Below are 1,153,433 nucleotides of genomic sequence, written 5' to 3'. Positions count from 1 at the left end.
CTGTATCAAAGATATCCCAAATGGTTTTTGGCAAAATCAACAGATTTCCCTTGAAATAAATAAATAAATAAATCATATCAATTGAAATTTCACCTTATTTGTACAACAGGGAGAAGGAAATCAGGCAAAAAATTTAAGCATCATTGCCATTCTAGGACTGATTAAAAATAAATACTCTAAAATGATTTTAAATAGAAACACCTAGACATAATTCAATAATGCTTTTTTAAAAATAATGTCTTGATTTTGAATATTCTTATTCTGCTTTAATATTAAATTTGACTATCATCATAGGATGTTCAAAAGCTTTGCCTTCTACATAGTTCTCAGTCATTGCTGCTAAGTCGCTTCAGTCGTGTCGGACTCTGTGTGACCCCATGAATGGCAGCCCTCCAGGCTCCCCAATCCCTGGAAGACTCCAGGCAAGAACACTGGAGTGGGTTGCCATTTCCTTCTCCCATGCATGAAAGTGAAAAGTGAAAGTGAAAGTGAAGTCGTGTCTGACTCTTAGCGACCCCGTGGACTTCAGCCTACCATGCTCCTCTGTCCATGGGATTTTCCAGGCAAGAGTACTGGAGTGGGTTGCCATTGCCTTCTCAGTCATTCAGTTCAGTTCAATTCAGTTCAGTCCCTCAGTTGTGTCCGACTCTTCGCAACCTCATGAATCGCAGCATGCCAGGCCTCCCTGTCCATCACCATCTCCCGGAGTTCACTCAGACTCACGTCCATCAAATCCGTGATGCCATCCAGCCATGTCATCCTCGGTTGTTCCCTTCTCCTCCTGCCCCCAATCCCTCCCAGCATCAGAGGCTTTCCCAAGGAGTCAACTCTTCTCATGAGGTGGCCAAAGTACTGGAGCTTCAGTGTTAGCATCATTCCTTCCAAAGAAATCCCAGGGTTGATCTCCTTCAGAATGGACTGGTTGGATCTCCTTGCAGTCCAAGGGACTCTCAAGAGTCTTCTCCAACACCACACTTCAAAAGCATCAATTCTTCAGTGCTCAGCCTTCCTCACAGTCCAACTCTCACATCCATGCATGACTACTGGAAAAACCATAGCCTTGACTAGACAGACCTTAGTCGGCACAGTTATGTCTCTGCTTTTGAATATGCTATCTAGGTTGGTCATAACTTTTCTTCCAAGGAGTAAGCGTCTTTTAATTTCATGGCTGCAATCACCATCTGCAGTGATTTTGGAGCCCCCAAAAATAAAGTCTGATACTGTTTCCACTGTTTCCCCATCTATTTCCTGTGAAGTGATGGGACCGGATGCCATGATCTTTGTTTACTGAATGTTGAGCTTTAAGGCAACTTTTTCACTCTCCAATTTCACTTTCATCAAGAGGCTTTTTAGCTCCTCTTCACTTTCAGCCATAAGGGTGGTGTCATCTGCATATCTGAGGTTATTGATATTTCTCCCAGCAATCTTGATTCCAGCTTGTGTTTCTTCCAGTCCAGCATTTCTCATGATGTACTCTGTGTATAAGTTAAATAAGCAGGGTGACAATATACAGCCTTGACGTACTCCTTTTCCTATTTGGAACCAGTCTGTTGTTCCATGTGCAGTTCTAACTGTTGCTTATTAGAGGACTCTTATTTGCTTTTTCCATCAAAGCAATTTATACGAAACCTAAAGAATATATGCTAATCCCAGGTGGTTCTGAAAGTATCAACCCTTGTTATTTGCACTTGAAAAAAATTACTTTCTGTTGTAGGCACCTGGCCTCAGCTGTCACAAGAGAGGTTATGACCACTGGATACACTTTAACAACCTCAACAGACCTAGGACAATGAGTCGCCAATTAAAGATTTCTCAGGAAGCTAAATTGTACCCCAATATAGCTTATAAATGAAACTGTTTCCTTGGTAACAGCTATAGACTTTTGCATTTTGCATGAGACTCACATCTCAGCATCAGATGTATCCAGTTAAGTTCAGTTCAGTCACTCAGTAGTGTCCGACGCGTTGCGATCCCATGAGTCATAGCATGCCAGGCCTCCCTGTCCATCACCAACTCCTGGAGTTCACTCAAACTCATGTCCATTGAGTCGGTGATGCCATCCAGCCATCTCATCCTCTGTTGTCCCCTTCTCCTCCTGCCACCCAATCCCTCCCAGCATCAGAGTCTTTTCCAATGCGTCAACTCTTCGCATGAGGTGGCCAAAGTACTGGAGTTTCAGCTTTAGTATCATTCCTTCCAAAGAACACTGAGGCTGATCTCCTTCAGAATGGACTGGTTGGATCTCCTTGCAGTCCAAGGAACTCTCAAGAATCTTCTCCAACACCACAGTTCAAAAGCCTCAATTCTTCAGCACTCAGCTTTCTTCACAGTCCAACTCTCACATCCATACATGACCACTGGAAAAACCATAACCTTGACTAGATGGACCTTTGTTGGCAAAGCAATGTGTCTGCTTTTCAATATACTATCTAGGTTGGTCATAACTCTTCTTCCAAGGAGGAAGCGTCTTTTAATTTCATGGCTTCAGTCACCATCTGCAGTGATTTTGGAGCCCCCCAAAGTAAAGCCTGACACTGTTTCCCCATCTATTTCCCATGAAGTGATGGGACCAGATGCCATGATCTTCGTTTTCTAAATGTTGAGCTTTAAGCCAACTTTTTCACTCTCCTCTTTCATTTTCATCAAGAGGCTCTTTTGTTCCTCTTCACTTTCTGCCATAAGGGTGGTGTCATCTGCATATCTGAGCTTATTGATATTTCTCCCAGCAATCTTGATTCCAGCTTATGCTTCTTCCAGCTCAGCATTTCTCATGATGTACTCTGCATATAAGTTAAACAAGCATGGTGACAATATACAGCCTTGATGCCCTCCTTTTCCTATTTGGAACCAGTCTGGTGTTCCATGTCCAATTCTAATGTTGCTTCCTGACCTGTATAGAGGTTTCTCAAGAGGCAGGTCAGGTGGTCTGGTATTTCCATCTCGAAGAATTTTCCACAGTTTCTTGTGATCCACACAGTCAAAGGCTTTGGCATAGTCAATAAAGCAGAAATAGATGTTTTTTCTGGAACTCTCTTGCTTTTTCGATGATCCAGCAGATGTTGGCAATTTGATCTCCGGTTCCTCTGCCTTTTCTAAAGCCAGCTTGAACATCTGGTAGTTCATGGTTCACATATTTCTGAAGCCTGTCTTGGAGATAAGAAAGCCTTCCTCAGTGATCAATGCAAAGGAATAGAGGAAAACAATAGAATGGGAAAGACTGGAGATCTCTTCAAGGAAATTAGAGATACCAAAGCAATATTTCACACAAAGATGGGCTCGATAAAGGACAGAAATGGTATGAACCTAACAGAAGCAGAAGATATTAAGAAGAGGTGGCAAGAATACATAGAAGAATTGTACAAAAAAATCTTCACCACCAAGATAATCACGATGGTGTGATCACTCACCTACAGCCAGACATCCTGGAATGTGAAGTCAAGTGGGCCTTGGAAAGCATCACTACGAACAAAGCTAGTGGAGGTGATGGAATTCCAGTTGATCTATTTCAAATCCTGGAAGACGATGCTGTGAAAGTGCTGCACTCAATATGCCAGCACATTTGGAAAACTCAGCAGTGGCCACAGGACTGGAAAAGGTCAGTTTTCATTCCAATCTCAAAGAAAGGCAACGCCAAAGAATGCTCAAACTACCGCACAATTGCACTCATCTCACATGCTGGTAAAGTAATGCTCAAAATTCCCCAAGCCAGGCTTCAGATGTATTAAGCTTATTTAAATAGGCCATATCTTTCTAAAGAATTTAAAAAATTGTTTTTCATGGTGAATAATCCTTTTTTTTTTTACTTTTTATTTTGTACTGGGGTATAGCCTACTAGAGCTTCCCAGGTGGTGCTAGTGGCAAAGAACCTGCCTGCCAATGCAGGAGACACAGGAGACCTGGGTTTGATCCCTGTGTCGGGAAGATCTCCAGGAGGAGGACATGACAACCCACTCCAGCATTCTTGCCTGGAGAATCCCACAAACAGAGGAGCCTGACAGTCCATGGGCCACAGAGTCAGACATGACTGAAATGACATAGCACACATGCACATAGCCTATTAACAATGTGGTGATAGCGTCAAATAAACAGTAAAGGGATTCAGCCATATATATACGTGTATTATTATTTTTTTAATATCCAGAGGGAATCTTTACATTTTTCAATAAAAATATTGTGAGTTTATAATAGCCTCTGAGAAACCAAAAATGATCATAAAGTCTAACATTGAGCCTCTCCAATCTGCTGAACTTTGTCAAAATAATTTTGGAATAAGCCAAGATATGAATATACATATGAATGCATAGACTATAAGAAAAGTGTGTAATTGATATGCTGGCATGAATAAGAAGTACTAATCGATGCCTGGCATGGAGCTAGAATATCTATAAAAATTTACCAGTAAACTACACATGCAAAGAAGGCAATCATTTTAAGACTCAAATTTGCAAAGTCAATAGAACTAGAGCACTTATGAATCTTTTATTAATCCAGTCTAAGGCAACATGTATAATATTGACAAATGCTTTTGCAGTCCATGTTAATTTAATGAGCTCTTCTTGAAGAATCCTCGTTTATTACTTAGAGTACTCAAGCCTCCCTTTAACTTTTTGATCCTTAGCAATGTGGCTTTTGCACTGCCTATTTATGGTTAGACATGACATTGAAGTATTTCAAACTTGTCATTTCATCCTCCCTCTGAGCCAGAAAGAAATCACTATAAGCATCAGAACTACCTGAACTCACTAGCCCCATGGAGCTCAGACCTAAGAGGACAGGGCGCCACAGCTGAGAAAGCAATTGCTTTGGCTGGAAGATCTGACTGCTGTTCCCTGGTGGCTCAGGTGGTAAAGAATCTGCCTGAAATGCAGGAGACCTAGGTTCAATTCCTGGGTCAGGAAGACCTCCTGGAGAAGGGAATGGCAACCCACTCAAGTATTCTTGCCTGGAGAATCCCATGGACAGAGGAGCCTAGCAGTCTACAGTCCATGGGGTCACAAAGAACTAGACATGATTGAGCGATTAACACTGCTACTAACTACTACCATAGGTTATAGCACAGCTCAACAATGAGGAAAAGAATACAAAATCTGCTTTTGAACTCAAAGAAATCAGTTGCTACAGATTAAAATCTCTATTTATTCTCACTTTCCAGAGGGGGTTTCAAAGTTTTAATTTTCATAAAAAGGAAATTGTGTAAATGTTCAATTATGTTAATAAATAGGAATGATCATATTTCTAGTTAATGCTAAATTATGAAGTTTGACATCTCATTACTGGTGTCAACATGTGTAAGATAATCACAGGCTTACCTTCAGATAATATGATCTTTATTGAGCATGAGTAATCTTGCCTCATTCCCCAACTTCCCAAAGCAAACAAAATTTCTGTTCAAAGAACTGAAATCCCCCTTTATGGAGAAGTCACTCTTTATCAAGTAAGCACTGCTATACCCTGAAGCTTCTTGTTCAAATACAAATGATCCTGAAAATGTTGCAGGAACGGGGACACCTTCCAGGGCCCAAAAGTGGGCCCTTGTCTAGTACTCTGAAGAGGAGAGTAAACAAGCTTGCTGACAAAGCAAGAGACTTCATTGGGAAGGGTTGCCTGGGTAGGGAGCAGGAGGGTAAGGAAACCCAGGAGAAGTGCTCTGCCAAGTGGTCCATAGTCTCGGGTTTTATGACAACGAGATTAGCTTCCTGGTTGTCTCTAGCCAATCATCCTGACTCAGGGTCCTTCATGGTGGAGCACGCATTGTTCAGCCAAGATAAACTCCAGTGAGGAGAATTCTGGGAGGTAGTAGGACACATAGCATCTCCTTTCAATCTTTCCTGTACTGTTCTGGTTGATGGTGGCTTATTAGTTCTGTGTTCCATAATAGGACCTTCTGTCACAAAATAACTCATGCAAATGATTACTATGGTGTCTGGCCAGGGAGACTGGTTTCAGTCAGTGTGTTTCCCATAACAAAAACAGAGTATATGAAGGCTTGGAGATCTTTAACACTGGTGTATATTAGTGTATTGGTGCTTTTTGTTGTTTTTTTTGTTTGTTTGTTTTTTGTCTTTTGGCTTCAGGGGAATTGGGAAAGAAGAATTCTGAGGCTTGTGGATGGCTAGGCAGTTTAGATTTCACCAAATAAATACCTGTAGACTTAGAATCCTGGGATTGGTGCAGAGAGAGTGGGACGTACTGGCCAGGTATTCTTTGATGAGACAGAAAAGAGAGACACCAGCTCGCAGCTTCTCCAACAACCCTTATCTTTCCTGGAGGCCTCTGCACTTGCTATTCCCTTGAAACCTTCTACTCCCCTGTCCCAACTCCATCCCTACCTCTCCATCTGTCTAATGCTTATCAACCTTTGGGTCTTAGCATAAATGCTACTTTTTCAGACAAGTCTTTTCTGGCTTCTAAGATTAGGACGCTCTTATGGAACACTGAAAATTTCCATTTTTGCATTTATCAAATACCAATTAATTATCTGTTTAATTATATTTTGATGTCTTCTTCCCAAACAGACATCATTTCCCAGCCCCTAACACTCTATAAATACTTCAAAAATACATGTAGACTGATTGGTACAATGTGTATAAACACTTCAAAAATATATGTAGATTGTTTGGTGCAATGCGCATGCATGCAGTCATGTTGGAAGTGGTGTATTATAGCAACAAGTTCTCATGGCACAAGGCTGATGGATATTCAGGTGGTAGGGTAAGCCTGGGAAGGATCTGGACAGGGATGAAACGGGGAAAAAGGGAGACAGTTTTTCAATTTCACAATCCGCAGCAAAATACACAGCCTTCTTGAGTTTTACCTTAAAAATGTGGACAATGACCCTTACTTTGCCAGGTTGCTATGGGAAGGTGAAAGGACACAATGCAGCGCTGGCATACGGCAGTCAATAGCTCTTAATGTTAATTTTGCTAATACTTTTTCCACTGCTGTTCCTCAGTTCACATTCTCTCTCTTCCTAAACTAGTAACTTCCCAACAGGGGGATCAGTGGAGGCTCTGCAGACATAGGAAATGATGGGCAGGAAGTGAAAGTTGGTGGCGGGGGTCAATCAAAAGGCTGAGCTGAGCCATAGTGCCCACGTCAGGGAACTGAATCTGAAGAATTCACATGTGCTTCTGAGAACAGGGTCAGAGGAAGAATGACAATCAACACAGGATTGTTCATATATCCAGTGAGGCAAAGTGACTTCAGAGGGACCCAGAGAAGTTCTTATATAATCTGATAAAGGAAGAGAAGAAAAAACACAGACCACACCCTTCTGCCCCATGCAGTCAGCCTCTCAAGCTAAAGATCTATCAGCACTCTCAGGAAAGGAAAATATGAGATCCATCTTGGTCTCAGACTGAAAGTTTACTCATTCTTAAATTTTTATTTGTTTATTTTTTAGTTGCATTGGGCCTTAGATGCGGCACTTGGATCCTCATTGTATCATTCGGGATCTCTTATTGCGGCGTACAGTCTCTAGATGTGGGAGTGGGCTCAGAAGTTGTGGTGTGTGGGCTCAGTTTCTCTGCGGCGTGTGGTATCTCAGTTCCCCAGTCAGATCGAACCTGAGTTCCCTGCATTGCAAGGCAGATTCTTAACCACTGGCCCACCAGGGAAGCCCCAGACTGGAGTTTTATATTGAATGAGATTGTGTTTTGCAAACAACCAAAAGGTATAGAATCATCCTAAAATGGTCTTAAGAGGTAGGAAAGGGGGGTTTAATTTAGTACCACTAGAGACAGAGATTTGGGGAAAAAAAGCTAGAAACATTTAGGTTTGTGGCCTTTCAAGTCTGAACTGTTCAAGAATTTGGTAAGAGGGATGATGCAGTCAAAGATGATATTCAGGTCTCTGGCCTGAGAAGTAAGCAGTGCTGTTACCAAAGATGGGAATACAGCAGCTGAGATATGGACAGAGAGGTCTGGCAGTGCACTGTCTGAAAACAGCAGTTGAAGTTTTGTCGGAGGATGTGATGACTTGGGGAGAGTAGAATGGAAGGGAGACAAAGGCATTTAAAAAAGAGAAGTTAAGAGTCAGCAACAGAAAAGAATGAGCAAGTAACTGTATTTCTGAAGGAGAGGAGCAAATACACAAAAGGGACTACTGTGGCTCCTGATTGCAATTTCACTCCCATCACAATTGTGCCCAAGGCAGACCAGTTGAGCAAGCTGTGCTTTTCTCATTCCCTCCAGAGAGACACAGGATGTTTTTGGTTTTCAAGGAAGTTCTGCAGCTCTGCAGCATGTACTATAGGCAGGCAAAGTATACTTCAAACAATATATATTTATATATATATTTTTTTTTTTGGCTTAGAGCTTCAGAAGAGCCCACTGACCAGTAAGCCAAATGTCCAGGAAAGAAAATCCACCATGTATTGCTCCCATGATGATTCCTTGGATGTCCCATGGTACTTAGGTGCATCAAGCACTAAATACAATAATATGCTGCCTCTTCATAAACTGCACTGACTCTAGAGTAATATTAATCATTTCACAAGCCAGGAAAAATGATAGCTAGTCTAAATAAAATGTATTTTCCAAGAGCTCTAAAATATTTTTTCTCAGCTTGACAACTCCCAAATGGGAGCTGGTAGATGGATTTGTCGCTGTCTTCTAGGCCACATGCCCCTCTATCCAACTCATAGGGAAACCTAAATAAAATATCTTCACTAAGTTCTTATTGTGAATGCAGAGTTAGTTAGAGCTGACCCCCTGGCATGGAGATGAGTGTCCATCTCAGTGTCCTGCAAGGCAGGTCCTGGCCATGATGGCAGTAGTGGTGGTAACCATACTTGCCAGAAAATTCTTGGGTCTGGAAATTGGCTGTAGAGGTCTCATTTCATTCTTGTCGATCCTAGTTCTCCAGGCTTTCTGTGCTTCTTTGAGCTAATTCTTTTTCTGCCTAAATTAACCAGATCTGATTGTTGCATAAGAACACAGACTAGTACAACAGTGGTCTGGCTTTATTTCCCTGGCTGTTGTCCTCGGGGAGTTAGTTCTATATAATACTTCAGTGTAAAATATGAGACTGAATGGAGACTATATTGATACGGTGCTCAGGAAACATGCATAATATCCATTTGACTAGAATCCCCTTTCCTTTGCCTCCAGTGATAAACAGTCTCATTCTGGTTTGCAGCTGGACATATGGCCTAAACTGCACCAAGCATAATATTTCACCGTCACTGCCTGTCACAGTGATAGAAAGAAAGAGTGGATGTGTGACCACCCTTCAATCAAACTTGAATCTGTGATTTAACAGAAACTGTTGAGGAGAGAGGAGGGTAAGAAAGGGTTGTTGGGACGGAAGTGAAGACGGGACTGATATGTTAATACCCCACTCACATGCTTACTGATCTTGTCACCATTTTCACATTCCTGCCTCTCTCTGTTGAAGGACTGTCCTTGGGATGCTAAATTCGCACGTGCACACATATAGCTGAAAGTGCCTAGAAACTTACATTTCTCTAGCGGCACCTGTTAATTGGGACAAGGCTGAGAGGAGGTCAACTCCATCTCCAGGGTCCCATTGTGGGTGAAGCCAAAGTTACCTTCTGTGGGGCTTTGCTTGGTTTCACAACTTTGTTTAACTTCCTTCCCTTTCCTGTCTCCAGTCTCCATCCCTCGATCAGATTTTTAAAGGCACACTTTCTAATAAGTCACTTTCAGGATCTGCTTCTGGAAAACACCTGAAGAGCCAGCATTCTCTCTTATTCCTCATGGATAACAGCACGTGAGATATAAAGTAAACAAGTAGGAAGATAGATCAAATCTCTGCTTCCAACCACTCCAGCCCCTTCAGCAAATGAACTGATATACTCCCATTCCTGCTGAAGTTAGGCCAACTTTGATTTCTGTCACCTGCAACTAAGAGACACAATTCATCAACGACTCCTTTACTTACTCCGTTTAACAACAGACATTGCAGAGAGAGATGTCTGTGATATCATAAGTCAGCAGTATTTTCTAAACAAAGTTATCAGAAGACCACTGTCATAGTTACAGTGTTTGTTGGATGCCATGCAACTAATTTATGATTATATCTTCCACTAGAGTTTACCAGATTGTTTCCAGACTCTTCCATAGTGTGCGTGCCTGCTCAGTCATGTTCAATTCTTTCTGACTCCCTGAACTATACAGCCCACCAGGGTCCATCTGTCCATGGAATTTTTCCGGCAAGAGCACTGAAGTGGGTTACCATTTCCTTCTCCAGAGGATCTTCCCAACCCAAGGATCAAACCCACATCTCTTGAATCTCCTGCATTGGTAGGCGGGTTCTTTACCAGCTGAGCTATAGTGGGGAAGCCTTTTCCACAGTACAAACACCTGAAAAAGTTCAATCTACCTTGACATATTTCATAATATATACCATATGTATGTTAAGAAAGAAAAAGAGAGGAGAGGACAAAATGTTTCTAAAATGTAAACATCCATGTCAGGCCAAATTTAAAGGCCTTCAATACCTCTTCGTTGCTCCCAAGATAAGGTTCATCCTCCTTAAAAAGGTCTCAGAAAGTATAATTATGTGATATCAGGTGCAACTTCCCGGTCCAGTCCCACAATCCAGCCACGGTGGAAACTTTCAGTCCCTTGAAAGACGTGCTCTTTCCTGGCCTTGGACCTTTTTGTCCCGCCTTTGTACCACATGCTCTACCCCAGCTTCTCACTTCACTTGGCTTACTCCTTTTTAGGTTTTAGGACTTGGCCAAGACATTACTTCTTCCAGGAAGCTCCATCTCCAAACTCTCCTAATTGCTCTCATTGTCCCCTTTAGTTTCCTAAAATTTTACATATTACTCTCTAGTGTGATTAAACATGTTTATTTGGAATAAGAATATATGACCCTTGAGGTAAAATTATGTTCATTTGTTCAATCTATATTGTTGGAGCCTAACAGTATCTGGCTTGTAATAGGTTTATAATATTTTTAATGAATGAATAAAAAAGAAAATAGAGAGAGAGAGATGTTGAGAGAGGAGAAAAATGATGTCTTTTTGAACACCAGTGTAGCCAGAATACTAAAGTACCAATCAGGAAACATCTCCCTAGGAGAAATGCCTTGATGAGTAAAAGATGTTTTCATCCCAGCATACATCTCCCTTGGTGTCAAGTCTTAATGATAGCTAACATAATCATAAAATATGTGCTCAGCAACAAGACAACACCTGTGATTTAACAGGATCCAGAGTAATTTAGTTATGATACCTGGCTTTTCTCCCATGAGAAGATACCTAAGTTGCTGTTGAAAAAAGACAGCTGAAATGAATGTACCCACTGCTCAAAGACTTGGGTCGATCACTTAACCTCTTTATCTTTATATTAAATTATGGATTAATGTTCAGGGCCAGCTAGCTGTAAATACTACTCTTTAAGACAATTTCATTTCCAACCTTGTCTCGTTTAATAACCAGGTAGATTAAGGGATAAGGAGATACTGACTTACAGAACAAAGGGCATCACTGAAAATCAGAAGTTCATGCACCATGAAAGAAAAAATGCACTAATCCATGTATGCTGTCCAAGCAGGAGACACAGGTTCGATCCTTGGTCGGGAAGATTCCCTGCAGAAGGAAAAGGCAACTCTCTCCAGTATTTTTGCCTGGGAAATACCATGCACAGAGGAACCTGGTGGGCTACAGTCAGTCCATGGGGTTGCAAAAAGTCAGGCATGACTTAACAACTAAACGACAATAGTAAATGTATGTTGTCTTACCCAAGTGCAGTGAGAAATTTATTGTCAGCTCACTGTCAAGTTTCACCCTGACTAGGATCACTATGCTGGATGTTACATCCTCAAACCATCTTCAGAGACAGAAGACAGGACCACTACTGCCCCTCGAATCTGCAGCTTCCTTGCCTGGCCTCACTAACTCATTAAGATGTTCACTTCCATGAGACAGAGTCTCAGAATACTCCTCAATGAATTTCTCACTATTGTCCAATAAATTTCCCACTATAGAACATAAAACTCTTGTGTCACTCTGACTATTCTGCTTAACTAGTGATAAAAAACTCATTACCTTTTGGGATCTCACTGATCTGTCTACCGTTACTGATCTCCATCTGTCCGTACTCATAGAACTACTCACCATATGCCAACATCTTAGAGTGGACAGGGTGACATCTACAGAACCGATGAAAATAGCTCCTCATTATGTGGATTTTAAGCAGCATTTTTTTTTATATTACTCTTTGTCCTCTTTGCTATCGCATTATGGATGATCTCAATGCTCACAGATGGAGATAGTGCCTATTTCATGGTAACTCCATCTCTACAGAGAGGAACGTTGGTCATCCACCAAGGCAAGAATAACACTGAGGCTTCTTCATTTACACAAAAGAATGTCAATCATACCACACATTTCATTCATTTTTAACTACCTTGATCCAAGCACAATTAACAAAGAATATCTGAAAATATGATCTTTGTCTTTAAACTCTTTGTTTTTCATCTTATCATTTATATTCAGTCAGTTCAGTTCAGTCGCTCAGTCACGTCCGACTTTTTGCAACCCCATGGACTGCAGAACGCCACACCTCCCTGTCTATCACCGACTCCCGGAGCTTACTCAACTCATGTCCATTGAGTCACTGATGCCATCCAACCATCTCATCTTCTGTCGTCCCCTTCTCCTCCTGCCTTCAATCTTTCCCAGCATCAGGGTCTTCTCAAATGAGTCAGCTCTTCACATCAGGTGGCCAAAGTATTGAAGTTTCAGCTTCAACATCAGTCCTTCCAATGAACACTCAGGACTGATCTCCTTTAGGATGGACTGGCTGGATCTCCTTTCAGTCCGAGGACCTCTCAAGAGTCTTCTCCAAAACCACAGTTCAAAAGCATGAATTCTTCGGTGCTCAGCTTACTTTATAGTCCAATTCTCATATCCATATGTGACTACTGGAAAACCATAGCTTTGACTAGATGGACCTTTGTTGGCAAAGTAATGTCTCTGCTTTTTAATATGCTATCTAAGTTGGTCATAACTTTCCTTCCAAAGAGAAAGCATTTTTTAATCTCAGGGATGGAGTCACCATATACAGTGATTTTGGAGCCCCCCCAAAAAAGTCAGTCACTCTTCCCACTGTTTCCCCATCTATTTGCCATGAAGTGATGGGACCAGATGCCATGATCTTAGTTTTCTAAATGTTGAGCTTTAAGCCAACTTTTTCACTCTCCCCTTTCACTTTCATCAAGAGGCTCTTTAGTTCTTCTTCATTTTCTGACATAAGGGTGGTGTCATCTGCATATCTGAGGTTATTGAGATTTCTCCCAGCAATCTTGATTCCAGCTTGTGCTTCATCCAGCCCAGCGTTTCTCATGATGTATTTTGTATATAAGTTAAATAAGCAACGTAACAATATACAGCCTTGACATACTCCTTTTCCAATTTGAAACCAGTCTATTGTTCCATGTCCAGTTCTAACTGTTGCTTCTTGAACTACATATAGATTTCTTAAGAGGCAGGTCAGGTGGTCTGGGATTCCCATCTCTTTCAGAATTTTCCACAGTTTCTTGTGATCCACACAGTCAAAGGCTTTGGCATAGTCAATAAAGCAGAAATAGATGTTTATCTGGAACTCTCTTGCTTTTCCGATAATCCAGTGGATGTTTGATCTCTGGTTCCTCTGCCTTTTCTAAAACCAGCTTGAACATCTGGAAGTTCACAGTTCACATATTATTGAAACCTGGCTTGGAGAATTTTGAGCATTTCTTTACTAGCATGTGAGATAAGTGCAATTGTGTGGTAGTTTGAGCATTCTTTGGCATTGCCTTTCTTTGGGATTGGAATGAAAACTGACCTTTTCCAGTCCCATGGCCAGTCCTGAGTTTTCCAAATTTGCTGGCCTATTGAGTGCAGCACTTTCACAGCATTATCTTCCAGGATTTGAAATAGCTCAACTGGAATTTTATCACCTCCACTAGCTTTGTTTATAGTGATGCTTCCTAAGGCCCACTTGACTTCACATTTCAGGATGTCTGGCTCTAGGTGACTGATCACACCATCGTGATTATCTGAGTCGTGAAGATCTTTTTTGCACAGTTCTTCTGTGTATTCTTGCCACCTCTTCTTAATATCTTCTGCTTCTGTTAGGTCCATACCATTTCTATCCATTATTGAGCCCATCTTTGCATGAAATATTGCCTTCGTATCTCTAATTTTCTTGAAGAGATCTCTAGTTTTTTCCGTTCTATTATTTTCCTCTATTTCTTTGCATTGATCACTGAGGGAGGCTTTCTTGTCTCTCCTTGCTATTCTTTGGAATTCTGCATTCAAATGGGTATATCTTTCCTTTTCTCCTTTGCTTTTTGCTTCTCTTCTTTTCACAGCTATTTGTAAGGCCTCCTCTCAGTCATTTTGCTTTTTTGCATTTCTTTTTCTTGGGGATATCTTGATCCCTGTCTTCTGTACAATTTCAAAAACCTCCATCCATAGCTCATCAGGCACTCTGTCTACCTGATCTAGCCCCTTAAATCTATTTCTCACTTCCACTGAATAATCGTAAGGAATTTGACTTAGGTCATACCTGAATGGTGTAGTGCTTTTCCCTACTTTCTTCAATGTAAGTCTCAATTTGGCAATAAGGAGTTCATGTTCTAAGCCACACTCAGCTCCCAGTCTTATTTTTGCTGACTGTATAGAGTTTCTCCATCTTTGGCTGCAAAGAATATAATTAATCTTATTTTGGTATTGACCATCTGGTGATGTCCATGTGTAGAGTCTTCTCTTGTGTTGTTGGAAGAGGGTGTTTACTATGACCAGTGCGTTCTCTTGGCAGAACTGTTAGCCTTTGCCCTGCTTCATTTTGTATTCCAAGGCCAAATTTGCCTATTAATCCAGGTGTTTCTTGACTTCCTACTTTTGCATTCCAGTCCCCTATAATGAAAAGGACATCTTTTTTGGGTGTTAGTTCTAAAAGCAGGAAACAAAGTCCCTTTTGTCTCCCAAATTCCTTGGTCCTTTGTATTTCCTTTCTTATCTCAAAATTCATCCCAGATTTTCTAAAATTCAATCATTTGTATTCTATCTTCACAACTTTGCCAACTGAACTCTTATAGAAATGATGGATAGTTAAATAGCTAGGCAATATACAGATTAAATAAATTTGGAAAGATATATATATATATATACACACATCAGTAGCTAGATAGATACAGATATTGATAAATACATATGTAGGTAGATAATCTGTTCTGAACTAACCCACTTTTCATAACCTTTTACTTGTCTTAATCAATAATAGTGATGGGCTACTTACATATTTTTTCTGGTATATATTAAAAAATCATTAAACTGCTATGTATAAAACAAATTAGATACAAGGGTATACTGTATAGCACAGGGAATATAGCCAATATTTTATAACTTAGAGTACAAAAATATTGAATCACTATACTATACATCTGAAACTAATATTATAAATCAACTATAATTTTAAAAAATTAAAATAGCTTATATTTCTTGATATTAATATTTTTTAAGTTCTCCATGTTTGAATATTTATCAGCGATTCCTCTCTTTTGATAGTATGCTGACATTCATTTCTCACAGATGTATATGTTGGATAACATATGATATAGTTTATCTGTTCCTCTATTACAAACATTCAGATTATTACTGGATTATTGTAATTAAGATGAAACTTTAAAAAGCAGCTAGTTCCATCAAAAAAAAAAAAACATGAAAACTTAAAATGATCTAGAACCATTTAAAATGATCTTAACTATAACTTTTTAGGAAACAGTGACTTATAACAGTGTTTCTCAATCCTGGAATATCAGATCACCTGAGAAGACTTTTTTAAAAGTTCTAATGTTCAAATCTCACTCAGACCTATTAAATATGAATGAGGCTCTGAGAACAATAACATATCTAAAATAGAAAAAAAATATTATGCAGAAGCTTCTCATTCTAATTTGCGAAGTGTATGAAAACCCCAAGGTAGACATTTACAATAAAAACGTCTAACTAATTTGGGGCTTCTTCCTTTTCATCAGGAATTTATAAACTACCATTCAATTTCTACTATAATCGATAGTTCTAACAAAATTTTTAATTTAAAAAAGACCAGTTTTTTTGCTATAAATTTAATTTTTCAAAGTTCTGAATGAAAAAAATCTTTAAAGAGAAATATTCAGCTCTTAATGTTCCTCCACTATAAGCCTGTAAGTCATATTATGGACATGACCACAAGCCCTCTAAGAACAAGAACTTGATCTGTCTCACATCTATGCATCTATGTATCCAAGGTTTGAAGCAGTGTCTGGCATATAGCAAACACTCAAATGGTCATCACATAAATAAATGAATAAGTAAATACACACGGCACTAATAATACATAGGATATAAATTATGTCAAAAACATTTCATCATTTCTTCCTCTCAGCTGAACCTCATCATCTCTACTGTATTTGCTTTGAGGCTTTCTGATACAATTTGAAAGCTAAAGACTAACATTTTCTAATACTTCATGCGTGCATGCTCAGTTGTGTCCAACCCTTTGTGACCCCATGAACTACAGCCCTCCAGGCTCCTCTGTCCATGGAATTTTCTAGGCAAGGATACTGGAGTGGGTTGCCATTTCCTACTCCGGAAGATCTTCCTGACCCAGAGATCAACCCAGGTCTCCTGATTCTCCTGCTTTGGTAGGCAAATTCCTTACCACTGAGCCACCTGCTGCTGCTGCTGCTGCTGCTGGTAAGTTGCTTCAGTCATCTCTGACTCTGTGTGACCTTATGGATGGCAGCCCACCAGGCTCCACCGTCCCTGGGATTCTCTAGGCAAGAACACTGGAGTGGGTTGCCATTTCCTTCTCCAATGCATGAAAGTGAAAAGTGAAAGTGAAGTTGCTCAGTCATATTTTACTCTTAGTGACCCCATGGACTGCAGCCTACCAGGCTCCTCCGTCCATGGCATTTTCCAGGCAAGAGTACTGGAGTGCGTTGCCATTGCCTTCTCTGGAGCCACCTGAGAAGCCCTCTAATATTTCATCCCTTACTAAAAAGTAAAATAATAGAGATTAAATGCCACCTTAATAATCTGTGCATGCATTGGTGTTTGCAAGGTGAGGAGCTGCCATCAATTTTAGAAGAGGTAATTGCCTCTAACCATTTTAGCTGAACTGGCAGCATTTTACTCATATCCAAGCCACTGTCCAGTGCCCAGTACATAGTCAAGTGCTCAATAAATCTTTCACTCATATTTGAACAAACATGACTTAGGACATAATCAAAACACTTTTTAGTGGGTGTTACACCCGCCACCAGAGGAAAGCTTGGGAAGTTTCCATCCGCATCTTCTGCAGTCTTGCAGTCTTTCAGTCTTTCTAGTTGCATTAACCTCCATAGAATTCATTCTCTTAATCCATAAAATAAAAGGCTGGTGCTACATAATCATGTCTCCTTTCTACCATCCTCTTTCTTCCCTTGTGGCTCAGAGGTTAAAGCGTCTGCCTCCAATGCGGGAGACCCAGGTTCGATCCCTGGGTCGGGAAGATCCCCTGGAGAAGGAAATGGTGACCCACTCCAGTATTCTTGCCTGGAGAATCCCATGGACAGAGAAGCCTGGTAGGCTATAGTCCATGGGGTCGCAAAGAGTCAGACACGACTGAGAGACTTGACTTCACTTCAAGTATATTCATATTACTTCTCTATTACTAACATTCTAATTGTATGATTAAAAATTTTCTGCATCTGACCTGGATATGTCTTAGCTTTGTTTTCTCATTCATAATTTCAGGAAATGGGATGATACTTTGCATTTTCATAGAGATCCTGCTATGAGTATAAATACTGACCTCACCCAACTTTTCCAGCAAGGACAGGGTCTGTGCACACAGTAGATCTTGATAGAACTGAAATTATTTATCTTTTAACTTTTTTGGCCATACCATGTAGCATGCAGGATCTTAATTGCCTGACCAGGGATCAAACCTATGCTCCCTGCATTGGGATCACTGGACCACCAGGGAAGTCTGAGAAAGCTGAAATTATTAACTTACAGACAATAACATACATACAACCGGCCTGATTATTTTAATGTTCTCTTGTCAGACACTAGCTTCTTTTCTTTCATTTGAGAAAGTTTTCATTTCCATTTCATTAACATATGTATGGAACATGATTTCTTCCTATCCATCAGGCTTTTGCATAGATGTGACCAAATTAGCAAATACGACTATCTTCTATACAACTGACAGAGAGAGCTATACCGGAACCTTCCCTCGTGACCATTACAAATTTGTCATGTAAAGAGCTGGTGCTCACATTTTCTGAGGTTCATAAGTGAGTGACTACAAAATACTGGCAGCTTAAACTATGGTGATGTCTCTAATTGGGGCATCATGGGCTGCTACAATTACAGTGTCTCTGATGGGCTTCTCTTCAGAATCAAACCAGAGTCATTTCCTGCCATACTTTGCAGACAGAGGACAAAACAATGTTAGTCTTCTCCACTTTGCTTCATATATGAAGTCCAAACTTTAGATTTTTTTTTTATCTTGAAAAACAATGTCAGACAGAAGTCTTTTTGGTTCCATATTGCTGAGCCAGTAACGAAAAATACAAACTAAAAATCCATTCTATTTCCCAAATGAAAACACAACTCTGGTGAATAACAGCCAAGAAATGGAACCATATCCTGAGGGGACAGGAAGGATAAACATGGCATCGTACTGTTTGGCGCAGTACTGTTATGGGATACAGATGTCACTGGCACCCACTCCTTTCAGACAGTACATATTAGACTAGAAATAGGGACGCGTAGGTGGTGACAAAGCATCCTCATGTGAAACCAGGATAAAACCCGTTGCCCTTTGTTCCTATTTTAGGGAAAACTAGCCAAGAGGTTAATGAGGAACTAAGGACATGAGATCACATCCTTTTTATCCATATTCATTCATTTACTCCTTATTTTGTATCATAGATTGTTAACAGGCAGATGAATGTCAGCACTGTGCTAGCCTCTGGCAACACAAAGTGTAGCCAGCAATAAGCTGAAATCAAGTTGGGAAATAGCCGCCCATATGGTTTAGTATAATATAAAGCTTCCTGGAGATCATGATTTCTGGATTAATTTTGCTTTACTTTAATACTGAACAGAAATTTAATTCCCTAGATAATATTGCATCACCCTTGTAAAATTTGTTCTTTGCTAACACATACATATGCATCCATACTAATTACTAAATGATGAGTGTAAATTAAACTTTGAGGGAAGGGGAGGTAAAGATGGTATGAAAGCGGGAATGGTGTCAAGCCAAACAGAAGAACTTGCATGAGCAAAGACTCAGAGAAACAGTTCAGTGAACTGAGCAGATTACCAGTGGTTTTGAGTGGTTGGAATGCAGAAGAAATTAAGTAAGAGGATCATATAACTTATTGTCCAAAGTGAGACACTTTTAAAAGCGAAGGAGGATGTTAAAATAATTAAAATTATATAATTTAAAATATTTATAAACTGTCATAAAATTATTTTTTAATATTGGTGAACCTATAACTCATTTTCAACAACTATTTTCAAAAATAAAATTCTTTCAAAAATTGAAATAAGATAATCTTTGTACATCAAAACAAAAAATCTACCATTGGCTATTTGAATGTTACCAAGTATAACATTAAGATAATTATTTTTTAAATTATTCATTTTAATAGTAGAATAATTGCTTAATAGTATTGCATTGGTTTTTGCCATACATCAACATGAATCAACCATAGGCATATATATGTCCCCTCCCTCCTAAACCTCCTTCCCATCTCCCACCCCATCTCACCCCTCTAGGTTGTCACAGGGCATCAGGTTTGAGCTCCTTGCATCATACAGCAAATTCCCCCTGGCTATCTATTTTACATATGGTCATGAATATATTTCAATGTTGCTCTATTTGTCCTACCCGCTCCCTCCCTCACTGTGTCCACAAGTCTGTTCTTCATGTCTGCATCTCCATGGCTGCCCAGCAAATGGGTTCATCAGCACCATCTTTCCAGATTCCATGTATATGCATTAATACACAATATTTGTTTTTCTCTTTCTGACTTACTTCATTCTGTATAAAAGGCCCTAGGTTCATCCACCTCACTAAAACTGACTCAAATGTATTCCTGTTTATGGCAGAGTAATATTCCATTGTATATATGTATCATATATTTGTATATATGATACATACAAATGTTTGAGTTTAATTAGTTGGCAACATTAAATACTTCTTCCTTTACTTCCTGAGACCAAAAAGTTGAACAATCCCTACTCATCTTTTTTTTCTAATTAGCAAATACTCCGCATTGTGTCTTTGAAAGGGAGATAATAATTAAATGGTAGGTGATAGTTGTACACACACAGCACAAGTTATAATTATATTATGCCTGGAAAGGCCTGAATGAAGGAAGATGATTATTATTGATTGTCTTTCAGATTTAGCTACATATTATAAAGAGAACTCTCTTTAATAATATATATGCCATTCATCATTACTAGAAAAGCTGGAAGTACAAAGTAGAGTAAATCTGTCTGGCCTTATTCAACTGCAACTATTAATAATATTTTATTTAATAAAATGAAAAATCTTGCACAAATACTAAACCAGAAAGGGCTTTCTGATAGCCTTCATAAATCTGAATTGTTCTAAGCAAAGTGGATATGAAAGCAGCTAACAATTGAGGAACACACAAAGCAGGACAAGGAAGGAAAGGCCAGATTCAGATCCTAGAGGACCTCATACATTTTGAAAGGAAACATGGAATAAGAAAGGGGAAGCCACTGCAGAACTGCAGAGAGAACTGCGTTTAGATAGAACAAACACTCTAGCTGCTTTTGGAGGATGAATTTTGAGGAAGCACAGATATTATATTGTTAATATAGAGATAGCAAACTAGAAACCCATGATAGCACATTGAAACCTGCATCCAATCTATATCAGTTCAGTTCAGTTCAGTCACTCTGTCGTGTCTGACTCTTTGCGATCCCATGAACCACAGGACACCAGGCCTCCCTGTCCATCACCAACTCCCAGAGTCTACTCAAACCCATGTTCATTGAGTCAGTGATGCCATCCAACCATTTCATTCTCTGTCATCCCTTTATCCTTTAGCCCTCAATTTTTCCCAGCATCAGGGTCTTTTCCAATGAGTTAGCTCTGTGCATCAGGTGGCCAAAGTATTGGAGTTTCAGCTTCAACATCAGTCCTTCCAATGAACATCCAGGATTGATCTCCTTTAGGATGGACTGGTTGGATCTCCTTGCAGTCCAAGGGACTCTCAAGAGTCTTCTCCAACACCACAGTTCAAAAGCATCAATTCTTCGGGGCTCAGCTTTCTTTATAGTCCAACACTCACATCCATACATGACCACTGGAAAAACCATACCCTCGACTAGATGGACCTTTGTCAGCAAAGTAATGTCTCTGCTTTTCAATATGGTATCTAGGTTGGTCATAACTTTCCTTCCAAAGAGTAAGTGTCTTTTAATTTCATGACTGCAATCACCATCTGCAGTAATTTCTGAGCCCAGAAAAATAAGGTCAGGCATTGTTTCCACTGTTTCTCCATCTATTTGCCATGAAGAGATGGGACCAGATGCCATGATCTTCGTTTTCTGAATGTTGAGCTTTGAGCCAACCTTTTCATTCTCCTCCTTCACGTTCATCAAGAGTCTCTTTAGTTCCTCTTCACTTTCTTCCATAGGGTGGTGTCATCTGCATATCTGAGGTTATTGATATTTCTCCCAGCAATCTTGATTCCAGCTTGTGCTTCTTCCAGCACAGCATTTCTCATGATGTATTTTGTATATAAGTTAAATAAGCAGGGTGACAATATACAGCCTTGACGTACTCCTTTTCCTATTTGGAACCAGTCTGTTGTTCCAGGTCCAGTTCTAACTGTTGCCTCCTGACCTGCATATAGGTTTCTCAAGAGGCAGGTCAGGTGGTCTGGGATTCCCATCTCTTTCAGAATTTTCCACAGTTTCTTGTGATCCACACAGTCAAAGGCTTTGGCATAGTCAATAAAGCAGAAATAGATGTTTTTCTGGAACTCTCTTGCTTTTTCCATGATCCAGCAGATATTGGCAATTTGATCTCTGGTTCCTCTGCCTTTTCTAAAACCAGCCTGAACATCTGGAAGTTCACGGTTCACATATTGCTGAAGCCTGGCTTGGAGAATTTTGAGCATTACTTTACTAGCGTGTGAGATGAGTGCAACTGTGTGATAGTTTCAGCATTTTTTGGCATTGCCTCTTTGGGATTGGAATGAAAACTGATCTTTTCCAGTCCTGTGGCCACTTCCGAGTTTTCCAAATTTGCTGGCCTATTAAGTGCAGCACTTTCACAGCGTCATCTTTCAGGATTTGAAATAGCTCAACTGGAATTCCATCACCTTGCTATATTTTTTTGTTGTTGTTTTGATTTGTTTTGTTTTGTTCTTTGCTTGCTCAGTGCTAATATGCACTGCTTTTAACAAACTGAATTCACAATCCAAGCAATTAAAAAGTAGGAAATTTCACATACAATTTGGATTGTTGATTTCTATTGATAAATTGCAATATCTGGTATTATAAATTTGCTTTTCTGGATGAGAAACAATAGTTGGGAGAAACTGAGTGGTGGCTGCCCTTCAGAGTATGGAATACTCTCCAACTTGATGTCCTGACTAACTATCGCGAACATATCCTAAATTCCTAGGCCTGTGGCATATGAATTGAGAACCTTCAGTATACATAACTTTTGACATGAGCAGCACTTGATAAAAATGGTCATTAGAAAGCATCTATCTGAGCTAGGAACGGAATTCTCATCAAATGTCCCAACTTAATGGCACAAAAATGTGTAGTAGAGAAGTTTTAGGTATAGGCAGTGGTAATGCCCATTCATACAATCATTTTAAACATTATTTTGACCTTGTTACAAAACCACACAATTTAACTTTGCCAGCAAAAGACCTAAATGTAGAACAATTTCTCCCTGAAATTGCAAGATATAACTTTCCAGAAAGAAATATCATTTCAATTACAGTTCACGGGCAACTCCAAGGTAACTAGAATGAAGTAAATCCATTCCCTTCCTCCTTTGTTTGGCCCAGTGCTTCACTGAGATATGAAATATGTAGAGTTTCAAGTGGAATTTTTCAAATGAAGCCACCAGCTATTACCTTTCTTACCCCTGTCAGAAGATCTATGTGCTAGACTGGTCATTAACTCCTCTTTTCCAGAACCCATATAATTTGTGACTTCTAGTTTTCTGAGTATTTATGTAATGGCTATTCACTTTATTAAGACTTTTAGCCAAAGAGAAATTATATTATTATAGAAGGTGAAAGAGTAAAATTAAAAGGGCATATGCTTTATGTCAACTATACTGTACCCTTGGGGCCCGCTTGTGGACTTGCTACAGGCTACAGGAAGAATGTTTAACTCCTTTTAATGCTTTATGAAGCCTTTCATGATCTGCTTATCACACTACAGACCCTTCTCCAGACCCTTCTGCCCCCAACTTGGTCCCCAGTTGTACTTAACTGCTTTCATCTCCTCAAATACATCATGTTCTCCCTTTTGGTGTTCTGCACACATTCTCCCCCCAGCTTAGAATACTTTCACAACTACTCTTCCCATTTGCTATGTATTATCTATTATTGTTTAATGACTAAAACCTGTCTGACTCTTTTTCAACCTCATGGACTGTAGCCCACCAGGCTCCTCTGTCCATGGGATTTCCCAGGCAAGAATACTAGAGTGAGTGGGTTGCCATTTCCCTCTCCAGGGGATCTTCCCAACCGAGGGATCAAACTCACGTCTCCTCCATTGGCAGGCAGATTCTTTACCACCAAGCCCCCAGGGAAGCCCATATTATCTATTTGCTATATAGCAATTAAGCAAACTTAGCAGCTTTATACAAGTCATACTTATTATCTCATAGTTTCTGTGGGTCAGGAATCTAGAAACAGCTCAGCTAGGAGATTCTGGCTCAAGGCTTCTTGTGAGGTTACAGTCAAGCTGTTGGCCAGGACTGCTGCACTGTGGGATAGAAAATCCACTTCCCAGATGGCACGCTCATATGACTATAGGCAGCAAAGCTCAGTTCCTTGCTAGCTACTGGCAAAGGCCTCAGCTCCCTGTCATGTGAGCCTCCTACATGATAGACTGATCGTCCTAACAGCATGCCAGCTGACTTCTTCCAAAACAGGAGACCTTAGAGAGAAAAAGGCAAAAGTCTTGTGTCTTTTATGACCTCATCTCTGAAGTGAAACCCCATTTTGGCCTTATTCTTTTATTAAAAATAAGTCACAAAGCCTAACCTATACTCAAAGGGGGAAAAATAAGCTCCATCTCTCAAATTTTAGCCTGGATGATTATTTCCTGGGTTAGTGTTTTTAATTCTCTAAAGACTGGGCTGGTATCCCCCTGAGCTCTCAGGAGGTACCTCTCCTAAGAGGTACTACATTTTTTGAATCATTCCCTATTTCCTGGTCTGTCTTTTGCAGTAGAAAGTAAACAACTTGAAGGCAAGGACCGTGTCTTGCTCACAGTTGTTCCTCCAAGCCTGGCACAGTGTGTGGCCTTTGGTAGGCGGTCAACCAAAGCCTGCTGAAAAATAAATCATGCCATTCAAAGAGGTGCTTGCCCTACCTTTCCACATAATAAGTAGGGGAAGAAATAAGTTTTATCATGCAACTCCTGCTGTGCACTGCACTTTGAATACATATTTAGCATTTAGTGATTGATGGAACCTTTGGTAGAAGCATAATTATGTGGTAGAAAAGAATGAAGAATTGTACTTTTACACTCTCCTGACTTTTCATTACTGCAGTATCTTGGGCAGCTTATTTACACTCTTGGAACTTCAGCTTCTGCTGGAAAAAATTAAAGGATACAATAATAATTGCCTTGCCAACTAACATGGGTTTCAGTTCAGTTCAGTTCAGTCACTCAGTCATGTCCGACTCTTTGTGACCCCATGAATCACAGCATGACAGGCCTCCCTGTCCATCACCAACTCCTGGAGTTCACCCAAACTCATGTGCATCGAGTCAGTGATGCCATCCAGTCATCTCATCCTCTGTAGTCCCCTTCTCCTCCTGCCCCCAATCCCTCCCAGCATCAGGGTCTTTTCCAATGAATCAACTCTTCACATGAGGTGGCCAAAGTACTGGAGTTTCAGCCTCAGCATCAGTCCTTCCAATGAACACCCAGGACTGGTCTCCTTTAGGATGGACTGGTTGGATCTCCTTGCAATCCAAGGGACTCTCAAGAGTCTTCTCCAACACCACAGTTCAAAAGCATCAATTCTTCAGTGCTCAGCTTTCTTCACAGTCCAACTGACATCTTGAAGATCAAATAAGACAATGTAAGTGAAAAGGTATAAACCATAAAACATCATACAAATATAATACATAAATATTATTATTTCTCAAATTCCATAGAGTATGGATGACCCTACCAAACATGAAGAAGGTGCTTCCACCTTTGGAAACTTAAAAAAGGTTAAACTCCTACCCCAGTGACAACTAATATTTTAATTCATTCAATATTGATGAGTTTCTACCATGTGTGTGTTCAAGGTATAGCCCAGGTGCTCAGATACCTTTGCGTCTTCAATTAAATCCAAGGCTGCTATAGAGTTTTCAAAATATTTTAGTATAGAGTTATTATAAGTTCACATGTAAAAATGACTGAGGAAGGTTGCCAAAACAACAGAGCAAACAGTGGACTCGAGGCCTTGGTCATTTATTGAGTCAGATGTCTACTAATGCCTGCTTTTACTGTGATCTTAGCTCTCCTTGCAGGGCAGAAAATGTTGTTGCCTGGCATTCAGCAAGTGCTTAATGTTAGTTGAACAGAATTAAATAAATGTCCCTTTACAAGAATCACTGTTGCTATATCTCAATCACTATAGAGATGGAATGGCTGAGGTTTCCAATCCAGCTGCCTCATTTTGCAGAGAAAGCAATAGAAACTCAATAAGTTAGGTCCCAAGATCATGCAGGCAGGCAAGAGCAGGGTTTATAAATCTTCTGATTCCCAGTTCTGTGCTGTTTCACCATGGTGTGCATTACCTTTAACCAATACTGTGCTCTGTTCTGGAGCCTATTAATAGAAATAACCTTGCCACTGTCTCTGCACTTGTAAAATGATGAAAATAACACCGATTTACCTAAGAGGTTTGCACAAAGGACTGTAAAATAATGACGTCAATAAAGTACTTAACAAATTTCACAAATTATTCCAATTATAGAGATTGTGGCCAAAATTTATAAATAAGAAGCAGAGGTACATTAAAATTTTCAACTGGAAAACTTCAGCTTTAATGCAACAATTGAAACTGTCCATGAAAGAACTCTGAAAAAGGGGAATGTTACAGTCCCCTTCTTGATATAACAAGACCTACGGTGGGCAAAGTGTCCTAAGTAACACAGGAGGGAATTAGCACAGACTGTGCTTTCATTTTTATTTTCCTGATCATTATTTTCCTGATCTTTAGTGTCTTTATTTTCCTGATCATTAAAGGACAACAATATTCCACTAAAAAAAATACGTGCTTTATATCACATAGTCACTATGCTATGGGCCAGTTCTCCAAACTCCACTATTCTGATGACCTTGAAGGAAGATTATTCACAATCCACCTTAGCTTCCTTGAAAAGACGCAATACTCTGGAAGCTAATCTGGAAATATTTCAACCACTTTCCAATATTTTCTTCCAGCTATACTGTCATTACTTCCCTTGAACTCCTGATCTTGAACTTGTAACTCTTACATAAGATGGTAATATTCTTTATGGAGCATGATTAAGAGTAAATCATCCATGGTACCTCTGGCAAGTAGTTAGCCATGCTGGGGCTACATCAGCTTTTTTAAACGAGTTTGGCCCTGAGGCGGAAACTGTCAAAAGACAGAAATTTGGTTACCAGGAGAGTTACACTGCTCATCAGTACACATAAAACGTGATTCATTTTATTAGGCAGAAAAACATTCACTGGTTCCATTTTCTCAGCTCTTTGGAGAAACGCATTTGAATCTGTTTTTCTGAGTTTCAAGTGATTAAACCTTCAATCTGCCTGGCATTTCAGGAAAGAAGCTATAACCTGAACCGAAGGTAAATGGATTTATTGTGAGGGCTTTGCTACTAGCCATGTCATGCTTTAAAGCACAATCAACACACAAAGTGGTGACAAAACAGTGTAGAGGTTAAGACAAAATTTTTAACATAAGAACATGGTTTAAAAGCAAGCTTTTCACTTGGCAAAGCATGAACCAGGGATGAAAGATTAAAACTTGCTTATAAAATGCAGATAAAACACCCAACCTGATGGTAACATTGAAAGGATAAGAGAAATAACTCGAGATCATTAATCCAGTGGCCACAACATACTAAGTGCTGAATAAATTGGTTCTTTTGTTGTTGTTGTTGCACAGGGTCTTTATGGCTGGACATGGGCTTTCTCTAGTCGTGGAGAGTGGGGGCCACTCTTCTTTGCAGTGCACAGGTTTCTCATTATGTTGGTTTCTCTTGTTGTGGAGCACAGGCTCTAAGCACTTCAGCCTCAGTAGCTGTGACACACAGGCTCAGTAGTTGTGGCTTGAGGGTCAGAGAGCGTGGGCTCAGAAGTTGTGATGCAAGGGCTCTAAATGCCCCAAGGCACGTGGAATCATCCCGGATCAGGGATTGAACCCATGTTGCCTGCATTCGCAGGCAGATTCTTATCCACTGCGTCACCAAGGAAGTCCAAATTGTGACTTTTATTATTACATTGAATAAAACCAAAGACCGCTTTTTCTTTACATAGTGTTCCCTGTTCTTTTAAGATTTCAAAAGGTTTTGCAATGTATACCTAACTTTCACCATAAATATGTGATCGATCAATCACAAAACTGATATAAACTCCCTAAGCCTATTAATGAACTGAGAACATTTATTCCTGTCCCTAAGTTTGGGTCTCAGCTATTGTTCAGACACAAAGCTCTGAACTTCCAGCATAAACATGGAAATAAATGTAAGCTCTGTCTCTTCTTTCATTGAGCACATTCAAGCATTAGTCTGAAAAGCTCTGTGATGATAAGAGTGGGGCCTTGAGGGTGCTGGCAATTTCTTCCAAAATGGTCCATTTACAAAATCCAGAGCCATACAGCCCCAAAATTACTTCACAACAAATCCTCTTCCTCAGTCAATACAAATTTTAGCATTATGCAGAGAAAAATGCCAACAGAGTAAAAATCCTGGGTAATCTCATTCGATAATATTTTGTTAGCCAATTTAATTTGCTTTCCTCCCTTATGAATAAGCCTAATGACATAAGTATAATGCAGAATGAAAAATTACAATAGTACTTTTAGTGTCATGGCAAACAGCCGATTCCTCCAAATTAGGGTTACCAGATAAAATACAGGATGCCCAGTTAAATTTGAATTTATGAAAAACAACAAATGCATTTTTTAGTATAAGTATGTTCTAAGTAAGCCTTGACCTCTGGAGGTGGACTTAGAAAAATCATCAAGGGTATCCTTTCACATATACATTTGGGACATACAGATTTAACTTTGTGCCTTGTATTTTTATTTGTTAAATTCAGCAGTCTTATTACAACTGAACTGAATCATACTAACCTTTATAGTTACTTATCATATAATTCCTTGCTTATGCTCAGTTGCTTAGTCTTGTCTGAGTCTTTGCAACCCTTTGGACTATAGCTCACCAGGCTCCTCTGTCCATGGGATTCTCCAGGCAAGAATTCTGGAGTGGGTTGCCATTTCCTCCTCCAGGGGGACCTTCCTGACTCAGGAATTGAACCTGGGTCTCCTACGTCCCTTACACTGTAGCCAAATTCTTTACTATTGAGCCACTGAAGAAGCTCATAATTCCTTGATCACCCTTCAAAAAATCACATTCTGAGACCTCTTCAGACATTTTCCAGTACTTGATCATTTTAGAGAGATGATAAAAATTATAGATTGGAAATTTATTAATGCAATCACTTTTGTAACTTGATTTTATATAATTACCATTTGTATTAATGATAACTTCATAAGAGGAAAGTATGAAAATATGGCTTAAGCATGCAAAGATAATCAAGAAGTAAATAGGCCAGTGTAGGCTTCTGGGAACCAGAGAGAGAGATACTTACCCTTATGATTGGAATCAGCTGGAATTTTTTTTTTTTAATTAAGGTCCTTGACCATTTAGACATGAAGAAACTTTCCATTTCAAATCCTGGACCGTTTTCATCAATGATGTCAAGGGAGAGAACTGAATATTTTAGACCTGAAATGAAATCAGTATCATGTCATCATAGACTGAAAGGTCAGACTTCACCCATGTTGATTTTGGACATGATCAGATTCATTCCATCAAGGTTTTAAGGCTTCTGTTCTGCCTTCTGTTGGATGATAAAGAGATGAGATGAAAAGGGGAAGTTGCTCAGTTGTGTCTGACTCTTTGCAACCCCATGGACTATATAGTAGTGGGTAACCCTGGAGAGGGGATCTTCCCAATTCAGGGATCAAACCCAGGTCTCCCACATTACAGACAGATTCTTTACCAGCTGAACCAGCAGGGAAGCTCAAGAATACAGGAGTGGGTAGCCTATCCCTTCTCCAGGGAATCTTCCCAACCTAGGACTCAAAGTGGGGTCTCCTGAATTGCAGGCAGATTCTTTACCAGCTGAGCTACCTGGGAAGCCTGATAAAAGATGAATTCTGAGAAATTCATTCCAAATCCCAGTGAACAATCACAATGTAGTTTCTAAGGGCAGTTCCAACAGAGAATTTTATAGAATCTCCCTCTTGCAGGGAAGCCTCCTTAAGCATCTGAATTGTTCAGTGCATGAGAGGAGACTTACTCAGATGCAGCAGTGAGCCTCACATGTGACCTTTGTTTGCTGAGGTTCCTCAAGCCTCAGGTGGGTAATCATCTTCATGACCTCTGGCCTCTGAACTCTTCACCAGAGGATTCCAAGTCCTGCATTTCCTGTACAGTCCCTAGTGGATTTTGATCCCAAATGAGTAAGACCCAATGCTTGACCTCAAAATTGCTGTGGGGTCAGCAGAGCTACTGTCTCAGTCATCGATACTTCATCCGTGGCTGGTGTGATCTTTACCCATCTCCTTGACATTTCACCTGGGAAAGGACCTCCTAGCTAGCCCTGCATGATCTATCTCAGGAGGGGGACATCCTTGTGGACCCCTCCTCAGTCAAGCCACTTTTTATTTCCCCACAAAACAGATAAAAACATACACACAGATCATTGAAACAAAACAGACATCCCAGAAATCAACCCACACACATATGGACAATTAATTTACAACAAAGGAACCAAGAACACACAATAGGGAAATGACAGTCTCATTAATAAATGGTGTGGGGAACACTAGACAGTCACATGAAAAAAAAAAATGAAACTGGACCACCATGTTAGAAACTACCAATGGATGTCAGTAATTATTTGTGCTGTGCCATATAGGAGCATATATTTTTTTGCCCTGACACTGTTTACAAAGTGAAGGAACATCCCTAGAGAAATGTCTAAGATCCAATCCACTATGATTAATATTGGAGAGAGTACAGAGACTGTCTCTGATACTCTAATATGAGGAAGTCAAAACAGTCTCTGAAGAAAACCTTTCTAGAGGTTTCTTGAAGCTGCAGGGGTTGCTACAAAGACAAGAAAATCAATCCTGAACTCAATCTTTTAATTTCTTTTCATGTTTACTGTTCTCAAAAGGAGGAAGCAATTAAAACTAATGCCTGTATTAGTTCCCTTTCCTCAAAATGAACATTGATCAGATTCTGTGTGAAAGGTCTGTAACATCTCTTCTGTAATTATTTTAAAATATATTAACAGGGATCTGTGTGTTGTAGAACAAAGAGTTCTGTTTCTGCAGGACAAGAGTTCTGAGTTCCGGCACCAGCTTCACCATTTACAACTATGTGACTTGTTGAAATCATTTCTTCTAGCTGATTCTTTGTCTCCTTCACAAAATGGACCCATTACTACCTCACAGGATTGATGGATTACTCAGATCATGCATGCTTAAGGCAAAGACTGTAATATACTTATAATAAACTATTATAATTCCTATTCAAGTTTTTATAAAATATAATTGACACAAGCCACAAAGATATCAGAATCACTGAGACTCAACATGAATCTGTTATAATGCTTATTGTCATTATGATATGAAATAAACAGAGTACTCAAAGGGATAAGTAGCTTACATTATAAGCAAGGTTATTTCTTTCATTTTTAGATGACAGCCAAAAAAGAGAAATAGAAACTCTTAGACTCTCTACTTAACACTGAACTTATTAAATAATCATACTTCCAAATGATCAAAAATGATCAGAAACTGAGATATGATATACATAATTTTGCCTTCCTTTTAAAAGCAGTTTAATTTGCTATGTAGAATGTCAATCCAGTTTTACTATTTGTCATAAGTATTCTCTGTTTCACTTTCTTCCTCAACAATTTCTCTGATGTCTCAACAAACTGTTTTATAGGAAATGTTCAATCAATGTGGCAAATATTAATTTAGCCCTTGTCAAAAGTTGTTATCCATGAACTCTGACATTTTTTGGACCTTGTAAATTTCAGTTCAGATGGAAATTTAAAAATTCTATTGCCATAGTATAAATATAATAGCCCAAGTATTGGATGAATTGAGGCTATCCAGCAAGGCATGTGTTGTGCATAGGGAATAAATAATACTTAAGCAGACATATAACGATATCAGGCTTCATTTTTATTAGCCACCATAGTGTCATGAATTTCACAACACTATAAAACTTGGTTCTTCTTCCAGCTCTGACTGGGCTAAACAACATGCTCACCTTTTATTTCAGATCATGAAACTGACAACATTTATATCCAGACCAATGCCAGAGGATATAAAATTTTCCTTAAGGGGGAGAAAAAGCCATCTGCTACCCTGTTAGAAGGGCTGGGCCAGCTGCGTGTTCATAATTGTCATCTGTAATTGCTAGATGGAAGGGAAATGAGAAATTACCTTTTTGAGAGAGGCATGAAACATCAACAGAATCTTTTGTTGGCTCAGAGAGCTACTACTTCAAAGTTTTGTTTTGTTTTTAACTTCTCAGGGTTACCTAGAACAAAAAGAAAAATACAATCAAGGATGAAAACATATCTTTATGAAAACAAGGCCAAGTTTATTCTGACAAACATTTCTTTGCCCTCTTCTTTCTCTATATAGCTAAGATAAATGCTGCTCATTCCACATTCAACAAATATTTATTGATCAACTAGCAAGCTTCTTTCATTCTTCAAGCCACAGGAAAAAGCAGATGAGGCTCACTGTCTACAATCAAGGAGCACAGTGTCTTTGGGGAAGAAAAATGTGTAACCAAGCAATCAGAAAACAATAGGATCCTATAGAAAAGGCTTTCTAAATGCTATTGGAACACAGATGCCTAAGTGATTTATGTTGCTAGAGTTTCAATAAGGATTTCAGAGGAAGCAACATTTAGTCTAAGTCTTGAAAGTTAAATAAAAGACAAGATGCTATTTTAGAAAAAAGAAGCTGATATGTAAAAACACAGTCTATGAGAAAGCACAATACCCTTAAGAAATAACAAGTAATACAGCCAACCCTTGAACAACACAGGCCTGAACTGTGTGGGTTCATGTAGATGCTGATCTCTTTTCCACAGTAAATACTGCAGTTAATTGAATCTGAGGGTGTGGATCCATGGATAAGGAGGAACTGGATAGGCACAGAGGGCAGACTGTAAGTTACTTAGACTTTTGACTGCAGAAAACGTGGACTTCTCTAACCCCCACCTTGTTCAAGGGTCAAATGTAATTACATTTGTCTGGATGGTAGTTTTCATGGAAGAGATTATTGACTTTCACCTATCTCTGAAGAGACCAGGAAAATAACCTGTTTGATCAAACAAAGACAAGTTTATTGTTTACTGCAGGAGCAAGGGCCACTTAAGACTTTGACAGAATTCAAAATATTTTGTAAAGGGGGAGTCAAAGCAGCATCTGTAAGGTTTTAAGATGTAGTTTAAGGAATGTATTTTATTTTTTAAGCCTTCTCCCTTTTATTTGACATATCAGAAGCATTTACTCAGCTGTAGGGCATGTCTTTTAATAAGGGAGTCTGGTTGGTAATGAACAAAGTTTATAATGTAATAGTATAAGATGAATGGATAAGGTAAGGGGGATACTTTGAAAAAAGTCTTTTGATAAACATTTGATGAGCCCAGCTGAGTGATGTATTATTTTAAGAACAGGCTATATACTTAATGAAGATATATCTACTGTTCCAATCAGTAAATTCAAAATGCTGAAGCTGAAACTCCAGTACTTTGACCACCTAATGTGAAGAACTGACTCATTGGAAGAGACCCTGATGCTGGGAAAGCTTGAAGGCAGGAGTAAAAGGGAGTGACAGAGGATGAGATGACTGGATGGCTCTGGGAGTTGGTGATTGGCAGGAAAGCCTTGTGTGCTGCAGTCCAGGGGGTCACAAAGAGTCAGACATGACTGAGGGACTGAACTGAACTGAGCTCCTATCAGGAGGCCAAAGAATCAGAACTTTGGCTTCAGCATCAGTCCTTCCAGTGATTATTCAGGACTGATCTCCTTTAGAATGGACTGGTTGGATCTCCTTGCAGTCCAAGGGACTCTCAAGAGTCTTCTCCAACACCACAGTTCAAAAGCATCAATTCTTCGGTGCTCAACTTTTTTTATGGTCCAACTCTCACATCCATACATGACTACTGGAAAAACCATAGCTTTGACTAGACGGACCTTTGTCAGTAAAGTAATGTCTCTGGTTTTTAATATGCTATCTAGGTTGGTCATAGCTTTTCTTCCAAGGAGCAAGTGTCTTTAATTTCGTGGCTGCAGTCACTATCTGCAGTGATTTTGGAGCCCAAGAAAAAAGTCTGTCACTGTTTCCATTGTTTCCCCATCTATTTTCCATGAAGTGATGGGACAGGATGCCATGATCTTGGGTTTTTGAATGTTGACTTTTAAGTCAGCTTTTCACTCTCCTCTTTCACTTTCATCAAGAGGCTGTTTAGTTCCTCTTCACTTTCGGCCATAAGGGTGGTGTCATCTGCATATCTGAGGTGATTGATATTTCTCCTGGCAATCTTGATTCCAGCTTGTGCTTTATCCAGCCCAGCATTTTACATGATATACTCTGCATGTAAGTTAAATAAGCAGTGTGACAATATACAGCCTTGACGTATTCCTTTCCCAATTTTGACCAGTCCGTTGTTCTATATTAGGTTCTAAGTGTTGCTTCTTGACCTGCATACAGATTTCTCAAGAGGCAGGTAAGGTGATCTGGTATCCCCATCTCTTGAAGAATTTTCCACAGTTTGTTGTAATCCACACAGTCAAAGGCTTTGATGTAGTCAATAAAGCAGAAGTAGATGTTTTTTCTGGAACTTTCTCGCTTTTTCTACGATCCAATAAATGTTGGCAACTTGATCTCTGGTTCCTCTGCCTTTTCTCAATCCAGCTTGAACATCTGGAAGTTCTCAGTTCACATACTATTGAAGCCTCACTTGGAGAATTTTGCTATCATGTGAAATGGGTGCAATTGTGCAGTGGTTTGAACATTCTTTGGCATTGCCTTTCTTTGAGACTGGAATGAACCCTGACATTTTCCAGTCCTGTGGCCACCACTGAGTTTTCCAAATTTGCTGGCATATTGAGTGCAGCATTTTAACAGCATCATCTTTGACGATTTGAAATAGCTCAGCTGGAATTCCATCAATAAATCGATGAAGTTTGAAATAGAACTTGGGGCTGAATTGTGACAATCCTTACACGCCATCTTGAAGAATTTTAAATGGGCAAGGAAAAGAGAGGGAGGAATCTAGACCCCATGTAAAAATGCTTTGAAAAATAGAAATATTTAATGCTTATAGTAATCTTGTAAGAGATAATAGCTCCATATTCCAAATGATAATGAGATGTAGATTACTTATGCCTAAAAAGTAATCCTTGTCCAATGTCTTCTAAGGAATTAAGGAAGCCAGATTTCAAATCCAGTTCTAGCTGATTCCAAAATCATTTTGTTCTTTCCTTTACCCAATTCTGTTTATAGTAGACTATAAGGCAGGGATGAGAAATGAAAAGATTTCTCTAGAGAGCCTGACTAATTAAAGTGTGGATGTGTGGTCTACCTGGTTGCTTATTAGAAATGCAAACTGTTCAGGTTCACCACTGAATCAAAATCTGCTACTAGGTGACTGCTATGCACTTGGGCATTTGAAAGCACTTCTAGAAGGCTCTGCAAGTCTTAAGTTGCCATCACCATGACAGTAACTCATGTTGCACAATGGAATTTTCTGTAGCTCTCTAGCTTCGAGTCCTGTCCTTTTAGTCCTCCTTATATTCTTCAAATGTGATAAAAAAAAAAAAAAAGAAGAAGAAACAGAAATCTTGTTAGCATAACATCCTATAGAAACCACTATGGAAGTGCAGCCAACAGAGCAAGAGAAATACTGCGCTATTGCACGTGTTCCTTAAGGCTAAAAAACATGAGCTTGTTCCTGGTTGGACAGTAAGGACCTGGAGCTCCTCTCCAGGGCGGAACTGACAGTGGATTAAGTGATGAGGGAAGGGAAAGAAGGGTAGAAAAGACCAAAGATGAGAGGAAAAGGCTAAAGGGGAAAAAGATGGAGAATTCAGATTACTAGCTACCCCAAAAATGATATTACCATGGATTTTTTTTTTCTTTTGGAAAACAAATGTTTTATCATATGAACCCATGCATGCTGGCAATCATAAGGTCATATCATTTCCTTTCTGATAACCATCTGAATCTGCACTGTAAGAAAATCTTTTGCCACTTTCTTCATTTACTCACTCATCAATATTGATCTTTTAATGCCCAATAATTTGTCAGACACTGTTCTAGGCAAGGAGATACTTTCATTAACAAGATAAGTGTCTAGCTTCTTGGTGTTTATGTTGTAGTGCAGAGGAGAAACAGACATGAAAGAGAAAAAGAAAAGGTCAGCCATTTAAAGAACTTCTCTAAGTTTAATTATAAATAGATATCTAGACTATGAGGACAAGTGACATTTGAAATCAGCACTTTGGTGGGTAAGGTGGGCAAAGCCTGGAAAGCTGCACATCTAACAGAGTGCTGCGGCACCATGCCTTCCATCAAGGCAGCACACAGTAGTGGCGTGATCGTCTTGGCGCTGATGGCAGGTGAGAAAGCAGTGTTCCCTGCACTATTCAAGCATTTTGTAATATTTCTCAGTTTCTTACCATAGGTTTTCTTTGGGGCTCTGCATACAAGGGAGAGAGAGACACTTTGCTCCAAATTACCCTGCTTTCAGATCCCATTGTCCAAATCCCTCTTGCAGATTTTCTTTCTCACTGTGAACCATACAAGAAAGTATGCCATTGTTAAGGAGGTAGAAATTTCTGCATCCACTACTCTTGAGTTCTTGTGGATGGACTAATAACGAAATTGACATAAGACAGATTAACAGGACAACAAGAAACAAATTTCAATTTATGCATGTGGAGGTCTCGTTGAAATGGGATCTAAAAAGTGGTCTAAACAGGTTTTTCACCCTGCTTTCTCTGGGAGCCTTACTAATGATAATTGACATTTGTATAGTGTGTGACAGTTCACAAAGCCTTTTCTTACACTGTACTGCATTGCTTTTATATCTTACAGCTAAGAAAATGGATATTCAAAGACAATAGCACACTTCCCAGTCTTTCTTTGCCCAAGAAGTAAATGCCAAGTCTTCGAACTCCAGACCTCCTCTTTTATTCACTGCTGCTGCTGCTGCTGCTGCTAAGTCGCTTCAGTCGTGTCCGACTCTGTGCGACCCCATAGACGGCAGCCCACCAGGCTCCCCCGCCCCTGGGATTCTCCAGGCAAGAACACTGGAGGGGGTTGCCATTTCCTTCTCCAAAGCATGAAAGCGAGAAATGAAAGTGAAGTCGCTCAGTCGTGTCTGACTCTTAGCAACCGCATGGACTACCTACCAGGCTCCTCCATTCATGGGATTTTCCAGGCAAGAATACTGGAGTGGGATGCCATTGCCTTCTCCATTAAACTTCCTTAGACACAAGTTATCCTCTTCATTTATAGAACAGAAAATATAGCTACTGCCTGAAATAGCATTTCTTGTGGATTAAATAAAAATTTCTGTGAAAGAACTTAGTAAACTAAAAAGCGTTATATGACTGTTAGTATATTCTTTTTATGAACGCATCATAATTGACATTTCATGTGATAATTAATATAATGTCCTACAATTCAGAACTTTGTTCTACAATTTAGAACACTGTATATCATTTATATAATGTTTTACAATTTATACATGTTGCAAGATGCATGAACTTATTAAATTTTAAGAATTTGGATATAACATCAAAAATAACAATGGTTTTAAAGACTTTGTTCAGTTCAGTTCAGTTCAGTTCAGTCACTCAGTCATGTCCGGCTCTTTGTGACCCCATGAATCACAGCACGCCAGGCCTCCCTGTCCATCCAGCTCCCGGAGTTTACCCAAATTCATGTCCATCGAGTTGGTGATGCTATCCAGCCATCTCATCCTCTGTCGTCCCCTTCTCCTCCTGCCCCCAATCCCTCCCAGCATCAGGGTCTTTTCCAGGGTCTTTCCACATAAGGTGGCCAGAGTATTAGAGTTTCAGCTTCAGCATCAGTCCTTCCAGTGAACACCCAGGACTGGTCTCCTTTAGGATGGACTAGTTGGATCTCCTTGCAGTCCAAGGGACTCTCCAGAGTCTTCTCCAACACCACAGTTCAAAGGCATCAATTCTTCGGTGCTCAGCTTTCTTCACAGTCCAACTCTCACTTCCATTTATGACCACTGGAAAAACCACAGACTTGACTAGACGGACCTTTGTTGGCAAAGTAATGTCTCTGCTTTTCAATATGCTATCTAGGTTGGTCATAACTTTCCTTCCAAGTAGTAAGTGTCTTTTAATTTCATGGCTGCAATCACCATCTGCAGTGATTTTGGAGCCCAAACAAATAAAGTCTGACACTGTTTCCACTGTTTCCCCATCTATTTGCAATGAAGTGATGGGACCAGATGCCAAGATCTTCATTTTCTGAATGTTGAGCTTTAAGCCAACTTTTTCACTCTCCTCTTTCACTTTCATCAAGAGGCTTTTTAGTTCTTCTTCACTTTCTGCCATAAGGGTGGTATCATCTGCATATCTGAGTAGACCCTTGCAAATCTTAATAACATCAGTATCAGGTTTATTTCAAGATTTCTTGTATTTTAGAGTCATCTAAATACAACTAACAGACAACTGGAAACAAGCTATATAAATAAGTGAGGCTCCAAGAAACTGCAGGCAATTAAGTAATTCCTTCCAATGGCTGAAGAAAAGCAGGCAGTACTCTGAGGAGAGGTGATTAGGGGAATGTGTTCAGGGGCAGGCTGATCTGCTTTGAGCCCCAGAAATGTAACTATGGTACCCTAAGGACAATGTTGGGAAGCAGGAAAAGAAGAGAATCTATGGGACTGTAACTGGTGGGGAGCCAGGCTGTGCACTCCCAAGCAGCCTGCCAAAGTACACAGTCTACTGTAAACTGAGGCTTCCCGGAGCTTGGAGGACACTGGTCTCCTAATGGTTCCAGTTCACATAGTTCAAATAGCAAGTAAGAAAAGTGGGGAGAGTTTGACTTTCTGGGAACCCTACAGGAGAAAGCCATCTAGGCTCCCACAGGCTTGATTTCACAGTGGACGCCTGATGGATTTGTGGCACCTGGACACCCAGAAAGGAGTATATATTTGAATTTCACAGCAAACACTCTCTGTTAAATGGCATATAGAATGTCAGATGGGGCTCTAAACAAGCAAAAATCATAGAAAGAAATACTATTCTTCACCTTTGCAAATCAATAGTAACAAAGTTCCCTGGCCTTCCTGAAGTTTGTGTGAAAGTTTTAGAACTTACAAATCCAAGCGTGTGTCAATACATTCTGCTACTAAATAGTCTATATTTTAAGCTTGAATCACTTCAGCCACTAATATTATTGCACTATCAATTAGACTAGCAGTATCAAAAGACATTCTTCATGCTTCAAGTTTATTGGCCAAGGGAATGCTTCTCAAAATGTGGTTCAGGAATCCCAGAAAGTCCTCAAGACCCATTCAGGGGCTCTGTAATGACAAAACTATTTTAATAACTCTAAAGTGCTATTTTCCTTTCTCTCTCTTTCTCTCATGAGTGATCAGTACTGTTTTGCAGAATCAACATGAAGTGTGATGACATAACCAATTAAATGCAAAAGCAGATAGGAGAATTCAACTATCTTCTATTAAGCCACCAGAGAGATTTGCACAAACGTTAACTTTCCAAGTTAATTTTTTAATGAAAAATACAGTTACTTTTCATTTTAAAAATGTTATTTATGCTAAGTCAGTTTACATCTACTCAATACATAATGGGTTTATTATTATTTTCAAATGAAAATTTTCTCAATTTAAATTTTTAACATGGACTCCAGAAATAGATAAGTAACACACAAACCATAGATGTTTAACACACATAGCACATACTTTGGGATCCTCATAAAGGGGTCCTGAGGTCAAATGGTTAAGATCAACTGGAATAAGCTCCTAAGCTATCCGTTCCTACAGGACTAATTTTATCTGTGGTTTGGATTTTTGAGTACTGGCTTAAGGAAAGGCAATTCTATTTGTGATTTCAATTAGGAAGCAGCTCAGTTAACATTTGTGAATATAAGCATAATTGCAGAACACCCAAAGAAAAGTCTTTTTCTACCAGTTGCTGATTCGCTCTGCCCATCCTGAGCTCCAGGACCTTCACTGCAACATACCCTTTGGGACTTATCTGTTAGCTATCAAGCTATAGAAACACTTGAGAAGTTTTCAGATCTGGGATTTTAAAATAATAACCAAAGTTTTGATTAGAAATGGTTCAGCCAGTAGTATGGTATGAAAACTGGAAACAGCTTTCTCTACAATTGTAACAGGCCAGATTACACATATCAAAAATACAAATAATATGTGGTGGAGTTCTGCCAATGACTGGAATCCTTTCTCACTAGAAACTAGAGAATGCTTAGAAGGGAGGATAATGCGATGGTGAAGAGTTCAGGCCTTAGAGTCAGGCAGAGCTGGGTTTGACTATCTATCATGACCCACACTTGTCAACTTCATGGCCTGGGAAATGTTAGTTAATTTTAATTTTACTTATTTCTGTAAGGCTTTGTTTCCTCATCCATAGGGTGAGAAATACTTGTAATAAGAATTTCATTTCACTGAGTGATTTGGAAATTAAATGAGACACATTCATGTACATGATTTCATTTAACCCTCACAGCAACTTTAGGATATAAATGCTCTCATTTTTTTCATTTGACAGTCAGGGAAACTGATATTTAGAAAAGTCAAATAATTTTCCAGAGATGATAATTATCAGTGGCAAAGCAGGGATTTGCTTTTGCCTGCCCTAACTATAAACAGTCATATCACTGTGTTTTCTTAACCACAAAAATTAGAAAATTGCAAGCTTCTCTTTCTCTTGTCCAGTCTTTAGCCCAATAGCTACCTTTGTGTGAAATACACACAAGCCAGAGTTTTTTTGTAAAGGAGGGCAAGAACACTTGAGTGAGGTCAGTATAGAAGGGGAAGGGAAGAGGTATTTTACAATTGCCCAAAATACGGAAATTGACAGTCCCTCTTTTGTACACACATATCCTACACATTCCCTTTAATATGGTCTGGAATAGGTTTGAGTCTTTGTGACAGATTCGAGTAAATATTGGTTTATATACTAAGTGACAAATGATCTTAAGAAAGAAAAAAATGACCTCCCCATAAAAAGCTCTCACTGAAACATTCTATCTGAAAGGGCTTGAAGCAGTGCAGGCTCACTCTTGATACACTGCCAGGTCAACAGGCTGAGGACGGATACCCTAGAGCTGAAATTTTCTGGGCCTTACTATTGTAATGCTGATACAGAGTAGCTGTGAGTGTTTCCCAGGTCTTGCTATTTCAAAAGCAATTCTATTTGGAGGAATGTAGTTCCATTTATATTCCAGACAAGTTTAAAAAAAAAAAATTGATGCCTTAAAAAAAAAAGTTTATGGTAAATTCAGAATAATAGACGAGGTGTTACACAGTTAACAGCTTATGAATCTATTTACATTTGCGGCTGTATACAGCCAGGGACCTTCTCCATTTCCAAACTGGCAATCTAAAATTATAAATAAATTTTTTACATTCACTCTCTGTGGTTCCCGCTTTTCTCTTAGCTGGATAACAGGAATTGCTTACAACTCAAATCATCTATTTCCTGGAGGTGTCTTCCCCTGTCTCTCTCCCCCAGTATTTCAGTTATAAATGTGACAGCTGCATGAATTAGTGGTGAACCTGACTAGGTCATGCTTTAGACTTGAAGCAAGAACTCAGAAATTAATTGAGGCCATAACCCATGAGTCAGACTCTTCTTCAGCTCAGTAAACCATAATTTTGATTTTATCCTTCCACTGAGATAGAGATAAGAAATCACAGCTGTCCATGAAAAGTTGGTAGTTGACGTTCCCCTTGATATTACTGCCTAGATGGATATTAGGAGCTGCCTCTTTCTTACTTGAATTACTTCTGCTATTTGAATTCAAAAGCAGAGACATTACTTTGCTGACTAAGGTCCATCTAGTCAAGGCGATGGTTTTTCCAGTGGTCATGTATGGATGTGAGAGTTGGACTGTGAAGAAGGCTGAGCACCGAAGAATTGATGTGTTTGAACTGTGGTGTTGGAGAAGACTCTTGAGAGTCCCTTGGACTGCAAGGAAATCCAACCAGTCCATTTTGAAGGAGATCAGCCCTGGGATTTCTTTGGAAGGAATGATGCTAAAGCTGAAGCTCCAGTACTTTGGCCACCTCATGCGAAGAGCTGACTCCTTGAAAAAGACTCTGATGCTGGGAGGGATTGGGGGCAGGAGGAGAAGGGGACGACAGAGGATGAGATGGATGGATGGCATCACGGACTCGATGGACGTGAGTCTGAGTGAACTCCGGGAGTTGGTGATGGACAGGGAGGCCTGGCGTGCTGCGATTCATGGCGTCACAAAGAGTCAGACACAATTGAGCGACTGAACTGAACTGAGCTAAAATTCCTTTGGGGTTCCCAAATAGTAAAAAAAAAAAAAAAAAAAAAAATCAAAGGTTTAGTTTACAAATTCAGAGGTATCAGGATAACTGCTGTTTGGTTTTGTTACTGAAATTTTAACTTTACCATGACCACTAGCATTTATTTCTAATCCACATTTTGTCAGGCACTGTTTTCTGATGTGTGGAAACATAGAGCCAATTGGGAAATTTTCCCGACTTCTCTCACCTCCTATCAGATCTTGGAAACTCACAGCAGCAACTTTGGTTTTTATTCTAAGCTTCATTATTCTGCTAAAGCCATGGTTCTTTTCACCTCAAGCAAAGGCAATTCTTCCTCAGGACTGACAGCTAACAGTTGGTAGAGACCACTCTCTCAAAAATCAAGCTCTATCACCTCTTATTAATAGAAAAGATTTTAGAAAGTACAAACATGGATTCAAATTTCAAACCTGATCTTTATTGTATGATATGGGAACCATTCCTTCATCTGTAAAAACATTTCTTCACGTGCCTATGAAAATGCCTGGCATTTACTATGTGCCAAAAATAAAGTACTCTCAGTGACTAAAGCAGGGACCAAGCTCACTATCATATTGATTTCAATGTCTTCAGCATCTAGATTTTTTTAGGCCAGCAGTACATCATCTTCCTATAGGAACAGAAAAATCACTTCATTTTAGAGACAATTGAGCACTTTCCATGACAATAAAGCCCAGAATTCAAGTGTATTAGAGTTTTCATCAGAATATTCTAAATGGATCAACGTAAATGGGAGTGTTTTTTCCTTTCATCAACAGATCCCTCACTTATCTTGCATTTTTATTAAATTAGAGAAGCACCACTTTTATCTTCTTTACAGCCAGAATGGAAAGTTTAGTAATCCCGTCAAAATTACTCCAGGACGTGTTTCCCGCACTTCCAACTCATTCTTCACGGGTTTAACTGATCCAAGATCAAAGGCTCAATACATATTATAATTTTTTTCAATGCTAAGTAATCCAAGGAAGGTTTTTTCCTAAACACATGATAAATCTGATCGTAATGCTGTCTCTCTGGAATCAATCTGACAGTAACCAAAAACAGACCGAGAGGGAACTAGATTGCACAAGGGAAAGAAACATGAGCAAACCTTCATTCGTCTTGGTTTCTATCTTCCCTTTTGAAAAGCTGCCACGAAGCAAGATGAATAAGTCAGAGTCTTAGTAGTCTAGCTCACATTTCCATCTATAATAACTTGACTATATCTGACAATCTCTTTTATTAGAAAAGAGAAGCTATTTGTGTAAGATGCCCTATTTTTTTCTCCAAGTCATTAAATATAAATAGAATAATGACAGCAAATGCTTCTGGAATTAGGTTTCCATGTGTGCTTGGGCTAAATAAACAATTCACTGCAGAAAGCGAATCATCCCCCTTCCTTTATTGTCTTTAATATGTTGCACCTAAATTCCATAGCTATCCATGAAGTGAAGTGAAGTGAAGTCACTCAGTCATGTCCGACTCTTTGCGACCCCATGCACTGTAGGCTACCAGGCTCCTCTGCCCATGGGATTTTCCAGGCAACAGTCCTGGAGTGGATTGCCATTTCCTTCTCCAGGGGATCTTCCCAACCCAGGGATCGAACCTGGGTCTCCCGCATTGTAGACAGACGCTTTACCGTCTGAGCCACCAGGGAAGTCCCCTAGCTATCCATAAAGGAGGTCATGTTACAAAGAAAACACTTTTTTTCTTCTAGTTTTATCGAGATATAATTTATATCCAGAACTGTATAAAGTGTATGGCATAATGATTTGATTCACATGAATCATGAGGTAATTACCACAATAAGTTTAGTGAACATCCACTATGCCAGATAGATACAAAATTAAAGAAATATTCAGTGTTCTTGCTGTGTGGAGAAGAGGAATACAGCACAAAGTAACAAATGGGTCCTGGTGGGAACTGGTGCTTCTCAAAGTCCTTCAGAGTATCTAACACAGATCCTTATGGTGAGTAGCTGCTCAATAAATAAATGTAAATGGCATTTGAAAATGATCTGGCCCCCAGTATTGTATGCCCACATTGAGAATTTTTATTTAGAAAACTCTGGAACTTTTTAACATTATTTTGACACCTTTTAAGAGGAAACAGAAGAGCCAGTTTTGTATTTATATTAGCAGGGGCACTTAACCTCACTTAAACAACATTTAAAAAAAGGAATTCAGTTTATACACTGTGTTCAGATTTAAAAGCCTGCTACACATAGATTCTTCTGATTTTCATATTCAAATAACATTTTGGGGGGAAAAAAGCAACTCTGAGTAAATGTAAAACAAAGAATACTCCTTATGTAACACAATTTTTCTATAAAAATTATAGGATAATTAGGCTAAATACATGAAATAGCTTAAAATAATGGAGATCAAGGCAAGATGTGAAAAGCATTATAAAGACATATGAACTTTTCCATCAAGGTATTTGAAATCTTAATAAGAAAATAAGATGTGAAAAACACATATCCCAGAGACAAAATGTAAACTGCACATCCTAGACAATTTCACCTATTTCTGGTGACATCAATAAGGCTATATGGGCCCTCCCTAAAGTTTATTTACACATATTATAGAAAAACCTGCTAAGAAATGAAAATGATTCATCACTTTAAGATTGGCAACCATGGAACTTCTGTATAAACATGGAGGATTAAGCACATTAATTGCAATTAAGCACATTCTTAAGTACATTCATTGGGATCCCTCTCGCTAATATAAGAGTAATAGGATTTTGTTTAAAGATATGAACCCCCAAATTTAGGGAAAACAAGGCAAACCTACAATAATAAAATTATGGAAGATGAAAACAGATCAGAAAAAACAAAACCTGAATCCTAAAATAACAATGAGGAGTGCTACAATACAACCTAACTTACAATTCAAAACTTCCCCCAAATTTTAGGAACTGTGGGCAAAGCAAACTGGAGAAAAAATTACTAAAATGGGAGGATTTTAAAATCTGCTTGGAGAAGTTAGAACCACAAATTCTTTCTCCACTCTGATCAGCCATATGACTATACCACCATCATGCTCATGAACGCCTAGAGGGATTTTTCTTTCCTTCTCTTCTCCTTTCTTTCTTTTTTCCTAAAAGGTTAGAAAATAGGGTCTCTGAATTACAGACAATAACAGAGAAAAAGACCAAGTGGATGTAAAGTGGATTTTGAGCTTCCTGTCCTCTTACCCCAAATTGGCTGCAGATGTTGGCAACAAGATCTTTACCTTCCAAGCATAAACTGGAAACGACCTAAGACAAAATAACAGAGAACTCCTCTCAAGTGGTGCTAGAGTTAGAAGAACCCACTTGCCAGTGCAGGAGACATGAGAGACATAGATTGATCCCTGGGTCCAGAACCTCCTGGAGGAGAGCATGGCAACTCACTCAGGTATTCTTGCCTGGAGAATCCCATGGACAGAGGAGACTGGCAGGCTGCAGTTCATAGGGTCAAAAAGAGTTAAACATAACTGAAGCAACTTAGCATATACCTCTGTATTACAAAAGCAACTCGATGATAAGAATAAGATAATCATAGGGAAGTTCAAATCAGGCTACACACAAGAGAGACCACTGTAACAGTAAAACCCAAATAATTAAAATCCTATCTGAACTAAATATCCCACAGGAATGGCCACTGCCCATTATGAGAATTACTGTCTCAGACTGCTCTTCTATATACCATGTCAGCATTCAATGAGACATTATGAGACACACGAAAGCCAAGGAAAAGCAACCCACTAGCAAAAGGCAAATCAATCAACCAAGACTCAGTGATAAACTAGATTATATATTTATCTACTTTTGTTGTTCTTCAGTCACCAAGTAATGTCTGACAATTTGAAACTCCATGGACTGCAGCATGCCAGGATTCCCTGTCCCTCACCAACTCTCAGAGTTTACTCAAACTCATGTCCATTGAGTCGGTGATGCCATCCAACCATCTCATCCTCTGTCTTGCCTGCAATCTTTCCCTGCACCAGGGTCTTTTCAAATGAGTCAGTTCTTCACATCAGGTGGCCAAAGTATTGGAGTTTCAGCTTCTGCATCAGTCCTCCCAATGAATATTCAGGACTGATTTCCTTTAGGATGGACTGGTTTGATCTTCCTGTTCAAAAGGGCTTCTCTGGTGACTTAGGTGATGAAGAACTTATCTATTAGAGCAGGAATTTAAAATAACTGTGACTAATATGTTATCAAATGGGAGAAGTAGGCAATATGTTTGAGCTGATGGGAAAATGCAGCATGGACAGATGGGGAGCATGAAGGGTAAGAAACAATCAAAAACTGCCGGGAAAGAACTCACGGCTACAGAGATGAAGCATGATCGAAACTGGCTTATTAATAGATGATTTAACCAAGAATGATAACTAACTAGATCTCAACCAAACTATAAAATATACACTCACACACACACACACACAGAAAAAAAAAAGAAAAAAAAGAGAAAGCAGAAGAGAATATCAAAGAATTTTAGGGCACTCAAAGAGTCTAACTGTAATGTTACACTGTAATGTACATAACTGTAATTCCAGAAGAAGACAGAGTAAGAGAAGTGTTGAAATATTTAAAGAGATAATGGTTGAAAATTCTCCAAAAAGATTAATCATATTAAACTACAGGTCCCATAAGATCTGAAGAGCTGAGAAAATATTTAAAAATTGATATTAAAATTGTGTGTATATATATACCAATGACAACTTACTCCAGTATTCTTGCCTGGGAAATCTCATGGGCAGAGGGACCTGGTGGACTAAAATCCATGGGGTCACAAAAGTTGGACATGACTTAGCAACTAAACCACCACCACCAGACATGTTACTTAAAATGCTGAGCACAAAAGATACAGAGAAAAATCTTGAAGCCATCTAGAGAAAAGGCTATACTACATAGGGAAGGAAAAGGTAAGAAGTATACCAAATGTTGGGCTTCCCAGGTGGCATTGGTGGTAAAGAACCTGCTGCCAATACAGGAGATATTGAGAGACATGGGTTTGATCCCTGGGTCAGGAGGATCCCCTGGAGGAGGGCTAGGTGACCCACTCCAGGATTCTTGCCTGGAGAATACCACGAGTAGACAAGCCTAGGAGGCTGCAGTCCATAGGGTCGCACAGAGTCAGACAAAACTAAAGTGACTTAATACAGCATGCATACTAAATATTTTGCCAGAAATTGCATGCCAGAAAAAAACATGGTGACACTTTTAAAGTGCTGAAAGAAAAAATTGTCAACCCCATACCTCATGAAAATATTATTTAAAAAAAAAAACAGAAAATAATGTTTTCAAACAAATAAAAGCTAAAGGAATTCATTAAGAGCAGATCTGAACTACAAGAAATGTTAAAGGAAATTATTCAGGGGAAAGGATCATGTATGACACAAGGCAGAAATGTGTATCTACACAAAAAAGTGAAGGTCCCTGGAAATGGTTAAAATAAAGATAAATAAAAAAACACTTATTTTTCATTTTTCTTTCCTTCTAAAATATGATTACCTGGATAAAGCAAAAATAAGCAACATACTGTAGGTTTAAGGCAGATGTAAAATTAAAGTATGTTATTACAACAATAGCACAAAAGATGACTAGATAATAACATGAGTGTACTGTCATAAGGTCTATTACTACATGCAAAGTAGAACACTACTACCTGAGGGGAAATTTAACTAAAGATATAGATTGTAAACTCAAAGGCAAGCATTAAAATAAATTAAAATGCAGTGTAGAAAATTAAGTCAATAAGAGATAAAATATAATCTTAAAAAGTATTCAATTCAAATGTAAGCCAAAACAGAAGAAAAAAGAACAAAAATAGATGAAAAATGGTAGATATGAATGATTCTATGATGATACATGGTCTATACATAAAAACTGAAGTCAGACACTGTCAGATGATATAAAAAATGCGGCCTATAAAGAACCTATTTTTAAATATCAATACTCAAATATTCAAGATTCTAAATTAAAATATCCAAAAAGTATAGCATGCACAACTAATCAAAAGAAAGCCAGAGTAACTATGTTATGTAAGTTATATATAATATATATAGAATAGCTATATATATATATAATATATATAGTTATTTAACTATATTATATAAGCCAGAGTAATTATACTATATTAATTTTAGAAAATGTATATTTCAGGACATAGAAGGGACTAGATCTGATAGATAGAGTGCCTGATGAACTATGGACAGAAGTTCGTGACATTGTACAGCAGACGGGGATCAAGATCATCCCCATAGAAAAGAAATGCAAAAAAGCAAAATGGCTTTCTGGAGAGGCCTTACAAATAGCTGAGAAAAGAAGAGAAGTGAAAGGCAAAGGAGAAAAGGAAAGATATGAGCATCTGAATGCAGAGTTCCAAAGAATAGCAAGGAGAGATCAGAAAGCCTTCTTCAGCAATCAGTGCAAAGATATAGAGGAAAACAGCAGAATGGGAAAGACTAGAGATCTCTTCAGGAAAATCAGAGATAGCAAGGGAACATTTCATGCAAAGATGGGCCCGATAAAGGACAGAAATTGTATGGACGTAACAAAAGCAGAAGACATTAAGAAGAGGTGGCAAGAATACACAGAAGAACTGTACAAAAAAGATCTTCACCACCAAGATAATCACGATGGTGTGATCACTCACCTAGAGCCAGACATCCTGGAATGTGAAGTCAAGTGGGCCTTGGAAAGCATCACTACGAACAAAGCTAGTGGAGGTGATGGAATTCCAGTTGAGCTATTTCAAATCCTGGAAGTGCTGTGAAAGTGCTGCACTCAATATGCCAGCAAATTTGGAAAACTCAGCAGTGGCCACAGGACTGGAAAAGGTCAGTTTTCATTCCAATCCCAAAGAAAGGCAATGCCGCACAATTGCACCTATCTCACATGCTAGTCAAGTAATGCTCAAAATTCTCCAAGCCAGGCTTCAGCAATACGTGAACCATGAACTTCCAGATGTTCAAGCTGGTTTTAGGAAAGAGAGAGGACGCAGAGATCAAATTGCCAACATCTGCTGGATCATGGAAAAAGCAAGAGAGTTCCAGGAAAACATCTATTTCTGCTTTATTGACTATGCCAAAGACTTTGACTGTGTAGATCACAATAAACTGTGGAAAATTCTGAAAGAGATGGGAATATCAGACTACCTGACCTGCCTCTTGAGAAACCTACATGCAGGTCAGGAAGCAACAGTTAGAACTGGACAGGGAACAACAGACTGGTTCCAAATCGAAAAGGAGTACATCAAGGCTGTATATTGTCACCCTTTAACTTATACGCAGAGTACATCATGAGAAATGCTGGGCTGGAAGAAACACAAACTGGAATCAAGATTGCTGGGAGAAGTATCAATAACCACAGATATGCAGATGATACCACACTTATGGCAGAAAGTGAAGAGGAACTAAAAAGCCTCTTGATGAAAGTGAAAGAGGAGAGTGAAAAGGTGGCTTAAAGCTCAACATTCAGAAAATTAAGATCTTGGCATCTGGTCCCATCACTTCATGGCACATAGATGGGGAAACAGTGGAAACAGCGTCAGACTTTATTTTGGGGGGCTCCAAAATCACTGCAGATGGAGATTGCAGCCATGAAATTAAAAGACGCTTACTCCTTGGAAGAAAACTTATGACCAATCTAGATAGCATGTTGAAAAGCAGAGACATTACTTTGCCAATGAAGGTCCATCTAGTCAAGGCTATGGTTTTTCCTGTGGTCATGTATGGATGTGAGAGTAGGACTGTGAAGAAAGCTGAGCACTGAAGAATTGATGCTTTTGAACTGTGATGTTGGAGAAGACTCTTGAGAGTCCCTTGGACTGCAAGGAGATCCAACCAGTCCATTTTGAAGGAGATCAGCCCTGGGATTTCTTTGGAAGGAATGATGCTGAAACTCCGGTACTTTGGCCACCTCATGTGAAGAGTTGACTCTTTGGAAAAGACTCTGATGCTGGGAGGGATTGGGGGCAGGAGGAGAAGAGGACAACAGAGGATGAGATGGCTGGATGGCATCACTGACTCAATGGACATGAGTCTGAGTGAACTCTGGGAGTTGGTGATGGACAGGGAGGCCTGGCGTGCTGCAATTCATGGCATCGCAAAGAATCAGACACGACTGAGCGACCAAACTGAACTGAAACAATATTTGATGTAAGAAATGAAATTGGATTACTACAATTACACTTCTCATTTTGAAAGGAAGAATTGACACCAAGAGTTCACAATACACATTAAATCTCGCTGTGTGGTATTATAATTCCTTATTCAGGCAGTACAAGTATTTTCTTGGTCAATTTCGTATAAGCCATGAGTAAAAATCTGCCTTCCCATTTCTCTCCAGTTTTGCAGCTGTGGGAGGTTCTTCCTTGTCTATTTGACCATAGAGGAGATGAATATTAAAAAGGATGTTCTTCCTGGATGCTGCATGGTTTTCCAATCTGCTTCCTGTTAGTATAAATTTGGGAATCTAGTGGAGGATTTATTTCAGGGCTTAAAACAGTCACAGGCTTAGTACCTACAGAGTGGTCTCAAAATATTGTAACTTTCCCATCTATTAGCTTCCAGTGAAGCAAATGAATGAATAACTACAGTCAAAGATTTTATCTAGAGGTCTTGCAAATCCTCAGACCAGTGCTACTCAGAGTGTGGTTCAAGGACCAGTGCCAGTCGGTTTGTTATTGCTTCCTGATAAGATAAGTGCAGAAACTGACGACAAAATTTAGCAACTGTTAGAAGCACAAGCTGGAGTCAAGATTGCTGGGAGAAATATCAATAACCTCAGATATGCAGATGACACCACCCTTATGGCAGAAAGTGAAGAGGAACTTAAAATCCTCTTGATGAAAGTGAAAGAGGAGAGTGAAAAAGGTGGCTTAAAGCTCAACATTCAGAAAACGAAGATCATGGCATCTGGTCCCATCACTTCATGGGAAATAGATGAGGAAACAGTGGAAACAGTGTCAGACTTTATTTTTGGGGGCTCCAAAATCACAGCGGATGATGACTGCAGCCACGAAATTAAAAGATGCTTACTCCTTGGTAGGAAAATTATGACCAACCTAGATAGCATATTCAAAAGTAGAGACATTACTTTGCCAACAAAGGTCCGTCTAGTCAAGGCTATGGTTTTTCCAGTGGTCATGTATGAATGTGAGAGTTGGATTGTGAAGAAAGCTGAGCGCCGAAAAATTGATATCTTTGAACTGTGGTTTTGGAGAAGACTCTGGAGAGTCCCTTGGACTGCAAGGAGATCCAACCAGTCCATCCTGAAGGAGATCAGTCCTGAGTGTTCTTTGGAGGGAATGATGCTAAAGCTGAAACTCCAGTACTTTGGGCACCTCATGGGAAGAGTTAACTCATTGGAAAAGACTCTGATGCTGGGAGGGATTGGGGACAGGAGGAGAAGGGGACGACAGAGGATGAGATGGCTGGATGGCATCACCAACTCGATGGATGTGAACCTGAGTGAACACTGGGAGTTGGTGATGGACAGGGAGGCCTGGCATGCTGCGATTCATGGGGTTGCAAAGAGTCGGACACAACTGAGCGACTGAACCGAACTGATAACAATTTTAAATGGTCATTTTTATCTGTTAAATACACAAAACAAAGAAGGGGTCTGTGTTTTATGTTTTTTTTTTTCATGTCACTTTCCTAGTAATATCATTTTTATGGTATTTTATAAACAAAATATTCTGGTCTGCAATGAAAGGAGGAGGGGACTGGTCCTTCACCACAGATAGTTTGAGAAGCACTAATTTAGAATGAAAATTCTAACTAGTTACCTGTGGGCTTATGTGTGATCAATTTTCTGTCAACTTGATTGTCTCATAGGCCAGACTGCACATTATTTCTCTCCTCCTTGGACTGGAATTTTCACTTTCAGTGCCCATGACTCTCAGCCTTGAATCTGGCCTGAAATTATACTACTGGCTATCCTGGGTGTCCAGATGGCAGATTGTAAACTGTAAGACTTACTTCCTCCATAATCATGTGAGCCAATACCTCATAATAATTTTTCCTCTGTGTGTATCTGACTGACTCTGCTTTGTTGGAGAATAATGATTAAAAGAGTCCCTTTATCCATTTTCCCTATCTGAATGGTTGCTTTTTAAAATAAAATTTAAAACAATAACATCAAAAGGAAAGGGTAAAACCCTTATTCAGGTTTTTTTCTGAGACTCACTCCTATTGATGAGGAGAGAAAACTAAATTTTTGGAAAGACCTAGCATGTCATTATTCTTTCCTTCAAGGCTTAGGTTAAATTTTATAGCTTTAGCTTGGGTATAGCATGTGCCTACTCAGGCACTGTGTCAAACTCTTTGCAACTCCATGGACTGTAGCCCACTAGGCTCCTCTGTCCAGGCAAGAATACTGGAGTGGGTTCTATTTCCTTCTCCAGGAGATATTCCAGAACCAGGGATGGAACCAGCATCTCCTGCACTGCCAGGTAGATTCTTTACCACTGGTTAAAATAACATTTCCATTTCTGCAAGGTTCCAAATTATATGACTCAGTCAATTTAAATTTCAAGCCACTGACAGAATCTCTTCTAGCAAAACTACATGTGCAGCAGTCACAGGACTGGAAAAGGTCCACTTTCATTCCAGTTTCAAAGAAGGGAAATGCCAAAGAATGTTCAAACTGCCATACAATTGCACCCATTTTACATGCCAGCAAAGTTACGCTCAAAATCCTTCAAGCCAGGCTTCAGCAGCACATAAACCTAAAACTTCCAGATGTACAAACTGGATTTTGAATAGGTAGAGGAACCAGAGATTAAACTGCCAACATTTGTTGGATCATGGAGAAAGCAAGGGAGTTCCAGAAAAACATCAACTTATGTTTCACTGACTGTGCTACAGCCTTTGACTGTATGGATCATAAAAAATTGTGGAAAATTCTTAAAGAGATGGGAATACCAAATCACCCCTATTTGTCTCCAAAGAAGTGGAGAGATGTATGCAGATCAATATGCAACAGTTAGAACCAGACACGGAACAACTGATTGGTTCCAAATTGGGAAAGGAGTGTGACAAGGTTGTATATTTTCACCCTATTTTATTTAACTTTTACTCAGAGTACATTATAAGGAATGCCAGGCTGAAGGCATCATAAGCTGGAATCAAGACTGCTGGGAGAAATATCAACAACCTCAGGTAAAAAGATGATACCACCCTAATGGCAGAAAGCGAAAAGGAACTAAAGAGCCTCCTGATGATGGTGAAAGAGGAGAGTGAAAAACCTGGTTTAAAAATCAACATTCAGAAATCTAAGATCATAGCATCTGGTTCCATCACTTCATGGCAAGAAGAGTAAAAATGAAAGTAGTGACAAGTTTTATTTTCTTGGGCTCCAAAATCAGTGCAAACAGTGACCGCAGACATGAAAATAAAGATGCTTGCTTCTTGGAAGGAAAGCTATGACAAATCTAGACAGAGTATTAAAAAGCAAAACATCATCTTGCCAACAAAGGTCTGTATAGTCAAAGCTATGGTTTTTCCAATAGTCAAGTATGGATATGAAAGTTGGACTGTAAAGAAGGCTGAACACCAAAGAATTGATGCTTTCAAATTGTGCTGCTGGAGAAGACTCTTGAGAATCCCTTGGACTGCAGGGAGATTAAACCAATCAATCCTAAAGGAAATCCGTACTGAGTATTCATCAGAAGGACTGATGCTGAAGCTGCAATACTCTAGCCACCTGATGCGAAGGGCTGACTCACTGGAAAAGACCCTGATGCTGGGGAAGATTGAAGACAAAAAGAGAAGGGGATGGCAGAGGATGGAGTAGTCAGATAGCATCACTGACTCAACAGACATGAATTTGAGCAAACTCTGGGAAATAGTGGAGGACAGAGGAGCCCGCTGCAGTATCTGGGGTCACAGAGAGTAAGACATGACTGAGTAACTGAACAACAACAACAACAGTGTGCAAAAGAAAAGTCTCATAACTTGGTAAATTTCCGTATTATAAGACAGTGAAATGACCTGCAGAGTCAGCTAGCTGAGATTTCCAAGGGTCTAGCCTCATGGGATGAGTCTGTCTCAGTCCTCAAAATAGTTTGGTACCATGTGGTCATCAGCTGTGACTAGGGCAACAGCATCAGCAACCTGGTAATATTAAGCCTGGAGGATGCTGAGAGACAGCGACCACCTTCCACCTACCTCCCTGCTTCCCAAAGAGAACTGCTTGTTAATAGTACACTTTCCTCACCCTCCCCTCTAATACCATTCATTCTGCTAAGAAGATAAATATTTTATTCCATCCCTGTTTGAGAACAACATTTATGAAAGACAGGGATCAAAAGCAATATTTTGGAATTCATATTATATAAAATATAAATCATAACATATACCACAAGCAAGGTGAGTTTAATCCAGTAATGTAAAGAAGATTTACTATTGAGGAAAAAAACTCTTAATATACTCATCACCTTAACAGATTAAAGTAAAATAAAACGCACAAGGCAAAATGATAAAAAAGAACCTTGATAAAATTTAATAGTCATGATAGAAACTCTCAGGAAACAAAAACCTGAAGTATCTTTTTTCAATCTGATAAAAATACCTCACAAAAATATGTAAAAAGTATTACATTTTATGGTAAAATATTGGAAATAAAATTCTCAGTAACATTAACAAGATAAGGATTCTGTTTAAACCACCACTACTAAACATTGAACTGGAAGCCTTAGCTAAATAATGAGACAAAGTAAAAAACACAGAAGCTTTGGAAAGCAAAGAAACTAACCTTTGCTGATGATATCTACAAAGGGCATTCAAGAAGCTCTACAGAGAATCTGTGAAAACTAACAATAGAGTTCAGAAAGCTCCTGGATTCCAGCTTAATATATATAAAATTCATAAATAAATGGTGAGATACCATATGCATAGTTAAGAAAAATTAATACATTAAAAAATTCAGGTCTTTCTAAATCCTAACAGTATTTTTAGCAAAATTACCAAGCTAATAATAAAAATTCATATATGGAAAGGAGGCAAAGAATAAACAAAGCATTTTAAATAAGAGCAAGGAAGAGATGTGGGGAAAACTTATGAGGTCAAATATCAACAATTAGATTTACTACAGTAATTAGAACAGAGTAATCCTGGTGTAAGATACAAATAGAGACTACAAATCTCAGAATAGAACCCAGCATCAGTGAAACATGCAAGAGATATGGTATTACATTTCACAGGAAGAAAAGATGCACATATGTTGGGAGGGGGCAGAATTATATAAATGGAAAAAATAGTTAAATCCTTACCTCATAACCTACATGAAAACAAAAGTCAGGTTGAGTAGTAAATAACTGCTCTGAAAGGCAAACCTTCTAAAATCATTATAAGGAAATTCAGGAAGGAGTTCAAGGGAAGACTGAAGAGGTACAGCATCAGTTCAGTTCAGTTCTGTCGCTCAGTCATGTCCGACTCTTTGCGGTCCCATGGATCGCAGCACGCCAGGCCTCCCTGTCCATCAACAACCCCAGGAGTTCACGCAAACTCATGTCATCGAGTATGTGATATCATCCAGCCATCTCATCCTCTGTCGTCCCCTTCTCCTCCTGCCCCCCAATCCCTCCCAGCATCAGAGGCTTTTCCAATGAGTCAACTCTTCACATGAGGTGGCCAAAGTACTGGAGTTTCAGCTTTAGCATCATTCCTTCCAAAGAAATCCCAGGACTGATCTCCTTTAGAATCGACTGGTTGGATCTCCTTGCAGTACAAGGGACTCTCAAGAGTCTTCTTCAACACCACAGTTCAAAAGTATCCATTTTTCGGCACTCAGCATTCTTAACAGTCCAACTCTCACATCCATACATGATTACTGGAAAACTCATAGCCTTGACTAGATGGACCTTTGTTGGCAAAGTAATGTCTCTGCTTTTGAATATGCTATCTAGGTTGGTTGTAATTTTCCTTCCAAGGAGTAAGCGTCTTTTAATTTCATGGCTTCAATCACCATCAGCAGTGATTTTGGAGCCCCCAAAAATAAAGTCTGACATGGTTTCCATTGTTTCCTCATCTATTTCCCATGAAGAGACGGGACCAGAAGCCATGATCTTCATTTTCTGAGTGTTGAGCTTTAAGCCAACTTTTTCACTCTCTGCTTTCACTTTCATCAAGAGGCTTTTTAGTTCCTCTTCACTTTCTGCCATAAGGGTGGTGTCATCTGCATATCTGAGGTGATTAATATTTCTCCCGGCAATCTTGATTCCAGCTTGTGCTTCTTCCAGCACAGCGTTTCTCATGATGTACTCTGCATGGAAGTTAAATAAGCAGGGTGACAATATACAGCCTTGATGTACTCCTTTTCCTGTTTGGAACCAGTCTGCTGCTCCATGTCGAGTTCTAACTGTTGCTTCTTGACCTGCATATAGGTTTCTCAAGAGGCAGGTTAGGTGGTCTGGTATTCTCTTCTCTTTCAGAATTTTCCAGTTTATTGTGATCCACACAGTCAAAGGCTTTGGCATAGTCAATAAAGCAGACATAGATGTTTTTCTGGAACTCTCTTGCTTTTTTGATGATCCAGCAGATGTTGGCAATTTGATCTCTGGTTCCTCTGCCTTTTCTAAATCCAGCTTGAACGTCTGGAAGTTCATGGTTCACGTATTGCTGAAGCCTGGCTTGGAGAATTTTGAACATTACTTTACTAGCGTGTGAGATGAGTGCAGTTGTGTGGTAGTTTGAGCATTCCTTTGCATTGCTTTTCATTGGGATTGGAATGAAAACTGAAAAACTGACCTTTTCCAGTCTTGTGGCCACTGCTGAGTTTTCCAAATTTGCTGACATATTGAGTGTAGCACTTTCACAGCATCATCTTTCAGGATTTGAAATAGCTCAACTGGAATTCCATCACCTCCACTAGCTTTGTTCGTAGTGATGCTTTCCAAGGCCCACTTGACTTCACACTCCAGCATGTCTGGCGCTAGGTGAGTGATCACACCATCGTGATTATCTTGGTGGTGAAGATCTTTTTTGTGCAGTTCTGTGTATTCTTGCCACCTCTTCTTAATATCTTCTGCTTCTGTTAGGTCTATACCATTTCTGTCCTTTATTAAGCCCATCTTTGCATGAAATGTCCCCTTGGTATCTCTAATTTTCTTGAAGAGATCTTTAGTCTTTCCCATTCTGTTCTTTTCCTCTATTTCTTTGTATTGATCACTGAGGAAGTCTTTCTGATCTCTCCTTGCTATTCTTTGGAACTCTGCATTCAGATGCTCATATCTTTCCTTTTCTCCTTTGCGTTTCGCTTCTCTTCTTTTCACAGCTATTTGTAAGGCCTCCTCAGACAGCCATTTTGCTTTTTTGCATTTCTTTTCCATGGGGATGGTCTTGATCCCTGTCTCCCGTACAATGTCACAAACCTCCATCCATAGTTCATCAGGCACTCTTATCTATCAGATCTAGGCCCTTAAATCTATTTCTTACTTCCACTGTATAATCATAAGGGATTTGATTTAGGTCATACCTGAATGGTCCAGTGGTTTTCCCTACTTTCTTCAGTTTAAGTCTGAATTTGGCAATAGAGTTCATGATCTGAGCCACAGTCAGCTCCCAGTCTTGTTTTCTCTGACTGTATAGAGCTTCTTCATCTTTGGCTGAAAAGAATATAATCAATCTGATTCCATTGTTGACCATCTGGTGATGTCTTCTCTTGTGTTGTTGGGAGAGGGTGTTTGCTATGACCAGTTCGTTCTCTTGGCAAACTTCTATTAAACTTTGCCCTGCTTCATTGTGTATTCCAAGGCCAATTTTGCCTGTTACCCCAGGTGTTTCTTGACTTCCTACTTTTGCATTCCAGTCCCCTATAATGAAAAGGAAATCTTTTTTGGGTGTTAGTTCTAAAAGGTCTTGTAGGTCTTCATAGAACCATTCAACTTCAGCTTCTTCAGCATTACTGGTTGGGGTATATACTTGGATTACTGTGATATTGAATGTTTTGCCTTGGAAACGAACAGAGATCATTCTGTTGGTTTTGAGATTGCATCCAAGTACTGCATTTCGGACTCTTTTGTTGACCATGATGGCGACTCCATTTCTACTAAGGTATTCCTGCCCGCAGTAGTGGATATAATGGTCATCTGAGTTAAATTCACCCATTCCAGTCCATTTTAGTTCGCTGATTCCTAGAATGTTGACGTTCACTCTTGCCATCTCTTGTTTGACCACTTCCAATTTGCCTTGATTCATGGACCTGACATTCCAGATTCCTATGCAATATTGCTCTTTACAGAATCAGACCTTGCTTCTATCACCAGTCACATCCACAGCTGGGTATTGTTTTTGCTTTGGCTCCATCCCTTCCTTCTTTCTGGAGTTATTTCTCCACTGATCTCCAGTAGCCATTTGGGCACCTACCGAACTGGGGAGTTCCTCTTTCAGTATCCTATCATTTTGCCTTTTCATACTGTTCATGGGGTTCTCAAGGCAAGAATACTGAAGTGGCTTGCCATTCCCTTCTCCAGTGGACCACATTCTGTCAGACCTCTCCACCATGACCCGCCTGTCTTGGGTGGCCCCACACACGGCATGGCTTAGTTTCATTGAGTTAGACAGGGCTGTGGTCTATGTGATTAGATTGACTAGTTTTCTGTGATTATGGTTTGTGTGTCTGCCCTCTGACACACAGGTACAGCATAGTTGTTGATTTTTCCATATTACTCTACAAAACAAGCAAAACAACCTAAATTACAAAAGTGAAAGCATTTAGTCACTCAGTCATGCCCAACTCTTTGCAACCCCATCAACTGTAGCCTTCCAGGCTCTTTTGTCCATTGAATTCTCCAGGCAAGAATACTGGAGTGGGTTGCCATTCCCTTCTCAAGGGGATCTTCCCAACCCAAGAATCAAATTCAGGTCTTCTGCACTGCAGGCAGATTCTTAACCATCTGAGCCATGAGGGAAGCCCTAGAATTGAAAAAAAAAAAAAAAACTTTCAGCCAAAACACACAATAGAAGTAAACAAGAAAGTATCTCCACTAACTCCCAAATTTGAGGAATTGAGGCCAAACTATGACAAGCCTCACATAGTATTCTCAACTCTGAGGGAGGAAGCAGAGAGTAAGCAAAGGGATTTCTGACAACTGGATGAGCTGGAAGACTCAGAAACTGAACTGCTCAAGGACCCCAAATTGAGGTATCCATTAGGAAGAGTTCAGAGGGTCATTATTGGAATAACATCAAAACTAAGAACTGGTTTCATGGGCTCCAATTTGTGGGTGAGTGCAAAGAGACAGTAAAAGGTCAGGTGGTATACATCAGTTTGTACCCTGGGAAAATTTGAAATAAAACAACTGCAGTGCTCATGTGTGACAAAGACTAGCTTTCAGGAGAATCTTCTGGAGTAGAAAGGAAACTGAGCAGTTGAAAGACACTGGGACCAAAGGAAAGAAAAGATCCAGATAAAAGTAGGGGAAATGTCAGAGAATATAGGCCATAGAAAGTATCATATCATGTATTTGAACACAGCAATAATGAGAAGGAGTTCTACCACTGTGAAGGTAGGAAAAATCTGCTGGCCAATGCTTTTTTACTGGGTGTGAAAAAAAGCCATCTCACTTAAATATGAGGAGAAAATATCATGGTCAAGGGGTATACAAAGTCATTGTAAGATTAAAGAAAATAATGCATAGAAGCAAATAGTAAGACATTATGAAGCATGTATAATTGAAAAGCATGGTATTCACATAGGAATAGACAGGCAGATCAATATAAAAATACAAAATATATTTAATTTCACATGAAAACTTAGTACATGCTAAAGTGTTAGTCACTTGGTCATGTCCAACTCTTTAAGATCCCGTGGACGGTAACTCACCAGATTCCTCTGTCCATGGGATTCCCCAGAGAGAATACTGGAATGGGTAGGCATTCCCTTCTCCAGGGGATCTTCTTGACCCAGGGATCAAATCCAGGTCTCCTGCATTGCAGGCAGATTCTTTACCATCTGAGGCACCAGGGAAGCCCCTAAAGCTCAGATCAGTGGGAGAGGTAGACTTTTTAATAAACATTGGAATAACTAGAGATTCACATGGAGGAAAAAAAGATAAAAATTGGTTGATTTTTCACACATACCCAAGGATAAATTTCAAACAAAGTAGAGATTTAAATGTTTTAAAATGAAATCACACAAATACTACAAGAAATTCTTGGAGGAGAAAGTACAGGTACAGAATGAAAATGTCCAGTAACTAAGTCATATTAAGCTATCTACATTATATTCAAGTTTATTATAAAAACTATATAGAATTTACTTTGCACTTTACAATTACAGAATGCTTCATGTTTGTTAATGAATGACACTTTCCCATTAATTGTTTGACGTGAGTAGAGATACAATGTCACCCCTTGAAAAACATAAGAAGTGAGATTCAGGAATATCAAGGAAGCTGTCACTGATCATATAGCCAAGAAGTGAAGGAGCTGCAAAAGAAAGTATATTCTGAATCCAGTTACAGTGTTTCTCTCATTTTATCATGCTGTTCCTCTCTTCTTTCTTCCTGCTCTATAAGCCTTTTTTGAAAATACATTTTCTTCCCATTTGCTTTCTTCCTCTCACTTATCTTATTTTTTTCTAATTAGAGAAAAAGTTATTGGGAAAAACACATGGATGGATGGATGAATGGATGAATAGGTGGGTTAAAGGAGACATGCATAAATTACTAGATACATAGATAGAGATAAAGGGCTCAGTTGATGAGTATGCAGTAGGTAAGTGATGTGTCATGGAGACAAAACAACAAACCCATCTTTGCTAAACCTGCTATAAAGTGTCAAGGAGAAGCATGTTTTACTATTGACATATCTGTGAAAATCATGATAAATGCATTTGGTGCGTTCTGTATAACCGTCACACTTCCATCATCTGTCTAAAACGACTGGTCAGTGAAGAAAAGGGCATTTCCAAACAAAATCATGTCATGGCTGCTGGTGTTTTAGGAGAACAAGAAATAACAATGGTTATTATTGGGTCGTCCCTGGTGGTCCAGTGGTTGAGAATCTAACTTGCAATGCAAAGGACACAGGTTCAATCCCTAGTCAGAGTACTAAGATCCCACACGCCATGAAGCAACTAAGCCCATGTACCACAACTATTAAGCCTTCATGCTGCAACTGCTGAAGCCTAAGGGCCACAAGGAAAGATACGATACCATATGATGCAATGAAGATCTCACGTGTTGCAACTAAGTCCCAAGGTAGCCAAACTATTTTACTTCTGCCATTAAATTTTATGGCCAAACCATTGCAGTTTGTAAAGCATGTCTGAAGCCCCCATTTGTCTAAAATGCAGGAGATGATTTGCTATCTTGGTTATGAACTGTAGATGATTATTGCTGGCAATGACATGTTATGGATCATTTGTTGCCAAGAGTGACTTGCCAAGTGTTGGCAGTGAGGTAGGAGATAGATGGGCCCTTTGGCTGGACAGCTGGTGTTTGTCAAGTGAAGTAAAACTAGAACTTTGTTCTCACTCAGACACTCCAAGGACAAAAAAAACTAGTGGCAAAAACTGAGCTCTGCTAAAAGTCCAGAGATAAGGTGCCCACTCCCAAGGTCAAGGAAGACTTGCCTATCTGCACATGCCCAGGAAGGTTGCTTGGGGGGTCAAAAAGGGAGGGAACCCTACCCTACAATAAGTGTGGACATGCACCCACAGGCCTCTGGGGTGGGATCCATTTTAGTAAGAAGTTGTCCACACATCCTGGGGAGAGTCCTAAGACCAGTCAGGTGTGAAGAAAGAAGCAAGATAATTTACCAAACAGAAACAAAGACCCAGAAACACTGTCCTATAAAGGTGATTTACATCACCTCTTTATTTAAGTGTTCCTCACTCGAGATGTCTGCACTCCTCTCCTAGTGTGTATTTCTGCCTTGCTTCTGTCTTACGTAAACAAACTGCTTTTCTGTGCTGTATCTCTAACAATAAACTTTGTATCTATTTTTATAGATTTTGCCTCTTTGAAACATTCTTGCTTTCAAAGGAGGTGAATATAGGGGGAGAGCAAGAGCCAGAGCCACTTTGCCTTTAGCCTCTAGCCCCTGGTGGTCTGCTGCTGCTGCTGCGGCTGCTAAGTCGCTTCAGTCGTGTCCCACTCTGTGCGACCCCATAGATGGCAGCCCACCAGGATCCCTGGTCCCTGGGATTCTCCAGGCAAGAACACTAGAGTGGGTTGCCATTTCCTTCTCCAATGCATGAAAGTGAAAAGTGAAAGTGAAGTTGCTCAGTCGTGTCCGACTCTTAGCGACCCCATGGACTGCAGCCCACCAGGCTCCTCCATCCATGGGATTTTCCTGGTGGTCTAGCAGCTAGGATTCCTGGTTTTCATCCAGGCTGCTGCTGCTTGCTGCTGCTAAGTCGCTTCAGTCATGTCCGACTCTGTGCGACCCCAGAGACGGCAGCTCATCCAGGCTACCTAGGATCAATTCCTAGGCAAGGAACTAAGAAATAATTTTATTTTTACTAATGACTTTTTGGAAACTTTGTAATTCTTTGACTTTAGCTTCTTCAGTTAAAGCATGTCATCTACTGTTGTTCCCAGAACCCTCCTGAAAACTCACTGAGCAGTCCCTAAACAATTTCGGTCAGCATCAGGTCAGCATGATTGCATTTGCCAGTCTGACAATCAGGAACTGATTTTCTATGTCCTGCTGAGGAAGAAAAAATAACTTTTTGATTTGTTCAAACTATCAAACGTGTCTCTGTCAATTGCATTTTGAGTCATTAACAGACATTGGTAAACTATTTCAGAGCAGTCACTTAGCAGCATAATTACGAAATTACTGTTTCTGTAATACTGAGGACAGAACATAACCTCCAGCTAGAACTGTGACACCCTGGCTGTGCCACACAAAGGTTGTGGCAGTTCCTTCATGACCGGATTCCCTGTGTCTATGGAAACCTGCCCTGATTAAGCCGACACATGGATTAGAGTCACTGAGTTGTACTTTTTTTTCTCCTGTCTTTTAGATGTACCTAGTGGGAAAACCAGGGATGGGGGAGCCTGGTAGGTTGTCATCTCTGGGGTCGCACAGAGTCGGACACAACTGAAGCAACTTAGCAGCAGCAGCAGTGGGAAAACCACTAGACCATTCAGGTATGACGTAAACCAAATCCCTCACGATTATACAGTGGAGGTGAGAAATAGATTTAAGGGACTAGATCTGATAGACAGAGTGCCTGCTGAACTATGGACAGAGGTTCATGACATTGTACAGGAGACAAGGATCAAGACCATTCCCAAGAGAAAGAAATGCAAAAAAGCAAAATGCTTGTCTGAGGAGCCATTACAAATAGCTGTGAAAATAAGAGAAGCAAAAAGCAAAGGAAAAAAGGAAAGGTATACCCATTTGAATGCAGAGTTCAAAGAATAGCAAGGAGAGATAAGAAAGCCTTTCTCAGTGATCAGTGCAAAGAAATAGAGGAAAACAACAGAATGGGAAAAACTAGGGGTCTCTTCAAGAAAGTAAGAGATACCAAGGAAATATTTTATTCATAGATGGGCTCAATAAAGGACAGAAATGGTATGGACCTAACAAAAGCAGAAGCCATTAAGAAGAGGTAGCAAGAATACGCAGAACTGTACAAAAAAAATCTTCATGACCCAGATAACCATGATGGTGTGATCACTCACCTAGAGCCAGACATCCTGGAATGTGAAGTCAAGTGGGACTTAGGAAGCATCACTATGAACAAAGCTAGTGGAAGTGATAGAATTGCAGTTGAGCTACTTCAAATCCTAAAAGATGATCCTGTGAAAGTGCTCCACTCAATATGTCAGCAAATTTGGAAAACTAGAAAGAGGCCACAGGACTGGAAAAGGTCAGTTTTTCAGTTTTCATTCCAATCCCAATGAAAGCAATGCCAAAGAATGCTCAAACTACCGCACAACTGCACTCATCTCACACGTTAGTAAAGTAATGCTCAAAATTCTCCAAGCCAGGCTTCAGCAATATGTGAACCATGAACTTCCAGACGTTCAAGCTGGTTTTAGAAAAGGCAGAGGAACCAGAGATCAAATTGCCAACATCTGCTGGATCATCAAAAAAGCAAGAGAGTTCCAGAAAAACATCTATGTCTGCTTTATTGACTATGCCAAAGCCTTTGACTGTGTGGATCACAAGAAACTGTGGAAAATTCTGAAAGAGATGGGAATACCAGACCACCTGACCTGCCTCTTGAGAAACCTGTATACAGGTCAGGAGGCAATAGTTAGAACTGGACCTGGAACAACAGACTGGTTCCAAATAGGAAAAGGAGTACATCAAGGCCATTTATTATCACCCTGCTTATTTAACTTATATACAAAGTACATCATGAGAAACACTGGGCTGGAGGAAGCACAAGCTGGAATCAAGATTGCCTGAGGAAATATCAATAACCTCAGATATGCAGATGACATCACCCTTATGGCAGAAAGTGAAGAAGAACTGAAGAGCCTCTTGATGAAAGTGAAAGTGGAGAGTGAAAAAGCTGGCTTAAAGCTCAACATTCAGAAAACTAAGATCTTGGCATCTGGTCCCATCACTTCATGGCAAATAGAGGGGCAAACAGTGGAAACAGTGGCTGACTTTATTTTTCTGGGCTCCAAAATCACTGCACATGGTGATTGCAGCCATGAAATTAAAAGACGCTTACTCCTTGGAAGGAAAGTTATGACCAACCTAGACAGCATATTAAAAAGCAAAGACATTACTTTGCCAACAAAGGTCCGTCTAGTGAAGGCTCTGGTTTTCTGGTAGTCACATATGGATGTGAATGTTGGACTATAAAGAAAGCTGAGCACCGAAGAATTGATACTTTTGAACTGTGGTGTTGGAGAAGACTCTTGAGAGTCCCTTGGACTGCAAGGAGATCCAACCAGTCCATTCTAAAGGAGATCAGTGCTGGGTGTTCATTGGAAGGACTGATGTTGAAGCTGAAACTCCAACACTTTGGCCACCTCATGTGCAGAGTTGATAAGACCCTGATGCTGGGAAAGTTTGCGGGTGGGAGAAGAAGGGGATGACAGAGGATGAGATTGTTGGATGGCATCACTGACTCTATGGACATGAGTTTATGCAAACTCTGGGAGTTGGTGATGGACAGCAAGGCCTGGCGTGCTGCGGTTCATGGAGTGCAAAGAGTTGGACACGACTGAGTGACTGAACTGAACTAAAAACTACAAAGTTGGGGCTTTCCTGATGGCTCAGTGGTAAAGAATATGCCTGTCAATACAGGAGACAGAAGAGACACAAATTTGATCCCAGGGTCAGGAAGATACCCTAGAGTAGGAAATGGCAATCCACTCCAGTAGTCTTGCCTGGAAAATTCCATGAAAGGAGGAGCCTGATGGGCTCCATGGGGTCACAAAGAGTCAGACATGACCGAGTAACTGAGCGTGTATGCACACACACACACACACACACCCAAGTAAACATAAATATCCAAATAATTTATCTGGGTAGATGAATGCTCCACTTATCTGGATAGGTGACTGAAGAACCATCAGTATTCATTTCCCCTGTAAAGAAAAGTTGGGCTGGAAGATAAATACAGCAATGCTCTCAAAACTTTTTCCTAAATCTCCTGAATCTCACTGGGAGAACTTAAAGTACATAGATGCAAATTCATTGGATGAAATACGTAGAATATGTATTTTTTTGTTAGATAAAACAAAACCAAGATTTTAATATGATATAAAATGTATATAATATTTATATATTTGGCATCAATCATGAGTGTCAACTCTCTGCTTTGTTTCTAGACATATATCACTCCGTGTATTGATAAGATGGTTGTACTGAAGCTGTACTGAAGACGGTCTGTTATCAGTCAGTCCCTTGGTCCATAGTCATTTGGAAACTCTTTCCGTTTTCCCCTAAATCATGGGATGGCTGGCTGAAACTTTAAAAACTTATACCTATTTCATGAATTTGTTTGTATTTCCAAAGAACCTTTCTAAGTACTGTATTTCCTGAAACTTCTACTTCTGGGAAAATGGAATAGATCAACTTTTCCTTATTCCTCCTACCAAGTTCATAATGCAGAAAATGTTAAGAAGACACTGAAAGATACACAAAGCAGAGTGGTTAAGGACCTTGAGACCCAAGGAATAACCACAGGGGAGTTTTCTCTATCTTCTTTCTGCCTATTATATATCATATGTAGAGCGAAAGAAGCCAGAAACCTGGAAATGCTAACGGGAAGACACAGGGAAAAAAGGTCCTATCTTTGTGTTTATGTGTGTGTGTGTGTGAAAGGGAGACGTCAGGCCACTCAAGATGATGGCTCTCTTGCTCTTTGTACATCTGCTGTTCCATCAGTCCCTGCCTTACCTACACCCTGCTCACATGACTGACCTTCCTTATTAATCATGGAGCCTAAGCAGTAACTGCCTACATGCTTGCTCCCTGGCCCCAGCTAGTGATTGTTCTAATTTTTAGATCAGAATGTCTCCATCAGGATAGTTTATCAGAGGGGCAGTGAGGGGCATGTGCCTTTGATAGTTTCCCTGGTAACTGAGGAGGAAACCTGCCGTCAGTTACCCCTATAACTGGTAACTTCTCCTTCCCTCTGCTAGTGAAGACCTAGACCACTGCTGTGTCCTACCTGCTGTCTGCTGCACATGGTGGGGTGTCTCTTCAGGGCCTTTTCTTAGAAGTGTAAGATTCCTTATCGAAGAAATCACTGATGTCTTTGCCAATGACTTTTCGCTCTTTCTTTAATCTTGCAGCTGGGCGACTATAATGCTTATATAGGCCTATGGGGTGCAGCCCAACAGTTTATGTGTGTGTGCTTACTCACTCTAATCAAAGGACTAGGAAAGAAGTAGACTATTAGGACACAAAATTTTAGGCAGTTACAACTCCACTTCAGCCAAATGCCATAGAAAAAGCTCTGGCCCCACCCATACCCATACCACCAAAGCTGAGTGGAGGCCTACACGTCTAGCCTTGCTAGGTAACAGGATGTCTCACCACTTCTGCAGGAGTGGTGTCAAAGAAGACCAAGTAGAGAGTCAGGAATTTCACCTCTGAAGATCAGTAACAAGCACCTTTCCTCCCTCCCTTTCCCTGCAATGCCAGCGTGGAGCCATAACTTCCATCACTACACAGAAGTAATGAGAAGCCCCTTCTTCTGGTACCACTGAAGGCCAAGCAGTGAACCTCTCTGTGGTAGCAAAAAAGTGGCACTTTCTCTCCACTACTTGAGCAATGCTGGCAAAAGTTAGCTAAAACTGAAGGTTTGAATAAGATCCACAGTCTCATAGGATAATATAAAAACATACCAGTGTCAATAAAAAAAATCACTTGTCATACCAAGAAACAGAAAAACCTCAGAATTAATGAAAAAACTTATTAAACACCAACACCAAGATGACAGAGAAAATAGAATTATCTGAAAATAATGTTAAAGCAACAATGTTAAAGTTCCATTAGTAAGCAACTATGAACATACTTCATAGTGTGAAATGGCACCCTACTCCAGTACTCTTGCCTAGAAAATCCCATGGAAGGAGGAGCCTGGTGGGCTGCAGTTCATGGGGTCGCTAAGAGTTGGACATGACTGAGCGACTTCACTTTCACTTTTCACTTTCATGTATTGGAGAAGGAAATGGCAACCCACTCCAGTGTTCTTGCCTGGAGAATCCCAGGGATGGGGGAGCCTCGTGGGCTGCCGTCTATGGGGACGCACAGAGTCATACACGGCTGAAGCAACTTAGCAGTAGCGTGAACACACTTGAAACATGAAAAACTGGAAAATCTCAGCAAAGAAATAAAAGATAAAAAAGAATCAAATGGAAAGTTTGGAACAGAATAATAAAACAGTTGAAGTACAAAGTTCAATGTATGCACTACCCAAGAGAATGGATATAACAAAGGAAAGAAATTGTGAACTACAAGATAGAATAATAGAAGTGACCTAACCTGAATAACAGAGAAAAAATAGACTAGTTTAAAAGAAATTAACAGACCCTGGATTAACAAAATTTATGGAATTATGGGCTTCCCTGCATATTAAAAAGCAGAGATATTACTTTGCCAACAAAGGTCCATCTAATCAAGGCTATGGTTTTTCCAGTAGTTATGTATGGATGTGAGAGTTGGACTATAAAGGAAGCTGAGTGCTGAAGAATTGATGCTTTTGAACTGTGGTGTTGGAGAAGACTCTTGAGAGTCCCTTGGACTGCAAGGAGATCCAACAAGTTCATCCTAAAGGAGATCAGTCCTGGGTATTCACTGGAAGGACTGATATTGAAGCTGAAACTCCAATACTTTGGCCACCTGATGCGAAGAGCTGACTAATTTGAAAAGACCCTGATGCTGGGAAGGATAGAGGGCAGAAGGAGAAGGGGACGATAGAGGATGAGATGGCTGGATGGCATCACAGACTCAATGGACATGAGTTTGGGTAAACTCTGGGAGTTGGTGATGTACAACGAGGCCTGGCATGCTGTGGTCCATGGGATCACAAAGAGTTGGACATGGCTGAGCGACTGAACTGAACTGGTAGCTCAGCTGGCAAACAATCCACCTGCAATGCAGGAGACCCTGGTTCACTTCCTGGGTTGGGAAGTTCCCCTAGAGAAGGGATACCCACTCCAGTATTCTTGGGCTTCCCTGGTGGATCAGATGGTAAAGAATTCAGCTGCAGTGCAGAAGACTTGGGTTTGATCTGTGGGTTGGGAAGATCCCCTGGAAGAGGGCATGGCAACCCACTCCAGTATTCTTGCCTAGAGAACCCCTGTGGATAAAGGAGCCTGGCAGATTACAGTCCACTGGATCACAAAGAATCAAACAGGACTGATTAAGCAGAGCACAGTGCAGCATGAGATTATAAGAAAAGATCTAACATCCACAATATTGGATTCCTAAAAGGAGAGGAAGAAAAAGGTAATGCTGAAAAGTGCTTGAAGAAATAATGGGACTTCCCTGGTGGTCCACCTGCCAATGCAGGGGACTCAAGTTCAATCTCTGGTCTGAGAAGATTCCGCATGCCACGGAGTAACTGAACCTATGCACCACAAACACAGCCCACGCTCTAGAGCCCATGGCCTGCAACTACTGAAGTCCATACACTCTGGAGCCTGATTCTGCAACGAGAGAAGCCACCACAATGGGAGGCCTGTGCATCTCAACAAATAGTAGCCCCTGCCCACTGCAAATAGAGAAAGCCCACGTACAGCAACGAAGACCCAGTGCAAGCAAAAATAAAAAATAAATTACAAAAAAAAAAAAGAAATAATGGTTCTTGTTGTTCAGTTGCTAAGTCATATGCAACTCTGCAACCCCAAGGACTGCAGCACACCAGGCTTCCCTGTCCTTCACTATCTCCTGGAGTTTGCTCAAAATTCTTGTCCATTGAGTCAGTGATGCTATCTAACCATCTCATCCTCTGCCAACTCCTCCTTTTGCGTTCAATCTTTCCCAGCACCAGGGTCATTTCCAAGAATGGCTGAAAATATGTCAAATTTGGAAAGGAATATAAACCTAGATATTAAGAAATCTGAATGAACCCCAAATAGTAGAAGTCTAAATAAATTCAAGCCAAGACACATCATAATTAAAATTCTGAGCAATAAGTAAAAATAAAAATCTTGAAAGCAACCAGAGAAAAAAGATATCTTCCCTACAGGAGAGATACAATTAGAACTATAAGCAATTTCTCACTAGAAACCAGAATGATGAGAAAAAAGAAGTGTCAACCCAGAATCCTATACTTAGGAAAAATATCCTTGAGGAATTAAAGACAAATTAAGATGTTCTCTGATGAAGGAAAAAAGAATCGGTCACCAGCATATATATTATAAAATAAGTTTTCTAAACAGAAAGGAAATGATTAAAAAATCTTTGGGATTTTAGGGAAAAAGTACACAGTAAATGAAAATATGAGTATATACAGCTTTCTTTCTCCTCCTGAGTTTTCTAAATTATATTTAACAGTTGGAGCAAAAATTACAACATTGTCTGTTGTGGTTCTAAATACACACAGAGAAGTAATAGGTCAGATAATTATAAATAGGGAGAGAGTAAATGGAGATGTTTTCTATACTTCACTCAAACTCATAAAATGATGATATTAGTAGACTGTAATGTTTTATATATATATATATATAGTGTAATACATAGGCTACACTAAAAAAGCTTTACTATAAGGTAGATTCAAAGACCATATCAAAAATTCAAAGTGGAATACTAAATGATGTTCAAGTAACCTAGAATAGATAGGAAAAAGAAAACAGAGAAGTGAAAAACAGAAGCCAGACAAATAAAATTTTAAATGGTGTATTTAAACCTGGTATATTTACAACATATATAAGTAGTCTAAATACATTAAAAGACAAAAACTGACATAGTGTATTAAAAAACACCCAAGTATATACTGTCTATAGGAAATTCTTCAAATACAGCGATATTGTCAGGTTGAAAGTAAAAGAATAGAAAAATATATCATGCAAACATTAATCAAAGGAAAAGAAGAACAACCATATAACATCAGATAAAGTAGACACTGGAGCAAAGAAAATTATCAGAAAAAAAGGACATTATATAATGGCAAAAGGGTCAATCCATCAAGACATAAAACTCTTAAATGTGTATTCTCTGCATTAAATATCAGAGCTACAAAATAGGTGAAGCATAAATTGACAGAACTTAAAGAAGAAACACATAAATCCACAAGTATAATTATATACTTCAATAACAATCGGTAGAATAAGTAGACAAAAAATGGCAAGGAGCTTCGACAACTCCATAAACCAAGCAGCAATTATAGGAAACCTCACCCAACACCAGAAGAATATATGTTGTTTCAAAACACCCGTAGAACAAATACCAAGATAGAAATACCAAGATAGACCATATCCTGGGCCATAAATGAAATCTTAACAAATTTTTAAAAACTGAAATTATACTGTTTGATCTGATAAAAGTGTGTTCAAACTTGAAATTGGTGACAAAAAATAGAAAAAAAAATTGTAAACTAAACATATTTCTAAAAAGTTCATGGATCAAATAAGAAGCCTCGCCTCAAATAAAATTAAAAAATACATTGAACTGAACAAAAATGAAAAAGCAACATATTAAAGCCTCAAAGACTTTAATAAGACAGCAGTATGGAGGGAGAAATTTATGTTACTAAATGCAAGAAAGTGAAAAAATTATCTAACCTCTGCCTCAAGAATCTAAACATCAAAGATGAAATGAATTCAAAGAGGACAGAAGAAAGAAAATAACAAAATGAAGAAATCAATAAATTTAAAACAGAAAGACATTAGAGAAAATCAGTGAAACAAAGTGTTGGTTTTTAGCAAAGATCAATTAAACTGACAAACTCTTAGTAAATCTGGCAAAGAAAGAGAAAGAAGATTTAAATTATGAATACCAGATAAAATACAGGAAAAAATCACCACAGGCCTTGCAAAATCCAAAGGATAAAATGGTATACTACAAACAGCTCTACACCCAAATTTGACAAATTTGAATAATTGGGCCAATTCTTCAAAAAACACAACTTACCCAGTATAAGATCGATCACTAGAATAGGCCTCCAACTATTTAAAAAATTGAACTCATAAGTTAAAAACTCCCTTGTAAGTCTCCAGGCTCAGATGGTTTCATTAGGGAATCTGACTAAAACTTTAAAGAATTAACACTAAATCTATACAAGCTCTTCCAGAAAATAAAATAGGAGAAAATATCTCTCAATTCATTCTACAATGTTATATTACTCTGACACCAAATCAAACAAAGACAGCACAAATAAGGAAACTACAGGCCAGTACCCAAGTCCTGGCACAACTGTTGAGATATTGTCCTATATCACATGGTGTTTCTCTTGTGGGAAACTGGGTAATATGTAGAGATAACTCTACATTATTCTTACAACTGCATGTGAATCTAAATTATTTCAAAATGAAAAAATTCACCTACAAAAACTTGTTTCCTTTACATCTCATATTTGAAATATTTTTACTGGAAAAAATTTTAAGTAATCATTCTTTTTCCAATTTTAATTGATCAAATTTCTAAGTTGTATTAATAATCAATAGTATATTTCAGTATCAATATCAAAGAGATGAAGAAACTGAGATCCAAAGAAGGTACATGGCTTGATCACGTTTAACAACACCTCATTACTAAATTATGACAAGAAGCCATGATGCCCAACTCATACTTTCCACCAAATTACTAGATTGAACTATATAAAAGTTACCAATATTGAGCCACTGTTACCTATAGAAAATAGATTTAACCCAGTATACAATCTCCTTTGTGGAAAGGACTTTGAATGCTGAGGTATTTTCTAATAAGCATTTATTTAGTATCTATTGCATACTTAACTGAGCTTCTCAGATGGCTCAGGGGTCAAGAATCGGCCTGCAATGCAAAGACTCTGGTTTGATCCATGGTCGGGAAGATCCCCTGGAGGAGGAAATGGCTGTTCACTCCTGTATTCTTTCCTGGAGAATCCCATGGACAGAGGAGGCAAGTGGGCTATAGTCCATGGAGTCACAAAGAGTCAACACAGAACTGAAGTGACACACACACACACTGAATTAAATGTGAGGTGTTTAACTCTAAGGAATATGTTATTTAATTCTCCTTTGATATATCATGACTAGCCTTGTGGCCAGGTTTTGGAATCCCTCAGGAACTATTCGAAATTTCATTCTCCCAAACTAATCTGAAGTCACCCCATATCTCTTGTGTCCTGTCACGTTAGGATTTATGTGACTAGATTAGATTCTCAAAGCACTATGGGAAAAAAGCTGGAGCACCAACATTTGACCTATGCTAGCCCAGAGGTATAGCTCCATGGTCTAATCCCAAAGGTTCTTCTCTCAAAACCACCACTTAAGATTCTCTAGGTTTAAATAAGTATAAAACTCTCCTCAGGGATTGTTAGAGCTTTCCAGACTGAAAACAGTTCCTGGCCTTCCTTTTTGTTTCAGACTAGAACTGAATCTAAGTTAGGGATGGGTAGATGAAAGGATGAAGACCCCAGTATCAACCTGTCCTTCTAGGAGTCTGTTGACTGATCCAGGACATTTAAATAGGACAGAGCCTCTCCATCTGGCCAGAATGCACTGGGAAGCGCCTCCACAGTGCATTGCTCCCTGGGAGCACACCTACCCAACGGCTTTAGGTTCTTCATTTTCAGCACCTTCCCTAGCAGTTGTCTCCTTATAGTCCATAACCAATACAAACTAGACCAAAGAACCTGGATACTCATTCCAGCTCTGCTTGTGAGCAACAGTATGAATTTAACCACCAACTTAATTCCTCCTAGCCTTGCTGGCTTGGCCAATAAAGTAGTGAAAATACTGGTATAACAGTGTATTAATGAGGTAATACAATGTTTTCCAAATCACAGTATGTTTATTATGCATGATAGAATGATTTTAGATGGTTTATACCAAAATACTTATCTTGAACAGTTTTACCTTATGAGAAGATAAATGATTTCTTTTTATATTAATTCCTCTTAAAAATAAATGTGTGTACATTTTTCAAAATATAAATTCATCTAAAGAAAAATATTTAGTACCTAGTATGACAACTTGTGAAGGAATCTGATGTATTGGAAACACCAACTTAACACATGTTTTGCTTGTTAATTTAAGACATCTTGTCTAGTTGTTCCAATACTGCAATAGAAAGAGTGGTGCATGCTTGAATTATCCATTTTTCCATTCATATCAACAAAATGTACTAGTTAATTGCTTCACTTTTTTCTTTGGCAGCATACACAGTCCAAATAAAATGGAAACAGTGGCAGATTTTATTTTCTTGGGATCTAAAATTACTGCAGATGGTGACTGCAGCCATGAAATTAAAAGATGTTTGCTCCTTGGAAGGAAAGCTATGACAAATCTAGACAGCATATTAAAAAGCGGAGACGTCACTTTGCCAACAAAGGTCCGTATAGTCAAAGCTATGGTTTTTCCAGTGAAAGTGAAAGTGAAGTCACTCAGTCGTGTCCGACTCTTTGTGACCCCATGGACTGTAGCCTACCAGGCTCCTCTGTCCATAGGATTTTCCAGGCAAGAGTACTGGAGTGGGTTGCCATTGCCTTCTCCAGGAGGTCTTCCTGACCCAGGGATTGAACCCAGGTCTCCTGCACTGTAGGCAGATGCTTTACTGTCTGAGCCACCGGGGAAGTCTATGGTTTTTCCACTAGGCATGTACAAATGTGAGAATTGGCCCATAAAGAAGGCTGAGCACTGAATAATTGATGCTTTCGAATTATACTGGACAAGACGCTTGAGAGCCTCCTGGACTGCAAGGAGATCAATCCAGTCAATCCCAAAGGAAATCAACCCTAAATACTCACCAGAAAGACTGATGCTGAAACTGAAGCTCCAATACTTTGGCCACCCGAAGTGAAGAGCCAACTCATTAGAAAAGACCCTGATGCTGGGAAAGATTGAGGGAAGGAGGAGAACGGAGTGACAGAGGATGAGATGGTTGGATGGCATCACCCACTCAATGGACATGAATTTGAGTAAACTCTAGGAGATAATGGGAGAAGGCAATGGCACCCCACTCCAGTACTCTTGCCTGGAAAATCCCATGGATGGAGGAGCCTGGTAGGCTGCAGTCCATGGGGTCGCTAAGAGTCGGACACGACTGAGAGACTTCACTTTCACTTTTCACTTTCACACATTGGAGAAGGAAATGGCAACCCACTCCAGTGTTCTTGCCTGGAGAACCCCAGGGACAGGGGAGCCTGGTGGGCTGCCATCTATGGGGTTGCACAGAGTCAGACACAACTGAATCGACTTAGCAGCAGCAGCAGGAGATAATGGACAGGGAAGCCTTGGCATGCTGCAGTCCATGGGATCACAAAGAGTAGGACATGACTTAGTGACTAAACAACAGTCCCAAAGCATGCAATTAATCGCTGTTACCACAAACTACCATAGACTTCATGTCACATTTCAGTGTCCAGTATAAGCTCCTCATCTCATGTTTTTAACCACTCAGAATTCATGTCATCCCCTTTGCTCATAAAACTGTGTCTACCCTGTTGCTGCTACTCCACAACCAATTTGTCCTACAAGATTTATTTCAAAACTCACCTGTATCTGGATATCTAGATAATTACATGGCTTTCAGATGATTTATACACTTTGAAAGTCCCCAGTGTTGATGACTTTACTGGTCTTATAATAGTGAGACAAAATAAATAAACAGAAAATTACATTTTGACTTCCCTGGTAGTCCAGTTACCACTGAATCTGCCTGCCAATGCAGGGAACACACTCAATTCCCTGGTCCAGGAAGATCTCACGTGCCATGGGGCAACCAAGCCCATGCACCACAACTGGGCTCTGAAGTGCACATGCCCACAACTACTGAAGCTTGTGTGCATAGAGCCTGTGCCCCACAACAAGAGAAGTCACCACAATGAAAAGCCTGTGCACTGAAACTAGAGAAGAGGCCCTGCTCACTGCAACTAAAGAAAAGCATGTGCAACAATGAAGACCACGTGCAGCTAAAAGTAAATTTAAAAAAAAGAAAATTATAACGATGGACAGTAAGTTCAATGACAAAGATATTACACATTGTAGTGGAGGAGGTAGTATATAAAGGTCTTAAGAATACAGACTTTGGAGTCAGACCATCTGGATTTGAATTCTGGCACACCATTTGCCATGTGAAGAAATTATTCAGCCTAAGGCTCAAAATCTTATCTGAAATTGGGGGTAATAATAATTGTACTTACTGTGAGGATTAAATGATTCAACACAGGGAAGTGTTTAGACAATACTTGAAATACTAGTTACTGTTATTTGAAGAAGGCATCAATAGAAACATATTAGAGGTGCTCTTAACTGAGAGTCTTAATTAAGATGCTGTCTGGAGAAGGATGGAGTCTGATTCTGTATTGCAGGGCAGGTGGGAGTGAGGCAACATGTATGCATGTTGAGGGAGGAAGTGGACAGAGTGAGCATGGACTAGTCAGAACATATACCAGCTGCAAAGTCATGTGAAAGTGGATACAAGAACGAGGAGTAAAAGCACCTGGTATGTTACACAACTGATGTGGCATCTCTAGTTCAAGGGGACTGAGGTGCAAAGTGATGGAAAATGAGGCCACACAAGCAAGTCTTTGCATGTTCTCATCAAATTCTTGAGGAAAAAAGTATTTGAGTGTCTGCTACATTCCTGATGCTATTTTATTTTAGTGATTGGACACTAGAGTACAATGGTAAAACATATACAGCCTAATTAGGAAAATAAATACATAGTTAAATGACAACAGATAAATACTTAATGGAAGAATGTAACAAGTACTAAGAAAGAATAATGGCTACAATTATTTTTTTCAAAGACATGAACCAAGGCTTAACAGATGACTGAATGTTCACCAAACAACAAGGAGAAAATCAGAAAGGTTAACATTATTTACCAAAACTCAATTATATGGCATTATGTACCAAATTCTTTCTATATAGTTTTAAGAACATTGTATTACTATTTCTTATAACAAGCAGTTTTTGTTAAGCCCATTTAAGAGATGAGGATCCCCAAGATCGCACAGCAAAATCAGTTTTCTTAACTAGCTACATTTAGTTTTCTTTAGAGTAATCTTCACACAGTAGATACTCTATCACTACTATATTTGGCAATTAGATTAAAGAAAGTATTATTCTTATTTGCACATAAAGTTTCAAGTACATGACAAATAGTCCATGTTCACTACAAGAAAATTTATGACAGCTCATGACAAAAAAAGTATTATTTTCATTTTAAAAGCCCTGAATCCATAGACTATAATAGATGCCTATGACACACTAGCATTTCAGTATACATACATTTAAAGCATTTCAATATACATACATTTATAGGCTGTACATACATTGTGCATTTCGTATTTAGTAGCTATTTCTTCCTAACACCAGCCATTACATTGCTTGCCTTGACAGTAAGGAAAATAAACTATATTTAATCAGAGGTTAACTGAAGACCACACTGATCAAGACAGTCTCTCACATTCTGTTGCTGGCAGGTGAGGAATGAAGTTGAAGGTCATGGTAGAAAGATAAAGATGAACATCAACCCTTTTTCTTGTCTCCTTCCAGTTACAACCTAAGTTACTCTGAACACCTTGCCAGACAGAGATGAAGCAGCAACACCTGGGATATCTGAAGGGGCAAAACCCATATTCACACTGGACAGGATCCAATGAATATTTATTGACTGATTGACAGCAATTACCCAAAATGTCCAACTTAAGATTGCTTTCACATGCCTTATCTCCCTCAGTCTTCATGAAAACCCTGAGAAACAGCTAGTATCATCCTTATTTCACAGAAAAGGGGAAATAACCTTAAAGAAGGCAAAGTGAAAGTATTAGTCGCTCAGTGGTGTGCAAGCCTGCCAGGCTCCTCTGTCCATGAAATTCTTCAGGCAAGAATAGTGGAGTGGGTAGCCATTCCCTTCTCCAGGGGATCTTCCTGACCCAGAGATCAAACCTAGGTCTCTTGCATTGCAGCCAGATACTTTACCATCTGAGCCACCAGGGAAGCCCAAAGAAAGCAAGTGATGTAGCAAATTATGGCAGGACTTGCATTTGAGTAGTTGCCTCCAGGTCCATTGAGTTTTACACTTCTTGCCCATCTTTATTTAAAAGGTCTCTGACAGTAGCCATGGCCATAAAGGAGATATTGGTTAGACTCACCACTTTCGACCCTCTTGAAAAGTTAGTGTAAAAGTTAGTGTCAAGGTGCTAATTCATAGATCAGACAATTAAGAGTCAACTGGCTTCTCTTGAGTCTCACCCTCCGGCTCTGCTCCTTCATCCCCTGCTCTTGGCACTGGCCTCCTTGCTATTCCTCAAACAGATCAAGCCCAGCCACCTCCCCATTTGGTGTTACTCCATCTGCAGCTCTCTCTGTGGCACTCTTCCTAAGGGTCTTATTGAAATAGTTTCGCTTTATCCTCTTCCCTTGGGTTTCCCTGATTGATCTGTGATAAAGAACCTGCCTGCCAATGCGGATATGTGAGTTTGACCCCTGGGTTGAGAAGATCCCCTGGAGAAGGAAATGGCAACCCACTCCAATATTCTTTCCTGGGAAATCCCATGGACAGAGGAGCCTGGTGGGCTACAGTTCATGGGGTCGCAAAAGAGTTGGTCACAACTTAGCAGCTAAACAACAACAAATCTTACCTTATCCCTCTTTCCTGCTATTTTTTTCTATAGCTCTTATCATCATCTGAATTGGTAAGAATTTTATGGTTTATTTGTTTTTTAATTGAAGTATGGCTGATGTACAATAAACTACAGGTGTACAATATAGTGATTCACAATTGTAAATGTTATACTCCATTTCTAGTTATTAAAAAATATTGGCTATATTCTCTGTATTGTATAATATATTCCTGTAGCTTAATTTATACATAATAGTTTGTACTCTTAATCTCCTACCCCTATATCGTCCCTCATCCCTTCCCTTTCTCCACTGGTAACCACTAGTTTGTTCTCTGTATCTTTTTCTTTTTTTTAATATTCACTGGCATGGTATATTTTTTAGATTCAATATATAAGTGATATTATACAATATTTGTCTTTCTCTGTTTGATTTATTTCACTTAGCAAAATACCCTCCAAGTCCATCCATGTTGCTTCAAATGGCAAAATTTCATTCTTTTTTTTTTTTCAACTAAGCCATATTCCATTGAGTATATATACCACATCTTAATCCATTCAACTGTTGATGGACACTTAGGTTCCTTCCTATCTTTGCAATTGTAAATAATCCTGCTACGAACATTGGAATGCATGTATCTTTTCAAATTGGTGTTTTTTTATTTTTTCAGATATATACCCAGCTCATGGTAGTTCTGTTTTTAGTTTTTTTGAGAAACCTCCATACTATTTTCCACAGTGGCCGCACCAATTTACATTCCCACGAACAGTGTACAAGGATTCCTTTTTCTCCTATGATCATAAATGAAAACATTGCTTCTGTGTCTAGGGTGCTCATATCTTCTGGATAAACTAGAGATCTTTTTCTTTGCGGACAAAACTTTCATTAAGTGATTACATCATATTTCAAAACTGGTACAGTAACAATGAAAAAGAGTAGGAAGTAGTCCAGAGAAATAGCTTTGCACCCAAAATAAAAAGGATTCTAAATAAGTGGAAATTGAGGATCACTTGGACTTGATGTCTCCTTTTTAAGCCAGTTCCTGTTTTACTAAATATCTTGAAAGATTTCTTTTAATGTATATTTTCTCACCCTTTTGCATCAGTCATCTGAAACTTGTGACACTGAATGTTAGACAACTATAACTGCATTTGATGAGAAAAATTTTAAACTAAATATTTAGAGAAATAGAAACAGAAAATGGAATACAGTGAATATGAAAAAATAAAGAAGCAGACTCACAGACAAGAACAACTTGTGGTTGTTGGGTGAGGAGAAGAGGCTTCAAGAGATGGGGAAGTAGAAGGTGCAAATTCCCACTCAAAAATATGCTGTACGAAATGGGTACATAGCCAATATTTTATAGTAACTGTAAATGGAGTTATAACCTTTAAAATTTGTATTAAAACATTTTAATTAAAAATGGTGTTGTCTTGAATGTGTTATCACTTAATAAACTACATATTTATGATGTACTCTTCTCCCAAATAACACAGATTTGAGTTAGTGAAGCTTCTGATTCACTGCTTGACTTTTGGAGAGTTTCAGTGGCTTTGAGGACTCTTTCTCTGCTCTAAAATAACTGCTCCAGAAAACTAATACATAAATGTCAGTCACACAGCACTTTATTATTGAGGGCCCAATGCTAAAGACAGACTTGAGCATACGTCCCACTGCATCTTGGCATTGTCTGTGTGGTAGCACATTTAATATTGCTGAAAAATGCCAGTTTTTGAGAATCAAGATTGCCAGGAGAAATATAAATAACCTCAGATATGCAGATGACACCACTCTTATGGCAGAAAGCAAAGAAGAACTTGATGAAAGTGAAAGAGGAGAGTGAAAAACTTGGCTTAAAGCTCAACATTCAGAAAACAAAGATCATGGCATCCAGTCCCATCACTTCATGGCAAATAGATGGGGAAACAATGGAAACAGTGAGAGACTTTATTTTGGGGGGCTCCAAAATCACTGCAGATGGTGACTGCAGCTATGAAATTAAAAGACATTTGTTCCTTGAAAGAAAAGCTATGACCAGCCTAGACAGCATATTAGAAATCAGAGACATTACTTTGCCAACAAAGGTCCATCTATTCAAAGCTATGCTTTTGCAAGTAGTCACATATGGATGTGAGAGTTGGACTATAAAGAAAGCTTAGCACCGAAGGAATTGATGCTTTTGAACTGTGGTGTTGGAGAAGACTCTTGAGAGTCCCTTGGACTGCAAGAAGATCCAACCAGTCCATCCTAAAGGAAAGCAGTCCTGAATATTCATTGAAAGGAGTGATGCTGAAGCTAAAACTCCAATACTTTGGCCACCTGATGCAAAGAACTGACCCATTGGAAAAGACCTGATGCTGGGAAAGATTGAAGGCAGGAGGAGAAGGGGACAACAGAGGATGAGATGGTTGGATGGCATCACTGACTCAATGGACATGAGTTTGAGTAAGCTCCAGGAGTTGGTGATGGACAAGGAAGCTTGGCGTGCTGCAGTCCATGGGGTCGCAAAGAGTCAGATATGACTGAGAGACTGAACTGACCTGAAAGTCTTAATTTCATGACTGTCTGGATGCCTAGAATATGTTAAGCACTGCACTGAGTATATCTTAAATTAACAAATGAATAATGGATAAATCAGTCACCACTGGGAATGTGAACTTGCCTAACTGACCTCACAAGTTAACTGGATGGATAAGATATACAAAATTAAATAACAAAGCAAAGATTGAATTACCCCAAAGGCTGAACTTTCTCAAGGAAGAGTACTGGGGCAGTGGTTATCTTGAAATGAGGAGAAGCTGGACAGAGTGTTGGGTGAGAGTTTAGGCTCTGAAATGAGAGAGAATTTGTTGCTTGACGCTATCATTTGCCAGTTTTGTAAACTTGGGTAAGTTACTGTCAAAGAACCATAAGATTCCCCTTGGTAACCACAAGTTTGTTTTCTACATCTGTTTTTCCATTTTTGTTTTATAAATAAGTTTATTTGTACCTTTTTTTTTTAAGGTTCCACATATAAGTGTATCAAGGAGGGGAGACAGGGATAAATTAGGAGATTGAGATTGACATATACACATTTATTGTTCAGTCACTAACTGGACAATAATTGTGACTCCATGAACTCCAGCACATCAATCTCCTCTGTCCTTCAAAATTACCTGCTGGGGTTTGCTCAAACTCAAGCCCATTGAGTTGGTGATGCCATCCAATCATCTCATCTTTTGTCGATCCCTTCTTCTCCTGCCTTCAATCTTTCCCAGCATCAAGGTCTTTTCCAATGAGTCAGCTCTTTGCATCAGGTGACCAAAGTACTTCAGCATCAGTTCCTCCAGTGAATATTCAGGGTTCATTTCCTTTAGGATTGACTGGTTTGATCTCCTTGCAGTCCAACTGACTCTCAAGGGTATTTTCTAGCATCATAGTTCAAAAGCATCAATTCTTCTGTGATCAGCCATCTTTATGGTCCAACTCTCACATCTGCACATGCCTGCTGGAAAAACCATAGCTTTGACTGTACGGACTGTTGGCAGTAAAGTGATGTCTCTGCTTTTTAATAGGTCTGTCACTTCCAAGGATCAAATGCCTTTTAATTTTGTGGCTGCAGTCACTGTCTGCAGTGATTTTAGAGCTCAAGAAAATAAAATCTGCCACTATTTCCACTTTTTCCCATCTATTTTCCATGAAGTGATGGGACTGGATGCCAACTACTATATATAAAAGAGATAGCTAATAAGAATCTACTATATAGCACAAGGAACTCTATTCAATACTCTGTAATGACCTACATGGGAATAAAATCTAAAAAAAAAGAATGGATATATGTATTGTATAACTGACTCACTCTGCTGTACACCTGAAATTAACATGCATTGTAATCAACTATACTCCAATAAAAACTTGAAAAAAAAAAAAAAAAGGACAAGGCCATTACATACGATCTGATTTAAGGAGACAAAGCAGAATGTATTGTTTACACAGCAAGAGAGAGTAATACTAATCAGGCACAGGCTCAACGGGCTCAGCTAGTCTTCCAAAGGATTTAGGGGAAGCATGCTGTTCATGAAGACTTTCAGAGGCATTTGTAGAAGCCTGGGTAGGGGTGGGCGGTAAAGGCTGCTGTTAATTGGTTGAAACCCAGAAATGTGTTTGTTGGAGTGGATTCTTATTGGCTGACTTTCAAAAGCAAAGGGCTGTCCCTGATTGGTTGGCTTATAAAGCACATTCACTACAGCAGTTGTTGATCAAAGGACTGTATTTAAAATCAGTTCTGTTGATTCCTTGTTGCCATGGCTACAGAACAATTAATCTTTTCTTACGCATGTGAAAACTTAACCTTTCAAGATTTCAGTTTCTTATCTGTAAACTTCATAGAGTTTATAAGAAGTTTAAAAGATAACACTCAAAGAATTCACACTGTGCTTACCGTGCAGCATTTAATAAAATTATGTTTATGTTTTTAAGAGACACATGAAGATTTCATTTGTAAGATGAATAGGGTTCCTATGAACCATGGTCTGAATGTTTTTGTCAGAATGCCATGAAACACTGTCACTTACTTCTCTTCCTTTTCCCCACTTTTGTTTTGGGGAAAAAAAAAAAAACTAATACGGTATTTTGTTCACAAGGCCTAATATTGAGTTTAAATGGGCTTGTATTATCTATGATTCCGTTTTGCTTCTATTCTACCTTAGATTCTGAAGCCATGAGATAAATAGAATGTATGTGCTCCAGCACCCGAGGAGAATATGCAGAGTTCGGATAGACTGGATTATTGTCTCTAGTTCTTCTCTCCTACATTGTTATAGAATTATATGTGACTTTATAGTATCTCCCACCAAGTAAACAGAGTCTGTTCCCCACCTGCAATGATATTGGTGTTGGCCATGTGAATTACTTTAGCCAATGAACTGTAGCAGATATAATTCAAGGAAAGGCTTTGGCCTTGCTTTTAGGATTTGGCTGTGAATTTTGCATCTCTGTCATACACCTTGAGATTCACATACTCCATTCAAGAAGAACAAGAGGTATGTGGAACAGATCTGGACCCAATGTACAGGCTGAAACCAAGCCTAGCTCACCAACAGACCCATGATTGAGAAAAATAAGTACTTGTTGGCGTTAAGTCACTACTTTAAAATTCTTTATTGTACAGCAAAAGCTGACTAATAGATAAAGGAAAGGCATGAGGCAGAACATGAACAGTTATAGAATGAAGATGAGAAAGGAGCAGGGATGGGGAGTTAAGAACCAGACAAACAAATCAACAACAACAAAAAAAATTGTTATCTTGTTTTGTCTCATCTGTAAAGAGAATGTTAATATATTAATACTTTCTTCCCAGGTACAAAATAAAAAAAGGTAAGGATATCACAGAGACTGAAATATGGACCTTTCAGGGAGAGATACAGAGTAACACAGAAAGATGAATGTTTAATGCTCAGCATTTCACAAGCTAAAGTACTAAAGACATAAGTACTTTAGAAGGACATAAGCTGAAAAACTAATGCTAAGACTGGGAAGTTTCTGAAAGAAAATAGATTCTAGGTGTTGAGACAGTCTTATAAAGGCTTTCTTTTAAAATCACACTACAGATCTGATGGCAACAAAAAAGTGGATATTAAGTAAAAGCATAGAAGATCTCCGAGTCACAGCTAGAAAATATAGACAAGTAATAATTACATTGGATGCATTTGATAAGGATGATTCTAACTTTTCTGATCCAGAAGGATCTTACATATGTCAGAATCATCCATATCAGCATGTACCATTTTTAACTAAAAACACTAATGTACAATATTGAGAAAGCAACATATCATATCATATGAACCTTCGAGTTTAAATGTATTATATCATGAAGTTAAATATCATAATTTTTAGAAAGTGTTACCTCTGACTGAACGAATGCTAAAACTTTGTCTAAAACTCCAGAAAAGCTTTGGTTATCTAGGTTGGACCCATTTCCATAAGAGTTCTGTTAATTAATGAGTGTCTAGTTAATTTCTTTCATGAAAAAGATTATAATTTCAGATCCCAAGGGTTTTACAATGACAGCCTAAACAAAGTTGTCTCTTTGAAACCGAACTATAAACTTAACAGTTTAAATTATATATGCCAGATAACATCTCATAAATTTAGAATGCTTTTCTCAAGATTAGAATGCAATGAAGTTAAACTGTTTATATTTGGAAATTCTGAACTTTTAGAAGAAAGGCCAATTTGTCTGCATCAGCCCTCACTATTTAAAACAGTTTGTGCGCATTGGTGGCTGTGAGGTTTTAATTTCTTCACCCTGTTATGGTATTATAATAGTAACAACTTTGGGGGGAAAAGTACACATTGTATTTACTTCTGAATTTCATTTTTTAATAACATTCTCAACTTATCTATATAGTCAAAGGAAAAGAAAATTCAGAACCCTCCTTTTTTCCCCACTCAAATTGTAATTGCTAAAAGACTTTGAGCCCAGATTATTTAGATGTACTCTACATTATCTGAATCTGTTGGATAATAATTCAAACTTTCACTTTGATTCAGCAAAATAGGCTTTGAGGGATAAGTAAATATGGCTGAGGAAATTCTCTGAACTAGTAATTATTTACCAACTAGAATGCTTCATGTACTACTTACATAAAATAGATAATAAGGACCTACTATATAGCACACGGACATCTACTCAATACTCTGTAATGACTTATGTGAGAAAATCTAAAATGAGTGTTTATATGTACATGTATATCTGATTTACTTTGTTGTACAGCAGACCTAACACAGTATTGTAAATCAACTATACTCCAATAAAATTCTTTTTAAAAAAGAATGTTTCCAGTTACTGTTAACCAACAACACAAGTAAATGTTCTTAAACAACAAAGATTTTTGGATCACATCCTCACAGCACAACCTTCACATGTCTCTGACTTCTGCCCTCTCCCCTTTCTCAAGAGCACCTCAGACAGGCTCCCTCAAGTCTCCTGGCCAGAACAGATTCATGTGCCTGTCCTTAAACCCATTCCAGCCAAGAAGAGTAGAACCAATTGCCCTAGGACAACTGAAGATTCATTCCTTGGACTGAGGACAGACCCAGACACCCCTTAAGTCCATGGCCTTATTGGGTACAGCTGGGTTCCGTACTTAAATGGCATGAGGGGGGAATCACAGTGGAACAGACAATTGAGAGCACCTGCCACAGGCTTTTGGTTATGGTTTTCTAGCTCTTAAACTTTTTTGAACTCTTTTAGGTATGTATTTTAATTCTCAAAACATCTGGAAAGGTGGAAAATAACTGATTATTCTTATTTTACAAACTGAGGTCCAGAGAAATAAAGTAGTTGCCCAAGGCCATGAAAGACCTTGAATTATGTTATATTCAATTTTTAAATAATCATATGCTATTACATATTCTCCAAATAATAATATATACATTATATTATAATATAATAATTATATTTCCCAAATAATGGGAAATTATGTTCATTAATTTCTCTTTGGAAACATGCAGGCATGTTTATATGTTATTTTCTTAATGTAAGATAAAACAAACAACCTAGGAATATCCTGACATGTTCTCCTTCTGACATGAATTTCTCCTCGATAGGCAGTTTATGGTATTATGAATTTGTATAATAGCCTCACTCAAAGAAAAGACTTTATAATTTGACATGGTAAAAATAGTTGAAAATTCTTTCAAAAGCAAGATGAACTCATGCCACAGTTGGCATAAGCCTATCCTGTAGGTAGGAGATGACCCTGAATACTACTGATACAGAACAATAAAGAATGTCACTGGTCTTAAATTCACTTATTGCAATAAAATGCAGAGAGAGGATCATCTGGAGGAGTCAGCCCAACTTCTGCCTCTCAGATGGGCAAACAGTGAGATCCTATCTCCCTTTAAATTTTGTAGAAAAAGATCATCTGGTACTTTGCCAAGGTGATTTAAAATGCCCAATGTTAAATTAAATGTTAAATTAAAATTACCCTTTTGTGATTTTCAAAAGTATGTTATTACTTCTAGAAATTTGTTCCCTAGAAATATGTGTGCAAGTACACCAGTATGTATGCACCGAGTACTTCACTGTTACATTGCTATAATAATGAAAATTTAGGAACAGTACAAACTACCATTACTAAAAGCACAGTTAAATGAATTATATGTAAATAAATGGAACTTCAGGCAATTCTTTTAAAAAATTGGTAAATTTTTATGTGAAAGTGCTACACTCAATATGCCAGCAAATTTGGAAAACTCAGCAGTGGCCACAGGACTAGAAAAGGTCAGTTTTTATTCCAATCCCAAAGAAAGGCAATGCCAAAAAATGCTCAAACTACAGCACAATTGCATTCATCTCACATGCTACTAAAGTAATGCTAAAAATCCTCCAAGCCAGGTTTCAACAGTACATGAACCATGAACTTCCAGAAGTACAAGGTGGTATTAGAAAAGACAGAGGAACCACAGATCAAATTGCCAACATCCGTTGGATTATCGAAAAAGCAAGAGAGTTCCAGAAAAACATCTATTTCTGCTTTATTGACTATGCCAAAGCCCTTGACTATGTAATAACCACAAACTCTGGAAAATTCTTAAAGAGATGGGAATACCAGACCACCTGACCTGCCTCTTGAGAAATCTGTATGCAGGCCAGGAAGCAACAATTAGCAACAACTAGGAGTGGAACAACAAACTGGTTCCAAATCAGGAAAGGAGTACGTCAATGCTGTATATTCTCACCCTGCTTGTTTAACTTATATACAGAGTACATCATCAGAAATGCTGGGCTGGATGAAGCACAAGCTGGAATCAAGATTGCCAGGAGAAATATCAATAATGTTATGGCAGAAAGTGAAGAAGAACTAAAGAGCCTCTTGATGAAAGTGAAAGCAGAGAGTGAAGAAGTTGGCTTAAAACTCAACATTCAGAAAACTAAGATCATGGCATCTGGTCCCATCACTTCATGGCAAATAGATGGAAAAACAGTGAAAATAGTGAGAGATGTTATTTTGGGGGGCTCCAAAATCACTGCAGATGGTGACTGTAGCTATGAAATTAAAAGACGCTTGCTCCTTGGAAGAAAAGTTATGACCAATCTAGACAGCATATTAAAAAGCAGAGACATTACTCGACAGCAAAGGTCCGTCTAGTCAAGGCTATGGTTTTTCCAGTGGTCATGTATGGATGTGAGTTGGACTATAAAGAAAGCTTATTGCCAAAGAATTGATGCTTTTGAACTGTGGTGTTGGAGAAGACTCTTGAGAGTCCCTTGGACTGTGAAGATGGACATCTTAAAGGAAATCAGTCCTGAATATTCATTGGAAGGTGTGATGCTGAAGCTGAAATGCCAGTACTTTGGCCACCTGATGTGAAGAACTGACTCGTTGGAAAAGACCCTGATGCTGGGAAAGATTGAAGGCAGGAGGAGAAGGGGACGACATAGGATGAGATGGTTAAATGGCATCACTGACTCAATGGACATGAGTTTGAGTAAGCTCTGGGAGTTGATGATGGACAGGGAGGCCTGGCGTGCTGTAGTCCTTGAGGTCACAAAGGGTTGGACATGACTGAGCGACTGAACTGAACTGAAATTTATATGTACTTACAGAGAAGAAGTATGTCGTAAACTATTTTCTTTTAATAGCAAACTGTGGGAAAATATTTCACTTTTGCTTTAAAAATATATATCGTATGAGCATAGCAAATCTCTGAAATTATACACAGCAAACTTTTAACAGCCAAACTTGGAGGAGAACGGTATTAAACAATATTATATCTTACTTTTAAGATAATTTTATATAGTTCTGTGTAGATAGCTAAATATTGTGTTTATAATTATTGATATATAATAATTATTATTTTTAATAACCTGAAAAGTAAAAAGTACAATTTTAGGTTGTTATAATTCATTATCTCATTGTGTTTTTATTAGAGTGATTTGATAGAAGGTATCATAAGGTCACAATAAAGTGTAGTGACAACAAGCTCTGCTACTTACTAACTGTGCCTCCTTGGGCAAGGTACTTAGTTTCTCTGTGCCTCAATTTCCTCATCTGTAAAGTAGATATAATCACAGTGCCAACTGAGATAGTTGTAAGAAAAAACACATGAAAAATTCTAATTTAAAACAGCATCTGGAACATGGTAAAGGTTCAATAAATGTTAGCAACTAATAGAGAAGAAGTACAGAAAAGATAGATGCCTTAATAAAAATGGTTTAACTCTTTGGTCCCAAGAGTTGGGATTAGAACTCAGACTGCCTGGTTCCTGTTTCAATTGCCTTTAAATGATAGACTGTTCTTTCTTTCTCACATTATCACTTTTAAGTCTCTGAGATCAGTCCACTTTCCTCTGCTCTTTGTTATAGAACAAACCATCTCTGGCATTCAAAAGGCATACATACATAGACAATTATGCATTTTATTTTATTTATAAAATAAATGCATCAAGAAAATGCTCAAGAAATAAGGACAGTAATTCAGTCAGTAAGTCCTATAATTTCCTGGAAATGTGTTTTCTTAAATGTAATTTCCTGCTGTTGTCAGCAAGATGCATGTACAGTTAACTCTGAGGAAAAAGGAATCCACTAGCAAAATTTAATTTGGAAAAAAAATTATGAAAAAGAATCCTTCAAAATATGACCAATGTATCGTGTTACTTTTACAGAGCCTAACAGCTCAAACAGTTGTTCATTAGAAGCTAAATATTAACACATATTTTGTTCTCAAAAAAGATGGCTGCAAAAAGCCATCAAGTACAATCAGCACATGTGAATATCAAGCCCTTCTGTGAAAGACTTGAGTTCTGGGGAAATGTATAATTGCTTGTCACATGTCAGATGTTAAAGGAATATCTGTTGAATGATTAATGAATGCACACTTCAAATCTGATTACATAATTACATATCTGCTGGCTGTCCGTTTCTGGTGTACTTGAAAATCCTCTCTCTACCATCACACAAAATAAAACAAACAAGAGATTTTTAATTTAATATCATCTGAGTCAACCATCAGTGTTTCCATTTTTCTATAGACAGAAACTACAAGCGTTGAGAAATATGGTTTTCTTATATAAATAAGCCCCTCTATTTTCTGATAAAATTTCATAGATACATCAGAAAGAAAAATAGAGAGAGAGAGGAAGAAGAAAGTAAAAGGAGGAGGCAGAGGGAGAGGAGTGGGAGAAAAGGAGGAGGGAGAAAAGGAAGAGGGAGCAAGGAGGAAGAGAAAAAGAGATGAGAAGAGGGGGCAAGAGAGAAAGACTGATCTATTTCTAGAGTGTGGCTACCCTAACTCTGGCTCTTGGGTCTATGAAGTTTCATTTCTCCTTCATTTCCTATAAAACACACAAGTAGTTTACTTTCCTGGGTGGATAGTTGAGTTCCCATACATCACTTTTTTTCCTCCACCCAACCCATGCTGAAAGAGTGTACCTTCTTTGATCCAAACTAAAAACAGGGAGTAAAGAACAGGATTTGTTTTGAATAACCTGTCCTTGCATTCCAGTCCTCTATGAAGAAGAGGACATCTTTTTTTTTTTTTGGTGTCAGTTCTAGAAGATCTTGTAGGTCTTCATAGAACTGTTCAACTTCAGCTTCTTCAGCATTAGTGGTTGGTGCATAGACTTGGATTACTGTGATATTGAATGGTTTGAGTTCAGTTCAGTTGCTCAGTCATGTCCGACTCTGTGACCCCATGAACCATAGCATGCTGGGCCTCCCTGTCCACCAGCTCCCAGAGTCCACCCAAACCCATGTCCATCGAGTCGATGATGCCATCCAACCATCTCATCCTCTGTCTCCTCTTGCCCTCAATCTTTCCCAGCATCAGGGTCTTTTCCAATGAGTCAGCTCTTCACATTGGGTGGCCAAAGTATTGGAGTTTCAGCTTCAACATTAGTCCTTCCAATGAACACCCAGGACTGATCTCCTTTAGGATGGACTGGTTGGATCTCCTTGTAGTCCAAGGGACTCTCAAGAGTCTTCTCCAACACCACAGTTCAAAAGCATCAATTCTTTGGTGCTCAGCTTTCTTTATAGTCCAACTCTCACATCCATACATGACCACTGGAAAAAACATAGCCTTGACTAGACGGACCTTTGTTGTCAAGTAATGTCTCTGCTTTTGAATATGCTGCCTAGGTTTGTCATAACTTTCCTTCCAAGGAGTAAGCGTCTTTTAATTTCATGGCCAATCACCATCTGCAGTGATTTTTGAGCCCAGAAAATAAGGTCAGCCGCTGTTTCCACTGTTTCCCAATCTATTCACCATAAAGTGATGGGACCAGATGCCATGATCTTTGTTTTCTGAATGTTGAGTTGTAAGCCAACTTTTTCACTCTCTGCTTTAACTTTCATCAAGAGGCTCTTTAGTTCTTCCCTTTCTACCATAAGGGTGGTGTCATCTGCATATCTGAGGTTATTGATATTTCTCCCAGCAATCTTGATTCTACCTTGTGCTTCCTCCAGCCCAGCGTTTCTCATGATGTACTCTGCATATAAGTTAAATAAGCAGGGTGACAATATACAGCCTTGACGTACTCCTTTTCCTATTTGGAACCAGTCTGTTGTTCCATGTCCAGTTCTAACTGTTGCTTCCTGACCTGCAAATAGGTTTCTCAAGAGGCAGGTTGGGTGGTCTGGTATTCCCATCTCTTTCAGAATTTTCCAGTTTATTGTGATCCACACAGTCAAAGGCTTTGGCATAGTCAAGAAAGCAGAAATAGATGTTTTTCTGGAACTCTCTTGCTTTTTCCATGATCCAGTGGATGCTGGCAATTTGATCTCTCGTTCCTCTGCCTTTTCTAAAACCAACTTGAACATCTGGAAGTTCATGATTCACATGTTGCTAAAGCCTGGCTTGGAGAATTTTGAACATTACTTTAGTAGCATGTGAGATTAGTGCAATTATGCAGTAGTCTGAGCATTCTTTGGCATTGCCTTTCTTTGGGATTGGAATGAAAACTGACCTTTTCCAGTCCCGTGGCCACTGCTGAGTTTTCCAAATTTGCTGGCATATTGAGTGCAGCACTTTCACAGCAGCATCTTTCAGGATTTGAAATAACTCAACTGGAATTTCATCACCTCCACTAGCTTTGTTCACAGTCATTCTTCCTAAGGCCCACTTGACTTCACATTCCAGGATGTCTGGCTCTAGGTGAGTGATCACACCATCATGATTATCTGGGTCATGAAGATCTTTTTTGTACAGTTCTTCTGTGTATTCTTGCCACCTCTTCTTAATATCTTCTGCTTCTGTTAGGTCCCTACCATTTCTGTCCTTTATTGAATGGTTTGCATTCTGTCGTTTTTGAAATTGCCCATAAGTGCCCACGGTAGTAGATATAATGATCATCCGAATTAAATTCATCCATTCCCATCCATTTTAGTTTACTGATTCCTAAAATGTTGATTTTCACTCTTGACATCTCCTGTTTGATCATTTCCAATTTACCTTCATTCATGGACCTAACATTCTAGGTTCTTATGCAGTATTATTCTTTAGAGCATCGGACTTTACTTTCACCATCAGATGCATCCAGAACTGGACGTCGTTTCTGCTTTGGTCCAGCTTCTTCATTCCTTCTGGAGTTATTTCTCCGTTCTTCTCCAATAGCATATTGGGCACCTACCAACCCAGGGAGTTCATCTCTCAGTGTCATAACCTGTCCTTTCATCTTTTCTTAGCCTGAAGCATGAAGCAGAGTGCAACTTTTAAAAAAAATTTTATTTCAGCCAAACTCTGCTGAAAACTGCATCCACTAGAAAAAGTTTATGGAATATTTACTCAACTACAAAGGAGCTGAAAAATTCCACAGAACACATTCAGCTGTTATGAACAGCTCCATTTCTGGCAGAGTATTGGGATTTGAAATTAAGAGAAGGGAGAAAGTTGTAACTATAGCAAGACAGGAAGCCACTGTTTCTGGAATTAGCTGGTTTTCAACTGCATTAGTCAAGAGTATTCAATTACCTAGACTGAATGTGTTTGTTATTTGCTCTCTTTTTGTTCTGTCATCAGAAGATTATTTCAGACACAGCCATCATTGCCAGATTGTTTTTCTGGTGTAACGCTTTCATGTATGAAATCACCGTTTCAATATTTTTTACATTTTTTATGTTACTAAATTCAGCTTCCTTTGATCTCTTTCATATTTTACCACTTATTTAAAGCCTGCACTGCACTATATTTTAGTTTTTTCTGAGTGCTTCACAACTATCTTTTGGGAAAAGGTATTAGGGATTTGCGTAGTCCTGTCTTTCTGAATAGGAACAAAGGGGTCTTCCAAATCTCAAGGGCTTTATCCACAGCTCCTGAGAGCTCTGACATGAACTCAGTGCCACAGCCTGCAGGTTTATCTGCTTCCTTCATATTGACCCAGAGCAGGTGATTTTGTTACTGCATTGTTGTTTTATTTAAAACATAAAAACTCTGTTTACCATAAGCACCCTAGACCAATACTTAGTGAATAATAGGAGGCTGTGGAACCAAAGAGATGATAAAGGAAGCTCCTAATTACAAGTCACATATAGTTCAGTGGTGAAGAACATGAGCTCTGGAGTCAGACAGACCTGAATCCAAGTTTGTCTCTGCACATCTGACTATGTGAACTTGGGCAAGGAATTCAGCCTTTTTTATGCTCAGTTTTTCCATTGATTAAGTGGTGATACCATAACAAACAAATTATGGAGTTAATGGGAAAAGTAAATAAACTATATAAAAATAGCTAACACACTGTCTAGCACTCAAAAATTAAATCCAGTGATTTAATGTCCTTCATTTATTTATGCTTTCAACAAATAGTGCTTAAAATACAGAGTGATGAAAAGGGATTTAAAAAGCCCTATTTTATGAACTTTCAGTCTAAATAAAGGAGACAACAAACAAGATTGATAAATATCACACATGATGTGCTCATACACTGCCAGGGAGAAAAATAAACCTGGGAAAGAAAATCAAATGAGTATAACAGTGGTGGCGGTTGCACTCTTCAATTAGGCAGTCGAGGAAGGCTTCATACTGAGGATGATAATTACATAAAATCATTACACCGCTTCCAAGTGCCTAACTGGGATCATCGAGAAATAAAAAGTTCAAAATGTAAGTTCCATGATGTCAAATATTGTGTTTGATTCATTACCATATGCTTATAAGTAGGTAGGGTTTGACATGTAAGTGTCTAATAGATATTTTACAAATAAATATTAACACTATGGAGAGTATTAACTGGCCTACATGATAAGCATCTTGGTTTACAAAAAAATGTAAAACCATTTTCAGCAAACAATTATACAAAAAAAAAGAAAAAGGTTAGAATGCAATCAGTGTTCATTGTTAACAGTAGGAAGCGTGTGAATTAAAAACCCAGAAATATTAAAAGTACTTGCTCCTCAGCCTTCCCCCAATACTAGTCTCTTAGGAAATCTGCTTTATTCCTCACTCCTTTATGGCAAGCAGAAGACTACAAGGAGACCAGGTAACAAATGAATGGAAAAGGACTGTTCCCTGGCTGGCCCACTCTAGGCAGGGCATCAGTTTTTGTGGTCTCATCCAAAGAGAAGCCAAGCCAATTAGACTGTCTCCTTCAAGGATCTGAACTAAAAGGTCAAGGGAGAAAGTTACCTGACATGTGGGTGCTTGAACTAAAGGTTCGTGTAGAATTTGGGCTAAAGTGACCATTTCAGAGCCATATTCTCTGAAGAAATAGAGACACAGAGAAAGCTGGTTGGGAGTGAGAGATCAGAGCGGCCACCCGGGGAGGAAAGGGGAAGCCACACCACAGAAAGACAAAGATGGGAAAGCAGCTGGCACTTGAGACTGTCTCGGTTCCCACGGACTGCAGCCTGGTTGTTTAGTCTGTCCTTGGTGATTCTGGGGTAACCTTAGGTCCTTGCATCGGTGCTCAGTCACCTCAGTCATGTCCAACTCTTTGAAACCCCATGGACTACAGCCCACCAGGCTCCTCTGTCCATGGGACTCTCCAGGCAAGGATCCTGGAGTGGGTTGCCATACCCTCCACCAGGGGATCTACTTAATCCAGGGGTCAAACCCAATTCTACTGCACTGCAGGCTGATTCTTTACCCACTGAGCCATCTGGGAAGCCCCCTTGGTGTCCTTAGGATAACCTTATTTTTACTTAAATTAGAATAAGTTTTTTTTTTCCTTCTAACAAGAGAGAACAGACTCCTGGCCATCAACTATATACCATGTACTTAACACAGACAATCTGATTTAGTTATTAACACAATCCTATTACCCATTTACTTTAGCAAGAAATAAATGAAGTTTCAGAAAAATTAATCAAGTCATCCAAAGTTGAATGGCTATCAAATGAAAAATCTGAACTTTGAACCAAAGTCTGTCCAAGTCCATAGCTAATGATTTTCATCCTATTCTGAAAGAACAGAATACAAGTACTATAGCAACTCATGAAAAACAGACTTCTTGTGATTAGTGTATACAGATAAAGCTTGATTAGCGGAGCAAGGACTTGAACAGGTTTTAAAAGGTTAGTAAAATTGAGAAGCACAGTATAATATTTTGAAGTAGTGATGGAATGTTATTCTAGGTATAGGTACAACATAACCAAAATCATGGTGAAGACAAGACTAGAGAGATAAAAAAATGTCTGGCATCAGTGAGAAGAGGCTTCATTTTGGAAGGATAGTATGAAATCAGATTAGTTTACACTTGGCAAACCTGAATTCTTGACCTTATCTATTTAATAATACTAAATGATTGCTAAATATTTTTGAGCCTTTAGTACAATGTGTAAATGGCCTTATTCCTGCAATTTAAGAGCTGAGATTCTAAGCAAATAAGTTATTTTAGAAGCAAACAAAGACAAACCCTGAGAACTTTTATATCTCTTGCCATGCTCATTTCCCAACCTCCCTCCCCAAAAAAGAAATCTTATTGACTCTAGGGAAACCACAAGAATTTCCAAATTTGGAACCACTGATAACATCACTATAAAAGTAAATGCCCTGACTTGCCCTCTGGCCACAAGATACATTCAGCTGTTACACTCAAGTACAGGTAGATAGTTTATCCATATAATGGAAGTACATTTTTTAAATTACTCTATTATAAAAATAAATTTAAAAGAAAGTTTCTAAAATTCACTTAGAAGAAATTGTACCCACAGTAATCAAATCCCCTGGGGGAATACCATGGTACATTATTACTCTGGTAAAAGTTCATTGTTTTTTCAGTTGCTTCCCTTTTCTTGCCACCCACGCATCATTAACCCATTCATTCTGGCTTATCTTCTCTCTTTGAGTGTAACAGAATGGGTGCCCTAAGCAACAGAAATTCATTTTCTTATGGAACTAGAGAATAGACACCCAAGGTCAAGGTGTCAGCAAGGTTGCTTTCCTCTGAGGTCTCTCTCTGGCTGGCAGATGGCTGTCTCCTCATGGTGTCCTCACATGGTTTTTGGTCTTTATTCTGTGTATTCACATCCCTCTTGTCACTTTTTGTGTGTCTGAATTTCCTTTTCCTATAAAGACTCAGGATAAATTGGATAAGGGCCCATCCTAATGACCTCATTGTAACTTAATCACATCTTTAAAGGCCCTGTCTCCAAATGCAATCTCATCCTGAGGCACTGGGGGTTAGGACTCAGACATACAAACTTTGAGGTGACATAGGCAGCCCATAATACTGTGGCTTCCTAATCAATAAACCTAAATGCCTTTTTCTGTATTCATTATCCTTAAATTCTCTGTGGCATTTAATAATGCTGTAGACTTCTTCAAGTATTTCCTCCCTCTCTCTGAGGAATACGCCACAGCATCTCGCACCTCTGTGCCTTTCCACATGCTAATTTTTCTTCCCTCTTTACTTCCATTCCCAGTTGAACATCATTCCTTTGAGATCCTTTCCATGACTTCCCTAGTCACCCTGTATGTACCGTCTACTCGCCTATCATAGCAATAAGAATAATAATAGAAAAAAACGATTTGAAAAAGAGGAGGAGCTAACATTTGTTGAGTAGTTTCTGTGTGCTGGCACTGTTCAAAGTCCCTGACATTTCTTAACTTTTAATAAGAAACCTAATAGCACAATTATTATTCCCATGGTATAGATAACAATATTGAGGCATACACAGTTGCAGTGAATCACAGTCATAGCTGTTTGCTTAACTACAAGATTTTAACCTCTGTGGAGGCTATTGTAGCAATTCCTGGTACTTAACATGTTGTTTTACTTGCAGCTCCCTACACAGAGTTCTGTGCTTAGTCACTCAGTCGCGTCTGACTCTTTGAGACCCCATGGACTGTAGCCCACCAGGCTCCTCTGTCCGTGGGGATTCTCCAGGCAAGAATATTGGAGTGGATTGCCAGAGGATCTTCCTAAACCAGGGATAGAACTCAGGTCTCCCTACAGGTGAATTCTTCACCATCAGAGCCACCAGAGAAGCCACAGTTTTAGTTCCACTGAATTGATGTGAGTTGAATTGTGACTCTGTGCTTCTAGTTCCCCTTCTTCTCCCTGTTTGGCAACTTCTCTTCTAAATGCTTTGTTGACTCTTTTTCCTCTTCGCACCCTGCAAATGCAGGTTTCCTTTTTTTTTTTAACCCTGAGAGTGTTTTATCCTTCTGTTTCTCTCTACATATACTCTTTCAAAAGGATTTCACCTTCTAGAAGTGTCAACTCTCACAGATGTTCAAATAACTCCTGGATGTACATCTCTAGTTCTGACCACTCTCCTAAAGGCAGGTGCCTTTCCACCTGCCTCCGTGCTAACTTTGGCAGGAAGTGCTACTGCTTTTCAGTGTCCAAAGTGAAATCATGATGCTGTCTAAGGCAGCTTCTTGCATTTACTCCCATTTATCTTCATGGCAGCAGTACTCTCTCACTCACCCAAGTTGACACCAAAAAATTAATCTCAATTCTTTTCGGTTGTCTCCTATGGCCAGTCAGTTGCTAGTCGTATAGGTCCTTACATTGCAATTCCCATTCTTGGTTCTGCTAATTCCCATTTTTACTGTATCCACTCAAGACCTCATTACCTCAAGTCCAGACTTGACTTTCAAACTGGACTTCCTTCTTACGTTTTGCTCTTGAATATGCTGCCACATTCATCTTCCTATAGCGTCACTCTGATCGTATCACACCTACTCTCAAAGCCTTTAGAGACTCTTGACTCAGATGAATTATGGATGATGTCCTCAACCTGACATCTAAAGCCTTTCTCAGCAAATTGTCCTTTCCTTTGTTCCTATTCATTTGAACCTTTTTCATTCTCTATATTGCACAAAGACCCAATTTTTCCTCATAGAATCCTTCATACTTCTCACTTCTGCCTCTCCTGCAGCCTAGAATAACCCCTACCTACCCGCCAACACACACACCAATTCCACCAACCAAATTCTATCGAGTCTTCAAACCTCAAATACAAGTTCTTCAGTGATATGACCTGGATGTACTTTCTCCTGCTTTTGACATTTTGAATTGAAACACCTCTGGGTCACTGTCATGGCAAGAGATACTAAATTTTGTTCTATATTGTATTGTTTGCTTGAAAATTTACCTTGTCCTCCTATTTATGGTAGGCTCCTTAAGGGAAAGAGTTTGCTCAGCTGTAGAGCTGAGCACAATACCTTGTATGTGCATGATACTCAAAATATTTGTTAAATTGAATCATCATAGAAGTAGTGGCAGAAGCAAGAACCATCATTTTTGGCAAAGGAGCTGTCTACTTTCTTCAACCTTACTTATACTATTACTTATTAAGGGATCATAAGCAATAAAGCTGTGATTCTTCTGTATCTTCCACTTACAGGACTGCTTTCATATAGTCTGTTATACTTGATGTATGTGAAGGAGCAGGAGAAGGGTCACAGCCATAAGTATTTTCTGAAGAGATTCTCTAGCATACAGAAGGTTTGTATTTTAATATCCTCCATAGATGTCAAGAATGAAACATCCAAAGTAGGAGATCTCTCAGCCAGAAGTAGGCCATTTGCAAAAGACCATAACAACAGGTGTTCCTGGAATACCCTGGAGTTTTGATTCAGTTCTGTTTCTGCAAGATTGAAAAAAAAAACAAAAAACTCTGATAAGAGTGATTACACACAGCATAATGGGATTTAACATTTTTCTGCCTGGAAAAGATAGAAAAGATTTAAGCCAAACTTCAACTGATTCTTTCCAAACAAAAAACAAGAAAACAAAAAGGATTACTAAATATAAATGTTCTACCTGAAGACCCCTTTGAAGAGTACATATGAAACACTGGCTTGAAGCAATTTCCTGACCCTCACACTCAAGACCTAACCTTAATCCCATTTCGGACTTTTTCATAAAAATCATTAAAGATTATGCAAGGAGTCTGATGTCTCTTTAATTCTCCAGTATAATATGATTCCATAAGATGTAAGGTTGACATCTAGGCCTTTTAGGGCCATGCGAGAAGACCAGATAGAAGAACATGCCACTCACGCTTACCCCCCAGGACACTCATAGCCCAAACCCACCAGGACTGCTCTCACTCCATGTAACTGGGTGCTCAAATGTGCACATCTATAAAATGCTTGCTATATTCATAGCCTTAGTTCCAAGCCATTTGTCATGGTATAATTTCCCTGTGCTTTTCACTTCTACAAAATAAATAATGAATGTTAAGGCCTGGCTTAAATGCTGACTGGCTAATCATCTTCCTTTCCTTGATATCTAGATATCCAGAGTGCTTAGAGTCTTTGGAGGGTCTCACTCCCTCAATATCCAGGGATCAGGATGAGGATTGGACAGAACTGCCTCAGAGGGACTGACTCTTCAAACTCAGACAGCTCTTGTAAGCACCCTTAAAATTTGATGAGTGTCTGTCTTTTGTTTGCCTTCAAAGATATTCCTTGCCCTTCCTCTTGCCAGGCTCTGTTTGACAGCCTCCCTTGTCTTCTGATTTCCTGGTAAATTCATCCAATGGGAAGAATTAACAGAGAACTGGAGAGATGCTATAGAGAAAATGTTATGGTATTTATATCCCTTTCTTTCCTTCCTGTGGGTCTCTGTAAGCATCCATGTTGCCATAACTCTGGCAGCCCTTCCCCTGATGGCCCAGTCCCTTCAAGGCACCCTCCTCAAGGCTCTATTTCCAGCCAAGTATCTTGGGTTTTCCCACTGACATTCCAAACTCAGAGGCAGCAGTGACTTTCTGCTTTGCGAGTCTCTGACTACCTCATTATCCATTCGCTTTGTCATTTATCTATGACCTCTACAACTTTTCCCTTGTCTTAATTTTCTTTGGTTTGAAAGATACAGGTGGTTTCTATTTTCTAAATGGACTATGACTAATATAGGGAGCATTCCAGTGGTTTAAGATATAATTGAATTACTGTGGGTTATGGTCTTAGAGTTGAATGAGAGCATCTGGTACTCCCAGATCTAAGATCCTTAACCCAAGATGAACTTCCAAATAACCTGAAGAACTTTTTCAAAATCTAGATTCTGAGCTCCTGTTTAAGGTTTGTGGAGGAGGTACCTCAGATACAAGCAATATTTTAAATTGTCACAGGTGAATCTGAGGTACAGTCCTCATTAAGAACCACCGTTCCAAGGTAACAATTTAAAAAATCTATTTTAAAATCTAATTTTTATTATGATGACAGAATAGGAAAGAAAATCAAACTAGTGAAATCGTCTATATTAGTTACGTGTATTTGACACCTGTATCCACACTTCCAATTTCCTATCTGTCAATGTTTTGCTCTCTGCCCAGGCAGGATGGCTTCTATGAACTCATCATTTAGGCTTCTTTGCCCTCTGGCTTCTGATTTGGTTGATGGGAGGTAATTGCTAGAGAGCATAAGGTGAGAAGGCAGAAAAGCTGGGGTCTTTGTGCAGCCCATGGTCTCCATGCTTCACTGGATTCTGGCCATAGTTGCACTCTAGAGCCAGACATTTTGGAGTGCAAAGGTAAGTGGGCCTTAGGAAGCATCACTCAAAGTTAATGGAGGTGATGGAATTGCAGCTGAACTATTTCAAATCCTGAAAGATGATGCTGTTAAAATGCTTCATTCAATATGCCAGTAAATTTGTAAATCTCAGCAGTAGCCTCAGTACTGGAAAAGGTCAGTTTTCATTCCAATCCCAAAGAAAGGCAATGACAAAGATTGTTCAATCTACTGCACAACTGTACTCATTTCACATGCTAGCAAGGTAATGCTCAAAATCCTTCCAGCTAGGCTTCAGGAGTATGTGAACTGAGAACTTCCAGATGTACAAGCTGAATTTAGAAAAGGCAGAGGAACCAGAGTTCAAATTGCAGACATTCATTGGATCATAGAAAAAACAAGAGAATTCCAGAAAAACATCTACTTCTGCTTCACTGACAATGCTAAAACCTTTGATTGTATGGATTACAACAAACTGGGGAAAATTCTTAAAGAGATGGGAATACCAGACCACCTTACCTGCTTCATGCAAAACCTATAATGAAGGTCAAGAAACAACAGTTAGAACTGGGACTGGAACAATAGACTGGGTCCAAATTGGGAAAGGAGTATGTCAAGGCTGTATATTGTCACTCTGGTTATTTAACTTATATGTAGAGCACATCCTGCAAAATGCCAGGCTAGATGAAGCACAAGCTGGAATCATAATTGCTGGGAGAAATATAAACAACCTCAGATACACAAATGATATGATCCTTATGGCAGAAAGTGAAGAGGAACTAAAGAGCCTCTTGATGAAGGTGAAAGAGGAAAGTGAAAAATCTGACTTTAAACTCAATACTCAAAAACTAAGATCACGGCCTCCAGTCCCATCACTTCATGGCAAATAGATGAGGAAACAATGAAAACAGTGACAGACTTTATTTTCTTGGGCTCCAAAATCACAGCAGATGGTGACTATACCCATTAAATTAAAAGACACTTGCTCCTTGAAAGAAAAGTTATGGCAAACCTGGACAGATCAGTTCAGTTCAGTTACTGAGTCATGTCTGACTCTTTGCAACTCCATGGACTGCAGCACGACAGGCCTCCCTGTCCATAAACAACTCCCGGAGTTTACCCAAACCCATGTCCGTTGAGTTGGTGATGCCATCCAATCGTATCATCCTCTGTTGTCCCCATCTCCTCCTGCCCTCAATCTTTCCCAGCATCAGGGGTCTTTTCCAATGAGTTAGCTCTTCACATCAGGTGGCCAAAGTATTGGAGTTTCAGCTTCAACATCAGTCCTTCCAAGGAACACCTAGGACTGATCTCTTTTAGGATGGACTGGTTGGAGCTCCTTGCAGTCCAAGGGACTCTCAAGACAAAAAGCATCGATTCTTCAGTGCTCAGATTTCTTTACAGTCCAATTCTCACATCCATACACGACTACTGGAAAAACCATAGCCTTGCCTAGACAGATCTTTGTTGACAAAGTAATGTCTCTGCTTTTTACTATGCTGTCTAGGTTGGTCATAACTTTCCTTCCAAGGAGTAAGCATCTTTTAATTTCATGGCTGCAATCACCATCTGCAGTGATTTTGGAGCCCAAAAAAATAAAGCCTGACACTGTTTCCACTGTTATTCCATCTATTCGCCATGAAGTGATGGAACCAGATGTCATGATCTTAGTTTTCTGAATGTTGAGCTTTAAGCCAACTTTTTCACTCTCCTCTTTCACTTTCATCAAAAGGCTCTTTACTTCTTCTTCACTTTCTGCCATAAGGATGGTGTCATCTGTGTATCTGAGGTTATTGATATTTCTCCCAGCAATCTTGATTCCACCTTGTGCTTCTTCCAGCCCAGCGTTTCTCATGATGTACTCTGCATAGAAGTTAAATAAGCAGGGTGACAATAGTCAGCCTTAGCGTACTCCTTTTCCTATTTGGAACCAGTCTATTTTTCCATGCCCAGTTCTTTATTTTTTTATTTTTTTTATTTTTACTTTATTTTACTTTACAATACTGTATTGGTTTTGCCATACATTGACCTGAATCCACCACGGGTGTACATGCGTTCCCAAACATGAACCCCCTCCTACTTCCCTCCCCATAACATCTCTCTGGGTCATCACCATGCACCAGCCCCAAGCATGCTGTATCCTGCATCGGACATAGACTGGCGATTCGATTCTTACATGATAGTATACATGTTACAATGCCATTCTCCCAAATCATCCCACCCTCTCCCTCTCCCTCTGAGCCCAAAAGTCCGTTATACACATCTGTGTCTTTTTTGCTGTCTTGCATACAGGGTCGTTATTGCCATCTTTCTAAATTCCATATATATGTGTTAGTATACTGTATTGGTGTTTTTCTTTCTGGCTTACTTCACTCTGTATAATCGGCTCCAGTTTCATCCATCTCATCAGAACTGATTCAAATGAATTCTTTTTAATGGCTGAGTAATACTCCATTGTGTATATGTACCACAGCTTTCTTATCCATTCATCTGCTGATGGACATCTAGGTTGCTTCCATGTCCTGGCTATCATTGGGGTACATGTGTCTCTTTCAATTCTGGTTTCCTCGGTGTGTATGCCCAGCAGTGGGATTGCTCGGTCATAAGGTAGTTCTATTTGCAATTTTTTAAGGAATCTCCACACTGTTCTCCATAGTGGCTGTACTAGTTTGCATTCCCACCAACAGTGTAAGAGGGTTCCCTTTCTCCACACCCTCTCCAGCATTTATTGCTTGCAGATTTTTGGGTCGCAGCCATTCTGACTGGTGTGAAGTGGTACCTCATTGTGGTTTTGATTTGCATTTCTCTAATAATGAGTGATGTTGAGCATCTTTTCATGTGTTTGTTAGCCATCTGTATGTCTTCTTTGGAGAAATGTCTATTCAGTTCTTTGGCCCATTTTTTGATTGGGTCATTTATTTTTCTGGAATTGAGCTGCAGAAGTTGCTTGTATATTTTTGAGATTAGTTGTTTGTCAGTTGCTTCATTTGCTATTATTTTCTCCCATTCAGAAGGCTGTCTTTTCACCTTGCTTATATTTTCCTTTGTTGTGCAGAAGCTTTTAATTTTAATTAGATCCCATTTGTTCATTTTTGCTTTTATTTCCAGAATTCTGAGAGGTGGATCATAGAGGATCCTGCTGTGATTTATGTCTGAGAGTGTTTTGCCTATGTTCTCCTCTAGGAGTTTTATAGTTTCTGGTCTTACATTTAGATCTTTAATCCATTTTGAGTTTATTTTTGTGTGCGGTGTTAGAAAGTGATCTAGTTTCATTCTTTTACAAGTGGTTAACCAGTTTTCCCAGCACCACTTGTTAAAGAGATTGTCTTTACTCCATTGTATATTCTTGCCTCCTTTGTCAAAGATAAGGTGTCCATATGTGTGTGGATTTATCTCTGGCCTTTCTATTTGGTTCCATTGATCTATATGTCTGTCTTTGTGCCAGTACCATACTGTCTTGATGACTGTGGCTTTGTAGGAGAGCCTGAAGTCAGGCAAGTTGATTCCTCCAGTTCCATTCTTCTTTCTCAAGATTGCTTTGGCTATTCGAGGTTTTTTGTATTTCCATACAAATCTTGAAATTATTTGTTCTAGCTCTGTGAAAAATATGGCTGGTAGCTTGATAGGGATTGCATTGAATTTGTAAATTGCTTTGGGTGGTATACTCATTTTCACTTCCATGTCCAGTTCTAACTGTTGCTTCTTGACCTGCATACAGATTTCTCAAGAGGCAGGTCAGGTGGTCTGGGATTCCCATCTCTTTCAGAATTTTCCACACTTTATGGTGATCCACACAGTCAAAAGCTTTGGCATAGTCAATAAAGCAGAAATAGATGTTTTTCTGGAACTCTCTTGCTTTTTCAATGATCCAGTGGATGTTGGCAATTTTATCTCTGGTTCCTCTGTCTTTTCTAAAACCAGCTTGAACATCTGGAAGTTCACAGTTCACGTGTTGCTGAAGCCTGGCTTGGAGAATTTTGAGCATTATTTTACTAGTGTTTGAGATGAGTGCAATTGTGCGGTAGTTTGAGCATTCTTTGGCATTGCCTTTCTTTGGGATTAGAATGAAAACTGACCTTTTCCAGTCCCATGGCCACTGTTGAGTTTTCCAAATATGCTGGCATATTGAGTGCAGCACTTTCACAGCATCATCTTTCAGGATTTGAAATAGCTCAACTGGAATTCCATCACCTCCACTAGCTTTGTTTGTAGTGATGCTTCCTAAGGCATCTGAGGAGGGCTTACAAATAGCTGTGAAAAGAAGAGAAGCAAAAAACAAAGGAGAAAAGGAAAGATATATCCATTTGAATTCAGAGCTCCAAAGAATAGCAAGGAGAGATAAGAAAGCCTTCCTCAGTGATCAGTGCAAGAAATAGAAGAAAATAATAGGATGGGAAAGACTATAGCTCTCTTCAAGAAAATTAGAGACACCAAGGGAACATTTCATGCAAAGATGGGCACAATAAAGGACAGAAATGGTATGGACCTAACAGAAGCAGAAGATATTAAGAAGAGGTGGCAAGATTACACAGAAGAACTGTACAAAAAAGATCTTCATGACCCAGATAATCACAATGATGTGATCACTCACCTAGAGCCAGACATCCTGAAATGTGAAGTCAAGTGTGCCTTAAGAAGCATCACTACAAACAAACCTGGACAGTGTTATTAAAAAGCAGATACATTACTTTGCCAACAAAGATCTGTATATGCAAAGCTATGGTTTTTCCAGTAGTCATGTATAGATGTGAGAGTTGGACCATAAAGAAGGCTGAGTGGGGAAGAATTGATGCTTTTGAACTGTGGTGTTGGAGAAGACTCTTGAGAGTCCCTTGGACAGCAAGGAGATCCAGCCAGTCCATCCGAAAGGAAATCAGTCCTGAATATTCATTGGAGGAGTGATGCTGAGGCTAAAGCTCCAATACTTTGGCCACCTGATGCAAAGAGCTGACTCATTTAAAAGACCCTGATGCTGGCAAAGATTGAGGGCGGGAGGAGAAGGGGATGACAGAGGATGAGATGATTGGATGACATCATCTACTCAATGGACATGAGTTTGAGCAATCTCTAGGAGATGGTGAAGGACAGGGAAGCCTGGCCTGCTGCAGTCCATGGGGTTGCAAAATTGGACACAAATGAGCAACTAAACAACAATGTTTATAGCTCCTTTCTTTCATGGCCCCAAACTGTCTTCCGGTTTTATAACACTATCAGTTTCCCTTGACCTTTCAGGCCTACTATTTGGAACTGACTTCCACTAGATGCTGCACGTTTCAGTACCCTTGTGGGTCCTCCTCTGTTAGCAGCTGCTTCATTAATCTCTGCTCAGTTAATCCCTCTAAGTATACATTCTTTCCTCATGAACTCTAGCAGAGATATTGCCTATCTAGAAATTTTAATGAACATAACTTTAGATTGTTTTTAAAAATCAGAAAAGTGAAAGTGTTAGTTGCTCAGCCATGTCCAACCCTTTGTGACCCCACGGACTGTAGCCCACCAGGCTCCTCAGTCCATGGAATTCTCCAGGAAAGAATACTGGAGTGAGTATCCATTCCCTTCTCCAGGGGATCTTCTGAACCCAGGGACTGAACCTGCGTCTCCTGCATTGCAGACAGATTTTTACCATTTGAGCTACCAGTGAAGCCCCCTTAAAAATCAGAACCACTTTACAATATTATGAAAGAGTTAGGAAATGCTAGTATCACAGGGCATTTCATTATAACCTGTTCTAAAGTATATTTGGAAGGAATATTTGGTTCATCATGTAAGAAAATGTATTAATATAAAAGTCAAAATGTGATATCTACACTATTTCACCTATTTCTGATAATGTTTAAACAAAGCTTCTCTTCTGAGAGCTTTTTTTAATAATAATGACAAAGAAATGTGCTATCTGACAAGTGAGTCTGAGCTCACTTGTTAGAGTTCAAGCCATTCTGCTCTTTCCTTCTAATAACTGTGTATTTTGAATCCATCCTGATCCATCTGTGATGCCCCACAATAACCTAAGTTCCTTTGAAGTCTGCAACCAACTTATCTGATGTCTCTTTCTCTTCACTATCTGTGCTAAAGCACTTCATTTCTTTTTAGCCCAAACTAATTTCCTTCTCACTTTCCATCAAGGTGCCTTACCAAGAACTACTCTGACCAAATGAAGAATGAAATAAAATAAAGGAACACAAGCTATAAGATGTAAATGAAAAATCACAGAAAAGAAGGGAAAGAAGACAGAGTAGAGGATAAATACACTATCTTGTAACCATTTCATTTAATTACCTACAACTTCCAGACATAGCCCTTGCTGTCAATTATAGGGGAAACTTGAAATCTTCAAAACTCCTGTATTCTTTCCAATGACCCTTTACTAGTTAATGGCTATAAGTAGTTTCACTGAAGATAGAACCAAGAAATATGGTGAAGGAAAAGAGGAAGATACATGTAAAAACATGACTTATCAGTAAGGGGCGTGCACACATAGATGATACTGATTTTGGAGCAAATAGACAGAACAGGTATGAGTTTGGACCCTTCATTTGATTACCTAGTACAACCTCTTTCCATCTCATGTTGAATGTTCTCATCCGACTCAATATCACCAGCAGTTAAAATATACTTGATATTCTATTTTGCTTCTTTGTCTAATCTGATTGGTAATTCTTTATAGTTTCTTACTTGCTTCAAATACTTTCCTGCTTGATTTCCTTGTTTTAAACATAATCCTTTCAAGCCTATGTCTAATCATTTCCTTATCTGTTTCTAAGGCCTATTGTTTTTACCGGGTTTTGTTGGGTTTTCCTTGTGTGCTTACTTCTGTACTTTGAACTGATTATGGAAATGTTTGAGGGTTGGGATTAGAATGGGTTTCTTCCAAGATGGTTTGTATTTGCTCTGCCAAACTGCTGAGGCACTACAAGTTTATAATCACTTGAATTTATTTTTGGCCTGAGGTTTTCTGGACAACACAAAGGTAATGTGATTTTGTGCTACAAACCCATGTAGGGCCAATTCACAGTTCCAAGTTCAAAATGGCATAGTTTTCCCAATCTATTAAAAACCAAGGTTTGAGCCAGTTGATTAGTCTGACAGTTGCCTGGGAGGTAGTTATTACTATTCCGTCGTGTTGTTGAGAATAAAGACCTTCAAGGGTGGGTCCCAATTTTACATGAGTATGATTTCCAAATAGACTTCCCATTGTGAGAAACCCTGGGTTTTTCTCTTGTTCTCTGTATCCTATGAGGAGCGTTTAAAGTCCAAGTTCATGCTATGTTGTAAATGCTCTCAAGTTGAAAGCCAGCTCTGGGCTCAGTTTACTTCTCGAAATGTCTGTTTTTACATGGTGACCGGTTTAAAATTCAAAGTGCATCCATGCTCTTTAGATGTTTTGTTTCCCATAAGTTTTGGTTATTTTCAATGGGATTCAAATATTTAGATTACCACAGCTCCAAAAATAGAGATATAGGAGGAGTATTTTCATAACTCTGGACTCTGAAAAGACTTTTTTAAATGAGTTTCTTTTTAAACAGCACAACACTGAGTAACTAGTCAATTTCTTTGAATGCAGCTGCATATTTTAAATAGCAAAAATATTCTTCATATGAGCATTTCTTATGCTGGGAAACGCTAAGGGCATAAAGTTTTAAACATAGCTTTCTGAAGGGTGTCCTCTAAGGAGACAGAGGAAAGTTAGCCATGAATGTTGTTTCAAGGAAACAAAGTTCTGTATTTGGATAATTAGCCCCTCAATATGCTTTGCAATAAAACAAATTTTGATTTACTAAGTTTGAAAACATTGAATACTACATTACCCATATGATATTATCCTGGAGATTAATAAAATACATTACCATAGAAAGGCTGAAAAAACTTCTAAAATAGAGAAATCTTATTTTTGTGAAACTGATTTGAAGCTGAAATTTTTCCTTTTTTCTAGAAGAGAGGAAACTAGCATGCCATATAAAATATTTTGTGAACCTTGCCTTAAGATACGCTCCAGTGTGTTATATGCCAAAGATAAAGAATTTTCATAACAGAATACTTAATACCTCCCTTATATGATTTTCATCAATAAATTATTAGCTGCAAATGAGTGACAGAGAAATAAAGATTCAAAGTTTCTAACAAGATTCCAGAATAGCAGGCATTCCATTCTTCCTCATTCCCTCTTAGATTATCTTTTTCATTTACCTTCTTGGACAGTATACTCTCCTGTTTTCCGCTGCTTTACTGGCTGATCATTCCCAGGCTTCATTGCTAGTTTCTTCTCACCTACTCAGCATCCTAATGGTTCGTGCTTAGGTATCTTCTCTATTTATACTCATGACAATGGTGATCTTATCTGGTCTTAAAACCTAATATGTTTATGCCGAGATTCCCAAATTTATATCTCCAACCCAGACTTCTTTCTTCAACCCCAACTTCAAATATGCAGCTGTCCACTTGACATCTTCACTTGGATGTTTCAGACTCAATCCTCCCAAAACAATTTCTGAACCCCAAATCTACTCCTATATTCTTTGCTGTCTTGCATAATGTCCTTTGTTCCAGATGCCAAAACCTTGAAAGTATCATATTTGCATTCTCTCTTTTTCTAACCACGTAAATCCAATCCACCAACAAATTCTACTGATTCTACCTTTAAGGTATATCCAGAATAAACCCTTTCTCCTCCTCCAATGCTCCATTCTTGATCCAGGGCACCATCAGCTCTTACCTAGATTATTAATAGTTCCTCACTAATCTTCAACTTCCAATCATCCTTCCTTGTCCACTGTATCAGTCAGGTTCCTCTAGAGAACAGAACCAATAGGAAGCTGATGGATATAGATACATACAGAGAGAGAGACACACACACAAATATATATATACATATATATATGGGGGGGGAGAGAGATGCAAAAAGAGAAAAAGTTATTATAAGGAATTAGTTCATGCAATTATGGAAGCTGACAAGTCCCAAGATTTGCTTTCAATAAGCTGAAGACCTAGGAAAGCCAATGGTCTATTTTCAGTCCAAGTTCAAAGGCCTAAAAACTAGGAAAGCCAATAAAGTAGTTCCAGTCTAAAGACAGGTCAGCAGGCTCAAGACCCTAAAAGATCTGATGTTTCAGTTCATTTTTCAAAGCAGGAAAAAAGCCCAATGCCCCTGCTCAAAGACAGGCATTAGAAATTCCATCTTATTTGGAAGGTAGTTAGCCTCTTGTTCTACCCAGGCTTTCAACTGATTGAATGCGGCCCACCCACATTAGAGAAGATAATCTGCTTTACTCAATCTATTGATTTAAAGGTCAAATTCATCCTAAAATAACTCTGAAGTGAACTGAAGTGAAGTCGCTCAGTCGTGTCTGACTCTTTGCGACCCCGTGGACTGTAGGCCACCAGACTCCTGCGTCCATGGGATTTCCTAAGCAAGAATACTGGAGTGGGCTGCCATTTCCTTCTCCAGGGGATCTTCCCAACCCAGGGATCAAACCCAGGTCTCCCGCATTGCAGGCAGATGCTTTAACCTCTGATCCACCAGGGAAGCCCAAAATAACTTTGAAGAGACTCCCCAAATAACGTTTGACTAAATGAGTACCCATGGCTCATTTATATTAACACATAAAATTAACCATTATACCCAATATAATCAATGTTCATTACAACACAGATTGTTCTATTAAAACAAAATCTGTATCTTGTCATGCTTCAACTTCTTCATTGGCTTCCCATCTCTTTATAATAATTTATAAGGCCCTCTCCAGTATGCACCCCTTATTCTTTCTGATGCTCATTTAGCTCTTGAGCATCATTCTAGTTTTCCTGCTCCCCACTCAGGGTCTTTACACTTCTGTTCTTTCTGCCTGGATTGCTCGTCCTCTCAGATATCTATCTGGATCAATCATTCCCATCAATTCTTTGCTTCAGGATTACCTTCTAAGCAAGCTTTTCCCTGGCCATGCTATCCAAAATTTAGGCTCTGCATTCGATACTCCTTGTCATCGCCACTGCTTGAGATTTTTCTCCATTGTGTTTATCACCATGAAACTCACTGAATTTTATCATTTATTTTATTTTCTTCATATGTCACTAGAAGATAAGTTCCATAAGGGCAGAGAATTTTGTCCGCTTTATGCATGTCATATTCCTGGTGCCTAGAAAATTCCTGAAGCACAGAAAATGTTTACTAAATATTTTTAAATGAATGCAGGCTCTCCATCCTCATATATGTTTCACTGTGAAAAAATTTAAATCTGACATTTTTCTCAATTTAAATAACAAGTTTTCTGACTAAAAACAGAGAGGCTGCAAAAGTACCTGTAGTTGAATTTCTCAAACAGGAGCTCCTGCTCTGTTTATGTTCTCAGATAAGTACTCAATGGAAGCCTTGTAATTTTTTTTTATAGGAAATGACTAGAAAATACTTTTCACTTCAACTGGAACAGAAAACACTAGGTTTGGGATCTCAAAATATCTCTTATAGTGTTAAAGAGGCTTTGCCATGTTAATTTTTCTCAACTCTTTGATCGCCATTATTTTTCTAATACACATGAAAATCAACTGTAGAGCAGAGATAGACAGAGCAGATTCTCCATTTAAGAGGAAAATGATCAATTTGAACCTACCCCCAAAGTTCAGACCCAACATGGAGATATGTCGTGTAGGTCTAATTATTAAGTGATCAATAATGCTGGTTCCTTAGAGAGGTATGTGAAATTCCTTTTCCATTCAGTCCACTGGGTAACATTTATGAATAATAACTTATCATTGAGGAAAGTTTGCTCATCTTTCGCTTTTTTACTTAAGTTGTCCTTCCACAGAGGCCCAGCACATGGGATTAATTTCTTAATAACCCAAATCATCTAGAATTAAAATAGTGTATCTTAGTCATTCTTAACCCAAACATTTTAGTTATCTGTGATTTTAACTGAGTCAAGTTTCAAAAGGTCCACAAGGCAGGAAAAATTAATATCTACTGCTTTGTCCACTTTGCAACAGTTATTAGGCTAGGCATGTGTGTGTGTGTGTGTGATTTCTCATAATGGACTATGAGATGGGCAATGTTATCCCCATTTCCATAGGTGAAGTAATTTGACTGACGCTAAACCCTTTGTGTATATCACAACAAAATGTGGAAAATTTTAGAAAGATGGGAATACCAGACCACCTCACCTGCCTCCCGCGAAACCTGTATGCAGGTCAAGAAGCAACAGTTTGAACCAGGCATGGAACAACGGTCTGGGTTCAAATTGGGAAAAGAATGGGTCAAGGCTGTATATTGTCATCCTGCTTATTTAATTTACATGCAGAGTACATCATGTGAAATGCCGGGCTGGAGGAAGCACAAGCTGAAATCATAATTTGCCAGAAGAAATATCAACAACCTCAGATATGCAGATGACACCACCCTCATGGCAGAAAACAAAGGAGAATTAAAGAGCCTCTTGATGAAGGTAAAAGTGAAGAGTGAAAAAGCTGACTTAAAATTCAACATTCAAAAAACAAATATTAGTTAGCAAACATTAGTTTGCCAACAAAGGTCCATACAGTCAAACCTATGGTTTTGTGATTGCTGGAAGAAATATAGCAACCTCAGATATGCAAATGATATCACTCTAATGGCAGAAAGCAAAGAGGAACTGAAGAGCCTCCTGATGAGGGTGAAAGAGAAGAGTGAAAAAGTTGGCTTAAAACTCAATATTCAAAAAACGAAGATCATGGCATCAGTTCCCATCACTTCATGGCAAATAGATGGGGGAAAAGTGAAAGCAGTGACAAATTTTATTTTCTTGCACTCCAAAATCACTGCAGATGGTGACTTCAGCCATTAAATTAAAAGACGTTTGCATCTTGGAAGGAAAGCCATGACAAACCTAGACAGTGTATGAAAAAGCAGAGACATTACTTTGTCAACAAAGATCCATCTAGTCAAAGCTATGGTTCTTCCAGTAGTCATGTGTGGATGTGAGAGTTGGACCATAAAGAAGGCTGAGAACAAAAGAATTGATGCTTTTGAACTGTGGTGTTGGAGAAGACTCTTGAGAGTCTCTTGGACTGCAAGGAGACCAAACCAGTCAATCCTAAAGGAAATCAGTCCTGAATATTCATTGGATGGACTGATGATGAAGCTGAAGCTCCAATACCTGATGCTAAGAGCCATGGCATTGGAAAAGACCTTGATGCTGGGAAAGACTGAAGGCAAAAGAAGATAGCAGCAAAGGATGAGATAATTAGATCACATCACCAACTCAGTGGTGATGCCTGGAAAATCCCATGGATGGAGGAGCCTGGTAGGCTGCAGTCCATGGGGTTGCTAAGAGTCGGGCACGACTGAATGACTTCACTTTGACTTTTCACTTTCATGCATTGGAGAAGGAAATGGCAACCTACTCTAGTGTTCTTGCCTGGAGAATCCCAGGGACGGAGGGGCCTGGTGGGCTGCCGTCTATGGGGTCACACAGAGTCAGACACGACTGAAGTGACTTAGCAGCAGCAACAAGTACAGCAGAGCATTTTGGTTTTGCCACATGATAAGGAGGATCTTAGTTCCCTGACAAGAGATGGAACCCGTGCCCCCTAGAGTGGAAGCACGGGGTCTTAACACTGGACTGCCTGGGAAGTCCCAAGTATAGCATCTTTAATGCTATCTTATATAAATTCTTTGGGATGGACTAAGTTTTAAAATATTTTGTTTATTGACATTTTTTGAAACTTTTAGAACTTCAATGATTCATGTAAAAAAAATATCATTAAAGAATCACTAAAGTGATTTTTCTAATTATTGCATCAGGTCTGAAAATAGTAATTACAAATTCATAAGAAGAGTTACCACCGAGCAAGGACACACACACATCATTTCACTGAGAGATTATTTAGCCTTTATGCACTCTCTCTAACGCTACCAATGACCTTGCAAGGTAAGTGTGAGTTCAGTCTATTTGGCAAGTGAGCCTGTTGTAAACATGATTAAACCTGCTAACCAAAAGAAATTTATATTTTTAAGAATTTATTTTGTTTCTTTTCAGAAACCATCATTTGGATTCTGTAGGTTTTATGAGTTACTAATAAAACAGTTTATCCTTCCTTCCCTCTATCTCTCCCTGTCTTAGATAACAATATCTCAAGTTTAACTAACCAATATAGCAATAATTTTTATTCATGCACTGTTTTGCACATAGAATATATTCACAACTAATAAGTAACATGTATTCATAAGTAATTACTAAGAAATTACTCAATAATTATTAAATAAATTACATATGTTATCTTAGTATTTCAGGACATAACTGATAATTCATAATACACTTTCTTCTGTAACTGTTTAGTTCTGATATTTGTACCAGAAGCCAAAATCCTTTAAATTATGTGGGATGCTTCTCCTCTTATGGTTTTTTATGGGGAAGATATCATCATCTGTAAGGTTTTCTGAGTGCCTAAAATGAGCTTTAGAAAATTCAACCTGGTCCCCGACCTTTGAGAATTTACAAAAGAAGGCAATATGACTCACTTTCTAGTCACTGTACATATATCACTGAATTATGTAATGAAGAATTAAAGACACAAAAATAACTCATGGTACCATGCTCTGGGTCACTGTTCTCTAATTCTAAGAGAAACTCAGACTCTTAGAGTCATTTTAATTGGACAGTAGACATAATTCCAAGTATCTTACTTCATCCCCCTCACTGTTCCATTTTCCTCTCTTCTCCCTAATATATTCCTCTGGGATCTTTCATCCTTACCTCCCTGCCTATTTTGGCAGCTACAGTACCTCCACCTAAACTCAAGTCTTCATTCTGTTTCTCCTGACCACAGTATTGTTCTTCTCAGTGGCTCCAGTCTCATCTTCCCTCTCGTAGGCTTCACCAAGTGTGTGTGTGTATGCTCAGTTGTTCAGTCAGGTCCAACTCTTTGTGACCCCCATGGACTGTAGCCTGCCAGGCTCCTCTGTCCATGGAATTTTCCATGGCAAGAATACTGGAGTGACTTACCATGCCCTCCTCAAGAGGATCTTCCCAACCCACATCAAACCTACATCTCTTGTATCTCCTATATTTGCAGAAGGATTCTTTATCACTGTCCCACCTGGGAAGCCTTCATCAAAGATGTCCTTCCATAAAGTTAATGGACTTATATTACCTTTAAACTTAAATCTTTAAAGAATTCCTAATTAACTGAAGAACTGAGAAAGACCTCTTTAGCATGCCACACAGGCCCTTTATTTGCTGACTTCCACTGCCTAGAAACCCAGTGTAGGAAAGCAACTAAGGTAGCTGAGAGTCTCTCAGTAGGCATGATTACAAGTACTGCCCAGTCAGAGGCTTTGCACAGAGGTCTAACATGGTGGTCCTCAGAGACTCCAGGATATCTAGTCTTTTTGGACCTTTGAGAAGGCAAAGAGTCAGCAGGGTCAGGAAAAGCTGTACTTTCTTAGCCCAACATTTTCCTTGAGTTGACAGAACTGACTGAATGTTTTGTTATTTTCAAAGTATAAACTTCTATTAAGCATAAATTCAGGAGGGGTTTTTTTTTTTTCAGTCTGATATCCAGTTACTTTCACTGATTTAATGGGAAAAAATATTGCCCTATGAGAATTTTGAAAATTGTACTCTAATACCTGAAATTGGTATCCTGAGTTTTCTTAAGCTTTTATTGAAAATTTATTAAAAGACTTTTAAATATTTTATTACAAATGGTTTAATATAAGTAATTTTCAAATGACAGCACAGAACATTAAAAACTCAGAAATAATTTGAGTCAAATCAGAAGTAAACAAATATACCTGGCTCAGTTCAGTTCAGTTCAGTCACTCAAGTCGTGTCTGACTCTTTGCAACCCCATGAAATGCAGCACTCAAGGCCTCCCTGTCTATCACCAACTCCCAGAGTCCACCCAAACCCATGTCCATCAAGTTGGTGATGTCATCCAACCATCTCATCCTCTGTCGTCCCCTTTTTCTCCTGCCCTCAATCTTTCCCAGCATCAGGGTCTTTTCCAATGAGTCAGCTCTTCACATCAGGTGGCCAAAGTATTCGAGTTTCAGCTTCAACATCAGTCCTTCCAATGAACACCCAGGACTGATCTCCTTTAGGATGGACTGGTTGGATCTCCTTGAAGTCCAAAGGACTCTCAAGAATCTTCTCCAACACCACAGTTCAGAGGCATCAATTCTTCGGCACTCAGCTTTCTTTATAGTCCAACTTTCACATCCATACACGACCACTGGAAAAACCATAGCCTTGACTAGACGGACCTTTGTTGGCAGAGTAATGTCTCTGCTTTTGAATATGCTGTCTAGGTTGGTCATAACTTTCTTTCCAAGGAGTAAGCATCTTTAAATTTCATGGCTGCAATCACCATCTGCATCGATTTTCGAGCCCCAAAAAATAAAGTCAGCCACTCTTTCCACTGTTTCCCCATCTATCTGCCATGAAGTGATTGGACTGGATGCCATGATCTTCGTTTTCTGAATGTTGAGCTTTAAGCCAACTTTTTCACTCTCTTCTTTCACTTTCATCAAGAGGCTTTTTAGTTCTTCTTCACTTTCTGCCATAAGGGTGGTGTCATCTGCGTATCTGAGGTTATTGATATTTCTCCCGGCAATCTTGATTCCACCTTGTGCTTCCTCCAGCCCAGCGTTTCTCATGATGTACTCTGCATAGAAGTTAAATAAGCAGGGTGACAATATACAGCCTTGACGTACTCCTTTTCCTATTTGGAACCAGTCTGCTGTTCCATGTCCAGTTCTAACTGTTGCTTCCTGACCTGCATACAGATTTCTCAAGAGGCAGGTCAGGTGGTCTGGTATTCCCATCTCTTTCAGAATTATCTACAGTTTTTTGTGATCCACACAGTCAAAGGCTTTGGCATAGTCAATAAAGCAGAAATGATGTTTTTCTGGAACTCTCTTGCTTTTTCCATGATCCAGCAGATGTTGGCAATTTGATCTCTGGTTCCTCTGCCTTTTCTAAATCCATCTTGAACATCTGGAAGTTCACAGTTCATATATTGCTGAAGCCTGGCTTGGAGAATTTTAAGCATTACTTTACTAGCGTGTGAGATGAGTGCAATTGTGTGGTAGTTTGAGCATTCTTTGGCATTGCCTTTCTTTGGGATTGGAATGAAAACTGACCTTTTCCAGTCCTGTGGCCACTGCTGAGTTTTCCAAATTTGCTGGCATATTGAGTGCAGCATTTTCACAGCATCATCTTTCAGGATTTGAAATAGCTCAGCTGGAATCCTATTGCCTCCACTAGCTTTGTTTGTAGTGATGCTTCCTAAGGCCCACTTGACTTCACATTCCAGGATGTCTGGCTCTAGGTGAGTGATCACACCATCGTGATTATCTTGGTCATGATGATCTTTTTTGTACAGATCTTCTGTGTATTCTTGCCACCTCTTCTTAATATCTTCTGCTTCTGTTAGGTCCATAACATTTCTGTCCTTTATCGAGCCCATCTTTGCATGAAATGTTCCCTTGGTATTTATAATTTTCTTTAAGAGATCTCTAGTCTTTCCCATTCTACAACTGTTCTATTATTCTCCAGGATAATAGTGCAAAGCCATTTCCTATATGTTACTGTTTAAGTATACAGTTACAGGAAAGCTTGAACTCAGAATGTGATTTTCTGAATATTCTCCATTATTCTAGCATATGCTATTTATTTAATTTTTCAATTACTTTGCCATATTTTCAATGCAGATATGTTAACTGTATAATTTTCAAGGACTAAAAAATAGGTTAAAAAAGATACATGGCAGCTCAATCTTCTTTTTAGTCACATATCAGGCAGCCTGAGGGCATTTTCTACCCTATGTGTAAACGTATATGGAATCATAATGGATTTATGACTTAAACTTTATGGAAATTCTACTGAAGAATTAAATAGAAATTAGATTCTCCTCATCATGTGAGCAGAGAGCTAAGGTGCTCCATAGCTTCCCACTGGAGTTTTCTCTGATTTTGCTAGTTCTTCACTCTGTCCCATGATGGAGTCTGTATCACACTTACAGTATAACCGTAACTCATTACAGTACAACAACCATATTAGGCACAGAAAAGACATCGTATTAATATATATAAAATCACAGGAGACTTGTTCCTGGCAGATGGTGGGAGCATCCACGCTTCCCCATCAGGAATCTTCGGCTACAAAGGGCAGAATAACAGAGTAAGAAGCGGTTCAACAACAGCGGTTTACTGTCACATAAAAGTCTGGTAGTAGATTTCAGGGAAAATGCAGCAGCTTCAAAGAGGCTATCGGAGACTCAAACTTCCAAGCTTGTCCTCGTTATTCTCTACCATCCATAGAACATGTGCAATGTTTCTCTTCAGGGTTGCAAAACTGATGTTATGCTTTTAACTATGACCATCATGTTCACACATGACAAAATGCAGAGAAGAGAAGAGCAGTTCTCTCTCTCTCTCGGCCTAAATTAAGGCCAAATGTGGACTTCCCTGGCGCCTCAGATGGTAAAGAATCTACCAGTGCAGGAGACCTGGGTTCGATGCCTGGCTCAGGAAGATTCCCTGGAGAAGGGAATGGCAACCCACTTCAGTATTTTTACCCAGAGAATCCCATGGACAGAGGAGCCTGGTGGGCTACAGTCTATGGGGTCGCACAAAGTCAGATGTGACTGAGCGACTAATACTTTCACTTTCACTTTCACTTTTCAAGTTCAAATATTACATGTTGGATTTACAACTAATGAAACTGGGAGGGTCTCCTATGGGCTAACTACATGTCCCCTCCCCACACTGTTCCCATGGATAAGATCCCATACACAACCTTCCTTATCAAGGTGACCAGTGCAGTTCCTATTTATCCTTGAGTAGCAGGTTTCAGTTTCCTGACAGCCCATGAATTATTCAAGCAAGTCAATCACAGCCTCCCACAAGGACCAGAGGGCACCTCATCCTTTTGCTGCAAAGCCTCCATCCCACAGCCGTTGGTTGTTCAGCCTGCTCCCAAGTACAATCCCCGGGTGGCCCGGTATGACACCATGTTCTTCTCTGCTGTGTTTGTGACTAGTAAACTGCCATCAGACTTACCTGTCCAGTGTTAGATGTCACATGTTCAGCTCACCTCATAACCCTAGGGTGGGAATCCCTAGGGTGGGAATCCCTCCCAGGTGGGAATCCCTCCCTCTCTCATCAAAGGAGTGAATTAAAGGTAATGAAAACAACCACTGAAGAAAATATTTTCCTGAGTTTCCTCAGAAACCTTCCCTTAGGTTTCCTTATGGCTCATCCACCAGAAATAAATCACATGGCCATCCCGAACTGGAAAAGAGGAATGTAATGATTCCAGTTGGCCTAGACTGGTGAGGCACCCCAGTGGTAAAGAATCCACCTGCCAAAGCAGGAGATGTAGATTCGATCCCTGGACTGGGAAGATCCCCTGGAGAAGGAAATGGCAACCCACTCCAGTCTCCTTGCCTGGGAAATCCCATGAACACAGGAGCCTGGCAGGCTACAGTCCATGGGGTCACAAAAGAGCCAGACACAACTGAGCAATTAAACAACAACAGTGAGGCACCACACTCTGCAGACTGCACACTCTGCCTAATGTCAGGACAAAAACTGGGCTTCTGTTAGCTGGGGAAAAGAGCCAAATGGATGAGGAGGCAGTCACTGCATGAGCATAAATGTCTTGTTAAAACCCTCTGACCACCTTCTGTATTATTAGGAGTGTCTCTGCAAAGAGCAGCACTATCAGGTCTGTTTCTAAACATGGAACATCTGGTACTTTTTATTCTGCTCATCACTGTAATAGGTGCAGGTCATAAGGTTAATTGCTGCCAAGGGATGTAAAGGACGATGACCAATAACAATGCAGTCTGCTCACATTCAATACAGCCAACCTTTATGTGCAATGCATAGTGCTATCCACATTCTACAGGTGGAGGGTTAAAGCCTATGAGTTCAAGGATACCGCATGCTAACTGGTGAATTTAGGATTCAAATGTGGGTTTATCTAACCACAAAGCTCACGCTCTCTTGTTACTACACAATTTAGCCTGGCCAAGGCATGGCTCTCAAAGTCACAGGAGGCTGCTAAAGCTAAGAGAATAAGCTGCTGACACCACAGAATTTGCATGATGGGCTTGAGTTCTGAGTAAGTGAGGACCTGGGGGCTTTTTTGGCATGAGGAAATAGGACCCACGGAAGCAAAGGGAGTTTTCCTACGTAGACACATTGGGTTTCCAGTCAGCTCCCAGTCATCTAGAAACTGATTAAACAGCCTAAGGATTCAGGTTCACCTCTACCTCCTTCCCCACTTGAGTCTTATATTTTAATCACCCCTAAATAGAAGGGAAGCAAATAAAAATATGATATTCAATCAGTCATATTTGTACTTAATTAACATATTTGATGAACCTTTCCCGAGGGAGGTCTAATGTAAGGGCTTTGAGGACGTCTATGGATTCTAAATCATAACTTTTTTGAGAGCACATGTATTTTGTTTTTTCTAACTCAACAATCCAGGTCTTTTGTTCCAGCTTTTCAACTTACTCCTGTTCAAAGCTTTTATTTGAATCTATTTCATTAAAAAAATTAGGAAGGTAAACTAGAGAGTAAAAAAGTAAGCAATGTCGTAGTCAAACTAAAAGAAGCATTATTTATTTTTTAAAAAAGACAAACCTGAGCATGGTAGGCTGAACAGGGGCCCCCAAAGACACCCATGTCCTAATCCCTGGAGCTGTGAATGGTACTTCATACGGCTAGAATGTGATTAATAAAATCTAGTACATTAAGGTTCATGAAGGTTAAATAAAATATTAATCTAATGAGAAAATGCATTGTGCTAAGTGGAAATACACATGACTATTCCTGCCATCTTTCTTTCCTTCCATCCTCTTCTCTCCAGCTCCTTGCAGCCTTTCATGTACCGTGAACCTCTGTGATTTCCAGTGATGCTGCTGACCATCTGAAAGGACCCAATGACAAGGTGAGCAGAGAAGTGGCAGTGTCCAACTGTTTGCCATTGAATGTTTTCACTGAAAACACAAACCTCTGGGGAAAATCCTATTTTAATAAACACAATCTTAACATAAGATCCCATTTCATGACGTGATTCCCATATCCTGGTTAGTGGTCCAAATTAGGATTTGCTGATCTGGTTTAACAAATTCTATTAAGAAAAAAATGTTATAGATAGACAGATCCCCAAGACTGTCCATGCTGAAGCCAGCCAATTTGACAATCACATTGTCATTTTCATTCCATATTTATACTTTCAACTGTAACTAAATGTGTCCACCAAGATTTCAGTGGAAATAAGAATAGGCAAAGTGGAAATAAGAATAGGCAAAGTGGAAAGAAAATGGTTCTGGGGTCATTCTGAGCCTAATTTAGATCCAAGTTCAGCACTTTTGAACTCAATGACCCTGGGTAAGGTTCCAGGACTTGATTTCCTCTTTTTAAAATAGAGATTATAATAGTGTTACTGTTCCAGACGGCTGCAAGGGTTAGAATTAGTGTAAGGTATCAAGGTTCCAGGGCTTGATTTCCTCTTTTTAAAATGGAGATAATAAGTTTCAGATGGAACTATTATTCCAGATGGCCACAAGGGTTAGCAAGAAAGACAGTAATGTATCCATCTGGCATATAAAAAATAAACTTTTTGACAATACACTATTGTCATTATAGGGAGTTTTCTAGGGTCTGGAGAGGACGCTAAGAGATAAATTTGATTGTGAAGCACAATTCGGTAGATAGCCAACAAGTGAAAATAAAACTAGAGATAGCTCTCCTGCTGAGAGATAATTCATCTAAATTACAACCAAAATTAGCAAAGCATTCATGGGACTCTCTCGAGTTTGTTATGATACAAAGTCCCTAACATCTATAGAACTGGAAGACTATGTCAATAAATCCTGGCTCTTCCAAGTTGGCTAGAAAAGAACTTGCTCTGCATCCACAGAATTTACATGATGGGGTAGAAGCCCTGGACTGGGACTGAAGACTTTTAGTTCAAGCTCTGCCAGAGAGTTATGATGGAGTAAGACAGACAATTTCCCAAGACAGAAAGTGAAAAGACAAGTTGAATCACTTGCACAGGGATACAGGTATCAGAATTAGTTTGACCATAAAAAAAAAAAAAGAGAGAGAAAACCCAAAGTAATCTTGGTTTAAGCAAAAGAAAAGAGGGTTGGTTACTGTCCAGGGCTGCCTGTTGATTCCACAGTCATCACCCCTCCCATTTTTGTGCTTTCTCTATTCATTCTCAAGATTGTTCATGGTTTAGGCTGTCTACTGGAGAGACTACCATTACATTCACATTCCAAAGAGTAGAAAGGGAGAAAGGGTATATCTTCTGCTGAATCAGCAACCTATAAGAGCATACTGCTTCTCCAAATACTATTGGGGTATAATTACTAAGAAAAAGAGATGAAGAAATGTTTGACAGCAGTATAAGAGATAGGAAACAGGTCTAGAGTGTTTTTAAAATCCATGTTGTAGTAGGGTGGTGGTTTTAAAATATGTCCAAAAATTATGTGACACTCCTGTCTTTCAAAAGTGGGGTTTAATTCCCTTTCCCTTGAGTGTGGGCAGTGCTCAGTGATTCTAATGAATAAGACTGTGATGAAAGTGGCTGTAATAGATTTCTAAGACTAAGTCATAAAAGGCATTATGGTGTGTTTCTCTCTCTCTTTCTCTCTGTTTTCTCAGGGCAAGAGCCAGCAATCATGTCATCAGGACACTCAAGGAAACTATGCATTGGTTCACAGGGCAAAAAACTAAAACCTCCTGCCAACAGCTGTGTGAGTGAGCCATCTTGGAAGCAGATTCCTGAGCCTCAGTCAAGCCTTCAGAAAACTGCAGCTCCTGCCAATATCTTGAGAGCAGCCTCATGAGAAGCTCTGAGCCAGAACCACTCAGCTAAACCATACCCTGATTCCTTACCCATCATAACTATACAAGATAAAAACCATTTGCCATCTTAAGCCACTAATATTTGGGATAAGTATGCAATGAGTGATAACTAATACCAATGGCTAAACTATCCAGAGACCAAAGAGACCCTGTCATTTTTGTAGTCACCACAATCACCACATATTTACTGAGTACCTACTATGGACCAAGTAGTGTTCTAGACACTGGAAGTACATTCTAGAGATGATAAGCACATAGTTGGGTAAATAATATATGGGATGTCAAAAGGAAAAATAAATGCATGCCATCAGCCAAAGCATTAAATGCAGATAACAGAGGCTACAGTTGTTTCAGCAAAGGAATTTATTGAGGGTTAATAGAAAGCTCATACAACAACCCCTAGAATTCTACTAGAAAACTGACTTCTTAAGAGGGTGCTGCTGCTGTTACTGCTTCTGACGTTTGTATCACGCTACTTTTGCCATAGTCGGGAAAGCTGCTTTTGCTCCTCTTAACCTAGGAACTCATGGCTTCTACTAACACTTGCATTAATATCATGAATGCCTATATTTGGCCTGTGTCACAGAGCTGGCTTCCAAATCAAAGCTTTCCTTAGGTTTTGGTGGTATCTACACTCCACTATCAAGAGAGGTCAGAAAATCCAGATTTTTTAAAAAAATTGTACATTAGAAAAGTTGGCATCTATATCGTAGTCACAATATGAAAAACAATTAACATGAGGAGAAGATGTGCAAAATAGTTGGGGAAATCATAAATGACACACATTTACTATACAGAGGAAGAGGCTGGAGAATGAGAGCTACTTTAGACAGTGTGATCGGGAGAAATATCCCTGAGAGGGCAGTATCTTGACGGGGACCTGAAGGAAATAAAGGAGGAAGTTCAAGGGCCTTGAGGAAAATAGCACACTCAGTATCTGAGAAACAGAAAATAGACCAGTGTAACTGTGAAGAAGGCCGAACACTGAAGAATTGATGCTTTTGAACTGCGGTGTTGGAGAAGACTCTTGAGGGTCCCTTGGACTGCAAGGAGATCCAACCAGTCCATTCTGAAGGAGATCAACCCTGGGATTTCTTTGGAAAGAATGATGCTAAAGCTGAAACTCCGGTACTTTGGCCACCTCATGCGAAGAGTTGACTCATTGGAAAAGACTCTGATGCTGGGAGGGATTGAGGGCAGGAGCAGAAGGGAACGACAGAGGATGAGATGGCTAAATGGCATCACAGACTCGATGGATGTGAGTCTGAGTGAACTCCGGGAGTTGGTGGACAGGGAGGCCTGGCGTGCTGCAATTCATGGGGTCACAAAGAGCCGGACACGACTGAGCAACTGAATTGAACTGAACTGAACTAAAGCAGAGCAAGTGGGAGGGATGGGAGGAGGAATAGAAGACAGAGGGGAAACTAACTGGGAGGCTAGTAGAGCTTTGTTAACTAGGAAAATGGGGCCAATGTAAGCCAGTTCCTCCACCTTTCTATTTGCTAAAATATAGGCTAATAAATTATAAGTTGAGGGTAGGAGAAATGTGACTTCCCAGGTGGCTCAGTGGTAAAGAATCTGCCTGACAATGCCAGAGATGCAAGTCCAATCCTTGGGTGGGGAAGATCTCCTGGAGAAGAATATTGCAACCCACTCCAGTATTCTTGCCTGGAGAATTCTGTGGACAAAGGAGCTTGGTGGGCTATGGTCCATAGCCTCACGAAGAGTCAGACATGACTGAGTGACTGAACATGCACATACACAACAGAAATTATTCCTTGAATTAAGCTTAGGATTTTCAGAACTTTTGTCTTTTGCCAACTCTTTCCTCCACCTTAAAATAAACATACATATATACTGTTTGGGCTTCCCTGGTAGTTCAGTTGGTAAAGAATCCACCAGCAATGCAAGAATTAATTAAAGTGTTATTCACTAAGTTGTGTTCAGTTCTTTGCGATGCCATGAACTGTAACCCACCAGGCTCCTCTGTCCATGGGATTCTCCAGGCGAGAATACTGGAGTGGGTTGCCATTCCCTTCTTCAGGGGAATCTTCCAGACTCAGAGATTGAACCTGGGTCTCCCGCATTGCAGGCAGATACTTTAGCATCTAAGCCACCTCCAATTCAATTCCTGGATAAGAAAGATACCCTGGAGAAGGGATAGGCTACCCACTCCAGTATTCCTGGGCTTCCCTTGGCTCAGACAGTAAAGAATCTGCCAGCAGTGCAAAAGACCTGGGTTCAATCCCTGGGTTGGGGAGATCCCCTGGAGGAGGGCATGGCAACCCACTCCAGTATTCTTGCCTGGAGAATCCCCATGGACAGAGGAGTCTGGCGGGCTACAGTCCATGGGGTCACAGAGTCTGACAAATGAGCGACTAAGCATAGCACAGCATATACTGTCTACCTTAATTTGATTCCCTATTTTTCTCTTAAAGCTCTTTTTGTTGTTGTTGTTGTTTTCTTTTTTTTTTTCCTTTGCTGTATCACAGGCAAATACTTGAAGTAAGTAGACAGTTGACCTGGGATGGAATACCAGATATCTATTTGCAGAAGATGACAAAAAGTCTCCAAGAGAAGAATTCACTCTTAGGGAAGAGTTAAAGTACACTAGCTAGAGTCAGAGAAAAGCAGGCCAAGTGGGAGAAAAGAGATGACTTAGATACCACTTTGTCCTGCACAGATTTTTCTTGATCAAAGCACCTAAGACTAACTTGAATCCTAAGGGAAACAGCTATAATAAAAACAGTAAAGTACTCAAAGACCTGCACTGGTACAAAATGGCATCACGCTGGTTCCAGCAACTTATGCAACGTGAGCAAGGACAGGAATGACCACTAAAAAGATACTGTCATAAAAAAACAGATGCTGGCAATGACCAAGAATAGGGCTCATTTTTAGCACACCATGTTAGAGCTGCCTTTTTGGATATTATAGAAAACAGAAGACAGGTATGACAGTGCCCTAGTGTAGAAAAGGAAAAACTTGGCTAATGCGAGGTAGCAAACAGGATCAGTTTGAGTCAGAAATGTGATGTGTGAAAATTCAGTTCTGCTTGTCAAAAAGTATTAAAACTGTTCCTTTTCACTGAATGGGAAAGAGTGAAGCCAGAAAAGTGACAACAATCCTCAGACTTAAACAGGTTATATTAGAAGCATTCCTAAATACAAGAAGTTAGGGCAAATCCTTTGTTATATAATTGTATGTTTAAAATATTTTTGAGGGGCCGACTCTGTGCGACCCCATAGACGGCAGCCCACCAGGCTCCCCCATCCCTGGGATTCTCCAGGCAAGAACACTGGAGTGGGTTGCCATTTCCTTCTCCAATGCATGAAAGTGAAAAGTGAAAAGTGAAAGTGAAGTCGTTCAGTCATGTCTGACTCTTAGCGACCCCATGGACTGCAGCCTACCAGGCTCCTCTGTCTATGGGATTTTCCAGGCAAAAATACTGGAGTGGGTTGCCATTGCCTTCTCCATGAGGGAGAAGAGGCTAGTTTAAAAAGAAAACCCAGGAGTAAAGGTGGGGATTGGGTGGTATTATTAAAACCCTGTAGCCAATTTCAGTTGCCTTGCTTTGTCCTCAGAGGTAAGTTATCCGAGTTTCCAAATCTACTGAGAATGAGTAGAAAGACAAAGCCTCCATGAATGGCTGTTCATGTTGTACACTGAATAAAGATCCCACTTCCAAGAGATATATTTCATACCAATTCCAGCATTAAGAATTTGTATTTTATAACTCTTCTTGCCATAGTAAACACATTGCTTGAGGTAAGAGTTATTTTTTTTCCAAATTTCATTTGTACATGAGATACAGAAGGACACACAATGGATTGCCATTCCCTTCTCCAGGGGATCTTCCCAACCCAGGAACTGAGCCTTCGTCTCCTGCATTGCAGGCAGATTCTTTATCATTTGAGCTACAGGGAAGTCACAGAAGGATAAACCAAAGCCAAATAGCTATCAAGCTACCTTTATCCTCAGAAATGTTCCTTCAGGGTTTCTTTGTTTCAAGTCAGAGAATACGTTAGGCTCAACTTTCCTGGTTCAGTTGAGGGCAACTTACAGCAAAAATGAAAAGTTTATCTGAGATGGCCTTTTTAGTCTATCCAATAAGTTTCCATCAGAAAAACCTTCTTATCCAACCCTCACCTCTTCTATTACTCAAAGTATCAGGATACCCCCAGGCATCTCCAACAGGGACAACATTAGGACTCTAGCTAATCCTCTGAATCACAGGGGATCAACTTTGCAAAGGCCACTACTTCCAAACACTGCGTATTTCTTCTGTGATTCCATGTGAAACTCTGACTCCATAAAACGCAATGCCCTTGTGAATCATGGGGTGGGAGACATTGGAACACTCATTATTTAGTACCTCTACCTTGGATCTTCAAGACGTTGTATCTGCTGCTCAGAAACATGCCATTTAAACACTAAACAAGCATGAAGTATGTTAGCTTCATCAGGTCTGTGACATTACTTGGAGTATAGCCTGCTCTAAGGCCTTAGAATCAAAACTAGTTAATCAATTCAATCATGCACTCCATCTACAACATCTTCAGGCACTAAAATGAAGCCACCATTCCAGATTATTATGCCCTCATTCATTCTGTGCTTTGTTTTTCTTACTCTTTCTCTGTCTTCCACAGAATCACAATTCACAGGCAAATACAACTGAAACTCAAAGTTCTATCACTGTTCTCCAGTAAACTTTATCCATACCCTTCTTCCTAATTTATTGACTGCACTACATCCATACTTTATGAACGAGACCCAGGTTTGTTCCATGGGTCAGAAAGACCCTCTGGAGAAGGGAATGGCAATCCACTCCAGTATTGTTGCCTGGAGAATCCCATGGACAGAGCAGCCATGGGGTCACAATGGGTTGGACACAACTAAGCGACTTTTTCACATCCATACATTATAAATTGGCCCCTGTAAAAAATTTTTCCCAGTTACACGGTTTTATTATGTTATCTGTATTCTACTGAAACTCTCATTCTATCCTCCATGTAGAGGATAACTACATTAACTTCTCATTCATATTTTCTCTTTATCTTTCTGTGCTGTATTCTGAGTAATTACTTTAGATACATAATCCAGTTTCTTAATTCCCTCTTCTTAATTCTCTCAGCCATAGAATGGGAAAATCTAGAGATCTCTTCAATAAAATGAGAGATACCAAGGGAACATTTCATGCAAAGATGGGCTCCATATAGGACAGAAATGGTATGGACCTAACAGAAGCAGAAGATATGAAGAAGAGGTGGCAAGAATACACAGAAGAACTATACAGAAAAGATCTTCACGACAAAGATAATCATGATGGTTTGATCACTACACTAGAGTCAGACATCCTAGAATACAAAGTCAAGTAGGCCTATGAAGCATCACTACAAACAAAACTAGTAGAGGTGATGAAATTTCAGGTGAGTTATTTCAAATCCTAAAAGAGGATGCTGTGAAAGTGCTGCACTCAAGATGCCAGCAAATTTGGAAAACTCAGCAGTGGCCACAGGACTGAAAAAGGTCAGTTTCATTCCAATCCTAAAGAAAGGAAATGTCAAAGAATGCTCAAACTACTGCATAATTGCACTCATCTCACACACTACTGAAGTAATACTCAAAATTCTCCAAGCCAGGTTTCAACAGTATGTGAACTGTGAACCTCCAGATGTTCAGGGTGGATTTTAAGAAAGCAGAGAAACCAGAGATCAAATTGCCAACATCCACTGGATCATTGAAAAAGCAAGAGAATACCAGAAAAACATCTACTTTTGCTTTACTGACTATGCCAAAGCCTTTGACTGTGTGGACCACAACAAAATTCTTAAAGAGATGGGAATACCAGACCATCTAACCTGCCTCCTGAGAAATCTGTATGCAGGTTAGGAAGCAACAGTTAGAAGTGGACATGGAGCAACAGACTGGTTCCAATCAGGAAAGGAGTACTTCAAGGCTGTATATCATCACCCTGCTTATTTAACTTATATGCAGAGTACATCATGAGAAACGCTGGGCTGGAGGAAGCACAAGCTGGAATCAAGTTTGCTGGAAGAAATATCGATAACCTCAGATATGCAGATGACACCACCCTTACAGCAGAAAGTGAAGAAGAACTAAAGCACTCTTTGTTGAAAGTGAAAGAGGAGAATGAAAAAGTTGACTTACAACTCAACATTCAGAAAATGAAGATCATGGCATCTGATCCCATCACTTCATGGCAAATAGTTGGGGAAAGAGTGGAAACAGTGACAGACATTTTTTGGGCTCCAAAATCACTGCAGATGGTGATTGCAGCCATGAAACTAAAACACACTTGCTCCTTGGAAGAAAAGTTATGACCAACCTAGACAGCATATTAAAAAGCAGAGGCATTACTTTGCCAACAAAATTCCGTCTAGTTAAAGCTATGTTTTTTCTGGTAGTTACGTATGGATGTGAGAGATTAACTGTAAAGAAAGCTGAGCTCTGAAAAATTGATGCTTTTGAACTGTGGTGTTGGAGAAGACTCTTGAGAGTCCCTTGGACTGCAAGGAGATCCAACCAGTCCATCCTAAAGGAAATCAGTCCTGAATATTCATTGGAAGGAGTGATGCTGAAGCTAAAACTCCAATACTTTGGCCACCTGATGCGAAAAACTGGCTCATTGGAAAAGACCCTGATGCTGGGAAAGATTGAGGGCAGGAAGAGAAAGGGACGACAGAGGATGAGATGGTTAGATGGCATCACCGACTTAATGGACATGAGTTTGAGTAAACTCTCGGAGTTGGCTATGGAGAGTGAAGCCTGGCTTGCTACAGTCCATGGGGTTGCAAAGAATTGGACATGACTGAGCGACTGAACTGAAGTCCAGTCTCTGATTGAATCCATCACTGAGTTCAACATTGTGTGTATTCTTTTTTATCTATTTATTTTCTATTTTTGGCTGTGCTGGATCTTTGTTGCTGTACAAGCTTTCTCTAGTTCCGGTGAGCAAGGGGAAGCTACCCTCTAGTTGCAGTGCTCAGGCTTCTCATTAGGGTAGCTTCTCTTGTTGTGGAGTACAGTCTCTATGAGCATGAGCTTCAGTAGTTGTGGCTCCAAGGCTCTAGGGTACAGGCTCAGAAGTCATGAAGCACAGACTTAGTTCCCCCATAGCATGTGGGATCTTCCTGGAACAGGGATCAAACCAGTGTCCCCTGAAATGCAAGACAGATTCTTAACCATTGGACCACCAGGCAAGCCTCAACATTGTGTATATTCTAATCTAGAATTTATATTTGTTTATTTTCCCAATATTCTTGGTTAAGGATATTCTGTTATTATTTTTTCACTTGTATGATTGCATTATGTCTGTACTACACGGGATAAGCCTGGAGTTACATTTCCCAAAATTTCCCCTCTCCATATAGTTTTGGCCTGGAGTCTACAAATGGGAAACCATTGCAAAAAATACTGAAAGTGGGACAGAAAGAGAAGTTGCTATTTTCTGAAGGTAGCTGCATTAACAGCTCCTCAGTGGATCTGAGATTAAGAGCAGTTTCCCAAGTCACTCTTGAAAGACACCTACTTCACTATTATGGGTAGGATAATTGATAGAACTTCCCTAGAGGTTGTGGGAAATGATTGTGGTTTCCCAATGAACTCCAAAAAACCACACACTCCAATGACTCAGACTAAGAATACTGATGGTGACTTTAATAATTTTCCATTTCTTCCAAAGATATGACACTTCTAATTCCTTGAATTAATTTTTGAGAATTGAAATACATGAAGTAGCTTTTGTTTTTCTTACCGAACCTTGACTAATTACCCCAGGCAAAACTGATCATTTCCATCTTTATGCCCATACTTTAGGAATACAGACATTGATTGCAGTTATTTTTAAAAGTGTATTGTATTGTAATTATTAATGTATCTATACTCCTCCCCTCAACCTCTACCCAGCATATTGTAAAACAGATAGTTTTCTTTTAATTGTTGTATCTCTAGCATCTAGCATGATCCCCAGAATAACAGGACTAAAAAGAAATAATTTCTTTTTAATATCATGAACCATAATTATAAATCAGGTCAGAGAATTTTTCTTCAAGATACTCAACAGAGGACAGGACATTATCCACTTCCCACAAGTGACACAATAGTTGTTTTTTTTCCCAAACTTCATGTGCCTTGTAACTCCTCTTTCCAAAGTTTGTCCTGTCCTCCAAGCAACAACAAAGGGGAAAAATGCACCTACATCCTTTGCCATGTTTGGAAAATCTATCGCCTTTTACATACAAACACACACACACAACCAGACACACACACACATATTTTGTTATTTGCATTTAGCAATCTCACTTCATCAATAACCCAAGCAGTAGGTTCAGTTCACTACTTATCCTATCACCCCCAAATTCAGTTTACTCTCTTTCCACAACAGTTGTATAAAAATGTGTTAAATAAATGTTTATGTAACATTTTTTACATTTGAAAAATCATATTCAGAGGAGCAGTTTAATGTATTCCCCTATTAATGTATCTTGCATTTTGGATCACTCTGTCTTGCCTACAGTAAAAATGAGAGTTGCTCTAATTTTCCCACTGTTTGGTAAAAAGCAATGCTCAGATTTTGTTTGGCTGTGTTGTCTGGCATGGCTCCCCCAATTTCTGAGGAACAGTCCTGCTAAGCGTCACACTGCTTGAACAGAGTAGATCTCTTTGCAGCATAGTCATTCAAATATCCGTAGTTACTACCTCACTGTTGGACAGATGAACAAATGAATGGATAAAAATCAAGCCCATCAGTATTTACACTTAAAAGCCTATTTTTAAGTGCCAAGAAGAGTAGAAATGAAATGAACATTTACTGATCTCAACTACACGGTAGTTGTTTTATCTACCTTATTTCATCTAATCACATGAACTAGATATTCAGTTCAGATCAGTCTCTCAGTCATGTCCGATTCTTTGCGACCCCATAGACTGTAGCACGCCAGGCTTCCCCGTCCATCACCATCTCCCAGAGCTTGCTCAAGCTCATGTCCATCGAGTGAGTGATGCCATTCAACCATCTCATCCTCTGAACTAGATATTATCCTTGCCATTTAACAAAGGGAAAACTGAAGTTCAGAGAGATCATTTGCACAATTCATAAATAAAAGAATTAGGATTTGGACCTAGATTTATCTGGCTACAAAACTCCAACTCCTTCCATGATGACTGCTTCGTGCTGATGCTCCAATTTTTATGAGTTGTGAAGAATGTCTTATGAAGAATGATCTACCAAATCAAACATATTACTTGTGACTTCCAAGTTGTAAAGATGTCAGATATACTTTATTTTTCAGATAAAACTAAAAAATATTTTATGAGAACCTGACCCATAATACACATTCTAAATAGTTATCAAATATGTTAAATAAATAATAAAATAAATGCTTGCTTTTACATAGAAACTGGAAGTGAGGATCACAGAATGGAAAAATAAAGTACATCAGCAATCTGTCATTTCCTTTTTTTAGATTATTTTAGTTATTAATGCAAACCGTATCTTCAGTTATATTATTTAGCTCCTAGTTCAGAGTCCACAGGTTACCATAGTGACAAAGTGCCAGCACTTTATTCAAGCGTAAGGCACCCTTGCTATGAGGTAAGTAAGCTACCCATTCAATAAGCTACTGGTTATGATTCTTATATAGTCTCCCTTACATTATCAAATAACCAAAGTGAAGTTCATTGGATTTCATTTGACCTGTGCATAACTCTAAAGTCAAAACATACCTTAAATTTTGCCAGCAACAAAACTTTCTTATGTATCAGCAACCAGTAAGTAGTTTAAAAGGGAAGTGCTAGAACTTTCTTCTCATCATGCTAGCTAATATACCCTACTCTGTTTATTCTTGGGCATAAATAAAAATAGATTGATGTTTAATGACACTATTTGATGTTTAATGATGATGGTAACAAAAGTAGCTAAGATTTATTGAGCACTAAACAAGTTGTACTTTACCTACATTATCTCATTTAGCCATTATCGTAAAGGTTCTCTCATCTCTATTTTACAGATGATGAAAATTGAATTCTAATCTTGACTAAAGTGTTATTCCTGGTGAGCCCATAGAGAATCAGTCATATTCTTATGAAGCTAGCCTTTCACAATTTCTTTAATAAGTTGAGCAATTTTCAAAGCCCTGTGAACAATTTATAGAATTTTAAGAACTGAGTTAAGTCCTTCATTGGCCAAGTATCCTTATGCAAGTAACTTGATAGAATCATAATAATACACTAAATACAATTTGTGTATTGTCTATTTCCTTCACAAATATGTTAATTCCATTAGGGTAGAGAGCTGGTCTTTCTTGTTCAGAGTTAAACACTGCATTTGTACCAGCATAAAGTAGGTTCTCAGTTATAGCTGAATGAGAGAGCGAGCAGATACATGAATGAATGATGTGCTATCAAGAATTATAAACTTATAGAACTACTTTAAAATGTTTTATTTTAAATTATTAATTATGTCCTTTTCAAATTTATGGCTTTATTAATGTGAGAGAATCTTGAATACATATTTAAAATGAGAATTTTCTTTTAATTTATGTGAAGATAACATTATGTAGAACCTCATTTATTGTAAGGAAAAACATTCTCATTCAATAATTATAATAATTTTACATTTCAGTAAAATTCTAAACAATTTTTAAATGTTCAAAATATTTATAACACCTAACAATTTACAGGCCTAACTTCTTCTTTAAAAAAAATTTTTTAAACTAACCGATCAACCAACCATCTACCTAATTAGCCTTTCATAAAAGAAAGTACATATTACAGCCAAAGAACTAGACAAGACTTAATCCCAGAATAAAAGATAATGCTTCCCAAGGAACAGAAAGTAATCCTACACTGATATAATCATGTGACATTATTCTTACTTTTCTCAATTTCCTGAAGATGGTTGAAAACTCTGACACAGACTAGCATTGATCCACCAAGGATCCCCATTCTGTATCATATGAAAACCTTTAAAATTTAGTATCAGTTTCATTGTTAAATCCATTAGTTTATTTTCTTAAAAGTATAGGTTAGATTCAGAAACTTATACTAAACACTGTGGTGTCAGGCACTTTCACAAACAGTCAACCCTACTCAAAATGCTTGGACGATTTTAGCTCCATTGGGTAGACTAGAATAGTGGCACTAAATGAAAAAACAATTTCACAAAGTCAAAGATATTGACTGTATCTACTGCTCTTTTTACAAACTTATCTCTGCCTTATCTTTCAAGACATATTCCAATGAGGTCTTTTCTAACTATCCTTATCCTCACTCTTCTACCTACTAATGAGGAGACATTGATCTCTTTCTCATTTCTACCTTCATGCTCTCTGGTACTTACTTCTACTATAACAACTCTTATTGGCCTTGCATTTGGCATACCTGTCACCTGGGCCTAAACCATGAGTTTCTCAAATGGCAGAGACAATCTTTCAGCTGCTTAGTATCTCAAAAAGCAAACATAGTGATACTTGGACAGTTATCTCAATAAATTCTGATGGAATGAATAAACAAATTTCTCATTTTGCAGCAAAAATGAAGTTTAAAGCATACACTGCCAATCTGATACTTAAGTTTAGATTTGCCAAGAACCTGTCCACACAGATTTCAAACCGTGGAAAATATATGACATCATTTTAGAAGATTCAGGAATCCTTTATATTTTCAATGTAAGGCAAAGGTGGTTTTAGCTTTAAATAATTTCAGAAATTAAAGAATCAAACACCATTAATTTATAGATTTTAAAAAATGGAACCCAGGATGGTCATGTAACTCTACTCATACAAAACTGAATATTCAATCAGAGGCCACAACCTATATCACCAAACTGCCAATCTAGTCTTCCTCCTTTTCTACATCATGCCATTTAAGTAATATTCACATTGTTGTCTGGTTATCCTTATCTATAAATAATTCAGCCTTGATATTTACAATTAATTAATTATTTAACTTATATGCAGAATATATCATGCGAAATGCTAGGCTGCATGAAGCACAAGCTGGAATCAAGATTTCCAGGAGAAATATCAATAACTTCAGATATGAAGAAATCAGATACCACCCTTATGGCAGAAAATGAAGAACTAAAGAGCCTCTTGATGAAAGTGAAAGACGAGAGTGAAAAAGTTGGCTTAAAGCTCAACATTCAGAAAACTAAGATCATGGCATCTGGTTCCATCACTTCACGGCAAATAGATGGGGAAACAGTGGAAACAGTGTCAAACTTTATTTTGGGGGGCTCCAAAATCACTGCAGATGGTGACTGCAGCCATGAAATTAAAAAACACTTGCTCCTTGGAAGAAAAGTTATAACCAACACAGGCAGCATATTAAAAAGCAGAGACGTTACTTTACTTTGTCCGTCTAGTCAAAGCTATGGTTTTTCCAGTGGTCACGTATGGATGTGAGAGTTGGACTGTGAAGAAAGCTGAGCGCCAAAGAATTGATGCTTTTGAACTGTGGTGTTGGAGAAGACTCTTGGGAGTCTCTCGGACTGCAAGGAGATCCAACCAGTCCATGCTAAAGGAGAGGAGTCCTGGGTATTCACTGGAAGGATGAATGTTGAAGCTGAAACTCCAACACTTTGGCCACCTGATGCAAAGAGCTGACTCATTGGAAAAGACCCTGATGCTGGGAAAGATTGAGGGCAGGAGAAGAAGGGGACGACAGAGGATGAGATGGTTGGATGGCATCACCGACTCAATGGACATGAGTTTGAGCAGACTCCAGGAGTTGGTGATGGACAGGGAAGACTGTCCATGGGGTTGCAAAGAGTCGGACACAACTGAACGACTGAACTAAACTGAACTGAATGTTTCAGGTGAAGAGGAGTAATATGAAGAATACGAGGAGGTGAGACAGACAAACAGGGAAGCTGCTTATCAAAAAGATAGGAGACATCATTCATATTACATGCAAGTAACATGGCAGCTTTATGGGAAAATAGCTAATGAAAGTGGTCCAGGGAGATGAAATAACAAGGGTAAAAAAAATCCTTGTGCTCTATACAATCTTAAGGAATTAAAGAGCAGGATGCAGGCAAACAATTGAAAGGAGAAGTGCTGGGAAACAAGATTGGATAGGTAGTCAGAAGACAGATCATGCAGGTATGTGGAGGTAATGGTAAAGTCTTTAAATCCTAGTCTAAGAGTTCTAGGGAGCCGCTGAATGGTTAGAGCAGGACAGTGACACAATCTGGCCATAAAATCAGGGAGACCTGTCAAAAGGTGTTCCATCAAGAGATGGTGGTGGATTAGACTTCAAGAGGTGAGATATAGTCAACTCTGGGACCTCATTTCCTAACTCTGGAGCATCAGAAAAAGAGGTGAGAGAGATTATTTTAAGATTTTTGAGGAAATCTGTGAATAAAGGGTCACTTACCATGATGGAGAATACCACAGGAGGAGTAGGGATTGGAGGAGGATAAGATACCAGATATTCACTCTAGAACTAAAGTTGAGGTGCCTGTCAGATCTACTATCAAACATTAGAAATAATCTATAGTTCAAGGGAAACTCTGGGCTGAAGACACAATTGGGGCATAATATACCCAGAAATGTTATTAGTCTTGAGTGGAGATCATCTAGGGTATGACTGTAAATAGAGAAAAAAGAGAAATCTGTGGACTGAGTCCTGGATTCTCCAATGTCTGAAAATCCGGGAAAGGAAGGCAATACAGCCAAGGAGGATGAGTGGCAGCGGTCCCTGAGGGCATTCGTGTGGGATGCCTCCAAGGCCAAGCAAAGAAAACAGTGTCCAGGAAGGAGAAAGTGAAAAACTCCATCATGGGCTCTTGAGCTAGGGACCAATACTGACACTTACTTCAGCAAATGAGATCTTTGTTATCCCTAGTAAGAGCTGTTTGAGTGGAATGATAGGATGAAAGCCTGACTAGAGTGAATACACTGGACATTGGGAGGCAAGGAAGGCAAGACAGCATCTATAAACAATTTCTTCAGAAAGTTTTCTATAAAAGGAGAAACCTTGGGCTGGGAAAAACTGAAAATGTAAGAATGACCACAGATAATTACAGAGGCAAGCTCTATGAATAGGCAGAGAGTTTAGGATCAAAGTTAAAGGGATAAGGCAGACACATAGCCTGATCCTGAGGAAGAACAAGGAAGGAAACAGTGGATAGGAGCTCAGAAGCAGACAGGTTAGTGGATTTGGTGATAGGAAAAGGAAGTTTTCCTGGGATTGCTTCTATTTTCTTAATGAAATCAGGAGTAAGGTCACCTACTGAAAACTTAAGGGGAAAGGCAAATGTTTATAGAACCAGTCTTATCTGGAAGTAGGTGAATGACTGATTAAAAATGTACTAGAAGAATTCACATTTCAATATTTTATCCAAATAATTAACATAAGATCACATGCACTTATAAAAAGGTGAAAATACATGAGGATGAACTAAACTCTATTTGCTCCAGTTTCTGAATAAGCTAGAATGTGAGTTTCATGAGAAAAGGGATTGTTATTTACTTTATTGTCAGTTAAATCACTGTGTATAGAACATTGTGTGTACATAAAAGATGCTCAGAAAGCATTTGGTGTCTGAATTAGAAAATGAGGAGGGAGCCACTGTAGCTTTACCTTTTTGTTATTACAGATGATCTTACCCACAAATATTTACCTCCTTATCTCGTTCTAGCACACTTCTAGTAGCACTTTCTCAGCAGATTTTTTTAAAATTATGTGGCCATTTCTAAGAAAACATTTTGTGACTTACATTCATTTATTTTTAATTGTCAAACATAGTTTCACAGTATCTAATGGAAAGTCTGAAAGCTTCATGAACTAAAAAGCACATATTGCCAAAATTAAATGAACTAAAAAGAATGAAAAGTTTGGGTAGAGTTCAAAATTTTAAGATGTCAAAGAAAAATAATGTACAAACTTTAGGTTCTCATTTCTCATATTTTGATATTAAATATATGACATTCAAGGGTCCAGACTGGATTAAAGGGACAAAACTTTTAGTACCAACTTTTGACTGTGAAATGTACTGAAAGACTGTTAAACAAAGATCCCACGAAATAGCTGATCTAGCAATCATGTTTTTTTTTTTTTACTTCGCTGACTGTGTTTATTTATCTACAGAAACAACAGCAAAACTTTCACTAAATCCCAAGATATTTCTAATTGTTTCACAGAAACAGATGGCTTTGCATGAAAGAGAACAGAAGATCTGCTACTCTTTAACCACTGGAGGATATTAATCTTATTCTTTCCCACAAAACTGGTTACTAAATATGTGAAAAATATATAATTTTTCTAGCAGAAAAAAAGAAATGCAAATAAAAGTACTAAGGCTACATTTTCACCTATTAAAAAAGTGATAAACATCTCTATGCACACAGGTTTCCCTTATTTTTAATGACTTTCTTAAAATAAATACTTCAGTATGAGATTATTAAATGAAAAGCTATGAATACAACTTTGGAATTATATAGCTAAACTACTCCAGAAAAAAATGTAGTAAATTACTATGCTGAAAGTACAAATTTTATAACATTCTGCCAGGACTGGCTTATTGGAATTAAAATAAATTTTTTTTACCTAATTTACAGGAAAATTTATTCCTCTTGATATATGGTCTATGGGTATTGCTAAATACATATAGTCAAGTAACCAAACCACAATCAAAGTACAGGATAGGTCTATAACCCTGAAAGTGCCCTTTTGTAGTCAACCCTTTTCCCCACCCCAGCTCCTGGAAACATTGATCTGTTCTCTTTTCCTATTATTTGACTTTTCCAGAAGGTCATATACTTAAGCATATACACCTTGAAATCTTTTTATTTGCTTTCTTTCACTTAACATCAGGCAGTTAAGATTCTTCCATATCATTGAGTGAATCAACAGTGTTTTCCTTTTATTGCTGAGTAGTGGTCTATTGCATGGACACACCACAGTTTGCTTATTCTTGATTAGTTTGCTTGCTTGCAGTTCGGCGTTATTATGAAGTTGCTATAAATATTTCCATGCAAGTCTTTATGTAAATCTAAGATTTATTAATACTTCTGTTAAGTTAGTTGGATTTTCTAAAATTATTGATCCCATATTTATTCTGTAGTTTTTGAGCTCCTTGGTACAAATTCAAATTCTCCAAGGAGATACAAGTACTCCAGTGTGAACAACAGAGGCCATGTGGAAGACAGTGTATATAAAGTTCTTAGCATTGGCCAGAATTTGGAAAAATACTCTCATTAAAATAAAACTGAGAAGACTTAAAATATTCAGACTAGGTAACATGGATTTTTGGTTTTTTGTTTACTTTTAATAATGTTTTCAACTTTCAGAACTTGTTTTGAGTGCTTCTGCTGGTTATAGGGAAATATGGAGGAAGACACAAAAAGTTTTCAAATTTAAAACTCCCTGATAACTTGAAATCTGAAGGATCCTCATCATTTCCAACAACCATTTTAATTCTAAAAAAATAATGGTCCCTGCTCATGAGGAGTCAACAGATTCACTAGAAAAGGTTATCTTGTGTCTGGAGAGAGATACACACTAATTCAAGACAGAAGGTTAAGGATATCAAAGGAGTGCAACAGCTAATAAGTAACTAAAGGAGTTCAGAGTTGGGAGCTGGAGGAAAGATCTGTCAGAGGGGAAAGGAAGGATGAAATTAGCTGTGCCTTGAAAGCAAGACAGGACATTGCATTTTGAGTTCTAGCCTTCTCCTATAACTGGTATATCTTGGAGTGAGAAGGCAGTTTAAACAAGCTCTTGGCACTGATCCTTCTTCCTGTGCTTGTACAGAGCTATAATGAGTCACAATACCACCCAAGATAATTGGAAAAACCCTTTGGCACCCAAATAACAAAATATAGTTGTCTGTGTAGCAAGAACACATTGTTAAGTGTCTTTTTTCTAAATCTGTCTGATAATACTCACAAGATAGATTGCACAACACCACTATTAAATTTAGAAAACTTTAACAAAGAAGGATGAAAGACTGATGAGTCATTCTCAAGTAAAGCCCTCCGATTCTATTTGTAAAGCAAACTAATCAAAGTCAGATGTAGTTAAGTCCCAACTGGCATATAATTTTATAATCAAGCAGAAAAGAATGATGTCTTTCTGTAACACCAAGGAAGATATCTTTTCAGTATCTTTCCCATTATGTGCCAACGAAATCAAGTCTACTTAAAAATTTTTTGCACAAAAAGCTCACAAACAAGCACTTACTTTTTTCCTTTTTCCATCACTCCCTCTGATTCATTGCCACCCCCTAGCTCTTCCTTTCCCTTCCCTTCAAATGAGCATAGTCATCAAAAAGGGTTATGTTTTCTTTTAAACCTAGAATATTTGGTTTTCAGACATTTAATCAGCAAAAAAATCCAAAACTATTTGTTATTAATTATTGCATCTTCAGTTCAGTTCAGTTCAGTCACTCAGTCGTGTCCAACTCTTTGCAACCCCATGGACTGCAGCACACCAGGCTTCCCTGTACATCACTAACTCCCAGAGCCTGCTCAAACTCACGTCCATCATGTTGGTAATGCCATCCAACCATCTCATCCTCTGTCGTCCCCTTCTCCTCCCACCTTCAGTCTTTCCCAGTATCAAGTTATTTTCCAGTGAGTCGGTTCTTTGCATCAGGTGGCCAAAGTATTGGAGTTTCAACTTCAGCATCAGTCCTTCTAATGAATATTCAGGACTGATTTCCTTTAGGATGGACTGGTTGAATCTCCTTGCTGTCCAAGGGACTCTCACAAGTCTTCTCCAACACCACAGTTCAAAAGCATCATTTTTTTTGGTGCTCAGCTTTCCTTACAGTCCAACTCTCACATCCTTACATGACCACTGGAAAAACCATAGCTTTGACTAGACAGATCTTTGTTGGCAAAGTACTGTCTCTGCTTCTTAATATACTGTCTATGTTAGTCATAGCTTTTCTTCCAAGGAGCAAGCGTCTTTTAATTTCATGGCTGCAGTCACCATTTGCAGTGATTTTGGAGCCCAAGAAAATAAAGTCTGTCACTTTTTCCGTTGTTTCCCCATTTATTTGCCATGAAATGATGGGACCAGATGCCATGATCTTCATTTTCTGAATGTTGAGTTTTAAGCCAACTTTTTCACCCTCTTCTTTCACTTTCAACAAGAGGTGCTTTAGTTCCTCTTCACTTTCTGCCATAAGGGTGATGTCATCTGCATATCTGAGGTGATTGATATTTCTCCTGGCAATCTTGATTCCAGCTTGTGCTTCTTCCAGCCCAGCATTTCTCATGATATACTCTGCATGTAAGTTAAATAAGCAGAGTGACAATATACAGCTTTGATGTACTCTTTTCCCTATTTGGAACAAATCTGTTGTTCCATGTCCAGTTCTAACTGTTGCTTCTTGACCTGCATACAGATTCAGATTTCTCAGGAGGCAAGTATTGCATCTTAAGTGTCATTAAATTGTGTACACATATAGATATATAATTAAGTCATGAATATATATTCAATCATCATTCAATGTGGCAAACACTAATTTTATGTCTACCATGTGCCAGGCACTGGTAATATTGAGATTACCTATACAAACCTGCCCTCATTGTGGGGCTTCCCAGGTGGTGCTAGTGGTAAAGAACCTACCTATAGGAGACATAAGAGGTGCAGGTTTTATCCCTGGGTTGGGAAGATCCCCTGGAGAAGGAAATGGCAACCCACTCCAGTAGTCTTGCTTGAAGCATCCCCATGGAAAGAGGAGTCTGATGGGATACAGTTCCATAGGGTCACAAAGAGTTGGACACGATTGAAGGGACTTAGCAGGCTACAAGTCAAGCATTTTTAAATGAATATAGAATTAATTTAGTTTGTCTGGAGGATTAAATATGCACATACTCTCTCTGCAGGTCCTGGCCATGAGGCATGGTGCCATTCAGGGGGTCCTCTCCCAGAAGGCCTTCTACAGCAGAGCCTGTCTGGGCTCACCAAGATGCCTTCTCGCCTCTTCTTCCTACACACACAGCTAAATCACGTTTCCTGGCCTTCTTCCTGATAGGCTGGCATCTTGAAATGAAGTATGAGAAAACAGAATTTGGAAAAGTGATGTATTCTTCTTCCAGACCTCATCTATAAAAATCTTCCACACTCACTGCTCCAAATTCTCCCTCTTTCTATTCTATAGTACATTCTATAGTACTCTAAGATACTGAAGGATGCAGAACTATGAGATGGAAAGAATCCATAATCCAGAACAGCTGCTTGGAGCAGAGTCTCTTCAATGACCTACATTGGACTATGACATGAGCACAAAAAAAAGTTTGATTGTGTTAAGCCATTGAGATTTTAGGACAGTTTCACTAGAGCTGTTAACCTGAGCTCAGGGTTTGTTCCATCTTCTAACTCTATATTTTCCAGAGTACGTATTTTTTTAATAAATTTATTTATTTTAATTGGAGGCTAATTACTTTACAATATTGTATTGGTTTTGCCATATATCAACATGAATCAGAGTACATATTTTTGACTTTTTTTTTTTTAATCATTATACTGGCTCTCTGCAGAAGGGAATGGCAACCCACTCAAGTATTCTTGCCTAGAGAATCCCATGGACAAAGGAGCCTGGCAGGCTACAGTCCATAGGGTCACAAAGAGTTGGACACGACTGAAGCAGTTTAGCATGCATGCACATACTGGCTATCATTAGTGTGTATCACTATACTAATCAACATGTCTACTTTTTACCATCTTCTTCACAGAAGCCTGCCACACCTATAGATCTATAGTGACTGATTTGAATTGAACTTTTGTGTCCTGCTGTACATCTACCGTAAACAAGAATTTTAAGGCCTTTCAGAAAGAAAAAAATTTGCAAAGATGAGATCTGTTATTTATGCAGACTGATAGAGACTTCTTGGATACTGTTAATCATTTTCCTTAGTCATTTGGTATTTTCTCATCTTTCTTCTTTTTATTTCCCTACGATAATCTTATATTGTAGCTTTATCAGAAAACAACTTTTCACTGTTCATTTAGCATAATAACCAGTCACTTAAAACTTATCAGTCTATGGTTTAAAACAGATCAGTTATTTTTATGCATGTAAGAATTAAAGATTTTAAAATTTTAAAAATAAAAAATAAATAAAATTTAAAAAATAAAATAAAATAAATAAATTTAAAAAATAAAACAGATCAGTTATTTTTAATAAAAATCATCTGATTTTAATATTTAACTTATTCTTATAAGAACATAAAAAAGAATATACTTAGTAATAAAAATATCAAAACTTCTTGTAAACCATGAAACAAATACATTTTAAAATAAATAAATCATGTATTTCCTATTCTCCTTAATTTCCACCAGGCAGCAACCAAATTGAATTTGTTGCTTTTTACATTCAAAATTCACATTGTTGGGTTTTTTTTTATTACAAAAGCCTAGCCTAAACAATGCAACAATATAAAAAGATAATCTTCTCTTTATCCTTCTTCCAATCTTACCTCCTGTGATAAGTCATGTTACTAGTGTAGTGTATATCCTCCCAAACTTCTCTGTGCTCAAACAACTTTAAATTTTTAATAAATCATGGGCCATTTTTTTTCTAACTTATTTTTTTACTTAACTCTAGGTCCTGGATATCCCTTAAGGACAAGAGCTATATAGATCTAACTCATTCATTTAAATAGTGATCTGATATTCCATAGTATGAATCAAACAAATTTTTTAGTCATTCATCTATCAATATTCACCTTTTTTCTTTACAGTTTGATTGAGTATGTGTGTGTAGGAGAGTATAGCAAGTAGTGTAGGGAAAATGGTCACCACTACAAACAACACTGAGTAAACTTAACTAGACATAGGGAAAGTACTCAAAATATTCAGTGGTCATCATGGCAAAGAAACTGAGTAATCGGAACTGATATTCCATCCGTCAGTCACTACTTCATGCCCACATATAATCTGATCATCTGCTCTAATTTTGCATTATCTCTTTTGTACTGCTGCTTGTACTTCTAGAGCACAAGTTTTCCCATTGATTATTGTCTAGGTTCAAGGTGTCTCTTGTCACTGTTTGCTCGTTAGGTGGTGTCCGACTCTTTGCAACCCCTATGGACTGTAGTCCAGCAGGCTCCTCTGTCCATGGGATTTCCCAGGAAAGATTACTGGAATAGGTTGTCATTTTCTTCTCCAGGGTATTTCCCCCTACCCAAGGGTTTAACCGGCATCTCACATCTGCTGCATTGCAGGCAGACTTTTTACCTCTGAGCCACCAGGGAAGCCCTTTCAGTTGTCTACCACTGCATAATAAATCACCCCAAAACTTAGGTGAATAACACAACAGCAATTATCTTATTGTCTTCCACTGTGTTCTGGAGTTCAGGAAGGGTTCAGCTGGTGAAGCCTGACTTGTGATTTCTCATGCAGTTTTAGGCAGACAGTGACTGCTACCAAAACAACAAGGGGCCAGAAGAGCTGAAGTCTGGTCAGCCTCCTCTTCCTCTTCAGGTAATTGCAGGGCCTCTCCATGTGGTCTCTAGCATAGACTAGTTTAGGCTTCTTCACAGCACGATGGTCTTAAAGCAGCTGAGCTATTCAAGGGGGTTGCCTAAGGCTTCAAGTGAAAGTATTTTAGTGAGCAAGGAAAAAGATGTATGGCCTTCATGATCTAGACAAGAAAGTCACACAGCCTTACTTCTGCCACATTCTGTTCATTACAGGTGATTTACAAGTCTGCCCAATTCAAAGAGAAATTTCACGTCTTCATGAGGCAGTAGCAAGGTTCTAGAAGACTGCTTTGGAGCCGGAAATGTTTTGCAGCCATCTCTAGAAAATAAAATGTGCTAAAGTTTGCCCTCTGGCCACAACTTACATACCCCCAGCCTCAACTTGTAAAATGCGCTCATTCTCTCCAAAAACTCTTCAAAAGTTTCACTCCATTATGGCACCAGGCTCAACATCTAGGACCTTATCATCTAGATTAGGTCCAAATTCAAATGAGGTTACTCAAGTGTGGTTCTTCAGATGCAGATTGTTCAGTAGTATTTTTTTTCTCTATCTGAAGACCTGTGACTTAAAGAGACAAGTTACTTGCCCCACATGCACCCAACATACAAAGGTGCAACATGACAAGATAACCACTGTATATGGCTCATTCGAAAAAGGAAAAAAATGAGAGGCACACAGCAGGAACTGGTGTGTGCAACTCGGGAAGCCTTCCAGGCACTCTGTTGCCAGTTTCCTGATTAAGGCTCAGAACTGCTCCCTGAGACTAATTTTCTGAACCTCTGGGCTGTATCCTCTGGGGTCTTAGTTCTGTCCTCTGAGTCATCTTTTTGGTTTTTTTCCCATAAAAAATAGCCTATGTTTTCAACTAAGTTGAATAGGTTTCTTAGCCTGCAAACTTTCTTGACTATAGAAGATCAAGGGGTCCAAAGCTCTCTTTATTTTGTATAGCTTCTGACCATTCAGTTCAAGCTGAAGCTGATACAATTCTTTTAAAATTTTGTGGAGTTTTTGTATATCAATTTAAAATCTAGTGTATTATACAAAATTCATACTCCAAAATCTCTTTAAGACAGCTCATTTCTACCTTGTGTTTCCTGTTAAGTTCCTGTAAATCAATAACCTTAAGATTCCTAGGTTGTTGAGTAGGTAGGATCTACCTCAAGCAGTCCCTTGAGTCCTTAGAAGGCCTTTGTCTGTTTAAGAAGGTCTTTGAGGCACCTTTACCATAGGAGTGGCCCCAGATGCTCACTCAGAGTCTTTTTACTTAAGTTTCAGTTACAAATCTAATAGCATGGCTGTCCAATTTGCTAGATTCCTGAAGATGCTAATCAGAAAAGCAGAAGAGATAAGAAAGAACGGCACAGCTACTGCCAGGCAAAGTGACAGTAATGAGACATTAGATATGAAGTCAGACACAGAGGAGGATGCAGAGAAAGAGACAAAAGGGGGAAAAAGGCAAGCTGTGCAGTAATCTGAATTATTTAATTTTGTTGCAAATAATGCTATACTCCTCAGCAGTACTGAGATCGGGAAAGCCTCAAGGGATCACAGAGACATCAGTTAGACATTCATTTTGGCACTGTGGTTTACAGCGCAGCCCTGGAGCTACACCTTGGGTTTTAGTTCCAGCTCCAATACTTCCCTGATTGTACAGTCTCAGGTGAGTCATTTTATGACTGTGCCTCAATTTGTTTGTTTGTTTGTTTTTCATATTTGAAATGGCATGATACCGGGACCTATCTTGTGGAGTGACTGTTAGGGGTAAGTGACATATATTAATAAAACACTTTTTAAAAAGTGCCTGGGACACAGTAAGCATTCAAAAATGCCAACTATCATTACCATCATTATTTTGTTTAGTTGGCTTTAGAAGATACAAACATTTAGGGAGAATTTTCTCACAAGTGGATAAAATATACATTATTTGGTGCTGAAAGAACTATGCTCCAGTTATCTGAACAATCTCCTTACATGGAGTTTCTCATTCTAGTGAAGCCAGACTAATGATACCGGGGTATCTCAGTTTCACAGATAAGAGAACAGATATAGCTGAAATGAGGATCTAAATGTTCTTCACAAAGTCCATCCTGAGTTACAGAACTCCTGCTCAGTAGTTTAGGGAAGGATTTTACTGGTTCCCTTTGTTGGACTGCGCCCCCACACCCACACCATATTCTCCTGAACAGTGTCTTTGAGTACTGCTTGCCAATCTCTTCTTTCTGTTGCCATTTTCTTACATCCCAGGGCCAGGCAAAATTTCCCTAAATTTATGATGCAAAATGTTCTGATGTTTGGGGGATATTAAAATCGAAAAGCATCCATTACAATCCAAAGATCAGAATAACTTTCCAAATATTCATTTGGAGAAGCTTCTTGAAACGTGAAGGATCATAAATCTCTTTAAAAATCTACTGAAGCTAGTGATCTTTTCTCTATTAAAAAAATGCAGACTTGCATTTGAGCATAATTTCAGAGGATTCATGTGGGTTTCCCCTAAGCTATTGATATATCAGCTAGATCATCCATGAACAATAGTTTAAGAACCTTTGATTTAAAGGCATTAGTAAGGTATGACTTCCTGGAGGAGCAGAGTATATTTTTTCTGAGGTTATTTGTCTTCTTTCTAAAAATCACAGGCAGAAACAATTGCTAATGCAACGTATCAAGATTATCTCCTCCAGAGCTGAGCCAAATTCCTTTTCACTTGTGTCTATTTTACCTTAATCAATGCATTTCTATAACTATTCTTCAATTATCACTGCATTCTTCAATTTGACCCTCATGAAATTATAGAGTCTGTCTTCCAGGATTATTTTACAAAATTTAATTTCTGTTTGGGGATTACTTTTAAGCCAACAACTCAAATATTTTAAATTTACTATTTTAAAGAAAATTTCTCAAATTTTTTCAGTTCTGCTGTTAGCTTTTCCTTCTCCATAGTGTTCCTAAGGAATGAAATGCCCTGAGCTTAAAGCTAATTCTTCTTTTTTCATCTGCTTAAGAGAGTCTATGGTTGTATACCACATATCAGAAAAGGAAATGCAAGATGTCTTATAAACTGTTAGAGTTTGATTTATTCTTTTTAAAAATGTCAGCTATACATCTCCTCATAAATTGAATTTATATCCCTTCTCCTTCAATTTTCTAAATTAGCCAAGAAATATCTTCAAATGATTTATTTAATATATTCTATTTTTATTTATGGGCTTCCCTGATGGCTCAGTTGTTAAATAATCCACCTGCAATGCAGGAAACCCAATTTTGATTCCTGGGTCGGGAATAACTGCTGGAGAAGGAGTAGGCCTCCAGTATTCTTGGGCTTCCCTTGTGGCTCAGCTGGTAAAGAATCTGCCTGCAATGCGGGAGGCCTGGGCTTGATCCCTGTGTTGGGAAGACCCCCTGGAGAAGCGTAGGGCTATCCACTACAGTATTCTGAAGTGGAGAATCCCAAGGACTGTATAGTCCATGGGGTCACAAAGAGCTGGACAGGACTGAGCAACTCTTTTTATTTATAACCAGATTTCATTTATAAAATATTATTTTATTTATTTGTTTTACATTATATTTAAAAATTAAAGAGATTCCCTAAGAGATGGAAATGGAGATACATGTTATCCAAGGGAGGGATATAAAGGTCTGAGCTAAAAGAGATTAGAGGCTGTTAGACAAACACCTTCATTTCACAGATAAGGAAGCTGCGCCTAAGGACTTTCAACACCTTATTTAATGTGAAGACCTGGTTGAGAAGCGGTGATGGAGAAATGGTGGCGAATAAAGATGCAGTGAAATGCTTGCTTTACAGTTCTTTTGCAAGGATGAATACAAAAATAAGCTTTCTACATCTTAAACTTTTAGAGTGATAGAGTTACTTCCTAAACTAAAGGTCTCAAAATGCACTTAATTATTCTACCTTTGGGAGAGGATGGGGAAAAATATGATTAAAATTTCCCCATCTAAGATTGAAGGCAGGAAGAGAAGGGGATGACAGAGGACAAGATGGTTGGATGGCACCACTGACTCAAAGGACATGATTAAGCAAGTTCCAGGAGATGATGAAGGACAGGGAAGCCTGGTGTGCTGCAGTCCGTGGGGACTCAAAGAGTAGGACACGACTGAGCCACTGAAGTGAACTGATACGTTTTATTGTGTTCTTTATTAACATCTCTGTTTAAATCTCTTACTACATTAGTAACTGCAACCTTAAAATAGAAATAAGTAGTCAGTCAGTGAAGAAAATCAAACAGCTGGTTTTTCTCTGTGTAGTCTATAAAAATTGTTTTCCTGAGTTAGTTTTAACCAGAGATAGAGATGAGAGCCTTACACTCCAGGAGGACGAAAATTTCTGCTGATTTAAGCCCAACAGTATTCAGTTATATCAAGAAAGCATGTGTATACATGCTCAATTGTGTCCAACTCTTTGGGACCTCATGGTCTGTAGCCCACCAGGCTCCTCTGTCCATGGAATTTTCCAGGCAAGAATGCTGGAGCAGCTTGCATTCCCTTCTCCAAGGGATCTTTCTGACCCATGGATCGAACCCACATCTTGTGCATCTTCTGCAATGGCAGACAGGTTCTGTACCAGCTAAGCCACCAGAGAAGCCCCCCTATTTTTGCCTCCTCTCTCTTCTTTGCAGTCATCCCTTGAATTCTTCAAGAATTGAATAAAATGTTTCCTTCTTGCCTAAGCTTGTATAAACTGCTGCTGCGATAATGATGCGGCATGCTAAGTAATGTAGAGGACTTGGCAAAACTTGTTTAAATAGGAAGTTGTTTTATTGGAACATAAAGTTGTTTTACTAGAAAGCTGTTTTTATCCAGCACAATAAACCATTTCTGTGTCGGCAACAGCCAGGTACCCAAAACATTAAATTACTACAAACAGTAGACCTACCATCCCATGCCTTTGATATCTGGCCTTATATAAATATATTTGTTTATTTTCTTGATAGTAGAAATTATGACATGGAAAGACTTTCTTGAATCATATTCTTATTCTCTCTTTTCCTTTTTATTTATTGAATTTCTTTCTTAAAATAACCAGGTTACCAGGTGGTTATCAGAACATTTTTGGTATCAGTACATTTTTATCAGAATTGTTTTTAATTCAAATTGCGCATGTTGCATATTAAGAACCTTAGATGCAAATAGGACTAGCATTAGACTTTACACTGCCCTGTTAGGTGTTTACTCAGCAGCTTCTCTCCCAGGAAGATGGAAATGGTGCTGCTTCTGTTCTAATGTTGACAACCTCTAAGTGTCATTATTACTTTTTCCTAGAGTAACTATGGTTTTACCTTTCCTACAGCACCAAGGACAAATCAATAGCCTTCTCTAATGACAGCAGTTTGTAAACACTGAGTTGCTGTGAACTTGAAGGTCCACTATCCAAAGACTGCACTCTTATTATATCCTATCAACAGCCCAAGAATATCCATAATACTGATAATAACTTTAATGTATGTCATCTATCTCCCTGAAATAATTCCCAAGAAATCCTTCCAAGATGGTTCGTGATTAGCACTATTATCATCTTTTCTTTGGACACCAAAAAACCCCATGTAGTGTTGGCCTCCATCCATCTCTGATAATCTTAAATAAGGTCATTTAATACCTGGCTGATGGCAGAGGTTGAAATATCCCTCCTGGCATCAGATTGCAACAAAAAACCATTATAAGTTATTAGGCATATGATTAACTGGAGAAAAGATATCAGATCTTAGGTAAATGATAGGGAGCCTTCAACTGCATAGCAACAAATTAAGGTTAGCAAGGCAGGGACCAAAAATGAGGAATATTGAGGTACAATGGCAGCCTCCCTTGGCTTGGAGCTGAGCCAGATGAAAAATCAACCCTCCAAGGATCATTTGTTACCTGTCGGGAGTGCACACAACCATCTCCTATTAACACCAAGAGGGGACATTTTTGAAGGTCAGCCAGCCTGGCCACTTTAAAAATCTTAGACTACAGAAGGGCTGCACATCAAGCATGGTTCTCCATGATTTTGCAGTGTTTTCAGCTTTCTATTTTTGAACTTTTGTGAGAATCTGGTCATTTGAATGTTTTCAGCAAGGTATATGCCCTACATCAGACCGAAAATGGAAGATATTTACTTATTCTACACCTGGTAATGTGGTTATTTTAAGAAAGAAATTCAATAAATGAAAAGGAAAAGAGAGAATAAGAATATGATTCAAGAAACTCTTTCCATGTCATAATTTATACATAAAGATCCCCTGAAGAAGGAAATGGCAACCCACTCCAGTACTTTTGCCTGGAAAATCCCATGGACAGAGGAGTCTGGTAGGCTACAGTCCATGGGGTTGCAAAGAGTTGGACACGACTAAGCAACTTTACTTTACTTTACTATACCAAACAAATGGACTAAGGCATGTTTTAAAATCTAAATCCCAACCGTTGCTCATAGACGGTCCAGAGACAGCTGTGCAAACCTCAGGCAATAAGCGCTGTGGGACTAGGACCAAGCCAAGATTCAACCCAGGAGGCACAATACTTTCCTTTCTGAGCACTGTTGGCTTTGCATCTGGGTGCCTACTGCTGCCCCCTGGTGGCCCAGAGATTCCCACACTAAACCCCTTTTCCTTCCTCCAAAAAAGAAATAACCAGACTTGAGACCCCAGGGCTCTGCTTTGTTCTTTACAAAGTTACAAGATAAGATTTTTGAGTTTTAAAAGTAACTTTTATATGACATTCTTTTCAAGGCAAAACAGTAACAAAACAATAATAACTACAAATGTTTAAAGAATAGAATGTGATCATTTTCAGTAACAAAATCTTATATATTTATAGATTATATTCATATTTCACTTCATATGATTTTGGGAGTATGCATATATACATATGGGCATTCCCAGTGGCTCAGTTGTAATGACTCCACCTGCAATGCAGGAAATGCAGGTTCAATCCCTGGGTTGGGAAGAGTATTCTTGCCTGAAGAATCCCATGAGCAGGGGAGCCTGGCGGGCTACAGTCCATGGCATCGCAAAGGGTTGGACACAATTTAGCGACTAAACACAACAATAAAATATGTATGTGTGTGTGTGTGTGTTTGTGGGCTGTGCTGTGCTTCCCACTGGGCTTCCCTGCTAGCTCAGTCAGTAAAGAATCCACCCGCAATTCAGGAGACCAGGTTTGATTCCTGGATTGGGAAGATCCCCTGCAGGAGGGCATGGCAACTCACTCCAGTATTCTTGCCTGGAGAATCCCCATGAACAGAGGAGCCTGGTGGGCTACAGCCCATGGGGTCACAAAGCATTGAACACAACTGAGCGACTAAGCACAGCACAGCACACAATATCATAATAGGAGTTGCCATTTGTTGAACACTTCTTAGGTGATAGGTGTCCCTTCTGTATCATTTAATCATGATTCCATAAGGTTATTTTACAGATGAAGATACAAGCTAAAGGACATGCTTCTGGATCTGGAACCCTACAAACAAGAATATATGAGGTATAGAAAACGAAAGAAGGAAGAAAATGGAAAGAAATAAGAGAAAAGCAGAATGAAGGATATTTTTCTCTACAAGATCTAGACAATCATCTTAAATAGAAATTTTCTTTACCTACTTAAATTCCAGAGAGGTCAAGGTCCGAGGTCACACAAAAAGTGCAAAACCCAGAGTTTGAACTTAGATCTGTCTAAATGCAAGGTTTCTCAATTGTTACGACAGTGATTATAATGGAATTTGGCCAGAGGACTCAAAAACCTCCAAATCCTGTCCTTAATAAGCTACTTCTTCTCCCACGAGATCCCTCAGGGAATATTATACATAGACAAAAACAACTAGTAAAAGAGTTATTGAATGCAAACTGAAGTTTACTAGTTTTCTGAGAAAGGCTGGGTGATACATAGAATCTTTTGTGTTTAGGCTGATGGTGACCTAGATTTAGACACAACAGACCACAGAATATCCTTCTAGGTCCCAAGGAAAAGGGAAATATAAGGTGCAGGAAGAGGAAAGAAGCAAGAGATGGCAAAGAAATAAGAGTTGCTGCCAAAGAAAGAGAAATCCTCTACAACACGGATGCAAGATGTAGACAACTTTTAAAACAGGAAGTTTCTTTGTCCACTTCTGCCCTTACTTTTTCCCTTCATTTGGCACCTCTGTCCTTGGGTCCTTATGATTCCTATCTGCTGTTTCTAAAACCTTGACTATACATCTGATTCAAATTTTAATCTTCACAATTCCTACCTGAGAGTCAATGCTTCAAAATAACCTAAGTCCTTCCCCCTCTCTAATTAGAACCTAAGCTTCTGGTTTAACCTGTTGGCTTGGTTTGATGTCACAGGAAATGATCCTGATTGAAAAAGATTGTGTAGGATGGTGATTAAGAGTATGTCCTCTGAACTGAAGTCAAAGCTCTGTAACTTACTAGCCGTTTAAACTTGGTCAAAGTCTAAAACTTTCTGGGCCCCAGGTTCAATATCTGGGGGATGATAATGATAGCATCAATCTCATTTGTTTGTTACAAGGATTAAATGAGTTCATATGTAAAATGGACTTAAAACAGTAGTTGGCACAAAGCAAACCTATGTAAGTATTTGATATAACTTAATTCTAAGGAGGTTAAACAAATCTCTCAACAGTCCAAGAATTATCCAAATCTATGTTCAGAGAGAATACATAAATAACCCTAATTAATCATAAGTAGTAACAAATTATATTTGCTGTGATAAAGGAAACAGAAAAAGTCAAGTCCTCTGTAGGGGAAATATTTCTTGTGTAAGTAATGGCAGAAGGGGGATATGGAAGCAGAAAATACCTTAAACAAGAGACACAGGAGATGCAGTTTCAGTCTTCGGGTCGGGAAGAGTCCCTGGAGGAGGACATGGCAACCCCCACTCCAGTATTCTTCCCTGGAGAATCCCATGGACAGAAGAGCCTGGCACTCTATAGTTCATGGGATCATAAAGAATCAGACTCAACTGAGTATGCATGCACATACATACATACCTAACAGAAGTTCATCTCAGCACTCCAAGTACCATCAAATCTAGCAAAAAATCTCAAGTTTGTGGTTAATTAGCATAAAGAAAACTGAGATCTGATACTAAATAGCAACATAAACTAAAAAGTCAAATCTAAATAAAACCACCAAAGTCTATCTTGATTTTGACTTGAATTATCCTGTTGTCTGTCTATATTGATCAAATTAGTAGGACCCGTGCTAAATTTCCACTTGGCTTAGTGCTCTGTAGATACGGCCTACGAGTCTGGAACCATAGCTTTGGTGTACCTAAAGTCATTTTTTGGCAAAAGTTGCCCTGGTCAGCAATGCTGGAGACAAGGCTAGGAAATCACAAGACCCCCAAAAGATGAATCCAGAGAGCTCTCTGTCATCACTGCTGATTCAAGTCCTGGAAGCTGGAACTGCGATTGGATCAGGACTCAAAAGAATTCCAAAGTTCCATTAATCATTTCAAGGACACTCAGAAGACCCTTTGAAAAATTCATCTTCTGGAACTTTTATAAGTTTAGCTACCAAATTTTCTGTCTCTTGAGAAACAGGTGGGACTGCATATAAAATCTGCTTTAAGAGTATGATTCCATAAGCTCTTTGTGGAAACAGATCAAGACCAGTCAAATGAGAACAAGCAAAGCTGCTTGTTTAGAGCTTGCTATAGCAAGAGAGTCAGCCACTGTCACTTGGGTTTTGGTAGAAACTTAAAGGCAGACAGAGTTGGAAATTTATACTGGAAAAAAAAAGGGAAGGGCTTTGGGTATGTTGTGTTTGTAATTCTGCTGGCTTGGGTAAACTGTAGGTGGGCTAACTAGAAATGGGTTATCCCTCTGCAACTGGCTGGTGGTGGTTTAGTTGCTAAGTCATGTCCGACTCTTGCAACCCCATGGAGTGTAGCTAGCCAGGCTCCTCTGCCCATGGGATTCTCCAGGCAAGAATACTGGAGTGGGTTGCCATTTCCTTCTCCAAATGCAGTTGGCTAGGAGAGCCTATTTGGCTTTCTCTGCTTGGTTCTAAGTTAAAAGTGGGGGCAAAAATCAGAGAAGTTGTCAGTTATGAATTAAGTACTGGTCATGGATTTTTATAGAAGTCTGACTTCCTACAAGTCTGACTGATAGCAGGTTGGTTTCCTAGGCTGTTTATTGTAGATAAGGAGCATAGCCTGGGAACTTTGCTGCAGGTTGTGGGTCATTTTATGTGTGATCTGGCCATCATGCTCTTTGTACTCTTATCTCTCACTTCAAACATATCTCCCCCAAAGATATATAAGTATGTATATATATATATATATATATATATATATATATATATATATATGGCAACAAAGTAAAGGAAGGTAAGGGAACGTGTAATACAACAAAATTTAGTGAAAGTTCCATGTCTAAAATTTTACTTGCTTGCCATTTTAACATTTTTATTAGCAAATAGGGAAGGTACATGGGAAAAAATCTGTTTCCCAGAATCTCAAGTGATGTGAAGAAATTTCAGTGATGCTTGTATCAGTTTTATTACAGCTAAACTGCAGCAACAAAGAGGCCCAAAAGTAAAATAGCTCAAATAAAATAAAATATTTCATAACAATCCAGATATGTGTAGGTGATCCAAGATACAGTATCACCATCATCATCATCTTTATCACCATCATCTATCTTTCTGTTGCTCTACCTATGATGGGAATTCTGCTTTCAAAACCACTCGTGACTCAGGTTCATTCATTTTCATTGTCCAGTTTACTTACTGGTTATACATTTTTGTAGGTTGTTTCCCTCACCCTCATTGTCACCGCTGGCTCACCATCCTATCTGCGTTCCAGTCTATAGAATCAAGGAAAGAGAAGTAGAGGGAAAGCAGTTTTCTTTTAAAATATGGTGTGGCTACAATGGAATACTACTCAGCCATTAAAAAGAATAAGTTTTTGCCATTTGCAGTAATAATGGGTGGACTCAGAGGGCATTATGGTAAGTGAAATAAGTCAGACAGAGAAAAATAAATACTGCGTGTATCACTTATACACAGAATCTAAAAAAATACAACAAACTAGTGAATGTAATATAAAAAAAAAAAAAGAAGCAGACTCACAGATATAGAGAACAAACTGTGGTTACACGTAGGGAGGTGGCAAAACAGAGGTGGGGGAGTAGGAGATACAAACTACAGGGTTTATTTGGGAGATAGTCGAGGACAGATAAGCCTGATGTGCTGCAGTCCGGGGGTCACAAAGAGTCAGACCCGACTTAGTGTTGGCACAACAATAGCATAAGGGTCATAAATCAAATCTAAATTCCAGTCCCAGGTCTTCCATGAATTTTACTTTTAACCTTCAGTAAGTTACCTAATCTCTTGGACTATTACTTTTCTCAAAGTTAAAGCAAGAGAATTGAAGTAGATCATTCAATGTTTTTCTCCCAAAGGTACATCAGATACATTTTTAACATGCCTTAAAGAGTTAAGGCATCCTTTTCACTGCTCTGGGCCAAGTCTGCTCCTATCAGCTTCCCTTACGTCCCCTGGCAAACCTATTTTAGCTCCTGATCACCTGTAAACTCACCTTTGCTTCCTAGTCTTCATGCAATAGGAATCACTCTGGCCCCTCTCCCTCCTCACTCAGTTGCAACCCATATTATCTGTCTAACCACATGGACTTTTCACTTGAGGCTGTTTGAAGTGAAGTGAAATCGCTCAGTCATGTCTGACTGTTTGTGACCCCAAGGACAGCAGCCTGCACCAGGCTCCTCTGTCCATAGGATTTTCTAGGCAAGAGTACTAGAGTGGGTTGACATTGTTTAGGGTCCTTAAAAAGGCAGAAGATAAACACTAATGGACCCTTACAAAATAAAGTAATGCAATTATGGAATAAGTAAAAACTCAGAGATAGACATTCCAAAATTTGGACCTTACCACCAGGTTCTGCTTTAATTAATGTTGACCAAATACAATCCAGTAACTTCAACAACTTAACCTCTCCAAGTCTCAGTTACCCCTTTATATGGTGGCTCAGACGGTTAAGCATCTGTCTACAATGTGGGAGACCCAGGTTCAATCCCTGGGTCAGGAAGATCCTCTGGAGAAGGAAATGGCAATCCACTCCAGCACTATTGCCTGGAAAATCCCATGGATAGAGGAGCCTGGTAGGCTACAGGTAGTCCATGGGGTCGCAAAGAGTTGGACACGACTGAGTGACTTCACTTCACTTGACTTCACTTCAAAGTCATTTCCAGAATAAAAGGAAATCACAGCTGACAAAGCACTTTAAAATATTATAAAATGTGAACTAAAATGTCATTAACACATTCTGGAGGAAATGGAATAGAATCCAGATCTCTCTAAGTCATGCTTTGCAAGGAACTCTGGCAGCCATGAATTTCCCTAGGTGAATGAACCTGTCGTAAGAAGAGTCTCTTGAGGGATGACCGTGAGGTCAATTTTGAGACATGATATGGTAAAAAGTTTGAACTGTCCACATCATTTCTCATCCCCTAAAACTACTGCTCCTACAGGGTCATTTTTGGAAAGGTCAGGAAATGGAAATACATGCATCAGAAGAGACTGAAACAGAGGATCTTCTTTCCCATAAACTCTGCAAATGAGTACTCAAGGTCCCAGTGAGGAAAGACCTTTAAACTCTCCCTGTCTTCTACATCAGGATAATAACTGTGGGAAGGAGTGGAAATGCAAATCATATTTTAAGAAACAATGGGGGTCGTAGGAGCAAGGAGAGGAATCCTGTTATACTTTCCCAGAAACGCTTGACAGCTTTACTAGAAAAAAGCATGTTGCATAATAATAATTTAGATGCAGAGCCAGTTCTCAGAACATTAAAGAAGTAGAGTGTATTCTTACTCCCCCTTCATCCTCTATTATCTATTTTTCAATTTTGGAGCCTCAGTTGGCACAGAAGGACGCTGGGTTGCTTCTGGCTGCTTGAGGCAACAACTGTGATGTCTCATCAGCCCCAGCCCAGCTTCCCCAATTCACTCATTCCTTCTGCTATTACACCCAGCAAGACATGAAGCATAAAAAACAATAACAAAAAACCCCAAACCAAAAACAAAGTAGTGTTTGTCCCAGCTAGATTATTATGATCTGTTTGTGACTTAAAAAAAAAAAAAGAAAAGAAAGAAAGAAATGAAAGGAAGAATGGGGAATTCACAGGGGATATGTCAGGTGCCAAGTGGGAGATTTGGATTTAAGGAACAGTGGCAGCAGTCTATTGTCATAGAAGAAGAGCATGTGGGTAAGAATGAAAGCGCGGCAGAAATTTGATCATAGATAGATGACCTAGTTGTATTATGATGTTACTTATTTCCTTGGGAAATGAGGGATACTGGAAGTTAATGGAGAAAGAAGCCATGAAGGCACCTCAGAGTTGGAAAACAGATTAGGGAACTTCAGGAAGATGGCTGGGTAATTCTAAGGCCTCCTTTGAGATATATGGTCATAAATGCAAAATGAGACCACGTCACAAAAGTTTGTCTCCAAATCTGCAGCCACATTCCAGGCTGATAAGGTATAGTACGGAGTGGGCAGATAACCGGTTTTGCCAGTCAAGTGAGACGGAAAGAAAGCATAGCAAGGGAGATGAGGATAATTATCATGAATGTGATAGACCATGGAGTGTAACCTGGGCAAGGAGAAAGTGAGAAGGAGGAAACACTGCAGGGTAAAAGAGTGTTGGAGGCAATGAATTGGGAGTCTGCATGGATAATAAAATGCTCAGGTGGACCTGCTGGAGTGAGAGAGCTTAGAAGGAAAGCAGTAGTAAACAAAGAGAAGACTGCTTAAAATTAAGGTTTCAGGGGTGCTGCCATTACTGATGAGGATAATGATGTCCAGAATAGTATTTTACAAACTTTTTTGACCATAATCCTCATAAAGAAAGGAATTTGACATAGATATTTAGTATTCATATATAAATTTTTACAAAACAATGCTGATTTTTAAATGTACTCAATTTTCAATTCTATTCCATTCCATTCAAAAATTCTAATTAATAAATTATTTTTCAGTGTCACTGAAGCATCATAAGCTGCAGTCTGAAAAATACTGGTCTAGGATAAGTTCCATAGGGGTAACTAAGGTGGGATAGAATCGAACTACAGAGGTAAGGAAATCGTGGACCTCAGGGGCCAGAGTATTGAACTAATCATTTTCATTGCTGTTGCAGTCATCAAGAATAGTGATAGAAGTAGCAGTAAAAAAAGACAAACATTATCTAGATGTAAAAACTTTATTTTAATTTTTTCAATAAAAGCAAAATCATAAAATGTTTTGTTGGTGTTTAGTCACTCATTTGTGTCCACTCTCCCATGACCCCATAGACTGTAGCCTGCCAGGCTCCTCCATCCATAGGATTTCCCAGACAAGAATACTGGAATGGGTTGTCATTTCCTTCTCCAGGAGATCTTCCTGACCCAGGGACTGAATCTGTGTCTCCTGCATTGGCAGGCAGATTCTTTACCACTGAGCTACCAGGGAAGCCCTCAATAAATGAGTAAATGAATAAGCAAGTGAATGGATAATACATTACCCTTTACAAATTTCAAATCCCTCTCATAAGTTGACATAAGCAAATAGGTTAATTAATTAATTTGATGTCTATTCATTTAACAAGTATTTGACAGCCTTCTGTGGGCCAAGAACTGTGCTAGTCTCTCAGTCAGTTCAGTCACTCAGTCCTGTCCAACTCTTCGCAATCCCATGGACAGCAGCACGCCAGGCTTCCCTGTCCATCACCAACTCCCAGAGCTTGCTCACGCTCATGTAAATCGAGTCAGTGATGCTATCCAACCATCTCATCCTCTGTCATCCCATTGTCCTCCTACTTTCAATCTTTCCCAGCATCAGGGTCGTTTCCAAGGAGTCAGTTCTTCACATGAGGTGGCCAAAGTATTGGAGTTTCAGCTTCAGCATCAGTCCTTCCAATGAATATTCAGGATTGATTTCCTTTAGGATTGAATGGTTTGATCTCCTTGCTGTCCAAGGGACTCTTGAGAGTCTTCTCCAGCACCACAGTTCAAAGGCATCAATTCTTCAGCGCTCAGCCTTTTTATTGTCCAGCTCTCACATCTGTACATGACTACTGGAAAAACCATACTTTGACAAGACAGACCTTTGTTGGCAAAGTAATGTCTCTGCTTTTTAATATGCTGTCTAGGTTGGTCATAGCTTTTCTTCCGAGGAGCAAGTGTCTTTTAATTTCATGGCTGCAGTCAACATCTGCAGTGATTTTAGAGCCCAGAAAAATAAAGTGTGTCAATGTTTCCATTGTTTCCCCATCTATTTGCCATGAAATGATGGGACCATATGCCACGATCTTAGTTTTCTGAATGTTGAATTTTAAGCCAACTTTTTTCCTCTCCTCATTCATTTTCATCAAGAGGCTCTTTAGTTCTTCTTCACCTTCTTCCATAAGGGTGGTATCATCTGTATATCTGAGGTTATTGATATTTCTCCCAGCAATCTTAGCTTGTGCTTCATCCAGCCTGGCATTTCTCATGATGTACTCTGCATATAAGTTAAATAAGCAGGGTGATAACACACAGCCTTGATGTACTTCTTTCCCAATTTGCAACCAGTCTGTTGTTCCATGTCCAGTTCTAACTGTTGCTTCCTGACCTGCATATAGGCTTCTCAGGGGACAGGTAAGATGGTCTGGTATTCCCATCTCTTGAAGAATTTTCCACAGTCTGTTGTGATTCACACAGTCAAAGACTTTGGCACAGTCAATAAAGCAGAAGTAGATGTTTTTCTGGTACTCTTACTTTCTCAAAGATCCAACAAATGTTGGCAATTTGATCTCTGGTCCCTCTGCCTTTTCTAAATCCAGCTTGAACATCTGGAAGTTTACCGTTCACATACTGTTGAAGCCTGGCTTGGAGAATATTGAGCATTATTTTGCTAGTGTGTGAGATGAGTACAATTGTGCGGTAGTTTGAACACTCTTTGGCATTGACTTTCTTTGGGATTGGAATGAAAACTGACCTTTTCCAGTGCTAGTCTCTGGTGGTTATATTTTATGGGGAGGAAAATACTTGGTTTCTACCCTCATGTCGCTTGTATAAAGTTTGGAATAAAGACACTGAATAAATACTGACATGAATAATTAAAGAGAGCTACAACTTACGATAAGAGCAATAGAGTGCTAGGGGAGAGAACATGGATCGGAAGAAGTGGGATCTAAGGAGTCCTCTTTGAAGTGACGATGTTTTAGCTGAATCTCAAAAGATGAGTAAGAGATGGCCATATGGTAGATTTATTATCCTCTGTACCTTACCTTTTTTATCTTTGAAATAAGAATTAAAATAATAGAATCTCATTTGAAGAATGGAAATTTTACATCCATATAGTTCAACTATTCTTCTGATTCTTAAATCCTTTCTAAAATATCTCTGTCCAAATAATATCATGGCAAACTTGCTTTTTTTCAAGGGCAGTCAAGTGAAAACATTTCTAAATTTTTTTCTAATTACTACTTTAGATATTCTCACTTATTAATTCATTCAATCCTCACAACTACCCTATAAGAAGTAATGCTCTCTAATTTATAGAGGATAAAATACATGGAGTTGACCTTGATACAATGGTGATAGTAACCAGCATATCTAGGGTTCGTCCTCTTGAGTTAATAGCGGCAAGATTTTTCTCTGATGCACCAGTATATGCAAAGCAGCTGCCTACAGTAAAGGACAGTTACAAGGTCATGGGATAATATCTTTGAGTAACCATCTGGCCCTGATCCAGCATAAACTCACATCTGTGATCTCATTTACATCATGCTCTAGATCAATCTAGCCAAATGATAGATGTTTCATTCCTTATTGGCTTTATTCTTTCTAATCAATCAATCCTTATTGATTATAACTAGGCACTAAATCTTGGAATAAAGAGATAGATTTATAATCCTGCTCCTCTTCAAACACTTACAAATTAATAAGGGGAACAGAAAATTAAACAGATCTTTCCAATCCAAGCACACTAAGAAGTGCAGACAAAAGTCAGTAGAAGCTGCTACAGTAGCATAAAGAAGGAGCAAGTACATATTATTCTAACTCTAGGGGTAATGAATCTTTTAGACACGCTGTCTTTTGATAAACATTTACATTTCAAGTCTCTTCCACACACACACACACACACACACACACACACACACACAAAACTATTCTAAGAAGTCCCCAAAGCAACATGCCTCTATTGAGAATTGCAGTATTTTGTTTTCTTACAAGCATTTAATTTACACAAAATTTTTTCTTTTTCAAAGAAGTCAATCATATTGAATATTTTTTCATTGAAGTATAGTTGATGCACTGTGTTGTGTTAGTTTCAGGTGTACAGCAAAGCAATTCAGTTATACATACATATTTTTCAGATTATTTTCCTTTATAGGTTATTATAAAATATTGAATATAGTTCCCTGTGCTATACAGTAGGTCTTTGTTGGTAATCTATTTTATATAGTAACGGGTATATGTTAACCCCAAACTCCTGATTTACCCCTTCCTCTGCTTTTCCCCTCTGGTAACCATAAGTTTGCTTTCTATGCGTGGGGGTATGTTTCTGTTCTGTATATAAGTTTATTTGCAGCATCTTGTTAGATTCCATATACAAGAAATAGCATATTTGTCTTCTCTGGCTTACTTCATGTACTATGATAATCTCTGACACATTTATGTTGCAGCAAATGACATTATTTCATTCCTTTTTATATTATATTCCACTGAATTATATTCTGAATTATATTCCACTGTATGTATGTATGTATCACATCTTTATCCATTCCTCTGCTGATCAGTGTTTAGGTTGTTCATGCCCTTGCTATTGTATATAGTGCCACAGTGAACACTGGGGTATATGTGCATGCATGCAAGCTCAGTCACATCCAACTATTTGCAACCCTATAGACCGTAGCTTGCCAGGCTCCTCTGTCCATGGTATTCTCCAGGCAAGAATACTGGAGTGGGTTGTCATGCCCTTCTCCAGGGGATCTTCCTGACCCAGGGATTGAACCCACCTCTCCTACATCTCATGCATTGGCAGGAGGGTTCTTTACCACTCATACCTCCTGAGTGCATGTATCTTATCAAATTATGGTCTTCTCTGGATATATGCCCCATGATTGGGATTGTACGATCATATGGTAGCTCATTTTTACTTTTTAAGGAAACTTCACACTGTTTATCATAATGGCTATACCAATTTACATTCCCACCAACAAAGCAGGAGGATTCCTTTCTCTCCACACCCTCTCCAGCATTTATTGTTTGTAGACTTTTTGGTGATGGCCATTCTAACTAGAGTGATGTGATACCTCATAATAATTTTTATTTGCATTTCTCCAATAATTAGTGCAGTAGAGTATGTTTTAATGTGCATTTTGCCCATCTAGATGTCTTTTTGGAGAAATGTCTATTTAGATCTTCTGCCTATTTCTTGATTGGGTTGTCTGTTTCTTTGATATTTATCTGTATGAGCTATCTGTATATTTTAGAGATTAATTCCTATTGATGATCTCGTTTGCAAAATTTTCTCCCATTCTGTAGGCTGTCTTTTCATTTTATTTATAGTTTCCTTTGCTGTGCAAAAGCTTGTAAGTTTAATTAGGTTCCATTTATTTTTGCTTTTATTACTCTAGGAGACAGATCCCAAAAAACATCACTGCAATTTATGTCAAAGATTATTCGGCCTATATTTTCCATTTTGAGTTTATTTTTCTGAATGGTGTTAGAGAATGTTCTAATTTCATTTTTTTACATGTAGCTGTGCAGTTTTCCCAGCACCATTTATTGAAGAGACTATCTTTCCTCTACTGTGTACTCCTGCTTCCTTTGTCACAGATTTAACTGGATGATTCAGGCTCAATGCTTCAGACTATACTACAAAGCTGAAGTAATCAAAACAGTATGGTACTGGTGGAGTCCACTTTTAGCTGACTAATCTTGATGAAGTCCCTTCGCATCAGTGACCTTTACTTTCCCCAGCTATAAATGGGAATAAAGCTTACTTATGTTTTCAAAATGACGCATAACTCGTATACCATGCAGTCGGTGTGTGAATAGTTCTGCTATTGACTTGATATGTAGTTGTACTAGGAAAGCCAGTGGGTTAAAGCCTCTAAGGAGAATATTAAACTTTACTTTTGAAAACTCTTGGCCCTGAGCTATACTTTGAGAAGGATCTTAATTGAATAAAGAAGTGTTCCTATAGATGTGCCTTGGGGCTACCTTTCAAGAACATGACACTTAAATTTGGTAATTTACAGCCTCTAATCTGTGTTGTGATGATCTCCACAGAATGGAGCCTAAAGCTACTGTCTGCACAACTGGCAGTCACAGTCCTTCCATCACTGATTAATCAGAAGTGACATCCATACTGTCATTCAATTCAGTTCAGTGCAGTCACTCAGTCATGTCCGACTCTTTGTGAGCCCATGAACCACAGCACGCCAGTTCTCCCTGTCCATCACCAACTTCCAGAGTCCGCCCAAACCCGTGTCCATAGAGTCAGTGGTGTCATCCAAGCATTTCATCCTCTGTTATCCCCTTCTCCTCCTGCCCCCAATCCCTTCCAGAATCAGGATCTTTTCTAATGAGTCAACTCTTCACATGAGGTGGTCAAAGTATTGGAGTTTCAGCTTCAGCATCAGTCCTTCCAGTGAACACCCAGGACTGATCTCCTTTAAGATGGACTGGTTGGATCTCCTTGCAATCCAGTACTGTCATGGCACCAGAGTTAAAAGACTATTCCTTAGATTTCCTTGGGTCCCCCTGAGACTGAAGGCCAATTACAGTCTGGCATTACAAATCACCTTTGTGCCACAGTGGTCTCTGGAATCTCATGTCTAATAACAGTATCTTGTTCATATTCTTAAGCTAAATGCTTGTCTTCAGTTCTGTCTTTGTTGGGGCCTCTTAAGACATAAATAATGTGAAGACCTGTATTATATATTTAACTTTTGTGTATATGACTCAGTCAAATATTATTAAAGGAACAGCTAGATTTGTAAAACCATTACACTGAGGGGTCAGTATATCCACTTTATATTAGAAATATAATATTTATATTAAAGAGTTTATAGACTAATTACTTTAAACTATAGACTAATTAATTTTAATTTAATATTTATATTAAAGACTTTATAGACTAATCAGGCTTCCCTGGTGGCTCAGTTGGTAAAGAATCCACCTGCAATGCAGGAGACCTGGGTTCAATCCCTGGGTTGGAAAGAGCTCCTGGAGAAGGAAATGGCAACCCACTCCAGTATTTTTGCCTGGGAAGTCCTATGGACAGAGGAGCCTGGCAGGCTACAGTTCATGGGGTCACAAGTCAGACAGGACTTAGCAACTAAACCACCACCACTAGCACAAAAACAGAAACACAGATCAATGGAACAGGATAGAAAGCCAAGAGATAAATCCACAAACCTATGGTCAATTAATTTATGAATATGTTTGTAAACTACTAAGCCAACTATCCCTCAATGTCTTTCACACAAAATTCTGCTAAGCTTCTTTGGCAGAAGAATCTCATCTGCTTGTTACTAACTACAACTTCTGAAGAATCAGTGGGCTTAGAGGATGTCATAGAAACAACAGAATAAATAGCATTACTGAGCATTTAGACCAATGCTTCATCACTTTTTAGAGCACATTTAAAATATTCTAAAATCCTGCCTCATGACAGACTAAATTAAATCAGAGTGGTGGGGTGAGGGTAGCACTCAGGAAGAGGGCACTGGATTTTTTAAACATACTAACTTTTTTCAGTTTATAGTGAGGGTTGAAAACCACTAAAAGAAATATAAGGCTGTTTCTCTTTAATTGATCATTGGAATTTTCCCAATGGCACTTGGACTTCACTGAATTGATTCATCTTGGTGGAGGCTACACATTTCTATTCACCAGCACTCATTAATAACCTACTGCAATCACCTTCTATCTGATCTCTTTATGATAATTCTCTCTATGTACGCTTGGTCATGCATGTATTCATTCAATACAGTAGTCAACAGCACCGAGTACCCACTCCATGTTCAAGGCAGTGCTAAAAACATACAAGGATGAAGTCATGGTGACTGCTCTTGCAGACTCCCAATCTAACAGCAAGATTGCACTCTGATGGAGTATGGAAATGTATACAGGGAGGTATGGGACACAGGAAAGGTGTATTAACTGCTCCTAGGCTAGAAACCAAACATGACATCTCAAGCTTACCAAGGCAATGATGCTTCAGCTATGGACTATAAAAAGTAGACATGGATTTTCAACTGTCAGGTCCCTGAAAGGCCGTCAGAAAAACCTGAAGGTCAAACAAAACTAAACTTATTAGACTTAGTATGGTAAGGGTTAATACCATCTGACCAAATTTTAGTGGTAACTCAGAAGAGTGAAAGGAGGAGAAGATAAAGGATTTTGAGACTTGGGCTAAGTGCCTTTAAGGAGGGTCTAGAAAGGGAATTGGATGGAAATGGGCAGAGTTTATGACATAATTGTGGACTGGTTTTGAAGCTAGTCTAGATGATGAAGCTGTCTGTCTTGGTAAGTAAATTAATTAGCTTGTTCATAGTCTTATTGTCCAGGGACATGTATTTTGTGGAGCAAGTAGCCAAGTAATTTTTGCTGGTTCTTAGTATTATTTAATATAGAGACAAGAAAATATGTCTAGTCCCACTATTGCTTACTACAGGAATATGAAATGCTGGTTCCAGTACTCATTAAAGGAGAGGAAGAAGGAGACAGAAGAGAACTGGGCATGAGTTCAGCATGTGCAAAGGCAAAGCAGTAAAAGCAGAGCATGCTCTAAAATTCTCTTTTGTTTTCTGAATCAAGTCCAGGTTTTTCAGTTTGGTGTTTAAGACCGTTTAGTATGTGAAACAACTTATACCTTAAGCATTATTTCCTATTCATCAACTATAATGCAATCAAAAAGAACTAGTCACCATGTCTAATCTTCCATGCCTTTGTAGCACTATTTACACATTTTCACATAACAAGGATCTTAGCTCTAACATTTTACCAATCATGTGACTTTGAACTAATAATTTAAATATGTTGTGTTTATTTTCTTAATTGTAGAAAGGCAACAGTAAAAATAACTGCCTCATAGACAGATACTAGTAAGATCATATGTAAACAAACAGGTACATATTGAGTACCATCTAGTGTCAACCACTGTTCTAGGGGGAAAGTCTGCCCGCACTTAAGGAACATTGATATTTTCAGATATTATGAAGAGAAATGTTGAATAATGTGATAGAGGGCAACTGTGTTGACGAGGCAGTCCATTCCAATGTGGAGATTAACAAAGATCTCGATGTTCTTTGAGAAAAGGAGCCATAAAATTGTGCACTTTTTGTGACAACTGCAACATTCTTCCCCATTATGGACACTGAAAACCAGTGAGCAAATAAATGAACAAATAAGATACTCATATTGATACTATAGAGAATGAACCTCAAGTAGTTTTTATATAAAAGCTTTTAATATATAACTTTTAAAGTCCCCTTGATGGAAATTTTGAAAGGGTAAGTTAGAATCAGAATAAATTATTAACTTATAAATATAATTGTTAGTATAATCGGAGAAGACAATGGCAACCCACTCCAGTACTCTTGCCTGGAAAATCCCATGGACAGAGGAGCGTGGTAGGCTGCAGTCCATGGGGTTGCTAAGAGTCGGATACAACTGAGCTACTTCACTTTCACTTTTCACTTTCATGCATTGGAGAAGGAAATGGCAACCCACTCCAGTGTTCTTGCCTGGAGAATCCCAAGGACAGGGGAGCCTGGTGGGCTGCCGTCTATGGGGTCGCACAGAGTTGAACACGACTGAAGCGACTTAGCAGCAGCAGCAGTTAGTATAATATAATTAATAGCCAGTAAAATTATACATTATATAATTGAATATGATTGCTAATAATAAAAATATGCAGTTACAATTTTTTCATTAAAATTTAGATGCAGAAGTGATGGCTTGTGTCTGAGATGTCATTGCTAGGGCCTTTTAAAGGAGGGTAATCTTGCTGATAGAGAAATGAGATAAACTGTTCTCAAAATCAATTACAATTATACAATATTTAATATACTCCTCCCAAATTGATGCAACTTATACTCTTTCTCTCAGGCTTCTAGTAAGAATTAATAATATTTTCTTCAAAGAGCAATAAGCTCACTACTTCAGTTGCTTTTTCTAGCCAAAGAAAAGAATAATAGAACAATCACATTTTCCCAAAAATAATTCATGAAAAAATGTGTCCCTGTGTTTGCATGCAGAAGTAATAGAACTCAGCTTCAATTATCTGAATGCTAACAATTTTCCAATCATTGCAAAAAAACATTAACTCTGCCAATTCTTTCTTCAACTCCATCCTTATACTGACTTTTAAAGATAAGATATATATGTATATAATTACTAAATAATAATTATGTACCAGGCACTACACTAAACGCTTTATGTTCATTATCTCATTTCGTTCCCAAAATACGGAGTAGGTATCATTTTATTCTGTATTACATGTAAGAAAACTGTAGCTCAATGAAATTACCACATATGCCTGCCTGAATATAGGATAACCCAGAATATCAGAATATAAGATAAACTTTTAATGACCAAATTAGAATATAAGCACAATAAAAATGAGAATAAGATCCTGATTAAATATATGTATACCAACAAGAAAATAAACCTTAAAAGTAAAACATGATTTGATTATTTGTCATATTTTATTTAGTTACATATTTATTTTAAATCACATACCCTGCAAATCAATGCATTATATTTAAAATATTAATTTTATACCTTCAAATTTCACTAAACAAGCTTATTTAAATTCTTCACATGGCTCTTAACATCAAAATCTTATTGATCACTGTAACCACTTTTCTAACAAGTAGCAATTTTGCAGAAATAACCATTTGTATTAAAGTTTTCCAGAGAACAAACAGGAGATAGGTAAATAGATGATAACAAGATAGAAAGGCAGACAGATAGAGATTTTCTTGATATAAGGAACTGGCTCAAGTGATTATGAAGGCTGATAAATCCAAAATCTGCAGCATTGGTCTATGGTATGGGAGACCCATGGAGAGCAGATGTTCTAGTTTCAAGGCCATCAGGCAGGAAGTGGTGATGTTACAGATAAAGTCAGAGGGCAGTTGGCTGGAGAATTATTTATTTCCCGGGGAAGGGTCAGACTTTTTGTTCTAGTCAGACTTTCAACTGATTGGATGAGGCCACCCACATTATGAAGGATAATCTGCTTTACTCTACTGACTAAAATGTTAATGCAATACAGTGTTAAAGTCTACCAATTTAAATTTCCCCCCATTCCTCATTATGTCCATGTATTCTTCAGTCAAGGATTTATAGAAATACATGAACATAATGAAAATATACATCTGTATATTTGTATAAACAGATGTATGTACTGTTTTTAAATCCTTATCTAATTTTAGTATCTTTGTCATTTGTTGACCTTTGATTTTTTTCTATTTGTCACAGGTCATATTTCCCTGCTTCTCTGCAGTTAATGATTATGTTAGTGGATGCTTCTGCTGCTGCTGCTGCTGCTAAGTCGCATCAGTCATGTCTGACTCTGTGCGGCCCCATAGACCGCAGCCCACCAGGCTCCCCCGTCCCTGGGATTCTCCAGGCAAGAACACTGGAGTGGGTTGCCATTTCCTTCTCCAATGCATGAAAGGGAAAAGTCAAAGTGAAGTCACTCAGTCGTGTCTGACTCTTTGCAACCCCATGCACTGCAGCACACCAGGCCTCCCTGTCCATCACCAACTCCTGGAGTTTACTCAAATTCATGCCCATTGAGTCAGTGATGCCATTCAACCATCTCATCCTCTGTTGTCCCCTTCTCCTCCCACCTTCAATCTTTCCCAGCATCAGGGTCTTTTCAAGTGAGTCAGTTCTTCGTATCAGGAGGCCAAAGCATTGGAGTTTCAGCTTCAGCATCAGTCCCTCCAATGAATATTCAGGACTGATTTCCTTTAGTACGGACTGGTTTGGTCTCCTTGCAGTCCAAGAGACTCTCTCAAGAGTCTTCTCCAACACCACAGTTCAAAAGCATCAATTCTTCGATGTTCAGCCTTCTTTATGGTCCAGCTCTCACATCCATACATGACTCCTGGAAAAACCATAGCTTTGACTATATGGACCTTTGTCAGCAAAGTAATGTGTCTGCTTTTTAATATGCTGTGTAGGTTTGTCATAGCTTTCCTTCCAAGGAGCAAGTGTCTTTTAATTTCAAGGCTTCAGTCACCATCTGCAGTGATTTTGGAGAAGATAGCTTTCTCCAAAACTTTCCCTCAAATTATCTACATCTTATTTATAATAAATTCATTTCCTAGCAAAGAAAACACATGCAATAATACTTGTGAAAATCACCATTCAAATCAGATGCAATGTATACAAAAATTTCCATCTTCAGAGTGTATATAAATGTTTGATTAGATTTAATTTTTATATCCAGTGCAAACATGTATTTTTAATTTGGTGTTACACATCAAATTTCCAACATATTGGAAGATATCACTTAATAAGGGCTGCCAAACTAACTTGTCTCTGCTTAGTGTCAGAATACAGATCTTCCTGCCAACTCTAAGCACATATTTAACTTTCTTTTTAAGTGTGTAATTGATCAGCCTTTGTACTGTCCTATTGGAAAAGGAAATAGCAACCCACTCCAGTATTCTTGCCTAAACAATTTCATGGACAGAGGAGCCTGGCAGGCTACAGTCCGTAGAGTCACAAAAAGTCAGACATGACTGAGCAAGTATCCACACACTGTTCTATGAATTGCATGTCTGCTTCTATTAATTAATACAAAGCTTTACAAGCATATCACTGTTATTCACTGGGATGAATCAGAAGTTTCTTCATATACTTCTTCAAATAATCATTATTAATAAAATATACTAAAAATTAAAATTTTTAGCACTTACTTAAAATAAGTTAATTAATGAGATCAGTGAGACAGGTTTGATGGATTCAACAACCTTACATTGTATTTTATGGATGACAGTTGCCATCTTCTGTTAGTATCAGTGCCATTTTATTTTAGTTTTGTTTTGTCTGTAGTATATGAAGATATTGCTTTCATATATTTATAAGTTTTATGTATTGGATTCCACAGACAATATTATTTTTATTAAATATATCAATATTTCCCTTATAAAAACTAGTTTTGAAAACCACTATTTCAGATGAGCGAAAGCTTCAATGTTCAGGAAAACCTTAGACTGCTTTTTTCTGGATCTTCTTGTCTTTTTCTTGACCCTCTCTATGTAGTCTCTTCCCCCCGTTTCTACCTCCTATGACAGGCAGAAAGGCTTCTCTACATGTCATTTTCATAACCATAATTTCTAATAATAGCAGAGGCATAACAAAATTTAACTAACATTTCCTCTATTAGTAAATATTCACTTTGTTTTCAATATTTCTTCATTACAATGAACAATATCTAAAGATGTTCAGGACTACACACTATTTCCTTTTTTAGATTATTGTCTTATGACAGACACAAAGTAGTAGAGTATTGGATTAAAACTACTATTACCCATTTCTGAAAAGACTTTTAGCAAGACAGTTCAGTAGATAGTAAGAACCACATCAAATTAGAAAGCAAATGCCATCTTAAGTCATCTGCTCAAATCTAATTTGAGCAGAAGAACCTCTGCCTTTTAAGTCATAGATATTAACCTGTTAAACGTTTGTTTTTCATTCTTTCCTTCAGGGAATTTCCCTTACCACTCCCAAGGCTGGGGTTATGTTCCTTCCTGGGGGCCCCGAGGGGCCTCTTTGCTTTTCCCTGTCACAGCACTAACTGTTTCACAAATGCTCATTCATGTTTCCTATTCCCTAGACTACGTATGTGCCACCAGAGGATTTACCTTGTTCACTGATATATTCCGCAGAACCTGAAACAGTGGCACACAGCAAGGGATGCTATGAATTTTGCTGAGTTAATTCCTTATTTTTATTAAGGAAGTGACTACATATCCTTTTCCATGACCTTAAAATTCACGATTTGGGGGTCTGAATTTTGTCCTACACGGTACAGCAGTGCTTACCATACTTCATGGCACACAGACATACCAAAAAGTAAGTTTTGAATGAATTATTTAACTAGCTCATTCACGTTTTAAAAGGACATGATATTCCAGAACAAACAAAATCTGAAAAGTGTACTGTTTGAGGATTTGGGGATTAAAAAGAGATCTAGCAGTCAAGGTAAACATTTGCTTACTTGATGTGTCATTTGCGTTTCAGACCTGAAGCTACCATTGTCTGTGTGAGATCTTAAGAAAGTCAACTATTCTTCTTAGTTTCAGTTTCCTCATCTATAAAATTATGTGGTTAGATCAGATAATTAGTATGAGTTCTTCCAGCTCATTCTAAACTTTACTTTAGGAGGGTATTCATTGGGTTATAATTAAGATAATATGACACAAAGAACTCAATAACCCTGTGCTTTATTTTTCTGATTTGTTTTGTTTTACTGTAATTTCTTAGTTACATTTCTTTGCAACGATATAACTACTTGTGAAAGCCTGATAAAGTTAGGTGATGGTCCACTGTTCAGTTCAGTTGTTCAGTCGTGTCCAACTCTTTGCAGCCCCATGAATTGCAGCACACCAGGCCCCTCCCTGTCCATCACCAACTCCCAGAGTCCACCCAAACTTATGTCCCATGAATTGGTGATGCCATCCAACCATCTCATCCTCTGTCACCCCCTTCTCCTCTTGCCCTCAATCTTTCCCAGAATCAGGGTCTTTTTTAAATGAGTCAGTTCTTCGCATCAGGTGGCCAAAGTACTGGAGTTTCAGCTTTAGCATCAGTCCTTCCAATGAACACCCAGGACTGATCTCCTTTAGGATGGACTGGTTGGATCTCCTTGCAGTCCAAGGGACTCTCAAGAGTCTTCTCCAACACCACACTTCAAAAGCATCAATTCTTCTGCACTCAGCTTTCTTCACAGTCCAACTCTCACATCCATACATGACAACTGGAAAAACCATAGCCTTGACTATATGGACCTTTATTGGCAAAAGTAATGTTTCTGCTTTTCAACATGCTATCTAGGTTGGTCATAACTTTTCTAACAAGGAGTAAGCGTCTTTTAATTTCATGGCTGCAGTCACCATCTGCAGTGATTTTGGAGCCCCCAAAAATAAAGTCTGACACTGTTTTGCCACATATTTCCCATGAAGTGATGGGACCAGATGCCATGATCTTTGTTTTCTGAATGTTGAGCTTCAGGCCAACTTTTTCACTCTTCTCTTTCACTTTTATCAAGAAGCTTTTTAGTTCCTCTTCACTTTCTGCCATAAGGGTGGTGTCATCTGCATATCTGAGGTGATTGATATTTCTCCCGGCAATCTTGATTCCAGCTTGTGCTTCTTCCAGCCCAGTGTTTCTCATGATGGACTCTGCATAGAAGTTAAATAAGCAGGGTGACAATATACAGCCTTGATGTACTCCTTTTCCTATTTGGAACCAGTCTGTTGTTCCATGTCCAGTTCTAACTGTTGCTTCCTGACCTGCAAATAGGTTTCTCAAGAGGCAGGTTAGGTGGTCTGGTGTTCCCATCTCTTTCAGAATTTTCCACAGTTTATTGTGATCCACACAGTCAAAGGCTTTGGCATAGTCAATAAAGCAGAAATAGATGTTTTTCTGGAACTCTCTTGCTTTTTCCATGATCCAGCAGATGTTGGCAATTTGATCTTTGATTCCTCTGCCTTTTCTAAAACCAGCTTGAGCATCAGGGAGTTCACGGTTCGCGTATTGCTGAAGCTTGGCTTGGAGAATTTTGAGCATTCCTTTACTAGCGTGTGAGGTGAGTGCAATTGTGTGGTATTTTGAGCATTCTTTCACTTGAAATGAAAACTGACTCTCCACTGTTAAAAGACAGTAAAGGTGGTGTGCCCCTAATGGTCATCAGAGGTGTTATCTGGGGCCATGAATGTTTCTTTGTTTTGATGGGCAGGTTGTTATTGTGGTTGTTGCATAATCAACTAACATTAAAGCTCCGTGTAGCTCTTTCAAGATTCTGGCAGGCTTTTCAGAGACAAGACATACTTTACTGTATGCCAACTAACTTCAATTAAAAAATAAGGTAAGTTACTCTCCAAACTCATCTCCTTTTGAAAGGTTTAAGACTAGCTATCTTTTACAACTCCAGGGGTTAAATCAAATTATCTGGAAATCTGATAGTTTTGCTCCTACATTTTAACTGCCATTTCAATTGGCACTAATTCTTCAGTAGACAAATAATTATATATTTGCACAATTGAATGTGCTAGTCTTGGGAAGGGTAAAGGAATGACCATATTTCTCCATCTGTCCCCTGGTTTCTCATAGAGATGAGGTGCGCAAATACATCACTTGGAGTGCAAGTCAGTGATTAGCAGTGCAAGAAAGAAGCCCACAGCAAAGTCAAGAGTGGTTGCACAGGTGTATACACTAGAAGAACACTCCGTAGAGGACACATGGAAGAAAGGGAGACAAGGCACTGTGCCTAACACAGGTTAGAGGGCAGCACCTCTGAAAAAGGAAAGGGGGGGGAGGAATCTAGCAAACTACACAAATACACATTTTTATTGTTATAATTTTATTACTATAAAATATGCTTCTGGTTCAACAGCTTGCTGCTAAGTTGCTTCAGTCATGTCCGACTCTGTGCGACCCCATAGACAACAGCTCATCAGGCTCCCCCATCCCTGGGATTCTCCAGGCAAGAACACTGGAGTGGGTTGCCATTTCCTTCTCCAATGCATGAAAGTGAAAAGTGAAAGTGAGTCGCTCAGTCGTGTCTGACTCTTCATGACCCCATGGACTGCAGCCTACCAGGCTCCTCCATCCATGGGATTTTCCAGGCAAGAGTACTGGAGTGGGGTGCCATTGCCTTCTCTGAGACCTGTCCCAGGCCCCACTGTACATGAGGAGCAGGGTTTGGCTTGGTGGCCCTCCCCTTACCTCATGCCCCACTGCCTTAAATAGGTCTGCAGTACCTAACATTTCTGTTCTTCAGACATTTCTGTGTTAAATATTAATAAAAGCTTACAAATCCACAGGGAAATCAAAGTACAACAATTCTGGTTTAACAGAAATAATCTAGTAACAATAAAAATTCAATTAAATAAGCACACTGACTGGTCTGGCTGCTACCATAATAAAGGTAAATAGGAACAGTTTTTTCTGTCTTCACTGTACAAAAGCAATATATACATGTCTTAGGAGCCTGGTCGGGATCCAGCTTTTTATTTTCCTGATATGTTATTCTGCTGTTGCTGCTCCGCCAGGGCTTGCTGAAGGCTCATCTGCTTCCGGGAATAGTGCTGCCAGTGCAGAATTTGCTGCTCATCAATAAATTTCGCACACTGAGCATTCACCAGCTCCTTGCGGGAGTGTTCGTACTGGAGCAGGTCTAACGTGTTAACACTGAGGGTACTGTAGATACTTGGCATATTCTGGTTCTTTCCAGTAAAGCAAGTACTTAAGATAATTAACAAAAGCTTTATCTTTGAAGTAACCTCTTCGGGCAAGAAAGTTACGGTAATTTGGGTTGGCTAAACACTAAAAATTCCAACTCCAACTGAAACCGCAGTCGATTTCCAGCATCATCTGTCTCCATAGCGACGGCCGCCGGCCATTACCAGCAGATACTCTAAGTCCCCTGCAACCCCACACAGCCAGGATCGGAGAAACAGGGAAGGTGAGACTATGACTAAAACACATATGGTCAGATAATCTGCCATCTTCCTTTCCTCTCCTCTTTTACCTCCTGCTCATCATGTTTTTTTCCTTGCCTCTCTGGTACCTTCAGATTTATGAAGCTGTCTTTTGATTCATTTATGACTCTTTGACATTTTGTGCTCAGATTAAGACCTTGTTCAGTGTGTATTGTCATATTTTCTTATATGTAATTGTTTTTCTCATTCTGGAAAATTTTTAAATATTTTAAATTGTTTTTAAGTAATTTAATGATATTTCTAATCAGAAATTGCTTTAATAAAAGGAAAATTGTTTAAACTTCCTCATATTTCAAATGCATCAGTTCAATTCAGTTCAGTCACTCAGTCGTGTCTGACTCTTTGTGACCCCATGAACCACAGCACACCAGGCCTCCCTGTCCATCACCAACTCCCAGAGTCCACCCAAACTCATGTCCCATGAATTGGTGATGCCATCCAACCATCTCATCCTCTGTCACCCCCTTCTCCTCTTGCCCTCAATCTTTCCCAGAATCAGGGTCTCTTTTAAATGAGTCAGTTCTTTGCATCAGGTGGGCAAAGTACTGGAGTTTCAGCTTTAGCATCAGTCCTTCCAATGAACACCCAGAATTGATCTCCTTTAGGATGGACTCGCTGGATCTCCTTGCAGTCCAAGGGACTCTCAAGAGTCTTCTCCAACACCACAGTTCAAAAGCATCAATTCTTCGGGGCTCAGCTTTCTTTATAGTCCAACTCTCACATCCATACATGACCACTGGAAAAACCATAGCCTTGACTAGACTGACTTTTGTTGACAAAGTAATGTCTCTGTTCTTTAATATGCTGTCTAAGTTGGTCATAACTTTCCTTCCAAGGAGCAAGTATCTTTTAATTTCATGGCTACAGTCACCATCTGCAGTGATTTTGGAGCCCACAAAAATAAAGTCAGCCACTGTTTCCCCATCCATTTGCCATGAAGTGATGGGACCTGATGCCATGATATTAGTTTTCTGAATGTTGAGCTTTAAACCAAGTTTTTTCACTCTCCTCTTTCACTTTCATCAAGAGGCTCTTTAGTTCTTCTTCACTTTCTGCCATAATGGTGGTGTCATCTGCATAATACATCTTAAATGCTTTACTTCCCCCAAGTTAACTCCTCAGAGACACATTTAGCATCTCAAATCATCTCTAAGTCTGGTCTGAGATGTCATTAAGAAGAGCTCTCTGGGGAAGGCAGATGGCTTCATACTTAAAGTCTATTCTTTTGGCAATGCTGGAAATTCAGATATGCTCCAGGTAAAATTACTCCCATAGGAAGTCCTAATTCCAATGTCAAATTCTCAGAATTTCTAAAGTGGAATAACTGCATCCAAATCTCCTCTCTACTGAGTCTTTATTATTGATTTCTTCAGCATACTGACTTCTTAATCAAAGCCTTTCTTCTGTCAAATAAATCTGCCTAGAAATTACTCAAATCTAAAGAAAACTACTCGGTATATATATTGGTCAGGATGAGCTAGTCCATGCTACAGCAACAGATAACCCTACAACCTCATTTCATAACACACTGAAAGTTTGTTTATAGCTCACATCAGGGTAGGCTGGTCAACTCTCCTCCAAAAGATAATTTGCAGACTTTCATTAGGTACTCTACTAGGAATATATGAACTCTGTAGTCCCCACGAGGAGAGAGAGAATAAATGGAATAAAAGGTCAGACACAAAAGTGACTTAAATCTTTTCTGCCCTCGTTCCATAGCCTCAGCTTAACTGCAGGGGACACTGAAAAATACAGCTCTCAAGTGGGTCCAGAAAGAGAAAATTATGCGGCACTGTCACTGCCACACACTATGATCATTGATCACATAGAGCAAACATGGAATTTCAGAACCACAAACTCTGTAAGACATATAATTAACTTTTCCCTGACTCTGAATTCCCAGTGATTTTCCTGGAGCCTAGAAAGATAGAAGAAGCAATGTATTGATTCATACTGATATACCTACCTACCTTTATTCATTCACCCATACATTCACTCAACAGTATTTCTTTTATACAAGCAAAACCATATCTGATTTTATAATCAATATATAACCAATCAATATAACCAATAATAGTCATATATTGTATATAAATTGATATGCACTTAGTATAGAGCCATCTCAATCATTTTAATAATAATAGCTATTCACTGTACTTCCTATTAAAAGGCAAGTTGTCTCCAAAGAACACACTTAAATAAGTACATTTTTTAACACATTTCCAGTCATATATACCCAGTTCAGATTCCTAAAGGCAAACAAAATTGTCAGGACCTAAAGCCAAAAATTAATGTTAGTACATATATGTGATCATTAATTCAACCAAGATGACTGATATGTATTTTCTAACTGGCTTTGTTCTGTCCTAATTGTTTAACTTTAGTTATCCTTTTGTATATGTATTTTATTATAAGAATTTATTGTATATTTAGCAGCTAGGGTACTGCTTTTAGCAACTGTCAGGTCTAGAAGTAAAAATAAAAGCAAAAGCTATAAAGAAAAGGAGAATGATTGAGAAGGACAAAAAAAAATTAGTTTCAAAAAGTGAGAAAGGAAAATAAGGATAAAATAAAGTTAGTAAAAGAAAAAATACAGATGGACAAGCAGACATTCAGAGAGGAAGGTAGGAAGGAGCCTTTAGAAAATGGGATGATGTTTTCAAATTATGTTTCCAAGGTCAGACTATCACTGAAACCAAAACAAAAAAAAAACACAATATAGAAAACTACAGACCACTCTCATTTGGGAAATTACTCCCCAAATCCTAAATGAAAAACTAGCAAATAAAAGAGGGTAATATATTAAAGAATGATATTCCATAAACCAGTGAAACTCATGCCACAAAAAATCAAATATCTGGATTTCTTGAATATCTTAGTATCTCCAATACCTAGAAGAGCACTTTACACTGAGTAAACCTGTACTAAACTGATGAATAAATGCATGAATAGTGAAAATCTTTGAATATAATTCATCATATTAATAAATTCAAGAAGAAAAATTATACAGTCATCTCTACAGATGCCAAAGAAGCACTGATAAAATTCAGCATACATTCCTGATTAAAAAATAAAAAAGGAGCTCTTGATAAAATGAGATCCTGCCTTAACACTGTTATAGATAGGTAGATAGAGAAGCAACTAAAAACTTATAAGAAGCAATAACAAAATTCATTAAGGTGATCCTACCATATTACTACATAAATCAATGGTTTTGAAATATACAAATAATTATTTTAAAATATGATAGAAAAAATATCTAATTTATAATAGTAATAAAAAGATACAATACTTAAGAACATCTTTAATAGATAACGTGAAAAGAAAGTGAAAATCACTCAGTTGTGTACGACTCTTTGTGACCCATGGACTATACAGTCCATGGAATTCTCCAGGAATACTGGAGTGAATAGTCTTTCCCTTCTCCAGGGGATCTTTCCAACCCAGCGATTGAACCCAGGTCTCCTGCATTGCAGGTGGATTCTTTAACAGCTGAGCCACAAGGGAAGCCCAAGAATACTGGAGAGTGGGTAGCCTACCCCTTCTCCAGCCAATCTTCCCAACCCAGGAATTGAAATGGGGTCTCCTGCATTGCAGGCAGATTCTTTAACCAGGTATACTTATACTTAGGTATAAGTAGATTGCCCTGGGAACACTGCTATATGAGCCTCAGGAAGGTAGCCAGTGAGATTAATGTGTGTATGTATATAAATATATATATATATATATATATATATATATATATATATATATATATATAATGTGTCACCACAGATTCAGCTTTGGAGTCAAACTCATAAGATCAAGAATTGGAGTTGCCTAGTTTTCTATATGAATGGCATAGTCTTGTTAGATATTAATTAACTGTATTAATATCATTCTGTAGTGAGGTTCAGTCTGTATGTCAAACTTCCACAGCGATGCATAGGAGACTATCACAGTAGTGTTAACTTGCCACAAAATGTTTACCTAGGAATTCTAAGTAAGCCTTGATCCATTAACTATACAAGCTGGGAAATAAATTTCATAACACTGAGTCAGGAATCAAAGCATCATGGAATTTCAACAATAACTTTGTTACAAGAATATCAAACAAACCTTAGTCTGTGCATATACAATTACTTCATAATGAGGTCAATAAAAGCCATTTCTATGGAAATCTTCTTGAAATAAGGAGGAGAATGAACCCCTCAGAAATTTTCAAAATCAAGACACCTCTCAAAGCAGTATTTCTTCAGCCTTTACCACTGTTGCTATCTGGTCCAGGAGTTCTCTTTTCTATATTGTCTGCTGTTGTATTCTGAGGCTGCATAAAGTGCTTGGCATATAGCAGGTAAAAAAAAATCCCAAATCTTAGCCTACTGAAACTAGTTAGAATATGATGACAAAATTTTGCTTCCTTGAGTGCAAGTCTCATAAATCCATGATTTTCCATTGCCAGAAGTTATGCTAAGCACTTTATATTCATTCACTATTTACATTCACATATTATTCTCTAAACCACCCTGAAAAGTAATTATTATTATTTCCATCAGACAACTGAAAAAATCAGGCTTGAAGAGGTTGAGTAACTTGCCCAAGGGCTTTGTCATTGGAAGAACTGATGCTGAAGCTGAAGCTTCAGTATTTTGGTTACTGGATGTGAACAGGTAACTCATTGGAAAAGTCCTTAATGCTGGGAAAAATTGAGGGCAGAAGGAGAAGAGGGCATCAGAGGATGAGATGACTGGAGGGCATCAGAGGATGAGATGGCTGGATGGCATCACCGGTGCAATGGACATCAACTTGAGCAAACTCCAGAATGTGGTAAGGGACAGGGAGGCCTGGCATGCTGCAGTCCATGGGGTTGCAAAAAGTCAGACACGACTGGGCAACTGAACAACAATTTACCCAAACATACACAATTAAAGAGACAAAATTTGAATTTCTGCTCAAACCCCTAGGCTGCTTCTCCACTCAGGTGTGTATAGGACTAACAGCTATCCATAATCTCACAGCCAACCTTTCCCACTTCAAGTATATATATTAAAGAGAACAGGCAAGGTGACACACAAAAACTCATAGATAAGCCAATTTATATAAAAGAAATCTTTTGAATATTTATCAGGCCATTTAGAAATGCTGACACTCCCATCCTAAGAACGCCTTTGGTATTCTCTTGCATCATTGCATTAATGATTAACTTTTACTTCTGAATTTCTACAGCAAGGAAATAAATAGGATGTCTCCAAAGCCCTAGCATGAACATCACTCCCTGAAATTTCGCCCTAGAGGGAGAGGTCCACAAGGGCAAACTGTCTTCCAAAGGTTTATATGCTAGTCAGTTCTTATTTTATGGTCCTTGTTATTTTCCTAAACTAGGTTATATAAGGAAAATTATAAAAATTGTTATCAAGTAACTCTAATATTCTGTTTTGCATTATTAAAGGTCAAAGGCTTAAATAGATACCTTCTGGCTTCTACATTTCATTTACTTCTTTAAAGAAGAAAGTCACAAAAAGAGGTTTCTGTGTCAACACCCAGAAAGAATGCCAGGGAGGACTAGGGTCAAAAAGATACACTCTCAGGTCTTAGAGAAAGACAGTTTCCAGTGGTTAGATACATTCTTCCACTAAGTTGTAATTTCACTCATGTACTGTCTTCAAGTGTGTGGAAGAGTAGACACAGACAATGGGTAAATGAGAATCTGAGGGGGCTGGTGCTTAACAGCTGTCGTTAGACTTAGTCTCCAATAGCAATTAATCTTTTGCAAAAGACCATTTCAATGCCTTCAATTCTTTTTCAGTGACAATATATTTGCACACACAGGTCTTTTAGTGTACCTTTACTGACTGAGGTAAGGAGGTTTTGGAAAGAAAACACTTTTGTTTCATTGTATATTAATAAACGTTAATGCATATCTCAACTTTTTCCTGACTTTTATAATAAAAGTGAACTTAAGTAGGCAGTATAGTTAAATCATCCACTGCCTTCAAGGGATATAAACATCAATTTTCTGGCACCTCATATTTGCCAATGAAATCACATTAAATGGTAAAACATTAGCTCTTTTAGCTTTCACTTGCTTCCTCCAACGTAATGATAAAGTACTATATCACTTAGTCTGCTCCTTCCTGCTGCCAAATTCATTTCTGAGTCTCTGGCAGGACTAAAAGAATGTACCTGAGGTGATTACTAATAAGTTTTGATTATTAAAAATTAAACCTTCTTACATTCATTTTTCAGGACAACAGTCAAGAATCCCTGAGTTAAAGGCAACCCCTTGATCATCTTAACCTTGAACTGCTCATTCCGAAGACTGAAGAACTATCTCACAATCTGGGCATTTTAATAGTGACGTAAATTACTGACTCTAAAGAAATAGCCAACTTTTAACAAGGGGCAGCTGACTACATCCTGGAATAAATTAGGCTCAATGTTAATCAATAGGAGAGAACCAATATGATTCACAATTCACTCTCTGAATCACATGTATCTTCAGCAAAGGTGGTTTTTATCATGGTAATTGGCATGGACTGGGTGAATAGATTTTAGGCTAGATGGACAAAAACTTTAACAGAAATAACCACAAATAGCAAAGCCGATCTCAACATAAATGTTAGATATTTAACCTTTTGTAATATCCTAGGAAAGGCAGGAGATTCTAAGATATTAATACATATTCAAAGATGTTTACTTTCTTCTCCTCTATTCATAGCAAGAACTGGTAATCAGATTATATAGTAGAAATCATCAAACAAATTTTGGTTTCTGTTTTGACATTAATTGAGTGGCCTTGTGGGACGTTACTTAAGCTCTCTTGCATAAGTCTATTTGGTTGTAATATTATTCTACTTTACCATATCTTCTACTTCCCCTTACAGTTATAAAACTTCAAAATTCTGCAATAACTAATTATGAAGCAGGAAATACAAGATCTTTGTTTCATTCACTGCTGAATTTGAGCACTGAGAATTGTGCCCAGCACTCAGTAAATTCCCCATAACTATTTCTTCAATGAGTATCAGCATACTTAAGTGTTTGTTGAATGAATGCATATATAAAGTACATATCATTTCAATTTCTTACTGGCTACTTTATTATTTACATACAGAGAATATGTTGTGAAAAATGTTTTTGAAAACTCCTGAAGTACAATAAGTTAAAGTTCATAGTATAAAAAAAAAAGAAGTTAAAAAATAAGGACAGTCCATTTTCTAATTTTTTCATTCCACAAAATACCCAGAGATTAATAAATCAGCAGCCACATGTAATATAACAGATCAAGATCAATTATATATAAGATCATGTAAGACTATAAGACCAGACACCATAAAACTGATGGAGGAGAACACAAGTAAATCATATTTTTACATAAATCCAAAATGACATCTTTTTTTAATCTGTCTTCTAAAGCAAAGCAAATAAGAGCAAAAATAAACAAATGGGACCTAATCAAAAACTTGTGCACAGCAAGGAAACCATCAACAAAATGAAAAGACAACCTACTGAATGGGATAAAACATATGCAAATGATATGATTTATAAAAGATTAATATACAATATATATAAACAGCTAATACAACTCAACATCAAAAAAAAAAGTCCAGTTAAAAAATGGACAAAGAACTGAACAGATAATCTGCCATAGAGGAAATGCAGATGGCCTACAGGCACATGAAAAGATGCTCAATACTGCTAATCATCAGGGAAATGAAAATCAACACCACAATGAGGTGTCATCTCACACCTGTCGGGAAGGATGTCATCAAAAAAACACAAATGATAGATGTTGGCAAGGATACAGAGAAAAGGAAACTCCTGCACTCTGTTAGTCAGAACATAAGTTGGCACAACCACTATAGAAAATATTATGGAGGCTCAGACGGTAAAGCGTCTGCCTACAATGTGGGAGACCTGGGTTCCATCCCTAGGTCGGGAAGATCCCCTGGAGAAAGAAATGGCAACCCACTCCAATACTGTTGCCTGGAAAATTCCATAGATGGAGGGACTTGGTAGACAACCGTCCATGGGGTCGCAAAGAATCAGGCATGACTAAGCAACCTTTCACTTTCTCAAAAAGTTAAAAACAGAGCCACCATATGACCCACCAACTATCCTCCTCAGTATATAGCCAAAAGAAACCAAAAAACCAACAGCATTAATTCAAAATGACATGCACTTCAATGTTCACAGCAGCATTATTTACAATTACCAAGACATGGAACCAACCTAAGTGTGCATCAACAGATAAACAGATACAGAATATGTGGTATATATAGAAACACACACACACACAACAGAATACTACTCGGCCATAAAAAAGAATGAAATTTTGTCATTTGCAACAACAATGGATGGAACTAAAGGGCATTCTGCTTAGTGAAATAAGTCAGATAGAGAAAGAAAAATTGTATGATATCACTTATATGTGCAATATTAAAAATACAACAAACTAGTAAATATAACAATAAAGAAGCAGATTCACAGATATACAGAACTAACTTGCAGTTACCAGGTAGGAGGAGTATTATTAGCATAGGGGAATAAAACTATTAGTAAAAACTATTAGGTATAAATAAGTTACAAGGATATATTTTACAACATGTGGGATATAGCCAATACTTTATAATAACTACAAATGGAATATGACCATTAAAAGTTATGATTCAATACAATGGAGAAAAGACAATCTCTTTAACAAGTGGTGCTGGGAAAACTGGTCAACCACCTGTTAAAAAATGAAACTAGAACACTTTCTAACACCATACACAAAAATAAACTCAAAATAGATTAAAGATCTAAACATAAGACCAGAAACTATAAAACTCCTAGAGGAAAACATAGGCAAAACACTCTCTGATGTAAATCACAGCAGAATCCTCTATGACCCACGTCCCAGAATAATGGATATAAAAGAAAATATAAACAAATGGGACCTAATTAAACTTAAAAGCTTATACACAACAAAGGAAACTATAAACAAGGTGAAAAGGCAGCCTTCAGAACGGGAGAAAATAATAGCAAACCAAGCAACTGACAAAGATTTAATCTCAAAAATATACAAGTAGCTCATGCAGCTCAATACCAGGAAAAAAAAAAACCGACCCGATCAATAAATAGGCCAATGAACTAAACAGACATTTCTCCAAAGAAGTTATACAGATGGCTAACAAGCACTTGAAAAGATACTCAATGTCACTCATTATCAGAGAAATGCAAATCAAAACCACAGTGAGGTACCATTTCACGTCAGTCACAATGGCTGCTATCCAAAAGTCTACAAACAATAAATGCTGGAGCGGGTGCAGAGAAAAGGGAACCCTCTTACACTTTTGGTGGGAATGCAAACTAGCACAGCCACTATGGAGAACAGTGTGGAGACTCCTTAAAAAACTGGAAATAGAACTGCCTTATGACCCAGCAATCCCACTGCTGTGCATACACACCGAGGAAACCAGAATGGAAAGAGACACGTGTACCCCAATGGTCATCACAGCACTGTTTACAATAGTTATGACATGGAGGCAACCTAGATGTCCATCAGCAGACGAATGATAAGAAAGCTGTGGTACGTATACACAATGGAGTATGACTCAGCCATTAAAAAGAATGTATGTGAATCAGTTCTAATGAGGTGGATAAAACTGGAACCTATTATACAGAGTAAAGTAAGTCAGAAAGAAAAACACCAATACAGTATATTAACACATATATATGGAAATTAGAAAGATGGTAATGGTGACCCTATATGTGAGATAGCAAAAGAGACACAGATATAAAGAACAGATTTTTGGACTCTGTGGGCGGTGAGGGTGGGATGATTTGAGAGAATAGTATTGAAACATGTATATTACCATATATGAAATAGAGCATTAGTCCAAGTTCAATGCAAGAATCAGAGCACTCAAAGCTGGTACACTGGGATGACCCTGAGGGATGGGATGGGGAGGGAGGTGGAAGGGAGGATCAGGATGGGGGATACATGTACATCCACGGCTGATTCATGTCAGTTCAGTTCAGTTCAGTTCATTCGCCCAGTTGTGTCCAACTCTTTGCGACTCCATGAACTGCAGCACGCCAGGCCTCCCTATCTATCACCAACTGCCAGAGTCTACCCAAACTCACGTCCATTGAGTCGGTGATGCCATCCAACCATCTCATTCTCTGTCACCCCACTTCTTCTCCTGCCCTCAATCTTTCCCAGCATCAGGGTCTTTTCCAGTGAGTCAGCTCTTTGCATCAGGTGGCCAAAGTATTGAAGTTTCAGCTTCAACATCAGTCCTTCCAATGAACATCCATGACTGATCTCCTTTAGGATGGACTGGTTGGATCTCCTTGCAGTCCACGGGACTCTCAAGAGTCTTCTCCAGTACCACAGTTCAAAAGCATCAATTCTTCTGTGCTCAGCTTTCTTTATAACCCAACTCTCACATCCACACATGACCACTGGGAAAACCATATCCCTGACCAGACAGATAATGTATGGTGAAAACCACTACAATATTGTAAAGTAATTAGCCTCCAATCAAAATAAATAAAATTTTTAAGTTATGATTCACTATATTGTATACTTATAACATATAATATTATATAGCAACTACAATATTTTAAAAATCAATGAAAATTGGTGAGTGCTTGAGGAAAAGAAAAAAGTATACAAAGAATTTTTTAAAAAACCTTTGGTTCTTTGGACAAATATTTCCCGGACTTCTAAGTTACAAAACATGAAATTCTAAAATTTTAAAACTAGATATTCAGACATCTAAACTGCAAAGGAATCTGACCATGGGCATGTCTATTTGACTTCTACTATTCATATGCCTAAATATATACTTCAGCTTGAAATTAGGAATACATGGTGACTGTAAGAGAAATACATCTTTTTCAAGCTGAATGAGTTAGTTTCTGGCTAAATGAGCTGATCTTTTGAGTTAAATCATTTGTATTTGTCTACCTGAAGACTGGAACATACCTTCTAAATATTGGTTTAAGTAGAATTAATGCCAATCTTTTGTTGCTAGCAATATATAATTATACATTCGTTTTCTACATAGAGCCATTTTGTGTTTGTGATCATTGATTGCATTAATCACAGTACTAAATTCATTTGTTATATTTCACAATACAGAAATAAAAATTAGCTTAACAATCCTTTGAAGAACCTGTAATTTTTACTTCTAATTTGTCTTCTTTAATCTTATTTCTTTGCTTCCAAACAAGCTGAGGTCTATGGACTTTTCGAAGGGTTCTCCTTATGTGTCTTGCATCTCCTGTCTCTTCACTGTGGCAGCAACCCCTCTCTCTTCATTCCCTGCATCTTCTCACCTTCCTCACTCAATTGCAGCTCTCTGGCCTCTATGCTGTTCCTCAAGCACGCCAGGATGCTCCTGACTGATGGTTTTGCATTTACTGTTTGACTTTGGCTTTTTCCTGGAATGATCTTCTCACCAGATATCCACATGACTATCTCCCTTCCTGCCTTTAAACCTTCTTTAGTGGAAACTGCTCAATGGGACTTTGCTAAAAGCTATTTATTTTTGCAAACTGCTCCCCATATCTTACACTTACCCTGCTCTACTTTTTCAAAGCATCACATTCTAACAAACTAAATAATTTACTTTTTATTTTGTTTGTTGTTTATATTTTCTCTCTGCTCCTCTACAATGAAAGCTCCATGAGGGCAGGGAGCCTTGTCTTATTTCCTGATATATTTCAAAAGCCTAAAACAGTGCCTGACATATAAAGTAAAAGTGAAAGTCACTCAGGTATGTCTGACTCTTTGTGACCCAATGGACTATATAGTCCATGGACCTCTCCAGGCCAGAATACTGTTCCTTTCTCCAGGGGATCTTCCCAACCCAGAGATCAAACTCAGGTTTCCCACGTTGCAAGCAGATTCTTTACCAGCTGAACAGACTCTCAACAAATATTAGCTACATGAAAAAGCATCTCATTAAAATAAATTCTTAGAGTGAAACTTCTTAGTCAAAGAGTAGGCAAATCTCAAAATTCAGATGCTTATTAGTAAATTAATAATTAAATTAAAATACTTCCTGCAAAGATTGCCTAAGCCAACAGAAATGTATGGTCTTAAAATAAAGAAGTGCTTTAACACTCTGCAGAGGACTCACTTCCTCTCAACTGTTACTCCTCTTATGAACACCAGCTACAATAATGTACAAAACTCCATCACTGAGGAGCAACAAACATCTTCCAGCTTTGATCTACTAACCCAACAAAGGTGCTTAAAAATAAAAGGTAAGGACAGACCGTCACTGATCTGGGGCTTCGCAGGTGGCACTAGCGGTAAAGAATCTGTCTGCCAATGGAGAAGATGCAAGAGACGTGGATTCAATCCCTGGGTGGGGAAGATCCCCTGGAATAAGAAAGGGGATTCTTGCCTGGAAAATTCCATGGACACAGGAGCCTGGCAGGCTACAGTCTATGGGGCTGCAAAGAGTCGGACACAACTGAACATACACTGATATATACGCAATAGTTGTACCTCAGATGTTTTATTCAACGGACTTTCTAATTTACGCAAAACCCAGAGAACACTGTCCTCACTTGCCCTTTCAGATTGTATTTATTGCTAGTTTAGACATACCTGGTTCCAAGCTGGGATCCTAAATCTTATCCTGGAGCCAGCCCTCTGCTAACCCATCTGCCTTGTCTGACATAGAGGCCTCTTCTTGTCTTTTTCCCTCCATATTGTTCTGACAATAGAAACAGTGACAGACTTTACTTTCTTGTGCTCCAAATCACTGCAGACAGTGACTGCAGCCATGAAATTAAAAGATGCTTGCTTCTTGGAAGAAAAGTGATGACAAACCTAGACAGCATATTAAAAAGCAGAGACATTACTTTGCTAACAAAGCTATGGTTTTTCAAGGAGTCTTGTATGGATGTGAGAGTTGGACCATAAGGAAAGCTGAGTGCTGAAGAATTGATGCTTTTGAACTGCGGTGTTGGAAAAGGCTCTTGAGAGTCCCTTGGACTGCAAGGAGATCCAACCAGTCAATCCTAAAGGAAATCAGTCCTGAATATTCATTGGAAGGACTGATGCTAAAGCTGAAGCTCCAATATTCTGGCCACTTGATGCAAAGAGCTGACTTATTAGAAAAGATCCTGATGCTGGGAAAGATTGAAGGCAGGAGGAGAAGGGAACTACAGAGGACAAGATGGTTAGATAACATCACCAACATGAGTTTGAGCCAGCTCCGGGAGTTGGTGATCCACAGGACAGCCTGGCATACTGCAGTCCATGGGGTTGCAAAGAGTCAGACACAACTGAGCAACTGAACAACAACAATAACAATTCCTCTGACACTCAGGAGGTGGGCCTCTAAATTCAGAGCACCCATGGTCTCTCTTTCTATAGAATCCACGTTCTATAATCTATCATGCTAGCTGAACTGCCCTCAACAATTATACTCCATATTGAAACAACTATAAATAAAATGCAAATGGAAAAAATATATATATCTATGTAACACATAATTTATACATACCCCCAAACTGTATGTGTTCCTTCCCAGTCACAGTAATTAACACATATCTCTACATCTCCTTCTCTCTGTTCTTCCTAAGCCTAATTCCCATTCGACAGTCACTGCATATTTCAGACAGTCCTTTCTCTACTTTAGCATCTCTCTCATTACTGAGAAAAGTCAAACTTGCCCTAAATTGTTGTTTACTCGTTTTGACTCTTTGAATCAGTGAAGCAATGAAACTAAAACTCTACTCTCTTTTTCACATGCCAAGTGGTACCCCAGCTTTGCAAGCCTCCATATATCTTGTGTTACATCATGCAAGAGTGAGCTCAATGTGAGATGAACATTCATCTCACAAATATTCTTGTGACAGAGTCAGCATAACTGCCACATTAATCCAACCAGATGCACAGATTCAAGTAACCGTTAACTCCCTGATGTTCTCCTTAATCCAGCACTGGCGTATTTTTTCTCAAAGCATATCCATACATTAGGTACCCTCCTTCACCATCCTACACTAACTCCATCACCGCAAATTCCATCCCAACCTCCCCTTTCTCCAAAAGAAAACACAAACTAATACTGATTTAGTGGATCACTTCCGATTCCCTTGCTATTTTCACTTCTAAGTCTCCCTGGACGTAAGTTCACCTGCCCTTGTCTTATACTTATGGCATCTCTGTTTTCTGTTAATTCCTGATCATCTTTTTACAAAGGACCCACAGCCAGACACAAGGGTGATAGAGCTGGTTTTCCTTGTTCCCCTTTGACTTACCTTCTCTGGCTTCAGGCTGCACCCAGCTGCCTCAGGTAGCCCGCCATTCTAGAACCTCCACTCACCCCTCCCATTTTAGGTGACACTATTTCTATAAAAGCCTTAGGTCAAAGACCTCTGGCTACACCAGCACCACCATCAATCTGTGACCTGTAACTCTTCTATGTAAGATTAGAAACTTCAGACAAGGAAAACAGATCACAAATTACCAACAAGCCGGGGTCTCTTTGGGCTAGATGGGATAAATCATATCAGAAACAGACCCTCCAACTTGATAATATTCAAATTTGTTTTTTTTTTTCTTTACAGATATAGTCCAAGTCTCCCCACTCTCATCATTATATCTGAAAACAGATTTTGAATGCCAATAAATTATCTTTTCAAACTTTTCTCCTGGCTAACAATATGTGCTGCAGTGATTAGAATTTGGTATCATCTACTTACCATAGGCTTGCAGTCACTGGGTCCTGGTTGCACAATTACTTAGTTTGCACAGCTCACTGGCTATGAGAACTTCTGCAAGTTACCTAAGTGTTCTTAGACTTTCTTTCCTGGTGTAAAATGGAAATAATAACTGTAGCCTTTGGGTATCTGGTCACAGTTTAATAACAGAACTACATATAAATGTGTAGGCAGAGTTTAGAGAATGCAATAAGGAAAAATGCAGTGCCCAGGGTTACTAACGGCAGGAGTATTATTCCTGGGCCCAAGAGGCAAAAGACAGAGCAGCTACCAGAACCAGAGAGCTGAGGGAGATCTTGGTTAGAGGAAAGTAGCCAACCCAGTATGACAGAGCAGGCAGAGAGCTGGGCAGACGATACACTGACACCACTCTCCTTCCTTTTCCCAGATGCTACTGGCATCTTCCATTGGCTGAACTCAACTGGAAGCCAGAGGGTAAAGGAATCCAGTAGAAACTTCCATGAGTCAGCCTCTGGAACACTGGAGTAGGAAGTAAAGTGTGATGCATGGATCTGGAGGGGAAGCAGAAGAGATCCATCCCAGGACATATTTTCTCCTTATCATCCATTCTGACCATTTATCTGGGTGAGAAAAAAAAAAATGTCCCTAATATAGATGACAAGCCATTAGCTATTATATTATTGCCGAATGAGGCCAGACTCTCACCTAAAGTATAAAACATTAGCACTGTAAATGGAAGAGTACAGAGGGAGGCAGGAAAAGAAAAAACTAATTAACGTGAAATTTAGGTGCTATGGTCGCTGCCTTTAAAAATAGCCATGAAGCTGTTAATCGCCACTTCCTTTTCCACCACCAGTTTTGTTTAATTTACCTTCTGCAACACCCAGGGATAGAAAGTGTGACTCGAACCTTCATTTATGAGTCCTAATTGGCCCAAAGCTATTGAGTTGTCACAGTTTTCCACTGACCATGACTACTGGGCAAAATGAGCACTAAAGGATGCCCAAGCAGACCCCCTAGGTTACAGAAACAGCCCTCTTTGCCCTGATCATGGAGCAGCATCCCACTTCTTCCTTGGTATTCAGGCTCATTCACTCTGGCAGGTACAGTGACCTCTTTTTCTCCCTGTTGCTTTGATGCCAGAGTATCCAGGGAGCTGAACTTTCAGTTCAAGACTGTGACTAGGTTCTCTGATGGAAGCACTTCTCCATTGGGCATTTCTCTCCTGGACTTCAAAATCCATCAAGCCCAAAAATACATACATGGGAAGAAAAAATAACTATAGCATGTCATTTGGTATAAATGTGAGAAAAGTGACTCTAGCCTCCCAAAGTTTTCATTCCAGAGCCCCATATTTTGACTAAGGAGACTAACATATGTGGGCTAATGGTTCAAGGTAAACATGACTATCTGTATATATACCTATAGCACTGAACCTTACAGGGTGTTGTATCAGAGCTGGTAATATGACTGCTCCTAGGTCATGAGGGTGAGAGGTAAAATCAAGAATTCTCTGGGCACAAACCCTTCCCTGCCCAATGGGGGAGGAAATGTTTTGTGGAACAATGTGGTCATGGAAACAGCACTCTGTGAGTCTGTAACTGGTGATACAGGAAGAGGCATTTGTGGGCAGGGGGACAAATCTGTCCCAGGATATGTGTCCACTCTGATGGGATCAAAACACTGCCTCTTCAGTGCTGAAAGAGGACTGACATAGTCAATGTATCACCACATGACTGTAAGGTACACCTGGGGAATGATACCAAGTAAGAGATCAGCCCTGGTGAGGAAAAGACCATGTTTCTGAGCTCATGCAGAAATTCCAGTATGGCTATCATTGCCGTATTTGCACATAGATTCAATACAAGATGGAGGAAGAGGCAGATGGACAGCCATCTTGCTATGCTGGTTACTGAGGGCTTCCTCCACTGCAGATGCCCTCAGGTGGCATGGAAGGGAGGTCCTTGTGCTCCGTGCCCACTGTGAGAGGAGCATCACACACCTTGCTCTCACACCTCCTTCCTAACAGACTCCAGCTCTGGCCCAGAACCATCTGCTCCATAACTAGAGGGGAGGAGGAACTCTTCTTCAAAGTGGCCACTGAGTCTTTCTGATTTTCCACTCATTTCAGAGTTCAACATTCAAGTACTTCATTTTCCCCTTATCTCATTCCTTTGACAAGAAATTTGTGAATATCCAATCTTAGAATCTCACTTTAAGAAGAATGAATTCTAGGGCCACTCTCAATCCAATGACTTTATCAGTCAAGGCACAATCAAGCTGGGTAACTAAGGAGAATTAAAGAGATGCAGGGAGGGGCTTAAAGCAAGCAACAAGGAATGAATAAATACTAATATAACCAAAGGAGGTGGGATCCAGGAGGGAGAAGTATCAGGAAATGACAAGAATACTTAATTATATGCCAATCCCTTTATTTGTTTCACCTTATACAATCCTCACAACACAAAGCAGACATCATTATTGTTTTGTAAGTGGGAGCCTCAGAGAGTCAAGAGGAGAAGAAAATGGCAACCCACTCCAGTACTCTTGCCTGGAAAATCCCATGGACGGAGGAGCCTGGTAGGCTACAGTCCATGGGGTCACAAAGAGTCAGACACGACTGAGCAACTTCACTTTCACTTTCAGAGTGTCAAGAAGCTTGCCCAAAGTCCACAGCTACCCAGCAGGAAAGCCAGAACGTAAATCTAAGAATTTCTGACACCCCAGCCCCTGTCCTTTCCCCTGCCTCATCCGTCAGCAGAAGTACTAGAATCTCTTCCCTCCTGGTACAGACCCACTGCCTGCTTCTTTCCTTTCTCTGTCTGGTTTCTTTACTGACCCTTTTCCCATTACTTAGTTGGTTCAATCTAAACTGCCCAGTTAAATACTAACATCTCAATCCCTTCCTTTCTGCTAGTATTCTGCTTTGGCCTAGGCTTTAAAGAAGACCCAGAAAATAAAGTCTCAGATGGAGGCTTTTTCTCATAAACATCTAAAAATCATATTAACATAATGTTTAACAACATCTAATAATTGTATAAAGACCACACACATACACACACATTTAGTTGGTCACTCACTGTATCAAAATGTCTTAAGGTTCTACTATTGTCATGTATGTTTTGTGTAAAGGAGGATAAATTAGTGAATAAATCCCTGCCCTCATGGGGTTTATATTCTAATAGGTGAGGGAGATGTTAGGGAGGAAGCAGACAATAAATAAAGTAAACACAAGCAAACACATGGTGTGTTAGATGGTGATAAGAAGGAAAGACAGTGGGTGCGGAGAGGGGAGAGGGACAGCTGTGAGATGGTGGTGTTTCAACAAAGCCTGAAAGGGAAGAGGGAGTCTTCACATATTTAGGTGGGAAGAGCATTTGGAGACAGCAAATGCAGAGGTCCTGAGCAGGGAACACACCAGACATCCATGAGAAACAGCAAGGAAGCTAGTGTGGCTGGAGAAGAGTGATTCAGTGAGGGCCTTGTGAGATAGTCAAAGAGTCAATAAAGGCCAGACTGTGCAATGCCTTATAGCATTAGGAGTTTGGCCTTCACTCTGAGACAGGCAGGCAAAAAGGCTGAAACCAAAAAGGAACATGATCTGACTTCCTTTTTAAGAGAATCACTCTGGCTGTTTATTAGAATGGATTGCAGAAGTACAAAGGCAGAAAGGGAAAGATCAGTTAAAAAGCCATTGAAAATACACACACACTCCAAGCTACTGATAGGAATTTAATCATCTGTTCCTTTTCTCATTTAATAAGTATTTATTTGGGGATTCATTATCTGCAAAGAAATATAACTGATAATGATACAAACCTTCTAGTCCACTGCTATCCCTAACCAAGAAAAGGAGACTGCAATAAACTGAACATTTGCATCCTCCCAAATTCATATGTTGGAACTTTATCCCAGTATGATAGTATTTGGATGGGGCCTTTGAGAGGTGACAGAGTCATAAGGACAAGAGCCCTCATGAATGGGACTACCGCCCTCATAAAAGAGGCTCCAGAGAGGTCCCCTGTATCTTCCACCATGTGAAGACATAGCAAAAAGAGCTCACCAGGAAGCAGCGTTCACCAGACACCAAATCTACCAAAGCCTTGATCTTGGATTTCACAGCCTTCAGAACTGTGAGAAATAAATGTGTTGTTTTATAAGTCGCCCAGTCTTCGGTATCTGTTCAGTTCAGTTCAGTTCAGTCTCTCAGTCATGTCTGACTCTTTGCGACCCCATGAATTGCAGCACAGCAGGCCTCCCTGTCCCTCACCAACTCCTGGAGTTCACTCAAACTCATGTCCATAGAGTCGGTGATACGATCCAGCCATCTCATCCTCTGTCGTCCCCTTCTTCTCCTGCCCTGAATCCCTCCCAGCATCAGAGCCTTTTCCAATGAGTCAACTCTTCGCATGAGGTGGCCAAAGTATTGGAGTTACAGTTTCAGCATCAGTCCTTCCAATGAACACCCAGGACTGACCTCCTTTAGGATGGACTGGTTGGATCTACAGCAGCCCAAGGGACGCTCAAGAATCTTCTCCAACACCACAGTTCAAAAGCATCAATTCTTTGGACCTCAGCTTTCTTTACAGTCCAACTCTCACATCCATACATGACCACTGGAAAAACCATAGCTTTGAATAGATGGAATTTGTTGGCAAAGTAGTGTCTCTGCTTTTGAATATGCTATCTAGATTTGTCATAACTTTCCTTCCAAAGAGTAAGCATCTTTTTATTTCATGGCTGCATGAAATCATATTCTACAGTGATTTTGGAGCCCCAAAAAATAAAGTCTGACACTGTTCCCACTGTTTCTCTATTTCCCATGAAGTGATGGGATCAGATGCCATTATCTTCGTTTTCTGAATGTTGAGCTTTAAGCCAAATTTTTCACTCTCTTCTTTCACTTTCATCAAGAGGCTTTTTAGTTCCTCTTCACTTTCTGCCATAAGGGTGGTGTCATCTGCACATCTGAGGTGATTGATATTTCTCCTGGCAATCTTGATTCCAGCTTGTGCTTCTTCCAGCCCAGTGTTTCTCATGATGGACTCTGCATAGAAGTTAAATAACCAAGGTGACAATATACAGCCTTGATGTACTCCTTTTCCTATTTGGAACCAGTCTGTTGTTCCATGTCCAGTTCTAACAGTTGCTTCCTGACCTGCATGTAGGTTTCTCAAGAGGCAGGTCAGGTGGTCTGGTATTCCCATTTCTTTCAGAATTTTCCAGTTTATTGTGATCCACACAGTCAAAGGCTTTGGCATAGTCAATAAAGCAGAAATAGATGTTTTTCTGGAACTCTCTTGCTTTTTCGATGATCCAGTGGATGTAGGCAATTTGATTTCTGGTTCCTCTGCCTTTTCTAAAACAGGCTTGAACATCTGGAAGTTCACAGTTCACATGTTGCTGAAGCCTGGCTTGGAGATTTTTGAGCATTACTTTACTAGCGTGTGAGATGAGTGCAACTGTGTGGTAGTTTGATCATTCTTTGGCATTGCCTTTCTTTGGAATTGGAATGAAAACTGAACTTTTCCAGTCCTGTGGCCACTGCTGAGTTTTCCAAATGTGTTGACATATTGAGTGCAGCACTTTCACAGCATCATCTTTCAGGATTTGAAATAGCTCAACTGGAATTCCATCACCTCCACTAGCTTTGTTCATAGCGATGCTTTCTAAGGCCCACTTGACTTCACATTCAGTTCAGTTCAATCACTCAGTTGTGTCCGACTCTTTGCAACCCATGAATAGCAGCACACCAAGCCTCCCTATCCATCACCAACTCCCAGAGTTCACTCAGACTCATGTCCATCGAGTCAGTGATGCCATCCAGCCATCTCATCCTCTGTCGTCCCCTTCTCCTCCTGCCCCCAATCCCTCCCAGCATCAGAGTCTTTTCCAATGAGTCAACTCTTCGCATGAGGTGGCCACTGGAGTTTCAGCTTTAGCATTGTTACTTCCAAAGAAATCCCAGGGCTGATCTCCTTCAGAATGGACTGGTTGGATCTCCTTGCAGTCCAAGGGACTCTCAAGAGTCTTCTCCAACACCACAGTTCAAAAACATCAATTCTTCGGCACTCAGCCTTCTTCACAGTCCAACTCTCACATCCATACATGGCCACTGGAAAAACCATCGCCTTGACTAGACGGACATTTGTTGGCAAAGTAATGGCTCTGCTTTTGAATATGCTATCTAGGTTGGTCATAACTTTCCTTCCAAGGAATAAGCATTTTTTAATTTCATGGCTGCAGTCACCATCTGCAGTGAATTTTGAGCCCCCCAAAATAAAGTCTGACAGTGTTTCCACTGTTTCCCCATCTATTTCCCATGAAGTGATGGGGCCGGATGTCACATTAGGTTAGTCCAAAGGGTCTACTATTTACAACTATTATAAAGCACACATCTTGCCTACTAGGAAAACCTGACAAGCCTTGAAAAAATTTTTGCCTCCTTAATGCTTATCAAAGTAAAGACACACAACAAAAGAGACCAACTTTCCAGATTGTCACACAATCAGTTACATTTTATATTGTTCTCAAAACTGCTGCATGTTTCTGAAGTAAAACTGTAGCATTCATAGAAATATGACTGAAGCCCTTAGAAAAGACACAGATAATATCAGCAATTATTTTTATTGAAAGAGGAGACTTCCGTGGAATTCAAGAAAGAACTGCAGTCATTGTTGCTATTATAAAATATACAAAAACATTATTCAACGTTTTTACATCTTAAGATTCCAGGAAAAGGAGTTTGTTTTTAAACACCACTAAGATGATCTGAAGGCTCAAAGCTCCACAGTAATCCTGATGCTGCCTAGGACTGAGGTTACACAATAAGAATTTCTAATTGGAAAGCAAGCAGAACAGAGAAGTGTGAAGCAGAGTCGCTGGGGTTTTTAGCTTTGGCACGTTTGTTGCCTTGAAGCACTGACTTTATAAACTGCATATATGTTCACTGCTCCTGGGATCTTAAGAAGCTGAAACAGATCATCATTTCTATTGTGGTGTCCTCTGGTTTGAGGTAAGAGGCTGTGGGAAGGGAAGAAATAAACAACATTCTGGGAAGAAGTATGATGCTGCAGGTTGAATGCCATCTTTTCACATTGACGCCTTGTTAATGAAGTTTCCTTTCTCATCTCTCCTCAACTGGCTCGTGCTTATTTATCCCTCAAGACTCCTCTTGGGCACATCTTCAGCAGTTTTCAATGAACACTGAACGTCCTTGAACCTCTCTAGAATCTTGTGAGTCTATCTTATCTCTTACCATAAACTGTGTTTGTCTTGTCCATTAGAGTATAAGCCCCTTGATGAAAGGCATCCTGTCTTACTCATCTTTGTCATCATAGAACCCAGTCTAGTATTTAAAAAATAATGTGTTCAATAAACATTTTCAATAGGATTAACAACTTAAATCTAAGGGCTGACACCACAAAACTCTCAGAAGAAAACATAGGGGAAAAAAAAAAAAAGAAAACATAGGAAAGAATCTTCTTGACACTGATCTTGGTAATGATGTTTATAGATGTGACACCAAAAAGCACAAGCGACAAAAGCAAAAATCAACAAATGGAACTACATCAACTAAAGAGCTTCTGCACAGCAAAAGAAACAATCAATGGAATAAAAAGACAACCTACAGAATGCGGAAAGATATTTGCAAATCATATATTGGATAAAGGGTTACTATCAAAAAATATAAAGAAATCATACAAATCAATAATAAATTTAAATTTAATTTAAAAATGGGCAGAGGAATTAAAGAAATACTTTCCCAAGGAAGATATTCAACAGATATGTGAAAAGATTTTCAACATCACTAGTCATCAGGAAAAGACAACTCCAAACCACAAAGAAATATTACCTCACATCCATTCAGTTCAGTTCAGTCAATCAGTCGTATCCGACTCTTTGCGACCCCAGGAACTACAGCACATCAAGCCTCCCTGTACATCACCAACTCCCACAGTTCACCCAAACTCATGTCCATCGAGTTGGTGATGCCATCCAGCCATCTCATCCTCTGTCATCCCCTTCTCCTCCTGCCCCCAATCCCTTCCAGAATCAGGGTCTTTTCCAATGAGTCAACTCTTCACATGAGGTGGCCAAAATATTGCAGTTTCAGCTTTAGCATTAGTCCTTCCAAAGAAATCCCAGGACTGATCTCCTTTAGAATGGACTGGTTGGATTTCCTTGCAGTCCAAGGGTCTCTCAAGAGTATTCTCCAACACCACAGTTCAAAAATATCAATTCTCCAGCACTCAGCTTTCTTCACAGTCCAACTCTCACATCCATACATGACCACTGGAAAAACCATAGCCTTGACTAGATGGACCTTTGTTGCCAAAGTAATGTCTCTGTTTTTCAATATGCAATCTAAGTTGGTCATAACTTTCCTTCCAAGGAATAAGAGTTTTTTAATTTCATGGCTGTAGTCACCATCTACAGTGATTTTGGAGCCCCCCAAAATAAATTCTGACACTATTTCCACTGTTTCCCTATCTATTTCCCATGAAGTGATGGGACCAGATGCCATGATCTTCGTTTTCTGAATGTTGAGCTTTAAGCCAACTTTTTCTCTCTCCACTTTCACTTTCACCAAAAGGCTTTTTAGTTACTCTTCACCTTCTGTCATAAGAGTGGTGTCATCTGCATATCTGAGGTGATTGATATTTCCCCCGGCAATCTTGATTCCAGCTTGTGCTTCTTCCAGTCCAGCGTTTCTCATGATGGACTCTGCATAGAAGTTAAATAACCAGGGTGACAATATACAGCCTTGACATATGCCTTTTCCTATTTGGAACCAGTCTGTTGTTCCATGTCCAGTTCTAACTCTTGCTTCCTGACCTGTATATTGGTTTCTCAAGAGGCAGGTCAGGTGGTCTGGGATTCCCATCTCTCAGAATTTTCCACAGTTTATTGTGATGCACACAGTCAAAGACTTTGGCATAGTCAATAAAGCAGAAATAGATGTTTTTCTGGAACTCTCTTGCTTTTTCAATGATCCAGCAGATGTTCGCAATTTGATCTCTTGTTCCTCTGCCTTTTCTAAAACCAACTTGAACATCTGGAAGTTCACAGTTCACATGTTGCTGAAGCCTGGCTTGGAGAATTTTGAGCATTACTTTACTAGCATGTAAGATGAGTGCAACTGTGTGGTAGTTTGAACATTCTTTGGCATTTCCTTTCTTTGGGATTGGAATGAAAACTGACCTTTTCCAGTCTTGTGGCCACTGCTGAGTCTTCCAAATGTGCTGGCATATTGAGTGCAGCACTTTCACAGCATCATCTTTCATGATTTGAAATAGCTCAACTGGAATTCCATCACATCCTCTAGCTTTGTTCATAGTGATGCTTCTTAAGGCCCACTTACTTAACATTCCAGGATGTCTGGCTGTAGGTGAGTGATCACACCATCATGATTATCCTGGTCATGAAAATCTTTTTTGTACAGTTCTTCTGTGTATTCTTGCCACATCTTAGGGGTGGCAGCCAAGAGGAGCTACCCCACGTCCAAGGTCAAGGGCAGCAGCCGAGAATGCCAGGCTGCGTCAGCGCAGTAACAGCGGAGAGGAGCTACCCCACGTCCAAGGTCAGGATGGCGGCCGGAAGGAGCTACCCCACGTCCAAGGAGTGGTGACTGTCTGGGTGCAGAAGGGCCTAGAGGAGCTACTCCATGGTCAAGGTCACGAGGGGAGGCAGTGAGGAGATACTCCTCATCCAAGGTAAGGAGCAGCGGCTGCGCTTTGCTGGAGCAGCCATGAAGATATACCCCACGTCCAAGATAAGAGAAACCGGTGTAAGATGGTAGGTGTTGCAAGAGGGCATCAGAGGGCAGACACACTGAAACCATACTCACAGAAAACTAGTCAAGCTAATCACACTAGGACCACAGCCTGTCTAACTCAATGAAACTAAGCCATGCCCTGTGGGGCCACCCAAGACGGGCAGGTCATGGTGGAGAGGTCTGACAGAATGTGGTTCACTGGATAAGGGAATGGCAAACCACTTCAGTATTCTTGCCTTGAGAACCCCATGAGCAGTATGAAAAGGCAAAATGATAGGATACTGAAAGAGGAACTCCCCAGATCAGTAGGTGCCCAATATGCTACTGGAGATCAGTAGAGAAATGAGTCCAGAAAGAATGACGGGATGGAGCCAAAGCAAAAACAATACCCAGTTGTGGATGTGACTGGTGATAGAAGCAAGGTATGATGCTGTAAAGAGCAATATTGCATAGGAACCTGGAATGTCAGGTCCATGAATCAAAGCAAATTGGAAGTGGTCAAACAGGCGATGGCAAGAGTGAATGTCAACATTATAGGAATCAGCGAACTAAAATGGACTGGAATGGGTGAATTTAACTCAGACCATTCAGGTATGACCTAAATCAAATACCTTATGATTATACAGTGGAAGTGAGGAACAGATTTAAGGGACTAGATCTGATAGAGTGTCTAGTGAACTATGGACAGAGGTTCGGGACATTGTACAGGAGACAGGAATCAAGACCATCCCCATAGAAAAAAAATGCAAAAAAGCAAAATGGCTGTCTGGTGAGGCCTTACAAATAGCTGTGAAAAGAAGAGAAGTGAAAAGCAAAGGAGAAAAGGAAAGATAAGCATCTGAATGCAGAGTTCCAAAGAATAGCAAGGAGAGATAAGAAAGCCTTCCTCAGCAATCAATGCAAAGAAATAGAGGAAAACAACAGAATGGGAAAGACTAGAGATCTCTTTAAGAAAATTAGAGATACCGAGGGAACATTTCATGCAGAGATGGGCTCGATAAAGGACAGAAATGTTAGGGACCTAACAGAAGCAGAAGATATTAAGAAGAGGTGGCATGAATACACAGAAGAACCATATAAAAAAGATCTTCATGACCAAGATAATCACGATGGTGTGATCACTCACCTACAGCCAGACATCCTGGAATGTGAAGTAAAGTAGGCCTTAGGAAGCATCACTATGAACAAAGCTAGTGGAGGTGATGGAATTCCAGTTGAGCTATTTTAAATCCTGAAAGATGATGCTATGAAAGTGCTGCACTCAATATGCTAGCACATTTGGAAGACTCAGCAGTGGCCACAGGACTGGAAAAGGTCAGTTTTCATTCCAATCCCAAGGAAAGGCAATGCCAAAGAATGCTCAAACTACCACACAGTTGCACTCATCTTACATGCTAGTAAAGTAATGCTCAAAATTCTCCAAGCCAGGCTTCAGCAACATGTGAACCGTGAACTTCCTGATGTTCAAGCTGGTTTTCAAAAAGGCAGAGGAACCAGAGATCAAATTGCCAACATCCGCTGGATCATGGAAAAAGCAAGAGAGTTTGCCAGGGTCCTGCCCCAGTTTGATCCAGGGTATCTGAAGTGTGACGGCATCGGCGAATGAATGAATGAATGAGGAAAGAATGGAAGCTGATATTCCTTGGTGTACACAGAAAGCCAATAAAGCCCCAAGACAAGGGACTTGCACTGTTCACGTAGGCCACAGATCCCTCCCAGTCTCCCAAGGGAGTGAAGACGAAGAGCACCTTCCCGTTCAAGTCTTAGAAGCCCAGACAGATAAGTGAACACAGAGGGCCCTTGTGCCCCAAGGGATCAGCCTGAAAAAGAGGGAGGGAGAGGGAGAAAGAGAGAGAGAGAGAGAAAGAATTGACACAGGGGAACCAAGCTTTTGTGGAACTGGTCTGTCACTTTATTTTCCAGGGAAGCTTTTATACCTTGACTTGTACATAGAGGGAAATGAATGATGCAAAGTCATACAGAGTCAGCTCAAACATTACATCTGTTTTGTCTTTATCAAAACCAGGATTTTTTCTGCATACCTTTCCCATAAACAATGTTGTATACATTATCTTCTGGCCTTGGAGGCCTGTGGACATTTTATGACCCTCTTTTGATAAAGGCTGGTCAACCAGAAAACTTATTTTCCCTTAAAGTGTTTTTTTTTCTTTATATTTCTAATCTATGTCAGCCTCAGAAAGTATTAAACAGAGTTACATTTCTCACAGAGCAAAGGTGCAGTAAATTACAACAAAGAAAGAACCAATTAGCTCAAAGGTCTGATATGGTTAATTCCAAGGCTATTGCTTGTTTTTCTTAGATTCCAACTATGTTAACTATTGTACTCCAGGTGCACAGTGGATAAGAGATATGAGAACTTAGCAGCAAGCATTGGCTCAACAGTGAAATCCTACACCAGCACTACTCTAATAGTTTTTAACTCTTTGAAAGGCTCTATATTTTTAGAATGTTTTAGGCTTCCTGTGCCTCTCACAGTTGGGAGGCTGTGAATAATCACATGTGTAGCTGCAAGAGTCTGGATAAACCTAGAGTCAGACAAGTCAGCAGCTAGAGTGCTAACAGGGCGGTTTGAATTGAAATACTGCTTTCATGCCCAAGAGACTTATTAGCTACAGCCCTAAATTGATTCTCTCCAGAGAAAGGTGGTCGGGGATAGCCCCCTGTTAATGTCAGAAGAGTTGGTGAAAGGCTTAAAATAGTAAAACACAGATTCTGGTTTTGGGGTAGATGCTGGAGTAGGTCCAGGGAGTCCCTCGAATCCTGATCCACCTTCCTGTCAGGTCTTCTCCGCATGACCTTTGTCATGGGTGGGATCTCCCGTGGTGGCTCCCGGCAAGAGTTCCAGAAAAACATCTATTTCTGCTTTATTGACTATGCCAAAGCCTTTGACTGTGCACATCACAATAAACTGTGGAAAATTCTGAAAGAGATGGGAATACCAGACCACCTGACCTGCCTCTTGAGAAACCTATATGCAGGTCAGGAAGCAACAGTTACACTGGACATGGAACAACAGACTGGTTCCAAATAGGAAAAGGAGTACGTCAAGGCTGTATATTGTCACCCTGCCTATTTAACTTCTATGCAGAGTACATCATGAGAAATGCTGGGCTGGAAGAAGCACAAGCTGGAATCAAGATTGCCAGGAGAAATATCAATCACCTCAGATATGCAGATGACACCACCCTTATGGCAGAAAGTGAAGAGGAACTAAAAAGCCTCTTGATGAAAGTGAAAGAGGAGAGTGAAACCGTTGGCTTAAAGCTCAACATTCAGAAAAGGAAGATCATGGCATCTGGTTCCATCACTTCATGGGAAATAGATGGGGAAACAGTGGAAACACTGTCAGACTTTATTTTGGGGGGCTCCAAAATCACTACAGATGGTGATTGCAGCCATGAAATTAAAAGATGCTTACTCCTTGGAAGTAAAGTTATGACCAACCTAGATAGCATATTCAAAAGCAGAGACATTACTTGGCCAACAAAGGTCTGTCTAGTCAAGGCTATGGTTTTTCCAGTGGTCATGTATGGATGTGAGAGTTGGACTGTGAAGAAAGCTGAGCACCGAAGAATTGATGTTTTTGAACTGCAGTGTTGGAGAAGACTCTTGAGAGTCCCTTGGACTGCAAGGAGTTCCAACCAGTCCATTCTAAAGGAGATCAGTCCTGGGTGTTCTTTGGAAGGACTGATGCTAAAGCTGAAACTCCAATATTTTGGTCACCTGATGTGAAGAGTTAACTCAATGTAAAAGACTCTGATGTTGGGAGGGATTGGGAGCAGGAGGAGAAGGGGGCGACAGAGGATGAGATGGCTGGATGGCATCACGGACTCGATGGACATGAGTTTGGATGAACTCCAGATGTTGTTGATGGACAGGGAGGCCTGGCATATTGCGATTCATGGGGTCACAAAGAGTCGGACATGACTGAGTGACTGAACTGCACTGAGATGTTTTTCTGGAACTCTCAATTGTTCAATGATCCAATGGATGTTGGCAATTTGATCTTTGGTTCCTCTGCCTTTTCTAAATCCAGCTTGAACATCTGAAAGTTCACGGTTCATGTACTGTTGTGCCTGGCTTGGAAAATTTTGAGCATTACCTTGCTAGCATGTGAGATGATGGCAATTGCGTGGTAGTTTGAGTATTCTTTGGCACTGCCTTTCTTTGGGATTGGAATGAAAACTGACCTTTTTCAGTCCTGTGGCCACTGTTGAGTTTTCCAAATTTGCTGGCATACTAAGTGAAGCACTTTCACGTAGTAGATACTCAATAAATATTTCTTGAAATAATGAGTGATAAAATGAACTCCCTTCCAGGAGACCTTTAAACACAGACAAGATAAACCACTGTGTAATAGAATCTCTGCCGTTGAATGGTTCAAGCCCAGAAAATGAACCGGCTCTTCCAAACAAATTCTAGCTGGAAACAGCACAGACACTAGTGAACCTAGGTTCATATTATCAGAGAATTGCTTCTATTATGTCTATAAATAGATCTTCTTAGAATAAAGGAAAGGATAGAAGGTTAGCCAAAGCCTTGTTGAACACTATAAACCTAATAGCAACAACAAAACATTACCCAGAATTTGACAAGAGCACAGTGTTCACAGGCTGATCTTTCTTTCTCAAAAGAACCATGTCTAACACTTTTTCAAATTGTACTTGGTATAAACTGTTTGCATAACCTAAAGTGTTAGTCATTCAGTCATGTTCAACTTTTTGAAACCCCATGGACTATAGCCTGCCAGGCTTCTCTGTCCATGGAAATCTCCAGGCAAGAACACTGGATTGGGCTGACATTCTCTTCTGTGGGGGATCTTTTTGACCCAGGGATCGAACCCAGGTCTCCAACATTGCAGGGTGATTCCTTACCATCTGAGCCACCATGAGATTAACATGATACAACTGCTAATATTATAACACCTTAGAAGACACAATAAAGAGAAAGTGACATGAGCATGATTAAGCTTCCCAGGTGGCTCAGTGGGTAAAGAATCTGCCAGCAATGCAGGAAATGAAGGCAGACGTGAATTCGATCCCTGGGTGGGGAGGTTTTCCTGGAGGAAGGCATGGCAACTCACTCCAGTATTCTTGCCCAGAGAATCCCATGGACAGAGGAGCTTGGTGGGCTACAGTCCATAAAGTTGCAAAGAGTTGGACATGACTGAGCTACTGAGCACGCACACAAGCTTCCAACAGAAGTTCTGCTTTAGCAATCTCTAAAGATTTATTTTCAAGAACTAGAAAATCATTTGTAACAAAATAAGCTCTGAGAATTTTTCTGCTCTTATCTATTACCAATAATTAGGTTATAAGAGATTGATAATGTCTCAGGGTTTGGGTTATTGCTTTTAGAGGACTAGGAGAAGGAAAGTGGTTTAAGTCAAATATATTACTTAGAACTACAAGATTGCAAGTGTAAATCAAGTTCAAGCAACAAAGAGATAATGCCTAAAACCAAACACAAAGACTTAATTAGAAACACTGAACTTTCAACAACTAAAACTGGGATTTACAAAGCCTGTTTACATCCTTTCATTTATTTATTCATTCAAATAGGTACTATATTTATTCATTCTTTTAGGTACTATGCGCTGGTAGTGCAGTGGTGAACAAATCACCTGTTTCTTAAAGAATAATTTCAGACACTCCAAAAGCATAAGCAAAGAAACAGGAAAGAGATTGTACAGCTCAAGGCAAAATTAAAACCTATAATCTTGTCTCTAAATCAAATAAAAATGATTCATAGAAAAAGGAATCAAAGAAGTATCAAAGGTACTGGGGAATAACAAATCTTTCTTAAAGATTTTTGGGCCATTTTTAAAGTCTTTATTGAATTTGTTACAATATTGCTGCTGTTTTATGTGTAGGTTTCTTGGCTGTGAGGCATGTGGGATCTTAAATCCCTGACCAGGGATTAAACCTGCACACTGTGCACTCGAAGGCAAAGTCTTAACCACTGGACTGCCAGGAAAGTCCCCATGGGTCTAATATGTCTTAACAAGCAAAAAAAAAAAAAAAAATAGTACTGGTTTCATATAACAAGTACATTGTTTAGTACAGTATCTCCCCTTAAGAATACTTGACAGTATGTGTCTCAGCTTTTCTTTAATTTATCAGTTCAAAACAAATACATTTTACCAAACAAGAAATTTTAAAAAGTTATATCTAGCAGTGAAACACTGCAGGGATCCTCAGACTTTTCTTATCCAACAATTCTCTTTTTTCATTGCCACTGATATCACCCCTCGTATTCTACCATACGCTATAACAGCAAAGAGCTCTAGACCAGAAATCATAATGTCTGGATTTTAGTTCTGGATCCATGCGTGTGTGCTCGGTCATTTCAGTTGTGCCCAGCTCTTTGCGACCCCATGGACTGTAACCCACCAGGCTCCTCCACCCACGGGACTTTCCAGGCAAGAACACTGGATGTGTTGCCACACCCTCCTCCAGGGGATCATCCTCACCCAGAGACTGAACTAACATCTGCCTGCATCTCCTGCATTGCAGGTGGATTCTTTACCCTCTGAGCCACCTGGGAAGCCCAGTACCAGATCCATCAATCATTAATTATCTTTGTGAATTTTATGTGAACTGTGGCAAGTTACTTAACACAGAACTGACCTCAGTTTTCTCATCTGCAAAATTAAATAATATCCATCCTAACCTAACTCACAAGTCACTTATAAAGAGCAAATGGCATAATGTATTTGTTAATATCTCACTAAACTACTATGGGGCAAATATAAGTACACTCTTCATGTTTTCCTTCAAAAGTATATTGACATTCAACCCTGTAAGCAAAGAAAGTGTGATTTTATATCACTGTATGTTAATCAGAATCTTGGTCATATCTTTTTATATATCATTATGGTAGATCTGAACAAAAGGATTTTTCAGCTGACATTCAGTCAAGACCTCCCAAAGTTAAAAAAATTATTGGGTGTATAGTGAAGAAGCGGGAAGCCTGGTGTGCTGCAGTCCATGGAGTGGCAAAGAGTTAGACACAACTTCGTGACTGAACAACAGCAATTATCTATCAAGTTTTCTTTTTAAAAAATCTCCATATTTTTGCAGTGCTAAATTAATTAAAGATCGTTAGACTGAAGTGGTTCCAATGACTTGGTAGCCTATGTACACAAACCCAAAAACCTATAATGCCTCAAGGTTAAGAAACTGAAACCTGAGGAGTACCAACCACACACAGACAACCAGGCTTTCCCAAATAAGACAACTACTTAAATTTCAACCAATTAAATAATTTCCCTCCTCTGCTTTCAAATCTCCTTATAGAAGTCTTGCCCCTAGCTCCTGTCAATGAGGACTCCTAACCACATTTAATTTGGTGTTGCTCAATTCAAATAAATGTTTGTTCAAATAAACTTTTAACATCTTTAATATGTGTCAGTTTATCTGTAAACAACCGAATGCCTCACTTTAATACAGAAATCTAGGAATCTTCTTAGACACCTCCCTATCCCTTTCCATCTTGTCTCCCTCTTAATTCATCATCAAGCCAATTATTTTCAATATTTGTTTGTGCACGCATGCACAGTCCCTAAGTCCTGTATGACTCTGTGACCCCATGGACTGTGGCCTATCGGGCTCCTTTGTCCATGGGACTTCCCAGGGAAGAATACTGCAGTGGGTAGAAGAATACTTCTCCAAGGGGTCTTCTGGATGCAGGGATCAAACCCATGTCTCCTGATTGGCAGGCATATCCTGCTTGGTAGGAAGATTCTTTACCCCTAAGCCACCTGGGAAGTCCATTACTCTCCCCAAATTTTCACGTGTTCACCAATCAAGAAGCTATCCAAACCCCCATCTTCTGGATTTTTGTGGAGGCATCATTGCTAGGAATAATTAAATACTTTATTAATCATTGGCAGCTGATCTAACCTCCAGCCTGTTTCCCCTCCTTCGAGATCAAGGAGTTAGGGACTGAAAGTTCCAACCCTCTAACCATGTGATTGGCTCTCTCAGCAATCAGTCCTCCTCCTTAGGTACATCCAAAAATCACCCTCATTAACATATCAAAGACAGCTTTATTGGTCTCTTCACTTTGAAAATTCCAAGGGTTTAGAGAGCCTTGTGGCAGAAATAGTGACAAACTACCAAGTATGCATATTTCATATTATAAATTACATCACACGCTCCATTCATTTTTTTATACTGCAGGCAGAGTGACCTTTACAAAAGGCCTATGTTACTCTCTTGCATAAAACATTTGAGACACAAGGACTTAAACATATACATTACCATATGTAAAATAGATAGCAGTTGGAGTTTGCTTCATGACACAGGGAACACAAAGCCAGTGCTCTGTGATAAGCTAAAGGGGTGAGATGGGGACAGAGGTGGGAGGAAGGTTCAAGAAAGAGGGAACATATGTATACCTATGGCCAATTCATGTTGATGTATGGCAGAAACCCATCACAATATTGTTAATTAGTTACCCTCTAATTAAAGATAAAAAATTAAAATTTAAAAAAAAACATGATGATGATCTTCCATTTATCATATGATTAAATTGAGACTTAAATTGAAGAAAGCAGGGAAAACTGCTAGACCATTCAGGTATGACCTAAATCAAATCCCTTATGATTATACAGTGGAAGTGAGAAATAGATATAAGGGCCTAGATCTGATAGATAAAGTGCCTGATGAACTATGGAATGAGGTTCGTGACATTGTACAGGAGACAGGGATCAAGACCATCCCCATGGAAAGGAAATGCAAAAAAGCAAAATGGCTGTCTGAAGAGGGCTTACAAATAGCTGTGAAAAGTAGAGAGGTGAAAAGCAAAGGAGAAAAGAAAGATATAAGAATCTGTCATGTAAGAATTGAATCGCCAGTCCATGTCTGACGTAGGGTGCAGCTTGCTTGGGGCAGGTGCATGGGGATGACCCAGAGAGATGTTGTGGGGAGGGAGGTGGGAGGGGGGTTCATGTTTGGGAACGCATGTAAGAATTTAAGATTTTAAAATTTAAAAAAAAAAATAAATAAATAAAAAAATTTAAAAAAAAAAAAAAAAAGAAAGATATAAGAATCTGAATGCAGAGTTCCAAAGAATAGCAAGGAGAGATAAGAAAGCCTTCCTCAGCAACCAATGCAAAGAAATAGAGGAAAACAACAGAATGGGAAAGACTAGAGATCTCTTCAAGAAAATTAGAGATACCAAGGGAACATTTTATGCAGAGATGGGCTCAATAAAGGACAGAAATGGTATGGACCTAACAGAAACAGAAGACATTAAGAAGAGGTGGCATGAATACACAGAAGAACTGTACGAAAAAGATCTTCATGACCAAGATAATCACGATGGTGTGATCACTCATCTAGAGCCAGACATCCTGGAATGTGAAGTCAAGTGGGCCTTAGAAGGCATCACTATGAACAAAGCTAGAGGAGGTGATGGAATTCCAGTAGAGCTATTTCAAATCCTGAAAGATGCTGCTGTGAAAGTGCTGCACTCAATATGCCAGCACATTTGGAAAACTCAGCAGTGGCCACAGGACTGGAAAAGGTCAGTTTTCATTCCAATTCCAAAGAAAGGCAACACCAAAAAATGCTCAAACTACTGCACAATTGCATTCATCTCACATGCTAGTAAAGTAATGCTCAAAATTCTCCAAGCCAGGCTTCAGCAATACGTGAACCATGAACTTCCTGATATTCAAGCTGGTTTTAGGAAAGGCAGAGGAACCAGAGATCAAATCGCCAACATCTGCTAGATCATGGAAAAAGCAAGAGAGTTCCAGAAAAACATTTATTTCTGCTTTATTGACTATGCTGAAGCCTTTGACTGTGTGGATCACAATAAACTGTGGAAAATTCTGAAAGAGATGGGAATACCAGACCACCTAACCTGCCTCTTGAGAAATCTGTATGCAGGTCAGGAAGCAACAGTTAGAACTGGACATGGAACAACAGGCTGCTTCCAAATAGGAAAAGGAGTATGTCAAGGCTGTATATTGTCACCCTGCTTACTTAACTTATATGCAGAGTACATCATGAGAAATGCTGGACTGGAAGAAACACAAGCTGGGATCAAGATTGCCGGGAGAAATATCAATAGCCTCAGATATGCAGATGACACCACCCTTATGGCAGAAAGTGAAGAGGAACTAAAAAGCCTCTTGATGAAAGTGAAAGGGGAGAGTGAAAAAGTTGGCCTAAAGCTCAACATTCAGAAAATGAAGATCATGGCATCCAGTCACATTACTTCATGGGAAATAGACGGGGAAACAATGGAAGCAGTGTCAGGCTTCATTTTGGGGGGCTCCAAAATCACTACAGATGGTGACTGCAGCCATGAAATTAAAAGAGGCTTACTCCTTGGAAGAAAAGTATGACCAACCTAGATAGCATATTCAAAAGCACAGACATTACTTTTCCAACTAAGGTCCATCTAGTCAAGGCTATGGTTTTTCCTGTGGTCATGTATGGATGTGAGAGTTGGACTGTGAAGAAAGCTGAGCGCTGAAGAATTGATGCTTTTAAACTGTGGTGTTGGAGAAGACTCTTGAGTCCCTTGGACTGCAAGGAGATCCAACCAGTCCATTCTGAAGGAGATCAGCCCTGGGATTTCTTTGGAAGTAACAATGCTAAAGCTGAAACTCCAGTACTTTGGCCACCTCATGCAAAGAGTTGACTCATTGGAAAAGCCTCTGATGCTGGGAGGGATTGGGGGCAGGAGGAGAAGGGGACGACAGAGGATGAGATGGCTGGATGGCATCACTGACTCGATGGACATGAGTCTGAGTGAACTCCGGGAGTTGGTGATGGACAGGGAGGCCTGGTGTGCTGTGATTCATGGGGTCGCAAAGAGTTGGACATGACTGAGCGACTAAACTGAACTAATTACAACATGGGCTTCCCTGGTGGCTTAATTGGATCTTTCCTGCCAATGCAGAAGATGTGGGTTCAATCCCTGCATCAGGAAGATCCCCTGGAGAAGGAAATGGTGACCCATTCCCATATTCTTGCCTGCGAAATCCCATGGAGAAAGGAGCCTGGCAGTGTACAGTCCATGGGGTTGCAAAGAGTCAGAAATGACTAAGTACAGGACACACTAAGCATGATATAAAGTATTTCAAGGCCCTCAAAATCTGCTCTATTCTCTCAAGTTTCCATCTTATGCCACTCTATCACTGTCTGCATGCCAGCCCACTTCCCTCAGTTTCTTCAATGCACCATATTTTTTTCAACCTTGGGACTTGTACACATGTTGTTTCTTCTCTCTGGAGTATTTTCCCAGGACTATACTCCCTCTGCATTGCATATGAGCTTTGTTCTCTGACCTCTCAGACTATGAGATATTCCTATAATTTAATCCTTCAACACATACTTCCTTTTCAAAGCATTCACCTAGATTATTATTAAATTATTAATCCTCCACTTATCCATTTAGTGTCTATATGCTTTTCCAGAATATATGCTCAACAAGGCAGGAACTATACCTTTCCTGTCCATCACTATGCTTTAACACCTACTAGGCCTTATCCAAGCTCCTGAGACTTCGGTATGATTTTTCATGGTATCCTGTCTACTAAAGCCCCTTCTCTCTACTATATCTCATGCAATGTTTCCACCTGGAACACCCTCTATACTATTCAAGGTGAAACTCAAATATCACCTTGTCCTTGTAATATTTTACCCTACCACCAATAGGAAGAAATAACAAATTCCATTTTGCTGCCAAACAACTTTACACATAGCTTATTACAACAAGTGACAAATTCTATTTCAGGTATTTCTATGGGCCCTACTTTCCTATACAAGACTGTGAAATCCCTGAGCGCATTAATCATTGTTGAAGTCTTTCATTCTGTTCCTTAAATATCTGGTTTTCTCTTTCTGAGCATTTGGTTACATTCTCTACCCTCTCAGAGGTTAACTGTGATCATGTCACTTGCTTCAAGCAATGGCATACAGGTGAACAAGATCTGTACCGCTTCCAGGCAGATGCTTACAGAGGTAATACATGCGCTTTCCCTCTGCCATAGACTTACAATACTCCAGTAGTGGCTATTATCCTTGCCTGAGTCTTAGAGTAAGGAATGAATGGAGCATAGCCCCAAGACAAGCCACAGCAGACAGTAGCATGAGAAAGAAATAAACTTTGCTTCAAGTCACTGCAATTTGAAGGTTGTTTGTACTATAATCTATATAATCTAGCTTATTCTGACAGTTCGGTTTTTTACATCATTATATATCTAGGACTCAGTCCAAAGCTCAATACATAGTGCTCAAAAATGTTCAATGAACTGACTTGAAATTGATCATGTATATACAGCGTAGATTAATCACAGGCTTTACAACTGATTCCTCTTTTTCAGTTCTCAACACTGCCAGCAGTGGTGTTTAACTAAGCAGGTCCAACACTATACAGTCAGACTAAATTAATTTATCTAAAAAGAAAGACATTTAGTTCAATTTGCATTGATTAGTCAGTGATCTCATTACTGATTTTCAACTCTTGATATGCATTAGAATAACTCTACAGTGAATTTTCAACACATAGATGCTTTAGTTCCATCCTCAGAGTCTGAATTGGGACATCTGGACTGAGGGCTGGCCCTCTAAATTGAGAAAAACCTCCACAGGTGATTCTTATGCACATAATGATTGAACCATGGTTGTTATCTTTTGTTTTAAATCTGTCTGACCATAATGCAGACTTGGCTTTTTTCCCCACACTTCTTTAATAGCAGAAAAAGATTACATAAGAGAACACAAAAAATAGATGAAACAGAAAGAGTGGTGGAAAAAACCTTGACCAAACTTCTAGTTAAAAAGTCTAGTTTATATATCAGCCGCACAACATTTCCTCTTAGTTCATTTCCAAACTTCCCTTTAAAGTCCCTTTGAGTATTTTAAATTAGACAATTTTTATTAGAAAATAAATTTTTTTTAAATCTCCTAAGCCAAAATATCAGATGTTGGAAAGGATATGGAGCAACTGGAGTTCTCAGTTAGCAGTTACAACTGTTAGTAGTCTTGTAAATCAGTACAATTACTTTGTAAAATGATTTGGTATTTACAAAGCTGAATATATGACAGTTCAATGACTTGATAATTACACTCATGGGTATACAGCAAAGATAACTGTGCATTTATACTTTCAAAAAGGCATGTTCTAGAATGTTCATAGCAACACTGTTAATAATAGCCAAATACTGGAAACTATCCAAAAGTCCCTCAAGAACAGATAATGAATAAATCATAGTATATTCACTCAAAGGAACACATAAGGGAATAAAATCTGCACTCACAGACAACAATATAAATGAAACTCACAAACACTATTGAGTAAGAAAAGTCAGATACACACACAAAAAATTCTATAAGGTTGCTTTTAGATAAAAGTACAAAGATAAGGAAGTATGCTGATAAAAGTCAACGAAGATTTCTAGGGTAACGACTAAGAAAAAGCACAACAGAGACTTTTCAGATATTAGTAGAATTCTGTTTCTTGATCTGAATACTGTTTACCTAGATGTGTTTAACTTGCGAAAATTCACTTATTGTTTATGATGATTCACTTACATGCAATTTTCTGTATTTAAACTATATTTAATTTTTTAAATTATTTTTAAATCCCACCATTAACAAAACTTAAAAGATAGCTCTAAAGATAAAACTGACAGCGTGTTGGGGATTAGACCCATACCAAGGAGAGGCAGGAGAAAAAAAGGAAAAGAAGAAAAGAAAAAGAGAAAAATCTATAAGTCCTAGATCTATTATCTCCCTGATTCATTCTCAAGTAATTCAAAATTACTCATTTAAGATTTATCATTTAACGTTCACCTCTTACACCACTTGTAAGAGGTATTCTCTGATACTCAGCGCTATCACAAGATTGAATTGTCTTCTTCTTTCCTGTTTCTGTAACACTTAATTCATACCTTCTTTAATAAACTTATAAAACTGATTTTTAATCATATACTTATGTATCTGTTATCTCCATTAGACTACAAACATTTTAAAAGCAATCACCATGTTTTATTCATTTTTGTAACCTCAGAGTCTAAAAATATTAGAGACTATTCCAAACATATTAAAGTATTGTTAATGATCATTTGGAGGCTGTGTACTAGTAAGTGGTATTTATTCTCTATATTTGATATATTTGCAAGTGTTTTGCAAGTTATTTAAAAGTTTATTATTAAAAAGAAACCTATTGATGTGAATTTATTGCATTTCCCTTATTGAATATCATATCATTGAGGACAGAAAGACAATCTTAACTGTGGCAGGCCCCTATCTATGTGAAAATAGAATACCTTATCAATAATTTTTATTTTGGTTATCTTCTAAAAGAGAAAAAAACTATTGAGATAGTACTTCTGGCTTAATTTTTTTAACTTTATATTCCTTTCTCCCTTCCAAATAAAGGAAACTTTCTCACCTTAAAGAATGATGTAAGCAAAGAAGGCCTGCAACCTTTACTCACAGGGAGTAGTCAGTAAAACCACCTAATAAAAATATATTGAGACTATAACGTCAGAAGACCAGTCAAAAAGGATTAGAGCCTCAGTGAATGCTTGCATAGAAGTCATAATATATCTAGTTTCAGTTTAAAGACTTTTCCAACAGTAGAACTTTCCAGCTGTTTTAGTGTTGTCCTAAGATCTCACAAAATGATCTAAATAATAACATTCAATTCTAAAAGCTAGATGGAGAAAATTTTTAAATTAAGTCAAAAATTAAAATTTTTTAAATAAGTCAAATTTTAGGGGACTTCCCTGGAAATCCAGTGCTTATGAATTTGCCTTGCAATGCAGGTGATTTGGGTTTGATCCCCCATCAAACTAAGATTCCGCATGCCTTGGAGCAATTAAGTGCAACTACTGGGCCCACGCTTCACAACTAGAGAGTCCATGCACCACAACAAAAGATCCCACATGATGCAATAAAGATCCCACCTGCCACAACTAAGACCCGAAGCAACCAAGTAAATAAAAGTCAAATTTTAAAACTCATATGTCATAAAAATGATTACCAAATGTGTATACCTGTGTAAAGACAGTATTACTCCTTCATTTAATCATATTATTTATGTGGCCTAATATTATTTATATTACTTATTATTGCATTACATTATTTCATAGACACATTTGAAAATTTTTAGTACTCTTTTTGAAGAATAAGAAGAAACTTTCAAAAGTGCAAGAGGATTTTGAGGAGCATTCCTGTGAAATCCTAAGTTGCCTTGAACAGGCTATTAACAGAAATCTGTATTTGAGAATGCTGCCAGTATTATAGCACCAGCCACCATGCAATAAGGAAGACAAGCAGCCACACAAAAGAATATTTAGAGGTGTCTTCTGACAACCCCAGCTGAGGTCCCAGCATGAACTATTTCATTTTCAATATGAAAGAGAATGAGAAAGCTTTCTTATGATTCCTGAGTTTTCAAGTTACTCACAGTTTTCCCACAGATCTCAGACATCACAGAGCAAAGATAAGCCATTTCTGTTGTGCCCTTTCCAAATTCTTAATTCATGGAATTTGTGAGTATAATAAAGTGCTTGTCATTTTACTCCACTAAGTTTGGGGTGGTGAGTTATTCAGCAATAATAACTGGGACAGATTACATCAGTGAAAGTTGCAATGGGATCAGAAGGTGATACTCAAAGACCTAGGACAAGAAGACCTCTCAGTGAAGGTCACCCAGGAAATAGAACAGCATGTGGACCAGACACTTCTTGCCTGGTGCTATGATGTCATTTGCATAAACTATAACCAGATGACATCTCCATGAAATAAGAGGGAAAGTTCTTGAAAGAAAAAACAGTCTTGATAGAAATGTGAATTTTTTTTTTTTAATTCTCTTTATTTCTCTTCACTTTTTACTTTGTATTAGGGTATAGCCAATTAACAATGTTGTTACAGTTTCAGGTGAATAGCAAAGGGACTCAGACATACATATACATGTATCCATCCTCCCCCAAACTCCCCTTCCATCTGGGTTGCCACATAACATTGAGCAGAGTTCCATGTGCTATACAGTAGGACTTTGGTTATCCATTTTATATAGAGCAATATGTACATGTCTAATCCAACTACCCTATCCCTTTTCCATAAAAAAATGTGAATTTTGAACTGAATATAAATCTTTAATATAAATTAACTAAATTTTTATTTAAAATACTATGTTCTACACCAGGAATTACTGAGTTACCTGCAAGTGGCAAGATCGAAAATTTCCCACTGTTTGTGAAAATGGGAATTCCAGAGCAAAATTGAGCTGTTATAAAATAAAATTTTAAAAACTTGCATTTACGAATTCTTGAGTTGTGCTTATAAATTTTAAAACCCTCACACAGAGGAATCAACCAGCCTGACTTCAGGCTCTACTACAAAGCCACAGTCATCAAGACAGTATGGTACTGGCACAAAGACAGAAATATAGATCAATGGAACAAAAGAGAAAGCCCAGAGACAAACCCACGCACGTATGGACACCTTATCTTTGACAAAGGAGGCAAGAATATACAATGGAGAAAAGACAATCTCTTTAACAAGTGGTGCTGGGAAAACTGGTCAACCGCTTGTGAAAGAAGGAAACTAGAACACTTTCTAACACCATACACAAAAATAAACTCAAAATGGATTAAAGATCTAAACATAAGACCAGAAGCTAGAAAACTCCTAGAGGAGAACATAGGCAAAACACTCTCCGACATAAATCACAGCAGGATCCTCTATGATCCACCTCTCAGAATTCTGGAAATAAAAGCAAAAATAAACAAATGGGACCTAATTAAACTTAAAAGCTTCTGCACAACAAAGGAAACTATAAGCAAGGTGAAAAGACAGCCTTCAGAATGCGAGAAAATAATAGCAAATGAAGCAACTGACAAACAACTAATCTCAAAAATATACAAGCAACTCCTGCAGCTCAATTCCAGAAAAATAAATGATCCAAGCAAAAAATGGGCCAAAGAACTAAACAGACATTTCTCCAAAGACATACAAATGGCTAACAAACAAATGAAAAGATGCTCAACACCACTCATTATCAGAGAAATGCAAATCAAAATCACAACGAGATACCATTTCATACCAGTCAGAATGGCTGCTATCCAAAAGTCTACAAGCAATAAATACTGGAGAGGGTGTGGAGAAAAGGGAACCCTCTTACACTGTTGGTGGGAATGCAAACTAGTACAGCCACTATGGAGAACAGTGTGGAGATTCCTTAAAAAACTGGAAATAGAACTGCTTTATGACCCAGCAATCCCACTGCTGGGCATACACACCGAGGAAAGCAGAATTGAAAGAGACACGTGTACCCCAATGTTCATCGCAGCACTCTTTACAATAGCCAGGACATGTAAGCAACCTAGATGTCCATCAGCAGATGAATGGATAAGAAAGCTGTGGTACATATATACAATGGAGTATTACTCAGCCATTAAAAAGAATACATTTGAATCAGTTCTAATGAGGTGTATGAAACTGGAGCCTATGAAGTAAGCCAGAAAGAAAAACACTGATACAGTATACTAATGCATATATATGGAATTTAGAAAGATGGTAACAATAACCCTGTATGCGAGATAGCAAAAGAGACACAGATGTATAGAACAGTCTTTTGGACTCTGTGGGAGAGAGCAAGGGTGGGAAGATTTGGAAGAATGGCATTGAAACATGTAAATCATCATATGTGAAACGAATCACCAGTCCAGGTTCGATGCGTGATACAGGATGCTCAGGGCTGGTGCACTGGGATGACCCAGAGGAATGCTATGGGGAGGTGGGAATGGGGTTCAGGATGGGGAACACGAGTACACCCGTGGTGGATTCATGTTGATGTATGGCAAAACCAATACAATATTGTAAAGTAATTAGCCTCCAATTAAAATAAATAAATTTAAATTTAAAATAAATAAATAAAACCCTCACAATTATTTATTTAAGTATCTATTGACAATAAACCTTTCAGACAACTGGGATCATGACTGTACTGCCCACTGTTATATACCCAGCTCCAAGCACAAAATTTATTATATAATAGAAGCTCAATAGATATGTGTTGAGTGAATGAATGAATAGAAATACACGCTAATGGACAACCACAGGGATCAATCACCATGGTAAAATTCTATCACCAAGCAATGAACAATTTTAGCAAGTATAAATCTGCTGTCCACAATAAGAAGAAGATTATTTTCTCCAAATTAATTTAATCTCAGTTCTGAACTCCCCAGCTACTGGACTATCAAGAATATTGTCCTGGTCATTCCCAGGGCTTTCTCCCTCTTCCGGTGTCACAATGGATTATTTGGGTCCTGAAAGCAGGAGCAGGGCTTCTGGTCCTGAACCATCATGATGGCCACTGCCTTTCTCAGAGTCCAGACTCTTGAAATCTGTCAGCTTTTTGATGTCTCTGTACCTCACTGTGGAGCAGGCAATGGCAACCTACCCAGTACTCATGGGAAAATCCCATGGATGGAGGGGCCTGGTAGGCTGCAGTCCATGGGGTCGCTAGGAGTCGGACACGACCAAGAGACTTCACTTTGACTTTTCCCTTTCATGCTTTGGAGAAGGAAATGGCAACCCACTCCAGTGTTCTTGCCTGGAGAATCCCAGGGACGGGGGAGCTGCTGTCTATGGGGTTGCACAGAGTCAGACACGACTGAAGCGACTTAGCAGTACCTCACTGTAAGCATGAGAATCTCAGGTGAAGCTGGACTGTGATGCCATTTCCCTGAATGCATTGTACAAACACTCCTGTCTGAATGTTGCCATTGTGATGAAACTAAATAAACTACTGGTCCTTTGACAAGGATCCTCAGGGGACTCCTCAGAGGAATGAGTTATAGAGGATGAAATGTAAGCAACTGAAAGCATTCATGCTGGAGGTTTGGAGGGTCCAGACTACTTTTCCAAGATGCTCAGTACTAATTACCACAATACTTCTCAATTGAGGGCAAAATATCCAGCACTTTTGCAGTAAAGGCAAAATTATCCTAATGACTACATAAATCCTCCCACAGCAACCTCATTACATCTTAGGTCAATTTTCTAGAGATAATAAGTACACTCTGGAAAACCAGTGTACAATCCCCACATGAGAATGAATACTCATCCTTTACCAGCTACCTTGGTACATAAAGGGATACACCACCAACCATGCATGTCACAGTGACCAGGACAGCTTGTCTCAGGTCCTCATTTTGATGATGCTGAATCAAGTAGGACCTGTGATTTAGCACGTGTTAGGGAACACACACTTCATGTTCCACTAATTAGGAACAAAGCTATCAAGTATATCTGTTAGCGGAGTTCACTCCACATGCCATACAGAGACCTAATTTAATTAATTTAAAGATGCAATCTTTATCAAATGATAAGCAATTTAAATGGAATTGTTATCGTTATGACTTATTATTAAAAATACTATGAATGTAAAATAATACCAGCTTCCATAAATATTTCACATGGATTCTTCTTTGTGGTTGTTCAACTGTAGTAAATATAACTAGCACACTTTCTGCTCCATCATCACCTGTAACTAAAACTTACAGATATGAGAAACAAAATTTTTTAATAAAAATCAAACAGGAATCAGAAGAACCTCCCCAGTTTTGCTGTCCTGGATTTATCTGCATGAGACTAAACATCACTACAGAAAGAGGAAAATTCAATTGACTTTACATATAAAATTGACTACATTTTTTTCACTATTATCCATTTATTTGACTCATGTATTTACTCTAGAAGCTGTCCTTTGAATACATAAAAACTGTATTTAAACAAAAATTTCATCTTAGTTTAAGGAAGATTAACATGACTTTCCTCTAGTATCTCCTTATTTTCTGGTCTCAATAGGATGTTTTTAATGTATTTCAAAATAGATCACATTAATCCTAACAAAATCCTTTTTTTTTAATTGTCTAATAAATGAATGAGTAAATGAGGAGTGCCCAATAGCCAATATCCATAATAAAAGAACAAGCCTGATGCAGTGTTAACAGCCTGGGACTGAGGGGAGAAAAAGGGTGAAAAAGAACATCTCATTAAATAAACATGAATAACTGTTACCACTATCAACACTATTACCACTGTCACATGCATCCACGTACTGAGTCTTTGCATTATAAGCTATGTGACTGCACTGTATTTCCAGGACTGAGAGGTTAAAATCATAATTTATGTGGGCAATGGACAACTAACAAACTTCAAACTTTTGCTTAGTGATCCCAAGGGTTTCTGCTATTAAAGCAAATTTCTCTGAATGCTAATGGGAGTAAGGGGACACTTTCATGATCCTCTTACATCCCTGTATCTCTGGCAAGTAAGGCACTGACTACCCTGTTACACACTTATCTTCCCCAAAATATTTGCAAAACTATAGACATAGTGTCTCTCTGAAGCAAAGGGCAATATGCTTATTGTTTATTGTAAAATACACAGATTCCTTAAGCTGAAAGCCCTTCTCCTAAAACACAACCACTGTACGTACAGGCATCACCTGCAATTCTTGGCATCACCATGTGGGAACTGGGGCTCCAAAACTGTTGATTGATACTCTAGCTAATAGCTAAAAGCTATTGCTGTTAGCAATAAATTATCCTTTGTCTCTGACTCAGGAGTCTCATGTCTTCCACCATCATCCATGAGATTGTGTGGCAGACTAACTTATTAGCTAAGAGTAGCATAAAACCAGACTCTCTGCAGATGCTGAAAATGAGATGTCCAAGAATAAAAGGAAATAGTCTTTGTACATTTTCATAAAGTACCGCTAAAGATCCAAGTGTAGCTGTATATGTTTTACTATACTCACTCTATTACCCTGTGATTCTTCCTTGTCTCAGGGAGAGTGATGAGTTAGTGAAAGGCAGATACCATCTTTGAGTTTCAAAACACAACACCTCATTTTCAGGGTTCTGAGTTTCTGAGGTCACAAAATCTGAGCCCTTAAAAATACAAAATGTATGTTTTGAATAACAGATTGGAAAGAATGACGGAAAAGGCGCATCATATCACCATACTAGACAAAGCTTCCTTTTGACAGTGGAGATGTGGGGCAAGGGGAGGAAGGAAAGGGATAGTGAAAGCAAGAAAGCTATTTGCTTGTGGTTCCCTTAGGAAGAGTCCTGAGAGGTTGGGGACTGGGAAGCAGAGAAACCATGGAATCTGAAAGGAGAAAAGTTATGTGTCATTCATTTTCACTTTAAACAGAGAGGAATTTGACAACTGTGTCCTCTGTCTGCAGCACAGTAGGAGCGCAGTAGACAGAATGCCTTTCGGATTTGCCTGGGTGTGCAGGGGTGGGAGGGTGGAGGTTGCTCAGTCGCTCAGTCACGTCTGACTCTTTGCGACTCCACGGACGGTAGCCTGCCAGGCTCCTCTGCCCATGGGATTTTCCAGGCAAGAATACTGGAGTGGGTTGTCATTTCCTACTCCAGGGGATCTTCCTGACCAGGGATCAAACCCGCGACCCCTGCATCTCCTGCATTGGCAGGCGGATTCTTAACCGCTAGCGCCGCCTGGGAAGTCCTTGGGATTTGCCTAAATGGAGAGATTTTCCCTTTGTCACTACAGTCCGGGAACAGAGCCAAAGAGGTTTTACATACAAAGCAGGGTACAGAGGCCATGTGATCGAGACGGTAGAATGTAGTAGTGACACACGTGGACCAATTACTGAGAGTGGAAAAACTAACACACATCTCAGCTAGTGTCACAGCGGATGGTTGACAATAACCAAGAATGAGAAGTTTTCCCAAAGCCCTCATAAGTCCTCTGGAACTTAGATACAATATGAGGTAAATGTGTAGGAGAGCAGGAACCCGTAAAATGACTGAATTGACTAATAGTTAATCTCTACCAGCACGCAGAATAAGGGTTTACAAAATCGCTATGAAAAAATTAGTGCTTTTTTATTTGTGTGTTTATTTTATACATTATTTGTGGCCTGAAATCTGCGTTTGCTAAACCTGTATTCCTAAAACAATACATCTTAAGAATGTATTACTACGTTCCTCATCTTTTAAAAAATGTTTGGCAAAAACCAATACAATTTCATAAAGCAATTATCGTTCAAGTAAAAAATAAATTTAAAAAAAAAAAAGAAAAACTGTGTCTTTTTTTGTGTTCTTAGCCAGAGTCTCCAGAATTTCCAGTTTATTTATGGATTCCCAGAACTTCAGTGAGACTGAAACCATGATGCAGTCCACCTGACATTATTTCTACAGCAAAGGGATTTTTAAATTCTACTTCCAGCTAAGCAACTGGGAATCATATAAATAATGGAAACTCTCTCCAGCCTCAACCTTCCCTCTTCTGACTATTATTATTGATACTTTGCAGACACAGAGAATTGGCAATTTCAGCTCAATCCACATGTCCTCAGCATAATTAAGAAGGCAAATGAAATTGTATTCACAAGAGTTTCAATTTCACATGTAAAATGTATACCTATATTGTATTATTCAGAGCCTAGAGAACTTGAAAATCCTACATATTTTTCAAATCTCTCTGCATTTTTTTAAAATTATATCTTAAGGGGTCTATTTTTATTTCAATATATTTTGAAAACAGGAATGTTAAATGAAATTGAAAAACTAAATAAATTTGTAGTCTTCTCTAAAGCTTTTTCTTCTAGAAACATTTAATCAGTTTTTATAACAATAAAGCAGTAATTCCAAAGGTTAAATTGTCTGAGTCCACCTGCAATGTAGGAGACCCAGGTTTGATCCCTGCATCGAGAAGATTTCCCTGGAGAAGGGAATGACAACCCACTCCAGTATTCTTGCCTGGAAAATTCCACAGACAGAAGAGCCTGGAGAAAGCTGTTACTGTCCATGGGGTCATGGACATAACTGAATGACTTTCACTTTTACCTTCTTTCATAAAGGAACTTAAGGTGACAAGAGCAGAGAGAAAAGTTACGTGATGTAACAAGGGTGTTTGATAGAAAGCAATTACCAATACTGGGGCTTCCCTGATAGCTCAGTGGGTAAGGACTGCTCCTCCAATGCAGGAGAAGCGGGTTTGATCCCTGGGTTTGGAAGATCCCCTGAAGGAGGAAATGGCAACCCAGTTCAATACTCTTGCCTGGGAAATCCCATGGACAGAGAAGCCTGGGGCTTGCAGTCCAGGGAGTCACAAAGAGTAGGATACAATGGAGTTACTAAGCAAACAAGTCACCAACCCCAAGTAGAAGCTATGTTTGAGAGACAAAAATAGAGAATAAAATTGTATTTCCCCAATGTAAACCTTCCACAAACCAACCTGTACGTGAACCTCTCATTTTAGTATCTATGATATTCCTGCATCATACTGACATTGTGACTCTTCTATGACATGTTCCCTGACTTGTGACCCACCCCTTGACTCTGACTTTCTTTTCATGCATATGTAAATCGTAATCTCTTAGGATCTAATGCAAATATGTTTCTCTCTTTGTCACACACACACACACACACACACACACACACACACACCCCTAAGCCCTGATACATATGTACACACACACATGCCCTTAAACCCTAATTGATATCTCCCCCCTGAGAAACCCAAAAGACCTCTACAGCTCTTATTGCCAGACTAGTAACATTTTTTTGATCTTCCAATATGTCACTTATGTCTGGCCTGTCCAATGGACTTCGATGTTATTGAAGGGTTGGAAATGTGATTAAATATGTTTCTTATTTCCAAAAGAGCCAAGACCCCTGTTGGTACTCAATAAAGCACTTGATGAATTGAAGCAATTCTAAAAAGCTTCCAGAGCATAAAAATTAAATTCTTTGATTCTGCCAGGACAGTATCTTGCAGTATTCTGCAAAAAAAATAGATACCAGAATAATAACCCTAGTTTAAGTTGTTGACTATGGGAATTTTATATAGTAACTAACTTGCAGAGAAACCCATAGATACCAACTGCAACTTTTTGTTTAGGGTTTTTGTACCCTGATCTCCAAGTTTTTTCACTATGAGAGGTAAAGCAAAACTAAATTTAGCTCTTCTTGAAGCCCTCTGTAAATGAGTAAAGTGGAAATGAATCAGAAACAAATGTATAATATTTCTGTCAAATCAGACATGACTTTAAAAGTTTAAGACAAGATGCCTTGGGGGGGAAAAAAAAGCATTACCCTGAGTATACTTTCCAGAAACTTTTACAAGATATCTTGATAGCACAAAGCCATGTAGATTTATCCATCAGTCCCTGACAAACAATACATAAATATAACCTGTAATACCTTTCTTTTTTGTTAGGTTCCAAGATACATTGCTCCTTCAGTAAATATACATCCTTCCCTTCTAATCTAATCTCCAACTGTTTCCCAACTGTCCACTTCTTGTACTTAGCATCATGACATTTTAGTTAGCAGCTTGACAGAACAAATAAACGTTTTTTAAAAGCCAAAGATTTTTTTCTTGCTTCATAATTTTATTTCAGTTGGCGCTCCACACAAAAAACTATGGACAAAGGTTAAATCAATAACTTAACCTTATTCTGACTCCAGTTTTCAGGTTAAGGGGGGAAAAAAAACTTATTTGTTCCCTAATGTTTAAAAAAAAAGTATCAATTACAATAAAAACAATTATTTATTTTCCCTGAAAATTATGTTAAAATTTATTCTCATCTTGGGAAAACACTTTTAGTGCAAACATGTTATTGAAACAATAACAGAAAATGTTAACCCTACAACGACGGTAATGATTACCCAGCATGTTAAAGACCAGGTTTCATATTCAAATTCCTCTATATACTAGCTATGTAACCCTCAGCTAGTTACTTAGATTCTGAGTCCCAGTTTCTTTATCTTTTAAAAGGCTTCTAAAAGGATTAAATAAAATAGTGTATGTGAAGCTCCTAATACAGAATCAATGAATGCTAGTTTCCTTTAGAATGAGGTAGAGATTTCTAGCAGTCATATGTTCCAATTGTCATATTTTACTCAGGTGGGGGGTTATTTTTATCACATAATAAGAAGACTGTAGGCAGTACTTAAGGAAGGCATCCAAGACCCAGGCTCCTTGTAGATCTAGCCACTTGGGCAAATGGCTTGATCTTTATGGTGACAAGATGGCTGCTCTACTTCCAGACAACAATTGGAATTCATGTTAGTACAGCATACCTTTTCCCAAACCCTTACTTTTAATCTTTCTGTGTCTTAATATTTAAAGTGGATTTGTTTTGCAGACAATATTGTTGGGTCAGTTCTTTTGAATTTGTACCCAGAAGTAGAACTGCTGGATCCTATGATAATTCTATTTTCAGTTTTTTGAGAAACCTCCATACTCTACCATAGCAGCTACACCAACTTAGATTCACACCAACAATGCACAAGCGTTCCAGTTTCTTCAAATCCTTGTCATCACTTACCTTTGTTTATTTTTACTTTGATTTCTCTTTTATATAATAGCCTTCAGACAAGTGTGAGGAGATATTCCAGTGTGATTTGCATTCCCTCATGATTCGTGATGTTGAGTATCTCTGCATATATCTGTTGGCCAGTTCTATATCTTCTTTGGGAAAATGTCTGTTCAATTCCTTTGCCCACTTTTTAATCAGCTTATTTGCAGGGTTTCTGTTGCTACTGAGTCACGGAAGCTCCTTGTATATTTGGGCATTAACCTCCGCAGATATTTTGTCCTGTTCCTTAGTTTGCCTTTTTATTTTGTTGACCGTTTCCTTCGTTATGCAGAAGCATTTTGGTTTGATATAGTATCATATTATTTTTGTTTTTATTATTTTTGATTTTGATGTCATATCCAAGAAATCTTTTTTAATTTTTTATATAAATGTATTTATTTTAATTGGAAGCTAATTACTTTACAATATTGTATTGGTTTTGCCATACTTCGACATGAATCAGCCATGGGTGTACACTGTGTTCCCCATCCTGAACCCCCTCCCGCCTCCCTCCCCATACCATCCCTCTAGGTCATCCCAGTGCACCAGCCCCGAGCACCCTATATCATGCATTGAACCTGGACTGGCAATCCATTTCACATATGATAATATACATGTTTCAATGCCATTCTCCCAAATCTTCCCACCCTCGCCCTCTCCCACAGAGTCCAAAAGACTGTTCTATACATCTGTGTCTCTTTTGCTGTCTCGCATACAGGGTTATCATTACCATCTTTCTAAATTCCCTATATATGCATTAGTATACTGTATCAGTGTTTTTCTGGCTTACTTCACTCTGATAATAGGCTCCAGTTTCATCCACCTCATTAGAACTGATTCAAACGTATTCTTTTTAATGGCTGAGTAATACTCCATTGTATATATGTACCACAGCTTTCTTTTCCATTCATCTGCTGATGGACATCTAGGTTGCTTCCATGTCCTGGCTATTGTAAACAGTGCTGTGATGAACACTGGGGTACACGTATCTCTTTCCATTCTGGTTTCCTCAGTGTGTATGCCCAGCAGTGGGATTGCTGGGTCATAAGGCAGTTCTATTTTCAGTTTTTAAAGGAATCTCCACACTGTTCTCCATAGTGGCTGTACTAGTTTGCATTCCCACCAACAGTGTAAGAGGGTTCCCTTTTCTCCACACCCTCTCTAGCATTTATTGCTTGTAGACTTTTGGATTGCAGCCATTCTTAGTGGCGTGAAATGGTACCTCATTGTGGTTTTGATTTGCATTTCTCTGATAATGAGCGATGTTGAGCATCTTTTCATGTGTTTGTTAGCCATCTGTATGTCTTCTTTTTCTAAGGCCAGTGTTACACAAAGTTTGTCTCCTATGTTTTCTTCTAAGGGCTTCCCAGGTGGCGCTAGCAAGAAAGAACCTGCCTGCCAATGCAGGAGACATAAAAGATGTGAGTTCGATCCCTAGGTCAGGAAGATCCCCTGGAAGAGGGTATGGCAGTCTACTCCAGTATTTTTGCCTGGAGAATCCCATGGACAAAGGAGTCTCGTGGGCTACAGTCCATAGGGTTGCAAAGAGTCAGACATGACTGACGTGACTTAACACACACATGCACACAAGAGCTTCATCATTTCAGGTCTTACACTGAAATCTCTAATCTGTTCTGATTTGATTTTTTTATATAGTGTAAGAGAAGGGGCCAACTTTATTCTTTTAAAGATGGATATACAGTTCTCTCAGCATTACTGCATGTTCTTGTCACTCTTGTCAAAAGTCAGTTCACCATGGATTTATCTCTGGGCTCTCCGTTCTGTTCCATTGGTCTCTATGTTGTCTTTATGCCAGTACCTTACTGTTTCAGTTACTCATTTACTGTCGGTTTGTAATATATTTTGAAATGAGAAAGTGTAATGCCTCCAGCTTTGATCTTAAGACTGCTTTAGCTATTCAAGGCAATTTGTGATACCATATGAGTTTTAGGACTGTATTTTCTATTTTGATAAAAAATAAATAAAATTAGGATTTTGATAAGGATTACATTGAATCTGTAGTCACTTTGAACAGTATAGACATTTTAATCATATTAAGTCTTTAAATTTATGAACACAGGATGCCTTTCCAGTTACTTGCATCTTTTATTTTATTTAGCAATGGTTTGTAGTTTTCAGTGCATAAGTCTTTCACCTCCTTGGATAAGGTAATTTCTAAGTATTTCATAAGTTTAGACATCCCTGCTTTATTTTGGTTACCATTTGCATGAAATATCTTTTCCATCATTTTACTGTCAGGCTGATGTTGTTGTTGTTCAGTAGCTAAGTCAAGCCTAATGCTTCGTAACTCTGTGGACTACAGCATGCTAGGTTCCCCTGTCCTTCACTATCATCTCCCAGAGTTTGCTTAGATTCATGTCCATTAAGTTGGTGATGCTATCTAACCATCTCATCCTTTGCTGCCCCCTTCTCTTTTTGCCTTCAATCTTTCCCAGCATTAGGGTTTTTTTCCAATGAGTCGGCTCTTCGAATCAGGTGGTCAAGGTACTGGAGCTTTAGCTTCAGCATCAGCATCAGCATCGGTCTTTTCAATGAATAGTCAGGGTTGATTTCCTTTAGGATTGACTGGTTTCATTTCCTTGCTGTCCAAAGGACTCTCTAGAGTCTTCTCTAGCATCACAATTCTTCAGCTCTCAGCCTTCTTTACGACCCAACTGTCGCACCTGTACATGACTACTTGAAAAACCATAGCTTTGACTATAGGGGCTTTTGTCAGCAAAGTAATGTCTCAGCCTATGAAGTGAAGTGAAGTCACTCAGTCGTGTCCAACTCTTTGCAACCCCATGGACTGTAGCCTACCAGGCTTCTCCGTCCATGGGATTTTCCAGGCAAGAGTACTGGAGTGGGTTGCCATTTCCTTCTCCAGGGGATCTGCCCAACCCAGGGATCAAACCCAGGTCTCCCACAATGCAAGCAGATGCTTTACCCTCTGAGCCACCATTTGGTAACTCTCAGCCTATATGTATCCTTAAATCTACTGTGAGTCTCTTTAGGCAACATATAATTGGATCTTGGGTTGTGTTTTTGTTTTTGTTTTTTAATCCAGGAGGCTTTCTGTCTTTTGAATGAAATGTGTTTGTTTCTCTCACCAAAAAGTGTATATGTTGAAATCCTAACCTCTAAAGGTATCAGAAGCTGGAGACTGGGGAAAGTGACTAGGTCATGAGGCTGGAGTCCTCATGAATAGAATCAGTTCGCTTATAAAAGAGATTCTGCAGAGCTTCCTACCCTCTTCCATCATATAATACAATGAGAAGTCTATACTAAAGAAGAAAGCTTTTACCAGAACATGCTGTCACCCTGCTCTTGGACTTCTAGCATGCAGAACCGTAAGAAATTACTGAGTTGTTGTAAGCTACCCAGTCTGGCATTTTGTTATAGCAGCCTTAAAGGTCTAAGCTTTGTCACAGAATCTTTCAAATTCTAGTTAAGTAATTCATATATTTCCATTTCTTTAGGGAAAGTTCCTGGAAATTTATTTTCTTTATGTCATGTTTTCCTGATTCTTCAGGTTCTGTGATTTTTGTGTTGACATCTACACATTTCAGGGCTTCCCAGGTGGTTCAGTGGTTAAGAATCCGGCTGCCAATGCAAGAGACGCAGGAAATGTGGGTTCTGTCCCTGGATCGGGAAGATCCCCTGGAGAAAGGAATAGCAACCCCTCCCAGTATTCTTGCCTGGAAAATCCCACGGACAGAGGAGCCTGATGGGCTACCATCCCTGGAGTCCCAAAGACTCAGACACAACTAAACACACATGCATATAATATGCATTTAAAGGAACAGTCACCTCTCTCGGATTTGATGGACTGGCTTTGACTGGGAAAGCTCTTTAACTTGGCTAGACTCTGGGGGTTTGTACCTAGCTGCCCAGGTGTCCAGTCTTTTTCCTTCTCTCTCTCTCTCTCTCGTCTCTCTCTTTCCCTCTGTCTCTCTCTGTCTCTCTCAATGAGCCTGTAGTCTCTTGCTCCCTCTGGTGTCCAACGATACTGCTGCTAATTCTTCACAAATGAATTTCTTCAGTGATTCAGTTACCTTCTGACTTATACAGATAAACTTCCAAGAAATGTGGATGGCCCTAAAGGAATAAGACTGAGTCAAAGAGAATTTTGGTAATTCTGTCCTTGTTCCTTTTTGTTAGTTTTTCAGAGTCTTTGACTATTTAGGCTTGCTCTATAGCCAAAGTCATAAACCCTGTCATTTGGGAGACAAGAAAATACACACATTTTGTTTACATATTAGAGACTGCTGACTATTCTTCATGTTTAGAGATAAATAAGCTATCTTTCATTTTTCTTGAAGTACATTAACTTTGGGGTATATTTTTCATTCTCCCACTTTTAGACATAGTATAAGGAGTTGTCAACTGTGAGAAAACTAACAGCGCAAGTACAATGATAAATGGCTACTGGCGCTGGCAACTAGAACTGGAAAGCCAGCTGTGAGTGCTTATGTCTGTAATACATCGGAGAGAACAGCCTTATGTAAAGGGGATCCTACTACCCAGGGCTAGACACTGATTACCATGCAGAAGTTCAGATCCAGTGTTGCCAGATTATGTTTAGGATCCAATATGTTATATGAAATTTCCTGAGTTTTAACTGTTGGCTAAAAAAAAGGAAAAAAAAAAACTTAAGAACAATGTAGACATATCGGATTTGGATTATGATCTATCAGTTGGAAGTTTCTGCTATGGAAAATGGGCTTCCCAGGTGGCATTAGTGGTAAAGAACCTGCCTGCCAATAAAGGAGACTTAAGAGACACGGGTTCAAGCCTTGGGTCCGGAAGATCCCCTGGAGGAGGGCATGGGAACCCACTCCAATATTCTTACCTGGAGAATCCCATGGAAAGAGGAACCCGGCAGACTACAGTCCATGGAGAAGCAAAGGGTTGGACATGACTGAAGCGACTTAGCCCAGCACACAGCATAGTTCTAGTGAAAAGCCCAGAAATTTTCCAATTTTCTTGTACAGAAAGCAGTACAAGAACATCAGTGTTTGGACCTGGTGCAGAAAGAACATAAAACCAGTAGGCCAGATTTGAGCGAGAAGGGAAATAGAGATCACACATGATATTCCTTGATGTCACGAAGGTATAATAGGTGTTTAATTATATTTTGCAGAGACTCTGTACAGACTGCAGACTCATTTTAAGTACTTTTCAAATAATGATAGCAACCAGTGCACTCAAATAATAGCAAGAGTGGCCAGAGTGGTTGATAACTGTAAATGATAATTAGGGCCAATAACTGTTTTGCAGACAAAGTCCTCAGTCTTAACTTCTGATCTACAAAAGTCTCCAAGACTACGTATTAAATAGGAGCAAAAAGATGTTTGTGTGAGGGCTAGGGATAGAATAGAAAGCTACTAATACAAGTTGGATAAATAAAATTTTGAACCAAACAGCAGGATGGTTTAAAAGATAGGCTTTGGAATCAAGCAGACCTGGTTTAAAAGCCAGGACTTGCCACCTAATAGCTCAGTTGGTCGGAGAAGGCGATGGCACCCCACTCCAGTACTCTTGCCTGGAAAATCCCATGGATGGAGGAGCCTGGTAGGCTGCAGTCCATGGGGTCACTAGGAGTCAGACACGACTGAGCAACTTCACTTTGACTTTTCCCTTTCATGCACTGGAGAAAGAAATGGCAACCCACTCCATTGTTCTTGCCTGGAGAATCCCAGGGACGGGGGAGCCTGGTGGGCTGCTGTCTATGGGGTCGCACAGAGTCAGACATGACTGAAGCAACTTAGCAGCAGCAGCAGCAGCTCAGTTGGTAAAGAATTCACCTGCAATGCAGGAGGCCCCTTTTCGATTCCTGGATTGGGAAGATCCGCTGGAGAACGGATAGGCTACCCACTCCAGTATTTTTGGTCTTTACTTGTAGCTCCACTGGTAGAGAATCTGCCTGCTATGCCAGAGACCTCAGTTTGATCCTGGGTTGGGAAGATTTCCTGGAGAAGGGAAAGGCTACCCACTCCAGGATTCTGGCCTGGAAAATTCCATGGACTGTATAGTCCATTGGGTCCCAAAGGGTCAAATACGACTGAGTAACTTTCACTTTTGCCACTTAATGTGTGTGCTCAGTTGCTCAGTCATGTCCGACTCTTTGCAACCCCATGGACTGTAGCCTGCCAGGTTCCTCTGTCCTTGAAATTTTCCAGGAAAGAATACTGGAGTGGAGAGGGTTGCCATTCCCTTCTCCAGGGGATCTTCCCGACCCAGGGATTGACCCACATCTTTTGTTTCTCTTGCATTGGCAGAGGAGTTCTTTACCACTGTACCACCTGGGAAGCCCCTTAATAGTTATGTATAATTTAATAAGATCTTTAAATATTTTTTAATTTACTTCATGAAGCATCAATTTTCTCATCTGCAAAATCTCGCTAATGATAGTTCCTATTGTGAGGAGTGCTCTAATGCTCAAGTTAATGCTTAGACAATTCTATGTAAAGCACTTAGCAAAGTACTTGACACAGATTAAGCTCTTCAATCCCTCATACATAGATGCTCCGAGGTTATGCGTATCTTCTATGTATATCTACATACGCAATATTCAAGAAAGTCACTATGTGCAAGGAAATTCCAATTTTACCAGTTCAAACTGAAGACTTGAAATGTTTATAGTATACTCATTCTGTAGCACTTAGTTTAACGGCAGGATATTGATTTAATATATGTTTCCCCTGGCTACCCCAGCATTATTTTAACTTAAGAAGAAAAACATGTCTCCTAAAGAACAGCTTAGCAACTGAACTGAACTGAGCAAACCTGGGGCATTTTTCTTTCAAGGAAAAAGTGAGAATTTGAGTGATAGTGTGACAAATATGGTGTCAAATGCCCACTGACGCCTAGAAATCAATCGACCCTGTTTCTCTCACAGAACAATAGGGATAAGACAACATGCATGTGAGCGCTGGTCTCCCCTTAGGGTTCTTTTGAGCCCTGAAGAAAAGAGTATCACCTTAGTCATGACTTTCTGAAATCTCAGAAACTGCCTTTCAGTAGAAGACTCTGTTCCTTATAAAACTTTTCTTTTTCCAGCATCACATAGGCAGGGACTTGTTCACAATTTTATTCTATTAATATCTTATACAGTAAGTGCTCACCAAGCATGTGTTATGTGAATGAAGCAGAGTCCCATCTTTTTAGGTTGATAATTCCCCTGGTAGGCAAGAGAAAAATTGAGATATCCAAAAGAGCACTTATTTGGACAATTAATCACTCATGTTAATTTTGAGTAAAGTAAGCAAAATCATTTCTTATGACTCTTTTTCCCTCACAACAATGAGCATATAATAGATGTTCAATAAACATCCACTGAAATTCTAATCTTTTCTATTTTCTTTCAACAACGACTAGTAAAGTCAAAGGATACACAGCTCATTACTGAAAATAAAATGACACTGTAATGAATTCATAGACTGGAAACACACAAACCACAAGAGCAGAGTATAGGCTTTTAATAAAAGAGACAGAGTACAAGTTTTGAGTTGAGAGAGAATAAAACATTCTTATTCTAAATTAATACAAATTTTTCCTTTCTTATGAGGGAGGCATGTTGAAGACAGAAGATAACGAGCCCATTTGGTTTAAAGTCCAAAATGATTGGGTTCAATAAGGAATTCAGAATACTCTATGACTGCAAAACTCATTTGGTTACATATTACAGCTTTCAGTGGCGACCTAGTTCGAGCTACTTGAACAAGGGAATTAAGGTTTCATAGAGAAAATAACAGAAACCCTAGATAGATAAATGCAACTAATTCAATAAAATAGAATTTTCCCCCTAGAATTTATTAGCATATCAACTAGATGAAATAAGTCTATACACAGATAGCTCCCATTAGTAACCTCTCTAATAATAAAACAGATGGCATCATTCTGGATATTGAAAAAGACTTGAGTTTAAAAAGAACAGATGTGGCTACAAAATACTAAAGTACAACTAAACCAAATCCAAACTCTACAATTTTAGGAAAGACATTTTGTTGATTTATTAAGTACGTCTTGCCAATTCTTGTATATATATCTGAAACATTCCATTTGTGCTTCAACTCACACTGAGTAGGAAGTTGGTTTTTGCCACATATATTTTCTACTTCGCTTCTCTGTGAGGAATGTATAATGATATTTCCCTTAGATACATCTATGTAAATTTATATTTAAATTGCCTTAAATATTTTGCCTTGAATTTGTAGTGGGACTTAAGAAAATGCGTTACGGAATTTATTCACTTCCTAAACCATGTGAATTCCTAATGAGAAAATATTTTCTTATTTCTCAGAAGGTGAAGTTACATTAGAAGGTAGAGAAAGAAAGACATCTGTGTGATTAGATAACATGATGGTAGTGGTTTAGTTGCTAAGTCGTGTCTAACTCTTGTGACACTGTGGACCATAGCCCACAAGGCTCCTCTGTCCATGGGATTTCCCAGGTAAGAATACTGGAGTGGGTTGCGATTTTCTTCTCCAGGGCATCTTCCTGACCCAGGGATGGAACCCACGGGCCCATGTCTCCTGCACTGCAGGACAATTCTTTTGCTGCTGAGCCACCAGGATAAAAGCCCAGATGACATGACAGAGACCAAAAGTTCATTGGAAAATTCTGAAACCCTCCTTTTTGAATGTACATCGCTCCCTTCTTTGTCTCTATGAGAAATCATTAGAAGACATTTCACATATATCAAATGTTATAAATAGAATACCGGAGTGCATTGGCATTCCCTTCTCCAGGGAACTCTTCCCAACCCAGAGACCAAACCCAGGTCTCCCTCATTGCAGGTAGATTCCTTACCATATGAGCCACTAGGGAAGCCTGTAAATAGAACCTAAATTTTAATAAGGAACCAGCTTTTGGCTTTCGCCAATTTGTTTCTGTTTCCTATTTCATTCATTTCTCTTTTTTGCTTTTCATCTATTTTTTCGTCTATTTGAGCTGCTACTGCAATAACTTGAATTATTTTCAAACTGAGTTATAAATGAACCTCTATGTGCTTTTTTATTATCACAACTTCAGTGAGCAGAACTTTGTCATTAATTCTAAAAATTTTCTGTAATTTCCACTGTGATCTCCCCTTTTTCTCATTCAGTAGTCCTTTTTTAGTTTACAAATCTATGGAGCCTTCCTAAGTAATTTTTTATTCTTCATTTTTAATTTAATATTGTTTTCAGAGGACATGCTCTGATCTTCATTGAGGCTTCCTTTGAGAATAATACCTGTGCCTAATGCCAATGGTTATAACTATTTTATGTATCCTTAAAAAGAGTATAAATCTTCTACTTTAGGGTACAGATCAAGCTATCATTTTTGTTTTTGCTCATTACTTTTTACCTACTTGGTCTACAATTTCTGGTAAAGTTTTGCTAAAAATCCCCATTATCTTTGTGAAACATGCCTTATAATTCTGTCAATTTTATATTCTGAGACAATGTTGGTTACCGAGTTTATAATTTTCATATATTCTTAGATAATTCTTCCTTTTTATTATGTAATAATCTTTGTCTCTGCTTAGGATTTTTGCCTCAGTTACTATTAGTACTTTGTATGATTTTGCTTTGCCAAATTTTTTAATTATAATTTTCCTGATATATATTTTAATTATCCATTTATTGTCTTTCTATGCAGTTTTGTGTCAGATTTGGCTCATGGATACACCATATAACCAGAGTTTATAATGTTTACCCAACCTAATCATTCTATAATAGTGAAGATTAATCAATACACATTTATTGAATCTTCATGTATACTATCACACTGGTCATAGTCCTAACATTTTCTTTTTTGTTTTCATTTTTTCCCTTTTGCTGCATTCTAGTGGATTAATATTAACAGTTTTATATACAACAATAATGATGATAAATGAATTTTAGCATTTAGTATGAGAGAGATGGGAATACCAGACCACCTGATCTGCCTCGAGAAATCTGTATGCAGGTCAGGAAGCAACAGTTAGAACTGGACATGGAACAACAGACTGGTTCCAAATAGGAAAAGGAGGGCGTCAAGGCTGTATACTGTCACCCTGCTTATTTAACTTCTATTCAGAGTACATCATGAGAAACGCTGGGCTGGAAGAAGCACAAGCTGAAATCAAGATTGCTGGGAGAAATATCAGTAACCTCAGATATGCAGATGACACCACCCTCATGGCAGAAAGTGAAGAGGAACTAAAAAGCCTCTTGATGAAAGTGAAAGAGGACAGTGAAAAAGTTGGCTTAAAGCTCAACATTCAGAAAACGAAGATCATGGCATCCAGTCCCATCACTTCATGGGAAATAGATGGGGAAACAGTGGAAATAGTGTCAGACTATTTGGGGGGGCTCAAAAATCACTGCAGATGGTGACTGCAGTCATGAAATTAAAACACACTTACTCCTTGGAAGAAAAGTTGTGACCAACCTAGATAGCATATTAAAAAGCAGAAACATTACTTTGCTGACTAAGGTCCGTCTAGTCAAGGCTATGGTTTTTCCAGTGGTCATGTATGGATGTGAGAGTTGGACTGTGAAGAAGGCTGAGCACTGAAGAATTGATGCTTTTGAACTGTGGTGTTGGAGAAGACTCTTGGGAGTCCCTTGGACTGCAAGGAGATCCAACCAGTCCATTCTGAAGGAGATCAGCCCTGGGATTTCTTTGGAAGGAATGATGCTAAAGCTGAAACTCCAGTACTTTGGCCACTTCATGTAAAGAGTTGACTCAATGGAAAAGACTCTGATGCTGGGAGGGATTGGGGGCAGGAGGCGAAAGGGACGACAGAGGATGAGATGGCTGGATGGCATCACTGACTCGATGGACATGAGTCTGAGTGAACTCCGGGAGTTGGTGATGTACAGGGAGGCCTGGCGTGCTGCGATTCATGGGGTCGCAAAGAGTCGGACACGACTGAGCGACTGAACTGAACTGATAGGGTTCTACTCTTGCCCGGAAAATCCCATGGACAGTGGGGCCTGGTAGGCTGCAGTCCATGGGGTCGCTAAGAGTCGACTGAGAGATTTCACTTTCACTTTTCACTTTCATGCATTGGAGAAGGAAATGGCAACCCACTCCAGTGTTGTTACCTGGAGAATCCCAGGGACGGGAGAGCCTGGTGGCCTGCCGTCTCTGGGGTCGCACAGAGTCGGACACGACTGAAGCAACAGCAGCAGCAGCAGCAACATAGGGTTATATTAAAGGACTTTATGTGTGCAAATCAATTAAACCTTCACAACCACTCTATAAGGGAAGGACTATTAAGATCCAATCTTGCTTTTGAGGAACTTGAGGCACCAGAGGCTAAGTCAACGAGCTCCAGGTCACCAGGCCAGTAGGAGATAGAGTGAGATTTGAATTTAACAAGTTAAATTCCAGAAATCACACACATTGCATTCTTCTTAAGGTAACTTTTACAGCTGTTTTTAAATTACTTTTTCATTTCAGAAAAGAGTTACACTTAAATCTGTAAGAATTATCAAACTATGAACATTTTAGAAATTCTAACATCAACAATGGAAAGTAAGTTTAAACTTTCTGAAAAACTACTACAATGTTGCTCTTCTATTCATTGCCTAAAATTGAGAAAAAGCAGAGGAGAATCACCGCATTGCCTCGTGATTCTTTTAAACTGTATTTTCAAAGTCCAAAACTAACAAATTAAATCCATTTGAAAAAACAAAAACTATCTTGACTTAGAGCATACAGAACAAATGATGATCCAGGACTCCTTAGCCTAGCTTTTAAGGTCTGGCAGTTTCTGCTTTATGCTCTCTAGACCCTAAGTTGGTATGTAAGAAGTTAAGTAACTAGAGTGAGAGGACCTGAGTGCCGGAGTCCAGCTCCAGCAGCCAGGGATTCAACCTGAAGAGGTGAACTGTGTTGGCGAATGGGACAGCCTCTCAATTTTCTTTTGGATTACCTGTTTATTTCAAGCTTATGATTCTCTTTTATAGTCTTACAAAAGCATTAGGTCAGAGGTTTGATATTTTCAGTTCCCACTGACGCAGATGTGTTGTCTCCATAAATCATTGTTGCTCTTCAGAGTTCCTGCTTCATTGATTCTCTCTGAATCAGCTTTATCATCTATTATCTACCTCCTCTAATGTGTCCTATAGTTAACTTGTGATTACATTGTAACTCATGCTACATTCCTCAGTTTACTACTTATCTTCCTAAATCCTGAGCTCACTATCTCTTAAAAAGGCTTCTAGCCATAGTGTCTCTAAAAATTCATAACTTCTATAAGCTAATTTTAAAATATGCTAACTTTACAACATTCCTTAAATCTTTAACTTCTAACTATTTTAATTATTTCTAAGCCCCAAATTCAGTAAACTCTTTTGCCATAAACACTCTCCTCACAAATAGGCTTCTGATAGCAATCCCTCCCATGGCCTCAAGCTACGGCCTATGTGGTCATCCTGGAACACTCTTTTGCAAAAGTCCTTAAACAAATGTCAATGATTAACTTTATGAATTATTCTTTGTGCCTTGTGCTTTGTGCCTTCTCATGCTCCTCTCAAGAACAATAAACACCTTAATATTCCTTCCCAGTGAACTCAGCTGAAGAAAGGAAAAGACAAGTCAGAATTACAAGGCCTAACTCCTTCACCCCCAGACCATGCCTGAGGAATGAGGAGAGGTGTCTGGGGCCATGCTTCCATTTTGTCAGTAATGCCTAACGCAGGTCCCAACACCTGAGGCTGCAACGCAATGTGGAACAAGGGCCACATGAAAAAGCACAAGCGCCAGAGATGTGAGTGAAAAAGCCATTCTCAGTATTCCAGTCCCCAATAAATCTAAGGCATCCCAGTTTAGGGATATCATGGAGGTTAGATAAACCATTCCCATTCTGCCTTGCCTACCATAAGAAATATTTAAATGATTGTTGTTTCAAAGCCACTCCACCCCTTTCATTTGCACATCAAACTTTCACCCTGGTACATATGATTGCTGAAGCTCATGTCACATGCCTTTGGTAGCTGTAACTGCTGTTATTTAGTTGCTAAGTTGTATCCAACTGTTTGCAACCCCACGGATTGTAGCCCACCAGCTCCTCTGTCCATGGGCTTCCTCAGGCAAGAAGAGTGGAGTGGATTGCCATTTCCTTCTTCAGGGCATCTTCCTGACCGAGGGATCAAATACAAGTCTCCCGTTTGGCAGGTGGGTTCTTTACCACTGAGCGACTAAGGAGGTCCACTAATCTGCACCCTGACCCCAACATTAGTGGGTGGGAAATAACATGGAATTTTTTCTTGTGTGTGAAAAGATGAGACCCATGCATAGGAGAGATGAACACTACCCACACCTAATAGTCATGATTCGGAAATGTGACCAACTAAGCATGGATCCTGCAACAAACTCAGATGCTAATTGAGGGCAAGGACTTTGTATGCCAAATACAGAGATCTGAAAAGAATCTAGCAAATTCACAGTAGACACTATTTGTTAGATAAATGACAGAATCATGACATGTTGATCATACTTTGCATATCTCTCATTTCAACAGATATTAATATGCCTTTCATGTTGAGAAGAGTTCCCTGTATATATATATACATATATACATATATATATGTATGTGTGTGTGTGTATATATATATATATGATGATTACCATAAGGTAGGGATAGGGGAAACAGAAGTAGTAACAACTTCTAGGGACTATTAATGAAATCGTTTAAGTGAAAATGGACATAGAATAATTAACACAACCTAATTAAAGACACAGATCTAGAGGACAGACTTGTGGCTGATGGTGGGGGCATGGGAGAAATTGGATGAGGGATGGATTGGGAGTTTGGGATTAGCAAATGCAAACTATTATGTATAGAATGGATAAACAACAAGGTCTTACTGTATAGCACAGGGAACTATATTCAATATCCAGTAACAAACCATAATGGAAAAGAACATGAAAAAGAATGCATATATATATGTGTGTGTGTGTGTGTGTGTGTGTGTGTATCACTTTGCTGCTGCTGCTGCTGCTGCTGCTAAGTCGCTTCAGTCATGTCCGACTCTGTGTGACCCCATAGATGGCAGCCCACTTTGCTACACACCAGAAACTAACACAACATTGTAAATTAACTATACTTCAATAAAAAATAAAAACATATACAACCTAGTTAAGCTATTGAATTTCAAGGACAAAGGAATAATACTTCTGTCACTCAAGGAACAAAACACATGTGACAGTTAATTTTATGTGTCATATTGACTGGGCTACAGGGTAACCCAGGCATTTGGTCAAACATTACTCTGGGTGTGTCTGTGAGAGTATTTCTGAGTGAAATTAACATCTGAATTGGTAGACTAAGTTCTAACGTGGCTGGGCCTCATCTAATCAACTGAAGACTTGAATAGAACAAAAAATTGAGTAAAAGGGAACTTTACCTGCCTAACTGATTGAATTTAGGTACATCAATTGGAACATCAATCTTTCACCCTCAGACTAGAACATGCATCAGCTGGCTCTCCTGATTTTCAAGCCTTTAGAATCAGACTGAAACCACACTACAAGCTCACTTGGGTTTTCAGTTTGCCAACTGCAGACCTTGGGACTTTTCAGCCTCCAAAATCACGATATGTCTTTCTCTATATATATATAGATATATCATGTTATATATATACAGTGGGCTTCCCTGGTGGCTCAGATGATAGAAAATTGGCCTATAATGCAGGAGACTCGAGTTCAATTCCTGGGTCAGGAAGATCCCCTGGAGAAGAGAATGGCTACCCACTCCAGTATGCTTGCCTGGAGAATTCCATGGACAGAGGAACCTGATGAGCTACAGTCCATACGGTTGCAAAGAGTCAGACGAGACTGAGTGACTAAAACTAACACACACACACACACACACACACACACACACACACACACGCATGCACACAATTTGTTGTTTCTCTGGAGATCCCTAACACAAGTCATCTACAAGGGAAAAAAAAATCAACTTGGCCTCAACAGTTCCATGATATTCAGTGCTAAAAAATAATAGAGAAAATTTCTGAAGGAAAGAAACCCAATATTCACAGAATCTTGAGGAAAATAAGTTCAAGAAGTTCAGACATTGCCAAATTGTATGGAATACTTCAAATATAAAAGTAATAAATATTTTCACATATGCAAGATATTTAGGAACACATATCTATTTGCCTTCTTTGGACAGAAAATCTACTGGACAGTGAAATACAACCAGCCAGGAAATGAATCAATATAAAGATTTTCCTAAATAGAGAAGCTGTGGTGAAACAAGTGATGGCAAGACCTGTGGTCCCAGAAGAGCACGGAAATGTCATAAACTTGAAAACATGAAAATGACAACTTACTAAAAAATCAGCAGGAGGAAGAAGGGAAGGGAGTAAACATAAAAGCACAAATATTTTCATTTATCATACCAGTGAAATAGTCAGTCAGTCAGTTCAGTTGCTCAGTCGTGTCCGACTCTTTGCGACCCCATGAATCGCAGCACGCCAGGCCTCCCTGTCCATCACCAACTCCTGGAATTTACCCAAAATCATGTCCATAGAGTCAGTGATGCCATCCAGTCATCTCATCCTCTGTCGTCCCCTTCTCCTCCTGCCCCCAATCCCTTCCAGCATCAGAGTCTTTTCCAATGAGTCAACTCTTCACATGAGGTGGCCAAAGTATTGGAGTTTCAGCCTTAGCATCAGTCCTTCCAACGAACACCCAGGACTGATCTCCTTCAGAATGGACAGGTTGGATCTCCTTGCAGTCCAAGGGACTCTCAAGAGTCTTCTCCAACACCACAGTTCAAAAGCATCAATTCTTTGGCATTCAGCTTTCTTCACAGTCCAACTCTCACGTCCATACATGACCACTGGAAAAACCATAGCCTTGACTAGATGGACATTTGTTGGCAAAGTAATGTCTCTGCTTTTTAATATGCTATCTATCTAGGTTGGTCATAACTTTCCTTCCAAGGAGTAAGTGTCTTTTAATTTCATCGCTGCAATCAGCATCTGCAGTGATTTTGGAGCCCAAACAAATAAAGTCTGACACTGTTTCCACTGTTTCCCCATCTATTTCCCATGAAGTGATGGGACCAGATGCCATAATCTTTGTTTTCTGAATGTTGAGCTTTAAGCCAACTTTTTCACTCTCCTCTTTCACTTTCATCAAGAGGCTTTTTAGTTCCTCTTCACTTTCTGCCATAAGGGTGGTGTCATCTGCATAGCTGAGGTGACTGATATTTCTCCTGGCAATCTTGATTCCAGCTTGTGTTTCTTCCAATCCAGCGTTTCTCATGATGGACTCTGCATAGAAGTTAAATAACCAAGGTAACAATATACAGCCTTGACGCCCTCCTTTTCCTATTTGGAACCAGTCTGTTGTTCCATGTCCAGTTCTAATTGTTGCTTCCTGACCTGCATACAGGTTTCTCATGAAGCAGGTCAGGTGGTCTGGTATTCTCATCTCTTTCAGAATTAATACATCATGAAAAAATGGTTCCAAAGGCCACTTTTTTCATAATCTTTTGCTATTAGCCTTAGAAGGATTCTTTACAAAGTAATAGCTCTTTTCATGGATAAACAGTCATTTAAATTTAGCAATTATTTTACCCATTTCTTTCCCTTCCTTTAAAATTTTGTGAATTTAATATCAACTTAAATTTTAAATGTTTAATATAAAAATAGATATGATCTTATTATTAAAAATTATTTCTCTCTAACATCTATATCCAAGTGTACAATGGAAAAGATTAGGAAACATTTTTTATAATTCTGAAAAAAGAAAACTTTCCCTAAGAACATTATATTTCACCAAATGTTTTCCACGTTAAAAGAGCAGCAAACACTCTCAAGCATGAAAGAACCCAGGGAATATAACAAACTTGAGACTTTCCGGGGGGGGGGGGGGTGCCGGGGGAGGGGGATGTTTGCTTTAATTAACTATGTGTGTGTTCAGTTGTGTCTGACTCTGAGACCCCATAGACTACAGCCCACTAGGCCTCTGCCCATGGGATTCTCCAGGCAAGAATACTGGAGTAGGTTGCCATTTTCTCCTCCTAGGGATCTTCTCCACCCAGGGATGAAACCCATATCTCCTGTGTCTCCTGCAATGGCAGGCAGATTTTTACCACTGTGCCACCTGGGAAACCCCTCGATGGTGCCAATAAAATTAAACCAGTATAATTCAAATTATTTCTATTTTAAAATAGAGCAGAATCCGTTTTCATCCACACAGCTTAATGTCTACATTCACACAACTTTATTATCCCACAGTCCTCATCAATATAACTTTACTATTCCAGGAAAATTTTGCTTAGGAAGATAAAAATGACTTTTTTTGTTCATTCCAAGAATTTTATGAAATATTCACAAACTCTTCCCCCAAAACACAGAAATGACAGTTTACATCCCCAGACTCAGGACCCGGCACCTCAAAATGCACCAGTTTTAAACTATTAGATCATGACTGTCACCCAGTTCTAATTAAGCCCCTGCACTGGAAGTCCAGGCTTAAACAGGACTTTCAGGCTCTCATAAATAGTCCCCTTTGTCCTCCTACCTCTAAGATCCTAAGACACTCTCAATGCAGAAATCACCCTTACCATTGTAAGAATAAATTCGTCTTTGTCTTCTCAGTGAGTTGTTCGGTGGTATTTCAGGGTAGCCAGTATTCAACAAAAATCATGACTAAAAGAGAAAAAATACCACAAATCAAGGTAAGAAAGTAATGACATGAAAATCCAAGCACCCCTCAGAAGATAAGTAGGGGAATGAGGAGGGGTGAGGTGCTTGAAAGCTGGAGGCGAATAAGACCAAGATTCCTCAAGAAAGGTCTTTCTTATAAATGGGGTCTTAAAATAGCTGCCTCATTCCATCTTGGGAGACTGAGGAAACAAAGACAAACATAACACCTTTGCCTTCCTTCTTGAGCAGTATTCATTAAAAGTGTGGCTCATGTACTGCCTACTTAGAATCATCTGGAGTGTTCGATAGCAATGCTTTCTTATAGATTCTATCAGCATCTCCAGAAGGAGGCCTTGGAATTGGCATAAGAAATAAACTCTGCGCATTAATAAACTCTCACACCAATTAAAGAATCACTGAGGTAAGTGGTGGCTTCCCAGGTGGCACTAGTGGTAAAGAACCGGCCTGCCGATGTGGGAGATGTAAGAGGCAACGGGTTCCATCCCCGGGGAGGGAAGATCCCCGGGAGGAGGGCATGGCAACCCCCCCCCCCCCCCCGCCAGTATTCTTGCCTGGATAATCCCAAGGACCAGAGAGCCTGGTGGGCTACAGTCCATTGAGTCACACAGGGTCAGCCGCGACTGGCGAGACTTAGCACGCACACAAAGGGTGCAGCTGCCATATTTAAATTACCCTTTCCAGGGGCTCCGGAGGTGGCAGCGGGGGACGGTTCGGCAGGGCAGGGGCGGGGGCAGGGAGGAGGCGGTGTTGGACCACGGACCAGGATCCGCGGAGATCATGGCTGGAGGCAAAGCTAGACAGGACAATGGGAAGTTCAAGGCTAAGGCAGTGTCTGCTCACAGAGAGCCGGGCTACAGGTTTCCGTGGCCTGAACCATAGACATTTAAAGACTCGCCCTAGAAGCCACGGAAGGGACTGCTGCAGTGCACAGCATCACAGTTCTTCGATTGACACTTCCAAGTTCCATGGATCACACTTCCAAGTTCCCCGGATCACACTTCTGTTGAGGTCCTTTAATTGACCGGAACCTGGTGGTCTGGAGTCGACGATAAGAAAGTAAAAGAGAGAGAGAAAGAGGCTGATATTCCTTGGTTTAAGCAGAAAACCAATAAAGCCCTTGATAAAGGGCTTGCACTGCTTCACGTAGTCACCCGGAGCCCTCTCGAGGGGGTGAAGGTACAGTGCGCCTTCCGGAGGGGATCTTAGAAGCCAGGGCAAGAAAGTGAGCTCAGTGTGCTTCTGCACTCCAAAGAATTAGCCGGAGAGAGAGAGAAAGAAAGAAAGACACGGGGACCCAAACTCTGATGGAGCAAACGTGTTTATTCAACATAGTGTGGATATTTATACTGTCTTAAAAGGTAGCTACTTTCAGCAAAGATAAAAATCAAAAGTCCAGACTTACAAATTATCATAAGGCAATCCATATCAAAGAGAGGGTTGTAAATAATCACTTTTACTGTATGGTTCATAAAAAGGAAGAGGGTCATAAATAGTTACTTATCACCATATGGAAAAACTAAGAAAGGAAATGCATGCATTCCTCAGCCCCAGGAGTGGCTTGGCAACTCCTCTTAATTCCTGAATATTCAGGAATTAATAAGGGACAGAGGATTCATGAAAGATACAAAACAGCACACAGGAAGCCTCCTGTTAAATGCTTCCTGTTAAATGCTTCCTGACACACTTTCAAGTTCAGTGGATCACACTTTCAAGTTCTGCAGATCACTCTGCGCCTTGTGCAGCGTGCAATCCGTGGTAATGAAATGTTGGATTCTCTTCCCATCGCTGGGGGTTGTTTGATCCCTCACATCCACAAGTACGTGATCAAGGGACAGCAAAGATCTGCTTGAGAGCTGTTTTAACCGACCCTCTTCCTCCCACTGATTGCACTGTAACTGGGACAGAAGGAAAATAATGGGGGTATGTGGAGTTTTTAAAACAGTTAACTGGAAAGGCATAGTTAGCTGCTGTAGACTTGATAGAAGAGGCATTTGTAGGTTCTTAGATGCAAAGTCTGATTTAAAAAAAAAAGTTCCTCTTCATGTGGCAACAGTTGTGTGTTCAATGACTAGGTTTCTTCCATGGGTTGTATACAAAAATAGAATTGATAAACCATACTTTTAAAATTATCCTTTCCAACATCAACTTTTATTAAAAGAGCTTTGACTCTTTAGTTAAAACAGCTGAAATCTTTTGGATGGAATAGGTAGTGGTAAGGTAACCTTCAGCAAATCTCGTGGCTTAATACAGCTCTTTTCTCAACTCCAGACACTAGGGCTCTCCTCCCCTCCCTCAGTGTTGACTGATTTATGGTTGTCATTTATGAGTAACTCTACAGCAACCTGACTTATTTGCCATCCCATTCATTTTTCAATCATTTGTTTTAAGTTTGTTTCTGGATGGTGATTTCTATGAGTATAAGGAAAATTTATCTTATAGCTTGGCATTTTTAAAGAAAAAATTATTCATGACACTGGTTAAATAAAAGTAAGGCAGAGTTTATTCAGGAGAACTATCATGATAGAGCTAGGGACCAAAGCAATGGGGTATTATAGGCCAGGAGAGAGACTGGACTCAACTCTGAACGCAAGGAAAAAGTGAGAATTTATAGAAAAGGAGTAGGGTACATGGGGGCAAGGGAGTCAGGAAATGGAAAATTATTAAAAGGAAATATCAGGGGTAAAAAGAATTCTAGCTAAAGTGATCTAACAGGATTCTTGCTGAAGGCAGACTTGAATGATAACACATCACCTGGAGGATGGCGTATGAGGGACCCAATTGGTTACTGAAGTCAATCAGATAATAAAGATAGCATATTCTGGTTAAACTGATTTACCAGTGTTTTGCTAAAATGTGGTAATACAGAGACCAAGCAGAAATCCAAAGTCAAGGCCTAGTTGAAAAAGAGCTTAGAAGAGCCTGATTAGAATTTGGTTAAAGAAAGAATCTTTGTCACCATATCTCCAGATCTTAGCTTTGTACTAGTAGATGTTTAATGAATATTTGTTATATTAATTATCTCTATACTGGACAATGTTGGTCAAAGGCAATGATTTCAGTTTTGGTAGAATTAAGGGTTAGATAGTCTTTTTAACAGTACTTGGTCAACAAGCTATATTGTTACTTATTATCATTCTTCAATTGTGATAATAAAATAAAGGATAACCTACAAGGGCCAGGAAATTCAAGGAATCCCTGTGTATAGCACAGGGAATTCCACTCAGTGTTAAAAGCAGTGGGAGCCTGGATGGAATTTGAAGGAGAATGGACATGTGCATATGTATGGTTGAATCCCTTTCCTGTCCACCTGAAACCATCACAACATTGTTAATCAGCCATACTCCAATACAAAATTTCAAAAAAGAAGTTAAATAAAACTAAATTTGTTTAGAAAACAAAAAGAAATAAAACTGTCCATATAAAAGATCAAATTTGAAAAGGACCTAGTGCAATGGAAAAATTAAAGTGTTTAGAATCTTACAAGAACTTTTAAAAATCCAAAATAATAAACTGGACCTCATAGTCATAAGTTGCTCAGTCGTGTCCGACTCTTTGCGACCCTATGGACTGTAACCTATCAGGCTCCTCCGTCCATGGGATTTTATAGGCAAGAATACTGGAGTGGGTTGCCATTTCCTTCTCCAGGAGATCTTCCCAACCCAGGGATTGAACCCAGGTCTCCCGCATTATAGTCAGAAACTTTACCATCTGAGCCACCAGGGAAGTCCTGGACCTCAGGCAGGTTATCAAACATGTCTGAGACTCCAAGTATCTGTAACCTGGTGGTTATATTAGCTACTTCATTTATCTCTGAGCTAGAAGGATTGACAAACTATAGTGCATAGGCCAGTTCTGGCCTTACAGTCTATTTTTGTACATCCTTGGAGAAAAGAATGGTTTTAACATTTTTAAATAGTTGAAAGGAATAAGGGTCGGGGGGACTATGTGTGGCCCACAAAATCTAAAATATTTCCTATCTGGCCCTTTACAGAAACAATCTGCTAATCCCTGTGTTATGGTTAAATTTATGTGTCAACTGAATAGGACAAGGAGCACCCAGGTTAAATACTGTTTTGGCGTGCACCTGTAAGAGTATTTCTGGATGAAATTAGCATTTGAATCAGTGGATTCAGTGAGGTAGATTGCCCTCCCCAGTGTGAGTGGGACTCATCCAGTCTTTCACAGCCTTCAGAAAGAATAAAATAAGAAAAAAAAAAGGCAAAGGAAGGGGGAATTTGCTCCTTTTTGCTTCCTTCTGTGTCAGTCTGTTGAGCTGGGACATTAATTAGCCTTCCTCTACCCTTAGACTGGAACTTACACCATCAGCTCCCTTGGTTCTCAGGCCTTTTGACTCAGACTAGAATTACATTACCCCAGTTTACCTGCATCTCCAGCTTGCAAACAGCAGATTGTGTTACTACTTTGTCTTGATAATTATGTAATCCAATTCTCCATAATAAATCTATTATATTTATGAAGGGGCTTACCTGTGGCTCAGACAGTAAAGAATCTGCCTGCAATGCAGAAGACCAGGGTTCAACCCTTGGGTTGGAAAGATCCCCTGGAGAAGGAAATGGCTAGCCACTCCAGTATACTTGCCTGGAGAATTCTATGGACAGAAGAGCCTGGCAGGCTATAGTCCATGGGGTCACAAAGAGTTGGACACAATTGAGCCACTAACACTTTCACTTTCACATATATGAAGAGAAAAAAGCATTCACAGCCCAATTACCAGGTGCCAGAGGCTTTGAGCCACATCCTTATATTATCTTCCCTATTTGTCTAGTGAACATTCCAACACTAATCTTCCACCCTATCCCCAACCGCAATGTGATCTCTATGAGGTCCTCCCTCAGTGCAGGGCCTGGAAAGATCACCAAGATATTGGATACCAAGACTGCAGAAAATACTATGAGCTCTATTCTTCTTTCTGATAACATTTAAGTGACAAGATAAGCAATTTGTAAAAAAAAACAAAAGAAGTTCAAATAAAAGCCATTCACTTGGAAAAGAGCTACTTGTAAACATCGTCAATAAGAATTTACAGCAGCCATGACTGAAGCCCCTGCCTGGTAAGTTTGGTGCCCTGATATACCCATAACATGTTCAAGCCCCAGAGATGGGCACTGCTTTTTAGCGCTGTGTTCACTTGGTTTTGTGGCTTTTCTTCTAAGAATGTATGAAAGATATACAGGTAAAAAATTACAATTAGGGTCAACTTCAGCAATGCCCAACTTTTTACTCCTTTCATTTTTTAATACCTGTATTCTTCCCCTTCCTCACCTTTTGCAAAATTATCATCATCTCTATAGCTTTTCCAGTAAATTAGTAGAGAGTATGTTTTTTTCGGAAGTACTGAGTTTCAAAGTCTGATGCTAATGTGAATTCTGAACCTTCATCTAGTTACTCTTCATCTCCAGATGCTATCAGTAAACTGGAGAAGTTAATTTAACAAAAAGAAATAAATGAATCAAGAATCTCTCCACATTTGTTTTCCAGTAGTTGTTCTATCAGTGCCTGGACCTTATGTTTCTGGTTTTCCTGATTCTTTTTACTGTAATCTTTTTTGTTTTTTCCAATCAGTACTATATCCATCATAGCTAAATATTTCAGGGACTTCAAAACAAAAATAATCTGCCTTAGCCTGGATAAGAGGGAATTTGGGGGACAAGGGGTACCTGTATATGTAGGGCTGAGTCCTGTCACTATTCAGCTGAAACTATCAATACATCATTTCTCAGCTATTGCTTGCTGGCTTGCTGGCTTGCTAGTTGCTGAGTCATGTCCGACTCTGCAACCCCATGGACTGTAACCCACAAGGCTCCTCTGTCCATGGAATTCTCTAGGCAAGAATACTGGAATGGGTTGCCATGCCCTCCTCCAGGAGATCTTCCCTACCAAGGGGTTGAACCCAGGTCTCCCTCATTGCAGGCAGATTGTTTGCCAGCTGAGCTACCAGGGAAGCCCAGCTATAACTCAATACAAAATTGAAAGTTTAAAAGATTAAAAAAATTAATGACCTGCCTTTTCTGACTCTGATTTTACCTTGTACATTTTTGTCAGAACTTTATTGGTAAAATATTCTTTGAGTTCAACATGGAAATATAAAGCAAAAGACATGAACCCTTAGGATCTGAAATATTTACTTTAATATCCTACAGGCTTTTCAAGGTTGGTTCACCATGTTTCTCTACTAATTTGCTTACCTACCTAAATATTGGGGAGCATTTCCAGAGCATGGAGAGCAAAAGTATGGCATTCAGTTAGGATCTGGCTTTTTCTTCTGCTCCCCTTTATTTTGGGACACTATTTTGGCTGCTATGAGAAAATACCATGAACTATATTGAAAAGCAGAGATATTACTTTGCCAACAAAGGTCCGTCTAGTCAAGCCTATGGTTTTTCCGGTGGTCATGTATGGATGTGAGAGTTGGACTGTGAAGAAAGCTGAGCGCCGAAGAATTGATGCTTTTGAACTGTGGTGTTGGAGAAGACTCTTGAGAGTCTGTTGGACTGCAAGGAAATCCAACCAGTCCGTTCTAAAGGAGATCAGCCCTGGGTGTTCTTTGGAAGGAATGATGCTAAAGCTGAAACTCCAGTACTTTGGCCACCTCATGTGAAGAGCTGACTCATTGGAAAAGACCCTGATGCTGGGAGGGATTGGGGGCAGGAGGAGAAGGGGACAACAGAGGATGAGATGGCTGGGTAGCATCACCGACTCGATGGACATGAGTTTGAGTGAACTCTGGGAGTTGGTGATGGACAGGGAGTCCTGGGGTGTGGCAATTCATGGGGTCGCAAAGAGTCGGACACGACTGAGCGACTGAACTGAACTGAGGTGGCTTAAACAACAAACATTTATTTCTTACAGTTCTGGAGTCCAAGATTAGGATGCCAGCATAGTCTGATGAAGGCCCTCTCCTGGGTTGCAAGCTGCCTATTTCTCCCTGTGTCCTCATATGGAGAATGAGTGAGCTAACTCTGCAGTCTCTATAATGAAGGATATTAAATCATGATGTAATCACCTCCAAAAGGCCCCCACCTCTTAACACCATCAACTTGAGGTTATGATTTCAACATATAAATTTTGGTAGGACACAAGCACTCAGACCATCATTAGGACAACAGCCAATTTATGTTCTGCATCATTTTCACTATATCTTTCTTCTGTTTCTGAGAGGCCAACATTTCCCCCAGAAAATCACTTCTCTTGACAAAAGAAAATTGGTTTAATGCTGCATACATTATTTCCACTCATAATTTCTTCAATAGATCTTGGCTTCCAAATGAGCACATTTCTCCTTAAATTATTTCAGTGCTTTGTGTCTTCCTTTTCCTATACAAAATTCAGTATAGCTTCAAGGAGTGTAAAGGACAGTGTTAAATTGTTCCTGTAAAGATATCAAAATCTAGAGATTCTGCATCACCAGGGACATGATAATTTCTGCAAACCTGAAGGGACATCATCAAATATTGATAACTTACAGTGTCAGATTCTTGATCTCTGAAGAAGAGAATTTAGGTTAGGGACCAGGGACCAGGCTTGATCACTCAAGAGCTTCTGTGCAGCAGAGTTTTATTAAAGTATGAAAAGGGACAGAGAAATCTTCTGACATGGACATCAGAAGGGATGGAAAAGTTCCCCCCTCGCTAGTATTAGCAAGGGAGTTTATACATTTTTAATTAGTTATTACAATAAATTAAAAGAATGTCTCAAGTTTGTGAAAATTTTTACCAGACCCACTCCCACAATTTACATTTTAGGATAACAGGATTAGAACTTAAACAATAGAAAGATCCTACTCCCATAATTTACATTCTAAAATATCAGGATTAGTCAGAAGATTTTCAGGAAGGAGAAACTGTCCTCAAGCGGGATACATTGTTGTTATATAATCCCTACTACAGAGTTTAAACTGAGTTGTTTGTTGTGTAATCATCAGTCTGGGCTTCAAGAAAAAAATGTTTTATGTGACTAAGACTAAGGAATGTAGAGAGAAGGAAAAAAAAAAATTGTCCTTTCCTCCTCCTTGAGAATTCCAGACCCCTATCTCAACTTTCAGAAAGCAAAGATCATGGCATCTGGACCCATCACTTCATGGCAAATAGATGGAGAAACAGTGGAAACAATGGCAGACTATTTTGGGGGGCTCCAAAATCACTGCAGATGGTGATTGCAGCCATGAATTTAAAAGACACTTACTCCTTGGAAGGAAAGTCATGACCAACCTAGATAACATATTAAAAAGCAGAGACATTACTTTTCCAACTAAGGTCCATCTAGTCAAGGCTATGGTTTTTACAGTAGTCATGTATGAATGTGAGAGTTGGACTATAAAGAAAGCTGAGCACTGAAGTATTGATGCTTTTGAACTGTGGTGTTGGAGAAGACTCTTGAGAGCCCCTTGGACTGAAAGGAGATCCAACCAGCCAATCCTAAAGGAAATCTGTCCTGAATACTCATTGGAAGGAATGATGTTGAAGCTGAAACTCCAATACTTTGGCCACCTGATGGGAAGAATTGACTCATTGGAAAAGACCCTGATGCTCGGAAAGATTGAAGGCGGGAAGAGAAGGGGACGACAGAGGATGAGATGGTTGGATGGCATCACTGACTCAATGGACATGAATTTGAGTAAACTCCAGGAGTTGGTGATGGACAGGGAGGCCTGGTGTGCTGCAGTCCATGGGGTTGCAAAGAGTCAGACACAATTGAGTGACTGAACTGATCTACTCCTCAAGAACCCCAGACCCCTCTCTCCTCGGGGACCCGTGGACTTCTTATCAACCTGCCTAGGAATTGACTCTCTCAATATCTGTTGTCAACTTAAAAAAAGATGTACAACTTGAGAGTTGTGAGTTAAGTTTTATTTGGGGCAAAATGAGGACTGCAGCTCAGAAGGCAGCATCTCAGAGAGCTCTGAGAGACTGCTCCAAAGGAGCAGTGGGAGAAAGACAATATACAAGGTTTTGGTGAAGGGATAGTTCAATACCATGAAGCACTCATGTTACAAAAGGCTTTTTGTTAGTCATGAGGATCTGATATCACCATGAAGGGATTTAGTGCTTCTCTATATATGAGGATGGAGAAGGCAATGGCACCCCACTCCAGTACTCTTGCCTGGAAAATCCAATGGACGGAGGAGCCTGGTAGGCTGCAGTCCATGGGGTCACTAAGAGTCAGACACGACTGAGTGACTTCACTTTGACTTTTCCTTTTCATGCATTGGAGGAGGAAATAGCAACCCACTCCAGTGTTGTTGCCTGGAGAATCCCAGGGACGGGGGAGCCTGGTGGGCTGCCGTCTATGGGGTTGCACGAAGTCAGACAGGACTGAAGTGACTTAGCAGCAGCAGCAGCAGCTAGATATGAGGAGATGCAAGGATTGAGATCATAAAATCTGTTCTAAAAACATCCAGCTATCTAAACACCTGTCCCACCAGATTCCCTGGAGCACAGAGTGCCTCACTCCACCCTGAACTCCCTCAGGGGCTGTTGAAGGTCAACAGCTATAGCACCATGGGGTTCAATCTCTGTAGAGGCAGGGCAAACGCCTTTGTTGTTAAGTCATTGGCAATGCTCTTGGTATGTGCCAATTTGTAGTTTACACTGTCATCAGGATGCTTTAGCCCTCTCTTCTCCTGTGGCAGAGTAGCCCAAAGGTATCTCCCTCTTAACCAAGGGAGAGATTCTAAACACTTCCCTGCTGCAATAACTTGGCTTAGTATTGCTCTCTTTTATGTGCACAATAGGTGCTTTGTTTCATGTAAAAACCAATAATTATTTTATGCATGTTAATATGTACCTGTGTGCTCTGATTTCAGGGAACAATGGAGTTCTTAAAGACCCCAAGACTAAGAGCACCTAGGGAAGAGTCATGGCATTAGAAGGAATGGTTTGGGACCCACCAGTAGACTGTAGGTCCAAAAGGCTGTCCATGTTCTGGCCCCTGCCAGTGACTTCAGCCTCGTTTCCTATTCCCCCTAATCCTTCATTTCACACAAGTTCAGACCTATGGCCATACAGTACATCATCTGTGCTTCATCACGCTTTAAGGTCAGGATGTATTCTTGTTTCTTTCCTCTCCACTAGAACCCTTGAGGGGAAGGTTACTAGAGTAATAGCCCCTCTATCTAATAGTGCATATCATAAGTATACAATGAATATAAATGAATGACTGAAACAGATGATGAACATTGCTCATCACATGCTGGATTTGTTTTAATTGTGGAATACTGACATTACCTTGTTTCCTGACAAATAGATATCTACTCACTTCCACCATTGCCACCACTCAGCCCCCACTTCCATCATTACTGTTAGACAATGAGGCCTTTGAGGATAAGAAAAACATAGCATTAGCTGTGTCACCTGAAATGCATACCACATTGCCTGGAACAAAAGTAATATTTTGATTGAACTCACAATACTTTCTCAGGTAGGCTTTGCACTTTGTATGTTACTGAATGGACATCACTTCTATCCTCCATGACAGGCTTTAAAATGCATTTTATAGTCTTCTCACTTTATCTCACAAGGTTTACTGCAAAGAGAAGTCACTGTGAGTGAGTCAACACATCACTGAGCTATTTTGAAGATTTCCGAATGCTTTAAAATTGTTAAACTTTTCTCCACTGCTCCTGGAGAGGCTCAGGAAATCTTCCTCTTTTCCATCTCCCAGTGATTTTATTTTGTTTTGATTTCTAAATACTTTTGCAGGATATTAAAACAAACCATTGAGAAAATCTATGAAGCATTTTAAATGAGTCGGGAATCAAAAGAACTTTCCTTTTTTATCTGAGACCTCCAGAGACTAGTATAGGCAGCATTTTGCTCTTGGAATTAAACTCATTCTACCTTTTCTTTTAGAAGCGATAGAAATTCAACTATCTGGGCTCATTATTTCAACTGAAAGTGAAGTCGCTCAGTCATGTCCGAGTCTTTGTGACCCCATGGACTGTAGCCTACCAGGCTCCTCAGTCCATGGAATTTTCCAGGCAAGAGTACTGGAGTGAGTTGCCATTTCCTTCTCCAGGAGATCTTTCCAACCCAGGGATCGAACCCGGGTCTCCTGCACTGCAGGCAGACGCTTTACCGTCTGAGCCACCAGGAGACCAGGTTCAATCCCTGGCCATAAGAGGCTAAACACATTCAAAAAGATGACTAGTATTGAGAAGTCTGAGGAACAGGGAAATCCATGACATAATGTTGAAGTTGAACATACAAATCTGATGGCCAAATAATTTATTGGGAAACTATTGGTTTTCATCAGTGATGGGGTTCGGTATTATACTGAAGAAACAATTCTGGTACAAAGACCCCAAATGACTGCTTTTCGCTTATTGTCCTCTCCTCTGATCTTATTAATTTCCTCACATGGTATTTGGGTTCATTGTCAAATTATACCATATGTGGGTGGACTTTCAGACCTTCTAGCTACCAACAGTGGCAATGAGATATCTGCCTTGAAAGTGCCCAAAGAAATCAAATAACCTTAATATGATATAGAATTCAAGATTCTTAACCTATAAGAGTATTTCAATACTCTGTGCAGGGTGCTATATCATAAATTTAGCATCTATATTAAATATGCTTTGTCTTTTCTGAAGTTAAAAAATTTTTAAGAAGTTGTGTTTGAAGAAATTTAATTTGTAAGTCCTAAAGAAAAAAGTTCACAATGTAATAAAAATTAAAGCTCTCTTTTATTATACAACTAATTCACATCTCATAATAGTAACTTGATATTCAAACATTGTTAAAAATCAAATTGTCAGATTTCATTAAAGAACTAAGCATATAAAATATAAGCAAAACGTTTTGATTTAATTAAGGTAGAAAGTGCTACTACTTTATTTTAGTTATCAAATGTATCATATGTTAAGCCTTTTTTGAGAATTAATGCTCAAGTTTAGCAAATACAAAACTTCTAACAAAAACCCAGGAGAACTCTCTTGAAAAATATTCCAGGAGAGGCAGGCAGTCATTGGTACTGTTACTTAACTGAAAGGAAGGAGAAGTTGCAAGGTTTAAAGCCAAATGATGTTTGTTGCACTGAATGTTTGAAAGTTAATGTAAACTATTTCTTCTTTGTCCGCTGGAGTTAACCATTCACCTCACTCTCAAAGAGTCAGAGTCAGCACAAGCCTCTCTTCCTTCAGGAAGAGAAAAGACATACAAGAAACCAAAAGCTAAACTTATATCATTATTTTCAAAGGAAAAATGTTGACAGAATTTTCTCCAACTGGTTTTCTGTTTGTTTGGTTTTGTTTTAGAGAGTATAAATGCAATCTCATCTTCAGGATCTAGTTTTTTTTCAAGTGCACAATGATATATCCTGTGTTCTGAATTTGAAAAATCTTGGTAGAAACATAAAGAATCTTAGAGACAGCAATTCATCTGAAATATTCAGTGATTTTTCTTTTTTTTTTTTAATTTTTTTATTTTTTTTTTTAAATTTTAAAATTTTTAATTCTTACATGCGTTCCCAAACATGAACCCCCCTCCCACCTCCCTCCCCACAACATCTCTCTGGGTCATCCCCATGCACCTGCCCCAAGCAAGCTGCACCCTACGTCAGACATGGACTGGCGATTCAATTCTTACATGACAGTATACATGTTAGAATTCCCATTCTCCCAAATCATCCCACCCTCTCCCTCTCCCTCTGAGTCCAAAAGTCCGTTATACACATCTGTGTCTTTTTTCCTGTCTTGCATACAGGGTCTTCATTGCCATCTTCCTAAATTCCATATATATGTGTTAGTATACTGTATTGGTGTTTTTCTTTCTGGTTTACTTCACTCTGTATAATTGGCTCCAGTTTCATCCATCTCATCAGAACTGATTCAAATTAATTCTTTTTAACGGCTGAGTAATACTCCATTGTGTATATGTACCACAGCTTTCTTATCCATTCATCTGCTGATGGACATCTAGGTTGTTTCCATGTCCTGGCTATTATAAACAGTGCTGCGATGAACATTGGGGTACATGTGTCTCTTTCAATTCTGGTTTCCTCCGTGTGTATGCCCAGAAGTGGGATTGCTGGGTCATAAGGTAGTTCTATTTGCAATTTTTTAAGGAATCTCCACACTGTTCTCCATAGTGGCTGTACTAGTTTGCATTCCCACCAACAGTGTAGGAGGGTTCCCTTTTCTCCACACCCTCTCCAGCATTTATTGCTTGCAGATTTTTGGATCGCAGCCATTCTGACTGGTGTGAAGTGGTACCTCATTGTGGTTTTGATTTGCATTTCTCTAATAATGAGTGATGTTGAGCATCTTTTCATGTGTTTGTTAGCCATCCGTATGTCTTCTTTGGAGAAATGTCTATTTAGTTCTTTGGCCCATTTTTTGATTGGGTCATTTATTTTTCTGGAATTGAGCTGCAGAAGTTGCTTGTATATTTTTGAGATTAGTTGTTTGTCAGTTGTTTCATTTGCTATTATTTTCTCCCATTCAGAAGGCTGTCTTTTCACCTTGCTTATATTTTCTTTTGTTGTACAGAAGCTTTTAATTTTAATTAGATCCCATTTGTTTATTTTTGCTTTTATTTCCAGAATTCTGGGAGGTGGATCATAGAGGATCCTGCTGTGATTTATGTCTGAGAGTGTTTTGCCTATGTTCTCCTCTAGGAGTTTTATAGTTTCTGATCTTACATTTAGATCTTTAATCCATTTTGAGTTTGTTTTTGTGTACGGTGTTAGAAAGTGATCTAGTTTCATTCTTTTACAAGTGGTTGACCAGTTTTCCCAGCACCACTTGTTAAAGAGATTGTCTTTACTCCATTGTATATTCTTGCCTCCTTTGTCAAAGATAAGGTGTCCATATGTGTGTGGATTTATCTCTGGTCTTTCTATTTTGTTCCATTGATCTATATGTCTGTCTTTGTGCCAGTACCATACTGTCTTGATGACTGTGGCTTTGTAGTAGAGCCTGAAGTCAGGCAAGTTGATTCCTCCAGTTCCATTCTTCTTTCTCAAGATTGCTTTGGCTATTCGAGGTTTTTTGTATTTCCATACAAATCTTGAAATTATTTGTTCTAGTTCTGTGAAAAATGTGGCTGGTAGCTTGACAGGGATTGCATTAAATTTGTAAATTGCTTTGGGTAGTATACTCATTTTCACTATATTGATTCTTCCGATCCATGTACATGGTATATTTCTCCATCTATTAGTGTCCTCTTTGATTTCTTTCATCAGTGTTTTATAGTTTTCTATATATAGGTCTTTAGTTTCTGTAGGTAGATATATTCCTAAGTATTTTATTCTTTTCGTTGCAATGGTGAATGGAATTGTTTCCTTGATTTCTTTTTCTACTTTCTCATTATTTGTGTATAGGAATGCAAGGGATTTCTGTGTGTTGATTTTATATCCTGCAACTTTACTATATTCATTGATTAGCTCTAGTAATTTTCTGGTGGAGTCTTTAGGGTTTTCCATGTAGAGGATCATGTCATCTGCAAACAGTGATAGTTTTACTTCTTCTTTTCCAATTTGGATTCCTTTTATTTCTTTTTCTGCTCTGATTGCTGTGGCCAAAACTTCCAGAACTATGTTGAATAGTAGCGGTGAAAGTGGACACCCTTGTCTTGTTCCTGACTTTAGGGGAAATGCTTTCAATTTTTCACCATTGAGGATAATGTTTGCTGTGGGTTTGTCATATATTGCTTTTATTATGTTGAGGTATGTTCCTTCTATTCCTGCTTTCTGGAGAGTTTTTATCATAAATGGATGTTGAATTTTGTCAAAGGCCTTCTCTGCATCTATTGAGATAATCATATGGTTTTTATTTTTCAATTTGTTAATGTGGTGAATTACATTGATTGATTTGCGGATATTGAAGAATCCTTGCATCCCTGGGATAAAGCCCACTTGGTCATGGTGTATGATCTTTTTAATGTGTTGTTGGATTCTGATTGCTAGAATTTTGTTGAGGATTTTTGCATCTATGTTCATCAGTGATATTGGCCTGTAGTTTTCCTTTTTTGTGACATCTTTGTCAGGTTTTGGTATTAGGGTGATGGTGGCCTCATAGAATGAGTTTGGAAGTTTACCTTCCTCTGCAATTTTCTGGAAGAGTTTGAGGAGGATAGGTGTTAGCTCTTCTCGAAATTTTTGGTAGAATTCAGCTGTGAAGCCGTCTGGACCTGGGCTTTTGTTTGCTGGAAGATTTCTGATTACCGTTTCAATTTCCGTGCTTGTGATGGGTCTGTTAAGATTTTCTATTTCTTCCTGGTTCAGTTTTGGAAAATTGTACTTTTCTAAGAATTTGTCCATTTCTTCCACGTTGTCCATTTTATTGGCATACAACTGCTGATAGTAGTCTCTTATGATCCTTTGTATTTCTGTGTTGTCTGTTGTGATCTCTCCATTTTCATTTCTAATTTTATTGATTTGATTTTTCTCTCTTTGCTTCTTGATGAGTCTGGCTAATGGTTTGTCAATTTTATTTATCCTTTCAAAGAACCAGCTTTTGGCTTTGTTGATTTTTGCTATGGTCTCTTTTGTTTCTTTTGCATTTATTTCTGCCCTAATTTTTAAGATTTCTTTCCTTCTACTAACTCTGGGGTTCTCCAACTCTTCCTTTTCTAGTTGCTTTAGTTGCAGAGTTAGGTTATTTATTTGACTTTTTTCTTGTTTCTTGAGGTATGCCTGTATTGCTATGAACTTTCCTCTTAGCACTGCTTTTATAGTGTCCCACAGGTTTTGAGTTGTTGTGTTTTCATTTTCATTAGTTTCTATGCATATTTTGATTTCTTTTTTGATTTCTTCTGTGATTTGTTGGTTATTCAGAAGTGTGTTGTTCAACCTCCATATGTTGGAATTTTTAATAGTTTTTCTCCTGTAATTGAGATCTAATCTTAATGCATTATGGTCAGAAAAGATGCTTGGAATGATTTCGATTTTTTTGAATTTATCAAGTTTAGATTTATGGCCCAGGATGTGATCTATCCTGGAGAAGGTTCCATGAGCACTTGAAAAAAAAGTGAAATTCATTGTTTTGGGGTGAAATGTCCTATAGATATCAATTAGGTCTTACTGATCTAATGTATCATTTAAAGTTTGCGTTTCTTTGTTAATTTTCTGTTTAGTTGATCTGTCCATAGGTGTGAGTGGGGTATTAAAGTCTCCCACTATTATTGTGTTATTGTTGATTTCCCCTTTCATACTTGTTAGCATTTGTCTTACATATTGCGGGGCTCCTATATTGGGGGCATATATATTTATAATTGTTATATCTTCTTCTTGGATTGTTCCTTTGATCATTATGTAGTGGCCTTCTTTGTCTCTTTTCACAGCCTTTGCTTTAAAGTCTATTTTATCGGATATGAGTATTGCCACTCCTGCTTTCTTTTGGTCTCTATTTGCGTGGTATATCTTTTTCCAGCCCTTCACTTTCAGTCTGTATGTGTCCCTTGTTTTGAGGTGGGTCTCTTGTAAGCAGCATATAGAGGGGTCTTGTTTTTGTATCCATTCGGCCAGTCTCTGTCTTTTGGTTGGGGCGTTCAACCCATTTACGTTTAAGGTAATTATTGATAAGTGTGATCCCGTTACCATTTACTTTATTGTTTTGGGTTCGAGTTTATACACCCTTTTCGTGTTTCCTGTCTAGAGAATATCCTTTAGAATTTGTTGGAGAGCTGGTTTGGTGGTGCTGAATTCTCTCAGCTTTTGCTTGTCTGTAAAGCTTTTGATTTCTCCTTCATATTTGAATGAGATCCTTGCTGGGTACAGTATTCTGGGCTGTAGGTTATTGTCTTTCATCGCTTTAAGTATGTCTTGCCATTCCCTCCTGGCCTGAAGAGTTTCTATTGAAAGATCAGCTGTTATCCTTATGGGAATCCCCTTGTGTGTTATTTGTTGTTTTTCCCTTGCTGCTTTTAATATTTGTTCTTTGTGTTTGATCTTTGTTAATTTGATTAATATGTGTCTTGGGGTGTTTCGCCTTGGGTTTATCCTATTTGGAACTCTCTGTGTTTCTTGGACTTGGGTGATTATTTCCTTCCCCATTTTAGGGAAGTTTTCAACTATTATCTCCTCAAGGATTTTCTCATGATCTTTCTTTCTGTCTTCTTCTTCTGGGACTCCTATAATTCGAATGTTGGAGCGTTTCATATTGTCCTGGAGGTCTCTGAGATTGTCCTCATTTCTTTTAATTCGTTGTTCTTGTTTCCTCTCTGATTCATTTATTTCTACCATTCTATCTTCTATTTCACTAATCCTATCTTCTGCCTCTGTTATTCTACTAATTGTTGCCTCCAGAGTGTTTCTGATCTCATTTATTGCATTATTCATTATATTTTGACTCTTTTTTATTTCTTCTAGGTCCTTGTTAAACCTTTCTTGCATCTTCTCAATCCTTGTCTCTAGCCTATTTATCTGTGATTCCATTTTGATTTCAAGATTTTGGATCATTTTCACTATCAATATTCGGAATTCCTTCTCCGGTAGATTCCCTACTTCTTCCACTTTTGTTTGGTTTGGTGGGCAACTCTCCTGTTCCTTTACCTGCTGTGTATTCCTCTGTCTCTTCATCTTGGTTATATTGCTGCGTTTGGGGTGACCTTTTTATATTCTGGGAATTTGTGGAGTTCTCTTTATTATGGAGCTTCCTCACTTTGGGTGGGGTTCTATCAGTGGCTTGTCAAGGTTTCCTGGTTAGGGAGGCTTGTGTTGGAGTTTTGGTGGGTGGAGCTGGGTTTCTTCTCTCTGGAGTGCAATGGCGTGACCCGTAATGGGTTACGAGACATCAAAGGTTTTGGGATAATTTTGAGCTGCCTGTATATTGAAGCTCAGGGGAGTGTTCCTGTGTTGCTGGAGAATTTGCGTGGTATGTCTTGTTTTGGAATTTGTTGGCCCTTAGGTGGAACTTGGTTTCGGTGTAGGTATGAAGGCGTTAGATGGGCTCCTGTTGCTTAATGTTCCCTGAATTCAAGAGTTCTCTAATGTTTTCAGGCTTTGGATTTAAGCCTCCTGCTTCTGGTTTTCAGTTTTATTTTTACAGTAGCCTCTAGACTTCTCCATCTATACAGCACTGATGATAAAACATCTAGGTTAAAGATGAAAAGTTTCTCCACATTGAGGGACACTCAGAGGGGTTCACTGAGTTATAAGGAGAAGAGAAGATGGAGGGGGTAGTTAGAGGTAACTGGAATGAGATGCGGTGAGATCAAAAGAGAAGAGAGCAAGCTAGCCAGTAGTCACTTCCTTATGTGCGCTCTATAGCCTGGACCGCTCAGAGGTATTTACAGAGTTATACGGGGAAGAGGAGAGGGAGGAAGTAGACAGAGGTGACCAGGAGGATCAGAGAGAGGAATGAGTAGGAGAGAGACAAATCCTGCCAGTAACCTGTTCCTTAGGTGTTCTCCACTGTCTGGAACACACAGAGATTCACAGAGTTGGATAGAGGAGAGATGGGGGAGAAAAGAGACAGAGGCCACCTGGTGGAGAAAAAGGAGAGTCCAGAGGAGGAGAGAGTGGTCAAGCCAGTAATCTCGCTCTCAGGTAAACTGGGATAGTGAAGTTTGGGTTTTTAAATGTACAAAATTGACCACAAAAACCTAAGAGCAAAGATTAAAAATCTGTTTTTGAAGACAATGATCTGCTTTTCTGGTTGCCTGATGTCCTCTGCCAGCCTACAGAAGTTGTTTTGTGAAGTTTGCTCGGCGTTGAAATGTTCTTTTGAGGAATTTGTGAGGGAGAAAGTGGTCTTGCCGTCCTATTCCTCCGCCATCTTTCCCTCTCCCCCCTCAGTGATTTTTCTTATTTGCATTTTGTGTAATCAGAAGAAATAAAGCTTGTTATTCTGTAAAACTACTAGATTAGAGATAATCAGCTACAGAATATCTATAAAAAATTAGCTACCCAATTTTATATAAATATCTGCATAAAATTGACTTTCTCTGAAGTAGATCATTAATTTTTCTATCAATCAGTCAAAAAGTGATGTTGAAGTTTATATGGCCTTTAGAAGGACATGGATCAACCTGAAACAGCAATTCACAACCCAAGAACTCAGAAGTTTGCAAACAGGAAATAAAAGAGAGTGAGCAACACGTTTCACATTTATGCTGCTCCTAAGTCTTTGTGATATTCTGACTAACTATAATCCCCACACTTGAAATTTAACTCATTAAATGTTTGGCATAAGAACCTGAAAAATATAACTGTGTGCTTTTATAAATATTCAATTAACACTCATTTCATCATTTTGAGATTTTTGCCACTAAATAAAGATGCTTATCCTGTAATAATTCTGTTTGATCTACATTTTTGCTTTAAAAAAAAAAAAAGGCTGCATCACAGAGTGGAAACATCAGAAAGAAATACTTTTGGAAGATGGCTTTAACAGAAGAGAAAATCTCTAAACAGATAGTCTAAATAAATAGAGAAAAATTTACTATTTTTCTCTTCTTATTCACTGGAAAAGATCTACTCTCCAAAGAATCAGCTTTTGTTTATCAAGCAGACAAACAAAAGAATCCACAATTTATAATGTAAGAATGACAACAAATAAAAGTGCCATCGTGTATATTCCCTGTGGCATTTTTTAACTAGCAGCTGGCTCCTCTGTCTCTGGTAATACTCAAAAACAAAACTAAATCTGAACAGTCCTCTCATAAGTTATGACACATTTCTGGGAAAATAGGAAAATCTTCAGTTACACTGCAATTGGTGTCCCACTAAATAGAGTGAAAAGCTTACTGTATTTTTATTAATTTCCTGGGAAGTACAGGAATTAAGTCAAGTTTTTGTGAAAATTGGCCCCCCAAATGTAATTATAAAATTACTAATTGAACAATTGATTATAACTTCTAAGTTTTTCTAGTAATTTACTATTTTTAAAAATTTTATAATACTACATTGCTGGGCATTAATAGAGATATTTTGTAGTGCTTGGTTAAGTACCTGATATACAGTTGATACTCAATAATGTATTTTTTAAAATGAAAGATAAGATATCCCTGATTCCTCTTTGTTTACCTCCATGTTAAACAAAGCTGCGTCTTCCCCTCTTACTTGAATTTTAAATTTTTCTATCTGATTTTAACCATTAGCTCCACCTTAAAATAATCTGAATCTTTAAATTTAAATTGCCAGTGCAATTTAGCCAGATCCACTATCTTATTGAACACCAATCTTACAGAAAATACCACAGGGATATAACATGGCCAGTCAGCCACTGACCCTGAAGAGTGACCCTGAAGAGGTTATAAAATAGGAGAGACAGCAAGTGCGTTAATAATTACACAGCAAGCAGAAACATGAGCATCAAAAGACAGGGGAACATACAAGTGTGAAACAGGGACCTCAGCCAAGATGGCATGGAAGAGGTAAAATTTAAGATAAACTTTTGAAAAAAAAAGTAGCAAGTCTCTGACAGATGACATTAGAGAGATAGGGTCGGTCCTAGGTGTTCTTTGGAAGGACTGATGCTAAAGCTGAAACTCCAATACTTTGGCCACCTCATGCAAAGAGTTGACTCATTGGAAAAGACTCTGATGCTGAGAGAGATTGGGGGCAGGAGGAGAAGGGGACAACAGAGGATGAGATGGCTGGATGGCATCACCAACTCGATGGACATGGGTTTGGGTGAACTCCAGGAGTTGGTGATGGACAGGGAGGCCTGGCGTGCTGCAATTCATAGGTCGCAAACAGTCGGAGATGACTGGGTGAATGAACTGAACTGAACTGAAATAGGGTATCCCAAGCAAAGAAAGGGCTTCCCAGGTGATTCAGTGGTAAAGAATCTACCTGCCAATGCAGGAGACACAGGAGACATGGATTTGATCCCTTGTTCTGGAAGATCCCCTGGAGAAGGGAATGGCAACCCACTCCAGTATTCTTGCCTGGGAAATCCCATGGACAGAGGAACCTGGCAGGGTACAGTGCATGGGGCCACAAAGTGTTGGACAGGACTGAGCATGCATATACAAGCAAAGAAAACACAGCAAGCTTTTTTAGGTCCATTCAGGGAGCTATGACTAATCCGGTTTTACTAGAGTGATGAGTCAATGTAAAAATAAAGTACAAGAGTAGCCTGAGTGTTTACATTCAGCTTGGGGTTAGAGGTGTGGGGTCTATACTTATTTTAATAGGTAATGGAAAGGCATTTAAGTTTTGTATTCAGTTCAGTTCAGTTCATTCACTCAGTCATGTCTGACTCTTCGCAACCCCATGAATTGCAGCACGCCAGGCCTCCCTGTCCAACCCCAACTCCGGGAATTCACTAAAACTCATGTCCATCATGTCAGTGATGCCATCCAGTCATCTCATTCTCTGTCATCCTCTTCTCCTCCTGCCCTCAATCCCTCCTAGCATCAGAGTCTTTTCCAATGAGTCAACTCTTCACATGAGGTGGCCAAAGTATTGGAGTTTCAGCCTTAGCATCAGTCCTTCCAACGAACACCCAGGACTGATCTCCTTCAGAATGGACAGGTTGGATCTCCTTGCAGTCCAAGGGACTCTCAAGAGTCTTCTCCAACACCACAGTTCAAAAGCATCAATACTTCAGTGCTCAGCTTTCTTCACAGTCCAACTCTCACATCCATACATGACCACTGGAAAAACCATAGCCTTGACAAGACAGACCTTTGTTGGCAAAGTAATGTCTCTGCTTTTCAATATGCTATCTAGTTTGGTCATAACTTTCCTTCCAAGGAGTAGCATCTTTTAATTTCATGGCTGCAATCACCATCTCCAGCAATTCTGGAGCCCCAAAAAATAAAGTCAGCCACTGTTTCCCCATATATTTCCCATGAAATGATGGAACCAGATGCCATGATCTTCGTTTTCTGAATGTTGAGCTTTAAGCCAACTTTTTCAGTCTCCTCTTTCACTTTTATCAGGGTCTAAAGCTAATTTCATTCAAATAGGTTCAGTGGGTGGAGTTTGATAAAGAGATGATTAACAAAAGGTATGGGCTGAGGAGTGGATATCAATAAGGGATGATGGACAATTTCCTACCAGCAGCAGTGGGAAGTATTGTCAACACCAGATCTAAAAGAGAAAGTAAAAAGAGATATTATTAGAACCTGCAGAGAGATGTTATAATTGTAAGACTGTATCTCCTGAACTGAGACAAGACCATCTGTGGAGGAGAACAGGCAACCTATAGCTGAGCAAGAAGAGCCGGGTGGATACGTACCCAACTTAACTCTCTGCTGGCTCCCTTCAGTCTCCTGCTAGTGCCCCTTACTGGATAAACCCAAGTGGAAGTTAGAAGGCAAGGGAGCCCATTGATTAGAGTCCATATAGGCCTTCCTCCCGGAGCGCAGAGCAGAACAGAGAAAGAAAGGGAATGGAAGGGAGTGGATCTGAAGGGGGGAAAGGAAAATATAAGGCACAAGGCTTTTGAGCAAAACAGAGACATATCTCCGAGGAAAGTTAATCCTACAGGTATAGAGATAGTCAAGATGAAGAAACTAAGAATATAATAGAGAAGACTGTAAAGGTCAGAAATAGGGCCATGGCAGTGGAACAAGAAGTAAAAAATTGCCTGTGAGAACTTGCAAGGCTATGAGTCAGCTCCTGGAATGGTGCCAGGCATGGACCAACGTGACTTTTGATGGCTTCTAGTGAACAGGTGCATAGCAAAATGATGAGAACCACAGCTCGGGTCCTAAAGCACAAATATAATGCTGTATCCATGAGCAAATAGCTGCTAAGCAGAATTAGCTGGAAGTTAAAGGGATCCTGGGTATACATTTTTATCTGTGGATGGCTTTCTTGAGATGCAAGTTTTAGAGACCTTTTATATAAAGGTGTGAAGATAAGCGTTGGCTACAAGATAAGGAACTAAAAGTTTTAAGCAAAAGCAGATGTTCTGTTATCCTGAAGATTTCAAGGGCATTTTATGACAACAATCATGCATCTAAACAGTTGACAGACAGCTGTATGGATGCTCATGGGCTAGAAGAGCAGACAAATTAAAATTTTAATAAATATTTATCAACAGAAAATGTGCCTGTATGAAACACAAGAGTGATAAATTGTAGGGTTTCTAACAGATTAGATGGAGGGGAAAAGGAAAATTAGAAGTTCAAAGTTTTGAATCTTGGTTCCTAGGAGAACAAGATAATTATTAGAAACATAAAAATTAAGTGCTGGATTTTAGAGTTAAATGGATGGAATTTCTAAGTGCTGCTCCCAGTAATGGGAAGGCCAGGGGAATGCATACTATGAGGGGTATCCTAGAGGTCAGCACAGTCCAGGACAGGGTTCTACCCAAGGACACAGCAAAAAGCATAGTAAGAAGAAGAGTCCAGATGCCCTTGGGGCCTCATAGCACCCTTATGGTGGTTTAGTCTCTAAGTCTTGTCCAACTCTTTGTGACCTCATGGACTGTAGCCTGCCAGGCTCCTCTGTCCATGGCATTTCCCAGGCAAGAATACTGGAGTGGTTTGCTGTTTCCTTCTCCAGGGGATCTTTCTGACCCAGGAATTGAACCTAGGTCTCCTATATTGCAGGCAGATTCTTTACCAACTGAGCTATGAGGAAAGCCCATAGCACACTTAAACCCTTTGTGAAAAATCTTCCTTAAAACATAATACTGCTGAACTATCTCCCCCCAAAATATCATCCAAAATAACACAGGTCATAGGGGAAGACAGATGGGAAGTACAGAGCACAGAATGCAAACCAAACAGCCTGCAGTCACTGTGGTTACAAAACAGACTGCAGAGTCATAATTCTTGAAAGGAAGGCTGCATAAAGTAAAAAATAGTCATTTGGCAATAAAACAAATTAAAACCCAACCAAAGCATGGGTTAAGAGAGGCAGGAGGAACGAAGTGTCAGTGTCAACAATTGAAGCAATGTGGTATTGTGGTAGAACTAAAGGACTGGTGAAGAGAAAAGAATGATGCACGTGGACCAGGTACAGGAGCATATAGGCATTAGTACATGATACAAAAGTCGTTACTACTGGAGGGGGAGTAAGATTAGGAATTACTACGTGGTACATATGTATTTAAAGTTAAAGGAGGATAAGGACTTTCCTGGTGATACGGTAGCTTTGACTTTGCTCTCCCAACATAGGGGGCCCGGGTTCAATTCCTTATCAGGAAACTAGATCCCATATGTTAGCAAATAAGCAATTAACATGCCACAACAAAAGATCCCATGTGCTGCAACTAAGACCCAACACAGCCAAATAAATAAATAAAATATTTTTTAAAATTAGAGGGGGATAAATATGTACTTTGAATTCCCAATAAATTTCTTGGGAACAATTAACTAATATTTTGGGAACTATTAATATGATTTGATACCATTTAGGAATGACTTCTCGTGCAAATAGCAGAATCCCCAACTCACAGCTGCTTAAATAAGTTGGGGGTTTATATAGCTTGCCAACAAGAACTCTGGGGATAGCAGTTTAGGACTCAGTGGCGTCATTAAAGACTCTGGTTTTTTCTCTTTTCACGCCACCATCATTACTGAGCAGGCTGTGGTCACCTCGGGATATAGATCCTGGACACACCATGACCTCAGGCCTGTATTCTAGGCATGAGGAAAGTGGAAAGGCAGGGTCAGAATGGGCAAACCAGTCATATATTCACCAAACCCTAACAGTGGTGGCATCTGTAACTGGATTATTTTCATCCGTAGTTTTATTGTGTGATCTGAATTTTTCCAAAGATTGTGTATTGAATTGTGTCAGAAATAGATGAGGAACCTATTTCCATTTTACAGAAAGATTAGTTAATCAAAGAAACCATAAATTTCTTTCAAAATCAGTAAGCCTCAAAAAACAAACAAAACAAAACCAAAAAAATCAGTAAGCCTCCATTGCTCTGTGATTCTTAGTATCATCCTACATTTTATTTTTAGCACAGACCACTTTCTAGATTTCTTCTCATGGAAAATGAGCTGTGGAAAAAACTTACTTTTATGTTCCAAACCCCTGGGAACAAAAAAATTATGGGTTGTCTTTTAAATAATGCTGAATCTCTAAGAACATTATTTAATGTATTTAGGTAAGCTGTGTATTTTCAAGCATCTAATTACAATTGCTGAGGATCATTCCCAGCATGATCTTCACAGAAAGAGAAAATGGGGGGCGGGGTGGTACTTAGAAGAGAAAAATCAACCGACAAAGAACTTTTTAATACTTACCACTATTTCCATTCTGTTCTGCTCTAGGATATTTTCACTTTTTTGGCCTTACAGACTAATGTAAGTTTTAAGAATTCAATATTCTTAAGAAAAATTTTTTTAAAAATTGTCCTTATGATTAGAATATATGATACACTAAAGATTTTAAAGATTTTAGCAAAGTTAATTATTTCATAATGTGTAAACTAGACATACTAACTTAACACTGGTGGCAGAAAAGCTTTTAAAATGCAAAAGAAGAAAATGATATTTAATTTGGGGTGACAGATTTTTTTTCATTCATGGTTTTCAAAGAACTCAGGAAAGCAATTTTGCACATGCCATTTTTGAAACGGTTAATACACAGCCCTGTAACAACCATCCTGAACACCCTTTCAATTCCTAGGAATGATGAAGGGAACAGGTAGCTAACCAGGCTACTCTCCAGTTCCTAGTCTGCAGTTCAATGTCATTGCTTGTAAATAGAGACTGAAAACTGCCATTTCATTTTCCCTTCATTCTTTTATCTGCCTGTGTGATTGTGTCAGATACGTGAAAAAGTATAATTTGCTACATCAACCAAAGCCAGTTCTGTTATCCCTCTAGTAATAGTCTGAATCCTAGCCCTCTATTCAAGATGTCTGTGATTTTTAACAAAGTATTTAGCATCTTTCACCCTCAGTTTCCTCACCTGTAAAATAGGTGGTATTGTGAAGATTAAGAAAGACTGTATTCCATCATTGCTCTGTGCATAATAACCATTCAACATATTTTAGCTGCAATATATTATATACTGGGTTTCCGAAGTGGCACTAGCGGTAAAGAACCCACCTGCCAATGCAGGAGACATAAGAGATGCAGGTTCAGTCCCTGGGTAGAGAAGATTCCCTGGAGAAGGAAATGGCAACCCACTCCAGGATTCTTGCCTAGAGAATCCCATCAACAGAGGAGCCTGGCAGGCTACAGTCCATGGGGTCAGAAAGAGTCAGATACACCCGAAGTGACTTAGCACACATATTATGTACTATGTTATATACTTAAAGTTCTATCCATTTTTCAAGACTCCTACATTCTTGCTCAGCTTTCGCAATGAAATTATCAGCCCTATAAGGTAGTCTAAGCAATCTGTTCTTGCAATAAGACAGAGGTCCCCAAACTTTTTGGCACCAGAGACCAGTTTCAGGGAAGACAGATTTTCCATGGATGTGAGGGAAGGGGTTTGGGGATGATTCTTACAAAGACTGTGCAGTCTCATCCCTTGAATGCACAGATCACAGTAGGGTCTGGGCTCCTATGAGAACCTAATGTCGCTGCTGATCTGACAGGAGGCAGAACTCAGATTGTAATGCGAGCAATGAGGAGCGGCTGTCAATACAGATTAAGCTTCATTTGCTCACCACTGCTCTCTCCCTGCTGTGCGGTACCCAGTCCATGACCCAGGAGTTAGGGAGCCCTGCTATAAGACATTATATATATTATCTGATAATTCAATTATCCTGTTTTACAAACCATTCTCTAGTTTTTCCATGTTCTTCCAAGAGGAACCTTGCTTCTAGAGGGTCTGATGTCTTGCCCTAATCCTGATCAAAGCAGAATAAGTAAATGCTGCAATCCAGCAGCCCGTGGGGTCTGGCATTCTCCTGGGCTCTATAACTTGTATAAATGAATAAGCTCCATCCATCCAACTTGCTTCTTCACTAAGCAGGTTTCCTTCTGGTTTAGGCCTCAGTTTTTTTGCATGTAAACCAGGCATCCAGATCCCAGTATCTTTACCTGAACCCAGCCTTCCTGGTTTGCATCTCTCATGATCTCTGGCCAGTCTTGTCCATCAAAAGGGATGAAGTTATTCCTGCTTCCTAACCTCACCCCTCAGTCACAGGTACAGTTTATGTCAAAAATGTACTGATCCCTTAAGATCAAAATATATATCCAGCCACGCCTATTCAAACTTTTCTTGGTTTCTAAATTCTCTTTGTCATGTTCCAGCCTCCAGATTGGGCCTCCCTTGATATAGGTGCCCTGCAATTTCATCATCACAACCTTTGAACTGAAGTGAAAGTTGCTCAGTCCTATCCGACTTTTTGGACCCCATAGACTTAAGTACTACCTATTTAACTTGCCCACGTGCACACATGAGACTAAGCCTCCAGCCTAACAAAAGACTGTGACCCAAAGAATTGAGATTATACAGATCCTTAGGGAGAAGTAACATAGTTTATACTTTATCATAATGAGAGGCCTTTGAGGGTTTTAGAAAAGGAAGTAATGTGATAACATTTGCCTTTTAGGAAGATCGCTCTGAGTGCAGTGTGAAGACATCTGGATAATATCTCTTTATTATAAACATCAAACCAATTATGAAAGGAAGGAAAACTTGAAGAGCAGGAAGGCCCGAAGAGACTAAAAAAGAAAGATCTGATATTGGAAAGCAATGTGCAGGGGAAGAGAAGTGGAAAGAAGTTATAGAGGCAGAATCAACAGAATTTGAGGGTTATTTTGAATATGTTGTGGCGTAAGAAAAATGAGAAAAGTTAAATAAATTGCTCAAGGGCAAATATCACATGTGTGTTTCTTGCCTCATCAACTTGATTGCATTTTTTTTGATAGCAGGAACTATTCCAAATATTTTAATGCACATTTTGATGTCCACTATGTGTTCAATTAACCAATAAATCTGCCGCGTTATCTGTCACAAGAGTTGTCTACAAGGAATTCTCTTATCAAAATCTAGACTCTAAGTTGTGATTTTAGTCTTTTTTCCCAAGCCTGAATATAAAGAAACACTGACAAAAATTGAAACAGATGCCTGGAAACTAGGCTACCAATTCACTCATAGTTTGGAAGGTAAGATGCTGACTTGATCCTTTCCTATGTTATCAATAATCATTAGAGTTCATTTGGATAGGTACTAGTTAAAGCTTACCTAATTTAAACCAAACTTAAATTATCTAATTTAAGACATCACAGTTCTCAAACTGTTGTGGGGATCCAAATCTCTTGGAAGGTTTTGTTTTTTTTTTTTAATATGATGGAAAGACTCAGCCGACTTCCCTGGTAGTCCGGTGATAAAGAATCTGCCTTGTAATGCATGGGACATGATCCCTGATGGGGCAACTGAGATTCCACGTACCTTGGAGCAACTATTTAGTCCCCTGCTCCAGAGCCCACATGCTGGAAGCCCATGCTCCACAACTACAGAGTCCGTGCTCTGCACAGAAAGAACCCAGGTGCTGCAACTAAGACCCACTGCAACCAAATAAATAAATAAATAATTTTTAAAAGAGAAATATGATTGATTTTTTAAAAAATCATTGCTAGGCTCAGAGTTTTTGATTCAGTTAGTTAGAATGGAATCCAAAAAAAAATCAAAATCACTTTGAGAAACACTGCAGTAAAGTAATGTTTCCGAGTTTTTTATTATAAAAATCACCTACAGTACTTACTAACAATAAAATTCCCAAGCCCTCTCTGATCACCTCCAATTCAGACAGTTCAGGAAAGGTGAGCAGGGATCTATATTTTTTTTAAGTGCTTCATGTGATTCTTATGGTCAGTCAAGTTGGGGAAGTGCTTCCTGAGAGCATCCTATGAGATAAGTACTATTATTATTATTAGTTTTTTTACGGAGGGAAAAATAGGGTTAGCAAAATTTAAATGAATGGCAAAGCTCTTAAGCATTCCTCCACAAGACTTAAACCATCGTTTATAAGCCTCTTGGTGAAAGTGGAGAGTGAAAAAGTTGGCTTAAATCTCAACATTCAGAAAACTAAGATCACGGCATCTGGTCCCATCCCTTCATGGGAAATAGATGGGGAAACAGCGGAAACAGTGTCAGACTTTATTTTGGGGGGCTCCAAAATCACTGCAGATGGTGATTGCAGCCCTGAAATTAAAAGACGCTTACTCCTTGGAAGAAATGTTATGACCAACCTAGATAGCATATTGAAAAGCAGAGACATTACTTCGCCAACAAAGGTCCATCTAGTCAAGGTGATGGTTTTTCCAGTGGTCATGTATGAATATGAGAGTTGGACTGTGAAGAAAGCTGAGCACTGAAGTATTGATGCTTTTGAACTGTGGTGTTGGAGAAGACTTGAGAGTCCCTTGGACTGCAAGGAGATCCAACCAGGCCATTCTAAAGGAGATCAGCCTGGGATTTCTTTGGAAGGAATGATGCTAAAGCTGAAACTCCAGTACTTTGGCCACCTCATGTGAAGAATTGACTCATTGGAAAAGACTCTGATGCTGGGAGGGATTGGGGGCAGGAGGAGAAAGGGACGACAGAGAATGAGATGGCTGGATGGCATCACTGACTCAATGGGCGTGAGTCTGAGTGAACTCTGGGAGTTGCTGATGGACAGGGAGGCCTGGCGTGTTGCGATTCATGGGGTCGCAAAGAGTTGGACACGACTGAGTGACTGAACTGAACTGATGCTGAAATATAAAATGTTTCTTATATGAAAGTACTGTGAGCATCTTGGTGACAGGGACTTTAATCGTATTTAGTATTGCTAAAACCTGAGAAGAAGATCACAGAATGGATGGTTAGAACCAAGCCCTGTAAAACAGTTCTATGTCTAATAAAATATAAAAAACAAAGTAGCTAACAGCAAACAGACAAAATATCAGTCCAATGAAATAAAGGAAGACAGAATCAAATGACCATGTAAATGAATTGACTAGTGGGACAGAGAAAGACAAATATCATGATATCACTTATACAGGGAATCTAAAATATGATACAAATGAACTTATTTACAAAACAGAAACTGACACACAGATACAGAAAACAAACTTATGGTTACCAAAGAGGGAAGACCATAGAAGAAGGATAAATTAAGAGTTTAGGATTAGTAGATACAAACTATATAAAATAGATGAAGTCCTACTGTATAGCACAAGGAACTATATTCAATATCCTGTAATGAACCATAATGAAAAATAATATATACCTACCGTACACTAGGAATATATATATACATACATATATATATATATATATATATATATATATATACTGTACTCAGAAGAAATGGAGTAGCCATCATAGTCAACAAGAGAGTCTGAAATGCAGTACTTGGATGCAACCTCAAAAATGACAGAATGATCTCTGCTCGTTTCCAAGGCAAACCATTCACTATTATGGTAATCTAAGTCTATGCCCCGACCAGGAATGCTGAAGAAGCAGAAGTTGAATGGTTCTATGAAGACCTATAAGACCTTCTAGAACTAACACCCCAAAGAGATATTCTTTTCATTATAGGGGACTGGAATGCAAAAGTAGGAAGTCAAGAAACACCTGTAGTAACAGGCACCTGATGCGAGGAGCTGACTCATTTGAAAAGACCCTGATGCTGGGAGGAATTGGGGGCAGGAGGAGAAGGAGATGACAGAGGATGAGATGGTTAGATGGCATCACCAACTCAATGGACACGAGTTTGGGTAACCTCCAGAAGTTGGTGATGGATCGGGAGACTTGGCGTGCTGCGGTTCATGGGGTTGCAAAGAGTCAGACACAACTGAGCGATTGAACTGAACTGAACAGGCAAATTTGGCCTTGGAGTACAGAATGAAGCAGGGCAAAGGCTAATAGAGTTTTGCCAAGAGAATGCACTGATCATAACAAACACCTTATTCCAACACCACAAGAGAAGACTCTACAAATGGACATCACCAGATGGTTGACACGAAAATCAGACTGATTATATTCTTTGCAGCCAAAGATGGAGAAGCTCTATACAGTCAGCAAATAAAAAGACCCAGAGCTGGCTGTGGCTCAGATCATAAACTCCTTATTGACAAATTCACTTAAATTGAAGAAAGTAGGGGAAATGCCTGACCATTCAGGTATGACCAAAATCAAATGCCTAACAATTTTACAGTGGAAGTGAGAAATAGATTTAAGGGACTAGATCTGATAGACAGAGTGCCTAATGAATGACAGACACAAGTTCGTGACCTTGTACAGGAGACAGGGAGCAAGACCATCCCCAAGAAAAAGAAATGCAAAAAAGCAAAATGGCTGTCTGAGGAGGCCTTACAAATAGCTGTGAAAAGAAGAGAAGCAAAAGGCAAAGGAGAAAAGGAAAGATACACCCATTTGAATTCAGAGTTCCAAAGAATAGGAAGGAGAGATAAGAAAGCCTTCCTCAGTGATCAGTGCAGAGAAATAGAGGAAAACAATACAATGGGAAAGACTAAAGATCTCTTCAAGAAAATTAGAGATACCAAGGGAAGCTTTCATGCAAAGATGGGCAAAATAAAGGAGAGAAATGGTATGGACCTAAGAGAAGCAGAAGATATTAAGAAGAGGTGGCAAGAATATACAGAAGAACTGTACAAAAAAGATCTTCACGACCTAAATAATTACGATGGTGTGATCACTAACCTAAAGCCAGACATCCTGGAATGTGAAATCAAGTGGGCCTTCAGTTCAGTTCAGTTCAGTTCAGTTGCTTAGTCGTGTCTGACTGACTCTTTGAGACCCCATGAATCGCAGCACACCAGGCCTCCCTGTACATCACCAACTCCCACAGTTTATGCAAACTCATGTCCATTGAGTTGGTGATGCCATCCAGCCATTTCATCCTGTGTCATCCCCTTCTCCTCCTGCCCCAATCCATCCCAGCACCAGAGTATTTTCCAATGAGTGGACTCTTCACACGAGGTGGCCTAAGTATAGGAGTTTCAGCTTTAGCATCATTCCTTCCAAAGAATACCCAGGACTGATCTCCTTCAGAATGGACTGGTTGGATCTCCTTAGTAGTAAAATGCTTTCTAAGGCCCACTTGACTTCACATTCCAGGATGTCTGGCTCTAGGTGAGTTATTAGGAAGCATTACTATGAACAAAGCCAGTGGAGGTGATGGAATTCCAGATAAGCTATTTCAAATCCTACAAGATGATGTTGTGAAAGTGCTGCACTCAATATGCCAGCAAATTTGGAAAACTCAGCAGTGGCCACAAGACTGGAAAAGGTCAATTTTCATTCCAATCCCAAAGAAAGGCAATGCCAAAGAATGGCCCAACTATCACACAATTGTACTCATCTCACATGCTAGCAAAATAATGCTCAAAACACTCCAAGCCAGGCTTCAACAATACGTGAGTGGTGAACTTCCAGATGTTCAAGCTGGTTTTAGAAAAGGCAGAAGAACCAGAGATCAAATTGCCAACATCCGCTGGATCATGGAAAAAGCAAGAGAGTTCCAGAAAAACATCTATTTCTGCTTTATTGACAATGACAAAACCTTTGACTGTGTGGATCACAATAAACTGTGGAACATTCTGAGAGAGTAATACCAGACCTCCTGACCTGCCTCCTGAGAAATCTGTATTCAGGTCAAGGAGCAACAGTTAGAACTGGACATGGAACAACAGACCAGTTCCAAATGGGGAAAGGAGTATATCAAGGCTACATATTGTCACCCTGCTTATTTAACTTCTATACAGGGTACGTCATGAGAAATGCTGTGCTGGAAGAAGCACAAGCTGGAATCAAGACTGCCGGGAGAAATATCAATAACCTCAGATATGCAAATGACACCACCCTAATGGCAGAAAGTGAAGAGGAACTAAAGAGCCTCTTGATGAAAGTGAAAGAAGAGAGTGAAAGAAGAGAGTTTTAAGTTGGCTTAAAACTCAGCATTTAGAAAACTAAGATCATGGCATCTGGTCCCATCACTTCATGGCAAATAGATGGAGAAACAGTGGAAACAGTGGCAGACTTTATTTTGGGGGGCTCCAAAATTACTGCAATGGTGACTGCAGCCATGAAATAAAAGACACTGACTCCTTGGAAGGAAAGTTATGACCAACCTAGATAGCATATTGAAAAGCAGAGACATTACTTTGCCAACAAAGGTCCGTCTAGTCTAAGCAATAGTTTTTCCAGTAGTTGTGAATGGATGTGAGAGTTGGACTATAAACAAAGCTGAGCACTGAAGAATTGATGCTTTTGAACTGTGGTGTTGGAGAAGACTCTTGAGAATCCCTTGGACTGCAAAGAGATCCAACCAGTGCATACTAAAGGAAATCAGTCCTGAATATTCATTGGAAAGACTGCTGTTGAAGCTGAAACTCCAATACTTTGGCCACCTCGTGTGAAGAACTGACTCATCTGAAAAGACCCTGATGCTGGGAAAGGTTGAAGGTGGGAGGAAAAGGGAATGACAGAGGATGAGATGGTTAGATCGCATCACCGACTCAATGGACATGAGTGTGAGTAAACTCTGGGAGTTGGTGATGGACAGAGAGGCAAGACTGAGCCACTGAACTGACCTGAACTGTACACTAGAAACTAACACAGTGTAAATCAACTATACCTCAGTTTTAGAAGTTGAAAAAAAAATAAAATAAATGAATTGACTAGAAGATTAAGTTTCTCAACCCTATAACACTTGGTGGCAGAAACAATAATAATAGATATTCACTTTGATGCTAGAAACACATGTTATTACATATTCTATGGATTTCTCTGGTGGTGCTAGTGGTAAAAATCTGCCTGCCAATGCAGGAGACATAAGAAATGTGGGTTCAATCCCTGGGTCCGGAAGATCCCCTGCAGGAGGGAACGGCAACCCACTCCAGGATTCTTGCTTGGAGAATCCCATGGACTGAGGAGTCTGGTGAGCTACAGTCCATAGTGTTGCAAAGATTTGGACAAGACTGAAGCAACTTAACACACACACACAATACACACACACACATGTTCTGTATAACTGGTCTGATTCTTTTTTAATATAAATTTATTTATTTAATTGGTTTTGCCATACATCAACATGAATCCGCCACAGGTATACACATGTTCCCCATCCTGACCCCCTTGGTCTGATATTTATAATAAAAATTATTATCCCAATGTTAAAAGCTTAAAAGTACCTTATAAACTGTTTTATTTGATTATTCCATGATTTTCAGAAAATGAAATACTAATAACACTATTTGCAGCAATATACACATGCAAAGTTTCCTTTGAAGTGTTTTCTCTGGGAAGTTCCCGGCAGTCGTGTAAAGACTCTTCACTTCCAATGCAGGGGGTACAGATTTGACTCCTGGTTGAAGAATTAAGATTCCACATGCCACACGATGCAGCCAAAAAAATTTTTTAAAGTCATTTTCTTTGAAATGTTCCACAATTACATTGAATGATTTTTTAAATATGTGATATTTAAAATTATTTGATTGTAAACATATGCAAATAATAATGGCTAACATTTACAAGTGCTCTGTATCTTTTAACACATTTGATCCTCACAACAAACTTTTGAGGTAGATACCATTAATATCAGGCTTCCCAGCTGGTGATGGTGGTAAAGAACCTGCCCGCCAATGCAGGAGAGGTAAGAGATGTGAGTTCTATCTGTGGGTTGGGAAGATCTCCTGAAAGAGGAAATGACAGCCCATTCCAATATTCTTGCCCAGAAAATCCCATGGATAGAGGAACCTGGAGGGCTATAACCCATGGGGTCACAAAGAGTCAGAAATGACCAAGTGCAACAACACAACAACCACCACCATTTTCATCATTTACAGATAAGGAATTCAGGCCCCGAGTTCGCTTAGCCAGCAGGCCAAGAAGCCAGGCAATAAATCCCCGTGTCTTCACTACACTGTTGGGCCATCTCCTGCGTTTTGAATGAAAAAGAGACATCCTCATTTCACTTACTTATTTGATTGCCCGAAGCAGATTCTAGATGGAATTGTGACAATAAGGAATAAATAATAATTTGAAGAATGATCTTCCAAAGGACGAGATGCTTAGTTAGGGCCATGCCTCAACAGGCAAAGAAGGAAAAGGATATCATTGCACTTTTAGGGAAGAGAAAAATGGCTGCCCATTGCTTTTCAAAGAACAGTTCTACAGGAGCAAACGACTTCTGCCAAACCACTTTGAAAATTTTCTTAATACGAAGCTTACTGCACCTTGAAGATCTACTCTGAGGATAACATTACAGGTAGCTTGATGGATTTTAATTGGTGGTGTTCAGTCCCACATTCACCCTTTGGGTTACAAAATTGCAATTTCAGCCGACATCACTGCCTCTCAGAATTGGAGTGAAAATTTAAGATTCAGACGAATCTGAGAAACAAATCTCCAAACCCATTTGCTTCTCTTGCCAGTGGAAGCAGACCTTCTTCCCATCTCCCCTCTCCTGCCTGAAGATCTTAAAATGACCCACTTAGAGGATGCCAGTTCTTCTCAGTTTCTGATTTCCTGACTGAAAAAGCAGAATATAGGTAGAGTAACACTTGAATAATAATAACAGTAATAATAATAAATTTTGTTAGTTTTATGATTCTAGATACACAACACATTTATAATCAATATTTGTTGGATGAGGTGTTTTAAAAGCCTTAAGGATTTCCCTCGTGGTCCAGTGGTTAAGAATCTACCTTGAAATGCTGGAGGACGCAGGTTTGATCCCTGACCACGGAACTAAGATCCCACATGTCAAGGGGCAAGTAAACCCACATGCCACAGAGAAGACCCAATGCAGTCAAAGAAATTTTTTTTAACTTCTAAAAGAGTTTTTAAAAGCCTTAGATGAGCCCACAGTATCAAACTCCAGATTCCAGTGATGTATATCATAGCAAGAATCTAGTAGGCCCCAATGTTATCTTCCAAATCTTGTTTTTCTAAGTCAAATCTGGTTAAAGAGAAGATAATTAAACTAAATTTATAAATATTGAATGTCCTTTCTGAACAAAAAATCTCTCCACCTCCTATTAATAAAAATAAGAATGAAGGACAGGTGTTTCAGAAAAGCTCTTAAGTAAAATTTATTAATTCTTCCCTCAAAAGCTTTTTATTTTTTCAAATTTTAAATTTTTGTCTAAGCAATACTTACATATAATTTCAAAAATAAAATGGGATAAAAAGACCCATAAAGAAAAGCAATTATCTCTGCCTTGCCTCTTCCCCCTTATCTATCTTACTCTAAGAGGAAACACTTGTTAAGTTTGTGCCCTAGTTATTTTGGCAGTTCACATCAAATCTCAAAATATCATCTGCAGCCTGCCATTTCTTAATTAACTATTTTCAATTTACTTATGTACAGCTATAACGTACAAGTATTTAGTTCTCTTCTCCCACCCTCCATCTATTCTTCATCTTTTTCTCCCAACACAGTTATATAAAGTTTCACTAAAATCATTAACATCTGTTTATGCTTTTAGGAAATTTTGAAGCCAAGAACTTTACAGCGATTATATTTCCTTTCCTGTACTGATTTCCTGAGTCTCTCATTGTTTTTCTTTCCTTCATAAAATTTACTTTTAATAATAATTCTCCTGTCGTAAAATTCAATAGAGCAGATCCTCTATGAAACCTCTATTTTTCCGAAGACCTAGCTCTCAGAATCTTCTATCTTCCTGCTGTAAGCCAGGCGGTTTCTCAGACTTATTTCATGATTATCATCCTAAGGATTGTCTCAGACTGCGCTTACTGCATCCCAACCTTCCTCCCATTAGTTTATTTCTTCATTTTATTGGAGTATATTGAATCACAAGCTGGAATCAAGTTTTCTGAGAGAAATATCAGTAACCTCAGATAAACAGATGATACCATCCTAATGGCAGAAAGTGAAGAAGAACTAAAGAGCCTCTTGACGAAGGTGAAAGAGGAGAGTGAAAAGGCTGGCTTAAAACTCGAACATTCAAAAAACTAAGATCATGGCATCCGGTCCCATCACTTCATGGCAAATAGATGGGGAAACAGTGACAAACTTTATTTTCTTGGGCTCCAAAATCACTGCAGATGGTGACTACAGCCATGAAAATAAAAGATGATTGCTCCTTGAAAGAGAAGCTATGACAAACCTAAACAGAGTATTAAAAAACAGAGACATCACTTTGCCGACAAAGGTCCATATAGTCAAAACTGTGGTTTTTTTCAGTAGTCATGTAAGGATGTGAGGTGGGCCATAAAGAAGGCTGAATGCCAAAGAATTGATGCTTTCAAATTGTGGCGCTAGAGAAGACTCTTAAAAATACCTTGGTCTGCAAGGAGATCAAACTAGTCAATCTTAAAGGAAATCAAATCTGAATACTCACTGGAAGGATCAATGTTAAAGCTGAAACTCCAATACTTTGGCCATCTGATGCAAAGAGCCGACTCATTGGGAAAGACCCTAATCTGGGAAAGATTGAGGGCAAGAGGAGAAGGGGGCGACAGAGGATGAGATGGTTGGATGGCATCACTGACTCAATGGACATGAGTTTGAGCAAACTACAGGAGATAGTGAGGGACAGGGAAGCCTGGTGTGCTGCAGTCCATGGGGTTACAGAGAGTTGGACACAACCGAGTGACTGAACAAGAATAATTGTCATCAAATTTCATAAAGTAATAAATCTTACAGGGAAGATACAGTTTTGCATACCTAAAAACACGTTTGATCCATTCCTCTGCTTGAATTACAGGATTACTGAGCATAGACACTTAGTTGAAAGTCATATTTTTTAAAAATCTCTGAAGATGATATCACTGCTATAGCCCCAGCACCTCTTAGAATGATTTCTGGCGCCTATTTGGCTTCAGTAGAGATTTGTTGAATGCACAAATGGATGAATGCAATACTTTTTCAAAACTTTTTAAATTGCCTTCTGTTTCCTGCCATGTCTCTGTCTTGTCTTTTCCTTTTCATTGCTGAAGTCCCCCCACATGCCCAAATATATAGCAATCCTCTTTTGCATATTCACATGTAAGGAAAAGGCTCTAAAAAGCTGATTAAGAGTTCAAGTTGCTGTTGTTGTTTTGTAGTCTCTCGTTCGTGTCCAACCCGTCTGTGACTCCATCGATTGTAGCCTGCCAGGGTCCTCTGTCCATGGGATTTCCCAGGCAAGAATATTGGAATGGAGAGCCATTTGCTTCTCCAGGGGATCTTCCCGACCCAAGGATCAAATCCACACCCCCTCCAGGCAGGATCTTTACCATTGAACCACCTGGAAAGCCCACTATCCACATGAATGGTTCTCAAAATATGGTTGTAGGCATTATCTGGGAACCTTTTAAAAAGGCAAGTTCCCTGGCTTCAACTCATACCTAGTGAAACAGAAATTCAAAAGATGAGATGAACAAACTGTGTTTTAATAAACCCTCCAAGTGATCCTAAAACGTTAAGAATCACATAGATAGGGCCAAGGCTGGCAAGCGACTGCTTTGGGGCTACCTGAAAGGGAGTGAAGACTTCCCTGGAGGCTCAGATGGTAAAGCATTTTGCTTCCAATGCAGGAGACCTGGGTTCGATCCCCGGGTTGGGAAGATCCTCTGGAGAAGGAAATGGGAACCCACTCCAGTACTCTTGCCTGAAAAATCCCATGGACAGAGAAGCGTGGTGGGCTACAGTCCACGGGGTCACAAAGAGTCGGACACGACTGAGCGACTTCACTTCACTTTGGAAGGGAGTGAGCATTTACGCAGGGAGATCATTTCAATGCGACTGTTTAATTTCTTCAGGGAATAAATTTTAGGTCCCCTACACATAGGGTAGATACCTAACAGTGTACTCCTGGATGGTTGAGAGTAAGACACAATGACCCAAGCATCTCATATGATAAGATGAACAAAGTGATTTTTAGATCAGTAGAACTGCTATAACTTCTGAACAAGAATCCCTGGTTCCAACTCCCGAAGAGATCTGGCTGTTTGGACTACTAATTAAGTTTTCTGTATCTCCTTTCTTAGACATGTATCCTCTTCAAAACTCATCACCTGAGGCTGCCTGAGTGTGACTCTGCCCTTACTATCTACAAGAATCTGACAAATGCAGTTTGAAATTACCAGTACTTCGTCATGATATGCACTATTTGAGTTACTTGCAACTGAAAAAACCAAGCAAGTGTATCGCAAAAGCTTGGAAAAAAATAATTTCCACTCTTCACTGTAGAAAGTACATTTCCTGTATTTTCCTCAAAGACCACTAGGTGGCACTTTCAGCTCTATTTATAATTATTGACTCCTTTCCTTTGGGACAAACCTTAATGGAGTTCGTTTTGGCATCTCCTCAAGATTTTGCCAGGCTTCCCAGCTGGCTCAGTGATAAAGAATCTGCCTACCAATGCAGGAGACTAGGAAGCCCTAGGAAGCCCTCTATAGTGCACAGTGGGGTTCTGGTTAGATTCATTTGGAAAGCAATACAGGTTCTTAATTATTTAATCAGAATCCTTTAATGTTCTTTTTTTTTCCTTAAGAAGTCAGCAATCCAACTAATTTATGAAGTGCATTACAAAATAACACTGCTGCTGCTAAGTCTCTTCAGTCGTGTCCGACTCTGTGTGACCCCATAGACGGAAGCCCACCAGGCTCCCCTGTCCCTGGGATTCTCCAGGCAAGAACACTGGAGTGGGTTGCCACCTCCTTCTCCAATGCATAAAAGTGAAAAGTAAAAGTGAAGTCGCTCAGTCGTGTCCGACTCCTAGCGACCCCATGGACTGCAGCCTACCAGGCTCCTCCGTCCATGGGATTTTCCAGGCAAGAGTACTGGAGTGGGGTGCCATACTAGTTAAGGGATTTCCCTGCTGGTCCAGTGGCTAGGACTCTGAGCCCCCAGTTCAGGGGCCCAAGTTCAATTCCTGGTCAGGGAACTAGATCCCACGTGCAACAGCTAAGATCTGGTGCAGCCAAATAAATAAGTAAATATTAAAAAGCGGGGGGAAATGCAACACTGGTTAATGTAGTGTGGGACTGGACAAGAAAAGACAAGTTTCTTGGAATGGTGGAAATGGCCAGAAACAGACTTGGATTTGCCTAAGTGACAGGTTATTTGGGTGCTTCTTGTCCTCTTATATATCACGGGGTCTCTTAAAATATACAAGCTTGGTCACTTGGGGTTTTTCCTTAAAACCCTCACCTTATGTCACTAATTCATATTTTACTTGAATGACATATATTTTCATGGTGAAGCAGGGCAAAACACTCATACAGTTACTACAGTTTTCCAAAAATTTAACAATATTGAAATCAGGCATACAAAGATCACACAGTGGCCGCTTCACAAGGTAAATATTACTGTGCTTCCTTTGAATTTCAGCAGATTATCTATAATTGGATTTGGGGATTTTAGCTATTTTTATGGAAATGTATAGAGACATTCCAAACAGAGATCTCAATAGAAAAAAGGAATTTTACAATGAACTTTTAAAAAAAAACATCTCAGAGAAAGAACTGTGAGCAAAACTGACCTAAAGATAAAATATTATTAATAATCCCATCTATGTCTTGTCAGATGAAAGATGCTGAGCCTGTCTGAAGAGATACTAAAGGAAGATGAGACAGTAACCAGTCTTCTTGCTCAGCCAGAAAAACCCTGCTTTCTGTGTTTAAAAATGTGTGAAAGTGACCCAGAAGAGATTCTTTCACTGGAACATAGCCCAGTTTTCTGCCTCACTTGCGCCAGCTTCCAGGCGGCCTGACAGCAAGACTAGACAAGAACCAGAACTGAGTTGGGAAGAAAAGAGAATGAAGAATGTGAGTGATCAGGACTTTACTTCTGTTTATATGAAGCTTCCCTTCATCAAATTCTTCTCACCAGTTTGTCTAGTATGAACCAAAAAAATGTAAAACTGTATAAGACAAACTCCTTATATGGTTTCAACTGCATCTTCACTAAGAGGCATAACAGGCAGATTTACATGTCATTTTATTTCATTTCCCTGCCTTGTGTTGTTTGGAAGGGATGCAATGGACTGCATAATCCCCTTTCTGGGATGGATCTTGGTCTCCTGAATGACAGCAAAACTGGTGTCCCTTAGTTGTAAAAGTCAGAAAGCTCATAAGCCATGTATTCAGGTTCTGGGGCTGGCTTGACCCTGTGTGTTCGTGCTTAGTCGTGTCCGACTCTTTGCGACCCCATGGACTGTAGCCACCAGGCTCCTCTGTCCATGGGATTCTCCAGGCAAGAATACAGGAGTGGGTGGCCATTCCCTTCTCCAGGGGATCTTCCCGACCCAGGGATCGAACCCGAGTCTCCTGCATCTCCTGCTTTGGCAGGCGGATTCTTTACCACTGAGCCATGGCCTTGGCATGAGTTTGAGCCTTGGGCAGGTCATTCTATGAGTTTTGATCTCTCCTAAAATAGTAATAATGGGGCAAAGTATTTCACAGAACTTCTGAGAGAGTCAGAAAAGGTAATAATAATAATAGCAGCCAAACTTTGTGGTCTTGGAATAAATATCCAAAGAGCAATTTTTCATGGAGAGTTAGAATTACAGGCTGCACCAACTGCTTTAGTCAAAAAGACTCTGACAACACCTCTTTTCAGAGAATAGGGAAAACTAGAGGAGAAAAGGAAAACACTTAACTGGATTCAGTTGTAAGTCTGTGCCCAAGAAAAAGTAGGCATATTCTGACAACAAAGGTCGTAAAGATCCAGTGTGTTTTTAGGGAGAAATAAGATAAACTAAAGATCTGGGCTTTCTATTCAAATTGTATACCATCAGGTATGCATTCCTGAAACCAGGCATGTGAATTTTCTTCAAAATACCTTAAGTCTCACCCTCTGGTCACATTCATCACTCAGAGTGGGAAAACAGTTAATCTTTTGCTTTGGATAATGTGTCAAAAATAGAACATCTGTACCTATTCCTTCAAACTGCAGTGCACTAATATATGTAATAATGTTGAGAGGCCTTTAAAATGTTTTGTTATTTCATAACATTTTACTTGGTAATCATAATTATATTTTATTTTGGAAACGTATGTATGCAGATTTTCTCAAGTATACCCATTTTGACAATGACAGGAAACATTCCTGCAAGGTTCTCTGTTCTGGAACTAAGCCAATGAAGCAGACAGGAGTAAATTTATTTTCTCCTTCAATACCATCTCACATCCTAATGTAAATAATTAAGTCTGACACTTAACAGCCAATACAATCAGTTCAGACAATGTGCATTATTGGTGTGAAAATTCAAGAATGGAAAGGTTAAGCTCTGAAAACTCAGCTTACTTAACCTCTTGCAATGAGCAGAAATACTTGTTATTCCCAGTGTCATCTGTCTAAGGATTAGTTCAGAGTAGAGCTAAGGACCTCTGGGGCTTGAGTCATTTCTCTTCTCAGTATGACCTGAGGATACCTCTTTTCCACCATAAGAAATTGCAGTGCTGGCCACATGATATATACTAACAATAACTCCCCTCATTTTCAGATGTCCCAAGTCTGTACTTGCATTCAAAGAGCAATTTTAAAATAGCAATTATCCTTTTGTAGAAGGCTGTCCTCAAGCACTAGTTCTATTTACTATTGACAGACTTTAAGGGAAATTGAAATGTCGCAAGAAACCTCTTTTTTAACATTAATTTTCATTATTGATGAAATGTGAGGCATAAAAGGTTCAATGTTCATTAAAAACCAGCTTGAGTCACATAGAATGGTGCATCACATATTCAGTAAAAATATATTCTTTAATAGACTATATTAGATGCAATGGTCCCAGTTACTTGCTACAATTCTGATAGTTATTTGACATTTCAGTATATAGAAATCTCTACAGTGATATAGCATTATAGAAATCTGTGTGATCTTTGTTTCTGGTTCTTGGCACACAGCCCTAAAACCTTTGGAACATTCAGATGAGAGTAATAGGTGTGGCTCTTGTTCTAATGAAGTAACTCTTGTCCCCTAAATAGCTTCAGAAGGAAGGCTGGTGGCCAAGAAGATGAAGCTTTGATTAGAATTTGAGAACTTCTAGCTGTATCTCCCAACTTTCTGGAAAAGGGGAAGGGCTAAAAATTGAGTTAATTATCAATCACCAAAATAATGAAATCTTCATTAAAAACCCATGAACAACAGGGTTCAGAGAGTATCCAGATTGCTGAACGTACAGAGGTGCTGAGAGACCTCTTCAGAGATGGCAGCCATTCACCCTCTGTACCTTGCTCTGTGCATCTCTTCTATTGACTATTCTGTGTTGCCTCGTTTTATAATAAACTCATGATAGTAAGTGCCTTCCTGAGTTCTATGAGAAGTTCTTGAAAATTATCCACTCTGCGGAGAAGGTCATGGGAATACTACTCAACAATGATATATTAAAAAAAAAGAAACAGAATGAGCTACATATAAATAGATACACATGACAATCTAGAAAGTCCTCAAGGCCATTGCGCTGTAAAAAACAGTGGATTTCAGAAGGTTGTATTCTGTATGATAGCATTTGTATACATTCTAGAAATGACAAAACTATACCAATGAAGAACAGATGAGCAGTTTCTCAGGGGCAGGCAAATCCAAAGAAGTAGCATGATTGAGTTCTTCTGCAGTGATAGACGGAGAAGGCAATGGCACCCCACTCCAGTACTCTTGCCTGGAAAATCCCATGGACAGAGGAGCCTGGAAGGCTGCAGTCTGTGGAGTCGCTGAGGGTCGGACACGACTGAGTGACTTCACTTTCACTTTTCACTTTCATGCACTGGAGAAAGAAATGGCAACCCACTCCAGTGTTCTTGCCTGGAGAATCCCAGGGATAGGGGAGTCTGGTGGGCTGCCATCTATGGGGTCGCACAGAGTCGGACATGACTGAAGTGATCTATACAAGGGATTAAATTGCATAGAACTATACCAACATGGGATTCCCCAATAGCTCAGTTGGTAAAGAATCCACCTGCAATGCAAGGGACCCTGGTTCGATTCCTGGGTCAGGAAGATCTGCTGAAGAAGGGATAAGCTACCCACTCCAGTATTCTTGGTTTCCCTTGTGGCTCAGCTGGTAAAGAATCCGCCTGCAATGCGGGAGACCTGGGTTCCATCCCTGAGTTAGAAAATCCCCTGGAGAAGGGAAAGGCTTCTGGCGTGGAGAATTCCATGGACTGTAAAGTCCATGGGGTTGCAAAGAGTTGGACATGACTGAGCGACTTGGACTTTCAAGTTCACTTCATACGCGCATAGGGCTTCCCTGGTAGCCAAGGAAAAATAGCTTTGCTGCAGCGGTAAAGAATCTGCCTGCAACACAGGAGTCTCAGGAGAAGCAGTTTTGATCCCGGGTTAGGAAGATCCCCTGGAGGAGGGCATGGCAGCCCACTTCAGTATTCTTGCCTGGAGAACATGGACAGAGGAGCCTGGCGGGCTACAGTCCATAGGCTTGCAAAGAGTCAGACACGACTGAAGTGACTTAGCATGAGTGCATATATTCACACATGTACACAAAGGAATGCAGGTTAAAAATTGGGGATAACCTAATAAAGTCTGTACTCTGGTCACTGTAATGTGCCAGTGTCCTGGCTTTGCTATTATACCATAGAAATATAAAGTGATGTCACTGGGGGAAAGTAAGGAGAGGGCACATGAGACTCTACCATTTTTATAACTTCTTGTGTTTGCTTAGTTGCTCTTTGTATGAGTCTACAATTATGTCAAAATACAAAGTCCAAAAATGTTCTTAAAATAGTTAAAATAACATTCTATGAACAGGGATTTAAATTTTTATCTTTAGTTTCTTTTTAACATTCTCTTTCAATTTTATTAATTTTTAAGAAAACAGAGTATTTTCCCCATGTTACCCCAAGATAACATGTTGTTATCTTTCCATGAACTGTCTCTGATTTCGCTTCATTCTGACATGAAAGTAGGAGTCAACATTTCATTGACTCCTCCATTAAAAAAAAAAAATACTCCATTTCACAAGGCATTGGTGAACAATACAAAATTACTAAAATGTTCATATGTGAAACATTGCACAATACACACACATAGGCATGTTCATATGTCATCTCAAATCAGTGTTCTCTGCTGTCCTTACCTGTTCACAACCTCTTTTTTAATCACATTTTTTATATAAATTTATTTATTTTAATTGGAGGTTGATTACTTTACAATATTGTATTGGTTTTGCCATACATCAACATGAATCTGCCACAGGTATACACGTGTTCCCCATCCTGAACCCCACTCCCTCCTCCCTCCCCGTACCATCCCTCTGGGTCATCCCAGTGCACTAGCCTCAAGCATCCTGCATCCTGCATCAAACCTGGACTGGCGATTTGTTTCATATATGATATTATACATGTTTCAATGCCATTTTCCCAAATCATCCCACCCTCTCCCTCTCCCACAGAGTCCAAAAGTCTGTTCTATACATCTGTGTCTCTTTCCCTGTCTCGCATACAGGGTTATCATTACCATCTTTCTAAATTCCATATATATGTGTCAGTATACTGCATTGGTGTTTTTCTTTCTGGCTTACTTCACTCTGTATAATAAGCTCCAGTTTCATCCACCTCATTAGAACTAATTCAAATGTATTCTTTTTAATGGCTGAGTAATACTCCATTGTGTATATGTACCACAGCTTTCTTTTCCATTCATCTGCTGATGGACATCTAGGTTGTTTCCATGTCCTGGCTATTGTAAACAGTGCTGCGATGAACATTGGGGTACACGTATCTCTTTCAATTCTGGTTTCCTCAGTGTGTATGCCCAGTAGTGGGATTGCTGAGTCATAAGGCAGTTCTATTTCCAGTTTTTTAAGGAATCTCCACACTGTTTTCCATAGTGGCTGTACTAGTTTGCATTCCCACCAACAGTGTAAGAGGGTTCCCTTTTCTCCACACCCTCTCCAACATTTATTGCTGTAGACTTTTGGATCACAGCCATTCTTACTGGCGTGAAATGGTACCTCATTGTGGTTTTGATTAGCATTTCTGTGATAATGAGCGATGTTGAGCATCTTTTCATGTGTTTGTTAGCCATCTGTATGTCTTCTTTGGAGAAATGTCTATTTAGTTCTTTGGCCCATTTTTTGATTGGGTCGTTTATTTTTCTGGAATTGAGCTGCATAAGTTGCTTGTATATTTTTGAGATCAGTTGTTTGTCAGTTGCTTCATTTGCTATTATTTTCTCGCATTCTGAAGGCTGTCTTTTCATCTTGCTTATAGTTTCCTTTGTTGTGCAGAAGCTTTTAAGTTTAATTAGGTCTCATTTGTTTATTTTTGCTTTTATTTCCAGAATTCTGGGAGGTGGATCATAGAGGATCCTGCTGTGATTTACGTCGGAGAGTGTTTTGCCTAAGTTCTCCTCTAGGAGTTTTCTAGCTTCTGGTCTTACGTTTAGATCTTTAATCCATTTTGAGTTTATTTTTGTGTATGGTGTTAGAAAGTGTTCTAGTTTCGTTCTTTTACACAACCTCTTTTGTACCAGCATCTCTTACCACTCTTACACCCGTGACTGTGGCTTAGGCTTGGGTCAATATAAGTCAATACATACAAATAGTATTTTTTTTTTTTTTCACAAGAAGTCCAATCATGTGAAATTTGTAATTCTCTTAAAGCTTAAAAGTTTTTAATTTTTATTAAAAAGTAAATTGTGGAAGGATAATTTTACATGGTACATAAATAATTTTTAGCCAATTCACTAGGTCTACTCCTCACATTTTTCTGCCTTCCAAAAGCCAAGATTCCCAATGCAGACCCTTGTCTGTAACTTGCAATAACCTGAGAAATCTAGTATAATCCAGTCATCTCTCTTAACCAAGCTCTAGTTACTTCTTTCTGGGGGAATAGCTCTGCCATGTTATGTGCTACCTCAGCCACTACCAGAATTAAGGAAACTACATTTCCTCTGTCTCATTTCACACATAGAGCAGTTCTAATTTGCTGATTAATCAGCTTAATTTGATAGGAAATATCAAAGTCATAATCATCACATTTTATTATTTATCTTGCCAAATGTGTATATTCCAAAAGCTAAAATGATATTATGCTGTATGTTATGTTACTACCTTAACTTTAAAGAAAAGAATGTCATTATCAGAGAAATGCAAATCAAAACCACAGTGAAGTACCATCTCACACTGGTCAGAATGGCTGCTATCAAAAAGTCTACAAACAATAAATGCTGGAGAGGGTGTGGAGAAAAGGGGACCCTCTTACACTGCTGGTGGGAATGCAAACTAGTACAGCCACTCTGGAGAACAGTGTGGAGATTCCTTAAAAAACTGGAAATAAAACCGCCATACGACCCAGCAGTCCCACTGCTGGGCATACATTCCGAGGAAACCAGAATGGAAAGAGACATACGTACCCCAATGTTCATCGCAGCACTGTTTGCAGTAGCCAGGACATGGAGGCATCCTGGATGTCCATCGGCAGATGAATGGATAAGAAAGCTGTGGTACATACGCACGATGGAATATTCAGTTCAGTTCAGTTCAGTTCAGTTCAGTCACTCAGTCGTGTCCGACTCTTTGCGACCCCATGAATTGCAGCATGCCAAGCCTCCCTGTCCATGACCAACTCCCGGAGTTCACTCAGACTCACATCCATTGAGTCGGTAATGCCATCCAGCCATCTCATCCTCTGTCGTCCTCTAATCCTCCTGCCCCCAAACCCTCCCAGCATCAGAGTCTTTTCCAATGAGTCAACTCTTTGCATGAGGTGGCCAACATACTGGAGTTTCAGCTTTAGCATCATTCCTTCCAAAGAACACCCAGGACTGATCTCCTTTAGAATGGACTGGTTGGATATCCTTGCAGTCCAAGGGACTCTCAGAGCTTCTCTAACACCACAGTTCAAAAACATCAATTCTTCGGAGCTCAGCTTTCTTCACAGTCCAACTCTCATATCCATACATGACTACTGGAAAAACCATAGCCTTGACTAGACGGACCTTTGTTGCCAAAGTAATGTCTCTGGTTTTGAATATGCTATCTAGATTGGTCATAACTTTCCTTCTAAGGAGTAAGCGTCTTTTAATTTCATGGCTGCAATCACCATCTGTGGTGATTTGGAAGCCCCCCAAAATAAAGTCTGACACTGTTTCCACTGTTTCCCCATCTATTTCCCATGAAGTGATGGGACCAGATGCCATGATCTTCGTTTTCTGAATGTTGAGTTTTAAGCCAACTTTTTCACTCTCCTCTTTCACTTTCATCAAGAGGCTTTTTAGTTTCTCTTCACTTTCTGCCATAAGGGTGGTGTCATCTGCGTATCTGAGGTTATTGATATTTCTCCCAGCAATCTTGATTCCAGTTTGTGCTTCTTCCAACCCAGCGTTTCTCATGATGTACTCTGCATAGAAGTTAAATAAGCAGGGTGACAATATACAGCCTTGACGTACTCTTTTTCCTATTTGGAACCAGTCTGTTGTTCCATGTCCAGTTCTAACTGTTGCTTCCTGACCTGCATATAGGTTTCTCAAGAGGCAGGTCAGGTGGTCTGGGATTCCCATCTCTCTCAGAATTTTCCACAGTTTATTGTGATCCACACAGTCAAAGGCTTTGGCATAGTCAATAAAGCGGAAATAGATGTTTTTCTGGAACTCTCTTGCTTTTTCCATGATCCAGTGGATGTTGGCAATTTGATCTCTGGTTCCTCTGCCTTTTCTAAAACCAGCTTGGACATCTGCCGGGAGGAGCTACCTCGCGTCCAAGGTTAGGGGAGGCAGCCGGGAGGAGCTATCCCATGGCTGAGGCCAGTGGCAGCAGCCGAGAGGAGCAATCCCACGTCCAAGGAGCAGTGGCTGCGTGGGCGCGGGAGGGCCAAGAGGAGCTACTCCACATTCAAGGTCAGGAGTGGTGAGGAGATAGCAGTGGTGAGGAGATACCCCACGTCCAAGGTAAAAGAAACCCAAATAAGAGTGTAGGTGTTTCGAGAGGGTATTAGAGAGCAGACACACTGAAACCATAATCACAGAAAACTAGTCAATCTAATCACATGGACCACAGCCTGGTTTAACTCAATGAAACTAAGCCATGCCCTGTGGGGCCACCCAAGACAGGTGGGTCATGGTGGAGAGGTCTGACAGAATGTGGTCCACTGGAGAAGGGAATGGCAAACCGCTTCAGTATTCTTGCCTTGAGAACCGCATGAAAAGTATGAAAATATAATATTACTCAGCTATTAAAAAGAATGTATTTGAATCAGTTCTAATGAGATGGATGAAACAAGAGTCTATCATACAGAGTGAAGTAACTCAGAAAGAAAAATACCAATACAGTATATTAATGCATATATGAAATTTAGAAAGATGGTAACAATGACCCTATATGTGAGACAGCAAAAGAGACACAGATATAAAGAACAGACTGTTGGACTCTGTGAGAGAAGGCGAGGGTGGGATGATTTGAGAGAACAACGTTGAAACATGTATATTATCATATCGCCAGTCCAGGTTTGATGCATGAGGCAGGGTGCTCAGGGCTGGTGCCTGGGATGACCCTGAGGGATGGGATGAGGAGGCAAGTAGAAGGGAGGGTCTGGATAAGGAACACATGTACACCCGTGGCTGATTCATGTGAATGTATGGTGAAAAGCACCACAATATTGTAAAGTAATTAGCCTCTAATTAAAAAAAAAAGACTAAAAGTGGAACAGAGGGAGTTGGAGGGAGACTCGAGATAGAGGAGATATATGTACACCTATAGTTGATTCACTTTTTGTACAACAGACACTAACACAACATTGTAAAGCAATTATACCCCAATAATAAAATAAAAAATAATTTAAAATGTTTAAAAATAAAAAAGAATGAAAAGAAATCATATATTGAAGAAAATATCAACTGTATTTACTGTACAATGTAGGCTGTGTTAGACACATTTGATTCCTTTGTCCAAAATCTCCTCTTGAGAAATGTTCTCTCATCCACATGGTTGCTATGGGAACAGTCATTTTCAGAGCTGCTTCCTGTTATCTTGTGAAAGCTGATAGCCCCTCATCCAAATCCACATTAGTGATATCCCATTGGGAGCTTGAAAATGGCCGTCATGAAAGTATTTACAACTCAGAGACTGCAATCACCACAAATGGGTCCCTCTGTCTACCCAGGTTCCCACTTTCATACCCCTCAGCCCACCTCCTCACTCCTGCCTTACTCCAAATCTGCACACCACTGCATTTGGTACACTGGTTCTGGTTTGGGCTACAGCTTATACAGGGGGGATCACCAGCTGAATCAATAGGTTCCTTTCCCATAACCTGTGAAACTGGAATTGAAAATAAAAGCCAGTTTCTCTTAGTATAATATAAGTAAATCTTAGCAGAGAAAGGAGAGATGCTTATTGCTGTTTAGATCAGAAAACCAAAGACAAAGGGCCTAGAAAAATAGAAAGAATTATGAATTATGCTGTAGAGAAGTGAGCAGAAATGAGAAACGGTGAGATGATTTAGGAATATTTAAATCCTCCTTCTACTTATTCCTTGAAAACATCTGCATGACTATCCATGGGTTCCATTCAACACTTCATTTCCTTTATAACAAATTATTCTTTGTGTTAATTTAATTTTGATAAGATTTCTGATCTTTACAATCCAGGAGAGTCCTAATTAACATGTGAAACCTCAATTATTTGCTGATTTAATCAGAAAAACCTCTCAAAGCCTCTCATTTAGTGGTAGCCAATATATAACCAAACTTAGAAGCGTCAACCTGACACTAACCTTATTTAAAATTAAAAGGAATCAAAATGAAGTGATTTGTGATAAGAAGCATTGAAAAGATAGAAACTAATCCTTCCAATATAAATATGGTATGAAATCCTGTGTGGGAATTCCCTGGCAGTACAGTGGTTAGGACCCCACACTTCCACTGCTGGAGGCTGAATTTAATCCCTGGTAGTGGAACTAACTACTTTGCCACCTGATGCGAAGAAACAACTCATTGGAAAAGACCCTGATTCTGGGAAAGGTTGAAGGTGGGAGGAGCAGGGGATGACAGAGGATGAGATGGTTGGATGGCATCACTGACGCAATGGACATGAGTTTGAGTAGGCTCCAGAAGTTGGTGATGGCCAAGGAAGCCTGACATGCTGCAGTCCATGGGGTCCCAAAGAGTCGGACACGATTGAGCCACCGAACTGACTGAGTGAAACTAAGACTGTGTAAGTTGTGCAGTGCTGCCAAAAAAGAAAAATTGTGCTGTGCCATTAATTACCATCTCTGAAAGTTAAAGAAAAGAAAGTTACAAGGTATTTATATTTCAGTAATTTCACAAGTTGTTGGCTTAAAGCTCAACATTCAGAAAACTAAGATCATGGTCCCATCACTTCATGGGAAATAGAAGGGGAAACAGTGGGAACTATTTTGGGGGGCTCCAAAATTACTGCAGATGGTAATTGCAGCCATGAAATTAAAAGACGCTTACTCCTTGGAAGAAAAGTTATGACCAGCCTAGACAGCATATTCAAAAGCAGAGACATTACTTTGCCAACAAAAGTCAGTCTAGTCAAGGCGATGGTTTTTCCAGTGGCCATGTATGGATGTGAGAGTTGGACTGTGAAGAAGGCTGAGTGCCGAAGAATTGATGTTTTTGAACTGTGGTGTTGGAGAAGACTCTTGAGAGTCCCTTGGACTGCAAGGAGATCCAACGAGTCCATTCTGAAGGAGATCAGCCCTGGGATTTCTTTGGAAGGAATGATGCTAAAGCTGAAACTCCAGTACTTTGGCCACCTCCTGTGAAGAGTTGACTCATTGGAAAAGACTCTGATGCTGGGAGGGATTGGGGGCAGGAAGAGAAGGGGACGACAGAAGATGAGATGGCATCACCGACTTGATGAACATGAGTGTGAGTAGACTCCAGGAGTTGGTGATGGACAGGGAGGCCTGGCGTGCTACAATTCATGGGGTTGCAAAGAGTTGGACACAACTGAGCAACTGAACTGAACTGAATTCCACAAGAATATAGTAACCAAAGACAAGCTTTGGAAATTATTCAGGTAAGGCAAAGCTACTTTCTCTGTTTATTATTATTGTGTTAATAGTTTCACCCATGTTTATTGATACTTAATGATAAGTTGAAAAACCTGCATAATTTTTTTAGCATCAATTTTTTAATTTCCCAGAAATTTTACATCAATTTTGTTTCATGGTTACCGAAAAGCTTATAAAATACATTTGTTAAAGTTAACTTCATTTGATTCATAATAAATATTTATTATAAAAATTAAATTCTCCTAATTTATAAACTCTGCCATATTAATTAACTCACCGCTTGATACCCATTCTGTGAATTTCCTTGAAAATAGGAAATGTATGACTTCATAGTCCACACTCTCTCCCTGTCACTAACTTAAAATTTAAAAGCACCACTAGGAAGTACTAATCCGAATAAAACTGGGAGCTTTTGTCTTCTACTTTCACAATTCTTAATTTCATCATTCATAGTTTAAAAAATTAGGTCTGTCATTCTCTCGCAAGGCATAGTGTTTAAGATCTCGGATTTTAGAGTCAGAGTGCCGAGTTTCAAATCCTGAATTCATACTGACTGGATGTGTGGCTTTAAGCAAGCTACTCCACCTCTACATATCTCAGTTTTCATGTCTATATAATGAGAATATACATATCAATAGTACTTATTTCTAGGGTAATTGTGGAAATTAAATGAGTTAACATGTGCTAAGCTTTCAAAACAATCCCTGACATATCGTAAGCTATATGAGAATTTGCTATTAGGTACTTACCCATCTTTAGACACTTTTGAATAAATAAATTCCTGAAACTATGTTCACCTAAAATATTAATGAATATTTCTACTTGGTGAAGTATTCAATGTTCTTTTTTTCCTTCTTTGTAACTTTTTACAATACCTTATTTTTATAGTATGTGTATGCTGTTTATATAAATACAATACAGCTTTATTGTATATATGCTGCTGCTGAGTCAGCATATTTTTATATATTTATTTTATATATAAATTTATTTATATATAAACATATTTATTTTATATATAAGTAATGTAAATAAATTCATTTGGAAAGAAACAGACACATTATGGCTAGGAATGTTTCTATTTTTTTTTTAAAGTGATAGGGGAATGATTCTTCTGGACATAAAAAAAAGCTATAAATTTGGGCTACAAAAAGAAAATTACACTTGTGTAAAAATAGATAAACAGATCAATGAAACAAAATAAATTGCCCCAAAATAGAAGCACATGGGCATGAGAATTCAGTATGTGATAACATTGACCTATCATATCAACTGGAAAAGAATAGCTATTCAACAAGTGCTATTAGACATCTTGAGGAAAAAATTGCCAGATTTCTATCTTACTGAAACATAAACATAAAATTTTAAATTGATTACATTGGCATTTTACAAGGAAAAATAGAAAAGTCCTAAAGAAGGAGATCATATTAGTTTCCTATTGCTCCTGTAACAAATTTCCAAAACTGAATACAATACAAATTTATTCTGTAAAAGTTCTGGAGGTCAGAGTCTGAAGTGGGTCTCACTGGGCTAAAAATTAAGGGCCAAAGGCCATTCTAAGGCTTCTAGGAAGGAATTCATTTCCTTGATTTTTCTTCCCTATAGCAGCTTCTGCACTCTTTGGCTCATGGCCTCCTAAATCAGCGATGACTAGTCAAACCTTATCCCTCTGACACTTCCCCTCTTCTGCTTCCCTCTTTCATTTATAAGAATCCTTGCAATTACACCTTGAAATCCAGGATAATCTCCCCATTTTAAAGTCAGCAGTTCAGCAACCTAATTTCCAGCTACAATATAAGTTCTCATTTGTCATGTAACCTAACATATTCACAGGTTCTGAGAATTAGTAGATGGACATATTTGGGGGACTATTTACCAGCCTACCACAAAGATAAAGAAGAGTATTTTGGTAGTCTTACAAAACTTTTTTAGAAATAAAAATTTTCTAGACCAACAGAAACTCAAGTTAACATAAAAATTTCAACAGGTATGACTTCATAAAGATTTGGAAACTTCAATGAGCAAAATGCCAGTTTGAAAAACAGATGAAATACTTTGATTAAATATTTTTTACTACATGGAAGAGAGAAAGAATTTATATACAAATATTTTTAAATTTATTTAAATTCTCTGATATATTCTGTTTGCTAGTATTTTGTTGAGGATTTTTGCATATACATTCTTCAGTGATATTCATCTATGATTTTCTTTTTTTGTGGTATCTGTGTCTGATTTTGGTATCAGGGTGATGGTCACCTCATAGAATGAGCTTGGGAGTATTCCTTCATCTGTAGTTTTTTGGAAGATTTTGAGAAGCATAGGTATTAGCTCTTCTCTAAATATCTGATAGAATTTGCCTGTGAAGTCATCTGGTCCTGGGCTTTTGTTGTTGGAAGATTTTTATTCACTATTTCAATTTCAGTACTTGTGATTGGTCTATTTATATTTTCTATTTCTTCCTGGTTCAGTCTTAAATGGTTGTAGCTTTCTAAGATTTTGTTCATTTCTCCAGGGTGGTCCACTTTATGGGCACGTATTTGCTTGTAGTAGTCTCTTATGGGGCTTCCCTCATGGCTCAGGTGATAAAGAATCCATCTGCAATGCAGGAAACTCGGGCTCAATCCCTGGGTCAGAAAGATCCCCTGAAGAAGGGAATAGCTACCCTTTCCAGTAATCTTGCCTGGAGAATTCCATGGATAGAGGAGCCTGGAGAGCTATAGTTCATGGGTCACAGAGTCAGATACAACTGGGCAACTAACTCTTTCCCTTTACTTTTTCAGAGGTCTCTTATGATGCTTTGTATTTCTGTAGTGTCAGTTATTGGAGAAGGCAGTGGCACCCCACTCCAGCACTCTTGCCTGGAAAATCCCGCGGATGGAGGAGCCTGGTGGGCTGCAGTCCATGGGGTCGCTAAGAGTCGGATATGACTGAGCGACTTCCCTTTCACTTTTCACTTTCATGCTTTGGAGAGGAAATGGCAACCCACTCCAGTGTTCTTGCCTGGAGAATCCCAGGGACGGGGAGCCTAGTGGGCTGCCATCTATGGGGTCGCATAGAGTCGGACACGACTGAAGTGACTTAGCAGCAGTAGCAGTGTCAGTTATAGCTCTGTATAATTTCTAATTTTATTGATTTTAGTCATCTGTCTTTTCTTGATGAGTCTGGCTAAAGGTTTATCCATTTTATCTCCTCAAAGAACTAGCTTTTGGTGTCACTGATATTTGTTATTGCTTTCTTCATCTCCGGTGGTGGTTTAGTCACTAAGTTGTGTCCAACTCTTTGCAACCACATGGACTGTAGCGAACCAGGCTCCTCTGACCATGGGATTCTCCAGGCAAGAATACTGAAGTGGGTTGTCATTCCCTTCTCCAGGGGAATCTTCCCATCCCAGGGTTTGAACCTGAGTCTCCTGCATTGCAGGTGGATTCTTTACCATCTAAGCCACCAGACATAGAAAAATATGCCTGACAGAAAAACTTGACAGAAAAATATAAAATTCCAGATGAGAGAAGATAAAGATAAAGTTATAGATATCTAATTTTCCCACTATAATCTTCAAAGTCGAAGCAATTCCTATTAAAATCACAGGAAGATTTTTTTTTAGAGAATTTGATAAACTTACTCTAAAATTGATATGGTAAAGAAAATGCATAATCATAATAAAAAGAATGGCTAAAATTTTTGAGTACTTAATATTTTCCATTCACAGAATTATAATCTTCATTGTAACACTACTAGCAGCATCACAAATGAGGAAATTGAGACTTACAGAGGCTAAATGACTGGTCTGATATGACAAAATGAACAATAGGCAAAGCATTAGCACTGATCCCAGCTGATCTGACCCAGAATCTCTGCTTTTAGCCCCTAAACACTCAGGGTTCAAAAGACACATGAAAATAAATTCCTAAAAAGAAGAACAAAAGTAAGGGACTTGGAATTATAATTTGATTGTTAAAGTAATTAAAGAATGTTGTCTATGAACTAAATAAAGACACTTAACCCAACTACCTATGTGGACTCGACTAATGGGCCATTCTCCCTGAGCTCTTATGCTATGATTCAGATCAACAGCATCATGAAGCAAGGGCAGGCTCCAATCTACAATCAATGTCCAAATGAGGATGTGCCAATTTAGTGCCAAAGATTGGACTACTGGGAGCTATAAAGTTAGTAACCCCCACAGATCATATTTCAGCATCTCAGCCGACTTAATTAATGTCCTCTGGTGCCAGCTTCCTTGTACAATGTTTGTGCATGTTTGGAGCATCAATCACTCTAGAGAGCTCTGGATACTTGATCTTTATTTTTAAATTCCAGGATTTAGTACCAAGATATCCGGTGACTATAGAGTGGTTAGGATGAAAATTATTTAGACACACGCTAAATCCTCCTGCAATGTCTTTGCCAAAATGCACATATTGATTTATTGCCATCGGTTGATAATGGTTAGAACCATACTTGATTGCTGGGTGGCAAAATTGCCTAGGAAATGGGCTCAAAATTCCCAGACAATTTTATTTGACCTCTACAGTTTAGGTCCAAGAACTAGCTTGAAATCAGATGTATAGAACTAAAAATGACCTCGTTTGCATCATGAAAATAGTTAGTTAGGAATTAAAGTCCTGAAGGTGTATCATTTTTATTTCACTATATTTTAAAGCAAATAAGCACATAAATAAATGATTTTCAAAGCAGAAATGACAGACTTCCTGCAGAGGCCAGAACTGGGCCCTTGGACTCAATTCCTTGGTATATGCCAGTTCTATCAGTGAGTAATCAATGGTCCACAGAGTCCAGTTCTACCTATGAGAGAAGCGGATGCAGTTTTTCTATTATTCTCATCTTGTTTCTATAATTTTCTCACATTCCCCACCCTTTCTAGAGATTTTTCTTTTCTTAGATACCTGGATTTTGATTCTTGCTATTGCCACGCAGGAAATCAATAGGTAAACTAATTCACAGTAAGATATACAATACTAAAATATTTTATATTCTCTTCTCTCATACCCTTAATTTAGACATGCTGCATCTTTCCCTGTATCTGTGTTTTCAAAGTCTCATTCTTTTCTGATCACTCTACTCTTCAATTCCTGGTATAGGGGAATAGCAGCAGCATCTCATACAATTCTTTTTTCCTGCTCCATACTAAATTCAGGGTTGAATTTAGTCTGTTTCCTTGATTTTTATTTTTATTTTTTCCTTATCTCATTGCTTTTACTTTTTTTTCCTTCTCTATACAAATTTTTTTTTAGATTTTTAATTTTTTTTTTATTTTAAAATCTTTAATTCTTACATGCGTTCCCAAACATGAACCCCCTCCCACCTCCCTCCCCTCTAACATGTATACTATCATGTAAGAATTGAATCGCCAATCTATGTCTGACGCAGGATACAGCATGCTTGGGGCTGGTGCGTGGGGATGACCCAGAGAGATGTTTCCTTGATTTTTATTGAGGCGTTTCTTATATAGCAGAGTTTACCAAAAGTTCAGGGAAATGCACAAGGTTTATGTTAATATTAATGCAACATGAATATACTAAAATTGAATATTAGGCTTACTTGTTTTGAAAAACAGTTCTTCAGATTTTTTTCTACTAACCTGAGCTGCAACATTCAGTGTTTCCACTCAGTTGATTTGCTTTCTCCTCTGTTACTCCCGGGGTTCCCAGGTGGCGCTAGTGGCAAAGAACCCACCTGTCAATGCAGTTGACATAAGAGACATGGGTTCAATCCCTGGATCAGGAAGATCTCCTGGAGGAGGGTATGGCAACCCACTGTAGTGCTCTTGACTGGAGAATCTTGCCTAGACAGAGGAGCCTGGTGGGCTACAGTCCATAGGGTCGAACAGAGTTGGATACAACTGAAGCAACTTACACACACACATGCAAACATGCTCTTACTCCTGCTTGATTGCCATGGGCAATTCCTCAGTCTTGGGCAACCAAGGTTCTTTCTCTAGCCCTTGCGCTAACTGAGGCCTCCCTTCTCATAACGCAAGTTTCATCCATTCATAGGCCATTATCTCTCCTCCATACATATCTGTAGGGAAAAGGGACCAATCCACATTGGATTATTTCCCACTGATCTGAAGCATATCGTCGTTTTACTAGAGCCAGCTTCACCTCCAAGTATCAATTTTTTCTTCTATAACTGTGTTCATCCTTTAAGACTTAGCACAAGTTTATCTCTCGTATAAATTTTCCTGACTCTCAACCTCTAACCTCCCTGTGCCTCCACCCCTACTCCTATCAAAGTAATTTGTCTCTTCTCACAATGTACGTTTCCCTGTAGCTCAAACAGTAAAAGATATGCCTGCAGTGCAGGAGGCCTGGATTTGATCCCTTGGTCGGGAAAAATCCTCTGGAGAAGGGAATGACCACTCCAATATTTTTGCCTGGAGAATCCCATGGACAGAGGAGCCTGGTGGGCTATAATCCATGGGGGTCTCAGACACGACTGAGCAACTAACACCACCACTACTACTGCTACTACTACTACTCTCACAATGTATTAAAAATAAATATTTCATAATTTTTTTCTTTCCTAAGATGCAATGTATTCCTCAAGAAAGGAATCATGTCTTTTTTGTTGTCTTAATCCCCCATTTACTAAACGTGTTCTTAATAAATGTTTTCTGAACTTTTCGAATCTCAGAAATATTTGCATGTTGAGAGGGCAATATTTAATCTCTTTTAAACCATAACTCCTAATTATTCACCACCCTTATGGCAGAAAGTGAAGAGGAACTAAAAAGCCTCTTGATGAAAGTAAAAGAGGAGAATGAAAAAGTTGGCTTAAAGCTCAACATTCCGAAAATGAAGATCATGGCATCTGGTCCCATCACTCCATGGGAAATAGATGGGGAAACAGTGGAAACAGTGTCAGACTTTATTTTTGGGGGGCTCCAAAATCACTGCAGATGGTGACTGCAGCCATGAAATTAAAAGACACTTACTCCTTGGAAGAAAAGTTATGAGCAACCTAGATAGCATATTGAAAAGCAGAGACATTACTTTGCCGACTAAGGTCCATCTAGTCAAGGCTATGGTTTTTCCAGTAGTCATGTATGGATGTGAGAGTTGGACTGTGAAGAAGGCTGAGTGCCGAAGAATTGATGCTTTTGAACTGTGGTGTTGGAGAAGACTCTTGAGAGTCCCTTGGACTGCAAGGAGATCCAACCAGTCCATTCTAAAGGAGATCAGCCCTGGGTGTTCTTTGGAAGGAATGATGCTAAAGCTGAGACTCCAGTACTTTGGCCACCTCATGCAAAGAGTTGACTCATTGGAGAAGACTTTGATGCTGGGAGGCATTGGGGGCAGGAGGAGAAGGGGACGACAGAGGATGAGATGGCTGGGTGGCATCACTGACTCGATGGACGTGAGTCTGAGTGAACTCCGGGAGTTGGTGATGTACAGGGAGGCCTGGCATGCTGTGATTCATGGGGTTGCAAAGAGTCGGATACAACTGAGCGACTGAACTGAACTAAACTGATTCATCAAATTTTAGTTCAAATGTTATCTCTTCTATGAAACTTTGAGTTTTCACAGTACTTTATTCACATTTTTATTATAACAATATAATCTTTTCACATAAGATTCCAGGTGTCTTTTTGCTAAATTAAACACTGGATTCCTTTGGGGAAGGAATGACGTCTACTTTATGACAATATCTCAAGATCCCCAACTTTTATGGTGTCTGGGTCATGAAAGGCATTCAGTAGATTAAAGGAGAGAAAAAAAAGGATTACTAGAAAGATAGAAATTATCTGGGTTTTCCTGGTCCTCAGATGGTAAAGAATCTTCCTGCAATTCAGGGAGACCTGGGTTCTATCCCTGGGTCTGGAAGATCCCCTGGAGAAGGGAATGGCTTCATTCCAGTATTCTTGCCAGGAGAATCTTGCCCACAGACAGCCTGGTGGGCTACAGTCCATGGGGTTGCAAAGTGTCAGACATGACTGAGCAACTAACACTTTCACTTCACTTTAGAGATTATTTCCCCACCAATATGAAGAAGTCTTCCATCTGCTGGAGTCAGCTTCAATTTAAGGGAAGGGAAGGAGGCGTGAAGGAAGGAGTTAAGAGGGTCCTTTCAGATAGCTTTTGATCTAAAAGGTGTTTTCAGAAAGGCAGGCTTTCCAATGCTTTTCAAATGAAATCATACTGCTAACTACTACCAATGTCTGTAAATGACATCAGTCCAGCAAGTTTATTATAAAGTTGACTCAGTAGAAAAAATATCTTCTCTGATATCTTATGTATCTAACATGTATCTAACAGAAAATCTAGACAAAAAATCAGCAGCTATAACAACACATTGATATATCATGAAGTCTTCACACCTATCTACCAAATTTTTATTATTGAATGAATATTTTTATACCCCACCTGAAGATATATTCTAATATAATGATAGCTATTGGCTAGACTATTGAGTTAAGTGGGTAATAAAAAGCAGTGTACTGCCAAGTACAATCTGATACAAGTAAAAGCTAGAACGGTAATGTAGCACTAAGATGGCACCAAAGTAATGTCTCAGATTTCCTGGAACATGTGAGAACTTCATTTCTGAAACATGTAAGCAAATCCAGTCAGGACCATTATCCATAGTTCAGCGACATTTTTCTCTAAATAGTAAAATACTGAATATTTTAGCCTTTGTAGGCACAGGCCATGTGGAATCTGTCACAGTTACTCAGCTCCACCATTATATTACAAAAATAGCAATAGACAATAATAAATAACTGTGCATGACTATGTTCCGATAAAATCCCAGATATCATATAATTTGTAAAAATGTTAGTATGGGTATCTAAACGCATAAAGACTCATTTTTAAAAACATAGCTGTATTTTGTTAGTTGGTGGGTCAGGGCCTATTGTATGCAGATTCATGCCATAACCTGTTGTTCAAACAACATAATTTTGAAAGTCATGAGTGCATAGTCCCATAAATAAGAATTAAATGCAAGTGAGTCACACCAAGTGTGCCTTTAATCCTTTCTGTGTTTAAAACTGTGCTGTGAATACAGTTCAGAATCACAAGTCCTGATTTAGCCTCTGCTAATATGACTTTCTGCCTGAGTGCTTGCTGCTGTGATTCAGGACAGTACACGTCATGAGTAAGAGCAGGCTCTAATCTTTGGTCTATATTCCAAACAAAAATCTATTGAGTCTCCTTAAAACAACAACTTACCTGAAGCTCAGTATTCAGGGACCTGATGTGTTGCCCAAAATCAGTCTGGCCAATCACCACTCAAAAACCAATAAAGAGGCAAAGTTGATGGAAAGGAAAGTTTGCTCTATTTTAGAGGACAGCAAATGGGAGAAAGAAGGGCAGATTCCTGTCCAAAGGCCAACTCCCCCCACACTGACAAACAGTGAACAAGACCTTTTAAAGAGGAGTTTCAAGAGTATATAGGCGGAGGGAGGGGACTAGATGCAGTAACAGCACAGTCAGCTCTGATAGTAATCTTGAAATTGGTCATGTGGTGATCTGATCAACATCATTGTGACTGTTTTAAGTACAGTTAATCTTTAGTTCCAGGGTTGGCTTATTCCCATTTCTATGAGGTCAATTCTTGGAATTACAGCAGCTTATGTCATAGCTACAATCTGGTCATTGTGTAGTTAACATCTTCCATCTGGAGGGGTTTCAGTATTTACAAGGCAACTCAAAGGACGTGGCTCAAAATTACCCATAGCCCTTGTAGAAAAACTAAAAGCCTTTTCTTTACTGACTAACCTATTAATATTCAGCCTTACTTTCCTTTGCTTTTGTGTTTTCTCACTTCTCTGATTATATTAGTCTTTGGCTTAAGTTTTCTTACAGACAAAAAGATGGAAGACATGGGGGAAAGACCAGAGGATCCTGCTCCGTCTCAGCGTGGTATTTTATTTTAGCAAAGAGCACAAGTAATTGATCCCTTAGTTGATAATTCAAATAGGCTTGAGAGTACAAAATGTCTGAAATCTATATTCTTGATCTTCCTTTCAGAGAAACAGGATGCACTACACAGATGTAATGATTAAGCACTAGCTGTAGGACATGCCCAGAGCATATAAAAATTATCTGGACAGAAGCTGAATTTTCACTTGACTCAATAGCTGAGAATTGTTTACTATAATGTACTTATTTTATTCAAAAGCTGTTTTGGCTGACAATTTTTTGGTGTAAAGTTATTATTCTTTAATGATAATATTGCCAAGTGGATGGATTCCGAAATTTTATTGACCAATACAATTTTAGCTTAAGAGCCAGTTCTAACAATTGCACAAAGCTAAACTACACAATTTAAATGATTAAAGTAGTTGGATGAGGATCAACATTTCCGAAGGGATTCCATATTGATTTCTTCTTAAAGCACATTTAAAAGTAAACAGGGATTGAAAACAAATATTGCTGCTGGATGGTAATTGCAGTTTTCTGCAGAGGTTATCGCTGGGCCCTCAGAGTCAATTGTCCTGTGGCATGGTAAAAAACATGCTTGCCAGCGCAAGAGATATAAGAGACGTGGGTTTGATCCTAAATTCAGGAAGATCCCCTGGAGGAGGATCTTCACTCCAGTATTCTTGTCTGGAGAATTCCACGGACAGAGGAGCCAACAGTGGACTATGGTCACAAAGAGTTGGACTGAAATGACTTAGCACAGCATAAAATGAAATGAAGTGGAGACCATGGGCCCAGGAAGCACCACATCTGAAGGAAAGGCTCTCTTTTAATACCCTCCTTCTAGAATTTTCTATCTTCTCCTCAGAAACACATATGTCCCTTCTGGAGACTTCTTCCTCAAGGGGCATCTGGAGCACTGACATTGCCCAGAACCCTTACTCCTTGCTTAACAGACTAAAGCACCTGAAAAACTATTTCCAACATAATACTGGTGACTACATTTTATTAGCTTCCTTCTTTTTTTACACGGCCAATTCCAATTTTAACCCACACGTCAGCATATCCAACCTCCAGCCTAATCCTGGATCCCTCCTCCTCACGTCTATGCATTCCTACGGTTAACCTTCTAGGTCTTAAAGTTTTCTTCCCAAGAGTTCTTCAATATCACCTCCCATGACTGAGGTGTTCTATCTTGTGGCACTTAGGTTTATTTCCTTATGTTCTGCAAAAGGGAAAATAAGAAAAGAACAAAACAGACAAATCATTTGTGTTGTAGCGTTTTGTGAAGTTCCTGGAGACAATGGACAAAATTGTATAGCAGCAATACACACAAGCAGTTCAATACATTGTCCAGTGAGAACACCCTGGCAGTGCAGTGGGTAGGACCTCATGATTTAACGGCTAAGGATGCTGGTTCCATCCCTGGTTGGGAAATTTCAGCAAATCGCTCAGCATGGCAAAAAAAAAAATGTCCACCAATTTTGATGAAAGCATCCTCTACTGTTGCTCAGCATTCTCCTTCCCTCTTTACAAACACCAGCATCTCAAAGACACCAAATCTGGTTTCACTATTTGTATCCAAAGACTCACCCATATGCTCTAGTTAGACATGGGTCATTTCATTTGAATCTAATTTTTCTCTCCATCTCCCCAGTCTCTAAAGACAAGAGGGTCAAATGGAGATACAGTTAACCAATGAAGTGAACTATGTCACATCCTCTACATTGTAGAATGGGTTAGGGTTCATTTTATTTTAAATAGCTATTATTTCATTCTATAACACTAGTCTTCCTTTCTTAGTTAAGTGTTTCTCCATGTAATGCGTTAAAACAGTCTCTTTGGATCTCTCTTTCCAAGAAACTGTAAGCTTTTCTAAATCAGGAATCAAGTCTAATTGTTTTGTTTTTACTGTTTATTATGAAAAATAGTCTCATGAATCCCTGATACTCACCACCCAGCTTCATCAATAACCAGTTTATGACCAGTCTGGCCATCTATACCTTGCCCTCTTGCTCTTTCCAACATGATTTTAAAGAAAATCCCAGATACCATAAAAAAAAAAATTAAAGCTACCTTGTGCTCATTTTGCCAGGAGGAATATCAATAACCTCAGATATGCAGATGACACCACCCTTATGGCAGAAAGTGAAGAGGAACTAAAAAGCCTCTTGATGAAAGTGAAAGAAGAGAGTGAAAAAGTTGGCTTAAAGCTCAACATTCAGAAAACGAAGATCATGGCATCTGGTCCCATCATTTTATGGCAAATAGATAGGGAAACAGTGGAAACAGTGTCAGACTTTATTTTTCTGGGCTCCAAAATCACTGCAGATGGTGATTGCAGCCATGAAATTAAAAGACGTTTACTCCTTGGAAGGAAAGTTATGACCAACCTAGATAGTACATTCAAAAGCAGAGACATTACTTTGCTGACTAAGGTCCATCTAGTCAAGGCTATGGTTTTTCCAGTGGTCATGTATGGATGTGAGTTGGGCTCTGAAGAAAGCTGAGTGCCGAAGGATTGATGCTTTTGAATTGTGGTGTTGAAGACTCTTGAGAGTCCCTTGGACTGCAAGGAGATCCAACCAGTCCATTCTAAAAGAGATCAGCCCTGGGTGTTCTTTGGAAGGAATGATGCTAAAGTTGAAACTCCAGTACTTTGGCCACCTCATGCGAAGAGTTGACTCATTGGAAAAGACTCTGATGCTGGGAGGGATTGGAGGCAGGAGGAGAAGGGGACGACAGAGGATGAGATGGCTGGATGGCATCACTGACTCGATGGACGTGAGTCTGAGTGAACTCCGGGAGTTGGTGAAGGACAGGGAGGCCTGGCGTGCTGCGATTCATGGGGTCGCAAAGAGTCGGACACGACTGAGTGACTGAACTAACAAAGAAACACAGGAAATAAGTACATTCATTATACAAATTGCAATGATGGATTTATAGGTGTCAAAACATGTCAAAAGTTGCCAAATTGTATACTCTAGCTATATGTGGTTTATTGTAAGTTCAGTTAGGCCTCAATAGAGCTGTTCAAGCAAGAAATCTCCATGGTCCAGTGGTTAAGAGTCCAGCTTCCAATGCAGGTGATGTGGGTTCAGTACCTGGTTGGGGAACTAAGATCCCATATGCTGTGGGGCAATTTATTCTGCATGCCACAATGAAGACCCTGTGTGCCACAAATCAGACCTGATGTAACTAAATAAACAAGGTTTTTTTTTTTTTTAAAGCTATCTCATTAGGAATGAGGCCAAATATTAATCATGTTTGTAACCCTGTGTTCTGAATGCTGCCCTGGTACATCATAAGTACACAGCAGCACAACCAGAAATAGCAGTTGGTAAATGAGATAAGAGAAGGATAGTGTCCAACTCCTGTGGTCATGTAGGCTGATTTTGGACAAGTAAATTCATCATATCTCAGTCTGCAAGTGGTTACATAATATTTACACTGAAGCCTACATCATGGGAGTATTTTTGGTTTTTAATAAATGTTTATAAAAGACAATATCACAAGTTATCATTGTAATTCTTTGGGTAAAACTTTAAAAGATTATTTCTATAATGAGCTCTAGGTGTCCATTGCCTCTTGACCCACTCTTTATTCAGAGCAAAGGGGAAAACTATAATCTGTTAGTTACAAAGCATGAAAAGAAAGAAGAAAAGCAAAATTATTTTATCTATTTTATCTTCAGTTCAGTTCAGTTCAGTCACTCAGTCATGTCCAACTCTTTGTGACCCCATGAATTGCAGCATGCCAGGCCTCCCTGTCCATGACCAACTCCTGGAGTTTACCCAAACTCATGTCCATCAAGTCAGTGATGCCATCCAGTCATCTCATCCTCTGTCATCCCCTTCTCCTCCTCCCCCAAATCCCTCCCAACATCAGGGTCTTTTCCAATAAGTCAACCCTTCGCATGAGGTGGCCAAAGTATTGGAGTTTCAGCTTCAGCATCAGTCCTTCCAATGAACACCCAGGACTGATCTCTTTTAGAATGGACTGGTTGGATCTCCTTGCAGTCCAAGGGACTCTCAAGAGTCTTCTCCAACATCACAATTCAAAAGCATCAATTCTTCGGCACTCAGCTTTCTTCACAGTCCAACTCTCACATCCGTACGTGACCACTGGGAAAATCATAGCCTTGACTAGACAGACCTTTGTTGGCAAAGTAATGTCTCTGCTTTTCAATATGCTCTCTAGGTTGGTCATAACTTTTCTTCCAAGGAGTAAACGTCTTTTAATTTCATGGCTGCAATCACCATCTGCAGTGATTTTGGAGCCCAGAAAAATAAACTCTGACACTGTTTCCCCATCTAATTGCCATGAAGTGATGGGAACAGATGCCATGATCTTAGTTTTCTGAATGTTGAGCTTTAAGTCAACTTTTTCACTCTCCTCTTTCACTTTCATCAAGAGGCTTTTTAGTTCCTCTTCACTTTGTGCCATAAGGGTGATGTCATCTGCATATCTGAGGTGATTGATATTTCTCCCAGCAATCTTGATTCCAGCCTGTGCTTCTTCCAGCCCAGCATTCTCATGATGTACTCTGCATATAAGTTAAATAGGCAGGGTGACAATATACAGCCTTGATGTACTCCTTTTCCTATTTGGAACCAGTCTGTTAGAGCATAATAGAAAGTAAAACCATAGTGTGTTCAAGCCCACTGAGAAGTAGTATTTTGGAATAGATACAATACTGAATAATTCTGTCACTTCACAACACAAAAAGAAATAACTATGAAATATATCCATTTAACCTGGGTTAAAATTTTTATAATAAAAATATAGATTATCAATGTGCTGAAGTTCACTCGTTGGCATCTCCATATCAAAAAAATATCATCTCACCCTACAAATCTATATCTATTGCTATTGTTGAATCTGAATATGGAATAATAATAATGCCATTATTTCAACAGAAACTCTCTTCCAAGTATTCCTCATCCAATAGGAAAGTGAGAAGGAAAGTTGGTATAAAAGGAAATATAATGAGTCAAATATATGAAAGATGTTCACTAAATGCAAGTTAAAACTATAATGAGACACCATTTTTCATCCATCAGATTGGTAAAGACCAAACATTTGATAAATTCTTGTGTTGGAAATTGATGGGGAAAAAAATCACTTTTATTCTTTGCTAGTAGGAGTGCAAAGTGACACACAACATCCATGGAGATGTTGGGTAGTATCTCTCAAAAGTAAAAGGCACTTATGAGTTAGTCTAGCCGATACATAGCCTGCTTAGTATAGTACTTTGATGTTCACTGGGAATAAATGTCAATCATGCAAATATCCTTGTTCTTAATATATTATTTTCTATTAGTGTAATTGTATGAATATAGGAGAGACTATCTAGTGCTTCCCTGGTGGCTCAGTGGTAAAGAATCCACCTGCCAATTCAGGAGACATGAGTTTGATCCCTGATCTGGGAAGATCCCACATGTTAAGAAGTCACCAAGCCCACACACCACAACTATTGAGCCTGTGCTTTCAAGCCTGAAGCCCACACTCCCTAGAGGTCATGCTCTGCAACATGAAAAGCAACTGCAATAAGAAGCCTGTGCACCACAACCATAGAGCAGACCTCCCCGCCCCGCTACAACTAGAGAAGAGCCCATGCACCAGCGAAGACCCAGCACCGCCAAAAATAAACAAATAAGAGAGACCATATAATATAAAATTTACACCATGATGTAGATTGCTGATTTTAATGTTTCCGTATCCATTGTTTTTATTTCATCTATAAATTTTCATCACGTGTCCATTTCTTTTTCTTACATGACCTGGCAAAACTATCTGAAAAACAGAGACATTATGTAGCCATAGTTACACAATATTGGACCCCAAATGCCTTATTTATCTTTACTCCTGTGCTTTGCAGGCATTTCATAACACATCCAAAGATTTCATTACAGGTTTGTTAATCTCTAGTGTTGAGATCACAGGTTTGTTAATAATTAGTGTTTAAAAACCCTAAAGAACTGTTACTAATGTCAGGGAAATTTTAATCTCATGCTATCAGTGATTTTACACAGAGGCAAAAGGGGTCTCTTTTTGATTCAGAGTACAAGCAGAATTTGCCAAAGCAAATTTAAAATAACCCTCTGCTAAAAAACAGCACATAAACAGAGCAGGAAACTATAACATCAGAAAGTTTTCTTTGTATATAATGCAAATAAATAAGCAGCCAGTAGCTTGCTGAGCATCTTAAAAGAAAGTATATCCTTTTGTAAAATGCTGTTAATAAGGACTTGATACTTAAAGACTGCACTTTGAGCAAATGCATAATCAAAGACTGGCTTTATAATAATAGGCCTAAAGGAGAAAACTGACATGAGACATACAGAACAGAATAAAGATGAGACCAGAATGGAAACTATGTTTCAGCTATTAATACAATAGATAACGATGTCACTAGATTTTTAGAAAAGGGAATAGGGGAGTTATTTCTGAAACCATTAAGAATCCTTTGAAGGCTGTTATACATAAACACATGAGGTAAAACATTTCTTGCTACAAAGTCTGGGCTTATTCGCTCCCAACAACTTATTTTATTACCCTTATTTAGTCTCCAATTGTAGATATCAAAGTAGTGTAAGACTTCTGGCTTTGTAGTTGTGATCAGGGATACCCTACCTTGCAGAATTCTCTTGTAATGGAGTCTATTTCAATCTTGAAAGGCAACACATTATACTAATCTAGATTTTTGCAAAGTACATGTTCTGAAACATTAGACATGGCTGACGCTCCTTAGTTTGGGGTCAAGGTGAAGGGTTAAAGGAGAAGATGAAATGTGAATTCCATGGTTCAAAAATGCTTGCTATAGATCTCTCTGGAAATCAGTAAAACACATTAGCTTATTAAAGATGAAAAACTGTTGCAGTAAAGAAATCTTTTTAACATGAAATGAAATTAAACGTTCATAGCTCCAAGTCTTTCCAACCCCATGGACTGTAGACGTCCAGGCTTCTCTGTCCATGGAATTATCCAGGCAAGAATAATGGAGTGGGTTGCCATTCCCTTCTTGGGAATCTTCCTGACCCAGGAATCAAACCCAGATCTCCTGCATTGCAAGCAGATTCTTTACCATCTGAGCCTCCAGGGAAGCTGTCTCTTTGATACAGCGTTTCTCAAACTAAATTGATCAAATAAAGCTTTTCTCATGTAATATTAAATAACACACTGAAGATGTAATATTTCACAGAATAAGCTTTGGAAGAATGTACTACTTTGTGATAATCATAGACAAGGAGTAAGGAGCCAGATCCCATAAACAGAAACTATTTTCTCCTACCCCAAATTATAAACCTGCTAAAGACACAGATTCCTGGCTTAATAACTCAAATCCAGAAACAGGAGTATTATTTGAAACATCTTGGCTAGAATGACTTCCTGGGGAGTCCATCTTTGAGAGTTTAGTTAGGGAGTAACAAAGTGAAGAGGAACTAAAAAGCCTCTTGATGAAAGTGAAAGTGGAGAGTGAAAAAGTTGGCTTAAGGATCAACATTCAAAAAACGAAGATCATGGCATCCGGTCCCATCACTTCATGGGAAATAGGTGGGGAAACAGTGGAAACAGTGTCAGACTTTACTTTTGGGGGCTCCAAAATCACTGCAGATGGTGACTGCAGCCATGAAATTAAAAGATGCTTACTCCTTGGAAGAAAAGTTATGACCAACCCTAGACAGCATATTCAAAAGCAGAGACATTACTTTGCCGACTAAGGTCTGTCTAGTCAAGACTATGGTTTTTCCAGTGGTCATATACGGATGTGAGAGTTGGACTGTGAAAAAGGCTGAGTGCCGAAGAATTGATGCTTTTGAACTGTGGTGTTGGAGAAGACTCTTGAGAGTCCCTTGGACTGCAAGGAGATCCAACCAGTCCATTCTAAAGGAGATCAGCCCTGGGATTTCTTTGGAAGGAATAATGCTAAAGCTGAAACTCCAGTATGTTGGCCACCTCATGTGAAGAGTTGACTCACTGGAGAAGACTTTGATGCTGGGAGGGATTGGGGGCAGGAGGAGAAGGGGACGACAGAGGATGAGATGGCTGGATGGCATCACGGACTCGATGGACGCGAGTCTGAGTGAACTCCGGGAGTTGGTGATGTACAGGGAGGCCTGGCGTGCTGCGATTCATGGGGTCGCAAAGAGTCGGACACGACTGAGCGACTGAACTGAACTGAACTGAACAATGCCAAATTACACTGCTACACAAATGGAAGGAATATGGAAGAATGCAATGGCTCATAAAAGGGAACAAGTCATGAAACATCTATATGGTTTTAGGAAGCACAATCTCAGTAAAAAGGCTTTTAAGGGAAAGTTGTTCAAGACTCAATGGGAAGTTTCCTGAGATAAGAAAATGTATAAAAGTCAAGAATCATGTGTAAGAAATCACTGGAAAAGTTAGTTTCACTTTCAAATATAGAATGATAAACTGACTTTATGTCCAAATTTGCACCTGTTGTCTCAGCATAGCAACAAATTGCATCCACTTTTACTCTCAAAACTGTTTCAACTTGGATAATAAATTAGGGACTTCCAATCTACTGAATACCTACCATGTGCCAGGTATACTAAGAAGTCACACAAAAAATTCTTTTTAATACAGAATGAACTTTGCCATCAAAAAAGTGAACAATCCCATTATAGGAACAAGAATTGTACATCTGAAACTATCTGAAAACAATAAAAGGTTTTCTAGTGTAAGGTCAGTATCTATATCTAATATAGTAGTTACCCTATCTGTGAACCTTCAAGTTGTGAATTTTCAAAGATATGAATGTATGTTCCATCAATGTCAGGCTTGAGTGAAATTGCAGCTTCCCTCCATCTCCTATTGCTGATGATCCTTCAGCTCCATCATCTCCCACTTCCTCTCTGTCCTCTCGTCAGTAACTTTTGTTGCCTGTTCACTCAAAGCCAGCCCCTGTATGCCAGCTGTTGTACTAGACTATGGTACTTTTCAAGGTACCGTATTATAAGATTAAAAATGTTTTCTTTATTTTTGTATTTGCTTTTATGTATTATTTGTGTGAAAAGTATTATAAATCTATTACAGTACAGTACTATATAGACAACTGTGTTAGTTGGGTACCTAGGTTAACTTTGGAGGACTTAGGAAAAAATTGGACTTTCAAACACACTCCCGAGATGAAACTCATATATAAGGGACTTACTGTACTACAAATAAATTGCATAAGAGTGAGTTCCCTGGTGGCCTAGTGTTTCAATTAAGGGCTTTCAATGCTGCGGCCCAGGGTCAATCTCTGGTGGGGGATCTGAGATCCCACAAGCCATGCAGCGTGCCAGGTCCCCCAAAAGAGGGTAGAATGCACAAGTATTGGGGAAGGTAGATGGATAAGCTGGTACCTAGAACTCAAGCTTGAATCCCTGTGTCCTTGGGTAGAAAAAGAACGCACACAGACATGACTGATTGGTTCCAGCAAGGGACCTTCAGCCTGCCTCTCCTGCAGCAAGTGAACTAAGACTACATTCCTCAAGGAGTCTCAATTTTTTAAACCAATTTCTTGAGATTAGAAGATCAGATACTGCTTGCATATTAAATGTACTACCCCGAGCACAAATCAGGACTTTGTCCCCTATCTCATCCAGACCACAGGTACACCAAATTCTGAATTTTATTTATGACCCTTTCCAGAAAAGGGCATGTTTTTAACACCCAGAAACCAAACTGAGGACTGTTTTGCCCCCAGAACCCTTTCCATGTCTAGGGGAGCCTCTGGGTCTTGGCTTCTGCTTCATTTTTCTCCATGTTAGCAGTCACTTGCTGAACATCAGCTTCTACGTTCAATTTACTCCCAGTGCTCTCTGGGGTTAAATTATGCTAGTTTTCTAAAAAAGCTAATTCATTTTAACAAGTCTAACTTTTGAGTGGAGGCAGTTCTGTGCTCATAAAAGCCATATTTGCTTAACATTCTGTGAGATTGGGTGGCCTAGGAAGACGACATATGTCAAGTACGGCACAGAACCCACAGTTTGTTTTCACAGGGAAAGAGATGAATGATGTGTTACAATTATCCCTCCGTGAGCAGCAGACCTAATAAGAAAGTACACCTTTCATGTGTGGTCTTCATAATACTTTTCATTGATTTCACACAGCAATTTCAAACCCTTCCTCTGTCGAGAGTAATTATCTCCAATTTGCAGATCAGCACACACAGCCTTTTCACAGATCATACAGTCACCTTCAGATCTCAAGCTGTCTGGATGTGGATGTTGGCTAGCACTTCATTTCTTGTGCAAGAAACAAGATTCTGACTCAGCCAAGAGGCTGAGAGAAATATCTCCAGTTCCAGACTTTCCCAAAAGCCAAGTCCTTGGCACTGGCAGACTACTCACAGTGATCCCAGAGCCCAAGCAAGTACAACTTGAAATTAAAAGACAGCCCTGATACTCAGGCCACTCAAATGGGATCCTAGTGTATAGGGAACCTCTCGTGAACAAGTTAACCCCAATCTTACATAAGACAGAATGAAAAAATGGACAAAACAGTGACTTGTGCAACCTTCGCTTAGTCCCTCCAGTAGCACTGTGTAACAAACCACTTGGTTCTTCATGTAATCAATTTCTGGTTGTGAAACAAAATTCACAGAATTTTATCCAGAGCAGCTGACATTTCTTCCACATAAGATTTTTTTTTAAAGAACAAATGATAAAATATAAAAGGATTTCTAGGATCCCATCTTGGTCTAATACGCCATCTTTTACATAAGGATTTTGACCTCGGAGTGCATCCTGCTAAAAGGTATGAGAAGTGTGTGGTGACTCTTGACCATTATGAATGGACTTTCCTAGGATTTCTAGCTTCATTTTTAATTATCTAATTGCATTGAATTTGTCAAGGTTGTATATTGCTACCCTGCTTATTTAACTTATATGCAGAGTACATCATGAGAAACACTGGACTGGAAGAAGCACAAGCTGGAATCAAGATTGCCGGAAGAAATATGAATAACCTCAGCCATGCAGATGACACCACCCTTACGGCAGAAAGTGAAGAGGAACTAAAAAGCCTCTTGATGAAAGTGAAAGAGGAGAGTGAAAAAGTTGACTTAAACCTCAACATTCAGAAAACTAAGATCATGGCATACAGTCCCGTCACTTCATGGGAAATAGATGGGGAAACAGTGTCAGACTTTATTTTGGGGGGCTCCAAAATCACTGCAGATGGTGACTGCAGCCATGAAATTAAAAGACGCTTACTCCTTGGAAGGAAAGGTATGACCAACCTAGATAGCATATTCAAAAGCAGAGACATTACTTTGCCAACAAAGGTCCATCTAGTCAAGCCTATGGTTTTTCCAGTGGTCATGTATGGATGTGAGAGTTGGACTGTGAAGAAACCTGAGTGCTGAAGAACTGATGCTTTTGAACTGTGGTGTTGGAGAAGGCTCTTGAGAGTCCCTTGGACTGCAAGGAGATCCAACCAGTCCATCCTAAAGGAGGTCAGTCGTGGGTGTTCTTTGGAAGGACTGATGCTAAAGCTAAAACTCTAATATGTTGGCCTCCTCATGCAAAGAGTTGACTCATTGGAAAAGACTGATGCTGGGAGGGATTGGGGGCAGGAGGAGAAGGGGACGACAGAGGATGAGATGGCTTGATGGCATCACTGACTCAATGGACATGAGTCTGAGTGAACTCCGGGAGTTGGTGATGGACAGGGAGGCCTGGCATGCTGCAATTCATGGGGTCACAAAGAGTCGGACACAACTGAGCAACTGAACTTAATAGAACTGAACTGTAGGAATAATTGCTAAATTTCTACCGCCATTTGTTTTGTTTGGAACAGATTTGAAACCAGCAAAAATTGACTCTACACAGACCCTTTTCCCCAAGACTGTTTAAATTACTCTTAATTTTTAATCAAAGCATTGCAATACTTTTTTCTCCGTTTACTCACTTACTTTATCAAAGATACATTTTTCAGTATCTCTCTGAGGAAGAATGTATAGGAGATAAAAAGCCTGGGAGTGTCCATTTATCTCAATAGCTTTGTTCCACTATAATACCTGATCGGTATGCTGTTATATATCAAATAAGTCTTTTAGCTTTTTATATTCCCATTGAGATGTCTGATGTTATTCTATTTTCTGATGGTCATCTTTGTAAATAAACTTTTTCTTTCTAGAAAATTCTGCACTTTTTTTTCCCTGATATTTTAGTGTTTTTCTGCCCCTGAAGCAAGTATGTCACTAACCACATTGTGTAGCCCAGAGTATGACCAGAGTAGTAGTTTTTAGTTAAGCAGAGCCCTCTTGAGCTTCCGCACTAAATTAGACTGGTACTAGAGAGGTTATGGTAATGGAAATCTTTGAAAATAGACAGAACATCTAATCCAGTTCTGCAAAGACTGACTTACACTTAATCTCATGTTCTACTCTGAAAACTACTCGAAGCTCAGAAATGTTGGCCTCACAGCATGTAAATTATTTTGCCATAATTTTAGTTCCAGTTAACCCCAAGACAAAGGAGAGAGAGACAGAGAGAAGGACAGACAGAGAATAATACAGTTTAATAAAAGACATCGCTCATGAAATGGAGCAATCATAGACCTCCATTGAAAGACAATTTATTTTTTAAATTTCTAAATAAATAATTGAAGAATGAGACAAAACCCTTGCTCTCATGCAGCCTAAGGCCTAGTAAAAAGAAATAAAATGCTTAGATCAAAAATATGGGCTCACAGAGGAGAGAAATTATTTCCAGCTAAAAAGAACAGAGATGGCTTTATGGAGAGATGATTTGAGCTGGTGTGTAAAGGATGGGTTGCATTTTGATAGATGGTAGTAAAAACAAAGAACAGCAATTCTGATTTCAAAGAAAAGCAAGGCTTCTTACAACTTGACACATTTCAATTTTAAGGTTCCCAATGTACTAAAAAGTAAAGAAACAAAAAAATATAAGGTTGTAAAAACATGGCATACCAATGGGTTTTTCCTCCTATATCTTTAAGAAATGTTTAATCAATTTTTTTCAGGATAAAGAAAGCAAAGAAATATGATTTTTTAATGGCTTAAAACCATTTACCTCTCTCCATGCATCATCCTCCTTGTCGGCTGCAGTAAAGCCATCTCATATATTTTTTTCCTCATCAGTTTTTATTTTCTAGCAAAAGGAAAGACTATCAAAGCACAACATGACTTTCCTTGAAGTAGCAGCCAACTTGCACAGCATAAACACCAGATGACCTCTTCACCAAGGGTCAGACCGACAAGAGAAGAAACTGCTCTGAAGAGAAGCCACTCATCTTCAACAACAATAGCATCCAATAAAAATCAGTGTTGATGCTAAAATTCACCAGTTCATAAAATCACTATTTCATACTTTCATACAAATGCCTTTGTTTTGCATACTATATTTCACACAAAACTTACTTCCCCTGGCTTTTTAACCTACGAGCATTTTCCTAGGATTAATCATGGCATTGTAGATGATGTTGGTGAACAAATCAGAGTTTATCAGGCAGAGAGATTAGCAAACCTATGATTATTTCTCTAGACCTTAGAAGAGACTGGGGTGAGAAACAATAGACAAGAAACTATCGAAGGAACTAGAAGTGGGAAAGGACCAACAAAGTCACAACAATTAAGCTTCAAAATACATCAGATGATTTTCCAGGAGCAAAACAAATAATAATGGAGACCCATGAGTCCTACATGATACCCATGTAACCAAGATATTATTTGAAAGTAGAGGTGAAGAAATTATGAACAATCTTTCTTTTGTTAGTTTAAATATCTAAGTATTATCTTTTTAAGTAATGCAAAATGAATTTGTTATCTGTTAGGTTTATAGAGAATGCACAGTTAATCATCATTTTTTTACAATATTTTTCTCCACTGATGGAGTGAATGTAGGAAGATGGTACTAGAGTCATTGCTGATGATCCCTAATACTAATAAGTGTTTTTTTGGTAAATAGCATTTAAATTACATGTTCACTCTATATGGGTTTCCTTTTGAGAACTTACCTGCTAGGCCTGTCTCTGTTAGAAAGATTTATTGGCTCTGCCTCTTCAGGGCATCTAAGAAGCACTACCATGCCAGAGGAAGATATATATGACTCAGAGGGTTCTCAGACAACTCCCTCCATGATTGTGAGTTATTTGTTGCAAAAAGGTCCCCAATGGTTTACCTCTTTCTAGTAAAAGTTCTCTTCGCAATGTGACTTTTAGCTTCTTCTAGAAAGACATGGAGTCTGTTTCCCTGCTCCTTGAATCTGGACTAGCCTTGTGATTTGCTTGGGCCAACAGAATGCAGTGGAAGCAATGCCATGCAAGTTCAAGGTGAATATCTCAAGAGGCACTGCACATCTCCATTCTCATCTAGAATTATGACACTGCCATGTTAGCAAGCCTGAACTAGCCTGCTGAAGGATAAGCATCATTCAGGGAAGGTGGAACTAATGCCGGGTAGCAAATAAAACAGAAATATCCACAATATTGATCAAATTTGGGTTAAGGAAATGAAATCAAAAATTAAGGAAAAGTCAAGAAAATATAGCATATATATCTTTTCTTGCAGTTATATGTCTCCTCTTTGACATTTTATTTTTATAGAATTTGTACAAAGGGGATTAACATTTGAGATAATTTTTTTTTAATAAATCAACTCAGCAGACTTTGTGAATATTTTATTTCATAGGTTCTTCATTTTTCCCCTTTTATATATCAAATATTATCCCATAAAATAAACTATTTGGGTGAACAATTAAAAGAAGGGAGAAGGAAGAAGGGGGACAAAGTTTTCTTAAATAATCTCTCCTGGCAACTGAGGATGTACTTATCTAGAAACAAATTTGTTGATCATATAATCTTGTTACATGTTTGCTGAGAACTTCAGTGAGACACATCTCATCGGTGGGTTCTTCTGTCTGAAGGGGCTTTTTGGTTAGGGATTGCCCTCAATCCTTTATGAGCCAATTGCAGTTTACTATTTCTAATACTGTTAATGAGGCTATGGGAGTCCCTAGCAGTTCAGCTGGTAGCATCCACCTGCAATGCAGGAGACCCCAGTTCGATTCCTGGGTTGGAAAGATCCCCAGGAGAAAGGAATAGCTACCCTCTCCAGTATTCTGGCCTGGAGAATTCCAAGGACTGTATAGTCTATGGGGTTGCAAAGAGTCAGACACAACTGAGAGACTTTCACTTCACTGGACACCAGACCAGATGTTCTTGAAGATTTACCAAAAATTATCGATATGATAAGATTTTTTTTAGGGGGGGAAGCAAAGAACAAGGAAACACATTGTCACAATTTCTGGCAACTTTGGAAACATTACCAGTTTGAAAAAATGAAAAATTAGAATAGAGAGTGATTTTGAAGTGTCGTTTGCAGTAACGAAGCAAAAATGCAGTCAAATTTGGTTATAACTTATTTGGGGTATGGAGAGACAAGAAAATGCTTCTCTCCTATAGACTTTCTCTGAGACTGGGAGTAAAAAAAATCACCTGATGTCAGTGCATACACAGGCTATATTGAGGTTCAGAATCAAGAGCATGGATTAGGATGGAGACAGGAAATGGGCTCTGGTCTTGGATCCACCATAACTGGCTGTGTGACCACCTTCAATTTCTTTCCAATACCTTGGAGACAATAATTATGCTTTTTCAATAATGAGGTTGTTTTTGTTTTTGTTTTTGTTTTTTGGCTATGCTGGGTCTTGGTTACTGCATACAGGCTTTCTCTAATTGCAATGCACAGGCTTCTCATTGCCATGGGTTCTCTTGCGGCAGACTCCGACCTCTAGGGTACATGGGCTTCAGTAGTTGTGGCACATGGGATTAATTGCCTTACAACATATGGAGTCTTCCCAACCCAGAGATCAAACTGTATCCTTTGTCAGGGGGATTCTTAACCACTGGACCACTAGGGAAGTCCAATAATGAGTTCTTATTTTAATTTTTTAAAGCAACAGTATAAATCCAGTAATGACTATTACTATGTAGGGAGTGCTTAGTATATGTCAGGCACTGTGCTAAGCACTTCACAGTATTCTACCTGTTACTGTTCAAAATAATCCAAAGAAGTAGGTGCTATTATTATCTCTGTTTTAGAAATGAGAAAACAAAGAGGAGATTGGTAATTTGCCTAAAGCCTCATGAGAAGTAAAAACAGGATTCAAATTCAGGCCATGTGGTTCCAGAGTCCATACTTGTAAATTTATTCTATATTTGAAAAAAGTATGATATATTCTAGAGATAATATGTGATTTATGAATTCTATTTCACAGTATTACAAAATGTGTGGTCTTGCTAGTTAAAATAATTATAGATCATAATAAGTATTGAAACTGTGCTTGGCACAATTCTTCCTTTTCATTTTTTTGATAATGCATTTTCTAGCAGGTTAGTGAGTGTGACAGTGGAGGGATGTCTAGATCTAAAGGTTCTGTATCTGTTTCTTCCATGAATTTGGGAATCTGGTCTCTGGCTTTTAGGTTAAAGAGTTAAGTTCATTGGTTCAGATTAGCTATCCTCCACCAAAATGTAGGTACTGGTCTAAACCACACTGCTCCTTCCTACCACCAGGTAAGATCCAGCTCAATACTGGTCTTGGTTATTGTAGGTCTGAGGAGTAAGGAGGAATCCAGCAAAGTCTGAGGAAGATATAAAGACCCAGTTAACTAGGCTTTGACCTGGGAGCAGAAAGGAAGCACTGTTGTAGACCAGCACCCCAACTTTAGTGAGTGCTAATCTGTCTAAAACATAAGTCATTTAACTCAGCAACCTGAAGACCAGAAGCCAGACTAGGGAGTACATAAATAGTCATAAAACTTTCCAGAAGAACCTAAAGATAAAACACTCATCTCACCAATTAGTCAGATCCTTCAACTCTCCCCAAGCTCTTGACTTCTAGAACACTTCTAGAAAGAGGAGGACCTTCCAAATGTGCAGAAGTATCTAGGGTTACTCTAGACCATGACGTCTCCCTCCTGCTCAGGAAAAACTTTTATCTACAGATGTAGATTGTTTTAAAAATTGGAAACCAAGGCATTATCTCTACAGATTTTCTCTTATTTCATCATTGATTCTCTTAAAATAAGAAAACATTAAAATTGGAAGGTCATGGTAAATAGAATGACTCCCCCACCCCAAGATGTCCCTGTCTTAAACCTCATAACCCATGAATATATGATCTTACATGGTAAATGGAACTTTGCAGATGTGATTAAGGTTAAGGGCCTTGAGATGGCAAATTACCTTGTATTATCCTGAGGGCAATCTAATCAGATGCCCTCTCTTAAAAGTAAAGAATCTTTCCCCACTGGGTTAGAGAGGCAAAATGCAAAAAGGAGAGATTCAAAGCATGAGAGGAACTCAACCCACTTGTTGCTGACTTTGAAGATGGAGAAAAGGTCCGTGAGACAACAAATGTGAAGAAGCTAGGAACAGCCCTCAGATGACAACCAGAAAAGAAATGAGGACCCTAGTTCTACAGCTACAAGGACTGAATTCTCCCAACAACCTGAATGAGAAGGAAAATGGATCTTCCCCTAGATCCTCCAGAAAGGAACACAGTCTGGCTGATAACAGTTTAATTTTAGTCCAATGACACTCATGTCAGACTTCTAACCTTCAGAACTGGAAAATCATGAATTTGTATTGTTCAAGCTGCTACGTTTGTGGTAATTTGTTATAGTAGCAATAGAAAACGTATATAGAAGGGATCTTAAAGATTTTTTTTTTTTTAGCTCTATCCCTAATATTGACTGATGCTTCCTTCTTAGCTTAGTCAGTAAAGAATCTGTCTGCAATGCAGGAGTCCCAGTTTCAATCCCTCAGTCAGGAAGATTCCCCTGGAAAAGGAAATGGTACCCCACTCTAATATTCTTGCCTGAAGAATTCCATGGACAGAGAAGCCTGGCGGGCTACAGTCCATGGGGTTGCAAGATTTGGACACGACTCGGCAGCTAAACCACCACCACACGATATTGACCAGTGATAAAACTGAGTTCTACCTGCACTGTAAAACAGCCTTCCAGTTCTGTCCATCTGGCTAACACCTCAGGATCCAGCTTGGACTCCTTTTCTTCCAGGAAGGTTTCCCTGGCCCTCCAGGACATATAGCACCCTCTGCATGATTTAGCATACCGTCTACCTCTCAGTAGCCTACTACATTTTTGAGGTCAAGGACTTTGTTTTACTCAACATGCTGCTAGAGTATTCTGTTGAAAATGACCAAAGTGTGGCAAACAAATTGGTAGCCTTGAAGGGCAGTATGTCTTATCTGTTAAAAGCATGGGCTTGAGAATCAGACAAGCCAGGTTCATGTCCTGGCTCCAGTGTCTATTAGCTGTATGACCTTAAATACTTTCTTTGATGTTTAATTTCCTTTACTGTTATTTTCTCATTAAAAAAAAAAAGAGATAGTAGCAGCACCTTGCTCAAACAATTGTTATGAGAATTCATTGAAATAATGCTTGTAAAAATCTTAGCCAGATACCTGCTGCATATGAAGAGCTAAATAAAAGTTGGTCATCATTATTATTAGGTATCTGTATGATCATTAGGTATCTGTGATGGTTAAGGGCTTCCCTGGTGGCTCAGTGGTAAAGAATCTGCCCGCAATGCAGGAGACTGGAGACGCGGTTTGATCCCTGGGTTGGGAAGATCCCCTGTAGGAGGTCAAGGCAACTCACTCCAGTATTCTTGCCTGGAGAATCCCATGGACAGAGGAGCCTAGCAGGCTATAGCCCATAGGGTGGCAAAGAGTCAGACACGGCTGAAGTGACTTAGCATGCACGCACGAGGTGGTCAATTTTGTGTTAACTTGACTGGGCCATAGTGTCCAGATATTTGATCAAATATTATTCTGAATGTTTATGTGAGAGTATTATGGATGAGATTGACATTCAAAGTGGTGTGCTCTGAGTAAATCAGATTACTCTTTATAACACTCATGGGGTGGGCCTCATCCAAACAGTTGAAGGCCTGAATAGAACAAATAACTGATCTCCTCCAAAAAAGAAAGATTAGCCAGAAGATGGCCTTTGAGTTGAATGGCAACATTGACTTTCCCTGGGCCATACACACATATGCACACATACACATTGCTTTCTTTGGAGAACACTCATACAATATCAAAACTGTAACCTGTAAATATGGTAATATCACTATGTACAACATATAAAAATAAAGATGTGAGGATAGGTAAGACTCACATTACCCATTATAAGTAAATTTTCCTTCATTTCAATATCAGATGGGACTCTTTCAATTATGAAGAGTAGCAGAAAGAAGACAATGAAAGGGAAGCTGGCTTAATCCAGAAAAGGGAGAAGGGAGGAAGAAGAGGAAGGAGGGTGGGAGGAAGAGGGAGTGGAGGAGGAGAAGAAATGGCTTGACTCCTGTGACTGATATGTACAAGCATAGGCCTAGCTTCTAGGATAACTGGATCCACATTTCAAAAATATTGCCATGGCCCAGTTTCTGTCCATCTCTCAGAGATGCCTTCTCCAAGAGGTTTCATTCTCAGATAGGTGTTCCCCTCAAAGTGGTGAGATGGGCTACAGCACCTCCATATTACACACATCCATGTTCAAGTTACAAGGGAATGAGAATGCATCTTTTCTGATAATTCCCATAAAGGTTCTGAGATCCATTCTAAGTCGTCTTCTTTAGATCAAGTGTTCATCTGGAACCATCACTGTGGACAGCAGACCAGATGTGTGCATTGGTTTAAATTAGTCTGTGCTCTCTGCTAGAACTCCTCACTAAACCAGTTATCAATCATGGGGACAGGGAAGCTTTCCACAGGATATATATTGACTAAAGAAGTTTTTAATAGATGAATGCCAGGTAGTCAAAACCAAGAAGCGGCCACTCCAATGGCTTAGCAAAATCACTATTTACAATTTAGGTTATTTTGCCTTTTACAAAAACTATTTAATTTCTGAGAATCAAAAACACAAGAGGATACCTGGCATTAAATAGTTTTGAAACATCATGCTATAAATTCATCCAACATGGAAAATTTGTAACAGTGAATTTCTTTTCTTGGCTCTTTTAAAACAAGAACAATTTCAAACTTTACCACCACATTACAGTAATCATTGTTGCCATTTGGTGATGGTTAAACTTCTAGGCTTACTTTATATTTTCATAATATTGTTATAATTTGTATTAGCTATCTCATATGGGTGAACCAGATCCTCTGGCATTTCTGCAATATTCAATTTTAAAAACAAAGACAAAAACAAAAAATTATCACGCTAGTTGGTTGAAGCAGGCTGTGGCTAAGTTAAAATGAAAACTACATCCCCTCCTTCGTACAACCAGGATAACAAGTCTGTTACTTAGTAACAACAGCAAAGTTTCTAAATCTAAACCACAACAGGAGTTAGGTGGTTAGTTTTTATCTGCCATTATTCCATTTTCAAAACACTAACTTAGAGAAAGAACCCAAAAGCATACACCCAGAAATTTTACAATGGTTATTACTGAGCCAAAGGGATAGCTAACAATTCCTGAGCACCTACTATATGTGTGTTTTACAAGCATTATTTAACCTCATTCTCATAACAACTCTATGAAGCAAACATTACTACTAATCTCCATTGTACTGATGAAGACAAATATTGAATCTTAGAGTGTTTAAATAAATTGTTCAAATCAAAGTAAAATAGCTGGTTAAACACCTGACCTTGGTTTTGAACTCAGAAAGTCTACTTCTTACTTTTCTGTTATGAAAGCCTGTTTTTAAAAATATCCTTTTCCCTCTAAAACCCTAAATTCATTAGAAAAAAAATCATCTTCCACAAAAGAAAAAATATTGTAGAAGGAAGGAGGAAGAAAGTAAGGAAAGAAGTCAGGCAACAATTTCATCATAGTATAATAATCACATTATAGCTACGGCAGGCTTCCCAGGTGGCTCAGTGGTAAAGAATCCACCTGCCCGTGCAGGAATCAATGATTCAATCTCTCAGTCAGGAAGATCCCCTGGAGGAGGAAATGGCAACCCACTCCACTATTCTTGCTTGAAAAATCCCCTGGACAGAGGAGCCTGGCAGGTTACAGTCCATGGGTCACAAAAGAATCGGACACGACTGAGCAACTAAGCAACAACAACTTAACTTGGAGGTTGTTAGATATTAATGGAAGAAATTTTCAAATATTGTGTTGCAGGGAAGTCATTCTGGCTTCTATATGATTTAACTTGAATGTTATACTAACTAAAAAAGCCTATGTGTGGCCTATATATAATATATATAAAACCTATATCATACATCTGCTTTAGTCATTAAAGAAAAGATATTGACCATAGGTAAATAACGGCCCTGTTAAAAATAAAGATTAAATCCCTCCAGTTCTGGGAAACCAGTGCTGGTACTCCTTCAATGATGAGACCCTTTTCCCAGGTGTCAAGGTCATACTGACTCACTGGGTACATGCTGATCTGTTTATTTGCTTGTTTGTTTGTTTGTTGGAAATATTGAAGGAATGTATCGCTGACTTGTTTGATGCTCTTTGTTGTGACAAGGTATAAAGCTGTGTGAAAACCATGCTTCTATGGAGCAATTCCTCAGACTTACCTAAGAGGCTGTCTCTGAGGCTATAGTCCTCAATTTGGCTCAAATAAAACTCTTTTTTATTCATATTATAGTTTGGTTATTGATTGAAGTGAAGTGAAGCGAAGTTGCTCAGTCGTGTCTGACTCTTTATGACCCCATGAACTGTAGCCCACCAGGCTCCTCCGCCCATGGGATTCTCCAGGTTATTGATTAACTACACCAAAAATGTAAATGGACGAGGCATGTTACTTGCAGTGGGTGTAATAGTACCAGGCCTATCCACCCTTGTCTATAGAATTGCCCTCTGTGGGGTAGAGCCACATAGGGTAGTTACCCAACACCCACGATCGCCCCCCATCAACTTCCCTGCCCCTTCCCATCCCCAGGCCACAACTAATGATTGATTAATACAGGACTATAAAATTCCAAACCCACATCTACAGGGCATTTACTTCAGAGAACGTCCCTAGAGGAGCTGGCCAAGGCAAGACTTTGCCAAACTCTTATTCAAAATAAATTAAGGACCTCTGCAGTGGTCCAGTGGTTAAGAGTTCACCTGCCAACGCAGGGGATACAGGTTTGTTCCCTGCTCCAGGAGGATTCTACATGCCGCAGGGGAATTAAGCTCACGTGCCACAACTTTTGAGCCTGTGCTCTAGAGCCAGAGAACCACAGCTACTGAGCTCACGTGCACAACTATTGAAGCCCGAGTGCCCTAGAGCCTCTGCTCCACAAAGGAAGCCACCGCAGTGAGAAGCCCAAGCATCGCACCTAGAGAGTAGGCCCCGCCAGCCACAACTAGAGAAGAGCCCATATAGCAAGGAAGACCCAGCAAAGTCTAAAACAAAATTTTATTATAAAAGTTAAATCTCTCATTCCCCAGCGCTGTGCTGTATGTGTTCTATCGAGTCATACTACTCGAAAGATAGGAATATTTGCAGTATCTGACCATTCTCATGGGAACAAATTTAAATTAATTTTGTGAGCCATGTCAACATTTAATCAAGTGTGGTTATTAAAACAAGAAATACCACAATCTGTTCTTCAACAAACCTTCAATTTCTATCCCAAAGCAATTACATTGCATAATTTTTTTCAAAGTTTGTAGTTGTATTATGAACCAAGTGGAATCAGGGTTTTAGTTGTGGAGATGAGAATTCTTTTTTAACTATTTACTTACCTTTGGATAATTACTAAGAGAAGTTTTCCTATTTTTAATAATAAGACTTTTGTTATCCCTTGATGACTTTGGTTTAATCATGTTTGCCATATTTCTTATTTCTTTTGATACTGGCCTCCTAAGAGAGCTTTCTTATGAAGCATTTGTGTTCCCTTTCATGCATTTCCAAAGTGCATTACAAGCTTTATTTGCTTTTCCCTGAAACTTTCTTTAGGTTCACCTGAGTAATTGATTATATTATTTTTACTTTACAAAAACACAGGGTGTGAGATTTCTATCTTTGTGTAAAATCAGTTTGTAGTTACCAACTGTTTTCTGGCTCCTCTGTGGAATTCAGGTCATTTAAGGCTATGTTGTTGCTAAAAGGAATGTCTTACTTTTTTTTTTTTTTTAATGCCAGATTGCATTAATCTCTTATTTACCCATCACATCTCAGCACTGGCCATCTTTGGCACAATATTCCAAAATAATGGACCACTTTATGATCCTTGGAGAAGGCACTGGCAACCCACTACAGTACTCTTGCCTGGAAAATCCCATGGACAGAGTCTGGTAGGCTGCAGTCCATGGGGTCGCTGAGTCAGACACGACTGAGCGACTTCACTTTCCCTTTTCCCTTTCATGCATTGTAGAAGGAAATGGCAACCCACTCCAGCGTTCTTGCCTGGAGAATCCCAGGGATGGGGGAGCCTAGTGGGCTGCCATCTATGGGGTCGCACAGAGTCAGACACGACTGAAGCGACTTAGCAGCAGTAGCAGTTATGATCCTTATGTATAACAGAATTCACTAAAAATCTAATGAAAATGTATGAGGCAGGATTGAATTTTGACTAATGTGCCTTGTAAAGCAACTCCGAATATTTGCGTCCTAGAAGCCTGACCTCATCTTTCCTGACCAGTATGTGGCTGATTATGTTATAAAGCCAGATGTACTATGAAGTGGGGTGCAGTGTTTAAACAGAGTCATCATCTCAGTGTGAATTGTGCTAATGGAGACATACTTGCAGATAACCAAAAGTGTAGAGAAGCTTCTCAAACCCCAATAAATATAACAGTGCCTTCTCGGGCAGTAAGGGACAGTGCCTAGAACATGGTTTTGACAGTTAATTCTATACATCAATTTGTTTGAGCTATAATGCCCACTGTTTGGTCAAGTAAGTACTCATCCAGATGGTGCTGTGAAGATATTTCTTTAGTGATTAGCACTTAAATCAGTAGCCTTTGAGTAAAGGAAACTAGTCTCTATAATGTGGGTAGCCCTGACTATCAGACAAAGGCTAAGTAATTCTGCTTCAAAACCAGCAACACAGAAACCTTGCCTGAGATTCTAACTTGCTGGCATGCCCTGCAGATTTTGAACTCGAGATTGCAACAACTCTTAGATGAGTCTCCAGCCTGCCCCACACACATTTCAGACTTGCCATACCCCACCATTACATGATCAAATTTCTTGAGATAGATCTCTTTAAATCTCTCTCTCTACATATGCATGTGCACACACACACACACACACACACACCACACACTGTTGGTTCTGTTTCTCTGGAGAACTTTAATAAAATGGTAGTTACTTATTGCTCATCAGAAACTCCACAGGACTGAATATACAAATGGGCAAAGGATAGACCATATATAAAAACAGAACTTTGACCTACCATCTGCAGCAATTCCCTCAGAAACCAACTCCTTTTCTACAATAAACAACCTAGGAAGCCAGCTGCTATAAGTCAGATTTATAGGAAATCTGATTGCTATCTTGAGTGACATCCAGGAAGCTAAACAATTCCTTCTGTAATAATCAGCTCCAAATGGTTAGGACTTGATTAATAACTGATTGCTTCCCTAATTTTTGTCCCTGCTTTTAACTGAGGACTAATCCTACGAAGTCAAACATACTCTCCATTCTTGCCTGGTAAATCCCATGGACAGAGCAGCCTGGAGGGCTACAGTTCATGTGGTCTCAAGAGTTGGACAGCATTTAGCAACTAAACCACCACCACCACCCAATTACACCGGATGCCCACATTAAGTCAACCAGCCCAAGCTTTCCTAGGCCAGTAGCCTCTAATCAGGGCACAGGTGAAGCCTTCTCTCTACACTACAAAGCTTTTCCATTCTTCTGTCTGCCTTTGTTTTTCTTAGCCTTTTTTTTTTTATAACAGTGATTTAATCTTATTCATTCAAAAGTTATCAGTTTTAAATATAAAATTTGTTTCTTATCCACATTAACAGATATTAACCTTTCTACAATTTCTATGCTCTGCCTTCCTTTGAGTCTGCTAAAAAACAAGTGACAGTAACGACTCCCTTGCAAGCTTAGAATAAAAAGCCTTTGCTTTTCTCATTCAAATGGTCATTTGTTTATCCCCACAGCCATAAGGTAATGAAATAGAAAGAAGTTAATCTTTCAGAAACCACAAATGGATATAACCAGCCTCAAAATTCTGCTACCTACAGAGACAGAATTTCCAGGTTCAATAACAAGATTTTTTTTTTTTTTTTACTATGCTCTGTGGCATGTGAGAATCTCAAACCCGCATGGCCCCTGCAATGAAATCATGGAATCTTAATCACTGGACTGCCAGGGAAGTCTCAATGATAAGTTTTTTGGTTTGTTTGTTTTTGTTTTTGTTTTTTTTTACTGAAACAAATGGTGATAGCAAACATGACTGAAAGGCTTTAGTACAAAAATTTTTTAAATTCAATTATCTGACTATGACTTACTGACAGGAACATCCTGATGATGCACCTAACTATGAAAGATTTTAAGTATTTCTTATTTTAGCCTCAACAAATAAACTGTTTCAGATAAAATTTTCAGAAAAGGGTAATATTTCTCTATAAACTTGGCTTTTGACCTGCCATATACCAATTTTTTATAACTAATCTGCTAACACTAAGATTTGAGCATGATTGTTACACAGTTAAACTTATAAATTCAGTGGCTGAAATCTCTAAGAGTTGGGAATTAAAAGGGCCCAGGAATATAATTTATTGCCATATAATACAGAAATATCACAATGGGATGCATGTGGTAATTAGATTTATTCTTAAAAAAATAGTAAGTACAACCTTAAATCAGTAGAATTTCACAGACTTTTCAGATATATGATTTTTGGCTTATGATAATTAAGTGTAAACCATTGCTTTGAGTGCTATTTTCAACAATACAAAAATCACACTTGACTTAAGAACATTTATTCAATAATTTAAATTCTTCATAAAACATCAAAAATGAATTACCATTATATTGTAAACATAATCAATATAAATCTTAAACTTGAAAAAAAGAATATAATCCCCAATAGCATCACAAATCTCACCTCCTTCAGAGGCACATGTATAGCAAAATTAATAAAAAGATCTGAACAGAATTGACCTGTCAGTTACAATAAGGGGAAGAGGAAATTTTTTAACAGGGACGATCCCAGGAAGATTACAGCTGTGAAAGGTAACGAGGTGTCTTAAAATTTTCATTTGAAAATTCTGTGGAGGCTCATTAATGGTCCATTCAATTATTCAGATTTGATCGTCTCAGGAAGCAGTCACCAATAGCAGTTCTGGGATGCTAGTTGGAACTTGCATTTGGAGAGTGCTGTATTAATGGTACACAAGAAAAATACGTTATTAAACCTCCAGGCAAAGACTTCACCTCCTCCAAGAATTCTTTTCTGACGACTACCTTCTTTTAAATCTGCACTTTGGACTGAGTTCTCTGCACATTTATACATGCTATTGTAATAAAAGAAGAAAAAAAACCTTTACAGAGAACAGTGAGGCCACCCTATAAACATAGTGACTTCCCCCTCACCCTCAAGATTAAGCACACACACGCACGCACACACACGCACGCACACACACACACATATACTAAAACAAAACTTACAGCTGCCTTCAAAGCTTGATCTAGATCATCCAGTAAGTCTTGTTTATCCTCTAGGCCCACTGAGAGTCGAATAAGTGTGTCACTAATGCCAAGGACTTCTCTGTCGCTCTTAGGCACTGATGCGTGGGTCATGATTGCCCTGGAAGAAAGAGTGAGCAAATTTCTGATCACTATATTGTAGCAGTGAAGGCTTGTTTCTATCTCATAAATTGCACTTATTTTCAAATTTTTTTCTATTCTAAATATCAAATCCTTCATACATACACCTGCAATGTTTTGTAAACAAAAGATTAAGGAATTGTGAAAATTATCTTTTCTAGTCATGCTTTTAAATGAAAACCACTATCTTTTGCTGTTTTTATACCATCAGTGAGGTATACTTAATCAGAAACTGAAAGTGCCAGTCAAGTGCTCACATACAGGAGGGAAAGACATAGCTTTCAGTGTGTAAAGTTTAACACCTACCTGAATGAGGCCTTGGTCAGAAGTCAACACCCCATTACCATTCAGCTGTACTTATAAGAGGCCTCTTGGACCAACAGTTGGTCAGAATTAATTCTGTTTGGATCGAAGGATCAGTCCAGAATTGGACCTTCTGAGGCAGACCAGGGAAAAGACAACCTAGGATTGCTAGTAGCAATCACTAAGCGCTAGGAATTAATTTCAACTCACAATTCATGACAAAGAGGCCTCGGAGGATGTTTAAAACCATCTAGTAACTCACTGTCAACATCGACCTGTGTAAGGGTGGAGCACCTACTATGGGTCAGCCACTACAGTAAGAGCTGGGAAACCAAGAAGGAGAGATTATTTTTACTCTAGGTAACAAGGCAGAAGCTAAAGACTATGACAACTCACAGAACAGTCTACGGTGAATGTTAAACAAGTATGGACAACAAGAGTTGCTGGAATTCAGTGGAGGCTGAATCTCTGTGGGCTGAGGCATCGTGGAGGAAAGGCTTACAGTCGTATTGAGCACTTGAGTACACTGCCCCCACACCCAACCCTCCCTTCCCACATCCAGCAGAAGGAACTACTTTCTCCTACCCACTTCAGGCCCATGGAAAGAAAATCTTAGTAAATGAATATTAAATGATAACCTCTCTTATGACTCTAATGAAGTGATGCTCATAGTAAATGAATATCCTCTTCTATCACTAATGAAGTTTTACACGCAAATGTCCTCCTTAAAAATTTCTTCCTTTTTAGGTTTTTAATTCCCTGAAAGAGAGTGAATACTCAGAAACAAGAACGCAGGCCTCTGGGAGCAAAAGACGGGTACATGAATCTCAGCCCCTCCACATGCTGGCCGTGTTGGACTTGTAAGTTACCAGTCCTCAAGTCAATTTCCTCATCTGGTACGGTGTTATCGACACTTTACAACCAAGGAAACTGAAACGGAGAGTGGATAAGTGAGTTTTCTAAGGCCACTGAGCTAACACATGTTGTTAGGCTGAGAGGCCGACCCAGTACCCATTGACTCTGCTTCTCTCTCGCTGATTGCAATGCTGCACTGGTTGCGGCATTGTTGGGAGACTCGAAATGAGGAGGACAGAACAGACAAGCTCTGACCTAAATTTATTCTTCCACTGGCATTGGGGTTACAGCCTAGCTGGAGGGCCCGATGGCCGAGCAACTTTAAACCAAATCCCTACGTAAGTCAGGTGAGGTCTACTTTTAAGAGAATCTTAAAACTAATACACACTGTATTACTACGAAAAATAACCAATTTCATATGCTGAGTGTGCCCTCTTGTGCATCCAGACTTACTAGCAGGCATCTTCCTGAAAGACTAACAAAAACATCTCTGTCTTCTCTTAATTGTTTGAATCATTATTTGGGCATCATCTTTTTAAGATTATGAAATTACCTAACTCTCCCCATGAACTGTAAACTACTATAACAGGACAGGAAACGTGCCTACATTCTTAATCCCTGACACTCCTCAACACATAGTTATTTCAGAAATGTCTATGAAAATTAAAACATAGAAACATACCATGCATCTAATACAGCTGAAAATTAATAGCAAACAATATTGATTTATCCCTGTAATAATTATAATATATGGTCATAGAAACTTACCTCCCTGCTCACTGTTTTTGATGCAAAGCCTCAAGAGTGAAGTTGCTAACATATTTCTGTGTGACACTTGATCAATCAGCAAAACTTTCTGAATCTTTGTTTCTTTGTCTGTAATATAAGTTGCTGGACTCTCTGATATTAGGTTTTCTAATATCCTCTGGTGCTTTGATAAAATTAGATGAATTAGCTAGGTTAGATAGTGAAGGGCCAGGAATACTAAGTTAGATTTGGGGGTTTACCTTTTACCCCAGAGAAAAGAAAATAAATGGACCTGATGGCAACTAGTAGGGCTCTCCTCTGACAAATAAGAATGTGGAGGTATTTTATCAGAAATACATTCTCTGGGAGCTTTGAAATCAGCCCTTCCAGTTCAGTCTTCAACCTCCCTTCTAGGACAGAATCGGGTAGAATAAGTAGCCCTGGTTCAGAGGTCAGAGAACCACTGCTGAAATCTTCTTTAGGCAAACAGAGAAAAAAACAAAACTTGGGAAAACACAGCTTATTGATCCCAGTAGATTTTTAACAGGGTCTCCATTCTCTTGAGTTAAGAGTCCATTCCAACTGGACAATGCCATGCTGCCCTTATTGCTAAATAACTTGAACAATCACTGATTTTATCCTACTCCTTTCTCAAACAATCATTACAGCTGAAATCAAATTTAAAATACTGAGAAAAACAGAAATATACTTACGGAAGCTCAGCAAGACTTTCATATCCTCCCAAGCTCTCAGCCAGAGTAAATAACTATGGCAAAAAAAAAAACACACACACACACACATATATATATATATATATATAGATTGTCCACTAAAAAATAAAAATACTAAAAAAAAATCCTAAAAATAAATGTTTTTAATACAATGACCCTGCAATGTGAGATGGAAAATTGTGGCAATTATGAATAATTACTATAAAATAATTATTACAAAAACTACAAACTCGATAAAAACTTGGAGAAAAAAATGAAAATAAAATCCATCACGATGAGGCCATTAACAATTGATCTCACCAATTAGACACACTGTGTGTTAACTTTTAAAACATTAAAAGTTGATGAAAGTGAATCTTCTAGACCTTTCTCATTTGACCTCTTACAAAAGTAAACCTTAACATGAGCTCTCAAACCTCAGAATTATATTTGAGACCCAGCTTTGTGGTTACCCTTTATATAAAAATCTCTTAATATCTATTAAGTTATACAAACTTACTCATTAATATGTACCATTTATCAAATAAATATATCCATTTAACCCCATCCTGGAGTAGAAGGGAAAAAAACTCAGCAGTTGCATTTGGTGTTACTGTGTGTTGCAGAATTTTACAAACATGTTAAAAGTTACTTTCACAACTGTATGCAATTAAATGTACACTACTATATTTCTGATTTTAGAAGTGGACAAATTTTAGAACCAGGAAGACTTTGACTAATCTGGCAGCATCCTTTTCTTTTCTTTAGATTTGTAGCATTTAAAACTCAGAGTCTTAAATACATGACTGCATGCGCTCAAAGTAAGCCCAAAGCATGGAGTTACACAGGCCTCTCCCCCAGGGCTCTGGAGAGACTCCTACCTCTGAACTTTAGACAAAGGCCGCCTTTCCCTCACTCCAGGCAGACACAGCCTGAGAGGCACAGGGTTCGGGAAGTCATTCCTAGGCTGGATTTCCATACAGTTTTTCAGCAGTGCATTGACACAGTACTGAGGTTTTTCATAATATTTCATTTGAAAAGGCAGTTAGTTCACTATAAATTTAAAAACAAATGGCTTAGAACATTCTGTCTCTCTCAAATGGATGAAAGCCTCTGCAGAGTTAAGAAAATGAACATGTTCTATCTGCTATCACATCACTCTTGCTTCAGGTGATTTTCTAACCCAATGCATTTCATGACAAAGAGGTTTGTGGGTGTGACCTGCAGATACAAACACATTAATCTGAGTTGGGTGGAAGTGAGAAATAATGAAGATCATAACGCTACAAGAAGACCTTCATGTCTATGAATTGAAAAATGACTTTGTAAAGCTACCTTTAGGTTCTTGAGGAAAGTTTCAGCATGTTGAAGAGAGCCCTTGATATAAAAGGTGATCATCCCGGGGCAACCTGTGCACTGACGCTTGGCCAGCTCATATTGAGGATGAGAAGGCAGCCCTGTAGTCATAAAGTATAATGAATGTCTTATTTCAGAGTCAAACATGTAATTTCAGGACAACAACAACAAAAAATCACTTCGTTTAAGTCAACTGCAAATAAGGCTAATAACAGGCTGTATGCCATGTTTACATCTGACCTCTTGTTCTGGCCCCTATCTATCTAGTGAAAATGTCCAGTCATGTCCAACTCGTTGCAACTCCATGGACTATACAGTCCATGGAATTCTCCAAGCCAGAATACTGGAGTCGGTAGCCTTTCCCTTCTCCAGGGGATCTTCCCAACCCAGGGATCGAACCCAGGTCTCCTGCATTGCAGGCAGATTCTTCACCACCTGAGCCACAAGGGAAAACCAAACTGCCATCATTTTGACCTATCTTTTCTAGTCTCTCCTCATTCTAGCCATGCCAGCTTCCTTTACACCAGTGGCACTGTACTCTTCTTTTATCTTGGGACTTTTGCACATGCTATCCTTTTAGCCTGGAACATTCTCCCGCTCACTGCCCCCTTCCCTCTGTTAAGTATATCCTCTGTAATTTCTGGCTTAATATCTATCTTATGCATCAGGCTAACTCCATGAAGAGAAAGCTACTTCTTTTGTTAATAATTGAATCCCAGATCCCAGTACAAAGCCTGGCCCATGGTTTGCAATTGATAAACATTTATTGAAGAAATCTGAATTGCCTTGTCCAGGCCCTTTTAACAAATGCTAACCTATTTCCTCAGGGCACAGTCCAAAACTTTCCTCCCTCTCTCCATTCAAAATACACACCAGTCAACAGCTCTTTACCTGGTGTACATTCCCTGGTGGCTTAGACGGTAAAGCATCTGTCTACAATGCAGGAGACCTGAGTTCGATCCCTGGGTCAGGAAGATCCCCTGGAGAAGGAAATGGCAATCCACTCCAGTACTATTGCTTGGAAAATCCCATGGACAGAGGAGCCTGGTAGGCTACAGTCCATGGGGTCGCAAAGAGTCAGACACGGCTGAGCGACTTCACACACACACAGTCTCATTTGTATTTCTGCCTTGGCTTACCTAAATGCCTTAAAGGCAGGGATCAAGCATAATTCTCCTTTACACCCAAGATTCTATGAATGCACACCTCAAAAGGGTTTAAAATAGCTATTACTTATGACCACCACAATATAGCAGTCTGGTAAATTAAATTCAAAGAGTAACATGTAAGTCTGCTAATTCACATCAGCACTAATAGATTTGTGAGAAGTGAAGGAATTCCAAACAAGGTAAGAGAATTTCAGGGGAATTTTGGTATCAAGTTTTAACTTGGTAAATATGAAGTCTCAATGTATATCAGATAAAAGAGCTAGTGCAGAACAGCAGACTGATAAGATTATAAGCAAATCAACTGGAAAGTACAAGGTTGTAATCCTGGAATGTTGTTGTTCAATCACTAAGTTGGGTCTAACTCTTCAAGCAGAGTTCAAGCATCCACTAGACTATTAGACAACTATAGGCTAAAGAGCACATCTATCTTCTTTACCATCAGACCCACGTACAGCAGCACTCAATGATAAGTGGAAAACAAAACAAAAAAAAACATGAAAGCACCTAACTTACAAATGTTACAGAAACAGAATGCAAGGGATAACATGTAAAATCCTAGAGTAACCACATGTGCTTAGAAAGCAGATTAACATACCAGGATAAATAACCTTTTCCACCTGAGGATTCGACTCCAAAAACTGAGCAACTGCCATTCCATTTTCAAAATGCTTCTCCATGCGGACTTGTAGAGTCTTCAGACCTCGATTGCAGAGGTAACAGTCAATAGGAGATGGAACTGCTCCAAGAGCTGCAAAACGAGTATGTCTTGCGTCAGTCTGAAGGTGAAGACAGACCTAGAAAAGCCTCTCACCACTCTTTTTCATCATAGTGACTGTGAGAAGCTAACAACAAAGCTCAATATTTGAGTTTTAGTAGGAAAAATTAATATATCAAATAAGAAGCATGAGAATGAGGCATAAAACAAGCTTAGAGAAATGGGCTTTAAAATGAGAAGGGAAATGAATATCCTAAAAATGAAGTACAAACACAATCACATAAATTTTTCACATATGAGCATCAATAGTGATTTCCATGATTTTAATAAAAGGACACACTGCACATAGCTTAATCTTGTATTTCTTTGAAAGAGTATTAAAACACACAGAAAAAATAGCAGTTCAGCTTCTATTATTCCTGGGTGTTCTACCAAAATTCTACTTATATATAGCTTCTGTCTAGGGCAGCCAGTGGTTTCCCAGGCCTCCAGGATATATGCCTTATTCCTTCTTTTTACAAATGAAAGGAATTTAGCACACAATAAATTCTGGTTTCCTTCCTCAGTGCCCCCTTTTGTTGCTCTAATATTTATTCCCTAGAAGGGGATTTTTATTCCTAATTATACTGATCTCTGTCAAATCACATTGGTTAAAATCTAGCATTTTTCAATAAACCCTTATGGACACCTGAGATAGTAAACAATCTAAACAGAAAACAGATATTTAGATATCTGTTGAAAAATACAAGTTTATATATCTTAAGTGCCATTTAAAATTAGATATCATTCCAGATATAAAAGGTATAGTATAAGAAAGCCATCATTCCAAATGTTGCTCTAGTTATACTATAATAAATAGTATTTTTATAACCCAATTTTTCTTTCCTCTAAAAAAATCAGGATTTCCCTTCTATTCCCCATTTCTTTGTAAATTAGTGGAATGCTATCACTTCACAACACTTAGTGGAAATACAATATCAAATGAAGTCACTTTGAGAGCACAAGGGGAAATTCAGGCTTTTTAATACTTACAGTTTTGCAAGAAACGGAGCCTATTATGAAGGCTCTCAGAATTGAGCGACACTAAGCCCATTACAACATCACTGTGGCCTAAAAACAAAACCAAAAAGCTTTAAGCTAAAAAGCAATGTATAAACATTATTCCTCAGCTTATAATTTCTAAAATTAGACTTTCAGTTGAAAAAAATCTGAGAAAAAGCCTTATAGAATAAGTTTAAATACACTTTACTCAATTTGATAGTAGCAAAGGCTATATCTAAAATAATAAAATTAAAATCCTATAAAATATAAGTGTTTCTTTGTAAGCTGTCAGCAGGATAAAATCTTTTACAGTAAATTTTAATCCTTTGCTGATGTATCATGAGCATAGTTTTGTCTGCTATAAATGAAGTCCTATATTTAGTCAAAGGATGATTCTCTAACTTTCTACCTATGTCAGAGAAAATCTGTATAATAGTAGAAGAAAAAGGATAAAAGGATAAAGCCTATGCTATTATCATCTATCCATGGAAAAGAACGAAGAGTAGACTATGCGTGTCTTACCATTCATGTATTTTGTTGCTGAATACATACAAATATCAGCTCCCAGAGACAAAGGCCGCTAAAAGGAATAAAAAAAGGCTTTTATTTTACATGGGAAATCACTTGAAAATATCCTGCATTACTTATCTATTTACTATTGTAAATTCCACCCGTATTTTAATTTTTCAAAAATACATACATCTTAAAATTTTCCAGGACCTCTATTTACCTTTCTCTTGATATCATCTTTCCCTTTCTTCCCTCACATCAAATAAAACTACAAAAGTATTGGATTCATTATTCAATCCAAAGGCAGACATATTCTGGAAATAGCAGATAACTCAGGTCAACAGGCCTTCTGAACTTGTTTCTTTAGAGCAGTTGCTGACTAACCCCTAAATTTATTACCTACAGAAGACATGCTGGCATTTTATGACTCAGTAAATACACAGAATGGTTGACACAAACACTTAGCAATTGTTATGTCAAGTAAATGTAAAACTAATTTGCTTAGGTTTTTAATCATTAAAACCTTACAGTGTATGCTGTGGCTATTCATTTTATTTATCATGATCTTGACTCGTAATTACTCTTTTATTATTCTAGTTTTGTCAAGTGTAAAATCACTTGTACAGAAATGCGTTTAGATTGGTTTCCCTCACTCAATTTTCCCACAAAGTAGTTCTTTAGTCTTAGACGTCTTTGTTCACAGTGAAAATTAATAACCAACTTATTCACTAAACAATATAATATCAACATCTTTTCATTTAAAATTTCTTTAAAATAAAGTGTGTGTATATGTAGATGTGTGTATGTGTGTGCGTTTACCCTCACCACCTGGAGGCTGGGGGACTTTTCACTTAAATTCTCAAAAATAGGACATTTTAAGTAAAGTACTGCTCAAAGCACTCTGTACGTATGTGTTTACTCATCTCTAAAGTGATGGGTCAAATTAGACAATGTGTGAAGACTGTTCCAGTGCTAACATTCTGTAAACCCTATGGTCAAAATGAAAAATAAAAGCCTGTAACTAACATCTATGGATCTCATTATGCTCCAAAAATCATGTTAAATATTTCACATAACTTAGTGAAGCAGTGTTCAAAAATACTTCAACTCAGTAAAACCAGTATGTTTATGACTCTAATTGTACAGACAAGGAAAAGGAACTGAGACCAATAAAATAGATCACTCAGATTTTAAAACCTGGTAGAGTCAGAACTCAGACTACCGCCAGAATCCAGGGATTCTACTCTGAAACTTTATGCTGGTATTTTTGCCTTTTGTGAGACTTGCTGAAGATCAAGAAGATAAAAGGCAGGAAAAGAAAGAACATACCCAGTTTTCATGAGGGTAAAACAAAGAGAGGATCTTTTCAGAAGATTTGCTTTGTGGAACCAATGCATGTGGTTGCCTAGGGACAATGTGATTCTGATTAATTCAACTGGAATGAATCCAGATTGAAAAGTGCAGTTCCTGGCAAATGGAATATGATGTGGGCTTCAGAAAAGCAGAAAAACTGGACCTATTTTACTGACAGTAATATGAGAAAAAGGGCCAGGCCTGATGAGTAACCTGGGCAGGCTCAAGCTAAAACAATTCATACAATCTCTTTGAGAATATACAGGACTTATGATGACTCAGCCAGAGCAATCCTCTGCTGTATTAACTGCCCTACTCCAAGTGGTAGATGGAGTAAACAGCGGGTATAAAAACACCCAGAGTGAAAATCACCTGGGATAAATAGACGATGCCAGGAGATTTTTACTTGGAAACAGACTGCTTTACTTGAGAGAAGAGTCAGCAGAAGTTGTATCACAAGCCAAAGACAGATGGCACAGAAACCATCTGAATACAATGTAACCAGGAAATGTATTTCAGGAAAGAAAGATAAAACACAGTAGTGCCTTCTGAATAAAACAGACTAAGGTGAAAACAGCTTTGTGCAAACTCCCAGGGAGTCAGTCCCTCACATGGAGGCAGCAACCTGGGCCAACTTCAGGGACCGATAACAGAAGAAGGGAATGTAAACTGTTGAGCTTGTGAACATCAGCCTAATTGAAGAGCTGAAGAAAATGAGCTGGGCTTTTAGGAACTCTACAGAATACAGGTGAACTACAGGAAGTGCAACAAGAATGACCACAAGGCACAGACAGAAAGTAAAGAGCAGGGAGATGGTAATTCCTAATAAGGAAAGGAAACAGTTAAGTTACTCAGGGAAAGAGGTAGAACATGTGGGGAAATGGCAGACAGCTAGGCAATTATAGAAAGATTCCCAAGATGATCTACCAAAAGGAGCAAAACAGAAAGGAAAAAGTACAGGGAAAAACAGAAAGGGATTGAGGATGGATGGGAGGGTTTGAGTTGGGAAGAGATGTATGAAAAGGGATAAGCAGGAAAAGAGTTTAAAAGGAGAACGATAAAGGAGCTGCACAGATACAAGGTGATACACAGAATAGGAATTTATGATACAAGTCAGGTAAAGATACAGAAGGAATGGTCTGTGAAACACAAAGAGAAGACAAACTAGAAAGAAGGAAGGGAAATGGAGAAATAACATGTATTTTACCTGGCTAGCCTTGCAAATAAAAGGAAAAGAAAAGCTATACTCAATGACATTACAGTATATGATGGACATCTGCAGGACTTATAATGACATGTATGTATATATATACACACAAAACTGGCTTAGAACCAACACATAAACATTGAAGTCCCTACTATGTGTAAGGCACTGACATATACAATCATATTATAAGGGCAGGTCTTCAGAGAGTTTACAGAGAACCTAAAAGCTTTAATGAAGATAATATTTAAAAAACACAAAGTCCCATACAATATACTAGCCTAGGGTTGAAAAAATATTAACTAATGGTAGGAAAGATCCAATTTCAATTCTTTGTCTAATCAATAATTGTTTGGGAACGCATGTAAGAATTAAAGATTTTAAAATTTAAAAAAAAAAAATAATAATAATAATAAAAAGAAAAAAAAAATAAAAAATAAAAAAATAAAAACAAGAGATACTAAGAATATGTTCACATGAAGAATCCTGTGTTCATAAAATGAAATACCTAAAATAAACTGGTAGATTCACTAAAAACAAAAAAAACAAACAAAAAAAAAAAAAATCAATAATTGTGATTAGGTTTCAGGTAACTTAATGTAAACATGTCCTTCCTCTCCTAATTACAAGTACCTGTGTAGTCTACCAATTATGCCAAAAATATTACTTTCATTTACCTGGAAATATGCTGACATAAAAGTGTTATCCACGACCAAAATGATGTCTCCATGTTTATGGACCGTATGTGCACAAGCTTCAATGTCAATCATCTTCAAGCTAGGGTTTGTGGGGGTTTCAATCCAAACAAGCTAAAACAATTTAGAAAATGACAACAGTTTGTAAAAATACGCTGCAGAAACATATATCTCATGCACTGTAACCATCTAGGAGGCTACATGGGAAGACCATGGAGAATGAAGTTTAAAGGTCTGAATCTGAATCCTAGCCCCATCAATTTCTGAGAGATCATCACAGCTAAGTAACTAACCCTCTATGTTCTCCCAATTTTGCATCTATACTATAAGATTGATATCATTTACTTTATACGGTAGTCATAAGGATCAAATGAGATAATGTACATATAAGCAGAAGAGCACTCAAGTTAATCACTATAATTATTTTCCATTAAAAAGAGGATGATTTCCAAAGACATACTCCAAAGTCTGGGAATTTTGCTCTCAAAGATAAACAAAAGATTGTGTAAGATGACATTCTGGAATTTTCAGTAAAGAGAACTATTTGATGCCAAAAATATTATGACTAGTAACTTAAATAATGTCAGATGCAGTAGAAACTACAAAATAAGTCCCCAGAACCGGAAGAAGAGCCTGGGTTTTGGAGTGAGGAAGAGAAGTGACACATACAGAACAAAAAACCCGGCCAGAGCTCACTTAAGAGATGGTATCTGTCTATTCCAAAACCTGGCACAGTCCCCGCATCATGTATATTTGATAGTTACTAAAAGGCCAAAGAACAGAATTCTACTTGTTAAACAAGCTGCTACTATTTTGATTGACATTATCTACCATGCTTTGCTTTGCTTCGTTGCTCAGTCGTGTCCAACACTTGGCGACCCCAAGGACTGTAGCCGCCAGGCTCCTCTGTCCATGGGAATTCTCCAGGCAAGAATACTGGAGTGGGTTGCCATGCCCTCCTCGAGGGAATCTTCCCAATCCAGGGATTGAACTCAGGTCTCCCGCATTGCAGCTGGATTCTTTACCGTCTGAGCCACCAGGGAAGCCTGACAGTATCTACAGTTTTCTTTTAAAAAGGGTTAATGATTCTTTCTTCATTGCCTATATAAATGAGCAAGTGATCTGGCTTAACACTCATCCTATTTTAGAGTTTTACCTTAGAAAAGATAGGGTAGTTAAAATAATGCATATTCTATAAGAGCATAATTATTTGAGAACCTATAAAAATTTATTCCTGGGTAAGAATTTATCATTCCCATTCATAATTTTTAAAAGTAATTAAAATAAAAATAAGTAAATAAATACAAAGTAGATTTAACCTAGACTTTAAAAATCTACTTTAAGTGAGGAGACAGATATATCAGGGGGAAAATGTATTAATTCAAGTTGGTAAGGAACCACTACATAAAGCTCTGCTGACAAGAATTAATATACACACAATTTGCTTTCCTCCCTTAGAAAGACTCAGACCATCTATTTTAATATCTTTTCTCCCAAGGAAGAAAAAAAAATAAGTTCCTTTGAAAACAAACCTTAATCACTCAAAGAGCACCCTGGAGTTAATCTTCAAAGTAATTTGTATGAGAAAAAATTTTCTCTTTTTTAGCATTCACAGCAATGAATTCACAGCAAAATCTTGAGTACAAACCTTTTAATCATTAGCAAAAAGTTGGAAAAGGCTAATACTTATAAAAGATGCTGGTCCTTCTTTTCCCCATGCAGAATTTCAATGAGGTTCCAAGAAAGAATATCACATATGCCATTCATTCCAGCACAAAACACCTTCCCGTGGCATACAAGCCTTCCCAGGACGGAAGCTAAGGACTACTTGTGGTCCTTCTGTGCTTCTGTTATTTTGCTGAAGCATCCTTCAGAACCCTTAATGCTATGCTTATTAGGATTTGGGATTTTACAAGGTTCCTTTCTGTAATCCAAACTCTGTGATGACTTCTGTTACCAATACTAGCTTGGTAATGCAGTTAAGAATCGTCTGCTTTTGCTAACAAATTTTTTAACTGTCATCATGTATTGGGTACCATAATAAAGATTTCATATGCCTTATTATCTCTGGAGGAGGGCATGGCAACCCACTCCAGTATTCTTGCCTGGAGAACCCCATGGGCAAAGGATCCTGGTGGGCTACAGTCCATGGGGTCACAAAGAGCTGGACACAACTGAGCAACTAAGCACAGCATATGCCTTATCTCATTTAATTCGCCCAACTACCTTTTGATAAAGCAGATAAAATTATCCCTATTTAGTAAATGAAAGAAATGAGACTTTGATTAAATAATTTGCCTATGATAATACACCAACTATGATATAGAATTATAATTTGAATCCCACTACCAAATGCATGTACCTAATCATTAGGCTACAGTATCCAACAGAAGTCAGACCCTATCTTAATCTTGATGTCTTCCAATGGCTTCTAGGAAAATTGGTTATTCAGATTTAAATTATGCCCTCAAGTAAACAGAAATGATGAAAATTTAAAAATCACAAGGAAAAACAGACAAACTGAAAACTGAGTTACCTTGGTTTCTGGTGTAATAGCTGCCTCTAGCAATTTGGTTTTGGAACAATCAACAAAAGAAATCTTTAATCCAAATTCTGTTGCCACCTGCCTGAAGTACCTGTTTGTACCTGAGGCAGAAGAAAATCAGATAAAATGAAAAAGAACATTGTATTCAGAAATATTCATTCCTCAAAAGTATAAACACTTTAAAAATATGAGGAAGTGTCAATCACCAATAAAGAAACAACCAAAAGCAAGTCTACTTTATTTGAACCTTCTTGTATGCTAAAGAATGTACTCAGTTGCTCAGGTGGGTCCATGCGACCCCAGGGACTACAGCTCTCCAGGCTCCTAGGCTGATGGGATTTTCTAGGCAAGAATATTGGAGTGGGTTACCATTCTCCTCTAGTGGATCTTCCTGACCCGGGGATCGAACCTGCATCTTCTGCATTGGCAGGCGGATTCTTCACCACTGAACCACCTAAAGAATATAGGGCTTTAAGCCATACTAAAGAATATAGGGCTTAAATTTTAAACTGAAAGTATAAGAGTCAAATAAAACACACTTGATACCCACACCAAGTGGCATGAAGCAGAAGATGTTTCTTAGCAGTGTCTACTCTTCAAACATAAAGTGGCATGCTCCCTAAAACACCAATATATTTTTCTAACAATTCCTTTCTAGTATTTAAATCTAAAATAAATGAACCAAAGTCAATGAAATGTTCAAAGTAAATTTTCAGACTGATTATACTTCGGTAATAGAAAAGAACTAGTTATTATCCTTTGTACTTTCTCAATCTTTTTGTTATGTGGTTCTGAAAGCCTTAATAGAAAAATGAGATCATGTAAACCAAACAACTAGAGTTTTATAGTGAAAGAAGATAAGTCATTCAATTGAGAATAGTTAATTTTATAAACACTGGTCTGGATTTAAGGTTTATACACGTAAAATTAAAGAAAAGTTTACCACTATTGACAGTGAACCAAAAAAGGAAAAAGAACTTTATCATCAAAGACTCACTAGACCTTTGGTAGACTGACCCTAGGTAATGTAACATTGAAAAAGAATGTAAAGAATTCTTAAAAAAAACAAATCAACAGCAATTTTCAAGATTTTGTACCTAGGTTTATCAAGAGGTTTTAATACTGTATTATAATAGCATCTAAATGTTTGTTTTTTCTATAATTTCAATTCATCAAACTATCACAGGGAACTATGATAAAATATAAAGCTTTTTACAAATTTCTGAGAGGGATAAAATGATTATTAAGAGTAAGTCTCTTCCTTCAAAGAACTTACAGATTTAATTTGTTGTTCAAACAGGAGATAGACAAAGTGATAATATTCTAGAAGTGATCTTTTAATTATCTGGAAGCACTTGGAATACATATGTACATATATGTAGAGTATATCATGAGAAACGCTGGGCTGGAAGAAGCACAAGCTGGAATCAAGATTGCCGGGAGAAATATCAGTAATCTCAGATACGCAGATGACACCACCCTTATGGCAGAAAGTGAAGAGGAACTAAAAAGCCTCTTGATGAAAGTGAAAGAAGAGAGTGAAAAAGTTGGCTTAAAACTCAACATTCAGAAAACGAAGATCATGGCATCTGATCCCATCACTTCATGGGAAATAGACGGGGAAACAGTGGAAACAGTGTCAGACTTTATTTTTTTGGGCTCCAAAATCACTGCAGATGGTGACTGCAGCCATGAAATTAAAAGATGCTTACTCCTTGGAAGGGAGGATGACCAACCTAGATAGCATATTCAAAAGCAGAGACATTACTTTGCCAACAAAGGTCCGTCTAGTCAAGACTATGGTTTTTCCAGTAGTCACGTATGGATGTGAGAGTTGGACTGTGAAGAAAGCTGAGTGCCGAAGAATTGATGCATTTGAACTGTGGTGTTGGAGAAGACTCTTGAGAGTCCCTTGGACTGCAAGGAGATCCAACCCCTCCATTCTAAAGGAGATCAGTCCTGGGTGTTCACAGGAAGGACTGATGCTAAAGCTAAAACTCCAGTACTTTGGCCACCTCATGCCAAGAGTTGACTCACTGGAAAAGACCCTGATCCTGGGAGGGATTGTGGGCAGGAGAAGGGGATGACAGAGGATGAGATGGCTGGATGGCATCACTGACTCGATGGACATGAGTTTGAGTAAACTCCGGGAGTTGGTGATGGATAGGGAGGCCTGGCGTGCTGTGATTCATGGGGTCGCAAAGAGTTGTACTCAACTGAGCGACTGAACTGAACTGAACTGAAGTACATTAAAAAAAAAATTTTTTTTTTTTGCTGCTGTTTTGAACACAAATATCAGTCTTACTTAAAGATAAGGGCAACTAGTTTCCCTTAACTTCCCACTTACCACTTTTTATAACTAGCATTTAAACAATTTGGAATAAAAGTTCTTAAATGTATCCACAGATAGGCTACAAAGAGTAAGGCCCTTTGATCTTAAAATTAAAATGATAAATGTTGAGTATAGTCTTAAGCACATTTTTTGGAGAAAAAGGTCCATAGCTTTCAATGGGTTTTCAAAAGAGTCCCTAAAAAAAAAAAATCAGGGGGCATGATGCTTAAGAGTTGGGTAGAGTTAAGGCCTTTGAAAATGACCTGGACTATAGACATTTTCACTGCAAGAAAAAATTTTAAATTATAGTAGAACACTATCTCCCTAAATACTATCTTCTCTAGAGCAGAGTATGCCTCAAATAGGTTCATCCCAGCAGCTTAAATGGGATTCCCAGGTGGCGCAGCAGTAAGAATCCACCTGCCTATGCAGGGAATACAAAAGATGTGGGTTTGATCTCTGGATAAGGAAGATTCTCTGGAGGAAAAAATGGCAACCCACTCAGGTATTATTGCCTGGAGAATCCATGGACAGAGGAACCTGGCAGGCTACAGTCCATGGGATTGTAGAGAGTTGGACATAATTTAGTGACTGAGCATGCATGCAGCAGCTTAAATAAAATTGTTACTAAACAATCAGTCTTTAAGCAGTTCTAGAGCTTAGACCCCCAGGTGTTTCTGCTCCTCCTTTATCAAGTGTGGAGCAGCATGGAGGTGTTCATATTTTGAAAAGATAATCAATAATCCAAGTAGCAATGTTAATATAATTCAGGACCCATTTTATTGTCTTTAAAATAACAGCTGAAACAGCGTGAATGAGAGAGGTCACCTACCTCCATACACATCATCCATACAAATAATTTGGTCTCCTGCTTTTAAGAGATGGGTAATGGTCACAGTGGCTGCTAAACCTGAAGCAAAAGCCAAACCTAAAATAAAAACCAAGCTAGAGTAAGCCAAAATGCCAGACCCAAAGGTTAAAAAACACCTACAGTATTTATTTGCATTACTTTAAATCCCCCTCTCTGCTGACTAAAGGACAACCATCACTACTGTGTCATCAGAAATCCCCTGATTAATACCATTACAAAATCCTTTCTATTTCAAAAACAAAAAATACTTAATTCTGCTTTGGTTATAGCAACATCTCTCTGAAAAGCTTTAAAGAAATAACTGTTTACAAAATTCTGAGTCAAAAGATCAATTGCCAATTATATTACATTTTAAAAATATTCAACTCTAAAGAAATTTCAAATTTCTTTATGATTCATCCATTAACTATATGATATTCAATTGAGCAAACATTTTAACAAAATTCAAAATCACACCTGAGATGTGTCTGATAAATTTAAATTTTATTAAAAAAATGTTTTAATGTGGATTCTCTTCTAAACATACGTGATCTGGAATCACATATTGAACAAAAATAGTGAAATTGAACTATAAAAAAAAAAGTGGCATTGTACATTAGACCCTGTAAAGGAAAACATCCTACAAAATATCAATATATCACCTTTATGATAAAAAATCACCTGTGACTGATAGATGGGATATCCAATTAACTTGAAAAATGTAATTATTTCAAAATTTTCTCAGAAATGTTGAGGTTGGCATTGCAATTTTCTACTAGGCAGATTCAAAGTCCAACCACAAATTCATATAGAAAGCTAACCTTGAAATCCAATTCAAAACAACCATGTCTTCTGCAGCCCACCTGTAAAGTGTCTGGCATATGAACCCTCAGCTTTTATACCCTCTGTGGGAAATGTTCCCCATACAGTATTAAATTTCAGAAATTTGGTGTTTAAAACATTCTCTCATCTACAAAAAAGAAACCCCAAAACTCCTGTTAATGTTTCTAATTCCTACACTCTTGCTGTGAGAAAACTCCTAAGACTCTTATTTTCTAACTCATTATTCTGCCCTCATTTAGTATTATTTGTATAAAAAATACAAAGATGATATAATAGCCATTCATTCTATTCACTGAAAGAATACTAGATCTGAGGAGTTAATTCGTAATCTCTGAAAGCACAGTATCAAGGACACCTGGCTATTGTAAATGTCCCTTGGTCCTATTCTCGGGCCCCAATAGCAGCTGACATGAGATTCCCTAGAATTTACTCATCAATTTCTCATAATTTTAAAAGCCATTTATACTTTTTTTCCTATGGAATGACTATTCAAATCCTGTGTTAATATCTATATTTGTTGCCTTCTCATTAACTTGTAAGAGATTTTTATATTGAAAAAGTAGCCCTCTGCTTAAAAAAAAAAAAAAAAAACACAATGGCAGGTGAATGGACCAGAGCATTAAAAAGTTTATGTTCTCATGCATGGTGTTATAAAACTTGGTTAATTTGTATCTATTTATATTGCCAGCTCCAGGTGAAGAGTGAATTTACATGAATACTAAGTGACACATTCTGCCATTTTGCCTCTATTCAGATTTACTTTCACTTTATACTTACACATATACATATGAAGTCCACTGTGCAACCTTGGGCAAATAATTCAATGTCTTAGAAAAATAAGTTTTGAACTAGCTGATTTCCTTATTTCTTTCCAATTCTACATTCTGTGCTTCTATGATTTTCTCTATAAAAGTAAGAAAGAATTCTAGATTTTACAAACTTTGAAACAAAAATCACTTACTGTACTTAGCCCCATCCAGTGCCGCCACTGCTTTTTCCAAGCAATTCCGGGTGGGATTTCCAGAACGGCTATACTCAAAACCCTGAAGGAAAGAGGTCAGAGTTCACCCTAAGAGATTTAAATTTATTATCAGAGTCTTAACACGGACATCTCCACAACTACAGGGGCATCCCACCATAAGGAGTTTCTGTTGTTTATCTATGACGTGTCTTGCCATTAGTCACAAGAATGAGTATTATGTCAGCCAAACTGGATTAGAATTCTGGGTCTGCCACTTAGGAGCTATATGCCAATAGATGAGTTACTTAATATTTTCAAGAATCAATATTTAGACCTGTAAAAAAATACAGGTATCTAGTTCATAAAATTGACATGAAGATAAAATGAGATAATGTATAACTTCTTTGCATGATGCCTGGCATGTGCTAACCACTGGGATAAATGTTTTTATTATTAGCATTATTATTATGTTAGACTCATCTCTACCCATTAATCTAGGGGTATTAGGAAACAGGAGTCACCTGAATCAACAAAGTAAACCTATTTCTAACCTGCATGTCATTTCCTAAAAAATAAGTGATGCAAGTTCTGTTTAGCATCCAGCAGGAAGATATGCTTACAAACGCCTGAAGCTCAGGTCTTAGTTCTACAAAAGTGACTCAGAAAAGGGAGTTATTCTCAGCAAAACAGCTCTACACAATCCTTTTTAAAAATTTGCATTATATTCCTTTTACACATATGGTACTATACTAGCTGAAGTCACCCAGTCATTTTATTTGATATATTTTTATTGAGGTATAGTTGATGTACAATATTACCTTGTTTCAGGTGTACAACATAGTGACTCACAATTTTTAAAGGTTATATTCCATTTATAGTCATTATAAAATATTGACTATATTCCCCATGTTGGTACTATGTATTCTTATAGCTTATTTATTTCATATTGTAATATTTAACCTCTTAATCTCCTGCCCTAACTTCCCCCTCCCCTTTCCCTCTCCCCACTGGTAACCACGAGGTTCTCTATATCTGTGAGTATGGTTTTTTTCTTGTTGTTGCTATAGTGACTAGTTACTTTTATTTTTTAGCTTTCACATGTAAGTGATATCATATAGTATTTGTCAGTCTCTGTCTACATCCAGTCATTTTGCTTAATCCTCACAACCTGCTCTGAAGAAACTAAAGCCAAATGTTACCAGGTATGTCAGAGCCAGAATTCAAAACCAGGATTTAAACACTGACTAAAAATCCTATACATACTTTCTCCTCCTGCTTCATACAGCACATGACAAAGCATAACCACTTTTTACACCTGGTTCTGATTCAGGAGCTCCCAGGACTAGTTACACACACATGTGCACGCATGTGTGCTAAGTCACTTCAGTCATGCCCGACCCTTTGTGATCCTATGTACTGTAGCCCGCCAGGCTCCTCTGTCCACAGGGATTTTCCAAGCAAAAATATGGAAGTGGTTTGCCATACTCTCCTCCTGAGGATCTTCCCAACAAAAACTAATATATTACATAAATGTATATGCTTTATACATATAAATATATATATATATAATCTGTAGTTTATTTAAGTTTTGTTGCCATGTTTTTGAGAAACGGAGTAGACATATTTTATAGGGCTCCAGGATATCCTCATCACTCTCCACCATCGCCTCCTTGATAGGACCTGCAGCTGTACTCCAGATGCAAAAAACCTGTTTGGAATCATGTGGCTACTGCCATGGAAAGGTAGCCCACATCTTCCTAAATATTCATGGCAGAGATTTAACTTTGTGGAGAGAAAAGAAGCAAAAATTCCCACACTATCACTCATTCGATGGTTTTCCAAACGGAACTGAAGAATTAGATGCTTCTCATTTCAGTTCCTTGAGTTCTCTTTAGTGCTCTTAACTGATATCTTAAAGACAGTAAGAGGAGTTAGGGGGACTTCCCTGGTGTTTCAGTGGTTAGGACTCCCTGCCTCCAGTGCAGGGGGCACAGGTTTGGTCCCTGGTTGGGGAACTATTAATAAGATCCCACAAGCAGCACAGCATGGTGGAAAAAAAAAAAAAGAGGAGTTTGTGGATTTTATCACCTGGTTGACTCTCTGAAAACATTTAATTATTAATATCATAGCTAAATTATTAACTTTTGCATTAAATATTAAAGCTTGGGCAGCTACACGTTCATGAAGGCTTACACTGGGAAGGAACTTGAAAGACAGATGGTGTACACATTTTGATTACAAGTTACAATAGCTCCAAGTATCCTAAACCAGTTGTAGAAACGTCCTTAGAACTCCACCTCACAAAACAAAGGGCCATGTCTAAAAGAACTTCCTCAACTTATATAACACACTAAAGAGGTGTTTGAAATATTGATACAACCAAGGTTTTAGATCTACAAAGTTTATTTAGTTACATTTGACACTGAACAACTCTTGAGTTAGGGTGCCAACCCTCTGCTCAGTGGAAAATCCATGTACAACTTACAGTCTGCCCTCCATATCTGAGGTTCCTACATATCTGTGCTCTGCATCCCCAGGTTCAACCAACCACAGGTTGTGCAGCACAGTAGTAGTTACAATTGAAAAAATTTTAAAAAAAACCATAAATGTGGACCCACACAGTTCAAACCCCTGTTGTTCAAGGACCAACGGTAATTTCTTTTGGACCTCAGCAACTTTTAAATACTACAAGATCCATCAAGTACTCTACCGAAAAAGAAAAAGCTATATGATTAACACAGAGAGCTGTCTCATCTATGACTTGGAGTAGGTTCCTTTTCTATCAAAAAATATACCTGTCCTGCACTCTAATCTGGTTGTTAAGGATCAAATGGAAAAAATGTACATGTGAACACTGTGAAACTACTAAGCAATTATAATGTATCATACCATATAGTTTAACTTACATATGAACAACTTACATGGCAGGTACTATTATTAAAACATTTATTTACACAGGATAAGTTAAATTACTTCCTCAAGATTGCCCAGCTCAGAAGAGGTGCTATTAGAATTCAAACCCAGGGCCTCTGACTACATGATTTATGCTCTTAATCACTAAGACACACTGATGCAATGGGTTAGATTGTTGCTAACATAACTGTTAGTACAGCACAGTGTGGATTAAAGCCCAAGAGTGGGTGGTGCTCTAGAGCAAGAATGAATCCCAGCTCCATTACAATGGCCTTTGCAATAGATGCTTAACATCCCTAAACCTCAGGTTTTTCATGAGAGAAATGAGAACTCAGTTCAGAATAGAATTGCTGTAAGGATTATCTGAGGTAATATATGCAATACATATGATATAATGTAGGTATGTACTGATATCTGGCATACAAGCAGTAGTCAATATCTATTAATAACTATTGGAATAATATTGGGAATTAAAAGCTATTGGGAAGGATCTTGATTCCAAGTGAATTATGACTTAGTTTTTTACGTTGACTTCTTACTATATCTTTATAATTTTTGTTGCTTACGGTAACTCAAGGAAGTTATAATAATTTTGACCTGCAAATCTGCCCTAATCACATGAATATCAGTCCAAATCTATACAGCAAGTTAGACAAACTGTTCCCTCTAGTCCTGCTTATCAAAAGAAATATGATCCCTGAACCATCCAACACAAAGCTTTACTACAAGGAGGTTTACAGGCATCATCCTTACAGTAAACATTCTTCGTGATAATACACAAATTACACCTTACAAATTACTTGCGTGCTTGTTAATTTATAAGCCATCTCTCTTTGGGGCGCCCAGTGTTGGGGCGCCCAACACTGGACCGCCCCAGACAGACCCAGCTCACCGAGTGCTGGCCAGGAGCCCCTTGCTTGAACGTGGTGGACAGCGAGATGGGGGGCACTACAGCCTGGGAGGTCCATTGCTCCGGTTCTTGGCCCACGTGGATGGCCTGCGTGGCGAAATGCTGGAACCTAGGCAAGAATCCGTGTGGGGAGGCTTCTTTTTCCTGCATGCTGAGCTGCGAAGAAAGGAAAGAGTAAAAGAGCGAGGAAGATAAAACTATGAAACTGATGCGTCAGGACTTGAAAAAGACAGAAGAATCAGGTGAATGGGAGGTAAAGGTACGCAGGGGGAACCAGCAGCCAGTGCACAAGAGCCGAACCCTACCCCTCAGTAGCTGGGACTTTATTAACCGGCCGGTAGCGTTGCTTCACCCTGGGGCGGAGCCAGCACGACCCAATGAGCGCAGGCCCCAAAGCGGCCCCCGCTTGTCATTGGCTGGCAGCAGAGGCGTAGCCTGGAGCGTCACCGCCAGACCTCTTCCCGGTACAGGCTGTGCAGTGAGGCTGGAGTCTCTGTTATCCCCTTGGTGTTGGTTCCTGCGGGTGAAATTCCTGAGTCCTGACCCTGGGAAAACTTCCCTGCTGGCTCCTGTGAGCCACCCGGGCGTCTCTGTGACCTCAGACCGGAGGTTCACGGGAGACGAGGAGAAAACCTGGTTTGACACTGAAACCCAGTAACCTGAAAAGAGGCCACACAGATAGCCTCCTCTTAATAGCAGCCCTTGCCTGGACCCTTCCCCACCTCCACCTACCACCCTTTGTCCTGAGGGCGGTTCCGAAGGACGCAAGCGACAAAGTGGAGATCGGTGACGAAAACGCCGGCCCAAGCTGCCAAATGCGCCCCTTGGGTTCTCGTTAACAGCGGACAGCCTGCCTTTGAAAGTACGCCGATTCTGTAATGACCCAGTACTTAACGTTGATTGAAATCGGAGTGAGAGTCGTATTTTTAAGTAATAGTAAAGCTACTGTAGAGAGGATCTCTAAGGAAAACTCTGGCACCTTTCTAAGAGCTATTCAAACATCATTATCTTTTGAAGTACCCAGAGAAACCTCTCTCTGATGAAATACAAAACTAAGTGTGGCTTTGAAAAACTTATTCAAGCCTTAAATCCTTAGACAGAATGCCTTCATTGTTACACAATTGACAGCAACATCCTGGTAGGAATGGAAGTTGTCCTGGGTCGCAATTTATTCACCTGTGTCCACAACCCTACTCTCACAAGGATCACTCCTAAAAAACAACAACAAAAGTCTCCTTGTTCCCTAAACAATACAGACTTGACCTATTTAGTGTGGCTACTATTTTCTAGGACTAGGGAATTTAGGAATACTTCTCTTCCTGCAAAGTATTAGCTAAATATCTGAAACTTTATTAAACTAATTAAGGAAGAAAAGAATACAGAATAAATGGCTCTTAAAATTTTACTGAAAGGACTGAGGCAATTTGCTTTTCAAATTAACTACGAGGATACAGCCATTAAGCACTGGGGAGCAGTGCCTAAGGACCTGCAAATTTTTAAGAAACCAGGCAAAATTTTTAGCCCTGGGGAAAAAATGAATGGACTCCAAAGCACTAATAAATATTAATGTACATTTAATTAACATTTTTCTGTTAAAAATATATCAACTGCAACTCATTTCAAGAGTTATATATAGCTGTACATGCGTATGTTTTTATGCGATAGGAATCTTAGGGACCAGGACGGTCCTAATTGGCTTATCTCCTGAATGAGCTTACCTCCTAATGTCTGTGAACAAACACTGAGTTTCAAATATATGGATATTGTATTTAGTATTACCATAACAAAAGATTCTTTTTTAAATGACACTAATATAAATGCTCTAAATCAAGCCTTTTTCACTCTCATACATTGAGAAAACTTTAATAGACAGCAGCTCAATATTATGTATCAAGGATTCCCATGACTTAGTAACTTTACTTGTAGGAATTTATCCTTCAAACATATTCCCATATGTGTGTAAGGATGAATAAGGATGTTATTCATACCTATTTTTGCTATTTTAAAAGCAAAAGAATAGAAAACAGCTTGTGTATCCATCTATGGGAGACTGGTGTGTTAATGACACAATTCTGTGAGGGGTACAGTATAGTAGAGAAGCATGGAGATTGATCTCAGTTGGTGTGTCATGATCTCTAACTTCTGAGACAGCAAAGCAAGGTGCAAAGCAATGTGTATATTATGCTCCCACTTTTTCAAGACAGTTTATACCATGGTGCATTATTTTTAGAGCAACATACATAATTCAATGAACTTCCCGGGTGGCTCAGTGGTAAAGAATCCACCTGCAGTGCAGGAGCTGCAGGAGACGAGGGTTCTATCCTTGGATCAGGAGGATCCCCTGGAGGAGGGCATGGCAACCCACTCCAGTATTCTTGCCTGGAGAATCTATGGACAAAGGAGCCTGGTGGCTGCAATCCATGGGATCACAAAGAGTCGGACAGGACTGAAGCAACTTAGCGTGTAATTTAATATGTGTAAAAATCGTTCTGGTAGTTTAAATCATGGATCTGCAGTAAAACGATAACTTTTTAAAGATAACGTTTTATTTGCTTTTGTGTTTAAGTTTTATACCATGAGCATATGCTACCTTTTAATAATAAAATTAATACCAGCCATCCTAATTTGAAAATGGCAGGTAAGTTATTTAGAAAAAACTTCTTAAGTGAAAAGAAGACAACTACTTTAAATATAGTAAATGCTATATAGTTTGGAGTGTGTGCTAATTTTTCATGTAAATGAGCTCATGAACAGCAAAACAGCATTATAACACTGAAAAAAAGATTAATTCCTCTTGGAGTGGGATTCTGCATGAATGTGTGTTTTTGGAAGAAATGGGAGATTCCTCATTTTTTACATTTCTTTCATTACACAAAGCTCACTAATATTTGTATAATAAATACTTTTTACACACTATGAAAATAGCATTGTCATTAAAGTCAGGCTATGGATAAAGATATTGTGACGGAACAGCAAAAACAGTAAAGACCTGGGAGGGATTTTCTGACTGTAAAGCATAATATAGGCAGTGCTTAGATCTGTTTTGTTTTACCTCAAAGGAAACAAAATTGCTCTTCCTTGGCTTTTGACAACGAAGTTTATGAGAAGGCAATCTGGGGCTCAGGGAGAGAAGAAGGGCATTACAACACAAATTCTTAATTTGGGTTTAGTAGATCACCACAGGGAGCCAAAGCCCTGAGGAGATCACTTTTGACACCTACTTTTGTTTGCTAGTAAAAATACGTTTTTCAAAATAGTTAACAGAAAATTCCTTCATCTGGTTTTGATATGAAATAATTGAAAGTGATAAGTCTTGAGAGTAAGTCTAAATACTCGATAAAATTATTAAATTTGTTATCAAGAGAAACACTGGAGCTCAAGTTTCTAATACAAGTTCTTTGTTTTAATGATGAGATGAAAAAAGTTGTGGCTTGCTCTTGCTGACATGTACAGTGAGTATCTAATCTGATAATAAACAGAGTCTCAGATATTTGGGATAATAAAGTAGCTTATAAATCATTAAGATGCATTCCAAATAATATAAAAGGAACAGAATATGACTGAAAAATGTAATGAAGTACCATCTGGGGCATTTTCGGAGAAGGCAATGGCACCCTACTCCAGTATTCTTGCCTGGAAAATCCCATGGATGGAAGAGCCTGGTAGACTGCAGTCCATGGAGTCGCAAAGAGTCAGACACGACTGAGCGACTTCTTTTTCACTTTTCACTTTCATGCATTGGAGAAGGAAATGGCAACCCACTCCAGTGTTCTTGCCTAGAGAATCTCAGGGACGGGGGAGCCTGGTGGGCTGACATCTATGGGGTCGCACAGAGTCAGACACGACTGAAGCGACTTAGCAGCTGGGGCATTTTAACAGTGAAGCTCCTGAGTTTGGGAGTCAGAATGCTTGAGTTTGAAGCTTAGTTCTAGCACCTGCTATCTATGTTACCTTGAGGAGTCAATTTACTGAACCTCTAAATCTTAGGCTCCTCCTTTGTAAAAATGAGAAAAATAATAATACTTCGCAGTTTTCAAAAATTAAGTCCTTAGAAGCTCATGGCAGACCAGGATAGGATGTGTGGCAAGTAGACCAAGTCGGTAGCACTTAGGTCAGAAAGCTATGTTTTGATGTTTTGATATTTCAGCTTCTTTGCAGAGGTATACTATACATAGGCCATGTATCCCAGTGGAGAAAGTCGATGATGTCTTTTTGCACAGCTCACAGAGATAAGAGTGATAGGTGACTTGAACTATTCAAATGGGCCAAAGTCTTGTTCAACTGATAATACAGCAGTTGAAGAGCTCTTGACTTTCTTGCTAGCAATTTTATGTCATAGGGAAATCATTTTAGGGGGAATTCTTCAAGTTTCAGGATTGTCTTGGCTCATTGGCAGCGGATGACACACCCCTACGTAGTACCACAGATTTCCAAACATAGAAAGACTAACCTCACTTGAGAACTATGACTAGAGGAACCAAGGGACTGCTCTGAATTTAATCATACCAAAAGGAGAATGGATTGGTAATGAAAACATACAGAGAACTCTGGGAGAAAATGACTTGTTACCCTGAAGATTCTGTTATCTAAGGAATGGAAAGCAAGATATTTAAGATACACTTCCTAGACCAAACCTCCCCAAACTATGTCCCTAGAAATGTCTATATAAAACAAATGGCTTGTGGCCAAAAACTGTTTTGGAAACACTACAGACTTAATCAGACATCTTTAGAGTTATAATACATATTATTAGCATAATAAAGGGTCAGAGAAATCTTAGAATAGGAAACCAAGTGTTAAACATTTCTAAAGAGATGACTCCTCTCTATACATCTATTAATACGCTCTCTTCCTTTGGCATATCTTCCATTTCTACTGTAATAGTTTTCCCAACAGTAATTTTAAAAGATAGAAACACAAAATTTTAAATTTTAAAATAAATCAGAAGAGCTTCTCTGAATAGGCTTTAAACTATAGACATACCTCAGAGATACTGTGGGTGCAGTTCTAGACCAGCAGGATAAAGGGAATACCACAGTAAAGTAAGTCACACAAAATTTTTGGCTTCCTAGTGAATATAAAACTTTTATTTACACTCTACTATGATCTGCTACATGTGGAAGAGCATTATATCTAAAAAATAATGTACATATTTGATTTTAAATACCTTATTGCTAAAATTCAGTCTTAAATTGAAGAAAGTGGGGAAAACCACTAGACCATTCAGATATGACCTAAATCAAATCCCTTATGATTATACAGTGGAAGTGAGAAATAGATTTAAGGGACTAGATCTGATAGACAGAGTGGCTGATGAGCTATGGACAGAGGTTCGTGACATTGTACAGGAGACAGGGATCAAGACCATCCCCATGGAAAAGAAATGCAAAAAAGCAAAATGGCTGTCTGGGGAGGCCTTACAAATAGCTGTGAAAAGAAGAGAAGTGAAAAGCAAAGGAGAAAAGGAAAGATATTCCCATCTTAATGCAGAGTTCCAAAGAATAGCAAGGAGAGATAAGAAAGCCTTCCTCAGTGATCAATGCAAAGAAATAGAAGAAAAGAATAGAATGGGAAAGACTAGAGATCTCTTCAAGAAAATTAGAGATACCGAGGGAACATTTCATGCAAAGATGGGCTCGATAAAGGACAGAAATGATATGGACCCAACAGAAGCAGAAGATATTAAGAAGAGGTGGCAAGAATACACAGAAGAACTGTACAAAAAGAACTTCATGACCCAGATAATCATGATGGTGTGATCACTCACCTAGAGCCAGGCATCCTGGAATGTGAAGTCAAGTGGGCCTTAGGAAGCATCACTATGAACAAAGCTAGTGGAGGTGATGGAATTCCAGATGAGCTATTTCAAATCCTGAAAGATGATGCTGTGAAAGTGCTGCACTCAATATGCCAGCAAATTTGGAAAACTCAGCAGTGGCCACAGGACTGGAAAACGTTTTTCATTCCAATTCCAAAGAAAGGCAATGCCAAAGAATGCTCCAACTACAGCACAATTGCACTCATCTCACATGCTAGTAAAGTAATGTTCAAAATTCTCCAAGCCAGGCTTCAGCAATACATGAACCGTGAACTCCCTGATGTTCAAGCTGATTTTAGAAAAGGCAGAGGAACCAGAGATCAAATTGCCAACATCCACTGGATCATCAAAAATCTAAGGGAGTTCCACAAAAACATCTGTTTCTGCTTTATTGACTATGCCAAAGCCTTTGACTGTGTGGATCACAATAAACTGTGGAAAATCCTGAAAGAGATGGGAATACCAGACCACCTGACCTGCCTCTTGAGAAACCTATATGCAGGTCAGGAAGCAACAGGTAGAACTGGACATGGAACAACAGACTGGTTCCAAATAGGAAAAAGAGTACGTCAAGGCTATATATTGTCACCCTGCTTATTTAACTTATATGCAGAGTCCATCATGAGAAAGGCTGGGCTGGAAGAAGGACAAGCTGGAATCAAGATTGCCGAGAGAAATATCAATAACCTCAGATATGCAGATGACACCACCCTTATGGCAGAAAGTGAAGAGGAGCTAAAAAGCCTCTTGATGAAAGTGAAAGAGGAGAGCGAAAAAGTTGGCTTAAAGCTCAACATTCAGAAAACGAAGATCATGCGTCTGGTCCCATCACTTCATGGGAAATAGATCGGGAAACAGTGTCTTTACACTTTAAAGTCTGTGGAAACAGACTTTATTTTTTGGGCTCCAAAATCACTGCAGATGGTGATTGCAGCCATGAAATTAAAAGATGCTTACTCTTTGGAAGGAAAGTTATGACCAACCTAGACAGCATATTAAAAAGCAAAGATATTACTTTGCCGACTAAGGTCCATCTAGTCAAGGCTATGGTTTTTCCAGTGGCCATGTATAGATGTGAGAGTTGGACTGTGAGAAAGCTGAGTGCCGAAGAACTGGTGTTGGAGAAGACTCTTGAGAGTCCTTTGGACTGCAAGGAGATCCAACCAGTCCATCCTAAGGGAGATCAGTCCTGGGATTTCTTTGGAGGGAATGATGCTGAAACTGAAACTCCAATACTTGGCCACCTCATGCAAAGAGTTGACTCACTGGAAAAGACCCTGATGCTGGGAGGGATTGGGGGCAGGAGTAGAAGGGGACGACAGAGGATGAGATGGCTGGATGGCATCACCTACTCAATGGACGTGAGTTTCCGTGAACTCCAGGAGTTGGCGATGGGCAAGGAGGCCTGGCGTGCTGTGATTCATGGGGTTGCAAAGAGCTGGACACTACTGAGCGACTGAACTCAACCGAACTGATTGCTAAAATATGCTGATCATCATCCAAGCCTTCAATGAGATACAATCTTTTATGCTGGTAGAGGATTTTGTCTTGAGGTTGATGGCTGCCAATTAGTCATAGTGTGGGTTACTGAAGTTAGGATGGCTGTAGCAATTTCTTAAAATAAGACAGCAATGAAGTTTGCAGTTTCGATTAACCCTTCCTTTTGTGAAAGGTTCATCTGAAGGATACACTGATATTTGATAGCATCTTACCCACAGCAAAAATTCTTTCAAAACTGGAGCCAATCTTCTCAAACCCTGAGCAATCTCAAAGTCAACCATGAGAGTTGGAATCAACTTCTTTTACAGTCCTGTTAATGTTTGCATTTGACCCCTTCTCATGGATCATTAATGTCGCTAATGATATCCATTCTGGAACTTCCATAGTGGTCCAGTGGCCAAGACCCATGCTTAGACATAGGTTTGATCCTTGATCTGGGAACTAAGATCCCACATGCTATGCAATGTGGCCAAAAATAAAAAAATAAAATAATCTTTTTCAAAAAATTACATCCATTCTATACATAAGAGTTTGCATCTGCTAATCCTAAACTCCCAGTCCATCTCTCCCTCAACTCCAACCCGTAGGAAACAACAAGTCTGTCTTCTATGGTTCTGCTTCTTAAATAATAAGATTTTAAATACAAAATTACTCCTTGATCTATGGGCTTCAGAAAGGATGCTGTGCTAGCAGGCACAAAACAACACAAATCTTGCTGTATATCTCCATCAGGGTTCTTAGATTACCAGGTGGATTGTCTATGAACAGCATTATTTTGGAATAATTTTTTTTTCCCTAAGCAGTAAGTCTCAAAAAGTGGGCTTAAAATATTCAGTAAACTATGTCATAAATAGATATGCTAAGCATCTAGGCTTTGTTGTTCCGTTTATAGAACACTGGGAGCAGCTTTAGCATAATTCTTATGGGCCTAGGATTTTTGGTAAATGAACATCGACTTCAACTTCAAGTCACCAACTACATTAGACCCTAACAAGAGTCAGCCTGACCTTTGAAGCTTTTCAGGCAGGCTTTGATTTCTCCTCTTTACCTATGTAAAAGCCCAGATGCCAACATCTTTCAATATAGGCTGTTTCAGTCTACATTGAAATATAAGCCTGTTTCATCTTACATTGAAAATCTGCTATTTAGTGTTGCCACTTTTATATTTATTTTAGCTAGAGCTTCCAGATAACTTGTTGCAGCTTCCACATCAGCACTTGTTGCTTCCCTTGCACTGTTATGTTACGAGATGGCTTTTTTCCTTAAACCTCATGAATTAACCTCTGCAAGCTTCAAACTTTTCCTCTGCAGCTTCCTCAGCTCTCTCAACCTTCACAGAACTGAAGAGAGTTAAGACCTTGAAGAGAGTTAGGGTCTCTACCTGGTGGCTCAGACATAAAGAATCTGCCTGCAATGCAGGTAACCAGGGTTTGATCCCTGGGTGGGGGAGATGTCCTGGAGAAGGGACTGGCTTAACCATTCCAGTATTCTTGCCTGGAGAATTCCATGGATAGAGGAGCCTGGTGGGCTACAGTCTCTCTTCTGCATGCCCACTGCAGAATCCTCGATCAGGTGCTACTGCATGCTCCTGCCTGTTTCCTTTTCAGTTCACCTTGTACTTTACAGGCAGAATATTCTTCTAAAATGCAATTTTGATCATGTCAGCACTTTCAAGTCCCTTCTGTCAAGAAAGGACTTCTATCTGCACTTTGTCCCTAGAGCTGTACATACATGTGTAACAATGAACAACACTGAGCTATACTCATTCTTCACTGATATATTCATTCAACAAACAACCATTCAGTGACAATTATGTGCAAGCATAATGCTTTGTCTTTGCTTAAGTCTCTTATTATGTGTTACCTGGGCTATCTAGTCTATACATTCTATCCTCCATTCAAGCAGGAATAACTTTGAAAATGAAGATGCAAAACTGATTATATGTCCTGACCAGAAAATGTTTAAATTCCTTCACCTGGCAACTATAGCCCTTGTGTCTTGCCAGTCCTTACCCCTCCCCAGCCACACCAAGCCACGTCCAGTTCCTTGAATGTCCCAATTCACTTTCATGATTATGGGTTTTTATACATTGTTTCTCTAGTTTCTCAGTTGGTAAAGAATCTGCCTGCAATGAAGGAGACCCGAGTTCCATCCCTGGGTCAGGAAGATTCCCTGGAGAAGGGAATGACTACCCGCTCCAGTATTCTTGCCTGGAGAATTCCATGGACAGAGGAGTCTGGTGAGCTACAGCCCATGGGGTCGCAAAGAGTCAGACATGACTAAGCCACTAACCCACACACATGCCTATTGTTACCCTGGAATTATATTCCCCCTTCTTCACCAGATGAGCTAGCTGCTTTAGGTTCTATAAGTCTCAGCTCAAGCTTTCCCTCTTCTGGCAAGATTTATCTGAGGTTACTGTCCCCAGAGTTGGTTTCCATTTCACAGATGTGAGTTCTATGACAATTCTTATTGTTTTTATTTGAAATTGCTTGTTTAAATGTCTTTTGCTGGGTTACATGTTCCTGGAAGGAAGGCAGCAGTATCATCATGCCACCAGCTCCTAGCTTTGAATCTGGCATACAGAATATGTTCAATGAATATTTGTTAAATGACTGAATAAATGTTAGGCAATTGAGGAAATACCAAGATTTAATTCTCCCTTCAAGAAGTCTAAAAACTGTAAGTAGTGGAAGCATATCAGTACTGTCATACTATTTATTGTGTTGTTTATTTGTTTCAAGTGAAGAAAACTTCTTTATAAAATAACTTTGTTCCCAGATGAATTATTAACCAGGATACTATAAGAAATCTCTTGATATATCCATAAATCTCTTGAGGCCTACTACTTCAGTGATTTTTCTGAAGGAAAAGGTCCAGAGTCCAAGATTTAGCTGATTGAAGTCAGAATTGACATCAGTCTTCCATCCTTCACCTGAGTGAGGGTCTTAGGTCCTGCAGAACTCAAAGACATGTATCAAATTGTTACATATATTCCAAAACTAGGATTACTTTATCACTGAACTATTGTTTCTTGACTTTTTTCTTTACTCCTTCATTCCCTTGCCTCCCTTAAGATCATTAATCACTGAGATCTGTTCATGGACAAACCTTGTGGCCAGGCTTAGATCACAAAATGGCCTGGACAAAAATGGCTTCTCTTAAGTCAAGAAAGATATGCGTAGTTCTCTTTATTCCAGGGACCTCATACTATATCTGCTTATACCACCATTGACTGGTGGATTACCTCTAGTTCATGCAGAAAAAGAGAGAATTGCTTCCTTCATCGGTAGCACTGCCATAGCTCAGGCTGACTTTACAACCAGACTTAAGCCTAAAAAGCTGACAAAGGAAACTACAACATATTCAAAGGAATATGGTATATCAGGTCCCCCTAGACACAGTCTTTGCAATTATAAGATTTGTGTACAGGGATGTTTTTAGGGAGTGTTCTTGGGAACAATATTTATGATGGGTGCAATAGAGAGAACTGGGCAGAAGGAAAATTTGACCCTTGTGCAGTTGCAACAGAGGCTTTCGGAGTAATCATGGGATCTTGGGACCTGGAATGACCCTTCAGAGTTGTCCTACCTTGAGGCCAGGGGGATGAGCAGTGGGCTGTGGGCTATCCTGAGGAAAGAATTATGTCCTTGGGTAGGGTAATTTGCTTTTGCTAAGACAGTCCCCAGAAAGAGAGATAATTGCAAGTCATCAGCCTCCAACATTCAAAGTGAAGTCATTCATCTCAGATTGGGACTCAAACCCAGCCAAAACCCAGTTTGGGACTTGAACCATGAGGTGTGGACTTGAACTTCAACAAAACCCTGCTTGGGACTCTAACTCACATGACTGGGACTTGAACCCAGCCAAAACCCATGATGTTCCAACTGAGATTGCAGACCTGGTTTGAGGACCTAATGAAGCTCAGATTCTTGATGTCTCATTGCAGAAAACAATACAGTGAGAGACAAAGTGATAGGTAAGAAGTGGATTTAATTTTTTTAAAAAAAAGAAGAAATGGATTTATTTAGAGAGAAACATACTCCACAGATCTCAGAGGGTGAGTGTGGCCTTGGAAGAAACATACTCTACAGAGTGTGGGCCATGACAGAAGACAAGAGTGGCCTCAAAATGTAGTGTGGTTAGCTTTTATGGGATGGGTAATTTCATAGGCCAATGAGTGGGAGAATTGTTCCAACTATCTGGGAGAAGAGGAGATTTCTAAGAGTTGAGCCCACTTTTTATTTTTAATGGTCAGCCTTGGAACAGTCTTGGCACCTCTGGGTATGTCATTTAGCTTCCTGATGTGTTATAATGAGCGTATATGGAGGATCAAGGTCTAGTCAAAGTTGACTTGTCTGCCATCTTGGACCCATCTAATTCTAATCAGTTTACTGTGTCCTTAGGCTATGTCATCCTTTCAAAATTGTGCCCTGCTCCTTTCCTTCCTGTTTCAAAAGCAGCTGGGAGAGTGAGTGCTTGAGAACTGGGAATCCAGGTGGCTTACTGCAGCATCCAACCAGGGCCTGGGAGTAAAAGACAGCAAAATTAGTATGGTCAAATAGAATAACCACTCAGTGAAAAAGAACTATTAGAGAAGCTGATGCCATAACTCAGGTGAGACTCAAACCAACTATTTTTCTACTGAAACTGCACGACTTGTCTCAGGACCTAATGAAGCTCATGTTCTTTATGTCTCAGTGCAGAAGGAATTCAGCCGGAAGTGAAGTGATAGGTAAGAAGTAGATTTATTAATCATGATGATGTGATCACTAATCTAGAGCCAGACATCTTGGAATGTGAAGTCAAGTGGGCCTTAGAAACCATCACTATGAACAAAACTAGTGGAGGTGATGGAATTCCAGTTGAGCTGTTTCAAATCCTGAAAGATGATGCTGTGAAAGTGCTGCACTCAATATGCCAGCAAATTTGGAAAACTCAGCAGTGGCCGCAGGACTGGAAAAGGTCAGTTTTCATTCCAATTCCAAAGAAAGGCAATGCCAAAGAATGTTCAAACTACCACACAATTGCACTCATCTCACATGCTAGTAAAGTAATGCTCAAAATTCTCCAAGCCAGGCTTCAGCAATATGTGAACTGTGAACTCCCGGATGTTTAAGCTGGTTTTAGAAAAGGCAGAAGAACCAGAGATCAAATTGCCAACATCCGCTGGATCATGGAAAAAGCAAGAGAGTTCCAGAAAAACATCTACTTCTGCTTTATTGACTATGCCAAAGCCTTTGACTGTGTGGATCACAATAAACTGTGGAAAATTCTGAAAGAGATGGGAATACCAGACCACCTGACCTGCCTCTTGAGAAATCTGTATGCGGGTCAGGAAGCAACAGTTAGAACTGGACATGGAACAACAGACCGGTTACAAATAGGAAAAGGAGTACGTCAAGGCTGTATATTGTCACCCTGCTTATTTAACTTCTATGCAGGGTACATCATGAGAAACGCTGGACTGGAAGAAACACAAGCTGGAATCAAGATTGCTGGGAGAAATATCAATAACCTCAGATATGCAGATGACACCACCCTTATGGAAGAAAGTGGAGAGGAGCTAAAAAGCCTCTTGATGAAAGTGAAAGAGGAGAGTGAAAAAGTTGGCTTAAAGCTCAACATTCAGAAAACGAAGATCATGGCATCCGGTCCCATCACTTCATGGGAAATAGATGCGGAAACAGTGGAAACAGTGTCAGACTTCATTGTTTGGGGCTCCAAAATCACTGCAGATGGTGACTGCAGCCATGAAATTATAAGACACTTACTGCTTGGAAGAAAAGTTATGAGCAACCTAGATAGCATATTCAAAAGCAGAGACATTACTTTGCCGACTAAGGTCCATCTAGTCAAGGCTATGGTTTTTCCTGTGGTCATGTATGGATGTGAGAGTTGGACTGTGAAGAAGGCTGAGCGCCGAAGAATTGATGCTTTGAACTGTGGTGTTGGAGAAGACTCTTGAGAGTCCCTTAGACTGCAAGGAGATCCAACCAGTCCATTCTGAAGGAGATCAGCCCTGGGTGTTCTTTGGAAGGACTGATGATAAAGCTGAAGCTCCAGTACTTTGGCCCTCATGCGAAGAGTTGACTGATTGGAAAAGACTCTGATGCTGGGAGGGATTGGGGGCAGGAGGAGAAGGGGACGACAGAGGATGAGATGGCAGGATGGCATCACGGACTCGATGGATGTGACTCTGAATGAACTCCAGGAGATGGTGATGGACAGGGAGGCCTGGCGTGCTGCGATTCATGGGGTTGCAAAGAGTTGGACACAACTGAGTGACTGAACTGAACTGAGATTTATTAATATCTTTTGTAAAGAGGTTGCAGGGAAATGGGATTTGAGAGGATGGTCCTGTCCTGTCCCAGGTCTCAGGCAAGTTCCTGAGACAGACTACCAAGGGAGGGTCTTTGGTTCATGCAGGAAAATATTCAAGAGCAAGCCATAGTAAAGCTAAAGCAGAGATACACATTCCATGGTCTGAATGTAGGCCTTCTCAGAAGGTGAGAGCATCTCTGGGGTGCAGAGGTGGTTAGTGTTTACGGGCTGGGTAATTTAATAGGCTAAAGAATGAGGATTATTCCAACTATTTTGAGGAAGGGGTGGGGATTTCCAGGAATTGGGGCACTGCCCACTTTTTAGCCTTTTATGATCAACCTTGGAACTGTCATGGTGCCTCTGGGTGCATCATCTAGGATGCAATAAAGTCCAAGGTCTACAGGAAGTTGAATCTTCCACCAACTTGGGCCTTATTGTTTCTAATCAGTTTATGTTGTATTCTCAACAGCTGTGGTTCTTTTGACAATTATACCCTGCCCCCTTCCCTCCTGTCTGAAAGCTAGACATCAACTTAAACGACAGAGATATAACTACAAAGGTAAGAGATCTTAAAATAATCATGAAAATACTAATAGTAACTATGGCAACAGATTTGATAAGACAGGAAAAGGATAATATACTAGAAATATAAGCATTACAAAAATTGACTTAAGAAAGAAGGCAAATTAAATAGAGACTAGAAAAGTGACAAAAGTTCTACCATTGAAATGATCACACACCTAAAAGCTCAGATAGTTTCAATTTTACTTTAAACAATGCTTCTAAAACATTAATGTTCATAGGAAACTCCTGAAAATGAGCAGGACCCTGGTGGGGCTTCTAGGCACAGGAAACTTTCAAACAGTTGCTAATCAGGAAAGGGAAAAGACCCTGATGCCAGGAAAGATTGAAGGCAGGAGGAGAAGGGGACGACAAAGGATGAAATGGTTGGATGGCATTGACAGCTCAATGGACAAGAGTTTCAGCAAATTCCAGGAGATAGTGAAGGACAGGGAAGCCTATCCTCCTATAGTTCACGTGGTCACAAAGAGTCAGACAGATCTGAATGAACAACAGTCAGGGAAGGGAGGGGATGCAGAGACAAGGGAGGTGCAGTCAAGAAACAATATTGCAACCTTAGATCAGGGTCCTGGTTCCACATCAAGTTGTTCAGTCACTAAATCCTGTCCAGGTCTTTGCAATGCCATGGGCTGGAGCCTACCAGGCTCCTCTGTCCATGGGGTTTTCCAGGCAAGAATATTAGAGTGAGTTGCCATTTATTTCCTTCTTCAGGGATCCTCCCAACCCAGGGATTAAACACGTTTATCCTAAATTGGCAGGTGAATTTACCACTGAGCTATCTGGGAAGCCTCAAGGGATATACATAACAGTATCTTTGAGCTCTGAGCACTGAAGAATTGATGCTTTTAAATTGTGCTCCTGAAGAAGACTCTTGAGAGTCCCTTGGACAGCAACCAGATTGAATCAGTCCATCCTAAAGGAAATTGACCGTGAATATTCATTGGAAGGACCGATGGTGTAGCTGAAGCTCCAATACTTTGGCCACCTGATGCAAAGAGCCAACTCATTTGAAAAGACCCTGATGCTGGGAGAGATTGAGGGCAGGAGAAGTGGGCAACAGAGAATGAGATGGTTGAATGCCATCACCAACTCAATGGACATGAGTGTAAGCAAATTCTAGGAGATAGTGAAGAACAGGGAAGCCTGGGAGCTGCAGTCCATGGGGTCCCAAAGAGACAGATATGACTTAGTGACTGAATGACAACACCAAAGAAGTAATCTGTCACGTGGACCTTTTTCATCCCCACTCCTTTCCCCAAGGGAAGAAGAGGAAATCTGCATGATAAAATCCTTGCATTTCCTTCCCCATAAAAAAAGATGTGCCACCCTCAAATCACGGTTTCTTTTCTTTTTCTAATGATCTTGCGCAACCCTTCTTTTAAGCTTTCCATTTGGTATCACTTCTTGCCTTTGTAGTTGCCAGATGGGATGCTGCCAGATTGATGAATCACCTAATAATACCAATTCAGTTCATTTCGCTTTAGCCGCTCAGTCATGTCTGACTCTTTGCAACCCCGTGAACTGCAATACACCAGGCTTCCCTGTCCATTACCAATTCCCGAAGCTTATTCAAACTCATGTCCATTGAGTCGGTGATGCCATCCAACCATCTTGTCCCCTTCTCCTCACCTTCAATCTGTCCCAGCACCAGGGTCTTTTTAAATGAGTCAGTTCTTCGCATCAGGTGGCCAAAGTTTTGGACCTTTGGCTTCAGAGTCAGCCCTTCCAATGAGTATTCAGGACTGATTTCCTTTAGGATGGACTGGTTGGATCTCCTTGCTGTCCAAGGGACTCTCAAGCGTCTTCTCCAACACCACAGTTCAAAAGCATCAGTTCTTTGGAGCTAAGCTTTCTTTATAGTCCAACTCTCACATTCATACATGACTACTTGAGAAAAAACATAGCTTTGACTAGACAGACCTTTGTTGGCAATGTCTCCGTTTTTAATATGTTATTTCATAGCTGCAGTCACCATCTGCAGTGATTTTTCTGCTGCTGCTGCGTCGCTTCAGTTGTGTCCAACTTTGCACGACCCCATAGACAGCAGCCCACCAGGCTCCCTCGTCCCTGGGATTTTGGAGCCCAACAAAATAAAATCTCTCACTCTTTCCATTGTTTCCCCATCTATTTGCCATGATCTATTTGCCGTGTAGTGATGGGACCAGATGCCATGATCTTAGTTTTATGAATGCTCAATTTTAAGCCAACTTTTTCACTCTCCTCTTTCACTTTCAACAAGAGGCTCTTTAGTTCCTCTTTGCTTTCTGCCATAAGGGCTGTGTCATCTATGTATCTTAGGTTATTCATATTTCTCCCATCAATTCTGATTCCAGTTGTGCTTCATCCAGCCTGACATTTCACACGATGTACTCTGCATGTAAGTTAAATAAGCAGGGTGACAATATACAGCCTTAAAATACTCCTTTCCTGATTTTGAACCAGTCTGTTGTTCCATGTCCAGTTCTAACTGTTGCTTCCTGATCTGCATACAGATTTCTCAGGAGGCAGGTCAGGAGGTCTGGTATTCCCATCTCTTGAAGAATTTTCCAGAGTTCGTTGTGATTCATATAGTCAAAGGCTTTGGCATAATCAATAAAGCAGAAGTAGGTGTTTTTCTAGAACTCTCTTGTTTCTTAATGATCCAACAAATGTTGCAATTTGATCTCTGGTTCTTCTGCCTTTTCTAAATCCAGCTTGAACATCTGGAAGTTATGGTTCATGTACTGTTGAAGACTGGCATGGAAAATTTTGAGCATTATTTTGCTAGCATGAGAGATGAGTGCAATTGTGTGGTAGTTGGAGCCTTCTTTGGCATTGCCTTTCTTTGGGATTGGAATGAAAACTGACCTTTTCCAGTCCTGTGGCCACTGCTGCATTTTCCAAATGTGCTGGCATATTGAGTGCAGCACTTTCACAGCATCATTTTTTAGGATTTGAAATAGCTCAACTGGAATTGCATCACCTCCACTAGCTTTGTTCATAGTGACACTTCCTAAGGCCCACTTGACTTCATATTCCAGAATGTCTGGCTCTAGGTGAGTGATCACACCATCGTGGTTATCTGAGTTATAAAGATCTTTTTTATATGGTTCTTCTGTGTATTCTTGCCACCTCTTCTTAATATCTTTTGCTTCTCTTAGGTCCCTACCATTTCTGTCATTTATCGACCCTAGCTTTGCATGAGATGTTCCCTTGGTATCTCTAATTTTCTTGAAGAGATCTCTAGTCTTTCCCATTCTATTGTTTTCCTCTATTTCTCTGCACTGATCGCTGAGGAAGGCTTTTTTATCTCTCCTTGCTATTCTTTGGAACTCTGCATTAAGATGGGAATATCTTTCCTTTTCTCCTTTGCTTTTAGCTTCTCTTCTTTTCTCAGCTATTTGTAAGGCCTCCTCAGACAGCCATTTTACTTTTTTGCACTTCTTTTCCTTGGGGATGGTCTTGTTCACTGCCTCCTGTACAATGTCTCAAACCTATGTCCATTGTTCTTCAGGCACTCTATCAGATCTAATCCGTTGAATCTATTTGTCACTTCCACTGTATAATTGTAAGGGATTTAATTTAGGTTGTACCTGAATGGTCTAGATGTTTTCCCTATTTTCTTCAATTTAAGTCTGAAGTTGGCAATAAACACTTCATGATCTGAGCCACAGTCAGCCTCTGGTCTTGTTTTTGCTGACCATATAGAGCTTCTCCATCTTTGGCTACAAAGAATAAAATCAATCTGATTTGGGTATTGATCATCTGGTGATGTCCATGTGTAGAGTCTTCTCTTGTGTTGTTGAAAGATGGTTTGCTATGACCCGTGTGTTCTCTTAGCAAAATACTGTTAGCCTTTTGCCTGCATCATTTTGTACTCCAAAGCCAAATTTGCCTGTTACTCCAGGAATCTCTTGACTTCCTACTTTTGCATTCCAGTCCCCTATAATGAAAAGGACATCTTTTTTGGGTGTTAGTTCTAGAAGGTCTTGTAGGTCTTCATAGAACCATTCAACTTCAGCTTCTTCAGCATTACTGGCTGGGCATAGACTTGGATTACTGTGATATTGAATGGTTTGCCTCAGAAACGAACAGAGATCTTTCTCTCTCTTTTTTTTTTTTCTTCTGTCATCTTTGAGATTGCACCCAAGTACTGTTTTTCAGACTCTTTTGTTGACCAAGAGGGCTATTCCATTTCTTCTAAGGGATTCTTGCCCACAGCAGTAGATACAATGGCCATCTGAGTTAAATTTGCCCATTCTGGTCTATTTTAGTTCACTGATACCTAAAATGTTGATGTTCATTCATCTCTTGTTTGACCACTTCCAATTTACCTTGATTCATGGACCTAACATTCCAGGTTCCTATGCAATATTGTTCTTTACAGCATCAGACTTTACTTCCATCACCAATCACATCCACAATGGGTGTTGTTTTTGCTTTAGCTCTATCGCTTCATTCTTTCTGGGGCTATTTCTCTACTGTTCTCCAGTAGCGTAGCATATTGGGCATCTATTGACCTGGGGATTTCATCTTTCAGTATTATGTCTGTATCAAGTCTTGACATCAGGTAGTGTCAATCCTACAATATCACACATATTCACTCTTTAATTCTCACAGTAACTATTGATAAAGAAACTACTAGAACTCCCACTAGATAAGAAACTGTTTGGAGATGTTACAACTCCCATTTATAGATAAGGAAACCAAAATACAAAAAGATCAAACAACTCGTCTGCAGGAAGTTATTTTGAGCGTAAGCCAGCTGATCTCAGTGCCATTGTTCACATGCAATTAACCATCCTGCTTTTTGAGATGATGCCATTTTGTTGTTACTGAATCTAGTCTGATACAAATATTGGAAACTTTCTAAGTCATATCAGAATAGTATTTATAATTCATTGTGTAGGGTTATTTAGAGAACACTTAAAGATTTTATTTACCAGAAGATGAGAGATCAACTTTTCAGTTAATTCTTACAGTGGGATAGCTGTTAATCCATTATTTTGGGGGAAATTTAACTTTAAGTTGATTACTATGTATAGGACCACCAGTAGTGAGCAATTGCTGGATCCACCTTCTGCTTCATTATATTATATCACCCATGGAGTATATCAGTCCATTTAATTTTGACACAGAACCTATTTCTTTTTTTTTTTTTTTCTGGAAGCATTTGGTTCACTGAGAGTTCCCCAGTCAAGGCTATGGTCTTTCCAGTTGTCATGTATGGATGTGAGACCTAAGCAATAAAGAAGGCAGAGTGCCAAAAAATGGATACTGAAGTGTGGTGATGGAGAAGATGCTTGAGAGTCCCTCGGACAGCAAGGAGATCAAAACAGTCAATCCTAAAGGAAATCAACCCTGAATATTCTTGGAAAGACTGATACTAAAGCTGAAGCTCCAATACTTTGGCCACCTGATGCCAAGAACTGACTCATTGGAAAACACCCTGATGCTGGGAAATATCAAAGGCAGAAGGAGAAGAAGTTGACAGAGGATAACATGGTTGGATGGCATCACTGATTTAATGGACATGAACTTGGACAAACTCCAGGAGATGGTGAGGGACAGGGAAGCCTGGCATGCTCTATTCCATGGGGTTGCAAAGAGTCGGATGAGACTTGTAGACTGAGCAACAGTGAACAACAGCAATGTAAGTTGTATCTTGCTTATACTTAGAGAAAAGGACCTATCCATATTTTATAGACACATACTTAATGGAATAAAGAAAATGCACTTATATATTAATGTTTTCTATTTATATTAAAGTCAATATAATTTAACATCTACTATTAAAGGTCCATCTAGCCAAGGCTATGGTTTTTCCAGTCGTCATGTATGGATGTAAGAGTTGGACTATAAAGAAAGCTGAGCACCAAAGAATTGATGCTTTTGAACTGTGGTATTGGAGAAGACTCTTGAGAGTCCCTTGGACTGCAAGGAGATCCAACCAGTCCATCCTACAGGAGATCAGTCGTGGGTGTTCATTGGAAGGACTGATACTGAAGCTGAAACTCCAATACTTTGGCCACCTCATGCGAGGAGTTGACTCATTGGAAAAGACCCTGATGCTGGGAGGGTTTAGGGGCAGGAGGGAAAGCGGACGACAGAGGATGAGATGGCTGGATGGCATCACCGACTCGATGGATGTGAGTTTGGGTAAACTTTGGGAGTTGGTGATGGACAGGGAGGCCTGGCGTGCTGCGATTCATGGGGTCGCAAAGAGTTAGACATGACTGAGCAACTGCACTGAACTGAACTGACTGATTATAGTCACACATATTAAAAATACCTTGTTAATCTTTCTTTTTTCAATATCATTACTGAGTTTCTAATGGTCAAATTGTTACAAGTTGGTGGATGGAAATCCCTTTAAGATGGCACTTTTTTTCCTGTCCCTGACATTCTTGAAATCATCCTCACTTTTAAATAATAACAATAGATAAATAAATAATAGATGAAATATTTTCAACTGCCCTCTCTTCAATCTTATTATTTTTTCCTAAAATAACATTAGGGATAAAAATCTGGGCTGCTAGGATTGCCCATGGCTTTTTGTGGCAGGCAAAAGTACTGCTACGACTATTGCAGCTGGATCACTTTTAGTATAGAACTAGAGTCCAGTATTTCTTTGCAAGTTTATGAATTCACATTGATTTTTCTAACTCAATATTTTATGGTGTTGTATAGTACTTTTCTTACTGTATGAAGTTTCAGCAACCACCAAAGCTTTTAACTATGCCCTGCTGCTGCTGCTGCTAAGTCGCTTCAGTCGTGTCTGACCCTGTGCAACCCCATAGACGGCAGCCCACCAGGCTCTGCCATCCCTGGGATTCTCCAGGGAAGAACATTGGAGTGGGTTGCCATTTCCTTCTCCAATGCATGAAAGTAAAAAGTGAAAGGGAAGTCACTCAGTCCTGTCCGACTCTTCATGACCCCATGGACTGCAGCCTACCAGGCTCCTCTGTCCATGGGATTTTCCAGGCAAGAGTACTGGAGTGGGGTGCCAGTGTCTTCTCCATAACTATGCCCTAGTGCTCTGTAAATCTCGGTTTTCTCTATACCCTTTATTTGCAAAATTGGTGTATTCAAAAATTCGTTTGAACAACAAAGAAGATAGGCATGTAAATGCCTAAACATGATTGATAAACAGTAAACAAACACTCAATGTTGGCTATAGCTATAGACACAAAATTCATTACTATTTCCTCTTCCTTGGCAATTTTCTTCCATTGATCCATAGGCTCTGCTGCAAGGCTGTCACATTAGTTCATTTCAGTCTTAATATATAACTATAGTTGTTTGATTTGGAGCTGATACTTCGTGGGACTCTAGGTCAAATTCTCCTTTTCACGCCTTAATTACTATTTTCTTTTCTCTTGAGAAATAATTGACATTAGTAGATTGTGAATGTTCTCTTTTCACCAAGGTAAATCACTTTAGGATGCCTGCACCTTCTCCTAAAGATAAAAGACACATGTACTTGCTTTGGCTGTGGTTCCGCAGTGATCTAATACAGCTTATGGCAGAAACCCTGTCAGGGGTTTATACTAACCTGCCAATAGACTTCCCTGGTGGCTCAGACAGTAAAGCGTCTGCCTACAATGTGGGAGACCTGGGTTCAGTCCCTGGGTCAGGAAGATCTCCTGGAGAAGGAAATGGCGACCCACTCCAGTATTCTTGCCTGGAAAATCCCATGGATGGAGGAGCCTGGTAGGCTACAGTCCATGGAGTCACAAAGACCTGGACATGACTGAGTGACTTCACTTTCTTTGTAAATTGTTCACAGCTGGTTAAGTCAGCCATGACTGGAAAGGTGGGGCAAATTCTTGGAGGATAAAAACTGCTTTGTTTTGAGGAGAGGGCGGCTTCTTGAAGAAGAGGGGATAATTGTGTGTCAAGCAGGCAACCCCAAAGTGTCTAATAGTAGCTTGCAAACATGGAATTATTGGTATTCTAGAGCAAGACAGTTCAATAGTATTTTCTGTGAGGATGCGAATTTTGTCTGTACTTTTCCATACAGTAGCCACTAACGGACTATATGTGGCTTTTCAGTACTTGAAATGTCACTAGCGCAACTGAAGAACTGAAAACATGAAGTTAATTTTATGTAATTAAACTAAATTTAAAGTTAAATAGCCAAACATGGTTAGCAACTATTGTATTGGATGGCACCATTTTAGAATTGTCAGTGAAACCATATTTATTTATAACTTCAGAATTTAGAATCAGTCTTCGTTACACATTTGGCCTTTGCCATTGATTATCTGAGTGAAATTAAGTAAATTGTTTTATTTAGCCAAGTTTTCTTTTTTAACAGGAAAGTGGAAATAATAATCCCTATTTTGTATAGGATATGTTGTGCTGTACTCAGTTGCTTCAGTGATGTCTGACTCTTTGCAACCCTGTGGATTGTAACCTGCCAGGCTCTTCTGTCCATGAAATTCTCCAGGCAAGAATACTGGAGTGGGTTGCTATGCCCTTCTCCAGGGAATCTTCCCAATCCAGGGATTGAACCCTTGACTCCTGAAGGATTGCATTAAGACCCAGTGGTTCTTAAATAATATTACAAATAACCATATACATTTCAAATGCACCAAAGGCTAACAACATTTTTTTTCTCATTAATTCAGAAAATCTTTCATTTCTTCTGTTTTTATTTTTTTTTAAAGATTTTATTTTCAAGAGAACTTTTAGGTTCACTAAAAAACTAAGAGGAAGATTCAGAGATTTCCTGTTTACCTCCGGCACTACATGTGTGCAGCTTCTCTAATTTCAACATCCTCACCATAGTGGCGTGTTTGTTAGATTAAACCCATATTTTACAGTAGCATTCACTCTCAGTATTGCATATTCTATGGGTTTGGACAAATGTCTGACATCACTATAATACCGTACAGACTATTTTTACTACTCTAAAAACACTTTGTGCTTAACTTCAGTTAACTTCTTTTTACTCACTCAAATACAATTTTCATTAAGCACTCAGAGTAACAAACTTTATTCCTTACATACACTTTTAATACATTCTTGAATCAAAAGTACAGTCAATCATTACAATGAATATATTGCTATTAACTCATAGTGACTACTTTATTGTGCATTATGGCTGTTCAAGGAAAGAAAGACTTACAGGCCTGGACATAGCTAGTGGCAGAATCAATCAATGGGATTCTATTCTGAGCAATCGAAAGGAGAAATTCTTTCTATTACCTTGAAAGTGGAAGTGTTAGCTGTTCAGTCATGTCACACTCTTTGGGACTCGAAGGACTGTAGCCCACCAAGCTTTTCTGTCCATGGAATTCTCCACGCCAGAATACTGAAGTGGATTGCCATTCCCATCTCCAAGGGGGCCTTCTTGACCTAGGAACTAAACCTGAGTCTCCCCCATTTTAGGCAGATTCTTTACCATCTGAGCCAATAGGGAAGCCCAAACATAGGGCTATGAGCGTGTGCTCAGTCATGTCTGACTCTTTGGGACCTCATGGACTCCAGCCTGCCAGGCCTCTCCATCCATGGAATTTTCCAGGCAAGAATACTGGAGTGGGTTGCATTTCCCACGCCAACCTAGGTATCAAACCCATGACTCCTGTGTCTCCTGCAGTAGCAGGCAGATTCTTTACCACTGAGTCACCTGGGAAGCCCAAGACTGACATTCACAATAATAGCCATTCTTTCCACTGCATAAAGATACCATTCTGGACCCTTTACCTCCATCTTTGCAGTGAGTCTGCATCTCCTGCATCGTAGGTGGATTCTTTAGTCCACAGCCACCAGGGAAACCCCTTTGTGTAGGATGCTAAGTTGCTTCAGTCATATCCGACTCTTTGCGATCCCATGGACTGTAGTCCCCCAGGATCCTTTGTCCATGAGATTCTCCAGGTAAGATTACTTGGGTGTTGCCATTTCCTCCTCCAAGAGATCTTCCTGACCTAGCGATTGAACCCATGTTTCTTATGTCTCCTGCATTGGCAGACAGGTTCTTTACCACTAGCACCACCTGGGGAGCTCCTGTAGTATAGGATAGCACTACTCCAAGTGTGGTCTTCATAGCAGTGTCTGTCAGCAGACTATTTGTTGCAGGTTAGACATGAAATGTGAGCAATAGAAATTACTATAAAAATTTGACAGAGTAAATTGGTATCTTTTGAGTATAACAAAATTTTGTATGACATTTAAATTTTTCTAGCTATTTGTTTTTGGTATATTTTATAAAATACTAGTCTGCAACAGATTGGAAACAAAACAAAGTTGGTATATATATGGAATATTACCTAGCCATAAAAGGAACACATTTGAGCCACTGCCAGTGATGTGGAAAAACCTAGAACCTGTTATACAGAGTGAAGAAAGTCAGAAAGAGAAAAACAAATATCGTATATTAACGTATATATAGAAAATCTAGAAAAACAGTACTGATGAACCTATTTGTAGGGCAGGAATAAAGATACAGACATAGAGAACAGACTTACGGACACAGCAGGGGAAGGAGAGGGTGGAATGAATTGAGAGAATAACATTGAAACATATATATCACCATATGTAAAATAGATAGGTAACGGAAAGTTGCTGTATAACACTGGAAGCTCAACCTGGCACTCTGTGACGATACAGAAGGATGGGATGGGGTAGGTCATGGGAGGGAGGTTCAAGGAGGAGACACAGGTATACTTATGATTGTTGTATGGCAGAAACCAACACAACATTGTAAAGCAATTATCCTCCCATTAAAAACAAGTTTAAAGAAAAGCAAAAAAGCTAGATGGTGTTTAAAAATTAGAGACTGATTAATCAAAATGAAGCTGAATGTACATCATAAGTGAAAGTAAAAGCCTACAAGGCTCCTCTGTCCATGGGATTCTCCAGGCAAGAATCCTGGAGTGAGTTGACATTTCCTACTCCAGGGACTCTTCCTGACCTAGGGATCGAACTTGCATCTCTTCTGTCTCCTGCTTGGCAGGCAGGTTCTTTACCACCAGTGCCACCTGGGAAGTCTAAGAACTAAAAGAATTGTCCTATATTGTGTAGGTGTTTGTGTATACATTCAGAAGGAGAGTTTAAAAAGTCTAAGAAATATTTCAACTGATAGATCACATCCATTAGTATTATGCCTAATCCTTATTTCCTGAAATGAAATATTAAAAATATTTTGCTTTCATGTGTTAACCTTATATGGAAACCATGATGAGGAGCCTCCTCCAGGAAGAAAAATTACAGTTACAAGTAAGCAGAGTTATTTGAAAGTTAAAATTTGAAATGATCACATAATCAATTTGAGTAGAAATGTATAAAGTCATGGAAAGAAACAATAGCTTCCAGGCTTATACTTGACAATGATAACATAAAATGTTATAATATATATCCATAGAAAAGAGTGACAAGGGGATGCATATGAGATCAGGGCATAACAGTGTTAATCATTCAGAAATTCCAGGAAAAAAAGGAATCACAAACGCACAAATTTGTACCGCAATCCAAGCATTGTGTGCTGATGAGGCGTGGGCTGGTCCTTCTTAGATCATGTAAATCTCCATCTGCCTCACAGACAGAAATTTCATTCCTGCGGCACAGAACACAAAGGCTCACAAAACACAATGCCACTAAACATTAGAATCAAATAATTGGCTCCACTTATTCTGATTCCATGCTCACCAAGCAGCCTTCTGCTTCTTTGGCTTTGTATGAGATTTATCTACAGGAGGGTGTGCTGTTGAGTAATTCTAGCCCAATCCATCATTAATTTTAGATTAGAATTCTGATTTATCAGTCATTTATCTTCCACTGTCTCAAGTCCATTCCTGCAAAATGGACTGACTCTCAAGAAGCTGACGAAAATAGGTTTCTTTACTTGTCATACTGGGGACCAGTTCATGGACTATGGTGAATCCGTTGTAGCATGTTTCACTATCGAAGGCTCTTGATTATCAGCCAACATTCTCCAAATGGTAACTCTTTGCATTCCCTGGACCAAATGTTCATAACAGTCAGGGAAGTATGGTAGGTTGGATTTTAGCAATAGGGGATCTTCAATAATTATATGATCACTTGACTTAATTTTCTTTTCTTGATATTGCCTCAAAACAATCCAGATGATGTTATTTTAGAAGTATCAAGAGTAGAATGTGAGGATAAGACTTAACTGAGAGTTGAAATTATGAAGTTTGAGGGATGGAAATAAATAAACAAGGAGTAGGTAGAATAAAGATGACATCCTTTTTAAAAAATTTAATAAAACTTTGGCTGTGAGGCATGTGACATCTTAGTTCCCCCCTCAAGGATCAAACCCATACCCCCTGCATTGGAAGCACAGAGTCTTAATCACTGGATCACCAGGGAAGTCCGAAGTATGTTTCACATACTGTTTTTCATTGCACCAATTTCTCCTGCTTCAGTGCTTTCCCAATATTCACTTTTTTTTCTATAAATGAGAATGGGAAAATGCTGAGGAGCAAAGACTCTAAGAAGCATCTTAAAATCAGAATTGAAGGAAGAGTACTTGTCAAATTAATAATTGTATCCAGAAAACAGATGACAGGAGAGAGAAAACTCAGAGGCAAATTTACATAGTAAATGAAAATTGTATTATTTTATTAAGGTAATAATGCATTGATTTTTACACATGGTTAGTGATTAGGAGTTCTTAGTAAATCACAACTTTTGTAGCACATGGACTTTAAAGGAAATGAAGGAAAAGAGCAGACTGAGCAGAAGATATAGGTAACAACAAAATTTACACTAGATTCCATAAATGCAAGTGGTATAAATATCTAATACCTATTGCATAATAGAATGCCTACCATATTCACTAAATTGAATATAGAAGTATAAAAAGCAATTTTCAGAAACATCACATATGCCTAAGTGTAGGTTGTAGAAATTGATGAATGTTTATGATATGCTAATCCTAAACAGCAAAAACAAAACCTAGTTTAGGTGACAGATGATATTGAAACTAAACTTTGCAATATGAATGACAGAAGAGAACTTTATTCCAGGTAATGATTTCCAATCTACACACCATGAGGTGGTAAGATTTTATGATTCCATCTAAATACTGATTACAAATCAGGATTCTTATTAAAAGTAAATTATAGCATGCCTTGAAGTGAAAGTGAAAGTGAGAGTCGCTCAGTCATGTTCAACTCTTTGAGACCCCATGGAGCATACAGTCCATGGAATTCTCCAAGCCAGAAGAATGTTAAATAAACCAGTCCGTCATTCATTAATTAACTAATTCCTATTGTAAGTATTTTTTTCTCTAAGGCAAGTATTTATTGAGGGTTCATTAATGCCAGGCTATGGATATTAGGGTGAACACAACATAGCCTGTACTTAGGAGTTTAAATTCTATGGGAGACACAGAGAAGTAAGTCAGCAATTACACTGTGGTATGCCTAGATGTAAGTGGGGATGACAGTACTCAAAGCACTGAAATTATTGATTGGTCAAAAAGTTTGCTCTGGTTTTCTGTAACATCTTACGGAAAAACCCAAACAAACTTTTTGGCCAACTCAACACATAGAAGAAGAACCTAACCCAGACACAGATAAGGTGTCAGAGAAGTTTCCCCAAAGATATTGATAATTAATTTGAGACTTAGTGATGAGAGGATAAGGGTGGGGCTGAGTCTCCTCTGAGAGAAAATAGTATGGACTAAGTCTTGGACATCCTTTGCAGAAAATTTTTCAACATGACCAAACTGTTGAGTACAAGCTGGAAATGGTACAATTAGAGAGATAAATAGGGTCAGTGGACCTATGAAGGTGTTTGTAATCCTTGTTCTGTTCTTGGGACTTTATCTAGAGGGCTATTGGAGATTTTTAAAATATTTACTGCAAACATTTGAGACACACAAAGAAGCGCAGTAATATAAAAAGTCTGCATTTGCAACATTTATGTATTATGAAACATAAATACTCTTAGAGAAAAACCCCAAAAGCAAAATTTTAAAAATATACTCTATATAAACATTCATACGATAGAATTTCCTCCTGTATCCCTAATGGATGACATTTCCTTCTTCATACTTCATAGAAACTACTATCTCGAATTTAGTGTTATTATTCTTACACATATGGTTTCATACTTTAGCTATATATGTAACTCTCAGCTACATAAACAAATGGTTGAGGGGTAAGTTGACAATGATCACATAAAATGTTATAATATATATCCATAGAAAAAAGTGACAAGGGGATGCATATGAGATCAGGGCATAGCAGTGTTAATCATTCAGATAAAGTTCCAGATGAAATATAGTTAAGAAGATAAAATACAGTTAACAGACATAATATAGTTAAGCTTGAATTTTAGATTTAGAAAATGTTTTTTAGTATAAGTATGTCTGAAATATTGACTGACTATTTGTAATACTTGCAACATTGTCCCATGCAATATTTGGGAAATGCTTATAGTAAAATTGTTTATCTGAAATTCAAATGTAACTGGGAGTCCTGTAATTTTATTTGATAAGTTTGTCAATCCAAGGGGTGAGTAGATGTGGGGTTCTGCATAAGTATGCATGCAACAGTAAGAACTGGGAGCCAGAGACAAAAGAGTTTGGGGACAGTTCAAGTGAAAATGGCCTGGACCTAAGTTGGCCGGTGGAAAATCAAGAGAAATAGTTCAATTTTAGAGCTATATGGGAGAAAGAAAAGTCAAGATTTGGTGACTGGTTGAACGTGTGAGTGAAGGAGAGGGAGGAGTTGAGGATAATAAAAGGTTTGGCTAGTGGCATTGCTGACAGAGATAAGTTCTAATTTGGACTTGTTGAGTTAGATGTTCTTTTGAGGAATATTTAGGCTAATTGATACAGCATGTACTTGGATGTATCCTGGGGAAATTAAGTAATTTAAAATAAAGCAGATCTAGAAAACTATGCACACGAGTACATTTGCCCCAATCTGTCTATTCCATTTAATACCTTACATATACACCTATTGTGTACACCAAGAAAATGGAGAAAACCACTAGACCATTCAGGTATGACCTAAATCAAATCCCTTATGACTATACAGTGGAAGTGAGAAATAGATTTACGGGACTAGGTCGGATAGACTGAGTGCCTGATAAGCTATGGATGGAGGTTCGTGACATTGTACGAGATAGGAATCAAGACCATCCCCAAGAAAAAGAAATGCAAAAAAGCAAAATGACTGTCTGAGGAGGCCTGACAAAGAGCTGTGAAAAGAAGGGAAGTGAAAAGCAAAGGTGACAAGGAAAGATAGAAGCATCTGAATGCAGAGTTCCAAAGAATCGCAAGGAGAGATAAAATAGCCTTCCTCAGTGACCAGTGCAGAGAAATAGAGGGAAACAATAGAATGGGAAAGACTAGAGATCTCTTCAAGAAAATTAGACATGCCAAGGGAACATTTCATGTAAAGATGGGGTCGATAAAGGACAGAAATGATACGGACCTAAGAGAAGCAGAAGATATTAAGAAGAGGTGGCAAGAATACACAGAAGAACCATATAAAAAAGATCTTCATGACCCAGATAACCACGATGGTGTGATCATTCACTTAGAGCAAGACATCCTGGAATGTGAAGTCATATAAGCCTTAGGTAGAATCACTCCGAACAAAGCTAGTGAAGGTGATGGAATTCCAGTTGAGCTCTTTCAAATCCTGAAAGATGATGCTGTAAAAGTGCTGCACTCAATATGCCAGCATATTTGGAAAACTCAGCAGTGGCCACAGGACTGGAAAAGGTCAGTTTTCATTCCAATCCCAAAGAAAGGCAATGCCAAAGAATGTTCAAACTATGCACAATTGCACTCATCTCACACGCTAGTAAAGTAATGCTCAGAATTCTCCAAGCCAGGCTTCAGCAATACATGAACAATGAACTTCCAGATGTTCAAGCTGGTTTAAAAAAAGGCAGAAAAACCAGAGATCAAATTGCCAACATTGGCTGGATTATCCTAAATGTAAGACAGTTCAGAAAAATGTCTATTTCTGCTTTATTGACTACTGCAAAGCCTTTGACTGTGTGGATCACAATAAACTGGAAAATTCTGAAAGAGAGGGAAATACCAGGTCACCTGACCTGCCTCTTGAGAAACCTATATGCAGGTCAGGAAGCAACAGTTAGAACTGGACATGGAACAATAGGCTGGTTTCAAGTAGGAAAAGACTACGTCAAGGCTGCGTATTGTCAGCCTGCTTATTTAACTTATATGCAGAGTACATCATGAGAAATGCTGGGCTGGAGGAAGCACAAGCTGGAATCAAGATTGCTGGGAGAAATATCAATCACCTCAGATATGCAGATGACACCACCCTTATGATAGAAAGTGAATAAGAACTAAAGAGCCTCTTTGATGAAAGTGAAAGAGGAGAGTGAAAAGCTGGCTTAAAGCTCTCCATTCATAAAACTAAGATCATGGCATCCGGTCCCATCACTTCATGGCAAATAGATGGGGAAACAGTGGAAACAGTGTCAGACTTTATTTTGGGGGGCTCCAAAATCACTGCAGATGGTGACCGCAGCCATGAAATTAAAAGACGCTTACTCCTTGGAAGAAAGTTATGATCAACCTAGACAGCATATTTAGAGAAGGCAATTGCACCCCAGTTCAGAGCTTTTGCCTGAAAAATCCCGTGGATGGAGGAGCCTGGTATGCTGCAGTCCATGGGATCGCTAGAGTCAGACACGACTGAGCGACCTCACTTTCACTTTTCACTTTCATGCATTGGAGAAGGAAATGGCAACCCACTCTAGTGTTCTTGCCTGGAGAATCCCAGGGACGGGGAAGCCTGGTGGGCTACCATCTATGGGGTTGGCACAGAGTTGGACACGACTGAAGCAACTTAGCAGCAGCAGCAGCAGACAGCATATTAAAAAGCAGAGACATTACTTTGTCAACAAAGGTCTGTCTAGTCAAGGCTATGGTTTTTCCAGTGGTCATGTACGGATGTGAGAGTTGGACTATAAAGAAAGCTGAGTGCTGAAGAATTGATGCTTTTGAACTGTGGTGTTGGAAAAGACTCTTGAGAGTCCCCTGGACTGCAAGGAGATCCCACCAGTCTATCCTAAAGGAGATCAGTCGTGGGTGTTCATTGGTAGGACTGACTTTGAAGCTGCAACTCCAATACTCTGGCCACCTGATGCAAAGAGCTGACTCATGTGAAAAGACCCTGATGCTGGGAAAGATTGAAGGCAGGAGAAGGGGACGACAGAGCATGAGATGGTTGGACAGCATCGCTGACTCAGTGAACAACATGGGTTTGGGTGAACTCCGGGAGTTGGTGATGGACAGGGAGGCCTGGCATGCTGTGGTTCATGGGGTCGCAAAGAGCTGGACTCTACTAAGTGACTGAACTGAACTGAATTTCTTTTACTAAAATTCCTGTTCATGTCCTTGTTCTATCTCTTGTTCCAAGCCCACATTGGTGATCTAAAAATAATATGTTTACATATGTTGCACTTTATCTTTTCCATTTCATTTCATATTGACTTGTCCTCTCATTAAGGTCTTGGCATCTTTCCTCCCTGCCCCTCCCTGCCCCTCCTCCCTCAATAAAAAGTCTGTGTGTTTTACCTGTCTCAGAGGATTTGCATCCTTCAGGAACTTCCACAGCTATTGGCTCTGGTTTCCTTGGCAACCCTTGCCTCTCTTATTTTTTTCTGATTACTAAGATTTCTGATTTCCAAGAGAAATCTGAGTAAATCACTGATAAGCCCTGACCGTAAATAGCAGAAGGAATTAAAGTGCTCAGCACGGTCTCTGAGAAAAGGAGAGGGCAAATTTAGAGGAAATAAAAATACTGAGCCCCAAAGGGATGGATGTAAAATGTGTGAAAGTATTGATTTACAAGGTTTGTTATTTTCATTGTGAATGCACTGTTTGGAGTGTTGTTGGGGCTGATCAAGACAATGACCTCAAGAGCTAGGCAGCTATACCATCTAACCAAGCAAAATTCTCCTAGGCCTAGGTAAACCAACAAGGAGTGTAGGAAATCATATTCTAGGTTATTGTGGGAAGTATAAAACACAAACCTCAAGAGGTGAAAAAAAAAGATGTAGATGAAATTTGCTCTAATGTTTACTTTAGAAACATATTAGTATACAATGTAAAGAGGACTGCATGAGAGTTGTAATGATCAACCTTAATTTTTGGTTTGTTGAAGTGTTAACAAAATATAGCAGTGAGGTTTTGTTATTTTATACAGTATATTCTATATTCATACTCTGATAGTATTGCTTTCATTAAATAAAGATACCAGGATGGAGATTGGATGTTTGTCTAAAGCTAATACAGATAAATAATTTCCCCCTAAAACTCAGAAATAAAAGTGTGGTTCACCTTAGAACCACACTTAATCCTCCCGTTGTTGTTGGGTGTCGGTGAACAATAAGCTATTTAATAAAATTTTCATTAGAAAAAGTTGGGACATCCAGTTGTCAGAAGGCACTTCCTCCTTCTAGTCAAAGCAAATTTATCATCATCTAGATTCTTAGCCATACCGTGAGGAAATTAAGAAGTGCTAGTCTGTAAAACTAGAGTAAATCTAGTTTATTCAATACTTAAGTTATATAATAGTAGAGTTGTTGGTCGAATGCTATCTCTGCGACATCTGAATAAAATGTAAATCTGTTGTTTGATGGTGAAGTTATTTACTCATTATTTATTGCTATAATTGATAATCAATATATTTCATCATATTTAGTCTTGACACTGTGATAACAAGCCAGTCACCGCCCCTCCCCCCCGCCCCCGCTCTACACACACACACACACACACACACACACACACACACACACACACACACACACGACTCCACCAACGGGAAAATCCCACTTTAAGTCCTTGGATCTAGTACTTTTCCAGACTGAGCTTGGATTTGTCTCTCCCTGTCACCTTTTCTAACTCATTCTCCTAATAGTTTTGCTGGTTGGAGTACTTGCCCAGCAACACCCTCCCCGCCCCCGCACCCGTTCAGAGATAAAATCTGATTGGGCAAAACTGATCAGGGTAATCTCATTGGCCACAGGGCTTTGTTACCTGAGCCAATCAACACTCTCCCAGACATGAAGACTGGACAGGGTCATCTAATAAATGCCGAGCCCCAGAGTTGTGTGGTCCTGGGCCTTCCTTATACACCGGAAGTAGGAGGCAGGAGGCGACTGTTAGTGCTGACAGCCATCTTGGGTCCTTGAGGAAGCTGGCCTTTTGAGGATGTTCCTAGCAGGGAGAAGGTGCCCTGAGTCACGGAGAAACTGACATGCAATTTGGAAGAGCACCTCTTGAAGACCTAGCTCTGTACCTTTTTGTTATGTTAGTCAGTAAACCCCTTTAAGACCGTTTCAGTTGAATTTACTATTATTTGGTTAAAACAACAACAACAAATTGATATTTATTTACTCTTGGGCCTTACATAAGAATCCAAGAAACTAGTAGTCAACTGAAGTGTAGTCAGGTTGGGATTATTTAATAAGTTTATTTAGCCTCTCATCACTTAGTTCTCTTGGTACATTTTATATACTTTGCGGTTTTATGTTCTGGCTGATTGATTCAACAACTGTTCATTATTAATATTAAGCATTCAATATGTCACTATCTGTCAGGCACTGTGCATACAAGAGTGATAAACAGTTTCAGTACTGAGAAAGGTCAAAGGATTAGTTGAAGATGTGGGCAAGAATATCAAGGAGGCATGCAAAGTTAAAATGGGAAATCAGAAATAAAGGGAAGAAGGGACAGCTATTCAAAGTGGTGTGGTGTTGGAGAGGAGAAGAGAGGGAAGGGTAGGTATCATTAGAAACTCTTAAGGAGTTACCAACTTCTGTTTGTGCCCTGGACCTCTTTGGCAGTATGATGAAGCCTAGGCAACCATTTTCAGAACAATGTTTTTAAGTGTGTAAAAATACTTTGGATTAAGAAGGAAATTTAGAGTAATGAAATAGCTATCAAAATATTTTTTGAATGTATGATATAGTAATATATGTGCTTCTTTATTAACAGAAGAACAAAATTATCAGTAGGCATAAATATTAACCTAGTTTTGAGGTAATGATGAATGTAATGATATTTTGAATTATCTGCAGCAGCTGTAATGCAATACAAAAATATCTCTGGTTTCTTTTGGTTGCAAAGGCACAGGTATCTCTAGTACTGTTGTGGTTTGTGGCAGACATTCATAAAAGAAGGATGTGCTGAATTTTTTGTAGCGGTTTCATTCAATATAATTTCCTGGACCCCTGAATTCTATGCCAACTTAAAAAAAAAAAAAACCCTTGTGTGAAGAAGAGATATAATTTGAACTAATTCTTTACAGATTGAATAAGGTATTTAGGTAAGTGAAATAGAAATGAATTCAGGATATGTGGAAGAGCATATTCAAAGGCATGGAGGCTTAAGAGCAGATAAGGACTCTCAACAGGCTGCTTTGGTTAGAGTGAAGAATCACTTTGGCATAGTGGGAGGAGGTTAAGCTGGAAAAACTGGTAAAATCTCCTATCTTTGGGATACTGGTTGGGATACTGGGATACTGGGTACATTATAGCATTGTGATTCTGACTTTAATGTGTTTGAAATCCTTTGCAAACTCTCTACTGCCTAGCATATATAGTCCAAGTTTCATATAGTTGCTCCTTGTAATCAAGTCTCAGCTTTCCTTTCTAGTCTCATTCACCACTTTTCCTGACATATTATGCTCCAATGATTCTCAAATATCATTCTATATTTACACATACTATTCTCTTTATCTCTATTCAGCATTTGAATCATCAATTCCTATGCCTCAGTTGTCTCATCTGTAAAACAGGGACAGAAAGTACCTCATAGAATTGTGGTAGGGATTAAATAAAATGGTTCTAGAACTTGTTTGAACAATGCCTAACATGTTAAGCTCTCAATAAATGATAGCTATTATTGTAACTTTTATTATCACCTATAATATTTTTTCCTCTTGCCCAGTTGGGGAACTCCTATACATTCTTTAAAACCCGGTCTGGACATTACTTCCTCCAGAAAGGTTTTCTGATCATGCAAGTTTAATTTCCTCCAGATAGAATCAATAACTTCTTCTTCTATCAATTCAGTTCAGTTCAGTCACTCAGTCGTGTCTGACTCTTTTCGACCCCATGGACTGCAGCCACCAAGCCTCCCTGTCCATCACCAACTTCCAGAGTTTATTCAAACTCAGTGTCCGTTGAGTCAGTGATGTCATCCAGCCATCTCATTCTCTGTTGTCCCCTTCTTCTCCCGCCTTCAGTCTTTCCCAGCATCAGGGTCTTTTCAAATGAGTCAGCTCTTTGAATCAGGTGGCCAAAGTACTGGAGTTTCAGCTTCAACATCAGTCCTTCCAATGAATATTCAGGATTGATTTCCTTTAGGATGGACTGGTTGGACCTCCCTTCAGTCCAAGGTACTCTCTTCTCCAACACCACAGTTCAAAAACATCAATTCTTCTGTGCTCAGCTGTCTTTATAGTCCAACTCTCACATTCATACATGACTACTGGAAAAACCGTAGCCTTGACTAGATGGACATTATCTCATATAATTTTGATTCTTGTTTTACATACTGTATTATGTAGGAGTTACTTTTGGTGGGGGTTGGGGGTGTTATGGAGGTAGTGATAAAGTTGGTTTAAGTTGAGAGAAGCAGCTGTCAGGGTAAATGGGACCTTGGACGGATAAAGTAAAATTTAGGACATTGATGACTCCTCTCCCCTCCAGTTCCCAACAGCTTTAGTTATTTTGTCAAAGTGAGATTTATGTATTTTAGAATTTGACACTAGGTCAAAGTTGGCCATGAATTAGTCCAGTGATATTTCAATTACACTAGTATTGTTTGTCATCAAGGTGCACTCCTCATGCTTTAACTGACGCTTGCCCGAAATTCATTCATCCAACAAATATTTGAGTGACCTACCCTCTCTGTCTACTGAATAGTCTGTTTTCCAAGGTCAGTTTCTAAACTTTTGTGATTTGACACTTCAGCACTAAAATTTGCCTCTCCTTCCCACCTTTTTTCCCCCGTTCATCCCAACTCTTTGCATCCACTTCATTCGCAGTTATATCTTGTGCTCAAGTGCTTGACTATTTTTCCTCCTCTAATGACACATACACACACTAACACAATGTATGGCACGAAGTAGATGCTTAACAAATGCTTATTGAATAAGTGTCCCGTGCATTTTAGTGACATCATATCCTGTGTGCCTGGGTGTCAGTCTGCACTCATCTCCGGGAAGCTTGGAGGTCGCAGGGTTTAAGTCACTGTTTATAAGGTGCATCGAATATCTCAAACGCAGGCCCAGGTTGCAGACTTCCCACAAGAAACGCAGCCATCGGTAATGCTTCTTCTGGTTCAGAGACTCCAGCTGGGGGCCGAAACCCCCTGCCTCGTAGGCGCCGGCGTCCAGCAACTCTGGGAATAGAACGTGCGAGGGCGGGAGCAGGCAGCTCACTTATCGCGGTGTTTCCTTTCTCCTCCCTCCCGGGGGAGTTCTCGCGAGAGAAGCCAGGGGAAGATGGCCGTGCCCTGTTTTTCGGATTGAGGCAGTGGCGGCGGCTGCGGCGGTGGGGACGGGAATCCTAGTGTCGTGGGCACTTGAGCTGTAGCTCCCCCAAGCGAGCGCGCGTCCCTTCGTGCCTAGGCGAGAGCCGGCTCTTCTTCCTCCGGGAGATGCGTTTGTCCCGGGCTCGGGGGCGCTCTGGGAGTTCATGCTGCGCTGGAGTATCCTGGCCACCGCTCTAATCGCCTTGTGCCGCCGCAGCGCCAGCTTCGTCGCCAGCGGTGAGCCTCCTGGATTCCCTCTCTGCCCGTGGCGGCGATGACCGGGGAGAAGATCCGCTCATTGCGGAGGGACCACAAGCCCAGCAAAGAAGAGGGGGACCTGCTGGAACCTGGGGATGAGGAAGCGGCGGCTGCCCTCGGCGGCACCTTTACAGGAGGCAGGCTTGGCACAGGCGGCAGCGGCAAGAGCGGTAGAGCCTGTCATAAGATCTTCAGTAACCATCACCACCGGCTACAGCTGAAGACAGCCCCGGCCTCCTCCAATCTCCCCGGCCCCCCGGCCCTGCCGCTGCACAATTCCTCCGCGACTCCCATCTCCCAGTCCCCGGCGCTTTTAGCGGGCACCAGCCCCATTGCTGTCGTCGCAGGTGGAGGCGGTTGCCCTGCACTCTATCCGGTGCACGAGTGCGTCTTCAAGGGGGATGTGAGGAGACTGTCCTCTCTCATCCGCACGCACAATATCGGGCAGAAAGATAATCACGGTGAGGAGTGCTCGCCCTGTCCACCTTTCCTTCCTAGAGCCCGCGCCTCCTCAGGCCTCTCAAATCCTAGGTTTCTATACATCCGAGGCTTCTATCGGACTCTTCTTTCCTCTCCTTTGCCCATCGTCCGAGCCAAATGCCCGTAAATCATGTAATAGCATGCCAGTGGTCTGGGGATTGGTTCTTGTGGGTGCAAAGGAATGTTTCTTCCTTGCCTTCTTCAAACTATTAGAAGCTGTTTTATCTTTGAGTCAGGGCTTTAGTTGATTCTTGACAATAAGAAATTTTAGACTGCCTCTCATCAAGCCTGGTCGTCATCCTTGTTTATTGAATTGTGTCTTCTTTTTCTGCCCCCTCTCCACCCTTGGGATCTTGAATTTTGAACATATAAATTGTCCACCTCCCTTCATTGTCCAGGTACAGACCCCAACCTGGCTGCAACTGGTTATGATTTCTACACGCCATTAGGCTGTCTGTTTCTTTCTTTTTCCTTCTGCTTTTAGGAAGCTTAGTTTGATACAAAGTGTTTACACTTTTGCAAGTGTTTTGATTTCTGAAAGCAACAGTACCAGTTTGTTGGCATTTGATACCTAGAGCAAGTAGTGACTTCCAAGTGGCTAAGATTTTGTTGAAGCAGAGCTTAGAGTTTTACACTTATTTCACATAGGTAATTGCTGATAGTAATTAAAACATTACTTGATGACCTGTGATAAAATAGTACTATGATTTTTCATAGTAACTTCCTCATATCCTACATAACAACGTGTAGTGTCATTTGTTATTCAAGGACTGTATTTCTATTTTTTGCTTTATTAGCTGATTTTTTTCGGTTTCTTCTAAAAACATAATGTGATTGAGTTGACTGTGATAATGTGATTATCAGTTGACTGTCATAATATGATTGACTTTATTTTACTGTGATTTAAGCCACCGTAAAATAAAGCTAATGTAAACACTGATATTTTCAGCATTTGACAAATAGGCCATTTTAAACTGGGTACTTGGCAAGTATTGTTAATAGTTCGCTTTTAACCGAACATGAGAATTGTATACACTCAATTAGAACACACTCAATTCTGTGCTCAAAATAGTATAACACATTAATGAAATACATGCCTGTTGAATTAGCTTCCTGAATTCCACTGGACTCTAGGCTTCTTATCTACAATTAGGGCAAAAACTGAGGTTAAAAAAAAAAAGACTGAGATTTCCACTGTTTGTATAATTCTCTGACAACTGCATTTGTATTCTGAATTTACAATATTGTAATGTTACTGTCATTTATTAAAAATCAACCCCCCCAAAATGTTCCTAAAAGTTGCACCCAGGTTTTCATTCTTAAGTTTATTTAATTACTATTGTTGCAACAGCATCATATTGTTTGTTGATAGTAATTATATTTTAACCGTTTGGGAAACGGTTTTTAGTGGGAGATCTAGTGTAGCTTTGAATGTTTAGAATGTTTTTCAGATTTGATCTTCATAGTAGCTATATAAAAGGTTTATCTTATGGCCATTGTACTAAAAATATTGCCATTTAAGGGTTCCATTACAAATATACCTGAAAAAAGTTGAAACTTTGTTTTTGAGGGATGATTCCCTTTGAAAGAAGCGAGAGGTGACTATGACTAAGTATGATAGTATGATGTTAGAGCTGATTTTTTTGATTGATCACAGAAGGTACTGAATTGCATATTGAGCTTGCATGTCTGTCATCTAGCAGATGAGAGCTGGTTTGTTCAAGTACAAATTCTGCTCAAAGTAATTAGAATCCTAAATACCTTTAAACTCTTTTCCATAGCCTACTGAAATTCTTTTAAAAAATCATTTTGATATACTAAATGCTTGCATTGTACTTAGCTGCCCTTTGTTGATTTTTTTTTTTAATTGAAGTATAGTTGACTTAAAACGTTTCAGGTGTACAGCAGAGTGATTCAGTTATATATATATATATATACACACACACATGTATTTTAGATTTTTTCAGATTCTTTCCTGTTTTAAATTATTACACGATATTGAATATAGTTCCGTGTGCTATGCAGTTCAGTTTAGTTCAGTCATGTCTGACTCTTTGTGACCCCGTGGCTTCCTTGTCCATCACCAACTCATGGAGCTTGCTCAAACTCATGTCCATCGAGTTGGTGATGCCATCCAACCATCTTATCCTCTGTTGTCCCTTTCTCCTGCCTTCAGTCTTTCCCAGCATCAGGGGAAAGTGCTATACAGTAGGTTCTTGTTAGCTGTTTCACATGTAGTAGTGCGCATCTGTTTATCCCAGTTTTTAGCCCCCGCTTCCCCTTTGGTAATCATACATTTTTTTAATGTCTGTGAGTCTATTTCTGTTTTGTCAGTAAGTTCATTTGGATCACTTTTTATTTGTTTGAATTCATTAATTTTTGGCTGCACTAGGTCTTCATTGCTGTGCTGAGGCTTCTCCTTGTAGTGGCTTCTTTTGTTACGGAGTACAGGCTGTAGAGCACTGGCTCAGTAGTTGTGGTACACAGGCTGAGGTGCCCTGAGGAATGTAGAATCTTCCTGGACCAGGGATCGAGTCCGTGTTCTCTGCACTGGCAGGTGGATTCTTAGCCGCTGGAGTACCAGGGAGCTGCATATCACTTTTTTAGATTCCCCATACAAGTGCTGTCTTAAGATACTTGTCTTTCTCTGACTTACTTCACTTAGACTGATAATCTCTAGGGTCATTTAAGTTGCTGCAAATGGCATTATTTCAGTCTTTTTAATGGCTTAGTAGTATTCCATTGTCTATATATGGACTTCCCTTGTGGCTCAGATGGTAAAGTGTCTGCCTACAAAGCGGGAGACCTGGGTTCGATCCCTGGGTTGGAAAGATCTCCTGGAGAAGGAAATGGCAACCCACTCCAGTATTCTTGCCTGGAAAATCCCACGGACGGAGGAACCTGGTAGGCTATAGTCTGTGGGGTCGCAAAGAGTCAGACACGACTGAGCGACATTTACTTTTTTAGATTCCCCATATAAGTGCTGTCTGACTTACTTCACTTAGACTGATAATCTCTAGGGTCATCTGTGTTGCTGCAAATGGCATTATTTCAGTCTTTTTTATGGCTTAGTAACATTCCATTGTCTATATATACCACATCTTCTTTATTCATTTATCTATCCATGGACATTTAAATTATTTCCATGTCTTGGTTATTGTAAATCATGCTGCTGTGAACTTTGGGGTGCATTTATCTTCAAATTAGTTTTTGTCTTTTCTGGATATATGCCCAGAAGTGGGATTGTTGGATCCTCTGTTAACTCTAGTGTTTTAAAGACCCTCCATATGGTTCTTCTTAATGGCTGCACCAATTTACATTCCTACCAACAGTGACATTGTTGACATTTTTCATGAATATAACCAGTGTTTCACATACTGGTGGAAACTGTAATTGTTGTTTTCTGCAGTATATGGAAACATTCTCATCTCCTACAGTGAAGACTCCTAGGAAGAGTAGCTTCTATTTAACGTTGTTCTTGTTTAGTTGCTAAGTCATGTCCAACTCTTGGTGACCCCATGGACTGTAACCCACCAGGCTCCTCTGTCCATTTGATTTTCCAGGCAAGAATACTAGAGTGGGTTGCCATTTCCTTCTCCAGGGGATCTTTCCAACCCAGGGATCAAACCTGTGTTCCTTGCTCCACAGGTGGATTCTTTATCACTGAGCCTCCTGGGAAGCCCATTTCTGTTTAATATGCTACTTCTTCAATCTTTTTGCTTATAGCTGCATAATTTCCCTACTATGTTTACATTACTTTTACTCTTCAGAGTTTACTAACCTGGATATTTCGTTAATTTTTTTTTGGAATATTTTCCCTTTCAAATTACAGAAGATAAAGGCATTTTAAGTTGCCCAACAAAAACAAGCTATGTATTATATTTGGATTGTTAAAACATGATAAATACATAGCAGAATCATCTACTCATTCAGGTGCATAGCAGAGCCATGCAATTAAACCACATCATAGGACATAGTTGTATGTTCACTTGACATTCCTTCCATAATGTAATGATGATGATGATCATGATCATAGTTTCTCGAACATGTCAACACTATGCTGTGTTTACATACATTATCGCATTTAATTCTTACAATAACCCTGCAAAGCAGATAGTTTTATTCTTGTTTTAAAGGAGGAAACTGAAGCCTCGAGGCACAAGGAAACTTTGCCAAAGTTGCATACTTAGTATAAGTTCCAAAAGGGGGAACTGAACTAACAGTGAGGGCTTCAAAGCCTATGATCAACCTCTGTAAATTTTCTGTTAATCAGGACCCACTAATTTGCAAAGAAGTCAGTTTTAATAATGTGTATGTGGCATTTTATGGCAAAGTTCTTTGATATATATTTTCTCTTTTAGTACATATAGAAAGATAATGCTATTAAACAGCTCTCAGAGATTTCCTGTACAGCCCAGACCTCTCTATATTGTTGTTTTTCTTTTTCTTGTAGTGGCACGGATAGATGCACTGCCTTGTCCACACGATAGCCCTTTAGATACTTTACAAGCAAGAGCTGTCGTGTTCTTCCTATCTTCAAGTTAAGCATTTCTAATTTCTGTATCCATTCTTCATAGGGCATGATTTACAGAGTGCTGAGAATGGTCCCTGAAACATAGTGAATACTATAAAACTGTATTAAATAAGTAAATGAGGATCTTACTCATCTTTTAGTGACTCTCTAGTTGCTTAGTCTTTCCTTTGAAGATGGAAAGAACCAACCTTGTGTTGAAGTTATAGTAGCCTCATAAACAAAGACAAAGAGATTATATTTATTGCTCTAAGTGATACACATTCAGTAATGTGGATTACTAAAGAGCACACATTAAATAATACAGTGAAATAATATGTGGATTTTTAAAAATGTTGTTTATTCTCAAGTGGTTGTCTTCCTATTCTAATCTCTTGTGCTTTTTTTTTAAAACCTCAAAACAGAACTTTACATTTACTAATATTTATCTTGTTAGTCTTGATCCTTTATTCTATCTACTTTGAAAGCTTATTGAATTCTACAGATAGTAGATAGTACGTGGTCATCTGTATCTGACTTTTTGTGACCCCATGGACTGTAGCCCTCCAGGCTCCTCCGTCCACGGAATTTTCCAGGCAAGAATACTGGAGTGTGTTTTCATTTCCTACTTCAGGGGATCTTTTCAACCCAGGGATTGAACCTGCCTCTGTTGCCTCTCCTGCATTGACAGGCAGACTTACCACTGTGACACCCGTTATTGGATCCTAATTTGATCACTGTTTAGCTCACTATTCATTAGCTCTTTCAGTTTTAGTGATCTTGGAATTGAAACACTTCCTTTGGGGGGTGTGTGTGTGTGTGTATGTGTGTATTTATAAGTTATTGTCAAATTGAATAGGGGCAGGGATAGAGCTTTTTTTGTGTGTGTTTGTGGAAAAATGTTAGTTTAGTTTGAATTGCTTTTTCTGAGCTATCAGTTATACTGGGGAATATTGTATTTGGATCCAAATATATTGCTTGAAATATAGTTAAATACAGTAACAGTCATAATATCATCTATATACTGTGTTCAGAAATGGCAATGATTTTGACTCATGGTATATTTAGTAACAGTTTTGTTTGAGTGGGGAAAAAGATACATTAAACATAACAAAAATTGATTCAACTCTATGACATTAGTGTATCTTTAGCTTTATACTACTTTTTTTCAAGTATAGGATTAAAGTTTAAATCTGTTTTTTTCACATTGAATGTAAAGATTTTTCTGACTTTTTTTTTGCCATTGGTATTTAAAGAAAGCATCATGTTAACGTGCCTTTTTTTTTTTTTTTACAGTTGGTGGTAATGATTTTTATTTCTTATTTAGAACTGAGAATGATTGTGAAGTTTATAGAAGACTTTCTTGATTTTGACTGCATTTCCTATTTGTTAAACTTGTAATTTTTTTTTCCCTTAATTGAGTTAAATCTTTGGAAGTTAAGCACCTTATTTTGGAAACTAGTCAAAAGCTTTTAGGTGTTAAAGTGATGAATATCCTTGATCTATGAATTGCTTAAACCATTCTTTCGTAGATATGGAAAACTTGATCTATTCTGAGAGATTTGGCAGTTTATACTGCCTTTAATTACATTATCTGGCATGGGACAAGCCATTTTCTCTATACACAGTTAATTTTCATTTTTTACTGAGTTGTCATCTTCTGGAAGCTCTTTTACATAGTGATTAGAGATTTCAAATTCAAGATAAAGTTCATTTTGAGACTATTCCTACCAATGCAAGTGACTCAGTGAAGTGATAAAGAAACGGTCAACTTGTGTCTGGTGGCTGGCAAATTTCTTCAGACAGAAATTTTAAAATATCTTACATTCAGAAAGTTTAAAAATGTACACTTGAATATGGAGGCAATAGGATAATCTGTTTGGTGCCCATGCAGTATGTTTATTCTGACTTATTCTATATAAATTGATCTTCCTTTTGATACTATTCTCTGTTTTTGGTCCCTAACATTCATGAGGGGTGATGCACAATACGTTGTTTGTTTGAGAAGAGGGGACTATAAAGAGAAACTTTGCATGGGAAAAAAAATCTTAAAGTCTCAGGTGAGCAATTTTAGTCAAGAGGCACATCTTTAAATGAACACTAGTGGTTTTGTATTGGTTCTCATGTTTCGTAGTCTTTTTTGAATTTTGTTTTTTGGAAGACATGCCTCATTTTTCCTCAGATTAAAAAAAGTGGTTTCTGGAAGCCCAAGATAATTCATTAAAGTTTTCAGCACTGACACTGCTTATGAGGCTGATGTGGCTGTGAAATCTGTCACTCCACTAATCTGTGGAGTTGATTAATCTTGATGATTATATAAATATGACCGTCCTCCTTTCACCTTTCCTGTGTGTATATCTCCGACCAGATAGGACTCTCCTGGGGTTAAATGACTATGCTTCCCAAAGCCCTCATCATTAGCATGTGGAATGTGAACTGTTGCTTAAAGCTGGGATATGAACACATCTTCTGGAGACCTACTTTCACTGAACTACGGTAGAAGTAGGAAGGTCTGACCTTTCAACTTGGCAAAAAAGGAAGCAGAAATGAGCAGTTACTGATGATGATGTGTCCTGGGCATCAGCAATGAGGCAGGACAATTCGGAAGGACTTACTGCAGAACTGAGTATGTTGGTTCCAAATTAATGACGTTCTTAAGTCATAGGAATCTAGAGTACAAGGTAATTGTCAGGATGCTTTGTGTTCTAGAAAATGAGTGTCGTTTCTCAAAAATTGGTTGGGGGTTGAGCAGACAGAGAATATATTCCTTTTCATATTCGTACGTCATCTGTTTTATCTGGAGAGAGATGGAAGGTCAGTTTTAGAGTAAGACAGAAGCGTGTCGAATGAGTGTAGGAAAAAGAGAAATGATCTCTTTTCTGTTTAAAGATTATGAATGCTGTTCGTTACCAGGATATGTGAGGTTTAACTCTGTGGTTGGTTGTGTTTCATCTGTTTTTGAGCCTGTTAGTCTTGTTGATATCCCAGAGATTATCTGCAAAACTGCTGCTGCTGCTGCTGCTAAGTCACTTCAGTCGTGTCCGACTCTGTGCGACCCCATAGATGGCAGCCCACCAGGCTCCCCCCGTCCCTGGGATTCTCCAGGCAAGAACACTTGAGTGGGTTGCTGTTTCCTTCTCCAGTGCATGAAAAGTGAAAATGAAGTCGCTCAGTTGTGTCCAACTCTTCGCGACCCCCTGGACTGCAGCCTACCAGGCTCCTCCGTCCATGGGATTTTCCAGGCAAGAGTACTGGAGTGGATTGCCATTGCTTTCTCTGTCTGCAAAACTAGAAGCATTTTTTATGTATCAGATCTGAGTTTGAGACCATGCTTCTCTACAAACTGGATTTTATGTGATTATACTATTTATTTAACTGCTGAAATAAGTAGATATAATATCTATCTCTTGGGGCATTATTTTCTTATATGGGAGACTGTACTTGAACATAATGTTGAAGGCTCATATCGTAGTAGCGATTAATATAAATACCTTGCTCTCACATTTGCTATGACGTACCTTTCAGCAGAGGACACTCTAGTTTTTGAGGTTCAGATAGAGCTTCATTCAATTGAAGTTTTATCTGATACTTGAACTTATACTGCCTATCAGTTTGCTACAAGGTTAGGTTTATTTGTCTCTCCCCTGTAAGTCATCTTTAGTCTACTACTGGTATAACTTGGTTCATACCTGTCATATACTGTCATCACTTTTGTTTGTTTTGGGGTGTTTCTAATTTGGATTTTGTTTTTCTGCATATATTTTTCAGTTGTTTCTGTCTTTCCTACTTTTTATGTTTTAGTTGAGATCCAAAAGAAGGAAAAATCTGAAGGAATAAATATACTTTAAAAAGAGTTCACTTCTGAGGGGAACAATAGATAAAGTTAAGCACCTCAGTTCAGTTCAGTCACTCAGTCGTGTCTGACTCTGTGACCTCATGAATTGCAGCACGCCAGGCCTCCCTGTCCATCACCAACTCCCAGAGTTCACTCAAACTCATGTCCCATTGAGTCGGTGATGCCATCCAGCCATCTCATCCTCTGTCGTCCCCTTCTCCTCCTGCCCCCAATCCCTCCCAGCATCAGAGTCTTTTCCAGTGAATCAGTTCTTCGCATGAGGTGGCCAAAGTATTGGAGTTTCAGCTTCAGCATCATTCCTTCCAAAGAACACCCAGGACTGATCTCCTTTAGGGTGGACTGGTTGGATCTCCTGCAGTCCAAGGGACTCTCAAGAGTCTTCTCCAACTAAATACATGTTAAATTCAATTTCAGGTTAGTGGTATATTCCAGCTTACAATAACTTCATATACCTTCCAGGTATATGAACAACAACAACAAAATGCATTTGGATTCTTGGGTATAGATATCTGTCAGGTTTGTTAATTCATCCTCTCTTAATCAGCATAGTGCTGAATTCTACAAAGCCACCAGTGCTATGTTGCCCATCCTTTTGGACATTGGTTGGCTTTCATAGAGAATCATGTGCATTGTCCTGGCTAAAATGCTTTTTTGGAGAATAAAAACAGATTTTAACACTATTCTGATGGTTCTTCCTGGGAAGATCCCCTGGAGGAGGGCATGGCAACCCATTCTTTCCTGGAGAATCTCATGGACAGAGGAGCCTGGTGGGTCCTTAGGGTCACAAAGAGTCAGACACGACTGAAGCAACTTAGCTTGCTCGCTAATGGTTTTTTATATTTGCCTCCCCCCACCCCATTTTTTTGGTTCATTCATTCCTTCATTTAACCGATAAATATACTGAGCTCCTGATAATGTGATAAACAGTGTTTTAGGTTCTGGGGTTACTTAGAGCAGTGAACAAAATGAACAAAGTCTCTGCTCTCAGGTAGCTTACATTCTAATGGGGCAAGATAAATAGTAAACAAACTAATAAACATATGGTAATATTCTTTGGTGTCTCAGATGGTAAAGAATCTGCCTGCATTGCAGGAGACCCAGGATCAATTCCTGGGTCGGGAAGATCCCCTGGAGAAGGTAAGGGCTACCCACTCCAGTATTCTTGCCTGGAGAACTCCATGGACAAAGGAGCCATGGAGTGGGTTACAGTCTGTGTGGGTTAGAGTTACAGACTGTGGGTTACAGTCCATGGGGTCGCAAAGAGTTGGACGCAACTGAGCAACTGACACAGCAACAACATAACAATAAATATTATAGAGTAAAATAAAGTAAAATCTTATAGAGTATATAAAGGATAGAGAGTGCTGGCAGTATAGGGAGGGGAGGTTAGGGTCTGGGAAGACATCAGGGATGAGAAAAATTAGAGCAGTTACTTAAAGAAAATTAGGGAGCTGTTTTCTAGGAGAAAAGAATTTCAGGCAGAGAATTGCAAATATAAAGAAAGGTACCATGCTCAAGCCACTCTCGGGACACACACGCCACCGTGGCAGGGACCCGAGGGGGACGCCGGGTTGAGGGAAACGACACCACCGCTTGGAATAGGAAGAAGGCAAGTATGACCGGAACAAGGCAGAGAGTGGTAGGAGATGGGAAATTTTGAGATGTGGAGGTGGGAGATGTAAGCATGCAGGACCTTTTGTAGACCATTCATTGTTTTTACTTCACTCAACATAGGAAGTGATTTGAGGATTTTGAGCAGCCAGGTAACATGATCTGATTTTAAAAGGCTCTCTCTGGCTGCTATATGAAGCAGAAAAGAAACTTGGATGGGCATGGATCAATTTAACATGCCATTGTAATAAATGGGGTAACTGGAAATAATGAGAAGGTAGAGCTGGTTAAGAGTTGATGATATTTTGAATGTAAATATACGTGTGTGAATTTCAGTAGTAAAATACCATTCATGAGAGAAAATACAAAAGTTCTCCCTTTTTATTGCTTGCTTGGCTGAGACTTGAATCTGTGGAAGCTGGAGCTTTGTTGGTTGTGTGTGTGTGTCTGTGTTAGTCACTCAGTCGTTTCTGGCTCATTGAGACCCCATGTCAGGCTCCTCTGTCCATGGGATTCTCCAGGGAAGAATACTGGAGTGGGTTGCCATTCCCTTCTCCAGGGGATCGTCCCAACATATAATTTCCTGTTTTGCTCCCTGGTTAGGGGGGCACATGAAGTCAGAACTATTTTTATAATAATACAAAGTCATTGTTTGCCTTTTTTTCACTGCAGTGACATTTTCACTGATGGTACAAAAGCAGTGGTGGGTAAAATTGTTGGAGTGTTAGCATGAATTAAGGCACTGAACTGCTAGTAGTCATTGTATCATTCACTGCCTGTACTTGAAGCGAGGCGGGGGTGGGGAAGCCAATTTCACAATGTCTTTGCCGAAGCTGTAGAAATTGTTAATTTTTAAAGTCTTAATCTTGAGTACATGCTTTTTATATTCTTTGAGACATTATGTGGATTATGCATGCTTTTCTGCTACATACTGAAGAGAAAATAAGGGAAAACATCTGTGCGTTTTGAGTTGTAAGCCAAACTGGCTGCTTTTATCATGAAACACTTTTTATTTGAAAAAACAGCTTACACACAAATTATGGTTATTCCAATTTGGATATTTGGGATGCATTTCCTGGAAATTGGAAAAGTAAACCTGGGACCTCAAGGAAAACAATTGTTAGTCTTTGCTGCCAATGGAATAAGTTCAATTTGAGATGAAAGAATTTAAAACACTTGTCTTTGTCACTCTAAGCTTGACAGTTTCTTAGTATTTAAAGACTGTTTTGGCCATGTTGGTAATATTACTAAATGTGATTTAAAAATTTTTGTATAGTGAAATATGTTGACATATGGAAGATCTGAATGACTCAGTTAACCAGTAGTTTTTAGACTGATCAGTCCATTATGTTACAGAATCATGAGATTCATTCAAAGTGCAAGTGAAACCAATGAATTTTGGTGTGCCACAAAACAAAAAATTTATTGATATGGTTTTAGATTTCACATGGCAACAGTCCATTAGAAATGAACACTTAATAAGTTTTGGTGTTGTATTGAACAATACACTTAATTATTTAAAAAGGCTATTAAAATGCTCCTCTTTTCTTTTAATTGCATGTCATCTGAATCTGGATTTAGTTATAAAAACCCAGCTGTTTTCTATTAAGTCAAACATTTAATATACTTTAATTTTTAATTAAAGAATTTGAAATTGTACCACTCATCTTTTTTTTATTGTTTTGGAAAATTGCAATTATGTTTTTCATAAAAAATTTATATTAGCATGTAATGAGTTTATTGTAATTTTAAAATTAGTAAGGAAAATTTTTAAACAATTTAATATGGTCTTGAAACCAGAAAGTCTGAAATCTGTTGGTACGATAAAAAGAATACTGATTTTAGAGTCATGACTGTCATGATTCCTATATGTGTAATTTTAGGAAATTAACCGTTACTAGATGTCTTTTTCTTATGACATGTGAAGTAGCAATAATCTTTGTCTCATGGGGTTAGGGAGCAAATTAAATAAGATATCTAAAGTATACAGCATAGTGCTGGGCCTATACTAATATATGCCCTATAAATACCAGCCATTTGGTTAATAATTTGCATACTTTAACACTGCAGTGTTCTTAATGTTACTGGAATGTTTTTTAATCATTTAGCAAAACAGAGTTCAGTTTTGTTTACCAAGTTAGAACCAAGGCATCCAATTTCAGATTTAAAAGTATATTTTGAAAAGTTAACAGTTATTTTTAAGAGTTTTAGCATCCTTTGTTTAACAGATTAGCTTAAGCAGCAGGTTGAGGACTTAGATCACTGAGGGGATAGTATATGATGGTTCAAACTAGGATGCTTGAGCACTTAGTTTCATGATGCATTTGGTCATGTGGTGTTGGGTAGAGAATGATGTTGATGATGAGTATTTTGCATTTTAAGCTACTGAAATCATAGTATGACATATGGCATTCTTGATTATAGGTAGTATGTATTTCTGTTCATGTTCCTGCCTGTGAAGTGAGAGGGATTGGATTGTTGAATTCAGAGTCATTTCTAATTCATAAATCTTTCGAAATTTGGATTACTTTGGACATGTAATAGGAAGTTTCATTTGTAACTTCAGTAGGTACTAAGGCTTTTACTGTTTCATCTATATGTTCTTGGAAGATTTAAGAAAACAGTAATTATTTAGGTGCATAAATGCCTTGATTTCTTCACCTTTGTGCTCTGTCTAGACTCTGGTGGGTCCTTCTTAATTTATGTAATTTTTTGAATAGTTGGTATGTTTACATGCTGCAAAACTGCAAAAAGATATACAAGGATATGATGTAAAAGTGAAGTTTCTCTCCCATCTGTCTTTATTCACCCAGTTATCCTCTTTGCAGCAACTAGGGTTATCAGTTCCTTGTTTTCTTTCTGTTACCATTTAGAACATTACAGCTTTTTTTTTTTCTCCTGAAAGAGAAGTGAAGAAAGAGAGCTGTTGCTACCTTTTCAAATATTAGGACAAAAATAGATATTCAGAAATTTATTTGTTTGATTTTAAATGTCTTTTTATTTTTTTAATTTTGAATTTATATCTCCAGTCTAGACTTCTCCTTGGAGTTCCAGATATTATAATTATCCACACTTGAGAATCTTAGAGATATCTCAAAATTTATTTGTCTAAAATGGAGTTATCACCTTCTGCCTCCCCCCCGGCCATCCCCTAAATCACATCATTAGATATCCAGCTCTCAGGTGTCAATCATTGAGATCATTCTTTGTCTCAGTTAAGTTCAGTGGCTCAGTCATGTCTGACTCTTTGTGACCGCATGGACTGCAGCATGCCAGTCTTCCCTATCCATCACCAACTCTCAGAGCTTGCTCAAACTCATGTCCATCGAGTTGGTGATGCCATCCAACCATCTCATCCTCTGTCGTACCCTTCTCCTCCTGCCCTCAATCTTTCCTAGCATCAGGGTCTTTTCAAATGAGTCAGTTCTTTGGCCAAAGTATTGGAGCTTCAGCTTCAACATCAGTCCTTCCAATGAATATTCAGGGCTGATTTCCTTCTTTGTCTCACTCCCTTTTTTTACCCACACATATCTAATTAGCAAGTCAGTCTACTTTCTGTCTCCAGTCCGCGTTGAGACCAACCAATTTTTATTATCTTTTCCCTGGAATACTGTAGTGGATCTGCAACTAGTCTCCCTATGTCCCCCTCAATTCCATTTTCTGTGGGGTAAGAAAAGTGATCCCAAAATGTAAGTTGTATCATGTCATATCCCTGTTCAAGATCCTTTAATGCCTTCTCCACTTCAAAATAAGTTCATATTTTTTAAGTCATAGGTAAAGAACCCTTTTTTACTTTCCTGATATAATTTTGTACCAATCTTTCCTTTTTTTCTGTGTCTGGCCATACTTGTTTTCTTTCACTTCTTGAGTATGCTAGGTTATTTCTGGCTTCTGTCTAGAATGCATTTCTTCTCATTCTTTGATTTCTTATTTCTTACTTAGCTTTTAGATCTCCTTTTAAACATTATCTCTTTAGAGAGATTTTCCTAATTTAAATATCAAGAAGTATGCTTCTCATTATTTTCAGTCTTAGCCTTTTGTTTTTCTCAATACTTAAAATCTATTTTGTTTCACTTTATATTTCTCTTCCTTTTATGAATATAAACTTCATGAGGACAAGAGTTTGTGGCTTATTAGTGGTTGAATTTCTAGTGTCTAGTACTATATGCTGAGTGCATAGTGATGCTCAGTAAATATTTATTGAATGAAAATGAATGGAGTTTGCTTCTAGGTAAAATGTTAAAGAAACAACAGAACCTATGAACTCAGATGACCACTGTATCTACTATTGTGAGCAGGAGTCCCTTAGAAGAAATGGAATAGCCATCATGGTCAACAAGAGTCCAAAATACAGTACTTGGATGCAATCTCAAAAACGACAGAATGATCTCTGTTCGTTTCCAAGGCAAACCATTCAGTGTCACAGTAATCCAAGTCTATGCCCCAACCAGTAATGCTGAAGAAGCTGAAGTTGAATGGTTCTATGAAGACCTACAAGACCTTTTAGAACTAACACCCAAAAAAGATGTCCTTTTCATTATAGGGGACTGGAATGCAAAAGAAGCAAGTCAAGAAACACCTAGGGTAACAGGCAAATTTGGCCTTGGAATACGGAATGAAGCAGGGCAAAGGCTAATAGAGTTTTGCCAAGAGAATGCACTGGTCATAGCAAACACCCTCTTCCAACAACACAAGAGAAGACTCTACACATGGACATCACCAGATGGTCAACACCAAAATCAGATTGATTATATTATTTGCAGCCAAAGATGGAGAAGCTCTATACAGTCAGCAAAAATAAGACTGGGAGCTACTGTGGCTCAGATCATGAACTCCTTATTACCAAATTCAGATTTAAATTAAAGAAAGTAGGGAAAACCACTAGACCATTCAGGTATGACCTAAATCAAATCCCTTATGATTATACAGTGGAAGTGAGAAACAGATTTAAGGGACTAGATCTGATTGAATGCCTGATGAACTATGGAATGCGGTTCATGACATTGTACAGGAGACAGGGATCAAGACCATCCCCATGGAAAGGAAATGCAAAAAAGCAAAATGGCTGTCTGGGGAGGCCTTACAAAAAGCTGTGAAAAGAGAAGCGATAAGCAAAGGAGAAAAGGAAAGATATAAGCATCTGAATGCAGAGTTCCAGTGAATAGCAAGGAGAGATAAGAAAGCCTTCCTCAGTGATCAATGCAAAGAAATAGAGGAAAAGAACAGAATGGGAAAGACTAGAGATCTCTTCAAGAAAATTAGAGATACCAAGGGAACATTTCATGCAACGCTAGGGTTGATAAAGGACAGAAATGATATGGACCCAACAGAAGCAGAAGATATTAAGAAGAGGTGGCAAGAAAACAGAAGAACTGTACAAAAAAGATATTTGTGACCAAGATAATCACAATGATGTGATCACTCACCTAGAGCCAGACATCCTGGAATGTGAAGTCAAGTGGGCTTTAGAAAGCATGACTACGAACAAAGCTAGTGGAGGTGATGGAATTCCAGTTGAGCTGTTTCAAATCCTAAAAGATGATGCTGTGAAAGTGCTGCACTCAATATGCCAGCAAATTTGGAAAACTCAGCAGTGGCCACAGGGCTGGAAAAGGTCATTTTTCATTCCAATCCCAAAGAAAGGCAATGCAAAAGAATGCTCAAACTACTGCACAGTTGCACTCATCTTACACTAGTAAAATAATGCTCAAAATTCTCCAAGCCAGGCTTCAGCAATACGTGAACTGTGAACTTCCAGATGTTTAAGCTGGTTTTAGAAAAGGCAGAGGAAACAGAGAACAAATTGCCAACATCCACTGGATCATGGAAAAAGCAAGAGAGTTCCAGAAAAACATCTATTTCTGCTTTATTGACTATGCCAAAGCCTTTGACTGTGTGCATCACAATAAACAGTGGAAAATTCTGAAAGAGTTGGGACACAAGACCACCTGACCTGCCTCTTGAGAAACCTGTATGCGGGTCAGGAAGCAACAGTTAGAACTGGACACGGAACAACAGACTGGTTCCAAATAGGAAAAGTAGTACATCAAGGCTGTATATTGTCACCCTGCTTATTTAACTTACATGCAGAGTACATCATGAGAAACACTTGGCTGGAAGAAGCACAATCTGGAATCAAGATTGCCGGGAGAAATATCAATAACCTCAGATATGCAGATGACACCACCCTTATGGCAGAAAGTGAAGAGGAACTAAAAAGCCTCTTGATGAAAATAAAAGAGGAGAGTGAAAAAGTTGGCTTAAGGCTCAACATTCAGAAAACGAAGATCATGGCATCCAGTCCCATCACTTCATGGGAAATAGATGGGGAAACAGTGGAAAAGTATCAGGCTTTATATTTTGGGGCTCCAAAATCACTGCAGATGGTGACTGCAGCCATGAAATTAAAAGACGCTTACTCCTTGGAAGGAAAGTTATGACCAACCTAGATAGCATGTTGAAAAGCTGAGACATTACTTTGCCAACAAAGGTCCGTCTAGCCAAGGCTATGGTTTTTCCAGTAGTCATGTATGGATGTGAGAGTTGGACTGTGAAGAAAGCTGAGTGCCGAAGAATTGATGCTTTTGAATTGTGATGTTGGAGAAGACTCTCGAGAGTCCCTTAGACTGCAAGGAGATCCAACCAGTCCATTCTAAGGGAGATCAGTCCTGGGTGTTCTTTGGAAGGACTGATGCTAAAGCTGAAACTCCAAGACTGGCCACCTCATGCAAAGAGTTGACTCATTGGAAAAGAATGATGCTGGGAGGGATTGTGGGCAGGAGAAGAAGGGGGCGACAGAGGATGAGATGGCTGGATGGCATCACCGACTCAATGGACTTGAGTTTGAGTGAACTCTGGGAGTTGGCGATGGACAGGGAGGCCTGGCGTGCTGCAGTTCATGGGGTCGCACAGATTTGGACACGATTGAGCGACTGAACTGAGCTGAACTGATGAACTCCTCTTCTAACTTTATATTAGGATACAATGGTGACTCTAGAATCAAGTAAACTAGGTTATGTGAGAAATTTTTAATAACAGTAGTGTAGTATGATTACATATAGAAATTATATTGATGAATGATAAGTGTTCTATCATGGGAACAATATAATGTGACATGAAACCCTCAGTATTTAGAGCATTGGTCTACAAAGATTTCATTAAAGAGCAAGATAAATAAATATTGTTGGCTTTGCAAGCTATACCATTTGTTACTTGAAAGTAGCCATAAACAATTCATAAACAATCAGCATGTGGCTGGGTTCCAGTAAAACTGTATTTACATCATGTCCCTGAATTATAGGATAAAGAAGTTTCTAATACAGGAAACATGGCAGGAGTAAATTTGTGCCAGAGCAAGCTTACCCCTTCTTCTTGCCTTCATTTATTGATATCATTAAGATTGATAACAGTTGAAAAATAATAAAGCTTTTTTACCGTACCTTATTTTGAATAGAGAAATTCACACTGAGAAAGCAAGTGGGCAAGAAAGCTTGTTTTAGTTGAGAGCTAGACTAACCTGGGTGTGATGGTTGTTAAGGTAAAATAAATCTGGTAAAAAGATCTTTTTAAGGAAGATTAAAAAAAAAATTATTTCAGTGAATGTGTTGACCCTCACTTCCTTATCTCTTCTCCTATTCTGATATAATTCCTTTAGTGTATAGTTGAACCTTTAAAGATAAACAGTTAAATGGTTTCTGGTAAATTCTAAGTTGTGCAGCTATCACCACAATCAATTTGAGAACATTTTTATCACCTTAAAAAGAAATCATGTTTTTTTTTACCTTTCAATGCTTCCTGCTCCATTTCCTTCAGCCCTAGACAATCACTAATCTACTGTCTGTTTAGATTTTATTCTTCTAGACATTTCTTATGAAAGAAAATGACACAATATGTGGTCTTTCACTTAGCACATTTTTTAAAAAAATTTGTGTTATAGCATGTATCAGTACTTGATTCCTTTTTATTTACAATTAAGATTACATTGTATGGGTATTTCTCATTTTATTTATACTCATCAGTTAATGCAAATTTGAGTTGTTGCTACCTTTTGGTTATTTTGAGTAATGCTCACATGAGCACTTGTATATGTTTTGTGTGGAGATGTTTCCATTTTCTTGGGTGTATACCTTTTGCTGGCTCATGTGTTAAGTCTGTGTTTACCATTTTGACGAACTGCCAAACTATTTTCCAAAGTAGTTGCACTGTTTCACTGGCCCAAGTACAGTATTTGAAGATTTCAATTTCTCCTCCTTGCCAACATTTGTTGTTACCTGTGTTTGGTTATAGGTATCCAAGTGAGCATAAAGTTGCATCTGCCTGTGGTTTTAATTTGTACTTCCTTAGTGGCTAGTGATATTGAGCATATTTTCATGTGCTTTTTGGCCGTTTGTATATCTTCTTTGGAGAAATGGCTATTCATATATTCCCAGTTTTAAATGGGGTTGTCTTTTTATTATTTAGTTGTAAGAGTTCTTTATATATTCTGGATACAAAACCCTTATATATGATTCGCAGACTATTTTCTTCCTTTGTAGGTTGTCTTTTTCCTCTTCTTGATGGTATCCTTTATAACAGAAAATGTTGTAATTTTGGTGAAATCCAGTTTATTTTCTTTTTGCTGTGCTTTTGGTGTATCTTAGAAACCATTACCTAATTAAAGATCACAAAAATTTACTCCTTTGTTTTTTCCCCTAAGGATTTTAGAGTTTTAATCTTAACCTTTAGGTCTGTGATCTTTTTTTAAATTATTTTTTGATGGTGTGATTGATATATATTTCTGTCCTTATGCAAGTACATACTATATTGATTATTGTGGTTTGTAGTAAGTTTTGAAATTGGAAAGTATGACTTCTCCAACTTTGTTGTTTTTTTCCCAAGATTGTTTTGAATATTTTGGGTCCCTTGAATTTTTGTATGAATTTTTGGATCATCTTGTCAGTTTTCAACAAAAAGCCAGCTGTGTTTTAATGGAGAGTGCTTTGAGTTTACGGACCAATTTAGGGAGCATTGCCGTCTTAACAATATTTAATCCATGAATTTGGGGTATTTAGATATTATTTAATTTTTTTCAATAGTATCTTCTAGTTTTTGGAGTAGAAGCCTTGTACCATTCTCCTTATCTTTTGAGTTACGTGCAGCAACTCTTCAATCCCTCAGCTGTTTGATTTCTTTGTATTTAGAGTGTCATAGGAAAGTACTTAAATATCAGTTTGTTCTTTTAGCTTCAGCATGTACAGGAGTTTCTGCTGCTTTTTCTCTTGGACGTTGAGAGAAAAGCAAGGGCAATATGCTTGCCCTTTCCCATACTAGAGCTGAATGAATCATTCCAGGATGGAAAAGCAGAAAAAAAAAAAAAATCCATTTGAGAGTCTTTGAAAATGGTTATTATAAAAGAAGCATCAATATAAGTATCCTAAGACTCTATTAAGAACTGTAAGAAATAGAAGTTTAGAAGATAATTGCCTTGTTTTTTAGTAACACATAAAGCAGTTTGTTTCTTTAAAACTGGTAAATCATGATGTGAAGAAAACTGTCCAAATTATCAAGATACTATGGAAATTAAAAACATATAGTTACTTCATTTTAAAATATCTAAATTGAATACAGTGAAAAAGTCTTGACAGTAACACTGATGAAAGAAATTGAAGATTAAATAAACAGACGAAAAGATATACCGTGTTCATGGTTTGGAAGAATTAATATTGTTAAAATGGCTGTACCATCCAAAGAAGCCTACAGATTTATTGCAATTCCTATCAAAACACCAAGGGTGTTTTTCCATAGAACTAGAATGAATAATTCTACAATTTGTTTGGAAACACAAAAGACCCTAATTAGCAAAAGAAATCTTGAGAAAGAACAGAACTGGAGGGATCAAGCTTCCTGACTTCAGAATACTATAAAAATACAGGAACCAAAACAGTATGGTATTGGCATAAAAAGAGATATTTAGATCAATGGAACAGAACAGAAAGCTCAGAAATAAACCCATGCATGTTGGTCAATTAGTCTGTGACAGAGGAGGCAAGAATACACAATGGAGAAAATACAGTCTCTTTAAGTGATGCTGGGAAAACTGGACAGCTTACATGTCAAAGAATGAGATTAGAACAGTTTCTAACACCATATATTTATTAAAATAAGCTCAAAATGAATTAAAGACCTAAATGTAAGACCAGTACTTCCTAGAAGAAAACATAGACCAAACACTGTTTGATGTAAATAATACCAATATTATTTTTTTATCTGTTGCCTAAGCAAAGGAAATAAAAATAAACAAATGGGACCTCGTTAAACCAGGAAGCATTTGCATAGTGAAAGAAACCATTGACAAAATGAGAAGACTACCTATGGAATGGGAGAAAATATTTGCACATGAACTGACCAACAAGGGGTCAATATCCAAAATACATAAACAGCTCATACAGCTCAACATTAAAAAAAAAAAAAGAAACCTAATTAAAAAGTGTGCAGAAGGTCTGCATAAACAGTTTTCCAAAGAAGATATACAAATTGCTAAGAGACACGTTAATTATCAGAGAAATGCAAATTAAAATCACAGTCATCTCACACTTGTCAGAATGGCTGTCATCAAAAAGAACACAAATAGTAAATCAACTGTACTCTAATAAAAATTAATTAAAAAAAACATGAATAACATACTCGCAAGGATATGGAGAAAAGGGAACCTACACTGTTGTCAGGAATGCAAATTGGTGTGGCTGCTATGGAAAACAGTAAGGCAATTTCTCAAAAAAGTAAAAATAGAACCAGCAGTTTTACTCTAGGGTATTTATCTGAATGAAACTGAAAACACTTATTTGGAAAGATACATGCATCCCCAGTGTTCATAGCAGCATTCTTTACAATTGCCAAAGTATGGAAGCAACCTAAGTGTCCATTAAATATGAATGGAAGAAAATGTGATTTATATACAATGGAATATTACTCAGCCATAAAAACGTGAAATTTTGTTTTATGTAGCAACATGGATGAATGTGTAGCAACATGGATGAACTTGAAGTGAAATAAGTCAGACAGAAACAAATACTGTATGATATTACTTACATGTGGATTCTAAAAAGTAAAATAGACCAGTGAATTTAACAAAAAACAAACAGTCGCAGATATAGAGAACAAACTAATGGTTATCAGTGGGGAGAAGCAAAAGGAGACAAGAGGAGGGTATCAGAATAAGAGATACAGACCACTATGTGCAAAATAAATAAGCTATAAGGATACATAATATAATACAGACAATATAGCCTATACTTTATAAATGGAATATATCCTTTAAAATTGTGAATCACTGTGTTATACACCTGAAACTTGCATACTATTGTACATTAGCAGTTTTCTAATTGGGTACCAGACTAGTTGGGCTTGAGTCATGTGTCTTCCCTATTCATCTTCTTAAGGTATGGCATTTGTTACTAAGAGAAAACAATAGTGAAGAAATTCCAAAAATAGTAACTATGACATCTGGTAACTAAAGCAAAGAAAAGGACTTTCATACATCCTTGGAGAATAGTGAAAATTGTAAATTTTATTGTTGTGTTGGTGGTAAAGAAAAGAAAGCTATGACTGTCAATTGCTGATAAAATTGAATTTGAGGTAAAGTGATTTAAAAGTGCTAACAGTAATTATATTTTGATAGAAGGTATGATCATTAGCACTCAAAGTCATTGCATGTTTATGCACTCATCAAAAAAGTATAAAAAAATAGCAAAGTATTAATGAAGATAGAGAAAACAAATAAAATCAAAGTAGGATTTCTGCCTCTTGTAATGATGAGCTAGATAATTAGGACCAGTCTTTAGAAGCAAATAAGAATAAAATTCCAGCAGAACTATTCAGATCCCTAAAGGATGATGCCATCAAGGTTTTGCATTCATTATGTCAGCAAATCTGGAAGACCCAGCAGTGGCCACAGGACTGGAAATGGTCAGTCCTCATCCCAGTTCCCAAGAAGGGTAGTACTAACGAATGTGCTAACCATTAGACAGCCGCACTTATCTCCCATGGTAGTAAGGTCATGCTTAAAATATTGCATGCTAAGCTTCAGCATTACGTGAACCAAGAACTTCCAGATGTCCAGGCTAGGTTTAGAAAAGGAAGAGGAACTAGAGGTCAAATTGGCAACATTTGCTGGATTAAAGAGAAAGCAAGGGAATTTCAGAAAACATCTATCTCTGTTTCATTGACTATGTTAAAGCCTTTGACTGTGGATCATGACAAACTAGACAGCTCTTAGACAGATGAGAATACTAGACCATCTTGCCTGTCTCCTGAGAAACCCGTGTGCAGGTCAAGAAGCAACAGTTAGAACGCTGTATGGAACAACTGATTGGTTTAAGATCTAGAAAGGAGTATGACAGGGCTGTTTGCTGTCACCTTGTTTGTTTAACCTATACACTGAGCACATCATGAGAAATGCTGGGCTACATGAGTTAAAAGCTGGAATCAAGATAGGGGGGAGAAACATCAACAGTCTCCTGTGTGAATGATACCACTCTAATAGCAGAAAGCAAAGAGGAATTAAAGAACCTCTTGATAAGGGTGAAGGAGAGTGAAAGAGACCACTTAACTAAATATTAAAAAAACTAAGATCATGACATCTGGACCCATTACTGCATAGCAAATAGACAGGGAGAAGGTGGAAGTAGTGACAGATTTCTTCTTGGGCTCCTAAATCACTGTGGATGGTGACTAGTCATGAACTCAGAAGACAACTGCTTCTTGGCAGGAAAGGGATGACAAACCTAGACAGTGTGTTGAAAAGCAGAGACATTACTCTGCCGACAAAGGTCCGTATAGTCAAGGTTATGGTCTTCTCAGTGGTCACATATGGTTGTGAGAGCTGTACCATAAAGAAGGCAGAGAACACCAAAGAATTGATGCCATAGAAATCTGGTGCTGGAGAAGACTCCTGAAAGTCCCTTGGATAGCAAGGAGATCAAACTAGTCAATCTTAAGGGAGATCAACCCTGAATATTCACTGGAAGGACTGATGCTGAAGCTCCAGTATTTTGGTCATCTGATGTGAACAGATGACTCTTTGGAAAAGTTCAAGATGCTGGGAAAGATTGAGGGCAGGAGAAGAGGGTGTCAGAGGATGAGATGTCTGCATGGCATCACCAATACAATGAACATGAACTTGAGCAAACTCTGGGAGATGCTGAGGGATAGGGAGGCCTGGCATGTTGCAGTCTATGGGATCACAAAGAGAGGACACAACCGGGCGACTGAACAACAACAAAGAATAAAATATTCTACTTTAAGGGCATTGAAGATCTAATGAGGTAGGAAGGAACCCATGGTCCAAGATCTGGCAGAAGATGAAAACCCAAAGAAGTGAGCCTAACACTTGAGGTTATATTTCCCCAGTAGCTTTTGTGAATCCTGAAGTGGTTAAGAGGCTGAGTGCTATTTTTGACAGTCTCAGTGAGCTAAGAGGACAAAAGATAGAGATTGAGCTTCCCTAGTGGCTTGATGGTAAAGAATTTGCCTGTGCTGCAGGAGACCCGGGTTTGATCCCTGGATTGGGAAGAGCTCCTGGAAAAGGAAATCGCTATTCACGCTAGTGTTCTTGCCTGGAGAATTACATGGACAGAGTAGCCTGGAGTGCTACAGTCCATGGGGTTGCAAAGAGTAGGACTAACACTTTCACTTTCAGGGCCTACCAGATGTGAGGTATCTCTTAAAAATGCTGGTCTTTGGGATGAAAACTTGAAGAGCTGCAGCTTGGGAATAAGGGTCAGTTGCAGGTAAATCAGCTCTGTTACAGGGTGAATCATACTTTTGAGTCTTGAGGGCCAGAAAAAAATATCAGTCCCTGGGTTAGTCCAGTACCCCCAGCCATATGGCAGAAACAAGTGAAAGTCTCTGAAGGATTTGTTTCTTAGGCTCCAGGATTTTTGCATAAGGAGTTAGTTAAATATCACATTCAGCTTATAGATGACCAGCATTACAGGGAAACTGGACAACATGAATGAAAAGCAGTAAAAGAAACAATCATCAGAGCTTCATTTATTGTAATTATTATTAGGAACTATTTTTCATTATTTAATAGAAGTATGGTTGATTAATAATGTTATATTAGTTTCTGGTGTATTGCAAAGTATTTCAATTATTCATATGCATACTCTTTCAGATTTTTCCATTATAGTTTATTATAAGATACTGAATATAGCTCTCTGTGCTATTTACAGTAGGACCTTGTGGTTTATCTGTTTTAAGTATAGTAGTTTGTATGGACAGACACTATAGATGACAATGTTTATGATTTTCTTGGAGGATGAGAGACAGGGTTGAATATTTTAGTAGAGAACTTGAAACTATGAAAATTGAAATAAAATATCTGGAAAAGAACTAAGTAGAAATTCTCAAATGGAAATGTATAATCCTGAGTTAAAAACTAAATCAGTGGGCTTAATAATAGTTTAGATCCTGAAGAAGACTGAACTTATGATCTTGGAAATATGTCAGAAGAAAATATAATGAAAAAGGGGAAGAAATTTTTTAAAAACTAAAAAGGTAACAGCAGTTTTATGTTAATTGAACAACAGGAGAGAAGAGAGAGGATATGGGGCTAAAGGAATATTTGAGAAGACAATTGCTGAGAATTTTCAAAAATTGATGAAAGATACCAATTCAGAGATTTAAGAAGCCCAGTTCAGTTCTGTTCAGTCACTCAGTTGTGCCTGACTCTTTGTGACCCCATGGACTGCAGCATGCCAGGCTTCCCTGTCCATCACCAGCTCCCGGAGCTTACTCAAACTCATGTCCATCGAGGCAGTGATGTCATCCAACCATCTCATCTGCTGTTGTCCCCTTCTCCTGCCTTCAATCTTTCTCAGCCTCAGGGTCTTTTTCAATGAGTCAGTTCTTCACATCACGTGGCCAAAGTCTTGGAGTGTTAGCTTCAGCATCAGTCCTTCCAATGAACACCCAGGACTGATATCCTTTAGGATTGAATGGCTGGACTCCTTGCAGTCCAAGGGGCTCTCAAGAGTCTTTTCCAACATCACAGTTCAAAGCATCAATTCTTCAGTGCTCAGTTTTTTTAATAGTCCAACTCTCACATCCATACATGACTACTGGAAAAACCATAGGTTTGACTAGACAGACCTTTGTTGGCTAAGTGATGTCTCTGCTTTTTAATCTGCTGTCTAGGTTGGTCATAACTTTCCTCCCAAGGAGTAAGCGTCTTTTAATTTCATGGCTGCATCACCATCTGCAGTGAATTTGGAGCCCCCAAAAATAAAGTCTCTTACTGTTTACATTTTTTCCCCATCTACTTGCCATGAAGTGATGGGACCAGATGCCATGATCTTAGTTTTCTGAATGTTGAGTTTTAAGCCAACTTTTTCACTCTCCTCTTTCACTTTGAACAAGAGGCTCTTTAGTTCTTCACTTTCTGCCATAAGGGTAGTGTCATCAGGATACCTGAGGTTATTGATATTTCTTCTGGCAATCTTGATTCCAGCTTGTGCTTCATCCAGCCTGGCATTTTGCATGATGTACTCTGCATGTAATTTAAATAAACAGAGTGACAGTATGCAGCCGTGATGTACTCTTTTCCTGATTTGGAACCAGTCTGTTGTTCCATGTCCAGTTCTAACTTGCTTCTTGACCTGCGTACAGATTTCTCAGGAGGCAGGTCAGATGGTCTGGTATTCCCATCTCTTTAAGAATTTTCCATAGTTTGTTGTGATCTACATCGTCAAAGGCTTTGGTGTAGTCAATAAAGCAGAAGTAGATGTTTTTCTGGAACTCTCTTGTTTTTTAGATGATCCAGCCGATGTTGGGAATTTGATCTCTGTTTCTTCTGCCTTTTCTAAATCCAGCTTAAACATCTGGAAGTTCATGGTTCATGTGCTGTAGAAGACTGGCTTGGAGAATTTTGAGCATGACTTGACTAGCGTGTGAGATGAGTGCAATTGTGCAGTAGTTTGAACATTCTTTGGCATTGCCTTTCTTTGGGATTGGAATGAAAACTGACCTTTTCCAGTCCTGTGGCCACTGCTGAGTTTTCCAAATTTGCTGGCGTATTGAGTGCAGTACTTTCACAGCGTCATCTTTTAGGATTTGAAATAGCTCAACTGGAATTTCATCATCTCAACTAACGTTGTTTGTACTGATGCTTCCTAAGGCCCACTTGACTTCACATTCCAGGATATCTGGCTCTAGGTGAGTGATCACACCATCGTGGTTATCTGAGTCATCAAGATCATTTTTTGTATGGTTCTTCTATGTATTCGTGCCACCTCTTCTTAATATCTTCTGCTTTACAATTTCTGTCCTTTGTTGAGCCTATCTTTGCATGACATGTTCCCTTGGTATCTCTAATTTTCTTGAAGAGATCTCTAGTCTTTCCCATTCTATTGTTTTCCTCTTTTTTTGCATTGATCACCCAGAAAGGCTTCTTATCTCTCCTTGCTATTCTTTGGAGCTCTGCATTCAAATGGGTTTATCTTTCCTTTTCTCCTTTGCCTTTTTCATCTTTTTTTTTTTTTCTCAGCTATTTGTAAGGCCTCCTCAGACAACCATTTTGCCTTTTTGCATTTCTTTTTCTTAAAGATGGTCTTGATTACTGCCTCCTGTACAGTGTCACGAACCTTGGTCCATAGTTCTTTATTCACTCTATCAGATCTAATCCCTTGAATCTGTTTCTCACTTCCACTGAATAATCATAAAGAATTTGATTTAAGTCATACTGAATGGTCTAGTGGTTTTCCCTACTTTCTTCAATTTAAATCTGAATTTGGCAATAAGGAGTTCACGATCTGAGTCACAGTCAGCTCTGGGTCTTGTTTTTGCTGACTGTATAGAGCTTCTCCATCTTTGGCTGCAAAGAATATTACGAATCTGATTTCAGTGTTGACCATCTGGTGATGTCTGTGTGTAGAGTCTTCTCTTGTGTTGTTGTTGGAAGAGGGTGTTTGCTATGACCAGTGGGTTCTCTTGGCAAAACCCAGAATAAAAAAAAGAATTGCACATTGGAATGAGATGGCTGAAAAAAAAACTTAAGTGCTGCCAGAAAATTCATATTACTTTAGAAAGAACAGTAGAAATTCCTATAGCTGACTTCTCAACATGAAAGAAAACCATAAGACCATATAGAATACTGAAGAAAAGAACAGCTAATCAAGAATTATATACCCCTTACAGTACCCTTTGAAGTTGAATAAACATTTGCAAACAAAGCCTAAGAGAATTCACTTATCAGACCACCACTAAAAGAAATACTGAAGGATGTATTTCCGATAGAATAAAAGTGATTCTGAAGTAGAGAGGAATGAAGAGCAACAGAAGTGGTAAGAAATCCTAAATGAATATTGACTGTAAGATTAAAATAAAAACTCATGAGACTAGATAACAGCGTGTCAGTCTGGATGGAGGGAATGAAGTTAGTGTTCTAAGGTCATTGACTTGCTCTCAAGGGTAATGTGCCATTTACTGTGAGAATTTGATAAATCAAGGATGCATATTGTAAACTTTAGAGCTGTGCTATCTAATAGAAAGCCAGTGCAAGCCTCTCTTAAAACTAAATTTTCTATTAGCCTTATAAAATAGAAGTAGGTTAAAGTAATTTTAATACTATATTTTATTTAACCCAAAATATCTGAAATATTTTAATGTGATGATCAATCTAAAACATTATTGAAATATTTTACATTCTTGTTTTTCATACTAAAGTCTTAAAAATCCTACTTATGGCACATCTCAGTTCAGACCAGCCACCCTTCAAATACTCAATAACCACATATAGCTACCATATTGGACAGTGCATGTCTAGGATAACTACTATAAAAATAGTAAAAATAAATATATACCTTCCATCCACAGATAGAAAACCAAAAAATGGAAATATGAAAATAATCAATTTGGAAAAAGGTAGGAAGATGAGAAAAAGAAATGGAAAACTGGCAAGACAGATATTGAAAGCACAAAAGAAAGCACAATGCTGGAAGGTAGAGTTAAACTCCAATAATTCCTTAGTGGCTCAGCTGGTAGAGAATCTGCCTGCCATATGGGTAGACCTGGGCTCCATCTCTGGGTTGGGATGATGCCCTGGAGAAGGGAATGGCTATCCACTCCAGTATTCTGGCCTGGAGAATTCCATGGACTGTATAGTTTGTGGGGTTGCAAAAAGTCGGACATGACTGAGTAACTTTCATTTCAATATGATTAAGTACAATATATGAGTGGATTAAATGCTCTAACAGTTAAATGATAAATACTGTCTTACTGTATGAAAAAAACACCCAACTGCATACAATTGGAAACATATCTGAAATACAACATGTAAAAATTGAAAGTGAAAGGAATGAAAAATATATTCCATGTAAATAACAGTCAAAAAATTGGTATAGTTGTGTTAACATCATGTGGTTGTAGGTTAGTCACTAGGTGGTGTCCGACTCTTGCACCCCATGGACTGTAGCCTCCCAGGCTCCTCTGTCCATGGAATTCTCCAGGCAAGAATACAGGGGGAGGGGGGGTTGCCATTTCCTTCTCCAATATTAACATCATAATAGAATTTAAAGCAGAAAATACCTGAGATAAAGAGAGGTGCTTCAAGATGAAAAAATCATTCATTTTACTGGCAAAGTAATTACAAATTAATAACATAGGCTGAAAATATACCAAGCAAATATTGCTAGAAATATAAGAAGATATAGAAATCCCCATTATAATGGAAGATTGTAGCTTTCCTCTTTTTAACAATAAGCTGACAAGAAAACCAGTAAGGATACAAAGAGTATGAACAACACAAACTGGACCTAGTATGTTTATTTGAAATGTTGTACCCCAGACCCTCAGGTTACATGTTGTTTTCAAACATACAGAAAATGTTTACAAAAATTGATTAAACTTGACCATAAAGCAACTTTCAACATGTTTCAGACTGAAATTATATTGAGTTTGTTCTCTGATCACATTGCAATTAATCTAGAGATTAGTGATCAAAAGATAAAGATACTAGGAAAAGGTGAAAAACCAAGCATCTAAGAATCCATTTCGAGAAATTACGAAAAGAACAACTTAATTTACCTAATTTCCCAACTTAAGTCTATTTCACCCAAATAACAGAAGAAAAGAAATAATAAAGGCAACAATCATTAGAACAGATGTTAGGTAGCAACATGCCAAAACTTTGTTCTTTAAAAAGATGCGTAAAATTAATGAACCTCAGACTGATCAAATAAGAAACACAAATAACAGATGTGAATGAAAACTGGGGCATCTGTATAAATTTTAATGTCATTGATAAATCGTAGAAGGATATTTATGAACAAAATGTATGACAATAGATGACAATTTAGATGACATAGACAGAATCCTAGAAAAACATTGTCAAAATGTACACAAAAAAGGAATTAGGAAACATCAGTACTCTTGTCATTATGAATCCATAATAAAAATGTTCACTCTAAGGAAATTCAAGGGCCAAATAGTTTTATAAACATGTTCTTATAAACATGTAGGAAAAATAACATGAAAACTTTTACAGTTACATTACCCAATTATGGAAATATTCAAGTGTGCAACCCTTGCCTAAGGTAATGCCTGTTGCATTTTAGTGATATTTTTAGGGTTTGTTGCTATCAGTCAGAGCTTTTTCTGAAGCCTTCATTCATGAATGCTTATTGACTGTATTTTGAATGTTGTATGTGTATTGGAAGCATTTCATACCCATAAATGAATAAAATATGTATCTAGTTGTACTGAGGTTAATGTCTAATGAAGGAGACAGATGTTTCTACATAAAATAAAAAGTACAGTTTAGTGTGAAAAGTGCTTCAATAAAGAGATAGGTATAGAGGGCTCTGGGAGCAGTGCAGAGGGACATCTGATTATCTAGAGAAGGCTTCAGTGGATAGATGATGTTTGAGCTAAGCCCTAAAAGGTGAGTGTTAACTTGCTAGGCCAATGGGAAGGAATGTTTAGGAAGAATTAACAAAATGTGTGTAAAATATCAAGAATCTCGGCTACTGGAGAATTTATTGCATGCAATTCAGATGAAATAGGGGTAAGAAAGAAAATAGGAGAAGAAAGGAAGGTAAGGACTTATCTCAAGAACCTTGTATGCCGTGTTAAAGATAAAATGTGGACCATGGTCAAGCCTTTCAAGTGAAACTACAACACTGTCAAGTTTTTGTTTTAAAATTATTATTCCAGTTTAGAGAGGAGATTGAAATGGGAATTAAGAATGAAAGTCCAAAGTAAAGGATTTGGTTTTGACCTAGTATTGAGCTGTTTCTGGCATCAGTTTGTCAACAAGTTTTGTTTACTTTTTGTGACTCTTTTTGGTTTTGATAGAGATTTTCATAGAATGTAAATGCAACACATGAAATTAGTTCAATATTTAGAAAAGGTGGAAGACGATCTTATTCTAACCAATCAAATTGGAAATTGATACTTGTATATGCAGATTTCTTTTTCTCTGGAACTGATCAGAAACGAATGTTTACAATAACAAGGTATTGACTTTTGCAAAACAGAAAATGGTACAGACCCACCTAGATTTAGCATATTGAGACAGAGGAAATTGTTTCCCTTTGCAATATACTCTTTTTTTTAAAATTGAAGTATAATTGATATACAACATTTTATTACTTTCAGGTCTATAACTTAATGTTTTCATGTTTGTATATAGTGAAGTGATTACCACAAGAAGTCTGATTAATACACATCACCATACATAGTTCAAAATTTTTTTTTCTTGTGATGATAGCTTTTAAGATCTACATTTAACAACTTTCAAATGCAGTATAATAGTAACCATGCCATATGTTACATCCCCACCACTTAATTTCTTAACTGAAAGTTTGTACCTTTTAATTCTCTTCACCCATTTCACCTGCTCTCCTATTCTTCACCTTTGGCAATCATCAGTTTGTTCTCTCTCTCTCTCTCTCTCTCTCTGTGTATATATATACATATGTATGTGTTTTTTAAAAATCCACATATAGGTGAGACTATGGTATTTGTTTCTATCTGACTTTTTTCACTTAGCATAATGCCCTCACCGTCCATCTGTGTTGTTGCAGATGGCAAGATTTCATTCTTTTTTTAATGGCCAAATAACATTCCATTGAATGTGTAATACATACAGACACACACACATTTTATCCATATGTCTGTCGATGGGTGCCTTGTTTGTTTCCATATCTTGGCTATTGTAAATAATGCTGCAGTGAACATGGGGGTGAATATATTTTTTCCAGTTAGTGTTTTCATTTTCTTTTATTTTTTTAAAACTTGAGGACAGGATTGAATCTTACTGAGATGAGGAAGGATGAGTGTGTAGTAGGTATTTAAACTGTGTGCTGAATGAACAAAGGTTGATACAGAGAAATAACCAACAAAGGAATCTGACATCTATTTGAAGGAGAAGTCCCAAAATAAAATGGATATTTTTCATGGGAGGTGGAGGAAACACAAGTAGGATATGCTGTGTTTAGAAACCATTGCGTCCTCTGACCTTGACTTTACCACATAAGGAGGATCGTTTTGTAGTCACATTATATTTGCTTAAAATTTGTCAGTGAACTTTCTGAAGGAGCAGAAACCATTTATAAATAATTTTTCCAGTGTTTTTATACTAATTTGATTTGTTTTTGTTTCTGTTTTAGGAAACACTCCTTTACATCTTGCTGTGATGTTAGGAAATAAAGGTTAGTAAATATTTTCTTTTTTTGTTGTTGTATAGTCATGTATAATCAGTTTTATTACTGCAGATGGTAACTGCAGCCATGAAATTAAAAGACGCTTACTCCTTGGAAGGAAAGTTATGACCAACCTAGAGAGCATATTGAAAAGCAGAGACATTACTTTGCCAACAAAGGTCCGTCTTGTCAAGGCTATGGTTTTTCCAGTAGTCATGTATGGATGTGAGAGTTGGACTATAAAGAAAGATGAGCACCGAAGAATTGATGCGTTTGAACTGTCGTGTTGGAGAAGACTCTTGAGAGTCCCTTGGACTGCAAGGAGATCCAACTAGTCCATTCTGAAGGAGATTAGCCCTGGGTGTTCTTTGGAAGGAATGATGCTAACGCTGAAACTCTAGTACTGTGGCCACCTCATGCGAAGAGTTGACTCATTGGAAAAGACTCTGATGCTGAGAGGGACTAGAGGCAGGAGGATCCTGACAGAGGATGAGATGGCTGGATGGCATCACTGACTCAATGGACATGAGTTTCAGTCAACTCCGGGAGTTGGTGATTGACAGGGGTCCTGGACTGCTGCAGTCCATGGGGTTGCAAAGAGTCGGACACAACTGAGTGACTGAACTGAACTGAATCAGTTTTAAACTGACTTCACTCATGTATAATCAGTTTTAAAATTTTAAGATGAGTTTTATGTTTTGAATTTTAAAACATTCACCTGGTTATTTGATTTGCTAGAGTCTAAGATTCAGTATATTAAAAAGCACAACTACTTTCTCATTTAATATGGACTATTCTTTATAAACTCATAAGTCTAGAATTATTTCGATAGGTCATAAAAAGTTAGTACTTGTTTATTCTTCAGAGCAAAAAAACAGCTCACGGATGATTTAAAAGATCTTTTTAAAAAAAAAATTATTTATTTATTTGGCTGCACTGTGTTTTAGTTGCAGCGTGTAAGATCTTAGTTCCCTGATCAGGGATGGAATTTGTGCCCTCTGCAGGGGGAGCATGGAGTCTTAGCCACAGGAGCATGGAGTCTTAGCCACTGGACCACCAGGAAATTCCCAAAAGATCTACTTTTTAAGCCTATTCCCAGATGCCATAATTATCTGGATTCCCAGTTATCTTGAAAAGTGAGGATTCTAGGAGCTGATTGACAACCTTCTGAGTGCTAGATTTTAAAATTTTGGATGTCTTTGATAAAAATCTTCGGAAAGCATATACTGTTGAATTTTTAAACAAGATAATTTTTTAACACTTTTCTGATGTTCTAACCATATCATGAACATCTGTTATTGTTATATACTATAAAATAGCTGTTGCTGTAAACGTTTGATCTGAAAGATATTACTAGAACTTGCTTTGATGAAAAACAAAATTCTTTTGCTAGTTTAAGTTTATGTGCTTACGTGAAACATGATTTGTAGGAAATTTAATTTAGATTTTAATACTACATAGATTGGCCACCTGATGCGAAGAGCTGACTCATTGAAAAAGACCCTGGTGCTGGGAAAGACTGAAAGCAAAAGGAAAAGAGGGCAGCAGAGGATGAGATGGTTAGATAGCATCACTGACTCAGTGGACATGAATTTGAGCAAACTCCAGAAGATAGTGAAGGACAGGGAAGCCTGGCATGCTGCAGTCCTTGGGGCTGCAAAGAGTCAGACATGACTTAGCGACTGAACAGCAACAACAAAACTGGGGACTCAAATTTTAGTTAGTTAGGCTGTTTTTTTCCTCCTCACAGAGAAGAGACTCACTCAAGTAACTTTTAAGTAAAGAGAGATTCATTGAGAGGCTATATATTAAATTCGAGCTATGGGGACTATCTGTCTCAGGAGGAGTAGCAACAAAAGGCAGTTTGGGAGATCAGCTGTCATTTCCCCTTTCCTCCCCGTTTCTCCCCTCCCTTCCTTCCTTCCTTCCTTCCTGTTTCTCTTCCCTTCCTTTCCTCCCTCCCCTCCGCAACCACCCCCCCCAACCTTTCTTCTTCCTTCCCTTCATATATATATGTATATCTATCCATCTGTATCAATCATCTGGTCTGTTTTTTATGGTATATCTATTGTTCTTTATTTATATATATAATATTCTATCTTTTCTTGATTGATTTTTCTCTGTTTATTGAAATTGACCATGACCCAAAATAAGTGTTCTAAGTTCCTGAATCTTGAAGGCTTTCTGATTTCAGTGTTCAATTTCTTAGGTTCCTGAATTTCTGAACAGAAAGTTTGATTGGGCCAGTTCATCTTTAGCCAAGTCACAGTGATGAGTGACTAGCGATCTCATGAATCGTGTTTGGGATATGTAGTTATTCATATAAAATTAGCTTTAGTGAGACTGACTAGGAGAGAGTTGGGGTAGAAGAGGGTATCAAGAATACAGAGGAAGAATATTTAGCAGGACTATTGGTAGGGCAGACCACGATAATCATCTCTACACCTTGGTGAAAAGAAAGATACAATTAGCTAAATTTGACCAATAATAGCTTATGCCTTCTTTTGAAGAACTTTGGATCAGAACTTTAGAAAATAACTGAAATGGATTCATTTGCAATGTGCTAGATGCTTTTTCAGGGGTTTATACATGTTTACTCATTTAGCATAGCAACCATGTGAGGAAGATTCTGTCGTTGTCCCCATTTTACAGATGAAAAAAGTTAGCTCTGAAATGTTAAGCAGCTTTCCTAGGGAGAAGTAGCAGAGTTTTGACTTGAATTTGGAGTATCTTATGTCAGAGCCTGGATTCCTAATCATTATGGTGATTGGCATTGCTCTCTTTTCACTATGAATCATTTGAAAAGAAAATGGTCTAAATCAAAGTTAGCTAACATGTAGCCTGCTTCCCTCCTGTCTTTGTTATAGTCATAGTTAATTTGATGCCAAGTCTGACTGCTATTCTAAATTTAACACTTTAATAGTAAATATATATTTACCAGAATTTGAATGTGAAATGAAACATATTTACTGTCCTAGGTCCTAATTTTTGGTGGAGGAGGTTTTGCTATGTTTCATCATAGGATTGTATCGGCCTATCCAAAATTGTTTCACAGAACATTTGATTCATGGGAAGTAATTTTTAGAGGAAAATAGTGATTTGGAAAATAGTGGCTTAATACATATTAAGCAGTTTTTTTTTTTTTTTTAATTGTGGACCTTAGCACCTTTGAGGTGCTAATATTCATTGTGACATTCTGAATTGGAGCCTTCTATTATAGAGTCATTGTTCCCTGTAGTTATTTGGTATTTTCTCTTTTTTACAAGTATCTTGAGAAACTATAATTCTGTGGAACATATTTTGGGAAACACTTGGTTAGATTATTCATGATCTGCAAATAATATCAGTTTTTGCTCTTCCTAAGTCCTTTTCATGTAGAATAGGTACAGCCATTAATATACCTATCAATTTATAATTTTCCATTTACATTTTTCCAGTTATGTATTCTTTTTCTACTTTTTCCTATTTGACCTTGTAATATTTTTGGTATTTGGTTGCACAGGCGTGAGACTGAAATAGGTAGTGGAAGATAAAACATGTACCTTATGTTTAATTCTGTACAGCAATTTTACATCCTACCACCATTCAGTCTGTGCTACTCTGTTCTGTTTTATCTTCTCCCTTAGAGGTGTGCTGTGAAGGGCACTTTTTATTTGTATACGTATTTGTTAACACAGTAAAAATTCCCAGGGCATTCAAACATTTGTTGATTGAATTAGAGGAAGATACCCTATAACTTACACACTTGTATTTACTTCTTTCTCTCACCTTAACCTACTGAAATCTTAATTTTTTCTGAATTTCTGGTGGGTATATTGGCCATATTGGCTAGGAAGAGTTTCACTTATGGATTTGAGTTGAAATGGAGAAGAACATTATAGTTGAAGGAGATTTCAGTGTACATATATTTTTATGTACTACTAGCAGACTTTCTTAAACACCTTTGTGAAATTTCTGTATTTGTTTTACTTACTTAATGTAATGTCCTGCTCGTGTAGGTATTTCTTCTATTACTAGAAATAGCGCTAATACCGTTCTTCCTCCACCTCAGCTCACTTGCATTACAACGGTCATAACACTCTTATTTCCTTCAGAGCCCTTAACATTATTTTTTTTATTTACTGCTTTACTTAATTATATTTTAACATAATATGTGAGCTCTCTGATTATCTTTCTTTTCACTGCTTATATCTAGGACCTAGAACTTAGAAATGGCATATAATAGGAACTTGATAAATATATGCTAAAAGACTGATTGGATGAATGAATCATTCATTTAGGGAATTTAAGTTGGATAGCTATCTTAGATTTCCCATGAGCCTTGTTTCAAATGTTTTCCTGCCTGTTAATATGCGTATTGTTTTTAATTTAAGAAAAATTTCCTCAGCCTATACATAGGTCTATACCTTAGACTTTTTTTTTCCTATTGTAGAAAACTTTTATTCATGTTGTCATATATTATGTTAGTTCTTATTGTAAGACTTGGTTCAGATTACGACATATCCTCAATGTTAAATGTTGGAAATGCCCTAGCCACCGAGTTGGAAACAGCAAGTATTATATAGATAAAACAGTTGAAACCACAAAATCCATTGATGAAGTACTATGTAAATTAATTTTCCCATGAATAACTGAAAATGTTGACAGTGATAATTTAAAGCCACCACCCCTGAACTTACCAGCTGAGATCCAAGAGGCTGAGATCCCTCAGTGCATCCTAAAATATCCAGTGTTGAGAATTCCCTGGTGGTCCAGTGGTTAGAATGTCATGCTTCCATTGCAGGGAGTGCAGGTTTGATCCTGGTTGGGGAACTAAGATCCTGCATGCCATGTGACCAGCCCCCCCAAAATCCAGTGTTTTGGGAACTTTTGTCCTGATCATAGATTTTTAACTGTAATTTTCCTGTCTCTTGTGGCAGTCTTCAGTGTTTCTCTTAAGTTTCAGCAGGCAGCTGTGCCTGGGCCGGATGGTGAGCCAAGTATACCTTTTTTAAAGTTACCTTTTTTGATTATTTTATTACCTTTTTATTACTTTTTTTGATTACTAGAAAGACTGTCCAGATTTGTCCTTATAAACAAGTTTTTGTCCCCTTTGGGTATTTTTCTGAACTAAACAAGCTGTAAAATTTGAAAAATAATATGGAAACATCAGTGATTCTTTTTGCAAATACTTTTTTTTCCCCTTGAAGTAAATAATGAACTTTCCATTTGACCTTGCAGATAGTCCTCTTCTGGGTCTTATTAGTTAGTAGAAGTTTTTATGTAAATTACTTTTGAGTTTCTTGAGTAATTTGTTATAATATGGAAACATTCTTAAAATATCCTTGGAAACAATTATTAGGGAACATAATATTTTGTTTGCAGAGAGATCCAATTTATTTTTGGGTACTAGAATAGATAATTCTTGAATCTAAGGATTGGAAATAACATGGTTAGATACATAGGAATTAAAAAAATTACTTAATTCTCTATAGTACAATGCTTATTTCATAGATCTGTTTATATTAACTTGATACCTTGAATTTTTACATGATTTTTTAATTTAGAGATTCTGAAAATTGCATCATGTTTGATATTATTACCGTTCTATGTTTCAGAATGTGCCCATTTACTTTTGGCTCACAATGCTCCAGTAAAGGTGAAAAATGCTCAGGGATGGAGCCCGCTGGCGGAAGCCATCAGTTATGGAGATAGACAGATGAGTAAGCAATATAAATTACTCTTGTTGTTATGTATTCTAAAAATATGAAATGATGCATTTGACATATTTTTCATTTGGTGTAACTTTCCATACCTCCCTATTCATCATCAACTCCTGGAGTTTACCCAAACCCATGTCCATTGAGTCAGTGATGCCATCCAACCGTCTCATCCTCTGTCATCCCCTTCTCCTCCTGCCCTCAATCTTTCACAGCATCAGGGTCTTTTCAAATGAGTCAGCTCCTTGCATCAGGTGGCCAAAGTATTGGAGTTGCAGCTTCAACATCAGTCCTTCCATTGAACACCCAGGACTGATCTCCTTTAGGATGAACTGGTTGGATCTCCTTGCAGTCCAAGGGACTCTCAAGAGTCTTCTCCAACACCAGAGTTCAAAAGCAGCAATTCTTGATCCCTCAGCTTCCTCTGGTGGCTCAGAGGTTAAAGCGTCTACCTATAATGCAGGAGACCTGGGTTCGATCCCTGGGTTGGGAAGATCCCCTGGAGAAGGCAATGGCAACCCACTTCAGTATTCTTGCCTGGAGAATCCCATGAATGAAAGAGCCTGGTGGGCTACAGTCCTCGGGGTCACAAAGAGTCGGATACTGACTTCACTTTCACTTTCAGCTTTCTTTATAGTCCAACTCTCATATCCATACATGACTACTGGAAAAACCATAGCCTTTACTAGACGGACCTTTGTTGACAAAGTAATGTCTCTGTTTTTTAATATGCTGTCTAGGTTGGTCATAACTTTCCTTCCAAGGAGTGTCTTTTACTTTCATGGCTGCAATCAGCATCTGCAGTGATTTTGGAGCCCCAAAAAAATAAAGTCTGACACTGTCCCCATTGTTTCCCCATCTGTTTGCCATGAAGTGATGGGACTGGCTGCCATGATTTTAGTTTTCTGAATCTTGAGCTTTAAGCCAACTTTTTCACTCTCCTCTTTCACCATGTATTGATGTATACATTCTCCACCCCACTAATACATTTTTTATCTTATTTTATTCAAGGCTAATATTTTCTCTTATTTCAGTAAATGTGAGAGATTGATTGAGTTTGCTGGTATATTTTAGACCTTTATGCTAATAAACAAAATTTCTGTTTACCTAATTGCAGGCACAGTAGTAAGCAGTTAATTTTGAGTCTCTATAGTAACTCGTTATAGTAGATTTTACTTGAGGTTTACTATAGATTTTAATATAGATTCATTCTTACTTGACAAATGAAAAAAAGAAAGTGAAGTTTAGGAAAATTAATTAAGTGTTCCGTATTGACACAGCTAATAAGTAGTAAAGCTGTGGTTTGCACTTAAGCAATTTGTCTAAATATCTGTTAACTATTGAGAAGACACTGGAGGGTTTCAGGGGTTTTTTAAGAGTCTGAAGTTCTTTTTACAGATAGAATAGGATTCTTTTTAGTATTTTTTATGCTATGTTGGTAGTATGTGAGAGCAAGTACAGTCTCAAGTAAAAGAAGAACAGATTCAACTTGAGATTTTCTATCTTTGAGATCATCTTTTAGATCACTGTCAACAACAGGACACTGCGTCATCTGACTGAGGTTGGTAATCTTGACTCAGTCAGATGAAGCCTTGCTGATGATTAAAAACCACCAAAGCTAGTATGACTGTAAGTTGATGTTGAGGTATCTCCTTTCAATTTTTCTTGAGGATCATAGCAGCTTTGCCAAAGATATTTTCTAACATATTCACAATATCTGTATTATATCTGTGTGTAATAAGCCAGTGGTATTTCTTAGCATGGTGACATTTTTTTTCACAATTTTTTTTGAGGTATAGTTAGCAGTCTAACATGGCAAAATTTATTTTAAATTAAAAAAATTTTTTAATTTAAATTTTAGTTACAGCTCTTTTAAGGAAGCTTAAGCAGCAATCCAGGGAAAGTGTTGAAGAAAAACGACCTCGATTATTAAAAGCCCTGAAAGAGGTAAGCTCAATTTCTTGACTGATTTTGTACCTAAACTGTAATTGAAAGTGTACTTTTATGCATTTTAAAAATGCAGTTTAATTTTTCACTAATTATTAAGGGTCAAGAAATAGTAAAAATCCTGCTTCAATTAAGCAATAATGACATTAAAAAATACTAATTATAGTGTATAATCTTATGGGAAGCATTATTTGCTTTGAACTTAGAAGATAGATAAAGAATTATTGCTCTCAATAAATTAGGTAACAGCTCTAAGAAAAAAGAAGGTAAATGATAATTAATGGAAGTAATTTTCCTTTGTTCTTTGGATTCAAAAATTTTCTCTGAGCAGAAGCTGCTACTGCTAGTAGGGGCAGTTTGCATTTTCTATATGTAACAAAACTGTTTATCTATCCTACTCCATGGTGGTACAGCTGGGTGAAGTGGTACAGAACGGGACAGAGGTTTGTTTTCTGTTATTTTTTCTCTTTATTTTGGATGCCTGAAAAAACTGTGGGAGAAAGACCTATGACTGTGTCTTCTTTTAGGTATGCTATTTTTTGAAATCTCTAAGGGATAAATTATTTGAGACTATTTGATTAATAGTTTTTGTTGTTTAGCTTCTAATTTAAGAAATAAAAACATTGTCTATAGATAATATGATGACAGATTATTTCAGATTTAGAAAACTTGTGTTACCACTTTATAGAAAAAAGTTTCTGTTGCAGTGAATGATTTTATTAGATCATTATGAGCCTACACAATAATCATTTTAGAAGTTTTTTTTGAAAACACTTCTAAAGTTATTAACTATTTTCACAATACTACTCATTTTGTTTTGGTTATACTGAGAAGTGGAATATTTATTGATGCAAATTTAAATGCCTATCAGTTTTATGTGATTAAAATGTTCTTGTAAAATCTGAAGTGGTCTGTATTTTCCTCTGTGGATAAGTGTAGTAATGTCTGCTATTGTAATATTATTTTAAGCAGTAAGTATATATATATATTTTGGTTCTTTCTCCGACTCCATAATTGAAATTATTTCCTTTTTCTGTCTATAGATCTTTAATGATAACAGATTTTTTTTTAAGCAAAATGTTATGCAGGTATAAGAGCTGTTAACTAAGGTATGCATTTACTAATTATACATACTTCATTTCTCAGCTAGGTGACTTTTATCTCGAACTTCACTGGGATTTTCAAAGCTGGGGTAAGAATGTGCTATGTTTTACTGTGTAATATGTAGGTATGCAAAAATAACTATTAAATAGACATGTTAAAATAACCAATACTTGCCGTAAGGAAATTTAAATATTTTTCATCATGTTGAATATAATGGTTATAAAGCCCTATGTGTGTGTGAGTCGCTCAGTTCTGTCTGACTCTTTGAGACCCCATGATCTATAGCTTGCTAGGCTCCTCTGTCCATGGAATTTTCCAGGCAAGAATACTGGAGTGGGTTGCTATTCCCTTCTCCAGTTAGTGGATCTTCCCAACCCAGGGACTGAACCCAGGTCTCCCACAGCGCAGGCAGATTGTTTACCGTCTGAGCCACCAGGGAAGCCCATAAAGCCCTATAGTAATATTTAGTTATCCCAACCTGATTAGTAACTTCCGTAATTATTTTTTTAAGGTAAAAAATTGTATTATTTAAAAATGAAGTGCTGGTTCAAATATAATAATTTAATGTAAGGAATTTTCAGAGAGAAGAGAAGAATAACTATGGGATTATTAGATTACTGAATTTAGGGAAATTTGATATATAGTATTTAGATATCTAAATGTGAAGAATTTGGTTAATATTAATTGATTTTGTATATTTTGTCATCTTTCAATCACTTTTGCTGCATTTATTGCATGCTTTATAGCCACTGTCTTAACACACTGTTAGGTTGCACACCATTCCACTTATTTATAAAAGATGTTAATTCCTAGATATTTTATAGTCATTTTTGATTTACCTCAGTAAGGTAAGTTTTCTCTCTTTCTCATTTTAAACATGAGTCTACTTAGGAAACTTTTGTGTTCAAATAGGAAGCTTGATCCTAGTGACCTATACTTTACTAAATAACTATCCAAACAACTGACTTTTGGGTTAAACATTTTTTAATATAATCTATATATAAATTGGTATAGTGTGCTTATGTGTTTTTTAAAAGCATCTGAATTAATCTTTATGATGTAAACATTTGAATGCTTATTATCACCAAAATAATCATAAAGATAAATCATAAAATAATCATAATAATAAATCAGATATTGACAGAGACTACTCTAGAGATGACTATTAATGTTTCATATGAATATTTTCAAACTCTCTTCGATGCTTATGAACATGTGTTTGTACACACAAATATGTTTATATGTGTATATATAGCCTCAGCATTAGTTTTTTAAATGAAATCATACAATTATTATGCATTTTGTCATTTTTACTTAATCTATCATAAATATCTTACATTCTAGTTCATGAAGTACCTCCTTTTTAAAAAAAAAAGCAGCATAATACTTTATGAGATGGGTGATTAAGATATTTCTGATTTGTTTAATCTCTAAATAAAAAATTTTAATCCCTAAATGTAATCAGTTACAACTTTAGATCTTCAGGCTAGTTTTGGCTCCATCAAAAATCACACATGTGGGAGTTCCCTGGTGGTCTAGTGGTTAGGATTCTGGGCTTTCCTTCCTATTGTAGGTGTTGTTGTTGTTTAGTCACTAAGTCCCATCTGACTCTTTTTGTGATCTCGTGGACTATAGTCCACTAGGATCCTCTGTCCATGGAATTCTCCAGGCAAGAATACTGGAGTGGGTTGCCATTTCCTTTCCCAGGGGATCTTCCTGACCTAGAGGTTGAACTCTGTCGCCAGCATTGTAAGTGGACTCTTTACCACTGACTCTGGCCCAGGTTCAATCCCTTGTGGAGAACTGAGATCCCACGAGTGCCGTGGTGTGGCCAAAAAAACTCACCCAAGATTTTCTTGACTCTCATAATGCTTTATGCTCTATCATTCAGAAGTCCCAGTGTCCTAGAATACCAAAAGAAAAAGAGATGAGATAGCATTGTGTAATAAAAGAGCTCCAAGTTAGATTGGCCTAAAGTATGGATGCTATTTTTTTCACTGTTAAGACCCCAGTCATTCTTGGTGATCCTTGGGTATACTGGCTCTTTAATTGACTGTTTTAGTAACTGTTAGTATTTTGAATTCTAAAATTGTCACTTTATCTTGCTGAGCAAAATATTCTGAAATATTTTAAAAGTGACATTTCAATTACATGAACAAATTGAAATGGATATAATTACTCCTGAAATTGCACATATTATCTGTAGTTGTAAACACATTGTAACTGTTGCATAATCAAGTTTATTATGTAACCACTGAGGTACTAGTTTAAAGTATTGCTTCTGGGACTTCCCTGGTGGTCCAGTGGTTAAGACTCTGAGTAGGGGGCACTGGGTTCAATCCCTGATTGGAGAACAGAGATCCCACATGCCCCATGACTTGGGCAAAATATAATAAAAATTATTTTTGAAAAAATGTATTGCTTCTCTGAGAACTTGACTTTGACGCAAGAAAGTTAGCACATCTGATTCATTGTTGATAAAGGTTTTTACTGATTTCATGTCACATTATTAGCACCTGATGTTTGGATGTCATCTGTCATTCTAAAAACTAAACTCATTGGCTAGATTTAGTTTAGATGCTTTGGATTAAAAAACATTGGATAATCTCTGATATAAGATTTGATTATCAAGCTTTTTTCTAGAGTTTAGGCATGCTTCCTCCCTTGTGAAAGCCCCTGATATAAAAAAAAAAAAAGAAAAAGACAACCCAGAAATAAGGGCAAGTTAAGAAATACTGAGATCCAGGGGTAAGTTTAGTTTAGTGGTAGTAGAGCACAAAAACTCCACTCTCTCTCCTTCAGTATTTGGCTAAAAATAGCCTCAGACTTGGTTAATAGCAAGTCTGAAGGCAGCTAAATTATTCCAGGGTGAGTTTTTAGGTATAGAAAAGCCTTAAAATGGAATCAGAAGTACTGGCTCCTGTTTGCAATGGAAAATCACATATTTTTCCTGAGCTTGGGTTTTTTCATTTTAAAAGTGGGAGTAAGAATAAACACCCCACCTATTTTCAAGTCTTTGTTTTGGTGTAGATGAAATGAAATCATGTTTTTGAAGGAAGCACTTTAGATGCTGTAAAGTGTTAAATAATTTATAGTATTATAATCACTACAAACTTAACATTATGTGTATGGCATGTTTCAACAGAAAAACTAATAGTTTTTTTCTTTATCTCATAATGTACAAAATATCTGTCCTGTTTTTAGGACTTTTTTTTTTTTGCATATTAGAGATGGAAAACATCAGGCCTAGACTCTTCTTAAAATCAGGAAATAAGTGATAGCAAAGCTAGAATGAAAACTTAGAGATTGTTCATTTTTCAGTTCAGTAGATTATACTGTCTTTGGAGTACTCTGTTAGACTCTTAGATAAAGTTGAAATAACTTAAGATATAGAGAGCCTGATTGTTCAGTTTACATGGGGGAAGAAAAAGTCATCACAAAATTGGGAAAATGCAAATTGCTCTGGTTTTGGAATACATTAAAATCTTTTTTTTTCCTCTATGATATACCTTCTTTTTTTTTTTTAACTTTTGCTTTTCAATCTTCAGATTCTTTTTTTCTCTACATTCCCCCTTTCTTCCTTTTCTGATAAGTGGGTATTGGTGTGTGATTCTGAATTTTGCTTTAATAAATTTAAATTAAGTTAGAGTGCTGGCTTATTGTAATCATCTTTTTCTTACTATATCAAATATTTAAGAACAGAAAAGTAGATCTCAATTAATAAGTAAGAAAGAGGAGCTTGATCATTTATATAGGTTTATGCCATTATTGGAGAAGACAATGGCACCCCACTCCAGTAATCTTGCTTGGAAAATCCCATGGGTAGAGGAGCCTGGTGGGCTGCAGTCCATGGGGTCACTAAGAGTCGGACACGACTGAGCGACTTCTCTTTCAATTTTCACTTTCATGCATTGGAGAAGGGAGTGGCAACCCACTCCAGTGTTGTTGCCTGGAGAATCCCAGGGACTGGGGAGCCTGGTGGGCTGCCGTCTGTGGGGTCACACAGAGTCGGACACGACTGAAGCGACTTAGCAGCAGTAGCAGCAGCATGCCATTATTAGAGAAGGAAATGGCAACCCACTCTAGTATTCCTACCTGGAGAATCCCATGGACTGAGAAGCCTGGCAGGCTACAGTCCATGGGGTCATAGAGTTGGACGAGACTGAGAGAAGCACGCACACGCATATGCCGTTATTACTCTTCTTAACTTCTGTTGTTTCATATAGGGAAGAATTTGATTGGAAAATGATTTCTTATGTTCTTTGACCAGGGTAACTTTTAGCTGATACTCCCTCTGGGCTGTAAACTTCTCTTATTTTCATAAAATAAAAAGTCTAGAAAACTGTCTTTAATGATGTAATCATTTTAGTTTGAATAACCTCTAAAGAATTAAAAAACTTTTAATGTTAATTAGAAAATATTTAAAAATTTAGAAAACTTTTGAAAAAGTTAACTAAAAACCTAGCCTTTAGTTTTCTCTAGGGTCTGTCTTTGTAACCAGGTTGATTTTTATCACCCATTTTTAAAACACTTGAGTTTTATAAAATATACGTGTAATACATCTTACACAGATAAACACACACACATACATACACCTGTACATGGGATGAGATCTTTAATTTCAAGAATTTTGAGTTTCACATTCTTTTCTTTTTTTGGTATATGGTAGTTTAATTATTTAGCCTGTTATGTAGATTTATTTATCTATAGAATAACTCATCTTTCCTTAAAATATAGCAGATAATAATAAAAAACTATAAGAATATAGCTTATGATATGAATGTGAGCAACACTGAAATGTAGAAATGTGTGAGTCAATAGTATGATTGTATTTTAAGAATTTTAAAACTAATGTACATTGAGCTTATAGAGTAATCAATATATTTAGGATTCAAACTCAAATTCAACTAGCTCTAAAAGTGTATTTTTCTATTATACATATTACTTTTCTGGTATTTTATGCAGTTATATATAAAGAATTAGATGGGATCCAGGTTTATCTGGTTACCCGTTCAGGAGGGTTTAGTTACCAAAAGGCCTTGTTTTCTCACTAATAGTAGCGTCTTGCAATATCCGCTGAGAATGGCAGTGCATCAGTTCTGCTTCTCTTATTTGTATTTGGTGGTGGGTGGTGGTGATGGTAATTACAACTAAATAGCAGATATTTGAGGTTGCTCAAAATTGCTTTGTGTATTATTTTTCAGTGAAAAATAATTTTTAAGGAAATTTTAAAGGAAATTATGACAATTTTGATAAAATAGTAAAATGTTATAGTACTGTTCTTCTAATTAAAAAATTTATGTCCCAGAACTTTAGGTGGTTATTTTTCACCTTTTCTTTTTACAAATACAGTGCCTTTACTTTCCCGAATTCTGCCTTCTGATGCATGTAAAATATACAAGCAAGGTATCAATATCAGGTAAGGTAATTTGATTTTTCTCTGAGTAACAGATAACTGAGATTTAGAGGAAGCTTTTCTGTCTGTAGCTTATACATGGATGTAGTATTTTATAACCTAAACATGTCTTAATGTATTCACAATGTTTTTTCTCCTTTGAGGTACTAGAGATAAGAAACCAAAGGCATAAAATCTTGACTAAAACAAAGGTATTATTGTTCAGCTACAGACTATCTAGAACGCAAGTAGAATGAAGATCATGATACAATACCAAGAAGATTTAAGATGGTCATGCCCCTCTTCCTAGCTTTTTAGGGAATAAGGAACACATAAGGAGGACCCGACTCTTGTCCTTTTTTACTGCATCCCTTTTCTACTGTTCCCTCCCCTATCTACTCACCCATCCTTCTAGCCATTCATCTATCCATTCTAATGAATATTTTTTAAGGCTAATTTTAATTTTCTTCTGTTTCCTTTTTAACTGATTGATATTTGGATCTCATGAAGAATCTATTTATTTTACTCATTTCAGAATTTTATCATTATTTCTTTATCTTTATATTAATATAGGTATATTTGTAAATGATCACTTCTTTGGCACTCAGCCTTCTTTATGGTCCAATTCTCACATCCGTGCATGACTACGAGAAAAACCGTAGCTTTGAGTAGATGGACCTATGTTAATAAAGTGATATCTCTGCTTTTTAATACACTAAGTTTGCCATAGCTTTCCTCAAAGGAGCAAATGCCTTTCAATTTCATGGCTTCAGTCACCATCTGCAGTGATTTTGAAGCCCAAGAAAATAAAATCTGTCACTGCTTCCATTTTTTTCCCTTCTGTTTGCCTTGAAGTGATGGGACGACCACATGCCAGGATCTTAGTTTTTTTAATGTTGAGAATTCCTTGAATAGCAAGGAGATTAAAGCAGTCAATCCTAAAGGAAATCAGCTGGGAACATTCATTGAAAGGACTGATGCTGAAGTTGAAGCTCCAATACTTTGTACCTGATGCAAAGAGCTGAGTCATTGGAAAAGACCATCATGCTTGGAAAGATTGAAGGCAAAAGGAGAATTGGGTGGCAGAGGATGAGGTGGTTAGTTAGTATCACTGACAGAATGGACATGAATTGGAGCAAATTCTGGGAGATAGTGGAGGACAGAGGTGTCTGGTGTGCTGCAGTCCATGGTGTTGCAGAGTTGGATACAATTTAGCATTGAACAACAAATTATATAAATGATACATATTTAAGCTATTTAGAATGCTAGTGAATATGCAAACTGTTTTTTTAACTGGCCATACTGTGCGGCTTATGGGATTTTAGTTCCCCAACCAGGGATCAAACTTGGGCCCTGAGCAGTAAGAGTGCAGAGTCCTAACCACTAGACTGCCAGGAAATGTCCCCATTTTAATGTATTCATATTAGTATATTTATATATGTATATATATAATTTTATATGCCTATGTTTATAAAAATTCACAATATTAATTTGAGCATTGTCTAGAACTAGAGATGCCTTAAAAAGTTATATAAACTCTTCATTTTATAGATTAGCAAGTTCAGAAAGGTGAAGTGATTTTTTTTGAGCATATTCCAAGTTAATGGCTGAGCCAGGACCTCTCTGACTTACTGTCTTCCTATCATGTGACTTCTTATCATGTCACAAGACAGAAATTTAAAGAAAATCAACTGTTTATGAGATTAATTATTAAGTATGATGAATTATAATGAAGAGATAACCTTTAGTTAGAAGTAAGTTCTAGGGTAATTATTCTCAAGCAAAATTCTATTGGTTAAGGTAGAGTTTTCTGTATTTTTGTTTTTTAAAAATAACGTCCTCAGATATTGCTCATCATGAACGTTCTCATGCACATTAAATTCATGGTCAATACAGAAACCTTGGAAAACACAGTAAAGTATGGATGAAAAACTATGAAAGGATTTGTTAATGATGTAGATTTAATTCAGTAGCCTATTGTTAGCAATATATTATGAATTTCAAAAAATTATTCATCAGTTTAAAAAATTTTAATATAGGTACTTGCCAAGTTAGTAGATAACTTGGGAGAATAGTATTGTCTTCCATGTGCTGTGTTAAAGGTTAGTTTTAGTTCTGTTTGATTCTTAAATTTAGAAGAAAAGGAGCTTCTTTCTTTTAAAAAATTATTTCACATTTATATATACCTTTTAAAAGTAAATGACATGATGCATATTACATAATAAATATAGATGATTAAAAAAAACCCCACAAAATGGCTAAGATAGACATATGAGAATAAGGGCCTGAGAGAATAATTGTGTGAAAGAATGTAGCTTAAGGGGGGCTACTGTAATTTAGTAAGACACTGAAACCTGTGGCTTACTAGCAGGAAAGCTCTTTATTAAGGTTGAAGGAGTGATGGGTTCAAAATGCTGGTTATCAAAGTTAACTAGAGTAATGGAGAAGCTGCATTTTAGAATGTATGGTAAAGGTTTTTTGCATAGATGAAGAATTAAAAGAAAAACAAGTTTGTTAACGTTAAGTAAAAACTTTCACATTTAAAATCATGAGATAATTAGTTCTTTTAAACATCACTTCAAATTACTTTTACTTGTATCTCATGATAGCAGTGTGATTATTTAAAGTATGGGAATTCCCTGGCGGTCAAGTAGTTAGGACTCCCATGCTTTCACTACCAAGAACACAGATTCCATCTCTGGTTGGGGAACTAAAATCCTGCAAGCTGTGTGGGCAAAAAACAACACAGTATCTTCCTTGGTGTCTAGAAGAAATTAATATTTTAGTAGAAATAGTAATACGAACAACTTTATTGTTGAGAATACTAATAGATATTTTCACTGTTAATAATTTTGAGGTAATATATAACCATTGACCTACATAATCTTTGCAAACTGTCTCATTTGAGTTCTTCCTATCTCAAGGGTAGGCCCTATTTTCTTTTCACTGTTACTTGGGTAGTTATCAAGTTTTTATCTGTAAAAGGACATTTTCTATTTGAATCTTTACATTTGTGTAAAGAACTTTATGTCTTTCATGGTGAATTACATGGTAAAAATTAGAAGTATTTAGGCTCATTAAGCTGAAAGCCAAGGACTAGTTAATACATTAAAATATCACCATGATAAATTATATCATTATGAGGCATGTTTGATACAGCTTACTATGCCATCTAATATGTCTAATATCTAAGCTGTATTAGATAGTCTTTCAGTTGCAAATTATGAAAACACATATAAAATAAAAATTGACAATTGACTGATTTTAGGTGTGACTTGATTGAAGGGCTCAAGTGTCTCCAATGTCAGTCTGTCTTTGTCTCTCTGTGCATCTCTTCTCTCACCCCAACCCCTTGCAGCCCAATACTGTTCTCACCCAGGATGGGCAAGAAGGGAGTGGAGGCAAAAGACTATTCAGGCCCATGTCTTCTTTTTTCAAAGGGTATTGAGTTCCCTGGTAGCTGAAGTGTGGAGTCCAAATAGGCCACTCATAAAATGATCTGTCCCTTTTTTGAGACTTCATTAGCCCACATTAGCCCACATTAGAGGTAGGAGATAAGCCCCTTTTATTGGCATCATTTTCTCTTGTGCCACATGTACAAGCAATAACAGAATATTTTTAGTAGTACAAGCACCAATAGTGCAATAGCAGGCCACTGAAAGTGGACCAGGAGCAAGAATTCAACTATAAAGCAGCAAGTCGAGCTCACTCCTACAGGAGTTGGTGCCTTGCTATTTTTTTAGGACTTATTTGACTCTGAGGGGTATCTATATTTTACATGGCTCAGAAAAGAGCTTCTTATACACAAGTTCGGAGAAGGCAATGGCACCCCACTCCAGTACTCTTGCCTGGAAAGTCCCATGGACGGAAGAGCCTGGTAGGCTCCAGTCCATGGGGTTGCTAAGAGTAGGCACGACTGAGCGACTTCACTTTCTCTTTTCACTTTCATGCATTGGAGAAGGAAATGGCAACCCACTCCAGTATTCTTGCCTGGAGAATCCCAGAGACAGAGGAGCCTAGTGGGCTGCCATCTATGGGGTCGCACAGAGTCAGACACGACTGAAGCAACTTAGCAGCAGTAGTAGTATACACAGGTTAATCATACTTCCCTGTTCATCTCTGTTGTCCTAGTAAAATTATTAATAGTGTCACCTTTACTTTCAAAAGTTACTAGTTTGGATGTTAAATTATATGTAACCTTGGTTACTCTTTTGATGCAGCATGTGAAAATGTTCCATTTTTCAGCTTTTCCTATAAAGGGAAACTAGTAACGCCCACTCATTTGCCTTGTCTATGGTGAAAATCCTACAAAGTAATGAGTTCTTATATTGTGTTAGAAACTCAGTAGCCAGGGTGGACCTCTCACAAAGACTTCAAGAAATTTTCTTTGGAAAAAAAAAAAAAAAAAAAAGAAATTTTCTTTGGGGTGTGATCAGCATTTCTTAACAGCTGTGTGAGCCTATTTCTTAACTTAAGGACTGTGTTTTGAGCAGCCAGTCAGAGAGGTCCTGATACGATGATCTGGAGACTACAAAGCCTTGGGCAAGACTGAAGCACGTCAGGGTACTTGTAAAGTTTTCCACTCCATTATTCTCTCTAATTTCACCAAGTAGTGATTTATAGAATTTATTTGAGACCAACCCATTGGGTCGACCATGTCAGGTGTTGGTTACAATGAACACAACAAACGTACAGGTGTTTGAATACATGAATATTTGCCATAGGAAAGATCCTAAATGTTTCAGGCCATGGACATGTTAGAAAAGAAAATGTTGGGAAAGAGAATGCTAATCTGAATCTGAGAAGTCAAGCAAAAAGGCCAAGAATTTGGAGTAAATTAAAAGGTTTATTGAGTTGAAGGACGAAGCAAGGTTTAGTACTGTATGATTAAGCGTCAGCATCGATGCAGCTGACAAGGACAAGACTGTGGACAGACAGTCCTTAATCTAAGAATGTGGTCTGTCCATTGCTATACTCTTCATGTACACAGCAGACCTTTGAACAACACTGGTTTGAACTACTACTTGGGCCTTCTTATACCCAGATCATTTTTCAATAAATATATATTATAGTACTACATGATCCAAGGTTGGTTGAATCTGAGAGCGTGGAAATGTACATATGGAGGGCCAACTGTAAAGTTATATATGGAGGGGATGGGAGTCAGTGTTCCAGACCCCTGTGGTCAAGGGTCAGCTGTACTCTGCTGAGCTAGCAACTTTGTCTTAAAGGGATCAAAAAATGTTAGACGGGTTTGCTTTCCTTTTCTGCCCTTCTTCCTTGAAGTAAATTTTGTGGAGTAGCTATGGTAATGGAAATAGAATGGGGTATAGGTAGAGAGATGCATCAGCAATGGGAAAACAACCTTTCTCCTGCTGGGTTAATGAAGTTATATATTCAATAAAATGAAATATAGGTAAAATTGAATATATATTTAAATATTCTTTTGGTGTTTTTTAATGAGATATTTTAAATTTAGCACTTATTTATAAGTTTGGCTTTGAAATATATTAGCCTCTTGGTTTGAGTTTAGAAGGAACAAAGCTTGTTTCATTAATATGGAGTTTTATTGAAATTTTATTTGTCAGAATTTCTCATCTGTCCTTCTTTCACAGGCTTGACACTACTCTCATAGACTTTACTGACATGAAGTGCCAACGAGGGGATTTAAGCTTCATTTTCAATGGGGATGCGGCACCCTCTGAATCTTTTGTAGTATTAGACAATGAACAAAAAGTTTATCAGCGAATACACCATGAGGTGAGCATGTTGAGCAAATTCCTATAAATGGGTTTTTAAAAAAGTCTGTGTATGCAGCCAAGCCTCAGTGTAATTGTTTTGAAAGGCATAAGACATAATTGAGATGGTTTATTCCTAAAGTTTCCATTTTCTTACCTCTAGTTTTTAAAAAAAATTTTTTATCATCTGTTCTTTATCCTGACTAAACTATTGAGTCTGTTTGCTCATAATTCACTGATAATGTCCTGGTTAAATAAACTCTAACTTCTTGTAGTTCTCATTTATTGAACCTGTTCTGCCCCTACTTTGTTTTAGGGTTGTGAACCATCTCAGTCTCTTTAATATGAGTAACTCTTTGGGTTCTTTGTCTGGACCCTTTTACTAACTAACTCTTTTGGCTATCTTTGTTTTCTCTTTTTTTTCACTCTTAAAGTGTAAAATTATATTCCTTCTAAACACTGTATCACCATATTGGTTTTGCCTCTACAACCACCTTTGAAAAACCATGTGCACCATTATCTTGATCCATTGTTCCCTGAAAGCTCCTTTCCCTGCTATAAACCAAAGAAACAGCTTTTATAGTATCTATATATATCATTGATAGCACTACAGATGTTCTTAGATCAACATTTTGTTTAATCACTGTTGCTTTTATTTTGTTTTTATTTTTATTTTATGCAGGTACACATAGTTGATAACAGAGCAAGATTCTTAAACAGCATATTGATATGATCAAAAAGTAATTTAAGTGAATTAATTTTATATAGTTCTTTGACTTTTCCTCCTTCCCTGTCTTCTTTCTTAAACATTTATCAAGGACCTAATAAAATGTGTCTAGACACTGCTAGGTGCTATGCATGGGAGAAGGAAATGGCAACCCACTCCAGTATTCTTGCCTGGAGAATCCTGCGGACAGAGGAGCCTGGAGGGCTGCTGTCCATAGGGTTGCACAGAGGCGGACACAACTGAAGTGACTTAGCATGCATGCATGCATTGGAGAAGGAGAGGCAACCCACTTCAGTATTCTTGCCTGGAGAATCCCAGGGACACAGGAGCCTGGTGGGCTGCTGTCTCTGGGGTTGCACAGAGTTGGACACGACTGAAGCACCTTAGCAGTAGCAGCAGAAACAGGTGCTATGTATAGTGGCATTGTGTTAATAGTAGACAGTTTGTCCCTTGGTGTCTACCGGGGAATGATTCTAGGAGCCCTGAGGTTACCAAAATCCACAGACGCACAAGTAAATAGTTGTAAACACTATGTAAATGACTTGTAAATTGTTGACTGGACTATGTGGCAAGTTTAAATTTTGGTTTTTGGAACTTTCTGGAATCTTTTCCCCAAATATTTTTCATCCTTGGTTGGTTATATCTGTAGATGTGGAACCTGCAAATATGGAGGGCCAACTGTCTATCAATTACTATCATATATGAATGCAGAGTTGCAAAGGATAGCAAGGAGAGAGAAGAACACCTTTCTAAGTGATCAATGTAAAGAAATAGAGAAAAACAATAGAATGGGAAAGACTAGAGATTTCTTTAAGAAAATGAGAGATACTAAGGGAACATTTTATGCAAAGATGTGCATAATAAAGAACAGAAATGGTATGGACCTAACAGAAGCAGAAGATATTAAGAAGAGGTGGCAAGAATACATAGAAGAACTGTACAAAAAAGATCTTAATGACCAGGTAAAATCCACAGTGGTGTGATCACTCACCTAGAGCTAGACATCCTGGAGTGTGAAGTCGAGTGGGTATTAAGATGCATCACTACGATCAGAACTAGTGGAGGTGATGGAATTCCAGTTGAGCTGTTTCAAATCCTAAAAGATGATGCTGTCAAAGTGCTGCACTCAGCATGCCAGCAAATCTGGAAAATTCACCAGTGGTCACAGGACTGGAAAAGGTCAGTTTCATTCCAATCCCAAAGAATATGTCAAGGCTGTATATTGTCACCCTGCTTATTTAACTTATATGCAGAGTACATCATGCACGTTGCTAGGCTGGATGAAGCACAAGCTGGAATCAAGATTGCCAGGAGAAATATCAATAACCTCAGATATGCAGATAACCACCCTTATGACAGAAAGCAAAGAGGAACTAAAGAGCCTCTTGATGGAAGAGGAGAGTGAAAAGGCTGGCTTAAAACTCAGCATTCAGAAAACTAAGATCATGGCATCCAGTTCCATCATGTCATGGCAAATAGATGGGGAAACAATGGAAACAATGACTTTATTTTCTTGGTCTCAAAATCACTGCAGATGGTGATTGCAGCCATGAAATTAAAAGATGCTTGCTGATTGGAAGAAAAGCTGTGACAAACCTAGACAGCATATTAAAAAGCAGAGACATCTCTACGGACAAAGATGCGTCTAGTCAAAACTATAGTTTTTCAATAGTCATATATGGACATGAGAGTTGGACCATAAAGAAAACTGAATGTCAAAGAATTGATGCTTTTGAAAGGTGGTGTTGGAGAACACTCTCTCCGAGAGTCCCTTGGACAGCAAGGAGATCAAACCACTCAGTCCTAAAGGAAATCAATCCTGAATATTCCTTGGAAGGATTGATGCTGAAGCTGGAACTCCAATACTTTGGCTACCTGATGCGAAGAGCTGACTCATTTGAAAAGACCCTGATGCTGGGAAAGATTGAAGGCGGGAGGAGAAGGGGACAACAGAGGATGAGATGGTTGGATGTGAGTAAGCTCTGGGAGTTGGTGATGGACAGGGAAGCCTGGCATGCTGCAGTCTATGGGGTTGCAAAGAAATGGACACGACTGAGCGACTGAACTGAACTGAACTGAAATGTTTTGAATCTTCACCAGCAAACAGATTATGACTCGCTGACGGTTCAGATAATGGTTAGCATTTTTTAGCAATAAAGTATATTGATATTTTTAAATTAAGGTAAGTACCTTGCTTTTTAAGCATGATGGTATTGCACACTGCACAGACTACAGAATGGTGTACATGATGGTGGTGTCACACTGATACATTGGAGCATTTGGAAAAGGAAGTAGGGTTTGGGGTTTTAGATGATGTTCATAGTGAGTCCATTGCACTTGTTTCAACCTTCTCTTTATGTAGACTTCTCTGAAGTATTCAGTTCAGTTCAGTCAGCTTCAGTAACTCAGTTCTTAAAATTTCATTTCCTTGTAATTTGACTTTGGCCAGTAGATGTTCTTTTCCCTTGTTTCTGTCTTACTCTGTTTTGCCTCTTCCTTTTTCTCTACTTCAGTTAAGTTCAGTTCAGTCACTCAGTTGTGTCCGACTGTTTGTGACCCCATGAACTGCAGCATGCCAGGCCTCCCTGTCCATCACCAACTCCCGAAGCCTACTCAAACACATATTGAGTCAGTGATGCCACCCAACCATCTCGTCCTCTGTCGTCCCCTTCTACTCCTGCTTTCAATCTTTCCCAACATCAGGGTCTTTTCAAATGAGTCAGATCTTCACATCAGGTGGCCAAAGTATTGGAGTTGCAACTTCAACATCAGACCTTCCAATGAACACCCAGGACTGATCTCCTTTAGGATGGACTGGTTGGATCTCCTTGCAGTCCAGGGGACTCTCAAGAGTCTTCTCCAACACCACAGTTCAAAAGCATCAATTCTTCGGCACTCTGCTTTCTTTATAGTCCAACTCTCACATCCATACATGACTACTGGAAAAACCATAGCCTTGACTAGACAGACCTTTGTTGGCAAAGTGATGTCTCTGCTTTTTAATATGCTGTCTAGGTTGATCATAACTTTCCTTCCAAGGAGTAAGCATCTTTTTATTTCATGGCTACAGTCGCCATCTGCAGTGATTTTGGAGCCCCCAAAATAAAGTCTGACACTATTTCCACTGTTTCCCCATCTATTTCCCATGAAGTGATGGAACCACATGCCATGATCTCAGTTTTCTGAATGTTGAGCTTTAAGCCAACTTTTTCACTTTCCTCTTTCACTTTCGTCAAGAGGCTCTTCCTCTGCTTACTTCTTGAATATTGATAGGCCCTTGATGTTGTTCTCATTTTTACAAATTGCCAGAATATCCCCACAGCTCTCACTACCTCTTTTTAGTTGATAATTCACGAGTATTTATTTCTAACTCAAATCTTCTGAGTGAGGACCTATTTAAATGCCTATTGGGTATCATATGCATCTCTTAAGTACCTCAAAATTCAGTTTGTTGAAGACTTAACTCATTATTTTCCCTCTAGGTGCCTGTTCTCCCATTTTCTTTCTTTTAGTGATTAATATCATCTTCTGTTCTGTGAGAAAGCTTGGAGTTTTTTGGACATCTTTTCTTGTACTCTCAGGTTTCCTAATTAGAGAACATGTGTGGTTATTCTTGTCTCCCTAATGCATTATGGGTGCACGCATGCTAAATTGCTTCAGTCTTGTCCGACTCTGTGTGACCCCATGGACAGCAGCCCACCAGGCTCCTCTGTGCACAGGGTTCTCCAGGTGATAATACTGGAGTGGGTTGCCATTTCCCTCTCTAAATGCCTTATAATTATCCCTTTTTTATTGATGCTGTTATTGCCATAATTTAGATACTCACTATTTCAGCTGGACTGCCACAAATGTCTCATAAATGATCTTCCTGCCCCCCTTCTTGCCTGCTTCTAAATTATCTCACATATTGGAGATAGGTTGAACACTGAAAACAAATTCATGAAACTTGTCTTCCTTAAAGACACTTTAGAAGTTCCCTATTGCCAAGAAGAATGCAATCCAAATTCCTCCTCATGGTATGGTTCCTTCATGACGTGGCTTGTGCTGACTTTCCCATGATTGCCTACCTTGTTATCATAGCTACCCTCATGCTGAACTCTTCGCAGTTTTTTCCAGGCTATTTAGTATTTCATTCCTTTGTTCATGTTGTTTCCACTTCCAGGAATACACTTCTTACACTCTCACCCTGAGGGATACCTATTTAGTGTTGTTGCTTCCTCCTCTCCTGGGTGACCATTCTTTTCTCGATGCTCCACTAAATCTGGTACTGTAGAGCTTCTAGTGCTATTTCTCTTTTTTCTTTTAATCTATGTGGCATTCTTCTTTTTTGGGGGGCTAAGCTCCTCAAAGGTATGGGGTTCTTTTAGTTGTGTTCTCTGGTACTTAATACAGCATCAGTGCATTTTCAGCCAGAGTTTGCCAAACTCTTTTTGTAAGGGAGAGAGTCAATATTTTAGATATTTAAATGTATTTGTGGGGTCATATGGTCTCTGTCACAGCTACACATCTCTGCTGTTATTAACGTAAAAGTCACCTTGCTGCTAGACAATATATAAATGAATGAGTATGGCTGTGTTCTAATAAAATTTTAATTATAAAAACAGGTGGTGCACTGGATTTGACTGCTGTTCTTACTCTGCTGACCCTTTTTCTAGACTCTCAGAAATGTACTAAATAATTTGAATTCTTGTGTCTTAAATAACAATAGGATAGCTAACGAGGCAATAGATGAGTTAGAAAGATGATACTAAAAGAGAAGCCAGAGATTAAGGCTAGTGGTGTAAATATTAGCTGATGTATTTAGGATATATGCGTGTGCATTTTATGTCTAAAAGAATATAGAAAAGCTAGATAGTGAGCAGTAGTTCTCAAGGCAGGGAATACTTGTTCTTTTCCTCAAATATGTATATATAAGTAAGAACTGTTCATTAAATGTTAGCTGAATGAATGTAATTAATAACAGGTCATTTTCAACAATGTGGTTAGGAGATAGTCAGTGTACAGTTTATAGAAGAGTTCTGTTTCAGATGTTTTTTGCGGGCTTCCCTCATGGCTCACTGCTAAAGAATCCGGCTGCCAGTGCAAGAGAGAGACAGTTGGTCCAGGAAGATCCCACATGTCAAGAAGCAGCTAAGCCTGTGTGCCGCAGCGATTGGGCCTGCCCTCTAGAGCCTGCGTTCTGCAACTCGAGAAGCCACTGCACTGAGGACACTGCGCCACAACTAGATAGTAGCCCCCACTCGCCTAAGCTAGAGAGAAGCCCGTGCAGCTACAAAGACCCAGCACAGCCACAATAAATCCATAAGTAAAATTATAGATAAAAAGGTTTATTGGAAATGCGATGTTTGAAACTTAAGGCAAATTTCTTCATAGGTAGTGTTACATATAATGTTGTTCCCAAGCTAATACATAAAATCATAATTTATAACATATTTGCATCATGAGGATTAATAGTTCTGTACAGTCTATGCCAGCCAAAATTTTGCAGTTGTGTTCAGAGTTAGTTTGGGTTACCAGGAATACATTTTCATCTATTACAGCCTTAGCATTAATGTCAAGATTTTCCATTTCTCACTTGCAAGGGTGAAGGAAATCTGGGTGCAAGTTTGGTGGTGTAGAATAGAAAATGGGCCTCTTGGGAATCTAGAAATCAGGAAATATGGAAAATAGAGCCTCTAGTTACTGTAAACCCTATGGATGGTTCTCACTCTCCACTAAGGCTCTGGGTTCTTTTTTTTCTCCTTCTCTTTTTTGGATTCTGTGGTCCAAAGTATCAGGGAAACTCTCTTAGCCTATTAAGAGAATAGAACCTCATTTATTACCTACTCAGTTACTCTTCTGTACTTGGTCATTTAGTTACGTTTCTGTACATGAAACAAGCGCAAAGCTTTTTCTTTTAAAAAATATTTATTGATCAATTATTATATGCCAGCACAAGTTATTAGTTATTAACAGCAAGGCTACTAATTGAGTTTGGAAACCATGGCATGATATTTGTGGATTCCTTTTCTTTCTCTGATGAGTATAGAGAAGATCCTATACTCCTTTCCTTTCTTTCCTTCTCTTCCCTTCCTTCCATCCACTTAAAACTATTCGGAAAGAAAGTCTACTTTCCTTTCTTTCCTTTCTTCTCTTCCCTTCCTTCTTTCTACTTAAAACTATTGGGAAAGAAGGGCTCAAATGGTAGCAGTGGGTCTTCAGGTTAAAAAAACTAAAGTAAGATTCATCTGTATTTAAAACAAAACCTTTGTATAGGCATTTTGTCTCAGACCTGTCTACTTAATTCTTAAATCTTCTGTAATTATGTACTCTGTATTTATGTAATGAGTAATCAATCTAGTATTATTTCCATTATATATTTCTGTGATGGGGTAAACTATTATTATTTTCGTTATAAAGTACATTTTTCATGTGTCCTGTATTTTTAGATTCATAATTAGTTATAATTCTAACTTATTTAGATGAAAGTAAAAGTCGCTCAGTCATGTCTGACTCTTTGCAACCCCATGGACTATCCAGTCCATGGAATTCTCTAGGCCAAAATACTGGAGTGGGTAGCCTTTCCCTTCTACAGGGGATCGTCCCAACCCAGGGATCGAACCCGGTCTCCCACATTGCATATGGATTCTTTACCAGCTGAGCCACAAGGGAAGCCCAACTTATTTAGATATATGAAGTTTAAACTTCTGTCATTGTTTTTAGAATTGGTCCTTTTTGCTTCTTGAAATGTGTAGCATTTTAATTGTTGATATTTTCATTTGTGGCACTAATAACCTTTAAAAACTTAGTTTCTTATATCTACCTTTTGCCTCTACCTCAGGAATCAGAGATGGAAACAGAAGAAGAGGTTGACATTTTAATGAGTAGCGATATTTACTCTGCAACCTTATCAACCAAATCAATTTCTTTCACGCGTGCCCAAACTGGATGGCTTTTTCGGGAAGATAAAACAGTATGTGCAAATCGAGATTTTTACACTTTAAAAACTGTTCAGTATTTAATATTGCCAAAATAATGTGATGGAAATGCATGTAGAACAAGTAGCTTAGTTAATTGTCAAGTCATGTGTTCTTTTCTCCTTGAATCCAAATAGGGAATTATAATGGTTGGTTACAGAGTTGGAAGATCATCTTACAGAAGCCAGGAGAGAAAGCTTAGTTCATTTGAATTTTATGTTGAAAAATATTCTTGTTGTCAGTTACCTTGTTGTTAAGTAGGAAACAGTGTCTTCACATGGTTCTGTTATATTTCTAATGCTTTAAGAAGACCATAAAGAAGCTCCACTGTTAAATTCATTTCCCTGGACCTTTTTTCTACTTTTCAACTTTAAAACTATTTACTTATCCCTTATCTATTCCTGAGTATTCCATATATTTGACTAAGGCTAAATAAGCTTACATTTCTACAGTACTTGTTTAATTAAATCTCACTGGAGGTTTCTCCATTAGTAAATTGTCAATTCTTTCCATAATTCTTATTTCATCTGCTCAAAATATACTCACACGTTTTTTAGTTGGATGTATGAAGAAGCATTTTATAAAATTTTAAAGAATAAATAACATTGGGTAAGGGCCAAGATTTTATGAATTTATCTTTTATTACACACAACAGAAATATATCCTTATTAGAAAGACAAAAGTAAATTAGTCAAGTTTCTCTGAGAAACAGAATCAATAGGAGACCTATATCTATCTGTATATATGTATATATCTGTGTGTGTATATATATACACACACACATACACATATATAGACAGAAGGAGAGAAGAGTGAGAAAGAGGTTGATTTACTTTAAGGAATTAGCTTGTGTGAATGCAGGACCTGGTAAGTCTGAGATTTGTAGTACAGTCTAGCAGGCTGAAAATTCAGGAAAGAGGTGTATGGTGTTGGGCCTGAAATCTATAGATCAGGATCTCAGGCAAGGTTTCTGTGTTGCAGTCTTGAGGCAGAATTGCTTTTCCTTTGGGAGACCTTAGTCTTTGCTCTTCAGGCCTGCATTTGATTGGAAACAGCCTTCCCACCTTATGTGGGTAATCTGCTTTACTCCAAGTCTACAGATTTAACTTTCAACTAATCTGAAAATGCCATCTTGGAATTCCTCAGCAGTCCAGTAATTAGGACATGCTTTCACCACCATGGCCTGGTTCAGTCCCTTCTTGGAGAACTGAGATCCTGCAAGCTGTGTGGCGCACCCCCCCAATACCCAATGTTGGCTTCGTAGCAACATCTCAACTGGTGTTTGTTTGAACAGTTGAGCATCATAGTCTAACCAAATTGACATAAAATTAACTACCACACAGTCTTACATTTAAAGCTGAGAAATCCCCCTTGACTACAGCTTATAGTCCCAGAGTCTTTTGCAGAAGATTATCCAGCTGTATATCTTCCTGACTTTTTTTATACTTTATGTACATTGTTGTTCAGTTGCTCAGTCATGTCCAATTCATTGTACATTGATATATATCTATAATAATCAACATATCTCAATGTATATTGATTTATATCTATAATAATATTTAGTTATTGATACAAATATTTATTTTTTCAAAAAGTGTCATTGCATTGTATCTATTATTTTGCAACTCCTCCCCCCACCCACCCAATTTTTAGTATGTCTTAGAATTACTTTATTCTTCTTAGCTACTGCATTGTATTCCATAGTATGGATATATTGTAATTTATTTACTCAGTATCTTATTTTTGGATGTTTAGGTGGATACACATTTGTGTCCAGTTTTCTCCCAGTATAAATGATGTTACATTTACCATCCTTTTATATCCCTTTGCATTGTCTTTTATAGCTAGCAAGAAATGGAATGGTTGTATTATGGGAAATATACATTTAAATATTTTTATTGATATGACTTGTCTTTTGATTTATTTTTAATAAATGCTTTTTCATTATAAGATTTCAAAAATTGATCATTATCACCTGAATGTTTCCCAGCCACAGAAAAATTCTCACTTTGAGGTCTATGTTCATCAGTTTTCATCTCTAAGCCTATTTGGCAACAAGTAACATTATAGGATTTCCAGATGTGAGATCCTATATTGCAATCCATTTGTTGGCCTGAGTCTTATGTTTGTACTCTGTTCTTCTGGACAGCATTAGAAGGATCACTTCAAGAGAAGATAAAAATTGAAGCTGCTGTTCATCTAGTACTACTGCTAAGCAGCTCAAAGCTCTTGAAGAGTGTCTAGGTGATCTTCTTAAATCTTTGACAGGTAAGGAGGGAGTCAGTAATTGCTTATAGTTCCCATTTTGTAGGTAGAAACAGGTGCAAAATGCCTTCCTTTCTAATGATTGATAAGGAAGCCACAAAGCAAGGTAAAAACAGAAACTACTCTAAACATTTAGTTTTGGAATGCCAGAAAGCAGCAGCCAGGGAAGTGATTTGCATACAGGTAGAAATGGGAAGCCTGTTTTTAGTAAGTTACTGATCATGTTGTTTCAGGTAAGGTATTTCAAACTCTGACCACCTGTGGGTCTGAAAAAAATGAAGGTTGATGTTGAACGAGGACTTTTCTTGATGTCCTTTTATTCCATTTGAATTCCTCAGTCTCAATCCATAATATAAATATAAATTGTACTAGTGAGCAAGACTGCTTGGTTGTTCTCTTTTTGTTGAAAGAAGCAAGCAACTGTATCTTGGAAGTTTGGGCCTGCTAGAGAATATTGGAACAGGTAATTAATTTTAGTTGTACTAGAAGTTTTTATGTGACTTAGTTTATTTCTTTTTATTCTAGTTTTTATTTCTATCTATAAAATGGGAACATTAATTATCCCTGACCCCTCCTTATAATTCATGATATTTGATTATTATCTAAATTAAGTTTTCTGTAGCTTTGTGCTACTTAGTAGATTCTAAAGGAATACTATGTGCTGTTTAATTGGAGATTAACTACCTGCATTTTATCTGTTTAAAAATTTTCCTTTACAAATTTAAAATGTGTAATGTTATGTATTTTTTAGCTTAATAGAATGTATAAGATAATTTGATAATTTTAAGTACCAGAGGAATATTTATTTTCATCTAAATGTTACATGTTTGTGGAGAAACTATATATTTTACTTTGAAACTTAAAAAAAAAATCTAAGGTAAACTTTATTTGTTTTATTATTTTGAAATATTTGATTTCGTTTTAGGAAAGGGTAGGAAACTTTTTGGCCGACTTTTATCTGGTGAATGGACTTGTTTTAGAATCAAGAAAAAGAAGAGAACATCTCAGTGAAGAAGACATTCTTCGAAATAAGGCCATTATGGAGAGTTTGAGTAAAGGTGGAAACATAATGGAACAGAATTTTGAGGTATAATTTTACTTTTCTTAATGTATAATGTTCTAAGGGAGGGGGTAGACTTCATTCCTGGCATTCAGTGAGTTTATTTAAGTATGCTCGTAGGTTTTGTTTACCATGTATCACCTTGTATTTTTCTGTGATGGTCTGGTGATTTTTTTGTGAATCTGTTGTTTGTTTTTGAGTCTTCACTAATAAATAGATTAAAATCATTTTGTAAACATGAAACCAAAGCATGATCCCTTTGCATACATTTTTTTCTACTCCATCAACTGAAACCTGCTGCTGCTTTGAAGGCCTTACTAACAATCTGCCTACTTTATGAAGTCATTTTTAGCCAATCAGTTCAGTCAGTTCAGTTCAGTCGCTCAGTCGTGTCCGACTCTTTGCGACCCCATGAATCGCAGCACGCCAGGCCTCCCTGTCCATCACCAACTCCCGGAGTTCACTCAGACTCACGTCCATCGAGTCTGTGATACCATCCAGCCATCTCATCCTCTGTCGTCCCCTTCTCCTCCTGCCCCCAATCCCTCCCAGCATCAGAGTCTTTCCCAATGAGTCAGCTCTTCGCATGAGGTGGCCAAAGTACTGGAGCTTCAGCTTCAGCATCATTCCTTCCAAAGTACACCCAGAGCTGATCTCCTTTAGCCAATACCATCCAATAAATTTTGTATTCAGTATGTATGTATTGAAAACATGCTACCTGCAAATAATTGTGTGACAGTTAGGAAAGGGGAGGAAAATCAAGGAAATACTTAGGTACAAGACACGATAACTTGTGTCTGCAATCTTATTTCCTTAGTAAGATGAATTGAATTGGTCTTTTAACAATTTTAGATTTTAAAACTGGAAAAGAAAAGATTCCTAAAGATTAACATTTTATGACATTTTTTATAGCAGTGTTTTCAAATTGTAGAATTGGGACCTCTAGTGGATTATGAATTCAGTTTAGTGGGCTATTATGACTCCTGCTCTCTTTTTTAAGTAGAATCTAAATTCAGATAATAAAAACTAGAGCACATAGTGTGTGTGTGCGCTCAGTCGCTCAGTCATGTCCAACTCTGTGACCTTATAGACTTGTACCCCGCCAGGCTCCTCAGTCCATGGGATTCTCCAGACAAGAATACTGGAGTGGGTTGCCATATTTCCTCCTCCAAGAGATCATCCTGTCCCAGGGATCAAATCCTTGTCTCCTGCATCTCCAGATGGGTCCATATTACTTTATGAATCAGTAGTGTCAGGGGTGTGTGTATACGTTGTGTTTATGTGGATATGTGTGACTGCTGGGTTATAGTGTAAAACGTCAGTCACAGTCACGAAAAGCTTAAAGGCTACTGTGAAGAGACTTGAATTCCTTGAATGTTTAGTCTCTCCCTTGCATTGTTGTGCCAAATTACATTATCAGTTCAGTTCAGTCGCTCAGTCATGTCTGACTCTTTGCGACCCATGAACCGCAGGAAGCCAGGCCTCCCGGTCCATCACCAGCTCCCAGAGCTTACCCAGACTCATGTCCACTGAGTCGATGATGCCATCTAAGCATCTCATCCTCTACCAACCCTTCTCCTCCTGCCTTCAATCTTTCCAACATCAGGGTCCTTTCAAATGAGTCAGCTCTTCGTATCAGGTAGCCAAAGTATTGGAGTTGCAGCTTCATCAGTTCTTCCAGTGAACACCCAGGACTGATCTCATTTGGATGGACTGGTTTGATCTCCTTGCAGTCCAAGGGACTCTCAAGAGTCTTCTCCAACACCACAGTTCAAAAGCATCAATTCTTCTGTGCTCAGCCTTCTTTATAGTCCAACTCTCACATCCATACGACTATTGGAAAAACAATAACCTTGATTGCATGGACCTTTGTTGGCAAATTAATGTCTCTGCTTTTTAATATGCTGTCTAGGTTGGTCATAACTTTCTTTCCAAGGAGTAAGCATCTTTTAATTTCATGGCTGCAGTCACCATCTGCAGTTGTTTTGGAGCCCCAAAAAATATAGTCAGCCACCGTTTCCACTGTTTCCCCATCTGTTTGCCATGAAGTGTTGGGACCGGATCCCATGATCTTAGGTTTCTGAATGTTGAGCTTTAAGCCAACGTTTTCACTCTCTACTTTCACTTTCATCAAGGGGCTTTTTAGTTCTTCTTCACTTTCTGCCATAAGGGTGGTGTCATCTGAATATCTGAGGTTATTGATATTTCTCCTGGCAGTCTTGATTCCAGCTTGTACTTCCTCCAGCCCAGCATTTCTCATGATGTACTTTGCATGTAAGTTAAATAAGCAGGGTGACAGTATACAGCCTTGATGTACTCCTTTTCCTATTTGGAACCAGTCTGTTCTTCCAAGTCCAGTTCTAACTGTTGCTTCCTGACCTGCATACAAGTTTCTCAAGAGGCAGGTCAGGTGGTCTGGTATTCCCATCTCTTTCAGAATTTTCCACATTTTATTGTGATCCACACAGTCAAAGGCTTTGCCGTAGTCAATAAAGCAGTAACAGATGTTTTTTTGGAACTCTCTTGCTTTTACGATGATCCAGTTAATGTTGGCAATTTGACCTCTGGTTCCTCTGCCTTTTCTAAAACCAGCTTGGACATCAGGAAGTTCATGGTTCACATATTGCTGAAGCCTGGCTTGGAGAATTTTGAGCATTACTTTATTAATGTGTGAGATGAGTGCAATTGTGCGGTAGTTTAAGCATTCTTTGGTATTGCCTTTCTTTGGAATTGGAATGAAAACTGACCTTTTCCAGTCCTGTGGCCACTGCTGAGTTTTCCAAATTTGCTGACCTATTGAGTGCAGCACTTTCACACCATCATCTTTCAGCATTTGAAATAGCTCAACTGGAATTCTATCACCTCCACTAGCTTTGTCCGTAGTGATGCTTTCTAAGGCCCACTTGACTTCACATTCCAGGATATCTGGCTCTAGGTGAGTGATCACACCATCGTGATTATATGGGTCGTGAAGATCTTTTTTGTATAGTTCTGTGTATTCTTGCCACCTCTTCTTAATATCTTCTGCTTCTGTTAGGTCCATACCATTTCTGTCGTTTATTGAGCCCATCTTTGCATGAAATGTTCCCTTGGTATGTCTAATATTCTTGAAGAGATCTCTAGTCTTTCCTATTCTATTGTTTTCCTCTCTTTATTTGCATTCATCACTGAGGAAGGCTTTCTTATCTCTCCTTGCTATTCTTTGGAACTCTGCATTCAAACAGGTAGATCTTTCCTTTTCTCCTTTGCTTTTTACTTCTCTTCTTTTTACAGCTATTTGTAAGGCCTCCTCAGCCATTTTGCTTTTTTTGCATTTCTTTCTCTTGGGGATGGTCTTGATCCCTGTCTCCTGTACAGTGTCATGAATCTGTCCATAGTTCATCAGGCACTCTGTCTATCAGATGTAGTCCTTTAAATCTATTTCTCACTTCCACTGTATAGTCATAAGGGATTTGATTTAAGTTGTACGTGAATGGTCTTAGTGGTTTTCCCTACTTTCTTTAATTTCAGTCTGAATTTGGCAATAAGGAGTTCATGATCTGAGCCACAGTCAGCTCCGGGTCTTGTTTTTGCTGACTGTATAGAGCTTCTCCGTCTTTGGCTGCAAAGAATATAATCAGTCTGATTTTGGTGTTGACCATCTGGTGATGTCCATGTGTAGAGTCTTCTCTTGTGTTAGGGATAGACAAAGTTTGTAGAAAAGTATGCCAGGTTTCAATTAATTCATGGTGATACTGTGATGGTTTGGAAAATTATTTTAATGTTTAAGAAGTTTATATATTGAGCAGATCAGCCATTGTTTCATGAGTACAGGATGTAAAAGTACTTAAAATGTTTAAGTTAAAATGTGATCAGACCAGTTTAGTATGATCCTATTGTCTTCCTGTCAGATCCTTTTGCAGTCCTCATTTTTCTTTTGTCCTTGGGATAGAGCCTCACTAGACTTTATTTTCCAGACACCTCCTGGTATTTACTGATCTCTTGATCAGTAGGAGTTGTAGGATGTGTTATGTTCGGGTAATAGGAAATGGACTGAGAGAGGGAATGATGAGCTTAATCTTTCACAAAGCCACTACCCTTTTTCATTGTAAAATAGCCAAAAAAGGCATTTCTTTGGACCTACATTGTTATTTATTTTTTATTATAGTTCTTTTTAAAAAGATGACATTGTTTTGCTTATTGCTTATAGGTGTTTACTGCTACTTTTGTTTAATTTTGGCAGCAAACCATTTTGAGACAAGTACACAAGTTATTTTCTTTAGGGTGGAATTTGTAACAATGCAATTGAATTGTTAAAGGGGTCTTTTATTGACATTTTAATCAAGTACAGTTTTACACATTGAATTTAAAACTTAGTTTAATCCCAGATGCCTATATAATAGAACAAAATAATGTGAGTTAAATAATTAAGCTTTTGACTTCTAATTAGGAATCAAAGGAAATTGTTCCTGGGTATTGTGTGAAGTATTTTTTCATATATTATCTCATTTAGTTATTAATTGTTACAATGACCTACTGAGATTCAAGGCAGGAGGAGAAGGGAAAGACAGAGGATGGGATGGTTGGATGGCATCACCGACTCAATGGATATGAGTTTGAGTAAGCTCTGGGGGTTGGTGATGGACAGATTGGCCTGTCATGCTGCACTTCATGGGGTTGCAGAATCAGACATGACTGAGCAACTGAACTGAACTGAACTGAGATGACTATCATTATGCAATTTTATAGAAAGGAGAGTGAAGTTAAAAAAAAATAATATATCTGAAATCATAAAGCTGTAAGTAGCAATGACGGGTTTTGATTCTAGGACCGTTCCCCAGGTTCTTTGTCTTATTTTAAGTATATTGCTTCCCAGTCTGCCTTTGTTATAGTCTCTTCTTTGTGTGTATCCACATATTTACCTCATCTTTAGCAATTCTTTCAGAATATTGTGAAATTGAACCTGGAAAAGGAATAAGGGAAGTTTGCTATTGAAAAGGGTATTAAAAATTAGTATTGCGTTTTTTTTCAGTGTTGTGTCTAAAACATATTAGTAAAAAACATGTTTTTGGCTTTTGAGCATTATTGAAATTTTTGCAAGCCTAGAAAATATATATGACTATTTTTATTATGATTGTTTTCAAAAAGACATGAAAATATTGTATATAGACATATATATATATATATATATTTTTTTTTTTTTTTCATTTTTGGGTGGCATTGCATGGCTTGTGGGATCTTAGTTCCCTATACAGGATTGAACCTGCAGTGAAAACATGGTGTCATAACTACTGGGTTGCCAGGGAATTCCCGAAAATACTATATTTTAAAGCCACATTTTAATAAAATTTCATTTCTTAAAAATAAATATACTAGTCTTTTTCAGAATGAATTTATGTTCTTTATTCTAAATAATTAGCTTTTGAGTTTCTTCTCATTTTTATAGCCAAATATTTGTTTTAATTTCTATAAGAAATAGCGTATAGATAGCATTTAGGAGAAATTGCTGTTTAACTAGTTTTGCCATGCCTTCTTCTTCTTCCCCCCTCCTTTCCAGACATAGTTCTAATATTTAGTATGTATTTTTAACAGTATTTTTTTATAGTAAAATTTAAGTGCTCAGAAATTCTTAAGTCATGGCTACTTGCTCCTATACTTTCGGTGCTGCTTTCCACTTTGTTCTATCCAACTGGAGGAAGCAATGTCATATTTATACGTTAGACAGTCATTGATAAAAGTATTAATTTATGCCAACTAGATATATATATATGTAGAATATTGAGTTAACCTTTGTTAGTGATTATATATTTTTTAATATATAAAATCAAAATAGGAACACATAGACATAAAATACATGAATGCCTTAAACTTCCAGAAATCTTTGCAACATAAAATACTAAAATTCAGCAAATCTAGCAATAAATTAAAACTCTTTTTTTATGCTTTAAGAAAAACAGGCATTAGAAGTTTGCATTTAATTATGTAGGAAAGGTTTGATGTCATTTCAGTTACAGAGCCTTGGGGAAATAACAGAAAGCCATCTGGTGTCCTGTGGCAGCCTTCATGTCTTCTTGTTTCATTAAATGGTTGTGATAACTGCACGGAGGGAACACTGACGGATTCAACTGCAAGTATCAGTATATAACAAAGGGCAAGTTAGAATAAACATAATCTAAGACAGAGCTTATTAAAATGTAACAACTGATTTTTATAATGATGAGGTAAAGTGCTCAGTAAAAGGTTAAGTTAGATTCATTAGTCTCTACTAAGATGGGGGACGTATAATACATAGTTTAGAAAGAATTCTACTGGAAATAGTAGAAACTGCTTAGAGAAGTTTATTACCTGTAAAATTATATGACATGCTACGTTAATCATGCCAGAAAAATGAGTCTTCACTAAGATTTTATATATATATATAAAACACTAGTTATAGCCAAATATATATACAAGTATTAAATATATATATAGGTATTAAATAGACTGGTGACTCAGTGGTAAAGAATCTACCTGCAATGCAGGAAATGCAAGTTGGATCCCTGGGTTGGGACGATCCCCTGAAGGGGGGTTGGCAACCGATTCCAGCCTGGAGAATCCCATGGACCCAGAAGTCTGGTGTGCTACAGTTCCCATGGGGCTGCAAAGAGTTGGACACAACTGAGCGACTAACACTTCCACTTTTTTCATGATGTTAGTTTGGCTGACTATAAGAGATTCAAAATTATAGTAACTTAAACAAGACAGGAGTTTCTTTCTTTCTTATGTAAAAATCTGAGTTTGTATGGTTTCATTGCTCTGTGAGTTCATCTCAGACCTATCCTTTTTTTTCTGTCTTATCAATATTTCTCTAGCGTTTCTAGGATCTAGCTCTCATCCACATGGTATATGATGGTTTATTACCTGCTTAGTATCCCAACCATTAGGAATAATAATTCCTAATAGTAATTAGGAAGGAAAGGCCATACATGTTCTGTTTGAGAACCCAACCAGAAGTTGCACACATCACTGCTCAAATCCCATTAGTTAGAACTTAGTTACATGATAACACTTAGCTGGCTGTAAAGATGGCTAGAAAAGAAGTCTTTTATCTAGGAAGTAACATGTCCAGTCAAAAATTGGTAGGAAGATTTTACAACAAAGAATAGGAGAATAGATTATTGATTGAGTAGACATCTAGTATTCTCTAATGTCTCTCTGTTAGATATATAACTGATGCTTCAGTTACCACATAAATACTAGTAACTCTCCCCCAGTATATACCTTCAATTCTGACCTGACTTTTAATCACCAGATCTGTAGTATTTTCCTTCCTCCACATGGATAAACACAGGTATCTAAAATTTAGTATGTTTAAATCTGATCATACAATTTTTTTCCTTCTCTGAGTGGTACCACCATTATCTGCTACCATGACCTAAGTCAGCACCCTGCCATTTGTCCTTGAACTTCTTAACTTTCCTTACCTCTGTGTCTATGCTGCTGCTGCTGCTAAGTTGCATCAGTCATGTCTGACTCTGTGCAACCCCGTAGATGGCAGCCCACAAGGCTCCCCGATCCCTGGGATTCTCCTGGCAAGAGCACTGGAGTGGGTTGCCATTTCCTTCTCCAGTGCATGAAAGTGAATAGTGAAAGTGAAGTTGCTCAGTCGTGTCCGACTCTTTGCGACCCCATGGACTGCAGCCTTTCAGGCTCCTCCGTCCTGGGATTCTCCAGGCAAGAGTACTGAAATGGGGTGCCATTGCCTTCTCTGTGTCTATACTTGATCACAAAATCCTAAAGGTCTCACAAATCTCTCTTCTTCCACTTTGAAATAGCTCCCCTTATCATTTCTCATTTGAATTAGAGATAGCTTCCTAACTTACTGCTACCAGAATGAGTTTTCTGAAATAGATTGAACTATGTAAAGCCTTAATAACTAAAATGTATAGAATATTTACTGTTTGTTAGGCACTGTTTTGAGTATTTTAGGTTAACTATCCAGTTATATCCTTACAACAACCCTGAGAAGTTATAGTTAACTAAACGAGACAAAAGAGTTTGAATAATTTTCCAAAGTCAGCTAGTAATTGGCAAAGCCAGGATTTGGTCAGTCTGGCTCCAATGTTTGTGTTCTAAAAGCTGCATAATATTGCTCAAAATATTTGTCCGTTGCTTTTTGAGTAAAATACAGTCTACTTACTGCGTAAAACCCTTTCAAACTACTTTCTCTCTTCTGCCTTGCCCTTTTACCCTGTGTCTTGCTGTTTCTCTTTTTGTGTATGCTACTTATGCCAGCTAGACGCACCACGCTTGTAGTTTCCTGTCACAGCATGCTTGTTCTCACCATTGTTTGTTCTTCAGTGTCCTTCAGTTGGTTATTTTGTTCTCTTTCTTTCAGACTTCTCCACTAGGAACCAGCCTTTCTCGCACATCTTTTTGGCTGCCTGCCCCAGCCTGGGTCAGGCCGATCTCTTCTCTGTGCTCTTTATGCCATCCTCTTGATCTCTCTATCATAATAACCATCACCCTGGATTATAATTACTCACTTCCTGTGTATCTCTTTATAAGCTTCTCAAGGGCAGAATTTTGTCTTTCATACTGCCCGATGCTCACAAAACTATGTTTCCTTTCATCCCACATTCTTCGGCTGTTACTCAGAGATCATCAATGATTTCTAGCCAACAAAATCTAACTGCCAATTTTTCAGCCTTCTTTAAAGTCTTTGTGTTATGGTACTGAAACAGTCTTTTCACGTCCATGATACCTTGGTACTCTGTTGTTTTTTTTTTTCCTTATTGACTAATATCTCCTTTAATTTTAAATACTTTTAAAGGCTCCTTTCTGTCCTCTTCTGCATTCTCCAATCCTACCACCCCCAGTCTGTGTGATTTTTAGGACTCAGTCATCAGTCCTGTTTTCTTACTTTTTATTTAGTCAGAGAATTCTTAACATTATTTCTAAATATGATTTCCTTCTTGATTGTTCTCTTTTTGTAACTACCCTCTAGGAACTTCCCAGTATAAAATACTCATTATTATTTACTGAATCTTTTCTAATGTGCCATGCACTAACCATTTCTATACATTGTCTCATTGAATTTTTAACTGTGATGTGATGGTCCTATTTCCATTTTCCAGGTGAGTTAAATTGACAGTTATATAAGGTTTCTTGTCCCAGTTCACATAACTACTAGCTGGTGGAGCTGGGTGGGATTCTGGCTCATTTTTGTGTCTTCAGAATCCTTGGTTTAACATGCTGCCTATTAACATCTTAAACTCATTATATCCAAAACTATACTTTTCTGAATGGAACCTCTCCCAGTGGTACTGTTGTTTTTGTTGTTGTTATTTATAGCAGTCTTTTACTTATTACCCTTTTGCTGTACATAGTTTGTCCTGTTGATTTTTTCTTAGCAATTTCTACTCTACTCCCTTATTTCTTTATTGCCAGTTTATCCTATAGTGATCCAGATTCTTAGTTAACAAAGACAAGGGGTAAGTTTTAAATCTGATATGACCCTTACCACTGTTGTTGATATTCCTTTTGAACTTTCCTCCCTAGTTCAAGTCAACCTAGTATTTTCATTATTCTCCCTGTCCAAAATATTCTTTTTCTTTTCTTTTAAATTGGAGTGTTAATCTTCTAATCTCAATTTATTGTCTGTAGAAGACTGCCCTGGTGAACCCCTGTATTACCCAGTTTTTTGTAAGCACATTTTGTCTTTAGTCATTTAATATTTTGTATTCCTGATTAACTGTTCATGTTTGTGTATGTTTTTTCTTTCCAGCTCTGAACTGTGAGCCCCATGAAGTCAGGATTAGTTTGTATACTTCTCTGTAGTTCCCATGATCAGCATCTAGCATAATGTCAGAAACATTTTAGATGATTAAAGCATCAAATGAATGGATTTTACCTCTTTTATACTTCTCTTTTTTTTGAGATTTTAAAAATGATATTAATAATAAATATTACTGATGGAGCTTATAACATGGAACTGTCTCTGAATAACCTCTTAAAGCATTATATTGATGATATTAAGGAGATTGTAGTTTATTTCATGTTTTAATTTTATATTTTTTAAAATATAATTTTCTTTTCTGTCCCCTCTCGGTCTCTCTTTTGTCTCTATTCCCCTTCTTTCTCCCTTTCCCTCTCCCCCTTACTCTTTCTTTCTTTTTTTTTTTGGCAGCCGATTCGAAGACAGTCCCTTACCCCTCCTCCTCAGAACACTATTACATGGGAAGAGTATATATCTGCTGAAAATGGAAAGTAAGTGTTGGTTTTGTTGTGTTCATGTATTTTTTGGTTTATAGGAAAAAAGTTTTATAAAAAAATTTTTTTACAGAGAATTAGTAGTATAGTTTTGTCTGAAGCACTTCTTTTTTCTTTTAAAAATGTGGATGAAGTATGATGAGGGAGAAGCATCCCTAATTACATTCTCTCTTTCGAGTAAAATGTAGAGCCGCAGTTTTACGTCCCTCTTGCCAGTTTATATACTCCCCAAACCCATACGACATTATTCTAAGGAAATAGAATATGAAGACTGCCTAGTGAAACTGCTTGTTTGAGTTTTTTCACTGTAAGATGAACTTTATATTCTCTTCTTATCCAGAGTCTTTTGCAAGGTGTGTAAAGCCACTCATTGTTTATCTGCTTTTTACCTTTCCATGTCATCATCCCTTTGTTTCAGCCTCTGCCAGACTACTTTCCTTACCCAAGACAATTGCTTAATGTTACAGTTGCACTCATCTCACATGCTAGGAAAGTAATGCTCAAAATTCTCCAAGCCAGGCTTCAGCAATACATGAACCGTGAACTTCCAGATGTGCAAGCTGGTTTTAGAAAAGGCAGAGGAACCAGAGGTCAAATTGCCAACATCCGCTGGATCATGGAAAAAGCAAGAGAATTTTGAAAAACATCTATTTCTGCTTTCTTGACTATGCCAAAGCCTTTGACTGTGTGGATCACAATAAACTGTGGAAAATTCTGAAAGAGATGGGAATACCAGACCACCTGACCTGCCTCTTGAGAAACCTGTGTGCAGGCCAGGAAGCAACAGTTAGAACTGGACATGGAACAACAGACTGGTTACAAATAGGAAAAGGAGTACGTCAAGGCTGTATATTGTCACCCTGCTTATTTAACTTATATGCAGAGTCCATTATGAGAAACGCTGGGCTGGAAGAAGCACAAGGTGGAATCAAGATTGCTGGGAGAAATATCAATCACCTCAGATATGCAGATGACACCACCCTTATGGCAGAAAGTGAAGAGGAACTAAAAAGCCTCTTGATAGAAAGTGAAAGAGGAGAGTGAAAAAGCTGGCTTAAAGCTCAACATTCAGAAAACGAAGATCATGGCATCCGGTCCCATCACTTCATGGCAAACAGATGGGGAAACAGTGGAAACAGTGTCAGACTTTACTTTTTTGGGCTCCAAAATCTCTGCAGATGGTGACTGCAGTCATGAAATTAAAAGACGCTTACTTCTTGGAAGAAAAGTTACGACCAACCTAGATAGCATATTGAAAAGCAGAGACATTACTTTGCCAACTAAGGTCCGTCTAGTCAAGGTTATGGTTTTTCCAGTGGTCATGTATGGATGTGAGAGTTGGACTGTGAAGAAGGCTGAGCGCTGAAGAATTGATGCTTTGAACTGTGGTGTTGGAGAAGACTCTTGAGAGTCCCTTGGACTGCAAGGAGATCCAACCAGTCCATTCTGAAGGAGATGAGCCCTGGGATTTCTTTGGAGGGAATGATGCTGAAGCTGAAGCTCCAATACTTTGGCCACCTCATGGGAGAGTTGACTTATTGGAAAAGACTTTATGCTGGGGGGCATTGGGGGCAGGAGGAGAAGGGGACGACAGAGGATGAGGGTGAGATGGCTTCACTGACTTGATGGATATGAGTCTGAGTGAACTCCGGGAGTTGGTGTTGGACAGGGAGGCCTGGCATGCTGCGATTCATGGGGTTGCAGAGAGTCGGACACAACTGAGCAACTGAACTGAACTGAACTGATATTGCTTATAATTAGTAAAGTACCTAGTACATAGTTTGTAGCCAGTAAATGCTGATTGAATAAAAGAATGATGAATGAATAGTTTATTTTGAATAAATAAATTTTTCTAGCTGACCATATCAAAGAAGGTACTGTCTTTCATAGAAAATGTTCGTTTGTTGGAGAATAAATATTACTTACTGTTATGCTTAGGAAGAAGTTGTCTTTTCTTTAATATTGGAAGGTTTGTAGTATATTTTTAAATTTTCTATAAAATGTTTCCTTCTTATAATATTTGACAATATAAAATTCTTTATGCTTTACCTTGCTTCTTATTGATCAGTGCTGAGAACCATAGATAGTAAAAAGAGATTGAATTGAATAAGTGATTTAAAAATATGGAATGGTATATATATTTTTAAAATATAAATTTATTTATTTTAATTGGAGGTTAATTGCTTTGCAATATTGTATTAGTTTTGCCATACATCAACATGAATCTACCACGGGTATACACGTGTTCCCCATCCTGGACCCCCCTCCCACCTGGAATGATATTTTTAAAGTTTGTTTTTTTCTAGGATTTTGGTTTGTTGCTAAAAATAGTGATTATTAAAATTATATTCAGTGTGAAATAACTTTTTATACCTTGTTATTTTCCTTGTTACCCTTGTCTCAATTGTTATACATGTCTCATTCTCTATTAGCATAATTTTATTTCTATGCTCAGAGTAAGAAAAGTTGAAATATTAATGAATGTCATTGAAAGATGACAGATTCTTCTTAGGATGATGATACAGCGTGGAAAAAATTTCCTAATATTTTCTTTTTCAATTTAGAGCTCCTCATCTGGGTAGAGAACTGGTGTGCAAAGAAAGTAAGAAAACGTTTAAAGCCACAATAGCCATGAGCCAGGAATTTCCCTTGGGAATTGAATCGTAAGTTTGTTACTAACTGCACAAGTTTATGAAAGAAACTATTAAAATCTTAAGGCTATAATTATGTTTGCATCTGAGTGGTAGATTTGAGGCCTTTGAAATGTAAAATAGCCTTTGCTTTGGCAGTGTCTACACCTTTCTAGTAATTCAAGCTCTCAAAATATTAACATTTTAATTATTTCAACTAAATAAAATTTTGAATAATTTTTTTAAATTATAAAAATAATACATGAATACATGCTTATTGTAGAAAATCTAACAGTATGGAAGTTTATAGAATAAACATGGCAGTTTTCTTTGACCTTCCTAATAGTTGACAGGTAAATAATGTATTTTTGTCTAAATTTTGCTTTGTGTTTTTTTAGCATTTTTTGTAAAAATGGGGAAATAGTCTGCATTTTATTCTGTTTCCTCTTTTCTCTTAAAAGTGAGTTATCTTGGAGTTCTTAAAATAATTACATTATCTTTTTTTTTCTTTCCTTGGTATTTTATGGTATTAATGTACTGCCATTTATTTTGTTATCCTCCTACTGATAAATATTTTAATTACTTTTAGTTTGTCACCAATATAAACAATACTCCCATGAATATCTTGAATATATCCTTCCAAACCTGTATTCATCAGTTGCTCATTTAAAAAAAAAAAAAAAACCAGTTTGGAGAGATGTGTGGAATGGGAGATGGGTAGCTAGAGCCGATTCGGACCGAACTGTAAATTCAGGCTTCTCACAAGCTGGGGATGAGTTGAAGCCCTAGGCTTTCCTTCCTAGATCCTTCTACTTCCAGTCTGACCTAATACATTAAAAAAAAATTTCTTTTGGAAGAGAGCAGGACCCTTATTTTTCTACAGATTCTATATACATCCTATACTCCTCAATAGCCAAGTTTTAGAAGAGTAGATAGAATTCCATATCTAGTCTTCAAGCTGTTGATCAAAGAGGAAAATAATAGTTCTCAGAAGATGTAGGAAGGGAATTAGCCATACATACAAGTCTGCAAAATTTATCTTATCTTGAACCCAAAATGACTCTAAGATACTCTGGATATATATTGTAAGGAAGAAGAAAACTGTGGCAAATTATAAGATGTTATCAGTTTTAGGAGTTATTCCAATTTCAGAGATGTTAATATGTGAATAAAAATTAGGTATCTCAGAATTTATAAAATGTGGCAATTATAACCATTCCCCCTTAAAAAAGTAAAATAAGGAACATAGATATTATGTAAGAGCTAGATAAAGAACTCATTCTAGAATAAAATATAAGTGAAAATATAAGTTTTAGAAATACTTTAGGAGAGCATAAAAGAACATGATCTGTAAACTAGATCACTCTAAGGTATAATAGAATGAAATGAAAAGGAGATTATAAAGCTAAGGAAATAAATTAAGCACTAAATAGCACTATTGCAAAAGAAATACATTAGAAACAACAATGAACAGAACAGATGTGGCCAAAAATTAAATTTTGATAGCTAATAGTGAATCCAGTGAAAGAAGTGCATGTGCTTGTTAAATCTGCTCAGTCGTGTCCGACTCTTTGTGACCCTTGGACTGTAGCCTGCCGGGCTCCTCTGTCCATGGGATTCTCCAGGCAAAAATACTGGAGTGGGTTGCTTTGCTCTCCTTCAGGGGAATGTTCTGGACCCAGGGATTGAACCCACGTCTCTTGTGTCTCATGCATTGGCAGACGGGTTCTTTACCACCAGTACCACCTGGGAAGTCCAGTGAAAGAAAATGTTAAAGGAATTTGAGAAGTAATATATATGGAGGATAATACTATTCAGTCCTCAATATTCATCGGAAGGACTGATACTGAAGCTGAAACTCCAACTGTTTGGCCACCTAATGCGAAGAACTGACTCATTGTAAAAGATCCTGATGCTGGGAAAGATTGAAGGCAGGAGGAGAAGGGGACGACAGAGAATGAGATGGTTGGAGACATCACCGACTTGATGGACATGAGTTTCAGTAAGCTCCAGGAGATGGTGATGGACAGGGAAGCCTGGTGTGCTGCAGCCCGTGGGGTCACAAAGAGTTGGACACAACTGAGTGACTGAACTGAACTGATTCATGGAGGAGAGTGGTTCAATATAAGGATCGTTGCTGTTCCACTTAAATAAAAAGCCTCCAAAATGTAAACAAAATAGTATTCAAAATATAATAGAAGCAAATTTTCTTGTGTGGAAGAATTAAATCTATAGTCTGATTAGGCTTCAATAAAAATAGACAAGAAGTAGTAACAGTGATTTTCCTGATTAAACTATTGCATTTCAGTTATAATAGAGAACTCTCTAAAGGCATTTGGGAGAAAAGGTGTTGAAAAAAACAGCCTGACCTTACTTTTTTTCACAATTAGGTAAAATGTCATTTATATATCAAGGCAATTGAAAAGGACACAGAAAAATTCAGTCAGTACAGCAGCCATGAGCCCTTCTTGAGAGAAAATTAATACTACTTGAAATCAAATTCATCCAACCAAAGGCTAAAAGGATGAGTTACAGTATAATGACGAGTGTAATACCGAGTGCTAAGAGTACGTGAGACATCTTAGCACTTGCTAAGAGACCTTGTGAAATTGTGTTAGTTAAGAGGGAAATAGTATAAACTGAAACTATGCCAGTCAGAGTCCCCTTTCGTATGCAAAAATGAAATACTCATTTATCAAATCTGTAAGCAATCAAGGAATAATAAACACTTAGGAGCCCTCTCACACACAAAATTGACAGTGAAATTCAGGCATCCAAACAGTAGGCTAATTAAAGAACTTGGGAATGTGTAGACTTTAGGAGGAGGACTAGTGTGAGCTTTGAGTCTGCTGAAATGTAGATCTAAGATCAAACAACTGTGGAAATTATGGCTGCACAATAAAATGTAAAAGTTATAGACCTTGACAGTGAAAAGAATAATAAAACAAAAAAAATGAGGTAAAGGAGGTGTCATCTTTAACATCTGTGATATTGGAGCTGTGATACTGTAAGTTTGGAGCATGTAGTTAATAAAACGTAAGGACACAAAATCAATGTGAAAAATTTTTTTCTCCTTCCATATTTCAGATTATTGAATGTTTTGGAAGTAATAGCTCCCTTCAAGCACTTTAATAAGCTTAGAGAATTTGTTCAAATGAAACTTCCTCCAGGCTTTCCTGTAAAACTAGGTAAGAGAAAAATTTTCTTGTAAATTTAATGTCTATTAGAAATACAGAGCTGTTTACTAACATTAAAAAGAAATATTCTTTGAAGGAATATGGATTTCCTAGTTTATAATTTTATGTTTTTTTTCTGTAATTACATGCATTGATATTCATATTTTGTCAAATATACAAAATGCTTGATGAAAACTCTCCTTGATTTAAAGCAAATGTAAGTGAGGGATATACAAATATTTCATTCAAGAGGGTGTGAGTGAACTTATGCACCGTGATAATATTTTAATGTGAAATTGAGAGACAGGATTTTAGCCCATATTTTCTGCAGATTCTGAGCTTCTGAACAGTGGGAATATTTCTGGGGTCAACAGTCATATTCAGTGATAAAGTAATACTTAACTACATTTTATTTTTCAGTCTTAAATATTTAAACCTAACTTCACTTTTAACAATGATCTTTCAAAACAGTAAAATCATTTTGTATATATTTATCTTCTTAACTATATTAGAAAAAGAGGAGTAAGACACTATTTACAGGTTCTTTAGGAGTTGAGGCTTAGATTTAGCAGTGATTTCAGCTCCATGGGGGGCTTCTCAGGTAGCTCAGATGGTAAAGTATCTGCCTGCAATGTGGGAGACCGGGTTCAATCCCTGGGTTGGGAATATCCCCTGGAGAAGGAAATGGCAACCCGCTGCAGTACTCTTGCCTGGAAAATTCCGTGGATGGAAGAGCCTGATAGGCTACAGTCCATGGGGTCACAGAGTCAGACATGACTGAGTGGCTTCACTTCACTAAGCTCTATGGCGGCCTTCAATACCACCCATCGATCCAGCCACCAAGTATTTAATCAGTGCTTACTGTGTGCTGAACCCTTTTCTAATGATGAGAGACAGTGAAAATCCCTGTCCTTTTGGTGTTTATATTCTGGATGGGGTAGGGGGTATTATAGAGAAAATATAACTTTTGTATAATTCCTCTGATATATTTATCTTGTTTCACTCAATATTACTGAAACCACATCTCAGAACAATTAGGGCAGGTGCTATACTCCCAGAAGTAATGCTTTTATTACTAAAAATTAAACCCAACCTTCTCAATTTTTCAAATTTGGGAATATGCATATTGTGAATTAAAATTGATTTTAAAACATATTCTCAATATGTCATTCTAGATTCCCTTTGTGATATAAAAATGCTGAGAACCTATATCTACTTGAGTAAACCAATGATAAGATTGTAGGCAGAAATTGCTAAAAACTAAAGAAGAGCTGAGTGTTTGACTTATGGATCATCACATAACTTTTTCTGCAGAAGCTTAAAATCCCACTGTCTTTATCTATAGCCAGAAAATAGTTCAAGCATTGGCTCTGTTCTGTATATTGTATTTAAGAGGCACAGTGACAAACCTGAATAGAGGGCAGGGATTAAGTATATGAAACTATTATTGTATTCACATTTTTTTTTAAGTTCCAAGCCAAAGTCAAACCTTATAACACAAGTTTTTGTGAAAAAGAAACACCTTGGTTTTATGGGAAAAAAGTCTACAGCACTTTTTTGCAGGCATTTCTCTGACATAAAGCTTTATTGACAAGGGATTTATAATTTTTTGCTTATATACTCATAGGGAATTTGCTTAAGTATCTTTCTTGTCTCTGTCCTTCTTTTACAATGACCCTATAAAATCTAGTCCTAGGTCAGTTTAATCTTCAGTCATTTCTGTTTCTATATTTAGGATAGAAGGTACAACTGAGGGGGGAAATCTGGAAATTGTTAACACAAGTGTATGTTTTCAAAATGAGCCAGAGCTTTTTGGTTTTTTGGCTGAGCTGCACATAGACTCTTCATTGCGGTGATCGGAGCTTCTGTAGTTGTTTCTCTTGTTGTGAAACATGTGCGTGGGCTTAGTTGCCCTGTGGCATGTGGGATCTTAGTTCCCCAACTCCAGGATCAAACCCATGTCCCCTACATTGGAAGGGGGAACCACTGGTGTGCGTGCGTGCTAGGTCGCTTCAGTTGTGTATGACTCTGTGCAACCCTATGGGCTGTAGCCCACCAGGCTCCTCTGTCCATGGGATTCTCCAGGCAAGAATACTGGAGTGGGTTGCCATGCCCTACTCCAGGGGATCTTCCTGACTCAGGGAACGAATCTGTGTCTCTTAGGTCTCCTGCATTGATAGGTGGGTTCTTTACCACTAGTGCCACCTTCTCTGGACCACCAGGGAAGTCCTCAGCCAAAGCTTTAAATGCTAATTTTGAATGATCTTTTCTCTGATTTGCTGCTTCTGTCAGTTTGCTTTCAAAGGCTAAATCTGAGCCTCCTTCATCAGTCCCCGTCTGCATCCCCTCCATTACTTCCTCCCACAGTCTAAGCAGATGAGTTTTTTTGTTTTCTTAGTTACAAAAAGAGGCCATCAGAAATAATGAGACCTCCCTCATTATTCCCAACCTTTCATACAAACTTTTTGCCCCAAGCGCTATCTTTTCTTACAGCTTTTCTATATCATTGTAAGTGGTGTCCCTTTTCTTAGCTTGAGTAATCTCTTCATTTGTACTATGGATATGTTCTCCTTCCCACTTTTTAAAAAAGCTGGCTCTGTTTTCCTACATTTCTCCTTAACCTCCCAACTGCTTTAAAGTGAAAGTGAAGTCACTCAGTCGTGTCCGACTCTTTGCGACCCCATGAACTGTAGCCTATCAGGCTCCTCCATCCATGGGATTTTCCAGGCAAGAGTGCTGGAGTGGATTGCCATTTCCTTCTCCAGGGGATCTTTCCGACCCAGGAATCGAACCCAGGTCTCCGCATTGCAGGTAGATGCTTTACCATCTGAGCCATGCGGGAAGCCCAGTACAGCCTTCTTCTCTTAGCTGTTAGGTTGTGTTCAGGTTTTTAAAATTCAACCAAAGGTCTTTCTCCTTTTAAAATTCAACCAATCTAGGAAATTTCCTAGTGGCCTGGTAGTTAGGATTCTGGGCTTTCACTGTCATGGCCTGGGTTCAATCCCTGGTTTAGGAACTGAGATTCCGCAAGCTGTATGGTGTGGCTTAAAAAAAAAAAAAAAAAAAGATTCAGGGTCAGGGAGGTGAGGGAATATGGCCAAACTTCAGAGAAAAATTCAACCAATCTAATAAAACAATCCCTTTAGCTCTACCCTACCCAGCACTTGCCTTTAACCTTTGCTTCTCATAGCCAGGTTACTCCAAGTCTACTTTTCTCTCTCCATTCTTTCTATTTATAGTTATATTATAAACAGGGGAAAGTGAAAAGGAGGTAAAGGAGGGGGAGGCAAGGTTTTTCTATATCACTTGAACTGCTGAAATGATGACATCAGGAACCAATGATAAGTTAGTTATATTTAATGTATACTTAGAGCAGCCACCAAAAAAAAAAAAAAAAAGGTGTACTCAAAAATACTGTAGATAAATACAAATAAAATTCTAAACTGTGGTCCTGTCACTGGTGGACCAGTGGTTAAGACTCCACGCTTCTGCTGCAGAGGTTGTGGGGTTTGATCCCTGATCAGGGAAGTTGTGCATATTGCGTGGTGCAGCCAAAAGTAAACAAACAAATAAATAGTATTCCTGTAACCTACAGGAAAGCAAGAAAAATACATGAAAAAAGAGATCACCAAAAAAGCAATGAATTAGCAGAATTGTCTTAGTATATAAATGATTGCCTTACATGTGAACAGTCTAAACAGACCATTTAAAAGATAGATTGGAAAAATAGATTAAAAACCATGATTCAACTACATGCTGTCTTCAAGAAGCTCTTTTCAAATATGATTTTGGCAAGTTGAAAATGAAATGAATGGGTGGAAAAAGATGTATCATGAAAACATGAATCAAAGGGTAACAGGACTAGATATATTAATATTAGACAAAGTAGATTTCAGAATAAAGAAAATTACGGGGGGGGGAGGGGTATTATATAACAATAAAGGTATCAATCCATGAAGAAGAAAGCAATCTTAAATATGTATACACCAAACAACAGAACTGTAGGATGGTGAAGCAAGAACTGAAAGAATGAAAGGGAAAATAGATTTTCAATTATTATTGGAGTCTGCAACATCCTTCTTTCAACAGCTGACAGAACAACTAGAAAGAAGATCGGCAAGGATACTATAGAACAGCTCTATAACACCATAAACCAGAGCACCTAGTTGGCATTTATGGGAACACTTTGCCCAACATCAGCAGGGTACCCCTTTTTTTTTTAATGGAACATATACCAAGATAGGCTGTATCTTGGGCTATAAAATAAAACCGTAAGAATTGAAAAGGAATGGAAACCAGTCACAGTCAAGTCAAACTAGAAATAATAACAGGAGAATCTCCAGTTTGTGGTATTCTGTTATACACTCTTCTAAATAATATATGGGTCAGTGGTGAAATCTCAAGGGAAAAGAATATATTGAACTGTATGTAAAAAATTACAAATATCAAAATTTCAGATACAACTTGGCAACTGGAAAACAACAAAAAATTAAAACCACAGTGAAACAAAGTGCAGGTTGGTCAGTCATGTCCAACTCTTTGCAACCCCATGGATACTCCATGGAATTCTCCAGGCCAGAATACTAGAGTGGGTAGCCGTTTCCTTCTCCAGAGGATCTTCTTAACCCAGGGATCAAACCCAGGACTCCCACATTACAGGCGGATTCTTTACCAGCTAAGCCACAAGGGAAGCCCAAGAATACTGGAGTGGGTAGCCTATCCCTTCTCTAGAGGATCTTCAACCCGGGAATCAAAGCGGGGTCTCCTACATTGTAGGCAGATTCTTTAGCAGCTGAGCTACCAGGGAAGCCTAAAACCACAGTGAGATCATTGTATATACCTAACAGGATGGCAGAGAAGAAGGTGATGGCATCCCACTCCAGTACTCTTGCCTGGAAAATCCCATGGACAGAGGAGCCTGGTAGGCTCCAGTCCATGGGGTCGCGAAGAGTCAGACATGACTGAAGCGACTTAGCAGCAGCAGCAACAGGATGGCTAAAATAAAACATTGCTGGGGCTTCCCTGATGGTCCAGTGATTAAGAGTCTGTCTGCCAGTGCAGGGGACACTCATTCTATTCCTGGTCTGGGAAGATCCCACATGCCACCGAGCAACTAAGCCTGTGCGCCACAACCACTGAGCCTGCGCTCTGGAGCCCGCGAGTCACCGGAGAAGCCACTGCAGCGAGAAGTCTGTGCACCGCAACTAGAGAGTAGCCCCCGCTTGCCACAACTGAGGCAAGTCCATGAGCACAACAAAGACCCAGCACAGCCAAAAATAAATAAATAATGCTATTTAAAAAAACCAAGACGTTGTGACAACTCCAGATGTTAGTGCAGATGTGAGGAAACTGGATCGATCACTCATATTGCTGATGGTTATGTAAAATGGTACAGCCACTCTAGAAAACGTTTTAGCTGTTGCTTTAAAAAAAAAAAAACGAAAACATAAAAACTAACTATCCAACATCCGTGCAGTCAGGCAATTGCATTCCTAGCCTTTTGTACCAGAAAAATAAAGATATACTCACAGAAAAGCCTGTATACAAAAATAAGTTTGTAACAGCCTTAGGCTAGAAACAGCGGAGCTTCTTGGTACAGATTCTCTTCCTCTCTTCTGAGATAGAGTTCTCTCTCGATTTTCTTCCTGCCGCCCTGGCTGCTCCTTCTGGAACACATCTCTCCTGTTACTTTTGTCATCCTATATTAAATTCTCATTATTTCTGTCCAGACTTTTATTCAAATGTGTTGCTAGTATGCTCACAACCGTCTATTGATTTCCATCTCATCCAGAGTAAAAGCCAAAGACTTTTCCTTGACTTAAACCCCACTTGATCTGGCTTGATCTTGTCTCTAATTAGAGAATGAAAACAGCCATAGAGAGTAAGTAAACCATGTGTTCCAATAAAACTTTACTATGGGCAATGATGTTTGAATTTCATGTAATTTTATCTGCATGAACCATTTTTTTAAACCATTAAAATATATAAAATCTTTTCTAGCTCGTAGGCCTTGCAAGGCCCAGGCAACAGGCCTTAATTTGCTGACCTCTGAATCAGAACAGAATCTTCACTCAGTAGGCCCCAATGAATGATCTTTTCCTCAGAAATAACTGGAAAAACTCTGTAATTCTTATGTTGATTTCTGTGTTTAGTTTTTTTTATGAAAATATTACTTTCTGCAATAAAATACTAGGTTTGTAACAGTCAGACTTAGTTAATGGTATGCCTTTATCCTAGACAGACATTCAACTTAGCTTTCATAGAATCATTTCAGAATTTTAAGGAGGCTTTCAAGTTTATTTCATAGATGAAATCCTTGAGCCTGATAAGATAAATGACTTGTAGCAATCAACCCAGGTTTTATAATTTGTGTTCTTTCCAATAAATTGTGTTAGGAATAAAACTAAGCAGAGTGATCAAATTTTGAGTTTTAATTTTTAAAAAATAAATTTATTCATTTATCTGTTTTTGGCTGTGCTGAGTCTTCGTTGTTTTGTGTGAGCTTTCTCTGGTTGCTGTGAACTGGGACTACTCTTCTTCGTTGCAGTACAAGGGCTTCGCATTGCAGTGGTTTTCTTGTTGCAAAGCATGGATTCTAGGCGCGCAGGCTCAGTGATTGCAGCTCCTGGTCTCTAGAGCACAGGGCTCATTAGTTGCCGTGCACCTGCTTAGCTTTTCCATGGCATGTGGAAACTTCCCAGATCAGGGATTGAGTCCATGTCCTCTGCTTTGGCAGGCAGTTTCCTATTCACTGTGCCACCAGGGAAGTCCCATTTGGTCATTTTTGTTGTCAGATTTAACTCAATTTCAGCTAGAAATGTATATTATTTAGAAAAATATTAGGCTGTGGTATGATACTACTCCAGTTCCGACAAGATTGTTTTTATCTCATATATTTAAGTGACGGATTGTTTTTAGTGTTTTAAAAACAAAAAAGGATTAATGCATTTCATGTGTTAAATGAAAAAAAAAATCAGCTCAGATTCGGAGTCTATACACTACATTCTAAAGAAAATATATCGGAATGCAAAAAAGTACAAATGTAGCCATCCCTTTGCCCCAAGAAAAAGAAAAAATAGTCTAGTGGAATCTGCCATTATATTTCTAAGACTGGGGAGCAGTGGGACCTTGATTTTTTGATGTAACTCTTGATGCCTTGGTGTCTTTCTTTTCTCATGAGTAGCCAAACTTCACCCCCACATCCCTCATCCCTGCCAAACACACTCATACTAGACATGTATTAGGGTTTGTCTGGTCCCTGACTAATGCTTTGTACACTTTAAGGATTATATATATTTCTCTCTTACAGTATTTCATTGTCTATAAATAAGTTACCATTTCATTTTACAGTGTTACCATTAATTGTCCTCTCTAGATATACCCGTGTTTCCTACGATCACAGCCACTGTGACTTTTCAGGAGTTTCGATATGATGAATTTGATGGCTCCATCTTCACCATACCTGAAGACTACAAGGAAGACCCAAGCCGTTTTCCTGATCTTTAAGTGACACAGAAGATGATGCCATTCAACCAAGGAAGGCTAGAGAATGCAGAGACCCCAGAGTGAATCCAAATAGAAGGGACAAATGCTTTCATCGAGGAAAAGGGAATTAATGTTGACTTGACACATCAGTGATATAATGAAATGGGCCTCTAACAAGAATTTCAGCAAGTTTCCTGATGTGCCATTTTCAGTCTTTTTAAAAATATACATATTGTAAGTGTAATAGTTTGACACCTTAATGACCCCAAGTCCTTCTTATGTAAAACAGCTGAGTGCTGTGATTTGTTTTTAAAAATTTTTACACTTCTTGTTGAAATATATATGCATATATCTATATCTATATCTAAAACACTCCTGGACCATTAACATAAATTAAATGTCTTAAGATAAATGAAGCCCTTTTAAACTTGTCATCTTATATTCAAGGTGACCTTTATAAATATTCCTTCAAGCTTTGTTTTCATAAAATGTAAAGTATGTAACATTATGTATAGTTCAGTAATTTGAATGTTCGTTCAATATAATGAACTAGAAGGAATGCAGTTTTCTGTAGATGAATGAACCAAATGGTAACCATTAAACAGTTGCATTTATATGTTGCAATACATTTCAGAAGGAGCGTTCACTCTGCAGGGAATAAGGTACCTCCTTTAGCACCTTAGTGCAATTCATTGTGGTGCTATTTATTTTTACCTGAATTCTTTCTTCAATGGAAAATGTTTGTTACTAATCTTCCTTTCATAGAACCTCGGTTTTTTTTTCTAAACTTGAGTTTAAAAGTCCTTTTTTGTGTTCATGATAAGGTACAGTTAGCATGCTTAAGGATACTCTTCTTCCAAATCTGAGCACTTTAAAGAAATTCCAAATATTTAAGCTTGCTTCCTAATAAGTGCACATCATTCTGATTATTTCATTTGTTTTTAGTGGTATATGGATGCATTTGTGTCAGTTTTAAAAACAATCCACATATTTTGGACATCCCTACATATTTAATGCTTTCAAAATAAGGTAAAAACATTTTATATGCTAACAGAATGTATTTGTTACAAGTTAAATTCCAGAAACGTACTCAAGACTGACAAATTCCTACTGTTATTTTTTTAAGTCACAAGAAAATATTTATTAATTTTAATTACCTCCACAGTGTTTAAATCATGCATTATTCATTTTTGCACTTAAAATCTTTCATACTTATTCCAAGATGGTTTGAAGGTCCAAAATTGAATATAAATTAGGGAGAATAATGTATTAACAGTCATAAAATGTTATGTTACATTAAAGAACTTAGCTGAAGAAATGTTTTTTAAATGTATCCCGAGAAATGTCAGAATGGATCTGTCAAGTTTTTTAGAGTGATCAGTAATTTAAACTTTTTCCAGGATTTTAAATAATTTGAATGAGTTTAGAGACCTTTATTGAAGAGATGATTTATTTAAAAATCCAAAGCATCAACCATAAGAAATTTTATAATAAACGTCTTTGAAGCTGCATCTTCCATGCTGATACCTATTACACTGCATATGTTGACAGTTTATTAAATACATTTTATATGAAAAATAATCATAGTTAAAAAAATTCAAAGACCAGTTATTACCTTATGTGGGTCTGTCGAATTCTGTGGAGAGTGGGTAAAACCATACTAGGTTTATTGAATAGAAGTTGATCCCTATTATTTTGGGAATGTTTTGGTCAAGTGACTTAGAGATCTATTATCCTGTCAATGATTATATGAGGTTTTGAGACTGAAAGGTAATGATCACTGTTGCTTTTAGGCTCCCTTACTTTGTGGCAATATGGTATACTTTCAGGAATATACTGCAGATCTTTTTTGTACTGGTTAATTCAGTGGGGGAAAAAACGGTACATTGCAGCTTAGGACTTATCGATTCCCTACAAGCTGTGACTTTTGCCGGGGTACACTGGAGGTAGGAAGACTACTGAAACTTTTGCACTTGGATTTTGTTTTTAACTTTCTCTCATAAATAATAGTAGAAAGAAATTATCCATTTCAAAATGTCTTTATCTGATCACAAAGGACAGGTATATGTCAGTATCTCTTATGATGGTAAAAATAAGCAGCTATTTAATGCAAATAAACTTTTCACAATATTAGACTTTTCAAAATGTGCCTTTTAATCCAGCTAATGAGTGAAGCTATATGCTGTTTCAAGTAGATAAAAACTTTATATTTTGATACTCTTACATGAAGATCTAAGTATTATAATGTAGGTTCATAAATTCTCTATGCCTTCCATTTGTGACTTAAAAACTTGTTTAAAAATTGGACTATAAAATGGTTACCTTAAATGGCCACTTAAAAGGCTCAATATACCCTGCCACCACTATGGTTTCAGAAGAATATAATCTTAAAAGAAAATTCCCTGAAGGCAATTTGCCTCTCTCTGTAGACTAGACATTCATGTATAGAAAATTATGAAGCTTCATTAAGAGGGAGGCACAAAGCTGATGCTCTGATAATATCTTGAGTATAGCTACACACGATGGTCTGGAAATGGAACACGTCAGAGAAGCTGAAAAACTATTCAGTTTCTTTCTCCTGCTTAGAACTGGTATTGAGCCCCATTCACACAAAAAAATGTTTTTATAGTGTTATTCATGCACAGCTTATCATTCACATCTTGAGGGAAGGGTGGTGAATAACAAGTGTTTTACTAAAGCTTCTCCCTGGTTTCCACTTAGCCTACAGCAGACGGAGCTTGTTTCGAGGCCACAAAGGAATGAGTAAAGAAAATACTAAAGGGGTGCTTCCCTTTGTTCCTTCTTATTTTATTTGCCAACATGGTTTCCCTGGTGGCTCAGATGGTCAAGAATCTTCCTGCAATGCAGAAGACCTGGTCAAAAGATCTGGAAAAGGGAACAGCTACCCATTGCAGTACTCTTGCCTGAATTCCATGGACAGGAACCTGGTGGGCTACAGTCCATGGGGAGGAAGAGTCGGACACAACTGAGTGACCCACACACAACATGGTTGACAGTTAAGAATCTAGGTGAATTACAAGTTCTATTTGTAGTATGCTAACCTTTACTATTGAGCTGAATTACTGATTAGTACTGTTAGCTCCAGCAAAAGGTATCTTTTCCAAAGTACCTAAATTTGGGACCTTTAAAAGACAACTGACAGTGAAACTTTGATATGTGACTTAACTACCTGTGATGATCTTTAATTGGAGGGTAATTACTTCCCAATAATATGATGGTTAATGCCATTAGGCGATACCTGTGATGATTTTTAAACATTGTTATAGCTCATTTTAGAATAGTACTTCTGGCTATGGCATGTATGGTACATAGACTTTTAGCTGTTTGAGTGCATTCTTGTGGGTTCCAGCTTGTAGTTTCAATTTAACCTCAACCCCTCCAACCAGCCTGCTCTTCTTGACTCCTGTGGGCTTGAGTCTCTAGCATCAGATGCATAGTATAGACAATTTTGAGACCATTAAGACAGCTCCCACAATTAAGGTCAAATCTCTAACAAACCTTTGAGTCACTCTGCTTCCTGGATTGAATGCTGAATGAAAAGAAGAGCGAAACTATATGATGCTGACCTGACGCTTGTCTCCCAAAACCTGGTATTTAACACCTACTGTAAATTTTAAGGATATTCTTATGGATATCCCCACTGGTAAAGAATTAGCATTGTTCACACATGAGTTATTTTGCTGAAGAATGTCTGAATGAATTTTAGGTAATCTTTGATACTAAAGTAGGAACAAAAATAGAACACTCAGAATCAACAACTCAGTAGTCTCATTTAAAAACTACCTCTGTAACATACATATTCTGAAAGTACCAATAGCATCTCCATTACATCCATATGTAAATATACTTAAATATATACTACATATACTTGATTAGAGAAGTATTTTAGATAGGAGTGAGATGCATTAGCTAGACTTGAGACAGAAGGAAAAGAATGTTAATCTTAATGCCAGCACAGAAGACTTCAAACAGCATAGACCACTTAATCAGGTGCCAAGTGAAGAAAGTGGTACTGCTCTATCAGAGGAAAAGCTGGCTTATGCAGCCTATATGGTAACAAGAGTAGAACCTGTTTTAAGATGCAGCTCCAAGGTAAATGTAAAACTAGTTCTCACTGTGCCCGCTGAGTTTTTCTTCCCCTTAAATGACTATAGTTTTTTCTACCTTCCACATAGAAATCACTACCAGGAAGCTTATTATCCAAAATCTGTATTTACAAAAACATAAAGGGCAACATAGCCATCACTGTCAGAAATTTATCCTTGTGCTTTTGCTAAACCATTTTCCCAAACTAAAATTTTCTATAGCTTTGAAAAGCACCATAATTAAATAGTAGGTAGCACTTACTGACCAGGTGTACAGGGCTACACTTTTAACTACTTTACAAGGTAAATATTACTCATTTTACAAACAAAAATGAGTCAGACAGACACGTCTCCCCAGCTGTAACTGAAGCCAAAATTCATGACTGGACCCTTACATGGCCACTATCTTCATTCACTCTTGAAGAATTTAAGCAAATAAATAGCACAAACATTTTTCTAACAAAACCACTTTTATTTTTAAATCATTTTTACTATCAAATACAGAACAAAACTCAGTGTGGAGGCAGTGTTCACTTGATTTCAACTCATCTGTATTAAAGGCTCATGTAACCTGCAACTCTACCTTTGTGCATAAATGTTCACTGAAAAATAACCTAAATACAGACTCCCTTCGATAGTATCTTATGTCAGTAGCACTATTTAAGGCCAAAAATTTCTTAATCCCTTTTGAGAAATTAGCATACTTTGTATTCAGACTAAAAGGGAATAGAATGAGTAAATTTAGGCTTAACCAAGTGAAACTGCCAATATTTTACTTGTTTCTGACTTACAAAAGACAATATTATATGGTTCAACCTTTTAGATTTTTTTCTACTAAATTTTTTTTTTAACTTTAAAGAAATGTCATTTGCGTTCAACTTTGTGTTTAAAAATGCAGTGATTATTCGGACCATTACTACAATGTCTTACTATAGACAAAATTCCTTTCCATAAAATCTTTAAAAAGTTACTACAAACTGTAAAAACAATGGTGCTTTTCTATACGGCATTGCAATTTTAAAAGATTAAAAAAAAAAAATCATACTCCAACTTGGATAAAAGCTACAATTCCAAGTCTCACTTTCCCCTTAATCCCAGCCACTCAAACACTACTCATTTCATAAATGAATAAATATACTATTTAGTACTGTACAGTAGATACATACCATTGAGTTTCTATACTATTCCAGAAAAGTTATGTTTATATTCACCAAAAATATAAATTTACTAAATATAGGTGGGATCATTTGTTTATCCTAAAGTTCATTGCTTGACTCAACGCAAATCCTACACCCAAAATATAAGAAATAAAATTACACTTAAAAAGACTGTTTTAGAAATTAAACTAATTTTGACAATTCTGATGGCAACTAATCACTACCGATGGATTTCATTTTACTGCTATATTAAAATATGTGGTCTGCAAGGAGAAAGAACTTGATTTGTAAAATGAGTGAGGTAAATGCCATACATTCAACAATGTAAATAAATACAAATACGTTTTTACAGAACATAAACATAAGTTTAAGGGTTTTATTATCAAAGTCATGTAAAACAATTTCAGAAACTGTACATCAACATGGCACAGACTGTAGCCTACTTTTGTTTTTACTGCACAAAAGTAAAGCTTGGAAACTCCTGTAAGAAAACAGTTGCCTAACTACTTTGCATTTAACATGGAATCACTGTGTGCATAAAATTACTACTGCAGTAACAGTAACACAAAATTTATTGGTTTTATACAACTTGAGATCAAATAAAAAGTACATTATCAAGTAGATTTGTCTTATTTTTAAAAGCATATGAAGGTCAATTTAAAATGCACTATCCCCCTTTTCCAACAATGAGATTAAAACAAATTAATAAAAGTGTGGAAAACAAACTCAGGACAAAAGCTAACTTTCTTTTACGGATGGACTTCAGGATAGGCAAACAGCTGTCACTGATGTAGACGTGGAATAAATTATTTTAGGAAAAAAAATTCCCAAACACCTTATGAAAAAGTATACAACTCTACTTCAAAATATGCTATTTACTTACTGCCAAAGACAGTCATTTGAAATCTTGTTTCTGTAATTAAAGCCTAATTATAGCCATCAAAAAAGGTTAGTGCATATATAACCTTTCAAAGTTAAACAAAAGCCACAAAAATTTAGCCACAAGGCTTAAAGGATTATCTATTTCAAATGCTCATTTCCAGATGTAACTATAAGGAGGTTAATTTGTCATGTCAACAAACGACCATAAGTAGATCCATCATGTTGAAGGATTTTAATGACATTTAGGATATTCCTGCCACAATAAACATGCAATCAGTGCATTCCCTACATGGCTCTATTACGGCAATGAATCAAATTCTAGAAATACTATAAGTGAACTTACTTAATAAAGGAGATCATACAACATAAACAATCCATGCCTGCTGTAGATGCATGCAGCTTTTCATTTTTGTTATGAAGCAGCACCAGGATAGTAAAACTGCTTGGTTACTCAATCAGATTTCACCCTGTCACGAATTGGTTACCCCTGTATCATTTTCCTAAAAGCTTTTGGATGTAAATAACTAATATCAACATCAGGAGCTTTATAACCATTTATGACTCAGAGCTGTATACATCTAGGTTTGAGATGAACAAATACAGCATTAAGAAATCACACAGGAATGACACTGATGCATGTACACAGTTAGATTCCCACAGAGGCATGGTTCAGTCACTCATATCCATGTCTTCTTCATGATGATCATCCCCATTCACTTTAGATTCTCTTAGTGAATCACCAGTTCCCTTTTCCACAGAACATTCTTTTGTTTTAGGAGAACCTGGTTCTGCTGGTTTCTTCTCCTCCTTTTTCTCCTTCTCGCTGTCATACCCCTGTTCCTCTTCATCGTAGTCCCGTGTAACCTGCTTTGCCAAGGAGAATAAGAAAAGTAAACGTCTTCACAGAAAAATTACTTCTTTAAAGTACCAACATCAACCAAAACACCAGAATATATTAGTTTGTAAACATACTTTTACATCTTTATCACTCTCTGATTTTCTTTCCCGTTCCTTTTCCTTATCTTTACTTTTCTTCTTCTTGCTTGTGGATCGCTCTCTTTCATCTCTGCTTCTTTCTTTGTCTTTATCTTTCTTCTTCTCCTTTTTATGTCTAGGATGACAGTAAAATGCTCACAAGATGCTTGAAACAAAGTGCTCAAGAATTTTTGCCATTATTTAAATAGCAATAAGTTTAAATTTGTTTTAGATGGTAAGCTTGATGTTAAGTTCACTGCTATAAGGAGATTAACAAAAATCCAACTTCAAATCACTGGACACAAGCTGTATACAAGTAACACAGGGAAGAAGACGATAACTTGATTACAGGTCTAAAATGCCTAATCATAAACAGTGTTTATTCTAACAATCTCAAGTCATGAAGAGAATGTATCAGCACATTCTTAAGTATTTTAATTCCTGAGAAGGAAGAAAAATCCTAGGACAGTTTCTGAAAAACAGGATAGATCTAATAAAAGATTAATACTTACCTTCTAGGGGATGGTGAACGAGACAATTTTCTTTTGGGAGACCTAGGCTTTTTAGGAGATCTTGTACCACTTCTGCTTCTTCGTCGTCGTCTCTCTCTAGAAGAACAAATGTGCAAACTAGACTTTAAAATACAGTGTTATTCAAAAAATGCAGGCACATCATACCAGATGTCTACAATGGAACTCCAATAGAAACAGAAAACTCCATTTTCAAATATTGTTTGGAGCTGAAGAAGCAAATGGGTAATAAAAGTCAGCAACTTTTTGGGGGCAAACTATGTGCCTTTCCTTTAATGCCCTTAGGAAAGCCCTAATTTCTAGCAATTCTTAAAGACATGATGTCATCAAAACATCAGAAATGTTAAGCTCAAGGAAAAACTGATCAACAAAGGTTCTAATTCAAGTCTGAAGTAAATTATTATTCAAAGAACCAGCTTTAGATTCAGTCAAAGGACAGAACATGTAAAGGATTAATATGTTGTGTTATGGAAGGCAGTTGCTAATGAAATTCAAAACTACTTCTAAATCATCAGGTAAAACAGAGAACTGAGAACTAGAGTTAATGGTGGTGGTGGTTTAGTTGCCAAGTTATGTCTGACTCTTTTGCAACCCCAAGGACTGTAAACCCACCAGGCTCCTCTATCCATGGGATTTCCCAGGCAAGAATACTGATGTGGGTTGCCATTTCCTTCTCCAGGGGATCTCCCGATCCACGGATCAAACCCACCTCTCCTGAACTGCAGGCTGATTCTTTACCACTGAGCCATCAGGAAACGGGGATCAAACTGACTTCCTGTTGTCCAGCAAATCATGCCCCTAATCCAATCCCTATTTTGAGCAATTAGCTTTTTAAGATATACCTCCTTCTCTTTAAATTGACTTTTTAAAAACTCCTGCTTCTACAATACAAACAGATGGAAAGTTTTGCTGTGTTCTTGGACTGGAAGTACCAATACTGTTAAAATGACTACACCACCCAAGGTAATCTAAAGATTCAATGCAATCCATATCAAAATACCAATGGCACTTCCTGCAGAATTAGAACAATTTTAAAATTTGTATAGCAACAAAAACAACCTTGAATAGCCAAAACAATCTTGACAGAAAGAACCAAGAGCTGGAGGAATCACATTCCCTGGCTTCAGACTATATTACAAAGCTATAGTAATCAAAACAGTACGGTACAGGCACAAAAACAGACACATCAATCAATGAAACAGAGTAACAGTCCAGAAATAAAGGCACACACTTATGGTCAGGAAGCTAGAATATACAATGGAGAAAAGACAGCCTCTTCAATAAGTGGTGCTAGAAAAACCAGCTGCGTGTAAAGGAGAGAAATTACAACATTCTTTAATACCATATCCAAAAATAAAGTAAAGACCTAAGTGTAAGACCAGATACTATAAAACTGGAGGAAAAGAAAAGTAGAACATTCTCCGACATAAATCATAGCAATTTTTTTTTTTGATTCATCTCCTAAGTAAATAAAAGCAAAAAACACAAATGGGACCTAATTAGAGATTTTACACAGCAAAAGAACCATAAACAAAACAGACAACCTACAGAACTGGAGAAAATATTTTCAAATAATTTGACTGATAAGGCATTAATCCCCAAAATATACAAACAGCTCATACAGCTCAGTATCAAACAAACAAACTAATCAAAAATGGGCAGAAGATCCAAACAGGACATTTCACCAAAAAAGACATATGGATGGCCAAAATTGAAGATGCTCAACACTGCTAATTATTAAGAGAAATGCAAATCAAAACTACAATCAGTTATCTATCACCCCACAGTGGTCAGAACAGCCATCATCAAAAAGTGTAAAAATTAGAAATGCTGGAGAGGGTATAAAGAAAAGGGAACCCTCCTACACTGCTGGTAGAAATGTAACCCCAATATTCACAGTACCATTTCTTAATTATCAAGATAGAGAAGCTATGTAAGTGTTCATCAACAGAAGAAATGGATAAAGAAAATTGCTACTATTTATACAACAGAATATTTGTAAGCTATAAAAAAGAATGAAATTGTGCCATTTGCAGCGACATGGATGGACACGGAGGGCATTCAAGCAAAGTGAAATAAGTCAGACAGAGACAGACAAATACTGTAGGATATAACTTACACATGTAATCTGAATAACAAAAAAGCAGACTCAAGAGATACAGAGAGAAAACTAGTGGTTACCACTGGGAAGAGGAAAAGGCAGGGGACATTACATGGGTAGAGGATTAAGAGACACAAACTATTAGGTGTAAAATAAGCTACTAGTTTATATTTTACAACACAAGGAATATAGCCAATATTTTATAACAACAATAAACAGAGCATAGTCTTTAAAAATTGTGAATTGCTGTACTGTATAGCAACTATACTTAAAAACCCACCTAATGACAAGCAACTATTAAGTTTAAAATAGACTCAAGGATGTCTTATGCAACATGGGGAATATAGTCAGTATTCTCTAATAACTATAAGGGGATAGTAAACTTTAATAAAAAACTGATTAAATGAAAAAAGTATATGATTTAGACACAAATTTAAAAAATTAAGCCCAATATGCTTTGTGTTCATTTCAGCAGCCACATGAAGCTTTAAAGAACAAAAAAACCACAAGTTGTCTGTGACCCCTGTCCTGGAAATGTTACACAGAACTTTTCCTTCATCAAATGTTTATTAAGCTTGTCAGGGCTATATACCTAACACTTTTTCATACTTCTTTGTATAACAAATATTCCATATTCCTCAGAAAAGATGGGCTTTAAAAAGTTATATTTCTGTGACCTATGATAAACTGTATGACAGCTGCAAACATGTTGGTAGGTATTCAATAAAAATGTATAGAATATGCCATAATTTAAGAATGATTCAGGATTTCCCTGGTGGTCCACTGGTTGGGAGTCTGCCTGCCAATGCAAGGAACATGGGTTCAATCCTGGTCTGGGAGAATTCCACATGCCACGGGGCAGCTGAGCCCTTGTGCCACAACGATGGAACTTGAGTTCACATGCCACCACAACTACTGAAGCCTGTGTGCCCCAGAGTCTGTGCTCTCCAAGATAAGAAGCCCACACAGAGCAACTAGAGTAGCTACTGCTCGCTGGATCCAAGAGAGCCTGTACACAGCAATTTAGACCCAATGCAGCCAAAAATGATAAAGAATGATTCAATAATTAAGCAGAGTAAGGCACTTATGAGCAATTCCATTAAGTAAAGAAACACATAATATATGCCTCCAGTTTTTAAGGTAATAGAATACATACTGCACCTCTCATCTTTTATTCCCCTTTGCCGCCTTAGACCTATTTTGGTATTCCTTCAGCACTTATATATGGTTTCACTTTCTTTATATATACAAAATTTTTTTTAAAAAGACAATTTTCAACACCCCGAAGAGACCCCATGTCTTTAGCTATCATACTCCAACCACTAATCTATTTTATAGATTCATCCATTCTGTCCATTTCATATGAATGAAATCATACAGTGTATGGTCTGCTGTGACTAGCTTCTGTAACATGGCATGTTTTCATATTGTACTATCATGTACACATTGTACTATCATGTACATATTGTATGTACATATTGTACTATCATGTTTTCATATTGTACTATCATTACTTTGGTTCCTTTCTACAGATGAATAAATAATCTATTGTATGAGTATACAACTTTGTTGACTCGTGTTAAGCGGATATTTGGTTGATTTCTTGGATGTGAATAATGCTGCCAAGAACATTCATGTATTTGTACAGACATGTTTTTGCTTCTCTTGGGCATATCACTGGGAACAAAACTGCTGTGTTAAAGAGCTCTTAAATTTAATTTCTGTAGGAACTGCCAACCTGTTTTTCCAATGCAGCTGCACAATTTTTCTGACTGAGTTGTTATATTCTAGGCAGAAGTCCATTATTGAAACATTTTTCTAGCACTCTGAGGGCTGTCTTTAACAGTGTTCTTTGAAACAAAAACTCTTCAGTTTTTATTATCTTCAAACTTGGCTATTTCTTTGTTGCTTATGACTTTTGTCATATGTAGGGAACCACTGACAAATGCCAGGTTGTGAAGGTTAACTTACATGTTTTTTTCTAAGCGCTTTTTAGTTTTGGCTTTTACGTTTAAGTGTTTTATCCATTTTAAGTTAATTTTTATAGACAGTTTGAGCCCTTAGGTGAATTTAAATAATCAAGATTAAGAAAACAAACACTGTAGAAAAATGTGTAAACAAGATAGGAAGAAAATGGAGTATGGCCAGTTCTTTCTACTATCACACGAATGCCATGTTTAGGTATGAAAAATACATTTCCTTAAAGTTTACAACACTAAATTTTCACCATAGCAGGTTAACTACTCTAAGAATGACACAAACTAGAACTTGCCTTGCCTCCAATTATTTTATCAACAAACCATTATGTATGGAAAAAAAAAACCTATTTTAAGTATTAACATGTAATAAAATGAATCTAATGTGAAAATGCAGTATACTTTAGCCATCAAATGCTTGGGAGAAAAAAAAAAAACTCACAAACAGTTCAAATTAGGATATGAAATGCATAGAGCAAACATAAAAACTGACTTCTGCTGAATTCCATGTTATTGTAAATGAACTCTATACCATAAAGTGTTAATTAGAAACTTATTCTTCACAGATTGCCTTTAGAAAACTTCACCATTAAAGTATGTAGTTCTGTACTGGAAAACATTTCATGTTCATAGCCTTGTAAGTCTTTGCAAACAAAGTTTCAAAAACAATGCCAATAATTCATAATGCCCCCTACCTGCTAGCACTTCTGGAACGTCTGGCTGTGCTATAACTTTTTGGTGGCGTTTTGGAACGTTTCTTTTCTTTGTCTTCTTTCTTTTTATCTCTAATAAATGAACACAATTTATTAATGTGTTAGAAGATTCAGTTAATAGAAAATATATATATATACAAATTAAAAACAAAAGTACAATGAAACGGAAGCTCATTCTTAAGATGTTATTCTGATAAAAACTATTATTCTTTCAAAGCACACACCTGATGTAAACATCTATCATGAATGAAGCCAACCTTCTAAGTGTGGCCCTGCTATTAAATATTCTGGGCTATTCAATACTATTAGGGAAAATAATCATAATGGACTGGTATTACAAGCATACCTCAACTCTAAATGGTCCCTTAAGTGGTCCCAGTCATGTTTTTTACAAATTCATATTATACCCCTTTCTCAGAAATTTTTCAAAGTACAAATCTGAAAATATTAATTCTCTGCTCATCACTTTGCAATTCATTCCCATTGACTTCAGGATCAGCTGTAAACTCCCTAGTGTGAACCATAAAGCCTTTTATGTGTGATCTGTCTCAACTGTCCTGACCTCATTTCCTGGTCCTCCTACACCAACATACTCCGTATTTCAAGAATTCATGCTAACCTTGTAAGTATTCTCTACTGGAAATCATGCTCCTGAGTCCAGTCAAATCTATCAGAATTTAATACTCAAGTCACCTCTCAATAAATCTTTTCCAACATCCCTAACAATGGCCCTTCCTTGGTAATTACATTAGTTTCTCCCCTAGTATAAATAAAGTTCCTCAAGTGAAGGAATGCCTAATTGCTCTTTGTGTAAGAGATGGTTCATTAAGTAAGCTTGTTTAGCTGAATTAAGAGATGACTAGCTCTAAACATGATTAGAAGTCTCATCAGAGGCTGAGTATGCAGTAAAGCTATCACAAAATCCAAGTCCCAAGTTGAGTTATATGCTTACCAAGAATAAATTCTGGGAAAAAAAAAAAAATTGCTGCTTTTTGCTGTGATTCTTACTACTTTTAATCACATAATTAAATACATAAATGGGTAAAGAATAAAATATAGGGCTGTTTCTAGAAAATTAAGGCAAATATTTTATAAAGAGATAATAGACAGTTTAAAAAATAAGTGTTGCAAAATTATACTGTGTGACAGCTAAAAACGGAGGGAAAAATCTAAGTACTTTCAAGTAACAGAGTTCTTGATACTTTAAAAGTGGTTTAAACAAAAAGAAAGTGATTTTGTATCTATTATTCAAAACTAGGCTTACTAATTTCAAAGGGTTTGGCCCTGTATGAAAAATAAATTATTGAATGAATGTTTAAGTCAAAATACAATGTTAAGGTGTGGATGTTTTGGTTTTTAGCGAATCCTTACTTTAATTCTTTACTGGCCTCCAAATCCCGGGATTAGACTCTTAAGTATGGTTCAGTGTCAGGAATACAGCAATACTAATTCATACTTAAAAGCTGCTCATGATGAGATATATAAAGAATAATTAAGAAGGCATGATTGTATGCCAAAAACTCTGGCATATCAAGAAGTTGCTGGGAACACAAAATTCTTACCAATGGTTGAATGGAAAAGACGAAATGAAAAAAGGTAGTAGAAACAGCTAAGAATTCTTACTACAGAGAAATTTTACTCACTCATTGTTACTAGTTTTGTACTGTACCTGTTTTTTGATGTGCTCCTTGACCTTCTACCCCTCTCTCTGGAATGAGATCTTCTCCGTCTTGGACTTTTGGATCGTCGTCTACTCCTTGACTTAGAATGTGATCGCCTTCTGGATCTGCTTCTTGACCGCCTTATAAAGTAAAAGAAAGCAGACATATGTATATAAACCTAAAAAGACTAGCTCTTCTTTTGATTATTTCATATAAGTGTAGGACCAAAGATTCAGACATGCTGGCTAGCTATCAGTAACTGAGGGTAATTTCTTGCCATTATTTATTTATTTCACACAACATCTGATATCCCAGAAGTTAGAAAATACCTTTTAACACCTGGAATTCCTCACCTTTTAATCTTTTGTTCAACCTGTCAAACCAATCCTACTTTGCCCACTGCAACTACAACTCCAAACTTAAAATTATTACTAGAAAATGAAGGAAAATAAAAAATGACTCATTTGCATCACTTCATAATTACACAGCATTTTAGAATGTACCTAATTTTATTCCTCACTATTACAAGTTAAATCCATTTACTACTTATCAAATACTTACTTATGCCCATTACATGCTTTACCAATATTCACTCATTTACTTTCATAATAAACCTAGTAACAGTAAATACTATTATTATTCCCATTTGGGGCTTGCCAGGAGGCTCTAGTGGTAAAGAACTCACCTGCCAAAGCAGGAGGCTTAAGAGTTGGAAGATCCCTGGAGAATGGGCATAGTAACCCACTTCACTATTTCAAAAGGAAACCACATACTGTATTGGTTTCTATGATTTCTAATTGCTGTTCTCTGATATACATTCCTCTTCTTTAATTTCCAGTTTAAGAGAAATACAAGTAATGCAGGCCAGATACAGATATTTCTCTAAAAGGTTAAGTGCAATTAACCTTTTGATGCTGTCATTGACCCTTTTCCCTATTTTAAGAAAAACTGAAAGCAAATGGCAGTTCTTTGCTTAGACCTGGTCATTTAACTTTTAGTGAACCATTCAACCTCTTTCCATGGAAAACTTCAAACACAATTTAAACTTTTTGCTTTCATTATTTTGAGGGTGCCAAAGGATAGACATTTTAGTAATGCAAAAGATTTGTGTTCAAATCTCCCTTTTAAAGTCAGTTAATAAAAGTATTCCTTATTTAACCTGAGCCTATTACTTCAGCAAAAAAAAAAAGCACCTACATCATAGAATAGTTGTAATTTAAGCAAAATTATAAAATCCAGCTCAGCACCTTAGTGTAGACATATAAATTAAATACCGACTTCTCTTATTGCTGTGCTACCATAGTGTTGCCATCATTCTCTAGAACAGCTGTTTCAAAACACATTAGGAGTAATGTCTCATCAAATTCAGTAACTATATTTTGTACATTACTTATTTTTGACCAAATTTGAAACTAAACAATCCCTCTCAATAACATGTCTATATCCCAGGAAATTTTCATGTAATGCTTACCTACCTTTCTTTAAGCTCCATAAGGATAGCGGTATATATGTCTACCTTATTCACCAACTATACCCTTGAGCAACAACTACTATACTGTAGAATAAAAGGTACTACTAATGTATTTTGAGTGAAACACTGACCCTCTAAAATATCAGAACCATCACTTTCTTATGAAGAATTAAAAAAAAGAAATTATGGAAAACCAAAATCGATGCTGTTTGTATTAGCAAGTGTTCATCTTTTGAGAAATCTGGCTTTTAAAAAAATTAAACAATCATTTTAGCAAAACCATGCAACATATTTATCTTACCTCTAATGTATAAAAAAAATGGCTATAAAAATTATGAATGCATTCTCACGTTTCCTTCTAAATTAATAATATTTTAAAAATCTAATAAGCAGAAATATTACATCTATCAGTTTACTATAAGGTCCTGAAACAGTTATTTTTCAACAGCACTGCATTGCAGTCACTTCAACATTCAGTTCATATAAGCTTTTAAAAATTAGAGAAACATAGATATTATTATATATTTTATACAACAAAGCTAGTGGAGGTGATGGAATCCCAGCTGAGATATTTCAAATCATAAAAGATACTGCTGTTAAAGTGCTGCACTCAGTATGTGAGCAAATTTGGAAAACTCAGCAATTGTCGGTCACAGGACTGGAAAAGGTCAGTTTTCATTCCAATCCCAAAGAAGGGCAATGTCAAAAAATGTTCATAATAATGTACACCTGTGCTCATTTCACAAGTTAGCAAGGCAATGCTCACAATCCTTCAAGCCAGGCTTCAACAGTATATGAACCAAGGAATTCCAGATGTACAAGCTGGATTTAGAAAAGGCACAGGAACAAGAGATCAAATGGCCAACATCCGTAGGATCATAGAAAAAGCAAAGGAATTTCAGAAAAATTACTAATTCTGCCTCATTGACTACGCTAAAGCCTCTGATTGTATGGATCACAACAAACTGTGGAAAATTCTTAAAGAGATGGGAATACCAGATCACCTTGCTTCCTAAGAAACCTGTATGTAGGTCAAGAAGGAATAGTTAGAAATGGACATGGAACAACAGACTGGCTGAAAACTGGGTAAGTAGCACGTCAAGGCTGTATACTGTCACCCTGCTTATTTAACTTATGTGCAGAGTACTTCATACTGGGTTAGATGACTCACAAGCTGGAATCAAGATTGCCAGAAGTATCAACAACCTCAGATTCACAGGTGATACCACCCTACTGGCAGAAAGTGAAGAGAAACTAAAGAGCCTCTTGATGAAGGTGCATGAGGAGAGTGAAAAAGCTGGCTTAAAACTCAACATTCAATAAAACGAAGATCATGGCATCTAGTATCATCACTTCATGGCAAATAGATGGGGAAAATGTGGAAACAGTGGTAGATTTTATTTTCTTGAGCTCCAAAATCACTGTGAACAGTGACTGGAGCCATGAAATTTAAGGGTGCTTGTTCCTTGGAAGAAAAGCAATGACAAACCATTGACTTTCTCTGGTGGCTCAGATGGTTAAAAGCATCTGTCTACAATGTGGGAGACCTGGGTTTGATCCCTGGGTCGGGAAGATTCCCCTGGAGAAGGAAATGGCAACCCATTCCAGTATCCTTGCCTGGAACATCCCATGGACGGAAGGAGCCTGGTAGGCTACAGTTCATGGGGTCACAAAGAGTCGGACATGATTGAACAACTTTACTTTCACTTTTTCAGACAGCGTTTTCAAAAGCAGAGACATCACTTCACTGACAAAGGTCCGCATAGTCAAAGCTATGGTTTTTACTGTAGACATGTATGCATGTGAGAGTTGGATCATAAAGGTTAAATGCCAAAGAATTAATGCTTTTGAACTGTGGTGCTGGACAAGACTCTTAAGAGTCCCTTGGACTGCAAGGAGATCAAACTAGTCAGTCCCAAAGGAAATCAACCCTGAATATTCACTGGAAGGACTGATGCTGGAACTTCAATACTTGAGATAGATGATTGGATGGCACCACTGACTCAATGGACAAGTGTCTGAGCAAACTCTGGGAGATAGTGAAGGACAGGGAAAGCTTGTGTGCTGCAATCCATGGGGTCACAGAGAGTTGCATACAACTGAGCAATTAAACAACAATTATTATTATATATTATTATTATTTATATACAAGTAAAAAGCATATTGAAAGTAAGAGTCATTTTATATGTCAAGATGCTTAAAATACTACAATTTATAATAACTATCTTTCTGCTATGATGTGTTTACTACAAGTGTTCCAAAGGACTTTCTCTCATGGTCATAATTAAAATTAATATTTGAAAACCTTAGCATGTAACTCCTATATACAAAAAATGTAAGTTCTCCTTTTTAAGTCTAAGTATTAAACAAAGCCATGAAAGCACTTGTCCTGCAAAGTTAGTATTCTAAGTTATAGGCACAGCTCAGAGATACCAAGTTTGCTCCCAGACCACTGCAATAAACTGGATATCATAGTAATAGTATGTCACAATGAATTTGTGGTTTCCCAGTACATTGCAAGTTATGTTTACACTGTAGTATAATCTGTGAAGTATGCAATAGCACTATGGCTAAAAAACACTGTACATACATTAAGGCAATAGGGACCTTCTAAAGGTTCAATGGAACCCTCAGATGTTCTAGATTTGGGTTTTTTGAAAGACAAAATCTTTTTAAGCATGAAATGGGCTAGGATGAAGGTGGATGACACAAACACCAGACAGAACCACCGTGTAACATTCTGCTACAGACTGAAACTTTGCGTCCTCCCAAAATTCTTAGAGGAAACCAAATACCCAACATGATAATGTTATGAGGTAGGAGCCTTTGGGGTGATCAGGTTACGAAGACCCAGCTTTCATGAATAGGATGAATGCGTTTATGAATGAAAGACATCTCAAGAAGGGGCTTCTCTGGTAGTGGGCTCAGTGGTAAAGAATCCACCTGCCAATGCAGGACACATGGGTTCCATCCCTGGTCCATGAATATTGCACATGCCACGGAGTAGCTAAGCCTGTGAGCCATAACTTCTGCGCCTGTGCTCTAGAGACTGGAGCCACTGCTACTGAGCTCATGTGCCATGACTACTGAAGCCTGAGCGTCTAGAGCTTGTGCTCCATAGCAAGAAAAACCACTGCAATGAGAAGCCCACACACCGTAACTACAGAGTAGCCCTACTCACCGCAACTAGCTAAAAGTCTGCACAGCGATGAAAACCTAGCACACTCAAAAATAAATAAATAAAATTATTAAAATAAAAAAACTCAAGAGATACCCCACCCCTGGTCCATCGTTCTATGTGAGAACACAGTGAAGATATAGCAAATGATCAATATAAATGAGGAAGTAGGTCCTCACCAGACAGCAAATTTTCTGACACCTTGATCTTGAACTTCCCAGCCTCCAGAACTATGAGAAATAAATTTCTATTGTTTTCAAGCCATCCAATCTATGGTATCCTGTTGTAGCAGTCAAATGGACTAAGGGACAGTCTAAGAAATGACTTAACAATGCTATGGGAGCTATAAGGTCAATTCCCCCCGCCCCCCCCCACCCCAGAATCGTAACAAGGTAACACTTCCTTTGCCACTTTGACATTTGTACCAATGGTGCAAAAGCACCTCCTTACTACAAATCAAGATAATGGCAACTGAACCTGCAATTTACTGTATTTTCACTGGCATTTGTAGTGAAGATTTTGTAGTGAAAATCCTGACCATTTCACCAATGACATCTTTGATAGAGCGAGCAAAAACTTTTAATTTTATTAAATCTAGTTCCGTGAGTGCTATTAAAGTAGTATCATTATTGACTAGAAATGTTAAATCTGGTCCCTTCAGCAACATTCTCTGCAATGAAATGGGCAGTATGCATAAATCATTTCTGGTATTTTTAAGTTCAGCAACTGTCAAGGAAGACACCTGTGTGATTGAGTGTGAGCTTACCTAATTGCTTTTGCCATGAAACATCTTTACCTGAAAGAACTGACAAACCATTGTTGTTCAGACTTGGGTATCTGGTAGACACTTTCATGAAAAATGAATTATCATTTCAAGGAAAAAAATTTGTTGCCAATAATAAAATCTGAGCTTTCAGAAGAAAATTAAACTTTGGAAAACTTAAACCCACCATTGTGAATCTGACAGCTTCTTAACATTTTAAAAGGGTTTACTAGTAAGATGTATGGTGATATCACCAAGTCATCTTTTGAGATTGTGTAAAAAAGTGTCAACATTTGAAAACTTACATAATGCAATCAATCAATTATTTTCCAAACAATGCATAACTGTACAAAAGGATGCCTGGTGAAGAGATCCACTCAAAGTATAATAAAGATCAACAAATTTTACAAGTTTTGGTATTGTATCAAAGACTACTACTCCCAATTACCCGAATACTACTCCCAATTACCCAGAGTAAGAAATTACTTTTCCCTCTTCTCACGATATATTTGTGTAAAGTCAGATTTTCTATATATATTAACCAAAATATACAATAAGCAGAATGCACAATCCTATACATCTTTTATTTAGCTAAATGTTAAAGAATCTGCAAAGCTGTTAAGATGTAAACAAAGCCATTCTTTTAATTTTGGGGGAAAAAGCTTTGTTTCAAAGCTAAGTTAATACGAATGGGTTTTAATATTCATTATTATTTCAAATGATGGTTTCAAATTTTACTATGGCCAACAATGATGCTGTAAGCCACATAAACAAAAGCTCATTGGAGCTCTTATATTTTTTATGAGTATAGAGGTCCTAATATCACCAAGTTTGAGAGTCACTAGTCTAGAAAGATCCTTACAAATACACACAATTATGTCATGTGAGAAAGAACACACTGGTCCTTTTACCCTGCAGAGTCTTACTATAGGTAGGATAAAGAATAATAGTTACCATCATGTAGTTTATCCAGTAATACAAAGAGCAATCTCAAAACACGTCATCTGCAAATATTCAAGCTTTAGATGGGTAAGCTAAGGTTGCATAACAACCCTCCACGTTCCAAGTTAGGAGTCTAGTAACATGTCAGAACTAGAATTCAAGTCAAAAGTTTCAAGGATAGTGTCCTTCCCAGAGTACTAAGTGCTCAAATCCCAGTGGCTTCTTCCTACCTCTAGATTTTTTGGGATTTTAAAGTATCTACCATCTTTCCTCTATTTATATACCTGTGAATAGTAATTCACATACTCTGCAAATAGCAGTAGTTATCAAAACCACTGTAACCATGAGCTAATCGGGTTAACAGCAGGTGTGACATAGGGAAACTGTCTTTGTCTAAGGAAGAACTTACTACCAAACAGCAATCAACCTAATTACCTGTGCCTAGAAGATGAGGGAGTCCTCCTCCTCCTAGAACGTGATCTTGACCTTGAGTGTCTTCGTTTTTCTTCTTTCTTATCTGGATTAAAATGAAAAGAAATCTGGATTTAGAAATCATTAAGCAGAAAGATTATTTCCATTTAGAAGTTACTGTAAGAATTTATTACACTAATTTTCAGGTTTACTATATGATCCTTAAATTCAGGTAGCTAAAGGTTTCTGGAGCTAGGAAGTGTCATCCATAAACAACCCATGAAAATGATCACCTTTCTCATTCTTTACTCTTCAGAGGTTTCTAAACTATGACTCCTTTCTGTTTGCATGCCTTAGGTTCTCCTTCCCCAAACAGAGCTACAATCTACCCAGATTAAAACTCTACTCTGTACATGTTCATGGATTAATAAAACCTCCTCAAACTGTACCTAAGTGTAAAATATTTGTATCTATAATAAAAACATAAGATAAACACTTAAAATTCTTGGACCAGCAAAATGTTCCTTTTTAGTCATCACTTAACTCTATGCTTCTTTCCTAGATATGTCTCATTCAATCACTCATTTCTATACTTCTGGGACAGAAACTAAACCAGCTCTCTTTAATCTTTGTTCTACTTTTGCATTCATTTTCAACACTGTGTAAGTTTACAGAGCAGAGCAAGAATGATCTGTTACCATTTAGTAGTTTAAAATAACACATAAATTCCTTTAACTAAGGACCGAATGAAGGAGAAATATAGCCATTACATTCTTTATATATGGACTATCATTCAAAGAGAGAATGCTGGCCCCGCCCCGGCAACTGAGAGTAAAGAATTCATTTGCAATGCAGGAGCTGCATTCCCTCAGAAAGATCCCCTGGAGAAGGTCATGGCAACCCACTCCACTATTCTTGCCTGGAGAATCCCATGGACAGAGTAGCCTGGTGAGCCATAGTCCATAGGTTTACAAGAGTCAGACATGACTGAGGCGACTTAGCCCACATGCACAAAGTGAGAATGAGTTCCTCTTTTACATTTCTATCATTTCATTAATAGAATTCAACTTATTGTGAATATCAAATTAACAGAAATTTGTGCAGCAAACAAAATTTCATAAAGAAGTAAGTCGTTTTCAGTCATTTATGTTTCCAATGAAAACAGAAATGGTGTTCTTGTTTTGGAGTCATACAGGTCCAGTTATCTATATAAACTGCTTGTCATATGATGCTGGGTTAATTATCTAATAACTTGGTTAAATGAGATAATACACATAAAGATTTGGTATTAATTTATCCACTATACTTTATAATTATTTGTCTAATACCATATACAATAAAAATCACCCCATTAAGAACTGGAATGAAGAAAATGAATAAAGCATTGTTTATCAAGGGGAAAAAAAAATCAAGACCAAATATCTAAATACATATATGCAGAAAATGGGACAGCAATTCATCTCATCACAAAAAGAAATTCTGCAAAGAATGATGTATTTACTTTTCTGTAAACAAATGATGTAAATAGAAGAAACTTTATTAGGCCTTCTTGGTCAAAGAAGACTATAGATCAGGCTATCCCAACTTCAGTTCAGTTGCTCAGTCATGTCTGACTTTTGCAACCCCATGAACTGTAGCACACCAAGCCTCCCTGTCCATCACCAACTCCCGGAGTTTACGCAAACTCATGTCCATTGAGTCAGTGATGCCATCCAACCATCTCATCCTCTGCTGTCCCCTTTTCCTCCTCCCTTCAATCTTTCCCAACATCAAGACTTTTCAAATGAGTCAACTCTTCACATGAGGTGGCCAAAGTATTGGGAGTTTCAGCTTCAACATCAGTCCTTCCAATGAACATCCAGGACTGATCTCCTTTAGGATGGACTGGTTGGATCTCCTTGCAGTCCAAGGGACTCTCAAGAGTCTTCTCCAACACTACAGTTCAAAAGCATCAATTCTTGATCCCTCAGCTTTCTTTATAGTCCAACTCTCACATCCATACATGACTACTGGAAAAACCACAGCCTTGACTAGATGGACCTCTGTTGGCAAAGTAGTATCTTTGCTTTTTAATATGTTGTTTAGGTTGGTCATAACTTTCCTTCCAAAGAGTAAGCATCTTTTAATTTCATGGCTGTAATCACCATCTGCAGTGATTTTGGAGCCCCAGAAAATAAAGTCTGTTCCACAGACTTTAAAGTGTAAAGACACTGTTTCCCCATCTATTTCCAATGAAGTGATGGGACTGGATGCCATGATCTTGGTTTTCTGAATGTCGAGCTTTAAGCCAACTTTTTCGCTCTCCTCTTTCACTTTCACCAACAGGCTCTTTAGTTCTTCTTCACTTTCTACCATAAGGGTGGTGTCATCTGCATATCTGAGGTTATTGTTCTTGCTCCCTGCAATCTTGATTCCAGCTTTTGCTTCCTCTAGCCCAGCGTTTCTCATGATGTACTCTGCATAAAAGTCAAATAAGCAGGGTGACAATATATAGCCTTCATGTACTCCTCTTCCTATTTGGAACCAGTCTGTTGTTCCATGTCCAGTTCTAACTGCTGCTTCTTGATCTGCATACAGATTTCTTAGGAGGCAGGTCAGGTGGTCTGGTATTCCTATCTCTTTCAGAATTTTCCAGTTTATTGTGATCCACACAGTCAAAGGCTTTGGTATAGTCAATAAAGCAGAAATAGATGTTTTTCTGGAACTCTCTTGCTTTTTCCATGATCCAGCAAATGTTGGCAATTTGTTCTCTGGTTCCTCTGCCTTTTCTAAAACAAACCAGCTTGAACATCTGGAAGTTCACGGTTCATGTAATGCTGAAGCTTGGCTTGGAAAATTTTGAGCATTACTTTACTAGCGTGTGAGATGAGTGCCAACTGCACGGTAGTTTGAGCATTCTTTGGCATTGCCTTTCTTTGGGACTGGAATGAAAACAGCTTTTCCAGTTCCGTGGCCACTGCTGAGTTTTCCAAATTTGCTGACATACTGAGTGCAGCACTTTCATAGCATCATCTTTTTGGATTTGAAATAGCTCAACTGGAATTCCATCACCTTGACTAGCTTTGTTTGTAGTGATACTTCCTAAGGCCCACTTGACTTCACATTCCAGGATGTCTGGCTCTAGGTGAGTGATCATACCATCATCATCTGGGTCATGAAGATCTTTTTTGTATAGTTCTTCTGTGTATTCCTGCCACCTCTTCTTAATATCTTCTGCTTCTGTTAGGTCAATACCCATTTCTGTCGTTTATTGAGCCCATCTTTGCATGAAATATATTCCCTTGGTATCTGATTTTCTTGAAGAGATTTCCAGTCTTTCCTATTCTATTGTTTTTCTGTATTTCTTTGCCTTGATCACTGAGGAAAGCTTTCTCCTCTCTCCTTGCTATTCTTTGGAACTCTATATTCAAATGGGTGTATCTTTCCTTTTCTCCTTCGCTTTTCACTTCCCTTCTTTTCACAGCTATTTGTAAGGCCTCCTCAAACAGCCATTTTGCTTTTTTGCATTTCTTTTCCATGGGGATGGTCTTGATCCCTGTCTCCTGTACAGTGTCACAAACCTCCATCCATAGCTCATCAGGCACTCTATCAGATCTAGTCCCTTAAATTGATTTACTTCCACTATATAATCATAAGGGATTTGATTTAGGTTATACCTGAACTTAGGCAAACATAAATGACTAAAAATAACAGTAAACCCCCCCAAATTAAAAACAACCAAAATACCACACAAGCATTAGGTAATCCTAGGCACCAATATTTCAGAATGAACTTTTACCAAAATATGCGGAAAAAATGATGGAAGTATTACTCAACATATTTCAAACATAATTGCATAAATCTATTTTACCTGGTTCTATAGCAGCAGAAATTAGGGACTGTGCTTCTCGTACTCTCTTCATGGCTTCCTCTATTTCTTTACTAGAGGTATCTGATTTCAGACTTGGTGAAACAAGACCAGCAGCGACATGATTCAATCTGGAATAGAACCAAGAATTGCATTTGACACATTTAAAAACGTATTTGTATATCTAATTAAATACACGTTTCCTACCATCATTTTACTAAGATACTCCTTGAAAAAATGTGAGAAGACTCCATGATAACTTTGACAAAATCATAAACAATAGAGTAAAATAGTACTATGCAAAATGTCACTCACCATTTTAAAAGACGAAGATATTTCAAATAAGAAAAAAACTAATTTTGCTGAACATCCATGAACTTTTCATATACTTTCTAAGAATTGCTAGTAAATGAGAATATAATAATGCTAGTGATTTTTGAACGTTCCTTCATGTTTTCTATTTCATCCTAATTTTCTTGGGGAAGAGAATTACTTTTTAAGCTTACAGATGACAAACTGAGGCAGAAGCCAATGACATACCAAAGTTATTTATGAAATTCCTGACTGCAGGCTAAAGGGTTTAGTCTTTAGCCTTAAGGGTTTATAAAAATGAGAAAAAACTATAGACACCAAGTTGAGGATGGTAGTTATTTGTGGGCAGTGTAAAATGTAAACAAGAATGACTATGGGAGGTTTTTTTATTTTTTAACTCTATTAGTCATATTTTACTTAAGCTTCATGGTAGATACATGCTTGGATTTCACTTGGTCATTTTTAGAAAAAACACCAACAACTACTATAATCAAATGATTCTGTTCTGCCTCCCCCACATGCTCTACTTACTGACAGCAACTTTCACCCAGTTAAAATGAAAATCAGTTCTAATGAGGTGGATGAAACTGGAGCCTATTATACAGAGTGAAGTTAAGTCAGAAAGAAAAACACCAACACAGTATACTAACACATTTATATGGAGTTAGAATGATGGTAATGATGACCCTATATGTGAGACAGCAAAAGAGACACAGATGTATAGAACAGTCCTTTGGACTCTGTGGGAGAAGGCAAGGGTGGGATGATTTGAGAGAATAGCATTGAAACCTGTATATTATCATATGTGAAACAGATTGCCAGTCCAGGTTCCATGCATGAGACAGGGTGCTCAGGGCTGGTGCACTGAGATGACTCTGAGAGATGGGATGGGGAGTGAGGTGGTGGGGGAGTTCAGGATGGGGAACACATGTACACACATATCTGTTTCATGTCAATGTATGGCAAAAACCACTACAATATTGTAAAGTAATTAGCCTCCAATTAAAATAAAAAGAAAAAGGAAAATTAATTTCGCTCAGATTTAACACACTAAGGTGCTTCCCTTGTGGCTCATTTGGTGAAGAATCCGTCTGCAATGTGGGAGCCCTAGGTTTGATCCCTGGGTTGGGAAGATCCCCTGTAGAAGGAAATGGCTACACATTCCACTATTCTGGCCTGGCGAATTTCATGAACTGTATAGTCCATGGGGTTGCAAAGAGTCGAGCACGACTGAGTGACTTTCACTTAACACACTAAGAAATGACTAATGAAAACATCTCAAGAATCTGCGATATGTCAAGTAGGAAATATAAATTGCAGCACAAATAAAACTTTTCAAAGCACCGAAAGACAGTGACTTTTAGTATGTGATGTATATTACTCTTACTCTAGGCTAGTGCTCCCCTCACTTCTTTAATAAATTGCAGTACTTTAATAGCATCATCTTTTAGGATTTGAAATAACTCAGCTGGAATCCATCACATCCAGTAGCCTTGCTCACAGTAATGCTTCCTAAAGCCCACTTGACTTCACATTCCAGGATATGGGACACGAGGTAAGTGATCACATCATCATTTTTATTCATGTCCTTAAGACCTTAACTGTACGGTTCACTTGTGTATTTTTGCCACCTCTTCTTAGTATCTTTTGCTTCTGTTATGTCCTTGCCTTTTCTGTCCTTTACTGTGCTGATCTTTGCATGAAATAATCCCTTAGTATCTCCAACTTTCCTGAAGCGATCTCTAGTCTTTCCCATTGTATTGTTCTCCTTTATTTCTTTGCACTGTTCACTTAGGAAGGCTTTCTTATATCTAAGTAATCTTTGGAATTCTGCACTATCTTTCCTTTTCTCCTTTGACTTTTACTTATCTTCTCAGCTATTTTGTAAGGCCTCCTCAGACAACCCTTTTGCCTTGCAGCATTTTTTTCGTAGATGGTTTTGGTCAATCTGGTTTAAGCTATTGACAATGATCTTCAAAGATTAAAAATTACACCAAAACAAAACACTTTATAGATGGGCATACTTCTGGATTTTTCTTTCTAGAAAACAGGATTATGTATTGCATGTCAGTGGTCATGTACTGATGTGAGAGTTGGACTGTGAAAGAAGCTGAGCACCAAAGAATTGATGCTTTTGAACTGTGGTGTTGGAGAAGACTCTTGAGAGCTCCTTGGACTGCAAGGAGATACAACCAGTCCATTCTAAAGGAGATCAGTTCTGGGTGTTCATTGGAAGGACTGATGCTGAAGCTGAAACTCTAGTACTTTGGCCACCTCAGGCGAAGAGTTGACTCATTGGAAAAGACCCTGATGCTAGGAGGGATTAGGGGCAGAGGAGAAGGGGATGACAGAGGAGATGGCTGGATGGCATCACCGACTGGATGGACCTGAGTTTGAGTGAACTCCGGGAGTTAGTGATGGACAGGGAGGCCTGGCGTGCTGCGATTCATGGGGTCGCAAAGAGCCGGATGCGACTGAACTGAACTGATTGCACGCCGTGAGATCAATTTCTTTTAGCTATCAAAAAATAAGTGCTATCTGTAGACACTGACATATTTCTATCATCAATGGAAACAAAAGGAAAAAAGTTCTTACTTCGGATCAACAGTACTCATAAGTTTCAGCAACTGATCTGCAGCAAGAGACTGGAAAATGAAAATATTAAAAATGAGAACACAGAATAGTAAATGATTACAATTTTAATTTTTTTTAGTATGTTGAAATGACCTAGAACAATTTGGCAAACCTATAGAAGCTAACATATCCCAAGCACCACAATGACTAACAGAAATATAATGCCAGGCAAACACGTCACAGTAAACTTTCTAGCTACAAAAAAATAAACAGATGACAATAGTGACTACAGTGCTGGATATCCAGAGCTGCTCGATCAAGTTAAATACAAAGATGATGTAGCTGAACAGTCCAGACTTTATAGACTAGCTCCTGCTTATTTAAAGATTTCCTGAGGATAAGTAACATTTTAAGGAAACATATAAAACAAAAATCAAAGTGCTCAATCAGTATAATAATCAAAAGTTTCATAAAGAACTTCATAAAAGTTAATCTAAATTGCAATGAGGGAAAACAAAAATTTCCAAGTGAGTAAATGAGAAGAGAACAAATTATGAACACATTCCTATCTTTTCATGACTTGTATTCTGACTTTGCAACACTGATGTGGTAGTGGCTTCCTACGAAACTAGTCTTTACTTTGAACATCATAAAATGAGAAATTCTTTGATGGGCAAGGGGCTAATGCAGTGACCTTTTATATCTCTCATTAACAAGTTTACATAAGAAAAAATTCACTACAATATAACAGTTGGTTATCTCCTGTTGTTGAAATGCAAACTAAAATCTAATGAAGCAAATTCTTGAATTATGAAAGGAGCTCAGAGTTCAAGGATATTAAATTACCTGTGAGTTCAAGTTTGCTCCAGGAAGCCCAAGTGCAGCAAGGGCAGGATCAAGGGTAGGAGCTCCCAAAGCAGCCAATGGAACAGCGCCAATCTGTGAAATTTCAAATTGTATTTATTTAAAATTTTGTTTCTATGTCTTATACTGCCAGGTTGGCAGAATATGTCAACGTTTTTTTTCCTCTAAAGGGTCGGATGACTACTAGTTGAAGTTTATAAACTGTGGGATCTCCTCCCCTCAACTAAGTGTGTATATCTTAAGTTTATTCCTTAGGGCTTCCCTGGTGGCTCACATGGTAAAGAATCTGCCTGCAATGTGGGAGAGCCAGGTTCCATCCCTGGGGTGGGTTGATCCCCTGGAGAAGGGAATGGCAACCCACTCCAATATTCCTGCCTAGAGAATCCCATGGACAGAGGAGCCTGGTGGACTACAGTCCATGAGGTCACAAAGGATCTGACATGACTTAGCAACTCTTACTTACATTTCTTACCACAGCAGTAGTGGCTCTTTCTATACCTGAGTTATATATATTCATTAAGAGTTCTCTAGTAATTTCCTGTTGTATGTTCTTAGTCTCTCAGTCGTGCCTGACTCTTCGCAACCCCATGGACTGTAACCCACCAGGCTCCTCTGTCCATGGGATTCTCCAGATAAGAATAGTGAAGTGGGTAGCCATTCCCTTCTCCAGGGGATCATCCCGAGGTCTCCTGCGTTGCAGGAGGATTCTCTACTTTCTGAGCCACTAGGAATTCCTCATAATTAGTCAATTTAACGCACACAAACAATGCAAAATCTTCAACTTTGCAGGCAGTTTGAGCCTCTTCACAAGCACTGTCCTTGAAGTTCTCCTAGTTTCATTATTACTTATTAAGTATAGGCAGCAAACATACTGTAATTTAACCGATCACTGAGTTAAAATCCTGTTCATACAGTTGATCCTTGAGCAACATGGGGGCTAGGAGTGCGACTCTTCATGTAGTCGACCTGTAACTTCAGTCAGCTCTCCATTATCGACTGGCCCACATTTTGATTCAACCAATCTTGGGTGTGTAGTACTATAATACGTATTCAAAGTGAAAGCGTTAGTCGCTCAGTTGTGTCTGACTCTCTGCAACCTCATGGACTATAGCCCACTTCGCTCCTCTGTCCATGGAATTCTCCAGGCACGAATACTGGAGTGGAGTGGGTAGCTATTCCCTTCTCCAGGGGATCTTCCCGACCTAGTGATCAAACCTGGATCTCTGACATCGCAGGTAGATTCTTTACTGTCCGAGCCACCAGGAAAGCCATGTAGTAGTTAAAAAGAAATCCTCATATAAATGGAGCAAACAGTTCAAACTCATGTTGTTCAAAGATTAACTATTATAAAATTGGCTTATTATACAATTTTATACATCACAGGTACCTATGAATTACCTAGATCTTCAAATTCATCTTCACATTATCTACCTAATGTAAACCCCAAGAGTAAAAGATGAAAGGGTATGGGAAAAGAAAAAAAAAAGTCTTAACTTCACACCTTAATTTTCTCAGTTCAGATGAACATACTAAACAACATCTGCAACAGAAATATGCCTCATGACTTATGGGCTATTTTGAGAGTCAGTGACAAAATGATAAGATATATATTATTTTTGAGAATGTCCTTAAAATGTAAACTACCACTTTAATACTTATGATTATAATACAACAGCATTTTACAATACTCTGACCATGTGACAATAGTCTGTGAAGTGGAATCACACAGGACTCAAAAAAGGCACAAATACATTCAGATTTATCCACCATTCTGTGTTCCTTTCCACGCTTTAAGAATTCAATAGAACTAATACCTGGGTAAGTGGGTTAGGAGTAGGCAGGAGTCCACCACCAGGCAGAAGACCTGCCACTGCATTAGCTGGTGCCAACAGAGACAAAGCCTTAGTCTCATCAGGAATAACTCCTGCAGAGAAACACCCATGCATTAGAACACACTCTTCTGCAAGACAGAAAACACACAAAAACACCCAGAAAATGTCTCCCTGATACACCACCTGAGTTTGTTGAAAGTACTTATGTTCGCTAAAATATAAAGCTTGATTTCTATGATTATTTATCATTAATTTTATGTCAGAATGAAACTTCAATGTGTGAAAATTTGTTTCCTTTTTCTCTACAAATGGTTAAGTTTCTAGAGTAAAAAAAAAATAGCACAATACACACTACTTTTTTGTTAACACTGCCAAGATTTCATCACCTGTACTCGATTTTTAAGTCATGAACCAAACGTAAGCAAGCACAGTCGGTTCTCCAGGGGTGTGCTCTCAACTTTCAAAAGCTGTTTTATGAACAACGACTCGTGTCGGCTGCTTCACTATAAAGCACACAGAAAAATCAAGATACACAAGACAAAAAAAGTTTGATTTAGGGGTTAATAATATGGTACAGTTACTATGATTTTCTTTTACACCTACCATACAATTTTGTAAAAATTAAGAGAAAAAAGTATGTAAAGGAAATATTCTGTTGAATCAAGAGTAGGGCTTTTGCTGACTCATGAAAATGAATATGAATGTTTCTGAAGGTCTCTGAATACACACAGGATGTGTGTGGGAGTGAGTGAGAGGGAAAGAGAAAGAGAAAAAGTAAAACATGGCACATTCCTTACCTGTACAGTAAAATGCTTTATGTTCCAATATGTGCCATGCTAACCATACCAAAAAATGCTGCTATATAGTGTCAGTTCAAAAGCTAACTTAGCCAAACTCCTAAAGCCAAAAACAACATGTATGTCTGTTTTTAAAGCCTAATCTGTGTATTCAGATAAAATCTAAGGGTCCTGAGACAAATATTTATGTAGACAATTTAAATTCTATCCAACAGCAAAAGCCCTATACAGATGGATTAATCTGTTAATGTGCCCAAGCCCCCAAAATGAGAGTTCAATAATACAATTAAACTACATATTTGCAAATACCAGTAGTATTTCTGTAATACATATTAAGAAACTGCATCTCATCATAAAACATACAATATGTACAGGGCACTTAAGAGAAACTGGATAAGCTGCAGAAGAAAACTGTTGGGTGGTATTTTCAGCAGGGCCTGGTATATAGTTCAGGCTGAACCAGGGAAAAGAACTGTAAAACACAACAACAAAAAAGAAAAACCACTGTTAAATAAAGGTAATGGTTCCTTCCACCTAAACTGAGAAGTGCCGATAATATAAAACAAATGTATACTACACAGCACTGTTATCTTGCTTGTGTCAGAGCTGTCATCAATTTAGATACCAAGAGTTATGGAGGGGGGGAGAAGGGAGAAGATTTAGATATAGGGCATTAATGCATCATTATTAACAAACCTACAAAGATTATGGGATAATTTTGCATGCAAAATTATGTCTCAAGAGGATAATATTAAGTATCAACATCTTGCTAAAATTAGTGCATTTGCAACATTTCTGGCAAACTAAAATCCTCTTGAATTTATAGTGAGACACCGGATAGAAGATCTGCATCCATTAAAAAAAAAAGTCATGCATCTGATCCTCTGATTAAAAAAAGACTATTTAAAAATAAAACTACAATTTAAAAATAGCAATGAGGCCCCTCACCAGTTAATTTTCATGCGTCAAGAGTATTTTTTTTACTGCTGCTTTGATAGAACCATGAAATACTGCATGAATGTGTAGAAACGAAAGAAAAAGAAACAGACAAAAGAAACAAACATTAACCAAGGAACCTAAATAGTCCCCAAATCCATTATTATTAAGAGTTCCTTCCAAATTCAGCTATCTCAGTTTTATCGGTTAAACACTATTCCTTACCGTAGACTGTGTCTATTGCTCTAAAACACTGACCGAGAAGCAACGGCATAATTTAAGAGCTAAAACCAGGGTGAATGGTGACAAAAGGGTTGAGTACATCAGTTATTTAGTGGAGGCAACATTAATACAGCATACCATACCAGTAATTACCAGTAATATACTAATAGATTCTGTAACTAAATAGTTCTGTAATTCTAATAATGTACTCCCTAAATATCTGTTTCAAAACAAATGAAAAAAAATTACTACGGTCTAAAAATATTTATGAAATCTTGTTATATGATATACTGTATTATGTTCAGGGCTTGGGAACTATGACATAATATTTGGCCAAAAAGAATTTTTAAAATTATAAGGCTAACTAGTGTTTTGCAAATTACTCACATGATTTGACCCTTGTTCCAAAAGCTATATTCTACATTTACTTATCCTACATTTGAATTCTGTAAATTTTCTCTTGATGGTTAAGTCATCCTACAACAGGCACACTGACAGAAATTGCTTAATCAAAACACACTCACAAGTTTATCACTACATATATATATATATATATATATATACACTTTAAAACCTTAAAACTGGGCTCATACACTTTAATAGCATGGAGACAGATTTACTGTTATATAGCATGCCTTAATTTATCCATGAATGCAATTTAATTTCTTTAGAAAACCACAGAGGAAATTTTTCTAAGTTTTAAGGATGAGACATTTCACAATTTTTACAAGGAATGGTTTTAAATGTTCACATCAGTATTCAAAGATAGCAACTAAAGTTAACAGTATCTAGATTCTGCTTCCACTGACCAGTTCATTAAGGAAAGGGGAAAGCATTTATACCCTGGTCAGCATATGTTAATAAAATCCAGTAATTTTAACATATTTCAGTGATTTCTTTCACTAAATTTATAGTTACCAAAAAGCAAATAAAGTAGCAGTACACTGGGAACAAGCTAAGTAAAAAGTATGTCTTAGAAAATTTCACAAAGTGGAATAAAGATAGTGTTGTCTTGTCACAGTGGCTTTTTAAGATCCAAAAACCCTGCTCATTATTTTTCTGCCAAATTACTTTAACAGCCTAAAATGTAAAAAGAGAGAAAATGTAGTTAACAAATGGTTACACCAGGAAAACACTTGGGGGACTTGAGTGCTTGCTGGCCTTTAGTTAATGTCTAGAATCCCCTGTAGCTGCAGAGGACCCACTGTTTTTCAGTCATCTGGAAGAGTTTTGCATTTGCCTTCTCCACTACAAAAATCACACACACAAATAACAGAGAGAAGAATTTATTATTTAGAGATATTCTAGAAAATATAGCAAGAATGAACAAGAAAATCTGGCATAAAACAAAACACCCAGTGCCCATTTGGCACCTAAGCTATAGGAAATATTGAACTTCATAAAAACCAAAATCATTGCGACCCTTGGTATACTGAAATTCAATGTGGGATGTATTTTTTAAAGTTATTGGTAAGAAGAATCACTAAGAGAAATCACTATGGAAATAAAACCAACCTGGTCACATTTATTCAAAATAGAAACATCATCATGCATTTATTTGAAGGTTTCTGTGTAAATGTTCATGAAGTGAACCATTTACCTTCAGGACTTTTATATAAAACAATATTAAATTAACTAAGTAGATGTATCTTAAGGAATTACGATTAGGGAAGTGGTTTTAATGAACTTAAAATGTTTTAAAGTAATGCAAAAGGTTAAATATCTTATAAAAACAAATCAGATTTTGAATTTTAAGTTAGGAAGCCTTCATGTAAAAACTATGGACCACAGTATAACAAGGGTTTCAAAATGTTAATAGCTTAGATTTTTTAACATGCTACTAATGCTCACTCTAAAACTACACTGAGGTAGATGGTCATCATAGGATGCCCACATAGGTAGTTAAACAAAGCACAAACCTTCTGCATATGGTACGACTATCAAAGCTCTGTCAACGAATACAGTGTTTGTCAGATGCTGTGCCACAACTGCTGAGTCCGGATCATGGAACTTAACAAAGCAGACTCGGGAGGAGACTGGTAAAGGCGAATCACTAAAAAATACACAGATAACATAAAGAAGAGGAAATTATAAGCAAAAACACAAATGAATGACTCACAAATACTTGCATTCAAAAGTGTAAGAGGCAGAGAAATACATAACTGCACACATATTAACCAGTTCAAAAATACATGGCGTTTTTCAACCAAGTACTATCCATAGAACTGACTATAGAAAATTACACCCAGAACAATCACTGTTTAAATTCATAATGCATCAAGTTAAAAAGTTTGAAACCAGTCTCAGAGTCTGAACAGATCACAAAAATGTCAACATTTATTTCATAATATCAATACCAGGCATTTAAAAATACAAATAGCAAGTAATTAGTTTTGGCTTGGAAAACTTTTCATTACATATGGCTAACTTTTTAAGACTTAAAAACAAAAATTTTCCATTTCAGGGACAAAAGAGTATTATGGTCAAGTACATCTATTTGACAATCAATGAGTTTTCTTGACCTGTCTACTAAATGCCCTGTCCTCCTTCATCTATAGCTGATTAAAACTCCCAGGCATTATAAATAGTTAAGGGTCTCTCAGGGCAGTTTCACACAGAGAAAAAAATTAAGCACTCACGGGAATACTGCTACCCCCAACTATTACCCAAAATTTCAATTAACAGAAAGTCACTTTCCCTGGCAACTTGTTAATGTAAAACAAAAAGCAGCTAAGGTCCAAGCAACAATCGCTCTAAGCAAGATAAGATTAGGAAGGGAGCAGAGTTGTTTTTTAAAAATATGAGACAGTTAAATTTCTGCCATTAAACTTTTGTGGAAGGAAAGATTAAATAAGGTAGGTTTCTCTGCTCTCTAACACCAAACCATAAGCTATCTGAAAATCAGTGAACTAAAGTAATCACATTATCCCAGGTTTATATTATAATCTTCAAAGTGGGGTTGGGGTCGGGGGGGGGACTACAATTAGAAGTACTGAATGATGCCATCTTTAATTTTCCCTGATGATTTTAATATGCACCCAGTATAAAGAACCACTGCTTTAACAAGCCAATTATATCTTGAGACTCAATAAAGAAGAGAGAAATCCTGTAATACTTTTGAATTATTAGAATGGGGTAATTGTCAACTTTTCTAAGTAAATGAGATTTCAATATATGCATAAAAACTGGATTACATCAGGTTGTTCACACTAAGAGTTTCAGATTAAGTTTTGTTGAAAAGAAATATTTTCTTATAATTTGGGCACAATATGAAAAAAAAAACTTTTTACCAACATCAATCTATAATCTGAGAATTCTAACCTCCTAGAATGTAAGTTTTCTTAAAGGCGTTGCCCTTGTTAGCACAGATGCTAATCTAGGTTCAAAGCAAAGCTGTCAATGTTATGTACTGAAATGGATTTAAGCCATACTGCTAGAGAAGTTTACTGGAAAATGTTTTTTTTTGGAAAGGATACAATTTTTTTTTTAATGTGAAGCATCACTGTTCTGAAATTTTAAAATGCTACACCCAGTATATTGAAAATAAAGCTTTTTCATCATTAGTACTAGAGCTACATAGCTCTTCCTATTTCTGACAGCCACATTTTTACAACTAAAATAAAAAGCTCTTTAAATGCTATCATTTTATGTTCTAAAGTGTAAGCATTTCTTAAAAAGTGACCCTACTATACATCTCTACCAATGACCCAATTTTGTTCCTATTTGCAGGGCAGGTAGAGATGCAGACATAGGGAAGGGACATGTAGACGTGGGTGGGGACAGTGGGATCAACTGGGAGAGTACGACTGACATATATACACTACCAGGTGTAAAACAGCTAGTAGGAAGCTGCTGTATAGCACAGGAGCTCAGTTCGGTGCTCTGTGACAACCCAGATGGGTGGAATGGAGATCCAAGGAGGAGTGGGTATATATATACACATAGTTGACTCACTTTGTTGTACATCAGAAATTAACACAACACTGTGAAGCAATTAAAAAAAAATGACCTCTACTATTTCTTTGACACCTTCTATTGTCATCTAACTGAAAGAAAATATAACTATCAAATATTAGGTTAAAGAATATAAACAATCAAGTGTTCTAAAAAACTAGGAAAGTATGCCTACATGCCTCCAATATATTTCCATTTAGTGATCTTAAATGTTCACATTTTTTTCTACCCACTCATGTACGTGTAACATTATTTGACTACTCTATTATACCTATAAGTGGTGGTGAGGTAAAGATAAAACATGAACAATTTAAATATTATGGGAAAGTACAGTAAGAACGCAGAAGGGCAAATAATTCATCTCTCCTCACTTTAAACTGTCGTGTAAAACCACTGCCATTTGGTCCTGCAATTTATACTGTCACATTTTCTCAGTTAAAATCAATAAAAGAGACGTTAAGAACTGACATCGGAAATTAATTTTCCCACCCTAGGATTTTGTGCAAGTACCACTGCTAAAAATATGACTGTTAAGAATTAAACATAATTTACCTTTAAGAATATCCTTACCTTTAAGAATTAATATAGAAGAGGCAGTGCAGTTGAAAAGAACTGAGGAACAAGATAGGGAAAAGGAAGCCTTGTGTGATGCTTTCACCATCTAAGAGTGGTGGTGGTATAGTGTCTAGTTTCTTACAGTGACCTCTGAGGCTTGTTTCAGAATCTTCTGGGATGCACACATAAAATTCAGATGATGTTTTCCACCTCAAGCCCACTGAATGTGAGAATCCTTTTCAGAGGAAGGCTCTGATTCTTAACAAGATCCTTAGCTGATATTCATGACTGATAAAGCAGAAATTCTGGTCTGGGTCAGTTCTTTCAACCTCATCTTAATATTGAGCTAACCATTTCAGAGCAGAGAATTTTGAGCTTATAAACAAATTTACCTCTTAAGCCCCACAAAATAGCAAGTCTGTGACAAAATTAACTCTGTTGACCTCACATCCTCTTTCCTTCATGTGTCTCATTTAGTTCTAAAAAAACCAGTAAATTGTTGCATTTAGTTTTAAACATAAATTTTATATTTTTAAATTAAAAAATTTTTAAAAGAAATTATGTTCTCTCCCTTACCTAACTATACTAAGTTACTTATATGATCCTGAAAGTATCTCTTTCTGGTCCCTGAGAAGTTAGTAATAGATTTATCTGCAGTGTAACAGAAGTCTTCAGTTATTGAGTAACTGACATATGCTTCTCAAGGATCATTACCTGATAAGCACTCCAGTGACTTTCTCCACTGATACCCCACTAAAATCAAACATTTGAAGAATACCTATTAGGTGTAAAAGAATGATTCCACTCACAAGTTGCTTGGCTTTGAGGAAATCATGATGAAGTGGTAGAAAAGAATCACATTAGGTTTCAAATACTAGTTCTGACACTGATAGAAATCTATGTGAATTTCAGTTCACTCATTTGTAAAACAGGATACAAGGCTTAGTTCCTCTGTATATATAAGGCTATCATACTGAAAGAGGGATAAAATACTACTTTATGAAGACAGGTCATACCACTGCATGGAATTCTAAGTTGGCAATTTCTGGCTTAAAAGAACCAAGAAATAGGTGGATTTGATAACAAAATAAGGGGAGACACCTTCTTGAGGTTCTCAGTGAAATGTTTATGATCCCAGGAATTTTCCCCACAAACAGGAATTTGGGGCTAAAATTAGAATTTCAGTAGGTGTGGGTCGGAACTCAGTCACATAATACTTTAAAACGGCCCCTCAAGTGATGTTGATGACCCCAAGGAACCTTATTCTAGAAGACAGAGGAGTTAAAACTTGTCAGTTGGTGAACAGCTCTACAGAGAAAAAGCAATTAAATTGAATGGAGAAGACAGGGAGCGGTTGCATTTTTATTAAGCGTGAATCGGTGACATTTGAACAACAAAAAGAAAGCAAGCACGTCAGAGTTCCAGGTGGATACGAACACCTTCTGGGAGAAACACACACCCATTTAAAAAAAAAAAGAAATCAAGCAACAAATATATTTACAATCAATAAAATTTCAAGTTAAGTCATTTAATCTTATTCTATGAGTAAGAGTAAATTTTTGGAGTACTTCTGGAAAGATGAACCCCTTTTAGACTACTAGGACTCCATAGCACATTATCTGTGACAAGCTACTACTGAAAACTGTGGGGAGCTTAAAGAAACCGTCAATAATTTATTTCCAAATTGTGCAGGTCGGCTTATCTATTAAGACTTAAATTAGTAAAAAAAAAAAAAAAAAAACACAAAGAAACACCTTTATGTTCATATACATATAATATTAAATGAACAACAGGATCTACATTCACACTATTCAATTTGTAAAGGCCACTAAAGTAATGTAAAATTCACTACATTATAACCTTACATATTTTCAGAAAAGAAAATGATCTGTACATGGGCACATATATGAAGGAGTCAGAGCAAAAATGTGTCAATATTTATTCTTCCCAATGTAGGAAAAAAATCCTCTTAATGCATAGCACCCCAGACATCAAGTTACCTGGAACACACAACTCTCCTGGTTAGGATGGAACCATTCCATTGACTACAAATCAAAAAGCCAGTCTGTTCTATCATGACCCCCTTGAGACAACAGACAAGGTAACATCCCACACTTGTCATCTTTTTATGAAAGTATCATAAAAAGAACATTTTCACAAGAAAACCATTTCATAGTCAGCAACTCTTAAAAAAAATTCTTAATGACCTGTGGGACTGGAAATAATTTTCTTATAAATAAGTCCACCATCTCATACAACTTTCAGAAATAACATGATTACAATCAAGTAATCAATAATAATCAGATGTGTCACTTTCATTTCCTGCCATTTTACCATTTATTAATACTACTAACGATAAAAGGAATGTTGGGAGAAACTAACAGTAAAACATCCATTTCCCTAAGTTCTTATTATGAAAGCCATTTGTCCTTCATTGTCAAAGTAAATACCTGTTTAAAATAACTTCAACAAAAAGTTTGTTCCTAGAATTCTACACTTCATGTAAATTAACTCTAAACCTCCCTCCATACCTATAGTACTTACTCCCAAATTAAAGACAATACAGCACTTGAGAACACTATTATCTGAAAATACTTGTAATAAATACCGACTGCGGTATGATCAACTTAGACAAGCGCACAGACTTATCATGCCCAGGTTATTAATGATTTATTACATCCACAACAGTGGATTCTTTGAGGATTCCAGTCTCCTGTTTAGTACTTAAGCGGCATCATAAAAAACTTATGGTACAGCTGGAACTGAATACCCACTGATAGTAAAATCTGAATTTTCACTCTTCCCAAAGAGCACTGGACTGTTTTTATTACTTCAAATTTCTGCTCTAGTATTTATCACATCTTGTTATAGCTTTTTTTTTACAATTATTGCACTCATTTAACACATCTGTGATAAAAATAAGAAATGTAAGACAACAGGATAAAAACAAAAACCCGTACACCCCAAATTAAAAAAATTAACGTTCTAAAAAATTCCTTCTGAAGAATAATTCTAGAATATAAAAAATGTGTACGTTATTTAAACAAAGGAAAATATGAGGTTTCAGCTGTAACTCTTCTCATTTTAAAAAGTACTAAGTCTCACTGTGGAAAAGGAAATGGCAACCCACTCCAGTATTCTTGCCTGGAAAATCCCATGGACTGAGGAGCCTGATAGGCTACAGACCATTGGGTCGCAAAGAGTCGGACACGACTGAGCGACTTCACTTCAAGCTCACTGAATGTCTGTCAGAGTATTAACTGAATTATGTTAAATAGGCCAGAATCATTTAACAATATCGTGCAGTTAGCGAACAGTTTATAAAATTCAATATCAAAATAACACAGAAATGAAAATTTTTGTTACTTTTCAAAGAATTCAAACGCTTTTTTTTTTTTTTTGGAGAAATTAACCTATACAAAATACATAAAATGGAGTCTGTCTTGCTTTTAAGGGCCCCAAGAACGACCACGCAGGCACAATTTAAAGAGAAAAAGAAAAAAAAACAACCAAGATTAGAAGCCAGTTGTCTCCTAAACCCCCAAACCCTGGCTCTGCCTCTGTGCATCAGTAGCAGGCCTAATGCAGATTTCCTTCATAAGTAAACCCAACAGCCAACCTCAACCGAAGCAGCCTGGCCCAGGGAGGCACAGACAAGGGCCTGCAGGAAATGGTGTGGGTAGGCCCAGGCTGGGGAGGAGTTAGCAAAAACCGTGATGGTGGACGATACTCACTCAGGCGGGAAGAGGCGCAGTTCGTCGATCTTGCCTAGGAAACCGAAGAGGGTCCGCATCTGCTCAGAGCTAGCGCTCGGGGAGACATTAGTCACCTGGATTACCTCGGTGCCGCCGCCTCCGCCGCCGCCGCCTCCGCCCCCCGGCCCGCCGCTGGGGCCCGGGCCCGCAGTGCTGGGGACGATGGTAGTGTTGCTCATGGCGCTGCTCGCGTTCTCGCTCCTGCTTTAACACACCAAACACACAACAAACAGTGAGAGGGAGGGGGAAGAGGAACCATTCGCCGGAAAAGGCACAGGACGGTGTCCGAAGCTACAGCTGCTCCTGCTGCCGTCGCCGCCGTTTCTCCGCCCCGCCGCTCGCCGCGGGGAAAGAAGAGAACGCGCGAGTTCGAGACCACGAGAAAACAAACGGCCGCCCCCACCTCGCCTCCAACCACCTCACTCGCGGCCCGAGCTTCCCACAGTGCCTTGCGGCGCACGAGTGCGTCACCGTCGGCTCCGCCCTCTGCCGGCACAGCAAGCCATGCTCGCAACCGGAAAATACGCGAGAAGGGGCTGCTGTCTAGTGAAAGGCCTTATCTTCATCCCTCTTCGCTCCTTTCCCCCCACTCCCAGAAAGAGGAGAAAGGTGGAAGGCATTAACTTCTTTCTCTCTCTTTTTTTTTAAAGCACGCCTCCACTCCCCGGCAAAAACTGCACACTTAAGCAACTATTCTTATTTAAAATGCCCACGGTATTTCTTTGTACAGAGTATCTTCTACAGATCTGGTCAGCTACTAATGAAATTTAACCCTAGCTATCAAGAGTTTCCTCCCCACTCCTATAACATTTTCTCTTTACCATACACACATCCTTGTAATACTAAATTTGCAACGAATTTGCTTTGGCACTAAAATCTTAAGAAAAAGATATATTGATGTTACACTCACTAGTGCTTTAACAAATTCACTTTTTTAAAGAATATTTTACAGAACCCAAATATGTTCAAGTATGTTATCTAAAATTTCTACAGAACTTCCTTTACATGCATTTCTTGCTTAAAATAATTTTGATCATAAAAGATCCTTGCCTAATTTTAATAATTTTGATCATAAAAAGATCCTTGCCTAATTTTTCAACCTCATGTGAACTATTCTCCCACTTTCATCCAGTGTTATCTAAAGACTTGCAGTTCCCCAAACCTGACAAAATCTTTTACTTCGCTGTGCCTTTCCACAAGTTATTAATGACCTCCCTCATTTTATCCGTTATCCTTCATAAGGCTTTCCTCACCTCACTGCCACAACTTCCTCAAGCAGACTTAGAGTTTCCTTCTCTCCACTCAAGGACAGAGGCACAAAAATATTTGTTATATTGACATGTATTCCCCTGCCAAAAGCTCCCGAGTTTCCTGGGTCAGTTTAGGATCTAGCACAATGTCTGTCACACAGCCAATGCCAATAGATGTGTTGAACACACCCACAAGTAAGTGTCATTTACTCTGACAATTGTTAATTACTTGATCCTAAATACTCCTGGAGGCCAAAATCTGAGGACTCACAGATTATTTTTGTTAGTAAATACTTCTATGGAATAATGCAACTGAGAGTGCGATTTGTGAGAGATTAGAAACTAAAGTTATTGAGATTTGGATGTAAAGCCAACTGGCTAGGTTTACTTACCAGTTAAGCCATTTCTCCTAGCTCTTATACAAAGGGAATGGTAAGTTGACCATAAGTCTGGCAAAATTACTAATTACAACTAATTGCACATTATTCATTAATGTCTATCTGTTAATATAAAACATGTCAAGTAACTTTCTTATTTTGAATAGTACATATGTAACTGCCAAATACAGAGTCTTGTTTGTAAAGTTAATCAGTGTATCAGTACCTACAAAACGGAGGCTGCCACAGTGACCTGGTCCATGAAACAAACCTAAACCTACGTCTGCCTGCACTTAGAGGAAATACCTGTTAAGGAAAACTAACATACAAATTCGCAATCTTCCAATTCAGTTTTAGCTAGCTTTCTTTGTCCTAGAAAATAAGACCTGCTAGCTTATGAGGAAATTCTCCACCTCTTGACCAATATCTCTTCTCATCCCTATAAAACTCCCTCTTGCCCAGAATCCCTTGGGAAGAGCGCTCCACACCTGTCAGGCACTGTATTCCCCCAATCCATGGACTGTTTTTCCTTGAATAAATGGCATTAAACTCCTTACTAAATTGTTTCAGTTTTGTCACCTGACAAGTTTAACTCTCATTAGAAGGGGCTACCATGTACCAAGGCATGCTACAATGTTCTATGACAAAAGGACCAATAAATACAAGGGCTGGGTTCAGGGTTTTCCTTTTGTTTTTGTTTTTTAATGTTAACATCTTTTTATTCTTTGCGGTGGAGCGGTGGATACACAGAAATCTTTTCTATTATTCCACAGTTTTCTGTATGTTTGACACATTATGTAATTAAAATTACACATTCAGGTCAAAAAAAGCCACACAAACCATATAGTTCTGTGCTAAGATAAATCTTTTAAATCATCAGAAGCCAGGTTATACATAAAAACTTACTGGATATACAGATGGACGGTGCTTCCAGATGGCGAAACAGAGTGCCAAAAAAGAATCATTCAAATAAGGAGGATTCCTGAGTATTTTATTTTCAAATTATCTAGCAGCTAAAAATAATACTGAACTTAGAGCCAGAAGACTGGCTTAAGATAAAATACTACCTTGTTATTAATTGTAACTTGAGGAAATTTCACTTCACTTTTAAGAATCTACTTCAGTCAGAAGCTGAGTAAGGAGTTGAATTAGAATTTTGAAGATCCTGTTAGGCCCAATAGATTGAATAACTACATAATTACCTTGTGTTATTATTGTCTATTTCCCATAGAAATGAAATAGCTAATGTATCGCCATTTCTCCTCTCATTTAGAATTGAGACTATATCAGAAGATAAATTAGTTCTGTGGTCTCTTAGACTTGTGCCAGGTAACATCAGTTTCTTTTACCAACACACTGTCAGTCACCATCCCGAGTTTAGATTCATACATTAGTCTATGTCTCTAATGTCACAGTTCTCATTTCACACATTACTGAGAAAATAAATCTTTGACTATGTCCTGCATAAATAACATATTATTATGACACTTAATAAAGCATGAACAATTAGCCTAGGGGGAAAAAAAAAGAAATGAAATAGCTAAAGGCAAATTACTAATATATGATAGCAAATAACAGATATATCTAATATATACTAATTTTAAATCACTTTAGACTCGTTTAGGCTCCCAATTAAACACAACTCCAGCTGGAAAAGAATCTGCTTGCAATGCAGGGGACCTGAGTTTGATCCCTGGGTTGGGAAAATCCCCTGGAGAAGGGAACAGGCTACCCACTCCAGTATTCTGGCCTGGAGAATTCGCAGAGTTGGACGCAACTGAGAGACTTTCACGTCAAAAAAAAGTACAGAACCTGGAGAAAAGTATCATGCCTGTCTTATTTACTTTAATCCAAGGAACATGAAAATGTTAACAACAACAAAAAAACTCATGAATTCCTTCAAATATTATGTTTTAGGATTTTCCCACCCCCTAGAAATAACCGCAAGGAAAAAATCAGGCAATGTTTCTGATCTCATGAAACTCCAGCTTCAGTACTGCAAGCTTTCAATAAACAAAAACAAAGACGGAAGAAAGTAATGTGCTGTGGTGAAAATAAACCAGGAAAGCACTTCCTTGATGGTTCAGTGGCTAAGACTCCACTCTTGTAATGCAGGGGGCCAGCGTTTGATCCCTGGTCAGAGAACTTGATCCCAGAAGCTGCAACTAAGAGTTCACCCGACACAACTAAATCCCGCTTGTGGCAACAAAATCAAATATCCTACATGCCGCAACTAAGACCCAGCGCAGGGAAAAAAAAAAAAAAAAAAAATATATATATATATATAAACATGATAGAAGATGGGGAGGTGTTATCTGAGCTGAGACTTTATTAAAATGAGGAAGCAAGCCATTTGAATTTCTGGGGGAAGAGCAGTCCAAGCAAAGGAAATAAGCAATTAGAAACTTAATGGTGAGAACAAGTTTGAAGCTTTCAAGGAAAGTAGGAAGACCCCTTTCCTTTGTTGATTTAATGCTTTACAACTTATATTTCACAGAGAGAATGGTAAAAAAGATCCTTTCAGTATCATGTGGGAACTGAAGTGAAAGAAGCATGAAAAAGGGAAGAGCCACAGCTCATTTTTGGGAGTGAGTTTGGGAAAGCTTCCAGTTACACTTGATTGATGAATATGGCTCAAACGGTAAAAGAACCTGCCTGCAATGCAGGAGACCTGGGTTCAATCCCTCGGTCGGGAAGATCCCCTGGAGAAGGAAATGGCAACCCACACCAGTACTCTTGCCTGGAGAATTCCATGGACAGAGGAGCCCGTTGGGCTCCAGTCCACAGTATCGCAAAGAGTCAGACACAACTAAGGTAACTTTCACTTTCACCAATCTTACTAATGGTTAATGCTATTTCTAATCCAAAGCAAAAAGCAACCTGTCCTTTTGCTCTTTCTAGTCATATTATGGCCTATTAGTCATGTTTGGCCTATACATGTATAGTGCAGTGTATGATTTCTGATATATTTCTGAAACATGAAAAATAAGACTCCCGATAGTAGGGCCTTATTGCTCACAGGTGGGGAGCTTCTGCTACCACCACACCGCTAAGACAAATTTACAGTGTGGTGCTTGATTTTGGAAAGAAAGTCTCTCAAAGAATATTACAAAATACTTTATGGAAATTCTCAAAAACAATACCAATCCTCTCAGTCATAAAGAACAAGCTTTTAGTTCTTTCCAGTATCAAGGTTCTAAAAGAGCTCATGTATAAAAGAATGACACTAGACCCCTATCTATACCACTCACAAAAATTAATTTGAATGGACTAAAGGCTTAAATGTAACACCTGAAACAATGAAACTCTTAGAAGAAAACACAGGAAAAAAAAAATACCCTGATGTAGGTCTTTGGAATGATACTCTGGACATCTAAAGCATAAGCAACATGATTAGAAATAAACAGGTGGGACTACATCAAACTCAAAAGCTTCTGTGCAGCAAAGAAAACCATCAATAAAATGAAGAGACAACCTACAAAATGGGAGAAAATATTTACAAACTGTATGTCTGATAAAGGATTAATATCTAAAATAATACAGAGCACTCCAAAACATCTCATATCTGTTAGAATGACTAGCATCAAAAAAGGCAAAAGATAGCAAAAATTAAACAGGATGTGGCGAAAAGGGGACCCTTGTGCACTACCGGTGAGAATGTAAACTGTTGCAGCCACTATGGAAACAGACACCATGTTGTGATAGCTGTATCCCCATGTTTATAGCAGCATTATATACAATAGACAAGACATGGGAAGTGCCCACTGATGGATGAATAGACAAACCAGTTATATCTAAAAAAATAAAGAAATAAAACCAAATTCATAAAAAAAAGAGAGATAAGATTTGTGGCTATCAAAGATGGGAGTGAGAGGAGGGAGAATTGGAAAAAGGTGGTCAAGTGATAAAAACTTCCAGTTATAAGACAAATAATTACTGGGGATGTATGACATAAGTATACTTAACAATGTTGTATGATATACATGAAAGTTGCTGAGAGTAAATTCTAAGCATTCTTATCACAAGGAAAAGTTTACTTTTCTTTTATCTTCTATCTATATGAGATGATGGATATTAACCAACTTGTGGTAATCATTTCAAGATAATATGTAAGGAAAATGTTTATGCTGTATACTTATACAGTGCTGTATGTCAACTCACTAAGGGTGGCTCAGACGGTAAAGCGTCTGTCTACAATGCGGGAGACCCGGGTTCGATCCCTGGGTTGGGAAGATCCTCTGGAGAAGGAAATAGCAATCCACTCCAGGACTATTGCCTGGAAAATCCCATGGACAGAGGAGCCTGGTAGGCTACAGCCCATGGGGTCGCAAAGAGTCGGACACGACTGAGCGACTTCACTTTCACTATACAGTGCTGTATGTCAATTATTTGGCAATAAAACTGGAAAGAACTTGAGTAAAGGCAGTTCAAAGGAAAAGACATCATGTGTTAGACGGAAATTCTTTAATTAAAACATAGAATAGCCACAAATATGTATAATAACTTAATCCACTAGACACCATGCTCCCAGTTGGGTAAGTTACCTGTTACTACTAGCCACCTTTGTTTACACTATTTGAGAAGACTGTAGAGTCCTCCAAATTTGACATAATTTTGCAAATCCTCACAACCAACGGGTTTTACCAAATTAGTTGTTAAGCAGCTTTTTCCCTCTAGCAAATATACTTTTTGAGGAGAGGGAAGACAATGTATTTATCTCTGTTTCTGATATCCAGCAATATTTTACTAGAACAAAGTAAACATTTGACAAAAACTTACTGAGTATCATCTATGTCCCCTGGACAACAAGGAGATCAAACCAGCCAATCCTAAAGGAAGTCAACTCCGAATACACATTGGAAGGACTGATGCTCCACTACTTTGGCTACCTGATGTGAATAGCTGACTCATTGGAAGATCCTGATACTGGGAAAGATTGAAGGCAAAAGGCAAAGAGCGTGGCAGAGGATGAGATTATTGGATATAACCACTGATTCAATGGACATGAACTTGGGCAAATTCTGGGAGACAGAGAGGGACAGGGAGGCCTGGAGTGCTGCAGTCCATGGTGTCGCAAAAAGCCAGACATGATTTGGTGACTGAACAACAAATATGCTAGAAACTTCATGCCTTACACAATCCACTCAACAAAAGCTTGGTGAATCAAGGCATTTGTTAGATTTACAAGAAAGTTTGGTTGAGAAACTCAAAACTATTTTGCTATACATTTTTCCCCTACAGCTACAGAAAGCAGTAAGAAAAACACAGGAAATAAATTGCTGCTTACAAACTAGAGTTAAAAACTTAAAAAAAAGAAAAAAACTTACCTACAGATCTATTTTGTTTTTCTCCTTCTAAAAACTATACAACTGAATTTTTCTTCTATTTCTAATTCAATAAATTAGATAAATGTATAATGATTAATATCTATCTTCAAGTCAAAATTGTAAATCCCATGCTCCCTTTTCAGAGACTAAAGGACACGTTAGCATTAGGGATGGACAGACACACACCAGAATAGGAAAAGTCTACTTACTCCCAAATACTTGTTTTAATTTATGTTGTCTGTCAATAGCAGGCATTCCGTATCCATATTATAAGACTGACAGAGTACTTTGAAACTGTAGGCAAAAATCTGTACTTTTCATTTTTCAAAGCTTTGTTTATGATTAACATAGAGGGAAGAGTAGTTACATTAAGATACTACTGCTTATATCTATATGCATAGTACTCTTAGCTGTAGTCCATACAAATGTTTGGAAAAACCATAGTCAATTTATTTGTAACAGACTTGTTTGGCTTTTGGAATTGAATGGGGTCAACGGAAGGCGATGGCACCCCACTCCAGTACTCTCGCCTGGAAAATCCCATGGATGGAGGAGCCTGGTGGGCTGCAGTCCATGCATGGGGTCGAGAAGAGTCGGACACGACTGAGCAATTTCACTTTCACTTTTCACTTTCATGCACTGGAGAAGGAAATGGCAACCCACTCCAGTGTTCTCGCCTGGAGAATCCCAGGGACAGGGCAGCCTGCTGGGCTGCCGACTATGGGGTCGCACAGTCGGACACGACTGAAGTGACTTAGCAGCACTCATTACTATCCTCTATGTTTTATACGATTTCTTAGAGTTTCAATTGAGAAAAAGGCGGTTTGAGGGACAACTACTTAACCTTTTAAAAAAAAAAAGTAAAAGAAAAATGCAGTTATTTACATGTTTCTTTATCTAATAAATAGTTTCAAGCATTTTAATATTAAAGAGTTTTCCCTGATTAAGGAATTAAGACATTTGCACCATCTGAGCTCTTTTCCCCCCTTATGCTATAAAATGAACTGTCTCTTCATAAAGGAAATCTTAGGAAACTAATAAAACCCAAAATGTACTTAACTCAGTAATTTGAAGATCCACATTAACTGTATGCTTTTGAAATGCCCTTTAATCCTCACAGGGCTCCCCTGGTGGCTCAGAGATTAAAGTGTCTGCCTTGCAATGCAGGAGACCTGGGTTCGATCCCTGGGTCGGGAAGATCCCCTGGAGAAGGAAATAGCAACTCACTCCAGTATTCTTGCCTGGAAAATCCCATGGAAAATCCCATGGACAGAGGAGCCTGGTGGGCTACAGTCCACAGGGTCGCAAAGAGTCAGACACGACTGAGCAACTTAACTTTAATCCTCACATTTAAAAGGTGCTACAGTGGATTAACAATGCAGGCCTAGAGTCAAATCAAAGGAACTCTGCCACCAATTAAGATATTGCAGTCTTTGGCTTATTATTTTCTGCTTCAATTTCCTCATTTGAAAAACAATGCCCACCTCACTGGGTTGTGAGGATGAATTCTGGATGAAATGAGAATATTAATATAAATGCTTAGAAAAAATATTAACTATTATTCCTACTCTACAATTTAAAAACTTTTAGTTTGAAAAATGGTAACCTCAGCTGGGTTCTATTTTATACCACCCTATTTTAGGCTAGTACCTTGAACTATTTCTACTTCATCATTTACATGAAAGATATGAATCAGAAGAGTTAATTTATATAGTGAGAAGAGTTTCTTACTTAAGAGCTCACATTCTAATATAGGTTTTTGGTGGTATATTCTCTTTCAAAAGATTATAAAGTATTATGGATATCAAACACATATCACAGTGCCCAGCACACAGGTACTCAACAAATGGAATATACCATTACAAAAAAGTCTGTGTTCAACTTCCTCTTTTTTTAACAGATGAATAATAACAGTAATACTTCTGTCTAACCTTGCAGCATTACTATCAAATGCGAAAACACTTTGTAAGTGGTAGTAAACATGTGAAGTACACTATTATTAGTTGTTCTTTCTCTCTTAAGCGGGTGCCACAAAGGAAACATTACAACAAGTTTCAGATTTTCATATTCATTTTGTTCCTAAAGTAGCACTTTACCAATAGTATGTGTAAATAGATGATAGCTAAATAAAACATTCCTTTTTTGATAAAACACAAATGCTTCATGGAAAACTCCTTCTAGGAAGGGTTCAATTACTTGTCTCTATATTTAGAGCAAGATCACTCACTATTTAATTTTCAAAAGACAAACAACTCCACATACACTTGATCAATTTTAAAAGTACACTGCCATGGGTTAGAGCAACAGACTATCAAATAACCAGAGCTCGGATCAGAAAAATAAAAGAGCGAACATTAGGAAAAACATAAAATAAACTGAATTTCTGACACACGCTAACGCTAAAGACCACAATGATTTTTTCCTTCAACTTCCATTTTAGCTACTTTTAACTATGAACAACTATTAGTTTCAAGCCATAATTAGCTCATGTAGAAGTCTAAAGCACCTGGAGACATTGATTAAATTATTCTGAAGGAAGGAACAGATGGGGGAAAGATAACTTTTTAGGAAATGAGGAATCAAAAGAAAAGCAAAAAAAATCAGCAGCTCTAAAATGGAAAAAAAAATTAAAGCTGTATGTGTGTGTGTTAGTCATTCAGTCGTATCTGACTCTTTGTGACCCCATGGATTGTAGCACACCATGCTTCTCTGTCCATGGGATTCTCTAGGCAACGATACTGGTCAGGTAAATTTATTGACAAGTGGAAAACATGTTATCTCTAGAAGGATAAAAAGCAAAAGCTCTGGTTTCACAGATTTGTATAGTGAGAACCAAGTATTTAAATGTTCATTAGGATTTTACCACACTCCTCCCTGGCAATAATAGTACCATTCAAATCATGTAAGTATAAGTAACTGTAATATTTTAAAGGATGGAAAAAAAATGATTAAAAAAAGTAGTGGACAGTCGAAGGTATTTTGAAAGTTAAGCTAGCATTTATCTTAATTGCAATTGTGAATATAAATATCCCATCTGCAAATTTACAATCAAATTTTTAAATAAAAATCTATTAGTTGTGAATGTCAACAAACTATCAAATTAATATTTTTCCCCTTATCAGCTTAAGTTGGTATTAAGAATAAAGTCTCAGGAGCCATATCTTGTCTTATTAAAGCTGTTGGGGACATTTGTTCATACAGAACACCATTTACCATATATAATTATTGAGCAAATTTATCTATTAGACAAATCTAATGTTGGCAGAGATAATATAAAGTCAAATATTAAAATAGTGGATTTTTATAAAAATGATTAAAAGAACATTTATTTGGTATTGATTTTGTATTTGTTAACACAAAGAATGGTATGAAGTACAATCCCAGGTTTAGTGTCCTAATTTTATCTCTATTATTACTCTATTACTTTAAGATAAACAAAATCATAGAAATCTATACAATTAATGTTAAAAGTAAGACTTTAAGTCACAGATCACATTAATCATAGAAAAACAAGCAAGAAAACAGCTACTAAATATTAATAGTTAAGAATCTCTAGGGGTAATGAATCCGCCTGCAATTCAGGAGAACTGGGTTCAATCCCTGGGTTGTGAAAAATCCCCTGGAGAAGGGAAAGGCTACCCACTCCAGTATTCCTGGAGAATTCCATGGACTGTATAGCCCATGGGGTTTCGAGAGTCTGACACGACTGAGTGACTTTCACTTTCACAGATAATGGAAACATTTTCAGCTGATTTTAGAAAAAGAAATAATACCATAAGTGCTTCTTATTTAATGACATAAGCAAGATTGCTTTAAAACCTCTGTTTTAACTTATTTTCAACAGACTATAAGCACACAAAAAACAATACAAGTAATCAAGATATAAAAACTTAAAAAAACCCTACTTCCTCCACTTCATGTGAAAACCAGTAGCAATGTAAAAGCCTCTTTATAAAAGGACACTAAAAATATTTCCCTAATTCTAGTGGACTTTTACACTGAAAGTAGAGAGAAATAGAAGACAACATTTATATAAAATATTAAATCTCCTAGAACAAATTCACTGCTTCCTAATTCAAAACTAAGAAGAGAAACAACGGGAGCATACAAAGGATATATACACAAATGAATAATCTAAGTAAAATGCACTGTCTTCAGAAAAAATTACCACACAGCCCCAGTAAAAATAAAATGCAAGTCAAAGCCACATTTGAAACTGTGAATAAATATGCAAAATATGTACTGCCTTCAAGGAAATAATGTTTTCTACCAACTACTTTTGGTAGTTGTAAGTTTAAATAGAAAACAAATGTCCAAAATGCAATTTTCAAAGGAAACTAAAAGTAACAAGCACCACTGAAGTTGAATATTTAAAACATGATGAATCCATGTGCAAAATAATTTGCTCTCCATTTTGACAATTTAAACTAATTTATTTATAGAGTAAAGGCAAACACAGAAAGAAAATTCTGAATAATAAGTATATGAGAATATAAAACATTCAACTCAGAATATTTAATAAGCAATACTTGTTAGGTGCAACAGCTTGTCAATAATGACTGTTAAAAAGTAGAATGTTCTCTTAATAAATAATTTTAGCATAAAATAGCAGTTCTCATAGATAAGGCAATATTCTGAAAGTTGAACATTATTGATTCAATATAGGCTAAATCGAAATTTGCCATTTTACAGAAAAAGAAAACTTCCCAGACGTTTTGCCTGCAATCAAATTCACTTAGTTCCTGATGACATTTAAAAAATTGGGCTTAAAAATGTGCACAAATTAATGCCATTTTCCTTTGTCACAATTTCTCCATCTGCCTCAATAGATTCATCTTATCAAATGTACCTTTAAACACTGAAAGCACTGTTCATAAGAATAGCACTGTTCATAAGAATAACACAGCCATGTTTTAACATCTTATTAAATTTTAGTGGTAGTGACAAGCCACTCTACCTTACTTTGATAAGTCTTACTTTCTGTTATGAGACGGAATATTATCTTTGGCTGATCTAATTCTCAATATATATTTGACTTCCTCATTTTCTGTTTTCATTCAGCAAAGCTAGAAGAGCAAAGCCTTCCATACTTTAATAAAATGAATATAATAAATTGTAGCTAGGGAAATTATATTATAAAGGTAACTATGCAGTCTCCAGCCCTCATATAGGATATACGTTTCACATTGTTTTAATAATTGATCTTTTTTTTTTAAAAAAAAGCAAATACTTGAGCTTCAATGCCCACGTCGAAAAAGGATTATGTTTTTTGTTTTAATGTATTCTTTCGGAAGCGTTACAATTTATATACAGTGCTAATTCCCACAAATATAACTATACATAACTACACTTTCTCATAAAGTTCAAGTTGATAAACTTTCAGTTTGCATCAGTTTGAGACAAAACCCATGATTTTCCTGACTGCATGAGGTAATAATATTCACCTTTACTTGTTCAATCTGCACTTGCTACACAGGTATAATACATGGTATACTATAGACATATACTTGTTAAATTTTTATACATGTCAGTTTGTATCTATTGAAGTTTACCACAAGTGTGCAGTCACATGGATTTTTCAGAATTACTCTGTCATTAGTTAGAATATGCTTGTCATACAAAATGCAACAGTTTCAATATAATACTATAATTAATGTCAATAATGAAATATTTAACATCAAGTAAAAGCACAATAAATCAAAAAACTATACCTTGTCTGTAATTTTTAAAAAATGCTGAGCTATAAAGGAGTTTTAAGGGGGAGAGGTGGCTACTGTAAATTTTTACATTCAGGCAATTAATCTGCCAAAGGTAGGCTTCTACGCCCTAAAAAAGAGAAAATAAGAGTTTTCTGTAATAATTATCTCTTAAAACATAATTGAAGTCTTCCTAAAAATGGTTGGAGGACAAAAGCCAGTTGAAAATGATGAAATAAAAGCCACTAGGCAAATCATAATGATTAACAAGAAAGGTTAAAAGGGCTAGGTTCAAATGCTTGGTCACACCACTTAAGAGAAACTCGTGACCTTTGGCAAGTTTCTTAATCCCTTTCACCTTCAATTTATTGGGTGTTTATTAGTGATTCTGCAAAAACTACTACGTTCCTTGCTTCAAAACTCACCTTTTCTTGCTTAGGAGTGTAATTACTAGTAGTGCTGCTCACTATCGATGCAAAGGACACCAGAGAATTAAGAGAAATAATCGAGGGGGTGGGGGACTAGAAGCCAAATTTTATGGTTGGCAAGAATCTAGACTCGGGAAAAACTGTGTGTGCTGCATAATTCGTCAGCGGGCCATCATATTACCTTTTAAATACCCTAAAGATCCCCAGCCTAGTTGAGGGGGCTTAGGAGAGTATTTCGGAGAAGGCGATGGCACCCCACTCCAGTACTCTTGCCTGGAAGATCCCATGGACAGAGGAGCCTGGTAGGCTGCAGTCCATGGGGTCGCGAAGAGTCGGACACGACTGAGCGACTTCCCTTTCACTTTCATGCATTGGAGGAGGAAATGGCAACCCACTCCAGTGTTCTTGCCTGGAGAATCCCAGGGACGGGGGAGCCTGATGGGCTGCTGTCTATGGGGTCGCACAGAGTCGGACACGACTGAAGCGACTTAGCAGCAGCAGGAGAGTATTTCCTGCTGCATGCGTTTTAAGACAAAATTACTTTAGGCAAAAGAAAAATCTACCACCCAAGGCAATACTAAAGATGATGAGTTGTTAATTACATATTGAATGACTCATTAAAGCTTTACATTTCAGATAGAAACTAACTTCCCAAGATAATCGACTTTGAACAAAATTTTCATCTTTCATTCGGAACTGGATGGAGTTCCTTTCCCCACCAAGCGCTCAATATTTAAAACTTTATTTTCACTTAATTATTTAAAAAATCGAATGAGAAAGAAATGATTAATCCTAAGTTAATGAAAAAGGAGTTAACTGTTAAAGCTGTCAAGCAAACTGCCTAAAGTTACACAGCTTGTAAGTAAGCTACAGAAGCAGCTGGGATTCGAACTCCTATCTCTCGAGTTCCGAAGAGCAAGCTTTTCTCGCTATACTCAAGCTCGCGCTTACATTGGGCTCCTCTCAACTGTCTGGCAGAGACGACATTTATTATGAAGCTCTATTTTTTTTCCCCCCTTCCCTTCTGTGTGGCCAACCCTTTCATTTCACACTGCCTCCTATGCTGGGCTACAAATTCCATGCAACAACAATCAAGGCGCACTAATGCTGAGAGTCGGAGTAGAGATCAGAAGAACCGAAATCGGCTTTACTTCCTACGCGGAACGAAGATCTGGCGCCAGCACCACAGGCAACAAACACAGGCAGGGGTCCAGAGAGGCTGCAGACCGCGCCCAGGTCTCAAGTTTTAGTCAAGGCCCACGTTCCGGTCAGACGAGAGGCGCAGAGAAGGTTATCCTTTCCTGACACCCTCGCCGCCGCGGGAGCACAAAAGAGAAGATTGCAGTCGCAGTAATAGTGCCCACAGTAAACTCAACATCGTTCTTCAGCCCGTTAAACGCACTTACTTGAGCGAAGTAATTCCAAGACACTAGGCCGGCACCGGCAACGGGTAGGGCTCCTCTGTCCTCCTGCCCCAGGCGCTGGCGATGACGACATCCCAGTCGCGCCGCCGAGAGCGAAGACCCGGCGCACGCCGCGCGCGCTCCCGATAGGGGCGGGGCGGCCCAGCGGCGCGATCGTTAAGCGTCACGGGCGGGACTCTGCTGCGGAGCCCTGGGCTTTGAACATGTCGCGGCCGAAGGGGTTAGCGGGGCGGGATACCCGAGCGGGTTTCCGAACTGAGAGCAGAGACTGCAGTGCCTGCGTACCCCAGGGACTCTTAAAGGCGGCTAGGAAGAGCGGCCAGTTAAATCTGTCGGGCCGCAACCTCAGCGAAGGTAAGATCTAGACCCGTTTGTGCGACCTGGCACTAAGCACTTGCCCCTGGTAGCCTTTCTTTCCTCTGTCCTGGCTTTGGTTACCTTTGGCTCCGTATCCTAGCCAAGATCCTGCTGCTGGAATTCGGGCTTTTATCACATTTCCACTGGTTTGGTCAGCTTGTTCGGTTTCTGCTTTTCGTTCCAGGAAATGTCTGGTGCAGGGGATGTGCTGGGGATATGGCCAAAATTTAAACGGGGCGCTTTCTGGGATTACCACATTCTGTCGGATAAACAATATAATGTTTGACTAAGTTAGCTGTCACATGATGGGCACATGCTTTGTTTCTTTGGCCCTCTGTTCCTCTTAATTTAATCTTTTAGATCATTTACCAACGCCAAAATTCTGTATTTGATCTGCTCCTTTGTGCATATAGAGTAAATGACACTGTTCTCTGTTCAAGTCCCTTTTCTATCTGCATGTGGACAGAATCCTAAATACAAGGAATATTTAGCATATTTCCTAAATTGAAAATCAAGATGGATGCCACACAAAGTGAATTTGGGGCCATCCTAAAAATCTAGTAAAGATCAAATGCACAAATCTGGATACCATGAGTAAATTACAGTCAGATGCTCTTCTGATTTTCTGTTGTGTAAGGGAGGGCGTGGGAAGTGGGGAGAGAGAAATTATGGCATTATTCCTGTAATGTTTTCCTTTACTTATATTTAGGTTTTAGGCCATCTGGAGTTAAACGTTTCCATTTCCTTGTAATGATTGCTTTTTTAAAATTGTGCCATGTAGACAGTTGACCATGCAAACAAGCACTTGCTGAATGAAAGGATATATGATAAAAACTCTGCTCTACTTAGAAAAAGTTTTAATCAATGGGAACATAAATATTTTAAAATTACTGCTGTGCTTGTACACATGCTTATTCCAGAGCCTGGAACTTTCTACATGATGCCTGACTAGGGTTCACTTCTTGACTTCTTCAAGGACTCTGCTTAGATAGGTCTTTCCTCACTACCCTATGTATAATAAATTCTTTTGGTAACATTGTATTCTCTAACCTGTTTTTGATAGCATTTATTATTATCAGAATCTGCATTCTGTATTTGTTTATTGTCTTCTCTGCCCTCTGCTAGAATATTAGTTAGATGTGGTCAGGGACCTTCATTTTGCTCACTGTGTCCTTAGCACTCAAAAGTTGTGCTTGGTACATAGTAGATTCTTATTAAAAAATTTGTGGAAGGAATAAGTAGATGAATGAGTTGTCCCCAAAAACTAAGTGTGTGCTGGAATGTACTTATTGATTGGACCCAGATGGTTTAGTCTACTAAAGTTTCAGGGAGCAAATGAATTTTGATTGTCAACTGCAAAGAAATAGAGGGAAACAGCAGAATGGGAAAGACTAGAGATCTCTTCAAGAAAATTAGAGATACCAAGGGAACATCTCATGCAAAGATGGGCTTGATAAAGGACAGAAATGGTAGGGACCTAACAGAAGCAGAAGATATTAAGAACAGGTGGCAAGAATACACGGAAGAACTATACAAAAAAGATCTTCATAACCAAGGTAATCATGATGATGTGATCACTAATCTAGAGCCAGACATCTTGGAATGTGAAGTCAAGTGGGCCTTAGAAAGCATCACTACAAACAAAGCTAGTGGAGGTGATGGAATTCCAGTTGAGCTGTTTCAAATCCAGAAAGATGATGCTGTGAAAATGCTGCACTCAATATGCCAGCAAATTTGGAAAACTCAGCAGTGGCCACAGGACTGGAAAAGGTCAGTTTTCATTCCAATTCCAAAGAAAGTCAATGCAAAAGAATGCTCAAAGTACCGCACAACTGCACTCATCTCACACGTTAGTAAAGTAATGCTCAAAATTCTCCAAGCCAGGCTTCAGCAATACGTGAACCGTGAACTCCCTGATGTTCAAGCTGGTTTTAGAAAAGGCAGAGGAACCAGAGATCAAATTGCCAACATCCGCTGGATCATGGAAAAAGCAAGAGAGTTCCAGGAAAACATCTATTTCTGCTTTACGGACTATGCCAAAGCCTTTGACTGTGTGGATCACAATAAACTGTGGAAAATTCTGAAAGAGATGGGAATACCTGAGCACCTAACCTGCCTCTTGAGAAACCTATATGCAGGTTAGGAAGCAACAGTTAGAACTGGACGTGGAACAACAGACTGGTTCCAAATAGGAAAAGGAGTACGTCAAGGCTGTATATTGTCACCCTGCTTATTTAACTTATATGCAGAGTCCATAATGAGAAACGCTGGACTGGAAGAAACACAACCTGGAATCAAGATTGCTGGGAGAAATATTAATCACCTCAGATATGCAGATGACACCACCCTTATGGCAGAAAGTGAAGAGGAGCTAAAAAGCCTCTTGATGAAAGTGAAAGAGGAGAGCAAAAAAGTTGGCTTAAAGCTCAACATTCAGGAAACGAAGATCATGGCATCCGGTCCCATCACTTCATGGGAAATAGATGGGGAAACAGTAGAAACAGTGTCAGACTTTATTTGGGGGGGCTCCAAAATCACTGCAGATGGTGATTGCAGCCATGAAATTAAAAGACGCTTACTCCTTGGAAGAAAAGTTATGACCAACCTAGATAGTATATTAAAAAGCAGAGACATTACTTTGCCGACTAAGGTCCGTCTAGTCAAGGCTATGGTTTTTTCCTGTGGTCATGTATGGATGTGAGAGCTGGACTGTGAAGAAGGCTGAGTGCCGAAGAATTGATGCTTTTGAACTGTGGTGTTGGAGAAGACTCTTGAGAGTCCCTTGGACTGCAAGGAGTTCCAACCAGTCCATTCTGAAGGAGATCAACCCTGGGATATCTTTGGAAGGAATGATGCTAAAGCTGAAGCTCCAGTACTTTGGCCACCTCATGCAAAGAGTTGACTCATTGGAAAAGACTCTGATGCTGGGAGGGATTGGGGGCAGGAGGAGAAGGGGACAACCGAGGATGAGATGGCTGGATGGCATCACGGACTCGATGGATGCGAGTCTGAGTGAACTCCGGGAGATGATGATGGACAGGGAGGCCTGGCTTGCTTTGATTCATGGGGTCACAAAGAGTCGGACACGACTGAGCGACTGAACTGAACTGAAAGCAGCCTTGCATTCCTGATATAACTCCTGCTTGGTCATGATGTTTAGATATAGTTTTTGTTTTTTGAGTAACCCGCTGTTTTTAATGTCTCTGGTTTTGGTATCAGAATAATGCTGACTTCATAAATTGAGTCAGGAGTTTTATCTCCTTTATTTTCTAAAGGGTTCTATAGAATTAGTTTTGTTTCTACTCTAAATGTCTGCTAGATTTCACCAGTGAAGCTATTTGGGTCTAGAGTTTTGTTTGTGGGATTGTTTTAAATAGCAAATTCAATTTCTTTCATGGATGTAATGTGCGATAACACATTTGCTGTAGCACTGAAGCAAGTTAATACCTTCTAGAGTTTCATTTTAATAGTGATAAACCTGAGCTCTTTCTGTTTAACTTGTACAGACTCATTTGCTATTTGGAAGGAATTGCTATATTTGCTGCAACAAGAGTAACAATGTTGTGTTGTATTTCAGATAGAGAGCAGCTACCAGAGTCAGATATACCTTTCAAATATTCACTGAGAAGCAAGATAGTTTAGCTTTTCCAGGGTTTAATCTTATCTAGCTGTATAACCTGGGACAAATGATACATTCTCTCTGTGTCCCATTTCTCTCATGTATAAAGTGAGAATAGTCATAACAACTGCCTCCCGGAGTTGTTACGTGATACAGGAGTTTGTTCATTTGATTTCCATATCTTCTCTGTTATGGTGGCATAAAGATAGAGCCCATTCTTTATTTGTCTTACATATCCAAGCACTATGTGCTATGCAGGAAATGTATATAGTAAATATAGTTGAATGAAGATAAAAGTGAGATCTAATATGAAAAATACATATCCCCTATTCTGTTTTGGAATAAAATCAAACTTTCACTTTAATGTTGTTGTAATTCATTGTAATTTGTTTGATTTACTTGAAAGTTTTTAATGTTTCAGAAATTTCAGTGGACAACTTGAATAGCTGTTATCAATTTACGTACTTAGTATCTCACTTTTTTTCTTTCCTTTTTTTGGTGTGGTTATGGTGGAAATAGTGCCTCAGTGTGTTTGGAGAATCAATGTGGATATCCCTGAGGAAGCTAATCAGAATCTTTCATTCAATGCCTCTGAGCGATGGTGGGAGCAGACGGATTTGACCAAACTAATCATATCAAATAATAAACTTCAGTCACTTACTGATGACCTCCGACTCCTTCCTGCACTGACTGTTCTTGATGTAAGTTGATTTATGAGTCTTTTGTTTGAAAAGACTCTGAAGCTAAGTTCGAGAAGCAAGAAAGCCCAGTTGGTAGAGTGCAAGAAGAATAACAAATTACTGTGTTAGGCAAAGCATCATGATTAAGAATGCAGAATCAGAACCTCAGGCTTCCGGTTCCGACTGCAGCTTGATAGCTGTGTGATCTTGGGACAGTTACCTCTCTGTGCTTCAGTTTCCATATCTATAAATCGAGATTGTTAGTACTGCCTATCTTTGAATTAAATGTGTTAACGCATACAAACAGAATTAGAATTAATGTTTAACTGGTGGCTTCTGCAGCTTGTCTTTTTTTATTGCTATTATTTTATGATCATTATTATTCTAGACATTAAAGCAAGTACTTAAGGTTATTATTATTATTTTGTTACTTATCTCCAATACTGACTTAAATTATTGGGCTTAAGTTTTTGTGGATTTATTCAGGGACTTTAGTTTTAGTCCCTAGTTGGTATGTCATGTCGTAAAATGAAATATGAATAGTTTATTTCACAGTCCACAGACTTCTATATCACAGTCCACTGTTTTACTTAGGATCACCAAAAAATCTTCCAGTTTTTGTCTGAAAAAGTTGGATGTAATCAGATTTCTAGAGAAGCTTTTATTTTCTTCATTTGTAAAGTGAATCAGTTGGTGTCGGTGTTCTCCTGAAGGTTCCTTGTACCTTGAAAACAATATGATTCTGTAAAAACATGAGAGAAGAAATCTTCCTCCTCATTTATTTTTTGTAAATGTTGGCATAATCATACCAACAGAGGGCTATACATTCTAACCCTCTCGTCTCTCATTTGAGATTGAAATTCCTCTCAATGAGGTGAAGTTTCCTTTTTTTTAACTGTAATATTTAAAATTAATGTCTTACCACTCATGATCTCTGAACAGCAATGTGGTCAATTTCAAACTCTTTTTTCTCTTCTATACTCAGAACAAATTAGCAGTAGTCCAACAGTACTATTGAATTAGAATAATTAGAGTATTGCCAGCGAATATTTTGCAATAACAAAGTTTATGGTTATTTATAAGAACAAGATATTGACTGTGTTTTTTAATAACTTTCAGATACATGATAATCAGTTGACATCCCTTCCTTCTGCTATAAGAGAGTTAGAAAATCTTCAGAAACTTAATGTCAGGTAATATTTAAACTTATTTCAGTATTTCAGTGTATAAAGGTATAAATCTAATATTCTTCAAAAAAAGTTTTTTCTTACATTTTTTCTAACATGTAAAAAAATTTTATATTATCTCAGAAAGTGATTAAATAGGATAAGAATTTTAAGCTTTAATTCTCCGATTATTTTATTTTTTGTTTTAGAATTGCCTACATATTTTTTGGCTTTACAAATTTAAGACCAATTAAAAAAATACTCTATATTTTCTGTGAAATAATTTGTAGTGGTTATTTTCCAAATCTTTGTTGACATCTCAAGTTTTATGTTACTTTGATAGTCTAAAGATATATATGTGTTAAACAGTAGGAAGAAATTAAAACGATTTTTTTCATCAGTCAGGAAAATTTCACATTTTTGGTATTAGTAGTTTTAAACCTTTCTGAGGACTCAGATTCCATGGGTATGCCTCTGGTACTCTTTGATAGGTACATGGGAAGCCAGCTAGCTGAGACTCCAGATACCTCTGTTTGCCCTTCAGTCTGCATTCAGACTTTCAAGAAAAATTACTGCCTTATATGTTATATATACACTGTGGAAAAGGGATTAGGGATGATTTAATTTAGGAGAAAAAATTAAAAGGGTTTAAGTGTTAAACATTGTTTGAAAAGCTGTGGTTTATAAAATAGGTATGGTTATTGATCTGTCTAACATAGCATGATCAAGCCTCAGTTTTCTGAAGTCAACTAGTTTGAGGGAGAACAGTTCCTCAAATAACAGTCTTTATTTGATGAAAAACTTAAAATTACCATAAATTAACAAAAATATCTGTACCCAAAATTGTTTAGGACACTTAGTGAAGATACATATTGTTTAGTTGTACATCAGAACCTCTTCCCATTGCAAGCCAAAGGCATAGATACCAATTTTTAGTGGGTTTCAGTGGTTCATATTTTAGAAAACATTTTTTGGCATTTTTGTTCCAGCTAGTTTTATTATAATTTAAAGTCATTATTATATGCTTATATTTCCCTTTTCGTGCCTGTTATTTGTGAAGAAACTGTATATGGCTAGACAATAGAGTAGAGTTCCCAAACAAGCAGTTGGCGTGAATCTAAGAACAAGTTAAATCATCTCTTAATTATCAGGGAATGTATTACTCTAAGTGACTTGGGACTTCTCCACCAATAAACTGGAATCTCTGCAGGACTGAACTGAAAACAATGATTCAGTACAAATAAGATTGGAGTTGCATATTACACATTCAACTGGATATGTTAGACCCTCAAATAGAAATAGCTCTTTTTGTTTTGAGTGCTAGATTGAAGCCTAATCCCCATGTAAAATGTGACTTCATTGTAGTGTGTGTATGCATCTTTGTCAAAATCTTAAAACTCTGATAGAGTGAAAATTTAGAGTCCAGTGTATTTTTTCACATTGCATGTAAAATGAAGTTGATTAAAAGGAACCAATCAAAATTTCACAAATTATATCTTTGCTTCAAAATCTTTATTTCTCTGAAACACTCAATTTGATTATATTACTGTCATTTTAATGGGTGTTTTATTTTAGGATGTAAAGTTTGATAAGTACTTAAAATTAGTAACCTTACTTGTCTTTTTTTTAATGAGCCCAGGTAGTTGATTAGCAGAAATGCCTTGTTAAGTATTTATTTTGTTGTCATCAAATTATTCAGCATTTGTTTTATCAATCAATAGCCATAACAAGCTGAAAATACTCCCTGAAGAAATTACAAATCTAAGAAATCTGAAGGGCCTGTATCTCCAACATAATGAACTCACTTGCATACCAGAGGGGTTTGAACAACTTTCCAACTTAGAAGATTTAGTAAGTTTTGATTTTGCAATATTTATATAATTTGGGGCTGGAGGGATTTTTCATTTGGCTGAGAAATTGGATATATGATACCAATCATGAGTACATGGGCGCCTGTTTGTATGACTAGATTATCAGAACTATGTATTACAATTAGATTGCTAAATTAATAATTGCAAATTTATTTTCCTGTTTTTCTTCTTTTTTCCTATGTTTTTCATATGATAGAAATTACCTTAGATTTTAATTTCAGAGTAGAGTTTTAGAAGGGGCCAGATGATGATGACTTTGCAATTCAGAGGCTTTTATGATTTAGCAAAATAGAGGAAAGGGGTTTTAAGCGTATATTTACCGCCCCCCTTTTTTTTTTATATTTTTGACTGCACGGGGTCTTTGTTGCTGCATACAGGCTTCCTCTAGTTGCAGTGCGTGAGGGCTCCTCTCTAGTTGCGGTGCTTGGGCTTCTAATGGAGGTGGCTTCCCTTGTTGTAGATTCCTGTTACCTCCCCTTAAGCCCTTATGGTCCTTCTGTTCCCTAAGTGTCCAGATAATACCTTCAGGGCCTGCCTTTTCTTCCCTGTTTTCCAAAGTGGCCACATTTCTTGGTGAAATTTTCATTCCATCTGTTTCACATCTTAAATAGAGATAACCATGAAGCAAATACTATTTTAGTCATATTATTAAGAATAATACAGACAATAGGCACTTTACATATAGCTAAGTAGTTTCATCCTTTTATAGATTTTTAAAAAAGTAACATCCAAAGTCATACAACTGATTAAGGAATTCAGGATTTTAAGATCAGACAATTGGATTTCAAAGTGTATACACCTTTCCCTCCCAAATTTACCACAGGAGAAGTAAGACTCTACTATAAGCTATCCTATCTGAAAGAGTTGAGCTTTATTAGATCAGATGTTCCAGTATAAATCTCTACTCCACGTAGTTATTTCATAGTACATTCTTGTTCTGTTCACTATTACATGTTTTGAAAAACTCATTAGTGTTAGACTTGTTTATTTTTTATTGAAGGACAAATTACTTCTTTTACTTATTTCTTTCTTGATATTTTCCCCCATCTGCTCTAGTGGTTGAAATCAAAATTATACTCTCCTCAACCATTTCTTTAGTATCTCTTTGTTTTTCAGTCTGATCAGATTGGAAATAAAGTTTGAAAAGTAAAAGGTAGATGAAATGAATGGGAAGGAGGGGAGCCATCACATTTTCTTATAAAATTTAGTGGTAAAAGATAGCAATTGATTAAAAAAAGAATCTAGTAGAAGGCTTAATGGAAACCTTATAAACTTTTGTTCTGGGTTCCCAGATATTAATTTTCTTAACAAAAGAATGCTTCAGTTAAGAACTGTGATCTTAAGGACTAATTATCAGATAAATCATAAATGTGAGCAACAATAAATTAAAGCATTTAAAGTGTAAGATATGTAATAATTTAAGCTAAGAATATTTGTTTTTTTTTTTAATTTAGAAATTAATTCTGTTTAATCCACAAGCTTTATATAGCTATAGTTTAAAACAAAAACAGTGAAAATAAGATACTGTTTCAAATTCTGGGCCCTTCCAATTTTCCAAATACAAGAGCTCTGAAAGTTGTATATACCAGCTGAAACAAGACAAAATTATGAATGGAGTCATGACATTTCATGAAACAAAATTTTACATAACTGAAGGATCCTTCCTGGGACTAGTTAATTGCCTTTACCAAAAAAAAAAAAGGGAAAGAAAAGTATGGAATTCCAGTGTTCTAAATCAGCTTGTTACACATCAATATAAACCCACAGTGTCCTGGCAAACAACATGCTTTGATTTTCTGTCTCATCCTAGAACTCGAATCCTAATTCATTTCAGCAGAGACTCCATAGGCAACAGAAAAGATTGTAGCATTAAAATATTCATTTATTCTTTAGTGGTAGCTCAACAGTGGTCTTATTTCTGGGCAAGAATTTAAGCTAGTAATATTTCTTAAAGTTACATAGAACTGCTTAGCACAGTGCTAAATAAATATTTATTGAAGAAATATGTCACATAAATAATGATTAATTCATATGCAGTGTACTTATTTTGTATCAAATTTAATCATTAACTGCAATAGTTTAACTATTAATAATTCTGTTACTTTAAGTTCTTTAAAATTTCTTAAGAATTTATGAATTAATCTTTTTTATTGGAAACTTTATTTTTAGCTTTTGATGTTAGAATAATTTTAATTTATAGAGAAGTTGGAAAGATAGTACAGAGAGTGTCTGTATACCCTTCACCCATCTTAATGGGTGAACATTTTACATAACCACAGGATATTTATAAAAACTAAAAAATTGACTTTGGTACAATATTGCTGACTAAACTATAGATTTTATAATATTTTCCCAGTGTTTTCACTGATGTCCTTTTCTTTTTGTTCCAGGATCCAATCCAGAATACTACATTCCATTTAGTGTCAGTAAATTCTGATATCACAAAATACTTATTAGTAATCTGTTGATTCTTAGACCTTAGAGTATTTGAGTTGTAGAGTATTATGTTGTATGTTGTAGATTATGTGTTGTTACTATAATAATAACAGTATGTTTAAAAAATATGCTGATGTATAATAGCATTTTCCCTTTTTCTATTTTCTTGATTTATTTATAGTTATTTAATGTTAGACTAAATCATAGTTTTCAGAGAACAGTTCCTTTAAGTCATTTTTTTCTTCTTCACTGTTGCCCTACCTAATAGTTCAGTGATAGCTGCTGGAATACTTAGGTTTAATTTGAATGTCATAAGAAGAATGCCTAATATATAGCATTGTCTTTTAAAAGGAGTTGCAAAAAAATTCTCATAACTATTTAGAGAAAAAGCAAAGACTTATAATGCCAAAGTAAGGTATAGGGATTAATTAGGTAGAGTGAATGAGTGAAAACTAAACAGTAGACTTTTCTGCTTAGTTAAAGCAGACTTACTGTGGTAAGCAGAAGAACCAAGAGGGAATGTTTTTTCCTCCCAAATGAAAATGGCCATATTTTTCAGCCTTACTTGTTTTCTTTCAAGCATTTCTCTTTTTTGTAAAGAGGTTTTTCTTTATATATTACAGTTTAACTGAAGTATCGTTAAACATTGTTAACATATCATTAAAATGTATCATAGTACATTTTGCCTGATGTATCGTAGATACTCAGCAAATATTGGATGAATAAATGGATTTTTTAGAAACACAATGCAAGGTACAGCATGACTTAGTACTAACAGAAATGTTTCTGTAAAATATTTTTGAAATAAATTCATTTTAATTTCTCTCTGTTACATTATTAGACATGTAATAGGTTCACAGAAAATATTGATATAATGAATGATGATCTGTGAAATTGTCAGTGAATGAGACTTAGAAAGTGTTATCTACTCTAAATAGTTTTTTTAAATGTTGCAATGCCCTTAAAATTCTGAACACCCCCCTTAGGGATCCTTCATTTATTTTTTTATCTACTTGTTCATTCATTCATTTTGTCTTCCTCTTTTTAAAGGATCTTTCAAATAATCGTCTTACAACTGTTCCTGCTAGTTTTTCTTTTCTGTCCAGCTTGGTGCGTCTCAATCTTTCCAGTAATCAACTGAAGAGTTTGCCAGCAGAGCTAAGTGGAATGAAAAGTAAATCTTCTCTGTTTTAAAAATGGAATAAATTTGAAGTTTGTGCAACTTACATTTAGAAAAATAAATTTTTATGTAGTTACAGACAAGTAAAACAATAGATTTTATTGTGGTAAATGCAAACAATAACAACTAGTCAGATTTTCTCCAGGGCATTATTGTCTAGCAACTTCATTAAGATTTACCACCAAAAAGGTTCAGTTCAGTCGCTCAGTCATATCCGACTCTTTGTGACCCCATGGACTGCAGCACACCAGGCTTTCCTGTCCATCACCAAGTCCCAGAGCTTGCTCAAACTCATGTCCATTGAGTCAGTGAAGCCATCCAACCATCCCATCCCGTCCTATGCTATCCATACTACCAAACAGTAGTTTAACACATCAAAAAGATAAAAAGAAAATAAGATTATAAATTGTGGGAAAATTATATACCTGAGAAATTGATTAAGGTTTTGAGCATGCTGTCTCTTCTTTCTCATATTTAATATTCACTGAGAGGTCATGACCCTCTCCTAGGTGATTCCACCTATGATAGGTTATGTTATATCTGTATCCTCCTTGAGGTCCATAAGTAATAACGGCAAGGGATAGTCTCAGTTAGTTCAGTAGTTTAGTCATGTCTGACTCTTTGTGACCCCATGAACTGCAGAACGCCAGGCTTCCCTGTCCATTACCAACTCCCGGAGTCAACGCAAACCCATGTTCATCAAGTCGGTGATGCCATCCAACCTTCTTATCCTCTGTTGTCCCCTTCTCCTCCTGCCCTCAATCTTTGCCAGCATCAGGGTGTTTTCCAATGAGTCAGCTCTTTGCATCAGATAGCCAAAGTATTGGAGTTTCAGCTTCAACATCAGTCCTTCCAATGAACACCCAAGACTGATCTCCTTTAGGATGGACTGGTTGGATCTCCTTGCAGTCCCAGAGACGCTCAAGAGTCTTCTCCAACACCACAGTTCAAAAGCATCAATTCTTCAGCGCCCAGCCTTCTTCATAGTCCAATGCTCACATCCATACATGACTACTGGAAAAACCACAGCCTTGAATAGACGGACCTTTGTTGGCAAAGTAATGTCTCTGCTTTTGAATATGCTATCTAGGTTGGTTATAACTTTCCTTCCAAGGAGTAAGCATCTTTTAATTTTATGGCTGCAATCACCATCTGCAGTGATTTTGGAGCTCCCAAAAAATAAAGTCAGCAACTGTTTCTACTGTTTCCCCATCTGTTTGCCGTGAAGTGATGGGACCGGATTGCATGATCTTAGTTTTCTGAATGTTGAGCTTTCAGCCAACTTTTTCACTCTCCTCTTTCACTTTTATCAAGAGGCTTTTTAGTTCCTCTTCACTTTCTGCCATAAGGGTGGTATCATCTGCATATCTGAGGTTATTGATATTTCTCCCAGAAATCTTGATTCCAGCTTGTGCTTCCTCTAGCCCAGCATTTCTCATGATGTACTCTGCATAGAAGTTAAATAAGCAGGGTGACAATATGCAGCCTTGACGTACTCCGTTTCCTGTTTGGAACCAGTCTACTGTTCCATGTCTAGTTCTAACTGTTGCTTTCTGAGCTGCATACAGATTTCCCAGGAGGCAGGTCAGGTAGTCTGATATTCCCATCTCTTTCAGAATTTCCAGAGTTTTTTGTGATCCACACAGTCAGAGGCTTTGGCATAGTCAGTAAAGCAGAAGTAGATCTTTCTCTGGAACTCTCTTGCTTTTACGATGATCCAGCAGATGTTGGCAATTTGATCTCTGGTTCCTCTGCCTTTTCTAAAACCAGCTTGAACATCTGGAAGCTCACAGTTCACATATTACTGAAGCCTGGCTTGGAGAATTTTGAGCATTACTTTACTAACGTGTGAGATGAGTGCAATTGTGCAGTAGTTTGAGCATTCTTTGGCATTGCCTTTCTTTGGGATTGGAATGAAAACTGACCTTTTCCAGTCCCGTGGCCACTGTTGAGTTTCCCAAATTTGCTGGCTTATTGAGTGAAGCACTTTCACAGCATCATCTTCCAGGATTTGAAACAGCTCAACTGGAATTCCATCACCTCCACTAGCTTTGTCCTTAGTGATGCTTCCCAAGGCCCACTAGACTTCACATTCCAGGATGTCTGGCTCTAGATGAGTGATCACACCATCATGATTACCTTGGTTATGAAGATCTTTTTTGTACAGTTCTTCTGTGTATTCTTGCCACCTCTTCTTAATATCTTCTGCTTCTGTTAGGTCCATACCATTTCTGTCCTTTGTTGAGCCCATCTTTGCATAAAATGTTCCCTTGGTATCTCTAATTTTCTTGAAGAGATCTCTAGTCTTTCCCATTCTTTTGTTTTCCTCTATTTCATTGCATTGATCCCTGAGGAAGGCTTATCTCTCCTTGCTATTCTTTGGAACTCTGCATTCAAGTGGGTGTATCTTTCCTTTTCCCCTTTGCTTTTCGCTTCCCTTCTTTTCACAGCTCTTTGTAAGGCCTCCTCAGACAGCCATTTTGCTTTTTTGCATTTCTTTCTTGGGGATGATCTTGATCCCTATCTCCTGCACAATGTCACGAACCTTCATCCATAGTTCATCAGGCAGTTTATCAGATCTAGTCCCTTAAATCTATTTCTCACTTCCACTGTATAATCATAAGTGATTTGATTAAGGTCATACCTGAATGGTCTAGTGGTGTTCTCCAATTTTTTCAATTTCAGACTGAGTTTGGCAATAAGGAGTTCATGATCTGAGCCACAGTCATCTCCCGGTCTTGTTTTTGCAGACTGTATAGAGCTTCTCCATCTTTGGATGCAAAGAGTATAATCAGTCTGATTTCGGTGTCGACCATCTGGTGATGTCCATGTGTAGAGTCTTCTTTTGTATTGTTGGAAGAGGGTGTTTGCTATGACCAATGTGTTTCTTGGCAGAACTCTATTAGCCTTTGCCATGCTTCATTCTGTACTCCAAGGTCAAATTTGCCTGTTACTCCAAGTGTTTCTTTTCTTACTGCTTTTGCATTCAAGTACCCTAAAATCAAAAGGACATCTTTTTTGGGTATTAGTTCTAGAAGTTCTTGTAGGTCTTCATAGAACTGTTCAACTTTAGCATCTTCAGCATTACTGGTTAGGGCATAGACTTGGATTACTGTGATAGTGAGTAGTTTGCCTTGGAAACGAACAGAGATCATTCTGTCGTTTTTGAGATTGCATCGAAGTACTGCATTTTGGACTCTTTTGTTTACTATGATGGCTACTTTATATCTTCTAAGGGATTCCTACCCACCGTAGTAGATGTAATGGTCGTCTGAGTTAAATTCACCCATTCCAGTCCATCTTAGTTCACTGATTCCCAGAATGTCAATGTTCACTCTTGTCATCTCCTGTTTGACGACTTCCAATTTGCCTTGATTCATGGACCTAACATTCTAGGTTCCTATGCAGTATTGCTCTTTACAGCATCGAACCTTGCTTGCTTCTATCACCATTCCCATCCACAACTGGGTGTTGTTTTTGCTTTGGCTCCATCCCTTCATTCTTTCTGGAGTTATTTCTCCACTGATCTCCAGTAGCATATTGGGCACCTACTGACCTGGGGAGTTCATCTTTCAATGTCCTGTCTTTTTGCCTTTTCATACTGTTCTTGAGGTTCTCACGGCAAGAATACTGAAGTGGTTTGCCATTCCCTTCTCCAGTGGACTACATTCTGTCAGACCTCTCCACCATGACCCGGCTGTCTTGGGTGGCCCCACATGCCATGGCTTAGTTTCATTGAGTTAGACAAGGCTGTGGCCTGTGTGATCAGATTGGCTAGTTGTCTGTTATGGTGGTTTCAGTCTGTCTGCCCTCTGATGCCCTCTCTCAGTGCCTACTGTCTTAGTTGTTTTTCTCTTACCTTGGACGTGGGGTATCTCTTCACGGCCACTGCAGCAAAGCATAGCCGCTGCTCCTTACCTTGGACCATGGGTAGTCTAGTCAAGAGATAGTCTAGTTTTGCTCAGATTGTTAATCCTTTTTAAAAGAAGGTTAAATTTAGTGTTTCTATTTTATTAAAGTTCACCATTGAATCAGTACATTTGAAGTATTGTAGAACTAATATGTAGGATGAAAAAAATAGAAGGTACATTTCAGTAATTTAAATAAGTATACTGGTTCATGTTAGAATTCTTGAGTCCAAAATCAATCAACTCTTTTTCACCTAAAGGCAAACTCTTATTATTTCTCAGTTGATGATCACTATGTGTCAACTGTAGACTGTTTACCTTATCTACTTTTTCTGCTAATCATATGTGAGCTCTTTCATTTTTTTTAAACCTCCCTTTTTTGGAGAAAATCATAGATGTGATTTTGAACACTTTGTTAGAGATTATTTAGAGGTGAGTTTGTAAAATTGTGCTGTTAGGTATTTTTAAAAAATACTGTATAATTGACTAACAATGTTATTAGTTTCAGGTGTGCAAAAATAAAACAGTGATATTTTTATACATTACAAATGATCACTGCTGTTTTACTATAGAATAATGGTTATTTGGGCTTTTGATTTGGTGCTAGTGGTAAAGAATCCGCCTACCAGTGCAGAAGTTGCAAGAGATGTTCGTTTAATCTCTGGATCAGGAAGATCCCCTAGAGTAGGAAACGGCACACTACTCCAGTATTGTTGCCTGGAAAATCTCATGGACAGAGGAGTCTGGCGGGCTACAGTCAATGAGGCTACAAAGAGCCAGACACGATTGAGCGACTGAGCACAGCACAATGGTTATTTGTCATTTATTACAGGAATGCATAAATTAAATGCCATGAATTGAATTGACATTTTAGGGGAGCCTTTACTTGTGATACCAATAGTTAACTCTGCTTGTTTTTGCCATTTTTTCAGTAAAGGTATTGGAAAACAGAGTTGAACAGAAAATACGATACCTGGAATGAGTATGCCAGAATCATGTGTTTTTTGTTTTTTTTTTTAATTGAGTAGAAATATTGAGAGATAAGAATAGATATTGAAATCAACAGGAAAATGCTTTAAATTTATAGAAGTTTTTCTAATATACTATATAGTTAGTCTCAGGTATTTTCTGTGCTTTAGCCATTACAAAGATACTTTTAAGCTATCACCAGTAGGAAATTTAGTTGTTTTTTCCACTATTCACGACTGAGATTCTACAGTTTCTAACATTTGTATGGTTCTTTGTAATTCAAAATGCTTTAAAATATATTATTTTGCCATCACAATAGTTCTGTAAGTTAATGGGGATGCGTATTATTTACATTTTAAAGATTCAGGAACCTAGGTTTAGAAATTATACAGCCAATTGTAAAGCTAGGGTTTTCATCTTCTTACTTCATCCCTTTTGCTTTTTCTGCTACATATTGCTTGTATTCTCAACCAGTGCTCTTAAATGCAAAAACTTGTGAAAACTAGTTTCTAGATGTAAAACAAACTTCTTTATAGAATTTACTGGATTTAGGGTGAATTGGATTATAACATTTTTCTCAGTGCTGTAGCCAAATGATACGTAAATTATCATACTATAAATTGAAGTACTATTAAATTTGTTTTGAAAAGCCATTAGTTTCTGTAAACACTGAAAGTAGTCTAAATATATCAATTCAGTCTTGAGTTAATGTTAAAATTGATAAGCTCAAAGTACATGAAAAATGGTTGTAAAATATATATTACTTATTCAAACTATAGGGCTGAGAATAGTGGAAGATATAAGTGGAAGAGGGCTTTCCCTAGTGGCTCAGTGGTAGTACATCCACCTAATAGCATAGAGGATGTGGGTTCGATCCCTGGTTGGGAAGATCCCCCTGGAGAAGGAAATGGCTACCACTCCAGTATTCTTGCCTGGGAAATCCCATGGACAGAGGAGCCTGGTGGGCTACAGTCAGTCCATGGGGTCGTAACAGAGTTGGACACAACTTAGTGACTAAATCAACAGCAGCAGCAGTAAGTGGAGAATCTGCAATATGGATTAGGGAGAAATTGCTTATTAAAGTCTTAAGAAAAAGAAGACCTTTACTTTTCTTCTGTTTTTTTTTCCATCCTGCCTTTTATGAGATATTCAGGAGGTAAGAGAGATGCTGCAAGTGAGAACATTCTTATCAAGAGCATGAGCTAAGCTGTTAGAAAAAGGCTTTAACTTAAAATTCAAAAAAAGGAAGGAAAGAAGACAGGGACAGAGGCACTGTGAGTGGTTGAAAGAGTAAAAGAGAATACATAGAAATCCATGGGTTTTTTGACAGAACTGAACTGAAGCTACTACTGGCTAGGGTTACTTGACATTCATTCATATGAGTAGTATGCATGTATATTCATGTCTTTAATAATTTAAGCTTTTCTTTAAAGATGTATGATACTGAGGTAAATAATCTCATAGTTATAGTTTATATATTTTAGAGTACTTTAAGGGAGTACTAGAGTATTTTGTTTTTTAAGTCTTTGCAAAGGTGACCTGGACTGTTATTAAACATTGACTTTAGTATTATTGTTTTTCTTTAATTGTAACTAAATGTAAAAATGTTTTAGTTTGCATTTATGTAATTCAGTGGTATTCTAGAATTCTTGATTATTACAGCAGTGTAGAAAATCAGTTTTGTGAGTCCTCATGATTACATGAACATTCTTTAACATATATAGAATTGTAAACCAATATTTTTCTCTATTAAAGTATCTTTGTGTTTCACTAAATATGTATTACAGGATTAAAGCATTTGGATTGCAATTCAAATCTCTTGGAAACTATTCCTCCTGAATTGGCCAGCATGGAATCATTAGAATTGCTATATTTGCGAAGGAATAAATTACGTTTTCTACCAGAATTTCCTTCTTGTAAACTATTAAAGGTACTATTTAGTTGTTTATTAAAGATACATTTTCTGAAAGTTAATCATGAAAATGAAAATTTAAACTTATTTGACATTAAGAATATGTATTAGTTATGTGGTTTTTTCTTATAATTTTATCTTTCAGAATTTTATTATGATTAAATATATTAATGGTATTGTTAATAACAGATTTTTTTTAAAAAAAGAATAATCGGTTTTAAAAATAAGAATTTGCCGATTTCATCTGGAGGGTAGTTTATAACTTGAGAAGTAGTATTAGGTTGGTGCAAAAGTAATTGTGATTTTGCATTGTTGAACTTTGCCAGTTGGTATTGGAATACATTCTTAAATAAATGGTTACATTATATATCATTTTAATGTACATTTCTTTATATCTTTGCTAATGATATTGCTTGCTGTTTATTTTATAATTATTTTAGACTATAGAAATGATGTTAGACAAAGAGAAATTTAAGCAATTTTTTTGAGTTTAGAATGGATCAGAAAGCAGCAGAAACAACTCGCCACATCAATATCAGCAGTGCATTTGGCCCAGGAACTGCTACCGAACGTACAGTGCAGTGGTGGTTCAAGAAGTTTTGCAAAAGAGATGAGAGCCTTGAAGATGAGGAGCATAGTGGCTAGCCATCAAAAGGTGACAACCAGTTGAGAGTATCATTAAAGCTGATCGTCTTAAAACTACATGAGAAGTTGTTGAAGAACTCATTGTTGACCATTCCTTCTACAGTTGTTTGGCATTTGAAGCAAATTGAAAAGGTGAAAAAATTCAGTAAGGGGGTGCCTTATGAGCTGACTGAAAATCAAAAAAATCATCTTTTTGAAGTGTCTTCTCTTATTCTGTGCAACAATGAAACATTTCTTGATCCGATTGTGATTTTTGACCAAAAGTGTATTTTATACGACAGCCAGCAATGACCAGCTCAGGGGTTGGACTGAGAAAAAGCTCCAGGGCACTTCCAAACCCAGACTTGCACCAGAAAAGGTCATGGTCACTGTCTGGTGGTCTGTTGCCTGTCTGATCCACAACAGTTTTCTGAATCCCAGCAAAACCATTACATCTGAGAAGTATGCTCAGCAAATCGATTAGATGCACTGAAAGCTGCAGCATCTGCAGTTGGCATTGGTCAACAGAAAGGGCCCAATTCCACATGACAGCACCTGAATGCACGTCATATAACCAACACTTCAAAAGTTGAGTGAATTGGGCTGTGAAGTTTTGCCTTATTTGCCATATTCACCTGACCTCTTGGCAACCGACTACCACTTCTTCAAGCATCTCGAAAATTTTTTGCAGGGAAAGCACTTCCATAACTAGCAGGATGCAGAAAATGCTTTCCAAGAGTTCATCGAATCCTGAAGCACAGATTTTTATTCTATAGAAATAAACTTGTTTTTTCATTGGCAAAAATGTGTTGATTGTAATGGTCCTATTTTGGTTAATAAAAATATGTTTGAGCCTGGTTATGAGTTGGATACAACTAAGCAACTGAACAACAGCAAAATAATGATTTAAAATTCACAATCCAAAACCTCAATTAGTTTTGTACCAACTTAATAGATGATGAAGCTAACAAAATAAATTAGGACCATAGTGTAGGAAGCCTGGAATACCAGGAAAAAATATGTTTCTAATTCTTTAAGTTGTCAATTCTTATTTACCTCATCATAAGATCTGTTTAAAATTATTTACTTTTTTTTTTTGGTATTAAGTATATGCATTAACATTGTATTTAAATTTGCCATACTTTGCTTTCCCTTATGTATACTTCTATACATTGAGTTTCTTTAAACAAAATGGTGACAATGATATAAATAAAGTTATCATTTAATAAAATTAATTATCTGATAATCTTAGATTCTGCTAATGGGAAATCAATATGTATTATAACAATATATTATTATAAATCATGAATACAAATTTTGAGTAACAAACATTTATTATAATATAAATAACTTTTTGAACATATACTGATTTGTTTTAAAACTTTAGTTTTTCATCAGTATAGCTCTTGGATTTGTATTTTTGTTCTGTAAATGTAACTACTAAATCATTTCTCTACCTTAGTTTTTTAAACTTTGAACTTTCTGCTGGGTTAAGCCTTTAGTTATTTTTAAATTACTAGGAAATTCTTGAAAATTTTCTTTTTTGCTGTAACTGTAAAATAGCTTAAACATAATTAAAAATTTAAGCAACTTAGTTATTAGAAAATTATGTTTTTTCCATGTTTTTCAGTGATTTAAAATTAATATTTCAGTTTTGCTTTCATTATCTAGTATAAAATTGAATACAAAAATACACATGATTGATCTTTGGTTTTGTAGGAATTACATGTAGGAGAAAACCAGATTGAAAAGTTAGGGGCAGAACATCTTAAGCATCTGAATTCTATCCTTGTGCTAGACCTGCGGGATAACAAGTTAAAATCTGTTCCAGATGAAATTACACTCCTGCAGTCTTTGGAAAGACTGGATCTAAGCAACAATGATATTAGTAGGTAAGTTTAAGAAGGAATGATATGAAATCATGTCTGTATTTGATTATAATTCAGAGATCTTTTTTATAAGTTGAATTCAATAAATGTTTATTTAGCAGGTGTCATGTGCAGACCTACAAAGGTAATTAGATTTTGTTCTTGGCAGCAAGCTTAATATACTAATGGAATCAGTTGTATTTGCAAGTGACTCCTGCGGAGCTCAGTTGGCAAAGCATCTGCCTGCGATGCGGGAGACCTGGGTTCAATTCCTGGCTCAGGATATCCGCCTGGAGAAGGTAATGGCAACCCACTCCAGTATTCTTGTGTGGAGAATCCCATGGACAGAGGAACCTGGACGGGCTACAGTACATAGGATTGTAAGAGTCGGACATGACTTACTGCTATTTTTCTTTCTTTTCTTTCTAAACCACTAGAACATGAACTCGAGGACGGGTAGGTTTTTATCTCTTTTTTTCACTGCTCTAACGTCTGTGTCAGTGCCTGGGTTCATGGAAGCTGCCTGATAAATATTTGTTGAATTTGTTAAATGACTATAAAACCATGGGAAAGATATGAAATACTTTGGGGACTTAAAGATGATACAGGGATCACAATTTATTGAGAAAAGTCAGGGCAGACTTTGTGTAAGAAGTAAAATTTTTAGATGATGTTACAGAACTGAGACCAGAGTGAAGCAGGTTAATTGCCTAGAGCACAGAATTTAAAAATGTACTCACTGGGGCATGCCTCACTCTAGTTGAGACATCCATCTTTCAAGGATGACCACAGTTTTCCAGTTCATATGTACGGTGGTCAGAATGACTTGGCAGGAGAAAACTACAAACAAAGCTCTGAAAGTTTAGAAAATAAATTATAGGTATATGTTCAGAGGACAGTGAGGGATCAGGTTTAGTAGGGAACATGTAGTGAGGTATTCAGGTCTTGAAAGATAAACTGAGGCCATGTGAAAGAGGTCCTTGAAATCCCTGTGAAGAGTCAGTTTTCATTCGTTAAGAGATGGGGAGATTAAAAGCAAAATTAACTTGATTGTAACTTTGTAAGTTGATAATAGTGGATTGAATGCTTTGGATAGGAGTGGGTTTATAGATAGGAATTCTAAATAAGTTCTATTAATGTAATAATTAACTTGAAAATGCAGACTTGCTATGTCCAGTTTACTGTGTTGACAGCTTTTTAGATTCCTCTCATGTAATAAGGACCTAACTAGTGACAATGAGAATGGAAAGACAAAGAAAGATGTGAGAGGTGTGATGAGTTAGAATCTGAGTAGTATTTAGCAATTGATTGTGTTGGAGAGGCAGAGGAAGAGGATAGTGAACAAAGACTCATAAAAGCTTATAAAGCCATAATATTTAGAGATGGAATTACTTTACAGATATATAAAAAAATAAAACTCAGACTTACTTAGGGTCGTAAACCAGTAATCCAGTTAGGTGTCTGCAGTTTTGTATTTGAATGTCAGAAACCTGTTTTGTTATGAACAGGGAAAAGGTTAAACAAGGTAGACTTTCTTCTTGGTTTCTATTTCAGTAGCTACTTTAAAAAGTCCGAATTGTTTTCACAGTGTACATATGGCGTATGGTACATCTTGACCATCAATTTGAATACTTGGACAGTGACCATTCTTTTCAGTCACTTCTATTTATGACAATTAGTAAGTGAACGGATATTCCTAAAAGTACCTATAACTAATGAATGAAAGAATTGCTTGCCTCATAAAAATTGACATGTACGTTTTTCCCCATGTTAGTCACTTAGTTGTGTCTGACTCTCTGTAACCTTATAGACTGTAGCCCACCAGTCTTCTCTGTCCATGGAATTTTTCAGGCAAGGAATACTGGAGTGGGTTGCCATTTCCTTCTCCAGGGGATCTTCCTGACCGAGGGATTGAACCCACATTGCCTGTGTCTTTTGCATTGTAGGCAGATTCTTTACCATCTGAGCCACCAGGGAGTTACCTTTCTCCCCATAGCAGTTTTATTATGGCTACTAGTAATATGTAAAAACAGTAGAAAGGAAATATTTAAAACAAAAATGGTGATAAATACTATTTAAGTAATCAGTACAAATATTTCTGATATGTATATTTCTCTTTCTCCAGAGCTTTGGATATAAAGTGTGTATGTATCACAGGGCCTAGAACATAATGAAGCTAGTAAATATTTTCTTTACTCTCATCTAACCTCATACTTCCTAGACATTACTACTACTACTACTACTACTAAGTCACTTCAGTCGTGTCTGACTCTGTGCGACCCCATAGACAGCAGCCCACCAGGCTGCCCCATCCCTGGGATTCTCCAGGCAAGAACACTGGAGTGGGTTGCCATTTCCTTCTCCAATGCATGAAAGTGAAAAGTGAAAGTGAAGTCACTCAGTCGTGTCCAATCCTCAGCGACCCCATGGACTGCAGCCTTCCAGGCTCCCCCATCCCTGGGATTCTCCAGGCAAGAACGCTGGAGTGGGTTGCCATTCCCTTCTCCAATGCATGACAGTGAAAAGTGAAAGTGAAGTCGCTCAGTCGTGTCCAACCCTCAGCAACCCCATGGACTGCAGCCTTCCAGGCTCCTCCGTCCATGGGATTTTGCAGGCAAGAGTACTGGAGTGGGTTGCCATTGCCTTCTCTGTCCTAGACATTAAGACCATTCTTTTCATTCCGTACCCCTCCAGAATCTCCTTTAACAAAATTGATTCCTTACAATGCTACCAGAGTAGTTTTTATAAAATACAAGTTATCAGCTTTTTCTTCAACTAAAAAACTGATGGTTCTTCATTGTTACAGCACTTTTCCTAATTATGGCTATGTATTAGAACCACAAGAAAAGTTTTAAGAAGAAAAATGCAGATACAGTAGTAAATCAGAATCTTTAGCAGTGGGACTTTAGGATTGCCTTGGTTTTGTTTTTTAAAGTTCCTGAGAGATTTTGATACATCTGGTTTTCTAACCAACAATTAGGAATCACTGTCTTGTAAGATAAAGTCCAGGATTTTTAGCATAATAGTCAAGTACATCTCATAGTCAGACTTCATCATTCTTTCTTTTTCATCTTTGGGTCCCACAAGTATCTTATGTCTACATTGAACTGTAAATATGCTGACTTTTTCTTTCTTCATTTTCTTTACCTTAAAATGCCCTTTTCCTGCTTGACTCCCTAATGGAATTCTGTTCTTTTTAGGTCCAAATCCAGGCTTTGCTACTTCCTTCTCCCTTTAGTCCTTTATCTAATTTCTACTTCCCTAGTCTGAAAGCAGCTTTACTTGTTTAGCATTTATCTAATTATATATATATATATATATATATATAATAGACAATTTGATGATTTTTGACAACTATAGGTATTGGTGTAATTCACTGACACAGTAATGAACGTTTCTGTTTTCCTAAAGTCTCTTCATACCCTTTGCAGTCAATCCACCTTTCATACACCCAACCCCTAGCAACCACTGATCAGCTCTGTCACTGTAGTTTTCTTTTTTTAAGTATCATATGAATGAAATCACAGCATATAGTTTTTGTGCTTTCTTTCATGTAGTATAATGCTTCTGTGATTCATTCGTGTGATTTTTGTCTTAGTAATTTATTCATTTTTATTTCATTTTATTTTTATACCGAGTGTTATTCCATTATACAGATACGCCACAATTTTTTCATCTCTTCAGTAGTTAATTGATGGGATGTTTGGATTGCTCTCAATTTTCTGACTGTTGTGAACACTCATGTAAGTCTCTATTGGACATAATTTTCATTTTTCCTGAGTAAATATGTAGGAGTGGGATTGCTTAGTTGTATGGTAAATGTGTGTTTGAAAAAACTCCCACTTAACCAAAGTGGCTGTGCTATTTTACATGCTCACCAGCAACATATGATAATTCCTGTATTTTGGTTAGCCATTTATGTCTCCTTTTCTTTTGTTCATCTGGAAAGTTTTTAAGGGAAAGGACCTTGATATCCCTACAACAATTCCTAGTATATTATAGATGCTTAATAAATTTTGAGATTTAATGTTTATGTATATCAACAGGTTTTATCTTATGTACCAAAAAAAAAAAAGACTTTCCTTTTTGAATGAAATCTGAAGTATATGATTACAAATTATTCTTTATGATTTTTTTCATTTAGGAATTTTTTTATTTGCTAACATTTACTTTTTAGCACTGTCTGAGTTCAGTTTAGTCGCTCAGTCATGTCCAACTCTGCAACCCCATGGATTGCAGCATGCCAGGCCTTCCTGTCCATCACCAACTCCCAGAGTTTACTCAAACTCATGTCCATAGAGATGGTGATACCATCCAACCATCTCATCCTCTGTCATCCCCTTCTCCTCCTGCCTTCAATCTTTCCCAGCATCAGGGTCTTTTCTAATCAGTCAGAGCTTCATATCAGGTGGTCAAAGTATTGGAGTTTCAGCTTCATCATCAATCCTTCCAATGAACACTCAGAACTGATATCCTTTAGGATGGACTGGTTGGATCTCCTTGCTGTCCAAGGGACTCTAAAGAGTCTTCTCCAACACCACAGTTCAAAAGCATCAATTCTTCAGCTTTCAGCTTTCTTTATAATCCAAATCTCACATCCATACACGACTACTGGGAAAACCATAGCTTTGACTAGACGGACCTTTGTTGGCAAAGTAATGTCTCTGCTTTTTAAAATCCTGTCTAAGTCGATTATAACTTTCCTTCCAAGGAGCAAGTGTCTTTTAATTTCATGGCTACAGTCACCATCTGCCGTGATTTTATAGCCCTGAAAAATGAAGTCTATCACTGTTTTCATTGTTTCTCCATCTATTTGCCATGAAGTGATGGAACCGGATGCCATGATCTTAGTTTTCTGAGTGTTGAGTTTTAAGCCAGTTTTTTCACTCTCATCTTTCACTTTCATCAAGAGGCTCTTTAGTTCTTCGCTTTCTTCCATAAGAGTGGTACTGTCTACAATTTAGGAAATATTTTATAGCTCACATTCTTTTTCTAATAATCATAATATGACAGTATTGAAACAAATCTTATTTAAAACATGTTTGGCATTTATCTTGAAAGGAAATATTTTAGGCCTAAATTAACTTGGGTTTTCTTTGACACTATTTTATGATGTAAAGCTTGTCATATGTTGTTTGTTTTATAATCAACTGCTTGGTTGAATTATACTTATCCCTAATGTTTTCCTTGAAATCTATTTAATGTTTTATAGTCTGCCCTGTTCATTGGGAAGACTTCATTTGAAATTCCTGGCACTTGAAGGAAATCCTTTGAGAACCATTCGAAGAGAAATTATAAATGTAAGCATATTTAGAATTCAGCTCTTGTTTTTAAACTTGATATTGAAACATGCACATGATCTATTAATATAAAACTACAATGTATGTCTGGTGAATATGTTTTTATCCCCCTCTTTTCAGAAAGGAACCCAAGAAGTCTTAAAATACCTACGAAGCAAGATTAAAGGTACTCTTCTATTTTCTCCCATATATTGAAAGATAACGTGAAAAGTGGTGAAGTGTTAATTGTATATAAATTTGCATATAGTTTTAGTATAAATATTTAGAAGAAATGGCCTCTGGTAGATGTGGTTCTGATCTGAATCCATGAGACCATAAATATGCTGAAATTATGAAAACACTCTTAAATTCACAGTAATACTGTTCTGTCCTTAATCTCTGAGTTGTATTATAGAGTACCAGTTAGAAATTATAATAAATATTGTGTTAGCACCTAATGCTTTACCTTTGTAAAAGAACAAAACTTGACTATTACTGTATAAAATAAGGATTCTGTTGACTGGGAAGTATATTAACAGATTTGAATAATGATGTTGAGCATCATGTGCTTATTAGCCATTTGTACACCTTTGGTGAAATATCTTGAGTTCTTTTGCCCAATTTTTAATTTTTTAATTGTTGATGTAAGAATTCTTTATGTATTCTAGGTATAAGTCTCTTGTCAGATACATAATTTGGAAATGTTTTCTAGGCGTCTGTGTGTTGTCTTTTCATTTTCTCAGTAGAGTCCTTCAAAATACAAGTTTTTTTAAAAATTTTAAGTCATTTTCTTTTTTTTGCTAATGCTTTTTGTTTCATATCTAAAATTTCTTTTCAAAATCCTGTTTTATGAAGATTTTAGACTTTTTTTCTTCTAAGAGGTTTATACTTTTGCTCTTAAATTCATGTCTTTGATCCACTGTGAATTAATTTTTATAAATGCTATGAGATAAAGGTCCACTTTCATTCTTTTGCATGTGATTATGCAGTTTCTGTGTACCATTTGTTGAAAAGTCAGCTTTTCTCACTGAATGGTCTTGGCATTTTTTTGTTGAATATCAGTTAACCATGAAATTAGGGTTCGTTTTAGACTCACAAGTTTATTCCATTGATCTGTATTCCTATCCTGTGCCAGTACTATATATTGGTTACCATCGCTTTGTAATAAATTTTGAAATTAGAAGGTGTATAAGTCCTCCTGCTTTATTCTTTCAAAATAGTTTGTTTTGACTGTTCTGGGTTTTTTTTGCAATCTCATAAACATTTCAGAATCAGCTTGTTAATTTCTACAAAGAAATAAGTTATCATTCTGATAGGGATTGCACTGAATCTAGGTCCAGTTATGGAATTTTACCATCTTGGTTTTTTTTAATCAAAAAGGCAATAAATGTAAATGTACAAGAAAATATAGTGCAAAGTAAATCTGTTTCTCACAATAGTGTCCCCCTCCCCCCAAGAGACAATGCCTTCCTCTTTACATTCTCTTTGATGCTGATTATTAAACATGTATAATATCATATAAGGAATGAATTGCCAGTCCAGGTTTGATGCAGGATACAGGATGCTTGGAGTGGTGCACTGGGATGACCCAGAGGGATGGTATGGGGAGGGAGGTGGGAGGGGGGTTCAGGATGGGGAACATGTGTACACCCGTGGTGGATTCATGTTGATGTATGGCAAAACCAATACAGTATTGTAAAGTAATTAGCCTCCAATTAAAATAAATAAATTAAAAAAAATAAAAGTAGCTCTTTGGAAAGTATTGAGAATATTCTATTTTAATATATAATCATGCTAATATAAATGTACATTTAAAAATAATGTTGGGTTTTGTTGCTGGTTTAATATTGTCTCTGCAGATGTAATTTGGCAGTATATATTACATGTTCTTTGAAGTGGCATAAGCAGACCGCTAGCGCACTTCTAAATAGCAAAGCACTTCACTTGAAATCAGTGTTGTCCTCTGTGTCGTTTATCTCTATTCGATAGTCTGTCATTTATTATGTTACTGTATGTAACATAATGTATTTGTGTGGAAAAAATAGTTTAATAATTATTGACTGATGAATGTCTGGTGAGCTTAAGGCAAGACAAGTATACTTAGTATCATTCAGCAAGTTTCATTAAATGCCTGCAGGGTTGAGGAAAGATCAGGGATACTGCCAATTTTTTTTTAATGTTCTTTTGGCAAGCCTCTGTTCTTAATGTGACTATTAAGACTATTCCATGATTTCCACATTGCTAAAAATTGTCTTATTTTATTTATGTCTAAATGGCTGAAGTTTCTTTCGCCAAAAAATCACCAAGCCATTTCTTTTAATTGTGGATGATTTTTGTTTGTTTGCTTTTTATGCTGTGTGATGACAGTGTTAAACATTATACAGTCTTCAGAAGTTGGTGAAGGAGTTGACTGTATGTAAATGTGAGTGGGTATGCGTATTAGGAAATATCTATTGAGAATACAGTCTTATATTTGCTAGGAAAAATCTTAGTAAATATAACTAATGTACCAAAAGCTTACTAGGCTATGCAGATTGCCAGATTTCAAATGATTGGGGATAATCAGCTTCATTGTGTCCTAAACTGAAAAGATAGGCAGATGCCTGTTTGGTAGACATTTTTGGAAAATAGTACTTTTTCTTTGTTAACAAATTCCTTTGTTGGAAGGAATACTATTTTTGCTTGTCATTGTTTCTTCTGAGACATTGTAGTTATTCTTTATCCTTTCCTACTCCTAAATTTTCTTATGGTAAGATTTATTAAAAGATTTTGAACTTTTTATCTTATTTCTATTAAATAAAGATCAAACTCTATACCTAGCTTTGAGTTATTGGAAATAAAGCATATGAAAAGACATTTTCACCAATAGTATCTAAAAATCATGTGTACTCTTTTAAAGTATTTTCAGGAATTTTTAAATGACTTTGTAGTATAAATATTAGTTTTATATAACTTTTCTTTTGCCAGATGATGGACCTAGCCAAAATGATTCTGTTACTGAGACTGCCATGACACTGCCAAGTGAATCTAGAGTCAATGTGCATACCATCCTCACATTAAAAATGTTAGACTATAGGTATGTAATTCATTTTCTTAAATGTTGTAAAACACATAGGTAACTTTCAGAAATAATTCTTCAGCAAAAAGGACAGTTGGTGAAGAAGAATTCATCAGAGTGCATTAGTACTTAGAAGAATAGCAGTTGCAAAAAAAGAGATGAGATAAAAGCATTTTAAAAGTACAATGAACTTAATCACCATTCCTTAGGTGATTTGTGTTTATTATGCTTAAGGAGATTGATATATGGTTATCAATAGTAATTTTTTATAATAACATTTTATAACTGTAAAATATGAGACGCAGTATTGTTTGGTAATAAAATTTTCTGACTTAGTAACTAGCATCCAGAGAGAATTATACTGGAGGGAGGTCATATATTGGTAACTAAGAAGTGTAAGTATCATTTATTTAATGAATACCTCAAGCAGGCAAAGCTTGAGAGGTTGTACTCTGTTTATATATCTGAATTCAAGTCAAATAATATATTATAATAATGTGCTCTGGTGGCACATATATTAAACCTGAAATAGTTACAATGTTGGTATGTAAACCGAAGGAGAAGCCTAATGATGTTTATATATTATGGGCATGTGTTTGACTGGAGAAAGAAGATATACCCATGTGGAAACTGGAAGTGATTGTCAAGTATTCATCAGTACTGTCTAAGGCAACAATGATAAAAACAGCCAGTACAGTCAGAAGTCTTTCAGTGATTAGCTCATGCTTTGGTATTGTAATGAAAAGAATACATTCTCAAGTCAGATAGTGACAAGGTTTATTCAGTTATCCACAGAACCATCATCAATTCCTGGCCTCTTTTCCTTAATGTGTAGTATCAGTGGGTACTACCTCCTCAGCAGTCAGGATACAGTCTCCATTTCATATTTGCTGTGTTTCATTCACATAGAAATCACTACTCTAAGCCTTCCTTCTTTGACACTGTAACACAAGATAGTACTCATCCATAGTTGTAGTTGTGTCCTTTTCATAGCATACTAGTGTAGTACTTCAGTATGTTTTATTTTACACATAATATACCCATTTATTCAGTAGATATTTTTGGAACCTACTAGGTACCAAATTCTATGTTAGGTTTTGTAATATACCAAATGTTCAGACAGACTTGATTCCTGTCTTGGAATTTCTTGGCTTAGAATTCCTTTTATCTCTGGCTTCCACTCCCCCTACTCTGCATGGATATGATTTATTGAGTTTATTGAGTTTCTCTTCTATGCTGAACACTATGCTACTTTACATATGCTCTTTCTTTTAATTGTTTTAAGCAATCTATAAAGTAGTATTGATACTTTTTTGGGGGGGAGGGTTAATCATTCTCATTCTTTAAAGGCACAGATATCACAAAAGCATAATAAAGGTAACACTTAAGACTATATATCTTAGGTTGTTTAGATTCTAAATTTATTGTGATTTGTTTTCCTTGGGGACTTGAATTGGACAGAAGTATTCTATTTAAGGTATAAATTATTTCCCAATATTAAGGCATAAATGCCTTCAACTGAAGTTTTTAAAATAGCATAACTCTTCAAACTTTAATTTGAATAAATCAGTTCTCTGTGACTTGAGCAATTCTGATCGAAAAGGTAAAAGTGCTCCATCTGCACAGCAGAAAATGGAACCCAAAAGCAAAAGTGGAAGCATAATAATGGTGAAATTTAGGCTTTTTATCTTTCTGTATTATAGGGCTTTTCTTATACAGTTCTCCAGTATCACACATTATATGTAATATTGTTTTCTTGTTCATACAGTCATTCATTTTTGGCATTCCTCTGAAGATTCTTTTTAGTGGATGAGGTTAGGAATTAAAAATTGTAAAAGAAGAACATAGGCATAATACCCAATTATAACACCAAATTGTTAAATTTGCAAATGCCAGAGTTCTACTATACTTTCTTAGTAAAATTATATTTTATTGAAAATATAACTGAAAATTTTAATGGAAAAAAAATGTAATGAAGTTTAATGAAAAGAAAATGCCTTTAGATTCTAACTTCATAGAACTGAGGTTTAAGGAAGGTAAATTAACAAAGTATATTAATGAAAAAACCAGAAATAGTTTAGTCCAAGGCCATAACCCTGTGTGCTTAGTCACATGCTAAGTGAGGGAGAAACTGGTTTAGGTTATGAGAAAACTAGTTTAGTATCGTGCTAAACTTTTAAAAATTGATTGTTGTCTGCAGTTAACTCTGTATCCAAAGAAAGTTGACAGCTAAACTCTATTAAAAGATTTTTAAGAAAGGAGGCGAGATAGTTTTTAAAATTAAAGATTTAGCTGTTCTCTGCAGTACAGGAATCCCAATTACTGTTCCTTTACTGTATGACTCTTGGACATCTTAGACTTTAAAGGTACCTGTTTTTATTCATATTGAGTTTATGACTGTGAGTTTATGTCACACCTGACACAAAGTGTTATGACACAATAGGTTGTCTGAATTCCTAACATTTTGTGAGTTGGTAGGTTTTTGTTGTATTCTTTACAGAACTTCGTAATAAACTACCTTGAAAAATCTCCTGATGAAATCTTTAAAGGCCTTTAAAATGAACAGCAATAATCATGTCTTTCCAGATTGCTAAGAATGATGCACTTAAAAAAAAAATTATTTGTTTGGTTGCACCAGGTTTTAGTTGAGGCTCTCTGGATCTTCAGTCTTAGTTGGGGCATGTGGGGTCTAGTTCCCTGACCAGGGCCCACTGCATTGGGAGCATGGAATCTTAGGCACTGGACCACGAGAGAAGTCCCAGAATGATGCATTTTTAAACCATTTTTCATTTAGTGATAAACAGACAGCTTTGATTCCTGATGAAGTGTTTGATGCGGTAAAAAGTAACGTTATCACTTCGATTAACTTCAGTAAGAATCAGCTATGTGAAATTCCCAAAAGGTAAGAACTGTTAATGATGCTATTTCTGTTAAGCTGTGACTCATTCTCAGTTGTACTTGCATCTTAGTTGCAATAATAATTATTTTTCATAATTTTTTAATTAGAAAGTCTACATAAAATACCTTACATTGTTAATATTTGAGGGATTTGGTAAAATTTACTTAAGTATTTCCTGAGATAGGAATTAATAAAATATTGCCTAGATTTTGGCGGAAAGTGCAGTGAGTCCATAATTAGTTTAAGTATAGACGGAATGGTTTCTTAAACTTCAACATACATTTAAAGTCAAATAGAAATTCCTGGACAGATAATATTGCAGCTGTTTTTAAAAATCTATTTTTATCAGTTACACATCTAAACTGTGATTTTTTGTGAGAAAAGTAAAAGTTACAGAAAATCTTAATTAGCAAAAATAATATAAGCTTTTTTTCTCTATGGTCAGCTTGTAGTTTTAAAGTTTTGACAGTGAATTCAAGTATTAATATTTAAAATTATTATTGTTTCAGGATTGTGGAACTGAAGGAAATGGTTTCTGATGTCAATCTCAGTTATAATAAGCTTTCCTTTATATCCTTGGAATTATGTACACTTCAAAAATTGACTTTTTTAGATCTCAGGTATTTATTGATACTATTGCTTCCCTTTTTTAATAATAATTTGTATTTTACCTGATTTTTGCCCTTTCCCTTATGTTTTCCTAAGAAACAAAATTGGTCTTTATTAATAAAATTTTAGGAGTAATCTAAAAGTAAGCATTTAGGAAATATTTTAATCAGATGTCATTTGAAGTTATGTGATAAGACAATTATTTAAAATATTAGGACATACTGGGACACTTTATTAGATTCATACTTAAGCAAAATTAAAATAGCACATGGAAAGTATTTGCTTCATATTGCTTTTTTCTTTTTTAACATAAAACTGTCCAAATGCTATGCTGGCACAATAGCTAGCATGACTTTATCATAAAAAGAACCCATTTGGTTTCAAAATATATTAGCCATGCAAGGCAAGTTAAAGAAAAAAAACACTATGATTGACAGCAAAAATGAAACTATATAAGGCTCTACAGAGGTAATAGAAAGTTTAATTTAAATATGTCCTAAGTTTAAGTGACAGGATCAGAAGTGTCACAGGTTTTTGAGGGTGATAATAGGCATTTCAGGGTCAGATAGTCGTTTATTTTCTTAGGCTTTAAAACTTGGTTTGTAAAGTATATTTCTATTGCCTGGGCTTCTTACTGCTCATGTATGTTGTTACTAGGTGTGGTTTTAGTTTATTAAAATGTAACTGCTCTTGCTCTACTCACACAATAGTTAAAATTACAATTAGCTAATTATATCTGTTTGAAGATTTAGTCTTCATACAGAGACAAAAATTTTTTCCTTGTGCAGTTAAAACAAGTATATTAGCATATATGCTCTTGCTAAATGTGGAATTATTTCTATTTTCCACGGACAGTTACACTGGCAAAACAGTTTAAAATCACATTTTAGTTCAGTATTAAATGGAACAGTGAGAATGAATCCCTGCCCCAGTGCTGCTGACTTTATTTCTTTTCATTCCATCCTTGTGTGTATATGTGTGTCTATCTATGTGTGTGCCTCTGTCTATAACTATATCTGGAAATTTCTAATTAAGTGACTAAAATATGCTTATATCAGTATGTATAAGACTCTAGGAGAAGATACAGACTATTATTTGGTATTCAACACGGATTAATAAAGACAATAATGGAGAAAAATACAGAGAAAAGAAAAAAGGACATATGTTGAGTTGTACAAAGTATGGCATATTAATATATTAGGCTTCAATTCTGAATGCAAAGATATAGGTTAGAGAAAATTACTCAGTGTGATGGATACCCATCTAGTTGCAGATAATTTTCTCACAAATGTTTTCTATTATTAGTAGTTTTGGGGCTTCTCTCTGGTGGCTCGGTGGTAGAGAATCCACCTGTGGATTCAACGGATGCAGGAGATGTGCATTCAGTCTCTGGGTTGGGAAGATCCCCTGGAGAAAGAAATGGTAACCCACTCTATGGGTTTTCCAAGTCCATCCTTGGAAAATCCCATGGACAGAGAAGCCTGGTGAGCTATAGTCCATGGGGTCACAAAAAGAGTAAGACATGACTTAGCAACCAAACAGCAACAACAGTAGTAGTTGTATGGCCTCTAGAATATTTCTACCTTCTTGTTAACCTTCTAAATTTTTTCCCAGATCATTTCAGTGGTAAATGAGATTCCCTTTACTTCTGTGTTTTATTGTAAGATATTGAAAAGTTACACATTGTGCAAATTAAAATTCTAAACTAAAAGTAGAAATGGTCTTCCTTATATAGTAGAAACACTCTACTTATATAGTAGAAAACTCTTAAGTTTCTAAATATACAGAATCTCTTTTGCATTTCTGTTTCATCTTTTTCATGTAATTTTTCCGTTATTCTTCAGTTATTCTATATATGAAATATTTGTATTAATCAAATATGTAGAATACTTGTGATATCAAATAATACAGTATTTATAGGCATGACCTAAAGGGCTCTGACTGTGGAAAGTATTGCTGATTACAATTTGAAGTAGATAAGGGATTAGTTTACAGTGTTTACTCTGTTAAATCTATTATTAAAGAGTTGTTTGCATTACCAGTTGGTTGCACTTTGGTATTAGGATTAGGCCCATTGATCAAATACATAAAGCTGTTGACAAATTCAGAATTCTCAGGACACAGTCTTAATGAAATCAAGAATTGACAAACTGAGCTATGTACATTTTTGTCCAATCAATACTTTAATTATAAAGTTGGGCAAATTTTCAAATTTTGTGAATCATCTTTTTCTCTCTAATTTAGGAATAATTTTTTAAATTCTTTGCCTGAAGAAATGGAATCATTGACACGGCTACAAACTATCAACCTTTCCTTTAATAGGTAAGAAACATCTTACTCACAGTTATTCTGTAGAAAATCTGTAGATCTTACTGGAGAATACTAGAGATTACTAGAGAATCAAGAGACAAACAAAAAGGCTGTATGTTTTTTTCCTCGTTTAAATATCCAGCTTTTCTGTCACTTAGTTCCACTTACAGTTAAAAGTGATGTTGCCGTTTTAGAATTTTTACAACTGATGTCTACATTTTTTTGTTCCTTTTAACTATTTTAAGAAACTTGTAGCCTGGTAGGAAGACAGATATGCAAATAAGTAGTTCTTATTGCTACGGAGGAAGCACAGTGCATACACAGGTATTTCAGAGATTACTTGAAGGTGGAGGAGGTCGCTCTGAAACCGAGGCTTGGAACACACAGGGACATGGCATCCTATGCAGAGCAAACAGCATGTATTGATGCCCAAGGATGTGAGAAAATGATGTGTTTGGGACCCTTTAAGAAGTTTAGTATGGCTCAGACCAAAAAGTGAGGTAGCAGAAGACTAGCAGTAACAAATGATGTTGGATGTGTAGCAGTAGCCAGCCCTTTCAGAGCTTTTTATGCTAGTGAAATTTAGATTGCATTTTGTAAACACTAAGATATAATAATTAGTGAAAGTGAAAGTTGCTCAGTTGTGTCCGACTCTTTGCGACCCCATGGATTATATAGTTTGTGGAATTCTCCAGGCCAGAATACTGGTGTGGGTAGCCTTTCCCTTCTCTAGGGGATCTTCCCAACCCAGGGATTGAACCCAGGTCCCCCACATTGCAGGTGGATTCTTTATCAGACGAGCCACAAGGGAAGCCCAGTGTAATAATCAAGAATAACTAATTTTTCTTGGGAGCTTATGTATTAATATTTATTGTCTGCTGACACCGAACTAAGTACTTTACGTGTATTACCTCACTTAATCTTCACAAAAGCCCGGCAACGGTAGGTTCTATTACTATGTCCATTTAGAAATCAAGGAGTGTAGAACTGGGATTTGAGCCCAGGTGGTTTGACTCCAGAAGTTGGGCTCTTAACAATGATGTCATATTGTTTCCTATGATGAAAGTTGATTCTGGTAACAATTTAATATAAATAGTAGTGGCTAACATTTATTATATTACAGATACTGTCCCATGACCTTCGTATACATTCATTTAATCCTTTAACAAGTATATAATTTTAATGGTTATTCATGCTCATTTACAGATAAGAAATCTAAGGCACAGTGATGTTAAAATACTGCCTAATAATTTTTTTTCTGTCTGCTCAATTATTTGTGTTTTCTCGAGTATAGGTTATACCTTTGCTGTCATTGTTTAAAAATATAAGTACTTCTCAGATTTTTCTAATTTTTATTTGTGAATTGAACTATCAGTTCTCTATTGATATGAACTATCAGTTCTCTGTTGAGTTGTCTATTGAGCTATCAGGGCCTTCCCTGGTAGCGCAGATGTTAAGACTCTGCCTGCAATGCAGGAGACCTGGATTCAGTCCCTGGGTTGGGAAGATCCCCTGGAGAAGGAAATGGCAACCCATTCCAGTATTCTTGCTTGGAGAATCCCACGCACAGTGGAGGCTGGAGGGCTACAGTCCACAGGGTCACAGAGTCCGATTCGACTGAAGTGACTAAGCATGCACTCATGCATTGAGCTATCAATTGCGTTGTTAATTAATGTCTTTGGGGAGCTGGCAAAACCTAACTTTAACTTCTTTGTTAATTGGTTAGCTGCATCATTTTTAATTACTTTGTTCATGTTAACTTCTTTGTTAACTGGTTAGCTGCATCATTTTTAATTACTTTGTTCATGTTTTGTGGGAGAAGTTGGAGGGACTACTCAAGATGATTTGGTCCATCTGTACCTCTGGTTATTGACTCTTCCGTCCCGCTGTAACTTCAGAACTTCCTTAATGAGTTTACCCTTCATTGTAGTTCAGTTTTTTTTTTAACATCAAGGCAGCAAAGGAAGGGCAGTATGGGGAAGTGAAAAGGCCACCACTATACAGCTCTCCTTCACCACATCCTTCTCTTTTCCAGTTGAGGCAGCAGTTTGCCTTATGTTAAAACCAAGCTAGTTTCTTTTCCCCCCACCCAGGGATCCTGAAGTGTTACTGAAAATTGCTCTGAGAGCCATCAACTTTCCCAGCTCTCTTGTGGCATCTTCAGGGTTACTTTGGATAAGAAGCCAGCAACCTAGAGTTGTTTTATAATGTTTTCAAAAACCAAAATGAATGTATTTTTGATTGTTGAAGCCTAAGTCAAAGCAAAGTATAAGTCTCTTTTACTCTAAATATTGGCAGTAATTCTGTTTCATAAGAAATAAAAGTAAACTAAGGAAGAATACCTACATGGAGACATTTTATAAAGAGCATTTCAGGAAGATTTCCTTGTTTCCTGAATGAGAAAAGAAAAACATGGGAGAATTTACTCTGAACTTTTGTTTGATTTTTTTGTATAGTCAATGGAAACTGCAACAATTTAACATATATGTCCACTTAACATATATTTCAAGGGTTCCAAAGCTTATCCATTTTTAAGAATTTTCTGAAAATTTTAAGTGCAGAACTTATACCAAATTAAAACAAACAAACAAACAAAAAAACCCTTACATTAAGAAAGCTTTATGTCATTAGATCAAACTTCCATCATCTAGGGGATAATTTTGCCTCTGATTCCTGTTTGTTCTAATTCCTGTTTATTCTAATAGGTTCAAAATACTACCTGAAGTTCTGTATCGAATTCCCACACTTGAAACAATTTTGATTAGTAATAATCAGGTTGGATCTTTGGACCCTCAGAAAATGAAGACAATGGAAAATCTGATCACATTGGACCTTCAAAATAATGACCTCCTACAGATTCCACCAGAGCTTGGTAACTGTGTGAACTTAAGGTAAATGCTAAGTTTTTTCATTTATTCAGTTGTGGAAGTGTTTTTGTTTCTTTTTGTTTGTTTGTTTTTTGAGGTACTCTTGCAGGCAAGTTGAAATAAAAAATGTAATGTCCTGTTAAAAATAACAAGTAACAAAACTCTGAATCCCAATTCTGTTTTCCAAATTTTACCAAATGTCTTTTTTAGTTTTGTTTATATAGCATGCTATATGTGTAAATATATCATACATGTTGATTGTTTTTAGTGACACTTTTCTCATTCCTCTGTATGTGTATAACCTGAAACTACTGCATAAAAACATCAGGGAAATATCAACTCCTTAGCTGTGCAGATAGGGATTTTTAAAATCTGATTATAGACTACTACCGCTTGTTTCAAGCCCTGCACGGTCTTTCTTACTCTGTGTTTGCTATTACCTCAGCCTCAGGTGCCTTTACCCTGCTTGTGTCAGTAATCAACCTAATTATCACCTTTAAAAACCTTTCCAAACTCCAGGCAGAGTTAGTCAAGCCTAAGATTTCCCATCCTGCTTTGTTAGGACTCATTTATATCATTTCTTTGTCCTCCTGTACAAGAGATATCCCAGTGCCGAGAAAGTGGTAAGCATCTAATGAGTACTTGTTAAGTGAATATAAAGGGAATTTGAGACATGAACAGCAAGCCTAGGAGTTAAACAGAATGTGTCAGAAAAATTTAATTATTGAAAACTGCATATAATGGTTTAACATTTTAGTTTACTAGGGCAGCACTGATATCTTTGGTACCTCAATTATTGAATTATAGAAGGCAAGTGAGTTGACTCTTGTTATGTTCCATAAGTGTATTCTATAAAGTCTCTGTGAAAACCAGCTTAACAAATACTGAACCATTACTCCCTAGGGGAAGCACAGAGTTAGGCTCTTTCAAGCTTCTGGTCACATTTTCATCAACCAGTCCTCACATAATCTTGTGTTATGTGTGTTTCTGTATTAAGATGCCTTATTTAATATTGTTGATTCATTCATATTGAATTATGGCTAAACAGCACTATGATTTATGCCTGAATGAAGCTTATCTAACGTGTGTTTTTCCCTGTAAGATACATGACATCCTTCGTGTGCTTAGAAAAACTAGAAATACGTCAGCATTATGCTTGCAGGCTGTATTAAACAGCAAAATCACCAAGAAAAAGTACAATAATACAAAAAAAGTCACACTGAATAGACGATGGAAGGAACACTTGTTTATGGTATGACAGCTGATACAAGACAGAGCGTCACCTTTTTTGTCCTCAGTGTCAAGTGACTCAAATTTTTTGCTGCTCTGTACATGTCCAAAATGATCTTCAAAGTGCCTCATGTATTCATTTGGAGGTGACTAATAAATTTTAGTGAGCAGGCAAATCAGCAAATTTGGAGTCTATAAGTAATGAAGATTGACTATAATTAACTTTTTTTCTATAAATTGAGAAAATCAGTCTTTAAAAGAATTCCCATGGCACACAGATATATTTGAAGATATAATTTAGATCTACTGTATAATATGTTGTGAATCCTTTGATGTTTGTTTATATAAACAGTTGTTATTGAAAATTAAGAAAAAAATCTCTTATAACTTATTTCATTAAATTTAACAAGTAAATCAACCAGCCCTTAGATCTTAAACTGCACTCATTTCAGAACATTTAAATAGATTCTATAAGTGCATCTGGTCAAGGGAGGAAGTACAAAGACAGACGTGTTAATGTTGCTGGTGTGGATAGGATATATTGACTATGTTATAGTCTTTGATATGAGTATTTGTCAATTTGCTCATTCTAACGTGTGTAAATATAATTCAACCATTTAGGATATGGTCATTATAAGATTGAGGAGGTGATGGGTAAAATAATGATTCATATCACAGCTCTTCTATTTAATAACTGTAATCTTGGACAAGTCTTTCTTATCTTCCTGAGCTTGTGTTTCCTATTTATAAAATTGAAATATTAATGGTGCCTACTTCATAGAATTGTCAAGATCTTTAAGAGAGTCAGTGAATGTAAGTTACTTAGAACCATACCGTTCACGTAATGAGTATTCAGTTAATGTTATTTCAGTCATTATTATAGTTACAATTCTGTTTAAATGCTTAGACTGAAAAGGGACAATTAAAAAAAAATACACATATTTTACTTATGAAATAGTAAATGAAATTAGAAGAAATGCCTCCCTAATGGAAAATGTTAAAATTCTGATTTCTCTCTTTTGTTAAAATTCTGATTTCTCTCTTTTGTTTAGGACATTGCTACTAGATGGAAATCCATTCCGTGTTCCTCGAGCAGCCATCTTAATGAAAGGAACAGCTGCTATTTTGGAATATTTGAGAGACAGAATTCCTACTTAAATTGCAGTCATTACATAATCTTGGTCATGTTAATTCTTAGACTTCTTAAATTGATAACTAACATTTTTCTAAGGTATTATCTTCATTTATGATGGTGTAACCACGTATTGTGTTCATACATTTGTTCTAAATGTTTTGCATAAGATTTATGCAAAAATAATTCACTCATTCCCACATAGCAAACAGTTTCTTCAAAAGTGAATTTTTATTTATTATAGTTAAATATTTTTATAATGACAAAGCATTTTTATAGAGATGCTTTTCCCATTTCTACTTGTGTTACGTATATTATGACCAACTGACTTGAATATGACCATCCAATTTCTATCTTTTCTTTAAACTTTTTTTTAATTTCTAAATTTTCATTGACTATACAATTGAATTTTATTTAATACTGTTCTTTGGCTTTTCATTATCCATGATAAGACTTTTGTGATATGGTTGGTATCAATATAAGTTTGAAATTAATGTTTATTGTTTTGTTTTAATATAGTTGAAATGTTTTTTCCTATTCTTTTTTCCATGTTTCATGAAATCATTTTACCAGGGTTTCTAATGTCACAGAAATGGTACACAAGATATAGTTATTAGTGGAGAAAATAATAAAAGTGTTGTTTTAATTGCTCTCACAATTTTGAATTTAAAACTTGATTGGACTTTTTTTTTAAGATGCTTAGTACTAAAGTACTAAGTTTCCATACAACAACCTAGTATTTCTAGATTCAACACATTTAAAGAAATTAGATCTGCATATTTTTCCCTCAGAGTGTGAGCATTTAAGCGATACCTTTTGTTCTTTAAAAAAAAAAACAAAACTGAAATTTTATTAATTTTATAGATATCAGCAACAGAAAATAAGAGCATATACCGCATAGAAATCTTGAAATGTGTTTTATTTAAATACTAAGCAGGTATTTGTATGTATAATTACTCTGTTGATGTGTTCTAATCCTTCCTTGTGCGTTTCTTTTTAATTTCCAAGGTCTTAATTTTTTAATTTGCTAGTAATGTTAGTAAGACTAAATTTGTAGTCATGCGGTAATTTTCTAAAAAGTAATTTGTTATAGATGAACCGATTTAATAAAAATTAAATATAAACATTTGTATTTACACCAAAAATATCAGAAGTAGGCTAGTCAGTCATTATAAAATGTACTGTGTGATTCTATTAAGTAACCAATTGATAGACGGTATTAACTAGTTTATATAAATAGATGGGTGGACAGGTAGATAAGTAGATAATAGATGGATGGATAGATAGCTTTTGGGTGATTGAGACATAATCATATTATGAAAAAATCATTGCTAATAAAGATAAATACTACATGTTCATTAAAAAGTTACATTTTTCAAATATTGATTACAATGTTTATGTTTTTGGTTTAAAAGAAATATTCCCTTTTCATACAACAACTCTGTTGCTGCCTAAGAAATCAGCTTCCATATTAAACGAAAGACACTTTACAATAAGGTGACATTTTATTATTTATACAATAAAGAGACTTTTATGTTATTCAAAACACTTTTTTAAATACTGAAAAAGTTGAGTACATCAAAGCCGAAAAATGGCTTTGCTATACACTGCACAGCATTATTATAGTCCCTGTATTTTGTATCTGTACAGAAAGCATCTTCAAAATGCATTCTAATCACATTGTACACCTTTACCTTTTAGTGTCAATACATAAAATAAAACTGGAGAATACAGCTTGCATTTGCGAATTAACTGACAAAGTAACTTCATTGATTCAGTAAATTTAAAATATAGATCCATAGGAGTTCTTTGCACATAAAATGAAGCAGCTTTCAAGGTTGTTATGGTCTTATACAGCAAAAAAAAAAATTAACTACATTCACAATCTATGTTAATAAAGTAGTAAATATGTCTTCATTCAGTTTTTATTTACATCAATATGTAGTTCAACTAAAAGGTACTGTTGTGATACAGTAGTTTTTTTTAACACATACAAAAATGACAATTTTTATATATAATTTAAGCTCAAAATCACAATTATCTCAAAATATTAATTACAACACAGCCATTTCAATTAAACATGTCATGATTTAACTTTTTATAAAACGTTAAAATTTTTTATTAAAGTAAGCAATTTGTTTCAGATTGGCTAGAGTTCACCATGTAGAAAACCTTAAATGGTAAGAGGTGTTTCCGGCCCCTCCCACCCGAATTTGTATACAGCCACCTAAGCTAGCAAAGAGACAGAAAAGGCCCCAATTTATAAAGATTAAGCCTCTTTTGCTATACTGCCGTGGCTTATTGTTTCTTCCATAAAATCTTTACAAGGGGAGTGTCAATAAACTATGCAGTGAAATGCATGCATTAATATACAATATGTCTATGTAAAATGTTAGCATTTAGTACACATTAAAATGTTCACAAAGACTGCAAAAGAAGTCATAAATAAAGAAGCACTTCTAAGATCTACCAATTGCAAATTGTAAACTTGAAAAGTTCTTAATAATATAATGGAATTTCTTTGAACACAGATCCCAATTCAAGTTCTTTCTCTGGCTAAAGGAGCTTTAGTTACTTGGCCTTAAGATGTCACTGTTGTGCTGCACATATGGTAGAGAAATCAGATGTCATAAAAGAATATGAGTCTAGTGGCTGTCTTCATTTTTTAAAACTGTGGCCCAGTGTTGCATCTCTGCATAGGATTTAGTTTTTAAACTTACAGAAGAGTGAAATATTTCACTAACTGAATTATATGACCTCAAATGAAAAGTGGAAAACGTGTGTGTGTGCATGTGTTTAGCATATGGAAAAATATTAAATAAATAGGTGGAATTAGAGCTTCATTATACAATAATAAAAGGATTATGCCCCAAAATAACTGAGGTCAAAAGAAATCAACTATAAAATATTTTAGGAATGAAAGAATTTTCACGGATACTTAAAAATCCTAAAAACATAGTATCTAGTATCCTTTTAATTCTTAAGCCAATTAAATTTTTATCATTGTCTTTGTTTAGAATTGCTGTTGTTAATTTAAGATTTCTTCTCTGAATAGAAAGAGACTATAGTTCATATTATGCTTTATTTTTATACAGCTGGGTGGGGGCGTGCCCTTAGGTGGTTATAAAGTGGGAAAAATAAAACTACAGTACCTGCAAATCTTACTTTTGCAAGGTTATTTTTGGGGGTCTTTAAAATTTATAAACAGAATTCAGTAGCTTTTTACCTCTCATTTTCAACTAGGAAAAAATTCCTCTTTCATACGAAGACAGTGTCATTGTCCTTAAGCTTCCTTTAGTCCCATCTATACACTGAATACACAGAGAAACTTGATTGGCTCTTGAGATTAAAAATATGTGGTTTATGTATCAATTATTTTTCACATCAATACTAAGGCTTGCATTTTTGAGGAGGAAAATGTAGTTGAGGTTGTTAACGAGAAATCATAAAGCAGTATTAAACATTTATTGCATTCCATTGACACTAGGTGTCATCAAAGCTAAAACCAAATTTTCTAGAGTAAGACTTAACATAAAACATTTCTTTCTGCCCTGAACAGATGCCTTTCCACATTCAAGACCAAGAAGAGTCCTCTGTGTGGAAAGACTGCAAGTATTGAAAATAAAACTTATTACAGCAGTACATTCTGAAAATTAATTACCATAGCTGATACAGGAACTGCTTTATATTATATCTGCCTGAGAGTTTCATCTTGGTTTTCCTGTGGACTATTCAAAAATTACATAAGATTTCCAGACTAAATAAGGAAAGGGGAAGAGGGACAGAAAGACACAAAGAAATATAAGGTGATTTTTTTTTCCTCCATTCATCAAATACTTTTCCTAATCTAGCTAATATAATGGTCAGTTGACCTGCATACCTGGGCATTGTTTAACTCATTACTTTACCTGTGCAAAACGAGTGTGCAAAGAAAAACACATGTCTGTCTATACAGAGACATAAAACCTGAGTTTCAATAAAAAGTTTCTAATATAAGAAAACTTCTTAATGTAGGAAAATAACTTTTAAAGGGCAAAAAATACCTTTGTACAATATAATCTACTACCTTTAAAACTTCAGTGTGCATAAGCATCACATATTTTATAGAAGCCAACAAAAAAAGCAACCATTTACAATTTTCTTCACTATAGCTTAGATACCCATATTTTAATTTCTAATGTCTATTTTCATTCCCCTGAATTCATTAACTTTTCTAAAAGAAAAAAGTTAAAAGCACATTCAGATATGAGGACTGTGATGAACAGTTCCTGCTTTTTTTCTAAATATTGAGGACCTAGGAGATTTTTGGGGTGCTAGGCATATAACAATGCCAAGCCACAAAGGAATTCTAAAATTCAAAAGAAATATCTATTTTTAAAAGAAACTATTTGGAAAAATATTTTGTGGATAGAGTTGGGCCAAAGTCTGCAAGAAGCCATTCTTACCTGCAGGCTCCCTTTCTGCAAACGATTCACTCTTAAAAACTCCTTTCTCCACTCCATTTCCTTAGCTTTCATTTTATTTCATTTCTTTAGTTTTCCATTCTTGAACCCTGAATTGTGCCAACTGATTGTGACTTGTGCCTCCCTGGTTCACATTCAGCCACCAGGGACAGTGTCCTCTTCATTTATCTACATCTTTATTAATCTCTCTTCAGGAGCTCAGTTTTCTGGGATGACTTGCTTGCCCCCTCTCACATACCACTTAACTATGTATTGGGGGAAATTCAGTCAATGTCCCCTCTTATCATGAGATACTGATTTAAGGCTATTTCAAGATCTACATAATCCCTGGGCTGTAAACATCTCAGAAGCACATTGAGAAAATTTTTTAGAAAATGAGTGCAAGTTGGTTCTCCACTTTGCCCCCAGATGACATTGTCATTAATTATGCATTCATGTCAGTTAAGTCACTGACATTTAGAAGAGGAAGCCAACTGGAAAGATTTCAACCCTTGCACCTGTAGTTGGATATAAGGGCCCTTTGAATCCTTGTATTGACAGGTGAAGGGACTCTGCAGTTTCCTTGAGTGCTGACCTTCCTCTCTGGGGTCAGCAGGCCTGGTTTGGGGAATAGGGTGGGAAATGCTTATGGCAGGGTAAGGGATTAGAGGCATTAGCTTAGGGAACTGTGCTCTCTTGCTTCCTGTTTATATGACACTCGCCTGAGGATCACTAGAAAAATTTTGAATTTGTGCAGAAAGCTAGAATCAGAGTCATGCCTTCTCTGCCAACAGACTTGTTACCATGGGAACTAATGCAGAAAATGAAAAAAAAAAAAAAAAAAGCTGGGAATTAAATATGGAGAAAAACTGATAGTTGGTTTTTACATGGCAATTTGAGCACTTGAGATGTAAATAAACAGAATATTCCTTGTGTGGCCAAACCAATGAAAGCAGACAAAATGACTTGTTGGTATCTGGTCCTGGAGACTTATTTGGGGATACAGGAAGAAGCAGTAAGTGTGCTGTAGTTTGGATAAGGGGGCCTTGTAAAACCTCTGGTGATGAACAGCCCAAATGTTAACTTTATGATCAAAGGGACCCTTCAAAAGGCATATGCATGCTTAGCTTAATAAATGAAAGTACCTTGCTGTAACAGTTTTCACCTTTCCAAAGCTCCACACATTGCCTGGCAGAAGTATTGCTCACCTAATATGTTATTGCTTGAAACGTCTTTTCAAATACTAAAAAATTAACAAAAGCAGCTTTCAAATCAGTGGTTCCCCCTGCCCCTCCACAAGAAAGCTTTTGTAAGTAGAATTTAAATTTGTTTTATTTAGGAAATATTTATTTTGTCTGATACAAGTCCTCCTGTCTGCCCTCTTGTCATTCTGGAGTTGATAATACACTGATCAAGCCAGAGTAGGATATCAGGACCATCTATAATAAGGGCTTGGTTGGAGTTTCAGCCTGTCCTGAGAAAGCAGACCTACCTATTACACTTGCAGAGGCTCTAAGGAGACAACTGTCCTATTCTCTAATTGGGCTACTTTCTGAAATCCTATGATTAAATACCTCATTTTGTGACTTCAGCCTTTGGCCCATGTTTAAGTATAACTGCCCTAAGGAGAGGAGGGAAGGTCACACTACAGAGGAATTGATTTCACCTTTCATGGAGAGCTAGTTTTCAAGTAGTAGTAAAACCCTTCACCTGACACCCTCCCAACATATGCAAAAGCTAAAAACATCACCCAGGAATAGGAGAAAAGCCACTATTGTACAGCAGTCTTTGGGGGGAGGGATACATCTAACTTCAAATAGTCTGAATAAAATATGCTCTTTGGGCGGTACTTAAAGTCCACTCCAGTGTTCTTGCCTGGAGAATCCCAGGGACGGGGGAGCCTGGTGGGGTGCCGTCTATGGGGTCGCACAGAGTCGGACGTGACTGAAGCGACTTAGCAGCAGCAGCAGCAGCAGCAAAGTCCTCTGGACACACATTTCACTAGAGATGCTTTCTTCTCTCTCACTAATGACTTGCTGTTCTAGTTGTTAGGATTTCTTACTGAAACCTTTGACAGTCTCAACGAGTTCTTGAAATGCCAGAAGCCCATTAAATTTTTGCTTTTCCAGTAGGGCCTACAAGGTACTGAAATCCAGTTAAACACCTTATTTTCTGCTACTTGCAGAGTTTGGAGGCGATCTTGATAATAAATTTGAGTACAGTGTTCTTGCTTATGCTAAAATAACTTTACCTCAATATTTCAGTGAGTTTCAGGATTTGAGACGTCCTTGCTTGGGTTTTGCAGGTGGGAAGCATTAGAATAGACTGATGCAGGACTAATCTTTAAAGCTACATGAAGCACTGAGGACAGTTCAGCAGCTGTTTCTGAAACAGGCAAATAAAATATGATAGGATCTTCACAAGCAGTTATGCCTTGGAATTGACATATGCTATATGAGAGACTGCTTTTAATTTCTGTTGTCATCTCTAAAATCAGTCAGCAGATGCCTACAGGAAGACTAAATAGTCTGCCTTAAACTAAACAATGTAGGTTTTTCTGCATCTTTTTATACTGAACTGGACATACCTTGGACAACTTGAGTTCCTTCAGACTAAGAGGCCACCTGATACTATTTAATAGTTCTACATCATCCGTTCAGATAAGAATCTGAAACACTTAACATCTCATGATGTATTAAATTTGATTTCTGAGAATTTAAATTTGATTTCTTCATTTTTTAAAAACAATTTGATTTCCCTTCTCAATTTCCTGAGGTTAAGTGACTCCTTGCTACATAATGTACCTTAAAGGGTTATAGACAACTTTTACAGAGTTATCTCTAGTTTATCATACAGTTTAGCATATAGTCACAAATAGCCAGTCTTGCCAATCTAGTACATTTTTTGCTTTCAGTTACAAGCATTTGGAAATCAAGAAAAATTGAATGGAATGATGGTGTCTGCATGGAAGGCATATGATGAATAAGTCTAGAGATATAATATGCATTGATGACTAGTGAACAGTATTGTATTGAATATTGGAAATTTGCTAAAAAGAGTATCTTTCAGGTGTTTTCACCACACACAATATGGCAACTATGGTGACCAAAGCAGTGAGACATTAATTAGACTGACTGTAGTAATTATTTCTCTATGTATTTGTACATCAAATCATGTTGTACACCTTAAATATACATAATTTTTATGAAAAAACCCAAAATGTCACATGCCATTGCTGTTCTTTCTGGATTAAGGTGAGATGTTGGCTAAATAGTTCAATTTAATAAAGTAAAAAAATATGACCTTGCATACGAACCACTGACCATATGTAGTTACTGGGCTTTTTTCAATACCTGTTAACCTTGATCTTCAGTAATATGCCCAAAGTAATATCTGAAGGTCAAAATACCTCTGATTAAGAATTTAATAACCACAATCTTATTTTCAAATTCAAGCATGCCTCACAGTCCATCGCATAGCTTTAATAATTCCCATTGTCTGAGTTGCTGCACAGAGACACTGCATTGTTCACAAATAAAACCCACCAGCCACTTCATCCACAATTGCAGCTAATTTTTCAGACCGTGGTTGAACTCATACTTTTCACCCTCCCACCTTTATTATAACATAGCTATCCCACCACTAGGTTAACGCTAACCTGAATTTGAAAATCCTTGATTTTTCATCTCAAATAGCAAACAAAATCTCTGAAATTTTGTTGCATTAAAAACCATATCTGTTATTTCTCTGGCCAGTGTAATCTCTGAGGAGATTTTCCCCTCAGAATAACTTGTGGAAGTTTATATGACTTCCACTTCTTGATAATTAGGAGATGATGCCAGGGCAGTTGCAGCGGTCAGCACTGGGGGACCTTTAGAGAAGGGTGTGAAGACTGACCACATAGGCATTTCAGCTGTCCATCTAAATGGTACATGTGAGATTTGGCCTGTATCTGCATAGTTCTAGGCACTCTTTAGTCTTCAACATTTAGAAAATTTTATCATAGGTATACTGCTCAAGTGTTTTGTTTTTTTTTTTTTTTTTCTGAATTCTCATGGGCCTGTTCTGTTCATACACACAAAGTATCTCCAACCAGTCCGTCCTGAAGGAAATCAGTCCTGAATATTCACTGGAAGGACTGATGCTGAAGCTGAAACTCCAATAGTTGGGCCACCTGATGCAAAGAACTGACTCATTTGAAAAGACCCTGATGCTGGGAAAGATTGAAGGCAGGAGGAGAAGGGAATGACAGAGGATGAGATGGCTGGATGGCATCACCGACTCAATGGACATGAGTTTGCATATACTCTGTGAGTTGGTGATGGACAGAGAGGACTGGTGTGCTGCAGTCCATGGGGTCACAAAGAGTTGGACACAACTGAGCAACTGAACTGAACTGAACTGATCTTCCTAATATGAAGGTGTTTATTAATACAAAGAGTGTGATCTTTTCTTTATGTACATAAGTATTTAGAATATGCGGGTCCACCAGAAGCATGTACATTTTTAAAGGTGTTTAAAACACAAATTATTTTAAAGCAAAGATTTCAAGAGACCCTAAAGTTTAACTGTTTGATTCTTCCCTTTCCTGAGACTGAGCTCTTTAAAGTGGAACAGTAGGCATTTGTTATCATGCTTTGGCTCAGTGGTAAAGAATTTGCCTGCCAATGCAGGAGATGTGGGTTTGATCCCTGGGTCAGGAAGATCCCCTGGAGAAGGAAATGGCTCCCACTCCAGAATTCTTGTCTGGGAAGTCCCATGGACAGAGGAACCTGGTGGGCGATAGTCCTTGGGATCACAAAGAATTGGACAGGACTTAGAGACTGGGCATGCACTGCACACATCCTGCAGTGAATTAGATTCTCCCTGTCACCTGAGACTTTGTCTTTTTTGAAAAAGAACATATATGAGGGACAAGAACCTTGCCTTCCTAGGGGAACTGAAAAATATTCTCTGTCTACATTAAAAAAAAAAAAAACCCACACACAATAAAGCTGAAAGGAAGTGTTTGCCATTTTATTATTCTGGGAGAGAAAGTGATATTGTTCTGTTCTCTGTCATCACCTTATATTTTGTACCTATATTGTAGTATTTATTATGCAGGTTATGCGTCTGTCTTTCCATTAGACTAAGCTTTTGAGAGGAAGGACCATGGCTTAATTATATTTTTGTTTCCCACTGTTCTCAAAATCCTTTGCTCATTAACATATGTTTATTAAATTAAATGCACAGTAAAAGAGACAAGTCATTTTAATCACTGATAATTTTTTTTAAAGGATAAACACATAGATTGACTACAGGACAAATCTTAGGATGGCTCAGAGGAAGACTTGGGAGATAATTACTTAATCACCTCTCTAAGCTATACATACATATAGGCCTGGATGAATATTCTAACATATTCAAACATACGTATAGGCCTGGATGAATATTCTAAATATGAGTAAATATTATTGTTGATATGGGAAGTTTAAAAAGAAAAGAACAAGAAGACATAGTCCCTTACCTTTCAGTATTTTATGATGATCTAGGTCATTTGGAGAAATACGTGAAAACCAAAAAAAAAGAGAAATTAGTACCTGATACTGTGTGTGTCTGTGTGCCTCTGTGTGTGAGAGAGATGCAGCCAGAGAGAGATTGCAAAAGAGAACGAGAGTCTTGAGTTTGAGTTTCTCTGAGAAACGGTCACAAACAGATTGGTAACATTTGCTAGCAACATTCATGGTTTCCTGAAGAACATAGAGTGATGGCCTGTTAGGGAATCTGTCTTGATCACAATAACACTGTGTGATTATATCAAATGGAAAACACTTATTGCTAAATTGAACGACACCTTTAGTATGGCAAAAAAATTATGTCCAAAACTGGCTTTCAGAGATAAAATAAATAGAAGGACAGCAAGTAAAGACAAATGTTGCAAGTCAAGAACAGTGTGTATAATGATAACATAGAGGAAAAATCAAATTTGGAAAATGGATCTTGCCCACAACCTAACAACTCTCTTTTGGTGATTCCTAGCTTCATAAACATCAGCAGTAGTAAATGGAGTGTCAAATATGTCCATCATTCACTTATTTCTCGGTGAGGTGGCACAGCTGGACAACTGGCACCCTACATGTGGTGGCAGGCGTGCAAGGAGTGTTTCAGAGGGGTATAGGCATTGTAAGCAACCGTTCTTCACAACTTTCTGCTCTTCCTTCAGCTGCTTAGGGCTCCACACCCAACCCAACCTTGGTGATTTTCCCATTTGTATTAACAAAAACCAGAGCTTCCCAACCTCTTTATATCATGGCACAGATAGAAAATGGTCATGCTTGTTCTGCATAATGGGGTATAGGTGGGTAAAATAGATAAGGTCTCTCCAGGCCGCAAGTGAAAGCAACAAGTCACAAGTCCATGTACTCTGAGGGGATCAATATCTCAGTACTTGAGGGAAGTAAACTGCCTGCTTGATAGAAAGCCCTCACCTAGAGTTTCTTCCCAGGAATAGAGAGTTAATACTCTGTGTGTGGTGCATGCTCAATCGCTCAGTTGTGTCCGACTCAGATCCCACGGACTGTAGCTCGCCAGGGTGCTCAGTCCATGGGATTGTTCAGGCAAGAATATTGGAGTAGGTTGCCATTTCCTCCTCCAGGGGATCTTCCTGACCCAGGGATCGAACCCACGTCTTCTGCGTCTCCTGCTTTGGAGGCAGATTCTTTACCACTGAGCCACCAGGGAAGCCCTAAAACACTCTATATGTGAAAATGCTTTAGGTGCTATTTGATATAAAAAATTCTAGAAATAAAAAAGTACCACAAGCATTAATAAACAAAAAACCCCACACTATTTGAGTACAGAAATAGTTTTCAAGTAACTTTTCTCTCATTCTCAGTACAAATTTCTCCTAATTTTTGTTCTAATATTTAGTTCAGATTTCACAGCCAAAACTATCATGAAAAGCTCTTGGAAATCTAAGAAGAGAGGAAAAAAGATGATGAAATAGAAAATAAAGCAAATAAAACAAGGCAAAAGCTGTATTAAAAAGAATGAAACCGTGCTTTAAAATGTGTGGCCATGTTGTATACAATTAAATTTGTTTAGGAGGTATTTTTCTCTTCTGAAAAGAGAGAAAGCACATTTGGTAAGCAAACCCAAGATGGTGCACTGAAATCAACAGGCTTCAGGTCATAGAGAAGTTATTGAGTTGGCCAGAAAATTCATTTGGGTTTTTCCATAACACCTGACGGAAAAATCCAAGCAAACTTTTTGGCCAACCCCCAAATAAGGTTGACTGAATTTGCTAAGAACATACTATATTAGTAGTGGGTTGATCATGTGTTTCCTTTGGAGGAAAACTCCAGAGGATTAAACAGTTTTACATAGACTTTGGGAAGGAACACTGTGTGTTCTTTCCAGCTTTGCTTGGGTTCAGAAGAAACAAAGATTAAATGGTTGGCAGAGAAATACCACAAACAGGAATAAATAGGCCTTTGGTGGAACTAGCACAGAGGAGGACCAAACAAGGATGATGGCTAAGCCATCGCTAAGCCATGAAAGTGAGGATATAATTAGCTTAGAAGTAAACAGAAACATTCGGTTTTTAAAACAATGATCTAGCCAGTAGAGGCCCTGACATTCCAAATGTCTAAGAACCAAAATAGCTTGAGGACACTGGTCACCAAGGATGCTAGGGGCTTTGTGCCTTCAACACCCAGACATTCTGGTTGAAAGAAGGGAGGCTGGGGGAGATTTTAAACCATCCCCTTGAATCTGATTATCAATTTATGAGATGTATTTTGAAATACATTCTGTATTCAGTTTATAATACATAATATCTGATGATGTGCTCAGTCGGATTTGACTTTTTGTGACCGCATGGACTAGAGCCTGCCAGGCTCCTCTGTCCATGGGATTTTCTCAGCAAGAATACTGGAGTGGGTTGCCAATTCCTCCCACGGGATCTTCGCTACCCAGGAATCGGACTCGTGTCTCCTGCGTCTCTTGCACTGCAGGCAGATTCTATACCACTGAGCCACCAGGAAAGCCCAAATCTGATCATAATATTATATTAATTTCTCTACACATAGATAAGATGAAAAATTAGATTTTATGCTGGATACCTTGTTACTACCAGGTGTCACCTGGAAATAAAGCTGTATACGTATATACACATATTTAGATTTGGACTAGTTTTAGATTTACATAATCAAGATTATGCTCACTTTGGTTCAGTTTAGTCGCTCAGTCATGCCTGACTTTTTGCGATCCCGTGGACTGCAGCATGCCAGGCCTATATATTTAATTCCTGATGTTTATGTTTTGGAGAGGTCATCTAAAAATACATATTTTAAATAATTTGTGGTAAATACCTTCCCACATATTTGGAATGAGCATATAGGAAGGAAACTTGTTAAAATATCTCTACAAAATATTTGGAGAACCAAAGGAGGTTAAACTGGCAGATGTCATAATTAATCTGAGCTGGAATATCAGAATTTAAAATCACACACTCACTTGAAGTTGAGAGAGAGACTCTTTCTTTCTGTGTTGGGTCCTGGGTGGTTGGTAAAACCTGAGAGGTGTAGTCAAAAATATAGAAACTGATTAAAATAAGCTTAAAACTTTTAATTTTTTGCTTGTATTGTTTAAATTTAGAGCATTATTTCAAACTAATTCTCTCAAAAGAGTATTAACAGTTTTAAAAGGGTGTTAACAGTTTTATCAATAGTTTATTAACACTTATTTATTGGTATATCAGCGGGACCGGTATAAAAACGGACTGTCCAGAGTGTGGTTATCCAAGCTACAGACTTGCTGATTGAGATACATAAAATTGTACTATAGATATAAGGGCTCCATCTGGTGGCAACTCTTCAGAATTGCATACGTATTCCTACAAAGTGCGGCTCTGCTCAACCATGTATGAAGATACTACGTTAGACGTGAAGCCTAGTTTGTTACTCTCCGTAATTTAAACGGAGGGTATCAGTGAGATGAAACATATGATTTGTTTCCTTATCAGGGTGGGTTATAGAGGTAAGCGGTAGCCTCCTCTTTGGAGGAATGTAATTCCTTAAAGGTCGATAGATAAACCATCCTCTCAAGGTCCTCTTCTGTCTGTGATAGAACGATAATTTTCCTTATTTCTTCTCTGAACTTTCACCTAGGGCTATATTGATATTGGCCTTTATTTCAGAAGAGGGCTCTGGTAACTTTTTTTTTATGAGCTACCTTTTGGTGATTTTTTTTCCCTTCCTTTACTGAGAAGTTAACATGACTAAAAAAATTATCCACCACATTACAAAAATAACTTGTTATAAATAATGATGAAATGAAACATATTTCTAATATTATGCCTTATTTTTCATCACTTTCTGCCAGGAGAGAGGGAGGGAGAGGAAAGGAATTCCAGGGATGTCTGAAGTGGGTGTGGTCACCAGGAGATGAGGATGTGTTTGAATCTGGGTCTGATCTCTGCCATCCAGTTCCTTCCGTTCCTCTCTATCAGCCTTTCATCTCCATTTGTTCCCCTTTCTCATTCTTCCCTAATAACATTAATTTCTCCCTTTCATCCAGCCTTTTATTACTCTTCCTCACTTTTCTAAAAACTCTTACTTAAAATATAGCACTCCAGCTCTTCCAAAATACTCTTACCCACTCGCTAGTCTAAAATAATGTTGCTCTCTCGATTAATACTACCCTTTTCATTTTCACTGCATTTTTGTTCAAACGGAAATTGGCATTCTTTTCCTCATGTAAATACATAGAGAGTGGGCTATATGACCAAGCTGGACAGTTTGAGGCACCCTACTATAAAAAAAAAATGATTTGAAATTTCCTTCAGGATATACTAATGGCTTCTAGATACAAAATTTCATTAAAAGAAGCCCTACACGGCCCGTTAGCAAGTTCTCCCCATACAAAGAAATTAAAAGGCAGAGACAAAAAAAAAAAAAAAAAGGCAGAGGCAGCTGGAATAATTAGTATTATTAGTATAAACACAGCAGTAATGAGAAATAGATTTAATGTTTGAGACTGATTGAATTCTGTAATTCAATTTGCTATGAAATCCAAATAGAAACCCAAGTGGGAAATACTGTTGAGAGAAAGCTAAGAAAGAAATGCTTTATTTGTAAGGAAAGCAAGATCCTATGAGGTAATAAAGAAACTCTGGTTAGGAGCTTACCAACCTAGTGTTCTCCTAACAGACATTTTTTTTCTCCCCCAGGGGTTGAATTCCACTTTTTTTTTTTTTTTTTTGCTCCTACAAACAAAGTACGTAATGAAACTAATAGCAATGGCAGTAGAAATACTTTTCTTTCTGCTTTGAGATCAACAGGCTAGATTCTGATCTCTATTAAAGTTTGGGAGGGGGCATGTGGTTTTATTAAAGTAATCAGCTTTTCTGTGATCTCTGTACACAGTTAATTATGTTAATTTTAAAGCTTTTGCAGTAGCCTGAGAATTCTGGAGTAGATGATATTTTACTTTAAGGATGACGATAGTGGAATATCCCCATGAAAGGATCCCAAATGCAGTGTGAAAATATTGTTATGCTGAACTATAGCTAAAAGCTGTGGACAGACTTGTCTTTATTTAGAGCAGGCAGTGTTAGGCAGTAGTTTCATTAAATTTTAGAGCTAAAATAGGGTTAGGGATTCGCTCTTCTCAACTACTTTTCCCTAGCCATCCCTATCACAACTTCTTTTACTACTGCCCACGCTCCAAATTGTAAAGCTTGATAAAGTGATCTACCAAGTTACAGTGTAGAGCTGGAATAACCCTAAATAGGGACCCAAAGCCAGTTCTAAGCATGCACTTTTGTCTCCTTGGTTTACAAAATCACTTGACCTCTCCACGTCTTGGGCCTCGGGTACAATGTGGAAACAGGGCTTGATTACCTCTAAGATGCTCTAAGACCAAGACAATGGCTCTATAAGTTCAACCTTTGCATTCATTTCTCTGGGAGATTTCTGGCATCCATCTGCATGACTTCTTCCAAGAAGAGAAGACCCAAACGAAATCAAAAGGATTGATATGATGTACTCCAATTAAATGAACAAAAGTTGTTTCTTAAACTCTTTGGATGGTGTTTAAGGTCCTTAGTTTCCCTGGTAGCTCAGCTGGTAAAGAATCCACTTTCAATGGACTGATTCTGGGGTTGGGAAGATCCCCTGGAGAAGGGATAAGCTACTTACTCCAGTATTCATGGGCTTCCCTGGTGGCCCAGACGGTAAAGAATCTGCCTGCACTGCGGGAGACCTGAGTGATCCCTGGGTTGGGAAGATCCTCTGGAGGAGGGCATGGCAACCCGCTCCAGTATTCTTGCTGGAGAATCCCCATGGACAGAGGAACCTGGCAGGCTACAGTCCGTGGGATCACAAAGAGTCAGATACGACTGAGTGACTAAGCACATCACAAGGTCCTTAGAAAATATAAAAGGGAAATCAAATACAACTGTTGAAACACAGCACGAGAACCTAAAAGGTCTTACAAGAAATGCTGGGGAGGAGAGGAAGATTGGTTTAAAAGGGAGAATTGAAGAGAGAAAAGAATGAACTGAGAAAGTGAACGTTTCATGGTTCAAAGTTGTTACGTAAATTGAACATCAACTTCTTGTTTAATCCAGTAAATGTGTTTACGTGCCAGGCCTATCATCCACTTAATCACTGAACAAATATTTATTGAGCACCTGCTATGCTTCTGACACTCTACAGGCCCTAAGGATACATAGAAAGCAAAACCAGATGTGCCTCCTCGATGCTCTTCAGTCTAGAATGCCTTGTTTAAGTATTGTCTGATCCTCCCAAGAAACATCCAGGTGATAAGAGAGGAAAGAACAAAGGTGTATCAAACCTCTATGACTGAAGGTAGAATGTCATAAGTACTATAAAACATACAAAAAGTAATATGATGGTATTAATATTAGGGAGAGAAACTTCTTCCAATATAATACTAGGGAAAATCTAGTGGTAATCTTTGAACTGGATCCTGAAGGCTGCATATAATTTTGATACTTTACAAAGAGAATGGGGAGAGGAAGACATTTCAATAGAGGGACCATTGTGGGCAAAGGCTGAGATCAGAAAGTACTTAGTGAAAGGTAAAGATTTTAGATGTCCAAAACACTGGGTATGGGGGCTTCCCCAGTGGTCTAGTGGTTAAGACTTTTATCTCCCACTGCAGGGGGCACAGGTTTGATCTCTGGTCTGGAAATTTAAATCCCACATGCCACATGGTGCAGCCAAAAAAAGACAATAACAATAAAAAAAAAAAAAACCTGGGGACAAATTCTACCTCAATAAAATTGTTAAAAAAAAAAACTGCATATGTACAGATTGAGTGAAGAAAAACAAGTAATTCCTAGATTCAAATAATCAAACTTTTCTTGAAAGAATAAACAGATGTCCATGATATGTGAATGTCTGATCCTACTTAATGCTAACAGTATTTTCATGGGCTAGTCTGAACAGCACTCAGTAAAATACTTTCACCTCACTGAAGTAAGTGAGGTAAATAAACATGACATGTAGCCAGCTGAATGAATATTCAACTCATTGCATTTCTCCATGGGTCATGAGTGATTCTAATATTGCTCCTCTGGACTCATGCTTTCTGATGGCCTGTAAGAAGCAGTGGTCATAGGAGGGATCCTTTAGGCACATTAAGCATAGAAGAATCTCTTCAATCAAACACATCAAGCCTTTAAAAATACAGCTTCTATCTCTTTCCTCCATTATGTCAGTGACATACAGGCACACTGCAGAGCCAAGCTGAAGGATATCATTTTTTCTAACAGTCTCTCTCTTCTTTGGAACAAACTGGTAAAATTTTCTTTCACAGATTCAAAGGATTACAGTTGCTATTTATCTTGTCCAGTAAGGCATCCACTCTTGCCACTTCTAGCGTCTCAAATATTGTCCTAAGTCTTGGGAAATACTCATATAGCCTCCCAAAGACCATAGAACCCAGTAGGAAGACCTATTTATAGCTCCAAATGTAACATGCTCAAGCCTCAAAGAGATTTGACTAGATAAGGACGCTGCTTCCTTTTGCAATGCATGGGCTGAGGGCAGGGACACAGGGACTCACCATATGGTCTTGTACTCTTTGATCGGGAAGTTCTCCCACCTTTTCACTTGATTGTGAGATTCTGTGCAGAGGAGACCATGCTACAGCCCTCGTAGTGCCTGGTATATAGCTGATGCTCAACAAATATTTGTTAACATCACATTTAATGTTTCTGTTATATTCTTCAATAAACATTCCCCAAATGTTTTGACTTTATGAATGACATACCTTAGGCATCTGAGATTCAGCTACAGTTCTCCTATGGAGGAATTACAGAGTTTGCTGATGAAAGTACGGCTCTGTACTAAGATGTTTTACTCTAGGTATAGAGTTAGTGGACTATTTTTAGGCTGCTTACTCATCCAGTTATTTTAAAGAAGGGAAGGAAAAACTGACACAAATAATACAATTGTGTAACAGGGATAGATTTGAGAAAAAATATGCATTTTCAAAAGTAGAGAAAGATTGGATGATTCATTTAACTTTTCCCCTCAACATCCTTTCCTACACACATTAAAAGTTACACTGGCTTAAAGAATGAAATATTTTAAAAGCCTCCCCACCCACAAAAAAAGGGATAAGACTTTCACCAGCAGAGTCACAGGATTTCACTGCTTTCTACATAAACACTGCCTGAATTTCACAATCTTCTACTCTGAGGTGCTGCTATTAACAAAATACAAAATTAGGCCAAGAAAAGTGAGTTATGAAGCCCAGGAAAATTAGGGGAGGTTGGTGTGGCTCTAGAGATAACGTTCTCATCTGTGCCTGCTTTACATCCTGGTCTACTTCTTATCTTGTTCAGCGCTCATTGGGTTGCTGCAAAGCAAGAGCTCACTGTTACACATCAAAATCAACAGGGAAAAAGCTACCAGATAAAATAATGCTTCTAAAGATAGGGCCGGTGAATTATTTTTCTTCTCTGTTTTTCTCTCTTTACTTCCTATAGAACTGCTGTCAGAGAAGATTATGATAATCACATAGCTAAAAGCCCAAGGCTTTAATTAAATTCCTGGGTTTTCATTTACCCTCTTTATTCAAAACTTAGAGTGGACTTTCTCCCTCCATTTATCAGAAATCTTTGAATTCTCCAAAGTTAAAATCATGGAGTTTATACTATCACAGGATAGTATTTCCCAATCACCCTCTTGTAGACAGTGTCAAAGGTGAGGACAATTGGAACCTGTCCCCATGACAATCAGCTGGGAGCCTCAGAGAGTGTCCTCAATGTAGTAAACTCCAACGTTTCAAAAACAGAAGTGGAAACAGTTCTATTGAAGCCCTGCCAGTTTCACCCTTGCACTCGAGCTTTGTTTGATGCTGTCAGAAACATGATCCATGCTCCACCTTTGAGCCTTGGTTAATGCTACTACACTAGGTTCCTGGATCACCCAAGAAATTTCCTCCCAAACTGGAAGCTGGACCCATCAGTTGATAGTCAGGGGTCTCCAAACAGAACTCTAAGGGGACCTCTTATCCTTGTGTCAGCAGGACAGAAGCAGTCATTTGCCCTTGGAACATCACGGGGAGTTGGAGGTATGGATCTATAGCAGCAACAGCAGTGAGGAAGACAGATCAGTTTTGCATTCTAGAACCAAAAACAACACCAGAAGGTTCAGAATATAACTAGAAAACTTGACTGTATCTGCCTTAGTTTTGTATGGTAGAGTGTTTCAAAAAACATTCTCTGAAGCGTTTAGATCAAATGAGGTTGAAAGGATGCCTAGGAGAGGTGATGACCAGGATCTCCTATAATATTGACCTACATGCTTTCCTTTGTCGCACATTTATTTTTCCACAGCCCACACTCTACTTTCTCGCTGTAATGTATACTTGGGGGATGGTTGTGCTGAGAGTGACGGGGGCAATACTCTGGGCCAAGCCAGGATGCTTTTCTTAATGGAAGGTGTATTATTGAGGAAAAAAGTTCATGCAGATTGAAGATTTCCTCCCAATTCCCAGATGATCAGGCAGCACTAACACAACCAAAAGAGAGGGCACATCACCAACCCAGTGTTTGAACATTTTATTAAGCCTCAGAATGATTTAGCATTTCTGTGAGGAAAACTCAACCTTGTTTTTCTTGATACTGCATAAAGGACCTATCTTCTTAACTGATTAGATTTTATTATTTACATAACTTTTTACTGACCCAGTGTTTCAAAAAACATGTTATTTGGTCAGCGTATCAGGAATCAGCCAAAGATGTTGATTGAATTCACCAAAGACTTAGAGTGGTGGTCCTCTGCCAACTTGGTCTGTCATCTGCTTATGTTGTGGTGCCCTTTGCCAGGTGTGAAGTTGTCAGAATGGACTCTTGATCTGTGTGCCAACAAGGGGCAGAAACTTGCTGAGGACAGCATTAAAAGTCAATAGAAAGGCAAGTTGGCAAACACACACTGTTTTCCAAGGCTTTAAATTGTGGTGGAGATATTAAATCGATTTTGTGATTAAAAGTAAAATCTTTTCCTTCATCAGTCATTTTGCCAAATTCAGATACTTTTCATGTAATGTATGAATATATAAATTTAACTTTTTCAAAGTTTTCCTTCCTTTGAATACTCCCTCTCTTTAGCTCACCTAGTAAAACATATCTCAGCATTGCTTCTAATAAGTAATTATATTAGTGATATATGTGGAATCATCTTCAAGATTAAGAACTAATCAATCTTGATTTGTCATTCTCTTTAAAACTGCTTTCCATCCTGAATATGGTAATCCAACATAAGGCCCAGATTGTTTGACATCTATGTAACTACAGTTCTTATTAACTGGGACACATATATTTGATAGATTTCAATAGGCAATAAATTATCATGATATAAATATTTGTATGTTATACTGACTTTCAATATTACTTGTCAAAAAGATCCTTATATTTTGAAAGTGTTATGTTTGTTTAGGTAGCTGTGTTGTCTGATAAGCTAGAATTATAATAAGAGAGCTTTGGTGACAATGTATGATAAGCCATGTAAATAGTAAAAAAAAAAAAAAAAAAGTCCACTAATGTCTATTTGGCTTGCAAAATCTGTAACAATTCTACTAGTAATTTTCAGTGTTTATTCTTTTCACCTAATACTTTTCTCATTCCCTCCCATTATGTCTTACTCATGTCAGGTATAAGACAGCTTTCTCAGCAGAAAGATCCTAATAAAAATCAAAGACCAAGGTGAGTCTATTGGAGTCATCATGAATTACACTCCTTTTTTTTTTGTGGCTGTTGATTTTTCTTTTTTAAAGGCACACCCTTAACTTTTGCTTGTTCATTTTTGTTAACATAAACCAGATTCTAATTCAAACAGCAAAACCAGTCCTTCCAAAAAAACCAATACCACAAATTTGTGTATTATTGGTTTTGGTCACCCATGGAATCAATAAGACTCTTCCCCCTTAAGTGATCAATGATTTTTTTCAGTCAACCTAAAAAAACAAAATACCTCTTTTCATTATTACCTGCCTTTTTTCAGTATGCAGCATGGCAGTACAATTGACAATGAGGTGCTTTGCACATCAGCTTTCCTTTCCAGCTGGTCAGGGGTCCCTTTTCTCTTTTTCTCATTTCCTGAGAACAGGAAGGAGTAAAGCATGGCCCAAGACATGTTGTCTGTCACATTAGGAGTGGCAGAGGGTTTACTAGATCATGGTTCTCTCCCCTTGGCCTCAGAAATATCTCCTGAGACCCTGTGTTTGATGTGGAAACTTGACCTAAGAAAAAAGACTTGGGAAGTCCTTTATCTGGCTCTTCTCCCAATTATCCCATGAAAGATTAACAAAACTAATGGGATGACTGGAGCTGCTTCATGGCTACCAAACTACACCCATGAGTTTGTTTCTCCTTTAAGTGATCTTGGGAAGACAGTGAGGGCCTCTATCTTGACTACTGATGATCATCCGAATATAGTGGCTGGTATGGTAGCTTGGTGTGAGTTTTTGGCAAAGAAAAAATTAGGCTCTGAAAGACATTTCTCATCAGAAATTGTCAATATATTAAAATGCATTTAAAAGTTACTTCTGGGAAGCATATTAAATAGGCCAATCATTTAATCATTTGCTAAATATCAAAGCCTATAAAATCATAGTTTAATGTCACCCTGACATAAAGCAACATCAAAATTAGTGCATCATCTATAAAGTGAAGTATCATTTGCCTTCAAGTGACAAATTCTATTGCCAAAAAAATACCACTGTACTTCTAATAAGTGACACTCATTTTAATAGACCCTACAAAAATACAATATTTTCAATGTCCCCATAAAACAGTTAACTTACAAATATTACTCTCAGAGCTTTGGTGACATCAATATATGATACTGTTGTGAAAATCATAACAAAATACTTGGAACACTGGCGTGTAAAGTAAATTCATTATATATATTTAAAAAAAGAGAGCTATGTCAAAATGTGAGAGAATGCATATAACCAACTCTGGGAAATTATTCTGGAATGTGAAATTAATATTTTAATCAAATGAATGACTAATATATAAAAGAAACATTTTTAAAGGGTTATAAAATGGATTTTGATCATTCGTAAAGGAAAACAGTTCCAATGTAAAAATAACTAATTATATATTAATGATGCTCATCTTTCTCTTCAGTGAGACAGAATTTAAGATTATATGTATTTTGCAACTTTGGGGGGAAAAAAGATATTTTCTCTACTTTGCCCTCCAAGGCAGGCATGGAAATTAGTAATACCAGATAGACCATGGCTCTGAGAAATTATATTTGAAGTTTCATATTTAAATAGCAAAGTTTATTTTATCACCCCCATAACTTTCTAACAATAGTCTTTCGTAATGATAAATTTTATCAATACCCCAAACTCATTTAAAATGATTTAAAAGTAGCAAATTGGATAAAGCAACACACAAATAAATTCCACATTTACAAGTAAAGAAATCACAGGGCTACAGTTTATAATCAACATAAACTTGAAAGAAATAAAGCAACACCTTGCTGCCACCCATCATTCACTGCTTACATTTGTGGTGAAAAGATTTATCTACAATGACCTTTAGTCTGTTTCTTAACTCTGTCTGTATTGTAATTAGCTAAAGGCATTGAACAAATTAGGTTGTTCTATCTTTTATTCAGGTCCCAGAGGTAAATGGCTAACTGATGAAATATTTCACTCTGTGTTATGAGAATTTAGCAAATGAATATGGAACCAAATATAAACACTTTATACCATATGTACAGTTACTTTCATAAGGCATTATCTTGTAATTTTTATTGAAAAAGATTCAATATAGTAAAGTCTTATTTTAAGATATATTTTCTTTCTCAATCCGAGATGTTTAATTTATGAAAATATTGTTTTTTTCTCTATATTCTTTTTGTTTATATGCCAACATATACTTTGTGCTAGAAATATTTTATGGGAATTACAATTCTTTATATTTGTATCTTCTATATAAAGGCATATACAATTTTGAGGCAGTGTTTCTGATGGAGAGCAGAATTCATAAAGAGCTTGTGTGTGCTTCCGTGCTCCGAAATTATATGAAATCCACTTTGAGAAGAAACTTATTCAATTAAAAAAAAAAATCAAAACCAAAACTGCACCAATGCACAGCCAGAGGCTGACAATTAAAACTAATACATAACCACATGAACATCATATTTATATAGTTAACATTTTTAAGGATGATCAGTGCTAACATTATAGTATTATACATTTGGCACTAATGTTTGCCATTGGTCCAGCAATTGGCAAAATTTGTTTCTATGTATAAATTTATTTGAACATTAGGTCTGGCTAGACGTATCTTCACTATTTATAAAAAATATTTAGACAGTAAGCTCACGTTGAATAACTAGGTCTACTGTGTTCTGGAAACTCTTCAGTAGTAATACAGCTTTTTCGTGTTCCATATGTACAAAACTATGTCCATTGGCCTGTAAACACACAAATAAAACAGGGTCATCAATGCAAGATACTTGTTTATCACATTGTTCTTGTCTCTAATAATAAGACTTAAGAGAGTATGAGCAACCAATAGTCATATGTTTTTAAAATTCACACCAGAATTGCAACTATGGGAACAACTAATTAATTTCACCCAGCTTCAACTTAATTTATTAATTCAACAAATACTTATCAATCATCTAGTATATCCTACTTTGGATTGTCCTAGTATAATGCTAGTTCAGTTCATTTCGGTTCAGTCACTCAGTCATGTCCGACTCTTTGTGGCCCCATGAATCACAGCACGCCAGGCCTGCCTGTCCATCACCAACTCCTGGAGTTCACCCAAACTCATGTCCATCGAGTCGGTGATGCCATCCAGCCATCTCATCCTCTGTCGTCCCCTTCTCCTCTCTCCTCCAATCCCTCCCAGCATCAGGGTCTTTTCCAATGAGTCAACTCTTGGCATGAGGTGGCCAAAGTATTAGAGTTTCAGCTTTAGCATCTGTCCTTCCAAAGAACACCCAGGACTGATCTCCTTTAGAATGGGCTGGTTGGATCTCCTTGCAGTCCAAGGGACTCTCAAGAGTCTTCTCCAACACCACAGTTCAAAAGATCAATTCTTCAGTGTTCATCTTTCTTTATAGTCCAACTCTCACATCCATACATGACCACTGGAAAAACCATAGCCTTGACTAGATGTACCTTTGTTGGCAAGGTAATATCTTTGCTTTTCAATATGCTATGTAGGTTGATCATAACTTTCCTTCCAAGGAGTAAGCGTCTTTTAATTTCATGGCTGCAATCACCATCTACAGTGATTTTAGAGCCCCCCAAAATAAAGTCTGACACTGTTTCCACTGTTTCCCCATCTATTTCCCATGAAGTGATGGGACCAAATGCCATGATCTTATAGCCACTATGCAAATCACAGAGAAACACCAGTAAGTACCACACAGATACACTTGAAATATGATAGTTATTTTGTTCTTGGTCTGATTTATTTTGTTTTTGCAGGAACTCTGTTGATGTGATTTAGAAGTGTTCACAGGACCATTGCCTTTTTGTCATATAAAAAAAGCTGAGCACCGAAGAATTGATGCTTTTGAACTGTGGTGTTGGAGAATACTCTTGAGAGTCCCTTGGACTGCAAGGAGATCCAACCAGTTAATCTTAAAGGAAATCAGTCCTGAATATTTGGCCACCTGATGTAAAGAATTGACTCACTGGGAAAGACCCTGATGCTGGGAAAGATTGAAGGCGAGAGGAGAAGGGGATGACAGAGGATGAGAAGGTTGGATGACATCACCGACATGATGGACATGAGTTTGAGCAAGCTCCGGGAGTTGGTGATGGACAAGGAAGCCTTGCGTGCTGCAGTCCATGGCGTTGCAAAGAGTCAGACACGACTGAGTAACTGAACTGAACTGATAAACCCACCAACACTGTCAAATGTTTCATTTGTGTAAAACAAAACATATGGTATAGTTAAATCTTATTTTGACTCACTGAAAAGTTCTTAATTTAAAATTTTAATGTTAAAAAGATAATTTCTATTTCCCTCATTGTTAAAAGCAAATATATTCATTATTTCTATCAGTGGTTCTCAATCCCATTCAGAGATAATTAATTTCTGGGTGATCTAGGCTAGTTTTGTTATTTTTATAAATGAAAGAGTTACACTTCAGCGAGGTTAAGCAACATGCCTGAGGTCAAACAGCTAAACTAGGGCTGAATCATCTGATACTATAATATTCCTTCTTATTATTTCTTGCAATACTTTACTGAAATAGTAACATTACAATTGCTCCCAGTGATTTGAACTATTTCATTGATCATGATAAATTAATCAACATTTTATCCTTAAAATAGTTGCTATCTTATTTCCTACTGTAATTTTTTTTACACCAATTTTCCACTTCTTTATTTTTAATTTATGCAGAATCTCAAATAAGAGAAGTGGCTTTGGCAAGGAAAGAATGTGGAAGTCAACGGAAACTGTGGTGATGCCTAGTACATCATGATTTCAAAGCTATAATTCTCATTCAGATTCCTAACAGGTTTAATCTAACTTAAGTACTTGTAAGAATAACACTTGGTCCTAAATTAGAATCTAAAGAAATGCTGAATCTCTCATTCTTATAGTTTTAACTTTTAACTCTGGCTTAATTGTTGTTGTTGCAGTTACATGTGAACCATCTCAAAAGTAGAAAGACTAAGTGAGACCATCTGCTAGGGCGGTGAGACCTGAAAGGGAACATTAAAAAGGAGAAAACTTTTAGGCATCTGATTGGATAAGGGCATAAGAAATAAATGAAAAATCAAAGTATGATGCTGTTAACAGAAAATGGAAATCTTGGAGAAGCAGCAGGCTTAGTCAGGAAAACAACAGAGTTTGTGGTACCGGCGACACATGCAAGGAAATGTTGATCATACATTTAGAAATAAAAGACTGGAGTTCAGGAAGGAGGTCAGAGTGGCCCTTTAGCAACAGGCATTAGGTTACAGTTACGGAGCTAACCTAGGGCTGAATCATCTGATACTGTAATATTCCTTCTTATTATTTCTTGCTGAGAGAATTATCAGAAAATAAGTTTAAAAGGGAGCATTGTGAAAGAAGGAAAATCTAGGGAGGGGAGCAGGATTGGTTGTAGCTTTGAATTCGAGGAGCAGAACTGAAAGACGGCATTTGCTGTTGACCTTGTTCTTGCTCTGTTGCTAAGTCATGTTCGACTCTTTGCGACCCCATGGACGTGGGCATCTAGGTAAATCTGTCTGAAGTGAGGGAGGGAAAAGTGAAAGAGGGCCCAGTCTTTTCTGCCAGAGCATGACAGAAAGCTGACTCAGGCTGGTGGCTGAACTAAAGGAAGAAGATACAGGTGCATAGAGTGGAGGGGACAGGAAAACTGGCAGGAGGAGAACTGGAAAGGGTTGTCCTGATGGGGATCAGGCTAGGCAGCAGGAAATCCAAGGGGATCAAGTCCTTTGTAATGGCTTCAGTTTTCTGCCTCACAGAGGAAACAGCAGGGAATAAAACGTAGCTAGATGAACGCTGGTGTGAAATCTGGGTCCGTTTCCAATAAATCAGGCTTCAAGATGTTCAGACCCACCATCCAGGTTCTGATTCAAGGCTAGGGAAACCCCTTGTATAAATTTAGCTTCAATACTGCTTTAAAGCATCAGCTTTTAGTTTTCATGCTTTGTAAGTTCAAAGTACATGCTTTGTGACTATATAAATAATAGTCATATAGTTGGAAACACGAAGAACTGATTTCCCAGAGGAAATAAGCAAGTTGATAAATTAGATCGTTGAGTCAAACAGTAGGACTCTACCTGTAATTCTAGTCCCCAGAAATGTTTTGCCTCTAAGCCAGAACTTTGGTGAATCTCAAGGGGCCTATTTAAAAGACCACAGCTAGAGACTTCCTGGGAATGGGTTCAAATTACCAAAAGGATTCTGAAAGATCAGAAAGCAAACTATTTTAGAAAGTTTATTAAAGATTAAATGAGTTAACATATGTCAACTGCTTAGGGACAAGGCCTGCCACACTGTAAACAATCAATAAATGTTAGCTTCTACTATTAATATTACTTCACTAGTACTTTTTTGAATTTCAGAAATACAATTTTCATTAAGTAACAAGAACAGTAACAAGAACAAAAGGGCAAAATGTCAGAGGAAGGAACTATTTTAGTTAATTTTAGCAATTTTTAACTTTTATTTTGTTTTGGTTTTTTCCTTAGCAATTTTTTAGATGAGAATTGTGAAGATCAATGAAATTACATGAAATATCCAAGCTCACACAGCTAGTGTCTAGATGGGAATTTATGTCATGACTCTGTATCTTGACACAATTCATTTCACTGGGTGTTGTGAGGTTGAAACAAATGTTTTCAGGTTCATTAAGTGTCACAGACTCATTCAGTGAATTGACTTTTTAAGATTAATTGAGCTATTTCTTGATATGGAACATTATGGTAGGCATGATGCCAGGAGAGGCAAGAACAGAGGGGTTTGAATGGAAGGAAAAGATAAAAATCTTAGTTGTAGAGAACTTTCTTCTTCCACTGTTAGAAGAGCTAAAAAAAATTGTATTTGTTAAAGTGATTATGGCTATCTGGCTTACATCTTGGATGGTTCAGACAGGGAATCAGACAGTTATGTTACTACATGTATGTGGGACTTTCCCAATCCACATGAAGTTTCGAAGAATCACAATATTCCAGTTAGAAAAGTCTTGTGGCTGCTTCATGTGTGTGATTAGAAGAAGAGCTGAGGAAATAAAGGAGGATACTATTCCATTTAATTGCAGAGTATAAATCTGATAATGCTTTGAAATTAAATGTATATAATCTACATTTATGCATTTGATATTTTGAATATATATAATATAAATACAAAAGACAATTTGAAGAACAAATTCTATTAATAAATTAATGAAGCTTTAAAATATGTTGTCAAATTTGGCTATATATACGTTTTATATAAATACACACTATCATGGCTTATAATAAAATATGTCCAATTTTGAGGAAATTGCAACTTAACTGCATGGTTTATTAAGTAAAAATGAAGTTAAAAAAACAATTTACAAAAGAAAAGATACTCAAAAAATTTTATGCTTCAAGAGTACATAATTCATTGATTTCTGACTTTAACTGATTTGAAGCATAAAGGATTATTTTACTATAGCAACATTATTTCCGGAAGGTATCCTTCCTTATTTTAATTCCAGTTAACATCTGTGCCACAAAATGTTTTAAAATTGCTCCTTTGCATGACTTAGACATGAAAAGATGGAGGGTTAATGAACATAATATTTGCAATTCTAACAAAAAGTAGAGCTTTGCAATTACAGCTAATCAATTTACTGTAAAACATACTCAGTTTCTGGATTTCATCCTCTTGTTCCTTTCTGAACTTATCTTTGATTTCCTTCTGGTAAATGTTTTGTTAAGTGGCTAAATTATGGATGTTTATGCCATAGACATTTTCCAGAGGGTGTTGTAATTCTCCAAGAATTTCACTGTATTCTTATTATTCAAAGCTTTATATTTAAAAACGAGTTTCTGAGAAGGTTTGGCCACAAAATTGGTGGGATTATCCAATAAGAAGGACAGCATGACTCTTAGAATCCAAACGAGAAATGGGATTAGAGATTTGTTATATGATTTCAAATTGATTTAAACTCCCCTTCAAGGAACAAACATTTAAAATGCCAGTACACATATATCTTATGCATTAGATATACATTGCTGCTGTTCTTAGTCACTCAGTCATGTCTGACTCTTTGTGACCCCATGGACTGTAGCCTGCCAGGCACCTCTGTCCAGGGGGATTCTCCAGGCAAGAATACTGGAGTGGGTTGCCATGTCTTCCTCCAGGGTATCTTCCCAACCCAGAGATCAAACCCAAGTCTCCAACATTGCAGGTGGATTCTTTAAATTAATATAGTGTACTTTGAATGTGTATAACTCTTAAGATGAAAGAAAATGAAAATATACGGCAATCTTATTTGAGTCATTGGACTTCATGTTGTCTAAACCTGAGAGGAGACGTTAAGAGAGAAAACAGTGGGTATCTTAGGTAATTACAATTATGTTTCACATTACCTGGAATTATTTCCCATTGCAGAATTTTAATCTCATTAAATATAAGGATATATTTAGGGCTGAGTATACTGTATAATCAATACTACATTGACTGTGTGCCAAGTTATTTGAAACATTTTCCTTTCTATCAAAAATCTGAACTACAGACCTTTAATTCTTAGACAGTTCCAATGAAAATTTTATACTGCACTTTTTAAATGTTAGAAAGTTTGATGTCTCAGTGGCTTTTATTATAGTATTAAAAAATCTTGATAGACTAAAACATAAATAAAAATTTCTCTTCTGTCTTAAACTTACTCATGTACTGCAGCTTGCATGTTTCATGAGTTCAGGCTCAAAAAAAGGCAAGGCAAAATAGAAAACACTAAACTGAAGACTTTGTCTATTATTTGTATAGAAATTCTGGCATGAAACTTATAATACATAGTAATCCTGAAGATATTTACTTATTTATCTGCTTTGATTTTAGAATGCCTGTTTTCTTCTTATCAAATATGTTGAATGAATATTTCTAATGAATTCCCTTTGAATTCAAATGAATTCCCTATGTTGTTTGAAAGCAGTTTCCCAATAACCTACACTTTATGTCTTTTACCTGACCACAAAAGGAACTGCAAAATCAGTCTCTTAGTTTCAGGCAATATTTGTAGCCAGGTTGGTTTCTGATTTTGTAGAGAGCTTGCTGTTAAAAGAAGACATACTGGGAATGGATTTTATTACATATTTGAAGTCAGCTTTTCCCTGTCTCTCTTCCTCCATTATCTGTTCTAGGTAATTTCCAACGTGTCTACTTCCTGGGCAGAAACTTAGTTACAAATCCCTATTGCATTGTTTACATTGCGTGGCACAATATTTTGTACATCATCGACATTGAATGCGTATTTTCCAAATCAGTAAGTAGAAAATGTGATGAACAGGTTGCTATCAGCAAAATTTGCTTCAGTAGAATCAGCATGGTATAATGGAAGAAGCGCAAATAAATGATTTAGCCTCTGTCAACAATAGATACCTTGCAGGGTGGTTGTGTGCTATAAATGACATACTATGGGTACCCAGTTAATGCTACTTTTACTTTATTCAAATTATGGAAATTAGAGCCAGCTTAATGAACTTAATTTGTCTTCATTGTTTTTTGTGTTTTACTTAGTACACTTTTTTTTGATTTGCATAAAGTATTTACTCAATCTCTAATTAGTTATCTGTGCTGAACTATATAGATTATGAGCAAAGCAAATGGATAAAGATATGCAGTGAAATTCTGGCATATAAAACCATACACACTTAAAAAATTATTTTTGCTTGTCTTCTAACCAAACAGTATTATAAAAAATGTTTCAAATGTATTTTATCACTCTCTGAAGACTAAGCATTACATAATACTGAACCCACTCACCACCTACACCCCTGCCCACCTTTCCCCAGTCCTCTCTGATGGTTTGATTTTCACCCGCCAAAAGAGATCAACTATAGAAAATGTTAACACATTTAGCCTTGTTGGGAAATGCTTTAGTGAAATTTTCAAATACTTTATTTCTTTAAGGGTCCTATACTTCATGCAGATGGTGACTGCAGCCATGAAATTAAAAGATGCTTACTCCTTGGAAGAAAAATTATGACCAACCTAGACAGCATATTAAAGAGCAGAGACATTACTTTGCCAATAAAGGTGTGCCTAGTCAAAGCTATGGTTTTTCCAGTAGTCATGTATGGATGTGAGAGTTGGACTTTAAAGAAAGCCGAGCGCTGAAGAATTGATACCTTTGAACTGCGGTGTTGGAGAAGACTCTTGAGAGTCCCTTAGACTGCAAAGAGATCCAACCAGTTAATCTTATAGGAAATCAGTCCTGAATATTCATTGGAAGAACTGATGCTAAAGCTGAAACTCCAATCCTTTGGCCATCTGATGCGAAGAACTGATTCATTGGAAAAGACCCTGATGCTGGGAAAGATTGAAGGTGAGAGGAGAAGGGGATGACAGAGGATGAGATGGTTGGATAGCATCATTGATTCAATGGATATGAGTTTGAGTAAATTCTGGGAGTTAGTGATGGACAGGGAGGCCTGGGGTGCTGCAGTCCATGTGGTTGCAAAGAGTTGGACACGACTGCGTGACTGAACTGACTGACTGACTGACTTCATTTTAACCATAACAAAGATGTCTCCTCTTTACTTTTTGTGGCCTTTTTTTTGGGGGAAGAAATTGTAAAGAATTCAGAGAAATAAACATACTCTAACCCATTCTTAGTGACTCATGATAATAATTATGAATGTGAACACTTTGGAATAAAGCCAATTAGTTGTTTCCATGAAAGATATTTCCCCAAGTATATTTTGTGGAAATAGCTAATTGATGTTGCTGGTCAAAACGGTTATATGGTTAAGTATGTTGAGAAATGTAAGATTTTTCAGGTTCTTAATATGCTTAGAACATTGTGAAATTCTGAAACAAAGGATAGACTCTGAAGTGGCTCTGAAACTTATTTGAGTAAGGAACTCTTTAAAAAAAAAACATTTTAAAAGATTCCATTGGGAAAGAGTATTCTAAATTGAGTAGTACTTTCTGAATTTTCTTTCTTTTATTATTATTATTATTATTTTAAATTTTTATTTTTACTTTATTTTACTTTACAATACTGTATTGGTTTTGCCATACATTGACATGAATCCACCATGGGTGTACATGACTTCTTGCTTCCTACAATGTGCCTGGATCCAGAGGCTTTCCCCTTGATGGTCTGGAAAACTAGACCAAAGACTCCAAGTAAGAAATAAGTCTCTCTTATGAGTTAAAGTCATGAGATTTAGTGTGTGGAATTTGTGACAATAATATGGCGTCTCAAAAGAACTTTGTTTGAGGTTGTTGAATAAGTAAACTTTGAGTAAGATAATACTATTAGCAGCTAACTACAGCTACTGGTCATTAAAAGAGGTATCAAACTTCCCCTCAGACAAGGAATGTTTGATTCAGTGATTGTATATAGATATAGCACTGTATATCTGTATACAGCTGACCCAGGCATTCATGGACATTTATTCCATTTAGACTTTTGGGAAATCTAAACTTTCTTTTTCCATTCTGAACCATGAAAGCTGTAACTCATCATCCTATCCTAACCCCCAGTCCCACACCAAGCCATGTCTATGTTTGAATTCTCCAACTCAGTGAGAAACTATAAAGTTAGAGGGTTTTCTTTCTTTGTGCTTGGGATCTCTTTCCTCTCTCATTGTACTCCATACTCACCTGTCCGTCATAAGGCCCTCACCTCTGCTCCTGAAGACAGATCCAGTCTAGCCCATGGGTATTCTTTCCCTGGAGAAGGAAATGGCAACCCACTCCAGTATTCTTGCCTGGAGAATTCTATAGACAGAGGAGCCTGATGGGCTACAGTCCACAGGGTTGCAAAGAGCTGGACATGACTGAGAGACTAACATTTTCACTCTCACTTTTATTCTTCCTTCTACTCATCCTCTTTTCTCCTGTCTATTAAATCTGGAATAACTCCTGCTTCATCAAGATATCATATGCTCTGACCCAGTAGCTTACCAATGACTAGTGAAACTTGACAGATATATTTGTTGAGAGTGGTTTTTCAACTTGTCTGTATGAATTGTAGGGACAAGGTGTTTCAAGATTAGAAAAAAAGGGATATATCTGGTTTGTTTGAATTATCATCTCTGATTATTCTATACTGGTATCTCTGAGAGATAGCCATAGACCAGGAATATACATTGAATTATAAAGTTCAAAGCTATTAAAGTTTTGGAAAAGTAGAACTGGATATCATAAACTAATTATAAATCACTTAATTTCTCTGCTCCTGATGAAGTTAGGCTCTTGTCCTGGGAAGGTGAGAGGGCAAGTGAATGAAGAGGATAGGAATTGACTACTGTGATAGACAGGGATACAATATACTTACAAGTGGCCTACAGCTGTGAGTCATGTTATCAAAGTACAATACATTTTTTTTTTGCAGTCTATTCATCTTTTGAACAGAGTAACTATAATTAGTGGATTTTCTATACTTAAATATATTTTAAATTGTAAAATGTATAATTAGGTTGACTTTTTTAACTGGAAAGAATATTAGAAAAAAGAAACTATGATTTTAAACCAACAAAACCGCCACTTCAAAAATGGTCAAATATTGGCAAGTTCACATGGTTCAACTGAATAACATTTTTTATGGTCCATGCGCTTTCTCTTTTTCTCTCTCACTCTTTTATGATTCGACTTTACATAAGATGAAGCTGTGAGGGGTCAGGTCCCCTGGCAGAGGGCTCTTTCCTCATGCTACACTATCTTAAAGCAAAATGACTTACTAAACTTTAGTCAATAATTTGAATAAGCTCATGAATTACAGTATCTATTCTAGGAAAATGAATAGTAAATGACAGAATAGTCATGTGAATATGTTTTAATTAACATCATTTCTTAATGTACACATTTTCATGTAACTCAAATAACACGCTCATAATACAACAGCAGAATAAGAAGAGAGTTGTGGGTAAAAAGTTACAGAAGAAGAAAGAGAGGGCTCTTAAATAAATTCTGGGCTTGGGGGAGGTTTGGGAAAGGTACATCTCTTGCCATTTTATATATCTTTTTCTACTTGCTACTGATTTAGATCAAGCCCCAAACTGCCTTCACATTAAAGAGGAGCTCATTCATTGATTTTATTTTTTTACCTTGATTTTCCAGGTTGTATGCGTTCATTAAGATTTATAAATAAATTTGCCCCAGTGAGGATATACTCTAATGATCTTGAAGCGACAGATTACTCAATGTTATAAGTTCATTTTTATCCCAGTGTTCTTTAAACTAAGAGCTACTGTATCATTAAGAGAAAAAATATAATTTTCTCTCTTAACATCTGATGTTGGCAATGATTCCAGTTTAGAATTAGTCATTTTTATTTCCTTCAGAAAATATAACTGGCCATTTGTACTTTTTAACTAGTATGAATGAAACTGTAAATACAGAAATTTGTTTGATGAAGGTCTATGTACATTTTTCTTTTACTGAAAATGGACTTTGATTTTATTGTACTAGATAGACAAATGAGTTCTACAGAAAAAATAAAAGTTACATCCTTGAGACTCCTCTGTGGAGAGAATAGACAACCCAGGGGCAGCTCTTCTGACTTTGATTCTATTTTAAATTCTTTTTTACTTCTCGTGTTAAGAATTAATTTCTCTGTGCACTTTGCTGTTGCTGTATACTTCTCAGGATTAGAAGCACAGTTTACTAAATCCTCATTTCCCCACATATAACCGTTCTAGAATTTCACAGTCAGGAACATATTCTCAACCTGCAACTAGATATCATCTTAATTCTGTAGGATATCTACATCTGTATCTCTCTATCTATAGAATATTTTAATATCCATTTAAGTATATTTCTTTTCTCAGTTTGGAGAGAAAAATCTTTTGCCCTCCTTTGTCACAGATGAAGGCAAAGTCTCCAAACTTGTTTCATGCTATGGGATACTTCTCTATCCAGCCTGGCATTCTAATAGGTCAGGGATCTGAGATGAGCTGGCTTCATTTTTTACAGACTCTGACATTTGAAATAATTTGTTCAAAATTCAGTAGAGGAAAAGAACTAGCGATTTCCTTTGTTAAATAGCACCATGTACTAAATGTTAGGCAGTTACATTGTGAGTTTATTCATAGCTGTTTTCCATGGAAATTGATAAAATTATTGAACAGTTGAATTTTTAAGTTAGGGGACCTCAGCTATCGTATAAACCACAGTTCATTTTACATATGATGAATGTGAGTTCTATAGAAATGATATAAAATGCTTAACATCAAAGGGCTAGCTATGCTATTAAAAATAGAGAACTTTGATAATTAAATAATAAAGAAAATATTTAGCTTTTATGTGTCTCTTTTGTTTCAATGTCTTAACTCAAAAGACCATCTACTGATTTGGTCTTTTTTTTTGCATAGCATAACACAGTTTTATATATAAAATGTACATGTTGTATAATCACACAATATAGATACCAAGAGATGAACAGGTGGATACAAAAGTGTTCATATAATTCACTCTTATGTAATCTACTTCTGCCACTCAACAACATATCACTAACCTCTCTGTATACATAAATAAAAATCTGGTTTGAATGATGGCTCTTAAAAATCTATACAGTGCTTCATTAAAGAAATGCCTTGTCATAAGCTGCTTAACCTTTTTCGTATTAACTGGATAGTAAGGCTGCTTTCTGTTTGCTATTTTTATAACAGCACTCTGATAGCCATCCCTGTACAAGCACATTTGAAAAGTGGTTGGTTTGGTCTTCTGTCAACGTGAGATTGACATGGACCTTTTGGGTGGTATTTCTACTGTGACATTGCCAAAGGCTGGAGTAATTCATAGTCTTTTCAGATAATTATCATTATTGAAAACTTAGGTTTTCATGATCTTGCTAGTTAGTTTAAGATATTTGTGAGAATACGATTCCAAGACAATTTATCTATATAGAGTTTTTACTTTTCTGCAATTCTTTGACAGAGTTCAGTAAACAGAAGGTAGAGGATCACTGCTGAGTTGAGTGGGGTCTTTCCACTCTGGTAACTATCCAAGCAGGGAAAGTAGAGAGAAATAACCATAAATACTATTAAAACAGTAACTAGATTATTGTTGAGGAATTAAATATGAACCAGTCCCTTCTCCCTCAACTACAGTTACATCAGTACCGTATTTGGGTGCTTCATCCTTCTTATTTACACTTGATAACTATGCACCGATTCTTGTATACATCAATTCTTCTTACATTCCCAAAATAACACCATTCCTTTAAACAAATATGCAGAACAACTTCCAAGTGCCAGGTACTGAGAATATAGGACTCTTCCAGGCTGAATTGGTTTCTGATCAGTCTCTCAACCCCAAAACAGTAAAGGCAAATAAGAAATGTAACAAAAACTTGTTTTCAATCATTTAACTCAAGTCACTTATTTGTTTCAATATTAGCCTTGGAAAGCATTGTTTTGTATCTGTCTTACCTGAAGGATTTTATCACCAGGCTGTAGCAGGTTGGAAGCTGGTCCATCAGGTTGAACCCTAGTAACAAAGATACCCTATAAGTCAGAAGTAACAGAGGTTAGGATTCTATTTTCAAGACCTAGACCTACTTAAAAACTTTTTCATTTACATAGAAAACAGTGAAAACATTAAAAACAGTTTACACATATAAGGTTCAAAGATTATTATGCTATTTTAAGCAACACATCTCTAAGTCATTTAAGGAAAATGGCATTTTTATTTGCATAAAAAGCTCATATTGTTTTTAAAGTGCACTTATGATTTATAAGTTAAATTCATGGCATATTCTTAATTTCTTCCTTAAATAATTTCATGTATGGTACTAAATCATCTTTTGTCTAACTTCTGAAGTTGTCTAAAGTTGTTCCTCATTGAAAATGTCTCCTGTTTGACAGGTTGTAAATTCAACATACACTTTAAAAACCTACTAGAATTACGTATAATACTGGTTTAATGAATATTACTTCATATGTTACTGAGAATTTTAAAGTAAAATGAACAAATTAAACATAAGAAAATTCCAACATAAATATTAAATACAAAGTGTGCAGCTACATAGTTACAAAATTCCTAAACTGATTTAGTTTAAAAAAAAGTCAAATTACCAGTGATAAGAGAACAGACTGTATGACTTCAAAACCTTTATACCATGAAATTTTTGCACCTTGTTTTATGTCTCTGGATATGTTCCAGTGTCTCTGGGTTTATGAGCTACAGGAACTTGAATAAAATTTATCCCCTGCTGTTGTGTGAAAATTGTACAAATCTTAATTATGTTAAATTGGTTCATAGTGCTTTTCAAGCGTACCGTGTCCTTCTGCTCTTCTGTCTATTCACTGTATTAATTTTTGAGAGTTTGATATTGAAACTCCAACTAAAAATATTAATTTACTTTAAAAGTTATTGTAATATATAGTAGAACTATATGTAACTTTGCTCTGGCTTTTCCAAGTGTTTTGTAAATGTTTTATCATATACTCATAATTTAAAAAATTAAAAAATTTAGACAGACTTTATCCAGTCAAGGGAAAAAAAATCATTTTATTTATCATTTATACAAAGCAAACATTTATTGCATTTTACCATATGCGAGGCCCTGATTGCATGGACCACAGCCTTGTCTAACTCAATCAAACTATGAGCCATGATGTGTAGGGCCACCTAAAATGGATGGGTCATGGTGGAGAGTTCTGACAAAAACATGGTCCACTGGAAAAGGGAATGGCAAACCACTTCAGTATTCTTGCCTTGAGAACCCCATGAACAGTATGAAAAGGCAAAATGATACGACACTGAAAGATGAACTCCCTAGGTCAGTAGGTGCCCAATATGCTTTCTGGAGAACTAACTCCAGAAAGACTGAAGAGGTGGAGCCAAAGCAAAAACAACACCCAGTTTTGGATGTGACTGGTGATGACAGTAAAGTCTGACGCTGTAAAGAGCAATATTTCATAGGAACTTGGAATGTTAGGTCCATGAATCAGGTAAATTGGAAGTGGTCAAACTGGAGATAGCCAAGACTGAACATGGACATTTTCGGAATCAGTGAACTAAAATGGACTGGAATGGGTGAATTTAACTCAGATGACCATTATATCTACTACTGTGGGCACGAATTCCTTAGAAGAAATGGAGTAGCCATCATGGCCAACAAAAGACAATCTCAAAAATGACAGAATGATCTCTGTTCATTTCCAAGGGAAACCATTCAATATTATGGTAATCCAAGTCTATGCCCCAACCAGGAATGCTGAAGAAACTGACATTGAATGGTTCTATGAAGACCTACAAGACCTTCTAGAACTAACACCCAAAGAGATATCTTTTTCATTTTAGGGGACTGGAATGCAAAAGTAGGAAGTCAAGAAACACCTCGGGTAACTGGCAAATTTGGCCTTGGAGTACAGAATGAAGCAGGGCAAAGGCTAATAGAGTTCTCCCAAGAGAATGCACTGGTCATAGCAAACACCCTCTTCCAACAACACAAAAGACTCCACATGGACATCACCAGATGGTCGACACTGAAATCAGACTGATTATATTCTTTACAGCCAAAGATGGAAAAGCTCTATACAGTCAGCCAAAAAAAAAAAAAAAGTCCCGGAGCTGACTGTGGCTCATATCATGAACTCCTTATTGCAAAATTCAGATACAAATTGAAGAAAGTATGGAAAACCACTAGACCATTCAGGTATGACATAAATAAAATCCCTTATGTTTATACAGTGGAAGTGACAAATAGATTCAAGGGATTAGATCTTATAGACAAAGTGCCTGAAGAACTATGGACAGAAGTTCACGACATTGTACAGGAGGCAATGATCAAGACCATCCTCAAGAAAAAGATACGCGAAAAGGTGAAATGGTGTCTGAGGAGGCCTTACAAATAGCTGAGAAAAGAAAAGACACAAAAGGCAAAGGAGGAAAGGAAAGATATACCCATTTGAACGCACAGATCCAAAGAATAGCAAGGAGAGATAAGAAAGCCTTCCTCAGTGATGAATGCGAAGAAATAGAGGAAAACAATAGAATGGGAAAGACTAGAGATCTCTTCAAGAAAATTAGAGATACCAAGGGAATGTTTCATGCAAAGATGGGCACAATAAAGGACAGAAATGGTATGGACCTAACAGAAGCAGAAGATATTAAGAAGAGGTGGCAAGAATATACAGAAGAACTATACAAAAAAGATCTTCATGACCCAGATAACCAAGATGGTGTGATCACTCACCTAGAGTCAGACATCCTGGAATGTGAAGCAAGTGGGCTTTAGGAAGTATCACTATGAACAAAGCTAGTGAAGGTGATAGAATTCCAGTTGAGCTATTTCAAATCTCAAAAGATGATGCCGTGAAAGTGCTGCACTCAATATACCAGCAAATCTGGAAAACTCAGCAGTGGCTACAGGACTGGAAAAGGTCAGTTTTCATTCCAATCCCAAAGAAAGGCAATGCCAAAGAATGCTCAAACTACCACACAAGTGCATTCATCTCATACGTTAGTAAAGGAATGCTCAAAATTGTCCAAGCCAGGCTTCAACAGTATGTGAACTATGAACTTCCAGATGTTCAAGCTGGATGTAGAAAAGACAGAGGAACCAGAGATCAAATTGCCAACATCCTTTGGATCCTTGAAAAAGAATGGAAGTTCCAGAAAAACAGCTACTTCTGCTTTATTGACTATGCCAAAGCCTTTGAATGTGTGGTTCACAACAAACTGTGGAAAATTCTTACAGAGATGGAATGCCAGACCTCCTGTCATGCCTCCTGAGAAATCTGTATACATGTCAAGAAGCAACAGATAGAACTGGACATGGAACAACAGACTGGTTCCAAATCAGGAAAGGAGTACATGAAGGGTGCATATTGTCACCCTGCTTATTTAACTTATATGCTGAGTACATCGTAAGAAATGCCGGGCTGGATGAAGCACAAGCTGGAATCAAGATTGCTGGGAGAAATATCAATAACCTCAGACATGCAGATGACACCATCCTTATGGCAGAAAGCAAAGAACTAAGGAGTCTCTTGATGAAAGTGAAAGAGGAGAGTGAAAAAGTTGGATTAAAACTCAACGTTCAGAAAACTAAGATCATGCATCTGGTCCCATTACTAAATAGCAAATAGATGGGGAAACAATGGAAACAGTGAGAGACTTTATTCTGGGGGACTCCAAAATCACTGCAGATGGTGACTGCTGCTGCTGCTGCTGCTAAGTCGCTTCAGTCGTGTCCGACTCTGCGTGACCCCAGAGACGGAAGTCCACCAGGCTCCCCCATCCCTGGGATTCTCCAGGCAAGAACACTGGAGTGGGTTGCCATTTCCTTCTCCAATGCATGAAAGTGAAAAGTGAAAGTGAAGTCGCTCAGTCGTGTCTGACTCTTCGCGACCCCATGGACTGCAGCCCACCAGGCTCCTCTGTCCATGGGATTGCAGCCATTAAATTAAAAGATGCTTGTTCCTTGGAAGAAAAGCTATGACCAACCTAGACATATTAAAAAGCAGACACATTACTTTGCCAATAAAGATCCATCTAGTCAAAGCTATGGTTTTTCCAGTAGTCATATGTGGATGTGAGAGTTGGACCATAAAGAAAGCTGAGCACTGAAAAATTGATGCTTTTGAACTATGGTGTTGGAGAAGACTCTTGAGAATCTCTTGGACTGCAAGGATATCCAACCAGTCCATCCTAAAGGAGATCAGTCCTGAATATTCATTGGAAGGACTGATGCTGAAGTTGATACTCCATATTTTGGCCCCCTATGCGAAGAACTGACCCTCTGGAAAAGATCCTGATGCTGGAAAAGATTGAAGGCTGGAGGAGAAGGGGACGGTAGAATAAGAGACGGTTGGATGGAATCACTAACTCGATGGACATGAGTTTGAGTAAGCTCTGGGAGTTGGTAATGGGCAGGGAGCCTGGGGTGCTGCAGTCCATCAGGTCTCTAAAAGTTGGGCAGACCTGAGTGAATGAACTGAACTGAACTGAGGCCTGATTGCTGGTATTATAAAGGTACACTGAATATAATTTTTGGCTTCAGTGAGCGCACTATACAGTAGAAGAAAAGTTAAGAAAACCAGTGAGTATAAACCAGTGTGACAAGTGTTACGATAGAGGGATAATAAATTATTTACAAAGCTGAATTCAGCTTATCCTTAGTTTGTCGGGGTTTCTAATTATGATAGAAATATAATAGATTTAAACATTTAAAATATTGAATCCATATTAAACTTAAAGTTTGGAGCTTTCACAAAGAGGAGCTATCTGGCAACTGATCACAAATGAAAATTAAAGGGTCCACACAGATAAGGAGAGGAAAGATATTCCACATAGAAGGGATGGCATATACAAAAGTGCATGCTTTTATTTATTTATTTATTTTTTGCATGCCTTTTATATTAAGCAGGCTGCAAGTAGTTCTATTATGACTGCGTTGGTTGTGGAAGGGTTCAGGTTGGTTGGGTTGGGAGTATGAGAAAAGAACCCATCAACTCCCCAAATTAAGTAGGTGCCAGATCAAGACGGGCCTTTGATGGACATCCTTATCAGTTTGGGGAGCTACTGAAGTATTTGAAGTATGATGATAAAATTTTAATTAATATCCTAAGAATAGCATTTGTCCTAAGAATGGACAAACAAAACATGTATATTCAGTGGAATATTATTCAACAGTGGAAGGAAATGAAGTGTTGACATCAAGGAACTTGAAAACAATGCTAAGTGAAATAAGCCATTCACAAAGACCACATATGGTATGATTCCATTTATATGAAATGTCAAGAAGAGGCAAATGCATAGAAATAGAAAGCAGATTAGTGTTTGCTGGAGGCTGGGAAGCAGGGGGCTGAGGAGTGACTGTTAATGTGTACAGATTTTATTTAAGGTAATAAAAGGATTCTGAAATTAGATAGTGGTGATGATTGTACAACTCTGTGATATACTTATAAATCACTTGACTGTACATTTCAAAAGGGTGAATTTTATGTTATATGAATTGTATATCAATATTGCTCTTATTATTTTTAAATTATTAAAAATAATTTGTATTAAAATAAGTATTAATAGAAGATAATATTATAATGGCTTTGCCTGTTATTCAGAAAATTATCTCTCTTGCTAATCTGTAGACTTAATGACTCACTTAAACCCATAACTTTGTGTGTATGTGACTGGTTTAACAAGCAGAGCCAATTAAAATATTTCCATGTATTTTACTTTAGCAATTCAGGTCTTTATGAGACATTAAGGCTTTTGAATGATTTTTATCTTCTGATTTTAACTTATTTTCTTTTCCATTCAAAGATGAAACTCTAGATAGGCATTACATTTTTAGAAAAGTACATAACTTTAACCAGTAATTTGACTTCTAGAACTTAGGTTAAGGAAATAACTGGATAAGTATGCAGCAAGGATTTACCAATATGTTCATTATATTATTTGTAATAATAAAAATTAGAAACCACACCGAAATATCTAACAATAGGAGATAGATTAAATAAATTATGGTAAATCTATATAATAGAATGATATGTGGTCATTAAAATGAAGTCCTTAGGTGAGGACTTCATTAGATACAGAAGTATACTGGTGCTTAGCAAAAACAAGCAAGTTATAAAACATTATGTGTGGCATAATACTATTTTCAATGAAACATGTTTAAATGTATATTTTTGTGGAAAAGTGTCTGGAAGGATATACTCCTAAACTTAGCAGTGGCTGTACTGGGTAATGAGACATTGTATATATGTGTAAGTATGTGTGTGTATACATATACATACATATAATACATATATATATATAGATGTTATATTACCTAGCACAACCACTGTTTATGTTTAGGGGTATACCCTTACATATATATATATATATGCTGCTGCTGCTGCTGCTGCTAAGTCGCTTCAGTCGTGTCCGACTCTGTGTGACCCCATAGACGGCAGCCCACCAGGCTCCCCTGTCCCGGGGATTCTCCAGGCAAGAACACTGGAGTGGGTTGCCATTTCCTTCTCCAATGCATGAAAGTGAAAAGTGAAAGGGAAGTCGCTCAGTCGTGTCCGACTGTTCGAGACCCCATGGATTGCAGCCTACCAGGCTCCCCCGTCCATGGAATTTTCCAGGCAAGAGTTCTGGAGTGGGGTATATATATATCTTTCTTTTTATTTTTGCTTATCTGCACTTTCTAATTTTCTTATTTTTCTACAATAATTAGACACTACTTGTAAGAAAAATAAGGTATCACTTTTTTAAGAAAATAGTAATAAAAACTTTAAAAACTTTATGTTGTCACAAATCAGTGCCATGTCCAAACAGCTAGTTGTTTTGGTCAGTTCAGTTGTACAAATGCTCAGTTCACAATGAAAAAGAAAACAGGTTGTTTGAAAGGGACAGCTAAATAAAACATAACGACTAATCCACTAGACCAGTGAATGGCACTGGTTGTGAAAACAAATATAATTCTTACAGTCCTTTTCATACTGAGCACATAATTCATTCTCCATCAATCCAGGAAACTGTATGAGTACTCAGTTCCCTTGGTGGTCCCCTCTTTTTGCTGTTGAGGTCACTGTACAACAGACAGAATGACATTATTGCCTAAAATAAGGCACTGCATCTCTGGATGCTGAAGCTGAAGCTGCTTTTACTATTATATTTTGTCCCAGCAGTCAAAGTCTTTGCTCCCTAGTTAATTTTGATTGCCTTTTTCCAGCTCATTATACAGGAACGGTTTTAATAATGTTTGTGTGAATCCAGATTGTAGGAGCGAAATTGTGACCATCATATCTGCAATGCTGGGAGGAACAGCAACACCCCACAACCGGACTGCCAGAAGAATCCAAATGTCATGTCTGTGGCAAGTTTAATTTCATTCATCACAAAGCTCTGCATAACTCAGCCGCTGTTCTGAAGACTTGCTTTGAAGCTTACTTTTATGGTGGCCTGAGTCTTCCTAAGTATTTATTGCTGTTTTCTAAAGCTCTAATAGTTCTTTTCAATCACTAATTTTTTTTTACCAACTATGAAATTGCTACTGTCATTGATGTAGTTTCCTTTTTTCTGTATATACATATATCCTGGTGGCTCAGAGGTTAAAGTGTCTGCCTGCAATGTGGGAGACCTGGGTTCGATCCCTGGGTCGGAAAGATTCCTTGCAGAAGGAAATGGCAACCCACTCCAGTATCCTTGCCTGGAGAATCCCATGGGCGGAGGAGCCGAGTGGGCTACAGACCACGGGGTCGCAAAGAGTCGGACACGACTGAGCGACTTCACTTTCACTTTATCAGCCTGCATATTGCCTCATTAGTCAAAACAGATGGCAATGAGTGTCATGTTTGATAATGGTGTGTAGCATTCATTATTTTTGGAGGTGGACTGTTTCCCCAAAGACTGCTTGGAAAGGCCAGTGCCCTGATTTTCCACTGTATTTACATATATAAACACTGTCATATGAAAAAGACAAAATAATTCTGAGCTCATTTTATGGTCTCTGTTATGATGAATATAAATGAGAAATATGAAAACTTTGACACTGTTTTGAAAAAGTTCTTTGTAGCAGTGTGTTACCCTTTCAACAAATTCATTATATTCTGAGATTTCAAAGAATACTTTGACACTGACAGATATTGGTGAGGAATCACCAAACTATTTGTATTGTTAAAATTAGAGTAATAACTTCCCACTGACTGGTAAAGAGCCATCTCCTGAATTCCAAGTGCAGTAAGCCATCTTGTATGTATCAAAGATCCAAATCATGGCATATGACCAATTTTATAATTCTCTGGACAAGATCTTAAAATATTTATTTCTTGTAACACTTAGCAGAGTGCTAAATGTGGATCAGACTATCATGCAATACCTCCAAACTAGTGAAACAACCTATATACCTAAGGCTATAGCAAATCCATTTTGCCCAAATAAGGAAAATATCTCAGTAACTGTTTTTCAATGAGTAGTGTGTATTAGGTTTCTTTGCTGTTACTATAATAAGTTATCACAAACTTAGTGGCTCTAAACATCACAAATTTATTATCTGACAGTTCTTTAGGTTAGCCATTTAACTCAGTTCTCAGTGGGCTGCAACAAAGGTGTTGGCCTGCAGGTGTGTGTTTTCAATTGTGTCCAACTCTTTGCGACCCATTGCTGGCCAGGCTCCTCTGTCCATGGAATTCTCCAGGCAAGAATACTGGAGTGGGTAGCCATTCCTTTCTCCAGGGGATTTTCCCAAGCCAGGAATTGAACCTGGGTCTCCTGCCTTGTGGGCAGATTCTTTACTCTCTGGGCCACCAAGGAAGCCCGTAATAGTGGTTTATACCTCATAGTTACTAGATTAAGTGAGTGAATATATATATAAAACACTTAGAGCAGTGGATGGCATTCAGTATGGGGTCAATAAATGTTGTTATAATTATTGAAAATTTGAAGACTGAGCTACAACCCAGTGTCTTTTTATCCAGCAAAGCCCACTTTAAGAGACTTCTGAGTCTCCCAACTGTACAGGATTTACTGACAGGAAATTCTCCTTTACTCTTAGTCTTGGAGTGTACTGAAAGACCAACATTTGTTATCTTTCCCTCGAATTCCCAACTGATAAGAGGGTATACAACAACATTTATTGACCCCATACTGAATGCCATCTTTATTTCGGGAAGGGGATGGCAAGAGGGCTGGAAAGTCTTTCCTATATCATCTGTGGTTTCCTAGTGGTGGCTCTCAGCTATAATGGCTCCAACTATTGTTTTACTCTTAATAGTGGACATAGGTCCCAACAAGAGGGTTTTCTGATGGTCCTTAAGAACACTTAGAGGTTATCTCCTTTGGTCGCTCCAAGTCAGTAGAGCATCGGATCTGCAACAATGGCCGAGTCTAGTTATTGGCTAATGGCTTATCTGAGTATGTTTTTCTAATATTTTGCACCTCATGTTCAGCTCATGTTTTTTAGCAGTTCAGTGGTCTTTCCTCAGCACCACCTCTAGAGGGCTTCTTGCAGCAGAGCAACAGTATCGCTGCTGCTGCTGCTGCTGCTGCATCACTTCAGTCATGTCCAACTCTGTGCAACCCCATAGATGGCAGCCCACCAGGCTCCCCAGTCCCTAGGATTCTCCAGGCAAGAACACTGGAGTGGGCTGCCATTTCCTTCTCCAATGCATAAAAGTGAAAGTGAAGTCGCTCAGTTGTGTCCGATTTAGCAACCCCATGGACTACAGCCTACCAGCCTACCCTCTATCCATGGGATTTTCCAGGTAAGAGTACTGGAGTAGGTTGCCATTGTCTTCTCCAACAGTATCTCAGTCCTTTACAAAGAAGTCTTTTCTCCTATCAAACACCAATATCTAAGTGTGTTTGAGACAGACACAGATTCAGTGGACTCAGGGATCACAGAGGAACCCTCCCAGTTTTGAACCAAAGCTAATCCAGAGAGCGTTGGCCATGTGCTGCAAATAGGCATGACCTGTTACCATTTCATATTTCTACCCCAGTTTTTGAACCAGTTTTCATATAAGTTTATAAATGGTTTTTCCAAAAGTACCCATTATGGGCTTTTAAAAAGTTTTGCTTTTCACAAGTAGTTTTGAAAAAAAGATGGGTATGGAAGGTTCTTCATAGTGTTACGATCTGACCTTGTCTTATTGGTTACCTAGCCTGCACACCACTGGACATAAACCTTGAAGGGCTCAGGAAGTGAGTCTACAAGGCAAACATTTAACATTCTAACTTTAGAGGAGAAAGGAACTTTATATGACTGTTTAATGATGAAGGTGAATGACTGTGACAGTCTCAGCTATTGTAAACGTAGACACCAAAATAGAACTTGTCTTAAGGGAACTGCAACATCAGTTTGTAAAATATACTTTTCTTTAAAATTCTGAAAAAGACTTGTCTCTAGGTGATGCTAAGAAATTGGTTTCTAGGAAGGCCATATGTCAGAAAAAAATTGCATATGATTGCAAGTATAATTTATAACATATTGGTTATGTATTATAAAATATGATATTTTATGGTTTCATATAACTATAAAAGTTCAGAGAGTGTTTCTAGAGGAAAAAATGACTCATAGAAATAGTAAACTTAGCCATTGATTCAATAGCTTGTAAGGTGTAACTTTTTTGAGGGTCAAATATTGGCAAATATTTTTTTCATAAATTGGGCAATGTTAGTATTAAGCTATGATGTGGCTCAAAGGCGCAGCATGACAAATACACAGTAGACTGCATTTACTTAATCCCTGTGATTATTAGACCACTTGACACATCAAGAATAAAGATGCTATCAATAGTTTTACTCTATGAGTCGAAAGTGTGAAAAAAAAATATTGTAAGGTTAATTGCTGAAAGTCAAATCTTGAGCTCTGAACAGTTTCCTAGCTTAACAATTGAAGACTTTGTATGCAGCAAGAGAAGAGATTTACCCAGGGATCATTAGAAACTAAAGAAGAGGAGAGAGAAAGAGAAGAGAGGGAAGGAAAGGAAAGAAAAAAAGATAAAAGAGGGCATTGGGAGCTGAACATGATGCTTCAATGTATGACTGAACTCTAGCTGACAAAAAATGAATATGAAATCCATAAAAAATGAACAGAAAGAAGAGTTGCTTTAGAAACCTAAAATAATTGAGCCTCAAAAGACAGAGATTACAAATTATACAACTGACCAAAGTCCTCTAAAAATGTCACTAAAATCTTATCCACAGATTTTAAAGAAATTCAAAACTCTCTTTCATGAACTTTTATATAAAGAAATATTAACATAAAAATCACATATTTATTAATAATCAATTGGTGCAACAGGAGACTATTAAAGCCCATAGAACCTGGTTATGTGATTATAGATATCTTAGTAACAATATAATGGAGCAATCCTAACAGAAAAAAATACATTTGCATCATTCTTTTATGTCACTGTAAGATTTATTTAGTAGCCAAAAAGAAAAATGTATATAGATACACAGTTTTCAAGATACTGCCCTTATGACTTGATAAAAGCAACCCAAAATTTGATTTCCTTTTATCTGCGATTCCTGTTAGACACGACAAATTGGCTACTAAAAAATTGAATTTTTTTAATAGTTTGATGCTGATTATCATGCAATATTCTCTTTTGGGGAATCTGAATATAAGAGTTAAAATTCTGTCTGGCTCTGCCTGCTTTATATAGGCATACCTTGTTTTACTGTGCTTCACTTTACTGCACTTTGCAGATCTGCATTTTTTTTTTAAACAAATTGAAGGTTTGTGGCAACTTTCTGTCAAGCAAGTCTGCTGGTGCCATTTTTCCAACAGCATCTGCTAACTTCAATGTTTCTGTGTCACATTTTGGTAAGTCTTGCAATATTATTATTCTGTTTGTGGTCTGTGATCAGTGATAATTGATGTTACTCACTGAAGACTTAGATAATAGCATTTTTAGCAATATTTTTAAATTTTTTGATTGAAGTACAGTTGATTTACAATGCTATGTCAATTACTACCATACAACAAAGTGATTCAGTTTATATATATATATATATATTCTTTTTTAAAAATATGCTTTTGCGTTATGGTTTATCATGAGATATTGAATATAGTTCCCTGTGCTATACAGCAGGACCTTGTTTATCCATTCTATACATAAAAGCTTGCATCTGCTAACTCCAACCTCCTACTCCATCTCTTCACTCACTATTAAAAAAAAAGGCAATAAAAGTATTTTTACCATCTGAGCCACCAGGGAATCCCCTGGCAATAAAGTATTTTTGAATTAAGGCATCTATATTATTTTTAGACATAATGCTATTGCACACTTAAAAGAATACTGCTGCTGCTAAGTCACTTCAGTCGTGTCCGACTCTGTGTGACCCCATAGACGGCAGCCCACCAGGCTCCCCCGTCTCTGGGATTCTCCAGGCAAGAACACTGGAGTGGGTTGCCATTTCCTTCTCCAATGCATGAAAGTGAAAAGTGAAAGGGAAGTCGCTCAGTTGTGTCCGACTCTTTGCGACCCCATGGACTGCAGCCTACCAGGTTCCCCCTTCCATGGGATTTTCCAGGCAAGAGTACTGGAGTGGGTTGCCATTGCCTTCTCCACATTTTTACATTTTATAATGTAAAAGAATACATTACAGTATAAACATAACTTTTAAAGGTATTTAGAAACCTAAAAATCTGTGGGGCTTGCTTCATTGCAATATTCATTTTATTGCAGTGGTCTGGAACCAAACTTTAATATCCTGGAGGTATTCCTGTAGGAATTATAATCGTAATTTTTCTTTAATTGATTGTTACAATATTCCAATTATTACCTAAAAATTAAAAATCTCTGGGAGTCTCTCTGTTGTGACTTAAACTATCTTTTTATTTCTGTTTATTTCTTGGTAAAATTCTTAAGCTTAAAAAAAGAATCTTCTTTCATTTGATTTTCACATTTTCTTTTAAGAGAGCACACTCCTTTACATACTATTTTTCCAGATTCCTTGCCTATTTGGGAAAAACAGGTGAAATATTTTCCATTTCTTTTATTTTATGACTTCTTTAAACTTTAAAGCCTGTATTTAATATGAGACCTTAACTTGCGGTGAGTAGTTGGTTGCTGAGTTTCATACAGTTTACTGATTCTGTCAGAGCTCCTACTCGCTTTTCTTCTCAGCTTTATGTATAGCATAAAATAGTAGAAGCCATTAAAACCAAGAGTGAGTAACTGTAGGTGGCTGTGGATTCTCCTTCTTAGTTATTCCTAAAATAGTATCAATAATCGGCTTTCTGATTATCATCCCTGCAAGCTTCCCCAAAGCCCCTTCAATTGTCAAATTTTTTGACACTATACCATTTCAAAATAGTGGATTGAGAAGTGAAAAATTCAGTGAAGTCTTTTTTGTCACTTATGCTAAAATAAGGTTTCTAAAGTGAAAAATAGTTCTCTTGTGAGCTACATTCAGTCAAACTATGATTCTTTTATATAAAATATGGCTTTATGTAGAGTAGACCATGCTGGAGTATTGCTTAGAGCTGGCAGTGAAATCAGGAGGTCAAAAGGCCAGTGACAAATGTCTCGGAAGCTCTACAGTTGTGGATTTCTGATACACTGACTGACAAAGTGGCTCTTAGCCATGGCTGTGCATTGGCAGTGTGAGGTAGAGAGAAAAGGAAGTTTCTTTTCTTAAAAAAATTACTTTTTAGTCTCTATATTTCTATATTATTTAATTTTTATAGTGACAATGTTTTCATTTATTACCTGTATAATTTTTCTGAGGTTTAAGTTAAGTAAAAAGACTGCAGTTGTACACATCTGAGACTAAGACTGTATTATGATTGTATTTATTATTTTTTGTGCAAAGAAAACACCAGTTTTAGTAATTATAAAATATGTACAAAACTTCAACATTCCTGAAAGATACAACTCAAGTCACAACTGTAATTGGATAAATGTAATTGGATAAATGTAATTGGATACTTTAATATAAAGGAGAAGACTGACTAGGCAGTGTGTGCTCAGTTGGGCCCGACTCTGCAACCCCATGGATTGTAGCCTGCTAGGCTCCTCTGTCCATGGAATTTTCCAGGCAAAAATACTAGAGTGGGTTTCCATTTCCTTCTCCAGGAAAAGCTTAGCTGGTTTGCAAAAAGTATGTAAACCATGAAAGATGAAAAGCATTTAAAAATATACAACAAATGCTTAAGAGCCTTTTTATTTCAAGTTATCCTGGTAATAAAGATCATGTAAAAATAACAAATGTGTGAAGTTTGAAGACTGTAAGTAATATGTGTTTACTTTTTAAAAATTCAAAGTTTAAACCTACTGGTTAGAATTTTGTTGTATATTTTTAAGTTAATTATGATTTAAAAGGATGACTATGTTGCCCAGAGTAAAAGCCCTGAGAATGCGCTAGTTCACAATCAGCAGAAGATACCTAAGTGAAAGTGGCTCTCAACTGTTTGTCTCTTTGGCGACCCTCACATTGTGGCTCAGAGACGGACACCTTCAGAGAACTGAAGCTGCTCCCAGCTGGTGTGTGCAAGTAATACAAAACCCAGCATACTATAGGGTTTTCTTGCAGTATAGGAATAAGCAAATCTTGTACCTTAGTGGAGGTATCCTACTAAATTAGTCATTCAGAGTCGAGGTAGAAACCATATTTAAAAAGTAGAGGACAGGATGAATAAATGATTTTCCTCTCAATAAAAAATAAATCTTGGTATAGCTCAATAAACAAGGAGAAACACAAATTTAAGATATGATTCTCTTTAATCATTTTAATGTATAGTCCAACACTTCCTATTTTCTATTAATAAATGTCCTTGGAGGTTAAATGATAGTGCCTTGTTATTGGAATGTGGTTTGTGTATGGTGATGGGGTTTGACCCAGTAGGTTTCAAATATGGGAAATAATTTCTACTCCTTTATATTTAAAAATAGAATTGGTTACTAAGACCATGTATGCTGCTGCTGCTAAGTCACTTCAGTCATGTCCGACTCTGTGTGACCCCAGAGACGGCAGCCCACCAGGCTCCCCCGTCCCTGGGATCCTCCAGGCAAGAACACGAGTGGGTTGCCATTTCCTTCTCCAATGCATGAAAGTGAAAAGTGAAAGGGAAGTCACTCAGTCGTGTTTGACTCTTCGTGACCCCATGGACCGCAGCCTACCAGGCTCCTCTGTCCATGGGATTTTCCAGGCAAGAGTACTGGAATGGGGTGCCATCGCCTTCTCCGCAAGACCATGTATAGCTATGCTAATTATATTATAAAGATGATAGCAAATTAAATAAAATCTTACTAGTAATTTTGTACCTTATGCAGTAATCCTAAACTGTTATTATGTGCTCACTGCTTAATGTAACTGTGGGTTTATTAACAATTTATATATTTTGGGGGCTTCTCTGGTAGTCCAGTGGTCAAGAATCCACCTTTCAATGGAAGGGACACTGGTTTGATTCCTGGTCTGGGAAGATTCCACATGCTGCAGAGCAACTAAGCCTGTGAGACACAACTCCTGAGCCCACGCATTGCAACCACTGAAGCCCACATGCCTAGAGCCTGTGCTCTGCCATAGAGAAGCTACTGCAGTGAGAATCCTGAGCACTGCAGCTAGAGAGTAGCGCCCACTTGCAGCAACTAGAGAAAAGCCCGTGTGTAGTGATGAAGACCCACCACAGCCAGAAAACAAAAGCAATAGACCCCCAAACCCCATAATATATATTTTGAAAATATACGTACTTACATATGTGTGTGTGTATATATATATTTATACATGTATTTATATATATACATGTTAAAATAACACAATCTAAAAATTCTGATCTAGTAGTCCAACTTTCCAGCAGAGTTCTGGGGCCTTCAGGTTAACTTGGTGTCTGGAAATCTATTCTCATCTCTTTATGGCTTTCTTTCAACTCATTCAAAAGATCTTAGGGAAAACTTAAGTTGGAACTTACAGAACTTAAGAGTCAACTCTTTGTGTTCTCATGATTTTCTTTACACACCCAAAAGAGAAAAATGACACAATAAAAGTGTTTTGCAGTTACTAGGGTTTTCTTTTTAGTTGTTTTAGATTTCTTTGATCGTACCTATTGCTACCTGATTTTTTTTTCCACCTAAGTGTGCTCACACCAAATTTCCCTGCTCCTTGTGATCAATATTATTTTGTGAACCACTTTCTTTAGCTATCAAAGAACAGAGATTTGGCTCAGTTAGTGATTACTATCTCTTAGAGAGGCTAAGACTATAAATGTGGGATATAGCAGTCTTTTTTTTTTTTTAAAGATTAATCAGAAAAATTACAAGGATTTAAAAGCAGATTTAATAGGTCTTGTTGAAAAGATACAACACAACAAATTTCAAGATCCATATTGAAGTATCAGTTGCTTTGGCAATCCCTCTCAGATGCCATGGTTGAAAGCACTCAGGCTCTAGGGAAGTAATTCTCATAGATTAAAGCATATCAGAATTACTGGTACTGAAGTACTTTCAGTTTGAAAGATGAAAAACATCCATTATTTTCATAATGGTATAATGGACATTTTTGGGGATCTGCCCAGATTCCCTTGATCAGGTTGGTGCTCTCACTCTGCAGATGCTGCTGACAGCTCACGTCTAACACTTCTTTTGAAAATTACCCTCAGCCTGGAGCTTCCTTACTGAGAAATGCTGGGTAGGTCACGCTCCTTCCCACGTAGTCAATGACTGATGATGCTGTTTAGTCGCTAAGTTGTGTTTGGCTCTTTTGCAGCCCCATGGACGGTAGCCTGCTAGGCTCCTCTGTCCATAGGATTTCCCAGGCAAGAACACTGGAGTGGGTTGCCATTTCCTTCTCGACCCAGGGATCTTCCCGACCCAGGGATCTTCCTGACCCAGGGATCAAACCAACATCTCTTGCATTGGCAGGCAGATTCTTTACCACTGAGCCACTTATGAAGCCCTCAATGACTGGTACCATGATACAAAAGGCTGTTTCCTTCCTTAGGGTGAGACAACTCTGTGGTACCCTATTTTTTAAATTCAATTTTTAAAATTTAATTAAAATTTCCACTAAATCCATATCTTTGCCTGGTTTCTTCACCTGCCCTACTGCATCCCTCATTCTCATATAGATTTCACCTAACAGCAATTCTTCAATTAACTTGCACAAAAATCTCCATCTCTGGTTCTTCATCTTGAGGATCTGATTTTAGAAAAATATAAACTACAAAAATTAAAGTTCTGCAGTATTTTCTTGCCTGGAAGTTATATGCAGATTCTATATTTTGCTTACTAGTGATTCTTTAGAGGGAGAAGGCAATGGCACCCCACTCCAGTACTCTTGCCTGGAAAATCCCATGGACAGAGGAAGCTGGTAGGCTGCAGTCCATGGGGTCGCTGAGGGTCGGATACGACTGAGTGACTTCACTTTTCACTTTCATGCTTTGGAGAAGGCAATGGCAACCCACTCCTGTGTTCTTTCCTGGAGAATCCCAGGGACAGGGGAGCCTAGTGGGCTGCCATCTATGGGGTCACACAGAGTCGGACACGACTGAAGCAACTTGGCAGTAGCAGCAGATTCTTTGGAAGCCAGTATCAGGCCAGTATCAGTGCATATAGCAACTTTGGGGGTGGATTGGAGGAAACATGGATAATACTGTTATTAAATACATGCTATTGAGATACATCTCAAATGTTAGATGGGTAAATTTTTAAAAGTTAAACAATATTGCTACAGGAAGAGACATGGAAGATTACTTTTTACTTTGTTTTTATTTCTATTAATCTGACTTCATAATATTTTTAAGATTCTAGTTAGTTATAACATCTTCAAGCAGAAATTAGAAATACTATGGGAGTCCCTGGAATACCATTTACAGCTTGTAGTGTATATTTATAAATGGGATATGAAAGATTTCACACATTTCTCAAAGATCTTTTGAACCCTCAGTAATGAGCTTTCTCTAATTGATGGACCTGTTAATTCTTATTAGTTATTACATAAGATATTATTTATGAACTAATTTTAAGTGTTTTCATATTTTTATTGAAAAGTCTCTGATGTTTTTCCAAAAATTGAAACAAACTTAAAAAGTCTCAAGTCCTTTCCCATACCATTTCTGTCTCCTTAGTGAGTATATTTTGTTCCATGCTAAATAGCTGACATTATGCAGCAGACAAAACATAGATAACATTTAACTCTAGCAACTAATATAACTGGTTATGTACTTGGACTTCAATTTTACTGAAAAATATTTTACTGATTGTTAAAAAATATCACAAAGTGATAGCAATCTCAATTCAAGTGTTTTTCTAAATATACCATTGAATTAAAATGTCCCAATCAATGTTCTTATTTGAAATGGTTCTTTTAAATCACCTTATTTTTTCATATGTAAAATAGAATGATATTTTCTTAAAGAATCATGTCTGTGTTTTTATGTTTTATTACATCCCTTTGCAAGCTGAAATCCTATATCTCTTTTTTATAACATAATGTCTTGATAATAAAATCATCGAATTGGCTAAAGGACACTGCCACAACTTCTTGAGTGAGTGTTAGTCTCCCAGTTGTGTCCACCTCTTTGAGACTCCATGGGCAGTATCCCACCAGACTCCTCTCTCCATGGAAATCTCCAGGCAAGAATACTAGAGTGGGTTGCCATTTCCTCCTTCCAGGGGATCTTCCTGACCCAGGGATCAAATTCAGGTCTCCCGCATTGCAGACAGATTCTTTACTGTCTGAGCCACCAGAGAAGCCATGGAGCCTTCTTAAAAGACCTCATATAGGTGATCATACTTGTAGAATCCTATTAAAAGGAAATTGTGAAGACTGCATTTCTATTAATATTTCTGAATAGATTTAGGGTCTTTTCAACATATAAGACAAAGAACAAAATAGGCAAAAATGCATTTTTAGTAAAAAAAAATCCTTGCTTTTAATGTCCTTAAACAACCAAATGGTATTCTAAATCTCAAACTCCAATGTGACTAAGATGCAGCTGGGATAATCAAGTAGTACAATAATTTATGCTTGTTATTTGTTTTTAAAAATTCAGCTTTATATAAAAGTTACACATATTTATATTTTATCTATTTCTTTATCTATTTATATTTTATCTATTTCTTTCTTGTTATTTTCACACAATTAATAGGTTCTCCACATTACTTTGTATTACATAAGCACTCAAAGTAGAATTAAGGATGGAACAGACATATGTTATATTATAAAATTAATTTAGAAATATATAAAATAAATCATCTTTAGGAGTTATAAAAAATTAAGGAAATATTGCATGTAGTTTAATATTTATGTAGTAAATATAAATCATATGCTGTGTGGAGTTCTAGATAAATGTGTTTGCTATTCTTGATTTTTATATCCATGGAGAATACATGTCAGTAAATAGGTTTATGATATGTACTTTTTTCATAAGTCGAGAACAGATCTTTGCAACTTTTTGTTTGTGATCCACCAGTGTCATGAGACTGAACAAACCTGAAAAATTTTTCTTGTATGTTTCCGAACTTGCTACTGCCAAGCATGCCTCTGAGTATTATTATCTCCAATAAAGGTATCAAAGAAATGCTTTGGATTTGCACAACTAACTTTTCTTCTTTTCTTAATTAAAAAAAAACTTCTATTTGCTGTAATGCCCATCTCCATACAACTTTTTTTCTAGGGGTGGAAGGTGGTGTGTAAATAGGAGGGACCTACATCTGGCTGCAGGCTGTTTGGCATCTGGAATTGATCTTTTAAAATTTATGTACAATTAAGCACAGTAATTTATTCTGAAATTCCAGAACCTTTTGAGTTTATTGGTGATTATAGAATCTTACAGTTGACATGCCTCTAATATTCTTCTTTGGCTTGGGATTTTACCTAAACCATGGGCAAATTAAGGCATTTAAGAAAGAACATGAATTGTTTCTTCTATCACTTCTGTTTACCTGCAGATTGTCCAAATTCATGGAAATATAAGTAAGGTCTCCGGCATCTGCTGAGCATAAGTGTTTATGATAAAACTGTGGAGAATAAGTGATTCTTTGGTCTCAATATCCTAGTATGTGTAGTTCCTGCTATCATGTAATTTGAGGTTATGCATAATGTAGCTTCCATTTGGTCCTGTTTCTAGGTAATTGTTCATGGAATTATTCAGTGCTATACTTCTACAGCATATAGAGAAAGGGGCTGTCATCTCCTTCAATATCTTTAAAATCCAGAAGCTTCTTAGTCCATCCTTCGCAAATGAAGCAAGGAGGGATATCAGTCCTTTAATGAGGAGCTATGTGAATACAACATTAAAAATTTATTTATTTTCAGAGTCTTGGGCTGCCTTATGAAGTCACACAACATGATATCAATCATTCATTAATCCAATCTCTTCCCAACAACATCTCATGGAAACTGTATTGGTATCTTAAATTTTACAATCATGAGTTATTATTTTATGAACACTTAAATAGGGAAAGATTATTGTGGTTTGCTCCATTGGCACAATCTCCACTGTAATAATACCTTAGTCCAAAAATTATACAAATGCTTAGCAATCCAATGTGTACTGTATGCTGTACACATGCTTCTAATTATCTAAGTTCAATAGAGAAAATATGCTGACTTTTTGAGGATTTGTTGAAGCAAATATCAAGGCTATAACTAATTAGAGTGTTCTGTAACACCTTCAATATTAGATTATTATATTAGTCTCAACTCTACAAGGTATAAATTTGTCACATGTTCTGCTAAGTGGTATTTGCAGATAGAGGTGTGCTTATTAAGAGAAAAGGATTTGGAATCAGATCAATCTGGTTCCAATCTTGTCTGCCACAGATCAGCTAAATGGCCCTGGGCAACTTAATTAACCCCTCTGGGCCATTCCACAAAATGAGGAATGATAGTATTCAACTAACATAAGTGGTTATGAAGATCAGATCAGTTCATGTATTTAAAGAGCCAAATATAGTGATTAACACATTATAGATACTCAATAAAAGTCTATATATTTTTATTATTATTATCAGATTTGTTACATCAAAATCTTTTATCTCTGTAGAGTATCTTGCCATCTTGATAGCAATGTTCCTCTATAATAATAAATCAGATAATGGCTCCATCCACTTCACTGAGAGGGCAAAGGCAAGCACTACATAAGGTCATTTTTTATCTGGTTTTCTACAGTTTTCTCTTTACAAGTATGCAAAAGCAGCTTTCACCTGGCAGTGAACTTAAAATAATGAACTCCATGATGAGTGAGTTGGGTTGTTCAACTGTGAGTAGTTGTTCTGTTCGCCACTGTTCTGACAATGATATGAACTGTAGGACTGACTAATCATGCTCCATCCGTTTAATCCAAGGAGACCATAGTTGATTCAGACTACCCTGAGGTCTTTGAGAGGAGTTACATTTGCAAGACCAGATGCTGTTCTCAGCTCTCAAAGTCTGGTACAATCTGGTACAGTCTTCGTATCTGGCTTGATCCTCAATTCTCTCTAAAACCTCAGTTAACTTTTGAGCTGTAGCAAGGGTTTTTCTGCAATATCTAAATTGGAACAGAATCTAAATTGGAACTTCTGATAGACTGAACAACACAACTCACTTTTGCCTCAGCTCCATCCTCTCAGCCCTTTGGGATGACTACTTCATGCTTTTCCTACCCGGCTGTATACCACGTAATCGGTTTGGATGCTATTTCACTTTGGTCATTGTCATTTGGCTGAAACAGTGGTTTCTAGCAATTGTAATAAAGAGAATGGAACAATTCCATTGGCTGCTTTAGTACAGAAAGTCTTCAATGACTCTAAGACATTCAGATATCTTGGATACTTAGAATTTTGAGTGACATTATAAAACAAACACTTGAACATTCATAAATAGTAAGTAAAATTATACAGTGTGCTTGAAAGACCATTTTAAATCCATGAACTGTTCATTAAAAGAGTTGTTTTTCAGTTGCTAAGTTGTGTCCGACTCTTTGTGACTGCATGGACTGTAGCCTGCCAAGCTCCTCTGTCCATGGACTTTTTCAGGCAAGAATACTGGAGTGGGTTGCCATTTCCTTCTCCAGGGGATCTTCCCGACCCAGGGATTGGACCCACATCTCTTATGTCTCCTGCATTAGCAGGTGTTTTCTTTATCCTTGAGACACTAAGGAAGCTCTTACTGGAAGAGAGTATATATTATATTAAAGTTTAAGCTTTTTCCTAACTTTACTAGAACTCCTTATAAAGAAAGCATCAACCTCTGATCCAGTTACTATCTGCTGAATTAAAACATCGGTTGAATTTGGTTCTCCTCACCTCTCCTCACAGCTGAAAATTAACCAATTTATGATGAAACTTGTTCTTTAACATTGGAGAGAAGAGTATTTTATTTTGTCTGTGCCGCATGGCTTGTGCGATCTTATTTTCCTGCCCAGAAATTGAACCCAGGGCCACAGCAGTGAAAGTGCCAAGTACTAACCACTGGAGCTCCAGGAACCTCTCAAGAAGAGTATTTTTAAGCTGGATTCTCGTTTTCTTGCTGTTTGATACTTTTAGGTTTTAGGCACTGGGTTGTACACTAAATTTTATGCAACCACTATAGGAATGGAGCATGGGGGATAAAGAAATGCAACTGAATTTCTTTGAGAGTAATCCTTTTCCTTGTGAGAGGATTAAACTCTTTTGTCCAGAGCTAGTGTCTTTAGATCTCCTCAACACTTTTTACTGAGGATTTACCATATGATTGATGTGGTCAATAAATTAAAAGCAATCTGAGAATCTTCTGTAGATTTGGAACTACAGAAGAAATGAAAATTAATTAATTTTTAATTAATTTGATCAATTTGCAGTGATGGAGACTTTTCAGATTTTAAATGTTTTAGAAAGTAATCAGGCAAAGAAAATGCTTTTGAGAGGAAATCGTTCAATGGATAGATTATATGAGATCATAGAAATAATTCAGTCTCACTAGAGTCATTAACATATTACAAATGAGAAATTAAATTAATAGTTATAAAGTGTTCATATTTCCTCATAGAGGAAGAATCACAGGCAATGATTTGAAAGCCTCACATCTACTGTCCCCTTCAGTTAAAAATAAAAGTAAAAAAGTAACAGCATTCTGACATTTCAACTACTTAGTAATTTGTTCATCCTTAATTGAAAAATATCTAGTACCCTGTGCTTTCCAAAAATATGGTGGAAAAGTGTACACACTGGTGAGAAAGGAGAGGAAAACGAATTTTGAATTTAAACTGTCTTATGAATGATAAGGTGGTTAACTTTTCATTGAAAGAGCTTATGGAGGAGATGTAAAACCAGAGAGAAAAAGAGGGGCCAAGATGAATCAGACAATGATTTGAGGCTTTTAAAAATATCATGTTTCTGATGATTTTGCATTTTCATGCTTTTTGTCTTAAGACATTAATAACATTAAAATTCAGTAAACACTTGGTCCTACTAAGCCACAAATATTTAAATTCTACTAAATCAATAATTATCTTCAACATCATTTCAAAAAGGAAATGCAGCAGTTATTTATATACAAACATTTTAAACTGGAATTCCCCTTTTATATAGGGCTACTTGATACACAGTCCTTATATGAAAATACCTGTTCCAATTACTTAATCAAAGAAATTCTTATTTATGGACACTGGGGATTTCTTTCCCTTCCATCCTAATATAATATGTACAGTAAGAATAATTCTTCCTCTTGGTCTAAACTCTTCCTTTCTTCTTCTCCAAAAAGAAAAAGAAGGGCATAATAGATAGTAGGAGACAAAAAGAATGGGAAGAAGTGAGGAAAATAAGGGATTAAAGGCTTTGGAAATCTCCAGAGTAGGGGCATACAAGTTTTTTCAGAACTAGGTTTTTTGACCAGAAACTGATATGTGGGTTACCTTTATAACAGCGGCACATTGAAAAGGTCTATACCCGCATGTGACTCAGAAGTAAGTCAAGAGCTTGTAGAGGTTTTACTTATATGTAATTTCTGTCTTTCTTCCTCACCCAAAGTTTTATGATGTTGCTTAATGCAGTTAAATTTGATGAGGTCAAAAGCAGACAGTTTCAATTACCATCAAATTATAATTACTAATTGTTTCGAAGCTGAGAGTATTAAAACACTGATGGCAGAGGGCAGATTATGCAGCCCAGGGTACACTTTTTTGAATAAACAAGGCAAGTGTTCTTCAGTGGGATCAGACAGGCCAATTGTGAGCATGAGCAGCATGGTGGATATCCAGCAATGGTTGAGGGTAGAGTTGGGGAAGGAGGTGAACCTTTACCCATGGTTTGGCACACAGGGGTAACCATGAGAGGAGGACCCGATCCCTCTGCCATGGCCAACTGATGTTCTCACAGGATATCTCTTTTCTCTGGGCTTTTAGTTCTACAATCCTATCAGTGAAATACTTTACAAATATGATGGATTAAATATAAAGATGTCAATTAACTGGCCCTGGTGTTGAATCAGTATTTATTCATTCTGTTACTATGAGAAAACATCTTCTCAAATAAGTGATTTACGACTTTTGGAAACAACTTCCTTTACAGATATATACAATGGTGAACAAAACAAAAAGTAAAAAACAAAGAACTTCCTTTTCAAAGAGCATGCTTAAATTTATTTCTTCTTATTTGTAGGATTTGTCAATCACTGCAGTCAATTCTTTTTCCCCTTGCTGAGAAAGTTTCTAACTGGTTTCATAGTTAGCTTGCTTATCAAAGCACAGTAAAATCAAAAATTTTTAAAAATCTTTTTTTTTTTTGCCACAGTACAGTGTTTTACTAATTACAATTGTCAATAAGGAATTCACTTCTTACCTTGTCAGAAGGTTTAAATGGATTTCCTTGTCCACTAATTCCACCACTGATACTAAATCCAAGGCCAGGATTCTTTTCTATTCTTACACAAAACTATGTAAAAAAAGATAAAAAAAGTAATCAAATACATGTAAAGCTAAATATCTTCAAATAATTGTATCCTACTAGAAAAGATTCATATTTCACTTAAGTTCTCAGGGTTAGCCTATGTTAACTTGGTACACAAAAGACAGTATAAACTCTGACAAAATAGTATTTCTCTGGTGGTGATGTTCAGTTGCTAAGTCATGTCCGACTCTGTAGGCCAGTGAACTGCAGCACATCAGGCTCTTCTGTCCTCCACTATCTCTTGGAGTTTGCTCAAATTCATGTCCATTGTGTTAGTGATGCTGTCTAACCATCTCATCCTCTGTTCTCCTTTTGCCTTCAATCTTTCCCAGCATCAGGGTCTTTTCCAGGGAGTTGGCTCTTCACATCAGGTGGCCAGAGTATTGGAGTTTCAGCTTCAGCAACAGTGTTTCTATAGGCATCAACTATGATAGGAATTAACTTAAAATTACCTGAGCAAGCAGACATGAGTAAGTATTCATTCATTACCATGTGCAGGACTAAATTTTGATTAGCAGTTTGTAAAACTTAAAAATCTTTTAGCAATAACAATTGCATTATTTTAATTATCTACTTTAAATGCACATATATTCTGACTAATTAGAAAGAGCTGTAAATTTGCAAATGTAGAGTGAGGGAAAAGATGACTACGTAATTTAAATTAGTTGCTATTGTTTTCTTGGAGAATAGAACAATTCATCTCCTGGGTAGATAATTCTATTGTTTAGATACAGCAGAGGCTTTAATTTGAGAAAGGGGTGAAGTTTTAGCCACAGTTTGAGTGAAGGCGAAAGAAAAGAGAAAAGGAAGACTCTGAAAACAGTTCAGGGTTTTGGCAGCAGCTCCTGAAGAGACAGTTAACAGGTCTTAAAGGAAAGAGGAAAAGACTGAAAAAAGAAAGAGATCAAAAATATGGAGGAATTGTTTGTGATAGAGAAGAGTCAGTAAATATTTAGGACTGTGAAGGCTAATATTCTAGTATTCTGTGCTCTGTTACCTCCCGAAGCCCCAAATCATAAATGAGATCTGTTAAACATCAGAGCCCTATGCTTTCCAATGAAATGATGGCATTAGAAGTAGGTCCAGCTTGGGGTAAGGAGGCAGAAAAGGTAACAGCCATATAAAAGTTGGAAGGAACATCAGTGCCAACATTGAGCTAGGGCAAGGGTCCCCAACCTCCAGGATCTAATGCTTGATGATCTGAGGTGTAACTGATTAATAATAATGGAAATAAGGAGCACAATAAAAGTAATGCGCTTAAATCATTCTTAAGTAATCTTGCCCTCCCTCCACCCTGTCTATGGAAAAACTGCCTTCCACAAAACCGGTTCCTGGTATCAAAAAGACTGACGACCACTGCCCAGAGAAACTATAAAAAACCTAGGAATTCTTGATGATTCAGAGCTGGGGATGTGTGTGGGGGTCTGTGAGAAAATGCTAGTTTTCCATCTGAAGTGGGACAGGGTGACCCCAGATGACTGAAAGACTTGGGAACCCCAGAGGTAGCATATAATTTGATTACATAATGGGAAAAAAACTTTTATAACTTTAATCTACTGAACAAGGACTGAAACTAGGATGAACCAAGTATTACCAGAGATTAGCAGGCAAAAGGTTAAAAAAGAGTTTAAAAAAATTTAAAAATACATTAGAATATATTTTGTATTTATATAAATACATACTGGAAGGGCTTCCCTGGTGGCTCAGTGGTGAAGAATCTGCCTTCAGTGCAGGAGACTGCCTGCAATGCAGGTGACGCAGGTTTGATTCCTGGCTTGGGAAGATCCCCTGGAGAAGGAAATGGCAACCCACTCCAGTATTCTTGCCTGGGAAATCCCATGGACAGAGGAGTCTGGCAGGCTACAGTCCATGGCGTTGTGAAAGAGTAGGACACGACTTAGCTATTGAGCCACAACCTCCATCATACTGGAAATGTTCTTTAAGATGATTTGAAACATCAGCTTAATGTTTTCTCCAGCAACACTTCTTAGCCTGTTAATTTGCTTACAGGCAAATGCAAATGCCCAAAATGTTCTCTACCTCTTTATTTTTAAGGTACATTTAATCCTTACCTCTTAGACAGTTCAAGGCAAACTTGAGTCCTATTCCTGACTTAATTAGCATATATTGTGAGTTGATGGGAACTGGATCAATTTGTTCCCATCATTTCTCATTAAATGGGAACTGGCCATTTAATGAGATTATCCTTAATTCACTGTCATATTCTTTAACAGTAAATACAATGGTTAACTATTATATGCAGTTCACTTGCAGCACAAGAACAAAAAACTATCCACTAATGTGATTTTTATGGTGAAGTCATTAATGAACAGTTTCTAAATGATGAGTAACTGCAATTATCATAAGTACTCTATGTTTTATTTTAAAGATAGGCTTAATTAAAACTTTCCTTTAGTTGATCTAGATTTGTTAAAACTAGTTATCAAATGGTGGTAGAAACTACGATTTTGAATAGTTTTGTATTTAAATGGCTCACTGTCTTATCAACATGAACATATAACATTTGATGTAGCTTGAAGGAATATTTTAGATTTATCCAACATACCATTTCACTTAGGAGTCCTTTTTTGTTATTTGTCACTAATTAGAAAATGAGAAGAAAGGAACTAAACATAACTTAAATATTTTACCTTTATATTTTCCAGTATTTCTGTGTATTTCCAATTAAATTATTTAAAATTGGGGTTGTATTTTTCTAATGTGAAAATTTTATGTTTTACAATGCAATATGTGGAAGGTATGCACACTTCCGGCTTTCTCCAGACCACTATAAAAACTGAAAGGAAACATATGTAACAGATTTTATTTACAAAGTAAACTGCTGAGAACACTTTTCAGCTATTCTCCTGTAGTGACTCTATCTATTTTATAGTGTCAATCTGGAAGGAACTAAAAATCTAAGGAAAACAAATTTCATATGTGCCAGGTATATGAAGAACTGCTTCAATATATTTTTTAAATAATAGAAATAACAAAGATGCCACTGTGGTTTTATAAATGTGACAAACAGCCATACATTCTGATCTGAAGCTAGACTCCTCTTGGGCATGCTGTGCTATGGTTAATAGGTTGTGTGCGGCTGTTGTGTCCCATAAAGCATGTCAGAGACAGTACGCATCTCACATATAAGGAGTTCCACCTGTCTGCTAAGGCCCAAAGGGGCCATGAAATGTAAGAGCAAAGAATACGTCAAGAAGCAGTCTGAAAGTAAAGAAGTTTAGCCAAGAGGAAATGCCGTGTTCTAGCAAAAGGTCAGATCTAGGAGGCTAATAAATAGCTTATTTAGTGAAAATCAGCTTTTCTATTTTCTATCAAGTTACTGATATCAACGAGTGAAATTTCTGACTGAAGATATTGGCAACAGTTTGGCAATAAATGGTGCATTTGCTTCTTGTGGAGTCTGCTTCTATCATTTGACTACTTGATAATTCTGGTTTATATTGATCTTGTTCCAACTAAAATACTGGGTCATAACTTGGAGAAGCCTGTGACAAAATGGACTGTTATGTAGCAGTGAGGCTCTGTGAATCATAATCTATAATCTCTGGAATTCAGTGACCTGATTTGGCCTTGCAGTGCTCTAAAACCTAGTAACAAGAATAAAGGAAATTGTTGCACCTTGTGTGTTTATCTATACGAACAACATGTGTGTGTACATGCACATGCCTGGATGTATGTGAGGTGTAATTCAGGATTAGAGAGTTGCATTATAGAAAGATACTCGGTGATGCTGTAGTTAACTTGCTTACTGTGCTTTGTTCTAGAGACCATTCCCTTTCCTAGCAGTGTGTATTTATGAAGCTTTCAGTGGATACCTGCTGTTTTTTCTGCTCAAGAGCCATTCATTCTTTGTCTGGCAGCTATCATCTCCAATTCTCTTTGAAAACCACCCACTTCATTATTCTTAGCCTCTATGCTTTCAGTGAATCATGTTATCTAGACCTAAAACAAAGCACTGTATCCCCTAAAAATATCATTTATTATAGGATGGGCAGGTAACCTGATCAAATAGGAGAAATGAGAAGCCTATTGGGATTTTCAGAAAAGAGAATCTTGCTCTATCTTGCTCGTTTTAAGTCTGAGAGGGTCTGAAGCTCTTGAGCTATTTTTCTACCAATAAAGAAATAAAAAAAGAGTGGCTAGTCCCTTCACTGTACAGCAGAAACTAACCATTCTTTCTTGATTTCTTTATTGGCTCTTCTTCTGTTCATGACCTTTAAATGATAGAGTGATTCAGGGCTCAGACTTTGACCCTCTTCTCTTTTGTATCCATACACACTTGGATGGCAGCATTGACTGAATGGATGAGTCAGCAAACTCTGGGAGATAGTGAAGAATAGGGAAGCCTGGAGTGCTGCAGTCCATGGGGTTGCAAAGAGTCAGACACAACTGAGTGACTGAAAAACAACACACACCTATATGGTTTCATTCGGCTCCAGGATGGATGACTCCAAAATTTATTCATCTCTAGCCCTGGCCTCTCCTCTGTACTTCAGATGTTTATATTCAATTACCCACTTGTTGATATCTCAATCTGAATGCCCAGTGAACTTCTGAAACTTGTTGATTAGTTGTCAGTTAAGTCGTGTCTGACTCTTTTTCAATCCCATGGACTGTAGGCCACCAGGCTCTTCTGTCCTTGGTGGTTTACTTGTTAAGTAGTGTCTGACTCTTGTGACCCCAGGGACTGTAGCCTGCTGGGGCTCCTTTATCCATGGGATTCTTCAAGCAAGCATACTAGAGTGGGTTGCCATTTCCTTTTCCAGGGGCTCTTCCTGACCCAGGAATTAAACCCAGGTCTTCTGCATTGCAGGCAGTTTCTTTACTGACTGAGCTACAAGGAATTCTTTAACTTAGCATGGTCAAAAGAAACATTGTAAAGCAACTATACCCCCAAACAAGAACAAAGAAATCTGGCTCAGAGAATCCACTCTTGAGTGAAACATCTTAATGGAAAAAAAAAAGGAAAGGCTAGTGAGGAAAGAGGAAAACAAGCAGAATAGTGATAGCCAAGTGAAGAAAATTTAAAGAAAGAGTCAAGCCACATGCTGAGACATGATGATGGGAATCTGACTATGGGACTTGACAGAGGTAGAGAGAATGTTTCGTGGTTGAAATTAAATTTGCTGCTACTTTTACTTTTAGTACCTGGTGTTATGGGTTATTATATAACAGGGCTTGTGTGATAAATAATTCTATACAATTATATAAAATCTACATAAAACTCTGCATTTCCAGAATTTCTAAAAAGCCTAGGTAATAGGCTCAAAAATATAACAGTTATAAAATATATAAATATTTAAGAACAGTTGCTACTTTTGATCCTTCTATTTTCATATATTTTTTTCTGTTGTGAATTAGAGATGCAAGTCCAACTAAATTGCTCATTAAATCTTTGAAGAAACATCCTAATAGAAAGATTGATGAATAGGGGCTTTCCTGGTGGCTCAGGGGTAAAGAATCCAACTGCCAGTTCAGGAGACATTGACCCCTGATCTGGGAGGATATTGCATGTCTCAGAGAAATTAAGCCAGGGCACCACAACTATTGAGCTCCTGCTCTCGAGCCCAGGAACCACAGCTGCTGAGCCCACGGGCAGCAACTACTGAAGCCTGTGTGTGCTCTGCAACAGGAGAAACCACTGCAACGAGAAACCTGCGCACTGCGACTAGAGAGTAGTCTCTGCTCATCACAACAGAGAAAAACCCACGCAGCAGTGAAGACCCAGCACAGCCAAAAACAGAAAATAAATACAATGATTTTTTTTCAAAGAGAAATTGATGAATACAATCCTTCTAGTAGCATTTTCTAGATTTTCAGGAAAAAAACTGCCAACTCTATACGTTTCTAGAAAACAGAAACTCAATCTTTTTAGTATGTAAATGAATTTAAAAGGTTATTCACTTCATTTCCTTCATTTTACACTTAAGGAAACCAAGACCATACATATATTTAGTGGAACACTGAGAGAGGCCTTCTGATTCCTACAACAGTGTTTACTGAATGCCACTGTCTATAAAAACTGCATAAAATTCATAAGTCAATTTGTAGAATTTGTTGTGATGAGTTAGACATTATTTGTGTCACATTATGATTTGTAATTTCAGAATTGCAGTACTAAGGTTACTGAAGAATAAAATTCTATGAGGAAAATATGAATTAATAGCTGTATTTTAAGTGGAGCAGGATGAGGTATGGGATGTCCCTGAAATCATTTTAGTAAATAATATACATTAAACCATCTTAATATCTGTTTTCTATAACTTTTATTAAATTATTGCCTTTTAATTTAAAAATTCATAAATAAAACCCCAAAATATTTCCAAGTTTTTCTTCTTATATTAAACTATTAAGCATTCAGAATAATGGTTGTTTCTTCACTTGGTCCCGATAGATGAAAGCCAGTTGAGGCTTTCAACTGGAAACCCTGTGAGCCCTTCAGGCAACTGATCAGAGTATCTAAAGAAATGTCTGAAATCATGTCTTAGCCAATTGCTTCATGAATTATTATATGCTCCACATATTATTAAGTATTAAAAATTATTTCTTCTGGGGTACACTACAGCATCTCCTTCAGGGAGGGTTTCTGAGCTTTATTTATTTTTGTCTTTGAATATGATGGATGGGAACTGCTTTGTATAACTCATTGAGCTTATTCTAATGTAATTCTAATGTAATGTTACAAGTCCTCTTTCAGGCACAAACTTTAGTTTGAATGTATACTCCTGGTAGGAGACAGCTCTGCAGCTCTGGCCATCCTGATGTATTAGGTTCATTAGCGGGTATGTCCTCTTTCTTGTCTGGGGCAGACAGAAACTCTAGAGTGTACTTTTTATATTTTTATTCTTCCAGTGTGAGCTTACTCTTGACCCCTGTGTTTGGCCATAGTGCAGCAGGCTGTAGCTTATAATGTGGTACACTCATGAAATTGTATTTTAATTCTAGTTCTGCTTCTTCAAATCTTAGGCTTCTAGTCAATAAAACAGGAACTGCTCTATCCATCACATTATTGCTTAGATGAAATCAGTTAATATATGAAAGGATTTTGAAACATCTGAAGCATCAAACTGTTTTTCCTTCCTATTTATGCTTTGGAGTCTATGTATTCTACATATACAAATATGCTTTGCCTTGAAGGAAATGCAACCCACTCCAGTATTCTTGCCTGGAGAATTTCATGGACAGAGGAGCCTGGCAGGTTATTGTCCATGGGATCGCAAATAGTCGGACATAACTGTGTGACTAACACTTACTTACTTTACTTATACATTTGCAAAAGAGAAAACGTTTATTTCAGTTTCTTTTAAAAATATTCAACAAGTTATGTATGAATTGTGTATGCTTCTAAATAGTGTTAATAACAATACATTATTCAGCTGGTACATTGTTGAGCTGTAGAATATCTCAAGTATGACTTCTCAGCCTTAGCTACACAATAGAATCACCTGTGGAGTTTCAAAAATTCCCATCACTCAGCTCACATTCAGACTAATGAAATCAGTTTCTTTGGGAATGAGGCCCGGACATTAGTGTTTTTCAAAGCTCCTGAACAACCTCCCTCCCTCTTCGTGACCCCATGGACTGTAGTCCACCAGGTTCCTCTGTCCATGGGATTCTCCAGGCAAGAATACTGGAGTGGGCTGCTATTCCCTTCTCCAGAGAATCTTCCCAATCCAGGGATCAAACCCAGGTTTCCATCATGGCAGATTCTTTTATCATCTGAGCCACCAGGGAAGCCTAGAACTAGAACTAGCAATTCCACTCTGGGGCCTATATCCAGGAAAAATGAAAACACTAATTCAGAAAGACGCACGAACCGCTATCTTCACAGAAGCACTATTTACCATATCCAAGACTTGGAAATGACCCAAGTGCCCATCAAAGGACAAATGAATAAAGAGGATGTAATATATATACACACAATATAAAAGGCCATATAAAAGGATAGAATTTTACTATTTACAACAAAATGAATGGGCTTAGAGGGCATTATGCTAAATGAAATAAGTGAGATAGACAAATACTGTAGGACATCACTGACATGCGGAATCTAAAAAATAATACAAATGAATATATATGCAACACAGAAATAGACTCATAGACATAGAAAACAAACTTGTGGTTACCAAACGGAAGAGGGGAGGGGGTAAAAATAAATTAAGGGTATGGGATTAATAGAAACAAACCATTATTTATAAAATAAATAAACAACAAGGATATATAGTATGGGAAATCATAGCCAATATCTTACAATAATTTATAATGAAATATAATCTGCAAAAATACTGAATCACTATGCTGTATACCTGAGACTAAAATAATATTGTTAATCAACTATACTTCAATAAAAAAGTTGAGAAGATTCTAAAGTACAGCTGAGGTTGAGAAAAACTGATATAAAGTATTATTTTACTGAGAATAAGAGGATAAGGTAAATAGTCACTTGAACTGGGAAACAAAGGAAGGAGCTGAGAAAATGGATATGATGGCTAAGAATTTTCATGTGGAATGGGAAGGAGTCAAGTCTTCACTCTCTGGTTTTCTTCAACTCACTGTTTAATACAATTCTATGATTCTCTATTATATTTGTCAATAATCAAAATAGTTTATGCATTATAATCCCTTATTTTTTCTTTTTTAAAATTATTGTTTGTTGAAATAATTGCTTTACTATGTTGTGTAGTTTCTACTGTTCAGCAAAGTGGATCAGCCATGCATATACATATATCCCTTTCCTTTGGGATTTCCTTCCCATTCAGATCATCACAATGCATTAAACAGAGTTCCCTGTGCTACAGAGTTGTTCTCATTAGCTCTTTATTTTATACATAGCATCAATAGTATATATGTATCAATTCCAATCTCCCAATTCCTTCCATCTTTCTTTTCCCTCTTGATATCTATTTATTTATTCTCTACCTCTGTGTCTCTATTTCTTCTTTGCAAATAAGGTCATCTATATCATTTTTATAGATTCCAACCTAAATATCTATCAACAGAGGAATAGATAAAGATGTGTTACATATATACAATGGAATATTTATTACTCAGCCATAAAAAAGAGCAAAATTGGGTCATTTGTATAATCCCTTTTCTAAGTAGAGTTCCCTGATAATGAACTTCAAGTGACATGCACATGAGTTTGTTGAAGGTAATTTGTTAAAAAAGATATGCATTATTACACATCAGATTTCTAGTTTATAAAAACTAATACCTTGAATCTGGACAGAACTTTATGCTTTAAAAATCACTTTCATATATTTTATGTTAATTATAGAGTTGAAAACAGACTTTCTACTTAATTTCTATGAAAAATGAATATGTAAAAATAAGTGTATTAAATTAGAATTCATAGATATTTTGCCTTGTGTTATTGTGATGGGTAGTTTGAATGTTGAGATAGTTTCATCATTCAGGATGAAAATCAAAGTTTACTAAGTGCTTCTTTAAGGTTAAAAAAAGTTAAGTGTGCTGGCTAGCTACAAATGACATTCATTTAAATCCATTCAATATCCCTGGTGGTAGAATTTATTATGTATTTTCAGGGGTATATGGAACTCACTTTAATCATATTAGAAACTCATTAGTTCTTTAGGCCACACTAAGGGATACAGAGGTAAATTTTTGTTGATAATAAAACTTTCCATTTGTTGAGTATTTTTGCTTTTTAAAGCATTGGACATGTTCCTGTGAGTTCCAGTCAGTGTCTATTCCATCTAATAAAGTAACAGGCAAATTTGACCTTGGAGTACAGATTGAAACAGGGAAAAGGCTAATAGAGTTCTGCCAAGAGAATGCACTGGTCATAGCAAAAACCCTCTTCCAACAACACAAGAGAAGACTCTACACGTGGACATCACCAAATAGTCAACACTGAAATCAGACTGATTATATTCTTTGCAGCCAAAGATGGAGAAGCTCTATACAGTCAGCAAAAACAAGACCGGGAGCTGACTGTGGCTTAGATCATGAACTCCTTATTGCCAAATTCAGACTGAAATTGAAGAAAGTGGAGAAAACCATTAGACCATTCAGGTATGACCTAAATCAAATCCTTTATGATTATACAGTGGAAGTGAGAAATAGAGTTAAGGGACTAGATCTGATAAACAGAGTGCCTGATGAATTATGGATGGATGTTCATGACATTGTATAGGAGACAGGAATCAAGACCACCCCCAAGAAAAAGAAATGCAAAAAAGCAAAATGGCTGTCTGAGGAGGCCGTACAAATAGCTGTGAAAAGAAGGGAAGCGAAAAGCAAAGGAGAAAAGGAAAGATATACCCAACTGAATGCAGAGTTCCAAAGAATAGCAAGGAGAGATAAGAAAGCCATCCTCAGTGATCAATGCAAAGAAATAGAGGAAAACAATAGAATGGGAAAGACTAGAGACTTCTTCAAGAAAATTAGAGATACCAAGGGAACATTTCATGCAAAAATGGGCTCAATAAAGGACAGAAATGGTAGGGACTAACAGAAGCAGAAGATATTAAGAAGAGGTGGTAAGAATACATAGAACTGTACAAAAAAGATCTTCATGACCCAGATAATCATGATGATGTGATCACTCACCTAGAGCCAGACATCCCAGAATGTGAAGTCAAGTGGGCCTTAGGAAGCATCACTATGAACAAAGCTAGTGGAGGTGATGGAATTCCAGTTGAGCTATTTCAAATCCTGAAAGATGATGCTGTGAAAGTGCTGCACTCAATATGCCAGCACATTTGAAAAACTCAGCAGTGGCCACAGGACTGGAAAAGGTCAGTTTTCATTCCAATCCCAAAGAAACACAATGCCAAAGAATGTTCAAACTACTGCACAATTGCACTCATCTCACATGCTAGTAAAGTAATGCTCAAAATTCTCCAAGCCAGGCTTAAGCAGTACATGAACCATGAACTTCCAGATGTTCAAGCTGGTTTTAGAAAAGGCAGAGGAACCAGAGATCAAATTGCCAACATCTGCTGGATCATTGAAAAAGCAAGAGGGTTCCAGAAAAACATCTATTTCTGCTTTGTTGAGTATGCCAAAGCCTTTGACTGAGTGGATCACAAAAAACTGTGGAAAATTCTGAAAGAGATGGGAATACCAGAGCACTTGACCTGCATCTTGAGAAACCTGTATGCAGGTCAGGAAGCGACAGTTAGAACTTGACACGGAACAACAGACTGGTTCCAAATAGGAAAAGGAGTACGTCAAGGCTGTATATTGTCACCCTGCTTATTTAACTTATATGCAGAGCACATCATGAGAAACGATGGGCTGGAGGAAGCAGAAGCTGGAATCAAGATTGCCAGGAGAAATATCAATAACCTCAGATATGCAGATGACACCACCCTTATGGCAGAAAGTGAAGAAGAACTAAAGAGCCTCTTGGTGAAAGTTAAAGAGGAGAGTGAAAAAGTTGGTTTAAAGCTCAACATTCAGAAAATGAAGATCATGGCATCCGGTCCCATCACTTCATGGCAAATAGATAGGGAAACAGTGGAAATAGTGGCTGACTTTATTTTTGGGGGCTCCAAAAATCACTCCAGATGGTTATTGCAGTCATGAAATTAAAAGATGCTTCCTCCTTGGAAGGAAAGTTATGACCAACCCAGATAGCATATAAAAAGCAGAGATGTTACTTTGCCAACAAAGGTCCGTCTAGTCAAGGCTATGGTTTTTCCAGTAGTCATGTATGGATGTGAGAGTTGGATTATAAATAAAGCTGAGTGCAGAAGAATTGATGGTTTTGAACTGTGGTGTTGGAGAAGACCCTTGAGAGTCCCTTGGACTGCAAGGAGATCCAACCAGTCCATCCTAAAGGAGATCAGTCCTGGGTGTTCATTCGAAGGACTGATGTTGAAGCTGAAACTCCAATACTTTGGCCACCTGATGTGAAGAGCTGACTCATTTGAAAAGACCCTGATGCTGGGAAAGATTGAGGGCTAGAGGAGAAGGGGATGACAGAGGATGAGATGCTTGGATGGCATCACTGACTCGATGGACGTGGGTTTCGGTGGACTCTAGGAGTTGGTGATGGACAGGTAGGCCTGGAGTGCTGCAGTTCATGGGGTTGCTAAGAGTTGGACACGACTGAGAGACTGAACAGAAAGCAGTTCTAAAACTTTGAACTGTAGTTGAAACAGGTTCAGTTAATATTATTTGACAGAAGGGGACAATGAGGCCACAGCAAGTTTCTGATTCATATGGTTAATTTAATAGTAAAACTGGCACAGAGAACTTGGGTTCTGGGTTAGACAGCCTTGGGTTAAAATTTCAGCCTGACCAATTATACCTCTCACATATTATTTTCTTTGTGCCTTGGTCTTCATTTATAAAAAGTAAGTAAGATTATTGTGTACACTAAGTACAAGAGGATATGCAAGCAGGACAAGCTATATAATTAGTGTGGCCTGATGCAAAATGAAAACATGAGGCTCCTTGTTTAATGATTATTAAGAATTACAAATTGGTGATAGCAGAGCATTAAACCAAGTGCAGGGCCCGTCCAAGTGCAGGACTTGGTGCGGCTGTACAGATCACACATCCTGAAGCCAGGCCTGTGTGCAAGGTACCTGGTATATATAGCACAGATACAATACATGTAATATAAATAGCATAGTTGACACTTAATATATGGCAACTATTGTCCCTTCTTGTCCTATTTTCATTCAGACTTCTCTTCCCTGAATTAAAAAAAAATGTAGATTCATTGTAATTGGTTCTGTCGTTTATACCTATAGCATTCCAATAAGTGATTGCTTTTTTTAAAAGTTTTTATTTATTCATTTATTTATGGCTGTGCTGGGTCTACGTTGTGTTGTGTGGGCTTTCTCTAGTTGTGGCTAGCAGGGTCATTCTCCATTGCAGAGGCTTTTCTTGGGCAGCAGTGGCTCTAGTTGTGTGGGCTTCAGGAGTTGTGGCTCACAGGTTTAGTTGCTCTGCAGCATGAGGAATCTTCCCAGACCAGGGATCAGGTCCATGTCCCCTGCACTGGCAGGTGGATGATTATTGAGAATTATAATCTTAATGAAGAATTATAATTAAGCATTATCCACTGCTCCACCAGGGATATCCCAAGTGATTCTTTTGTAAAAGTAAAAATCTCCAAACTTTCATAGAAATTACTGTGCTTTATTATGCTATACCTAGCATATCTATTGGAGAAGGCAATGGCACCCCACTCCAGTACTCTTGCCTAGAAAATCCCGTGGACGGAGGAGCCTGGTAGGCTGCAGTTTTCCATGGGGTCGCTAAGAGTCGGGCACGACTGAGCGACTCACTTTCACTTTTCACTTTCATGCATTGGAGACAGAAATGGCAACCCACTCCAGTGTTCTTGCCTGGAGAATTCCAGAGACAGAGGAGCTTAGTGGGCTGCCGTCTATGAGGTCGCATAGAGTCGGACACGACTGAAGCGACTTAGCAGCAGCAGCAGCAGCAGCAGCAGCAGCAGATCTATTGGTACTATGTTTATGATGTCTCCTTGCACTTAAAAATTGTGAATGACTTAGGTTTTTTCTATGCAGTACTTGATCAAATTTTACACTGTTGCTGTAATCATTTAAGAAAACTGTTTTACTGGTCTTTTCAATGCACCACTAAAAATGTCTTATGAAGATACAGGATTTTGATTTATATGTCTAAAGCCTATATTAGAAATTGTCAGTTACTTCCTGGGTCTTTGCACTTCAATCATTGCTCTATAATTTTCATGCAAAACTATACAGATCTTAAATGTTTTAAATATTCTCCTCCATTTTTTCTTGCTAAATATGGAAAACGTCTTGCTTTTAACGCATACACATATATATTAGAGAGGTCCGAGTTTTCAAAATTAAAGTGACTTAGGAATGTAAAAAATACATAAATATTTTTATTATGAGAGTGAACTATATAATCTCCTCAGCCTCTTTTTGTTTGTTTTCTATCTGTATAGGGAGGTTGGTACTGATAATCATTAAGCAACATCTAGTATTTTAATTCTTAAAATCTTGTATTTCTATGTCTTTTGTTTCCAGTTTCTTTAGTGCCAAACTTATTTTGCATGTGCATGCATATGTGTAAAATTGTATCATTTGACTGTCCCCAAAACTTTTTGAATGTTGTTGGTGGGTGGTAATGTTCTCATTTTATAAGGAGAAAAACAGAACCTCATGAAAGAGTTAAAGACTTGGTCAGAGTCACACACTTTAAAAAAGGTACCATTAAACTCAAACTCCAAATTCTGAGACCTATTCCTAGTATTCTAGCATTTGTTGAATGCTATAGCACAGGAGTCCCCAGCCCCTGGGCCATGGACTGGTACTGCCCGTGGCCTGTTGGGAACTGGGCTACACAGCAGGAGGTGAGTGGCAGGTGAACGAGTGAAGCTTCATCTGTATTTTCAACCACTACCTGCTGCTCACATTTCCACCTGGGCTCCGTCTCCTGTCAGATCAGCTTTGGCATTAGATTCTCACAGGAGTGTGAACTCTACTGTGCTCAAATCATCCCCAAACCATCCCCCCTCCCAGGTCTGTGGAAAAATTGTCTTCCATGAAACCAATCCCTGGTGCCAAAAAGATTGGGGACCCCTTGTTGTAGAGCTAAACGAAGAAGTGGAGAGGTTAGAAAAAGACAGATATGAAAGAAAGCAGTGTAGCAGTTGGTGATGTACTGGGAAATGTTTAAGAGCTGGCTGGGGGAAGGTGAGGCCCCTGGTTTGTAGTGTTGATTTCCCTAGTGTAATTATCTTCACAATTTCAATTTATCAGTGTGATGTCACCGAAGGTGGAGTTGGGAAGAGATGCACATTGTAATGAGCCAGGATGTCTATGTGTCAGCCTGCCACTGGTAGTGGATAATTATTAGTCTGAGTCATAAAAAATGTTCTGAGAAACTGTCTCTGGGTTTGTAACTCAGGGAAAGGGGGAGCATTGTTTGGGGACTAGTACTATTTGTTTAAAGTGTCCTTAGACTTCCTCATGTTCACTCCAGTTTTTATCTCAGCATTGCAAACCATTTCAGCCTGAAACCAAGGCAGAAAAAAACCTGGGGATTTTAAAAGTAATTACACTTAAGTACTTTCCTTAATGCAAACATTGAATGTTCAAGTTTTCACCTCCCAGATTGAAAGATACCTCATGTTTTTAGAGCTGCAAAACACTTGCAATGACTATAAATGCATTCTCTATGATGTTTTAAATTTAATAAGTACGTGAATTAAAACTTAGTAATACTCTTATTAAGTCAAGCTATACAATTTATGTATTTTTGGAGTAATAATGCTAAAAGGCCTTTAAATTAGAGTGTTCAGAATAACCGCATGCTAATACTAACCCTTGGAGAAGGAGATGGCAATCCATCCCAGTATTCTTGCCTGAAAAATTCCATGGACAGAGGAGCCTGGTGTCCACTGAGTTGCATAAGAGTCAGACAGGACTTAGCAAAAAAACAACAAATAACAATACTAACCCTATCACTAAAAGTAGGTGAAACAGAAGGTATTGATCTCAGTGGATTTAAATGTGCTGATTCTGGGAGAAAGAACTTTTGTAATAACTCATTTTATTAATTATGTCTGCTAACAACAGGAATAATTAAATCAGAGAATTAGATTGAAGTTACGATATTTGTAGTGAAGAGGACATGAACAATTTTTAACCTAAGATGCCTGTGGTAAAGCATAATTTAAAACTTTATTAACTTTTAAAAATCTCTAGAGAATTAAAAACCTCAACTCATTACCTGATTAAAGACATCTGTCTGCTTTATTTTACCTTAAATCTAACACTTGGCCTAGATCAAGGCAAGATAGGAAGAAAATTATCATAAAAAAACTGTGATTCTGAGAATGATTAATATATAATCTCAGGTTCAAGAAGGGTATTAGGAAACACAGGAGATTTCTAGAACAGCTGGGATCCAAATAATAAATGACTCTTAATAGCATAAAGGAAAAAGCTAGAGAATGAAGATAATCTTATTTGATATGTTTAGAAAATGAGAAGGGTGATTTGTGAAGCTTTGAGTAAGCAATAATAAAGTGAAACCTTTACAAACCATATTAAGGGGTTAGTGAAGTCAGTAGGAGCTTTGCCTTATTATCTGCAGAATGAAATAAGGGAAATTAATTTTCTGAGAGTATTAAGATCTTGTTGTCTTACTTTCTAAGCTTAATATGACTCAAAAGATGAGAGCCTATTCAATATTCTAGCCTTAAGGAAGAAAATAAGATTTTACAATAGAAAACCAAATCCTAATTTTAGGTAGGTCAGAAGAGCAGCAATTTTTTTTTTTTTTTTAACTACATGGTATTTATCAATAGCTTTTGGAGCATTTCAGGAATGTTTCCCTTCTAACTGCTTTATCATTTTGATCATAGCAAAGATTTATCTCTGTGTTATTCAACAATTAGAAGATAAAACTTAAAAAAAAAACCCCACAAATAGAAGGGAATATACAGTTTACTTTATACACTGTTAATTTCACCAAAGGCCTTGTATTTACACCTAATTCACTGAAGCACTTTGTAACATTCAAAAGCTGTGCTGAAAAGCTAAATCAGAGTTGAGAGTAGGTAGAAAAAGGTACAGGATAAACCAGAAAAACTATCCCAATTCATCAATTTTTCTCTATGTGAAATGGGCATTTTAATCAACCATCAATTACTATATGTTGTAGATCTTAACCACTGAAAATGACAGTAAAATCGCAACAAAGAGGGCTTCAATCCATTCAACATGGTGACACATTACCATGTCTCATGCTACATTAATGAGGGAAGGCAAACCATGGACTGCTGGGACTTATCCAAACATTTCCTAAAAATTCATCAGTTACAAGAACTCCTCTCACCTGCTCTGGATATCCATCCATACTCCTTTGCCCTTTAGTTTGAATTAAGCACCGTCCAGGCTGAGGTCCCCGAGTGGCCTGTGAAGAGGGGATCTGAATAGGCAATGGTGACTGAAATTGCTGGATGGTCACTTTGTTAATGTTTCCCTCGTATGGCTGCTGCTCCCGACTACGATGCTGAAGGCTTTGGGAGCCCATCAAGGTCTGGATGTGGCTGCCTGCCTGTGGAGAAGATAATCTGTCAGAAGATTTGTGGTGTTGAAAGGATGTGATTAAAGTAGGGGGGAAAAAAGCACAGAGTAAGTAAAGTGGCATCATTTGGGCTTTCAGCCATGGCTGGAAAAGATAATGAAAAAACAGTAAGGGTCTGCCTACTGTGGTCTGTGAAAATGTTAATATCAGAGCAAGGTCACATTAAATACATTCGTAGTCATCTGATAGCTTATCAAAGGTGATTTTAACCCCCTTTTAAAGGAACAATGTTCAGTCTGAAAAATTTCAAGAAGAAAAGGTCAGAACTTAAAAAATAAAGAGGTGAACCATCTGGCATTTCACTTTGAACAATAGCAGGGAGAGGAATGTAATATGTGAAACATTGGGGGAAATGATAGAAACTAATTCCTAATTCTGAAGCAAAAGAGTTGAATTCCATATTTGTCTTCATGCCACACATATGTATAGGAAGCTTGTTTTGGTGAGTACAATTGATATTTATTAATTTTCTCTATTATTAAACCAAGAATACTTTTTTGGGAATTTTAAAATTCCATTAAAATTAATCATGTGAAATTCTTGTGTCTAGCCTGTAGAGGCACTAGTTATGCAAGTGAAGTGAAAGTCACTCAGTCCTGTCAGTTCTTTGTGACCCCATGGACCAAACAGTCCATGGAATTCTCCAGGCCAGAATACCAGAGTGGGTAGCTGTTTCCTTCTCCAGGGGATCTTCCCAACCCAGGGACTGAACCAAGGTCTCCTGCATTGCAGGTGGATTCTTTACCAGCTGAGCCATGAGGGAAGCCCAGCTATGCAAAGGTCTTTGAAATGAGCTCTGCATGCAGATCTTGATGTGAGCTTTCAGAGATTCATCAGTACCCCATTTAAAGCAACAGCAATCATTTATCAGTCCACGTATGGTTGCTCCCCAGTAGCTCAGCTGGTAAAGAATCCACCTGCAATTCAGGAGACCCCAGTTCGATTCTTGGGTTAGAAAGATCCACTGGAGAAGGGATAGGTTACCCACTCCAGTATTCTTGGGCTTCCCTGGTGTCTTAGCTGGTTAAGAATCTGCCTGAAAAATGCGGGAGTCCTGGTTAGATCCCTGGGTTGGGAAGATCCCCTGGAGATGGGAATGGCTACCCAGTCCAGTCTTTCATAAACCATCATTATGAAAGGATCTGAGGGATTACGTTCTGAATTCATTGTCTTTCTTATTGATGTTTTAAGGGTAGGCAATTTGGAATTTAAAAGTAAATTTCACCTAAGAATTCATTAGTTATGAAAGTTGGTGAATTTTCCTGACTAACCAAGATTTTTGATTACTACGAAAAAGTCAGATTGGAGGAACAAGGAAAATTTATTTAACAAGTATTCAAGGAAAAGATGACTTCATTAATTTAAGGTTCTTACAGAAGAGCAACATAGGGATATAAGGAGATGACAGTGATCATTGGAAAATCATTTGGAGAGGGAAGGCATGTTGTTTGATTTCAAACAACAGGTATTTCAGCTAAGAAAATATTAAAAATTACTATTTGGCAATATGCAAGGCAAAGTAAAAAATCATTTGATTACATTTTAGATATCCAACTGATTGTCTTATCATGTACAATTTTTTTAACATTCAAAACCAGTAAAGATATTTCAGTCACAAGAAATTGGAGGAAAAGATGCAAAAAGAAGTTCAGGTACAATATCAAACACAGCACAATATCAAAACAATTATCATACCAATACTGTCTAATGTAACCAGGGATCACAAAACTATGACATCATAAGCACAACTAAGATAAACTCATAATAGGCAAATGTGTATTTCTCTAATATATCTATTTCCTTCTCAGAAATCTAAATGAAAGATGTCACAACTTTCTCAGCCATTCTAGAAGACTGAACGCACTTTTGGTCAAGTATTCCCTTTTTGCAAATTCCATTCTCTCATACCTCCATGGAATTTCATGTTCTCTTGTTAGGTAGGAGAAGAAAACCATGATAAGCCCAGTATCACATTTTGAGCTACTGTACTCTGAATGAACTCACTGGCCTGCTGAGTTACTTAGAGAAAATAGTTTCCTGGACTTAGAGAAGCTGGGGGTATAGGCTGACCAAGACTGACTGGCTTGACTACTAAACAATCAATTGACTTTATATCCTCTTCTTGTCTCCATTGATGTAGTATTCATGGGTCTTCAGTTAGTGCTTGAGCCAATGGAAAAGAGGAAGACTGGCTGTTTAACTGAAAGTGACAGACAAGAAAAGAATTTTTATAGCCCCCCAAATTTAGAGGGGTCCAGAACACAGCTCGAGTCCTATGAGCATAATTCACATGAGATAATCAATAATGATTGCTTAGCCACAATTTCATTGATTAGAATATTCTGATAATGGTCTACTCAAGGGTAAAAAACTGTATGCTATAGTTTTAAAATGTATTATATTATAGCCTTTAAAATTATTTTTATGCATGGTGGATTCATGTTGATGTATGGCAAAACCAATACAATATTTTAAAGTAATTAACCTCCAATTAAAATAAATTAATTTATATTAAAAAAATAATTTTTATGGCTTATTTTTTTCCTTCTGATTGGAAAGTTTGAGCTTTAATTATGCTTTGATTTGAAACCTTTCAGGGCAAGCACCATATCATACTTAACATCTTTAATAACTGGCACTGTAATTTATATTTAATAAACAGTGGCTACCATCCAAACACTAAGTGCCAGACAATGTGCTAAAACTTATGTTACACATATTATCTCCTTTAACCCTTACAATAGTATTAAGGGATTAATTATTATTAGCTGTTATTATTTAATTTTACTGAGGAGGAAACTATGGCTTGGAGAGGTTAAGTAACTGTCCCAAGTAATTTGCACAACTGGGAAACTGGCTGGACCAGGATTTGAACCAAGGCTGTCTGACAATCAGAGTTCATGTTCTTAAATGCAAAATTATAGTGCAACAACCATTTCCCCCAAATTGTCTCTCTCCCTCCAATAGTTGAACTATGAAATGAAAAGGAACCACAAAAAGAAACAAAAGTATCAGGTTGTTGAGGAAGGGTATATCAAATTTCTTTAGCAGTCCTTTAATTTGCTAAAGAGCCATTCCTACTTTTTGAATTAGGTCTATTATCTAGTTTTAGATCTTATGTATGTGACTTAGAACTTTATACTTAAGCAAACAGGAGGATGCTCTGTGTATTTAGCAATCTTCTCATGATTATAAAATAATAATGCTCATGTTCTCAGATGGCTTGGCAAACATAAAGTGGGCATGGAAGGAACATTCTGTAAAATGATTCTGCTCACATCAGCAGCAATTCTTTCACCCTCTGTTGGGGCTACAGGGTGCAATAAATGGGGATGGGCAATGACAGCTATAGAAAGCAAAGAATTAACACTAAATTTTATGTGAAGTTAACCAAACATAAATGACACAAGACATCTAATGGAACAATTATGGTGTGGAGGGACTATAAAGAGGAAGTTTTTTTTGACTTGCACAGAGGCTTGAGAAAGTAATAAGGATGCTCATGAAGAAGTATAAAGGACTGACGAAAATGTAGAAAATGTCAAGTGACTGGATTTGTTCAAGTAGAGGGTTAGCTATGAGAACATTGACTCATACTGAAGGAGAATTTGAACATGAAGTTTTCTATAAAGGTTGAGTTGCACATTTTGAATGATAAAAAGAAATAGAGAAGCTTTGACATTTGTTTTGAACTTTCAAAGGGAGGTTGAACAGAATAACATGTATTTGAGGAGAATAGTATGGAAGATGATGTTTTCAAGTTGACCCAAAAACACTGTCAAGGTTTACAGAGAAAAACTCCAAACATCCCAAGGAAATATTTTTGTCAAAGCCACAGGAAAAAAAATGTGATTTGATACCAAATGGCACTATTCATATACAATTTATCCCATAGCTCGTTATTCTGTGGAAATTTGAAATGTTTGGGGGGTTTTGTATGATATAAAATAGATGATATTTTTTCACTACATCAAGTTGTGATTCACACTATTTTCTTAGGAAAGACTGACAAGTGTATTACTCAATTTGGCTATCTGTTTTACTACTTATCTTGGCTCTTGGACCACTTGTAATTGCTTCCAAAAATTAAACACAGCCTCAAAGGACGACAATTTATGCCACTGAGAATACTCAAATGGATACAATTCATTTTCTAAAATTGAGTTCAAAAGAGTTATAAAGATATTTGGGACCAATGTCAACAACACAGAAACATCTACAAGGAATAATTAAGTAACTGATTTCAAGGAAACAGCAGTACTCATTTAAATGAGTTGGTTTCAATAATTTTGTAAAACAACAACAGTTCTATCACTTACAATCTACAACATATACTCTGCAGTACCTTTTTTTTTTTTTTTAACAGATAGGGTTCAGTGTCAGAAATCAGCACAGTAGGATTTCTGCTTCAAGTAGATAGAGTAGACATACTTTTCCCTATTCCCTCCATTAAGAACAATGAAAAACACTGGATGTTATAAATAAACAAATATAGGAGAACTCTGGAACGTAGACTGAAGAGGCTAAGGACCAAGTAACAACATGGTAGTAAATTTCTCAGGTTTTATTTTTGTGTCATATATCCCAGACTAGAAGTTGAAAAAGTGGACATCCCCCAAATGCCAACCAGGATAGATGAGGAAAGCCCCAACAAAAGCCTATTCTCTCTAGCCAAAGGACAAGGAAAAAAGAGCATCTTAGCAAGACAGAAAACTTTTAGATAACAATTGCTCTGTTATAGCCAAACACCATGGAAAGGACTGTGGTCCCACCATGACAATGCCAGCAAAGACCAAGTGGGAAGAGGAGACGTCTACCCTTATAAGGCTTTAACAAGGCACAACACTTCTGCTGGGGTGGTGTCAGAGAAGGCCAAGTGAGGCATCAGTGAATGCATCCCCACTGGCCAGTAGTAAGCCACTTGCCACCCAGTGGTGTCAGTGGAGACCACACAAGGAGCATGGACTCACACCCCAACCCAGCAGTAATGAGGCACTCTACCTTCGCATTAGGCTGGTTAGAGAGGTCTTAGGAGACAGTCAGGATATCCTCCATCGCTTAAGTACAATGGGGCTACTCCCACTTAGGTATCAGTGGAGACATTCTGGGAGCCAGAACTTCAGTCCCCTAACAAAAATGAGGAGACTTTGCCTCAAGTGTCACTGGATCCTAAATGAAAAAATTGGACTTGTACCCCAGCTTGGCCAAAATGAGGCAACTGGAGTGGTGTCAGAGAAGACCAGCTACAACAGATGATTTAAATATAATTCAGAGTTTTGTAACATAGTATGAAAATATCTAGGTTTTAACCATACCAAGAACAAGGAAGATCTCAAACCATGGGGAAAAAAAAAACCAATAGATGCTAACACTGAGATGACAGAAATTAGAACTAGCTGAAAAGATTTTTAAGGTGACAATAAAAAAATGCTTCAGTGATTAATTACATACATGCTTGAAACAAATAAAAGAACAGAAACCCACCAAAGGAATATAATATCTTAGTAAAGAAACACAAGATGTAAAGAAGAAACACATGGAAATTTTACAGTTAGAAAACATAACTGAAAAGCTCTGTGTATGGGCTTAACATCGGAATGTAGAGAACAAAGAGAAAAAAAAAAAAACTGAAAGGATGATAGAAATTATTCAGTCTGTAACAAAGAGAAAACACAGTGAGAAAAAGAAAAAAATGAACAGAGTCCCAGAAACTCTGTTCAAAGGTTCCAACAGTAATATTGTCAAAACAGATGAGAAAGAAGTCAGGCTGAAAAATTAAAAGAAATAATGACAGAAAAATTCTGAAATTTGGCAAAAGAAAAGTCCTATAGATTTAAGAAGCAGAGAGAAATCTCATACAGGGTAAACACAAAGAAATCAACGCATAGTCACATTATAATTAAACTTCTGAAAAGTAAAGAGAAAGAAAAACATCTCAAAAGCAGCTTGAGAAACATGACATTCTTACCTATAGAGGAAAAACAATTTGAATTACACTGGATATCTCATCAAAGACGTGGAGGACAGAAGAAGGTGCCACAATATTTTTCAAGTGCTGAAGAAAAAGAACTGTCAACTCAACATCCTATACTCCTGAAAAATATTCTTCAGCAATCAAAGAAAAACTGAAATATTCTCAGATGAGGAAAATGAGGAGAATTTGTCACCACTAATTTATCCTAAAATAATGGTTAAAGGAATTTTCTAAACAAAAAAATGATAAAAGAAGAAACCTGGAACTAATATTAAGAAAGGAAAAAGAACATGACAAGCAAATATATGGGTGAATAAAATGAGCTTTCTTTCTCTTCTTGAATTTTCAAAATTATGTTTGAGGATGAAGTAAAATTATAGTGCTATCTGAGGCGATACTAAATGTATGTAGAGGAAATATTTAAGACAATTATAAGTAGAGGAGGGTGAAGGGACATAAAAGAAGGCAAGGTTTCTTACCTACTTACTTGAGCTGCTAAGTGATGATGCTAATGGACTCTTGTAAGTTATGTTTACATAATGCCATACCAAGAACAATCACTAAAAGAGCTACACAAAAAGGTATACTAAAAACACTGTAGATAAATCAAAATTAAATTCTAAAAAACATTCAAAAACTCAGAAAAAGCAGGAAAAAGGAAACAAAGAAGCACTAAAAGAGAACAAACAGAAAACAAAAACTTAAATTAAAACTTAAACCTTAATGTGTCAAATTAAACATTGATTAAATATGCAAATTAAGACAGATCTTGGAAGGGTAGATTAAAAAACATTGCTTAATTATATGCAGACTATAAGAAATAACTTCAAATATAATGACATAGGCAGGTAGATATTAAAAGGGTTGAAAGTAAATGTCATGCAAATATGAATTAATGGAAATGAGATTTGGCTACATTAATACCAGATAAGGTATTTTTCAGAACAAAGACAATACACTAGAAAAAGAGAGGAATCTTATGTGATGAAAGAAGAGTCAATTGACCAAGAAAACAAGCAATCCTAAATGTATACACAACAGAAAAAGAGGTGCAAAGGTGTAAAACAAAACTGATGAATGAAGAAAATAGACATTCATTATTGCTGGGAGAAATATCAATAACCTCAGATATGCAGACGACACCACCCTTACGGCAGAAAGTGAAGAAAAACTAAAGAGCCTCCTGATGAAAGTGAAAGAGGAGAGTGAAAAAGTTGGCTTAAAGCTCAGCATTCAGAAAACAAAGATCATGGCATCCGGTCCCATCACTTCATGGCAAATAGATGGAGAAACAGTGCAAACAGTGGCAAACTTTATTTTTTTGGGCTCCGAAATCACTGCAGGTGGTGATTGTAGCCATGAAATTAAAAGATGCTTACTCCTTGGAAGAAAAGTTATGACCAACCTAGACAGCATATTAAAAAGCAGAGACATTACTTTGTCAACAAAGGTCCGTCTAGTCAAGGCTATGGTTTTTCCAGTAATGTATGGATGTGAGAGTCGGACCATAAAGAAAGCTGAGTGCCAAAGTGCCAGGAGCCAGCGTGAGGAATTCCACCCGTGACAAGGTCATGCAGCAGAGCTCTGATGGCAAGGCTAATCAGACCTCAGGTTTTCCCCCTGGAATTTCCTGAGCATCCACCCCCCCAAAAATAAGAATCTGCCTGCATTTCCACTCTTCTGACATTCTCTGGAAAGTCAATTCAGGGCTTTAGTCTTCTGCATTTGAAAGAGTGTTTCAATCCAAAAACCCCTCTGATGGCTTTCTAGCCTGCCTGCAGTACTCGTACAGCTGCGCATGTGATTGTTTGAGGCCTCCTGACCACAGGAGGCACAGGAAGCTTAAAAAATCCTAGGAATGTAGGGGCTTCTGAGGAGTCAAAATCATTAGAATAGGACTGATTAAAAGTTTCATCTGTTGAGCCAATACTTGCTGTCAAATTTTCATATCCTTTATTTTTAGATATAGTTGGTATATAGAAAAACAAGTAGTAGACCTGGTATTAGCAACATTAGATCTTTGAGTTAAGTACCTTATTTGTTATAACCCACTGCACCTTTGTTCTATAGAGATGTAACTTTAATGCTTTAAGGAGATGCAGATTAAAGAAAAACACTTCAGGGGAAACGAAATTAACATTCATTAAGGAAGAGAGCCAAAAGGTGTTAACAAGCCTCTTGGCCAGAAGATAATGTAAATCACCTGAGACCTTTTGTATACAAAAAGATATACAGAAAGAGTCTTCTGCGAAAGCTACATAATTTTGTATTACCCATTGATCTCTATGTATAATCAAAAGTATAAAAGGCCTTGAAGGACAATAGAAGGAGAGCCAGTCGCTGGACTGGTTCCCCCCTGTCTCCTCTTTACTCTAATTTCAGGCTGATCCCTTGGAACGTGGAGGCTCACTGTGTCTACTTACTTGTCCCGGCTTCTAAGATCCTTAAGAGAGAGAGCCCAAGGCGGGGCACTCTCCGATATTCAAACGGGTGCCGGCGGCCTAACGTAGATGGTGCAAGCTCCTTGTCTGGAACTTTATTGGTTTTCCACGTAACCCAAGTTAATCAGCCTCTTCTCTCCACTTAATTTTCTTACTACACTATTTCTTCCTAATCTAATCTTATATTAATAAATAAATAAGTCCTCGCCAACGCCGTCCCCGCTTCGAATTCCCTGGATCCACCGGGGCTGGACCCCGGCACCAAAGAATTGATGCTTTTGAACTGTGGTGTTGGAGAAGACTCTTGAGAGTCCCTTGGATTGCAAGGAGATCCAACCAGTCCATCCTAAAGGAGATCAGTCCTGGTTGTTCATTGGAAAGATCGATGTTGAAGCTGAAACTCCAATACTTTGGCTACCTGATGCGAAGAGCTGACTCATTGGAAAAGACCCTGATGCTGGGAAAGATTGAGGGCAAGAAGAGAAGAGGACAACAGAAGATGAGATGGTTGGATGGCATCACCGACCCAATGGACATGAGTTTGGGTAAACTCTGGGAGTTGGTGATGGACAGGGAGGCCTGGCGTGCTATGGTTCATGGGGTCACAAAGATTTGGACATGACTGAGCGACTGAACTTAAGTCATTTTTACAGTTGGTGATTTCAACATACTTCTCTCAACAACTGATAGAAGAACTGGACTGAAAATTATGAAGAAAAAGAAAAATTCAACAATACATCAACTAAGCAGATCTAATTATCACTTATAGGACATGCTACCTATTAGGAGCACAATACACATTCTTTTCAAGTTCCCACAGTATATTCACTGAGATAGACTAGATCTGATTTGGAAAACAAATTGCAACAAATTTAAAAGAGCTGAAATTACACAAAATGTTTTCTCCAATCACAATAAATCAAACTAGGAGTGAATGATAGAAAGATAAAAAGAAAATACTTAAACACTTGGGAGCTAAAAACGTAGTTCTAAATAACTCATGGATCAAAGAAGAAGTCTCAGGGGAAATAAAATATTGAACTGAATGTAAATGAAAATTCGTGAAACAAAGCTAAAGTGTATATACTAGAAAAGAAAACACCTTAAGTCAATAATTGAGATACTACCTCAATAGCTTAGAAAAATAGGAGTCTAATTAACCAAAGCAAGCAGAAGGAAATATTAAAAGTATAGAAATTAATGGAACTTAAAATTAACTACAAAATAAAATAGCTGTTTTTTAAAAGATCAATAAAATCGACATACATCTAGCAAGACTGAAGAAGAAAAAAGACAAATTACCAAAATCAAGAATGAAGAGGATATCATGACAGACTGCAGATATCATGAGGATAATATGGTAACACTACAAATAACTCTACAAACAATTTGACAACTCATATGAAATGGGCCACTTCCTTTTTTTTTTTTAACGTCTACACTTAAAAAATTTTTTTAATTGGAGGCTAATTACTTTACAATATTGTGGTGGTTTTTGCCATATGTTCACATGAGTCAGCCATAGGTGTATATGTGTTCCCCATCCTCAACTTCCCTTCCACTTCCCTCCCAATCCCATCCCTCAGGGTCATCCCACTTTCTTAAAAACACAAACTACCATAACTCACACAATATGGATTAGATAATTTGAATATCTCTGAAACAATCAAGGTTGCTACTGCTACTACTGCTGCTAAATCGCTTCAGTGGTGTCTGACTCTATGTGACCCCATAGATGGCAGCACACCAGGCTCCCCTGTCCCTGGGATTCTCCAGGCAAGAACACTGGAGTGGGTTGCCATTTCCTTCTCCAATGCATGAAAGTGAAAAGTGAAAGTGAAATTGCTCAGTTGTGTCCGACTCTTCCATTTGTGGGATTTTCCAGGCAAGAATACTGGAAAGCACTCTTAGCATCAGTAATTTAAATATATCTAGGAAAAAAATCTCTAGGCTTAGATCATTATACTGGATAATGTTATGTGATGAATCTTATTTATTCTATCAAATGTTTAATAAGAGTTAACAGTAATTCTATACATTATTTTCCAGATAATAGAATAGGAGGAAAAGCGTCCCATTTTATGAACAAAACCACAAAAGGACAGTACAAGCAAACAAAAAGCAGAAAGAAAAAAGAAAGGAAGAAAGAAAAAGAAAACTATAGACCAATATCCTTTAGAATACAGATGCAAAAAATCCGTAACAAAACAATGACAAAATAGAATTCAGCAATATATAGAAAGAATTAAACATCATGACGAAGTGGGGTTTATTTGAATAATAAAAAGCTCGCTCAATATTTGAAAATCAACCAATGCACCATATTAATATCCACAGAAGAAAAATCATGTGATCATATCAAAGGAAGCAGAATAAGGTTATTGTGAAGATGAGTGTATTTATGTCAAGCACCTTAGTACCATGCCTAATATATACTGTAGATACTATTTCATGATTATGATAACCAAACTATCTTCTTATTTTATTTGTGTACAGCTAGGGGTAATTTCGATGTCAAATATATATGTTCTCCCATTTGGGTGTTAGAGGACAAACTTGTATAAAGTCATGGAAGGGAGCCCTGAAAGTTGAAAGAAAGGTGGCGGGAGGTTGTTTCTCTTGCCCTCGGGACATGGTAACAGTGCATTCTGCTGACACAATGCAATATTACGTGGAGGATTAAAATTTGCTGATCTTAAATTTTTAGAGTCGAATACTGGTGGTATACTCCAGTACTTCAAATGACAGATAAAAAGGTGAGATGATAGGGCCTTTTCTTTCAGTTCATAAGCCTTAGGATGGCAGCTGACTGATATGGGCAGGCAGTCATTTGTGGCTTATTGAATCTCTATAAGCATATTCTTCTGTGATTAAAGGTCAACTTACAAAACACAGCTCTGTAATTGGAAATTATTAATCACAATGAAAAAAAAAGAGGATCCATAATAGTAAAAGTGATGAAATTAGAGCTAAGCCAACACTTTCCACCTAGAATTTGTTCTATGATGATGTTGAATTTTACATGTTCGAAATAAATAAATGAACAGAAGCATGTTAACAATAACAATAAAATCTTATTTCACCCTTAAGATTTCTAGGAACCTATAGGTGGTGGACCTGACAGAATGGACCTAAGAGAAGCAGAAGATATTAAGAAGAGGTGGCAAGAATACACAGAAGAACTATACAAAAAGGTCTTCATGACCCAGATAATGATAATGGTGTGATCACTCACCTAGAGCCAGACATCTTGGAATGTGAAGTCAAGTGGGCCTTAGGAAGCATCACTATGGACAAAGCTACTGGAGGTGATGGAATTCCAGTTGAGCTATTTCAAATCCTGAAAGATGATGCTGTGAAAGTGCTGCACTCAATAGGCCAGCAAATTTGGAAAACTCAGCAGTGGCCACAGGACTCGAAAAGGTCAGTTTTCATTCCAATCCCAAAGAAAAGCAATGCCAAAGAATGTTCAAACTACTGCACAATTGCACTCATCTCACATGCTAGTAAAGTAATGCTCAAAATTCTCCAAGCCAGGCTTAAGCAATATGTGAACTATGAACTTCCAGATGTTCAAGCTGGTTTTAGAAAAGGCAGAGGAACCAGAGATCAAATTGCCAACATCTGCTGGTTCATCGAAAAAGCAAGAGAGTTCCAGAAAAACATCTACTTCTGCTTTATTGACTATGCCAAAGCCTTTGACTGTGGATCACAATAAACTGTGGAAAATTCTGAAAGAGATGGGAATACCAGACCACCTGACCTGCCTCTTAAGAAACCTGTATGCAGGTCGGAAGCAACAGTTAGAACTTGACATGGAACAACAGACTGGTTCCAAATAGGAAAAGGAGTACGTCAAGGCTGTATATTGTCAGCCTTGTTTAACCTGCTTATTTAATTTATATGCAGAGTACTTCATGGGAAACACTGGGCTGGATAAAGCACAAGTTGGAATCAAGACTGCTGGGAGAAATATCAATAACCTCAGATATGCAGATGACACCACCCTTATGGCAGAAAGCAAAGAAGAACTAAAGAGCCTCTTGATGAAAGTGAAAGAGGAGAGTGAAAAAGTTGGCTTAAAGCTCAACATTCAGAAACTAAGATCATGACATCTGGTCCCATCACTTCACGGAAAATAGATGGAGAAACAGTGCAAACAATGGCAAACTTTATTTTTTGGGGCTCCAAAATCACTGCAGATGGTGACTGCTGCTGCTAAGTCACTTCAGTCGCATCCGACTCCGTGCGACCCCATAGACGGCAGACCACCAGGGTCCCCCGTCCCTGAGATTCTCCAGGCAAGAACACTGGAGTTGGTTGCCATTTCCTTCTCCAATGCATGAAAGTAAAAAGTGAAAGTGAAGTTGCTCAGTCATGTCTGACTGTTAGTGACCCCATGGACTGCAGCCTACCAGGCTCCTCTGTCCATGGGATTTTCCAGGCAAGAGTACTGGAGTGGGGTGCCATTGCCTTCTTCGGATGGTGACTGCAGCCATGAAATTAAAAGACGCTTACTCCTTGGAAAGAAAGTTATGACCAACCTAGACAGCATATAAAAAGCAGAGACATTACTTTGCTGTCAAAGGTCTGTCTAGTCAAGGTTATGGTTTTTTCCAGTAGTCATGTGTGGATGTGAGAGTTGGACCATAAAGAAAGCTGAGCGCTGAAGAATTGATGCTTTTGAACTGCTGTGTTGGAGAAGACTCTGAGAGTCCCTTGGACTGCAAGAAGATCCAACCAGTCCATCCTAAAGATCAGTCCTGGGTGTTCACTGAAGGACTGATGTTGAGGCTGAAACTCCAATACTTTGGCCACCTGATGTTAAGAGCCCACTCATTTGAAAAGACCCTGGTACTGGGAAAGACGGAAGGCAAGAGGAGAATACGAAGACAGAGGATGAGATGGTTGGATGGCATCGCCGACTCAATGGACATAAGTTTGAGTAAACTCGGGGAGTTGGTGATGGAGAGGGAGGCTTGGCGGGCTGTGGTCCAAGGGGTTGCAAAGAGTTGGACATGACTTAACGACTGAACTGAACTGATAGGTAGTGGAGTAATCAGATAAAAGTCAAATGACACAAAATGGAATCTTATCATTTTAATAGTCTCCATGTGGCAGCAATCCTTAATCATCTGCCAGTTATCATATTGTTTAGGTCTTCAAACTACATATTCAGTCACAGACATTTTCATTACAATGGGTCAAATTCACGTTTTTTTTTTTTGCTCTTAAATTTCTTCTGAAATGAAGATAGTATAAATATTATTGTTATCTCCATTTTCTGAAGTCAACTATTTGTTTGTTTTAAGGAACAAATGTTAAGAATTGATGAAATAAGTAGTTTAATCTGCCACGGTTTCTATTTGTTTAATCTGTGACAAAGTTTTTTTTTTTTTTTAATCTGTCATTTAAGAACCATTTGATAGACATTCTTTGGGCTCTCACTTTTATTAAGGAAATAATTTAGAATCAGTCTGGATGAGAAAAATCTCCAGATTTTATGACAGTGATGTCCCTTACTATTGGATACAGCTATATTTTTTGTACTGGCATTAGGAGATAACGTAATATGCTTTATAAGTTAAAGAATTAATGCTGTAATTAAGTAAGAAAGTCTAGTACAAAAACAACTGTGGAACTAACAATACTTTATTCATCTGTCACTGTTTCTGTAAGTTAGACAAGAAATTTTCCATTGACATTTCTACAACTTCCTATGGCATTATTTCTGAAAACAAATTTAATTGCATAATAGAAGTAGAATAGGTTTTAAATATACCAATGACTGAAATAATACTAAAGTCAACTGATTAAAATACGTCATCCTGACTGTTCAGATTAACAAAAGAAGTATTTGAAATGGATCATTAAATAGAGGATATTATTTCATTGATTTCCTCAAGCTTTTCTTCCCAATTCAGCTACTAAGTGTATGGAACTGCCTCTGAAGGATACCATTTTCATGAAAATTTTGACTTCCTACCAGCCATGTACCCTTGCTTTGGCAATTGATTCTCATTTAGCAAGGAAGTCTTTATATATCTTCAGCCTTTTCTCTCTCTCATAAATAATACTAATTATAGGGAGATTTTAATCTAACTGGATACATTCATTCTTATTCCTCTAGTATAGCAAAAGGCATGGCTGCATAGACTCACTAGAACAAGTAACATGATAATCAATTAATCACCTTGTTTTAAAAGGGTATATTCAGTTCATCTGAATAATTGTTCTGATCCTGGTAGCCTGAAAGAAGTTCAGTTTAAAATTCTCAAGGCTAAATTTGAGGCCTTAGTTTATAATTCCTATAATCACTCTTTGGATTATTTGATATATTTTAATTTATAGATTAAAATATGGCTTTTCATTATAGGGGACTGGAATGCAAAAGTAGGAAGTCAAGAAACACCTGGAGTAACAGGCAAATTTGGCCTTGGAGTATGGAATGAAGCAGGGCAACGGCTAATAGAGTTTTGCCAAGAGAACACACTGGTCATAGCAAACACCCGCTTCCAACAACACAAGAGAAGATCTACACATGGACATCACCAGATGGTCAACACTGAAATCAGACTGATTATATTCTTTGCAGCCAAAGATGGAGAAGCTCTATACAGTCTGCAAAACAAGACTGGGAGCTGATTGTGGCTCACATCATGAACTCCTTACTGCCAAATTCAGACTTAAATTGAAGAAAGCAGGGAAAACCACGAGACCATTCAGATATGACCTAATGACATAAATCCCTTATGATTATACAGTGGAAGTGAGAAATAGATTTAAGGGACTAGATTAATAGATAGAGTGCCTGATGAACTACGGACTGAGGTTCGTGACATTGTACAGGAGACAGGGATCAAGACCAACCCCATGGAAAGGAAATGCAAAAAAGCAATATGGATGTCTGGGGAGGCCTCACAAATAGCTGTGAAAAGAAGAGAAGTGAAAAGCAAAGGAGGAAAAGAAAGATATAAGCATCTGAATGCAGAATTCCAAAGAATAGCAAGACGAGATAAGAAAGCCTTCTTCAACGGTCAATGCAAAGAAATAGAGGAAGAAAACAGAATGGGAAAGACTAGAGATCTCTTCAAGAACATTAGAGATACCAAGGGAACATTTCATGCAAAGATGGGCTCAATCAAGGACAGAAATGGTATGGACCTAACAGAAGCAGAAGATATTAAGAATAGATGGCAAGAATACACAGAAGAACTGTACAAAAAAGATCTTCATGACCCAGATAATCACAATGGTGTGATTACACATCTAGAGTCAGACATCCTGGAATGTGAAGTCAAGTGGGCCTTAGAAAGCATCACTATGAACAAAGCTAGTGGAGGTGATGGAATTCCAGTTGAGCTATTTCAAATCCTGAAAGATGATGCTGTGAAAGTGCTGCACTCAATAGGCCAGCAAATTTGGAAAACTCAGCAGTGGCCACAGGACTCGAAAAGGTCAGTTTTCATTCCAATACCAAAGAAACGCAATGCCAAAGATTGCTCAAACTACCGCACAATTGCACTCATCTCACATGCTAGGGAAGTAATGCTCAAAATTCTCCAAGTCAGGCTTCAGCAATACGTGAACCATGAACTTCCAGATATTCAAGCTGATTTTAGAAAAGGCAGAGGAACCAGAGATCAAATTGCCAATATCCGCTGGATCATCAAAAAAGTGAGAGAGTTCCAGGAAAACATCTACTTCTGCTTTATTGACTATGCCAAAGCCTTTGACTGTGTGGATCACAATAAACTGTGGAAAATTCTGAAAAAGATGGGAATATCAGACCACCTGACCTGCCTCTTGAGAAACCTATAGGCAGATCAGGAAGCAACAGTTAGAACTGGACATGGAACAACAGACTGGTTCCAAATAGGAAAAGGAGTACGTCAAGGCTGTATATTGTCACCCTGCTTATTTAACTTATATGCAGAGTACATCATGAGAAACGCTGGTCTGGAAGAAGCACAAGTTGGTATCAAGATTGCTGGGAGAAATATCAGTAACCTCAGATATGCAGATGACACCACCCTTATGGCAGAAAGTGAAGAGGAACTAAAAAAGCCTCTTGATGAAAGTGAAAGAGGAGAGTGAAAAAGTTGGCTTAAAGCAAAGCATTCAGAAAACTAAGATCATGGCATCTGGTCCCATCGCTTCATGGGAAATAGACGGGGAAACAGTGGAAACAGTGTTAGACTTTATTTGGGGGGGTCTCCCAAATCACTGCAGATGGTGATTGCAGCCATGAAATTAAAAGACGCTGATTCCTTGGAAGGAAAGTTATGACCAACCTAGATAGTATATTCAAAAGCAGAGACATTACTTTGCCAACTAAGGTCCGTCTAGTCAAGGCTATGGTTTTTCCAATAGTCATGTATGGATGTGAGAGTTGGACTGTGAAGAAGGCTGAGCACCGAAGAATTGATGCTTTTGAACTGTGATGTTGGAGAAGACTCTTGAGAGTCCCTTGGACAGCAAGGAAATCCAACAAGTCCATTCTGAAGGAGATCAGCCCTGGGATTTCTTTGGAAGCAATGATGCTAAAGCTGAAACTCCAGTACTTTGGCCACCTCATACAAAGAGTTGACTCATTGGAAAAGGCTTTGATGCTGGGAGGGATTGGGGGCAGGAGAAAAAGGGGACGACAGAGGATGAGATGGCTCGATGGCATCACCAACTCAATGGACGTGAGTTTGGCTGAACTGTGGGAGTTGGTGATGGACAGCGAGGCCTGGTGTGCTGCAATTCATGGGGTTGCAAAGAGTCGGACACGACTGAGCTACTGAACTGAACTGAATTTGTAGAACTTTAAACGGTGCATTTTTATCCTATTCGAGAACAATAATACATTTATTCCATAAAGACCATGCTGGACAGAAGCATGTATTTGTTAGGGAGGGGAAATTAGTGGATATTTCTTAATAGTTACTAAATATAAGCCTGAAGAATTTCAATGAGCTCTCAATAGGTGTTTGATGTATGCTCGGTCACTCAGGCATGTCCAACTCTCTGCGACCCCATGGACTATGGCCCACCAGGCTCCTCTTTCCATGGAGGAAGAGGCAAGAATACTGGGGTGGGTTGTCATTTTTCTCCTCCAGAGGGTCATTCTGACCCAGCGATCAAATCTGCCTTTTCTGCATTTCCACGGAGCCGTCTGGTGTTTGATGGATGCCTAAAAATATCATCAATAGTTGATCCTTATCCATAAAAGTCACATAGAATATAATTTTCACCTGTTTACTTCTATTCTTAACCCTTCCTAATCTGTGGTAATTATGACAGCCCTTCAGGCAACTGATGTGTTTGGAACTGTTGCTTAAAACACTTTTAACTGATATTTGAAATTAACGTGTGAATACATACTATTCACACAGATATTCAGTTCTAGATTATTTCTGAAATCCCAAACTCCAAGAAAAGTAGAGTTGTGTCATTTAGATCTAGAGAGCCATATTCAAAGTTTTGTTAGGAATAGAGGTTCTTTTTCATTTGGACACATTTGGTATCTTCCCATGGTTCCACTTCCCTTTTAAAACTTAAGCTCCTGGGAAAAAGTGGCTTTTGGTCAAGAGAAAAAATGAATATATCTGTGTAAGAAATAACTCTCTGGGGATAACGGATAGGTCTAAAATTTTTTGTTTATTTGCTTTTAATAATTAAAGAAATCTATAATTGTATGACTTCATCAATCTACCCTTTCACTGACTCTCTTCTCATTTTGGTGGCAGAGCTTACTGACAGCAAATGTATTCAACTGCTATTTTTTCTAGAAGTCCAGAAGCCTCAGTAGAGGTGACACCAACATGAGTAGGAGTGATGAGAAGAGGATGGTTGAAGGAAGCAAGGAGAATCTCAACCTACCAACTGACTCAAAAAGATCTCCTTCCCGACTGTTTATAAAAATGTTTGGGGCTCAAAATGACTCTATGCAGGATACAGCATGCTTGGGGCTGGTGCATGGGGATGACCCAGAGAGATGTTATGGGGAAGGAGGTGGGAGGGGGGTTCATGTTTGGGAACGCATGTAAGAATTAAAGATTTTAAAATTAAAAAATAAAAATAAAAAATAAAATCACACACACACACACACAAAGAATTCCAATCTGTTGTTGAGTTTCTGTGATGACCAAGTCTACCAGATGACCGAGTGTACCAGAAGAAAAACGTATTTCAACCAGTGCAAAATTTGCTATCAGAGGAGAAAAATGAGGCTTGGGAAAGAATCAGAAAAGAGGAAGCCAGAATTGTGCTTGGCATTACTCACAATAATAGAGATTGTTTTCATTTGCTTGTGGACTGATGAAGTCAAGACATTACTCCTGGGTATTCTTCACAGTTAATTATGTATATTGCTTTAGGAGGGAAAAAGTACAAATCCTCAGGCAAAACTTACACTACTTGACATATTTCTTTCTGTACAAAAGAAGAGTTTAGCTATCGCACTGACATTCACTAAAGTTTCAGAATGTTTTAAATTTCAATTTTACTTTACACTAGAACTAGATATTCTTGACTCTTATGCTTGTGATGGAAATAGGAAGCATTTCTATTTCCCTGTCTCTTATCTCTCATATGTAAGGTTTACTCAGTTGATTTTCCTATCTGCTTCATCCACATCTGTCTCGCTCTCTTATAGCCTCAAAATTTATTCTGCTTACTGCCATCCCTATGTTTTCCAATATTTAAATCTTCATTTCTCTTTCTTATCTACTCCAGACTTTCTCTATTTCTATGTAAGTGAGCTACATCCACCCTCCATCCCTACTCCACTTCCTGCCCCCTGCCTTAATCATTATAAAGGATTCTGACAGCAACACTGGCCACTCTCAGTTAAACTGCAAAAGCCAAGAACTGTAGTTGCATTTATTTCAGTTCTATATTTATATAGACTACTGATAGCAATATTTGCTTTTAAAGGCAAAAGTTTTGGAGAAAATTACTTTTCAATGACTATAACTTTGAAGATTTTATATTTTAGATGAGATTTTGTGTGTGTGTGTGTGTTTCACTCAGTCATGTCCAACTCTTTGCGACCCCATGGATGATAGCCTGCCAGGCTCCTCTGTCCATGGAATTTTCCAGGCAAGGATACCAGTGGGTTGCCATTTCCTTCTTCAGGGGATCTTCCCAACCCAGGGATTGAACCCAGGTCTCCTGCATTGCAGGAGACAGATGCTTTACCATCTGATCTACTAGGAAAGCCCCAAGATTTTTTATAGCACAGCAATAAAATGATTTTATTTAAATTACTAAATGTATGGGTGAAGCTGATTTTCTTTTAAACATCTACTTCTCATTTAAAAAATGACATAAATCTATTCTTACCCTGTGAAAAATTCTACAACAGACAGATTTTCATTACCAAGTGAAAAATCAATCCCAGTGGTAATTTGATTTGGTTGTTTTAAACACAGACAATGGTGCGGCTGCATGGTATTCAGCAGCAAAACAATTTAAGATTTTCAAAATATATTTTAGACATTTGCTAAATAAGTATATAAAGAAACATACATTATACTAAATAAAATGCATTATACTAAGAAATGTGACAAATGGCACGATTATAATAAGTAGTGATTATTAATGAATTAAACAAATTTTAATATTAGTACTTTATACAGTCTGAAAAGCAAAAATTCTGATTTGGGGGTTTGTGAAAGAAAGGATTAAAAGAACACAAAAATGACCAAACCTCACATAAGTGAAAGTGAAAGTGGCTCAGTTGCGTCCAACTCTTTGCAACTCGTGGACTATACAGTCCATGGAATTCTTCAGGCCAGAATACTGGAGTGGATAGCCTTTCCCCTTTCCAGGGTATCTTCCCAACCCAGGGGTCAAACCCAGGTCTCTCACACTGCAGGCTGATTCTTTACCAGCTGAGCCACAAGGGAAGCCTAAAATCCACATAATTTCTTTCAAATTTCTTTTAGTTTCTTCTAGTGAGTTTTTGGGTATGCCTCAGAGATGATGAACATCTGGAAATCTTGAAGCTCTGAATGGTTGAGCAGGCATTGTAGATGTGGAAAAACCATGGGCAAGCTCAACAGAAGTCATCTGTAAGCCAAGACTTAATTAGCTGCATTTTAATACCTTTTTCTTCAATTATATTCATCTTGGTATTGACCTTGAAACCCATTTTTATTATTCTAACTGCCAAGTCATTATGCACTTAGAACAAAAGACACTTGAAAGAGGGCAGAGTCACTAATGTTGCAAGAGATTTGAATGTCTAGTCTTTACATACTGTAAACTTTCAGATTTAATATCACTGAAATTTTAAAGTTTCTTGGGTTGCTCTTACAAGAAGGGAAATAATTTAAGTTTCATTTGTTTTAAAGAATGCTTCTGCAAAGCAGGAGACCTGAGTTCAATCCCTGGGTCAGGAAGATCCACTAGAGTAGGAAATGGCAACCCACTCTCGTGTTCTTGCTGGGAAAACCTCTGGACAGAGGAGCCTGTTGAGCTACAGTCCATCGGGTCACAAAGAGTCGGACAGGACTGAGCAGGCACGTGTGTGATCTTGGCAAGTAACTTAACCTAAACTCCAAGTCTCCAACTGAGAAAGTCTAAACTCAGTTTCTTCTTTCATTAAAGTGGACACAAATAATAGTGCTTACCTCATATGATTGCTGTAAGGATAAGATGAACAAATAAGTATTTAGCACAATGCCTGCCATGGTACCTCATAGTTCTTCCCAAGGTGACTGCAATATAATTCGATAGACTGAAGGTAAAAACAATGATGTGATACGAAGACTAAAATACAAATACTCCTTCTGAGAGAGCACTGTTGTTTTCAGTCACCACCAAAGTTTCAACTAATTCTCAAAGTGCTCAAAGTAGTACTCCCTGGAATTCGAGGAGTGGGGGTGGATTTACCTCACTGTGACATCTTCTAGCAGTGATTCACAGACTTTTTGAAATAATGGATATTAGAATTTAAGATTTTGGAGACTGACATAGCAAGAGAGAATTTAAACTACCACTAAAAAACAGGCTAACATTTAACACCTTCAACACGTTGCTATATAATATCCACTCCCAGATATATAGAATAAGATAGTAGATGCAGGAGCAAAATTCTTTCTGATAGATGAACACATTTTGTTTATTTTATATATCTAAATCTCTGGATCCACAACTTGGTGGGTACCCACAATTTGTTTTCCCATAATGCTTGGAGTACTGCTAGGCATAGCCATGCTTGCGTGCTAAGTTGCTTCAGTCATGTCCAACTCTTTACGACCCTATGAACTGTAGCACTCCAGGATCCTCTGTCCATGGGATTCTCCAGGCAGGAATACTGGAGTGGGTTGTCATGCCCTCCTCCATGGGATCTTGCTGACCCAGGGATCAAACCCGCGTCTCTTACAGCTCTTGCACTGCAGGTGGATTCTTTACTGCTAGCCACTGGGGAAGCTCTGCATAGCCATGAAAGTGAAAGTGAAGGCGCTCAGTCATGCCTGACTCTTTCCGACTCCATGGACAGTAGCTTGCACCAAGCTCCTCCGTCCATGGGATTTTCCAGGTAAGAGTACTGGAGTGGGTTGCCATTTCCTTCTCCAGGGAATCTTCCTGACCCAGGGATCGAACCCAGGTCTCCCGCATTGTAGACAGATGCTTTACCGTCTGAGCCACCAGGGAAGCCATAGGTATCACCAAAATTAGCTCAAAAGCTACAGTAGCTACAACCGAGAGTAAAAGGTTCAACCAAAGCCTTTCTAAAATGGATTCCCCACTGAATCTCTGCAGTATCACAGTAGTTTCTGATCACAGTAGTATCAAAGTATTAATGCTACATAGTAGGATTATCACAGTAGAAATATCACAGTAGTATCTTTTGACATAGAGCTAAGATTGAAAAAAATCTTCTACAGAGACTTGGCGAAACAGACTCAAATGGGTTACTGGCTAAGATTTCACCAATTAATATCCTTTGATTCCCATTCCATTGGTAGTTTAATTTCTGATTCTTCATTCTCATCCTATTCAGGCTTCCCTGAACAGTAAAGACTCTGATGGCAATGCAGGAGACCTGGGTTCAATTCCCCAGGTTGGAAAGATTCCCTAGAGAAGAGGATGGCTAGTCACTCCAATATTCTTGCCTGAAGAATTCCCTGGACACAGGAGTCTGGTGGGCTGTATAGTCTATGGGGTCGCAAAGAGTTGGCCATGACTGAGCTACTAACACTTTCACACTTTCATCCTATCCAGCCTAATGCCTACTCGTTTTAGGACAACTGTAAAACTAACACTGAAATAAAAACATTAATTGTAGAGTAAAATATAACCTCAAATAATAATAGTACCATTTTCACACCTATTTCAGTCAATCTGGAAGCCCAGGCTAATAATCCTATTATCATTTTCATTTCTTTAGGTTGATTCTCACTAGAATCTTAACTTGATATCTTCAATTAATATATAATAAAAAACTAAAACTGAACATTTAAAGGAATCATTATTCTTTTCACTCTGTGAGGTAATAGCAAACATACCAATTTTAGGTTCTGAAATTTCAGATTGTAGGCAAAAGTGCTATATAATATAGGGTATTCAGGAAATGCTTATGATAGTAGGAAGAAGATATAAATGAGTTTACACATGAAAGATACAGAAAATTTAAAGACATATTACATTATTTTACAAAATGATTAATAAAGTTTTTGGATAGATTAAACAATTATTTAGCTATTAATAAGGGGGACTAGCTCACAAATGTTTAATCACTACATAATTGCGTGGGATTCTCAAAGCAAGGAGAGAAACAAGCAAATGATCATCATGAGTTGTACTGCTAATATGATTAAACATAATATCATGGATTTTGAAAATAGATTTCATATAAAATGGATGCATGTATGGATAATGTAAATACCTATTCATTCAATTTACACTAATAAATGAATAAAACTTTTCCTTTTATGGGAAAATTATTGAAGCCTTTTGCAACCAAGTAAGTGATATGGTTCTCTTCTTTGGTCAGGTTATTTAAGGATCCCTTGGCTTTGATAGGTATTTCTTCAATTTCTCCTCTTTCTTCATAAAGAAGTAAATTTTCCTACTTTTCTGAGATCTTTCAACTTCCTCTTCACCAATCATTACTCAACAGCCTTTAAGGTGTTTGCCATCTTAAATATCACTTCTGTCTTCCTCATACCCTCTTCCAGAGTCTACCATAATTCTCTCTTTCTAAAAGGAAACTACTTTTTGAGTTTTCTGTCTCTATTTCTTAACATTGGTTAGTATGGATTCAGCCCCATTGATTAAATAAATTACTTTTGCCAAGTCAACCTTAATAACCTTTTTGTTGCTAAAGTCAAAAAGTCTTTAGTCATACCTTGCCCGATTTTTTTGTCACCATGTGATACTGTTGACCCTTCCTTAACATTTTTTTTTTTAGTTCCAAGGTGACATCACTTTTCTTTGTTTTTTCCTTTTACAGCTTTTTGCTTGTCATTGGAGTAGAAAGCCCCATCTATTCTACTCCAAATGACCAGTCAAAGCCAATCATATAGTTTTATTCATCTTGCTATGGGTGAGAAATCCTTAGCTATTTTGGATCAGTGAGATGGAAAAAGAGGCTTGTTGGGGGATTTAGGGAAGAAAGGCTTTGCTTGTAAGAGACAGCTACTGGAAACTTGGTTCTCTCTCCTTATAAACTGAAAGAGGACGCTTGTTATCTTCAACTGTCATAGGCAGTCATCTGATAATTATGAGAGGAACCAATTTTAGGATAGAGCCAACAATATGAATGGAAGAGTGGAGAGGGGAAAAACCCCAAGTATTTAAAATTATCTTTGTTGTTCAGTTGTCAAGTCCAACTGTTAGCGACCCCAAAGACTGCAGCATGCCAAGTTCCTCTGTCCTTTACTATCTCCTAGAGTTCGCTCAAGTTCATGTCCATTGAATTGGTGATGCCTAATGATCTCATCCTCTGCTGCCCTCTTTTCCTTTTGCCTTTAATCTTTTCCGGAATCAGGGTCTTTTCCAATTATCTAACTGAAGATTAATCTGAGGCTCAGCCTAGATTTTGTCTACTTATGTTAGCTAAGTATTTCTTTAATGTTCAAGAGTAAAATTTTCTATAGCTTGTGGTAGAAAAAACTTTATTGATAAAATATTTAGCCATTTCTTCTCTGTAATTCTAAGAATATGTCATATGCTGGTGTTCCGTGGAGCTCTGTGTCTTCTGTCTTATTCGTGACTCAGTTATGACTTATGTTTTAATGATTGCTAAATTTGTATCAACTAAGATTTCTCTCCTGAACTCCTGAAAAACATATCTAAATATCCACTAAAAATTTCCACTCATTTTCTAGAAGATACCTCAAATCATCATTTTAACTTTTTTTTTGTTGTTGCACAGCATAGTATGTGGACTCTTAGTTCCCTGAGCAGGGATTGAACTCCTGCCTCCTGCTTTGGAAGCATGATGTCTTAAGCACTGACCTTCCAGGGAAGTCTTAAATCAACATATTAAAACTTAAATTCCCTTCCTCTCTTCCACTTCCACTTGTCACTCGTTTTGCCACCCCACCTCAGTGAATGGCACATCATGACTCATACAAATTAGAAACCTGGTTATCAATCTTAGAACTATTATCTGTCTTTTATGCCCTATGTACAGTCAATCACAAGATCATGTTGGCTCTATCTTTTAAGAATATACCAAATCTTTGCATTTTCTCTCTACCACTCATTGGTCCATCCACTGTCCCTTGGATTACAAGAGATGCTTTGTAACTTGTTGCATGGCCTCAAATCTTTCTCCTTTCCAATTCTTTCTCAGAAAACCTGTCAAAGTGCTCTTCAGGTAAAATTTTAATGATGGCTCTCCCCTGTTTAAAACACTTCTTCCCATTTCTTTCAGGATAAAGCACTGGTTTATGCTTATACTCCTGGCCTTATTTTCACACCATCCTTTTCTCTTGGTGATACTGCTGCTGCTAAGTCGTTTCAGTCGCGTCTGACTCTGTGCAGCCCCATAGACGGCAACCCACCAGGCTCCCCCGGCCCTGGGATTCCCCAGGCAAGAACACTGGAGTGGGTTGCCATTTCCTTCTCCAGTGCATGAAAGTGAAAAGTGAAAGTGAAGTCGCTCAGTCATGTCCGACTCTTTGCGACCCCATGGACTGCAGCCTACCAGGCTCTTTCATCCATGGGATTTTCCAGGCAAGAGTACTGGAGTGGGGTGCCATTGCCTTCTCCAATCCTTCTCTCTTTACTTTCTTCAATATCTTTACTAAATAGGTGTCCTTTCCAGGTGCTCTCCCAGCCCTGTATTCCATCCTCACAGGACTGTATTTATCTGCAGTGCTGGATATTGCTCAATAGGCAGATTAATAACATGTATAGCACTTGAAAACCAGGATATTAACAATTTTGGGGTAAAATAATTTGACATTTAATGTATAATTTTTAAAAAAGCACTGAAGCACTCATCAAGGGAAAAAATCACTTAAGTTACAAAGAAAGTATGTGATTGTGTAGAGTATATGTTATGAAGCACAATTACAAAATGAACATTCATGAGCTTAAGAACTAAAGTGTAAGAACCACAATTCAGCTGAAGAAACAGAATACTAGTACTACTATCAGCTTCCTCCCTGATCATTCTATCCCTAGATCCTATCTCTTTAGAGACAACCATAATCCTAAATGTTTTGCTAACCATTCCCTTATAAAAAGTTTTCTCACTCATATACTTGTGCCTAAATAATATATTTTAGTTTCACTTGTTTTTGAGACTTATAAATATGAAATTCTTTTTAATTGATTCAGTTGCATTTGCTTTATTTTTTGCTCTTGATGTGTGCCATCACCTGAAACTTGTTCCTCACTCAAACTATGCTTCTAAAGTTTATACATGTTATCCTAATTATAGCTAACAAGTGTTCATTGCTGCAAAATATTCCTTTGTGTAAATAACAGAATTTACTTTCTCACAGTCCTTGTAATAGATTTATCCAGTTTTCTACCATTGTAAGCTTTACAAATATCTTGAATGACATACACAAGAGTTTTGCTAGGATATCTTAGGAGGGCAATTGTTGGAATGTTGGATATATTCATATTCAGCTTTTATAAGAAAATTTACTGTCAATGTGATTGTATTTTATACTCTTTCAAGAAGTATAAAGGAGCGCCCACTACTCTTATACTTGGAAACAGCTTACAGTTTCATATTTGTTAATTTTTGATAGTCTAGTAAGTTTAAAATAATACCTTTTTGCTTTTTCCTGATTGATAAAAAGTTCAGTTTTAATATTAATTTACTCTCCCAATTGCTTTTATTTTTACCATACTTTTGGTATTGTGTTATCCATTTTTTCATATTTTTTGTAGGAGTTTTAAAAAATATATTCTGGAATATTAGTCTCTTGTCCTACATATATGTTGCAGTTATCTTCTTGGTTAGAGCTTTCTTTTTACTCCTTTTATGGTGATTTAACATGAAGTATTATAATCACATACTTATCACTCAGCCTATCTCACCAGACTAACAGGTTCTAGAGGTAAGACACCACACTGTATCTTATTCATTTTTGTGCCCTAACATCTAGCGAGACCTCAACACAGTAGTGCTGCTTCATACATACAGTTGCTCATTAAGTGTTTAATGAATGAATGACAGGATGAGTGAGTTGCTATGATTTTACAGGTGATGAATCAATCTTTTAGTGGTCAAATTTCATTTAATACAAATTGGTTACACTATGCTGCTGAATCCGAGCTCAGAAAGTATATACTACACAATTTCCTGTACTTGTACTTCGAAGGTGGGTGTCAGGCATTAATAAGAGGTGATACATTTTCAGAGAGGTGGCAGGATGTTGTTTATAAAAATTCATTACCAGCTCTGAACATTTGGCAATATTCACTTTTCATTTTTTTCAACACACTTAAAACAGTTAGCCAAACTCCCTATTGTAGGATAGTATTTAGCCTAAATTTATCACAAAGTTAGAAATGATGTTAAGACACAAGATATGGATTACATATTACAATGGATATGCAAGGTTCATGGTTTGTGTCATTAATTTGAAATTGGTTACCTTTTTAGCAATGGTGTCCGGAGGTACATCCCGCCTCCCAAGAGGATAAGGATTCCATTGGCCACTAGGAGATACATCTTCTTGTCCATTGTCTAAAATGTTGCTTTGCTGGGACGGGGTCTATTGCAAAAATGGTATGGCATTCTTTAGTGATGTAATAGAAGTTTATCATAGTTTTCTGAAAAGAGTCCCTAATGATTATGGTAAAATTACTTTTTTTTTAATTGCAGAAAAACATATATCCTAAACTGGAGGTACTTTTATCCACTATTTACTTGATAAGAATTGTAAATTAATAGCTTTTTGGAAGCAATGAGAAATTCAATTAAAATAACCATCTTAGAGTTATTTACTTAATTTTAAAGAGAAGTTTAAATTTGCAGTACTGGAATAAAAATAATCAGAATAAAATTAACCAATTGTTACAAACCACATTTAAAAGTTGCTTAAGTTACTTCTTTAGTATGATCTTATCATTTAGAATATAAACTGAAACCATACAATACACAGTATGTAATTTCTAATATTCCAAACCATAATCTAAAACAAATTTTATAAAGCTGTACTAATTCTGGGAGAATGTGTCTTGCACTAATCTACAATGATGTTAACACTAGCATAGTGTGAGATTCATGTTACTATGACATTATCCATAGATCAGTTAGAGGAAAAACTAACACATCAAAAAGTATTGGGCTGTTAGAATTTCAGTTTAAATAAATCATAATTGTTTTGACTCCAAATTTATTTGTGTAGATCATTTATACATTAAAGATTAAACTCTTCATATATATTTTATTTTTGGCTGGTTTACTGCTTATTACTTTTTAACAAATAACAATACTCCTGTCTCTGTTATTATTACTACTAGATATTTTGGGAGGCATTTGTAATCTGATCTAAGTAACAGAAGGTAATCATAAACCAAGAGAAAGACAGCCTCCTATGGAGGGCTACAGTAGTGGGATATTTTTCCTGTCGAAGCAGATTAACTTTTTGTATAGACTTTTTTTCTCCTCTAGCTTATAGGATATACAAGTACTGCCTGATTTCCTGGGGAATTCTTATGTGGTGAGATATTATAGTCAGTTTTTCTTATGCCATTTACCCCACATATTTTGGAGGATCCCTGTGGATACAGAAAGTCTGGTTAGAGAGTGTATGTGCAGTTCTTTGTGTGAAGAATTGTCCTCCAGCCCTGGAATGAGAGAGCTGGGCCATTCTCTTCATAATATGGTGCAGATGCGCTGCTTGCCAGGCTTCATCCAGTTATACTGAGTGGTCCTAACTGTCCTCCTTTACAAAACAATTTTATAATGATCCTATCTGCATTTTCATTACATGCATTTTTAAAAAGCATTGCTTGGAACTGTTAAAAATAATATTTATTATGACAAAATTAATTAAAATTTAGGTGAAATTTTTCTGGGGTCTAGTGGATATAGCGAAAGTAAGGAAATCAGTTTTCTTCTCGTATTTTGACTGTGTGAATTCCTTTTTCACGAGTATCAGAAAGTATGAAAAAAAAAGAAAAAAGGTATTGAATTAAGGTTCCTGGGTTAGTTAGGAATGAATTCACCTGTGTTTGCTTGAAAATCAGATATAGGTTAACATATTTAAGAGGATTTCCCTGGTGGCTCAGACGTTAAAGAATCTCCCTACAATGTGGGAGACCCAGGTTTGACCCCTGGGTTGGGAAGATCCCCTCGAGAAGGAAATGACTACCCACTCCAGTGTTCTTGCTTGGAAAACCCCATGGATGGAGGAGCCTGGTAGGCTACAGTCCATGGGGTCACAGAGTTGGACACGACTGAGTGACTTCACTTTAACATATGTAACGTATATATTACTTGAAAATAACCAGACAGCTCCTCAATGACCATCTATCTGCCTGATTTCAAGCATTAATTTTTTAATCTTTATTTTTAGAGATTAGTGTTTGTACATGCCCATGCATAATTTTTCTAGCTAATATTATGACATACAATTTTTAAAATTAAGCAGTTAAAATACAATTATGCAGAGTGGGCACTACTGGACAGTTTTCTTTTTGAATTTTTAGTATGCATGTTGTTGCTGGTTTGATTTCTTTGCCAGTAAAGTGGGATTATAAATATGTTCAACTAGCTCAGTTTGTGGAACACAGAGTTTTTCAAAGTGGCCAGAATTAAGCACAAATAATCCTTTTTTTTCTCCATTTCATCCCCATCTTTATCACTATTTCCTCCACTAAACTTCCGTCAGCTGCCCCAACATGACTCTTAGTCACAGAGAACAACTGAAATTGCATGATTCTTTTTAATGTTAAAAAAGACTAAAACCCTTATTAAAAATCCTAAGATCATGATGACATAGATTCTTCATTCATTTACCAATTAATCTTTCTCTTTTTAAAATTAGAACTAACAACTCCACCAATTTCAATATGTTACAGCGGCCAAAGAGAACATACACAGACACACGAAAAAGAAAATACTCTGAATAGACAACAAGAGTAAAGGAATTTCCTGAAAGCAATTTCCTTTATTCATTTCCAGAATGCTCTGGCTTCTTTGTTTCTCTTAAGTGAGACACTCGAGGAGTGACTTCAGTTTTCATACATGGAAATACTGTGAAAACATTTATTTATGTTTGGGAGGGAGGAACCCAAAAGAGAATTATGTAGTGGGTTCACATTTTTCTCAAAAGGAATGATTATATCTATTTACCAAAAAAAATACTTTCAATAAAGTGCTCCTGAACTGTTCAAAAATGCAGTTGTTAAAATTTTATGAAATGTTAAAAGGAGCAACCAAAAAGTGTAAAAAGAATAATGAGGCTATAATTTATTATTTCAAAGAACATAATCAATTGAGTTCAGTTTTCATTCAATTATTTTTAGTATCACATTTGAGTTATTTTCTTTAGATACTTTAAAAGATTAAGAATTAGTCTTTTCCTCACCACATATAACCAATTAAACATAAAATATGTGGAGAATCATCACAATATAGCATTTCTTCAGCTTCTAAATTCTGCAGATCCTTAATATTTCAAAATAAAAGAGAAAATGGTCAGTGTGATTTACTTAAAAGTCAGAAATTAAACTTAAGAAATTCAGTAGTGTTAGAAAAAATGACTAGTCCAAAAAATGACTGCAAACATTTGCAGATTTAACATTTGTGATTTTGACTGCTGCGAATGATCACAAGCCTCCACTGGAAGAAGTAATTTCTGATTTTCCTGAGACACAATGTGTATGAATATATGTGTCTTTGTGTGTCTATATATCTGTGTATGTACAAGCATGTATATGAGTGTATGTATGCATGTGTGTGTATGCATGCCTCTATGTGAGTATATGTGTATGTACAGGATTCGCATATATGAGTAAATGGGCTTAGCTGTTCCTGAAGGTTTGCTCTTGACTGTTAATTGCATTAGTGTTAAGGGCATTGCAAGCTTGGGAAATTAACTTACGGCAATTAGCTGGAAGAATTATATCAGAGTAGTATTATAATTTGGCACTTTGCAAAGGTCTTGGGATATATTACTTAAGAACTCAAGGATTATTTCGCTTAGTAATTGGCACATAGTTCACAAAGGCACACAGTTAAAAAACGTGTTGAAAACAACTTTGTCCAAAGTATTTTCAGTGAAATTATTGTTATATTATTCTTTTCCTGAAAAAAGTAGGTCATAAAGACAAATATACACCAAGCTTGAATCTACATCATTATGATTTCACAGATCTCAGTCTGAAGATGGTAATGGAATATCCAGATGATCTTTAAGCTATTGTTTCATTATAAAGGTGAGGAAGCATCTGTATGAGTACAAGATTATTTTGGTAGTTTTAGTCACTGTCTATGAGGAATTATGTGGATTTACAGACTGAAGGATTTTTTTCGTAGTTATAAAGATAAGTGAATCCTTCCTGAGTGATAGGTAGCCAATAATAGATGCAGCAAAATCAAGAGAAACTATAGGCATAAATTAACCCAAGGTTCTACATAAATCTTGCTGTGCTTTCAGCAAACAAAACAGAACTGGAATTAAATAAATAACCCTTGGAACTCAGGTGAATGAATACATGTTAATACCGGAACTATCTGATCCTGAGTAATGCACATATATCTATAGGAAAGGACATTAGAAATTTAAAGAGTTTACGTGCAAATGTTCCCTAATTCAATGATAGTAAAATGAGTATCAACTAATAAGACAGTGAGGTCATTATCTTCCAGGCAAAATTATATTAAAATATTATTTAATACATGTTTCCATAATTTCAACTTCTCTTCCCCTGAAATTATAATTTATATTAGTGTCTGCTTCAATAGCCAATAAGTAGTAGGAGCTATGGAATAATATTATGGTGGTAGAAGTTAAAAAAAAGAACAAGAAAAAAATTATCTATTTCTCCAGTGCAGAAGAGACCACACTATGTATATTGGCAGCCGGACACCTGCAGATAGGGTGTTGGAAAAGGCAAGTGATTTCTTTCCTAGGCTTGCATATCTCTGGAGCAGCAGTAGCATGGATGAATAACTTGCAATTTTCTTAGGTTCATAACCATTTATTGCTACAAAACATATTTCTTGGTGATACTGAGTGCTCAGGAAATGCAAGCATATGTTGAAGAGTGGAAGGTAACTACTAGCATTTATTAAACTCAGCTAAATAAGAAAGTACTGTTTCTATAGCCCATAGGGGATGATTTGGGCTGTGATATATTTTGGATTAGTTAATACATTCTATTTGCGTATTCTTTTGTGTTTCCTATTCTATACAATGGTGATAATACTTCCATTTAGGGTTTTTGGTGAGGGTTGTGTGAAAAAATGCATTTAAAGTATCTCATGGTACTAGGTACATATTTTCAATAAATCCTAGTCTTTATTCTTCTCCTGTCAAGATATCTATTTTTTCCCGCCATTAATGTGGATAATAAAAATGACAGTTTGAACTGACATTTTGCAATATTATATTTCTTTTGATAACATAAAACTTCAAGACATTAGCTAAGCTCATTTACAACAGAGCACATCCAAAGAAGCATACTGAACCATCAATAAAGTCATAGAAAGCTACCTTAAATGCTTTTTGGAGAGGCAGTTATAAATGAGAAATGAATAAATGAATGAATAAATGAATACATAAATAAAGACAGAATACTAATAATTTATAATTCAATAGCACATGTGTAAGTCTTACATGTTCTGGTAATAAGTACTATGAAATCTTTTAGGAAATTAGAATAAGCTTCAAAAAAATGAAAATATTAAAAAAGAAATTAAATTTATCAAACTAATTTTTATGATTTTTGTTTGCATTCTGTTAATATCAAGAAATTCTATAGTTACCATAGAAACTGTAATTTACTCTTTATAGTACAGAAAGCCTATATTTAGTTTGTAATCCATGCAAAGTGTATAATACTAGACTTGGAATATAAGAAATATAAAAAAATAGAAATATTCAAAACATGTATCAAAATCTGGGAGTGCCTTTTCTTTTTATCCACTGAAATATTCATTGTTTAAATGCTTTATTAAGTGCAGAGTTCTTTAATCTTCATCAACAGTTATATCCTCTAACTAGTTTATTACAAGTTAGTTTAAAAGAAAATTTGGAAAAAAAAGAATTAGACACATTTTGGTAGCCTTAAAAAAAAAATCAGCAAACCGAAAAAAACCCAAATAAATTGCTGGATCAGGACTTCAGGTAGTATTAATACAAATAGTGTCTTTTTGTCAATTACCATGAGGGAGTAGAGAGGTAGCAATCACACAAAGGTGCTCTCTCTGGGTATATAACTTGCAAAAAGACAATTTCAGTGTAACAGAAAAAATACAAAAGGATTCTCCTTTCTCCTAATTACAAGAAGTTAAGTCTTGCCAGCAGAGAGTGTGGGGAAAGGGCCTGGATCTCAGCTTCCAAATATTCCCTGGCAAAGGCACCATCTATGAAAAATGGATGCTGCAATTCCCTATCCAGTGCTTAATTGACAATACCTGAAAGCATTCATTTCAGTTTCTTAGGACACTTCATTCATTCTTTCTAGGACAACTCAGTGTCATTTACCATAGCACATAAATAGAGAGGCACTATTATCATTCAGGGATTTTATGAATAAAAAGACAGCTCCAGTATTTTCAAGGGAAAATAAACAGTTTTGTTAATTTTACCTATTGAAAGTGTTTATATTTTGATCTTACTCTATATTTTAGTGCAGTTCTCATGGCTAACAATCATTTAGAGGCCCTCATGATATTTAAATAGCTGATGCTAATATTTATTATCTTAAGTGGTAAGGTGAGAGTGTCGTCTGATATTTAAATAGCTGATGCTAATATTATTATCTTAAGTGGTAAGGTGAGAGTGTCGTAATAGATTTTTATATATTTGTAAATCGAAGGAAAATAATTTTTGCCTATCTCCTTTCCTGGTGAGAAGAGTTCCAGGAAATTGAGCTTCAGTCATAGGACTGATTATCAATGGGTCAGTGGAGCCAGAAGGGAGACTCTGAGAGATTGTACCTTAAGAAAGGTTAACCCTAAAGTTTCCCAGGAAAACCAAACAAATTTTATAATTAATAAGCTCTGTGGGATAGATGTATCTGAGCACAAAGGCAAAAGGGCAGAGACCAAGGTTGGAAAGAAAGGAGTTCCTGGAGTAATTTTGAAACTGATTAAGCATCCGGTACATACACCTGATAATGTTTTGCGATAGTAGCAGGGGAGGAAAGTTGTCCAGATGCCTAAATACCTACATTTTATAGGCCTTAAAGCGATCCTTTGGATCATATAATAGTTTGGGGGCAACAAAGTAGTAACCCTGTTTCTTTTCCATCCTTGCCCTCTCTCTTCTGTTGTTGTTGTTGTTTTTGGTATGAATGAAAAGTGTCAGTTGCTCCGTCGTGACTGACTCTTTGTGACCCCATGGACTGTAGCCCACCAGCTACTCTGTCCGTGGGATTTCCCAGGTAAGAATACTGGAACGGGTAGCCATTTCCTTCTCCAGGGAGTCTTTCCAACCCAGGGATCGAACCTGGGTCTCCCTCATTGCAAGTGGTTCTTTACCAACTGAATCACCAAATAATAAAGTATTAGTGATAATTCATTTTGAGATAGGCTATTTCAATACTTGATATTCTTTTTTGATGCGAAGCTGGATGGTAGCACAGTAATTTATTTATATTGAAGTATAGTTGATTTGGGGCTTCCCAGGTGGTAAACAGCCTGCCTGACAATGCAGAAGACATGAGAGATGTGGGTTCGATCCCTGGGTTGGGAAGATCCTCTGGACAAGGGCATGGTAACCCACTCTAGTATTCTTGCCTGGAGAATCTCATGGACAGAAGCCTGGCAGGCTATAATCCACAGGGTCCTGGGTTGGACATGACTAAAGTGACTTAGAACACAGGCGCCATAGTTGATTTACAATATTACATTAGTTTCAGCTGTATGCAAAGTGATTCAGTTCTACATATGTGTGTGTGTCTACATACATATATATTTCAGTTTCTTTTCCATACTTCTTTATTCTTGGTTTGCAATTTAATAGAGTTTCCAAACAGAATTTCTTTACATCATCTCTTTGCCCAATTGGGAAGTTTGCAATATCTCCAAGTATTATAATTCTGCAACATTTCTGTTACAGATCATCTTGTTGCTGTTTAGTTTTTAAGTAGTGTCTACTTTTGTGACTCCATGGATTGTAGCCCTCCAGGCTCCTCTGTCCATGGAATTTCCCAGACAGGAATACTGGAGTGGGTTGCCATTTGCTTCTCCACAGGATCTTCCGGACCCACAGATCAAACCAGCATCTCTTGCATTGGCAGGTGGATTCTTTATCACTGTGCCACCAGGGAAGATCTGTGCCATCCATAGATCATCTTAGAGCTACAGTAGAATGGGAAAGACTAGAGATCTCGTCAAGAAAATTAGAGATAGCAAGGGAATATTTTACGCAAAGATGGGCACAATAAAGGACAGAAGTGGTATGGACCTAACAGAAGCAGGAGATATTAAGAAGAGGTGGCAAAAATACACAGAAGAACTGAACAAAAAAGGTCTTTATGACCTGGATAACCATGATGGTGTGATTACTCACCTAAAGCCAGACATCCTGGAGTGTGAAGTCAAGTGGGCCTTAGAAAGCATTATTACAAACAAAGCTAGTGGAGGTGATAGAATTCCAGCTGAGCTATTTCAAATCCTAAAAGATGATGTAAAAGTGCTGCACTCAATATGCTAGTAAATTTGGAAAATTGAGCAGTGGCCACAGGCCTGGAAAAGGTCAAAGAAGGGTAATACCAAGGAATGTTCAATTGTACAATTGCACTCATTCCACATGCCAGCTAAGTAATGCTCAAAATCCTTCAAGCTAGGCTTCAACAGTACATGAACTGAGAACTTCTAGATGTTCCAGTTGGATTTAGAAAAGGCAGAGAAACCAGAGATCATATTGCCAACATCCATTGGAACACAGAAAAAGCAAGGGAATTCCAGAAAAACATCTGCTTCATTGACTACACTAAAGCCTTTGACTGTGTGGATTACAACAAACTGTGGGAAATTCTTAAAGAGTTGGGAATACCAGACCACCTTACCTGACTTCTGAGAAATCTGTATGCGGGTCAAGAAGCAATAGTTAGACTGGACAGGAACAATGGACTGGTGCCAAATTGGGAAAGAGTACATTAAGGCTGTATATTGTCACCTGGTTTATTCAACTTATATGCAGAGTACATCATGTGAAATGCTGGGCTGGATGAAGCACAAGCTGGAATCAAGACTGGTGCAAGAAATATCAATAATCTCAAACATGCAGATGACACCACTATAATGGCAGAAAGCAAAGAGGAACTAAAGAGTCTCTTGATGAAAGTGAAAGAGGATAGTGAAAAGCTGGCTTAAAACTCAACATTCTAAAATCTAAGATCATGGTATCTAGTCCCATCACTTCATGGCTAATAGATGGGGAAACAATGGAAACAGTGACAGACTTTATTTTCTTGGGCTCGAAAATCACTGAGGACAGTGACTTCAGTCATGAAAGTAAAAGATGTTTTTTCCCTTGGAGGAAAAGCTATGATGAACCTAGACAGTATATTAAAGAGACATCGTGTTGCTGACAAAAGTCCATATAATCAAAGCCATTGTTTTTCCAGTAGTCATATATGAATGTGAGAGTTGGACCATAAAGAATGCTGAGTGCTGAAGAATTGATGCTTTTGAACGGTGGTGTTGGAGAAGACTCTTGATAGCCACTTGAACTGCAAGGAGATCAAACCACTCTATCCTAAAGGAAATCAACCCTGAATATTGGTTGGAGGGACTGATGCTGAAATTGAAGCTCCAATACCTCAGCCATCTGATACGAAGAGCCAATTCATTTGAAAAGAACCTGATGCTGGGAAAGATTGAAGGCAGGAGGAGAAGGGGATGACAGAGGATGAGATGGTTGGATGGCATCACTGATTCTATGGACATGAGTTTGAACAAACTCTGGGAGTTGGTGATGGACAGGGAAGCCTGGTGTGCTGCAGCCCATGGGTTTGCAGAGTCAGACACGACTGAGCAACTGAACAACAAGAATAGTTAATGAATCCATTCAATAGAGTACTCCAAACAACATCATAAAATTAATACAGCAGCAAAGAGGTACTTAATTTATATCTGGAGAATAATGTACACAATGAGAAACAGTGTTTCAAGTGTATTACCATTTTTCAGGCACTGAAATGAAAGTCGCTCAGTCACGTCCAACTCTTTGTGACCCTATGGACTATACAGTCTGGAATTCTCCAGGCCAGAATACCGGAGTGGGTAGACTTGCTCTTTTCCAGGGGATCTTCCCAATCCAGGGATCAAACTCGTCTCCTGCATTGCTGGCGGATTCTTTGCCAGCTGAGCCACAAGAGAAGCCCTTTCAGGCACTGAATATGTGCATATTATTCTATAGACTGACAAGAAAACAGGGCAAAAAAACTAAGTAAAATAAGGGGCTGTCCATACAATAATTTCAAGGAGTTCAAGCAATAGCTTCTTTCATACCAAGACCTCTCTAATCTGCTCTTTGTATTCTGAAATTCTATCATTGTAACTTAAGGGTTTGATTTCTATTTAATTGACAAGCCCTCCAGGAAAGCTGTCTGTTTAAGTTGGTGATAGCTCATCTGTTCCTTAGTGCAAATGAGTTTCAAGGCCCTTATGAACATTGGTTTTTAATTTTTAGGGCAGAGGATGAGCCCTGAGCATTTAAGAAGACATTAAGAACAGGCTCCATTAAAGGAGAGGCTCCAGTGAAAAGGGTCTTACTGATAGTAGTGTGTTGGAGCCAACAACACTCAGTCTCAATTCTGAGCTCAGTGACATCAAGTTACCACTTTGAAATTTCTCGGAGAGCGAGGGTTCTGTCACTGACATAGGCACAGGCCACAGATCAGGCATTTTTCTTCCTGGAGAGACTTTTGTATACAATACTGGCTCTGCAACAGGAGACTGAGGACAGAGAAAATAACTTACAGAAATTCTCAATTAAGTCGGTTTTTTTTAAAGTGATCATGGGTGATTAAAGAAAAAAAGCTATGAACAGAAATGTTTTGCTGATTTTATGACTCTCCTCAGAGTAGGAAGCAAAGTATCCAGAGTTAGGGACTGTTATTAAGACTAATTTGACAATAAAATATGAGTTTGAGGTCTTATGACATTCATTTTGCTGGGAGGGTAGTTTGTTTCATCTGTTCATTAATTGATTAAGAGAAGAGAGTTTGGAGGCTACCATCATTTTATTATCCTTACTTTGACATTGCTTTTTCTTTTTTAATAAAAACTTACCAGGTTAATGACTACATTAACAATATAGTCATAATGGCATATTGTGTGAAAATGACTCATTAGTTTCCATTGAAATGCAATTAAGACAGATTGCATTAGTCAATTTAAACAGGTATAATGGACATTTTCTGTTTTGCCTGAATAAAACAAGCAGAAATGGTCCTCGGACAATGGAAATATTTTCTCTTATCGTATATGCCCTTTCAAATAAGTCTACATTTTCATTTTAAACCATGTCAACTTGCTACTTTCCCCTTAACCTAGGATGAGTAAAAATTTGCTAGTTAAGCCACAAATTCGTTTCCCATGTTTTACTTCTGTGTAATATTTCCCACACAAAAAATGGACTAATGAAGCTTTTAGAAGTGCTAATGACTTAATTGTCATTCTAACCCAGGGCTCTAGGACTTTTCTAACTAAAATCCAATCATAATTTCTTTTTCTGTTCTCAGAATGCATCAGTAAGGGAGTATAGGACTATCTCCAAAAAGTTTAAAAAAAAGTCAACATGTGTATATATACATATACACACACACGAAAGAAAGAAAAGCAAAGAATAAAAAAAAAGAAAATGACTAATAAGAAAAATGAGTCTTTAAGCAACACAAGAAGCCATGTACCTGCTCAATCCAGAAAGCAAAGCTGTAAAGTAGGAACCTAATAATCAGTCTAGCTATCAATATTCATTGAGCAGCTAAGAGTAGGGGCTCTATATTATTTGCCCTTATGCTTTTTGGACTCCTGAGAGTCTGTAAGCAGGATTGTACGTACAGCCTAAACACATTACGTGAACAAACAACATTAATTGGCTTTGGTATGCTGACACATGTAGGGCAGTCCATACTTACTTTCTGAAGAGGTAGTTCTTGTAGATCAAATTTAGACTTAGTCTGCAAGTTTAAAGTCATGCTTCTGCCTGCATGCATTGCTGAAATACCTCCATAGGGCAGCATGCCAAGGTTAACTGTGTTGTGTTTGTAAGCAGCATTCTGAGTAGAGGAAATAATCATGTGACAGGATGTGAACACATGCTCAACAAACTGATTATTACATGAACATGTTTAAATTTATAACATTTAACTTTATGCAGGCAAACGGTAACTTTCTTTTTTAAACATGCACTTGATCAGACAGAAGCATACAGTAAACAGTGTTAGTTATGAACATAATGAGTACCATCCAAAACTACAGAAAAGACAAAAAGCAAAGATAACATTCTGTTTTACATTTGTTGCTATCTCATAGGCATAGAACCTATCTTTTATATATCATGATTGTAGTGATTCTGGACAAATGTTTATCAGTAGTGATCTATTAATTCAAAAATTTCAAACAGTGAGGTCTTAAGTTTTGTCAGCTGCAGATCTCATGGTCTCTTTCATATTGTGAGATTAGCATACACAAAAGACAAATACTAGCTTCTAATTCTGCCTTAAAACTAATGCCCTGCAAAGTTAAAGTGAAAATCAGTCAGTTTTTTTTTTTTTTCTGTCTGATAGGCATACTTATGGCAACTCAGGAAAAGAGCTGGTCAAAAAGTCATTCAATCTGACCAGTGGATGATTGAATTTATTAATTTAGTTAAACTACTCATTTTGTATGTGAATCCAAATATTCTCTTTTGTTGTTTCTTAAAAATTACATTTTAAACTGATGAAATTTCATAATGAAACTAAAGGAACTATGCTTTGAATTATTAATGCTATTTATCTGATATACCTAAACATTTATAGAATATTCTAGTGATATCTGCACTGCGGCTACCCTTCAGTAAGTGCATCTGAAGTTATTCCAAGTGGTTCAGTTTTTTTCTACAGAACTTCATTTTAAAATTAAGTCATTTTGCATATCTTGTCATCAGATGGTTTTCATCAGTATGATCTCTACTTTCCACCTATTGTGAAAATACAATAACTGACAGCATTTGGCCCTTTTAATTAATTTTAAAAAATCTATTGAAGTTAGTACACTTTTTAAAACCGAATATTATTGAACATTAGCAGGAGACAGTTATTATTCTGACAGTTATTATTGTATTATTTGCAAAGTAATGATTTTTATGATCAGAATTTTGTCAACTGAAAGACGATTACACTCCTGATGGTGTGCTGTCAACCATTCATATTTGTTATGGATACCTGATTATTTCATTCAGAGAATTTTTTTCATTGTCACCATGCCAAAGTTGAGAAGGACATTGAACATTTCAAGCTAGCACTTGAAGGATCCCTTAAGGTTTAAAATGACTTCAGTCTAGTGATTTCTCAGCAGCTATGGCAGAGTAGCAGTCTTAGACATATGGGTTCATGTTTTACTATCTCTCAGTCAAGTGGGGTTCTGTAGTGGAAGGATGAGCCTTGAGATCAAACCAAAGGAGAAAACAAGCACCTTTAATCTATGGCAGTACTCTCCAAGGTCAACACCAAGCAAGGTCTTTAACCAACATTATGTAGAGCTGTTAAGCTTATCCAATGTCCAAGATTCTAGGCAGTTCTCTTTTATAAGGAATGGACAAAGATCTTGTAGTTTCCAGTGTAACTGTTTGATTCCCAGAGTTCAAATCACGCAACTAAATTTTACTGGGAAGGAAGCAAGCTGTGCCTGGTGCACTCTGACTTTGGGCAAAATGTTAAATACCACAATACAGAACTATTTTTACATAATAAGTCTGTGCTCCAGTACTCTGAATTTATGTTGTATGTAAGTTTTAAGTAAGATACAACCTGAATAACTCAGCAACTTGATTGAGAGAGGGAAGAAGTTACTCAGAGAAAGGAGTAAGAGCTTTCAGGATTTGATGGATTGAAGCAGTATTCTAAGGTAATTTACTTTCTTTGAATTAAATGAGAAGCTATTGAACATACATTGAAATTGCTCTGAAAAATGAAAGACAAACTGAGGAAATTATAAACAGACAGGGGATATGTGAAGACTAATTAAAAAGGGAGGCATTGTCACAACAAGGGAAAATACATACAAATTTAGTTTTAGTTATCTGCATCTGGGATGGGCAGGGTCTCTAGAATTCTGCTGATCTAAATCCCCTTTCTTCAGTCCTATTTTCCTCCCTCCAAATTCCTGCTCCAACTAGGGAAGATGCCTACTTTACAGCAGCTCTGATCAAGGGAAATGAAACATTTATCTGGGAAACTAGTAAATAAATGATAGTACCAAATGCTTAAAATTTTGTCTTTTTTTTTTTCATTATCTGTTTCCATTCACTCCTTTGTTGCCTCAATTTACTAGTCATTGTATACATGCTCCAAAAAGCTTCTGATAACCTTTCTCGGCTAGTTCATCTTACCCTGTTATGTATGGTCGTGTCTACACAAGGCCAGAGTTCCCAAACTGTACTGTTTTATTTGTCCCCAAATATTTTCGCCCTCCAAGTTATCTGTCTACATGGAGGGTAAAACTTGAAGTAAGGCATGGTGACAACCGACCAGGCGTCTCCCACTGACACCCAGTCATGAGGCTTTGATGAGGCTCCCTTCAAAGGGACTGAGCACATCTATTTGAAACAGACATTCTGATGAAATATTTTGCAAGGCAGAACCAGTTTCCACATTGAGAAACTAACACCCACACCCACATTTATTAGTTCACTCTTTTCTTATTAATAATTGTTTTTCTTGTCATGTAGACACGACCTACAAACAATATAATTATTTTAAAAGAGTACACCTGAAAACATAAAATTCACCATTAAAAAATATATAATAAATGCAATGACCTATGCTTTTAATAGTTTTAACTAAAACTACTGAGTGAAACATTCTAATGGTATATTATTAGCCAGATCCCCAATTTATACTGAGCATTGAAACCTAGAAAATCAGAACAAAAAGCCCTATTTTCACAAACTAGAATTTTAAGATTCTAAGGTCAATGCAGTGTACAGAGCCCTCTACACCAAAGCTACAAAGTACACTCAGTGGTGACGGTCAATTGATCATAGTTCTAGAAAATGAAATACCAGATTTCTCTTAGAGAGATATAAACAGCAACAAGAATATAATTCAGGCCTTATAGAAATTTTTTTTTACTCTCTTCAATTACTATGCATTCTGTGATTTATTGTGATTCAATTTTAACTGAATTGGGATTATTTTCCTCTTTTTTGCTGCAATATACACACACTAATTTGTATGTTTATAGTCTTCATAAAGACATCATCTATTTTTGTTGTCTGTAGTATGATTAGAATTTAAACATTTCTTTCTACATGAAAACCAACATTCTAAATGGCAGGACTTTCATTAAACAAAGTAATGTGTGGGAGGGCATTCAATCTCTGCTTATTTTATTTTTCTGTTTCTTGCTGGGAAGATTATTGCTCATTAGAAGTAACAACTTTAGGAGTCCCATAGCAGTAACTATATGCGGATTTTATAAACAAATTAGGTCTGACTTCAGTATATGTGAGTCTGTGCAGAAAGGAGCAGAATACTCACTTTTTATAGATTCAATAAAAATAATTTTCTCTAGGTCACTAGAGAACAGTTTCGTGTCCTAGGAGAGGCATTTTGCCCTCATGGCTAGAAAGCAATTGAAGCACCATCCCATATAACAGAGTTGAATTCTTTCTCACTAACCACTTTTAGGATAGTTTTGATAAATAATTGACCTACAAGTGATGAACTCTCGAAGAGCATTAAATAGTATCCATGAAAAACTATTATGATCAATTTCCCCACATATAAGATAAATAAAATGCTCATCATCTATTCATTCATGTAGTTCATGCTTCACTACATGTGCTCAGAAATGCCAATAAAGTAACACTAAAGGCAGGAGGGATATTCTTACAGAGAAATGCCAAACATACCCTGTCTAACCTTCTAGCTTCTATATGTCTAAGCAGCTGTTGTCTCCAGTCTGCAGGCATTTTACCACAGCTCTCCTCTCCCTTGCCAGGAGTGGGCCTCGTCTTTATATCACTGTTATCTGATGGCTTGTCACCATAGTTACCCAAGTTATAGTCAGATGGTATTTTTTCCAAAAGAGCTGCCATAGTAGGCCTAGCTGAAACTGGCCTGGTTTGGGAGGCACCGTAACTCTCTGTACTGTAGCTTCTTGCAGACAATGGCCTCCTTTGGGTAAGGTTTTTAACTGGAAAACTTCCCGCCTGAGCTTTCACTTCTTGATATGAAGGGTGTTCATCTTCATACCTGCCATTCCTTTTCAGGAACTGGGACTCAGTCACTGAAACGCTGCTTTGGCGATCCAGACCACCCCTATACGGAGGTCGGCCATACCTATCACTCGGAGTTAGCTCATGAGGTTCACTGACCCTTCTAAACATGGCCATTTCTGTAGAGCTCGCCAGGGAGTCAGCTCTTCGCAAGAAGCCTGCCCTGGCGCCTTGACTTGCAAACTGGGCGTTGACCACAGCATCTTCATTAACAGATGGCTGAGAAAATGAAAACATTTGCTCCACTGGTGGGTATCCTCGGTAAGCTCGAGGACTAACCAAATCCTTGGCGATGTTTTTCCCGGGTTGTTGCACGTACTCAGAATTGTGTTGAAAAGGGGGCGGTATCCTCTTTTCCGCTTTAACTTCCACCGCTCCTTGGGGATTGAAGCTTTGGTCAAACTGATAGACTTTTTTGGTCATGGACGCTTTCTGTTGTTGAGGCCCTTTACTGCTTCCGTAGGTGAGCATCTCATCATCCAGCATCGGGACTGACTGGCTTCGAGACATACTGGTCATACCATGCTCTGGTCCCAACATTTTGTCAGGTCGTTCATGACTTCCCAAGTGATCACTCCCAGTAGCGTAGTTTTCTAATGGTATATTATAAACCTTGTATGTACCAATGTCAATCTCATCGATACTCTGTGACTTTTTGAATTTATTGGACTTGATATCTTTCATTAGTGGGGAAAGCCTCTCTGTGCTTTTGCTAATCGAAATAACACCTTTAGAAGAGTCTGGGCGGCAGTGGATTTGAGAAAAAACATTACTGAGACTCCTGTTGGGATTAGAATCGTGATACTCCCACGGTACTCCTGGAGAAAAAGGACTAGGGATTTCAGTAGCTTCTTTTATATGTTCTTTCCTTTCAGGCAATGGGCTGGTGGTAGGAGTTGTCTCTAATTTGGAAGGGAAAGCAGTCCTGTCTTCAAAAGGACTAGGGGTTCTGGTCCAATTCTGCCAAGGATTGGAAGGAGGCACTTCTGTTTCTGGTGTGTGTCTGTGTGTAGACTGCTCAAGTTCGAGGGGAACACCAACAATCCTATCCTGCCTAATCAAAGGCCTGCGTCCATGAGAAGATGTGCTTCTAGCTTTCGAACTCAGGAGGGGATTATTGTTGGCATTCTCGCCTGTGGTCTCCTCGGCAACGAACCCCGTGTTATCATAATGGGAGCCATCGGTCCAGTTGTCTGTGAATGCGTCACTCATTGGCAGCCGGTCAGGACGCTGCGGTAGGTTCCCTGGGGGGACAGCCTCCCGCTGGCTGAGTAATGGCTTTGCATCAAGAGGCTGTGGGAAAGATTGTGCAATCCTGTGAACACAATGGGAAGAAGAAACATGAAAATGAGGAAGAGCTGGGTCTTTGCCAGAAAGAGAACAAGCAGGCAAGAATACCAGCATCCTTTGTTCAACTGATCATTCAGCCACACTTCACTTATGATTAAGAATAGTATTTTTATTTCATGTCCAAAAAAATTCACCCGTTTACCCTGATCTTTTATTTCTTCTCAGTTACCACCTTCCAGTACATATAGTTTACTTACCTATTACATTTATTGCACATTGCCTTGTGTCCTCTGCAGGATGCAAACTCATGAGGGCAGAGGTTTTTTTTCTCTTCGTGCCTAACATAGTACCTGGCACATAGTAGGTACTAAGTACATATTTGTCAGATGAAGGAATGAATGAATAAATGAGTGAATGAAGAAATACAGAGATTTTCAGTAATGGTCCTGAAACCTGTCTGATAATTAGAACTACCTGATTCTTGGCCTCCATCTCTGGAATTTCTGATTCAGTACACTTCCAAACTATTGGTTGAAGGTACCTTTCTTATCACTTTTTGGTATATCAAATAAATTCAAATTGTCTTCAAATAATATATTTGAGGGGCAGGTATTGGAAGACATTAAATCCATTGTATAGTGAATTCATTCACATATCTTTTTCTAGAAGGTAAATTAAATTATGAGTTTTGGTCATTGGTATGTTTATTCCAGTGACCACAGTATCTCTAGATGATGCCCATTTTTCTAAGTTTATTTTAAACCATTTGCATACTAATATCAAATTATATATCTTTTATTATAGCCTTTTAAGTGCTTTCACTAACTGAAAAAAAAAAGTGCATTAGAAGGCATTTTCCAAAAGTACCTAAATCAGTCTCAGCTTGTATGACAAATAATAAATTTATAAACTGAGTTAAATTTTTATCATTGGCATCAGTGAGTAGAAACAGTCATTAATTAATTACCAAAGAATATATTGCAGATGGTATTGATATTATCCGTAAAATCTGCATGGAAGTCATTGATTATCTATGTCATATGACAATTTTTATTTGCTATTTGTAGTGTGAAATATAGCAACAAGCTATAAAAAAAGGAATCAGAACTGGGCAAATGCTACTTCTCTGAGTCACTTTATTGCCCTCTATGGCTTTTGATCTTAATATATCTGTAAAAATGAAAGTAAAATAGAATAGAAGGCATTTTGGAAGGATTTAATACTTTTACTTACATTCTAACTTTCCCATGTGGTGATAAAATGATGATGATGAAGAGGCTGATGAAAAATTTATTGAGTTCACTTTGTACTCGGCACTTAGTGCTTTCCATGCATTTTACTCTAGTTTTTAACACCATTTTGGATGGTGAATGCCCAAATGTGTCACAATTATGTAATGATGCAAACACAACTTTTGATTAATTATTTTTGGTTCTATCCTCTCAATCTGCTAATCTCTTACCATCTCTCCCATAAACAATGGTTTTGCTTCACAAAATGGATTCATCCGCTCTTGGAAATCCCAGCGGGACCACATTTGCTTACCTGCCCCTTAGGTCTTCTATGCCATTCATGTGCTGAACACAATTCCCAAATTAGGAAGATTCCATTTTTTAAAAAGTTGCTGAAAATAAGCATTTGGGGACAGAAGAGAGGGAATTCTAAACACACCTGTTACCCCACAAAGAATTATGTACTGCGTCTTTAGCTGTTGTCTGCAAGGACCCCATTTTAACCCGGGTGTTAGAGGATCCTGAGGAAGCCTGGGAAGGTGAGTAGTCTGAGTAAGTGCCTGAGGAAACACTGTTATTCAGACAGTGAGTTTTGTCAACTTCAGATTCATCAGTTGATTCTGAAATGTAAAGGGAAAAAAATTATAGTGCTATGAACATTGACAAGTATAAACAGAAAAGCAAGTATGAAAAATAGCACACCAGTGAATGTCAGAAATACATATTACAAAATATTTCTATAGACTATGGTGTGTCATAATTTACAACTGGTGATTCGTCATGCACATGCATTGTGGCACATTTTCCACATTAGGTTCACAATGTTACCTTTTTTGTCCTTCCCTAGCAGAACAAGTTTGGGTGGGTACAGAGGGGTCTCAGCTAATGAAGGGTGAAGTTCCCCAATCCTCATTTCATTAGCTGGATGAACAAAAGAATCCTGAGAGATATAATAATACAGGACAAGGAAAGTAAACATTTAAATACTGGTTAACCAAGAAGGCAATATCTTTATTTGGCTCAGATATAATAGGACTCTAGAATCTAGTTCACTGTGGCATGCTAGGACAAGTGAATCATACGTATCTCTAAGGTAAGCACTAAAATTTTTTTTTTTACTAATTTAAATGAGTCCATTTATCCCTCAAACATTTTTTGAAAGCTATTTATATGTCTCACACTGTGCGAAGAACTGCAGAGTTTCCAAAGAAAGACAAAATGTCACCCATGCCCTGTGGGGATTTACAGTCTAGTTACGGAATTAGATATAACTCATAAAACAAGATTGAATTATGATAAGTAATATATAAGTAATATAATATATAAGATAGAAGCATGTAAGAGTTCTAAGGGGTGAACTCTGAGTTCTAAGAGGAAAGTATACACTGACAAACTAGATTTTTTTTTGGATTATTAACAAAGTTAATGCACAATTGGGCCTATTTTAACCACCAATTTCTCTCTCAATGCCTACTGTTTTCCAAGTGATCATCTCAGTTTCTTTGGTTATGTCATGCCTTCTTCCTAAGATTTCTGGTTTTCTCATGATCAATCTAGCCTGCTAAATCTTCACTCTAAATTCATTCACTGAGTGTAATGAACAACACTGGTATAAGAATATAACTTTATGACAAATAATCATATTAAAAAAACCAATGGATTTTAAACTTCTGTAGCAAATTTGGAAAACTCAGCGGTGGCCAAAAGGTCAGTTTTCATTCCAATCCAAAAGAAAGGCAATGCCAAAGAATGTTCACACAATTGCATTCATCTCACACACTAGCAAAGTAAAGCTCAAAATTCCCCAAGCCAGGATTCAACAGTAAATGAACCATGAACTTCCAGATGTTCAAGCTGGGTTTAGAAAAGGCAGAGCAACTAGAGATCAAATTGGCAACATCCACTGGATCATTCAAAAAGCAAGAGAGTTCCAGAAAAACATCTACTTCTGTTTTATTGACTATGCCAAAGCCTTTGACTGTGTGGATCACAACAAACTGAGGAAAATTCTTGAAGAGGTGGGAATACCAGACCACCTGACCTGCCTTCTGAGAAATCTATGCAGGTCAAGAAGCAACAGTTAGAACTGGACATGGAACAACAGACTGGCTCCAAACTGGGAAAGGAGTATGTCAGGGCTGCATATTTGTCACCCTACTTATTCAGCTTATATGCAGAGTACAGCATGAGAAATGCTGGGTTGGATGAAGCACAAGCTAGAATCAAGATTGCTGGGAGAAATATCAATAATCTCAGATATGCAGATGACACCACCCTTATGGCAGAAAGTGAAGAACTAAAGAGCCTCTTGATGAAAGTGAAAGAGTAGAGTGAAAAAGTTGGCTTAAAACTTAACATTAAAAAAACTAAGATCATGGCATCCAGTCCCATCAGTTCATGGCAAATAGGAAAAAAAATGGGAACAGTGAGAGATTTTATATTTTTGGGCTCCGAAATCACTGCAGATGGTGACTGCAGCCATGAAATTAAAAGATGCCTACTCCTCGGAAGAAAAGCTATGACCAACCTAGACAGCATATTGAAAAGCAGACACATTACTTTGCTGACAAATGTCTGTCTAGTCAAATGTATGGTTTTTCCAGTAGTCATGTATGGATGTGAGAGTTGGACTATAAAGAAAGCTGAGCACCAAAGAACGGATGCTTTTCCACTGTGGTGTTGTAGAAGACTCTTGAGAGTCCCTTGGACTGCAAGGAGATTCAACCAGTCCATCCTAAAGGAGATCAGTCCTGAAGGCTTATTGGAAAGATTGATGTTGAAGCTGAAACTCCAATACTTTGGCCACCTGACGTGAAGATTGACTCACTGGAAAGGACCCTGATGCTGGCAAAGATTGAAGGCAGGAGGAGAAGGGGACGACAGAGAATGAAATGGCTGGATGGTATCACTGACTCGATGGACATGAGTTTGAGTAAACTCTGGGAGTTGCTGATGGATGAGGAAGTCTGTCCATGGGGTCGGAAAGAGTCAGAAATAACTGAGCAACTGAAATGAACTGAATTCAACTTATTATTCCTAATTAACCAGGTAGCAAGAGAACATTAAGAAATGCAAAAATACTAAATTTTCATTTTTCTAGGTATAAAAGTGGCTTGTTTATTCTCCTGAGTAAGTAGTGATATAAATTTATGCACAATAGTTCTCTTTATGTCTGCTACCCTAGGTAGCTCTCAATTTCAAAATTCAGTTGCACACTTCTTTGATTAATAGTCTTTGTGAATTGGGTATTTGTTGCTGTGATCAAAAAATCAAGTGCCACCCCAAAATCAATGTGAAACAGAATTTAGAATTGTGGTATCCAATATTATTCCAAGGTTTGAGGTGGTAGGTGGTGTCTAAAAGGTGCACACATTTCATTAGTAAGTAGTTTTGGTTATTTAAGAGTGAAATAAAACTGTTATTTTTTCTTTCAGTTTATGTGTGTTGTTTTTCAGTCACTAAGTCATGTCTGACTCTGCGACCCCAGGGACTGCAACACGCCAGGCTTGCCTGTCCTTCACTGTCTCTCAGAGTTTGCTCAAACTCATGTCCATTGAGTTGGTTTTCTGTACTGTTTCTCAACCCCTAAATGGGGCATAAATATTTACTAAGTTGTTCAGACCTAACAATAATAAATAGAACTGTTAAGTATTTCTTGGCTATAACAGTTTACTAACCACTGACACTTTTGAGCCTTTGAAATTTTAAGTCTCTTAGGCTTTGATTTTTATATATAAATAAAATCTGGCTCCTTAAAAACTGTTTCTAAGTCATCCAGTTTATGGTATTCTTGGCCATAGTCTCAGTCTAGATTTACGTTAAAGCTATTGGCATAGGGTTGCAAATAGAAAGTGATCAATGATTATATTGATATATCTTTCCTTCTTCGTCTTTCTCTGTTGTTTTTACCTTGTTTTTTCTTTCTGTTTTCTGATTCTGCCTACCTCTATTTGCTTTTTTTGTGGTTTTCCATATTTAACAACATGGATAAATATATCATGTAGTGTGGAAGAGGGTACTCTTCCACATTCTTGGCAGTATGATCTAAATAATGATGATTCAAAAATTTCATACACAGGCAAAACATAAAATAAAAATGCATAATATACACTGACCAGCTAGACACTTGGTTACTTGTATTTATTATATCTGAAAGTAGAATAGATAGAGGGTGTGGGTGCTTAGTTGCTCAGTCGTGTCTGGACTATAACCCAACCAGGCTCCCCTGTCTATAGAATTCTCTAAGCAAGAATACTGGAGTATGGCCCCTTAATTTGCGTGCAGTAATTTGGAAAGGGAGGATGATACAGAAAGCAACATCTTCTCATTCTAGGATGTCTAAAAATTGAGGAAAGATCTAGAATCTTGATTTCAGGAAAAATGTTGATATTATCAGTGAAATTTCAAGAGGAAAAGGCTTGTAGAATAAGAAAACTAAGAGTGGGGCAAATCCCAGAAATAAGTGTGAAGCCAAAAGCTGAGCTTCCGCCTGATTTAGCTTGTCTACTATAGCTAATTAGGAAGTTCAGATAGCTAATACCAAGTCACTGTACTGTTTTTAAAGGAGGGCAGGATTAGACTTGTGTTTTGTAAAGATCATAAGCAAGGCAGTGAGGAAGCTTGGGACAAAGTAAGCCAAGAAATTGACAGTTTTTACAGAAATGAAGGACAGAGTTCAAGCAAGACCTGAGGAGTATTAGGAGACTCACTCATGAAAATGTGTAGGCTTTGGTGATTGTTTGGAAGGGGCATAGAGAAGTGAGAAAGAAGGAAAAAGAAATCAAAATACCTCTCAATTGTCTAGCTTGAGTGAACTGGTAGATAACGGTACCAGCTGAGGTCAAGGCCAATTATACAGAGGAGAAGTAAGTCTGAAGTGAAAAGATTAAATTTTTTTTTGGATTTGTTAAGTTTGAAGTCCTTGTCGGACAATTTTAAGATTTTTTCTCTACTATCAGGTTTATCATTAAATTCATGATCAAAGCTACTTTTTCCTTGCCTCACTTCTTCCATCCAGGTATAAAGCAATTTTAGGATCTATGTATTTTGCTGTAGTTATTCAGCTTATGGATTATCATTACCTTACAGTTATATGATGACAGGAGAGCTAAATATAAGGTGTATGTATACTTTTGTGTACACACTAGCTCTTAATTTTCCTCCTTTTTATATTATTGCAGTACTTAGATATAAAAGTCTGTTGCTTTGTTATAAAATATCTGTAATATTTTAGAAATGAAGAAGTACATTAATATGGCTCTTACAGGCAAAATAAAGAAGTGGTGAAAATGAATAAGTGGTGCACACCATGCTTATTTTTGCTTAGGCTTTTTTTTTTCTCTTTGCCTAGAATGCCTTCCTCTGTTTTTGACTTTAAAAGAATCACCCAATCTTGAACATGGAATTCAACCTTTAACACTTCATGTAACTTTTAAAGTGACTGGCAATGATCATGTGTGTCTCCAGTTTCTTAGAGTACTATACTCTCCATCACAAAGCCGATCATGTTATCACACTTTATATATTTTCTAGTTGCTTCATCTGTCTTAAATTTACCTGGTTAGTCTCTAAATTATTTGGGGACTATTAATACATTTTATATTTCTTTTCTTTCTCTCACAGTGTTTAGCACAGTGCTAAATGTACAGTTGGTGTTCAATCACTGCAACAAACTGATGCTTTGAAATGCAGATTTGTAAAAGAGTTTTGTCAACCTAGATATTTAAGCAGCATGTATAGGAATTTCTAGATATACTCATATCAGTTATATTTCTAATGAAGATAAAAAGATGATAATAAAATTAGTTGAAGAGTAGATGAGATAGTACAGAGGTGGCATAAATGTAGTTGAATTCTTTTCAGACCACACAAATTGATAAGGATGAATATTTAATTCATTCTAAAATATTGGAATTAAGCTTCATATTACATTCCATAAAGCTAAATTTCAAAGTTATTGCCCCCTTTTTGCTGCTTATAATAGTGTTTTCTATAAAGGGCGAAACCCAAACACAAAAATATTTTAAAAAATTGGCCCTAAATCTGATCAAGAGTTTTAATAAGATCTGCAGAATAATAAAACAACTTCATTTATACTTTTCTAATGACTCATACAATAAAAGTTAGGGATAGTCAAAGGAATATTGTGAAAATGATTTAACTTACTGACCAGGACTAGCCAGGTGAGTAAACTATTCCTTCTGTGTATTGGAACTTTCGAAGCTGTATTAATGGTTTAAGACCATGAAGGTGTCATTTATTAAATGCAACCCTCAGAGTTAAAAAGAGTAGACAGATTTATTTATATATTAGGAAAAAATGCCCCTAATGAAGATCTGCTCAGTTAAAAAAAATATCATTTAGTAATTTCAAAAAATCCAAACCACACTGGCAATTACCAATAACCTTGAAATACCTCCACTGTAATCTCCTTTGGGGCTACAGGCCACTTGTGTTCATATTTTTCTTTCACAGTTTGCTCCGTGTTAGCAGTTGGATTTGAATTTTCAACACGCACTCCATGGCTTGGTTTACCCACCAGATTTTGAACAGATTTTACCATATTCTTTAAATCCTCTGGATAAGGAGTTGGATATCGTTTTAGGTTTATTTCAACCTAGAAGTTTATAAAAAGAAATTTAACATAAAAATACCTTCAGCAAGCATGTTCACAAAACTCCATTTTATGCGCAGTAGTATAACCAAATGCAATATAGTGAGTGTTGAGCTGGCTGAAAAACTGCTGTAGAGTGTTCTTTACACACTCTGCCTCGTAGGGCTTCTCCCACCCCTGGTCACCCTTCTAGATTAAAAACAATTTTTGGATTTTATCCTGTTTAGACCTACTCTATAAATGGTTGAAATAGCAGTAGGTCAAACACTTAAGTGATTGGTAATCTCTGAAAAATTTAATCAAGTTACTGTCAGCTTTATTTATACTTTAGAGGCTATTCTCTGCACTATCTTAATTATTTATAAATAACTTTTGACATTAGAAATATCTTTGAAATATCAATGCAGGTGATGCAATGAGACTCTAAAAGATTTACAAGTAGATTTATCACTTATTGAAAAAAATGGGGAGTTGACACTATCTATTAATATCATCAAATATGCACCAGCTCTATGTTAATCAGCATGTTACATCAAAAGGTAGGTAGCTAATTCTTGTTAATAACTTAAAGAAACACCTTTAGAAAGGTTTTCATGTTAGCTTTTACCCTAATAAAGTAACATGCATTATAGGTTATATCTTACAATAAAGAGAAAAAAAATTGAGACCTTTGTCTAAGATAGTCTAGGTAAATATGTAAATTTTGGCTGGTTTTTATTGAGAGATTTATTTCCATTCTTGAATTCATTTTTGGCATATGAATCTCACTTTAAGGAATACATGTATATTAATTATTATTCTTCACATTTAATTTAGAGAAAGAAAATATGAGACATTCCATATAGAATATTCCACCATCAGAGTGCTTAAAATATATTTAAAATGGCATAGATATAAATTATCCAGGCTGATTAAAATGGAGTAAGAGGAAAAATAGGGGCATATTTACTTGGCTTGGTTTATTCTAATAGCCATGTCTTTTTGCATCTGAGTAGAATCAACTTTACAAAATGGAATGATTTATGTGACTGTGGTGAGTATGTGTTATTAAAAATATGTGTGAGGGTGGTTTAGAAGTGAGCAGAGGTGGAAGAGGAAGAGAGGGAATGAGAGATTAAAAGAGAAAAAGGGTGGGGTACACACATCCCCCCATACCTATGTAACACATGGAATGTAAGAAACTATGACAGTGGTATAGATCTGAGGGTTATAAATATGAATTCAAACACTTTTGCTCATCTGCAGTTTAGCAAATCCACCAACTTTCTTACTCTAGTATATTTTCTTGTGGCTCACTGTCCATATTAAATACTGGGATTAGACTTCACTGGATGATTTTTAACATTCGCTTCAGTACTAAAATTAAATTATTTTTTCAATTAATGTTTAGAAAGCTTATAAAAAATCAGATAATTTTGTTAGTATAAATATCATTGAAATGTGATTTAATCCTTAATATGCTGAAACAAGGATGAAGTTAATAATATATAGAAATAAATCTAAAAAAATATAACCCATGAAAAAAATTAGACTTTACCAAAAAAAAGTATAAGTTGTCAGAGTGTAATATAAGTATTTCTCAGGGTACTTTATAATGCATTCTTAAATAAATAAAAAGAATGATAGCCATGCTAGACAAAGTCCACTGGGATGCATGCATTCTTGGATCTGCTGTTTAAATTGGTATTAGAAATATTAATCACAAATTCAATCTGAGTTTTAAATTATATTATTGAACTTGTTTAAAAATACCTGATATCAGAGGACTAAAAGTCAAAAAACTACATTTATAAAATTTAAATTATAAAATGATATGCCTAGTATACCAATTAAGAACACCTTTTAATTTTTAATAAGTGGTGGTATATGAATGAAAAGTAATTTTCAAATAAGGCATTAAATTAAATTTCTATACGTCTTAAAATATCTTCAATGTAAAATTACATTTGTAAACTGAATCAAAGGCAAAAAATGGGATGAGACATGTTCTTTCTTAATTGAATTAAATACTTCATTGAATAATGTAATCTAATTTTTGAAGATGCTGTGTCTCCGCTGACACGATTAGATAACTGTTTTCTTATGGCCATAGTGCTGAAACTTTCTGGTTATTTTATAAACAAGTTAATGTTATATTTGGTCACATCACTGAATATATTTGGGTACTTTATCTCTGTAAAAATATTTAAATGTGGAAATAGAGTAGATTTGCCATGAAGCTAAAGAAGTGTGTTTGAGGGTATATCACCTTCATGGGCTCTTTCAAAGCCTTATAAGGGGCGCTACTTATGTATTTACAGGGTTATTTTATATTCTTTTCCTTAAAGAGGCTCCTCTACAAATTGTGGAAAATCATGAAATCTGGAATTGTTCCACCTATACAATAAGGTCCTTGCTTCCCATTTGCTAGTCTACCAGAAGAATTGACTGGAATAACTAAATTTTACCCCCAACTAGCTATAAGCCACAAATCTGACCAGTTTCTATTTGTGTAAAATAAGTAGATGTAATGATAATATTTAGAGTTAATTCAGAACTCAAATAAGATAAATGTGAAAGTTCTTTGAAAATATATAATTTCTATGCAGAGATTAGATACTATTTTTAATATCAGATTCTACTTAGGTATTTTTAAAATCTGGAGTCTTTTGGCAATTTAGATCTATTATATATATGTCTAACCATAATATCTAACTGGATCTTTTTCAGGTTGTATGCACCAATATCATTTATTCAATATCTGCCATGTGCCAGGCACTATGCAAAGTGTTTTATAAGGATAAATAATTTATTATTAGTTATTACTTTATATAAATAATAAAACTTATTATTTACCAAATAGATTTAAATATAAATAAGTCATAATTAATAACAATTAAAATCTATAATAAATTACATTTCATAACCCATTGTAGTATCTGCCCCTATTTTACAGAAGGAAAACAGGGGTTCAGATGGTGTAAGTTGAAGGTCATACAGCTTTAGGTATCAATGCCCAGATTCAAGCTCAGGTTTTTGACTCCAAAGCTTATGCTTCACAAGTGTTACTTGGCTCAGAGCTATTCTCTGGTATAGGTGCAGCACATATTGTACAATCTTGTGGAAGAAATAGTATAAATCTAAAATGTGAATTTTATTGAGTTAAATAAGATAATATCAATGTTTAAAACATGAAGTTAATATATTAAAAATGAAAACAGTATTTTATAGTTCTGTTATGTTGATAACCTCTCTAAAAGCATATTTTATACCCTTCTACAGATTGTTTTGCCTGTTTTCCAACTCATGTGTGATGTGCTTCTGAAATGAATAAACATGATCATAAATACAATTGTATTTATAGTTTGGTAAAGCTCAAATAAAAAAGTAGTTTATTTATATTTCTAAATATATAAGTTATAAATATTCCCTTATTCTAATATGGGATATATGTATTAGGTGGTAAAAATTTGTCAGTTATGTTCTTAGTAAAATATTGTTTATATCACTCACCATAAAGTATTTGCTCATTTTACATATACATTTTATCAAAATGCAAGATTTTTACTGAAATGTTATTTTACCTTAATTTTGAAAAATAGAAGTGTTTCACAACATTATATATATCTTAGACCTTGAAAAAAGTGCAGTAAATGCAAATAGTAGCTGCAAGATGTTGGAGACTCCCAAAGATTTGGCAATGAAGAATTAATGTTACCAGTAAGGGATTTAGAAATGATATTACAAATTCACATAGAAGTATGCTTTTCTTATATAATGATTAAAATATAATTTGATTTGACTGTAAATTCCAGTAAGAGAAATAATAGTTAATGCTTTGGTTGTTAGTTCTTTTAAATATCTTATTCTAGAAATTAATTGGAACATTTTATAGAAAGGAAACCTATAGTAGTTTCAGTTAGGATTCTCAGCTTGCTTTATATTGTAGAAAGAATATAAGCCACAGAATAAGAATCTAGTCCACTATATGTGGATGATAAAGTTTATAAAAAGTAGTGCTCTTCTACTTCCCATTAAGATTTTCTTTTTCATTAAACTCTTAAACACCCCACCTACTGAGATAAGGAAGTCCTATTTGCCAGAATTTCCAGGCCAATCTTCTCTTACAGGAATTCTCATTATCTGTGCCTTCAAATTAAAGGGAAATTGATGCTTTTCAATAGATGTCCATCTTTGTGTTCAAAATCCACTCTCAGCAAATTTCAATTGCAATTTCATGCTGTTTTAAGAATCTAGCTTTAGTTATTCAATCTCTCCTAGAATTGATATTACAGAAAAATGTGTATATGTCTGGGGACAATTTAGATTGCATCAATAGTGTCATCAACATTCTGCCCAACTATTGGTATTCCCACACTTTAAGAGAAAAACCTTGAAAAAAAAAACCATAAACAAAAATGAAGTACCCAACTCAAAAACCATGCCAGCTATCCCACCAATAGGCATCTCATATTGATGTTCCCTCCCCCTCTGACTCAGTTCTTCCCTCCCCATTGCCGATGTCAATGAACAAAAGTTAAATTGGGATCAAACATTGGCAATTGAAAGGTTTCTAGATGATCAACATTTCTTACCCCACATCATGCAGAACATACCCCATAAACCACTGTTCCAAGGTTTCTTCTACATAGGGGATTCTCCTACCGCAAACACCTAGGCCTACCTGTCTGCCACTTAGAGAGGGAAGAGTGGTAGATTGTGCTGCAACTGGCAATGGAGTGCACATGCTCCTTTCCTGCTGGAGGCCACTTATACAACCCCATGCCAGCTGTGGCTCATTCTGGGGGACAGGCATTTCTTGGATCTGCTGATCACACCTGGCCCATGGTGTGCAGCAATCGCCAGACAGTCTGGCAGGTTGGAGAGTAATCCCACGCTGGCCCCTTTCCCAGGGGGCTTGGCAGGAGTGATCCTGTGGGAGAAGGAATCTCCATTTTCTGGGAGAAAGAGGAGCACTGTAGCAAAACTTTCACTTTATCATTTTTCTATTCTTGATTTTTTTTTTCATTCTGGGTAATGCGTTTAAAACAACCATCAGAAAATTAGTTTTAACTCTGCGTGATAAAACAGTACCAGTGTCACACAAAACCACAGGGTCTCAATTTCTTCACACAAGGCAGCATTCATACTACACTAAGCACACTATAAGTAGGGCATTATACTCTAGTCCATTTGGAAGTTAATGCCATAGATTAGCAGTTCCTTTTAAAATTTTATGTAAATTAAAGGTAAAATGAAAATGGTGCTAAATTTAATGTATATGTAATGAGCCAGAAAAATATAATTTCGTGTAAGATTTCAGCATATTCCATTCATAATGCTTCCATGATGATTTATTTAGACGTTCGCTCATATTCTAATTTGTCCAATAACCAATAGCATTGGAAATACTCAAATTAGTAAAAACCAAGTACTCTGAGATTTTAGAAACATGTATTATTTCCCCAATATATAAAATAAATCAAATATAAAAAAACATAGAGAAAATGTAGTCTAAAGTATAATGAACCTACTCTCATTATAATCAAACCTGATCACATAACACACAAACAGGGCTTCTAAATGTCTGTTTGCATTTACTATATTTTATGCTTTCATTGACACATATACCAAAGTATATTAAGTGTACTCTTTTCTTCTTAGAGCCTTTGAATTGTTTTTTTCTTTTTTTAAGGAAGAATTATGTAGTTTTTGACATTCAGTGAAATAAAAGAATGAGTCAGAGGTCCAGGATAGAATGCATCATCCATTGGTTCCGGATTTAACATATAAAATCCTTACAAGAAGAACTGAAATGTTCTAAAGGTCTTTTTTCTTGTTTTAGTTAAAAATGTCTCTTTGGTTATTAGACAGCACTAATCAACCATTCAGAAACATTTTTTTAAAACCCAAATCTTTAACACAATTGTTATTTTGATTTGGGAATCTATTTTGAGTTCTTCACAATGATACAGGTAGGCTTTGTCAATTACAGTAAGGTTCTATGGTGTGCTGGTTCAAGACAAAAGTTTAGCAAATGTGGGAAGGAGGAGGCAGAGAAGAACATGTCACACAATCCAGATCTATTAACAGGATGCATATACAATTACTTAGGCAAGTAGTCACCAAGGGTGAGAGCTGTTAGTATCCATGATGGAAAAAGTGCAAAAATAATATAAAAATGATGAGAGATTCAAGATGTTGCCCTGATGATAAGATGAAGACCTGATGTTAATGTAATTCATATAAATTCTGACATTTTCAAATTTATATAATGGAAAAATATAGATTTTAAAATTCTGACCTTGTTACTTAGATTAGTACCAATAAAGGATTTTTAAAAATATGCTTTAAGGTGAAAAATTTTAAGTAATTTTCCTTAAGGGATACTACCTGCTATTAGACATTCACACTAAGTGAAAAACTTGTTCTCACACTTAAGAAAATTCATAACGTCTTCTCAAATATTCCGGAAACATAGAATCCTTCCAAAATTTTAATGCAATGTAATATATCAATCCACTGGCTCTTTCATATATGTGGATTTTGACTTCATACAGTCTGAATGATGCCCTGCCTTGCTCTGTGGTTAAAAAAAGCATTTCAGTGTTTCAAAGATGTAGTAGTAAGGTATTAGGTGAAGCCCACTACTCAGACTTTTTGTTAGTTTTGTTTTTTGCTTTCTCTCAGCTTGAATCTCTCATGTTGCTATTCTGTAAGATGGGGTGGTTTATGAAATTTTCTCAGTCAGGATGTTTGCCTCATTCTGAAGCACAGCCGTGCTTCCAAAATCACATCCTGCTATAAGGAAAAGTACCGCCGTGAAACTTGAAGATGTATCTGACCTTCTAGCAGAGGTCAGTCAGTGAGTCCCAAAGTCTATCTGAATAATAATGAACAAACAAAAATAATGAGAAGGAAGAGGAAACAAAAATTAAAAGGTTCACCTTAACTTTCCCAGCATTTTCATCATCTTCCTTTTTTTCTTCAAATTCAAAGGCAACAGTCATGCGTTGTTGTCTCTGTTCTTCCCATAGTGTGGGGTTAAAGCTGTCACTGTCTGACTGGAAATCTACAGTTAGATTCCAAAGTGTTACTGTTTTGTTTTGTTTTTACAAAAATTATTATTTAATAGAACTTAGTATACTATACAAAAAAATGGTGATAGGTACTAAAAACAAATACAAAAAAAAAAAGAAAAAATAAAGGGATAGAAAGAAAAAAGCAAGTAAAAAACAAGGAAAGAAAAAAAAAAAGGAAAAATTCTCTTGATATTTGTTGTATAGTCTTTTGACATCTTAACCCAAATTCAGCTTTGCTAAGTGTACATTAATTATATATTGGGGTTGAGAAGTTTTCCAGTGTAGAGAATGGACATAGCATAATTATGATAAAAGAGAGAGCTAGATTAAGCATTTTAAACTAGTATCTCCTTTAATTTGCAAAACAGCATAATGGTCATACTAATATAATCCTCAATTTAATAATGAGAAAACTATCACTGAATTTCGAGAGACTTGTTCAAAGTGGTGCAGCTTCTCCATGGCCAATGCAGGATTCTATTCAATGTCCTGTGACTAATTACATAAATGTAATCAGTAATCTTTATTAGGGTGTTATAAAAGATACTATGTAACGCTGCTTTGCAATAAATGGCCCAAGATTTCAAACTTTTTTGTTGTAGTTTTGTGTGTCTGGTTGGGGGGCAATGTAGTGGTGCTAGGCAAAAACATGTGGAAATGAAGTCTTTAACATTTGGGTCTCAATTAGTTTAAATATGTCTCAAATTAACAGGGAAAAGAAATGGCTTATCAATCTTTAATTTACATGCTGGTTAATGGTAATATCTTCTTTGCAACATTATTGTGAAGTTCACATTAAAAGGCAATAAAAGCACTTTTGTTCAGTTGCTAAGTCATATTCTACTCTTTGTGACCCCATGCGCTATAGCACATCAGGCTCCTCTGTCCTCCACTATCTCCCAGTTTGCTCAAATTCACGTCCAATGAAAGTACTTAATTTAGGCTAAATTCTTTTCTATCACATCAACTTTATTGTATATAAAACTTTATTGCAAGAAGTTCTGAGAGTTGGTTTTCTGCATGAAAAGTGAAAAAAGTGACTTGCTTAAAGTTCAAGAAAACTTTTTTGTTACCAGCTCTGCTCTCCTCAAAGGAAAACAAAACAAAACAAATTAGGCTAATTTCTTAGTATCCCATCTTACCTAACTAGGTCTAACCTCATTCCCTGGATCAAATTGGGGATTTAATCTTTGAGGCTAGATTTCAGAAATAACTGGCAAATATGAGAGACTTTTCATTTTCTCCTATATCTTTTCAAAATGAAATATGCTGTTAATCTAGGGATATTAAAAAAGAATGTAAGTAAAATTGCATGAATAAAACATAATCTTTACTTAAGATTCATCTTATAACCTAGGTAAACATAGTGGATTTTACTTCATAAATTCTAAAAGATCACTTTTACTGAAGCCTGAAAAATATGTATGAAACAAGCTTTCCTTTTCCTACTTCTGTAGATCAAAATCTGAAGAAAAATATCCACAAATGATTCCTTTTCCTTTTTAAGTAAAAACAAAACAAAAAAACCCTAACAACATTTATTGTAATTATTCTGTAAATATGAACTTCATGAGCAAATAATTTCTTTTAAAAATGGATCTTTTAAATGGGTTGGGTGGATTTAACCCTTGGGTGAATTAAAGTGAATTTGCTCTTTCAACGTTAGGTCCATGAATCAAGGCAAATTGGAAGTGGTCAAACAGGAGATGGCAAGAGTGAATATTGACATTCTAGGAATCGGTGAGCTAAGATGGACTGGAATGGGTGAATTTAACTCAGATTACCATTATATCTAATACTGTGGGCAAGAATCCCTTAGAAGAAATGGAGTAGCATCATAGTCAACAAAAAAGTCCAAAATGCAGTACTTGGATGCAATTTCAAAAACGACAGAATGATCTCTGTTCTTTTCCCAGGCAAACCATTCAATATCACAATAATCCAAGTCTGTGCCCGGACCAGTAATGCTGAAGAAGCTGGAGTTGAACCGTTCTATGAAGACCTACAAGACCTTCTAGAACTAACACCCCCAAAAGATGTCCTTTTCATCATAGGGGACTGGAATGCAAAAGTAGGAAGTCAAGAGATACCTGGAGTAATAGGCAAGTTTGCCCTTGGAGAACACAGTGAAGCAGGGCAAACGCTAACAGAGTTTTGCCAAGAGAACGCACTGGTCATAGCAAACACCCTCTTCCAACAACACAAGAGAAGACTCTACACATGGACATCACCAGATGGTCAACACCGAAATCAGATTAATTATATTCTTTGCAGCCAACAATGGAGAAGCTCTATAGTCAGCATAAACAAGACCAGGAGCTGACTGTGGCTCAGGCCATGAACTCCTTATTGCAAAATTCAGACGTAAATTGAAGAAAGTAGGGAAAACCACTAGACCATTCAGGTATGACCTAAGTCAAATCCCTTATGATTATACAATGGAATTGACAAATAGATTCAAGACAGACACTGTCTACTCTGTCTATGGGGAACATTTCATGCAAAGATGGGCTCATTAAAGGACAGCAGTGGTACGGACCTAACAGAAACAGAAGATATTAAGAAGAGGTGGCAAGAATACACAGAAGAAGTATACAAAAAGGATCTTCATGACCAAGATAATCACAATGGTATGATCACTAACCTAGAGCCAGACATCCTGGAATGTGAAGTCAAGAGGGCCTTAGGAAGCATCACTACGAACAAATCTAGTGGAGGTGATGGAATTTCAGTTGATTATTTCAAATCATAAAAGATGATGCTATGAAAATGCCAGCAAATTTGGAGAACTCAACAGTGGCCACAGGACTGGAAAAGGTCAGTTTTCATTCCAATCCTAAAGAAAGGCAATGCCAAAGAATGCTCAAACTACCACAGAATTGCATTTATCTCATGCGATAGCAAAGTAATGTTCAAAATTTTACAAGCCAGGCTTCAGTAATATGTGAACTATGAGCTTCCAGATGTTCAAGTTGGTTATAGAAAAGGCAGAGGAACCAGAAATTAAATTGCCAACATCCATTGGATCATCGAAAAAGCAAGAGAGTATCAGAAAAACATCTATTTCTGCTTTATTGACTATGCCTAGAGCTTTTGACTGTGTGGATCACAACAAACTGCGGAAAATTCTTAAAGAGATGGCAATACCAGACCACCTGACCTGCCTCCTGGGAAATCTGTATGCAGGTCAGGAAGTGACAGTTAGAACTGGACATGGAACAGACTGGCTGCAAATCAGGAAAGGAGTACATCAAGGCTGTATATTGTCGCCCTGCTTATTTAACTTATATGCAGAGTACATCCTGAGAAACACTGGGCCGGATGAAGCACAAGCTGGGATCAAGATTGCCAGGAGAAATATCAATAACTTCAGAAATGCAGATGACACCACCCTTATGGCTGAAAGCAAAGAAGAACTAAAGAGCCTCTTGATGAAATTGAAAGAGGAGAGTAAAAAAGTTGGCTTAAAACTCAACATTCAGAAAACTAAGATCATGGTAACTGGTCCCATCACTTCATGGCAATAGATGGGGAAACAGTGGAAGCAGTGACAGATTTTATTTTTTGGGGCTCCAAAGTCACTGCAGATGGTGACTGCAGCCATGAAATTAAAAGACGCTTATTCTTTGGAAGAAATGTTATGACAAACTAGACGGCATATTAAAAAGCAGAGACATTACTTTGCCAACAAAGGTCCATCTAGTCAAAGTTATGGTTTTTCCAGTAGTCATATATGGACGTGAGAGTTGGACTATAAAGAAAGCTGAGCGCCAAAGTATTGATGCTTTTGAACTGCGGTGTTGGAGAAGACTCTAGAGAGTCCCTTGGACTGCAAGGAGATCCAGCCAGTCCATCCTAAAGGAAATCAGTCCTGAATATTCATTGGAAGGACTGATGCTGAAGCTGAAGCTCCCATACTTTGGCCACCTGATGCGAAGAACTGACTCATTGGAAAAGACTCTGATGCTGGGAAAGATTGAAGGCAAAAGGAGAAGGGGACAATGGAGTATGAGATGGTTGGATGCCATCACGGACTCAATTAACATGAGTTTGGGTAAACTCCAGGAGTTGGTGATGGCCAGAGAGGCCTGGCGTGCTGCAGTCCATGGGGTCACAAATAGTCTAACATGATTGAGCGACTGAACTGAACTGAGTGTTTAGTTAGAAGTCTGTGCCTGTCAATTCACCAAGATAAGATATTGCTCCTAAGAGTCAATGTTATTTTCATGATAAATATAGAGAGGAAGAGTTATGTTTTTTGAAATTTCACTTATTAATAAAATATTATCGTATGGAAGATAAGATCTGTGCTTGGAGTTAGCTCCCAAATGATTTATGTGGCATGGCCATGTGCTAGTATCGGCCAGAGTTAGAATGAAATTAATCCCTTTTATCCATAATCATACAAGTATAGGAGAAATTTCTATGTTTACCTTCATCACCACGAGGTTGCTGGGGAAACATGTAGTTAGTCAATACTCTTTGCTTTGTTTCTGGATGGGCTTCAGTTTGTAAAGGGATAAGGGCTTTGGACTGGAAGCAAAGGATATAAATTAGATTAATATTAGAAATATAAAGAATATTTCTTTTATATAAGATAGAGGTCAACAGTCTGGCTATAAGAAAGAGGTCAACAGTCTGGCCTCACTGTGTTGAATGAACAATTAAAAGAAAAGTAAGGGAAAAATAACAAAAAAATAAAATGTAAGATAAAATAAGACTACTGTAGAGGAATATTTTGAAATTATAAGGGTTTCATAGTTAGATTTTCTTTTTCTTTATTATATTCTTTTTCAAAACCTATTCATCTTTATTGAATAATACCTGTTTTTGCCTTGAAGAGACCAAAATGTGTTAAACTGTTTCAACTAAGCAAACTTTTGGTATAGTTCTGTATGTTCATTAACTGTTGCCTTAAAAAGGCAAATGGAATTTGCTATTAAGTTCATACTATACAAGATCATCTATGAATTCAATTAAGTTAAAACATAAGCATTTACTTTTAAGAGATTTTTGTAACCAAAGACAAAGTCTACATATACATAAGCAACTGTCCTTGTATCTGATATATCATAAAGAATTTACCTATGGGTAATAACATTTAATTCTCTATATTAATTTTATTTCAGAAATACAATTTTTGAAGGTTTTTAGAACTTTGATTTTAAATACAATATATAAACATTGAGAATAATGATACTGTTTAATAGTTTACGCTTATTTCATGACATTTATTAATAAGAGTGAAGTACAATGGCAATTTAGGATGCCAACTTGTCTCATGAAACTGAGTCAAAAACACATTAAATCACTGTTCTAAATAAAATTTAAATGATGCAGCCACTGTTCTGGTCATTATTCTACAAGAATATAAATCCTGATATTATGGGTTTTTTTTTTTTAATGGTGTAAGACTGTAGAAAAGACTGTTCCATTAGCATAGTTTGTATTGATTCCAGAAATGATTTATTTTATGATGGTATATTGATGATTTGAAAAATCTACAGTTCATTGATGACTTGAATTTGACTGACAATCTAAATTTTTACTTAGTAGATGGGAAGAAAATGCTGTAATGACTGTAGGAATATAAACATTTTTCTCACACTTACATAACATTTTGCAGAGGTTTAATTTTTTACAAAAATTGCCCAATACTTATGTCTGAACAATTCATTTACTGGTAATGTCACTTTTATGCTCAGAAAATAATCACAACAAACTAAATCCAAGAATTTATATTTTGGGGTAGGATATTTTAAAATTTTAAGATTACAAGGAAAAGCCAAAAAAAAAAAAAAAGTATGTCAAAATGGTCTATCACTAGTTTTTGTGGTGGTAAATCAGATGGCTTCGACTATTTTTACTTTCCAGTTAATAAAATTATTCATTAACACTCAAATTACTGATTCAATTATAATCTAATTTCATAAGTGTAAGAATTAATATCACAACAATTTCACAGAAAGTATTGATAAGAGCAACAAAAGGTATCACAATATTTTTGAATACATTTTTAGAATTAAGTTGACTATAATTAAAAGCATGGAAAAAAACAAACATGGAGGATAGTAACTCCCTCTTATGGGGATTGCAGTAATGATTTCTTATTCTTTACCTTCAGAGGTATAATTAAAGTACATCCTCTAAGGACATGTATGTATCACTTAGAAAAATGATCATTTTTGTGTATTAGATTTCTGAGAAGGAAGTAGACACTAAATTGACGTATTTTAAAGGGATGAGAATTATACCATTGTTTGTCCATAGGAATGGAATACTTATTTGAATTGTTACCCTTATAAAAATCTCTCCTCCAGGGGATAAAGAATCTATATTTTGTAGTAATTGTCAAAGGTATGTATTGAGAATAAATTAGTAATTCAACATTTCAATTATAGTCCATTTTAATAAACAAAATAAATCAGGTAATAGAAAAATGTTACCTGATTGTCAGAAAGCCACAAAGCTGCAAGCTCCTTCAGTTTGGTAAATGAGAATGGTAAATTCTTCAATCTGCAAAAACAAGAAATTTTTAATAGAATGGGTGAAGATGGATAAAGATCATTTAATGAAGAGTTATTTAAAATACTATAACTTATTTATTTCATTCTTCTCATCACTTCTTTCTCTTCTGAGTAGCCTGAGGAATCATTTAAAAGTGAAAATCTTGAGGCTACAACTCTTCAAATGATAGGATAAAACCCAGAGCTGTGACCACGCCTCGTCAGACCCTCTAAGATCTGGTCCGCTCAAACCCCTCCACAGCTTCTTTGCTACTCTTTTCCGGACAGCCCTGTCAGTGCCACTGGCCTTCAGTTGGCCTATTCCCAGGAAGAGCCAAGCTCCTTTCTCTGCCTGGAATACTCTTTCTTCCATACTTCACTTAACTAAAATTCCACAGATTCTCTAGTCAGCTGAAATGCCAGTTTCTGCAAGAAGCTTTTCTTGACGCCTCACTTAAATTTCTTTCCCAAATCTAGTCTCAAAGCACGTTTACTTCACAGATATAGCTCAGTTTGAAATTATCTACAATCTTTATTTTTGTAGGTATTTTTTTTTATGGTTACTGTTTAATATCTCTTTAAAACTGTAGACTCTACGAGGGCAAGGGCCATTTCTATCTTATTACTAAATGAATTTACAGCTCTGACTTTTTTTTTAAGATGGTAAAACATTTATTTTTATTTTTTTTTTACTTGACAATATTGTATTGGTTTTGCCATACATGAACATATATTGATTCCTGAAAGTGTGTCCTTTTGTTCTTCCACCCTGTATACATCATTTAATAGATATTCAAAGAGGCAATCTTTAAAAATAGCATTTTAAGGTATATGATATTGTATTCAATCAAAATTATCTATTAAGCTTTGGCTTCAGCCTGTGGAGGGTCAAATCACCAATTGCCTACTTCAACATAAATAAGATATACCTGAATTGTGCATGATCAATATAATGTTATTACATGAATTACCATCATAGCTAGTCAGCACAGTGAATAATACAAACAAGGCACACCAGTGAATTTATTCTTTCTTTCTGCATGTTCATTTTTGAATACAGACAAACATTTTAGATAAGACTTGGAATGAAAATTTCTGTTAAATCTTTAATATATTGGAATTCTATCAACCAAATGCTGAATAAATATATTTTGATAACAAAGACAGAAAATGTCAAAATAATGAATAAGGATTTTGGAAGCAGTTAATTGTGTCTCCAAAGGCACTATTAAATAATTTAACAAATACAAAAAGATATTGATAAGCCTATAAACGTATCAACAGAGTGTGCATTGGCTGGGAAACTTTAGGAAGGATATAATGACCTTGCTCAGCTAAAACATACTTGTAAAACATAAGGTACTTGTAAAACATAAGAATATAAAGAATAAGAGATCAAATTATATCATAATTATTTTTTAATATAATTATTATACTCGCATTTATAACATTAAACCAAACTGTCCATAAAAGCTATTTCTAATTTTAGTTATTTAGTTTAAGTTGGAAATTATAAAGTAAGATGCTATGAGAAGTTTTTACATCATGTGGAGATGAATTAAAAGTAAAATATCCATTCTGCCACATCAAAATTACAAGAGGGGATAACCTCCAGAATCATTTACAGTATCCATGATAAATCATCAGGCAAATCATAAAAGTAGAATATGGAAAGAAACTGTCAGAGAAGATGTTACCCATATTTTTTTTCCCTCTTCCTCTGACCACCATTGAAAGTGAGGCTTTATTTAGCATTATAACTGTCCAGTAAATCGATCACAGGAGCAATCCTATAGTTGATAATATAAATGAATCATTGCTCCTTAACTGTAATGACAAACTTCTAAAATTTATTGTATTGAGAATATAAAATTGGAGTAATCATGACTTTTAAATAACATGCAATATTTAATCTTTTATTCAAGCAGTTTATTCTCTGATAGTGATATTCAACTTTTGCCTCAGCTTTGACTGAATATTGATTTTAATCTCAGGTTAAGATTCATTATTTATTGCACAATAGTATAGTTATAAGCAACTATACTCTCCAAAATTAAAAAAAATTCACTGATTAATTCATCAATCTCAAAATATTAGTTTGGTTCTATATTATGTTCCAATCACTGTATTAGGAGATAGATTGGCTTATATTTCTGACCTGATGAAGTACTTAAATTCCTAGTTTTATGAGATTCTCAATGTTTTATTAATATCTTTTATGCTAGCTTTTAGCAGTGTACTGTCCCATGGTAAGTACTCACATATGCTATATTTGTTGGATAAATAATTGCATTAGTAGTCTTAACTACAGGTCACTTAAATATTTTATAAGCATATTTTCCATATTGTGTGAATTATTTATGTATAAAATTTGAGTGGACCAAGACTTTAGGAAAAACTTCCAGCTCATCATGAAAACTCTTCCTCCAGTTTGACAGTAATGGAACTTGATTCCATTGAGGACTGTAATTGAACCCACTGGAACCTATCTTCCTATAATCTCTCTATGAGTGTATTTATAATATTGTTCACAAGAATATAATTAGAAAATTCTGAACAATGTCTTACTGAAAGTTGAGCACAATATTTAATGCATCTACTTCACTTTCCTGTCAAAGAGTCAAAACAAGAAATGGGTTGATTTGAAATGAATTACTCTTGTTGCAGCAAGTTATGAAGCTTCTTGGTCAGCTCGATTTTAAAAATAAAATTCCAAAGCTTAAAAAAATGTTTAATTCTTTACATGAAAATATTATTGAGCTGCTGCTGCTGCTGCTAAGTCACTTCAGTCATGTCTGACTCTGCAACCCACAGACAGCAACCCGCCAGGTTCTTCTGTCCCTGTGATTCTCCAGGCAAGAATATTGGAGTGGGTTGCCATTTTCTTCTCCAATGCATGCATGCATGCTAAAAAGTTGTTTCAGTCGTGTCCGACTCTGTGCGACCCCATGGACGGCAGCTCACCAGGCTCCTCTGTCCACGGGATTCTCTAGGCAAGAATACTGGCGTGGGTTGCCATTTCCTTTTCCAATTATTGAGCTACTAACAAATAACAACTCCTACACCCACTGAAACTTTAGAATCTAAACATTCTCCATGATTCCATAAAAGCTAATCTTTGATAGTTTTGTTGCAGTCTCAGCTTCTCATATTATTTGTCTGACTGAAACCTAATGAAAACACAGAGTTCAAGTATTCTGTTATATTCCGTTACCACTTTATCTTTTTCACAGTTATTTTTAGTCAATATTGATTTTTGTCCTTTCCTATTTGAAAACATTTGTGGTAGAGATAAAGATGAATTGCATTTTCACCTTTTCTTTCTGCCTGTTCAACAATGTAACACTTTAGTCACAAAAAGAGAACCTGTTCTTTCTTTGTCCATTCTGTTCTGAACATGGCTAAATAATCATTTGGTTGTCCTTACTAAAATGCACAAACCTTATGACTTTTTAGTATTAGGTTCTTGTCATTATTCTTACCAGTGTTTTGGTGGTGTGGACAGTATAAAAATAACTCTGTTAATTTACTGGAAACATAAATGTATATATGAAAACATATGTACATACATACATACCTATGCACATATTTTTATTATCAAATTTTATAGAGTTTTATTATGATTATTTTCCATGTCTTCATAATATTATGCTTTCTGCATATGGGAGGGTTTGGCATATAATTTTTGAAACATAGTTTAAAAATAATTTAGCTTCTGCTATTTTCTAACTGAATGTTTGCATATTTACATAAATATTTGCATCCCATATATTTCATAAGATATAGAAGAAATTTCCAAAATTATTAATAAAAAGGACTAATTTGCTTTTAGAAAATAACGAGATTGTGAAAAGTTTCAAAAATACCTGTTGTCACTCAGATTTAAGACTCTCAGTTTCTGCATCTGTCCAATTTCTTCAGGAAGAAATTCCAGCTTATTGGAGCGTAGAGACATGACTGTTACATTCTTACAGCTTCCAATCTACAGGTAACAAAAAAAGCAAAGGATCACAGTGTAAACTATTCTATATTAATATTTATAATTTAGAGGTGATTTGATTGATTTATAGATTTCCTTATCACTTCTAAGACTCAATATGTGCAGTTTAATTTTTTATGTGTATCTTTAAAATATGTTTAAAATATATTATATAATATATTCCTTTAGATATTAAGGCAATGTGTATCTCATATTCTTATACATGTTACAAAGGAATAATTTTCCTTTAAATTGTATGATTAGAATAGTTGTCCAGAAAAAACAATACTTGTCAGCTTCATTGTTTTCACAAATCCCTTTTTTGTCTATCCAAATAAACACTAATAATATTGTTTATAAAAGATCAATATACTAAAAAATGAAGTCTTATTGACATTTCCTTTGCAAAATTAGTTTAACTTCACATTACAATGGTACTTTTGTTTTTATTTATAACTTTTGTCTCTAAGACAATGATATATGGATTACTGCTCCTGATTATGAAAGCATTTAATAGAAAATGTTAAATTCAAAATATACTTCACAGTTTTTTCTTGACATGAATAAATGAAAGTCCCGTTTGGAGATGAATGCTAATGAACCCTTTTGGTGGATCCTGAAGTTAAAATAATATTATGCAACATGATACTTTAAAAAACTTATTTACATTAAAACTTTCACTTAGAAATGGAAATATAATTATCTCCAAATTTATTTAAAAACTGTTCTTAAAAGCAAAATATACAAATTGTTTGCATGAATTTATTTTATTACAATTTTTGGCAAGCAATGTTTAAGTCAAATGCATTTCCTTGGTCAAATATAAGAGCTTATCCCTTGTTATTTTAAAAAGAATGATTAACAAATATATAACTCCTATATGCATTCACAGCTCAACTCATGAAGCTACACTGCTAATGCACCTGCTAAAATTTATATCCCAAACAGAGTCATTAAAAATTAATTAATAGAAACAAGTTTATTCCTTACTTCTCTGGGCAATTCTGGAAGAAAGTTCTCATCGACTGCTAATGTTCGAAGACTGTGAAGGTAGCCAATAGTAGAAGGTAGAGACTCCAGTTCATTACAGCTACAGTCAAATTCTTCTAGTAAAGATAAACTGAAAAGTTAAATACATTAGTTAGACATTCTAAAAGGTCAGATGGCAAAAAAATTTTGAAAAGCCCACATATTAAAATTCACCAACAAAAGTTATTTATGTAGTGCTGCTTAATATTATGTAAGTTAATTTATCAGTTCAACTAAATGGTTCAATATATCTTAATAAGTGGCTCAATTTGGTAAAATAAATATAGTTCATTTTTCTCCTTTCTTAATTCACTTGTCATTTAACTGAGCTTGAGAATAACAAAAAGTTTTGTCTGCTTTTATACAACTTCAGTTCAGTTCAGTTGCTCAGTCGTGTCCGACTCTTTGCGACCCCATGAACCGCAGCACGCCAGGCCTCCCTGTCCATCACCAACTCCCGGAGTTCACTCAAACTCGTGTCCATCGAGTCGGTGATGCCATCCAGCCATCTCATCCTCTGTCGTCCCCTTCTCCTCCTGCCCCCAATCCCTCCCAGCATCAGAGTCTTTTCCAATGAGTCAACTCTTCGCATAAGGTGGTCAAAGTACTGGAGTTTCAGCTTTAACATCATTCCTTCCAAAGAACACCCAGGACTGATCTCCTCTAGAATGGACTTAGGTGTCTCTTATAGTTAGATGCTCATAATGTATATCCTTAGAATGAATGCATATAAGTACATGGGCAGGTAAAAGGTACAGATGGCAGATACAAGAAAGAGAAGATAAAGGGGGGCAAAATATTAACAACAAAACCACTGATTGGATGCAAAATATTTTACTAAGCATTTTAGAGATAGAAGTAACTATTTTCCTTAAAGAAACTCTATCAAATGTCTATTGTTTTAAACCTCTCTTATATATAAGGAAATAGAGGCATAAAGAGGCTAAGCAACTAGCCCAAGGCCACACTAAAGTAGGAAAGCTAGTACCTAAATGCAGACAGTGTGACTCCACTGTATCTTCTTGCCTCTCCGCCTGTGCCTTTCAGTAGCAGATGCTACAGACAGGGTACATTTCAGCCTCCATATGTGTATTGGTTACTTCACAAAGTATTTTAAAAAGTGGTAAACTCTATATAATGACCCAGACTTTTGGTGTCTTGAAAAATAAGGATGATCTGCCAGTACTGGACCTTTATTCTCCCATGACAGGTAAAGAAACCAGTATAACGGCAGCTGCCTTCAAATAAGCACAGTTCTCCAATTTGCCAAGATCCCCACCACTCCAAACTTAGCCCACTTTACCCCAAATCTACACAAAGGAATCCCATGAATACACATTCAAGCTATCACAAGGGAACAAGACATTTCATTGCTTAGTTTGAGACAGTTGGGAAAGAAAGAGGGCCTGGCACAGAGTAAGCACTAGCATATTTAAGTTTCCTTTGATTGTAATATTATTACACTGTTACTACCATTCATATCATTGCTTTGCTGTAACAGGAAGGAACCCTCAAAGGTAATGGTCTCACCACTGGAAAGGGAAGAATGAATTAGAAGTAGTCGGAATAAGGCTGTAGAATCCTCTTTGTTTTTCATCTTGGAACTAGCTGGCTTGAAGGTAATTTATTCCCATCATTTAGTTAATGAGTAGACACAGAAATTAAGCATTTGAGTTTTAAGTTAGAATGGATTTGTGTTCCAGCTCTGTCACTTATTAGATGTAGGATCTTGGATATCAAAATTAAAACAAGGATCAGAGCTCAAAAATCAAAGCTGATTTTATTTATTGCCAGGCAAGGGAACATTCCCTGCTTATACTCAGAAGAAATTCACTTAGTAGTGCTCTGGGGCGGGGTGGGCGGGGGGGGGGTAAGTCGGTGCCAAAAGGGGGTGGCAACAGGGCATCATGATGATCATGCTCTTTAAAAATGAAAAATTTTCATTATGGAGAAGGTAGAATAAGTTCACAAGTCTGTGTACAATTGGGTAAATCAAGCCCTATATTATTCATGGGAAGGGAAGAATCTAATTCAGTCAAGTCCAGCCTGACCCTGATCAGGGTAACTCATGATTCATGGTTCTTAACAGCTTCAACTGGTTAGAACCCAGAAGTGGGGAAGTACAGCATTGAGCTGTGAATAATAGCTTTGGTGTGCATGCTCAGTCCTGTCCAATGCATGTTCAGTCATGTCCTACTCTATGTGACCCCATGGACTGTAGCCACCAGGCTCCTTTATTCATGGGGTTCTCCAGGCAAGAATACTGGAATGGATTGCCATTTCCTTCAAGGGGTCTTCCCAACCTGATACAGGGATCAAACATGGTCCTCCTGTGTCTCCTGCATTGGCAGCTGGTTTATTTACCACTGAGCCAACTGGTAAAGGAATAATAGCTCTAGAGTTCAGTTCAGTTCAGTCACTCAGTCTTGTCTGACTGAGACCCCATGCGGTAGCAGGCCAGGCTTCCCTGTCTGTCACCAAATCCTGGAGCTTGCTCAAACTCATTTCCATCGAGTCAGTGATGCCATCCAACCATCTCATCCTCTTTTGTCCCCTTCTCCTCCTTCCTTCAATCTTTGAGTCTTTTCTAATGAGTCAGTTCTTTGCATAAGGTGGCCAAAGTATAGGAGCTTCAGCTTCAGCATCAGTCCTACCAATGAATAGGACTGATTTCCTTTAGGATGGATTGGTTTATTTCCTTGCAGTCCAAGGGACTCTCAAGAGTCTTCTCCAACACCACAATGCAAAAGCATCAATTCTTCGGCACTCAACTTTCTTTATAATCCAAATCTCACATCCATACATGACTACTGGAAAAGCCATAGCTTTGACTAGACAGACCTTTGTCAGCAAGGTAATGTCTCTGCTTTCTTATATGCTGTCTAGGTTGGTCATAACTTTTCTTCCAAGGAGCATGTGTCTTTTAATTTTATGGCTGCAGTCACCATCTATAGGGATTTTGAAGCCCCCGAAATAAAGTCTCTCAATGTTTCCATTGTTCCCTCACCTATTTGCCATGAAGTGATAGGAGCAGATGCCATGATCTTCGTTTTCTGAATGTTGAGCTTTAAGCCAACTTTTTCACTCTCCTCTTTCACTTTCATCAAGAGGCTCTTTAGTTCTTTGCTTTCTCCCATAAGGGTGGTGTCATCTGTGTATGTGAGGTTAGTGATATCTCTCCCAGCATTTGTTAATTCAGCTTGTACTTCATCCAGCCTGGAATTTCACATTATGTATTCTGCATACTAGTTAAATAAGCAGGGTGACAATATAGAGCCTTGAGGTACTCTTTTCCCAATTTGGATTCACTTTGTTGTTCCATGTCCGGTTCTGACTGTTACTTCTTGACGTGCATACAGATATCTCAGGAGGCAGGTAAGGTGGTGGTTCATGTACTGTTGAAGCCGGCTTGGAGAATTTGAGTATTACTTTAAATTTTGTAGGGAAAATCACTAGACCATTCAGGTATGACCTAAATCAAATCCCTTATGATTATACAGTGAAAGTGACAAATAGATTCAAGGGATTAGATCTGATAAACAGAGTGTCTGAAGAACAATAGATGGAGGTGTGTGTCATTGTACAGGAGGCAGTGATCAAGACCATCCTCAAGAAAAAAAAATGCATAAAGGCAAAATGGTTGTCTGAGGAGGCCTTACAAATAGCTGAGAAAAGAAGATAAGTGAAAGGCAAAGGAGAAAAGGGAAGATATACCCATCTGAATACAGAGTTCCAGAGAGTAGCAAGGAGAGATAAGAAAGCCTTCCTTAGTGATCAATGCAAAGAAATAGAGGAAAACAATAGATTGAGAAAGATTAGCGATCTCTCGGATAAAATCAGAAATACCAAGGGAACATTTCATGCAAAGATGAGCACAATAAAGGACAACAATGGTATGGACCTAACAGAAGTAGAAGATATTGAGAAGAGGTGGCAAGAATACACAGAAGGACTATACAGAAAAGATCTTCATGACCCAGATAACCATTATGGTGTCATCACTCACCTAGAGTCCAGCATCTTGGAATGTGAAGTCAAGTAGGCCTTAGGAAGCATCACTACGAACAAAGCTAGTGGAGGTGATGGAATTCCAGTTGAGCTATTTCAAATCCTAAAAGATGATGCTGTGGAAGTGCTGCACTCAATATGCCAGCAAATTTGGAAAACTCAACAGCGGCCACAGGGCTAGAAAAGTTCAGTTTTCATTCCAATACCAAAGAAAGGCAATGACAAAGAATGTTCAAACTACTGCACAATTGCACTCACCACACACACTAGCAAAGTAATGCTCAAGATTTGTTAAATGCTCAGGATTTGTTAAATAGCATTAGTCTTACAACAACATGGCTCAAATTCCAATTACCTTGGGATATCAGTTGTGAAAGTGTTAGTCGCTCAGTTGTGTGTGACTCTTTGCGACTCCATGGAGTTTAGCTCATGGGCGGTAGCCCATGAACTATAGCCTTCCAGGCATGGAATTTTCCAGGCAAGAATACTAGAGTGGGTAGCCATTCCCTTATCCAGGAGATCTTTCTGAACCAGGGGTTAAACTTGGTTCTTCTGCATTGAAGGCAGATTCTTTACTGTCTGAGACACTAGGGAAGGTCTATATTAACTGTGAATAACTACATGAAGTAAAAGCTTTGCTGCTAATGCTTCAGCCCATAGATCACAATGAAAATAACAGACGTGCATCATGATCGGGGATGAGTCTCATTACTCTTTTCAGTCTGTCATTGATCAGCCTCTGTGCATCTGCTGTTCAGCTCACATATGGACAGTAAATCCTGTAGTTGTGTTGCCTTCTTGTCAATCAGCTGTGAAGAGATACTATTGGCACCAAAATTTAACATTTAAAGCACTACTCCTGTTGGGTAATGCTCTTGGTCATCTTAATTTTCTTGGGGATTTAAATGAAAATATTAAAATTTGCTTTCCATCACCAAGAACAACTTCATTAATTCAACTGGTGGACCAAGTAGCTATTTCAATTTTGAAAGCCTATTAGCTTACACACATTTTGGAATAAGTTTTGATGCTACAACTGGAGATCAGACAGTTTCTTTGGCTGAGTTTTAGAAGACATATGACATAAAGTGTTCAATTGAAAATATGCAAGCATCATGGGAGGAAGTAACAGGACGTAATATGGATGCAGTATAGTAGAAACTTTCAGCACAATGTGCAAATAACACTGTAGGATTTGAGCTGAACATATATGGGATTATAGAAGAAACAGCTGACTATGGGAATGCTGCTTGCCATTATTCAAGAGCCTTTAGATCTGCTGCCAGAGGAGGTTAGTGTAGCAAAACTTGTTGACATCAAGGAGGAAAGTGGTTGTAATGAAAAGGATGATGTCCCAGAGGAAGTGACCCTGGCAATAAACTTTACATTAAAGAAACTCTTAGAGATATTTCATGGTGTTGAAAACACAAAAGATAGAAGTCTGGAAGCTGCTCCAAGCTTAAAAAGATGATGACATTTCACTGATGCTTAGAAAGGATGTCCACTCTGAATTATGACTCACACAATGAAAACAGGCAAGTACTCTTCAAAGTAATTTTGATAGGTTTTTTCACAAAAAACTCACTTTAATTCTTAATGCTCCTAATGTTTACAGTGATGGTACATTAAATACATGTTGGTTTTATTATTTTTCCATTTTTCCAATACATTGATAACCAACAGTAACAGTATTTGATGTTCTGAAGGCTATGGTTTTTCCAGTAGTCATGTATGGATGTGGGAGTTGGACTGTGAAGAAGGCTGAGCGCCGAAGAATTGATGCTTTTGAACTGTGGTGTTGGAGAAGACTCTTGAGAGTCCCTTGGACTGCAAGGAGATCCAACCAGTCGATTCTGAAGAAGATCAGCCCTGGGATTTCTTTGGAAGGAATGATGCTAAAGCTGAAACTCCAGTACTTTGGCCACCTCATGCAAAGAGTTGACTCATTGGAAAAGACTCTGATGCTGGGAGGGATTGGGGATAGGAGGAGAAGGGGACGACAGAGGATGAGATGGCTGGATGGCATCACTGACTCGATGGACGTGAGTCTGAGTGAACTCCAGGAGTTGGTGATGGATAGGGAGGCCTGGCGTGATGCAATTCATGGGGCCGCAAAGAGTCGGACACGACTAAGCGACTGAACTGAACTGACAGATCCTTCATGAAAACTATCATAATTTCCCCCATTGATTAAAAAGATTATTTTGTACAGTTTCAGTGCATGGTTGTTTTCATAGTCCCCAAGACAATGTAAAGTGAGCACTTCCTGAAATAAAAAGGTAACATTTTTACTGGATCATGGGCTATGTTGAATTAAAAATTTATACCCTGAAATTATTTTACATCTTTGTGTTACAAAGAAAACTATTAGGTGCAAAACATACATCCTTCAATTATCTCTGAAATTCAAAGGATTAAAACTCAAAATATAACATTCCAACTGACTTTATTGATGGCTGTCCTGCTATAAATCACCTAAAGTATTTTATTTCAGGATCCTGAGTACAGTTGTACCATATTACTCACACGATCACTGGTGTCCAAAAGATAGACCAAAATAAGTGAAATAAGTCTGACAGAGAAAGACAAAGATTGTATGATTGCACTTGTATGTGAAATTTAAAAATAAGCAAAAAAGTGAAAAAATAACCAAGCTCATAGATACATGAGCAAATTGGTGTTTACCAGAGGAGAAGGCAATGGCAACCCACTCCAGTACTCTTGCCTGGAAAATCCCATGGACAGAGGAGCCTGGTAGGCTACAGTCCATGGGGTCGCTAAGAGTTGGATATGACTGAATGACTTCACTTTCACTTTTCACTTTCATGCATTGGAGAAGGAAATGGCAACCCACTCCAGTGGTCTTGCCTGGAGAATCCCAGGGATGGGGGAGCCTGGTGGGCTGCCGTCTATGGGGTCACACAGAGTCGGACACCACTGAAGTGACTTAGCAGCAGCAGCAGCAGCAGAGGTGGGGTTAGGCAAGTGGGAAAAATGGGTGAAAGTGATCAAAAGGAACCAACTTTGAGTTATAAAATAAATAAGTCATGTGCTGTTGGTTAGTTGCTAAGTCATATCTCTTTTGTGCCCCCATGGACTGTAACCTGCCAGGCTCCCCTGTCCATGGGATTCTCCAGGCAAGACTACTGGAGTGGGTTCCCATCCTCTCCTCTGAGAGATCTTCCGGACCAGGGATTGAACCTGTGCGTCCTATGGCTCCTGCACTGCAGGCAGATTCTTTACTGTTGAGCCACCAGGGAATTGTAACTATATATGGTGACAAATGTTAACTAGAGTTAATGTGGTAACCATTATGCAGTATATACAAATATCAAATCATCCTGTAGCACACCAAAACTGCATTATCGTTTATGTATAAAAAAGACAAAAACCTATCTTTTTAAAGAAGTTTTTCTATTGTCTATAATAGTGCACATTGAAAGTAAAAACAAGCTACAAAGAAGTGTAGAATACTTGAAAAAAGTGCTTTCCAGGGAATTCCCTGGTGGTCCAGTGGATAGGACTCCATATTTTCACTGCAAGGGTATGGGTTCAACCCCTGACTGGGGAACCCAGATCCCACAAACAGCATCACCACAAAACCCAAACAAACAAGATACAAAGCAGTAGTTCCCAATCTTTTGCGTGCATGTGGATCCCCAGGCGAACTTGTTAAAATGCAGACTCGGATGTAATGATTTGGAATGGGGCCTAGATTCTGTGTTTGTAACAAGCTCCTGGGTAATATAGAAGTTGCTGGTCCTGGAACCACACATTTTTAAAGTCCTTTGCTAATATTTCAAGGATAACATGAAAAACACACACAAAATATGTCAATGACAGCTAAAATCCATGTATACATATTATAAGAGTTATGTTGGTAAAATTTTGCCTTAGACCACGTATCAGTACTAGTGACAGTATTGGAGGCAGTAATGCTTGATGTTAAACAACAATACTGACTTAGTTTTCTAAAACTATTCTCTAAATCTAAAACTGCATTGTTCTCTAGTTGGTCTCCATGAATTAGTCTTGGATGAGAAGATATTGCCCTTCTCAGGGTATCATTTGAGGTTATTATTAACCCTCAATTACTGAGCTAATGAGGAAGAGGGATTGTCACTATATTACATAGATAATGCATAATTTCACTTTAACTTCATGTATGACCATTAGAAACCATCAGATGCCATTAAATCTTTTATTTTGTAGGTGGTAATAAACATAAAAGTAAATGACTTTGGGCTTTACTTTGTTAGTTCACTTTTAACTCAACAGAAGTAACGTTGGAAATTGAAAAATGTGAAAAATGTTGAGACAGGCTTGCATAGTCATTTAAGAGTTGAGTGCACTTCATTGCTTATTAATCCCTGTGTTCTCATCTATAAAATTGGTTTATAATGCCTGCTGCATGGAGTATCAGGGACGATTCAAGGTATGCTACCTCGCTAGCACGGGGATGCCAAGGTGGTGCTAGTGGTGAAGAACTTGCCTGCCAATGCAGGAGACATAAGAGACTTGGGTTCAATCCCTGGGTTGGAAAGATACCCTGGAGGAGGGCACGACAACCCACTCTAGTATTCTTGCCTGGAGAATCTCATAGACAGAGGAGCCTGGCGGGCTACAGTCCACAGGGGTGCAAATAGTTGGACAAGACTGAAGCGACTCAGCATGCATGCACCTTGCTAGCACACTGATTTTAGACTTCTCAGCTTTCAGAACTTAGAGTAATAAATGTCTGCTGTTTTGGCCACTCATGTATGGTTACTTTGTTATGGCAGTCTGAGCAGAATAATGCATTATTGCATCATCATATATAATATATATATAATGACAATGCATTATTATATTTTGTTCATAAGTATTTAACATTTTCTTTTTAAGAACTAGATGTTTCACTCATGTTATATTACTAATCCTCACACAGATAAACATAAGCAAGGATCAATAAAGAAATGTCTTTTTGCTTATTATTGTTGATGACTATTATGTTTTGTTGAAGGCTATCTAATATTAAGTCTGGCAATAATATCTGAGATGTATTATTACTTCCCTTTTACAGATGAGAAAACTGCAGCTCTGAGATGTGATTTGACATGCCCAAGGTCAATTAGTTAATGAAAGGAGAACCCCGTGAAGGGATTAAACATATTCAAGACATGTTATCAACCATTAAGGAGCGCATATTCTAGTTGGGAAGGCATATTATATTTGAAAATTATAAATTATAAATTTGATATTATAATTGAAAAGTTAAATGATGATACAAAAGATAAATAAAAGACCAACATAAGAAATGGAAAAATATCACATTAGTGTTCTCTAACTTGTGTAAAGAGTTCCCTAAACTTATTTGTCTATGAAGCTTATTTTTATGTCATACCTATTAAAATCTCAAGTAATGACTGTTTTGAGGAATTAAGTTTAGAAAATGCTGGTTCATTTAGTAGGTATACTGAGCTTTGAATTTAGAGGAAGCTGCAGTGGTCTAGGTGGGCAGAAGGAAAATAATTAAGTAGCAAAACAAGTAAACATATTTTTGGAACCCAAATACCCCCAATTTGATTTGTCAATAGCTCTTTACCTTATTAGATTTTACTTTTAAGAAGCATTTAAGGTGTGAGTACTTCCCATTTAATTCTCACAACATTCTCATGAGGTAGGCATTATTATGATTTCTGTTTTACTGAGGAGGAATCTAAGGCTATAAACCCACTAGTACATTGAAAAGCCAGATTTTGGACCCAAAAGGTCTGGCTCCAGAGCCAAAGCAGCCAACCATTATGCAAGCTTGTTTAAGGGAGCTTTGTTTTAAACCAGCATCACAATGGAATAGGGTTTGAGAAGATGGTTATCTGATGGCTGTTTAAGAAGCTGAATCCAAACATTGGTTCTTAAACTTTAGCATGCATCAGAAACCCTGGAACATCTTGTTAACACAGATTGCTGGTCTGATGTTCAGAGTTTCTGATTCAATAGATCTGAGATTGTCTCTGAGAATTTGCACTTCTAACAAGTTGCCAGTTGGAGTTGATGATGTTGGTCAGAGGACCACATATTGAGAATCACCAGTCTACTCTAGACTATGGAAAGAATTGAATATTAGTGTGAAGGAATTTAGGTTTTATCAAATGAAGTGTGTGTGTGTGTGTGTGTGTGTGTGTGTGTGTGTGTGTATGCTCTCTAAGTTTTTGACTAGAATAACTTTACATCTTAAGAAGTACACTGTGGATTCAATAAAAGGAAATCTCCTGTTTACTCTATTGCCCAGCCCCCAAGTTCTCCTCCCAAAGTCACATACATTTCTAGTTCCTTGTGTATCTTTCTATGATTACAGAATACAGGGAAGCACAGTTTTTAGCATTCAGGTGCATAGAATGCTTATTTTCTTGTCATAGCAGTCTAGTAAGTGGACTACTGGAATTTACCATCTAGGGTATTAATGTTATATAAACTAAACATCTAGATCAAATAATTAGAATTTTAGACATAGGTGGAAACTACAAATGAAGAAACTAAGCCACTGAGAACTTAAATAACTTGTCCAAGTTCACATAGTTAAGTGGCGTAGCGAGGGATCACACCCATGCTGTTGGATTCTAAAGCCAGTGCTCCTTACATTATCCCTCAGCAGTCATGGGGCCACAGGAAAGAAGTGATTTATCTAGCTTTGCATAGTTATTAAATTTTATGATTCCAATCTTTCTCTTTGACCATACGCTATGATGGAATGACTTTTTAAAATATCCATTCAAATTTTTGAGCTTTCATTGTTTTTCTCTAAAACTACAAAGCTAACAGAGAGAAGGCTTAGCGTAGTTACTCTTCCTATGGAAGATCCTTTGCCCTTAGAGCACTGGAGCTCTTCAATGATCAAATATTGCAAAATATGTGACTCAACTATCTCATATATTAAGAAGCATCATAGGTCAGTTAACAGTTTAACTTTGAGATCTGATAACTTCTCTCAGCCTTTGTTTCTGCATCTGTTAATGGGGAGAAAACAATACACACTGAATAGTATTGATGGGGTTTTTAAATAAGAATACATGTAAAGCACCAAACATGGTATCTGGCACAATGTGAACACAAACAAAAAGTTGTTTATTACTATTGTCATTGCACATTCAGTTCTTAGAATGGCTGGAACTCCTAGGCACAACTTAAGATTTGACAACAAAAATAACCAATTTTACAAGTCATTTGGCACAAAAGTCATGGAATCTATTTCAGCTGTGAAAAACAGCCTAATTCTTTCAGCAATTTTTACTAGTTGGACTATTAAAAATTACCAAAGATAAGTTTAATCTATGAAACATTCTATATGCAGAATGAGAATATTTTTGCTCACTGCAGCTGATCTTAACATTTTGGTGAGCAGAGTGCTAGATAGAATGTCCATAAGAAAATAAGACTCTGAAACTCTGAAACTGAAACTCTAACCCTTTGGCCACCTGATGCAAAGGGGTGATGGCCACCTGAGGCTGACTCATTAGAAAAGACCCTGATGCTGGGAAAGATTGAAGGCAGGAGGAGAAGGGGATGACAGAAGACGAGCTGATTGGATGACATCACTGCCTCAATGGACACGAGGTTGAGCAAACTCCCAGAGATAGTGAAGGACGGGGAAGACTGGTGTGATGCAGTTCATAGGTTGCAGGAGGCAGACACAACTGAGTGACTGAACAAAAATAACTTCCACCATTTACAAAATACTTTCTGCATGTGACCTGGGGTGACATTAAATAGTATTCTAATAGAATTTATCTCTAGCCTTGAGCTAAACCTCTGATCTGTCAGTTCTGAATTCCCTAAAGAAAGCAATGCCAATGTATCATTATTATTTTTACTTCATGAAGATTGTTTATCAAGGTGTACTATAAAAGTTTAGATTTGGCTTACGTTTTGCACAAGTGCTCCATTGAAGTGAGAATGTAAGTGAGGAAATGGCTGTCATAATTTTACCAACCAAAAAATGTACTATAGAACTGAAATCTTAAAAAATTTTCATTTTAGGACCATTTTACACTCTTAACAATCACTGGTAACCCTAAAGTACTTTTGTTTATATGTTTTATATCTATTGGTATCTATCATATTATAAATTAAAAATGCATTTTAAAATATTCATTATTCAGTCTTAAATAACAATAATAAATCCATGACATGTTACTGTAGGTGACATATTTTTATAAAAGTATCTATATTTCCAAAACAAAAACATTTAGTGAGAAGAGTGACATTGCTTTGTTTTTTCAAATCTCTCCAATGTTTAGATTAATAGCAGGTAATTGGATTCCCATATCTGCTTACATATTCAATATGCTGTTGTATATTATTCTGTTTAAGTTTATATATATATATATATTCCAATCTCACACAGATATGTAGTTGGAAAACGGAAGGAGGAGTATTTTCACAGTCTTTTTGAATAATTGTGACTATTCTTTGATACTATACCAAAACTCAACAAGTGGTGGTGTTTTAGGGGATACAGTAATTGCAATATGGAATCTAAAATACATCAGTGAACTTTTCTTACTCTTCATACCAATACATTAACAGCAACTAATCCTTTTGCACTTTGAATGAGTCTATTTCTCATGTGTGGTTTTGTAGCTCATGCATTGGTCATGGAAAATGTTGCTTTATAGACTTAAACAGATTTTCCAAATGTTGATGCATTTCACAGACAACCTCAATAAATCACATTCATTATCACACCAGTGATATCAGAAAAGCCTTTACATGTACGGAAGCCGTCAAACTTACAGTGGAAGATACACATTTTTCAAAATTCCAACTTTTGCTTGATAGCTCAAATTTCACTGTTGGCAACAAATACTGTCAGTTGTTGTCCTTGAAGTAACAAAGCTCACTTTGTTCATTTTTGAGAAAATGTCTGCCAAATACCCAAGTCTGACTAAACACAGTTTGTCAGTCATTCTCCCTTTTTTAAAAATAGGCTTTAATTTATAGCCATTTAAGTTTCACAGCAAAACTGAGCAGAAGATAGAGATTTCTCATATGTTTCCTACTGCTTTTTTTATTCTCCTTTTTATTGCAATAAACTATACTATTATAGTGCATTTCCCTAACACTTCCATTCATGTCTTTATATGAGTATCAAAACATCAAATTGTAGACTTTAAATATATGCAGTTTATTGTACCTCAATCATGTCTAATAAAACTGTTTTTTTAAAAAAGCTTTCTCCCCACCCCAAGTATACCCAAATCTGTTAAAATGTGGATTTATATAATTCTTCACATGAAATGTGGGACAAGATTCCTATAAAATGGCTTTAAATAATTTTAGAATGAAGACAGCTTATGGATTTCTCACTTTACACAAGTTGTAAACAAAATAATTCCAATGAAACATTGATAATAGCATACATACATTTCTTCAAGAACTGTAAATCAAACATTAATGACAACATAAAATTAGAAATGAATCACTTTCAGATCAATGGAATATATTTTTTTCTTAAAAGGGAACAATGATCTTTTACCTTGAAGCTTTTTATGCAAGCTAAAATATGTTTATTTCCTTAAGTCTAAAAATACATAAAGTTTCTATAAATATCAAGTTTTACTAACAATGTAATGGTAACGTATACATAATGCAGATCTTATAAAAATTGATTTGATTTTGTAAGACATTCAAGTGAAGTTAGAGCAGCTACTCAGTCAAAAGCATCCAAATTAGTAGTATCTGGAAAATTACAGGCAATGATATAATTGATGGTCTGGGCAATCACTTTGCTTGTGAAAGGGCAATGGTCAAGTATTTCTTATGTTATATAGCTGGGTGTCAATGTAATGTTCACATATGAAACTAAATTGATATACACAAATATATAAGTAAATAAAATGTGGTCTAAAACGAGTTTAAATATGAACAAAATTGTTGAGATCTCCAGTGGAAAATGTGTTAAAGTAGAAAACTCAATATATTCTTTTGTCTCTGGCTTTAGAGAAGCAAACTGGTATGAAACTTTGGCACTTACTTTCCGATTGTATTGGGTAGCATCGTAAGTTGATTGTCATCTACTTTCAGAGTAGTTAGTTTTTTCAACAACCCTAAAACAGAGAAGATGTATTAGTACACAAGAACAGATTACTGACAGAAAATACAATATTTAAAGTACAATACACATCACAATATAATTGTGATGAATGTTTGTCATGCTAAATGGCTGCACTCTGCTTTTATTAACCTACAAACATATTCGCATGTCTAGTTCTGACCTTCCAGTCGCAAAAACTTCGCTTACATCAGTGGGAGTTCAAGTACAATGATGGAGACAATAAAGAAAACATAAGGTTCCAAAGAAACCTGAATTGGTGGTACTACTACCACATTTTCCTTATCTATTATATAGCAAACGGACGAGATGAAATTTTTCAAGCCAGCTGTGATTCCATATTTAATTAACTCATAAGCACTAATAACTAACATTCCTGTTGTGATACAAATTGAAAACAAATCTGAATTAAACCTAATAATCAACGAATGGATACTGAAGTACTGCAGTGTAGTGGTTATAATTATGGACTTGGAAAATAACAACATATAACTTCATACTCTTTCAGTTACCATAAATCCTTGACTGGGATTGGTAGTAAACACAAAACCCTCAGTTTTTAATATATCAAGCAGAACTGGCTAATAATTGACATTCTAACATTCATATTTCTCTAATTTATGCCCTTCATAAACTTCCTGCTTTATCTACTCCTATTCTCAGGGTATTAATGAGCAAAAACTGCAGAGTGATAGAAGAACAGCTTCCTTTACCCAGCCATAACAGAACCCAGAGTATCAATATGGCCTAAATAGCCAAAATCCAAGACAAAGCATTAACAGTGGCTGATTTTGGTTCTACACATGTTTTGCAGAAAACTTGTTCTGACAGATACAGCAGGTTCCTTGGTCAAATGTGTTTCTGCTGCTGCTACTGCTAAGTCGCTTCAGTCGTGTCCGAGTCTGTGCGACCCCATAGATGGCAGCCAACCAGGCTCCCCCATCCCTGGGATTCTCCAGGCAAGAACACTGGAGTGGGTTGCCATTTCCTTCTCCAGTGCATTAAAGTAAAAAGTGAAAGTGAAGCCGCTCAGTCGTGTCCGACTCTTAGCGACCCCATGGACTGCAGCCGACCAGGCTCCTCCATCCATGGGATTTGGGAAATGCTAAATTAAACAAAATCAACCATATTTCTTTAATGAAAAATGTTAAGGAACTTTTAATATACTAATGTAGCAGGGTGACTCTAAAGTTATTGTTGAACTTCTGTGTGTATGCAGAGTATCTTGTACAGTGGTATTTCACAAACATGCTCTGAGAAGTGCTGTTACAGCTCATACCTACCCACCTCAAGTATTTTCAGCATAGCTTAAAGGCAAAAAGTAACTGACAAGAAGTCAGAAATAAAGCTGTTGTTGCATTTGAAGTTTCAGTATGCTTAATTACATAGCCTATCAAAGCACGCAGAATCTCTAGTGAAGAGAAATGTCATCACTATCAGACTGCTGTGAGAAAATACCTAAAATATTTGGAGATTAATACATCAGCTTGTGCCCTTATGATACACAGCTGAAAACAGTCACCTGGGAAAGAGGACAATTCTCACTGGGGTAATTTATCTCTGAAATTTGAACACCCACTGCCTATTCATCTATGCTCAAAGGGTGACTGAATCACTTTAGCTTCTCTACTGTATATGTAAAAAACCATCAACCTTGGAAATATAAAAGAACTCTTGAGCTTGCTCATCAATTGTGAAAAGAAAACACAGGACCATGAATGACAGCTAAATTCTTTATGAGCTGTAGTTGTGATCAAACTACTGTCCCTGCCCACAGGTGGAGCCAGAGGAGGGCTAACGGTTTCCACATCACTTGGCTGGGTTACGAGAAGTTTTGCGTTGGATTACAGAAGGCTGTGCAAACACCTTGAAGCCAGGTTGCCAGTCTTTAAGAGAATCACAGTCCCCAGGTCTGAAATAGTGGTGTGAAAATCTTGAGGCAGGATAGGAATTAAGGTCAAAAGATTGATACAACAGATTTTTTTTTTTTTTAAATAATGGATCTTTGACAGAAGTTTCTACAACTTTTGGCAACCCATTCCAGTACTCTTGCCTGGAAAATCCCATGGACGGAGGAGCCTAGTAGGCTACAGTCCATGGGGTTGCAAAGAGTCAGACATGACTGAGCAACTTCATTTTCTTTCTACAACTTTAAATGCTAAAGCAAGTTAGGGCTCCCTCCTTTGTTCCACATATGTGAGCTAAAGGGATCATCATTAATTTGTGATATGGCTACTTTGTCATTCACACATTCCATACAAGGGTGTGCTCTCTGGACAGATTCCAGAACTTCTGTAGTAATCTGGTTGTTCTTGGAATAGAAATAGGCCATCAACCTCAGCTTTGTTACTCATGACTTCCTCTGACAGATAATTCCTTTACTGTCTAGCTATTGATATATCTGTTTGGACTGTCTTCTACCCTCAGGAACCAAAGGTATTTTATACTATTTCTACCTCAATTCTCCACCTCTTTATCTTGTATTCCCAATTCAGATATATTGAAGAGAAAGGAAAAGGAAGTTTTTTACTATGATTCTGGCTACTTTTATATAAATATACAATAAGCAGCAGTATAATAAACAATAATATAATTTGTTCTCAAATAGCTAATATTTATATGACATTTACACTATATTTAGAATTTTTGAAAGCCAAGTTGCTATGTACTCATCAAATCTAAGATTATAATAATTATTATATTATCATAGTACCTAACATTGATTGAACATTTACTGTATACTAAGTTCTGTTCTAAGCAATTTTACATATATTAATTCATTATTTCTCAAAATAATTCCCTGATGCAGGTACTATTACTTTCCCATTTAAAAGATGATAAAACTGAGGCACAGAAAGATTAAGTAGCTTGCATAAGGTCACACAGCGAATAAGGTAGAAAAGCTGGACTCTGAATTCAAGCAGCTTGACTGCAAAACTTGTGTCTTTAACCACTAAGTGAATAAGATAAATTATTTTGGAAAGTAAATATATATATATATATGTATATGTATGTGTATATATATATATATATTCTCCTTTATTGAGTTTCTCTGCTGTCCAAAGAAGCTGATTATTAAAGCTCTACCTAGAAAACATAAAGTCCTCTTACTTTTCCCTGGAACTAGCACACTGAAAGAGACTCAGCATACAGGGTTGTCTGTTGAATATATAACTCCATTCAACTACCCCACAGCTAAAATAGGTGTAAAGGAACTGAAGATTTTTTGTTCCTATTTCCTTTTATTATTAATAATACTATGACTGTTCTTGTCTTTTATTCATTTAAATGTTGGTAGTCCAATAGACAACTCAGGTTCAAATAGAGAAGATAAGGTGTAATTTACATTCCAATCAGAATCAATAAATTATTTTAGGACCTTTGAACAGAGTTTCCAGTTATTTCTCTTGACCAAGAAGGAAAGTTTTCAAGGAAAGCCAGCCTTTCTACATATACAATCAGGTACTCTGGCAACTCTGCAGATGAATAAATGTAATTTTCCCTAAAAGGTCAATAGGGTCCAAAGATACTTCCAGCAGGAAGCTACTGACAAAGTTACCTTCTTAATTTGAGGATTGCTCAGCTTTCCAGGTGGCACTAGTGGTAAAGAACCTATTTGCCAAAGCAGGAGACAGAGAGATGTGGGTTTGATCCCTGGATTGGGAAGATCCCCTGGAAGAAGGCATGGTAATCCACTCCAGTATTCTTGCCTGGAGTATCCCGTGGACAGAGCAACCTGGTGGGCTACAGTCCATGGGGTCGCAAAGAGTCGGACATGACTGAAGCGACTTAGCAGCATGCACAGATTCTAAAGGGAGATATTAAATACATAATACAGCTTGCCTGTGCTGGCCTGCTTAATGCCAGCCAAGCATCTAATCTGGTATTTTCTATCATCTGTACAGGCTATTTCCCCAGACCGGAAGGCTAACTCCCTAGTCCACTTTCTTAACCGAGGATATTTTAAAGAAATAGTTACATCATCTTTTATTTCACTATGTGACCTTTTCATTTCCAGAATTTCTAATTGGTTCTTTTTTTTTGTTTATAACCACCTGTTCTTAGTCATCATTCCTGTTTCATAAGTTATTGTTTTTATAAATATTGTTCTTCCTTTTATTTATTTGAGAATCTACACACACTTAAAGTCATTTTTTAACTTGCTTGATAACTTTGGTTTCCCTTGGGGGTAAAATTGCTATTGTTTGAGTTGTTTTAACATTAGTTTTCCTTTAAAGTATTTGTTTTCATGCCCATTTGTGTCAGTGAATATTTTCTTACCTATGTTCACTCCTCCATGTCTGACACTGGTTACTTCCACCTGACACTCAAGTTTCTGGGGTTTAGAAACAAGTCTTAAATTAGCAACTTAGTGCTCTCATTCAACCCGGATATTGCAAATTCAGTCCACAGCAGCTGGTAATGTGCTGTAATTTTCAGTATTGAATCTGTATCTGTTCTCTCCTTTCACCCTAGCTCTAGGTTCTTCAGTCTCTCTTAGCAGAAAAGCTTTTCCTTCCTCAATCCCTGTAAATTCGTATTCTCCTGTTATGCTTAAGGTTTTTTTTTTTTTTAAAACTACTCAGGATCAGAATTTATGGTCTGGATGCCATCATGTCTGTAGGTATTACTGTGTTTCCATTATATCTCAGTTCCAGGTATATGCTCATTCTCTTTAAGCAGAGCTAAATTATGTTATTGACTCAATACTTAAGGAGTACTCACCATATACTACCCATAATTCTTTGTATGGAGAAGAAAGTAATGAAGAAAATTATGTTCTTCTAATATAAATAGCTTTTTTATTCTCATTATGCTTTTGAAGATATGGAGTGGTTTTTGAGTAAGGAGAGTAAGAAATGTATTTTGACCAGATGGCTATCTTGACCAGACGATCATCTCTAGCATCTTCATCAGAGGATGCTCTTTTACACCATTATATTTCCTTACTTTCTACAACATAAAATAGTACTTTCTAAGCTTATCTGATCATAAGTTTCATCTAAGATAATTAATAAGAATGCAGAACAGAGGGCTTATTACATACTTATGGGGTCAGAATTTTCACAGAAAGATCCTGGAAATGTGGAAGTGTTTAATTAAGCTTAAGATAAGTCTTACAGAGGAGTAAGCTGAAAGAACACTGTTACAAAAATATATAACTATATAAAAAATCATTAAATCTACAAAGAAAGAAAAACTAATTCATTCTGTTAAAAGTAGTATTCTCTATTAACCTAAAATAATAGTGAAAATGGAAGCAACAAAAATTGGAGAAAAATTTTGGCTTGTGATTCAATTTTCAGAAGCATTAATATGTTCCAGAACATATGATAATCTAATTCAAGGAGTGTTAAAAACTATATTCCAAAATTAAGTAGTTTGATGATTCCTCTCCTATCTGTGTCCCCTCATAAATAATAAGAGTAAGATATAAAAGTTTACTCATTATTTAGACTCTTTCATTGCTACTCAGATAAAATTTATGACAAAAAAAGGATTGAGTAATTAATATTTATTAACAGACAAATTTCTGCTCTTATGACTCTTGACAGCATACAAAAGATGAGATGTCATTTTAAAATAATAGAACTATGAAGATATATTTATATTTATATATTTATCATGTTTTTCTTAAAATAGAGCAAGGTTACAATAAAAATAAAGTGGAATAGAGCAACACTGTGGATAGAAAGTGTTATTTGCTCAGTCATATCTGACTCTTTAGGACCCTATGGACTGTATCCTGCCAGCCTCCTCTGGCCATGGGATTCTCTAGGCAAGAATATTGGAGTGGGTAGCCATTCCCTTCACCAGGGGCTCTTGCCAACCCAGGGATCAAACCAGGCTCTCCTGCATTGCAGGCAGATTCTTTACCATCTGAGCCACCAAGGAAGCTCATGCTACTGGTGATTCTATAGTGACAAAAGAAGACACACATAGTCATTCAAGTACTTAAATCTAAGATGAATACTCCTTTTAATAACACTTTGAAACTTAGTAGATCTACAATTATTTAAAGTATGTCAGTTTAGTAAGGTCATTTTAATAGGAGAAAATTTTGACAGCTAGAGTTACTATTTCATTCTAAAATATTGGTGAAATAATTTTTCATATTGGATAATGATTATGCTAATTTATTACTATCAGGCTAACAGTATATTCCCTATATCTGCAAACAAACTATACTGCTAAAAATGAAAACAGTATATTTGATATAAACATTGATAACAAAATATTATATTCTCACCTATAGAGTCAGGCAACTGTTGCAACATATTGGATGATAGTAAGAGGTCCTCCAGGGCTTCACATCCAGAAATATCCATGTCAACAGTTTCTATTCTGTTTTTTGACATATCCAGGTATACCAACATCTTTAACTTCCCTATAGACTTGATGACATTGAGTAAACTCAGGGTTAGTGAGAAACTTTCAGGAAATATTTTAAAGTTGTAAAAACCACAACACAGTAAAATTCATTTCAAAAGCAAATGCAACAACAGTAAGTATTGGTGAGAATGTGGAGAAACTGTAACCCTCATACATTTCTAGTAGGAATGTAAAATTATGCAGCCACTTTGGAAAACAGTTTGGCCATTCCTCAAAATGTTAAATAGAATTTCCATATGACCTATCAATCCCTAGGTACATGCTTAAGAATGAAACATTTGTCCACACAGAAACACAAATATTCAAAGCAGTGTTATTTACAACATTCAAAACGTGGAAACAACCCAAATGTCCATAAACTGATGAATAGATAAACAAAATGTGATATATCTATAAGCTGGAACATTATTTGGCAATAAAAAGCAATAAAGTACCAATGCATGCTACAAAACGGATGAACCTTGAAACAAATGCAGTGAAAGATGCCAGTCACAGAGATCACCTATTGTAAGATTTTACGTATATGAATTGTCCAGAATAGGTAAATCTATGGAATCAGAAAGTAGACTAGGGTTGCTAGAGGCTGGGAGATCAGGGGGAAGGAAATAACTGCTAATGGCTTTCAGGGCTTCTGTCAGTGGTAATGGAAATGTTCCAAAATTAGATTGTGGTGATATTTGTTCAATTATGTGAGTATGCTAAAAACCATTGAACTGTATACTTCAAATAGATGAACTTTATAATATGGGAATATATCTTGCAACATAGATATGTTAAAAGATAACAACAACGATGTCAAAGTTGCCAAAGACTTAAATGACTATAGAAAAAAAAGGAAGGATGGAAGAGAAAGTTGTTACCCAAACAACTTCTGTTGATATAATGATGCTTACAATTTCAAATGCATGAGAAAGGTATTAAATCAAGATTTGAACTTTACCCTACTAAGCAGAATCAATATTTTGTTTATTCAACAGTCCTTTTTGAGGATCTACTACGTACCAGAGTTTGTATTATATACTGGAGAACAATCATGAATATCTTAGTTAAGTATGGGGAGAGACTTGTCATGATATAGACAAAGTCTTTATCTTTAAGGTGCTCATACAGTGAAAGAAACTGTCCAATAAACAAATAATTATAAAGCCCTATGATATGTGGAATTAAAAGAGCCTGTAGAGAATGCCATAGATGCACAAGGCCACAAATTGCCAGGAAGGCACTGCTTGTCCAGAAAAAGAGAACTTGTACCTGGAAGAGAGAATAGTGCAGGGAATAGTGCAGTATATTTGAGGAAGAGTGGGAAATTCAAAGTTACTGAATATAGTGATGAAGTTAAGCCTTAGAAGTCACCTGTTAAAACGCCTTACCTTTCATGTGAAGGTTATTTGAATTCTATCTTATTGGCAAGGAGAGCTATTCAAGGCTTTTAAGATGGTGAATAACATTATTAGATATGCGCTTTGAAATATTAATCTCAGGGAAATGTGAAGGGAAGATTTATGACTAGAGTTAGAGTAGAACTGAAAGGATCAGAAGGATCTGGAAGCTGTTTAGCTAACGAGATGAAAAGGACTTGAATTAAGGCAGCAGAAGTGAGGGTGAAGTGGGGATGGCTCAAGAAAAATTTAGAAGTGGAATGACTGAATTAATAACTGATTTTTGAGGACAGGAGTGGAATCAGACCATATGGTGGGCAAGGGATGAACAATGGTTATTTAGCTTGGACGTGAATTATGGGACTTAGAGCAAGACGAAATTTATTTTCCTTTTCTTTAAGGGCATGTTTTGCAAATAAATGTCCCACACATATCTGTGTTCAATGATTCATCTGCTTGTTTGTCTACCTATAACACTTTGCTATACTGTCTCTACTTATTTGACAGAGTATAAGCACATAAACACTACAGCAACAAATTAATTGCACAAGCACATACTTGGCACTGTGCTAAGTACCTTATACATATTACTTGATGCAATACTTTATGTTCTTGTTGCTCAGAATGTGTTTTACACAGCAGCCATATCAGCACCACCTGGGAGCTTGTCAGAAATGTGGAATCGAGATCCACTCCAGACCCACTGAATTGGAATCTGCACTTTAACACACACTAAAGCTTAGAGGTTAAGTAATATCACACATTGGGTTCCCTGAGAAATGGAGACAAAGAGAAATTTTTGAGAGAGATTCTTGGGATTAATACCAGTGAAAAGAAAGAAGGAAGGAAGGAAGAAGGACTGGGCAGGTGAAGGTAGGCTGTGATGGTTCTGAGGAATTACTCAGCTGACTCTTCAAGTAGTACTGCAGTTGTCTTGAGTAGCAGTGAAGGGGCCAGAGCTTCATACTCTTGCACTGATTGATCACTGAATTGGTGGTCTCCTGGAATACAGTTATAACCCTACATGAGAAAGTTCTCTTCAGCTGAGGAAAGTCCTGAAGAGGGTGGAGAGTTGCAAGCAGTATTCCCAGAGGTTGAGGGAATAGAATAAGCTCTTCATTCCAGGAGGATGACACATGGCAAGATCCACCACAAGTAACATTCCAACATTGCTCCATTAATAAGGAGTGGAGCTAAAATTTCAAACTCAATTTTATCAGATTATAGACTATAAAGCCTATTAATTAGATTAGCAGGTCCTGACCTCTAAATTGCTTATTAATCCAGCTCATATCTCTAGCCCTGCTCTTCCTTTGTAGGCAGAGAGTGTGAACACAGTCAGGGTAGGTGAATAGTTGCTAGGCTAGGAACTGCGTGCTCTGGATGAATGAGGCCAGAGGGCTGAATTTCTTCTCATGCCTAGAAATACGTCACTTGGAAAAACACTGTCACACTTCTTAGAGCTGTCCACCCCAAGGAACTATTATGCTAACTTAGCTCATCTCTTCTGCTGAGCACACAAAGAATAATACATGTATTTAGGTTTGTATGTGTGTGTGTATGAGGATTTCTTTTTTTTTTTTTTGTTCCTTTATCATGAGAAAATTTCTTTTCTCTTTGAAGCTTCCTAAATTGCTATCTGTAGCACAACTCAATATGTTTGTGTGAAGTTTCTAAACATCTTTTTTGGAAGCAAAATAACACTTCAATGTTTATTTTTGAGTCTTTCTAAATCCTCACTTTGAAGCACCTTATAAAGGCAATAATAGCCTGGGGTGATAAAGGCCTTTGTAGCCCAATGACTCAGAGTTCTTGAGGATATTAAATGTTACTCCAACATCCGGACAATGAGGGATCTACAGATGAGCATAGGGCGACAAATTAAAAAAGGGGAAGCCACTACAAGCAAAAGGAGATATTGGAGTTTGCTCTTCAATTATGTTTTTATTGACTGATATTAGAGTAATGATTTTAAGACAGAGCTTTGTAGCAAACAAATTTTTCATCATTATTTATTTGCTTCTCTGATTTGTGAAAAGTAAAGTGGATAAGTGATAATCCAGGCTTCTAAAAGTATTTAAAAATATATTAGCTTAATGTATTATGGTATGTGAACTAAAAACAAAAGGAATCTGCTTTTTTCTCCTGTATCTTGTGACTCTAAATATTTAGAATTAATCCTTCTGTGAAACTCATAGACATGGGCTGAAGACTGCATTCAAGCTTAAACTTTCAAGGCCAGATGTTTCTAGGTAATTGTCTAACAGCTCTTTGCCAGCCTTAGGCACTCAAAAACCACGCCTGTTTAAGGGAAGGAGGTATAGGAGTATCCCGTTAGTATTCCCATAAGGAGTGTCACAAAATATGGAATTCAAGTGTACTAAGTAAAGCAAGAAACCCACTTGAAGATGGCAGTATATAAGAAAAAAATACTTTGTAACAGACAAATTAGACAGCACTGTCTGTTTTACAGACAACTGAATCACTATCTTTACATTTAAATAATACATTAAATAATACATTGACTATGCAATTCATCAGGCTTCCCTCATAATTCAGTCGGAAAATCATCTGCATGCAATCCAGGAGATCCGGGTTCGACTCCTGGGTCAGGAAAATCCCCTTGAGAAGGAAATGGCAACCCATTCCAGTATTCTTGCATGGAGAATCCCATGGACAGAGGAGCCTGGTGGGCTACAGTCCATGGGATCGCAAGAGTTGGACATGACTTAGTGACTAAACGACCACCATGGAATTCACCTGCAAGGCTGGATTTTGGGAACAGAATAAGTGTGAAAAGTAGGATAAGCCCAGTTCTCATTCATACCTTCTACTGATTCCCATAGCAACAGCATTTGGAGCATCATAGTGAGCATGAGCCTCTGAAGCTGGTTTGAATTACAGGTCCACCATTTACTGACTGTGTGACCTTGGCCCAGTTACTTTTTCTGTTTCAGTTTCCTCATCTATAACATGGGCTTGGTAATAAATTCTGCTTCACAGGGTTGCTCTGAGAATTTAGTGAGTCACTTGTAAAATATCTAGATAGTGCGTAGCCCCTGATAAATGCTATGTAAGTAGTTTTGAATAAATAAATACACTGCAGGTATAAACTTTTCCCACTAGACATGCATTCTGATTTCCACTAACATGATGGACATGAGTTTGAGTAGGTTCCGGGAGTTGGTGATTGACAGGGAAGCCTGGTGTGCTGTAGTCCATGGGGTCGCAGAGAGTGGGACATGACCGAGCGACTGAACTGAACTGATATACACCTTGAATATGGCACATATCAGTCTCTGCTATGTGTAGTAGAATATAGATTCATCTCTTCTGTTATATGCAAACCTCTCAAACAAATATGCTCAAGGTCATTGAATATATTATTTTTGTAATTCTCACATGAGCATGGTTTCTAATTCATAGAGGTATATTTGTATATGGTTTTTAATAAATCAATAAACAGAAAATATGCATGCTTTTCTGTTTTGTATTTGTGAGGATAGTAGAAATGCATTTTTTGGTGAGAGAACAAAGTATATTTTCCCTAATCTTTTGTCAGATTTTCTTCTTTATGTGGTCCCATGCTTATTCAAAAGAGAATAGCTTCCTCTTCTTGCTTTTGCAATCGTTTTAAGAAATGTTTAATGTCAGTTCAAACAAAGAATCAAGTCTGGCTTTAGGGGCACACATTGAAATCTCAGTGGCTAAAGAATTATTCCACAACCAACTGCCCTGGTTACTTAACCCCATGCAAGGAATTTAGAGTGGTTTTCACTACTGAGAGCCTTCTAGTTGCTTTTTGTGTGTGTTGTTTAGTTGCTAAGTTGTGTCCAACTCTTTTGTGACCCCATGGACCGTAGCTCACCAGGCTCCTCTGTCCATGGGATTTCCCAGGCAAGAATACTGGAGTGGGTTGTCATTTTCTCCTCCAGGGGATCTTCCCGACCCAGGGACTGAACCCATGTCTCTGGCATTGCAGGAGGAGTCTTTACCATTGAGCCACTTGGGAAGCCCTGTGTATGTATGTACATGCTTATACTTGAGTGCACGTGTCATGAGTGGCAAGAAACAGTGTTATATGGAAAGCCATTCTTTCACTGGATGGAAAATGAATGGTCACACTCAGTGAGTTGATTAGCCCACCTATGAGTCAGGAGATATTACTGAATTTTCTGTTAGAGAGATAATTTAACTCTAACTTCCTATTTTTCACAAGTTATGTTCTTTGTAAAAAATCAAATAGGTCTACTGGAAATCACCTGAACTGACAGAGTTTTTATCTTGTGGAAGAGCTCAAACAATATGAGCAGAAACCATTATCTAATTACCGATAAGAAAAAAATTGATTTTGTAAAACTAAGGCTTGGAATTATGTATAGCATTTTTTTCATATAACAATATAACTTTGTTCAGATTTGAAAAACAGTTAGTACAGAAAGAGATGAAATGTACTTCTAAGAGTATAAGAAAACTCTTTCATACGTTACATACTCATTTTACTCACTTATAACACACATAACACTCATAACACTCAGTATTAAAAAACTAGTGAAAAACACTTGATGGAATATTATTATCAAATGTTTAACTTTGAAATGAAAACACTGAGGTTTAAGATGTAAGATTAACCATTATCAGTTACAATTAATATACAATGTAGATGCTAGACGACATGGCATAATAAAAACTTACATACCCCAGGTAGCACTTGCAATGCATTATTATCCATCCACAGCTCCCTTAAATTTTGTATTTGATCCAGAACTTCAGGCTGGGGAAATAGGGAGAAAAGAGAAAGGAGAAGAAAACTACATTAGTCTTTTCTTATCACAGTATAAGACGTAATTTACTGGATCTGAAACTTTTATTTGGGAATCCAGTGTTAATCCTCTAAGAAATTCCAAGTTTAACAGATCTCTTCTAGCAAAACTGGTATTCCCTGAGGTAGCCAACCTATAATTGATGTGGAAACCATTAGAACAAGAATAATAAAAGTTAAAATCTATTACTCTCCCTTAACATGCTATAACTATTCTCTGCAGTGTTTATCAATCTCTGTCTTCTTCACTAGAGTATAATTTTTTGAAGGGCAGAGTAATACTCAGTTTTTAATCCCTGGGTCCTCAGATCCTCTTTGTTTGCCATGGTACTTGGTAAATAGTAGTTTTTTATCATAACACCATACACACAAACACCCTCTGCTCCATGATGTAATAATAGTATTAGGAGCTTCCCAAGTCGTCCAATAGTAAAGAATCTGCCTGCCAAGGCAGGAGACACCCTGAGTCAGGAAGAGCCCCTGGAGAAGGAAGTGGCAACCCACGCCAGTATTCTTGCCTGGAAATTTCATGGACAGAGGAGCCTGGTGAGCTATAGACCATGGGGTTGCAAGGAGTTTGACACAAGTGAGTGAATGAACACACACACACACACACACACACACACACACACACAATAATAGTATAAGACCCACTCATTTCTTATCTTTTCATTTACTCAACAAAAAATTATGTGTTGAATAATGGGGAGGCCTACTATGCAAAACATACAATGCAGGATCCACAGTTATTCACAGCTAGTCCCTGCCTTGAAGTAGCTGAGGAGCTAATGGGGAAATAAATGTATATAAATAACAATAACAAGGCATCATATGGGAGAAAAGAATAATGTAGAGAAGTTCAGAGAAAAAAAGAGAATATGATCAAGAGGTAACATACTGTGCATAATAGATACTTTAATTCCAAGATTAGAAGCTGTCTCTAAATTCTGTCTGCTGGGAAGCAGACTATTCAGAGGGTCGGCTGCTATTGCTGACGGCATCATTTCTTGATTTATGATGACCTCTTCCTGATTTCTTTCCAGAAACTATCTCCCCTGCTCCCACTCTAAGGCCACCTGCTTCCTTTGAAGTTGATTCCTTTTTTCTTTTTTTAACCACTCCAGGGAATTGACAATGGCTGAAACTAATTACTGCCTTATATTCACCTGCCCTCAGGGTTTGGCTCAAGGATCCACTCAGAGCAGATAAGAAGCAATGGTTCTCTGACTGGGTTTTGTCCTTGTTTAGTCGCTAAGCTGTATCCGACTCTCTTGCGATCCCATGGACTGTAGTCCGCCAGGCTGCTCTGTCCATGAAATTCTCCAGGTAAGAATACTGGAGGGTTGCCATTTCCTTTTCCTGGGAATCTCCCTGACCCAGGAATTGAACCACCGTCTCCTGAATTGACGGGGGGATTCTTTACCACTGAGCCACCAGGGAGGACGTCTCTGACTGGGACTTGGGGAAAAGACTCTTGCTCTTGTCTGCTGGATTTGAAGCTGGAAGGGTACAGTTCTGGGGGCTTCAGGCATGAGGTAAGAAGGAGAGCCTGTTTGAATTAAAAGATGGATCCTGATGGCATCATTTAAGCTTAGAATTAAGCCACACCTTGTTGTTAGTCACTCAGTTGTGTCCGACTCTTTGTGACTCCATGGACAACAGCCTGCCAAGCTCCTTTGTCCATGGAGTTCTCCAGGCAAGAATGCTGGCGAGGGTTGTCATTCCCTTCTCCAGGGGATTTTCCTGACCCAGGGATCAATCCCTGGTCTCCTGCATTGCAGGCAGATTCTTTACTGTCTGAGCCATCACCTTAAGTCAGATTTTTTTTTTTTTTTTTTGGTCTCCAACTAAAAAAATTATCACTGAAATAAGATACAACCACAGTTCAGTAAAATTTGAGACCTAATGAGGAAAGCTAGTTTATTTGATGGGATATTCAGTGGAAAAGAATGGAATGGTATCAATGTTACTCTGGACTATTGATAATTATGGGTCAGTACAATACACTTCAGAGACTTCTGGACTACTTTGGAGATAAGTTTCTGATGCCTTTAGCCTGCAAATGCGATGGAACATGGTGCTATTCCTGAGAGAAGTTTCGTTTGTAACAAGGATCAAAATCTAAAGTTTCAACTTGGAAAATAGTTAGGACTACATGAGGAAGGTCGGGGGTGGATTTTTGTATAGGAAAATATTCCCACTATTGCTTAGCTCATGGGGAACAGGGAGTGAACTACTCTATTGGAAAACTCTGTCTCTGAATCAGTCATATGGCATAATATTTCTAAGCTCAGGCATCATGCAGACTTTAGGGGAAGAGAAAAAGTTGCATACCTTAGCTCAACACTGCTATACTGCTGCTGCTAAGTCGCTTCAGTCGTGTCCAACTCTGTGCGACCCCATAGATGGCAGCCCATGAGGCTCCTCCGTCCCTGGGATTCTCCAGGCAAGAACACTGGAGTGGGGTGCCATTTCCTTCTCCAATGCATGAAAGTGCAAAGTGTAAGTCGCTCAGTCGTGTCTGACTCTTAGCGAACCCATGGACTGCGGCCCACCAGGCTCCTCCATCCATGGGATTTTCCAGGCAAGAGTGCTGGAGTGGGGTGCCATTGCCTTCTCCAGCTCAACACAAGTTTATGGAATAAGACAGAGGCTAGTGTATAAACTTGAAACAATGAGCATTATTCAGGAAGTCTATCTGTGCTGTGGTAACAAATTAATCCTGAAATCTCAGTGGCTTAACAAACAGGATTACTTACTCTTATTTCATGTTCACTGTGGGTTTCTGCCCCCCACCAACCAGTCTTGTGTTACCAGCAAACCAAGACTTTCAGAAGAGTCAAAGCAGGGAGAGAGAGTATGAAAAACTGGCCACTGCCCTTACAGATCTCAGGCTGGAAGTGACACTGAATCACTTCTTCTTATAGCTCATTGTCTAGAACTGTTTATACAGCCTGGACCTAAGTTTAGGGAAGGCTGGGGAATGTGGGAGGAATTCAAGGAATATTGGGTGACTACTAAAAAGAGTCAGACACAACTTAGTGACTAAACAACAACAACTGCCCCTGCCACACAGTGACACCCTATGAAATAAAGAATGACAAGAATGAAGATATAGTACTTTCATAATTTAGTTATCCCTTAATTTTATAAGTGTTTATTACACAGCTTCTAAGTCCAGGTACTTCACTAGAGTCAAAATGTGTGCTATGATCTCTGCCTTCAAGGAATAAGCCCACACATAGTCTATTTCTTGAGCAAACATATAAAGAGCAATTACGTGACATTATGGGAATACAAAGAAGGAGGGGTCTATAATGCAATAGTATCAAGGGAAACCAGACATGGATTCCTGAAGCTGAGATGAGAAGGAACTGGTGAGAAGAAAGGAGAGGAGAGGAAGCATATTTTAACCAGAATCAGAGAGGTGAGAAACAGCATGATGTATGCAGGGGAACCATAGGCAGTTTGCTTTACTGAATTGTCAAGTTTAATATGGAGTAACTACTGTAAGCAGCAGAAAATGAGGCTAACAAAAGAGGGTAGAGTCTGTCAAGGCCTCACGTTTTGTTAAGGAGATAGGAATGTATCTTATGTGTCAAGGAGGATCACTAAAGGATTTCTAAGAGGAAGTGGTATTTTATCCTTATCACTCTGCACGCATGCTAAGTCACTTCAGTAGTGTCTGACTCTGTGCGACCCTATGGCCAATAGCCCAACAGGCTCCTCTGTCCATGGATTCTCCAGGCAAGAATACTGGAGTGGGTTGCCATGCCCTCCTCCAGGGGATCTTCCTGACCCAGGGATCAAACCCATGTCTGATATCTTCCACATTGGCAGGCAGGTTCTTTACCACTAGCACCAACTTCCTTTTTGAAAAATGAAAAGAAGAAGCCAGAAAAGTTTATTAGGACTAGTAATAAAGAAATAATGAGAAATAAAGAGAAGTTGGATTCAGGAGACCTTTAGAAGATGCATGTCCCCCAGTTACACAGCATATGGTACTGACAACTATGGGGGTGCAGAATATGGAGGTAGGAGTAGGTTTATGAAAGGGATTGGATGTGTTTTTAAAAATTTATTTATTTTTAATTGGAAGGTAATTGCTGTATAATACTGTATTGGTTTCTGCCATACATCAACACAAATCAGTCACAGGTACACATAGATCCCTTTCCTTTCGCATCTCCTTCCCACTTTTCCCTCTGGAACCTCCCTCCAATCTCCCACCCCTCCAGGTTGTCACAGAGCACTTAATTCAGTTTTGATCACGATTAGCTTTAGGCTTCTGTGAGACACAGATGGACACGTCCAGAAATCAGTTGGCTATTAAAATCTGAAGCTTACGGGATGAGTCTGAGCTAAGGATGTTCAACTTAGGTATTTTGTGGAAATAGAACTCTTGTGGATGAGCTCCCTATGGGGAATGTGAAGAGAATCAGAGGTACAGGCGACTGAGGAAGGAACACTGTGGATACTAACAGTTGACAGTTGAAAACAGGAAGTGTCACTGGCAAAGCCCACTAAAAATTTCCAAGAAATAAAAGTAGAATCTGGGTAATAAAATAGAACCTTTTTTCCCTTTGAACTTCTTGTTACACTTCTCATAGGGTGCCACCCACAGAAGCCTTGCCCCAGGCACTTCAGAACAGAGTTTTCTAGTGTGAAATGGCTGTACCAGTTATGTTGAACACCTCATCTTGGGGCATGTGCAGAGACATTGCATCTGGCACTGTGATATGGAGCCTAAAGCAGCACATCTGTGCCCTCTAGAGCACGTGCACTAGAGTGTGAGCTCCACCTCTTCATTTCCTGATCAAAGAATAAAACTTTCCTTTGCTCCTGAGCTGAACTCAGTCTTGTTCTATTGGCTGGAAGGACACCAGGTGGGAGGACCCTTGTTGGGGTCCATCTAGAAAGGGTCAGTAAAAGAAGAGCAAAATACAGAAGAAGGTAAGAAGAAATGGAGTCCAGGAGAGTAAGGGCTTATTAAAGTCCAATGAACAGAGTTGTATTAAAATAAGGAAGTGAAGAAGAGTATCATACACTGGGGAGGTGTCCGGTAAAATAAAAGATGAAAATGGGAACTCAGTTTTGGAAATAGTTACATACTGGTAAACTTAGTGATAGTAATTTCATGAGATAACTATATTACAGTGGGTTGAAGATAAATAATAGGCAAATAAATGGGGACAGTACAGATAGAATATTCTTTATAAAGTCTGGGTGAGATGAGAGGAGAGAAATTGAGGAGCTAGGAAGAAATTGAGGAAGCTGAGGCAAAAAAGAAAGCTGACAGGAAGGTACTAGATGAGAATGGTTCATATTGGAATTGTCTGTGGGGAATCAAAGAAGAAACTGAGGGGAATCCAAAGAGCTTTATCAATGATCACTGTTATTTTAACTTTTGGGGGAGCCAGCTGGGAGACTGACAATCTAGGAAAACACAGAATAAGGGATTTCAGGTTCCCATGAGGCCAGACAGAATGTAGCAGGAGTGAAGGACTGAGAGAAGTAAAAGGATGAAAAATTAGAACCAGAGAGCAGAAGTTAGGAGGTCAAGATTGCTGAAATTGTTTCAGGCAATGACAAAATTCAAGCCGAAACCCTGGGTATTATGACACGTTGGTATGTGTGGGCAAGGGAGAATGCTGTGGAAACATAAGACCTCACATGATCTCCAAGGATCTGGGTAACCTTTGGCGAACTACATTGCTTGCTCCCTTGGCTGTGTCAGGTAAGGTGAAAGTGAAAGTGTTAGCTGCTCAGTCATGTCAGACTCTTTGCAACCCATGGACTATAGCCTGCCATGTTCCTCTGCCCATGGTATTTCCCAGGCAAGAATACTGGCGTGGGTAGTCATTCCCTTCTCCTATAGGTTCTTCCCAACCTGGGGATGGAACCCGGATCTCCTGCATTGCAGGTGGATTCTTTACCATCTGAGCCACCATTAGGTAAAATGTCAGATAAAATTGACCAATAATACCTCTAAAATATCTCTCATGCTGGGTTATTCTGGGGACTCTAGGCATCTAAGACAACTTGGAGAGGGATTCCTGACGCTAACCTATATTTCTACTTTATTTCAAAAGTTCCATTTAATTAACTTAATAACATAATAGGGTAACAGTAGTCCTACTTTACAGATGAATACTCTGAATATCATTTTCTGGGGAAAATAAGAATAGGTGGATAAGGGTTGTGTAACTGCAGCTGGGATCATAACTCAGATCTCCTGGCTCCAAAGATGACATCATGTTACAGCTTAAAACTGAAATTCTGAAATAATGAAGAACACTGGTGATCACAAATGCCCAATAAAGGAAGTAAAGCATATGCTGGATTTCTAAAAAATAGATAATGTTTTCATTACTGGATGTTATATAAAATGTGTCACAGAGGAAATCTCAACAACTTCCTAATATAAGAAGAGACCAAGTATATTTAGCAGATCAATACATAGCCTTGCTGAAACAACATAAAGATGCAATGATATCTCATAACCAATAGACAGTTTTGAAATGGATCTTGGTACTAAACTAAATGGCTTTCACCCAACCTAACACACAAATTGCCTTTTATTCATACCATTTGATTTCATTCTCAAAATCAATTGTTTCCATTAAAAATGAGTGAATTAACTGAAGAATGGCTTGGCATACTTCATGCTCATGAAGGTGTTGTGTACTGGACACTCATATAACTCCTTTAATGATTATAACAGTGTAGTATTTTAGGAAAACATTTTCAAATATGTATCTCATGTTATCAAAATGTTCACTTTGGTTTTGGGGCAGTTATCATACTAAAATTATCTGACACATAGAAAAAACTTATTGCAGAAAAATTTTATTATAGGATAATCAATAATATTAAAAACTTAGTCACACTTTAAATAAACAACAGCATAAGAAAAGAGATAACCAAATTATGATAAAATCATAAGTTGGTACAGTGTACAACAATGAGAATGAATTATCTATATTTTTATGTAAGATAGACCTTGCAAATAACATTGAATGAAAAAGCAAGTATGGAAAATTTGTATAACACAAATCCGCATAGATTTTAAAGTGTTACATATTTATAGATACATATACATACAATAAAAATAGTAACATATAGAATAGATGCACACAAAACTAAAAATAGTAATTGTCCTGGAATTGGAGTAGGACTAGGACGGAGACTTTTACTTGGGTCTGGTGTTGTTTTTCAGTCACTCAGTCATGTCTGACTCTGTGACCCCATTGACTGCAGTATGTCAGGCTTCTCTGTCCTTCACTATCTTCCAAAGTTTACTCAAACTCATGTCCAGGAGTCAGTGATGGACAGGGAGGCCTGGCGAGCTGCAGTCCATGAGATCGCAAAGAGTCGGACACTGCTGAGAGACTGAACTGAACTGAACTGAACTGATGTCCATTGAGTCAGTGATGCCATCCAACAATCTCACCACTGTTGTCCCTTTTCCTCCTGCCCTCAATCTTTCCCAGCATCAAGGTCTTTTCCAATGATTGGTTCTTGGCAAAAGAACCTTCAGGTGGCCAAAGTATTGGAGATTTAGCCAACTTCAGGTGGCCAAAGTATTGGAGATTTAGTTTCAACATCAGTCTTTCCAATGAATATTCAGGGTTGATTTCCTTTAGGATTGACTGGTTTGAATTCTTTGCTGTCTGAAGGACTTTCAAGAGTCTTCTCTAGCACCACAATTCAAAAGCATCAATTCTTCAACACTCAGCATTCCTTATGGGCCAACTGCTACATCCATGCATGACTACTGAAAAAACCATAGCTTATACTATATGGACCTTTGTTGGCAAAGTGATGTCTCTTTTTAACTCGTTGTTTAGATTGGTCACAGGTTGTCTTCCAAGGAGCAAGCATTTTTTCCTTTTTCCAAGGAGCAAGCATTTTGTGGCTGCAGCCACCATCCACAGTGATTTTGTAGCCCAAGAAAATGAAATCGTTCACTGTTTCCACGTTTTCCCCTATTTCCTGTGAAGTAATAGGATCAGTTTAGTTCAGTTCAATTGCTCAGTCATGTCCGACTCTGTGATGCCATGTACTGCAGCATGCCAGGCCTCCCTGTCTATCACAAACTCCTGGAGTTTACTCAAACTCATGTCCATTGAATCAGTGATGCCATCCAACCATCTCATCCTCTGTCTTCCCTTTCTCCTTCTGCCTTCAATCTCTCCCAGCATCAGGGTCTTTTCCAATAAGTCAGTTCTTCACATCAGGTGGCCATGTATTGGAGTTTCAGCTTCAGCATCAGTCTTTCCTTTAGGATGGACTGCTTGGATCTCCTTGCAGTCCAAGGGACTCTCAAGAGTTGTCTCCAACACCACAGTTCAAAAGCATCAATTCTTTGGGGCTCAGCTTTCCTTATAGTTCAACTCTCACATCCATACATGACTACTGGAAAAACCATAGCCTTGACTAGATGAACCTTTGTTGGCAAAGTAATGTCTCTGCTTTTTAATATGCCATCTAGGTTGGTTATAACTTTCCTTCCAAGGAGTAAGTATCTTTTAATTTCATGGCTGCAGTCACCATCTGCTGTGATTTTGGAGCCCCCCAAAATAAAGTCTGCCACTGTTTCCCCATTTATTTGCCATGAAGTGATGAGACCAGATGCCATGATCTTAGTTTTCTGAATGTTGAGTTTTAAGTCAGCTTTTTCATTCTCCTCCTTCACCCTCATCAGGAGGTTTTTTAGTTCTTCTTTACTTTCTGCCATAAGAGGGGTGTCATCTGCATACTTGAGGTTTTTGATATTTCTCCCGGCAATCTTAATTCCAGCTTCTTGGTCTACATTGTTTTATTTCCTTCCCCACCCCCAAATCTAACTCAGATACAAAAAATGGTTAACGATTGTTCAGTTGGCAGTTATTTGTTACTTTGAAGTTTTTATATTTGCTTTCATTTTTTAAAACACTAGAGAAAATATGATAAAATCATAATTATTTTTTTCTTCATAGGTATTTTTTCTGTGTTTTCCAAATCCTATAGTATATTGTTGTTCAGTTGCTAAGTCATGTCTGACTCTTTATGATATAGGCATTAATTTAATAAAAGAATTAGGGAACATTTCAGTGTCTTGTCTTATATTTATACTTACCTACACCACTATAGTATTAAATAATCTTATTTTTATTAGTTGAAGTGATCTAAGAAAATGGTTACATCAGTTTTAACATACGGTTTCCATTACTACAACAGATTCCAAAAACTCCTGTCATGTAAATGCAGTTTACTCTGTTCTCTTTATTTGACTACAGGTGTTACTTTTATTCCACTAATTTGGATAATAGAGTTTGATTATATTTATTTATACCTCTATTAAATGTTTTCTTCCAATAAGGCTAAGAGAAATGTTCACTGAAAAATATAACATCTGACATTTATCTAATTTTGTCAAAATTAAACTAGGGAACTCTAAAACTTAAAAAAGAACTTTGCATTTGAAATGTCTTAAAATTATTGAGATTATCTAGTAGACACTGTAGTAACAAAAAATTGTTATTCTCAGAAATAATGCAGAACTGGAAGTCAACATGGAACCTGGTTCAAAATGCTGATAATACACAAGAAAGTGATTTCTCAAATTAATACATGTAAAATATCCAATGCAAATTAAAAAATTATATTCTTTAACCAAAGTGACCCAATTTTGACATTTCATTATCTGTTATTACATCCTTTCTAAATTTTGAGATCAATATTTCAAAGTATTATTTATTTACTTTTTACTTTATCATTTTTGCTTGATAATGTTAGAGCTTGCAATCTGCCAAGGAAGCAGGGCTTCCCAGGCAGCTCAAGTAATTAAGAATCCACCTGTCAATGCAGGATCCCTGGGGTGGGAATATCCCTGAAGATGGAAATGGCAACCCAGTCCAGTATGGCAACCTGCTCCCTGGGCAGTCCGTGGGGTTGCAAAAAGTTGGACACAACTGTACACACATGCCCCTCCAAGGAAATATGACTGCATTTTAAGAAACTTTCCCTCATTTTCCTTCATTTTTTAATTTCACAACACACTTAAGCTTCCCTGGTGGCTCAGATGGTAAAGAATCTGCCTGCTATGTAGGAGATCCTGGTTCAATCCCTGGGTCAGGAAGATACCCTCGAGAATGGAATGGCTACCCACTCCAGTATTCTTGCCTGGAGAATTCCATGGATAGAGGAGCCTGGAGGGCTACAGTCCATGGGGTTGCAAAGAGATAGACATAACTGAGCAACTAACACTTTTGCTTTAGCTTATTACCAGCTCTATAGTTCTCACAACTGGGAAATCTTTTATTTATGAATTCTATGATGTACTGTTGAAACTCTTTCTGATACACAAAACGGAATAACTGAAATTGTTCAGCTCTTGATGCTTGTTCATTCTCTCAGTAGTTCTGTCGAACATGCCTTTAGACCGTTTAACTTCTTCAGTTAATTTCTTTGGAGATAAAAAGATTAGCTCCATATGGTTGAGCATATTTCCAGTTTATCTTAGTTTCACATGTCTCAATTTTATTTCAGATGCCACTTCTACTAATACATTCAAAAATTTTAAAGTTTTGGTTTCAATGTAACTACTACAGTTAGGTAACATGTAGAAAATATTTTTATATTTTAGAAATTATTGGATGAATAAATAAGCATTCTTAACAATAATAAAAATGCATGGCTGAGAAAATAAGATTAATTTATAATTAATTAAAACATTTCAGCCATAAACTATTAGGAATATTATACCAAATATAGGAGTGTAATACATTCATTTAAATATTCAAATCAATACATTAATGGCACGCAGGAAGTAATCCACAGATGACATGATATTGAGAGGGAGACAATCCATTAAATCACTGAATTAGTTTCCAGAATAATCTGAAATATTAGAAGATTCATTAATTCATTTGTTTATAAATACATTCACTCAAGAAATGTTATCTACGCTATGAAAAGAAGACATTTTATTAAGGTCTCTGGGATTACAATACAGACTGTTACAGGATTGTTTCTCCATCTTCTTTGTCAATGTCTTGTTCCAAATGCAACATATGTTGGTTGTTCCCCTCTAAGTTACTAAACATTAAGTGTCTTCAACAAAGCAGAATTTATTCAGAATATCTTCCATAGGAGAAATGGTGAAAATGCCTCAAACTGTTGGACTGAAGATATAGGTGTTAAAGATTCCCATCTTTGAGGATTATTATAAGGAAGAGGGGCTGGGTTTATCCTCTATCCCCAGATCAGAACTAGAATCCATGAGGAAAGTTGCAGGAAAGTGGATGTAAGTAAGCATTACACAGGAGTGATTTTTTCCTATTCGATCTGTCTAAAATGAAATAATCTAATTTCCTTTAGGAGATAGTGACTCTTCCCTCAAAGGAACACTTAGCTCCCCAAGAAGATATAAATAAAAAAGAACAAAACAATAACAACGACAAAAGCTCATTTCTATTGATCACTTGGGACAGTAAGGCACTTTTAAAAATGTGTTTACATAGATTATTCTCCTTGAATCTTCACAATTATTATTGGACAGGTGGTACTATCATTGGACAGGCAATAAGCAGAATGATTAAGAACGTGGTTTCAGGAGCTAGACAGAGTCCAGATCCAGGCTTTGTCACTTACTTGCTTTCAAATATTTGCTCATGTTCCTCTTCTGCAATAGGTAGAAAACAGTAGTACTCCCCACATAGGGTGATAATGAGGAATAGTTGTGATAAAACACTTCAAATGCATAGAACAGTGCCTGGTTCTAAGTGTTAGGGCTCAATGCTCAGTTAGTGTTAGCTCTTATTCCTATTTACAGACAAGGAAATTTGGATATAAAAAAGCAAATTACTGTGTCCAGAATTAAATGACTAATACACAGGAAAGGCAAGAGCATAATCTTGAAGTAAGATGTGATAAATAAGGTTCAAAAGGAGATGAGTATTCCAGAGAAAAGGTATGGTTTTCAACTACTTGGCTTTAGAACGAAGGTGCCAAAGGAGATTAGATGCTTAAGACAGACTTGTTTGATAATTTAATTTAATAAATTAATGTAATAGTTTAACTTAATAATTTTACTCAGAAAATGTTCATTAAGAGTCTATTAAGAGCCTAGCACTGGTGAAAGAGTAGTAGACAAAACAGCCAAGTCCTCATGAAGATAACATTCTGATGTTTCATGTTTACTAGGCTGGGTCCTACAAAATGTTAACATCTGGGCATGGTAAACAATTCTGGCTTCAGGACTTCCAATTTAATGCACTACCCGTTACCTAGATTGCAAACGTTAATGACCTTGTCTAAGTCTAAATTTAAGAGTGAAAACTGAATAACATGCATTCTTGTCTCATAATTCAAATTGATTTTCTTGCTTTCTTTCTCCAAAAGACTTCCTCCATTCTCTATCTACAATGCAGCCAGTAGGCCATTTCACTGTGTCGCCTTTTGCAAGGCCCGCATACCTTGACTGTATCAGACAAAATGACTCTCATCTGACCCTTGCTTACTTCTCAGGCTTTTCTTTCACAGTACCCTCAGTTAAAGTGAGCCTCAAGGAAAAGTCAACTCTTTGCTGTTCTCAAAGGTATCAAGCTTTAGTTTGCAATTGGTCTTTACAAATGTTCTTTAAGCCTGTTCGCCTGATCCCTGACTGGGTTAAGTCCTTCCTTCAATGTTGGTAAGCCTACTGTAGCTCTTTGTAAATTACAGTGTGAACTCTTTGAAGCACGGAATTGAATTTTGTTCACCTCTGCATCTCCAATTCCTTTCATGGTAATCTGTGCAAGGTAGTACTTCAGAAAGGAGTATATCAAGGCTGTATATTATCACCCTGCTTACTTAACTTACATGCAGAGTACATCAAGCAAAATGCCAGGCTGGATGAATCACAAGTAGGAATCAAGATTGCTTGGAGAAATATCAGCAGGGGAGAAATATCAACAACCTTAGATATGCAGATGATACCACCCTAATGGCAGAAAGCAAAGAGGAACTGAAGAGCCTGTTGATGAAGGTGAAAGAGGACAGTGAAAAAGCTTGCTTAAAACTCAACATTCAAAAACTAAGATCATGGCATCTGATCCCATTACTTCATGGAAAATAGATGGGGAAAAATGGAAACAGTGGCAGATTTTATTTTCTTGGGCTCCAAAATCACTGTGGATGATGACTGCAGCCATGAAATTAAAAGATGCTTGTTCCTTGGAAGAAAAGCTATGAGAAACCTAGACTGCATATTAAAATGCAGTGACATCACTTTGCCAGCAAAAGTCCATAAATTCAAAGCTTTGGTTTTTCCAACAGTCATGTATGGATGTGAGAGTTGGATCATAAAGAAAGCTGAGCCCCAAAGAATTGATGCTTTTGAGCTGTGGTGTTGGAGAAGACTCTTAAGAGTCCCTTGGTCAGCAGGGAAATCAAACCAGTTAATCCTAAAGGAAATCAACCCTGAATATTCATTGGAAGGACTGATGCTGAAACTGAAACTCCAATACTTTGGTCACCTTATGCGAAGAGCCAACTCATTGGAAAAGACCCTGATGTTGGGAAAGATTGAAGGCAGAAGGAGAAGGGGACAACAGAGGATGAGGTGGTTGGATGGCATCACTGACTCAATGGACATGCATTTTAGCAACCTCTGGGAGATGGTGGAGCACAGGAAAGCCTGGCGTGCCATAGTCCATGTGGTTACAGAGTCGGACATGACTTAGTGACTGAACAACAACAACTTTCTATGCTTCTAGTTCACTTATTCCAACACCCTAGAACTCCCTAACAGCAGTAATTGATAGATCACTGATATTATAAATTTAACCATTATTTGTCTATGTTTCCTTATCATGCTGAGATTCATGATGAATGTTCCATCATTATAAACAGTTTCTTCTCGCAAACATCACTTGGCAAATATGTCCTCTTTCCTTTTGTCATGTTTAGCTAAATGAACTTAATGTTCATTGCATCCAACTTTCTGCTTTTTCTGCTGCTGTACCAAGATTAGTTGGAGAAAATCACACTTTGTTTGTTCAGCTTTTCTTTAACTTCATGACAAGTACATGAAATGTGGACCACAAACTGACAGGTGACCCTATTTCTTTTCACTGAGAAGTTACTTTTCACCTCTCTGAAACTATTTCATAGTTCTTCAATCTTATATCCTTCCCATACCCCAGCTCATAATACCCTGTTGTTCTCTGAAACTAATGAACAAGCAAACATGTGATCTGAGGTGGATTTATTCCAAAGGCAATGAAGCTTTTGCTTCAGGCCTCCCACACACGTAGTTAGAAAAATTTGCAGAGGAATATATTTTAGAAACAATTAGCTAAGATTCCTGTCATTTGATACACAGATTTCCCCTCCATCATACTTCCTAGGGTGTGACGTGGCACAGTTGGGCTTGGGTTTAGTTGGAGTTAAGTTGGGGATACATTTACTTTGGGTTTAGCGTAATATGTGTCTGTGCTCTGTAGTCATTTCTGGAGTTTTCTTTCACTAAGCACCTCTGGCTCTTCCAAATTTGTGACTTCCTTTGTCCGTGTGAGCTCTGGATTATATATCTCTTCCACTTTTTTTTTTTTTCATCTTTGCAGGGATTGGCTCAGACGGTAAAGTGTCTGCCTGCAATGCAGGAGACTCAGGTTCGATCCCTGGGTCGGGAAGATCCTCTGGAGAAGAAAACGGCAACCCACTCCAGTATTCTTGCCTGGAAAATCTCATGGATGGAGCCTGGTAGGCTACAGTCCAGGGGGTTGCAAAGAGTCGGACATGACTGAGCGACTTTACTTCAGGCCTAGAGTAATCTTTTTTTCCCCCTATGCAAAGTGAATTTTTCTGTCTCTACTAGGCAACTTCCAGCAGCATTCAAACATGCTTTAGTTTGTCTCATCGTTTAAAAAAAATACTATTTTCATTGCCTCCGTGGTCTCGTCCATCTATTTTCCATTTGTTTGCTTTTCTTCACAGAGACACTTTAGAAAAAGTTTGGCTACTCTTTTTACCTTTGCTTTCTTATCTCCCATTTACTCTTGAAACCACTGTGGTATGTTACTGAAAATTGCTTTTGTGCCAGTCATCATGAGCTGCATTTTAGGACTGGGGTCCCTAAATTACAGCTACATGATTCTGACTTTGTATTTAGCTACTAAAGTCAGAAAATAAAGGAAAAGTAGAAAACCAGGGAAGAAAAACAATATTAAACGTAGAAATGAAAAATTTGTATTAAAGGGAAAATTGATTAAAGAAAATTTATGTTGTAAGTATTTTCAAGATACATAAAAAATTTGCAGTTGCCAATGAAGTTTAAAATTTCAGAATAATTGGGTGATATTTGAGTGTTCACTAATAGAAATTGTAATTATGGTAAACTATATAATTTCTATGTTATACCTATGTTCTCTATCTCTTATTAATGTTTGAAATGCTGGAAATATGAATATATACTTTAGATGCATCATATTTTATAATTCATATATTCCTATGAGATAATCTATGAAAATATTTAAAATTGTTTTCTTTCTTCTGTATCAGATAAATATTTTTTTCCAATATAGTTGTTTCATTGAATCAAAAACAAATCTGAATCACTATTTTTTATTTATCACTGTTAGTCAACTCCCCAATGTGGATTAATTTATAAGCAATGAGAAAGAAATGTTTTTAATGAAACTGCTAAGATGTACGTAAGAATCTATGTATAGCATTAATCTTATTTTCTGTAGATACTGGGAAAATTCTTTATATATTACTACTTGATGATAACATTATTGGATTTTACTTATTTAATACCGTGAAAGTTAGTTTATTTGGCAAACAAATACCTGAAATCTGTTTACACTGTTAGTTCCACACTTGTCATTGTGAGCTTCTGGAGCAGGGCTTACATTTCTGAATTCCTAACACTTATCATGTGATTAGTCACTCAGTCTTGTCTGACTCTCTGCTACTCCCTGGACTATAGCACCGTCCCCCCAACCCCTGGGCTCCTCCATCCATGGGATTCTCCAGGCAAGGATACTGGAGTGGGTTGCCATTTCTTGCTCCAAACACTTATCATAGCAGTGTGCTTGTTGCATAAATATCAGCAATGACCCCTGAAGGTCATAAAAGTTGTACTGCAAAACTGATGTACCTTCTGAATCATAAAAGTCCACTTCTATTCAGAGTAATTTAAATGTAATTAAGAATTTAAATTCTTTGAAAATCAGTAACCAGTATTTGGTATACAGTATAATTAGTTTTCTATTAAACTTTACAAAGCCCAATTACTTGAACAGATAATAACAGAGAAATTATGTCACCGGCCTGATAAACAGAAAGAAATGCATCAGATAAGAAACTGGATTAAGGATGCATGCCTGTCTTTTCTGCCCAAAAGCCAATAAGTGATAAGGCAGATCATTGTTTTTATATCACTTGAAATGAGAACTTATATTAAAAACTCTAAATTCTTCCATGTGAAGATCCTTTTGTTAAGTGTTTCATAGCCAGAGTAGCTCATTAGAGGTAGGCAAGAAGAGTCAAGAAAATGCCCATTCATAGTTGGATTCCAAAGTTATCCTGATTTCAAGTTGTAGCAACTATGAAATGTTAAAAGTGAGTTATCACCATTATATCCTTACCACTTAGTCTCTGCTTAATAAATATTTGTTAGATTAAAGAAGAAAAAAACTGTTACCTATCAGTAGAAGTGAGAGAGTCAATTCCTAGGCAGGTTGATAAGAAGTCTGGGGGTCCCCAAGGAGAGAGGGGTCTGGGGTTCTCAAGGAGGAAGAAGAGGAAGAAAGGACAAACTTTTTTTCCTTCTCTGCATTATTTAGTCTTAGTCACATAAAACTTTTTTTTTCTATAAGCTCACCGATGATTACACAACAAACAACTTGGTTTTTAAACTCTGTACTAGGGATTATATAACAACAATGTCTCCTTCTTGAGGACAGTTTCTCCTTCCTGAAAACCTTCTGGCTAATCCTGTTATCTTAAAATGTAAATTATGGGAGTCGGTCTAGTAAAATCTTTACAACCTTGAGACATTCTTTTGATTTATTGTAATAACTTAATTTAAAAAAGTATATAACTCCCTTGCTAACACTAGCAAGGGGTCACTCTCTGTCCCCTTTCTGATATCTATGTCAGAAGCTTTCTCTATCCCTTTTCTTACTTTAATAAAACTCTGAGACACAAAAGCTCTTGAGTGATCAAGCCTGGTCCCTGGTCCTGAAATTCTATCTTCTTTGGAGATCACGAATCTGACATCTTTCCCTGTAAGCTATGTAGTGAAGTAAAGTAGGATAAGTATAAGTGTTTCCATTTCTCGAATAGGTAAACTAAAGTGCCACAATGTTAAATCTATTTATTTGTAAATTTTCTAACTGGCCACTTATGAAAATTTAACAAGTACTTTCTGAGCACTACCCTCATGTCCAGCTCTCTGTTATGGGATTTAGGTGCACACAGGAGAGGGAAAACTCCAGAGGATCCTAATATGATTTTAACATTTCATTGTTTCCATATTTGCTTTAAGACACTTTAAAAGTCTTGGTTTTATTTTTCTCTGCACAAATCCTATCATGTGAACTATACTAATAAATTATATATATTTTTAATAGTTTCATAAAATAATTGAATGAGCCATCACTAGGGTACATCAATCTGTTCTACATCAGTACACCCAAATTATTCTTATTGTTCTGTGTTGATTCCTTTATTAACCCCCATTTGAGGGCTAATTGCTGCTATGTACATAATTTAGTAAAATTATAATATTTATTGGGGCAATCTACAAGGATCGAAGTTATGCAATTTGAAATTACATGCTCCATTGTTTTGCTTGTCAGTATAAAAATTTTGGTATGTTTTATCAGACAAATTTTTCTATTACAAAGGAGCAATGAATTTTGAGGGTATAACTCAAATCAATTTATATTATACCAACTTTAAGCAAGAAACTGTCTTATCTATATAATCTAGCCTGGTATTTGTAATTCTGTAACTCCCTGAGTTGTCCTCACATACTTACACCTTACTTACCCAGCTTTCTACCCTCACTTTTGTGACTCCGTCTCAATCTATGTTGCAGTCACTCCTCATGCTCCGTTCTACTCCTTCTTCTGCCCAAAGTGCTTTTCCTTCTTTTCTTTGCCTGGCTAATTTCCAGTCATCCCTTAGATTTCAGCTCAAGGTCGCTCCTTGAGAAAAGTGTTTGCATGGCCAAACCCCATTAGGTGATCCTCAGCGCTTGTCATGGCTGGAATTTCACATTTCTGAGTGCACTAGATTAATATTTGCTGTCCTCATTACATTATCAACTTCACCAGGGAGGAACTCTCTCTTTTTTCACTCTATTTTGGATACTGGGAGTCTGACATAGTGCTCAATAAATGTATTCATCCACCACATTTTATTAAGCACTTAACGTACTTCAAGCATTGTGCTTAGTGTGGGGGATATGACAGAGAATAAAACAAAGTCATAGAGCTACGTTCATTCATCCAAGAGTTATTGCATAAAAGGATGAATAATGACTTGTTGATACTAATTATTCCATATCAACCTTTCTTCCAGGTGAGAATGAACCTTTGTTTCATGCACATGCTTTGCCATTAACATTTTGTGTACAGTGCTTTGCAAGTAGTAGATTGCTAATAACCATTTGCCAGCTTGATGAGTAAACTAATGTCCCATTGGATTAATTATGATGTGTAGGTTAATGCTGGCTATTGTCACAGGAACAAAGGACTATATTTTAACTGCAAATTCATTATCCTTTTCATAACAAGTTATTCTCTTCATGTGTGAACATATTTTTAATAATTTAATAATAACATCACTATTATGGTTATTTAATATTCTAATTCATATTAGGAAGTCAATAAGGAATATTGCTAAAATTTAAACTCTGACAAACATGTGAAAAAAGTTTCCCAGGCTTCAACTTGTAACATATGCTACGGCCTATTTTTTTCTTTTTCATATGGAGTTGTGAACAGATGCTTGGGCAGGTTAATTCTGTACTAAATCTTTTACTTCTACATGTGCATGGAGGTGGATGCTTGCCAAGTCAGCACTGTAGCTCCCTTGTTGGTCATTAATCACATCAAAACCACTTATTTTTGCTATTATTAAATTAAAATGAAAATGAGAGTTCTGCTAACAAAGGCTTATTTTATATGGTGGGGAGGCAGCCTCATCTCTCATTCCTCTGCCACAAGAACCTTTGCTCTTGTTACACTAATCTAATAATCAACCCTCAGCATGCGTGCACTTCCTCATCTCTATCTATTCTTGTGATCATATCAATTTCCTGGCCAGGTTGCTCTCTCCCCTCCCCATTCATCCAAAACCAACTCATTCTTCACGGCCCAGCAAATCCTATGCCTTAGGAAAAGCTTTTAAAAATTATAGCAGTTATCAGTCAACCCATGAACATACATCAATTCCACAGTTTTTGAGATTCTTCTGTTTATATAAACCAGCCATAAGGGGAAAAGCGAAGATTATGTAGTTACATGTCTTTCCCCTATGATGCTACAGTTTAAGAGAGAAAAAAGTCAGCATTCATCCAAAAAATACTTATTAACTGGTGACCGCTTTAAAATTTATGGTGGATAAGAATCATCTGGAGAGCTTGATACAGTGTAGATTCTTGGGCTCCACATGAAACCCACTCAATCAGAATTTCTAAAAGTGTGACGCAAAAGTAAAAATGTTGATGGTAATTTGAGCATGCTTCTCTAATATCCAATTCTTGGACAGATGAATGCACAGATTCTCTGCCCCTAAAGAGCTCACAGTCTAGTTAGGCAAGTGGTTAATCATAATGCAAATCAAATATTATGGAATTATTATATTAAAAATAGAACAGGCTTGTGAGATAGTTTTAGTGACCCTAGGGGGTGGAAAGAATCAATAGTACTGGGTACACTAAAATTACAAATTAGCCTCATTGGGTTCTGAGGGATTAAAATCCTTTTGAAGACAATATTCACCAAGAATATTCACAGATTCTTACAAAAATTACAACACAGAGTATTAGACTTCAGAGTAGCATTTGTTCCTTGGATGACTTATTTGACATTTAATATATACTGTGTGTGCAAGCTAAGTCACTTCAGTCATATCCAACTCTTTGCGATTCTTTGCATTGTAGCTCACCAGGCTCCTCTGTCCATGGGATTCTCCAGGCAAGAATACTGGTTCAGTTCAGTTCAGTCATTCAGTCGTGTCCGACTCTTTGTGACCCCGTGGATTGCAGCATGCCAGGCTTCCCTGTCCATCACCAACTCCCGGAGTTTACTCAAACTCATGTCCATCGAGTTAGTGATGCCATCCAACCATCTCATCCTCTGTTGTCCCTTTCTCCTCCTGCCTTCAATCTTTCCTAGCATCAGGGTCTTTTCCAATGAATAAGTTCTTCACATCAGGTGGCCAAAGTATTGGAGTTTTAGCTTCAGCATCAGTCCTTCTGATGAATATTCGGGACTGATTTCCTTTATGATTGATTGGTTGGATCTCCTTGAAGTCCAAGGGACTCTCAAGAATACTGGAGTGGGTTGCCATGCCCTCCTCCAGGGGATCTTCCCAACCCAGGGATAGGACTCATGTTTCTTATGTCTCCTGAATTCGCATGCAGGTTCTTTACCACTAACGCTACCTGGAAAGCCCATAATACATATTGCTGCTGCTAAGTCGCTTCAGTCGTGTTTGACTCTGTGCGACCCCATAGACGGCAGCCCAACAAGCTCCCCCGCCCCTGGGATTCTCCAGGCAAGAATACTGGAGTGGGTTGCTGTTTCCTTTTCCAGTGCATGAAAGTGAAAAGTGAAAGTGAAGTCGCTCAGTTGTGTCCAACTCTTTGCGACCCCCCTGGACTGCAGCCTACCAGGCTCCTCCATCCATGGGAGTTTCCAGGCAAGAGTGCTGGAGTGGGTTGCCATTGCCTTCTCTGATAATACGTATTAGGGCCTCCCCAATGCCTCAGTGATAAAGAATCAGCATTCCAGTGCAGGAGACACAGGTTTGAATCCTGGGTTGGGAAAATCCCCTGGAGTAAGAAAAGCTAACCCATGCCAGTATTCTTGCCTGAAGAACAGGCAAGAACGGAGGAGCCTGGCAGGCTACAGTCCATTGGGTCGCAAAGAGTTGGCATGATTAAGCAAGCAAGTATACATATATAAGTTATATATATACATATACATATGTGTATATATATATATTCCATTTTATAACTTGTCTGCCCAATAAACTTATTTTTTCCTTGAAGGCTGGGGCATGTTTCACACCTTTTTTGAAATCCCTCAAAATGTGTGACAATGATAGCACACAGCAGGAGTTAAAAATATTTCTGTTGGTTGATCAAGAGATTGGTTTTGTTCTCAGAAGGAAAGATTTCATAATGTACAGGAGGGCCATATACCACTGACAAAACTTCACTCTGTTGGCTCCATGTTAAGCATATGAGAAAATTTTCACGATTGACAATCACAGAGGTCAGGCCATGAGTATGTGGAGGTATTTAAAAATGAAATTTTAGCCCATTGGGAACTGAACTACAGATACATACTTCCTTTTCATTTTCTGCACAGTAACTAATAATATTTTCTTAAATTTGTATTTCTGTCTTATTAACATAAATAAAAATGTACACTTGGAATGGAAACATATAGTAATGACTACTCTGTAAAACAGCAGTTTGAATATTTAAAATGTAATGATTGATTGTTATAGTTTTATTTGGGTTACAAATTTAAGCAAGAAACCTTTTGTATTGCTTTGTTTCATTTTTTTTTTAAGAGTTAAAGAACTCACCCTCAGATTCTTTATGGATTGAAGAAGGGTCATGAGTTGAAGAAAAATCATGATTGCTAATTTACCCCCATAACAAATATATGCCTACGACTTTGAATAAATACATCAAGACAAAAAATAAATATTTATTGAAAATCTATTTCATGTTTGAAAATACTCTAGGTTCTGGCATATGCTTTGTAAAACTTAAATTCTAATAAGATCTAGTAGTTTGGTTCAACTGTTCCAATAACAACAATAGCAATAGTAATAATAATAATTAACTATATTGTACAGTATTTTAAAGTTTGTAAAACATTTACATATTTGTTGTGTTATTTTTTCACAACTGTCTTTCCTTTGGATTTTTCAAACAGTTTTATTTTTATCCATTTCCATAGGGTCCACTATGTCAATGATTTTCATATCTCTATTGCTAGCTCAGACACGCTTACCAAACTCTAGACCTATATTTCTAAGTATTTTTTAGGCACCTCTACCTAATTCAAACTCAGTGTGCTCAGAACGTCCATCTTCTCCTACTCAACTTCCTCCTCTCCCTATTTCCCTCTTATTTCAATTAACACCAACATTACCCACCAAATCACCCCAATTACAGCTACACACAACAGATCTGATTCTTCATTCTATCTACCTCCCCCTATCCATCAGTTCTTTTTTTACTGCATCCATGAACTTTTTCTTCATGTCTTCTGTCTCCCTCTCTTAGTTCTGGCTATTTAATTTGTGTACTAAACTATTTTAGTAATCTTTCACTTATCACAGTTTATAGCTTGTTCTTATTTGAAGTCCTGGCTCCTATCACAATTCCTGAAACATAGTAGGTTACAAATTTAAAAAAATGTTGATAGTGATTAATTCATCCCTCAGATCAAGGGTGAAATTTAAAATGTAGACTTGAACATACCTCTTACTTAAAAACTTCCAGGCTGTCATTCATGATATAAATACCAAATTCTTAGCATGACAATTCAGAGTCTAAAGCTTTCATTTCAGTTCATTTATCTAATCTTGCCATCTTTTATCCTACAAAAGTATCTGTATGCCAATTATATCTAACCACTTAAAACCCTCCAAGCCTCTTCTTCTGTTTCATCCATCCATAACTTCCATGAGCTGTTTTCTCTCCCCTACTTTGCCGACTAAGGTCCGTCTAGTCCAGGCTATGGTTTTTCCTGTGGTCATGTATGGATGTGAGAGTTGGACTGTGAAGAAGGCTGAGCGCTGAAGAATTGATGCTTTTGAACTGTGGTGTTGGAGAAGACTCTTGAGAGTCCCTTGGACTGCAAGGAGATCCAACCAGTCCATTCTGAAGGAGATCAACCCTGGGATTTCTTTGGAAGGAATGATGCTAAAGCTGAAACTCCAGTACTTTGGCCACTTCATGTGAAGAGTTGACTCATTGGAAAAGACTCTGATGCTGGGAGGCATTGGGGTCAGGAGAAGGGGACGACAGAGGATGAGATGGCTGGATGGCATCACCGACTCGATGGACGTGAGTCTGAGTGAACTCCGGGAGTTGGTGATGGACATGGAGGCCTGGCGTGCTGCGATTCATGGGGTCGCAAAGAGTCAGACACGACTGAGCAACTGAACTGAACTGAACTTACCTTTCAAGTCTTTCTTTACCTTGAACCTCTCTGTCTTTCCCTCTGAAAGTCACTCTTCAGTTCTATTTTATTTTCTACCTGTTTAAGCATCTACCTTTTGTCTCTTAATTGTGGTGCTATCATTTGCATTTTTCTTATTAGACTTGAATTTCTAAAAGGCAAAATTTATGTTTTATTCATCTTTGTATTCTCAGTCCTTGCAGAGTACCGGCATAAATAGTATAAACATAACGTGAATGAATAAATAGCAAGTGGATTCAAATGTCAAAATGGGTTTATCTCTCATTTTCCTCCCAAGTTCCACCAAAAAAAAAAAAAAAAAAAAAAAAAAGAGAAAAAGTGCTGCTGCTAGTAAACAGGAAATGATAAAAATAAGAAGCCAGAAACTTAGAAAATTCTGTGGAGGATACAAAATAGACTAAAGTATATTAAAAAAAAATTCAATGCCAATCACCTGTGACTTAATACAATCCAAAAAATGTCCCTTTGGGAAGTCAGAATTGCTTGGTTTCTCTAACGAGTTCCTAAAGTTTGTGCGAATTAGTTCTGATTTTGAGAGGGAAAACTTGTAGCATCTATTAAAATGAAATATGTATAGTTAGTGATCCACCATTTCTGCCTCTAAGAAACCATTCTTTACAAATATTTGCATTTATATGTGAATAGCTGGTCACTGCATCATTAAAATAGCAAAATATTGGAAATAACATACATGCCCATCAATAGATTACAGATTAAATAAATAATGTTCACCCACTATAGGAAACCACATATAACCTTTAGAAAAGAATAAAAGACGTACAATACTTGTGATACATTCTTAAGTGAAAAATATGCATATGCGTGTGCATATTTGTAAATGCATTAAAAAAAAGTGAGACGACAGACATTAAATTGTACCTCCTTCTAGGGAGTGGGACTGGAGTTTGCTAAGAGGGATTTTTCTCTTTTTCCTTTTTAACTTCTATATTATAATCACTTTTATAACTTGCTGGGAGTATAAATTGATACAGCCACTATGGAAAACAGTATAGAGTTTCTTTAAAGAAATTAAAAATAGAATTATCGTATGACCCAGCAATCCCATTCCTGGGTATATATATATATGGCTGATTCATTTTTCTGTATGGTAGAAACTAACAACTATGCTTCAATAAAAATTAATTTTAAAAAGAGCAATATAAGCAGTTTAACAACTTAAACAAAGAAAAATTTCAGACATGGAATAGGAGGGACTAAGAGCAAAATAGGCCATAGTAGTCCATAAGGAACAATCAAAGGACTTCTAGGATAGTAAGGATTAGTACTTAGAGCTATTTCACTATCTGGTTATTTCAATATCTAGTTATTTCACTGTCTGCTCGTTAAAGATTGGTTCTAATATGATGGGCAGGGTCAGATAGAGAAGACAGTATTCTAGCTAACTTCAGGTTGGCACAATAAAAGCAGCAATAAAGTTCCACTATGGTTTATCCTCATTAGTAATTCTTCCTCAACATCTTGCTAGCAAGTACAGTTCTGCTGCTGCTGCTGCTGCTAAGTTGCTTCAGTCGTGTCTGACTCTGTGCGACCCCATAGATGGCAGCCCACCAGGCTCCCCCATCCCTGGGATTCTCTAGGCAAGAACACTGGAGTGGGTTGCCATTTCCTTCTCCAATGCATGAAAGTGAAAAGTGAAAGTGAAGTCGTTCAGTCGTGTCCGACTCTTAGCGACCCCATGGACTACAGCCTACCAGGCTCCTCTATCCATGGGATTTTCCAAGCAAGAGTACTGAAGTGGGGTGCCATTGCCTTTTCCAAAGTACAGCTTTAGCCCCTAGGAAGCCCCTAACCATGGCTAGAAGAGATGGTGGGTTGAGAGAACTCAACTAGACTGCCTCACAAGAGGTAGCTGACCACAGCGTTGATTATCCAGGCATGGACTGTAAAATGAAGATATGTCACCTAAATGAGGCCCCTCTGCTGCCATCCACCATTCTTGAAGGCTCCAAATGATGCCTACCTGCTCACTCACTCATCAGAGTCAGTACATAGTACCTTGCTTACGGGGAGTGAAGTAGGAAAAGGGAAACAGAAGAGCATGAGATATAATTATTTTATAGTTGGAGTGGTTCTGCTGCTGCTGCTGCCAAGTCACTTCAGTCGTGTCCGACTCTGTGCAACCCCATAGACGGCAGCCCACCAGGCTCCCCCATCCCTGTGATTCTCCAGGCAAGAACACTGGAGTGGGTTGCCATTTCCGTCTCCAATGCATGAAAGTGAAAAGTGAAAGTGAAGTCACTGAGTCATGTCAGGGCCATGCTTATCTTCAGGGTTGATAAGTCTGGCACTGACTTTTGCTGAGATAAGGGCAGTGGGCTAATTAATAATTTATACTAAACTAAAGTTTGAAATTCCCCTAGTAGTACTCATGGCTAATTTGTTTATTGGGACTTATATCTGGCATCATAGGATGAATAGCCTAGCTTGGCTATGTGTACAGAAGGGCATGAAAGATCCCACTAGAGACTTCTAGGGAGGTCTCTTAAAAATAAGATTTATCATATAAATCTTGGTGGTTTTATCCAGAGATGCAGGATGTCCTGTGTGAACAATAAGGACTTTGAGAAGTTGTGCTTGGAAGGCTCTTGGGTCCCTAATGTTTGCCTGCATTCTGTTTTTACTGTTCTACTGTATAATTTGCCTTTATTGAAAATCTTATATGAGAAAGCTCTGTGGAGTCTCGCAAATACTTTCAATTATCTGTGTTGTAATTTTTGTAAGAATCATGAATAAAATATAGCTGTATTAGTTTTTTAGTGCTGCATAACAAATTACTGAAAACCCAGTAGCTTAAAGTTACAATATTTTGGCTACCTGATGTGAAGAGCTGATTCATTGGAAAAGACTGATTCTGGGAAAGATTGAAGGCAAGAGGAGACGTGGGCAACAGAGGATAAGATGGTTGGATGGCTTCACTGACTCAATGGACATGAGTCTGAGTAAACTCTGGGAAATAGTGAAAGACAAGGAAGCCTGACATGCTGCATTCCATGGGGTTGCAGAGTCAGACATGACTGAACAACGACAGCAGCAGCTTAAATCAGTATTCACGTATTACTTCACAGTGTTGTATATCAGATGTCAGGGCATGTTGTAGCTGGGTTCTCTGCTTAGGCTCTCAAAAGGCTAAAAGGGTGGTATTATCATCTGGAGCTTGGCATCTTCTTGCAAACTCATGTAGATGTGGCAGGATTCAATTCTTTGGAGTTGTATGAGGGAAGTCCCTGTTTTCTTGCTTGCTGTCAGCAACTTTCTTGTTGGGGTCACTCTCAGGTCTAAAGAATCCTATATTCCTTGAATGTGGCTCCTTCCAAGAGCCCTCTTACACTTTCAATCTGTTTAATTAAGAAGAGTCCATTCCGTTTTTAGGGATAACCCAATTAGGTCAGATTCACCCCAGATAATCTCTTTATTTAAGGTCATCTGATTTCGGACTTTAATTACATCTGCAAATTCCCAGTAATGCTGATATCAGTGTTTGATTGAATAATTGAGAGAAGTCTGTATTCCAGAGGGTGTGGATCTTGGGGGCCATCTTAGAATTCTGCCTTTCTCAACAGCCCCCAGTTGCTAATTTAGCCTGGTAATACAGACCAGAGAATCATGTTCTGTGGAGCCACAGGAAGCAGAAGATTATTGAATGTGGGAGCCCTCCCTCATTTTACCAGGGCAATCCCATTTTTAACTATTATACACAATTATCATCTGTAGATTTGATGAAGGTGAAAGAGGAGAGTGAAAAAGCTGGCTTAAAACTCAACATTTGAAAAACTAAGATCATGGCATCTGGTCCCATCACTTCATGGGAAATAGAAGGGGGAAAAATGGAAACAGTGACAGACTTTTTATTTTCTTGGGCTCCAAAATCACTGTGGATAGTGACTGCAGCCATGAAATTAAAAGGTGCTTGCTCCTAGGAAGAAAAGCTATGACAAACCTAGACAGCATACTAAAAAGCGGAGATAATATTTTGCTGACAAAGGTCTGTCCAGTCAGTGCTATGGTTTTTCCACCAGTCATGTACTGATGTGAGACTTGGACCATAAAGATGGTTGAACACAGAAGAATTGATGCTTTCGAACTGTGGTGTTGAAGAAGATTCTTGACAGTCCCTTGGACTGCCAAGAGCTCAAGTCACTCAATCCTAAAGGGAATCAACCCTGAATATTCATTGGATTGATGCTGAAGCTGAAGCCCCAATACTGTGGCCACCTGATTGATACAAACAGCTGACCCACTGGAAAAGACCCTGATACTGGAAAAGACTGAACGCACAAGGAGAAGGGAATGACACAGAATGAGATGGCTGGATGGCATCACCAACTCAACGGACATGAGTTTGAGCAAACTGGTAGATGGTGAAGGACAGGGAAGCCTGGCGTGCTGTAGCCCATGGAGTCCCAAAGAGTCAGACATAACTGAACAACTGAACAACAACAATAGTCTGTAGAAATAGCTATTGTATTTTGTTTATACTTTTTCTTTTGGTAATCACATCTAGCCTCATAGTTTTAAAATGTACATATATACTGGTATTTCTTAAAGTTCTAGATCTGTCCTGAACTTCTGCCTAGACTCAGACTAAATATCTTTCTTGATATCTTCATTTGGAAATATAAGGCATATCAAACTTAAGATTTCCAGAATAAAACTAATATTTCCCTCTAAAATTACGTCTCCTATCCCCAGAATCTCTATCTGGCTGACTGGTGAAGATCTTCCCCTATACAAAGCTAGTCTATACAATGGGAAAGGTAGGTGTTTTTAAATGTGCAGACACCAAAACAAAGTATCATAGAACATTAAGAAACAGGGAAATATGGCTTGAAGAAAGGAACAAAATAAATCTCAAAAAATCAACACTAAAGAATTCAAAATAAATGTCATAAAAATGTTCAAAGAACTTGAAAAATAAGATATATGACAAACAAGTAAAAATATTTTTAAAGCAGAATCAGATAATAAAAATAGCAGAAATTTTTGAGCTGAAAAATATAGTAGCTAAACTGCAAAATTCATGTTCAACAACAGACTTGATCAAGCAGAAGAAATGATGAGACACTGGAAACTACATAAGCAGAGGAAAAAAAGGAAAAAGAATGAAAAGAGAGTGAAGAAAGCTCAAGGAGCTTATAGGATAGTGTAAAATGTATCAAAATATGCACTATTAAAATGTTAGAATAAGAAGAGAGAGACAAAGGTAGAAAGTTTATTTAAAGAAATAACAGCTGATCATTAAAAGTCTACAAAAAAAATGCTGAGAGAGTGTGGAGAAAAGGGAACCTCCCTACACTGTGGGTGGAAATATAATGTGGTTCAGCCACTATGGAGAACAGTATGGAGGTTCCTTAAGAAACTAAAAATAGAGCTAGTGCACAATCCAGCAATCCCACTACTGGGAATATATCCAGACAAAACTATAATTCAAAAATATATATGCACCCCTGTGTTCACAGAAGCACTGTTCACAACAGCCAAACCATGGAAACAATCTAAATGTCCACTGATAGATGAATGGATAAACAAGATGTGGTTCATATATACAGTAGAACACTACTTAGCCATAAAAGAATGGAACAATGTCATTTGCAGCAACACAGATGCAACTAGAGATTATCGCACCAAGTGAAGTAAGTCACAAAGAGAAAGGCAAATACCATATGATTATCACTTATATGTGTAATCTAAAATATAGCACAGATGAACCTACCTACAAAACAGAAGCAGGCTCACAGACATAAAGAACAAACTTGTGGTTGTCAAGGGCAGGGGGACAGGAATGAACTGGGAGTTTGGGGTTGGTAGATGTAAACTATTACCTTTAGAATGGATAAAAAGCAAGGTACTAATGTATAGCACATGGAAGTATACATAATATCCTGTGATAAACCATAATAGAAAAGAATATTAAAAAAGAATGTATGTGTGTGTGTAATTGAGTCACTTTGCTTTATAGCAGAAATTGGCACAACACTGTAAATCAACTATGCTTCAATAAAAAATAATATTAAATAAAAAACAAAGCAAAAAAAAAAAAAAAAGGCTGAAAACTTCCCAAATCTGGGGAGGGAAGTGGACATTCAAAAGTTGAAGAAGGCTATAGTTAAAGATACTGTACTGAATACTTACAAATTTAAGAGGTTAAGTCTTACATTATGCACTTTCTTTCTTTCTTTCTTTTTTTTTTTTTTACCACAATGAAACAAAACCCCTGCATCTTATACAGTATTCTACTCAGAAGTAGAAATGTCATCTTTTAGTTGCTTAGTCTCAAATCTTAAACTCATCCTTAACTACTCTCTCTTTCACTCCTGACATCCCATCTGTCAACAAATCCTATTGCTTCTACATAGAGGCAGGTTTACTTTAAGCTTAATGAAGTTCAAACTTTCAGGCCTCTTACTTTCATGAACTCCTTTCCAGATCCTGGGAGGCAGCCTGGCAAAGTGTTCACATGGCCATATGTTTTCACGTAATTTGCACAGATCTTTTTTTAGATTAAAAAATTAAAAAATATTTCACATATCATACACTTTACCCTTTTAGAATGCAAAATTGAATGATTTTTAGAATATTTTAAAAGTTGTGCAACTACCATAGCTATATAATTCTAGATCACTTTCATCATCCCCCTCTTCCAAAAAAAACCACATTCAGTCTTTTCATTCTTCCCCTCTCCATCGATCCTGGCAACTACTTATCTACTTTCTGTCACTGTGAATTTGTTTATTTTGAACAGGTCAAATAGCTGGCCTTTTGGCCTTTGCTTCTAGCTTCTTTCATTTAGCATGATGTTTTCAAAGCTCATCATATTATTTCATTGTATGGGTATACTGTATCATGTTTATCAATTTATCAATTAGTAGACATTTGGATTTTTTCCATTTTTAGACTATTATGAATATGCTGCGATGAATACTCAGGTACATGTTTTTGTGTGGCTATATGGTTTAAATTCTCTTGGGAAGTGTGGTAGGGTGGATAATAACTCCCCACAGATGCACACATCCTACTCCCAGGGAGCTCTGTATACATTACCTTACATGGAGAAGGAGACTTTGCAGATCCTATTAATGTAAGGATCTTGATATGAAGAGATCATCTGATTGGCCAAATGTAGTCACAAGTGGGAGGGAGATAGGAAGGTCAGGAAAGGTAGAGGAGCAGATGTCATGACAGAGAGAAGTTGAAGTGATGCAAAGTAGGGGCTATGAGCAGAGGAATGCAAGTGGTTTCTAGAAACTGAAAAGGGAGAGAAAACGGATTGCTCTCTAGAGACTCCAGAAATAACACAGCTCTGATAACACCTATAGAACTTTAAAATAACAATTTTGTGCGGTACTGTATTATATGTTTGCTTTAAATCACCAAACTTGTCATAATTTGTTATAGTTTCACAATTGGAATTAATTTTAGAATTCTGAAGTGGGTTGGAACAAATATCTAAAAATGCAGATGTGGCTTTGGAACTGGGTAGTGAACAGAGCTGGAAAAATTCTAGCTAAAAATTCATTATCAAGAAAGCCTAGACTGCCTTGAACATAGTGCTAATAGAAATATGGATGATAATAAACTCTGCTAAGGAGGACTTGGAACAAAGTGAAGAGCATGGTATAGAAAAACTGTATCTTTTTAGAGTTATAGCTAAATTTTCATTAAAAGACTGCCAGTAGCAATGTGTATTATAAGGACACTACTAAGATCATGGCATCTGGTCCCATCACTTCATGGGAAATAGATGGGGAAACAGTGGAAACAGGGTCAGACTTTATTTTTGGGGGTTCCAAAATCACTGCAGATGGTGACTGCAGCCATGAAATTAAAAGACATTTACTCCTTGGAAGAAAAGTTATGACTAACTTACATAGCATATTGAAAAGCAAAGACATTACTTTGCCAACAAATGTTCGTCTAGTCAAGGTTATGGTATTTCCAGTAGTCATGTATGGATGTGAGAGTTGGACTGTGAAGAAAGCTGAGCGCTGAAGAATTGATGCTTTTGAACTGTGGTGTTGGTGAAGACTCTTGAGAGTCCCTTGGACTGCAAGGAGATCCAACCAGTCCATTCTGAAGGAGATCAGCCCTGGGATTTCTTTGGAAGGAATGATGCTAAAGCTGAAACTCCAGTACTTTGGCCACCTCATGCGAAGAGGTGACTCATTGGAAAAGACTCTGATGCTGGGAGGGGTTGGGGGCAGGAGGAGAAGGGGACGACAGAGGATGAGATGGCTGGATGGCATCACCGACTAGAGGAACGTGAGTCTGAGTGACCTCCAGGAGTTGGTGATGGACAGGGAGGCCTGGTGTGCTGCGATTCATGGGGTCGCAAAGAGTCAGACATGACTGAGCAACTGAACTGAACTGAAGGAGGGCGCAGAAGGAAATGAAGAACATGTTGACATGAAAAATGGAGTAAATGGAATCTTTGTTATACAGTAGCTGAACTGTGTCATACACTCATGTGGAAAGCATAACTTGTAGGAGATAAATTTTATATTTAGCTGAAGAGACTTCCAACAAAATTTTGAAGGTGTGGCTTGATCTTTGCTTGCTGATTGTACTAGAATATAAGAGAAAAGAGTAAGCTAAAAGAATTATTAAGCAAAAAGAAACCAGGACTTGGTTGGTAACCAAGAAACCAGAAACTTATTTGGTAAATACTCATCCTATTCAGACTACAAAAAATGCTAAAATGAGGAGATTCACTGCCAGGAAATTGTGCTTTGGAAATAAAGTTGGGGCGTGTGGGGGCAAATTTTTATTAATTCCTTGTAAGGATTAAAGTGCTTAGATAAGTGTTTCATGGAACCTGACTGACATCTTAGCAGAAACCAAGAATAAAATTGAGGTTATCCAGGAATTATATGTAAATATCTTTTTTTTGTACAGTTCTTTTGTGTATTCTTGCCACCTCTTCTTAATATCTTCTGCTTCTGTTAGGTCCATACCATTTCTGTTCTTTTTTGAGCCCATAGTTGCATGAAATGTTCCCTTGCTATCTCTAATTTTCTTGAAGAGATCTCTAGTTTTTCCCATTCTGTTGTTTTCCTCTATTTCTTTGCATCGATTGCTGAGGAAGGCTTTCTTATCTCTCCTTGCTATTCTTTGGAACTCGTGCTATTCTTTGGAACACGATGGTGCGATCACTCACCTAGAGCCAGACATTCTGGTATGTGAAGTCAAGTGGGCCTTAGAAAGCATCACTATGAACAAAGCTAGTGAAGGTGATGGAATTCCAGTTGAGCTATTTCAAATCCTGAAAGATGATGCTGTGAAAGTGCTGCACTCAATATGCCAGCAAATTTGGACAACTCAGCAGTGGCCACAGGACTGGAAAATGTCAGTTTTCATTCCAATCCCAAGGAAAGGCAATGCAAAAGAATGCTCAAACTACTGCACAATTGCACTCATCTCACATGTTAGCAAAGTAATGCTCAAAATTCTCCAAGCTAGGGTTCAGCAATACGTGAACTGTGAACATCCTGATGTTCAAGCTGGTTTTAGATAAGGAAGAGGAACCAGAGATCAAGTTGCCAACATCTGCTGAATCATGGAAAAAGCAAGAGAGTTCCAGAAAAACATCTATTTCTGCTTTATTGACTATGCCAAAGCCTTTGACTCTGTGGATTCCAATAAACTGTGGAAAGTTCTTCAAGAGATGGGAATACCAGACCACCTAACCTGCCTCTTGAGAAACCTATATGCAGGTCAGGAAGCAACAGTTAGAACTGGACATGGAACAACAGACTGGTTCCAAACAGGAAAAGGAGTACGTCAAGGCTGTATATTGTCACCCTGCTTATTTAACTTCTATGCAGAGTACATCATGAGAAACTCTGGGCTGGAAGAACACAGCTGGAATCAAGATTGCCAGGAGAAATATCAATAACCTCAGATATGCAGATGACACCACCCTTATGGCAGAAAGTGAAGAGGAACTAAAAAGCCTCTTAGTGAAAGTGAAAGATAATGAAAAAGTTGGCCTAAAGATCAATGTTCAGAAAACAAAGATCATGGCATCTGGTCCCATCACTTCATGGGAAATAGATAGGGAAACAGTGGAAACAGTGTCAGACTTTGTTTTGGGGGGCTCCAAAATCACTGCAGATGGTGATTGCAGCCATGAAATTAAAAGACGCTTACTCCTTGGAAGGAAAGTTATGAGCAACCTAGATAGCATATTCAAAAGCAGAGACATTACTTTGCCGACTAAGGTCCGTCTAGTAAGGCTACGGTTTTTCCAGTAGTCATGTATGGATGTGAGAGCTGGACTGTGAAGAAAGCTGAGCGCCGAAGAATTGATGCTTTTGAACTGTGGTGTTGGAGAAGACTCTTGAGAGTCCCTTGGACTGCAAGGAGATCCAACCAGTCCATTCTGAAGGAGATCAGCCCTGGGATTTCTTTGGAAGGAATGATGCTAAAGCTGAAACTCGAGTACTTTGGCCACCTCATGTGAAGAGCTGACTCATTGGAAAAGACTCTGATGCTGAGAGGCATTGGGGGCAGGAGGAGAAGAGGATGACAGAGGATGAGATGGCTGGATGGCATCACTGCCTCGATGGACGTGAGTTTGAGTGAACTCTGGGAGTTGGTGATGGACAGGGAAGCCTGTTGTGCTGCAATTCATGGCGTTTCAAAGAGTCGGACGTGACTGAGCAACTGAACTGTACTGAACTGACTTATCTGTAAATAAACTCTCTTGCACAGTGGAAGAATCCTCAAGATATAAATGGGAGACCCACAGGCTCTTTAGACTGTTGTATCAGCAGAAACACAGACAGCATGGGCTGAAAGGAACAGAGAGAGGACAAAATGAACGAAGACTGTGCAGTTCAGTTCAGTTCAGTTCAGTCGCTCAGTCATGTCCGACTCTTTGCGATCCCATGAATTGCAGCACACCAGGCCTCCCTGTCCATCACCAACTCCCAGAGTTCACTCAGATTCACATCCATCAAGTCAGTGATGCCATCCAGCCATCTCATCCTCTGTCGTCCCCTTCTCCTCCTGCCCCCAGTCCCTCCCAGCATCAGAGTCTTTTCCAGTGAGTCAACTCTTCGCATGAGGTGGCCAAAGTACTGGAGTTTCAGCTTTAGCATCATTCCTTCCAAAGAAATCCCAGGGCTGATCTCCTTCAGAATGGACTGGTTGGATCTCCTTGCAGTCCAAGGGACTCCCAAGAGTCTTCACCAACACCACAGTTCAAAAGCATCAATTCTTCGGCGCTCAGCTTTCTTCACAGTCCAACTCTCACATCCATACATGACCACTGGAAAAACCATAGCCTTCACTAGATGGACCTTAGTCGGCAAAGTAATGTCTCTGCTTTTGAATATGTTATCTAGGTTGATCATAACTTTTCTTTCAGACTCATAAAATTATATAGGTAGTAAACAGGCTTATAAAGCTACTCCACTGCAAATCCTTGCTTTCCTTTCAGAAAAAAGAACAGTGATGCAGAGAGTAAAGCTACAGGCACAGAAAAATGAATCTTGAACCACAGAGGTTATTCTCAGGCCTTGAAACCTCATGGAGTTTGCTTGGATGAATTTTGAAACTGGTTTTGAATGTAGACTCTTTCTATGCCTCCATTCCCATCCTCCTTTTTTTTTTTTTTTTGTGAGGATATCTATAACTGTTATCCTTTCCCTATCACACAGTCATATTTTGGAAGCAGATTACCTGTTTTCTAGTTTTATAGGTCTACAGATGGAAAGGGATTTGGACCTAGGGTAGATTATACCCAGAACTTTACTTCTGTCTACCTTTTTGTTGTCCTGTCACTAAATCGTGTTGGAGTCTTTGTAACCCTTAGGACTGCATCATGCCAGGCTTCCCTGTCCTTAGATGTCTAACTTAGATTACTTTGGTGATGGAATTTGGAACTTTTGGGCTTATGAGATTTAGATGAGATTTTTATACATGGGTTGATTTTGTAATAAGTGAGAATTTTGGAGATCTTGAGTTGGGATGGGTGCATTTTCATGTGGTTAGACATGAATCTGTGGGGATAGAGACCTTACTGGTAGGCTGAACAATGGACTTTCAAAGACGTCCATGTCCCGATTCCTTGAACCTATGAATATGTTACCTTACAGGATAAAAGAGAATTTGCAGATATGATTAATTTAAAAGATATTGAGAAAGAGATTATCCTGAATTATCTGAGTGGTCCCAAAGTGATCACAAAAGTACTTAGATGAGAGAGGCAGGGGAGTGGGAGAAGAGAAAGAAAGAGATGTAATGACAGAAGTAAAATCAGAATAGGAGACATAATAACAGATACAGAGACTGAAGTAATGTGAGAGAGGGATCCCAGCCACAGGATGAGGTAGCCTCCAGGAGCTAGAGAAGATAAGCAACAGATTCTCTCATGAAGTCTCTAGAAGGATCAAAACCCTGACAACACTTCAAATTTAGAATGGGATCCCAGCCACGGGATGAAGTAGCCTCCAGGAGCTAGAAAAGATAAGCAACAGATTCTCTCATGAAGACTCTAGAAGGATCAAAACCCTGACAACACTTCAAATTTAGGACCTCTGACCTCCAGGACTGTAAGATAGTAACTTTGCATTGTTTTAAGCCACTAAGTCTGGGGTTATTTGATCAACAATAAGACAAAAATACAGGTAGGTGCCTAGGCCTGAAATGCTGGGAAAAGTAATAACTTTTAATTATAATTTCTAACCTGATTTCCTTTGTGTTGCAATTTCTCTCATGACATGTGCTGATGAAATGACCAGAGGCATTTTAGGGAGATATTAATAGGTAAATAATAATAGATTAATAGATAGAATAATAGATTAATAGATAAAAAGAGAAGCAAAAAGCAAAGGAGAGAAGGAAAGATATACCCATTTGAATGCAGAGTTCCAAAGAATAGCAAGGAGAGATAAGAAAGCATTGCTCAGTGATCAGTGGAAAGAAATAGAGGAAAACAATAGAATGGGAAGGTCTAGAGATCTCTTCAAAAAAAATTAGAGATACCAAGGGAACATTTCATGTAAAGATGGGCTCAATAAAGGGCAGAAATAGTATGGACCTAACAGAAGCAGAAGAAGCTGAGTGCTGAAGAATTAATGCTTTTGAACTGTGGTGTTGGAGAAGATTCTTGAGAGTCCCTTGGACTGCAAGGAGATCCAACCAGTCCATCCTAAAGGAGACCAGTCCTGGGTGTTCATTGGAAGGACTGATGCTGATTTCAGCTTCAAAATCAGCTGAAACTCCAATACTTTGGCCAACTGATGGGAAGAGCTGACTCATTGGAAAAGACCCTGATGCTGGGAAAGATTGAAGGAGAGAGGAGAAGGGGACAATAGAGCATGAAATGGTTGGATGGCATCACCGACTCAATGGACATGAGTTTGAGTCAACTCCAGGAGTTAGTGATGGACAGGAAGGCCTGGCGTGCTGCAGTCCATGGGGTCACAAAGAGTTGGACACGACTGAGCTACTGAACTGAATGAACCTGACTTCCTTTGTGCTGCAATTTTTCTCTCGACATATTCTGATGAAATGACCACAGGCATTTTAGGGTGATATTAATAGATAAAAGGAAGTTGCATGGGAATACCTTTAGTATACATTTCATGGAATATAGTTATATAGTTTGCAATCAAGTCTCTATATAGTTAACCAGTTGTTAGCCATCTAGAGCTGAAATATCTCCCAGAAATATTCTGACTGTGTTCATTGTTCAACTCCCCTGACCCTCATAACTTTAAGGTAAAGGCCAAGGAAAGTATTGGAATATGAATATGTTCTTTGGTTCTCAGTACCAGATTTGTAGGTGAAGGAAGAAAAATGAGGCTTGAAATATAGGGAGTTTTCCCAAATTTGACAATCCTAAAATTTTACAAGGTGTACCAATGGAAAATTATAAAGATGAAACAAATGTTTCCAAATTATCATCAATAAAAACTATGGAAGAGATAAACCTGGGTTAGTTTTCTATTATCACAATAGAAAATAATATTACAAAATATTTGTCTTGTGAAAAGACTGTTAAAGAGCATAAGACCATCATATTGAAGGGAAAAGGAGTATTGCAGATGTGTGCCATTATGTTATTTTTCTGGATTTAATGATGTTTATGACATTTATCAGCTTTTCAAAATTGTATTCTGTTAATTTGTAATTTAAAATTCACAGTTTCTTTTTTCATGAGTAAACATTAACTTTTATACTTAATTATGTATTCATAATTTTGTGTTATTTTTTGAAAGAAGGTGTTCCTAATTTCCCTGTAGGAGGGCATGGCAACCCACTCCAATATTTTTGCCTGGATAATTCCATAGACAGAGAAGCCTGGAAGGCTACAGTCCATAGGGCTGCAAAGAGACAGATCTGAAGTGACTGAGAACACACATCCCTGATTTCCAAGTTCAGATCCTCCTTCTAGCTATATCTTTAACATTTACCCAGAAATCAACTCCTTCTTACCACCTCCACTGTTACTACCTCATTCCAGGTCACTAGCATTTCTTGCCTATATTATTGCAATAACTTCCTAACTGGTCTCTTTGACTATACCTTGCCCCACTTTCCATGATACTCAACACAGCAATCAAATTATCCTGGTGTGATATAATATGGTATAATTAATGTAACATACTGTAACCTAATGTAACATAATATGACATGACAACATAAATTGGCCGTGGGTTCTACTTGTTCAAAACCTTCCAAAGGGCTTCTACTTTACTCACAGTAAAAGCCAAAAGCCTTGAAATGTCTTCCAGGATTCCACCTCTCCTTGTGTATCTGCCTTCAAATTCCCTCAATTAACTCATCACCTATTCTTCTCACTTACCCTGCTCCAGGCCTTCTAGTCTTCCTGCTGTCCACAAGTCAGGCTTGCTTTCATCTCAGGTGTTTATACTTCCTGTTCCCCTGTCTAGAATGATCATACACCCAGATATTAGCATGATTCATTCCCTTGTCTTCTTTAGGTTTTTTTATTAAAATGTCACCTTCTGTGTAAAACTTCCCTGGCTACCTTATCTAATTATACTCTCCAGACCTGTATACACACATACCCAGACCCACACAACCACACACATACTCTCTCTTTCTACTCTTTCTTTATATTTCTCATTAGTATTTTCATTGCCTTCTAGTTTCAGTTTGTTGGGAAGGTTGAAATCAAATAAATTTTTGATTAAATTTCAGAAAGTACATCCTGATATGATATTCAGTATACAAATGTAGAAGATGGCATTTTGAATTTAATTATTTCAAATATAGTTTTTTTTTAGTTTTTGGGTTATTTGAAAATCCTATTCACAATTCAAGAACATTCTTGTGGGTTTATTACATAATTGCACAAGACTCCTATTTTTTGGTAAAGTGTTGACTATAAATTTGTATTCTTTTTTCACATAATTTATATTGGTTCAATCAGAGAGCTTTTTTTTTTTTTTTCTTTAACTCTTTGGCTGAAACTACTGACAGAATCACCAGGACACTTGATTATACTTAGATATATGCCACTCAGAAAAAAATTATTTATGGAAAGGAAAACAGAGCTATCAACAACCTTAGATATGCAGATGATACCACTCTAATGGCAGAAAGCAAAGAGGAACTAAAGAGCCTCCTGATGAAGCTGAAAGAGGAAAGTGAAAAGCTGGCTTAAAACTCAATATTAAAAAAACTAAGATCGTGGCATCCGGTCCCATCACTTCATGGCAAATAGATGGGGAAACAATGGAAGCCGTGACAGACTTTATTTTCTTGGGCTCCAAAATCACTGCAGATGGTGACTGCAGACATCAAATTAAAAGATGCTTGTTTATTGGAAGAAAAGGTATGACAAACCTAGACAGCATATTAAAAAGCAGAGACATTATTTTGCTGACAAATGTCCATAAAGTCAAAGCTATGGTTTTTCCAGTAGTCATGTATGATGTGAGAGTTGGACCATAATGAAAGCTGAGTGCTGAAGAATTGATGCTTTTGAACTGTGGTGTTGGAGAAGAGTCCCAAGAGTCCCTCGGACAGCAAGATCAAACCAGTCAATCTGAAAGGAAGCCCTGAATATTCATTGGAAGGACTGAAGCTGAAGCTGCAGCACTTTGACCACCTGATGCAAAGAGCCAACTTATTGGAAACGACCCTGATGATGGGAAAAACGGAAGACAAAAAAAGAGGGTGATAGAAGATGAAATGGTTGGATGGTATCACTGACTCAGTGGACCTGAGTTTGAGCGAATTCCGGGAGATAGCAAAGGATAGCAAGCCTCGTGTGCTACAGTTCATAGAGTCTCAAAGAGTTGGACAGGACTTAGCGACTGAACAACAACAAATAGTGCTGATTAATTTCATTTAAAGTGCCCAGCCTTATTGCAGTAATGAGAAATGGCAATGAGGGAAAAGCTTCTTCCTCTGAAAACAGAGGCAAAGATAATTTATTTTATTGTTAGGAAAAATAAAGTTTAAAAGTAAAGAAATGAGGTTTGTAGATACAACATTGTAGATTGCTCCTTAAAGTTCTAGATCAACAGATGTTGCACTTATAAAAATGGACACCCCAGTTTGATCCTCCTATTGAAAAAAACTCCATAATTATGTTCAGACATGAAGTGAAATTCTGAGTTAAATTTTTTTTTGACAGGTGGCTCTGCATCAGGCACTGGCAACTGGTTATAGTGGAGACAGACTGGGAGGCTAGAGGAAGAAGGGACTTGCTTCTTTTACTTAATGGCTGGACAGTTAGCATCTCAACAACAACACTGCTCCTATGGTGACACTAACATTTAGCAACAGCAGTTGTTTGCAGCTTGCAGTTTTTCCACACAACTAGAACTAGCCTTATTAGCCCCTTGAAGACACCAGCACCAGCTCACTGGTGCTCTACTTTATATGCCTGAGTCTCAGCTTTAAGTTTTCATAATTCCTTAGACTACTGTCTTCCATTTGTCTCCTCTATTAGAGGTGGTAGCTGCTTCCTAGAGTTATTACATCTCTGGTCCTTCAGAGTCCCCCTTCTGTCCAGTTTTCTAATATGATTGCCCATTGTTTATATTAAACTTTCTTTGTTAAATGCTTAATATAGTTTCCATCCCGTTTGAACCTTTACTGGTACAGAAACTGATGTGCCTCTAATCATTTTAAAACTAGTTACATTTTTCAACTTTCTCTTGATATATTAATAAACTCTGGCAATGTCTGTGATATATATAAATTTATATGTGTATACACACACAAAGTCTATGGCATCAATCATTTTACAAATACAGGAAATGGAAGAGTTAATAACTAGGATGTTTTAAATATTTTTCCCTGAAAATGGGATGACTGGTTATATGATGACAAATCATATTTTTATTATGTTTTTCTTTCTTATAAGTTTTACTTGAGGAATAATTAGCAAAATTTTATTAGTAGGTGTGGCAAACCTGGGACTTCCCAAGGCACTAATAAAGAACCTGCCTGCCACAGCCAGAGACGTGAGATGCCAGTTTGATCCCTGAGTTGGGAAGATCCCCTGGGGGAGGGCATGGCAACTCTGTCCTCTCCTTGCCTGGAGAATCCCATGGACAGAGAAGCCTAGTGGGCTACAGTCCATAAGGTCCTGAAAAGTTGGACACAACTGAAGTGAGTTACGACACGGCATGTGGAAAGCCTTTGCTGTAATTATCTATGAAGGAAATTGCTGGATATGTGAATATAATGCTTGCCTCATGTATACACGCATCCTAGGTAATTAAAAATGAGCATACCTTGGGCAAACTATGGAGGTGAACTCATTGGCCATTAAGGTAAAGCTTAATTAAATTCTAATCAATTTAAATTACAAGTTAAAAGAGCATTCAGCTACCTCAGATTTCTATGAAAACACATCCATATTATTTATAAAGCCAAATGGCCTATAAAACTATTGGCATTTCTTCTACACTATTTTGCTCAGAGTGTTTCCATTCTTCACTTGATTTATCCATTTGAAAGTTTTGTTTGATTCAATGAAATAAAGTTGAAAAAGTCAACAGAAACAAATTCAGTTTGAATATTGAGACTAGAAATTCTTGTTTATTGTGATCTATAGCCTTACTAAGTATTTAAAATAGTGATTTATAAAGTGCACACTATTTTTGCTTTTCCATAAAGAAGTTTTATAATATAAATACTCTACTATAGTCCACTGTTGTTTAGTTGCTAAGTCATGTCTGACTCTTTGAGATCCCATGGATTGTAGCCTGCCAGGCTCCTCTGTCCATGGAATTCTCCAGGCAAGAATACTGGAGTGGGCTGCCATCCCCTTCTCCAGGGATCTTCCTGACCCAGGGACTGAACACGAGTCTCTTACATTATAGTCGTATTCTTTACCATCTGATCCACCTGGGAAGCCCGAATACAGTCTATGGATGGCCAAATTTATGAAATCTATAAAGACTACTTGACATACTGTTTCAAATATTAGATAGTTAAAACAATGCAAACAATGCTATTATTTCCTATCCTGATGAATCCTCTGAATCTTTAAAAGCAATCCATCTTTGCTGTTTAAAGAATTGTTTTCTTAATTAAAAAAATTTTTTTACACTATAAATATTTTTGTTGCTGTTATTTAGGTGTTTTGCTTTTTAAAATGCATGTTTTGTTCTTGTATCCAGAATTTGAATCACCTGTAGGTTAGAACTAACTGGTACATTAAGCTGCTCAAAGAGTTGAACATATTCTTAAAATGATTTCATCATCATGCCTTAAACTCTGGAGAGTGAATACTGGCTAATTTTAGGTACAGAGGCAGAAAGACTTTCTTTAAGGACATGAAATACATATTTTAGAATTACCCTTTATCTGATTACTTTTCCAGAAAAAAGCTTACAAAATAATTAATAAAATGGTTATTCAAAATCACTTACTTCAAAATCACTCATATACATATTTAATCCAGATTTTAGCAGAAGAGACAGAAGATAGAGATAAAAGGCAACATTTGAGGAGATAAAGACTGTTAATATTCCAAAATGGGTGAAAAAAATGAACTCACAGATAGAGTACACAATAATAATATATACCAACCTCATGCATGAGCATAGATGTAAAAACAATTCTCAAGATTGAACTGAATATAGTTTATACAGAAGGTCATAATTATGTTGGATGTATTTCAGAGATTCAAAGGTGGTTTTCACTAGAAATTCTATGTAATTTATGGCATTAACAGTTTAAAGGAGAAACAACATTATTTGAATAAATTCAAAAAGAGCATTTTATAGAGTTTGGCAAAGCATCATAATAAATTTTCTTAGAAATAGGAAGATATGTTTGAACCTAATAAAAGTATCTATCTAAAACAAATATTAAAGAGCATTTTTAATAATAAACATTAAATGTATTTCAATTAAAATCAAGAATCAATGACACTTTCTTCTACTCAACTATTCAGATTAGTGACTAAACCATCACTAAAGAAATCTACAGACAAATTAGAAATCACTTTAGAAATCCCTAAAGAATCTACAGACAAATTATTCATATTATTAAGGGAGTTTGGCAAGTACATAGATATAAGTAAAAATGCAAGAATCAAATGGATTACTACAGGCTGCAACAAAATAGTTGGAGACTATATATTTTTTTAAAATGCATTTATAACTACAACAAAAAAATAAGGTAGAAAGGAGTAAACTGATTAGAAATACATAAAAACTTTAAAAAAAATTACAAAATTATACTGAACGATATAAAAATAGACAAGTGGAGATATGTCATGATGCATAAGAATTCAGTATCATAAAATATCAATTTTATATTTTTAGTCCAATCAAAATTGATTTATAGAATCCATTTTTAATCAAATTCTAACAATGTTTTTTTCCTTTTGAGAGACCTGAAAAACTTTTTCTAAAATTCAAGTATCTAAAATGTCCAAGTGCCTAAGTTGGAGACACTTGTCCTATCAGATATCAAAAATTTACTGTTTGTGCTAATTAAGACATCGGTTTTAGCACCAAGATAGTAAAATGATCAATGAAGAAAGTAACATATTAATGTATAGAAATCATATTTTATTAATAGGACTTTGTAGTTAGGTGAAAAGAATAACTAAGTAAATGTTGCTTGAGAAATTCAATATCTGTTAAGAAAAAATGTATGCAATATAAAACATTAAGCCCAGGTGGAAATAAATTTGACTATGAATAATGAAATCCTCATTTTTTAAAGAAGAAAGCATATAAAAAGATCTATTTGATTTCGGGGAACCAAGACCTTCTTAAGTAAGACACAGGACCTTCTAGACATAAAAATTATGCATTTTGTTATGTTTCAGTTAAGAACTTCTGGTTATCAAAAGATATTATGAAGAAAATAAAGTGACCCTGCAGAGACTCAGGGGAGATATCTGTAGTATACATAATCAACAAAGGATTAATATCTAGAATATATAAAAGATCCCTGGATATCTATGAGAAAAAGACAACTAACAGTATATGGCCCAATAATATATAAACAGGCATTTCACAGAAGAGGAAACACAAACTACCACTAGCTTAGGGAAAAATTTTAATCACATTAGGAATCAGAGATATGCAAATTAATATCATAATAATACACCCGTGGTGGATTCACGTCAATGTATGGCAAAACAATACAGTATTGTAAAGTAAAATAAAGTTAAAAAAAAAAAGTGATTCTACACATAAAAAAAAAAAGAAACAAAAGTAATAAAATCTGACAATCACATATAGAAGAAGATACAAAGCTTGGGAACTCTTACACATACTGTTTTGAAACAAACAAACAAAAAAACTAAAACTATTTTTTGAATTGAGTATGTGCACAATCTAGGACCAAGAAATTTCACTTGTAAATATATGTCTTACATAAACTCTTGTACATGTGTATTTATAAAAATATTCATCACAGCAATAAAATGGATTACTAACAAGGACCTACTGTATAGCATAGGGAATTCTGCTTTATATTATATAACAACTTAAATGGGAAAAGAATTTGAACAAGAATAGATACATGTATATGAATAACTGAATCACTTTGCTGTATGGTGGTGGTTTAGTCACTAAGTCGTGTCCAGTTCTTGCAACCCCATGGACTGTAGCCTGCCAGGCTTCTCTGTCCATGGGATTTCCCAGGCAAGAATACTGGAGTGGGTTGCCGTTTCCTTCTCCAGGGGATCTTCCCCACCTGGGAGACTGAACCCATGTCTCCTACATTGCAGATGGTCTCCTGCACGGTGGGCAGATTATTTACTGCTGAGGCACCAGAGAGAAACTAACACAACATTGTTAATCAACTATGCTCCAATACAAAATAAAAAGCTAAAAAGTGTAATAAAAATGATTGTACATGAGAAAATAAAGGGTAAATAAAGTTGTAGTACAGTCATGTTTTTAGAAAGCTTGAGAACAAGCAAATTGAAATAATATAATGTTCGAAATATATACAAATGTATGGAATGTGAAATAAAATTTAGGACTGTACAGAACTGATGATTTTCTAGTTCATAAGAATATAGTGATAGGTTCTCAAGGATATATTTTATTCTGCTTTCTAACTTAAACATATATTACATATATTATTTTAAACCTAGCAAATTTGATATAATAAAATTTTAAGCTTCTTTAATTTTATAATTTTCTCTTAAATTTAAGTTTTAGTTCACTATTTGTTTCATGGCTATTATTTGACAGTCTTCCTAATTCAGCTGCAGAGAAAGCTTATGACATAACGTCTATAAAGAATCTAATTATTTCAATTTGATAATCATGACTGAATACAGAAATAAGAGTATACACTATCATTTCAATATAGTAAATAGAAATCTCTTTCTATATAACACATAAACAATAGGTATGTCATAGTTACAGTAAAATTTCAAAGCTCATTTCTCTTCCCTCCCTCCTGTTTGGATCTGACCTCCCATATCAAGATCCTCTTTCCCAAGTATTCCTTGTAGGAGTCCCTTTGTGGTGGTGGGTGGGGGTGCGGAGTGGTGGGCAAAAAGAAGAGAAACTTTCACATAACAGGAGATGCTGCTCCAATGCCCACTGTAATCTCTGTGTTCACCTCCCGCTGTCCTTTGTCACTTTGTGGTCAGTGGTTTGTCACCCAGGCTGCTGCCTGCTACCTTTTAATTCCGGAACTCTAAGCTACACACAGACCCTTTTCCAGTCTGCTGTTAACCTCCTCTGAGCTGAGCAAATTTCTCTTTCTGGTGGCAAAAAGCTTTCTATTTTGCTTCTTATGACTGACTCTTTTGATGAAGGTTCTCATAGCAGAATTGTCGAGGGCTCAAAGTGACATTTCTCTGCATGTCTCAGCCTCTCCTTTGTAAGGCAGAGTCGGGTGAAGAGAGGAAGTGAAGGAGCAGGAAGCTGGAGCTAGATCTGAGGGATGGTCAGCCGTGACCTCACACTTACTGGAGCCATCCTATTTCCTCCAGGCTTTGCTATTCAGTCTGTTCCATTTGCCAGTATTCTTGCTGATGGTGATTCACTTTGGGGGCTTCATTATTTCCTCCACCAGTTCAGAACCAGTAACAGTTCTTAGTTTATGGGATAAATCTCTATACTCCTGAAATATATTACCATACAGCTTCTGGGCACCATGATAATCACTTAATCTGCTTTAGCATCGTTGCCCATTGCTTGACATTAAGATGTTATTCATTATTGTGACAGTGTGAAGACTGTACTACCTAGGATATACAAGAGGGTTTAAGGATTGATACTATCCAACTCCTCACATCAACCTAACAGTGTGCCATTTCTGATCAGGCCCCAAGTAATATTCATTTGATCTCATAAAAAAGAAAATGGGAGAGGGGAAAAAGAATATACCAAAATTATTAATAATGATTACACACATGGATGAAATCACCAACTATTTATACTATCATCTGTATACTTTTAATTTTATAAATTTTTAAATGAATGTTTATTTAATTTTTATATTGATTAAAAAGCTGTAAAAGATATCTTTGGGGGAAAAAAAGCTTTAGGAATCTATTATGTTTCAGAACTGTGTCCAGAATCTTTTAGTGAAAGTGAAGTCACTCAGTCGTGTCCGACTCTTTGCGACCCCGTGGACTGTAGCCCACCAGGCTCCTCCATCCATGGGATTCTCCAGGCAAGAATACTGGAGTGGGTTGCCATTTCCCTCTCCAGGGGATCTTCCTGACCCAGGGACTGAACCCAGGTCTCCTTCATTCAGGCAGACGCTTTAATCTCTGAGCCACCAGGGAAGCCCAGAATCTTCTAGAGTTTACTGCTATTAGAAGCATAATTTCTTTTGTGTAGAATCTTTTATGACTACAAAAGCATCCATAAGTAGGCATTTCCAGTTCAAACCTTATGCAGGATATGTACATTGCTTCTCTAAGAAGCAGACATCTGTTCTCTTCGTTAGGCTTCCTCATTCTTTCTTTTTTTTACTTACTGCCATCCCTCCACATTTTTACTGTGTCACAAAATGAATCATCTAATAATCTTCTATGTGTCAGTATTTAGCTACAGATTAGAATTTAATTCCCTTTCCTCCATGTGATATTGCTTCTAGAGGTCTCTTATCAAAGCAAATTCTCTTATTTTCACATTAAAAGTTGTTACTGTCACAGAAACAACAGCTAATCCCACAAGTATGATTAATGAAAGTCAAATATTTGACTAAAAGTAAATAATATTAGAGATATGAAGTTCTAGAATTATACTCCCATCCCCCTACCCTACCAAATAACTGAGTATTATCAAATAAAGTACCCCAGTACAAATGCAAAAGAAAATGTTTAAGAGACCTACTTTGTGACAAGTGGGAATATTGGGAATTCAAAAGTAAAAGATATTTTTGCTCAGATGATTTCTTAGACATCATAAAGCAGAAGGTAAAATAGATCTATTTAAAATTTACTTTTAGAAAGCTTAATTTCAAAAAAAAACATGTCTTATTCATCTTCGTTGATGGAAATATTTAGCGTAAAACATTGATTCACAAAGTATCCATACAAAAGGCCTGCAAAATGCTATACTGGACAAAACTGAAATTCATTTGAAACACACTTTATTATAGATTCTCTCACATGAAATTCTCTCAAAAAGTCTATGTGATAGTTAGGTTTGATACCTTTATTTTATTGAAGAGGAAGCTGAGGATAGAGAGCAAGTTACAGATCTAAAGGTACCCAGCTAACCAGTGATGAAAGTTAAACCTCAGTCATCTGAAACCATTGTACATGTTCTTTCAACTACTAGGCCAAGTTATATGTCATGGGCAGATCCTACCTTCTTAAAAACTAATTTAAAAACTAGTATAAACTAGTTTTGCTACTGTTATGCACTACCGTTACCACTCGCTCTGCTTAAATTAATAAACATTTCCCTAAAAAATACCAGAGGTGTGTTATACTAGGTACCAGGTCCTCTTGACATATTGTGTTGAGGCCACCTTGCCAGCTGCCCTATAACAAAGTTAGGTGCATCCAAAGCAGAGCGAGCTTGTCAGTGCAGTGTAGCAGGCAAAAGGAAGCTCTGAAATTTATGTTTTATTGGACCTTTTTCAGTTTGCATGTCATGTGGATTCTCGGAGCCTGTAGACTTGGTTTAGGGCCACTAGTAGCATTGTGACTGGTGAGGGTTCCTTCACAACAGAATTCAGGGAAAGACTGCCAAGTATGGTGCAGAAGGGAAGACAGGGCAAGGACTCACGCACGCACATGCAGTGATGGCTGGGTGACTGTACCTTCAGCAAGAGGGAGATGGCCAATGCTAGCAGGGGGGTACCACCTGAACCCAAAAAACTGACTGCAGGTTCAGAACTGCAGACTGGACATAGAAGGAACTATCAGCTGCAGACATCAGCCTCAGAGGCCAACACTTCTGAAAGCCAGTCTGAGTCCAGGGGGTCTCTTTCCCTCAAGTTACAAAGACATGTACCTTCCTTTGCACTCACCCAAATTTCATCTTAAGGAGACATGCAGAGAAAAGCAAGAGATGACAGAGCATTTCTCTGCAAGAAAGATGAACACAACCTAAAGGGAACATGTAACTCATAAAATTAGATTAAACTTCTAATCACAGAGGAATAAAAATTAGTTTTTAGCCTCAATAAACTGGATAAAGGCTGGAATAATGACCAAATTAGTTATGGTCAAAGTTTAGTCCAATTTAGTTCAGTTGCTCAATCGTGTCTGACTCTTTGCAACCCCATGGACCACAGCATGCCAGGCCTCCATGTCCATAACCAACTCCTGGAGTTTACCCAAACTCATGTCCATTGAGTCAATGATGCCATCCAACCATCTCATCCTCTGTCATCCCCTTCTCTCGCCTTCAATCTTTCCCAGCATCAGGGTCTTTTCAAATGAGTCAGCTCTTCACATCAGGTGGCCAAAGTATTGGAGTTTCAGCTTCAACATCAGTCCTTCCAATGAACACCCAGGACTGATCTCCTTTAGGATTGACTGGTTGGATCTCTTTGCAGTCCAAGGGACTTTCAAGAGTCTTCTCCAACACCACAGTTCAAAAGCATCAATTTTTTGGTGCTCAGCTTTCTTTATAGTCCAACTCTCAAATCCATACACAACTACCGGAAAAACCATAGCCTTGACTAGATGGACCTTTGTTGGCAAAGTAATGTCTATGCTTTTTAACATGCTGTCTAGTTTGGTCATAACTTTTCTTCCAAGGACTAAAAGTCTTTTAATATCATGGCTGCAGTCACCATCTTCAGGGATTTGGGAGCTCCCCAAAATAAAATCTGTCACTCTTTCTACTTGTTTTGCTATCTATTTGCCATGAAGTGATGGGATCGGATGTCATGATCTTAGTTTTCTGAATGTTGAACTTTAAGCCAACTTTTCACTCTCCTCTTTCACTTTCATCAAGAGGCTCTTTAGTTCTTTTTCACTTTCTGCCATAAGGGTGGTGTCATCTGCATCTCTGAGGTTAGTGATATTTCTCCCGGCAGTCTTGATTCCAGCTTGTGCTTCATCCAGCCCAGCATTTCACATCACATAATGTACTCTGCATATAAGTTAAATAAGCAGGGTGACAATAGTACTCCTTCTCCGATTTAGAACCAGTCTGTTGTTCCATGTCCAGTTCTAACTGTTGCTTCTTGACCTGCATAGAGATTTCTCAGGAGGCAGGTCAGGTGGTCCGCTATTCCCATCTCTTGAAGAATTTTCCACAGTTTGTTGTGGTTCACACAGTCAAAGGCTTTGGCATAGTCAATAAAGCAAAAGTAGATGTTTTTCTGGAATTCCCTCACTTTCTCATTATACAACGAATGTTGGCAATTTCATCTCTGGTTCCTCTGCCTTTTTAAAATCCAGCTTAAACATCTAGAAGTTCATGGTTCACATACTGTTGAAGCCTGGTTTGGAGAATTCTGAGCATTACTTTGCTAGCATGTGAGATGAGTGCAATTGTGCAGTAGTTTGAACATTCTTTGGCATTGCCTTTCTTTGGGATTGGAATGAAAACTGACCTTTTCCAGTCCTGTGGCCACTGCTGAGTTTTCCAGATTTGCTGGCATATTGAGTGCAGCACTTTAATAGCATCATCTTTTGGGATTTGAAATAGCTCAGATAGAATTCCATCACCTCCACTAGCTTTGTTCGTAGTGATATTTCCTAAGGCCCACTTAACTTCACATTCCAGGATGTCTGGAATCTAGGCCATGGAATCCAGGATGTCTTGAATGCAGGCCAGAAACTGGCTTGGGTAGCCTTTCCCTTCTCCAGGGGATTTTCTCAATCCAGGGATGGAATCCTGGTCTCCCACATTGCAGGTGGATTCTTTACCAGCTGAGCCAGAAGGGAAGCCCAAGAATACTGGAGTGGGTAGCCTATCCCTTCTCTAGTGGATCTTCCCAACCCAGAAATTGAATTGGGGTGTCCTGCACTGCAGGCGGATTCTTTACCACTGAGCTATGAGGGAAGCCCTGTTCAACCACATAAAAGATATGTAAATCAGTGACCACTTTCAGCTTGTGTCTATAAAGTTAATATGGTAACATGGCAAATCAGGATTAAATGAGGCAACATATATAACACACTGAATATGGTGCCTGCTACATAGCTGGTGCTCAAAACTGACAACTTGCATCTGCCTATCTACTTACCCTACCCTTTTAAAAAAAGTTAATCCTAATATTATTCAGTTACCTATAGTTTACTATATAGCTAAACAATCACTTTAATTTCAGATTTTATATTGTTTTTATACTTAGCAAATGTAAATGTGCACTTGATTTAATACCTGGGGTTACAAAGAACAACAGAAATAATCTCCTGGTGTATGTTGGTCAAGTTTAGAAAACGTATTCACTCACCAGCTCACTGAATTCATTATTGCCTAAGTCAAGTCTTTCCAACTGGGCCAGTTTGTGCATTGACCTATAACAGATGGAGAAAAATAATATTGTGAGGCAGTGTATGACACATTGCTCCAAAAGACATTCCAACCACCTTCTTGTCAGATTTATCTGGGTTTATTATGCACAGATATGGGGGTATTTTTCGGGCAGAAGTAAATTTCAAATATACAGAAACATGTTCTAACTGTTTCCTGAAAACCTTGTAGCTTACCATGTTTCCAAATGCCAGTCTGTGGATGGAGTACAGGCCTGACTGCATAACTAAAATCTGGGAAGCTTGTTAAATATCTGTACCAATACAAGGTACCAGTTGAGGCTCTAACATCCATATTTTTAATAATCCACACAGGTTTGGGAACCAATGGATAAACTCAGCTCTTCATGAAGCATTTTAAAATTCCACAGTATGGCCACAATTTCATCATCAATCTTGTCAATTTTTACTTTCTTAAATGAATTTCTGCTATAGACAAACTTTTTTCTTTTCTTCAGGTATAGTTGATTTAAAATATCATGTAAGTTTCAGATGAACAAGGTTGTTATTCACAATTTTATTTTTTTTTAATTTAAAATGTTTTATTTTATTTTATTTTTTTTAAATTTTAAAATCTTTAATTCTTACATGAGGTTATATTTCATTTATAGATATTATAAAATATTGGTTATATTCCGTGAGACGTACTATATACCCTGGTAGCTTATTTTATACATAGCAGCTTGTACTAAAAGCCCCTACTCCTAACTTTTGTACTCATTATCTCCTAAGCATATTGGCTTCATGATGTTACAGCTTTGAATAACTGTAAACCTAGGGTGAGAGTTGGTCCCAAAGATTAGAAGTACTTATGCACATTACATACATAATCAGTATTTATCAAGCCATTTTCAAGTATAACAAACAACATAGGAAAAGATAGTACCATTCTTCTGATTTTCAAATTTTTTATCTCCCCACTAACCAGAATGCTATCCTCAAGTTTTGACTATGTACAGAAACTCTGGAGGCATTGTTGACTCAAATCTTAATAAAATTTAGTCCCTTCACCTTTAAAATTTATGTAGCCATTATCTTATAGGACTTTTATGATCAGCAAATGAAATACTACTATAATTCAGACTCTTTCAGACACTCAGAAATGCGAAAAAAAAATCTGTGTACTCTTTCTCTGCTCAGAAACTGCTTTTGAAAGATTATTATGTGCTAGAGAGACTTCTGGGGTCTGGGGAATAGCACTGTATGAAAAGAAAGAAAAATTACTCCTTGAAAGGACTCTACTTCCAGTGCAGATGATAATGACAATAAAATGATTAAGTAAATAAAATAATATACTAGAAGTTTGTAAGTGCTATGAAGAATAGTTAAGCAGAGGAGGAAGATAAGAATTCTTATAACAAGACTGCATTTTCTAACAGGGTAATCAGGTCTCCTGGAGAAGAAATGTGAGTATAGTGTACTCATTCGATTGTATACCTTTGTCCTTATGGTAAACACATGCGGGTCTGGAGCCTATTTCCCTGTTTCTGCACAGGAATCTAACTGGTATGACTTCCCCTTACAAATGACTGGCCTAGAAGGCACAATCACAACCTTAGGTCAGGGAGAAAACATCAGGACTTGGTTACAGTTTGGGTCACATTCTCCATCAGTTATGATGACAATTTCATCATCACTTGTCTGAACGAAGTAACTTGCTGATAATTCAGATTCATTGTAATGTTATCTGAAGTTCTAATGATCAAGTTCTAATGAAATTGGTACTCACTTGTGTTAAATGATGTTTACCAACCTATGTTCATATTCTATATGTAAAAGTGGTAGAAATGTGTAAAATATCCATGACTGTTACTTTTATCATTGCTACTTCTCCTGCCTATAACATTCTACCCATATATCTTTGCAAAGCTGGCTCCTTTTCCACTCAGCTCATATATTTCCTTCTCATATCCCCAAATTAAATCTCCCTTCCCATCTTCACTTTGTATATTGCTCAGTTCCATTTTCTCAACACTTACCATTGAAATTATTTAACATTTTTATTTAAATATTTAATACTGAAAATTAAAATACTTTTTGATTACTTCCTAATTATTTTCCTCCTGCTAGATTCAAGCTTCATGAAAGCAAGTAAATTGTCAGTCATACAAACAGCTTCTCAGTCAGTGTTTGTTTAGTGAAGATATTCATATGTGCATGAATGAATGATTCTTTACCAGTGAGATGTTTGAATTCTAGAAATATTTACAAAGAAAAACCATTCAATTTTTACCAGGCATCTACAATTAATTAACAGTTGCCAAAGAGATATCCTAATAAGCCTGATTTAATGAATATTATAATGAATATACATTAGCTTACTTATTAAGAAGTATGCATAATGTTAAAGGCAGATAAAGCTGAAATTCATCTGTCTTAGAATATCTATATCTTATGTTAAGTTTAGTCCTGACATCTAATAAACACATGAAAAGATGCTCAACATCACTCATTATCAATTCAGTTCAGTTCAGTTGCTCAGTCGTGTCCGACTGTTTGCGACCCCATGAATCGCAGCACGCCAGGCCTCCCTGTCCATCACCATCTCCCGGAGTTCACTAATTATCAGAGAAATGCAAATCAAAACCACAATGAAGCACCATTTCACACCAGTCAGAATGGCGGCTATCCAAAAGTCTACAAGCAATAAATGCTGGAGAGGGTATGTAGAAAAGGGAACACTCTTACACTGTTGGTGGGAATGCAAACTAGTACAGCCACTATGGAGAGCCGTGTGGAGATTCCTGAAAAAACTGCAAATAGAACTGCCTTATGACCCAGCCATTCCACTACTGGGCAGACACATTGAAGAAACCAGAATTGAAAGAGACACATGTACCCCAGTGTCATTGCAGCACTGTTTACAGTAGCTAGGACATGGAAGCAACCTAGATGTCCATCAGCAGATGAATGGATAAGAAAGCTGTGGTACATATACACAGTGGAGTATTACTCAGCCATTAAAAAGAATAAATTTGAATCAGTTCTGATGAGGTGGATGAAACTGGAGCCGTTTATACAGAGTGAAGTAAGCCAGAAAGAAAAACACGAATACAGTATACTAACGCATATATATGGAATTTAGAAAGATGATAACAATAACCCTGTATGCGAGACAGCAAAAGAGACACAGATGTATAGAACAGTCTTGGACTCTGTGGGAGAGGGAGAGGGTAGGATGATTTGGGAGAATGGCATTGAAATATGTATAATATCATATGTGAAATGAATTGCCAGTCCAGGTTTGATGCATAATACAGGATGCTTGGGGCTGGTGCACTGGGATGACCCAAGGAATGGTATAGGGAGGGAGGTGGGAGGGGGTTCAGGATGGGGAACATGTGTACGCCCGTGGCAGATCCATGTTGATGTATGGCAAAACCAATACAATATTGTAAAGTAAAAAAAAAAAAATCAAATAATAAAAAATACTAAGTGAAATATTCAGGTGAGTTTTTCTTTTTCTTTTTCTTTTCGATATCTCAAATATAGCAACAAAACTCCAAAAGGAAAGCAGTTTAGGACACAGAATCAATTCGGACAACCTGGATCTAAATCCCAATTCTACCTCTCACTAGCTGTTTGACTTTAAATCAACAAGAATATCTTCGCTTCTCATCTGTAATATGGGAATGATAATAAGAATCCTTACATTATAGGGTTATTCTGATTATTAAAATAAGTTAATAAGTTAAGCACATAAATAGTGCCTGACATATGGTAGGTGGTCTTTAAGAGTTAGGTATTGAAAAACTTAGGGAAGACTTTCAGAGTTGGAAATATTTTAAGAAATTATTGAGGTCAGAGCTGCCTGAAGTTTTCCTAAGGACTTATGTGTTGCATGATTTAAAAAAAATTCAGATGGCCAGTACATTTTGGCAAATCTTGCTTAAAAAATGTCAAATAGGTTTCTTATCAGCAGGATTTCTCATAAAATATACAAATGCTTATTATGATTATTTAACAGATTCATTTTGGCTATTTCCCATATATATGATCAAAAACATTTCTCTTTTCTACAGGACATTTCTTAGACTTGGAGAATGCTTTAAATGATTTTTTGAAGATGATGAAATTGTGTTCTTCTCCATCCTAGTCCATAAAATCATAGACATATACTTAGTGCATGAAAACACAAGCCTGTGTGTTTTCCTATCATGAGTACAGGATTTAAATTTGATCAAATCATCCTCATTTGTCTGCTTGAAACTCTGACCAACCAGGCTCTGCCTCTCAGCTCCCAATATTCACTTCAGGCTTGCCTTGCATTTATAACTATTTTAGACATGTTCCCCTGGTTTGACTTTCACATTCTTCTTTAAAAGACCGTGTTGATTTTTGCCATTTGGTGTTATGCACTGCAACCTCAGGAAAAAGGAATGTTCCCTTCTCTCTAGAGGAGACTTGGTGACTTGTTTAAGGTCACATGGAAAGTTAGTGTCAGGGCTGACACAGGGCAGCCACTTTTTCCAGCAGTGGCTAGTCATCTAAATCTGGCCTAAATTATTCGGCTTGACCATTGTTTAAACATGAGTGTTCTTAAGAAAAGTATATGCTCTAAGACTGTAGTCTATGCCAGGGGTCAACAAACGTTTTTCTATTTAAGGCTAGATAAGAAGTCAACAAACGTTTTTCTGTTTAAGGCTATATAAGACTTCCTGCAAGGAGATGCATTCTGAAGGAATGAACCAATCCATTCTGAAGGAGATCAGCCCTGGGATTTCTTTGGAAGGAATGATGCTAAAGCTGAAACAGTACTTTGGCCACCTCATGCGAAGAGTTGACTCATTGGAAAAGACTCTGATGCTGGGAGGGATTGGGGGCAGGAGGAGAAGAGGATGACAGAGGATGAGATGGCTGGATGGCATCACGGACTCGATGGACGTGATTCTGAATGAACTCTGGGAATTGGTGATGGACAGGGAGGCCTGGCATGCTACGATTCATAGGGTTGCAAAGAGTCAGACACGACTGAACGACTGAACTGAACTGAAGACTTCCCTGGTGGCTTAGACGGTAAAGCATCTGCCTACAATGAGGGAGACCCGGGTTTGATCCCTGGGTTGGGAGGATCTCATGGAGAAGGAAATGGCAACCCACTTCAGTACTCTTGCCTGGAAAATTCCATGGATGGAGAAGCCTGGTAGGCTAGAGTCCATGGGGTTGCAAAGAGTCCAACATGACTGAGTGTCTTCAATTTCAATATGTCAAGAAGTGTTTTATGTTCTGTGGGCCATATTTTCTCTGTCTCAATTACTCAATTCTGCTATTGTAGTGCAATGCCATATATGACATGTTAACAAATGGAGATGATTGTTTTCCAATAAAGTTTTATTTATTAAAAAAGGGTCACCAAATTTGGAATATAAGCCATAATTTTCCAACCCCTGTTCTACATCAGTCTAAATAGCTCAATGTGTTTATGATATAAGCCTGGTCCATAAGAAATATCTAAGTCTTCAAAACTTGATATAACAGATAAATTAAGGACCAGAAATATTTATCATTAGATAATTGCCACTAGATAATTATATTTATACACTATGTGAAATTCTTATTCTTAGGGTACATGTTACTGGAATCTAGGGGCATTTGTTCTTAATAGTGTCATTTGGTTTCACTCATGAAAATTAAATCCTTACTAGAATGCTATTACTTTATAGCATTTATCCAATTGCAAATCTGGTAAAAGATTCCAGTTAGAGCAATTACAGGAAATAACGCAATATCTTGGTACATCTGTCACTTTGATAAAATTGTATAATCTGTGATTTACTTTTTATCAGATTCAGAGGTTTTATCTATTTAAGTGTACAATTACTTCTGAAACCACATTAAGTTGGCAGGGTTTTTGTTTCTCCATAAATTCCCAGTGCAGTAACTTGGGTTTGCTGACTCTTGCAAGATTCTGCAAATTTTTGGCATGGGTTTATTCATTCCAGCTTTTAACTTGTCTTTCAAATGTTCTCAGACACTCTCTAATTAGTGGCTATTCATGTCACAAGGATAGGAAAACTCCCCTCAGTTCCTACTGTCTGATGTTTCTCTCTCAATGGAACTTAGGGAAAGAATATACTATTTTTCCACTTTACCTAATCCATCTCCTATGTTAAATGGACATTTGCATTTTATATTTTGGACATGCCAATTCTACCACACTATTGAGTCTTTCTCTTGTTCATAATCTTTCTTTAAATGAACCTTATATTATACATTTTGAGATAAATCATTTCTTTATTTTTATATAAATTTATTTATTTTAATTGGAGGTTAATTACTTTACAATATTGTATTGGTTTTGCCATACATCAACATGAATCCGCCGTAGGTATACACGTGTTCCCCATCCTGAACCCCCTCCCTCCTCCCTCCCTGTACCATCCCTCTGGGTCGTCCCAGTGCACCAGCCCCAAGCATCCTATATCATGCATCGAACCTGGACTGGCAATTCATTTCATATATGATATTATACATGTTTCAATGCTGTTCTCCCAAATCATCCCACCCTCTCCCTCTCCCACAGAGTCCAAAAGCCTGTTCTATACATCTGTGTCTCTTTTGCTGTCTTGCATATAGGGTTTTCATTACCATTTTTCTAAATTCCATATATATGTGTTAGTATACTGTATTGGTGTTTTTCTTTCTAACTTACTTCACTTTGTATAATAGGCTACAGCTTCATCCACCTCATTAGAACTGATTCAAATGAATTCTTTTTAATGGCTGAGTAATACTCCATTGTATATATGTACCACAGCTTTCTTGTCCATTCATCTGCTGATGGGCATCATTTCTTATGACATATGTACCGAGGACAAGAAGGCCCAGGAATTTATATCCTTTAAAAATGCAACACTGGCATACCTCATTTATTTTAAAGAAATGTACATTCATTATCTTTACACACCAGAAAAAATGTAAAATCTAGTACCCAATAACATAATTTCTATGATAAAATATTTTCTATAAAAATTCTCCCTTAATGGCCTATACAGGAATAGAATCTTAAAAAAAGAATGGATGTATGCTTAGGTATAACTGATTCACTATGCTGTATACATGATAATGCACAACATTGTAAATCAACTATATTCCAATAAAAATTTAAAGAATTCTTCGTTGATTATTGTTAAATGTTAAGGCAAAGTTACAGTTACAATACTTATGTACTCTCCATCATATCCGTTCAATTTCCTCCTAAGAAGAACAACAAAAAGCTAAACTGACTCCTTGGATGTCCCAGGAGGACATGTAACCACATAAAACATCTATTATTTTGTTGAAGAATATTGAGAAGACTTTATTTTTAATTCTAATTAAGCAATTTGCAAATGCTTCTAATTAAGATATTTCTCCTTATAGTATTTAAATTATTAGAAAAATATTTAAATGTATAATTTATATCAAACTGTCACATATTTTCAGTGTGTCTGTGGGAAATATTTTTTCCATGTAAATAGTCAACATTTAAAAGTTTAAGCTGATTTTTTGATGTCATGTTGAAAAAATTTTCTTTCTTATAACTAAATGTCTCTGATTTAATGCATAACATGAAAAAATATTCTGTATGAAGAAATAAACTCACAGGTAACTTCTGAAGATGAACTCTAGTTCATATAGTAAGATAAACTTTTCCAATGAAGTGTAAAATAGTACCTTGTAAACAGACAAGACTGAGCGACTGAACCGAACTGAAACAGCAACCAGATATAAGACAATTTCTGCACTGCTCTAATTAGATTGAGGAGAAGGCTGGATTTCATTAGTCTCTAGTCCTCCTGGGTTTATAACCAGAACCAATTATTCATTCACTCTGAGCATGAATTTTCCCACTGACCAAACATTTTTGTGCATTCCTAACTCATGACAATGCAACAAAGAAGCAATCGTACAAGACTTTTTGAACTCTTTCTGGAGGGACGGTGACATATGAGCAGCAACTACAACAATTATCTCTGTGGATGACCATGCTGGAGGAACTGAAGCTCCTAACTTGCACTGAAGCTGTCCAATCAAGAGGTTATGGGAAATATAGTCAACTATGAAGATGTTTGTCTGCATTAGAATATGCTGCAAGCTACACTGTCTGCTCCTGAATAGGTTTCAAATGCTACTGAAAAAGCACTCAGGCAAAGCTATTTTAAAACTCCTATAGTTTTAAACTGAGCAGGGACCCTGTGTGTTTTATAAGACCCTTTTCACATACACACACACATATGCACACACACACACAGGCTCATTGTTTCAGGCTTATTATTTCTTCCTATTATTTGATGAAAAAATTATAACTTGCCACATTGGGCTTTCTATATATTCATGTATTTTTAGATAGATCTGGCCTTAGAGTGTTGATACACTGACTGATGTATAATACAGAAACAACCCTGTGACCAAGATGTCATAGAATTTGAACTTTAGCAGATAAAGACATTTGAAAATAATCTGCCAAAGTAGCCATGCCTGGTTTCCCAGGCAACTGTCATTTCCTTTCTCTTTCTTCCTTGCCAGTGGTATCAGCCTCCATCAGAAACTGGAAATGCCAAAGAGTTACTAGGCAAACCTCCTCCGCAGCTAGGACATAAGCATATGACTCAGTTCTGGTTACTAGAACAGAAAGAGGAGGAAAAGAGATTCTCAGGGAGATCCTAAGAAAACATTTTCCCCTTGATTTAAAAAGAGGGAGAGAGGCATGAGAACTCTCCCCCTGTCCCTCTTTCTCCTCTTTTTCTCATGTGTGAATGAAAATGTGAGGTCTGGAGTTGTGGCAGACACTATGAAACCATGAAGCAACAAACCCAAGGATGACAACCAATATGCTGGGAATAGCATGCAGAAAAATCAAAAAAGCTTTTGGTAAAGTTGTTAAGCCACGGAAACTGGAACTGCTTATCTCAAGGCTTTGTTATGGACAACAAGGTACTTATTAATTAAAAAGCCACTTTTACTCAGAATTCTGTTTCTTACTGCCAAAAGCATATTTCTAAATACACTCCTTCTACCAAGCTATTAAGTACCTCTAAGAGTGTCACATGGCTTGTTGGTGGCAGATCTAAAGTAAAAATAGAAATCTTTTAAATCCCAGAAGTGTCTTATATGCCACTCATTTAAAAAAAATCCTAAAAAAATCCTGATTTGTTAATTTGAGTTTTAGGCAAAAGTATAAAAGAAATAGTCTTAGCACTTTTGTTCTTGATTAGAAAAGGCATTTTTTGACAATACTAAGCTAGTGCAGAAATGAATATTTTACTATCTAAATTAAGTACAAAGGCACTTTTGGGACTTTTAGAGATAATATGCATTTTAAATAATTTAAAAAGAAATAGACAATATGTATAAAATTATTTGCATAGCTTTTGCAGCTTTAGTTGATTTTTTTCTTCCACTTTTATTGAGCTATAATTGAAATACAGCACTGTATAAGTTTAAAGATGTACAGCAAGATGATTTGACTTATATCATGAAATGATTACCACAATAGGTTTAATGAACATCCATAATTTCATATAGATAACAAAAGAAAAGAAAAAAAAATTTCCTGTGATGAGAGCTCGTAGTATTTACTCTCTCAGTGACTTTCATATAGAATATACAGGAATGTTAATTACATTGTTTATGTCATATATCACACTTCTAGTACTTATTTCGGAGAAGGCAATGGCAACCCACTCCAGTACTCTTGCCTGGAAAATCCCATGGATGGATGAGCCTGGTGGGCTGCAGTCCATGAGGTCGCTAAGAGTCGGACACAACTGAGCAACTTCCCTTTCACTTTTCACTTTCATGCATTGGAGAAGGAAATGGCAACCCACTCCAGTGTTCTTGCCTGGAGAATCCCAGAGGCGGGGGAGCCTGGTGGGCTGCCGTCTATGGGGTCGCACACAGTCGGACGCGACGGAAGCGACTTAGCAGCAGCAGCAGCAGTACTTATTTACCTTAAAATTGGAAAATTTGTATCTTCAACCATCTTCTTGCTTTTTCCCCTCTGGTAACCACAGATCTGATCTCTCGTCTATGAACTTGTTTGCTTGTTTTTGAAGTATAATTGACCTACAACACTATGTTAGTTCTTGGTGCACAGCATAATGATTCGATATTTCTATACATTACAAATTGATCACCATGATAAGTACTTACCGTCTGTTACCACATAAAGATATAACAGAATTATTAACTATATTCGTCACACTGTACATTTCATCCCTGTTATTTATTTTATAACTAGAAATTTGTACTAACTTCTTTCACCCATTTCACTCATCCCCTTGATGCCTTTCCCTTCTGGCAACCATCTGTTCTCTGTGTCTGTGACTGTTTCGGTTTTTTGTTTGTTTGTTTGATCCTGTGTTTTGGTTTTCAGATTCCATGTATAAGTGAAATCCTATAGTATGTATCTTTCTCTGTCTGACTTATTTCATTGATTAATAACATAATACCTTCTAGGTTCAACAATGTTATAAGTAGTTTATGTTTTTTCCTTCCTGAATTTGACTTATCAAAATTCTAGTTTTTCATTTTGACAATTTCATTTTCATCAATTATTCTGTGGATTTTGGTATGATTTCTGATGTTTACAATTTCAACTTTTCAGAAACAGTGACTGTTGGTCTATATATATTCTGTTTTCTTTTCTTTTTATTACTTTATAGTTTCAGAAATAAGGTAAAGATAATATTTTTCAAATCTGTATACATCTTCACTTTTATATTTGTTATATATTCACAATTTTTTTTCTAAATTCAGCTTCTTCTTAAAATATTTGCTTCAGACTCAACTAGATTTTTTTCTTCTATGTATTTACTATGAGAGATTCTTCCCTTAATATTTGAAGGCTAAAACCTCCATTACTGGTATTTTTTTTATGGTTTTTATCAGTACATATAGAACAAATTCACTTAAGATAACTTTTTGATCGGCCTTAAACAGGACACGACAGAGGATGAGATGGTTGGATGGCATCACCGACTTGATTGACGTGGGTTTGGGTGGACTCTGGGAGTTGGTGATGGACAGGGAAGCCTGGCATGCTGCAGTTCATGGTGTCCCAAAGAATCGGACCCGAATGAGCGACTGAACTGAACTGAACTGAACTGAAACAGGACTAATTTTTCCCCCATGGATATAGTCTATCATGCTAAAATGTAACAATCTGTGGTCAGAAGTTGTGAAATAAAATATAATAATACCAGCAATAATAGATTGTATAAGAGAAACCAAATAGAACAATGGGTAACAAATAAACTCCAGGTGAGACCATTGTGAAATGTGCCTCATAATGAAGACTCATTTCAATCAAAGAACTGTTAGACACCAAATTCTAATATCGCTATTTCTTATGGGTAATTATATAAAATCAGTCTTGCTTTTAAAAAGTCATAAGTTTAAACAGTATTTCTAAATGTAGTCAAAAATTACGTTTTTGAACCTGAATTTTATTGAGGAAAAGATTCACTTTTTGTCAATGTTACAAAACACTTAGCTAAGTGCCCAAACAGAAAGAAAGGTCTGATCTTCATATCATCATTGTCACTGTAGACAAAGTAGCAAATTGATTATCTCTCTTTTGTATTACCCTGAAACTTCACTTTACAAATTCCTTGTAAATTAAGCCTTTTAAATTTATTGAACAAACAATTATTTCATTAATGTAACAAACATCTATTAAACACACTAGGCTAAGGGCTAAGACTAACATGTCCTCACTGCCTTCAGGTACCTCACAACTTAGTGAAATGGACGTAAAAACTTAAAATTAACAATAATAATGGATAATCGGAGGTTTTTCTTATGTGTTAAACAGTAATTCAAGGATTTATACAACAAACATAGTCCCTGCTCTGATGGAGTTTATATTCTAACAGAAAATTCAGAAGTTCAATGATTTAGAAATTAATGTGCTAATTTATTATGCCTGGGACTCATGTTGCCCAGAAAATGTCAGTGTTGTGAGAACTTGTGATTCAGGAAATGACCCAGAGTTGGCTTCATATCAGATAATATTGGAATTAGGGCTAATGAGATGAAGAGTTCAGTGGACAGAGCAGGCAAAAAGGAAATTTCAAGCAAAGAAAGGACACAAGCATCAGCATTCTCCAAGGTATTGAAGTATTTGACATGTTTGGGAAATAGAGAAATGTTTTCTCAATAAAGCTCTTGGCAATAAGAAGGGACTCCAAGGAGTTCTTTGTTTCCTTAACGTTAAAGCCTGAGGAAGACACAGAAAGTTCTTTCTCAAAGCAGTTCACTCATGGGGAAGACTGGTTCAGAGAATAACTCCCCTGTGAGGCCACAGTGGGTCATGTTCCCAGAGTCAAACTGGACCTTCACACTGTGAGTAGAGCTCACAGGTCTTGGGGATGGAGAACCATCAGTGCCAAAATAAGATGGAGCCCACCACACTTTAAGAAAAGGAAGGATTGATTGTCCCAGTAAAGCTGCTAGAAAGAACGTCTCTATTTCCTATTTTGATAAATGCTATCACTACCTTCCTCGTAGTCTAAAATAGAAACCTGGAAGCTATTCCTAACTTTTCTTCCTCTATCACCCTCCAAATCAGTGAATTTCAAGCATCTATTTATTCTTCTTCTGTTATATGTCTTGAATATATATTCTCTTTTCATCCTCTCTGCCTGACCCAGAAAAGGCTTCATATCAGATAACATTCTGACGAAAAGTCTGTTCAATCAAAGCTATGTTTTTTCCCAGTATTCATGTACAGATGTGAGAAATGGACCGTAAGGAAGGCTGAATGCTAAAGAATTGATTCTTTTGAATTGTGGTGCTGGAGAAGACTCTTCAGAGTCCCTTGGACTGGGGATTAAAGGAGATTAAAGCGGTCAATTCTGAAGGAAATCAACCCTGAATATTCATTGGAAGGACTGATGCTGAATTTGAAGCTCCAATACTTCTACCACCTGATGTGAAGAGCTGATTCATTGGGCAAGACCCTGATGCTGGGAAAGACTGAAGGCAAAAGGAGAAGGGGGTGGCAGAGGATGAGATGGTTAGGTAGCATCACCGACCCAATGGACATGAATTTGAACAAACTTCGGGAGATAGTGGAGAACAGAGGAGCTTGGCGTACTGCAGTCCATGGGGTCACAAAGAATTGGACGTGACTTAGCGGCCGAACAACAACATCAGATGATATTAGAATTAGGGTTTAAAAGATGAAGAATCCCTTAGCTGCTTTCACTTGTTAGTTTACTTACTTCTTGATTTAGCCCCTCTTACCTCATGGGCTATGGTGACCTGGGACTTTGTAACAGCCTCTTTGCTAGTTGCCCACCTTCAGCTTTCAGCTTCAACTAATTCATATTTATCACTGTCAAAGAGTAATCTCTCAATTCATGTCATTTCTGGGCACAGAAATCAAATTATTTCAGGGAAAGGTCCAAATTCCTCAACACTATATTCAAGGAAATTATAATTTGATACCAGTCTACCTTTCTGGTTTTAGTACCTATAATCCCCTTATAGATATTATTGTCTACAGCCATTTATAGTACCCTAAATTAGCTATATTCTCTAATGGGAGCCATTCTCTGGTAGATTTAGCCTGGGAGGCCATGAGACTAAATTGTGCCCCTTTAGATATGTCTCAGAAGACTCTGCAGATTAAAAAATACAATTGAGAAGAACTGCATTTTTATGAAAGGAAATTATTAGTGAAAATATCATTGCGGTTTTGCCTCTTGAAAAGTATTATGCTATCAGAGGACTATTATAAGAAAAACTGTCATAATTTTTGTAGATCAGAAAAAAACCCCCCACCAAACCATTTTGGTTTGTATGCAACCAATATGAAGTCTCTCATGAGAAGCTGAGTAATAGAAAATAATATTTTAAAATCTATGTAAGAGATGTGATATATAACATGATGACTATAGGGAACACTGCTGTATGATATATACGAAAGTAGTTGAGAGGAAATCCTAAGAGTTCTTGTCATAAGGAAACAAATTTCTTCTTTTTTTACTTTTTATTTTTATGCCTCTAAATGAGATGGTAGATGCTAACTAAACTTACTGGAAAAATAATTTCAGTATATACACATAAATGCATATATGTTGTATAAATATATATGTTGTTTTTCATGCCCTCAATCTTTCCCAGCATCAGGGTCTTTTTTCCAATATGTCAGCTCTTCACATCAGATGGCCAAAGTATTGGAGCTTCAGCTTCAGCATCAGTCCTTACAATGAATATTCAGGGTTGACTTCCTTTAGGATTGACTGGTTTTATCTCCTTGCTGTCCAAGGGGCTATCAAGAGTCTCCTCCAGCGACACTATTCAAAAGCATTAATGCTTTGGTGCTCAGCCTTCCTTATGGTCCAATACTCACACCCATACCTGATTACTGGAAAAGCTATACCTTTTCCATAGGACCCATACTATGAGGGTCCTCTTGTGGAACAGAATTGACCAGTACCTTGGTCTTGGTCCTCCAACTTTTATAACTATGAGAAATAAATTCCTGTTGCTCAAATCATTCAGTCACAGCAACCTGAGCTGACTAATAATATTTGGAAATTACAGGCTTGGTAATTTCTTAAGTTGGAGGCCCAACATCTGGCATTTTGGTAATTTCCACTTTAGGAATCTTGGTAGGAGGCAAAGCTTACCTATTGAGAAAGGAACAGCAGGCCTGACAGCTGACAGCTGGTAGCTAGCCTGGCTCCTACCACCAAATCATGAGATTTCCCTGCTGATCATAAGCAATTTCACAAAATTATCAGTTGAAGACTCTTCAGACAATGATACAATAAAACAGAAATAAGTCAACTACAAAATCAGACCTGAATAGAGACCAAAGCCGACCTCGTGCTTCTATTACTACGAGGTGTTACTACCTCTCCCATGGCAACTCTAATTCCTTTCCATTCTCCTGGTCTCATGGGTTAAAAAATGCCCAAATCTCCAATAACTGAATGTCCCACTTTCAGAGAACACCTGATCCAAAAAAGACAAACATGTACTCAAACCTTCTCCAAAATCGCCTGGAAGTCTGTCCTAACTCCCTTTACTGAGCTACCCCATGGTTCTCCACAATATGCAGGTTTGCATGCTGCAGCAATGAACAAACCTAATGTTGATGAGTAAGTGTACATGGTGGTTTTTGGCTGTTGGGGATCAACATCCCTTTTAGAAGCCAGATATCTTGTTTTCAAGTTTCTCTGGCTGGCATCAGTGAATTGGGTGCAGGGGCTTTACATCAGACACGTGCTTCCTTCTTGCCACAGAAGCTAACTATGGAGGATTCTTTATGGCTTAAGCAGCAACAGCGGCAAAAGTAACACTGCAGAGTGATGGTTCAATATTGGTGGTCAGAACGCAGTGCTGGCAGGGTGCCGGTACAAACAGTGGCATTCAGCATTCAGTGCTGGCAATAATGGTATTACACTACAGTGTTCTTTTTAAAATTGCTTTTGACTTTTTTTTCTAAGTTTTACTTGTTATATAGTCTGTTCTTTCATTTATCCAGTGTCCTATCATTAAAGTCTTTTCAGCTTAAATCACACAGAGTGGGCTTCCATGATGGCTTGCACTAAAGAATCCGCCTGCCAATCCAGGAAACACAGGTTTGATTCCTGGATGGGAAAGATCCCATATTCCACGGAGCAAACTAAGCCCGTGTGCCACAGCTAGTGAGCCTGTGCTCTATAGACTGGGGGACACCACTACTGAAGCCCATGCTTTGCAACAAGAGAAGCTATTGCAATAAGAAGCCTACACACTGTAGCTAGAGAGTAGCCTCTGCTAGCAGAAACTAGAGAAAAAGCCCTGCATGATAACAAAGACCCAGCACAGCCAAAAATAAATAAATAAAAATTTAAAATCATACAAAGTTGGTTAAGAATCTGTTGATACTGGAACAATATTCTACATAGTATCCCCCTATGCAAACTCAAACATTTGATGATTGAAATATAACTATCTAATCACAGATGCTCTTAAGTTCCAGGTCTAAATTTTTTTATTTTTTGCTGAACACTTTGGCTACATCATTTGCACTTCCAATTTATCAGGTTGAAAACAAAGTTAGTCATCTTCCCAGACCTCCTCTATTTCCTGAGTATGAGTTGATACTACGTAAATCTAAAACCCATAACTAATTAGTTACATGTCCTATGGATTCCACTCTCTCTGAAACCTGTTTCTTCTCATCTCTATATTCACCACCATAGCTCTAGTTCAAATCATTGTTTGTCCCGTGAATTACTTCCCTGGCATTGTCAACTGGTTATTGTATCCTCTATAACACTCTCCACTTAGAAGCTGCAGATATCTCTTAAAAATGCAAAAAGTATAATGATGTCAAATAAAACTTTTCTTTTGGCTCCGCTTGCCAGAACAAAGTTGCTTCCAGAATAAAAATTCACATGATTCAAATGCTCTTGAGTTACTATTTACAGGATATCTTCAATTGTGCTTCATGGAATGTGTAATAATGTCTAATAGTGACTCTTTTTAATCTCTATTCTAAATAGGAAGTGATTCTGCTAAAGGAACCTTGTAAGCACCAAAGCATCACAGTATAAATTGATCCTAAGAAGCATTTATTTGTTCATTTAATCTTTATTAAGCATCTACTATGGATCAGGACTTATTCTACAATATAAGAATGTAGATAAAAGTAAAACAGATAAAATCTCTGCCATATGGAGCTACCATTTTAGTGGGAGAGACGTATGAGAAGGAAATAAACATAAGGATACAATACAGCTGGCATCCCAGGTGGTGCTAGTGGTAAAGAATCTGCCTGACAATGCAGGAGACCCAAGAGACATGGGTTTGATCCCTGGGTCGGGAAAATCCCTTGGAGCATGGCAGGGCAACCCACTCCAGTATTCTTGCCTGAGAATCCCCATGGACAGAGGCGACATGACTGAAGGGACTTAGCACACAAGCCTACAACATACTATGTGTTGAGAGGTGTTATGAAGAAAGTAAAGCAGTGTGAGAATGATTGAGAGTATTTGGAGAGCTGCTATTTCATATAAAAGAGTCAGAGAAGGCCACTGTGTAAAGCTAACATTTTATCAAAATTCTGAAAGACATAAAGAAAGGCAGTGACATAATGTGGTAGACATATAAACACAGAATGCCATACTGTATAAATCATGATCTCTGTGGTTAAGACTGTCCAGGATCAAATTTGAGCTCTGTCGCTTGTAAGACTTGTAACTTAGGGCAAGATATTTAGTATCCCTGTGCCTCAGTTTTCCCATAAAATGGGAACTATATGAGTATCTATATTGTTGGGTTGTACCTCTTAAATAAGTTGATAGATGTAAAGTGCTGAAAGCACATGGTAAACACTCAATGACAGAAGTTACTATAGTTTTGAAAAATGTATGCAGGTTAGGAAGAAAAAATATCACACAATACAATCCATAATTTATAGGCATAATTTAATCCATATTTATAGACATAAACTATTAGGGGAAGCCAAATCTTCAGTAGGAACCAAACAAGGTGAGCAGACGCATAGGAAACCACAAAGAAAAATTGCATATCATTCATCCAAGTATCCATCAAATACTTACTACATTTCAAGCACCATGCCAGATAATGGACATGGAGGTAAGAAAGTTAGACATTATCTCTTCTTTTATAGAAATTTTATAGTATAACAAGAAGACATACAGTAAAATAGAGTAATCACAGTAAAAGGTATAAGTGTAATGGTATAGGACATCCAGAGAGGATACTACAGGAATATATAACCAGAATAGTGCAATAAAAAGTATACATGCCAGATAACATAAAGAAAATCATCTAGATGGGACCAAACCATTTCATTGCCCTTGGACTTCCCTGGTGGCCTAGACAGTAAAGCGTCAGTCTACAATGCTGGAGACCCGGGTTCGATCCCTGGGTTGGGAAGATCCCCTGGAGAAGGAAATGGCAATCCACTCCAGGACTATTGCCTGGAAAATCCTATGGACAGAGGAGCCTGGTAGGCTACAGCCCATGGGGTCGCAAAGAGTCAGACACGACTGAGCGACTTCACTTTCACATTTCACTTTTGTTTTAACTGCTAATCACAGTGTAAGATACCTATAAAAGAGTACCGAAGTATAATGAAGTATATACTGAACTGACTCTCACATAACCAATATCAAGGTGAAGAAATAAAATGCTTTCAGAGTCCAAAAGCAGCAGTCTCTTTCATGTACCCTTTACAGATAACCACTATTATAATTTCTGATAAATCCTGAGACAAGACTAGTTTGCCTCATGTTGTAGCCTACATAAATTAAAACAAAGATATTTCTTGTGCCTGACTTCTTTTATTTAACATTCATACAGACTTGTACCTGACTATTCATAGCAACCTACTTGTAACAAAAGCAGCCTGCTTAGAGCAAAAAACTGGGAGAAAACTTTCAACTCAAATATCCACTAAGAGGTGAAGATAAAGAACTTGTGCTATATTTATACAATGTATACTTTCAACAACAAAATTTGATAACCATTAAAATGTAGACAAATAAACCAGTAATGATCAATGATTCAAGAAGTCAGACCAAAAACATAATATATTCTGAAATCACATTTTCATAAAATTCTGGAAAATTCAAATACGTCTGTAGTGATATAAAGCAGAAGAGTATTTGTCTGGGTGAGAGTGGGTAAGCAGTGTCATGAGGAAAATTTTTTTTGATGATGGACATGATCATTATCTTGACTGTAGTGATGATTTTGTTGGTGTATATATGTCTCAAAATTTATCGAATTGTTACTTTCTATATGTGCAATTAGATATCAATTATACTTAAATGTTACTTTCAATATGTGCAATTAGATATCAATTATACTTAAATAAGGGCTTCCCAGGTGCTCCCAGGTGCAGTGATAAAAAAAAAAAATCTGCCTGCCAATGCAGGAAGTATAAGAGATGCAGCTTTGATTCCCTTCGTTGGGAAGATCCCTTGGAGTAGGAAATGGCAACCCACTCCAGTGTTCTTGCCTGGAGAATTCCATGGACAGAGGAGCCTGGCAGGCTACAGTCCATGAGGTTACAGAGTTGGATGAGACTAAGCGTACCTACCATACGCACACACACGTAAGTACTTAAATAAAGCTGTTTTTATTTATTTATTTCTTAAGATTTGGATGCTTTGCTAACAAATGTAAAGCTTTCCTGAACTCAATATGTATTTAAACCTACAAAAATATCCTCAGATATCCTCAGAACTTCAATCCAGTTTGAGTGGATTCTACCTTGCTGAGCCATGGTAATTAAGAACAAGGCTTCTGAGTCAGGCTGCAAGGGTTAGAATCCTTCCATTTCACCTTACCAGCTTTGTGACATTGGGTAAGTGATTTCTTTATGTGCCCTTACTTATAAAATAAGGATGCTTGGGGCTGGTGCACTGAGATGACCCAGAGGGATGGTATGGGGAGGGAAGTGGGAGGGGGGGTTCAGGATGGGGAACATGTGTATACCTGTGGCAGATTCATGTTGATGTATGGCAAAACCAATGCAATATTGTAAAGTAATTAACCTCCAATTGAAATAAATAAATTTATATTTTAAAAAATTAAGAAAGAAAGAAAACATAAAGATAGTACTAATATTTACTTCAGAGAATTAATATGAAGACGGTATAAGTTAATATAGGTGAACTCAATAAACGTAAGCAATTATAAAATTTTTATACTTATAAATTTTATATAGTTATAAAACAAGGATAGTATTAATACATCAGAGAATTAATATGAAGGTTGTATGAGTTAATATAGGTGAACTCAATAAATATTAGCAATTATACTACTTATAAGTTAAATTCTTGCACCTGTATTAGGTAAAATTAAATGTCCAGTATTCCTTGAAAAATTGACTGAATTAAACGTATTTTGCTTTCCTGGTGGCTCAGAGGTTAAAGCGTCCACCTGCAATGTGGGAGACCTGGGTTCTATCCCTGGGTCTGGAAGATTCCCTGGAGAAGGAAATGGCAACCCACTCCAGTATTCCTGCCTGGAGAATCCCATGGATGGAGGAGCCTGGTCGACTATAGTCCATGGGGTCACAAAGAGTTCCACTTTCTATCAGTTCAGTTCAGTTCAGTCGCTCAGTCGTTTCTGACTGTGCAACCCCATGAATCACAGCACGCCAGGCCTCCCTGTCCATCACCAACTCCGGGAGTTCACTCAGACTCACATCCATCGAGTCAGTGATGCCATCCAGCCATCTCATCCTCTGTTGTCCCCTTCTCCTCCTGCCCCAGTCTCTCCCAGCATCAGAGTCTTTTCCAATGAGTCAACTCTTTGCATGAGGTGGCCAAAGTACTGGAGTTTCAGCTTTAGCATCCTTCCAAAGCATTCCTTCCAAAGAAATCCCAGGGCTGATCTCCTTCAGAATGGACTGGTTGGATCTCCTTGTAGTCCAAGGGACTCTCAAGAGTCTTCTCCAACACCACAGTTCAAAAGCATCAATTCTTCAGTGCTCAGCTTTCTTCACAGTCCAACTCTCACATCCATACATGACCAGTGGAAAAACCATAGCCTTGACTAGACGGACAAAGTAATGTCTCTGTTTTTCAATATGCTGTCTAGGTTGGTCATAACTTTTCTTCCAAGGAGTAAGCGTCTTTTAATTTCATGGCTGCAGTCACCAAAAAAATAAAGTCTGACACTGTTTCCCCATCTATTTGCCATGAAGTGATGGGACCAGATGCCATAATCTCCAGTTTCTGAATGTTGAGCTTTGAGCCAACTTTTTCACTCTCCACTTTCACTTTCATCAAGAGGCTTTTTAGTTCTTCTTCACTTTCTGCCATAAGGGTGGTGTCATCTACATGTCTGAGGTTATTGATATTTGTCCCGGCAATCTTGATTCCAGCTTGTGCTTCTTCCAGCCCAGCGTTTCTCATGATGTACTCTGCATATAGGTTAAATAAGCAGGGTGACAATATACAGCCTTGATGTACTCCTTTTCCTATTTGGAACCAGTCTGTTGTTCCATATCACTTTCTATACTAGCACACAAAATCTTATTTGGATAGGCTCTACTCTACTTTTCAAACCCTCTGTTTTGCTATGTACAATTCAATACATCCAACACAAACGAATCTCCCAGTATTTTGCATAATTTATCCATTTTCTCAACTTTAGCACATGAGTTTCCTTGGCTAGAATACCTTTTCTACAGAACCAAAATCTCAATAAAAGGAATCAATATATCTTTGAAATTCTCAACACATAGTACAGTACTCAATACATTATGCTGGACGAGTTTTCCTTGATTCTAATTTTCATTCTCTTACTGAGTTTTCTGTCACTAGTGTTAAATACATTTACTTCTTGTTCCTTAAGCTTGGTATTAATAGAATATACCCTTTTGCTCTTCTGTTAGCATTACTAAAGGACAAAATTAGGATGATAGTTTATAGATTGTCATCTCAATGTATCCACATTTATTGCTGCTTTTTAATCCTCCTTATTTCCAAGTCTTTTTTTTTTAAATTATAGATGTGCAAACCTATTGATCTAGAGAAGACTGATGAGAATTACATTATTTTGCTTTTCCTAAAAAATTTTCTGTTTCTATTTGTTTTCCTAAAGAGTAAATTGTATATCAATTATGTATAACAGAAATAAGTTTGATTTCAAGCATGATAAATATTACATTAAAAAGTAAATTTAGAAATATCCTAAAGTAACAAATGCTTTAATATTAAAAGCTGAAGTTTCTATATTTACTTACATCAAGGAATACTGAAAGCACATTGTTCAGTAATTCCTACAGAAACATCTTGAACTACTTACTTGACTGTGTTTCTCAGTTAATTACTGTAGAAAAAATTTCTATTTCAAAGTGTCACCAAATTTCCAAAATCCTTCTGCAAAGCATCAACTTATAATGAAAATTACAATTCTAAACATTTTTCCTCAAGAAGAAATATAATATAGATTTGATGTATATTGTGTGCTATGTGATTAGTTGCTCAGTCATGTCCAACTTTTGTGACCCCATAGACCATAGCCTGCCAGGCTCCTCTGTCCGTGGGATTCTCCAGGTAAGAATACTGGAGTGGGTTGCCATTTGCTTCTCCAAGGGATCTTCCCCACTCAGGAATGGATCTCTTACATCGCAGGAAGACTCCTTACAGACTGAGCTATGAGGGAAGCCCTAATAAACATCGTAAAATTGACACAAAAACCAGTTCATTACCTGTGGTACAAAGAATATTATTTATATGGTAACAAATAACATTAAAATTCTTATTACCTGAATGAAAAATATCTTTGATGTTTTCCTTACCAGGTTAATGTGCAGATCAAAATATTACAATTTAAAGTTTTGAAAAATGTAATGTATGTTGACTGTGTGAGGTATTGGTACCTTTACAGTCTCTTATGTTAGGAAATTCTAAAGAAGAAATCAGCTTGGTTTTAACAGGTTGGAAAGGTAAAACTGATAAAGACACTGAGCCATAAATTTAAAGGAGGAACAAAACCTTACATAATTACAAATACACTGATACTCTTACAGTCTTTGAAATTCATTGATCATCTGCTTAATTTATCGTTATGGGGACTGAATGGTTAATCTGTTACATCAGAACCCAAAATGTATCCTGATGTATTTTTTTTTAATGAAAAACACCTCTAAATAAAAGCAATTCTTGTCATATGTGATTCATATCTATAACACAGAAGAGGCATTAATAGGGTATAATATTTAATCAAGTGCCTTGAAGATAATTCAATTAAGAACAACATCAGCATAAATAATTTGAAGTTGCTAAAAGTATAATTTAAGCAAAGCTATAATCTGTAGGCAAAATAGTGAAGTTAGGACATTACGGAATACTAGAAAAAGAAATGGGTTTGAATTCAAGTTCTGCCACTTTCTGCTTAATTTCTGAGACGCAGTTTCCCAGTTGGTTAAGAAAAGTGACAACACATACCTTACACTGTTAAGAGGTTTAATGAAATAATGTTTGTGGATAAAGAGCCTGGTGTATCCACTAAATAGATATTAATTCCCTTTCACTGTCAATGAATACAAGATCACCTACAGTTTAAATCAGCTTTGTCTAGATTATTGTTTTATTGGAGGGAAAGACAGACAAAGACTAAGTTGCTAAGCATATGACTTCATCTATCTTCAGGCCTATCATAGTGCCAGCCACTCAGAAGAGACTTAAAAATATGCATAGCACTGTGCTGAGACACACCATATGCTTTATTCACTGAATATTGCTCTAACATTTATTTTCTTATTTAAGTTTTTAACTCCTGTCTTAAATACCAGCTCTTCCTTGTTACTCACATAATCAAAAATTTTTAGTAGCCACTAGTTAGTCAGGTCCACCTCAATCCACCTTTCTACTTTTACTCCCACTACTCATCTTAACTTATCCAACTGTCAGCAAAATTAGGACATTCCATGACTACGCTTTGTACTTTCTGACAGCCTTCATTTCCTCTGCAAATATACCACTGCTTTCTTCCCAGTAGTTGAAATATAATTTCCTCTTTAAACCCTAGGTCAAATGTTCTCAAGTATGTTCTCCTTACCTCCCAACTGGAAGTAATCTTATTTTCTCTAAGTATGGGGGGGAATTAGTTTTTTTTTTCTTTCTTTTTCATTAGCCGCATACCAATTTCAAGCCACTATTTTAGCTACTCTGGAGAGTGAATAAACAACATACACATCTTCAGGAAACCTACAATTTAGAAAAATACAAAAAGTACATTAATAAATAAGACAGAGAAATAGACATGTAGGCCTGATACATTGGTAAATTAAAGGATGGATAATAAGAAATCAATCAAGTAGGTGAAGCTAGATGAGAAAGGTCAGAATCATTGCTTCATTTAAAAGATATTTGCTCAATTTTAGAATGATGGTCTAAAATTATACTTTAGTAATTCAAATGGAAGTGACATCTATATGAAAGTGAAAGTGTAGTAGCTTAGTCATGTCCGACTCTTTGGGACCGCATGAGCTATAGCCTACCAGGCTTCTCCATCCATCGGATTTTCCAGGCAAGAGTACCGGAGTGGGTTTCCAATTCCTTCTCCAGGGGATCTTTCTGAACCAGGGATAGAACCCGGGTTTCCCTCATTGCAGGCAGAGGCTTTACCTTCTTGGCCACCCTGAGCACTCAGTGACATCTATATAAGTACTCAATAATAATCTAGTAGCTTGAATAACTGAGACTCAGTTCAGTTCAGTTTAGTCACTCAGTCGTGTCCGACTCTTTGAGACCCCATGAATTGCAGCACAACAGGCCTCCCTGTCCATCACCAACTCCCAGAGTGCACTCAAACTCACGTCCATCGAGTCGGTGATGTCATCAAGCCATCTCATCCTCTGTCGTCCCCTTCTCCTCCTGTCCCCAATTTCTCCCAGCATCAGAGTCTTTTCCAATGAGTCAACTCTTTGCATGAGGTGGCCAAAGTACTGGAGTTTCAGCTTTAGCATCATTCTCTCCAAAGAAATCCCAGGGCTGATCTCCTTCAGAATGGACTGGTTGGATCTCCTTGCAGTCCAAGGGACTGTCAAGAGTCTTCTCCAGCACCACAGTTCAAAAGCATCAATTCTTTGGCACTCAGCTTTCTTCACAGTCCAACTCTCACATCCATACATGACCACTGGACTAGGAGCATGTAAATACGTTGATTTCACTGGAAGTTCTGATTAGAATAGTTCTTGCAACAATTTCACAATTTCTGGATAGAGACTGCCTTTAAAATTTGTGTTATTTTTATTGCATAATAGTACTTAAACACTAAGCAGAAAATTATATAGATAAGATGTTTGGATGGCATCATTGAGTCAATGGACATGCGTTTGAGTAAGCTCTGGGAGTTGGTGATGGACAGGGAAGCCTGGCATGCTGTAGTCCATGGAGTTGCAAAGTGTTGGACATGACTGAGTGACTGAACTGAACTGAACAGAAAATTATAATTCCTTCAACTGCCACATCTTCTCTGTTCATTCCACAAATCTATCTTTGGACAAAGTACTAGCTACTGGAAATGCAATGGTGAAGAAAATAAAGATGTAGTATTGTCTTTAAAGAGCTCAAGGAAACAGACCTTCAAACAACTAATTATGACAATTTTTTAACAATATTGTATTCAAAGTCCTATAGGTATTTGTGGTAGAGTTATTATGGATGGGAAACCATAATTTTCTCAGAGGTATTAACATTTGGGGGCTTCCCTGGTGGCTCAGCAGTAAAGAATCTGCCAGTAATGCAGGAGACATGGGTTCAATCTCTGGATCAGCAAGATTCTCCTGGAGAAGGCACTGGCAACCCACTCCAGTATTATTGCCTGGAAAACAGTCCATGGGGTCTCAAGAGTCAAACACAGCTTAACTAAATCACCAGCACCGACACTTGGACTGGACCTTAGTCAAGTACTATATGGAAGAAGAGCTATAGTCAATCAAAAAGTGTTAATGTCTTACGTTTGGCTTTACAGATTTGTTATTAGTTGCATTTGAACATGCCTATGCAATGGCACCCCACTCCAGTACTCTTGCCTGGAAAATCCTATGGATGGAGGAGCCTGGTAGGCTGCACATGGGGTCGCTAAGAGTCAGACACGACTGAGCAACTTCACTTTCACTTTTCACTTTCATGCATTGGAGAAGGAAATGGCAACCCACTCCAGTGTTCTTGCCTAGAGAATCCCAGGGATGGGGGAGCCTGGTGGGCTGCCGTCTATGGGGTCACACAGAGTCGGACATGACTGAAGTGACTTAGCAGCAGCATGCCTGTTGTATGGAAAATCCTTTTCAAATCAAATCATAAAGCCACAAAGTGAAACCTTGATTTAAGGAATAAACTGAAAGCAGTTTAATTTTGTCAACTTTTTCCTATTTTCCTTATACACACCAAGAGCAAACACTCTGATGAAAGCCTTTGGATTTCACTTCCAAAAATACTTCTCAATTTTACTTACTTTTCTTGGCCCTATTGTCATTGCATTCACCTTCTCTTTGCCAGATTATAGCAGCTGATCTCCCTGCTATCTGTATTCACTCTTATAACAGTGTTGTAAAGGATGTTTAAAGAAACACCACTTTAAATAGAAGCTTCTTTCCTTGAGTTATTTGAAGGATAAGGGAATCATGCTGTGAACTTGTTTCATGTATTTGTGTGTGTGTGTGCTCAGTTGTGCCTGACCCTTTGTGACCCCATGGACTGTATCCTGTCATGCTCCTCTGTCCATGGAATTTTCCAGGCAACGATATTGGAGTAGGTTGAAATTTCCTCCTCCAGGGGATCTTCCCGACCCATGGATCGAACCTGCATCTCTTGTGTCTCTTGCATTGGCAGGCAGATACTTTACCACTGAACCACCCGGGAAGCCCAAATTTGTTTCATAGTATTTCCTATTAACCCTACATGACACCAACTCCTAAGAAAAGCTTACTCTCTTATCCTTTGTAAATCTTCCTCTTATTTCTGTTATCATGTTCACCTCATCTTGTACCTTTGATCATCTCTTTCTCAGTTCAGTTCAGTCTCTTCAGTCCTGTCTGACTCTTTGCAACTCCATGGACTGCAGCACACCAGGCCTCCCTGTCCATCACCAACTCCTGGAGCTTCCTCAAACTCATGTCCATCGAGTTGGTGATGCCATCCAACCATCTCATTCTCTGTCATCCTCTTATCCTCCTGCTTTCAATCTTGCTCAGCATCAGGGTCTTTTCCAATGAGTCAGCTTTTTGCATCAGGTGGCCAAAGTATTGTAGTTTCAGCTTCAGCATCAGTCCTTCCAATGAATATTCAGGACTGATTCCCTTTAGGATTGACTGGTTTGATATCCTTGCATTCCAAGGATTCTTCTCCTTCCACTCAAAAGTCTTCACCAACACCACAGTTCAAAAACATCAATTCTTCAATGCTCAGCTTTCTTTACAGTCCAATTCTCACATCCATTCATGACTACTGGAAAAACCATAGCTTTGACTGCACGGATATATACTCTTTCTCAGTGCTGGATAAAAGTCTCACAGTGTATACTCCTGATGTGTCATGTCCCTTCACCACCAGCTTCTACATGAAGCCCACATCAGAGTACAATTCACTTTTGACAACTTTTCTTTAAAAGAATCTTCCAGTGGTTTATCTTTTCTCCTCTCAGTATACAGATGTAGGGGAAGAAACTAAGTGGGTAAACGGAAGAGGAAAAATACAAAAACCTCTATCAGGTTCTGGATTCAGGTTCTAGATTTGTCCTGTCCAATCTGGGATACATCAGGGAACCCTAAGACTATGGCTTTGGAACTGAGTTCTAGTCCTTACCTGAAATGACTGCCAAAGGACTCTAACTAGGACTGAGCAAAAGTCTCTCTTTGCCTCCTTAGGTCACACTATACCACAAGGTCCTTTAGTGGGTGAGCTGCGGCAAATTCATGTCTAGCCTCCCTGGCAATGGAGCCAGAGTTTATGTGGATGAAGTTCTCTTGATAGGGCCTTGGGAAACTAGAACTTGGCTGCTGTGCTCTGAGGCTCTGATATTTATCCATCTGGTTCTTGGACTGGAGTCAGTCAAGACGTTAAAGCTGGAAATCTTTGTCAGGCTCTCTTACTTGGTTACTTCTTTGTTTCTGAGCTTGCCCTTCTAGTACACCCAAATGGTGGGCTATTTCGGTGAGCACTTAAGTCTTTTTATTTCATCAGCTACACCATTAATCTTATTATTTTTCTAATACTAGTAGTCCAGCAGGGTAGGCCTTATCAGCTAATAGGGTGGAGTTTCAAAATAGATCTAGAGAATGTGCCAGTAGCCTTCTCTTCCTGAAGAAAGAACTTTCTTTATGACTTGAGTGGCTTTATAATGAACACAAATTCATAAACCAACCCTGCATACTTAAAAAATTGTAGTTTCAGTACCAGTGTGACCAAACACAATGTCCCAAGTGGTTTTCCAAGGAAAATACAGCTTGTTTTAGATTCACTTTCCCCTTTACATCTTAACAGCAGATGTCAGTCTGTCCCAATGTACTGACTTTCTTCTAAGATATTGTGTTCTTTGGAGAAGTGATTTTAATCCAAGAAGCCAACAAGTTTGTGATATCTCTAGAGTAGTAACCACAAGTAGGAAGTACAATATGTACAAATGCCCATTACAAACCTTTAAAGAAGGGAGGAAACAGCAGTTCAAGATTTAGTCTTCAATACATTTAATTAAAATAGCTTTACTTTTTTTTTTTCCACTTTTGTTATTGTACACTTCTGACTCTTTTACTCTGAATGAACTCTCCATGCCATCCTGTCTCACACTCTTGGTCCCCTTGTATCCCTCACACTTTGGACAGGTTCACACAACACCCTTCTCATATGTCTTGTTTTTGCCATAGTCACAACCTTTTGAGAAGTGAAATACCTCTGTTCTGCTTGTCTCACAACAATCTGCAGAAACCTCAAAACATGATGCCAAGTGAAAGAAGTCAGACATAAAACATCATATATTGTGTGATTCCATTTACATGGAATGTTGAGAAAAGACAAATTTATACAGACAGAAAACAGAATGGTGGTTGCCATAGGGCTGGAGTGAAAACAGATCAGATAGAAGCTTAACTGGGAATGCCACATGGGACTTTGGAAAGTGACAGAAATGTTGCAAACTGCATTGTGGTGATGATTACACAGCTCTATAAATTTACCCAAAATCATTAACTTGTGCACTTTGATGGGTAGATTTTATGTTGTGTAACATACACCTCAATAAAGCTGTTAAAAAATACACTGGCTTTTGCTCTCTGCTGCCTTAGTGAAGAAGTCGCCTATAAATCTTTACAAATTTTATCCCGTAACTCACAAATTCATCATTCCTCAACTTAAAGCCCTTTCACTGAAACCTCAATGTTACCCACAAATGAAGTCCAACCGTGGCACATGGGTCCTTCCTGAGATCTTCTCTATCTACTTCCTGGCTATTCCTCCCTCACACATGTGATTTTGCATGTTCAATCCTTGTGTCATGCTTCCTCTTTAAGCAAACTACTCCTTCTGACCACTTGTTATTGGTTGATTCAAATTTATTGTTCAAAAGACTCTTTGAGCTTCACCTCTTTTGTACATTTTTATCTGAACTTTGCTGACAGGATTAAGCATTACTCTATACTATTTCTGTTCACCACGTTTCTATAATCCTACGCAAATGCTGCATAGCATGTAATGTTTCACTTGTCTATATTCCTTACCAAAACATGATATGCCTAATTGCAGGGGCTCTACTGTACTTGATGTCTCTGATGTTAATCACAGTGCTTGACAAATGTTTACTGAGATGGACTGAATTAGTTTGCGTTCTCTCCAAAATTTGCCCAAGCACAAGAGATTACTGAGTTCTGTTTTAAATGGTATCTAGTCCCATCCTTATGCATCATATAGCTGCAACCAAAGCAGCTGTATGTGTTGAGTGAGGGGTAAAGGGGAATTACTGGATTTACAGAAGATTTTACTTCAGTAAGATTTTGAGCAACTGTGTAGTTTCCACATCCTCAAGCTCTTCTAACCTCTTCTGTCCTAAACCTGTTACTTTTACTGTAATGACATCAATATGCTATATCTTTGCCCTATTAATATTTTCTGGTTTTATGCTAATAAATACACATAGACTATCATTCTTTACCTAATTTATATTGGTTGCTGTGGCAGAAGCAACTACCATAAAGTAAAACTGACAACACCTAATATAACTTTGCTATGTTTTGTTTATGACTAAAAATTTGTAAAGTAATCATATTCTTTGGTGACAAAATTTGAAGAAGGAAATGGCAACCCACTCCAATATTCTTGCCTGGAGAATCCCATGGACAGAGGAGCCTGATGGGCTACAGTCCATGGGGTCACAAAAAGTTAGACATGACTGAGTGACTAACATACTTTTAGATCTGTCAGCTTTGTTCCAGAGAAAGTTGACTTGATTTAAAATAGAATATAAAATGGCAGAAATCATAGTTGGTAAGATTTGATGCAAAAAAATATAGGAATGAGAGAGTATATGAAATTCTTAATAAACATGCAGGAACCTGTGATTTCTGAGAAACATAAGGGGATCTATTCTGTTTTCTAAGATACTGCTGCTGCTGTTTAGCTACTAAGTGATGTTCGACTCTTCTGCAACCCCATGGACTGTAGCCCACCAAGGTCACCTGTCCATGGGATTTCCCAGGCAAGAATACTGGAGTGGGGTGCCATTTTCTTTGGGGATCTTCCTGACTCAGAAATCAAATCTGCATTGGCAGGCGGATTCATTACCACTGAACCAGCAAGGAAGGCCTTTAAACACTGCCAAGAGCCATTAAAAATTGACTTCTTTTCATGAAATGTCAATAAGATGTCGAAAGGCAACTCAATATGTTGCTCACATGATGGTCCAGGTTCCCAGGAGGGATACTTATCTTACAAGGTGGAAAGGGGTTCTGTCGTACAATACTTGGTATCCTAGACAATGGGTAAGCACATATTGTGTTGCCTTCTTTTTAAGAATTATTTTTCATTTTAATTATTATTGTATATTTAGTTAAATTCTGGTTTAATATGCATATCCCACCACCCATGAAAATGTAATCAACTGAATATATTTCTAAATGTTAGCTCACTGAGATTACTGTGATTTCAATAATAATAAATGCCTATGAACACATCTTTTTAGCAATTTATCTAGTTTAAATAATATATATCTAGAGGCTAAAAATATGTAACTTTATAAAACAAATACATTTAATATTTTTGTTAAATTAACACATGTGATTCCTCTTAGCATAAAAGATTAGAGTGCCATAAACATTGTCAAAGAATTTACAATCAGTTCCACTTGTTGGAACACTACTGTGACGTAGCATTAACGGTGGACAAAAATGAATCAAGTATCATAGTCAATGGTATATAATTTAATTTTTTACTTCTGTAATCACTTCTACTGATGCAGTTTTAAACCATTCCAACTAGACAACAATTATTTGTTACTTGTTAATGTCTTTTCATTAAGAGAACTTTCCTTTATCCTATACATATAAGCTCTCAATTGCATTTAATACATTATCATAAGACCAGAAATGCAACATAGTTCAGCAAAATAATTATCTAACAGAACTACTGCATGTTGTTGCAGAGTTTAACTGCAGTTCTGTAAGACTTCTCAAATTTAACAATAGAAAATTTAGTTCCTTACTTGGAATATGACAGAGGCAGAAATAGTTCTTAAATACTTTAATGCTATTTTCATGCAGACTATTTGAAGGACATGGTGGGAGCATATTATAAAACTACACTAAAATAGAAAGCCCAGAGATAAATCCACACACATATGGACACCTTATCTTTGACAAAGGAGGCAAGAATATACAATGGAGTAAAGACAATCTCTTTAACAAGTGGTGCTGGGAAAACTGGTCAACCACTTGTAAAAGAATGAAACTAGATCACTTTCTATCACCGTACACAAAAATAAACTCAAAATGAATTAAAGATCTAAATGTAAGATCAGAAACTATAAAACTCCTAGAGGAGAACATAGGCAAAACACTCTCAGACATAAATCACAGCAGGATCCTCTATGATCCACCTCCCAGAATTCTGGAAATAAAAGCAAAAATAAACAAATGGGATCTAATTAAAATTAAAAGCTTCTGTACAACAAAGGAAAATATAAGCAAGGTGAAAAGACAGCCTTCTGAATGGGAGAAAATAATAGCAACTGAAACAACTGACAAACAACTAATCTCAAAAATATACAAGCAACTTCTGCAGCTCAATTCCAGAAAAATAAACGACCCAATCAAAAAATGGGCCAAAGAACTAAGTAGACATTTCTCCAAAGAAGACATACGGATGGCTAACAAACACATGAAAAGATGCTCAACATCACTCATTATTAGAGAAATGCAAATCAAAACCACAATGAGGTACCACTTCACACCAGTCAGAATGGCTGCGATCCAAAAATCTGCAAGCAATAAATGCTGGAGAGGGTGTGGAGAAAAGGGAACCCTCCTACACTGTTGGTGGGAATGCAAACTAGTACAGCCACTATGGAGAACAGTGTGGAGATTCCTTAAAAAATTGCAAATAGAACTACCTTATGACCCAGCAATCCCACTTCTGGGCATACACACCGAGGAAACCAGAATTGAAAGAGACACATGTACCCCAATGTTCATCGCAGCACTGTTTACAATAGCCAGGACATGGAAACAACCTAGATGTCCATCAGCAGATGAATGGATAAGAAAGCAGTGGTACATATACACAATGGAGTATTACTCAGCCGTTAAAAAGAATTCATTTGAATCAGTTCTGATGAGATGGGTGAAACTGGAGCCAATTATACAGAGTGAAGTAAGCCAGAAAGAAAAACACCAATACAGTATACTAACACATATATATGGAATTTAGGAAGATGGCAATGACGACCCTGTATGCAAGACAGGAAAAAAGACACAGATGTGTATACCAGACTTTTGGACTCAGAGGGAGAGGGAGAGGGTGGGATGATTTGGGAGAATGGGAATTCTAACATGTATACTGTCATGTAAGAATTGAATCGCCAGTCCATGTCTGACGTAGGGTGCAGCTTGCTTGGGGCTGGTGCATGGGGATGACCCAGAGAGATGTTGTGGGGAGGGAGGTGGGAGGGGGGTTCATGTTTGGGAACGCATGTAAGAATTAAAGATTTTAAAATTTAAAAAAAAATAAAAAATTAAAAAAAAAACTACACTAAAATAGCACAATTTGTTCTAAAGCAGAGTCAGATATTTATGTTCTTAGGAAAGCAATACACGTTTCAAAACACAGTTTCTAGAGAAATGTGCAGTATATGTGTAAATGACAGAAGTCAAAGAGTATATGCCACATGGCTGAAAACAATGTACAAACTCAGTTAAGTAGGTTTGTGAAACTTTACGTAAGATCTTTACAAGTACACATGGAAGAATCCACATTTACACAATTTGAACTGAAAGAACAACATCCACTTTCAAATATATACGTGCTTTTTACAAAAGGCTGTACACTTAGGGTCATTATTTTATAAATTCACATAATTAAAATGCATTAGAAACAGAATAGAAATATTCAGAAAAGTACAATTCAACTCTATAGTGTAGATTTTATAAAAAGTGACAGTTTGTGATTTCCTAACTAAGAAAATAAAATAGAAGCAAATGACAATAAAAAATAGAAACATTATTAAGCTCAATGTATCTATACTTCTTATATTTGGTTTATGAAAAGAACCTTCAAATTATATTCAATCAAGCAATAGTTCCAATAGAACTGGTATAAATTCTTTGTATCTTGTCTTGTTCCAAAAAGAAGTGAAGACCAGGTGAAGAATGAATATGTGGTATTGTACCAAGATGAAGATCTCTGGATGCTGAATTTCAAACTCTTCAAAATTTCACTATGAAATATATCCTACTCTTTGAAGTCAAATGTATACAATGTTAGCACCCATTATGTCAATGGTTATTTATTTTGCAAAGACATCATTACAGAGATTCATTTTATATACAAATTGAAATGTTATAAGTCATTGAACTGCATAGATAAAGCTAATGTGGTTAATTAACAAATGTGTTTTATAGCTACAAAATAACTGTTTCACATTAAATTACATAAAATTTAAGGAAACATAAAACCAGTCAATCACTGATCTTTCATATTTTGATAAGGGCCATCTGGGAATAGTCATTTACTTTGCAAAGTAAGTTCACAATAGAACATAACTAGCGGGTATGACATATAAACTGGGCAACCCTATTCAGCCTCTGAAGTATTAGAGAAATTCTCTTGTTTAACTGCTTTAGGATGCCTTTTAAATGATGGGTTATTTTGAGCTATTCAAAAATATTTATACAAAAATTATATGTGACAGCAGCTTTATATCAACTAAGTGAAATAAATTGGACAAAAATATGTGTTAATGTTTTTCTAAGACTGATAAAATTTCATATTAATTGGAAATTAAGGCAACTGAACACACTTGGGAAAAATTCAGGTTGCTTTATATTAGCCAGAAATGTCATTGTTAAATTTTAACAAAGACCAAACATTTTGCATCACCCTAGGCAGTAAGAAGGCAGCCCCCGTCAGCAGGTAGCACACCAAAAATGTTTGGTTTCATAATACAGTTTGGGAGAACTACCTCTACAAAGTCTATTCGTGCTGATGCTCCTGATGCTGCCATTTCTGGAGCCCGAAAAGCAGCTGCCTCCACATCCTCTGTTGTAGGTGTCACTGTATAGTCTCAGGCGATTGGGCAAGGGGCACACTCTGGATCTTCAGATGCTAAGATGAGAAAAATCAATTTCAATGCCCAAAAGATGGAATTCCTAATGCAGAAGGTGACTAAAATAGCTATTTCAATTGGTCTATATTACAGGGAGGGGAAATGTTTGCTTGTTTCAATATAATTGCATATAAGTAGGTTATAAACAAGATTTTTGTAAAGCGGTACAGTTCTAGGATTAGACAAATACTAGATAGGATAGAAACAGAAAATCAAACTGAGTGGTATTGGACAAGATGACTAAAAAACATGCATGCTTCCTAAAAGAAGAAGGCAAAACACTCATATAAGGATCATTGAGCAATAAGCCAGTCTCATGAAAATAACTTGCCTAAATTTTTAATTTCAAGGCTATTTCTACTCATTTAAATTAATTCTACAATAACAAGCATTATTGATGCATGATGTTCAAGGCAGAATACAAATGAATCCATTAATATTTAACTGCAATTTTTCAGTGTCCCTTTCCCTCTGAAAATAACAAAATTTGGTTTATGATTGTTCTTTGTTAAGTAAAATTTTCTTCTCAAGTTTATCAGTTTACATCATATGTAGAATAATTCAGCTTAATCTATAGTGTTTGACAAAAGCTCTTATAGGGGATAACAACACCGAAGAAATCAGTGAGATACAGAAGGGAACATACTGTAAAAGAGTGTGCTTTACTATATTCAAAGAATTTTGAGTAGAATCATGTTTTTGGTTATAAAAAAAATCATTCATTCTATTTATTTTTTTCTAAATATTTAACAACTTTTACTGGATATCTTCATGTTTTAACAAAATATTTGTAACTTGCATCTTGAAACATATTTTTAAAAATTGATTTGATTTAAAAATTATATATGCATATAGGAGAAAAAACCATTTACAAAGTAAATATTTACTGGAAACACATAAGTAGCTCAAATTAATATACAGTGACTATTTTAACTTAAATCGTTTAAACAACCGTCTTTTTATTTTAAAAATTGTCATTTTTAGGGCAGTCATTTATACAGCGTATGAACCTGAATCCATTATATTTGATTTACTGTAAAGTGACAAATGATCACAAATTAGAATGACAGACTCTTATTGAACATAATTTTTCAGCAGGAGCCATCCTGAGTCAATTAATCACAGTATTACTTTAATTCTGCTTTTCTTTTTTTCCAAAAAAGTCACCAATTGCATATTTCAATTAATGACTTATGCGTATTTCACTTACAACTTTGATGTACATTTTATTCAAATTAGTTAAATGCTCTATTTTATTAACATATGATTTAAAAATTGGATATGCTTAAATAGCAAAACAAAGCAAATTACAGTTTCTCAGATAAATGCAATTATGGTTATACAAAATATTAAATAATGATTAAATACCTTATCTCCATTAGAAATCTCTCTTTGCTCCAGTAAGAGATTTACATTTTCAATTAAGAACAGAACTATATTACGTTACAATATTTTTGCATACAACTGAAATTAACGCACATTCAAGCATTTTTGCAGTAGAAAGCAAGAACTAGAGTCTTCAAATCTATATGATTATTAATTACAGTGTAACTTTGGAAATTCTCTAAATGTTGAACTCAATACTTACATAAGGTGGATTAAAAATGCACATAGACTGTTTGAGCAAAAATTGTCTACAGGCAAACTTAATGGACAGGCAATACATACACAGATTATCTGTGAGGATACTTTGTCTCAAATTTTTCTTGAGTTTCGTTTCATTTATTTTCTTGGCATAATATTAAATAGTTGTTTAGAGAGGTGTTTATTGGACAAATTGATATAGCTATTTCACAACATTATCTTAATTCTTCCGATATATGTTTATTAAATTCACATTCTTAGTATAGAAGGAATATATTGCATGTGCAAAATGTTAAAAATAATTTTATATTTCCTATTTTATATGTACAACTGTATTATATAATTTAGATGAGGATAATACTATACAGCTCCAGTTGAATATAATTGTTCACTTTGTGTATTTTTCTGGATAATTTAAAATATGCAACTGGATACCTGCCAAACTCAAAGCAATGAAATCTTAGTGCTTTGTTTCAGATCTTTCTCCCTTATCATTTGACCTTCTCATAGGGCATACAGATTATTCAAGAATGAATTTGTCTACAGAATAGTAATATAGCAGTCAATAATCTCATCCCACTATTGAACTAGCCAAAATTCAACACTGAAAGCTTAAAGTGTTACAGCACACAATTTGACTTTGAAGTGAGGGCACAAGAACATATCATTTTATTTAAACATCACAGTGAGCAATATATAAATTTTTATAATGGCAAGTAACATTTCATTCTTTAAATACATTGCAAAAAATTTTCCAACCTATCTGTCATTTGCAGTGAGACTATTAAAACTCAATGAATTAAAACTTATGAATGTGTTTCTATGACAAAATATAGTCATCTGACAGAGAAGTCTTTAGCTAACTAGTAAGAAAATATATAACATTATGTTGTATATAAAAGGTTGAATTAATAAACACAATTTGTGTCAAAGCTAAATCAACTTATGAAATTCCTTTGGTTTGAAACACACTGTATAATGTTTTGAAATATTTTGTTGATATGCTAAGGCATTTAATTTCATGAGGTATTTCATTTATTTACTTAATAGGTAAATGTAAGAGTATTTTATCCATAGCCTTCAAGTCACTACAGGAGTGCATGAAGAGGTAGAAAAGAGAAGGAATAAAAGATTCTGTTTAGAGAATTGAACAAAAAATTTGAACGGATAATCTGTGATTGGAGCCATTATGTTGCAATAAGAGATTGCCATACAGTGAAAAAGAGGGAAATTTAGGCAGAGGACATTACAGATATGAATTTATTACTTGAAAATGGTGAGACAGTCTTTCTTGAGGGAGCTTAATATGGAAAAAATTGTTAAAAGATGAAGCATCTTGTCCTTACACATTTATTTCTCTACTTCACTTTTATTGTCCAACCTTAAAAAAGCTGTTTCAGGTGAAATTCTTACTTGTGCACTTGATCCGGAACTCTATCAACCTTTTCTAGGAAGCATCTGGTTTAAGCTTTCCTCCCTTTCTTCTTTGTGTTATCCTCTTTACTTTCCCCGCCTTGGGCGGCGTGCCACCTACATCTCTGCTGCCTCCACTTCCATGTATACCACATACCTAGCTCAAGTCAATATTTCTTTCTTGTTCACTGAACTAAAATTTATTGAGCATTTACTGTGTTCCCGGCAATGTACTAAAGAAATGAGAGCAAGACGAGCTGTCCTCCTTTCTTCTCTTCTGAAAAGCGTACTCTATCTTACTTACTCATCTAACATTCACTCATCAATCCACTGCTCTGTAGAATTCTAGTCCTTCCAACTTAATATAACTCCCTCTATTTTAGGAAGTTAGTATTACTAGCAGTTAATCATGCCAGTTTGGGTGACACAGAAAGAAATCTAAAGCTGACTTCCACTGATCTTGGGTTGTCTGTTGACCTTAAGACAGTTATTTGACTTCCCTGAGCCACTGCTTTCTCATTCTATAAAACAAACATAATGCTCCTTTCCTCAGTCTTAAGTGAAGCTCAAAATGAAGTATGATTATATGCTTTATAATGCTTCACCCAGTGCCTTGTACATAGAAGTTCAAGGAACTTGTTAACTGTCCATGTCTAAAAGCCCTAATAATTCCAAATCCAACTAATATTTTTCAGTTTTTGCATTTGGGATCCCTTTGCTCTCTTTGACATTTTGATTATTCCCTTCATCAAACCTCTCTACTTCCTTAGGTTCTACGATGAGGCACTCTTCTGCTTTCGTTTCTCCACCATGGACTCATTATCTGCCTGGTCTGTAAATGCTGGTTTTCTGTTTAAGTATATTGCTTTCATCACTCAGATTCACTGATCTGTTCTCACTGTTTCAAATAGCATCTCTACTAATGATGCAGATGACACCACCCTTATGGCAGAAAGTGAAGAAGAACTAAAAAGCCTCTTGATGAAAGTAAAAGAGGAGAGTGAAAAAGTTGGCTTAAAGCTCAACATTCAGAAAACGAAGATCATGGCATCCAGTCCCATCACTCCATGGGAAATAGATGGAGAAACAGTGGAAACAGTGTCAGACTTTATTTTTGGGGCTCCAAAATCACTGCAGATGGTGAGTGCAGCCATGAAATTAAAAGACGCTTACTCCTTGGAAGAAAAGTTATGAGCAACCTAGATAGCATATTCAAAAGCAGAGACATTCCTTTGCTGACTAAGGTCCGTCTAGTCAAGGCTATGGTTTTTCCAGTAGTCATGTATGGATGTGAGAGTTGGACTGTGAAGAAGGCTGAGCGCTGAAGAATTGATGCTTTTGAACTGTGGTGTTGGAGAAGACTCTTGAGAGTCCCTTGGACTGCAAGGAGATCCAACCAGTCCATTCTGAAGGAGATCAGCCCTGGGATTTCTTTGGAAGGAATGATGCTAAAGCTGAAACTCCAGTACTTTGGCCACCTCATGTGAAGAGTTGACTCACTGGAAAAGACTCTGATGCTGGGAGGGATTGGGGGCAGGAGGAGAAGGGGACGACAGAGGATGAGATGGCTGGATGGTATCACGGACTCGATGGACGTGAGTCTGAGTGAACTCTGGGAGTTGGTGATGGACAGGGAGGCCTGGCGTGCTGCGATTCATGGGGTCGCAAAGAGTTGGACACAAGTGAGCGACTGAAACGAACCGACCCGACCATCCTTCTTGCACTCCTCTGAGGGAATCAGTTGAGTTTTCCATTCTTAAAGAAGTCTGTTTTGACTGTCTACTTATGTGTCTGTTCTCAGATTGGGAACTTAGAAGAAGGTATAAAACCAAAAAAAAATTTGCCAACAGGTCTAAATATTTATGTTGACAAAATCTTCAAGTAGGCTCATGGTAGGAAGGATATTAAAAGAGAAAGCAGAATAAAATATAAGAAACTTGTAATAGAATCACAATAAGAACCGATTTTTTTTTTTTTTTACATTTCTAAGTTCCTCTGACATGGAAATGTATGATAATTTTGTGATAGAATCTTCACTAATGTATTTATACCAGAATACCTAAGGACCTGAAAAAAATATGACATAGTACACCTACTTTGAGTTTAAATTTTATATACAGAGATACACACTTTTTGGGAGAAGGCAATGGCACCCCACTGCAGTACTCTTGCCTGGAAAATCCCATGGATGGAGGAACCTGATAGGCTGCAGTCCATGGGGTCGCTAAGAGTCTGGACACAACTGAGCAACTTCACTTTCATTTTTCACTTTCATGCATTGGAGAAGGAAATCACAACCCACTCCAGTGTTCTTGCCTGGAGAATCCCAGGGATGGGGGAGCCTGGTGGGCTGCTGTTTATGGGGTTGCACAGAGTCGGACATGACTGAAGTGACTTAGCAGCAGCAGCAGCAGCATACACACTTTTTTACTTTATATGTATATTAATATGTATATATATCATACATATCTACATATACTTTTCAAGGTTTAGTAGATTCGCAAATCTTGCAAAAACAGTAAACATACTGCTAAAAACATTAGTATTCTAAGAATAATTCAATAAACCACAAGTAGTAATCAACAGAGTTACACATTCATTATTTTAAACATGGAAACGTAATGGAGCCTTGATGGTAAGCAGTAATTACCAAAGGAGCACTAATGCAGAATTGATATTCAGCGCTAGAAAATTAATTTTGAAGCTAATTGAAACAAAACTGTGTTTTGAATAACACCACTATAAGTAATGGTTATTATTATGATTTTTAAGAATGTTCTGACGTATGCCTTATACGGGAAACCAGGTAATACATATATTCTTAAGGCAGGATTATAGTAAGATGCTTTATAAACAGAAAATGGTAAGTAATCTTTGAAGTCAAAAGGTCTGTGTTCTAAAAAGTCTGGAAGCCATCAGATCCTAACCTCTAAATGCTCTTTAATTATACTTTGGGGAGATGAAAGGATACACCATTCTACCATTGAGCCTGTTACTGTGAGCCACACAGTGTTGGTTTATCAATTCTCTTTAGCTTTATGGTTCTTTTCAGACCCTGCAGCTTCCCCACTCCTGGCACAGCAATACTCTCTCCCTTGAAAACCACATCGCCCATAAAGAACAATTAGTTTTATTGGAGAGGAAGTAAGGAGAAGATTCTACTTTGTCTTATTTTTACCATCTATTTGTTTCAGACCTAGTGACTTACATACACACACACAAACACACACACACACAAATCCCAAATCTCCTTTTTCCATTAGAAGATTCACTCACCTTCCTTTCCAGTATTTCAAAGCTAGAAATAGTAACAGACTTATAGGAAAAACATCTTGTTGACTGTATCTTAGGTTTCATTCCATCACCATCTGAGAATTTGCTACCTTGACAAATACAAGTCAACTTATGATTAAGTATTAGATGAGATGTACTAGTTGCTGTTCAGTCACTAAGTCATGTCCAACTCTTTGTGACCCCTGAACTGCAGCACATCAGGCTCCTCTGTCCTCCACTATTTCCAGGATTTTGCTCAAATTCATGTTCATTGAGTCAGTGATGGTATCTACCCATCTCACTCTCACTGCTTTCTCCTTTACCTTCAATCCTTCCCAGTATCAAGATTTTTTCTGATGAGTTGGTTCTTTGCATCAGGTGACCAAGGTATTGGAGCTTCAGTTTCAGCATCAATCATTTCAGTAAATATTCAGGGCTGATTTCCTTTAGGATTGAATGGTTTGATCTTTTTGCAGTGCAAGTGACTCTCAACAGTCTTCTCCAACACCACAGTTCAAAAGCATCAATTCTTTGGCCTTCTTTATGGTCTGTTACACATCTGTGCATGACTCCTGGAAGACCTTTGTTGGCAGAGTCAACAAAAGAAGATGTCTCTCCTTTTAAATATGCTGTCTAGGTTTGTCATAAATTTCATTCCAAGGAGCAAGCATCTTTTAATTTCATGGTTGCAGTCACCATCTACAGTGATTTGGGAGCCCAAGAAAATAAAATCTGTCATTGCTTCCACTTTTTATCTTTCTATTTTCCATGAGGTGGTTGGACCAGATGTCATGATCTTAGTTTTTTTATTTTTTTTTTATTTTTTATTTTTTATTTTTTTTATTGTAGTATAGTTGATTTATTAATACAATTTTGTGTTAATTTCAGGTGTACAGCAAAGTGATTCAGTTATGCATATACATATATTATTTCTTTTTTAGATTATTTTCTCACATAGGTCATCACAAAATATTGAGTGGAGTACCCAGTGCTATATAATAGGCTCTTATTGGTTATCCATTTTATATATATAGTATGTGTGTTTATCCCAAGCTTCTGATTTTCACTCCCTGCCACATTTCCCCTTTGATAACCATGTTTGTTATCAATATAGGATTTATACATATAGACATTCTTCAAACACTAGGATTAATAAAATATACAAGTTAAAAAATGTATAAATCTTCACTCTTCAACTGTATTTGCTTAACGATCTTTTCAATAGAGTTTCCCCCAAATTGTTACTTACGTGCATGTTTTCTGAAACACTTAAATATATAGTAAAGGTCATTCTTGTAATTGGGAATTACATTCTTAATGTAATTTTGTTTTGTTTTGTTTTGTTTTTTTCTCTATGTTTCTGTTTATTTTATTTTTTTTTTTGTTTTATTTATTTATTTTTTTTTTAAATTTTTTTATTTTTTTTAAAATTTTAAAATCTTTAATTCTTACATGCGTTCCCAAACATGAACCCCCCTCCCACCTCCCTCCCCACAACATCTCTCTGGGTCATCCCCATGCACCTAAATTTCAGCCAACTTTTTCACCCTCATCAAGAGGCTCTTTAATTCCTCTTCAATTTCTGCAATTAGAGTGGTATCATCTGCACATCTAAATTTCATATTAACAAATATCATTGTTCATATTTCTCCTGGAAATATTGATTCCTGCTTGTGGTTCATCCAGCCAGGCATTTTACATAACATATTCTGAATATAAATTAAATAAGCAGCGTGATACTATACAGACTTGTTATCCTCCTTTCCCAATTTGGAACCAGTCAATTGTTTCATGTCTGGTTCTAATTGTAGCTTCTTGACCTGTATACATGTTTCTCAAGAGTCAGGTCAGGTGGTCTGGTACTCCCATCTCTTTAAGAATGTTCCACACTTTATTGTGATACACACAATCAAAGGTTTAGCATAGTCAATGAAGCAAAAACAGATGTTTTCCTGGGACTCCCTGCTTTCTTCATGATTCAACAAATGCTGGCAATTTGATCTCTGATTTCTCTGCCTTTTCTAAACCCATCTTGTACATCTGGAAGTTCTCAGTTCACATACTGCTGAAGCCTAGCTTGAAGGATTTTGAGCATTACCTTGCTAGCATGTAAAATGAGTGCAACTGTACTATAGTTTGAATGTTCTTTGGAATTCCCCTTCTTTGGGATTGGAATGAAAATTTACCTTTTCCAGTCTTGTGGTCATTTCTGAGTTTTCCAAATTTGCTGACATATTGAGTGTAGTACTTTAACAGCATCATCTTTTAGGCTTTGAAATAGCTTGACTGAATTTCATCATCTCTACCAGCTTTTTTCACAGCAATGTTTCCTAAGGCTCACTTCACTTCACACTCCAGGATGTATGACACTAGGTTAGTGACCACATCATGTTGGCTATCCAGATCATTAAGACCTTTCTTGTATAGTTCTTTTGTGTATTACTGCCACCTCTTTTTAATTTCTTGTGCTTATGTTAGGTCCTTACAGCTTCTGTCCTTTACCATGCTCATCCTTGCATGAGAGGTTCCTTTGGTATCTCCAATTTTCTTGAAGAAATCTCTAGTCTTTCTCGTTCTATTGTTTTCCTCTATTTATTTGCACTGTTTAAGAAGGCCTTCTTATCTCTCCTTGCTTTTTCTGGGATTCTGCATTCAGTTGGGTATTTCTTTCCTTTCTCCCTTGCCTTTTGCTTTTCTTCTTTTCTCAGCTATTTGTTATACCTCTTCAGACCATCACTTTGCCTTAATGGATTTCTTTTTTTGGGGGGATGGTTTTGGTCACTGCCTTATGTACAATATTATGAACTTCCATCCATAGTTCTTCAGGCACTCTGTTTATCAGCTCTAATACCTTGAATCTGTCACCTTCCACTGTATAATCAATAAAGATTTGATTTAGGTCATACCTGAATGGTCTAGTGGTTTTTCCCTACTTTCTTCAATTATGTCTGAATTTTGAAATAAGGAGCTGATGATCTGAGACACAGTTAGCTGTAGGTCTTGTTTTGGCTGACTACATAGAGCTTCTTCATCTTTGGCTGCACAGAACGTAATGAACCTGATTTTGGTGTTGATCATCTAAATGATGTCCATGTGCAGAGTCATCTCTTGGGCTGTTGGAAAAGATGTTTTCTATGACCAGCATATTCTCTTGACAAAAGCCTGTTAGACTTTGCCCTGCTTCATTTTGTACTTCAAGGACAAACTTTCCTATTACCCGAGATATCTCTTGACTTCCTACTTTCACATTCCAATCCTCTATGATGAAAAGTACATCTTTCTTTTGGTGTTAGCTCTAGAAGGTGTGTAGATCTTCACAGAACTGGTCAACTTCAGCTTCTTTGACATCAGTGGTTTAGGTATAGACTTGGATTACTGTGATGTTGAACGGTTTGCCTCGGAAATGAACTGAGATCATTCTGTTACTTTTGAGGTTGCACTCAAGGATTGCATTTCAGACTCTTTTTGACCACAAGGGCAACTCCATTTCTTCTAAGGGGTTCTTGCCTACAGTATTATAATGGTCATCTGAATTAAATTTGCCCAATCCCATCCATTTTAGTTCACTAATTCCTAAGATATAATTGATTCCTAAGACACTGAAGTTCAATTTTGCCCTCTCTTGCTTGATAATGTCCAATTTACCTCGGTTCACAGACCTAAAATTCCAGATTCTTCTGTAATAGTGTTCTTTATAGTATCAGAAATGTGGTTAGACTCAGTTATTCCCTTCCAAACATTCTGTATACCCCCAAATGTTCTTTTGCTTTGGCAGTAGCACCTAGGAGTTATGTCTTCCCTCATTACTGATGATGGATTTGAAGTTATCCTGTTTAGGAGGGCTGATTTTCAGATCACTCCTGACATGACCAGTACTTTGTTCAGTAACTATGCATCTCTGTCATATATACAAAAAGAATTGCCATCAGTGGCTCACTTATTCTGATGCTCTTTAAGGACCTTACTTTCTTGGCTGTTGAAACCTAATGACTATTAGCATTGGCTTATAAAAGTTCACTATTGCTCCATTCCATTAGCACCCTTAGTTCTTCCTTCTAATAATTAGAGTTCGTGTGGCCTAGTGCTTAATATGGGCTTCTCTGGTGTCTCAGATGATAAAGAAGCTGCTTGCAATGCAGGAAACCTAGTTCAATCCCTGGGTTGGGAAGATCCTCTGGAGGAGGGCAGGGCAACCCACTCTAGTATTGTTGCTTGGAGAATCCAATGGACAGAGGAGCCTGGCAGGGTACAGTCCATCAGAATGGCAAAGAGTTGGACACGACTGAGCAACTAAGCACAGTGCAGTGCTTAATGCATCGAATAGATGGCAATTAATAAACATTTGTTGAATATTAAAGAGATGTTTTACAGATGGTCAGCTGACACCTCTACTAGAACCATAGCTACAATATAAGTACCTGCACTGGTAATTAGTTTACCCTTTTCAGGCAAGGGAAGCTATTTTCTCTACATTTGTTCTGGGTAAAGTGGAAATAGTTATACTCTATGAGGATGTTCTCAGGTAGAATAACTAAAATTACCCTATTTTTATACTTGTGGTTGATACTGATTCTATCTTTAATGGCAAACTTCAGTAGGCAACTTTCTGTTGCAAACAGATGCTGAGAGTTTCTCAAGGACCAGCTTATCTTTGTGCCCTCATGTTCTTCTTCACTAGAAAAAAAGTAGTTAACTTCACTTGCAAAGCAGTTTTTGCCACTTAGTGCTTAGTAAGCCTAAGTCTCTATTATACTTTATTTGTTTAAATATTCACGTTTCTCTAACATATGATATGGTATTAGCTCCATGATTCCATTTATCCAGTGATGAAAAGATTGTCATCCCACCTTTTTCTTCTTTGGTTACAGAGTTCCCACTGAAGTCTAGAGGTTTTTTTTTGTTTTTGTTTTTTTTAATATGTTTTGAGCTCAGTGTTCATATCCTTTGTTTAAGTTTGTGTTTTATCAGTAGTATAAATCTTACAAATTGGCCTTTAATCATGTGAAATGCTGGGTAGGATGAAGCACAAGCTGGAATCAAGATTACCAGGAGAAATATCAATAACCTCAGACATGCAGATGATACCAACCTTATGGCAGAAAGTGAAGAGGAACTAAAGAGCCTCTTGATGAAAGTGAAAGAGGAGAGTGAAAAAGCTGGATTAAAACTTAACATTCAAAAAACAAAGATCATGGCATCTGGTCTCATCACTTCATGGCAAATAGATGGGGAGACAATGGAAACAGTGACAGACTTTTTTGAGGGGGGGCTTCAAAATCACTGCAGATGGGGACTACAGCCATGAAATTAAAAGATGCTTGCTCCTTGGAAGAAAAGCTTTGACAAACCTAGATAACATATTAAAAAGCAGAGACATTACTTTGCCAACAAATGTCCATATAGTCAAAGCTATGTTTTTTCCAGTAGTCAAGTATGGATATGAGATTTGGACCATAAAGAAAGCTGAGCACGCAAGAATTGATGCTTTTGAACTGAGGTGTTGGAGAAGACTCTGAGAGTCTCTTGGACTGCAGGGAGATCAAACCAGTCAATTCTAAAGGAAAGCAACCCTGTATATTCGCTGGAAGGACTGATGCTGAAGCTGAAGCTCTAATACTTTTTGGCCACCTTGATGTGAAGAACTGACTCATTGGAAAAGCATCATTTCCTTGATGCTGGGAAAGATTGAAAGCAAGAGGGGAGGCGGACAACAGAGGATGAGGTGGTTGGATGGCATCACCGACTCAATGGACATGAGTTTGAGTAAACTCCAGGAGTTGGTGATGGCCAGGGAAGCCTGGCATATTGCAGTCCATGGGGTCACAAAGAGTTGGAAATGACTGAGCAACTGACCTGAACTGATAATTCAGTTGCCTTATGTTGCCTTATCTTCCAACACTTCAACATTGGGCTCTGGATAGTTAATGCTATTTTCTTAACAACAACAAACATGAAATATAATTAGTGACAAACTACTGAGTGCTGCCCTCCACAGTGCTTGGAAGATTCATCATGGGCTTCTTCACCAGCCTTTCATTCTGGCCAGTATGTTTTTAAATGCATTCTTAACAGCATATGTTTGAAGTTTTGTTGAATATCATCTTAGAGTTTTATTTTTAATTTTGTCAAGAGAACTCATCCATACATTCATCCATCCTACCAACCTTCTTTCCATTTATTCTACACACTTGTTACTGCTCTGGCAATGGAGATAGAAATAGTAAAGACAGTCTGCCATAATGGAAACTGTTGGCCTGCAAGGGAACCAAGCAAGTAAATAAACAACTATAGCACAACATGACAATTTTTTTTTTTTTTCTAAGAGAGCACACTAAAGGAATGGCTGTGCCAGTCTGACTGAGTTTAGAAAATGCCCTCTGGAGGAGTTTATCTCCCCAGATTTATAAAGAATTTGTGAATTACTTACTCAAAGAGTAGGGAAATATGTGCAAGGCAGAAGGGATAAAATACATAAAGGCTCAGAGATAAGGGTGTAATTCAGGGTGAATCAAGCATAGAGTATGAGGAGGGAAAAAGAGAGTTAAAGGGCAGGACATAAAGGGTCATTATCTTAACAAGCTTAGATATTTGTTCTTGAAGGTCACTGAAGTTATTAAGGATTTTAATGTAGAAAATGACTTAAAATTTGCGTTTTAGTTTTGGAAAAACATAGTGGAAGGTGCAAGACTGGAAGCAGGGAAAGACATGATTTTAATAGCTGAAGCATGAGACAATAGTAACTTGAACTAAAGCAACAGTAATGGAAATAAAGGGAAGGTGAAACAGATGAAAATCACTACTTACAGTTGCCATTTTACTTTTATTTACGTGACTTTTATTAGTATATATCTCTTTTATTAAATATAAGTTCCGTGAGTACAAAGATAGGATTCATTTCTGTCTGCCATTAGATTTGCTGTGCCTAACACAGCGACTGGCACACAAATGCTTCATAAGTATTTGTTGAGTGAATTCAATAATGAATGAATTTTAGAAGTACATTCATATTAAATATGAACTGGACAGGATACAAGGCAGTGAGGATTCAGTGTTGAATAAGCTAGGCAAGATTCCTGCTTTCAAGGAGAAATTTTAGAAAGGGGAGAAACAAGTAATAAGAGAACTTGTGATGGTACTCAGTGTTACAAAGAAATTAAAATAGGGTTTTAGGGAAGTGCTGGAGTGGAAGAGGTGACTTTAGATGGAAGGGTCATCAAAGAGTTCTAGGGCAAGTGACATGTGATTTAAGATGTGGATGATAAGAGAGGAGCCAGCCACGGGGGATCTGGGGGCAGAGAGTTCCAGACAGAAGGAAATGAATAAGCAAATTAGACAGGTTTGACAGAATCTGTTGACTGATTGGCTGTGGGAGTAAGAAATAGGCCTAGGATGATTCACAGGATCTGGAAAATGTTATTTCTATTATTTCTAAATGAGCTTGGGGATACTGGCTAAAGTACCAATGCTGCTAAGTTGCTAAGTCACTTCAGTTGTGTCCGACTCTGTGCGAACCCATTGACGGCAGTCCACCAGGCTCCCCCGCCCCTGGGATTCTCCAGGCAAGAACACTGGAGTGGGTTGCCATTTCCTTCTCCAATGCAGGAAAGTGAAAAGTGAAAGTGAAGTCACTCAGTCGTGTCTGACTCTTAGCGACCCTATGGGCTGCAGCCTACCAGGCTCCTCCGTCCATGGGATTTTCCAGGCAAGAGTACTGCAGTGGGGTGCCATTGCCTTCAGTGATGTAAATATTCAGTTCAGTGCTGGAACTGTTGATTTTAAGGTACTTGAGATGCACTGAAATAAGTAGATGGTAATTTATCTCCAAGAAACTTTATAAGAACAGAAAGGGTATAGACTACAACTCTAAAGGATTGTTAGGGTTCTTTAGATTAAACTTCTTGACTGACAATATCGTCAGCTGACTATGTGTGCTGAAAGTCTTCCCAATACCTCCTACTATTCAGGACCAGCCAACCCTGTTCTGTTTAGGATTCTCTAACATGAATATCCAAACACAACATGACTATTAGTTATTGGTAGTCTTTAGGCAGGACTAATTATTTCCAGGCAGAAATCTGGAAATCTGTACTCTTCTACTGTACTGTTCACTACAATGTTTCAATGCTGTTTTAATTTTTGGTTTCTTATAAAAATAGTTTTCACTTCTATTGAAAGATGACCAAGGTTTGAGGGATCTCATCCACTACTTCTGCCGAAATGTCATACATAAAAACCTACTACCATTTTTTTTTCCTGTTCAACCTACTCTTGGGGATTAGGTTCACGTCTATGTGGTATACTGCAAATGTTTCAGTACTATCTTGGGCATGGACAGTTCCCTTTAGGCCTTTGATGAGAAGGGAGAAAATAAATTTTCTTTACTGAGGATATTTTTTGTGGTTAATTTCGAAAGGTGTTATAATGACTAAAGACCATGCCGTGTAAAAAGTGTCCTTTGTGAACAGACATAGCAGAGACTGTCTTGCTACATACACAACTGCTGCAACTTCACAGTGAAATGTTATCTAAAAAGAGAAGGCTCGATTACAAGGAATTTGACCTGATAAACCTGTCCTATTTGTCAGATAACTTTTTAAAAGTACCAGAAAGCTAGACTTTAGCAACTGATTTTATCAAGTGTGGGTAAGACCTGGTAGCTTCTTGTCTTTGAACTGCTAACATCATGATTTCTAGCTCTGCCACACATAGACACTGCATGATAAAAAGCATAAAGCAAATGGCTTCTGGGTTAGAATTAAGATTCTTGATTAGCTTCTTCTCCCATTGTTATATGAATTGGACACTTTCACTGATAGCTGAATCCTGCCCAGTTTAACACTTTCTCTTCTTCAGCTTAATTTTCTACCTTCTTGGATGTTCAGTTCCATTCAGTTCAGTTGCTCAGTCATGTCTGACTCTTTGCGACCCCATGGACTGCAGCATACCAGGCTTCCCTGTCCTCACCAATTCCCTGAGCTTGCTCAAACTCAAGTCCATCGAGTCAGTGATGCCATCCAGCCATCTTATCCTCTGCCATCCCCTTCTCCTCCTGCCTTCAATCTTTCCCAGCATCAGGGTCCTTTCCAATGAGTCAGTTATTTGCATCAGGTGGCCAAAGTATTAGAGTTTCAGCTTCAGCATCAGCATCAGTCCTTCCAATGAATATTCAGGGTTGATTTCCTTTAGGATTGACTGGTTTGATCTTGGATGTACTTAGCTTTTCTCAAACCTGTTTTCTAGGCTCCTCCTTTTTAGTCTGATTATTACTCTTAGCTCTCTGTAAACACAGTTGGGTAAATTGCTTGTCACGTCCAGCAGGACTCATAATATAGATTGAATCTATTGCATTTTAGGAGTCAAAGTCCAGTAAAGAGCGTTTGCAATTTTCATGCTCTCACTGCTAGGTTTTTAATGATATTCTCATTTTTCTAAAGCAATATGTTGCCACAAGGTCATAGCAAGTTGTGTCCATTAAATATTGTTTAAGAATCCCATTTACTGAATTTACACATTATATATGAAGCTAGAGAAATATCAATATGGTTGAAGATGTGGCAGATTATAATGTAAAGAGTTGCAAATTGCTGATAACAATTGATGTAATTAATTTGTAGTTCTTTTCAACTTGTTTTGTATTTGAAATGCTTTATATATACATAAAATAAAATATCACTTTCATAAATGTATAAATATGATCACATATATAGTTTTTTTCAGTGTAGTTTTAATTAAATTTATTTATTTATTTATTTTACTTTTTATGTCTTTTCCTCCTTTTTAACGCTTATACTCATTTCTCATCTTAACTCCAGTCTCAGGTGACTCAAATATATAACCTAGTATGCAGCCTATATTTTTCTTGATGCTTATATAATTAGATACAAATACACACAAATATAAAGAGTGCTGGCATTGTTATATAAAAATTAAATTACACTGTATGCCATCTTCTGAATCTTTCTTCCTTCAATAATAACTTATAGAAGTCATTTCAATGACTTTTTCAACTCAGTACTATTATTTTAGTTAGCCTTCATTTTGTTAGTTTTTATTTTTCCAAATTTTTTTGGGGGTACTACAAACAATGCTGACATAAACCTTGTAAGTTAAGTAACCCCCAACAATGTTAGATACTATACAGATACAGTCTAATTCCATTTTATTTCAAATGAATCATCAATTGTACCAATGGCACTTATAAAGTAATGTATCATCTTCCACTGCTTTAAAATACCCATTTTGTCATATTTAAAACTACTATAGATACTGAGATCTATTTCTACCTTGCATTTATACATTGATGTGCTTTTTATTTTGGCAATATTTGATAAGAATGATCTTGGCGAGGCAGCAGTGAGTGGTGGTATGAAGCAAGATCTTAATTCCCTGCCCAGAATTGAACCTGAGTAGCCTGTAGGAAAACCAAGAATCCTGGCTACCAGACCAGCAAGGGTTAGTGTTTAGAAGCTATTTATCCCTGGATCTTTGCCCTCAGTGAAAAATGCATTTATCACAGAGACAGAAACTATAAATGCTGGTACAAAGTTTATTATTAGAGACATAGCATAACAACAAGTGGGAGAGCACACAAAGAAACAGTTTGTTCAGTTAAGACAGAAGGAAGGCAGAGACGCGCACCTGGAGAGAAAGGGTGTGGGCGTCCTTAGTGAGGAGGAGTGCAGTAATGAAGTTGTTGAGTCATTTATATAGGTCAGTTCTTCTGGGTCTTCCTTCAGGCCAATTATCTGGCTTCTTTTCCCACATCTACTCTCCCCTGGGACCCTGCCCTAAGTGTGCATGCACCTCTCAGCCAAGATGAATTTTGAAGGCTTCTGGGAGGAACAGACTCATATGGCCTGGCATTTTCCCCCTACTTTTGACCCACAAGGAATCCTTCTGTGCATGTGTAGTGTCTCTCTTGTTCCAGGAAAAGGGGAGTGGAGATTTCTCAATCTTTCACTCAAACATGGTTTTGCCCCTCTTTGTCTTTGCCATGATTACTACCTTGACTATTGCCATGACTATTACCTTGACTATTGCCATGACTATTACCCTAAGGTATTTACAAGAGACAAAGACTGGGTACTCACTCTTTCTGTTGTTACTTCCATTTCAGAGGGCAAACAGGAAGCTTATTATAAATGCCTTAACTGGAGCCTATCTATCTCCTGTCTTGGGAAATACTAAAAATTATAAGTATCCAGTCTGAAACCCACTTCTTTGTGCCCCCTGAAATACAAACAGGAGGCCAGTTGTAGATGTCTAACCTGGAGCCCATCTACCTCCTGCCTCGAGAATAGATAATGCTATATTCTGATATTTGACAAGGCAAGTTCTTCCATCATTAATACCTTTTGTTATACATTCTTGACCGTTATACATAATTCCTTTTTCTCATATAAATTTTAGATTATTTTATCCAAATAAAAGCTTTTGGAATTGTAAGACAAGATGAGTTAAGTAAATATTAAACTTCATTGGTAGTAATTTGAGAGAAATAATATTTTTATGATATTAAACTTCCCATATAAAATAATTTTTGTTTTCATCCATTCAGATTTTCTTTTATACCTTTCAATAAGAATTTACAGTTTTCTTTATGACTTTCTGGTTAAATTTATTCCTAAATATTTAACTTATTAATAAAGAAAGATTTATGCAGTTTTTTCAAATATTAATACATTTTATTGAAGTCTAACTAACTGGAGTAAATTCTCTAGGAAATTTTTTTGTTTATTTAAAAACAGGTCAAAATGAACATATATTTTGTCAATTTAAAAAAACTTCCACAGTTTTGGATTTTTCACTCCTTTTCAACTTTGCAAGTTCTTAATAAAAGCATTTTATGTATAAAAAGATTGACACTTAAAGTTTTATAATTTAGCTTAAAAAAGCTTCACCCAAAGTGATTAATTTACACTTGTCAAAAGAAAGAGATTTAACATGAGAATTCATTAACCCTAACTGACATCAGAGCAAAATCAAAGAGAATAAAAACTCCCTTATAATAAACTCAACTTATAATATAGGCTTTACTAACCAAAATGGTAGACAGGATATTCAGATTCAGTCCAGTTCAGTTCAGTAGCTCAGTCGTGTCCGACTCTTTGCGACTCAATGGACTGCAGCACGCCAGGCCTCCCTATCCATCACCAACTCCCAGAGTTTACTCAAACTCATGTCCATTGAGTTGGTGATGCCATCCAACCATCTCATGTTCTGTCGTCCCCTTTTCCTCTCATCTTCAATCTTTCCCAGCAAGAGGGTGTTTTCCAATGAGTCAGCTCTTCGCATCAGGTGGCCAAAGTATTGGAATTTCAGCTTTAACATCAGTCCTTCTGATGAACATTCAGGACTGATTTCCTTTAGGATGGACTGGTTGGATCTCCTTGCAGTCCAAGGGACTCTCAAGAGTCTTCTCCAACACCACAGTTCAAAAGCATCAATTCTTTGGCTCTCAGCTTTCTTTATAGTCCAATTCTCACATTCATACATGACTGCTGGAAAACCCATAGCCTTGACTAGACAGACCTTTGTTGGCAAAGTAATATCTCTGCTTTCTAATATGCTGTCTAGGTTGGTCATAACTTTCCTGCCAAGGAGTGAGCGTCTTTTTATTTCATGGCTGCAGTCACCATCTGCAGTGGTATTAGAACCCCCCAAAATAAAGTCTGCCACTGCTAATATTCAGATTAGCTATCTGGTATAGTGTGTTGAATTTGGTGATAATAATTGATACAATAATGATAGTTTTGATAATGTATATAGTAAATATACTAACATAATATGTGCTACTAACATAATATGTTAACATAATATTACTGAATAAATCTGAATAATGCAAGACTGATAATGCATGTTTTCATTGTCTGAAAATTTAAAAAATTATTGTCTTCATCTTGTTACTGGAAATTATCAAAACTCTTTAATTGAGAATCACGTTTAGTAATGTGAACCTTATACACACAGAGAGTACAAACTGAATCACTCTCTGCAGAAGCATGCAATGTTATGGGTTGATGTGAAGCAGTGTATTTGAGTTTGAGTTGATCTGGGGAAATTCCTTCGGGGGAATGGGTAGGAGCTTATTTTTGCTTGTGAATAATGACATTCATTTCCTGATCAGGGTTAAGAGTAGCAATTTATATTCGTAAAACTCATTTTCTTCCACTTAACTCTTTCCAGATATTTATATAAAGTTTGTCCTTAATTGCCTCATTAGTCTCATTTTTCTATTAAACACCTTATTGCAATATGAATACAATCCAAATTTTATCCTTCTTGTTTCTCTATAAAGAGGCTCCTTGTTGCATGTCAACACAGAATCTCAACTAAACTGTTTTTTGTTTGATTATGAAAACTGTAGTCTTCCTATAAAAAACAACAGTAAATTATCTCATCCCTTCAAAACTATGTGGAGTAGGGTCATCATTCAAATAACTCTATTCTTTCTATATCACAGATTCAGGAAAAAGAATCTTCACTAAATATTTTTCTTATCACCAGTGATTATTTATTGAACTTGCTTTGTGACTTAGCAGCAGCAGCAGCAGCAACAACAGGAAGAATCACCAGAAAACGAGAATTGGACTCATTTGACTCGTATTAAATCAAGTCAAACATATAAAACTACTGCCGAAGTTTTCATAAATTCAAGTGGGTGATTTTAAGCAGAAGTTCTTACATTTCTTGTGTATCCTCTCTAGGTTTTCTCACACCATAAGTTGCAGAGGCAAGCTTTGAATGTATTAAAGGATTCATGGCAACATTAAACAAGTCAACAATAAATAATTCAATGTAATGGCTATGAGAGTAAAACAATCTAACACAATATTTATGAAAACATCCAGAATGTTCAACTATTCCTGCTCAATCTTATGTTACTGTTTGGCTGTTTGAATAATACTGCTCACTGCCTTTACCTGAACCAGAACTTGTTATAGCAGATTATTGACCTGAGCAAGGCATAGCAAAATAACATCTAAATGTCAGTTTGAATTTGGCAGGAGTGTGAAGTATTGATGGGGTTCTCGACAACATTCTGGTTAAGAAAAACTTTTAAAAATTGGCTGGAAATAATTCTAAAGGTTTTGAATTTATCTTCATATGATCTTCATGGATATTCAGGCAATTATTGCTTTTATTTAAGACAAAAACATTTTGAAAACATAATAGATCTTAATATATTTACTATCAGGTAAGTATGGAAATACAAGGAAAGTTGAATACTTGACTTTAAAAGTGTCATAAATGTATAAATATACATATCTTCATTATTCACTGTGTGATCAAATAAATAATTTGAAATGTTTCTAAGATTGTTTCTGTAAATAAACACATCTTTCTTCAATCACGTTAATGATCCATGTGTCTACTCAAGGCTTTGGTTAATTGTTTTGAATTGAGTAAGTCTGCTAGATTTCAGCATATGAACATGGGGCACATAACATCTGACTTGGAGTGTGGTGTACAGTGGTGCATATACAATATTCAGTTCAGTTCAGTTCAATCGCTCAGTCGTGTCCCACTCTTTGCAACCCCATGAATTGCAGCATGCCAGGCTTCCCTGTCCATCACAATCTCCTGGAGTTCACTCAGACTCACATCCATCGAGTCAGTGATGCCATCCAGCTATCTCATCCTCTGTCATCCCCTTCTCCTCCTGCCCCCAATCCCTCCCAGCATCAGAGTCTTTTCCAATGAGTCAACTCTTCGCATGAGGTGGCCAAAGTACTGGAGTTTCAACTTTAGCATCAATATAAAATATTACCCATTGCAAATAGCTATAGGTGTATTGCCTTCTGGTTATGTCTTCTGATTCCAAGATAAATATGTATTCTCTGAAAACAAATGATATTTATTTCTTCAGTTCAGTTCAGTTCAGTCCAGCTGCTCAGTCGTGTCTGACTCTTTGCGACCCCATGAATCACAGCATGCCAGGCCTCCCTGTCCATCACCAACTCCTGGAGTTTACCCAAACTCATGTCCATTGAGTTGATGATGCCATCCAGCCATCTCAACCTCTGTCATCCCCTTTTCCTCCTGCCCCCAATCCCTCCCAGCATCAGGGTCTTTTCCAATGAGTCAACTCTTTGCATGAGGTGGCCAAAGTATTGGAGTTTCAGCTTCAGCATCAGTCCTTCCAATGAACACCCAGGACTGACCTCCTTTAGGATGGACTGGTTGGATCATAAATATCATTTGTTTTCAGAGAATGCATATTTATCTTGGAATCAGAAGACATAGGTGTATTGCCTTCTGGTTATGTCTTCTGATTCCAAGATAAATATGCATTCTCTGAAAATAAATGATATTTATTTCTTCAGTGATTGAATAATAATTGATTGTTTAACTTTGTGTAACCTAAGATGCTAGACATTGAGGAGGTTACTATGATAAATAAGGTAAGGTAAAGTAAGTGAAGTCGCTCTGTTGTGTCTGACCCTTTGCGAACCCATGGACTATAGCCTACCAGGATCCTACGTCCAAGGGATTTTCCAGGCAAGAGTACTGGATAGGGTTGCCATTTCCTTCTCCAGTGGATCTTCCCAACCCAGGGATCAAAGCCAGGTCTCCCGAATTGTAGGCAGATGCTTTACAGTCTGAGCCACTGATTGTTATAGTTTGAGCCACCAAATAAGGTAAAAGGGCTAGCTAAAAGGACAGTTCTCAGGAACTAGAGGTCAGATCACTCAGGAAATGCAAAATGGGCACTTTCATTATGGCAATTTAGTACAAATATGTTATGACTCAAAGTTTAATGGGCCAGAGGGCTGATTCTAATATCACTATTTTGGCTTCCTGGATCCTGCTGTATAATTGCCAGTATGAGGTACAGTGGAAAAAGCCAGAGAAGAATTGGTAAACTTGGAACCCAGGGGCCCTCTCAAAATTTTCAATTCAAAGGGTGAAAGAAAAAAGAGAAAAGGGAACACTCAGCGTATGGTACTTCTAGTATGAAAAGTATTACTGTGTATCCTACTTGGATATACCCACTTCCCTATGAATTTCTTTTTATCTTGACCAAGGACTACTGCATATTTGAATCCCTCTGAGAAGCTTCTCTTGGCTTCTTTTCTGTTTCCTCCCTCTGCAGCTTAAGAACCATTTATCATGCATCTGCTTCATGCAAACACTATTGCGTATAATACATACATACATACATACATATATATACACATATATATGTGTGTATATATATATATATACATATATATACATATACACACACACACACATACTCTTCTTTTCACAGCTATTTGTAAGGCCTCCCCAGACAGCCATTTTGCTTTTTTGCATTTCTTTTCCATGGGGATGGTCTTGATCCCTGTCTTCCTGTACAATGTCACGAACCTCATTCCATAGTTCATCAGGCACTCTGTCTATCAGATCTAGGCCCTTAAATCTATTTCTCATTTCCACTATATAATCATAAGGGATTTGATTTAGGTCATACCTGAATGGTCTAGTGGTTTTCCCTACTTTCTTCAATTTGAGTCTGAATTTGGCAATAAGGAGTTCATGATCTGAGCCACAGTCAGCTCCTGGTCTTGTTTTTGTTGAATGTATAGAGCTTCTCCATCTTTGGCTGCAAAGAATATAATCAATCTGATTTCGGTGTTGAGCATCTGGTGATGTCCATGTGTAGAGTCTTCTCTTGTGTTGTTGGAAGAGGGCATTTGCTATGACCAGTGCATTTTCTTGGCAAAACTCTATTAGTCTTTGCCCTACTTCATTCTGCATTCCAAGGCCAAATTTGCCTGTTACTCCAGGTGTTTCTTGACTTCCTACTTTTGCATTCCAGTCCCCTATAATGAAAAAGATATCTTTTTTGGGTGTTAGTTCTAAAAGGTCTTGTAGGTCTTCATAAAACCATTCAACTTCAGCTTCTTCAGTGTTACTGGTTGGGGCATAGACTTGGATAGCTGTGATATTGAATGGTTTGCCTTGGAAACGAACAGAGATCATTCTGTCATTTTTGAGATTGCATCCAAGTACTGCATTTTGGACTCTTTTGTTGGCCATGATGGCTACTCCATTTCTTCTGAGGGATTCCTGCCCGCAGTAGTAGATATGATGGTCATGTGAGTTAAATTCATCCATTCCAGTTCATTTTAGTTCGCTGATTCCTAGAATGTTGACGTTCACCCTTGCCATCTCTTGTGTGACCACTTCCAATTTGCCTTGATTCATGGACCTGACATTCCAGGTTCCTATGCAATATTGCTCTTTACAGCATCGGATCTTGCTTCTATCACCAGTCACATCCACAACTGGGTATTGTTTTTGCTTTGGCTCCATCCCTTCCTTCTTTCTGGATTTATTTCTCCACTGATCTCCAGTAGCATTTTGGGCACCTAATCACCTGGGGAGTTCCTCTTTTGGTATCCTATCATTTTGCCTTTTCATACTGTTCATGGGTTCTCAAGGCAAGAATATTGAAGTGGCTTGCCATTCCCTTCTCTGTGTCTGAATGCAGAGTTACAAAGAATAGCAAGAAGAGATAAGAAAGCCTTCTTCAGCAATCATTGCAAAGAAATAGAGGAAAACAACAGAATGGGAAAGACTAGAGATCTCTTCAAGAAAATTAGAGATACCAAGGGAACATTTCATGCAAGGATGGGCTCGATAAAGGACAGAAATGGTATGGACCTAACAGAAGCAGAAGATATTAAGAACAGGTGGCAAGAATACATGGAAGAACTGTACAAAAAAGATCTTCACGACCCAGATAATCATGATGATGTGATCACTCATCTAGAGCCAGACATCTTGGAAAGTAAAGTCAAGTGGGCCTTAGAAAGCATCACTACAAACAAAGCTAGTGGAGGTGCTGGAATTCCAGTTGAGCTGTTTCACATCCTCAAAGATGATGCTGTGAAAGTGCTGCACTCAATATGCCAGCAAATTTGGAAAACCCAGCAGTGGCCACAGGACTGGAAAAGGTCAGTTTTCATTCAAATTCCAAAGAAAGGCAATGCAAAAGAATGCTCAAACTACTGCACAATTGTACTCATCTCACATGCTAGTAAAGTAATGCTCAAAATTCTCCAAGCCAGGCTTCAGCAGTACGTGAACCGTGAACTCCCTGATGTTGAAGCTGGTTTTAGAAAAGGCAGAAGAACCAGAGATCAAATTGCCAACATCAGTTGGATCATAGAAAAAGCAAGAGAGTTCCAGAAAAACATCTATTTCTGCTTTATTGACTATGCCAAAGCCTTTGACTGTGTGCGTCACAATAAACTGGAAAATCCTGAAAGAGATGGGAATACCAGACCACCGTACCTGCCTCTTGAGAAATCTGTATGCAGGTCAGGAAGCAACAGTTAGAACTGGACATGGAACAACAGACTGGTTCCAAACAGGAAAAGGAGTACATCAAGGCTGTATATTGTCACCCTGCTTATTTAACTTCTCTGGAGAGTATATCATGAAAAACACTGGACCGGAAGAAACACAAGCTGGAATCAAGATTGCCAGGAGAAATATCAATAACCTCAGATATGCAGATGACACCACCCTTATGGCAGAAAGTGAAGAGGAGCTAAAGAGCCTCTTGATGAAAGTGAAAGAGGAGAGTGAAAACGTTGGCTTAAAGCTCAACATTCAGAAAACTCAGATGATGGAATCTGGTCCCATCACTTCATGGGAAATTGATGGGGAAACAGTGGAAACAGTGTCAGACTTTATTTTTGGGGGCTCCAAAATCACTGCAGATGGTGATTGCAGCCATGAAATTAAAAGATGCTTACTCCTTGGAAGAAAAGTTATGACCAACCTAGACAGCACATTCAAAAGCAGAGACATTACTTTGCCGACTAAGGTCCAGCTAGTCAAGGCTATGGTTTTTCCTGTGGTCATGTATGGGCATGAGAGTGGACTGTGAAGAAGGCTGAGCACCGAAGGATTGATGCTTTTGAACTGTGGTGTTGGAGAAGACTCTTGAGAGTCCCTTGGACTGCAAGGAGATCCAACCAGTCCATTCTGAAGGAGATCAACCCTGGGATTTCTTTGGAAGGACTGATGCTAAAGCTGAAGCTCCAGTACTTTGGCCACCTCATGCAATGAGTTGACTCACTGGAAAAGACTCTGATGCTGGGAGGGGTAGGGGGCAGGAGGAGAAGGGGACGATTGAGGATGAGATGGCTGGATGGCATCACCGACTCGATGGATGTGAGTCTGAGTGAACTCCGGGAGATGGTGATGGACAGGGAGGCCTGGCGTGCTGCGATTTGTGGGGTCGCAGAGTCGGACACAACTGAGCGACTGAACTGAACTGAATACATACTCTATAGTGCCTAAATATATGATATATATGGGAAATAAGCTTAAGAAGGATAAGTTAATTGCTCTAAGGCACCCATTATTAAGGGGTAAAAGACATTTCAATTCATATTGTCTATTCTAAAGTCCAAGCCCCCTTCTCTTGGCCATGATGGTTTCCTGATCCTGATGTAGGCAGGGAACCACAGGCTGAGTTAACAAAATGTATTCCAGATTTTACTTTGTGTACTCCAAAACAATCATATTGATATACTATGGAAATTTGAATTGGATTTTAAAGGAAGATTTTTGAATTTTACTATTAAACTGCTGGAATAGCTCATTGAAGAGCTGTTTTTTGTTTTTTGTTTTTTTTTTCCAAAGCAATACTTATTTTTTAGTACATACTTTTCAGGCAATAGCTTCCTTATATATGAGATTAATAATGATTTCTGGATTTCCTTTGCATCAGGCCACCCCAAGTATGATGATTAAAAAATAGTTGATGATATACCAAAAATTCTATTTCTGTTTAATTTTACCTGTTTAGTAGTAACAGAGGGAACATCAGTATGGACTTTTGTTAGAAAATGCAAATAGAGAAAACAGAAAAATACATTTTTTAGATGAAATTTTTAGGAAGTCAGTATCCCTGTTATAATTACATTTGAAGTTTTAATTTAAAAATAATCTAGATTTACTTATTTAATACTTATTTTCTAGGTAGAATAAGAATAGCAAACACAATCAGCTTGTTAAATGGGATTTTGTATCATCTATCCAAAACCTCATAAATGGAATGTCTGCTGGATTTTATGGAGTAAATTTTAATCACGAACCAATATTGAATGGTAGCCATTGTAGTTGATAGAAAAAAAATATTGGGTAAGTTACTGAGTTACATCTGAAGAAAGAATTTCAGGTTTCTCACTATTACTATAAAAGGTAACAGTTATCCATTGCCCAAATCAATTAAGTTCATATTTCTCCTCTACTTTCTCCCACACTTTGCTGAGTTTCAGTTTTGCCTTAATTTCGGATTGGATTCTTTCAACATACTTCCTCCTATGATGGCCCAAATACTTTTAAATGAAAAATTAACTATCATGAATTATATCCAAAAGGAAGAAATAAAAGGTGTTAAATTTCTTAACGATAATTCAAGTAGAGCAGAATTCCACTAAAATGTTGCTTATTTTAAAATTTAAGATAGGCCACAAATCACTCAATAGAGGTTCCTTCACTACAACAATGAAACACACTGTGTATAATCTAGTGTCGTTCTTTGCTTTGTTTTACTGTTCATATCAAGGGGATATGCAATAGTTGCATATGGGTATCAGGAATAATTTAAAGATTTTGTAAATATTTCCAAGCAGAATGCATTTAATAAGTTCTATAAACCTTGGTGGAGAAGGCAATGGCATCTATAGCAAATTATAATTGCTTTGTGGATATTCTGATACATAGTGTTTTAAATGGTTTGCCTCCCAGGCAACAATTTGTCAATCTAGAAGAGGCCATAGTGTCTCACAGTACACTGTTTCTTTGTTATCTCTTTCTTTAGAACACATTTTCATTTTACATAATGCTATGGAAATTTATTCCATATAAAAACTATTATAATAAATTTCCTTTCAAGGAAACATAATCAAAGAATATATCCAGAGATGAATTTTTAAATTAAAATATTAACACATAGATTAGTCCAAAAAAGTAAATAAAGTTATAACTAATTGTATCAGTTTAAACCAAATTTTTATATTGTTAAAAATTTTTTAAATTGAAATATAGTTGATTTACAATGTTGTGTTAAGTTCTCCTGTAGTCCAAAGTGATTCAGTTATACATTCTTTTTTTTTTGGCATGGCATGTAGGATCTTATTTCCCTGACCAGATCCCTGAACTGTGCCCCGGCAGTGGAAGTGCAGAGTCTTAACAACTGGAGTACCAGGGAAGTCCCCCTATACATTCTTTTTTATTATCTTTTCTATTATGGTTTATCACACGATATCAAATATATTTCTCTATGCAACAGTCAGTTCAGTTCAGTTCAGTCGCTCAGCCATGTCCGACTCTTTGCGACCCCATGAATCGCAGCACACCAGGCCTCCCTGTCCATCACCAACTCCCGGAGTTCACTCAGACTCACGTCCATTGCGTCCGTGATGCCATCCAGCCATCTCATCCTCGGTCGTCCCCTTCTCCTCCTGCCCCCTATCCCTCCCAGCATCAGAGTCTTTTCCAATGAGTCAACTCTTTGCATGAGGTGGCCAAAGTACTGGAGTTTCAGCTTTAGCATCAGTCCCTCCAAAGTAATCCCAGGGTTGATCTCCTTCAGAATGGACTGGTTGGATCTCCTTGCAGTCCAAGGGACTCTCAAGAGTCTTCTCCAACACCACAGTTCAAAAGCATCAATTCTTCGGCGCTCAGCCTTCTTCACAGTCCAACTCTCACATTCATACATGACCACAGGAAAAATCATAGCCTTGACTAGCTGGACCTTAGTCGGCAAAGTAATGTCTCTGCTTTTGAATATGCTATCTAGGTTGCTCATAACTTTTCTTCCAAGGAGTAAGCATCTTTTAATTTCATGGCTGCAGTCACCATCTGTGGTGATTTTGGAGCCCCCCAAAATAAAGTCTGACACTGTTTCTACTGTTTCCCCATCTATTTCCCATGAAGTGATGGGACTGGAAGCCATGATCTTCGTTTTCTGAATGTCGAGCTTTAAGCCATTTTTTTCACTCTCCTCTTTCACTTTCATCAAGAGGCTCTTTAGTTCTTCTTCACTTTCTGCCATAAGGGTGGTGTCATCTGCATATCTGAGGTTATTGATATTTCTCCTGGCAATCTTGACTCCAGCTTGTGCTTCTTCCAACCCAGCGTTTCTCACGATGTACTCTGCATAGAAGTTAAATAAGCAGGGTGACAATCTACAGCCTTGATGTACTCCTTTTCCTACTTGGAACCAGTCTGTTGTTCCATGTCCAGTCCTAACTGTTGCTTCCTGACCAGATTTCTCAAGAGGCAGTGAATCCTAAAGGAAATCAACTCTGAATATTCATTGAAAGGACTGATGCTGAAGCTGAAGCTCTAATACTTGGGCCATCTGATGCAACAGTAGGACCTTGTTATTTATCCATTCTATATGTACTAATTTGCATCTGCTAACTCCAAATCTTACCTGCTAACTCCAAATCTTACCTGCTTCCTGAGAAACCTGTAAGCAGGTCAAGAAGCAACAGTTACAACTGGACATGGAACAACAGACTGGTTCCAAATAGGGAAAGGAATATGTTAGAGCTATATATTGTCACCTTGTTTATTTAACTTATATGCAGAGTACATCATGTGAAATACAGGGCCGGATGAAGCACAGGCTGGATCGAGATTGCAGGGAGAAATATTAATAATCTCACATATGCAGATGACATCACCTTTATGGCAGAAAGTGAAGAGGAACTAAAGAGCCTCTTGATGAAGGTGAAAAAGGGTAGTGAAAAAGCTGGATTAAAACTAAATGTTCAAAAAATGAAGATCATGGAATCCGTTTCCATCACTTCATGGCAAATAGATGGGGAAACAGTGGAAACAGTGACAGATGTTTTACTTGGACTCCAAAATCACTGCAGATGGTGACTGCAACCATGAAATTAAAAGATGCTTGCTCCTTGGAAGAAAACCTATGACAAACCTAGACAGCATATTAAAACGCAGAGACATTTTGCTGACAAAGGTCCATATAGTCAAAGCTATGGTATTTCCAGTAGTCATGTATGGATGTGAGAGTTGAATCATAAAGGAGCCCAAGCACCAAATATTGATGCTTATGAACTGTGGTGCTGGAGTCCCTTGGACAGCAAAGAGATCAAATCAGTGAATCCTAAAGGAAATCAACCCTGAATATTCATTGAAAGGACTGATGCTGAAGCTGAAGCTCTAATACTTGGGCCATCTGATGCAAAGAGCCAACTCATTGGAAAAGACCCTGATGCTGAGAAAGATTGAGGGCAGGAGAAGAAGGAGGCAACAAAGGATTAGATGGTTGAAAGACATCACTGACTCAGCAGACATGAAGTGAAATGAAAGTCGTTTAGTTCTTTTGACCCTTTGCAACCCCATGGACTGTACAGTGCATGGAATTCTCCTGACCAGAATACTGGAGTGGGTTGCCATTTCCATCCCCAGGGGAACTTCCCAAACCAAGGATTAAACCCAGATCTATCACATTTGAGGCTCATTCTTTACAGCTGAGCCACCAGGGAAGCCCCAATAGACATGAGTTTGAGCAAAGTCAGGGAGGTATTGAAGGACAGGGAAACCCGTTGTGCTGCAGTCCATGGGTCACAAAGAGTTAGACATGACTGAACAACTGAACAACAATAACAAAAACTCCAAACTCTCCCTCCATCCCTTCCCTCTCCCCTCCTGAGCAACCACATGGCTAATTTTTTTTTTTTAACCAAAATACAGCAACACCAACTTGATATCTGTAATGTGCTCTCTTCAAAGCTAAGGATCAGTGGGATGACTATAATGTATGCCAGGGAAATTAAAATAAATACAATGTGCCTTGTACCTGAGTTAATTTTCAATAATCAAGAGCCAGCTGCAGTGGACAAAATATTTAATGAGAAAATAACACATAGTTTAACTTCCTATTCGATTCTGGTTCTTTCAATTAATCAGGTTTTCACCAGGTGCCCACCAAATGCTTGGCAATGTTTAAGGAAAGGAAAAACTTCCTTCTGCACTACACAGCCTGCATTCATTCATCAAATGTTCTTTGAAAGCCTTCCTTATATCTCATTTTGTTGTCAATAAAAAAGATCAATAAATAAGATATAATTCTTTCCTTTAAAAATTTACAGTCTTCTTGGGGATATACTGATAGGCAACAAATTCAATATAATGTGATAAAGGCTATCACAGAGGAATGCACGAAACGCTGTGGTAGCAAAGTGGAAGGAATAATTACTTGTATCTGCAGAGTCAGGAAACACTTTATAGAGAAGTGGCATTTAGTCTGTACTTTAAAGATTCACAGTATATCAAAAAAGAGAGAAGGTCAATAAAACATTTCTTCCTGACCCTTTCACATCCTCAGTTACTTCCATCTCCCATTTTGGATTCTGTAGCCCCAGATCCCAGCCACTCTTCTGTCAACATCTTAAATTCCCTTGCCCCTCTCCTCCTCCATCTGGTGTGCCTGGCCAAACCCAGCCAGCTGTCTTCTAAGCCTGAAGCAAAGTAACTGACTTTCTGAAGTCTGCTCAACTTGCTGAATGGATGTCTTTCACATGTATAACCATAAATTTCAAATGGGGAGTCAACACTGCCAGACGATTCTATGACATTGACCTAGTGTATTCACTTTCCCATTTTCTAAGAGAACTTATTTCTCTTTCACACTTTCTCTGATCTCCTCAAATCTCCATTATCCCATACTCCCTCTCAGGTGATGACTCTTCATGCCTCATAGAGAAAATTAAAGCAGTTAGTTGCAAACGTTCTTATCTTTCCACTTTCAAGGCACCAATCTATGCATCTATCTTAAAATCCATTTTCCCTAGAAACCTTATGTTTCTGTGTGAGAAGCATCCTTGTATTTCTACAGCCACTTCCTCCACTTGTGCACTGCATCCCATTCCCTCATGTCCTCTTGTAATTATTTTCCTTCTCTCCTGCATCATTAATTATTTTGTTTCTATTGCATCATTTCTATCAACCTGTAAATACGCTTTAACATTATTATTCTTAACAAAATCTTTTTTAAAATTTTAATTAATTAATTAATTTTATTTTACAATATTGTATTGGTTTTGCCATACCTTGACTTGAATCCGCCATGAGTGCACATGTGTTCCCCATCCTGGGTCCCCCTCCCACCTCCCTCCCCATCCCATCCCTCTGGGTCATCCCAGTTTTCCTAACACCATACCCCTATGCAGTTAACGCTACCTTTTTTGCTGTTCATTCTGCACCTAAACTCCTTGAAGGAACCCTCTGTACTTGTTCTCTTTTGCTAATCTCTGCTCTTTGCTCAGCCACTCCAATGAGAGAACAGATAATGCATTACTGAAATAGCTCTTATCAAGCCCCATCAATGCCCTAGATCTTGCTCAGTTTTCTGTTCCCATCATACTTGACCTCCAACTAGCATTTGATACAATTGACTCCTCCCTTCCTCTTTCATTCTTCCTGCAATTGGTTTCCTTCTTAACTCTCTGGTTATTCATCCTGAGGGGCTTCTGTAGGATCCTCTCTTCCATACTTAAACTATAAATATTAAAGTCTCCTAGACTTACTCTGGGTTCTCATCTTTTCTCTATCTATACTCTCAGCTGGTTACCTCGACCAATCTCTTATTTTAAAATATCATCTATAGAGCGATAACTCTTATATTCATATCTCTATATTCCTGAGCATATCATTTATTCAAATGCCTACACTTAGGCATCTCCATTTTTTCATTGCTAAGATCAAACTTATAATTCCTGCATGTTCTTCAGTTTTTTTCCATATGAGGAAATTATGCTACCAGCCATCTTGTTAGTCCAATGTAATCTTTGGAAATTCTCTTTAATTTCTTCTTATATCCTTATCTATTCTTCTCACCACAAATTCTTTTTATCAGCAAGGTTCCACCTCCAAATGGATCCCAAATCTGACCACTTAACCATCTCCAGAGTACTGTCCTACCATAATTTCTTATCTGCATTATCACAGTCACCTCCTAATTGATGTCCTTTCAGTTTTGTCCACTAGAACCCCTTCACTGTGAAGTGGCCAGACAGATCTTTATAAAGCTTTGATGAAATCACACATCATTCTTGCTCAAATCTTCAAATGAATTTCATTATAGTTAGACTATATCCTAATTTCCAAACATGGCTCACAAGACACTTCATCATTTTGCCCAACCTGCCTCTCCACTTAGTGTTCATTATGTTCTGGCTACACTGGCCTTTTTGCTCCTGCCACGTCAGGCTTTGCTCCCATCACAAATGTTTATACTCCTGCTGTTCCTTGTTGTTTTTGCTGTTCCTCTAGAACTTTGTATTACTCTCACCATTTAAATCACGCAAAGGCCATGTTTTTGCAAAGGTCTCTTCTGACCAGGCTGGCCAAAAAAGAATTTTAAAAATCCAGAAAACCATTAACCAACTAAACAACTACTCCAAACTCAACCACTATACTGTCATCCTGTTTTCTTTATAGCAGTTGCTTGTCTCAGTCACTTATTTATTTATGTGTTTGTTGTCTGTCTGCCTCAACTACACTTGAATAGTTGTAGGTTTTGAATAAAAGAGAATCCATCATTATAGTTCATTGTCATATTGTCATATCTTCTAACATGTAGAATAGTGTCTGACACATGCTAGGTATATACTAAAAGTTATTTTTAAACTGACATTCATCATAGGAACTGAGAATTTATTGCCAAATGTACAGAGGCACACACTTGCATGTTATATTTAAGGGAGTAACTGGAGAGAACTTAGGGAGTCAGACTATGAATGGTCTTAAACTCTAATTAAGTTTAGTGGTTTGGATGTTATTGTAAAATCAATGGAAAGTCAAAGATTTAAAACCATATTCTCTCTTAAAGTCCGTAGTTATGAGATCTTTCTTTTATAAAACTAAAGTAAGTGTATTTTAAAATTATTTCTACTAAGTTGGATTTAATATTTAAAGAGATGCCTTTAAGGGTCTATTTAGTATAAGCAATGTTTTTGCGTTTGAAAATATCATGAAATATTTAATCAAAATAAAGCTTTTGCCTCCAGAAATCTGTTTAATTTAGAAATGTTTTACTAAATCAGAAGAGTCAATAGCTTTAATGTAATTAAATCACATAATTTATTTATCTAAGTTGCAACTGAACATGTCTTAATAAAGAGTGTGTTATTCTTACTTTTTAACCACTCCATTTGGTGCATTTCCTACCCCATTGTTTTAGAACAATCGTAAATGAACGTCTAAAACTTGGTAGGAATCATTGTGCTTTAATCTGATTAATTCTATTTTTAATCTTACTTATAAAATTATACAGTATTTACTTTATAACTAGAAAAGTTATTGTGTTATGTTGTACTACAGGTTAACAGAAGTCCTTTTAATATACTGAAATAAATTTAACTACAAAAGAAAATGAATGGAAACACAATATAGCTAGGTAAATTTTGGTATCATTTTGAGCATAAATGTAAAACTAAAAGTAAAGAAATAGGAAGGTTGGCAAGGAAGAATTCACAATTTTTAAAAGCCATAAAAGGGCAAATAAAATCTTGTGTTACTAAAAGGCAGTATAAAATATACATCCAAGGAAATTAATGTCAGGGAGTTAATATCTTCTGTGAATTTTTACTTTTAATATTGCTCAGGCACTGATCTTAAATGTCATAGAAACTGTGGAAAACTATAGCAATTTAGAAATGTTTCCCTTGCGTCTGTTCAGCAGAACATCAAGTTTTTTTTAGGATGTATTTTGCATATTGAAAGACCTGAATTAACCCCAACCTGAGTGGAGAGAAAAGTGGAGACATGAAGAAAGCAGGAAATCTCTGGAAGTTAGATATATTTCACTTGTTTTCATGTGTCCTATTGAGCCAATTATCAGTAATAGTTTGTTGTTTACTCATCATGAGTCCTTCTTAAAAGCGAAAATCAAAACATGGGTGGCAGGGAAATCTTTTAAAATGCCGGAATAAAGCATATTTCCCAGCAATCAGGTTTTTTTTTTTTTTTTTTGCCCCTGCACTTTCCAAAAAACTAGAGGAGGACCCTAGTGAAAATCATTTTACCAGTTCCTGTTGCATGTCCACTGTTGCTGAGACTGTCATCCCAAAGTTAGTAACTGGGAAGGAAAAAGCATACTGCTCAGCAGTTGCTTCCTTGAGAGTTGGACTGCAGAGTTGGGGCTTCAAATAACATATTTAAGATGACAAAAAGTTTCCCACAAAATGAAGCTTATTAGAATTCTGAGTCAGACTATAATCAGATCAAAATTTCTGTGAAAATTTAGCCTTGAAAAAACTCTAGCAGATTTTTTAAGCTACCAGTATGAATGCAGAATTCATGGCTAATTTCACAGGACAAGTGATGGGAAAATTAAGGGATGAGTTGGAGTTTTTCAGAGAGAAAAAGGGAAGCTTCCAAGAAAGATGCTTGGAGATACAAAGGCACATTGTAAACTGTTTTCATCCGAGATTCCCTGTGGGACAGTGGATATTGAAAGACGATGACACTGGAAATGTTGGCTCCCAGTCATGTAGGGTCTGGACACGCTTGTCTTCTGCAAGCTGTGGGTAGTCACCATGAGCTTTTACATTGACGTATGTCATGGTGTATTTTAGTAAGAAGCTCTGACAATAATAAGGAGATGGATTCCAGTGGAAGAGACAGGATGAAGGATGAGTATTTGGTGGTGAAGATGAGTAATATTAAAGATCACAAGTAGGGCAATGATAGAAGAAAGAGAAGAGTGACATAAGTTGATGGACGTAAGTGGATTTGTGGGTAGAAGGAGAGGAAAATAGTATTGAGACTTCTAATTTTTGTAATTAGGTGGATGGTACTGTCACTAAAGAGTATATAATAAGATGCCTGGAATTTCTGTTTGGTTTGGTTTTGCTTGGAGTGGTGAGCAAAGAGGTATGAAGATGATTTCAATTTTGATATGTGGTGAACATTCCATCTGAGATCCGGCTATTGGAAAATGGAATTGGAAATCAGATAGATGTTTGCAATGCACCATATCTGAAACCACAGGAGTAAATCTGTTAGCTAGGTCCTTTGTGTCTTTGTATATGTTTCTGGGCCAAGACTCTGAGACCAAGATCAATACTAATGTACAGTTCAGAATATATCTTTAATAAAGACACTACATTTTTTCATAAAGGGGAGAGCAATCATCCACATTAAATTGTCTGAATTTGCAAATCTGCAAATGGTGGGTATGTTCCTTTTGGTTCTAAGATAGAAGGCAGGAAAAGAAGGGGATGACAGAGGGCCAGACAGTTGGATGGCATTACCGACTCAATGGACGTGAGTTTGAGCAAAATACAGGAGATGGTGAAGGACAGGGAGGTCTACCATGCTGCAGTCCATGGGGTCACAAAGAGTTGGACATGACTGAGCAACTGAACCAGAAAAACAAAGAGTTTTTCTTTATTTTTTATCATGTCTTATTATCTGAGTTCATTTCACCCAAAGAAACTTCAAAGCTTAGAAAACAGTCGTTAAGAATTGATTGGTAGATATTTAAACTTTTTCTATACTTTACTGAGACTGAGAGGCAATCATTTACACAAATTCTTGTTACAGTACTATTTGAAGAATACAAAAGACATATTAGCATTAAATGCTATTTTAAAGATTTAAATATTACAGAAAATACAAAAATACCTTCTGTTTCCTTTCTAACAAAGATATTTTTTGAGATAAAAAGAAAAAAATATTTGATTCATCCCAATCTTTTCCTGAACCCTCTTAAGTTGTCTAAGTACCATAGTACACTACTTTTGCTTCAACAGTTTTCTGGTTCTAAATGATCACAAGACTCATTTTCATCAACAATTATCTAAATAATATTCCACAGTTTAAAGAAGGCAATGACCACCCAATATTCTTCTAAAATAATGACACTGAAGTTCAGAGAAGTTAAACAATTCATAAACGAGAAGCAAGGGCCTGAATACAAATCCAAGTTTGCCTGCAAAGCAAATCCGCATTTAAGTACATTCTGGCTCTTCTCAGCTAAAATAAAACAAGGTTCAAGCTAATTGTTCCATGAGAGTCTAAGTCTTGAGATTTGAAACTGAAGTCATAGCACTTTTAACCTTGCTATTATATCAGGCAGTTTTCAATCTTTTGGTAAATTTAATCATCAGGGATCAGAGTGGCTATTGATTTGAAGTCTCTGAAAACAGCAACTTGATCCCATGGTTTTATGTGGCTTTTGTGCCCTCCCACTAGCTCCTCGCTGGACTTGACACAACATTTCCTAACCATAATACTCTCAGTCTTATCTTATACTGAAAATATAAGCCTAAAAAGAAATATAATTAGCTCACAAGACAGAGAGCTCACACTCTTGTGAATTGTCGGAAAGTGTGCTGTGCCCTGCCAGTGCTAAGTCGCTTCAGGCGTGTCCGTCTCTTTGAGACCCTATGGACTATAGCCTGCCAGGCTCCTCTGCTCATGGGATTCTCCAGACAAGAATACTGGAGTGGGTTGCCATGCCCTCCTCCAGGGGATCTTCCCAACCCAGAGACAGAAACCACGTCTCCTGAGGCTCCCGCATGGTAGGCAGATTTTTACTGCTGAGCCCACTGGAGGGAAGCACATCTGAAAGTGTATGTTTGATATTTTCAAAGGGAATCTAAAATAATTACATTGTTAGGATGCATTATAATTTATAGAATGTTTTAAAATCTTCAATGTCATAATTATCACTTATTTCAGTTGAATTAAAAATATAAGACCATGTGATAAGAAGTAAAAAAGTCCTAAGTGCAATTCTTTAATCCAAGGGGATTACCATGGTTATCCTTGATTAGGCACTTGTTACATTGTCACTTTTGATAAAAGTAACCCAGAATGGGATGGTACCATGGGTTTAACAAAACATCAAGCCTTATAAATTGATACTAATTGGTAAAAGTATAAGGTAATACAATTATAAAAACACATTGTATCCAATTATGTATTATTGTCACAAAACCAGTTAATAGAAACATCAAAAAGCTATTCTGTAAGCTGTGCCTGAATATAAATTTTTTTTGTTACAGTAGCTCCAAGGAACCTATTGATGTATTTCATTGTAGCAACTAGTACAGTGAAGCCAAATGAGATAAATTCATTAATAGGACACTGAAATAAGACTAGAATATGACTTAGTCACACCTGCCCAGTTCAGAATACATATTATTTTATGGATTTTTCTTCATTATGCTGACAGTGATAACTGGTGGGAAATAAATAACAAAGGAAGAAAGGCTTTCAAAAAGAAAATGTGTCAAATACATTACATTTTTGTAAGTCTCACTAAAAAGTAATCTCATTTTAAAAGAATAAATGAATTTATATGAAACAAAAATGTAATTTGCAAATAAATAGAAATTTGAATGAAAATTATGACTATGGAGTGTTTATTGCCATTCAGGTTAGGAAAAAGCACATATATATTCATATATGTAAAATGTTTATCACTGAAATTTTTATTTTTATGAATAGTTAAGCATTTTAGTACATAAATACATACTCTTCCCTTGCACGCTACAACTGCAAATATTTCAGACATGAAACTGATAGTTTTCTGTGTTGATAGTGACTTTCTTAATTTTTAAAGGGCTTCCTTGAAAATAGTTTTTTAAAATGATTTTTTTTAATGTAGAAACAATACAAAAACTTACAAAAAACTTACAAAAAAATTCAAAGTATCATACAAATAACTTTTCTGAACTACTTGATAGTAAATTCAGAACTGGTGCACCATCATTTCCCAATACTTTGGTGTATATTTCCTATAAATTAGCACATTTTCTTAACAAACCAAAACATAATCATCCAAATCAGGAAATTAACACTGATACATTGTTACTATTTAATTCTCAGACCCCATGCAAGTTTTGCCCTTGTTTTGCCAAGAGCCCCAATAGTGTTGATTTGTTTTTAATAGCAAAAGCATCAATTCAGAGTCACTGCTTTTAGTTATAATGTCTCTTTACTCTTCTTCAATCTGAAACATTCTCTCAATCTTTTCTCCACTTTCACAATCTAGTGTCTTGTTTCACTTTATATTTATAATTCAATTTATAATTTTTCTTTGAGTATGTACAGATAAGGTCCAATGTTTCTGCACCTTCTGTAAATATATGTGTGTGTCTTTAGGCATTCACAATAGAGTTTCTGAACCTTTTCTTTTAGGTGGAGGAAATACTTAATAAAAGCAACGGTGCTCAAGGAATAAAGTGATGTAAATAATAGATGCATCGTTTATTAGTTTTCAAGTACATATATTCTAGTAGTTTCAAAGCATCATTCATGCTTGTACTTGGCAAAGTTTTCTTTTCAATTTTTCCCTAATGAGTTTTTTCTATGGAGAGTTCAAAAACTGCCACAGATGATAATGAAATAGAATGATTATTTTAACAACTCCAAGGAAAATTTGCTCGGCAAAATATTATCTTTTGAGTGAATATACTAGAAGAAGTTACACAATTAAAATAATCCATTCAAAGAGGGCTCCCTTTTTGGTGCTCTGTCATAGTATACTAGGTATTTTGGTATGGCTTATTTTATATAAGTGCCAAATAATGTGCTTGTAGGTAAAAATAAAAATGTGAAAACTCACAATGGGCCATGAATATGTTGAAAATAGAGACAATTTGGCTTACACAATTAATACGCATCTGGATCCCATTGCTTTTGTCAGCTTCACAGAGAAGTCTAGGATCTAAAAGTTGTCCCTATGATATTCAGACATCATTTCCCTAACCTGAGTCCCTTTCTCCAAAACTCGTAAAGATTCTTATCCATCAATTCATTCATTTTTCCTTTTCTGGATTTGTTTACCAGGGTTTACTTATTTATTGATATTGCCCCAGCAATTCTACTGGAACATGTTTGAAATATTCCTCTCTTAGTTGCTGTATTATGACCACAGACCAAGGAATCACACTTTATGCCTTAGGTACTCAAGTGGCAGGGCAAAAATAAAATGAATATTGGCTTAAATCATGTTTCCTTTTCTTCAAACTATTTCATGTTTTTGTCATTATCACAGACACATTTATACAACATCATATTTTAGCTCAAGTTGAAACAGTCATAGTCATAAAAATTTATCAATGGATAGGCCATATTTTAACTTTAAGGTTTTAGAAAAATTGTCATAAAATGGAAAATTTCTGTTTAAGGATAAAACTCACCATTATTAGGGACCATTTGTATGCTGTTAAATTACGTTCATGGAAATGGTTCTTAAATTTCATTTAAAAGAATTGTCATTTCTTGTTTTTATCTTGACAGATGTTTCTTAGCTAAATGTATCACTTTTTAATGACAAAATAAAAAAAATAAGTTACATTACTTTTGGATATTCTTTAGTTGTTATAAATATTAATGCCTTAATTTGAAATTATTTTCTTCCCTTGTCATTCCTTGCCTGTTATATGTAACTTGAAACCACCTGAAGCAGTGTGCGTGTGTGTGTGTGTGTGTGTAGGTTTAAAATTCAAGGCTCACCTATCAGCCATTGAGAACTCATTAACCATTTATCCTTTTTTGCTTTCTTGATGCTCTTCAAAGACTCATTTTAATATTTGGTATCCCATATACTTTTCTATGGGAAAAAATACAAGTGACACAAAATGTCCAGGTCATATGACAGGTATTTCTCTCTGTGAATCTATATATCAGCTTTCTAGTTTATTCATTAAGTGCTCCCTATGCACTGGGCATTGTTTTAGGCACTGGAGATTCAGCAATGACAAAACAGAAAAAAACCTTTTTCTTAACAGAATTTAATGTTCTCCTGAGGAGTTCATTCCCAAGCAAACGGAGTCAATACAATTCAGAGAGCCACAAGTGAGAAAATCAAATGTAATAGTGAGATGATATAAAGGCACTGAGAGAGCAACATTATATGATGCGATCAGGAAAAGCCTCTGAGGAGGCACCATTTGAAGAAAGATAGGAATCCTAAGGAAGATCTAACCTGCAAAGATTTGAGGTAAGAAAATTCCAAAGAAAATAGCTAGTGCAAAAGCTACAAAATGGGAACATACTCATTTTTGGACTCTTCAAAATTATAATTAAGAGGATAATTCTGCTATGAGGAAAAATATTATCATCAAATTTAAAGTTTTTTTCTTTATGGTTATTGAGTTTTTTCCAGATGTTCAATGTCCTCAATTATTACACATAATCAAAAGTGATTGTGTCAATGATTTTCCAGCAAATGTGTACCTGAGGAATTTAATTTTCTCACTTATTGACATATCTAGAAGGGTGATCATAAAGGAACAGTGTGGAAAAATTTATAATGCTAAATTCTAATTAATAATAGAATTTGTTCTAGAATCTGCACATATCAAGATGTCTCTATCAGTTTACTTTAAAAAGTCATATTTTGATTCTCTATATTTTTACATTTTTTATACCTTGTTAGACGTGGACTTTAAGACAAAAAGAAGAACAAAGCCACTGAGGATCTGCTGAAGACCTGACATCATGTTTGTGTCCATGAAGAAATCATGAGTTATCTGTTCTTGCAGTAATTATTTAAAAATTAACTTTCTTCCTAAAACTAACTTTCTTCCTTTATTTTCATTGGAAATGCAAAATAAAGGACAGTAGGAAGCTCTCATGTATCTCTCCATTAGAGGTCTAGACTGGTGATCAGAAAGCACTATGGATAAAGCATACTGAAAGCACAGTTAATTTTTTTCAAGACGGAACTTTTTGCAACTCTAATTTTTGTAGACGTCAAAATAAGATAAAGTTCTCCATATATTATGCATGTCCTTGGTTCTGTTTATTTTTGTCTATAAAGTAAAAATTAAGCACACTAGATTGAAAATAACTGAAGATTTTTAAAATGTAAAAACTGTAACAGCTATACTAATGGTACAAATGCAAACAGTCCACCAAGAAGACGCAGTTTCATTTCTACATATCTTTACACTTTTTCAATGACAAAGTTAAATGCCTATTATTCTACTTGCTTGAATTTTGTTTGATAACTGATACTCAGTCTCACAATTTACAGAATACCCATGTACCAATTATGAACATTGTTATTCATTACTCTGAAATGTCCACTCACCTATCTCATATAAAGACTGTATTAGCAATCTATGGTCAAGCTTTAATTTATATTTAAAATGTATATTTAAAAATACATATTTGAAAACCTGTGTCAGATTTATTTATTACTTTATGTCAAAATTGTTATTTCCAAATAACAGAAGGGAAAGGAATCTTTTCTACACCATCAATATTTTCTCTTTAACTCAAATGTTTATATTTAGAGGAAGGAGACAACTCCTGTTTCACCATAGTTTAGCTGTACTTAGCTTTCCACTCTACTTTGAATGTAGACATTGAAAACATGGGGGATAGAAATGAATTTGCAGTAGATTAATGCTGAATAAATAACACTCAATTATATTTACATTTCTGTTTGTGCCCCCAACATAGAAGAGGTGCCTTCTATTAACCTATGTATAATGCTTTGGCTTAGCGAAAAACCACTCAAAAAGGCAGGGTGTCTAGATACAGAGACATCTCCTACTTTTCATGTTCTCCCCTTGTCTACCACTTATGGAGGAATGAACTGATGTTTAATCTCTGTGCATATATTTAATGAAATTCATATAATTATTGGAAGTTTTATATTGTACTGATAGAATTTTCATGCATATTTATGTATCAAAATGTATTTGAGAGTATTTTATTGCTATATTGTCTGAAAAAAAATCAATGAAATTCAGTGTAGTTTGCATAGAGAAAGAATATAAAAAGAGGAAAATAAAGTTAAGTTTTGGTTCAGCAGATGAAATGTCACTAAATCCTGCTGATATGCTTGAAGAATTAATCACTGTACTCAATGTTTTTATGCAATACTGCAGGAGGGTTGAAACAGCAAGATAGTACTTTCAATATTTTAACTGTAACACATACAAATCATAATAATTTATCTGAGTAAAAATAATCCCCACTTTAAATAAATTTTGACTTTCAAAAATATTTTTTCTATATAGCACACATTCTGTTATTAGATATAAATAAGGCAAAACAGGATGGAACAAACAATCCTATTAAACTAAACATTGTATAAAATTTTGGTGATTGTTTTATACAAAACTATCCTGTGTTTTTATGCAAACCATATTTTACATAGACTATTATATACAGGTACAGTTTGAAGAATGTATAAATACATATTTCCTGCCAAGTCACTATAGGATCTCTAGAAAAACTTCATTTTTATGAAATATCTTTAATATTTTTTATTTGAAAACTATCACAATCCATAAATTAGCTTGAAAAGTTAAGCATTTGAAACTGGTGATTGTTTGAGGGTCATAGAAATGTCAGTTTCATAGGTTTCAAGGCATTAACTTCTTGGTAAGTATGTTCAGTTATGACAAGAATCTTAAATGGATTCTTCCCATTTTTACTTGTAATTATACAATTTTATAAGGCAGGATACATTCTTACTTATATGAATCTCTTATAGTATACTGTACTTTTCCACCCCTAGAAAAATACTGTAGAAAAATTAACTCAATCATAATGACAAAACATAGCTAAAATAAAAATAGTTCTTTTTCTTCCTACTAGTGAAAAATCACCATTAAAAATTTCAAAAATACTCAGTCACTTACTTTGGTAGAGTTTTCAAGTGATTTTCTCTTAACTCCAATATCCGCAATTTGGCAAGTCTGTAGAAATGAATTTAAAAATTTGTTTCTTGATATCTCTCTATAAAACAATATTTTTATGGTAAACCAAATTGTTACTGTGTTAACCAAATGACAATGTCCAAAGATTAAAAACCATGGTTATAGATCTTTAAGAATTATGTAAATTGATTATGAGTAGGGTTGTATCAATATTGGAGAATGATAAATACCACTTTCCTAAACGTTCCTAAAATCTTGCAGATATCACTGTCTTAATCATCTGAATTTTCTGTTTTATAAAAATATATTCCCTGTTGTTTAATCATATGCATTCAAATTATTGAATATTTACTAAATACTAAGTACTGAGTTCACTGAAACACGGTAACAATTTCCCTCAAGAGATGACAAATGGATTTTTAAAGCAAGTGATAAAGCATAGGGTTAAAAGCTTGAGCTTTGTGGTCAGATATATCTGGGTGAAATCCAGACTCTTTGTATTCTATCCCTATGACACTGGGCAAATTAATCAACCCCTCCTAACTCCAGTTTCTTCATCTGTAATGAGTATGCAATAATAGTACAAAATTTATATGGTTTTGAATGTTAAATGATGTCACCATACATGTAAAACATAATACGTGGCACACTGTAAGTTTTAGTGAGTGTTACTTATTCCTGTGGAGCCCTATACCAAGGTCATAGTTGTAAAGTCTTGTTGCCAAGGCCACAGATCTGAAACTCCGCACCAAAGTCATCTGCAGAACTGACTGAGCTCTAGTTCCAGACACTGACTTTTGCTATGAGCCCCTCTAATCTAAACTGGCTAACTCCTTGACCCCATATTAGGTAAAAATATCCACCTTCATACTCACCCTATAGCACCCTAACCAATCACCTAATGCCAGTCTTCCAGCAATAGTTTTCTTTGTCTTGAGACTATAAAAATTGGCTACTAAACCACAAAAGGAGTTGGCTCTCCCGTGAGCCAGCTCTCTGTTCTTACAGTGTCTCCTGCTCTAATAAACTCTATTCTACTGTCATTCTGCCTTATATCTGGAAATTCTTTTCAACTTGTGCAAAGACCATGACAGTTACTGTTACCTTTAATTAAATACTGGGAAAAGTGCCATATATATGGCATAATATACCATATTTAATGGACTCTGAGCCTGAGATGTGAACATTTCAAGTAGATGCACATTTAAAATCCTGTCGTATCATCTGTCCTATGATAGTACTAGAGTTGGGAAAATCAAGTGAAGTGGATGAGAGGTGCTTACATTTTCTGATGCTTGCAAAATACTTGGGTGATTAGGAATGCATTTCACACTTAACTACTTGTTAATGTTTGCAATCTGGGGCAGTGTTGTTACTAATGTCTATGTTGTGCTGTGCTTAGTCGCTCAGTCATGTCCGACTCTTTGTGACCCCGCGGTCTCTAGCCCATCAGGCTCCTCTGTCCATGGGGATTCTTCAGGCAAAAATACTGGAGTGGGTTGCTATGCCCTCCTCCAGGGGATCTTTTCAACCCAGGAATCTAACCAGGTGTCCTGCATTGCAGGTGGATTCTTTACTAGTTGAACAATGAGGGAAGCCTGCTAATGTCTATAAGCGAGCTTTACAATTTACTCAGTTGTGGTTATCTTAGGACAAATATTAAATGACTTATCCAAATTCTCAGCATTGTGGGAATATTTCACTGTTTGAACTATTTTAACCTACAGTGTCCCATATTTACTGTGCTTTTAGGTAGTCAACTAGTTCTCTTCCTGTTTCCTTTTGGTTTTGAGTTCTATCAAGTTTCCAATTTAACTTTAATCTTATAACTCTTAATCTGTATTTGAAACAAATTGTCTCAGTTCTTCAGAGCATGGGATATCACTAGTAAAAGACATTTCTTAAACATTTATATATCTAAAATCTTAGTATCTGTACTAAAGTAATAACATTTTATGACTTAATTTGGCCTTTAGGGGTACTAAATCTTAGGTTTTAGAAAGTATATTAAGCATTCTTTGTCAAATTATCCAGCTGAAGGTTCAAAAGCTTGTTAGATTACAATAATAAAATAGAGCATTTTGTGGCAGATAATTTACATAAAATTGAAATCTAATTCGAAGTGGTTTGGGTATTAAGTTATGTATTTGCCCAGATTTCTTCCCTTGTATTAGGACTAGTAAAGAGAACTAACAAAATGCTAAAGCAAATAATGTATTTTAGGGAGATAATTAAACATTTTATGATTTAATAAACCAAAAGTATACTTGTGGTTGTGGCCAGTACCAGAATGAAAAGCTACTTTATATGAACAAATGGTGAAATATTAATTCATTTAGAGACTAGGCATATGCTCTTGTGAATATCTGTGAATTTTCATAACTGTCTGAGTGTATGGTATTCGTAGATATTATGAAATCATGATCCACAAAAGTAAGAGAATTTGGAAAAAACTTTTGAGGTGATTTCTATATGCAAATAGAGGATGCTACCTGTTAAAGGACTTCATTATTTCACTGAGTTCTTCTTAATGTCATTTACTAACTTCTGCCCAGAGGAGGAGGTTGAGGTACAGTCAGTCAGTTATTTGAAAAATTTGAGATGATCACTTAGAAAAAGGCAGTTAACAAAAAACTTAAAATATCTTAACTTTTAAACTATATCTTTTATATTTAAAATAGCCTTGATATGGAAACAAAGTTACCATTGACACACGAATGGATACAGAAAACCTGTGTGTGTGTGGAATATATCAGTCATAAAAAGAAGAATATCCTGCCATTTGTAATGACATGAACGGAGTTAAGGGCATTATGCTGAGTGAAATAAGTTGGACAGGGAAAGACAAACACTCTATGATCTCACATATGAAATCTAAGAAGAAAAAATAACTACAGAAAAGAGGTCAGATTTGTGGTTATCAGAGGTGGAGGTAGGGGAAGGAGAAATGGTTGATTGCCATCAAAAGATATGACTTTATGCTTATAAAATAAATATGTACTGGAGATGTAATGTATAGCGTGATTACTATAGCTAATACTGCTATATAGTGTCCAATGTATCTCAAACTAACTAAAAGTAAATTCTAAACATTTTCATCACAAGGAAATGTTTTCTCATAATTATATAAAGTAATAGATGTCAACTAAATTTAATGTGCTAATCATTTTGTGATAAATTTGTCATTATTATGTTGTATACCGTAAGTTAATACAGTGCTATATATCAATTATATTTCAATAGAGATGAAAAATGTTCAGTCTAGAACACCTAGAAAATATTGAGAATTTAAGATGAAAATAAAAACCTTCCATAATTTCCCTTCCAAGGAAATTATTTTATTTCCTGCATATTCATATTCATATGGGAAACACAGTTTATATATAGTTATGATAAGCTTTAAACATAACATCATAGGAATTAAAAGATATGTCTCTAGTCAAGGTTATAAATTGCTATATTGTCATATGGATGTATCATAATACATTCAAGCAATCTCCTAGATGGATGTGTGCTTCCAAATTTTTCATATTGTAAATAACGATAAACATCTTTGTCCATAAATCCTAGTGTGATATATGATGATACATTTCTAGAAATGTATTACAAAGGCAGTGGTTATAAATATTTTCACATCTTTTAAAGCACACTGCCCTGCACAGAGTACATGACATTCTGCAATTTCATCAGCAGTGTGAAGTTATCTTTTTCCTCACACTCTAAATAGTTTTACAGTTTCTGTGATATGCTTAGAGCACAAAGGCCCTTTATTCACATATTAATTTGTATTATTTTATTATTTATGATGATAAACATTTTTTGTGTTTTCAACTTGTACACTTATTATGAACTGCTTCCACATGTTATTTACCCATTTTTTCTAATGAGATCTTAACTTAATACTCTTTTGAAAGAATTCTTTATAAGTCAAGGATCTAATTTGCCTTGCATATATGGTAGAAATATTTTCCTATTTATTACCTTAATATTTAAAATATTTTCTAATATTAGTTTATTTTAAATGCATGTATGTATTCAAATATATCCATTTATGGTATTTTCCTTTTTTTCTATGCTATAAAAGTATTATCTAACCCATGTCAAAAATATACATATGTATATTTTTCCAGATCATTTCTGATATTATTTTTTAATATTTAACTCTTTAATTCATCTGGAATCTGATTATTAATGACATGTAAAGACCTAATTTTACTTTATTTTTTAAAAATGTTTCATTAATTGGCATGGTCTCATTTATTGGATAAAAGTGAGGGTATCTTTAATTATAGGGATCACTTTTGAAGCCTCACCTACTGATGGTGGTTAAGTACTTACCTAAAGTGAAATAAAACTGTATCATTTAAAGTTCTTATTCTTACCTTCCAAAATTGGCTGGAAGAAATTCAAGAAAGGCATCATTCAGGTAGAGCTGGGTCAGATTTAGAAGCTGCGTGAAGCCATCAGGGAGTCTAGAAAGGAGTTAAAGGTTTAGTCACTGCGTAGATGTTGCCATAGAAACAGAACAAAAATATATATCTCTAAGGAGAAAAAATAGAAGTGTAATACATTTTTCAACTCTCCTTTGGTATCACAGTAATGGAAGAATTTATTGAGCATGTTGTTACAGCTTGAAAATTTTGCCTGTTATTAAAATAAATGGCATTCACCCCTCCATATTGCTCTCCTATGCTGAGATTTATGTCACCGCCAAAGTCAGCGGCATCATTTCTTACTGTTACCCTGGCATAATACACACCAGTGAGATATTTTTATGGGAATTTCAAGATGTATGCTATCTTTTATAATTTCAAATTTATGATTCTTCTCATTAGAAAATTCACATGTATAGTCAGGCAAGGTTATCTACTCTTTCACTTAATCATTAGAAGTTGTGTGGAGTTTGTGACACTGATGGCTAAAGGTGCCCAAAATGAGAAAGGAAAGAGTGTTTTGTCCCTTAATTGATAATTTCCTTAATCCAGGCCCAACAGATACATGCATTATAATTCAAACTGACGTGATTCATACACACTTAAAATGAACAAGAACATTAAAATAATAAACAGAATTCTAAAGACTTTCAGAGTCATTTAAAAGTTTAGAAAGTATCCTTTGGGAGCAATCTTATCAGTGAGATAAAGTAATTATTTGAAATGTTTAAATCATTTTTACCAAAACGATTTAACTCAAGGATTTTTCTTAAAAAGATATTGACTTTTTATTAATTTAATTTCTATTTAAACATTTTAATGCCTTTTTCTACACTTTAGACAAGACCATATTGTTTCACAGAATATTTTTAGAGTGTCCAAATATGCCTTCTCCTCAAATTATAACCTATGACCTTTCTTGTTTTTACTGACAAAATTATTTAAAAAGCTGCCTCTAGTGACTACTTTTTACTACTCTCAAGCCATTGTTTTCTGACATCTACTCCAACTCTATTACTGATACTGCACTCGCCAAAGCCTCTGATGACCTCTAAATTCCAATTTCATTAACTTCATTTTATTTCATAACCCACACTGCCCAGCAACAGTTGTCATCACTGATTGTCCTCTCCTTCTGGGCTTCTGCTATACCACTTCCCTGCTCTTCTTCCTACTCCTGGAACACTAGATCTCAGTTTCACTCCATGGTTTCTCTTCCTCTGACCAATCTTTTATTATGAAATGTTTTATGTATATAAAAGAGTATATGCGTACCCACAATATAATTTAACAAATAGAACCAGTGTCCTTAAAACCCTCTGGCTGTCCCTCCCTGACTAATCTTTCTATTTGCTCCACAAATTCCTAAATGATGGTTACTTTTCTGTTTTTTAAGGAGTTTAACACCTATTTAAATCCCTGAGAAAAAGTCATGTGGTTTGGTTTTTTTAATATTATCTAAATCAAATCATACTATGAATATTTTTATGGGACTTATAATAATTCACATTATTAAATAATTCATAAGTTAAGTGAAATTCATTCATTTAGATGTAGATGACTGATCACCATACCATGGTATTCCATTGTATGAATATATCACAATTCATTAATCATTCTTCATCTAATTGAACATTGCAGTTGTTTCTAGTTTTTGTCTGTATTTCTATTATATATTCTATTTATTTTTGAACATACATCCTGGTGTGCAAGAGATTACTTAAGTAATATTGATGGTTAGAAGAGATTAATATCCTTATGAAAAGCTCTCAGCTAATGATTAGCAGGAGTATAAATACCTCAGCTCTCTCACCCAAATCTGTGATGTGTGTTTAAACTCTTTCCCAGAGTTCCTCAGAAAGCTTAAGGTCCAGTGTCCATACTAGTAAATAGCTTGATAACATATCCTTAATTGATATTTCCTGATATCATTTTTTAAATATATTGCTTGAATTCTTTTCTAAACTTTTCTTCTGAGGAACCCAAACTAAACACAATTAATATTTTTATATCGATTCAGTAGGAATTGTTTATACGCTCTTAAGACACTGATCTTATATGGATTATTTTTGCTACAAACATCTTGCTTCACTTTGTATTTTGGAGCTCGATTGTTTGTATACGACTTCTTAGAGGATGCTTCCATAAATTTGCTTCCAAAGGGAGGTAAGATTCATAAAAGCAGAGAAGAGGGGAAAAGGAGGTTGGGGAAAGTCAGAGCTACAATGAAGAGGTAAAAGTTCACCTGAGATGAGTTACAAAGAGAACATGGGTTCTAGGGAGAATATTTTATGAATAAGAGTATTAGTAGTTAATATATGAGAGTATCAGTAGGGGACAGGTTTTAGAGGATATTTAATGCTTGACTCATAGGTATACATTTTATCTTATAAAAGTAAAAAAGAATCTACTGGAAATCTTTGTTTTTCTCTATGTTTTTCTTCCTTGACTACTTTAGAGCTCATATCCTGGTAGTATAATAGTTTTCATGAAAATGGCACAGATGTTCAACAGATTACAATTCAATTTAATTACTATTTTACTTTGATGTTCTTTTCGTTCCTATAATCATTCAAGAAAAGAAATCATTTATGGTTTCTCAAAAAAGAAGATTAATATGTGTAAAATGAGAAGAATGCTAAGACTTTTGATCTAAAAATTAATATTAACATCATAACTATTAGTAAATAAAAATTCTTTAAAAATACTAATTTTTTAGTTATAAGGACAGCTTGGAAAACCCAGCTTACCTTAGTCTATTATTCTACCCATGTATGCACTAAATGATATTACTTTATACTACTTCTTTTGATGAAAAATATATTTCTTTATGGTACCTCTCTGAGAAAGTTTATGATGCAGGAAAATCTGGCTGTTACATAGAACACTTCTCTAAGGATTTAAGAATTGATTACATTGGGCAGATTCCAACTGCAAGACTGGACTGCCGAAACTAAGTTATATGAAAAATCAGAACGGAATGTAAGATAGTTTTTTCAGTCTGCTTATAAGCAGAGATGGGGTGATATTTTATATCAAATCTTTCTTTTAAAAATGCAGAATTAAGGGGTACATTTATACAGTATGTCTTGTTTAATAGCATGCATATTTTTAAATTTCAATTTATTTAAACAAGAATTTGTTGAATTGTCACTCTGCACTGAGATTCAAAATTAATGCCTTCTTCTTTACCTTCTCCACAGCATTATATTTATAGATTTAGCAAAATGCTATGACAATTAAGTTTACACAAATGTTAAGAATTTTTTATTCCAGAGCTAAATTACATTCTTTGAGAAGGAATTTTTTAAATCTCCTCAAGACCTAGTATTGTACTTTGAAAACATATTATTTGAAAAATATATAGTCAGTAGATCTGCTAAAAAAGTTCAACTTTATTTATTATTAACTTTATGGTATGTTTTTGTAGTTTTAATGGTTTCACTTGTCAAAATCACCATTTCTGGAGGAACACACAAGAACCTGTGAGGAAGAAGATATTCTTTAACAAGCTAGGTTAAGCTTAAACAAGATGAAAACCACAGGCTGTCTTTATCTTCCTCCAAGATATTCAATGGAATCCAACAGTTTACACTAAGTAAGTGAAGTCTAATGAAATACTTTCATGTTCCTAGAGTAACTGGTAGCTTTCCATAGTGGACAGATTAATTTTAAAATTCAAAGCATTTAAAATATATATATACTGATAAATAATTTCTCTAAGGAAACATTTTCATTTCACTAATGGCTTAAATTAAAAGTAGCATATTCAAATTATAATAAATAAATGATACTAGAATCAGACACCCAAAATATTTAGTGCTTGAGCACATGGACATTGATGTTAGAAGATCTAAATCTGAACCACAGTTCTTTCAATTATTCATCTCTGTGACTTTTACAAATTACTTAATCTTTGTAAGACTTAGTTTCCTTTTTTTTGTAAAATGATAAGACTAATATCCACTTTCAGAGTTGCTTCAAAGAGTTAAATGATTATCTGCTCCATAAGACTCACTAAATAGGAGTGATAGTATTACTTTTGTTTTTATTGCTTTTATTCTAATTTTTCAATATTAACTAGAATACTAATTTAAATACTTTTATTAGTGCTAAATTTATTATTGGAATAGACAAATTAAGATTGGCTGCAGACATCCTTGTTTCAACATTTTTCTTTTTTAAATGTGTTTACTTTAGAAGTTTAATGAAAACATATTACAGGCATTTGACCTCCATTAGAATGTCAAACCAAATTAAAATTTTAGGAGCTATAAGTTGTGATTAAGAAGCCAATGTAAAATCTTCTGGTCTAATTGGAAAGGTATTTTGCATCTAAACATTATAATTTATAACCTTAAAGTTATAAAATTAACATAACATTATCAGAGAACATTTTAACTATTATTTTCAGTTAATGCATTTATTTTTTATCTAATTTCCAATTAATTATTTTAACATCACTGCAAACTTGTATCATGATTTCTCCCTTTACTTTGTTATTATCTTTCAATTTTGCTGTAAATCAGAGTGATTATAATCTATCAGTCAAACTAGGACATTTTTTAGAGTTTCAGTTCAGTTCAGTTCAGTTCAGTTGCTCAGTTGTAGAGGGAACTATTAGTAATCATGCCACATCATGACATATAAACCGGGAAGACCTGAGCAGAGACATATAACCACCCTATATACAATCTTCATATCCATGTGGAAGATGTATTATAATTTATTAGCAATTTTCTTATTGTTGAGTATTAAGAATGTTCAATTTTTTCAAAATGTATCTTTTAATTTAAACCAAAATCAAACTGTTCCCCCAGGATTTGTGAAATATAATAAAAGGAATCCAGGAATTTATACTATCCTTGTGTATTTCCATATGTAAAAAAGAATGTAGATACTATTTTTCTACTTCATATTTTCTGTGAAGACAAAAATGAAATAATGTGTCTAAAAGCCTGAGATATGGTAGGTTCTCAGTAAATGATGGTCTTCAACTTTTTGAGAAGTTGTTATTCTCAATTTTACTGTAATAATTTTCACCACTGACTTGGTTAAGGCATTCAGACTATACTATAGAGTTCACATCTAAAACTAAACCTAGCAATATAACACTTAAAACTGTAAATTTCATTTTCTAGGGTTTTCATGACTTAACTACCATGTAGATTTCTTGTATCTAAGAAAACAAACAGAAAGCAGGAAAGAAAAATGAAACCTCAATCTAGTTTTAATAGAGCAAATTAATAAATCTCTAGTATAACTCATCAAATAAAAAAGAAAAAAGACACAAAACAGAGAGCATCACTAGAGACCTTATAGATTTAAGGGCTAATAAAATAATATGGAAAATAAGATGCCATGAGTTTGAAAACATATGAAATATACATATCCCTAAAAACACAAAATACCAGAAATGATTCAAAGAAAAGTTGATAATTTGAATAACACTAACGTCCAGGGTAAGAGAAACCCAAGTAAGATGGTAGGTGTTGCAAGAGGGCATCAGAGGGCAGACACACTGAAACCATACCCACAGAAATCTAGTCAATCTAATCACACTAGGACCACAGCCTTGTCTAACTCAGTGAAACTAAGCCATGCCCACGGGGCAACCCAAGACGGGCGGGTCATGGTGGAGAGGTCTGACAGAATGTGGTCCACTGGAGAAGGGAATGGCAAGCCACTTCAGTATTCTTGCCTTGAGAACCCCATGAATAGTATGAAAAGGCAAAATGATACGATACTGAAAGAGGTACTTCCCAGGTCAGTAGGTGCCCAATATGATACTGGAGGTCAGTGGACAAATAACTCCAGAAAGAATGAAGGGATGGAGCCAAAGCAAAAACAATACCCAGTTGTGGATGTGACTGGTGATAGAAGCAAGGTCCGATGCTGTAAAGAGCAATATTGCATAGGAACCTAGAATGTTAGGTCCATGAATCAAGGCAAATTGGAAGTGGTTAAACAGGAGATGGCAAGAGTGAACATCGACAATCTAGGAATCAGTGAACTAAAATGGACTGGAATGGGTGAATTTAACTCAAGTGACCATTATATCTACTACTGCGGACAAAAATCCCTCAGAAGAAATGGAGTAGCCATCATGGTCAACAAAAGAGTCCAAAATGCAGTACTTGGATACAATCTCAAAAACGACAGAATGATCTCTGTTCATTTCCAAGGCAAACCATTCAATATCACAGTAATCTAAGTCTATGCCTCAACCAGTAACGCTGAAGAAGCTGAATGGTTCTATAAAGACCTACAAGACCTTTTAGAACTAACACCCAAAAAAGATGTCCTTTTCATTATAGGGGATTGGAATGCAAAAGTAGGAAATCAAGAAATACCTGGACTAACAGGCAAATTTGGCCTTGGAATGCGGAATGAAGCAGGGCAAAGACTAATAGAGTTCTGCCAAGAGAATGCACTGGTCATAGCAAACACCCTCTTCCAACCACACAAGAGAAGACTCTACACATAGATATCACCAGATGGTCAACACCGAAATCAAATTGATTATATTCTTTGCAGCCAAAGATGGAGAAGCTCTATACATTCAACAAAAACAAGACCAGGAGCTGACTGTGGCTCAGATCATGAACTCCTTATTACCAAATTCAGACCGAAATTGAAGAAAGCGGGGAAAACCGCTAGACCATTCAGGTATGACCTAAATCAAATCCCTTATGATTATACAGTGGAAGTGAGAAATAGATTTAAGGGCCTAGATTTGATAGACAGAGTGCCTGATGAACTATGGAATGAGGTTCGTGACATTGTACAGAGGACAGGGATCAAGACCATCCCTATGGAAAAGAAATGCAAAAAAGCAAAATGGCTGTCTGGGGAGGCCTTACAAATAGCTGTGAAAAGAAGAGAAGTGAAAAGCCAAGGAGAAAAGGAAAGATATAAGCATCTGAATGCAGAGTTGAAGAGAATAGCAAGAAGAGATAAGAAAGCCTTCAGCAATCAATGCAAAGAAATAGAGGCAAACAACAGAATGGGAAAGACTAGAGATCTCTTTAAGAAAATTAGAGATACCGAGGGAACATTTCATGCAAAGATGGGCTCAATAAAGGACAGAAATTGTGTGGACCTAACAGAAGCAGAAGATATTAAGAAGAGGGGCAAGAATACACAGAACTGTACAAAAAGGATCTTCACGACCTGGATAATCACGATGGTGTGATCACTCATCTAGAGCCAGACATCCTGGAATGTGAAGTCAAGTGGGCCTTAGAAAGCATCACTACGAACAAAGCTAGTGGAGGTGATGGAATTCTAGTTGAGCTAATTCAAATCCTGAAAGGTGATGCTGTGAAAGTGCTGCAGTCAATATGCCAGCAAATTTGGAAAACTCAGCAGTGGCCACAGGACTGGAAAAGGTCAGTTTTCATTCCAACCCCAAAGAAAGGCAATGCCAAAGAATGCCCAAACTACCACACAACTGCACTCATCTCAGACACTAGTAAAGTAATGCTCAAAATTCTCCAAGCAAGGCTTCAGCAATATGTGAACCGTGAACTTCTTGATGTTCAAGCTGGTTTTAGAAAAGGCAGAGGAACCAGAGATCAAATTGACAACATCCGCTGGATCATCGAAAAAGCAAGAGAGTTCCAGAAAAACATCCATTTCTGCTTTATTGACTATGCCCAAGCCTTTGACTGTGTGGATCACAAAAAACTGTGGAGAATTCTGAAAGTGATGGGGATACCAGACCACCTAACCTGCTTCTTGAGAAATCTGTATGTAGGGGCCAGGAAGCAACAGTTAGAACTGGGCATGGAACAACAGACTGGATCCAAATAGGAAAAGGAGTACGTCAAGGCTGTATATTGTCATCCTGCTTATTTAACTTATATGCAGAGTACATCATGAGAAACGCTGGGCTGGAAGAAGCACAAGCTGGAATTAAGATTGCCGGGAGAAATGTCAATAACCTCAGATATGCAGATGACACCACCCTTATGGCAGAAAGTGAAGAGGAACTAAAAAGCCTCTTGAAGAAAGTGAAAGAGGAGAGTGGAGAAGTTGGCTTAAAGTTCAACATTCAGAAAACAAAGATCATGGCATCCGGTCCCATCACTTCATGGGAAATAGATGGGGAAACAGTGGAAACAGTGTCAGACTTTATTTTTGGGAGCTCCAAAATCACTGCAGATGATGACTGCAGCCATGAAATTAAAAGACGCTTACTCCTTGGAAGAAAATTTATGACAAACTTGGATAGCATATTTAAAAGCAGAGACATCACTTTGCCGACTAAGGTCCGGCTAGTCAAGGCTATGGTTTTTCCTGTGGTCATGTATGGATGTGAGAGTTGGACTGTGAAGAAGGCTGAGTGCCAAAGAATTGATGCTTTTGAACTGTGGTGTTGGAGAAGACTCTTGAGAGTCCCTTGGACTGCAAGGAGATCCAACCAGTCCATTCTGAAGGAGATCAACCCTGGGATTTCTTTGGAAGGAATGATGCTAAAGATGAAACTCCAGTACTTTGGCCACCTCATGCGAAGAGTTGACTCATTGGAAAAGACTCTGATGCTGGGACGGATTGGGGGCAGGAGGAGAAGGGGACAACAGAGGATGAGATGGCTGGATGGCATCACGGACTCGATGGACGTGAGTCTGAGTGAACTCTGGGAGTTGGTGATGGACAGGGAGGCCTGGCGTGCTGCGATTCACGGGGTCGCAAAGAGTCGGACACGACTGAGTGACTGAACTGAACTGATAGGTATTATGGAAATTAAATTTGTAATTAAACTTTCCCATAAAGAAAAGCTCAGGCTTGAATGTTCCACTTGCAAATTCTATCAATATTTAGGGAAGAAATAATTCCAAGACTATACAATTTCTTACAGGAAATAGAAGACATTTCCCAGCTGTTTTAATGAGGCCAGTTTTACCTTGATACCAAAAGCAGACAAAGAAATAATAAGAAAAACATTTAAGGCTAATATGCCTCATGAATATAGATGGGAAAATCCTTAGAATATACTATCAGTTCAGAGGCATTCATGTATAAAGTGCATAATATTTCATTACCAGGCAAGTTTATTTATATCATTGTGGCAATAGATATTATTTTAAAAAACAAAACACAAACTTTGACAAAACTCAACATCTATTCACAACAAAAATTCTCAGCAAAACAGATATTAAAATTGGCTATTTTCTAAGGTGTCCCCTAAGATCTCTTCTAGAAGTTTGTTGCTGCTTAGTTCCTAGTCATGTGGGACTATCTGCAGCCCTATGGAAAATAGCCCGCTGGATTTCCCTGCCCATGGAATTTTTCTGGCAAGAATACTTGACTGTGGTGCCATTTCTTACTCCTGGAGACCTTCCATACCCAGTTCAGTTCAGTTCAGTTGCTAGGTCATGTCCAGCTCTTTGCGACCCCATGGTCTGCAGCACGCTGGACTTCCCTGTCCATCACCAACTCCTGGAGCTTACTCAAACTCATGTCCATTGAGTCAGTGATGCCATCCAATATCTCATCCTCTGTCATCCCCTTCTCTTCCTGCCTTCAATGTTTCTCGGCATCAGGGTCTTTTCTAATGAATCAGTTCATCCCATCAAGCAGGCAAAGTATTGGGTTTCAGCTTCAGCATCAGTCCTTCCAATGAATATTCAGGATTGATTTCCTTTGCAATTGACTGCTTTGATCTCTTTGCAGTCCAAGGGACTCTCCAGAGTCTTCTCCAACATCACAGTTCAAAAGCACCAATTCTTTGGTGCTCAGCTTTCTTTATAGTCCAAATCTCACATCCATACATGACTACTGGAAAAACCATAGCTTTGACTAGATGGACTTTTGTTGGCAAATTGATGTCTCTGCTTTTTAATATGCTGTCTAGGTTGGTCATAACTTTCCTTCCAAGGAGTCAGCATCTTTTAATTTCATTGCTGCAGTCACCAACTGCAATGATTTTGCCCCCCGCCTCCACCCGCAAATAAAGTCTCTCACTGTTCCTATTGTTTCCCCATCTATTTGCCATGAAGTGATGGGACTGGATGCCACGACCTGAGTTTTCTGAATGTTGAGTTTGAAGTCAACATTTTCACTCTCCTCTTTCACTTTCATCAAGAGGCTCTTTTGTTCTTCTTCTCTTTCTTCCATAAGGATGGTGTCATTTGCATAACTCAGTTTGTTGATATTTCTCCAGGCAATCTTGATTCCAGTTTGTGCTTCATCCAGACCAGCATTTTTCATGATGTACTCTACATATAAGTTAAATAATAGGGTGACTATAAATAGCCTTGATGTACTCCTTCCCCAATTGGGAACCAGTCTGTTGTTCCATGTCCAGTTCTAACTGTTGCTTCTTGACCTGCATATAGGTTTCTCAAGAGGCAGGTCAGGTGGTCTGGTATTCCCATCTCTTTCAGAATTTTCCACAGTTTGTTGTGGTCCACACAATTAAAGGCTTTGGCAGAGTCAACAAAGCAGAAATGGCTGTCTGGAACTCTCCTGCTTTTTTGATGATCCAGCGGATGTTGGCAATTTGATCTCTGGTTCCTCTGCATTTTCTAAATCCAGCTTGAACATTTGCATTTTCACAGTTCATGTTCTGTTGAAGCCTGGCTTGGATAATTTTGATCATTACTTTGCTAGTGTGTGAGATGAGTGCAATTGTGCAGTAGTTTGAGCATTCTTTGCCATTGCCTTTCTTTGGGATTGGAATGAAAATTGACCTCTTCCAGTCCTGTGACTACTGCTAAATTTTCCAAATTTGCTGTCATATTGAGTGCAGCACTTTCACAGCATCATCTATTAGGATTTTAAAATAGCTCAGCTAGAATTCCATCACCTCCACTAGCTTTGTCTCTAGTGATGCTTCCTAAGGCCAGCTTGACTTCGCATTACAGGATGTCTGGCTCTGGGTGAGTAATCATACAGAAGTAGGATCCTGACCCAAAAGTGGGATCAAACCCACATTTCCTGTGTCTCTTGCAGTGGTAGGCACATTCTTTACCACTAGTGCCACCTGGAAGCCCCTATAAGTTTCGTTGTTCTTCAATCTCTCATTTGTGTCCCACTCTTTGCGACCCCATTGATTGGAGCATGCCAGAGTTCCCTGTCCTTCACCATCTCCTAGAGCTTGCTCAAACTAATGTCCATTGAGTTGGCGATGCCATCCAACCATCTCGTCTTCTGTCATCCCCTTCTCCTCCTTCAATCTTTCCCAGCATAAGGGTCTTTCCCAATGAGTCAGCTCTTTGCATCAGGTTGCCAAAGTATTGGAGTTTCAGCCTCAGCATCAGTCCCTTAAATGAATATTCAGGATTGATTCCTTTTAGGATTGATTGGTTTTATCCTTGCAGTCCAAGGGACTCTCAAGAGTCTTCTCCAACACCACAGTTCAAATTCATCAATTCTTCAGCACTCAGCCTTCTTTATGTTCCAATTCTCACATCCATACATGACTACTGGAAAAACTATAGCTTTGACTATGTGGACTTCTGTTGGCAAAGTAATGTCTCTGCTTTTTAATATGCTGTCTATGTTTGTCATAGGTTTTCTTCCAAGGAGCAAGCGTCTTTAATTTCATGATTGCAGTCATCATCTGCACTGATTTTGGAGCCCTAGAAGTTTAGGCCTTTGCAAAATCTTCTCTTGAGTACTGGTAGGACTTGTCCTTTGCTTCTGATTAATGGACTGTGGCAAATAGGATGTCATTCTCTAAACTATAGTATGTTATACACCTCTATCTTACTAGGATGCTCACTCTACTCATCTGTTGGCCCGGAAGAAACAAGATGTTGTGTTGTGAACTACGTATGGAGAGGGTCACCTGACTGGGGATTGCACTAGCATTTAGGATTCGAGAATGGCCTCTAGCTGTCAGCCAGAAAAATGCCGGAGCTCACAGGTTTATGACAGCAAGCAAATGAATTCTACCAATAAGCTGAATGAGGTTGAAAATGGATTTTTTTTCCCAGTTGGGCTTCCAGATGAGACTACAGCTTGACTGTTGCTTCGATAGTAGCCTGGTGAAAATCTCAAAAAGTGAACCCAGCTGTAGTATGCCTAGATTCCTGACTCACATAAACGAAAAGATAACAAATATATACTGTTTTAAACCACTAAGTGTGTGGTGATTTCTTGTACAGAATTATAAAACTAACACTGATTTTGGTGTCTGAAATTGGGATTCTGCTATAATAAATTTCTAGAAAATGTGGAGTGGCTTTGGAGTCAGGAAGTGGTCAGAGACTGCACAACTATTGAAGAACATTATAGAGAAAGCTTAGATTTTCTTAAAAAGTTTGAAAGTAGGAATCTAAGCTTTGAGAGCCCTGTTGGTAAGAGCTTAAAAGGAAGTGAGAAATAGGTTATTTAAAATTTCCTCAGCCTGTAAAGGGAATGTATTTTTAAAGAAAAGTAACTATCATACATAATGGTGAAAGTCTGAATGCTTTTTTCCTTAAGATTGAGAACAAGGCAATGGTGTCTGTTTTCACCTCTTCTATTCAACATTATACAGGAGGTCCTAGCCAGGACAATAAAGCTAAAGAAATAAATTAATGGATTATAGATTGGGAAGAATGAAATAAAACTATCTTTATTCCCAGGTGACATTATGATCTACTAGAAAATTGCATGCTTTCTCCCTCAAATCTACAAAATATTTATTAGTACCATTAAATGAATCTATTAAAGTTGCAGGATTTAAAGTCAACATACAACAAGCAATTGTATTTTTGTGATAAATAAATCATTTATAATTACCCCCAAACTTGAAATACTTGGAGTAAAATAGATATGCACTATGTTTAGGGAAAGGAATACTCAATATTTTTGGCATGTCAATTCTGCCCAAATTTATCTACAGATTCAATACAACTATTATCAAAATTCCATAAGGTTTTCATGTTTTTGTCAAAACTGGCAAGCTGATTTAAAAAAATATATGGAAAAGCAAAGGGAATAGAAGAGCCCAAATAATCTGATTAAGAAGAAAAAGATTGAAGGACTCACACTCCCTGACTGTGTGAATTATTACAAAGCTACAGTAATTGAGATAGTGTAAAATTGGTATTAGGAGAGGCATATAGATTAACACAAAAGTATAGAATCCAGAAATGGATCCAAACACATAAGATCAACTGACTTACAAAACAGATACTCAGATAATTTTATTTACAAAACAGGATAAAATTTTCAGCAAGTGGTACTGGAACATATAAAATGCAATAAATAAAGAAAAAAGAGAAGCACAACACACACACACCATACATATAAACAAAAAGCAACTTTAAATGGATCATATACCTAACTAAAATCAAAGCTACAAAAGTTCCAAAGGAAAGCTTAGGGGAAAATCTTTATACTATGATTTATCAATAGTAAAGATCTCCTAGAGAGCAACAAGAAGAATAAATAATAAAAAATTACAAATAGGTCTCATCAAAATGAAAATATTTTACTCTTTGAAAGTCACTGTTCAGGAAGTGCAAAGGTAAGTCATAAGAGCAAATATTTGCAGTTTTAAAATCAAATTAAATTCTGACTAAAAGTATCCGATTTTTAGCCAGAATTTATAAAGAATTTCTATAATTTAATATTAAAGAGAACTCAATAAATATGAAAAAAACCTGAACATTTATCAAAGAAGCAATAATATTTTAAAGAAATACAAGGAAAGATTTTAATTTGATTTTAAAGCTGTAAATTAAAACTACAGTGAGTTATAACAAAGAGATACTGTATCTACTAGAATGGCTAAAATAGAAAAAAAAATTTAAACAACTGATAGTATCAAATCCCGACAATAATAAGGGATAATGGAAAATCTAATAGATTACTGATGGGAATATACAATGAAATAGCTATTTTGAAAACAGTTTGGAAATTTCTTATATGGTGATACATACATGTACCTCACTATGCAGAAAACTACTTCTAGGTGTTCACTTAGTAGAAGTGAAAACAGATGCTTACACAAACACCTGTACAGAAATGTTTACAGCTACTTTATTCATAATAGCTCCAAACTAGAAACAACTTAAATTTTATGTATCAACTGAGGAATATATAAACAACTTGTGCTATATTCATACAAAGGAATTCTGCCTAGAAATAAATGGGAATGTAGTAGAATTCTTGAAATGGCAGGAATAAATCTTAAAATCACTGTGGTAAGTAAAAACACACAAAGTATGGCACTATCTATATGATATTTTGGGAAAGCAAAACCATGGGAATTTGATTTTCCTTTTGAGTAATTTTTTTCCTAAATTGACTTTTCTTTCGAGTAATTTTTTAAATGAATTCTCAAACTTGCTTTTAGTGTTAGCCATTTTTTGATGAAATTGGTTATATTCATTTATCTTTTGAAATGTTAAGTATATGAAAGGAATTCAGAGACGTAGTCAATAAAACTATAGCTTTTACGCTTTTGTAATTTATTATCTGACTTCCACTCCCAAAGACCTGATGATGATTCCTAAATAAAGTGAGCTATTAAAATTAAAGAACCAGAAATCAAAACAACTAATCATCTGCCTTGGGTTATGACTTAAGTCAGGGATATACTTATAGTCTTGTGATATGTCAGCAATATTTATTTCTTTTATGAGAAAGTTGCATTTTGGTCTAAGTTTTTTGAAGAATACTTTTCACATTTTTTTCTGCACCATATTTTACATTTGAGGTAGAAAATTTGTATCTTTCAATCATAGTTTGTTCCTTAATGCTCCACACTTTCTACTAAAGGCCTCAAATTATTTCACTAACTAACCATTCACTGTAAAGAGCCTCATCTAAACTTATCCTTTTACATTCTATTTCATTTCTAGTCTCACTTACATCCTCTTTTTGTGATCTATAGAGAAACCATCCTCACTTCTACCTATCCTCAACCCTACTGGAGAACAATTTCCCGTTAAATGCCTTTTGATACACTTCTTTTGTCTTCTGGAAACACTAGATTGAGTAATTGAACTTTAGTTTTTCCCTGTCTCCCTTTCTCTATGTGGACAAAGGACTGAAGGAATTTTCTCAAATCCTTCTGTCAGTTTTTGTATAATTAAAATACCAGTCTTACTTTGCAACTCATTACCTGCATCCCAACAACGCTGAATAAATTCAACCACTTTCAAATATTACTACACTTTTCAATAGACTTTCTAGATTTTTATGGTTAAACAACTTTAACATTCACCAATGCCATTCATGTCATAGTTTCTTGACCTATTTGATTCCACACACTCTATCACTATGACATAATTGTAATTTGAAACATGGTCACATGCTGAATTTCACTTTCCCATGGCATTGCTCTACTAACAGATCGTAACACACAAATACCCTACTTCTGGTTACAGCATCTTTACCATCCATGTCTTCCATTTGGCTATCCTCATAGAATTATATTTTTTTTCCCTCTTCATGTAATCACTGGTACCTAAATAGTCCTTTTTTTCAGATCATACTTAATTCATTTTCCAGCTTGAACCACATTATCAACTAATTTCATGCACCTTACACTCTTGTACTTTCTTGAACTTTCATCAGAACCGTGATGCTAATTTTCAGCATGACCACAACTAATAACTGTTTTCTTAGTTTTGGTGCTTTTCCATGGAATGTCACCTGATAGCCAAAAAAATGATATGGTTTGCTGTAAAGTAATGCCATCTTGTGCCAATTAGGCCTTCACTGTTACTCAGCAATGCTTTATTCATCTTTTGTTGAACTATTCTGATTTGATTATTCCTTTACCAATATTCTATTAAATTGAATTTTTTTTGATTAAATTTTCTTTTTTTATTTTTATTTTTTATTTTTTAATTTTTTTTAATTTTAAAATCTTTAATTCTTACATGCGTTCCCAAACATGAACCCCCCTCCCATCTCCCTCCCCATAACATCTCTCTGGGTCATCCCCATGCACCAGCTCCAAGCATGCTGTATCCTGCATCAGACATAGACTGGCGATTCAATTCTTACATGATAGTATACATGTTAGAATGTCATTCTCCCAAATCATCCCACCCTCTCCCTCTCCCTCTGAGTCCAAAAGTCCATTATACACATCTGTGTCTCTTTCCCTGTCTTGCATACAGGGTCGTCATTGCCATCTTCCTAAATTCCATATATATGTGTTAGTATACTGTATTGGTGTTTTAAACACAGCATTTAAAATTCATTACTATGTAAGCTTCTTTTATCTTTAGTCTTTTATCCCTGGAAACACAAAGGTAAATAAAATGTGATGACTCATACTCACTTAGAAATGGGATTGACACTGGCTTCAATAATTGTTAAACACTTACAGCACTTTATGTTTTCTGGAAATTCTTGTACACCTAAAATTGGAAAAAGAGGACATGAAAATATACTAAACTATAGTTTAACATTAAGAATAAATAAATACATAGTGTAAACACCATATGGATAATCATTAAGAATAAAAACTTAATAATACATTAGTGTCATATAGTACATGTCTATGTTTTAAAAATAAAATGTGAACACTAAGTTATATTTTATGAAGTAATAATTGGAAATTAGACAAAAACAGAAAAATTTAGTATAAGATAGATCTTGGCTATTTACTAATCTAAAGAAAAGAATAGTTGGGCTTATCTAGTTATCATAAAAGCTAACCAAAGGAAGGGGAAACCAGCAGATATAAGAAAAGAGTAAAATCTGTGCTTGCTCCTTTCATTTTAAAAGATTGGGAAGACTGAACATGCACAATGGAAAGACGCCTGAAGAAAAATCATAAATCAATAGATATCCCGAAACTATTCAGAAGCCCTAAAACATTTTATACAGCTCTTCCTAGCTGGCACACAGTGCAATGCTGCATCTGCCTGAGAGGGTGACTAGGTGAGCAGCCCTTGCTGGAATCCTCTCTGGAGTCTATGAGGTAGCCAGATGGCTGATTGCCCTTGGAGAACTGCTCATCTGCTGTCACAGCTGTGCTGTTGGCTTTGTGGCAGAAAAACACGAATTTTTCTTACTCAAAATCAGTAAGCCACAACTTAATCCATAAATGTGATAGTCAGAGGAATAAAAGATGCAGTGGATGTTACAATCAGTTGATAAAAATGAGTTAAACAAATAGTTGGCCTCCATAACCATAAGTTCCACATTGACGGATTAACAAAGAGCAGGTAGGAAATTTTTTTTTAATAAAACCTCAGAAATTTTCGGAAAGCAAAACTCAAATTTGCTACACACTGGCAAATATTTACATAGCCTATATATCTCATTAAGTATTATAAGTAATCTAGAGATGACTTAAAGTACACAGCTGGATGTGTATAGGCTCAGTTCAGTTCAGTTGCTCAGTCGTGTCAAACTCTTTGAGACCCTATGGACTGCAGCATGCCAGACTTCCCTGTCCATCACCAACTCCTGAAGTTAACTCAAACCCATGTCCATTGAGTCGGTGATGCCATCCAACCATCTCATCCTCTGTTGTCCACTTTTCCTCCTGCCTTTAATCTTTCCCAGCGTCAGGGTCTTTTCAGATCAGTCAGTTCTTCACATCAGGTGGGCAAAGTATTGGAGTTTCAGCTTCAGCATCAGTCCTTACAGTGAATATTCAGGACTGATTTCATTTAGGATGGACTGGTTGGCTCTCCTTACAGTCCAAGGGACTCTCAAGAGTCTTCTCCAACACCACAGTTCAAAAACATCAATTCTTTGGCACTCAGTTCTCTTTATAGTCCAACTTTCACATCCATACATAATTACTGGACAAACCATAGCTTTGACTAGATGGACCTTCATTGGCAAAGTAATGTCTCTGCTTTTTTTTTTTTCTTTAACTTTATTTTACTTTATAATACTGTATTGGTTTTGCCATACATCAACATGAATCCGCCATGGGTGTACATGTGTTCCCAATCCTGAACCCCCCTCCAACCTCCCTCCCCATACCATCCCTCTGGGTCATCCCAGTGCACCAGCCCCGAGCATCCAGTATCATGCATCGAACCTGGACAGGCAATTAATTTCATACATGATATTATACATGTTTCAATGCCATTCTCCCAAATCATCCCACACTCTCCCTCTCCCACAGAATACAAAAGACTGTTCTAAACATCTGTGTCTTTTTTGCTGTCATGCTTACAGGGTCATCATTACCATCTTTCTAAATTCCATATATATGTGTTAGTATACTGTATTGGTGTTTTTCTTTCTGGCTTACTTCACTCTGTATAATCGGCTCCAGTTTCATCCACCTCATTAGAACTGATTCAAATGTATTCTTTTGAATGGCTGAGTAATACTCTATTGTGTATATGTACCACAGCTTTCTTATCCATTCATCTGCGATGGACATCTAGGTTGCTTCCATGTCCTGGCTTTTATAAACAGCGCTGCGATGAACATTGGGGTACACGTGTCTCTTTCAATTCTGGTTTCCTCGGTGTGTATGCCCAGCAGTGGGATTGCTGGGTCATAAGGCAGTTCTATTTCCAGTTTTTTAAGGACTCTCCACCCTGTTCTCCATAGTGGCTGTACTAGTTTGCATTCCCACCAACAGTGTAAGAGGGTTCCCTTTTCTCCACACCCTCTCCAGCATTTATTGCTTGTAGACTTTTGGATTGCAGCCATTCTGACTGGTGTGAAATGGTACCTCATTGTGGTTTTGATTTGCATTTCTCTGATAATGAGTGATGTAGAGCATCTTTTCAAGTCTTTGTTAGCCATCTATATGTCTTCTTTGGAGAAATGTCTGTTTAGTTCTTTGGCCCATTTTTTGATTGGGTCATTTATTTTTCTGGAATTGAACTGCAGGAGTTGCTTGTATATTTTTGAGATTAGTTGTTTGTCAGTTGCTTCATTTGCTATAATTTTCTCCCATTCCGAAGGCTGTCTTTTCACCTTGCTTATAGTTTCCTTTGTTGTGCAGAAGCTTTTAATTTTAATTAGATCCCATTTGTTTATTTTTGCTTTTATTTCCAGGATTCTGGAAGGTGGATCATAGAGGATCCTGCTGTGATTTATGTCGGAGAATGTTTTGCCTATGTTCTCCTCTAGGAGTTTTATAGTTTCTGGTCTTACATTTATATCTTTAATCCATTTTGAGTTTATTTCTGTGTATGGTGTTAGAAAGTGTTCTAGTTTCATTCTTTTACAAGTGGTTGACCAGTTTTCCCAGCACCACTTGTTAAAGAGATTGTCTTTTCTCCATTGTATATTCTTGCCTCCTTTGTTGAAGATAAGGTGTCCATAGGTGTGTGGATTTATCTCTGGTCTTTCTATTTTGTTCCATTGATCCATATTTCTGTCTTTGTGCCAGTACCATACTGTCTTGATGACTGTGGATTTGTAGTAGAGCCTGAAGTCAGGTAGGTTAATTCCTCCAGTTCCATTCTTCTCCTTTTAATATGGTGTCTACATTGGTCAAAACTTTTCTTCCAAAGAGCAAACATTTTAAATTTCATGGCTATAGTCACCATCTGCAGTTATTTGGAGCTCCCAAAAATAAAGCCTGCCACTATTTGTCCATCTATTTGCCATGCAGTGATGGGACCAGATGCCATGATCTTCATTTTCTGAATGTTGAGCTTTAAGCCTACTTTTTCACTCTCCTCTTTCACTTTCATCAAGAGGCTCTTTAGTTTTTCTTCACTTTCTGCCATAAGGGTGGTGTCATCTCCATATTTGAGGTGTTGATATTTCTCACAGCAATCTTGACTCCAGCTTGTGCTTCATCAAGCCCAGTGTTTCTCATGATGTACTTGGCATATAATTAAATAAGCAGGGTGACAATATACAGCCTTGATGTACTCCTTTTCCTATTTGGAACCAGTCTGTTGTTCCATGTCCAGTTCTAACTGTTGCTTCCTGACCTGAATACAGATTTCTCAGGAGGCAGGTCAGCTGGTCTGGTTATTCCCATCTCTTTAAGAATTTTCCATAGTTTGTTGTGGTTCACAATGTCAAAGGCTTTGGCAGATTAAATAATGCAGAAGTAGATGTTTTTCTGGAACTCTCTTACTTTTTCAATGATCCAGCAGATGTTGGCAATTTGATCTCTGGTTCCTCTGCCTTTTCTGTAACCAGCTTGAACATCTGCATGTTCATGGTTCACATATTGTTGAAGCCTGGGTTGGAGGATTTTGATCATTACTTCACTAGCATGTGAGATGAGTGCAATTGTGCAGTAGTTTGAGCATTCTTTGGTATTGTCTTTCTCTGGGATTTAAATGAAAACTGACTGTTTCCAGTCCTGTGGTCACAGCTGAGTTTTCCATATTTGCTGGTATATTGAGTACAGCACTTTCACAGCATCATCTTTTGGGATTTGAAATATCTCAATTGGAATTCCATCACCTCTACTAGCTTTGTTCGTAGTGGTGCTTCGTTAAGACCCACTTGACTTTTCATTCCAGGATGTCTGTCTCTAGGTTGGTGATCACACCGTCATGATTATCTGGGTTGTGAAGATCTTTTTGTATTGTTCTGTGTATACTTGCCATCTCTTCTTAATATCTTCTGCTTCTGTTACATAGATTATATGCAAATATCCCACCATTTTATATTCTTGCCATATCTTCTTAATATCTTCTGCTTCTGTGCATAGGTTACATGTAAATATCCCATCATTTTATATATGGGACTTGAGCACCTGTGGATTTTGGTATCCACAGGGCTTCTGGAACTCATCCCTCATAGTTACTGAAGAATGACTCTAATAAGCCCTACAAAGGTTAGAAGAGAAAATGGCTATAAGAAGCCATTGTTATATCCCTGAAGTACTGATTGGTCTCTAGTTTTGAAACTATTGGGCTTCCCCAGTGATTTAGCAGTTAAGAATCTGTCTGTAAGGTAGATGCCTGTAAGGTGATGCAGGTGACATGGGTTCAATTCCTGGGTTGGGAAGATCCCCTGGAGGAGGAAATGGCAACTCACTCCAGTATTATTCCCTGGAGAATCCCATGGACAGAGGTGCCTGAAGGGCTATAGTCTATTGAGTCACAAAGAGTTGGACATGACTATGCGACTAACACTTTCACCTTGAAAATATTATTAAGCATGAAGCACTAGCCCTGCCAAGTACTTCATATCTGACAGAAGGATAAGGAACAGTTTGTGGTAGGATTTAGATGAATTTTTTGATGATAGATAAATGGGAAAGTAAATCCTCACCTTCCTAGATTCTAGGAAGGTGATCTAGACCACCATGTTCATAGGATCTTGAGGTCGAGCAAAGCAGCAGGAGGATAACCAAACCAAACAGGTCATTTACCACTGAAAAGTAAGGGTATGAAAGTGTTATGGGGATGTTTCTCAGCCACTTCTTTCTATGTGAAAATTCATCAGAAACTATGCTATCCTAAAATTACTGCTGAAGTGTCTGGTTTCTTAATGAAAACTCAAGAAGTCTTAGGAGTGCCATTATGTATGAATTGGATGAGAAAAGCAATTCTTTTTTTTTGGAAAGGTCATAACACCTAGAGCTGCCCTTATTAACTAGATGTTAACAAAATGGCACTGAAGTCAATAAGGTAACCTTTGAACTATCCTCAACATTTCTCCTGAGTATTCATAATCACTCAGAATAGCTGCAACCAAAAAGGATACAAGGCTTTTTATTTGCTCCTTTTAGCTTTTTCTGTTCAGTCACCAATCTGGGCTCATTACAAGCCAGTGTGCTGATGCCTTATCTCCACAGGTGCCTGCCTTTGGCTGATATTGGCTGAAATTATGTGTAAACCAAGATATGGGAGCAGAAGCAAACTAAAGTAGGATTTTAAAGAAAAGACTGTATCTCTTTATCTTCTGCTGAAAATGGAATCCCCTGCTGTGGTGAAATGTTACCACATCATTTGTTAAAAACTTGTATTATATTGTTTACAGTTTAAACTTAAAAAACCATTCAGAGTTGAATCTGTTGAATTAAAATAGAATCTCATAAGTGAGTTGGAAGATAGAGTGGTGGAAATAATTGAAGCAGAGAAGAATAAGGAAAAATAATGAAAAGTCTCAGAGACCACTAAGACAACATGAAGTACACCAATATTCAAATTATAGGAAATCCCAGAAGAGGAAGAGAAAAAGAAATGGTATGAGAAAATATTTCAGGAGATTATAATCTAAAACTTTCCTAACATGGGAAAGGAAATAGTTACCAAAGTCCAGGAAGCCCACAAGGCCCCATACAGGAAAAAGCAGAGCGAAACACACCAAGATAGATATTAATCAAACTAACAAAAATGAAACACAAACAAAAGTATTAGAAGTAGTGAGGGAAAAGCAACAAATAGCATACAAAGGAATCCCAATAAGGTTAATGATTGATCTTTCAGGAGAAACTCTACAGGCAAGAAGGGAGTGGCAGGATATACTTAAAGCAATGAAAAGAAAAAACCAACAACCATGATCACTGTACCCAGTAAGGAGAAACTCTGCAGGCAAGAAGCGAGTGGCAGGATATACTTAAAGCAATGAAAAGAAAAAACCAACAACCATGATCACTGTACCCAGTAAGGATCTTATTCAGATTCTAAGGAGAAATTTAAAGCTTTACAGATAAGCAAAAGTTAAGAGAATTCAGCACCACCAAACCAGCTTTACAACTCCTAAACTTTACAACTTCCTTTACAGCTAAAGGAACTTCTCTAGACAGGAAACATGAAAGAAAAGGCCTACAAAAACAAATCCAAGACAATAGAGTAAGTGGTAATAGGATCACACATAGCAATAATTACCATAAATGTAAAAGAATTAAGTGATCCAACCAAAAGACACAGGTTGGCTGAATGAATACAAAAACAAGACCTCTACATACGTTCCCTACAAGAGACCTGCTTCAGACCTAGGGACACATAAAGACCAATGTGATGGGCTGGAAAAAAGATATTCCATGCAAATGGAAATCAAAAGAAAGTGGAAGTAGCAATACTCATAACAGGTAAAATAGACTTTAAAATAAAGACAGCTATAAGAGACAAAGAAGAACACTATGCAATCATCAAAGGATCAATCCAGGAATAAAATATAACAATTATAAATATATATGCACCGAACATAGGAGGACCTCAATACGCAAGGCAAATACTAACAAATATAAAAGGGGTAATTGACAGTTACACAGCAATAATGGGAGACTTTTAACACCACACTCACACCAATGGACAGATCATCCAGACAAATTAAAATTAATACGGAAACATAAGCCTTAAATGTCACAAAAAATCAGACGGACCTTAACTGATGTCTACTGAACATTCCACCCAAAAACAGTAGAATATACTTTTCCCAAATGCACACAGAACATTCTCCAGGATAGATCACATATTGGGTCACATATTAAGCCTTGGTAAAATTTAAAAAAATTGAAATTGTATCAAACATTCTTTCTGACCCCAATAAGACTAGATATCAATTACAAAGGAAAAAAAAACTATACACAACACAAGCCCAAGAAGGCTATACAATATGCTTCTAAATAACCAAGTGGTCACTGAATAAATTGAAGAGAAAAAAAAAAACAAAAAACAAAAAACAACAACACCTAGAGACAAATGACAATGAAAACAAGACAATTCAACACCCATGGGATGCAGTAAAGGCAGAACTAAGAGGGATGTTTATAGTAATAAAAGTCTACCTCAAGAAATTAGAAAAGCATCAAACAAATAATATAACCTTAGACTTAAAGGAACAAGAAAAAGAAGAAGAAAAAAAATTGCCTAAGTTAGTAGAAGGAAAGGAATTGTAAAGATCAGAGTAGAAATAAATGAACAGAGAATGAAGGATGCAAGAGCGAAGATCAATAAAACTAACAGCTGGTCCTTTGAGAGGAGAAACAAAATTGACAAACCATTAACTGGATTCATTAAAAAAAAGAGGGAGAAGATTCAAATCAATAAAATTAGAAATGAAAAAGAAGTTACAATAGACAACACAGAAATACCATGGATTATAAGAAACTACTAATAATATGAGCAACTATATGCTAATTTATGGTTTTTCCTGTGGTCATCTATGGATGTGAGAGTTGGTCTGTGAAGAAGGCTGAGTGCCAAAGAATTGATGCTTTTGAACTGTGGTGTTGGAGAAGACTCTTGAGAGTCCCTTGGACTGCAAGGAGATCTAACAAGTCCATTCTAAAGGAGAGCAGCCCTGGGATTTCTTTGGAAGGAATGATGCTAAAGCTGAAACTCCAGTACTTTGGCCACCTCATGCGAAGAGTTGACTCATTGGAAAAGGCTTTGATGCTGGGAGGGATTGGGGGCAAGAGAAGAAGGGGATGACAGAGGATGAGACGGCTGGATGGCATCACTGACTTGATGAACGTGAATCTGAGTGAACTCCGGGAGTTGGTGATGGACAGGGAGGCCTGGCGTGCTGCGATTCATGGGATTGCAAAGAGTCGGACACAACTGAGCTACTGAACTGAAGTGATATGCTAATTTAATGGACAACCTGGAATAAATAGACAAATTCTTAGAAAAGCACAGCCTAAACCAAGAAAAAATAGAAAATATGTACAGACCAATCATAAGCAGAACTAAGTGAACTAACTGAAATCAAAACCATGATAAAAAATATTCCAACAAATAAAAGCTCAGAGCCAGACAGCTTTATACCTGAATTCTACCAAATGTTTAGAGAAGAGCTAACACTATCCTGCACAAACTCTTTCAAAAAATTGCAGAGGGAGGAAAACTTACAAATTCTATGGGGCCATCATCACACTGATACTAAAACTAGAAAAAGGTATCACAAAAAAAGAAATTTACAAGCCAATATCACTGATGAACATAGATGCAAAAATTCTCAACAAAATTCTAGCAAACAGAATCCAACAACACATTAAAAGAATCATACATTATGATCAAGTGGGGTTTATCTCAGGGATGCAAAGATTCTTCAACATACACAAATCAATCAATGTGATACACCATACCAAAAACTGAAAGACAAAAAACATATCATCTCAATAGATGCAGAGAAACATTATGAAAAAATTCAACACCCAATTATGATAAAAACTCTCCAGGAAATGGGCATAAAAGGAATCTACCTCAACATAATAAACATATGTGATAAATTCATGGCAAACACCTATTCACAATGGTGAAAAACTGAAAGCATTTCCTCTAAGATCAGAAACAAGACAAGGGTGCCCACTCTTATCACAATTATTCAATATAGTTTTGAAAGTCGTAACCATGCTACTAAGAGAAGAAAAAGAAATAAAAGGAATCCAGAATGGAAAAGAAGAAGTAACACTCTCAATGTGTGCAGACGACATTATACTATACATAGAAAACCCTAAAGATGCTACCAGAAAATCCCTAGAGGTAATCAATGAATTTAGTAAAGTTGCAGGATATAAAATTTATACACAGATGTCTCTTGCATTCCTATGCACTAACAATGAAAAATCTGAAAGATAAATTAAGGAAAAATTCCACTCACCATTGCAACAAAAAGAATAAAATACCTAGGAATAAACCTACCTAATGCTACTAAAGTAGTACTCAAAATTCTCCAAGCCAGGCTTCAGCAATACGTGAACTGTGAACTTCCAGATGTTCAAGCTGGTTTTAGAAAAGGCAGAGGAACCAGAGATCAAATTGCCAACATCCACTGGATCATGGAAAAAAGCAAGAGAGTTCCAGAAAAAAAACATTTATTTCTGCTTTATTGACTATGCCAAAGCCTTTGACTGTGTGGATCACAATATACTGTGGAGAATTCTGAAAGAGATGGGCATACCAGACCGCCTAACCTGCTTCTTGAGAAATCTGTATGCAGGTCAGGAAGCAACAGTTAGAACTGGACACGGAACAACAGACTGGTTCCAAATAGGAAAAGGAATACGTCAAGGCTGTATATTGTCACCCTGCTTATTTAACTTATATGCACAGTACATCATGAGAAATGCTGGGCTGGAAGAAGCACAAGCTAGAATCAAGATTGCCGGGAGAAATAACCTCGCCTATGCAGATGGCACCACCTTTCTGGCAGAAAGTGAAGAGGAACTGAAGAGCCTCTTGAAGAAAGTGAAAGAAGAGGGTGAAAAAGTTGGCTTAAAGCTCAACATTCATGAAACTGAGACCATGGCATCTGGTCCCATCACTTCATTGGAAATAGATGGGGAAACAGTAGAAATAGTGTCAGACTTTGTTTTTTGGGGCTCCAAAATCACTGCAGATGCTGATTGCAGCCATGAAATTAAAAGACACTCCTTGGAAGGAAGGTTATGACCAAACTAGATAGCATATTAAAAAGCAGAGATATTACTTTGCCAACAAAGGTCCATCTCATCAAGGCTATGTTTTTTCCAGTGGTCATGTATGGATGTGAGAGTTGGACTGTGAAGAAAGCTGAGCACTGAAGAATTGATGCATTTGAACTGTGGTGTTGGAGAATGCCGGGAGCCAGCATAGGGAATCCTGCCTGTGGCAAAGGTCATGAGGAAGAGGCCTGACAGGCAAAGGCGAGATAAGGCTTCAAGGGAACCCCCTGGACTTTATCAAGCATCTACCCCAAAACCAGAGTCTCTCTGCCTTATTGTATTATGCCTTTCACCAACTCTTCTGACATTAACAGGGGGATATCCCCTACCACCTTTCTCTGAAAAGAGTTAACTTAGAGCTCCAGTTAATAAGTCTCCTGGGTGTAACAACAGTGTTTCAGTCCAAAAACTCCTCTGATGGCTCTCTAGCTTGCCTGACAAGTTTATCTGGCTTCTTACAACCACATGTGATTGTTCACAGCCTCCCAATCATGAGAGGCATGAGACGCTCTAAACGTTCTAAATACAGAGTCTTTTTAGAAGTTAGAAATTATTAGTGCAGTATTAGTGGATTGTTAGAAATATACCGGTGGAGGGTTTCATTATTGAGCCAATATTTGCTGCTAAGTCTCCATATCCCTTGTCCCTTTATATACATTAATTGATATAACTGCCATATGGGAAAAATAAGTAATAACCTTTGATACTAATCACATTAGACCTTAGGCTAGTAAATTCTTTTCTTGATTATAGCCCACTGCACCTTTGCCCTGTAGGAATGCAACTTTATCTGGCGCCTTCAGAGAGTGGCACCTGGTTTAAGAAAAATCACCCTTTGAAAAAATAATTTTTCTGGTTGACTGACCATTATCAGAAAGAAAGGGTCATAAAACGTTAGCAGTCCCCCTGGCCAGAAGATGATGTAAAATCACCTAAGACCTTTGTATGCATGCACAAAGAGTGCCTGGTCTCGATAAGGGTCAGGTCTGTTGACCCCGCATGTTTTGTATTATCCATTGATCTCTATGTATAACTTAAAGTATAAAAGCTTTCCTGAAAAATAAAGAGATGGACCAGTTCCTGGACATACTGGTTTCCCCTGTGTCTTCTTTTCTTTCTCTCCTTTTCAGGCTAATTCCCGTCTGGAGCACAGAGGCTCGCTGTGTCTTCTTATTTGCCCAGGCTTCAGAGACCCACGTGAGAGGGAACCCAAGGCAGGGCATCCTCCGCTATTCAAGTGGGTGCCTGTGGCCTATGTAGACGGTGCAAGTCCCTTGTCTCGGGGCTTTATTGGCTTCCTGTGTAAACCAAGGAATTTCAGCCTCTTTTCTCCTCTATTTTCTCCACTACACTATTCTTTCTTAATCCCTCTTTCTATCTCTAAATAAATAATCTTATCTAATCACTGACACTGTCCCTGCTTCGAATTCCCTGAATCCACCGGGGCTGGACCCCGGCAGGAGAAGACTCTTGAGAGTCCCTTGGACTGAAAGGAGATCCAACCAGTCCATCCTAAAGGAGATCAGCCCTGGGTGTTCATTGGAAAGACTGATGCTAAAGCTGAAACTCCAATACTTTGGCCACCTCATGTGAAGAGTTGACTCATTGGAAAAGACTCTGATGCTGGCAGGGGTTGGGGGCAGGAGGAGAAGGGGACAAAAGAGGATGAAATGGCTGAATGGCATCACTGACTTGATGGACGTGTGTTTGAGTGAACTCCGGGAGTTGGTGTTGGATAGGGAGGCCTGGCATGCTGAGATTCATGGGGTCGCAAAGAGTCAGACATGACTGAGAGACTGAACTGAACTGAACTGAACTGAACTGAAAGAGACAAAAAACCTGTATGCAAAAAACTATAAGACATTGATGAAAGAAACCAAAGACAACACAAACAGATGGAGAGGCATACCATGTGCTTGGATGGGAAGAATCAATATTGTGAAAATGACCATACTACCGAAAACAATGTACAGATTCAATGCAATCCCTATCAAGTTACCAATGGCACTTTCACATAGCTAGAAACTTTTTTTCACTATTTGTATAGAAATACAAAAGACCCTGAATAACCAAAGGAATCTTGGAGGGAAAAAAAAATGGATCTGTTGAAATCAACCATCCTGACTTCAGACTATATTACAAAGCTACAGTCATCAAGATAGTATGGTACTGGCACAAAACAGAAATACAGGCCAGTGGAACAAGAGAGAGAGAGAGCCCAGAGATTAAACTCACACACATATGGGCACCTAATCTTTGACAAAGGAGGAAAAAAATACAATGGTGGAAAGATGGCCTACTTAATAAGTGGTGCTGGGAAAACTGGACAGCTACATATAAAAGAATGAAATTCGAACACATCCTAACACCGTACCAAAAAATAAACTCAAATGGATTAAATACTTAAATGTAAAGCCAGAAATTATAAATCTCTTAGAGGGAAACATAGGAAGTACACTCTTTTACATAAATCACAGCAAGATCTTCCATGACTCACCTCCTAACTTAATGGATAAAAAAACAAAAATAAACAAATGAGACCCTGCTGCTGCTACTGCTGCTAAGTCGCTTCAGTTGTGTCCGACTCTGTGTGACCCCATAGATGGCAGCCCACCTGGCTCTCCCGTCCCTGGGATTCTCCAGGCAAGAATACTGGAGTGGGTTGCCATTTCCTTCTTCAATGCATGAAAGTGAAAAGTGAAAGTGAAGTCTTGTCTGACTCCTAGCAATCCCGTGGACTGCACCCTACCAGGCTCCTCCATCCATGGGACCTTCCCGGCAAGAGTTAACTTAAAAGCTTTTGCAAAGCAAAAGAGAGATAAACAAGATGAAAAGACAATCCTCAAGATAGGAGAAAATAATTGCAAATGAAGCAACTGACAAAAGATTCATCTCCAAAATATATAAGCAGTTCATACACCTCAATATCAGAAAAACAAACAACACAATAAAAAATGGGCAGAAGATCTTAATACACATTTCTCCAAAAAGATATACATATTGCTAATAAATACATGAAAAGACGCTCATTATTAGAAAAATGCAAATCAAAACTACAATGAGGTATCATCTCATACTAATCAGAATGGCCATCATCAAAATTTCTACAAACAATAAATGCTGGAGAGGATGTGGAGAAAAGGGAACCATCCTGCACTGCTGCTGAGAATGTAAATTGATGCAGCCACTATGGTGAACAGTAGGGAGGTTCCTTAACAATCTAGGAATGAATCTGGCACTTGTTGTTGTTCAGTAGTGAATTCATGTCTGACTCTTTCCCTCCTCATGGATGGCAGGACATTAGTTTTCACTGTCCTTCTCTATCTCCCTGTTCACTCAAACTCATGTTCATTGAGTTACTGATGCCATCCAACCATCTCATCCTCTGTCACCTGCTTCTCCTCTTGCTCTCCATTTTTCCTAGCATCAGGGTCTTTTCCAATGAATTGGCTCTTTGCATCAGTGGCTAATGTATTGGAACTTCAGCTTCAGCCCAGTCCTTCCAATAAATATTCAGGGTTGATTTCCTTTAGGATTGATTGGTTTGATCTCCTTTACTGTCCAAGGTACTCTCAAGAGTCTTCTCCAGCAGCACAGTTTGAAAGCATCTAGCATCTAACCCAGTAATCCCACCACTGGGCATATATCCTGATAAAACCACAACTCAAAAAGACACATGCACCCCAGTGTTCATTGCAGCACTATTTACAATAGCCAGGACATAGAAGGGAGCAGGTGTCCATCTACAGTCGAACGGATAAAGAAGATGCATTACATATACACAAAGGAATATTACTCAGTCATTAAAAGGAACATGACTGAGTCAGTTGCAGAGAGGTGTTTGACCCTAGAGCCTGTTACACAGAGTAAAGTAAGTCAGACAGAGAAAAACAAATATCATATATAAATCATATGTATAGAATCTAGAAAAATGGTACTGATGAACCCATTTGCAGGTAAGTAATGGAGACACAAATGTAGAAAATAAACTTGTGGACACAGTGTGGAAAGGAGAGGGTGAAGGTGGGACTAATTGAGAAAGTAGCATTGATATATGAACATCATTAAAACAGCTAGTGGGAAGCTGCTACATAACACAGGGAGCCCAGTCTGGTGCTCTGTGATCACCAAGAGGATGGGGCATGAAGTAAAAGTAGGCTCAAGATAGAGGTGGTATATAAAACTGTGGAAAATTCTTAAAGAGTTGGAAATACAAGACCACCTTACCTGCCTCCTGATAGATCTGTGTGTGGGTCAAGGAACAACAGTTAGAATCGGACAATGAGCAACAAACTGGTTCTAAACCAGGAAAGGAGTACATCAAGGCTGTATATTGTCACCTTGTTTGTTTAACTTATATGCAGAGTACATCATGAGAAACGCTGGGCTGGATGAAGCAGAAGCTGGAATCAAGATTGCTGGGAGAAATATCAATAACCTCAGATATGCAGATGACACCACCCTTATGGTAGAAAATGAAGAACTAAAGAGCCTCTTGATGAAAGTGAAAGAGTAGAGTGAAAAAGTTGACTTAAAACTCAACATTCAGAAAACTAAGATGATGGTATCTGGTCACATTACTTCAAGGCAAATAAATGGGGAAACAATGGAAACAGTGAGAGACTTTATTTGGGGGGAGGGCTCCAAAATCACTGTAGATGGTGACTGCAGCCATGAAATTAAAAGATGCTTGCTCCTTGGAAGAAAAGTTATGACCAATCTAGACAGCATATTTGGAGAAGGCAATGGCACCCCCCTCCAGTACTCTTGCTTGGAAAATCCCATGGATGGAGGAGCCTGGTAAGCTGCAGTCCATGGGATCGGTAAGAGTCAGACACGACTGAGTGACTTCACTTTCACTTTTCACTTTCATGCATTGGAGAAGGAAATGGCAACCCACTCCAATATTCTTGCCTGGAGAATCCCAGGGATGGGGGAGCCTGGTAGGCTGCCGTCTATGGGGCTGCACAGAGTCAGACACGACTGAAGCGATTTGGCAGCAGCAGCAGCAGCAGCAGCAGACAGCATATTAAAAAGCAGAGACATTATCAACAAAGGTCCGTCTAGTCAAAGCTATGGTTTTTCTAGTCGTCATGTGTGGATGTGAGAGTTGCACTATTAAGAAAGCTGAGCACTGAAGGACTGATGCTTTTGAACTGTGGCGTTGGAGAAGACACTTGAGAGTCCTTTGGACTGCAAGGAGATCCAATCAGTCAATCTTAAAGGAAATCAGTGCTGAATATTCATTGGAAGGATTGATGCTGAAGCTGAAACTCCAATTCTCTGGCCACTTGATGTGAAGAACCAACTCACTGGAAAAGACCCTGATGCTGTGAAAGACTGAGGGCAGGAGGAGAAGGGGAAGATGGAGGATGAAATGGTTGGATGGCATCACTGACATGATGGACATGAGTTTCTGTAGGTTCCAGGAGCTGGTGATGGACAGGGAAGCCTGGCATGCTGCAGTCCATGGGGTTGCAAAGCGTAAGACACGACTGAGCAAATGAACTGAACTGATATATGTGCATACGTGCGTGTGTATGCACATTCATGTGCTTAGTTGCACAGTTGTGTCCAACTCTTTGCAATGCCATGGACTGTAACCCACCAGGCTCCTCTGTCCATGGGGATTCTCCAGGCCTGAATACTGATGTGGGTTGCCATCCCCTCCTCCAGGGGATCTTCCCAACCCAGGGATCGAACCCAGGTATCCCACATTTCAGGCAGATTCTTCACTGACCGAGTCACAAGGGATTCACACTGTTGTACAGCAGAAACCGATAAAATATTGCAAGCAATTTTCCTCCAGTTAAAACAAATAAATTTAAAAAATTGAATCCAACTTTACTAACTTCTTGTTGGGTAACTAGGCAAGTCATATAAATGTTTGATGTTTTAGTTTTCTACTCTGCAATATGATTATTATATGAATGGTTTCATCAGAGAGTTGCAGTAAGGATTGAAGGAGGTAAAGTAGGTGAAGTAACTGGCACAAAGTGTTGCATATATGTTATATGTAGTCATTTGAAACAGAAGCAGAGGGTGTATGCCAATTAAGGGACCAACAATCATGTTGAAATGATCTGACTTGTATAAATTTGCAAAGTTTATCTACCTAAGAGTATAGCAAAGAGAAAGAAATTAGTGTGCTGAAAGAATATCTCAATTTCTTATCAATGTAGTAGTTCAGATAAACGTTTTAATAGATGTGAAGTAAACAGTAAATTCATATATTCATAAACATGTATTTATAAATTATAGTGTAAATACATAAATAAACATATATAACTAGCCTATGCTGAGCGATATTTTTCTATTTTTGTGGATTTTTCATAGCTATTTCAATTTGCCCATGTAGGTCAGAACACATTTGGAAAAATAGGTTGCCAGGAGAACTTTACTATATATGCTAATATATGTCCCTTAGACTTTAGGAAAAGATTCTAGAGCATATCTCCAACTCATGGAAAAAGTGAAAAAGTGAAAGTGTTAATCACTCAGTCATGTCTGACTCTTTGCGACCCCCATGGACTTTAGCTAACCAGGATCCTCTGTCCTTGGAATTCTCCAGGCAAGAATACTAGAGTGGGTACACATTCCCTTCTTCAGGGGATCTTCTCAACCCAGGGATCAAGCCCGGATCTCCTGTATTGCAGGCAAATTTTTTACTGTTTGAGCCACCAGGTAATAAAGTATTGTAGTTAAAAGCACAGGTTGGAAGGATGACCGAATCTCAGTATTGTCAAGTAGCCATGTAATCTTAGTCAGACATTATAATATTCGAACATAAGATTCTCATTTCTGGTCTAGTTCAAAGAGCTGTTCTGAGTACTAGATAGTACGTTGCAAAGCACTTAGTATCATGTCAGGCACTTAATAAGTACCTAATAAGTACCTAATAATTACTAGATAAAATTTGTGTATTAATAACAGGAAAGTTAACTTGCACTTTATGCCACTGTTTAAAATAATTTAATCCCTTTAATAATCTTGTGAGGAAGATGTATTAGGCAATATTATTTTCATTTTGTAGATGAAAAGATTAGGTGACTTATTGAAATACCTAATGGGTGTTTATAGATAGAAACAGATATACATGGGGTTTGATTAATATTTTTACACCATATCTATTGTTTCTCCTTATTATGTTACTTCTCATTCGAATTGGGTGATATTTTATCATAGAGCCCATATTTTTCTAAGCATCTTGTTTTTTTCTTTTTAAATTTTTGGTTGGCCAGGTGGCTTGTGAGACCTGACCAGGGATCAAACCTGTGGCTTTGGCGGTGATAGCATGGAGTCCTAACCACTAAACCGCCAGGAAATTCCTTGTAGAATCCTCATTTTTATTAACCAGTTTTTGAGACTGGCCTCTCTGGTCCTCTGAAATACAGCATGTTTGATTTTTAAAATGTTATATACTAATATATATATATATACATATATATAAATATACACACACATATACTCCTTAATTATAAGAAGTTCATACACACACTTAAGATTAACTTTGCTTTGATTTGAAGTTACCCAGAAATAGGACTTCACTTTTATAATGTATCTTGTTCTAGCCTTTTTTTTTTTTTTTGCTATTGTTACAAAAAACAGATTCAAACATTTGTAGATGTGTAACTCAAGTTTTAACCTCAATTTTTCAGTTGAGACATCACATAAAGTTTCTAACACAGGCCTATAAAGAACTTTTTTTTATAAAGGCACTACAATTTTAATTCTTTTGGGAATTCCTGGATAGTCAGGCTCATTATATTGATATTTAGCTTAGATCTGAACCTAAACTGAACAACCAGTAAGGACTGTGCTCTGAAATAATTACAGGGGAAGTACTGTGTTTTATAAGCAAAATGATATATTTAGTTTTAAAAATTGACAATTGCCTTATTCACAAATATCAGATGGCATAAAAAAACGTTTACCCTTCCAATTAGGACATTGTGGTAATATTTTCCCCAAATGTTCACTTCAGTAACTATGCCGTAAAACTATTTTGAATATGTACACAAAAGTACTGTCAAATGAGAAATAACACCTCTGCATTTTGATCTTAAAACACCTTGGAAACAAAGCTTTTAATGCAATGGAGTTATGCCAAATTTCATTCAGTTCAGTTGTTCAGTCATGTCTAACTCAAGATATTAATACCTTGAGGAAGAAAAGATGTAAAAGCCTACTTTATCTGATAGTTTTCTCTGTTCCTCCTCTTAAAAAAAGAGGTTGAAGAAGGTCCTGCTTGCTCAACTCTTCATGGTTCAATAATTAATCTACTTGGTGGGGTTTTTATTCGCCTGCCTCTGTCTGACCATTGACTGCTCAGCCATTCTTCTACCAGAGAAGGGAAAAGGGAGAATTCTGAAATCATCCAATGTGGCTCTTTCCTTCCTAGCATGGGAGAAGTTGAAAGTCACAGGTAAATTTAGGCTAAATATTTTTATTTGGACTACCCTTTCCATGTCTTGACAGAAGAATCTTAAATCTGTAATTAATATCAGTTAAGTTCAGTAGTTCAGTCATGTCCAACTCTTGGTGACCCCATGGACTGCAGCACACCAGGCTTCCCTGTCAATTCCTCTAGCTTGTTCAAACTCATATCCATCAAGTCGGTGATGCCTTTCAACCATCTCATCCTCTGTCATCCCCTTCTCCTCCGGCCCTTAGTCTTTCCTAGCATCAGGGTCTTTTCTAATGAGTCAATTCTTCACATCAGGTGGCCATAGTATTTGAGATTCAGCATCAGTCCTTCCAATGAATATTCAGGACTGACTTCCTTTAGGATGGACTGGCTGGATCTCCTTGCAGTCCAAGGGACTCTCAAGAGTCTTCTCCAATACCACAGTTCAAAAGCATCAATTCTTCAGTGCTTAGCTTTCTTTATGGTCCAACTCTCACATCCATACATGACTACTGGAACAATCATAACTTTGACTGATGGACTTTTGTCAGCAAAGTAATGTCTCTGCTTTTTAATATGCTGTCTAGGTTGGTCATAGCATTTTTTCCAGGGAGTAAGCATCTTTTAATTTTGTTAAATTATACAATATTTAATTATGTAAATATAAAAACATTTAATTATATAAAATATAAAATATTAATGAATATAGCTTTATAATTTATTTTATTATAAAACATTATTGATTTCAAAATGAAAACCAAAACTAAATGTCATTAAAATTGTGTTAGACTTTAAGTTGGTTTTAAGCTATTTGTTGTTATTTAGTCATTAAATCTCATCTGATTCTTCTGCAGCCTCGTGGACTGTAGCCTGCCAGGCTTCTCTGTCCTTGGGATTTTGAAGGCAAGAGTACAGGGGTGAGTTCCCATTTCCTTCTCTAGGGTGTCTTCCCAACCCAGGGATTGAACTCATGTCTCCTGCCTTGGCAGGTTGATTTTTACCACTGAGACACCAGGAAAGCCCTTTGCTACTGCTGCTTAGTCACTTCAGTCATGTCTGACTCTGTGCGGCCCCATAGACGGCAGCCCACCAAGGCTCCCCCGTCCCTGGGATTCTCCAGGCAAGAACGCTGGAGTGGGTAGGAAAGCCCTTTAAGCTGTAATTAAAGTATAAAAGCAACATTTTTTTTCCAGTGCAATAGATAAGTATGGAATCTAAGTGTGGCAACAATTTTGTGATTTTAAAGAATCTACCAATACCAATAGCAACATTTGTTCCTATGTCATGAATAGAAGATCTCTGAAACACAAAACTGGGTGTAAGACATTTCTATAACACATATTTATTTTTAATATCACTTTATGAATAAAGTTATGTTACCTATCCCCACCCACTTTTTCATCCAAATCTTGTCTAAATTTATCTATATAAATACATTTAAATTCTATCATCTGCATGGAAGTTTATTCAACTATTTTAGTTCATATGACTCCCTCTTCCATGATTTTAGATTGCATTCTTTGTGAAATGAAATAATGAAAAATAACAAGATGCTATATATGGTTATAAAGTAAGGAATCATTGCTTTATCATTATGTCTTATATGATTCTCTGATATTTTGATTATAAGATATCCAAAAGGAAAGTAATTTATACATTCAAAAAATATCTATTGAGTTCTTACTCTGTATTAGGAATTGTATCAAACATTGTTGATACAGTGTGATAAAGATGGATACATTCCCTTCATTTGTGAAGCTTATATTCTGGCAAAGGAACACATGCAATAAACCATAGATATAATTAGCATATTATGAAATATATAAAATTAAATTGCATTTAAGTTTTGAGACATGCTACAGAAAATCTAATTAGAACAGAATCAGGATGGATCACAAATGCCTGACGATTTCAAACTTTAGATTGATTAAGGTAAACCTTATTTATTCCATAAAGTATTTCCAAACCTTATGGAAATTGAGAAATTACTTAAAGAAGATGAGAATGACAGAAATATAGATATCTGGCATCTGAGGGTGGAAAGTAAGAATTTCAAGCAGAAGGAATAGACACTGAAGATGCTACAGAGCTGAATTATTCTTGGCATATTCTAGGAATAGCAAGGAGGCCAGTGTGGATAGAATACAATGAGGAAGAGAAGAGCAGCAAAAAGTTAGGTTAGAGAAGTAATAAGGGTATGTATGGTGGGGAGATGGGGGGGGCAGTCAACTTCTATAGGCCCCTCAAGCCATCACAAAAATTTTGCTTTTTACTCTTAATGACATAGATTGATATAGAAACACATAAGTGTGATATAATCTGATATATAATTACAGAGGATCACAGGCTTCCCAGGTGGCACTAGTGGTAACGAACACCTTTGCCAATGCAGGAAACATTAAGAGATGCAGCTTCAGCCCCTGGGTTGGGAAGATCATCTGGAGAGGGGATTGGCTACCCACTCCAGTGTTCTTGCCTGGAGAATCCCATGGACAAAGAAGCTGGGCAGGCTAGAGGCCACAGGGTTGCAAAGACTTGGACATGACTGAAGCAACTTAGCATGCATGCATGCTAGCACTGGCTCCTGAGTAGTGCAGTGTTCCTGAGAGGGAGGTCAATCACAGGCTATTGAAAATAAACCATAAAGAGAGTTAATGATGGCTTGCATCAGGGTAGGAGCAATGAGCAAGAAGGAAGTGAGTGGAATCAGGATGTTCTTTGAACATAAGACAAATAGAATATTCTGATGTTTTGGATGTAGAGTGCTGCTGCTGCTGCTAAGTTGCTTCAGTCGTGTCTGACTCTGTGCAACCCCAAAGACGGCAGCCTCCAAGGCTCCCCCATCCCTGGGATTCTCCAGGCAAGAACACTGGAATGGGTTGCCATTTCCTTCTCCAATGCATGAAAATGAAAAGTGAAAGTTAAGTCGCTTAGTAGTGTCCGACTCTTAGCGACCCCATGGACTGCAGCCTACCAGGCTCATCTGTCCATGGGATTTTCCAGGCAAGAGTAAGGGAGTGGGTTGCCATTGCCTTCTCCCTGGATGTAGAGTATGAAAGGAAAAAGTAAATCAAGGATAACTCCAAGCTTTATTTTTACCCTGAGTGACTTGAATAAAAGGGTTGTCTTGAATTTAGATGGGAAAAACAGTATGTGAAATAGGTATTGGAGAGAAGATAAAAATTTCAGTTTTGGACATGTGTAATCTGAAATGTCTGTTAATTTCAGTTGGATTCAGTCACCCAGTCATGTCTGACTCTTTTTGACTCCATGGACTTCAGCACGCCAGGCCTCCCTAACTCCTGGACTTTACTCAGACTCCTGTCCATTGAGTCAGTGATGTGATCCAATCATCTCAACCTCTGTCATCCCCTTCTCCTCCAACCTTCAATCTTTCCCAGCATGAGGGTCTTTTCCAATGAGTCAGTTCTTCCCATCAAGTGGCCACAGTATCGAAGTTTAGCTTCAATATCAGTCCTTACAATGAATATTCAGGTCTGATTTCTTTTAGGATAGACTGGTTGGATGTCCTTGCAGTCCAAGGGACTCTCAAAAGTCTTCTTCAACACCACAGTTCAAAAGCATCCTTTCTTCAGTGAGCACCTTTCTTTTTAGTCCAACTCTCACATCCATACATGACTACTGGAAAAACCATAACCTTGACTAGATGGAGCTTTGTTGGTAATGTCTATGCTTTTTAATATGCTCTCCAGGTTGGTCATAACTTTTCTTCCAAGAAGCAAGCTTCTTTTAATGATATGCCTGCAGTCACCATCTGCAGTGATTTTAGAACTCCAAAAAATGAAGTTTGACACTGTTTCCACTGTTTCCCAACTATTTGCCATGAAGTGATGGGACCAGATGCCATGATCTTCATTTTCTGAATGTTGAGCTTTAAGCCAACTTCTTCACTTTCCTCTTTCATTTTCATCAAGAGGCTATTTAGTTCTTCTTCGCTTTCTGCCATAAGGTTGGTGTCATCTGCATATCTGAGGTTATTGATATTTCTCCCAGCTATCTTGATTCCAGCTTGTGCTTCTTCCAGCCCAGCATTTCTCATGATGTGCTCTGCATATGAGTTAAATAAGCAGGGTGACAATATACAGCGTTTCTCATGATGTGCTCTGTATATAAGTTAAATAAGCAGGGTGACAATATACAGCCTTGACGTACTCCTTTTCCTATTTGGAACCAGTCTGTTCTATGTCCAGTTCTAACTGTTGCTTCCTGACCTGCATACAGATTTCTCAGGAGGCAGCTCAGGTGGTCTGGTATTCCCATCTCTTTCAGAATTTTCCACAGTTTATTGTGATCCACACAGTCAAAGGCTTTGGCATGGTCAGTAGAGCAGAAATAGATGTTTTTCTGGAACTCTCTTGCTTTTTTTATGATCCAGTGGATGTTGGCAATTTGATCTCTGGTTCCTCTGCCTTTCTAAATCCAGCTTGAACATCTGGATGTTCAAGTTCACATATTGTTGAAGCCTGGCTTGGAAAATTTTGAGCATTACTTTATTAGCACGTGAGATATGTGCAATTGTGCTGTAGTCTGAGCATTCTTTGGCATTGTCTTTCTCTGGGATTGGAATGAAAACTGACCTTTTCCAGTCCTGTGGCAATTGATGAGTTTTCCAAATTTACTGGCATATTGAGTGCAGCACTTTCACAGCATCATCTTATGGGATTTGAAATAGCTCAACTGGAATTCCATCACTTCCACTAGCTTTGTTCGCAGTGACGCTTCCTAAGACCCATTTGATTTCACATCCAGGATGTCTGGTTCTAGGTGAATGATCACACCATTGTAGTTATCTGGGTCATGAAGGTTTTTTAGTATAGTTCTTCTGTGTATTCTTGTCACCTCTTTTTAATATCTTCTGCTTCTGTTAGGTCCATACCATTTCTGTCCTTTATTGAGCCCATCTTTGCATGAAATGTTCCCTTGGTATCTCTAATTTTCTTGAAGAGGTCTCTAGGCTTTCCCACTCTATTGTTTTCCTCTATATCTTTGCACTGATCACTGAGGAAAGTTTTCTTATCTCTCCTTGCTATTCTTTGGAACTCTGCATTCAAATGGATATATTTTTCCTTTTCTCCTTTGCCTTTCACTTCTCTTCTTTTCACAGCTATTTGTAAGGCCTCCTCAGACAGCCTTTTTGCTTTTTTTGCATTTCTTTTTCTTGGGGATAGTCTTGACCCCTGTCTCCTGTACAATGTCATGAACCTTTGTCTATAGTTCTTCAGGCACTCTATTTATCAGAGCCAATCCCTTGAATCTATTTGTCACTTCCACTGTATAATCATAAGGGATTTGATTTAGGTCATACCTGAATGATCTAGTGGTTTTCCCTACTTTCTTCAATTTCAGTCTGACTTTGGCAGTAAGGAGTTCATGATATGAGCCACAGTCAGCTCCCAGTCTTGTTTTGCAGACTGTATAGATCTTCTCCATCTTTGGCTGCAAAGAATATAATCAATTTGATTTCAGTGTTGGTCATCTGGTGATGTCCATGTGTAGTGTCTTCTCTTGTGTTGTTGGAAGAGAGTGTTTCCTATGACCAGTGCGTGCTCTTGGCAAAACTCTATTAGCCTTTGCCCTGCTTCATTCTGTACTTCAAGCCCAAATTTGTCTGTTACTCCAGGTGTTTCCTGACTTCCTACTTTTGCATTCCAGTCCCCTATAATGTAAAGGACATCTTTTTTGGGTGTTAGTTCTAGAAGGTCTTGTAGGTCTTCACAGAACTGTTCAACTTCAGCTTCTTCAGCCCCATTACTGGTCGGGGCATAGACTTGGATTATGGTGATATTGAATGGTTTGCCTTGGAAACGAACAGAGATCACATGTTATTTTTGAGATTGCATCCGAGTACTGCATTTTGGACTCTTGTCGACTATGATGGTTACTCCATTTCTTCTAAGAGATTCCTGCCCACAGCAGTAAATATAATGGTCATCTGATTTAAATTCACTCATTCCAGTCCATTTTAGTTTGCTGATTCCTAAAATGTTGACAATCACTTTTGCCATCTCTTGTTTGACCACTTCCAATTTGCCTTGAGTCACGCACTTAACATTTCAGGTTCCTATGTAATATTCCTCTTTACAGCATCAGACCTTGCTTCCATTACCAGTCACATCCACAACTGGGTGTTGTTTTCACTTAGGCCCCATCTCTTTATTCTTTCTGGAGTTATTTCTCCACTGATCTCCAGCAGCATATTGGGCACCTACCGACCTGTAGAGTTCCTCTTTCAGTATCCTATAATTTTGCCTTTTCATACTGTTCATGGGGTTCTCAAGGCAAGAATACTGAAGTGGTTTGCCATTCCCTTCTCAAGTGGACCACGTTTTGTCAGAAATCTTCACCATAACCCGGACGTCTTGGGTGGCCCTACACGGCATGGCTCATAGGTTCACTGAGTTAGACAAGGGTGTGGTCCATGTGATCAGATTGGTTAGTTTCCTGTGATTGTGGTTTTCAGTCCCTTTGCCCTTTTATGGAGAAGGATAAGAGGCTTATGTGAACTTCCTGATGGGAGAGACTGACTGAAGGGGAAACTGGGTAACGTCCGATGCTTTGTGACCCCATGGACTGCAGCACGCCCAGGCCTCCCTGTCCATCACCAACAATCGGCGTTTACTCAAACTCATGTCCACTGAGACATTGATGCCATCCATCTATCTCATTCTCTGTAGTCCCCTTCTCCTCCTGCCTTCAATCTTTCCCAGCATCAGGGTCTATTCAAATGAATCTGTTCTTCACATCAGGTGGCCAATGAATTGGAGTTCAGCTTCAGCATCAGCCTTTCCAATGAATATTCAGGGCTGACTTCCTTTAGGATAGACTGGTTGGATCTCCTTGCAGTCCAAGGGACTCTCAAGAGTCTTCTCCAGCACCACAGTTCAAAAGCATCAATTCTTCGGTGCTCAGCTTTCTTTATAGTCCAACTCTCACATCCATACATGACTTCTGGAAAAACTATAGCCTTGACTAGACGGACCTTTGTTGGCAAAGTAATGTCTCTGTTTTTTAATATGCTGTCTAGTTTGGTCATAACCTTTCTTCCAAGGAGTAAGCCATGTTCAGCAAATATTTAATCCAATTTTCTGTCAACAGGTGGAGCTGTGTTCCCTCCCTGCTATTTACCTGGGGCCAAACTATGGTGGAGGTAAAAGAGAAAATGTCAGACAGTTTTAGGAGAGAGGTCTAGACTGTATATTTCAAAATGTAGGATTCATTATCATTTAGACAGTATTTAAACCATGAGAAAAAATGTGAACACCAATGGTGTAAATGTAGATAATGAACCAAAAAGGACCATGGCCTGAACCGTGAAGTACTCCAAAATGAAAATGAGGAGAAGAATCAGCATAAGATACTGAACAAGATAAATCACTGAGATGGGAGGAAAAATAAGAGTATTGAATCCTAGAAGTCAAATGAAGAACATATATAAGCAGGAAGAAGTGTTCAACTGTTTCAGATGATGTTACTCTGTCAAGTAAAGCATGTGTGTTAGTTGCTCAGTTGTGTCCAACTCTCTGTGACCTCTATGGATGGCAGCACACCAGGCTACTCTGTCAATGGAATTCTTCAGGTAAGATTGCTGAGCTGGTTGCTGCTCCTTCTCTAGGGGATCCTGTCCACCCAGGGAATGAACCCAGGTCTCCTACATTGCAGGCAGATTCAAGCAAGGTGTCAAGTAAATCAATGCCCTAAAACTGCCTTTGACTTTAGTAGTGAGGATATCTGTATGACCTCAACTGAAATTACTTTGGAGTAGAGGATTTAAAGACTGGGGTGGGTTTAAGAGAGGATGAGAGGTAAGGAATTGTAGATAGAGGATATAAACAAGTAGACATCTAGAACTTTTGCTACAAGGAGGTAAGAGACTTAAGGGAAGAAGATCTAAGAAGTATTCTTTAGTATAGAAAAAAATATATCATATGTTGAAACTGATTAGAATGAACAAGTAGAGAGGGAAATCTTGATCATGTGGTAGAGGCTGAGAAGTGCTCCAGTGATATCCATAGGCAGGCAAGAGAGGATGGTTATCCAGTGGGGACACAGGTTTAAAGAGAGACAGTAGCTCATCTATAACAGGGAGAAATGAGAGGATATGGATGCAGGTGTTGGTAGAAAAGACAGGATGCTGCCAGTCTGGAAATTATCTTTTGAAAGCTTTAATTTCCTCAGTGGAGTGGGACAAATAACCATGAACATTGGAGAGAAGATGTGAGAGGTTTGAAGACAGAAGAGATCATGTGAAACAGTCACCAAAAGAGAAGGAGAGTCAATAGATAAAGGAAGTACAACATGATTACTGGGAAGCATTAAGGCTACACTTCAGAATAGCAGTCATGAATTTTAAGTCATATCAGTCAGTGCGATGGAGTGTTTTTTTCTTTTTTTCAGATCCCTTCAACCATAGGTAGACAGTTAGATTCAGTCATGCCTGTAATTTTACTGAGTGTATGTAGATAAATGAGAGAGAAGCAAAGATGTAAAAGGGGTCGTCTGATGACTGGCCATAAAATTCAGGCCATGCAAAAAGGGCAGAGCAAACATTGAGGTTGACAGAATTCATGAAATAATGGTGGTACTTATAGACTGGTGGGTTTGATGGGGTCAAAGGAAAGTTGGAGTGCTATAAGAGGGAGTGTTCTGGTAAGATAGGAGGATGGAGTCAGTGGCATTCCATTTGATATTCCCGACAATACCTAGATCAGACCTAGGCAAACAACAGAAACTCAGAAGTATCTGTTAAATTGGTTCTAATTATATTTTTGTATCAATATCCTGAAACAATGAAGCAAAATACTTTACAAACATGGAAAGAAACACAGGCTCTTAAGTATAGATGCTTTAGATTCAAATTAACTTTTCCATACAAAATTATGAAAAGGACTTCCTGCAAATACCAAAGTTGGAATGCTTCTATGTGCTCTCAAATGCATTAAAGTTTATGTTTATTACTTAAATTTTTATATAAATCTGAATACATAATAATAGTTATGGATAGTGCATTTTGAAATGTTTCTGAGTTCTCTGAATTTCAGAGGTATCATCAGCTCAAATGATTTACTCCATGATGCAAGTGCCACAGGCTGAAAAATGATTAAAACCTTAATGCTATATAAAGAAGAGGGATATATATTTATAACATTTAAAAATTTTCACCTGATATTTTAAATGTGATAGCAATTTTTATATTTCTCTTTTTAAGTTTTGAGAAAGTGGGCAGGTTTTGGGATATCTAATAAATTGTGTTAGATTTAGGAACAAAATGAATGAAATTTATTGAGGAAACATTATAAGCACTTTGCTTTATTTCATCTTCACAACAATTTTATAAAATGATTTATTATTGCTACTTAACTAATGAAGAAATTGAGGCTCTGAGGCTAGCTAGTATTTGAAACCAGGCCAAGTTTATTCCAAACACTATCACATTTCATGTTATTAAGGTAACTCCATCAAATCCAGGATTTAAACAATTTGGGTTTATAAATTTTAGTTACTCAAAAATGAAAATGCAACATTTATAACAGACCACAATATATTGGATTTGTTCCATACATATTTTTCAGGTCAAATACAAACAACCCTAACTTCCTGGAACTCTGAGTTTAATCCACATTCAGGATTTACCATGTGGTATTCATACAGGGGCATTGCAAACTGCATTTGTACTATGATTATCTTAGATCAAATTTCAATCAGCGTTAGTAGTATCAAATTTCTGGAACTTTGAGTACATTGCTCAGCTCATAAAGTTTTCTGCTTTGTTGTTGTTTAACTTCTCAGTCATGTCTGATTCTTTTGTGATCCCATCTACTGTAGCCTGCCAGGCTCGTCTGTCCATGGGATTTTCCAGGCAAGAATACTGGAGTGGGTTTTCATTTCCTTTAGTTCTGAATTTAACATACTATAAGTGCTGTAAGCTTAGTTCAGAATTTGTCCTTTTAATATATAGTCCTACCAAATATATATATAGTCCTAGCTATTAGAAGGAACAAATAGGAAAAGGCTACTCAAAATAGGGAGAATGTCAGTCTGAAAATGTGATCACATGGTCTGATAGAAAAGGTGGTAATGGGGAAAAGTACAACATTAACACTAGAACTCTTTTTATTAAAAAGATTATTCGATGTGGATCATTTTTAAAGTCTTTACTGAATTTGTTAGAATATTGCTTCTGTTTTATGTTTGGGTTTTTTTGGCCACGAGGCATGGAGGATCTTAGCTCCCCTAACAGAGATCAAACCCTCACCCCCTACACTGGAAGGCAAAGTCTTAACTACTTGATAGCCAGAGAAGTTCTAGCACCAGAACTCTTAAAGTCTAATATTATTTTGTCTAGAAGCAAGCAGCTACAAATACTAAAAAAAAGAAAAAAAAAATTTCAGTGACACAAACCACAGTGAACTCAAGTCAATTTGGAAAGGTTAAAGTGCATTCATTATGGTCACATAAAAAAAATAATAGGAAATATTTTTGGAATATTTTCCATTCAGCATGATTCACACAAGATTTATAAATTTGACATATAAAGTGATAAATTGTACATATTTGTGGGAAAAGAATTTTGTGTATAAGCCCACATTCCCGAAGGATATCCAGTAAATGAGGCAATACTCTATTAAGAATGGAAGTACGGACTAGAATTAGATTTCAGAGACATAACCTATTGTACGGGAGAAAGTAAAAGCATACAGCAATTAGGTTCATAAATTTGGGAGAAACTGGGCAGGTCGGTTATATCTTAAAGAGAAAGAGAGAGAGAGAGAACAAACTGCCTGGAATGAATTGCTTTACTTACTATCCTTCAAATGAAGGGAGCTAAGCACTCAGTGGAAAAGACTCTGATGCTGGGAGGGATTGGGGGCAGGAGGAGAAAGGAACAACAGAGGATGAGATGGCTGCATGGCATCACCCACTCGATGGATGTGAGTCTGAGTGAACTCCTGGAATTGGTGATGGACAGGAAGGCCTGGCGTGCTGCCATTAATGGGGTCTCAAAGAGTCGGACATGACTAAGTGACTGAACTGAACTGAACTGAAGCACTCAGTAGGAACCCAAGCAAGAGGACAGTATCCTGCAAGACTCAGCCTGTTTTAGTGGCACTATAAAGAGGAAAGCTAAATCAGGTAAAATAGTCAACACTCTGAGGCAGTTGTGCAACTGATTCTGCCTTTAGGACATGTCTGTCTGGAGAAAATTTTGAGAAATCTTTATGACATTGACTAACAATGAGTTGTTTCACAGAGAAATGAATCTTAGTCAAAATGAATTAAAATGACACCTACCCTCCCTGCTCACCTTCTTTTTGCCTCAACAGCAAACATATGGAGTCACTATTTTATGAAATAGGCTTCCCAGGTGGTGCTAGTGATAAAGAGTCCGCCTGCCAATGCAGAAGATGCAAGAGACATGGGTTCAGTCCCGAGGTTGGGAAGATCCCTTGGAGTCGGGAGTGGCATCCCACGCTGATATTCTTGCCTAGAAAGTTCAACGGACAGAGGAGCCTAGGGGGCTACAGCCCACAGAGTTGCAAAGTTGGACGTGACTGAGTGACTGAGCTCACGTTATGTGAAACGAACCTATTTACTAATTTTACTTCATATTTGACTAATGATTTTTTTCTTTCATTATCAATTAACCACTTTATTGAACATTTACTATGCCTGCTCTTTGATAGTGGCTATTGTGGATCTAGAAACAGTATAAAGTGCAGCAGTGTTTATTTTTAAGGAGTTTATACTGAAGCTGAGAGAGAGTGTGGCCTAGTAGAGAGAATGCTCACGATGTTCCATTACAAATTCAATCTGGTTAGTTTACAATTTCCAGGAACTACAGAGACACACAAAGAAGCCAGAAGCCAGGTTAATCAATCAGCCCATAAAAGACTTTGCTGACTCCAGGAAAATTTATTGGTCTAAGTGAACACCACCTTCAAAAGGATGACGAGGTGACACCAGTTCCTTTTCCCCTAGTATTTAGATCTATTACCAGATTAGAATTTCTACCCCCATGGAGTAACTGTTAGTACTTACCTGGTAACACACAGAAAAATTATTTGTTGACTTTATTTCCTGATGAAGACATTAGAAAGAGTTAAAAATGCTGGCATCCAGCTAAGAAGGTGGCAGGAGAATAGACATGGCTTTTGTTGCCATCATATTCTTTAATGGAAATAGAGGAGTCAATCCTCTATTTAAACACTATAATCTTGGGCAGAAGTAGATACTAAAGAAAGGAAAGTAGTCCTACAGTGATGGAAGTGCTAATGAGTTTTAGATAAACAGCACATCAAGTGTTGAAAGTGAGGTATTTAAGAGAATAAAATAATTAGCTTTACTCTAAACAAATGGCCTAATGATTTGCCAAACATCAAAGATCATATTTACTGCTAATTGAGAACAACTGCATAGTGATATTTTATCCCCAACTCACATAAGTCATTCCAAAATAGATTTCCTTGAGAATATATATGTATAACCAGAGTCTCAATTCTTCTGTTAATAGGCTCAAAATTTTAAAGATTTTCATCCTTTAACTGGTTCTTAATATTTTCTTTCCCTAGTGTGTTTGAGAGAAACTCTTTCTCTTCACTGAAAACTGAGGATATTGCTGTCTTCAGTGTTCTGCATGCATTTTTGGGGAAGGGGTGGAATAACTGGCAAGTCAGTAAAACACATAATAATGCCTTCAACTCTGATTGCCTTTCATTATAACTAACAACAGTGATTTTGCCCACTATGATGCCTTTCAAATCCATTTTTGTATAGAAATAAGTTTGAGAGGATGGGAGAAAAATCACCTAATTGCTGCAGTATTAGGAAAAGTTTTCACATTAAATCATTTTCATTAACGTCCTTAAATTAGAGTGTCACAGTCTCTGTGAAGCTAGGACAAATCAACAATCAGACTTAAAACTGAATCAGTGCCTCATTAAACCTTATCATTCATTATCCTGCTTTATTATATAAAACAATTTACTCCATTATGACCATGTATCAGCTCTGCCAACAGTCATAGACTATCTATTCAAACACACTATCATACAATGCAGTTATCTCCGATGGACTAGGATTTTAATTTTACTGTTGGATTAAGATCGGAGGAAGAAAAGATTAAAGATCCATTGGCTTGGAAAGTCAACACATTTACCCATGGATTGCTGTATATGATTTTGGGGAATTTCCTTTGAGAGGAAGAGTGATTTACACACAGCATGAATATTTATCTACATTTCTTTCTCTTTCTCCTCAAGGAATATAGAGGTTAAAGTACTTATTTAAAAAAAAAAGAATAGAATTTTTATTGAACACAAGAGGTTAAAATCTCATTTCCAATTAATTTTATCCCAGTTCATTAGGTGTGTTCAATGTTTCAAGTAGGTAAATGTTCTAAACACTGGGTGCTCTCAATGTCCAGGCATATAGAAATCACTAAGAGATTGTATTTGTCCTAGAAAAGCCTATAATACTGTGAAGAACAAAGTGTATTATTAGATGATCCCTATACTCAATGATCTGAGAATATACATTTTTCTCACAAACAATGAATATATTTTAAACATTGACCATATCTTAGGACACTATATGAAAGTTAATGAATAAAGAAAAATTATCCAGATTATGTAATCTGCAACATGCTTAAGTAGAAATAATATGACTAAAAAAGTTGCAAGTTTATTGGCATACTAAAAACCAATACATAAACTAAAAAAGTAGGAGGTGCGTAATGAAAAAGCTGCAGTATAAAGTAGAATTTTCTACTGATTGGGGAAAAAGACAACCACCCAGCCAAACAATATTGAGACTAGTAAGTCAAGAGTATTACGAGAAAGATTAGTAAAGTAGAAAAATCTCTTGCAGTGTGGAAGATAAAAATGTACAAGATAAATGGAATAATTAAACAACATTAAGAATACAAAGAAACAGTCACAGTTATGGTGTGTGTGTGTGTGTGAAGTCGCTCAGTCGTGTCCGACTCTTTGCGACCCCGTGGACTGTAGCCCACCAGACTCCTCCATCCATGGGATTCTCCAGGCAAGAATACTGGAGTGGGTTGCCGTTTCCTTCTCCAAGGGATCTTCTCGACCCAGGGATCGAACCCAGGTCTCCTGCATTGCAGGCAGACGCTTTAACCTCTGAGCCACAGATATGGTAGAGATTTCTAAAACACCTTAAAGAAGCTTGTGGACAATCTTTTACAATAAATTAAACATCTGGGTGATGGAATAGATTATTTTTCAGAAAATTATATCTTATAAAAAAGTAGCTCACAAAAATATAAAGGTGTAAGAATAAAAAGAAAAATACAATTGCTGTATGCAGATGATAGGATTTTATATACAAATAATTAAAAAGGGTCTATTGGTTGTATATATTCTGCACCATGACTGAATGTAAGATTGAGATATCAAAATGAGCAATGTGTTTATACATAGTATCAATTGAAACATTTAAAATTTTAAAAAGGAATACAGGAGTTCCCTGGTCCAGTGGTTAGGACTCTGTGCTTCCACTGCAGGGGACATGGATTTGATCTTTGGTTGGGGAATTAAGATCCTGCATGCTGCATAGTGAAGCCGGGAAAAAAAAGAAATAAAAGGAATACAGTTTATAAAACTAACAACTTCAGCTACTTAGAGATAACTCTAATGAAAAGTGTGCAGATCTTTCTTGAAAGAAATAACAAAACTTAATTGAAAGACAAAATAAGATCTAAATAAAGGTGAATACCATGTTCATGGACTACAATACTTACTATTATAAAGATTTCAGTTATCTCAAATTAACCTTTAAATTCAAACCAATTAAAAAATTCCAATAGATTGTTTGTGAATCTCAACAAGTTAACCTAAAATTTATATAAAGAATTGAATACCAAAAACAGTGAGACACACTTTAAAACCCTTACATTATTGGTGGCAATGCAAACTAGTACAGCTACTATGGAGAACAGTGTGGAGATTCCTTTGAAAAACTTGAAATAGAACTGCCGTATGACCCAGCAATCCCACTGCTGGGCATACACACTGAGGAAACCAGAATTGAAAGAGACACATGTACCTCAATATTCATCGCAGCGCTGTTTACAATAGCCAGGACATGGAAGCAACCTAGATGTCCATTGGCAGACGAATGGATAAGAAAGCTGTGGTACATATACACAACAGAATATTATTCAGCCATTTAAAAAAGAGCATTTGAATCAGTTCTAATGAGGTGGATGAAACTGGAGCCTATTATACAGAGTGAAGTAAGGCAGAAAGAAAAACACCAATACAGTATACTAACCCATATATATGGAATTTAGAAATATGGTAATGATGACCCTATATGTGAGACAGCAAAAGAGACGCAGATGTAAAGAACAGTCTTTTGGACTCTGTGGGAGAAGGCAAGTGTGGGGTGATTTGAGAGGGTAGCGTTGAAATGTGTATATTATCATATGTCAAGTGGATCACTGGTCCAGGTTTGATGCATGAGACAGGGTGCTCAGGGTTGGTGCACTGGGATATCCCTGGGGGATGGGATGGGGATGGAGGTGGGAGGGGGGTTCTAGATGGGGAACACATGTGCGCCCGTGACTGATTCATGTCTTGTTTGGCAAAAACCACTACCATATTGTAAAGTTATTAGCCTCCAATTAAAATAAATAAATTAATTAAAAAATAAAGAGTATTTAATAATAAGTTTATTATTTAATAATAATACTTTTAAAGGAATATTATTAAATATTAAAACATTAAGTTAGAATGATTAGAATGATGTGATATTGATATAAGAATAGGCAAGTAAGCTGATAGGGCAAAAAGGAAAGTTAGGAAAAAAATGTCTTTTATATGTAAAAGGGATATAACCATAACTATAAATTAGTGAGAAAATGAGATTGTTTAATAAGTGGTAGAATAATTAATCATTTATTTATATGGCAAAATAGATTTTGATAACATATAGTACAAAAGGTAAGCTGCAAATGAGTTGAAGGCATAAATGTGAAAAGAAAAACTAATAAATTTGGAAGAAAATATAGACAAATAGTTTATGATATGAGCATACAAGAGTTTCCTAGATTAACTGTAAAAATACATCCCCAAAAGAGAACAATGGTAAATTTTAGTACATTGTCATTGACAACTCTCTATGACAAATGGCACCCCAAGCAAAGTGAAAAGACAAACCACAAATTGGGAGATGACATTTGTAACTCATTTAACCAACAAAGCATTAGTGTTCACAGTACATAAGTCTTTCAAATCACCTAAAACCTAACAGACAAATGATCCAAAATAAAAATGAACCAAAAACATCAACTTGTAGAGAAAGATACTCTACGCTTGCTAATAAAAACAAATGAAAAAAATGCCAACCTCAGTGGTGATTAACAGAATACAAATTAAAACACTGAACTATCCTTATATATCCATCTGATTGGCCAACATTTAAATTATCATGAATAACTCCAAGTATTAGCAAGGAAATGGAGTAATGCGGACTTCTGTGCTCTGCCAGTACAATTAGATTCACACTGATCATTAAGGACAAATTTTAGAGACATAACGTAAATGAAAACTTGCAGAATAACATACACAATGTGTAAGCACTTCATTGAAATTTTAAATACATTAACACAAAGGAAAGAAAAAGGAAGGAGATGAGAATTTACAAGTTTCAGTAATGTTTTATTCATTTAAAATAGCTGGATTGTTATGTTTTTAATAAATGCTAACACTTTCACAATGGGCAAACTGCCTTCCATACTATTTCCTTCATGCTTAAAACATTTAATCATTAAAAAAGTAAAAGCTACCTAAGTATTTTAATATAACTGTCAACAGTTTTTAATAATGAGTTTTGAATGACAACTAAGATTGAAAGAAATGAAAAGAGGTGTGAAAGGTAATTCAGGCAGAGGAAATTATACAGATAGAGTCACAGAGATAATACAACAGCATTAAACATTTGAGGCGACTCTTCAACATCTAAACCATAAACTTAAAAAAATACAAATTATCTTTGGTGAGATGAGCAGATGGAATGGAAATGTAGGTGGTCAGTTGTGGAGACATTTAATGCTGTTGGACTTCCCTGGTGGCTAAGATGGTAAAGCATTCGCCTGCAATGCAGAAGACCTGGGTTCGCTGGGTCAGGAAGATCCTCTGGAAAAGGGAATGGCAATGCACTCCAGTATTGTTGCCTGGAGAATCCCATGGACAGAGGAGGCTGGTGGGCTACATCCTCTTTGGGGTCACAGAGTCAGGCATGACTAAGGAATTGACACTTTCATTTCACTTTAATGCTGTTAGGGAGCCTACACTCTATCCTAGGTCAACTGAAGCATCTTAAGCAGGAGAGTAACCTAGTCATCTTTGCAACTTAGAAAGTAATGAAGCTTCTTAATGAAGGACAGGTTTGGGGATGCCACTGTTCTCCACTATCTCCTGGAGTTTGCTCAAATTCATGTCTATTGAGTCAGTGACGCTACCTAACCGTCTCATCTTCTGTTGTCCCCTTCTCCTTTTGTCTTCAATCTTAAGCAGCATCAGGGTCTTTTCCAATGAGCCAGCTCTTTGCATCAGGTGGGCAAAGTACTAAAGGTTCAGCTTCAGCAATGATCCTTTCAGTTCAACACTGATTTCCTTTAGGACTGACTGATTATAACCCTTTAGGATTTGATCTTGCAGTTGAAGGTACTCTCAAGAGTCTTCTCTAGCACTACAATTCAAAAGAATCAATTCTTTGATGCTCAGTCATCTTTATGGTCCAACTCTACACCCATACATGACTACTGGAAAAATCATAGTTTTGATTATATGGACCTTTGTTTGCAAAGTGATGTCTCTGCTTTTTAATATGCTGTCTCAGTTTGTTAATAGATTTCCTTCCAACGAGCAAGTGTCTTTTAATTTCATGACTGCAGTCACCATCCACAGTGATTTTGGAGCCAAAGAAAATAAAATCTGTCACACCTTCTTTTTTTTCCCCTTCTATTTGCCATGAAGTAAGACCTATATGCAGGTCAGGAAGCAACAATTAGAACTGGACATGGAACAACAGACTGGTTCCAAATAGGAAAAGGAGTACGTCAAGGCTGTATATTGTCACCCTGCTTGTTTAACTTATATGCAGAGTACATCATGAGAAACACTGTGCTGGATGAAGCAGAAGCTGGAATCAAGATTGCTGGGAGAAATATCAATAACCTCAGATATGCAGATGACACCACCCTTATGGCAGAAAGTGAAGAGGAACTAAAAAGCCTCTCGATGAAAGTGAAAGAGGAGAGTGAAAAAGTTGGCTTAAAACTCAACATTCAGAAAACTAAGATCACAGCATCTGGTCCCATCACTTCATGGCAAATAGATAGGAAAACAGGGGATACAGTGGCTGATTTGATTTTTGTGGGCTTCAAAATCACTGCAGATGGTGATTGCAGCCATGAAATTGAAAGATGCTTACTCCTTGGAAGGAAAGTTATGACCAACCTAGACAGCATATGAAAAAGCAGAGACAGTACTTTGCCAACAACGGTCTGTCTAATCAAGGCTATGGTTTTTACAGTGGTCATGTATGGATGTGAGAGTTGGACTATAAAGAAAGCTGAACACTGAAGAATTGATGCTTTTGAGCTTTTGGTGTTGGAGAAGACTCTTGAGAGTCCCTTGGACTACAAGGAGATCCAACCAGTCCATTCTGAAGGAGATCGATCCTGGGTGTTCATTGGAAGAACTGATGTTGAAGCTGAAACTCCAATATTTTGGCCACCTGATGGGAAGAGCTGACTCATTTGAAAAGACCCTGGTGCTGGGAAAGATTGAGGGCAGGAGGAGAAGGGGACGACAGAGGATGAGATGGCTGGATGGCATCACCAACTCAATGGACATGTGTTTGGGTAGGCTCTGGGAGTTGGTGATGGACAGGGAGGCCTGGCGAGCTGCAGTTCATGGGGTTGCAAAGAGTCAGACATGACTGAGTGACTGAACTGAACTGAATTGAAATGAAGCTTCCTTCATGGCACAGGTGGTAAAGAATATGCCTGCAATGTGGAAGACCTAGCCTTGACCCCTGGGTTGGGAAGATCCCATGGGATAGGAATTGGCAACCCATTCCAGTATTCTTGTCAGGGAAATCCCATGGATAGAAGAACCTAGTGGGCCCCAGTCCATGGGGTCACAAAGAGTAGGATAATACTGAACAACTAACAATGGGACTGGAAGCCATGGTCTTAGCTTTTGAATACTGAGTTTCAAGCCAGTTTTTTCACTCTCCTCTTTCACCTTCATCAAGATAATGGGGAGGGGGGCAATTAAGAATTATATACAAAGTGGTCTTGGAAACAGACAAGTCACTAAATTAAGAATGGTAAGAGTGGAAATTGTGAGAAAGAAACAGATTCGACATACATTTAAGATGTAAAATGGGCAGGATTTGGTGATTTAATGTATATTGGAGTTAAGGAAAGGATGGATTTTCACATTGTATGCCTGTGTGGGGCTTCCCTGTTAGCTCAGTTGATAAAGAATACCCCTGCAATGCAGGAAACCCTGGTTCAATTCCTGGGTTGGGAAGATCTGCTGGAGAAGGGATAGGCTACCCACTTCAGTATTCTGGCCTGGAGAATTCCCTGGACTAGTCCATGGGGTCACAAAGAGTCAGACATGACTGAGCGACTTTCACTTTCCCTGGGATGTAATAGGCAGGATTTGGTGATTCAACTATTGGAATTAACTCCAATTCAATTATATTGGAGTTAAGAAAAGGATGGATTTTTGCATTGTATGCCTGTGTGGATAATAGTAACATTAACAGAGAACTGGATATAATGGAGGAAAAACAGACTGGGGTGGATGCTTAGCTTGGTTTTGAACACATTATGTTTGGAGGAGTTTGTGGAACTTATTTTAGCTATGTGCAGCCTGTAGTTGGCTAAACCAGTCTGAAGCTCAAGGGAGAGGTCAAAGCTTAATGTGAAGTAGTCATTATCCTATGAACAGGACTATCAAATATATTACTATATGGCACTTTGGAGCTGATCTTAGGGCTTACTCATTTATTGCCGGATAACACAATGACAACCCACTCAGTATTCTTGCCTGGAAAATCCCATGGGCAGAGGAGCTTGGTAGGGTGCAGTCCATGGGGTCGCTAAGAGTTGGACACGACTGAGCAACTTCACTTTCACTTTTCATTTTCATGCATTGGAGAAGGAAATGGCAACCCAGTCCAGTGTTCTTGCCTGGAGAATCCCAGGGACAGGGAAGCCTGGTGGGCTGCCGTCTATGGGGTCGGACGGAGTGGGACACAACTGAAGCGACTTAGCAGCAGCAGCAGCAGCATTTATTGCAGTATCATTCCTATTTTTCAGCATTCAGTTGCAATATTTAACACATCCCAGTATAATAGGTGGGGATGCTATTCTTTGTAGGGTCCCTCATGTAATATGATATAAATATATGTTATGTATTTTACAGAATGCTAAAGTATAAAGTTTATTCATCTTCCAAACATTTATGGAGCACCTGCCATTTATGGGTATTGGGTTAGTTGTTCCAAATAGAGCAATGAACCAGATACTCCCTGATTTCAAGGGTTTTACAATCTAGTCAATACATAAGGATAAACAGAAATCAAATTACAAAGTGAGATATGTTCATAGCAAAAACACTTAAGATGTATAAACATATAACAGAGAAAGGAGCAATTAATTCTCTTCATCTACAGGATATCAGGAATGTTTCTCAGAATAAATGACATCAGAGATGTCTTTTTAAAGGTGAAAAGGACTCTGGTTGCTGGGGACAACAGTGAGAGGAAGGAATACTTTGGGGAGAGAAATAGTATCATTTCTTTTGTCACAGTAACCAGCCTGATGCATTTGAAAATGATAGTTTGGCATTACCTGGGAATGCAATGGAAGGGAGATGGGTTGGTTGGAGGTATGGTTAGAGAGGTAGTGACACTTATCCACACAAAATTTCTAGATCCATTCCTCTGCACAACAGTTCGCTTATCTAAAGGTTTTAATATAAAATCATATTTTTAAATTGTGGAAAGAAAAACAGCGCATTTGGATAACAGGTGGAAGAATTAGACACAAAAAGTAAAAATTGGAGGCACAGGGATAACCAAGATCAGATTTTACGTCCATCTCCAAGTGAATTAATTTCCTCATAAGGAGTCACTCATCAAATTCCAACACAATTAAGGCAAATATTTATCAAGATTGACTAGCACTTGAATGAGCCCTTGGCTCAAAATAAAGATTCATTTTCAGTCCCTCAATACCACATGTCTTGACTCTTTTCCACCAGGACAATTCCAACCTTGCCAAACAGTGATGCTGACACTGCACTTCTTTTCTACCTGCCCTTTCTTCACTTGAGAGATTCCCAAAGGATACATTACGCTCCTTAAGTAACTGTCTAGGTCTCTGCCACGAAATTCAATGACAGCTTTTTAGGCATAATTTTGTGAAAGGATTGATGTGTTGAAATCTTTCACTATTTGTGTCACTTCTAGCAATGTCACTTCTATCATCATGCTCATCAAACCTTTTGTACTATACTAACCTTGCAGAATGATTTGCCATGCTTTGCTTGGCTTTTTGCATAAATATTTCCACAATATAACCATCATAACGATAGCTAAAAGTTCCTAAATTCTACTTACTAGGACTTCTAATTATGTTTACAGACTTAATTCTGAGTAGAACTATAACTTGCAGTTTACATCCTGGCAACAAAAATTTTGTGATGCAAGGAAACTGCTAGGAGATGATTACAGTGCTCATAAAAATGTCGTATTTCTTAGAACTTTCATGTCTGTATTTGGTGATGAATTTTCTTCTGATTCTCTTTAAGAATAAGATAGATTTTTATTTATTCGAACTATCTAGTCAAACCTGACCTGCCTGAAGACCAAGGGATTGTTATATTTGGTTCTAAAATATATCTAAGAAATTGTAATTTGAAAACAGAATTTCATGTGTGAATGTATATAAACATAAAAATAGTATTGTTAGTAAAGTAAAGAAATATCAATCCATAAAAATATGCGGGCTGTAAGTCTATTTTTAAAAGAATAAAGGTAGACCTCGGACACGACTGAGTGACTTCCCTTTCACTTTTCACTTTCATGCACTGGAGAAGGAAATGGCAGCCCACTCCAGTGTTCTTGCCTGGAGAATCCCAGGGAGGGGGGGAGCCTGGTGGGCTGCCGTCTGTGGGGTCACACAGAGTCGGACATGACTGAAGAGACTTGGCAGCAGCAGAAGACCTCACATTATCGTTCAACTGGCCTAAATCTAATTGCTGTTCACTAAGCTGGCAAATTATCCATTTAGGACTGTCTTCCTGAAAACCCTCTAAGTGGTAAGTCAAGTTGGTATAGAAATATGTGTTTCCTTCATTTGTACTCCATTGTTTCCTTTAAATGAAATGCTCTCCTTTATTCATGTGTTACTGTGCTTCATATGTTACTAAGCATGGCCGAGAGCTACCCTGCATCCAAGGCCGGGGCGGCGGCCAAGAGGAGCTATCCCACGCCCAAGGAGTGGTGGCTGTGCGAGCACAGGAGGGCCTAGAGGAGCCATCCACGTTGAAGGTCAGGAAGGACGGCGGGAGGAGATAACTCTCATCCAAGGTAAGGAGCAGCGGCTGAGCTTTGCTGGAGCAGCCGTGAAGGGATACCCCACGCCCAAGGTAAGAGAAGCCCAAGTAAAATGGTAGATGTTGAAATAGGGCATCAGAGGGCAGACACACTGAAACCATACTCACAGAAAACTAGTCATTCTAATCACACTAGGACCACAGCCTTGTCTAACTCAATGAAACTAAGCCATGCCCATGGGGCAACCCAAGACAGGCAGGTCATAGTGGAGAGAGCTGACAAACTGGTCCACTGGAGAAGGGAATGGCAAGACACTTCAGTATTCTTGCCTTGAGAACCCCATGAACAGTATGAAAAGGCAAAATGATTGGATACTGAAAGAGGTACTCCCCAGGTCAGTAGGTGCCCAATATGATACTGGAGGTCAGTGGACAAATAACTCCAGAAAGAATGAAGGGATGGAGCCAAAGCAAAAACAATACCCAGCTGTGGATGTGACTGGTGATAGAAGCAAGGTCAGAGGCTGTAAAGAGCAATATTGCATAGGAACCTGGAATGTCAGGTCCATGAATCAAGGCAAACTGGAAGTGGTCAAACAGGAGATGGCAAGAGTGAATGTCAACATTCTAGGAATCAGTGAACTAAAATGGACTGGAATGGGTGAATTTAACTCAGGTGACCATTATATCTACTACTGCAGGCAGGAATCCCTCAGAAGAAATGGAGTAGCCATCATAGCCAACAAAAAAGTCTGAAATGCAGTACTTGGATGCAATCTCAAAAATGACAGAATGATCTCTGTTCGTTTCCAAGGCAAACCATTCAATATCACCATAATCCAAGTCTATATCCCAACCAGTAATGCTGAAGAACCTGAAGTTGAACAGTTCTATGAAGACCTACAAGACCTTTTAGAACTAACACCCAAAAAAGATGTCCTTTTCATTATAGGGGACTGGAATGCAAAAGTAGGAAGTCAAGAAACACCTGGAGTAACAGGCAAATTTGGCCTTGGAATGCGGAATGAAGCAAGGCAAAGACTAATAGAGTTTTGCCAAGAAAATGCACTGGTCATAGCAAACACCCTCTTCCAACAACACAGGAGAAGACTCTACACATGGACATCACCAGACAGTCAACACCAAAATCAGACTGATTATATTCTCTGCAGCAAAAGATGGAGAAGCTCTATACAGTCAACAGAAACAAGACCAAGAGCTGACTGTGGCTCAGATCATGAACTCCTTTTTACCAAATTCAGACTTAAATTGAAGAAAGTAGGGAAAACCACTAGACCATTCAGGTATGATTTAAATCAAATCCCTTATGATTATACAGTGGAAGTGAGAAATAGATTGAAGGGACTAGATCTGATAGAGTGCCTGGTGAACAATGGTATGAGGTTCGTGACTTTGTACAGGAGACAGGGATCAAGACAATCCCCATGGAAAAGAAATGCAAAAAAGCAAAATGGCTGTCTGGGGAAGCCTTACAAATAGCTGTGAAAAGAAGAGAAGTGAAAAGCCAAGGAGAAAAGGAAGGATATAGGCATCTGAATGCAGAGTTCCAAAGAATAGCAAGAAGAGATAAGAAAGCCTTCTTCAGTGATCAATGCAAAGAAATAGAGGAAAACAATACAATGGGAAAGACTAGAGATCTCTTGAAGAAAATTAGAGATACCGAGGGAACATTTCATGCAAAGACAGGCTCGATAAAGGACAAAAATGGTATGGACCTAACAGAAGCAGAAGATATTAAGAAGAGGTGGCAAGAATACACAGAAGAACTGTACAAAAAAGATCTTCACAACCCAGATAATCACGATGGTGTGATCACTCATCTAGAGCCAGACATCCTGGAATGTGAAGTCAAGTGGGCCTTAGAAAGCATCACTACGAACAAAACTAGTGGAGGTGATGGAATTCCAGTTGAGCTGTTTCAAATCCTGAAAGATGATGCTGTGAAAGTGCTGCACTCAATATGCCAGCAAATTTGGAAAACTCAGCAGTGGCCACAGGACTGGAAAAGGTCAGTTTTCATTCCAATTCCAAAGAAAGGCAATGCCAAAGAATGCTCAAACTACGACACAATTGCACTCATCTCACATGCTAGTAAAGTAATGCTTAAAATTCTCCAAGCCAGGCTTCAGCAATACGTGAACCGTGAACTTCCTGATATTCAAGCTGGTTTTAGAAAAGGCAGAGGAACCAGAGATCTAATTGCCAACATCCGTTGGATCATCGAAAAAGCAAGCGAGTTCCAGAAAAACATCTATTTCTGCTTTATTGACTATGCCAAAGCCTTTGACTGTGTGGATCACAATAAACTGTGGAAAATTCTTCAAGAGATGGGAATACCAGAGCACCTGACCTGCCTCTTGAGAAATCTGTATGCAGGCCAGGAAGCAACAGTCAGAACTGGACATGGAACAACAGACTGGTTCCAAATAGGAAAAGGAGTATGTCAAGGCTGTATATTGTCACCCTGCTATTTAACTTCTATGCAGAGTACATCATGAGAAACACTGGACTGGAAGAAACACAGTCTGGAATCAAGATTGCTGGGAGAAATATCAATAACCTCAGATATGCAGATGACACCACCCTTATGGCAGAAAGTGAAGAGGAACTAAAAAGCCTCTTGATGAAAGTAAAAGAGGAGAGTGGAAAAGTTGGCTTAAAGCTCAACATTCAGAAAACGAAGATCATGGCTTCCAGTCCCATCACTTCATGGGAAATAGATGGAGAAACAGTGGAAACAGTGTCAGACTTTATATTTTGGGGCACCAAAATCACTGCAGATGGTGATTGCAGCCATGAAATTAAAAGACGCTTACTCCTTGGAAGAATAGTTATGAGCAACCTAGATAGCATATTCAAAAGCAGAGACATTACTTTGCCGACTAAAGTCCATCTAGTCAAGGCTATGGTTTTTCCAGTAGTCATGTATGGATGTGAGAGTTGGACTGTGAAGAAGGCTGAGTGCTGAAGAATTGATGCTTTCGAACTGTAGTGTTGGAGAAGACTCTTGAGAGTCCATTGGACTACAAGGAGATCCAACCAGTCCATTCTGAAGGAGATCAACCCTGGGATTTCTTTGGAAGGACTGATGCTAAAGCTGAAGCTCCAGTACTTTGGCCACCTCATGCGAAGAGTTGACTCATTGGAAAAGACTTTGATGCTGGGAGGGATTGGGGGCAGGAGGAGAAGGGGACAACAGAGGATGAGATGGCTAGGTGGCATCACTGACTCGATGGATGCAAGTCTGTGTGAACTCTGGGTGTTGGTGGTGGACAGGGAGGCCTGGCGTGCTGCGATTCATGGGGTCGCAAAGAGTCGGACATGACTGAGCGACTGAACTGAACTGAACTGAACTGAAGCTGGCAAATTATCCATTTAGGACTGTCTTCCTGAAAACCCTGTAAGTGCTAAGTCAAGTTGGTATAGAAATATATGTGTCCTTCATTTGTACTCCATTGTTTCCTTTAAATGAAATGCTCTCCTTTATTCATATGTTACTGTGCTTCAAGGAATTCCTCAAGCTATATTCTTTATTTTAACGCTTCCCTAATCATAAATCACTCTCTATTAATCTTATTCTCTAAGAATTTACAACTGTAATTTGTGCCATACAGTAAGGGCTTCCCGGGTGGCCTTCAGCAGTAAAGAATCTTCCTGTGGTGCAGGAGAGGTGGGCTGGATTTCTGGATTTGGAAGATTCCCTGAAGGAGGTATGGAAATCCACTCCAGTATTCTTGCCTGGAGAATCCCTGGGACAGAGCAGTTTGGTGGGGCTATAGTCCATAGGGTCACAAAGAGTTGGACATAACTGAAGCGATTTCACCTCAGTCATGTCTGACTCTTTGTGACCCTATGGACTGTACCAGGCTCCTCTGTTCCTGGGATTCTCCAAACAATAATACTGGAGTGAGTTACCATGCACTCTTCCAGGGGATCTTTCCCACCCAAGGTTCGAACCCATGTCTCTTTTGTCACCTAAATTGGCAGACAAGTTCTTTACCACTAGCTCCTTACCACTAGTGCCACGTGGGAAACAAGTGTTTCATGTCCAGAAGAACCATTCATTTATGAATTCATCCAATAAATTGTACTGAACTCCTTCAATGTGCCATGCATTGTTTTATGCAATAGAGATGTATCAGTGACCAAGACAATGATAAAAAGTTAGAACATCCCTGAACTTTTTAATTAGGGGAATCTAAAAAATATATAGGGCTTCCCTGGTAGCTCAACTGCTAAAGAATCCACCTGCAATGCAGGAGACCCCAATTCAATTCCTTGGTTAGGAAGATCTGCTAGAGAAGGGATAGGCTACCCACTCCAGTATTCTTGGGCTTCCCTGTGGCTCAGACAGTAAAGAATCCACCTGCAATGCAGGAGAACTGGGTTCAGTCCCTGGGTTTGGAAGATCCCCCGGAGGAGGGCATGGCAACAACCCACTCCAGTATTCCTGCCTGGAAAATCCCCACGGACAAAGGAGCAAAACAGGCTATAGTCCATGGGGTGGTAAAGAATTGGACATGACTGAGTGTCTAAGGACAACACAGATAATAATACCTAAACAAGCTAAAATACACTATGTCAGTTACTCATAAAGACTATTAAGAAAATCAAATCAGGAAGGGCATTGGGATAACACCAGTTATTCTGAAGTGCACAATACTGTAATTTTAGCTATGGGCACGACGTAGGTTGGTGAATCTCTAGAAGGTATTCACCCAGCACAAATGAAACTTTATACCCACTGAATAACAACTATTATTTGTCATGGCTGGATTTAGTTATTATTTCTTAGGGAAACTTTATCTAACTGCACTGACTGGATTATGTCCTACTAGTATGCAGCCCTTCACTTTCAATGTACCTTTAACTCACTTTTTAGTTAATCACCGATAATTATTTCATTCAGTTCAGTTTAGTTGCTCAGTCATGTCTGACTCTTTGCGACCCCATGGACTGCAGCATGCCAGGTCCGTTTCCATCACCAACTCCAGGAGTTTACTCAAACTCATGCCCATTGAGTCAGTCATGCCGTCCAATCATCTCATCCTCTGTTGTCCCCTTCTCCTACCACCTTCAATCTTTCCCAGTATCAGGATCTTTTCCAGTGAGTCAGTTCTTTGCATCAGGTAGCCAAAGTATTGGAGTTTCAGCTTCAGCATCAGTCCTTCCAATGAATATTCAGTACTGACTTCCTTTAGGATGGACTGGTTGGATCTCCTTGCAGTCCAAGGGACTCTCAAGAGTCTTCTTCAACATCACGGTTCAAATTCATCAATTTTTTGGCACTCAGCTTTCTTTATAGTTCAACTCTCACATCCATGCATGACTACTGGAAAAACCATAGCTTTGACTAGATGGACCTCTGTTGGTAAAGTAATGTCTCTGCTTTTTCATATGCTGTCTAGGTTGGTCATAACTATTCTTCCAAGGAGCAAGTGTCTTTTAATTTCATGGCTGCAATTACCATCTGCAGTGATTTTGGAGCCCCCCCTCCAAATAAAATCTGCCACTGTTTCCATTGTTTCCCCATCTATTTGCCATGAGGTGATGGGACCAGATGTCATGATCTTACTTTTCTGAATGTTGAGTTTTAAGCCAGCTTTTTCACTCTCATCTTTCACTTTCATCAAGAGGCTTAGTTCTTTGCTTTCTGCCATAAGAGTGGTGTCATCTGCATATCTGAGGTTATTGATATTTCTCCTGGCAATCTTGATTCCAGCTTGTGCTTTATCCACACCAGCCTTTCTCATGATGTTCTCTGCATGTAAGTTAAATAAGCAGGGTGACAATACACAGCCTTGACATACTCCTTTCCCTATTTGGAACCACTCTGTTGTTCCATGTCCAGTTCTAACTGTTGCTTCCTGACCTGCATACAGACTTCTCAAGAGGCAGGTCAGCTGGTCTGGTATTCCCATCTCTTGAAGAATTTTCCACAGTTTGTGGTGATTCACACAGTCAAAGGCTTTGGCATAGTCAATAAAGCAGAAGAAGGTGTTTTTCTGGAACTCTCTTGCTTTTTCTATGATTCAGTGGATGTTGGCAACTTGATCTCTGGTTCCTCTGCCTTTTCTAAAACCAGCTTGAACATCTGGAAGTTCACAGTTCACACATTATTGAAGCCTGGCTTGGAGAATTTTGAGAAATACTTTACTAGCATGTGAGATGAGTGAAACTGTGCGGTAGTTTGAGCATTTTTGGCATTGCCTTTCTCTGGGACTGGAATGAAAACTGACCTTTCTCAGTCCTGTGGCCACTGCTGAGTTTTCCAAATTTGCTGGCATATTGAGTGCAGCACTTTCACAGCATCATCTTTTAGAATTTGAAATAGCTCAACTGGAATTCCATCACCTCCACTAGCTTTGTTTGTAGTGATGGTTCCTAAGGCCGCTTGACCTCGTATTCCGGGATATCTGGCTCTAGGTTGGTTATCACACCACTGTTGTTATCTGGATCATGAAAATCTTTTTTTATATAGTTCTTCTGTGTATTTTTGCTACCTCTTCTTAATATCTTCTGCTTCTGTTAAGTTCCATACCATTTCTGAACTTTATTGTGCCCATCTTTGCATGAAATATTCCCTTGGCATCTCTAATTTTCTTGAAAATATCTCTAGTCTTTCCCATTCTATTGTTTTCCTCTATTTCTTTGCATTCATCACTGAAGAAGGCTTTCTTATTTCTCCTTGCTATTCTTTAGAACTGTGCTTTCAAATGGGCATATCTTTCCTTTTAATTATTTATTTAATGTTGAATGCATGTTCTAGAATGTAAGTTTCATGAAGGCAAGGATCTGTTTTGTTCATGTCTATTTCTTTGGCCCCAATAATAATGCCTTAAGTTAACAAAGAAATGCATACATACAACACACAAAGTTTAACCAACTAGCTTAATGACAGAGGAGTCCTGCTTTATATCCTCATAATGCCTAGACATAACCTTTTTTGACTGATTCTTGCTTTATTCTAATAAAATGGAGGGCCATGCTCATTTGGAAGAAAATGAGGATTTAATGAACATATGAGAACACAGGAAACCCCCAAAAACATTAAGAAGAAAACATCATCAACACGAATATCAACAAAATCACCAGATCTAATGTTTGGCCAAAATTATAACAAATACTACTGAGCACTTATTATTCACCAGGTATTGCTCTAAATATCTGAGATATATCAGTGACTAAAACAGAGTAATATCCCTCCTGTCACATAATGTAGTTTATATTTTGGGGCAAGAGAAGGGGGACAAAACCATAAAAACTAAGTAAATTATATGTATTGAGAAGATGGTCACTGCTATGGGAGAAAAACGAGCAGAGACAGGGAGATTGGATGTTCCAATGCCAAAAAGTGTGATTGGGTAGGCCTTGTTGAGCAGATGATATCTGAAACATGTTGGAAAAAGTTTTACTCAAAGAATGTGAAAAATGTACACTGTACAATCACTAAACTAATCTCACAGAGGCTAAATCACATATCTGAATGCAAGGGGAAATAAGGCCTGAGTGAGTCAGGGACACATTAGTAAGAGGAGGGGAGAAAAGTTTTCTGTCTTCAGTTTTATGATTGAGGATTTAGTTTTTCAACAAACATTAAGCTAGAGTTGTAACATAAACAAGGAAAAGGTGTTATATCATTTTCTAAGAGAAAACATGTAAAGCATATTTTCAGTTAAAAATTCAAGTTATTTAGAGATGAACTGAAAATCTTACCATTTTTACTGATGTCGAGTTCTTTAAGGTTTACTAAACTAGCGATAGTGGTTGGCAGATTTGAAAGGTCATTGTCAGGAATACTTAGCTTTTTTAGAGCTTGACAGTTGAACAATTGCTGTGAAAAGAAAATAATAATTAGTTAGATCTTAATTTGGTTATATCCATTTCTATATAAACTTAGGAGCAACATTCAATTCACCATCTTTACCAATGTGGTAATAAAAGGGCCAGTACAAAAGTCTCACTTTCTTCCACACCCTTCCACAGAATACTCTGGATTCTTTTCAGAATTTTTTCACATTCCATCCCCACATTAATCCCTCCCTATTGTCTGCTACCCAGATTCGCCACCCAAGGTATTCAACATTTCTCCCTTCAGTTTAACATTAATGTTTAATTTGCCAGTGAACCAATCGATTTTTTTTCTTTGAAATAATTTCTCAAGTAGCCACTTCCTTTTTATTCCCTCAGGTACCAGGATTACCTTAATTCTCTTTCACCACAACCACAAATTACTTCCATTTAATCACGTCAAACAGCTGTTTATCAGACATGCAAGAAATGCAAAACAGTTGAATATATGCACTCACATTTCTTTTGTGTACCCCCACACTGCTTCATAAATATCTAGCAAATGAAACATTTAATCTCTGATATTTAATGAAAAATGACCACTAGTAGTTGGTTCATTTCTGCCACTAATCCAAAAGTACTAGATGGGGACGAGTCAAGTGGTAATACAAAGGTTCTCAAATCCAGCATGGTTTTAATCACTGGTGGGTGGAGGTGCTTGTTAAAATGTGGGTCTTTGGGTTTTGCCCAACGAAATACTGATATGATGGGTCTGGGATGAAGATAAAAATCGTCACTTTTAATGTTAGTTCCAAGTTAGTCACCTGTTAGTTAGTTAATTAGTTCTCAAGTTTCAAGTTAGTTGCTCACTCATGTCTGAATCTGCAAACCCATGGACTGTACCCTGCCAGGGATTTCCCAGGCAAGAATACAGGAATGGGTAGCCTGTTGCTTCTCCAGGAGATCTTCCTTACCCAGGGACTGAACCTGAGTCTCCTGCATTGCAGGTAGATTCTTTATCGTATAAGCCACCAGGGAATCCCAAGAAATAATAGTGATATGGTTATTTTTTACGTAGGTGTTTCTGGTATCTTGTTTCTGGAAATAATGCAGTTAGATTTTTTTCACTATGTCCATCTCATCTTAACTACTCAAGATTTGAACAGCTGGGACTGAAATTTCTTATTCATTTCTGAAAGAATTATCTTAATGAGATCTTTTCTGTTTAACATTTCTAACTCTGTTTTGCTGAATTTCCACAGATGAAGTCTCTGGTATCCATGACTATGCAATTGGCAAACAGTACATTTAACTATTGCTTTTTCTCACCATAATTCATAATTTATATAGTACATGGTTATTATTTCTTAACTTAGTTTTTTCTACAAAATATATTGTGTTAGTTGTTATTTAGGATAAATACATTTGTCATTTTTGGCTCCTTACAAAGCTCACTTGCAATATCTCATGTAGTGCTAGAATTTCAATATTCTCCATAGAAATGTTGCTACTTACTGTTATAAAATCTAAAAAAGAGAACTTCAATAGACAGTTTCCACTAACTACTAATTTTCCCTTAATATATAGGGAAAAAAATATCTACACTCATGGCCAGAGTTAACTTAAATTTTTGTCTAGGGTCTATCATTCTATTAAGACCATTGCGCTACATGCAATGTGGTTAGTTATAGCTGCTGATACATATATTTTTAAATCAACCCTATCAATCTTGGTGGATACTGGTAAATGGTATTAGTCACTCCTTAGTATATTATAACCATTTTACGCAAAATTCAGATAAATTATTTTCAAAACATTCTTTTTTTTTTCAATCTGTAAATTCAAGTCTTATCTTCTCAACTAAATTCTCAGCTTATCTCAAGAATTAATAGAAGCTACATTCTTCTTCAATTTTAAATGAAGCCACATGAGGAAGAAAAGGTTTGGGAATTTCTGAACACACTATTACATTAAGAGATCGAAGATAGTTATGGTACAGTGGTTAAGAGCATGGCATTGGAATCAGACTGATGTGGATTCAATCCCCACTTATCTACTTACTAGTTGCATGACCTTGGGAAAGTTGCCTGACATCTCTGAACTCTATCAATTTCCTCATCTGTAAAATGGGGATAACATTACCTTACTTGAAGGATTGTTGAGAGAATTAAATGAGTTACTTTGTGTGTGCGTGCGTGCGTGCATGCTAAGTCACTTCAGTCATGCCCAACTCTTTGTGACCCTTTGGACTGCAGCATGCCAGGCTCTTCTGTCCATGGGGTTCTCCAGGCAAGAATACTGGAGTGGGCTGCAGTGCCCTCCTCCAGGGGATCTTCCTGACCCAGGGATCGAATGTGCATCTCTTGTGTCTCCTGCACTGGCACGCAGGCTCTTTACCTCTAACGCCTGTCATCAATTTTAAGTCTTATACTTTTTCACATATATCTTTGATATTTGGGATTCATCTCCCAATCTAGATTGTTATATTTTTAAAGCAATTTTTTTTCCCTTCATGGTACTATAATAATGATAATGCTGTGTCTTATAATCAATAACCTTGGATTTGATAAAATGAATTACTTGTAAAAATGTAAAACTACATTTGGCACATAGTAAGAGCTTGATAACTATTAGTCTTTACTAATATTTACATGTTAATCAGAAATATATATATACTTGCATAATAATCTATTCCTTACTTTTCTAGATGATGAGGTCTCTGAAGGCAGGAGTCACGTCTGATTCATCTTGGTGTCAGTTTATTTCACCTTTGTATATAACAAAGTGACAGACATAGTGCCCTATACATACTGTATGTTGAATAAATATATTTGAAAGTATACTTAGATAAGTAAAGTGAAAATGAGGAAAGTGCTAAGTTCCATCTTAAGTGGTACTTCACTGGTTTGGAAGTTTCAGATAGACTAACAATCTCAATGGAATCTAAATTTAATAAACAAAGCATTGAACTCTTGAATATGAGTCATGATGTCTATAAGCTGGCAAAGAAATGAAGGCATCTTAAAGATTCTTTAAATATTCAAACTTTGAATGAAAATGAGGTAAAGAATTATGATAAATTCTTCAATATAGTATAAAACAGTAACTATAATTAATAATTAAAGTAAACCTCTTAATGATTATGGTTATTCTGCCTTTAATTTACTAATGATATTTCCCATTTCAAAAAAATGTTTTGAGTCTTAAAATATTTGAGTACTAAAGTGTTCTTTTTCTTGGACTGAAGGAAGCAATTTAACTCTGACAGAAACTGGTTTAAGAAGACTATGCAATTTAAATTACTGACTCCAAACAGGAATTGTTAGGTGTTTGTAAGGGAGCTGATACCAAAGAGAAAGGCCTAACTGTTGAAAATAAAACGTATTTGGGACCAAAAAAGCACATTCTAAAAAGTGTTACTCATGAATTTATGGAAAACCATTCAATGATATCTGCCACAAAACTGGACAATATGCTAAGTGAAAGGTACATAAAATGAATAAGACACAGCAATTGAGCTCAGTAGATCAGTTTACAGTGTAATATTTAGATATTAAATACCATGTGAAAAGACTATGCTAAGGTAAATATCAGGTGTAATGAAAACACACTGGTAGAAGTCTGCTCGAATTTACATTGACAATGGTGATGAGGTTGACTCATGAAAGTATATCTGGAAGAGGTAATTTAAAAATGTGTATCACCTAAGAGCCAGCACAAGATAACCAGATAAAGGCTAAACAAGGATAATGTATTTATAGTGTCTAAAGATACTCCAAATTCAAAGACTGTGTAACTCAAACTAGTTTCAAATAGATGCTTGACATCATGAGGATATTAGGATTGTGGAGGGAATTCTCTATGTCTACAACATCCTTATGCATTTAAAATATGTTTATTGAATGCCTAGTATATGATATGGTTTATTTCAACACTGAGCATAAGGACATGAGATTCCCATCAATTCCTGTTTTCAGAATGGTAGGCTAAATATTCAAAGGAAAATTTTTTAGTGCAATGAATTACACACACACACACCCTCCTTTAATACATAGCTGAGCTCTGTCTGAAAAATACTGGAATTTCTCAAATTCCAGAATAACAAGAAAATGTTACTACACAGAGTTGAGTGGGTCTGTATTTAGCTTCTGCTCTGGTGGTATCTGTTGGTCTCTGGTGGCTGAAGACTAAGGGTTGTTTTTTTTTTTTTTTTTGCCAGTGGAATAAAGAAGACTGCTTGGGGTCTGAACAGAGGTTGGAGACTGGCTGAGAGACCACTCTATACACAGTTGGGTTCTCCTAAGGGTAATATTTCAGTAAAGGAAGGAAAAAAATCTGGGTTCTGCAAAAAGAGTCAGTGGTGAATATATGACTTTCTCAGTCTTGAGTGAGGTGAGAAGGAAGGAAGGGAGAAAGGAGGGAAGGAAAGAAGGAGGGAAGGAAGGATGGCAAGAAAGGAAAAGAGAGAGGGAGTAAGGGAGGAAGGAAGAAGAGAGTGAACAAAAAAGATAAGGAGAAAAAGAATAAAACAAACCCAAAATGTCTACTTGTGGGATTAAAACATCAATGTAGGTCAAAATAGAAAAAAGTATGGTAGTGGCATAAAAATAGATATGTAGATGAATGGAACAGAACTGAGAGCCCAGGAATGAACTCACTCATATATGGTCAATTAATATTTGACAAGGGAGCCAAAAAGATGCAATATGGAAAGGATAGGCTCTTCATTAAATGGTGTTGGGAAAACTGGATAACTGCAAGTGGAAGAATGAAATTGTACTCCTATCTTATATCAATCACAGAAATAACTCAAGATGAATTACTGCCTTAAATATAAGACCTGAAACTGTAGAATTTCTAGAAGAAAAGTTAGGGGAAAATCTCCTTGACATTGGTATTGGCAAAGAGTTTTTGTGTATGACACCAAAAGCAAAGGCAACAAAAGCAAAAATAAACAAGTAGGACTTCATGAAACCAAAAAGTTTGTACAGAGCAAAAGAAGTGATCAGCAGAAATAAAACATACAGAATGGGAGAAAATACCTGCAAATCTTTATCTGAAAAGGGGTTAATATCCAAAATATACATGAGACTTATACAACTCAATACTAAAATATCTAATTAAAAAATTGGCAAAATATTGGAATATATACTTTTCCAAAGAAAACACACAGATGGCCAACAGGTACATGGAAAGAAGCTTGTCATTACAGGTCATCAGGGAAATGCAAATTAAAACCACAATGAGATAAGAACTCACACTTGTTATCATTAAAAAGACAAGATACAACAAGTGATAGCAAAGAAGCAGAGAAAAGGGAAACTGTGTACCTTGTTGGTGGGAATGTAAATTGGCAGAGTCATCATGAAAACCGCATGGAGGAGCCTCAAGATATTAAAAACAGAACTACCATATGATACAGTAATTCCATTTCTGGGTATATATACAAAGGAAATAAAAATGCTGTCTTGAAGATGTGTTTGCACCCCCATGTTCCCTGTAGACAAGACATAGAAAAACCTGTGTGTTATAAGCAGATGAATGGATACAAATATGAGATCTATATGCACACACTGCTGCTGCTGCTAAGTCGCCTCAGTCGTGTTCAACCCTGTGCGACCCCATAGACAGCTGCCCGCCAGGCTCCCGCGTCCCTGGGATTCTCCAGGCAAGAATACTGGAGTGGGTTTCCATTTCCTTCTCCAATGCATGAAAGTGAAAAGTGAAAGGGAAGTTGCTCAGTCATGTCCGACTCTTAGCGACTCCATGGACTGCAGCCCACCAGGCTCCTCCATCCATGGGATTTTCCAGGCAAGAGTACCGGAGTGGGGTGCCATTGCCTTCTCCGAGACACACACACACACACATATATACAATATGTGTTACAGAATGCATGATTGGTTGAATCCTCACTTACGGAACCATGGATCTGGAGAACCAACTATGGAACTTGACATCCACAGATTTTGGTATCTGTGGCAAGTCTGAAACCAATCCCACATAGATACCAAGGGAGGACAATATACAGATTTACAACTCTGTGGGGGTCTGTGTCCATAATCCTTATGTTGTTCAAGAGTCAACTGCATACACAATGGAATATTATTCATCCATAAAAAAGATAAAGTCCCATCTTTCGTGACAAAATGGATGGAACTTGAAGGCATTACGCAAAGTGAAAAAAGTCAGGCAGAGAAAAATAAATATTTTCTGTATGATTTCACTTGTATGTGGGATCTAAAAAAGTTGAACTCACAGAAATAGAAGAATGGTGGGAAAAATAGGAAGATGTTGTTTAACGGGTGCAAATACTATTTTGGATGAAAATGAAAGAGTTATATAAGCATGCAGCTTAAAAAGACAGAAAAATATTAACAGAATGTAGTACTAGTATCAGTTCAGTCACTCAGTCATGTCCAACTCAGTAAGAACAATAAAGAAACAAGTCCCTTACAACCCACAGTGGTCTATGAAGCAGGAAACAAGCCCCAGACTGGGAGCTCCTTAAACAGAGGAACCACATCATTTCCAGGTCATTGCATGTATCTTATAATGGTCTTCATGTTTTAATTTTTTTTATACTATGAAATCTATATACACAGGAATATATGTTATACATATTTTTTAATTATGATGATAAAACAATGAGCCATATTCCTCAAACCAGTTTAAGAAAGCTACTTTATTCTCCTCCAAAACATGTCCCTTGTCATCCAACCTGATCCACCAAAAGTAACCAATTTCTCATTCTCTCTCCTTTTACCACAGGTCTAGTAACCCTAAACTTATATACTGCTGAGATTTGTCTGTCAATCTTTATGTAAATGAAATAATGGGGGTATACTTTCTTCTGCAGCTTGATCTTTTCATTCAATACTGTGTTTTAACATTATTCCATGTTAATGTAGATAATCCACTCATTCATCTTTACTACTTTATGCTTCATATAACACAATCTTCTCATACATTCTACTGTTCACAGACTTTTGAGTTATTTCCAATTTTTTGAACAATGTTGCTAAGTGTGTGTATATATCTCCTAGTGCACATATACAAATGTTTCTCTGAGGCGGGTAGGCATACATTCACATTTACTAATAATAGAATTTTGTTTTTCCCATGTGACTGTAACAATTTAAAGTCCTATTAACATGGATAAGAATTCTCATTTCCTCACATTATTTCCCAAATTTGACATTTTCAGACTATTTTTTTCCAATATGTGGTATGTAAAATGGTAACACATTTTATCTATTACTAAAAAAACTGAACACTGTTTCATGTTTTATTCATTTAAAAGAGTTCATCATATATTCTGAGTATGAATTTTTTGACAGTTCTCTCAAAATATGGCTCATTATTCCATTCTTTTTATGGTAGTTTTTGATAAAAAGACATTTACAATAGTCAAATTTATCTCTCAGTTTTAGTGTGTGCAGATGGTCTCCTATTTTTTCCCTCCTAAAAGTTTTAATGCTTTGATTTGACTCATTTGGGATTTATTTTTGAGAATGAAGTGAAGTAAGGATCCATTCTTTTCTCTTTATAGATGACCAGTTGTTCCATTTTAAAAATAGGGCATTATTTTTTTCCACTGATTTGCAACACAAATTCTGTTGGGTTTCCAACAGAGCTTCAGATTTTCTATCTGTAGTCCACTGGTCTATTTGTCTATCTCTCATTCTAGCTTGGTAATCGGAACTCTATGACTCTGACTTGTGCTTATGCTAGAGAAGAATGGGGAAGGGATAGAGGAAATTTCTAGAGAAGGAAGAAACAGTCCATCCAAGTTTTGAAAGAGAAAAGGTTCTGTGAGCAGAAGGCAGGGTGGGGAAGTCAGGGTAGATTGGGAAGAGCAGGGCAGTACAGGAAGCTGTAATGGGAGGAAAGGCCCCAAGGTATGTTAGGAATGGCAAAAAATTAAAAGTGATTCTTTTCTAAGCTTTGTGGAGGTGGATAGGAAATGCAGATTTTAATCAGAATGTGAAATGCTCCATGGTGACCTACATGGAAAGGAAATTCAAAAAAGAGGGACTATAATAGTATGTATATATATATATATATATATGTATACATATGACTGGCTCACTTTTCTATACAGCAGAAAATAACACAACATTGTAAAGTAGTTCAGTTCAGTTCAGTCGCTAAGTCCTATCTGACTGTTTGCGACCCTATGGACTGCAGTCTATACTTCCCTGTCTAGCATGAACTCCTGGAGCTGTTCTTCAATAAAAATTAAAAAATAAAAGCAGTCAGGGCTTTACCCCACAGAAGTTGTTCAGATGATGATTTTGAATCATTTTTGAGTCAGTCTTACTGATACTCTAGAAACACACATCCACACACATCCACACAAACATACACATTTGCAGGCAATTTCAAGAAGCCTGCAAATCCCTGGAAGCCCATGCATGGCTTTATGGACCATGTTAAGGACCTCTGTGATAGGTCATGCCATGCTAAAGTAATTAACCTCCAATTAAAATAAATAAAAAAAAGCAAATGTGAGCAAGTCCATCTCTTGCCTATACTGTATTCAGTGGCTCTCTCCTCTCTTTGGGACAGTCCAAGTTTCTCGATACAGCTTTCAATGCTCTTTACCTCTCTAGAATCTCATCTTGTCATTCCCCTGTCTCTTGTTTCTTTCTCACACCTTCCCTCCCGCCATCCTGTGGGACCACATCTTCAGCTACACTGAGCAGCGTCATATTCTGTATCCACCTGCTCTCCTTTACTTTTGTAAGCGCCAGGTCTCCAGCTGATGCCTTCTTCCACCCCACCCTTCCCCACCTCCCCTCAACCCTCTTCTTCAAGCTCAGGCCCTCTCACCTTTCTGGTTACAGCTTAAGACTGGTTTACATGCTTTATTTGTGGATACTTTCACAGCATTCTGTACTAATCTCTACTGAAGCCTGGATGCCCCTGTTTTGGGATTACTAGACCGTAAGCTTCTTTGGTTTCTGCAGCATCTGCAGTGTATAATGCAATGCCTGACACATGGTATTTTCTCAGTAGATAGTTGTTCTTTCATGAAAATTCTGAGGCAGGGGGTGGGTGGCAAATAATAATAGTGCCATTTCTTGAGTGCTTATTATACAGGTGCAAGACACTAATCTAGATTTTAAAGTATATGAATCTCCTTCTTGCAACAATGTTGCGAGGAAGGTGTTATTATCCCTGCTTTGCAGATGAGAAAATTTAGGAGGTTGACTTTTACAAGGTCATATATATAGAAAGTGCCAGAACCAGCATTCAAATTCAGTTTTGTCTGGAAACAAAGCTATTTCTACTGCAGCATATTGTTCCCTCTGTACCATCAGATCTACGCAAGGGAAAGACAATTGTGATAACTGACAGCTGGCGGCCTTCTGGGAGGGGAAAGTGAATGAAAGAGGGGGAATCTCCAGCCCATCATAATGATCCTACAGAGGTTAGGGAAGACTTGGATTCAGTGACTATCTTTTAACAGCAAGGTCCTGAATTCGAGTAAATCTGAGTACATGTTATAGCGCTTTGTGAACCCTGAACTGCTACATAAATGCAACACACTATAATTTGGATTAACATTTTATTATCACCTTTATGCTCAGGCTTGGAAAATTAAGGACACAGTGATGACATCATGAATATGAATGGTTAGATCTCAAAATGTAATTCCTTAGAAAGAATAAGGTGTTTTATTTTTTCCTACTACAGATGTTAAAAGTATGAGTTGCCTGTGAACTGTGAAAAGATAAACCCATTTCTTGAGAAGTTTGATGTAAGGTCACTGTTGTACAAGGAGAGTGTTATTAATGCCCTATGTTGGCACAAGTGGATTCCATCAGGGAAAAGAGGCGATTGTCTAATGAGTTGGTGTTACTGAATGAATGGCTGGTTTCTTAGCAGTTCTTGCTTTGAATCCCCTTGAAAGTGTTCAGCCTGCATCATTTCCAAACTCCAGATGAGTTTGGAAATGAAAGCTGTTTCAAATAAGTAATTATTTTGTGCATATTACAATAAAATGCTTTTAAAATTATTTAGCTTAATAGGTATTAATAATTATCTTTAGTTAGAAAAGAGCCAATTCAAAAATAATAGAATAAAAATAATTCTAATGTAGGCACTTGGTGAAATTGTAGGCTTCCGATTACGACATTCACTCACTTCTTTCTTTACTTTCTCCCTCCCTCCTGTTTCCTTCCTTCCCTCTCTCCTTCTTTTTTATCCTTCCCAATTCCCTTCCTTCCAAACTGCTTATATTCAATGAGCATCTCTTGAACATCTGTGTGTGTGTGTGAGTGTGTGTGTGTTAGTCATTCAGCTGTGTCCAACTCTTTGTGACCCCATGAACTATAGCTCTCCAGGCTCCTCTGTCCATGGAATTATCTGGGAAAGAATACAGGAATGGGTAGCCATGCCCTCCTCCAAGGGATCTTCCTGACCCAGGGATAAAACCCTGATTTCCTGCATTCAGTCAGATTCTTTACCATCTGAGACACCAGGGAAGCCCTCTTGAACATCAACTCAGTGACAAACACAATGTCAAAACCCAAAGAAGAATAACAAAGTATTCCTTTCCTCAAGTATACAGTCAACTGTGTGTGTGAAAGTCGCTCAGTCATGTCTGACTCTTTGCAACCCCATTGACTGTAGCCCACTAGGACCCTCTGTCCATGGGATTCTCCAGGTAAAATATTGGAGTGGGTAGCCATTCCTTTCTCCAGGGGATCTTCCTGATCCAGGGATTGAAATGGGTCTCTGCCTTGCGGGCAAATTCTTAACTATCTGAGCCACCAGGGAAGCCCATACAGTCAACTAGTGGTTATAATACACACACAAAATAAAATGCAATGTAGTAAAAATAGGTGGGGCTTCTCTGGTGGTCAGTAAAGAACCTGCCTGACAATGCAGGAACACAATAGATGCTGGTTCTATCACTGGATCAGGAAGATTCCCTGGAGAAGGAAATGGCAATCTGCTCCAGTATTCTTGACTGGGAAATCCTATGGACAGAGGAGCCTGGTGGGCTTCAGTTTAAAGGGTTGCAAAGAGTCAGACACGGCTGAGAGACTAAACCACCCCAAAACAGATAAATACTACCACAGAACAAGGGCCTTGCAAAGCACATTTTATTCCAAGAGAAACATTCCTGGACTTTGGCCTTGTCCTAGAAAATATGGGATGCTTGTATTTGTGTGCCTTTTTAAATGATTCTACACTAATCCCTCACATTATAATCCACCCCTTAAATGTTCGTAAGTAGGGAGGGACTAACTCAGATTTTTGTTTTTGAGAAACTGGCACCTCTGACCAGAGAAGCAGGCAGAAGGACAATGAGAAAATATCTAGGTGAAAAATAATGAGAGTTTTAGTCAAGGTACTATCAGGAAGAGTTAGGAGACACACTGGGTCAGTTCAATTCAGTTCAGTCGCTCAGTCGTGTCTGACTCTTTGAGACCCTATGAATCGCAGCACACCAAGCCTCCCTGTCCATCACCATCACCCGGAGTTCACTCAGACTCACGTCCATCGAGTCAGTGATGCCATTCAGCCATCTCATCCTCTGTTGTCCCCTTCTCCTCCTGCCCCCAATCCCTCCCAGCATCAGAGTATTCTCCAATGAGTCAACTCTTCGCATGAGGTGGCCAAAGTACTGGAGCTTCAGCTTTAGCATCATTCCTTCCAAAGAAATCCCAGGGTTGATCTCCTTCAGAATGGACTGGTTGGATCTCCTTGCAGTCCAAGGGACTCTCAAGAGTCTTCTCCAACACCACAGTTCAAAAGCATCAATTCTTCGGCGCTCAGCCTTCTTCACAGTCCAACTCTCACATCCATACATGACCACAGGAAAAACCATAGGCTCGACTAGACGGTCCTTAGTTGGCAAAGTAACATCTCTGCTTTTGAATATACTAACCAATATAGGTTGGTCATAACTTTTCTTCCAAGAAGCAAGTGTCTTTTAATTTCATGGCTGCAGTCACCATCTGCAGTGATTTTGGAGCCCAAAAAAATCAAGTCTGCCACTGTTTCCACTGTTTCCCCATCTATTTCCCATGAAGTGATGGGACTGGATGCCGTGATCTTCGTTTTCTGAATGTTGAGCTTTAAGCCAACTTTTTCGCTCTCCTCTTTCACTTTCATCAAGAGGCTTTTTAGCTCCTCTTCACTTTCTGCCATAAGGGTGGTGTCATTTGCATACTGGGTAGAGGACTCATAAAGACTTGGTGCCAGTAACATGGGCAGTCAAAGAAGCGGGGATTTTATGATTCAACAACACTTTAAGGTCTCCAGCAGCAATGGAGCTGTGGGTTGGTGTGAGAGGTATCGAGATAGTAAATGCTGGTAGTATCAAATAAAATTGAGGCTGTAGGGGAGGAGAAAGCTTATAATCCCTTCCAGTACATTTTAGCAATATTGGATGTATTGTACAGAAGCGCTCTTTTCTTAGATGGCAACTGCAATACTCAGTCATTTTATCCTCAGGTCAGTTCAGTCACTCAGTTGTGTCCAACTCTCTGTGACCCGATAGACTGCAGCATGCCAGGCTTCCCTGCCCATCACCAACTCCCGGAGCTTACTCAGACTCATGTTCATCGATTGGGTAATACCACCCAACCATCTCATCCTTTGTCGTTCCCTTCTTCTTCCGCCTTCAATCTTTCCCAGCATCAGGGTCTTTTCCAGTGAGTCAGTTCTTTGCATCAGGTGGCCAAGGTATTGGAGTTTCAGCTTCAGCATCAGTCCTTCCAATGAATAGTCAGGACTGACTTCCTTTAGGATGGACTGGTTGGATCTCCTTGCAGTCCAAGCGACTCTCAAGAGTCTTCTCCAACACCACAGTTCAAAAGCATCAATTGTTCAGCATTCAGCTTTCTTTATAGCCCAACTCTCATATCCATACATGACTACTGGAAAAACCATAGCTTTGACAAGGTGGACCTTTGTTGGCAAAGTAATGTCTTTGCTTTTTCATATGCTGTCTAGTTTGGTCATAACATTTCTTCCAAGCAGCAAGTGTCTTTTAATTTAATGGCTGCATTCACCAGCTGCAGTGATTTTGGAGCCCCCCAAAATAAAAATCTCTCACTGTTTCCATTGTTTCCCCATCTATTTGCCATGAAGTGATGGGACCAGATGCCATGATCTTAGTTTTCTGAATGTTGAGTTTTAAGCCAACTTTTTAACTCTCCTCTTTCACTTTCATTGAGAGACTCTTTAGTTCTTTTTCACTTTCTGCCATAAGGATGGTGCCATCTGTATATCTGAGGTTACAGATATTTCTCCTGGCAATCTTGATTCCAGCTTGTGCTTCATCCAGCCTGGCATTTCACTTGATGTACTCTGCATTTAATTTAAATAAGCAGGGTGACAATATACAGCCTCGACATATTCCTTTATCATTGCGGCTGTTTTTAAAATACAGATATTCTCAGCAACAAGTTTTCCAAATGTTGAATCATTTCTCCCTTTGGGACAACAAGTTTATTTTAGCTTTTGTCACTGTCTTAGAAGGAAGGCAATCTATTCTTTTACTGGAATAAGAGCTGTCTGTTTAAATATATAAGATACAGAAGGCTGCTATGGCCATTCTACGTGATAACAAATTTCATTAAGATTTTTTAAATGAACATATTCTTTAACTTACATATTCATGATTACTTTAGCGAGTTAATAGCACCAAGAAACAAGTAGGAAAAATTAAAAGTTGAATATAAACAGCACCACTTTAAATGTTCTTAATTTTGACCTAGCTTAACTGTTGTTAGGCATTTGGGGCAAATCCCCATATCTCTACATTACTTAAGACAAGTGGTATGTGTGTGTGTGTGTGGGTGGGGGCAGTATGTGGGTGTGTGCATGAATTTTCTTTTGTTGCTTTTTAAATAACTTGTTTTGTTGTTTAGTCATGTTTGACTCTTTTGCGACTCCATGAACTATAGCTTGCTAGGCTCCTCTATCCATGGGATTTTCCAGGCAAGTATACTGGAGTTGTGATCATTAAGAAAGCTGAGTGCCGAAGAATTGATGTTTTTGAACTGTGGTGTTGGAGAAGACTCCTGAGAGTCCCTTGGACTGCAAAGAGTCTCAACCAGTCCATTCTAAAGGAGATCAGCCCTGGGTGTTCTTTGGAAGGAATGATGCTAAAGCTGAAACTCCAGTACTTTGGCCACCTCATGTGAAGAGTTGACTCATTGGAAAAGACTCTGATGCTGGGAGGGATTGGGGGCAGGAGAAGAAGGGGACGACAGAGGATGAGATGGCTGGATGGCATCACGGACTCGATGGACGTGCGTCTGAGTGAACTCTGGGTGTTGGTGATGGACAGGGAGGCCTGGCGTGCTGCAATTCATGGGGTCACAAAGAGTTGGACACAACTGGGTGACTGAACTGAACTGAACTGATACTCGAGTTTGTTGCCATTTCCTTCTCCAGAGAGTTTTCTCCACCCAGGGAATGAACCCACATATCCTGCATTGCAGCTGGATTCTGTACCTGTGAGCCATTGGGAAAATACCTATTGGTTGTTAAAACAAATTTGGTCAATTAACATTTATAAAAATCTTGGCTTTATCTCTAGAGATTAATCAATATGATATGTGAACAACTGGGTTGAATGACATTAATTCTGACTTTCATATTAGTATAAGTTTATATATGTGTATATGTAACATACATATTAGTATAAGCTAGTTTACATATTTAAGTTAATTTTTTTACTATCAATGCCTTAATCAGTTCTAGGTACTAAAAACCCAGCTCTGCCTAGGTCAGTAAACCAGAGTGAAGTTGGCTCGTAGTATAGCTGGAGTCTCTGTTTCACTTATCGTATAACAGAAAGATTATACATTTTGGAAGCAAACAGACATAGATTTGAATTCTGATTTCATGAAAAAGTCACATGCTATTGAGCAAATTTTATACATCTAAGGCTCAGTTTGTCATTTAAAAAACCCAACTAAATTGTATCCTAACCTTATCTTTAACAATGCATTTCTGCCAAGCAGACTGCCTTGACCCAGAAGCAGAGCAGGAGTAGCTGTCTCTCTATTTTGGTTTTATATAATCTTGGGGACACATTTCTACAATCCACTTTTGCAAAATCATAATTATTTATGTATCAAATATTCACTGAGATCCTAACTTTGAGCCAAACATTGATTAAGTAGACATAGTCTCATAATTTAGTGTATTTCTTCTTAAATCCTATTTCCCCAGAATAGAGTAGGCATTCAGTAAATATGTACTGAATGAATAAGTACAACAGGTCTGGGTAAATGTAATTATAGAATTGTACACATAGTAAATAGATAGACACAGAGGAGACTTAAATAACAATTCCAGCAAGTGAAGAATGAAGATTGTAGGAGAAGGTGACAACTGAGATGAATTCTGAAGTAGCATGTGAAGAAGAAGAAATAGGATGAGTTGAGAGGCAAGAAAGAGCTTTGTGTATCAGAACACTTCCTTTCAGAGCAGAAGTAAGAGACTGGAGAGGTAAGCTGTAGCGGGATCATGGGAGGACTCCTATTAGCATTATATGTTTGGTTGCATAATTTTCCTCTGTAAGTTACAGAGAAAACAGGAAACATACTTAACCTTGGAGGCAGCCTGGTCTTATTTACATTTGCACCTACCACTGTCAACTACGTGAAAAATACACTGGGAAAAAATGAAAATCGGGTTTAAGATATATCAATTAAGGAGACTATATCATTAATCCATTGAGAGATCATGAGGGCCTGACAAAGGCTCTGTTGATAGGGTGAAGAAATTAAGAAATATTTAGGTGGCAAAATTGGTAGGTCTCGGCCATTGATGTGATGCGGAAGGTGAATAAGTAGGAAGAGTAAAGGATGGCAGCATCCTGGCATTGGGGCTGAATGGACAGTCACCAACTAAGAAAGAAAATATAGACAAGAGACAGCTTTCAGGGGCGGGGGGATCAGACTTGCTGAGTGTGAATATTCAAGTAAACCCAAAAAGCACATATAAATCTGAGGATGGAGGGAACTTAGCTGGCACAAGAGATTTGTGAGTCTTCAGTGCGGTGGCTGAAAACTTGAGGATGGATGAATGTGATAAACTGGAGAAAATGGAAAGATCCAGAAGTTCCCTCCTCCTCTCCCCTAAAGCTGTTATTGTAAAAGTCATAAATGAAACTTTATAGCCCTGATTAATGCATTATCTAGTTTTTGCCTTACTTCGCCTTCCTACTCCATTTGACTATGTCATCACTCCCTCCGTAGAAGCTTTCACTCCCTCAGTTTCTGTGACTATTCTTCTAAACAGAGTTCCAACTGTCAGCATGCACCGCCGCCCCCACACCCTGCTGCAACGGCCTTGGCCCCACTCCAGCTCTCCTGAGAGACGGTTTCTCGGCAGGTGGGTGGCAATGTTTCACTGGCAATGAAGAAGCAGCCATCATTAATGTTAATGAGTAAATTCATGTGGTGAACGTATATTACAAGCTTTTTGTGTAGTCAGTTCTTAATTATTTAGAACAAAGAAAGAGAACCTTTACCCATATTAAAGGACACTGACAAAAAGAAAGGAGACAATTGAAAGCCAGGGGAGTTATATTCAGCACAATCTTTTATACCACCTCAAAAAAGAGAACAAACCTTTATCATCCAATCATCCACTTAAAATTTAAAGAAAATAGAAAACTTAACTCTCTGGGAAATCATTTAGCACAGATATGCATATACACATGCCAAAATAAAAACTCAACAACAAGGCTACATTGTTATCAGTAAATCAAGAAGCCACAAAAAAGGTTATAAAGAGAGAGAGACACAGACACAAAGAGAGAACTATTGGTATTTTCTATAATCTCTGGTTAGGATTCAACTATTTATTGCTGTCTTGGGTTCATTTCAGAAACTGCAAACCATCTCTGAATAGAAAGAATAAATATCTCTAGGATTTTGTTAAAAATTAATTTTCACATAAATTTTGAAAGAACAGATTTTTCCAAAGATTTTCACCCTTTCATATCACTATTAATTTAGAAAAGAAAAAAAAACAACTTCCTTTTTAAAATTGGTACCATCATTTTTCATTTTATGAAAGAAAGTCAGCTTTTTGGTGTTCTTTGTGTTAGTGGAGCCAATAAATTTGCCACTATTTGTTGAAGGTTTTATGCTTTGCCAGACCCCATACTCACACTTCACACATGTTATTTAATCTATAACACTGAAGAAAAATTACCACAAGATCAGTAGTTGAAATAGATTTAAGGGAGTATATCTGATAGAGTGCCTGATGAACCATGGATGGAGGTTCATGACATTGTACAGGAGACAGGAATCAAGACCATCCCCAAGAAAAAGAAATGCAAAAAAGCAAAATGGCTGTCTGAGGAGGCCTTACAAATAGCTGTGAAAAGAAGGGAAGCGAAAAGCAAAGGAGAAAAGGAAAGATATACCCATTTGAATACAGAGTTCCAAAGAATAGCAAGCAGAGATAAGAAAGCTTTCCTCAGCAATCAATGAAAAGAAATAGAGGAAAACAATACAATGGGAAAGACTAGACATCTCTTCGAGAAAATTAGATACCAAGGGAACATTTCATGCAAAGATGGGCTCAATAAAGGAGAGAAATGGTAGGGACCTAACAGAAGCAGAAGATATTAAGAAGAGGTGGCAAGAATTCGCAGAACTGAACAAAAAAGATCTTCACGACCCAGATAATCATGGTGGTTTGATCACTCATCTAAAGTCAGACATCCTGGAATGTGAAGTCAAGTGGGCCTTAGAAAGCATCACTACGAGCAAAGCTAGTGGAGGTGATGGAATTCCAGTTGAGCTGTTTCAAATCCTGAAAGATGATGCTGTGAAAGTGCTGCACTCAATATGCCAGCAAATTTGGAAAACTTGGCTATGACCACAGGACTGGAAAAGGGTAGTTTTCATTCCAATTCCAAAGAAAGGCAATGTTAAAGGATGTTCAAACTGCAGCACAATTGCATTCATCTCACACGCTAGTAAAGTAATGCTTAAAATTCTCCAAGCCAGGCTTCAGCAATATGTGAACCATGAACTTCCAGATGTTCAAGCTGGTTTTAGAAAAGGCAGAGGAACCAGAGATCAAATTGTCAACATCCGCTGGATCATCACAAAAGAAAGAGTTCCAGAAAAACATCTATTTCTGCTTTATTGACTATGCCAAAGCCTTTGACTCTGTGGATCACAATAAACTGTGGAAAATTCAAGAGATGGGAATACTAGACCACCTGACCTGCCTCTTGAGAAACCTGTATGCAGGTCAGGAAGCAACAGTTAGAACTGGACATGGAACAACAGACTGGTTCCAGATAGGAAAAGGAGTATGTTAAGGCTGTATATGGTCACCCTGCTTATTTAACTTATATGCAGATTACATCATGAGAAACGCTGGGCTGAAACAAGCACAGTCTGGAATCAAGATTGCCGGGAGAAATATCAATAACTTCAGATATGCAGATGACACCACCCTTAAAGGCACAAAGTGAAGAACTAAAGAGCCTCTAGAGGAGAGTGAAAAAGTTGGCTTAAAGCTCAACATTCAGAAACTAAGATTGTGGCATCCGGTGCCATCACTTCCTGGCAGATAGATGGGGAAACAGTGGAAACAGTGTCAGACTTTTTTTTTCTGGGCTCCAAAATTACTGCGGATGGCAATTGCAGCCATGAAATTAAAAGATGCTTGCTCCTTGGAAAGAAAGTTATGACCAACCTAGACAGCATATTAAAAAGCAGAGACATTACTTTGCCAACAAAGGTCCATCTAGTCAAGGCTATGGTTTTTCCAGTGGTCATCTATGGATGTGTGAGTTGGACTATAAAGAAAGCTGAGCACTGAGCAGATGCTCAACCTCACTCATTATCAGAGAAATGCAAATCAAAACCAAAATGAGGTACCATTTCACACCAGTCAGAATGGCAGCGATCCAAAAGTCTGCAAGCAATAAATGCTGGAGAGGGTGTGGAGAAAAGGGAACCCTCTTATACTGTTGGTGGGAAAGCAAACTAGTACAGCCACTATGGAGAACAGTGTAGAGATTCCTTAAAAAATTGCAAATAGAAATGCTATATGACCGAGCTATCTCACTGCTGGGCATACACACCGAGGAAACCAGAATTGAAAGAGACACATGTACCCCAATGTTCATTGCAGCACTGTTTATAACAGTCAGGACATGGAAACAACCTAGATGTCCATCAGCAGATGAATGGATAAGAAAGCTGTGGTACGTATACACAATGGAGTATTACTCATCCATTCAAAAGAATACATTTGAATCAGTTCTAATGAGATGGATGAAACTGGAGCCAATTATACAGAGTGAAGTAAGCCAGAACGAAAAACACCAATACAGTACACTAACACATGTATATGGAATTTAGAAAGATGGCAATGATGACCCTGTATGCAAGACAGCAAAAGAGACACAGATGTATAGAACGGACTTTTGGACTCTGAGGGAGAGGGAGAGGGTAGGATGATTTGGGAGAATGGCACTGAAACATGTAAATGAATCGCCAGTCTATGTTCAGTACAGGATACAGGATGCTTGGGGCTGGTGCATGGGGATGATCCAGAGAGATGATATGGGGTGGGAGGTGGGAGATGGGTTCAGGATTGGGAACTCATGTACACCCATGGTGGATTCATGTCAATGTATGGCAAAACCAATTAAGTATTGTAAAGTAAAATAAAGTAAAAATGAAAATTAAAAAAAAACAAAAAAATAAAATTTGAAATTGTAATCTTTAAATCAATGTACACAGGACTTGCATAATTATAATATTAAATGATTATGTTAATAATTTAAAAAAAAAGAAAGCTGAGCACTAAAGAATTGATGCTTTTGAACTATGGTGTTGGAGAAGACTCTTGACAGTCCCTTGGACTGCAAGGAGATCCAGCCAGTCCATCCTAAAGGAAGTCAGTCCTGAATATTCATTGGAAGGACTAATGCTGAAGCTGAAACTCCAATACTTTGGCCATCTAATGCGAACAGCTGACTCTTTGGAAAAGACTCTGATGCTGGGAAAGATTGAGCGCAGGAGGAAAAGGGGGTGACAGAGGATGAGATGGTTGGATGGCATCACCAATTCGATGGACATGGGTTTGGGTAGACTCTTGGAGTTGGTGATGGACAGGGAGGCCTGGTGTACTGCAGTTCATGGGGTCGCAAAGAGTTGGACACAACTGAGTGACTGAACTGAACTGAACTGAACTGAACTGAACAGTAGTTGACAGAAATAAGATGTAGGGAAAACAACCCAACAAAGTAAATGGTATCTCCTACATGGGGGAGAAACAGATTGAAAACCTTTCCCAAACTTAAATTCAAATCTGCCTGATTCTAAAGCTCTATAGCTTTCCAGCACACCAGACATTTCACTCCTGTTCTTCATCTCAGCAACTAGAGGTTCTAATGAAATTTGGGAGCTGACCTTTGAAATTAAATAATGTGATCCAGTAAGTAAAAACTGTGAGTTTATATTATTCATATCCTTTGTGTCTCTTCTTTCCCATTATCACTCAGCACCTGAGGAGCTATTAACTATCTATGGAGTCCAGTTAAGCATCTCTTTACCTTCCACCACAGCACCTCTAACAACAGAATATAGCCAATGTGATTTTTTTCTTTATAATTCACAAATTTTTTTTTGTTTTTGATTCCATAACATATTCTCTCTTAGAAATCTTTTATTGAATTTTCAACCTAGAAAGATGCACCACATGCATGATATGGTAGATACTAACATATCTATACTAAATCTTGGAAGTAAATGTTCACATAGTGATTTTTACATATGATAGGTCAGCTATAGGTCAGCTTTATGGAAGGTCAACCTCATTGTAATCACACTGACATAATGCCATATTTCTATAATAAGTTGAGCATAGCTTGGCTTCCCAGAAGACCCTGGCCAAGAACTGGATGACGAAATTGTTCTAAATCTCAAAAATACTTTAGGGAAATTATTTCTCCAGAAATTTAGAGGATAAACGTATAGAAAACCAAGCAAATAAAAATGAAGCAACTTTAGGCAAAAAAAGTTAATACTCTAGAGAAATAAACCTCCATCAATTTCCTAAATGCTGATTTCATTCTGGAAGTGAGTCCAAACTGCTACATTAGTAGAATATGGTCTGTGATTTAGCACCACTTCATATACTAAGGATGGAACTAGGAAATGAATAACACTAAAACTTATAATAATCAGTGAATTATCATGTGAACCATTGAAAAGAATAGATAGCAGATATTGACCCTTCTTTATAAGTTTACACTTTTCAATTTTAATGTCATTTAATTTGCTCAAATGATACCATATGATTTATTTGTGCATCAGACATTTATATTTATCAATGTGTCCTATGGATCATTTTCAAAGGAAATTACCATAATATGGTCAGATTTGGTCACAGCTACCAAAAGGTTAACTCCTGGTGCTTCCTCTGTTCCAGCACAATTCTCTTTTTTCTCTTTATTTTTTTGAAATTAATATCTATTTTATAAAAGCATTATATCAATTCATTGTTCTCTCATTTCCATCGTATCATCCCTTTTCTAAAAATAGTTCAACTTTTAAAGCTGTAGTTTCTTGTATTTCCCTCTATATTTCTAGAGAATACACATGCATTTTAGTTTCTTGTTTATCAATTGTAGATACTGCCTATTTATTTCACATATTGCAATTGAAAAGTCATATCATTTGCACCACCACAACCACCATCCCTCTCTTTCTGTTTCCTCATCTTTCCGATATACTCACATCTGAATTTTTGGCTAAATCAATAATATTTGTCCACACATTCTATTTGTTTTATACTGTTTACATTGTATTTGTGGAAAAGTTTTTTTTTTTTTTTCCCTGATGTTTCTTCACTTTTTATTTGCTTGGTTTTCTGCGCATATATCTTTAATTATTTTCAACTATACAAATAATTCTGTCAAATGCCCAACAGTTGCATTTCAAAATGCTAAAGCATATCAGATTTTGGTAGGTCCACATTTTATTCTGGAGGACCTCACTCCTGCACCTAGAACAGCCAGCTCCAGTGTGGGTAGATTGCTCTGTCACTGTGATATACACACGACTTCCACAGAGACTAAGTTGCTACTTTGCCGACTTGGGTTCTGGTTCTCTGGATCTCAGACCTTCCTTCTTTGCATTTATTCCCACATCTTCAAATAGAAATCTAGCAGTTACCAGGTTTTTTGCTTCCTACCCAGAAATCAAGAGATCAAAGACATGATCAACTTCAGGAAAGTTGCCTCCCCAAACCTTCTCCAATCTGTATTCTTTGTGTAATCATCAGGGCCACTGCCCTGGGTCAGGCTATGGTCATCTTTCACAGATTCCTCTGCAAGCTCTGCCTAACTGGTCTGCTCACCTCTGGATTAACCCTTGAACTCTATTCTTAGTGCAGCTAGAACTATCTTTCTAAACAGATAGCTAGAACTATCTTTTAAAATACGTATCTGATCTTCCTGCTACCCATATAAAAATTTAAGTCAATTTCCATACATTTCAGTATAAAATTCAAACCATGTGTCTTAGCATGGAAGGCCTTTATAATTTCTCCAGCCTCATTTCTCCCATGGTTTCTTTTGCACTATGTATTTAAGAAATACTTTACTTCCAGTTTCTGACTTATCAGTGTCTTAGTTGTAATATTATTCAGGGGGACACTCCATTGAATGTTTCCTCACCCATTATAATAGACACATACACAATATTTGAAATAATTACATGTTTAGTGTTTGCTTTTCTTGCTAAATGTGCATAATTCTGTCCAATCATTATTTTCCCAGTCACTAGCAAGTATCTGGCACATAGTGGTTGTTTTTTCGTGAAAAAATGAATAAATACAGAGGTTGGTCAAAATGTTCATTTGGGTTTTTCTATAACATTACTCAAGAACCCAAATGAACATTTTGGCCAATCCAATATATATTAGGATGGAAACTCAATTTCCTAGAAAAGCTAGATGGGTAACTTCATTGCTAGGGGCAGCCTGGGTGGGATTTATGGCAACCTAGGTCTGCTTCATCAAAGGAATACAGGGACGCAAAATACTAAGTGCCACCTAATTGTTACCCATTGAGCACATGGGCAGCACCAGATCTTCCTTTTTTTTTTTTTTAAATGCAAGCAAAGGTTTTGTACTTATTTGTAAAAGTTAATATTCTACAAGTTGGCTCTAACTCGTTTTCAAAAATAGGCCAAGCAAAACATGGCTACTTATTTCTGATGTCTGGTTGAAAGATGGGTCTGTATTTCCAGTCATGCTCTGATGAGGCTCAGCTTCGGATCTTTCTTTTGGCATCTTTATGAGAATGCTCAGCTGATAGCTCACATTTCGCATTTAAAACAGAATCTGTCATGGTTTTGTACACAATAGCCCCTTCCAACATATTTTAGTAGTATAATTTTTCTGGTTTTCATGGATAAAAATTTTATCCTCCTTGATTTCTCCTTCCTGTTTATCCTCCAGTCTAGTCAAATGCTAGGAAGGATGGTCTAAGAAGAAAGGTATTCTTTCAGATTAGCCAAGTGGAAAGGATGTGGGATTGGGGGTAACGTGAGCCTAAGTTTCTACTCTATGGACTTTACCATTTTCTTGTTTTGTATACCTTTAGTAAATTCTTATAATTCCATTGTACTTCAGTATCCTTGGGCTTAAAGTGAGGATAACAAAACCTATTTGTCAGAGTTAATCTAAAGGACAAAAGAGCTACTGCATATGAAGAGCCTAGCACAAAGTAGATGCTCAAGAAATGTTGCATTTCCTGTCTTCTGCTCTTTTCTTAGCTCTTCCATCTGTCTTCTTTTTTTTTTTTTTCTTCCTTTTCTACTGCTAATTCTCTGGTCCAGGCATGTGAGCTAATAAGTGGTTAGAAGAACTTGGCCTTGGCATCTGTTTCTCAACTATCTGCTACTTCAAGAAAAACTTCACAAAATACAGGTAATTTATACATTTAAGAACCTTAATTCTTTTGTAAATTATACTCCTGTATAACCGTAAGCTTTATACACCTTTTCTCACCCTCTCAGTTCACAACAAGATTGCCATTTGCCATTTTCTTGACTCATCTATTCCAGTGTTTAACATACTGAGGCCACTATCATTTAAAGATTTCTATATCTATCTTGCCCCTTAAGTCCTATCAACCATCATCATCTGTGCCCATATTTTCTTTCTTTTCTCTTATTAAAATAAATGTAATGCTCCTATTCCTCTCAAAAGGGACTCTTTTATGCATTCTGTGAATTCTGTGTCCTCTTGCCTTCAGGACTTTGGTCTTATAATTATCCCACCAATTTACTTCATTTAGTTTCTCCCTCTTTCTTCTAATTTATTTTCATTAGTGTACAGTTCAGTTCAGTTGAGTTGTCCAGTCGTGTCTGACTCTTTGCGACCCCATGAACCGCAGCTTGCCAGGCCTCCCTGTCCATCACCAACTCCCAGAGCCTACCCAAACTCATTTCCATTGAGTCTGTGATGCCATCCAACCATCTCATCCTCTGTCGTCCCCTTCTCCTCCTGCCCTCAATCTTTCCCAGCATCAGGGTCTTTTCCAATGAGTCAGCTCTTCGCATCAGGTGGCCAAAGTATTGGAGTTTCAGCTTCAACATCAGTCCTTCCAATGAACACCCAGGACTGATTTCCTTCAGAATGGACTGGTTGGATCTCCTTGCAGTCCAGGGGACTCTCAAGAGTCTTCTCCAACACCACAGTTCAAAAGCATCAATTCTTCAGCACTCAGCTTTCTTTATAGTCCAGCTCTCACATCCATACATGACCACTGGAAAAACCATAGCCTTGATTAGATGGACCGTTGTTGGCAAAGTAATGTCTCTGCTTTCTAATATGATGTCTAGGTTGGTCATAACTTTCCTTCCAAGGAGTAAGCATATTTTAATTTCATGGCTGCAGTCACTATCTGCAGTGATTTTGGAGCCCAGAAAAATAAAGTCAGCCACTGTTTCCACTGTTTCCACTCTTTCCTCATCTGCCAGGAAGTGATGGGACCAGATGCCATGATCTTAGTTTTCTGAATGTTGAGCTGTAAGCCATTTTTTTTCACTCATTAGTGTACAAATGTGCTTTAATACAATTGATATTAAAACAAACAAACAAACAAAACTTATTTTGACCTCAAACTTTTCTCTAACTTGTCTCATTTCTCTGCTTTCCCTCAATGCAAAACCTCATAGAACAGTATGTGTGTATATACACACACACACCATTGTTTCTTCAATCCACTTCACTGGGTTTCTGCCCATAGCAAGGTTGCCAATTACTCATATACTAGCAAGCAAATACAACAGTCCCTCTTCTGTCATCTCTTAAAACAACTTCTGTCATTAGTTTCCATGACAATAGCACATGGTTTCTTCCTGTATCCATAGCAACATTTTCTCTTCTTGCTTTCCTAATCTGTCAATGGTAACTATTTCTAAATCTCTTTTCAGGCTTTACTCTCTTATCTCCCAAACCCATTCTGTTAGCAAACTCTATTAACTTTACCTAAAGAGCATAATCTGAAATGCTTTGCTTTTTCTACACTAATGCTAGTTGCTCAGTTATGTCTGACTCTGTTGTGATCCCATGTACTGTAGCCCACCAGACTCTGTCCATGGGATTTTCCAGGCAAGAATACTGAAGTGGGTTGCCATTTCCTCCTTCAGGGGATCTTCCTGACCCAGGGTTCAAACCCATGTCTCCAGTGATTCCTGTACTGGCAGGTGGGTTCTTTTACCATTGTGCCACCTGGGAAGCCCTCACTTATTTCTACCTTGGTGTATTTCCTCTGTCTGGAAGGCTCTACCTAAAATCTACCTGGTTGATTCTTCACTGTCATCTGAGAGGCATTACTGTCCTCCTAATCTAAGCAATTTCTCTGCTTTATTTTCATCATGATACCTGCCATTATATAACACTTTCTCTTAAAAATTATTTCTATTCTGTTTTTGCAGCAAAGGAAGTTTTGTGACAAGACTGACTATTTTCACCCCGTTTATTTAACTCACATGCAGAGTACATCATGCAGAATGCCAGGCTAGATGAATGACAAGTTGGAATCAAGATCACTGGGGGGAATATCAACAACTTCAGATAAGCAGATGATACTACTCCAATGGCAGACAGTGAAGAGAGGAACTAAAGCTTCTTGATGAGGTGTAAGAGGCAAGTAAGAAAGCTGACTTGAAACTCAATCTTATAAAAACTATGATCATGGCATCCAATCTCATCACTTCATGGCAAACATATGGGAAAAAATGGAAACACTGGCAGAATTTATTTTCTTGGGCTCCAAAATCACTGTGGACTGTGACTGCAGCCACAAAATTAAAAGATGCTTGCTCCTTGGAAGAAAAACTATGACAACGCTTCAGAGTATATTAAAAAGCAGAGACATTGAAGACAAAGGTCTGTCTAGTCAAAGCTATGGTTTTTCCAGAAGTCATGTATGGATGCGAGAGTTGAACCAAAAAGAAAGCTAAGCACTGAAGAATGGATGCTATCGAATTGTGAGGCTAGAGAAGACTCCCAAGGGTCGCTTGGACTACAAGATCAAACCAATCAATTCTAAGGGAAATCAGCCCTGAATATTCATTGGAAGGACTGATGCTGAAGCTGAAGCTCCAATGTTTTGGCCGCCTGATGTGAAGAGCCGACTTATTGGAAAAGACCCTGATGCTGGGGAAAACTGAAGGCAAAAGATAAAGGGGGCAACAAAGGATGGGATGCTTAGACAGCATCACCAGCTCAATGGACATGAATGTGAGCAAACTTCAGGAGATAGTGAAGGACAGAGGAGCCTGGTGAGCTGCTGTCCATGGGGTCACAAACAGTCAAACACAACCTAGTGACTGAACAACAAAGGTTTTGTGAGAATAGGAAATTATTGGTCTTCCTCAATAATGTATCTCCAGCTTCTATAACAGTTGTCTGCATGTAATTGGTACTCATAAATTGTTTGCTGAGTACATGAACTAATCAATGCTTATATTTTACCTAAAATTTGTTTTTTTAAATACCATTTCCCAAAATAGGCAGTAAAAATCAATAAAACTTTTCAATTGCATTTAAATTTCAGTGTGATCTGATATTTGTGTAAAGAGTACCAATAAATGATGGGGTGAGTAATTTTCCAGTTACAAGATAAAACATCTCAAAAACTGACTGGAGTACTACAGAAGTCCCAGTTTCTCACTAATACACATAATAGAGGGTTGCTTAGACTATAGTGTTGGAGAACACTCTTGAGAGTCCCTTGGACTGCAAGGAGATCCAACCAGTCCATTCTGAAGGAGATCAGTCCTGGGTGTTCATTGGAAGGACTGATGTTGAAGCTGAAACACCAATACTTTGGCCACCGATGCGAAGAGCTGACTCATTGGAAAAGACCCTGATGCTGGGAAAGATTGAGGGCAGGAGGAGAAGGGGATGACAGAGGATGAGATGGTTGGATGGCATCATTGACTCAATGGACATGGGTTTGGGTGGACTCTGGGAGTTGGCAATGGACTCTGGGAGTTGGCCAATGGCCTGGCGTGCTGTGGTTCATGGGGTCACAAAGAGTTGGACATGACTGAGAGACTGAACTGAACTGAACTGAATATACACCGTTGAAACGATAAAAACATTTTAAACAAGAGTAGAAATCTGAGTAACAAAAAATTATCTACAAATTTCCACATATACACAGGGCTTTGTTTTGGTTTGGTTTTTACAAATTTATCCTTTGTCTTGCTTTCCTTTGGGCCCTGCAAGTGTCCATCTATGTTGTTTATTTATTAAAAGAAAAAGCCAATGCATTTGAATGCTAAAGTAATTGTAGGTGAAAGAACAGATTTGGATAAAGATGCTTCAGGCAAGAGATTAAACAGATTCAAACTCTGATTATTTATGTACCACTCATGTGACAGTTTTATTTCAGATACAGCTTTATTGTATTCAGATAAATTCTATACCTTTGGAACTGGCAGACAGAATAACACATACTATGCACACTGAATACCTTTAAGGGACTGAGAGAGTTGAAAAAGGTAATTTTTAAAATTTTTATTGAATTTTTAGAGAGCCCTCCATAAATACAGGTGGTGCTACTTATATAACATGCCACAGTTATAGATTGTGTTTCTGCAAGACACACACTTAGGCAATTACCTGTTACTGTGAAAAAAAATTTTTTTTTAAAGTAGGCAATTTATTAAACAGGTAGCAGTTTTTATATCCTGCATGTGTTAATTTAGCCTGTGTTTGATCTAGAGCAAAGGTTTTCACATTTTTACACATAACAATTGCTTAACTATACTGAAACAAGTAGGTTTTTTTTTTACTTTGAAAGAGTCCTCTTGAGTTGAAGAAAATAAATCAATGTCTTTTTTCCTGTCTTGCATACAGGGTCGTCATTGCCATCTTCCTAAATTCCATATATATGTGTTAGTATACTGTATTGGTGTTTTTCTTTCTGGCTTACTTCACTCTGTATAATTGGCTCCAGTTTCATCCATCTCATCAGAACTGATTCAAATGAATTCTTTTTAACGGCTGAGTAATACTCCATTGTGTATATGTACCACAGCTTTCTTATCCATTCATCTGCTGACTCAGAGGGAGAGGGAGAGGGTGGGATGATTTGGGAGAATGGGAATTCTAACATGTATACTGTCATGTAAGAATTGAATCGCCAGTCCATGTCTGACGTAGGGTGCAGCTTGCTTGGGGCTGGTGCATGGGGATGATCCAGAGAGATGTTGTGGGGAGGGAGGTGGGAGGGGGGTTCATGTTTGGGAACGCATGTAAGAATTAAAGATTTTTAAATTTAAAAAAAATAAAAAATTAAAAAAAAATAAATAAAAAGAATTAAAATATATAAAAAAAAGAAAGAAAATAAATCAATGATCATTTGTTTTGATAAACAAATCATAATTATGAATAAACAATTCAGAATTTGTCCCCCTAAAACATGTCTTCTTTGGCTCCTTTGGTGTCATTAGACTTCTCACAAAATAAGCTAGTGCCCTTGATTTCAAACAATTTTATTTAAAGGCCTAAGAAAAACAGGGCTTCCGGCTCCCTAATTCTAATTAGCAGATGTGAGTGAATTAAAAGAAGAATCAATAAAATTGCAGATATATGATATGTAGAATATTAGAGGACACTTTTTTTGCTTATCCAAAATCCATTCTTTTCCCACTAGAACCTCAACCTTCGTTTTAAAGGCATCTTTCACTGTTTAATAATTTTGGAGTCATCTGGAATTTGAATCTTAAGAGATGTCAGCTTCTTAAGAGATGTCTGCCATGGTTATATGGGGGGGTTTGAAGTACGTTTCTCACAAGAGCGGCAGTGTTTGGTCTGTATGATCAATGCACTGTGAATTCTATGCAGAAATTCAGATCCCTTGGTTTCTACCTTTTTTTTTTTTTTTTTCAGGCTCTTATTGATTTGGGACCTGAGATACATTTTGAGTGGACTTTGGTCTTTACCTAAAATGACCAGTTGTTTTTTATGACCTAAAATTAAAAAAGAAGACAACCATAACTGACACAACTGTATATACATACTAAGTAGTAAATGCATAGGCATTTGTTGAATAAATTTTTTGTTATCATAATACAGTTTATATAAATTTATATTAAAAAGCAAATCAACTGCATGAAACATATGCTCTTTCTTATCAAAATAAGCCATTGCTCTTAGCTCAAGAACACTTTGCTGTTCTTATCGTGCTTTCATGTACTTTATAGTGTTTGGTGCTTACTGCCATCCCAGGAGATGGGCAGAAATAAATTTGTTAGAATCTAATGCAGATGAGGAAGCCAAGATTCAAAGGGGTTAAGTAAGATGTAACCTGACAAATTTCTGCCAGAACTTGTGTTAAAACTAGGTCTTCTCCATTCAGAACTCTACATTTACAGTATTACTTCTGAGATAACAATCAGTAACTACAGTCACTACTCTACTTTTCAGAATACTTGCTTCCGTTGTTTATTATTTTAATCTATTTCAAAGGAATCTCAAATGAGTGAATCACAAGCTAAGTTTGAAAGGGATTTTAGAGCAACTATTCCACCCTCTACTGCCACAGATGTTAAAGTATATTCCTTGACATTGCTCCTATAACACTTCTAGAGTCAGAGAGCAGTTTTATTAACTTGAGAAAATATTATGTGAAAGTTCTATTTTACATGGATGAAGTACTTAGAGTTGAGAGTAAAAATAAATGCAGAGTGTACTGTATTAGGTAGTGGATTATGGAGGAACCTCGAAAATTATCCTACCTCACTTCCACCTCTTAAGTCAGCATTAAAAATGAAAACAACAACCAACAAACTCAATGAGACAGTTTTATTTTCTATGTTCTATGCAGATATTTTTTGGGCTCCAAAATCACTGCAGATGGTGATTGCAGCCATGAAATTAAAAGATGCTTACTCCTTGAAAGGAAAGTTATGACCAACCTAGACAGCACATTCAAAAGCAGAGGCATTACTTTGCCAACAAAAGTCCGTCTAGTCAAGGCTATGGTTTTTCCAGTAGCCATGTGAAATTTGGACTGTGAAGAGGGCTGAGCACCGAAGAATTGATGCTTTTGAACTGTGGTGTTGGAGAAGACTCTTGAGAGTTCCTTCGACTGCAAGGAGATCCAACCAGTCCATTCTAAAGGAGATCAGTCCTGGGTGTTCTTTGGAGTGAATGATGCTAAAGCTGAAACTCCAATATTTTGGCCACCTCATGCGAAGAGTTGACTCATTGGAGAATACTCTGATGCTGGGAGGGATTGGAGGCGGGAGGAGAAGGGGATGACAGAGGATGAGATGGCTGGATGGCATCACCGACTCAATGGACATGAGTTTGGGTGAACTCCGGGAGTTGCTGATGGACAGGGAGGCCTGGTGTACTGCGATTCATGGGGTCGCAAAGAGTCTGATACGACTGAGCAACTGAACTGAACTGATCCAGATATGTGCCAACATTTCCAGTCCTCACCTCTGGCTGCTGTCAAGGGTCTTACTCTTTGCAAGATAATATACATTGTTTCAGAGGAAGTTGTGGGGACTTTTTACAACAATGATACAGTATTTCAGCAGTGTTTTACTACTGGTTAACAGGATTGAACTGTACTAGAAATCTTATAGAGACACAATTAAGCCTAAGGTTTCGTTGAGGGAAGTAAACGGTGGCGGTGGGCATTGTTATTTTGTCTAAGAATAACACTGGTAAAGATTCTCTGGTAAGGTGACGTTTGAGCACAGATCTGAAGGAAATGAAGCAGGAGGCCATGAAGAAGGGCAGCACTGGCAGTGGGAAGAGAAGGGGCCGTCTCTGGCCAGAGAGCTTGCCTGACTTTTATGTGTAGGCTCAGCCGAAACAGTTCCAGCACTGTTGTCAAAACCCATTCTTTGGTCATTCACTTGGAGCTCTCTTTTACCTGCAGGCATGATTCAGGTGTGTTTTTATTGCTTTTATTTTTTAAAGAGTCAGTGAAGATATCTTCCATGTCACAGCCAGTGACTGGATCCAAGCTATGCCAAAATTTTCACCCGTCTAAAACATACCTGTTTGATAAACTCTTGTCTGCTTTATACTGGATAATCAATTTCTCAGCCTTATAGCCTTGCATGAGTGACCAAGATAGAGTAATGAGCACCATCCATCTGTTTATTGGTAGCCTTGCCAGCCCTTGCCTGGCTTCCCAATGTTTGTTTCGTTCCCAGAAGAAGCAACTGTTGATATGGAAGTTCTTTTTCCCCCTAGCATCTCTCAGCTTAAGAACAATATTCTGAATACAATGGATGAAATATCATTAAGATGATGAAGCATCTGGGAAGCATGTCCTTGAAAAGTGGTTTGAGAAACTTGGAAACTCATCTTGGGAAACAGAACTCTAAACCAATGTATACAAAATCCTTTAAAATGTTTTGAAGATCAAGGCAGTAATTCCAGAAGCATAGTTCTTTATCTAGAGAAGGCACTCCTGCATAATGTTAGCAGCACTCTGAGTGCCTAGCCAAGTTTTAGATGGATAGACAGGTGATTGGATCTCCATCATTAACATATTGCAGAATTTGCAATTAACCAGACATTTCTGAGAATATAATGGTCTGATTCTTAAGTGAGTGGCTTCTTCCACCATAGAAAGGTTCATGAAGATGTTGGATGACTGTTCTAAAAAGGAAATAATAGGCATTTCTGCACTGTGTGGAAAATTGGACTAGTTATCAGCTATAGGTTCTTAGAGATCAGTGGTCCCTGCCAATACAACATGGGGCACAAAGAAAAATTTCAGGCATACATTTTTGACTTGTTACTGTAGCATAATTGATTCTATCTTAACTATAACACAGTCTTTGATTTTAATTCTGGATAGAAATTTAACATCCCATGTGGCCTAAGAGAAGTTAATTACCTTTTCTGACCTTGATTTGCTTATTATAATAATTAAGGGCTTAAATAAAATAATCTCCAAAGGTGCACTTACTGCAAAATGTCATAACATGATTCTGTGAGTCAAGGAAATTCTCTGGGGAACTGGTGGTATTGTCTATTACACATGCACTTGGTGTAGCTATTTGGGTAAATAACCTATCACTCATTATGGACAGAGGATGCGATGGTCGGATGGCATCACTAACTCAATGGACATGAGTTTGAACAAACTCTGGGAGATAGTGAAGGACAGGGAAGCCTGGTATGCTGCAGTTTGTAGGGTCACAAAGAATTGGGCACAACTTAGCAACTGAACACCACTATGGACAGAGGATTGTTTTTCTAGAAGCTGTCTTTGGAGATTTCAGTTAGAAATGAAAACATGCCACAACATTTTTTGATGGAGAGTTTAATATGCAGAACTATTTTGAAATCTTACTATTCTACCCAGGGTAGTTAATATGGAAAATTTTCTTTCTCTGTGGTATAAGAATGATAAATGCCAACTACTGATTTTTTTTATTCCAAGTGCTCCATAAACATTATCACACCAAGCACCCTACCTACTTATGTATCTACCTATGTACATATGTGTATATATATATATATATACATATATGTGTATATATATATATATATATATCTGTCTGTCTAACCTAGGAATTGATGCTATAATTTTCCCAGTTTTGCTAATGAAGAGACTGAGGTTTTCAGAAAATGAAATACCTTCTCAACCAATTAGCAGTGCTAGGTTCTGATGCCAGATTTGTCTGAGTCCAAAGCCAAGGTTCTTAATCTCTAAAATAATTCTGGATAGTTTAAATGGAGAAAATTTAGTAAGTACAATATTTCAAATTTAGTCCCATCCTCTTGCATATAAGGGCTTCCCTAGTAGCTCAGCTGATAAAGAATCCACCTGCAATGCAGGAGACCCTGGTTCAATTCCTGGGTCTGGAAGATCCCCTAGAGAAGGGATAGGCTAACCGCTCTAGTACTCAAGCTTCATTGGTGGTTCAACTGGTAAAGGATCCGCCTCCATGCAGGAGACATGGGTTTAATCCCTGGGTTGGGAAGGTGCCCTGCAGAAGGGAAAGGCTTCCCACTCCAGTATTCTGGCCTGGAGAATTCCACGGTCTATAAAGCCCATGGGATCACAAAGAGTCAGACAAAACTGAGCGCCTTTCACTTTCACCTTTCTTTCATATAAAGATAAATTGACCTCTTCTACCAAATTCACTCTGTGTCCTTCAATTTTGGTTCATATTGACTTTACAAAAATTATTTCTATTATCTTTTTCAAAGTTTCTCTTCAATTTCAAGAAGTTTCTTTGTAGTTTTTTTCTTTATTGCACTTTTTTCACATTTGGCTTTCCACACTACTTCATTTATAATATACATCTGTGATGTTCTTGTACTTTGTATAATTTTAAGCTTCCAATTCCAAATAACAAGTAAAGCAGCACTAAATTATAAGCTGTGTGGGTTTCTATCACTGTGTGAAAGGCATGTCATTTTTATATTTTTACCTTTCAAGCAACACAGATTGAACTATTTCTCATCAAAAGACTTCTTATTCTTTCATATCTATTTTTGTGTCTTTTCTGACACACTCTTGACATTCTTTTCCTAATGCCATTAACCTTGATTCTGCTCTCTACCTGTTGCATAAGAACTTAGATATTCATGGCCAGCTAGAACACTCTCAGTATAAAATATCAGAATGAAGATAATAAAAAAATTATAAAAGGTAATTTTTGCCGTAATGTAATATCGAGAATACAAATGGTTATCTCATTACTCAACAAATCTGAAATCATAATGGTAACAATGTCAAAATAGTACCAGAAAAACAGTAAAATAAGAGAGCAAGTAAAAGATACTATATTTAATCTAACTTTGAAAACTTTAAATCTCCTAAGGACTCAATATTTTGCCTACAAGTCCTTACAAACTTTGATGAAGATGAACTGTTCTTCATAAAACAGTGATTCTATAGCATTTTGTTTGTAGTGTACATTGTGGTAATCTCCCCTCCAGTCTTCCTACCTCTTTGTCTTGTATTGCTGCCAGTAACCACAGCTCCGCAGAGGTGGCCCATCACTGTTGAACCCAATCAGAGTAATCCTGTTTTTCTTGCACAGTGGATCCCATGGCAAAAGGACTGGGTCAACAATGAACATGTGACTCAATTAAGTCCAGTGAGATCTAAGGACAAGGTAACCGAGGAATTCTGGAGGAGCTACTTCTTGTCCTTCTTAGAAAAAGAGAATGTTTTCAGAAGCCAAATATTTCTATTTTTGGAGGATGTGGAAGTGAACACTAGAATCGCTGTAGCCATCCTGCCCCCTTAGGGAAAGCCAGCCTCAGGAAAAGTTATTTCCACATAAAGCAAATAGAAACATACCAAGTCTGGAGTGTGTCCTGAAATGCATTTTCCACCTATGTGAGCCAATCAAGCCTATTTCTTGTTAAGTCAGTTTGGATTGTGGTTTCTATTAATTAAAACACATAAGGTAGCTCAGACAGTAAACAACCTGCCTGCAGTGTGGGGGACCTGGGTTTGATCCCTAGGTCAGGAAGATCCCCTGGGGAAGGAAATGGCAACCCACTCCAGTATTCTTGCTTGGAGAATTCCATGGACAGAGGAGCCTGGCGGGCTATGGTCCATGGGGTCGCAAAGAGTCTGATACAACTGAGTGACTAACACTTTCACTTTTTCAGTGGACCCTAATTGATATGTCAGCCCTTTTGTTTCTTAATTTACCTATTTTTCAATCATAGAGAAATATATACAGGTATTATTATGATCAGATTGTGAAATCAAATAATTCAGATCATATCTCAATATTAGATGCTTTAGAAGAAACTAATCTACAGGGTTGTTTTAGGAAAGTAATAATATTGAACTTTGAGAGCCAAAGAAACCCTGAAAGATTATGTGTAAAATCTTTGAAATATGTAAAGCATACTAATAACAAAAGATAACCATTTCTCCTAAATTCTAATACAACAGAAAAGTGTTATTAAAGTCCTTGACTCACTTGTATTATTTTTCTTTATTGTTAATCCAAGCTTTCCTCATTAAGCTCCTAGTGACTTGATATGTAAAACTCTCCAACAGCATTATCTGTCTGATGTATGAAGTCAAACCCTGCTGTGTGGCTCTCAAGACCTTTCATAATCTGAGTTCTTTCTGCTCTCCTCCTCTACCTACATATGTCAGCACTCTCCCACCTGCACCTGCAGCTCCAGACCTTTCACAGTTTCGCTGCTCCTCTCCTCCCCTTCTCCATATATTCCATCTTAGTTTTTGCTTCTGTGCTTTTTGGCCCAGCCCTCCTCTCCCCCCTCCAACAGTAGTGCTCTTCTCTGGACATAAGCTCTACCACAGGACTTGGTTCTTTGGCTCTGATATCTGTCATTGTGCATTCACCCTAAAGCTTCAGTTTTCTCTGTGATTAGGTTGTCAGACCCTTGAGAGCAAGGAATGAGACTGATTTCTCTTGTAATTCACTAAAGTTTCAACTACTGTTTAGTTGAGTAGATATTAAATGAGTATGTATTTGATCAATTGACCTTGTGCTGGCTATTTGTCTTAGAGACTGTTTCATGGACCTAGAAAAAGATTTTAAATATCTGGATTGCCTTAGAACTGCCAGATATAGCAAATAAATATACAGGATAGCCAGTTAAATTTTACTTTCAAATAAATAACTAACTATTTAGTTTTAGCATAAGTATATCTAATGCAATATTTGGGGTATAATTATACTAAAAAATGGCTTGTTTAGTAGTTTAAAATTTAAATTTTACTGGATGTCCTTTATTTCATCTGGAAATTCTAAATGGACCTGACCCAAACAAACAAACAAACAAAAAAAATCATTGTGTTTAATTTCTTAAACTAGAGCTAAATACCACATTTATGAATTGTTTAACTTTATATAGTTTTGTCAATGAAGTCCTATAGCACATGAAGTTCTCTGCATCATTTCATCTAGCGGTGGCAACATATAAATTGAGTATTCATTATGTAAAAGTCACCATGCATCCTCCTGTACAGGGAAGCAAAAATGAATAAGATGCTTCCTCTGCCCTCAAGTAGTTTATAGCCTGGTAGAAGATACAGCTTATTTTAGTCCTGTCTCTAGTTATGTGCAATGTGGATGTTAATCCATATGGAAAAATTTTTTTTAGGCCCAGCCCTCCTGGGCAAAGATTCAAGATGACACTATACAGTTAGGTTATCAAAAATGAAGAATATTTGCTTTGAAGTATATATTAAATAGCTCCTGTCTCTGAAGTATTATATAAACACCATAATCCATCATCCTAAATGAAGATAATTTTCAAAAATTCTTTTGATCAGAACACTTTATTTTGCTTTTGATAATTAAGTTAGCTTTTATGATGCAGGGCTTCTCTCATAGTTCAGTTGGTAAAGAATCCGCCTGCAATGCAGGAGACCCTGGTTTGATTCCTGGGTCGGGAAGATCTGCTGGAGAAGGGATAGGCTATCCACTCCAGAATTCCTGGGCTTCCCTTGTGGCTCAGCTGGTAAAGAATCTGCCAGCAATGTGGGAGACCTGGGTTTGATCCCTGGGTTGGGAAGGTCCCCTGTAGAATGGAAAGGCTACCCACTCCGGTATTCTGGCCTGTAGAATTCCATGGGCTGTATAGTCCATGGGGTTGCAAAGAGTCACTAAGCAACTTTCACTTTGTGATGGAGGGGTTTTTTTCTGGTTCGTGGATATTTATTATGCATTTTTTAGCATAAGCAATAGAAATGTATTGCATGACATTTTTTTCTCTCTGAGCTATCACATAAGTTCTTCACAGGTAGATGCCATGCCAACTACCTAATTCGAGTCACTTATTTAGGTGAACAATAGGATCCAATGATTTACATTTTATCTTTCTGCTGTGTGGCCTTGTCTGCTTCAGCTAATGTCTCCCATCTTTCCTGGTCATAGTCAGTGTGTGTTTATGTGTATGCAAAATTGATATTAGGTAAATTTTTTTAGCTACATGATATTTATAAGTTATATGCCATATAAACTCAGTGATATTTGTTATAATCAAAGATTTCAAATTCCAGAAACAACAGCATGTTTTCCATAACAGTATTCTTGATTTTTTGTGTGTATGTGTATGTATAAAAGCATTTCTTAGCCTTAACATATAATTTAAGGCTTTAAAACAATGTTACCTTAACATACAATATTCAAATTTTCAGTTCTGGAATAGACAGTACCATATTTTTCTTTCTTTTCTAAATATAAGCTATTTATCTCAACTCACCAATCTGTATTTTCTTGAAGAGCATCTTAAAATAAAAATGCATATCCCATAAAGTAATGATTTCCATGGTTATTAACATATCACAAGAAGTTGCAAATGGAATGGCATTAAAAGGTGATGAAACTATTGGGAAAAGTTATGCTAACTTGAATGATTTGTCAATTACCTAGGTAGAAGTCTATAGTTAGCATTATCATTATGCCAAGTCTTTGGAGCTATGAAATACTCATTTAAAGTATGTGTTTTAGGTTGTCAAAAATTACCTTTGGTAGCTCTTCAATTTGATTGGCATCTAGGTAAAGCTCCTCTAATGTCCGTTCAAAGTTAAAAACCTCCTTTGGCACCTGCTGAAGGCTGCAGTGGGAGTAATCTAAAACTGAGATGATTTCTTCTTCACCTCGGAAACATCGGCACGGCACCAGACGGCCAATGATTTTCCGCTTGGTGGTCATCTCCAGGCACTGCACTAGAGAAAAACAGAAAAACAAAAAACCAACTGCTTAACCACCAGCCTTGGAAGGCATTCCTAAAATATTTAAAGCTTAGAAATTAAATTATGATTATATTTTATAATTATACAATGCTTTAAAAAACTTTACATAAGACATGCATATGCATTATATCATTTAATCCGTACGGTATATAAGACAGATTTTTATTAACATTTAACAAACAGAAATGGATTCAGAAAGGGGCAGATAGTTCCCATTGTCACACACGTTTGGAATGGCAGAACTGGACCAGAACACAATCCTGACAGTGCAAGGCTTACACTCACATTTGAAACATAGTTCTATAATATAGATTTTAAAATTTTATACTAATTGCAGTACAGGATAGAAACCTCCAGATTTGTTCGACAAAATATATTTCCCTCATTTCTCCAAAATATTAATAGTCAAGTTTTACCCATAAGGTTTATGATTTCCTCTTTTTGACTCAAATTTACTCCATTAATCAATAATTATCTATTGAGTAGCTAATGTGCTCTAGACATTCAACTATGAACTAGGGAGAAAGACATAAATTGAACAAACTCCCTGGAGACAGCTGTTGGAGACAGCTATATTGGTTATTCACTTCAGAATAAGAATCCGTACTTATGAATCCTTTTATTTTAATGGGAGAAAACAACCATGGCAGAAATTTCTGTGATGTCCTGACATATCTTTCACTAGATTGGCACCAACCAAACGCTATGAAAACTTGCATGAATCGGTATCATGGCACCTACCACACTTCATTAAAGTTACTGTTTTTCAAGTCCTTTTTTTTCCTAGACTCTAAGCCTCTTGAGGGTAGAAGCTATTTTGTTCATTTTTACATTTGTCTTGGTGCTTGACATACAGTAGACAAGCAATAACCAATGTAAACTAAACAAATCAATTCATGAATGAACAGATGGATACATTTGAGAGTCTGTCCTCAACCACCTTCAGATACTGGTAATTAGCTTGAAAATCTTCTCATTCTAACTAAAAGGTCACTATCTCTGGAATGTCTCAGGATAAAGAATAGCATCTTCCTTGGAGCTACCAGGCACTAATCTCACTGCTTCCTAATTATGTGTACTATTTCCCCATGTACTAGGTGGGTTCTTGAAGGAGAGGATCTTGTCTTTTTCATCTCTGAATTCATAGTAACAGTATAGTTTGCTATCTGCAGAAACAGTATTGAATGAGCATCAGCTTGAAACTTGTATTTTATTCACTGATTTATTTTTACTTATCAACATAAACCTATTGCAGAAAAAGAAAGTAGCAATAGTTGACAAAACAATGCAGTATTTTGTTTTGGAATGGCTTAGATTAAATCAAAATTGGAGGCAAATGAATATGATATGCTTAAGAGACGGTGAAAGTTCAGCCCAAAGCCACCTTTATTCTTCCTTTAACTTATGAAATTTATAAAATTATATTTTGGGGCACATGAGTCAGCTCTTACATATGGTTATTTGTACATGGTAATTTGTAGAAGGTTTATCTAAAAACATTAAAAAGATGACCTTTCTTTTCCATTAGTTTCTATCTTTCAAAATCCTACATTTCTCATTTCTGGGAGCTTGAATCACAAGGTTTGGAATTGTTATTTTACCTGACCTTACTTGAAAGCCCTGATTACAGGCCGATCTCTACATAGGAACTAGGACATATAAACAGCCAGTAAATGCATCTAATATCTGACACATACTATATCTGACATACACTAGGCACCTAGCAAATGTTTGTTGAGGTTATTGTGGTTGTAAAAGGTAAGTGATGATGGCTCAGACTATGGGAGTAGCAGTAAGAATGGGAAGAAGTGATGGACTGGCAAGGTATTTAAGAAGCAGAATCCCTAGCGTGGGTGACGGATTAAATGAGAGGTGGAAAGGGTACTGTAGGGAGAATTCTTGAAAAATTCCCAAGTTTTTAAGTCTCTAGTAGCCACATGACTACTCAGCTGTGATGCCATAAAGCTGACTCAAGGCATTTATCCTGTCTGTCTCTATGATTCACAGCTGATGAATCAATTGTTCATACATTGTTTTTACCCAGTACATTACACTCACCCTTTTGTGCCAAACCATGTGGCTATTTCTTGATGCCCATCTGTTGTTTCAACTGCAATTTTTTTATTGTGAAGAGAAAAAAGAGAATATCCAAGCTTGTACCTGAACCATTTGGTCAGACTATCTACCGTCCAGGAAGGCTTTTGCAATTAAATGCACTTTTAGTACTGCTTTCCCTTTAGTTCAAAGCATTGCTCCTCTGATAATCTCTGCCAGTAACCTCTTTCTTTAGTTCAGTTCAGTTCAGTCACTCAGTCATGTTCGACTCTTTGTGACCCCACAGACTACAGCACACCAGGCTTCTCTGTCCATCACCAACTCCTGGAACATACTCAAACTCATGTCCATCGAGTCGATGATGCATCCAACCATCTCATCCTCTGTCGTTCCCTTCTCCTCTTGCCTTCAATCTTGCCCCGCATCAGAGTCTTTTCTAATGAGTCCCTTCTTCACAACAGGTGGCCAAAGTATTGAAGCTTTAGCTTCAGATCAGTCATACCAATGAATATTCAGTACTGACATCTTTAAGGATTGACTAGTTTGATTTCTTTGTTGTTAAAGGGACTCTCAAGTGTCTTCTTCAACACCACAGTTCGAAAGCATCAATTCTTCAGCACTCAGCATTCATTATGGTCCAACTCTCACACCCATACATGACTACTGGAAAAACCATAGCTTTGACTTGATGGACATTTGTCAGCAAAGTAATGTCTCTGCTTTTCAATATGCTGTCTAGGTTTGTCATAGCTTTTCTTCCAAGGAGCAAGTGTGTTTTAATTTTGTTGCTGCAGTCACCATCTGCAGTGATTTTGGAGCCCAAGAAAATAAGTGAGGGGACTAGATGCCATGATCTTCATTTTTTGAATGTTGAATTTGAAGCCAAGCTTTTCACTCTTCTAATTTTCATCAGGAGGCTCTTTAGTTCTTCTTCACTTTCTGCCATAAGGGTAGTGTCATCTGCATATCTGAGATTATTGATATTTCTCCCAGCAATCTTGATTACAGCTTGTGCTTCATCCAGCCCAGCATTTCGCATGATGTACTCTGCAAATAAGTTAAATAAGCAGGGTGACAGTAAACAGCCTGATGTACTCCTTTCCCAATTTGGAACCAGTCCATTTTTCCACATCCAGTTCTAACTATAGCTTCTTGACTTGCATACGGGTTTCACAGGAGGTAGGTAAGGTGGTATGGTATTCTTATCTCTTGAAGAATTTTCCACAGTTTGTTGTGATTCACACATTCAAAGGCTTTAGCATAATCAATGAAGCAGAAGTAGACATTTATCTGAAATTCTCTTGCTTTTTCTATGATCCAATGGATGTTGGCAATTTGATTTCTAGTTCCTCTGCCTTTTCTAAATCCAGCTTGAGCATCTGGAAGTTCTCGTACTACTGAAGCCTAGCTTGGAGAAATTTGAGCAGTACTTTGCTAGCATGTGAGATGAATGCAGTTGTTCAGTAGTTTGAACATTCTTTGGCATTGCCTTTCTTTGGCAATGAAAGCTGACCTTTTCCAGTCTGTGGCCACTGCTGAGTCTTCCAAATTTACTGGCATATCAAGTACAGCACTTTAATAGCATCATCTTGTAGGATTTGAAATAGCTCAGCTAAAATTTTATCACCTCCACTAGCTTTGTTTGTAGTGATGTTTCCTAAGACCCACTTGACTTGCACTCCAGGATGTCTGGACCTAGGTGAATGATCACACTATCGTGGTTATCTGGGTTGTTAATATCTTCCTTGCATAGTTTTTCTGTGTATTCTTGCTATCTCTTTGAAATATCTTTTGCTTCTGTTAGGTCCATACCATTTCTGTCCTTTATTGTACCCATCTTTGTCTGAAATGTTCCTTTGGTATATCTAATTTTCTTGAAGAGATCTCTAGTCTTTCCCATCCTATCATTTTCCTCTATTTTCTTTGCATTGATCATTTAGGAAGACTTTCTTATCTCTCCTTGCAATTCTTTGAAAACCTGCGTTCAGATGGATATGGCTTTCCTTTTCTCCTTTGCTTTTCCTTCTCTTCTTTTCTCAGCTATTTGAAAGGCCTTCTCAGACAACCATTTGCCTTTCTTTTTCTTGGGGATGGTTCTACTCTTTCTCATTTCAGTTCACTACTTCTAGAACCCATTGATGACTTTGGTATCTAATTTATGGATTATCTATCCATTGTAACTCCTTCCATTCCTGATTTATACTCCTTAGACATAATAGCTTTCAACTTTTTCCACCCTAAATTTCTAAGAAACTTAATTGTAATGCTACTCCATGATTTTCCCCTTACAGATTTTTGCTATATAACATGGTGGTTTACCTTTCTTCTAACAAATTCTCACACACTTATAACCAACCAAAATATATATAGCAATTTTGTTTTAAATTAATAATACTTATTTTACTATAGCTATAAATATCATTATAATTCAATTACATTTTATTTCTTCTGCATCTCTTTTTTCTTTAAAATTGCTTTATGTTTTTCTTTTTTTTTTTTATGTATCTTTCACTCATTCAAGTTGCTGACTATCTCCTCCTCTCTTGGTATAGTGAAAAATGTGTAATTTACCCCCAAGGATAATCCTTCAGGAGCACTCTACCTTCCTGTTTCTGTCTGGAGTGGTTCCTTTTCTAGATCTTATATATACACACACACACACACACACACATATAAGTGTGTGTCTGTGTATGTGTGTGTGTGTGTCTGTGTATATGCGTGTGTGCATTTGATCCTGGAATATCTCTTCATTGTCATTCTGTAAATTTTACATTTCCTTCTTCTGTTTTATTCCTATTTCCTGAACCCCTTGTCTTTTTCTTTCTAGACTTACTGGACTATAACATCCAATGGTGAGACATAATATCCAGTAACTCACTGAGAGAGAATATACAGCAGGAACATGTTTAAACCTCTGCATATATGATCATAGTTTCATTTCACCTACAAATAAATTTAAAGTTTGGTCAGATATATACTTCTAGGTCAGAAGTAATTTTCTTTACAAATTTGAAGTCATTTTTAATATATTACTTTTTAGATTTCAAGGTTGTTGTCAGGAAATCTAACTCCATTACTATTCAAATTCCTGTTTTACGCCCACTTTCCCCTCTGCCAGAACATTTTAGAACTTTTATCTTATTCTTAGTCTTTTGAAATTTCAAGACGATGTGCTTTGGTATGTTTTTATTCATTTGCTGGGTACTCAATGGGCCCTTTCACTTTGAAAGCACTTATCCTTCCCTTGTTAAATCTTCTAATATTTTTTTAATTGAGAATTTCCTCTTCATTGTTTTAATTTTTTTTTATGCCATCCTGATCAGTTGGACCTACTTCTTAGAATTACCTGGTAATTCAATTATTTTTCTTTTGTAATTTTCATGCCTTTGTCTTTTTATTTTATTTTCTGAGAAATTGTCTCAACTTCATCTTTTAAATTCATCTCCTGCATTATCTTTTATCAGGTAACATATTCATACTGTCCAAAAATTATTTATTCCTTCTTAAATCATGCTCCTTTTTCACAGTGAAAGTGAAAGTGAAGTCACTCAATCGTGTCTGACTCTGCAACCCTGTGGACTATAGCCTACCAGGTCTGACTGTGTGACCCTGTGGACTGTAGCCTATCAGGCTCCTCTCTCCATGGGATTTTCCAGGCAAGAATACTGGAGTGGGTTGCCATTTCCTTCTCCAGGGGATCTTCCCGACCCAGGGATCAAACACAGGTCTCCCGCATTGCAAGCAGATGCTTTAACCTCTGAGCCACCAGGGAGGCCCGCTTTTTCATAGTATCATGATTCTATTTCAGGGTGCCATATCACTTTCATTTCTCTTAGAAGATATCATTGTTAAGTTCCTAAGTCAAGTCTGAATCTTTGCAATCCTATGGACTGCAGAATGCCAGGTTTCTCTGCCCTTCACTATCTCCTAGAGTTTGCTCAAATTCATGTTCACTGAGTTGGTGATGCTATCTAATCATCTCATCCTCTGTCACTTCCTTCTCTCCTGTCTTCAGTCATTCCCAGCATCAGGGTCTTTTCCAATGATTTGGCTCTTTGCATCAGGTACCCAAAGTATTGGAGCTTCAGCTTCAGCATCAGTCCTTCCTATGAATATTCAGGGTTGATTTCCTTTAGGATTGATTGGCTTGATCTCCTTGAAGTTGAAGGGACTCTCAAGAGTCTTCTCCAGCACTACAATTTGATGGACTTTTTTTTGTGTGTGTGCCTTTCCCCCTTGCTCCTTGCATTTATTCTGAGTTCCATTTTCTGTTTGGTCTTTTGGTCTTTATCTTTCATGATAGAGGTTTTTCACAAGTATCTGGTGATCCCTGGCTGTCCTTCAATTATGAAGAGTGACTCCCTACAGAGCTAATTGGAAGCTTTGTATGCATAATAAGTTTCACTGCAGGATGACTGGCAGTCAGTCAAAGAATGTTCTGGTCTTCTGCCTGAGGCATAACTATGCAGTTTTGTAAATAAGGATCTAAGTCAGTTTTTCTATTTTCACTACTAAGTTTCTCCAGTTCTTTGTCTGGTACTTGTCTCCAAGACTCTCAAGGAGAGCTATGAAGCAAATTAATTTTTGTATCCCTTTGTGGAGAAGGAAATGGCAACCCACTCCAGTGTTCTTGCCTGGAGAATTCTGTGGACGGAGGACCCTGGTGGGCTGCCGTCTATGGGGTTGCACAGAGTCGGAAACAACTGAAGCGACTTAGCATGCATGCATGTCTGCGGGTATATTATAATGTAGCTGACAATGTACTTTCTATACAGATAAATATAAACTACATTGTCTTTCCCTGTCTTCTTAAAATTTGTTGAAATCTCTTATCTCTTGGTATCTTTTCTTCAATTTTCTCTCTCCTTGGGAGTAAATGCATTAAAATTTTTATTTTAGTTTGGTGGAATTTTGGTTGTAAGTTCAGCTCAATAAGGTAAGTAGGAGATTAACTTCCATGTTTAAAAGAAAGTTTTCCTTTCTTTAATCCCCTTCATACTTTTAATCCCTTCTTATCTGACCTACTAGGAGTATTGGACTAGAACGACATTTTTTTTTTTTTTTTCACAAATACTCTCTTCCTTTCGCTCCCCTGACTTCACACTCTTCTGACATTTATCCTTCTGCTTATGTTCCTCAATTTCAGTCTTTTAAGACGATCCATCTTCTCTTACAAACATTGACATTTAAAATATTAGAGTTATTCCCCAGCTAGTCTTGTTGCCCTTTTAATTGTATGCTCTCTCCCTTTCAGTCTTTACAATCTCACTCACCTTTCCCAGCTCTTTTCGTTTAACTTTGATGAGTGATGGCTACGAAGTTTTTCAAATTTCTACTCAGATTTATTTCCCTCATCATTATCTCAAACATAACAATGTTCAAAATTGAAGAGATGCTTTTCAAAGGTATGAGTCTGTCATCATGGTCAAGAATTTAGACTCTGAAGCCAATTCCTTGGCTGTATGACTCTCGGCACATATTTAACCTCTATCTGTCTAGTCCTCTCTAAAATCAGAGCACCTACCAAGCCTGTAGAATTGCATCATCTAGTTTTAAGTATTCACTGAGTGTTCTGCCCAAACCTCCTCTTCCTGTGTTCTCAGTCTCAGAGAACAGCCACACAGTTCACCTAGTTTCTCAAGATAGAAAGCTTAGCAATATTCTTGGCTCCTCTCATTCTCTCACTTTCCACATCCAACAATAACCAAGTCTGAATCCTTCAATAGCCAAAACTTATCTTGATTCAGGAAGGTTTTTCTTCATTTTAACTCCCCAGCAATGTTGTTCAATTATTGTCTCCTGCCTATGTACCTGTCTCTACCACTCTATTTTTCTCCCACCACAGTGAAGCTGGGGTGACCTTCTAAAAATGCAAATATTATGTCACCTTCTTACTTCAAATACTTCAATGTCTCCTCTCTGTCTTCCAGACAAAGTCAAAAGTTTTTTTACTGTGGCTTGCAAGTATGATATTGTCCTCTGGGCTGACTGGGGCCCTCCACTCTCAGACCCAGTGCTCTGTTCCACCTGGTTAGGTGCCACTCTTCTCCTTGTTTTCAGTGCTCTTTGTAATAGTGGCTTCTTTTACCACGATCAGGACTACCTGATCTTTTTTTCTATGAGGGTCTTCATAAATAGCTCTGCTTTTGCTCAGGGCACATTTCCTTGCTCTTTTCTAAAAATTTAGTTTAGAATGGAAAATAGCCTCTCTTTATTCAATATGTTCCAACTGTGTCCTCTTCTCTGTATGTTCCAACTATATGCTGCAATAGCCGTTGATCACATTTTGATTACTTATTCAAATAAATCTTGTTCACTAGATTGACACCTCTGTAAGGAGAGGGACCATGTCTAGCCTTTCAACAACATACATTTCTAGTAACTTTAGTATTGAATATCTGGTTCAGAATAGGTACTTTAAAAACATTAACTGTATTAGTGAAAGAATATGAGAACTAAAGATGATTATAGTGACTTTTATTTATATAGCTTTGGAAAATTTCAAAACAATTTATAATCAATTATCTTGTTTTATCAAGACAAACAGACATCCATATATTATTGTATTTTAATAATAAACTAATTAAAGTTTAGTGAGTTTGTAATGTGCATAAGGTCACACACAGAGTAATTAGTAGACTGAGATTAGATTTCATTTTTCCTGACCCCAAAGCCACCATTTTTTCCCCATTAGCAGACAATGCATTGCATTTACAGTGATATTTAGAAAGCAATATTTGAGAATTTATCAAACATGAATTTATCAGTAGTTTTACCGCACACACACACACACACATTTGATGGTTATTTACACACAGAATACTTCATAGGTACAAATAGAATGAAGGGGTAGCAGTGAGAGAAGTAACATTGCTCTCTTTTATCTGATGATAAAGAGTTTAAGCTTTTTCGAATGTCGAAAGTATGGAAATATAAGATAGGATGAAAAAAGTGTTTCAGGAATTGAGTAGGTCATAACACACAAGAAAGCACATAAATATTACACACATGACATACAGAAGCATCATTTACTTTCTTTCTGAAACACGACCATTGCCTGGTATACTATAGAAGTGTGCAGCTTCACGTCTAGTATATGGACTCTGACTCAGAAGTAACCTGATTTCCTGTCTTACTACATACCCTTAGGAAATATCCCAAAGAGGGATTTTTAGATTTTCAGGTTTTCAAAGGGACTTAAAAAGGCAAGACAAAAATATTAATCTCTTCCTGTTAATATCCTTCCAATAAATTCCATAAATCAAAGTTGAGTATATTATTTTTTAGATTATCACTGCATAGATTCTCTTCTCTCTTGAACATTATTTTTTAAAATCTAAATTGAAGAGCTAAAGGGAATTTTTTTACAACCAAAGCATACAGCCAACAGTTTTCCTATCAACACTCTCTGAATCAAATGCATTTAAATAGCAGCACTCACTAACACAGCCTAAACTAGCTGAAGAAGCAGAAATATTCATCTTGATATATTCCTCAAATACTTCTCTATTCATAATTTAAACCAAAGAGAATTTCAACCACTTGAGAATTATGTCTGCAGAGGTTGACTCACACAATAAGAATATGTGTATCAAAACATCTGTTTTTCAGTACCTTTGCATTCTCTAGGATTTTTTAGACCCATTATGCCAATTTTCTTTTAATTTAAGTCTGAATTTGGCAATAAGGAGTTCATGATCTGAGCCACAGTCAGCTCCCGGTCTTGTTTTTGCTGACTGTAGAGAGCTTCTCCATCTTTGGCTGCAAAGGATATAATCAATCTGATTTTGGTGTTGACCATCTGGCGATGTCCATGTGTAGAGACTTCTCTTGAGTTGTTGGAGGAGGGTGTTTGCTATGACCGGTGTGTTCTCTTGGCAAAATGCTATTAGCCTTTGCCTTGCTTCATTCTGTACTCCAAGGCCAAATTTGCCTGTTACTCCAGGTGTTTCTTGACTTCCTACTTTTGCATTCCAGTCCTCTATAATGAAAATGACATCTTTTTTGGGTGTTAGTTCTGAAAGGTCTAGTAGGTCTTCATAGAACCATTCAACTTCAGCTTCTTCAGCATTACTGGTCGGGGCATAGACTTGGATTACCGTGATATTGAATGGTTTGCCTTGGAAATGAACAGAGATCATTCTGTCATTTTTGAGACTGCATCCAAGTACTGCATTTCAGACTCTTTTGTTGACCATGATGGCTACTCCATTGCTTCTAATGGATTCCTGCCCACAGTAGCAGATATAACGGTCATCTGAGTTAAATTCACCCATTTCAGTCTGTCTTAGTTCGCTGATTGCTAGAATGTCCTTGTTCACACTTGCCATCTCCTGTTTGACCACTTCCAATTTGCCTTGATTCATGGACCTAACATTCCAAGTTCCTATGCAATATTGCTCTTTACAGCATTAATTCTTGCTTCTATCATCAGTCCCATCCACATCTGGGTGTTGTTTTCTCTTTGGCTCCATCCCTGCATTCTTCCTGGAGTTATTTCTCCACTTATCTCCAGTAGCATATTGGGTACCTACTGACCTGGGGAGTTCCTTTCAGTATCCTATCATTTTGCCTTTTCATACTGTTCATGTGGTTCTCAAGGCAAGAATACTGAAGTGGTTTGCCATTCCCTTCTCCAGTAGACCACATTCTGTCAGACCTCTCCACCATGAGCTGTCTGTCTTGGGTAGCGCCACATGGCATGGCTCAGTTTCATTGAGTTAGAGAAGGCTGTAGTCTGTGTGATCACATTGGCTGATCTCCAAGCCAGGCTTTAGCAATATATGAACCATGAACTTCCAGATGTTCAAGCTGGTTTTAGAAAAGCAGAGGAACTAGAGATCAAATTGCCAACATCTGCTGGATCATGGAAAAAGCAAGAGTTCCAGAAAAACATCCATTTCTGCTTTATTGACTATGCCAAAGCCTTTGACTGTGTGGATCACAATAAACTGTGGAAAATTCTGAAAGAGATGGGAATACCAGACCACCTGACCTGCCTCTTGAGAAACATGTATACAGGTCAGGAAGCAACAGTTAGAACTGGACATCATAGAATAACAGACTAGTTCCAAATAGGAAAAGGAGTATGTCAAGACTGTATATGGTCACCCTGCTTATTTAACTTATATGCAGAGTACATCATGAGAAACTCTGGGCTGGAGGAAGCACAACCGGAATCAAGATTGCCAGGAGAAGTATCAATAACCTCAGATATGCAGGTGACACCACCCTTAACGGCAGAAAGTGAAGAAGAACTGAAGAGCCTCTTGATGAAAGTGAAAAGGGAGAGTGAAAAAGTTGGTGTAAAGCTCAACATTCAGAAAACTAAGATCATGGCATCTGGTCCCATCACTACATGGCAAATAGGTGAGGAATCAGTGAAAACAGAGGCTGACTTTATTTTTGTGGGCTCCAAAATCACTGCAGCTGGTGATTGCAGACATGAAATTAAATGATGCTTGCTCCTTGGAAGGAAAATTATGACCAACCTAGACAGCATATTAAGAAGCAGAGACATTACTTTGCCAACAAAGGTCCGTCTAGTCAAGGCTATGGCTTGTCCAGTAGTCATGTATAGATGTCAGAGTTGGACTATAAAGAAAGCTGAGTGCTGAAGAATTGATGCTTTTGAACTGTGGTGTTCGAGAAGACTTTTGAGAGTCCCTTGGACTGCAAGGAGATCCAACCAGTCCATCCTAACAGAGACCAGTCCTGGGTGTTCATTGGAGGAACTGATGTTGAAGCTGAAACTCCAATACTTTGGCCACCTGATGCAAAGAACTGACTCATTTGAAAAGACCCTGATGCTGGGAAAGACTGAGGGCAGGAGAAGGGGATGACAGTGGATGAGATGGTTGTATGGCATCACCGACACAATGGACATGTGTTTGGGTGGACTCCAGGAATTGGTGATGGACAGGGAGGCCTGGCGTGCTGTGGTTCATGGGGTTGCAAAGAGTCAGACACAACTGAGTGACTGAACTGAACTGAACTGAACTGATGCCAATTTTATCCTTGCCGAATATTTCATCCCTGGAAAGTTAAAAGGACAATGGCAAGTTCAATCTTTCCAAGATTTCTTGTGATAAATACTCTGGCTGTCCTCATCAGTTGGCACAGTCTTACATTTTTCAAATGACAAATGTTTCTAATTTATTCACTGAGAAACCCTTTGCCACAGGAATATGGAAACCTGCCAATCTCTCTCCATGTCCTACTTCAAGAAACATCTTTAAAACCATTACTTCACCTGAAGTAGTCTCTGAAACTCCCTTATCAAGACAGTATCATGGTGATTCTTGGACTCCAAGTGGATCATCTGAGGCTCGTTTGTTTTTTGATTATTCACACACACACATTTCAAAAATACTCAGATTGCATGGGTTTGTTTTCATCTTATCATTACAATATCTGAAAGCCTGCAAGTGTTACCCACAATTTGATTTGCTATTATTACAAGGAAACCAGTTTGTCTTCATGATCAAAGGACTGTTATTAGGAGAAACACATTTATGGTCTTTAATGCTGATATTATGACATCAGCAATCAAAACAAGAAATCAAGAAGGAAAGGATGGTGCCTGGTACCATGAAAAGGCTTTTTAAATACTTCTAATTCAGCTTTTAGGCAAGTGACTTGTTTTAAGACTAACAGTGCTTCCATTCTCTTTCCTCACATATTTCCCAGGAATTTTCATCCACTGAGCAGAATGTCTCTTTCTACAAATGATTCTTAATATATACCATCTCTGATTAGTTTCTAACTGCTTAATGAGTTATCTATTTTTAAATACAATTCAACTATTCTAAAGCAGAACTTGAAAATATTTGCTAAGCTCCTAATCTGTACCAGACATTGTGCCTCCCTTCTTGATTTCTTGCTTTGGCTAACTGTGTTTTAATTCTCTTAAGGCTGTTCCTTGGAGTCATCTTTTACTTCTCCTTTCTTTCCTTCTATATTAGACATTCAATGTCTTCCCTTTCCTTTCTCTACCATTCAGTCAATCTAGTTCAAACTCAGCATCTCTTAGTAGTACTGCCCAAAGTAATATGGTACAAAAGTATACTATTTTCAGACATCCTTCCTTACAATAATTTATTCAGCAAATTAAATGTCTACAATGTGTTAGGCACTGGGTTATATGATGGGAAGAACCAGTGAGCAAAGAGCTACATTCCCTGCTCTGGATAAATCTCCCTGGATAGTAAGAGAGATAAATATTCAACAAAAAATTAAGTAAATAAATCCACACATGTACATTGAGATAATTGCCATAAAAGAAAACATTAGAGAATTATCTATTTTATATATTTACACATAACATAGCTTGATTAATCCTCTAAAATGTATGTTCATTCCCCAGCTCTAAAAGCTTCACTGAGTGTACATTTTTAAATAGAAATATTTCCCAGTTCATATTCCCAGGTCATACCTTCTTCTAAGACATAAGCAAGCTGTGTTAGCAAATTAAGGCCTAAGAGTTCTTCAGGATAAAGAGATAAGCTTCTTTTTATTCAGTGTTTCCTAAACTGCTTAAAATTTAAAACACATAAAATGTTACAGTTTATCAACATAATTAGTCTTCTAAATCATACATTTTAGGAAAGGCTCCAACAAAGACCCTCCAACAAAATTCTTTAGTTTGATAGTCAGGCTCTTAATCTAAATTTTCAGCTATTTTATCTAGTACTTTCGAGTTTATGTTCTATCTTACACCATCATTCAGTTCAGTCTCTCAGTCATGTCCAACTCTTTGCGACCCCATGGACTGCAGCACGCCATTCTTCCATGTCCATCACCAATTCTCCGAGCTTACTCAAACTCATGTCCATCGAGTCACTGATTCATTCCAACCATCTCATCCTCTGTCATCCACTTCTCCTCTGCCTTCATTGTTTCCCAGCATCAGGGTCTTTTCCAAGGAATCAGTTCTTAATGTCAGGTGGCCAAAGTATTGGAGTTTCAGCTTCAGCATCAGTCCTTCCAATGAATATTCAGGACTGATTTCTTTTAGGATGGACTGGTTGGATCTCCTTGCAGTCCAAGGGACTCTCAAGAGTCTTCTCCAATACCACAGTTCAAAAGCATTAATTCTTCAGCGTTCAGTTTCTTTATAGTCCAATTCTCATGTCCATACATGACTACTGGAAAAACCATAGCTTTGACTAGATGGACCTTTGTTGGAAAATTAATGTCTCTGCTTTTTAATATGCTGTCTATGTTGGTCATAACTTTCCTTCCAAGGAGCAAGCGTCTTTTAATTTCATGGCTGCAGTCACCAGCTTCAGTGATTTTGGAACCCCCTAAAATAAAGTCTCTCACTATTTCCATTGCTTCTCCATTTTACTTGAAGTGATGGGACCGGATGCCATAATCTTAGTTTTCTGAATGTTGAGTTTTAAGCCATCTTTTTCACTCTTTTCTTTCACTTTCATCAGGAAGCTCTTTAGTTCTTCTTCACTTTCTGCCATAAGGGTGGTGTCATCTGCATATCTGAGGTTATCGATATTTCTCCTGGCAATCTTATTTCTAGCTTGTGCCTCCTCCTTTCCAGCATTTCACATGATGCACTCTGCATGTAAGTTAAATAAGCAGGGTTACAATATACAACCCTGACATACTCTTTTCCCAGTTCAGAACCAGTCTGTTTTTCCATGTTCAGTTCTAACTGTTGCTTCTTGACCGGCATACAGATTTCTCAGGAGGCAGGTCAGGTCGTCTGGTATTCCCATCCTTTTAAGAATATTCCACAGTTTGTTGTGATCCACATAATCAAAGGCTTTGGCGTAGTCAATAAAGCAGAAATAGATGTTTATGGTATTACCATAGAGTAGTAGGATTGATACACTGATCCATTTTCTTCTATGTCAATCCTGCCACTCTATGGTAATACCATTCTATCTTTATATTGAATAATTTTATCTCTGGTTATTATAATTTGTTTGCAGGTCTTCTAACATCACAGTAGTTCATTTCTCCATCTGCTAACACACATTGCTTGTGCTCTGATAGAAAAGAGATCCTCAGATATTGAATTTGGATCACTTATGAAGCTCAAATTTTTCTTTTTAAAGTCTTCTCTAACTGTTCCAGACTATAAATAATGCCACTTGCCTTGTCTTCCTCCTCCTCCTTACTATTATTATTATCATCTTAGCACTAACTAAAGAATATCACCATAAGGATTACAGAATCAACCTTTAAAAAAATCTCAAGAGGAGATTTGTATTGAGTAGTGGCAGTTATGAGCTTATTCAAAAATCTCTCTTTGAACTTCCCTGGTGATTCAGTAGTTAAGAGTTGGGAACTAGTGCCCTGACCATGGAACTAAAACCAAAGAAGTTAACAACAACCAGAACAAAAAACCCCAACATTCTCCATATTGTATCACATAGGTGAATAACAATATTTCAGTAATTCTGTCCTTCTTCCATACATCCTTTCCTAGACTTTTTATCTACTGACTTACTTAAATATGTAAATATGACTATAGAGGACAGTAGAAATCAAACTTCAGTTTTAGCTTAAAATAACCCAAGTTCCTGAAAAAGTTCTAATTCTGTAATAAATGGTACAGTTACAGTTCTTGAAGAACTTTGCTTTCAGGCACATTTTCAACATTCGTCATAGCTATCCTGAACCATGTGAACCTGAGCCACGAGCAGTATGAAGTAACAAATTTCTAACTAAGGTATTCTCAAAGATTTAACTTTCAAAAGGTAGTAACCTAAAGTAGAGTCTCTGGAATAACATTGGAAGCCTTGTTTATATAGAGATACAGAATAAGAAAATGGAAGAGAAATAGTCAGAGTGCCGGCGGCTGCGACGATGTGCAGAGAGGGACCGAGAGGAGCTACCCCACGTCTGAAGTCAGGGGCAGAAGTCGGGAGGACCCCATGCCCGAGGGGCGGCGGCCAAGAGGAGCTACCCCACTTCTGAGGTCAGGGGCGGCAGCCAGGAGGAGCTACCCCACGTCCAAGGTCGGGGGCAGCAGCCTAGAGGAGCTACCCTGCGTCCAAGGCTATGGGCTGCAGTCGGGAGGAGCTGCCCCACACCTGAGGCCAGGAGCGGCGGCCAGGAGGAGTGACCCCATTTCCAAGGAGCGGTGGCTGCGCGGGCACCAGAGGGCCTAGAGGAGCTATTCTACATTCAGGCCAGGAGGGGCAGCAATGAGGAGATACCCCTCATCCAAGGTAAGGAGCAGCAGCTGCGCTTTGCTGGAGCAGCGGTGAAGAGATATCCCACATACAAGGTAAGAGAAAACCAAATAAGACCGTAGGTATTGCAAGAGGGCAGAAACACTGAAACCATAATCACAGAAAACTAGTCAATCTAATCACACTTGGACCACAGCCTTGTCTAACTCAATGAAACTAAGCCATGCCTTGTGGGGCCACCCAAGATGGGTGGGCATGGTGGAGAGGTCTGACACAATGTGGTCCACTGGAGAAGGGAATGGCAAAACACTTCAGTATTCTTGCCTTAAGAACCCCATGAAAAGTATGAAAAGGCAAAATGATAGGATACTGAAAGGAACTCCCCAGGTCAGTAGGTACCCAATATGCTACTGGAGATAAGTAGAGAAATAACTCCAGGAAGAATGCAGGGATGGAGCCAAAGCAAAAACAATACCCAGTTGTGGATGTGACTGGTGATAGAAGCAAGGTCTGATTCTGTAAAGAGCAATATTACATAGGAACCTGGAATGTTAGGTCCATGAATCAAGGCAAAAAGGAAGTGGTCAACAAGTGATGGCAAGAGTGAACATCGACATTCTAGGAATCAGCGAACTAAAATGGACTGAATGGGTGAATTTAACTCAGATGACCATTATATCTGCTACTGTGGGCAGAAATCCCTCAGAAGAAAAGGAGTAGCCACCATGGTCTACAAAAGAGTCCAAAATGCAGTACTTGGATGCAATCTCAAAAATGACAGAATGATCTCTGTTCGTTTCCAAGGCAAACCATTCAATATCACGGTAATCCAAGTCTATGCCCTGACCAGTAACATGGAAGAAGCTGAAGTTGAACAGTTCTATGAAGACCTACAAGACCTTTTAGAACTAACACCCAAAAAAGATGTCATTTTCATTATAGGGGACTGGAATGCAAAAGTAGGAAGTCAAGAAACACCTGGAGTAACAGGCAAATTTGGCCTTGGAATATGGAATGAAGCAGGGCAAAGACCAACAGAGTTTTGCCAAGAAAATGCACTGGTCAAAGCAAACACCCTCTTCCAACAACACAAAAGAAGACTCTACACATGGACGTCACCAGATGGTCAACACTGAAATCAGATTGATTATATTCTTTGCAGCCAAAGATGGAGAAGCTCTATACTGTCAACAAAAACAAGACCAGGAGCTGACTGTAGCTCAGATCATGAATTCCATATTGCCAAATGGAGACTTAAATTGAAGAAAGTAGGGAAAATCAATAGACCATTCAGGTATGACCTAAATCAAATCCCTTACGATTATACAGTGGAAGTGAGAAATAGATTTTAGGGCCTAGATCTGATAGATAGAGTGCCTGATGAACTATGGAATGAGGTTCGTGACAGTGTACAGGAGACAAGGATCAAAACCATCCCCATGGAAAAGAAATGCAAAAAAGCAAAATGGCTGTCTGGGGAGGCCTTACAAATAGCTGTGAAAAGAAGAGAAGTGAAAAGCAAAGCAGAAAAGGAAATATATAAGCATCTGCGTGCAGAGTTGTAAAGAATAGCAAGAAGAGATAACAAAGCCTTCCTCAGTGATCAATGCAAAGAAATAGAAGAAAACAACAGAATGGGAAAGACTAGAGATCTCTTCAAGAAAATTAGAGATTCCGAGAGAACATTTCATGCAAAGATGGGCTTGATAAAGGACAGAAATGGTATGGACCTAACAGAAGCAGAAGATATTAGGAAGAGGTGGCAAGAATACACAGAAGAACTATACAAAAAAGATCTTCACAACCAAGATAATCACGATGGTGTGATCACTCACCTAGAGCCAGACATCCTGGAATGTGAAGTCAAGTGGGCCTTAGAAAGCATCACTATGGACAAAGCTAGTGGAGGTGATGGAATTCCAGTAGAGCTAGTTAAAATCCTGAAAGACGATGCTGTGAAAGTGCTGCACTCAATATGCCAACAAATTTGGAAAACTCAGCAGTGGCCACAGGACTGGAAAAGGTCAGTTTTCATTCCAATTCCAAAGAAAGGCAATGCCAAAGAATGCTCAAACTACCACACAATTGCACTCATCTCACATGCTAGTAAAATAATGCTCAAAATTTTCCAAGCCAGGCTTCAGCAATACGTGAACCGTGAACTTCCAGATGTTCAAGCTGGTTTTAGAAAAGGCAGAGAAACCAGAGATCAAATTGCCAACATCCGCTGGATCATCGCAAAAGCAAGAGAGTTCCAGAAAAACATCTGTTTCTGCTTTATTGACTATGCCAAAGCCTTTGACTGTGTGGATCACAATAAACTGTGGAAAATACTTCAAGAGATGGGAATATCAGACCACCTGACCTGCCTCTTGAGAAACCTGTATGCAGGTCAGGAAGCAAGAGTTAAAACTGGGCATGGCACAACAGACTGGTTCCAAATAGTAAAAGGAGTACGTCAAGGCTGTATATTGTCACCCTGCTTATTTAACTTCTATGTAGAGTACATCACGAGAAACGCTGGGCTGGAAGAAGCACAAGCTGGAATCAAGATTGCCGGGAGAAATATCAATAACCTCATATATGCAGATGACACCACCCTTATGGCAGAAAGTGAAGAGGAACTAAAAAGCCTCTTGATGAAAGTGAAAGTGGAGAATGAAAAAGTTGGCTTAAAGCTCAACATTCAGAAAATGAAGATCATGGCATCTGGCCCCATCACTTCATGGGAAATAGATGGAGAAACAGTGGAAACAGTGTCAGACTTTATTTTTGGGGCTCCAAAATCACTTCAGCTGGTGATTGAAGCCATGAAATTAAAAGACGCTTACTCCTTGGAAGAAAAGTTATGACCAACCTAGATAGCATATTCAAAAGCAGAGACATTACTTTGCCAACAGAGGTCCATCTTGTCAAGTCTATGGTTTTTCCATTTGTCATGTATAGATGTGAGAGTTGGACTGTGAAGAAAGCTGAGCGCTGAAGAATTGATGCTTTTGAACTGTGGTGTTGGAGAAGACTCTTGAGAGTCGCTTGGACTGCAAGGAGATCCAACCAGTTCATTCTGAAGGAGATCAGCCCTGGGATTTCTTTGGAGGGAATGATGCTGAAGCTGAAACTCCAGTACTTTAGCCGCCTCATGTGAAGAGTTGACTCCTTGGAAAAGACTCTGATGCTGGGAGGGATTGGGGGCAGGAGGAGAAGGGGACGACAGAGGATGAGATGGCTGGATGGCATCACTGACTCGATGGACACGAATCTGAGTGAACTCCGGGAGTTGGTGATGGACAGGGAGGCCTGGCATGCTGTGGTTCATGGGGTCACAAAGAGTCAGACACAACTGAGCGACTGAACTGAACTGGACTGAACTGAGGCAATTCAATTAATAGCATCTTAGGTTTGGTTATAACTTTAGTCTAATCTTATCTCATCCTTGAATAAATTACTTAGATGATACTCTTATACCTTAATATCTCTGGAGATATTTTTATCATAAGGTATAAGAAAATTACTCATGTTCCTGATGACTGAGTAATTATGAGAAAGGTCAATTAGTCAGCATGATTTATTGAGAAGCCAGAAATACATATAGTACATTTAGAAGTAGTTTAATCAAATATTTTATTTAATAAAAATTGGGGAACATGATGCTTAATATTTATTTTTAAAAAATTTCACCTTATGTGAAACACTTTATTCTACACCTTCTTCCAAATATTTGAGTAGGAGCTTCAGAGGGAGCCAGTAAGAAAGCATTTTCCATGCAGTTGTCTCAGCTAAGAGATTTCTTGCTTTTTGTGAAGTGGCACAATGTCCATATGGTGCCCTTCACAAGACATGATGAAACACCCATCTTTTCAATCTGATATAAACAACTTTGAGAAAGCATTTGAAAATGGTATTTCATGCTGCTTTATATTCATTCTTTAATCATGAGTATAGATAAGTTCTGATATTAGCTCTGTTTATTAATATTTTAATTAATGCTCATGATGGTGGTACTTATGCCTTTAGGATAGTTAGAGCAAATGTTGAAAATGCGAACTAGATAAACAGGGCTTCTGGTAATAATCTTTTAATCAATTAAGTTTCTTTGGATTTAAATTTAGACAGTTACTTTATAATTGGAAAGATTTTAGGAGACTCATGAAACATATAAGCCTGCTTGAGGTCATCCTTGGGCTGAAAGAAATGTTAAAATAAAAGAAAATTTATTTAATATGCTTTCTGCAAGGAAGTTAATGACATGTGAGCATGCACTCATAGATTTAATAATTGCTAAGTGACAAACTTATGGAAGTTTAATATGGAAGAATCTGAGGCTCATTTTAAAACTGAAATATTTTGTTATGATTCTGAATTATTTTCATTGTTAGTTTCTGATATGAGATTAAAAGAATAATTTCAAACAAGAATTTAAACCACCCTGAGTATTTCCTTATCTTTATTTGTTTTATTATTATTTTGTTATTTATTTATTTGTTTATTTTATTTTTTAATTTTAATTTTTTACTTTATTTTACTTTACAATACTGTATTGGTTTTGCCATACATTTGTTTTATAAGTAATAAATATTATATATGAAAATTTTTGGTTTATATTCTTACTGAATTTAATAATTTAGGAGATGACAAAAGGCAACAGGTTTTGAGAGAATCAAGAGAATAAAATCAGCAGCAAAGTTGTGGAAATAGAATTGAAAGAAGCCTAAAGAAGGCAGGTGAGACCTCTGAATGAACAGAGCATGCTGAACTAATACAGTCCTGCTGGTAGATAGAATAAACTTCAAAAGGACCACGTGTTACCAGAGTAATCACTATTAAAATTCAAATCTGAACATGTGTAAAACTATTTTCAGGCTTCCTGCTACCTCACCATGAATTCTGTATTTGCAAGCTGGGTATATAATCCTCTGCCAAGACTTCAGTCTCCTCCTGGACCACACTCATACCTTATCTTAAATGTCTTCTTGTCTTTGCCTTTCCTGATCTTCTCATGAACAATCTTACCTGCTTATCTCTCCTCATTACCCTTCCTTATCCTTTTTCAACTAAATTCAAGGATTATCCTTTAAGAAAACTATTCCTCTACTATCCCTATTACAGGTGAATTGTGTCTTCCCCAAATTCATGTGCTGAAGTTCTAACAATTAGTGCCTCAGAATGTGAACACTTTGAAAACAGATCTGCTGCAGTATAATTAGTTAAGATTAAGTCTGACCATTGTAGGATAGGGCCCTACTCCAGTATGACTAGTATTCTTAGAAGAATATTGCACGTGAAGAAAGAGACACATATAGAGGGAAAATGTAGAGAGACATGGAGAAAATGTCCATCTTTAAGCCAAGGAGAGAGTCCTGGAACAGGCCTCTCACAGCCCTCAGAAGGAACCTTTAGTAGTCCTACTCTCCAGCATTATGAGACAATGAATTCCTGCTGGGTGGGCCACCTAATTTCTGATCTTTGTTACAGCAGCCTCAGCAAACAAATAAAACCTCTTTCTTCACCTTCCAAGCAAAAGTTAAGTATCTCTTCTTCAGCATCTATAAAACCCAGGATCCAATTTGGCAAAGACTTATTAAAATTGTTTCCTTGTGAATCTCTTGCTGCTACTGCTGCTAAGTCGCTTCAGTCATTTTCTGACTCTGTGCAACCCCATAGAAGGCCTCCTACCAGGCTCCTCTGTCCCTGGGATTCTCCAGGCAAGAACACTAGAGTGGGTTGCCATTTCCTTCTCCAATGCATGAAAGTGAAAAGTGAAAGTGAAGTTGCTCAGTCGTGTCCGACTCTTAGTGACCTCATGGACTGCAGCCTACCAGGCTCCTCCATTCATGGGATTTTCCGGGCAAGAGTACTGGAGTGGGGTGCCATCGCCTTCTCCATGTGAATCTCTTGAGGTAGTATTAATTAGACCATGAACTCTCTCTTCTGTTTGTTCTCTTAGTCTAAGGCAGACATGCAAAGTGAAATTCTCTTTTGTATAGATTAATGCATAGAGCGAAAGAAGGAAATTTTGTTTGGCCTTAGATTCACCAATTTGTTTGAAAAGTGAAAGCTGCTCCATCGTGTCTGACTCCTTGTGACCCCATGAACTATATGGTCCATGGAATTCTCCAGGCCAAAATACTGAAGTGGGTAGCCTTCTAGATTCCCTTCTCCAGGGGATCTTCCCAACCCAGAGATTGAACCCAGGTCTCCTACTTTGCAGGCAGATTCTTTACCAGCTGAGCTACCAGGGGAGCCTTGAAGATTTAAAACTGCAATTTCAGATGCAGGTAAAAAAGTATAAATTAGATATTCTGAAGAACAATATATGTGATATTACAAAATGAATAAAATGAATAGACAATCCCTTTCTTTCTCAGAACTAAACATCCTGGAAAATAAACGACTCCCATTGTCTTTAATCCATCTTCCCAGGTGGTGCTAGTGGTAAAGAATCTGTCTGCCAATGCAAGAGAAACAAGAGATGGGGATTGGAACCCTGGGTCAGGAAGATCACTTGGAGAAGAGAATGGCAACCCACTCCAGTATTCTTGCCTATAAAATCCCATGGACAGAGGAGCATGATAGGCTATAGTCCATGGGGCTAAGGAGTTGGACATGACTGAGCAAATGTCTTTAATCATCACACATGGGGAATACAATAAATTACTTGAATCTAACAATTTAACTGACTCAATGGACATGTGTTTGGGTAAACTCTGGGAGCTGGTGATGGACAGGGAGGCCTGGCATGCTGCAGTTCTTGGGGTAGCAAAGATTCGGGCATGACTGAGCGACTGAACTGAACTGAACTGAACAATTTAACCCAAAGAGTTAAAGATTTCAAAAGTGTCTTGAAAAATTGATATGATGATATATGTAAATAACGGGTATATCTTATTTAGAAGAAACGGTTCTAAAAGAAAAAAGTGACTGCTCTATGTCAGTATGGATATCTTAAGTGGCTAGTTGAAGCAAACCACAGAACATTTGAGAGAAGATAAATATAGAAATTATATTACCTTAGAAAATACCCTGTTAACCTTCAGATTATGTGAAATATATATGAATGATGCTTTTCTAGTGAATATTATCACACCGGCACCAAGAGAAAAATAGGAGTAATGATAGAAAAGCTGTTGAGATATTTTGGACACATAATTCTGCTCAATCAAAATTCTTCTATTTAAAATTCTTTGTTATTTTCTTCAGAACATAAAAGCAAATAGAAAAGTATAATAGAAAAATAAAACTCACCATATTTCTATCATCCAGAAATAAAGTACTACTAACAGAGTGGAGTATTTTCTATCATTCATTTAAGGTTGCAATTCTGAATACACACATACAGACAAATACACATGCACACACATACAACATACATGTATATTACTAAGATTAAGTACGTTGCTTTGTGTCATGCTTTTTCACGTAGCATTATACTATAAATATTTTCTCACATCATAAAAACATTCCTTAAAGTATACTTTTTGAAGACTATGAAATATTGTTGTCAGTAGGTCTACCAATTTATTTGACCAATCATCTTATCCTAGAAATTTATAAAGTTTGCTATTTTCCCAAATTATAACTAATACCTTGCTAAACAATGGCAAATATAAGTTCTTCTGCATTTACTAGGTGAAATGAATTTAACACTTTTATTACTTTTAATAAATACTGCCTAATTGCTCAATTGATACTGTGTGCCAATTGATCCTGTTACTTAAATTGAAGAAAGTAGGGAAAACTGCTAGACTATTCAGGTATGACCTAAATCAAATCCCTTATGATTATACAGTGGAAGTGAGAAATAGATTGAGGGGACTAGATCTGATAGATAGAGTGCCTGATGAACTATGGAGGGAGGTTCTTGACAGTGCACAGGAGACAGGGATCAAGACCATTCCCATGAAAAAGAAATGCAAAAAAGCAAAATGTTTGTCTGGGGAGGCCTTACAAATAGCTGTGAAAAGAAGAGAAGCAAAAAGCAAAGTAGAAAAGGAAAGATATAAGCATCTGAATGCAGATTTCCAAAGAATAGCAAGGAGAGATAAGAAAGCCTTCTTTAGTGATCAATACAAAGAAATAGAGGGAAAGAACAGAATGGGAAAGACTAGAGATCTCTTCAAGAAAATTAGAGCTACCAAGGGAACATTTCATGCAAAGATGGGCTTGATAAAGGACAGAAATGGTATGGACCTAACAGAAGCAGAAGATATTAGGAAGGGGTGGCAAGAATACACAGAAGAACTATACAACAAAGATCTTCACGACCAAGATAATCACGATGGTGTGATCACGCACCTAGAGCGAAGTCAAGTGGACCTTAGAAAGCATCACTATGAACAAAGCTAGTGGAGGTGATGGAATTCCAGTAGAGCTAGTTAAAATCCTGAAAGATGATGCTGTGAAAGTGCTGCACTCAATATGCCAGCAAAGTTGGAAAACTCAGCAGTGGCCACAGGACTGGAAAAGGTCAGTTTTCATTCCAATTCCAAAGAAAGGCAATGCCAAAGAATGCTAAAACTACTGCAAAATTGCACTCATCTCACATGCTAGTAAAGTAATGCTCAAAATTCTCCAAGCCAGGCTTCAGCAATACGTGAACCGTGAACTTCCAGATGTTCAAGCTGGTTTCAGAAAAGGCAGAGGAACCAGAGATCAAATTGCCAACATCCGCTGGATCATGGAAAAGGCAAGAGAGTTCCAGAAAAACATCTATTTCTGCTTTATTGACTATGCCAAAGCCTTTGACTGTGTGGATCACAATAAACTGTAGAAAATTCTTCAAGAGATGGGAATACCAGACCACCTGACCTGCCTCCTGAGAAATCTGTATTCAGGTCAGGAAGCAACAGTCAGAACTGGGCATGGAACAACAGACTGGTTCTAAATAGGAAAAGGAGTACATCAAGGCTGTATACTGTCACCCTGCTTATTTAACTTATATGCAGAGTACATCATGAGAAACACTGGGTTGGAAGAAACACAAGCTGGAATCAAGATTGCTGGGAGAAATATCAATCACCTCAGATATGCAGATGACACCACCCTTATGGCAGAAAGTGAAGAGGAACTAAAAAGCCTCCTGATGAAAGTGAAAGAGGAGAGTGAAGAAGTTGGCTTAAAGCTCAACATTCAAAAAACAAAGATTATGGCATCTGGTCTCATCACTTCATGGGAAATAGATGGGGAAATAGTGGAAACAGTGTCAGACTTTATTTTTTGGGGCTCCAAAATCACTGCAGATGGTGATTGCAGCCATGAAATTGAAAGACGCTTACTCCTTGGAAGAAAAGTTATGACCAACCTAGATAGCAAATTCAAAAGCGGAGACATTACTTTGCCGACTAGGTCCGTCTAGTCAAGGCTATTTTTTTTTTCCAGTAGTCATATACAGATGTAAGAGTTGGACTGTGAAGAAGGCTGAGCGCCGAAGAATTGATGCTTTTGAACTGTGGTGTTGAAGAAGACTCTTGAGAGTCCATTGGACTGCAAGGAGATCCAACCAGTACATTCTGAAGGAGATCAACCCTGGGATTTCTTTGAAAGGAATGATGCTAAAGCTGAAACTCCAGTACTTTGGCCACCTCATGAGAAGAGCTGACTCATTGGAAATGACTTTGCTGCTGGGAGGGATTGGGGGCAGGAGGAGAAGGGGATGACAGAGGATGAGATGGCTGGATGGCATCACTGACTCGATGGACGTGAATCTGAGTGAACTCCGGGAGTTGGTGATGGACAGGGAAGCCTGGCGTGCTGCGATTCATGGGGTTGCAAAGAGGCGGACATGACTGAGCGACTTAACTGAACAGAGTATTATACCTGTATATCCATGTCCTTGCACCATTGCCAGTAGATATCATCTGTTTATTCACAACCTGTGTCAGTTTGAGAGACAGTGTTTAATTTGAAGTGTTTCTAATCTCTTCCTTTATTTGTTCCTCCTTTGCTTATAAAATCAGTTTGCTGAATGTACTTGACTCATAATTATAAATTGTTGTTCAACATGCTCAGTCATGTCCAACTCTTTTGACTATATGGATTGAAGCATGCAAGGCTTCCCTTTCCTTCACTATCTCCTGGAGTTTGCACAAATTCCTGTCCATTGAGTAGTTGATACCATCCAACCATCTAGCCCTCTGTCACCCCTTCTCATCCTGCCTTCAATATTTCCCAGCATAAGGGTCCTCAGTCCAGTGCAGTTCAGTTGCTCAGTCATGTCCAACTCTTTGCAACCCCATGGACTGCAGCATGCCACACTTCCCTCTCCATCACCAACTCCAGGAGCTTACTCAAACTCGTGTCCATCGAGATACTGATTCCATGCAACCATCTCACCCTCTGTCATCTGCTTCTTCTGCCTTCAATCTTTCCCAGCATCAGGGTCTTTTCCAATAAGTCAGTTCTTCTCATAAGGTGGCCAAAGTATTGGAGTTTCAGCTTCAGCATCAGTCCTTCCAATGAATATTCAGGACTGATTTCCTTTAGGATGGACTGGTTGGATCTCCTTGCAGTTCAAGGGACTCTCAAGAGTCTTCTCCAACACCCCAGTTAAAAAGCATCAATTCTTTGGTGCTCAGCTTTCTTTATAGTCCAAATCTCACATCCATACATGACTACTGGAAAAACCATAGCTTTGACTAGAGTAACCTTTGTTGGCAAATTAACATCTCTGCTTTTTAATATACTCTCTAGGTTGGTCATAGATTTTCTTCCAAGGAGTAAGCATCTTTTAATTTCATGACTGTAGTCACCAGCTGCAGGAACTGTGGAGCCCCCCAAAATAAAGTCTCTCACTGTTTTCATAGTTTCCCCATCTATTTGCCATGATGTGATGGGACCAGATGCCATGTTCTTTGTTTTCTGAATGTTGAGTTTCAAGCCAACTTTTTCACTCTACTGTTTCACTTTCATCATGAGGCTCTTTAGTTCTTCTTCGTTTTCTGCCATAAGGTTGTTCTTATCTGCATATCTAAGGTTATTGATATTTCTCCTGGCAATCTTGATTCCAGTTTGTGCTTCATCCAGACCAGCATTTTGCATGATGTACTCTGCATGTAAGTTAAATAAGTAGGGTTGACAGTATACAGCCTTGACATATTCCTTTCCTGATTGGGAACCAGTCTATTGTTCCATGTCCAGTTCTAACTGTTGCTTCTTGACCTGAATACAGATTTCTCAGGAGGCAGATCAGGTGGTCTGGTATTCCCATCTCTTTCAGAATTTTCCACAGTATGTTGTGTTCCACATAGTCAAAGGCTTTGGTGGAGTGAATGAGGCAGAAGTAGATGTTTTTCTGGAACTCTCTTGCTTTTTTGATGATCCAACAGATGTCGGCAATTTGATCTCTGGTTCCTCTGCCTTTTCTAAATCCAGCTTGAGCATCTGGAAGTTCATGGTTCAGCACTATTGAAGCCTGGCTTTGAGAATCTTGAGTGTTACTTTGCTGGCATGTGAGATGGGTGCAATTGTGTGGTAGTTTGAGCATTCTTTGGCATTGTCTTTCTTTGGGATTGGAATGAAAAGTGACTTTTTCCAGGCCTGGGGCACTGCTGAGTTTTCCAAGTTTGCTAGAATATTGAGTGGAGCTTTAACAGCATCATCTTTAGGATGTGAAATAGCTCAGCTGAAATTCCCTCACTCCACTAGCTTTGATCGCAGTGATGCTTCCTAAGGCCAGTTGACTTTGCATTCCAGGATGTCCGGCTCTAGGTGAGTGATCACACGATCATGGTTATCTTGGTTATGAAGATCATTTTTGTATTGTTCTTCTCAATATTGTTGCCACCTCTTCTTAATTTCTTCTACTTCTTTTAGGTCCATACCATTTATGTCTTTATTGTGCCCATCTTTGCATAAAATGTTGCTTTGGCATCTCTAATTTTCTTGAAGAGATCTCTAGTCTTTCTCATTCTATTGTTTTCCTCTATTTCTTTTAACTGAATATTGAGGAAAGCTTTCTTATCTCTCCTTACTATTCATTGGAACTCTGCATTCAAGTGGGAACATCTTTTCTTTTCTCCTTTGTCCTTAGCTTCTCTTTTCTCAGCTATTTGTAAGGCCTCCTCAGACAGCCAGTTTGCCTTTTTGCATTTCTTTTTCTTGGGGATGGTCTTGATCCCTGTCTCCTGTACAATGGCACAAACCTCCTTCCATACTTCTTCAGGCATTCTGTCTATCAGATCTAATCCCTTGAATCTGTGTCACTTCCACTGTATAATCATAAGGGATTTGATTTAGGTCATACCTGAATAGTCTAGTGGTTTTCCCCACTTTCTTCAATTTAAGTCTGAATTTGGCAGCAAGGTTTATGATCTGAGCTATGGTCAGCTCCCCATCTTGTTTTTACGGACTGTATAGAGCTTCTCCATCTTTGCCTGCAAAGAATATAATCAGTCTGATTTTTGTATTGACTATCTGATGACGTCCATGTGTAGAGTCTTCTCTTGTGTTGTTGGAAGAGGGTGTTTGCTATGACCAGTGTATTCTCTTGGCAAAACCCTGTTAATCTTTGCCCTGCTTCATTTTGTACTCCAAGGCCAAATTTTCCTGTTATTCCAGATATCTCTTGACTTCCTACTTTTTCATTCCAGTCCCCTACAATGAAAGGGACATCTGTTTGGGTGTTAGTTCTAGAAGTCTTGTAGGTCCTCATAGAACCGTTCAACTTCTTCAGCATTACTGGTTGGGGCATAAACTTGGATTACAGTGATATTGAATGGTTTGCCATTCAATATATATAGTGGATATAATGGTCATGAGTTAAATTTACCCATTCCAGTCCATTTTAGTTCACTGATTCCTAAAATGCTGATATTCACTCTTGCCATCTCCTGTTTAATGACTTCCAATTTGCCTTGATTCATGGACCTAACATTCCAGATTCCTATGCAATATTGCTCTTAACAGAATGGGACTTTAATTCCATCACCAGTCACATCCACAACTGAGTGTTGTTTTTGCTTTGGCTCCATATTTTCATTCTTTCCAGGGTTATTTCTTCACTCCTCTCCAGTAGCATATTGGGCACATACTGACTTAGGGAGTTCATCTTCCAGTGTCCTATCTTTTTGCCTTTTCATACTGTTCATGGGGTTCTCAAGACAAGAATACTGAAGTGGTTTGCCATTCCCTTCTCCAGTGGACCACATTTTGTCAGAACTCTCCACCATGACCCATTTGTCTTTGGTGGCCAGCCCTACATGGCATGGCTCATAGTTTCATTGAGTTAGACAAGGTTGTGATCCATGTGATCAGTTTGATTAGTTTTCTGTGATTGTGGTTTTCATTCTGATAAAGATAAGAGGATTATAGAAGCTTCCTGATGGAAGAGACTGACTGAGGGGGAAAGTGGGTCTTGTTCTGATGGGCGAGGCCATGATCAGTAAATCTTTAATCCAATTTTCTGTTGATGCGCAGGGCTGTGTTCCTTCCCTGTTGTTTGACCTGAGGCCAAATTATGATGGAGGTAATGAAGATAATGGTGACCCTCCTTGAAAAGGTCCCTTGCAGGTACTGCCACACTCAGTGCTCGCAACCATGCAGCAGGACACCACTAACCCACACCTCTGCCTGAGACTCCTGGACACTCACAGGGAAGTCTGGGTCAGTCTCTTGTGGTGTCACTTCTCCTTTCTCCTGGGTTCTGGTGCACACAAGGTTTTGTTTGTGCCCTCCAAGAGTCTGTTTCCCCATTCCTATGCAAGAGCCCCTGCCCCTGTGGCAGGCCACTGCTGACCCGTACCTCAGAAGGAGACATTCAAACACTCAAAGGAAAGTTCAGCTCAGTCTCTGTGGGGCCTCCTGGTGCACACAAGGTTTTGTCTGAGCCCTCCAAGCATCTCTGGCAGGTGTGGGGTTTGATTCTAGGTCAGGGAACTAGCTCTTCACATCAGGTGGCCAAAGTATAGGAGCTTCAGCTTCAACATCAGTTTCCAATGAATATTCAGGGTTAATATTCCTTTAGGATTGACTGGTTTGATCTCCTTGCTGTCCAAGGGGCTTTCAAGAGTCTTCTCCAGGATTATACAAAGAAAACACTTTATTTATTTATTTTTTTATCAGTCATTGCTTTTAAATATCATCTTTGGGAATACTTTTCTCTCCTCCTGGAAAAAAAACCTTTGTCAATCCCATATCTTTCTAAATTTTCAGTTCTAAGAGGAGTCTCATTTAGATAATTAGACTTTTTCTCAGGTAAAGTTCTAATATAGTGTGTGAATAATCCAAACATTTTTGGAAATTTTCTATTGGCCATGGTTTTTATGCAGATGGGTCCATTATAAGAGAACCAGGTAGTGATTATATAAAGGGTACATCTTTATATGTGAAAATTTAATAGAACTTAATCTTTCACTTGGTTGTGTGTTTACATGAATAAATGGGGAAAATATTTCTAAGATTTTGTTCTCCTTTGTTACTAATGGACTCTTTCAAATGGAAATGCCTCCTGATGGCTCTTCTGTTAACTGACCTTGAAATCTAAATATTCTAAGACTTAGGTCAAGGATATTTATTTTTCTTACTGACACAGGATGCCACAGACCAAATAATTCTTTTACTAATATAAATTTAATATTTTACTTTGCTTGCAAACCCAGTTAGAGCTCAGTCCACCTCTAACAATTATAGTGAGATTAACATATGAATGCTGTCAGAACAAATCTTCTTTATAATTCACATTTTCTAGATGTACATACAACAAAACACGGTACAGAGATGAACATCAATGGAGACAAAATGCACCTGGTTTCTCATAAAGTAGCAACAACTGTCTTCCTAGATTGGCTCTGAACCAAGGGCTAAATCTAATCTGAAAGAGAAAAGTAACACAATTTCATCATTCTCCCGGGCCTTAGGCTTAGGTTTTAAAGATAGTAGAAAATAATTCATTAAAAGAGTTTATAAGCATTGTGCCAGTGTGTTTGTATGTGTGTATGGGGTTTGAGAGCAAGCTGTGTCAAAATAGGGGAAAAGATGAACACTTTGAGATAAGTGAGTATACTAAATAATTAGTCTTTTTGGCTTTTTAGAATAGGCATTTCATTTATACTGCAAAAATTCTTTGAGCCATAATAAGGGAATATATAAATACATATTTAGGATAGTTATTTTTTTTTTTCTTCCTGTCTCAGAGTTATCAGCATTGGTAGTCTGCTTTGCAAAGATTATATTAGATATAATTGGGTAGAGTATAGAAACTAAATGGAATTTTACCATATTTTTTAGGACATTTTCCACTTAGAGTACATATGTTCAATCATACAACCAAGATATCAGAGTAAGAGACAAAATATATTTTTTCCTTGTTAAAAGTTTATACTTCAGATGAATCTCACAGATTGTTTCCCCAGTGAACTTCTCCCCTGTAAAGATGCTATTGTTGACTACTACTCAACTGCTGTTACTGCTACTGCTACTGCTGCTTAGTCACCAAGTCATGTCTGACTCTTTGCGACCCCATGGACTATTGCTGGCCAGGCTCCTCTGTCAGTGGAATTTTCCATACAAGTATGCTGGGGTGTGTGGCCATTTTCTTCTCCAGTGGATCTTCCTTATACAGGATCAAAACCACTTCTCTTGTGTCTCCTGAATTGGCAGGTGGATTCTTTACCCCTGTGTCACCTGGGAAGCCCCCAATGTTTAACACATGCTCTTATTAATTTTTTATCTTCCAAATTGGACCTTAATGTGCTGTCACCTTTCAGTTAATGGGTCAACCCTCTCCAGTTTCCTAAGCTACACCTTTGGAACCATCCTTCATGCTGCATTTTCTATCGTTATACATTTTCAATATCACAGATGAGTCAGAACTTTCAAAGTCACCCCCATTCCCCATAACTATTGCTGGAATGTTAGATCCTTTTGCCTTTAACTCCTCTGACTTCTTAAATAATTTCCTAGTTGATTCAACATAGCCTATAAATGCTATCCTCTTATTCCACCTAACACATATCCACAATGCCTCTGCATACTGCCATGCTTTTGCAAATGTGTTTCTCTGCCAGTATTGATCTTCACTCTTTTTTTTAACTTGAAGAAATCTCAATCATTCATCCTGAAGATAGCTCACATGACTCACCTTTTGCAAATCTTTTCCAATTTCCTTAGCATGTAAGTTGTATCCCTTCTTTTGTCCTCAGAATAGTTCCTAGCATTTATTCTGGTAAATTTGTCAAAGCTTATTTGTGGATTATAATGACCCAACCTGCACATCCCTGACTGATACAGACAATTTCAGAATTCTTTACTTTAAAAGTACCCATCCGTAGCTAGCTGAGGATTCAAATTTCTTTTTTTGAATTTCAAAAGAAAATCAAAACACTTTCATGCTTTACTGGATATTACATATAGGTGACATCTGAATGATGAATCATATTCTTTATGAAATAGTTTCTATAGTCACATTTATGTTCAAAATAACAATCTGGTCGGTTATAACAAATATAACCAGAAGCCAACTCTGTTTTCTTTCAAAATAAAACACTATTTTTTCTTTCCTTTAGTGAACTTATGGCTCAGAAATGCTAGTCTGCCTCAAGTACAAAATAATATGCATCAATTTTTAAAAAGCATTGGTCAGTTATAGATTATAATTATGCTCCTTAAAAAATAAGAAATTAGTAACAAAGTTGAAAGCACTTATATAATTATATTTTCTCTCATAAAGATTTAAGATAACAGAGGTCTATATATGGCATATCTCTGTGAAATAATAGTGACCCTATTTTCCTGCTTTAATCTGAAAATGACTGACCATGCCACTGCAGAATTTCATAAACATTATTAAATAGATGGGTCTAATAACCCCAAATTATTCACAATCACTGCTGTGCTATCTCACAATATTTATACTCACACACAGATACACACATACACACACATACCTAAACACTTTCTAATGCCATATAATTTGAAGACATTCAGTTCAGTTCAGTTCGGTCCAGTCGCTCAGTCGTGTCCGACTCTTTGCGACCCCATGAATCGCAGCACGCCAGGCCTCCCTGTCCATCACCAACTCCTGGAGTTCACTCAGACTCAGGTCCATCGAGTCAGTGATGCCATCCAGCCATCTCATCCTCTTTCATCCTCTTCTCCTCCTGCCCCAGATCCCTCCCAGCATCAGAGTGTTTTCCAAAGAGTCAGCTCTTCGCATGAGGTGGCCAAAGTACTGGAGCTTCAGCTTTAGCATCATTCCTTCCAAAGAAATCCCAGGGTTGATCTCCGTCAGAATGGACTGGTTGGATCTCCTTGCAGTCCAAGGGACTCTCAAGAGTCTTCTCCAACACCACAGTTCAAAAGCATCAATTCTTCGGTGCTCAGCCTTCTTCACAGTCCAACTCTCACATCCATACATGACCACAGGAAAAACCATAGCCTTGACTAGACGGACCTTAGTCGGCATTAAACATACTCAAAATAAAAATATATATGATAATATAAAATTATTTTAGTCATAAAAATATATTTCCTTTAAAATTAGTGTTCGGAAATATTTTCATTGGGAATGTTTTGCCAGTTATTTACATATAACTTACACAAAGTAGCATGGTCATATCAAGATAGCAAGAAACCTGTATCATAGTCCTAATTCTGATACAAACCAATAAGTGTTTTAGACTATTTGCTGTTTGGTTTTTCACAAGTAAATAATAATTTTAGACTGAAATAGTGCAGATCTTTACCTAAAGTAATACCTTAAGATTTGAATTATTTCATATACTTAGCTCTGTTTTTTTCAATTTGGAATATATGAGAATTTTAGGTAGTCTTTTTCTTCTGAGTGTTTGTGTTACATAACTTGCATATACACATACACGAATGTAGTTTTTAGACTTCTGCTCTTGTTTTATAAAAATTATATTCAACTCTTCATCACACTTTAAATTTTTCACTTTCTGAATAATTTGTCTTGGCTTAAACAAATAAAAGTTTATCTTTAAGTGTCCTGAGGGTTCTAAAGGGGGAAAAGATCAGATCAGATCTGCATCTGTATCCTGTTCCCCAGTGAAGAATAGTGGGAGGAAGACTGGGAAACCCATCAGGAGGTTCTTGAGGAAGTTGTGGCCAGCATGGAGGTAGAGATGTGAGAAGTAAACAAAATAAAATATTTAGTAAATAAATTATAGCTACAGTAGGCAAGACTGGTGATTATCTGGTCATGGTTAGTAAATCTCCTGTAGCTTGTTCCTTTGGAAGATGGTAGAATTTGGTTATTTCTTCCATCTCCCCCACATGGATGTCTCTGGTCACCATTTTTTCTTTTCTTTTTTTTTTTTGGTTAATCATTGTCAGATGTTTGCTTCTCACCACTGGTTCTCATCTACACTGCATTTTGGTGATCTCTAATTCACTCCTGGTATCTAGCAATTTTCTCTTGTGTGAGGTTCTCTTCAGATTTCCTATTCTTTTCCTGCTCTTACTCATTCCCTCAGTTCTTGGGTTACATGTCACCTTTGTGGAGTTTCCCTGATCTTCCTGGAATGAATTATAAGGTTTTCAGATTTAAGAAACAAACAAAAATGAGGAAGCAAATAACAATAAAAAATCAGGATACCTAGTTAAATTTAAAATTTGGATAAGCAATGAATAGGATAAGTATGTCCCATGCAAGAGGTGGGACGTGTTTATACCAAAAATTATTTGAGATGCAGATTTAACTGGGAATTCTATATTTAATCTGGCAAGACTAGATTGAGAACTCTTGTTAAATCCTCGTACATAGTTCACTCAGTGAATTCAGAACTTTGCCTAATATAACTTAATTGTTTAAATGCCTCTCTTCCTCATTAACCTGCAGAATAAGATCTAAGTCTGCCTTTCCATTGCACTGATCACTGAGGAAGGCTTTCTTACCTCTTCTTGCTATTCTTTGGAACTCAGCATTCAGATGCTTTTATCTTTCCTTTTCTCCTTTGCTTTTCACTTCTCTTCTTTTCACAGCTATTTGTAAGGCCTCCTTATACAGCCATTTTGCTTCTTTGCATTTCTTTTCCATGGGGATGGTCTTGATCCCTGTCTCCTGTACAGTGTCATGAACCTCTGTCCATAGTTCATCAGGCACTCTATCTATCAGTTACAGTCCCTTAAATCTATTTCTCACTTCCACTGTATAATCATAAGGGATCAGTGCAAAGAAGTAGAGGAAAACAACAGAATGGGAAAGACTAGAGATCTCTTCAAGAAAGTTCAAGATACCAAGGGAACATTTCATGCAAAGATGGGCTTGATAAAGGACAGAAATGGTCTGGACCTAACAGAAGCAGAAGATATTAAAGAGGTGGCAAGAATACACAAAAGAACTGTACAAAAAATCTTCACGACCAAGATAATCACGATGGTGTGATCACTCACCTAGAGCCAGACATCCTGGAATGTGAAGTCAAGTAGGCCTTAGAAAACATAACTACAAACAAAGCTAGTGGAGGTGATGGAATTCCAGTAGAGCTAGTTAAAATCCTGAAAGATGATGCTGTGAAAATGCTGCACTCAATATACTAGCAAATTTGGAAAACTCAGCAAAGGCCACAGGACTGGAAAAGGTCCGTTTTCATTCCAATCCCAAAGAAAGGCAATGCCAAAGAATGCTCAAACTACTGCACAATTGCACTCATCTCACATGCTAGTAAAGTAATGCTCAAAATTCTCCAAGCCAGGCTTCAGCAATACGTGAACCATGAACTTCCAGATGTTCAAGCTGGTTTTAAAAAGGCAGAGGAACCAGAGATCAAATTGCCAACATCCACTGGATCATGAAAAAAGCAAGAGAGTTCCAGAAAAACATCTATTTCTGCTTTATTGACTATGCCAAAGCCTTTGACTGTGTGGATCACAATAAACTGTGGAAAATTCTTCAAGAGACGGAATACCAGACCACCTGACCTGCCTCTTGAGAAACCTGTATGCAGATCAGGAAGCAGCAGTTAGAACTGGACATGGAACAACAGACTGGTTCCAAACAGGAAAAGGAGTATGTCAAGGCTGTATACTGTCACCCTGCTTATTTAACTTATATGCAGAGTACATCATGAGAAACACTGGGCTGGAAGAAGCAGAAGCTGGAATCAAGATTGCTGGGAGAAATATCAATCACCTCAGATATGAAGATTACACCACCGTTATGGTGGAAAGTGACAGGGAACTAAAAACCCTCTTTTTTTTGTCTCTGCTTTTTATTTTTTAACTTTAATTTTTACTTTATTTTACTTTACAATACTGTATTGGTTTTGCCATACATTGACATGAATCCACCATGGGTGTACATGCATTCCCAAACATGAACCCCCTCCCACCTCCCTCCCCACAACATCCCTCTGGGTCATCCCCGTGCACCAGCCCCAAGCATGCTGTATCTTGCATTGGACATAGACTGGCAATTCGTTTCTTACATGATAGTGTACATGTTTCAATGCCATTCTCTCAAATCATCCCACCCTCTCCCTCTCCCTCTGAGTCCAAGAGTCTGCTCTACACATCTGTTTCTCTTTTGCTGTCTTGCATACAGGGTCATCATTGCCATCTGTCTAAATTCCACATATATGTGTTAGTATACTGTATTGGTGTTTTTCTTTCTGGCTTAAAAAGCCTCTGGTGATGAAAGTGAAAGAGGAGAGTGAAGAAGTTGGCTTAAATCTCAACATTCAAAAAACAAAGATCATGGCATCCGGTCCCATCACTTCATGTCAAATAGACGGGGAAATAGTGGAAACAGTGTCAGACTTTGTTTTTTGGGGCTCCAAAATCACTGCAGATGGTAACTGCAGCCATGAAATTAAAACACGCTTACTCCTTGGAAGAATAGTTATGACTAACCTAGATAGCATATTCAAAAGCAGAGACATTACTTTGCCAACAAAGGTCCGTCTAGTCAAGGCTATGGGTTTTCCAGTGGTCATGTATGGATGTGAGAGTTGGAATGTGAAGAAAGCTGAGTGCTGAAGAATTGATGCTTTTGAACTGTGGTGTTGGAGAAGACTCTTGAGAGTCCCTTGGACTGCAAGGAGATTCAAACAGTCCATTCTGAAGGAGATCAGCCCTGGGATTTCTTTGGAGGGAATGATGCTAAAGCTGAAACTCCAGTACTTTGGCCACCTCTTGTGAAGAGTTGACTCACTGGAAAAGACTCTGATGCTGGGAGGGATTGGAGGCAGGAGGAGAAGGGGATGACAGAGGATGAGATGGCTGGATGGCATCACGTACTCGATGGACGTGAGTTTGAGTGAACTCCGGGAGTTGGTGATGGACAGGGAGGCCTGGCGTGCTGCGTTTCATGGGGTTGCAAAGAGTCGGACGGTACTGAGCGACTGAACTGAACTGAACTGCCTTTCCTTATGGCAGTTCCTTTGGTGACCACTAGTGAGTGCCTGGCAAATCATTGTTCAGTTGTGACCCCATAGACTGTACCACGTCAGTCTCCTCTGTCCTCCACTATCTCCCGGAGTTTGCTCCAGTTCATGTCCATTTAGCTGGTGATGTTATCTTACCCTCTCATTCTCTGCAGCCCCCTTCTCTTTTCGCTTTCACTCTTTCCCAGTGTCAGTCTTTTCCAGTGAGTTAGCTCTTTATATCACATACCCAAAGTATTGGCGCTTCAGCTTCAGCATCAGTACTTCCAAAGAATATTCAGGGTTGATTTCTTTTAGGATTGACTGGTTTGATCTTATTGCTGTCTAAGGGACTCAGAGTCTTCTCCAGCACCACAGTTCAAAAGCTTCAATTCTTCAGGGCTCAGCCTTTTATATGATCCAGCTCTGACATCTGTATAAGACTACTAGAAAAACCATTGCTTTAACTATACAGACTTTTGTTGGCAAACTGATGTCTCTGCTTTTTAATATGCTGTCTAGGTTTGTCATAGCTTTCTTTCCAAGGATCAAGTGTCTTTCAATTTCATGGCTTCTGTTACCATCCACAGTGATTTTTGGAACACAAGAAAATAAAATCTGTCACACAGTAGGTAATTAATAAAAATAGATCATGTGTAAATTTATTTATGGTTACTTCTACTAATCTGTTCTGTTTGGGGGTTTGCAGTTGCTATGGACAGAGCCATAATTCCCCAAAATTCATAGGTTGAAGCCCTAACCTCAAATATGACTGTGTTTGCTGCTAAGTCACTTCAGTCATGTCCGACTCTGTGAGACCCCATAGACAGAAGCCCACCAGGCTCCCCGATCCCTGGGATTCTCCAGGCAACAACACTGGAGTGGGTTGCCACTTCCTTCTCCTATCCATGAAAGTGAAAAGTGAAAGGGAAGTCGCTCAGTCGTGTCCGACACTTAGCATGGACTGCAGCCTACCAGGCTCCTCCATCCATGGGATTTTCCAGGCAAGAGTTCTGGAGTGGGGTGCCACTGCCTTCTCCGGTGTCTGTGTTTAGAGAGAGTCTTTTATAGAGATAATTGAAGTTAAAGTCAAGAAGAGTAGGCTCCAATAGGACTGGTATCTATTCAAGAAGATGAAGACTACTAGGGATATGCACACACAAAGAAGAGGCCTCTATGAAGACACAACAAGAAATCAGCTGCTTTCAAGCCAAAAAGGGAGAAGTCAACTCTGGAGAAGCCAACTCTAACAGCACCTTGATCTTCGACTTCTAGCATCCAGAATTGTCAAAAAATTAATTTCTATTGTTTAAGCCACCCAGTCTGTGATATTTTGTTATGTTAGCCCAAGCAGACTAATGCAGCAATCCTGGTGTATGTTGCTATCATTAATCAATACATGTCTTCCTTTAAATTTAGAAAACTAACCAATCATACAATAGAGCCCATAAACTCACATCTCTTGCTCATTTTCCCCATTTGTTTGTTCTCTACCTTAGAGGCTTTTTCTGATGTTCCTCCTCGCTGTGAGTGATGGTAGTTATGAAAGCAGATTCTGACTAATAGATGACAAAGGCATTTTTTTAACTGTAAACTTTTAAAGTGAATTCAGTCTGACTAATAATAGTTCTTTCTTTACTAGTTCTTTGTTTTACACCAGCAGCCAGTTTCTCCTCTGGTGATTGGCATCCTTAAAATTCAGATATATAGCCTCCATTACACAAAAATTAAGCTTCTTTTTGGCAAAGTATGACTTTATATCTTTAACAACTAATCCTTCAATAAATGAGATATAAATTATCTAGTATAGTTAACCAGTAAATTGCCCAGTTGACCAGTAAATAACTGCTTTTCCTTTGATGGTAAAAATGCAACATTCAAAGTAATAGAAAAAAAAAAAAAAGGACACAAAGGTCTGTAATCAGATCACTTAACTTTCTAAAAGTGTGCTCCCAATCTTATTTTAATCTTGTGCTTTCTCATCCTGTATTCCTTCTGAGACTGTCCAGTTTAAATATCCTGTAGCTGCTCAGCAGGCTTGATGGTAGAAAGATGGTCTCAAGCCATCCTGGAAGTATTCCTTCCAGGTGGGTTGGAAGTATTCCTTCTCTCTTGCTGGGTTTACAGTGGACCTGCTGAAAGCCCATGGCTATATCATACTATGACTAACACCTTTAATTACTATGCCTACCCTTAGCTCAGCCGTCCTTTTGCTGGCTCCAGCAAGGCCAAGGAAAACTATAGAACATACTTCCTAGCTAGTACCTGGACTTCCCTAGTGGCTCAAATGGTAAAGAATCTGCCTGCACTGTGGGAGACCTGGGTTTGATCCCTGTGTTGGGAAGATCCCCTGGAGGAGGCCATGGCAATCCAATCCAGTATACTTGCCTGGGGAATTCCATGGACAGAGGAGGAGCCTGGTGGGCTACAGTCCATGGGAGGACAAAGTCAGACATGACAGAGCAACCAAGCACATAGCACAGCTAGTGTCCATCCCACCACCCTTTCTTTTCTAAGTCAGGAAGGAATAGATGGAAAAATAAACTTGGTTTTCTTTCCCTATGGCCTTTATATATAAGCTCAACCTAATCTTAATCTTTCTCAATGACATCATTTCACTTCTGTTACCATAGTGACCAGCTATTGCTATTTTGCTTTTAGTCAGGTCTTTCAAACTCTCTTTATTGTTCAATACAGGAATTTGCATTATACCCAGTAACCTAAAAACTGCTCTTTGGGGGTATAATTATAGTCTTTTTTTTTCTCTCTAAGGAATTTCTCACTTGGCCATCTTTTTCCAGGTCCTGTTTGTTTCCAAGCTATTAAAAGTCCTCCAAGAACTTCCTCCTGCATATCTACTTTTTACTAACTCTCCAGGGTTCACTTAGGTTTTTTTTCTTTTCAAGATGCCAAGAAAGAGTCAGATTTGTAATTCCTGATAGTTTATTAAGTAAAGCAATTTAGCTCTTTCTGTGTCTTATTTCTCGCACATAAACTGCCCCTGGGGGGCTTGCCTTTTACAACTAACAGATCCATCAGTGTGTTGTTTTTGAAAAAAAAAAAGGAAAAAGAAAAAGACTTTTTTCTTTCTCTCTCAAAGGTGTACTATTCAATATTTCTAAGCAACGGGCTCTAAAAGCAGCATACTGATACACTAACAACATTATGTATAATAAGAAAAACACATAAAGACAATTTTTTTAAAGTAGGCTTTTGTTTTAAAGAGTTCCATATTTCAATTTTATAAGATACTCAATGAACTGACAATAAAGAAAAATAAAGAAGTAAAAAATGGCAGAAAAAAAAAAGTTTTTAAAAAGATTTATTGCCTGGAGCCAGCACGGGAGATCCCACCCATGACAAGGTCATGCGGAGAGACCTGACAGGCAAAGCAAGTCAGGTCTCAAGGGGTCCTCTACCTGAGCATCTACCCTGAAACCAAAATCTGTTTTACTGTCTGCTATACTATACTCTTCTGACATTACAGGGGGTTATCCCCGACTACCTTTCTCTGGAAAAAGTTAACTTAGAGCTCCAACTGGTCTCCTGCATATGAAAGGAATGTTTCAGCTCAAATCCCTCTGATGGCTCTCTAACTTGCCTGACAGGTTCCCCTGGACTTTTACAACTTGTGATTGTTTATAGCCCCCCAACCGTAAGAGGCATGAAGCTTAAAAAATCTTAAAGATATAGAGCCTTTAGAGCTAAGAATTAGTTTGGTGAAGGATTTCATTGTTGAGTTAATGTTTACTGCCAGGCCTCCATATCCTTTATCTTTTAGGCAACTGGGAGGATATTAATCAATGTAAACAGGATGCAGAAGTAGGAATATAGTAGTTTTGATGTTAGCAATTCTAGACTTTTGAGTTAATGAATTTTCTCTTTGTTATAAATCACTCTACTCCTCTTTCCTTGTTATAAATTGTTGTGTCCTTGCTATGTAAGAATGTAACTTTATTTAGTGCTTTCTGAGAGTGGCATCAGACTTTGGGAAGAACAACACTTTTAAGGGCAAATAAGTTTTCTGGGTGAGAGACCCTTATCAGAAAAGGGCCGTAAAATGTTAATTGGCCTCCTGGCCAGAAGATGATGTAAATCACCTAAGACTTGTGTATACAGCTAGGTATGCAGAGAGAAAGCCTGGTCTCGATAAGAGTCAGGGCTGCTGATGCTGCATAATTTTGTATTACCCATTGATCTCTATGTACTACCAAAAGTATAAAAAGCTTTCCTGAACAAGAAAGGATGGACCAGTCTCTCAGACCAGCTTCTTGAACTGGTTTCTTGGAAATCTGGCTTCCCCCGTGTCGACTCTCTCTTTCTCTCTCTCTCTCTTTCTCCCTCTCCCTCCCTCTCCTTTTCAGGCTGAATTCCCATCTGGAGCATGGAGGCTCACCATGTCTACTTACTTGCCCTGGCTTCTAAGACCCCCGTGAGAGGGAGCCCAAGGCGGGGCACCCTTCACTATCTAAGTGGGCACTGGTGGCCTACGTAGATGGTGCAAACCTCTTGTCTCGAGGTTTTATAAGCTTTCCACGTAAACCAAGTTATTTAGCCTCTTTTCTCCACCAATTTTCCTACTATACTATTATTCCCTAATCTCTCTTTATATTTCTGATTAAATAGTCCTTTCCCAGATGCTGACTCCATCCCCACTTCGAATTCCCTGGATCCACCGGGGCTGGACCCCGGCAATTTATATCATTCATGCTGCTGCTGTTGCTAAGTCGCTTCAGTCATGTCCGACTCTGTGTGACCCCATAGATGGCAGCCCACCAGGCTCCTCCTTCCCTGGGATTCTCCAGGCAAGAACACTGGAATGGGTTGCCATTTCCTATAGAGCCTATAAAACACTCAATTATGGATTAGTATCAACTCTGGGACAGGTGAAGCAGAATGATGAGAGGGTAAGACCAGGACTTCTGAAATCAGATGATCAACAACATTTAAATTTCAGCTCTACTCGTTACTGGTGCTATCATGTCAGTTACCTTCCCCATAAAAGAGGAATATCCCATTCTAAATAGGACTCAGTGAAGCAATCAATGCAAAACTTCTTATTAGGTCTCAGTATATTTTTCTTATTTTATGATCTCTATGAGACAAGTAATTCAGCTCTCACTTGGCACCCAAAAAAAGTTGTCAGTAAACCAGGGATCAATTTGCCAACATTGCTTGTATCATGGAGAAAGCAAGGGAGTGCTAGAAAAAACATCTACCTCTGCTTCACTGACTATGCTAAAGCCTTTTAACTGTATGGGTCACAACAAACTGGAAAATTCTTAAAGAGATGGAAGTACCATGGAAGACCTGGTGTGCAGGTCAAGAAGCAGCTGCTAGAACTAGATATGGAACAACTGACTGGTTCAAAATGGGAGAGGAGTATGTCAAGCCTATATATTGGCATTCTGATTATTTAACTTTTATGTAAAATGCCAGGCTGAATGAAGCACAGCTGGAATCAAGATTGCTAGGAAGAATATCGGCAACCTCAAATATGCACATGATACCACTTTAATGGCAGAAAGCAAAGAAGAACCAAAGAGCCTCTTGATGAGGGTGAAAGAGGAAAGTGAAAAAGCTGGTTTGAAACTCAACATAAAAACTAAGATCATGGCATCTGGTCCCATCACTTCATGACAAATAGAAGGGGAAAATGTGGAAGTAGTGAGATATTTTATTTTACTGGGCTCCAAAATACTGGGGACGGTGATTGCAGCCATGAAATGAAAAGACACTTGCTCCTTAGAAGGAAAACTATGACAAACCGAGACAGCATATTAAAAAGCAGAGACATTACTTTGTCAACAAAGGTCTGTATAGACAAAGTTATGGTTTTTCCAATAGTCACACACAGATGTGAGAGTTGGCCCATACCAAAGGCTAAGCGTCAAGAACTGATGCTTTCAAATTATGGTGCTGGAATAGACTCTTTAGAGTTCCTTGGACTGCAAGAAGATCAAATCAGTCAATGCTAAAGGAAATCAATCCTGAATATTCATTGGAAGGACTGATGGTGAAGCTGAAACTCTAATACTTTGGCCACCTGATGTGAAGAGTGAACTCATTGGAAATGACAATGATGCTGAGAAAGATTGAAGGCAAAAGGAGAAGGGGGACATAGAGGATGAGATGGTTAGATAACATCACCAACTCAATGGACATGAATCGAAGCAAACTCTAGAGGTGGAGGACAGGGAAGTCTGGTGTGCTACAGTCCATGGGGTTGCAAAGAGTCGAACACAACTTAGCAACTGAACAAAAACCATCAAAACAGCCCAGACAGGATAAGTTTTCCCTCTGGAGACAATCAGATTCCTCTGTTGGACAACTGCAATGTGAGCCCACAATCAAATTTCCTGGCTTGAAACTGTGAAAAAAATTCAACAAAAGCTCTTTCTTCCTCTTCCCTCTTGTCACAAAAAAAGAAAAAGAGTATCCCTAGCATAATATTAATATTTATTAAAAGACTCAGCTCCTTGGTCTTTGATCCAAAACTCAAGTATAAAACCAGTAAGTTTAAGGATATCAGGGCTGACCAAACGGGAGACACAACCACTAGACGGCAGCATTTCACAGCAAGATTTGTTTGTGGCACTTGGCCAAGATTCCAAGAGGGCTCTGGGAAGTACCTCAATCGTGGGAAAGCTTCCTTACAGTATAGTATGGGACTATAACTTCCAGAAGAGGACTAGGACAAGGGAAAGGGATTGGAGAAGGGGTTTATATGCCCAGGTAATGATGTCCATCAGCAATAGATGGGGAGTCTTTGAATTGGAGGGTTGCTAAGGGTAACAGCCTCTTTTGTAGCCATCAGTTCAGTTCAGTTCAGTCGCTCAGTCGTGTCCGACTCTTTGCGACCCCATGAATCGCAGCACGCCAGGCCTCCCTGTCCATCACCATCTCCCGGAGTTCACTCAGACTCAGGTCCATTGAGTCCGTGATGCCATTCAGCCATCTCATCCTGGGTCGTCATAGTCATAGTCATAAGCTGCTCAGTCGTATCCGACTCTTTGCAGCCCCATGGGCTGTAAACTACCAGGCTCCTCCGTCCATGGGATTTTCCAGGCAAGAATACTGGAGTGGGTTGCCATTTCCTTCTCCAGGAGATCTTCTCAACCTAGGGATTGAACCAGTTCTCCCGCATTGTAGGCAGACGCTTTACCATCTGAGCCACCAGGTTTGTCTTATGGTTTGTCTTATCCATGGCTAGCATCTATTGGGTGCAGTTTTGTGGGGCATGCAAAGCGGGCAGGCTCCACATGACTAAAATTAAGCTTTGGCAATTAATTAGACATGAAAGAATTTGAGTTTGGCTCTGATAGACTTTGAGCTAACAGTCTCAGCCTGCAGTGAAGACAAACTCTAGGGGCCAATACACAGAGGTCATACTTGCAGAACCCTAATTTACAACTTTAGTTTCTCCGATCAATTCAAGGGCTGATAAATATAAAAGGTAATATAAAGATAATGATGTTGATAATAATAATCATGATGGCTACATTAATTAGATGACAGCTTACTCTGGACCTCATAACCAGGAGAAAAAGCTGGTAGTTTTATTCTCTTTATGCAGATAAAGAGACTACAACCCAAATTAGTGAATGCATCGAGATTCAATCACAGGGAAGTTTACAAAAACTGTATTTATCTTCTATACAAACTCCTTGCTTATCGTGAGAATGCACCTTTCTATTAAAATAAACCCAAATTTTCTGCAACTTTTGAGAGAGAAAATTTCATCTTTCAGAAGATTTCTGTTTTTCTGAAAGAGAATCATAACATATTCACAAACACTAATGAGGTATTTTTGAAAATCAGTTTTTGATGGTCTAAAATGTCTCATTGTTATTCAAATACTATTGGATTATATTAAAATATGGAGAAATATTCAGAAAATATTTCTGTAAAAAGCTAAAAATAGAAAACTAGAATTATAAATAAAGTTGTTTTTTTTTTTCTCAAAGAGGTGAAGATACAGCAAAGTGACTTGGCAAGTGTTTGCATGTTAAACACTGTAGCATTGTTAAATAAATTAATAATTGTCTATTCTTAGTGAATCAGTTAAAATGGTAATTAAACCTTATTTCTATAAAGATAGGAATGCCTATAAAAAGCAAGCTATATAACACTGTTTCTGCAATGCTTAGTCCTGCAAATTCTAAATGTCATTTTGGATATAGAAAATTGTGAAATAATTTCACCACATATCATGGAGACTTACAGAAAAGCAGCATTATTTTCAAAATAATGGAACAATATTAATGTTACTAAATATATTCACTTTCCCAAGCACTAAATCCTGAGCATCATTTATCAGCAAAATGAACTAGATTTACAATTAAATTTCCACTGCTTTCACTAAATTTAACAAAAATATTTGAATTTAAAACAAATTCATGTGTCTACAAAGCTGTGAGAGAGAGAGCAAGAAAGGAACTTCTTGAAAGAATATTAAAACAGTGTAGAAAAATGACAGAATGCCCATTTGGCATTCACTAATGGCAGTTCTAGATGTCCAAGCTGTATTTAGAAAAGGAGGAATCAGAGATCAAATTGCCAACATTCGCTGGATCATAGAAAAAGGGAATTTCAGAAAAGCATCTACCTCTGTTTCATCAACTACACCAAAGCCTTTGACTATATGGATCATAATAAACTGTGGAAAGCTCTTAAAGAGATGGGAATACCAGGCCATCTTATCCATCTCTTGAGAAACCTGTATACAGGTCAAGAAGCAACAGTTATAACCCTGTATGGAACAACTGATTGGTTCAAGATTAAGAAAAGAGTATGACAGGGCTGTCTGCTGTCACCCTGTTTGTTTAACCTATATCCTGAGCACATCATGAAAAATGCTGGGCTGGATGAGTTACAAGTTGGATTTAAGATAGGTGGGCGAGACATCAACAACCTCAGATATGCATATGATATCACTCTAATGGCAGATCGTAAAAAAGAACTAAAGAGCCTCTTGATGAGGGTTAAGGAGGAGAGTGAAAGAGCCGTCTTAAAATTAATATTAAATAAACTAAGATCATGGCATCCGGCCCCATTACTTTATGGCAAATAGAAGGGGAAAACGTGGAAGTAGTGACAGATTTCCCCTTCTCTGGCTCTAAAATCACTAGGGATAGTGACTGCATCCATGAAATCAGAAGACATTTGCTTTTTGGCAGGAGAACTATGACAAACCTAAGCAGTGTGTTGAAAAGCAGAGACATTACTCTGCAGACAAAGGTTCACGTAGTCAAGACTATGGTCTTCTCAGTGGTCACATTCAGTCATGAGAGCTGAACGCAAAAGAAAGTGGAGCACTGAAGAACTGATGCCTTCCAACTGTGGTGCTGGAGAAGAGTCCTGAGAGTCCCCTGGACAAGCAGGAGATCAAACCAGCCAATCTTAAGGGAAATAAACCCTGAATATTCATTGGAAGGACTGATGCTGAAGCCGATACTCCAGTATTTTGGTCGTCTGATGTGAACAGTCGACTTATTGGAAAAGTCCCTGATGCTGGGAAAGATTGAGGACAGAAGGAGAAGAGGGTGTCAGAGGATAAGGTGGCTGGATGGCATCACCAATGCAATGGACATGAACTTGGGCAAACCTCAGGAGATGTTGAGGGACAGAGAGGCCTGGTGTGCTACAGTCCATGGGGTCGCAAAGAGTCAGACACAACTGAGTGACTGAACAACAACAATGGCAATTTAAGGCATCATCATAAATGCTAAAACTATTGGGTAAAAAGAGTCAGGATATATTCACAGCTTTCAAAACCCACCCATTATTTACCAATTATAAAGGAGGAAATGTACAGTGGAGGGATTTGGCACCACCTCAATTAAGTGGTCAAATTCCTTGTTGTTACTGCTATTGTTCAGTCACTAAGCTAGGTCAGAATCTGCAGTGACCTCAGGGAGTGTAGCACTCCAGCATCCCCTATCCTTCACTACTTCCCAGAGTTTGCTCAAATTCATGTCCATTGAGTCAGTGATGCTATCTAATCATCTCATCATCTGTTGCCCCCTCTCCTTTTGCCTTCAATCTTTCCCAGCATCAGCCTTCTCCAATGAGTTGGCTCTTGCCTCAGCATCAGTCCTTCCAATGAATATTCAGGGTTGATTTCCTTTAGGATTGACTGGTTTGATCTCCTTTCAGTCCAAGGGATACTTTAGTATCATCAATTGAAGGACAAACTGACCTTATACACCTTCCGATGAGATCAGAAGCAATTAGTACCAACAATCTAGAAGTTTTCCAAAGAGGCTATGATTAACAAATCCAGTATCTAAGACATCTTTAAAAAGATGACTGAGTATGATGTTTAAAAATTTAATGTCATGTAAATGTTATTAGGACTAAAGGAATACAACAACCAAAATATATGAACATTGATTGAATTAAAAATGAAACAGCCATAAATCGCATTTGGGGGACAATTTGAGAAATTTAAATATGGAACACATAGTGGATGATATTATGGAGTAACTGTAGGTATTTTAAGTCTGACAATGATGTTGTACTTATGGAAATGATTGTCTTTACTTTAGGATCTATAGAGTACAATCTTTAAAAGTAAAATATCATAATGTGTGAAACTGCAGGGAAAGAGATAAAGCTAATCTTTCTCTGTAAGTTGAATAAATGTGGCTAAATGCTGACAACTGGTAAATCTAGGGAGAACATATGAAGGTACTTGTCTATTTTTTATAGATATGGAGATTTCTGAACAATTGGAAAAGATCTTTTACTCTTTTCATGATGTCTCTTTGCATATTGCCATTGGATAAGGAGGCTCTTTATCCACACAACTTTTAAAATTATTTATCAGCCATTTTGTCCATAGTGCAATAAAACTGAGTTTTAAAAATATGCCTCAAGCAAAAGAAAAAAACAGAAAAAGAATTACCAGTGGGATAAGGAATAAGAAGTGAAGAATTCAAAACTGTTATCAGAATTTTTATTTGAACAATAATTATACCCTTAAAACTCTACCAGAATTGTTTATAAAAGCAAAGACAATTTAAAATAACTTAAAATATAGTCACAAAGGATTGGTTAAATAAATATAGAATGTACTCATAGTAGAACACTATGCAACCTTTAAAAATGATGTAGATGAATAATGTTCACATTGGTTATACTATCTTACTCTGGTTCATACACCTCTCATTCATTCAGAGATAATATTAATGTAAAATCCACATAATTACTATTTTAAATTCAAAATTGATTCTATTTAATGAGAAAATCTTTGCCATATATTGATCAGAGCCAAAAAGCTAAACAGGTCACCATTTTGGAATTATTCCTTTTCATATATGTTAGCTTTTGTGTGTGCTTATGTATTAAATGTGTTCAGAAGCTAAACAGGGGTTATCTCTGATGGCTTATGGATAGTTCCAATTTTCTTTGTTTTGACTATATGTATTGTCTGGTGTTTCTATAGTCACTCTGTTTCACTCCAATAATCAGATAAAATATTAATATAAAGCAAAATAAAATTAAGCAGGCTCTTAGATTCTTGATAAATATATGTGACACTCTCAATCTGATACTTATGCTATTTTGTGTGATGCTCTAAATTTTGTGAAGTACCTACTGACAAATAAGAGTATCATATCATCAACTCAAACTCCTGTTCATGATCACCTGAAGACTGCAACAGGAGACAGTATGTCTAACTGAGCTGCTTATGGTAGCTAGTGCAATTACAATGATAAGAAAACCTGATGGATGATTTCCAAGACAGAAAATTTCTGCTTGTATAGATGCATAACCTGATACAATTAAATGCCTTTGGAAAAAAATTACAGTTTTAGCAAAGACACGATTTCTCTGCATAAAACAGATTCTGTGTTGAGAAATCAGTGAAATAAATGTTTAGTGCTAGTAAAAAAAACACTTTGATAGCTTAAAGAAGTTAAAAGTTGAGAATGATATATAACTATCAAAATTCAGAAGTGGGCAAAATTTGATGTGGGAGGTCCCAATTTGCAGCAAATTTTCCACTATTATTTAGAAATAAAATTAAAAATAAATTGGGAGTCACTTGAACCTAAGGGAGATGTCAGGTAGTTCAGTTAATGCAAATAAGAAAACCTAAGCAGAAAATGACAAATAATCAAATCATGTTATTATCCTTGTTTTCTGGATAATTTAAATAAAAAAACTTCACTGACTCAATTTTCACACTCTCTTCTCTGTCCCTGGGTGAATAATGTGCCCTCTCATAGAATCTGAAGAAAGTCATGTTCACAGAAAAGTGGAACAAGGACCAATTATAAGCTTAATTGCATGTCTAACAGGGAACATCAAGTATCTTCAGAAACCTTGCCAGAGTTCCACTACAGGGCTTTGGATTAAGAGTCAGGAGCCCTGAATGCTAGTCCCAGTTCTGCAATTAAGTAGCCACATGAGGTGAATCAAATCACCATCTTTTTTTCCTCTCCTAAAGTGTTCTCATCTATAAACAGAGTATACTGGGACATATTTCTATGATTTTCTAACTTTACCTTGTCTTAAACAGACAAGAAAATACATACTCCATGTATTTTTTCTTTACTTATGTTTTCTTCCAAAACCCATCTAGATCCTTCCTACTCTGGAATCTCCCTGGGAATGAGATATTCTTTTTACATCTATCCAGTACAGGCCTCTGGATCAATTTCAGAGCTGCTGATGAACTACTGTTTCAGGAATGTATGGAGGCCCTATTAACTATTAAATGCTTTATGTTTAAGATGATTTACTACAAAAGGAGTAAAAAGGTCATTTACTTCAAGAGTATACTTTGGCAAAAGTATAATATGTTCAAAGGAGCATGTAGGTTACAATCCAGTCTGCATTCACATCTAATTTTTAGTTCAAGAAAATTAAGTATTTTTGTTTATAAAAAGGAGATATAGCCAAGTCTTCATTCATTTTGTCAAAATTTAGGGGCAAAGTATTGCAAGTGTATATTAAGTACAAGTGAGCGTTGCAGAAAATTCTCTAGTTCTTCTTCACTAGAGAGATGCCATGATTACATTTACTGAAATTGAATTTTTCTTCAGATTTTTGTCCCTGTTTGTCAATATAACATATTTTTATTTCATTCTCTTACAACAGTATGTTAACACATAGAACATTAAAATAATTACTATTTTACAGTTTCTAAATTTGAACAAGATATTTAGTTTATTTTTAAACTTTTAGGTGTCTTTTTTCATTGAATAAGACTTTGAATTTCTCAGTGATTGCCTATTTTAGTCATAATAGTGTGTATCTTCCTTTGAACAATTAGCTACATACGTTTCCAATTTTTCATTAGATTGTGTAACACTATCCAATTTTCAAAAACTATAAGAAACCTTTAAAATTTTTATCTGCAATAATGTAAAATGTTTCCTTCATTAAAAAAATACCAGATTTTTTCTTGAAGATATGTTTCAGATCTTTATTTTTAAAATTAGCTGATAGGCAATGCCAAAGAATGTTCAAACTACTGCACAGTTGCACTCATTGCACATGCTAGTAAAGTAATGCTCAAAATTCTCCAAGCCAGGCTTCAGCAGAACGTGAACCGTGAACTTCCAGATGCTCAAGCTGGATTTAGAAAAGGCAGAGGAATCAGAGATCAAATTGCCAACATCCTTTGGATCATCGAAAAAGCAAGAGAGTTCCAGAAAAACATCTACCTCTGCCTCAGCTTTATCAGCTCTGCCAAAGCCTTTGACTGTGTGGATTACAATCAACTGGAAAATTCTGGAAGAGATGAGAATACCAGACCACCTGACCTGCCTCCTGAGAAATCTGTATTCAGGTCAAGAAACAACAGTTAGAACTGGACATGGAACAACAGATTGGTTCCAAATAGGGAAAGGAGTATGTCAAAGCTGTATATTGTCACCCTGCTTATTTAACTTATATGCAGAGTGCATCATGCAAAATGCTGGTCTGGAAGAAGCACAAGCTGGAATCAAGATTGCCAGGAGACATATCAATAACCTCAGGTATTCAGATGACACCACCCTTACTGCAGAAAGTGAAGAAGAACTAAAGAGCCTCTCGATGAAAGTGAAAGAGGAGAGTGAAAAAGTTGGCTTAAAACTCAACATTTAGAAAACTAAGACCATGGCATTTGGTCCCATCACTTCATGCCAAAAGATGGGGAAACAGTGGAAACCATGAGAGACTTTATTTTCTTGGGCTCCAAAATCACTGCAGATAGTGACTGCAGCCATGAAATTAAAAGACGCTTGCCCCTTGGAAGAAAAGCTATGACAACCCTAGACAGCAAATTAAAATGCAGAGATATTACTTTGCCAACAAAGGTCTGTCTAGTCAAGGCTATGGTTTTTCCAGTAGTCATGTATGGATGTGAGAGTTGGACTATAAAGAAAGCTGAGCACTGAAGAGTTGATGCTTTTGAACTGTGGTGTTGGAGAAGACTCTTGAGAGTCCCTTGGACTGCAAGGAGATCCAACAAGTCCATACTAAAGGGAATCAGTCCTGAATATTCATTGGAAGGACTGATGCTGAAGCTGAAACCAATACTTTGGCCACCTAATGAGAAGAACTGACTCACTGGAAAAGATCCTGTTGCTGGGAAAGATTGAAGGTAAGAGAAGAAGTGGACACCAGAGGATGAGATGGTTGGATGGCATCACCAATGCGATGGACACGAATTTGTGTAGGCTCCGGGAGTTGGACAGGGAGGCCTGTTGTGCTGCAGTCCATGGGGTCACAAAGAGTCGGACATGACTGAGTGACTGAACTGAACTAAATTGGAATTACTTTTGCAACTTGCAATACATTTTTATTGAGAGACTTTTTCTAGTTTATTACACTTTCTAGGAATTAAGAGGTTAGATGAATAGTTCTACAGTTTTTATAAAACAAATCAAGTAAAAGAATCTGTCTCATATTTTCAAATAAATTATCTAGGTAGCCATCAAAATGTCATGTTTCTCTATAAAGTGAGTAAAATTAGGACTATATAAAGGGAATTTTCACCCTTTAGCTGAAAATACCAAATAATAACTTATTACTAATAACAAGCAAGACCTTTTAACATTGTCACTCCTTTTCCAGAAGTACTTATAAACTGCTCAGAACATCTGATGTTACTGTTTCACCTTCAAAATGCATCAATAGAGAATCATTGGATGATTTACTAACATTCACAGATAGAGACCAACAAGCTTAGCATCGAACATTTTGTTTCCGATAGTTGTTTTCCAATTTGCTATTTGACAGAGAAGTGAACACTTTTCACAATTACTACCTGTGTAAAAATGTACTTTGGAAGAGGGTATCGAAATGCTTTGTCTTTTTTTCCCCCCAGAAGATTGAGTTAGATGCAATTTATATTCTGTTACCTACTCCAAATGGATCTTATTTTCCTGTGCCGCTTACATATTTTGGTGAAATAATAATGATCTTATATAATTGCCCAATAGCTAGTCTATCAGCGTACCCTTTGACAATTTGCTCCTTTCCCTTAGGCATAGCTGCAAAACTGTTAGGCAAAGTTCACTTCTTTCAGTTGCCAAATTGGCAATAATATTAGTGGAGCAATCAGTTTCCTTGCTTGCAAATAAAAATTGTGCTTTCTTCCCCCTAGTTGAAAAAGTTGATCTGCTTTCTTAAAATGAAATGAAATGTAATTAATTTTCACATTTCCTTGGCTAATGATCAGAGAAAGAGCTGGAATCTGGAATCCGATGTTCCCTTTCTGATTCTCTTACACTCTACAATGGCAGATATTTTCATGTGGCAATAACTACCCAATCTGTCTTGTTCACAAGGAGAGCTCTGCACAGTAGGTGAAGCCAATGAACTGCAGGATGGCTTTATCCTTCTTTCCCTTGCTGCATATTTTATGGCCTTTAATGTAGCTTCATTCCTTGTTAAATGCATTCTCCAGGCAAGTTGACAGATGGGACTGATTTTTTTTTTTTTTTTTTTTTTTTTGCTGTTTATGTGGTACTTTCAAAGCAAGAACAAATCTGCCTTTTTCAGACAGTCTCCAGGTATAACTCCATAAGGCTGCACATAATTCTGGATTTTTTTGGGGGGGTGTTGGTTATGTGGGGATTTAGTGTATTAGAACTTCAACCAGTTTCCTAAAGAACTCTGTCAATACATCGTAGACATTAAACTATTCCATTGATAATTTAAAAAGAGAAATAAAAATAGTCTTCTATTTTATGTGACCAAGTGCACACACACACACACATACACACATTCTGTAAAAAGTAATAAAACTGCCAGTAAATATACATCCCAGGTGACTGCTACAGACAGTTGATGTTGCATTAAGTACCTACAGAGTGATAAAAGTGGTTGGCATGATGATATAAGTGTGTATCAACTCAAAGCCCTCCTGGGAAGTATTTTTACACTATCTTCACACTCAATGCTGTCATAAATTAATAATCACCAAGATGATGAAAAGCTATATTTAACTTTTTTCTATATTCATGAGCATGTGACTATGATAAGATTTCTTATTTGTAATTGTACAGCCTGCTTACTTAGTGTCTTCTAAGGAAATGGAAAGCCCCACATGAAATATTTAAGACTAGACTGTTCAATGCAGTCAGAGCCTTACAGTGATACACCATGTCTTGGTTTGTAATTTCTGAATTCCTTAACTGAGACCAACAATGGAAAGCCTCTTTTCTATTGGTAATTGATTTAGGAAAAGCAACTCTGTAAAATATGGTTATTCTTCACATAATACATGCTAACGGCAATGGCCATAGAAATCCACTTAGGGTCACAGCTGCATCTATGGTACAAGATAAGCTAAGAGTAACAATTAATGAACAGTGAAGGAAAAGAGAGCTACTTAATTGGAGGCTGTGTAAGTAGATGAAGAATCTACCTAAGAAGAAAATCTGGCAGTAAAGGAGTAAACTGACAAGAAGATGGTGGGGAAAAATTTGGAAGACAGGATTACTGGTTGCAATAATATCTCTTACCTCGAAGTATTTAAAATGATAGCCTGCCCTTCCCAATCATTGACTCCACCCTCTCCTGGGATGCTGTGAGATGCTGCCAAACCGAGATCTCCTGTAGGCTAGAACTATTCATTCTTCTAGCTGCTAGAAGGTTGCCTACTAATGGCTCACAGGTGCATCTCTCTCTGAGTACTGTCTTTTTCTGAAGGCAATTACCTCCCTTAGTTACACTCCTCCAAAGACTGCCTGATGCTCGTGTAAAAGCTTCACTTTGGCATAATGCTGAAGGGCTTCCCCAGCTCCAGTGCTCTCTGTAGGGTCTACTGAGGCCTCCTTTGTAATGTCATCAATAGTTTAATTTTTCTCTCTATCCAGCATTCTTTATCTTTATCTTGGAGCTTGTTTCCAAGGGACTCAATTGAAGACACATTCAGTTCCTTACACTATACTATTATGGGCTTCTTCCACAGTTACCTTACAGTATCTTAACCACCAGATTCCATAAACCTTTAGGTTTCTTTGCAGCTTTTATTTAACTCTGTTGACTACTTTTTCCCCTTAGCACTCTCCTTTTTTGCTTCCATGAACTTGCTTAACCCTGTCCTTCCTTACCTCTCTAAATGCTTTTGCTATTGTTGTTGTTGTTTTTTTTTTTTGTCTTGTTCTTTAGCTCAGGTTTTGCTCTTGGTTCTTATTCTGCTTTCCACTTCTTGGGAAATCTCATTTATACCCTTGGCTTTAGTTATCATCTTCATGGTAAAACCTCCTGAATCTACATTTTAAGCTCAGATCTGTCCTATGTTTCAAAAACCTACTTTGTATTTTTCCTGGATATTTCATGGCTCCTGAACAGTCATTCTGTCTACCTCCTATCATGATCTTCATAAATGTACTCTTTATTCCATGGTCAGAGGCTTCACACTTGATGCATCAATACTGACAGCTATTGTCATTATTCCATTGTTATTGCTTTAAGAAGGCATTGTTCAATTTCTATTTCATAGACATATGGCTCTAGAGTTTTATAATGCTGGTTAAATTTTATGATCTCTCCTTTCAGTTTTTCTGATGCAAACTCTCTTCCCTTGGCAATAGAGTAGAAAGATAATAATCCTTCGAGTAATATAGAAATGGATTTTAAGACTGATTTTCCCTTAGTAGCTGTGTGTGCATGCATGCTCAGTTGCTCAGTCATGTCTAGCTCTTAGCAGCTGTAGTAACAATGGAAAAGTCACTTAACTAGCTTCTCTGCAGCTCAGTTTTTCTCTCTCTCATTTAGATATTATGAGGGCTAAGTGAGAAAATGTGTGTATAGATGAAATTGGACTACATAAAAGTTACTCAATAAATGTCAATTTCCCTCTCTTCTGCCCTTCTTTTCCTCTCCATGTTCATGGCTCCAGCTATGGTTTAAAGAACTATCAGTTCCTAGATTCCAGCCAGAAAGTTCTCAACCAGGCTATAGGTAGGAACTGGGCTCTTTCTTCAGCACAGGTAGGAATAAATTCAGATACATGCCGCAGCATCAGGAACTCATTCACCTAGCATCAGAACACCTCAGGACACAGAAGCCAAGATGCAGGCTTACGCGGAGATTCCCAGAGCAGCACAGGTCTGGCGAGGAGCCTGCAGTGTGCAGCTGGTAGTGGTCTCTCTCTGCCCATCATGACTTGAGAGTCAAGTACAGTCTGTGTTAACTTCCCTCCTAACCACTAGCTTTCCTTTCATATGATCACTACTTTGAGGCTCACCCACAATTACTTTCTTATCTATCATAATAGACACCTAAGTTGCATATGGGCATTCTGTTGAAAGTGAAAGTGTTTGTTTCTCAGTCGTGCCTGATTCTTTGCAACCCCATGGACAGTAGGCCACCAGGTCCTCTGTCCATGGAATTCTCCAGGCAAGAATACTGGAGTGGATAGCCATTCTCTTCCCTAGGGGATCTTCCCAACCCAGGGATTGAACCTGGGTCTCCTGCATTGCAGGCAGATTCTTAACCATCTGAGTCACCAGGGAAGTCCATATGGGCATTACAGGATCTGAAGAACCACATAACCAGTTTCATTCTTTAAATGTTGAATTTCTGTCCATATAGATGCCACACCTATAACAACTGATTATCAATTTTAGGTTATGTCTCATGGACAATATTGTATATTTATATTTCTCTCTGAGTATCTAGAAACAAAATGACTAAGGCACACTCAGTAAGATATGTACCTGCAGGTGTTTTTTAAAAAATAGATAGTACAGGCACATCCTTCTTTAAAACTACATCATACAAAAACAAGCATTATTGCCATGTTGTTCATGTCAGTAGACTTGTCAACCTGGATTGTGTACCACAGTGACTCATTAATCCCCTCTAACAATTAAGCCTCAGTATTCTCTGCTATTTCATCAATTTGTCCAGTTATGGGGCTAGCCAAAAGAGGGGCACGTGCCAGCTTTTGAACTGCAGCCTTTCCTTAAAGCTCAGGACAAATGTCCTCAGCAACAGGCAAAATCAACTCTGCACCAGAAGTAAAGGACTTTTTAACTTTAGCAATGTGGTTAGCCATGAAGAATGATGCTCTCGGTGCAGACACATTTGATGAAGTAGTGGCCTTCAATAACTGCTTCTGTTCTTTGTATTCACATTTTTCTTTTGAAGAACTCCAAAGACTTGCCTTTTAATGCAGGGTGGTTGGCCTCTCTGTGGTGAAGCAGTTTTGAAAGTCTCATGGCTTCACTGGAGAGCCGGTCACCACGTATTATACAAAGCAAGCGGCCCTGGAGAATGTGAATCACATGTTGCAACAAATCCATAATTTAAGCAGGACTCCTTGTATTTTCTTTCAAATGCACCTTTATTTCTGTTTGCAGTCATATGGTCTTCTGTTGTCTCATCACTGAATCTTTCCCCTTTTTCAAACAAGCTCTCTAGCGATGTTTGTATTTTACTCATTTTGGCTAGGGGTAGTTTGCGGGCCTACCAAAACTGTGATTGAGACAAGTATGTAGTGTAGGAAAGAGGCACAGATGAAAATGGTAAATAAAATAATGGGCAGGCCACTTGTGGACTAAATAAGTGTTGGGCTCTGACTTAAAGCCTGCCACCAGATGCAGCTGTACAATTGAAGTATATCAACATCACTATAAAGCCTGAAACCAGATGCAGCTTAATTGTCACTTGCCACTCATTGATAGGCTTTTACTGTGAGTCTGCAAACAATTGATTTATTATGGTCTCTGTGCAGTCAAACCACTATGCTAATGATAATCTTTATTTGCAGCCACTTCCCAGCACTAGTAACATTACTTCAGCTCCACCTCAGATCATCAGGCATTAGATTTTCATAAGGAGCTCACAGCCTAGATCCCTCACATGTGCAGTTCATGGTAGAGTTCATGCTCTTAGGAGAATCTAATGCCATCGCTGATCTGACAGGAGGCAGAGCTGAGGCAGTAACGCAGCAATGGGGAGAGACTGTAAATACAGATAAAGCTTTGCTCTCTCACCCACCACTCACTTCTTACTATGTGGCTGGTTCCTAAAATGCCACGAACCAGTACTGGTCTGTGGCCCAGGGGTTGGGGACTCCTACTGTAAACATACTTTCTTTTGAAATAAATGTCTATTTTGATTTGTATTTCTTGATTCTTAAAAAAATCATTATAAGTATTGTTTATTGTGTGCTCACTATGTGCCATGTGTCCTGTTGGTTCTTATTCTGATTCATTTCTCATAGTGTTCTCGGATATATATTTCATATGAATATCCCCAGATACTTCATTTATGAATTCACGGATTTTGCCATTTTTGTTTGCTGATTTCTTCACAACATCTGAACAATCTTATAAGACGAGTACAATGAAACTGTTTTACAGATGAGGAAACAGAAATGGGACTGAGGGGCTTCCTTGGTGGCTCAAACAGTAAAGAATCTACCTGCCATGCAGGAGACTTGGGTTCGATCCTTTAGTTGGGAAGATCCCCTAGAGAAGAGAATAGCTACTCCAGTATGCTTGCCTGGAGAATCGCATGGATATGGGAACCTGGTTGGCTAGAGTCCATGGCGTCGCAAAGAGTCAGATGAGCGACTAACACACACACACACAATGAAACTCACTTTACCGATGAGGAAACAGAAGGAATGAAAGGTTTAAAAATGTATTCAATTTTTTACAGCCTTAAATGGTAATGCTGGATTTTAACCTAGATGATTTAACCCCAAAACATGCATTTTAACCACTGGACTCTATTATCCTCATGACATATGTATCCTTGCTACTCATCATGCTCAACTAACATTGTAATTTGTAAAGCAGAGAGGATCTCTATCATGTGAGATGAATAGTAATAGAAGTAAAAGTTTTAATTTCCAAATATTCATCCAAATAATTTGTGGGAATTATCCAGTAAGCATGGAGGTAAGTAAGAAATAACCCAAGAGGACTCCTGGAAACTTTTTAGTATCAGAAAAAACAAAACAGCTGTATTCTTCTCCCCTTCCTGGCATTTTGAGATAATTTTTTTTCTCTTAATCCAGTAAGTCTAAATTGAGGTTTAGTGGTGGCTCAGAGGGTAAAGCGTCTGCCTGCAATGCAGGAGACCTGGGTTCAATCCCTGGGTCAGGAAGAACCTCTGGAGAAGGAGATAGCAACCCACTCCAGTATTCTTGCCTGGAGAATCCTATGGACAGAGGCTACAGTCCATAGGGTCGCAAAGAGTCGGACATGACTGAGCGACTTCACTTTCTTTTTCACTTTGAAGTCTCTCAGTCATGTCCCACTCTTTGCGACCCCATGGACTATAGCCTACCAGGCTCCTCCAGCCATGGGATTTTCTAGGCAAGAGTACTGGAGTGGGTTGCCATTTCCTCTCTCTTATTTACTGACATTTCTTCTCTATGAAATAATATTAATACTTTCAGGATAGCTGCATAAAAGTGTGAAACCATCTCTGCATTTAACATTAAAGACAAAACATTCCATAACTGTAAAAACTAACTCTTTCACAATCATAAATGAATTAAGATTAAAATAATGGAATAATTTAAGAAAACAGATTTCCAGTCATCATAAACTCTAAGAACAACACAACTCTTTCCAGAGAATTAATTACCAATATAAACTACATACAGAAGAATCACAGCCAAAACTAGCTAATTTTATTACAACAAGAAAAGATCTGTTTTGCCTCATATAGCTAAAAAATGACAAAAACTAACATATGCAAAATAAAATTTTAGCTAGGTAGAATATCTGTTATATATTTGAAAGAAAACAGGGTTGGTATATGAATTAACACATAAAGTATAGTTACAAAGTGATAGAAAACAACAAAAAAGTAGGCAATAAAAGCAATAATATGCAATTTATAGAAGAGCATATGACAGATGTGAAACAATGCTGAATCTCTCTAATTGTCAAGAAAATGCAACTTTGAAGTAATTCATATATTACTTTACATATTCAGCACAATGAGACTCAGAATAAGAAAAGAATCATTACAATCTAGTTCTGGGTGGCAATGTGAGGACAGGATGTCTACATATAATCCTGTGGCAATCTAATCCATCACAGCTTTTGAGTACAATATCCATCTATTAAATTTAGAAAGTCATATCCGTCACATTGGGGGCTTCCCAGGTGGCACTAGTGGTAAAGAACCTGCCTGCCAATGTAGGAGATGTAACAGATGCAGGTTTGATCCTTGGGTTGAGAAGATCCCCTGGAGGATGGCATGGCAACCCACTCCAGGAATCTTGCCTGGAGAATCCCATGAACAGAGGAGCCTGGCAGGGTGCAGTTCACAGGGCTGCACAGAGTAGGACATGACTGGAAGCAACATGGATGCATACACCACATTATAGATAATGGTAAAAACTGAAATAAGCTCTATAAGGGAGAATTTTACAGACTCAACCAAAATGACATATCATTAAATAAAACAATTCAGTTTCTCCGATTCATATAATATGCTTGCATGTATGCAAAGAAATTTATGAATTATATATGGTTACTTAGAGCAGCATTGCTTGTGACAGCAAAAGACTGGAGGCAACATACATCTATTCAACGTACTATTAAGGAGTTTTAAAAAATAAAAATAGGAAAATTCTTTATAAACATATCTGTATTATCAAATTATCTCCTGTATTTTCTACTATGTGGAAAAAGCAACTTTTTCAAATAGTGTCTAAAAATGCTATCTATGGAGAAGAAGGGGAAAAAATGTCCATAGGTTTATATATTGGAAAAATATCTCTGGAAATTTATATAAGAAATTGATAATAGCAGCTACCTCCCTTTAAAGAGGGAGATTGGTTGACTGGGTATAAAGTTGAAAGAGACTTTTTCTTCAAGTCATATCATTTGGAAGTTTTCATTTTTGAACTATGTTAATGATAATAATATTTAGCATAAGAATGTTAATGAACTTAGTGCCACAAAACTGTATACTTACAATGTCAAAATTTATTTTATGTATATTTTACCATAATAAAGTGACTTTAATTATATATATATATATATATATATGTATCTGACTATATGTGTGTCCCACTCTTTACACCCCTACAGACTATAGCTTGCCAGGCTCCTCTGTCCATGGATTTTCCAGGCAGGAATACTGGAATGGATTGCCATTCCCTTCTCCAGAGGATATTCCTGACTCAGGGACTGAACCTGGGTTTCCTGCATTGCAGGCAGATTCTCTACCCTCTGAGCCACCAGGGAAGTCCCCTAGGATGGCTACTAATAAAAACAACCCACAAGATAATGAGTGTTGACTAGGATGTGGAAAAACTGGTTTGTTTGCAGCCTTTTCACTGTTGGTGGGAATATAAAATTTTGCAACCACTATGGAAAACAGTATGACAATTCCTCAAAAAACTAAAAAGAAAATTATTATATGATCCAGGAATTCTACTTCTGGATATATACCCGAAAGAGTTGAAAGCATAGGTTTGAAGAGATATTTGTATATCCACAGTTATAGCAGTATTATTCACAATAGGCAAAAGGAGGAAGCAACCCAGGTATCTATCCACAGATGAATGATAAAATATGTGATATATACTTAAAATGGAATATTATTCCATGTAAAAGAAAAGGAATTCTGACACATGCTGCAGCAGAGATGAAAGTAGAAGATATTATGCTAAGTGAAATAAGTTGGTAACACAAGGATAAATACTCTATGAGTCACCTATATGAGATCCCTAGAGTAGCTAAATTCATAGAGACAGAAAGAATGGTGGCTTCCAGAGACTAGAGGGAAGGAGACTGAGGAGTTGTTTTTTAATGGGTACAGAGTTTCAGTATTATAGGGTTGTCCAAAAAGATCATTCTGGTTTTTCCTATGGACTTTCCAGTTTTTCCTACAGATCAGAACAAACTTTTTGGTAACCCAGTAAAAACCCAACTGTATCATCAGCAATTATACAAATGTAAATGGCTTAAACACTCCAAGTAAATATCAATATTATCAGGCTAGATTTTTTTAAAGGTTACTATATGATGCTTCCAAGAAATCATAGATGTAGGAACACAAGAAGTTTAGAAGAAGAAGGATGCAAAAATAAACACCATGCAAATATTAACTAAAAGAAAAATGGCAGCATTTGTACTAAAGATAGAAGGTAGACTTTTAAAACAAGAATAATCACTAGAGATAAAAAAGGACATTTCAAAATGATAAAGTGGTCAACCCATAAGGACTGTAAATGCTAACTGTGGTTTTATCAGTGGATAAAAAGCCAGTCAGTTAATGGTTTTTGAAGCAACTTTTACTTTCTTTATCATACTTTCACATTGTTTGACGTTTTCACAATGAGCATGGACTATTTAGATAACCTGAAATAAAACAACAAAGCTACTTTTATGTGGACAAAGAAAAGAATAAAACAATACAAAGATTTAAGAGTATTTGTTTTCTAAATTAAAAGTTTAGAAAAATGTGTCGGTTATTAAGCTCTAATGACAACCATAATAATAAAGTATATAGTGACAGGACATAGAAATAAAATGTAGCACTAATGAGAATCAGGTAGAAAATCTCACACAAAAGTGTTACATAATCTCCTTATTTGTTTGTTTAAGGATTTGAAGATAGTAAAATAATTCTGAGTGTATTTTTTGCAAGAGGATAATTGTACTTATCTTTGCCAACAAAGGTCTGTCTAGTTAAGGCTATGGTTTTTCCTGTGGTCATGTATGGATGTGAGAGTTGGACTGTGAAGAAAGCTGAGCGCCGAAGAATTGATGCTTTTGAACTGTGGTGTTGGAGAAGACTGTTGAGAGTCCCTTGGACTGCAAGGAGATCCAACCAGTCCATTCTGAAGGAGATCAGCCCCGAGATTTCTTTGGAAGGAATGATGCTGAAACTCCAGAACTTTGGCCACTTCATGTGAAGAGTTGACTCATTGGAATCTCTGATGCTGGGAGGGATTGGGGGCAGGAGGAGAAGAGGACGACAGAGGATGAGATGGCTGGATGGCATCACAGACTCGATGGACATGAGTTTGAGTGAACTCTGGGAGTTGGTGATGGACAGGGAGGCCTGGCGTGCTGTGATTCATGGGGTCACAAAGAGTTGGACACGACTGAGCGACTGAACTGAACTCAACTGAATTGTACTTTAAAAAGAATGTGGAGATAATCCAAAGGGAGAAGAGCACCGATTCATTTGCTCATTCAGTAATTACTTACAAGTAATTATAATTAAGTAGGTACTATGTGCCAGGTTGAAATTATTACCTATGAGGCTATGGGCTTCCCTGGGGGGTCAGGTGATAAAGAATCTGACTGCAATGCAGGAGACCTGGGCTTGATTCCTGGGTCAGGAAGATTTCCTGGAGAAGGGAATGGCAACCCACTCCAGTATTCTTGCCTACAGAATCCCATGGGCAGAGGAGCCTGGTGGGCTTCAGCTTGTTAGGTTGCAGAGAGCCAAACATGATTGAGCAACTAACACTTTCTTTCATAGATCTCTACCTCCAGTTCTTGACATAGGGCTCCTGAAATCCTTTATAAATTTCTACGTGGTAAGAGCACAGGAAACATCTCTTATTCTAATATTTGGTCTTTGACTCTGGTTCCTAACACCCTACTCCTAAATCTCTTGGAGTTTCCTGAGTGATAGGAATGTCTTTTATTCTAGTGAGGTGACTTTGAGTAGACTCCTAGATGGCTCCTGAGTTGGGGCTGGTCCCCAGAAAGACCATGATTAGAAGCCTGGAATTTTCAGCCCCATCTCTCATTCTCTAGAAAAGGGAGAGGGGCTAAAACTAGAGTTAATACGTGATCATACCTACATGAGGATGCTTCCAGAAAATCCCAATAGTGTGGGGTTCAGAGTGCTTCCAGATGGTGAACGCATTCATCCACTTGGAGAGTAATACACTATAACTCCAGAGAGACAGAAGCTCCTGCTCTCAGAACCTTCCCAGACCATGCTATATGTATCTTTTCACCTGGAGGTTTCTCTGTATGCTTTACCATACCCTTTTAAAAACTGGTTCATGTAAATGTTTCCCTGAATTCTGTAAGCTATTCTAGCAAATAACTGAATCCAAAGGGAGTATGTCTTGGGATCTGCCAATGTGTAGCTTAGTCAGACAGAAAGTGTGAAAGTAAAAGTGAAAGTCGCTCAGTTGTGTCCAACTCTTTGTGACCCCATGGACTATACGGTCCATGGCATTCTTCAGGCCAGAATACCGGACTGGGTAGCCTTTTGTCAGACAGAAGTTGTAGATAACTTCTAGCACCTGCTACTTGCAGTTGTCATCTAAAGTGTGCGTGTCAGGCGGCAGTCTTTGAGAGTGAGTCCTTCACCTGTGGGATCTGACAGTATCTTCAGGTAAATGGTGGCACAATTGACTTAAATTATGACACCCAGATGGTATCACATAAAATTGCTTGCTGTGGGAGAAAAATCCTCATACGTTGGCGTCAGAAGTATTATGAGTGAGATAATAGTAGAAGAGATGCAGGAGGTCTGGTTTTTCCCAACCCAGAGGGATATAGACTATTTGTCAGCCTATTGTGGAAAAGCATCTATGAGGTTACTAAATGAAATAATAATAAGCTGTTTATATTTGATAGAATTACCCAATAATAAAGATTACCTTCAGTTCAGTTCAGTTGCTCAGTTGTGTCCAACTCTTTCCGACCCCATGAATTGCAGCACGCCAGGCCTCCCTGTTCATCACCAACCAAACTCATGTCCATCAAGTCAGTGATTCCATCCAGCCATCTCATCCTCTGTTGTCCCCTTCTCCTCCTGCCCCCGATTCTTCCCAGCATCAGAGTATTTTCCAATGAGTCAACTCTTCACATGAGGTGGCCAAAGTATTGGAGTTCAGCTTTAGCATCAGTCCTTCCAATGAACACCCAGGACTGATCTCCTTCAGAATGGACTGGTTGGATCTCCTTGCAGTCCATGGGACTCTCAGGAGTCTTCTCCAACACCACTGCTCAAAAGCATCAATTCTTCAGCACTCAGCTTTCCTCACAGTCCAACTCTCACATCCATACATGACCACAGGAAAAACCATAACCTTGACCAGCTGGACCTTTGTTGGCAAAAGTAATGTCTCTACTTTTGAATATGCTATCTAGGTTGGTCATAACTTTCCTTCCAAGGAGTAAGTATCTTTTAATTTCATGGCTGCAATCACCATCAACAGTGATTTTGGAGCCCCCCAAATAAAGTCTGCCACTGTTTCCACTGCTTCCCCATCTATTTGCTATGAAGTGATGGGACCAGATGCCATGAAGTGATGGGACCAGAAGCCATGATTTTAGTTTCCTGAATGTTGAGCTTTAAGCCAACTTTTTCACTCTCCTCTTTCACTTTCATCAAGAGGTTTTTTAGTTTTTCTCCACTTTCTGCCATATGGGTGGTGTCATCTTCATATCTGAGGTTATTAATATTTCTCCAATCTTGATTCCAGCTTGTGCTTCTTCCAGCCCAGTGTTTCTCATGATGTACTCTGCATATAAATTAAATAAGCAGGGTGACAATATACAGCCTTGACGTACTCCTTTTCCTATTTGGAACCATTCTGTTGTTCCATGTCCAGTTCTAACTGTTGCTTCCTGACCTGCATATAAGTTTCTCAAGAGGCAGGTCAGGTGGTCTGGTATTCCCATCTCTATATTAATTGAATTAACTCTTCTAATTATGGGAAGTTTTAAGGGAAGATTCCCCAGAGGAGGGCATGGCAACCCAGTCTAGTATTCTTGCCTGGAGAATCTCATTGACAGAGGAGTCAAGGAGGCTGCAATCCATAGAGTTGCACAGAGTTGGACTTGCCTGAAGAGACTTAGCACCATACACGCAAGGTATCTTTAACTGAATTATATTCTGAGATTAAGTGAATCTGAGTGAATAAAATAAAACTACCTAAAGATAAATCTGAAAAATATAATTCTATTATTGGGATTGACATAGGAAGGTGATAAGGTAGAGAACAAAGGCATTATTATATTGGAAATGATTCGTACATCCATCTGACTGTTGAAATTGGATTATCTCCATTAGAGCTCCCAATGACTGACTAATTGTGATATCCAAAAGCTTTTTCTCCCTCAGTTGTCTTCTTCTGAAGACAACTTTTCAGCACCACTTAATATAGTTAACCCTTTTGATTCTCTCTGCTTCTTTGGTTCCTTTAAAACAAAACAAAACATCTGAAGTCAGTTTTTCTCTTATTTTTGACTAGAGTGCAGTTTTTGTTGCCAATTTTTCTTCCTCTATGCAGAAATTTGACAACTTAATATGGATGACCCTAGGAACTGTACTGGAGCAATGTTTCCTGTTCCCTCTGTATGTTTTCTGCCTGCCTAGTCAAGGTGGCTTCAACCAGTATCCCTACTCAGATAAATTCCAAAGAAAGCCAATGCCAAAGAATGCTCAAACTACCTCACAGTTGCACACATCTCACATGCTAGTAAAGTAATGCTCAAAATTCTCCAAGCCAGGCTTCAACAGTACATGAATGGCGAATTTGCAGATGTTCAAGCTGGATTTAGAAAAGGCAGAGGAACCAGAGATCAAATTGCCAACATCCATTGGATCACTGAAAAATCAAGAGTTTCAGAAAAATATCTACTTCTCCTTTATTGACTATGCCAAAGCCTTTGACTGTGTGGATCACAATAAATTGTGGAAAATTCTGAAAGAGATGGGAATACCAGACTACCTGACCTGTCTCCTGAGAAACCTATATGCAGGTCAGGAAGCAACAGTTAGAACTGGACATGGAACAACAGACTGGTTCCAAATAGGAAAAGGAGTACATCAAGGCTATATATTGTCACCCTGCTTATTTAACATATATGCAGAGTACATCATGAGAAACGCTGGGCTGGATGAAGCACAAGCTGAAATCAAGATTGCTGGGAGAAATATCAATAACCTCAGATATGTAGATGACACCATCCTTATGGCAGAAAGTGAAGAAGAACTAAAGAGCCTCTTGATGAAAGCGAAAGTGGAGAGTGAAAAAGTTGGCTTTAACTCAACATTCAGAAAACTAAGATCATGGCATCTGGACCCATCACTTCATGGCAAATAAATGGGGAAACAGTGGAAACAGTGACAGACTTTATCATTTTGGGCTCCAAAATCACTACAGATGGTGACTGTAGCCATGAAATTAAAAGACGCTTGCTCCTTGGAAGGAAAGTTATGACCAACCTAGACAGCATATTAAAAAGTAGAGACATTACTTTGCCAACAAAGGTCCATCTAGTCAAAGCTATGGTTTTTCCAGAGTTCATGTATGGATGTGAGAGTTGGACTATAAAGAAAGCTGAGTGCCGAAGAATTGATGGTTTTGAACTGTGGTGTTGGAGGATTCTTGAGAGTCCCTTGGGCTGCAAGGAGATCCAATTGGTCCATTCTAAAGGAAATCAGTCCTGAATATTCATTGGAAGGAATGATGCTGATGCTGAAATGCCAATACTTTGGCCACCTTATGCAAAGAGCTGACTCATTTGAAAAGACCCTGATGCTGGGAAGTACTAAAGGTGGGAGGAGAAGGAGAAGACAGAAGATGAGATGGTTGGATGGCACCACCAACTCAATGGACATGAATTTGAGTAAACTCCAGATGTTGGTGATGCACAGGGAGGCCCAGTGTGCTGCAGTCCATGGGGTTGCAGAGTCAGACACGACTGGGCAAGTGAACTGAACTTAGGAACTATACTGGAGCAATGTTTCATTTTCACTCTGTATGTTTTCTGCCTGGTCAAATTCTGGTGTGTTCAACCAGTATCCCTATTCAGATAAATCAAGTCAATGTCTTCTAGTTCTAGAGCTCTATTTCTGCATTTCCACTGACCCTGTAATATTCTTATTTTATTATGCTAGAGAGAGGCACATGAATTTCATATTAAAATTAAAGTTACCTTAAAGAGGATTTTAAAAAGGATTTTAACATCCTTTACTAAAAGTAAACTGTGCTCTTTTTAAAAATATATTTATTTTTCTGGTTGTGTAGTTCTTATTTGGGGCACGTGCAATTTTCATTGCAGTACAATGCCTCTAGTTGTGGCTTACGATCTTAGTTGTTCTGTGACATGTGGGATCTTAGTTCCTGATCAGGGATGGAACCTGAGTGCCATGCACTGAGAAGTGGATTCTCAACAACTGGGCCACCAAGAAAAGTGTCTGCTCTTTTTTTAATCGTCCAGATCTTGTACAATGGGATTACTCTTCTTCCAAACCAGGTTCCTATAGAATCCACAGAAAAAGAGATTTCTTTCATCAAAATCCTCCTTCTGCAGCCACATAGTTTGGCTCCTAAAATTTTCCCCCTGGGATATTCCAAGCATCAGTTTCTTTGTGTACAGACTCTCTCTCAACAGTATAGCAGATGTTTTTCCCTTTGTAAGTTCCTCAGTATCTTCAAAGTTATGGTCTTCTTCATTTCTTTTTGAGTTAAATTTGACTATTACAAACGTATTTCTAAACATATTTTCACAATGTTCTCTCCTTTAATACCAAGATAGCCTAACTGAACTGCCGGTAGCCAGCAGTGAGGAACTCTGCCCGTGGCAAAGGTCATGAGGAAGGAGGCTAGGCATGATGCAAAGGCGGGATCGAGCCTCAGGAGACCCCCTGTTCCCAAGCATCTACCCCCTAAACCAGAGTCTGCCTACTTTACTCTTTTATGCTCTCACCTACACCTCTGACTTTATGGGGGGCTGACCTCCACCACCTCTTTCAGAGAAGGAGTTAACTTACAGCTCCAAGTTAATAAAAATTCCTGGGCGTGACAAGAGTGTTTCAACTTACAAACTTCTCTGAAGGTTCTCTAGCCTGCCTGAGCAGGTTCGTCCAGCCACACATGATTGTTTTACAGCCTCCCAACTGCGAGAGGCACAAGATGCTTTAAAACTTTCTAAATACAGACTCTTCTGAGAAGTTAGAAAATTATTAGTATAGTGGGTTGATTAGAAATTATATTGGTGAAGGGTTTTTCATTTGTTGAGCCAATATTTGCTGCTAAATCTCCATATTCCCTGCCCTTATAATGAATATAACTAGCATATAGGAGAAATAAGTATTAACCTTTAAGATTAATCATGTTAAACCTTAGGCTAAGTAAATTCCTTTCTTAATTGTAACCCACTACACCCTCACCCTATAGGAATGCAACTTTATCTGGTACCTTCGGAGGGTGGTGCCTGGTTTAAGAAAAACAATCACCCCTGGAAAAAATAAGTCTTCTAGTTGACTGACTGTTATGAGAAAGGGCCATAAAATGTTAGCAGGCCTCATGGCCAGAAGATGATGTAAAACCCCTAAGACCTTTGTATACTTTTATATGAAGCACCTGATTTTGACAAGGGTCAGGTCTGCTGACCCCACGTGACTCTGTATTCATCCCTATGTATAACAAAAAGTATGTAAGCAAACCTGAAAATAAAGAAAACAGATCAGTTTCTGGAAAGACTTATTCCCCTGTGTCGTTTCTTTCTTGTTCTCTGTTTTTCTGGCTGAATTTCCATCTGGAGCATGGGTACTCGCCAAGCCTGTTAAGTTTGCCTGGGCTTCTAAGATCTGACCGGGGAGGCCTCAATGTCTCCTCTCCTTCAGGAGAACGGAAAGATGCCTGTGGCCTATGTAGGTAGTGCAAATTCCTTGTCTTGGAGTTTTATTGGTATTTCACGTAAACCAAGTTATTCAGCATCTTTTTCTCCTCTAATTTTCCTACTACACTATTCTTTTCTAATCTCTCTTTATATCTGTAACTAAATAAGATTTTTCCTAGGACATCGATTCTGTCTCCCCTTCGAATTACCCTGGATCCACCAGGGCTGGACCCTGGCACTGAACTATTTTAAAAAGGACCTGAAAAAAAAAAAAAAAATATATATATATATATATATATCTGTATATATAACTGAATCACTTTGCTGAAATGAACAGAATATTGTAAATCAACTATGCTTATTTAAATTTTTTTTTTAATTTTGAAGGTTCTTTCCTTTCTACCATTTTATAGTGTAAGCGTGTATCTATGACAAATAGTCTAAATTAGTAAACCAAATACATTAAGGACTAATACTTTACATTATAATGATGTTTTTCATTTCTACTGAGGCATTCTTAGCATTTTTCTTTTCAAAATAAATGGCTCAAATTGTATAAATATTTGATGGCATTTAAATATAAGGTGTTTACCATCCATGATTTTCCATTTATAAAGCCTTAAAATATATTGAAAGAGAAGAAACTTCTGTTGGTTTACATAATTATTTAGGAATCTTTACTGTTAAGAAATTAAAATACAATTTTAAACATTTTTTGTAATTATAGAAATTTCTGCTATAGGATTTTAAATATAAAAATGTTTATGGACAATTTCTAAAATATTTTGATTGCAAATACTGCTATCATTTCTTATATATGTATCTTTGCAAATATATTTTAATCACCATTAAAACTATCTGTTGAATTAAGAACTTTATTAATTTTATCTTAAAGTGAAGTTGCTCAGTCGTGTCCAACTCTTTGCGACCCTGTGGATTGTAGCCCTCCAGGCTCCTCCGTCCATGGGATTCTCCAGGCAAGAATACTGGAGTGGGTTGCCATTTCCTTCTCCAGGGGATCTTCCTGACCCAGGGATCGAGCCCAGGTCTCCCACATTGCAGGCAGATGCTTTAACCTCTGAGCCACCAGGGAACTCATTTTATCTTAAAATGTATGTATATTATGTTGTGTTGTTGTTTTTCAGTCACTAAGTTGTGTCTGATTCTTTGTGATCCCATGAACTGAAGCACACAAGATTTCCTTGTACTTCACTATCTCCCATATGTATATGTATGTATCTAAAGGTATCAATGTGATATATGTGTAATTTTACCATATAAAATCAGTCTTACTTGCAATCTTTGTTCCTTAATCCATATCAGTGAAAGCATTGATTAAATGCTTTCTAAAATCCTTTTAGCTTTAACATTTTCTGATTCTACTACAATCTTCAAGATACATTTGAGGAGAAAGAATCACCTCCAGACACTTTCATTTGGAACAATGAGACTTTCAAAGATTCTTCCTGCCATTGAAATAATCTTATTTACTCCTTCCCACATTGCTTGTCTTTATCATTGAACCTCCTATTTCATTTCTTGCACATGTCAGCGAGTTCTAATAAGTGGAAAGCTCCTGGTCTGTGCCTGGATTTTATTTGATATAACCTTGAAATTTTGAAATGTAACCTTCAGAACTGAATGTAATTTCACTCTAGTTCTTAAAAGCATGATTATAATATAATTTCTGTTAATGATTAAGAGAGGAATTCACACATTTATATAGTGGTTAAGAATGTCATAAGAGAAAGGTAGCTCTTATTCTTTACAAAGGAATAGATTGTTGAATTAGGGTGCTAAAAAGAAGACCTCAGAGAGAATACAAGATCATATCATTATTATTGACAGAAAATTAGTTTCCTGAAATCATAGTTGTAATTTTTCTTCCTAGCTATTTTTGTGATGTCGTATACTTAACAAAAATAATACTAAGTATAAATTTAAAATTATAAGACTATTTGGTCATTATAGAGTAAAATTCCCAAAATACTATTTAATTCTATATACTTAGTCATAGTAAAATAACATAGTATCTACTTGCTAGTTATTCCTGTCTCTGCAGACTTCTAGGTTGTGACCACTTTGACTTGCATTTTTTCATGTAGCGGGCTCCTTTAAAAAAAAAGAAAATGTAAAAAATTTTGATTAACTGTTCTTATAAATTAACAAATGCATCCAAATAAACATAAAAAGCAAGATTGGGTTGTGAAGAGCGTAATCAGATGCTTTTCTAATTGTCAGGTTACACATCCTATTAGTATATATATATAGACACTACCACTTTAGATGCTGTGACTATCTACATTCAGTGGGGGAACAAAAAGATGATACTATTCTTCAATATTCCCCCTTAAAGTAACACCTCTGTAGGCAATGGCACCCCACTCCAGTACTCTTGCCTGGAAAATCCCATGGGTGGAGGAGCCTGGAAAGCTGCAGTCCATGGGATCGCTGAGGGTCGGACACAACTGAGCAACTTCACTTTCACTTTTCACTTTCATGCATTGGAGAAGGAAATGGCAATCCACTCCAGTGTTCTTGCCTGGAGAATCCCAGGGACGGGGGAGCCTGGTGGGCTGCTTCTATGGGGTCGCACAGAGTCAGACATGACTGAAGTGACTTAGCAGCAGCAGCTTCAAGAAAAATTATTTATATAAGCATCTTACTCCTTGCCTGTTTTACATCTAAAAGTAAATAATAAATCTCTCCTTGAAATTAGGACTGTAAAGGATATTCTAGGAAACATTAACTATCATGAAAATACATAAACAGCAGTCAAAATGTTGGAGATTATATTTATTTAATTGATGCAATTCTTTCTGTCTATAAAATATACAATCATATAATAAAGTTTAGCAAACCATGTGTTTAGCCTGAAGTAATTTTCTGATTATAAATGCATTATTAAAATAAAAGAAATTAACAAATTCTGTAGTTACAATTATTGTCAACAATTTTAACTTGTATATGAAAATTAAAAGTGATTTACATATGACCATTATAGTGTTACACTATGAAATCCTTACAGTCTGCAACATATTATCTTGAATTTTATAGAAAGACAAATATACAGTCTGATTAAATACTATTTAATACAGTCTAGGCCTACATATTTGAAAACTTAAATCATCGATTTTAACTTTTTTATCTGTAAAATGGCAATAATAACTAAACTTTTGTTATTTAGTCACTAAATTGTGTTTGACTCTTTCACAACCCCATGAACTGTATATCCCACAAGTCTCTTCTGTCAATGGGATATCGCAGGCAAGAATACTGAGTTAGCGTTTCCTTCTCCAGGGGATCTTTCCAAACCAGAGATTTAACCTGTGTCTCCTGCTTGGCAGGCAGATTCTTTACTACTGAGCCACCTGGGAACCTCAGAAATTAACCTTATTGTCATGAAAGTCGCTCAGTTGTGTCCAACTCTTTGCGACCCCATAGATGAGCCTGTCAGGCTCCTCTGTTCATGGAATTCTCCAGGCAAGAATATTAGAGTGGGTAGCAATTCCCTTCTCCAGGGGATGTTCCCAATCCAGGAATCAAACTCAGGTCTCCCACAATGCAGGAGGATTCTTTACTGTATGAGCCACCAGGAAAGCCCTTAAGTAACCCTAAGTGTCCCATAAAGCTTTTTTTTTTTTTTTAATTGTATAAATTCTTAATAGTTAAGCACTCTCCTTAGGAGAAATGTACTTGTTATTATTTTCTTTTATTATAGTGAGTAAAATTATAACCTCAAAATTTACTATTCAAGTATCCAAGAAAGTGATATATACTTAAAAATAAATTTATTATATTCTTGTTTTCAGTTATCTTGTTGCTACTTGTTGAAGACAAAAATTGCTGCTCCACTTTCAGGCAGATTCATCATTCACTATAATGAGAAATATATGTCTTAACATATCTATATATAGAACAATAAATTCTATTATTATAACTATATTATAGTGTTATAAAAATGATACTCTACTATGGTACAATATACATATTATCATATCAATTATAATATTATAATTATTATTTATTAATATGGTTGGGCCAAAAGAAGGTTGAGTGCCGAAAAATTGATGTTTTCCAACTATGGTGCTGGAGAAGACTCTTGAGAGTCCCTTTGACTGCAAGGAGATCAAACTAGTCAGTCGTAAAGGAAATCAACCCTCAATATTCATTGGAAGGATTGACGCTGAAGCAGAAGCTCCAATACTTTGGCTACCTGATGCACAGAGCCGACTCACTGGAAAAGGTCTTCATACTGGGAAAGATAGAGGGCAGGAAGGGAATGGCACAACAGAGGATGAGATAATTGGATGGCATCACTAACTCAATGGACATGAGTTCGAGCAAACTCTGGGAGATAGATAGTGAAGGACAAGGAAACATGGTGTTCTGCAGTCCATGGGGGTCACAAAGAGTCAGACACGACTTAGCAACTGAACAACAACAACAATACATAGTTTTGTTGGGCTTTCTTGGTGGCTCAGTGGTTAAGAATCTGCCTGCCACTACCAGAGATGGACATTCATTCCCTGGGTCAGGAAGATCTTCTGGAGAAGGAAATGGCAACCCACTCCAGTATTCTTGCCCAGGAAATCCCATGGACAAAGGAGTCTAGTGAGCTACAGTCCATGAGAGCTCAAGGGTCAGGCATGACTTAGTGACTAAAGGACAACAACAAGATAGACTTGCTTTTGTTCTCTGCAAATCACTGGAACTGAGTCCTGCCATAGCTGGTGTAAATACACACTTTTCAGAAAAGTTTGTAGGATATTAGGAAGACACATATTGTTAAATACCATACTTTAATTTTGCAAGAGACCTAGTATTCTTGGTTACAAGTAAAATAACTTTCTTTTTTTTTTAGTAACATCACATTTTGGGGGGTAACATCATGTTTTTAAGGCCAATGTTGAAGTGCAAGAAAAAGAACATTTGATGATGCTAGAGACCAGCATACCAGTCTTAATGGTTTCTTTTTGACAAATACAGTAAGATCTTAAAAAATAAATTTTCTAGTTTTTCTTTTCTTTCTTTTTTTTTTTTAAGTGCTATCACTGTCCTGGTTGGTCCAGCGTACCCTTAGTTAAGTGCCTGAGCCTCTGGGTTAAAGTGATTTTAAAAGAGTTAGTGGGTTATATGTGGAAATATTGTATGAAAGCTTTTTGAAAAGTTCCTTGTTTTGGGCTAAACTCCTTTTGTGTATTCCTGGCTCCCAGGTTTTAGTAAACATTCTTGAAATATAACCTCATTTACTATTTTTGTGATGTCATATACTTAACAAAAATAATACTAAGTATAAATTTAAAATTATAAGACTATTTGGTCATTATAGAGTAAAATTCCCAAAATACTATTTAATTCTATATACTTAGTCATAGTAAAATAACATAACATCTACTTGCTAGTTATTCCTGTCTCTGCAGACTTCTAGGTTGTGACCACTTTGACTTGTAGTTCAGTTCAGTCGCTCAGTCTTGTCCGACTCTTTGCGACCCCATGAATCGCAGCACACCAGGCCTCCCTGCCCATCACCAACTCCCGGAGTTCACTCAGACTCACGGCCATTGAGTCCGTGATGCCATCCAGCCATCTCATCCTCTGTCGTCCCCTTCTCCTCCTGCCCCCAATCCCTCCCAGCATCAGAGTCTTTTCCAGTGAGTCAACTCTTCTCATGAGGTGGCCAAAGTGCTGGAGTTTCGGCTTCAGCATCATTTTTTCCAAAGAAATCCCAGGGCTGATCTCGTTCAGAGTGGACTGGTTGGATCTCCTTGCAGTCCAACGGACTCTCAAGAGTCTTCTCCAACACCACACTTCAAAAGCATCAATTCTTCGGCACTCAGCCTTCTTCAGAGTCCAACTTTCACATCCATACATGACCAAAGGAAAAACCATAGCATTGACTAGACGGACCTTAGTTGGCAAAGTAATGTCTCTGCTTTTGAATATGCTATCTAGGTTGGTCGTAACTTTTCTTCCAAGGAGTAAGCGTCTTTTAATTTCATGGCTGCAGTCACCATCTGCAGTGATTTGGGAGCCCCCAAAAATAAAGTCTGACACTGTTTCTACTGTTTCCCCATCTATTTCCCATGAAGTGATGGGACTGGATGCCATGATCTTCATTTTCTGAATGTTGAGCTTTAAGCCAACTTTTTCACTCTCCACTTTCACTTTCATCAAGAGGCTTTTTAGTTCCTCTTCACTTTCTGCCTTATTTGTATTTAAATGATGAGACCAAGAGAAGAAAAAGAAAACATTCATTGTGTGCATTAGGTGGATGCTAATTATCACTTGCTTGTGCTTCTTATTTCATAGCCCTTTCCTTCCTGCACTTTCAGTATTTTTCAATGGCCTGAGTTGCATTCAGCTGCCTCTTTTTCCTGCTACTCAAAAGTAGAAAGTACACAGAAAAAGTCCTTAAGGTACAAGTTCTTACTTAAAATATGGTCTCCTGGGGATAAGACCTTGTTCAGTTACGTGTCTAATCAGTGTTTATCACCCTGTAGACACTGCAATATTTAACAAGTGTGGATAGGGCACTTAAGTTGTGACTGAACAATAAATAGACCAGACCTGGATGCCAAGCACTACAACTCCCAGCTTCACATTTCAATTATATTTAAATGAGAATGCTAATGAAAGTGTTTAAATGTTCATTAAAATTAACCTTTCAAATTCATAGTGCCAGTGGGCACTCCTGATAACACTAAAGTTTGAGATTTAGGTTTCCAACCACTACTGCACAAATGAAAAATGCAGGAGGGTTGAAATGTCAAGAATGCTTTGAAATAAACATTAAATTGACTAAGAACTTTAACTTTAACTCAAGGTTCATGTTCTCTTACTGTTTTGTGATGTGATTACTAATAATCATTTAATGCAACAATGTTCTTGGATCTAAAGAAGAACAGGCGGCATATCAAATAAATTCAATAATTGTAACCCAAGAAAGAATTATGGTAGAGAATATTGAAGGAAAGTTACAGGGCTCAAAATAGCCTGGAGTTAAAATGCCCCCTCCAGGTCTTCCCCACCATTCTATGCAAAACAAAGAACTCACTCACCCAAAGAAAAAAAAAAAAAAGGATATTAAGGTTGATTATGCCCAGCTCCCAGCTGGGCTAGCCTCTGGCCATCTCCAGAATTCCCTGCCCTAGCCATTTAAGAGATAACTACTCCGAACAACCTTGGAGAAGAACAGGCCCCCTTAAGACAGTAGCTTTCCACATATATGCCTATATATACTTACTCTTTTCTTGGGTTAGTACAGCAGCTCACTAATCTGACTGCTGCCCCTTCTCGCTTCTGGCCTCATTAAAGGTGTCTGTTCCTGTAAAGTGCCAGTCTCCTTCTTTTTCGGAACCTCGCTTTCTCTAACTCCCTTACCCTACAAATATTGTATGTTTAGTTGAATTATAAGCTTGAGAGACACTTTAAATAGCCACAGTCCATTCAGCATTTGGGGAAGAATTTCACCACAGCTGTCCTTAGCAAGTGAGAATCTACTGCATTTTAAATGTCACCAATATCTTCAGAAAATTCATTAAGATGTGTTGTTACATTTGGCAGGTTTCAACCTATGATAATTAGAGTAAGAGGTTTTCCAGAAAGCATGAGGCTATACACTCAACACTAGATTTGTGAGATTTACGTGGGGCAAAGGCTGTCTTAGCAGTAGCACTGCAAATCACTTGAATTTAAAGGCAATGCTTTGAAGTCCAGATATGAAGCCTTTTCAGAAACCAGAGGGCAAGCCAGAATTCTTTATGCAAGAGTAAGGCCTGTGTGGGTTCTGGGATAAATTATGAATAAACCCCTACAAGAGCTTATCATTGAAGGGCAATGACCCAAAACATGTAAATATAATCTAAGACGTGATGTGACAGAAGTGTGCACATTGTACTGGGGAGCCTGGAGAAAGGGCACTCAGCACAATCTAGGATTCATGGAAATTCCGATGCAGTGATCAGTCAGTGCCTTGGATGTCCCCAAGCATTTTATACATTTTATTAAATTTTAATTGAAGATCAGTCAATAAACCCAAAATTTCTTGTTTCTTCTATGCATTTGTTTTACCTTAAGGCCAGTAAAAAACAGAAAAAAATGGCGGAGTCTCATGAATCACTATAAGGTGTTCATTCATTGTTCCTTTTTCATTCACTCCCCTCTCCAAATCCTTTCAGCTCTACAGGGATGGAGAGGAGTACACATGTATAGAGCTGCTCTGAGTAGTGGGGCCAAGAGAAGGAAGCCCTACAGCTTTACACAAGACTCTGGGCTAGACGGTGCTGTCCTTTCTGCCTCTTTCTGCTTTAAGTCTCTTGTCTTGATCTTTTTTTTTTTTAGATCATATTCTCTCAACCATTATCTTAAGAAATGCAACTTCAAGTCTTGCTTCATATATCCACATATTTGCATGCATCAATAATTTTCCTTATTTTATCACAGATAGTAATTCATACACAATAACAACATTTTTGAAGCATTTCTTTTTCTTTGATGTTTTAAAGTTTTTATTAACACAGTTGGATTAACATCTACCATATTTGTTAATTTTTTCAGGTCATTACCCTTTTTTTTTTGTCCCTATTTTTGTCTTCCATTGGTTTTTTTCCATTTGTGGTTTTCCGTGATTATTTTATATGATTTGATTTTCTCTCTTTTTCTTAGCATATTAGTTATACTTAAAATTTTACTGTTTTTTTAATTAATTTATTTTTAATTGGAGGATAATTGCTTTACAGAGTTTTGTTGTTTTCTGAACCATTTCTAAAGCAGAAGTGAGGTCATAAAACCAAGATAGACCCATAGAAAGTAGATCTTTCCATAAAACAACTGCCTATCATAGCGATTACTTTTTAAATTTTATAATGATCCTGTTAGGAATGTATTATTATTCTATTTTCTTAAATGAAGAAACTGACTTCAGAATCAGCTCATTATTGTAGCTGTTCATTCATTCACTGAACAAGTGATGAACTTCTACTTGCCAGGCTTTATGGTACCAGAGACACATCTTGCCATCAAAGACCCCACAATCTTAGTAGAAAAAAAAGTTGTATGTTCATCACACCATTTTAATTTCCTGAATAGCAAAAAGGCTGGATTTCTCTGCCTCCTACCTCATACTACAGCAGTACTGGGGCCATATGATTGAGTTTTGGCCAGTGGTAGGTAAAAGTGCCTGTGTGTGTGCAAAGTTGCTTCAGTCATGTCTGACTCTTTGCGATCCTATGGAGAGTAGCCCTCCAGGCTCCTCTGTTCATGGGATTCTCCATGTAAGTATACTAGAGTGGGTTGCCATGCCCTCCTCCGGGGGATTTTCCCCACATCTCTTATGTCTCCTGCTTTGACAACTGGGGTTTTTACCAATAGTGCCACTGAGTAAAAGTAATAGAAGCCATTTCTTGGCCTGGCCCTGGAAAGAATCTTCACATTTGATCTTTTGGTTCTCTCCTGGATGGGCTGCCCAAGCTCAATTAACATAGCTATTATATAAGGGAGCAGCGCTTCTTAATTTGTGTCGAACTGTGACATGAGGAATAAATAAACTTTGATTGTGTGAAAAAATATTTGAGGTTTAATTTGATACCATAGATAGCCTATTTTTTCTTTCTTGTCTAATACAAAATTTCATGGGGGAGACAGTCATTAAACAATTGAATAACAAAAACAAAATTGCCTGGAAGGGAATAAAATGAGTACTTTGAACTGGAATAACAAAGGAAACATTTTGTAATAGATTGGATCATGGTTCAGAAATATTCCCTTCCCAATCCCCATGTTTCCTACGGTACCACTGATGTTAGGTTTGGCTCTGTGACTTGCTTTGGCCAACAAAAGAGGAGGAAATAATAATGGACCAGTTCCCTGGTAGCTCAGCTGGTAAAGAATCTGCCTGCAATGCAGAGACCTCAGTTTGATTCCTGGGCCAGGAAGATCCCCTGGAGAAGAGATAGGCTACCCACTCCAGTATTCTTGGGCTTCCTTGGTGGCTCAGCTGGTGAAGAATCCACCTGCAACGCAGGATATCTGGGTTCGATCCCTGGGTTCCGAAGATACCCTGGAGAAGGCAAAGGTTACCCACTCCAGTATTCTGGCCTGGAGAATTCCATGGATTGTATAGTCCATAGGGTCACGAAAGAGTCGGGCACAATCAAGTGACAATCCCCACTTTGAGTCCAGGTCTTAAAAGACCTTGTGTGTTTCTCTTCATACTGTTACACCTGTACCATGGGTAAAGGTTGTGAAATTGAACATATACAGATTAGCCTACTGGTCTTAGGAAGAAAATGAGAGATAAATGAAGCAGATACCTTAAAGTAATAGCTTCATCACTGGTTTCTTGGACTGTTAACTGTAGCTACCTCCAATTTTATAATATAATCTAGAGATAACTTCCTAAAACATTTCACCATATATGTTTTACTCAGGAGCACAAAGAATGATGAAAAGAAGAACTAACGTTTACTGAGTGCATGTGCTATTCCAAACATTATCCTAGGTAATTAGAGATGATATTTCTTTCAGATTGGGTTCCCCTGGAAGGAGACTGCCTAATATAAAGATTTGAGAATAAATACTTTATTTGGGAGGCAACCTTAGAAAACACCAGTAGAAAAGAAGTGAAACAGGGAGGAGACGGAAGCCAGTAATCAGTACATAATGGAGCGATTGTCACTCCGGGCAACAAAGGCTCATCCATGTGGAATATACCTCAGGTGAGCCATCAGAGGGTGAGAAACGTGGACTATTTATTCTCCAGCTCTCATCTGTGAATGACTGAAGGCTGCACCTGGAGCCATTAATCCCTCTGTACTTCCCAGCTTCACTGGACACAACCTGAAAGGAGGGTTTCAATAAAATTTAACAGTGCTTGCACTTAGATTTCGTGAGCACATGCATATGTGCATGCTCACTTGCTTCAGTCATGTCTGACTCTGTGCAACGCTATGGACTACAGCCTGCCAGGCTTCCCTCTCCATGGGATTCTCCAAGGTAAGAATACTGGACTGGATTGCCACATCCTCCTCCAGCCATGAGTACACAGTAGAATGTCAATATTCAGGAGGGCTGGGGACGGCTCCCAACAGCTACATAACAGAACCTTTTTTTTTTTTTTAATTGCTTGTAAATATGACCACTTTAGAGAGGTTTTCCCTGATCACTGAAAGACATATACCCCAGTTTACTATCACTTGTTCCTGTCCTTCTGAGCCCTTATCACAATTGTTCCCTATTACTTTGCTTCTTTTCTTGTATTTTTATATTTGTTTCTAGACTGTGAACATAATGAAGCCAAGAACCAAGTTTATTTCATTCAACACCACCTAGTACAAAGTAGGAACCCAATATTTGCTGAATCAATTATTGAATTGATAGCGCTAGATAGTGTAATCTTTACTGGATAGGAACACAAAGGCCATAATGGTGGTGACAGAATTCCAATCCAGGAAGGGATGACCTAAAATCCCATACTCTTTACCACACTGTGATAATGATATCATGCTGTTTTCCTATTTCCTGCCTCAGAAAACTCAATTATTTCCTATTTCCTACATCATTAAATCTAAATTCTGCATAACTTCCAATTCCTTCTATAACCTAGCTAGTAAGTGCATCTTAAAAAGATCAGGGCACAAACACATTATAGAATGAATGAAATGTTGCTTAAAACCATGTGTAAAAATGACTTGCAGGTTGCTTATTGTCAAAAAATTAGCGTCGTATGAGAAAAGAGCCTTATGTCGCTTCTAAAAAGTCCAAAGTAAAAGGCTAAATGAATATAAATGTAATTTCTAGAGCAGTCAGAGGGGTGGGTGTTAATGATGGTGCACTTAAGACCGTTTCTGAGGCCAAAAATGACTGGAACTCAGACAAACTGATGACAGGACAACACAATTCCTTTTATCCATGGATGATGAGTGATTTTGCTATAGATGTTGGGCCTGAACAAAAAACACTCTACCACACAAGCAACATGGAACTAGGAAAAATGAGGTAGGAAACAAGAGAGCAAGAAAACAATGTATTTCTACTTATATTTGCTAAGAATATGTAGATTCTTTCATTTACATTATTTCATTTAAACCTTAGGACCAGGTCATTAGCATGACTGTAGGGCCCAAGGAAAGCAGGAACCTAATTTAGCATTCAGTCATGCAGTAACAAAATTACTGAAAGAAGAGAGTTGCAGCCTGAATACTGACAGTGAAAATTCACATTCGAAATAATTAGGTAATAATATGACTTTTTTTTCCTCTCTTTTTTAGAAGAGAAATGTGGTAGAATGTATTGACTGATCAAACATATTTGAAACATTTCCATATGCTATTGCTCCTCTTCATGGGTGCCTCTTCCTATGGGAGGATCATACTTCCTGCCCAGTGATAGTAGCCTAGGTCATGTGACTCACTTAGGCTAATGGAATACAAAGCCAAAGGGAAGCTTTAAGCCAGCCTGCCTGTGCTCTTTGCTGTCTGTGGCAAATCATAGCTATTGGCTCCATTTTCTCTCTAGATCTTGGAACAGAAAGATGATGGAGTGGAGCCCCAGCCAATACACAATCAACATGTAATGGTAGTGAAAAATAAATCTTGGTTGCTGTAAACACAAAGGTTTAAGGTTGTTTATTATTATAATGATAAAAGTTGTGGTCAAAGAAGTAGGTAAAAATGTCTTTCTCATTCTGGGAAAGTTTACAATTAAAAATTGAGATCTTAAGGAAAACCACTTTCCATTCATAACTCATAAAGTTTAATGTAAGAAAAATTTATAAATGGTGCTTTTAATACTGAAAAGACTTTGACAGGTTAGAGCATAAGGGCACATAATTTCAAATGAAAAGACAAATTATTTATTGAGTTGTAACATTTATTTGAAATGTGCTGGAGAATTTTATTGGTTAGTAATAGTACTATAACCCTTACAAATGCCTGAAATTTACTATATTTGTACATTTAATTGATAAGATTTGCAAGAGTGTTTTAAATCTTTAGGGAGGTTTTGCTTGTTACAGCAGGGTTTGAAATACATTATAAAGAAGATAAATGTATTCTATTTATGAAGAAAATATTTAACAAAAAATTTAAATAAATGTTTTAAAGTGACTTAAAATGTAACAAATTTATAAATAGAATGAGATTTGTATGTTTTCTTAAAAATATTTAAAAACTAGGTTTCAGTTAAAAACTTTAACTTTTATAAAATAAAAATTAAAAATTGCATTAGCCATAGATAAATCTTCACTGTGCACAAAAGTCATCCTATAACATTTAAAAATCAACAGCAACAAAAGTCACTATGAAGTGATAAAATATTTCTCACTTTATAAATAAAGAAATGAAGGCTTAGAGAAATTAAATTTGCCCCAAACCAAAATTATGGTAATACTACAGTTTTTACAATGGCTTTCAAATGCTTCATAAAATGCACTTTATCATCTTCTTTTTGCATTTAAAATGTTAATGCATGTTCACTTATAAAAGCTTTCTAAATCATTGTATAAAGTCTTAGCTATTATAGATATTTGTATATTGAAAAAAATTATTCTCTGATTTTTCTTTTGAAATGTTTGCTTTGCCACCTGAATGGACTACTCTTTAAGACGAGAAAAGATTTTTCCTACCTGAAGTAACTAAAACAAACAAACAAACAAACTGTACATAGCAAGTTCTTGGTAAGTGCTCACTGAACTAATAAAGATGATGCCAAAAAAAAAAAAAGCACTTTCTTTTATTATTACTTTGTTTCCTTCTATCTCCTTCGTAAACGAATTTGAGGAGGTTTATAATAAAAGACAGATAAAATCTAGGTTTAAGTAAAAAATATTAGAACCATAAAAAAGAAAAAGAAAGTAAAGATCTCATTTTCGGTTCAGTTCAGTTGCGACCCCGTGGACTGCGGCACACCAGGCCTCCCTGTCCATCAACTCCCAGAGTTTACTCAAACTCATGTCCATTGAGTCGGTGATGCCATCCAACCATCTCATCCTCTGTTGTCCCCTTCTCCTCCTACCTTAAATCTTTCTCAGTGTCAGGGTCTTATCCAGTGAGTCAGCTCTTTGTATCAGGTGGCCAAAATATTGGAGTTTCAGCTTTAGCATCAGTCCTTCCAATTAATATTCAGGATTGATTTCCTTTAGGATGGACTTGTTGGATTTCCTTGCAGTCCAAGGGACTCTCAAGAGTCTTCTGCAACACCACAGTTCAAGAGCATCAATTTTTTGGCGCTTGGCTTTCCTTACAGTCCAACTCTCACATCCATACATTACTACTGGAAAAACCATAGCTTTGACTAGACAGACTTTTATTGGCAAAGTAATGTCTCTGCTTTTTAATATGCTGTCTAGGTTGGTCATAGCTTTCCTTCCAAAGAATAAGTATCTTTTAATTTCATGGCTGCAGTCACCATCTGCAATGATTTTGGAGCCCCTAAAAATAAAGTCTGTCACTGTTTCTACTGTTTCTCCAGCTATCTGCCATGAAGTGATGGGACCAGATGCCATGATCTTAGTTTTCCTAATGTTGAGCTTTAAGCCAGCTTTTTCACTCTTCTCTTTCACTGTCAAGAGGCTCTTTAGTTCTTCCTCACTTTCTGCCATATGGGTGGCGTCATTTGCATATCTGAGGTTATTGATATTTCTCCCGGTGATCTTGATTCCAGCTTCTGCTTCATCCACACCAGCATTTTGCATGATGTACTCTGCATATAAGTTAAATAAGCAGGGTGACAATATACAACCTTGACGTACTCCTTTTCCTATTTGGAACCAGTCTGTTGTTCCATATCCAGTTCTAACTGTTGTTTCTTGACCTGCATACACATTTCTCAGGAGGCAGGTCATATGGTCTGGTATTCCCATCTCTTTCAGAGTTTTCTACAGTTTGTTGTGATCCACACAGTCAAAGGCTTCGTCATAGTCAATAAAGCAGAAGTAGATGTCTTTTTGGAACTCTCTTGCTTTTTCGATGATTCAGTGGATGTTGGCAATTTGATCTCTGGTTCCTCTTCCTTTTCTAAATCCAGCTTGAAGATGTGGATGTTCATGCCTCTATGAAACTATGAGCCATGCTGTGTAGGGCCACCCAGGATGGATGGGTCACAGTGGAGAGTTCTGACAAAATGTGGTCCACTGGAGAAGGGAATTGCAAAACACTTCAGTATTCTTGCCTTGAGAACCCCATCAACAATATGAAAAAGTCTCATTTTAGGACTAACATTTACTGTGAGTTAGTATGGGATGTATCTCTTTGCTTCCCTGGAAAGGTGGCAACAGGGCAAAAGTAGAGGTCACACATTTTCTTAATTTGTTTAAACGAAGCACATTAAGTCTGATGCAGAACTCTTGTGCGTGCTAAGTGACATAAGTTGTGTCCAACTCTTTGTGACCTTATGAACTGTAGCCCTCCAGGCTTCTCTGTCCATGTAATTCTCCAGGCAAGAATACTACGAAGGATTGCCATTTCCTTCTCCAGGGATTATTTCCAACCCAGGGATTGATCCCAAGTTTCTTATGCCTCCCGCACTGGAAGAGTGTTTCTTTACCACTAGGGCCACCTGGAAAGCCTGCAGAACTCTTAATGGGGATTAATTTGTTGATTCACATAATGTACAACCTAAAACACCTGTTAAGTTTATCAGTGACCAAACTCTCTACTTTTCCAAGTTCAGAAAAGAAACAGAAGACCTTTCAATAAATAAAGAATAGTGATTAAATCAAAAGCATGATTATCATCTATCTATATTTCTATGTTAATAGCCTTTTACTATTGAGTGTTTTTATGCTATTTCAAAGGTACATCTCAAAATTAAGTTATTATATGTTAACACACACACATTATACAAATGATATATATGTGTACATATACACAAAAACATTTGTGTAGTTTTGGGAATTTGAAGCAATAATTTATATAATCTTTTGGAATCCTAATGATCAGAGATTTGAATTTATTATTGGAATAGATATATAGACATGTAATGAGTGACATATCTTTTAAGGACTTTAAGGTTATGCCATCCTTAGACAAACTAGGGTGTGTGTGCTCATCATGTCTGACTCTTTGCAACCCCATGGACTATAGCCCACCAAGCTCTTCTGTTCATGGGATTTCCCAGGCAAGAATACTGGAGTGGGTTGCCATTTCTTTCTCCAGTGGATCTTCCTGACCCAGGGATCGAACTTGTATCTCTTCAGAATCCTGTATGCTTAGGCAAATTCTTTACCACTGTGCCACCTGGGAAGCCCATGGAGGAAACTAGAGTTAGTACAATTCAAGACTGAAATATAACCTCCTCTTAAATCCACATGGTCTTATCTAAAAGTTTATCAAAAGCACTTAGAATTTATAGTGAAATAGAAAAATTGAGCAACAACTTTTTGAAACAAAGTGAAATGAGATTTTTTTTTATCTTGAAGCATTAAACAATTAGAGAAAGTATATAATTTATTTTTTTACCACTTATAATCTTAATAAGTAATTCCAGAGAGACTCATTTCCATGAGAGTTTTCAAAATAAAGCAAATCAGGACAGGTAAAAGTGAAAGGTAGTTTGTGAATCAGAGGTAAGATTTATTCAAAAGCTTTGATGTTTTCAGACTCCTAGGTGATCACAAGAACTGAAAGTACTACATAATTGAAGGCTGGAGTCTGTGTAGATGGATCATTGAGCTTGGAACAAGCCACCTTATGAACTTTGCTTAATGATGGTGTGGATAATACATGGTACTAGAAATATAAGTTACATTTATGTAATAAACATTGCAATTGGTCCTAGGAGAGGAACACATGTTTGGATAATGACTGGTCATAAAACTGCTCACCCTTTTCTGACTGTCACTGATTTTTTTAAACAGAAAAAAGTCATTATGTCTATTAAGCACATATTATAGTATGCCTAGAATACTGCCTACATTTCAGAGATCATCAGAAATATTCATGCTATTAATATGCTTTCCAAGTGCTATAATTACATATTCAATCAAAACTCACTTTTTAATTCTTTATATATTTTGAAGTTCACCTCTCAATTACAGTCAGCCGTTGAGTCAAGAATTAGAGTGAGCCTTTAACAGTCTCTTCTCTTTTTCCCCTTCCCAGTTAATTTTATAACAAATTTAGTTAAGCGTTTGGCCTAACAGGAGAGGAAAAAAAAAAAAAAACACCAAACCTGAAAAACAAAAGAGCCTTGAAAAAAGCTTAGAAATCATTTTGCAGTTAATGATGCAGGAACCATTTCATTTTTCCAACGTGGATTATTTCTAGTAATACTGTCTAGGCACAGTATTATTATTAATAACAGGATGCCAGCAAAAATGTTGCTGATCACAAAAGCTGTCAAGTTTAAGGTCGTCTGTAGTGCTTGACTTTAAGAGAACAATAAGAACTGATGTACTTTATGATGTGCTCTATCTTGCTTGACAGTAAACTGATGGGCATGTGACATGTCAAATGTTACAAGTGAAAAGAGGTTCTTGATTAAACATGGGATGTGAAGACCTGTAAGCCGATAGGTAACATTATTCAATCTTCAGGCGTGCAGCCAAATGGCACAAAAAGTCACATATAGTTCTGCTTTTAAAATGAAAGAGGAACGACTTCCCTGGTGGTCCAGTGGCTAAATCTCAGCACTCCCAATGCCAGGGAACTGGGGTTGATCCCTGGTTTAGGAATTGGATCCCACATGCCACAACTAAGAGTTCGCAGGCCCCAATTAAAGACCCCGCATGCTGCAACTAAAACCTGGCACAGACAAATACATACATACATATTAAAACATTTAAAAAGGAAGTATTTAGTTTTGGGGTTTCACTGGTGGCTCAGTGGTAAAAGAATCTGCCTGCTAATGTAGGAGCCATGGATTTGATCACTTGGTTGGGAAGATTCCCTGGAGAAGGAAATGGCAACCCACTGCAGCATTCTTACCTGGGAAATCCTATAGAGAGAGAAGCCTGGCTACAGTCCACGGGGTTGCTAAAGAGTCAGACATGACTTAGCAAATGAGCATGCATGCATTTAGCTTTGGTCTTGATGACAGGAGTTTCAGATTCACACAAAATGAAACAACACAATGCCTGACTTTTGTATGTGAATGAATTTAAAAGTATTGATGTGAAAATTTTCTTGCCTTTATATTATATGGACACACTGTCAATTCAAATAATTGAAACATGTAAAATGTAATCTTTCCTTTGGCCTCTCTAGTAATGGAGATACCATTTAAAAATCTTTGTGTACAAATACTCTTTGTGTACAATAAAAATAAATTAAGGTAACTATTTCTAAGATAGCATGCTCCAATTAAATAGTTATGTTTTCTTTAATAAAATCAGAGAATTTCCAAGGGGGCAAATATACATTCTTTGCTTTTAGAACTTTTATTTTGTAAAAAACACTTACTTATTCCGTATATAGAACAATGTCATATGGATCAGAGGTAGTAAACGTGTCACTCAGATGTAGGCAGCTTGGCTCCAGAATCTGTGTTCTGGACTACACCTATCTGATCTATGCAGCTAAGCTTATGTTCTGTGATTTTTGGATACCCTCTCCTTCCAGTCAGATCAATGATTTATTATAAAAAGAATTAGTGCACTGAAAGAAAAGGAGACTTTATGAAGGAACTTCTTTGGAGAGGTTATTGCCATTGTGTGAGCACCTTCCCATCCCAGTGAGGATGCTCTCTTGGCATTGGCCTTTCATCCTGAAACAGGAGTTCTGGATACTGAAGAGCAGTCTCATCGTGATAGGGATAACCCATAAGAGCACCTGCCAGAACTGGTTCATGGTTGTTGAGTGCCACGAGTGCTATAGGAGGAGACAGACATATCGCCCGCTTCTAAGGATTACATGAGGAGACATTTGCCCTAAACTTCCTGAGCTCTTGCCCTACTGTCTCCTTTCCAGGGATGCGGAATGGGGTTATCTGATTGGTAAGTTCTGAAGAAGACATTTTGGGTCCACACCGCCTCCCACTGACCGGCTGCTGGGGGCTTCCCTTCTCATCACCCCAAGTGGCTGCCTGCAACCGGACTCCCTGGAGAGCTGACTCCCATGTCTACTGATGGAGGCAGAAGGTGGATGTGCCAGGGGGCTCTCAGAGGAATCCCCAGCTCTCAGGAAGGCGGCTCTGGGAGCCCGGGTCTATGGCTTGAGGCCAGGAAGCCTTGAACTTGGGCCTGCTTGGTCAGGATCCATGTCATCTCCCCAGAAGATTCCCCAGCTGCAATGTTCTCCAGGTCTGCCCATGACAGCAGGTCAGGCTTGTCCCCCACAGAGCAGGGATCCAGCGCCCATTCACATGTGGCCTTGGAGCCATGTGTAGAGCTGGCTTACCTGGGTGTGTGTCTGTTTCTGCAGCTAAGAGTGTCCTGAGCAGGAGCCTGCTTTTGTAGACAGCTCTGTGGTTTCAGAGGGCTTCCCAGGTGGCGCTAGTGGTAAAGAGCCCGCCTGACAGTGCCGGAGACCTAAGAGATGTGGATTTGATCCCTGGGTCGGGAAGATCCCCTGGAGGAGAGCATGGCCCCCCACTGCAGCATTCTTGCCTAGAGAATCCTATGGACAGAGGAGCCTGGCAGATTGCAGTTCATGGGGTCACAAAGAGTTGGACACGACTGAAGCAACTTAACATATACTGAAGAAGAACTGGGCACAGATGCTGTGTTCAGAACCCCTCTTTTCCCTCCTACCACCTGCCTAGGACATCTGGTTTTACCCTGCAAGTTTCCAGCTGTACAGCAATATGCCCCATTGGAATGAAGTTACATGAGCTAATTCTTAGGAAGATCATGGGAGCCAAGCACATTAGCCACATCCTCCAATGTCAGTTTTATCAGTAATAAAAATAAGTAGGCAAAAAGTAAATTTTGGTGATGCAAATGGCACTTGGAAAAGTTTCTGATGGGACCAGGGCATGGAGTCATCGTCTTTCAGTATTAGCAAGTAGGATATGCAAGATTTGATTGGGGGTTTACTGCAACTCACAGCACTCTTATGCCCAAGCAAATGGTTGTTTTTGTGCAGACGAGGCTGTTTTATCAACACTATATTGACCTCACTGATTGTATTGGGCACTGACCACAGTGTTTAAGCTGTTGCAGTTAGATCTTGACCTCTAGGCTTGATCCTCACATAAGCACTGTCCATGGCCTTATAAATCAGAGAACTCTCAGTGTGGGTGGTCCCACAGAAGAGTAGTGAATTTGTTTAGCAAACAAATGAAAAGTAATAGGGAGTCCTTATAATGAAGAGAATCCTAGGTGTCCTCTCCTAGGTGGAATTGAGAAAGATAACAAACATACCATTGAAATGACTGCATATATAAAGGCCACAAACAGAAACAATAAAGTCTGTTTGGAGCACTTAGTCTGTAAGAATTGAGTTTGTTAAGGTATCCAGGGGGAACTGGAATGGTATGAAAAGGAACATGCTTTAGCTTTATTATTATAACAGAAGAAATACAAAAATAAAAACAAAATAAAAGAAAACTGGCTAATTACACTGGAGGAACAGAGAGTTTTCCTTAGGAGAAATATTGAGATTTTATAAGATATATTAGACAGACAGGGAGAAGAAAATGGGAACTTTCAGGCCAAGAGAAACAAATATTAAAAAGAAACGGATAGACCCAGCTCTGATAAATTTTAAAGGAGGAAGTAGAAAAGCAAAAGATGTTTCAGTTGTACCAAGTCAAACAGTTATGACTGTAGCTTAAAGAAATCTAACCAAAGCAGAGAGACAGAATTTCAGAGAGCAATCTGGAATGAATCCCCAAGAGATGGCAGGGTCTGGGAAACTACAGAGGATGTGGCCTTTCAAAGCTGTAGATAAAGACTCCAGAATGACAGCAACTAGGAACTACAACTCAAAGAAAGCGGACACAGTACCAAAGCATCCACAAAATCTGGACAAATTTAAGGATAGGAAAGTATATTTAAAGCATTATTAGGTGAGTTTCAAAGTGACAAAATCATTATAGGTGAGGGTACAGGCATTGTCTTACCCTAAGAAAAACACTCCAGAAATTTATACAGTTATCAGTTTAAAGGAAGATCCAGGGCTTCCCTGGTAGCTCAGACTATAAAGAACCCATTTGCAATGAGGGAGATCTGGGTTCAGTCCCTGGGTTGGGAACATCCCCAGGAGGGGACGGCTACCCACTCCAGTATTCTTGCCTGGAGAATTCCATGGATAGAAGAGCCTGGCAGACTACAGTCCATGGGGTCGCAAAGACTGGGACACGACCGAGACTTTCACTTTCACTTCTTTTCAAAGGAGACACACTGCAGGAAAAGGCATGCAGAACAATAAGAGATGGAATCTAGGCTTGATTTTGATCCTGATTTCATGGGAAATTTCTCCCTCAGTGTGATTATCCAATTCAGACAAGTGAGGATGAATATGATTGCTTTGAATAGTGAATTATTTTGAAAGACTCAGAATTTATTGATATAATAGCTCTCATATAGAAGACCTCATGAGATGAAGCTTAGGAAAATATATTACAAAAAATATATTTGAGTCCAAAAGCAGTGAAAACCTAAAAACCAAAGTACTAGGAAATAGTTATAGTTTTACATTATTAAAGAAAGAAATAGATCAACACCAGTTCAGTTCAGTTCAGTCGCTCAGTCATGTCCAACTCTTTGCGACCCCATGAATCGCAGCACTCCAGGCCTCCCTGTCCATCACCAGATCCCAGAGTTCACTCAAACTCATGTCCACCGAGTCAGCGATGCCACCCAGCCGTCTCATCCTCTGTCATCCACTTCTCCTCCTGCCCCCAATCTCTACCAGCATCAGAGTCTTTTCCCATGAGTCAACTCTTCACATGAGGTGGCCAAAGTACTGGAGTTTTAGCTTTAGCATCATTCGTTCCAAAGAAATCCCAGGGCTGATCTCCTTTAGAATGGACTAGCTGGATCTCCTTGCAGTCCAAGGGACTCTCAAGAGTCTTCTCCAACACCACAGTTCAAAAGCATCAATTCTTCGGTGCTCAGCCTTCTTCACAGTCTAACTCTCACATCCATACATGACCACTGGAAAAAACCATAGCCTTGACTAGATGGACCTTTGTTGGCAAAGTAATGTCTCTGCTTTTGAATATACTATCTAGGTTGGTCATAACTTTTCTTCCAAGGAGTAAGCGTCTTTTAATTTCATGGCTGCAGTCACCATCTGCAGTGATTTTGGAGCCCAAAAAGATAAAGTCTGACACTGTTTCTACTGTTTCCCCATCTATTTCCCATGAAGTGATGGGATCAGACATAGGAACAATTTAAATTCTTAGAAATGTTGATTTTCCAGGTCAAACTGATTGGGCCACAATGCCTAAATATGTGGTCAGACATTATTCTGGAGGCTTCTGTGAAGGTGCTTTTGGATGAGATTGATATTAAATTAGTAGAATTTGAGTAAAACCAATTACCCTCTATAATGACTGTGTGTGTGTGTGTGCGCACACGCACACACACACACACGTGCACACATGTGCACTCAGTCATGTCTGACTCTGAGACCCATGGATTGTGGCATGCCCAACTCTCCTGTCCATGAACTTTCCAGCAAGAACTGGAGTGGATTGTTATTTCCTACTCCCCACATCTTCCCGACCCAGGGACTGAATCTATGTCTCTTGTGTCTCCTGCATCGGCAGGCAGATTCCTTACCTCTGGCACCACCTGGAAAGCCATAATGAGTGTGAGCCTCATCGAATTAGTTGAAGTTATTTCTAGAAAAACTCTGACTTTTCCAAAGGAAGAAGGAATTCTGCTAACAGATGGACTTTTAGATTTACATATCAGTTTCTTCTTGGTTCTTCAGCCTGCATATTTTGGACTTGCCAGCCAAAATAATCAGGTGAGCCAATTCCTTTGGAATACACACACACACACACACACACACACACATACATGCTATTGTTTCTGTTTTTCTGTAGAATCCAAACACCCTTATCTGAGTTTCAGATAAAGAATAATATTTTCATTTTAAATGTACTCTAAATGTTAAATAAGATATAAAAATGTATTTGTTGTGTATATGTATTCAAATTTATCCAGGTGCCTTGCCAAAGAATTGATGCTTTTGAACTGTGGTGTTGGAGAAGACTCTTGAGAGTCCCTTAGACTGCAAGGAGATCCAACCAGTCCATCCTAAAGGAGATCAGTCCCGAGTGTTCATTGGAAGGACTGATGTTAAAGCTGAAACTCCAATACTTTGGCCACCTTATGCGAAGAGCTGACTCATTAGAAAAGACCCTGATGCTGGGAAAGATTGAGGGCAGGAGGAGAAGAGGGCAACAGAGGATGAGATGGTTGGATGGCCTCACCAACTCAACGGACATGGGTTTGGGTGGACTCTGGAAGTTGGTGATGGACAGGGAGGCCTGGTGTGCTGCGGTTCATGAGGTCGCAAAAAGTCGAACACGACTGAGTGACTGAAGTGAACTTGTATTCTATCTGGCAACGTTAACCTAAAATCAGTAGAACAATAGAAGGAGATGAAGCACTAAGTGCCTACTTCACTTCTGTGAAAAAGATAATACAGAGATTCTACTCAAGCCCTTCCCAGAACAATCCAATGTTGAAGAAAGAATGTTTCTTGAAAGAACAGACATTTAGCCTCATTAAGTCCCTAGAGGCATACATTTCTGAAGAAACAACAGCTGATTTAGGCCATGAATGTGCTGAGGTTAATTCTCCAGATGAAACAGATGACAATGACAGCAGTTATAAAGGTCTAAGCAATTCCATGGTCTTCCTGGTGGTTCAGATGGTAAAGAATCTGCCTGCAAAGCAGGACACCTTGGTTCAATCCCTGAGTCGGGATGATCCCCTGGAGAAAGGAATGGCTACCCACTCCAGTATTCTTGGCTGGAGAATACCATGGACAGAGCAGCCTGTCAGGCTACAGTTCATTGAATTCTAAGAGTCAGACATGATTGATTGACTAACAACAAGTAATTCCATAGCAGTACATGTGGCAAAAGGCACTAGGGTTCTAGGACTAAAGACACTTGCTCATCAGGCTTTGTAGAAACCATGCTATTGGTCAGACTCACATTCACCCCATATCTGGGCACGCCAAAAGGCAGCAATTTTTAGAGGTTTGAAAATATTGCATGCAAAAAAAATGAAAGTTTTAGTCACTCAGCTATGCCCAACTATGCATGATGCCAAAATTAACCTCTGGATGGGAGGGTTCTTCCAGTTAAATTTAAATGCAAGAGTCATAGAGTTTAAACTGGTGTGGCTAACTCCTTCATCTCTTTATTTGTGAAGTTCTACATATTCTGGTCTTCCTACTTAAAAGTGCCCTCAAATGTCTCTCTAATCATAAACCCCCTTAACTTTGCTCTTTGTTCTACACTATGAATCACCTTCTATGGATTATAACCTACTTATTTTGTTTAATGTCTGTTTTCCCCAACAAAAGCATAACTTTGTTGAGACAAGAAATGTTTGCCTTTTTTGATTTTTAAATTTTTTCTCACTATGTATCACAAATACCCAGAACAGCGAGACAGGCACACATGTGCACTCAAACAGTAGATATTTGTTGGATAAATGAATGTAGTTTAATCATATTGCAGAAACCTTGCTAATCATGTAGAGCATTATTTGGATAGTAAGTAGAACATGAAGTGTTAAGACTTTGGTCTACAGTGGTCTTGGAGTTAAATCTACACTGCTTCACCTCTCTGCCCCCAATGATACCAGATGAGTTCATGAAAGAATAGCAGTTTATATCTGGGAGAGATTGCCCTAATTAATTCCCCTCTAGTTTTCTCAGGGTTTAATGTTTAAGCTCTGTAGCTTAAGACATAAAAATTATAAGCAACATTGCAAGTGGTGATGTTTCTCCACTCACTTATTTTCTGTGTGGAGAGATATTTTCAACACTATAGATCCTCTTATCTCTTTCCTAACTCTTACTAGGAAATGCAGTGATTTACCTTATTTGTAAATTTTGAAGAATTTGACATGTGTAGGCTAGCCCCTTCCTCCATCTTTCTTTGGGGTGAACCTGCTTTAGGGAAGACAAGGTACACTGATCTGTTTCTCAATGCTATACATTTTGTAGGAGGAATTCCCCACATGAGCAGGCCCATGGTTTTCCTGAACTGGTGTGGCTGAGTTAAGAATGCACTTGGGTTAAGTATGCATTTGTAGTGAGAAGTCAATTGTTGTCAAACATCTCAGTTATGTCTTCCTATCCAGCTTTTAAAAGTAATGAGATTGATGCTTGATCTCTAATTTCCTGACATCTTATCAATACCTTAATTGGTTCCAAAATTATTGTGGAAAATTGAAGTTATTTATTGGATTCCTTTGAACTCCAATAGGGGCTTCGCAGGTGGTGCTAGTGGTAAAGAACCTGCCTGCTTATGCAGGAGACATAAGAGATGCAGGTTGATCCCTGGGTCAGGAAGATCCCCTGGAGAAGGACATGGCAATCCATTCCAGTATTGCCTGGAGCATCCCCATGGACAGAGGAACCTGACAGGCTACAGTTCATAAGGTTACAAAAAACTTAGACACAATTGAAGCTACTTAGCACACACAGGCACAGACTCCAATAAATATCATGGCATGAATCGAGTTTCATCATTTACAGTTTGTTAATTTGGGGGGGTAAACTTTTATTAGTGTGATAATTGTATATCAAATATTATGCTTAATGCTAGTGGTGGATAGATGAGTAAGATGTATCTGTCTGCTCCTAAGCAACTTAGAACCCAACTAGGAGGAAATAAACATGCAAGCAAATGGTAAAATACTGTGCTGTAAGTACTGCATTATTAATCTGTGCAAAGTGTTTCAGGGACCAAAAGGAGGGCATTCCTTCCTGCCATCTGCCAAGGAGAGAAGGAGAACCTTTCACAAAGGAGGAATAAATTAGTATGGTAGTTACTACTGAAATAAATGGAAGAATGTAGAAAGGGCTGAAATTTTATGTGAAACTATCTTTCACCCAATAACAGAACCAACCCTTAGCAAAAATATGTAGCAAGTGAATTTGTTTTTAAACTCCTCACCTATATAACCATTTTTTGACCTTTCCTTTTTCTTTCTGAGCATCCAAAGTTCTCTCGAGATTTGATTGTTTGCTGAGATTCATGATCTAAAATCACTTTTATGTTAGAGAGTCTTAAGATTTGACTAGTATTACCCTTGAAGGAATTTGCATTTTAAAAAGTCCAGTGATGATTCAAGACCTAATTCAAATGAATGGCTTGCTAAGCCAGAGGTGCCAGTAAAATTAGTGCCAGTGGATTTTTTCTAAAATTATATCTTGCATAGAGTCTTGGGACAAATATAACTGCTGATAACTGAGAAAGGTGGTTTAAACCTGTGGATATTCCAGAGAAAAATTCAAGACATATTTCTGCCTGAATTTCTGTTACCACCTTGAATGGAAAAGTTATCTAAAATATACCAATTTTGTACTAAGCTTGCATGAGCTTGATTTCAATTTTTTAATTAATCTAAGAATGTTCAGGCTATGAATCTAATTTAATCTAATCTTTTAATTCTATCTTTATAATATATCATGAGCAAATTATTAGTGAGTAACATGTATTAATTTCAAATGTGCTGATAAAATTCAACTTAAAAATGCAACTTTGTTTTTTGTTATGACACTGTATAGTCACAATCTAAGATATTAATAAAAAAATCAAACAAATAATAAGATTTTCAAGTTAATAAAAAAATCACTGACCATTTGTTTCTTTTGAGTCCCCTAGTACGAAAATCATGTACATTATTCCCTTGACTGTTGTAGGACTTAAAAATGGTCACTGTAAAGAAAGACCTCAGAAATGAGAAGTAGGAAAGACTAGTTTTCTAGAATGGATATGCCAAACTAAAGAGATAAACAGAGTTGAGTAGGAATCTATAATTCAGCAACTCTGATGTTTTAGATACATGCATGCTAGTTTCTAACTCTTTAAGCTATACACACATGTTATATACCTTTCTTTGTATGATAATTTATGCTTAAAATTTTTTTAAGAATTAAGCAGGAAGTGAATCCTGGAGAGCTAAAATGAGGGCATAGAAAACTGTGTGTAGGCATATAGCATGGAACAGTAGGAATAAGATAGCTTTTGGAGACAAACTTAACATTTGCATCCCAGCTTTGGCACTGACTGGTTGTGTGATACTGTATGAATTACTTAACATGTCTGAGATCCTACAGCCTCATCTATGTACATGCGGGCTAAGTCGGTTCAGTCGTGTCTGACTCTTTGTGACCCTATGGACTGTAGCCCGCCAGGCTCCTCTGTCCAGGGGATTCTCCAGGCAAGAATCCTGGAGTGGGTTGCCATGCCCTTCTCCAGGGGATATTCCAGACCCAGGAATTGGACCTGCATCTTCTGCAGCTACTGCATTGCAGGTGGATTTTTTTTTATCACTGAGCCACTGGGGAGCCCCAGCCTCATCTATACAATATAGCCAATAATTAACCTTGACAAAAAGGAGGGCTGGCCCTAGAACGGAAGGGAGATGTAGAGGAAATGAGTTTCATTCCAAACAAGAAGGAAACTGTATTTTAAGAAAAGCTAGAAGAGCAACTGAAGATAATGGAAACACAACTGCCCACAAATTATAGGGCTTAGATAGGGAAAGAGGGTTCTGCATGATAAATAGAGGCCAGGAAGTCACTTTAATATCACTGGGGGCTTCTCTAATGGCTCAGATGGCAAAGAATCTAACTGCAATGTAGGAAAACTGAGTTCAATCCCTGGGTCAGGGAGATCCCCTGAAGGGAATGGCTATTCACCCCAGTATTCTTGCCTAGAGAATTTTATGGACAGAGGAGCCTGGCAGGCTACAGTTCATGGGGCCCAAAGAGTCAGACATGACTAAGCAACTAACACTTTCACTTTCAGATTCCTGATCTGCCAATTACCACCTCTTCTGTTTCTGTTCCCATTCTCAACTCTAAAACAATTTGGGATAGCTAAATATACAGAGACAAATACATACTACAAGCAATAGTATGGGATATAATGTTGAGTAACTTTACCTTTTCCATTATGCTAGGCCAAATGACAAATACATTACCTCACTTTCATTACCTTACATTATCTAGGATTACTTTTAATACTAAAGTGAAAGTGAAGTTGCTCAGTTGTGTCCGACTCTTTGCGACCCCATGGACTGTAACCTATCAGGCTCCACTGTCCATGGGATTTTCCAGGCAAGAGAGCTGAAGTGGATTGCCATTTCCTTCTCCAGGGGATCCTCCCGACCTAGGAATCGAACCCGAGTCTCCTGCGTTGCAGGCAGACGCTTTGCCATGGGAGCCATCAGGGAAGCCCAAACCAACTCATAAATGTGATTGGTCCAGTATAATAGGCTTAAGCCAATGAGTACATAGCATTCTTACGGTGTATAGTGAAGATACAGGAATAAGGATTTATCCCAATTTAGGCATGCATTGGAGAAGGAAATGGCAACCCACTCCAGTGTTCTTGCCTGGAGAATCCCAGCGATGGGGGAGCCTGGTGGGCTGCCATCTGTGGGGTCGAACAGGGTCAGACACGACTGAAGCGACTTAACAGCAGCAGCAGCAGCAGGCTAATGAAACGATAGGGAGTATTTTCTAGAGGCATCTAGGAAGTTTCCTAGCATAAACAGAAGCCCAGGAAAACAAAGTAACTCTTCCTCTGCACACTGACATTGTTACACACATGTATGAGTTCTATAACTACATAGCACGGTGCTACCATCGTAAAGGGTTGCTTCAAATTTCCTTAGCAAATATGAACCCTCCCCCCACCCCCACCGCCTAAGCGCCCTGACCAAGTGAGTGAGTTGACAGTAACACCAGGTCATCCACACCATACTGGAATCACTGGGACATAATTTGAAACAGGAACCTGGTAAAGAATCCAAGTATCCAGAGACCCATCACAAACTTGAGATGAAGTCAGTGAGAAGAAAGGTAGGCTTAAGATCTTTTAAATTAATGCACCCCACTTCTTATATTGCATTTACTATTCCCTATTTCTCTATCCTTTTCACTGTAAATCATCCAAGGGCTTGACTGGTTTTCAAGCCTTGATTCATTGACACATATTTAGTGTGAAATTCTTAAAAAGGATGGTTTCTGAAAGAGAACATTAAAATAGGAAACACAATCCCAAAAGAAGGGGTAGACAGATAAAAAGCAAGAGCAACCACAGCAAAAGTGAAAGGTGACAACCTGATATGGAGGGATGCTCAGATAGAATTCTAGATAGGAACTGGCATTTACAAAACTCTCGAGTCATCAGGGAAAATGAACATTAAGTGAACATTAAATCATGTTCAATAACTTCTAATATGAAGGCAAGAACTTGACTAATTATCATGATTTTTACCGAACTGGTTAATACAAGAATATTTTGACATTTTGTATAAATAATGAAGTAAGCAACCGTATTGAGAATGCACATATACCAAGGAACTGCAGGAGATCTCTAGATCCTAAATGTGGCCCTCAGCTAGACTCTTGATCATAAAAAAATCTAGACTCTTGGTCATAGAGCCATAAGAAAGCAAATTCTGCCAACAGCCTAAGTAAGCTTAGAAGTGGCCTCTTCCCCAACTGAGTTCATGATGAAACTTCAGCCTGGTTCTGAGGCAGAGAACCTAGCTAAGTCCCACCTGGATTCTTGATCCAAAGAAACTGAGATAAACTGTTTTTTAAGACAGCAAATTTGTGATAATTTATTACAAAGCAATATAAAATTAATACAGCATCATAAAGAGATTATGGCTAGTCTGAATAAAAGCTGTCTCAGCAGAGTGCTTGAATAGGAGCCAGACTGCATTGATTTGAAGGAGTGAGAGGAGGGTAAGTGGAGTGAGCATAGATGACTCTTTAGGGAGGTTTGCCTGGGGACAGAAGGAGAATGTAGGGCTGTAGCTGAATGGTGCTTTGGTTTTGAGGACAAAGTTTTTATTTTATTAATTTTTTTTTTTATGGGAAGTAACGAGCATATTTAAAAATCTGCCTTTTCGAAGGATCAAGTTTTACTCGATTCTTGAAAATTTGTACTTGATTCTTGAACATTTGCTCGGCTATGCTAAATGCAGCATAGCTAGGTATAACTTACATGAAATAACTGGTTAAAAGCAATATGTCTGGTGACCTAATATCAATATTAACATTGAAAATATTGTAAATGATTATAAAAGAAAGTAGTATAAATTCTGTTATTCAGCTAAACTCTCTTGTTTGCAAATCTCCAAATGAAAGAGGGCTTCCTTGTGTTTGGAGGATCCTATCGACTGAGATCACACACACACACACACATTGTCAGAGTCAAGTTCCACTATTCTTTCAATTCTCAGCAAAGGAAAGCCACTATTATTTGACTTTCTATGACGATTTTCTAAGGTGGCAGCTTTCCACAGGAGCTGACCTGTAAGTCTTGATCTAGACCCCATGTTGAATTTGTAGAATTAAGAGGAAAGAAAGTGAGACAAATTACTATCTATCTAACACTGCTGCAAGGATTCCAGCTTTGTGTCATTTGTTTACAACCTGTTCCTTATGGTAAATAGTAGTTATAATTTCCCTACATTTACATTTCTGTGATTGAAACATGCTTTGCTATTCTCAGATGGTTAGCTGAAAATAAGCACTGCCATAATAGATGAAGAGGAAGAAAGCAAGAAAGAAGAAAACTTGCCACATCCCAAGTTCTATACCAGGTACTTAATATAAATCGTCCTTAATTCTCCAAACAAATTTTCAAAGAAGACTCTTTAATTATCCTCATTTTTCAACTAAGCAGACTGACTCATTTAGATTAAGCAAATAATACCCAGGGTCCTGCATCTGATCATATTGTGTCACATTAAAGAATAAATCCCTGTGTATAACTTTAAAGTTAATGTCTTAATTAACTACTGTATTGCTCTCATTCTAAAAAAGAGGATTCTTTCTTAGGGAATTAACAGCAGTCAATACCAAACACGAAGAACTATGTATTAAACTAACAGGGAATAATGCGAGAGAATATTACTTTGTATGTTTCTCATTTCTCATTATGTCCTTTCATGTTCAACAACATCGTCAATCCAGTCGAGCTCCTGTAGTGATATTTCAAAAATTGTCCTGACTGCCATGATCCAGTTGTTGAGGATTTGCTTGTTATAACAGAATAGTTTTTTTTTTTAATATACCTTTCATTAAACAACAAAGGCTTAGTTCTGAAATATGTCTATTATTATTAGTCTTGTGTAACCATGGTAATTTAATGTCATCTTACAGCCAGTCACTTGACTTAGCCTAGTGGTGTTTAGGTTTGAGCTTGCATCAGAATCTCCTCCAGGGCTTCTTCAAAACACAGATTATAGGACTAGACTATCAGCTGTTTGGATTCAGTAGATGTGGGTTGTAGACCTTAAAATTTGTGCTTCAACAGCACATTCCCAGGTTCTGTTGCTGGTCTGGAGACCATACTTTGAGACCCACTGGCCTAGACAAGGGTTTTAAAACCTTTTGCTATAAAGGATCAAGTAAATACTTTTGGCTTTGTGGACCATATAATTTCTGTCACAACTGCTCAACTTTTCATTTGTTGTGGAAAGCAGCCATACACAATTCCTAAATGAACAGAGATGGCTCTGTTTCAATAAAATTTCATTACAGAAAGAGGTGTCAGGCTATATTTGGACTGTAGCTAGTCAACCTCTGGGTTAGACCAACTCAGTATAAGAGGGCTGAAAAATGACTTTATATATACTAAATATACTCTGTGACTCCAAGAGAATCAAGTATAGCTTTATTTGCAAAATCCCTTCTAAGTTTCTAAATAAAACCTGCAGAACTATAACAGAAATTAAGTTGATTGTGTTAAACCATCATAGAGGAGAAATCCTGGTGAACCCAATAAAGAAGGAATAGTTTTATGCACAAGTCTGCATTTTACAAACAGTTTTTGTCTTAACATGCCCATTAACTATATCTTCATTTTTAAATTTTAGTTTTACCTGGATATTGTTTATAATGTTGGAAGTTATAAATATACCAAAATGAAACACTACATCGAATGACATAGATGCCAACCCAATCAGATCATCTATTGACTCTCTAATAAAATGAAAGAAAACAAAAGCATACTGCTTGCTATGAGTGTGCCCAGATTTAATATATTTGATCTTCACCCAGAATAGTGTACTTCAAACTAATTTAAAATACCAATATTACCTTAAAAGTCTACTAAATTGTTTATGCCAATGAATCCACTGCATTAGCTCTATCCTAACACAATGTAAATTCCTGTAAAAATACATCATTCAGATAAATTTTTGTCATAATAAATTGCGATTTAGTTCCCTGAAAATAACCAGATGCAAATGCCATGAGGAAAGCTAGTATTATGGGTCATCATATAAACTTAAAATAGAAATATTATGATAAAAACATCTCCAACAATGCTATAGACTAGAAACATTTAGACAAGATCTCTGCAATTATATATTGTAACATTTTGATAACTTAAAGATGGATTAAAATGGCTTCATGAGGGAATACATGACTCCTCGTTCAAAATCTGTTCCTAAATTCAATTAATTCAAATGTTTCATTTTGAACAATGGATTTATATTTGCCACTAGACAGTTATTCTTTAGATCAATGCAGAGGTTTTCAAAGAGTCCTTGGTTTGTTGTTGTCTTGTTTTGTTCTTTAAAGATTGAAAGAGTACTGTGGTCAAACGAAACTGGAAAATGTTCATTTAAAACAAATTAAATTTTTTTTTTTAAACTTCTTCAGAAGCAGTATTCATGGAACATATGTCTAAGAAAGATGTGGTAAACTGTGCGGCCTTTTCCAATCTCATCTGAACACAGAACCAAATTATCAGTAGAGCATTTTGAAGTACACAAGAAACAATAAAGAAAACAATGTTCTTAGTGCCTAAACCCAGGTACCATATGATATTTTTTACAGTAATTTCAAGTAGATTCAACAAGTATTTGTTAAATACCTCTACTATTTGACTGATCACTTAAAGGTTAACCTTGTAGTTTTGTTAGGCTACTCACCTAAGACTATCTAGAACAAAGTTAATCCTATTAAACATACTTACACTCCTCTTCAGGCCTCTTCCGAAGTGCTGCACGAACTTCTTTACAAGGACTTCTCTGATATTGTGGGGGATTCCTTCCCCGTATTAAGTTCTCCATCCTATAGGAGGAAATTAAAAGGATAGTTTAATATAAAAATCTTGATACATTTTTTAAAATTAAATGATTTAGATTAAGAATCAATGATTCAGGTATATAAAGATGCTTAGTAGACCACATCCTTAAGAGTACTGAGCAAGGAGGACAGTCAGGAGTGGCAGAAACTGTAGTAAACTGAAGAGGGCTTGACTTCTCTAAGGCATTCCAATTTTAAAAATATAGAAACCCATGTGGATGAAACTCATATGCACTTTCTCCAATTAGGGACTCTTATGGGCTGAATGTTTGTGTCCCTACCCCCCTCCACTCCTCCCATCTCCTACCTTCACAGGTTGAAACTCTAACCCCTTAAGTAACAGTATTTTGATGTGGAACCCTTGAGAAGTAACTAGATTAGCTCAGGTCATGAGGGTGGGGCACACATAATGGGATTAGTGTTTTTATAAAATGAGGAAGACAGACTAGAGCTCCCTCTCCCCTGCATAGGAGGATATAGTGAAAAGGCAGTCATTTACAAACCAGGAAGAGAGCTCTCACCAGGCACCAACTCTGCTGGTGCCTCTATATTAGACTTCCAAGACTCCAAAAGTGTGAGAAAAGTGTGAGCTTAAGCCACCCAGTCTGTGGTATTTTGTTATAGTTACCTAAACTGAGTAAGTCAGAGACCCATTGATTAAAAAGTGATTACTTAAAAACAAACACATTTATTAAAAATCAGATTACACTTTAGAAAGAAAAAACCTTTCACCAGCATTCTGAATACCAGCTTTCCAGAGTTTACTTGCTGATTTTCTCCGTGACAATGATTAAATTGACAAGGGTTTTCTAATTCCAAATTAATTGTGACTCCTTGAAAATGTGGCTAATAAAAAGTGCACTTCTCAGTTACTTTCAATGCTGACAACCAGAAAATAATAATAAATGCACCAAATGCAACTTGAGTTGGAATATTAAACAGAATATACTCTGTGATTAGTATTTTCTAGTTTTAGTAAACCTTACAGTTTTGTGCCACCATTGTACGCTCTACTTATTTTAAAAACATTAAGCAACTATTGAGTGTTCAAGATTTGAAAATTCAGAACAAAACAGTGATACGTATCATTTTGAAAATAAAAACATATACTTATAAGAATCTGCTATATAACCCAGGAAATTCTACTCAATACTCTGTAATGGCCTACATAGGAAAAGAATATAAAGAAAGAAAAGAAAATATAAACATAGCTTAACATCTACATAATTATTCTAATGGAATACCACTGTGCTGGCTGATAGCATATATTGAAAACAGCATGGTTGTCATGGGTTATAGTAGTGGATGATCTCCTAAGGTTAGTGGTACAGAGACATATTTCTAGTGTCTAGAGAGGAAATTGGGAAAGGATGATCCAATAAAAGCAATATGTAAAATGGCATGAAATATGAGTAAATAACATTTTTGTACTGGAATAGTAACATAATAGGGCTAGTAGTAAAGAACCTGCTGCCACTGCAGGAGACATCAGAAACTTGGGTTCAGTCCCTGGGTTGGGAAGATCCCCAGGAGGAAGGCATGGCAACCCACTCTAGTATTCTTGCCTGGAGAAATCTCATGGACAGAGGGGCCTAGTGGGCTACAGTCCATAAGGTTGCAAACATCCAGACATGACTGAAGCAATTTAGCATGCACGCAGTAACATAACATTATTCCTATGAGAGGCTGTCACTGGTTCTAAAAAACACTTTTCCAAACATACTTACTGATACCAGTCTATTCATAGGTAAGGACTACTTTGTGTGAGTGTGTGCGTGTGTGTGTGTGTACTCACTCATATGCCCATGCTATGTATATAAAGCACATGAAAATATTTCTCAATGTGTGATAACTTGAAACAATTTCACTCAAAGCTTAAGTGAGAAAAAAGTTTATCAGTGTATGATAATACATTGTATGATAATACAGTGACAAGCAAGAAAATGAAAATCTCAAGAGTTTAAGACATAATTTGCTTTAATATTATATATGAGGGGCGGGGTCTGAGCTTCCAGGACCAACTCTGCAGTTCAGTATAAACCATGCAAATTATACAAAATGTTCTAGATTCTGACTCTTGAATTAATTCAACGCAGAATTTTGATTACATGTTTCAGCAAATGCATGTATTTTCATGATGATATAATAACAATTCAAGTGAACTTATAATTAACCACTAGTATTCACAAGCTCAAAATAGTAAACTACAACAAACATAACCTACAAATGCAAGTATCTACACAAAATTGTGATTTAACTTTAAAAACCAATTTTTAGTCATCATGATTATACTAATGAGAGATTACAATTTATCCTGGTTGGAAATCTAAGTAAACCAGTCTCTTAGATGGGTTATTAATTTTCTTTTTATGTATCTGACTATTGAATATATGAAAACAAAAGTGGTCTAATTGATTTCCATGTAACTACACTTGAGGGTATACCAGAAAAACTGAATGTATGTTAGAAAGTACTGGTAAGGATTCCAGGAGAGTTTCACTGACAGTGGTTGTTAATTGGCATCAAAGATCATGAAGAATTATGGTGCCCAAATGTTGCATTATGGGAATGCTCACAAGTAGATATGCAAGAGATTATGCAGTGTTAGCAAAGAAGCATGGTTTAAATGTGATGAGCCCAGGTTCTGGAATTGGACTGCCTGGGCTAAACTCCCATTCTGTCTCTTAAAGAAATATTTCAGGGAAAGATACTTAGTTATTTTGGGGCTTCCCAGGTAGTGCTAGTGGTAAAGAACCCTCCTCCCAATGCAGGAGACACAAGAGTCATGGGTTTGATCCCTGAGTTGGGAGGATTCCTGGGAGAAGGGCATGGCAACCCACTCCAATATTCCTGACTGGAGAATCCCATGGAGAGAGGAGCCTGGCAGGCTATATAGTCCATGGAGTAGCAAAGAGATGGACACAACTGAAGTGACTTAGCACACACTCATGCATACTCATATAGAAAAAGTATATGTTATATGTAAATATAATATTATACAAATATATATATTTGTAAAAATGTTTATCTTCAAATTAACATGTTGATTTTTTTAACCAATTAGTTATTTTAGAAATGCTTGCTTTCATTTATAATATTTAAAATTTTTAGAACCAAGAAAAAGATAACTGGGGTCAAGGAAACTCACTATAAACTATATATACAACATAGTAATAGATGAATATAAATTCAAATAGCATTAAAAGTTGTCAGAATGCTAAGTGGGAAATATACTTTGAATCAAATTAAATGTGTTACACAGCAATGTTCATGTCCAAGCTAATATAACTGTGAGATTTCCACCCTCTTGAGGTTATACTTCTGGCTAGTTGAACTCTTCTACCAGATGACCAGTGTCATCTACAATCTATAGTTTGCATTAAATGGTCAGACAAAATGACCAAGAATGAAGCCTTGGAGCATAGCCAGGACACAGCAAAGATGCTATTCTAGCTACTCTCAGGCTTGGCATGTCACCAGCCGGGAGTGTGTTAACAGTGCCAGCAAGGAGAGATTAAGTGTGATGACCACAGGCAAGACAGATGCTCTAACAACTCATTGAAGAGCTCTGGAAAGTGCAGCCTACATGTCAACTGCTGGGAAAAAATAGGGGCAGCCAGATTGATATCAAACAGCATGAAAAAGCAATCAGAGGTCATGAGCAACCATGTCCATAACTCTCTTGGCAGTGTCTCCAAAATAAAGGTCACAAAATTATCTGAGAAAACTTATATAATACAGATTCCCTCATTTTCAGTACTAAAGATTTCCATTCAACAAGCTGGGGTCAGGTCCAGGTAGATATATATATTTTTAACATTAATTGAGTGAGTACATCAAGGTTGTATACTGTGACCCTGCTTATTTAACTTATGTGCAGAGTACATCATGCAAAATGCCAGGCTGGAGGAAGCACAAACTGGAGTCAAGTTTGCCAGAAGAAATATCAATCACCTCAGAAATGCAGATGACACCACCCTTATGGCAGAAAGTGAAAAGGAACTAAAGAGCCTCTTGATGAAAGTGAAAGAGGAGAGTGAAAAAGCTGGTTTAAAGCTCAACATTCAAAAACCGAAGATCACAGCATCTGGTCCCATCACTTCATGGCAAATAGATGGGGAAAAATTGGAAACAGTAACAGACTTTCTTTTGTTGAGCTCCAAAATCACTGCAGATGATTACCACAGCCATGAAATTAAAAGATGCTTGCTCCTTGGAAAAAAAGCTATGACAAACCTAGACAGCACACTAAAAAGCAGAGATATTACTCTGCAAACAAAGGTCTATATGGTCAAAGCTATGATTTTTCTAGTAGTCATGTTTGAATGTGAGAGTTGGACTATAAAGAAGACTGAGTGCCGAATAATTTTTACTTCTTAACTGTGTTGTTGGGGAAGAATCTTGAGAGTCCCTTGGACTGCAAGGAGATCAAACCAGTCAAGCCTAAAGGAAATCAGTCCTGAATATTCATTGGAAAGATTGATGCTGAAGCTGAAACTCCAATACTTTGGCACCTGATGGGAAGAACTGACTCATTAGAAAAGACACTGATGCTAGGAAAGATTGAAGGCAGGAGGAGAAGAGGACAACAGAGGACGAGATAGTTGGATGGCATCATGAACTCAATGGACATGAGTTTGAGCAAGCTCTAGGAGATGGTGAAGGACAGAGAAGTCTGGCGTGCTGCAGTCCATGGGGTTGCAAAGAGTCGAACATGACTGAGTAACTGAACAACAACAAAAAGTGCTTCTAAAACAGCCTTACGCTAGTTCTAATATTGGCTTTGGGAACCCATGTAAATAAAAATATGTATATTTGAAGATGCAGGAAATGGGAGTTCAGTGAGTTCATTCTACTGGTTCAGAGGTAAGGTGAGGTCTGGTGAGAAGACTGCAGTTAGGATAGGTACTATCAAAAATAAGAAGAGTGGCTGGAGCAATAGAGTCAAAGGCTTGCCATGTCAGTAAGTTTAAAGTGTCTGCCATGTGATACAAGTCAAACATCTTTTTCTTTCCATTGCTACTCCATCTTTCTTGATATTCCTTCCAGGGCCTAGACTATGGTCAAGAGGCCATAAGTATTTAATAAATGATTCAGTGGATAGATGAAGTCTGCTCTCTCCTGGCAGAAACATTTGGAATATTCTCCTTTTTCATTTCAAATTTTACCCATCCTTGAAGATCTATTTTTAACTTCTGATTACACTCAGAAACAAATTCAACCACTTCAAATATACTCAGTTCTTGCCTTCTGATTCTTCTCTATGATATCTACTAAATGTCTGGAAGTGTAACCAAAGATCTTCCAGCTAATATTATTCTTCACTTCAATGTTTGGATCCTTTACTCATAGATTTTAGCCCATTTGAGGCCTTTGACATAACACATTACATTTGTCAAAACACTATCATATAATTTGTTTCATTTTCTTGATAATTCTGAAGTAGATATCAGTGCATTACTATTTATAGATGAGACAACAGGAAGTCTAAGCAATTAAGTAAAATAGGCAAGGCAACACATGAGGGCCAGAGGAAGGACTTGAACTCAGGTCCTTTGACTCCCAAAATGTAATCTTCATCTCACAATGCATAGAAAAGGTTGTCAATCTTTTCTTTTTCCTAATTTTTAGTGTCTCAAAAAGTAGTTTTCTTACTGAGTTGTAGATGGTCACTAAATCTTAAAATACGGAATATTTATCAGTTATTGTCACTTTAACTTAGGCTTCTATTAAGTCTAAAAACTAAATAGAAATAATTCATAGTAAAATAAATAAAAGTAATAAGAATTTAAAACATGAAAATGTACTTATGCCTGCATATAGAAAAAGGAAGAAAAATATTGCTATATGATTTTTGAAAATAATGATTGGTAGTCTGTTCTGTCCAGGGAACTAGAATAATAAGGTGGCAGCATATTGTGACCATCCATCCTTACAAAGTTCTAAGGTCAGGTGACCACTCAGCTTTTCAGAAATCCTTTGTTGGCTTTGAATTTAAGAAAACAGAGGAAAGAGTTATTAATAAAAACGCAGTGGAAAGTGTTCTTGCTTTATCTCTGAGCTGTTGGTTTTGTTTTTATGGAAAGTGGAGTATGAATTCAGCACTCCAAATCAAACTGGAGCCAAACTGGAACTATGAACACATATTAATAAAGTAGCCATTAAAAAGTCTCAAGTATTTATCAAGATCCAATTTGAACTCCAAATGACAGTGCAAAAATAATCAATACTGAATTATCTCAGTCAAATATTTTGAATTGATATGTAACAAGGACAAACTGGACAAAGTTAAACAGAAAGACTGTTGTGAAAAATATCACATTTTAACTACCCTTAAATTGCTCAGGTAGAGAGTGAAATGCCTAACAGAATATAAAGATAGATAAAGCACTGTTCAGTTGGAAAAGAAACAGATGTGTGATTTATAAAGCCAGTGATGATGATTTACCAGACATTCAAGAATCATCGATAGTCTCAAGGAGAAACTGGCTTTATACTGCCATGTCATACATTTATAGATGCCAGAAGAAATATCAAAACCTCACATATGCAAATGATGCCACTCTAATATTGAAAGTGAAGAGGAACTAAAGAGCCTCTTGATGAGGATAAAGAGGAGTGAAAAAGCTGGCTTAAAACTCAAAAAAGATGATGATGATGACATCCAGTTCCATCAGTTCAGTTCAGTCACTCAGTCATGTCCGACTCAGTGACTCCATGAACCGCAGCATGCCAGGCCTCCCTATCCATTACCAACTCTCAGAGTTCACCCAAACTCATATCCATTGAGTTCATGATGCCATCCGACCATCTCATCCTCTGTCGTCCTCTTCTCCTCCTGCCCACAATGTTTCCCAGCATCAGAGTCTTTTCAAATGAAAAGACTGACTCCTCTTTGCATCAGTTGGCCAAGTTTCAGCTGAAGTTTCAGCTTCAGCATCAATCCTTCCAATGAATATTCAGGACTGATTTCTTTTAGGATGGACTGGTTGGATCTCCTTGCAGTCCAAAGGACTCTCAAGAGTCTTCCCCAGCAACACAGTTGAAAAGCATCAATTTTTGGTGCTCAGCTTTCTTTATAGTCCAATTCTCACATCTATACATGACTACTGGAAAAACCATAGCTTTGACTAAACAGACCTTTTTTGACAAAGTAATGGCTCTGCTTTTTAATATGCTGTCTAGATTGGGCATAACTTTCCTTCCAAGGAATAAGTGTCATTTAATTTCATGGCTGCAGTCACCATCTGCAGTGATTTTGGAGCCCACAAAAATGTCAGCCACTGTTTCCATTGTTTCCCCATCTATTTGCCATGATGTGATGGGACCAGATGCCATGATGTTAGTTTTCTGAATGTTGAGCTTTAAGCCAACTTTTTCACTCTCCTCTTTTACTATCAACAAGAAGCTCTTTTTCACTTTCTGCCATAAGGGTGGTGTCATCTGCATATCTGAGGTTACTGATATTTCTCCTGGCAATCTTGATTCCAGCTTGTGGTTCATTCAGCACAGCGTTTCTCATGATGTACTCTGCGTATTTTAAATAAGCAGGGTGACAATATACTACTTTTCCTATTTGGAATCAGTCTGTTGTTCCACGTCCAGTTCTAACTGTTGCTTCCTGACCTACATACATGTTTCTCAAAAGGCAAGTCAGGTGGTCTGGTATTCCCATCTCTCTCAGAATTTTCCACAGTTTATTGGGATCCACACAAAGGCTTTGGCATAGTCAAGAAAGCAGAAATAGATGTTTTTCTGGAACTCTCTTGCTTTTTCCATGATCCAGCGGATGTTGGCAATTTGATCTCTGGTTCCTCTGCCTTTTCTAAAACCAGCTTGAATATCAGGGAGTTCACGGTTCATGTATTGCTGAAGTCTGGCTTAGAGAAATTTGAGCATTACTTTACTAGTGTGTGAGATGGGTGCAATTGTGCAGTAGTTTGAGCATTCTTTGGCATTGCTTTTCTTTGGGATTGGAATGAAAACTGACCTTTTCCAGTCCTGTGGCCACTGCTGAGTTTTCCAAATGTGTTGACATATTGAGTGCAGCACTTTCACAGCATCATCTTTCAGGATTTGAAATAGCTCAACTGGAATGCCATCACCTCCACTAGCTTTGTTTGTAGTAATGCTTTCTAAGGCCCACTTGACTTCGCATTCTAGGATGTCTGGCTCTAGGAGAGTCATCATACCATCATGATTATCTTGGTCGTGAAGATCTTTTTTGTACGGTTCTTCTGTGTATTCTTGCCACCTCTTCTTAATATCTTCTACTTCTGTTAGGTCCATACCATTTCTGTCCTTTATTGACCCCATCTTTGCATGAAATGTCCCCTTGGTATCTCTAATTTTCTTGAAGAGATCTCTAGTCTTTCCCACTCTGTTGTTTTCCTCAATTTCTTTGCATTGATCACTGAGGAAGGCTTTCTTATCTCTTCTTGCTATTCTTTGAAACTCTGCATTCAGATGCTTATATCTTTCCTTTTCTGCTTTGCTTTTCACTTTTCTTCTTTTCACAGCTATTTGTAAGGCCTCCCCAGACAGCCATTTTGCTTTTCTGCATTTATTTTCCACGGGAATGGTCTTGATCCCTGTCTTTTGTACAATGTCACAAACCTCTGTCCATAGTTCATCAGGCACTCTATCTATCAGGTATAGTCCCTTAAATCTAAAAAGCCTTTTGATGAAAGTTAAAGAGGAAAGTGAAAAAGTTGGCTTAAAGCTCAACATTCAGAAAATGAAGATCATGGCATCTGGTCCTGTCACTTCATGGGAAATAGATGGAGAAACAGTGGAAACAGTGTCAGACTTTATTTTTTTTTTTTATTTTCATCTCCAAAATCACTGCAGATGGTGATTGCAGCCATGAAATTAAAAGACGTTTACTCCTTGGAAGAAAAGTTATGACCAACCTAGATAGCATATTCAAAAACAGAGACATTACTTTGCCAACAAAGGTCCATCTAGTCAAGGCTATGGTTTTTCCAGTGGTCATGTATGGATGTGAGAGTTGGACTGTGAAGAAAGCTGAGTGCTGAAGAATTGATGCTTTTGCACTGTGGTGTTGGAGAAGACTCTTGAGAGTCCCTTGGACTGCAAGGAGATCCAACCAGTCCATTCTGAAGGAGATCAGCTCTGGGTGTTCTTTGGAAGGAATGATGCTAAAGCTGAAACTCCAGTACTTTGGCCACCTCATGTGAAGAGTTGTCTCATTGGAAAAGTCTCTGATGCTGGGAGGGATTGGGGGCAGGAGGAAAAGGGGACGACAGAGGATGATGGCTGGATGGCATCACTGACTCGATGGATGTGAGTTTGAGTGAACTCTGGGAGATGGTAATGGACAGTGAGACCTGGTGTGCTGCGATTCATGGGTCGCAAAGACTTGGACTCGACTAATCGACTGAACTGAACTCAACTGAATGGAAATGAAACCTTAATATTCAATGGAAGGAATGATGTTGAAGCTGAAGCTCTTATACTTTGGGACCTGATGTGAAGAGCCAACTCATTGGAAAAGATCCTGATGCTGGGAAAGATTGACAGCAGGAGAAGAGGGTGACAGAGAATGAGATGGTTGGATGGAGTCTCTGACTCAGTGGACATGATTTTGAGCAAACGCCAGGAGATAGCGAAGGACAGGAAAGCCTGGTGTGCTGCATTTTATGGGGCTGCAGAAAGTCAGGGACAACTGAGTGACTAGAAAGGAACATATCTGAACTATCCATCATTTTTAAAATTTATGAGCATATGGAAACTATTTAAGATATGTATTTTGAATAAGGTAAAATATAGAGATATAATATATTTACCTACTATTTAGAAATTAACACAATACATATTCATTTGTTGACATTGTTATTCAGTCACTAAGTCATGTTCAACTCTTTTGGGCTCCATGGACTGTGGCTCGCCAATCTCCTCTGTCTGTGGGATTTCCCAGGTAAGAATACTGGTTGTTGTTCAGTTACTTAGTCATGTCAGAATCTTTGCGACCCCATGGACTGCAGCATACTAGGCTTCCCTGACCTTCACTATCTCTAGGAGTTTGCTCAAACTCATGTCCATTGAGTCAGTGATGCCATCCAACCATTTCATCCTCTGTTGCTCCCTTTTCCTTCTGCCCTCAGTCTTTCCCAGCATCAAGGTCTTTTCCAGTGAGTTAGCTCTTCTCATTTGGTGGCCAAAGTATTGGAGCTTCAGCCCTTCCAATGAATATTCAGGGTTGATCTCCTTTAGGATTGACTGGTTTGATCTTCTTGCTTTCCAAGAACACTGGAGTGGGTTGCCATTTCCTTGCCATTTCCTAGGGATCATCTTGGACAAGGGATGGAACTGGCATCTCCTGCATTGGCAGGCGATTCTTTCTTACTGAGCCACTTGAGAGGCCCAATACATATTTATAAATCCAGTCTGATTTTTTCTCCATTCTTTCTTTCCTTCCCCTACATACCTTGATTTCAAAGATTGAGGAAAACACTTGTGTTAACATTTGCTTTCATGATGTTGAGTCAACATTTATTGAATGAGAATACTAATGCCACTGGAATACAGAATCATCTCTCCTCTTGAAAGTGTTCTACGATTTCAACCACATCCCCAACTATCTTCTGTCTCTCTGTCCTATTTATCCTCCACATACATCTTAGCATCCCAGTCTCCACTAAAATTCCTTTAGAACAGAAATTGTATCATTCCTGTGGATTGAGCACAATTTGCAGAGCATAGTAGAAATTAAATATTCATTTTTAAATGACTGAATGAATGAGTGGTTTGAGAAATAAATGTATGCCCTGTATAGCTCTAATGTGATCTACGGTTATAAACCTCTTCATATGTATTATTTATTCCTCATAAAGAGCCTATGGGCTCAATATTTTACAAATAATGAAATTGAGACTTGGTTGCCCAAGGTCAGCAGCAAAGCCAGACTAATGTCTGGATTTTCTGCTTCCTGCTGATCTTTGCACCTGAGCACAGCTGCCTAAATGAAGGAATTGTTCTGCTCATTTCCAGGTGATTCCTGGAGCTTCATTAAGTCTCAGAGGAAGGACTATTACCATATATGCAGTTGTTTAGATGCAGAAAAAAATGTGTGCAGATGGACTTAATTGTTTTGTAAGAAAAGCATATATTTCTTTCTGCAAGTGAAATATGGAGAGTTGGCAAATATAAAATAATATTATCTTCCAAATGTGCATAAATATCTAAACATATACTATAATGGATAATATAAATGATATCACAGTCTTTCTAGGATGTAAACATCAAGTTCTTCCCTGGAGTTCTGCCTTCAGCCTGCTTTCCTGCATCCTATCCCTGAATAATCTCTTTGTTACAGCCCACGAGTCAATGACTCTGTCACCAGATTGAGATTACTGAATGTTAGGACAACATTCCCTTAGTAAATTCTCTAGTATTGTTGCATATGGCTCTGAGACATAGAAGATATTCAGAATTTTCTTTAAATAAATAAACTGTTATGATTGAGTATTGTTTGATGGCTATTGCTCTTACTTATGAGAAAAAAAACTACATAATTGAAATCATATCTATATTTTCTAGGATGTTTTAAAGCACAAATACTTTCAACATCTTAGTATCTTAGATGAGAAAAATGGAACATGCTGTATCTTTTACTAAGGAAAGAAGGGACAAGATGACTCATTGACTTTGAAAAGATAGGTTTCTGGGAAAAATCCAATTAAGCTTCTATTTGGGACTGAGTACCTGAACAGCCTGAACTACTCAGACAGACCTCGTGTAATTATGTGCTAATTCTAGGAGCATTTAAAAAAATCTTTTGGCTTTACCTAAAACTTTATGGGCTCACAATGAAGAATCACATCCTATGGATCATAGCAATCTTATCTGGCATTTCATTCTCAGTTCTTTCCCTCTCCATGGCCAGAAGGCTTTGCGTTTCTTTGTTTCCTTTTCGCTTATCCTCTACCAACTTCTTTTGTGAGTCCATTAAAGGAAAGTTAGAGCTTACTCCTTAGAAGGAAAGTTATGACCAACCTAGATAGCATATTGAAAAGCAGATACATTACTTTGCCAACAAAAGTCTGTCTAGTCAAAGCTATGGTTTTTCCAGTTGTCATGTATGGATGCGAGAGTTGGACTATGAAGAAAGCTGAGCGCCAAAGAATTGATGCTTTTGAACAGTGGTGTTGGAAAAGACTCTTGAGAGTCCCTTGGACTGCAAAGAGATCCAACCAGTCCATTCTAAAGGGGATCAGTACTGAGTGTTCTTTGGAAGGAATGATGCTAAAGCTGAAACTCCATACTTTGGCCACCTCATGCGAAGAGCTGTCTCATTGGAAAAGACTCTGATGCTGGGAGGGATTGGGGGTCAGGAGGAAAAGAGGATGACCAAGGATGAGATGGCTGGATGGCATCACCAACTCGATGGATGTGAGTCTGAGTGAACTCCTGGGGTTGGTGATGGACAGGGAGGCCTGGTGTGCTGCAATTCATGTGGTCACAAAGAGTCGGACACGACTGAGCGACTCAACTGAACTGAACTGAGAGCATATATTCACAGTCTGTCTACAACCCTTGCTTCCCTTTGGTCTATTTTCAATTTATTTTGTTTTATTATATATATATATATATATATATATATATATATATATATGAAGGTTGCTTTATTTTTTTTAATTTTTATTTTTACTTTATTTTGCTTTACAATACTGTATTGATTTTGCCATACATTGACATGAATCAGCCATGGTTGTACCTGAGTTCCCAATCCTGAACCCCCCTCCCACCTCCCATCCCATATCATCTCTCTGGATCTTCCCTGTGCACCAGCCCCAAGCATCCTGTACCCTGTATCGAACATAGACTGGTGATTCATTTCTTACATGATAGTATACATGTTTCAATGCCATTCTCCCAAATCATCCCACCCTCTCCCTCTCCCACAGAGTCCAAAAGTCCATTCTATACATCTGTGCCTTTTTTGCTGTCTCGCATACAGGGTTATAATTACCATCTTTCTAAATTCCACATATATGTGTTAGTATACTGTATTGGTGTTTTTCTTTCTGGCTTACTTCACTCTGTATAATAGGATCCAGTTTCATCCACCTCATTAGAACTGATTCAAATGTATTCCTTTTAATGGCCGAGTAATACTCCATTGTGTATATGTATCACAGCTTTCTTATCCATTCATCTGCTGATGGACATCTAGGTTGTTTCCATGTCCTGGCTATTATAAACAGTGCTGCAATGAACATTGGGGTACACGTGTCTCTTTCAATTCTGGTTTCCTCGGTATGTATGCCCAGCAGTGGGATTGCAGTTCTTTTTCCAGTTTTTTAAGGAATCTCCACACTGTTCTCCATAGTGGCTGTACTAGTTTGCATTTCCACCAACAGTGGTTCCCTTTTCTCCACATCCTCTCCAGCATTTATTGCTTGTAGACTTTTGGATAGCAGCCATTCTGACTGGTGTGAAATGGTACCTCATTGTGGTTTTGATTTGCATTTCTCTGATAATGAGTGATGTTGAGCATCTTTTCATGTGTTTGTTAGCCATCCATATGTCTTCTTTGGAGAAATGTCTATTTAGTTCTTTGGCCCCATTTTTTGATTGGGTCGTTTATTTTTCTGGAATTGAGCTGCATAAGTTGTTGTATATTTTTGAGATTAGTTGTTTGCCAGTTGCTTCATTTGCTATAATTTTCTCCCATTCCGAAGGCTGTCTTTTCACCTTGCTTATAGTTTCCTTTGTTGTGCAGAAGCTTTTAATTTTAATTAGATTCCATTTGTTTATGTTTGCTTTTATTTCCAATATTCTGGGAGGTGGGTCATAGAGGATCCTGCTGTGATTTATGTCGGAGAGTGTTTTGCCTATGTTCTCCTCTAGGAGTTTTATAGTTTCTGGTCTTACGTTTAGATCTTTATTCCACTTTGAGTTTATTTTTGTGTGTGGTGTTAGAAAGTGATCTAGTTTCATTCTTTACAAGTGGCTGACCAGTTTTCCCAGCACCACTTGTTAAAGAGATTGTCTTTAATCCATTGTATATTATTGCCTCCTTTGTCAAAGATAAGGTGTCCAGAGCTGTGTGGATTTATCTCTGGGCTTTCTATTTTGTTCCATTGATCTATATTTCTGTCTTTGTGCCAGTACCATACTGTCTTGATGACTATGGCTTTGTAGTAGAGCCTGAAGTCAGGCAGGTTGATATCTCCAGTTCCATTCTTCTTTCTCAAGATTGCTTTGGCTATTCGAGGTTTTTTGTATTTCCATACAAATTGTGAAATTATTTGTTCTAGCTCTGTGAAAAATACCGCTGGAAGCTTGATAAGGATTGCATCGAATCTGTAGATTGCTTTGGGTAGTATACTCATTTTCACTATATTGATTCTTCCGATCCATGAACATGGTATATTTCCCCATCTATTAGTGTCCTCTTTGATTCCTTTCATCAGTGTTTTATAGTTTTCTGTATATAGGTCTTTAGTTTCTGTAGGTAGATATATTCCTAAGTATTTTATTCTTTTCGTTGCAATGGTGAATGGAATTGTTTCCTTAATTTCTTTTTCTACTTTCTCATTATTCGTGTATAGGAATGCAAGAGATTTCTGTGTGTTGATTTTATATCCTGCCACTTTACTATATTCATTGATTAGCTCTAGTAATTTTCTGGTGGAGTCTTTAGGGTTTTCTATGTAGAGGATCATATCATCTGCAAACACTGAGAGTTTTACTTCTTTTTTTCCAATTTGGATTCCTTTTATTTCTTTTTCTGCTCTGATTGCTATGGCCAAAACTTCCAGAACTATGTTGAATAGTAGTGGTGAAAGTGGACAACCTTGTTTTGTTCCTGACTTTAGGGGAAATGCTTTCAATTTTTCACCATTGAGGATAATATTTGCTGTGGGTTTGTCATATATAGCTTTTATTATGTTGAGGTATGTTCCATCTATTCCTGCTTTCTGGAGAGTTTTTTTTTTTTTAATCATAAATGGATGTTGAATTTTTTCAAAGGCCTTCTCTGCATCTATTGAGATAATCATATGGCTTTTATTTTTCTATTTGTTAATGTGGTGAGTTACATTGATTGATTTGCAGATATTGAAGAATCCTTGCATCCCTGGGATAAAGCCCGCTTGGTCATGGTGTATGATCTTTTCAATGTGTTGTTGGATTCTGATTGCTAGAATTTTGTTGAGGATTTTTGCATCTATGTTCATCAGTGATATTGGCCTGTAGTTTTCTCTTTTTGTGGCATCTCTGTCAGGTTTTGGTATTAGGGTGATGGTGGCCTCATAGAATGAGTTTGGAAGTTTACCTTCCTCTGAAATTTTCTGGAAGAGTTTGAGTTGGATAGGTGTTAGCTCTTCTCCAAATTTTTGGTAGAATTTAGCTGTGAAGCCGTCTGGACCTGGGCTTTTGTTTGCTGGAAGATTTCTGATTACAGTTTCAATTTCCGTGCCTGTGATGGGTCTGTTAAGATGTTTTATTTCTTCCTGATTCAGTTTTGGAAAGTTGTACTTTTCTAAGAATTTGTCCATTTCTTCCACGTTGTCCATTTTATTGGCATATAATTGCTGATAGTAGTCTCTTATGATCCTTTGTATTTCTGTGTTGTCTGTTGTGATATCTCCATTTTCATTTCTAATTTTATTGATTTGATTTTTCTCTCTTTGCTTCTTGATGAGTCTGGCTAATGGTTTGTCAATTTTATTTATCCTTTCAAAGAACCAGCTTTTGATTTTATTGATTTTTGCTATGGTCTCTTTTGCTTCTTTTGCATTTATTTCTGCCCTAATTTTTAAGATTTCTTTCCTTCTACTAACTCTGGTGTTCTCCATTTCTTCCTTTACTAGTTGCTTTAGGTGTAGAGTTAGGTTATTTATTTGACTTGTTTCTTGAGGTATGACTGTATTGCTATGAACTTTCCTCTTAGCACTGCTTTTATAGTGTCCCACAGGTTTTGGGTTGTTGTGTTTTCATTTTCATTCGTTTCTATGCATATTTTGATTTCTTTTTTGATTTCTTCTGTGATTTGTTGGTTATTCAGAAGTGTGTTGTTTAGCTTCCATATGTTGGAATTTTTAATCGTTTTTCTCCTGTAATTGAGATCTAATCTTAATGCATTATGGTCAGAAAAGATGCTTGGAATGATTTCAATTTTTTGAATTTGTCAACGTTAGATTTATGGCCCAGGATGTGATCTATCCTGGAGAAGGTTCCGTGAGCACTTGAAAAAAAGGTGAAATTCATTGTTTTGGGGTGAAATGTCCTATAGATATCAATTAGGTCTAACTGGTCTATTGTATCATTTAAAGTTTGTGTTTCTTTGTTAATTTTCTGTTTAGTAGATCTGTCCATAGGTGTGAGTGGGGTATTAAAATCTCCCACTATTATTGTGTTATTGTTAATTTCCCCTTTCATACTTGTTAGCATTTGTCTTTCATATTGCAGTGCTCCTACGTTGGGTGCATATATATTTATAATTGTTATATCTTCTTCTTGGATTGATCCTTTGATCATTATGTAGTGGCCTTCTTTGTCTCTTTTCACAGCCTTTGTTTTAAAGTCTATTTTATCGGATATGAGTATTGCTATGCCTGCTTTCTTTTGGTCTCTATTTGCGTGGAATATCTTTTTTCCAGCCCTTCACTTTCAGTCTGTATGTGTCCCTTGTTTTGAGGTGGGTTTCTTGTAGGCAGCATATATAGGGGTCTTGTTTTTGTATCCATTCAGCCAGTCTTTGCCTTTTGGTTGGGGCATTCAACCCATTTACGTTTAAGGTAATTATTGATAAGTATGATCCTGTTGCCATTTACTTTATTGTTTTGGGTTTGGGTTTATTGCCATTTTTGTGTTTTCTGTCTAGAGAAGATCCTTTAGTGTTTGTTGGAGAGCTGGTTTGGTGGTGCTGAATTCTCTCAGCTTTTGCTTGTCTGTAAAGCTTTCGATTTCTCCTTCATATTTGAATGAGATCCTTGCTGGGTACAGTAATCTGGGCTATAGGTTAGTTTCTTTCATCACTTTAAGTATGTTTGCCATTCCCTCCTGACCTGAAGCGTTTCTATGGAAAGATCTGCAGTTATCCTTATAGAAATCCTCTTGTGTGTTATTTGTTGTTTTTCCCTTGCTGCTTTTAATATTTGTTCTTTGTGTGTGATCTTTGTTAATTTGATTAATATGTGTCTTGGGGTGTTTCGTCTTGGGTTTATCCTGTTTGGAACTCTCTGGGTTTCTTGGGCTTGGGTGATTATTTCCTCCCCCATTTTAGGGAAATTTTCAACTATTATCTCCTGAAGTATTTTCTCATGGTCTTTCTTTTTGTCTTCTTCTTCTGGGACTCCTATAATTTGAATGTTGGAGTGTTTCATATTATCCTGGAGGTCTCTGAGATTGTCATTTCTTTTAACTCATTTTTCTTTTTTCCTCTCTGTATCATTTATTTCTACCATTCTATCTTCTATTTCACTAATCCTATCTTCTGCCTCCATTATTCTACTATTTGTTGCCTCCAGAGTGTTTCTGATCTCATTCATTGCATTATTCATTATATATTGACTCTTTTTTATTTCTTCTAGGTCCTTGTTAAACCTTTCTTGCATCTTCTCAATCCTTGTCTCCAGGCTATTTATCTGTGATTCCATTTTGATTTCAAGATTTTGGATCATTTTCACTATCATTATTTGGAATTCTTTCTCAAGGTAGATTCCCTATCTCTGCCTCTTTTGTTTGGTCTGGTGGGCATTTCTCCTATTCCTTTACCTGCTGGTATTCCTCTGTCTCTTCATCTTGGTTATATTGCTGCGTTTGACGTGGCCTTTCTGTAATCTGGGAATTTGTGGAGTTCTCTTTATTATGGAGTTTCCTCGCTGTGGGTGGGGTTGTTTCAATGGCTTGTCAAGGTTTCTTGGTTAGGGAAGCTTTGTTGGAGTTCTGGTGGGTGGAGCTGGATTTCTTCTTTCTGGAGTGCAATTAAGTGTCCAGTAATGAGTTATGAGATGTCAGTGGTTTTGGAGTAACTTTGAGTTGCCTGTATATTGAAGCTCAGGCTGTGTTCCTGTGTTGCTGGAGAATTTGCGTGGTATGTCTTGCTCTGGAACTTGTTGGCCCTTGGGTGGAGCTTGGTTTTAGTGTAGGTATGGAGGCATTTGATGAGCTCCTATTGATTAATGTTCCCTGGATTCAGGAGTTCTCTGATGTTCTCAAGATTTGGACTTAAGCCTCCTGCTTCTGGTTTACAGTTTTATTTTTATAGTAGCCTCAAGACTTCTCCATCTATACAGCACCAATGATAAAACATCTAGGTTACAGATGAAAGTTTCTCTACATTGAGGGATACCCAGAGAGGTTCACTATTTTTGAAGACAATGATCTGCTTTTCTGGATGCCTGATGTCCTCTGCCAGCATTCAGAAGTTGTTTTGTGGAATTTACTCAGCATTGAAATGTTCTTTTGATGAATTTGTGAGGGAGAAAGTGGTCTCCCCGTCCTATTCCTCCACCATCTTAGGACTGCCTCCTATTTTCAATTTAGCAGCCAGGGAGTCTTTCAAAATCATGAGTCAGATTTCAAAATCATGAGTCAGATTATATCACTGCATTGAGCTCAGTACACTGGGGATTTCCCTTCCACTCAGAGCAAAAGTCAAAGTCCTTACAATGGCCTATGAGGTCCTTTGTGTTATGCTGCCTGTAACTTCTCCTTACATCCTCTCCTTCCCCTCTTAATCAGTCCCAATATTTCATTCTTCCATGAACACTCTTGTTCTCCCTTGTCCTGTTCTACTTTTCTCTTTAACCTTGGGTTTATCACATCTAAAATAATTTTTAATCTACTTATCTGCATAGTTTATTGACTGTAAAATTCTATATGTGCTTTGAAAATAATGTATATAATTTAAATGTTGATTTTTGTTTCTGATATATCTACTAATTAGTGAGAGATATGTGAATGCCTTCCCCAGTTTGATGGTGAATTTATCCTTGTTTTTCTGTCATTTTTTGCTTTATACAATTTTTAAAAAATTATATATACAACTTGTGAATTCTTTTTATTTTTTTGGCATTACTACATCATGCAGGATCTTAGTCCACTGACCAGGGATCAAACCCATGCACCCTGCAGTGAAAGCAGAGTCTTAACCACTGGAAACCCCCATGAAGTCCTTGTTTTCTATCTTGATGCTATATTTTTGAGTATATAGCAACTGTGACATCCTGACAAATTGACCCTTCTATCATTATGTAGTGATCTTAATCAGACTGTCTGCCTTACATTCTGTTTACCTGTTAATTACATAGTTTTCAAGAGCTCTTGTGGATAGTGATTCCCTGGAATATCATTTTCCATACTTTGGATTAAGCCTATTTCTATTTAAGATATGTCTCTTGGAAAGAATATTGTTGAGCATTTTAAATCCACCTCTTTAAAAACTCAGTTTGTAATCAGAATTTTTGTTATAAGAAAGTTATATTTGTGTTTATCTCATTTCACTGATAATAATTACATTTACTTTTGATTTCCTATTTTGTGCTTTCTATTTATGCAGATTTTCTATTTTCTTTTTCTTCCATTCTTTTAAATGAAGGTTTTTTTTCCCCTGCTTTCATTTTATTTTCATTTTCTACTTTGGAAATTATGATTTCTATGCTTAGATATACCATGTAATTAATATTTGTTTACTATTCTTTATTGTTTCTCAGACCTTCTACCTTTGATCACTCTCCTTCCCAAAGTCCATCCTTTAAAACTGTCTTTAAAGTGAGTTAGATTTTAAACCTCTAAGTTGTTCATTTGAAGATGTCTACATCTTATATCTCTTCTTGAGAGACAGCTTTGAAGTATTAAATGCTAGCTCACTGAAGGTGTTATTTTCAATTTACAGTCCCGTTGTGGTTGAGAAATCAATAATGATGTCTTTTGGAGCTAATCTTTCTTTTCTGTCTAGCTGATTTTAAGACCTTTTCATTGTCTTTGGTGTTCAGTTTCACTATGATATTGTCTATTTGTGAATTTCTTTTTAAACGGGGTTTGTTTCTTGATCTGAGATGTATTGTCTTTCAGGAATTCTGGAAAATGATCAACCATTTCATCTCTGGACATTTGCTTTCTCTCCTTGCCCCTATTTTTTAAAAAAGAACTCTGTTTAAGTGTAAGTTGGTGGCACTAGTGATAAAGAACCTGCCTGCCAATGCAGGAGAAGTAAGAGATGCAGGTTTGAGCCCTGGGTTGGGAAGATCCCCTGGAGGAGGGCATGGCAACCCACTCCAGTATTCCTGCCTGGAGAATGCCATGGACGGAGGAGCCTGGTGGGCGACAGTCCATGGGGTCAACAAGAGTCAGACACGACTGAGTGACTAACACTTTCACTTTTCACTCTATACTTAATGTCTCATACTCTTCTGCTGGTAATTTTCTCTTTTGTCCCTGCAATCCTCCCTTCTCCACTCTGCTCTGTGTCCTGCTATACTAACATTTACATCACTCATTACCAAAGTTCCCTTGCCTCTGGTATTTAGGTGTGGTTTGGTCAGTGAAAGGTACAACAAGTGTGGGAGGAGAGAGATGGGAATATTTATTTCCCCATCTGCATACTTAGTGGGTTGTGGGTCAGCATTTGCTGCATTCTACCAAATTCGGCTCAGTGGTAAAGAATTTGCCTGCTAATGCAGGAAACAGAGGATGTGGGTTCAGTCTCTGGGTTGGGAATATCTTCTCGAGGAGGAAATGGCAACATACTCCAGTATTCTTGCCTGGGAAATCCCAGGGACAGAGGAGCCTGGTGACATACAATCCTTGAAGTCACAAGAGTCAGGCACGATTTAGCATGCAGGCCTCTACCAAAGCTTGTAATTCCTCTCAGATAACTCTTTGCTCTTGTTACAGTTACAGCTTTCTCCAGTTTCCTGTAACCTCTGTTTCTATGAACCTTTACACATAGGGCTGAAAATGACTCTTGTTAGTCCTGGATGCTTCATCATACCTTTCTGGTTTCTCTCATTCTGACTATCCTGTTTTTATAAATCCATCTTGTTATTTTGATAGACTCCTGTTCTTTTTTCACATTTACATTATTTATTTCTAAATGCACATACATTTGAAAATTCCAATATCTGAAGACTTTGTAATCTGATTCTTCTGATTCTTGTTTCTGCTGACCCTGATTTATAGTACTATGCTTCTTACAGTTTCTTTTTGTGTTTTGTGATTTTATACAATGAACTCATTTTTCTTGGATATTTTATCTTTAAAATTCTTTGAATTCCAGACTGAAATGTGTTTACTCCAGAGAATACCTAAGTTTTCTTTCCTGACTGCCTGGCCATTTCCAGAAACAAAAACAGAAGTTCAAGATTTCTCAAGTTTAGCAGATGCTCTTAGGACAAAATCTGGCTTTAATTCTTACCTACCTTCCAGGGTTTCTCCTTGGTTTAAGCATTTGCCTACTTCTTTATTTTCTAACCAGCTCAGCAATTCATTTAAAGAAATGCATAGAGAAGGAAATGGCAACCCACCCCAGTATTTTTGCCTGGGAAATCCCATGGACAGACGAGCATGGTGGGCTAAAGCCCATGGGATTGCAACGAGCTGGACATGACTTAGCATTTAAATAGCAACAACAGTAATTTACAGTTTTTCCAGATTTTTAAGTTGTTTTCATGGGAAGGTATTTTCAGAGTATTTAGTGTTTCATGCTGACAGTAATAGAAGTTACATTTTTCAAATAAACAAATTCAATTGTCATGATAATATATTTTGGAAGAGATAAAAACAAACTAATAGGAATTACTTAAAATATTGCCATTATATTCAACATATGAGGACACTGAGCCTTAGAAATGCTAAGTATGTAAGCTGCAGAATAAGAAGTAGGAAAGATAGAATTCAATTTTAAAGTGTTTTGATTTCAGATTCTCCATGCTATAAGACCTCTGTTAACCCTGTTTTTTTGGTATATATCAGAATAATACTGCTAAGAATACACAAAATTACTTTAGGCTCAAGTAGGAGCCATTAGGAGAAGGCAATGGCACCCCCACTCTAGTACTCTTGCCTGGAAAATCCCACGGATGGAGGAGCCTGGTAGGCTGTAGTCCATGCGGTCGCAAAGAGTCGGACATGACTAAGCAACTTCACTTTCACTTTTCACTTTCATGCATTGGAGAAGGAAATGGCAACCCACTCCAGTGTTCTTGCCTGGAGAATCCCAGGGACAGGGGAACCTTGTGGGCTGCCATCTATGGGGTCGCACAGAGTTGGACATGACTGAAGTGACTTAGCAGCAGCAGCAGGAGCCATTACATGCCCATGCTATCAGTGTAAAAATGATGAGTTTAAAAATAGATGCTATAAGATACAATAGAGAGAATCAATAAAACGGTATACAGATTTTAATAGATTCATCATTTTTAATATTAAAAAACCAAATGAATTTATCTCACTAGGCAAAAATGTACTCTGAACAAGAATAAGGATAAATAAATCCATGTATACTTAGTGAAGTACTTGAAAAAAACGGATGATGACCTGAAAGATAACATGATAAAAATAGGTGATTTCTGTCTATTCCCAGACAAATTTTTTAATAGGAAAAAATTCATCTGCATGAGCCTTCAAATCTACTTTTGTTCATTTTCCTCACTTCCCATGCTTTTTCTACTTTTATTTTACCTAGTTTCTCTCAAGATCTGGGTAAGTCAGTAATAACTTACAGTGGATTTATTCAATATTGCCTCATAATATTTTATATATAGAAGATACACAAGGCAAAAAATACTGTGGATGCATTTTACTTATAGTGGTTCAGATGTATAATACCTGGATAAAGCAGAGTCTTGGGAGTACTTTTCAAATTGAACAATATAGGTAACTTTCTAATCTGGTTCTACATATGGTTCTATTCTTATTCTGAAATAATTCTCTCTACATGAAATATCCTTAAGTATTGGTAATCCTTTATCTAAAATCACCTATTTAAGATAGTGCATTAAGATTTCAATAAGCAGTTGTTTCAAACAAATAATTATAATGTTCTTGACTAGTTATTATACTTTAAAAATTTACTATGCTTTTGGCATTTCTGATTAATCATAGTGTAACAATATTTCAGGAACATTTCTCACTATTAGAAACATACAAGCACTGGTGAGAAATCAGGTCAGTGTGAATATGGGTCAGTTACCAATACCTCCTCACATACGCACAGACTCACAGTGCAAGTGTCTAATTAGGGTCTACAACTGACTGTAGATTTTTACAGCTAAACAAATCACTATGATTTTGTTTTTAATTGAATATTTATGTCTCCTATTTTCCTTTTCTTTCTTTATCTTTTGTAACTATAAAGTAATTAAAGATTATCATAGTTATTTCTTGATGCTTTCCATTATATTATCACTAAAATGATTTATCAGGGGGTTCCCTGATAGCTCAGCTGGTAAAGAATCCACTTGCAATGCAGGAAATCCTGGTTTGATTCCTGGGTAGGGAAGATCCCCTGGAGAAGGGAAAGGCTACCCACTCCAATATTCTGGCCTGGAGAATTCCATGGATTGTATAGTTTGTGGGGTCACAAAGAGTTGGACATGACTGAGCGACTTTTACTTAAGAAAGAAAAATTATTTATCTCTACTATCATTAATATCACAGATATTTATCAGCATTTAATCAATCTTTAGGATATAAAGGTTCTAATTAATGGAAACACACATTTGAAAATCTACTTTTTATATTGAGAGAGATGTTTGTGCTACAAGATATGTTAAATAACTTGAGAATCTTGTTAGGAACTAAAGCCACAAGTGGATGACTTCATAAGTTTTTAAAAATAATACTCTTTCTCATTTATCTATTATTATAAATGAAATAAGCTAAATGTCATTCTTTTAAATGTTATACAGCAACAATCCTTTTGATGTTTTAATTAGAAAATCAGTAACATGTTGAGAAGGGATGTACTATTCCACACATAGATCTTTAATTAGTTCTTTGATATTTATGACCTTTATTTTTCTCTGTTCTGCTTTCTGGCATAGTGGTTCTCAAATATTGCACCTTGGATGACAAAATTTTCAATAGGGAAATGAAAAAAATTAGCAATGTTTTGAGGCTTCTTTAAGCAGTCCTTTTGGTACTAAAATGTTCTCATAAAATGATGGTGATAATCAGTGATAACTTTATCCTTATTATTCTAACAAAATGTTTCAATTTAAAAACTAGCATTGCTCTGTGAAATTTCAATGTCTGGGAACCAATGAATTACATGATCTTGGGGAAGATCTTTTGGGAAAGCACATTCTTGATCAACTTAGTAAGCTGGAGATTGGTGATACCCTTGCTTAGAAAAAATTAAAAAGCATGGGAAAGTGTTTAGCACTGTTGCATAAAATACATACCTAGCACTGTTGTATAAAATAGATACATATTGATGTTATGTATAAAATAGATATATAGCATCAATAATGTATATAATAGAAGTCAAATGGGTCTTAGGAAGCATCACTATGAACAAACCAGAGGAGGTGATGGAATTCCAGCTGAGCTCTTTCAAATCCTAAAAGATGATACTGTTAAAGTGCTCCACTCAATATGCCAGCAAATTTGGAAAACTCAGCAGTGGCCACAGGACTGAAAAAGGTCAGTTTTCATTCCAATCCCAAAGAATGTTCAACTACTGCACATTGCACTGATTCCTCCTGCTGGGAAAGAAATGCTCAAAGTTCTCCATACCAGGCTTCAAGAGTACATGAGCCGAGAACTTCCAGATGTACAAGATGGGTTTAGAAAAGGCAGAGGAGCCAGAGATCAAAAGGCCAACAGCCACTGAATCATAGAAAAAGCAAGAGAAGTCCAGAAAAACATCTACTTATGCTTCACTGACTACACTAAAGCCTTTGTGTGGATCACACAAACTGGAAAATTCTTAAAGAAATGAGAATACCAGACTATCTTACCTGCCTCCTGAAAAGCCTTTATGCAGGTCAAGAAGCAACAGTTAGAACTGGACATGGAACAATATACTGGTTCCAAATTGAGAAAAGAGTACATCAAGGCTATATATTGTCACCCTGATTCTTTAACTTATATGCAGAGTACATCATGAGAAATGTTGGGCTGGACAAAGCACAAGTTAGAATCAAGATTGCCGGGAGGAATATCAGTAACCTTGGATATGCAGAAGACACCATCCTTGTAGCAGAAAGTGAAGAGGAACTGAAGAGCTTTTTGATGAAGGTGAAAGAGGAGAGTGAAAGAGCTGTCTTAAAACTCAATATTCAAAAAAAAAAAAAAATCATGGCATCTGGTCCCATCACTTCATGGCAAATAGATGGGGAAACAATGGAAACAGTGACAGACTTTCTTTTCTTGGGCTCCAGAATCACTGCAGATGGTGACTGCAGCCATGAGATAAAAGATGCTTGTTCCTTGGAAGAAAAGCTATGACAAACATAGACAATGTATTAAAAAACAGAGACATTACTTTGCCAACAAAGGTCTGTCTAGTCAAAGGTATGGTTTTCCAGTAGTCATATAAGGATGTGAAAACTGGACCATAAAAAAGGCTAAGCACTGAATAACTGATGCTTTTGAACTATGGTGTTGGAGAAGACTCTTGAGAGTCCCTTGGACTGCAAGGAAATCAAATCAATCATTCCTAAAGGAAATGAATCCTGAATATTCATTGGAAGGTCTATGCAAAAGCTGAAGCTCCAATACTTTGGCCACCTGATGGGAAGTGCTGACTCATTAGAAAAGATACTGATGCTAGGAAAGATTGTAGGCAGGAGGAGAAGGGACAACAGAGGATGAGATGGTTGGATAGCATCACTGACTCAATGGACATGAGTTTGATAAAGCAATCCATGGGGTTGCAAAGAGTTGGACATGACTGAGTGACTGAACAACAAGAACATAAAACAGATAACTAATAAGAACCTACTGTATATCTCAGGGAACTCTACTCAGTGCTCTGTGGTGACCTAAATGGGAAGGACATCCAAAAAAGAGAGGATGTATATATGTACATATGTATATATATATGATTCACTTTGATATACAGTAGAAACCAAGACAACATTGTAAAGCAATTTTACTCCAATAAAAATTAATTTAAAAATAAACAAAAAATACTAGCTGTGTGAATGTTAAGTGAACTAAAGTACAGTTGTAAATATGAAAGTGAAAGTTGCTCAGTCGTGTCCGACTCTCTCAGACTCCATGGACTATACAGTCCATGGAATTCTCCAGGCCAGAATACTGGAGTGGGTAGCCTTTCCCTTCTCCAGGGGATCTTCCCAACCCAGGGATCATACCCAGGTCTCCCGCATTGCAGGTGGATTCTCTACCAGCTGAGCCACAAGGGAAGCCTAAGAATATTGGAGTGGGGAGCCTATCCCTTCTCCAGCGGATCTTCCTGACCATGGAATCGAACGAGGGTCTCCTGCATTGCAGGTGGATTCTTTAATTGAACTATCAGGGAAGCCAGTTGTAAATATGGATGGATATATTTGAATATGTGTGATCCAGTCAGAAGTTTATTCTTGCCTAGCAGCACTGTAACAGGAAGCACTGTAGTATGTACCAGTGAGTGTGGAACCAAACAAATGCTAATAATTGATCCACATCATGGGTAACTCAGTGGCAAAGAATCTGTCTGCCAAGGCAGGAGATGTGTGTCTGATCCCTTGGTCAGGAAGATCCCTGGAGAACAAAATGGCAACCCACTCCAGCATTCTTGCCAGGAAAAGTCCATGGACAGACAACACTGGTGGGATACAGTCCATGGAGTCTCAAAAGTGTTGGACAAAATTTAGTGACTAAAACAACAGCAACAATAGATACTCTTAACCAAAATCCATCTTAAGACCTAGGAGAGAAACAAAAACATTATTTCCCTTTGTAAATCCAGCTCAATTCCAGGAGAAAAGTCAGGAGCTAAAAATAACAGATAAAACTATCTTTTCTTGAATATACTGTCCTTTGTACAAAATTTATTTTCTCATTCTTTCAGCAATCTTATTTTACATAGGCATTTCTAAAAATGACTATTCAGCAGCTAATTTGCTAGTATTGAATAAAAGCTGTATTTGCTAGTATTGAATAATATAATTTCTAAACCTTTGACCTAGAGTGGCATTTCCTTCTATACTGGCTAGCATTATTTAAATAGGCATTGTTTATTTTTACCAAAGTTAGATAAACATATGCATTAGTAAGATATTATATGTCAATTTCACTATCTATTCCAAAATAACTATCATCACTAAAACTAAGATTTTATTAGATGTTACCCTCTGTGTTTATTAAAATAATAAGCACATTCTTGATCAGAAAAACATGACATGTTACTACAACATGAAAAATATATCATTTCATATTACTATTTATTTTGTGCATTTAGTTGAAGTCTAATATCTAGTAATCAGGAGGTATGGAAGAGAAGTGATCTCTAAATAGATTGTGTTCTGGGCTGAACTGTGTGCCTCCCGAAATCCATATGTTAAAGTCCTAACTCCCAGTACTTCAGAATGTAACTATACTTGGAAATGGTATAAAGAGATGACTTTATAGTCATCTTTAAGAGAGCCTTTAAAGAGATGACTAAGTTAAAATCAGGCTGTTAAGGTGGGCATTAGTCCAAACTGACTGATGTTCCTATAAAAAGAGAAAACACAGAGAGACCAGGGGTATGCACACAGAGAAAAGACCAGGTGAGGACAGGCTGCATGACCATCTGCAAGCGAAGAAGAGAAGGTTCAGAAGAAACCAAACCCACCACTCCCTTGACCTTGGACTTCTAGCCTCCAGACTGCGTAAAATAAATTTCTGTTGTTTAAGCCATCTAATCTGTGATATTTTATCATGGCATTCTTAGCAAAATAATACAGATTTCATGTCTATCAGTCTTTTGTGTAAAGGTTAATTGGTTATTTAATTAACTAAAGTTTTAGATCTGAGTTACTTCCAAATGAGAAACTCTTTCCTGAGCTTGCCTCAGTCACTTTGGATTGAGATAGGAGAGAGAGTGACTCTACAGTATGAATGTAAGTCAAGATTAAAAAATAAAAGTTTAACTCAATATCTTTTATAATTTTTGAATTTTATATTGATAGCAAATGATTTTCTTTGAATGGGGTTTTTAAAAATTGAGTATTATATGGTCAATCATAATTTTTCCAAATGCCAAGAACAACATTTCTTAATAGAGAGTAAGTCAAATAGCTACAGTTGCTGTGGGAGTGGAGACAATATTTTAGGTCAGATTCATAGTGACCCTTTCCACTGAGCAAAATTCAAAAGGGGGTCTTTTTTGTTTTTGGAAAAAACTGAGTAACACTGATCTAGAATGGTATTGTGAGCTTAACAGTGTTCATTGCAAAGTACTAAAAATATTCATATTTACTTATCTTGTAATTCAGTTATTGAGAAACCTCAACTATCTGAATTATAGCTGAGACTATGAAAGGAAGTCAATAACAAAATGAAAATAAAACCTCTAAATCTTACAACAAATTTTGTTCTGAGACTCAAATAAGATTATATGTGTAAAACGCTTACAGGAGTACTTGATGCTCAGTAAAGAATCAATAAATTCAAGCTAATTTTATTACAGTATAATATCAATATTTGTAAAAGCAATATTTATATGAGGACAGGTTTAAATTATGTTTATTCTATTTTATTGAGAAAGACAAAGAAAAGTGATTATAGCAGTTAAGAAAATGCCATCAATTACTGTCCAACAAAATGGATGCTGAAGCTTAATAATCCAGGGTCAATTTAATAAGTTAATAACCAAACTGTATTGAGAATGTGTGATTACAGGAATTACATAACTCATTTTCTCTTCACAGGAATCTTATGAGTTCAGCATTTCATGAAAAAGGTCACAGCTGGAAAGTGGTGGAGTCAGAATTTGAATTCAAGTCATTTGGCTCCATAGATCAAACTTTCAACCAAGAGAATAGGACGATGTTTTTTTTAACTAAAATTTATTAAGATTTTTAAACTAAAATTTATTGTACCTACATAATGCCTTTGTTCCTATTTAACTTTCCAAACACTATTCCTGGGTAACATTTTTCCCCTAGAGAAAAACATTTCCCAATTATTCTGGAAATGTGAAAAGCTATTGCAATGCACAAGTGGCTTACTTGGAGCCTTCCCATTATAACAACCTGGGGGAGAGCATCTTTCACTTAGAATACAATGTTAATGGTGGCCTGTGGAATTCTGGATCCTGGTAACCATGGGTTACCACAGGCATTCGCTAGATCAGACTATCAACTCTGGAAAGCAGAAACTGAGCTGTGTTTTCTACTACCCTCAATGTCAATCAAAGTGGTTAGGATAAATGAGCACACAAGTTGATGAGCTGGCCCAAGGTTTTGATAACACAAGAACTAACATTTAAACTGCAATGTATTAAGTCAGTCAATAAGGAAAAATTACCAATCCACATAATGCAAATTAAATCAACAACCCCATTGTTTCAAATAATATTAGTCAGCCCTAGTCTTGAAAGCTCATATAAAAAATGTTATATAACATTTTCTATTTTCAGGATAACTCATCAGGTCTTGTTAACATTATTGAAATACCTGCAGTTTTGTTCATGGTATTGCATAGTTTATTATTATTACAAAAGCCGTTAGGCCAACCTGATAGTTAATATTTGCTGTTGTTTAGTCGCTCAGTCGTGTCCAACTTTTTGTGACTCCACGGACTGTACCTCACCAGGTTCCCCGTCGATGGAATTCTCCAGGCAAGAATACTGGAGAGTTGCCATTTTCTTCTTCAGATAGTTAATTTCCCGTTTCATAAGTTAAAAAACTCAAATTTTCAGCAATCCTTAGAGCAATGTTTGAGAGTAAAATGTTTCTATTTGGTGGTTATCATACTGCGAATTCTTCAAATTATTGGAAGCATTCTGATAAGTGAGTTTGTGCCCTTGCTGCCCCAATTCTTCTTGAGGTGGTAGGTCGCAAACTCCTTTGACTCTAGGGGTGGCCATGTGACCAATCCAACCTGAAGTTCTGTAAGCCAAGTCACTAGAGATTTCTGGTAAAGCTCTTTGAAAGAGAGAGGCTTGGCTAGGCTTTGTGTTTCTTCACTTTGCCCTTTCTCTTCCTCCTGATTGTAACATGAGAATGATGGTAGAGATGGCCCATACAAACATGCAGGCAATAAGCAGAGAAAAAGCTATACAAGGTTGGAGAGACAGCTGGAAAAATCTGGGCTTTCTAGCAGCATCTCCTAGCTACTTCACTGGGCTGATCTTACTGCTTATAGTAGAGATAAGTATAGAAACATGAATCAAATGCTGGTTTAAGTCAGTGTGTGTGTGGGGGGGTCAATTTTACTAGCAATTGAATGTAATTCATAACTTGTACAAATGCCTTTTAGTAATAAATGCATTCAGACATATAGATAAAATCTGTGAAATCTTTAACTCCATTAAATATTTATTGAGCAGAAATTTATCACAGAAATCTGAGCAAGTCATGGCTTTCTCAATGTGCCTAATGCCTAACTTACTCCAGGGATTCATTTGCTTATAGGCTTGATGAGACCAATTAGCTATGAGATATGGAATATTGCACCATCTTAGAAGAAAACCTCAACTATGATGAATGGCAGTAGGGTACACAAACTGAACTGAAACCAATCTGTTTGAAATACTGTCTAGCATATTTGGTATGGGTAATTCTGATAATTTATTATCAAAATGTGTATTTTTTATTAATTTCATTTCTGAGAAGTACAGCTCATTTATGTTATTAAAACAATTTATCACTTAATAATAGTGAATAAGTGGCAGGCAAGCTGCCATATTTGCTATTAACTTGTCCTAAATGTTTTTTTCACTTGTTTGCAGAAGAAAATTAAGTGCAGCTTCTCTTGTAGCCTAATAGCAGCTATTGTCTATATAAAAATGAACCTACAAGTCTTCATCTCTCTTCCTGCCCTGCAGATAGGTGCATCAGAATGATTTTTTTCTAGATCCCATATATATGCGTTAATATATGATATTTTCCATATATAAGATAGATAGCAAATGGGAAGTTGCTGTATAAGACAGGGAGGTCAGCATACTACTCTGACAACCTAAAGGAGTGGGATGGGGTGGGGGGTGGGGGAAGGTTCAAGAGGATGGGGACATACGTATACTTATGACTGATTCATGTTGTTGTATAGAAGTCAACACAATATTGTAGAGAAATTATCCTCCAATTAAAAACAAATTTTAAAAATAAGGGAAAAATGAACCTATAATGCATAGAAAAGTATTGGGCAAGGGTTCAGAAGTGATTTTTTTTTTTAATTAAAAAGCTAGATTCTCTGTGTTAAGAATGGTAACTTTGCTTTTTAGCCTAGCATCACTGTAATAGTGCTCTGTTGGAAGGCTTCTTAAGGTCTATTTGGCACATACTTAATTTGGCAACTGGAAGCAAGTATCTATTAGGAGTTTATACTGGAATAATCACAATTAAGATATACCTTTTTTAAAATCTGGATTTCTTTAAATAAAAGGTAAAGAGTCAGCAGTTTTCATTTTAATATTTCACCTGAAACTGTTTTCTGAATTTATACATACAGGTTTTGTTGTTGTTGTTAAGACAAAGAAAGAGATGCACTAAAAGAGATCTGAATTAGCAACCTAACTAAACCTGTGACTTAAATTTAAAGCTTCCACATTTGGGAGATATTTTTCTGAAGTTTCTTATCCTGCTGTATGTATATATTTTTATCCTGCTTCTAAGATAAATATAGGGTTCTCAGGATCATGTCTTTGCTTTCCCCACTGTGCTTTTGACTTTTAAATAAATTACCCAGTTTAATTTATCTGCTGCTGCTTTTTAAAATAGCTCTAGGAGATATGAGGTAAAATAGTCTTTGCACTGACAGATGCTCTTGGATTTCCAAAATTCCATTGTGACCAAAAAAATGCATAATTTGGACTCAAATACAAAGAAAGTTAGAGGTAAGTTTCTTTCAAACTTTAATTTTTTTTTCTAAATAACTATTATAGCTAATTTGTAAACTAAGTTAAACTTGCCTGGAAAAAATTTTAACTATTTTTATTTCTTTAAATAGATTTATACATTTGAAATTATATATGAACAATACGAATAAAATACTAAAAATTATTATTATTTATGTCTAATTTCATTGCAAAACTTAGTTATATTCAGGTACCTCTGGCTTGTCAACTAATTAGAAAGAATTGACATCCATCACTTATTTTTATGAATTTAGATATGCCAAACTGTGTTCGCGGATGATCTAGCTGGAGGCCTCAGTCCGTAATTCTTGAATTGACATCTATACTTATCATCACAGCTGTAACTCTCATATGAGTATAGCATTCCTATCTGTGGCAGCTATCATCTAATGAAAAATGTGCTAAAATATACCCATTAAATTAGGTTAGCTATTGACAGAGCCAAGGAAATGATGCTTGCAATATGCTCCCAAATTTGACCAAAGTGTGTTTGCAAATTTGAAACACTCAAAGTGCATTTAAGAAGAAAGAATTAAAAATTTCAGATTATAAAAAATTGCACACTATATTTCATTCAAAATGGGTGGTTTACAAATACTAATAGAGCACAAAGCTTACAGGCATTCCAAGAATCAAACAAAGACTTCACAGACAGCCCACAATGGGTACTTAATGAATATTTCCTATGTATATGAAATGATGTATTCATTTGTAACAAACGACATAGCTGCTTAGGCTTTTTATTAGAAAGTTTTGGAGAATACGCCAAAGCATTTTTTTTTTTAAACATAAATTTGCTCTCTTTCTATGAGGAAGAAACAAACCTAGTAGTAAGGTAGAATTTGCCTTGATGGAAAAAAAAAGCAAACCACAAAATAAAGATGCATTATTTTTACTGTTGTGCTATATATCCTTGAATTTCCTTAGCAGAGAGTCACACTGACTTTAATATTTTGTTTCAGAATATTGATAGTTTTTTTTTTTTGTATTTTGTAATCTGTTATTGCATGCTTGCCTCCTCTTTGAGGAGTGAGCATCATCTACATATGAATATCATTGAAGCCTAACAATTAATCTATGAGGGATTCTCTTGAAATCTGTCTTATTCGTTAAATCATTCTTACCAGCCATTCTCAGGCCCTAGGTCATTCTAGAGCTGTTTGCAGTGTAAATGGCAGTTTGTTAATTGCATAATGGCCTCTGGATTAGGAAGTCTGTTGACCAAACCATATGTTCCTACCTGGAGTCGCTCCTGCATGGAGGAAGGGGTGCCACATGATACACAAAGGTGCCAGACACACAAACATCTGTCCCAGAGGGTTTCTAGAGCTTTGAGGATTTCTCCTAGTCTTCACCCTTACCTTCCTCCAATCCCGTTATCTAAAGGTACCAGAGGTTATGCTCTTAAAAAGATAATTATAAAAAGATAAATATAACTATCTCTCTTAACAGTTTTATGGTTCCTCATATTATAAATACTTAAACTGTGTATGTCATACAAGGTTCTTAGAAATCTGAAGCCAATCAACTCTTTTCACATTTACTTCCACTCTTCCATAGCCCTGCAAGTCTGCTCAGGGTCTAAGTTGCTGCTGCTGTTGCTGCTAAGTCGCTTCAGTTGTGTCCGACTCTGTGCGATCCCATAGATGGCAGCCCACCAGGCTCCCCCGTCCCTGGGATTCTCCAGGCAAGAACACTGGAGTGGGTTGCCATTTCCTTCTCCAATGCATGAAACTGAAAAGTGAAAGTGAAGTCGCTCAGTCATGTCCAACTCTTAGCGACCCCATGGGCTGCAGCCCACCAGGCTTCTCCATCCATGGGATTTTCCAGGGTCTAAGTTAGGCAAAGCAAATGGATCATTCTTCACCTCCTGGAGGAAAAAAATAATAATTTCTTCACTTTCAAAATTGGGAAATAACAACTAATAATTTCAGAGTGTCCATTGTATCTGGGCATCATTCTAAGCACTTTACAAGGTAGTTACTATTATTATTTCCATTTTACAGATGAGTAAATGGAAGCACAGAGAAGCAAAGTAACTTACACGATATCATGGAACTAATAAGTGGTGGAGCCAGGATTTGAAGACTTCAGGGAGTGATACACAAAATCTGTAAGTTCACATTCCAATAAAAATAACCCCTTAGAAAACTGAAAATCTTAAAAAACTTCAACTTAACGCCATTCATAAATTTTTACTTCTATGTTAGCACACAATTATTTACTTGAAATAATAATATTATATTCTCAACATTTTCTGGTGGTTTTCCATAATCCATAGAAACAATATTTCCTTCAAATATATACTTTGTACTTTCTAGAACATGTCTCATCACCTAGTTTTATCTAGTATCTCAAAAAAAAAAAAAAAAAACAAACCAAAAAACCACTTCAAATGTTTACAACAGAGAGAACTAACGCAGGGACATTAGTGACACAGGAGGTGGAGGAACTGATGCCAAACAGGGGACAGACAGAGATTAGCAACAGCAGGTAGGAACCCACTGTCAGCACTCGTTCATAGAAACTGAGGAAGGAGGCATGTTTCTGAAGTCTGGGTATCAATTCACCTGGTCAAAACTTAAGCATGGTATGTTTATCTGGGAGGAGCCAAAAGCAAGGTGGAGATGTACCCCTGTGAGTTTAGCCCTTTGTGGCAAAGAAGTGGAAGAGAACTACTTTGTTTTCTCTCTTTCTCTCTTTGTCAATTACAAATTGGCACTTGCCATGGGCACTTGCCAGCTACCTCTACAGAAATTAAATCGTGTACTGCTGCAGCTGCTGATTTTTAATACCCCTTGAAAGGAGTTCAGGATGGAGAGTAGAAATGAGGCACTTGGTGCTCTGGGAAAAACTGGCAGAACAGGTCTTTGGACAGTTAGATATTTTCAGGAGCAAATTTATGAGCCCAATTCTTGTATCTCCTCGTATCTAGAAAAGCACTAAAATCCTTCACAGTGACAACTGCTCCTTGTGACTAGCAATAACCTTCTGAAAAAACTATGTGCTTGATTGCATGTATTCCCCTCTTCACCAAAATCACATATATATAGACCTCCCCCCTGCCCGGCACAGTTTCTCAGAGCTATCTGAAATGCTGTCTGCCAAGCTGTAGTCCTCATTTTGCCCCAAATAAAACTTAATTCTCAAGTCTCACATTTTGCATTTCTTTTTAAGTTGGCATCTCCAGCCAGAATCTTCCAACATGAGTTCCAGCCAGAAACCAACTAACAGAGCATGGGCAAGAGAAGAAGGCAGGCAGAGAAGCGTAGGCCCTGTAGCAGAGTCTCAGGCCCTGTGCATCTGCTGAATGCCTCATTCTTAGCCCTTCTTCACAAAGATCTCCCTGTACCACTTAGATTCTCCCAAAGAACCATACAGTTAATTTCTTTTAATACCTAAGTATGATACAAATGCACTTATTTACAAAACAAAAATAGACTTACAGACTTAGAACAAATTAATGGTTGCCAGGTGGAAGAGTGAAGGGGAGGAGTAGATTGGGAGTTTGGGATGAACATGTACACAATGCTTTCTTTAAAATAGATAACCAACAAGGACGTACTGTATAGCACAGGGAATTCTACTCAATACTCTGCAATAACCCAAATGGGAAAATAATTTGAAAAAGAATAGATACATGTATACGTGTAACTGAATCACTTTGCTGTGCAGCTGAAACTAACACAACATTGTTAATCAACAAAAGGTCTGCAAACCAAAAAATGCATAATTTCACTCCAAAAGAGTGATAAAGGAGATTGTAGAATGAAAAAAATTTAGTGTTCAAAAATATAAAGGAAAAAATGTACTTCAGAAGCAAGAATTTGTGTGTGTATTTAAAATATATCTAGTTAACTAGCTAGCTATCTCAAGCAAATGTGGAAATTAAATATATAGTCTCTGAAATATAAAAAAAGCATCAATGGAAAGGTTAAACAGCAGAATAAAACCAGTGGAAGAGAAAACTAGTTCATTATAAGACCGTCTTGAAAAATCACCTCATGAGCAACATGAAGACTAAAGTAGATGTGAAATATGAAATAAATATTAAAAAGTACAAATGATTATATATAACTAATATACATATAATGGGATTTTTAAAAGGAGAGAATAAAATAGAAATAATATTCAAAGAATTGACAGAAACTTTTCCGGAAGTAAATAAACATATAAGTTTCAAATGGAAGGAGACCATAAGATCTGAGCAAAATAAAAACAAATCTACACTGAAATAAATTGTAGTGTCAATACAAAACATTAAACAAAAAGATAAGGTCTTAAAAGAGATAGCTGGAATGGTAGCAGACTTCTCATGTACAAAAGTGGCAGCCAGAACTAAAATATCTTCAGTTTTGAAAAAACAGGTGAAAACTTAAAATTTTTTTGTGTACACTATCCTTAGACTCAAGACTGACAGCAGAAAAAAGATATTTCATTAAAAAATTGAGATTCTTCCACTTTATAGAATCTTTTCAGGATGGGCTATAAGAAAAAAGCTAAATTTGGTAGGAGTTGTAGGAAGGAAAAACATTGGTTAGCAAAGAAATTAGTAAAATATATTGGCAAATCTGAACTACTTTTGATTTTAAAAAGTAAGTAAGACCAAATTGACAGCCTTTAAAGTTAATAATGGAACTAAAATAGTAGAAAATAGCACAATGGGAAAGTAGACAACAATTATTCTCTAGGCTATGGTTTTTCCAGTGGTCATGTATGGATGTGAGATTTGGACTGTGAAGAAAGCTGAGTGCCGAAGAATTGATGTTTTTGAACTGTGGTGTTGGAGAAGACTCTTGAGAGTCCCAAAGAGACCAACCAGTCCATTCTAGAGGAGATCAGCCCTGGGTGTTCTTTGGAAGGAATGATGCTAAAGCTGAAACTCCAGTACTTTGGCCACCTCATGCGAAGAGTTGACTCATTGGAAAAGACTCTGATGCTGGGAGGGATTGGGGGCAGGAGGAGAAGGGGATGACAGAGGAGGAGATGGCTGGATGGCATCACTGACTTTATGGACGTGAGTTTGAGTGAACTCCTGGGGTTGGTGATGGACAGGGAGGCCTGGCGTGCTGTGATTCATGGGGTCGCAAAGAGTCGGACACGACTGAGCGACTGAACTGAACTGAACTGAACTGAACTGATTCTCTTGTTTTTTCATCTTATTCAAGTTCTACCCTGTAGTGCTCTTCCTCCATTCTTACAGGCCGTAACTCTTCATTATTTGCCAACAACTTCTAACTCATGTTTCAATCTTTCTTTGTTTTCATAGTTGATTTATCATATGCTTCAGGAGACTACATCAAGGACTACTGGTTAGGCTGGAAAATGCTGACATTCAAAATGGAACTTAATACTTAACTTTCATTATGCCAGAAGACTACAAAGCCAAATGTGGGTAATTCTCATGCCTCTTTTTTTTCTATGAGTGCTACTCTAAATGTCATATATGTACCACATGCTATTACAGCTGTGTGAGTTATAATGAATTTGCTAATTTACACAATTTTATTGCTTTATTCCAAAATTATGAAGAAAACTGTGAAATAATGGCTTAAGTAAAAAAATCTATGCAAAAATACTCAACAGACCCTCAAATCATTTAAAAAATATCTCTTAGAAAATAGTCTTAGAAAAAAAGAATAAAGTAAAATAAATAAGGATTTACCACTTTTATAGCAATTCTAAGTTATTGCTATAGTTAAAAAAATGAAATTAAAAACATGACATGTATCATCTGCACTTCTCTGTTTTATAAAAGGGAATAGAAATGCCAGCCTAATTTTAAGTATGCTGTCCAATTAGCCATTGTGCATATGTTAAATCATTCATATAAATAATATACTGTCAATAATCTATGAATGTCTGTGATGCATAATTCATAGTAAACTGTTATAAATTGTCCACTCTATACTCTGAAACTTAACAGAACAGGGACTGTGATCTTGAGGATTTTGCAATCTGGGATAAAACTCTACTGGAAAAGGCAGGCACGAAGATTTATCACAGTTCTAAATTTAAAATACCTGGGACATTCTTATAGTGTGACTTTTATAAAACCTAATATTTAATTCAATTATGGCATTATAAGGGCTTCTCTTGTGGCTCAGCTGGTAAAGAATCTGCCTGCAATGGGGGAGACCTGGGTTCGATCCCTGGGTTGGGAAGATCCCCTGGAAAAGGGAAAGGCTACCCACTCCAGTATTCTGGCCTGGAGAATTTCATGGACTATATAATCAATGGGGTCGCAAGAATCAGCCACGACTGAGCTTAGTGGTTATGGCATTATAAATGCATAGCAATAACTTTTCGTTATTTATATTCTTTATGAGACACCATTATTCATTAAACATCAAGTTATTATAAGCATATTTTCTAGAAGAGGTAGTAGTGTGTAGTGGCTAAGGTCATGTGCTCTGAAGTCAGATGACCCAGTTGCTTTCAAATAGCGGTTTAAGTACCAATTAGTTGAATGATCTGGATGATTACTTTTTCTTTTTTTCTTTCTCTGGATGACTACTTGTTCTCTGTACCTTTCTTTCCTGATATATCCAAAATGAACAATGATGTGAAACAAGGAGAAAATTTCATGAAAGATGAAGAAATAGAGAAAAGAAAATTAGAGATATTAATTTTGAGGATTAAGTATCCTGACTTATTGAAATTCCAAAAAGAACACAAAAATGGAGAAAAATTATGCAAAGACAAGGTAATTTTTAAGAAGTGAAGACCCGAGCTTCTAAATCATAAAAACCCACCATATGACTAAATATTTTACAATGTTTAATGCTTTATACAGTAAATATAATTGTTAAAACTTCATTTTGGAGAGTTTTGTTGTATAAAAATGAAATTGACTTTGGCATGTTGAACTTACATATTTTGAAAGGGGCAGCAGAAGATGAGAAAGTTAGATAACATCACTGACTCAATGAACATGAATTTGAGCAAACTGGGAGATAATGGAGGACAGAGGAGCCTGGTGTGCTACAGTCCGTTGGATCACAAAGAGTTTGACATGACTTAATGACTGAATAACAACAATAACAACATTACTTACTCCTTGTAGTTATTTTATACATTCCTTTGGGTTTTCTGTAAAATCAACCATGTCATCTGAGAATTAAAAAATGATTTTCCTTCTTCTTTTCTAAGCTTTTGCCTTACCTCCAGTTGCTAGGACCTCCAATACTACGTCAAATGTAAGTCATGCAAGTAGATATTCTTGCTTTGTTCCTTGTCTCAGGGACTACATTCAATTAATTATTAAGTAAAATGTTAGCTGTGAATTTTCACAGTTACTCTTATTAGGTGAAGAAAGTTCTTTTCTATTCCAGAAATTGCTAAAGATTTTTTTATGATTAAAGCATATTGAATTTTGTCAAACATATTTTCTGCACCTATTGTGATGGTCATATGAATTCTCTTCTTTATTCTGTTAATATGGTGATTTACATTAATTTGTGAATATTAAGCCTCAGATAAACCTCATTCTTTCATGATGTATCCTCATTCTTTATATTGCTAGGTTCTATTTGCTAACACGTTGTTATCAGTAAGAACATGGAAGATATGAGTATCACTTTCAATCACCTTAATCTTACTGACATTCATGGACTACTTTACCCAGCAACTGCAGAATACACATTTTTTCAGGTACACATGAGACATTGTTGTTGTTTAGTTGCTAAACCATGTCCAACTCTTTGTTGGACAGACCCCATGGTCTGTAGCCTGCCAGGCTCCTCTGTCCATGGGATTTCTCAGGTAAGAATACTGGAGTGGACTGCCATTTCCTTCTCCAGGGGATCTTCCTGACCCAGGGATTGAACCTGTGTCTCTTGCATTTGGCAGGTGGATCCTTTATGGTTGAGCCACCAGGGAAGCCCTCATTAGACATATATCAAGATAATCCAAATAAAGGCAATGAATGAATAAAATCTTTTTAAAGTTAAAAATTTTGCTCTTAGCATTACTTTAACTGCTTCCTATAAATTTTGTTTTAACTCAGTTTGAAATATTTTCTAAAATTTTTGATTTCTTTTTCACCCATGGGCTACTTTTCCATGTGTTTTATAAATTTAAAACATTTAGGGATTTTCAAGTTCTTTGAAAAATCAATCTCTTATTTAATTCCATTGTAATAAGAGAATATACTTCAGGGGTAGGGTATATCCTCATATACATACATATATATATGTGTGTGTGTGTGTGTGTGTATAGAGAGAGAGAGAGAGAGGAAGAGAAAGAATATACCCAGGGGTCAACAAAGTTGTTAAATGGCCTTCTTCCTAAACCAAGTAAGGGGAGGCTTAAAAACATTTGGACAGTTTTGAGATTTCTATAAACTGTTTATATTAATCTGATATTAATCCTTCCACTTTTTAAGTAAAGAGAGCAATAATTTGAGAATAATGGAAGAATAGAGAGAGAGAGAGAGAGTTTGGGGTAGTTTAGAGGCATCTCTCACTTGGCCTAGCAAGGAAAAGCTACAGTTAATCAATCATGAAGACGAATCACTCATCATTAGGAAAGAGAAATTGAATCACAAAAGAATGTGGGTTGTACCTTTGGGAAAACAGCTAAAGGAATCTGGAAGAGAAACAATTGGACAGGCATTTCTATTATACAAGAGTAGAGGCATGAAGGACCCACTTCTACAGGCTCCTTTGCAGATATTAGTACCTACGCTTCCAAAGAAAGGTAGAAATCAGTATCCTTTACTCAGAAAGCACTGGGTAAGATGGCATGTTTTAACAGTCAACTCAGGTCTTTGATAAGGATCAGATCAGCACCTGGCCTTTATCTCTCTCTTCCAGGACTAATATGTAAGAGGAGAGAAGGAGGAGGACAAGGAGCAGATCATTCCTCTTACCCATTGGCTTGCTTGGCTTATTCTAAAAGGAAGAGAAGTATTGGCCTTGTGATTGAAGTTTCAATCTAGACTGAACATTTAAATATTAGAAACTGATCAGAAAATTATGGAATCAGCCTAAAGTGTTTTTAAGTGACAGGAAAGGAAGGGTGTTGAAGATAGTGATTAATAGGAGAAAAATACCTAAAAACTGATGCTTGAATCTCACTGAATTAGGAAAGTTCATAAGTATGATTAATTATAAAATAAAGGTTAATATAAAAGCCTTGAAACATATAGGAAAATGGCATGGGAATGCAAGAGGTTTCCTAGGTGGCACTAGTGGTAAAGAACCCGCCTGCCAGAGCGAGTGACTGAACATTATGTTATGGCTGCAAGTAGTAAAATATGGGATTCCCAGGTGGTTCTAGTGGTAAAACACAAGCCTGCCGATGCAGGAGCCATGAGACACTGGTTCGATCCCTGGGTCAGGAAGATCCCCTGGAGGAAGGCATGGCAACCCACTCCAATATCCTTGCCTGGAAAGTCCCATGGACAGTGGTTCCTGGTGGGCTACAGTTCACAGGGTCTCAAAGAGTCAAACACGACTGAAGTGACTTAGCATGCCTGAATGCATGGGAATACAAACAGAGAAAAGATCAGTTTCCATTTGACTGATAGAAAAATAATGTATACTATTATAAACACATAATTACATGACCCATTGAGAAAACAAATAGCTAAACCATTCCTGTTTTTATACAAGGCATTTCACTTTGAAATTTTATAGATACTCTCCCATGTGATTTTTAGCAACCTTGTTTTTACTCATTGAACAGATGAAGAAATAAAAGCTCAGAAAGCTGAAGTAATGAAGTAATTAGGACTTTTGCAAAACTGAGATTTGGATGCTTTGGGGACAGATTTTACACTTTGCCTCTTGTCATTGCATATTATTTCTACAAATAGTTTAGAAAGACATGTTCCAAATTAAGTTTTATATGTCCTCAACCACTCAGTTATCTAATTTGTGGATATTTCTAGTATAGCTAATGAACCAAGGTAGACATTGTGTCTTATGCAGAAGATTTACTTTTTTATATTATAGAGATTATATATATGATATATTGCTCTCTATTTTGAGGCCTGATTAATATTTTGTCATTTTTAACTGAATTGGAAGCTCACCACTTAAGGGTTATCCTAGAACTAACAGGCAATAGTTTAAAATGAAACCTCTTGAGGGCTCATTCTGGAGTGGTTTTCAGAGGCAAAGGCCTAATCTGGCATAAGTGGTGGCACTGTTGGTTTAGCATATCAATTAGTGGCAGACTGCTAAGCAAGTAAGCAAACTCTCTAGTGAGTTATTATCATTGCGATTAACAAAATAAATCTAATGTGATCTACTGTAAAAGGCACCACACTGTTTACCATTTCATATATCAAGTTCTTGATTCATAGGTTGAGACTTGCCACTTGAAGCATGCATTTTAAATAATTAATAAACATTTAAAGCATTAAATAGACATTAATTTCACAGAATGTTAAACTCAGAGAAGATATTTTTATTTGAAAAAGTATGTGATTCATGCAATGTGAATAATTTTCCTTACTAATAGAAGAAATGATATAGACAATTTAAAGGTCATTGAGATTTAAATTAAGATTACATTAAATTTTCTTTTAACTGACTTGTCTTCTAATGTAAATATACTTACATTAACGTTAAGAATAAAAATCAACATGATTTTCTGTCTCTGTGTTTAATAACCCTGGGTGCAAGCATTTCTTTCTGGCCAAGTGTTAAACAGCAGTGAAAATAGCAACAAAATCTTGTTATAGGAAATAGTCGTTATTGTGAGAGGAGACTATGAACTAACTAAAATTAAAGTAGTTTTAGTATTAGTGAACTAGTAAAATAAAATACTTTATATAGCAAGCCTATCAACTTACTCACCAAGATCAGTACAAGAAAGTGCTCAATAATTTGACGCTATTGCTATAAACTATCCAAAACCCAATCAGGTTCCTACCTTGCAAGATTCATCTTAAGGTTTTCCAACTGAGGCCCCAAGATCCAGTCACAATATCCCAGCAGATGTGGTTCAAAACCCTTACATGGGTGAGGCTCTCCCTTGTATTTCTTTGGATCACCCACTGAGGAATGTCTCCAGCTGTGACAGTGAGGAGGTTCTTCATTGGATTTGAGCTCTGATTTCTTTTTAAAAGCTCCCAAATGCTAAATTTCTTTTGGGCTAGGAATGTTCTGGTTATCTGTTTAGATTTAGAAATGGCTATATCTTTGGTGGAAGAGATAACACAACTAAAAATTCAACCAATAGTCTCTTTACCTATTCTTGTCACTTTCCATGGTGAGTCTCTAAAACACAGTCTATTGAAAGAAAATTGCTTTAAGTTTGATAAGCCCAACCTAGGTCTATCCTAGAGTCTCAGAATAGACAAGTTTAGAGGGATTGTCAAACAGGCTCTTTTTGAAATTAGTTGTGTTGCACTGTTTACAAATGTTCTTCTCCCAAGGCAAACATGGGTTGCATCTTTAAAGATTCACCGTCTGCTATGCCTAAATAAAGGATTTCAGTCTCTACCATTATGATACTGTTTCTGGAGATTTCATCAACTGGAAAAGACATCAGAAAAAAATTTCCATTAAGACAACTGAAGGGAATTACCACCTGTTAACAATGAATACAATAGTAAAAGACAAGATTGTTGTTCCTCACATCTATATTCTTCTGAAGACCTCAAGCTGAAGACTTAAACCACAAAGCAAAATCCTAGAGTCACAGACTCACAGTCTTACCTCCATCTCCATGTGTTTTGATTTTTAATTTTTCATAGCTATTTTATTTTCTTTTTACTGATTTGAAATTCAGTATTATTAACAGACATTTATTTTTCACTTGGTAATTATGATATCTCAAAGTCTCTATCTTTAATAGTTTTTTTTTTTTTTTTTTGCCTTTTTAGGCCTTGGTATCAGACAATAATTAACCTGCTTGTGTTAGACTAAAACATCTGACCGACCCAACTGTTGTGTGTATATTCACTTATAGTTCAGTTCCGTCCAGCTTCTTATGATACCAATTTAAAATAATGAAAAAGTTGTCTCCCAGGTACTTTGATTGAAATACTAAGGCATTGCAAACAATGCAATAAGACAGAAACCAGGAATCTAAAACACCTTTAAGGATGCACCTTTATGGGAAGGTTCTTGTTTTCACAGAATCAACAACTGAGTCCTTTCACAGGGGTCTGTTTTGGTAGCAAAATTTTCACATAAATAAAACCTGGCAAAAAAGCTAAATAAGTACTGGCATATAGTCTGAGGCTGACATTTATAATAGAAGCAATAAGAAAATCGCCTCACTTAGACTCAAATCTAAACTCCTACTTTATGTATATCAGATGATCTCTGCATTAGAAGCGTCACTCTCTGGTTCACTGGCGATTATTGATGAATGATGGCAGAACATTTACATGCCATTCAATAACACTGTTTGATTATTTCAGCTGAAACAGATCACTGAGAGACCTAAAAATATTATTATTGGATTTGGGGCACAAAAATCTGTTGATTACTATCTATAATTTAAATATGATATTTTACCTCAATAAACTAATACTTGCAATCAATACGGTGTCTGATATTATCCAGAGCCCAGTTGGGACCATTAACTTTTCCCCTTTGAAGGAAAATAGACATTTTGATACAAGAAAGATAAAAGAGGATCTCAGTCTGGTTCAAAACTTTAACCCCGAAGGAGAACTTTTGATTACTTTCCTCATATTCCAAACCTATTTACTTCACATTACGTAAGAGACCTGAAAGGGCTTCCCAGCTGGCTTAGAGTTAAAGAATCCACCTGCCAATGCAGGAGACATGGGGCATTTGATCCCTGTGTCAGGAAGATCCCCTGGAGAAGATGACAACACACTCCAGTATTATTGCTTAGAGGACCCCATGGACAGAGGAACCCGGAAGGCTACAGTCTATCGGGTCACAAAAGAGTCAAACATGACTTAGTGACTAAACAACAACAACAAAGAGACCTGAAAATGGGGTCAAAAACACCTACCTGCTTTAGCACAGGGAATAGTAGGATAACAAGACAATAAGACAGATCTTCTCACCCAAGAAATTCATAAAATTGGACAGGTGATGGTTCAAAGTAGAATTCGTTTATATATAATTCTGACAACTTTTGGTGGAACATGTGTTTTCTTAGGTGAAAAATGTTGTACTTATATTCTGACAGATCTCCATGGTTCCAGGGGGAAAAATGATTTCAGAAAAGAAATAAAGAATACAATTAGGCGAAGAGCTGACTCATTGGAAAAGACCCTGATGCTAGGAAAGATTGAAGGCAGGAGGATAGGGGGATGCCAGAGGATGAGGTGGCTGGATGGCATCACCAAGTTGATGGACATGAGTTTAAGCAAACTCCAGTAGATGGTGAGGGACAGGGAGGCTGCAGTCAATGGAGTTGCATACAGACACCAATGAGCGACTAAACAACAAAAGTTTCCATGTTGGTTCTACAGAATCTTTAGTGTGGATGGGTTTTGGTCTCTTGGCTTAATTCATGCTCTTAATTCAGAAGTAGACTAAAAACTCTGTTTACAATACTTATGTTTTTGTTTGTGTTTCATGGATCAGATTTTTGATTTTCAGAGTTCCAAATGCTGCCATACAATGACTATTCCATCTCAATAAAAGATGCAACAAATGATCGCCTGACAAAAAGAACAGAATATGCCACTTACAGAAAATGAAATGATGCCATCAGATGTACACATAATCATGACATATCGAACACAAGTTTGAGTCTGTATTAATCATCGTCATATCACAATGATCTATATCAGTTTCTGATTAGAAATTACCAAAAGAATGTCACTGAAAACTGCAGTAAATAGACATCCTTGACACTGTGTTAAAAGATGATGAGAGCAGGATTACTTTCCTGTACTTAAATATTAAGCAATGCTGAGACAGTGCATACTTTCCAGTCCAATGTTATCACTGAGAAAAAATCAAATAAACTTGGTTATAGTTCTAGAAATACTTGCTTCTGAAAGATAATTCTGTGAACTATCAAGAAATTTTATTTACCAAGATTAATATATTACTTACAAAAACTTACTTCCATTATATCCTCTGTGCCAGCCTATTCTTCTCCCTGCTGAGCTTACCTTAAAATCTCAGACAAGACTCTTAAATCCTAAAAAAGATCTTACCCTGACTTCCCTGTTCTGAGACACTAATAAGATCCTATCTAGGTCATGTTTTATCTTAGTGCACTGGGCTTAAGAAACTTCCCTTTGTTTCATCAATAAATCTCTTTTGTTGTTGTTGTTTAGTTGCTATGTCATGTCTAACTCTTTTGTGACCCCATGGACTGTAGCCTGCAAGGCTTCTCTGTCCATGGGATTTCCCAGGCAAGAATACTGGAATGGGTTTTCATCTTCCTGACCTAAGTATCAAACCTTAGTCTCCTGCATTGGCAGGCAAATGCTTTATCACTGAGCCACCAGGGAAGCCCATAGATCTCTTTGTTTATCCTTTAAGAAACTTTCTGTTAATCTTTTAGAAAATCAATCATCAGAATATTAAAATTATTCTATATAATTAAATATGAATCATATAAGAAGAAATTAATATACCAGGAAATACGGTAGCTTAGGGAAAGGGATTACATAAGGCTAAGAAATCACTGAAGGTAATTCACAAAATAGATATATACGAATAGTCATAAAAAGGGAGAGAGAAATAGAACTAACATATATTTTGAAACTCCTTTTGAGAAGAGGTTTACCATTTTACATATACTGTCTCATTTAATTATCAAAACAATTCTATCAATTTTCCAAAATTCTAAGCAAGGTAATAGAATTGATGTGAAAAAACATTTTGCCTAAGCCACCATGTGTATTTAGTAACAGAGATGTGATGATAAAATCAGGTCTTCTAACTACGTGTAATATAGTAATTGTATTACTACTTTGCTGCTCCACTCTGTAATACTGAATTCTTTCCTTAGAAATAACCTCAAGGCTATGAACAATATTAGTATTTTAAATCTGAAATGCAAAAAAAGGACCATTTTAATAGAAAATATAATCAACTACAACAGACTCCAGGAAGAATTAGAAAACCTAAATTTATTTAGGACTATTAAAGACATCCAATCAGTAGTCTGAAACCTACTCCCATGCCACAAAATGAAACAAACAGGCACTGCTACAAAACCCCCCAAATCTAGATGGGTTGAATAATCTAAATCTACCTAACACAAACTATTCTAGAGAAATGAAAGAAAGAAAAAGACAGTGAGAGAAAAAAGTGAATTGGTAGGGAATGTGGAAGAGAAACAGGGGAGAAGAAGGAAGAGAAAAGAAAGAGAATGTCCCCCAAGTAATATGAAGTCACTGTAACCTTTATGTCAAAGATTAAGACAAGGGCAATATGAGAGAAGAAAATTGGAATTGAATTTCATTCATAAACATAGTTGAAATATCATGAATAAAATATTAGTGAGCTAAATCCAGTCAAAATAAATATTTATGTATTCATGATCAATATACACTCATTCCAAGAATGCATGGTTGGTTTAACTTTAATCAATCTATTATTATAACTTCCCTAATAAACCTATTAAAGGAGAAAAACCATATGACTACTTCAATAGGTGCAAAAACTTTAGATGAATTTCATAGCTTAGATTTTTATGTCAACAAAATAAATACCAAAATTTCTTTAACCTGAATAAAGTACCTACCCAATACCTTCAGCAAACATCATACTTTATAGTAAAATTAAACATCAGAAATAGTTTTTCTATATTCAGAGACAAACAAAAAATACATCCATTGTCAACATTTGTATTTAACGTTGTACTAAAGCACCTACTGCTAAGTTGCTTCAGTCGTGTCCGACTCTGTGTGACCCCATAGACGGCAGCCCACCAGGCTCTCCTGTCCCTGGGAATCTCCAAGCAAGAACACTGGAGTGAGTTGCCATTTCCTTCTCCAATGCATGAAAGTGAAAAGTGAAAGTGAAGTCGCTCAGTTGTGTCCGACTCTTAGAGACCCCATGGACTGCAGCCCACCAGGCTCCTCTGTCCATGGGATTTTCCAGGCAAGAGTACTGGAGTGGGGTACCACTAGAGCACCTAAGAAGCTCATAATAAGGAAACAAAGAACTGAAAGATCCTACAAGTTCTTTGAGCTTCCCAGGTGACGTAGTGGTAAAGAGTCTGCCTGCCAATGCAGGAGATACAGAAGACATAGGTTCGATCTCTGGCTTGGGAAGATCCCCTAGAGCAGGAAATGGCAACCGGCTCTAGTATTCTTGCTTGGATAATTCCACAGACAGAGGAACCTCGCGGACTACAGTCCATGGGGTCACAAAGAGTCAGACATGAGTGAGTGACTGAACACAGCACAGAAATTCTTTAGATAATCACAGCCTTACTTCCTCCTACAAAAGTTGTTCTTATAGGAAGATATATACATGTCTACATCACTTACATATACATATATGTATGTCTATATGTGTGCAGGTTCATATGTAAAATTCATTGATTCATAGGGATGTTACATTTATTTAGTTAGTTAAGGAGCGGATATTCTAAAGTTCAACTGAACTTTACTCTCTCTCCTTCTGCCTCTGTAAAAAAATAATGCACGCTTACCACCAGAAAAACTGTCATATTCCAGGAAAAGAAAAGTAATCAATGGATTCATAATATAAGATAATTAAGTAGAATCATATACTTGGTTGCATGGACTGAAAACATGAAGCTAGTCATTTATTTTCCCCCAAGAAATGCATAACTGTACACTCTTCTTGGGTAGTACTGAATGGATGCACAGTGGATTCTTTCAAACCAGTAAACTCAGCATGTACTCATTTATTCAATCACTCAACAAATATGTCTTAAACAAAGCCTGCCAGTTAAAATGATTAATTAATCCCACATACTAGGGAACTTATTTTAATCTACTTTCTAATATTGCATGGTTTGTGGTTAAACACTGCATTGTCTTCATTTTTACTAATTTAATAATCTTTATGGGATTATTTCATATGTTGTCAACATTAACTTACTTTCAATTGCGATATAATTTACATATTACACTGTGTTGTAAGTTTAAGATATATAACATATTAATTTGATACATTTATATATTGTAATAATATTGCCACCTATAGTGTCAACTAACTTCTCTGTGTAATCCTATCAAGTCACATAATTAACACTCAAGTCACCTAATTAACATTTCTTTTTGGTGGTGAGAAAATTTAAGATCTAGTTTCTTAGAAATCTTAAAGTATGCAACATAATATTGTTGACTATATTGTGTATTGGATCTCCAAAATTTATTCATCTTTTAACTGCAAACTTGTACCATACGACCAACATCTTCCCAATTTCTCCACCTTCCAGTCTCCGGTAATTACCGTTGTACTTTGCTTTTGTGGTTCACCTATATTAGATTCCACATATAAGCAATTTCATACAGCATTTGTCATTGTCTGACTCACCTCACTTTGCCACAAATGGCAGGATTTCTTTCTTTCTTATTGTTGATAAATATATATATGATATATAAATTGTATATATATGTTTCATTATCCATTCATTCACTGACATATCTTGGCTTCATCCATTCATTCATTGGCTTCATTCATTCATTGACATATCTTAGGCTGTTTCCATATCTTGGCTATTGTAAATAATCTGTTAGAATGGTTACCATCAAGAAGACTAGAGATAGGTATTGGTGAGAACATTAAGAACAGGGAACCCTTATACACTGGGTTAGAGGGATTTAACCATTATGGAAAACCATTAAGTTGATTTAACCATTATGGAAAACAGTATGGGGGTTCCTCAAAATATTAAAAATAGAACTATCATATCATATAAATACACCTCTAGGTATATATCCAAAATAAATAAAAACAGGGTACAGAAAAGCTATCTGCACTCTCATGTTTATTACATTATTCATAATAGCCAAGATGACAGTGTTATTAAAATAAATATGAATAATGTATGACATATATTTTATCTTTTATTTCTTTAATTACATTAGTTTGATAGGTAATAGATGGGTATTGTTAATTTTCACACAAACTCTTTGGTTGTTTTCCATGAGCAAACATTGTACTTTTGCTCTGGTTTATTTGAAAAATACAAAAGTAGAAAAACTATTGCATTAAAATGTTGCCTGTAAAATAAGTTCCAGTAGAAAAATTTCAGTTATTCCAATTATTCCGTTACACAAGTATTTCAGTTCAGTTCAGTTCATTCAGTAGCTCAGTTGTGTCTCTTTGTGACCCCATGAATCACCATCTCCTGAAGTTCACTCAAACTCACGTCCATCGAGTTGTTGATGCTATCCAGCCATCTCATCCTTGTCATCCCCTTTTTCTCCTGCCCCCAATCCCTCCCAGCATCACAGTCTTCTCCAATGAGTCAACTCTTTGAATGAGGTGGCCAAAGTACTGGAGTTTCAGCTTTAGCATCATTCCTTCCAAAGAACACCCAGGACTGATCTCCTTTCTATTAATGGACTGGTTGGATCTCCTTGCAGTCCAAGGGACTCTCAAGAGTCTTCTCCAACATCACAGTTCAAAAACATCAATTCTTCAGCACTCAGCTTTCTTCACAGTCCAACTCTCACATCCATACATGACCACTGGAAAAACCATAGCCTTGACTAAACAGATCTTTGTTGGCAAAGTAATGTGTCTGCTTTTCAATATGCCATCTAGGTTGGTCATAACTTTTCTTCCAAGGAGTAAGTGTCTTTTAATTTCATGGCTGCAATCACAATCTGCAGTGATTTTCGAGCCCCAAAAGACAAAGTCTGACACTGTTTCCACTGTTTCCCCATCTATTTCCCATGAAGTGATGGGACCAGATGCCATGATCTTAGTTTTCTGAATGTTGTGCTTTAAGCCAACTTTTTCACTCTTCTCTTTCACTTTCATCAAGAGGCTTTTTAGTTCCTCTTCACTTTCTGCCATAAGGGTGGTGTCATCTGCATATATGAGGTTATTGATATTTCTCCCGGCAATCTTCATTCCAGCTTGTGCTTCTTCCCTTCCAGCGTTTCAGAAAAATATCTATTTCTGCTTTATTGACTATGCCAAAGCCTTTGACTGTGTAGATCACAATAAACTGTGGAAAATTCTAAAAGAAATGGGAATACAAGACCACCTGACCTGCCTCTTGAGAAATCTGAATGCAGGTCAGGAAGCAACAGTTAGAACTAGACATGGAACAACAGACTGGTTCCAAATAGGAAAAGGAGTATGTCAAGGCTATATATTGTCACCCTGTTTATTTAACTTCTATGCAGAGTACATCATGAGAAACGCTGGGCTGGAAGAAGCACACAAGTATTTCAGTTTGGACAAAAAGTTAAAAAATTTACTCAACATTTTGTCAAAAATACCAAGTTATTTAATTTTTTTCAAGTTGGGTAAAATTTAATGCATATAATAATTCACAACAGATTTATTATCTCACTTAAGTTGCATGAGTATTTCTTCATTTGAAACAGCTTAAATATTGTCTAGAGTTGCTCTCCAGGAGGATTTGTTCATAACAACAAACCACACAGTTAATTTTGTAGAGGTAGTCATTTCTGCTAAATGCTTATCTTTCCCAGTATTGCTGACTTGGCCAGCAACCTGTCTTGTTTTTTTCCTGTATGCAACTGAGTATCTGCAGGAACACTGTGAACCTCGGCACTCCCTTCTAGTGGGCCAACAAAGTTACTTAATTTGAAAATATACAAAGTTACATTACTTGGCTGGGCCTTAGTCTTGTCCAACTCTTTGTGACCCCATGCATTGTAACCCACCAGGCTCCACTATCCATGGGGATCCTCCAGGCAAAAATACTGGAATAGGTTGCCATGCCCTCCTCTAGGGGATCTTCCCAAACCAAGGATTGAACCAGGTCTCTCACATTGCAGGTGGATTCTTTACCATCTGAGCTACCTGGGAAGCCCACATTACTTGGTTCCCCCTTCCATTTATGCTATTATCTCTAATTTCTCCTTTTTTGATCTTATCTTTATTATCTATTTTAGATTCCTACAATTACTACTCTGTCTCATCAATTCATGCAACAATTATTATTTTCATAAGAGATTCCATATTTATAAGTAGTTTTGATATCATTATCTTTCATTTAGTCTTTTAGTAAAGATTAATCATATTCACTAAGATTAAAGCAAACACTAAAGTTATTTAAGATCTTGAATGTCAGACACTTTCCACTCTACATTCTTCAATTTTACTTCTCCAGTCAGCTTTTCTTTTACATTTACTTCAATCTTCAGCTAAGTGTCTACCTATACTGTTAGATCTATTGGACTCTTGTCCTCATCCTTAAACTTAAAAAATCTGCCTTGCTTCTAGGGTTCCAGATGTCAGTGGCTGCACTGTAACAATTCCAAAGCATCCTGAGAGAGGTGGTCACAGCAATTGCAGCCATAAAGTTAAAAGAGGGAAAGTGTAATTTGAATTTTATGGACACAAAAGGATAAAATTGTACAACAGATAATAGAATTCTTAGGCTTTCTTTCACCCTTCACCCAGAAAATATAAAATGATACATAGTTTCAACAGAACCACAAATTAAGCATGTAGAGCAATGTTATTCCAGGATTTTATGATTCAGAGTATAGATGAAAACTACCACAACAGCTGAACTATGTGTAAAAACACATACTTGCAACAACTTGAAATGACTATCTCAAAGATCTTTGTAGACCACACAATGAATAAGTAAGATACTATCCAGTTTTCAAAACCAACATAAAACTAGCTGACAATAAAGCTTGGTTGTTAACACAGGCTTTATGGCCAGACTGCTTAGGTACACTTCCTGGCTTTTCTGCATTTTACCCCTGTAACCATAGTAAGTCACTTAGAATCACTATGTGTGTCAATTTCCAGATCTGTAAAATACGTATATTAGTACCAATGATCTGACAGGGCTGTTATAAGAATTAAATGTGTTACTAGGTAAAAGTGTTTAAAATAGTACTTGACACATTGTAAGTATCTCTAAAAGGTTAACTATTATAAACATTAGTATGTCACTAAGTATAAATGAGTTAAATTCTCTTATACTGAAAAGTGGTGCTGGGAAAACTGGTCAACCACTTGTAAAAGAATGAAACTAGATCACTTTCTATCACCGTACACAAAAATAAACTCAAAATGGATTAAAGATCTAAATGTAAGATCAGAAACTATAAAACTCCTAGAGGAGAACATAGGCAAAACACTCTCAGACATAAATCACAGCAGGATCCTCTATGATCCACCTCCCAGAATTCTGGAAATAAAAGCAAAAATAAACAAATGGGATCTAATTAAAATTAAAAGCTTCTGTACAACAAAGGAAAATATAAGCAAGGTGAAAAGACAGCCTTCTGAATGGGAGAAAATAATAGCAAATGAAACAACTGACAAACAACTAATCTCAAAAATATGCAAGCAACTTATGCAGCTCAATTCCAGAAAAATAAACGACCCAATCAAAAAATGGGCCAAAAAACTAAATAGACATTTCTCCAAAGAAGACATACGGATAGCTAACAAACACATGAAAAGATGCTCAACATCACTCATTATTAGAGAAATGCAAATCAAAACCACAATGAGGTACCACTTCACACCAGTCAGAATAGCTGCGATCCAAAAATCTGCAAGCAATAAATGCTGGAGAGGGTGTGGAGAAAAGGGAACCCTCCTACACTGTTGGTGGGAATGCAAACTAGTACAGCCACTATGGAGAACAGTGTGGAGATTCCTTAAAAAATTGCAAATAGAACTACCTTATGACCCAGCAATCCCACTTCTGGGCATACACACCGAGGAAACCAGAATTGAAAGAGACACATGTACCCCAATGTTCATTGCAGCACTGTTTATAATAGCCAGGACATGGAAACAACCTAGATGTCCATCAGCAGATGAATGGATAAGAAAGCAGTGGTACATATACACAATGGAGTATTACTCAGCCATTAAAAAGAATTCATTTGAATCAGTTCTGATGAGATGGGTGAAACTGGAGCCAATTATACAGAGTGAAGTAAGCCAGAAAGAAAAACACCAATACAGTATACTAACACATATATATGGAATTTAGAAAGATGGCAATGACGACCCTGTATGCAAGACAGGAAAAAAGACACAGATGTGTATACCAGACTTTTGGACTCAGAGGGAGAGGGAGAGGGTGGGATGATTTGGGAGAATGGGAATTCTAACATGTATACTGTCATGTAAGAATTGAATCGTCAGTCCATGTCTGACGTAGGGTGCAGCTTGCTTGGGGCTGGTGCATGGGGATGACCCAGAGAGATGTTGTGGGGAGGGAGGTGGGAGGGGGGTTCATGTTTGGGAACGCATGTAAGAATTAAAGATTATAAAATTTAAAAAAAATAAAAAATTAAAAAAATAAAATAAAATAAAAAAATAAAAAAATAAGTTGAAAAAAAAAATAAATAAACTTGAATCCAAAAAAAAAAAAAAAAGACTCTCAGACTTCACTGTTAAACAGTCAAAATATGCTAACTTATAAGAACTACACTCAAAAAAATGACAGGAAAGGATTAAAAGTAAAGCATTAGTCAGAAATAAACTAGAAAACATGAAACAAACAAACAAAAAAGATTAAAATTTTTATTTTTTTGGGCATGGAGCTTGCAGGATGCCCGTTCCCCAACCAGGGATCAAAGCCTTGTCCCCTGCAGAGGAAGTGAACAATCCTAAACACTGGACTGCCAGAGAATTCATCTAAAAATCATTTTAAAACAAGTAGCTTTAAATTGGAGAAATATGGTGATTTAACTTTGGCAAAAGGTACAGTGCATAATCATAAAGCTTTATATAATAAAAAATAGGATACTAAAATATGAAGAAATGATAAAAACACAAAAGTAAAATAGTGGAATAATAATAAATGATGTGAGACGCTTACTCCTTGGAAGAAAAGTTATGACCAACCTAGATAGTATATTCAAAAGCAGGGACATTACTTTGCCAACAAAGGTCCATCTACTCAAGGCTATGGTTTCTCCTGTGGTCACGTATGGATGTGAGAGTTGGACTGTGAAGAAGGCTGAGCACTGAAGAATTGATGCTTTTGAACTGTGGTGTTGGAGAAGACCCTTGAGAGTCCCTTGGACTGAGAGGAGATCCAACCAGTCCATTCTGAAGGAGATCAACCCTGGGATTTCTTTGGAAGGAATGATGCTAAAGCTGAAGCTCCAGTACTTTGGCCACCTCATGTGAAGAGTTGACTCACTGGAAAAGACTCTGATGCTGGGAGGGATTGGGGGCAGGAGAAGAAGGGGACAACCAAGGATGAGATGGCTGGATGGCGTCACGGACTTGATGGACGTGAGTCTGAGCGAACTCCAGGAGATGGTGATGGACAGGGAGGCCTGGCGTGCTGCGATTCATGGAGTGGCAAAGAGTCGGACACGACTGAGTGACTGAACTGAACTGAACCCAATTTTAGAAAATTATTCCAAAATTAACAAGAAAAACAAAGTAATAAATTTGAATACTAAGTTCTTGTTTATTTAAAAGTTGTAAGTCAAACTTAGTAAATTATAGAAACTTCATGCTTAAATAATTATAGAAATTTTAATATGCTATCAGATATTATACCACAAAGACAACCCTAGCAAGTTATTAGAAGAACAAATTGTAAACACTCTATTTCTGTGATTTCATTGCATGAAAACTGTAAAGGAATAATACAAATAAGAAAGAAAAGCTCTCTATTTAGAAATTACAAAATTCTCTACTTAACTCTTAAGTTAGAGAGAACATTAAGATAGGAACTTGAAACTACTCAATAAAGTGACAGCCTTAAAATATGTATTTATTCATTAATTTCATATATATTCACTATTCAAGTCACTGAGTTTCCAGTGATAAGCAAGAAAAACAGTTCTTGCTTAGCTGGCCTGAGTTTCGTTGGGGAAGGGAAAGAAGCACTTACTCATTAACTCACTCACTCAATAAATCAATAAGTTATCAAATAACCAAAATGGGGAAAACCCTGAGACAAGCAAGAAGAAAATTTAATAATAAGTAAAAAAGTAATTTGGAGTGCCACAAGCCATAAAAGAGAAAAATAAATGTAAAACAGTTTCTTGAAAAAAATTAGTGAACTGGGATTTCACATAGTAATCACATAAAAATGATTAATCAAAAGTATGCAAAATTAAGAATGAATGATATATAAAATGTAAAATGTTATAAGGGAATACCAAGGGAATATTTCATGCAAAGATAGGCTCGAGAAAGAACAGAAATGGCATGGATCTAACAGAAGCAGAAGATATTAAGAAAAGGTGGCACGAATATACAGAAGAACTGTACAAAAAAGATCTTCACGACCAAGATAATCATGATTATGTGATCACTCACCTAAAGCCAGACAGCCTGGAATGTGAAATCAAGTGGGCCTTAGAAACATCACTATGAGCAAAGCCAGTGGAGGTGATGGCATTCCAGTTGAACTTTTTCAAATTCTGAAAGATGATGCTGTGAAAGTGCTGCACTCAGTAGGCCAGGAAATTTGGAAAACTCAGCAGAGGCCACAGGACTGGAAAAGGTCCGTTTTCATTCCAATCACAAAGAAAGGCAATGCCAAAGAATGCTCAAACTACCACACAATTGCATTCATCTCACATGCTAGTAAAGTAATGCTCAAAATTCTCCAAGCCAGGCTTCAGCAATACGCGAACCGTGAACTTCCAGATCTTCAAGCTGGTTTTAGAAAAGACAGAGGAACCAGAGATCAAATTGCCAACATCCACTGGATCATGGAAAAAGCAAGAGAGTTCCAGAAAACTATCTATTTCTGCTTTATTGACTATGCCAAAGCCTTTGACTGTGTGGATCACAATAAACTGTGGAAAATTCTGAAAGAGATGGGAATTCCAGACCATCTGACCTGCCTCTTGAGAAATCTATATGCAGGTCAGGAAGCAACAGTTAGAGCTGGACATGGAACAACAGACTGGTTCCAAATAGTAAAAGGAGTATGTCAAGGCTGTATATTGGCACCCTGCTTATTTACCTTATATGCACAGTACATCATGAGAAACACTGGGCTGGAAGAAGCACAAGAAGGAATCAAGATTGCTGGGAGAAATATCAATAACCTCAGATATGCAGATGACACCACCCTTATGGCAGAAAGTGAAGAGGAACTAAAAAGCGTCTTGATGAAAGTGAAAGAGGAGAATGAAAAAGTTGGCATAAAGCTCAATATTCAGAAAACAAAGATCATGGCATCTGGTCCCATCACTTCATGGGAAGTAGATGGGAAAGAGTGGAAACAGTCTCAGACTTTTTGGTAGGGGGCTCGAAAATCACTGCAGATGGTGATTGCAGCCATGAAATTAAAAGATGCTTACTCCTTGGAAGGAAAGTTATGACCAACTTAGATAGCATGTTGAAAAGCAGAGACATTACTTTGCCAACAAAGGTCCATCTAGTCAAGGCTATGGTTTTTCCAGTGGTCATGTATGGATGTGAGAGTTGGACTGTGAACAAAGCTGAGTACCGAAGAATGGATGCTTTTGAACTGTGGTGTTGGAGAAGACTGTTGAGAGTTCCTTGGACCGCAAGGAGATCCAACCAGTTCATTCTGAAGATCAGTCCTGGGTGTTCTTTTGAAGGACTGATGCTAAAGCTGAAACTCTAGTACTTTGGCCACCAGAACTGACTCATTGGAAAAGACTCTGATGCTGGGAGGGATTGGGAGCAGGAAGAGAAGGGGACGATAGAGGATGAGATGGCTGGATGGCATCACCAACTCGATGGACATGAGTTTGAGGGAACTCCAGGAGTCGGTGATGGACAGGGAGGCCTGGCATGCTGCAATTCATGGGGTCACAAAGAGTCAGACATGACTGATCGACTGAACTGAACTGAACTGAAGGAAATGCTTGGCCCTCAATTATTAATTCAACAAATACTTATAAACCATATACCACATCTCAGGTACTGTGCTAGTTCAGTTCAGTTCAGTTGCTCAGTCGTGTCTGATACTCTGCGACCCCATGAACCACAGCATGCCAGGCCTCCCTGTCCATCACCAACTCCTGGAGTCCACCCAGACCCATGTCCATTGAGTCAGTGATGCCATCCAAACATCTCACTCTCTGTTGTCCCCTTCTCCTCCAGCTTCAATCCTTCCCTGCATCAGGGTCTTTTCAAATGAGTCAGCTCTTCATTGAGGATAAAATGGTGAGCAAAACTACCTCTTTCCTCACATAGCTCGAAGTCTAGTGTGGGGTCTACAAAAATATCCAGGGAAGTAAAATATAATGTAATACCTGCTTGCATGCTAAGTCACTTCAGCCGTGTCCCATTCTTTTGCAACCCCATGAACAGTAGGCTGCTAGGTGTCTCTGTCCATGGTATTCTCCAGTCAAGAATACAGGAGTGGATTTTCATGCCCTCCTCCAAGTGATCTTCTAGACCCAGTGATCAAACCCACACTTGTTATGTTTCCTGCATTGGCAGGTAAGTACTTTACTGCTAACACAACCTGGGAAGCCCAATGTAATATGTACTGGAGGGATAACCACCTAAGAATGGCCACTCACCTCATCTTTGAAATTCAAGGTAGCATTACAGGAAGAAATGCATGAGGTTCTGCCAGAGGTAAAAGCTTGCAAAAAGTATGTAAGGTTAGAGAGAACATATTTTATTAGATAATCTAAACAAAATTATGACTTCCTGGTGCAGAGAGAAGAAAAATATTAAGAAAGAAAAAGAGATTTTATTGAAAGCAGAGGTGAATCAAAAAGTCTTTGGAAGCCACAGCAAAGGTTTTGAATTTTAACCTTAGGTCAACAGGGAGCATCTGGAGTGACTTGAGTAAGAGGCAGATACGATCTGGTTTAAGATTAAGATGACCACACAGGCTAGCACTCATCTCACACGCTAGTAAAGTAATACTCAAAATTCTCCAAGCCAGGATTCAGCAATACGTGAACTGTGACTTCCTGATGTTCAAGCTGGTTTTAGAAAAGGCAGAGGAACCAGAGATCAAATTGCCAACATCTGCTGGATCATGGAAAAAGCAAGAGAGTTCCAGAAAAACATCTATTTCTGCTTTATTGACTATGCCAAAGCCTTTGACTGTGTGGATCACAATAAACTATGGAAAATTCCGAGAGAGATGGGAATACCAGACCACATAACCTGCCTCTTGAGAAATCTGTATGCAGGCCAGGAAGCAACAGTTAGAACTGGACATGGAACAACAGACTGGATCCAAATAGGAAAAGGAGTATGTCAAGGCTATATATTGTCACCCTGCTTATTTAACTTCTATGCAGAGTACATCATGAGAAACGCTGGGTTGGAAGAAGCACAAGCTGGAATCAAGATTGCCAGGAGAAATATCAATAACCTCAGATATGCAGATGACACCACTCTTATGGCAGAAAGTGAAGAGGAACTAAAAAGCCTCTTGATGAAAGTGAAAGAGGAGAGTGAAAAAGTTGGCTTAAAGCTCAACATTCTGAAAACGAAGATCATGGCATCCGGTCCCATCATTCCATGGGAAATAGATGGAGAAACAGTGGAAACAGTGTCAGACTTTATTTTTAGGGGCTCCAAAATCACTGCAGATGGTGATTGCAGCCACGAAATTAAAAGATGCTTACTCCTTGGAAGAAAAGTTATGGCCAACCTAGACAGCATATTCAAAAGCAGAGACATTACTTTGCTGACTAAGGTCTGTCTAGTCAAGGCTATGGTTTTTCCAGGAGTCATGTATGGATGTGAGAGTTGGACTGTGAAAAGGCTGAGTGCCAAAGAATTGATGCTTTTGAACTGTGGTATTGGAGAAGACTCTTGAGAATCCCCTGGACTACAAGGAGATCCAAACAGTCCACTCTGAAAGAGATCAGCCCTGGGATTACTTTGGAAGGAATGATGCTAAAACTGAAACTCCAGTACTTTGGCCACCTCATGTGAAGAGTTGACTCACTGGAAAAGACTCTGATGCTGGGAGGGATTGGGGGCAGGAGGAGAAGGGGACGACAGAGGATGAGATGGCTGGATGGCATCACAGACTCGATGGACGCAAGTCTGAGTGAACTCCGGGAGTTGGTGATGGACAGGGAGGCCTGGAGTGCTGTGATTCATGGGGTCGCAAAGAGTCGCATACAACTGAGCGATTGAACTGACACAGGCTAGCTGTAGAGTCAAAAACAGATTGTGAACACACTGAGAATGCTCATTAATGGGTTGAGATTCTTTATCAAGCAACCAGCCAGACTGTAACAAGATTACAAAAGTAAAGACAGGGATTTTAGGGGAAAGAGTGGAAGTCTAAACAACATACTGTTGCCTAAGTTAACAGTGTTCTATTAGGTTAGGTGAAACCAGTTGAGTTTGGATAACAAAGCGGCAACTTCTCTCCCCTCTCTGGTTATTGCTCTTGGTCAAAAGCTATTTCAGGGCTACGGAGAGAGGAAAGAAGGGAGACTCGCAGACAGGTTCCTGGCATTCCTTGGTCCCTGGTCAAAATGGTACCAAACAGACTAGAACATCATTCTATTCCAAAATTATCAAAGTTATGTCAAACTCAGAGATAATTATTATCACTACAAAACACATTGAATGTAAAATGAGGAGGGATGAGGTCCTATGGCAAAACTCTGAGGGGCAGCAACAGTGAGGATATTTGAAAAAAAATGAAATTTGAGTTAAGGAGGAGTACACTGAAAGCTAGTCAGAAAGTAAGGAGCAAACAAATGAATAAGGCCTAGTATCAGGTAAAACAGCAGAAAGGAGGGCGTCTTGGAAGCTGTGGTCCCAGTGGCTATTGGTATCCTTGGCAAGAGCAAGTTCAGTTAGGTGATGGAGACAGAAATCACACTGCACAGATTAACTCGTATAACAGGGTTTTGAGAAGTGCACGCAATCAATGTAGACAGTTTCCTCAGAGGGAGTGATTTTTGAAGCATGTGACCCAGGAGGCAGAAAGAAAATTATCAAGAGAGTTACAAATTTGGCTACAGAGCTACCAAGTCTAAGTTAGAAGACAATGTATAATACATATTTATAAGCTTATAAGAGGAAATAATTTATAAGGGCTTCCCAGATGGTTCAGTGGTAAAGAATCCACCCACCAGTGCAAGAGACACAAGAAATGTGGGTTCCATCCCTGGGTCAGGAGCACAATCCCCTGGAGAAGGAAATGGCAACCCACTCCAGTATTCTTGCCTGGAAAATTCCATGGATAGAGGAACTTTGGGGGCTATAGCCCATGGGGCCGCAGAGAGTCAGACATGACTGAGCACACACACATGGGGGTAAATTTATAAATAGCTCATAGAAATATAAAGATTAAAGCTTAAAGGATACAAACAGGCAATTAGTAGAAAAACAAATAGCCAATGAATATTTGAGAAGGTACTAATATCATTACTAATAAAAGCAATGATGAACAATATTAAACTTTTAGATTATCCAAAATTAATCATATATGGTAAAGGTGCCAAGTATAGGTAAATGAAACCTATATGTGGATGGGTTGGTAATTGTTACACACATTTTTTGTAAGGCAATTTAGTACTATAAAATTCCATGACCTATGAACAGCAATCCTGTAAATCTCTACAGAAATAGGTGGCAATTTCACTAAAATCTGGAATAGCACAATACTGAACAATTCTCTTTAGCAAAGGTACAACCCTTTTAAGAAGGTTTGCTGTGAACAGGAGGAAAGAAATGAATGGTAGAGAGAAGTAAGACAGGGCAAGTTGTTTGTTTTTAATGGGAGATAGATGTGAAAGATTAAATAAGAAAGAAAAGGAACAAGTGAAAATAGATATATTAAAATACAGAGATAGTGCACAATGGATAGATGGTGGTAGAAGACACTGTAGTCCCAAGCAGGAGAAGTGAATAAGAACCATGAAACGGCAGGAAGAAAAGAGGACAGGGACTCACACCAGTACGATTACAGATTTGGTGACACGAGATTGAAAAATTCACATAGGACAGTGTCTGTATTCTTTTCAATTTAAGAAGAAAAGTTTAGTTGTTGCAAGTTGTAGATGTTTTCAAATTAGATTTTGGGGATGTGAAAAAGATAGGAAGTAGGCATGTATACAATGAGAACCAGAAATTAGTAAAACACATAAACTCTGATGACATCGACTTCTGGGGTTATTTATTTTGTCAATAATTAATAAAGGTAGAAAGAGAACTTGTCAGTAAGTAAGAAGGAAAAAAAGAAAGGAATAGAGGATATACTGGAGACATAGTGGTTAAAGATACATTAAGAAGTTAAAACTACACCAAAATGGAAATAAAACAGAATCAATAGAAAGTGTAAAGCTGTTATGGAATGGGGTCTCAGAGTGCTTGAAGAATAGGTGATAGGCTGAATGCCTGAGTGTGGAGAAGTTCAGGTTGCAGAGAGTGAGATGCTTAAGGTTATAAAGAATTGGTATTTCCAGTTAGAGACACAGATGTATAGAACAGTCTTTTGGACTCTGTGGGAGAGGGAAAGGGTGGGATGATTTGGGGGAATGGCATTGAAACATGTACAATATCATATAAGAAACGAATCGCCAGTCCAGGTTCAATGCAGGATATAGGATGCTTGAGGCTGGTGCACTGGGATGACCCAGAGGGATGGTATGGGGAGGGAGGTGGGAGTGGGGTTCACGATGGGGAACATGTGTATACCCGTGGTGGATTCATGGTGATGTATGGCAAAACCAATACAATATCATAAAGTAATTAACCTCCAATTAAAATAAATAAGTTTAAATTTTAAAAAGCTCAACATTCAGAAAACTAAAAAAAAAAAATAAAAAAAAACCAAGGTATGAATAACATGTTCCTCAAAGAAAATCCTATACTAAATAAATCAAACTGTCAACCAATCTTAATTTACAGTTTTATTTGCAGTTTAAACAAAATCCCAAGGCAACTGAAAATATTGTCAAAGTGGTTTTTATAATGGTTTTTGAGAAGAGCCAATATATTTTGAATAGGTTTTATATTTTTAAGAAGTCTTGGGTTTATAGCAAAACTAAATAGAAAGTACACTTTCCATATACTCTCTGGCCCCTGCTAACCCACAGACCCTCCACCCATCTACATCCACACCAGAACAGTACATTGGTCACAACTGATAAGTCATTATATGGTTCACTCTTGTTATTGCACAGCGTATAGGCTTTTGACACATATATAAATCACATTCAGTTCAGTTCAGTTTAGTTCAGTTGCTCAGTCGTGTCCAGCTCTTTGCGACCCCATGGACTGCAGCATGCCTGTACTCCCTGTGCATCACCAACTCCTGGAGTTTACTCAAACTCATGTCCATTGAGTCGGTGATGCCATCTAACCACCTCATTCTCTGTCATCCCCTTCTCCTCCCGCCTTCAATCTTTCCCAGCATCAGGGTCTTTTCAAATGAGTCAGCTCTTCGCATTAGCTGGCCAAAGTATTGGAGCTTCAGCTTAAGCTGACACTTCATTCATTTCTTTCTTTTTTTAAATTTTTTTTAAAATTTTATTAGTTTTTTAATTTTTTTTAATTTTAAAATCTTTAATTCTTACATGTGTTCCCAAACATGAACCCCCCTCCCACCTCCCTCCCCATAACATCTCTCTGGGTCATCCCCATGCACCAGCCCCAAGCATGCTGTATCCTGCGTCAGACATAGACTGGCGATTCAATTCTTACATGATAGTATACATGTTAGAATGCCATTCTCCCAAATCATCCCACCCTCTCCCTCTCCCTCTGAGTCCAAAAGTCCTGTGTCTTTTTTCCTGTCTTGCATACAGGGTCGTCATTGCCATCTTTCTAAATTCCATATATATGTGTTAGTATACTGTATTGGTGTTTTTCTTTCTGGCTTATTTCACTCTGTATAATCGGCTCCAGTTTCATCCATCTCATCAGAACTGATTCAAATGAATTCTTTTTAATGGCTGAGTAATACTCCATTGTGTATATGTACCACTGCTTTCTTATCCATTCATCTGCTGATGGACATCTAGGTTGCTTCCATGTCCTGGCTATTATAAACAGTGCTGCGATGAACATTGGGGTACATGTGTCTCTTTCAATTCTGGTTTCCTCGGTGTGTATGCCCAGCAGTGGGATTGCTGGGTCATAAGGTAGTTCTATTTGCAATTTTTTAAGGAATCTCCACACTGTTCTCCATAGTGGCTGTACTAGTTTGCATTCCCACCAACAGTGTAGGAGGGTACCCTTTTCTCCACACCCTCTCCAGCATTTATTGCTTGCAGATTTTTGGATCACAGCCATTCTGACTGGTGTGAAGTGGTACATCATTGTGGTTTTGATTTGCATTTCTCTGATAATGAGTGATGTTGAGCATCTTTTCATGTGTTTGTTAGCCATCCGTATGTCTTCTTTGGAGAAGTGTCTATTTAGTTTTTTGGCCCATTTTTTGATTGGGTCGTTTATTTTTCTGGAATTGAGCTGCATAAGTTGCTTGTATATTTTTGAGATTAGTTGTTTGTCAGTTGCTTCATTTGCTATTATTTTCTCCCATTCAGAAGGCTGTCTTTTCACCTTGCTTATAGTTTCCTTTGTTGTGCAGAAGCTTTTAATTTTAATTAGATCCCATTTGTTTATTTTGGCTTTTATTTCCAGAATTCTGGGAGGTGGAAATAGAAAATCTTAACAGACCCATCACAAGCACGGAAATTGAAACTGTAATCAGAAATCTTCCAGCAAACAAAAGCCCAGGTCCAGACGGCTTCACAGCTAAATTCTACCAAAAATTTCGAGAAGAGCTAACACCTATCCTACTCAAACTCTTCCAGAAAATTGCAGAGGAAGGTAAACTTCCAAACTCATTCTATGAGGCCTAATACCAAAACCAAAATACCAAAACCTGACAAAGATGTCACAAAAAAAGAAAACTACAGGCCAATATCACTGATGAACATAGATGCAAAAATCCTCAACAAAATTCTAGCAATCAGAATCCAACAACACATTAAAAAGATCATACATCATGACCAAGTGGGTTTATCCCAGGGATGCAAGCATTCTTCAATATCCACAAATCAATCAATGTAATCCACCACATTAACAAATTGAAAAATAAAAACCATATGATTATCTCAATAGATGCAGAGAAGGCCTTTGACAAAATTCAACATCCATTTATGATAAAAACTCTCCAGAAAGCAGGAATAGAAGGAACATACCTCAACATAATAAAAGCTATATATGACAAACCCACAGCAAACATTATCCTCAATGGTGAAAAATTGAAAGCGTTTCCCCTAAAGCCAGGAACAAGACAAGGGTGTCCACTTTCACCACTACTATTCAACATAGTTCTGGAAGTTTTGGCCACAGCAATCAGAGCAGAAAAAGAAATAAAAGGAATCCAAATTGGAAAAGAAGAAGTAAAACTCTCACTGTTTGCAGATGACATGATCCTCTACATGGAAAACCCTAAAGACTCCACCAGAAACTTACTCAGAGCTCATCAATGAATATAGTAAAGTTGCAGGATATAAAATCAACACACAGAAATCCCTTGCATTCCTATACATGAATAATGAGAAAGTAGAAAAAGAAATTAAGGAAACAATTCCATTCACCATTGCAACGAAAAGAATAAAATACTTAGGAATATATCTACCTAAAGAAACTAAAGACCTATATATAGAAAACTATAAAACACTGATGAAAGAAATCAAAGAGGACACTAATAGATGGAGAAATATACCATGTTCATGGATCGGAAGAATCAATATAGTGAAAATGAGTATACTACCCAAAGCAATTTACAAATTCAATGCAATCCCTATCAAGCTACCAGCCATATTTTTCACAGAACTAGAACAAATAATTTCAAGATTTGTATGGAAATACAAAAAACCTCGAATTGTCGAAGCAATCTTGAGAAAGAAGAATGGAACTGGAGGAATCAACTTGCCTGACTTCAGGCTCTACTACAAAGCCACAGTCATCAAAACAGTATGGTACTGGCACAAAGACAGACATATAGATCAATGGAACAAAATAGAAAGCCCAGAGGTAAATCCACACACATATGGACACCTTATCTTTGACAAAGGAGGCAAGAATATACAATGGAGTAAAGACAATCTCTTGAACAAGTGGTGCTGGGAAAACTGGTCAACCACTTGTAAAAGAATGAAGCTTCATTCATTCCTAATGAATATTCAGGACTGATTTCCTTTAGGGCTGACTAATTGGATCTCCTTGCAGTTCAAGGGACTCTCAAGAGTCTTCTCCAACACCATAGTTCAAAGCATCAATTCCTTCCGCTTTGTTTAGAGTCCAACTCTCACATCCATACATGACTACTGGAAAAACCACAGCTTTGACTAGAACCTTTGCTGGCAAAGTAATGTTCCTGCTTTTTAATATGCTGTCTAGGTTGGTCATAGCTTTTCTTCCAAGGGGCAAGCATCTTTTAGTTTCATGGCTGCAGTCACTATCTGCTGTGATTTTAGAGCCCCCCCCAAATAAAGTTTGTCTCTATTTCCATTGCTTCCCCACCTATTTGCCATGACATGATGGAACCAGATGCCATGATCTAAGTTTTCTGAAAGTTGAGTTTTAAGTCAACTTTTCCACTCTCCTCTTTCACTTTCATCAAGAAGACTCTTTAGTTCTTCTTCACTTTCTGCCATAAGGGTGGTGTCAACTGCATATCTGAGGTTATTGATATTTTTCTCAGCAATCTTTATTCCAGTTTGTGCTTCATCCAGCCCAGCATTTTGCATGATGTACTCTACATATAAGTTAAATAAGCAGGGTGACAAGATACAGCCTTGACATACTCCTTGCCCTATTTGGAACCAGCATGTCCAGTTCTAACTGTTGCTTCCTGGCCTGCATACAGATTTCTCAAGAGGCAGGTCAGGTGGTCTGGTATTCCCATCTCTTTCAGAATTTTCCACAATTTATTGTGATCCACACAGTCAAAGGCTTTGGCATAGTCAATAAAGCAGAAGTAGATATTTTTCTGGAACTCTCTTGTCTTTATCAATGATCTAGCAGATATTGGCAATTTGATCTCTGGTTCCTCTGTCTTTCTTTTCTGTTTTTTCCTCTGCCTTTTCTAAATCCAGCTTGAACATCTGGAAGTTCATGGTTCACGTACTGTTGAAGCCTGGCTTGGAGAATTTTGAGCATTACTTTACCATCATTTGAGATGAGTGCAATTGTGCAGTAGTTTGAGCATTTTTTGGTGTATTATCATATAAATAACAAAAATATAAAATAGATGTATGTATCTACCATTATATTATCATGCAGAATACTTTCCATGCTCTAAAGATCCTCTGTGCTCTGCTTCATATCCTTTCCTGAACCCCCTATAGCCTGGCAACCAATCATCTTTTTACTATCTCAACAATTTTGCCTTTTCTAGAACATCATATAGTTGGACTCATATGATATGTAGCATTTTCAGATTGATTTCTTTAACTTAGTAATATGCTTTTCTGTTTCCTCCATGCCATTCATGGTTTGGATAATTCATTTATTTTTAGTACTGAATACTATTCCTTGCCTGAATAAACCAGTTTATTCATCCACTCACCTACTAGAGGACTTGCTGGCTGCTTCCAAGTTATGGTACTTGTAAATAAAGCCACTGTAAAGATCCATGTTCAAGTTTTTGTGTGAATGTAGGTTTTTAAGTCCTCTCAGTTTATACCAAGGAGTATGATTCCTGGAAAGCAAGTTTAGTTTTGTAAGAAAGCTATCTGTGTGCATGCTCAGTTGTTCAGTTGTGTCTGATTCCTTGTGACCCCATGGACTGTAGCCCATCAGCCCATGGCATTTTCCAGGCAAGAATATTGGAGTGCAGTGCCATTTTCTACTCCAGGGGATCTTCCCAAGCCAAGGATCAAGCCTATGTCTCTTGTGTCTCCTACACTGGCAGGCAGATTCTTTACCTCAGCACCATCTGGGAAGTCCTGCTATACTGTCATCCAAAGTGATTATACCATTTTGCATTACCATCAGGAATGATAGTTCCTGTTGTTCCAAAACTTTACCAGCATTTGATGTTAGTGTCTAGGATTTCTGCCATTTCAATAGATGTGCAGTGATAATTCTTGATGTTTTAATTTGCAGTTCCTTAATGACATACGATGTTGAGCATCTTCTCATATTTTTATTTGTTATCTCTATATCTTGTTTGGTGAAGTGTATTTTCAGAACTTTTGCCCACTTGTTTAAATTTTGCTCAGTTATAATTCATTTTCTTATTGTTGGGTTTTCAGGGTTCTTTGCATGTATTGGATAACAGTCTTTTATCAGATATGTTTTTGGCAATTATTTTCTTCCATTCTATGGTTTGTTGTCTCATCCTCTTCAC

The 1,153,433-nt window shown here is 37.6% G+C and overlaps 5 protein-coding genes and 1 pseudogene across 15 annotated transcripts; 2 read left to right on the top strand and 4 right to left on the bottom strand.

Annotated features, from left to right (window-relative positions):
• LOC102178784 lies at window positions 173,723–174,102 on the bottom strand (annotated as a pseudogene).
• CTH (cystathionine gamma-lyase) lies at window positions 329,097–352,475 on the bottom strand. Of its 2 annotated transcripts, XM_018045478.1 has the most exons (13): window positions 352,433–352,475; window positions 352,110–352,283; window positions 348,305–348,386; window positions 346,483–346,578; window positions 343,310–343,419; window positions 340,756–340,887; window positions 337,534–337,591; window positions 337,003–337,080; window positions 335,851–336,003; window positions 334,066–334,187; window positions 332,734–332,786; window positions 329,957–330,095; window positions 329,256–329,665 (listed from the first exon to the last, which is right to left on the bottom strand). In XM_018045478.1, the coding sequence occupies exons 2-13, from the start codon at window positions 352,275–352,277 to the stop codon at window positions 329,639–329,641; spliced, it is 1,218 nt and encodes a 405-aa protein (XP_017900967.1). In that variant the 5' UTR covers window positions 352,278–352,283; window positions 352,433–352,475; the 3' UTR covers window positions 329,256–329,638. The 2 variants fall into 2 exon arrangements, with proteins under 2 accessions (XP_005678324.2, XP_017900967.1); XM_005678267.3 differs by having other exon boundaries at window positions 329,097–330,095; window positions 352,110–352,449.
• On the top strand, window positions 388,780–477,951 carry ANKRD13C (ankyrin repeat domain 13C). Its single transcript, XM_018045474.1, has 13 exons — window positions 388,780–389,559; window positions 421,200–421,241; window positions 426,830–426,934; window positions 428,793–428,878; window positions 430,025–430,070; window positions 435,335–435,401; window positions 440,993–441,137; window positions 448,663–448,794; window positions 451,989–452,150; window positions 462,271–462,350; window positions 464,918–465,016; window positions 468,071–468,171; window positions 475,535–477,951. The coding sequence occupies exons 1-13, from the start codon at window positions 389,115–389,117 to the stop codon at window positions 475,663–475,665; spliced, it is 1,641 nt and encodes a 546-aa protein (XP_017900963.1). The 5' UTR covers window positions 388,780–389,114; the 3' UTR covers window positions 475,666–477,951.
• On the bottom strand, window positions 480,639–530,755 carry SRSF11 (serine and arginine rich splicing factor 11). Of its 9 annotated transcripts, none has more exons than XM_018045459.1 (13): window positions 530,643–530,755; window positions 516,138–516,359; window positions 509,814–509,947; window positions 505,922–506,031; window positions 504,090–504,182; window positions 503,265–503,314; window positions 500,361–500,488; window positions 496,535–496,616; window positions 489,754–489,885; window positions 488,067–488,156; window positions 483,277–483,372; window positions 482,762–482,900; window positions 480,639–482,656 (listed from the first exon to the last, which is right to left on the bottom strand). In XM_018045459.1, exons 2-13 carry the CDS (start codon window positions 516,335–516,337, stop codon window positions 482,459–482,461), a joined length of 1,452 nt encoding a protein of 483 aa, XP_017900948.1. In that variant the 5' UTR covers window positions 516,338–516,359; window positions 530,643–530,755; the 3' UTR covers window positions 480,639–482,458. The 9 variants fall into 9 exon arrangements, with proteins under 9 accessions (XP_017900948.1, XP_017900952.1, XP_017900943.1 ...); XM_018045463.1 differs by having other exon boundaries at window positions 516,138–516,362; window positions 530,643–530,729; XM_018045446.1 differs by having other exon boundaries at window positions 480,705–482,656; window positions 483,277–483,393.
• LRRC40 (leucine rich repeat containing 40) lies at window positions 530,817–572,020 on the top strand. Of its 2 annotated transcripts, XM_005678272.3 has the most exons (15): window positions 530,817–531,014; window positions 535,156–535,337; window positions 536,436–536,509; window positions 538,204–538,333; window positions 541,840–541,963; window positions 548,634–548,776; window positions 551,102–551,274; window positions 556,463–556,550; window positions 556,671–556,716; window positions 559,497–559,605; window positions 562,382–562,489; window positions 562,996–563,106; window positions 565,340–565,417; window positions 568,111–568,296; window positions 570,555–572,020. In XM_005678272.3, exons 1-15 carry the CDS (start codon window positions 530,864–530,866, stop codon window positions 570,658–570,660), a joined length of 1,809 nt encoding a protein of 602 aa, XP_005678329.1. In that variant the 5' UTR covers window positions 530,817–530,863; the 3' UTR covers window positions 570,661–572,020. The 2 variants fall into 2 exon arrangements, with proteins under 2 accessions (XP_005678329.1, XP_017900927.1); XM_018045438.1 differs by lacking the exon at window positions 565,340–565,417 and having other exon boundaries at window positions 570,555–570,847.
• On the bottom strand, window positions 591,521–982,302 carry LRRC7 (leucine rich repeat containing 7). The gene is made up of 25 exons (XM_018045424.1): window positions 982,105–982,302; window positions 944,027–944,144; window positions 895,265–895,343; window positions 878,977–879,066; window positions 874,577–874,633; window positions 797,282–797,345; window positions 746,409–746,483; window positions 740,188–740,332; window positions 733,860–733,932; window positions 719,801–719,930; window positions 718,698–718,813; window positions 714,772–714,841; window positions 712,759–712,858; window positions 708,191–708,315; window positions 705,928–706,176; window positions 701,067–701,267; window positions 695,480–695,591; window positions 695,091–695,271; window positions 691,764–693,444; window positions 687,784–687,924; window positions 676,110–676,229; window positions 648,379–648,600; window positions 631,426–631,518; window positions 606,664–606,738; window positions 591,521–594,029 (listed from the first exon to the last, which is right to left on the bottom strand). Exons 1-25 carry the CDS (start codon window positions 982,291–982,293, stop codon window positions 593,922–593,924), a joined length of 4,614 nt encoding a protein of 1,537 aa, XP_017900913.1. The 5' UTR covers window positions 982,294–982,302; the 3' UTR covers window positions 591,521–593,921.

Source organism: Capra hircus, chromosome 3 (genome assembly GCF_001704415.2).
Source record: "Capra hircus breed San Clemente chromosome 3, ASM170441v1, whole genome shotgun sequence".
Taxonomy (NCBI): Eukaryota; Metazoa; Chordata; class Mammalia; order Artiodactyla; family Bovidae; genus Capra; species Capra hircus.
The sequence above is the reverse complement of the archived record's forward strand: the minus strand, read 5'-3'. Positions and strand labels throughout refer to the sequence as shown.

Bases quoted from the DNA above. Each gene is read 5' to 3' on its own strand.
- CTH (XM_005678267.3), bottom strand. From the start codon at position 352,277: ATGCAGGAAAAAGAAGCCTCCCCACACGGATTCTTGCCTAGGTTCCAG. The intron at 336,004-337,002 runs GTAAGTATTAAA...CTCGTTTTGCAG, and splicing joins GCTCCGTTTCTTGCAAAACT to CTCTTGGAGCAGTTCCATCT. The intron at 330,096-332,733 runs GTAAGTATATTT...TCTTTCTTCCAG, and splicing joins GAAAGTCTTGCTGAGCTTCC to GGCAATCATGACCCACGCAT.
- ANKRD13C (XM_018045474.1), top strand. From the start codon at position 389,115: ATGACCGGGGAGAAGATCCGCTCATTGCGGAGGGACCACAAGCCCAGC. The intron at 430,071-435,334 runs GTAAGAATGTGC...TTACAAATACAG, and splicing joins CTGGGATTTTCAAAGCTGGG to TGCCTTTACTTTCCCGAATT. The intron at 441,138-448,662 runs GTGAGCATGTTG...CCTCTACCTCAG, and splicing joins ATCAGCGAATACACCATGAG to GAATCAGAGATGGAAACAGA.
- SRSF11 (XM_018045446.1), bottom strand. From the start codon at position 516,337: ATGAGCAACACTACCATCGTCCCCAGCACTGCGGGCCCGGGCCCCAGC. The intron at 496,617-500,360 runs GTAAAATAGATT...ATTTTAATCCAG, and splicing joins TTCTGCTGCTATAGAACCAG to ATAAGAAAGAAGAAAAACGA. The intron at 482,901-483,276 runs GTAAGTATTAAT...CTGTCATCCTAG, and splicing joins CGTTCACCATCCCCTAGAAG to ACATAAAAAGGAGAAGAAGA.
- LRRC40 (XM_005678272.3), top strand. From the start codon at position 530,864: ATGTCGCGGCCGAAGGGGTTAGCGGGGCGGGATACCCGAGCGGGTTTC. The intron at 548,777-551,101 runs GTACTATTTAGT...TTGGTTTTGTAG, and splicing joins CTTCTTGTAAACTATTAAAG to GAATTACATGTAGGAGAAAA. The intron at 556,551-556,670 runs GTAAGCATATTT...CCCTCTTTTCAG, and splicing joins TTCGAAGAGAAATTATAAAT to AAAGGAACCCAAGAAGTCTT.
- LRRC7 (XM_018045424.1), bottom strand. From the start codon at position 982,293: ATGACCACCAAGCGGAAAATCATTGGCCGTCTGGTGCCGTGCCGATGT. The intron at 879,067-895,264 runs GTGAGTATGAGT...ACTCCTTTCTAG, and splicing joins AGTGTCAATCCCATTTCTAA to ACTCCCTGATGGCTTCACGC. The intron at 718,814-719,800 runs GTAAGGAATAAA...TGTTACCTGTAG, and splicing joins TTCCAGAATTGCCCAGAGAA to ATTGGAAGCTGTAAGAATGT.